We start from the raw sequence: 1,153,433 nt of genomic DNA on the forward strand, positions 1-1,153,433 counted from the left end.
TCACCTGCTTTTTCTCCCTGCACTGTGGATGTTTACACAATGTCCTCAATGCAACACATGAACGGTAGAACTATTTGTGTGTTATTAGTTTAGTTAGATTGTGTTGGTCTATAGTTGTGAGTTAGATAACAATCATTTTTTTAGTAATCAAATCAGAAATCCAGGGAATTCCAAAGCATTCACTTACTTTTTTTTTTGCAACTGTGTATCTTAACAGTTTATGTACAAATAGCCCATTAAATGCAATTGATGTTATGTGTTCAATGATAGCAACAAGTTTCTGAAACAATGAAAAGTATTGGTGAACATGTGCTATATAGGTGGAGGTCTGACTCTCACGATCATTTCCTTTGGTGGGCTTAATGAACTCCAATCTACTACCATTAAATCTTTTAGTCTAGATCAGTAATTGGCTACATCTTTACTATGGCTGAAATCCCCCTGGTTGAGAAACACTGATCTAGAACATTGCTGTGACCAAATCCTATATGCACAATTAAAACTAATGGAAGATATAAATGTCCCGACCTCCTATGTTATTCTTTATTGAGAAGGATTACAGCCCTATGTTTGTCCTACAAAATTAAACTTCATAAACAGTCAATCATCGGAGTAGTTTATGTTGGGCAGCCGTCAAGCCACAATCCTTGAATCATCTACATTTCAGATGGCCATGAGCAACTTAAGAACTGACTTGGGGAAATTGTTAAGGCTTTTTAGTGCTATTAACTCAAGACATGACGGAAACTTGTGATTCTATCACTTCACTGTGTTCCCATCTTTGTTCCTCTGCCTGTAATCATGTATTCAACATTACTTGTCTCATCAGGCAGGAAATTAGAAGCTGGAAAATACTATCAGAGTTTATGAATGCAGATCCTCTGTAAATACTATTATAGATTGTATCTCGCTTTAATCCCATTAGAGGCGAGTGTGAGAAAGCGAAGCATACTGTGCTCAGGAACCATACTATATGTGTTTATTCCATTGGAACAGTAGACCATTGTATTTCTACCACATAACACTCGGCGTGTGATGGGGTAGATGTAGATTATCTCAATCAATGCAATCTTGCTATCAGGTCTTGTGTAAAAACTCGGTAATATCCAGCTCAGACCTGTGTCCCAGATTAATAGTTTAACTTCTTGAGAACCAAAATCTTCAATCAGATTTGTCCCTTATAATGACGGATATCTATAATTTTGGAAGGACTTCTTGATGATTTCCATACGGTATGGATAGAACCTACCTTAAGGCCACCTGCAGACGGGCGGAAATTCCGTGGCGTGATTCCCCGCAGAATTTGCGCCCGTACACGCCTGCATAGGATTGCATTACAATACACAATCCTACGCAGACGGCCGCGGTTTGTCTGCGTGAAATCCTGCGCAGCACACAAACCGCGGCATGCTCTGCGAGCCCCGCACTGAAACGTCACCCACCGTCCACCGGCTCCGCTCTGCGCATGCGCATGCTGCCCAGCAGCCGGCACATAAAAGAGCCGGAGTTGCGAGGGGCAGGTGAGTTCCACGCTGCTCTCTGCAGGCGCTCGAGTCGGGTCCCGCTGCGAGAATTCTCGCAGCCGGATCCGACCCAGCCGTCTGCAGGCGGCCTAAGCTGCCCACATACTATACATCGGCCGAACCTGCCTGTTTTGCTGGGCTCAGCTGACTAGTAATCCTTATGGTGATGTCCCGATTCTTCTCCAATGGCAGATGTTGGGAAAAAAGAATGCTGAATTTTGACATCCTGATCCTAGAAGAAATGTATTGCACACGGTGATTGGTGACTGTAATCAGGTGATTTTCCTAGTATTACACTCCGTACCGGCGAGTGTATTAGCGTATGCACCCATCTGTTTTTGCCCTAATGCTGCTGGCAGAGTTGGGTTCAACACATTGAACACATTCAGTAAATTGTATTGTGAGATGTATCCTGTAACACTTGCATAGGAATAAGCATTTATGTAGTTTGTTTGGGGTTTCTTGACTCACCCTGTATACAACCGTCTATGATATGGCCATATGTAGGTAGCCTATCAGGTGCCAATCACCTTAGTTGTAGGGGTAAGCTGCAGCATAAGGCTTGTGAGCACTGCTGTATTATATATGTATGTATGTACAGGGGCGTAACTAAAGACTCAGGGGCCCTGATGCAAAACGTGAGCTGGGGCCCACCCTCTATCTGTTTCTGTACCCGTACCCATACCTAAACCATGCTGCACAGAGACATAACTTGAAGCTTCTGGGCCCCAATGCAAAACCTGTAACAGGGCCCCCAACTATAATGCTTTATTCATAGTACTGGGCTCCCTATATGGCGAAGAGAGGCCTTATGGGCTCCCCAAGGCTCCTGGGCCCGGGTGCAACCACATCCCCTGCATCCTCTATAGTTACGCCCTGTATGTATATGTACGCAGACGTAATAAAAAAATGAAAAATGAAACTTGCTGCTGGAAACATTTATCTCTTGTTAGTTTTTCTGGTAATTTACGGGTTTCTCTGCACTAAAGCATTTTGATGATATTTTCTTTTTGTATAGAATTTTATGTTGTTTTCTCATGTGATGATTTTCCAAGGCAAGAGTAATAAATCAACTACCCGGACTTGCAAGTGACCCCTGGTACAATGTTCTTCTTGACTTGTCACAATGTAATATTTCATCTGAATACGTACATTACAAATACTTGAAAAAATGACTTCCCAACCAGTTAACACAGGCCTGTACTTGTCACCTTGTAGCATTGTATTTCACCTTGAAATACACTGTATATTATTACTGTATATTAAAAAGCCCTGATGACCGGGGCCAAAGGGTGAAGACCAGAGGGTTCTGATGCCCCTGGGGCCAAAAAGGAGACGTGAGACCGGTTTCCAATGACTAGTGTACATACATTAAGGACTAGAATGGATGAATATGGGCTGGCTGAGGGATCGCCATTAGTTGGGAAATGTGATGCTATATTACGAGAGATTTGGACGTTATCTTAATAAGTGATGCGATGTATAAACCATTGTGTAACTGGGACAAAGCATTTTGAGTAGTGGCGTTATTAGGGGAGATCAGAGTGTGCTAGATATACTTTTACATCTGTAGTGTGTTGATTTAATGCGTAACTCCTAAAGAGGGGATGTACTCTGGCACCTACAATGTATGAGGTCACGCTGTTGTCATGCTGCGGACCTTTGAGGATATAGTATGGAGTATGATAATGAATATGGAGTATTCCAAGGACAGTGGTTAGGAATGATAGAAATTAAAAGTGACTTGTCTCACTGAGGTGAACCCCTAACAAGAATATGTGGATTCATATTATAATTGTTAAGCCTGGTTAAAAATGACGTAACGTTTAAGTACATGTGCCCTCCCATGGAGCGTAATTGCGTTCTTTAGGTAAAGTTTGGTTATTTTAAAAATATGTGCTGCCTCCAGCTCTGTCACAGCCACTCCATACATGATACCATCATTTGCTTCAGAACCAAGCAATTGGTTTCTACAAGCTTCTGGTCCAAACTTCTATAATTCTGCCTCATATATAGGATATGGATCTGAACAGTGGCTGCAGAGGTCTCCATTGGCTTCAGAGGTCAGATGGGAAATCTAGAGGACTTGAGATCATAGAGAGCTGCAACCTGGAAAGCACTTCCAGTTGCACTGACATTTAAGGGAGACTCCATTCCGGGAGAGATAGCTGTCAAAGGAGTGAGATGTTGGCTTGGGGAGCTGTGTGAAACATGTCCTTGAGAATCTGTGCCTGTTAGAGAGCGACAGTGGCACAAGAAAAGAAGCAGTCTAATGTGCCGGGAACAACATTGTTGAGAGAACAAAGCTGCGAGGACTACAGCTAGAGAGACTGCTATAAGGGATTCACATCATCCTGCAGCTTTGCGAATTGGGGTACCCTCAACAGACACCCAAAGACATGTCACCTGCATTATGGTACCAAACATCCTGGAGATATGTAAGTGAGGTTGGTCCTCAGAAAAAGGCACAATGTTTGCACACGGGTAGTGACTAGAGATGAGCGAGCATACTCGTCCGAGCTTGATGCTCGTTCGAGTATTAGGGTGCTCGAGATGCTCGTTACTGATGGGTGTGAGTGAGAGCTGCCTCTGATTGGTGAGGCTGTGACCAATCAGAGGCAGCTCATTCAGCAGGCGGCGATTTTAAATCCCTGGCTGCTGAATACTACAGAGAGCAGTTCAGGAGAACTGCCGGCCAGACGCGGCTGAACTCTGGCTTCAGCGGAAAGATGAGTATACATTTTTTTTTTTTTTTTACACATTTTAGGATGATTTTCAGGTAAGGGCTTATATTTTTAAGCCCTTCCCGAAAATTCATCCCGCGCTCGCCGGCAGCCCATTGCTTTCAATGGAGCCGGCTGTATTGCCGGCTCCATTGAATTCAATGGGCTAACATCGTTCTTCTCTGCCACAGTTGTTACAGCTGTGGTAGAGGAGAACGATCTTTATGCTGACAGTGCGTGGGGGGGCCCACTCTTGCCGCTATTGTGGCTTAATAGTGGGACCTGGGAACTTGAGATGCAGCCCAACATGTATCCCCTCGCCTGCCCTATCCGTTTCTGTGTCGTTCCCATCACTTTCGTGAATTTCCCAGATTTTCACAAATGAAAACCTTAGAGAGCATCGGCGATATACAAAAATGCTCGAGTCGCCCATTGACTTTAATAGGGTTTGTTACTCGAAACGAACCCTCGAGCATCGCGGGACTCGAGTAACGAGTAACGAGCACCAGAGCATTTTGGTGCTCGCTCATCTCTAGTAGTGACTTAAATGCAGACCTGCCGGTTAAAATATGCAAGCTTCAGCTGACATCAGATGATCACATATTCATCCGCCAGTTGCAGAGAAGTTATTGGTCCACAGTTGTGTTACTTTCAGGCTGTGTGCAGTCGACTGCTATTGCTGGGTTGCGACATTTGGTGGTACTACCACATGTTCTACCGTTGAAGTGGGTTGCTGATCATTGTGATTCATAACAGATTGTTACTATACCCTACTCATGTTACAGTTAATCAAACTCTTAGTTAGAGCCATACATTTTTGTAAGCCTGGTGTCTGCATCGTACCCCAATTCCTGTGTTGCCTGCCCCTACCGCAGCAGTCATCAAAAAAATCAAGCCGATGTTCCCGGAGTAACTTGTGTCATTGCCAAGAAACTGGTCTCTGTCCTGTAATCTTTAAGATCTAAGGACGACTTCCAGAATTTGCTGTGACTGTGAGAATGTTATGGGAGTTATAGTTTCTTCTATGATGTCATCTTGATGAATGTATGGACGACAGCGATAAGACGTCCTAGAGAAACAGTCTGTTTGGGTCATTGCACTGCTGCACCGGAAATACGGCTGTCATCTCCACACGGGAACATGGAAATATACTCTGAACATCTGGATTTATTTAAAGGAACAGGTTAATTCATCACAATTTATGGAGCTCAACAAGAACAGTAAAATGTCAGCCATGATTTATGAAACGGTTGAAAAAAAAAAACTGTCTTTGTTGCGGATAGCAACCAATAGCAGCGCAAATTTAATTTCTCATAGAGCTATTACAAAATAAAAGCTGCACTATGATTGATGGCTATGGGCAACTAAGGCTTCCTTTACATCAGTGTCGGAGGCTCCCTTGAAGAAATACTGGATGGAATAGCACTGCATGCAGCACTATTTCATTTGTGAAAACGCAGGGGTATATAACAGCATTAGACGAAACCCAATGGGTTTTGTTCTATACTTTTTGGTCCAGCATGTGCCGGATCCAGCACTTCCATTGTTGCCAATTATTTGACTCCTCGAGTACAGCCGAACAGCAAAGGGCTGTCACACAAGTGTGAGTGCAGATCTCGGACAGTTTCTCTTTTAGGATGGGCGTTTGCGAATTTGGCCCATATAATTGGTCTGATTTTGCTTGCGATTTTTGTGCTTTAATTATGCGCAATTTTAATTCTTCGTGCATGCGTTTTTCACGCACGTATAAAAACACTTCCTAATTCTCTTTTTTTTTCAAATTATGCCCACCATGGTTACATGTTTTAAAACATATTGGATTCGTATCATTCAAGTACAATCTAATTTTTAAAACGCACCCATAGACTTGAATAGGCGATTCTCATACAAACATCGCCCCCAAAAAGGACATACTGCGTTTTTTTGTTTTTTTTTACTTGGACTGTTCGACTGCTATTTATCAATTTTTTTCTAATCACCAATTTTTCAGACATTTATCACATATTTCCGAGGTGGGTCCTGCAGCTATCTACAGAATGGGGGTCTTGTGTGTTCAGCTGTTTCTATAACTCTCATAGATGTGAATGAAGAGAGTTATGCAAATATGCGTTCGCTGTTTATACGATCAGTCGTTCCCCATACACTTTAATTGCAGTGAGCGGTAACTTTCCTGTTTGCACGGAGAGATCTGCGGCCGACAATGATGAGTGTCGACTGATCGCTGCCTTGTACAGGCAATGATCGGGTGAATGAGTGCTTTACAGAAGGTTCATTCATTATTTTTTAGGCCCATGTAAAAGAGCCTTAAAAAGCTATTCCCATCTGGACTTTAATGATATATCCACTGACAGCACAGTGAGAGTCTCACAAGAGGCCGGGATTTGTGGGAGTATAAAAGGAAAGTGCTCATGACAAGGTTGACCTCTGGGCTACATTGAAGTGCCCTTGTGATCTTCACCGAGGCCTTAAAGGAGAAACTGCATGTAGAGCTGTGGTGGAATGAGATTCTGCAGCGTCCGTGGAGCAGGCCCTCAGCTGAGGAGACAGAAGGGTACAGAGATAACTTTGTCATGGCGCTCTACCGTCTCCTCCCTAAGGGTAGCTTGGGACACGACCTTGTTACTGCTGGAGGAGATCACAGGGACAGGACCCATGGTTACCTGTAGTCCAACTTGTGACTCGTGACGCCATCGTTGCATCCTCTGTGGTGGATCTTTGGAGATGTAAATTCCGGGGAAAATAAAGTAGTCCACGCACAAAGTATGCTTTTCTGAACAGGTACCATGAACGTTCAGTTCTGCTCGTTTACTCAACAAGTATTAATAACAACAGTCCATTACAGTGGTAATGCAGAGAGGATTCACAGGGTATTTGTATCTCTACGGTCCCAGTTATCTGTAGGCATTAACTCTCCTGGTAACTCTCTTTCTCTCCTGCCAGTCACTCACATGTCTCTCACTTGCTAGCGGTTCTTTTCTATCTCTCTGAAGTCATGCGGTTTCCATGCGTTTCTCCCAGCCCGGGTACATTTGCTTCTTTAGGGATAGCGGCTAAGGTTAGGTCCAGGCAGGAACAATGAACTAACTCTCGGACTCTTCCATTCTCCAAGCCTCCAGATGGTCTCTCGCACTGACTCTACTCCACTCTTTGGGTACCACAACGACTCAACTGCTCTACTGCTCCCTTGCAAAAACAACTCCTCTCATACATCACATGAGCATGTTTTCATACCACACTAGACAAAACGATACATATTCCAGACATGACCCAGACATTAACCCTTTCATGCCTGCAGCCATACAATACGCATGTACCTGATGCACTCTACAAACAAGACACTGACAAGACAGTGACACGAGACAGACATAGAACATTCTGGAGGGGACCCCATTAACTTTGGGCCACTACACTTCTTATTAAGACTGTTTCAAGCAGCCATCTCATCATCCAGAAGCATTGTACCAGTAAGACGCATCATCCTGTACCACGTTATTACCATGTGAACTTGTAATTAAAAAGTTTTACATTTGCAAGAAATGTGACTGAGAATCCTTCTCTCCACAACTGCTCAATCCAGCCCCCGTCACAAATGTGATCGGTGGGCCTTTACCACCTACATGGCCTTGCCCAAGACACCGGCGGATGTGGGTGAAAGACCCATGCCCAGTCCCCCATAGCTTATCCAGAAAACTAGGCCAAAACCTTCCATCCAGCTGGTCTACAGGGACCCATATCTATCTCAAGTTCTGGCACTTACTGCCCCGGTTCTTGCGATGGCCAGAATGGGAATTATGTAAAGCAGCAGAATGAGCCCCAAAATCATTTCCATGTAAACGTGTGACCACTTTTCATAGTTCTTATCATAAAGTTCTGAATGTAGGTTTCTAGCTCTTTAATTATACCATTTACAAAGGCCATTCTTTGAAACTTGAGCCTACATCTTCACCTCCACCGGGTGGCCAGCGCAATTACTTTAAGTCCCAGTGTGATTGAAATTTCTGCCACCAGATCAACTTTTGCAGACATGAGAAAGATTAAATAAACACAATCAAAAGAAAAGTCAGACACAATCACTTTGCAGACACACTACAAACATAACACAATACCCTGAGAGCCACCATGGGTTTGTCTTTCTAAAGTCTGGGAAAGTTGAGGTGACTTCTAGGGCTTGGTTCCCCTGTTGAGGAGCGATCACCTTGGCATTAGTGGAGTGTTGCTCTTGTAAATCGCTGTTAGTAGGGACACTACAGTGGCCTCAGAGTCTAAATAAGATTTGGCGTGCAGTCTGTATGCCTGGGGCCCCCCTTGGTCTTAAGTCAACAATCTTCTTCTAGGCCTCAAAGTCCTGGGCTGTTCCCGGTCATCTACCAGTGTTTGCTTTGGAGCCATAAAAATAAACAAGTGAAGGATATTGTAGGAAATTATCTGAGACTTAACTTGGGACAGAGATACCATCGGAGCAGAACAAAGGCTGGTGCAGGAGTTTGCAATAGGAGGAAGGCCCAGTGCGGGGTTTGCTTTCTCTCTATGCAAATAAGAAAATAAAGCAGAAGATTATGAAGCGTATGATAACAGTGTCCACTTACAGGCAAATCGAATTTACTTCTTTAGGAGGAGGAAACAAATTTTATCACAACATTCAATGGTAAAACATTGGGTAACATGGATAAGGAAAAGGACTTGGAGACATGAGAAAATGACCATTAATAGCCAATGCCAGGCAGCTGCTGCCAAGTCAAATAAAATGATGTGGTGTATTGTCTGATTTAAAGTCAATGTCCTTCCACTATGAATGCTGTAGGTCTGATTTGCTCACTTTTGCTGTAGTACTCCCTGCAGTCCTGATCCTTAATAGTTGAGTATTTGAAAAATATGATAAATTAGTATGTTAATCAGAATAATTGGAGGCTTGTGCAGTAGTGAGGTGCGCTGCAGCATATATATAGTTATATAAGACAGAATAAGGCTTCCTATACATTTTAGATAGCTGTCAGCCGAACGACGGTTCTCTTGCCCAACCCCTTCATATTACACATACACACTTGGCAAGGCCGAGCGTGCATGTGTGCATATGTTTTTAATGTAGGGAGGGGAGAACGTCCCTGCCAGACACCCCTGGCAACGGCTTATAGGCTTGTAAAACAATTTCCATTGCCCGATCCTTATCTCCTTAGACATCTGCCTTCGGAGGAGAGTTGGGAGGCCGCCATACAAATCAGATGATTGGCTGGTCAAGCTAAAATTGGAGGGTTCGGCTTATCTATATCTAAGGATCTTGGAATGCAGTGAGTGTGTTTTGTGGTCAAAATCCACATAAAACCCGCAAATGCGTAGCTAGACACAAACTCTGAACATGAACCCCATTTGTTTGAATGGAGTTATATACCCATGCGGTGCGGGAAAACTCGCTGCATGTCCTATCTCTTCGCATTCCTCAAAACACATCGACCATTGAATTCAATGGGACCTTTAATTCCTTGTGTGGCTCCAGCATGCTGTGTGATGTGCATACGTGTGCGATGCGAGGTTTCCTATTGAAATCAATGGGAAACACTTCCGATCACATATGTGATGTCAGGCATTTTTGCCTGAAAAACGCCTCGCATCCTTGGCTATATCACACATTCACAAGGGCGATATTCACGCCCCTATATCAGGCTCAGCCGTGTGTAGGTAGCCTGAGGGCTCCTGTACAGTCACAAAAGGAATTCGTTGCCTGTGTCCAAGCTAAAAAAGAGTCATTGTTAAAGCCCTCTGAGATCTCTAAAGTCAAGGATAAGATCCGTGAATCACTTTAATTAGTCGAGGAGAAGATCTCTCCAACCCTTTGCGACTACAGCAAGTATTGGGACATGGTTGCAGGTCCTCTGAGCCTCCAGGAATTAAAGAAATCACGATCGCGGATCCTCTGAGCCTAACGACATTTACCAGAGTGGTGAAAAAACGAGTCTTCTATTCAAAAATTAAAAATAAAGAAAGCTCTTCACTCCAGTCCCATTCATATGTTGCCAGGATGCGTTATGCCCTGAGACAGCGACATGTGGCGTTATTGGACCCTGTTGTATTGCCTAGTTTGCATGTTCTACCTGTTGAAGAGGAAATCGACTTGGACTCACATGATGGCACCCAGCCTTCTTCCTCTACCTGTACGCTGAAGCCTGTTAAAAGTTCCCACCACCAAGTTCTTGCCGTGGCTGAGAAAAAAGTATGGGGGGGGGTCACTCCCGCCGTGGAGCAGGTGACAGACAGAGGACTGCCCAGAGGAGGAGACTGCATCAACAGTGAGTGAACCACTGGATCTTTGCCTCCGGATCAGCGCGAGACCTCACCCAGGCGAGATGACCAACAAGGTTGTACGAGGAGTTCCAGCCTCCCGCTCAACCCCGTTCTACTGGAGCAATGACCCGGAGCTATAGGGGTTGACTCTGCCGCTGCCAACACCTATTTCCCCACTCCTGAAGGAGCGCAAGAAGGAGCCTTCCAGATGGGACTGGATCCAACCCAGAGACTTAGTGCTGGCGAGGAAAAGATCTCCGATATCTGTCTCCTCAGAGGAGAAACAGTCACCTGCGTTCTTAGAAGACACTCACAAAGACTGGGAAAATAGTTATGGAGTAAACAGTAAAGTAAAAGTACAATATAAAAATAAAAAAATCAAATATATTTTAGCAGAAAAATCACAGCTACAGCCAAAATATAAAGTTAAATACAAATAAGACAAAAATAACATAGTAACATAGTATGTAAGAAGAATGAAGAATGAAGACAATGTCCATCTAGTTCAGCCTACTTACCTTTCTTGTTGATCCAGAGGAAGGCAAAAAAAACCCAAGAGCAGAAGCCAATTAGCCCTTTTGGGGGAAAAATTCCTTGCCGACTCCCTAATGGCAGTCAGACTAATCCCTGGATCAATCTCTAGTAGTTCCTACCTGTCTGTATACCCAAATCAGCATCCCTCTGGTCACCTAAAATCTATATCCTGTAATATCCTTCCACTTTAGAAAGACATCTAGTCCCCTCTTAAACGCCTCTATGGATTTTGCCATCACCACGTCCTCGGAGAGTTCCACAGTCTGACTTCTCTTATAGCAAAGAACCCCCTTCTGTGTTGGTGATGAAACCTGCTTTCTTCTAGACGTAGCAGATCCCCTCATGTTACCATCGCAGCCCTGGGTATAAACAGATCATGGGAGAGATCCTTGTATTGTCCCCTCATGTACTTATACATGGTTATAATGTAACTATGTAATACACAGAGCAGGGGTGACAAGACAGATGATGTCTATATGTGGCCGTGTCATGTGACAAGCAGCTGAACACGGAGCCTCTCATCACATGGGACTTTTATTAGGCTACTGCGGGCACTGGAGATGCATTTTCATACAAGGTGATAGACATTAGATAATCAGATGACAATACTGGAATGTGGATAACAAATAACGTCAGTCACCAAGATCACAAAACCAGGGCAGCTACATTACACGAATATTGGGTTGCAGGATGATGATATAGCAATAGCAGAAGGTGTGATCTGGGGCAATTGGGAGGTCTGATATAAAAAAAAACATGGTGGGACTTGTAGTTCTACCACTAACATTCTGCCATTGTAATTTCCTCTGTTAAAAGGGTATTCTGGGAATTTTTCTTTTGATCTCTGCTGATCAGCTGATTCCTAGGTCCGTTATAATTTAGGTCAGCGCAGGAAGCAGAAAGCGCTGACTGTAGTATAGTGGCCCAGGTTGTGGATTGCAGGTGCAGTTTCCATTGAATGCAGTGGGAGCTGTGCCTTCAGTACCAACTGGGGCAACTACACTACAGTCAGCATGAATAGCTTTCTGCACTAATTGCAATGACAGCGGCTATGGAAATCGGTAAGGCACGGAGGTATAATCCTGTTCACAACAGCAAAATTTTGCAGCATCCAGGCGGAGGCCAGCTGTTGGGGTGAGACCACAGAGTTCCTAATGATGGTTGTCATGGGTGGCTCTGTGATCTCTCCCCAACAATGGCACAACATGGCCCAGCTCAGTCGAGCACAATGCTAAAGAACAAGCCGTTGTACACCATAGTACTTAGTCCTAACAATGTTGTCACGTGACGCCAGTACCTCTTTCCAAGCAAAATGATTGCTCGCTGCTGAATAAAAGAGTCCACAAACAAAGTGATCATTTTCAAACCGGAGGTACACGGCTTCCTTTACTTACAAAATCCAGCTTTGATTTTCAAAGTATACAACAAGACAACTGTCTCGAACACAACACTTCTGGCAGGCTTCCTCCTCCTTCCACTCTGTTACTCACACGCACGCTCCTCTAGGAGCCACTTTCGCCCCATAATCTAGGTGTCCTCAGTCTAAGTTATCTGTAAGACGATCCCCGGAGTGTACTCCTGACACGGTTAATTAACACACCACTCCTGCCTTCTCTTGCTGGCTAGTTACATCTCCTCACATGTTACAGCAAAACCCGTCCCTGATTAGAGCAAAACATCCCACCGTACATGAGATAGATCCACAGCTCTGCGCAGGCAGAAGCAAAAAGCGAGCTTCAGGCTCCCGCTGACATGTCGTCCACCGACTACATCTCCACACTACTCACTCCATCCTAGGCTCTGCCCCCTAACTTCTCAACTAGTACACTGCCACACGGGTAAAAAAAAGTTAGGCTTGTTAACCCTTACATGTAACACAAATACAAACGGGACAATTTACACAAAACTGACTTACATCTACTTTAAAGACACCCCAACTCTGGGCCACCACAGTGAAACACTGCGGATCATCTTTTGATGACTTGTTGGTCATGAATAGAAAAAAATGTTAAAGTCCCGGAATACCCCTTTAACAGAGAAAATTTTAAGGGAAGAATATAACAGGTGAAACTGCAAGTTCCAGCATGCCCATGCTGTTATGTGATATTAGAAAAGATTACAAGGAGGGAATACAAAAGAACTACAACTCCTAGCACACCCAAAAATGCATATTCAAAGGACCTTCAGTCTTCACTGATGAGCTCTGACCCTTGTGACATCACAGGTCCTTCAGCACTAGCATACAGTGTATTCTCCACTTCTGAGCTCCGCCACTCATGACATCATCACTGGTCTTGTTCTCTTCACAACACACAGCAAGTCCTGTCCTGGCAAAGAGAAGGAGGAAAAGGATGTGGGGTGGTACATGCCTTCTGGGACTGCAGGGCACTGTCCTAAATCCAGAACTTTCCTGCAGAATTCTTTATGGTTGATGTATGACTGCATATACAAGGGTAGCTGTCAGTCACTGATAGCTCCGCCCATTGGACGGTTCAGCTCAGAATCAGCAGACTTATATTGAATCTTACCCCATAAAACTCTATATCAATCTTCTCAGCTCCTCCTGCTCTATAACATGATGCCTGCAGTTTGGACAGTATGTTGGAGCTGACAGCTTCCCTTTTAAACCTTATACTTCTGCATCACTATATACTGTGTATATCAGTCTTTTGTGTGCTGTATAAGTACATTATGGAGATAGTATGTATCAATGTTTAATGTAGGAACTTGAGAGTTCTGTCCTGGATCAATACGGAAAGCTACATATCATCCAGAAGAAAAGCCTTAAAAAGCCACCACAGCCTCATTAGTTCCAGCTGTCTCCTGAAGCCATAATATTCGACTTCCTCCAGATGTAACCTTATTGTCCCTGGACTTTTTTTCCCTATCTTTCCCAAATAAAATGGGAACTAATGGTTTGTGCGCAAAATTAAGTAAACAAAAGAAATCCCTCCAAATTATCCAATATGCAGGATATGAATATTTCATTCCTCTTTCTGCGAATGCTGTGACCCGTGTGCAGAAAGTTGTTAACACATCACCTGCTTCATTTTTATTTGTTCTCTGTACAAACCCAAACCTGGGAGAGAAGTGATATTGCAATTTGTAGCTCGTAGATTATAAACATGTAGCATATATATACACAGTGGATATATAAAGTCTACACCCCCCTGTTAAAATGCCATGGTTTTGACATGTTAAAAAATCCAACAAAGATGAATCCTTTCAGATTTTTTTCCACCTTTGACCCGTTATCTGTACGATTCCATTGGAAAACAAACTGGAATCTTTTAAGGTGGAAAAATAACAAAACTAATTTAAAGTGGGGTACTGTTGTACCTTGTCGACACCAGAAGTGATGGGTGTCGACAAGGGTAAGGCTGCTTGACAACCAGGTGATGCCCCCAGTTCCTGATTGGCTGCAGGGCTGGCTCCCGTCCAGGTCCTGGCACTCTGGTCGTCCGTTGGCCTCACGGCTCTTGTCACCCACCCCCCGCATCTCACTTCTGTGCTTGCTTGTCCTGCGCTACTAGCTGCTCACATCACTCACCCCCCCCCCCCCCCCACATCTCTCTTCTCTTATGATGGCTCGCTTGGCCTGCGCTGCTAGCTGCTGCTGTCCTCAACCCCCCGATCTCCCGACGGCTAACTTGTCCTGCGCTGCTAGGTGCTGCTGTATTCACCCCCCCCCCGTTCTCCCTTCTCTGCTCCTGTCACTCACTCCCCCCCGCGTCTTTCTTCTCTTCTGAGGGCCCGATTGTGCTGCTAGCTGCTGCTGTCCTCACTGCCCCAACCCTCTAGTCTCCCTTCTCTGCTCCTGTACTCACCACGGCGATCTGCTTTCTCCGCTCACAGCTCCTGTGGCGCTGGAGGGGAGTTGCGGCAAGCTCCTAGTAGCATGAGTAATGAGTTATGGCTGGGATAGAGGGTTAGGGGTTGGTTTCAGTGTTAGGGTTACATTATTAGCTGATAATGCTTCCATGTTACTGCGTCCCGCTCTAACATGGAAGCTTTTACAGTTAATAATGTAAGCCTAACACTTAAACTAACCCTAACCCTCTATCCCAGGCAAAACTAAATGCCCACGCTGCTAGGACCATGCTAAAAGCAACCAATTACTTGCTTGTGGGCGTACAGTGGGCAGATACAGCCCATCACCAGGTGTACACCCATTCTAGTGGTGGAGATAAGATGCAATAGTAACTTAAAGGGGTTGTCCCGCGCCGAAACGTTTTTTTTTTTCAACCCCCCCCCCCCCACGTTCGGCGCGAGACAACCCCGATGCAGGGACCTAAAGAAAAATCCGGTGACTTCTTACTTACCGGCTGAAGATGGCCGCCGGCATCTTCTCCCTCCGTGGACCGCAGGGCTTCTGTGCGGTCCATTGCCGATTCCAGCCTCCTGATTGGCTGGAATCGGCACGTGACGGGGCGGAGCTACACGGAGCTACACGGAGCCCCATTGAGAACAGAAGAAGACCCGGACTGCGCAAGCACGGCTAATTTGGCCATTAGACGGCGAAAATTAGTTGGCTCCATGGGAACGAGGACGCTAGCAACGGAGCAGGTAAGTAAAAAACTTTTTATAACTTCTGTATGGCTCATAATTAATGCACAATGTACATTACAAAGTGCATTAATATGGCCATACAGAAGTGTATAACCCCACTTGCTGCCGCGGGACAACCCCTTTAATGTGGTTTCATAAGTGTGAACACCCTCTTATATTCGGGGATGTGGTTGTGTTCAGAATTAAGCAATCACATTTAAACTCATGATAAATAGTAGTCAGCACTCCGCTGTCGTTATTTACAGGGATCTGATTTCCCCCATATAAGTTCGGCTCTTCTAGGAGGATTTTCCTGACATTTTCTTAGTTGGTCCATAAAGATCTTACAAGACATCAAAGGGATCTGATTGTTGGAAGGAATCAGTCAGGAGAAGGGGACCAAAACTTTGCAGGGCATTACATATACCATGGAGCACATTGAAGATGGTCATCAAGAAGGGGATTACATTTGGCACAACATTGACATTACCAAGAACTGGACGTCCCTCAAAAATTCATGAAAAGACCAGAAGAAAATTGGTCCAGGAGGCTGCCAAGAGGCGTACAACAACATTAAAGGAGCTGCAGGAGTTTCTGGCAAGTACTGGTAGTATGTAGAGCATGTGACAACCATCTCCTGTATTCTTTATATGTCTGGGCTGTGTAGTGGAAAATTGGAAGCCTTTTCTAACAAAGATGAGCATCCAAGCCCTGCTATGGTTTACCAAAACCTACACTAAAAATATGTGGGAGAACGTGTTATGTTCTGATGAGACAAAGGTTGGACTTTTTTTTACTACAGCTAGGGCATATTTTCAGGGTAGGGCTTATATTTCAAGCCCCCCCTCAGAAATCCTTGCACATGGTGCTACTAAGTTGCGCAAGAAAATGCAGTGATATCACATGGAAATCGCGATGGCCATGTGGATGCGCCCTAAATACTCCACTGTTGTAAGAGGGGAAAGTGCTGTCCAGCCTTCTATTCTTGCCATGGCTGCTTCTAGCAATTCCAATAAGCAGCCCGGAGTGCTGCACTGAACTCCGCCCCCTGTCAGGCTTGGCAAAGAGGAAAAATGGAGGAATAAAGTAATTGGCCATGCGCCAGATTGAGGCGCATTGCAATTAAGTTAGGTGCATGGAAGCACCAGAGTATAGCAGCACTGTAATTGCTAGTGAGGTTCCACTCCCTGAAGGACCTCTCAACTGTTTCCAGTGTGACCGGCGCTCTATGAAAAGAAATTATTGCTGCGCCACAGAAGAGAGAATGCAGGGACTATTGAAAGGAGAAGAGGTGCTGCTGGAGTGAGATTTGGCACAGTAGGCTGCAGAGCAACAGTATAGTGGTGCAATAGGGACTGGGATGGTGGCTTAAGTGCTGAGGGAAGTGTGGAGAGACAAAGCACGGGCATGAGGTGTTTTTCAGCGCGAGTCACACCAAGAGGACAGTGACCTGCCCCAGGAGTTGAGGACACAGGATAATCACCACTTAAGCCCCAGAAAAAAATCTTAGGAGGAGATCAGACAGAGCAGACAGAACATGTAGCTGGGTTGCTCAGCAAAGGAGAAAGGCCCGTAGAATTTATGGTTATCAAGTTGTAAGTGAGCTAGCTCAGCCTTGGTAAAAGCCTAACGTACAAGAGTGTATGTATGTACACTAGAGATGAGCGAGCGTACTCGGTAAGGACAGATACTCGAGCGAGTATCGTCCCTACCGAGTACCTGCCTGTTCGCCCCACAAAGCGGGGGTGGAACAGGGGGGAGATCTCTCTCTCTCCCCTGCTCCCTCCTGCACCCTCCCTCAACACAGCACTCACCCCCACCGGCACCCGAATCTTTGTGGGCTAGCAGGCAGGTACTCGGTAAGGACGATACTCACTCGCCTATCCTTACCGAGTGCGCTCGCTCATCTCTAATGTACATCCTTGCATTTTAGGCCAAACGTTGAATTTGTTGCCAAAGTTAGAGGACCAAAAAGGGCCTGATGACCTGGGGCCAAATTTGGAGGGCTGACCAGAGGGAGCCCAATAGGATGAAGATGGACTGTGGTACGGAGCAGCGGTCGAGGTCAAACCTCCCACCAATGCATACAAGAGAGGCCAGCCTCGTTAAACACCGCTTTGCACGCAAGGTGAAGGACTAAATAATTAATCAGCAGGTCTGCTGTGAAGGTAGTGAGGACAGTAGTGATGCTACAGAGATTCGAACAGTGAGCAAAGGACTGAGTTATGCTTTGAGCCAGAGAGGAAAGTGTTAATCTGGATTGATAATGTTTAATTTATGGTAGTTAGGAAGTTAATGTCTAAAAAGACCCTAAGAATTGTTGATTAATGATGTTTGTAATGTGACGTTGCAGCAAGACCACTGAACGGAGAGAGTGAGGTAGTAGTGTACAGCATAGTAGACCTCGAGAGTCAGTACATCCTGGTTTAAGGATGTGGCCCCTATGTGGTGTAAGAAGTTGGGTTAATGTAAATCCGCCCGTGTGCAGGCTCCCCAAATCCGGTTATTTGGCCTGAAAAATCAGAACTTAAAGGAAACCTATCATGTTGATAATGCAGTTCATGCTGCAGACATTATATTATAGAGCAGGAGGAGCTCAGCAGACAGATATATAGTTTAATAGGGAAACATTCAGTATAACTTGTATTATATTGATTTAAACCTCTTCATTCTCTGCTTAGGAGTCCAGTGGGCGGGCCTGTCAGTGATTGACAGACTTCCCTGTATGACTGTGCATACAGGGATAACTGGCAGTCTCTGATAGGACCGCCCACTGGACTCCTAAGCTATACTGAGTCTGCTCATCTCCTCCTGCTCTATAAGATGTTGTCTCTTTGTTTGGACTGCATTTTCAACATAAGATGTTCCCTTTTTTAGGGGTTGTTTAAATATTCATTTGCTTCATTTGATCAGACAAAAACATAATTTTTCAACTGAAATATTTGTTTACGAAATACTCCTGTGTCTAGTTGTTACTGTTATATACTTGTTATGGTGCCCCCTGCTGTATTTTTTTATTTCCTCTCTGAACATCTCATGTGTACGGTGCTGGTGGGAAAAATCATTTCTAGTGTGCAGATTCTTATTGGCGACCTGTACAATAGAAGAAATTATGCCACCACCCGTGAACTATGGGATCCAGATGCTGGGACTGAGCTGTGTGGCCACTATCACAGTGGATGCCTTCCTTCTGTGTCATGAATATGGGGTTAAAAAACGTGCAAGTTGTACTTGCACAGAAAATTGCAACCTCTTAGCTTTTCTACGCTGTCCTCACCACTTTTGTAAAGAATATGCAGGGATTAGCGAGAGGGAACGTGACGGCCTGTGGCCTGACTGATTTCATTACAATTTACCCAAGAAACTGGCATAAATTATAGCAACTCCAGCTCATCACAGCTGACATAAGTAAAGCTTCTTAGCGCAAGGACAGCCTGAGGGCTTAGTCACACGGGCGTTTATTGCCGCGATTTGCGCATGCGCATGCGTCCGGCGACTTTTTAAAACCATTGCTTTGCAATGGTATCGGACACATGAGCGCTTTTTATGCGCTCGTCCGATAAATTAGAGAACAGAAATCGCAGATCGCACCTATCTGCGATCTGCGATTCCTGTTCTCTTCTCTATATGCGCTCAACGGGGCCGGCGGCAGCAGCGCCGACCCCATTGAGAACATATAGAAGACAAATCCTTCTTCTCTGCCACAGCTGGAACAGCTGTGGCAGAGAAGAACGATGTTTGCCCATTGAATTCAATGGAGCGGCAATACAGCCGCTCCATTGAAAGCAATGGGCTGCCGGCGTGCGCGGGGTTAATTGTCGGGAAGGGGTTAAATATATAACCCCTTACCTGCAATGCATCCTTAAATGTGAAAAAATAAAAAAAAAGGATGTTCTCACCTGCTCCCGGCAGCTGGAGATCCCGGCGGTCGGCCTGCAGTGGGTGTGAAGGAGGTGTGACTCAGGCTTGCCCCTGATTGGCTCAGCCTGAGCCAATCAGAGGCTGAGCTCAGTCACACCCATTCATGAATTCATGAATGGGTGTGACTGAGACTTGCTTCTGATTGGCTCAGCGCTGAGCCAATCAGGGGCAAGCCTGAGTCACACCTCCTTCACACCCACTGCAGGCCGACCGCCGGGATCTCCAGCTGCCGGGAGCAGGTGAGTACATCCTTTTTTTTTATTTTTTCACATTTAAGGATGCATTGCAGGTAAGGGGTTATATATTTAACCCCTTCCCGACAATTAACCCCGCGCACGCCCGCAGCGCTTGCATTCAATGGAGCCGCTGTATTGCCGGCTCCATTGAATGCAATGCGCTGGACAGCTCCGGCCCGTTTCTAATGAAACGCGGCTAGGAGCAGATTTTCGGGCGATTTTTGGGCCGATTTTTCGGCGCCGGTCACGCGATTTGCGCATGCGCATCCGTCATGCGATGCGCAAATCGCGTGAAAAAACGCCCGTGTGACTAAGGCCTGAGATGAGCTAAATATTTTTAGCTTCGTTTTTAACACAGAACTTGCACACATGTTAAAAACAAAGAAAAATATGTTTAGCAAATGGAAAGAGGGGGAATATCTAAAGAAAAATATAATGCGGTCTGCAGAAACTGTAGGGCAAGTGTCAGAACTAGAGATGAGCGAGCACCAAAATGCTCGGGTGCTCGTTACTCGGGACGAAATTATCGCGATGCTCGAGGGTTTGTTTCGAGTAACGAACCCCATTGAAGTCAATGGGCGACCCGAGCATTTTTGTATATCGCCGATGCTCGCTAAGGTTTTCATTTGTGAAAATCTGGGCAATTCAAGAAAGTGATGGGAACGACACAGCAATGGATAGGGCAGGCGAGGGCTACATGTTGGGCTGCATCTCAAGTTCCCAGGTCCCACTATTAAGCCACAATAGTGGCAAGAGTGCCCCCCCCTCCCAACAACTTTTACTTCTGAAAAGCCCTCATTAGCATGGCATACCTTTGCTAAGCACCACACTACCTCCAACAAAGCACAATCACTGCCTGCATGACACTCCGCTGCCACTTCTCCTGGGTTACATGCTGCCCAACCCCCCCCGCACGACCCAGTGTCCACAGCGCACACCAAAGTGTCCCTGCGCAGCCTTCAGCTGCACTCATCCCACACCACCCTCATGTCTATTTATAAGTGCGTCTGCCATGAGGAGGAACCGCAGGCACACACTGCAGAGGGTTGGCACGGCTAGGCAGCGACCCTCTTTAAAAGGGGCGGGGCGATAGCCCACAATGCTGTACAGAAGCAATGAGAAATATAATCCTGTGCCACCGCCATCAGGAGCTGCACACGTGGGCATAGCAATGGGGAACCTATGTGCCACACACTATTCATTCTGTCAAGGTGTCTGCATGCCCCAGTCAGACTGGGGTTCTTTAGAAGTGGACACATGCAGTTACAACTCCGTGTGGACCAACAGCATGGGTGGCTCCCTGGAACCCACCGGCTGTACATACAGAAGTGAATACAAATCACAAAGAATTACTGAGTAGCAGATATAAAACTTGTATGAAAGATGCAGAAAATGTTTAATACAGTATCCTACATGATCACTTAAGTCCGCATACCTCCAAGTCGAGTCCATTCACAAACCATTCAATGCCCAGAAAGTTGACGGCCATGTCTGCATCCCCACTATACACCAGGATGCGATACTTCTGCAGAGAAGGATAAATAGCAGATAATGGCTGTCCAAAAAAATTGTGCAACATTGCTAAAAGCAGCCTCCACACTACTGCACACGGTCAGATGCGGCCCTAAGAAGGACCGTTGGGGTTCTTGAAGCCTAAAATAACTCCTAACGCTCTCCCTATAGCAGCTCCGGCACCAGCAGCACTGTCCCTGATCTCTGTCAGAATGCATCCGTGGCGAGACGCGGGAGGGCCCGATTTATATACTTGGGTGACACCTGATCTCGCCAGCCACTCACTTCAGGGGGGTGGTATAGGGCTTGAACATCGCAGGGGGAAGTTGTAATGCCTTCCCTGTCTTTCTATTGGCCAAAAAAGCACGCTAACGTCTCAGAGATGAAAGTGAAAGTAACTCGAACATCGCGTGGTACTCGCCTCTAGTAACGAGCATCTTGAACACGCTAATACTCGAACGAGTATCAAGCTCGGACGAGTACGTTCGCTCATCTCTAGTCAGAACAGCTAAAACTAATAATGAATTGAGGCTTGCAACAGAGACCAAAAGCAATGAAAAAAGAATTTGGGGGTATGCCAAAGACAAAAGAAAAGTCAAAGATGCCATTGAATGCTTACAAGATGAAAATGGGAAATTGGTTAAGAATGATGTTGAGAAGGACGAACTTTTAAATTCCTGTTTTGTATCTGTTTTCTCTCAGAAAGAAGATGCAACATCAACTGATCTTCCCTGTGCTATTGTTGGGAGAATAAAAGAATGCAGGCTATCTATAAGCAGAGAGATGGTGAGGGAACACATAGCTAACTTAAATTAATTCAAGTCTCAAGGTCCACATGAATTACATCCTAGGATACGGAAGGAAGAAGCAGAGGTAATTGCAAACCACTCATCGTAATCTTTAAAAATTCCTGGAGAATAGAAGTCCCAGAAAATTGGAAAAGGGCAAATGTTGTCCCTACCTTCAAAAAAGGGAAGAAGGTGGATCCAGGAAACTGCAGGCCTGTGAGCCTGACTTCTATACCGGGAAATATATTTGGACAAATTATTAAACAGCATGTATGCAAGTACTTGGATAAAAATAAAGTAATTAACCAGAGCCAGCATGGGTTTGTAACAAACAAGTCATGCCAGACAAATCTAATTTCCTTCTATGACAGAATCACTGAGTGGGTTGATCAGGAAAATGCAGTGGATATAGTATATCTTCACTTTAGTAAAGAATTTGACAAAGCATCTCATACCATACTTATTGAAAAAAATGACCAAATATGGGATTGACAAGGCAACTGTTCAGTGGATTCACAACTGGCTGAGTGAGAGTGATCATAAATGGCTGCACATCCAAGTAGAAGAATGAACAAAGGGGGGTACCACAAGGCTCTGTCCTAAGCCCGCTGTTGTTCAACATTTTTATAAATAATCTGGAGGAGGGCATTGATGGGAAACTGATCAAATTTGCCGACGACACAAAGCTAGAACGGATAGCTAACACTAGGGAAGAGAGAGAGGATTGAAAAAGATCTAGAAAAGCTTGAACAGTGGGTAGCAACTAACAGAATGGTATTTAACAAGGAGAAATGCAAAGTCCTACATCTGGGCAAGAAAAATGAAAAAAAGCACATACAGAATGGGAGGAATTGGGCTAAGCAGCAGCACATATGAAAAAGACTTGGGTATACTAATAGATCATAGACTGGACATGAGTCAACAATGTGATGCAGCATCAAAAAAGGCAAACACAATTCTGGTATGTATTAAGAGAAGCATAGAGTCTAGATCACGTTCAGTTAATTATCTGCCTCTACTATTCCTTAGTCAGACCTCATCTGGAATACTGTGTCCAGTTCTGGGCACCCTACTTTAAAAAAGACATAGACAAACTGGAGCAAGTTCAGAGAAGAGTTACCAAGATGGTGAGTGCTCTGCAAATCATGTCCTATGAGGAACGGTTAAAGGATCTGGGAATGTTTAGCTTGCAAAAAAGAAGGCTGAGAGGAGACTTAATAGCGGTCTACAAATATCTGAGGGGTTGTCACAGTGCAGATGGATCAGCCCTATTCTCATTTGTACAAGGAAAGACTAGAAGCAATGGGATGAAACTGAAAGTGAGGGTGATCAATGAGTGGAACAGGTTACCACGAGAGGTGGTGAGTTCTCCTTCAATGGAAGTGTTCAAACAAAGCCTGGACAAATATCTGTCTGGGATGATTTAGTAAATCCTGCACTGAGCAGGGGGTTGGACCCGATAACCCTGGAGGTCTCTTCCAGCTCTATCATTCTATGATTCATAAAAGCCATAAAAATAGGCCCTCTCCTACTCCATAAATGTATACATTATGTAAATGAAGGTGATTTTTATTTTGAAGAAGAAACCCACACAAACACGGCGAGAACACACAAACGCCATGCAAATGTTGTCCTTGATCAGATTTGAATCTAGGACCACAGTGCTACAAGGCAACAGTGTTAACCACTGAGCCACCATGCTGCTTACTCCTTCTCCTGAGCAAATTTGACCAAGGACAAAATCTACATGGCGTTTGTATGTTCTCCCTGCGTTTGTGTGGATTTCTTCATAATAAAAATAATAATTGCCCATATTTATATATCACATACATTTATTAAGAAGGAAGAGGAGGAGGTGAACGACTACTTTTATGGCTCTTAGATAGTGTTATACACCAGTTTTATTGGGATTTTTGAAGTCCTGATTCAGTTCAAACTAAGTCGGACTAAACAGCCAAACCAGAATTTTCAAAAGTGAGCTCGACGCTAATACAGACAAGAATGGAAAATTGCCATCTATCTGATATGACAAACACAGGGAGAACCTACAAACTCCATGCAGATGTTGTCCTTGGTCATATTTGAATCTAGGACACCAGCATTGTAAGGCAACATCGCTAATGACTGAACCACCATGCTTCTTCTTTCTCCTCTTCATCTTTCCTCCTTTCTTCTCCTCTTCAGGAGGAGGCGGAAGAAGCGTGTTGGCTAGAGTTGAGTGAACGTACTCTGTCAAGCATGATGTTCGTTCGAGTATTAGCATACTCGATGGTGCTCGTTACTCGAACGAGCATCAAATCATGTTGGACCTCGCCCCAGCTTTTGGCTCCTCCCCGCTGTGACATGCCTGTTTTGGCCCCTCCCCGCCGTAACGCAGCGCGCATCATTTGAAAAAAAATTTTCTGTCAGGAAGGGGAAGGGGGAGAGAGAGAGACAAACCAAGAAAAAGAAAAAGCTCAGGACTAGAGATAAGCGAGTATACTCGCTAAAGGCAATTGCTCGAGCGAGCATTGCCTTTAGCGAGTATCTCCCCGCTCGAGACGGAAGGTTCGGGTGCCGGCACAGAGGAACAGTGAGTAGCGGCAGTCAGCAGGAGGGAGCGGGGGGGAGAGAGGGAGAGAGAGATCTCCCCTCCATTCCACCCCGCTCTCCCCCGCAGCTCCTTGCCCGCTGCCGGCACCCGAACCTTCTGTCTCGAGCGGGGAGATACTCGTTAAAGGCAATGCTCGCTCGAGCAATTGCCTTAAGCGAGTATACTCGCTCATCTCTACTCAGGACCCAGCGTCCCACATACAAAAATGCTCGAGTCTCCCATTGTAGTCAATGGGGTCCGTTACTCGAGTAGAGCTCTCAAATTTTATGAAAAGCTCGACTCGAATAACGCGGACCCGAGCATTTGGGTGCTCCCTCATCTCTAGTGTTGGCTAAGTCATTAGCACTGTTGCCTTGCAATGCTAAGGGTTCTAGATTCAAATCTGACCAAGGACAACATCTGCATGGAGTTTGTATGATCCCTCTGTGTGTCCTATTTTCTCCATGATAATAATAATCACCTTTTTTTATATAGTGCGTACATTGAAAAAGAAGAAGAACTAACAATTATTTTAATGAGTTCAGCAGAGACGAACCTCCAAAGGTTCAGGTTCTGAACTTTTAGAAGAGTTCGACCTGAATCAGCGTTCCACTCTTTTGGTTCGCTCATCACTAGTCTATTGGTTTTGAGGCTCATGTCGATTTTTATATTTAATCAAAAAGTTATATTTTATTGGCAGCCTTGCTGTAATTTAGATTTTTACAGTATTTCATATCAATTTTCTTTCCTTTTGTTTTATGTTGTTTTTTTTCCCTTTTTTTCCCCTTTTTTTAATCTTTCCTTTTTCTTTTCCTCCTCTGGGATCCTAGACATAACTTATCATAAATTACATGGCACAACATTCAAAAACCTCATATTTTTGGTTACATATCACTTTACAATAAATCAGGCAATAACCCAAAAGTAACATTTCTCCCAATGACCACCATGAGCAAACGATTTACACACAGAAATCTGCTGTCAGCAATATATTCTGAACAGCGGGAAGACGCCATTTAATGATTTCCATAGTGACCTTCAACCTACGTTATGTTTCATTGGAATATCTGTAAGATTTCCATTAAGCTCCAAAACTTACGATCAAAAATGACTCTTCATATGGTGGATTAAACATGAGCTATGGAATAAGCAAATGCAACATGAAATACATCCCTGCTGTGCCATATGATGAATCTGAGTTTATTGTCCTGGGGGGGGGGGGGGGGGGGGGAGTAGAATTGAATATACATCTGCAAGATGGATATTATCCAACAAGCGTAAATACAAATGAAAATATCTGGACGGCGATTCGTAAAGTCAATAGCCAAGCTTCCAGTATGAAGTCACAGATATAAGCAATACAATGTTATTCACCGCAGGATATCATATCCTTTTAATCTTACTCAAATGTTTAGACTTTCCTGACTGATCCCGAAGGGTCCCCGAAATAATATTTACTATAAGGCTATTAAGTGTTACATACTAACAGAATACAAATCAGACCCATGGTGAGAAGTGAATGGGAAATGATTGCCTATTCTGACTACGATGGCACGCAGCGGGACGGATGAAAGGACTGCTGCCTTATAATGCTCCTGGACTGTGTGTCTGTCTTACCGTGTGGGGAAGGATAGGAAGTTTGGGGATAACCGCATGTATGAAAATGATACAGTCACATCTGGTGTTTTAATGGCTCGGAGGAAAGATGTTGTAGAATGTGTTGAGATATGGGAATTCGCATAGAGATTAACAATTGGGGGGGGTCAGCCTATAAAGTATGGTTATAAGGGACCGAACATACTGTTATAGGAAACATATGTGGGAAGATCAGGCCAACGCTGCTACAGGCAGAGATATACTGAATGCCACTTTGTTAGTAACACTTGTGTAGTAGCGCATTGGACCTTCTTTAAGCCTTCAGAACCACATAGATTTATTGTGACATCATCAACAAGTATCAGAAGACCTAAGGTGTTCCAAGAAAACATTTTCCATGCCATTCCTCTGTCTCCACCAGATCACGCGATCTGGTGTTGACACTGTGATGCCATACCAGATCCTTGCATGCGCCTGGAGCCCATTGGCACCATGAGAGCTGGTCTTAGTAAATGTGTCCCAATTAAGTGGACGTCCTAAGAAGAATCAAAAGAACAGCAGGGAGTGAAGGTTAAAATCAATTAGGGAGGTGGGGTTGTGGATTTTTTCTTTGCGCGGATGATCTGCAGTGCATTCACGTACATCCGTGCGGAAAAACCATTACATTCGCGATCTCCCACAAATGGTTTTCGCAGGTCTCCTGCTGCGGAAGTCCATATGCGGAATCCGATCCGCCTGTGGACATGAGGCCTATATCCCATTTTTGCATCTTCGGGGAATATAAATAAAAATTTGAGGGACGTGGAGGTACAGCAGTGGCCCATAGGATATTATAGGCTGCATAGTTGGACTGTTTTGGTCTGCTTATCCATTTATAGACTTAGAACATGGTAACACTTTAGGGAAGGGGGGATTCCTAGTATCCGGAAATCCAGCTCCAAGTTGTGGTTAAGAAGCAAAGTTAAAGGGGTGTTCCAAACATGACGGCGATGGGAACATTAGTCTGTACATTGTGGCTGAAATTATGGAAACAGCTAAGTGCAACTGGGCTACGCAGTTTCCATAGCTCTCGAAGAAGCCAATGACCGTTACACAAACAGCATAGCAAAGCCTGCTACACTGTTTCAATAACTCATGAGTCCTGGAAACAGAGTAGCTCACTGTGCCATGCTGTATATGTAACTCTTATTGACATCTATGGGAGTTACAGAAACATTGTAGCAAAGCCCACATGGATATTTCCATAATTCCAACCAACCTGGCCACCTTGTATAACCGGGTCTGGGCAGTGGAGACCAGAACAGGAGATAGGTGCAGGTCCTAGAACCTATCTGACTTTTAAGTCTGAGATGAGAATACCCCTTTAGGGTACATTCACAGATTGTGAAATTGGTGCAGCAGGAAATCCGTACCAAAATCCACATAAAAAGCACCGAAAATCCATACCATTAGTGTGGGTTTTGCCGTGGATTTACAGCAGGCTTTACCCCTTGAAATGAAAAGGTAAAATCAGATGCGGTTTTTAGACATCCACATCAAATGGTGTGGATTTTTGATGTGCATCTACACCAAAACCTGCAGCCCAAAATATCTGCACCAAAATCCCCTTCATGTAAACATACCATAAAGTAAAATTATTTTTGCTGCCTCTATGGAGAATTCACTGCATGTAGATTATTATACAGTTCAATGAGAGCTGTCTAAATCCCTATGTAGGGAGCTCCCCCTAGTGGTGGCTGCAAACTTAATTTTACCATGTATTTACAGTGGGGCAGATTTACTATTCAGAATACGACAGCTTTCTGGTGCAAATTGCACCAGAAAATTGTCTTACAAGCTTTGCGCCACATTTACTATGTATTTTTGGACACTTTTTTTTTTCCTTACTTGAAAAAGGGATGTGTCTTCAAAAAACGGCACATAGGCTAACTTGTGCCAAATTGGGCGAAAACTTTTGTTTAATTTTTGGTGTAAACTAAGCTAATAGGGGGTATAAATTTAGACTAGACTATCTTAAAAATCTACACATTTACCATCCAGCTGTGACGCACTGGCGCATTTTAAGACTATCCGTTTTAGGGCTCCTTCACACAGGTGTATTTGTGTACTTTTTTGCACGTATAACACGCTGAGGATATCCCCCATAGATTTCAATGGCTCTGTTCACATTGCCGTTTTTTGTGCGCGTAAACAAATGTGCCATGCTTTAGCTTTGTACCCACTTGTGCACCATAGACCCCTTTAGAAGTCTATGGGAGGGTGCGTAAGGAGATGTGCAATATGCTGCACAATTACATGGGAAAAAGAACACATCTGGAACTCATTAGGCTGAATAGCCATATACATTGTGGCATGTTTGTCTGTTGCGCGCAAATTAAAATGCCCTACAGATGCAAAAAAGCCTAATTCACGGCGCAGATACATCGCCCTGAAGCATGTGCAATTGTGCATACGCTTGTGTGAAGGAGTCCTTAGTTAGCACTGTCTAACTTTTAGACAGTATTCGTAAATCTGACCCAATGAGTTTTAATTAGAGATGAGCGAGCGTACTCGTTCAGGGCGTTTTTGCACTCGAGCACCACTTTTTCCGAGTAACTGACTACTCGGAAGAAAAGATTCGGGGGGGCGACGTGGTGGAGCGGGGGGTAGCAGTGGGGAACAGGGGGGGAGCTCTCTCTCTCTCTCCCCCCCCCACTCCGCTCTGCAACCCCCCGCTCACCCTCGCGCCCCCCGAATCTTTTCGTCCGAGTAGTCAGTTACTCGGAAAAAGCGGTGCTCGAGTGCAAAAACGCCCTAAACGAGTACGGTGGCTCATCTCTAGCTTTAAACCCAAGATACCAATAGTTAGCAAGGGGGACATTTTGCTGTCTCCGCTGTGGGAACCCCCCCCCCCCTACTTCCACCCCGCCCCCCTTTAAAGACCATTTTTGTCCTTGTAGAGTGTTGCTTCAACCTGATGAAATAAATCCAACACAAAATCCTGTTGCATTTCTTCTTTTATTGTTTTGGAAAATGAGTCCTTCGCACATTGCATTGGCTTTTATATGTCTTGTCGTCAAGCATCTCCCAGAATAATGTTATTTGTACAAGTGATGGTTTGCTTAGTATAAAAACAGTAACGGAATAGAAGGAAAATCTCTTCAATGACATGAACTCCATGTATGGACCTAAAGCCAGAAGGAGCGAGCGTGGAAAATACATTCAGTGGATTTGTGTATTCCAAGAAAAAGGTTCCAAAAAAGTGTATCTGAAAATACAATTACGATCACGTGAAGAATGAATATTACTGGAATACACACGCGGCGAGGATATATTTAAGTAATCTGTTGAAACAGAGAGAGTCAAATACGTGGGCGAGTCAAAAATTATCCGTGCTCGGGCTGTAGAATTTATTTTAATCAACTTTCAGAAGTTCAGCTTTCGACATAACCTCCCTGCTTTTCACTACACTTTGTTCATCTGTCAATAAGGTTTCGCATTCCCTCATTAAAAAATATTTTAGGCTGATCTGCGAGCCACGAATGGCTTCACCTTTTCATCGGGCGTGAATCTTCGTCCTCTTAGGGCTTCTTTCAGGAGACCAAACAGGTGTGAGCAAGATCAGGACTATAGATAGCAGTTCTCTGCCTTTTATTTTTATATTTAGGCTCCAGCTCTTTAGTAAACATCTTATTGTAGTGAGCACTGTTGATTGTTGAACCTTTTTCCTGATAATGTTCCAATACTGGCTCTTGAGAATCCCAGAAAACTGTAAGCATCAATTTTCCAGCTGATAGTTGACTTTTGAACATTTTCTTGGTCGGCAACTGAGGATGTTTCCATTCCATACTCTGCCGTCTACTCTTAGGCTCAAAAAACAAATCACTGCATACTGCTCTTCTTTTGTGCAAATCACAAGTGCGGCAGCCATTTTTTTTTGCAGCGCAGTCAGAAATTAGCTGATATAACACGTTCAAACCTGCACAGCAGTGACAGGAGAGACAGCAATATACAACAGAAAGCGTTGATAAGATGGCCAACGGAAGTTTTATGTAACTGGAGTGTGGATAATTTTTGACTCAGCCTTGTGCATACAAAGACATAGCAGTATAACAATATTCAATACTAGTAGAAAGCTGGTCCCAGCATGGTGATTGCAATGTATATCTATTATATATACATCGTAGCCTGATGTGGTGCAGTGTGCTATCAAAACAACTCCGCCCTCATCTTTGTTGCCCATTACAACCAATCGCAGCACAACTTTCATTTCTTATACTGCTGAGATAAAATGAAAGCTGTGCTGTGATTGGTTGATATGGCATTAAAGACAATGACAGGGTTGTTTTGATAACGAACTGCACCACATCAGACTAAGATGTGTGTGCATATATATATTAGATCAGAGGCCTAACGTGAACCTCCTAGAATTTGTAACAGGGCCCTCATCTACTGTGTGCCATTGATTACTGGCATCTTATGTGACAAAGTGGAATTTGAGCCCCTCGGGCATCAAGGCCCATGTTTCCCTATTATCTCTGCAGCCCATGTGGCTACGCCCCTGCTTAATACTGTGTCATTCCTAACAATTGCTTCTCAGGTATTTACAACATACATATAAAAAGATACACTAAATGCCAGTGTAAACATGTCTTTGGTTCATTATATATTGCACAGAAGAGTTTTAAAGGGGTATGCCAGGCTTTTCCCTCAGGATAGGTCCCCATTAGTTAATTGGCTGGCGTCTACCACTCAGGATCCCTGCCGATCAAAGGATCCTCTGGGGCTGTACATTGTCATTAGTGGTCAGGGTCAGAGGTGTAATAAAAGGCTTCATTCCTTTTTTAAATCAATGGCACGATGCATCCTATAACACTTCCAGCTCCTTGTTGTGGTCAGAGCCAAAAATGTGGCAGGAGGCATCACTCCCATTAATTACATTTCTGGCCCTGACCACAAATGATAACATCTGACCCGCTGTACTGACACTGGGCAGTAGGATCAGCTGATCGGTGGCGATCCCGAGCGGCTTAATCCTGCTGATCAGCTATTGATGACCTATCCTGAGGTCATCAATAGTAAATGCCCGGAATACCCATTCAATTGTTCTCTATAGTTTAGCAGAGGTGCTTATTTTTTACCCCGATATAGGAGTATAGCCCCAAAGCTCGTTATATACTAAATGTTGGACTTCAAAAAGATAATTATCTGCAGATCACCAGCATCTTGTCATGACATGAACAAGTGTAATAGGTGCTGACGGAAGGCAAATATCTGATGTGAGGTTAGCCCACGGAATTGGATTTTTTTCAGTCCCTGTCCTGTAGTTAAAAAAAAAAATTACTAATGCCAAATGATAAATCTGAATCCCATAGATAGAAGTACAGACCAAGCCACAGATCCCGGCCACGATCCATCAGCGATTTGTTATTTTGAGTAAGCTATTGATGTCCAAAATTACAAGAACCTTCACAGACCAACTGTGTACGGCCAGTCATACAGAAAATGGCCATGGGAAATCATTAAAGCGGTTGTTTGATTTAAGGGAAACTTCATACTGGGTCCTCCATGGTATAAAATAACTGCTGATTTAGCAGTTACTCACCTCTCCCCGCTCCCCTTCTTCCCTCATCTCCCTTGTCTGCTTAGAAGCAACTATAATTTGCATATACTTGCTGTAGCAGCCAATGACAGCGCTCAGCCATGATCACTGAGCGCTGTCATTGGCTGCTGCAGCTTGTTTGGAGATGGGCTCAGCCTGCAAAGGGACATCACAGGGATCCTGGAGCTGGAAGTGGGAAAAGGTAAGTAACTACTGTTATTTTATACCATATGGGACCCATTTCCCTTGACTCAGATAACCCCTTTAACGCATGGCTGGGATTCTGTCATCAGGTTCATGCTACCCAAACCAGAAGAAGCATGAACCCAGAACAGAGATGCCTGTTGCCACTGTGGGTATTTTATTCTGCACCGCTTAGGCCCTCACAATCTTGAGAATGGGGTCCCATGTCCTCCTCTTCTCATTGCTGCAGGCTTGTGCACCTTCCCACAGTAAGGAGGAGATTAAATAGAGGGGTAGTCGTACATGTGCGGTGTCAATCCATTTATCTTCATTGGGACGGCTGGAGACACCTGAGCGCTTGTACTCAGCTATTTCCATCTTTAAGATTTTCCATGTGTCATTTATAATGCTGTTGTCCTCTTATGTGGCAGTGACGTCTTCCTCCCACCCACCCCCCATAAAGACAAGGGATTTATCTGGCAGTGAAAAGACACCAGACACGGACTGGACCAGAACTCCATTCCACAGGGGAATAACCGGCGCCCTTTGAGAGGAGAGGCTGGAATAAATGCACTACAATAAAGGCTGATTGGCCGGCTGAGGGAACCACCTCACCACTGACCCCACCCCACACCTATAAACAGATGCGCATACATTGGCTCACAGGGTCGAATGACAGAGTTCATGCACCACCACCACAATCACATGGGCTGGAGCTGACACTGTGACGTCACCTTGGACCCACCTCCGGGTCATGGTCAGTATGGCCATAGTGGTTCAGGAATATATGTATAGAAACAATTACAAATGATCGAGTCATTTGTGAATGTGTATATCCTCAGAAATGTGAATGGAAAGTGAACATTAGTGATTTATTTGGCAGGACGAGGTAGTAGCCTCTATCTGGCCACCACCTTCGTCCGTAGTTAAAGCTAAACCTCAGTTTGATATAGTCTTTTTTTGCTTCGGCATTATTATTGAGTGCAATATTTTACATTCGCCAACTATGAGTGGTCGAAAAGTCTCTGTAGAGCTTGACTCATGGTCCTGTGTGACACACATGAAGGCACTGCTTAATACGGTATTGCTAATAGTATAACAGCGATATAAATAAAGTGATTGCTATATAAAGAGATCATAGGTCAGTGGCCAGTCAAGAGAAGAACATAAAAAGTTCCATATTGTCACCTACTCAGTAGGACTTAAGCCAATATGAAACCCAACTTCCGACTCAGATGGAGTGAACACAATGAGGCATGATGGCTGTAGTTCCATCCTTTGTCAACACACTGAGTAGGTGTCAATATAGTTTGGCATTCATTAAAGACAGCATATTTTCTATATCCGAGAACCTTTTGCCATTTGTACAAATATATAAAATATTATACAGATCTCAATACTTTTCTGGAAGCTTTGAAAAGAAGAATAAGGATTTTGTGTTTCAGTCAAAAAATCATTAACCTCATGTTTTTATAGTCAGTTTCAAAAACATAGATTTTTGCCTAACACTTCCCAGTGATCCAATCGAGCCTCGTTCTATCATGTGCATGGTCCCAGATCCTTTACAGAACAGTAGTGGTTTTAGATTTGGTCAGAGTCTACATCCTGGTACAGTAATACAGGCACGGCCTCACAGTTTTGGATACTTTCACAAGTCTCTGGAGCGCACACCATGCAACTCATCTGCATGTAACCAGCAGACATTCAAGTAAAAACTTCATCTGTGATATTGAAGGAATATTTTTTGAAGGCATCGTTCAACAAATGTCCCTTGAGTGGTTGGTACAGCGCAACTCAGTTGCAACGCAGCCTAGTGGCGATGCAGGTACATTCAATCTTTGACCCTCCGCATAGCAGTCTTAGAGCATTTGTTTATTTTTTTTCATGCTTCGGATGCCTGGTTTGTTAATTTTTTGGTGTCATCTGTTGCATCTTCTTGTGGTGGTCTTGCCCGGTCAAAGAATCCACACTGAAAAAAATGAACAAACAAATGTTAGCACGAGGATTAGCAGAAAGTTGGTTAACATCCAACTTTTATTAAAAACATTTTGCGTGCTGCTTTCTTCTAACAGGTTGACTTATAACTTACAGACTCTCTTCACACTCATAGCCTACATGGGATGACATGGATTACTATGACACTTTGTGCTGCCGTATGGTGCCTATTAGTAATGAGTAGAGATGAGCGAGCACCCAAATGCTTCTCCCCCACTCTCTCCCTCTCTCTCCCCCTCTCTCCCCCACTCCCTCCCCCTCTCTCCCCCTCTCTCTCCCTCCCTCTCTCCCCCTCTCTCCCCCTCTCTCCCCCTCTCTCCCCCACTCTCCCCCACTCTCCCCCACTCTCCCCCACTCTCTCCCGCTCTCCCCCACTCTCTCCCGCTCTCCCCCACTCTCTCCCGCTCTCCCCCTCTCTCCCCCTATCTCCCCCTCTCCCTCCCTCTCTCTCCCTCTCTCTCCCTCCCTTCCCCTTTCTGCCAGACCAAAAATTTTCGAATGACGCACACTGAATTTTAAAAGCAGATTGCTATGCCAAACGTTCATAAAACGCTGCGTAGAAAATGCTTAAAACGATAAAAACCCTGTATAACATTCTTAAGTCATCTAGGAGCGTATCTAAGTAATCTTAATGCAAAGTTAGTGAAGAAAAAACAAAAGAAGGAAGAAGAAGATGGAAAAAGAAGGAAACATTGGAAGGAAGAAGAATAATGAAAAAGAAAAAAATCTTTTTCCTTTTTCTTCTTCCCTCTCCTTTTTCCTTCTCCCTATCTTGCCTTCCTCTTCCTTCTTTCTTTTTCTCCTTTTTACACATTTGGCAGAGACAAACCACCCGAAGTTTGGGTTCGCCCCAAACCGAACTTTTACTGTTCATTTTTATGGATTAGTAATAAAGTTGAACTTTAAAGGAAGTCCTGGGAATTTTTTTTCTATTTTCGAATCAATATAGTAGTGAGACGTTGGAAACAAGTTGAGCACTCGGCATTCAATTATTCCAACAGACTTTGAATGGCAACATGCATAGTTAACTGCATGGTCATGTGCTTCAGTCATATGAATGAACAGGTCACTACTGGCTGTTTTAGCTCCTTCTGTCCGGCTACTATGATATTTGCCTTGATCTTACCCATACCTATATCTCAGCTCATCTTCTGCTGCTGGTTTAGGTGAGGTGAAGAGTAACAAAAAGCTACCAGAACCTAAGGGGGTTAAACTGTTTGGATGAACATTTTACAGTAAGGGTGCGTCCCCTTATATCCTGCTGGCCGGCTTTTCGGGGCAACAGAATGAAAAGTATGCTAGAAACGATCCCATAGTTTTTGATGACATCATACATGGTATCTAGTAAACTAGCATAAAATCAGTGGCCGAACACAACCGATACATGGGAACCCAGTTCTACAGTGACACTGTCCGATTAAAAAAGTGTACAAACTACAGACATTTACAGCCTATCCCCCCTCTGGGAATCTCCACTATTGTGAGAATTGGTGTCCTCAGGCCCCTGTTGGGCAAAGAAGTTGGTTATGGCCACACCCAAGTGGAGATTGCTGTACACAAAAATGGTCCTCTCCACTGAAACAGCTGGGGAAACAGTATGTGACAATCGTGATCCTGCGAATATCTACAGTTGTAATAGATCCCCTTCCTTTTAGTTTCTTCTAAAATCCACAAGAAGCCATACAGAAAAGGGGTGGAATACTACAATCTATTAAAGGGGTTGTGCCAGGTTATAAGGTCATCGTTTAACCACTGGAAAGAGGATAACTTTATAAGTAGGCGTCCGACTGCTTGGACCTCAAGAACAGAGACCCAGTCGGTCTCTGAGTGAATGTAAGAGAGGTCGCTCACTTTTAACCCTTTCCAATCCACTGTCTGACGTCTGAAGACATTCTCATTGAAGCTGGTGCAGCTCTGATGTCGGAAGATGTCCGGCAGGGTATTCTTACTGTATACTGCCAGACGCTCTGTTGTCGGGGGGTTCTCCAGCATGTCCCATACCACAAGCCAGCAGATGGTGCCATTGTATAATGGCAGAAAGAGAAAGCCCAATAGGAAACCCTGAATCCAAAATTGGATTGCAAAGGGTTAATGCTGCTTCATGCACTTCAGTGACAGCGCCGGTAATTGCCGAAGCGCTTGAACTTGGTAATCTCTGATACTGTCACTTAAGTGAATGGAGCGGTGGTGTGCCTGCAAGACCTCCGTTCTAATCACGTGGGTACTGTCAGAACCCCTGTTTTTGGGATCGTGGTGATTCAAGACCCCACAATCATAAAATGATCCCCCATCCTGTAGATAGACAATAACTTCATAACCTGGTAGAACCCCTTTAACAAAACTGAATTGATACAAGTGTTTTTTAATTGAATCCCCCCCAAAATACAAAATAAAGCTAATAAATAGGAATAACACAAACGTATAAAAAAGAACATATAAAAAATGCTCCAGAAATTCAAATATAAAAAGGACACCGATTCTATAGTCAAGAAATGTAAAATACATTGACCTGTTTTAACAATAATACAAAAACATCCAATTTTTCTTTTCCCCCAAAGCTGATGGATATAGCAGGTTTTAACCCCAAGGACCTATCTGAGCATTGGCTGCTTTGTATGCTGCTATAATGTTGTAAATTCATTATTTATAACAGGAACATTCTTAGGGAAATATGATTTTTCTTTAATCCCTGGAGGCCTGTAAACTACACAGTGTGATTATTTCCAATCCAAAGATCCCAGATTCTATTACACAACGCAATGAGGCTCCATCGCTACGGTTATGGTTGCAGTTTGGAGCCTCTTAAGCATTATTTGGCGAGCAGTCCAATGATGGAAGTTGGAAATTGACTTTATAGTAGTCTCGAGAATTGTTTTTAAAGGGGGCCCTAGCCACCTTCCCCCAACCTTAAAGACATCCAAGTGTCTATGGAGGAGCCATGCACAAAGCTACCTTAATCCAGCCCAGCTAAGCATTTCTTCTTTAATTTCTAATACGGTTTGGATTTCGTAATTTGAATCTAGGGAAGGAACAAGCTTCCATGCTCGATACGTCAAAACACAAAATGCTACCATGTACTAAAGTCCACAGAGGGACTGTATGGATTCAGAGACCTTTTTGTATTTCCTTAGCTTACTGAAACCTCTACATTAGTCACTTTCAAAACTCTGCCCTGGCATATTCATGGGCTTTCCATTGTATGATATGGCATTACTAAGATAACCACTCATGACTGTCATTTCACTGCACATAGGGGTTGTGAATAGAGATGAGTGAGTATACTCGCTAAGGCTAACTACTCGATCGAGTAGTGCCTTAGTCGAGTATCTGCCCGCTCGTCTCTAAAGATTCGGCTGCCGGCAGCGGGCGGGGAGTGGCGGGGAAGAGCGGGGAGGAACGGAGGGGGGATCTCTCTCTCCCTCTCTCCCCTCCGCTCCTCCCCGCCCCCCGCCGACAGCTGAATCTTTAGAGACAAGCGGGCAGATACTCGACTAAGGCACTACTCGCTCGAGTAGTTAGCCTTAGCGAGTATGCTCGCTCATCTCTAGTTGTGAACTAGCTTTCCTGAAAATGGCATGATTAGCAGGGGTGGGAGCCAGCCGGTTGCCTCTTTTGGGGCAAAAATTAACCTTAGGTCATGTCTTATTTTCGGGGAAACACGGTAGCTCCCCAATTCACTGAACTGGGCAGAAGTGAGATCCCTGATTTGGTTCCTTTGAATTTAACCCTGGCAGTGTCCTGAGGACACCGATACAGCTGAACAATGAAGTGCTAGTGGGTGCAAGAGAGTATCCTGCTCTCTGCCTCGCCATCAGTGGTGTGATTACGTCATTACATGCCATATGTGTGCCTCCGCAGGGACCAGACCTGACTGTGTGTCATGGAAAGAAAGGTCTAAGTAGTTTCAAGGGCACAGCATGTATTATACCTTTCAGGGGCACGGTGTGTATGAAATGGTACTTCAGGGGCACAGTGTAGACTATTAATTTATGGGAGAACAGTGTAGATTTTTATTCATTTGGGGGCCACAGTTGCTACAATAATTAATTTCTTGTAGATTATAATAAATAATTATTATTCATTTTTGGGGGCACAGTGATTATCCTAATTCATTTCTGGGGGCACAGTGTGTATCATACTTTATTTCAGGTGTTCACAGTGTTAGGTGCTATTATTTTCAGAGGAGCCTCTGATGTATGGGCTGCTAACTATGCAGAGACAAGAACTAGCTGGGAGGTCTGGACCAGATGGAGAAGAAAAGGAAGGAGCCCAATCAGAGACGACATCACCTGTAAGTCACTGAGTGTCACTTCCTATTCTGTAATTTGACTGCGTCACATCACTATTGCTCTCTGCATATCCTTACCATAGTTCAGATCAAACTTGGAGCTGTAGTTTCATATGGTGAAACCCCCCACAGCACACGTAAACCTAACTTGCCATTGGTACATTTGATTACTAGATTGTAAATTATTTTTCGCAGTGTGCTACACTACGGGCATCCCTTACGCCAAGTAGAGGAAGCTGCAGGTAAATTTTGAACCCCACCCTGATTACTACTCTCTGTTATGTTACATCAGATGCCTTATTATGAACAGAAGCTCACTGACTGGGCCATTAAAAAACTTTCTCCATTTTCGCTTTTGAGGTAAATTGTAAAAAAAAGTACAAAATCATTTTTGTAATTGTTTTAGATTTAGAATACCCATTATTTTGGCTGATTGTGGTGTACTATAAGTAAGGCTTGTTTGTGGCGACAAAGTGCATTTTTTCAATAACTTTTTGCACATTTTTTTACATAAAATGTACCTAAAGAATTTTAATTTTTGTAGCATAATTGTTCACTGTAATTGGAGCGTCCATAAAAGCCTCAGTCACAGGTAAAAACAGTCCTCTATAGTAACATAAGTCACAGGGAGAGCTGCCAAGATCCAGCAGGTTTACCATACAGAGGGCACCCAGCAATCATGTCATGTGATCATCCTGTCCAATGCCAATTGTCTGTTGAATACAGTATACGCTTAAAAAAGTCAGAGGCTGTAATGGACCACTTCTGTCTTAGGTTACTTTTACGCAGGTCAACAGTTGAAAAATTACTCAAAAGAGCGATTACGAGAGACTGTCATCCTATGTAAACACAGGATCCAATAGGGTCACCAGATTTATCGCCAATAGAACATGTATGGGACTATCTGCCTGCCCGTATCACATCTTGTATCCAAGCTAGAGGCAGCCCAACGGGGTACTGGAGCCTCCATGCCTGCCTGTATCACATCTTGTATCCTAGCGAGAGGCGGCCCAATAGGGTAGTAGAGCCAGCATGTCTGCTCATATCACATCTTGTATTCAAGCTAGAAGCTGCCCAACAGGGTACTAGAGCCTCCATACCCACTTGTATCACATCTTGTATCCAAGCTAGAAGCGGTACAACAGGTTACTAGAGCTTCCAAGCCCATCCGTATCATATCTTGTATCAAAGCTAGAGGCGATACAACAGGGTACCAGAGCCTCCATGCCTGCCCATATCACATCTTGTATACAAGCTAGAGGCAGTACAACAGGGTACTAGAGCCTCCATGCCCATCCGTTTCACATCTTGTATCCAAGCTAGAGGTGGCACAACAGGGTACTAGAGCCTCCATGCCTGTCCATATCACATCTTGTATCCAAGCTAGAGGTGGCACAACAGGGTACTAGAGCCTCCATGCCCGCCTATATCACATCTTGTATCTAAGCTAGAGGCGGTACAATAGGGTACTAGAGCCTCCATGCCTGTCCATATCACATCTTGTATCCAAGCTAGAGGTGGCACTACAGGGTACTAGAGCCTCCATGCCTGTCCATATCACATCTTGTATCCAAGCTAAAGGTGGCACAACAGGGTACTAGAGCCTCCATGCCCGCCTGTATCACATCTTGTATCTAAGCTAGAGGCGGTACAACAGGGTACTAGAGCCTCCATGCCCCCTGTATCACATCTTGTATCCAAGCTAGAGGTGGCACAACAGGGTACTAGAGCCTCCATGCCCGCCTGTTTCACATCTTGTATCTAAGCTAGAGGTGGTACAACAGGGTACTAGAGCCTCACTTCAAGGGGTCAGTTTTCACAATAAATTACCCTTTTGCTCTGATATTGCAATCACTTACTTATACCAACATTAAAATCACAAAGAAGGTTTTATTCGATTCTGACAACTCCTTATAGGTGCTTGATTTTTTTTGACAATGATTGTAATATCCATCTACACACACGTCTATGAATACAGAAATCTAAAATGAGCCAGATTACCGTGCGCCACATGATCATCAGGAGAGGACACCACGGGAACCAAGGAGTGGGTGAATATGAACAATACATCCCCCAGCTCCTTGTCACCTCCCCTAACAGGACCATAACTAAAGGTCCCTTTACAGGGGACGACTGTCGGATAAACGATGCCAGACACTCGTCCCTCTGTCTCCGCGCTCCCATGCTCCCACACGGGAGCTAGCAGGGCTGTCTTGCTCACAGAGCAGCCAGCAGGGAGCCAGGCAGCTGGAAGAGATTTCACTCCTTGCTCCCCCGTCCCCCTCCATTCACATAATACAGCTGCTGTTCACTACTGAACGGCCGCTGTTTAAACTGCATGATGAGTGATGAGTTTCATCACTGATCTTTTATGCACCATAAACGCAGGAAAATCAGCTGATCGCTCATCGTTCAGCTTGAACAGCGACTGTTCAGTAGTGAACGACCGCTGTGTTATGTGAATGAAGGGGGACGGGGGAGCGAGAGGAGAGACATTTCCTGCACTACCCCGCCCCCCTGCTGGCCGCTCTGTGAACCAGCCAGCTCTGCTAGCTCCCTGCAGGAGCACAGGAGCGAGGAAACACAGGGACGAATGTCAGGCATCGTTTGCCCGGAGGTCCTCCCATGTAAAGGGACCTTAAGTTTATGGTGCTGTAAGGAGGTGCGATCTTCCCTTTAAATGGAAGGAGCGAATGAGCTCCTCCACCACCTCACACAGGCATATAGTGGCATATACCACCTATAGGCTCCACCTAAAAGAAACTCACATGTAAGTCCCACTTAACAAACCAAATGTCATATAAGGTTCTTTATTCCAAAATGAATACAATAATCGATTTACTGAACTCTTACCTTCCACATGACTACTGTAAGAATGGCTAAAAACAACAACCCCAATAGGATGGCCAGTATGATGACCCACAGAGGAATGGACAACGATACATTTGGGGTTGCCCAGATCACTGATGTCTTAATCTGCAAAAGAAACGCAAGAAGTAAAAACATACGTTATTTGCGGCCACATATCTCTCATCACTCAGTTAGCTCCCTTCTCCTACACTTAGCTTAAACAGGAAAATTGGAGGAGTGGAACCTTTAGAAAACAATCTTATAGAACATGATTTGTAACGTACTTTCCCAGTAAGATCTGTAATCTGGGTTTTGGAAGGAGCTTAAAACCCCCAAACATGCGCCCACACTTATATACAGTGATAAATGGGAAAAGGTTTCCTTTATGGGAGCCGAACAAGAACTCTTAAGCCCGTGCTCTGCTCTCTAGGAAACCATAAATCTTTCATATCTGATGGCTGAAAGGTTAAATATACATTTTAGTGCATTTCAATGGAAAATAAATTCACATTACCGCCATAAGTAAAACTGGCAGATCGCTGAGACGTTGCCTGTAAACCTTCAGATGAAGATTGATTTACTTGGCTTATGCAAAAACCAAGAAGAAAGATGCTTAATGTTTTTGATACTACTGCGTCCTTCTATAAACACACGTTAAGGGGAATCCCACAGGTCTATAGTGAATGTCCTCATGTGGATCCTAACTAGTCAAGGCAAAAAAAAACAATAAGACAAGGCAGTGAGTTGGATTTGATGAATGGAGGCAGTTTGGGCCTTAAAGGGGTTTTCCAGGACTAAGACATTGATGTCCTTTCCTTAGGATAGGCTATTAATGCTTGATTGATGGCGGTTTGGTCATTGAGATATTTCCACCATCGTTAAAATATACATGTACGGACAAGGCTCTGTGCCGGTGCACTTAATGAAGCGGCTCTTTCATTCTGCTGATCAGTGTGAGTTCAGGAGGGGAGACCTCAACCGATCAAATATTGATGGCCTATCCTATGGATTGACGGTCAACGTTTCACTTCTTGGAAACCTCTTTAATGACTAGTATTGAGTGAACTGAACCAGTGGAACCTTGTTTTGGGTCAAACTTTGCTAAAAGTTTGGTTCAACATGAACCCAAACTGAGATTTTAGCAAAGTTCTACCCGAAACAGGGCTCTACTGGCTTGGTTTACTGAACACTAATCCTGGTGTATAAAGAAAAAAAAATTGCCTCATCATGTCCCATTTTTCGGCGATATCGCCCATTATTTTCTATGGGAGCTTGAAAAAAAAATCATATTGCACTTGTATGTCATTCCAATGTGCATGTGAGTACGGTGCAATTTTTGTTTTTTTACTTGCATGAATAGTGAAAATTGCAGGTGCAGCGGCATTGATTGGCCAATTCATAAATCCCGCCTCCACAATGCAGGGACTGGTTCTTCGACCGCTGCTCAGCCAATCGATGCAGCGCTGGATGAACCAATATCTTCTGTGGGCGAACGAGGGCTGTAGGATACCTGGCGGAGCTCCGGAGAGCAGCGCAGGACCCGGACCCAGGCTTTTCGGTAAGTATTCCCTTTTTTTTCTTTGGAGTGCAGCTATGGCTTAGTTTCGAGGTAAAGTCTATTTGCTAATGATAATGTTACATTGCACGAAAACCCCAATTTCGTGCATTGCGATGTGACAAAAGTGAAGGCTCCATAGGGAAACATGGGCTACAAAACCCCCCCCCGTAAATTGCGAGATAGCATCAGAGAAAACAGCATGGTATGGCTCTTCCGTTGCCCGTGATGTCAGCATGGGAGGATACTGCCATAAGTATTTCCCCTCCTTGGAGAACACCTTTAAAATGTTAAATTGCTAACCTGCTTGTACACTGATGGCACATTTCTCTAATCCACTATTTAAAGGGGTTGTACCAGAATACCAAATTATTCCCTGTCCGCAGAATAGGGAAATAACTTGCTGATTGGTAGCGGTCTCACCACTGAGACCCCCGGTGATCTCAAGAACAGGATCCCGTGTTCCTCATCCTTCTCACTGCGGGGATACTGCACCCCCTGCAATGAGGAGGAGACTGAATGAAGCATAAGCGTACCAATGCTGCATGCACTTTCAATGGTGCTGCTGAGTACTCGCACTCGCTCGGGTATTTCCGTCACACCCATTGAAATGAATGTAGCGCCGACCGCGCATGCTCAGCCAGCACTCCATTCACAGTGACCTCACTGTGGGGAGCGTAGCGACCCCCGCAGTTACAGAAGAGCAGGACATTCTCCAGATCGGCAGGTGTCTCACCTGTGGATAGACAGGGTTTACATTTTAGTAAACTAAGATCTCATCTTGATAAGAAGGCACCTTAAAGGGGTTGTCCTGGATTAGGATAGAGGGCCATGCCTATCTATTGGTTCTGCCCGGCATTGCAGATCAGTCTCATTCATTAGAATGGGGATGAGATGCAATATCAGACACAGCTAGGGAACAGTCTCTAATTACTGTATACTGGGTATATTTCAGGCCATCTCCACAAAAGCATCTGCCATTTACATGGAAATATGCTGTGCAGATGGTCAGGGTTGTGTGCTCTGCATATGGCAATGTTATCCTAAGCAGAACATCGAATCAGGCAGGTGGACAACTTGGTCTTCACAGCATGAATTTCTGAGACTCTACAAAAACATCTTAAGTGTCGTTAAAGAAGAATGTTAAGAAGGAAATCGGGAGAAGAGGTAAAACACGATATTTTCCCCTGGAAGCCGCACTGTTTCTGCCCTTCTTGATTTAAGAAAACCTCTGCTTCCTCTAGCAATCAACTGCTCGTAAATTCCGAGCTCTTAATCGTTCTATTCAAACACCGCAAGTATCTGTTCTTGTATTGTACTAACCGATGTAAATGACCTCATGTCACAGCTATGTAGTCAGCGGCTGTCCATGTCTTACATAGGCAGATGTTGTATTAGTCAGACATATCTCCGGGCCGCTGGTAATGCCCATGGTGTGGCAGGGACAGACGAAGGCAGAGTCGGCACACTTTTAAACATCAACCAATAAACATATTTCCACTCTATAGGAGGGTTTCTGATACTTTAAGGCCTCGTGTCCACGAACATATCGGTAAAACGCTACAGGGTCTCTGTATCATAGCGGGTTGCGTATGAAAATGACGGCCATACGTATTGCATTATGTATGAACAGCGTTTCATACGCTGCCTATACCAATGTATAGGGCACACGCTGCATGGTACACAGAGAAATATAGCATGCTGTGATTTATTTCTGGTGCATATCTACATGCTGTTTCTACATGTACATAGATTAATCAAAGTTCATTAACTTTCGCTGACTTCATTCACCGCCTATCACGCCGCCGTGCAGCGCATTCGTAAAATGCGGTGAAAACACAGCTGTGGACATGAGCCCTAATGGCTACCCTACTCTAAATATCACCTGCCACTCAAAATTGTACTTTTTTATCACACGGCATCCCTCGCCGTCATATACATCTAATATATGACTCTAATATATCCAAAGGTCGTCACACGTTAAAGGCGGTTCAATACCCCCCGTCACACATTACTCAATTACTCGTCTTCCTCATGTGCCTTACTACGCCATTACACTTCATTGTAAAAACATCACATACGTTACCTATCAGTATAAGCACTTTACATATCCTGCATCATAAACACATCATGAACATTACACCTCAGCAATTAACCCTCACAAGGCCTTATTTTAACCTATGGCGCCATATTCAACCTTTTACGCTAGCACCATCACAGTCTTAGCGAGTTCATGGACCCCTGCACCCATCCTGGCCAAGGACTTTACATTAGTGCATCTCAAGGGAACAAGTCCACTTAGGATCACTTCCAACTTGTCCTTTCTCCGCAGCGTTGGTCTCTTTTACACCGCTGCCACTTTGTCAGGCAATTTCAGGGGAGGGAAACTCCAATCCTTCACCCCAAGGAAATGGCACATCTTCCATCTTTGGCCATTCTTGCCACCTCAGAGCTATTCTGATGTTTCTGCAGTCCTCAGCTCTGCTGCATCAGTTCTCTGCCTGCTCATGGCCTGGCCTGTGACGCAGCTGTAATTCCTTTTATAGTGCTCCTGTAGGCACCAAAATCTTCATGAACTCCTTCCCTTGGTGGGCAGGCTTAGCCCTCATGCTTTCCCTATCACAAGGGACATTCTTCTGGTGGTGACGCTCTAGCACCACCGCTTCATCCTGGAGGTAGAGTGTCCTTCTTACATGATACCCTGCGCCCTCTTCACTCACCTCGCTCCCTGCTGCTGGTCTGTCAGGGGAGTGAAGAATTACATGCGCCCTCCATTCTTAGGTAGGGATTTCTTTATTCAGAGGTTTAGGGTCAGTTCCCTATTTCCCAGTATTGTTTCCTCTTTCATATTTGTGTTATCCATGTTTGTGAGTATATTACAATTGTTACCTTTCTCACAAGTAGAGATTGTCCAAAGTGGAAAACTTTTTCATTATAATCCAATATTACCACGAAACAAAAAATTTTGGTAAGAGGCTGAATACTTTTTAGAGGTACCTTATACCGCTGATCCTAAAAACTAAGCACAGTTTTGATGGATAAACTTTTTTCTTGATCCCTAAGGGCTATCAAAGCTCTTCAGATTCTGAATGAGCTGCAGTCCTTCCTCACTGTGCGTGCTTGAACGGAGGCAAAACACATTAATAAATAACTTCTGGCTACGAGTGATCTCACTATTATATGCAGCATTTCAGTAATATTTGCTTTAGTGTTTAAAGTCTGAACAGGCCAAATCTCACATATCCCAGGCTCAATTTCAACGCATTTTGATCTTTTTTTCCATTCAATTAGAAGCATCAGGGTAAGGTCTCTGTGTAAATACGCCAAATCCTGTAAACAGATGTCAATAACATTAATTGGCCCGCGCTTCGGCTTTATGTTCTCTTTGGAATTATTTCCAACAATGGCATCCTGAATCGTTACTTCTCTTATTAAAATGCCCCAGCCTCTCACTCAGTGTCTATGTTTATGAGAAGCTGTACAATTTATGAGTGCGAGAAAAGTGTTAGTAGGCAACATCAAATATACAGTGAGTTTACGGTCTCATTAAATGCGCTGAATGAATATGAACTGCACTTTACAACAAAAGATCTGGCCCCGTATCGTGGTAGGAAATGGCACGTGTTACTGGAACAAACTTTGGATGGATCAGACTTGATTAATAATGATCTAGGACAGTGATGGCGAACGTTTTAGAGACCGAGTGCCCAAACAGCAACTCAAAACCCACTTATTTATTGTAAAGTGCCAACATGTCAGGGGGCGGGGCTTATCACGACGTATGATTTTTACTTCCGTCGTTCTTAAGAGGACAAGGTTGTTTCAAAATAGACTGGGTGCAGATTTTGACTTCTTTTGAATGCGGAAATGCTGTGGAATTTGCCACGGAAATTTCCGCTGAGGGCATTCTGCAGCATTTCCACCTCGTGTAAACATATCCCAGCAGTGATATTGACCCCCCCCCCAGAGCGGCCCCAGCAGTAGGGGTGCCAACCCCAGAGCAGCCCCAGCGCTAATAGTGACCCCCCAAAGCGGCTTTAGTGGTTATAGTGACGCCGCACAGTGGCCCCAGCAGTAATAGTGACACCGCACCGTGGCCCCAGTAGTAATAGTGACATCCCACAGTGGCCCCCCAGTAGTAATAGTGACACCACACAGTGGTCTCAGTGGTAATAGTGACATCCCACATTGGCCCCAGTAGTAATAGTGACATCCCACATCAGCCCAGTAGTAATAGTGACATCCCACAGCAGCCCCCAGTAGTAATATTGACATCCCACAGCAGCCCCCAGTAGTAATAGTGACATCCCACAGCGTCCCCAGTAGTAATAGTGACATCCCACAGCGGCCCCAGCGGTAATAATGACACCCCACAGTGGTCCCCAGTAGTAATAGTGACATCCCACAGTAGCCAATAGCAATAGTGACATCTCACAGTAGCCCCCAGTAGTAATAGCGACATCCCACAGTGGCCCCTGTAGTAATAGCGCCCCCCCCCCCTTCTGAGACCCAAATTCCCCCCCCACCTCCTCTGCTTGGCGCTGTTGCTGTCACTGATCCCAGGAGCACACTGTGACGTGCTGCCGGACACCTCCTCCCTTCCCTGCTCTTGCGGAACCAAGTAGGAGACGTCAGAGGAGGGGGGAGGAGGATCCTGGCTGCACACTGACATCACAGTGTGCGCTGGGATCAGCGCCTCTAGCAGTGCTGCAGAGTGCATACCAGCAGGGGAGCTGCGGCACCCCTGCCGGTATTTACTAATGTGGTGAGCGGCCGATGGCGGCGAGTGCCAGCTGGGAAGGCTTTGAGTGCCGCCTCTGGCACGCATGCCATAGGTTCGCTACCACTGATCTAGGAGATTGCGGGGGTTTAGGTCTGAAGTGGCTACCTGCTAGGGATAGTAGTGTATGTGAATGGTTTTGCTGAGGGCAAGATGTAGTTTAGCCCATTTTTACATGGCTTTACTGTAGTGGGGGGTGAACCCCAAATGTCTATTGTCCAGTTTTATTGTGTGACTGGTTTGTTTGTGATGGCTGTTCCTTTAAATTTTTCCATTGTATGCTGTGGACGCGACCTACGGCGTCTCCTTTTCGCGAGAGTGCAAGGAAGAACAGAAGTTTATAAAAGGGGCCGGGTATCCAGAATATAAGAGACGGGTAAGCAGAGATGGAAGACCCGAAGGCAGCTGATGGACAGAGCATGCACTAGACAGGGCAATCACCATGGTCATTTGCACCCAGGGGCAGAGGAGTAACTTGAAGCTCCTGGGCCCCAATGCAAAACCTGTAACAGGGCCCCCAACTTTAATGCTTTATTCATTGTACTGGGCTCCCTATATGGAGAAGAGAGGCTGTATGGGCCACCTAGGGCTCAGGGCCCGGGTACAACCGCATCCCCTGCATCCTCTATAGTTACGCCCCTGCCCCGGGGCACATCAACAGCGGATGCGGAGGAAGCAACTGCAACTGGGTCTGGGTGACTAAGAGGACCCAATAGATCTTCTACCATATAGGCTGACACCAGGATTACAGATGGCAGCCTTATTACAGATTTTGCAATGGGGCCCTTGAACTTAAAGTTATGGCCCTAGCTGCACTTGCATTGAACACAAACACCACAAATAAGTTTCTTAACACTAACACTTTTATCTGTAGTATGAAAACTGCATTATGTACTTACTGCTATACTGGCTGCAGGCAATTTTGCAGGATAAGCACTATATGGCATCTTCTTTACTTCAAATGATACACTGGCAGTAAGTGAGTAATATTCATTGTCCCTCTGCAACAAAAACATCATTGTTAAATGTATATGCAATGCTATGTGTGTTAAAACAGAAAAAAGGTTTAGTACTTTCCATTAGGTAAATCAAAAAAACAAAGTTTGGATCACGTGCGTATGTTTTAATATAAATACATCTTTAGGTTTGTCCCATTATGTCTGAGAGACAATTGAAAGCTTGCCATAACATCATGCATTTTTGTTAGCCGTTAAAAGGTATCATATCTATAAGATCACTTGGTTTCTCTTGCTGTGAACAATCACATATGTGTTAAAAGAATAAATAAATATTTCAATAGAATTAGTAGATTAAACATATTGTTCATTTTCTGTTTTGCCGCGGCAACCATTCTTGAAAAAGTGATGACAGGAAGCACAGCCATACTGGTTATCAATTTTGAGACTAGTGAACAAATTGCATGTCGCCAAGGACCCAACATTACAATACAGGGGGTGGACAAAAATATGGAAACACCATACAAAATGCATGTCTTAAGTTATAAGGGATTATAAATAGAGATGAGCGAACACGTTCGGCCCCGCCCCTTTTTCGCCCGAACACCGAACTTTGCGAACACCTCGGTGTTCGGGCGAAAAAGTTCGGGGGCCGCCGTGGCAGCGCGGGGGGGTGCGGCGGGGAGCGGGGGGGAGAGGGAGAGAGAGAGGGCTCCCCCCTGTTCCCCGCTACTGCCGCCCGCGCCGCCGCGCATCTCCCCGCCCCCCGGCGGCACCCGGACACTTACGCGCGAACACTCCAGTGTTCGCTAAAGCCGGTGTCCGGGTGCGGATGTGTCCGTTACGGACACGTTCGCTCATCTCTAATTATAAATCATATTTCAATAAAACACGTAGAGACTGAATTTAAATGGAGGTAATATCACACAGATGCTGCCAGGCAAAAGTGAACATATGCCCAAGCAACAAGGTTCCATTTGTCAGGGGGTTGAACCACTCAGCTGCTGTTACCAGATGGTTCCCAATACCACCCAGAGCAGGGCAAGAGGTGAAGTAAACACAAATTTGGCGGGAAAGCTCTTAGTCAAGCAGGGATCAAAAGGGCAGCTCAGTGCTGATGATTAAAATCCCATGCATTTCGTACAGTGTTTCCATATTTTTGTCCACCGCCTGTATGAGGGGTATTATATTAAAACGTCAGATGCCAAAAACACAGAAGCATCTGTGAGTAGAAGTTTAAGACCATCTTTCATACTCTGAACATATGCCCGAATAAAGGCCCTTTTACACGGAGCGATGATCGCTCAAAAATCGCTAAAAAGTGATCGTTTGAGCGATCATCGTTGCGTCTAAATGCATGGCCATCGTGCACTGCTAGCTGATCGTTAAATTCAGGCCAACCTAAAAATCGTCCTTCAGCCTTATCAGGAGTTCTCCACGGGTAGTGCTGATAGCATTGTTTCCCGTCGGAGAACAAAGGAGCTGACTGCAAATAAGCGTCCTCGGGCTATTAACTGTTTTCAGCTAAAGGCTTCGTTTGCACACTAAATAGCTATTAAGTAGCTGAGTAGCTACTTAATAGTTTATGCAACATGATCGCTCAAAGCTGTCACTCAAACTGTCGTTTGAGCGATCATCGCTCCGTGTAAATGGGCCTTAACTCTTAGGCCTCATGTCCACGGGGAAAATCAGATCCGCTGCAGATTCTACATGTAGAATCTGCAGCGGGTCCCTCCTGCCCCGCGGACATGAGCGCTGAAAATAGCAATTTAAAAGCATTTACCTTTCCGTAGCGGCCGGCGAAGCTCTGCTCTTCCTCACGGCCGGATCTTCATTTTCGGCCGGCGGATGAATTCCTGACGCCGGCGGCACATCGCCGGCACGTCGTCGACGTGCCGCGCGCATGCGCCGGGCACATCCGCCGAGCCGAAGCAAGGGAGATGCGGCCGTGAGGAAGAGCAGAGCTTCGCGGCCCGCTGCGGGTGAGTAAATGCTTTAAATTCCTATTTTAGGTCTCCCGCGGATCCGGACGGCTTCCATAGGCTTCAATAGAAGCCCGCGGGAGCCGTCCCCGCGGGAGACCCGCATGAAAATGGAGCATGGTCCAGATTTTTTCATGCTCCATTTTTTTTTAAATCACTTTTATTGACGATCCGCGGGTATTTATCTACCCGCGGGTGGTCAATGCATCCCTATGGGGTGCGGATCCGCGCGCGGGAGATCCGCTGCGGATTTTAAATCTCATTTTGCCCGTGGACATGAGCCCTTAGGGTTTTATGGTGGGCTATCTGATGCAGAGATAGAGGGGACACCAGGCCTCTGAACTAACTTTAATTTAGAGACCATGAAACTCTCATACCCTTATCTGTGGACCAATTAAGAATTTTCTTGTCTGCTTGTCCCATTCTGTTATTGTTTTAAATGCAAATTAATCACATCATCAGGTCTGTACCCGTTCATGTATTCTTATAGGTCCCATTAGAAGCCTGATGAAGAGGCCAAGGAGCTTCGAAAACTTGCTGCATCGCCACCTCTTTTTGTTAACCATTTAAAGGTATTATGTCTACTAGATCACTTTGTTTCTCTTACTGCCATAGGCGTAGCGTCAGGTGTGCTGGGGTCGCCATGGCGACCCGGCCCCTGCGCTCAGGGGGCCCCGAGGCCGCCCTCTGCAATACCAACATGCACATTTAGTGCATTAATCGCTGGCCGTTCTGACTGCAGCAAAAATCTCATCATGTGGCAGTTGGAATGGCCAGTGTGAGAGGAAGGCTTGGCAGAGCAGGGAGGAGGATGGAGGTACTCACATGGGCCGGCAGGGAAGGATGGAGTAAGTCACATGGGACGGCAGGGGAGGAGGGGAGAAGTCACATGGGGCGGCAGAGCACAGTGATCATGTGCTGCCCCCTGCTTCCTGCTGAACGGGAAGCGTCTGAGTTGCTGGCTTGCTGCTGCTGTCACATGAAAGAGAAGTAGATCGGGCCCTGGGGTAAGTGCATATATGTGTGTGTGTGTCTGTCTGTCTGTCTCCCTCCTTTATCTATATACTTGTATCTATCTTTCTATATCCTATCCTAGCTCCTATCTATCTATCTAATATCTATCTATCTATCTCATATCTATCTATCTACCCACGTCATATCTATCTATCTATCTATCTATCTATCTATCTATCTATCTACCCATGTCATATCTATCTACCTATGTCATATCTATCTATCTATCTACCCATGTCATATCTATCTATCTACCCATGTCATATCTATCTATCTACCCATGTCATATCTATCTAGCTATCTATCTACCCATGTCATATCTATCTATCTATCTATCTACCTTTGTCATATCTATCTACCTATGTCATATCTATCTATCTACCCATGTCATATCTATCTATCTATCTATCTATCTATCTATCTATCTATCTATCTATCTACCCATGTCATATCTATCTACCCATGCCATATCTATCTATCTATCTATCTACCCATGCCATATCTATCTATCTATCTATCTATCTATCTATCTATCTACCCATGTCATATCTATCTACCCATGCCATATCTATCTATCTATCTATCTACCCATGTCATATCTATCTACCCATGTCATATCTATCTAGCTATCTATCTACCCATGTCATATCTATCTATCTATCTATCTACCTTTGTCATATCTATCTACCTATGTCATATCTATCTATCTACCCATGTCATATCTATCTATCTATCTATCTATCTATCTATCTATCTATCTATCTATCTATCTATCTATCTATCTATCTACCCATGTCATATCTATCTACCCATGCCATATCTATCTATCTATCTATCTACCCATGTCATATCTATCTACCCATGCCATATCTATCTATCTATCTATCTATCTACCTACCTATGTCATATCTATCTATCTATCTACCCATGTCATATCTATCTATCTACCTATGCCATATCAATCTATCTATCTATCTACCCATGTCATATCGATCTATCTACCTATGGCATATCTATCTATCTACCCATGTCATATCTATCTATCTACCCATGTCATATCTATCTACCCATGTCATATCTATCTACCCATGTCATATCTATCTATCTACCCATGTCATATCTATCTATCTATCTATCTATCTATCTATCTATCTATCTATCTATCTATCTATCTATCTATCTATCTACCTATGTCATATCTATCTATCTACCCATGTCATATCTATCTATCTATCTATCTATCTATCTACCCATGTCATATCTATCTATCTACCTATGTCATATCTATCTATCTATCTATCTATCTACCTATGTCATATCTATCTATCTATCTATCTATCTATCTACCCATGTCATATCTATCTATCTACCTATGTCATATCTATCTAGCTATCTACCTATGTCATATCTATCTATCTACCTGTCATATCTATCTATCTATCTATCTATCTATCTATCTATCTATCTATCTATCTATCTATCTATCTACCTATGTCATATCTATCTATCTATCCCATATCTATCTATCTATCTATCTATCTATCTATCTATCCCATATCTATCTATTTATCTATCTAGCTATCCCATATCTATCTATATACTATCTATCTCATATCTATCTATCTGCTATCTATCTACTATTTATCTGCTATCTATCTGTATATACCATCTATCTATCGATATACTATCTATCTACTATCTATCTATCAATATACTATCTATCTATCTATACTATCTATCTATATACTATCTATCCCATATCTATCTATATACTATCTATCTATCCCATATCTATCTATATACTATCTATCTATCCCATATCTATCTATATACTATCTATCTATCTATCCCATATCTATCTATATACTATCTATCCATCCATCTATATACTATCTATCTGCTATCTGTATACTATCTATCTATATACTATATCTATCTATCCCATATCTATCTATATACTATCTATCTATTCATCCATCTATCTATATACTATCTATCTGCTATCTATATACCATCTATCTCATATGAGATAGATAGATAGTATATAGATAGATGAATAGATAGTATATAGATAGATAGTGTATAGATAGATGGATGAATAGATAGATGGTATATAGATAGCAGATAGATAGTATATAGATAAATATGACATAGATAGATAGATATGAGATAGATAATGTATAGCTAGTGTAAAGATATAGTATATAGATAGATAGATAGTATATAGATAGTAGATTGATAGTGTATTGATAGTATATTGATAGATAGATATGAGATAGATAGTATATAGATAGCAGATAGATACTATATAGATAGATATGGGATAGATAGATAGTATATAGATAGATATGGGATAGATAGTAGATAGATATTAGATAGATAGTATATAGATAGATATGAGATACATAGATAGTGTATAGATAGATATGAGATAGATAGATAGTGTATAGATAGATAGATAGTATACAGATAGCAGATAGATAGTATATAGATAGATATGGGATAGATATATAGTATATAAATAGATATGGGATAGATAGATAGATAGATAGATAGTAGATAGATGGATATGAGATAGATAGTATATAGATAGTATCTAGATAGATATGGGATAGATAGATAGTATATAGATAGATATGAGATAGATAGTTAGTATATAGATAGATAGACACGTGTTCCGAACACGCAGCTTGAAATTGTGGCATTTGTACCAGGATTTCGAGCAGCGTTTTTGAAAACAGGTTACAGCGTCTGCCAGCGCTTTTTAATGCTCCCCCCCAATCGTTGTGAGGAGGTGTGTTAAAAAACACGACAACGCAAAAATAGAACAGACAGCTCTCGAAAATCACAGCATTAGAAACACCGTGTTCGAGCGCAGGTTTAAGTAAGCTCATTAAAATCTCTGGGAGTGTTGTACCGCGGTTAGTACGGCACTTGGGACACCACGCTAATAGCAGTAAAAAGCGGTGTGTGAGAGAGTGGCCTGCGGGGCTACAAACAAATGTTCATGTGCAGGAAATGTGTCCTGTTTGGAAAAATTACGCCAAGGTGCAGATCATGTATGCAGCACGATCTAGGTATGGGTACGGGGGAGTGTGGGGTGGAAGCCCAAGCAGGGGCCCCGAGCTGAACTTTTGCACCCGGGCCCCTGAGCCCTTAGGTACGCCCCTGCTTACTGCGAACAATAATATGTTCTTCTGTTCTGAAACATATCAGTCAGTTGCAGCGTAAAAACAGATTCTGGCATCGAACTTGATTTAGACAACCATGTCTTATGTGGTCTGAACTTCTAAGCCATTTCTTACAAGAAATATTACCCACTGCTGTTTCACTCAACGGTCTGGTAAGATCTTTCCTCAAGAGCTCATATGTTCTAAACCAATAAAGTAAGACTTCCCACCGAGGGGCCTTGTGGGTGAATCTGTAATCTCTATTACAGTGGTCATGTTTTGTGTGGTTGTGGTCTTCTTGTTGAGGTTCTTCTGCTCAACTTTAAATGTTTGTTTATCTTTAAGAAAAACCTTCTGAAGAGAGAAAAGGCTGTCACCATGTCTACTGATGGCTTCAACATCCACAACGACTTCTACAATTTTTCTGAATGAAAATCCCAGACCCGGTAACATTTCTACAGCCCCCCCCAGAATCCCCCAGAGCCTGAAGAGTAAAAAGCAGACTTGCACAGTTGAACAAGCTTTTAGTAAATAATGTGAAAGATAATTGGACCAATGCCAGATGTGAGCAGAACTCTCCATATTTCATCTTCTCTCCAGTCAAGAAAAACATTTCTAAAATCTGGAGTCTTCCTGACATTGTGCACAACATTTACTTCCAATTAAAGAAAAAACTGGAGCAGAATAGAATAATTTATGGCTTCTCTTCCTAAAATAATTCCTTACAGACTTTGTAACACACGCACATAGTTAATGTCTTTATTCCTTTGTCTTGTTTCAACCATTTCATTCTATATATAGAGGTCCCAGGGGAGACGAGGAGCTGTTTTTATCTCTTTATTTTTAGCTGTACTTTTTTTTTACTGCTGTGATTTCATACACTTGCACAATGGAGCTAGATGTGTTGGATACTAAAACAATATATCATAGGTAAGACATTAAAGGAATTCTAGGCTATTGCTGCTTCCATATATGTACAAGGTTGGAATAAGAGCAAATCCTCTAGTGGGCCCAAGTTCATAGAATCATAGAATGGTAGACTTGGAAGGGACTTCCAGGGTCATCGGGTCCAACCCCCTGCTCAGTGCAGGATCACTAAATCATCCCAGACAGATATTTGTCCAGCCTTTGTTTGAACACTTCAATTGAAGGAGAATTCACCACCTCCCGTGGTAACCTGTTCCACTCATTGATCACCCTCACCGTCAGAAAGTGTTTTCTAATATCTAATCTGTCTCCTCCCTTTCAGTTTCATGCCATTGCTTCTAGTCTTTCCTTGTACAAATGAGAATAGGGCTGATCCCTCTGCACTGTGACAGCCCTTCAGATATTTGTAGACAGCTATTAAGTCTCCTCTCAGCCTTCTTTTTTGCAAGCTAAGCATTCCCAGATCTTTTAACCGTTCCTCATAGAACATGATTTGCAGACCGCTCACCATCTGAGTAACTCTTCTCTGGACTTGCTCCAGTTTGTCTATGTCTTTTTTAAAGTGGGGTGCCCAGAACTGGACACAGTATTCCAGATGACGTCTGACTAAGGAAGAGTAGAGGAGGATAATGACCTCACGGGATATAGACTCTATGCTTCTCTTAATACATCCCAGAATTGTGTTTGCCTTTTTTGCTGCTGCATTACATTGTTGACTCATGTTCAGACTATGATCTATTAGTATACCCAAGTCTTCTTCACATGTGCTGCTGCTTAGCCCAATTCCTCCCATTCTATATGTGCTTTTTTCATTTTTCTTGTCCAGATGTAGGACTTTGCATTTCTCCTTGTTAAATACCATTCTGTTAGTCGCTCCCCACTGTGCAAGCTTTTCTAGATCTTTTTGAATACTCTCCCTCTCTTCCATAGTGTTAGCTATCCCTCCTAGCTGTGTGTCGTCGGCAAATGTGATCAGTTGCCCATTAATTCCCTCCTCCAGATCATTTATAAAAATGCTGAACAACACTGGGTCTAGGACAGAGCCTTGTGGTACCCCACTTGATACATACTTCCACTTGGATGTGCAACTATTTATGACCACTCTTTTAGTATGATCACTCAGCCAGTTGTGAATCCACCTAACAATTGTCTGGTCAATCCCATATTTGGTTATTTTTTTCAATACATATGGTATAAGATACTTTGTCAAATGCTTTACTAAAGTGAAGATATACTATATCCACTGCATTTCCCTGATCAACAGTCGGTGATTCTGTCATAGAAGGAAATTAGATTAGTCTGACATGACTTGTTTGTTAGAAACCAATGCTGGCTCCGGTTAATTACTCAATTTTTATCCAAGCACTTGCATACATATTATAATTTGTTCACAGATCTTTCCTGGTATAGAAGTCAGGCTCACAGGCCTGTAGTTTCCTGGGTCCACCTTCTTGTATTTTTTGAAGGTAGGGACAACATTTGCCATTTTCCAATCTTCTGGGACTTCTCCTGTTCTCCAGGAATTTTCAAAGATTATAGCAAGTGGTTCAGCAATTACCACTGCTGCTTCCTTTAGTATCCTATGATGTAACTCATCTGGGACTTGAGACTTGAATTCATTTAAGTTAGCTATGTGTTCCCTCACCATCTCTCTGCTTATAGATAGCCTGCATTCTTTTATTCCCCCAATAGCACAGGGATGAGCAGTTGATGTTACATCTACTTTCTGAGAGAAAACAGATACAAAAAAGGAATTTAAAAGTTCGGCCTTCTCAACATCATTCTTAACCAATTCAGCATTTTCATCCTGTAAGCATCCAATAGCATCTTCGACTTTTCTTTTGCTTTTGACATACCCCCAAGATCCATTTTTATTGCTTTTGGTCTCTGTTGCAAGCCTCAATTCATTATTAGCTTTAGCTTTTCTGACACTTGCCCTATAGTTTCTGCAGACTGCATTATTTTCTTCTTTAGATATTCCCCCCTCTTTCCATTTGATAAATATAGTTTTCTTCGTTTTTAACGTGTGCAAGTTCTATGTTCATCCATCCTGGTCTCTTTAAATGCGTCCCATTCTTGCTTCGTTTAGGGATTCTTAACGATTGTGCTTTGAGAATCTCATTTCACAATATTTCCCAATCTTCTTGGACATTTTTGTCCTTAAGAACATCCAGCCATTGGATTCTTCCTACCCTCTTTCTGAGTTCATTAAAATCTGCCTTTCCGAAATCCAACCTTGAGGTCTGAGTTTTCTCAGGTCTTCCTCCTCTTTTTATCCAAAATTCAAGGATAGCATGATCACTGCCTCCTAAGGTCCCAGCCACCCTTACTTCCCCAACCATTCCCTCCCTGTTAGTAAGAATTTGGTCCAAGATAGTAGATCCCCTTGTTTTCTCTTCTACCTTTTGGAAGATAAAGTTCACAAGCAATAAGGAGCCCTATAATAACAGGGTGCAGAATATAACCTCATTTGAGACTGTCAAACACTTTTACCAGGAACTTTCTACTGGCTTTTGTTTTTATAGATGGAGCATGGGCCCTCAGAATGACTTACTCTGATTGGCCCAAAGTTCCCCTAGCTCGACCCTGTAGAAGAAATCTGCACCAGTAACCAATAAGTACAGTTAAATGTTACCCATCTAAATTGTCTATTGTCAGACAGACAATAAAAACAATAGCCTCCTTGGTATAATGTAAATAATGTAGGTCATAAATGATTTATTTAGCCTAGTGCAATTGTTGTACTAGATGGATAATGTTGATATACACCGAATATCCACTGTATTAGTCACCAGCCCTTTCACGATTTGAGCTTCCTTGTATGGAATTCGGCCGTTGACATCAGAGTGCAGCACAACATCAAGTAACTAGTTTTCTGTGGATCAGTTTCAATGTTATTCCACATAAGATGGGAAAGTCCAACGGTGATGAGTGGAGTGCAGTGAACCCCCACGATGCCTAAAGGTGCCCGATTACGCAAGGACGAGCAGTGAAAAAGCAGGGGGGGCATGTAAGGGGGCAACACATAGGCCATGGGGTGAAGTCCCACCCCCTGCAGTCCACAACCCAGCCAAGAAGGGAAGCGGGAAGAGAGAAGATGGGTGGCCGGGAGAGCCAATCAGAAAACCAGCTTTCCTGCCAGCAGCAGGGAGTGGGGGATAGTTGTAGCGCTGCAAGTGCTGAAGACAAGCACCATTTTGTTGAAGCCCATGTGAGGCTGCAGAGACAGGTAAAGTTTATATTTAATTTTCAGTCACTGACGACTGTGGGGAAAAAAATGCAATAAGTTATATCTAGTGTCAGTAACAATAGCAGTAGCCTTCAAAAAAGGTCTGAATGTCTAATCGTAAATCATCAACATTTAAATTATTGCAGCTGAATTACATAGAAAAAAAACTCAATCTTTCTCAAAATGGAAAAAAAAAGTGCAAACTAGGCAGATACTATACTGTAAAATGCTATCATTGCTGCTATTGTAAGTGCACGGTACAATAAACATTTACTGCTAGGTCCGGTTTCATTTGTAATCCAAAGATGAATCATCTTATTAATAATCTTCACTTTGATACTTATCCAAAAGCAGCTGGTCCTGGCCGCCGGACAACACAAACACTCATTATGTCATTGTACTTATTGCTGCTCCAAAAATAACTCGCTGATGTCTAGTATAGGAATAGGGGATATCCATTGTATTGTATCGCAAGTGCAAGCAGGAGATCGGCCAATGGACAGAACTGGAAAACTCGCACAAGAGATTTAGAAAGTACCCAGAGGATGTCAATGTAATGTTTGTACCAGAGCCCCACCTGCTATGTGCCATTTGGGCCACCACAGGTATAAGGACCTGGCTGTTACTGCTATGTTTGCAACCCCTATAGCCACCCCCCTGGATGTGCACCATTGGGGTATATAGTTCTGATGAAGTTTAATTTGAGGTTGTCTATTTTTACTTCTAAGCAGTGAACATGCAGCGAACTTCTATATCTATCATTGTACCCCTTCTCTTTGCTCTGCTAATGACCTTAGACTAAATTCCTCTCTAATCTGGACCTCCCGCCTTCAAGGTTTTTTCTCGAGCTGCACCAGTTCTCTGGAACAAGCATGCACTAAAAAAACATCTTTTTAGGGAGGCCAATCATATTACCTAATTTAAACCCTTCTTCAACTACCCTGCCTCTACGTTCCCCCTTGGGAACCCAAACCCCTTTTCACTGTATCCCCTTATAACCCACTGCATCTCTTATCTGCTTATTCACAAACACAGCTGGTGATCCACTCGCACAGCTTTATGTATGTATGCTTAGTATAGTATGCTATGTGTGTACTTCCTTATAGTCTCAGAGCTCTTGCGATCACTGCCCTCACCCCCATCGTTCAAGCCTTGCATCAGTTTAATACTGCATGTCATTAGTTATTTTTTGCATGTTTTCTCAAATTTTCAAAGCTTTGTGGAATATGTTGGTGCTATACAAATAAAAAAAATTCTATACGTATAACAGGCATAATGTATATCATATTGTTCACTATAATTGTATATAATGTATTGTATAATTAGACTGAACGATCACTGCATTAGGAACACCTACTCAATAAGGGGTTGGTCCTCTTTTTTGGGCAATCACGGCTTTAGACATCTGGCAACAGATTCCACAAGGTGGTGAACATGCTCAATACTCAACCCGTTGCAGCAGCTCAGTCGGTGCACATTTTCCAGCATATCCCAAACATATTCAATAGGGTTACAATCCTATGAGTTTGGGACCAAGGCAGTATGGAAAATTCACCTCCAACCACCTGCTAGTAATCCGAGCTCGACGACATGGAGCATTGTCCTGTTGAAAAATGGCCCTGTAGTCAGCTAGCAGATAGCGTTCGGCGTTCAAGGATTGTGGCATGATGACCAATAGCCCTAGGCCATGCCAGGAAAACGTTCCCCAAACAATGACACTGCCACCACCGGCCTATTGCATACCAATGGTAAACCCAAATGATACGGCTTCATGCTTATTATGACAGATGCAGACCCAGCCATCCATATGGTTCAGCAGGAAATGGAACTTGCTTCTCCAAACGACCTTCTGTCATGTGTCCAATGTCCACTCATTTCTTTCCTGTGCTTATGCGAGACATTGTTGGCAATTACATGGGGTCACCAGGAGAACTCTTATCAGTCTTCAGCTACTGAATACCAGTTGATGCCTGGTACGAATGATCATTGTAAAAATTTGTCAAATTACCCAAGTGTTGTACTGCTGGGTCAGATGCTCCACTGTGGCACATCGTTGCTGAGAAACAAGACATGGCACCTGAAGCTCGCCTCTAGGATCAACAATATGTAGCCTGACACAGTGTGATCTTCTGTTGGATATCTGTCCATGATTCAACCAGTCTTGGTCCATTCTTGATACCGTAGTTCAGGAACAGCCAACGAGTGTGAATATTTCAGAAATACATGAAATATGGGGGTGAGTGGGTCGGGAAGGGGGACAGGGGGGCATCGTCTCTTCCCTAGGAGAGCACCCAGAAGGGATGTGAGAAGACACCTAAGAAGTGAGTGAGGAGACTTATATGGCCATGCACGCTCCTCTGGGTAATTTATTCAAATAAGGAAGATGAAGCAATACCTCTGCAGCGCCACCTATTGGATGGCAGCAGTCATTCAAATCAATGTATGACTCTTTAAACAGGTCTTTAAAACAATGATTGGGAATAGGAAACCAAGCCAAAATCCATACACAGAGAGCTGATTCGGGGTGTTTGCCTCCTCATCAGTGTGCAGTAGGTTTCTGGCTTGGCTGGTGAGAGGCCTGTGACATGGGTTGGAAGGGTTGTCATCTCTCTCTTAAGGAGAGCACCTTGAAGGGGTGTAGAGACACCTAGGAGGTGAGTGGGTCGGTAGAGGCATCATCTCTCCTCAAGCAGAGCACCCAGAAGGGGTGTGGAAACATCTAGGAGATGAGTGGGTTTGGAAAGGGCATCATCTCTCCCCAAGGAGAGCACCCAGAAGGGGTGTGGAGACACCTAGGAGGTGAGTGAGGAGCCTTATAAGGCCATGCATGCTTCTCTGGGTAATACATGCAAATAAAAAAGATGAAACAATATCTCTGCAGTGCCACCTATTGGATGGCAGCGTTCCTTTAAATCAATGTACGACTCTTTAAACAAGTCTTTAAAACAATGATTGGGAATAAGAAGAAATACTAACACAACACCCCCAGCCACCAACAATCTAGTTGTCAAAGTCACTTAAATCACCATGTTTACCCATGACTGCCAAATGTTGCCTTCTTTTGCGCAAAAGAGAGGTCAGCACATTATCTGTGAGCAGATCGTGATGCAGCCATCATGTAGTCTTGTGTTACTGATAATAGAATGCCACACACCAGCTATTCCTAATGCAGTGATAGTTCAATGTGGCAGACATTAGTTCACACATTAAAGTTGTGGATAAGCTGCAGCCCTGTGATCATCACTTACATCCTGTACAGGGTTCACACACACACATACATACACTATGACCAATTTACTTATCTAACCTATCATTACCTTCTCTAAAATGCCCCCATAATTCCATAGTAGGCATGACTCCACCCCTAACTTCTTGAGAAGAGTTCGGCTAGGGGTAAAGATGACCATCATAAAAAATAACACGAAATGCAGTAAAGCTGTAAATCCATGATATCACTATGTGCTCCATAGTTACCTGAAGGAATGTTTCCGCCCATAACCGGGCCCGTATCTTTATCACGGCGCGCTCAGCTCCTCTTAATTGCTTTACCGTGCAGAAGATTTTTAAGCATTCCACATTGGAGCAATTCTGCAATAAGAAGCATAGATATATAATAACTGCAGCTTTTCTAGTTATTAGTCCTGTAGAGCCATTATTTTGAGAATAACCCCATACAAGGAAAGATAATTGTTAACCATGTGAAGATAAAATGAAGAAGGTTCAACATTACCAAGACGCTGTCACAAGACTCCTAATAGGGCATATGCATGTCATACAGAGGGTCCCATCTTTGGGACCCCCTTAGTGAGCCAGAGAGCCGCTGAAAAGAGTTGTTACCACTCTGGAGAACTTGGTATGAGCATACGACAACGAGCAGTTGTTGTCGCCCACTTGACACACTTGGAAGCCAAATAAGACTGTGGTGCCAATAAGATAACATCTTCCGGTGGTCAATGACCACTGATATTTCTGGAACTTCTGAAGCCACACATGGTGATCAACTGATGCTAGGTCAGCTTCAGTGTAAATGATGAGACAAACATTTTATCTGATTTCATAGAAGACAACCGTCCATACAAAATCTGCACTTCTGTTCTTTTTTGGTAAGTTACAAAATTCTTCTTGTTATCTACAACAGATTTATGGACCGAGCCAGCAAATAATTACAAAATCTTCCAAAAACAATCACATAAAAATCGTAAGAAAACATCATTCCAGACGAGAAAACAAGCCAATGACCTGGAGCAAATAATGTTTTTCTAATTAACGACGTGAAAAAAATGTGTATCTTACAAAGTTCTTATAAACTGAGATAGAATCGTTGTCATATTTGTTCCTGTGATAATACACAGAATGAAAATGAAAACCCCATTTGATGGCTGTAGGCTGATTTAGCCGAGCTAGGTAAAAGAGTTCCTCTTTGGACATCAGGAAATGACAAGAGGAAAACGGTCAAATGCTATTTTCTCCAAGACAGGTAGATACTGAGGCTAGGGCTACATGTTGACTTTCGGCCATGACAGGGGTTGTGCAACCAAAATTACTTTGTATACCTACGACTTTGCACAAACATTGAGGCCAGTAGGGTCACAGTGTGAGTTGCAGGTTGCTGTGACCACAGGTCACAAAAATTCCACCTTTGGTGAATTTCTTGTTACCAAGGACTCGTACTCGAAGCAACCCGTGACTTGCATCCTGTTCCCACTGACGTCAATGTGGGGGCAAGGTCACATGGCTATACAGCGATTTTATCACCATGGCATGTGCACCACTGCTCCATTCACAAGGGGCACTAGAGGACCACCATTCTCATGATCCTTGGAGGCCCTACCAGTTGGATCCCCAGCGCACCCAAGCAAGCCTTACCCCCAAATTTTGCGACTTTCTTTTTATGCTAGAAACTGGAATCAAAGCCATATTGAATGTCCACTAGAGTCTGTATGCTTATAGGGAGACTGGGGGACATAGTTGTCAGCTAAAAGAGCATTCTTATGTGTACAACCGTCTTTATTTACAACATAATGATATAATATGATATGTTTTTACCAGTAGTTTAGTTGGAGTTGGGATGGGGTTAAGCCTCAGGGGCTCAGCCACCGCTATGTCCCTCCGACTCACTGCATGGGAGACACTGGAATTACGTAGGAAAGCAGCTAATTCTGGAGTGTCTTCTGGTTCACTTGGCTAAAGAGAAAAGTAGTAGGACATTAATACATACACTAGAAACCTCAAAGGGAATAATAATAATTTTAATTTATATAGTGCCAACATATTCAACAGATCTATACAATCAGAGGGAACATGGGCAAAACAAGACATTACATACAGTATTAAACTAATAAACCATTTGAACAATAGGAGTGAAGGCCTGATTGTAAGAGCTTACCATCTATGAGCAAATAAGGGTAACACAAAAGGTAAAAGTGCTTGTTCTGTACAATGGAGCCATCTTTCATATAAATAAGGTAGTATATATATAGCTATATGAGCCGGTCACCAGCCAGTACCTATGAATATACAGGTAAGAAGTGCATTAGGGGCCATGGGGGAGGCAGTGGGATGAAGAAGGTTGAGTTCTGAGGGAGTATGTAGAGGAGGGGTAAAAAGAGAAGAGTTGGAATAGGGAATGTGACAGGCCTCCCTAAAGACGCAGGCTTAAAACTTTGGAAATTAACCTGATCGTCAGGGGTTGCGTATTCCAGAGAAGTGGTGCAGCTCATGAGACGTCTTGGAGATAGGAGTGGAGGTTTCAGATTAAGGAGGAGTTAAATCAGAGATCATTAAAAGAATGGAGAGCATGGGTAGGGTAGGGTGGACATACAGGGCAGAGCAGCTCTGTGGAGAGCTTTATGGATGACAGTGATGAGTTTAAATTGTATTCCATAGTGGATGGGCAACCAGTGTGTGTGTTATGTCCCCAATGCAATGATTGGAGCCTGAGGGAGAAGATTCATAGGGAGACTATATCTTCAGTAAAGCAGAAATGCAGATTAGTAGACGAAAAATACTTCCAAAAGTAATACTATTAGAGGGTATTCCAGACTACTGATGACATGTCCTCAAAATAAGCCATGAACAGTTAATCAGCGGAGATCCGTCACTCAGGATCCCCGTCAATCAGCGCAACCTTTGGCCTACCTCCAGTGCCGGACGTCCACATTGGTGGTCAGGTCCAGAAGTGTAATAGAGGGCTTCACTTCCATAAATGAGCAGGATGCCTTCTATTAACACTTCTAGCTCCTCATTTTGGTCAGACCAAGAACCACTTCAGGCCACATCCAACCTCTGCGTGCACTTTAAACACCTTTTCATACTTTACCATTGTGGGAAGCATTCTGCCGCTGTGAACATACCTTAGCACAGTGATGGTAACATTACTTTAAATGAGCTGGCACAATGTCTTACATTTAGGCCATAGTATCGGTAGGATGGTGAAGGCTTCCAAGTGGTAGAGACTCCAAAGAAGAAGTCTCAGATGACCATACTATAATCCAACTGTGCATGTGCCTAGAGGAAGCCACGCTGGTAAGACTCTAAGGCAATCAGGCATTTTGAGTCCCCAAGTTTCTAAGATGTAAAACCAGAACTGACTATCCTGGACTTGTATTCCTTGGACTCATATCCTGTCCCTTATGTGGCTGACAACCAGACTTCCCTACTTCAGTTCCTCAATGTATTAAATATGCCGTCCTACACGTATAAACAAACATATTATAACATGCCGTTCTAGTATTTCCAATTCCTTTCCTTTTTAATTGGACTTATTAAATGTTAGTAAATCTGCGTTATATCCTGTAAACAATCCCTTCTTATGTTCTGGAAGGAAAGAACACTCATTCTCTGGGACCGTTCAATTAGACTTCAATAAAAGATGAAAGGTATGAAGAAAATTAACCCAGAACTGCAAACAGTGAAGGAATTACCCTCAGATAGGATTAGACGGAAGCCCCACACATGTGCAGACCATATGGGGCAGAAAAATCGGATATTGTCTCATAAATACCACTGGTGGCAAAGCCGTATAGCTAATGGGATGCCTTATGTATGAAAGACAGGACAAGTAAGACCATGTGGGGAAGTTACCATATGAGGAAGCTGCTCACGTTTTCATCTTAATTCATGTAGAGAAATTAGGGTGAACGCCCTTCTCTATGGGAAATTACTGACTCTTAGAAATGCTTTGTTTCGAGGGGGTGATCATACATATTCATATGGTAGAACGAGGGTGCTTTCACAGGTGCTGGAAAAATCTGCACAGACAAATCCAGAATTTGATATTTTCCAGGGATTGATGTTGATTTCACTCTTTGAAAATGAGCATCAAAATCTGCATGTTAGACAGGTGAAAGCACCCTTAGAAGGAGCTGATTTAGTTCTGGAGGACTTATCTGGCTATGTATTATAAAGTCTACCATGTATTTCAATGGGCATCATGTAATACCACATTTCCCCTGGAGTGGCCGCTGCAGGAGCAATGTGCTGCCAGAAGCAGCTTCCGGGAGTCAGGCCAAAACAATCATCTGTGTTGGCTTTGTTTTAAAAAGGGGTTGTCTTCTTAGGACAACTCATTTGAAAAATCGCTCTAAAGTCCTGGCCACTGGGGGTCGCTCTTCCTTCTAATTTGCTGTCCATCGCCTGTTGTCAAATTAAGTCTGTCTCTAGTAACAGACACCAGGATAGATTACAGGAAGTGAGGTGGGGCTTGTTGTGTCATACTGGCCATAAAAGTCTATGGAGAGCAGAGGAGAGGAAGAAGGAGAAAGCTCCTGCATAGCGAGAGAGAAGTAGAGAAACTTACACATGTGCTTCTGCAGCTAATTTTCAGTGTTTACTGTCTCACAACTACTGGAATCACATCAACACTGCTCAGTATTACTGTAGAACGTCCTCCTCTATGATGCTTTTACTAAAGATTGTGTGCCACAGGGGGTTAGAAGAAGAGATCCTGCTCTCCTATGTGTGCAGTGTATGTAGACATAATAGCAGCAATCTATACCCTCTAGTTCAGAAGAGACTGAGAATTGGGCATAGAAGCTACAGAGGGAAAGATAAGTCATAAATTCAGAATATAAGCCATGTAATGTCTAGATATAGCATTGTCCCTCATGTACACACATGGCAGCTTAATAAAAAAAATCACCTAAAAGTGCAGGTGTGCTTTAAATTCTACATGTAATTAATATATCTGTATAAAACATACCTTAATTTTTAAAGAGTTAATTGCGCTGCTTGGGCGGCACTGTAAGGGTCCTTCTGTCTCAATGTGAAATATATAAAGGAGGAACTTCTTTCCATGCTGTATAGGCCATTCCACAGTAAGTTGTGTCTCACCAACCGCACTTGGCCCAATATTATGCAGCTTAAAAAAATGGAAGAAAATACATTCATTATAATTTATTTCTGTAGTCTACATTGTAAATTTTCCAGGGCTGTAGTAGTAGATCCCATTGACTTCTACGGAGGAGGACTGTGACTGAGCGACCATCACCTCTTCAATGAAAAAAAGGGGCTATGAATCCTTTATCTTTGAGACTGGTCAGACACTAGCAATTGTACTTGGTGTCATATTTGAGACCAACATTTGCAATCATTTTTGTATAGCCCCAATTTTCAAAAAAAGTCTATTCTACAGATTTGTGTATGCAGCTCCTATGCGGACCAATGTGTCTCCATGGTTAGATCCTGTGTGCAGTCTGATCCTGTTACAGTCTTAGGGCGCCCACCCACTGGCGATTTTTTTCCTTTGCGTTTTGCGTTTTTTCTCAAGAGCAATTAGTATAGAATGTGCTCCTGTCCACTGGCGTTTTTTTTTTCGCTCCGTTGCAATTTTTAACATAGGAACTGTCAGTTGCATATGTGTCCTTATTTTTCTCTTAATGCACCCATGAATGTCAATGGAAATTAACGGAAAAGGCGCGAAAAAGCCGCGAAAATGCCGCAAAAAATGCGTGGAAAACGCGTCAAAAACGCGCGGAAAATGCTGCGTTTTTCACGCACGAAAATCGCAAACGCCAGTGGGTGGGCGCCCTTATACTGTCTTTAAGTTAGACTGCATTCAGATATCTGTATGCAAGTTGTTCCTGAGAAACCTGGGAGTCCATGGGCTGTTTGATATATACAGATCCACACATTGCATGTTCTATTCTTGGCCATGAAAACGGACAAGAAAAGGACATGCAGCAATTTTTTTCACACAGGTCCATTGGTGTAGAAATGTTGGCCATATGAATAGCTCATAGGCCGTGGGCTGTCTGTGGAATACACAAAGAGCACATGGCCTGACTATACAGCCCTGCAAATGGGCCCTAAGGAGGAAGAAGAGCCAGAAGATGTGTAAAACAGGACTGCAAAATCAGACTACATAGGGTTTGTTTGTAGTCTGTTGCCATGGAAACACTGCATAGGAAGCTGTATACACAAAAATTATTTTAGATGTGTTGAAGCAAAAGAGAACACACCCTTAAGTTTACTGCTGCTTGTTAAGCTGAGTTATACCTCGTAAATGTGTTGAACTAAGGGTCCGATTTCCATTTCTTCAGTAGGTTTTTCCTTAGGTTGCCAGTTTGGAATGGGTAGGACGATTTGAGAGGGATGAGAAACTCTGCAAGAATGATAAATATAAATTAATATAAGGTGCAAGAAACTTGTTTTAGGGCTGCCTATCATAAAACAGAAACCAATCTAACAATCTTACTTATTGCCACTTATCTATGTTCTCACATTCATATCTTATTGTGTATCTCACTTAAAGGGGTTGTCCCGCGATAGCAAGTGGGGGTATACACTTCTGTATGGCCATATTAATGCACTTTGTAATATACATCGTGCATTAAATATGAGCCATACAGAAGTTATACACTTACCCCCTCCGTTGCTGGCGTCCCCGTCTCCATGGCGCTGACCGAAGCCTTCTTCTCCCTGGATTAGACGCGCTTGTGCAGTCAGCCCTCTTCTGTCCGGCTCCGGAGTGCTCGTGCCGCAGAGGTCTTATGTGCATGCGCAGAAGACCTGTGCGGCGCGAGCACGCTGGAGCCGGACAGAAAGCACAAGCGCGTCTAATCCAGGGAGAAGGCAGCTTTGGTCGGCGCCATGGAGACGGGGACGCCAGCAACGGAGGGGGTAAGTGAATAACTTCTGTATGGCCCATATTTAATGCACGATGTATATTACAAAGTGCATTAATATGGCCATACAGAAGTGTATAACCCCACTTGCTATCGCGGGACAACCCCTTTAAATGGCAAGAGTTCCCCAATCACAAGCTTCAACAGTCACCTGCCATTCAAGGCTGAAGCCTTCATCTACCACTGCTCCTGTAGTGGCCCAGGGGGGGGCGATTTAGAGAGGTGAGAATGCCTCTATTAAAACATATATATTACATTCACATAAAATAGAAAAACCCTTTAGTTTCATCTTAATATGTACCAGGTTGTTAGTCCTCATCAGTGCAAAATGTAGAAACCAGCTCCTTGTAACTGCTCCTATTAATTATGACGTATAATACGTACGTTTTTTTTCAATGGGTCACACCATTTAATTTAAATTGGGAAGGGTATGGCTTCCCCTTAGGGAGAGCACCTAGAAGGTGTGAGGAGACTTATAAGACCATCCATGCGCTCCTCTGGGAAATACGCAAATGGGAAGATGAATGTCAGATACTCTCCATGACATACTTTCTACTAACGTCTGATATACTTCAGCTTGTATTTCCCTCCATTCATCCTGCAAACATTTGGCACATTCTCTCAAAGAAGATGGACGTTGTTCATATTTTCCTGACCCAATATTCCAGTTTGCCCCAAAGATGTTCAGTAGGGGTCAGATCGGGACTCTGTGCAGCCGGTCCGATCGTGGAACATCCATATCCTCAAACCAACCTAAAACATTGTTGTCTTGTAGGAAGTATGGCTGACCATTTCCAGAGTATTACCACATTGTCAACAGCACATTATTGTCTAGAATGTCATGGTACATGTCCGTGTTCATGGTTCTTGCCACTACAACCAACGGACCAAGACTGTGCCATGTAAAACATTCGCAGACCCTAATGGGATTTCTGCCAGGCATCCTCCACACCCAGGTACATCTATCTGATTTGAAGATGGAGTAGTGCGATTCGTCATTCCATAAAACGTTCTTTCATTGCTCAACTGTCCAATGACGATGCTCTTTGCAACATTATAGATGGGCCAATGTATCTTCTTTGAGTAAACTTGACAGATGTTTGCAGGATGATTGGAGGGAAATACCAGCTGAAGTGTATCAGAAGTTAGTAGAAAGTATGTCACGGAAAGTATCCAATGCTATTAGGACCAAAAGAGGCCACACTAAGTTTTAACATATGTAACTAAGTACTACTTTGGATTCTTGCTCAGATGTCTAATTGCTTTTGGTAGGGCAGAGTATATCTAACCATTACTAGGATATGGTATATAGGCTTACATCCTTGACTGTAATGTCTTTACAATACAGCATAAGATGGTAACTAGGACCAGAGATTTTACGAGTTCGCAATGGAAGTCATGATGTAAAGAGCGACCGTATTTTATGAAGATGTTCGAGAAGTAATACGAGTCCTTGTAGCCAACTATTGTATTCTTTTAAGGAGCATTAATTTCTCCATTGGTCTTTCCTTTCTACTTGAAGACGTTTCCAATTTTATCCTCCTCCAGGGAATAAAGAACCTGTTTCATTTTACTGTAAGTGATGTCAGCCCATGCTGTCTGGATTTACTACAAGTTACTGGAGGTCAGCAAAGTCCAAGGCTCTGGCTGTGCACTGAGAAAGTTAAAAAAGCAGACACCGCATTTTCCAGCAGCCTGGATATGCTATCAAATAAGACGGAGACGGCAATTCCCCGGACCGATATGATCACTATTGGCACTATAACCCTTATTAACTTAAAGTTTTAAGGATTTGCTCTTTTATTGGTCTTTCTATGAAGTCTTTCTACATTTGCACTAGTGATAAAATAGATATAGACTGGGTTGTTAGTATACTAAGGATCATACACCCATTGAGTACAAGGGTAGGTCCGTCTTCATAACAAATGTATTTACTGGTCCAATGCATCTAGAATGGAAAATGACGCAATTTTGAAAATAGTCTCAATTGAAAATGTCCTATTGTTTTGTGATGTTTACAGCTCCTATGCATACCACTTTATTAGAGACGTCTATCTAGTAGTCCATTGGACCGCCTTGGGCTTTTGGAAATTCAGCAATTCATTGTGGCGTCTATTCATAGAGATCAGAGAACCCAGGGTGTGCCATGAAAACATTCCTAACACTGATATATATGAACTATATAAGGAGTTGTGGCATCAAAACCATTTTAATAAGATTTTCCCTGCCAATTATCGGCAATGGGAGACGATTCCAGGCCTCGAACAAACTTTCGTATCAATAGAAACAGATTGACAGAAATATAGTCTTGAGGCTTAGAAGATACCACAACTCCCAAATATTTGAATTCCTTCGCTATTTGTAGTTGCGTATATTCCAATTAATAGTCCACCGGCAAGGGATCTAAGGAAAGAATTACAGATTACCCCCAATTCATAGAAAACCCCTCAACATCTTACCAAATCTATCAAAAATTAACATAATAGGGCTCACTGATCTACTCACATTTCCTGTATACAACAACAGATGATCTGGATATAGTGAGATATGTTCTTCAATTTTTCCACAATGCAATCCAACAATATCAGATGATTGCCTTATCAAACCAGCTACGGCCCGATTGCAAAGGCATCCCTGCCTTATTCCCCTCTACAACCCGATCCGTCCCAAAAATATGACCCTTTACCCTCACTCTTGCCCCTGGCATTGAATAGAGCAGTTTAACCCATGCCAAAAAATTCTCACCAAAACCCATTCTATGAAGAACAGCCCACAAATAATTCCACTCAACACTGTCAAAAGGTTTGGCAACGTTGAGTAAAAAATAGCCCTGCTCCCACTAACTGGATGATCCATGTGGAGGTTCAGAGAAGGGAAAATATAAAAAAATTAAAAACAATCACAGAAAACAGCCATTACTTACTGAGTGAGGAGTGCCTATAGATGCATCCTCCTCTCACCATGCAGGTAGCTGACTACCAAATGAGGGAGCGAATTACACCTGTGCAGGACACCGATGAGACAGCCACTCACACTGCCTCTTGATATAGAGGGGGGTGGATGCTTGGTGTACACTCCCACACATAGTGGATACAGGGTGCCAGACCATTCTGATATATGTAGTTCACCATGCAGACCAGCAACCCAGGGTGGCAGTACCAATGTGGTTCACTGATGTAAGTGCAGGGCAACCCGCCGAATTATCATGGCGTCATTAATAGGTTTCAAAAGATATTTGAAAATAGTCAAAAACCTATAAAATACCCCCAAATACTCACCCTCTGATCTCCACCTGGGCCTCAGCAGTGATCAGAATTTCTAGACTGACATAGTTACTGTTGGGATTGTCCTTGTTAGAACTGAAAAAGAAAAAGTAAAAAGTTGAACAAAGCTGAATAAAGGAACAGAGACGAAGGCTGTTTACTGTGTCTTGATGGTCTAGCTGGTCGTACATGTTAAGATTATGATATAATGACTCTTAATAGGGTCGTCTCATGAAAATAAGTCATCACCTATCCACAGAATAGGAGATAACTTGCTGATTGGTGGTGGGTCCAACCACTGGGACCCCGGCTGATCCTGAGAATTAGGATAAGGGTTGTCCTGCAATAAAGTTAGCATTGGCTGCACATATGCACCATCTCTCTATTCATTTCAATGGGACTGCCGAAGAAACACGAGTTCAAGCACTGATATATAATCCAGCATAAAAGTTAAGATATTGTAAACCAGCCTGTTCTTAACCTTAAAGGGAACTATATTATTAACTATGAGCACCATAAGCCTAAGTTATGGTGCTTATACTTAGATGACGTGGAGTCAGGGAGCCCCTTTTCATACTCCCCCTGTGCTCCATTCCTGCGGTATTTCCCAGCAAAGTCAGCACGCACGCACAGCAAGTTTTTAAGAAGGTCGTGCGTGAGCAATCCCATAGAGCTGAATGGGAAAGCACGGCCTTCTGAAAAGAGTCACGCTTACTATGCATGCTGACTTTGCCGGGGTCACTGGAAGAACAGGGCAGCGGGTGAGTATGAAAAGAGGCTCCCCGACTCCACATCACCAGTCTTACATTTTTCTAGTCCCTCTTACCATTTCCAAGCAATCATTAGGTGTGTCGCCTGATATGCAAATGTGGCCATGCACTGTCAAGGAGCGGCCACTCCAAGGAGTTCCCAAGGGGGAGTAAACCAGTCAACAGGAATTCATGCCAGTGATCGCCTCCTATGACAAAACATGGCCTCATTTCCGTACTGGGTACTTAATGACAAAAGCATTATACAGTGAGAGTCCACTTTAATAGAGACTCCCTTCTAGTAGCGCATTGGACATCCTTTTGGCTTTCAGAACCGCAGTAATTCATAGTTGTGTCCATCTACAGATATCAGAGGACCCAGGGTCCCCACACTATTACTTAACCTCCACCAACCTGACCTGTTGACACCTAACAAGAAGAATTAATTAACTCTGACCCTCTCATCAACCAAGTGCAACACAAATCTGGAGTCATCTGACCAGGGGATGTTTTTCCCTTGCTCCGTAATCCAATTTTTGTGCTCTTTCACCCCTTGCACTCTATTTCTTTAACACGACAATGATGCTGGAGCTGGTCATCTGCTGTTAAAGCCCATTTATGCCAAGGAATAGTGAGCTGTATGTTCAAACACCAGCTCTGTAGTTGGGTGCAATTTCCTTGATTCTGCACTACCAGTCAGTCAGAACAATTCTTGACATCCTCCTCTGACTCCTTTCATCAACAAGTTGTTTCCGTCCACAAGGTCTCCTTTTACTGCATCCTGATCCTCGATCCCACCATTCTCTGTATACTCTCCACATCTCTGTATGAGAAAATCCCACAAGGTTGGCAGTGTATGTAATCCTGGCCCCAGCTGGTCTAGCACTGATGACCAGGCCTCGTTGAAAGTCACTAAAGAATTATTAAAATTCAGATTCTCGCTGGATCATGGGAATGTGAAAGATAATAGTTCAGCGTAAATGCTTTCAGCGTCTGAACAATGAACACAAATTATCATTTGTTCACTTATCATTCGCCGTTTGCATTGTGCAGACATAAAAATCAAATATGTCAACAGGCAATCGTTCATCTATGACTGACTGCCTATTGTGGGCTCCTTCACATAGGCATATACGTGCCCAATGCGCACAAAATTTCATTTACATTTCTGTATTTTGTGTGTGCATTTCGGTTGGGAAAAAAAAAAATCTAAAAATGCAGCATGCTCTACTTTTTTGTTCATTTGCACACCAAAGGATCCCATAGAAGTCAATGGGAGTTGCTTAAAGGAGATGTCCCGAGGCAGCAAGTGGGGTTATACACTTCTGTATGGCCATAATAATGCACTTTGTAATATACATTGTGCATTAATTATGAGCCATACAGAAGTTATAAAAAGTTTTATACTTACCTGCTCCGTTGCTAGCGTCCTCGTCTCCATGGTGCCGACTAATTTTCGGCCTCCGATGGCCAAATTAGCCGCGCTTGCGCAGTCCGGGTCTTCTGTAGTCTTCTATGGAGCCGCTCGTGCCAGAGAGCGGCTCCGTGTAGCTCCGCCCCGTCACGTGCCGATTCCAGCCAATCAGGAGGCTGGAATCGGCAGTGGACCGCACAGAAGAGCTGCGGTCCACGAAGACAGAGGATCCCGGCGGCCATCTTCAGCAGGTGAGTATGAAGACGCCGGACCGCCGGGATTCAGGTAAGCGCTGTGCGGGTGGGTTTTTTAACCCCTGCATCGGGGTTGTCTCGCGCCGAACGGGGGGGGGGTTTAAAAAAAAAAAACCCGTTTCGGCGCGGGACATCTCCTTTAAATGCACATGCAATACCCAAGGAGATGTGTGAAAAATTCCCCTGGTAAACAGAACACATCTGGCTCTCATTATACTAATTAGCCATTCCAAGTGGTGGGTCTTTGTTCGCGGCGTGTGAAAGCGAAGGACTGGTCATCGCTGGGACAACTGTCAGACTTTTCCGCGCCTAAGATTACTGGATTTTCCCATTCTAATATAGATTCACATTAAAACGGATGCACGGAAAACTTCTTCATGTGATGTTATGCTGCACTCCAGGGTCAAATTTCCATACAGGGAAGCTCCAATCAGGAAAGGGTCATCATCTCTAATAAAGTGGCCATTGAGTATAGAGTAGTCTAATGTGGAAGAACATTTGCAGCTTTGGGTGTGGCAGGAGTATAAAGCATGACAATCTGACATCAATGACTATTATACGAAGACTTCAACTGTAAAGCGATATTGAGAAGTGGATGTAATACTCCGTGCACTTTCTGCGTTCCTCACTCGGAGCCACTGACAAACTTGTATTTACGAGCTGAGAAAAACCACAAGATTGGGAAGTTTTGAGCCAAGAACAAAAATAAAAGTTTTGTTTTCTTTCATATAAATAAATTAGCAATCTTTAAATAAACACATTCAGATCATTCAGTTCCAGATAATCAATCCCTTACTGAATGGCTCAGACCATCTCATTACATAGACTGTATATGGAGCCAGCAAGTTGCCAGACTGGTCATGTGACCCGATCGCTATCCTTCCATGTCAGAAAACTTCTGCTCTCTTCTAATTTCCATCACAATGTTATTTATAAGAGTCAACAGCTCCGTTGAATTCGCTACGGATCTGCTGACATTTTCCTGGACTTCACTTGTGTTTTGTAATAACAAGTTAGTAATCTCTAGGATCGCGGTTTAGGAGAACGCCGTAGATGGGAACACAAAGGACATTATCAACTTGCAGTGGAAAATATTTGACTGACAGAATGAATAAATAAACCTGATACTACAATGCAATCTCGTTAATCTGCCATCTGTGTGATTTGATAGGTGCTAGATTATCAAACATTTTGGATTATCAGGATTAAAATGTGATGACGTACTTGTAAGGCTCAGTTCACACCCCAGTCAAGTTTTGTCATATGATGGACACCAACAGTGGCAAATGGGTCCCACTGGCTTGTAATGGGGTCTGTTGGGTTCTGCCATCATTTTGACAGGAAGAATAGTGCTGCATGTAAGTGAGTAGTGCCTTATGCGAGTACCTGCCCGCTCGTCTCAAAAGATTCGGGTGCCGGCGGGGGAGAGCGGTGAGTTGCGGGAGTAAGCAGGGGGGAGCAAGGTGGAGAGAGTGAGAGAGAGATCTCCCCCCCCCCCCCCCGTTCCTCCCCGCCAGCACCCGAATCTTTTGAGACGAGAGGGCAGGTACTCACATAAGGCACTACTCGCTCGAGTAGTTTGCCTTAGCGAGTACGCTCGCTCATCTCTAATGTCTAGAAAGATCATAGCTTCCAACTGCTTGGGGCCCACCAGGAGAGTTCTGGTTTTAAGCCGCTGCCTCAAGTCCTGCTATGCCTCAAGCTCCTTTCTTCCTATAGCCAAACCCCCTATCTATAAATCACACTGACTGTACTTAAACAATTTTCTATTAGTGACAGTCACATTAGTGACCACATAGTAGAGATCTATTTGCTCTATTGACCCCAGCGAAATGCAAAATTAAAAGATAAGCCCCACACTAGGCACCAGAAGGATGAGTGTCCTATAGTATCATGTATAGTACCCACCAGGCATGTGGCACCAGATGGTGTTACACTAGTATCCACATAAGCCTTAAACAATGATCAATGGCAGCAGATAGAAAGTCCTTCAGAATCCCAAAGTGCGAAAGCTCTCAACCCAAACAAGTATATAGTACAAAAAGCAATGTGAAGGTAGTGCTTAAACAGGGTTGTTACAAAGTTCCCAACAAAATCTTAGTTAGATCCAAAAGGGGAGGAAAAAGCAAGCTGTTACCCCCTTATTGCCGAAGGAAGTCCCAAGTTATGTAGGCATAAATATCCCAAGGTTTATTTCAAAAACCACAAAGCAACACATTTCGGGTGAAGCCTGAGAGATCCCCGAAATGCGTTGTTTTGCAACTTTTGAAATAAATCCTGGGATATTTATTTCTATATGACTTGGGTCTTCCTTCAGTAGTAGGGGGATGACGACTTGCTTCCTCAACCCTTTGGATTTAAGTTTGATTATATTGGGAATTTTGGAGGTCTGTCACAATCCTGTTTGAGCACCACCCTCACATTGCTTTTTGTACTATTGACCCTACTGCCACCATCACGGTGTGTCCACACAGCCTCATTAATAACTGGCACATTTTCCGGGAAGATTAATGGCTGCTTCTTGCTGCAAAAACATGGCTAGTAGTGACAGATCGCCTCAAGGTCGGTATGTTAGAATAATAATCTTTCTCTGTCACCACTTCCTTCCTTTTTGTTCTGCCATAAGATCTCATGCTGAGTTATCTGGAAATTTCTTAAACTTTCTAAAATTGTTTTATCCGCTTCAAACAATTAGGTGTGAAGGTCAGACAAGTAGAAATTACTCAGCATGTGAAGAAAGAACAATATACAAAAGTGCACCACGACTTGTATCCCCATATACTGCATTGTAACATATCAAGCTGTCTCGCTATACTACTAGATAACAACAATATGCAATCACATCCCAAAAATACAAAAATAAATGAAATAAAATCTGATAATCTGGTAGAATACTGCAAAATTATCTAGAATTTCACACAATCAGGGTCAAAAACAGCCAATATAACCAATTAAGAGACCCAAAAAAAGGGGAAAAGTTGAATTTTTGTAAACATTATTTTGGTTGTGTTACCCTACATGTGAACTTCTATTAAATCTGGTAATCCAGAATATCTGATAATTCCATGCCTCTCAAATTCCATTGATATCAGATTTAACACATCCCATGCTTTTCTTTTTCTTCTAATTTTTAGATCCATATTGAAGACATGAAAAGTATGAAGGAACACATAAGGAATGACGTAGTAAACCAAAAAGTGTTCTTCAAAGTAGCTCCCTTTTGCTTTGATAATCGCTTTGCACACTCTTGATTCTCAGCTTCATGAGGTCGTCACCTGGAATGGTTTTCTAATAGTCTTGAAGCAGCACTTGTTGGGTGATTGTGGGGGCCATGCTATCTGACGCAGCACTCCATCACTCTTCTTCTTGGTCAAGTAGTCCTTACATACCTTGAAGGTGTATTTGGTGTCGTTGTATTGCTGATAAACAAATGATGGTTCCCTTAAGTGCAAACCAGATGGGATGGCATGTCACAGCAGGATGCTTTGGTAGCCATGTTGATTACGTGTGCCTTGAATTGTGAATAACTCACCAACCGTTCACACCAGCGAAGTACTCCCACACACTCAGACCTCTTCCATGTTTCACGGTCTGAACCAAACATATAGAAACCATCTATTCACATTTTCTACATCTCACAAAGACACAGTGGTTAAAACAAAAAATCTCAAATTTTGACTCATCAAACAAAGTATAGATTTCCACCAGTCTAAAGATCATTTTTTGCATTTCTTGGCCCAAGCAATTCTTTTCTTCTTCTTGATGTTCCTCAGGAGTGGCTTCTTCCTTCAGCAATGTGACCATAAAGGCCTGATTCTCAGTCTCTTCTGAAAGGTTGATGTTGAGATGTGTCTGGTACTTGATCTCTGTGAAGCATTAGGTGAGCGCTAATCTGAAGGGCTGGTAATTGCGGTTTCTGAGGCTGGTAACTCTACTGAACTTCTCCTCTGCAGCAGAGATAACTGTTGGTCTTCCTTTCCCGATTCGGTCCTCATGAGAGCCAGTTTCATCATAGTGTTTGAAAGTATCTTCAAGTGTAATCATGAAAACCATCAAAGTTCTTGAAATTTCATGGCTTGACTAGCCTTCATGTCTTAAAATAAAGATGGACTGTCACTTCTCTTTACTTAGTTGAGTGTGTCGTCCTAAAGAAGAGTAGTCCAGCGCAGAGTGTGCCGCGAAATAGAGCTGATACATGGAACTAGTGACTAAGACTAAACCAGAGTTCTTCTGGGAGGTTGCCTGCTGTCACCAGAAGCGAGTGCCACTATCTGCAAGCCATAGTTGTCACCAATTTCAAAGGCAACGGTTGTTATTAAAGTTCAGAGCAGAAAAGATATAGCCCAGCTCTGGCCATCTACCAACACACTCACTCCAACACCAGAATCCATGTAGCTCAAAAATTTCCCAGACATTTCTGGAATCAGTCTTCATTCTAAAGCACTGGCATAACTATAGGGGATGCAGGGGAAGTGGTTGCACCCGGGCCCAAGAGTCTTAGGGGACCCAGAAGGCCTATCTTATCCATATACGGAGCCTAGTACTATGAATAAAGCATTATAGTTAGGGGTCCTGTTACAGGCTTTGCATAGGGGCCTAGGAGCTTCAAGTTACAACTCTGCGTTAGAGGGTTAAGAGAAGTTGGGGGAGGCCCAAAGATATACTTTTGCCCCAGGCCCATGAGCTTTTAGCTACGCTCCTGTTCCAAAGATAGGCTTTGCAGTTATTGACCGTGTTCTGCAAAAACCCTCTATGTTGACCCATCCAAACACTTTTTGGAGCCCCTACATCCAAGAGGGGTGTTTAATTTGCATAGAAGGGGTGTCAGACCTAGAAAACCCACGGCTGCTTTCTTCCAGAACAGAGCCACACCTGTCTATAGGCTGTGTCCGGTATTGCACCTTAGTTCTATTAAAGTGAATATTTCCAGCGTGCAATGCCACACACAATCTTTGGGACAGGTGTAGCTACATTTCTGAAATTCTGGTCAAACCCTTAATGCCTCTTTTTTTTGCTTATACCCCTTCAGTTAGGGAGGAAACTTCACAATGACATATGATGACATGATCGCATGATGTGATATCATAAGGTCAACAAGGGATGTGCTTCAGCATAGACATTGGTACAGCTGGGACCAAGAGAAGCTAGTGGAGAAAGACTGGAGCAGAGTCTTTAAAAAATCAAGGATCTTATTTATATTAATTGTTTTCAGCTTTTTTTTCTTAACATATTTGGTGGGTTGGGAGGCTTCAAGGGGCTTTATGACAATAAGAAAATCCCTTGAAGTGCCCAATATGATAATAAATAGTATAAGAGAAAATAATAGAAAACTTAGAAAGACAGTGCAACTGATACAACTGCAGTATGTACTAAATAACAATAAATGGGCTTACCTTTTGACATAAAAATCAAATTTGATGCTGTCAGCACTTTCTAACCTCCTGACCATAAACCGCAGGCCAAGCGAGAGCTAAAACAGACCAGAAACCTGTAAGGTCAGGATTTTTATAGGGTAAGTGGCATCACCGGCCATGCTGTGCAGTCAGACACATCAACAATATCTAGCATGAATTAGTTGGATTCATACACTCAGCATTTGGGGTCACTTTTACAACCATTTTTTTTATTTCTCCAATGCAAGCTAAAATGAAAATGTAATCAACTACAGCTTTTACGTACACCTATGTATCTCCATGGTAACAGGAATGAAACAAACTTGTGTATTCCGATCCTGCAGTCATATCCTCCTTTCTATAAGTCCCCGACTTCTTGTTAATCTACAAAACGTATGTTAGGAAACGGTAGAAGGGAGTAAGACTGCAGGATCAGACTACCCAGGGTTTGTCCGTTGTCTGTTACCATGGAGACACATAGATCTGCATAAGGGCCAATTCACATGGTCATATTTTTGGGCAGTGTGCTGTACATATATCCCACAGACAGCACACGACCCCGTTATAGCCAATAAGGCTATACACATGAGCGATTTTTCACACAGGCCAATGGTTCATATGAAAAAAAAATCATTACACATCTTATTCTCTTCTGTTTTCACGGACACAAATAGGACATGCAATGTGGAAGCGTCTGTGGAGATTGGACAGCACCCAGGCAGGTATCTGTTTGCTGTCCGATGCTTGTTGCATCGGAGTTTCTCAGGCGCAACTCGCATATAGCTGTGTGATTCCAGCCTAAAAGCTGTAGACTCAATGGAGTAGCATATTTGTAATAAAGACGTAACTGCAAAGTTGCTTTATTCTTCATACCAGATGATTCGGAGAAATAAGAAGAAAACCTATTGTGAAGGTGGATGGAGCCTCTAAGCCAAACCCAAGAGTGAAAGTATGAACATTTCCTCTAAACTTTTTCTTCCTTTTCTACTTATTCCTGGTTCTGACTCAAAAAACTGCATTGATGAACCAGTCCTAGGCATTTTGCAGGGTTTTTTCAGTTGTTTTTATGACCTTGATGATAATTTTTTTAGTGCGCGTTGCTACGGCCTGATGTTACTTTAAAATCTATAGCTTGTTGTTGAAAAGTCTACATACACAGCACTTTTTTTGTTGTTTCTGTCATTTTTTATGTAGTGGGGGAGGATGGCCATAAGGGGTTAAACCCCTTTTGATGTGCCTGCCTGTATATGTGTAGACTTCTATATGTTCAAGGACCTTCAGAGACAAAGGTCACATGACTATTTACATTGATTTTGTGGCTGTGGAGTGAAAAGGACCTTGGCACCCCTTCCCACCAGAAATATCTTGGAACTCACTAGGACTGCCTTTGTGTTGGAGCTGTGAATGAGGTGTAAGTCCCACCCTGGGTGATGTCATGGTGGCCATCTTGACCATATAAGTGATTACAGGGAGCAGCAGCATGTGAGAGACTGCAGAGTATGTGTGAGTAGGAAAACCAGCAGTACAGAGAGGGGAGCAGCCTCAGCAGTGATTGAGGCTTAGCAGTGACGTAGTGGCTGTCATTTCTGAGAGGGTGGTGTGAGCATTGTCCCCATGCTGGTTAGCAGCGTAGGAAACTGGCTCAGACCTAGGGCTGAAACAAACAATGAAAGGGCCTGATGACCAGGGACCAAAAATGTGAGCTGCCAGCAAGAGTGCCCCGATGACCTGGGGGCTGAAATCAACATCAGGCCGCATGGAAGGAGAAGGAGTCTGTGCTGGAGGAAGAAGGCCCTCTAGGGGAGCTACGATATGCATAGAAAAAAAGAGTATATGAGACAAAAGTGTATTGGATATTACGTGTTACACCTACGGTACGTTGAGTTCGCATTGATGCGGGAATTCGAAATTGGTGTCGTACTCTGGCACCTATGGTGTATGAGGCCACAATGTTGCCAAGCTGTGGAATTTCGAGAAAATAGTATGATGTGCAATTATGAGTATGGAGTAATACTATGAAGATGTTTAGTTACAGGACAGTTCGAATGGGCCACCTAGAATAAGATGAACGTTCGAGAAAAGGTGGCATAGCAGTGCAGACCCGGGTTAAAGAGACGCCTACGACATCCAGTGTTCATTCGGAAAGCAAGCAGCCTCTATGAGGCGTATTAAATTCAGAACTGTCGCCTTAAGAAAGAAAAAATAGTATGCATGGTTACGTTATGTTCTGAAGCGTAGTCGAAATGTCCTGTGGAGCAAGTTACCGTTTCTGTTCAGTAAAGTTTGTTTTCACAAAAAAAAAATGCTGCATCCGCCTATCACCGCCGCGCCGTACACAACACCACCACCTGCTTCAGCAGCATGCTCCTCATATGGTGTTTACTTATGGCATTTTTCCCTTAGGCTCCACTATAGGACATAAAAACACCAGGAAAAAAAATCATTCTTTACATGATACAAAATTTAAAACGCGACCAAGAACACTGTGAAAAATGCTTATAAATGCGGTGAAAATATATTGAGTGTAAAAGACGCCATATCAAGTTTTGTTTATGTGTTTCAGTTGAGTTTTTAATTTTTGTTTTTTTTCTGGGAGTTTTCAAAGTTCTTTTGAAAACCTATAAAAAGGCCACACTTTCAGCATGCTGGGCTTTATTAAAAAAGCCACTGACAACAAAAAGTTAATTAAAGCACCATCGACCAAAACATTGTGTATGTAGAAGGTTTATCATATTTTGCTATAGAACCGGATTAAACATATGGTTGCAGCATCCCATTTTCTAAATACTTTGTTTAGGGTGGTTTTATGGCATTTTTAGTAAAATGTTTCCAGCAGATGATAATGTGTTTTTTTAAGAAATATTGAAAAAACTATTTAAAAGTTTATGGAGAAACACGTTTTGGAACAATCTAGTAAAATGTACCCCCTATGTAAGCACCATATCCAGCATGTCTACCATTAACGTCACTGCTAAACCACTGGAATGTCAAAAAACTGTGAAGAATATATTTATAAAAGTATTAAAATTAATGAATTTCTTTTCCCTCCTTCCAAAAAATGCTATTTTGTTTTGTGCATCATATGAGTAAAACTATACTGTTAACCAGTAAACAAAAACTAAAAAGTTTTTAGCAAACTTCCCACATTTAAAATCTACATTATTTTGGAAGTTACTTACATCAGTCCCAGCAACCATGGGGTTTCCAAGGTCACATACAACCATTCGGGACTCGTTTTCCATTTTGTATTCACAATTAAGCAGTCGCAGACCCTAAAGTGAACATCAGAACAAGGTCACAAAATAATCTGTTAAAATGTACATTTACAAAATATCTTATTCAATAGAAGATTGTTTCAAGCTATATGACTAAACTCGAGGCTGTACAACTGGGAGATTCAGTTTACAACTAGAGATGAGCGAACGTACTCGTTAAGGCAAAATACTCGAGCGAGTATTGCCATTTTCGAGTACATGCCCGCTCGTGCCAAAGGATTTTGGGGGCGGGGGGCGGCGGGGGAGAGTGGGGAGGAATGGGGGGGGGGGGGATCTCTCTACCCCCCTGCTCCCCCATGCTCACTTCCACAACTCACCGCTCACCCCCGCCAGCCCCCGAATCTTTTCTCACGAGCGGGCATGTACTTGAAAATGGCAATACTCGCTCGAGTATTTTGCCTTAACGAGTACGCTCGCTCATCTCTATTTACAACATTTACAACAGGGGTTCCAAACCTTTTCAAATTGCTGGATTTTGTCTTGGTGTATAGCTATGAGTTTTTCGTTCAACAGGGTTTTATTAATGCCGGTTATAAGGAGTTCGAATGGGAGTGTTTGGTTTACGCCACTGCTGTGCTATCGAAATTCGTGCTACCATCGTAATATATTGTAATAATTTGACGGGGGCGTTGCCCATCCCGGCTGATTTATTTTCTAGCAGTAGAACAAAGGGGTCAGGTCTGAGGCTCGTCCCAGTCACAGAGGCTATCAGGTGAGAGACCCTTCTCCAAAAAGCTTGTGCTACTGGGCATGACCACCAGATGCGGTGCTGAGAGCCCACGTCATTACATCCTCGGAAACATAGATTAGAGGTTTCCAGGTAGTTAGCATTTAATCTCTCAGGTACTAGATAAGCTCTATGTAGGACTTTTATGGACATCTCTGTCAAAGAGACTTGCCAGCTATTTTTGCTTATGGTCAACATATTGTAGAAATGGGAAAGAGTGCCTGGGTGTGTGGGGCAGAATTTGCATAAGGCTTCCATGTGAGTCATCTCTGTCTTGGACGATGGGGGTAAAATAGAGGACCAATAATGGAAGACTTGTATTTTTCTCCACCATTCTTGTGGAAGTGGTCTATGTTGACTAGTGAAGGAGGATATTGAGATTAGTTTATTATATATAAGGAAGTCATACAAAGACGTCAAATTGTTTATTTTCCACCATATAAATTGAGTCGCATCTAGGCCAGGGAGAAGTCTGGGTGGTGTAGTAGGGGGGTAAGTGGGGATGGAGTGGGTTGAGGGTTTAGTTTTAATCTAAATAGTCTCCATAACAGGATGGAGAAAAAGCTGTACGGTGTATTAGTTCTGAAACTGGGCGGGAGAGGGACTTTTGTCCAAACTAGGGCGGGCCTAGTGTGCGGAGAAAACTGGGTTTCCTCGAAGGAGGTCCACAGTGGGGCCTGGTGACCAGCATAGACAGGTGGGCTTTGCGCCATGCGGGCGGCTTTATAATATTTCAGAATACATGGAACAGAAAGGTCTACATTTTTTTTGTGCAGACACATTATGGACTTAGAGATTCTGGGTCGGGAGATATGCACTCATATAAAGGCAAATTTTTTTTTTTTTTTAAACGCTCGGAGGTCTGGGACTGGGACAGGGATAGGAAGAGTTCTGAACAAGTAAAGCAGTTTAGGGAGTAGGGTCATCTTGATGCTGTGGATACGACCAATCCATGAGAGGTATGGGCAATGCCATTTATCTAAATCTAGACCCAGTTGTAGCTTTAATTTTTAGAGGGAACCATGTAATCCTTAAAGGGGTTGTCTCACAAAAGCAAGTGGGGTTATACACTTCTGTATGGCCATATTAATGCACTTTGTAATATACATCGTGCATTAAATATGAGCCATACAGAAGTTATTCCCTTACCCACTCCGTTGCTGGCGTCCCCGTCCATGGCTCCGTCTAATTTCGGGGTCTTCTTGCTTTTTTAGACGCGCTTGCGCAGAAGGGTCTTCTCCTTCTGGTCCGTCCGGGCACGAGCGGCGTTCTGGCTCCGCCCCTTCTACGCGTCATTGCGTAGCTCTGCCCATCACGTGCCGATTCCAGCCAATCAGGAGGCTGGAATTGGCAATGGAATGCACAGAGCCCATGGTGCACCATGGGAGAAGACCCGCAGTGCACCATGGGAGAAAACCGCAGTGCATCCCTGGGAAAGGACCGGCGGCCATCTTTGGAGAAGAATTTTATAAGTTCATCTTTCATCAAATCGGTGAGTAGCAAGCGGTTTAAAAACCGCTTTAAAATGCTATTTTATGCCAGGGAGGTGACAGGGGGAATGGGCTAATGTAAAATTTTGATGTTTGCCGCGAGACAACCCCTTTAATTTTAACTGTGGTGGCGCTGCAGGGAAATTGAACACTTTCTCTTTCACAGATTACAGCTGATTGATAGGGGCAAGGACCAAATTAAAAAATAATAAATTTTTCATCATTGCAATTTTTATCCTTTTCAGTTGCTCTTCCTCTCTACAGGGCTATTGTACAAGGAAATTAAACAGGATAAACAACTGATAAATCTGCAACGTCTCATCAACTCGAACAGAAGAGTCTAAACCGACACACCCAAAAAGTATCCTTTCGGTAAACTGCCATATCCTATGTTTTCACAGTGAACAGGAGATAGCTGACGGCAAGCGTTATCTTGAAAGAATAGGATATGATGTTTTAACTTAAGCATCCTTCACCGCCAGATGTCTGCCCCGTGTATTGTAGGGCTGTCGCTGGCAGGGAAGGGTTTAGCTGACAACCGTTTGCTTTCATCCTGTGAAGACTAAGGTTCAGTCAGTCTTCTATGGGTCAACATGATTCAATGTATTGTTGCAATTACCTCCATACTGCGTTCAATGCCCACATAATCAGCTTCTGGTGGGATGTCCACTTGGAGCTCAGCCTCGTAGGCACCTTCTCCTTCATTTCTTGCATTTATGATGAAGAGAATGTGGTTTTCTTTCCCTATAATAAGCTCCTTTTTATCCCTATATTCAAAAAGAAAAGCAATAAAAAAAATATTTAACACCAGGCAGGCCCTTATATACATAGTTATCGCACCAGCTTCTTACATAGGCCGCTAAGGTGTCTACCTTTATCAAGCTCCTTATATTCTCAGCAATATCCTCAACCTAGGCTTGAGAGAAACTGCTTCCTTTGTAACCCCCTTGCTTACAGCTCTGCCCAAGGAGTGTACCGTAAGCTGAATGTTAGACATCTGTGGCATATTCATGGAGGTCACACCTCTAGGACCCTCTCTTATTACAAGATGTATTGCATTCTGTAGAAGACTGAACGCCAAGGTATAGTGTTCTCTTTTTTCAAGTCTATGGGAGTTTTCGTTCATGTATATAGCAGGAGGAGGATGAATGAGGGCACACGGAGTCCCAGCAGCTACATACGATGGAGATGAAGACACTCTGTGTACCACCATGTAGTGCTCTGCCTGGTGTAGAAGGATGATACCCACAGCTCTTTTATTCTGTATATTAACACATGTTATGTTTGTTTCTTTAAGATCTGGTAATTGCAGTTGGCTTGGAGGAACCGGAAACAAGGATAGGTGGTGCCACCTTGTGGTGGTGCAGTGAGGCCAAGAGCAGAATAGAGAGCACCAGGCTCTGACCCCCATGTGTAGAAGGCCGCAGAGACCGTCAATTCTGCTGCTACAAGCTACAGTTGAAGACGGGCGTTCATAACCAAAATGTCTTTGGGGCAGAGAATTTGCATATCCGACTGTTCAGGATTCCACCGAGCCCCCTGCACCACCAGTACCAATGTGAATTGCTTTTAACCATTAAGTGCAAGTTGTGGTGTAGAACTGATAATTTTCTGGCACCAAAGAGACCATATGCCATGGTTTGTAGCTGGGATTTTTTCTGGGCCTACAGCCAAAAAGAGGATGTGGGTGCCTCCCTGTAGCTATTCAGCACCAGCTGCCCGAAAATTGGGCCCAAGAACATATGTGCTGCTGAAGGGGAACCATGTAATCAGCAAAGCTAAGGACCCAGTTGAGGCTCCCCTCTGGCCCATTCCTCATTCCAACATGGTGCCTCCTGCTACCCAGCACTCTGTTAAACTGGCACCATATTACGGAATTACTCTCCTTTAAAGGCACTGTTTCTAGAGGAGAATAGCTCCACACTAAAGCATCTGTTATGTAGGGGGCGAAGGAATAGCCTATCCCTGAGTTGAGGGGGTTATTCAAGATGTATTGGCATGGTCTGGAGTAGTTGTTGGTGGAAGAAGGTCTCTGTTCAGGCACAGTGTCCAGAGAAACGAATAACCAGTCACTGGACTGAGGGAGACAAATGTTCAAAGTGTTGAGTAGGCATATGGTGGAATGGAACTTATGGGAGGAGCTAGAAGGAATACTATAATGAGAGTGTATTGGCACGAATGAGTGGTTCGTAGAAATAACCAGAGTGCCAGAAGGTGTGAAAAGTTGGGTGCGCTCTGAGAGAAGTCTGACTATCGTTGGAGTAGGGCGACACAATCATGGAGAGAGGGCATGTCTGACCGGTGTGAGCTGCTCGGATTACAATATGATACCAACTTCATCCTGGTTGAAAGACTGTGCAATGCTACGACTGACAGAGTGGAGGATCACGTCGAGCCTAAGTGGGTTGTAAAGCCTGAGGGACTGTTAAATCTTACCCAGCACTTGACAGACATTGTGGCATTCTCTATTTGGTCGATGACATAGGATATGGGACAGTTGTTACGATGAAACAAAAAATTTTAAACACTCGACAAATAGAGAATGCCACAATTATTTTCAGATTCATACGGTATTCGATCGAGAAGAATCTGTGTGGGATCCATATGACATCAGAGGTGTACAATACTAGGGCCCTATAGGAGTCTATATATACTCTCTACATCTCGGAGATCGGGGCCTTACAAAAACAGTTCAACAAGCTTGAATGTGCCATAGATATCTAACATGTCTCCTTTCCTTCTAGATTTTGGGACACATGCACATCATAAAACAAAAGAAGTTCAAACAGAATATTTGCAAAGAAAGAAAATCCATATGTTAATTCCTAAGACTTTATGCTCTACTGCAGCGTACAAAGTGCAGCAGTATTGTGGAGCTGTTCTTGTGCCTCTTAACACTATGGGAATACACATGGCTTTATTTCAAAGCACTATCACATCCGTGCCAGGAATGTTCTGGTTGTGTCGTGGGACTTGCGGCGCTTTGAAGTTGTATAGACAGGACCCTGCAGGGTTACGGGGCTTCCTATCACTGTTGCACATAGACTCATCAGGATAAGGAGGACATACTGGAGAAGTCACAAGAAAGCAAAACGTCTTGCAGTATTTCACATAAGGCATGTGTTATCTCCGAGATGAGACTGTTTATCATTATACATATTTACCAGCTGTGGGGTGGTATGGTGGTGATGGCGGTTTTATGGCTCTGGAGCCTTGGATTTGGTCCAAGTCTCAGGAACTGTTGTGGGGTAGAGTAATCTATTACCTATTAAATAATTAAAGGGTTTGTCTGTCTTAGAAGACACTTTTTTTAAATACCCCAATTAGAAGGTTGGGATCTCCATCAATCAGCCAAAAACAAAGATTGTGTAAAAGCACAGGAACGACCATCACTGGGACAACCTATGGGACATCTGTGCTAGAGATGAGCGAGCATACTCGCTAAGGATTCTAAAGATTCGTCTCTAAAGATTCGGGTGCCAGCGGGGGAGAGCGGTGAGCTTGCGGGAGTGAGCGGGGGGGAGAGAGTGAGAGAGAGATCTCCCCCCCCCCGTTCCTCCCCGCTGCTCTCCGCCCCCCGCCAGCACCCGAATCTTTAGAGACGAGCGGGCAGGTACTCGCATAAGGCACTACTCGCTCGAGTAGTTTGCCTTAGCGAGTATGCTCGCTCATCCCTAATCTGTGCGTTAATGCTGAACCACAGTACTGCAGATCTGCATCCCTTTAAGAAACCCATTTTCGACCAGTGTAATCTATTCTGGTATCCAAGTGCCTATCGCTTTCTGAAAACACGTTCATTTAAACCATTATTATTTATGATATTTTTATACTAATTAAAACTGGACAGTTTTAATTAGATTTTTTTATTCTATTGCCTACAGATGACTATGGGGGCGAGCTGCTGTTTTCAGCATTCAAAATTTTGCCATATGAGCCATAGGAAACCGTAGACAGGTGAGGACTCATTGATTTTATATGGAACAGTGTTGTGGGCATGCTCTAGGCAGAGGTCATTGTGCAGGGAGGAGGAAGAGGTCAGCTCTGACCATCACCCATTGTCAATTGTAGACCTTGCTATCTATATTTAGAGGTTTGTCATTGTAATCCTGCCAGTCATGGTAATGAGATGACTCCTGAGAGGTTCTCTGTACAGAACCAGAAGTGTCAAACTATTATTACACTGAAGGTACCTTTATACCAGAGGACTATCGGCCGAATAATTGCTCGAAAAAGTGAATTCAAACGACAGTCATTTAGTGTCACCATGGTCACCGACAGGATGACGAGTGATAAGTCACTCATTGTTCTGTTTCAGCTTACCAAAAAAATAGTTGCTGATTGATAAAAAGTTATCTGGTGTAAAGTCACAGCCATTCGTATTTGGACGAATTGCTAATGAATTTGCATGGAGATCCCCTCTATGAACGATATCTCGGCAACAACTAATGATAAGTCATTGATCTACCGTGTTTCCCCGAAAATAAGACAGTGTCTTATATTAATTTTTGTTCAAAAAGGTATAACTTTTTGACATGTAAAGCTGCCTGGACACTATTTAAATTGACTTTTTAAATTAACTGTTAGCAGGGCTTAATTTTGGAGTAGGGCTTATATTTCAAGCATCCTCAAAAAGCCTGAAAAATCATTTTGCATCCTCAAAAATTCTGGAAAATCATGCTATGTCTTATTTTCAGGGTATGTCTTATTTTCAGGGAAACGGTATATAAATGCAAACTAACAACTTCTCATTCATACGTTTCAACAACATTTCTGAGCGATTGTCTGAACGATAGTTGCCCCATGTAAAGATGCCTTTAGTGGTCAGTGTGAAAACTGCAAGGTTTCAGGATTTTTTATTAATATAGATACTGACATGGAAAATAAAAAATAAAAAATTCTCCAAAAATTCATTAAAAATGTTTAACATAAAAAAAACTTAAACAATCGATCATTTTCTGATGACACATCCCCTATAAGCTTTCCTAAGCTTCCGCCACTCCCCGCCCCTTGTCTGCAGCCATAATTGGGAGTGGGCGGGACAGAGTGGACCTTAGCCCCGCTCCACCCCCTCCCATTGCAAACACCAAAGTGGAGGAGAGAGGCAGAGAGCTGGTGAGGGGGAGGGAACTGCTCAGATGGAAGCATATATCGTCCAGCCGTGAAAACCCAACCGATATATGATCATGTAAATAAGCCCTTAGGGTGAATCCCCATGGGTGTATTTGCGTGCACAATATTTGAGCACGCAATACGTAGAAAATAGAACCCAATGATCCCATTGGGTTCGCTCTCATCTCCTTTTTTAATGAGCACAAAAAAAAACTACGCCTGTACGAAGCCCCCCTTAAGCTTCCTCTTAACAAGGGCCCTACAGCAGCCACATCTACCTTTATGTATGCCCTTGCCATGGAGGCTAAACAGAAATAGGGCGAAACTTCCAATAGACGCAGAGAGAATGCAAAATGTGAAGAACTTCAAAAGATTTTTTTTGCATCTTTCTGTATTTTTTTTATCAAATGTGAGATCATCTCATCGGAAAATCTGTAGAATATTCTGTGCCGAGTTATAATCAACATGTAAAACAAACATTGTGCTTTGGGGTCTATAGCGGCGCTGGCTGCTTTTTTTTTTGGACGGATGTGTTGTATTAGAAATCAATCAAGCTGTGTATATTTATTTAGACTTACGATTTGGCTGCGAGTTTCAGGTCAGGAACGCACATATTGTCGTCTCCACAGTCCACGAGAATGTGAGCCTGAGTGTCGGGAAAACAAAAGACAGTGACTACATATGTCTTTTAGAAAATTTATTACTTGTCTTTATGCAAATGTTCTCTTGTGTTATGTAAATAAGCCCTAATCAGCGTATAAATGAAAAGTTCTTCAACTTTCTAATAAAGTTTATATTTTTAATCTTCAACCTTTTTCAAGACATTTGCTTCAGGTCAGTGAATGACTTAGTAATAATAATAGAATTGTATCGAGTCTTGACAATGCTCTGTGAGCTCAACAGCCTGGACTCAAGCCTGACACAACTATCCTACAAAAAGTCATTGGATACCTTAGTAAGAAACAAAAGTAGTATTTATTTCCATATGTTAATACTCAGTGGGGCTCCTTTGGCCCTAATGACATTAGATATACTCCGTGGTATACTTTCTACTAACATCTGATAAACTTCAACTGCTATTTCCCTCCATTCATCCTGCAAATGTATGGTGAGTAGAGATGAGCGAGCGTACTCGGAAAAGCACTACTCGCTCGAGTAATTTGCTTTATCCGAGTATCGCTGTGCTCGTCCCTGAAGATTCGGGTGCCGGCACGGAGCGGGGAGCTGCAGGGGAGAGCGGGGAGGAACGGAGGGGAGATCTTTCTCTCCCTCTCTCCCGCCCGCTCTCCCCTGCTCCCCGCTGCGACTCACCTGTCAGCCGCAGCGGCACCCGAATCTTCAGACCCGAGCACAGCGATACTCGGATAAAGCACATTACTCGAGCGAGTAGTGCTTTTCCGAGTACGCTCGCTCATCTCTAATGGTGAGTTCTCTTAAAGAAGACGGAGGCTATTATATTTCCTGGCCCGACGTTCCAATTTGTACAAAAAATGTTTAGTAGGGTTCAGGTTGGGACTTTGTACACCCCGTCCAATAGTGGAACATCCATATCCCCAAACCAGCGTAAAACAGCGTTACATTTGTGACGGGGCACATTGACTTGTTGGAAGTATTGCTGACCATTCCCAGAGTATTGCCACATAGTCAGCAGCACATTATTGTCTAGAATGTCAAGGTGCACCTCTGTGTTCATAGTTCTTGCCACTACAACCAACGGACACAGACCAGGCCATGGAACACATCACAGACCATAAAGGAACCTTTATTGTAGTTAAATGTTGGCACAACACACTCAGGCAAAAGGCATCCTCCACATCCAGGTACATCTATCTGATTTGAAGATGGAGGAGCGTGATTTGCCACTCCAAAGAACGTGCTCTCATTGCTCAGCTGTCCAATGATGACATTCCACTGTAGACAGCCCGATGCATCTTCTTTGAGAGAACTCGGCAGATGTTTGCAGGATGAATAGAGGGAAATACTAGATGAAGTGTATCAGATGATAGTAAAAAGTATATCACGGAGCCCCACTAAGTATCAGCATATGGAAATAATCACTACTTTTGATTCTTGCTCAGGTGTCCAATTACTTTTGGTAGATTACAGTACATTGTAGAAAAGTATAAGAGACATTTATACAGTTGCTGCTGATGTACACTCTAAGTCAAAACAAACTCCAGCGCCTAGAAGAAACCGTCATTTTGCTGCAAAACAAGGCGCACAGTTACATCTCAGGCAGATATAAAAAAATTAGAGTTGTGACATGATTAGATGAACAGTCTTGCCACCCGAGGCCCTAAAAGTGGTTCCCCTCTTGACCTATAAAAGGCTCTCGGAGGCTCCTTGTATGTAGTGACCTCTTTTTCCAGTGTGTAGAGCTTGTTGATCACGAATTGTCTCTACGACGCAGAGAAGAGATTTTGCGCAATTCGCTGAGTTTGAGAGGGGGCGCATTATTACAATGCAAGAAGCTCGATTGTCATATTGATGAATTGTCCACCACCGGCTGTTTTGACCAGACTGTTAGGAGGTGTTGGGACCTGTGGATGTGTGAGGACACACTGCAGACTACCAGTAGAGAGGATTGTCCGACAGACACGAGCAGCTCCAACTATTTCATTTACCACCATCCAGAGGCAGGTGGCACCATTGTTACACCCCTGTGTCTGTCAGAACTATTTAGAGGTGCTTGGCTGAAGGACATTTGATCTCACGGCACCCAGTGCATCTACTGCCTTTGACAGTAGTGGTACGAGGTACAATGAAAGCTCAGCAATATGTTCAGGACATCCTGCACCCACATGTGTTCCTCTCATGGCGGCTTCCAAGAGGCAGCAGGATACACAAGGGGGTCACAGGAATGTCCCCACAACATTGTCACACTTCTGTGGCTGCCTGGTCACCAGATTTATTGCTAATAAAACATGTATGCGACTGTCTGAGATGCAAACTTCAAAAGCTTATGAGTTTGCATGATTTAGAGGTTTAGTTACTGCAAATGTGGAGCAATATGCTACAGGATACCATACAGAACCTGTATACCGCCATGCCGCCCATATCACATCTTGTATCCGAGCTAGAGGTGACTCAACAGGGTACTAGAGCCTCCATGCCCGCCCATATCACATCTTGTATCCAAGCTAGAGCCGGTACAACAGGGTACTAGAGCCTCCATGCCCACCCATATCACATCTTGTATCCACGCTAGAGCCGGTACAACAGGGTACTAGAGCCTCCCTATAAGGGGTCAGTTTTCCACAATAAATGATTTAGCTCACAGAGCATTGCCTAGACTGGACGCCGTTATAGTAGCCCTTTAGTACATGTTCACATAGAGTGTAAATGCAGCAGATATTCTGCACAGAAATCCTGCAGAATATACAGGTTAGGGCTGTAACGGAGGGGACAGGGGACCCCTTTAAGTGAAAGCCCGTCATGACACGGGGGGTGAGATGACCGGGGGAGATTCTTCCAGGGGAGGAAGGGTTAATGGGAAAAAAGATAATGGGAAAGTTCTAGAGGTTGGGAGGTGATAATGGGGGATTGGTGGATAGGTAAGGAGGTGGGGAGTTATTTAAGGTTGGGGGCTGGGGTCAGAGCCATCTTTGAAGGAGACAATTGAGAGGCCCGCCCGCCTGTGATTTGGGTTGAAGTTGGAGGGGGGGAACTATTTTGTCATGGCAGCTTGGCGAGTGGGGGGTCCTTGGAGTCGGTGGAAATTGTGTGGGGGGAGGGGAGTTGGGTGGGCATGGTCCCACCTGCTAAGACTCCCTCCTTGGTGTAAAATTTATGTTATCTGGTGCAGGTGACTTGGCTGGTGAGGAGGCGGCAGTAGACTCCCTCCGGCTGTAAGTCACGATAATAGTAGCCACCCTGTGGGCGGCTTGTGTTGCCCCTGAGCCTGTTGGTCGACAGGGGGCAGGTTTTCAGTTAGTATATGGTTGCACCAGATTTTTGTGGCTCCAAGGACTCCCCCTTGTATTTCGGTTAATATTTTGGTAGGTAATGTTTGTAATTAATTGGCTACTGTAGCCACTATGTTCAAGAAAGGAGTTCGTCTTTATTCAGTGAGGGTGGCTACAGCAGAGGTTATTCTGACCTCAAGTACAAAGCATGAGGATGAGAATATAGCAGATCGCCTCCGCCTGGTGCAGAGAACATTTGCACACAATTGGCATACGCTACAAATTTTACATCCACAGCATATGTAAGAGCCGATAAATGGATCAGATTCCTGCATCCAGCGAGAATATGAACACTTATCGCTCAGTGCAAATACATGCTGGACGACGAAAGACAATGCCTTCGCTTACCGCTCATCATTCAGTTTATGTATGCAGACAACTGAAGCGGGGGCGATTATGGAGGCGGTTGGGGAGGAGAACATCCCAGTTCTAAAAATGATGTTTTCGTCCCACTGGGAGTTCGGCTTCCTGAGCTGTTATAAGGGGCATCTCTTCTTATGACTAGAATATTTCCCTTTGTTTATTTTGGCTGTTCTTAAAACATAATCAGCATTTATACAAACACTTTCTTGTCTTTGAAGCATCGAGTATTGCAGATATTACGCAGGACGCGGCCGTTTGAGATTTACAGCAACATTTATGTGAACCTGCGTGTTAGTGAGTACAAACGGGATTCCTAGATGTTGGCCAAAAACGCAGATATAGCAGAGCTGACTGAGCTAGCCCATCCCTATTCTGTCATGAAAGCGCCAAGCTGTATGGAGCCCTAATACCCTTTTACCCCCTAAGGACACGGCCTATTTTGGCCATGAGGACGCAATGATTTTCGAGGGATTTTCAACCCCCTCTTTTCAAAAGCCATAACTTTTTAATTTTTTTCACGGACATGACCATGTGAGGGATTGCCTTTTTACTGTGGCTTTTATTGGTACCATGTAGGGGTACATATATTGCCTTTTTGGAGGGGCAAAATTAATAAAGTAAGTATTTGCTTTTTTTTTGGTCTTTTACAGGATAAATAGTGTGTTTAATTTATTGTACAGGTCGCTACAGATACGATGATACCAAATATGTGGGTTTTTTACATTTTTTTATACAACCGGGAAAGTGCGCAAAAAAGACTTTTGCTTGTCATTTTTAAAAAATTGTAAAATTATACACTATTTATCTTTTTTTTTACATTTTTTTATATCCCTGTAGGGAACGTAAACCATAAAAGCTCTGATCACTACAATAATGCATTGCAGTACTTCTGTATTGCAGTGCATTATCACTCACATGGTGATCACAGGCTATGGCAGGCCCGGACACCACTGTATATTACATGTCCTATTCACAACTGCGAAAATGGATGAAAATAGAGCATACAGTGATTTTTTTTTCCTATAGACCATCAGTCCATGTTAAAAATCGCTTGTCTGAATAGGCTATTTTTGAGCCGCGTGCTGTTCGTAGAATGCAGCCTGTTGGGTCCTAAAGGTGGACTTGTGTTTGGAACTTACCTGCTGCTGTATTTTTGCTTCCTTATAGAGGTTTAATATTGGTTTTAGATCTTGGTCGCCCGAGAAAGCAGCTTCGTCCAAGCTGTAGTTCAAGTTAACAGTAATTGGCGTGAGCTTATCACGAAATTCTGATTCTTCCTGTGGGAAAATAGAAGGCGAATTAATAAAAAGGAAAGAAGATATTTTTCCAAACTATCAACATTTAAAAAAAGTTTTTCTTTTTCTTTGTGCATCAGATTGACATTGCTTGGATAAAAATATAGAATTACTTTCTGCATCAGTTTTCAATCATTGTCTTGGTCCTATGTTCTTTCCAGGACTGTATTCACACTTGGGACTTGTTTCACTAGGGAATGGCTATGATCACGTTCCTAATAAAGTGCATCAATCCAAAAAATGAAAGCAAAAACACCAGTGTGATTGTAGAATGGACCATCCTGCATTTATGGATCTTTTACAGGGTACAACCTAGCTGAATACACAGTATGTGTGTAGCTAGGGCTTATTTTTTGGGGAGGGCTTATATTTTAAGCTCCCCCACCACCACCCGGAAAATCGGGGTAAGTCTTATTTTCGGGAAACACACACGATTTTGTAGCGTCAGGGATGCTTTTACCTCGTGCGTGATTTTGTAGCGAGAAAGTTAATAGGACTTTCTAATATTAAAAAAAATGCATCACATCACACGAAAATCGCAAGTTTGAGCTATGCGATGCGATGAGCAAAGAGGCTCCATAGGGAAACATGGGCTACAAAACAAAAAAAAAAAAAAAAAAATCACAAATCGCGGTTCTATAGACCATGCGGTGATTTTGTAGTCTCGCAATGTAGCAGCCTACAAGACATCGGTCGTGTGGAAGAACCCATACTAAAGCATGGGCTCTACATACATGCGATTTTTTGCACTGTTGCATTGTGGCAAAATTGTGCAAGAAAATCGCCCGTGCGGATGCAGCCTTAAGGGTATGACTACACACAGCAGAGATTTTCCACAAGAAAATAGCACCAAAATCCACAACGTTACTGACTGCAATGAATGAAATCTGCAATGAAAATCGATCGCTATTCCACAACAGATCGAGCATCCTGCAGATCCGAAAATCCATAGCACGACGCAAATTTCCTTTGCTAGGAGTGAATGTGAGCCCCGCACAGAAATAGAGCATGCCACGATTTGTTTGCCATGCGAGATTTGGCGCGGCCAAATCACAGCCATCTGCATAGGATTGCGTTTGGTAACGCAATCCTATGGCAGCTTCCAGGGGCGGAAATTCCGCGGGAAATCCCGCCACAGAATTTCCGCCCGTCTGCAGGCGGCCTATAGGGGAGTTCCTCATTTAAGAGCTCCATACATTATCAAGATGGGAGAACATATACTGAGTACCTCTGTCTCTGGAGGATCCAGAAGGTCAGTGCGTTACATGGACCATCCCTTTTATTTCAATGAGTACCATGTAATGACTCATTTTCGCAGAGATAATGCCAGGATCGGCTTTAGCAGAAGGCCTAAGGGAGCAATAGCCTTCTTAAAACACTGCGCCATTTTTTAGAAATTGGCTTTATTAAATTAATCCAACATATATGAGCCAGTAATACTTACCTCCCCATTTCTGGGTTCCTCTGCAGCTCTGGGTTCTGACACTGAAGAGGAGCCCATGAGCAATAAGGAAGATAAGTATATGAAAAGATGAGGTCTAAATAATTTTCTTTACTCTGGTGTGGGGTTTGAATTAATTTTGGGGTCTGGTCTGAGGTCTGTATTTAAAGAGGTCTGAACTTTTACTATTGATGACCTATCCTCAGGATGTATAATTAATACATGATTGGTTAGGATTAGAGATGAGCGAGTATACTCGCTAAGGCACATTACTCGAGCGAGTAGTGCCTTAGCCGAGTATCTCCCCGCTCGTCTCTAAAGATTCAGGGGCCGGCGGGGATCTCTCTCTTCCCCCGCTCCCCGCCGCAACTCACCTGTTACCCGCACCGGCCCCCGAATCTTTAGAGACGAGCGGGGAGATATTCGGCTAAATCACTACTCGCTCGAGTAATGTGCCTTAGCGAGTATACTCGCTCATCTCTAGTTAGGATCCATTGCTCACGATTCCCACTGATCCTCCAGCTCGCTGTCAGTGCAGGAGGGCTGAAGGTCATCATCGGTGATCAGGGCCGGAAGTGTAATAGACAGCTTTGTTCCCATTGAAATAAATGAAAGCGACGTCTCCTGTTACACTTCTGGATCGTCACTGCGGTCCAAGACAGAAGCCTAATAGGAGGCATCGTTCCCATGTCAGTGGAAGTGAAGTCATCTATTACACTTGCAGCCCTGACCACCAATGATGATGTCTGGCCCAGCTAGACTGATCGTATGGTGGACGTTCAGCTGATTGGTGGGCTTCCTGAGTGGCAGACCCCGCCAATCAATTATTGATGACCTATGCTGAGGATAGGTCATCAACAGTAAAAGCCCAGAATACCCGTTTTATTTAAGGAGTTTGGTCTGGGGTCTGAATTAATTTAGGGGTCTGCTTTGCGGTCTGAATTTATTTAAGTACAGCTTATCACCATTCACCATGACCAAACACAATCCATGGTCAGGTGTGGCGCTGTTTTTGGAAAAAAGCAGCCGTGTTTTTGTAATCACAAATTTATCAGGCCGATCATCATGCTAGATTATAGGATATGGCTCCATTAACCTATTATATCACATGTTCAGCACTTACAATGAGGTAAACAGCAAAGTCCCGACACTGCTTTCCTGTATGCTTTCCCACGACCATATTAAACACCTGGTGCGCGGTGCGAGGATCTTCTCGGAAGAGCGTTCTCTTCACTGCGCCCTTCTGCTTTAACCAGTCCAGCTCCAGTTCAGCTTTCATAGCTACAATTGATGATAAAGTACAGCAAATATTTTGATTACAGGGACATACACCTCTAAGTCACACAATAGATTTTCTTGACGAGTCTAGTATTTTAACCCTTTGCAATCCAATTTTGGATTCAGGGTTTCCTAGGGGGCTTTCTCTTTCTGCCATTATACAATGGTGACATCTACTGGCTAGAGCCAATACTGCGGTATGGGATATACTGGAGAGGCCCCCGACAACAGAGTGACCAGTAATATACAGTAAGAATACCCTGCCGGACGTCTTCCAACATTGAAGCTGTACAGCCTTCAATCAGAATGTCTTCAGACGTCAGACACTGGATTGGAAAGGGTTAATATTACACAGATCAAATATAACATGTTTATCTCTAACATTCTTAAAGGGGCTCTCTGGTTTCAGGAAAAAGTTATGTTGGTCTTCCGGTCTGCTGTTGGTCTTCTGTGCGGATGCCCCTCTAAGTTGCTGCTTCTGGGTCCCGTTTTCAGCTGCCCAAGATGGCTGATAAATTCTTCAGACTACCTAATCCCCACAAGTGTAAGACTACCAATGCACTATAATTGCTCTCAGATTGGCCAGCACCGCTCACATGATCAGTGCTGGCCAATTAGAGAGCAGTGGGCAGTGTGCATTAGGTAAATAGAAAATTGCAGTGACCATCTTGGATGACTGAAAACGGGATCCGAAACATGTAGATTAAAGGGTCATTGGCAGAGAGGAACAACAGCAGATAATATACCCCTCCGGTCCCGGGACAGAATTGTATCCTGAAACTGGAGGGTCAATTTAAAGGATTCTACATTACGCGATTTTTCCTACGCCATTCAGATTCAAAGCTACGTTTAAATTTCTGCTATTTCCCTGACACCAGAATGGAATGCATTATGGGAGATCTAATAACAGCTATACAATTAAAGGGGTTATCCCGGGAGCTTAAAAAATTATACAGACCCGTAGTGTCGGAACCTCCACTTCTGGCCCGCTTCTGGTACAGGGTCACATGGTATGGCTGGATCCGGTTCCAGAAGCGGTCTAGAAGTGGAGGTTCCATCACGTCATTAAGGGGGCCGTGTGTTCGGCTCATATTAATAACTATTCCAGACCCTTTTCTGTCTTTGCATTGGCCATAAAAGAGAACATGGCTGGTTTAGTTATTAAGATGGATCGAACAGCCAGTTGCTTTAATGACATGATGGACACAAAGAAAGGGGCCGTACCTTGTTACCCAGGGTCAGAATTCGTCTGGAAGTAGATTCCAACATTATGGATCCTTTAAGTTTTTAAAGGGGTGTGTCAGTGCAATTACTATTGATGATATATCCTCAGGATAGGACATCAATAGTTGATTGCTGGGAGTCCGCCACTCGGGAACCCGGCCGATCAGCTGAGCGGGCTGCTGCTCCGACCCCGATGTAGTGACCGTAAGTGCAGACTGGGGTCTCATTGAAATCAATGGGGGCTCTGCCAACAATTACAACAGCCGGCCACTACACAGGGTCGGAGCAGCAGCTTCCACTCTGACCTCTGTGTGTCGTGGCCCTGACACCATGCTGACCGGCTAGATTACCATGGGGGAGGGACCCCGGCCGATCACTATTGATGACCTATCATCAATAGTATTTATGCCTGGAAAATCCCTTTAAGTTGCCTCAACAGCCCCTTTAATATCATCCTGTTAAATAACCCGTAGTTACATTACAAGCAAATAGCAAATGTTTGAAGCAAGCTTTGGATGTGAGTAGAGTATAAGACGTGACTGAACCCAAATACAGTATTTCGCTCTGTACTGAGGGCGAACATCTTCCCCTTCCTTCGGAGAAGAAAATTGAGATTTATTTAGATAAAATTTAGCAACAGCAGCCAATATAAACGAGAAAAAGCGCCCTTCATTACATTGTAGCTTGCTGTTGTTATGAGAGAGATGCCGGAGATAATTTGCTGACCCTCAAGATGTCTCAGTAACATCATGCAAGCGCTGTTTATATCCTGGCCTTTACCCCGATGGACATGGACAACAGTTCTATGCAAAAAGCTAAACAAATAAACACCGCGGTGGCGCAACGTGTGTGATTGCTGATTAAAATTCATGCATGGCAGTATTATTGTAACGCTCTACTGTTTTTTACTTGATTTCTAGATGCAGATTTTGTTGTGCCACTAACTGAATGTGTGAACTTGAACTTAAAGGGGTTTTATAGGACTTTTTTTTATTTGCCAGGGGGCAGATAACAATATATATATATATATATATATATATATATATATATATATATATATATACTACCTACCTTTTAATGTCCTACCACTCCACTGCCATTGGTTTGATCCCTGCCACTCCGACCCCGGTAGCTCCTGCAGCAGTAACATGCCATTGATCATTCACATGACCACTGCAGCCAATCACTGGCCTCACAGTCATGTGCCATTGATCATTCACATGACCACTGCAGCCAATCACTGGCCTCACAGTCATGAACCATTCATACACTTAAGACCGCTGAGCCCAGTGATTGGTTGCAGCAATCATGTGAACAAAAAACAGCTATTTGCCCCTGCCAGATTTTAAACTACAGGACTTGTAAATTTAAAAAATATATAAAAATTATACCTAATATATATATAAAAAAGTGCACATAGAGTGATCCTCTGGACCCAGGAAAAAATTGTTTACAAGGACCAAATGGTGAAGTTATATAACTTGCCGTCGGTCCTCTGTGCTGTATTCCCCCGAATTTGGGCCTTATTTTCCTTTTTTTCAGGATGGCCGCCACAATCTTCTGATAATTACCTAACATATACTGTGTACTGGTAATGATTTAGACTATCGAAATACTATAACTACTTCCTGATTGGCCAATGAGAGAGCAACATGAAGTACCTTGGACTACTGATGCACAGTGTCATTAGGTAGTTAGAATATCAGGCAGCCATCTTGCATCACCAAAAATGAGACGTGGAACTAGTGGATGCAAAAGACAATTATGCAGAGGATGGATGGCAGTAAAAGGGGTTGTCCGAGTTAACGGCTCCCCCATGCATTAAAATAAAAAGTCAGCAGTTACTCAACTTTCCTGCTTCCCCATTCATCCCCCGCCACTCTCTCCGGTCTCCACTTTCTGTTTACAGGCAACTATGACATTCCGTAAAACTACTGTGGCAGCCAATGGCAGCGCTCAGCCATGATCGCTGAGCGCTGTCATTGGCTGCTGCAGTTTGTTTGTAGATGGGCTCAGCATGCAGAATGACATCACAGAGAGATGGCGGCAGAGAATGAACAGGGGAGCAGGGAGAGGTGAGTAACTGCTGATTTTTTATTTTAATGCATGGGGGAGCCGTTGACAGGGGTTTCCTTAACTCGGAAAACTCCGTCAATATAACCACCCCTCCGATCTTGGGATCTTGTTGCCCTGGGAAAGGACGGTTTCTTTATGGGCCACATGTATCCAAATGGTATCAGAGAAGAAAATAGCCTTTTTGATCATGTGGCATGAAAGTCAGTTACAGGTATGACATACATATCAGTCAAAATGGACGATTGTGCCTTTTTTTAGTAATCAGCAGCCAATCAGTTGTGTTGGATTTTTTTAAAGTCAGTAGTCGGACATAACTTGGGAATTATCGCTGTAAATAAAAATTATAGCTCTGCTAAACTATAATATAGATGCTGATATTCTGACCGATGCAAAGAGTTAAATATTACTGACCTATGTGATGTGGAATCCCTTGTCCAGATACATCCATGCAGACCGTCACAGTGAGGCTGTCAAAGAAAGATATAAAAATGTTAATAATCTCGTCTTCCCCTCAGACAAAGTTTCCTGTTAAAGAAAAACTCCAAAAACTTGAGATGTGCCGCGCTGTTTCACTAACTTTCATTCATTTTCATCAGATAGGGTTTTCAGCGCGGTAGTGGGCGTCGTCATCCCGAAACAAGATTGTCCGCTAACAGCTTGGAAGGTAAAAAATGAACCAGGCGTGAATCAGTGAGGATTTTATTTCTAACTGATTGGATCTGCCATTGGTGCTCTCAACTCACCACTACCACCACCACCCCTGCCGTCAACTGGCTACTATCACCAGTCCGCCACACCTGCTGCCGCCCACTACTACCTGGCCTACACAACCACAGATCAAGCAGATGAGCCCAAAAGAGGGATATTTTTGGATTTTTATTGTACAAAAAGCCATTTCTTCTTGACTTTCCAGGACACCAATTCTGTTACTGCGTTCAAAAATTGGATACTTTTTCAACAGCTTGTAAAAACCCCTTGCTTTATTTTCCCTTTCCAGGTGCAAAACATGTCGCTACTCCCAAAAAAGGTATTTTAAAAAAAAAAAAAACATTGCTTGTTCTGTTACCACCACGTATGCTTACAACAAGCATCTGCCCTCAAAAAGTATTAACTTTTGGACCTTTTTTTTTACTTTTAGGCTGGGTCCACACAGCGCGAATTCCCGACGGAAATCTCGAGGTTTGGCCACAGCGAAAAAACGCGAGATTTCCGCCGGGAGAACCGCTGCTTCAAAACCCGCGGCGGTTTTGAAGCGGCCCGGCCGCTCGCTCTTCCGCTGAGGCCGGCGCTCCCATAGAGGGGAGGGCGGCCGCAGTGAAAAAAAAAAATGAACATGCTGCGGTCAGCAAATCCGCGCCGCAGCGGCGGCTTCTGCCGACTTAGCCACAGCGGATTTGCCTTCCCATGTGGACGGGATTTCTGAGAAATCTCGTCCACATGACTGGCTAATCCCGGGATTAGCGGCCGCATGCGGATTTGCCGCGGCGAAATTCAGCACAGAATTTCCGTGGCAAATCCGCCCCGTGTGAACCCAGCCTTAAAAAGCATTAAAAAATCCGCTAGTGCAGTGTATTTTTAAACACAATGATAGTTACCACCGGGTACAAATAGCCATACATGTTGATGTATATTTGACTTTAAAGGTTTTGTCCAGTTACTGTACAACTCCACTTCAATAGGGCTGGCTGTATTAAAAAAATAAACAGAACTATACTTACCCTACCACCCCTGCCAGGATTCAGCACTGCAGTGCCGCTGTGGTCCCGGTGATTGTTGTGACAGATAATGTCACAGGAAATCAAGTGGCCGCTGCAGCGTCACCAGTCATTCTTTTGGCATCAGCACTCACATCCTGAGCGCCATGTTATCGGAAGTTCGGGAAAGTGACGCTTTAACTTTGCCTTCAAAACAGCTCAGAAGTACTCAGATACACTCCTAGGTGACCTAAGAGTGTTATATGGGGCTTTTATGGCTCTGAGACAGTATTATACACTAGTTTTATGGGTATTGGTGCGGTTTGGGTTCAGTTAGAACTGATTCGGACCACAATTAACTTTTTTCGCTAATTTGGCTCTTTACTTGTTAAGGACATAGAGTTGGGTCACAATTGACCTGTCTGTGCATTACATAGTCAGCCAATCATCTGAGAGGCTGGCATTTGGGGGGAAAAAACATGTGGCAATGTGTCCACTTCTGTTTAATAAAGAACTGTCTTTGTGCAAAAGCCACTTTTACTTTTTGGGCAGGGGTGCAGCTATGGGGGGGGGGGGGTGTACAGAGACAGCAGTTAGTTGCCTAAGAGGGCCCAAATGCCCTTTACCACATGGAAAACCTGCTGTAGATTTTCCATTGGGCCCCAGAAGCTTCAAGTTGCATCTTTCTTTTTGGGCTGCATCACTTGTACAATATAATAGCGGTTTGAGATAAAATAATGTAGTAGGTCTGCTGCAGTCCTATGTAAAGTCACCAGAACCATGAGGTCCATCCGACCTGAAACTCTGCATTTCCATCATATATTGTTCCAGATTGAGAGACGAAAATGAGTAGAGGAAATTCCATACACCACCCATGGAAGAACTTTATCACAGTCAGTGGAGTAAGTTACAACTGTGGTCAGTGTAATTACATCCCCTCTATGCACCATTAACATATCTATAGAAGACACTAAACAACCCTCTAATCAAAATGCCTAAACCGAAGATTAACTTCCTCTCTGCAATGTGATTAAGCTGGATGAGGGCTGACATCTGGACAAAAACACCCCGCACTTCGGGACACATTTCCTACATACTATTACATAAACTGTTCCAAGAATGTGAGGGGTAATGATGGCAGATTACTGCAGCTCTCTTGGGGAATTAGGAATGTATGGGTTATTTCCCATGGGGGGGCCATAATAGACTGACTACAGCAGAATGCTGGTACTTGCTGGTTCAACAATTCCTTTATCCCAGCCATCATCAATGTACTTGCATTATATGCTGGCCCATCCTGTTAAATACTTTAATATGTAGAAGACTTGACAATGGTCAGCATTCTGAAAAAATGGCCAGACTGTCAAATGCACTCTATTATATTATGTATCTTCTTGACGGTACTTTACTCCTCAGGCTCTCCGCTCCATCTTTCTAGAGTGCTCCCTGCTGTGTTGGAGATGTGGTTTGGAAGAAGGTAGCATGGCTCATATTTGTTGGTAATGTTCCAAAATTCGGCCCTTTTAGGAGTCTATTAATGGGTTATACAACAAGTTACGTATTTCCTCTTCCAGATGGACATTAGAAATAACAATATTGTCCATGATTCCGGGAAAGGTCTCACGTCTGAAAAAAAAGTTTCCTTCAGGCTGCATGCCTAGTTGTACACCAGCACTGGAAATCACCCAAAGGTCCATCAGCCAGAGAGTGGTTGAAAATATTTGTGGAGTTGCATCGTATGGAGGAGCTTATTGCAGAAGATTCCGACATTGGTGATAGGTACTATGGTGTTTGGTAGGTTCGGCTCATATTTAAGGAGTCCTCTTCCCTTGTGGAATGGTTAAGCTCTTGTGATTAGCAGTTCCCACACACTCTTTTTTTCCTCCTCTTCTTGCCTTTTAATCAGAACAATTCTTGACATCCTCCTCTCACCCCTTTTGTGTATGAGTTGTTTATATCCCATGGATCCCCTTTCACTAGATCTTTTTCCCTAATCACACCATTCTCGTTATAATCTCCACACTGTTGCACAAGAAAACCCCACAAGGTCAGTAGTTTTTAAAATCTTGGCCCCGACTAGTCTAGCACCGATGACCCGGCCTCGTTGGAAGTCCCACAGATCGCTTGATTTTCCCATTCTAATATGGATTTACACTGAAACTGATGCCCGGAAAACATATCACTTGATTTTACGCTGCAGTCCAGGGTCACGGGTCTAATTACTATACAGGGAAGCTCCAACAGTGAAAGGGTTGGTGTCTCTAATAGAGTGACCATTCAGTATCTCTGAGACCAATGGTATTTGGAAACAGACAAGCAAATTACGGCATATTAACGCTTTCTGAGTTGTTCTTTGAGTCTGCACCAATTTACACATCGATGTCTGTAGGACTGATTCCATATACATTTATTATAAATGCCACCATCTGTTGCTTATTATAGTATGTAGAATTACTATGTACTGTCTACTACCCTAACTAGGAATGTCAAATTAGTAGACTGAGAAAGTCTTTCATTGTTTCCCTCCATCTTACCCTACAATCTACAATATTAAAGGTTGTCGGATCTATAAAACTAACACTATGGGGCAGATTTACTTAGACTGGCGACTTACAGGCAAGCCTCTTAATGTATTTGGCACATCTTTGGGCCAGCTGTCCGCTAAATATAAAATCTATAGCAACTACCATCTGGTGTAGATTTCAACTATAACTTATGCGTGTTTCTGGCATAGAATGTAGTAAATCTGATAAGCCATGAGTGGCCATGCCCCCTAATGCTAAGCCCTACCCACTTTTTTAAAATAAAGTTGCAGAGCCAGCGTAAAATAGCAAAAAGTCGCAATTTTGACACACATGGTGGCATATGCTAAAATGGGCACATTTTATACACTAGGAACCTGGTGTGGAGCTTTTAATAAATGTGCCCCATATATACACACTTTATTAAAAAAAAATGAAGCACCTAGGAGTTGCAGTTTGTATTGACCTCTTCTTCCGCTTGTGTAGAGCTTGTTGGCCACTAGACGCCTCTACGACGCAGAGAACAGATTTCACCCCGTTACCAGAGTCTGAGAGGGGTGCATTATTGGGATGTGAGAAGCTGGATGGCCTTGTTAGCGAATGGCCGCCACCTGGGCCGTTCTGACAAGACTGTTAGGAGCTGTTGGGACCAATGGATGCGTGAAGGCATGCACACAATGCGGCCGGACTCAGAATGCCCTCGACAGACCACCCGGAGAGAGGATCGTCTGATCGTCTGACAAGCACAAGCAGCTCCAAATCCATATACAGGTGGTACCAATGTTACAGGCCCCTGTGTCCGTTGGAACCATTTCCAGGCGCTTGGCTGAAGGACACTTGGTCTCACGGGACCCTTTATGTATGCTACCTTTCATATCCACTCACCATTGCTTCTGTTTGAGGTGGTATCATGAACAACGAAACTGGACGCTACGGCGTGGAACCAGGTTGTCTTCAGCGATGAATCCAGGTTTAGTTTGGGCACTGACGACGGCCATGTTCATGTCTGGAAATCTAGGGGTGAGCCAGGCTTGTAAAAGGGGTACAGTGCACCACGAAACGCGTTGCCATTACATGTATGTACCGCCTGTGTATTACTATTAAACCACTTGGATGAAGATTGTGTCATCACCTTCCTTCAATATATTTCGGCTGACCTGGACTTGAGGAGGAGTTGGCTATGGTCCAAACCCCCTCAGTGAAGCAAGTCATAACTTTCTGTATCTTCTTCCTCTATGATCTAAGTAGTGCAAGGATAGCTTTTTTTCGGTCTCTTTGATTTATACTTCTATTGTATTTCACCGAGGACTAATCAACCCTGGACCTCCCTCTTATGCTGCTCTCCTGAAATCTATCATCTAAACAGGATCCTTCACGAGGATATTATACTGCCATCATTATACTGCCATCCTTGGACCATAGGTGTGGAGTCCTGTCAATCTGGACATGTTCCACACCAGGTGAGTCCCTTATATTTCTCAGTAAGCACCAGTACTCTATGTAATATAGAATATCTCCTTCTTTGAGCACTGATATAACATTATGAAATTCCAACAATTCCTTTCCAAGTGCTTAAGCTGCCCGGTGGCATTGTTAGCTTCACCTCTTCCTGTTCTCTCTCTATTACTCCCTCGGGCTGCAGCTAATCCAGTGCCCAACAGTAGTACTGTGAGTCTGTGTGAGGCAAAAAGCAGGTAGCTCAGTGCAGACAGTAATTAGTAGACTAGCCAGATCAGCCACCGCAGCTGCATTCATTTAGAAGATATCAGGTCAGTGTTGTCTACCTCTGTGTTTCAGGTGGGTATTAAAGGGGTTGTCCCGCGAAAGCAAGTGGGGTTATACACTTCTGTATGGCCATATTAATGCACTTTGTAATATACATCGTGCATTAAATATGAGCCATACAAAAGTTATTCACTTACCTGTTACGTTGCTAGCGTCCTCGTCTCCATGGTGCCGTCTAATCTTCAGCGTCTAATCGCCCGATTAGACGCGCTTGCGCAGTCCGGTCTTCTCCCTTCTGAATGGGGCCGCTCGTGCCGGAGAGCTGCTCCTCGTAGCTCCGCCCCGTCACGTGTGCCGATTCCAGCCAATCAGGAGGCTGGAATCAGCAATGGAACGCACGGAGCCCACGGTGCACCATGGGAGAAGACCTGCGGTCCACCGTGGGTGAAGATCCCGGCGGCCATCTTCGCAAGGTAAGTAAGAAGTCACCGGAGCGCAGGGATTCGGGTAAGTACTATCCGGTTTTTTTTTTTAAACCCCTGCATCGGGTTTGTCTCGCGCCGAACGGGGGGGCTATTGAAAAAAAAAACAAAACGTTTCGGCGTGGGACAACCCCTTTAATCATTTGAACCCTAAAGGTATATTCACACAGTGGAATTTTCCCATCTACAAATTCCACCTCTAAAAAACAGGCAAGATCCTTGGCTTTCTGCCATAGTTTTTGCTGTGGATCCACACGCAGATTAAACCCTGTCAATGGGCTAAATCCACGTGCAGAATTCCAACGCATTTCATTAGTGCTTGGAAGAAGAAGAGTTATCTTGGGCCACACATTAAATACACAATGTGGCCCAGAGACACCAAAAGGTTGGACACCTGTGCTTTAAAATACGCTATGGCATTCCAATTGTGACGTGCAGAAGAGCAGCTTATGATCTGAGCCTTGGTACAGAGGCGTGTCGTCTCCCATTAGGGAGAGCACCTAAAAAGTGTGTGGAGACACCTAAGAGGTGAGTGGGTGGGGGATGGCATCGTCTTTCCTTAAGGAGAGCACACAGAAGGGGTGTAAGAAGACACCTGAGAGGTGAGTGAGGAGACTTGTACGGCCATGCATGCTCCTCTGGGTAATTTATTCAAACAAGGAAGATGGAATAATACCTCTGCAGCACCACCTATTGGATGGCAGCATTCCTTCAAATCAATGTACGACTTTTTAACGAGTCTGTAAGACAACGATTGGGAATAGGAAACTCCTAACTCAACTCTCAGGTGCATGTATGGCCGTAAAAGTCTCCTCGCTCACCTCTCAGGTGTCTTCTCACACCCATTCTGGGTGCTCTCCTTGGGGAGAGATGACATCCCCCTTTACCCACGTCACAGGCCTCTCACCAGCCAAGCCAGTAACCTACTGCACACTGATGAGGGGCAAACACCCCAAAACTGCTGTTTGTGTATGGATTCTGGCTTGGCTTCCTATTCCCAATCATTGTTTTACAGACTTGCTAAAAAGTCACACATTGATTTGAAGGAATGCTGCCATCCAATAGGTGGCGCTGCAGAGGTATTAGTTCCATCTTCCTTATTTGATCTGAGGACATCATGCAGGAAGATTCCTTACAATATGACATGTTAGGAAGTGACCTAAAAAAAACGAAAAACCTTGTTTGATGTCCTGGATTATTTATATAGTGCTTTGCTTTCATAAAGTTTTATACAACTTAGTGTATCTGTTCAGCTTTCCTTAGCTGACGTTTCCATGTGGACCTCTTACAAAGCACGGCCTGGCAGCCTTCCATTAATTAGGTGTATGAATTTACTGATTCACATTTAATGTGGGGGAACTATAGAAATAAGCGGAAAGATTATTAAACCGATGCATCAATCTTGGAACGTCATGTCGCTGTCTGCTTTTATGAGGGATAGAAATTCAGTCCCGGTGAGTCGGACCTCCTTCAGGTTTTCTTACACGCATTCTGTAATTTCCCTTACACAGACAAATCCATCAGCAGTCCTTCTAAACAGGCTACACAGCTGGCTCAGGAATACAAAAAGATGGATCCCGCGGGAGTAAAGAATTATGCGCATGTTGGATTTAACCTACTAATCGTTTTCAGATGCAGAATACAAGGTTAGAACAACTACAACAGAACGTAAAACAACATAAACCGAATCAAAAACAAAGACAACTATCAGCTGGGATGATCTAAGAGCTGCTGCAGCTAATATGTGATTGCGTTATTTAGTATCCTGAAGTTTATAGTAGAGGACTTTGCTACGGACAATGAATGTTTTTGCCAATTCTTCTAGTGCGAATGATAACAACTCCATAGTTTGAAATTCTAGGAACTTGGAGCTTTTTGGAGGGGGCGTGGCCATCCAGGTCCAACAGATTTATGTATAATTTACGCTAGAAACTAACGTAAATTATACCAGTTTACATTTCTGTGGAGCTGCGCGGAACAGCCGAGATGTACCCAATATATAAAGAGGTGTGCGCCTCTATAAATACTACCGTGTTTCCCCCAAAGTAAGACCCTGTCTTATATTAATTATTGCCCAAAAAGGACAAGGCCTTATTTTTAGGGGATGCCTTACACTCACCTAGCAGGTGCCGTCCGGGGCCCTCCTGCTGCTCTCCGATGTTCCTGCAGGCATTGAATCGCTATAACTGGTTTAGAGAGCACTGGCTCTGACTGGCTGAGCTGCAGCGCTTGAGTGCCAATCAGAGCAATCTCTTGCTGGAGGCGGGGTTTTCAAACCCTGTTACCAGGAAGAGATGTTCGGTCAGCGCTGACAACTGCACAGAAGATTACAGCAATGCCGTAGCAGGAGGGACGCATGCGGCGCCTGCTAGGTGAGTAATGCTTTTTTTTCACGTAGTGTAGCTAGGGCTTATTTTTGGGTAGGGCTTATATTTCAAACCCCCTCTGAAAATCAAGGTGGGGCTTATTATCGGGTAGGTGTTACTTTCGGGAAAACACGTGAAAATGTTGCTTTACCACTGTAAATCACGTTTGAAGTGGCTGCCACTAGGTGGTCTCCCTTCCAACTTCTCTGCAATCCACTCTCTATCCTTAGGTACAGAGCTTCTGTAGTAACAAGGACACATATTTGACTAGCAACAGTAAACAGCAATAGGAACTATCTTTACAAGTGGCTCCTGTATACTTAGAGGCTGCAGGCTGGCAGATCTGCAGACATCGTGATAACAATATCCACAATCTCAGCCTCTTCTGCTGTTACTGTGTCTGTGTTTGTGCACACATTATAGTGAGTTTACTCACCATTTGGCCAGAATGCCTGAACCATTTTGCCAGAGGGGCAGGCATTCAGATACTGTCTCCCTACTGATTGGACCAAAGACTGTGCAATGAACCATGGGGAGTAAGGGTAAGGAGGTACAGGACAGTGAACTATCAGCACAATGCTAGGCTTGCCACATGTCCCCTGCATGAAAGTGGATTGCAAACAGCAGAAAAATTGTGAAGACCACCTGAAAATCAGAACTTACATACACGAAACAGTGTGCAAACAGAAGCAAATGAGCAAGAAAGGAGAGCCTGGTGTAATTTAGAAAACCTGTTGAGAAATCAGGTACACTTTAATAAATTTCCCCCACAGCGTACAAGAAAAAATAATATCAAGCTGTGCTCACCCATTGCCCAAAGAAGCAGCTTATCCTGGCACAGGTAGAGTCGCAGAGGACATATAGTACTGTATTGTACTGTAGAGAGGCGTTACTAGATAGACAACCCCTACATCCACTTCAGTAATACAGGTGATTTACCATGGAAATGCCAATGCTGATTGGCTGGATTTTCCTGTAAAGTACATGTGCCACAGATCTAGACAGTCTGAGACATAGTAAAGTGAATCTGGCGTCAAGTTACAATGGCGGGGAAGACCATGTATGCTGAAATTACTGGATCCAGAGGCCACTGTATCTTGAGGAACCACTATAAATTTATAGAAGAAATCAAAGCAACATCCTCACCAGGTGAACAGCATCTTCACATTGTCTGAGATGGAAATCAGGCAGGTTCTGTTCTCAGGATTAAGGATCATGGGATGAAGAAGAAGCTCTGCATCTACTGTAACTACAGGTCTGGCCCTGAGAACAAAACACAGGAGGGAAGATCTCAGCAACACAGAAGACCCAAGCAATGAAGAATATTATCAACGGTACAAATACTCTGGACAGTTAGCAATGGTTACTGATATAATATATTGATAGCACCACCTCTCTGAACAGTTTACATATAGAATCCACATAAAAAGCTGAGTAACGCTGTAATTACGTATATTACATTGTTTAATCTGTACTGATCCTGAATTGTATTCTATATTATACTTCAGAGCTGCACTCACTATTCTGCTTATGGAGTCACTGTGTACATACAATACATTGCTTATCCTGTACTGATCCTGAGCTACAGACAGTATTATACTCCAGAGCTGTACTCACAATTCTGCTGGTGAAGTACTAGTGGTACTGCCGGGAGCCGTGATGTGGCCCGCTAGCTAGCATATGTGGCCAACAAATACTTTGGCATTTAAAGCATTACATCTGCTACTAGTGTTTGCGTATTGGCTGCTGCATGGTGTGATTATGGCTCTAAGTGTCATCTCATCCTGTCCAGTTGTCCCTGTCAGTGGTGACATGTGTATGTGTCCTAGCCTGGGTGCGTGGGTTCCTAGGGGCAGCAAAGGCCCAGATCCAAAGACTGTTGGGCAACCCCTTATTGGGGCAATGTCCCCTCTCAGGTAGGTCCTTGGTCATTTTCTGTTGTAGAAGATAGGGAGAGATGTTAATCGGTGGTTGTTTCACCTGGTGTTTCCTATCCTTGGTAAGGTTCGTGTGGGCGCGGTGCTCACTTGCCCACACGAACGTAACAATTACATTAATTATTCTGGTTTGCTATTCTGCTGGTAGACGTGTAATATGTACATATATTACATTACTTATTCTGTCTTGATCCTGAGTTACATCCTGTATTATACCCCAGAGCTGCACTCACTATTCTGCTGGTAGAGTCACTGTGTACACACATTACATTACTTATCCTGTACTGATCCTGAGTTACAGACAGTATTATACTCCAGAGCTGCACTCACTATTCTGCTGGTGGAGTCACTGTGTGCATACATTATATTACTTATCCTGTACTGATCCTGAGTTACATCCTGTATTATACTCCAGAGCTGTACTCACAATTCCGCTGGTGGAGTCACTGTGTACATACATTACATTACTTATCCTGTACTGATCTTGAGGTACATCCTGTATTATATTTCAGAGCTGCACTCACTATTCTGCTGGGGGAGTCACTGTGTACATACATTACATTACTTATCCTGTACTGATCCTGAGTTACATCCTGTATTATACTCCAGAGCTGCACTCACTATTCTGCTGGTGGAGTCACTGTGTACATACATTACATTACTTATCCTGTACTGATCCTGAGTTACATCCTGTATTATACTCCAGAGCTGCGCTCACTATTCTGCTGATGGAGTCACTGTGTACATACATTACATTACTTATCCTGTACTGATCCTGAGTTACATCCTGCATTATACTCCAGAGCTGCACTCACTATTCTGCTGGTGGAATGCATTAGAGATGAGCGAACGTACTCGGTTCGGGTGTTTTTGCACTCGAGCACCACTTTTTCTGAGTAACTGACTACTTGGACGAAAAGATTCGGGGGGCGCCGGGGGTGAGCGGGGGGTTGCAGAGGGGAGTGGGGGGGGAGAGAGAGAGCTCCCCCCTGTTCCCTACTGCTACCCCCCGCTCCACCACGACACCCCCTGCCCCCCGGCGCCCCCCGAATCTTTTCGTCCGAGTAATCAGTTACTTGGAAAAAGCGGTGCTCGAGTGCAAAAACACCCGAACCGAGTACGCTCGCTCATCTCTAGAATGCATCTAACTATAATATATACATAATATCAGACAACCCCTTTTTAAAATCAATATTCCCCAGTGCATCAATGGGGGAACATAGAAAGTGCTCTCATCTTACCTGTATACTGCCACTTTTCCTGCTCCAAAAGCTCCAACAATCAGATCTAGAAGTAAAAATCACACACTGCTGAGGATGAAAGGTTGACTTTTGCAGAAGCACTTTTGCTCGAATGTATCATCTATTTAAAGAGGACTGTTATGGGATAAAATCACCAGGGAAGTCTCTATTCTTGTTTTTTTTCCACTCTCACCTCTCTTCACCCAAAGAGGTTCTTCAAAGGTCCATCTCCTACTGTTGGCAATGTGTCCAGTGGGTGGTTCCCACCGCCCACTCTCAATGGATCATGCTGGACATGACTGACATTTTGATGTCACCCATTGCGAATAAATGTTAGGGACTGCCTACTTGACACATTGACAGATGGACCTAAGAAGAGCCCATCCAGGCAAAGAAAGTCAAGTATGAAAAAAAAATGTGGTTAAAGTAAGCAGGGCCACTGCCATGCAGTCAGCCCCACTGATTTGATCCCATGACAGGTCCTCTTTAATGATACTGTATAACCTTATATATCATAATATAGGGTGAATCTCAGTTTCCTATTTTGTCATCCAGAGAGCAGTCGCTAATTCTGATGTTCTGATGTAGTAAGGGCAATTACTAGGTAGATAATAAATGATATATTGGCGGCATTCCCCCCCAATGATGCCAAGGAGGAGTATAAATGGATGGTCATGCATCAATTCTGCCACTCCAAAAACTTTTGCACTGAAAGGAACAGCCCATTGATTGTAGAGCTGTGGGAGATGAGAAATCAGGGTTCCCTTTTCTAGCTATCAGTAGGAGTCCCAGGGGTCCGGTTGTAAACTATTAATGGCCAATACTCTAGTTAGGCCATCAATAGTAGATCTGTGAGAGTCTGTCATCAGAGACCCTTGCTGATGAGCTATTCATCAGGTTTGCTACACTTGTGTACTGAGCAAATTTCTGCAGGAAGCAGACAGCTCCATTCACACTACGGTGGCCAGGCTTGGTATTGCAGACCACGTTCCCATTCTTTTCAGTGGGTGCTTGGCCTGCAGTACCAAACTTATTCACTGCACTGGGAACAGAGCTGTCTGCTTCCTGTAGAAATAAGCTCAGTGCACGAACGCGTTGGTCCAGATCATAGATGATCAGCGCGGGTCCCTGGTGATGGTTCCCACCAATCTACTACTGATGACCTGTACTAAGGGCAGGCCATCAGTAGGTTACAACTAGACAATGCCTTTAACCTTTATGCTCTCAGTAACTTTTCCCTTCCTTTTCCTTTGCACCAGTTTCGATAAAGATCCCCCATTTTTTAACATTTTATTTAAGGGGAACAAGTGCACATTCATCTACTATTTACAAGATTTTCCTTGTTTCCAGGGCGGATGAAAACTATCCAATATTAAAAAATGATTAACTATGTACTATTCTCTTTTCCTGTCATAACTTGGCCTACTTCATGGGGAAAACAATAACTTTATGTCATTGCCTATTACTAAAGAGGAAGTGCCACTATTGAGGGCTGATAAGAAAGTCACATCTCAAGGTCAGGCAAGCAGCTCCCTTATTCTGGCCTATATCTGGCATTAATGGAACATTCTGTCATTAACAACATAAATGGAAAGAAATCTACATGTGGGTCGTTAATCCTTGCTGGGAGATTCTTGGTGAATTAATATTTAGTTGAGAATATTGTCCTCCAGCTGCATCACTCCGGTTTCCTCTTGCAGTCAACAAAATTAATCTGGCTGAGTTAGTTTTTGGAATTTCGCCACCATTCCAGACACAGCCATACAAGATCCATGAGCCTTCTGAACTTGGAGAGCCCCAGTTAAAAATTCCAACCAACTATAAAATGAGATTGGGCCCTTTATCAAGTCCCTAAACTCTTTTCCTCTGGGAATCATCAAGAGTCAACAGCATTAGGGAACTGTATTGGGTGCTCAGGTTGCAAGTCGGCTACTTAATGGTACCCAAGAAGCCCATAAAAAGGGCACCTCTTTTTGCCACTTAATAGGCCCCTCCTTCACACTTGTAATTGGCTCCTCCCTCTGACACACAATATGCCTCTTCCTCTAGGCCACAATTATAATGCGGTACTGTATTTCACAAGACCAGAATTAGTAAATTAATCTGCTCAAAAAATGGATATATTAGCAGATTATGTGTTCACCTTTTTAGCGTTTCCTTCCCAAGAACTCTCCTCTTACAAGATTGTTTTATATATGTTTATATCACTGCCTAATAATCCACAATATTTGAGACCAATCAAGTCTAATTGTTTTTTGTGGTCTGATATATGCATCAGAGGCCGGGAACTTCAAATGCACTTCTGGCATTAGGACACATCACAAGGAGAAAAATCGCTCTTGAAGACCAATTTAACCAATATTATATTCAAAAACAATGTAAAGTAGGGGCATAGCTGGGGGGTCTGGGTCTGGGCAGGGGGGGCATGTGACCCGGGTACAGTCAGGACTGAGGGGAGAGTACCAGCCCAACAGCTTAAGATACCAGTTCATATTGCAGCTGCCCAGCACTTTTGTACAGTAAATCAGTCACCTATAACTGTGCCCAGTGGTGCCATCACCAGCTGATATCACTGCAATTCCTGGTTTTAGATAACAGTGCTGCAAAGTCCCCTGGATTATCAGTGCAGCTCTGTAGTAGGGGAAAAGGACCTGGTGGGACCACAGCTCTATCACCCTGTAGCTCATCCAGCAAGTCAGAAGTGAGATGCTTTGTGGACCCATTAGGGTATATTCATACAGCAAAATTTAACGTGGACTGTTCCACTCTGATTCCGCCTTTAAAACAATAGCAGAAATCCACATCTAAGCCACAGATTTCTGCCACGACTTTTGCCATTGATTCCCTTGCAGCTTTAGCCCTGTTAGTAGGCAAATCCCACATGCGGAATTTCTAACACAATTCTGTGTGGATCTATGTGAAGAAGTGACATGTTGTTCCAAGAGTAACATTTTTACCCGTTTGACAAATAAGTTGTGGGAGGTCTTGTTCATTGCAAGATGAATTGTAGTTTCCATTGGCACCATTTGGGAGTACGTGCAACTTTTTAATAGGTTTTTCCTTTTGTGTTTTGGAAGACAAATAAATAAAAAATAGCTTTTTTGGCATTGGTTTCTTTTCTATGACCTTCATCAGGCATGATAGCAGACATAGTATCTGTAAGGCATAGACACTGTCAGGGCACTGCCAGCTGAACTAATCATGCGTCAGGCAGTGCACTGAAAGACTGCAGTCTCTCAGTGGAAGGGAAAACCGCACGCCAGGGAAGTCTGTAGCATGTAGTTGGTTGCCGGCTGCCCTGGGTAATGGCCCTCCCCTCCCTGAGTGCCACAGCTGGCCTGAGGCAGTAAAATTGTATATGGCGGGTCCCATGGGCCCCATTTGCTAAGGGGTCTGGCCACAATTGCATCCCCTGTGAACCCTAGAGGTATGCTGGTGTTGATGACCTATCCTGAGGATATGGGCTACTTAGCCTTATGCAGCCACTAAATAAGCAGGTGATAGCTGCGAACCTCAAAACAACCCTTCAGGCCTGGACAAACAAAGATGGCTGCAACAGCTTCTCCGACTACCTGATGCAATGAGTATATTACTTTGTACCATTAATCTAAGCCACTACACCTGTGTTGATCAGCCGCTGCAGTCCACATGAGTAATGCTGGTCAGTAAGATCAGCAAGTAGTGTATCAGACTACCAATGGATGCTATGCACAGTGTACATCAGGTAGGCTGGCTGCACACCAACGAGTCAGATTCCATATGCGGGAGCCTACAGCCGATTCCCACCCTGTGCCCAGCCGGCGTCCATGCGTACCCGTCATTAAGTCTCTTCATCTGTACTGCGGATGGTCCACACGACTCACCGTCAGACATGTGCAGAACAGATGTTTTTCTCCCGTGCCGTCGCTAGGAAATGGCGCGGGTGCCCACGACCTATTTGCAATATCAATTGCGGATAGGCCACAGATCGGACGGCTTCCACTGACTTCAATGGAAGCCGTCCGTGCGGATGTCGGCCTCGGATTCCGCAATGCAAATCTGGTCATGTGCAGCTGGCCGTAGTCAGAGATAGGGGCCCGGAGGGATGCTTTAAAGGGGTTCTGTCACTAAAAAAGAAAAATGCTCTACTTATCTATTCCTCCCCCATCAGTCTACTTACCAGATCTTCACCTCCCTTATCTTCTCCTGTCTCCTGCAGTCCGGGGTTTCACTTCACCTCCAGCTGCCCGATTCTGCTCCTTCCTGTGAGGTTACTGCCAATGTTCGTTATGTCACAGCTCACAGGCCAGCAGGAGGACTGCCTATCTTCTTCAGAGATTGCTCATGCGAGCTGTCTCTGAAATAGATTACACTTCCTTCCTAGGCTGTGAAGCTACAGCACAGGGATGTGACCTTCACTGACCCAGCAGGAAGGAGTTTGTGATAAAGCAGCCTTCATAACAAGCTGGGCCCAGCCTGCAGTGAGCTGACCTGGGGCACTGGAGATGCTCAACCAGGAGAAAATGTGATAAGGAGACAGACAGGGAAGGAATAGGTAAGTTTAAATAATTTTTTTTTTAATGACAAAACCCCTTAAAGCTCATCAACTGGCTAAATTTTGACTAGCTTTTAAGATCAAGTAACTCAAGACGAAGATAGAGAAAGCAATGTAGTTGGAAAATTACTGAACAGTATACTGTATGTAGATTCCATCCATGAGTAATTCTGTAGAGTGTGCATATATAACAGTTTCATCCGGGCCCTAATGTCTATAGGGGCCCCAAACCCCTTCTGCCACATAAGAAGACACTAGTATTATGAGGCACATGGTAGTTGGGGACAAGGGCAACAAAGGTTTGTTAACACAAATAAATGTTGCTCACTGAATTGCATCAACTGTATCATGTGACACAACAGAGGAAATAATCAATTTCCGTATTTTAAGCACAAACGTGACTATATTTACAGGAGGGAAGTTTGTGAAAAGATTAAATATTTCCTGTTCAGGTTTTGCTACCAAAAAACAAATGTTAGAAGCATTAAGAGCATCAAATTCCAATTTTATCTCATGTGTTTTGGAAAAACGATGAAGTCCCAGAAAACAACCAATGATTCAACAGAGAAGCGGCCAAGGTTTAGTGATTTGTCTATACTGTGCGGCTATTAACCCCTGGCTGTAGCTCCAGGCCTATCATTTTGGTTCTGTTTACATCTAAGATTCTTGAATTTAAAATGTCCATAGCCCTTACAGAACCGGAGTTACATCCGTTTGAAGTGGAGTCGGGAATACTGTAATGCTTTAGTGTATGTACAGAGGAGAGTGGGAGGGAAGACCAGTGGCAGCAGAGAAGATCTGTGGTGCTCCTGTATATCTCCCTGTCCCAGGGAAGGAGTGGTATGAATTTTTGACCTCCCACCCCCATTTTTCAGAAAGCATATTTGCTCTCCGATTGTCGCATGTGGGTTTTTTCCAGAAAAGAATTGAAATGACGAGGACTTGCTCATCTCATCACTCCTCTATACCGTTTAACCCTGCAGATGCTGCAGTCATTGCTGACCTGTTATCTAAATGTTTTTACAGAAAAAAACAAACCTTTTTTTCCTCTTAAACAAGGCTTTAAATATTGAAAAAATAAAAACAACAATAAAAAAACCTTCACATAACTGGTATCACCACATTCACAACAACCTGTATTATAAAATATTACATTATTTATCAAGCATGGAAAATTCCATAAAAAATAAAATCCAAAATAGCCATTTTCTGATCATCTTGCGTCCCCTAAACAGGAATAAAACATAATTAAAAATTGTATATTTTTCCAAATGGTATCAATAAAAAGTACAAATTGTTTCATAAAAGACAGGCCTGATACAGCTCTGTCAACTGAAAAACTCTGGTTCTAGAATGTGGCGCCACATAAAAAGTATTTTTGTGAAAAAAAAAATTAATATTTTTAGTATTGTGCAAAAGTGGTAAAACATAAAATCTCTATAAATTCGGTGATGTCATAATTATAATAACTCGGAGAATCAAGGTAACATAATAGCACACTGTGAATGCTGTAAAAATAAATCCAAAAAACAGCAAATAAAAAATTATAAAAAGGTATTAAATACGTTATATGTACCCAAAAATGGCTCGTATTGAACGTAAAGAGGTTCTGTCATTAGAAAAAAAATCATTACTTATCTGTTCCTCCCCCGTCAATCTTTTTACTGCATCTTCTCCTTACCAATCTTCTCCTGGCTCCTCCAGCCGGACGATGTTTCTTCTTCCTGTGACGTTATGTACATTCTTGGCATTCTGCAGGTTAGTGTACCCGGTCACTAGTACACTGAATCTTATGCCGAATGCTGTTGCCGAGACTGTGCATGCATGCTGTCTCGCATCAATAGTATATGAACACTTGCGTCAGGACAGCGCACATGCGCAGTCTCGGCAGTAGCCTGGCATCTCATGCTAGGCAGTGAAGTCTCTGTCTAGTGACGTAACTTACACTGACCTCCTGGAAGCAGTATGCCAAGAATGTACGCTCCATAACAGGAGGAAGAGGATCCGGCTGGCTGGAGGTGAGGTGAACTAGGGGGCTCAAGGAGCCAGGAGAAGATCAGTGAAGTGAAGATGCGGTAAGAGGATAGCCTGGGGAGGATTAGGTAGGTATTGCTTTTTTTTCCCCTAATGACAGAACCCCTTTAAGTTAGTTGTTCTAAGGGGTTCAAAATGCAGCTAAGATGACTGAATTCTGCGTCAAATATTTTTATATGAGACATGAATTCAAAATCTACAATAAAAAAAAAGTGACATTTTCGGGAGGGTTTTTAAAATTTAAACCAGACTGTTGGGGGGTTAAAGTAATTGGTCATTTTGATCCCCCAGATCTCTTCACTGTATGAACAGCATAGGGGTCATTCACATTGTTGTAGACGTTTGTCATCTTCCTAAGTCACATTAAAGAGACAAAGAAATGTTATTCATTGTATCTTGAAAAGTTGTACAAGTTTGCAGTATACTTTCTGTACCATTTCCTCATGATTTTCAAGATCTCTGCTTGCAATCATTATGACAAGTGTGGCTGTAACTGTAACAAGCCACACTTGTCATATGGCGAGAACAGACATTGGAAACGGCAGTAGTCTTGTCCATGGGCTGTCGAAGAATTCAATGTCAGCCCTATTTAATTAAATGCCTTAACGGAGTTTTCTGGGATTTTAACCCAATAAAGACCAGAAATTTCTTACATTTTCTTTTTAGTTTTTTCATTTTCACTTATCAAGAGATATAAAGTTTTTTTATTTTCCGGTCGACACGGCTAAATGAAGGCTTGTTTATTTGCAGGATGAGCTGTATTTTTTAATAGTTGTATTTGCTGTACCACATAATGTATTGAAAAGCTTAAAAAAATAAGTTTAAGGGCTTATTCACAGGTGCGTATAGCGGCCGCTGTTTTCACGGCTGGCCGATATATGCTACCATCTGAGCTGTCTTCTCCCTTTCCTCCCCCTCGCCGGCTCTCTGCCTCTCTCCTCCCCTTCAGATGAGTAATGGGACTGAAGTGCTCAGGCAAGCACTGTGGTCTCTTCACTGTTTACAGGTGCAGCACTGTACATTTTTCAGTGGCTGTCCCTGGTACTGCAGCTCGTTACAATTCACATGAATGAGACTGTGCTGCAGGACCAGACAAAGTTACGAAAAAAATGTACAGCGCTCTACCTGGTAAATAATGAAAAGGCCATAGTACTTGCAAGTGAACAACATTTTTGGCATGTAGCTCTAGGGCTGTATGAAGGGAGTTAGAGGATTTGGACTCTAACAGAAAAAATCCTTGATTTCCCTTTGAAGATGTTGGACCTAAAAACAATTAGGACATACCCTTTAAGATGAAAAATACAATATATGAAGGAACATTTAGGAGTCAAACAGGAATGAATAAGACAAAATGCCTGGATGATCATTGACAAGGTTCTTATAAAGCTTCCCCACGTTACTTTATCCTGGTTATATTAAAATGTTCAGCAGAAGCAATGACGAACCCGATGAGCCCCTCTGTTCTGTAAATGATCTTTGCAGACAATGCAGGGATGGAATTACCGTCCTCCACGGAATTCAAACTAGATAAATAGTCACATACCTGGATAATCATTTTTGTCTATGTCTGAATCCCCTCTTAAGGTGAAGCCAAATCCTGCCGGCAGCGATGCTGAGGTCCAAGATCCTTCCAAGACTTGAGACGGTTTGTCATTTAAGCCATTTTTGTTCCCGTTGTAAATAAACACTTTTCCCTTTCTGTCTTCCCCTGCAAATGGGGATCCGATCGCAACATCTGCAAAATTAAGGCAAGAGAGTTCAAATATGTGAGACAGATAGATAGATAGATAGATAGATAGATAGATAGATAGATAGATAGATAGATAGATAGATGTAGTGGCCCAGTACATGCTTTCCTGGCCCCCTCCATAAGGTCATACATCTATGTCTTATTTAGATGCTCTGTGCAAAGCTGTCTTGTCACTCTGTTATGTGTTTTGCACAGCTGCAGCAAATGATGAGTTAAAGGGGTTGTCCCGCGCCGAAACGGGTTTTTTTTTTCTCTCAACCCCCTCCCCGTTCGGCGCGAGACAACCCCGATGCAGGTTAAAAAAGAACACCGGACAGCGCTTACCTGAATCCCCGCGCTCCGGTGACTTCTTACTTACCTGCTGAAGATGGCCGTCGGCATCTTCTCCCTCGGTGGACCGCAGGGCTTCTGTGCGGTCCATTGCCGATTCCAGCCTCCTGATTGGCTGGAATCGGCATGTGACGGGGCGGAGCTACACGGAGCCCCATTGAGAAAAGCAGAAGACCCGGACTGCGCAAGCGTGTCTAATTTTGCCATTAGACGGCGAAAATTAGACGGCAACCATGGAGACGAGGACGCCAGCAACGGAACAGGTAAGTGAATAACTTTTGATAACTTCTGTATGGCTCATAATTCATGCACAATGTACATTACAAAGTGCATTAATATGGCCATACAGAAGTGTATAGACCCACTTGCTGACGCGGGACAACCCCTTTAATGTCTGCAAAGTGTAAACTGACTGTCTGGTAAATGTATCAATTTATGTCCTGTCACGTGGTATGAGAGAGGCTATAAATGTGAGTGAGAGTGGGAAAGGAGACAAGTCCATCTTCTGGAGCTGAGAAGGCAAAGTAAAGAGGCACATGAGGGCACCTTCAGCCCTCATGTGTTGAAGATAGAAGAGGAGGAGAGGTTTCCCAGAGTGCTTGTTCCTGAAAGAAAGAGTGAGCCCCAAAGAGAGAGAGTGAGCAGCAAGTGAGTGCATCATTCCAAGGCCTAGTGCAGAGGTACTCATCTACAATGGTTTTCACACCCGAGCATCCTGTAGTCTGGGACTGCCGGGTGGAGGTACTCTATTCTTATTGTTCACACTCGAGAGTCCTGAAGTCTGGGTCCTGCTGAGTGGAGGTACGCGTCTTTAATTCATCACACACAGGTGTCCTGAAGCCTGGGCCTGCCGTGTGGAGGTACTCTAACTTATCTATTGCCTGCACTTTCTCAGTCTGTAATTTGTGCCTTGTGTATTGTGGAAGTTTTCTTCCACTAAAGTTATTCCAGGCCCTGACCGTTCCCAGAGACCTGAGGTACTATATCACTGTGTGTGGCTCATTTATTTTCCCGCTGATGTTCATGCTGGTGGGTACCAGAACGGTGGCGTCACCCGTGACAACCGCAATCCCTGTTCCACCATCTATTGGGCATCCCTATCCTAGGGGTATCCAGAAGAGGCCCAGCGCTGCCCTGGCCTTGGCTGCGTGCATCGCTCCGGGAGGGAGTAAGTGCCGCCGTGACAAGCTAGCATTTTGCCCTTCCAGTTCCTTAGCGTATACCATGTGTCTGGGGTCACTCTACAGGATGCTGCAAATAGATCTATCTATCTATCTATCTCATTTCTATCTATTAAGGTAGCACAAACTAGCAATAGAGACCCTCTTTCCATGGATGAGTCACTTTTTAAATTTAATTACTTAGTTTTCATAAAATCAGCAGAAGTTCGTAGTCCTCGTATTCATTTGTGGCAGGCTACCCCTGCCCACCTGCCATTGATTGACAGCTTCTGTCTATACTATACAGAGGGTGAAAGCTGTCCATCAATGCTGAGTGGACTGGTGGAAACAAAGCTCAAGCAGACGGAGGACTACATGGCGAGTGCACAGTCGTGAGGACTATATCCTTAGCTCTTGCTGAAAAGGCACATTTATTGTGTGTCACGTGTCTTTGAGTCTACTGTAAATGGGAAAAAATGTCCTCTGTATACTGACCCTGACCTTTTTCTATACTGATATATTGTATATAATGCTAGTTGGTCATTGACTCCCTACCGGACCATTCAGCCTAGTAGGCCACAGGCCAGTTTTTAAGCCAGCAGTCTGCAAGTGAGCGAGTCTCCGGCACAGGCTGGTGCTCATAGTCCATAGTACAACGTGGGGATTAGGTAAGCATTAGATTACTGTTGAGGGGATTAGAAAATAGCTGTAATGTAGGAGTTAGGTTTTTTCTCTTCTCTTTATACAAGTCACATTACTGGTGCAGACAGAAGAAATGCTTCCACTCTTGAGACTCTCATACTAAATCCCTGAGTAGTAGGAAAAAAAAGTTACAGCCCTGAACATAGGACACTAATTAGACAAACTCTGCCATAAATGTGGAAAGTATTATGGAGCTCGCAGACAGGTTTCAGAACAGAAATGGGGGTTAATTGAGAGGTTATCCTCATAAAGGGGCTCTCTATGGACTGAAGTGTGGAAAGCTGCGAAGGGTCAAACAGTGAGAGAAGGCGCAGATCATAGCCAAGCTGCAGAAAACAAAGATTGCTTATAGCAAAATGTTAATTCTGCCATCTGCAAAATGTATAAAGAAGTCACTACTGGACAGAACAGAGTAGAAAGCAACAGCACGTGCTATACTTAGCTTTTCGGTTAAACGTATTTTAGAATACTTCCTGTTCTTTTTTTTTCTAATTTCCCACATCACTATCAATATTTTTTTTTTTAAATCCTGAAATCTTGCAGTTTTCACACTGACCAAAGAGCCTAATAATAGGCTGACACTTGTTGTTTTGTATACAGTGATGAGCAAACTTTTAAAAAATTTGGTTCAGCTGCTTTGCCAAATTTGGTCAAAATTTTTTGTTTGGTCCTAATAAGTTCAAACTGAATTAGAATTCCACCAATACCCCTATAGGTAAGGTAAAGGTAAAGTCCCCTGGTGCAAGCACCGAGTCACGACTCACTCCTCGGGTGATGTCTCAACGTGACGTTTTCTTGGCAGACTGTTTTCGTGGGGTGGTTTGCCATTGACTTCCCCATTTTACTGAATTCAAAAGGATGAAAGACTGAGTCAACCATGAGCCGGCTACCTGAAACACGCAGTGATTAAACCGACACCCTTCAGGTCATGAGTGAGAGTTTAGGACTGAATTTTTGCCTTGACACTCTGTGCCACACAAGGACTATAATACCCCTAAAACTGGTGTATAACACTAAGAGCCATGAAAGCCCTGCATAAAACTCTTAGGTCACCTATGAGAAAATGGAGGAGAAAGAGGAGAAAAGGAAGTAGGAGGAGAAGAAAAGAAGAAAAAAGGAAGAAGAAACATTTTTTTTTAATTTGGCCAAGACACCGGAGATTCAAGTTTGCATTGAACTGAATTCTTGGTAAGATTCCAACAAAAACAGGGTATGACTGTTTCGTTTCGCTCAACGCTATCTCAGTTGTCATCTCAGTATCAATACAGACAATATGATAATGAAAAGTAACATCTATGTATAGATAGAAGAGGATCTACCAATCACTGAAGCTGATGGTCACGGCTCAGCTCCTCCCCCCTCCCTGCACAATGACCTCTGCACAAGCCTCAGATCATAATCTCAATACTTTCCAGTACAGTTGAAGGAAGTAGACACCACAAGACTTCTTTTGTGGTGCAAATTCAGATTAGATTATTTATTGAGCATATATAAACATAGATTCCAGAATAGTAGATCAAGGAGGGGCCAAGTGGATAGGAAATCTAGATCCCCAATGGAATCCACTGTGGTGTCATCATGTAGTAAACCAGGAAGCCATAGGTAGGGGATTCATTGATCAACTGTCCTTTTCGTCCCTATGCTTAATAAAAAAATTGCATCACAAGTTAAGTCTGTAGTGCCGTTTCTGTTTTCTTTCATTTGAGTGTCTCCACTTCGCGGTCAAACATATCACTTAACCCTTTCCAATCCACTGTCTGACGTCTAAAGACATTATGATTTAAGGCTGTACAGCTCCGATGTTGGAAGACGTCCGTCGGGGTTCTCTTACTGTATATCGCCAGCCTCTCTGCTGTCGGAGCCTATACAATGTGTCCCCTCATGCAGTACTGGCTTTAGCCAGCAGATAGCACCGTTGTATAACAGCAGAAAAAGAGTAAGCCCCCTAGGAAAATCTGGATACAATTTCAATTGGAAAGGGTTAACATAGTTTTGAGGGACAGCCTTGTCTGGGATGTAACTTCTTTGTCTACAATTCACCCAACAGTGCTCTCTGGTACACCCAAACCATCATCTGCATTGCAGTAATAGAAAGCCAAATGAATTGTGAGTTTAACAATAGATAATCCAGTAGCAAGTTATAAACTTTAGTAGAAAGAAGACTTACCGTTGTATCCATCTTGATTTAAATCCCCTAAATTTGCAATAGCACTGCCAAATCTGCCAAACACCTCGCTGCCTCTCAGAATCTGGGCATCTCTGAACATGAGTGGACTATCCTGCAAGTAGAGGTAGACGTGGCCCACTTCCTTTGGGTTACTCTCAAATTCACGGTCCATGTACAATGGTGCCCCCACCAGAACATCATCTAAACTGCACAAGGAGAGGAAAATCATTTAAAAGCATATGTCGAAGTGCAGAAAAGTCTACTGCAACTACCTTTTGCTGGCATAATATATCATAGATTCCCCTAATCAGCAATTTCCTCTCATACTCTCTCTAGGAGAATACCACCTGCTTAAAATATGCTTCCTATGGAGCACTGAGTATCATTAACCTGCTGCTCTCTTGCTTGAGATTCTTCTTTTATGGTTGTTTATACGCTCATTGTAAAAAAAATCCCTCCCCTAGAAGGAGTTGTCGGAATGGAATAAAACGTTCTATGTGTGATTGTAAAGTTGATTGGATCACACATAGAAAGTAAGTGATTACAATATCAGAGCAAAAGAATAATTTATTGTGGAAAACTGACCCCTGAAGTGAGTCTCTAGTACCCTGTTGTACCACCTCTAGCTTGGATACAAGATGTAATACGAGTGGGCAGGGGTGCTCTAGTACCCTGTTGTACCACCTTTAGCTTGGATACAAGATGTGATACAGGTGAGCTTGGAGGCTCTAGTACCCTGTTGTACCACCTTTAGCTTGGATACAAGATGTGATACAGGTGAGCTTGGAGGCTCTAGTACCCTGTTGTACCACCTCTAGCTTGGATACAAGATGTGATGCGGGTGGGTATGGAGGCTCTAGTACCCTGTTGTACCACCTCTAGCTTGGATACAAGATGTGATACAGGTGGGCTTGGAGGCTCTAGTACCTTGTTGTACCACCTCTAGCTTGGATACAAGATGTAATACGAGTGGGCAGGAGTGCTCTAGTACCCTGTTGTACCGCCTCTAGCTTGGAGGCAAAATGTGATACAGGCAGGCTGGCCCTAGTACCCTGTTGGGCCATCTCTAGATTAGATACAAGATGTAATACGAGTGGGCATGGAGGCTCTAGTACCCTGTTGTACCACCTCTAGCTTGGAGGCAAGATGTGATACGGGCAGGCATACTGGCTCTAGTACCCTGTTGGGCCATCTATAGCTTGGATACAAGATGTGATACAGGTGGGCTTGGAGGCTCTAGTACCCTGTTGTACCGACTCTAGCTTGGATACAAGATGTAATATGAGTGGGCAGGAGTGCTCTAGTACCCTGTTGTACCGCCTCTAGCTTGGAGGCAAGATGTGTTACGGGCAGGCATGCTGGCTCTAGTACCCTGTTGGGCCAACTCTAGCTTGGATACAAGATGTGATACAAGTGGGTATGGAGGCTCTAGTACCCTGTTGGGCAGCTTCTAGCTTGAATACAAGATGTGATATGAGCAGACATGCTGGCTCTACTACCCTGTTGGGCCGCCTCTCGCTAGGATACAAGATGTGATACAGGTAGGCATGCTGACTCTAGTACCCTGTTGGGTCGACTCTAGCTTGGATACAAGATGTAATACAAGTGACAGGGGTGCTTTAGTACCCTGTTGTACCACCTCTATTTTGGAGGCAAAATGTGATACGGACAGGCAGGCTGGTTCTAGTACCCTGTTGGGCCACCTCTAGATTAGATACAAGATGTGATACGAGTGGGCATGGAGGCTATAGTACCCTGTTGTACCGCCTCTAGCTTGGAGGCAAGATGTGATACGGGCCAGCATGCTGGCTCTAGTACCCTGTTGGGCCAACTCTAGCTTGGATACAAGATGTGATACAAGTGGGTATGGAGGCTCTAGTACCCTGTTGGGCAGCTTCTAGCTTGGATACAAGACGTGATATGAGCAGACATGCTGGCTCTACTACCCTGTTGGGCTGCCTCTCGCTAGGATACAAGATGTGATACAGGTAGGCATGCTGGCTCTAGTACCCTGTTGGGCCGCCTCTAGCTAGGATACAAGATGTGATAAAGGTGGGTATGGGGACATAGAAATCATGTATAGTATTCTGCGGCATATCAGTCCACATTTGCTATAATTGAGCCTCTAGATTGTGCAAACTTGTAAGCTGTCGCAGTTGGTGTCCCAGACAGTCCCATACATGTTCCATTGGTGATACATCGGGTGACCAGGCAGCCACAGAACTGTGACAATGTTATTGGGTCACTTCTGTGTGTGCGGCCGAGCATTAACCCGCTGCCTCTTGGAAGCCGCCATGAGAGGAACACATGTGGCTGCAGGATGTCCTGAACATATCACTGAGCTGTCATTGTCCCTCGTACTACTACTCGGGATGACAACTGTCATATGAGATGGCGCCCAGATCATCACACCAGCAGGGGGCAGTATGCCACTCCACAGCAAAGGCAGGATTGAGATGCTTACCCCGAGGTCTCCAGACACAAACATAGTCTTCGTCAGTGCCTAAACTAAACCTGGATTCGTAGCTAAACACAACCCAGGTCTACTCCTTAGTAGTCCAGTTTCATCATTCATCACACCACTGCAAACTGAAGCAAGGATGCATGGATGACAAAGGCAGTACATGTAATGGGCACAGTGAGACCAAATTTCCGATTCAGCCAAGCATGTGGAAACGGTTCTCATAGGCACAGGAGCCTATAAGAATGGTTTATCTCATTTGTATTTCGGCCTGAGATGTAACGCAAGCCGAGTTTTGCAGCAAAACAACAACTCCTTCTAGGGGCTGGATTTTTTTTTATAATGTGTGTATTAAAGCATTGGCCCACAAAGAATAGGTGCTAAATATCGGAATAGAGCGATGATCATGCATGTGAGTTGCTGTCCATATAAAGTCTACAGGGCTGAGAGAAACCGCTGAATGCTGGTCTGTGTCCAAGAGAAATTAAAGGGGCATTTCAGTATTTTATAACTGATGACTTATCCTCTCGATAGGTCATCATCAGTAGAGTTGAGCGAACATACTCTGCCGAGCTTGATGCTCGTTGGAGTATTAGGGTACTCGAAGGTGCTCGTTACTGGAACGAGCATCAAGCTGTGTTCGACTCCAGTTTTTGGCTCCTCCCCGCTGTGACGTGCCTGTTTTGACCCCTCCCCGCCGCGACGCAGTGCGCGTCAATGGCAAATTTTTTGTCTGGCAGGTAGGGGGGGGGGGAGAGAGAGACAGAGAGTGTGTGAGAGAGAGAGAGAGAGCGACCCCTAAAAAAAAAAAAAAGCCCAGCACCCGGCGTCCCACATACAAAAATGCTTAAGTCTCCCATTGTAGTCAATGGGGTTCGTTACTCGTATAACGCGGACCCGAGCATTTGGGCGCTCGCTCATCTCTAGTCATCAGTAGAGATGAGTGAACGTGCTCGTTTAGAGCAATTACTCGATCGAGCATCACTTTTTTCGAGTAACTGCCTAATCGGGCGAAAAGATTCGGGGCAGCGGGGGGAGAGAGAAAGAGCTCCCCCTTGTTCCCCCCATATACAGGGTGCATATGGAGACGGTTTACGTTGGCGTCCGTAGTGGGTCATTTTTTATATATTTTTTTTAATTTTATTCTGTAATTTTTTTAAACTTATTTTTGTAACTTCTATGTCCTCCATGACATCATATAAGACCTCTGGGGGTCATTCACATTGTCTTCTGCTGCTAACATACCTGAATGTGCAACTCTTCAGGCTACAGACGGGCTACAATATAACAGCAGACAACCAGTTCGGGTACCATTACTGTCTAAGAGTGTGAGGTTCAAAAAGAAAGAAGAAGAGTGGAGCAAACCCAAAAGGTGGTGCCTACTGGACTGATGTGAATAGTGGTTCGTATAGGGTAGTGGCACTCCAAATAGGATATACCAGGAGTCCATTAATTTCTATGGAGGTGCTGCCAACACGCCTATATGATAAGCTATGTGATAATAGGAAGTGATGGGTAAAAAAATGGTTTGGGCACAACTCTCCCGTAAAGTAAAAACAATATTTATGAAACAGATTCAAAACCAGTATTAAAACACATTTCGAGGCCAAGCCCTCTTCCTCAGTTGTGCCGGGATTATGCACTATAGTGACAGAATAAAAATCATTGTCATAGGAAGAATAGTAGTATAGTAATCCAAGGGAGGGAGGTATCAGCTGTCATTCAATAGCTGAGCGCTGCCCCTGATTAGTCCCTGCGCTCAGCCAATCAGAGGCAGCACTCACTCACCGATTCATGAATTCATGAATAGGTGAGTGAGAGCTGCCTCTGATTGGTGAGGGCTGTGACCAATCAGAGGCAGACCATTCAGCAGGCGGGGATTTTAAATCCCCACCTGCTGAATACTACAGAGAGCAGTTCAGGAGAACTGCCGGCCGGACGCGGCTGAACTCTGGCTGCAGGAAAAAGGTGAGTATACTTTTTATTTTTTTTTTAAACATTATCAGGATGGTTTTCAGGCAAGGGCTTATATTTTAAGCCCTTCCCAAAAATTCATCCAGCGCTTGCCGGCAGCCCATTGCTTTCAATGGAGCCGGCCGTATTGCTGGCTCCATTGACTTCAATGGGAGAACATTGTTCTTCTCTGCCATAGTTGTGGCACAGCTGTGGCAGAGGAGAACAATCTTAGTATATGTTCTCAATGGGGTCGGCGCTGCTGCCGCCAGCCCCATTGAGCGCATATATAGAACACAATGATTCGCAGAACGCAGATAGGCGCGTTCTGCGAATCGTTGTGTCCTATAATTTATCACACATCCGCATAAAAAACGGACATGTGCCTGCTCCCATTGGGATGCATTGGGTCTATAGATCTGCAGATTGCAAGCGCGTCTGCAGATCGGACCAAAAAACGCTCGTGTGACCGAGCCCTAAGGGTAAATCTAGTTTAAATAGGTAACATTATGACTGTAACATCTTAATACCAGAAGGGACTCGATGAAATGATAGATGGGGCAGTGAATCAATGAATAAATGAATGGGTGGGCAAAATCGATGGTAATGAGAGATGTATAGGTTGTATACAAGCATCTCAACAGAAAATTGACGGGTCCCATATAAGTACCTAAGGGGAATTCATTGTATTGGTGTGTACGTATAGGCGTTGGAGAAAGGAAGGCTAGTAGGGATTAAATATAATTGTAAAATACATCATATGGCAGGAGGAAACAAAAATAATAATTCACTATACAATGCACAAAAAAGACAATAAAATACAGATAAATCATGATTCTACCTACAACTATGTTTAGACTTTTATTTGCCTTTACATTTTTAATCTAGGTGGTAAGAACTAGAGATGAGCGAGCACCAAAATGCTCGGGTCCTCGTTATTTGAGTCGAGCTTCGAACTGGGACCCGCCGATTGACGAGCTTTTTTTTTTTCCTCTCTCCCCTCCCCCAAGCCAGCCACAAACTACCGTTGATGCGCGCAGCGTCGCAGCAGGGAGGGGTTAAATCTTACTTGTCAGCAGCGGGGAGGGACCAAAACTGGGGCGGGGTCGAACACGGAGTGATGCTAATACTAATACTCGAACGAGCATCAAGCTCAGCAGAGTACGTTCGCTCAACTCTAATAAGAACGCAATAAAGAATGACTTTTCTGGATTTTCCACAACCAGTATCTGTTCTTTGTATGTACACTCATAGCCCCTCCATCAATACTTGATCTGTCAGAATCCGATCTCCAGAACAACCGGTGATTAACACAGCGGCTGTATGTGTAGATCTTCCTGGTATTACAACTCATTGCGTTCAGCTAAAGGCGAGTGCTGCAACCTTTCATTGTGCTGATTGGAGAGGGCCAGAGAATGCGCCATCGGTGTTATACACTATCCTACTAAAAGTAACTGAACACTTGACAAGAATCATAAGTAGTATTTACTTCCATAGGTTTATACTTAGTGGGGCTCCTTTGACCCTAATGACACCAAACGCTCTCCGTGGCATACTTTCTACTAACGTCTGATACACTTCAGCTGGTATTTCCCTCGATTCATCCTGCAAAAGTGTAGCGAGTTCTCTCAAAGAGGATGAACGCTACTCATATTACCTGACCCAAGATTCCATTTCGTCCCAAAGATGCTCAGTCAGGACTTGGTGCAGCCAGTCCAAATGTGAACATCCATGTCCTCAAACCAATATAAAACAGCATTGGATTTGTGACAAGGTGCGTTGTCTTGTAGGAAGTACTGATGACCATTTGCGGAGTATTGCGACATTGTCTACTGCACATTATTGTCTAGAATGTCAAAGTACACCTCCATGCTCATGGTTCTTGTCACGTAAAACATCCCCAGACCATAACAGAACCTTCGCTGTACTTAACTGTTGGCACAACACACTCAGTCAGGAGACATTCCCCAGGCGTCCCCCACACGGCGTACGTCCATTTGATTTAAAGATGGAGTAGCGTGATTCGTCACTCCATAGAACATTCTTCCATTTTTTAACTGTTCAATAATGACACTCTTTGCACCACTGTAGATGGGCCGATGCATCTTCTTTGAAAGAACTTACCTGACGTTTGCAGGATGAATGGAGGGAAATACCAGCTGAAGTGTATCAGATGTTAGTGGAAAGTATGTCACGGAGAGTATCCAATGTTCTTAGGGACAAAGGAGGCCCGTGAGATGTAAAAAATGCTACTTTTGATTCTTGCGTAGGTTTTCAATTCCTTTTTATAGGAGAGTGTAGTTACAGATAGCCCTTTTGTGGTAGTAGTTGCTAAGCCCTCTACTAAAACTTTTGGCCATTGTTCGTAATGAAAAATTTGATGGGTCCTTGAATTCTTTGCAGCTGGAGGATCTTATACAGGTGGAACTCACAATTATCAGACATTTGTGGCATACCCAGTGGATGAGGATGCCCCTTTAACTATTTATTTTGGTTTCCAATTATCTTAAAAACCTAGTTTTACATCATTTAGTTCTGTGATCTTTTCTTACTCGACTTCCTCTAAGAATTCTTCTACATGAGCGTATGACATTTAGCAGATTACAAGGCATAGCGTGAAATCATATGCATTAAGCGGTGTATTTACTTTAAGGTAACGTCAAATAGGTTTCAGACATTGAATCTTCACGCGTCATCTTAAAAACTTGGAGGCGGTGAAGTTGCAAAATAGAGTAAAAACACAGTTCTTCATGGTGGTAATTAAGAGTGGCTCAAACATTGGATGATAGTGTTAACATACCCGTCATTGTTTACATCTGACACAGCAACTGTATATCCGAAGTACGAAGCCATCTGGAAAGAGAGAGGTTTTAACAACGGCTCGACACTCTTTGTATAGCTTGAACGTATCTACATTCCAACATCAAACAATGTCTTAATGGGGAAAGAATCTGTATATATTCAATATCGAGCTGAATTACGTATTCAAACAATGAATTGAACCTTAACCCCCATAGATATTAGAGGCCAAAGCTGGAGACTTATGGTAAACAAGGGCAGGTTGACCCCATGGATGAGATGCTTTACGGACAGATATTTCCACATGTATATTGACATATGGAATCACTGACACAGTTAATGGGGTGAATGAATAATACAGAGCATTGATCTTAAAAAGGGACATGTGCTTCAATTTTCCTCTACTTATTTGGGTTATGTGTGGTGTGGAGCGAACCGAAACAATCAAGCCCTCTTTTTTGTCGGACTTTGCTAAAAGTTTGTTTTGGTCGAACCCACATAAATTTCTTCTTCTCTCTTCTTCATCATCATCATCATCTTCTTCTCTCTTCTTCATCATCATCATCTTCTTCTCTATTCTTCATCTTCTTCTTCTCATCTTCTTCTCTCTTCTTCATCTTCTTCTCTCTTCTTCATCTTCTTCTCTCTTCTTCATCTTCTTCTCTCTTCTCTTGCTTCTTCTCCTCCTCCTTCTCCCAAATGGTTAGCACTAGAGATGAGCGAGCATACTCGCTAAGGACAATTGCTCGATCGAGCATTTTCCTTAGCGAGTATCTCCCCGCTCGGAAGAAAAGGTTCGGCTTCCGGCGCGGGGGAGCGGTGAGTTGCGGCAGTCAGCAGGGGGGAGCGGGGGGAGAGAGGAAAAGAGAGATCTCCCCTCCGTTCCTCCCCGCTCTCCCCCACCGCTCCCTGCCCGCCGCCGGCAGCTGAATCTTTTCTTCCGAGCGGGCAAGTACTCCCTAAGGGCAATGGTCAATCGAGTAATTGCCCTTAGCGAGTATGCTCGCTCATCTCTAGTTAGCACCATTGCCTTGCAGTGCTGGGGTCCTAGATTCAAATCTGACTAAGCAGATGTTGTCCTTAGTCGGATGTGAACTTAGGAGGCTAAGACTCTAGAGCTGCAAAGCAATAGTGCCAACCACTGAGCCACATTTATGTAAAAGAAGGAGGAGGATGACCTTTTTTAGCAATAAAGGCCTATTTACATGCAGTGATGATCGCTAAAAAATTGCTAAAAGGTGATCGTTTTAGCGATAATCGTTGCGTCTAAATGTGCGCCCATCGTGCACGTTTCATGCACTGCTAGCTGATCGTTAAATTCAGTCCAACCTAAAAATCGTTGGTCAGCCTTATCAGCAGTTCTCCATGGGGAGTGCTGATAGCATTGTTTCCCCCTGGAGAACAAGGGATCTGAATTCAGATAATAGCCCTCAGAATCCACAGGTCTGTAATACACACTTAATGAGCCGCAGAGATTCCATGATATAGTCGGTTATGGGCACTGTGTTAAAAATTAGAGATGAGCAAGCATGCTCAGTAAGGTCAGCTACTTGAGCGAGCCTCGCTCATCTCGAGTAACTGCCTTCTCGTCCAAGCATGCTCGGGGGTCTGTTGGGGGGGGGGTGTGAAAGAGATCTCTCTCCACCCCTGCTTTCAGGCAGTGACACAATCTTCAGACTACCTAATTGCCACAGTGCATGGTGAATGTTAGACTATCAGAGCACTATACCTGCTCTCTGATTGGCCAGAAGTGATCTCGCGGTCATTACTGGCCAATAAGAGAACAGTGCAGAGTGTGTATTAGATAGTTAGAAAATTGCAGCACTTATTTTGGGTGGCTGAAAATAGGGCCCAGAACAGCAGATCAAAGAATCAGCAAAGAGGAAGAACTACCGATAATATACTCCCTTGTCTCTCCAGGGGCAGAAAGTCGCTTTAATGCAATTGTCTAGGTTTTGAAAAACGTGGCTGATTTTAAACACAGCACCCCGCTTGACCATAGGGTTGTGTGCGGTATTGCAGCTTGGCTCTATTGCAGTGAATGAGAGCTGAGCTGAAATACCAAAAACAACCTAAGGACAAGAGTGGCGCTGTTTTTGGAAGTAAGCAGCCATGTTTTTCTAACCCTGGATGGAAAACCTATTCAAGCTGTTATATTTTAGTTACAGATACAATCTACTGTTGACCTCTGTATTACAAATTCAGCAATCCCTCCCTGTTGATGATGAGTAAAATTACCTGATCACCTGTGAAATTGTGAATGTACGTCATATCTGTAGAGCTAATGATGGTGACCTAGAAAACAAATGTTGGTCCGTCAGTCTGAATTGTTCTACAGCGGTGAAACATACTTTGTTTCAATTCCTCACCATTTTCAAGATCCTGGCCACATACTGCTCACAAAGAGCTCTGATGCTATGAATTCATGTTGTACAAGTATGTAATACGAAAGGCGTAAAAGTCTGTGGACTCATGCTGTACCTCTGTGAACCTTGAATGAGAACTGCAATACCATACCTGACCACTGCAGTATCTACGGAGCTGTGTGCTTCCAGAAAAACGTCGGCACAGTATTGCCCAATGATCAATCGATCGTTGGGTGTTCCTGGCAACAGATCTCTGCTGAGAATGGCTCATCTACAGTTCAGGAAAACTCTTTTAAAGGGATTACCCACTTTGAACAATCACATTTTATTAGAAAGGTTCCTGATTAAGGAGAACCCATCACCACAAAGCAATACGCTGCTCAACTCCGTGAAAAAAAGAACACATTTGGACCTCATTAGGCTAAACAGCCATTTAAATCAGTGCGGGGGGGTGGGAGGGGGGTTCCATGCGTATATGTGCAAGCCCTGCATGTGCAAAAACGTACAGTAAACTATGCAGACACGTGCGCAAATCAACCTCGTTTATAGCGCAAATACATTACGCTGAATCATGTGCATTTGCGCATAAGGCCGTCTGAACGAGCCCTAATTGGTCAATTTTCCTGCAGCGCCATTACAAGTGAAATAAGGTATTACAAGCTTCCATTCAAATCAAGAGGTTGTTCATGTAGTGTATAGACACACCAAGTCCTTCACCGTGCGCCTTGTACTCCCCTATCTTCCTCTTTCGATGTCACATTAGAGTCCTTAATAGCAGATCACAACCTCTTTTTCTAATAATCAATTATTAAGTCAGCTTTTTTTCCCCCTACAGATAGCGCCCCCTTCTACAGTATGGCCTGTGCTGGGTATTGCAGCTCTGCCTTATTTATGTGAGGATTTCAAGCTGTGGTATAAACAAGAATGTTTCCATTCCCTGACAGCAAAAATAAGATATTTGGAAATCGTGAAGAGTGAAAATACAAAGTATGTTCGAAAGTGTAAAACTTTTTACAATGATAGTTATAATTAATATTATTATTAACACATTATATTACACTTCTATTATTACACTTCTATTATTATTAACACATTATATTACACTTCTATTATTACACTTCTATTATTATTAACACATTAATTAAACATATACAGTGAATGGCCACTTTACTAGAAACACCCATTTCATAGTGCATTGAACTTTCAGAACTGCAGTAATTAATTGTAGCGTTGAGTTCCAGGTATCAGAAGACCTGGGGTGTTCCAAGAAGACATCCACCACACCAGAGGCGTAACTTGAAGCTCCCGGGCCCCGATGCAAAACTTGTAACAGGGCCCCCAACTATAATGCTTTACTCATAGTACTGGGCTCCCTATATAGAGAAGAGAGGCCTTATGGGCCCCCTAAGGCTCCTGGGCCCGGGTGCAACTGCATCCCCTGCATCCTCTATAGTTACGCCCCTGCACCCCACCATTACCTCAGCTCCACTTGCCTGAACCGCTGCTTACATCAAATCCTGACCCTCCCATCAGCGCAGAGCAACGCTCTGGCGTCATCTGACCAGGAGATGTTTTTCCAGCTCAGTGATCCCATTTTTATCTCTTTTGCCCACTGCAGTCTTGTCTTTCTGTTCCTCTTAGACAGCAATGGGGCTGGAACCGGTCGTCGGCTGTTATAGCCCATCATTGCTAAGGAACGACGAGTTGAGCATTTGGACACATTAGTTTAAGCACCAATGGTATAGTCGACTGCAATTTGCTTGACTGCGCATCGCCTATTTGAAAGAACAATTCTTGACACTCTCCTTTGACCCCTTTCGTCGATGAGTCGTTTGTGCCCGGCAGTGTAGAAAAGTAGAGCAAAAAGCGCTGATACGTGCATGATAGCGCTCGCTTCACAGCGCAACTACATCACACTTTTGCAGGAGCCCTACGTTTTAGAAGCTCCTATCGTAAAAGTGCTGGTGGCCATACAGTGTATAAGGACTTAAACACTTGGATGTGATTTTGTCCCGTTTTGCTAGCAGTATTCTGGCGCATTAATACTATGTACGAGAAAAAATAGGACTTGCCCTCTCTCTCCCGCATGTAGTTTTCCTATGTTTTTCTTTTCAAACATGGGTGCAATAGCGCAGAGTTTGAATAGTCAAAAAAAAAACGATTCATGCGCTAATACCCTCCGTAGTGGCAAGCGTATTAGCACATGGGCCATCTGTTTAAGCCCTCATGATGCAAGAATTGTCCATAAACAAGTACAATATAAAAGGTGAAAAATCTATTTAAAGCATTATTATATACAATTTCTAGATATAAGGGTGGACGCTCATTTGCGTTTTTTTCTTTCTTGCGCTGTGAGAGCACGAGAAAACTCGCGCCTTGCAGCGCAAGAAAGACGCCAGTATAGAACTGGCATATCGCAAGTGGTTTCAATGGGGCCAGCGGCAGCAGCGCTAGCCCCATTGAAAACATAGGGAGAATACCGTGGACTGTCACAGCTGTGGCAAAAGTCCTCGGCATTCTCCATCTCTTTTCAATGGGGCTAGCGCTGCTGCCACTGGCCCCATTGAAAAGACTGGCGATATGCTGGCGTGATGCCGTTTTTTTTCCTCGCACTGCGCTGCGAGACTTTAACTTTACTCTCGCAGCGCAGTGGAAAAAAAACCACCAGTGGGTGTCTACCCTAACAAGGAAATGATGCGATATAAAGAAGATGATTTGTAAATGCATCAACTACACAGAAACTTGAATCTATCATAGATCATAAAGAAGCGGTAATACATACATATCCAAAGTTCTGTTCGCCTCTTGGGATTCCGGACACCAACTCTGTCGATGAAATAAAACCAAGACATGAAGAAATGAATCTCCTATAAGTATTCAATGTGCAGAGTATCAGGAATGGACATCTGCAAGTAGAGATGAGCGAACATGCTCGTTTAGAGCAATTACTCGATCGAGCATCGCTTTTTTTGAGTAACTGCCTAAAAGGGCGAAAAGATTTGGGGTGCGCCGGGGGTGAGCGGGTGGTTGCGGTGGGGAGTGAGGGGGAAAGAGAGAGTGAGAGAGCTCCCCCCTGTTCCCCCCTGCTACCCCCAGATCCACCACGCCGTCCCCCGGCGCCCCCGAATCTGTTCGCCCGAGTAGGCAGTTACTCGAAAAAAGCGATGCTCGATCAAGTAATTGTCCTAAACGAGCACATTCGCTCATCTCTATCTGCAAGCAGTGACAGGGCTCTGTGTAATTCTCATCTGGCTTGTTACACTCTAGATTTAGGGCGGCTTCACACGGACTTATTTGCGTGCGTATTTGTGCGCAGAATAAGCATTGATTTCATTGGCTTCATTCTCATTTCCTTTTTCTGCATGCGCAAAAAAATAGGACCTGCTCTAATTTTGTGCGCACCAAGGGTCCCCATAGAAGTCTACACGTGGGGCTCCAAAGGGATCCTCAAAAGAACAAGGTTTGTACTGGTGTGAAATTTGTGCGTCTCGCAACACACAAATCTTGCACAATTTTAACGCCTGTGTGAAACCAGCCTAAGGGCTCCTTCACACAGCCGTTTTTGCACACGCTTTACCCCGTGTCATTCAGTCGTTGGCTCCCGTTTAGACCGAATGATTATTGTTCACTTTCGCCCGTTTGAACGATTTTTGGAACAATAATCATTTCGTTTAAAATCACCTTTGCTTCCCTCTCTCTATTCGGAACAAAGCCTATGGTGTGCATGTATGGGGGTTCGGAAGAGACGCATTCAGCCAACAGCTTAGCTGTCTGATCTTTGCACTACCACAGCGCTGTCATCTGTCATTAACTCACCCAGCCTTTAATGACAATGAGATGACTCAGCTGCCCCTGTCCCAGTCTAAACAGCAAAGCTGACAAGTGAGCGGCAGAATACAGGAAAAATCAACTTATGCTCCAGAGACTCCAGTGATTCATGTTAAAAGTTCATTTTTTTCCGTATATGGGAATTCACATGCAGTAAAAAAAAAAAAACACAAATTTTAAGAAAATATACTTATATTAAAACCTGGCAAACATTTCCAGCCAAACATTGGAGCTATTTCTGGAAATGCACAATAATAACAACGATTTTATTAGTTTCTGTATTAGATTCTTCATATGGGCAACCGCACAGTAACATTTCTGGTTCTAATTACCAATATACATTACAGCACTAACTGGCAATAGTATTGTGCTATAATCCCAGTTTGTGGTTACGTTCTGCTTGGATCCAGCGCCTGGCTAATCCGCCTATAGTTCATGTATATATGTGTATACAGACGCACCTCTTTAGCTACTCAGTGTTGCTGGAAACCATCAGATGGACTTACGGATCTCATGACCAGGAACCATTCCAGGAATTACAGTCAGAGACGGCATCATAGGATACAGTGAAGGAATATAGAGCATCATTCTAAGCGCTTCTTACCACGACCGTATGTGGGTATGTTTTTGCGCGTGTAAAATATACGTGCGAAGGATAGAACCCATTGATGTCAATGGATTCGTTCCCATGAGCGTGTTTTGTGCGCTCATTTCATGCGTGCGCAAAAAAATAGGGCTCGCTCTATTTTGCAGCATATTTGTGAACCAAGGGCCCCATAGAAGTCTATGGTAGGTGCGCAAATATGCAAGAGGATGCGTGAACCACTGCGCAAAACTGTGGGGAAAAAAAAAACACATCTGGACCTCATTAGGATAATTAGGTTTTTAATCCACGGAAGGGGTGTAGCACGCATGTGTAAACCTGCCCTGCATGTGCACAAAGTGCAGTACTATATGCGGACACACACGCAAATCAACCTCGTTCACAGCGCAAATACGTTGTGCTGAGGTGCCCTAAGGGATTCTTCACACGACCGTATCTGCGCGTGTTTTTGCGTGCGTAAGATATACACGCAGAGAATAGAACCCACTGATGTCAGCAGATTCGTTCTCATGAGCGTGTTTTGCGTGCATTTTGCGCACATATAGGTGCTGCTCTATTTTCCTGCATACTTGAAGTCTATGGGGGTGCGCAAATATGCACTCACCCACAAATGTTCAATACGCTGCGCCATTCCGTGAAAAGAAAAAACACATCTGGAGCTCACTGGGCTTAATAGTGTGTCGCACGTGTGAACTGGCCCTGCATGCGCAAAACGTACAGTACTATGTACACACATGCGCACAAATCAACTTCATCATCCTCGTTCATAGTGCAAATACGTGGCACTGAGGCAGGAGTATTTGTGCGTGCATTCGTGTGAAGCCTCCCTAAGGCTTTAATGGAAGCCGTTCCTGTGAAATCTAACGTTTATGCGCCCGTTCATACGGCATGGGCCCCGGCGCATATATGCAGAGGCCGCTATGCTATTGCCCCTTCCCTCCCCCTCGCCGGCTCACCTCCTCTCTCCTGCCCTGCGGCTGATTGCAACGGGTGGGGGTGGAGCTAAGCACCGCCCCATTCCGCCTCCACTCATTGCTGGCTGCGGACAAGGGGCTGGAGCTTAGCTCCTCCTCCGCCCCTTCCATTGCAATCAGCCGGAGGGGAGGAGAGAAGAAGGAGGAAGTTTAGCAGTCACGATGCTAAACTCCCTCCCACCTCTCTTCTCCGGCCACTGTCATTGGCTCCAATGGGAACCCATGCAGCGGCCGACCTTTTACGCCCCAAAAGATAGTTCTAGGACTATCTTTTGGGCCCGCTGTAAAAAATGCTATATTGGCCCAGCCCGGCGCTTTTTCGTCGCAGGAATATTGCCATTCGATCTGATAAATTGGAATCCAATGCATCAGATCGTAGCGTATATCGGCCGACCGTAAAAACGGCGGGCCGATATATGCTCATGTGCAACAGCCCTAAGACTGATGCAAGGTTCAAGGTTGACATTAGGGGTAACGTGGAGTCAACAGCCAAGAACCAATCAAAACTTTACAACATACTGAATGAGGCGAAAGCTCAACATCTTCTGAACGATAATCATTGCGTGCAAATGTGTCCATCTTTCACTTTTCTGCCAAACAATGATTTTATGTTCGGCATACAATCCATCATTCCTCAGAAGAGCTGATAGCAGGGACGTCATGCTGTGTTCTCTGCGGGGAGCGCTGATAACATTGTCTCAGCTGTCAGCCTCGCAGCAGAACAAAGGAAATGTATTCAGAGAACAGACCACCAGCTGATCTCTGCATATAGCTCCTGGTGGCTTACACGCATTAATAAGCTACTAATTGGCATTAGTACCAATTAGTAGTTTATGCTAAATGATCACTCAAAAGCCATCTTTGAGTGATCATCTTTGTGTGTGACTTCAATATCATAATCTCAGAAAAACACAATATGAAAATTGCAAAAAAAAGCTCCTGCCCTACATCAAAGGAAATGGGATGTGATGTTATACATAAGATTCTCTGCAGTGCGGCATTGTAGAACATTGCAATGTACTTATCGCATGAGGTAAGCACCATGCCTAATGGTTTTAATTTCATGTGTAAAGTTATATATACACTGACATGACAAAAGTCATGGGACAGGAACTAATATCGTGTAGCACCCTTCTAGCCTGGCAAAGTTAAGCAACTACCCGTGACATTGATTCCACAAGTGGACAGAAGATGTCTGGAGGAATGTTGAGTCATACCATCTGGTAGTCACCCACAGCTCCGTGGTATTTGTAGGTACAGGATCTCAGGTGTGAATGGACCTCTCCACCACTTCCCATAAATGCTGGATTGGGCTCATTTCAGGCCAATGTGCAGCCACACCAATCGTAGGAACTCTCCAGAATACTCCTAGAACCAATTCTGGACAACTCAGGCCCATTGGCACGCTGGCCAATGTTCAATCTCATCTACCTCACAATTTGTACAGGTGTAGACGTACCCAAGCCGTCACCAGAGGTAATGCCACTTCATAATCGATTTACATACTGCTATCCCATGACTTATGACACATCAATGTAAGGCCTCGTTCACACAAGCGCTGTTTTAGCGCTCAAATAGCCGAGCTAAAACATTGCATCTCACTCATGCAAAAAAATTGCGTAAACGGGTGATTTCCAACTATTAACCCTTTGCAATCCTATTTTGGATTCAGGGTTTTCCTAGGGGGCTTTCTCTTTCTGCCATTATGCAATGGCACCATCTGCTGGCTAGAGCCAGTACTGCGGTATGGGACATGCTGGAGAGGCCTACCGACAACAGAGCAGCCAGTAATATACAGCAAGAATACCCTGCTGGACGTCCTCCGACCTCCGAGCTGTACAGCCTTCAATCAGAATGTCTTTAGATGTCAGACAGTGGATTGGAAAGGGTTAAGCCTTGAGCTTAATTAGCAGTGAAATTGCCCGTTCACACAATTGGAGGTGCGTGGTGCATGTTGTCCAGCTCCCATAGGAGTCTATGGAAACTCCCACGCATCACGCACCACAGATAGGTCAAGTCCTATCTTATCGTGCACCACGGACCTTAGATGTGGGCATTGTAGTCACATGTCCTTTTTTTGTTAGGTGCGAGTATATTGCGCATCTGAAATTCCTTCATGAGAACGCTTCTATAAGAAACCATTGGTTCTAATAAACGAAATCTTTTCACACGCCTACAATACGCTAAAACAGCGCTTGTATAAATGAGGCCTAAAACAGATTCCCTGATCCTCCATTTTCACATGCAGCATTGCTGTGAGATCATTTGCACGGACGGCCGATGGATATCTTCTGTGTATGGCCAGCTTAAGATGATAGGTTTCATTTATGCCATAGGCCCTCTCATTGGTCTAGTACATAATGGCAATAAGTAGACCTGACATTAAAGGAGTATTTTGGGACTTTTCAATTTTTTCGCTTAGATCTCCGCCGATCAGCTGATTCCAGGTGCTGCTGTTCCTGCAGTCTGCACAGGAAGAATAAAGCACTTACCGTTGCACAACAGCTTAGTTTGGTATTGCAGACGCAGCCCCTACTGAATTTAATGGCAGCTGCGCTGAAGTACCAACCTGGCCTGCTGCACTAGGGTCAGCACTTTCTGCTTCCTGTCCTGACCACCATGACCACGGCCCCAGGAATCACAGGTTGATGGAAATCCAAGCTGCAGGCTCTTTGTAGCTGCTCTGCATATTGGCTACTACCCTGTTTCCCTGAAAATAAGACATATCCTGAAAATAAGACATAGCATGATTTTCCAGAATTTTGGAGGATGCAAAATGATTTTTTCAGGCTTTTTGAGGATGCTTGAAATATAAGCCCTACTCCAAAATTAAACCCTGCTAACAGCTAATTAAAAAAGTCAATTTAAATAGTGTCCAGGCAGCTATACATGTTAAAAAAGTTAAACCTTTTTGACCAAAAATTAATATAAGACACTGTCTTATTTTCGGGGAAACACGGTATCACCCTGAACAATGGACCCCGTCATTTACTCAATTCTCTATTAAAGTTTATTAAAATGTGTTTTTGAAACCAGACGGCCTCCTCAAGTATCTCACGGACAGTTTGGTGGTTCTGGACTTTTGAGTAACTATGTTAGAAAAAGTTGGGGAAAAAATAACATGGCTATTAGAGATGAGCGAACGTGTTCTTAACGAACACTTACGCACCCGGACACCGGCTTTACCGAGGACTTCAGTGTCCGCGCGTAAAGATTCGGGGGGCGCCGGGGGGCGGGGAGAGGCGCGGCGGCGCGGGCGGCAGCAGCGGGGAACAGGGGGGAGCCCTCTCTCTCTCCCTCTCCCCCCCACTCCCCGCCGCACCCCCCCGCGCTGCCACGGCGACCCCCGAACTTTTTTCGCCCGAGCACGGAATTGCTCGCAAAGGGGCGGAGCCGAACACGTTCGCTCATCTTTAATGGCTATCATAAGAAAAGACTCATGATGCCCCGACATAGTAACATGCATAAGAAAGTCACATAGATCTAGAGTCACATAGACCTACTAATAAAACTACTGCTTTTAACATACATCCTACTAGTTTCCTCATGGCAGTGCCCTTACACAGCAGTTCAGAATAACTCTGATCTGACAATCTCGAAGCACAGAGCTTATGAGAACGGCTGGTCTAAAGGAAGTCTATTTCCAAACCACACTCAATCAATGTGATCTCCCATCAGAAACAGCTTGTTATAGGGTGGAAGCGGCAGCGTTGGAGCCTTTCATCTGGCTACTAAGACTTTAGTATATAGACAGGTACTTGTACAGCTGGATCCTGTTAGCAGCCCCCCCAACCCCCATCTACATGTTCCAAGACCCTTCAGGCAAAAAAAAGTAAAACCTCACTTTCCATAATTGTAGGTTTGTTTTGGTAGAAACAGATAGAGTCAATGGATTGGTGAAAAAAGTCGAATGGGATGTAAAAGATAAAATACCGGACCCAATATATTAATGGATATAATAATGAGAGTATATTGTCCCTATATAGTATTAAGGAACTCTATTGTGCCTAAAAAAGGCCCTTCTTTTCATAGTGGCCTGAAATTTAAGGAAAATTTTGCCCCTAAAAGAGGACTTTTATGTCCTCGAGTCAGCAGATTCGGCTGAATACATTTACAGCTTTGGCCCCGCTGAATCGTTTGCAGCTTGTTTTTTATCTCTACTCCCTCTCGTTCTCTCTGCACTGGCCTGCAGTAGATTTGGTTCCTGGCACTTTAAATCTGTAGAGCTGGTGGTCTCCACCCCTCACTGTCAATGGATGAGATCACATTTGCTTTAGAGGGAGAGGTGGAGACCAACCTCCATTTGACAAATTCAAACCTCCCGGACTCCAAACCTAAAAGGGTTGTACCAGGATTACAAGTTATCCCTATCCACAGGATAAGGGATAATTTGCTGATCAGTGGGGGGCTGGCCGCTGAGACCCCCACTGATACAGAGAACAAGCGTCCCGTGTCATTCTCACTATGGGCTTACTGTACCCCATACAGTGAGGAAGAGACTGAATGAAGCGACGGTTGAGCTAGTGCGCCGCCACTCTGTTCACTTTCAATAGCACTGCAGGAAATAGCCGAGTAGCAAGCGGTCGGGTATTTCCACTAGCCTCATTGAAATTAATGGAGCAGCAGCGGTGCATTCATTGAGGGGGTGAAGCAACCCTGCAATGACAAACAGAGGGGGCCATAGAACTCCTGTTCTCGGGATCGGCAGGGATCTCAGTGGTGAGACTCCCACCCCTCAGCAAGTTATCCCCTATGTGGTGGACAGGGAATAATGGGATCCTGGTACAATCCCTTTAATGGAAGCTGGTGCAGTAGGACAAGTGGTGAGAACAAAAGGAAATAGCAGTCCTATATATAGGCCTCCAGTCTTCCCTTACTAGGACCCAACGCCAGGAACAAAAGACGCTTCAAACGTGTTTAGGTCAACTGCTTAGTACTAGAAGGCATAGTGGGGCCCCCATGCTCTTATATCACTATGTGGCAATTACTGCCACCAATACTACTTCAAGTCCTGGTGGGCAGAGATAGGAAGAAGGGAAAAGGACTCAGACCTTTGGTGTTCCACTACTGACATCCCCAGTAGTCCCAGATGTAAACTTTGTCAGGACATTTTCACTTCCCAGCAGCACCCCTTCAGGTGAAACGAAGCACTACACAACTCTCAATTAAATCAATGGACTGTTTATGCATGGGCTTGCTGCTCCCAAGAGAGAGATGCTCTTTGTAATGCTTTTCACTACAGCTAAAGAGGAGATACTGAACAGAGGAAACCTCTGCGAACTTTTAATTTCCTAATAAAATGTTCAATAATGGGATTTCTAAACTAGACGAGCCGCCAAGTAAGGATAATTCCTGCTACATGATCTAAACCAGCCTCAGTGGTATTATACTCGTATTAGAATTGTATTTCAGGTTCCTTCTACTCCTAAGTTTAGCTTATTAGCTGCACACAATTTTGAAACGGTTTTTCAGGTTGTCCTCGGGATAGGTCATTAATAGTTGATCTGATCCTCTTGGGCTCTCAATCAGCCGACTCAAGAGGCCACAGCACTTGGGTGAATGCTGCCACCTCTGCCCAGGCCTATGACATCACATTCATTGGTCACATAGCAGCTCAGTCCCATTGAAGTGAATTTGATTGAGCTGCTATACCAGGCACAGCCACTAAATACATGTATGGCACTGTGCCAAGTATGCACTGAAGTTGTTGTGGCACTAACCCAAGCACCATTGTCATTTTAATTGGCTAGTCATCAGGGATCCCGAGCAGCGGACCCCGTCCAATGGCGGACTATAATAGTTACGATTGGGGCAGTTACCCTTCTACTATTATAATATGGGCTGTTAATCCTCTAACCACTGTGAGAGGAAGAGGTTAAATTCATTACTAAACTCACACAGCCATCTGTCTCTGCATGCAATCCATCAGGCTCACATCATCACTTTTCCCTCTGGTGCTCACTCTACTCTGGAGATTTAGCAGCAGGTTTGGGCTCACTACCATGGACTACCGAGAGGCCCTTTACTATTTTGGAGCACAGAGGGGGCCCTAGTACTAATTGGGTACACACAGGAGGACCTATTACTAATTTGGTCCACAAAAAGGGTCACTATTACAAATTGGGCCCACAGAGAGGGTCCTATTACTAAGTAGGGGCACCCGGGGATCTTAGTAATACAACCCCCTCTATGCCCCACATAGTAATAAGTGGGGGCAGAGGGGGTTACTATTAATTACTAAGTGGGGCACAAAGGGGGTCTTATTACTAAGTGGGGCAATAGAGGATCATATTACCAAAGTAGGGCCAAAGTTCACTATTACTAAGTGAGACCACAGCGGACACGTAATTATTATGAGGAGATACTGAAAAGTTGATTAGGGATTGCAGCAGCAAACTGAGAAGATTTTGGGCAGAGGCGAGTCACGGCTGGAAGAAATCTCAATGGCGGTCTGGGCCCAAAGAGAGGAAAACCAAATGCGGGCAACTCCAAACAGATCAGGAGGTAACTGCACTGTAATCACTATAAGTAGTTTAATCCCAAGAAGCCTCTTTAAATGTCCAGACTTGTTCTTCTCATTTGCAGCCATTAAGTTGCAGACTTCCATACTAGTGAGGGCTCTGCCCTAGTTTTCCTGAGTCACCATCATCACATTAGGAAGATGTTCATCCCACTCCTTACCTTTTGCTTTCCCCATCCTTTAATATTTAATAGTCTCACAGTTAACCAGAAGCACATTACTGACAATGATGAATGCTTTACGAAGCTCACTGCTCTTAGGAGAATCTTAATGCACCCAGGTCTGTGGTCTGGGGTTAGTATATTACCTTGCTCAGAATCGCCTGTAAATTCTCCTACAGCCACTGAATATCCTGTTAAGAAAAGCAATTAAGAAGAGATAAAATGTACGATCAATGCAACAGTCAAACACATCATAGCAGAAGACTGGACTCATAATACATTATAGAAGAACGCATAAACCATGGATGGCGCCAAGCTTGGTTGGGCCTAACATAACATATTACATGATGTTACGTACAATAATGTAGCAATATACATAAAGTGAATCTCACTTTAAGGTCCTTTAATATTTAATCTATGACCAACACTTAGAGCCACGTATATACATGCAGCAAGAGGTCCCTCTCCATTTGAGGTCCTTGAAAGATGATCCAAATTAATTGGGTTGCCCAACCCATAAGTTCTTTTACAAGGAGCTTAGAATGCTATAAAATAACAAAAGGAGAAATACTCGCCTTACCAATCCCCAGACGGAGCCTTGCTGGGCTTCCCACCAGCCCCGCTTACCTCGTTTTACTTGGCTCCAGAGATGACGTGTTAATGTGACATTAGTGGTGTCCACGTGTAACAGGATGTACTCCCCCAGGCAATTCTTCATAGTTGATTGTGTGTTTTATGCCCATGTGAGTATTGCTGCTTTAACCATTCCTGGACCAGAAACATCCATTCGTAGACTATAAAGATCCATGCGGTCCTCATCTATCTCTGCACAGACATCTCAGAACGGCTCCACAGAGATCCCCCTTGGTGCACAGAAGCTCCATGATGATGGCTGTCTAATGACAGCCCAGATCACAGAGCTTTGCCTGGAGATCAATTAGCATGGTCTGCAGCATGTGATTGCTGTGACAGCTAGTCGGTGCTGTCAGCGGCACAACACACAGGGTAGGAGCAGAAGCAGATTGTTCTGACCCATGTTTAGTGGCCAGCGCTGGGAACTTCATCTGCAATTCCCAGCGCTAGTCACTACACTGGAGTCGGAGCCATCTGCTTCCTCTCCATACCCAGTGTGTTTTGCCAATGATACAGGCGCCAAAACAGTTGATCGGTCGATGTCCTGATCAGCGGACCCCAACCAATCAACAATTGCCTTGAAAAGCCTTTTATCCCCATATAAGGTCTCATGTCCACAGACGGATTTGAATTGCGGAATCTGCGATGGGCACCAATGCGGAAGATCTGCCATTCAAGCCATGCATAGGAAAGCATGGGCGTCCGCACTTTTATTCCCAAATGCGGATGTTTTACGGATTTGGTGCGCGGAAAATAAATTGCAGCATGCTCCATTATAGCGCGGATTTCGTGCGGTCGGGCTCCATTGTTCTCTATGGAGGTGTACGATCCGTATTTGCGGATGCATTGCGGATTTGTAGGCAGATGCCTCTCTGGTTGCTTGGAGACCAAGCAGGGAGGTGGGAAGGAGGGGGAAGGCAGTCACTTTGGGCATGCGATTTTTTTTTTTCACGCAGATGATCTGCAGTGCATCCACGTACATCTGCGTAGAAAAAAAGTTACATCCGCGATCGCCGGCAAACATTTAAAAATTATTTCCGCAGTTACTCACAGGTCTTCCGCTGCGGAAAACTGCGTGTGGAATCCGCGCATGCCATGAGCATGAGGCCTGACTCTGAGCCTATGGCCTCATGTCCATGCGGGGGCGGATTCCGCCTGCAGGAGCCCCCAGCGGGAGCTGTTCCTGCCCGCGTCCGAGTCTTTTACCTGTCCGGGTCTTCTGTGGACCTGACTGGGTCTTCTCCCTCCTGTCTGGATCTTCTTTCTTCTGCATTGTGGATGTGTGCAGGCATGCCGCTTGCATGCACAGTACCCTTTTTTTTCTTTTGAACTCCTGCTTTCCCGTGGATCCGCGTCAGGTCTGCACTGTTAGCTGCGGGTGTGCCCCGGATCGGACGGCTTCTCTTAACTTCAATGGAAGCTATCAGTGCGGGATCCGTACAGAAATGGGGCATGCTGTGACTTGTTTTCCGGACCAGAAGGTACGCAAATCAAATTCCCATGCTTTAATTAATTTGTGGACGCCCATGCATCTCTACGGACGGCTTGATCTCCCGCGCGGGTGCCCCGTGGTTTCCGTAAATCAAATCCACCCTTGGACATGAGGCCTAAGGGTGCATGCACACGGGCGGATTTGCATTGCGGAATCCGGAGCATGCGTCCACCTACAGATGCCTCAGCAAATACCACTCATACCATACTATGGAAAAGCGATTTTCCATGTACTTGAGCGGAAACCAATTGCGGTTTCCGCTCACGGATGAAAAATCTCAGCATGCTCTATTTTTGCGCTGATCCCGTGCGGACGGCTTCCATTAAAGTCAATGGAAGACATCCGATCCGCAGTCCTCTGCAAATGACATTGCGGAAAGGTCGGGAAAAGCAGGAGTTAAAAAAAAAAATCTGTAGTGCGCATGTCCGATGGCAAGCCATGTGGACCATCCACAGTACAGAGGAAGCAAAAAGAAACCAGGTACGCATGGATGCCACTGCTGCGAGGGCCGGATTCTTACCTGCCCGTGTGCATGCGGCGTAAATGATGGCTTCTAAAAATGGCTATTGTAACTACTTTCCGGAATAGGTGAAGATCATAAATGGCTGACATTTCAATAAAACATAGCACATGATGGAACCAGCAAAAGTCCTACTTTGGAAACCTAAATTTAAGTGATTTAGCAGATTATAACACAAGCCGACGCTGTACAGGAAGATTACGGTACTGGATATAATCTTCTCATTATGTAAAAGTGAATGGTTGCAATTAGGTCTATTACAGTACATTATGAATGGCCACATCACAACAGGCCTCACACTATGCTCTAACAATCAAATGAGAAGGAGGAAAGCCTTAGATTAAACAGTAGGTAGTATATCATCTATTTATATACGGGGAGACAATTACCCCAGAGATATTTTCTTGTCAACCGGAACCAACGAACAGCCAATGAGAACCCACAAATCCTGATTATACTTCCACGATCATGTAAACACATACCAAACCATTAGGCCCATCATCCAAAATTCACTGCTCCTGTTCTACATTGCACCAGACATGAAACATTAAGGAATTCTGGTCCTGTTTACCATAAGGAACAGACCTAATTATATTATACGTTGTCTAATTTCTACCTTAGTTCATATAATGGCAGGTTTATAGCGACAGTAGAGCAGAGACACATGGGCTGTCACTGTGGTCTGCTGGTAGACAATGTGACTGCCTACCCCATTCAGAAATTACACTGAAAATTATAAAGGAAGGGATTATGGGGTTGATTGTTGTAACGATACATGATTACTGTAACAATTATCCCATAGTTGTCCAATTTTCCTCTAAAATGGAAAAAAAAAAGTCTTTGAGTCATCCACATGATCAGGACAGTGCATAGAATGACTATATATACTGACATGCCAAATATCACTGAACAGGAACGAATATTGTGTAGGACTCCCTGTAGTCCAACACAGCAACTCAACATGATACCGATTCCACAAATGGACGGAAGACGTCTGCAGGAAGATTGAGCCTCCCACACTCCATTGTATTTGTAGGCGAAGGATTTGGGCGCGAATGGACCTCTCCAACACCTTCCATAAATGCTCAATTGAGCTCACGTTGGGTAAACTTGCAGGCCGCACTATTCGTAGGAACTCACCAGAATACTCCTTAAACCAACTCTGGACAACTTGGGCCCAATGACACGATACATTATCCTACTGGAGTATTCCATCAATATGAAGCTTCATGAAGTCCATGAAGGGTTGCAAATGGTCACCAAGCAGTGAAATGTAGCAGGCACTGGTCAATTACATGTATAGGTGAACTGAAAGACCCATCCATGCCATAAGAACAGACCCACACCAGAATGCAATCAAGCAGCCATATACATTGCCTTGTTGACAACAGAGTCCATGGCTTCATGGGGTCTGTGCCACACAAGAACCCAACCATCAACCCAAAACAACTGGTGCCATGACTTATTGGACCAGACCACATGTCACCAGTCCTCTAGGGTCCAGTTAGCAACCTTACATGCCCTGATGAGTAGCTGTGTCTGGTGTTATGGAGTTAAAAGAGGTACTATGGTGGGTCTTCTAATCCCATATCCCCTGAAAGCTAAAGAATGCTGCACTAACCTGTGGGATAAGCGTTTTCTGCCTTCTGTATTAAATGTGATTTCTGCCAGAGTTGCTTGTCCATTTGCATGGATAATTCTAACCAGACACCGGTGGTTGACATTATTTAGCAACCGTGGGCAGTTACTGTGCTGTTAATTGGAGATGGTAATGTCCTCCATGACATATTCCCAATGCACTACGGATCGAGGAATGTTAAATGCCTGCACAACTTCGTAAATAGAATGTCCCATCCATCTAGCACTCACTATCATGCCTCATTCAAACTCCAAAAATTATTTTCGCCTTGCCATGACTACGCAGGCAAGTGTTCAACTTCACTCACAAGATAACACCTCACAACTTACACAGGTGTGAATGCTCCCAAGCTGTCCCTTGGGGTATTGCCACTTTATAATCAATTTACATACTACTATCCCATGACTTTTGTCATGAAAGTGTATATCACTCTACTCAGCCTCTATACCAAAAATTTTTGTGTTAAAGGATATGGGCATGCAGCTTCCGAGAAGCGGGCCCATAGCCGAGGAATTGGTGAGGTAGATAAGGGTTTCTGTCACAGTGGCTCTACCAGAACTCATCCAAGTTACTACTGGAGGAGGTTAAAGGGAAAAAGTAACTAGCCGTTATGTTACAGTTCTTTGTCACTCATGACGCCACCGTTCCTTCCTCTGCGGTGAACCTTAAGATGGAAATAAAGTAGTCCACGCATAGGGATAGCTTTCTGAGCAAACCGGGAACGGTCGGTAATGCTTGTTTACTGAAGTCCAACAAAGTTCCAACAAAACAGTAACAGTCTAGAAAAGAACACTTTACACTTTCAGAAGGTGGTGTGACAGGGAGGACTCTTGGTGTAAAGCCAGACAATCTACAGGCCTAATTATCTGTGAGATCCTGCTCCTGGCCACTCTCTGTCTCTCTCTCTACTGGTCATCACACATTCCTCTAGTGTCCTTCCCCTCTTCTTTTAGCACGAATAACAGCATTGGCACATCCTGGCTAGCGTAGGCCCAGGCTAAGCTGATGAATATCTTTCAGCTTCCTCCATTCTAGACCACACAGACCAGAGAGCATCTGTGTGGCTCACTTGCAACACTCCCAACTGAAATGCTCGCTCGCTCCTCTCTCTTGCAAAACCATTGAATTACTCCCTTGCAAACACATATATGAAACACAGTCACATGACACACAACAAGATACATTTCTCAGACATAACCCAGACATTAACTCATTCAGTGCTGCAGAGGTACAATACACATCAAATGCATACAACATAGAAGACACTGACAATACCATTGCACAGGACAAACACTAAACATTTATGGAGGGGCCCCGTTAACTTTGGGCCACTACAGACACCTTTGCAACAAATGCTTTTTTATTCTTTATTTGCTCCCTAAATGCAAAACTAAGCAATTTTAGTCTTTTTAGTAAAATGTTCATTTTGTTGCTGCAGAGCCTGTGTAAGTTCTGCACCTAGCTGGCTGCCCTGCTAAACCTGTCAGATTGTAGAGTGAGCTGCTCCTGACTCTGTTGACTCCCTCTGCTTTTCCTCTTCCTTCTCTCATTCAGACATATAACTATTGTTAAATACAAATTATAATGTTTCATTCATAGTACTGGTCTTCTTATATGGGGAAGAAAGACCTTAGGCTTCAGGGCCTGGGTACAAGTGCAACTTCTGCACCCATTAATAATAATAATAATAATAATCTTTATTTGTATAGCGCCAACATATTCCGCAGCGCTTACATAGACAGGGGGAATACAGAAAGACAAAATACAAACATTACAGAACCACGGTTACATATAGTAATCAGTTGATGGAAACAATAGGGGTGAGGGTCCTGCTCCAACGAGCTTACATACTCCAAGTAATGGGGTGATACAGAGGGTAAAGGGGCTGGAGATGTGCACAGTATGGCGAGGTGGAGAGTGAGCGATGCTATACACATAGACAATGGTCAGACATTTAGCCGTGTGACGGCAGAAACGGTGTGACTGCAGGAGCGGTTTATGATGGCTAGCAGGGATTGCAGTCAGTAGGTCAGGGAGCATGTTATCAGGCGGAGTACAGAGAGGTTTGTTTAGGGAATGCGGTATGCCTCCCTGAAGAGGTGCGTTTTTAGAGCACGCCTGAAGTTCTGCGAGTCCTGGATTGCTCGGGTAGCCTTTGGTAGTGCGTTCCAGAGGACCGGTGCTGCTCTGGAGAAGTCTTGGAGGCGGGAATGAGAAGTTCGAATTAAAGGGGCGCTCAGTCTGGTTTCATTAGCAGAGCGGAGAGCCCGGGCTGGTTGATGGATTGAGATGAGGGAGGCGATATAGGGTGGCGCTGTACTGTGGAGGGCTTTGTGGATGAAGGTAGCGAGTTTGAATTGAATTCTGTATTTAACGGGCAGCCAGTGCAGTGACCGGCACAGGACAGAGGCGTCCGAGTAGCGGCTGGACAGGAATATGAGCCTGGCTGCTGCATTCAGGATGGATTGGAGAGGGTAGAGTCTGGTACAGGGGAGGCCGATCAGCAACGAGTTGCAATAATCGAGCCGGGAGTGGATGAGGGCGACAATAAGCGTTTTTAACGTCTCCACAGTGAGAAAAGAGCGGATTCTTGCGATGTTCTTGAGGTGCAGCTGACATGTTCGGGCCAGTTATGCCCTTGCTCGAATTATTAGAGATAGCGGGAGGAAGGTGGAGGAGGTCGTACATGGCAGATCATAGTGTAGGGGTGGGGAGCATTCGAGTTATCAGGGAAGGTAGATCACACAGTCTGTAGACAGAGATGAAAGCATGCACAAGTAAGTTTGGGGGATGAAGAGGGAGTTCACAAAGTCTGTGTACAAGTGTAGGGAGAAAGCGGAGCATACACTGCGAAATCTGCAGGAGGGGGGATCAAATATTCCACAACATGAGTGTGTATCAGCAAAGAGGTGACAAAATCCTTTATAAACTGTTGAAGGAGAAAGCAGTACCAAAACGAAGCTGTGCTGACACATGAGAGCTAGTGAAGGCAGCAGCATCCTGGAATCCCAGACCTCACTGTATGTAGCACTGGGAGGCAACCTGAAACTTAGGCCTTATTCACAAGAGCGCTTTTACGCGGCTAATTTAGCTGCAATAAGAAATCGCGACCATCCAAAGCATTGGATTACAATGCATTCATTCAGATGACCCATTTTTAGCCCTGTAAAAACGTTGCGCCGGGAAAGATAGAAACATCCGCGAATGAATACGGCAGTCGATTTTATACATGGCCGGAAAAGATACATCTTGTCCCATCTTTTGGCCAATATTCGCTGGCGGCTCTCATAGGCTCTTCTGGGAGCCGAAGAGGAAAGGAAGGGAGATTAGCAGCGTCCAGCGCTGCAAAAACATAACAGCTGGCTCTAGTAAAGGCTTAGAAGTAATTACGAGGATTTGTGCTGCCTGAGGGAATTCCGGGCTGCGGCGCATTTTTTCACTAATCCAGCTGACTGAGTGAATGGATGAGAAAACGCTAATTTTTCCCGGTCTTGCGTTTTTCGGCTGTGATGCAGCCAGCGTACAAACGCATTGCCCGTGTAAAAGAGTCCTTAGTGTAATTTTTTTAAATTCAAGGTAACCATTATCATATGTAAAAAAAAACATTGCATGGTAGAGATAAGCGAGCATACTCGTTAAGGCGATTTACTCGAGAGAGCATCGCCTTTTTTGAGTACCTGCTGGCTTGTCCCTAAAGATTCGGAGGGGCTGCGGGGGTGAGCGGGGGGTTGTGCAGGGGATTGGGAGAGAGAGATCTCTCTCACTCTCCACCCGGCTCCCCTACGCCGCCCCCTGCTGCACCCCAGAATCTTCAGGGGCGAGCCAGCAGGTACTCGAAAAAGGCGATGCTCTCTTGAGTAAATCGCCTTAACGAGTATGCTCGCTCATCACTAGTGGTAAACATATACTTGAGCCTGGACGTAGTCATGGCAACCAGAATGAAAACATTTATTATAACAATTGCTCGCTTCCTTTAGAGAAATAGAAAACACGGCAAATTAGCAACAAGGATTATATTAAAAAAGTTACTTCCATTATTAATTAATAAGACATAGTTTCTAACACTGGCCAACAAGATAGTACTCTACTGAAAAGTGCAAACACAGAAGACCCCTGTCCTCCCCAGGAGGGAAAGGAATTAATTTCCTCTCAATAAATGGAAGTATCATTTGTATATTTTCAATGTTAATAAACATTCGGTGGCGTCTCTGCAAGAGATTACCGGGAAATGAGACTATCTTCACATATATAAATAAACCACATTGTAGGGATCAAAACAAAACACTTTATGGAAGGGACCGTCTAAATGGACAGTATCCTGTTTACACAGGGCCGAGCTGTAACCGCCAGGATCAGATCCATAGATTCTAGTATTTTATTGCATCGGATTTAACATATTTTTGCAATGAAATACCCATAATGAGGGTCAATTCCACTGGACAGGATAGCTCAGAATTGGTATTAGTATGTATTTTACAGATTTACCTAAGACGTAAAAGGGGGGATGTGTCACAATGAGAACTCCAGCTCATATGCTATTAGGGTTATATGATTCGGGAACGCTATCTTTTCTCCTTAGGGCTTATTTAGACGACCGTATATCGACTCAGTTTTCACGCCGAGCCGATATACGGTGTCCTTCTCTGCGGGGGGGGGGGAGGGGGAGGATGGAAGAGCCAGGAGCAGGAACTGAGCTCCCGCCCCCTCTCTCCCCTTTGCCACTATTTGCAATAGGAGGGGGTGAGATGGGGCGGAGCTAATTCATGGCACTTAGCTCCGCCCCCACCCCTCCCATTGCAAATAGTGGCGAGGGGCGGGAGCTCAGTTCCTGCTCCTGGCTCTTCCATCCCCCCCCCCCCTGCAGAAAAGGACACCATATATCGGCTCGGCGTGAAAACCGAGCCGATATACGGTCGTCTAAATAAGCCCTTAGGGAGAGCACCTAGAAGGTGAGTGAGTGAGGAGACTTATAAAGCCTCTCATGCTCCTCTGGTTAATATGCAAATAAGATAAATAGAACAATACCTCTACAGCGCCACCTATTGGAAGGCAGCATTATATGGATGTCATAGAGGGGGTCCAGAGCTGTTCCAAAATGCTCAGCTGGCCCCATCCCACCCATGCATTACATGGTCAACCATTCATTTCAATGACTGCATATGGTGCTACAATCTCCATAGAGCAGCTGATTAAGGGAAAATCAGTGGCTATACGTGACTTTCCCTAGTGATAGCAGCTGATAGAAAAGAACATGTATCCTCATACCAGCTTCCAATCAAATAGACTTTGAAAAACTTAAATATTTAAATATACTGTAGGTTTGTTCCTTTTACCCATGTCCCTTCTGTTAAGATGCAACTTCAATGAAGAATGTTCAGCCAACAGCTATTTCTCCTGATTTCACCAAACACATGAATGCTCTGGATGATTGTTCATGTGTTTTGTGGAGAAAGCCAAAGACAGACAACTGGCAGTGGCTTAGCTTTAGGGGGAAAAGTATTGGGTGCTCAAATTCAGGGCCACTGATCATCCTTTCCCTCAACATCATCTGTCGATGGAAAGCTGAGATGCCTCTATACACATAAAGGAGCCCTTCGGATCTGCCGAAATTAACGGGTTCGGACAGCTAAAGACTAGAGATAAGCGAGTATACTCGCTAAGGCTAACTACTCGAGCGAGTAGTGCCTTAGCTGAGTATCCTCCCGCTCGTCTGTAAAGATTCGGCTGCCGGCGCGGGTCACAGGTGAGTTGCGGCGGTGAGCAGGGGGGAGTGGGGGGAGAGAGGGAGAGAGAGATCTTCCCTCCGTTCCTCCCCGCTCTCCCATGCCGCTCCCCGCCCCTGTGCCGCCTCGCTCGAGTAGTTAGCCTTAGCAAGTATACTCGCTCATCTCTACTAAAGACTAATGTCTAAGGGAGCCTTAAGTTTCTCATGGAAGAAATCCAGAAATGTACTGCACTTTTAAATAATGCATTGATGAGCCAACTAATTTTGATTATGGCTTACAACTGTCTTCACTTTACATATTCTTACACAACCACTTTAGGTAGTTAATATTGAAATCTTAGATTTTCAGTTATGCAAAAACTTTGGACGGGAAGGTCTGAAAATCGCAGTGTACGAATGCAATCACTGGATGGTCTGGCGATTACATCACCCAACTAGACTATGGTTCCCCACTAGAGATGAGCGAGTATACTCGCTAAGCACATTACTCGAGCGAGTAGTGCCTTAGACGAGTATCTCCCCGCTCGTCTCTAAAGATTCGGGGCCGACGGGGGAAAGCGGGGAGGAACGGAGGGGAGATCTCTCTCTCCCTTTCTCCCCCCCGCTTCCCGCCGCATCTCACCTGTCACCCGTGCCGGCCCCCGAATCTTTAGAGACGAGCGGGGAGAGGAGGTACTCGTCTAAGGCACTACTTGCTCGAGTAATGTGCCTTAGCGAGTATACTCGCTCATCTCTATTCCCCACCTTCGGTACCATGTGACTATAACTTTAATTCCATCACAATTTCAAGGAATTGCTATTAGGAAAGACATCTACTTATATTTTTTTTCCCAAGACGAGTAGTGAAGAGTCACATGATCGATAAATTGTTTAATTGCATGCGTTATCCAAGTGTGTAAAGGCATCATTGGTCTTAACTGTTTTGATGTTGACAATTCATCTTCTGGTGATAATGTAAGGTAATTGTCAAGGATTTATGTAAACCCCTCCTGGCAGCTCAGGCACCAAATTTGCAATGTGGCAGGGTTTGCTCACTGCTTGTGACAGGGCACGGTGCGTAGCTTTTCCTGTGCCTTAGCCCTGAATCTGTGGCTCTTCAGAATCATGCTCACAATGTTAATATCTATAAGTAGAGTTTCTAATGGGAGTCGGCCTACTCTATACCATGTTCGGGGCTACCTGCTAACACTGGATTGAGGCTGCTTTTTTATCTTTTTTCTCTTTGCTCTTCTTTCCTGCTCTCTTACTTTCCTCTTACCCCTCTCTAGACTTTTACCCCTTCTTCTCCCACCCACTTCTCCCCTCCTCTCCACTTAACCCCAACCTCCTCTCGGGTGTCCCTCTTAGGGATTGCTCTTCGGAGGTGAAATAGTTTATGATTGTTCATAAGGTTAAGATAAAGGATGGTTCATTCACATTCAGTGTAGACAAACCCATGGAAAAATGTCATTGTCTGTTGGAGGTTCTTGTTATCTCTTACCTCTATAGCTATCGTCATAGGCAGAGTCGCCCATTTTGGTCTTCTTCTCTCCAGTAAGGTCTCTGATAATGCTTCTAAAGGAATAGTCTTTTATTATTTCTGCGATGTTGGCACTGAAGACCTGCCCTAAATACAAATACAATTATTTCATGACATATTTTAATGAAAAAACATTAACAATGATCTTAATACAAGAACTAAAGAAACTTTTTAAAGCATCTTGTCGGAAAATTCAGCCCTGAGTCACTATCTGGAGGATGCACCACCACATATGGATGGTAATTTTTTTGCACACAGTCATCCACACAGTTGACTGCTGACAAGCCTTGTGCATTCGTATCTATGGGCACAGAGTCAAGTGGTGGCCAATCCTTCAGATGTCAGCTCAGGGGCAAATGTGCCAATTAAGTTACAAAGTTCTTTAGTTTTAAGCAACAGTTAAATGAACATTCGATACTGATGGTATATGCCAAATTAATGGACACTGTGATAATGAGGGATCCATAGCTGTAGAGAGACAGCCCCATCAAACATGATTATGTTGTTAAATGGGCCAAATTGGCCATGAGTGTTCACAAGAAAAATGTGATTCCTCTCAGCAAGAGAAACGACGTAATCTTGTAGATATGATACCTTTTAATGGCTAACAAAAATACATGATGTAATAATAGCGAGCTTTCGTACCAACGCAGGGTACTTCTTCAGGTTAAAATGGATTGGATCTGAAGAGGCATGCATATTTATACACACTTATAACACACATACTTATGACAAGGCACAGATATGGATGTGATTGGTTCACACTTAAAAGGAATTCTGCAACAGCAAACAAACTTTTTTTGTCTAGGCACTGATAGCAGAGTGAAAGTTTTATGGTCCCTAAATTACTGTTGGGGGGGGGGGGGTTCCTCAGGCTTGAATTGCTACAAGAGATACACAAACATTTTTAACTAAACACTGATAAGGGGGTGAAAGTTAATAGTCCCTGAATTACTGTTGATGGGGGTCTTATCTGTGCCATCAAGTCTCACACTTCCCATTCACGCATAAATCCTGGGGAATAATTTAACCCAGTATTCAGCGTGTCAAAGGTTGTTATCAATTTTTATTCCCAAATTCTTCTGTGGTTTTGTGACTTGAAACCACCCTTCAATATCAAAACTCTCATATCCCCTATGTCATGTCCATGGTTAGAGAAGTGTTCGGCCACAGGTAATTCTCTTTTTCTGTGTTCAATCGTGTGGCGATGAGATCTCATCCTGGCTTTCAGTTTCTGTCCTGTTTCCCCAACATAAAGACTCCCAACAGGACATTTACTGCACATGATCAGGTACACAACATTGGACGAGGAACATGCAAATGTCCCTGGGATCTTATAGTCCTGCTGTGTGTTGGGGATCCGTATCCTGTCCGCAGTCAGTACATGTGAGCAGGTCTTACAGCTCCTTACATTACAGGGATAAGTTCCTTTTTGTGTGTCAGAGGGTAATGCACTCCTGATTATAAAGTTCCTCAAGTTAGGAGGTTGCCTGTAACACAGAAGCGGAGGGTCCGGGAATATGGTTTTCAGACGGTCATCCTTGTGCAGGGTATGGTGGAGTTTTCTTGCGGTTTTCCTTAGTACCTCTAGTTGCGGATATTCCCGGACCCTCCGCTTCTGTGTTACAGGCAACCTCCTAACTTGAGGAACTTTATAATCAGGAGTGCATTACCCTCTGACACACAAAAAGGAACTTATCCCTGTAATGTAAGGAGCTGTAAGAACTGCTCACATATACTGACTGCAGACAGGATACGGATCCCCAACACACAGCAGAACTATAAGATCCCAGGGACATTTGCATGTTCCTCGTCCAATGTTGTGTACCTGATCATGTGCAGTAAATGTACTGTTGGGGGTCTTTATGTTGGGGAAACAGGACAGAAACTGAAAGCCAGGATGAGATCTCATCGCCACACAACTGAACACAGAAAAAGAGAATTACCTGTGGCCGAGCACTTCTCTAACCATGGACATGACATAGGAGATATGAGAGTTTTGATATGGAAGGGTGGTTTCAAGTCACAAAACCACAGAAGAATTTGGGAATATAAATTGATAACAACCTTTGACACGCTGAATACTGGGTTAAATTATTCCCCAGGATTTATGCGTGAATGGGAAGTGTGAGACTTGATGGCACAGATAAGACCCCCATCAACAGTAATTCAGGGACCATTAACTTTCACCCCCTTATCAGTGTTTAGTTAAAAATGTTTGTGTATCTCTTGTAGCAATTCAAGCCTGAGGAACCCCCCCCCCCAACAGTAATTTAGGGACCATAAAACTTTCACTCCGCTATCAGTGCCTAGACAAAAAAAGTTTGTTTGCTGTTGCAGAATTCCTTTTAAGTGCAAACCAATCACATCCATATCTGTGCCTTGTCATAAGTATGTATGTTATAAGTATGTATAAATATGCATGCCTCTTCAGATCCAATCCATAAGCCTGAAGAAGAACCCTGCGTCGGTTCGGAAGCTCGCTATTATTACATTATGTATTTTTGTTAGCCATTAAAAGGTATCATATCTACAAGATTACGTCGTTTCTCTTGCTGAGAACAATCACATTTTGCTCTACTGGCTAACACGGTACCAGATCTTTGTTTTCATTATGTTCACAAGAACTGTTGATTACCTGATCATCGGCTTGTTTATGCAAGCATAAAAAGGATCCCTGATAGGGAGATATGCAGTTGACCAAATGGATCCTATTAACGATCATTCGCCTCCATACAAGTGATCATCTGCTATGTGTAAATGATGGTAAAAGAGCTCCAATTGACATGCTTCATCAATCGGCGCTCATTACAATGGGCTGATTCGTGGTTAATGCAGTCATTCGTCCCCATACAACCATCTTTGATAGGCTGTACATTTCCTTTGCACAGGAAATTGTGCAACCAGCGTATGATTATTCTTACATAAAAGCAGGCTTGGACTGGCCCACAGGGAACAGAGGAAGCCCCTGGTGGGCCCTGAACCACAGTGGGCCTCCAGCCTTCCACCCAGGATATGCATATATTAGATGGATGGGAGCCTGCCAATTCCTGACCACTTTATCTGCATATGCGTCAGTAAAAACAGGGCCAGGCTCAAACGTTAAGCAATCCCCTTGCGTTTCGAGCGGAGGATGCAGAAGATGTGGGTCCGCTTGCCTTCTGCATCCAGCTATTTCCCGCTTTGAGTGCCAGGCTGTTATCCAGCTGAGCACTCCAAGCAGAGGATGCAGAGGATGTCTTGTGCATCTAGCTGTTCCTCACTCGGAGCGCCCAGCTATTACAGCTGAGCGCTCCGAGTAGAGGATGGAGAAGACAAGCGGGTTGGCCCCGCTTGTCTTGTGCATCCAGCTGTTCTCTGCACGGAGCGCCTGGCTGTTATACAGCCGAGCGCTCTGAGCGCGGGATGAAGAACACAGCTGGACCGCTCTGTTCTTCATACCCAGCCTGTCATCAGAGAATGGGATACAGTTGAAACAATAGTATCAGCTGTATCCCGCTGTGCATCCCTGATAAGGCTCATCCTTGTCTTTCAGCATGATGAAAGACAACGATGAGCGACGGCTTAACGAAAACTGCACAATGATTATTGCTCAAAAGACGGCTTTTGAGCGATAATCGTTGCGTCTAAATGGACCTTCAGTTTATGGTGGTTATCGCACTGACAGGTTCCCTTTAATAATCTAGGTTAAACAAGTGATAGACACTTTTTTCGAATGGGGATAGTCTCCAAAATTGGTGCATCAATCCTCTGCAGGTAAATGGAGCATTTAGCACCCAACTCTCCTGGCAATAACAACATCTTAAACAGCAAAAGGAGTTATCCATACCGGACAATCCCTTTCAATGCAAACACTTAGAAAGATATCTATTAAGCCATGAGGACTAAATGCACCCATTACGTGGTCAATGTTACACAGCCTGAAAGGCTGCATACATATCCAATCCACTTATGAGGGCTGCCCAAAGGGAAACTTACCATCCACTAAATTAAAGGGCTGTTCCACTTCTAACTATTGATAACCTATCTTCAGGATGGGTAATTAACAGCAGATCGACGGGGGATCACCACTTTAGTGTAGGAAGCTGTTTTGCTGCCAGAAGCAGAAAGCAGCATTCATTGTTCATTGACCTGACTTGGTCCTGCAGGCTGAGTCCCACGGAAGTGAATAAGACTCAGCTTGCAATACCAGCCCGGGCTGGTATTTCCTAGCTTATAAAGTGATGGCATATTGTAGGATGTCTCATCACTTTATGATGAGTGGGACTGACTCACCACTGCGGTACTTTCAGTGTTTTTCATTTCATTCTCAGTTTTGGTAAGGGTCTCAGAGTTGGAATCCTCATTGATCATCAAGTGTTAACATATCTTAGCAACATGTCATCACTTTAAGACATGGGATAACACTCTTTAAAGGGGTAGTATCAAGACCACAAGTTATGCCCCATCCACAGGATTGCTATTCGATAGAGGTTTAACTGCTGGGACTCCCACTGACCCCAACAATGGGGTCCCATATCCTCCGTCCTACTCACTACGGGCTTACTGTATCCCCCATAGTGAGGAGGGGACTGGATGAGTGCTGATTGCACAAGCGTGCTGACTTACAATTGGACGGCCTAACATAGACATGCGGCTAGCACTCAGATATTTCCATGGGCTCAATCACCCCTTTACCACATAGGAGAACCATAGAGAAGGGTTCCTAGTACTGGTTTTACATGGGGGCCCAGGAGTTTTAAGTTACACCACTTATTATTGTGTGAACTCACAAATCTGACCTGGTCAAATGAAAGCCCAGCCAATTCTAAACTACACATCTGTGAACTCTTTACAACCAGAAATGCGTGAATGGAAAAAAAAAAATAGATCGGCAATTGATCTGGCTGAGCATACAGTGTAAGAACACAGAGATACGGTATAATTGCGCACAACAGGTGGAAGTAATATCCAATTGTTAATGATGGTCAGAATTAAAGCACATTTTATTTTAGTGCCTGAACTTGGCAAGGCATTCCTGTGGCATCCCTCCAGATCCAAAAATACATTCTGTGGTCTGCAATTACATCACATTCTGTTCTAAAAACCACAAACTTATCATATGCCATACGCAAACTGCAAAGACCTTACAAGTTACCGACTCCATCGTCTTTTCTCCTCTATCCATACCCAAAGCAAAAACAAAATGAAGCAGGTTGTTATTTGGAATTCTTCTGCCCTTTAAAAAGTCATGTGACTAAGTTTGGCCATACAGATTACTTATACCCATGTATTCCAGGAGGTCCAGGGTGATTAATGAGCATAGGGGTCTACCGACTCTCCATTGGTGGTAGATGTTGGGGGAGGTAAGGATTCAGCTGTTGGATTTCAACATGCCTGATCATTTCATTCTTTGAGAGATTAGCTGTTACCTTCTATACAGTCCGAACACACACTCATCCAAGCCAAAAGGTAAGTGTATCAGGTTTTCTCAGCAAGGCAATGTCTTCTTCGAAAGAAAAACATTGCCCCAGCAGGCCCTTACTAAATTTATTTTCCAACAGGAGGTTGAACTGGCCAAATAATGTAGTATTCCACGATGCCCACTTGGATGAATATCTAACCATGTAACACCAAGCTGGGCTGAAACCACCAGGACAAGGACCACTCTTTCTTAGCAGCTCCTGAATATGGCTCATAGGGGGGCTGAGTTAAGAGTACCCTGCTATGACTTCCATAGGGGTTCTTCTTTAATGGTTATGTGCACCTTTGCATTCTTTTTTTAAGGAGGTTGTACCAAGATTTCAAGTTATCCCCTATCCACAGGATAAGGAATAACCTGCTGATCGGTGGGGGTCTCACCATTGAGACCCCCATTGATCTCCAGAAAGGGACTTCCATTCCCTCCATCCTCATCACTGCATGGTTACTGCACCCCTGACAGTGAGGAGAAGACTGAGTAGAGCGCTGGTCGCGCAAATGTACTAGCGCTTCATTCACTTTCAATGAGACTGCCAAGCGGGGTGCCACTCGCCTATTTCCGTCAGCAACAACTACACATGCTAGCCAGCCTTCCATTCAGAGTGATGTTACTACGGGTGAAGAAGAGACCCCCACAAGGACAGGAAAGCGGAAAACGGGAGTCCTGTTCTTCAAATTCGTGCAGGTCTCAGAGGTCAGATCCTGTAGATAAGGGATAACTTGCAATCTTGGTACAACCCCTTTAATTAATGTGTTTTCGGAAATGTAAACTTTTTGTAAATGATTTTCATAAAAAATTTCTCTATACTCGGATTGTTTTCCAAGACACTGCAGACAGGAGGACTTAAAGGGGTTTTTCGTGGTAAATACTATTGATATCCTATCCTCAGGATAGGTCATCAATAGTTGATCGGTTGGGGTCCATCACTTGAGACCCCAACCGATCAGCTGAGTGAGTGCATGCTGTCATTGCCGCACATACACAGAGGTCGGAGCTGAGGCAGCAGAGGCCTCTGCGCCGACCTCTGTGTGGTGACCCGTGCTTGTAACTGCAGGCGCAGCTTGCGTTGATTTCAATGAGAGCCGTGCCTGCAATTACAAGCCCTAGCCACTACACAGAGGTCGGCACAGAGGCTTCCGCTCCAACCTCTGTGTATATGCAGCACTGACAGCATGCGTCCGCTCAGCTGATCAGTCGGGTCCCAAGCGATGGACCCCAGCTGATCAACTACTACTGACCACCAAACGCCAATCAGGGCATTTAAAAGCCACTGTGAGAATTGACCGTGTCTGTGTTCATCGCGACTGTTGCAGGCAGGTATCAGCTGTGAAAGACAGCCGGCACCCGCAGTGTATGGAGTGGAATCGTCTGCAGATCCTGCTGCTTACAAACCTTGTACCTGGAGGACGTACATGCACATCCTTTTAGGTGAAGTGGTTCAGACAATTTCCCAACAGCCTAAATGTAGTTTTCTCACATTTACGACAAGTCCTTGTGGAGAATGCTAAAGCAGAGAGCACCATGAGGGTGTAGGAAGTCTTATAGGCCATGCAATGCTCCCTGGGAAAAACCCATGCAAATTAGTGATGAAATAATCATCCAGAGCGCCACCTAGTCATGTAACAAGACCTGTTTGAAGGTTGGATATCAGCTCATAGTGCAGCTACTTTCTGATAGGTGGCGCAGTGGAGGACCGTTCCATCACTCAGTTGCATCACATTTACAGCCTACTTTACAGCATTCACCATATTTTGAGACCTTCAAAAGTTACTCTTAGGTGTTTTGGCATAGGGCTTGCATCACCAGCGTTGGAACCATGCTTCCCTGAGCATTTATCACCTACATAAGAGTAATCACCCCCTCCACAAAGTCTCTTTGCAAATGTAACCCTGTTCTCTTGTTTCAGCAATCCCATGATGTAAACATTGTTCACTTCAGAGCATAAACTCTCAGCTTATTGCATCTCTTACAGCCCGCTTTCCCACAGCAAGCTCGCCAGCAAAGACAAATCACTTAAAGAACATGCAGTAAAGCAGGCCAAGGTAGCAATAAATACATGTCTGCCGCAGAGTGGGGTAATGGCCCTATTTCCTTGCTGTAACTTTGGGGAACTATATATATATATATATATATATATATATATATATATATATATATATATATATATATATATATATATATATATATATATATTTGCATGCTTGGGGTATGCAAGAGCCGTGTGAGAACTTACAGGTCTTTAATGTCTTATTGCACATCCAACTATTACATCACCATCTCTGGAATTCTAAAACTGAGTAATAACAGCACACGGCATCAATAAAAGGCAAGGGTGTAAATACTATATATACTATACTATAATACTGTTTATATTACAGGTGCAAGTATGCCGGGCCCTTGGAAGAAAGCGGCCTAAACAGTTTCTGTGCAGAACTGCAGGAACTGCAGAGTTAATAAATAAGGGGGTAAGAAATAAGGGTGGGGGGTGGGGGGGAAGATGGGCCACCTGAAGCCCTAAAAGTGGTTCCCCCCTTTGCCTACAAAAGGCTCTCAGAGTCTCCTTGTATGTAGTGACCTCTTCTTCCGCTTGTGTAGAGCTTGTTGACCACTAGACATGCTACTATGATGCAATTGAAGAGATTTAGACCAGTTAACAGAGTTTGAGAGGGGGCGCACCTTCCACAATGAGAAGGAGCTTTAATGGAGCAGCGGCCAAGCACACAATGACAGGTAATATAAAACCCCTTTGGTCCCTGGACAGAATTTTGCTGCAAGACCAAAAGGAGTTTTTTTTGTTAAAATTAGTGTTCCCAGTGCTAAAGCATAATAAAATAGCCTATACTCTCCTCTCTCAGCTCCCTATATGTCCCACATTGGCAGCTCTGGGTATTCCCTGTGACACTGTGCTTACAGGCTGCAGCAGCCTGTATAAGGGACATAGCAGGCTGCTGTAGTCTATCGCACAGCTCAGTGCTCAAACATCCCGTACACCTGCAGCTTGTCAAAACAAATCTGGCAGAGGAAGAAGAGGCCGGATTGGGCATGCGGGGAGCCAGGAGAGGCGAGTTTAGGCTATTTTACCATCTTTTGGCTCAGGGAACACTATGTAAAAAAAAAAAAAACTTGTATAGCTGCACAGTTCCAGCACGGTTCTGTCCTAGGTTGTCTCCATGTTGCAATGCATTCCCCCTACAAGCAGATTTCCAGAATATTGGCATTTAGTAACATCCTAATGGGGAACACAGTGTTGCATAAGTGTTTACAACACGAACACACATGTTTGGCTTAGATACATAGAGTTACACTGTGTATTAGAGAAATTAATGTTAACATGTTTAGAAATACGTAATGACTAATGCTGCGCTAAATCCGGTTACATAAGTCTTACCTTGCCAGTAAAAACTGCCAGGTCCTCCAAGTGCGATGTCTCCATTCTAGACAGAAGGCAAACAGCATTTATTAATACATTACATAAGTGCGCAGTCTGCAGCTTCCAAACTACTAGACAGTAATAGGATAATGCATTAGTGCACAGGGATAAGTAGCAGAGCAGGGTACTTAATAGAAAACTGCTAGGGAGAGAACAGAATAAGGAGATAGAGAGGAAGAGAAAAAGGAGAGAGCTGATAGATAGAGAGACAGATAAATAGACAGACAGATAGATAACATTTTATTAGAGACGCCGCTCCCCCCCAATCTAGTAGTGCGTTGGATCTCCTTTGGCCTTCAGAACTGCAGCAATTTGTTGTGGCATAGATTCCACTAGGTGTCGAAATAGTTTTGCATAGTAGTTGCCACTAATTAGATGGAGGTCCTGACATGCTCTGATCAGCTGACAGGAAGGGGTCATCAATTCATGCTGCTTGCACCAAATTCTGACCTCTGATCAGCATGGTGCAACAGAAATCTGGATCCATCTGACGAGGTGATGTTTTTCTGCTTTTTAGGGATTCAATTTTAGTGCTCTCCTGATTACTGGAGTCTGGCGCTAGAACTAGACATCAGCTGTACTAGTGGACTGTTCACCTGTACTGTTGTTCTACGGGTTTCCAGGAGCACACCTTCACAGGTGTGGAATAATTGTGCAGGCTGGGTGTGGATTTCTACAGCCCACCAATCTCCTCTGGTCTGCTGCTGGTATACCTTCACTCTAGGGTTTTGGTTTCTTGCATGGCTGTGGTGTGTTGTGTGTGTATAGGTGTGAGCAGTGTCCTGTTCAGTGTCTGTGCAGGTGGCCGGACATCAGGTGTGAACAGACATGCTCAGTATATATATGTGTGAACAGTGATGTGTTCTGTGGGTCTGCGCAGGTGGCCAGGCATTAGGTGTGAACAGTCCTGTTCTGTTTTGCATGCTATTCCTAATGTGTTGGTGTGAACTGCGGCCTGTCCCGCTTTGGTTTGTTTTCCCCCTGGGTGTTTAGATCCATAGGTTCCAGCATGGGGGCGGCCTTATCGGGACGATCGCCCTGCTTGCAGGCAGCTTTCTTGTGGATTGTTGGCTTGTTAGAGTAGGGACGCGCAAGACAACGAGGACCATGGTGTGGGCTTGCGGGCTTAAGTGTATTGGCCAAGACATGAACTAATACCTTGTACATTCTATAGTTATTTCATCCAGCTATGCGTGCAGATATGCTTGGTTCATGTTTTGAGCATTTGTCAGTCATGGTTTATGTCTGCCCGTGACTCCTGTTTGCAGTTCAGCAGTTTACGTAAGGAAGAAGACATCAAGTTGCATTACTTTTCTGTTTGCCTGCGCTTTGCTTGCCTGTGCACCTCCTGTTCATCAGAATGATTCTTGACATCCTCCTTTGACCCCTTTCATTGATAGTTGTTTTAAGTCCACAGAATCCCCTTTCGCTAGATGTTTTCCCTTGATCACACTATTCCTTGTATACTGTCCACACCACTTCAAGAGAAAACTTCCCAAGATTGTCAATGTATGAAATCCCGGCCCGGCTAGTCTACACTAATTACCGGGCCTCCTTGGAAGTCGCTAAGATTGCTGGAGTCACACTGAAACTGATCCACGAAAAACTTTCCATACAGTGAGGTTCCAATTGTGATAGATAGACAGACAGACAAGAAGATAGATATGAGATAGATAGATATAAGACAGACAGAGGTGAGACAGACAGATCATCAAGTGAATCCGTTAACTAGTATCCTGACATAATTAACAGATTAGATCTTAAAGGGTTACTTTACTCAACACTGAGAATTTTAATTTTGATTCAGTGTCATTCATATATAACACACGGCCGGAGGGAAGCATGACACATGAAGATTTCACACGCCTAAGTGCTGCAGGGCGCCTGACTCAGAATCATCATTACCGATGATTGTGTCTCAGAAATAAGATAGTAACACTAGTGGTGGTGGGAGAAATGCAAACACTTTGGCTTAGGCTCCATGACTTAGTTTTTTTGCTTTACATTCCTAGAAATCCATCTTTTTTGCAATATTTACATAGATGTTCTAATCTGTTAATACCGAGAAATGAAGCAATAAAAGCAGATCTTCAAGAACAACAGAGCGGAGTCTTCCGGGATCAATATTAAAGCCCCATTTCATAGATGTAGCCAAAATATATTGCACAAGCTGAAGAAAAATGAGAAGTAATACATTGTGCCTGACATGTCATATAAATAAGCGTCAGATAACCGCTGGTAATGGCCCTCGTGTTCCGCCGATGAGTTAAATATTCTCAGAGCGGAGCCAAGAGAAGCGTGTCCCAGCTGAGATCCGTCAGTGTCACAGGCAGCTGTGTATACGAAAACCTTCACAACTGATAAACCTCACCGCTGCGTTATATGAGCTGAAGGTTTCTTAAAAACTGTTACTGTTTATCAGTAGTTTCTAAACATTTATGTATTATACACTAATCAGTATAACAACGCAGATTGTCACACACATAAAACTCGGGTCACAGTAGTGTTAAGGACTCCATTTGGGTTGTCACAACTCCCTGGCCATGTTGGATCAGAACCAGGGTAACGTCAGAGCGTCAGTCCCGGCCCACGTGATCCACATGCTGGCGCATGCTCAGTATCATTTTGGTATTAGACGCCAACATGATCACTTCTCTCCTGGTCTGTAGATGGGTTGGTCAGCTGGGAGGTGTGTTCTCCAGCCGACCAATAAGCGTTTGTCTGTACATATTTATTCTGGCTCTTCCTCAAGGAGGACGCCGGTTATACTTATAGTCCTAAGCTATTTCTGGTCTAGTCAGGCTCCTGTCCTGTTCCACTGTCAGATAAGTCTGTTGGGTGTTTAGGATATCTGGGGTGTTGTAACATCTTTTTTCTGACTTATTGCTATTTCTGCATTAATATTTCACCTGGTTCATTGCATGTTGTTTAACATCTATACCACATGTATTGCTGTTTATGAAAGCAAATATTATCCTTCTTTTCCAACTAAGGAGAGTCAGGACTGCCCCACGTTCCTGATGTGGGGTTGCCCTCATCAGGGTGAGTGCTCCGCTTATCTGGTGGGCAAAAACCCATATGTCAGACCAGGCCTTTGGGTGTAACTAGGATCTGCAATAGAACATCACACTGAGACCTGCCCCTGCAACAACCCCCTTGCGATGCATGGATGTGCTGGGTTATACAGACAGAGATGCTTTCATAGCCACTCTCCACTCTGGCTAGTACAGTAGATGAGTGTCCTGTATAAGGAGACCTCCTCTATTCAGAATACCCATGTAGGATATGTAAAATAACACTGTAAGATTAAAGTTAACATCTCAATGGTGAATTGAGACATTTGTACCACATCTATACAAGTAACATTTTTAAGTTTTTATGGTTTTACCTCTTGGTATTCACAAAAATAGTGCTAATTACCTTATAGAAATCCAAACTGAATCCTGCTTGACAGTAACCTTGTCCGGCCGGGTCAGCATTTACTGCCAAAGAGAAATAAAGAGGGAGTTTATCAAACCGATTTCATGCTAAAGGGGTCATGGTCCAGTGCAGTTCACTTAGAGGCGGAGGGCAACCCGCCGAGCTAAATCATATGGGGCGTCATTAATAGGCTGTAAGTCTGCATGGTGCACTACATGTCTCGGTGGGACTGACATGTTTTGCATGCCTTATCTATGTGGAAGTATAATACTAAGCAACTACTCACCCCAATATATTTTAGATATGTGGGTGGTTGTTCATGAGTATCTTGCACTTGTGTAATGTTACTCCATATAGCAATCTGTTTGCATGTGGAGAGAGGTGGCATTTGCACTTGTCCTTGTGTATCTTTGAATTAGTATATTGGTAAATATGGCCGCTGGCAGTGATACCTAGAGGGGTCGTCCCACGGAATTAAAGGCGTGCCGACCACAAATGCTCTACCAGCACTCCATTAATTCTGACATCACTGCCAGGACTGAGGCGAGCAACGTAGGTATAGGGGACCCGGGACTATTATTCATGGGATCAGTTGGGATCTCAGCAGTCAGACCTCCACTGATTAGCAAGTTATCTTGGTATCGTGTTAAAGACACTTAAAATGATCCCTTATCCATAGGATAGGAGATAAATAACTGATTGTTGGGGCACCGACCACTGTCTTCTCCACTGATCAGAACATGGGTCCAAAGCTTCTCCAAATTAATGGAGTGATGGTTGCACATGCATATCAGTTCATATCAATTCAATGAGACCACTGGGGATAGGTAAGTGCATGAACTTACCTATCTTCAGCAGTCCCACTAAAATGAATAAAGCCGAGGTACGCATATGTGACCTTTGCTCTATTCATTCCGGGACATTGCCTACACCCATTTTCCCAATCAGTGGGTGTCACTGCAATGCGCCCCCCAATAATCAGCTTCATTTCATGGGCTTAGCACTTTAGGGCTACCATTTCTGATGTGTGACCTCGGTATTGTCGTACGAGGAAAAGTTGTGACAATTGCAAAAAACTTCAACAAGCTGCTCAATCATGCGATTGTCACAAGTCAGCCTGTTTTGCTCCATAGAAAATCCCTGAGAAGTGATGGCAACACTTGGTTTTTCGGTGACCATTCTACAACCAAAAGTCGCCAAGGAGCAACAGATACATTTTTGAAAGTGCTGTTATAAACTCCAGTCTACATTTACAGAACACTGCAGACTCTGACTGCAAATAAATTATGTTTCCTCTTCCAACAATGATTCTTTCTAAACTGATTTTCTTCAGGAAATTGAAGGTTAATGGAAAACAAACCTCTCGGATTTTACACAATAGTGGTGCTTTTTACAGGGTTTTTTTTTTAATAAGACCTTTAAGGTAAAAGGTTTCTCCTTTTCTATGAAAACCCAAATTCTTTTAAGCCTAAAGCCTTCATCGCAGTAAACCTCATCTTACATCACATAGTAGACGGATCTTCTTAAACGGGTTCGTCTAGTCATTGAGAAAAAAAAGGGTCTAGCATGTCTTCAAAAACAGCTCCGCATCTGTCCATGGGCTGTGTCTGGTATTGCAGTTTAGCTCCATTAACTGAATAGGGATGAGATGTAATTCCACACACATGGTCACATCCAATGGACAGAGGAGGCGCTGTTTGTGAAAAAACAGAGGACCCCTTTCTTCTAGTCCTGGTCAAACTCTTTTAAAGAGGACCTGTCATGTCCTCATGCTAGTTGGGTTGGGGTTGGTTAACCCATTGATTCTCTTGCACCTCCTCTTTTCTCCGCACACCTCTCCATTCTGCTGCTCCAACCTCCATTAGATCTGGCTCCTGGCACTTTGAATCTGTCGAGTGGGTGGTCTGCACTGTCAATAGATCATGCCAGTGGGTGAGGAAACCTGAAGTCATCCATTGACAATGAACAGAGGAGATTGCCAACTTGACAGGTTCAAAAATTCGTAAGACTGTGGGAAAACAAGGGGTATACAAAAAAAGATAAGAAGTGGTGCAATAGAGGCAGAAGGGCCACAGATGCAAATCGAAGAAGCCAGTCCTGCTGATCAGAGGACATGACAGAACCTCTTTTACTCTTTCATGACCAAGGGTCACTGATGCTCCTGTGTCCGGGTCACATTTTGCAGTTCTGCTACTCCCACTTTCAAAAAAATCATAACTTTTGTAATTTTTCATTATTGAGGCTTTGTGAGGGCTTGTTTTTTTGCAGGGTGACCCGTAGTTTTTATTAGGGTTCATCCGATTTTTTTTAATCACTTTTTATTCAATTTTTTTCTTGGAGACCAAAAAAGTGCAATTCTGAAATTGCAGTTTTTTTTCTGATGGCATTCATTGTGCGGGATTGATATTGTGATGTTTTAGTAAAATGGACATTTGCAGGCGCAGCACACCAATTTTTACATTTTTAATTCTTGTATGTTTTTGATGCCAAAACCTGGAAACAGTTTCTTTTGAACTTTTCTTACTTTATTTTTTGTAATAATTAAAAGGTCGTTTTTTTTGTTATCTTTTCTTTTTTTTAAGTCACCATAGGGAACTTGAAAACTTGTGATCATTTGATCACTTATACAATATAATGCAATACTATGGCATTGCATTATACGGTTACACGGGCTATGTATCAAAAGACATACCACAGGCACGGTTTAATAGGCAAACAATAATGGTAGCTATAACACCTGAATGGCAACCTTGCGATCTTATCATGGTGGGGCTCTTCGGGACACTTGAATGCCACTGTCAGAACTGGCAGTGACATTTAAAGGGTTGATTCCTGCAATTTCCAACCACAGCTTTTGCAGGTGGGTGTCGGCTGTCGAAGACAGCTGATACCCACCGTGTATGGATTGGGCTTACCTCCTGATACACGCTGCATATGCAGTATATGCTGTAAATGTCTATACATAGCTGTATGTGTGTTGGGAAGGGGTTAAGCTGGCATACACTGTAGATAGCAGTCAGGTGAACAATAGGTAAAGGGGAATAAGCCTCTGTTGGCGACCTATCACCCATGAGAACAAAAGATCGTGGTTCTTCAAATCTGTGCCCAATCTTTCTTTTCTCTGATATCTGTCATGGAAGTAGAGTTAGGACAAATTATATGGTTGGCCGGTCCCATGGAAATCTGTAGGCTTGGTCGAAGATCACAAATGGTCACCTTTAGTCTTACTTGAAAAAGCATCTGATGAATAAACTTACGGTTGCGGCAGGGGGAATATTCTGCATACATGCTGAAGTTCTGTACGGCCAAGTAGCAGGTACCAACAGGATCTCTTTCACTTGTGTCTTTCACGCTTCTCCAGTGATATAAAGGAGCACATGCCTAGACAAACAGCAAAACAAGGGTCAATGGAAAACTGCAATGCTCAGTGTTACTACTGGTGATGAGCAAACTTTTGAAAAGGTTTGGTTCGGTCCAAATTAGTTTGAACCAACCAGGCAGTTCATCAAAGCCTCTAAAACTGGTGTATAAGACTGTCTAAAAACTATAAACGCCCTGTATAACACTCTATACAGGGCTTTTATGGCCCTTAGACAGTGTTATACTCCATTGTTCAGGACTAGTGTTGAGCGAACCAAAGCAGTAGAACCCTGTTTGTGATAGAAACTTTGCTAAAAACTTGGTTTGGGATTGTGCTGAACCAAATTTGAGCAAATTTTGATGTGAAACAGGTCAAACTGCTTTGTTCACTCAACACTAGTTACTACGTATATCAATTATTTTATGTTAAAGTGCCTTTAATAATTTAGTATATAAGGCAGTGGCTGTTTGACTGGCTGCAAGTCATGTAATAGTCAAGGCATTACTGCTACTCCCATACCACTTTAATGTCTCCCTGTGAGGGAAAAGGTAACTTGCGCCACTTGCAAGAATTCAAGCAGGGTTGTTCAAGCTTTTTTCCATAGGGAATCATTGAGGTCAACCACAAATTTACTCCAACTCACAGCCAATCAACAGTCACAGTGCAGCCCGAGTCTTAATAGTAACATGGTTTCCTATGTAGATAACAGATGCTGATTGCTTATTGCCATCTACTCCACTAGAAGCAACTAGAGTACCCATGTTATTATTAAAGTAACCCTCAAGTTTTAGGACTACTTTCTGCCCCGACACAAGAGGGGCCAGACAGTATAATACCTTCAGATGCTCTTCTCTGCCGCCCTTCTGATCCTCCACTTCTGGACCCCGTTTTCAGCTGTCCAAGATGGCTGCGGCAATTTTTTAGCTACACTGTGCACTGCTCTCTGATAGGCCAGTGCTGATCATGTGAGCAGCTTTAGCCAATCAGAAAGCTGGTAAAGTGCCTTGGTAGTCTAATCATATCAATCTACTCTAGGGATTAGGTAGTCTGAAGTTTGTCTTTGATGGCTGAAACTAGTGGATGGGAGGTTGGGCAGAGAGGAATGACTGGCGGTAATGTACTGCCCTCCCCTTGTGGTCTCAGGACAGAATTTTGTCCCAAAAATGGAGCGTCACTTTAAACATGAATATCGCACTTGTATTCACCATGGTGCTGTACAGTGATGTAAAAACATAATACAGGCTCATTTATAATCAAGCATTAAGGCCATAGCACAACTGAGATTACCAGTTACAGTGTGAAAAAAAGCCTTGCCAACTTGCCAATACAATGTATATAGATTGTCAACCGCATTCAGCTGTTACGGTACCAGACTTGGCCAACTCATATATATCCTGTGCTATATAAAATTACACTCCTCCCTTTCTCTTAACCCTTTGCAATCCAGTTTTGCATTCAGGGTTTCCTAGGGGGCTTTCTCTTTCTGCCATTATACAATGGCACCATCTGCTGGCCAGAGCCAGTACTGCAGTATGGGACATGCTGGAGAGGCCCACCACAACAGAGCGGCCAGTAATTTACAGTAAGAATACCCTGCCGAACGTTTTCTGACATTGGAGCTGTCAGACAGTGGATTGGAAAGGGTTAAGGGTGCATTTACACGGGCGAGAAACCCGGACCAATATTGCACTTGTAAACCTACTATTTTATAAGCGATTGTAATGCGTTTTGTGTAAAAAAAAATTAATCACATTGCCGCACTTGCGATTTTCAAGCACAGGAAAATCACGTATTGTTCCTGCAGAAAAATAGAAAATAGCGTCGCATTCGCATTAAACTCGCATTTACATACAAGGGCAATTTTTTTTTGCTCCCATAGGGAATAATGGGCGACTCTTACACAGAATGTTTTTTTTTCACATGTGATTTCTATGCATCTTGTGACGCGCAGAACTCGTGCATGTAAATCGCCTGTGTAAATACACCCTAAATGATCTTCTGTTTGTCAGTCTTCACTGTAGATGTGGCATTTGATTCGTCCACCAGGAACATTAGGATGTACTGTACTCTCTGATACTGTGCTGCAGGGCAAGATATTATGGAAAACAGATAAAACAACATATAGGCAGCAATGACATTGCAGCTGCAATGTAAATGATTGAACCACTGGGGACATGGGTTCAAATCCACCCAGGGCAGCCCAGCAGGGAGTGTGCATGTTTTCTGTAAATTATCTCTGGGTGTCCTGGTGTCCTCTATTAGCAAAGTTGAAACTCAGTGGTATCTTAATTGGCTTCCTTTGAACTTGACCCTGTAGTGTGTAAGTCTGTAAAAGGGAAATTAGTCATTAATCTCCTCTGGGGGACGGGCCAATGTAAACGGGATCATCTCTATGTCAGGGCTATATAAAGGAGGAGTAATCCCATTCATTTCAATCTGCAACATATACTTCTTTGGGGAAATTTTGTTTAAGAATTAGACATTAGTTCCTATGGGAGGAAAAAAAGTCACATTGCACTCACATGTAAATGGGATTTTCATGCAAGTGCAATATGATTTTCTATTTTCACTACAGGAACAACATGTGACTTTTGTGAAAATCGCAAGTATAGCAATGCATTTTTCTCGCAAAATTGGTCCGATTGGGGTTATGTAAAAGAATACAGATAATACACTGCAGGACAGAGATACTGCAGTGTTTTATTTCTGGGTGACCATAAAATCACAGGTTCAAGTCCCCTACAGGGACATAAAAAAATGAATTAAAAAACATGTTTGATATCTCGGAATCTGTAATGAAAATTTTATCCCCCATATCAAATGCTATACAAAAAAAAAAAGAAAGAAAGAAGTCAAAATACTTTTTTTGTTCATTTTGCCTCCCAAAGAATGCAGTAAAAGTGATGCAAAAAGTCATACGTACCCCAAAATAGTAACAATAATAGCTACAGCTCGTCACACAAAAAACAAGCTCCACACAGCTCCATCCATAGGAAAAAATAAAGCTCAGAGTTTTTCAAAGGCAGAAATGCCAAAACAGTTATTTTCCAAAAAAGGTTTTTTTTTTGTGCAAAACTGGCTAGCAAAAAAAAAGTATAATTTTGGTATTGTGGTAATCATAGTGACAGAAAAAAGTTATGTAATTTACACCGCATACTAAACTCCATTAAAGAAAATGGCAGAATTTATGTGTTCTTTCACCCTGCCGATCCCCCCCAAAATTACTAAAAGTTATGCAAAGCATTATATATACGCAGGGGCGTAACTAAAGGCTCAGGGGCCCTGATGCAAAAGGTGAGCTGGGCCCCCCCCTCTATCTGTATCTGTACCCGTACCCATACCTAAACCATGCTGCACAGAGGCATAACTTGAAGCTCCCGGGCCCCGATGCAAAACTTGTAATAGGGCCCACAACTATAATGCTTTATTCATAGTACTGGGCTCCCTATATGGAGAAGAGTGGCCTTATGGGCCCCCTAAGGCTCCTGGGCCCGGGTGCAACCGCATCCCCTGCATCCTCTATAGTTAAGCCCCTGTATATACGCCAAAATGCTACCCACAAAAACTACAGCTCACCATGCTAACAAACAAACACTCATGGTTATGTCAATGGAGAAATAAAAAAGTTAAGGCTTTTGAAAAATGGAGATCCAAAAAAAAAAATTGTCACATAGGCTCTGTCCTTAAGGTCTTAATAATAGCAACTGATTGCTTTGCAGTCTCGCTACTTTTGGACGCCATGCTGTCATTTTTACTTAGTGCACATGTGATAGTGTCATATCTCTGGCTTGTATCTGTGTTTTGATCCCTGCTGCCTTATGACGTATCCAAGAATCATAAACAGCTACTTTGTAAGTTTTTATACCTGAGACTCTCATTAGTGTCACGCTTAAGTTACCTGTGGAGTATGAGATTATACATAGAGCCGGACTGAGAGGATACAGAAAACAGGGTAGACATCAGCTGGGAATTAGTGGGAGAACCTGCTGAGATCCTGGTATACACACAGTACAAAGGGCGCACCACTGCAACAATTACAATGAGCCCTGTTACGGTGTTTGATTCTGCCAACCAAGAGAGATGAGACTGAGAGGGGGTTATTTACTTAGATTGGCATGTCACACGCTGGTCTAAGTAAGCCGTCCAACCAGCTACATCTGACAAATGTATTAGGAAGCACCAGCCTCTTAATATACTCTTTGTGGGGAAAAAAATCCGGCACCTAGAAGAAGTTGTGGCTTTGCTGCAAAACTCGGCATGCAGTTCCATCTCAGATGTGCGGGTGATTAAAGTTGTGGTGTGATTAGATGAACGGTCTTGCCAGCTGAGACCCTAAAAGTGGTTCCAATCTTGGCCTATAAAAAGGCTCCTTGTGTGTACTGGACCTCTTTTTCCGCTTGGGTAGACCTTGTTGACCACTAGATGCCTCTAATAATAATCTTTATTTGTATAGCGCCAACTTATTCTGCAGCGTTTTCGAGGCACATGGGGAACACAAACAATACGAAATTTACAGAAATTATAAAAGTTGCATGTGGTATTCAATTATTTGGAAACGAAGGTGGTGGAGTGATACAGAAGGTACCGGAACAGGGGGTGGAGCAAGGGGGAACACAACAATGCAATAAAAACATGTGATATACAGTTTTAAGGACACAAACGGGATGGGGGTAGTAAAGGAGGTATGGGGCAGGTGTACATAGTAGGCAAAAATGGAAAGCCATAGGGAGAGGCAGGGGGCATATTGTTGGGGTGGGGGACTAGATCAGGAGGTTTGGCATGCTATTTTGAAGAGGTGCGTCTTTAAGGCGCATCTGAAGTTCCGCATGTCCTGGATTGTTCGGATATTTTGGGGTGGAGTGTTCCAGAGGATCGGTGTTGCTCTAGAGAAGTCCTGGAGGTGAGCATGTGAAGATCGTATTAGAGGGGTGTTTAGTCTGAGTGTGTTAGCAGAGAGTGGGCACACTGCCTGGATGATGTATTGACAGGAGGGAAGCAATGTATGGTGGTGCAGTGCCATGGAGAGCATTGTGGGTGAGGGTGATGAGTTTGAATTGAGTTCTGTAGCATATTGGCAGCCAGTGAGGCAACTGGCATAGTGCAGAGGCATCAGAGAAGCGGCTTTAAAGGAAGATGAGTCTAGCTGCCGTATTTAGTATAGATTGGAAAGGGGAGAGTCTGCGAAAGGCCCCTATGACAGAATTTCAGAGGGGGTTAACAGAGTTTGAGAGGGGGTGCATTATTGGAATGCGAGAAGCTGGATGGTAGTATCAACGAACTGCCCACCACCTGGGCTGTTCTGACCAGACTGTTAGGAGGTATTGGGACCAGTAGATGTGTGAGGGCACACAAGGCGACCGGGCTCAGGATGTCCTCGACAGACAACCAGTAGAGAGGATGATCTGATTGTCCGATAAACTCAAGCAGCTCCAAATGTTTTGTTGTCCACCATTCAGAGATAGATGACACTACCGATACAGGCCTTTGTGTCTGTCTTTGACACCCACACACCATCACCTCCATTTGCAGATGTGTCGTGAACGAAGAAACTAGATTATTACGCAGTGAAACTGGGTTATTTTCAGCAATAAATCCAGGCTTTGTTTGGTCACTAACGATGGCCATGTTCATGTCTGGAAACCTAATGGTGAGCGCCTCAAACCTGCCTTTGCTGTGGAGTGGCACACTGCCCCTACTGCTGGTGTGATGGTCTAGGGGCCATTGCATATGACACTCGGTCATCTCTAGTAGTGGTACGATGGACAATGACAGCTCATTTCCAGCAGGATAATGCTCGGCCACACATAAAAGGGGGCCACAGGAATGTCTCCACAACATTGTCACACTTCCGTGGCCTGCCCAGTCACCAAATATATCGACAGTAGAACATGTATGGGACCATCAAGGACCCCAACTTCGTAAGCTTATGAGTTTGCATGATCTAATGGCTCAGTTACAGCAAATATAGACCAATATGTCACAGGATTCCATACAGAACCTAAATGCCTCCATGCCAGCCCATATTATATATTGTATCCAAGCTAAAAGCAGTACAACAAGGTAGTAGAGCCTCCTTGCCCACCCGTGTCACATCTTGTATCCAAGCTAGAGGCGGCCCAACAGGGTACTAGAGCCTCCATGTCCGCCCGTATCACATTTTGTATCCAAGCTAGAGGTGTTACAATAGGGAACTGCATCCTTCATGTCCGCCCGTATCATATCTTGCATCCAAGCTAGAGACAGTTTAACAGGGTACTAGAGCCTTCATGCCCGGCCGTATCACATCTTATATCCAAGCTAGATGTGGTACAACAGGGTACTAGAGCCTCCATGCCTGCCCATATCACATTTTGTATCCAAGCTAGAGGTGGTTCAAGAGGGTACTAGAGCCTCCATGACCCCCGCTCATATCACATCTTGCATCCAAGCTAGACATGATTCAACAGGGTACTAGAGCCTCCATGCCCGCCCATTTCATATCTTACATCCAAGCTAGAGGCGGTACAACAGGGTACTAGAGCCTCCCTGACTGCCTGTATCACATCTTACATCCAAGCTAGAAGTGGTTCAACAGGGTACTAGAGCCTCCATGCCCGCCCATATCACATCTTACATCCAAGCTAGAGGCGGTTAAACAGAGTACTAGAGCCTCCATGACCACCTGTTCCACATCTTACATCCAAGCTAGAGGCGGTACAACAGGGTACTAGAGCCTCCCTAACTCCCTGTATCACATCTTACATCCAAGCTAGAGGTGGTTCAACAGGGTACTAGAGCCTCCATGCCCGCCCATATCACAACTTACATCCAAGCTAGAGGCGGTACAACAGAGTACTAGAGCCTCCATGACCACCTGTATCACAGCTTACATCCAAGCTAGAGGCGGTACAACAGGGTAGTAGAGCCTCCATGCCCGTCCGTATTACATCTTACATCCAAGCTAGAGGTGGTACAACAGGGTACTAGAGCCTTCCTTCAAATATTCAATTTTCCTCAATAAATGACCCTTTTACTCTGATATTGTAATCACTTATATCAATGTTACAATCACACACAGAAAGTTTTATTCCATTCTGAGAATTCCGTCTAGGGGAGGGATTTCTTTTTGTCAATGAATATACATTTGTTTCATCTAGTGGCACTTCTTTGCGCCAGATGAAAAACGTACGCCAGCTAGGAGTTGGAGCAAATTTTTGCTGTAATCTACGTCAGTTTCATGCATACTGTAGAGTGTGGTAACAGAGACGAGCCATGTGTCACCACACCCCCTTAAACCGGGCCATGTCCACTTTTTTGAAAAAGTGGTGTGGTGCAGCATACAAGCCCAAAAAGTCACAATTTTGGCGGATGCATCAAAAAAATAAAATATAAGCATAAAAAATTGTTATCACTGTATCCACAAAAGTCCACACAATAATAATCCCGCACAGTGAGGTCCACCAGAATTAAGCTTTTTTTGTTCACCCTATATCCAAGAAAAACTGAATAAAAAGCAATCAAAAAAGTCATATGTACCCAAAAATTGTATAAATAAAACGACAGGTCACCCTGCAAAAAACGAGCCCTCACACAACCCTTTTGACAAAAATGGGTTAAATGTTAAATGGTACCTTTAAAAAAAAATACAACGCATCCTGCAAAATGCAAGCCATCGTGTGGCTAGGACGTCAAAAAAATAAAAGAGCTATGAATTTTTTGAAAGTGAGGTCAAAAAAAAGAAAATGAGAAAACAAAAAAGGCCTTTAGCAGGAAGGGGTTAAAATGGATAATAAAATCCATTTTCTGAAACATTTCAGACAGTTCTTAATGGATAAATCAGGGATTTATGGCCGTGAAAGTCATATGACAACATTTTTTTAAAAGTTTGTGAATCATTATGTCAATTACTACGGTTTTAGATGAAATATGAGAAAGTCAAAAGGAAAAAAATCATCCTCACCTTCATCTAAGTGGCGTCATAGAATTTTTAAAGAGATTAAAGCTGTAATGAGAAGAGACTTCCTGACTGATGTAATATACATCCTAATTCAATATACATTTATTACACACATGCAACATCCAAAATGGGAAAAATGAGTATTTATGAAGTCTAGTTCAAATTCAGACATATACAATTAGAACATAAAATATGACCTAAATTATCACAATTCAAACACTGATGTTCTATTCTCTGGACCATCAATGTTTAAAAGGACTGTCAAGTTGGTAACTATAGGATATGTCGTCAGTAGTAGATCAGTAGGGGTAGGTCGCCTGAGACCTCCGCCTATCAGTTGTTCGCCGGGCTGGAGTGCTCGTACACTGAGCTGATTTCTGCAGAAAGTAGACAGCTCCGTTCTTACTGCAGTGGCCAGGCTTGGTATTACAAGCAAAATTCCTGTTCACTTCAATGGGAACTTGGCCTGCAATTCTAAGTCTGGCCACTACAGTGAGAACGGAGCTATCTACTTCCAGAAATCAGCTCAGCGCACAAGTGCATTGGCCCAGAGAACAGTTGACTGGTGGGGATTTCTGGCAATGGAGCCCTGTCAATCTTCCATTGATGACCGATCCTGAGGATAAGCCATCAACAGTTTATACCATATAAACCCCTTTATGTCCTGGACTACCCCTTCAAGGAGAATGTTCTAGCTTCTTTATAGTTGTCCTCTCACCTTCATAGCAAAATCAAATATATCCTAGGCTCAGTAAATCTATGAAAATGTGCAACCTAGTAATTCACTAAACCACCAGGGAGATACCATTCATAAATGTGTCTGGCTATAGATTTAGGGAGAAAGTTACGAAACAAGTTGTGCCAGAATTCTGGCGTTAAAAAGGCTCATATTTTTGCATTCTTACATAAAAAATTGTGACTTTTTGACCTTCCTGAAGACTGCAGGCCACTGCTGTTCTAAAAGTGTGCAGTGCTTAGAAGAAGGGAACGTGGGTAACCACAACCCCACAACCCACTGGCTTTACTAGGATTTACACCAGAAACTGCACGGAAATTATAGTGAAAATGTAACTGGCACAGATTTCACATTCTAGCGCATGGACTGGCCAGACATGTAACAAAGTTGTGTACCAAATTTATTAAAGGGGTTGTCTTGAAATTCAAGAAAATGGCCACCTTCTAAACAGCCTGTGAGACGCCTGTCCTACTCTGTGCCTCAATGACATTGAAGGCCAGACAGAGATGATATAGGCCCTGGCAATAAAGGTCTTAAGCCCTTTACCAACTATTATGGTCATGATGCACTTGGGTTGGGTTAGTGCTTGCACAAGTGCATTTGAGGAAAATTTATCTCATTGTAAAGTTATAGGACCTTCCCTCCCCATGGGCCTTTAAGTACTGTCCTAATGCCTAAATGGTCAGTCCATTACTCGTGGACACCTACCAACCCTGAAGAAAAGGAAGGGTAGCCTTCACTGCAAGAACTTTCCAAAATGTCCCCTTGAAGAACCCAATATGTTTGCCCCATATAAGCAGTTTTTACTCAATTATGTATTATAAGGGAGAGTCAGGTAAATGAAGATCTCATAATGCTTTTGTATGACCCAGACTTCTAAAATGTGTCGTCTAGCCTGCTGACAACAACATAACTTGAAGCTCCTGGACTCCAAGCAAGGCCCCTCCTAGCATGTGTCACATGGTGTCATCTCATATAACAGAGAACCCTCTGGAAGGTGGAATGTGAATTGAAATGCCTGGTGTACTTGTTATGTTGTACACTGTTTATTTAAGAGACCAGTGGGGCGAGGAAAAGTAATGCTTTTGGAAACCAAGTCTTCTTGTGAGACAAAAAAGTTAGATAAGGCCCGATTCTCACAGTTTTTTTAGAGAGACAGGAAGTGGTGGTTGTTGGAATGTTGCAAGTTCCTGCACCCCAAGGCTACTCTTCAGATTACTGCAGGCGCAGGACCCAATCAATAGAAGATATTTTCAGTTACGTTGAGGAAAGAGAGACAAGTGGAAAAAGAGGCAAGCTACTGACAATGTCTTGTTTCAGTTCCACTGGACAAGAAAAGACCTCTTAATACTATACCATGGTCATCAAAGCTGCACTCCTCTGACCCTCACTTCTAACAAGACTGAAGCTAAGACTGTTGTGAGGTCAGTTCGGCCAATGAAACCAGTTTTCTCTTGTTTGGAACATCATAAGACGGTGTAATGTGGTTTGCCCTGGTAAAACCATTAATCTCAGAGTGGTGCCCCCAACGGCGACCAAGATACGAGGCCCACACTGAGGAGCTGGCGGGGTAGAGTTGGCACTTGTCACGGTGGCTCTACCAAACTCTCCCCAGAGGGATGCATAGAACCTCAGTCAAGGCGCTGCTAGGCCTCTTCCAGGCAACGCTGGGACAGCGGTTACCTGTATAAGTGTTGTGGACGTGAAGTTGTCACATGTGACACCACTATTCCTTTCTCACCGTAGATTATCTGGCGGATGAATAAATAGAGTCCACACAATGTTAGTCTTGAATACCTCAATCACTGGGAATGGGCAGTGACTGGAAACTTTACTGTAGAAGATGCAGCAGAATATAATTAACTCGCACGTGCAGGAAAGACAAGTTGCTAGTGTCAGGTCAGGGAGGAGAACACAGGATGATATCAGGCCTGCAGTCTCAGTTATCTGCAGTGCTCCGCTCCTGGACAGGGAACACTCCGGAGGAGCACAGGGAAAGGGAACACTCCACTGACACTCACTCAGAACTCTTGAAGACAGCTCTGCATGGCGGACTTCTCACTCCTTTCTCACTTCAGAGGAGGCTCCTGGCATGGAAGGCATCAGGATACCTTTCCTCCTCTTCCATCACTTCACCACATGAGGGTTGAATGTACCCCCATGTGGCTGCCACTCTCACTCCTCTCTCAACCATTGAAGATGACAGACCCCACCTAGCTCTCAAGTACTCATACTTATAGGTACAAACATGATGTGACTAGAGAGATATTGATACATTTCCAGACATATCCTAGTCACTTTCAGACATTAACCTCTTACATGCTGCAGCTGTGCAATACACATAACAGTAGACAAGATGCTTTGCACAGTGCATCCACATAAAAGACGCGACATGTATAACATTTATGGAAGGGACAGAAATAGGTCCTTTGGGCCACTACATCAGTTCTACATGTCCAATACTGTGGGGGTGCTTGAAACAGAATGATTCCTGTAGAGCAGCCACCGCTTTTCCCTGGACTGCCACTTGTTGCCTCCATTACCATCCACATGTGCCCAGCCTTCCCTACAAACCCTGTTGCCCCTCTAGGCCCCCTTAGGCACCAGGGCCAGAGTGCAACTGTTATCCCTGCACCTCTAGTTTTATGTCTTTTTTTTTCTGCTGTGCTTCCTATTCCAATTAGTGAAGACATGTAACATTGGTATTTTCTATATCAAAGCTTCCAAAATGACTGCTTAGGGAAGAATACATTATACTTTATTATGCGTACATCTGGGTAAGAAATATTTTTGAAATATGACATCTGTTACTCATTGTCCATTGGAGTATAAAAATATAGTAAATACAGTATAAGCTTCTATACTCCCACATCAGACATGAATAGGTTTCCATTAAATCTCATACTTACCACAACTTTTTCCTTATGAGACCGGACTGTTGCCCCAAACCATTGTTGTGACTTGAACTCAAGTGTCTGTTTGGTCGAATTTATTCTGACTTGTCTGTTGTCTGCACAGGAAAAAGAGCATTAACCACAATTCACATAGGATACGTCATTTCATGCTAATTTGCAATGAGACTGTTGGACAGACTTGTTAGCTGGTGACTGAGTTACAGTCCTGCTATAACACAACATAAAACACAAAAAGGATGTAAAAAAGACTGAAATACAAGAACATTTCCTGCTAAATATAATTACCACTGAGACCCTACTAAAACCTGTCTTGGCACATAAACCGGTCTTGTAAGCCATATACATTTCTTTACCGCTATTAATCATTTAGGAGAATTCATACCAATACGGAAACAATATGTGTCCTTCCTATAAAATATCATTGCTGTATAACACTATAAGTAGGAGGATCTAAAGGATAACTCAAACCTAACCCTACAAATTCAATGCTGTCCATAGTCTGCACAGAGTCCCCCTATAGATATGGGTAGTATGCTAAAATGCTGCATTCTCCACTACTTATAAACTGGAGGAGAGCGGACTATAGCTATGGGGCCAGTGGTGAAAGGGGCTGGAACTGAACTGCTCCAACTACCCTGATATGGGAAGTGGTGATGTACCCATGTAACCATTACAGCCAATCAATGGCCTCAGGGGTTTCAAGGCATGCAATGTTGAGACAAGTGATTGGCTGCAGTGTTCATGTAGGTACAATAGCGTGACACCACTACCAGAGATGTCAAAACTGGTGGAGCTCTTTACCATCACGGGGCATGGCAAACTGGGAGTGACATTTCCAAGATGAGTTTTTTAAAAAAGGGTATGGCTAAATATATTCACAACCCCTATATTAATATCCGACCCCTAAATTAATTTCAGACCGCAGATCCCCTAAATATATTCAGATTTCTTAAAGGGGTTGTCCCGCGCCGAAACAGGTTTTTTTTTTTTCAATAGCCCCCCCGTTCGGCGCGAGACAAACCCGATGCAGGGGTTATAAAAAAAAAAACGGATAGTGCTTACCTGAATCCCCGCGCTCCGGTGACTTCTTACTTACCTTGCGAAGATGGCCGCCGGGATCTTCACCCTCGGTGGACCGCAGGTCTTCTGTGCGGTCCATTGTCGATTCCAGCCTCCTGATTGGCTGGAATCGGCACACGTGACGGGGCGGAGCTACGAGGAGCCGCTCTCTGGCACGAGCAGCCCCATTCAGAAGAAAGAAGACCGGACTGCACAAGCGCGTCTAATCGGGCGATTAGACGCTGAAAATTAGACGGCACCATGGAGACGGGGACGCTAGCAACGGAACAGGTAAGTGAATAACTTCTGTATGGCTCATAATTAATGCACAATGTACATTACAAAGTGCATTAATATGGCCATACAGAAGTGTATAACCCCACTTGCTTTCGCGGGACAACCCCTTTAAGTATATCCAGGGCCCTTGCATTAATATAAGACCCCAGTATAGACACCCAATATTTATATCAGACTCCAGGCCTCTTAAATATATTCAGACCCCAGACCAGACCTCTTAAATATATTCAGACCACATACCACCTATATTAATTTCAGACCCCGGACTAGACCTCTAATCTTATTCAGACCCCCGATCCAGCAAAAAATATTATTCTGTCAGCAGACACAAATTTATACTGACCCTCCTTACTCCCAACTCTTGTTTGGCTCTTGTTCACGGCCATCCAGTATCAGGATGGTGTTCACACTCTGGATGCTGGATGGCATCAGGACCTAGGATAGCAGTGCCCAGAGTTGAACAAGAGCAGGCAGCGAGGAGGGTGAAAACCAGATATCACGCAGTGACTGTGTAAGTGGGGTGAGCCATGGTCGGCACCCATCTTAATACAGCACTTCTGCTGATCCATAGTAAACTCTAGACAGAGCTCTGAATTTAGGATATAGGCTTCATTATTACAGTTGGAAAGGTCCCTGACTGGTTGTGCATTTAGAGGTGGGGGGCAGAAGATGTCACGTCGTGAGGACTCAACCCCAGAAGAGCAGGACATTGCCTTGATCCGAACAAGGAGCAAGATGCTAGACCCGAGAGACCGATCACTGACTTGTCTGTTCATGTCTAGAAACCAAGGGGTGAGCGCCTCAATCCTGCTTTTGTTGTGGAGCGGCACACTGCTCCCTCTGCTAGTGTGATAGTCTGGCCATCGCATATGACAGTTAGTCACCACTAGTAGTGGTACAAGGCACAATGACAGCTCAGTGATATGTTCAGGACGTTCTGCAGTCACGTGTTCCTCTCATGGCAACTTCCAAGAGGCTTTTCCAGCATGATAATGCTCGGCTGCACACACAAGGGTGTCACACTTCACAACATTGTGAGTAAAAGAGATGAAAAAGTAGGGTGGAGCAAGACCCAGTGAGGGTGGTGGAATATTTCTGGAGTACAAAGTGTTTCAAATGATGGAGTATTTTAAATAATGGAGGTGCTGCCAACCAGATGACGCTCCACCAGGGTGGGCATGAGTGTAGCGAAAAGAATGTGGAAAAATACTGGTGTGAAGGCGCAACACTCTAAGCTACTAGAAGCACTTCTTTCTCCCCTGTCCCCCTACCACATACAGGACCTCTGACACACCCAAAACATCTTTGGAATTGTCACCCCCAGGCATCCTGTTGAGTCCAATCCAGCCGAACTGACGAAGGGGCTCGTCCCCGAAACGCATTTTCAATTGCTGGTTTTTATTTTGTGAAATAATAAAATAAGAAGTGCTTTCACTATCACATACTGGACCTTTTATCTTCTAGTAGCTTAGAGGGTTTCGCCCCCACACCAGTATTTTTCCACATTCTTTTCACTACACTTCACAACATTGTCACACTTCCATGACTGCCCAGTCGTCAGATTTATCACCAATAGAACATATATGGGACCATCTGGGACGCCAACTTTGACAGCCTACGAGTTTGTATGATCTATGGATGAGGCGGGTAACGTAGTCAGGAGGTAAAGCCAGTAGTCAGCGACGGGTAGTCTCGGTATGCAGTACAATGGATGAGGCGGGTAACGCAGTCAGGAGGGAAGCCAGAAATTGGTAACAGGTAATCGCGGTTTGCAGTAGAGGAGCAGATTTAAGAGATAACTCTTGATCAAGGCAATAGAGCACAATAATCTCGCAAAGGAAGCAGCATCAGGGCCAGGTTTATATAACAAGCTTAATCAGGGACAGGGCATAGATAGAACAGAGACAGGATAGCGGAATCCAGGAACAAGGCTAAGTTAGGCAGGGAAGCTGTCCAATGGCTGAATAGCTCAACAGGGAGAGCTGCTGGTTGGAGTACAGGAGGTCCCAAGTTTGATTCCTGAGAGGCTCAGTTACAGCAAATGTGGACCGATATGTGGCAGGATACCATACGGAACCTGTATACCTCCATACCCGCCTGCAGCCCGCCTGTATCATATCTTGTATCCAAACTAGAGGCGATACAACAGTTTTTTTATTACAATGAATCTAGTTTGGATTTGAGTGTGAATTTCCGCTTAAAATCTCTATAACGTTCAAGTATGTCAAACCCTCCTACGGAGTGAAAATATGCATGAAGTTACTTTCGTTAAGTAAAGTTTAATTTTATAAAAAGTGATGCCTCTGTCTGTCACCGCCAGACCGTAACACCATCACATTACTTCAACTGGATGAGTGAGCCTGAAAATGGTGGGACTCTTTGTAAAGCCAAGTGAGTTGACACATCTGCACTACAGTCATGTAAACAAGCCTATCAGGGAGGTTCAAAGCGGTGGAGCTGGAGTGGCAGTGGATTGAACTGATGATTATAGCTTCTTTTTTATTTTCTAACATCTCCTACTTTTAGAAAAAAATGTACATCTTGGACAACCCTTTTAACTCTATCACTGCATTAAAAAGGACTATGCCAAGAACACAACCACACTTCATATGACCTATCAGGACATAGGAATATCAGAGTGGGGTCCCCTGCCTTTTATGACTCAGTATGGCTTCCATTCCGGTGAACCTACTGCCATCTTGTTATTACAGGACGGTCACTGCAATGGGACAATCTTCATACAATAATGCAAGTCCCATATATGTCCCTATCAGCCAAATAATCTTCCCAAAACTACTCTAGATAGAAACTTGGAGCGGTTAGACTAAGAGAGTTGTCTAACATGGACCAACCAGGGGCGTAACTATAGGAGATGCAGGGGATGCAGTTGCACCAGGGCCCAAGAGCCTTAGGGGGCCCAAAAGCCCTCTCTTCTTTATATAGGTAGCCCAGTACTATGAGTAAAGCATTATAGTTGGGGGCCCCGGTCCAAGTTTTGCATTGGGGCCCAGGAGCTTGAAGTTACGCCTCTGGGACCAACACATTAACAAGTAAATTCTGGATTTGGGTTGCGAGTTTCTTTTTGATGGCTTCCATATTTTGTTTAGTTTTTGCTGAATTTTTGAAGCACTTCAAAGACTTTTTGCAACCACAGAAAACATTTACACCTGTGCTAAAGCAGATATCTTGCTAAGTGCGGATATCCTGGGACCTTGACCTCTTAGGGCTCTATTAATAGACGATCTCAGCTTAAAAGATCAGATCACAGTTTTTGTAGGAATGTCACAGATCCACGTATGGGAACAATTTCCATACATCTGCAAACTGAATGATTTTCTAATAGTCCATTTAGATGTGCTTAGACTTGCTGTCCCCTGATTCTGTCATCTAAACCATATTCAATCCACTCCAACATATGTTTTCACTAAGTGCTTACTCGGATGGGCATGTATTACGCACATATTTTTCACGTGCGTAATATACGCAGTACACGGCACATATGCATGTTAAATACCCATAGTCTATATCAGTGCATATTATGCATGTAATACGCACCAAAATAGGACATGCTGCATTTGCGTGTGAAAAAAATGCTGGTATGAGGGTGGCTTCACACGGACGTATTTGCAGAGAATAGAAGACATTCATTTCAATGGGTTTGTTCACATGAGCGTATTTTTTTCTCTGCATTTAGCTCACGCAAAAAAAACAAAACGTGGCATGCTCTATTTTCCTACACATTTGCACACCGAAGATCCCCATTGAAGTCAATGGGGGTCTACAAATGTATGTGCAATACTGAAGGAGATGCGTGAAGCACTGCGCAATTCTTCTGCAAAATGAACACATCTGGAACTAATTAGACTAAATAGCCATTTAAATTGGGGTGTGTTTATGTGCCGCCTGCAAATGAGCAAGCCATGTGGGCGCAAAAAGTACAGGAAAAGATGCTGACATGCATGCAAAAAAACCTCATTTATAATGCAAGTATGTTGCGCTGAGGCATGCGCAATTGTGCAGAATCCTGTGTGAGGCCAACCCAGTTGGGCCAATAGAAATCAATGGGCTTTGAGCACCACACATTACAGACATGAAAAATATGCACATAATACATGGGCGTGATACGCCTGTGTGAGTGAGCCCTTAGAGCTAAACATATTTACCTTCATATAGTGTATTTACCTTGTTATTTTTTTCATTTCCTGTACTGTTGAAGCTATACATGTACACATCCCTGACCAATTTAATGTGGTAACTAAATAAGGGCTTCGTCAGATGACTGTATTTGCACGTGTAAAATATATGCGCGCAATTCACAGCAAATAAAACTCATTGATGTCTTTATCACAACTTAAGCACCTGAGCTCCTGTGGTTATAGTGAACCTAAATCACCATATTACAGTGGAGGAGGATAGAGACCCAGCACATGCAGTGGCAGTGAGCAGTGTCAATTTTTACTTGGCATATATTTCAGAATGTTATAACACAGTTTCAAATACTGGCTCGATGTCAGGGCTTGAACCCACACAATCTTCTGTACTCCAGTCAGCAGCTCTCTTGACTAGGCCATCCAGGACTATAACAGAACCTGTCCTGAAACCTAACCTTGCTCTACTTTTTCACTGTCTTGGCTCCACCCTGTTCCTGATTAAGCTTCCTATATAAACCTGGTCCTGTTCCCTCCTTCCTTGCATGATTATTGTGCTCCACAAGCCTTGATCATCTCCACCGCTGCTAGCTCTTTTGCTGTCTAAACTGAGACTTCCTAATACCAACTTCTGGTTTCCCTTCTGACAACGCTACCTGCCTTCTCCATTTGTACCACAACACGAAACTTCCTGATACTGACTTCTGGCTTCCCTTCTGACAACACTACCTGCCTCCTGCATTTTTACAGTGACACGAGACCTCCCATTGCTGACCCTGGGCTCTTTCCTGACTAGACTCTGGACCTGCACAGTAACTATAGCCATGGCTCCATACCAAACCCAGCGCCAGAAAAGCTATACTCAGTCTCTTTATGTATTCATAGGTTCTTTGGTTACTCACAGTCTTTTAGCAAGGCCTCTGACACATTTGCTGAGTTACGACCTAGAGGCTAAGGCACAACTCACATTGGACATCACAAGGACACCTGGCCATATGCTGTTCGATACGCGGACGACCCACACATTGACATGCATTTGCGTGTGTGATACAGGCAAGAGTAGAACATGCAACGAGATTTTTTCACGCAGTCCTTGTCTGTATGAAAAAACTTAGTAGTGTGTGCTGCTTCATTGAATATTATGGGTCCGTATGGTGTCCGTGTGTCATCCATTTTTTTCATATCTGACAAATGGATAAAAAAAAACCAGTAGTGCGTCAGAATCCTTAGTCAGCAATCTTTACGTGACTCCATGAATGCTCAACATGGTTCTCAATGAAACATACTCACAGTCTCTTAATAGTGTAAAGCTTTCTCTCTGACTCAGCTGGTCAGATTGGCGTAATCCGCTGCGTGCTGCCCACGGGAGGCATGTGTGCAGCTTGCAAGTATGTAATGTCATTGCTGCGGGCCACCCACCACCATGTACTATCTTGGCATGTAAGAGAACGTAATAAGTACCAACATAGAACATGCTGTAATGTTTTGGACAATATGCGGGAGCAGCGACATGACCACCTATGGCAGATTGATACAGTGTATACCATGCGGAAAACCCACACGTGGAATACACTATACCAACAGTCATGTTAGCCTGGCCTTAAATGAACTTACATTATTAGAACAGGTGGACTATTCAACACGCGGCTCAACGTATTCAGCGGCAACTTTCAGCACTGACATCGGGGGGCACAATGGGGAAGGCAAGTATAACACTTACTTGCCCAGATTTAGCAGGTCACTTACATCTACTTTCAGCCAATCAGATTAGCTCATAAGGTTAAAGCAGGTGACAGGTTGCCTTTATGTCACCCGGTTACTGCCACAGAACCCTGAACTCCCGTAATTCTACTGACTCCCCATGATTATACTGAACAGAAATTAGCCCACTGTAGTACAGTCATAGCACCCAAACCCTACCTTATTTCATAGAACTGAACCCAGATCACTATATTATAGACTCAATACCCAGAACCTACACAATTCTACTGAAACGATTTGAGATCACCATATTACATCCACAAAACCCAGACCCTCACAATTCTAGTGAATGACCATTTTATAATACATTGGTATGGGTCTGACCCTTTAAAACAGACATCCAAAGCAGTAGTAATATCGTGATGCAGATTTAGGATAGGATGTAGGAGTTACAAAAATATTGACTTTACTAATGGACAAAAATGTTACAATAACAAGAAAGGAGTTTAACTTTCACCGTAGATTTACCCTCTTCTCAATACGGCTAACTAATTACAGAGTTATTAGAAATGATTCTGCTGATTTGAACCCCTCATAACTGACGTTTAATGACACTCAGATACATATTTTGATGTAGATGGAAACAGAAACTCAAAAACGTTTGCTATGCAACATCCAAAAAGTTTACCACATCAGAGGTGATCAATGTGACACCCCTTGTCACTCGTCACTCATGGAGCCTGTCATCAAGTTCCTGCCGTACACATTGCAGAATATCATGACTTACTGATGCAATGGCTTCTGTGATGCCACAGATCATGCATGGTGGGGGTAAGGGTGGCATGTAGACTAACCTCCCCTTCGTAAACAAAATCCCAAGGTGTGAGGTCCGAGGAATGTGGGGTCCAAGGAAGAAGTTCACTATCGCCACCATCTGCATGGCCAATCCATCAGCCTGGTTGTCGTCTATTGCGTTCACTGACTTCATTGTGAAAGTGGTGGGGTGGGGGGTGCCCCGTCCTCTTGGAAGATGAAACCTGGGATTTCCTTTTTTGGCTGCGCCAGAAGCCATATCTGTTACATGTCCAGGTATAAAATCCCCGGGATTGTTTCCTCATGGAATAAGAAGGGGCCAGACACTTTCCTACAGGTTATAGCGCAAAACACATTTATCTTGGTGGAGTCGCACATTTGCTCCAAGTAGACATATGGGTTTTCCCGCCCCCAGATTCTGGCATTTCATTTGGTAACTGTGCCTGAAAGGTGGAAGGCGTCTTCATCACTAAACACTAAAGACCCCATGAAATCATCGCTTTCGATTACAGTTTGCAGACTCTCACAGGAAGAACATCGCCGCACTTTGCCGTCCGGTTTCAGGGCCGGTAACAACTGCAATCGGTAGGGATAACCTTACAAACATTTGCGCAGAATCTCCCACACAGTCGGCTGCAGGACGTTCGGTTCTCTGCTTGCGCTGACGGTGGATCTCTGAGGACTTTGTGTGAAACTTACATGGACGCGTTCCGCTGTTTCCACGCTTACTGGTGGATGATTTTAGCTTACAGATGCAACCTTTTTCCTTATAATCGGAGTACTATGTACGAATTGTGCGCCCGCTGGGTAGATATTCACTAAACATTGTTGGAAAAGGACGTTGCACTCTAATAACAGACTGGTAGTTGTCAAAATCAAGGATGCTAAACAGTATTTTGTCTCCACTGGCAACCATTTTGTCTCATATCCCGCTAGCAACAATTACGGCAAAATAAAACTTTTTGGGCCTCATTTAGCAAACCTGTCTACCAGTAAGACTGTTCTTGTCGCTCATAGCAACCAATCACAGCGCAGCTTTCATTCTACCTCAGCAGCGTGAGAAATGAAAACTGCGCTGTGATTGGTTGCTTTTGTCAACAAGGACCATTTTACCGTTAGACAGTTTTGCTACATTAACATTTTTGAGTTTCTGTTTCCATTCTTATCAAATTTATGTATCTGAGGGTCATTAAATGTGAGTTATGAGTGTTTTAAATCAGGAAGATCCTTTGTAATAACCCTGTATTAGGATCAATAATACTTTATGCACAAAAACAATTACCAGCAAAACAGGTTCAATAATACCGTTCAAAGATCAATTCTGAAGTCCAGAAAAAACAAAGTCCATTAGGAAAGCTACTTGTTCTTTTGTTCATACGATGTTCCTTTAAATAACACAGTCCTTAAGCCATATTTGAGCACCCAAAGCTTGCATAAAGTCTAGGGTCTATACTATTACAGACCCTAGACTTTAGCAGACCTACTAATTAATATACTTTTTTGTCCCTTTCTGGTGCGCACACCTATCTGTTGAAGGCCAGCCTCACTTACAATTTCTTACATGGGAATTCTTGATACCACTGGCCTAGGCTTGCCTAAGGTTAGGAGGACGACTCTACGATGATTCCCTTGAATCACTGTCACAATCCTGATACCCCAGATGGGGACATAGAACAGTCTCTCTCTCTTATGCGGCTCCAGGCAACAAGACAACAGTCAGTTTCCATGTGCTCAGTCCAGAACCTGCTGTTTTTGCCAAGCAGCCTTGCTTCCATGAAATTGCAATCCTCACCTGCGTGTTACATGTCCTTGAAAAGATCGCAAGTGTTTCCAATTGACTTCAATGGGAAACATCGTGTTACATATTTGGATGTGGAACCACTGTGTCATCCCTCCGAGCAGGGGAAACCACCTGGAAGGACTGACAGCTGACCCAGAGACCAGATGCTTACCCCTCAGTGGGTAGCTAGGTACAAGGCAGAGACTGGGACTGAGCTAGCCCTGAGCTGGAATGGGGTAATGAAGTCCTTGCCTGACAGAGCAGAGTAATTGTCCCGATAAGGACGGCCCTGAGCTGGAACCTGGGTGGTGAATAACCCTGTCAAGGCCCTAAATAGAACAGGATGTACCAAGCAGAAACAGGAACTGAGGAAGTGAGCAGGAACAGAAGATATGGGTAAAGCACAAGTAAATTACGGCTACAGCAGACTTGAGATTGGTTGTCACAGAGATACTGCAGGAGCAGCAGCCACGAGCCATCATAGAAGAACAACAACAACCCGGAAGCACTGGATAGCAGCTCCAGGGAAGCTATATAGTGGAGTGATTGGCAAACAGCCTCCAACTGGGTGGTGGAGTCAGGAACTATTAACTCCGGAGATGCTGGAGCAAAATAAATAGAAAACTCAGATAACAGACAGGGCAGAGCAGCAGACCTGTCTGCTATACCTAACACATCGCATCGGACTCACATGCGCATCGCATGACATGTGAGTAATATGGAAGGTCCCAATTAAAACAATGGACGAGCCATTCCAAGAGAACATCCAAAGATGCTGAAAAAAATTGCTTGTGTAAATGAATCCATTCAAAATAATGGGTTTCATATTTGTGTGAGTTTTGTGAGCATCGGACAAAACCTTTTACGAGGATATTGTTTGCATGAATGCCCCCTCAGGAGGATGAGCTGTGATCTCCTCGATTATAACTGTGTGATCATCATCAGTGACTGTGATAGGTGTGTCTGTGCCCTCCTCTATGCAGTTTATGTGGTAGATTCCATGTAACAGCATCAAACAGACAGAGAAATTGCCGAGTCAGCATCAACCTAAGTCAATCAAAGCTAGACAGAATTGAGATCACATGACTATCTGGAGATAAAAAATCCCAAAGTTTCAGGTAGAAATGAATAACTAACGAAGGTAACACTAGCTCGCTTCTATATACTGAGGGGATAGCTGCATAATTAATTTTTTTAAAACTCCCCAGAGTGGCCCTTTAAATTGCTCATTAGTTTGTTACTGTGTTTGTTTGTACCGGTCCCCTTGAGATGTAAAGTGCTACGGCATATGTTAGCGCTATATAGAAAAAAGATTATTATTCATTTATTATGTTGCTTCTATATCCGTGAAGGTTACTGTTATGTATACTCGCGCCTCCGGGGGTATTTCTCTAACCTCAAAGTAAATTAAATTTTCCATTGTTTAAAAATAGACTTTCCCAGAAACAAATACAATGGCTTCATGCATTCTGGTGTAACACATCTGACTGTTTACCGCAGTACAATGAGAGGTATACGCCGTAAACACAGAAATCATCTGGCGGCTCATGAAAGAGATCAGGACGTGCGATACGAAGACGTTGTATAAACTCTGCTACATGTAAGAGCAAACTTGGCCCGGACGTCCAGAAGTCCCAACCATCTGATAATAAATGGCCATGGCTAAACCATTAGTGCATCAGCTGACTCTCCCGACTGTTCGCAACGAAGGAGGAACATTGCTATTATTACATATAAGCTTATAGGCTGCATTCACACTAGCTGTGTCCGTATTACGGATGAGCATCCCAGCACAAACCTAGGGCTTAGGGTGGACACCCACTGGCGTTTTTTTCTCCACTGCGATGCGAGACTAAAGTTAAAGTCTCGCATCGCAGTGCGAGAAAAAAATCGGCATGACGCCAGGATATCGGCATCACGCCGACATATCGCCAGTCTTTTCAATGGGGCCAGCGGCAGCAGCGCTAGGCCCATTGAAAAGAGATGGAGAATGCCGGGGACTTGTGGCAGGAGTTTCCCTCATTCCCACGGGGACCGCAGGGATGAAGGAATCCTCTGCCACAGCTGTGACAGCTGTGGCAGAAGTCCCCGGCATTCTATTCCATTGCTTTCAATGGGATCGGCACTGCTGCCAATCCCATTGAAATCAATGCTTTCTGCCAAGCCCCTCAGAATGATTATCGGGGAAGGGCTTGAAATATAAGCCCTTCCCTGATCATCTGCCAAAAGTGTGTAAAAAAATTAAAAAATTATTACTCACCTCTCCGGCGCTCAGCCGCGCCCTCCTGCTGGCTCCCCGGCACTGCTATTAAGCTCTTTCAGCAGTCGGGGATTTAAAAATCCCTGCTTCCTGAAAGGGCTGTGCAGATTGTCTGAAGGCTCAGCAAATAGCCGCTACTGCTTAGCTATTGGCTGAGCGCTCAGCCAATCACACATAGCCCTTAGCTATTCATTCATGAAAGCAATGGAATAGAATGCCGCGGACTTCTGCCACAGCTGTGACAGCTGTGGCAGAAGTCCGCGGCATTCTCCCTATGCTTTCAATGGGGCTAGCGCTGCTGTCGCTGGCCCCACTGAAACCACTTGCGATATGCCGGTTCTATACCGGCCTCTTTCTTGCACTGCAAGAGTTTTCACGTGCTCTCGCAGCGCAAGAGAGAAAATATCGCAAGTGTGTGTCCACCCTTAAATAGATGATAATCACGGCTGCATAACGGGATGAAATGTAACCATTGATTTCAATGGTTTTGTCTCCACTAGCGGGATTCTTGGCCGTTAATAGTACGCCCAAGAGAAGATAGGACTTGCCCTATCTTTCTCGCATGTCGTTAAAGAGATTCTGTCAGCAAAATAAGAAAATATATACTCACCTGCATCCCTTTACATTCTAACCTGGGTAAAGAGAAAAGTTAAAAAAAAAACAAAGTAAACTTACCTAATCCCGTTGTACTCGGTCCCTCCGTTGTTTAGGTGCCGAATGAGGAGTCATCTCTCAGCGGCTCCTGCACGCTCCCGCAGACCTGGCCGCGTCTACCGTCTGCCATCCATGGAGAATCGACGGCGAGTGCGCAAACACGCCGGGAAGGGGGGCGCATGCGTACCCGCCGTCGAGTCTCCTGAGACAGCAGAGGTTAGACGTGGCCAGGCCAACCAGTGGGCGAAGTATCACTTATGACACGTTGACCTGGGCGGTAGGACTTGCCGTTCAGCAGTGGTCGGAGCAGGGGCGGAAGCTAACATTTTGCCAGCTTCTGCCCTGTGATCGGATGGCTACCGGAGGGAGAAGAGAAGAGTAGCAGGTTCCTGGTGACTAGCCCCGTAAGGCACAGGCGAGTATGATTTTTTTTTTCCTGAGAGAACCCCTTTAATACTACGCGTGAAAAAGATAGAGCATGACCGATCTTCGCGCTGGGAAAAAAATAGCACATCGCTGACCATTTTCGGTCACCGATTGTACATGCCGTGTTCATAAGATTGGATGCACCATGCCATCTTTTTTTTTTAAACTCCTGCTTTCCCACGGTCCACGGCATGGACGCAATGACAGCTGTGTCTGTCCTGGATCCGGACATCTTCCATTGGCTTCAATGGAAGCCCCGGGAGCCATCTGTGCGGGAAAACCGCACAAAAATGGAGCATGCTGCGCTTGTTTTCCCGTGAGTGCGATCCGCACACCGGAGAAAAATGACATCCGCAGGTATTTAATTACCTGGGGCTGCCCAATGATTCCCTATGGGCGCAGATCCCGCATTTGGGAGACCCACTCGGATTTAATAAATCTATTTCCCCCGTGGACATTGGGCCTAGTGATTCCAAACGATGATCTGCCCGTCTAAACAGGCTGCACAAGCACCAGCGAGCTGGTAAGGACGTCACCGGGTCGTTCACTTGGGCAAATGAGAATCATGAGGTTCTTGATTGATGTAAAAGTGCCATAAAATATAGTACAAAACTAGTAATGTAGCCTAAGTGGCCATGAACAGGAAGATCAGCAGTACTGATGAGCTGGGGAGGGGGTTTACAAACAAATACAACAGGAAGAAAACAATGAACAGGAGCAAACAGAATATGAGCAAAGAAGGAAGGGCCATTATAAATGACACCTTCTACAGGGAACGGGCGGCAGGGGCCAGGAGCAGCAAAAGTGGCTAGATTGTGTCAAGGTAATTATTACAAGCAGGACAAGTGATAGACTGTATTTAAGTTAAACAATTCCAAAATGATGGACGATTGCTTTCTGCCATCAAGTCATTCATATAACAATATACACTATCATCAAAAGTAATTGGACACCTGAGCAAGAATCTGAAGTAGTATTTACATATGTTAATACTTATTGAAGCTCCTTTAGCCCTAAGGACACCAGATAATCTCTGTCACAGATGGGAGAAGGGGGGGGGGGGGGGGCGACCGATCCCACTTCTAAGGGCGCCCACCCACTGGCGATTTTTTTTTCTTTGCGTTTTGCGTTTTTTCTCAAGAGCAATTAGAATTGAATGTACTCCTGTCCACTGGCGGTTTTTTTGCGTTGCGTTGCGTTTTTTAACATAGGAACTGTCAGTTGCATATGTGTCCTTATTTTTCTCCTAATGCACCCATGAAAGTCAATGGAAATTAATGGAAAAGCCGCGAAAACGCGGCAAAAAACGCCACAGAAAACGCGGGGAAAATGCAGCGTTTTTCACGCACGAAAATCGCAAACGCCAGTGGGTGGGCGCCCTTACACTGATTTGTCACAGACTGACTGTTCCGAGCACTCTCACTACTATGACTGTTTGTCACGGCAGAGCCATGATTGATCGCTCTAGCAGGATTGCAAGCGTGGAGTTGTTATAGTACAGGTGGATCTGTACCCAGCTTACCCAGGCTTCTGCACGCAAGCAAACCAGAAGCATCGGATTACCCCCTGCTCTGTTCTAATGGCCCAGCGCCCTGCAATACACACACACGCTGCCACCACCAGCTGTTAAGGGAAGCTGGGACCCAGACTATGAATTATGAACACAATCCTCAGAGTTATGGTTTGTTTTAAAACAGACAAGACTGATTAATAAATTGAAGATTTATTCTAAAAAAAACTAGCAGTGTGTGTGTATATATATATATATATATATATATATATATATATATATATACAAATGGGAGTATAAGGGTATACAGGTGTACACAACAAGACAGTACACAGGGACAGTCCATATGCCACAGAATACCTCCGTGGTCTGTCATTTTGGATAAATTTAGTTTTAAGCCTTCCCCCCGGAATGTTTTTTTTCTGACGTCATCAAGGTGAGTTGAGTATATGCGGAAGGGATCTGTAGGGGAACCCTGATTTATTATTTTGGCCATATTTTCCTGGAAGGTGCCCCAATGGGGAAGATATGGCTGTCATGTTTAATCAGGAATTTACCTATCCATAGACACTAAGCATTATAGGGGACAGATGATCGATTGTGCCTATAGGCAATTCTGGGGGTCACACACAGACGGGATTAACTGTGCCAGGTCCGCAGTATCATCTCGGTTTTGAAAATGTACCCGACGTTGAGCTGGGGCTTCCATGTGACCCATAATCTCCAATATTAAATTCTTCTTTAATACAGACACTAGCAGTCGCGGTGCCAGCACGCCTACGAGAAATATCCAAGGTGTGGACCTCACCAGCAGCAGGTGAATTAACATCTACCTGTCACTGCCTTTTAGGCCGCCTGCACACGAGCGGAAATCCCGCCGCGGGATTTCCCGCGGGATTTCCGCCGCTGAAAGTTTGCATAGGAGTGCATTAAAATACGCACTCCTATGCAGACGGCCGCGGTTTGGCCGCGCGAAATCTCGCGCGGCAAACAAACCGCGGCATGTCCTAATTTTCTGCGGGGCACGCACTCACCTGGCCGCCGGCCCCGGTCTGCGCATGCGCCGGCTGCGCGGCAGCCGGCACATGAAAGAGCCGGGGCCGCCAGGCGCGGGTGAGTACGCGCTCGTCCTTGCAGGCGCTCGGGTCGGATCGCGCGGCGAGAATTCTCGCTGCCGGATCCGACCCGCTCGTCTGCAGGCGGCCTTAACTTTATTGCCATCATGATCAAAAGCCTCCTGAGGAAGGATGCCTATCAGAGATGTAAGAGAGGAAGGGGAGATTAAAACATTGAATTCATCTTTCTCTATATCCTGAGCGGCAAGTTGCTATGAATAGTTGGTGGACACTTTATCAATATCTCCATGGCATACTTTCTACTAACATCTGATACACTTAACTGGTATTTCCCTCCATCCTTCCTGCAAACATCTAGAGAGTTCTCTCAAAGAAGATGCATGGGCACATCTACAATGGTGCAAGGAGGGTCGTCATTAGACAGTTGGGCAATGCAAGAACGTTCTATGGAGTGACAAATCATGTTACTCTATCTTCAAATCAGATGGACATATGGCTGTGGAGGATTTGGGGGAACACCTTCTGCCTGAGTGTGTTGTGCCAACAGATAAGTTCAGCGGAGATTCCATTATGGTCTGGGGATGTGTTACGTGGCATGGTCACGGTCCGTTAGTTGTAGTGACAAGAACCCTGAACATGGAGGTGTACCCTGACATTACAGATAATAGTGTGCTGCTGACTATGTGGCAATACTCTGGAATGGTCTGCCATACTTTCACAATTGCGCTGAAGTGTACACAATTGCGCAAAACGCAGTGCTAATACACATTCATTTACATTGAGTCATTCAGACCTGAGTTTTTCACGCATTAGTCTTACGCACGTAAAAAAAGAGTTAGCATGCCCTATTTTGGTGTGTATTACTGGCGTAATATGCACCATTATCATAGTCAGTAAATATGCATGTTACGCGCGTATTTGCTGCATTCTGCGTATTACATGCGTAAAAAAATATGCCCATAACATGCAGACTAAAAACGCCCACCTGGGTGAGCCCTTCTTATGTCATAGTCCTTGTCTACTGGGGAACCCTCTGGCACTTAGTTGCCACTGTCCAAGCCTTGCAACCCCATATAATATTACCAGTAGAGGTCGCCGCGGTGGTCGTTAGTCACTAGAGAAGTACGGTAAGTAGGTGTGAATAACACAATACAGATCAACATGCAAAGTAAATTCATTTAAACCCCTTTTACGAGGATTTTTAGCAGGATACGGCTGCTGTGTCACTCGCATGCTAACTGCAGACAGAACTCACGTTCTGCATAAGCCTCCCATAGCCCTGGGCAAGTTACATGGCGTTCCTCGCCGGGCCCCAGACTCGCATTCTGACCCTGTAACTGATTTTGTTGATGTTCGCTGCCAATTCTATAGACATTAAAGAAATATTCCTACAAAGAAAGAATTCACCGTATATCCTGCCACCTCATTACATTATCCACATGAACGACGTGTACGGTCTACCTCAAGGGGGCCAACCTGATAGTTTTCAAACATGTGGACCCCAACTGCTAGAAAGGGCCACACAAACTGTACTGCATACAGATGTTCTACCTGCCACAGCCTTTCCCTATAAATCCCCAAGTCGTCCTTTGGTGGTTCAAATTGAAATCAGTTACATACTATCTGTTTCTGGGAAAGCTGGGTAACACTTCATATGCCTAGCACTACAACTCTCATGTGGGTTAATACCCAGCTTTCCCAGGGCTCTGAATGTTAGATGGATCTGGTTACACAGCGATTAATCTCCCTTGATCACGTCTTACCATTCAGAAAATAAAAACCTCCAGCTCTCCAGAATGCCAGGTAGGTAGTCAGGTATGCAGAATATTAGTACCTGTTGGTGTTGTGCTTGCAGTAGACCTCTCCGACGGAGTGAGCAAGGGATCGTCTATAGCACTGTAGAAGTCCTTGGATTCAGAAGGGGAGTAGGCATCCTCAAGTGATCAGAGATGACAACTTATCTGATTTATGTTGTACTCTTTCCTTTTTTCTTCTCTATCTGGGCCCAGACCGTCATGATGACTTCTCCTGGCCCCAACTTGTCTTATCCAAATTTTAGTCCTCACCTTTATGTCAAGTGACATAGAGCAGTATCCATCCTGTGCTGCCTTGTTCACAAATACAATATCAGAACAAATGTCAGTAAGGACACAAAATAAAAATGAAGTTTTCAGTCTACTAGAAGCAGGTCGCAGGGCTTCTGAACTAGTCTAATCAGATACTGGCAACACCAATTCCATAAACTGCGTCCATGCCTATCCTTAGATACAATTCACACAGGCGATTCACACGTAATATTTGAACAAGTAAGCAGTGGATGGATACTGCAATATGTCACTTGACAGAAAGGAGTGCACTGAATTCTAGAGGGCTAAATTTGAATGAGACAACTTGTGGCCAGGAGAAGTCATCGTGATGGTCTGGGACCAGATATAGAAGAGAAAGGGAAGATTTCACCTCTGATCACTTGAGCATGGCTAGTCCCCTTCTTCGTCTCAGGATTTGATTCAGGTGTCTGTGAAACTGAAATGACGACCACTCTGGAAAATTAGAAGCACTTAAGACCCATGGACATGGGCATTTTACTGTCCATATGCTGTCTGTGTTTTTAACTGACTGAATACGGACAGCACATGGACCCATTAAAGTAAAATGAGCTATTCACACAGGGGTTTTTAATACAGATCAACGGTCAACATTAAAAAAAAAAAAAAGATTGCAGCATGTTCTATTCTGATTGGTATTCACAGTCCAGAATTGCCCATGAAAGTCTATGGGAACATAAAAAAAAACACAGCGAACACAAATGTTACATGCGTGTGGGATGCATTTTTTATATGTGTTGCCAGGACTCCGTGTAGATAAAAAAGTGACATCAGTTGGGCCTTCTTATGTTTTTTTTGCACTTGCACCCAGGTGACACCGGACTTAAGATGCATTCATATGGGCAGGCATGATAACGGTCCGAGAAACTCAGAAGGATATTGGCCTTCTAAAATGTTGATGTTCACTACGAGTGTGTTACGATCTGTGAGAAAATTGCATAGCTGAACATGTGACTTACACGCGTGAAAATCGCGTGTATTTCCAACAGGAAAAACTAAAAATCGCATTGCACTCACATGTACTTGTGTGCGTGATGCAATTTATTTTGATCACTCATTGGATGCAATGGGCGAGATTCCTGCGAACTTACAGAGAAATAGAGCAGTGCAAGTTTTACGCATCTCGCAACGCACAAAACTCGTGCGAGAAACTAGCTCGTGTGAACGCACCCTTAGATGAATAGAACATTTCAAAACTTTTCTAAGTTCCTTTGAAAGAAAATGTACAACAAATTCTGCAATGAGTTAATTATTACGCCATACAATATTATATACATATATTTTATAAGCCGACGTTAGAGTTGGTTACCGACTCTGACTCCAACACGAGACTCCGACTCCACAGCCCTGGCTGGCATACAAAGACTCCATCGGGAGACAAGAACTCCAAACCGAACTGAAAACCATACTGATCTGATGGTCTGGAGTGGATCAGTGGTGAAAAGCATTCAAATTTAAAGAGGTCGGATGAGATTAGAAAAATGCTGCTTCTCTCCAGCGCCACTTTTATCTAAAGGTTGTATTTGGTATTGCAGCGAAGCCCCTTTCATTTGAACAGCTCAGTATTACAATACCACACATGTCCAAGGGCAAGAGAAGTGCTCTTTCTGGAGGAAAGCAAGCATGGGTCTCATTTATCAAAACTGTCTAATTGCTTCTTAACACAACTGCATTTGCGCATATTTTTGCGCGCGTAGAATATCCGCACGCAATACGCAGAGAATAGAACCCATTGGTGTTAATGTATTAATACTCATGAGCGTGTTTTGTGCGTGCACAAAAAAGTAAATGAAAAAAAGGACCTGCTTTATCTTTCTGCATATTGCACAGCAAAGACCCCCATAGAAGTCTATGGGAGATGCGCGAATAGGCAAGGGAAAGCGTGAAACACTGCGCAAAACCACGGGGAAAAGAACACATTTGGACCTCACTAGGCTAAATAGCAATTTAAAACAACAGAAGGGGTGTCTCACTTGCGTGTAAACAGGTCCTGCGTATGCAAAAACGTACAATAGTATGCGCAGACACATGCGCCCATCTACTACATCAACCTCGTTCACTATACGTTGCGGCGAGCATGCAGTCACCCGAATAAGCCCTATGGGTGCGTTCATATGCTACTGATTGGCGGCAGATTTTGATGCAGATCTGCGGCAGATTTCACCCTTGAATTCAAATCAGCCCACGGCAACCAATCAGAGTTCAGCTTTCATTTCCCAAACTGCTATGGTAAAATGAAGGCTGCGTTGTGATTGGCTGTTATGGGCAACCAAGACAGCTTTCTTTTAGACAGTTTTGATCAATGAGGTCCATGTTTTTTTATCTTCTACAACCCCTACTCCTATAGAAGGCATATAGAGAACTTCTGGAGGAAACAAGACCCATCTGGAAGCCACATGTTCCTCCAATCTGGTTGGGCATCAAAAACATCCAATAATACGGAAATGCATGACAGATTATTGAGATCTCATTGAAGTGTGATTCACGAGACGTCATGGTTGTGTCCTGGAACGTCCCAAGCTTCACTCCTGGAATGTAATGAAGATGTTTCTGCAACTGAACAAACCACAACTAAGAGGAGTAATTAATGCTCCATGTAGGAAACTCGGAACACATTGATGTCATGTGGAAGCGTAGAGGAGCGCCGGGCGCTGCGACCCACGCGACGGCAATCTTACGGATGACAAGTGGTATTACTGAGCGTACAATCCGTGGAGGAAATCTGCCCCGAAATCCGCACAATTCATGGGAGATTTTGGTGCGGATTTTGCGCAGATTTCACTTCTTGAATTGGAATATGGTAAAAGAACTCAATGGTGAAATTCCGTCACTTTTCCACGACCGATAGAGGAAGGGGGAGATTTGAAAATCCACCGCATGTCTAGTTTTCACTGTGTATCTTGGGTGAATAGGGTTTATTAACCCTTTCCAATCCACTGTCTGACGTCTGAAGACATTCTGATTGAGGACTGTACAGCTACGATGTCAGAAGACATCCGGCAGGGTATTCTTACTGTATATTACTAGCCGCTCTGTTGTCGGGGACCTCTCCAGCATGTCCCATACCGCAGTACTGGCTCTAGCCAGCAGATGGCACCATTGTACAATGGCAGAAAGAGAAAGCCCCCTAGGAAACCCTGAATCCAAAATTGGATTGCAAAGGGTTACATTTCCATTTACATAGACTGTATTGATATAGGTGATTTTCCCGTATGATTTCTGTATGTTGTGAGATGCACAGAAATCGCACTAGAAAATAACCCATTATTTCCAATGGGTTAATATACATGAACGATTTTTTTTGTGCTCACAGCAAAAGTGCGAGAATCGCAGCATGCCCTAATTTTGGTCAGTTCTGCTCACGAGTCGCCTATTATTTCCTATGGCTGTGTCAAAAAAAATTGCATCACTCTCGCATGTCATGCGATTTGCATGCAAGTGCAATACATTATTTTCCATTATAAGTAATGGAAAGACATGCGTTTTTTTTTCTTTCCCCACGCCCGTCAAATCCCATGTACAGAGATGTGATGCTGTTTTCTTATAAAGCGCGTTGCAATTGCAGAAAAAATAAAATCACAGGCGTATCGATTTCAATAGGTTTTCACACATTTCCCTATTTCATGCGCATAAAAAAAAAACCTAGCATGCTCTACTTTTATCAGCATTTGCACACCAAGGTTCCCCATACAAGTCAATGGGAGATGTGCAAATACACACACAATATGTAAGGAGATGCGCAATATGTTGTGCAATTCCACTGGAGAAAGGATATATCCGCAACTCAAACGAAATAGCCATTTAAACTAGGGCATGGTTGTCTGCCGCACGCAAGTGAACACACCCTGTGGGCGCAAAAACTGCAGTAAAATACATCAGCATGCGCGCAAAAAAAACATATTTCATAGAACAAATATGTTGTGCTGAGGCATGCGCAATTTAGCGTATGCTCATGTGACGCCGCCCTTATTCTGATCTTACCAGGGGCGTAACTATAGTGGGTGCAGGGGATGCGGTTGCACCCGGGCCCAGGAGCTTTAGGGGGCCCACAAGGCCTCTCTTCTCCATATAGGGAGCCCAGTACTATGAGTAAAGCATTATAATTAGGAGCCCTGCTACACATTTTGCATTGGGGCCCGGGACCTTTAAGTTACGCCTCTGGATCTTACTATTGGGGTTGTCACTCCACTTTTCCAGACACCTGAATACTAAGACACAGAAGCAAGGGAGATCGATCACTGTGTAACAGAAGTACAGCTTGCACAAAAATATGCAACTTTTTCATGTCACACTTGTGGCCCCACAACCTTTTATAAATCCCCCCATTGAATGTTTAGAAAGTTGCAGAACTCTTCATTATTGAGCCATAAAACACGTTTGAGCCAAGCGAAGTAACCGTAAAATGTCAGGCCTTATGGATGTTTCTGAAGGGCAGATATAGAATTCTTCACCTCGGCCTTTTGCCAGACACAAGTAACTTATTGCAAAGCAAAATGTTGACGTACTTTGAAACATTGTACTTAGAAGGCGGCTCTGATCGGCTGCTCTGACAATATCCAGGAGTTCAGGCCTTTATCTTAGTGTCTTATGTCTTAGTCTTTAGTTTTGGCTCTTCTCTCAAGACCAATGTTCCTTCAAGATCATCTTCTGCCTTGCTCAGCACGGTCTGGAGGAGGAAGCAATTCTCACTCCTTGCAAGACGTATCTTCTGATTAATCGTTGGCTCACATATAACTTGGGTCATCTTGTGTTTCTCAATTCCTACATCGGGGATGCTAAAGTAATTTTTTTTTGTTCTTGTTCTTGAAAGCACATCCTGCAGAAGGCTGATGTTATCTCATAAAGTATGCGACCAATGGGCTAAACAGATGCGTCCCGGCTGAGGAGCAGCTTTGTAAAAACCTATTTTTGTATAAAAAAAAGATCAGAAACACGTGTAGGTAGATTTAATAGAAATAAACTGGAGGCATCTATGCCAACCTCATGTTAGCTTTTGATCTCCCCTCTTCTGTTGTGAGAGATTAGAAGTGGCCTCAGACTGTGACGTCGGCAAGCAAGAAGACTATTCATAGAACATCAATGTATTGTTACATTAGAACTAGTATTGAGCAAAACGAAACAGTTGAACCAGGTTTCAGGTCGTACTATGCCAAAAATTCAGTGTGGCGCAAACCTGAACCTCAGGCAAGAAGGGGAAAAAAGAAAAATATGAAAAGAAGGAGAAGGATGAAAAAGAAGGATAAGAAAAAAAAAGAGGAAGGGGGGAAAGAAAAAAGGAAATAAAGGAGGAAAAAGGAGAAGAAAGTAAAAAGTAAAAAGAAGGAAAAATAAGGAGAGGGAAAAGAAGGAGAAAGGGAAACAAGAACAAGAAAATGGGAGGAGTAGAAAAAGGAATGCTTTTTTCCTCCCTTTTCTTTTTCTTTCGATTTCTTTTTTCTTCTTGTGTTATATGGGGCCTTCATGGCTCTTAGACAGTGTTATACACCAGTTTTAGGGGTGTTGGTGAAGATCTGGTTCAGTTTGAATGAATTTAGACCAAACAGAATTTTTTTTCCAACATTCAGTAACCCGGCCAAACTAAACTTTTCAAAAGCTCACTCATCACTAATGATAACATAAATACGTGAGGATTAGAGATGAGCGAGTATACTCGCTAAAGGCAATTGCTCGAGCGAGCATTGCCTTTAGCGAGTATCTTCCCGCTCGAGATTGAAGGTTCGGGTGCCGGCGGCGGGCAGGGAGCTGCGGGGGAGAGCGGGACGGAACGGAGGGGAGATCTCTCTCTCCCTCTCCCCCCCCCACTCCCTCCTGCTGACAGCCGCTACTCACCGCTCCCCCGCACCGGCACCCGAACCTTCAGTCTCGAGCGGGGAGATACTCGCTAAAGGCAATGCTCGCTCGAGCAATTGCCTTTAGGGAGTATACTCGCTCATCTCTAGTGAGGATAGTAGAGAAACCTGGTTGTTTTCTTTGCTATAAATTGACATGTATCAAGGGATGTTTTACAATGTAGCGTTATAATTTAAGTTTTTTTTCAATTCCACTGGCTTTGTCATACTTATATCCCAGCGCTAAGCATGCGGTTGGAGCACTTAGCCTTTGAAGGGCCTCTTCACTGAAATGCATTGGATTAGTGTACATTGAGCCATCCATAGTCAGCCATTACTACACTGAAGTTAATGAGTAGATATGATTGTTGGGACCCAAGACCCCTCCAGCTTTTTGACCAAATGGAATTGAGGATGGATTGCATCTGCAGGACTGCACCAATTACGCTTTATGGGTTTATTCAACATACTGGAAAACCCTAAACCTAAGTAACCCCTGTATAACACTTTTCATCATGCCCATCATACTCTAGATCCTTCTGTAGTATATGCAGAATTTAGAAAAATGATTTGGCAAACTTGCGCAACAGGCAATTATTCTGTGTGACCTTCTTCATGCATGGTTCACCCTTGCTCCGAGAAGACACTCTAGTCAAGAAGCATTATAACACGTTCTTATAATACTTCATGCTCCGAGTCTACTCATGGTTCAAACTCTGTGAAGTTAAAGGGATATATTTAACCTGGGATGGGCAAAATATTGGCGTACCAATTTCCCTGTTGACCCAGACATAAAACCAACCACAAACGTAGGTGTCTGTTAGAAAACCTGATAATTGTCACTAATTATCAATGTATATTCCCATTAGTATATCTGGACCAGTTTATAATCACTCCTTCCCTATTGAATAGGAAATAAATGCATTGACTTTCTGGTGAGCCTGTGGTGGGCTTCTGTTTATATACAGCAGCCAATCTGTACAATCCGAGCTGAGGTTTAAACCATGGAGGAGGGAGAGAATTACATCCTCAACATCTAATGAGATAGGAAGTGGATATCAGACTATCTGAGACTCCAGTGGCCAGAATAGTGGATCATAGCTGTGTCCTGGAAGGTCTGCAATGACCCCGTGATCTGTCTTTACGACATCCTAAGTACTGCTTAGTCTTAGTGGCATAATAACCACAAAGTCCTGGGAATCATCTTGTAAAATCTTACATAAACCCCAAAGAGTGAAAGTCCTGTCCGGCTGAAGTTGATCTTCATTCTCTTTGTTCTTCTTTCATTGTCTTACGCTGTGAGCAAAGTTCCAGAAATAAGCAGCATATCTGTTTGTAGTAATCCTCAGTATAATCGCACTGCGGGGAGCGGAATATGAGACTGGGATTTATGATGTCTGATTAACTGGTGTTTGGTTTTGCAAGTTCTTAGATTAACTTTACAAGCAGAGCCAATTTAAAGGGGTTTCCTACCTTTAAAAATAGTGATTGGCAGCTTCGAAAGATCTACATATGTAATACTGTATACCTATTTTTTTGCCCATTGCTACATCCTGTTGTCATTACAGACAGATGACATCTGAAGACGGTGATTGCCCGCTGCGATCGCGGGGTATGTATAAAATGCCATCAACCTGAAGGGTTGGGGGCCCATGTAATGGTGGGCCAGTGTATTTTTCAGATTTTAGGCATTTTGAACCTGACAAGTTCTATTTTTCCGCATTAGAAATACCTTTAAATGGGTTGTCTCAGGATAAAGACAACACATTTTTCACGAGAAGCCAGTTAAGTGATCAGCTTATTACTGTGGGTCCAGCTTCTTAATTACCCAAAAATCAGCTGTTGTTGTAAGGGGCCCCCCCCCCAAAGGGTTAAAATGTTGCCATGATGATGGACTGTAAGCGGTGCCAAAATTACAGCGTGTACCAGCATTTGCACCAAATTGTGGCATGCTAGAACTAGACACGCTCAATAGGCATGCCCATCGATTGGCTGAATCTGTGATATAAAAGGAAAATGTCTGCTGTGCCACAGAGAGAGCGAAGGGACTGTGATAGTGAGCTGGAGCGCTACAAAAGAAAGGTGAAATAGTGTGCAAGACAGCTACCCGTGAGAGATGGTAAGAGAAGTTACATCTTGAAGAGAACAGCGGGTGTTGGCTACCTGCGGCTTGGAACCAACACTAAGCGAAAGAGTCTGTGCTACAGCCTTGACTAGGGAGCAAACCGGACTGCAACAAAGAGCACAGAGAGCAGTGGTAGAGTTGTATTCCTGACCACAGACAAGCCTGGGTTGGTAGAATCGATAACTACCATCCAATGGAAGCGTAAGTGAGGCTGGCCTCAAACCCAAATATTAGGTGTGCATGCCATTAGGGACCCAGCTGGGTAATCAACAGGCCTATTGAATAGGATGGTACTATGCTCTAAAAGGACTTGGATTATAAGTAAATGTCTATTGCTCACATACATGGACTGATACAGGAGTGCGAGGTTACATAATAGAAATCTGCCGACTTGACATCAAATGCTGTGTGTTATAAAAGACTGTATTGATAGCAGAGTGATAATTCTTTAACGATGATATGCTTGTTGCATTACATTATGGGATTTCAGTTCCTGCGCTACAGGACTGATCATTAGACTGCAATATGTTTTACTGTTCTTCTGGTATTATTATGTACTGGGCATAAAATATTACTATTCCTAGGATATAGTTAGCCGTAGCTAGTGCTTAGGAAAATGTACAATAAAAATTAATAACTTGTTATGTTATTTTTTTTTACTTGCATTACTTTGGTCTTAAATAAATATTGCATATTTTTGTAACTCCTTCTGCTGGATCGTATCCTGAATCTGCATCACAATATTAGCACCCACGACATTATCACTGGCTATGGGCCGCCACACATACCCGCCATTCAAATGAATATGGATATGAAAAGCTTTATTGGTGCTAAATAAGCCACAGACATTTCTACATGTGTATGACTTAAGGAGATTTCACATCTGCATTGGAACTCCGGACGAAGGTTCCTTCTCAGATCTGGTACAAACTACAGGAAGAAAAAGCGCTACGTGCAACATGAAGGACCCCATTATAGTCAATGGGATCCATTCAGGGCTGTACGGTTCTGTCCAAAGACTTAGCCGTTTGGCCAGGAAGCCAGAACCCCCGACGCAGATGTGAAACCACCCTAAGAAACCCTTGCAAGGAACTTTAAGAAGACCATTTCCAATTGTTCAACATCTTCAGGACCCGTGCTAAAGAAATCTACTTCTAAAACAGGACAACAGATCCTGCCAAAGTTTATTAATTCTAGATCACTGCAATCCAAGAAAGAAAAAAAAAATGGACAAGCACTGCCAGATATTTACAACTTACATCACTTCTATTTTACAGGGTGCAGAACCCAGGACATGACAGGTGGGAGTACAGCAACACTTAGCTGTTGAGTGAAAACCTCAAAAAATGGACAATCCAGCACTTATCGGGAAAAAAATCATTTACTTTGAAATGAGAAAGATATAAACTCAGTAGAAAGTCAGCACAATGTCAGAATAGATCTGGAAAGCTGCCTATAAAGGAATACATCTCATTACAAATTTATATGTTTTGTATCAGATCTGTTGGTTTCCAGCCTCATTTATTACTATGGCTCTAATATAACTTGTATATTGTAGAGTCCATAAAAGTTATAGATCCCCATTATAAAGTATCTACACTTACAGTGCTGGTTCTGCCGGGGTACAGAATTAAAGAACACTGAGCTATTACCACAGTATCAGGTAAAAATCACTAAACTCCCCAGCTACCATGTTTCCCCCGAAAATAAGACAGTGTCTTATATTAATTTTTGTTCAAAAAGGTTTAACTTTTTTACATGTATAGCTGCCTGGACACTATTCAAATTGACTTTTTAAATTAACTGTTAGCAGGGCTTAATTTTGGAGTAGGGCTTATATTTCAAGCATCCTCAAAAAGCCTGAAAAATCATTTTGCATCCTCAAAAATTCTGGAAAATCATGCTATGTCTTATTTTCAGGGTATGTCTTATTTTCAGGGAAACAGGGTACATCCAATACTATATAATACTATACAAAGGAATATTCTTGTTGTAACATGGAACGTGAAAACCGTTAGGGGACCTTCACATGTGCGGAATATTTCTGCAAAATACACCTAAAGACGTAGAAAACTCTGCACCAAAATCTGCAAATATACACGTGTGTAGGGGCAGCTTCCCACAAGTGTATGCACAAAACGCACGCGATAGCGCGACATTTTAGCATCATGATTAGAGATGAGGAAGTGTATTCGTTAAGGCAAATTACTCGAGCGAGTATCGCCATTTTCGAGTACATGCCTGCTCGTCGGGGGCCGACGGGGGAGAGCAGGGTGGAAACGGGGGGGAGATCTCTCTCTCCCCCCCCCCCCCCCCCGCTCCCCCCTGCTCACTCCCGCAACTCACCGCTCACCCCCGCCGGCCCCGAATCTTTTCGGACGAGCAGGCATGTACTCGAAAATGGCGATACTCACTCGAGTAATTTGCCTTAATGAGTACGCTCGCTCATCTCTAATCATGAACATTGCAGAACCACAGGCGTATCTGCGCATTTTAATGTACTTTTTGCGCAGATCCAGACCGTCACACTGGCATGGGACACAGCCACGCCCCATGTTAAAAGGCTATTTAGCCTTATTAGTTCCCGATTAGTTTTTTTCCCAAGGAATTGCACAGCATATTGCGCAATTATACAGATATCAGGTGCACAAATAGACTATTAAGTGGCTTTTGGAGTGCAAATGCGCACTAAAATAGAGCATGCTGCTTTTTTTTTTCTACGAAAAATAAGAATGAACCCATTAAAATCAATAGGTTCTATCCTCTGTGAAACACGCAAAGAAATTCGGATCCTCTCGAGTGAGTTTCACGCGCGATAGAGGATTGGAAGTGTTTCCCATTGATTTGAATTGGAAACCTCGCATCGCACTCGCATGCACATCACACGGCATGCAAGACGTTCGAGGTCTCATTGATATCAACGGGCGATGCGTTCCGAAAAGATAGAATATGCCCCGAACATCGCTTATGTATATGACTCCATTCGAAAGAATGGCTTTCATAGTCGTGTGAGATTTGTGCGTCTCGCAATGCACAAACCTTGCACCATTTTCTCGCCCATGTGAATGTAGCCTAAAGAGTAGTGTTTGTAGCTGCTCCCCACTCTGGCTATTAGGCAATGATCCTGCAAGGGCGACCTACCAATATTAATGCTAATTGTATTCTGAACCAAACAGTCACTTTGATTTTCTTCTAAAGAAGAGAAGGCCAAATATTTTATATAATCAGCAAGGATCCCTTCCAACAACGGTGCAAAGCCTGAGCTAATGAACTATAGAAGGGGAAATAGCCTATGAGAAGGGAAATGGATTTGTGATTATGAAAGCCATGGGGACATGGAAGGAATTCCATCCCTTGAATCTCCACATTGTACAAAATGTCAAATCTTAATGTATCCAAGTGCAATGGAAGTTCAATGCAAAATATTAAGTCACTGAAACTAAACAGTAAGCATTGGATGGAGTTTAGGTTGCTGAGGAAAGAAGAAGCATGTCCTGAGCAAACTCAGACGCCAGAAAGAAATCAACAGGGAACAACTCTGCAGTAATAAACACAATAAAAGTATCAAGCTACAAGCATGTAACACTGACAATAGGAAACAATGCTTTACTGGGCTTATAATTAACATGTGGAAGTCGTTACCACCATTAGTTGCATGAGAAAACAATAACAGGCTAAAATTAAACAGACATACTCATGGAAGTAATACCCATCAAAGTCTTCAATTATGTGCACAAAACACAGTCTATAAATCTGTGCAATTCATAAATCCTAGCGGCTACAGCTGAACTCAGAACAAAGTGTATAAACCTGCACATATGCCGGTCACTATTGATGTCTAAGTGTATACCCCACAAAGAAAAGACAGAAATTAAATTGGATGTACCAAAAATGCTGCTAGAACTGATAAATTATTACTAAAAACATCAGGTGTGAACATTACCCACAAGCAGGGTCGCCATTAGAGCAGACTTCTATGATTTCCTCTTCACCTAACCTACCTCCAATCAACATCTAAAGGGGCAGACTTCCACCCCTTCGTTTGAGCAATTTAATGAGGGTCTCAGCATCCAGACATACAGTGATCAAAACGTTTGCCACGTCACTATGACATGTTAAATGTTTTATGAAAGCGCAAATGAGGATGATTAATTCCGGAGCCAAACACAAAGTCAGACCGGAGGATGGATAAAACAGAATATCTATGGTGAAATGTAGATAATGGTGTCAAGGTATTGGCTGAACCGCTCAAACCAGACTGGCCACTCAAGAGAAGCACCCGCCCTGAAAAAGGCAACCCTGCTGCTGGTAAGAAGCCAAGACCAAGTCCGAGAGGAGCAAATGATACTAGTCATGGAATGCCAAGTCACAGAGCACTAGAGTACTAGACATGGGATACAAGAAAACAAAGTATGAAACTACAGAACACAGAACTGTTGAGTACTGACCCATAGAGTACAGGGCCATTGAGCACAGCACCACTGATCCACAGAACAAAGACCAGAAGATTAACAGTATAACTCCCTTGAACAAGGGAGCCGGCTAAAGTGATCAGCACAGCTGCCTTGCAGTGGTGGGGTCCCGGGTTCAAGTCTCCATCAAGATCAGATTCAAACCTAGAACTCTAGCACTGCAAGGCAGCAATGCTAAGCCAACACATGTCTTTTCTGCTCAAAGCAGAGAGCCAACATTAGCATAAAATCTGCCTGATTTTATCACCCAGCTGAACAACACTAATCAAAATCCAATTCTGACATTGAAAGCCATTTAAAGTGCCAATATCGTACAACAATACTGCTTTAAAGAATCACATGCAGCCCCTCAAATTTCGGATGTTCAAAGATTAGAGGTGATCCAGTGACTGAAAAGGCTCACCTACTGATTTGTCGCCCAAGTGAGGTAGTATTGTATGCTACCCCCCAAATTCTAGTTCAGGCAGTCCTCCTGGTGTTTGCATTCTTGCACTTATTGTATGGAGTGCAGACACCAGGGGGAGTGGTCAGGGGACAAAGTCTCTGATTACATCAGTGGCAGCTAGATCAGATCTAGAGAGTGTGTTAACGTACTTCATGGCGCGATCGTAGGTACACAAGTGGGCAATATCATTAAGGGGGTCACTATTATTACTGGAGCCACTAAGGGGGCACTTACTATTGGGGACAATAAGTGGGTCACTATTACTACTGAGACCATTAATGGAGGCACTATTACTATACAGGTTATTAAAGGGGACACTATTACTGCAGGGACCACTAAAGGGGGTATGATTACTATTAGGGGCACTGAGAGAGGGCACTATTACTACTGGGACTATTGGAATAATGAAGGAAAAATCATACTTTGTGATAAGCCACGCCCTTAACCACACATCCTAAATCATGCCTCCTTTTACCTTGGTCAGTATTTTTTTTAACCATGTATGAATATCTGATAAATGTACCTTTTAAAGGGCCCACCGCCTCGTGACTTGGGCATTTACATATAGGTATAACATTGCTAGTATCACAAATAATGTTGTAACATGCTGGAGGCAGAGTACGGTGTGTTGGGCAGAGGTATGCCCATGCGAGAGCTTTGAACCCACCCTCCCCCCCGCCCCTTTCTTTTTTTCCCTATTTTAATTTTAGCTTATTTCTCTTCTTTTACTTTTTATTGCTGTTTATAGATGTTGTTAGTTGATAGGTTGCTATAGTGATAATATACATGGTTTAGGTAAATATATGAAGAGAGGATGAGTTACAGCTTTCGCACATGAGATTTGGAAGATCTCAGTTGTTGCGTCTTGTTGCCAAAAGTACTCCGCAAGACTATCGAAACTACAGCTGTACTCCCCAAGTTTAAGTCCATGTAATGCCATGTATGTCTTGTGACTTTCTGGATTTGTGAAAATCTTAATAAAAGTTGATTAAAAAAAACAAAACAACAAATAATGTTGTAACGATATTGTACACTACTGATTAGGATACATTTAGTCTGATATTATGGTTGGCCAATTGTAGACATTGCGTTTGTTGAAGTGATCATACGAGCAAATTTTTAAAAAACTTTTTTTTCTGCAAACAGCGACACTCTTGCCCACAGGCTAAGTCTGGTATTGCAGATCGGTCCCAATCACTTGGCTTGAGAGCTGCGATACCAGACACAGACCATAAAAAGGTATAGTGCAATTTCTGGAAATAGGGTCTTTAGTTTTTTTTTTACTAACCCCCAATGACCCCCTTTAAGTCACAAGCCCCTGGCATAAAGTCTCCCTAGCTGACTATGTTGCCTATATGAAATCAGCTGTATCCCTCACCATTACTTTAGAACTTCATAAGCATCTCCTCTGTAAAGAACCACAACTAAATCATTCAAAGCTACATACTAGCAACAAGAGCACTCAATCATTATCACACCCATTCCACCGCATTGATGTTCTTATCATATGTAGTTTCCATACTTCTACTGGTAAACCAAACTGGTCAACCGACTCCTCAATAGAAACACCTTTAAAACAGCAATTAGTGGCTTGAGAATGGCCGTCATCTGGTCAGGTCATCAGTGGAAGGTTCTCTGACGATATTCATTCCACACATGGTATAGTTATACTCACTAGTGTTGTCGAAAGGAATCCTCCTACACGGAGTCCCTGCACTTGGGAATGGACAGTTATACACCGCTCCTCCTTCCACTATATTCGGTTGGGTGGTATTGGCTTTGGGTGCTCCGATCAATACACTGGTACTGTAAGAAGTGGTGAAAAAGGATGGATTATTAGCATGCTACCTAGAAAACATGTGTGATACACAGCTTGGAAAAGGTTATTTGCAATAGTCTAGTTTTTTTAAGTTAACCTAATACTAGTGTTACCAATAAGTCTGTCTGAATATCATTCTAAAGTTTTTCAATAGATTAATATTATCTATCTCTCTATCCATCTCATATCTATCTATCTATCATCTATCTATCTATCTATCTATCATATCTATCATATCTATCATATCTATCATATCTATCTATCATATCTATCATATCTATCTATCATATCTATCTATCATATCTATCTATCTATCTATCTATCTATCTCCTATCTATCATATCTATCTATCATATCTATCTATCATATCTATCTATCATATCTATCTATCTATCTATCTATCTATCTCACTATCTATCATATCTATCTATCTATCTATCTATCCATCTCACATCTATCTATCTCATATCTATCTATCTCATATCTATCTATCTCATATCTATCTATCCATCTCACATCTATCTATCTCATATCTATCTATCTCATATCTATCTATCTATCTATCTCATATCTATCTATCTCATATCTATCTATTTATCTCATATCTATCTATCCATCCACCTATCTATCTCCTATCTATCTATATATCTCATATCTATCTATCTGTCTATCTATCTCCTATCTATCTATCTATCTATCCATCTATCTGTCTCTCCTATCCATCTATTTATCTATCTTCTATCTTTCTATCTATCTATCTATCTATCTCCCCTATCTATCTATCTATCTATCTATCTATCTAACTATTTATCTATTTATCTATCTCCATGTGCATGTTATGCCATTATATCTGGCTCTTATAAGGTGTCAGGTGGTCAGGATTCGATAGGTGGGATGGGATGCACTACAACATTTTGCGAAGGATCCTCCATAAACTTTTATGGGCCCTCTTGGACACCTGTGTATGTAATTGTACTGGGAGGCCATCCTCTACCTAGCCTTAAATGGCCGAGAACAGGGAACAACAGATTTCCTTATATCTATCTATCTATCTATCTATCTATCTATCTATCTATCTATCTATCTATCTAATAACTATCAATCTAATAGCTATATTAGACAGCTTTTAGATAGATATAGGATAGATATATATGGGATAGATAGATAGATAGATATGGGATAGATAGATAGATAGATAGATATGGAATAGATAGATTGATAGATATAATCTATCTATCTATCTTTTTCATATCTATAGATCTATCTATCTATCTATCTCTCTCATCTATCTATCTATCTATCTATCTATCTCTCTCTCATATCTATCTATCTAACAGCTATCTAATATCTATCTAATATAGAAAGATAATTAGACAGCTATTAGCTATCAGATAGATAGATAGATAGATATGTTAGATAGATGGATTATAACTGTCCATCTAACTAACTATCTCTCTCATATCTATCTAGCCCTTGTTACATTTTATTTCCTCCAGTCTAAGTGCACTTTGTTACCTTACAATACATGACCTGCATGTTAGCTAGTAGTGCTTACTATACCTGAACAATACGGAACCAGGAACAATGTAACCCTGAAGCTAGCAATCAGGCAGCCAATACCTATGGAATAAGAATATGTGACGCTACAATTACCATAAAGCAATGCTTCCCAGCCAGTGACACTGGAGCCGCATGTGGCTCATGACCCCACGGTGTGCGGCTCACCATTGGAGCCCTGAGTTATAACCATATGCACTGAATGCAATAGGTTTTCCACACTGACAGTATTGCAAACATTTCCTGACTTATGAACAGTTTTGTGTTGGCTGGCATCATATGAATATGTGAAATTTCAGCAAATCATTGCAATTTTATGATTTCTTATTACTCTATGCTTATATGTTTACAAACCTGTGTGTGTGTATATATATATACACGTTAAAAAAAAGAATAATATATATATATATACACACACATTGACTATAAACATTAACATTGACTGCTATTAAAAGAAAGGATACTGGATAAGTGGGTAAACATATACAAGTTCTATGTCTATGCAGAACTTCATCCTCAGGACGCTAGGAAGTTCCTGGGGTCATTTCCAGGTCCCTAGCAGGGTCCTCCAGCATGCCATGACAATTATCAGTGTCTGCACAGTGTCCGCTCCACTTCACAAAGAAAACTGACAAGGAAAAAGGGGAAAATTGCTATTAATTGTCACTTAGCCTTGGCATGCCAGGGGTTAATCACTTCCTCGGTGCATTTGCAAACTGATGTCCCATCTACCCCCATCAATAGAACAAGGTATTAATTCAGACCAGGGAAGACTTTCGGATGCATCATAAGACTGTAGGACTGACCCATCATCAGCCCATGTGATCAGTGCCAGTCTCTCAAATGATTATTATATATTGTATATACATTGGCACAGGAGGTTCCTATTATACCCCTCCTCCACCCAAACCCCCTGCATTTCTGTGTAGCACTTACATTTTGGAGTCAGGGATGTAGAAATCCACAGAGTATCCAAAGTAGCTGTTCTGGGGACCACTATAGACTGTGACCTTGTCTACATCCAGGTTAAATGCCAGGGGTGCAGAGGGGCAATGCATGAAGAGCAGCAGGGGCAGTGCCAGGCTCCACTCATGTAGCATCTTGTATCCAGCGGTCCTGAGCACAGCACTGATGGAGGAGAGGTAGGACTGAGTGCTGAGCTGCTGGAGCACACACTGAGCAACCCACTGCACTCACTCCCCTTAGGAAGGGGGGAGAGGAGGGGGTGGTCTTACTGACTGGAGCAGCCTGTAGTGTCCTGCGCTAGAAGCAGGGACCCTGGACTGAACAGCATCTGTGCTACATTGTAACTCAGGGATAGCATCTTACAATCAGCTCAACCAAGAAAACTTGTGCTGTAACCTAGACTCTGCTGCCCTATGTAAGAGAATTGTAGTCCAGTAATAGCATCTTATTCTGCACCCTGGAAGATTAGACAAGTTATTCTGTAGTCCAGTAATAGCATCTTATTCTGCACCCTGGAAGATCAGACAAGTTACACTGTAGTCCAGTAGAAGCATCTTATTCTACACTTTCTAAGATCAGACAAGTTACACTGTAGTCCAGTAATAGCACCTTATTCGGCACCCTGAAAGATTAGACAAGTTACACTGCAGTCCAGTAGAAGCATCCCATTCTACACCCCTTGAAGATCAGACAAGTTATACTGTAGTCCAGTGATTGTGTCTTATTCTACTCCTGTAAGATCAGACAAGATATACTGTAGTCCAGTAATAGCATCTTATTCTGCACCCTGGGGGATCAGACAAGTTACACTGCAGTCCAGTAGAAGCATCTTATTCTACACTTTCTAAGATCAGACAAGTTATACTGTAGTCCAGTAATAGCATCTTATTCTGCACTCTGAAAGATTAGACAAGTTACACTGCAGTCCAGTAGAAGCATCCTATTCTACACCCTTGAAGATCAGACAAGTTATTCTGTAGTCTAGTAATAGCACCTAATTCTGCACCCTGGAAGATTAGACAAGTTACATTGTAGTCCAGTAATAGCATCTTATTCTGCACCCTGTAAAATAAGACAAGTTACATTGTAGTCCAGTAATAATACCTTACTCTACACATGGTAAGATCTGACAAGCTACATTGTAGTCCAGTAGAAGCATCTTATTCTACACCTTGTAAGATAAGACAAGTTACATTTGTACAGTAGTCCAGTTATTGCATCTTATTCTGCACTCTGTAAGATAGGACAAGTTACATTATAGTTCAATGATTGCATGTTTTTTATGTATTTATATGTGTGTTAGAAGAGTATGATTATAAGCTTGATAAAGGCGTCAGCTAGACGCTGAAACGCGTTGCTTTTAATATTTTACTTATATTTGATTGCTATGTGGGGAATAAAAATATTTGCTTTCTATTTGAACTGAGGTTTTTTAGAGGCTTATTCCCTTGTCTTCCTAAGGGTTAATGTTGTAGCGCAGCTATAAAGAAAGTTTTTTCTTTTTTTCTATTTAATATTCTACACCTTGTAAGATAAGACAAGTTACATTTGTACAGTAGTCCAGTTATTGCATCTTATTCTGCACTCTGTAAGATAGGACAAGTTACATTATAGTTCAATGATTGCATTTCCTTCTACACCCTGTAAGATCAGGCATCTTATTCTACACTGCAATCTAGTATAGCATTTTGTTCTAAACCCTGGAAGACAAGACGTTACCTTGCAGTTCAGTGATTACATGTTTTTGTACATCCAGTGTAAATAGGCAAGTTACACTGCAGTCCAGTGATAACATCTTATTCTGAACCCTGTAAGATCAGACAAGTTACACTGCAGTCCAGTGATAACATCTTATTCTGCACCCTGTAAGATCAGGCAAGTTACACTGCAGTCCAGTGATAACATCTTATTCTGCACCCTGTAAGATCAGGCAAGTTACACTGCAGTCCAGTGATGGCATCTTATTCTGCACCCTGTAAGATCAGACAAGTTACACTGCAGTCCAGTGATAACATCTTATTCTGCACCCTGTAAGATCAGACAAGTTACACTGCAGTCCAGTGATGGCATCTTATTCTGCACCCTGTAAGATCAGACAAGTTACACTGCAGTCCAGTGATAACATCTTATTCTGCACCCTGTAAGATCAGACAAGTTACACTGCAGTCCAGTGATGGCATCTTATTCTGCACCCTGTAAGATCAGACAAGTTACACTGCAGTCCAGTGATAACACCTTATTCTGCACCCTGTAAGATCAGACAGGTTACACTGCAGTCCAGTGATAACACCTTATTCTGCACCCTGTAAGATCAGACAAGTTACACTGCAGTCCAGTGATAACATCTTATTCTGCACCCTGTAAGATCAGACAAGTTACACTGCAGTCCAGTGATAACATCTTATTCTGCACCCTGTAAGATCAGACAAGTTACACTGCAGTCCAGTGATAACATCTTATTCTGCACCCTGTAAGATCAGACAAGTTACATTGTAGTAAAGTGATTATATTTCCTTTCTCACTATATAAGGTCAGACAATTGAGGGAAGCTTCACACGGATGCATACAATTTTGCGCACAGCTCACCGCCAACATATTTGCGCTATTTGCAAGGCTTTTTTGCGCATGTATCACGAGAAGGCATGTGCATTTGTGTGTGGTCGACAAACAAACCCTGATTTAAATGGTCATTTAGCCTAATCAGTTCCAGATGTGTTCTTTTTTCCTGGAATTGCACAGCATCTTGCGCATCCTCCCATAGACTTCTACGGGGATCTTTGGTTCGCAAATGCAGAGCAAAATAGAGTAGATCAAATTTTTTTGCACATGTGAGAAGGTTGCTTGCAAAATCGGTAAATGAGAACGAACCTATTGAAATCAGTGGGTTTTATTCCCTGCGTATAGTATGCGTAAATTTACCCTGCACAAAAATGCACACATATACGCCCCTGTGAAGCCACCTGCGCATGCGAAAAATAGGACAGTCTCTATTTGTGTGCATTTGTACACAAAATCCCCATAGACGTCTGCGCAATTCCTTGAAAAAAAGAACGCACCTGGACCTCATTAGGATAAATAGCCTTCTAAACCAGGCAGAAATGTGTTGTGCGCGCATATTAGTAGGCTCTGTGTGGGCAAAAACGTACAGTATAATGTGCAGACACACGCAAATTAACCTTGTTCATAGCGTGCGCATGCGTGCACATATGCCCATGTGATGGAGTCTTAAGTCAAGTGAAAATTTCTTTTAACCCTTTGCAATCCAATTTGTATCCTGGTTTTCCTAGGGGGCTTACTCTTTTTCTGCCATTATACAACAGCGCTATCTGCTGGCTAAAGCCAGTACTGCATGGGGTGACACATTGGATAGACTCCGCTAGTAGAGAGGCTGGCAATATACAGTAAGAAAACCTCGACGGACGTCTTCCAACATCGCAGCTGTACAGCCTTAAATCATAATGTCTTCAGACGTCAGACAGTGGATTGGAAAGGGTTAAGCACCATGTGAGGAAAGCTTTCCATGAGCGTATGCATTAAATGGAAAAAAAAAAACACTGGTTCATGCGCAAAATACGCTCCATAGCAGAATATAGCAGAACCCAAAAATGTACCTGTTGGTAGTTTTGGATTGACCTTGCAGGATGGGATGTATTTATTACCACACCCCTTTTCCGTGTGAGTTCTTAAATCTGCCGTATGCGTTGTGGCTGTGAAATTTTAGGGAGTCACTAGAAGGGTATTTTAACACATGGCAGATTTGTTGCAGAAATACTTCTGATTGTTCTTTGTAGGCCTTATTCACACAATTGCATATACCAGGGGCGTAAGTAAAGGCTCAGGGGCCCTGATGCAAAAGGTGAGCTGGGCCCCCCCCCCCCCCCCTCTATCTGTATCTGTACCCGTACCCATACCTAAACCATGCTGCACAGAGACATAACTTGAAGCTTCTGGGCCCCAATGCAAAACCTGTAACAGGGCCCCCAACTATAATGCTTTATTCATAGTACTGGGCTCCCTCTATGGAGAAGAGAGTCCTTATGGGCCCCCTAAGGCTCCTGGGCCCGGGTGCAACCGCATCCCCTGCACCCTCTATAGTTACGCCCCTGGCATATACACAGCGTCCATCTGAAGCATCGGATTCCAATGTATTCACCCACATGAACAATTTTTAGGTGTGTAGAAAACTCATGCTGGAAAGAATAGCACAATTTTATACGCTGCGTCAAAGGATCGGTCTTGCCCTATCTTTTACTGAGCTACGCAAAAAGCTCCCATAGACTTCTATGGAAGCAAAAAAAATAGGAAGTGGGGGAGTTTATCTGTGTTCAACGCTGGGAAAGAAGACGACTGCATCTATTTAAGCATTAATAGTCCTTCCGAGGATCGAGGGATTTTTATGCCGATACGCTGCAACCGCCCGCGTGATTGAAATACGCGGCTAAAGATCGAAACTTGATCACAGTAATTCTTCATTCACGTGATTTTACAGTGCGTACAGGCGACCGTAAAAACGCATACGGTCGTGTGAAAGAGGCCTTACATGAATGAGGCTTGCAAAAATGAATGCACACGCTGCAGAAACATCTCCATTCGGTTGATTGGAGCTGCTTTTTAGGGCTTAAGCAGATGGGCGCTTGAACCGTTTTTTTTTCTCTATTTTTGACTATTCAAACTCCACGCTATTGTGTGCGAGAACATAAGAAAGACTAGGTGCGAGAAAGGTAGGGCAAGTCCTGTCTTTTCTCAAGTGTAGTATTAACGCGCGAGAATACCGCTAGTGAAAACAAATGGTTTCGTTTCATTCTATTTTGCGTCCGTGATTTTCACAGGACACAATCGCGCCTTCGTGTTTTAGCCCTTAGTCGCCGAAATTTCTGTAACAAATCTGTTAGTAACGTGTTTGGGTTCTGTGTGAAGAAGTAAATGAGGCTTAGTAACTGAGGAGGATGAGGACAAGGAAGAAGCATGGTGGCTCAGTGGTTAGCACTATTGACTTGCAGCACTTGGGTTCAGATCTGGCGAAGGACAACACCTGCATGCAGTTTGTATGTGTTTCATAATCATGTTTCATTATATACCGCTACCATAGATGTTATACACCAATTTTAGGGCTAGCGGTGAGGGTATGGTTCAAACGTAATTGGACTTCAAATTGCAACACAAAGCATATAGCATCTCATTGGTCCAGATATATATAGCATCATCATATATGTCCATGGCAATAATTAATTAGACAGGCAACTGTATCAATCACATGTTCCTTAGTCGCAGCAGACACTTCTCTTTTTTTTCAGACAAGATGTTGCAAGTTCCTTAAACTGCCAAGCTAATCGCCGTTGTGTCTTGTTCCTTTTTGTAATTTCCCAAGACAGTCTTCTTTGCCTTGCAAAAGCTCTTTGTCATATCTGATATGATTTTTTAAGAATGCATATTACGTATTTGAATATTTAAAGGGGTTGTCCCGCGCCGAAACGGTTTTTGTTTTTTTTTCAACCCCCCCCCCCCCCCCCGTTCGGCGCGAGACAACCCCGATGCAGGGGTTAAAAAAGAACACCGGAGAGTGCTTACCTGAATCCCCGCGCTCCGGTGACTTCTTACTTACCTGATGAAGATGGCCGCCGGGATCCTCTCCCTCGGTGGACCGCAGGGCTTCTGTGCGGTCCATTGCCGATTCCAGCCTCCTGATTGGCTGGAATCAGCACGTGATGGGGCGGAGCTACACGGAGCCCCATTGAAAAAAGAAGAAGACCCGGACTGCGCAAGCGCGGCTAATTTGGCCATTAGACGGTGAAAATTAGTCGGCTCCATAGAAACGAGGACGCTAGCAACGGAACAGGTAAGTGAAAAACTTCTTATAACTTCTGTATGGCTCATAATTAATGCACAATGTACATTACAAAGTGCATTAATATGGCCATACAGAAGTGTATAGACCCACTTGCTGCCGCGGGACAACCCCTTTAAGTTTTTTGTCACAAAACATTGCATAAAATTTGCACGCAGGTATAAAGATATAAAAAGAAAACATATAGCAATATATACACGTGCCCTCACAAAACGTTTTGCCAACTTTTTCAGCTGAACTTAACTTTGCAAACGTTTGCTCAACACTAGTGACCACTTCATTTCCATTCACTTCTATGGGACAGAGAAATGTCGCTGAGCGCATCGATCTCCTGGTGCCCTATAGATATGAATGGAGCAGTAGTCCCACATGTGCACTACCGCTTCATTCTCATGGAGGATTTGAAGCATGCAGATCTTGAGATTGCTGGGTGGTCGGACCCCAGTGATCAGACGTTTATGCAGTGAATAGGGGGGAAATATCATTAGTGGGAAAATGCCTTTAACCCTTTGCAATCCAATTTTGGATTCAGGGTTTCCTAGGGGGGGGGGTTCTCTTTCTGCCATTATACAATGAGCCATCTGCTGGCTAGAGCCAGTACTGCAGTATGTGACATGCCAGAGAGGCCCCCGACCATAGAGTGGCCAGTAATATACAGTAAGAATACCCTGCTGGATGTCTTCTGACATCAGAGCTATACAGCTTTCAATCAGAATGTCTTCAGACGTCAGACAGTGGATTGGAAAGGGTTAATTCAGAACTGGAATGTATTATATAGAGCAGAGAGCCTCTTTCTTTTCGGAGGACCCATCATATGCACATATTCCATGTACAGCCCCCCTAATTTCAATGGGCACCAGGTAATACTCACATTTCTGTGTGATGGCACTGCGGGTAAAGGGAACACTTACTCTAGGATTGCCCTGCAGACTACAGATGAGTACTGGGTACTTGCAGCCGGATACACTGTGATTGGTTTATCATTGGTGAGCCTTGTAACAAAAAGGAAATGTCCAAAACAGATAACCCCTTTAAAAAAGAATTCCTTGAATTACATTACCTCATTGTTTCCTGCTCTTTTCTATGGATTCAGCTTCTTCCAGACATCCATGTGCTGCCGGCTAAATATTCACATTACATTCTTAACATTGCATGCAAGTCCCAATCATAAGTTACAATGTGGCATCTATTATGCCTATGACAAAAATGAATCTGGTCCTAGTACTTATGTACTGAACGATCACTGCATTGGGAACACCTACTCAGGGTTGGTCCATCTTTTGGGGTGATCTTGGCTTTCAGACATCTGGGAACAGATACCACAAGGTGGTGAACATCCTCTATACTCATTTTGACCCATGCCCGTTGCAGCAGCTCCCCCAGTTGGTGCTCATTTTGCGGATAAGTGGGAGCCCTTTCCAGCATATCGCAAAACATGGTCAATGGGGTTACAGTCCAGTGAGTTTGAGGTCAAGGCAGTGTGGAGAATTCATTGTTGTCTCCCTCCGACTACTCCGTAGTGATCCGAGCTCAAAGACATGGAGTGCTGTGCTATTGACACTGTAGTCAGGGAAGTCTTCATAAGGATACTAGTAATTATTAGAAAATTATATTGTACTAGTGGTGCCACACAGCTCTGCTGCATGCACATCACACACACACAGCTCTGGTACATGGGTGTGTGAAAGACACACACAGCTGTGCTATATGCCATGCGCCTCACAGAGAGAGCTCTGTAACATGCCATGCGCAGCACAGCTCTGCTACATGACATGTGCATGTCACAGACACAGCTGTTACATTACATATGCATCACAGAAATAGCTCTGCTATATGACATGCGTGTCACAGACTACATGACATGTGTGGCACAGACACAGCTTTGCTACATGACATGCATGGCACAGACACAGCTCTGCTATGTGACATGTGCAAGTCACAGACACAGCTGTTACATTATATATGCATCACAGAGATAGCTCTACTATATGACATGCGCATCATAAACCCTGCTCTGCTACATAACATGTATTGCACAGACGCAGCTCTGCTACATGACATGCACATGTCTCAGAGGCAGCTCAGCTACATGATGTGCATCATAGACCCAGCTCTGCTATATGACATGCGCTGGTCACAGACACAGCTCTGCTACATGACATGTGCATGTCACAGACCCAGCTCTGCTACATGACATGTACATCATAGACCTAGTTCTGCTATATGACATGTGCATGTCACAGACCCAGCTCTGATACATGACATGTACATCATAGACCTAGTTCTGCTATATGACATGCATGGCACAGACACAGCTCTGCTACATTACATGTGCATGTCACAGACACAGCTATGCTACATGACATGCACGGCAAAGACACAGCTCTGCTACATAACATGCACATGTATCAAACACAACTCTGCTACATGACATGTGCATGTCACAAACACAGCTCTGCTACATGACATGTACATCATAGACCTAGTTCTGCTATATGACATGCATGGCACAGACACAGCTCTGCTACATTACATGTGCATGTCACAGACCCAGCTCTGCTACATGACATACGCATCATAGATCTAGCTCTGCTATATGACATGCATGGCACAGACACAGCTCTGCTACATGACATGCACATGTCACAGACACAGCTCTGCTACATGACATGTGCATGTCACAGACCCAGCTCTGCTACATGACATGCACATCATAAACCCAGCTCTGCTATATGACATGCATGGCACAGACACAGCTCTGCTACATGACATGCGCATGTCACAGACACAGCTCTTCTACATTACATGCGCATGTCACACACACAGTTCTGCTACATGACATGCGCATGTCACAGACACAGCTCTGCTACATGACATGCGCATGTCACAGACACAGCTCTGCTACATAACATCTGCATGTCACAGACCCAGCTCTGCTATATGACATGCACATATCAGTAGCAGAGCTGTATTCATGCTGTGCATGTCATATACATTCTTTGTTGGCCTGTGCTGATGACGTTCACTTTCATGTGATCCCGGACTTCTCCCACACAGGAGACTGATCACATGATGGTGACATTATCACAGGTGCTGTGAGCACACGGCTGCTGGCAGGCTCTGTGTTTTTTTATGCTTTAGGACCTGCACTGACATTACCAGCATGTAATAAGGGGCAGACCATAAGAAGCACCCACACACATACTCACAGACAAGTGGACGTTAGTAGTTTCATGGGTGCAGATGGTCAGCTAACAGGTCCCTGTAGCATTCACCATTCAAGGATTGTGATGTCAGGACTTGAACCTTGGAACTGCTGTGCTCCATTGCTAAATCATAGCTTAGTCCTTGCTCCTTTTATTCCAATTCTTGCCTTTCTGATCTTCTACTCCATGCTCCCTTGATTTGACTTCCTATCTAAACTTGGCCTTGTACCTCACTCCTTGCCTGAGTGCTGTGCTCTCAGTGAATAGTCAAGCTTCATCACCTGCCTATTCCTCCAAACTGCAAATTGATACTTACCCAGTACCGATCTCTGGCCTTCCTCTGACTACGCTATGTGGTATCATGACCAAAGGTCAGGGGCATAGCTAAAGGCTCATGGGCCCAGGCAAAAAGGCTTATCTTGGGGCCCCCCAATTTCTCTAAACCCCTCAAAGCAGAGGCGTAACTTGAAGTTCCTGGGCCTCAATGCAAAACCTGTAACAGGGCCCCCAACTATAATGCTTTATTCATAGTACTGGGCTCTCTATATGGAGAAGAGAGGCCTTATGGGCCCCTTAAGGCTCCTTAGCCAGATTGCAACCTGCATCCCCTATAGTTACGCCAGTGCCAATGGTCCTAGGTTATGCCAGCAAAATCCTCCCCAGGCCATGACACCACCACTGGCCTGTTGAACCCCAATGGCACACCCATGGCATACAGCTTAATGCCGTTTACACCATATGTGGACCTGGCCATCCATACGGTTCACCGGGAAATGCAACTCATCACTACAAATGATCTTCTGCCATGGCTGTCACTCTTTGCAGAAGGCCATGTGCATGCACTCCTATTAACCTCTATGGGGATGCGCAGTCTTCTAAAGAGTCATCTTTGCTATATGCGCTGACCCTTTGTCAAGGACGCTGCAGGAATAGATAATGGATGAGTATGAAAATAGGCTCCCCGGACTCCATATCCTCTAAACTATGAGCACCATAACTTAGTTTAGGTTGTTTATAGCTGATGACAGGTTGGCTTTAATCCTCCCTATATGTGCATGGATGCATTTGGAGGAGTAATAGTCACACGGGCAGGGATGTTTTCTGGACTTGCTCTCAGTTCAACCCTTGAAAAAAAATAACAGTCAGTCTCTCCCCAGCCTGAATTGGCTGATAACAGAGAACAACAGTTTGCCTCCAACTGCACAGCACATGGAGAGACAATGTACTTTACTAGTTGTTTTAAGTTAACATTACTGTAACATGTAATAATAAAATCTAACCCAGGAACCAGGAGATGCCGCCATCCCAGAGGAGAACCGACAGTATCCCACTTACAGGAAAGTGAACTTCCGCAGTAGGGAGGAACATGACTAATTCATAAGTGACAGTAAAAAGACACAATTTTATTCCTCATGACAGAATATTTACTTTTATGCCTCTATTGATTCAGAGGAGTGATTGCTGTAGAACTGGAGGAGCTGCATACATTGTCCTACAGCTGAAGATCAAAGTGCGGTACTATGCAAGGAGGCATGTCATTCCCCTCAGTGTCAGCACTCATCAGAACATGGCCAGGAGCTCCCGTACCCTGACCAGTCCCAGTCTGAGGTCTCTTGCTCTCTGGATCAGGTTTTCATTTAGAAGATCTCTGTACTTTGCTCAATTCAGCTTTCCGTCAACCCTGACTAGTCTCCCTGTTTCAGCTGCTAAAAAACACCCACCAACAACATGATGCTGGCACCACCATGCTTCACCGTAGGGATGGTATTGGGCAGGTGATGGGTGGCGCCTGGTTTCCTTCAGACATAATACTTAGAATTGAGGCCAATAAGTTCAGTCTTGGTTTCATCAGACCAGAGAATGTCGTTTTTTACAGTCTGAGAGCCCTTTCAGTTCTTTTTGGCAAACTCTAGGTGGGCTTCCATGTGTCTCTTACTAAGTAGAAGCTTCTTTCTGGCCGCTTTGCCATAAAGCCCAGATTGGTGGAGGCTGCAGTGATGGTTGACCTTCTGGAAGTATCTCCCATCTGTGCACAGGATATTTGGAGCTTAGACACAGTCACCATTGGGATCTTGGTCACCTCTCTTAGTAAGGCCCTTGTTCCCCCAATTACTTAGTTTGGAAGAGTCATGGTTTTTCCAAATTACTTCCAGTTTGGAATTATGGAGGCCACTGTGGTTTTGAAAATTTCAATGGAGCTGAAATTGTTTTAGCAGATATCTCCAGATCCGTGCCTCCACACAATCTTGTCTCTGAGCTCTACAGGCAGTTCTTTCCTCCTCATGGCTTGGTTTTGGCTCTGATATGCATTGTGAGCTGTGAGACCTAACATAGGCAGGGATGCTTCATTTAAAATCAGGGGTGTAACTATAGAGGGTGCAGGGGATGCGGTTGCACCCGGGCCCAGGAGCCTTAGGGGGCCCATAAGCCCTCTCTTCTCCATATAGGGAGCCCAATACTATGAATAAAGCATTATAGTTGGGGGCCCTGTTACAGGTTTTGCATTGGGGCCTAGAAGCTTCAAGTTATGTCTCTGTGCAGCATGGTTTAGGTATGGGTACGGGTACAGATACAGATAGAGGGGGGGGGGGGGCAGCTCACCTTTTGCATCAGGGCCCCTGAGCCTTTAGTTATGCCCCTGTTTAAAAGCAAGGTATAGCAACATCAAGAGAAATTGGAGGCCCCGGAGCTAGATTTCAAGTGTTATACCAAAGGGCGTGAATACTTATGTCAATGCAAAATGTTAGTTTTTCATTTTTAAAAACTTTACAAAGATTTCTAACATTGTGTTCTCACTTTGTCATTATGGGGTATTAAATGTGGGATGATAGGGAAAAACTTGATTTTTTTCTTTTAATTCCTACAAGGTCACAACCATAGAAAATATAATAAAAGTGAAAGAGTCTGCAGACTTTCGGGATGCGTTGTATATGGATAGTCCCGTGTGAAGTTCGTTGTGCCGTAATGACCCAGTGATTTGTATCATCACATACCTCATTAACAGCCTATGAGGGCTTGGTGTTTTTGTGAGACGAGTTGTATATTTGAATGGCACCATAATGTGTTGTATAACTTGTTTTTGGGTTTTGTATTTACAGCGTTCACCGTTCGGTAAAAATAACATGATCATTTTCTGTTGTGGATCAGCGTGATTACTGCCAGACCAAGTTTATATAGATTTTTTATTTTTTTTTTGGTACTAATTTTGCACAATAAAAACATGTTTTTAAGGACGCTTTTCCACGACCGACAAAATCGTGCGATTTTCTCGTGATGCGACATTGCTACAAATCGCATGTATGTGAAGGCCATGTTTTCCAATGGGTTCTTTCACATTAGCAATGCTTTGTGGGCTGCATATTGCGAGAGAAAAAAATCACGGTATGCTGAATATTGGCACGATTTGCGATGTTTCCCTATGGAGCCCTCCTTTGTGTTGCGTAGGTAGTCCTACTGTTTCCCCTAGCTGCATTTAAAAAACCCAAACAATACATTACCTAATAGGCGCACTTGTTTGCAGTTTTTAGCCGCCGCTTCCTGGTTAGAGGGTTCATAAATCCCGCCTCCAGGAAGCGCTGGCTCTGATTGGTCCTTGAGCACCGTAGCTCAGCCAATCAATGTAGCGTTTGATGAACAAATCACAGTCATTCAATGTGAAAATCCAGGCATAAGAGCGCAACAAAGACAGGAACAGAGCTGCAATAAAGAAAAAGAATTATATCTGCATCGCTGCATTCTAAAGGTGGCTTCAGAAGACCGTATATCGGCCGGGTATTCACACCCAGCCGATATACGGCGTCCCTCTCTGCAGGGGGAGGAGGCTGGAAGAGCCAGGAGCAGTGCTCTGAGCTCTTGCCCCCTCTCTGCCTCCTCTCCACTCCCTCTCCACCCCTCTGCACTATTTGCAATGAGAGGAGGTGGGACGGGGGTGGGGCTAAGTTTTTTTGTAATTAGCTCCGCCCCACCCGACCTCCCCTCATTGCAAATAGTGCAGAGGGGCGGAGAGGGGGTGGAGAGTTGGTGTAGAGAGGGGGCGGGAGCTCAGAGCACTGCTCCTGGCTCTTCCAGCCTCCTCCCCTGCAGAGAGAGACGCCGTATATCGACCGGCGTAAATACGCGGCCTATATACGGTCGTCTGAATAAGCCCTAAGACACATAGCATTTTTATTTTTCTGGTAACTGAGCTCTGTGAGGGCTTGTTTTTTGCAGGAAGAGTTGTAGTTTTTAGTGGTACCAGTTTGAGGTACATGTGACTTTTGGATTGCTTTTTATTGCATTTTTTTGGGAGGTGAATAAAAGAAAAATAACAATTTTGGCGTTGCTTTTAAAAACTATTTTTATGTCATTCACCATGTGAGATAAACACAATTTTCATTGTCTGTCTGGGTTGTTACGAATGTAATAATACCTATAATATGTTGGATTTTTTTCCCAAAATTTTGGGGGCATTTTATCCATTTAAAATGTTACTTTAATGGGACCCCATTAGTACATTGCAATCACATTGCGGGGTGCTGATGAGTGACAGAAGGAGCCTCCCCTCCCTGTCATCTGCTCACATGCTGCAGTTGCTATTGATTTTGGCATGCAAGCAGTTAAACTGCCAGAATCGGAGGTTTCTCCGCTACCAGCTATTAAAGCAGGAGCCTGGCTGTTGGTAGATATGTGCAGGTTTAAAGCCCATTAGTGGGGTCAGTAAAAAGGCGTACTGCAGTCTTTAACCAGTTGACAAATGGATAAGAGTATGACTGCAGGATCTGACTACATAGTGTTTGTTTGTAGTCTGTAACCATGGAAACGTATACATCTGAGTTAGAACTCTGTACGCAAAATGATAGGAGATTTTTACTTTTAAGACTATTGTCAAATTTGCGTCATATTTTTATATTGTAGATCTATTGGAGCAATACATGCCTGCAGGAGTGTATATACCCTTCAGTATAGTGAATGTATGCAGTGATGAATTGGGAAGCTTGGAGGACATTTTTCTTTTTTGTTACATATTGGCTTTTTCACTAAAGAAAGTCTCCCTCAGAGCGTTCCCTTAGTTCACAAGTGGAAGGAAGCATTTATAGACATAAATCTCTCCAGTCAAAATTACATCTGACAGTCACTTCTCTGGTTAACTTGTTGAAAGCAGCGAGCTCCATATAGGCTATTAGGAATACCGAGCCATTAACAAGCGTAGGTATTGATTTTTGGGTTGAGGCTAATTCAGTTAAATGATTGAACGATGTGTCACCGGGCCGCGGAGAACATCCTGATTGTAAAGAACGCTCTAATTATGCAGCCGTTATGGCATGTTCACGCAGGTCAGATTTGCATAGTGCCTGCTTTCAATCTTCTTTAGGCCGCCTGCACACGGCCGGGTCGGATCCCCTGCGAGAAATCTCGCAGCGGGACCCAACCCGCGCCCCTGCAAGAAATCTCGCAGCGGGACCCGACCCGCGCCCCTGCAGGGACCAGTGCGGGTCTCACCTTCTCCCGCAGCTCCGGCTCTGTGCTGTGCTGGCTGCCGGTCAGCCGGCGCATACGCAGAGCAGAGCCGGGGCGCCGGGAGTGCCATTTCTGTGCGGGCCTCTACGAGACCCACACAAAAGTCGAGCATGCCGCGATTTGCTTTCCGCGTGTATTTTCACGCAGACAAATCGCGTTCGTCTGCATAGGATTGCGTTTTGCAATGCAATTCTATGCAGGCGGGTAGGGGCGGAAATTCTGCGAGAAATCCCGCCGCAGAATTTCCGCCCGTGTGCAGGGGGCCTTACTTACAAGTCTGATGAAGGGTTATACCTAACCTGAAACGTTGCTGCTACAGTGACAGTTTTAGACTGGATTCAGACGAACGTATATCGGTTCAGTTTTCACGCCCAGCCAATATACGATGTCTCTCTCTGCAGGGGGAAACCTGGAAGAGCCAGGAGCATTGCTCTAAGCTCCTGCCCTCTGTCTGCCTCCTCTCCGCCCTTCTGCACTATTTGCAATGGGGAGAGGCAGGGTGGGGGTGGGGCTAATTCTCAGAACGTAGCCCCACCCCCATCCCACCTCCTTTCATTGCAAAAAGTGCAGGGGGTGGAGAGGGGGTGGAGAGGAGGCAGAGAGGGGGTGGAAGCTCAGTTCCTGCTCCTGACTCTTCCATCCCCCCCCCCCCCCCGCAGATGAGGACACCATATATCGGCTCGGCGTGACAACCGAGCCAATATACGGTCATTTGAATCCACCCTTAGCTATACAAATATACTTGTTCATGGTTTTGTTTGAGATGCCAAAAACGGCACTCAGACAGAATCCCGGACTGCTCCATAGGCTGTCATTACGGAAACGAAGACCAAAACGGCAAAGTTTCAGCAGTTAGTTTCCAACATTTTAACTTGACAGAATAGAGTAGATGACGGTGAACAAACAGAAACCTGCTAAAACAGAGAACAACGCTTGCAGCATTGGCCCAAAGAGTTATACACCTGTCCAAAAAGGTATGTCTGGACATGGCGGATGGGCCCACATGCTTTAATCAAAATATGTGTGAGAACCTTGCATGTTTATACATGTGTTTCTGTTACTGTATATCTTGCAGTTATGGCTTACAGTATATCCACCTTCACATCTAATTTATTTCTTGGAAGTTCTGACTTGTTTTTGGTATGCATTTTCAGCATTTTTAGACAGAACCCCCAGATGGAAAGGCTGGACAGGGGCCCAAATGCTATGTGAATGCAGAATTAACATCACAATCTGATTTCAAAACCTGCTGTCTGCTACAAACTATGGGTGAAACTATAACCCTGCCCTGAGTTGTGTTGTAAATCCCTTCATTCGCCGGATCATCAGTCATAGCAGAAATCAGACCCCCCATGATCACAGTGTTATAGCACACACTAGTGCTACCTTGCTCCCCTCTTACTAATGCAGCGGCTCCAGGATGCGTCATGTTGAGCTCTGCCCCTGTAGGCTAGGGGGAAAGTGGAGCAGAGCCATGCACCACAGTGAATTTAGGTGCATGAAGCACCATAAAGTTACACACCTGCAGCAACGTGCTCCTGGAAGTACAAAATACTACAGATCCCCCGGAGCACAATTATGACAGTTACTCCTTCTGCTGCATCGTATCCTGAATCTGTGTCCCTGTACCACCACCTGCGACACTGCAACGTAGCATCACATAAATGATGGAATTACTGAACCCCTTTAATGTACATACATAATATAAACATCAAGATAATTGATCCCACTGATGGCAAAATTCACTAGCCTAATGGTGTTCACCTTTTTAACTCAATTTCAGATTGAGGGCCCCTCTGATAGGATGAAAACTTTTCTGCTATGAATATTTCCCTCTCCCACCTTAATTGCCCTGTTTAAGAATACGGAGTCCCCGCGGGGTACAGATGACCCTGCTTCTGCAATGTAGGCAGAAACACAAATGTCATTAAATATTTAATACATCCTGCCTTCATGATACAACAAGAAAAATGTCCGGAATGCAAATAGCCCACTTATGTATCCCGCGCTGGATAAAAACTCATGTAGGCTCTAAACATTTGTGGTAAGTAATCCAGAAGCTGGGGAGTAAGCCTGGTACCAGGATAAGTGCTATGGGGGTTGGTACTGTTAATGTAATACATTACTAATTCAGGCAGGAGCACCTACAGGGGGTGGACAAAAATACGGAAACACCATACGAAACGCATGACTTAAATTACATGGGATTTTAAATCATATTTCAATAAAATATGTAGAGAGCGATTTTAAGTGGAGGTAATACGACACAGATGCTGCCGCGCAGAAGTGAACATCTGCCTGAGCAACAAGGTTCCATTGGTCAGGGGTTTGAGCCATTCAGCTGCTCTTACCAGCTGTCTTTCAAAACCCCTCAGAGCAGGGCAAGAGGTGAAGTAAACACAAATCTGGTGGGAAAGCTCTCAGGCAAATAGGGGTCAAATGGGCAGCTCAGTGCTAATGATTAAAATCCCATGCACGTCGTACGGTGTTTCCATATTTTTGTCCAGCTCCTGTATGTAGGCAGAGGTGTAACCTGATTGTCCAATGTAAGATCGGTAAATTAGCCCCCACCTACCAAGTGACTTGTAGGAGGAAGCAGCATCCAAGAGAAAGGGTTTGTAGACCAGCAAAGAAATGGAGGAAAAGGTGCAAAGAACTAAAATCAGTCACAAGAGAACTGGGAAGCCATCGATCCTTGTAGATGACATCAGTGAGCTCAATGCCAGTCAGCTAGGAAACAGCATCAAAGCAGCAAACAGGTGTCCTGAGCTACAGATATTGTCAGTCATTCACCAGACCAATATATTACACCCCAGCTGTAGACAGGAAGGAAGGTAAAGGGTGACACATGGGGAAGGACTGCCAGAGTAGTCAGTATCTAAGTATCTAGGATTATATTTGTCTATTGTCCCTGGAGTAGGAAATTACATTTATCTAGGTCATCGTCTGAGCACAGAGCAGCCGTCATTCACCGGGACATGAACTTACTGGTAGATATGGTCACTTGACCCTATAGCCTCCAGGATGACCCATTACTGAAGTCAGATCCTTTCGCTGGACCACAAACCACACAAGTTATGTTTAAAGTACTTTGTAAATTGGGCGCTCTTAGGCGCGGTTCACACATGGTTTGGGGGGCTTGAAAATATCGCCATGACTTTTTTGGTGTGGTGTTCTTTTTGTTCATCTAAACAGTTGGAGATTATGCAGCTCCCCGACCATGTGTTGGCAGATCTCTACATTCAAACCGACGGTGCGAGGGGGATGACCACATGGAAGGCCATAAGTGACTCCAGTTCAATACAAAAAGGTCACTGACCCAAAAAATGCATGACGCCCCTTTAACAGCTTTGGAACTTTTTTAAAGTCTTCAGTCAGCGCTTCCTGGTTTGGGGTTTCAAAAACCCTACCTCCAGGAAGCACTGGCTCTGATTGGTTCTCGAGCACCGAGGCTCAGCCAATCACTGCAGCGCTTGATGAACCAATCACAGCCATTTAATGCGAAAATCGCGGAGAAAGAGCGCTACAAAGTCGCGTGAGTAAATCACAATATTGCTGCGAGAAGACGCAGGGATAGCGCACAGAAATCGTGGAACAACAGCTGCGATATTGCGGCAATTTTCTCGCAGCGTTATCGCTGTCGCCAGTTTGAAACAGGTATAATGTGAAGGAACCCATAAGAAAGCCCGTGATTTTTAGCATGGTCACATTGCGGGGAAAATTGCACGATTTTGTCGCCCGTGTGAAAACAGCCTGACTATTGGAAAAAACACAAAAAAGTGCCAGGAAAAATCCACAAAAAAACTCACTGTTTTGATTTCACATGCGGTGTATTAAAAGCCTCCTGTCCACGGGCTATATATCATTGCGTTATCCGCGGCACTAATCCGCACGTGGGTAACGTAGTGAACGCTTTCCATAGGATAACTGATGTACACAAGAGGAAAATCGCCGCGATATTCCGCCAGTGTATAATAATCGTGGCATGCCACGATTTTCCGCGATGAACCTATCATTAATGAAAATCGCGGTGACTTTAGTGTCCTCCGGCGGCAGCTCCCGCAGTTGCGCTCATGGGCAGGTGGCCTTGGAAAAATTCCACTGCAGTTTTAGACGCCATTTTTTGAGCCAAGGCCAGAAGTGGATCCGGCAGCCACGAGAGGTAAAAACCCGTCCATTGTATCTCCCATCCTCCTTCGTAGTCATTTCTGGTTTTGGCTCAAAAAAGTGTATGAAAAACTGCCATAAAAACCGCAGTGTGTGAGACCGCCCTACGGCTTCCTTACCATCCAGATTCTTGTGGCCACACTTTTCAACTGACTAAGGCCGGCTTCACACGGGCAAGAAAGTTTCGTAAGAATTGTGTGTTACGAGACGCACAAATATGAACCCCATTCTTTTGAAAGGGGTCATACACATGAGCGATGTTTTACGCGGTGCGGAAAACAAATCACGGCGTATCCAATCTTTGCGATTGCTCTCGCATCGCATTCTGCCATTGTTTCCAATGGGGCCAGCGGTAATAATAATAATAATAATAATCTTTATTTGTATAGCGCCATCATATTCCGCAGCGCTTACATAGACAGGGGGATACAGAAAGACAAAAATACAAACATTGCAGAACCACGGTTACATAGTAATCAGTTGATGGAAACAATAGGGGTGAGGGTCCTGCTCCAACGAGCTTACATACTACAAGTAATGGGGTGATACAGAAGGTAAAGGGGCTGGAGATGTGCACGGTATGGCGAGGTGGAGAGTGAGGGATGCTATATACATAGACAATGGTCAGACATTTGGCCGTGTGATGGCAGAAACAGTATGACTGCAGGAGCGGTTTATGGTGGCTAGCAGGGATTGCAGTCAGTAGGTCAGGGAGCATGTTATCAGACGGAGTACAGAGGGGTTTGTTTAGGGAATTCGGTATGCCTCCCTGAAGAGGTGCGTTTTTAGAGCACGCCTGAAGTTCTGCGAGTCCTGGATTGCTCGGGTAGCCTTTGGTAGTGCGTTTCAGAGGATCGGTGCTGCTCTGGAGAAGTCTTGGAGGCGGGAATGAGAAGTTCGAATTAAAGGGGCGCTCAATCTGGTTTCGTTAGCAGAGCGGAGAGCCCGGGCTGGTTGATGGATTGAGATGAGGGAGGCAATATAGGGGGCGCTGCACTGTGGAGGGTAGCATCAGACCGTGTGCTAGGGGCACATGATGCGAGTTCTCCTATTGAAAACAATGGGAAACACTCTTTGATCCTCCTCCGTCTTCCTTATATTTTATATGGAAGGTATAAATGGCGCCAAATCCTGCAGATCTCTGCTGCTCGCACATAAAGATATTCCGTAATTACGGATTAGTCCATATTTAAGCCATGAACCGGCTTCCCTCAACAATAGGAGACAGATAAACGCCAGATTCGCAGGTCTGTAATCTGGATGTTTATACCTTTGGATCGCTGTATTGTATAGCGTCACCTCCAATTATCGCTGATTTTTTACAGGAATCTTTTGCTGCAATTGTCTGTTTTTAACCACTTCCCAACTGTATCACATAGATATACAGCAGCAGAGCCGCTGCGTCCGCTCCATATGAATGGGACTTTGCAGATTTTTTCTACTGATGACCCATTTCTTGAATCTTGGTGATCAGCTGATTCCTGGTGCCGCTGTCGCCATGGTCAGCGGAGGGAGCAGAAGGCCCTGACCATAGTGCAGTGGCCTGTGTTGGTATTGCAGGCACAGCTTCTGTTGAATTCAGTGGAAGCTGTCTTGCAGTTCCACCCAGGCCGCTGCACTATGGTCAGCGCTTTCTACTTCCTCCGCTGACAGTGACACATGATTCAGGTAATTAGTGGGAACACTTGCAACGCCGTCCCCACTGTCAGTCATCAATAGAAAAAATGTGCAAAGTCCCAGAATACCCCTTTAACTCGGGATGCAATTTTGTGGCCCAAATAAGTTAACATGGCACCCCAGAGCCTAATGAACGCTTCCAGGGCTGCCATACATAGATGCTGTACAAACTCTGCCCGTGGCAGGGCTTAGTAATCAACATTGAAAATTACTATATACCGCAATACTGAAATATTGCAGTATATAGTACAAGCGATAAAGTGATCACTTGTACTATGGGGAGAAAAATGTAGAAAAAGTTAATAAATAAAAAAAAAATTATATATATATATATATATATTAAAAGTAACGTATGTAAGGTATGTAAGACTGAAAAAAACACATAAGCCCATCCAGCTCAGCCTATTAAAACAAAACTTTCTGGTTTTCCCATAAAAAGTCTAGACCGTAAAAAAAACACATTTGGTGTCACACTATTTATCCCTCACAGTGAATACCGTAAAAAAAAAGTACAGAATGCCAGAATATGCTGCTGCAATACCAGACGTAAAACATGTACTAGAGTGGCGCTGTTTCTGGAAAAACCAAAAACGATCCTTTTTTTTTCTAACCATCGCTATAATACCTATGGGAGGCTCTAGGGTCTGAAAAAAAAGGGGCCCACATTTGGCATTCGTGCTCTGCAGGCAATACCGCTGCCCCGCTCCTTCTATCCTTCAGTCTAGTTGGGGCAACGTACATTCATGGAATAGGAGCCAGGCTTTCCTCTCTGTAGGTTGCATAGATGTGAGAACTACACAGACGTGACCTAGAAGATAGAAGGACTCGTCCCGATGTCCATTCACAAAACTGCACATTTCCTTACTCTATTAAATGGTATGCAATTATTTCACCTCCAGGCAGCTCTTCTTATCCTTGATCACACCATATATCTAAATATCAGTTTGTGTACTGATTGACAGCGGCATTTAAAGGGTAAACAGCCCCGATGAGCTGTGCGGCTTATTGGGGCAGCAGCCGCCGGGTGTCGGCTGCAATGAACAGCCAGCACCCAGTATGTATGGAGAGTGATCGCCGCACGGTCTCCCTCCATACATGTCCTGCATCGGCAGGATGTAAAAAACACTATAGGGCTGTCACTAAGCGGTTAAATGAGGTTGAATGAGATTAGAAGAGTTTCTCCCAGAAACAGCGCCTCCCTTGTTCATGGGTTATATCTGGTATTGCAGTTCAGCTAAATTCACTTACATAGTAACATAGTACGTAAGGCCGAACGAAGACATTGTCCATCCAGTCCAGCCTGTCTATCCTACTGTGTTGATCCAGAGGAAGGCAAAAAACCCCAAGGCCAGAAGTCAATTAGCCCTTTTGGGGAAAAAATTCCTTCCCGACTCCCTAATGGCAATCAGACTAATCCCTGGATCAACCCCTAATAGTTCCTACCTGCCTATATATACTTGAGTAGAACTACACTGCAACGCCAAACACAGCCTGTGAATAGAAGTGGCGCTGCCTCTATGCGAGAGGCCCAATAGATAGGAGGAGCAATTGGCAACTTAAGGACTCATTCTTATGGGCATATTTTATACGCACTGTATTACGGAGAGATGAAACCCCAGTGATTCGCATAAGGATATTCAGACATGCGCATATTATTTACACACACGAAAAAAAAAATCGCAGTCAATGGAATAGCGTGAATACGCATGATACAGGCTGAAGGCTTAGGGTGCCTACCCACTTGCGATTTTTTTTCCTGTGATGTTTTGCGTTTTTTCTCAAGAGCAATTCGTATAGAATGTGTTCTTGTCCATCTGGGGGTTTTTTTTCCGTTTCGTGGGGTTTTTTCACATAGGAACTGTCAGTTGCATATGTGTCCTTATTTTTCTCTTAATGCACCCATGATTGTCAATGGAGGGCTGCAAAAAAACGCGCAAAAACCGCCGCGAAAACGCCGCGTTTTTCACGCGCGAAAATCGGCAACGCAAGTGGGAAGGCGCCCTTATACAGTGTCGTAGGCGCAACCACACTTGGCAGCACGTGCAGGGAAGATAGGGCAGGTCCTATCTTTTCCCGGCCGTACAAATCACGTCAATGGTTTCGTTTTCACAGCCGTGTTTCTCGCGAGAAAAATTAGGACTTGCCCTATCTTACTTGCACATAGTTTTTTCTAGGGCCGGACCCATCCTTCTGCTTTTTTTCCTTTTTTTTTTTTTTTCTCGCACGCAACAGCGTGAAATTTCAACTGTCAAAAACAAAATGGATTTTGATTGGTTCATGGACTAATACGCTCCATTATTCAGTTGTTCTGATGAAGGGGTCTCGCCCCGAAACGCGTATTTTAATGCTGGCTGTCTATATCATCAAATAATGGAGAAGTGGAACCTGATCGTTCTAGTAATGTGATTGCTTCTGGCCCGCTGCGCCGAGCCGCCACTCTTGCCTCTCCGGTCAGCCACACCCAGTGGTTGATGGGTTGCAGACTGCACTGTTGTTGTAGATTACCCACCTTTTCCTTACAAGACCTCCGCTCGCTCCAAGTTTTCCGGGCCAGCGTGCCAGTATATTAATAATAATAATGCTTCCAGTATGTGGAAAGTCCCTGCATACATATTTTTTATCACACGATTTTGATGCTTTTGAGCTACATGTTTATATTATGTCTCAACTAAAAATTGCCTGAGAAAAAGAAAAATACAAAAAAATTACGTACATCGCAGTCATCTCACTGGGTACATTGAAAACACATGGAGAAATGGAGCGTGATAAAGAGCGGCCTGAATTCAGCAAACAGAAAACAACCTGCGCTGGTTTATATGTCACTGAAAGTCAGAGGGGATGGGGTCTGATGATTAAAGGGGTTCTCGTTTGACAATCCCTGATTGTTAGGCGGGTCACCTGACAACAAGTTGTTAAAGGGGATGTCTAGCCACACTTATTTTTTCCCTACAGGCTGGCACAGAGAAATTTGCAGCTGTCATGTGCTCCCACGATCAGATCCCTGGCCGTTCCGGTTCCCTCTGGCCACCGCATACTTCCAAGTAGTGTGGTCACTTCCATCTAGGCTCATGACTGCTGCAGCCAACCACATGCCTCAACATTGGTACATGACCATGCTACCCGGAAGTATGTGGAGGCTGCTGGGGACCATAGTAGTCAGGGACTTGATTGGTGGGGACTGGAGTGGCCAAGGACTTGATTGGTGGGGACTGGAGTGGCCAAGGACTTGATCGGTGAGGGCACTAAACAAGTAAATATAGTTCTGTTTATAATTTTACAAGTCCCTGGCCTCTCTGGTCCCTCTGGCCTCCACATACTTTCAGGTAGTGTGGTCACCTTCCATCTAGGCTCATGACTGCTGCAGCCAACCACTGCCCTGAACGTTGGTACATTATGTCGCTACCCAGAAGTATGTGGAGGCTGCTGGGACCAAAGTAGTCAGGGACTTGATTGGTGGGGACTGGAGTGGCCAAGGACTTGATCGGTGGGGACCAGAGTGGCCAATGACTTCATCAGTGGGGACTGGAGTGGCCAGGACTTGATCGGTGGGGACCGGAGTGGCCTGGGACTTGATCGGTGGGGGCAATAAACAAGTTAGAATAGTTCTGTTTATAATCTTACAGCTATGTCAGCCTGCAGAGAAGCAAAAAATGTCACTAGAAACCCCCTCTAACGGGGTTGTTCCTGTAGAGAGACCAGGTTCAAGTATATAATTTAGCTGCAGTGCCACCACACAAAAAAGGAAATATTACATGGTTCTCATAAGAATCAATGAACTATTTGGTTATGTATGGGTACGCTGGGTCCTCCAGGGTGGGAGGCACGTTTTGTAGCTGCTCTCTGCTCTGGCTAATAGATATGGGTCCTAAAGGGGTAAGAGGGGGAGGGGAGGCCATTTTTAGCTAATTCATTAATTTTCCTAAATCAGAGAACCCCTTTAAATGTTTTTACTGATTTACTAAGCCTGGATTTACTATGTAGACTTTTGCAAAGTGCAACATAGAAATAGAATTTCAGTAATATAATGTTTCCTCTACTTGGCATTTTACCATTTGCTTGCTGAAACACTGGGGAACACGATTATTGGTGACTGAGATGTTAGAACTTTTTGGGGTATTTTGTGGTCACAGGTTCTGAAAATGACATTAGTTTTCCTCCATCAGGTCTGCTTATCAAGATATGACATATGTCCATATACATGTAGACATATTGTATTATACATGTAATGACTGCCAATCAAAAGCTGAAGGTACAAAGATAAATCCCAAGAAGCCTAGAACACGAACAAAACACGAGTTTCTTCCTTGAGATGTCAATGAAACTACATTTCTGTGATTTCCTGCGATGAGATATTACTGGACATTCGGACTGGATGTTTCACCAGAAGTCCGCCATCATATGTATATCCCCTCGTCCGCAGTACTGTCCTTCCATGGTCATCAGTAGTCCGCCATCATATGTATATCCCCTCGTCCGCAGTACTGTCCTTCCATGGTCATCAGTAGTCCGCCATCATATGTATATCCCCTCGTCCGCAGTACTGTTCTTTCACGGTCACCAGTAGTCCGCCATCATATGTGTATCCCCTCGTCCGCAGTACTGTCCTTCCATGGTCATCAGTAGTCCGCCATCATATGTATATCCCCTCGTCCGCAGTACTGTTCTTTCACGGTCACCAGTAGTCCGCCATCATATGTGTATTCCATCATCCGCAGTCCTGTTCTTCCATGGTCACCAGTAGTCTGCCATCATATGTGTATCCCATCGTCCGCAGTACTGTCCTTCCATGGTCACCAGTAGTCCGCCATCATATGTGTATCCCCTCGTCCGCAGTACTGTCCTTCCATGGTCATCAGTAGTCCGCCATCATATGTGTATCCCATCGTCCACAGTACTGTTCTTCCACAGTCACCAGTAGTCTGCCATCATATGTATATCCCCTCGTTCGCAGTACTATTCTTCCATAGTCACCAGTAGTCCACCATCATATGTGTATCCCATCGTCTGCAGTACTGTTCTTCCACGGTCATCAGTAGTCCACCATTATATGCGTATCCCATCGTCTGCAGTACTGTTCTTCCACGGTCACCAATAGTCCGCCATCATATGTGTATCCCATCGTCTGCAGTCCTGTTCTTCCATGGTCACTAGTAGTCCGCCATCATATGTGTATCCCATCATCCGCAGTACTGTTCTTCTGCGGTCATCAGTAGCCCGCCATCATATGTGTATCCCATCGTCCGCACTACTGATCTTCCACGGTCCTTATTTCCTGGTGAAATCATTCTCCCTGTTCATCACTCACATCACCAAGACAATCTGGAAATCCATCCACAATGTCTGCACTCTGATGCTCATGTTACACCCAAGTGTTCAGTGATCGTATTCTCCACAAGCTCACCAGTTTGCGGCCTCACAGTTTCCAAGGAAATGCTTTACAACCATATAAACCAACAACCGCACCTCAAAGTTGTCCCCTGAATCTTGGAAGCACTGCTCTTTCATGAGTTCCTGGATTTGTGGTCCATTGAATTTACCTGCTTTTAGCTTCTCCATGCTGATCGCAGGAAATGTTCTACATTGGTAGCCGAAACACGTTCCATTTCTCTTCAATGTCTTTACACATTGTTTCATCACACCAAGTCTGATGTTCAGCGGTGGCGATATGTTCCATATGTACTAATAGTAAGCAAATGCTGGCGGGAAAATAAAGGAAATATAACAAAAATAGATAATGACATCAGGAATATCTCAAAACCTAAAGATCCTAGAATGAAATGGATGGGATTTTCGGAATCAGCGGCACAAAAATACACAGAATAAAGGTCTAAAATTCAAGGTTCTGTAAAAAAAAATCTTTTTTTGTTCCCCAGTGTAATCAATAAAAGGGACAAGAGCATGCCGGTAGGTGGTAATATTAGACAATGCATGTTGTTTGCTGAAAGGATTGTCCAGTTTAGAAAATGAATGTTCATACACTGTATTATGGAATTCTGTGTTAATGCTGGAGGATTTCCTGTTCAGGATCCTAGATCTCTTGTCCAGATTGTAGAGTGGTTACAAAGAGCGTCCCTCTCCTTGGAGGACCTGACCTATATTATGCACGCAAGCAGCGCAAAACATAGGGCCTGTCCAGCACTCATACGGTAGCATATGCATACATTTGATCCTGCTAACTGATATCAATGGCACTGTGTAATGTTTTATTCTGCCTGTGGGGGTGCTGCAGGAAAACCAAACGCCTACAGCCACAGATTACAGCTGTTTGTTGGGGGTCCCAGATGGTGAACACTGTGATTAGCTGGTTGTCAAGGAAGCTTTCTAACAAGTAGGGATTGTTCTAGGTGGAAAAACTCTAAAAATGTAGGCCAGTTTCAAATAAGCATATTAGGGCTTCTTTGTATGGGCGTATGCGTTTTTGTGTACGCTTCAGCACAACGTATTTGTGCTATGTACAAGGCTTTTTTTTGCCTGTGTATCGTCTATCTGAAGGAGCCCCTAGTAACGCACTACGTAAGACAACTTAATAGCTGCTCATATAACGTTTTTAATGTTCATGTAATGTATATATAATGTACACATGAAACAACCATATACAAATGTATGTCATTTTAAGCATACATGTACCTTTTTTTAGTGTATACGCTAAACATATAGTCATACATTTGTGTCTGTTTTTGCATTAAAAAAACTATAGATTTTTATGTTTTTCACTGTAAAGTGTTTCTTTGAATTAAAGTTTTGGAATTGAACATTTTTTTTTCTTTTTTAAAGATTTGTGAACCAAAAACCGTGTGTGCTAATTATGTGGAGCGTAATACTTTATATGTTTATATACGTTTCCTATTAGCTGTAATGCAAACACAAAAAGCATATACGTCAAGCATTCTTGACGCGGCTTGTTGGTGGCCTTGACGCAGGCCAAGACTTGTCGCCTTGTTATGCAGGACAAGGGTTAATGCACCATTTGCAGAGACTGCTGGTGCTGTCTGTCTTTGCTGCATGCTTGATTAGTCGTGCCTGGGAGAAGGTTGGAGGTGTGCTTCCCAAATTGCTGTCTTAGTCTTCAGGTTTGGAGTGGCTTTATATTCTCACCCCTCCCTTGGCTCAATGCTGCTTATTCAGTTCTCTAGAGAAACAGCGGGAGTCTGGTTTTCCTCTAGGCTGGGTGAATTGCTACATATTCAGATAAGTGGCGTTGCTTGCTATCAGTTGTATTTTGTTTTCCATTAATATTGTTGCTTTGTGGTGTCGGTTCATCTCTCCAGGGGTTCCCATAGGGGCAATCAGGGCCCAGGAAGAAGACAGTGGGGCTGCCTCTATCGAGGCGATGACTCTGCTTTAGGCATGGACCCATCACCTCCCTGTCCCTGCTAGGTTAGGGCCAGGCTTCCTTCCCCCCTGGAGTGGTATTTTCTTATTTTCCCGCACTGTGTACGTTGCCCTGCGCCATGCTGAGTGTGGGGCTCTTGTGCCGCATGGGCTTCACACACTGGCTTTCAGATTTCTGGTGTGGCGCACACTGTTCTACAGTGCAGAGTGTTACAACTGCAGTAGTGTGAACGTCACCCTGCGTCTGCGCTGAGCGTTGTGCTCGGTTGCCGCACAGACAAGATAATACTCTTTTGAGTTTGTGTATGCTTCTTTTGTGGGACAGAAAAGCTCAGTATAATATAGTCAAAAGTAAGTATATTATAGTCTACGGGTGCATCAAGCAATATGTTTTGTACTTTTTATGTATCGTATGTATACACTCAACGGATGGCTAAAACACGATGTGAACAGCGCCTTACATGTAATTGTTATTGGCACCTTCAAGTTTCTTAAAGTCATTGACCTGATTACGACCCAGCGTGCCCCCCCTCCTTCCGGCTTGGTGTCACTTATGTTTCCAGTAATCACAATCAAAATCTCAACCTGAGCAATCAGTGAAATAAACTCGGACTCGTTACATCCGCTAAGACTCCGCGCTCCCAAATTACTTGTGACACCAGTCAGAGATGGTTTTGTGCTTTACAGGTCTGCGGGAATGTGACGTTACTGCCGAACCAGGGCTGTCCAAAGACTTGGCGTCTCTGGGCCACAGTGGAAGAAGAATTGTGTTGGGCTGAACATTAAATACACAAACATTACCGAAAGATGATGAGCAAAAAATAAGTCTATGCATAATATTCATGATATCCGCCACCATAGATAAGCAAAAAAGTTTTTAAAATTGCCAAACAGGTCCCAAGTTTGTGATCACTAATGCAGAAAGTGTACATATTTAAGTTATTACATCATTGATGTTATTTTATATCTTCTATTATAAAAGTAAAAGGAAAGAGGGCAACATGAAACTAGTCCTCCAAACAACCCACATCGTCCCCCACAGTCCTCCCAACAATGCGCATCGTCCCCCACAGTCCTCCCAACAACGCGCATCGTCCCCCACAGTCCTCCCAACAACGCGCATCGTCCCCCACAGTCCTCCAAACAACCCGCATCGTCCCCCACAGTCCTCCAAACAACCCGCATCGTCCCCGACAGTCCTCCAAACAACCGGTATCGTCCCCGACAGTCCTCCAAACAACCTCCATTCACATGACCGGAATTGACGGTTTAAGCTAAAAAATACGTCGCACCACAGAAATCCCTCGCTCTGTCCAAATCTTCCGTATTCCTTCCAATGCCTATATAGAGGCACCTGTAAGCTTTTCCTTGCGTTGGACGATGCTAAAATGCCTCCCCTTTTTTCCAGCTCCCATACGAGTCTATGAGAGCCGCCGCTGTATATCAGGCAGAAGATAGTTCCAGAACTATCTTATTGCCCGTTGTATATGCGTCGCCGCGTATTTCAGTCGCGTATGTTCTATTTCTCATGATGCAACATTTTTACACAATGTATATTCGCCCGTGTGAAAGACTCTATTGGAAACCAATGCCGCAGATGGGTTCATATATTGGTCGGCTGTAAAAACGCGCCGTTTATGCGCTCGTGTGAATGATGTCTCAGTGTGAGATGAAAGACTGCAGGAAATCGCTGGATTTGAAGAGTCACCATGAGTTCCTCTATATAGGAACGGACGTGTCCCTCAGTAATAATAACTCAAGTCATTGTCTTCTCCCACATTGCTTCTGGGGAAGTTGAGTGATAACAATAAGGCTGCCGTTACAGGTAATGCTGGTGTCATACCGTGCTTAGTGAAACTTAAAGGGAACCTGTCACATCCTCACAGCTCCATAAACTAAGTTATGATACTGTTACCGTATATATTTGATATACTTACCCACTCCCGCGATCCAGCAGTGGCCCTCTATTAAGTTGGCACACGGCACAAAAATCTGACTCTTTTCAGAGTCCTGTGGATGCACTTTTCAATACAAGTCTATGAGAGAAGACGTGCATGGGGCTCTGAAAAGAGCCCGACTTTCATGTCGCACTAACTTTAGAGGGGGACAGCGCTGGATCGTGGGAGCTGGTTAGTATAAAAATGACCTTACCCGGCTTCCTGTCACATCCCCTAACAGCACTAGAACTTAGTTTGGTTTTTGTGGGAAAGTGATGGTTCCCTTTGATGCTGGGTTCTGCATTCGGGCAGAAACCAGAACAGAACCTGAACGGCACCAAAAAGGGGGATATGTGCTACGAGACCTCTTTGGTCTCCATCTCACTCAGTTTCTGTCCTCATCAATCTCCCGTACTCTGCGCTCCGTTTTTTTTCACTACATGTCCTTGGACATTTCCTAACACATCTTCATGTATTGTAATGGAAATTGCTGCGGATATCCGGGGCGGAATCCATGTATGAGGTCCTGTCATTATGAGTGCGCACATTAATAGTCTGCTGTAGACAAGAAATGTTGGCTGTGCTGGAGGACAATTGGGGCAATGGTGAGGTGGGTCAGTATAAGGGCTCCTTCACACGGACGTATTTGCGTGAGTTTTTGCGCACAAAAAAATTGCGCGTGCAAAACACAGAGAGTAGAACCCATTGATTTCAATAGGTTCATTCTGATTTCCTTTTTTGTGCATATTTACACACAAAGGGTCCCCATAGAAGTCCATGGGAGGTACGCAAACACAAGAGGATGTGAACACTGCACTAAACTACGGGGAAAAGAACACATCTGGACCTCATTAGGTTAAATAGCCTTTCAAATCAGGACGGGGGTGAGTTGTACGCGCATATGAACAGGCCCTGCTTGCATAAAAAGGTACAGTTCTATGCGCAGATGTGCGCGCAAATCAACTTTGTTTACTGCGTAAATATGTTGCTGTGTGGAGAGCCTGTAGAGCGGCATCATCAAATTCAGAGCCTCGGCTCCTATGGCTTCTTTCACATGAGCGCATATCGGCCCGCCATTTTCACAGCTGGCCAATATGCACTGTGATCTGATGCATTGGATTCCAATACATCAGAGCATATGGGCATATTTCTGAGACGTAAAAGCGCCCGGCCTGGCCAATATAGCGCTGGGCGTTTTTACGTCGGGCCCAAAAGATAGTCCTGGAACTATCTTTTGGGCCCAGAATACGTTGGCCGCAGGTGGGAGGGAGTTTAGAAGCATGGCTACTAAACTCCCTCCCTCTGTTCTCCTCCCCCCGTGCAGGCTCACCTCTCGTTCCTCCTCACTCATTCTGTGCAATGTGAGGGGGCGGGATGGGGGCAGAGCTAAGCACTGGCCCGCCCTGCCTCCTCCCATTGACAAAGGGCGGGACATGGGCGGGGCTAAGCTCTCACCGCTCATTGCCCATAGCCATCGATGGGAGGAGGTGGGGCTGACTGGCACTTAGCTCCGCCCCACCCCTCCCATTGCACAGAACGAGCAGGGAGCCTGCGATGGAGAGGGAGGGGAAATGGACGATGGCCTGGTGAGCTCGGTGCATTTGCGCCAGCCTCACCAGGCCATATGAACGGGCGCACAAACATTTGATTTGTGTGCCCATTCACCAGATTTTGCACTCCCAACGTAGCGTATATCGGCCGATATGCGCTCGTGTGAAAGAAGCCTAAGAGTCCATTTAGTTAAGGATTTCCTAGGAGGTAACAAGAGTCTGTTTAACCCCTTGTTGACATCTGCTGTGCATGCAGATGTGTGTGGGGATTGTATGGAGTGGGTTCAGAAGCTGAGTGAGCTCCTTACACAGCAGGTGTCGGCTGTCCTTGACAGCCAACACCTGGCCATGGCAGGGGTGATCAGAGATAACTCAGATTGCAGCTGTTAACCAATTTCAATGCAGCTTTCAATTCGAACAGTGGCATTTAAATGTCCTGATTGGCATTTAAAGGGAACCTGTCATCGACTATAAGTACCATAAACTAAGTTATGGTGCTCAGAGTTTAGGTAACATGAAGTCCTGGTGGCCTCTTTTCATACTCACCCAGTCTCCTGCATTGGCAGTTTCCGCTGGAGAAGTCACTGCATGCATAGTAAGCGTGACTCTTCTTTGGAACACTGTGCATGCGCATTCCCATCGAGATCCCATAATACATGTTAGAAAAGAATAGTGCAGCATTATTTCTTCATTAGAATGATGGACACCATGACAACACTCTGACGGAACCTATTCTAGTCAATGGGGTCCATCCGAACTGTTGGAGTCTGTTATATGACAGATCTGGCATGCCATTATTTTCATTTTTCTATTCCCATTACAAAACAAAAAACGGATATTTTAACAAAGGTTTGCACAGAGCCTTTAGAGGGAGGGGGTTGAGGAACGGAGCCTGATTAATGGGGGGGAAAGCATTTTTCTCTGATAAAATATACTACAAGGTTTCTCATATTTGCTAGTACAATTGAGTAAGGCAAAATTTTTTGAATGATCCGTGACCATTTACAGTGATTCTTTGGCTTTGGACAAACAAAGATGGCCACATCACTTCTTTGACTACCTGATGCATACTGTGTATTAGCCCCTTAGTGACCGAGCATTTGTTTTTTCCATTTTCGTCCCCCCCCCCCTTCTAGAAAATTGTAACTCCTTTATTTATCCATCGACATAGCTGTATGAGGGCTTGTTATTTTGTGGGACGAGTTGTATTAAGTGGAAATGGGAAAAAATTAAATTCCGCTATCTGTTGGTGCGTCTTGTTTCTACGGCACACAAACTGCAACAAAAATTACATGATAACTTTATTTTGTGGGTCAGTACGATTACTACAATACCAAACAAGTATAGTTTTTTTTTTTCTGTACTACTTGCATTTTTTTTCAAAGATATATATATACATATATATATATATATATATTTTTTTTTTTTTATTATTATTATTTTCTGCCACCATGTTCTGCACGCAATAGCTTTTTTATTTTTCCATCAACATAGTTGTGCGGGGGCTAATTTTTTGCAGAACATCCTGTAGTTTGCATTGGTACCATTTTGAAATACATACTGCAGTGTCCGCAGGGCAGGCTAATAGCCGAGGAAATAGCACGGGGTAGATATGGTCATTTGTCATGGGCTACCGTTCCCTCCCCAGTTATGGGTAGCACGGGACCCATCCATGTCGCCAAGGGGAGGTCAAGGGGAAGAAAAAATGGGAATGGTAACCGGACGAAGTTACCTGAAAGTCTTTAGTTGTCACGGGTGACGCCACCGTTCCTTTCCTTTCATGTAGCTCCTCCTTAGAATAATTAGAGCCCACGCAAAGTAGTACTTCTCTGGACACACCGGGAACGGTCGATGATGTCCGCTTTATTGAACGTAGTAAATCCAACAAAAATACAATCCAATAATAGAATAGGCCAAGCAAAAGTGGAGGTACACAGGGCATACATACAAAGTCCACAGTCCCAGTTATCTGTGTCTTGCTTTCTCTCCAAGAATCAAGGCTCTCAACACTGACTTGCGTGTACAGTAACTCACTGACCACTTCCATACGAACGGCTCCTTCTCTGTCAGTACCCAACATTAGCACTGAGGATGCTTTAGATTATCTGCAGAGGCAGAACATCCAGCAATCTCTCGGCTTCCTCCATTTTCTCCACACACAAACTGATGGTGTCCATGTGAGGAAGACTCTCCTCTCTCCTTCCGAACTAACTCACTCCAACGCTCAATTAACTCCCATACACCTTGCAAACACATATTGTTACCATACAGTGCGGCATGGGGTCCCGCGGTCGGCGCGCGTCGCTCTGGCGTCGGCTCCAGCAGCCTGGAGCCCTGTGTCGAGGTCATCCCAGCAGCTTGGGTTGGCCAGTGGGCGGCGGCGTGGGCGTGCCCGCCCGTAGGGTGCCGCCCGCACTCCTCTGTGCTTCTTATACAGCAGTGGGTGGAGTTGCCTCCTCCCACTCTCCGCCCCTGGGCGGAACCTTGTGGTTAAAAGACTGGCAGTGAACTGAGCTCATTGCCAGTTATTGGTTCTGCATGCACCTAGCCAGTCTGTCTGCGGTTCTCCTCAGTCAGTCCCTAGTGTTCGGTCAGCTCCCTCTGGTCCCCTATTACTCAGTCTGTTTTTGTTGGTTCTGTTTGCCTCTAATCTAGTCTGGCCCAGTCAGCACTAGTTGCTATCCAGCACTCTGCCAGTTTGCCTGTGAGCTCCATCTCCAGCCTTGTCAGTTTGTTTGGTCTGTTACACCTGCCTCCTCTGTCGGCACTCTGTTCCCCCCATTAGGTAGTTTCCTGCTTGTCAGCCGCCAGGTCCCTAGCCAGTGCAGGGACCGCCGTCCAGTTGTCCGCCTGGGGTTAGCCAGGGCCGAGGCAAGTAGGCAGGGACAGTGGGGTGCGGGAAGATCAGGGCATCCCACTTGGCGCTCGGGGGGCAGAGTGCCGTAACATAATAACTGGCCCTTAAAATATTGTTTTTCTTTTCATGGCGGCGATCAGCGCCCTTGCAAACCAGCTGCAAGACCTGGTGCCGGTGATCCAAGATTTGTCAGCTCGCATGGTGGCCCAGGAGCAGTGGGTGTTGTCGCAGGAGCAGAACGCCTCTCCTGTCCCGAACCCAAGTGCCCTCTTCCCGAGGTGTTCTCTGGGGAGAGGAACAAGTTTTTCGTTTTCCAACAGGCGTGTCGCCTTTTTTTTCGGATGCGTCCCCGTTCTTCCGGCTCGGAGGTCCAGAGGGTCGGGCTTATAATGTCCCTGCTGCGGGGCTCTGCCCAGACTTGGGCCTTTTCCATTCCCGAGGGTTCCCCCTCTCCGCAGTCGGTGGACTCCTTTTTTCAGGAACTCGGGGGTATCTTCGATGAACCGGACCGAGTGGGGTTGGCGGTTTCGCGGCTGTTGGCGCTGCATCAGGGGTCGCTTTGTGTGGAGGATTATTGCTCCAATTTCAGACGCTATGCGGGTGATACTGCATGGAACGATAGTGCCCTGAAAGACGTTTTTATGCAAGGTCTCTCAGACGCGGTCAAAGAACTGTTGATCTCCCATCCCGTTCCCGGGTCCTTAAAGGAGGCTATGGAGTTAGCAGTGAAGGCAGATAGGAGGCTCAGGGCTGGGAAGCAAGATAGACCGACCCATAGAGTCAGGGAGGTCATTTGTCCTGTTCCCTCCCCGTCCATACCAGTCTCTGTTCCCGAACCTATGGAACTGGACCCGCTGGACCCCAAGGAGCGACGCCAGATTCGGTTATTACATAATCTCTGTCTCTACTGCGGGAAAGCTGGACATCGGGTGATAACTTGCCCCTGGAGGCCTCAGCGTCCACAGTCTGAATCGGCAGAAAGACTTCCAGTCCTAGGCGACTGCAGGGAGGGTCGCCTAGGACCTCAGGTACGTCCTAGACTTCTGATACCCTGCCAGGTTAGATTCCGGAACTTCTCCCGCCTAGGGCAGGCGTTTATTGATTCCGGAGCAGCTGCTAACCTGATAAGCATGCGTCTCGTTGAGCCCCTGAGGGCTGAATTTGTGGCGCTGAAGACGCCAATTCGTTTTGCTAGCATTGATGCTACTCCTCTTGCTTCGGGCTTGGTTCGATGGAGGACCCCAGTGTTACAACTCATGGTGGGGGGTCGCCATTCGGAAGGTCTATCATTCCTGGTGATGGAGAAAATGTCGGTAGACATGGTACTAGGGATGCCGTGGCTGGCGTTGCACAACCCCCAATTCGATTGGGCCACTGGGGAGCTAACCCAGTGGGGGCCGTCCTGCCATAGCCATCGTGCTCCCCCTCCCCCCTGCTCAGTCGAACAGAAGGGGTACCGGTCCTCTTGAAATCGCAAAAGGAGGGGTCGCACGAGGTGCCATAAGTCTTTGTCGAAACCTGTTGTCTCTTGGGCGATGCCCACCTCCGGTCCCCCGCCGCCCACCCTGGTCTGTGATGAAGCTGAACACAAGGCCCAGGAGGTCCTGGATTCTTGCCGGGGTCCAGGAACCGTACAATATGTGGGGGCCCGGAAGAGTTTTTTGGAGTATGATAGCTCAGATGACAGTGATTTTAAAGTTAGAGATGCCTCAGATTTTGAAGGCAGCGTCATTGGTAGCGAGGATGGGTCAAAAGACAGTGGCGAATGGTTGGACATTGACTCGGAAGACGACCTGAAACATGACGATATGTCAACGGTTGGCCCTGAAGGAAATGGGGCAGCCACAGACTACCGAAGTCATGGACCTGAGGATCAGTCCATGGTGTCCGCTCAGGAGGGTCACATTCTCGGGTTGGTACAGCGTTTTCACAGTCTTTGCCTGGATAAGCCTGGTCGAGTTTCCGGGGGCCCGGAGGTCCCCCGTCAGAGGGGGGGTAATGTTACCATACAGTGCGGCATGGGGTCCCGCGGTCGGCGCGTCGCTCTGGCGTCGGCTCCAGCAGCCTGGAGCCCTGTGTCGAGGTCATCCCAGCAGCTTGGGTTGGCCAGTGGGCGGCGGCGTGGGCGTGCCCGCCCGTAGGGTGCCGCCCGCACTCCTCTGTGCTTCTTATACAGCAGTGGGTGGAGTTGCCTCCTCCCACTCTCCGCCCCTGGGCGGAACCTTGTGGTTAAAAGACTGGCAGTGAACTGAGCTCATTGCCAGTTATTGGTTCTGCATGCACCTAGCCGGTCTGTCTGCGGTTCTCCTCAGTCAGTCCCTAGTGTTCGGTCAGCTCCCTCTGGTCCCCTATTACTCAGTCTGTTTTTGTTGGTTCTGTTTGCCTCTAATCTAGTCTGGCCCAGTCAGCACTAGTTGCTATCCAGCACTCTGCCAGTTTGCCTGTGAGCTCCATCTCCAGCCTTGTCAGTTTGTTTGGTCTGTTACACCTGCCTCCTCTGTCGGCACTCTGTTCCCCCCATTAGGTAGTTTCCTGCTTGTCAGCCGCCAGGTCCCCAGCCAGTGCAGGGACCGCCGTCCAGTTGTCCGCCTGGGGTTAGCCAGGGCCGAGGCAAGTAGGCAGGGACAGTGGGGTGCGGGAAGATCAGGGCATCCCACTTGGCGCTCGGGGGGCAGAGTGCCATAACACATATATAAAGCACAATCATGTGATAACAAATGATACACGCAAACTGACACAGTTTCCAGACATACCCAGACAGTTAACCAGTGTGCTGCTACAGAAACGCAATACATATAACGCTGATTCATGCTACAAGTAAAACAAGGACATTACAAAGGCACAAGACAGACATAGATCATTCAAACACACTCTGGAAACTTCCATTCACTTCAGGCCCCTACAGTTCCCCCTACTTAAGAATAAGCCGACCCCAGAGCATCTCAATCAGAGTGTGAAATTCAGAATGGAAATTATTTAATGTTCTACTTGTTATACCTTGGAGAACTCACTACACAGTCTTGGAAATGTGCAAATCAAAACCCTTACACAAGTTCCCCCTCCCGGTTACTACTCAGAGTTAACCCATCCTGATGTACTCAGAGTATTGTTGACGTCACTTTCTTTGCATAGCCATAATTTATGACAGCGTGTAACAGAGTGGACTGGCTAGTCACAAGAGAACAACATCACTAGGCTGGATGGAATCCAGGATGCACTAGCTGCTATGGGGCACATACATAATTCTTCACCCCAAAGACTAAAGAAAGAGAAATATACAACACTGTAGTTACACATTCAAATAGAAAGAGGTGACCAATAGATTTAAAGATAAGAAGTGTGGAATGATCATCACTCATTTTTTTGAAATTCCGTGAAGGGTGGTAGCTTCAGTCAATATTCTCAACCGAGACTAGGAAAAAGAAGGCAATAATAAGGCTTAAGGCCCATTTAGATGGGGCGAATGACAGGCAAATGATGCCTGACACTTGTCCCCGCAAGTATCTGCTCATGTGCTTTTGCACAGGAGCGAGTATCGTTGCTTCACAGGAGAGCGGCTGCAGGAGATTTCTCTTCTCGTGCTCCCCCGCCGCTCTCCATTGATTTAACATAGCAGGAGTTCAGTACTGAACAGCTGCTATTTACACTGAACGATCATAGTTCAGCTCATTGTCCATTGTTTATGCTGCATACACGATGGACGAAGAGCTGAACTATTAGAGTTCAGTGTAAATAGCAGCCGTTCAGTACTGATTGGCTGCTATGTTAAGTGAATGGAGAGGGGCAGGGGAGTGCAAGGAGAGAAATCTCCTGCAGCTACCCTGCTGTGAAGCAACCATACCCTCCTGCAGCCACCACACTGTGAAGCAACCATACCCACTCCTGTGTAAAACCATGTGAGTGGGTACTTGCGGGGATAAGTGTTGGGCATCATTTGCCTGGCATTCGTCCTGTCTAAATGGGCCTTAAGTCTACTGTCACAGATAAACCTCAGACTGATACTGGAGTATTTGGTAACTTGTAGGGTGTTGCGTCTAGACTGACTGTCTCCTCTAATCAGCATTTAACCACTATACCATCACACATTCACTAAATGCAAGCACGACTTTTACTCTGCATTCTTCGTCCAGCACATTAGCTTAAGCAATAAAGTTACATATTACTATGACAATGAAGATAAGCATATAAAGCATTTGCAATAACTTGGACTATGCAAAGGAAAATTTAATAATGTTATAGTTCTTTTGGGGCTTTAAGGGAAAATTTTAATGCAAAGAGTACAGAAACATGAAGTCCACGAACGTTCAGGGTTAACACCATGTCTTGCGAGAAAGAGGTATCATGGGTTCCTCTGCTTTAGACTCAGTAGAAAATCCAGTAGGGGTAACACCACTCTCCCAGGATCTGATTTCTGCTAAGGAGCACAATGAGGGACTGGCTCTCAAGTAAGCACCCACCACATCATCCTCTGCGGTGCAGTCCTATTTTTCCCGAATCGGCTCAGAACAGTCAATTGACTGCCGCCGCGGGGCTGTTAAGTCCAACAGATCCAAGTCCTGTGAATGTCCCTTTTGTCCCCGAGGAATTGCAGAAAAGTCAAATGAGTTCCAACCGGGTCGCTCTGGTGGCTTCTCTGTCTGATCATGCACAAAGATTACATTGAAATTGGAGTCCCCATACTCCTTCACATAAGGACGTAGAGACAGAGGCAATGAGTCCTTAGCCTCTGAATTGTCTTTGTGGATGAGGATCCACGGAGGGTATGGGAATTCTTTGATCCCCTCAGGAGTCTTGAATTTTTAAAGGGTTCTTTTCCCGGAGGTAGGAGGAATTCTAGTTGCATCACGTTCAGCCAGTATCATGGGAGAAGGGGAATTGGGGGGCCTGAACAAGAGGTGAGGCCCCGCTGCTGGAAGCGGAGGCAAAAGGCTCTTGGGGTCTTTGCTCCTTAGGTGGAGAAGCTGGAGAAATTGTAGGTAGTAGCTCTAACAGGTCCTGCTAATCACCTCAATAGAATCTCTGTGGGCACCGTGGGTAACCTGCAGGTACAGCTCTGTATGCGCTGGCGGACATCCTGCACACAGGGAAATTCTCACTGGACTCTGAAGAAACGTCCAGCGGTAAACTCATGAGTTCGCTTTGCTCTGCTGTTCCGCAGTGGGGCTTCCCCCCCCTACTTTTCCCTTAGCCACAGCAGGAACAAAGTGTCCGGAAAATTTCACGGTCTTAGGTAGTGTGCAAGAAGAAGGTCAGGCGCCATCCTGTGCATCAAAAACAGTCCATACTTTTCTCCTCAATTTCCTGAATAAAATGTATTGAGGGCAACTCTACCTTATCCAGTATTATAAAGCAGTCCTTATTCAGACGATGCTGCATTTGAGACACATATGGAGGTGGAACATCAACACCTTCACTCTGCATGTCGATAGCCGGCCAAACCTTGTCCCTGACGATGGCTCAGAGGGTTTCTTTCTTGTTGGAAAAATATTGAAGTAACAAAAATTGACTTCAGTGCATTACCGCGACCAGATACATGCTGCACAGAGGCGTTTTTATCCCGTTCGTGATGAGGAAACTCATCCCTGCAGTATCCGCAAATCAGGCCCACAGCCGAGAAAACAGCAGGGGTAGAGATGGGCACTTGTCACGGTGGTTCTGCCGTCCCCTCCCCAGTTCCGGGTTGCACAGGACCCATCCACGTCGCCACAGGGGGAGGTTAAGGGGAAGACAAAATGGGAATAGTAATCGGGCAAAGTTACCTGAAAGTTTTTAGTTGTCACAGGTGACGCCACTGTTCCTTTCCTTTGATGCGGCTCCTCAGAATAATTAGAGCCCACACAAGGTAGTACTATTCTGGACCACCGGGAATGGTCAATGATGTCTGCTCTACTGAATGTAGTAAATCCAACAAAAATACAATCCAACTATAGAATAGGCCAAGCAACAGTAGAGGTACACAGGGCATACATACAAAGTCCACAGTCCCAGTTATCTGTGTCTTGCTTTCTCTCCCGGAATCAATGCTCTCAAGACTGGCTTGCGTGTACAGTAACTCACTGACCACTTGCATACGAACAGCTCCTTCTTTCTCAGTACCCGACATTAGCACTGAGGACGCTTTAGATTATCCGCGGAGGCAGAACATCCGGCAATCTCTCAGCCTCCTCTATTTTCTCCACTCACAAACTTATGGTGTCTGTGTGCAGGCGGACTCTCCTCTCTGCTTCCTAACTAACTTACTCCAACACTCAACTAACTCCCGTACACCTTGCAAACACATATATAAAGCAAGATCATGTGACTAACAAATGATAGACACGAACTGACACAGTTTCCAGTCATACCCAGACAGTTAACCCGTGTGGTGCTGCAGACACGCAATACATATAACGCTGATTCATGCTACAAGTAAAACAAGGACATTACAAAGGCACAAGACAGACATAGATAATTCGAACACACTCTGGAAATTTCAATTCACTTCAGGCCACTACAATACGACTTTTTGATTGCTTTTTATTGCATTTGTTATTGGAGACAGGGAGACCAAAAAAACGCATTTCTGGCGTTCTTTATTTTCTGATGACGGTCACCGGGCGGGGTAAATAATGCATTACTTTGATAGATTTGACTTTTATGGATGCAGCGACACCAAATATGTATTTTTGTTTTATTATTCAGATTATTTTACTATGATTTTAGCAAAAGGTTTTTTTTAAACTTTTATTACTTTTTTTAAAATAATTAATAAAATTTTATTGATCTTATTTTTACCTTTTTTTAGTCTCCAGAGGGGACAACAACATGTGCTGCTTTGATCGCTCCTGCAGTAAGATGTAATGCCATAGCATTACATCATGCAGCAATCGGGCAGGCATTATATCAAGCCACCCCACAGGCATGACCTAATAGGCATTCTGCTACGACAGCCGTGGGGCCTTTAAGAAGGCCCGTGGGTGCTATGACACCCGCACAGCTCCCTTCGATCTCATCGCGGGGGAAGGGGGCCGTACGGGACCCCTGAACATTATTCGGGGGATTTAAATGCTGCTGTCAGAATTGACAGCGATATGTAAATGGTAAACAGGTCCGATGAGCAGTGCAGCTTATTGGAGCTGTTGTCGCCTGCTGTCGGCTGTAAGAAACAGCTGGCGCCTGCGTTGCATGTAGGGCTTAAAAATACGATAGGCCGGTCACTAAGAGGTTAGTATACATCATTGGTCTAAGGCACTACACCTGCTTTTATTAGCCAATGCTGTCCACATGAGCGGCGTTGACCAGTCAGATCAGCATGCAATGTCTTAGACTACCAATGCATACTAATACACATTGGGCATCAGGTAGTCAGAGAAGCGGTGCGGCCATCTTTGTTTGTCCAGAAGCAGAGAGTTGCTCTAACTAGAAGTCCCATGATGAGCGGTCCTCACAGTTCTGGGAAGTCACGGATGTCTCTAGAGAGAACATATTAACAAACCATTTGTTCTAGTACAGAGCAGATCAAAGCCTAGGCATCAGCAGGGTGTTGATTGCTGGCTTCTGCGGAACATCTCATTTTCACGCTTTCTATATGGAATCCCAATCAACGTCAATTTGTATATACAGATCACTGTGCTTTCCCTCCTCAGCTATTAGACTTTACAAGTGTGCAGCCATTACAAAGTCAGATGGACAGTGTTTAATAAAACATATGCTCATTCCTTAAGTGTTGGTGACAACGTCTTATTGAGAAGAGTCAGACATGTGACCGGAATCACCACAAATCTCCATATCAGATGTAGCATTACTTCCTGGGGGTCATTACTTTTTACAATCCTAATTCCAAAAAAGTTGGGACTTAGTAAATAAATGTAAAGAAAAAAATAATGCAATGATTTGGAAATCTCATGTAACCATATTGTATTCACAATAGAACATAGAACACATCAGAAGGTGAAAGTGAGACAATATTTGCATTTCACTTTAAAAAAATTAACTTATTTAGAAATTGATGGCAGCAACACATCTAAAAAAAGTTGGGACAGGGCTAGGTCAGGAGCATAGCTATAGGGCAGTGGTGGCGAACCTATGGCACGTGTGCCAGAGGCGGCACACAGGGCCCTCCCTGCTGGCACGCGAAGCCATCAGTCGCTCACCACTTGTGAATACCGGCAGGGGCCGCGTCTACCGGCAGGGACCGCGTCTCCCCTGCCGGCGCTGCTAGCGACGTTGATTTCGGCACACACTGTGACGTCAGTGTGCAGCCGGGATCCTCCTACCCCCTCCCCCGACATCTCCTACTACTTGGTTCCGCGAGAGCAGGGGGAGGAGGTGTGCGACAGCACACTGACGTCACAATCTGCACCGGGATCAGTGCCAGCAGCAGTGCCATGCAGAGGAGGAGCGGAGCTTCCACGAGGAGGAGGGGGTAAGTATGTGGGTCTCGGGGAAGGGGGGTGGGGGGTGTCACTATTACTACTGGGGGCCGCTGTGAGGTGTCACTACTACTACTGGGGGCTGCGGTGGGGTGTCACTATTACTACTGGGGGCTGCTGTGAGGTGTCACTACTACTACTGGGGGCCGCGGTGGGGTGTCACTATTACTACTGGGAGCTGCTGTGCGATGTCACTATTACTATTGGGGGCCGCTGTGGGGTATCACTATGATACTGGGGGCCACTGTGGGGTGTCACTACTACACTGGGGGCCGCTGTGGGGCATCTCTATCATACTGGGGGCCGCTGTGGGGTGTCACTATTACACTGGGGGCCGCTGTGGGATGTCGCTATTATACTGGGGGCCGCTGTGGGATGTCGCTATTATACTGGGGGGCGCTGTGGGATGTCGCTATCATACTGGGGGCCACTGTGGGATGTCGCTATCTTACTGGGGGCCGCTGTGGGATGTCGCTATCTTACTGGGGGCCGCTGTGGGATGTCGCTGTTATACTGGAGGCCGCTGTGGGGAGGGTAACTATTATCGCTGGGGCCGCTGTTGGGGGAGGGGGTCACTATTATTGCTCGGGCCGCTGTGAAGGGGTCACTATTATTGCTGCGGCCGTTAGGGGGGGGTCAATATTATTGCTGGGGTATGTTTACATGTGGCAGAAATGGGCAGGGCTATTTCAAAATAGACAGGGTGCAGATTTTGACTGCTTTTTGGATGCGGAAATGCTGCAGAATTGTCCACAAAAATTTCCACTGAGGACTAGAGATGAGCGAGCACCAAAATGCTCGGGTGCTCGTTACTCAAGCCAAACTTTTTGTAATGCTCGAGAGCTCGCTTCCAGTTATGCACCCCATTGAAGTCAATGGGAGACTCGAGCATTTTCAAGGTGACCCAAGCTCTGCATAGGGGAAGGTGTGTGATTCACCTGAAAACATCACTACTGGGGGCACTATTATTATTGGGTCCAGTAAGGAAAGCACAGAAACTAGTTTCAGCCACTAGAAGTATGGAGTAAAAAACATAAGTTGTGAGAAGCCACGCCCCTTTAACTTTCAAAAGTTTTTTTTTTTTTTACGAAGGTAGCAACCCTAAGGTAGGGCTCATATCAGTGCTAAATCTCAGACTGCACCACCACAAGACAGCACGACCTGTCCTCACTTCCAATTCCTCCAAGCTATACAAAGTCACCTAATTTAACCCTTTCCAATTCACTATCTGACCTCTGAAGACATTATGATTTAAGGCTGTACAGCTCCGATGTTGTAAGACATCCGTCTGGGTTCTCTTACTGTATATTGCCAGCCTCTTTGCTGTCGGAGCCTATCCAACGTGTCACCTCATGCAGTACTGGCTTTAGCCAGCATATAGCGCCGTTGTATAACAGCAGAAAAAGAGTAAGCCCCCTAGGAAAACCAGGATACAAATTGAATTGGAAAGGGTTAAAGAGACAAACATAAAAAAATCAGTTTCACATGAAAAATAGAAGAACCAAAAGGTATCCCCCCCTCCACATCTGTAAGCCCTTGATTACTACTAACTGTACTACATACACAGTGGCTGGAAATGCAGCTGTCCAGAGGGCACTGGTTACTCTCATGACCCATGTTTACCCAATGCCCATGCCACTGCCCCCAATAACTAGTTCCCAAGTCTCATCACAGACCTCTGTGCTGTTGTTTTAGTGCCCAAGTGTAAACCGCGGCAGATAATGTCTTTCAGGTGTCATTACTCTTCAAACGCACTTCACAGTCCGAGCTTAGAAGAGAAGGAGGGAGATCAGAAAATCTACAAGAAAGTAAAATGGTTCTGAGAAATCAGAGCTACTTGGAGGAGACGACATCAAAGGCCACATTCAGGTCTGCAGAGCAGATGCATTGCTTGCCTTTACGCTACAGATTTACGGCATTCTCTCGTATTGTCAACACATTTCACATAAAGATTTCGGAACCGTTATAAATAACCGCTGATTAAGAAAACTGGGAGGGAAATCGCTGGATTGCAGACGATAAAGATTTCACCTAACAAAAAGGGGAACAACTTGAAGGAAAGTCATAAAATGTTGTAAGAGATTAGGAAAAAAAAGTGCTTTTTCTTCTGAGAACAGCGCCACTCTGGTCCATAGGTTGTGTCTGGTATTGCAGGTCAGTACCATTCAAGTGAAAGCAAGTTGTTTTTTTTGTAATCTCAATCAGCCACTTTGGCTTAGCTCTGTAAAGTAAATCTCCACACATGTCATTTTAGGTCCAGCACTGTCATTATAGCCCTCAACACTTTGCTCCAAATCCTCTGCACTGACAAAAAAAAATAAATCCATGGACCCGGAAGGTAATAAAATAAATAAGCCACACTCACCTTCTTAAGGGCCACTCCGGCATTTCTTTTTGTTAATCATTGTGTAACTAGCCCCCCTCCCCAGTATATATAAGTTGTCTAGTATTACATTTCTCCTCAGGTGGGTCATGTGATCTCATTCTTACCACCTGAGAATTACCTGGGTTTATGTTTTCCCAAGAAGTCAGTTTTTCAGTCCTGTGTTATATTACATGGACTCCACCACCCAAGCTCTTCATAGTGGGCAGAAACTCCTATCACAGTTATTGATAATTAGAGGCTCCTGTCACACAGTTATAATGAAGAAGATCACAGCTCAACTTCCTGAATGTATAATTATGGACTGCAGGTGAATATAGAATACAGAAAGTAATGGCACTGTCCTTCAAGCAGGCAGAGATGGTACTGACTCTACCTGGTCACGTGATGCTATGCTGATGCATCACTGAAGTGTTAGCAGAGAAAGTGAGCAGGGAGAAATCTCAGCATCATGATGGTATCAGACAGGTGGCTGCATTACATTGAAGTGACTGCAATATACATAGAAGATATCTGGAGTGTGACAATCAGCTAAGGGGGGGGGGGGGGGGGGCAGGGATGGAAAAATTTATTTTCACCAGCATGGCCTCCCAGGCCAGCACCAAAGCCCCAAATCCTGCTGTTCCAATCCCAGAAGTAGCTGCAGTGGTCACGTGGTGTTCATGGCAATAACATCAGCCTGTGAATGGACGAGTGGTTATGTGTATAGTGAACAGGACATGACCACTGGAGCTTTACCTGGATTGGAAGGCCATTTTAGGGTGTATGTCTTACTTTTTCTATTTTATTGTATTCCCTGCCCATAGAACTGCTTTAGTCTCATGGGGCACCACCAGGGGGAGCCTAGGAGCTTAGTGTATATACTGTACAGGTACATAACATAATGCAGTAAACTCATGAGCTGCCCCTAGTGGTGACTGCAGGTAGTTACCATGTTATCTTTTAAATAGCTACATTTCGAAACTATTTAGATGAACTAAACACTTATTTCCGCTCCCCTGAATTCCAACCGCCATATATACGTATCAGGGTGCATTTACACCGGTGATTGTTCTGCACGATTCTTGTGCATTGCACGACACACAGAAATCACAAGGGAAAAGGACTCACTGTTTTTAATGGGTGTACTTACACATATGATTTTTCTTTCGCAGCACTGAAAATTGCAGCAGGTCTAATTTTTGGGCAATTCTGTTGAAGAATCGTCTATTCTTATCTATGGGAGCAGAAAAAAATTGCATGTACATGCAATGCATTTTCCATGTAAATTGCAAGTGCAGCGATGTGAATGCAATGCCATTTTCTCTCAAAACGCATGGCACTTGCATGAAAATTGCGGGTTTGCAAGTACGATATCGGTCCGAGATCCTCAGACTGATATTGAACTCTTCTGTGTATAGTGGCCACTGCAGGGGAAAGTTAGTATTACATGGCTCCAATACAGAGTAATACGAGATCATCTAATACGTGACTAGGTGGAATCCTCCCAATGGGAGATGCTCTTTGTTGGCCATTCTCTGCTCTTCCTCCATGGCGTCCAGATGGACAGGGGCATGTAAGGCTGATAGAAGAGTGCCTTTACGTTCGGTCAGCTGTTGGGTTTGATTCTGTTATTGATGAAGTGGAGAGAGTTTTGGATACCGCCCGCAGAGGAGCAGCAGATGTCCTGTGTACTCCGCTCTCAGGATATGAAGTCATAAGAAAAGTCTCCCATGTAGAACGCCGGCTCTCCTTATACAGAACAGACACCGAGAATGACCGTGTCCTTACATAATCATCATGGTGTGATTGTGATGATGAACAGACGTACAGTGCGTCCATGATTGTATCTTTGCGCAGAGGTACTTGTGTAAATATGCACATGTATAGTGTAGGTGTGAATGGGGAGGGGGGGGGGTCAAAATTAACACATCTGCACCAAATTAAAGGACAAAACACAGCTCCATGATGCAAAACTTTTTTTTTCTGTAAGACTCCAACAGGACGAAAAAGTGTCATGCTCTATTGTACGCCATATGGACGGAAGTATTCTTCCCTACAAGCTGGGCACTTTGGGACTCCCCGTTCCTCCATACACCTTCTCTGCAGCTGTGAGTGAACTCGTGCACAGTACAACTCCGCAGTATTATGGCATCCACTAGCTACAGCCTCATAAATAGGGCTGAAACAAGTTGCGCTCTAAGTTTGGAAAACTTTGCTTTACTTTGTTTTTAGTGATTTCTGAATGACATCATTTGCTATACTCCCGTCACAGCAGATGTTGCATCCGGACTTCTACTGGTGTGTAGTGGGCTCCCCTAAAGTGTTAAAAAGGGTTACTATGACAATGGACTGGCAAATGCGCCAAAAAATGGTGGAGCGAAATTCTGACGCAGAAGTGTTGAGTATGCTTCCTAATAAAGAACTGATTGGCTGATGCCTGTGGTACAAAGAGAAATTTTTGCTGTGGCACACAGAGGGCATGGAAGACCAAGAATGGGCAAAAGGAGCTTCTGATGCTGCTGCTGGAGCCTTGGGAGTTAGGGCATAGCCTGCAGATGGGCCGTTTGCAGAGTGTCTGCTGAACAGTAGAACTTGGTCCCGTAGCCAGAAAGGAGCTGGACTGTGCAAAGTTGCAAATGCAGAGTGGTGGATAAAGGAGTCATGATAAGAGAACCTGGAGCACTGTGCTGAGGAACCAGAGACTGCCTAACCGAAGAGGGCTTACATACAATGAGGAGACTAGACAATACAAACTGAGGTAGCGTTACTTTCCCAAGCCAAAACAAGCTCGGGTCAGTAGCAGCAGTGACTCCAAGGCAACAGAACCGTATGGGAGGCCGGTCAGTAGGTGTGCACACCAGAAAGGGACATAGTTCATTAGTAAGCAGGCCTGCTATAGGTGTTAGGACTAACATTACAGACATTTGATCTGGTTCAAGTTTCAGGTGTACGAACCGGTTTTATGGACTGTATTTCTAAAAGGGACATTGCAGAATCATACCATACAGGAGTGTTAACCTTTGAATTAACTGTGCGTTATGTTACTCATCTGTACTTTTCTATAACAGAACTAATTGCTGTACAGCACGTTCATTACTATCGTCCTGTCATTGCTGTTCATTCGTTGTGCATTTAAAGTTTTAGTAATTCTAAATATCGCATGCTTTTGTAGCTCCTTCTACTGCATCCTATCCTGAATCTGCATCGCAATAACACTACCTGCGACATTTCCTGGCGTAGTCGGCAGGGTTCGAACCTGTGCAGGAAATCCCCAATGGAGGTGTCCTTGCAGGAGAGTATTCAGGTGGCCAGCCACACTTCTGCTGTTGGATGGCTCAACCAAAATGTGAACAGAGCCTATGTTTTACAGTTAAAAGACTTAGATGGTTTGATAGAAACACCCCTTTAAGAACAGTTGAATCACGTAGCTTCCGTAATTTCCAGAGAAGGCAGAAGCAGATTTCTGCTGCAGTCTTAAGGTCCATTTACACGGGACAGGCTGTCAGGCAAACCATGCCTCACCACTCATCCCATTGAAGCTCGCTCCTGTGCTGTTTCACAGGAGCGAGTATCGTTGGCATCACTCACAGCGCATTCAGTGTAAACCGCAGTCGTTCAGGCCTCTTTCGCACGGTCGACAGTGATATCGCCGCAAGAAAATCACAAAATATCGCGATTGTGTCGTTACAAAGTTACACGACTTTGTAGCGCTCTTTTGTCGGAATTTACTGGGGGGCCCGAAAATAAGCCTTAAAAAATAACAATAGATCACCTAACACACGTAGTCCGCTCCGCCGCACTTCTTCTCCGCAGCTCCAGCACACTTGTTTGTATTTTTCAGCCAGTGCTTGCACCACAAAGGAAGGCTCCATAGAAAAACATGGGTTACAAGAGATCGCAAATCGCGGCTGTATAGGGCATGCCGCAATTTTGTAATCTCGCACTGTAGCAGCCTACAAAACATTGCTAATGTGAATGAACGCATTGGAAAGCATGGGCTCCACATACATGAGATCAGTAGCGCGGTCGCATCACGAGAAAAATCGTGCGATTTTAGAGCCTGTGTTAAATCCGGACTCACTTCTGAACGGCGCATCGTTCAGTCTCTGCATGCATTTACAGGAGTCGATCATCGTTCAGAATCCCACGGGAGTTTGAACGATTCTGAGCCACAATCACCCCTTATAAAAGAAAAAAAAAAAAGGGGGCCATTAGCAGTAAAAGCCGCTGGAAAAATCTGCGTTGGATTCCACTGTGTGAACATATTCTAAGGGTCATTTTATTCAGCTTATTGCCCAAAATGAGCGCCAAAACAACAATAGAGCAAGTCGATTAACCTTTTCCAATCCAATTTGTATCCTGGTTTTCCTAGGGGGCTTACTCTTTTTCTGCCGTTACACAACGGTGCTATCTGCTGGCTAAAGCAATTACTGCATGAGGTGACACGTTGGATAGCTTCCGACAGCAGAGAGGCTGGCAATATACAGTAAGAGAACCCCGGTGGACGTCTTCCCACATCGGAGCTGTACAGCCTTAAATCATTATGTCCTTAGACGTCAGACAGTGGATTGGAAAGGGTTAAATCTTACGAAAGGGGTTTTTACTACAATTGTAATTTGTTACGCAACCACTCAATCTTTCCCGATTGAGCAGAACATGTGACTGCTGCAGCCAATCACAGTGATCTTCTATGGCCAGTGATTGGCTGCAGCAGTCACATGTCCTGGTGAGCAGCAATCAGGAAGGACAGAATGATCGTGAATCAATTTAAGTTGGAAGGAAAATCCTTTCAAGGTTTCATTTACATACTTCAAATTGTCATGCGGCGGTTCATATGAATGATCATGCAAGTTGTCGCTTGTACAAACCTCTTAACATTATGGTCATTGGCCGCTCCTGGTGTCACCACCAAACGATAATGCCTGCAAAGAGGATGCAACAAACAACAAACAAGTGATTTCTATCATCAGAGCGTGTGAAAGAGACAACACAAATAATAAGAGCAGTGTCCTAATCCTGACCTAGAATAACCGCGTGTTACAAGAACACTCAGATGATCTGCAAGCTCCAGCTCACAAAACAAGGACATTGTGAATAAGACGGGAGGAAGGACGGATGTACGAGTTTCCTTTTTCTAGCGATCCGCCGGAGGAAACTTCTAAGAAGTTACAAGGCAAATTTAAAAAAATGATAGAGGAGGATCCTGGCAGAGGAGGGCTCAACAATGACTTGTAGGTGATAAGATAACGACCCTACATGTCTACTGTAGCAATGAGACGGGTACAGCATGTTACAAAAATACCAACATTTTTTTTTTTTCTCAGTAAAGGAAACGAACATGAAGAAAGGGTGACGAGTCAGGAAAAAAAAAGGAAAAAGTTTATTTAAGGCCAGTGACATGAACATAATAGTGGAGCATGGTCTTACAGTACCAGATGGTCATCATGCATATAACACAGGACTTGTAGATGTCGCACCTCCAAGAGACCCGGGCAGAAGCCGTTTGGCGAGGTCATTACAGCAAATTGGAATTTGGAAGAAAAAAAAAATCTACAATACATATCTGGTCAATACAATAGTAACATGGGCCCAGAAATAAAATCGGGCTGGAAGAGGGTTCCCACTTTTTTGGGGGGGGGGAACGGAATAACAAAGCTATTCTGGATTGGTTGTTTAGGATGAACAGTTTGTTTCAGAGGGTTCATTAAGGGACTTGTTTTTTAGCAACTTGCCTGTCTCCTACTAATCTAGGCCTCAGGATCAAGATGGGGGCAGAATAGCAGCAAAGCAGCTTCACTGGACTCTGTAATCACACACACAAAAAAAAACACGTAGCCAATATGGCTGGTGATTAGAGATGAGCGAGCATACTCAGTAAGGACAGATACTCGCGTGAGTATCGTCCTTACCGAGTACCTGCCTGCTCACCTGCAAAGGTTTGGGTGCCGGCGGGGAGGAACGGGATCTCTCTCTCTGTCACCCCCCCCCCCCCCCCCCACGGCTCCCTCCTGAAACACAGCGCTCACCCCCGCCGGCACCCGAATCTTTGCGGACAAGCAGGCAGGTGCTCGGTAAGGACGATACTTGCTCGAGTATCTGTCCTTACCGAGTACGCTCGCTCATGTCTACTAGTGATGCATGAGCATATACTGGCCGCATTTATAATACGGATGAGTGTCTCTGCCTGAGGGCTTATTCAGATGGGTGTATATCGGTCACGTTTTCATGCCCGGCCGATATACGCTGCCCCTCCCTGCAAGGGAAGGACGGTGGTCGGACACTAGTCCCCTGAGCTCCCGGCCCCTCTCCGCCCCTCGCCACTGTTTGCAATGCAGCGTATATTGGCTGGGCGTGAAATCCTGACCGATATACGCCCGTCTGAATAAGCCCTGAGGCTGGTGTCACACAGGCGTAAGCACATTTGCACGTGAATGTGCTTTTTGCGCGTAAAGAAATACGCGTTCATGTTCCATTTATTGGAATGGGCATTTAATGTAATGAGTTCAATATGTGCAGGAAAATAGAGCGTGGTAACTATTTTATTGCGCACGCAAAATACACCTAAGTGGATGAACCCATTGAAATGAATGGGCTCTATTCACGGGGTATTGTACACACATCTTTTGCGCGTAATACACTGCACAAATATGTTCATGTGAATCCGGTCTTAGGCCTGCTTCAAACGTACCTAATTGCAATTGCACGCACTTTAGTGCAATGTTTTTGTGATATGAACAAGGCATTTTTCGCACACATCAACATACTTTATAGTACCTTTTCTGCCCACAGGGCTTGCTCATTTGTGCCCAAACAACGCACCGATTGAAATGGCTAATCATTTCCAGATGTCTTCTCCAATTACCCAGCGTATTACACATCTCCTTGCATATTGTGCGCGCATTTGTGAATCCCCCCCAATTGACTTTTATGGGGACTTTTTTTTTTGTGCGGCCAAAATGCACATGCAAAGAAACGCGCATGTGAACGGACCCATTGGAATCAATGGGTTCTATTCACTGCGTATTATGCACACGAATACATCCATGTGAGGCCGGCCTAAAGGTGGGTGTCCTGACATCAACTCCGAGCATCAGATTCCCGAGGGTGAATTCGATGAATGTCTTAGTGCTGGCTGTGATTGGCTGAGCGCTGAGCCAAATCAGATACAGCCCTTTCACCAGGCGGGAAATTTAAATCCCCGCCTGCTGAAACAGATTCAGAGTAGTGCACGGAGAAGACAGGCTGGACGCATGGGAGCCCGGCAGCTGAGAAGAGGCGAGTATATATATTTTATCATCATATTTTAGGAATGATTTTCAGGGAAGGGCTTATAGTTAAAGCTCTTCCCCGAAAAATCGCTGTAGGGCTTGCGGGCAGCCCATTTATTTTAATTGGGCAGCCCATTTCTTTCAATTGGGCTGCAGAAGTGCCAGTCCCATTGAAAGCAATGGGAGAACATCACGATCCTCTGCCACAGCTGTGGCAGGGGAATTCTTTAGCCGCGCGGGGAGTTCCCTTGTCACTGAACACTGTGACAGTACTGTTACAGTGTTCGGTGACAAGGGGACTCCCTGCAGAGATTACGAAATCCTCTGTTACAGCTGTGACAGGGGATTCTTTACTCCCAGTGGGAAATATTTACACAGCAGCAGGAGAGAGAGGTGAATATATATATGTTTTGGTTTTTTTTTACACAAACTAGGGATGATTTTCAGGGAAGGGCTTATATTTCAAGCCCTTTCCCAAAAATCAATGCAGGGGTTGCCCTGCAGCAGCCGTGGCCCCATTGAAGTCAATGGACATGGACCTGCATTCACGCGTTTGTACGCCTACGTGTTTACGCGGTTTTGTGCGCACCTATATACGCATACGCTTGTGTGAATGCACCCTGATACTTAAGAGTTTGGGTAAGGAAACTGGCTGTTAGGACACTCATGCGCATTAGGAATACATAAACGCATCCGAGATGTCTGGTTTAGAAAATCCATAGTCAGATACCCTGTTAGTCAGACACATTAGCTTATTGGCTCCTCTGTGCGATACACAGATGTTCCGGGTACTACAGACACCCCTTTTATTTTAATGGGTACTATGTAATTCTTTATGTCCCCCCCAGGTGGCGCTGCAGGGGAGTTGCATACTTGGTTTCAGGTTCCACCAGAGATTATAACTGATCACACATAACCGTCGCTCTAACGAGCATTGGGCCAACAGCTATTTTCCCTGGCCCTACCATATACATGAATGTCTGGCTGTGCTAAGTGTTCGTATGCTTAGGGAGGTAAGCCGCAGCCAGACAGCTCCAGGGGAACAAAAGAATTGGTGACTGAAATTCAAGTGCCACAAATCTCCACCCCCACCGACATCTTCTGTCAGGAGAGAGTTGAGTGGCCCCCATACACATTATAGGGTCAGGGGGTTTTAACAACTAAACACTAACATGTATGGAGGCTTCAAGGGCCCCAAAAGCAACTGTGTGTGATCAGCTTATTGTCAATACCAGTGAGGGTGTAGAAGGGGCCATAGCTACCCCCCTTCAGTAAAACTTGTCTGTCCTCTCCAGCTTTGATAAGAGGCAATTATTTTGTTGATTATATCATAGATGAACTGCGGCCCATTTACACATTGATTTGTAGGTCTGCAAGACAAACGATTATCAAATGAATTATCATTCGCTATTCAATCGCTGGCAGTGTTTACACTGAACAATTATAGTTCAGTTTTGTACGATCCAGCAAGAAACAGAATGATAATCGTTCCATATAAAAAGGGCCCTAAGACTGTAGGGACACATCCTATTGACAAGAGCAGTGGAAACACACAGTTGCCATTGTATTCAGACTTTTCCAGGAGGAACACAAGGAACTCTTCGTAAATATTATCCTTCCTCATAAAAAAACATTCAAAGCAGAAAAGTCACGAGAGATGATAAATGTGTAATAAACTCAAAGTTTAACCTGCGCCAATCCTTCTCTCCTGCTGCCAGGGCCACTTACTGTGTCGTCATTATATAGTTATGATGTCATCCATAGAGGCCTTGTCACAGTGGTCCTTGAACAAATCATCATCCTTTCTGGAGAATCAGCAGAATTTAAAGAGTGTGTATATTACAATTTTTTTACATTCTAGAGAATTTAGCCCCTTTTTTTAAGGGGCAGAGACCCCTTTAATGATCACTCACAGGATATAGTAATCTGTTCTATGCTTCTTGCCATTAATTTCAGATTAATAGAATTATTAATTAACATACAAAATTTGTATCCCCTCCCCCCATTTTAAGTGGCTCCGCACATACAGAGGAAATTTTGCTAGTGTCTCACACCATGTAATACTATTTCAGACAGTACATTTGGATGAAGGGCCACAATATAAGTGCATATTGGGTTAAGGCCACCGTCACACAGCTGTAATACCGCCTAGCTTTTTTTTTTATGCCTGCAAAACCTGGACCAGTGTTACTACTGAACTAAACCCTACAGTGATTTCAAGGGATTGTCCAGGACTTGAGATGAGCAAGCACGCTCGAATACAGCAGTTACTCGAGCGAGCATCGCTCTTCTCGAGTAACTGCTTATTGGTCCGAGCAGGATCGGGAGAGGGGGAGAGAGAGGGGCGAGGGAGAGAGAGGGGCGGAGGGAGAGAGAGAGATCTCACTCCTGTCCGGAACAGTAAGCAGTTACTCGAGAAGAGCAATGCTCGCTCGAGTAACTGCTGTATCCGAGCGTGCTCACTCATCTCTATCCAGGACTTTTTCTATTGTTGACTAGCAGGGGTCTGCTGCTCTGGATCCCCGATGATCAGCTGATTACTATAGAACAAGCACAGCTCCCACTGAATTCAGTCGGAGCTATGCTTGCAGTACCAAACTGGGCCACTGCAATACAGACAGCGCTATCTACTTCCAGCACTGACTGCAGTTCTGGGAATCACAGATCAGTGGGGATCCTGAGCAGTGGACCTCCACCAATTATCTATTGATGTCCTATTCTGAGATCATCAATAGAAAATATCACAAAAGTCCCATACAACCTGTTTAAAGTTCGGTTGAGCAGAACTACAAATGGTCCAAAATTTTAGGGCCATAACACGAGCGCTAAAGTGTACTTTTATTACAGTCGTATGAAAATGACTTGCTTGCATCCTGTAAAAGTACAGATAAGTTTAAGTACAATTGCGCAAATTACCCAAATCACAATTGCATAACTAATACTTACTGTCCATTGGTTATATATATTTTTTGTCCTCCGTAGAGAATGACGCCCCCTTTAGGAAACCATGAAGAAGACAGAAGAATGCAAATGGTATAAACAAGAGGTTGAGTATTTGCATTGTATATACATTATACTGTAGTTTATTCATTGATCGATACCACAACCCTTCCTACGAACAGAGAGGTTCTCAGTTAATAGTAAACAGTGTGCGTCCCTTAAAAGTAGCCTCGTTTGAAGTGATTGATCATTGGTCCGATGCTCAGAAAGTCAGTTTAATGATGGCGGCCGATCCGTGTTCCAGAGAAGCTCTACGTACGGCCATTTGGTTTGTAGACAACGTTTGATGGGGGTGTCGTCTGTCTGTAGTCTGGGATCTTCAAAACCCATGACGGCAGTTCCTTCAATGTAACTGACCTTAATACAAAAACAGAGAGGTGACGTAAATATTATACTTCGGATGAAACGAAGTTTTCAAAAATCATTTAATAATAGGAATATCCGCATACTATGGCTGCATTGAGCGACTGACTGCACTGATTACTTTTGGTACTTTTATTTTTTTACTTCTTTCTCTGCTTATTAAGTGTCGTATTGTAGGAGATTTAAAAAGAAAAACAATAAAGCTACTTTTTTCCCCCAGAAACAGCGCCACTCTTGTCTATGGCCTGCATCTGGTATTGCAAGTATTAATTTCAATGGGGCTGAGCTGCAATATGAGACACAGCCTACAGACAAGGGCAGGGGTGTAACTAAAGGCTCAGGGGCCTGGGTGCAAAAATTCTGCTTGGGCTCCCCCCTTCTTCCTGTACCCATACCCATACCTAAACTGTGCTGCCTACAGCTGCAAAACGAATTTACATCCATGATCTGGCATAAGCTTTCCAAACATTACTCATTTCCTGGACTACATAAAAATGTGTTTGTAGCGCCTTAGGCAGTTCATGTTTTTTGTAACATTTTTTAATTAAAAAACACATTTTAAATACTGCATGTGGTATTCAAAAAAACCACACGTAGATTTAAACAATATATGCGTCTTTTTAGAAACTGCATGCAGGTTTTTGATGTGCTTTTTTAATTGTGTGTAAAGTGTGCAATCATATACAGGAAATACCCAGGTTATACCATGGCCATATCACTATATACAGGGAGGTGTATATAATTATATATGTAAAGCTGGTATAAGTTATACACCTCCCTGTATATAGTGATATGGACCATGCTGGTATAAACTGGGTATCTCCTGTATATAATTATATATGTAAAGCTGGTATAAGTTATACAGGAGATACCCAGGTTATACCAGCATGGTCCATATCACTATATACAGGGAGGTGTATAACTTATACCAGCTGGTCATATATAATTATATACAAGAGATACCCAGGTTATACCAGAATGGTTCATATCACTATATACAGGGAGGTGTATAACTTATACCAGCTGGCCATATATAATTATATACAGGAGATACCCAGGTTATACCAGAATGGTTCATATTACTATATACAGGGAGGTGTATAACTTATAACAGCTGGTCATATATAAATATATACAGGAGATACCCAGGTCATACCCGCATGCTCCATGACTTGTGTCTGGATTGCAGCTCATCTCTATTTAGGTGAAATTGCTTCAGCTGCAATAACACACGCAAGATATGGACAGGGGTAGCGCTGTTTTTCTAAAATTGGAACTGTCAAACACAAGCTCTAATGGACCATTCTCCATAGAAACACTACCCCTTAGCAGTAACCTATCACTAAAGTGTAGTTTGTTCTGCGGTTCAGTTGACCCCCAAGGGTCCCGCACTGATGGGGTCCAGCCATGTCCACATTTTGTAGTGCTGTCTGTCACAAACACCACTGTTTTCTTCTCCATTGAGGAATGACAATTAAGCACAAAATCACTAATGCTAAAACATGACAACCAATAATGGACGTCCAGTGATGGCAACATCAAGTCTGGTTTTTTTCCCCTTTATTTTTTCTAATTCTTATGGGAAAAAATAGGATTTTTTTTCTCTTTAAACTTTATTTATTTTTACAATTTTTTTTTTTCAATTATCAAACAGTAATTTTACTTTTTCGCCCAACCACATGACTTGAACATGTAATCATATGTACGATATGCTGCAGTACTTCTGTATTGCAGTATACTGTATCTTTTACTTTAGTATATAAAAAAACGGTTGCACCAGAATTACAAGTTATTCTCTATCCACATGATAGTGGATAAACTGCTGATTGGGGGGGGGGGGGGGGGGGTTCTTGCCTTTTGTCCTCACTGTGGGGAGGCTTCTTCTCCTGCAGCTACAGTGTAGTGTGTAGTGCACGTCTGCTTAACTGTAGTGTGTAGTGCACGGCTGCTGAAGGCAATCCGCGTGCGCGCTGTGTAGTCACGTGGTGCCGAAGAGCCAATCAGGTGGCTCTAATCAGCAGCGCTGCTTAACCTAAGCGTAAACTGCTAATATGCACAGTGAATGGAGCGCAGATGAGCATGTATGGTCGGTGCTCCATTAATTTTAAATGGGTGGACGGAGATAACCGACTATCTCGGCAGTCCCATTAAAAATTAATTGAGTAGCAGCACTCCATTCATTCTCCAACTCACTGCGAGGAGTGCAGTAAACCCGCAGTGAGGAGGACAAGGGGGTATGGGCACACAGTGGCGAGTCCCCCACCAATTAGCAATTTATCCCCTATCCTTTGGAGATGAATGGGAGATGCGTGTGCACAAGAGTCAGGCTGTGTGCGCGCACCAACGTCATGAGGACACCGCTCCCTATTCCCATCACCTTTGAGCCCCATGACTTTTATGGGGCTCAAATGTGATGACAGATGTCCTCTAAAAAAAAAAATCTAATAAATAGAATAAAAGTAACATGCCATTTATGCCGAACAGTAAAGAATGTTACACCTAAAACGCAAAAAAACCCCCAAAAACGATGGTGACATTGTGATCAGTCTTTCCCTCCTAGGAGGTTTACAAAAGTTAATCAATAAGTTACATTTGCTCCAAAATGGTTCCCTTTGAAAAAGACAACTGATCCTGCAAAAACCAATCCTTCATACAGCGATGCCGCCGGAAAGATAGAAAAGTTTAGTTTTTTTAATGCAGTGTTGTGAAAAATATATTTCCTGTGGTCCTTAATGCCACAATAGGTTCAGTCTTGAAGGGGTTAAGGATTCTCAAGTTGTAGGACATCTGCTACTACAGGAGCGCGGAGTGTGACGGGGTGCTTCCTACTACCGCCTCCCAGTCCATACGTTTTCCAGCTCTAGTCTGTAACGCTTACTAAATGTTACTTTGCGTTTTTATTTAAAAAAAACAAAAAAACTCGAAAGCCGATGTCTGCGCAAAGGCATGAAGATGAAAAAAGTGAAATAATTAGCAGCGTTGTCACATCACCGTTAAACGTCTGCGCCGCTCCTGTTTATCTTTTCCTGTTGTCACAGTTACAGCATCACTTAATCATTTACATGCTGGAATGTAGCGCTGAACCCCGGCCAGTAACACGGCCAATAATAGAGGGATACGTTCATCACATTACTAACCCCTTCCCAATGAGGAGTATATGTCATCGTGGTGCGCCTCCTAGGTTACTGGAAACCAGTTGCTGGCTCCCCCCAAGTCTGTGTGAGGTGAAGCTCCAGTTACATCATGAGATGGGACGGTCATCATGTAGGTTGGAGCAGAGCCATCATAACAGATGTGCTAGGTGCCCATGAGATAGCTCCTCCCAGGGTAACCGGATGTAAGGTGTGTGCTCCTCCCTGAGGCATAAAGCTCCTTCCAGGGTAACAGGATGTAGAGAGTGTGCTCCTCCCTGAGGCATGAAGCTCCTCCCAGGGTAACAGGATGTAAGGAGTGTGCTCCTCCCTGAGGCATGAAGCTCCTTCCAGGGTAACAGGATGTAAGGAGTGTGCTCCTCCCTGAGGCATGAAGCTCCTTCCAGGGTAACAGGATGTAAGGAGTGTGCTCCTCCCTGAGGCATGAAGCTCCTCCCAGGGTAACAGGATGCAAGGAGTGTGCTCCTCCCTGAGGCATGAAGCTCCTCCCAGGGTAACAGGATGTAAGGAGTGTGCTCCTCCCTAAGGCATGAAGCTCCTCCCAGGGTAACAGGATGTAATGTGTGTGCTCCTCCCTGAGGCATGAAGCTCCTCCCAGGGTAACAGGATGTAATGTGTGTGCTCCTCCCTGAGGCATGAAGCTCCTCCCAGGGTAACAGGATGTAATGTGTGTGCTCCTCCCTGAGGCATGAAGCTCCTCCCAGGGTAACAGGATGTAATGTGTGTGCTCCTCCCTGAGGCATGATGTTCCTCCCAGGGTAACAGGATGTAAGGAGTGTGCTCTTCCCTGAGGCATGAAGGTCCTCCCAGGGTAACAGGATGTAAGGAGTGTGCTCTTCCCTGAGGCATGAAGGTCCTCCCAGGGTAACAGGATGTAAGGAGTGTGCTCTTCCCTGAGGCATGAAGCTCCTCCCAGGGTAACAGGATGTAAGGAGTGTGCTCCTCCGTGAGGCATGAAGCTCCTCCCAGGGTAACAGGATGTATAGAGTGTGCGCCTCCCTGAGGTAGGATGAAATTTTCTTTTTTACATAAACACATAGTCCTTTTCTCTTTTTTGACTTTACAATCAATGAGCTTGATAAAATTAAGGAAGCAGTTATTGCGAGATCAGCGCCTGATGTGAAACAGTCACTTTTTTAATGCAGCCAGTTGAACCTGTGCAGGATCCACTCTTAGGCTCCATTTACACGGGGCAATTTGGTTGAAATAAAAACTGCACCAAAAAGTGTATTGGTGAAACCATGTGTGTTTTTACTAGGTTTGTAGTAAAATGTGGCAAAAAATGCACACAGTTTTACAAATGCACTTTTTGGTGCATTTTTTTTTTATTCCAACCGAACTGCCCTGTGTGAATTGAACCTTATAAAGTGGCTCTCCAACCTGGCTCACAGAGAAGGGAAGGTCCGAGAAGGAAGCCCTACTCTAGGACATACAATTTTGTCTTCCCAGGATAAGCCACACATAGGCCCTATTAAGGATGCATAACGCATTTGAGAATGTGGGACTTGGGGTGATCAGCTGATCACCCCAAGTTCCACTCTTGGCACCCCCGTCAAACAGCTGATTTTGCCACGGTAAAGCTGCAGCAAGCCTGGTATTTTCCCCGCAAGGGTGGCTACAGGGGTAATGTAGTAAAATGGGACGGCCATTCACACATATGGCCATCTTGTAATAAGAGGACAGCAAAAGGTCCACCAACCACTCTCAGTTCTGAGACACAGAGGGGTCCCAAGTGAGAGACCTCGCTTATATGACATCCATATGCCCTAAAAGTGTACATGAACAGGTAAAGCCATCTTAACACAACCCCTTTAAAAAGGGTAGTCCCAACTAGACCCACCATGGTGACAACAGGAATATACCTGTGTACGAGGCGCTCTGCAGTGATGAAACAAGCGAGTGGCTCTACTGCTGTTTGATCACATGAATAAATACGCGGTATGCCCCATCTTGGTCTGCATTTCGCACCCTTGAAGCCCTCTGAAATCAGTGGATTCTCTGCTGCAGAAAATTGGCCACGTGTGAACGCAACCCAAGACAACACCAGCCTGCTGTTTGTGAACGGGAGGGGTGGAAGAGGGGCGGTTGGTTCTGGAGATAGCTGCGGTTCGCAGAGGTGGAGTTATCCTGTGGATATGCGATAAAAGTCTCAGATGGGAACACCCCTTTAAGTCTGGCAACTGGCTGCTATCAAAGCGGGCAACTGTGGTTGCTCATATATTTCCCTTTCTGAGCCCTGAAGGAAAGACATAGGCATGGCTTCAACCGTCCTGTTTATTTCAGGATTTTTTTTCGTAAAATGGTTCCCGATGGGTGTTTTAGGGAGTTTTTAGGGGCATTCCTGGACGAATCGGAGGCAAAGCTCCAACGTGTCCCACGAATGAGGATACAAATGTTAGGAAGTATAGATAGAGCTAGCGGTGACTTCTGACGATGGCCGCCATGATGAGACAATTCCTGCGGCTGAAGGTTAGTAACCAGAGATGGTAACTGTAGCCAATGTAATACACAATACACGCAGGCCAGGGGCCGACTCTTGAAAAAAGGGTGTTAAAACCTAGTAAAATGAAATAAAAAATTACCCGTAGCAACAAGTCTAAGTAAATCTGATTGCCAAGGATAACAGCAATAGTATTTCTCCATTTCCTGCACTTTTCACTAAGGTCCGGCTGCAAAACTCCCCCACAGACTTGTAACTGTTGAATTCTTCCAAGGAAGAATGAGCCGAAACATAAGAATGTAAGCTGGGAGATAAGAATGTGTGATGACACATCGAGCACGCAGCTGAAAACTTACAGAGCCCACCAAACATGTCCGAGAAGAACAACTCATCCTTCACATGAAACCTACCTTCTCGTTGTGATTGGACTGCCGCAATCCGTTGTAATGATACACACTAAAGGATTCGGGGATTTTTGAACCCTAAAAAGTCAAAAGAAAAAAAAAAAAAAGTGAAGTTTTGGTTTCAGCCCCGGATTTACATCTAATATTTACACCCCACCTGCCAAGTAAAGCACACCCACTTATAGGGGACCTACTGTTTCAAGAAAAACTTTTGACTGGGTAGAAGTTTTGATCATGGGGTACAGGTGCCGAGGAAGGGTCAGGAGTGCTCAGCTGAGTGTTGCTCCCCCTCTGGCTATGATCAGCTCAGAGTGTGGTGTACAGATCCTTAGAAAGTATACAAGGCCGTAGATCACCCATTTGGCACTACGAGGATCAGCTGAGCAGAGCCAATCAGAGCCAGGGGGCACAGAGCGCTCAGATGAGCATATCTGTCCCGTGACTTCAGTGAACAAAGTGGGGTCTCAGCACCTGGACGCCATTTATCAAAACTTCTGACACGTCACTATGACATGTCAAAAGTTTTAAAGGGGTATTCCTACCTCAGCAGGTTGCTCCTCATGCACATGATAGGCAATAACTTGCTGATTGATGGGAGTCGAAGCGCTGGGACCATCACTGATCCTCAAAATTTTGCCCCCGGTACATTTAGAAGTTTTGACATTGGTGGCGAACTCCATTCACGTCAATGGCACTGCTGGGGATTGCCAAGTGCTTGGAATTTGAACTCTCATCCAAGTAAAGAGTGGAAGTGCGCATGTGCAGCCATCGCTGCCAAAATCTTGGGAAGTATGGGGTTGAAATCTTGCCATCAGGGTGGGTACCAGTGGTTAGACTTTCACCAACCAGCAAGTTATCATCTATCCTGTGGACAAGGAATAACTTCCTGAAATAGGACAACCCCTTTAAAACAAGAATAGTACCCTTTAAATGAATTGCTGTCAGACTGGGCTTTTGCAAACTGGAATAGATAAGCTTTATGGGGCGTTCCTGTTTTGCATGTAGATAAAACATTTTTTACTTGTCATATACTTTGTGCTTCAAATGAATTAGAATTCTTAAGCCTTCTGCTTGCTGTCAGTGAATGGACACTTGCCCTGATCAGGTCGACATGACACAGGTTCATGTCTCGCTACATTGTATCAGTGTTCCACCGTCAACTGAACATTAATCTCTGCCTTTTAGATGTAAAAAAGGTCTCCATTCACAGAGAGTAAGCAGAAATGTTGAAAATGCAAATGAATTGAAACACAAAAGTATATTAGAAAGTTACTCCAGATTTGTTTTTATTGTCGTAGTATATCTAAAATGAGGCAACTTTGCAAGAGGTCTTCAAAGGGTTTGGGCAAAGATGCCATCTCCTATTCATACTGCCCTGATAGGGCATATGACCGTCAGAGCGGGGTCCTCTGCTCGTAACCCCACTGTCTCCCAGAATGGGGACTCCTATTCGACCATCTGCTTTTTTTTTTCCTGTTGGCCACCTCTTCCCCCGGTTACATCAGCCGTTTGTCGGCGGTGCCTAGAGCAGGACTTGGGGTGATCAGCTCAAAAGGGATTATTTATCTTGGCAAAACCCTTAAAAACTTTCTACCGTTTTGTTCCTACAGCACCTATGCAAACCATGAGTATCCATGGCAACAGACAGCAAACAAACCTTGTGTAGTCTGATCCTGCAGTCTGATACTTTCTTGCATTTCTCCCCTACTTTATGTGAATATACATTTGGTAGTTTAGTCAGGAGGACATATACAAGGGAATACGATTACAGGATCGGACAACATACACAGGGATTGCCTGTTGTTCGTAACCGTGAAGACATATAGTTTGCATAGGAGCTGTAAAACCTAAAACGGTAGGAAATTTTTAATTAGCTTTATTTCTCAGATCTGTGAATTCCAGGTCCCATTTTTGTCAGAGGAGGGTCACTTTAATGGTCGAATGAGCATAGATATATGACAGTCAGGGAACAATATTGCCATATTTATGCAGTGATGATACCGCTACATACATATTCCTGCACCCAGTAAGTATGGATATAACATAAGCACTTAAGGCCATATACAGTACCTGCTCAGGAAAAAACTCCTGGAGAAACGGGCCCAGTAATATGATCCCAAGACCTTCTGGGTCTAATTTGGTCTTCATGAGGTTTACACTAGAAAACATTGAGAATCAAACAATAAGCAGGGAAGTTGAGGCTCGCGCGTTCCTGAGATATGTGGTACTGCAGCGCTCGTCGCTGCCAATGAATGCACTTCTATTTTGGGAATCCAGGACACATTCATCTGAATGGCATCTCATTCGCCAAAATGGGTTTATTTTCGGACTGCATAACCTTATGATTAAAACCAAAACACTGATGATAATTTCTGGAGACAGAACCTTATTAGGAAAACATTTCTAAAAACAGATTGTATAGTAAGCGAGAGCGGGCTGGAAACTCAGCACGACATGAGGGCGGCGAGCCAGGGGCTGGTGTTACTGCGTATGTATAATAGTGCAGCAGACATAACCCCGCACCCGTTCCTGAGGCCGACCTCGAAATATACTCATTCACATCTTGTACATTGTTGCTCATCTTACTAAGACGTATACAACCCAATGTATATGGATATCAGCAGCCCCCTCCCCCCCCCCAACTCAATCTCAGGTATCCACCCCAGAAAATGGCATAAGGACAGAAACCTGATGGAATCAGGATGGAACAACCAGTGTTCAGTTAAGAGACGGACACAACTATGATTTCTGCCCCCGTCAATTATTTTAGCTAGATAGTGTACAAATATGACATTTGAGACCATGACATGAGTACTGCTGGGCTTGAACATAACTGTTATTGGGGAAGGGGGTGGCGAGTGTGAGTTCTGAACATGATTACTGCTAGGGAGGGGGGTGAGCTCTTCAAATGGTTACTGCCAAGGGTGATGTTTGAGTACCTAACAAATACTTGAGGAGCAAGGTGTGAGGTGTTGAAGCTCTGGATGTGATTATACTGCAATGGGGAGGGATGCTGAAGTTCTGGATGCAATGCATGATGCATGGGAACAATGCCAACTTCTTCGGATTTCAATTGTATGTGCATGCTCAGGATGCAGATACAGCTTAATGCAATGGGAAAGCATGGTGCTTTCAGCTCCCTACTCACCCCATTCACATTTGTGCCCCCCCGTCACTGGTGACTGGCACAAGCAGATGCAATGCAGAGACTTCTTTGCACTGAGCATATAACAGAAACATGAAAAGACCTGCCACGAAGAAGGGCCGGCGCGCAGGGCCCCGCAAAAGGGCCGGCGCGCAGGGCCCCGCAAAAGGGCCGGCGCGCAGGGCCCCGCAAAAGGGCCGGCGCGCAGGGCCCCGCAAAAGGGCCGCCGCGCAGGGCCCCGCAAAAGGGCCGCCGCGCAGGGCCCCGCAAAAGGGCCGCCGCGCAGGGCCCCGCAAAAGGGCCGCCGCGCAGGGCCCCGCAAAAGGGCCGCCGCGCGGGGCCTCGCAAAAGGGCCGCCGCGCAGGGCCTCGCAAAAGGGCCGCCGCGCAGGGCCCCCGCCGACGCGCAGGGCCCCTGCCGACGCGCAGGGCCTCGAAGAAGCGGGCTGCCATACAAAGAGGGCACTGTGAATGTGTGGGGCAGTATTACAGTGTGTTACACTAAAGAGTGCACTGTTACTGTTCAAAAAGACCCAATTCACTAGAATAATGAAAGTTTCAACTCTGATTCTGTTCTTTAGCCGATTTTCCCAGAATAGTCATCAAATATAAAAACAAAAAGCAGCAGATTAAAATCAGCCATGGAAACAGTGGTCTAGGTGGGTCAAGTGGTTATCTTGCGTTCCTGAAAGTTTTACATTGAGAACAAATACTGGGAAATCATCTGTCCACCGATAACAATAATGCTGCATGAGAGACCCGTGAGAATCTCCGACCATTCACATAACCCTGGAAGGGGAGGCCTTTGCTTGCTGTAAGCACGGGTCACATGTGGCTTGGTCTATTGTAAGCACTGTATTTACACAAACTACAGAGCATCATGTGCAATTCATCTTCAGGTATTTACACAAACAATGTAACATTTATTTCTCACATTCCCCTTCTTTTAATTGAAGGCACATTTGTTATTTTGAAAAAAAATATGAAAAATAGTTTCCAGAATATAGAACACCAAAACCGAAGATCTACGAACTCCGCGCAGGAAATCCATAAATGCGACGATTCAAAAGTCTTTTTTTTTGTGTGTGATGATTTGCCTTTTTTAAATTTAATGTACCATATAAAAAAAAGGTAAAAAAACGTACCTTTTTTTCAGACTCCATTTAGGATTGAACTAGCAGTCATTGATTGCTTACACAATATACTACAGCACTTCAGTATTGCAGTGTATTCTAGTTCTGCAGGCATTCTATCAAGATTTGCCACAGGTTTGGATGACAGAGCTCACTCCCTCTGTTGGGCCATTTAATGGCGGCATTTAAATGGTTAACAGCTGCAATTAAAGTTCTCTCCAATCATGGCTGTTTCGGGCAGGTGTCAGCCATATGGAGTGACCTGGGTCTCCTTCGTACAAACCCTGCCGCTGGACGATGTATGGCCTTTAGCGTTATGGTGTTAAGAGCATGTTCACATGGCAGATTATTCCCGCTGATTCCAAAGTGTTTTTTTTTCCCATTGAAAAATCAGCTAAAACTGGATTTTTCAAATTTTTGTTTAAGAGACTATGTCAGCTACTATGAACCAAGTTTATAGTATGGGTTAAAAGCATTGTATTTGCGTTCCCCATTGCCAGCTGTCAATCCCCACAATGAATGCATTAAGCAGACTACATGGCACGTGCTAAATAGTCCTCCCATTCTAAACATAGAAGGTCCTACAACTGGGCAAGAAAAATGGAAAAAAAAGCACATGCCGAATGGGAGGAATTGGGCTAAGCAGCGGCACATGTGAAAAAGACTTGGGTATACTAATAGATCACAGACTGAACATGAGTCAGCAGTGTGATGCATCAGCAAAAAAGGTAACACAATTCTGGGTTATATTAAGAGAAGTATAGAGTCTAGAGAACGTGAGGTAATTATCCCCCTCTACACTTCCTTAGTCAGACCTTATCTGGAATACGGTGTCCAGTTCTGGGCACCCCACTTTAAAAAAAGACAGAGGGATCAGCCCTATTCTCATTTGCACAAAGAAAGGCTAGAAGCAATGAGATGAAACTAAAAAGGGAGGAGACACAGATTAGATATTAGACAGTGAGGGTGATAAATGAGTGGAACAGGTTACCACAGAAGGTGGTGAGTTCTCCTTCAATGGAAGTCTTCAAAACAAACAATGGACAGACATCTGTCTGGGATGATTTAGTGAATCTTGCATTGAATGGTAGAGTTGGAAGGGGCCTCCAGGGTCATCGGGTCCAACCCCCTGCTCAGTGCAGGATTCACTATATCCTCCCAGACAGATATTTGTCCAGCCTTTGTTTGAATACTTCCATTGACGGAGAACTCACCACCTCCCGTGAACAGGGGGTTGGACCCGATGACCCTGGAGGTCCCTTCTAACTCTACCATTCTATGATTCTAGTCTGCTCAATGCATTTAGTGGTGGGTGTGACAGCTGACAACATTGAAATGACAGGAAAGGTAAGTATAAAACCTACATCCTCAAACTCCAGCTACTTTCAGCCCATAAGCTGACAGATTCCCTTTAAAAAAAACTAAATAGTGTTTAACGATTGACAGCTCGGTGTAAGACCTTTTCATTAAAAAGATTAACATTCCGGAAAGAAAATTTTTGTATTTTGCTTATTTTAAAGGGGTTTTCATAGTTTTTTTTTTATACGTAGGTTTAGGTCCCCGTGCCCTCCAAAACTATATAAAATCACCATATTCACTGTGGTGCCAGAACACTGCATCTGACCGATGACGTCACTGGTGACATCTCATAAACCTGTCATATGGTTTAGAAGCCTCTGGCAGGCTTAAGGGGCATAGCTGAAGATGTCCCTGTCGGGCCTGCTATTGTTTGCAGTAGTCTCATTGATAAACAACCCACTGCAGACAGAATAAACAAAACGTACGAGGTCCGGAGCCGCGGTGGGGAAGAAGCACAGCAGCGGGGAGGCGAATATGTGTTTTTTGTTTTTTTTTTAAATGAGGCTGAACTGAGAAAACCCTTTAAGATATTTTTTGTAGGTCTTTATTGATTTCCTTGGCATTGACTTTGCATGTTTTTTGCAACAATGTTAACCCTTTCCAATCCACTGTCTGACCTCTGAAGACATTATGATTTAAGGCTGTACAGCTCTGATGTTGAAAGACGCCTGTCGGGGTTCTCTTACTGTATATTGCCAGCCTCTCTGCTGCCGAAGCCTATCCAACATGTCACCTCTATGCAGTACTGGCTTTAGCCAGCAGATAGCACCGTTGTATAATGGCAGAAAAAGAGTAAGTCCCCCCCCTAGGAAAACCAGGATACAAATTGGATTGGAAAGGGTTAAGGCTTCCAATTTTGAAGCTAACAATTTTATGATATACAATATTTCGACAGACACACAACAAATACATGGTCTTTGCCTTTACATGACTTGGTTCCCTTTTGATCCCACAAATCCCCTTCAAAGTGCATCTACCCCCCAAGCTCCACACAAGTAAGTCATTAATTGCAGCATCCTGTGGGAAATGCCACTTCTATGTATTAGGTACTTACTATTCAGGTTCTGATACAAGATCCAGCGCTTTCATCACCTCTTCTAGAAGAGCATCAGGAATGAAGCCATTATCTAAAGAAAACAATTTAAAAAGTCTGTAAGCAGCTTGAAAGGCAATTACTTGTTAGTGAAATGCTAATTTACCTGTCCCATGGATTTTTTTCTTAAATTCTTAAAAAATTACTTAGACATTCAGAAAAGAAAAGTAACTTTTTTACAACACAAAAACACCACTGTGGTTAAACAGTTCTTAATAACAGTTTTTTTCAACACATTAACCCTTTCCAATCTACGTCTAAAGACATTCTGACTGAAGGCTGTACATCTTCTGATTTCAGAAGACGTCCGGCAGAGTATTCTTACTATATATCACTGGCCGCTCTGTTGTCGGGAGCCTCTCCAGCATGTCCAATACTGCAGTGCTGGCTCTAGCCAGCAGATGGCACTATTGTATAATGGCAGAAAGAGAAACCCCCCTAGAAAACCCTGAAACCAAAATTGGATTGCAAAGGGTTAATTTACACTACCCCCTTGGAGCAATACTAACCTTTGGATTGCAAGTATCGGGGCAGCTTACCTCTAGACCCCAATGAGCAATTTAAAATGTATATACCGAGTCTTTAAACGAGCCAAATATCCCTTATGAGTATGTCACATAATACGTCAAATCATCAAAGATATCAAATTATTAACCCCATATTATACCCCTAAAATAAGTTTATAAATCATGTCACAAATAATAGGTAACAAAAGTCATCATTACAGGACACTGAATCCCACTGAGAAGCCTTCATTTGTAAAGACAAGAATGTAAACTGCAGGGACCTGTCTTTTCAAAAGTACTGCCCTGGGGATCATTTAGGGGTTAATAATCTATTAACTTATTTGATGTATCTTTAATGAATTATGGTATGTTGGCTGAATGTTTGATTATGTGACGGCCACAGCAATTTTCTAACTACCTAATGCACACTGTGGACTGCACTCTGCTTGGCCAGTGCTGATCACGTGAGCGGCTCTAGCCAATCAGAATACGAGTATTGTGCATTAGTAGCCTAACAAGATCAATGCACTGTGGGGCATTAGGTAGTCTGAAGATTGCATGTGCCCTCTTCAAGACCAGAAAATGAGACCTGAAACCAGCGGATCTGAGGGACATGAGAGAAGAACAACTGCAGAGGATATCCCCTTGCCTCTCCAGTCTCAGGACAGGATTTTCTCCTGAAATTGGAGGGTCACTTTAACCTCATACAACTCAGCTATGAAAAAAAAGCGAATATTGGGATGAGAGGGGGTGGAAGTAATGATTCTGCTTGTGGAGAGCATCACAAGTGTGTAGAGTGTCTTATATAGAACATGCAATGTACATGAGCAATGGAATACTCCTCTGCAGCCCCAGCTATTGAACGAAAGCCAGCTACCTTCCAATAGGGGGTGCTATGGAGGATCATTCAATCACTCATTTGCAAAGGTATATAAATTCAATACACAATGGAGCATTCTCCCTAAGAAAATTTACCTTTAAAGTTTAATTAACTTTTCAACTTTAGCCTAAAGTCTGGGAAATGGCGGATGACAACCTATAGGCTGATAAATTTGCCATTCAGAACCTACCATAAAATATATGACGCATAATGAAAAAAACTCCAAAAAAGATGCGTCTACTAGAGGTTCCTAAAATTATTTCAGAGGTAATTAACAATGACACATGGCTGTCAGAGACAATTTCCAGGAGTGCCACGTCTCGAAAGAGATCACAATATCTTTAAGGTTTGGTGAGGCAGATTGATGGGGTTATAAGACATGTGGCCCCCGGAGTTTACATCTACAGGTTGTTTATGGTGAGAACGAGGCTTGTTGTGACTGGGAATGGGACCAGCTGTTGGGAGTCTATGGATGACTTTACCACCACTGTAGGACCATGTGTTCCTCTTCCCCAACTTGTGACAGACAAGCTATGATGCAGTCGCCCGGTTATCAGAGACAAATTGTGGGTCTTGTCAGGAGGAAAACCTCTCTGGAACATGCAATGTTAATGACACAATGTTACGGTGTGAGTGTTGCCAGATGTTTTGGCTTCATCAGTGCTAGTCCTGATTTGCATTAAGGAGAAGAACATTATGCAGACCCTCATACAGAAGCCTATAGCATTACTTGCCATTTCTAACTTGCCCGGGAAGCAAATGGATTCCATGCCTCAACTGTACTTCTGTCCATTAATTATATACGTGCCTGTAGAGGACGAATACCAGCAGTATATCTGAGAAACTTTCTCCCGTGGGAATAACGAGATTATGAATTTACTCCACTACTTATGGAGGCAAATCAGAATTCGAGTAATTTCACACGAAGGACGATATTCAGTGGAAGACTATTGTAAAAGGGGTTTCTGAGCCAATGCTATTGATGACCTATCCTCAGATAAGGTCATGGATAGTTAATAGCCGGGGACCCATCACTCAGGATCGCCGGTTATCAGCTAAGCGTCCGGCCCTCTGTCAGTGCAGAAGAGTCTTAGAGCGTTTCACTGCCATTAAAATTAATGGGAAACTAATTTCTTCCCTCTCCGATACATAGAGATCAAGTCGGCTTTATCCCAGCTCGTCAAGTCCAAGACGATGTAAGAAAAATCCTCAATCTCATCCACGCCTCACATTTGCAAAAAACCCTGCTACCGTGTTTCCCCGAAAATAAGGCACCCCCCTGAAAATAAGACACCCCCTGAAATTTTCAGAAGTCCCAAATATAAGGCACCCCCCGATAGTAAGGCATAGTAAAGTGTGCAGGCAAGTCAAGAGGCCCGTCCCCTGCTGCCATCCCCGTTGTCTCCTACCTCCAGATGTATAGGTAGATCTGCAGACAGTCTGCGGTTATCCTGTCCCTGCTGTGCTGTACGAGTGTGCTGTTGTGAGCTCCCCTTGCTAGCTGGAAAAGTCCATACTGTACGTTCTGTTCCTGCTGTACACGTCTGCTGTGATGAGCTCTCCCTGGTGGCCAGAAGCTGCAATACCATCCCTGCTTACAGGTGGTCCAGGACCTTCTGTCTGCAGACAGGTACGTTACTTTACAGGCCTTATTTTATGGCTCTGTGTGTGGGTCAGGCACCCTGTGTGATTCTTAAGGCTGGGTTCTCACAGAGCGTATTTCCAGCGGAAATCTCGCAGTTTGGCCACAGCAATAAACAGCGAGATTTCCGCCGGGAAAGCGCTGCTTCAAAACCCACGGCGACCTGGCTGCACGCTTTTCCGTTTCTGTGGCCGGTGAATCCGCACCACAACACCGGCTTCTCCCAGCTTTGCCGTGACAGATTTGCTGTCCCATGTGGAGGAGATTTCTGAGAAATTTCGTCCACAAAGCTGGCCAATTGAGGGACTAGCGGCCACGGCCGGATTTGCTGCGGTGAAATAAGACACCTCCTGAAAATAAGACGTAGCACATATTTGGGAGCAAAAATTAATATAAGACGCGTCTTATTTTCGGGGAAACAGGGTAGTAGTCCTAGCCTTGGATATCAAACAGTTTCTCTTTGCAGTTCTACAGAAAGCCGTTATCCACGGAGCTTATGTCCCAGCCTTACACGTCCTACAGTCTACTGATTCTGCACAGCTAAAACGTCCTTGCTCTAAACCTCAGACAATACCTGTATTAGAAGAAGTAACCCAAACATTTCAGGCATCGAAATAGGGAAACCAAATTACAAAGTCAGCTTGTTTGCAGATGACATTCTCCTCACCCTTACCTTAATGACCTATCCGGAGGATAGTTCATCAATAGAATTTGCACTCCTTTAAAAAGGTGTTCTGCTAACAGACACAACCCTTTTCAGATCGTGCGGTCCTGGTCCCGCTCCCGACAAACAGCTGATTTTGCCAGGGAAGCCATGGCCAGCAAAACAGCTGCAGGAGAAAATGCAGTACTACAGGGTTGCCATTTACATGAATGGCCGTCCTGTAATTACAAGGATGGTACAGTCAGCCTGGGTTGGGGTCACTCTTACAGAGAGGCTCCCCATTCCGGTCATAGATTGAAGTCCCGAGGAGTGAATCCCGCTCTACGATGTTATCTGTCCTAATAAGGCAAATGTACAGGGGATGCCACCTTGGCACAACCCCTTTAAAGCTCTCAAGTATCGGCATACATGCACTGCTTGTTGTGCCAGCCGGACGACATATAAAAAAAAATAGAAAGAAGAATTACTACAATTAGGCTAGGGCTCCACTGGGTTGATTTGCCGAAGACTTTAGGCCTGCTGCTCTAGTACAGTTATGAGAGTACATCCATCGATGGGAGTCTTATGTCAGCTCGAGTTCTCGTGGAGAGCTCACATGCAGACCGCAGGAACCAAGAGCAAACAATGTTAATGTGTTATTGGGAAAATGAATGGACAGAAAAATGAACTGTCCAGATGTCATATGTTACAGCGGCACGTTAGGACTGTGCCGAGGAGGAGGAATTAGGAAACTTTGGCTTGGAACATCTGATACCAGCTATGAAAAATACTTTTATTTCCCTGAATGAATCATGTTTGTTACTTTTACAGAACAGAGGCCATGTGCTTGCAGAGCAAAATCTTAAGGTGAAGGGTAATTACAGTGTATGTTACATGACACAGCCATATGGCTGGGCGACAATGTAATATACCAGTCGGAGCCCTTCAGAGGCTCTGCAATAAAGCTAATAAAAGGAGCCCATGACCCTCCTCTGGGAACAGGTCTGCAGCTTTCCACATGCCCCACGGATGTTATAAGAAGTATGCTTCTAGGGAGAATATCTCCGTAATAAGGTGCTACACCATATGGTGGTACAAAAGCTTCTCGAAAAACTGAAATACTGTGAACACAAAAGGAACATGTATAAACATAAAAGAACCAGAAATTAATCAGAGTAAAAAACTGAAGCCTAAAAAGTCTCTACACAATTACCGACCAGGGAGGCAGTACTCCTCTGCCCATAGAAATGTCTGGAAGAGTCCAGGAGGCAGTACTCCCTGTGCCCACAGAAATGTCCTGAAGAAGCAAAGAGGCAGTACTCCCCGTGCCCACAGAAATGTCTGGAAGAGTCCAGGAGGCAGTACTCCCCGTGCCCACAGAAATGTCCGGAAGAGTCCAGGAGGCAGTACTCCCCGTGCCCACAGAAATGTCTGGAAGAGTCCAGGAGGCAGTACTCCCCGTGCCCACAGAAATGTCCGGAAGAGTCCAGGAGGCAGTACTCCCCGTGCCCACAGAACTGTCCGGAAGAGTCCAGGAGGCAGTACTCCCCGTGCCCACAGAAATGTCCGGAAGAGTCCAGGAGGCAGTACTCCCCGTGCTCACAGAAATGTCCGGAAGAGTCCAGGAGGCAGTACTCCCCGTGCCCACAGAAATGTCCGGAAGAGTCCAGGAGGCAGTACTCCCCGTGCCCACAGAAATGTCCGGAAGAGTCCAGGAGGCAGTACTCCCCGTGCCCACAGAAATGACCGGAAGAGTCCAAAAGGCAGTTCACCCCGTGCCCACAGAAATGTGCAAAAGAGTCCAGGAGGCAGTACCCCCTGTGCCCACAGAAATGACCAGAAGAGTCCGAGAGGCAATGCTTCCCGTGCCCACAGAAATGACTGGAAGAGTCACGTAGGCAGTACTCCCCGTGCCCACAGATATGACAGAAAGGGTCCTGGAGGCAGTACTTCCGCTGCACACAGAAATGACAGGAAGAGTCCAAGAGGCAGTGCTCTCTTTGCCCACAGAAATGAAAGGAAGAATCTGGGAGGCAGTACTCCCGTACCCACAGAAATGACAGAAGGGATCCAGGAGGCAGTACTCCCCGTGCCCACAGAAATGACAGGAAGATTCATGCAGGTAGTACTCCCAGTGCCCACAGAAATGACAGGAGGAATCCAGGAGGCAGTACTCCCCCGTGCCCACAGAAATGACAGGAAGATTCATGGAGGTAGTACTCCCAGTGCCCACAGAAATGACAGAAGGAGTCCTGGAGGCAGTACTTCCCGTGCCCACAGAAATGCCAGTAGGATTCCTGGAGGCAGTACTTCCCGTGCCCACAGAAATGACGGAAGTAGTCCTGGAGGCAGTACTATCAGTATAATTAGCATTTACAAGAAAAGAAAGGAAATACCATGACAGTAGTTTGCGTTAACTCCCTGTGCCCACAGAAATGACAGGAAAAGTCCGGGAGGCAGTACTCCCCGTGCCCACAGAAATGACAGGAAGAGTTCTGGAGGCAGTACTCCGCGTGCCCACAGAAATGACAGGAAGAGTTCTGGAGGCAGTACTCCGCGTGCCCACAGAAAGGACAGGAAGATTTATGTAGGTAGTGCTCCATGTGCTCATAGAAATGACCAGAAGAGTCCGAGAGGCAGTACTATCAGGGTCATTAGCATTTACAAGAAAAGAAGGGAAATACCATGACAGTAGTTTTTGTTAACTCCTTTGAAGAATTTGTGGGGAGCAGTGCATATATTTACAACCTACAGAACGTTCTGTTGCCTGTAGGAGTGACACCAATTTATCACTATGCTGGGCTAGACTGTTATGCAGCAGCCTAGGCCACTAACTCTAGATTTTGGGTGGAGTTCCCCTTTAACCCTTTCCAATCCAAATTTTTATCCTTGTTTTCCTAGGGGGCTTACTCTTTTTCTGCTGTTATACAACAGCGCTAAATGCTGGCTAAAGCCAGTACTGCATGAGGTGACACGTAGGATAGGCTTCGACAGCAGAGAGGCTGGCAATATACAGTAAGAGAACGCCGGCGGACGTCTTCCAACATCGGAGCTGTACAGCCTTAATCATGTCTTTTGACGTCAGACAGTGGATTGGAAAGGGTTAATAGAACATTCATATCAAGAAACCAGTCAAGTAATGAGTAAACTTTCCCACTGTACATGCAACTGAATTTTGATGCCAGTTGTTCACACCGCTGCTGTATGTAATTCATGGCGTTTATTCAGGCTATAGACACTTTTGCATTTTTTAAAATTAGCTTCTTACTAAATGCAAAATTAAACCACTTTAAGATGCATCATTATAATCCGCTACCCCTTCGTTGCTGGAGTCTGTGCTGGCTGCCAGATCCAGCAGCACACGGCGCCCGGCTGCAGTAACCATCTGCTTCCCGCATCACTCCTTTCAGTATAGCTTGGTGATGAAGGAAATCTGTCATCTCCTATGAACCCCATAAAGTTATGGGCTCACGGGGGTTGGAGCGCTGAATCTGGGGGTGCCTTGCTTATACTTACTCTCCACACCTACTCCAGCAAACACTCATAATGAGAGAACAAGTCCTTCCATCAAGTCCGGGCAATTAGTAGCCCACGGGATGCATGTAGTAAAGGCTTTGCAGGCAGAAAGCTATCAGATTCCCTTTAAGCCAATCATAAGCACAAGATTTTCATCAGTCAGACCAGTCATCCATGGGACCACTGATACAAACGATCCCATCACCAACATGCCAGACTAAACTCGCTGAAGTGGGAGAGCAATGCAAAAATAAGTAATTGGCTAAATTCGACCAATCATGCCACAGACTAAGACCACATTTACATTGATAGATGATCGCTTGAAAATCGCTCAAACGTCAGTTTGAGTGACAGTTTTGAGCGATCATCTTTGTATAGTCTATAGTAGCTAATTAGCTAATAAAGAGCTATGCAGGTGGAGCGAGATACCGCTGCTATCACTTGGTGAACAATACAGCTGTTTTGCATAAGCAAACAGCTGCATTGTTCTCCACACTTACAGCTCGTGTCCCGCTGTGAACTACCAGCGGGACACGAGCTGTAAGATTCTTATCAACTCTGCCGACTGCGTTGATAAGAGTTCATCGATCAATTCTAGAAAACTAGAGCAAGGAATGAATCGCGCAAGAATGTCCGTGCATTTAGATGCAATGGTCATCGCTCAAAAGACTGCTTTGAGCGAATTTTGAGCGAGAATCGTTGTGTCTAAGTGGACCTTTACATTCTCAGCCAACCGCACCCAATATTTCACAAGGAGAAAACTTTGATGACCAGCTTGCAATCTGCTCCTAATTTCAGAGGGTTTAAAAATGAATGTAGCGGGCCAAAATTTATTGCAACATTATTAACCGAAAGTAACCATTAACATATATAAAAATCATTTCAGAATGCCGCGTCTACGACTGCTTTCACGCCTGCATTAGGCTGGGTTCACACGGGGCGGAATTGATGCAGAATTTCTATGCAAACATTCCGCACGGAAATTCCGCTGGCAATCTTATACCCGAGACTAACCAGCAAAGTGGGCAAAACTTGCAAAAATGTCGTCCACACGCTGCAGCCAAGCTGTGCTGAAGCGGCCGTGCCGCGAGGAATTCAAAGCATGTTAATTGTATCGTAGTTTCCACGGCGGCCTCTCTCCTCTCTATGGGGAGAGATGGTCGCAGCAGAATACAGGCATCCAAGCCGCTTCAAAACCTGTGCGGAGCGGCATGGGTTTTGTAGTGGTGTTTTTGCCGCGGAAAACTTGCAATACTTCCGTGCGGTCACTCGGCGAGATTTCCAAGGGATTTCTGCCTCGTGTGACTGCAGCCTTAGGAATCCGTAAACCCTGAACGGAGCCCGCAGCTGTGAAAGCGGCCTAACTTTTTGGTTTCCTGTGCTAAAACAATTTTAAAAACTATCGATGTGTATATAACGTATACAGACTTCGGGGCCAAAACCGCCCAAATCAGGCCATTTACACTATGAAAATATCTGCTAGACCATTCAGCGGCCATACCGCGCCACATTAGAGCCCGAGCGCGGCCTGATCGAGTTTCTTAAGTCAATTAAATGTCGGATTAATTGAGCTAGCAGCTGTGTTCCAGACACACACTCGCTTTTCTTCTAGCGACTTAAGATATAAATCTGATTTCTGCTTCCTTTTACATCACCGTCTGCTGAGACTCTCTAGAATTCTGATTATATTGCTAGCATAAGATGTGATTGACCGCAGCCATATATATACTGGAGGACGAGTGATTTACACGATGCCTGCGGAGTTTACAATAATCATTTCACAACTCTGGTTACAGACTGCGGCCTCGGGTCCAGGACGCCGTCGGAAACATCACTTGTGTGGTTATTCTTCCCGCTGAGGTCTTACGCTGCCAGGAAGGGTTGTCTGGGTTGTATTAGCTGCGGATTCCGTAGCATATATCTGCCCTTGGGCAGGAGGCCTGAGTCACACAGGGCATTACCAATGTGGAGCCGGCCTATCACAGCGATTTTGTACCGCCCGTGACGGCGCATTTCACACGCGTCGTCATCTAGATATGCCACCCATACATAATAGAATTGAGTATGGGCGACGTCGATTGCCCGTAAGAAGAATGGGTTCTCTCGTGTGCAATACGCTGCACAATAGAACATGCTGTGTTCTTTTTTTTGTGCACTCGCATATTCCGCAATACGTACGTGCAAATGTGAGCAAAACGACGTAAGGCGCTGTATTTGATCGCCTGCGAATGACCGCGTTAGCACGTGCAGTAAACTTGTTCTCGTATGAGCCCAACCTAATTCGATTTCTCTGCTCCAAAATCAGAACGAAGACACAGAATTATAACGGACAGCCTGAACTGAAGTGTGAATGCACCCTAACCCCGCTATACCCATCAATTTTCAGGAAGCAGACCCCTGGCACGCTGTAAAATTCTATTCAGCACAAAATACACAAGGCGCCCTCCTGCAATTTTGCGTCAGTGTAATTTTTTTATTGATAAAAAATGCTTAAAAATTGATATTAGTGGCTAAAAGTGTGACTGAGCAGGTTAGCTGAACAATACAAAAATGTGCAGGTTTCATATATACCTTAGTCCTATCTGTATATGCACATATCTTCAGAAAATCACCAGAACTGGAAAGACCAAAAATCGGGTTTTAAGCTAAAACTTAAAAAAAAAAAAAGTAACAACCTATAAATTACACACCTTAAAAAGTAAGTCTCACACCCTATATATGTCTTGAAGTCAGACAACCTGCTGTTTGTAATCGCCTTGACAGGCTGCTGACAGCTATGTCCGCCTTCATGTAACTTTGTGACAAAAATGAGTTTTCAAACGCATTAAAACATGAATTTGTACCTCAAAAGTTACAGGCAAGTATAGGTATACATAGAAAAACTATTTAAAAACACTATATGAGAAAAGTTCATTGATACCACAATCCTCTACATCAACATGAGCTTGTGCGCTCAAAAGCCCTGAAACCCAAGCCGTGCAATATTGGGCTGTCATTCACCAATGTGTTAAAAACATACAGCGGGCGCCGCAGTCAGCGACTAATCTTTTAAAGAGGGCACAGCACGCCATGTATAAAACACAACTTGATTTATACACACGACCACCTTCATGCCACTTTGTATAAAACACTAATTGGTATAAACTGCATGAACATTCATATTTGTAACTAAAATGGGAACTTGAGCGTCGCCCCTCCTACATAAACCGAATGACCTCTCCAAAATCTAATCAAATTGGGGATTATATAGGTATATACTTTCCATAACCCTATTACCCTGTATATTCCTAAATCTAATGTAATGTGGTAACTTAGGCCGCTTTCAAAAAGGAGGTAAAATGGCTGCTTTTTTGGTCCCTTATTATGGACGCAGTGTCCCAAACCCCTACATTTCATCAGAACCAAAGCTAAAGCACCGTAAGCCCGGTTCTGATGACCCATGGGAGGCATTTGGGTTGCGGAGTCAATAAACAGCCTAATTAGCTGCAGAGGGGCGATTCGTTGGGGCAAATAGTCATCATCTCATGACATTTCTGAAGGAAAAAAAATGACCCCCATGTATGCGCAATTAGTAGCAAAATGTTTCTCATACTTTTTTTTAGCTACTGAAGCGCCTTCCTGCAAGGACATAGGAGATATATGGTGGGCAAGCAAAGGGTTAAAAGTAGAGTTGCGCGAACGTACACTGTCGAGCTTGATGCTCGTTTGAGTATTAGCGTACTCGATGGTGCTCGTTACCTGAACGAGCATCACGCCATGTTCGGCCCAGCCCCAGTTTTTGGCTCCTCCCCGCCGTGATGTGCCTGTTTTGGCCCCTCCCCGCCGCAGCGTGCGTCAATGGCAAATTGTTGGGGAGAGAGGGGGGGGGGGAAGAGGGGGACACGAACAAAGAAAACAAAAAAAAAAGCTCGGGACCCGGCGTCCCACATACAAAAATGCTGGAATCTCCCATTGTAGCCAATGGGGTTCGTTACTCGAGTAGAGCTCTCGAATTTTATGAAAAGCTCGACTCGAATAACGCGGACCCGAGCATTTCGGTGCTCGCTCATCTCTAGTTAAAAGGCATTATTCTACTAAAAAACAACAAAAAACAAGAACAGCCAGTTACACCTAGTTTTTCCTGGGAGATTCAGTATGGTCGTTACTGCAACCAGTTACATGTCATACTCCTGGGATCATGGCACCAATCAGTGATGCCAGCAGCATGGCACTTGATCCCTGCGGTCATTGATTGGCTGAAGGGGGCACATTTTGGCCAGCTGTAAACAAAGACTGGCAGCTACAAAGAGTGCTTCTTTCTCTAAAGGGATGGCACAGCCACACATCATGCAGACGGCTCGCTCATTTCAATGAAAATGGGGTAATAATAAATTTCTCAGCTGGCGGTGCTGCAGGGAATTAAACACTAAGGTCTTATGCCCATGGGCATAACTGAATTGGGGAATCCGCACGTGCGATCCGCAGTTCAGTCAGTCCACAGACAATCATTGGGCATCCGCAGGTAATTACATACCTGTGGATGTCTTCTTTCATGATTTGCGGATCGCACGCGCGGTAACAGAAAAGACAAAAACGCAGCATGCTCCATTTTCTGCGGATTTCCGCACAGACGGCTTCCATTGAAGACAATGGAAGCTGTCAGATCCGCGGCACACCTGCCAGCTGACACTGCATCCGTGCCGTGGATCAGCGGGAAAGCAGAAGATTTATTTTTTTAAAAATGCACTGCGCATACGCATGGCACGCTGGCCGGCGCTTCCCCCACGCATTCACAGTGCAGAAGAGAGAAGACCCGGCCAGTTGGGAGAGGACCCACACCGCATCCGTACAGGTGAGAAAATGTCCATGGCTGCGGGCAGGGGTGGATTCCGCTGCGGGATTCCTCACTTGGCATCCGTGCGTGCCGTGGACACGAGGTCTTACTGCCACGTTTCCCAACAGATTGTGTCTAATTGCTGGACGTACCAGCGAGTCACTTTATGATCTGCTTATTGTTGGAGGACTCTCCTAACAAAAAAGGGCTCTCTAAGGATACGTTTGCACGGGCAAACACTTTCCAACTTGTGTTTTTCACGCCCATGTGAGGCGTTTCACTTCAGCGAAATAGCCATCCTCAGGCGCTTGTTTCACGCATTTCAAGGAATCGCAAGTGTTTCCCATTGATTTCAATGGGAAACATCACGTTGCATGTATTTGCATGCACATCACACGGCCTGCGAGTGCCAAGCGAGGTCTTTAAAGGTCCCATTAAAAACAATGGGTGAGGCGCTTTAACCCCTTAATGACGCGGCCCTTTTTCTTTTTCCATTTTCGTTTTTTCCTCCCCCCTTTAAAAAAATCGTAACTCGTTGATTTATCCATTCACATCGCTGTATGAGGGCTTGTTTTTTGCGGGACAAGTTGTAGTTTTCAATGGTGCTATTTAAAGTACCATATAATGTACTGGAAAACTTTAAAAAAATTCTAAGTGGCGTAAAATGAAAAAAAAAAAGACATTTCGCCATCTTTTAGTGCGTCTTGTTTCTACGACGCACAAACAGCACAAAAAAAATGACATGATAACTTTATTCTACGGGTCGGTACGATTACTACGATACCAAACTTGTATAGTTTTTTTCTTACTATACTCCTCTTTTTTTTTTTCAAAGACATTTATTTTTTTTCAATTTTTTTCTGCGATCATTTTGTGCACGCGATAACTTTTTTATTTTTCTGTCGACGTAGTTCAGCAAGGGTTCAATTTTTGCGGGATGTCCTGTAGTTTCTGATAGTACCAATTTGGAGTACATACGACTTTTTGATCGCTTTTTATTGCGCTTTTTCTGGGAGACAGGGTAACTAAAAAAGTGTATTTCTGGCGTTCTTTATTTTTTTTTTCGGACGACGTTCACCGTGCGGGAAAAATAATGCGCTACTTTGATAGATCGGACTTTTACGGACGCGGCGATACCAAATACATATTTTTAATTTATTATTTAGATTTTTTAATAATAGATATGGCAAAAGGGGGGTGATTTAAACTTTTGCAACTTTTTTTTTTTTCCAATAAAAAAACTTTATTGATTCTTTTTTTTACATTGCTTTGAAGTCTCCCTGGGGGACTTTAATATGCGATGCTTTGATTGCTCCTGCAGTATGACGTAATGCTATAGCATTACGTCATACTGCTTTTTGACAGGCAGCCTATGAAGCCACCCCACAGGGATGGCTTGATAGGCAGTCTGTTAAGGCAGCCCTGGGGCCTTTCATTAGGCCCCCAGCTGCCATGACACCTGCACGGCTCCCCCGATCTCACCGCGGGGGGGGGGCCGCGTGGGACCCCCGAACATCGTCAGAATTGACAGCGGCATTTAAATGGTTAATAGCCGCGATCGGCCGCTTGCAGCTATTGCCCGTGGGTGTCAGCTGTTCTAAACAGCTGACGCCCGCACTGTATGAAGAGAGGTTGCCACGCAACCTCTCTTCATACATACCCCGCGACTCAATGACGTACCGGTACGTCATTGGTCGTTAAGGGGTTAAAGATAGAACGTGCTGCGATTTTATTTCCTGATGTGAATAAGCCTATTCAATTAATTGTTTTTTTCATAGTCGTGTGCGCTTTGTACATGTCGCATCACGCGAGATTCTCGCCTGTGTGCATAAGCCCTAAAGCACAGCACCCTATTAACCCTTTCCAATCCACTGTCTGACCTCTGAAGACATTAGGATTTAAGGCTGTACAGCTCCGATGTTGGAAGACGCCCGTTGGGGTTCTCTTACTGTATATTGCCAGCCTCTCTACTGTCGGAACCAATCCAACGTGTCACCTCATGCAGTACTGGCTTTAGCCAGCAGATAGCGCTGGTGTATAACAGCAGAAAAAGAGTAAGCTCCCTAGGAAAACCAGGGTACAAATTGGATTGGAAAGGGTTAAAGAGTGCTATTGTACTGCATTGCATATAAAGGCATCCTTGTTTGGACATTACACTGTATGCAATCATAGAGATTGTCCAAAATCAACTCTAAATAATCCATTTATCTACCAGTATGTCCATAAACTCACCTTCTGGATCGTAGGTTTGGAACATTCGTCTTGCTTGGTCTGATGGCGACTCAGGGGCAACTAGAGTCAATTCCTGGAAGACAGACATAGATGACATTATTGCGGTGGCTTTTATCTGTACATTAGTAGCTATAGATCGTTCCTGTAAAGGAAACATGACATTTTTATTTGTACTCCCACCACAAATCCAATATATTCGGTGGAAACATCTGAAATGCTTACACATCATAAGTAGTATCGCAGGCTGTTGGTTAATGTATGGGAACATGGAGGAACTCTATAGAGCCGCAGAGTGACATAACCCCAGAAGAGAGAACCTCCATAAATAACGTGACAATTCCTAAGCAGGAGGTGAAGAGGACAGACAGAATACAAAGAACAGACGAGGAATGAGGTTAGGGGAAAAACTAACTCTTCAAAGGCTGGAGAGCTCTGCAGTTTCTCCAAAGATCTCGAACAAATGGCAGAATTGGACAACAAGAGGCTACAAAGTACTTATGTTAGATGGCAAGAGGTGCAGAAAATGTACTAATACGCAGATAAACGTAGTGGAATTACATTAGCCTGGACGAGAAGGTAAAGTAATGTTCAGAGAGCTTACAAATTAACAAGTACTAGTTATCAAACTACTAACGACGACCTGTCCGTCCGTGTGTGAGTGACTTACATGTTCCGCCCCTGATCACATGATGGGGAAGTCCTCAAAAGGTCCTTCATCCCTAATGAGGGAGTTACATGCTCCACTCCTGATCACATGACAGTGACATCATCACAGGTCCTGTTCACACACGGATGCTGTCCGGCTAGGTGTTCGTTAGTATGCCATAGCAACTGAGGCCACATGGGGTTTGTAGTCCGCCCCTTAATCTGCACAAGAATGCAGGATCTTTCATGACGTCACTGTCATGTGATCAGCGCGAAGCATGTAAGTCACTCACTCAGTAGGGAGTATCACAGTCATGTGATCAGAGGCGGAGCATGACAGTGACGTCATCACAGGTCCTTCCTCTCCGATGCTGTGAAGCTTCTGATCCCTGTTGAATGGACTGAACTATGTATGTAGCAGTGCTGTGTGTGTGACGTGCATGTAGCAGAGCTGTGTGGCACCACTAAAAACACTGGTACTATAATGTCCTAATAATTACTAGTATTGTAATATAAGCAATGTCATATCTAGGCTCAACTAGCAGCAAAAATGGCAGCCACTAAATTACCCAAGAGGTGTGATCATCACCGTCACAAGAGAATATATTTCTCCATGTATACTCAGTTCGACCCAGTGTGCATGGTTATTTCAATGAGGAGAAGGGAGTAAGACCACACTGGTAGCAGGTTGTCTCCAATGGGAACGTGGGATTGGGATCATAAGTTCATCTGGTTGAAATTAGCATGTTCTTTGTGTATTTTCAGCTTCAAGGTGGTTAAACGACAGCTGTTGGCCCAACAAGCCCCCCCATACACGTGCATGCTCAGCTGAGTGTCCGCTAGAATGGAAACCTTCTTTCCTCCGCCAACAAGGAAAAGTCAGGACACAAAATGGTCAACTTGTCCCACCAAAACCGATGCATTCAGCCAACATTCCCCTAATGTGTACGTCAACCTTTAGAGTCAAGGAGGAAGGGTAGTCAGTCATTCATCAGGACTTTAAGGGTCATGTGAATGAGAATATTCACAGCAAGGATGAATCTGTGCGGTGCGCAGTTTTGCAGCCTACTGACTGCCACTTTTGGGGCCATCTTGGGTTTACAATTATACCTACTAGTTCTGCTTTGAATATGCAGGACACAAATAACCTATTTAAAGAATTACAAAACCAAAGCATCAGATGTGAACTAATCGCCAGAATTAGCAAAACTGACAATGTTGATTAACATATATGCGTCAAACATTTCTTAAAACATTTAAAATAGCTTAGAAGAAGAGCAGAACACTTCAAGGTGCTTACCAATGAAGAACAATCTGAAATAGTGCAAAATGTATAAATAGTATAAAAAATAGCCACATAGTTACATTAAATGTTCAAAAATAGACACACACAGTTGTGAAGTGCTAAACGGTGCATTCACACCTATTCAGGGTTTCGAACAGAAACATTATGAGCGATCCAGGCGAAACGCGTGGGGTCCATGGCCCCTCAGAAGTGCCTTACAGATGCACCATTATAGCAAATAGGGGATATATGCCGGGAAGAGGTAATATAACTCCCAAATGAGGTTCTCTATCCATTTATTTATTGGTAAGCACCCTGTAGTGTTCGATATTATTGTATCTTGTCACCACCGGATGCTAGGGTTTTGACAGCCCTTACATGCAGGAACGCCCATCACACCCCTAACTCCCGATTTGCTGTATTGTTGTCCAGCTGGGAAGATACTTTTTCTGGGCTCGCTGCCCAAGCGCAGCGGTCCTTTGGTGGAGAGTGAAGACACCGGGTCGCTCACCTGCGCTGACTACAATGGCGTCCGTCTCACAGCTGATGGGCAAAGTGCAGCGCTGCGCGGTTTGTAATCAGTCATAGTCTTGTGGTCCGCTCCTCGCTTGCCAAAGTGCCACGTGCTGCAGCCGTCTGTCTCGCCGTCGATGGCTGAAATCCTCCGCTCCTCGCTTGCCAAAGTGCACTGTTCCTCCGCTGAGCACACTGCACCCCGGTGGTCAGTTGCCCTGCCACTATGTACGGGTGCCGGATAGTGGTTACCCAGGGGAGATGGAAGGGGGACGCCTGCTCCGGGGACAGTGATAGCAGCAGCGTCTGTAGTGATTTTTGCCTGCCCTGGATTGTTAGGGTTAGTTTTCCTATTAGGCTTAGATTATTACCTCTAAATGCTTCCATGTTACAGCTGTAACATATAAGCATTTATAGCTCATAATGGAAGCCTAACAGAAAAATGAACCCTAACCCTCCAGGCCAGGCAAAAATCACTACAGACGCTGGTAGGACCTTCACGAATTCAGCTAATTGGGAGCTAGGGGCGTTCCTCCATGCAAGCCCTCTCAAATTCCTAGCTTCCGGGTGGTGACAAGGCACAATAGTACCGTAGTGTTCTGCAGCGGCTCTTCTTGGAAGCCATTTCAAATGTTTTTAAAATGTTTGGAGCATACACGTTAATAAAGATCGTCAGTTTTGCTAGTTTTGGTGAGCAGTGCACATCTGACTCTTTGGCTTCTGTGTTTGGTATTATATGGTGTGCAGCCGGGTTCATTCTGAATATCAAGCGGTGCCATACTAAATTTTTGTATTCTCCATCTAAAGGAATTCCATCTGGGAGATAGGTTTCTTTGAAGTTCATACAAAACAATGGCCATATAGAGTAAAAGGCTTGTGCTGAGATATAAGATAACTTTGTGATCAGTGGAGGTCCAATCACTGGGATATCAAACGATCAAGAGAACAGAGTTCTTATAGCTCCCCGCGTGCATAGCCGGAGGTCGATCATGCGCACCAGTACTCCATTTCAAATTGGACTGCCAGAGATAGACAAGTTCAAGCACTCAACAATCAGTGTAAATGCTCCGTCGCCGCTCCATTCATCCAGGGGTCTTTGGGACCCTGGTTTGCAGAATCGGTAGGGATCATGATAGTCAGACCCCCATCAGAAAGTTATCCCCTATCTTGTGGCAAGGGGATAACTTCTAGCTTGTCACAACCCCTCGAAATAAATGTGGATTGAAAGAGAAATCGCCAATGATCTAATGTGTATGGTGGCAGCCTGTCATCTTGTCTGATGTCTGGTGATAGAAGATTCGGACATGTTGGGTTTCAACACGCTCAACTCTTTGCTACCCTTGGAAATCCAGTAGCTCATTTTCTTTTCCCTATCAAAACAAGCATGCACACAAAGTCCATCCGAACTCGCAAGTTTATGAGGAGGTTGGGGGGAAAAAAAACTGTCAACCTAAACATAAAATTTGTCCAACATTAGCCCAAACCTATAAGAAAATAAGGGACAGAAGTGACAGAAAGCACAAGGTAAGGTAGAGCTCATAGAAACATATCTATAGAAGAGCAAGTGGCTGATAAAAACATTGGGCACCACTTATCCTCAGGTTGGAAACAGACTAAAGTTTGCTATACACCTGAGAAAACGGTCACTCGAAATGACTGAGACTCGCTATTGTGGGCAGCCATCGGCTGCAAAATTACTATGAGCGATTGTTTGCAACGGAACTACTGATAATGGACAACAATCTGCAAGCAATCTGATTCAGTCTTGGAAAATTTCAGCCAATCAAAAGCTGTCGAATCCAGATGACCATGTCATTTGGGGCAAGTCATAGAGTAGTGTCATATAAAGAAATAAGACATACTGACCTCCTAAGTGTCCCCCACGCAGTGCAAACGTTCCGGTCACCACTGCTCCAAACCAGGAGGGAGATGGTAATGGTCGCACACTGTCAATTGTGCATGTGAGCACTACCAGCTCTTGTCGGGTTCTAATCGGCACTGGACTGGAACATTTAAGGAGTGGAGTATGACTTATTTATCACCTTCCATGTTATAGAATTAAGTTTTCCGACTCAAGGAATCTATTGTAGTTGGTGAGATGGTTCATATAAACAGTCCCACAAATGATTGAGGACTACAATATCTTAGGTGTATGGCCTAGTGTAAGCTGTGAAAGCCCCTCTGACACTCTGGCAAATGGCATCAAAGGGATGTTTTCGCGTTCCCATACAGATGAGTTCTGCATCTGTTGTCCACACTGAATTCTACATTACTGTGCAAACTAACAGTAGAAAAAAAATGCAACATAAACTATCCACATAGACATCAATAAAATTCTCTTAGTAAAAAAAACAAAAAAAAACGAAAACCTGCTTCTCTTTAGTGTTGTGCAGCGGACATATGTAGTCTTGTTTGACATCCATTCAGGCCACAAAAAGGTTAATAAAAAAAATCTCATGGCCAATGCATTATAAAATTCCAAATAATCCACATACTTCAGTTTCCTCTAGGTGATTCCATCTTGCCAAACATATAAATGATTCTCAAGGATTTCCACGCATCTCAAGTATCACGAGTTACTGTATACCCATAGCACAGCATAGAACAAGAACAAAACAAATAAGAATCTTTACTTGTATAGCGCCAACCGATCCCGCACGCTAGAATGCAACAAAGATGCTATAATCATCCTATAAGGGTGTCAGCACAGCGCCCCTAGTGGCAGCGCTTCTATGACGTTCAGAACACTCTTTATACTCTTACTCTACCTCATTGTAGACAATCCAATTGAACATGAGAGCAGTTGTGGTTATGAGCTGATCACTGCGAGTATTGCTCCCCCCCATCCCCCATGACCCCTCCGTCCAGCCAAATGAGCTTTAGGTCTCATCTCCTGATCATTTTTCCATGGCAGGAGAAATGTAGTATTCAATGCCAGCCATTTAAAGGAGTTGTCCAGGAAGGGAAAATACATACCTTTTACAGCAGTGTCGGAACCCCCACTTTCAGATATTGGGTCATGTGGTATGGCTCTTCCTTTGCCGGTCACATCACCAGAAGGGACTGGCTGTTCTACACATTTCAATAACTTAAGCCAACCTCTTCCTCTGCTACGGCCAATGCAGAGACTGAGAATGGAGCTAGCTTAGTTACTGAAATCAGCCAAACTGTCTGTTAGGTCATTGCACGTTGATGACTAAGAAAGGGCATTTCCATGTGACCTGGTATTGGTACCAGGACAGACACTGCTGGAGTGGATAAAGCATTTTATCTTCTGGGACAACCACTTTAAAAATACATCGACCTCCTAAGTTCACCAGACAAAGCCATAGCTTGTTGGTTTGCCTTCACGCATCCACTGGTCCCAAACACCTCCTTAATAGTCTGCTCAGAACGGCCCAGGTCGCGGGCAATTCGTCGATACGACCATCCAACTTCTTGTATCCAATAACGCGCCCCTCTCTAACTCTGTTAACTGGGTGAAATCTCTTCTCTGTGGTGTAGAGGCGTCTAGTGGTCAACAAGCTCTACACAGCCAGAAGAAGAGGTCACTACACACAAGGAGCCTCTGAGAGCCTTTTATGGGCCAAGGGGGGGGGGGGGGGGGGGAAACCACTTTTAGGGCCTCAGGTGGCAAGACCGGTCATCTAATCACACTACAGCTCTAATCATTTACATATCTGCCGGAGATGGAACTGCATGCCGAGTCTTGCAGCAAAAACGCCAACTTCTTCTAGGGGCTGGATTTACTTATTTATTTATTTTTTTTTACACAGAGTGTATTTGGCTGCAACAGAAGGCAGTTTGTTCCCCTGAAGGGCTGGAGAGGGGTACAAAAATGAGTAAACGCATCCAACAATGAAGCATGGTGGAGGCTCCTTGTAAGTTTGGGGCTGCAAATGGAGTTGGGGATTTGGTCAGGATTAGTGGTGGCCTCAATGCTGAGAAATACAGGCAGATACATATCCATCATGCAATACCATCAGGAAGCAGTCTGATCGGCTCCAAATTTATTCTGCAGCAGGACAACAGCCCTAAAGATCCAGCCAATGTCATTAAGAAGCATCTTCAGAGTAAAGAACCACCAGTGGTCCTGGAAGTGATGGTATGGCCCCACAGAGCCCTGATCTCAATATCGAGTCAGTATGGGATTACATGAAGAGACAGAAGGAGTTGAATCAGCAATATCCACAGAAGATCTTTGTTGAGTCCTCCAAGAAGTTTGGAACAACCTCCCCGCTGAGTTCCTTCAAAAGCTGTGTGAATGTGTACCTAGAAGCACTGATGCCGTTTTGAAGACAAAAGGTGGTCACACTAAATATTGATTTGATCTACATATCTTTGGTTCATTCACTTTGCATTTAGTTAATTGACAAAAATAAACTATTACCACTTCTATTTTTAAAGCATTCTTACTTCGTAGATGTTTTCCACACTGCCTAAAACTTTTGCACAGTACTCCAAGTCGAGTTTCTCAGCAACAAGAGTAGATCGCATCTAGATTTATACAGATGCTCCGAGGTGAACTTGATTCTTCCAGAAGTGCCGGCTTGATATATCTATCTCGGCACACTAAGTCGGGTTTGTTTGGACTATCCTGGATCACATTCATTCCCCATTTCAAACAAACCGTTGATGTAAAAGTGGAAAGAGATTCTGGTGCTATGACAGTGTCTATAAATGACGACTGCCACCCGCGTATAGAACACCATGCTGGTTATCTATTACCCATGTCTAGTATAAGTCTGTTTAATGGATCGATCTTGGAAGACTTTCCGCGTGTTACAGAAGTTGGCATGCGTCCATTCCATATAAAAATAAATAGATCCTAACTAAGTACATGCAGTCATACAAGGACTTGGGGCTGTCACCAGCTATATCAGAGGTCACAATGTTAATGGGTTATTAAGCACCGGTATTTATGCCAAATTCGCCTTCTAGGTTCGTGGGGGGGTAATCAGAGTACGTGTTTTATCAGTCTTAATACTGTATATGCTAAACATTAAGGAAAGAACAGCCGCTCAGTCATCCCACCAGAGAATAGCCGTGTTGTGTGATCGGTGGACGGATCACAATGTGTTCCTTTCTAAGAAAGTGTCATCTGAAGAGCACGACGCTCTTAGTTTCATGCCGTCACGTATGGAAGTGACTATCGCCAAAACTTGCTTCCTCCTATGAAGAATCACTTTATGGACACTGAATAAATACTTTTGGGGAGAGTTCTAAGGCCAGAGTGGAACAAACTGTTTTCCATCAGAATGAGAAAGAAAATAGCTGGAGGCAACAATGAAATTCCATCGCCAAGTCAGACTTCAGGCAATACTAAGATCCGAACAACTAATTGTAAGTTAGAGTTTCACCCATTTGCTAGTCTAAATTGAGCATCCTCCATCGCCAGCTAGTAGGAGGAAATACAAGTAAATGGACTGTTAGAATATAAATTGTATTTCCCCCTCATTACCTCATTGTCCAGTCCTAACTCAACGATTTTCGTAATGGACTAGGAGGTGAGCACATAGCTCAAGGCCAGGTGGAGAGTATAAGAAAGGTATGCGGGACAATGTGACAGGGTCAAAATTGATGAGGACTAGAGATGAGCGAGCATACTCGTTAAGGGAAAATACTCGAGCGAGTATCGTCCTTTTCGAGTACCTGCCTGCTTGTCAGAAAAGAGTCGGGTGCTGGTGGGGGTAAGCGGTGGGTTGCGGGAGTGAGCAGGTGGGAGGGGGTGGGAGAGAGAGAGAGATCCTCCCACCGGCACCCGAATCTTTTCTGACGAGCAGGCAGGTACTCGAAAAGCACGATACTCACTCGAGTATTGTTTCTTAACGAGTATGCTCGCTCATCTCTCATGAGGACAGCTTGATCATATAGGGCTCATGTCCGCGGGCGGATTTGAATTGCGGAACTCGCAAGCCAAAGTGCCCATAGGGAAGCATCAAATCCGCATGCTTAAATATACAGTTGGGGATGCCGAATTGCGGACCTAGCGCTGTGGGAAAAAAACGCAGCATGTTCCATTTCAGTGCGGATTCTGTGCGAGTGGGCTCAATAGAAGTCAATGGGTGCGGACCATCCACAATTCAATTGCGGATTTGAAGGTTAAAATGAGTTAGGGAAGTGGGGAAACGGTTGGGAGGGGGGGGGGGGGGGGTTGCAGATTGCGTACATCCGTGATCACCCGCAAATGGTTTCCGCAGGGCTCCTGCTGCAGAATCCGCTCCACCCGTGGACATGAGGCCTAAGAGTGTGCCCAATTAATATTTTTTCTTTCCACCCACAGTAACGGAGATGCCAAGAACTTGCTGTAAGTTTAGGTTTCTGTCTTTTTCTCCATTTTATTTTGATAACAGTTTTGCATTTATTGCATGTCATTTAATTTTGTCTTTTTATCTTTTTTTTGCAAGCACTGCATTTTTAGTATTAAAGTCTAAAGTTTTTTTTTTTATAGGGTCAGAGCCACAAGGTCCACAATAAAGCCTCCGGTGGGGTCAACCTTCGATTGCTGGAGAGCAGTGTGGATCTGTGTATGGAGGTCCCTGTAGCACTCTTTGAATCTCTATACAACAAGATTTGTTAAAATGATTAAAAAAAACCCAAAAAGCAAATTCTTGATGATCATACAGACCCTCATCATAAAAAGATGGTCAAATACAGAGTTACAGCTGTATGGGCATAGTGGTTTTGGCAGGTCACACATTATATCCAATACCCTGTTGGCTAGAGAGGGGCAGCCATATATGTATGGTCGTGTGTTCAGCTGGTTGCGGTTAAAGATCCATTTGTGCACATTTTGTGGTTGTTTTTTTTATAGTACTATAAACACCTAGTCTGAGCTTCAGTTAACAGAACAGCAAAACAGAATACTACAAGATCAATATGCAGAAATGCGCCAAGATGGAACAAAAGAAGTTGGAAGCACTGGATAGGACAAACAACAAAAAAAAGCTTAAAAATGTAAACTCTACAGCATAAAATATTATGTACAGGGGGCTAATTAGCAGATGAGTGGCAAATCTCTAATGATGTTTTCCCAAGTTGAAATGCAAACTGCTTCTCTAGCCTTTCTAGAACTAAACATATGGCAAAATCATCTTGAAATTCACTAACAAAGAAAACTGGAACAATGGAGAGAACCAAGAGAAAGCGGCAGCTGGAGAACAAATTGAGTCACTAGAAGTTCTAATGAAACAGGCTTAAATTTAGTCAAACCCAATGTACAAAAACATAGAAACCTGAGATGTTGGAGAAGTGCCGAACTATTGTCCCAAAGCTGGTATACAGATCTTGGGTCCAACAGAAGACTACGTTGACTCATATCTAGTCCAACCACAAAGAGGTAAACACATGTGTTTGGTTGTTTAGCATGCATTTAATGTGGAGACTTATTTATTTATAGTTGAATGTTTGGTTGGCCCCGTCAAGTTTTTTTGAGATTTTTGAAGATGGTTGTTACTCATCTTGCCTTGCCCGTGGCAGTTTGTATTATGGCTCCATGACGACCAACCCACTCTGACGATGCCCGCATGCAGCAACTTTAAAAGTGTACATCAAGCTGGATACTGTTTTCTGTGTACGAGATATGACCCTTCTAAGCTTTGTTTGATGCTATTTTGTCCTAGTTGACTCTGACCTTGAAGATGCAAGATGTAGGCAAATTCTAGAAGCGATTGCTGACACTTGTAGATCGATTTCCTTATTTTGACCCCTGGCCCATCTTCTCGATTCATTTTCATCTCACCCTCTGGTTGGTCGCTTCTTGATGGCTTTCCAGGTGATCACCCCTGGCTTCGTTCTTGACTTTGCCTCTACTTGTTATTTAACTAGCACCAACTTATTCTGCAGCACTTTCAGGTAATTTACTTATTACCCCCCACCAAGCTGGGTACTCATTTTAACGAGCTCAGAAGGATCAAAGTCAACCTTGAGCCAGCGGGGATTGAACTTGCAGCCTTCATGAGCCAGGGGTTAGGACTGCATTTCTGCTACCTTAACAGTCTGCGCCACGAGAGGCTCAGTCGTGCTTTTAATGTTCCTAGCATTAGATACTCACCATTAATTAGTGGGCTTTTTCTGGGTACCGTGACCTGGGAATCCAGCCGACAAAGTCCATACCACCTTGCAGTGGTTAAGTGTTACGAATCAGAGCATTTTTTGTCTTCTAATGTTTGGACACATGAAAACTTAAGTGGAAACGGTCATCTCGAAACACCACCAAGTTGTTCTGTTCGAGGAAGTGATGGGGAGTCAAGGGATGTATTTTTTTTTATACTCACCCACTCCCCAGTTCCTGTGCTGTTCCCTGATGAAGACCGCATGTGGTCTGAAAATTGGACTCTTTTCAGAGCACTGTGTGTGCGCTCTCCTACAGAAGTCCACGGGGTGCATGTGCACAGTGGTGTGAAAAGACCACGCCAATCTTCACCTGGAAGGGGGCACCTACAGAGGTATAAAAATTACACCCTCTGGCTCTCCGTCACCGCCCCAACCACCACCATAACTTAGTTTATGGCGCGGTAGGTTTATGGTGAAGTTCAAAAAACTGTACGATGTGGTCTTAAATTCTAGCAGAGGTTGTGATAGAAAGGCAAAATATGAGACTATTCGCTACGGTGGAACAGAATAATCACGACACACACACTTTCGGCTTATCTTCACACTTTCTCAAACTTCACAGATTTGTCCCAAAGTCCCATGACGGAAGCCAGATGAAGAACCCCATTATAGTCAATAGGATCCATCTGGCGCACTTCGTTTCTGTCTCAGGACGGATCAGGCACTCAGTTTTCCTGCTTTCGTAGAAGGACAAGAAAACAGAAAGCCTAACAGTCCTGAAGAGCTTTAATTTTGCATTGACCGTACTTCAGCCTAGGGTTATCTACGCGATACCTATAAATCCTAGTGCGTGTCCAAATAAAAAGAACCCTCAAAACAAATTTTCACGTACTCATTATTCAACAGTTATATTTAGGTCTAAGAAGAAGGGCTTATTTATTCTCCTGCTGTTTGAACGAGATCTAATCAATGCATTTATTCACTGACTTATTTCCTGTCCTTGAATGAAATACTCCGCTAGTTACATGTGAAGCTGGAGATAAAGCTACTACAGGAAGACAGCCAGGCATTCTATAAACTCCGCTATGAAGGCTCTAGAAGTAGTTACTGTAACAGCAGTCACCATATAAATTGCCCCCGATATACTATATGTAAGACATCACTAACTGTACAATATGTTCTCCGTATTCCGTTGGTTCCAACATAGTAGCAGTTTGTAGTTCTCCCTATGACACATTTCCCACACCCATAAATGTATCAACCTAAAGAGGTTGCCAGACAATGTTTTTCAATTGCAGGTTCAAATGTGTTAACATAATGAAAGAAGCGGTACTTACCTGTCCTGGCAATCCAGATCCATGGTCCTCCTGGTCTTTGAATGGATACCACCTGACCAATGCAGCCAATCAGAGGCCACAGCAGTCAGTCAAGTCCCGTTCTCTGGCCATCACCGCTCGGATAATGGGAGCCACAATGGCAGGAATATTGCAGATGACCAATGTGACTTCTGATTGGCTACAGTAGTCAGGTGGTAGCTGTAAAAATTGTACGACCACCCCTTTAAATTACTTCCTACACAGGCAGCAGTTGGCAAGTATATCCAGTCGTGTCACAATTTAGCTCCTCATAGGATAGAAAAAATGGCAATCTGATCTGATCTTGGCCTTATATATCATATACTGAGAACTGCACAACATTTGGAAGCTGTGAATTGCCATACTACATAGAGCTCAAAAAGGTGGCACTGTTTTTGAAATATAAAGCTGGCTGATGCCCATTTTTAAATGATTTGTCAAACTGGACAACTCTTTTTGACAAGCACACCATTTTTAAAATGGCCACTCCATAGGGGGAAAAAAACAAAACAAAACAAAAACACATTTTTCCATACCTGCTCCCCTCACCTTATTGCCTTCCACACTGCAAGTGTCCTAAGAATATTGTGCTCACTTCCATGCAGTGCAGCCTCCTGCCTGATACCTATCAGACATCATCTTGATGCTAATATTTTTCCTTGTTTTCTCTTCCTCTATGCTGTGCTAAAAGAGGTAAAAAAAAAATCTTCTTCCGCGCTCTTACCCAGGATCTTATAGTCCAAATAAGAGAACTGTCATGACACGACAGTATGACAGTATTATACAATAGATTTAAAGGGGTTGTCTCGCGGGCGCAAGTGGGGTTATACACTTCTGTATGGCCATATTAATGCACTTTGTAATGTACATCGTGCATTAATTATGAGCCATACAGAAGTTATTCACTTACCTGCTCCGTTGCTAGCGTCCCCGTCGCCATGGATCCGTCTAATTCTGATGTCTTCTTGCTTTTTTAGACGCGCTTGCGCTGTGCGGTCTTCTTCCTGGTGAATGGGGCCGCTCGTGCCGGAGAGCTGGTCCTCGTAGCTCCGCCCCGTCACGTGTGCCGATTCCAGCCAATCAGGAGGCTGGAATCGGCAATGGACCGCACAGAGCCCACGGTGCACCATGGGAGAAGACCCGCGGTGCATCGTGGGTGAAGATCCCGGCGGCCATCTTGGTGAAGGAAGACGTCGCAGAGCGGGGATTCGGGTAAGTAATAAAATTTTTTTTTTTTTAACACATCCTTTGGGGTTGTCCTGCGCCGAACGGGTGGCCTATGGAAAAAAAAATAACCCGTTTCGGCGCGAGACAACCTCTTTAATATACAGTGAAGATCCGCGCCACCAAACAATCCGATAAAAAAACAATAAGGTTTTACTCACCTGGTGCAAAGCGGGGCCCCTAAAATGTACCCGCTTGCACCGATGATCCTAGTATGCTTGTAAGATATAAGATCCCAGAGAATCCTTGCACGTCCAGGAGATGCCGCAGGAAGAAAAACCCCAACAGGTATGTAGCCAAAGATGGGGGAAAAAAGCACTCCGCACTCAGATGTGCTAGCAATCCCATGATGCATCAGAACAGCATCACATGATCAGCTAGAGTTAGTACCATTTCTGCCTACTAGGAGGACAGTGTAATTAATACATTCTACACTATATTTCCCTAAATAAGTTAAGACCATAAGTTACAATCAAGGAGGACGAGCCATCATCTCCTTCATTTTAACTGTGTGACAGGAGCCTCTAATCATCAACACCAACTCTAATAGGAGTTGGCCTCCCCCCAGTGAAGAGCTTGTGTGGTAGAGTCCATGTAATTTCATCAAACAGGAAGACCGACATACTGACTCTTGAATGATACACAAAGACACGTAAATCTCAGATGTCACATGATCCACCTGAAGGGAATTTTCAGATAGAAAGACTTAGCCAACCAAGGTTATACTAGCCGACATACATACTTGGAACTAGTCACATGAGTGAAAAGAAAAAATTCCCGAGAGTGGCCTTTTAACTCTTTCCAATGCACCGTCGTCTGACGTCTTCCTACATTCTGACTGAAGCTTGTACAGCTTCAATGTCAGAAGACGTCCAACAGGGTATTCTTACCATCTATTGCCAACCACTCCACTGTTGAGGCCTCACGGGTGCACACACTGGCTTTAGCCAGCAGATGGCACTGTTGTAGAACAGCAAAAAGAGAAAGCCTTTTAGGAAACCCTGAATCCAAAATTTGATTGGAAAAGGTTAAAAAAAAAAAAAGACAAAAAACAAAAAAAACAATCCACAGGTTGAAAATGTATTTTAAAAACACAAATGCATTTAGGGAATGATTCATCCAATCGGTTGGACACACTGTAACACATAAAAAAGTCCTTTCTGCCATCCGTGTATACACACAGCATTATAGGGGTTGCCCAGTTTAGAAGACTCTCATGCACGGAGATCTCATAGGCCCATGTGCACAGGACTCTTGTCCAGGTCTGCCCATGAGTGCATGCAAGTCTGATTATACAAGCATACGGTGTATAAAAGCATTTTCCTTCAATTTTATCACACTACGATGAGCTGCTAACTTTAACCACTAGCGCTACTTAGCCTTGATTAGCAGATTTAGATAAAAGAGTCCTCAGGAACAATCCAAGTTGTTCATTACAGTTTACAAGAACATGATGTTCGGCCAATTGCTCTTCATTCACGTATTTTAAAAGACATATCTGGCAATATTCCCACACTTTGACTTTCATGTTGAGTGATTACTGCTCTGTAAGTGACGTTTTATTAGTGATCTCACACCATTGAGGTCTGTAAAGTTCTGCAAAAAAAGGAGAGTAACCATGACACGGTTACATTGGCTACCACGCAAAAAAACCAAAACACCCTGTTGTGATAGTATAATCGCTAAAAATCACTTACTTACTCATTAGCAGCCACACAAAAGATATTAATTCTCCTTGGGAGTCTTTAGAGCAATGCTTACTGGGAAAAAGTATGCAAAATAGCTCTCGTCTAGAAAGAATAAAAATCTCTCCCTCTCTCTCTACTCTAAGTCAATATCTGATCCTGTACAGGAGTATTAACATCATACAATATTATGGCATTTCACTAGGATCCCCACAGATCACTCGATGATACAAAGCTAGGAGGGATAGCTAACACCAGAGAAGAGAGAGTATTCAAAAAGTGTGCGGTGACTAACAGAATTGTATTTAAGAAGAAGAAATGCAAAGTCCTTCATCTGGGCAAGAAAAATAAAATAAACACATACAGAACGGGAAGAATTAAGCTAAGCAGAAGCACATGTGAAAGACTTGCGTATACTAATAGATCACAGACTGAACATGAGTCAACAATGTGATGCAGCAGCAAAAAATGCAAACACAATTCTGGGATGTATAAAGAAAAGCATAGAGTCTAGATCACGTGAGGTAATTATCCCCCTCTACTATTCCTTAGTCAGACCTTATCTGGAATACTGTGTCCAGTTTTGGGCACCCCTAATTAAAAAAAAAAAAAAAAAGAAGGACATAGACAAACTGTTCAGAGAAGAGTTACCAAGGTGGTGAGCGTTCTGCAAATCATGTCCTATGAGAAGTGATTAAAGGATCTGGGAATGTTTAGCTTGCAAAAACGAAGGCTGAGAGGAGACTTAATAGCGGTCTACAAAAAACTGAAGGGCTGTCACAGTGTAGCGGGATCAGCCCTATTATCATTTGCACAAGGAAAGACCAGAAGCAATGGGATGAAACTGAAAGGGAGGAGACACAGATTAGATATTAGAAAAACATTTCTGCCATTGAGGGTGATCAATGAGTGGATCAGGTTACCACGGGAGGTGGCGAGTTCTCCTTCAATGGAAGTCTTCAAACAAAAGCTGGACAAATATCTGTCTGGGATGATTTAGTGATCCTGCACTGAGCAGGGGGTTGGACCCGATGACCCTGGAGGTCCCTTCTAACTCTACCATTTTATGATTTGTAATAGTTGGAAGACCCCTTCAAAGAGCTATGAACCATAATTGAGCAGCTCACACAACCAACCAGCACACTACATATATAGATAGCTTAAGTTAAGATTGAAGGCTATGGGGGGGGGGGGGGTGGGGGGTGCAAATCTGCACTCAATACCTGCACCCATGTGAACTGCGCCTGCAAGCGCAAGAAATACAGTAATACGGGCAAAAACACACGCAAAAGTGCATCGTTCACTGCTTACGCCAGCATTTTTGCGCATACGTTTGTGAAAAAGGGCCCTTAAGCTGTTCTACCTATTATCTACAAGGGCATAACAGATACGATGTAGCAAAGGTTGTGAGATATCCCCTAAACCGTGTTCCTGTAGAAGCTCTAGAGTTTGCTGTGACTCCAGAGGAGCAGTATTGTGGCTCAACGGTGAGCGCTACGGCCTTGTGCGTCACTGATACAATCTAACCAGGGAAGCATCCAAATCCAGCTTACATGTGCACCGCTCTTTTCACGCGGATCACTGGACAGGTCTCCTACGGGACGCCAAGTCCTCGCTGCTATTTATAAAACAAAGTGGAGAAAGGCAAGCTGTCAAAATCCAACGCTAACAAAAGTAATTCACATAGATCAGACTTGCTGATCTCAGATGTTTCATGCTTTGTGTAAATGGTATGTTATCAAGTAAAGCCAAAATGTTCATACGTGAGTCTCCAGAGGAAAATACTGGAAGGACCCAAATAAAATTCCACGCCCTCTGCCAAAATATAAAAACCTAAATCTCTACCCTGGACTATTTTCTAGTATTTGAGAAACACAATAAAAATGTCCTTACAAGGCAATAAACGCTAACACGGCCGAGCAGCACCGTTGTAGATGAATACCACGTCCCCGAAGACAACATCCCTGCACCGCGAGAAGTAGAAACAATAGCTGGACCATAAACATGCCATGTAGTCGCACATCTGAACGGAGCGGCGATACCACTTGTTCTAGGACTTTAGTGTTTATTCCCGGAGGCAAAAGATATCACAGGGCTGGTGAGATCCAACAAAAACATTCCCGAAAGTTTAATCCTTCAGATCATAAACAAAGCATGAGGGCCAACATACTTTGTAAGCTTTTTGGCTCCTCTGCAACCCTTGTCCTAAAGGCATGACTTAAAGATTCAACTTCGATACAGGAAACGCAGCGACAAACATTTGCCTAAGATAGAGCTCCACTACACCTGCGTTGTGAGCAATGCTGTTTTTTGGTGGAATGTCTTAAAAAAATTCCAAAATACAGTCAATGGCCCCTTCATTAGAAACCACGGCTCCTTCACGTTTGGAGTTTCCTCCTATGAAAATTAGACCCCGGAGAGCAGTATAAAACCAAGTGACAAGTTTTCCGCAGATCAGTTTTAGGGTGAATCCACATTAGAACGGGAAAGTCTAGTGATGTAATGGAAATATTTTTATGGCTATTTTGTAGCCATTAATCCTTGATTCTATATGTATATACATATCTGAACAGGCTTTAATATATCAAGTAGGCCCCACATTCTAAGGAACTAACCCCAGACCTGTTCCTCATGTTTATCATGTGTAAGTTAGGCCGCCTGCACACGGGCGGAAATCCCGCCGCGGGATTTCCGCCACTGAAAGTTTGCATAGGAGTGCATTACAATACGCACTCCTATGCAGACGGCCGCGGCATGTCCTATTTTTGTGCGGGGCACGCACTCACCCGGCCGCCGGCTCTGGTCTGCGCCGGCTGCGCGGCAGCCGGCACATGAAAGAGCCGGGGCCGCCAGGTGCGGGTGAGTACGCGCTCGTCCCTGCAGGCTCTCAAGTCGGGTCCCGCGGCGAGAATTCTCGCTGCCGGATCCGACCCGCTCGTGTGCAGGCGGCCTAAGAGAATGGCTTTGATGTTTGTTATAACACCAATTAGTCTGTCTTTGTGGAGCCAGCCATATACATATCTATTGTCTAAGAGGTAGACCTTGTCTGACTAGATCTTATCACTCTATAGAAACTGATGGTGGGGGGTCTCAGTTTGATAACATCTTGGTTTGCAAAGCTTGGAGAATATGGCCTATGGCTCAGCAAGTTATACTAGTATAAAGGACAGGAGAGGGTTTGGGGAGTAGTAGCTTTTGGAATGAAGGAGCAGTAGCTTTTGGAGTCTAGGAGGAGAAGCTCTTGGAATCTCTGGAAGGATGAGAAGCTCTGGGTAGTCCGGAAGCTTCAGAGACCAGATGAGAATGTCATCTGTTGAACCCCTAGAAGTGAGGGAACCTCTGGTGATGGTAATATGTGATCTGTAATCTTTTAGGTAATAATGTAACTTGCTATCTTTATACTTTATGTAACATCTGCAACCTTTATAGGTTTTGTATATAGATATTATCCTTTGTATATTAGATCCAATAGTTTACAAACGTAGGACAATTATTCACCACTATGCTCAATTATCATTTGGTTTTAATAAATTCTTATCGTTAAACCTTTTTTAGTGTCTTACTCTCTTTAAAGCGTAATATGAACTTAAGGCTTGCTCCTTGCAGCAATACAAGTGACTAGAGCGATTTTCAATGAGGCGTGGTCATTGGTGCTACACCAGCCGGGGGCAGGATTTCATACACTGCCAAACCTGTGGGGTGGAGAGTATACGGACAATGATGCGACTGAGGAAAAACATCCCGTAAAAGGGGATTCTAAGACGTAAATAAATTTATCGACGAAAGGGATCCGAGGAAGACGTCAAGAATCGTTCTGTTGAACCGGTGGTGCAATCAAAAACATTGCAGGCAAATACAATGCAGGTGCTTCAACTTAACATCTCCAAATGCGCAATTCGACATTCCATAGCACGGACTATAATAATCAGACAACCAGTTTTAGTGCCATTACTGTCTAACAGAAGGGCAAGACTCCAGTGCGCAAAAGAGCACAAAAATTGGATCGTAGTGAAAAAACCATCACCTTGGTCAGATGAACTCAGAGTCAGGGAGGGTCCGAATTTGGAGCAAGCAGCATGAATCCAACTTTTCTGGTCAGCTGGTCCGAGCATTTCAGCGGTCCATCTAAATTTGCCGTTACTGCAAGATGCTCTTCTGTCCACTTGGCCCAATATTTCTGAAGACCGATTTTAACACCTAATGGAATCTACGTCACAATGAATTGCTGCGGTTCTGAAGGCCAAAGCAGGTCCAACATGCCAATAGATGGAGGGGGGAGGGGGGGGGGGCCAAAAAAAAAAAAAAGGCCAGTGTATAATGCATGTTTATTGTTCTATCTAAAGGATTGCAGGAATTCCCTGAGTGCCTACAGGGTGATGGATAAGGTTTGCTTTTATACTTATGAACATATAGGCTACTCTACAACCACAATGGCCTATGTACGTATCCTGAACATATATGGAAAGAAGTTGGATGGTTCTCTGGATAGAATCGGGGTCGTGGGTTGAAGACTCACCAGAGCAACACCTGCATGCATTTGTATGTTCTCATGAAGCTTCCCACTTACAAAACCTTGCATAATGCAAAATGTCATCAGCCGATCAGTAGAATAAATGGGTCATTCAGTGCCTACACATTCACCAGGCCATACATATGGTTAGAGCTGTGCCCATTCACATTCTGTACACACCAAAAGAGCTTGCAGTGTAAGCAATAAATTACCTTAGTGCTTCAATAAAACTTTCTACGACAAAATTTTTTTACCCGTAGTATGTCCAAGATTCTTCCTAAAAATTGCGACCCTACAGAACTTCGTATCCCTAACAACCATAAGTGGAAACTAAACAGGAATGATAAACTAATGGTTAGGTATGCCTCCATATGGGCACCTTTTATCAGGATCTTCGGCATAAGCAACCTGTGATCACTATATAGAAAGAGGTGTCTAAATGAGGGCACATTTAAAGGGCGCGCAGCTCAATAAGAAAAGAAATATACTACTAATACAAAAAGTGCATTCATGGTGACAAAACCTTGACAAACATTTTAAAGGGTCTAGTAGTTGCATAAGTTCTGTATCTCAGTTACAGTAGATACTATCTGTAAAGCATATATGCCCATTTTGAGTCACTTTTGAAAACAACGTGTATTGTTTTAGAGAACTGCAGCTCGAAGTAATGTGAGCACAACCTTTCAGAATGACCCTAGGTAGCAGACAAGAGTCTATCGGTTACATCAGGAGAAGCTTTCACAGGCCAAAAATCTGGAATAGTAAAGAGGGCTAGGCAAGATAGAATTGAGCAGGTACCCTTGTGTTTTGCTCATGGCGATAAGATGCATGACAATAGGCTTATACTCACCTGGTCCGCAGTGTGCCGATGCCTCGCGATGGTTTCTGGCGGTGCTGCGGCAAGCTGCAGTGTCCTCCGCGCTGACATATCTGTGTCTTTCTGGTAAACTGTGCTTTCAATACCCCACCTCGAGCAAAGCGAGCTCTGTGATTGGATTGAGCGACAGCCAACCACAACGGGTGCTCGATGAGCCAATCACAGCCTTTCAATGATGTCATTCACTGAATCGCTATAAATGATCAAGCGCTGGCTGTGATTGGCTGGCACTAGATCCAATCACAGCACTTGCTTTGCTGGAGTCGGGGTATTCAAAGCCCAGTCACCAGAAAGAAACTGAAATGTCAGAGCGGAGGACACTGCAGCTTGCTGGAGCGCCGCCGGAAACCACTGGGAACCATCCGGACGCCGCGGACCAGGGGAGTATTGATTTTTTTTTTATGAAGGTTTGCTAGAGCTTATTTTTGGTGGAAGGCTTGTTATCAGGGAAAAATGGTACTAGTCAGTACTAACTGTGATAAGGTTTTCTGTGTTCCCCTGTTAAGAACTTGTGTGGTAGGGTCCATCATACAGGAATTATGCAGACTGAAAAACTGCCTCTATGGGAGAACATAAAGCCAAGTAATTCTCAGGTGGTTAAAATGAGATCACATGACTGCTTGAGAAGGACTCCATGAAGTCCCAGATAGAAACCAATAACTAACCAAGGTAATACTAGCGGACATACTGTATATACTGGGGCTAGTTACATAATGATTTCACCCGAGTGGCTCCTTAAAGGGGTTGTCCTGCGCCGAAACGAGTTTTTTTTTTTTTTTCAATAGCCCCCCCAGTTCGGCGCGAGACAAACCCGATGCATGTGTTGAAAAAGAAAAACCGGATAGTACTTACCCGAATCCCCGCGCTCCGGTGACTTCTTACTTACCTTGCGAAGATGGCCGCCGGGATCTTCACCCTCGGTGGACCGCAGGTCTTCTGTGTGGTCCATTGCCGATTCCAGCCTCCTGATTGGCTGGAATCGGCACACGTGACGGGGCGGAGCTACGAGGAGCAGCTCTCCAGCACGAGCAGCCCCATTCAACACGGAGATTAGACGCTGAAAATTAGACGGCACCATGGAGACGGGGACGCTAGCAACGGAACAGGTAAGTGAATAACTTCTGTATGGCTCATAATTAATGCACAATGTACATTACAAAGTGCATTAATATGGCCATACAGAAGTCTATACCCCAACTTTGTTTCGCGGGACAACCCCTTTAAGGTTGGGTTCTGATGTGTTGTGCACAAAGCCTTAACTCCTTCAGGCAGGAATCTCTCGTTTTCTTGCATTGTTCGTTACGTCCCCAACTGTGAATGTTAGCACTATGTACATAAAGAGTGGCAGTAAATTAGACAAATCCATGTGTTTGACATTGGAAGCTGATGCTATGCACATTAAGATTATTGCAATGGTGAACATTCCATACCGACAGCTTTATTAAGGCCACCCTTGTCCCGGCTTACATGCGAGTCGACAGGCTTTAATATAATTTACTGAAGAAAAGCAAAGACCTAAATATTTTTTGATAATGCTTATGAGACACGTCTGTGAGTCGGTCCAAAAAAGCTTTTATTTAGGAAAAAAAAGTGCAAGATACCGGTATTCTAATGTATGAAACTGATTTATTTTAGGAATTAAAAAGCTCTCATTGAAGTAAACGTGACCCGGCTTGCAGTACCAGGCTGGGCCACTGCACAATGGGTGGAGCTGTGTGCTTCCTGCAACACATCAGCTATATTAGAACACCGGCCCAAGTGATCAGCGCATCAGTCGGGTCCGGGGAGGCAGGCCCCCGCCAATCAGCTTTTGATGACCTATATGCGTTATTGATAGCTTTTTAATAATTAATGTTTTTATTATTCTTTTGATTACATATACGACTTTTTGATCTCTTTTTTCTTGGAGACTCTGCGATAAAAAAGTGCATTTCTTTTTTTTCTGAAGCGTTCACCATGCAGGATACATTATTTTGATAGATTAGACTTTTACGGATAAAATCACAGAGGTGAGGAAAAAGAAAAAAAAACACATTCACTGAAACAGCCAAAAATACAATACCTGAAGGTCTGCAAAGCAGACACGGTCGCCATAGGCACGATCGCCATAAGGCAGGCACAATCGCCACCGGCACAATCGCCGTAGGGCAGGCGCAATGGCCTTAAGCCCTGAAGATATGTAGTCAGCCAGACAATAATGTGGAGGAGCAGCTTGTTCCTGGCAGGCTAATATGCAGCCCACTCAACCCAGCCCAGATTGGGGAGGAGTGACTGCATATACTAATAGCCTGCACATGTGAACGATACCAAAGATGTCAGCCATAGATGGGTGGTGACCCACCATACAGGATATCAACCCTGGCTGATATGACAGCGGATTGCCCTGTATCTCCAAGGTGGGCCACACTGGCTGACATCTTGGGCTCCCCCAACAACTAGCAAACTACATACAAAAATACTAATGCATACTAATAAAATGCGGGTGTTGGTACTGCATTTTGGCCAAAACGCATAGGCTGACGGGCCGCGCCGAGGCCACACCGCTTCCGTCAGTACCTACGCTAACTCACTATAAATTACATAAAATCACAGAGGTGAGGGGAAAAAAAACAAAGACATTATTCACAGAAAAAGCCAAAAATACAATACCTGAAGGTCTGCAAAGCAGACACGGTCGCCATAGGCACGATCGCCATAAGGCAGGCACAATCGCCACCGGCACAATCGCCGTAGGGCAGCTTGCTCCTCCACACATTATTGTCTGGCTGACTACATATCTTCAGGGCTTACGGCCATTGCGCCTGCCCTACGGCGACTGTGCCGGTGGCGAGTGTGCCTGCCTCATGGCGATCGTGCCTATGGCGACCGTGTCTGCTTTGCAGACCTTCAGGTATTGTATTTTTGGCTGTTTCAGTGAATATAGACTTTTACGGATGCAGCGATGTCAAAATATGCTTTGGTGGTTATTTATTTATTTTTTAATTATAAAAGTATTGAAAAAGCTTTAAAAAAACAAAACAAAAAACTTAATGCCTTTTTTTCTTCTAATATAGTTAATGAAACTTTTTAAAACTAATTTTTGCAGTTTTTTTTAAAGTCCCCATAGGGAATATGAACTTGTGATCGTTTGATCTCTCATACAGTGTAATGCTATACCATCGTATTAGTACACTGTGTTCTGACAGGCAGTCTATCTGGTAATCAGCCATGGCAGTGCTTGGGACCTTTAGAGGGCCCTAGGCTGCTATGGCAATCAAAAAGCACACCACAATCTCATTGCGGAGGGTGGGATGGGGGTGCTGGGGACCCTGGAATACTGGTTGGGGCAGTTAAATGCCACAATCAGTGTTCAAGAATGATCATGGTTGTTGTAGGTGGGAGCAAAAAGAAGTCAATACACACATATCTTACCAAGTTCCTGTAGAAAAAACAAATGATACCGTTATATGGTTTTTGCATTGAGTTTTCATTCTCATGCATTTAGAAAGCCTTCTACATTCAAGTTTATATCTGTTCCCCCTCACTGCTGATAAGAGCAGGACATTCTCTTGGAGTGAATTACAGCCCTCTGTAATAGTAGCTTTCTCTGTCCTCCTGATCTCCACCATTTCCTGACACGGTCATACAGCTCTCTGTAATAGTAGCTTTCTCTGCTCTCCTCCATCATTGCCTGGCACTGTTATACAGCCCTCTATAAGAGCCCAGTGGAAAGGCAATGCATGTTCACAACAGAGGAGCAGGCTGGGGGCCTCGCCAATTGTTTTCAATGGGACTTTTAAAGACATCACAAAGCACTCTCATGCCGTGCGAAGTAATGTATCCTATTGCAATAAATGGGAAACACAATCTTCCAGCAGGTGTGAAACATGCGTCTGAGGATCGCAATTTCACAGAAGTGATATAAGACACGTTTTTGAATGAAAAATGCCTCGCATCCGCGTGTAAAACACCCGTTGCCAAGAGTGATATCAGGCAGAGTTTCTGGGCCCGTTATCGCGCTAGTCTATGTGAATGTAGCCTTATGCCTCACATTCGCCACGGCTTTTATCTGCGCCGCAGGATCGGCAAGTGTTTCTCATTGTTTTCTATGGGAAACCTCTATATCACACTCGTGTGCACATCGTGAGGCGTTTTCCTGCCCCATTGAAAACAATGGACAATGCATTCCAAGGGATCACCCAGAGATAGGTCATGCCACGATTTCCTGCACCGCAATGCGGGTAAAAAAAAGAAAACGAAAAAATTACTAATGTTCATATTCGTGTGAGATTTGTGCATCTCGCAATGTACAAGCCTCGCATTATTTTCACAACAACACGAAAGGGTGTATTTTGGGGAACATTTGGACATAGATCTGCAGGAGATTTCACTCTTTTAAATTGCATTGTTGATGCGGACTCTAGTAAACCAAATCTGCTACATGTGAACACACCCTTAACCCTTTCCAATCCACTGTCTGACGTCTAAAGACATTCTATTTGAAGGCTGTACAGCTCTGATGTCAGATTACGTCCGGCAGGGTATTCTTACTGTATATTACTGGCCGCTCTGTTGTCAGGGGGCCTCTCCAGCCTGTCCGATACCACGTTATTGGCTCTAGTCAGCAGATGGCGCCATTGTATAATGGCAGAAAGAGAAAGCCCCCTAGGAAACCCTGAATCCAAAATTGGATTGCAAAGGGTTAAGGGCTGCAGGAAGTTACTTTGGCTTTTGCCTCACAGCCTTCTATTGGCTATAAATGTGTAATTTTAACTTGTTTAGGACTTTGCAGAAAGTTGTTGATTTGCTTAGACATTATTTTGCGGCCCATAAGGAGGTCGTCCAGCCAAAGAAAAGGTTTTAAAAAGAATGGTATAAATAAATAAAAGTTGCCGCGCCCACCTCTCACTGATCGGCTGCCGCTCCAGGACCGGGAAGCATCAGAACAGGAGTGTCAGGGAATCAGTAAGGCGATTGGGACTTGTTGTGTTTACCATTCTAGGCCGCTTTTCAAACATTTTTGTTGGCAGGGCAATGTCTTTCATGTTTAATTCATATAGATTTTTTAGAATAGCGGAATGCCAGGCTCGTTACCATAACGGACAACATAACTTTTTTGTACGTGTGATGATTTACTATCATATTTTTACTAATTTAACAGGGATTGGACCAAAATCTATCCTTCCTTCATGTGAGAGCTGCTGATACCTCCATTTTCATTAGATCGAGTCAGACTCCCACCAATTACAAAGTTATCCTGCTTTTTCCTCTACAGGTGAGCAGGATTTGCTTTAATCCCCGTTACTTTAGTAGTTGAGGTTTCCGCTATGTATGAACACACACTAATAGTAACATTGCATTCATCTAGGTGTGCGCAAACTATTTTATGAAGATGGCAATCCTGAATACTTCTAGAAAGCTAAGAAAGAGTTAACCAGTAAAGCCGTGGTGGTAACCATACTTGGAGTTTTATTAAATGGCTCTTGTAAGGAATTCGGAATATTGTCTAGACTTCTACTGAAAACAGTCTTGAATTAGTCATGGCAGCAGAATCGGGGGAATCCGGGACCGGACTACATGAGCAGTAAGAACAGTATCAGGTGGTTAGGACCGGTATAGAGTGTGTCTGACTTATGTGAAGACTGATTATATGGTGCCTCTCAAATTTGGTACGTAAAATAGCATCCCCCGAATTCACCATCAACCCCCTTAAGGACTAGGCCCTTTTTAGTTTTTGATGTTCGGTTTCTCTCCCCCCCCCCCCCCCCCGCTTTCAAAAAATACCCCAATTCTTATTTTTCCCTTGACATAGCTGCCGGAGGGCTTGTTTTTTTTTACGGGACAAGTTTGTCAATGGTTGTATTAAATGTTCCATATAATGTACTGAAAAACCTAAAATTTCTAAGTGGAGTGAAATGGAAAAAAAAGCATTTAGCCATTTTTGTAGGGTGGGGTGAGGTGTTTGGACTGTGTACTCACTGTTGCAAAGAGTGCGATAACTTTATTCTGTGGGTCTTTACGATGACAATACCAATATATTTTTTTATGTACTATTTTTAATAAATTCAGTGTAACTCGAAAATATGTTTAGTGATTTAGGGTTAATAAAAAGTATTCTTGAAGAAAGGGTGATCAAAAAAAGCGCAATTCTGGCTTTGTATATATATTTTTGTCTGCTTTCACTGTGTGGAATAAATAATGCGTTGTTTTCATGGATTGGACTTTTACAGATGTAGCAGTACCAAATTGTATTATGAATATGTGAAAAGGGGTTTCCGCCCCCCCCCCCCTATTTATTCCTTTTTTAGCCCGCATAGAGGATTTGAACTTGCAATCTTTTGATTGCGTATACCATATACTGCAATACTTCAGTATTGCAGTATATGGTATTTCTAATGGCATTCTATTAAGATAGGCCACAGGCCTATCCTAATAGACAGAAGTACATGGCAGCCCTGGGGGTCTTCAGAAGGCCCTGGGCTACTATGACAGCCAAATGGCAGCTCGCGATCTCATCACGCAATTCAGATTTGACAGCATATTTAAAGGGTTGACACAGTGTAAGTTTTCCATTGAGTGGAGTGAGCCTTTACTGAAGTCCCATTCAAAGTTTCTCTTTTGCAACAGAAACAAGTCAAATAAAAAAAAAAAAAATAGAATAAAAAGGGAGAGGAGCATCTGTAGAGGGCCGTGGAAGAGCAAACACATGAATGTGCAAGCTAGGGCAAGGGGCTTAACTTTGGTGTGGGTACAGGTGCTGCCAGCCTGGTTGAGGATATATCTGTGGATATAAAAGCTACAGTCCAGCTTAACCTCTTGACTTGCTTATGAACATTGGTGGCCACCAGGGCCTGTCCGCTGGCCACCACTGTGCAATTCCCAGCAGTGGTGTCTCCAGTAACATTATTTCTTTGTTATTGAACTGGACCCCACCTTTTAATCCTTATTTTATCTCTTACAATAGAAACAGGTGGCAAGCAAGGTTTTTTCCAAAAGGATTTGGAATTGGGTAATGTCAACCACAAAAATAGGTGGCACCGCAGGTATCCTTTCTAATGAAAACCCCTAAATTGGTGTATGGAAAATTAAACAATGGTTGAAGTAAAGTTGACTCTGTAAAAGCTCAGCTAGCATGACATACGAGTATTACATCAAAATTGTCCATCCTGTGTACATTATCGTCTAGTCAAGATCAATGTTTTACTGATCGGCAATGGCTGCAGACTGACCTTGAGTAAGTTATTCAGTGCTGACCTTTAAAACCTCCCGCCGGAACTAAATTCCCCTTTTACTCAAAACTGGTTGACTCACGGTGAGACAAAGACTCAAAAAATAATTAAAAGTGAAACATCCAATTATACTACTCATACTTCCGGCATCTGCAAAGATATTTTTCTAATAAATGCCAGCACCAAAAAAGAAATCTGTAACAGTCCCAGGAAATCTGAAATACATTTTGCCATAGAAGGAGATTGGGATATAATCTTCCTAATCAAGCAGGCTACAGTATGAGAGTTAAGGCTGATTAAGACACAACGATTTTCGCTCAAAAATCGCTCAAAGCCATCTTTTGAGCGATAATCATTGCATCTAGCTGCACTGACATCGTGCAGTTTTCGTTAGGGAATCGTTGATCGCTCTCTTTCTGCATGCTTAAAGACGATGATCAGCCTTATCAGGAGTTCACAGTGGGATACAGCTGATACTATTGATGGCCCTCTCAAAAAGAGGCCACAATACATACAAAGGAATTGAAAATCTGGTCTAAATAAGAGGGTGATCTTTTGCAGAGCTTTCACTGGAATCTAATGTTGATCCCAGCCAAAACGATTATCTTCAGAATATGCAAACTAAAGCCCAGCCCCAATACATGAGCTCAAGTTTAATCTTTAGGATAGCCAGCAAATCCCACAAGGCTGTCAATATATATTGTGTCTAACAGTGCTGATATCTGATACACTGCCCCAAAAAACACCTAAAACCTGATAGTTGAGAGTGCAAGAATCATGGGACAACCCTTTTAAGTTTAGTCTTTTTCTAACAGAATAGGTGATATGATTGGTAGGGGCCCGATTGCTGGAACCCTCACTGGTCATGAGAACAGGGGTCCTAAAGTGTCTCCAAACAAAGGGTACAATAGTCACATGTGAGCAATGCCACTCCAATCATTTCTGTGGGACAGTTGGAAATGGTGAAATACAACCACTTTGTATTGAGTGGTGAAGGAGGAAAGAGGCAATCTACTATGAAGCCTCAGCCACTGAGTAAATAGCCTTTACAGCAGCTATAAGGCTACGTCCCAGACACAAGTAAGAGAAGAGGAGGAGGTTAGGAGGCTCAATGTCTCCTTGCACTCACAGATTCCACTGCTGAATCCCGCTGTGCCTGCGGACATTGGGAGGAAAAAAAAAAAACGTTTTCTTACCTCTCTGGCTCCAGCGCGGACCTACCTTGCGTCGGCCAGATCTTTTTTTCAGCACGGCAGATGCATCCGGACGAGCCGGACGCATGTGCAGTGCATATTTTTCTTTTTTAAATGTCCCACTTTCCCGCGGCACAGCCACAATGACAGCTGTGGGTGTGCAGAGGATGAAGTCAATGGAAGCCGCCCTGCAGGATCCGCAGACAAAAATGGAGCATGTTGCGAAGGAGACACGTATAGATTTTATAATTAAAATCCGCAGGTGGACATTGGGCCTAAATGGAAGACAGTGGAAGCAGGCCCAGCACCTAATGAGGAAAAAACAAACAAAAACCGGTGCTGATTGTCACAAACCACGTACACAAAAAGAAATTGGTTTTCACTAATGCAATGACTGAGCCCATTGCAAGTGATCCAGATTCATACTTTAAATTAGCGTGTACAACGTACATGTAAGCTATGAATATAGGCCATCCGTAGTTACATGCTCAAGGATACAGCTTGTTAATGTTTGCCATTTTAATTGCTTAGATGCAACAAAAAAAAGGTCCAAAATGGTTCCGTAACAATAGAGCCGAGTTGTTCTGGAAGGCGTGAAGCTCATTGAGAAACATGAAGAGTTTCAGAGTTGATAGAACAATTGTTAGAAGGCGTTCACTAAAATGTGCAGAATAAATGAGACTCTCAATAACTACATTATCTTAAATGTTTACAATTAGGAGTATTAGGCTGAAAAAAACGAAATTCCAAAATATGATACATATTGATTAATTTCGTTTCGCCAAATCCCAAAATAATTTTTTACCAGTTATTATTATTTTTTTTTTTAAATTTCAAGAAATACTTGGATATTTGTTGTTGGAATATAAATCATCCCATATTCCACATAGATTTAAAACGTATATATTTTGTCGCTATATGTCCTTCCTATATCCTCCAGTTCTACTACTCTTCTTAGAGTTAGGCCCAAGAAGCAGCTCACGTAAACAGCCAAGGAGCTAGTATTTAGTCAACGATTCATTTGATGTAACTGGTCTTGATTGTACCAAAATTGTAGGCAATCGAAGTTGGTGTCCCAGATGGTCCTATACATGTTCTATCGGCAATAAATCTGGCGAGTGGACAGGCCACGGAAGTGTGACAATGTTCTGGGGGCTTCCTGTGACCCCCTTGTGTGTGCGGCCGAGTATTATCCAGCTGGAAGCCTCTTGGAAGCCGCCATGAGAGGAACACATGTGGCTGCAGGATGTCCTGAACATATCGCTGCGCTGTCATTGTCCCTCGTACCACTACTAGGGGGGACCAAATGTTGTATGCGATGGCCCCCAGACCATCACACCAGCAGGGGGCAATGTGCTGCTTCACAGCAAAGGCAGGATTTAGGCGCTCATCCCTAAATCCCCAGACACAAACATGGCCGTCGTCAGTGCCTAAACCAAACCTGGATTCATCGCTGATGACAACCCGGTTCCATACCATAGCGTCCAGTTTCATCATTCACAATACCCACCTCAAATGGTTGGTGGATGTCAAAAACAGCACAGGTAAAGGGCACTGTGAGAACAAATGTCCTTCAGCCAAGTGCCTGGAAATGGTTCTGAAACACACAAAGGCCTGTAACAATGGTACCACCTGTCTGTGAATGGCGGACAAGTAAAAGTTGGAGCTGCTTGTGCTTGTCAGACAACGCCTTTAGCCCTATCCAAACGCTGTGGCATAATCTGCAGAGGACTGTGCACACAAGGCATACCAGAAATATTTATGAACTGAAACACATTTGCAGGGAAGAATGGTCCAAAATTCCTCTTCGGCTTTGTGCAAATCTTATTTGCAGCTACAGGAAACATTTAATAGGGGTGACTGCTGCAACTGTTTGTGTGTTATTAAATTTAGTTAGCTTGCCTATAGTGTGACTTAATCAATCAGACCACATTTTCTTTGTAATCAATACAGAAATCCAGGTAATTTGCAAGGGTTCACTTACTTTTTTTTTTTGTAACTGTATGCAGAATTGCCAATGTGGCTCAATGGGTCAATGCAGCTCTGGACTGTAACATAAGCTTCAACACAGGACCAAGACAAGTAATGAACTACTAAAGGTTACTCAACTTTGTGTGTATATCTAGAGTATATACAAACTGTAAAAACAGTGTCCTACGGGGAACGTCCCCTTCATAACAAGCTTTGATCTTATAAAGAGTAGACCTGCTACCAAAAAGTAAAAAGAAAATAAATTTAAGGACCGTTGACTGTTGCTCGGAGACCAAACTACAAACACGTTATAGAAGCGAATGCTGGACAAGTTTGGTCCAAAACAAAGCTGGGATTTCTAAAAAGTGATCTCAGCAAACACTCAGCGGGGAAATGGCGCATACTTGGCATCGTATCATATAAAATTACATGAACGCTTAATTGCCGGCTAAAAGGCTTCACACGTCATCATGTCCATCTTCACTCAGCTTCGCATCGCCTTATAAAAATGCAAATCTGGCCACATCTGTATTTTTATAGATAACACTGAATGATTATGCCATCAAAGTGGCTCAAACAAGCGAGCTGCGGAAAGAATGCAAGAAATGTGGGCTTTGGAGCTAGAACCTTCATTGTTTGTGTTCGACGAAAAACATAAGTAATAGGGATGAGCGAACGTACTCGGTTCGGGTGTTTTTTGCACTCAAGCACCGCTTTTTCGGAGTAACTGACTACTTTGACGAAAAGATTCGGGGGGCGGCGTGGTGGAGTGGGGGGTAGCAGTGGGGAACAGGGGGGAGCTCTCTCCCCCCCCCCACTCCCCTCTGGAACCCCCCGCACACCCCCTGAATCTTTTCGTCCGAGTAGTCAGTTACTCGGAAAAAGCGGTGCTCGAGTGCAAAAAACACCCGAACCGAGTACGCTCGCTCATCTCTAATAAGTAACATAGTAGGTTAAGCTGAAAAAATGGCATGTCCATCTAGTTTAGCCTATCCCTCCCCCCTTCCCCATCCCCACATCCCTGTGCTATAATGGAGTTATACAGCTGTTTTCCTTGAGGTCCTCCAGGATAGCATCTCTCAGAAACCCTTCAAAACATTCTACTCACAATAGAAGTGAGACCTACAAGCCTGTAGTTTCCAGATTCACTTTTTTTTACCCCTTTTTGAATAAAAAAAAAGTCATCGATATGAGTCTGGGGGATAATGTTTCTCCTTAAGGATTGCACCACAGGGCAGAGCACCACAAGGGTGTATGGATTCTTATAGCCATTCAATTGTCCCTGGGGGAAGAAAAAAAAAAGCTATGCAAATAAGTAAAGGAATAATTCTCATTAGGTAGCTACCTTCCAATAGGTGGCACTGTGGAGGCTTATTCCACTGCTCATTTGCATAGCTTTTTCTCCAGAGAGCAATGCATGGCCTATAAGACTCCTTACACCCTTTTGGTGCCCCCTACGAGGAGAAGCATTACCTCCTGGACTCATTGATAGCCTACCGCTGAGCCAACCAGAACTCTACTGTGCACTGATGAGTATCAAAAACACCAAAAAAAAAAATGTGCACACACGGATACTGTGGTTTGGCTTACATCGCTAGTCATGTTACAAGGTCGGAAATTTACTCATAGGCTAACTACCTTCCAACATGTGGAGCTATGGAGGACTATTCAATCACTCATTAGCGTAGCCTTCTACACTCTTGCGGTACCCTCCCACAAGAAAAAACATCACCCCCCAAAAACACCTATGAAAAGAGAGATAGAAGACAACATGACGCTAAGGCGCTACCAGTCACACCAGCCATGCTATTTTGGAGATGGAGGTGGCTGCTTTTGACCGTCGATGGCTTCCTGAATCACTTTCAGGCACGTTGCAAAGAGGTTATATGTACAGCAGGGTATGACATGTAAAACCTCCGATCAGTCTTTGCTCACGTGAGGTCATCTGTAAGCTCCCTGTCATTATATCCCGTCTATAAAGAAGCAGGGGTGACGGGCCGCCAGCTGAGTAGCATGCATCTATGTTTAACGAGGAGAACGCGAAACAGATGGACGAAAGAAGGATCGTTTTCTTTGGAAAGGAAATCATTTGCTTTCTGTCCCTGGGGCATGTACTATTACATTTTCATGGTCTGCATAAACCAGCCATGAATATTCGCTTTAACTATGATCTTATTTTAAAACTATACATTATGATAAGGTTAATTAAGAAATGGATCATTGGTAAGGAAATCCACTTTCTTCTCAATGGGGTGTAAACAATCCATCTCAAACTATTCCGACAGATCATCCCATTGACTAACGGAACGTGCGCCGAGTCTCTGGAATTCGACTAATACTTTGTGGCATTCTAACCGCGGCTATGACACTCGGGTCTTGTTACACATTGAAAACCCTTTAGCACAGCTAGCAGATAAGTCTGCTCTTATTATTGTCATGAGGTTTATACAATAACGAGCAGACGCTACAGATCTAGGTAGGGCTGCAATCAGGATCTGTGTATAAACATGCATCTCCAGACCGGAGGGCAGCGCGAAAGAGCGATGATTGTCGGGGCGACTGTCAGGCACTTAAGTGCTTGATGGTGGTCCTGTGTGAAAAGGCCGTTAGGTCCAGTCACCCACCGAGCCCTTTTTCCCCTCTGGTATTAGGGTGCTTTTAGAGGGAACGATTATGATTCAAAATTCATTAAAATGAGCGAAAGTGAACAATAGTAGTTCATCGTTCAGTCGTTGGCTCACGTTTAGACCGAACGAGAACCGTTTGACCATTGTATGCAGGTATGAAAATTATCGTTGGCTCATTCCCTTCTCATTCGGTTTAAACAGCAATCACCCAGTCCCTCTCGTTTGCTCATACAGGGAACGAACGATTCTGAATAATTCTCGTTTGAATGAGCCAACAATGCACCTGACTATCTCAACAGGTAGCAGGAAAGCAAACGAGTTAGTGGTGACATCACTCGCTCGTACGAGAATCGGCTCATCCTACGATGGGTTTCTCATAGTCTTCAATGGCGATTTTGTTGGATTCCCAACCAACACCTCTAAAGGTGACCATACAGAACTGGAAGTTGACTAAAACAGATGATTTCTTTTCGGACAATGAGAAACAATTTTTGGGTGAAGTTAGCCGGTAGTCGCTAGTAGACACATGTAGCAAATAGAGATGAGTGAGCATACTCGCTAAGGACAAATACTCGAGCGAGTATTGTCCTTTTTAAGTACCTGCCCGCTCGTGAGAAAAGATTCGGGTGTCGGCGGGGGTGAGCGGTGTGTTGCGGGAGTGAGCAGGGGGGAGGAGAGACAGAGAGAGAGAGATCTCCCCCCCCCCGTTCCCCCCCGCTCTTCCCCGCCGCCCTCCGCATCTTTTCTCACGTGCGGGCAGGTACTCGAAAAGGACAATACTTGCTCGAGTATTTGTCCTTAGCGAGTATGCTCGCTCATCTCTAGAAGCAAAGTTTAACTTCAGCGTGACGACTGTCTGCAGCAAGTTCTCCTAAGCCAATAAAAAGCAACTGTTTTGTTAATCACAAGAAAAGTCACTGACTAGCTTATCGAATGGGCAAATAAACTGCGGCACAGAACATGTTATTAACTCGTTAAATGTCAAGTTTGCTTCATCTGCACTTCGATGTACAGCATGCAGCAACCGCCGTTATACAAATGACTGTTCTGTGGAAGAACAGTATATACTTGCTTAGTAGAGAGCCGACATTGAGGTCACCATCATTGATGATGAAGGGGCATTACCGCAGGTGACTGCTTGGGAACGCCTACACCTGTATAACGCTCCTTCAGATGGCACAATTATCGTCTGCACGAGCAAACGGCCTCAGTGACGTCATCACCAACTGGTTCACACTTGCGCAGCCTGGGCAGATTCATCGGTCGGCGTTTTACATTCGTTATGTGAAACACTTAATGAGAAGTGTATAAACGGAAGGACAAGTAAACGAGCCAGCGGTGATCTTCAGTCCTGCAGAAACTGCACAACGAATGAGAAGCAAGTGATTTATTTATCGTTCACTTCAACTCGTTTGAACGTTTGTTTTTTTTTAACATTAATCGTTTGGGCTAAACGTACCTTCAGCTGTGAGGTCGAACACTGGCCAGCGCGCTCACGGTAAGGCGATACGATGTATCAGTTTCAACAAGGCATGATGGTGGGTGCCAGGTCGCACAACTTTGGAAATGGAATGTCCCATCAGACAATTAACATTCCTTGATCCATACCGGGAATAAGTCACAGAAAGCATTACCACCCACAGTGGACGGTGCAGTGGTCGCCAACGGGCGCTAAATGATCGCAACTGGCGGCATCTGCTAGAATTGTTCATTTGAAAAGAGAAGCGAATGGCAGAAATAACATCCACATTCAATGCAGGAGGCCTCATATGTATATCCCGCGGGTCAATGCAGCATTCCATTGGATATAGGAGGAGACCATCCACCAGAGTACCTCTGATAACACTACAACACTGGATACAGCCCCTCAACTAGGCTCATGAGGTTCCTAACTGGACTCTAGAGGACTCGTGACATGTGATGTGGTCCAATGAGTGACGGTACCAATTCTTACAGTTGATGGTAGGGTTCGTGTGTGGTGCAGACCCCATGAACCCCAGTTGTCCACAAGGCACTGTGCAGTCTGGTGGTGGTTGCATACTGGTGTGGGGTGTATTCTCATATCATGGGTCTGGGTCTGTTGGCCCACCTAAACACGACATTGACCAGTGCCTGGTACATATCACAGCTTGGTAACCAATCGCAGGCCTTTATGGACTTCATGTACCCCTATAATGATTGGATCTTCCAGCGTGATAATGCATCGTGCCATCAGGCCCAAGTTGTCCAGAGTTGGTTCAAGCAGCATTCTGTAGAGTTCCTACGAATGCTGTGGCTGCACGTTCACCTGGCATGAGCCCAACTGATCATTTATGGGGTGTGGTGGAGAGGTTCATTCACACCCGAGATCCTGCACCCACTAATATCATAGAGCTGTGAGTAGCTATCCAGATGGCATGGCTGAATATACCGTAAGAGATTTTAAAAAGTAAATCAGAAGTAGTAAGAAGCTCGGTATTTCCGTTTCCTTCAAAACCTAAAATTAGACACTAACTTTTTGCCTTTGTCTGAGGGAACTGGGGCAGCGACTGGTCGGATGGAGTGTTTAGATTCTCTTCCCAGTGAGACGTTGACACATTGGTTTGACCTCGTTAGTACTTGAAAGAAGAGCTAACCTCAAAGAGCAGCACTCTATAACTAAACACGTGGCCATACGGAGATTTGCTGAAGAATTGTTAAAAATAATTTAATAGAAATATTTTTTTTAAAATGTATTAAGTTTTTGAAAAAAAAATTGTTTTAGAGTCTCTATAATGTCACCAATAATTACTGCCAAATACCCATTTGTGATGAGTTTAGTAGAGAAAGGAAGAGGGGTGGGGGGAGTGAATAAAAAAAACATAGTCCTTTCAGCTCTTGTACACTACAGTATTACAAGCCCACGCTCGGTAAGGCACAGATATAATTTATTGTGCCCTTCTGTATCCTCGTAGGTCTCGTGATTTTATATAGAGGATTTTGCGATTCCATTTATGGTGAAAACAAAAGTAACAAAGTGGGATGTTCCATCGGACGACCCATTATGAAGCTCTTTTCTCATTGGCGCAGAGTGTTGGGGCAGCAGAAATGCAATCCTAAGCTCTCGCTCACGACCTGAAGGTTGTGGGTTCAATCCCTGTATGGTTCAGGTAGCCGGCTCAAGGTTGAGTCAGCCTTCAGTAAAATGAGTAACTAACTTGCTGGGGGGGGGGGGGGGGGGGGGGGGGGGGGGGGGGGGAAGTAAAAGACGACTGGAGAATATAATGGCAAAAACAGTCTGCCAAGAAAACGGCACGATGTGACGTCACTCTAGGGGTCAGTCATGACTCTGTGCTTGCACCAGGGGACTTTACCTTACCACTAAAACATCTGTACTGACATGCTGCGATTGTTTCTCCACTCATGGAATACGCAATTCGTATCCACGAATGTGAGTGAAAAAGCGATTTTACATGCTTTTCAATGCCTGCGTTTTGCAGCAAATCCTCCGTACGGACACCGATCACAGATTCCGCAATTGGAATCAACCCGTGTGAGTCTCACTTTACTGTACAATTATACCTATGGTATTGTTACTGTTCTACACCGCTGTACCCTCCCAGCACATGCATTACCCCGAAATGCATCTTTTACTGCTGGGTCAATATCAAATAAAGTAGAATTTTGATTGATACATCCTGCTCCTCAAGTCTTTCTTCAGGATAGGTCATCAGTAGTTGATTGACTGGCGTCCGCCACTCAGGAGCACAGCTGATTGGACATCTGCTGTCAGTGCCGCAACATACAGGGGTATGGAGTAGAAGCAGCTAGCTCCGACCTTGTATAGTGGCCAGCGATTGTAACTGCAGGTGCAGCTCCCATTTATTTTAATGAGTGCTGTGCATGCGAATTCAAGCACCGGCAACTACAAGGGGTCAGAGCGACAGCTCCGTTCCCTTGTGTATTGCGGCGCTAACAGTGACTGCCCAATCAGTTGATCAGTCGGGGTCCCAAGTGGCGAATGCAGCCGATCAACAATTGATTACCTGTTCTAAGGATAGATCATCAATTGTATTTCCCTGGACATCAATAGTATCCCATGCTTTAAGAAAAAAATATATTTAAAAGAAATCAATCTTCATAAAGGAAGACTGCTGATCCATCACAGGCGCGGACTAGGATTTAACGCAAATGAGCACAAAAATCTGTCTTCTGTCATGTCAGATTAGAATGGGCCAAAAGTGAAGTCCTGAGTGAAGCCGACAAAGTCCAGCGGGAACAGGGGGCTCAGATGAACAGCAAAGTCCCCACATTTTAGTGTTTGGTGGGGGGGCACTATGGCTTACGTTACATATATGACCTACACTTCCAAATTCCAAGGGGTGTAATTTTTGCATAAAAAGATCCTCTCCAGACCCCGACATGTGAGGGAGTCACATGTGGGTTTACAGCAGCCATTTATCTTCTGCGGTGTGTAATGAGGTCACATCTGTGCTGCATACAAGTAGAGTTCCCATAGTACAAGTATAACATAGTGAGGATTACACGGGTCACAGCAAGCAAACTCCCGCTGCCGGGGTTAGGAGGTGACGGCGCGATCACTTAGTGCCATCTATGTCTGAGGACTCCAGTGAGGGTATTTACGATGATAGATCACACACATCATACGGGAACCCAGACAACACTGGATATCGCAGTCATTTCCATATTTTCCTAAAATGCTGTAAATGTATCGGATGTAGAGACTCCAGATCCCACGTCCGTGATGGAGCTGTATGCGAGCCTCCTATTCTCCAACTGCCTATCTAATGAGAGTGAATAGCCATTGCTGGTGCGCTAATCCACCAGTAAAACATGAGCCATGCAAAGCATCATGTCAGCGTTGCTCCCTTGTTAAGGGACCCCTTGTCTATGGAGCCCTTGTGCAGCTGCACAGATAGCATATATGGCATATCCCTCCATGATCTGAAGAGATATACGGATCCGCTATACTCATCTGATGTTTAGGTCTTATTGCATCTCATGCTAATTTTTCTATTGTAGCCCTATCATTAAAAGAAGTTGAAAGAAAGAAAATGAAGAAGCATCTTCTCTAATTAGAGACATTATGATGTATTCGCATGTACTATAAATTTGTTGCAATGAAGCTGAGCATTTAACTTTATGATGTCCTAATAAACAGAGTGCTGCTCTCAGCCAATCAATGCAGCGATCGCTGAACCAATGTGACGACTGTGATTGGCTGAGAACAGCGCTCAATGACCAATCAGAGCAATTGCTTCCTTGAGGCGGGATTTATGAACACCGCCAACAGGAAGTGATTTTCTGTCGGCGCCCAAGGAGTACAGGCAGCCTGGCGGAGCTACAGAACTTTGCAGGCCAGCGAGAGTGACCCAAGACCACGCCTGCTTCGTTTTAAAAATTTTTTATGTAGTCTAGCTAGGGCTTATATTTCAAGCCACCCCCACCCTCCGGGCCCCCCTGAAAATCAGGGTAGGTCTTATTTTCTGGGTAACACTGTATGAATGACTGACTGTTTACTCTGAATGAAGGCGGGCGACTAGAAGAGATTTCGGGCTCACGCCACTTAATTCAGCTAGAGGAGCATTGCCCTGTGTAATACATTGACAAACCTCCTTGAAATGCAACTACAGACCATAAAGCCATTATACATACACAGAAATCAAAAGACAAGTGTATCCAATGCCGACGCAGGAGTACAATTTAGCTTAGATTGCAAAACTGCTCAGGCATTATGATGGCGCTTATGTATATTGGGAGACCGAAGGCAGCAACATCACTTACCTTGGTGAAAAACACTGTTAGATGCGTCTCACTGCCGACTACCCAGATGGGACATTTGGGGGATTTCAAAAAATTACCAACCTGAAAAAATGAAAGAAAAAAAAAAATTTAAAAAAACAAAATCAATAAATGCACAAAGATTAATCATCAACAAACAGGCCACCATGACAAGTGTGAAGCGGTATGGATAGGAAAATGATGCACTGATCGGTGACAATCACAGGAGCGGCATACACAAAGCTATACCCAGAAAGTGCCCAGAACAGACAGAATTAGAGTTGGGCGATACGAGAATCTTGGCGTAAGACTAACAGTGTTGGTTTCATAAATCTGCCCCATGCTGTACTAACGAAAAGAAAAATGGCCTCTGTTGCCAGTAGCAACCAATCACCGAGCAGATTTAATTTGTAAGCAGTGACTGCTGCACTGTGATGAGTTGCTATGGGTGACAGACAGTTTTTCTTTCGGTCAGCTTCATAAAACTTTCCCCATCGTGTCTAAATAAAGATCAGTTATCAGGATGCGTCCGTCGCAGCGTCAGGTTTGCCGGGAACATCCACTTTTTATCATTAAAGAGTAGCTGAACTTTCAGAAAACTTTTGACGTGTCATGTCAAATGTACTGATCAGTGACGAGCCCCCCACTGAGGAGCGCTGTGCCCCCTCAGATCTGTTCACTCATTTTCGGCTGCTTAATACAGAGTATCACTACACCAGTGTGAATAAGCCCTACGGGTACGTTCACACGTTGCCGATTCGCTGCAGATTTTGTTGTGGACTTACAGAAGATTTTACCCTTTTTACCAATTTCAAGTTGAAAAGGATGAAATCCGCTGCAGATCTACAGCAAATTCTGCCGAAAAAATGTGCAGCGAATCAGCTCCGCGTGAACATGGCCCATGACTGGGCTCACACAGGACGGATTTGCTGCGGAATTTCCGTACGAATTGTCCACATGAAAATTCCGCCCGCAGCTCATAATCCCGGGATCAGCCAGCAAAGTGGACGATATTATGCAAAAATCTCATCCACACGCCGCGGCCAATCCGCTGCGGAAAAACAGTGCGGAAACGGCCATCCGGTGCAGAAGTTAAAGACACAGCTTGCCCCTTTTTTTTTTTGGTTTGCCGCAGTGGCCTCTCTTCTCTCTATGGGGAGAGATGGCCGCAAAGGAAATGCAGGTGGCGAAACGGCTCCACGACCCGCAGCTACGATTTTCCCGCAGAATTTTTGTAAATTTTCGGTGCCGCCAATCCGCTGGAAATCCGTCCCACGTGAAGATAGCCTAATGGGGTCTACGCATAGGGCGGAAATCATGAGGATTTTCCGTTGTGGAACATCCACATTAACCCTTTCCAATCCACTGTCTGACGTCTAAAGACATTCTGATTGAAGGCTGTACAGCTCCGATGTCGGAAGACGTCCGGCAGGGTATTATTACTGTAGATTACTGGCCGCTGTGTTGTCAGTGGGCCCCTCCTGCATGTCCCATACCGCAGTTCTGGCTCTAGCCAGCAGATGGCGACATTGTATAATGGCAGAAAGAGAAAGCCCCCTAGGAAACCCTGAATCCAAAATTGGATTGCAAAGAGTTAAAACTGCGTCAAAAACCCCACGCCAATGGTGACGATTTTGATGCAGTTTTTGAAGTAGTTTTGATGTAGAATTTCGGCTATGGAAAACCATTAACCCCTTAAGGATGTGGCCCCCTTTTTTTTTGCTTTTCTCCCCATTTTAGTTTTTTTCCTCCTTGCTAAATCATAACTTTGATTAATCCATCAACGTAGCAGTCTGGGGCTTGTTTGTTGTGGGACGAATTGTATTTTTCCAGGTATCGTTTTATGACCTGAAAACATTTAAAAAAATTCTAATTTGAGTGAAATAGTAGGGAAAAAGGGCAATTCCACTGTCTTTGGGTGGGAGGAGTCTTGTTTCTACGGTGTACACCTTGTAGCAGAGTTTTTTTTTTTAGCTATTGGTTTTAAAACCTAAAAATCTTTGGAAAAAAATGAAATTATTTCCTGCCGCGTCTTCTGACAGCCGTAACGTTATTTTTCCGCTGATATGGTTGCGCGAAGGCTTGTTATTTGTGGGTCCTGTAATTTCTATTGCTACCATTTAGGGGTACATGCAACTTTTTGATCACTTTTTATTCCATTTTCTTCTTGGAGTGCAATTCTGACGTGCGTTTCTTTTTTCTGCCAACGTTGCCCATGTGGGGTAAGTAATGCGTTACTTTAGATCGGACTTCTATGGACGCAGTGATACCAAGTAGGTTTTTGGTTTTTTTTAATTATAAATATGCAGAAAGTGTTTTTTTTACTTTTTATTTTTTTAATTAATAACATTTTTTAAATTGATATTTTTTAAGTCCCCATAGGGGACATTAACTTGCGATGGTTTGATCGCTCCTGCAGTATGATGTAATACCATAATATTACATCATGCTGCATTCTAACAGGCAATCAAGCCACGCCCTAGGCACGGCTTGATAGGCAATCTGCAATGGCAGCCCAGCCCTGGCTGATTCCAGAAGGCCCCTGGCAATCAAATGCAACCCCACTATCTCATCACAGAGGTCCGTTCGAGACCCCCGAATTCCCGATTTGAACATTTAAACGCTGGTCAGAATTGACAGCGGGATTTAGAGAGTTAACAGCTGTGATCAGCAGGAGTGCTGATTCCTGCTGTTGTGGGCGGGTGTCAGCTGTAGGAAACAGCCGGCATCTGCAATGTGTAGAGCAGGATCAGCTCCCAACCCCCCTCCACACAAACCCCGAACCTCCATGATGCAACCATCAAAGGGATTGTCTCATGAGAGACAACCCACTTCAAAAACTTGCTGCTCGCACAACCTCTGGAAAGCGGCTAATAATGGAAAAGTGCAGCTTAGCAGGCATTTCCTCGATAGCATCTGCAGGAAAAGAAATATATTACATGGTGGCCATTCAAATAAACTGCTGTCCATGTAATACAGTCACAGTTCAAGTCTGCCAGAATGCTAGCTGCTCCTACAGCTGTGTAATACTTCATTTTCCCTGTGGGGGTGCTGCAGGAAGATTGAATACCTGCTACTGAGTTGCTCCACATATTACAGCAGAGTACAGGGGGCCGCAGCAGTAGCAGGACAAACTGCCTATGCATGCGTGTTCAAGTCGGAGAACCTCTTTACTGCCGCTTTCCTAGACTGTCAACTATAACATTTTCTAATTTGCAGTTAACCTTGTGACCATCCTGTCTCCTGGAATTGTGCCCTTTCTACTGAAGTCAACAGTCCCTGCGACAGTAATATCAAATACTTCCTCTGCAGGCACCAACAGCAAATGACTATTTTTACTACTCCGTAAACTTGAAAATACCATCAAAGTCATAGAAGCATAAACAGGCGACTAAAGACTGGAGTGTGTTCTGTTAGTTTATATTTCCTCGTCCCTGAGAGGTGGTGAAGTCTCCTCAGATGCTGAACTCAAGGAGAACAGAGACTTTTAAACATGGAAATTCTTCTCCATTTATAGGCTCGAGACGGAAAGGTTGTCCGGTATCATAGATTGAGGGATGTACTATGTTCGTGTGCCGTATTTATCATACTGACTGACTATAAGAGACGTATACGGGTTTTAGACAACCGGAACTAGGGGGAAAAAATATTTCACTGATTAACACTTCCCTAATTGCCCAAGGAAATACATAGTAACTAGAGATGAGCGAGTAGTGCCTTAGCCGAGTATCTCCCCGCTCGTCTCTAAGGATTCGGGGGCCGGCGGGGGAGAGCGGGGAGGAACGGAGGGGAGATCTCTCCCTCCCCCCCCCCCCGATCCCCGACGCAACTCACCTCTCACCCACGCCGGCCCCCGAATCTTTAGAGACGAGCGGGGAGATACTCGGCTAAGGCACTACTCGCTCGAGTAATGTGCCTTAGCGAGTATACTCGCTCATTTCTAATAGTAACATAGTATGTTAGGCTGAAGGAAGACCATGTCCATCTAGTCCAGCCCATTCCCTCCCCACTTCCTTGTTGATCCAGAAGAAGGCAAAGAAAACCCAATGAGGCAGAAGGCAATTAGCCCATTTGGGGGAAAAAATACCTTCCCGACTCCATAGTGGCAGTCAGAATAATCCCCTTATACTCGTTTTAAAGTTCCTATCCGACTCCAAGACCCGAATCAACAACCCCGCTGGTTATATAATGTCTATATCCTATAATATCATAGCGCTCTAGAAAGGCATCTAGGAGAATGGCGGATTCAGTGTTTGAGTCATCTTAAGTATTCTAGTGTAATGCCTATTAATGACCCAGCAATATCCTCACGGTATGATGGAATATAATGCATGTAACTTATCTCTGGTATAGACCCAAATCATAGGGTTGTATATAGAAAAGCAAATCAGTGAGTCTTGTTATTAAAAGGGATATCATTACTTTTTACTATTGATGACCTATCCTCCCCTCTCGAAATCCTCACAGATAAGCTGATCCCCCTTCCAACAATCCAGTTCCGATCAGATGGTCACTTTAAAACTTCTCGCTTATCCCAATTCTAGTGGTAATCACTGACACGAAGTCTACATCCACCAGCCTCTGTACGGGTTGGTTTGGGGTAAATACTGCGCTTTTCTTATATTTATAAACTCTCTTGTGGTTCCAGGAAACAGTCGATCCCTCATGTCGTTAATGACATTCTTATTTAGTAGCAGAAGGGAAGAGCAATGTAATGGCTTAACCACAAAGCCAACATCTGGCCAGCCACCTGACAAACATGTTATTAACACATCAGTACAGAACAGCCAGGCTCTTGTCAATGGGAAGTAATCTGCGCGGCTTGTAACAGGGGAGATACGGAGCGGACAGGAATAACGGATCCATCACACGAGACCATAGTCTGACAGGGCTCGCTGTTCGCTAAGAGCACGCGGTCTCCGTAGACCCACTTTACAGAAGAGGGGCTTACCTTGCAGTATCGCAGGGACTCCATTAGAGTCAGGAAGCCGACGTGTGTCTGACTGTGAATACCCAGCAGTTCTAGAAGAGACGGGAAAAAAGGACATTTATAGTAAAGCCTTCTAATGACTGCATACAAAGGTCTTAACCCTTTCCAATCCACTGTCTGACGTCTCCCTACATTCCGATTGAAGCTTGTACAGCTCCAATATCAGAGGACGTCCGACAGGGTATTCTTACCGTCTATTGCCAGCCACTCCGCTGTAAGAGCCTCTCTGGCGCACACACTGGCCTTAGCCAGCAGATGGCACCGTTGTAGAACAGGAAAAAGAGAAAGCCTTTTAGGAAAACCCTGAATCCAAAATTGGATTGGAAAGGGTTAAAAAGAGGACCCACCATCACCTCTCTTGACAGGTTTATCTTATGCTACGTGTAGATGCAACAATCAGCGGCCAAAAAAAGTTAAAAATGAGCGAGTGAATAATTGTTCCATTTAAACGCGAACCAATGACTCAGACGCGACCAATCGGCTTGTTCAAACCGTGCAGTTTTCATTGATTGTTCTCTTAAGGGCTTATGCAGACGACCATATATCGGGCAGGTATTCACGCTGGCTGATATACGGCATCCCTCTCTGCAGGGGGAGGAGGCTGGAAGAGTCGGGAGCAGCCGGGAGGAGTACAAATTGCCCAGAAAACCCCTTTGGGGGTGTTCACACGTTGCTGATTTCATGTCCTATGAGGAACGGTTAAAGGATCTGGGAATGTTTAGCTTGCAAAAAAGAAGGCTGAGAGGAGACTTAATAGCGGTCTACAAATATCTGAAGGGCTGTCACAGTGCAGAGGGATCAGCCCTATTCTCATCTGTACAAGGAAAGACTAGAAGCAATGGGATGAAACTGAAAGGGAGGTGACACAGATTAGATATTAGAAAAAAGCTTTCTGACAGTGAGGGTGATCAATGAGTGGAACAGGTTACCACGGGAGGTGGGGAGTTCTCCTTCAATGGAAGTGTTCAAACAAAGGCTGGACAAATATCTGTCTGGGATGATTTAGTAAATCCTGCACTGAGCAGGGGGTTGGACCCGATGACCCTGGAGGTCCCTTCCAACTCCACCATTCTATGATGTGGATTTCGTCGCAGATCAGATTTCAATCTTCCAATTGTAGGAGTAAAATATGCAGCAAATCAGCGGTGTGTGAACACATCCCAAATCTTCATTTTGCATCACTTTAGGAGTCCTTGGAACATCCTTCCATTTTTCCATATAGCTCTGGATCCAACATACTATACTTTCATTGTCCTAGAACCAATGACTATTGCATATTGAGGGGCCGCCGTGTACTATTTGCATATTCTTCCATTGTCTGATGTCTCCCACCTTCTCCTATTCTCACATGAGCAGAACAATGGATAAAGCAGCCGTCTAATTAGGATGAACACATGAGCTGCAGGATCATCTGGCCTCCTGGATCTGCTCAGCACTGCGTGGGTGGAAGGTGCTGGAGCAGCGACAACTATTTATATAGGGTCTGCAAGCATCAAATAGGAGTCTGTAACTTTAGAAAACAACTATTAGGACGAAGGTCGGGGGATAGAAGAAACGGACAGTAATGTAGAAAACAGAGGAATAAATAGGTCAAAAATGTAGTGGAGATTCATTTCATACTTTATCTGTATGGAAGTCCCAGATCTGATTTAACCGTTTCCAATCCACTGTCTGACGTCTAAAGACATTGTGATTGAAGGCTGTACAGCTCCAATGTCGGAAGACGTCCGGCAGGGTATTTTTACTGTATGTTACTGGCCGCTCTGTTGTTAGGAGCCTCTCCAGCAAGTCACATACCGCAGTACTGGCTCTAGCCAGCAGGTGGCACCATTGTATAATGGCAGAAGGAGAAAGCCCCCTAGGAAACCATGAAGCCAAAAATGGACTGCAAAGGGTTAAAGGGGTTTTCCAGGCGGTTGCTATTGATGATCTATCCTCAGGATAGGTCAAATAGCTGCAATTACCAGTACCAGCCACTAGACGATGGTCGGAGCACCAGCTTCCACTTTGCACCCTGTGTATTTTGCCAGTGACAGTGGGCGCTGGAATAGCTGATCGGTGGGGACCCCAAGTATGGACCCCAGTTGATAAACCATTGATGACCTATCCCAAGGATCGATCATCAATAACCGCCGGGAAAACCCCTTAAAAGTGTTACAAAGTGCTTCAATTACAAGATTGTGATAAAGTCTGACTGCCACCACTAGCGCAAGTTCCCTTTATACTCTCTATGAGCACAACAATAAAATGTTGCAGAATATGCTCCTTAGCTCCCCCTAGTGGCAGCTTTTGAAGGTATTTTCCTAAGATTTGATGTTTCCTCCTATCTACACTGTCGGATAAGAGTAGGTCCGACTGTTGGGATCCGAGCTGATCATAACAATGGGGATGCTGTGTCCACAAATGAATGGAGCCACAGCCATTCATCCCTTTGGGACTGAGTAGGAGAAATAGAAGGCTGCCAATCTCCGATGGATGGAGCAGCAATGCCTCTTGCCTCCAGATGGAGAATTTGTTAGGGGTCTGACCTTTTGCAAATAAGGAGCAATTAAAATTTAATGGCATAGTTCTGATAGCCTTGTGTTTCCATCTTTCACCATTTTCAAGATCACCGTTTGTTGTCAGTGAATGGGAGCATTGTCTATGTTGTGCAGCTATCCCACACACCTCTATACACATAGTAATTCTCACAGCTTTACCATAATATATCCCCTCGATTCAATCCTCTGAACACAGTAGTAGCATAAACTTTTCTACGGTTTTGCTACAATGTATCGGTGACACTAGCAGCTACATTTCGCTCACAGATGATTGCCTAGACTGGAGGTACGAGTACCAAATCCTCAGTTGGAAGAAGTGTTACGCTTGCCCGGTTTCTCTGAACATATACAAGAAAGTTTTGATTCACTGACAGCAAGGTCAGATAAATTGTAAGCGCAGAGCATGTCCAAAAGTTGCAGCACTTTATATTATACAATGATTAAGCTTTATTTACAAGGACGGGACACAAAGCCAAGAACAAGGGTGTCTTCTGGTGCTGCTGGAGATCTGACAAAGTGAAAAATTAGGTAAGTTCCCGTTTTGCATACTGGATCCCATGACGAAATGTTTATATGAATGTAAAGACACTGGAACATCTTCCATACACACACTGTATATAGCAACGGTCAGAACTTGAGCTGTTCTGGGTTATAAACCTCTGTAATATTTCACCACACTGCCCTCTAGTGGACAACCCAGAAATACATGCAGGGGAAAATGGAAAAACAGGACAATCAGTAGAGTGCTATCAATTATCTATACATTCTAAATGTACGAATTATAGCTATATCGCCTTAAAATGACAGTTCGCCCTACACTGCCATTATATAGTCTATAAACAGAATTCACTTGCATAATATGTCAAGCAGTACATTACTTTCCACTGATCCCGTGCAGTCAGTATTAGTCAAGACCTATATTCAGAATTCTGCGGCCTCAGAGCTGAAATGTCCCAGCGTAACCTGCTGGACCAGAATAGTGAGTGCAGCTGTGGAGGATAATACAGGATGTAACTCAAGATCAGTACAGGATAAGTGATGTAATGTATGTACACAGTGACTCCAGCAGCAGAATAGTGAGTGCAGCTCTGGAGTATAATACAGGATGTAACTCAGCATCTGTATTGGATAAGTAATGTATGTACACAGTGAGTCCACCAGCAGATTAGTGAGTGCAGCTCTGGAGTATAATACAGGATATAACTCAGGATTAGTACATGATAAGTAATGTAATGTATGCACACAGTGACTCCACCAGCAGAATAGTGAGTGCAGCTCTGGAGTATCATACAGGATGTAACTCAGGATCAGTACAGGATAAGTAATGTAATGTATGTACACAGTGACTCCACCAGCAGGATAGTGAGTGCAGCTCTGGAGTATAATACAGGATGTAACTCAGGATCAGTACAGGATAATTAATGTAATGTATGTACACCGTGACTCCACCAGCAGAATAGTGAGTGCAGCTCTGGAGTATAATACAGGATGTAACACAGGAACAGTACAGGATAAGTAATGTATGTACACAGTGACTCCACCAGCAGAATAGTGAGTGCAGCTCTGGAGTATAATACAGGATGTAACACAGGAACAGTACAGGATAAGTAATGTATGTACACAGTGACTCCACCAGCAGAATAGTGAGTGCAGCTCTGGAGTATAATACAGGATGTAACTCAGGATCAGTACAGGATAAGTAATGTATTTGCAAACTACTGAATGTAGCTGTATTGAAGTTTGTATGTAGAAGTGCCAATGTGACTTCTGTCATTTAGTTTTTGGAACTAGCACAGCACCACAGATTGGAAACCCAGTGATCAGAGCTTTTTGGCCTATGGTTAACAATATGACATATCACTGAAGGGGTATCCCTGTCTCAGAATGCTATTTGCAAGGTTCTATAGGCTCCCTTGAATCCTATAGGTCATACATCCCTCCTTGCTCATGTCATCTGTCCCCACTGCTCCTAGAACTATTTTCCCCTCAACTAGTTGTCTTGTAGACCCTTTTAAAGCCAAGTTTATTTCTTTAAGGGTAAATATTAAAAACACACGCGCACCGATCTCTTATCTCCCGCATCTCCTCGGCTCTTGGAGCAGAACAGAACACTCAAGCTTCATTAGTACTTAAAAGGAAGAGAATGTTTAATAACGGTAGAAAATAGACAGTAAAGCGCTGCCTAAATGGAAAAAGGTTTGTGTCTTGTTTTCCAGACATATAAAAGCCTCCAGAGAGGTCAGCCAGCTCCGCAGCCTCGACCCCTACAAGGAACTGAACAGAGCTGTACTGCCATCTGGTGGTCAGCTGCAGAGCGCACAAGTGCTGAAGATCTCACACAATGGACGCATTACACAATACTTTAGGATTTCAAAAACAAAATGATACAATTCTGGCAGCTTGAATCCACCACTAGGGGGCAGGCTGCAGGCACACTTATATCAGCATTTAATCTATGGCTATGTGAACAGAAATTGGATTTGGAGCTCTGTATCAGAAATGAGGCACTGAACCCTACAAGGATATATCATAAGGTTAGGGCCCTTTCACACTGAACAATCATTGTTGAGCATCTCAATGGATCCTGCATACAAGGACCATAATGGCTACTTCACACTGGCGAGGGCAATATTGGGTCATGGACCACGGCCCGATATAGCATTTTCCACCATGTGAAACCCCCGTGGATGCAAGGCGTTTTCATGTAAAAATAGCCTCACATCACTAGGGGGAATCCCCTCATCCCTGCAGAGATAAAGGGATTTCCCTGCCATGGCTGTCACAGCCATGTTTAGTCGTCCGTAGACCTGGACAATGGCACGACAAACGACTAATTATTCAATACTGGGTGCTTGTGTCCCCTGGGAGATAAGCCATCGGCGCTGGAGCCCTACATACATGAGCGTACAGCTTAGCCCAATGTTCACTTGTTCGATTTTTAGGGACTGCACAGATACCTGCCCTCCTCTCTGCATCCTGTTTTAACCCCTTCAAGAACAGAGATCTTTCATTTTCGTTTTTCGCCCCACACCCCGCATTCCAAGAGCCGTAACTTTTATTTTTCTATTGACATAGCTGTATGACATTTTTTTTTTAAGTTGGCTGAAGTGAAAAAAAATGCAGCTGCACCATTTTTTGGTGGCTTTAGTTCTTCTAGCATTCACAGTGCAGTAAAAGGGACATCTGAACCTTGTTCTACGGGTCAATACGATTACGGTGACACCAAATTCATATAACTTATGTTGGTTTGTTGTAATGCATTTACTTTTTAAACAATTGCTTCCTGATGCCAAATTCTGAGACCCGTAACTTTTTACATTGGGCCGTGTCAGAGCTTGTTTGTTGTGGGGCGAGCTGTAGTTTTTATTAGTACCATTTTGGGAAACATATCTTTTTGATACCTTTTTATTTAAATGTTTTTGGATAACAGAAAAAAAAGCTCCCACAGTTGTGGCATTCCATGCTTTGGTTTTTTTGCACTGCCTACACTGCGCAGGACAAATATTGGTTGTATTTCATAGAATGGTAGAGTTGGAAGGGACCTCCAGGGTCATCGGGTCCAACCCCCTGCTCAGTGCAGGATTCACTAAATCATCCCAGACAGATATTTGTCCAGCCTTTGTTTGAACACTTCCATTGAAGGAGAACTCGCCACCTCCCGTGGTAACCTGTTCCACTCATTGATCACCCTCACTGTCAGAAAGTTTTTTCCAATATCTAATCTGTGTCTCCTCCCAAATGGGCAACAGTTTCATTAGTTTAAAATGCTCTCATGCTGCGTTTTTTTGCGCAACGGAATTGTGCTAGTCTCAATAATTTGGATTTTTACGTACACAGCGATACCAAATATATGGGTTTTTAATTGTGTAAGTTAAAAACTTTATAAATCCTATTTGACACTTATTCAGTTCTCATAGGGGGCCTTGAGCTTGCGACCATTTGATTGATTTTACTGTATATATACTGCAATACTTCCGTATTGCAGTATACACTTTAAGGTTTCCTATGAAGCCATCCCATGGGCAGGGCTTATTAGGCATCTATGCATGGTATGCCTGGGAGTCTGCAGTAGGCTCCAGCTTTGACCATGGCATCTCAACAGTTATATCTAGTTCTCCACATTCACAGTAATATAAGACAACTTACTCATTCCTGAACATTCCCGGTCTCCGTCCCATACATTGGAAACCGCATGTCCCGTCAGCAGAAGGTTAATCAAACTTTGGCTAGAAAAAAAAAAAAAAAAGACAAAAAAGACAAGACATAACATCAGGAAAGGCAAAATTCTAAAAAAGAACCTTCAATATATGCAAAAAATGTGAAAACCGATTGTTAATATCTCACTTCTGTGTTGAGATATAGCGGCTTGAAACTGAAGGCCCAGACTGAGGCTGCACCACTGAGAAACTCTAATTACACTTACTGTTCCGATCTCTGTCAGGTACAATATTGTCACACGTACAGATGTGACGATTGTTACACTAACTACTACAACACTGTAGGTTAAAGGGGTGGCGCTGGGACTAAACGTTATTCCCTATCTGCTGGCAGTTCAAGTGCTCAGCTATCTGAATGCAGCAGCAGTGCACATGCTTCACCGTTGCTTGATTCATGCCAGGAACTCTGGGACTTCCCACTCTCAGCATCAGTGGGGGTCCGAGCATTCAGATCCTACCCCCCCCACCCCCCCAAACAGAACGTGATCTCTGATACTATGGATAGGAGGAAACTTTAAGACCAGATTCACATGAGCGTAAGTGTATATGCATGTATTTTTGTGGATGGGCATTGCACATTTGTGTGCGCATCAGCATATTTTACTGTACTTTTTGCATGTGCAAGTCGTACGCAATTGTGCGCACAAAAAAAAATTAAAAAGCACACTCTCAGCCAGTGAAATGGCCAACCGTTTTAGGAGTTTAAAATGTTCTCATGCTGCGTATTTTGTGTGTTGGAATTGCGTGCGCAAAATATACACGCGTGAACAAACCCATTGAAACCAATGGGTTGTATTCTCTGCATATTGCGCACACAGATAGGTCCATGTGAATATGGCCAAAAAGTTGGCACAACCACTTTAATAAGTGTGCCAGTTGTCATGTTAAGGGTTGCTAAATCTATACCTTGTGTGGATCGAAACTTACATACCATTGTGATTCCCCCTTACATTCACATCAAGGTTTACTTATTAGAACTCAAGTCGGGAAGGATAAAGACGTAGCACAAAACTCACAAGAGGGCATGTAATCGTCGGGGGTCTCACAGTAGTGCAGCCTCAAGCTACAGGCCTGTAACTACAAACAATTATACGTCAGCATAGAACAAAGTTTCCCAACTCCAGTCCTCATGGGCCCCAACAGGTCATATTTTCAGAATATCCTATAGACAATAATTACTTCACCTGTGCAATACAGAAGAAATCCTGGCATAGAAGATATTAAACACTTGTTTGAGGTTTCATAAAAACGTAGCATCCTTTTTGTTTGCAAATGCATATTGTATAGTAATAATATACAAGCAATGCAAGGTGTCATGCACAAAGAACACAAAGACTGTACAATAAGACTCAGTTCCAATTCAACATGTATTTCCAGCACGGTAGGAAGCGAAAATCACAGCTAGGTACGTCATCTGTCCCAATTATATTAGAAAAATCTATAGGGCAAACAAACAAATAATTGCCCAAGAAAACAAGAAGGAACCACCGGGACTAACTGTCCTTTTATTTGTGTATAGGTAGAAATATAAAGCCACAACAGCAAACAAAGAAAAACAAAAAACAAACTAAGGCCTCATGTCCACGGGGAAAATCAGATCTGCTGCAGATTCTCCATGGAGAATCTGCAGCGGGTCCCTCCTGCCCCGCGGACATGAGCGCTGAAAAGGAGAATAAATAAGAATTAACTCACCTCCCATCTGCTCCGTTTCTTCTCTTCGCGGCGGCGTCATCTTCTCTCGTCGCGGACGGATCTTCATTCTTCGGCTCGGCGGATGTGCATGATGACGTCGGTGACGTGCCCTGTGCATGCGCCGGGCCGAAGCAAAATGATCCGGCCGCGACTGAGAGAAGATGGCGCGGCGCCGAAGAGAAGAACCGGAGCGTGTAAGTAAAATATGATTTTTGTGTCCGGACGGCTTCCATAGGCTTCAATAGAAGCCCGTGGGAGCCGTCCCCGCGGGAGACCCGCACGAAAATGGAGCATGGTCCAGATTTTTCCATGCTCCATTTTTTTTAAAATCACTTTTATTGACGATCCGCGGGTATTTATCTACCCGCGGGTGGTCAATGTATCCCTATGGGGTGCGGATCCGCGGGCAGGAGAAGAGTTAAAATCCGCTGCGGATTTTAATTCTTATTTTGCCCGTGGACATGAGCCCTAAGGCTCCCAGATGTACTCCTAAAAATCCCACATTATGCCTTAAGAGAGCGAACAAAGGACACATAAGTAGATATGTGCAGCCACACCAACTCAACCATGAATACTGAAAAGGACGACAGAGAATGCAACTTGAAGGATTGGGAGCCGTGTGCTGATGAGTCTTCAGTTAGATCAGATGGGAGCCATCAAGACCAAATTGTAGAGAACTTATTTGGACATTTCTTATGATGACAAAGTCCCTTTTTATTTGGTGACATACTATTGACCAAGAGCACCCATTCAGAAAATGTAGGTGCATGATGGGCCAGCCAGTGCCTCGAATTTTGGGGCAGGACCAAATCAGGTGGAAAAAGGAACTTGGCAAGAAGAGACATTTGGGACAGGTATCGGAACATCCTTTCTTATAGAGGAGACGCCATCCTCATTGTCCACAGTTGCACGGTAGCCACCTGCTGGGAGGCAGAGTACTTATACGCAGGATGACCTGCTGGGAGGTAGAGTACTTATACACAGGATGACCTGCTGGGAGGCAGAGTACTTATACGCAGGATGACTGTCAGGCTCTTAACTGCCCGACAGCAGCCCCAACGTTTAAGGTGCATTTACACGGAAAGATGATCGCTCAAAATTAGTTCAAACAGCAGTTTGAGTGACAGTTTTGAGCGATTACTTTGCATAAGCTCTTAAGTAGCTAATTAGGTACTTAAGAACTTTTTAGTGTGTAAATGAAGGCTCCTGCTGTATACAGAAGACAAGCGGGAGTGCTGTCTTCTGCAAACAGCTGCTTTGTTCTTGGAACTCTCAGCTGGTATCCCACTGAGTTGATATCGCAGAGAACAGCGGGAGCTGCTTTGTTCTCGGAGCTATCACTGAGAGCTCCGTGCGGGATACCAGCTGAAAGAATGCCATCAGCTGGTATCCCGCTGAGAACTCAGCGTGCGGCACTTATAAGGCTTATCGCTGATTTTTAGCTTGCTAGAAATCAGCGATGAACGAACAGTGCACGAACAATGCACGATGGCAGCACGTTTACACAACGATTATCGTTCAAAGGCAAAGATGGCTTTTGAGCGAAAATTCTGTCTAAATTGGCCTTCATCGCTCTTGAGCTTTCACACCGGAGCGATGATCACTCACAGGATGGAGGCAGAGCACACCGGAGATCTCTTCCAGCTGCCCACCTCCATTTACAGTAAACGGGCAGTCATTCATAGGTAATCCTCTGCCAGTTTACACGGGCTGAGAGTTGCTTGGCTTTTAGGGGAGCTAAAAACAAGCGCCTGACAAGTGAGCGGTTGGAGACAGAGTGCTTGTAGTCGGCCATTTCTGTCAGCCCCATTGAAATGAATGTAGCAGTGCTGCACATGCGCGACTGCTGCTCCTTTCACTCTCCACATCACAGCGCGAGGGTGCAGTGATGAGAAGAGGGGTTCACAGGACCCCTGTTCTTAGTAGTGCTGAGACCCTCACTGATCAGACTTCTCACCTACCTAGGTGATGAAGGGGTTATCCAAAGACAACATATCAAGTCTATATATACTATGAGGGAAATGTTATTTGTTCCTTCACGCTGAGCCCTACAGACAAACCTGGAGATAACATGCTCAGACGCAATAACCAAATATTTTCACAGGGAACTTCACGGAAAACGGTTCTATTAATTGCTTGTTTTTCTTACAGTCCTCTGAAAAAGCAAATAATCTCAATTCCCAGGAATATCCGACAGCTGCGAGAAGGAATGGCTTTGGGTTATTTTATTTCTGATTGTATCCCTGTGATAATCCTCATCAGTGGAGCGCTTCAGTTTAGCCAACGCTTTCGCCTATGGGCATGTCAGAGGTGGTGGTGGTGGTGGTGGTGGGGGCTTCATACTCAAATATGGCGGCATGTACCTACAGTCAAGGCAGCTTAGAGACTCGCTTCTTGGGAGTTGGACCCAATTTATACGTCCTAAGTATCCACCAGTGGGAAATCTTAATGGGGCTTTCCACACACATACTATGGATGACATGTCCTCAGAACAGGCAATCAGTTGATCGTATTGAGCCCGCCGGTCGCCACCCTGGCTGATCTCAGCTGTTTGAGTGCCCGCTGTCAGCACCACAGCACACAGGGGTATGGAGCAGAAGCAGATCGCTCCAACCTCTGTCTAGTGGCCAGTGCTCATAACTGCAGCCGTCATTGATTTTAATGGGATCTGTGGCTGCAATAACAACAAGTGCCGCCTAACAAATGGGCCAGAACCATTCCGCTTCCGCTCCATATTCCTGTGGCACTGACAGCGTGTGCCCGATCAGTGGATTGGCAAACCCCACTGAACTACTGATGGCCTATCCTGAGGAAAGATCTGCAATAGTTTTTGTGTGGAAAACCCCTTTAACCACCTCTAAAGGCATGGCTATTTTTGGAAATTGCTTTTTGCTGTCCGAGGTCCCTTGGTGATAACGTCTTACCTTTTTGCAGCCAGGGGTTTCTGGAAGATTTGCACCTCTGGAGGACCAGGACACGTTTTCTCATACCCATACCCTGTTTCATGTACTATACAATGTATTGAAATACTAGCACATTTTTAACTGGCGTGACATAGAAAAAAAAAAAGCAATTGTGCAAATTTTGGGACAGGGTTTGTTTCTACCCTGTACCCACTGCAGCAAAAACGTCCAACTTCACTCCGTGGGTCAGTGCGATAACAAAGATACCAAGTCAATATAATTTGTTGCACGACTCTTGAAAATATCTGACCATCTAATGGTGGTTTGGCACCTTCGCCTGGGGTTCCGCTTTCCTGCTTCATTCAGGGAGCAAAAAAGGGGAATCCCCTGGTGGAACAGCTCCGTCTTATGATGAACCGAACAGCGCCGAACCGACCCCATGGACTATAATGGGGTCCGTTCGCTTTCTGCTCAGCTGCCTGACTCTTATCCGGAGGAGAAAGCTCTGTATGCAGCCCTCTTTCAGGATTTTGTGGCGGATCTGCACAGGAACCTCCAACGCAGATGTCAAACTACCCATAATTTTATTTTTCTGGCATGCAGCTGTGTGAGGGTCCGTTTTTCACAGGACATCCTGTAGTTTCTATTGGCCCCATTCGTAGTACTTATGAGTTTTGGATTGCTTTTTATTAAACTTTCCCCTTGCGAGTAAAGTTCGATCCCACGTTTGTGTAGCTGGCTTCAGACATGACCGCATGGGGAAAAAAAATAGCATTAAATGCCAACGACATGCTATTGTTTTAGAGTGACTCCTTTCTCTGGAAACCACCATCTCTGTCATTGATAAATATGGTAACCATTCTGGACTTAAGCCCCGTTTACACGGGACGATTGTCGCTCAAAATTCGCTATAACGATGTCTTTTGAACAATAAGCATTGCATGTAAATGCTACCATCGTTAGCTTTTTGGACAAACGATGATCTTATGTGGAGTTTAAAACCCATCTTTCGGCCGGGCAGCCGATAGCAGGGACCACATGCTGCGATTCTCCATTGGAGCGCTGAAAACATTGTATTCAGCTGCTGTCCCACAGCAGTACAAAGGGGCTGTATGCAGATAACAGACCGCCTGCTGTTATCTGCATACAGCTCCGGGGGCTCATTTACATGCAAATCAAGCTAATAAGCTATTATTGGACATTAGTGCCCATTAGCAGCTTATGCAAACTGATCGCTCAAACTGTCACTCTCCCTATGTTTTAAACAAAGCACCTTTGCATGTAAATAGGGCTTTACTATTAACTAGGAAAATTGTATCCCAATGCCTGTGGATAAGCTAGATTTAACCATTCATATAGATCATGCCCCTTTACCACGCGCGCATTCCTTTAACCCCTTAACAACCGCCCAAACGCTTTTCAATAGCAACTGTTAAGGGGCTTTATTCTGATGCAGGTGTTACTTCACAGCAAGGCATCAGAAGCCTGGCATTGGTCTCCATGCCAGCGGGAAAGGGGGTGTTCAGCTGTCAGATGACAGCCTGGCACTTGCTCTAACAGTGGGGACCGGAGAAACCACAGATCCCTGCTGTATAACCCTTTAGACGCAGCAACTGCAGCACAAAGAGAATAGCCTCATTAGAGACCAAGTTTGGCACAAAAAGTGTACCCATATAAGATTGGAGACATTGTAAGGGTGTATTATTTGGTCTCCCAATTACAGCACTCTAGAGGCAGCGCACATACTTGAGGCCCACAATTTGGAGCGCAATATGAAGTATATCTCCCCCCTGTATCTCTTATGCACAATGTGTGGTGGAGAACCAGAGTATTAAGAACTGCACACAACTTACTCCAATACGGGATACCACTTCTCTCAGAACGGAACCAACCTGTAGACTTCTGGAGTATCGGACGTATCTCTCAATTTGTCTCTGGGTAGAGCTTAAGTCATTGGATTGGTTACAAGCTGATTGTATCCCACATACACCTTGTTATAAAGATCTGCAGCTGTGACCTGCTTTTAGGGTGGAGTTCCTCGCTTCACAATTGCAAATTGTCAACTTTGTTCAAGCAACTGCGGAGAAAATGTCTACTTCGTACAGGTATATCCAGAGCCGGTTTAACTTCCAAAGACCTCTGACCGTTCAGAAGATGTGGGAAGGGGATATCGGTTCCATCCCAGTTCCTCAGTGGTTTTGGGGTACGGGTGTGATTTGCCGGTGGATGAGGTGGAGCACATAGTGGTAAACGGGCTACTCTATATGGCCTTAAACCCGACTGCACAGCATTGGCTTGATGAAAAACCCTCGACATTCAGGGAGGTCACAGATAAGGCTGTCTGGCTACTATCAATGGAAAGGGGTATTTACTTCCCAAGGAAAGCAGGTCATACATATGACAGGTTCTGGACCAAATGGCTGAACATGGCTGGCACCTTTACACTGGCTTCAAAATAACTTTCTACTCAACTAATGCCCCGATTAGACTCAACGAATATCAATTTAAAAAAAAATCGTTTAAACGATAATCGTTCAATTTAAACAGGGGCAAACGACTGAGCAAAGAGCAAGAATCGTGAGGTTCACGCTCATTTTTCAGTTTCAGCCGGAATAAAAACCAGCGTCTGATTGGGCATCTATTGCGCAGTTTACCCCCTTAATGCCCCATGATGTAAGGTTGCATCATGGCAGTGTAGTACTTAACGCAACACAACGTAACCTTACATCCTGTGGATAGCGCTGAATCAGAGGGGAGCCCGCGCCATCCGGCAGCGGAAGTCGGCTGTTACAGATAGTCGGCCTCCCCAGCTGCAACAGCGGGGGTGCATGAGGACAGCGAACCCTGCTGCTGACCCACTGCGTGCATATAAAGGGTTCAGAGGGAGAGCGCTCCCTCTGTGAGGTCATTGGACCCCCGCAATGTAATTGCAGGGCGTACATAAGTCCTGCAATGCCTTATCATAGTGATTATAGCTTCTATAGAGCAGGTCCCCTTTAGAGACAGAGTATAAAAAATAAATTAAAAAAAAAACAAAACAAAAAACAACCTTTTTTTGCTCAGTTTCTCCTATTTGTATGAAAAAAAAATTACAAAAATTAAAGAAAACAAAATCCACATATTTTCTGCTGGTATACACTATGTGGTATAAATAATGCATTTAGATCAGACTTCTATGGATACCACAATAGCAAATGTTTACTGTTTTTCAGTTTAAATTTTTTTAAATTTTTTTACTATAAAAATATGGAAAGTTTTTATTTTAAACTAATTACACAAATAAAAGCAAACCCCCCCCCCAAAAACATATATAAACCCCAAACTTTATTTAAACATATTTTGTTTCATAAAATCCCCACACACACGTACGACAAATGTTGCAAAGGGATTTTTAAAATACGGGCTACATACGACGTAATGAGACGATTACTAACAACCTCAGAGCAGCATGGATGTCTGTGGGAAGCCCCACCCCCTTGCCTATGTAAACATGACAGCTCATGGGCAGATGACCAGACTGATCCATCAGCGGCCTCCATTGACTAATAGGGTGCATAGCACTTCGTTATTCTCGGTACTACTCAATGGAGGCCACTGATGGACAGGTCTGGCTATTTGCCCCCCTAAATCAGTGGCCACATTTAGGATGCTTTTTTGCATGCGTGCGAAGCAGAAGCAAGGGGACGGGGCTTTACTGAGGCATCCGCTCTACTCTGAAGACACGATGATATTAGTAAGTGTCACATTATATATTTTTGTAAAGTTGGGCTAGAAACCATATTAAGTGGCCAACCTGTCAGTTTGTAAAATCTGCAGGGCGCCCTTACCTGCCGTGCCCGTATACAGGGTCAATCAAGGGCTCTTCTGCATCTTCAATTTCATTTTTAACATTTTCGATACCCTGGTAAAGGCAAAGAGAGGAAGACATTGTTAAGATACGACCATTGTTCTTACAGTTTATTTACACGGAGCCATTCAGCATCCAACAGTCGTACCAACGATTATTGCTCCTGTGCTTTCACACAATGAATGGAGGCGGAGCGCTGAAGATCTCTCCGTCCGGCCGCCTCCATTCACAGTATGCAGGCAGTCATGTTTATTTCATCGTTGGCTTGTTTACACTGAACGATTATCAGTTTAACACGATTCAATTATTTTTTTGCGCGATAATCGTTTCGTGTAAAAGGGCCCGAAGACATTGTTCCCCCCTATGCGAATTCTTTCCTTTGTTTGGTGCAGTTATAGAAGCAGACCAACGAAAAAGACGAAGTAAAAATGGCGAGCATGCACACTGCTTATAATGGGGCCCATTGGGTTACAACATTCAAGATTGAAATTGCAACACCTAGAAGGAAAAGTCCTAAAGTTATGCAAATCAAGGAAGTTGAAGATATGCAAATGACCAGATTTTCAAGCCCTTAAAGGCCCATTTACACACACAGATAATCTTTTAAAAGATTGAAAGATCAGTGATCATTTTGCATAAAGTACTAATAGGCACTAATTCCTCTTAGTACTTTATCAGCCTCATTTGCATGCAAATGATCTTCTGGGAGCTGCTGCAGAACTCAGCAGGAGTAATTAGTAACTCAGGCCTGTAATTAGCTCCATAGTACAGCCATAGGCTGCTAAGAGAAAGCAATGTAATCTCTAGCTCCCCCGTGGAGAATTCAGCACCATGGACAGCAGACACAGCATGCAGTCCTGCTTATCAGCTGTTCTGCAGGTGGGGCTGACAGCTCAGAACAGCTGATATAATGTTATCAGCTGTAATCAGCTCTCGCCAGGGAGAACACAGCATGCGGTCCTTACTGTAAACCATCGTTTGGCAGAAAGCAGAAAGCTGGGCACATTTAGACACAATGATTATCGCTCAAAAGATGGCTTTTGAGCGACAATCGTTGTGAATAAATGGGCCTTAACTTTAATCTATGGTATGTGGGCGGGGCTTTAACAGTATCACAGCAAGTTTTTTTTTTCAGCCTTTGAAAACCTGAACGCCCTCCCCATCCCCCCCACACAAAAAAAAAAAACAGTATTGTGGTATGATTGTGCGACGCAGGCCGAGCTGTCCACACTGTTCAACGTTGCGTGTTCTACGAGTTTTGAGACCAAAAAACTCAAAAGAGGAGCACAGAGGAGAACCTCTGCATGGACAGATTGTCTGATTAAAAAAATGGCACAAGGCGATCAATTCTGGGCTATGAGCGAAATTGGATGTCACATCCCAAGCCTGTCACTGGGGGCAAGTAAAGTCCAAAATGTTATGTGCAACTCTTCACTGTTAGGACTTTAAAACATAACCTTTAATAAAGTCCTAACAGTGAAGAGTTGCACATAACATTTTGGACTTTACTCACATCCCAAGCCTAGAGCATCAAGCAGTGTCTACACAAACCATGAGAAGACGCTTACATGACATTGGGCTATAAGCCACATGTCCAGCAACAGGCATTCCACTGACCTCATACCACCGCTCTCCAAGGTTAGCATGGCGCAAAACTAGATGACAATAGAGGTCTATCCTCTTCACTGACGCAACTATTGATTTGGAGAGCATGTGGGCAACGTCATGTAGAGGCCTTCACAAGGGAATGTCCCAGGATTTTGAGGTGGGGTAGCATACATAATGGGCAGTAGTTGGACCCTCTAGTCTTCATTCCAGGTACACTAACAGCTCAGTATTATGCCGATTTGGTCAGTGATTTCTCCGAAGTGTCCAAGAAGCTATTTTTCAAGAGAACGACGCCAGGTTGCATATTGGTCATGCAACTGAGCAGCCTGCGTGGCATAAACATGCAACCATGGCCTGCAGCATCTCCGGACCTGTCTCCCATTGAACATAGATGGGACATCATTGATTGGCAATTGCAAAGGGAGCTGCCAGCACGGAATCTTGATGATTTGTGTGCCCAAGTGCATTCAGCGTGGCAGAACATTCCTCAGACAACCATAATGTAACTGACAGCATACCCAGGCATGTAAGTGCGTGTATTTCTGCGGGTGGCGCTCTTACTAGAAGCTGAATAAATTGAGATGTTTGGAATATTTTGTTTCCATTCTTTCACCATTTGCATATCATTAACATATCTATCAATCCGGCAATTCCCATAATTCCATGACTTTTTCTACTTGGTCTTACAATAACAATGCTGAGGAGTGTATTTTGCTGTGCATGATTTTACAAGGACAAACACGGCATGCTGCCCTTTATTCAGGGATTGCCTATTGAAGCCCTGATGCAGATGTGAGCACACCTAACCCTAAAGGTACTTCTGTCAGAGTAACTGAATTCCCACTTTGGATCCGAAATTGTAACCCAAAAACGTTAAAAAAGATTACAAATCTCTCTGTATATGCAGGGAACTTATGGACAAAGTTGGATGCTCAAATTCTGTGCTTTAATAGTGACCACTAGAGGGAGCTCACTGCGTACCATATTATAGAACTCCTCAAGAACTCAATAATAAATGTGTTTGCAATAAAGGAATTTTCAGGTCACAAATATCAAATATGTGGGGGTCCAACTCCTGGCACCCCCATTGATCAGCTGTAGCTGTGCTACCTGATATTCATATGAAGGGGACTGAGCTACACATAGGCCATGGGACCAAGGAATGTAACATCACAGGCCAGAGAAGAGGCTGCAGCGCTCGCCTGAGCCCCTTCAAAGAGCTCATTGGCAGAGATGCTGGGAGTCAGAGCCCCATTGATTTGTATTGATGACCTATCCTGCGGTTAGGTAATCAATATTTAGTCCCATAAAACCCTCCTAAGATACCACAGCAGCCTAGTGGCAATTGCAGACAACCAGAATTTTATCATTTAACCATATCTATGTCTGAATTTGAATTTCTGTACTGCAAGTTTTGGACGTATTAAAAAATAAAAAAAGGAGACTTGAAATATAATCTTAGAGCATCTAAAGCCCCGTTTAGACTGAACGATCATTGGTCAAATGAGCAAAACTCAATGATAAATGGTTGAGTTGAAATGCTGGCAAACGACCGAATGGCGAATTCTGAGGTTCTTGCTCGTCGTTCAGTTTCAGCCGACATAAAAACCAGCGCCGACTGGAGCAACTAGTGCAGGAGTGTGAACGAGCCGGTGAGGACATCGTTCGCTCGGACAAACAAGAATTGTAAGAGAGCCATTAGAGATGTACATGAGCTGGCAGATCCAACATACTTCTACAAACCTTGGTGAGGATGACGGAGTACAGGAACAGCAGAACTCCGAACCGGTTTCTCCACATTGAATAGTCATCCCATATGGCTCCCTTTAGGTCAGCGAAGCTTTGGAAAGTTCGTCTTCTATGGAAACAAAGCAGAAACAAGCGTTGTCTACAAAGAGAAGGCCACAGCCACCCCAAAAAATCACCAGTAAATATAAGTTTTTGATAAATCAGCCTTATCAGTTGTGTGTAAGATACAGAATGGTGACACACTGTGCTCCCACAAGGGGTGTTACACTTATCCTAGGGGCCTGAACGTTAAATCTTCCTAGTTACACAATACGGGCGCGGGTCATTGCCTCGTAGAAACCTGGAAGGAGCTTGATGACGACCATTGTGCTAGTTGTATACATGACTGTATCGGTAGTCATACAATCACATATACAATAGAAAGCTGAAAAGAAAATATGACATTAGAGGACAACTTGGACTTACGAGGGATTGCATTGAGCGAACCAAAAAACTGTAGAACCTCATTCAGGCCAAAATATACTAAAAGTTAGGGTCAGCGAGAAACTGAATCTCAGGTGGTTAGCCTTGAACAAAAAGTGGAAGAGGAGACGGTAACGGAAAAAGGAGGAGGAGTAGAAGATGACGGAAAAAGGAGAAGGAGAAGACAATGGGGAGAGGAGTAGCCCAAGACAACGGAAAAAGGAGGAGCAGTAGAAGACGATGGAAAGAGGAGTAGCTAAAGACAACAAAAAAAAGGAGGAGGAGCAGTAGAAGACGACGGAAAGAGGAGTAGCTCAAGAGGACGGAAAGAGGAGGAGGAGGAGCAGAAAACAACGAAAAGAAGAATAGCCCAAGACGACGAAAAAAGGGGGAGGAGCAGCAGAAGACGACGGAAAGAGGAGTAGCCCAAGACGACGAAAAAAGTAGGAGGAGCAGCAGAAGACGACGGAAAGAGGAGTAGCCCAAGACGACCAAAAAAGAAGGAGGAGCAGCAGAAGACAACGGAAAAAGAAGGAGGAGGAGCAGTAAAAGATGACAGAAAAAGGTGGAGTGGGAGAAGCTAGGAAAAAGGAATAATGGGAAAAGAAAAAAAAGGGAAAGAAAATTTCAGAGCACGTTCACATCTGGTGGAAAACGGTGCAGATTTTCCGCTATGGAAAATCTGAACCATTTCCATGTCTAAATCTGTACCATTGGTGAGGATTCTGACGCAGATCTGCAGCTGATGCCACCCTTTCAATGGTGGCAGATCTGCACCAATCAGTGCCAAAATCCATGGATTTTGATGCAGATTTTAGTGCGGATTTTCTGCTGTGGAAAACAAGCACCATATCCCACAATGTGTGACGTAATCTAATGGACAATATAAATTCAACGTGGCCCCTCGTAAGATGCACCTGATTATCACAGTGGCTCGTACAGAATGATAAACCTGGTGCATTTTCAGACTGTCTAGTGTAAGAGTATATCACCTTTTGTTTGGCTCACTGTCCTCTAAAAATCTGGAGCATGGAGGAAAAGGTCTAAAAGCAGTACAGTCACCAGTAGCAACCAATCAGAGAGCAGCTTTCGGTTCGTAGTCCTCACTTTAAAAATGTAAGCTGCTCTGTGATTGGTTGCTATGGGCAAGAGTTTTGCTTGTAGAAAGTTTCATAAATTTGTTCGGCTGTGTCATTTATCACAACCCTTTCTTACAAAGCTACACCTTTTCTGATAAGCCATTAGCCATTGTCAAGTAAGGCACAGGAAGTCTCTAAGCTACATAATAAATAGTTTTTTTGGTGCAAATTGAGCCGGAACTCCGAGCTGTGTTACTCCTCTGTTATTCCTCCTGGAAATGTAGTACTACCTAACAACCAGGTGTTACTACTCCCCTTCTCAATGGGCATCTTTCTACACAGTCTGACACCATCCAATCAGGGCTGAGAGAGGCATTAGGAGACACATCTTATTAGGAAGGAGAATGGTGGCACCCATTTGTCAGTTTATTCATGCATTTGCAGGAGGAACAGCAGATGAACTAAGAATCTTCATAATTGCCATTTAACAGGAAATGCAAATATTTACTGAAACAAACATGGTCAGGAGAGAGTCGGCACATCTGCTGGATTGTTGAGCTCTGTCATTAGCTGCAGCAGCCTGTAAACAAACAGCAGGCGTGGAGAACCGAGCAGTGGAGAGGGAGATGCAGGGAGGCGGGGGAGGAGAGTATACGCTCTTTGTTATGTTACTGCACGGGGCACGTTTTTTTTTTTGCAAAAACAAAAATTGGGCAAAACCTTTTAAAAAGGGGTTATCCAGGCAGCGCCCTCCAGGATACACGGAGGTTAAAGCAGAAGCACTGCTCCGATCTGTGTAGTGGCCAGTGCTCGTAACTGCAGGCACAGTTTCCATTGAAATCAATGGAAACTGCGCTTGTAATTGCAGGCTGGGGTCCCATGGATTTCAATGACAGCTGCACCTGTAATTATGAGCGCCAGCCACTACACAGGGGTCGGAGCAGCGCTTTCGCTCCGACCTCTGTGTATCCTGGAGGGCGCTGCCTGGATAACCCCTTCAAGCTCTGGGCATTTCATTTTAAACAATTTAATGTCTTCTGCGACCCAATAAACCGGATGACCAATAAGTAGTCTGGTCTTGCATGGCCACTGAAACCTGTGATCAGCTGAGCGGTCATGTGGGCATTGTACGTATGGGATCGCCCACCAGCTTCTGGGCAGCAGGATCCAGGGCTGGATGGGAAGCTGCTTGAGAAGGTACTGGGCAGCTGAGCGGAATCTGACCGGACCCCATTATAGTCAATGGGATCCATTTGGCGTCGTCAAACCAGTTCAGCCAGGGGATCCCTCTTTCTTGCTTGCCGAAACGGAGCAGAAAAAAGGAACCCCTGGCGCCGATGTGAAAGTAGGCCAGCAGCACAAGGAAGCAAAGTTCAGGCTCAACACGTATATTAATCCCCCCGGTACAAAAGCTTCAGCGGGTTACTTACTGAATTAGTGCATGAAATCTCTCAAAGCCAATCTCCTCTGCAGCCAAGGCAGCTACACATAAAAGACAGCAGTCAATACACACAAAGTGACAGTGATCCGCTCATGCAGCGCCACGCCGGACGGATACGTGGGCCTCATTTATCAAATACGGTCATCGCCCAGAGCAACCGATCAGAGCTCACGTTTAAGAGATGAAAGCTGTGCTGTGATTGGTTGCTAAAGGACACTGCGACGGTCTTAAGGTACCTTTCCACGAGGCGATCATCACCCGAACAGTCGCTCATGCAAGTCATTGTAGCGTACGGACAACACGCAGAGGAAGGACTGTTCAGGGGTGCTTTGTTGAGGTATCGTGAATGTCGGGGAACGGTATTCGAATTAGTTCGCAGGTTGTTCAAATGCAAACTATTGTGACTTCACATCGGACTACTTTTGATCAACCAACGACTATTTTTAACCCTTTCCAATCCAATTTGTATCCTGGCTTTCCCAGGGGGCTTACTCTTTTTCTGTCATTATACAACAGCACTATCTGCTGGCCAAAGCCAGTACTGCATGAGATGACACATTGGATAGGCTCCGACAGCAGAGAGGCTGGCAATATACAGTAAGAGAACTCTGATGGATGTATTCCAACATCAGAGCTGTACAGCCTTAAATCATAATGTCTTCAGACGTCAAACAGTGGATTGGAAAGGGTTAAGGCGAGCTGGAACTGCAACAACTAGCGAGTGAATTATTGCCCAGTGCACCATTATTGGTGGCCGCATGTACACAGGACGACTGTCGCCTGAATTCGCTGTTTTTAGTAATCATTCCATCGCCCCGTGTAAGAGGTACCTTCACTAGGAGACCATTCGGATCAATGAGGCCCATTATCTTCCGGGTGGATTAAAGGTACAAGCCATCTACAAAGACAAAAGCATGCAGTACAACCTCATACAAGAGTGGGTCCGTAACAAGATCTGTGCCAAAACCCACGAGCCGTGTGTATTTTGATGTGGATTTCACCCCCTTGTTTGAATCCGTGAAATTTGCACTGAAAATCCACCATATAATTGACCTGCTGCCGATTTCATACTCGCCCTTTGGGTCAATTTATGGCGCAGAATTTTTCAATTCGATTCCCCTCCCTTCCACACGGCTCGTTCTGTAAAATGCAGCGGATTCTACTCTGGAAAAGGCTACATGTGCACATCCCCAAAAACAGGAGGTCAAGGGGAGCTGACCATTTAACCCCTTTAGTGGAACGCCCAGAAAATCTCCTTCCTCCAAAATTTGGAAATTATTCTCCAAAATTGCTATAATGTATTCTTTCATTACAAATAAAAGTTGCAATGTGATTGTTACATTCCTTCATAAATACTTGTGAGATTAAATTGCATTGGTGACCCTTATTAAAAAAAACAAAACCCTGCCCTGTGAGGCATGACATGGTAATAATAAACCTGCCACTGAAGGGGTTAAAGGGAAGCTTCTGATAGTAAAATACAGGACTACATTAGATATCACTTCTATCAGCTCTTCTTAGAGTAAATATTTGCATTCCCCATAAAAACAACATTTTTTTTTAAAGCTCTGCGGTTCCTCAGTTATTCCTCCTGGAAATGTATGCCAACAGGGTGTTACCCTTGCCAACGGCCCTACACACTTTGAGGAGTGAAACAGAGTGGCACCGATGTGGCTGCAACGTGACCAGAAGCCACATGGCAGGCATTTACGACCAATCTCTGCACAGGTACGGCGCCTGCTGGTGGGCTTTAAACCTACACGAATGTAAATACATGGCTCGTATATAAAAGCTCCTGCGATAAAGCAGGTCAGGTGCTCAGCGGTCAGAGACTGCGAGGAAACGCCATACGCCATTTATACCTGCTCAGTGAGTGCTATGTAGTGGGTAGAGGAAGTACCCTACCCTCTATGGGCCCAGCGATCAGCTGGTCGCTGGCACCTCCCCCGACATGGCAGCGCTGCTGGGCCTCAGCGCACGCAGCTCAGTTCTCCAGTGACTGTCACCATACGGGGCGGGGATGTTCTCCTGTAATGGGGCGCCTACAGACGTCGCAGTGTGTGTCAAAAACTGCAAACTAAAAAAAATTAAAATTATGTATGGCATCATGGGGAAAATATGTTTAATACAACAAGTAGTAAAAAAAAAAAATAGCAAGTGTATTTAAAAAAAAACGAGATAAAAATAAACCACCGCTCACGCCAATCTAAACTGCGGTCACGTACGCCCAAGTAATCCAAGATTATACAGGTTATATCTAAAGAATGACCAAAACTAAAATGGGGAACCCATTCCTACAGTTTATTTTAGTATAAAATACTCATTTAAAAAAAGACCTAAATATTTTTTTACTTTCTTGTACACATTACACAACAAGTAGTAAAGATTTGCTGTTCCAAGACCGCAAAAATTTTTTAAAAAGCCCTTAAAAACACCCTCATCCATAAAATAGCTAAAAAAGCCATTTGTGAAAGGAGATAACTTGTGATGGCGGTACAACCCTGTGCTGACAGTATCAGCCATGTAGGAATATCCAGGAAAATAGAATGATAACACCAGTGTTAGTTTGTTCATACATTTCCAGGAGGATTAATAGGAGGGACCACCAACATTCAGTTGTAAGAGAAGGAATTCTGCATGAGAGAATAGAAATATTTGCTAATATAGTTGATATAATGCTGACGATACATCTTTGTCACATTCTCATTCAGGGCCCTCTGGTGATGGATATGAGGATATCTTGGGTGACTCATAGCACTGGGGTAGATGTGGGGGTGGAGGGTAGATTGGGAGAGCAGGTAGCTAGCTGGGTGACAGGAGGAGGGGGTAGAGATCCAGGGAGGCTAGTCCTGAACTGGCACACGCCAACAAGTTTACAAAGTTGGCAGATGAAGGGAATGCCCTATAGGTATTACTGTAGCATGACTTGCCCTCTGACCACCAGGGGGATGACTGCTCCAGTAAGAACGAGATGGGGAGCGCAGGGCAGGCTAGACAGGTCCTGGTAGTGGGGGACTCCATTATAAGGAGGACAGACAGGGCAATTGCCACAAATTCTGGGATCGTTTAGCGGTGTGTTGTCTTCCTGTCGCTTGAGTTCGACACATTGCAGATCAGGGGTGACAGATTACTGGGAGGGCCCGGTGAGGATCCATCGGTCAGGGTGCACATTGTCACAAATGACAAAGTTACAGGTAGGTGGAAGGTCCTCAACAACGATTTCAGGGAACTAAGATGCAAGGTTCTTTACTGTAAGAGCAGTGAGACTATGAAACCCTCTGCCCGAAGATGTAGTAACATACCGTAGTATAGGAGGTCAAAAAAGACACGTCCAGTTCTGCCTAATAACCCCCAACGAAGAAAAAGCCAATTATCCTAAGAGAAAAAAGTTCCATCCTGACTCCAACCTGGCAATCGCAGGACAAATCTGAAACCTAACTGCGCTACTGCATTACAAAAAGATATGGCATTAGAAGTGATTAACGCGTCGCTCCTGCCGGCTGGCGAGGGGCATTTGGGGGTGAGATTATGGCGACGGGTTCCCTTTAACTGGTTAACTGATTTAAAGCATTTTCCATCATATTTTGTCACTTTCAGCTCATAATGAAATTAATTTCTGCAATTATGTGAAGCGTTAAGGTTCCCTTTTGTATGAAGACGAATCTACGAAGATGTAATTACTCCTTGGAGAGCTCCTCCCGATGCGTCACCCGGGGAGAATCGTCAATTGTTTTATGCTTGGAGTCACCTTTTGTCAGACCTTATCGGCTGTCAAGCAGCACAATTTCTCATCCTGATGCGCAAATTGTAATTCTGACAAATATCAGATTTTCTGTACTTTTACTTTTATGCAGAACCAAAAAAAAAATCTATTTATTCTGTTTATTCAGATACTGAATAATTAAATGACTTCTAAAATCAGACATGAAGAAAAGTATCAACATCTACGCTGAATGGCCACTTTGTTAGAGACCCCCCATCTAGTAGCAAGTTGGACCTGCTTTGGCCTCAGAACTGTTGCAATTCATCGTGACAGATTCAACTAGGCGATGAAATGGTTCTGTAGTTGCTGCCAATCAGGTAGAGGTAGTGACATGCTCTGGCCGGGAAGGGTGCATGCCGCTTCAATTTTTAAGCTCTTTTACCCACTGGGGTCTTGTCTTTCTAAGACACCAATGCCACTCAAACTGGTCATCTGTTATAGCCCATCCGTACTAAGGAACGACGAGTTATGAGTTTGGACGGGTTAGCTGGTGCAATAATATCGCATTTGGGCAGCAATTTGCTACCATCTGTCCGTCAGAATGATTCAAGACATAGGGGCCTTGTGTGGTGCAGAGTGTTAAGCTCTCCCTCACGACCTGAAGGTTGTGAGTTCCCCGCATAGTTCAGGTAGCTGGCTCAAGGTTGACTCAGCCTTCCATCCTTCCGAGGTCGGTAAAAGGAGTACCCAGCTTGCTGGGGGGATGAGGGGGGGGGGGTAAAAAATTACCTGAAAGCGCTGCGGAATAAGTTGACGCTATACAAATGACAAGTCCCTTCCTCCTCTGACCCCTTTGGTCTTAAAGTTGTCCCCCTCCACAAGATCCCCCTTCACTGGATGTTTTTCCTTGATCACACTATTCTCAGTATACTCAACACTGATGCATGAGAAAACCCCACAAGGTTGGCAGTGAAACCCTGGCCTCGACTAGTATAGCACCGGGCTTCCCTGGAAGTTGCTCAGATCATCCGATCTTTCTATTATACCGCGGATTGACACTAAAAGTGATCCACAAAAAACTTGCCCGCTTGATTTTATGCTGGACTCAAGGGGGATGGGCCCAATTTATGGGTCTCTCCTAAAGTGGCCATCTAGTACAATATATATTGTTTCAATCCCCCACCATTTTCAAGACCAAGACTCAGGCTACGCAGAAAGATGGAGTAAAAATCCATGGCTTCATGTAGCCAAAATTTAAATATTATGGTTAAATAGTAACAGAATTGACCAGAATTTTTGTGAACCCTCACAAGGTGCCTGATGATTTTTGTTTTACCATTGGAAGTCAACGGTAGCCTCTTTATTTTATGGCGAGTTGCCAAGTCCCCGGGGTCTAACTTTGCTGTGGACTGCTTTCACATTGTAAAGCTATAACCCGTCCAGACCCTTCTTGTTCCGCCACATCAGACGTATGAAGGTACCATAGGGGTACGTTTGGCTACATAACTGCCCTGTAGGAGAATGTGCCAAAGAGGTGATCGGTAGGACAGAGATATGGGGAAGATGTCAGGCCCATAATGAACGGGTATGAAGACGTCTCATAGGTTGAACCTTACTGGGCTGCTCTCCATGCCGGCTGCTCTCTGCAGGGAGTTCCCTTTCTGGTTGCGGAGTGCTTTTCCCTTTCTGCCACGTTGCCAGGCAGTACGAATTGGCGTTATTCATGCCAGCCATTTCCAGAATCTCACTCAACGTTTGACATAAGACGCCTTTCTGCTCATCTTCTACAAAACATAAGACAGGAGCGAAGAAGAGAAACGGTCATAAATGGTGATCACAAGGTAGCAGTAATAAAGATCCTATCAATAGGTGTGTCTGGCAATAATTAAAGGGGATGAGACCCACAATGCAGTGCAATATAATGCATACAGGACCCTTAAAAAGGGAGAAACATTTTAAAACCCTTTATGAGACCACATGTGCACATGGCTTACCTCCAAGCTGTGTAGAACAGCAATAGGGCACTCATGGACATCTATAAGGGCCTACTGTACCTATGAGCTCATGTGGAGATTTTTTTTACCTATCAGCGCCCCAAGACATATATGTACATACTAGATGCTTAGGGCTTGTATAGCCTACTCTAGACATAGGGGCTGTCAACCAACTGGCATTTGAGGATCCCAAAAGGCCTCCCCACTGATGAGATCGCAAAGTGTCACCCGCTTGTTATCGCTGAGCCTGTGGCCAGTCTTAATAGAATGCCTGCAGAAATACCATAAACTGCAATACTTAAAGGGGTTTTGTCATTAAAAAAAAAATTCTATACTCACCTATTCCTCCCCAGGCAGACTCCTTACAGCAACTTTTCATCGCTGAGCTTCTTCAGTGCTCTGGGTCACCTCACCGCAAGCCGTCGGAATCCTCTTCTTCTTGTTATGAAGCTGGCATTCTTTCCGGCAGGTCAGTGAAGGTTACGTCCCTGTGATGTAGCGTTCACTAGCTGGGAAGGAATGCTGATCCATTGCAGATACAGCAGGCATGCGCAGTCTCTGCAATAGCTCGGTACTCTTCCTGCTGGGCCGTGAACTGTGACGTAGAGTACATTGCCGGGCAGAAGGAGAATGCCTGTGAATGTACATACAGTCACAGGAAGTAGAGGAATCAGCCGGCTGGAGGTGAGGTGACCCCTCTTTCCCCTAGGAGACAGGAGGAAATCAGCGAGGAGAAGATCTGCTAAGTTGACTGCCTGGGGAGAAATAGGGGAGTATAAAATGTGTCCTTTTTTTTGATCTCTCAGGCCACTCTTACACATGCAGTCATATAAACACAGCTCGAAACCGCAACATTTAGGTGCGATTTTGAGCAGCTTATTGTGCTGGGTAATGAGGTGCATCAAAAAAAAAAACAAAAAAAAAACAACGCAAAAGCACTGAAAAATAGAACAGACAGCACTCCAGAATCTCCAGGTCTGTGAGGCGCCATTAAAATCAATAGGAGCGTTGTACCGTGAGAAGCGCCGTGCTCGGGATGCCACACTAATCGCGGTATAAGCGGCCGGCACGAGAGCAGCCTTAAAGTAATGCATGATTTACTGCACACGGTGAAGGTGGTCAGAAATAAAAAAAAAAAAAAAGTACACGCTGTGCAATTTTGGTCACCCCGTCTCCAAGAAAAACAAATAAACAAAAGGCTAAGGCCTCATGTCCACAGGGAAATTTGGGCCCGCGCGGATTCTCCATGCAGAATCCCGCAGCGGGTCCCTCCTTTCCCGCAGACATGAGGCCTGAAAATAACATTTTACTTACCTGTCCTGACGCTGCGGATCTGCCCTCCGTCGCGGCCAGATCTTCTTTCTTCGGCCTGGCGGATATGCTCGGCATGCGCCGTGCATTTTTTTTCTTCGAACTCCTGCTCTCTAGCGCTCCCGCGGCAGAGCAGAAATTCAGCTGCGGCTTCATAGGCTTCAATAGAAGCCTACAGGAGCTGTCCATGAAGGGAAACCCACAGAAAATGGAGCATGGTTCGGGTGTTTTCCCGCACACGCAATCCGTGCCTCAGGGGAAAATAACATCCGCAGGTATTTAATTACCTGCGGGTGTCCAATGCATCCCTATGGGGCGCAGATCAGGCGTGCGGGTAATCCGCTGTGAACATGAGGCCTAAAAAGTGAGCAAGAAGCCTTAGGCTAGGTTCCCACCGGACAAAATCCCGCAGAATGTTCGCAGTGGGACCGCACAGAAATTCTGGGAGATTTCTGCAGCACAAAGGCTGCTTCAAAACACAAGACGTTTGGCGCAGGTCTGAAGCGGCTTGTCCGCCTGTTCTCCGCTGTGGGAATCTCTCCCTATAGAGCCCGCAGTGGGAATGGCGATACAATTGACATGTTGCGGATTGAATTCTGCGCATCATGGCAGTTTGCACGCGGCTTGTCTGCAACGTGTGGACGAGATTTTTGCAAATCTCGTCCACTTTTCTGCTTAGTCCCGGGCTTAAGAAGAATGCCGGCGGAATTTTTGCCCCGTGTGAAGCCTTATGTTCTCTAAAATGGTACAAATATAAACCACAGTTCAATCCACAGAAAACCGAGCCCTCACACAACACCATAAGGAAAAAGTTAGCCAAAAAAAAACACACACACCTTTAAAAACATTGAAAAGCAGTCCAGTTAAAGAGAAAAAAATTGGTATTCTTATAATCGTACCGACCCACAGAATAAAGTTATGGCATTTTGCTGCAGTCTGTATAACTTAAAAGCATCCCCCCCCCCCCCCCCAAGCCACAGATGGGGAAATTGTTTGTTTCCCCATTTCACTAAACATAGAAAGTTTTTTAAATGTTTTAGTACATTATGCAGTACCACTGAAATATACAACCCGTCCCGCAAAAAAACCCCAAGCCCTCAGACAGTTATGTCAATAGATGGATAAAAGAGATATGAGTTTTTGAAAGTTCAGAAGAAAACCAAAATTCTAAAAAGGGCAGAGTCCTTAAAGGGGTTGTCCCGCGGCAGCAAGTGGGTCTATACACTTCTGTATGGCCATAATAATGCACTTTGTAATGTACATTGTGCATTAATTATGAGCCATACAGAAGTTATAAAAAGTTTTATACTTACCTGCTCCGTTGCTGGCGTCCTCGTTCCCATGGTGCCGACTAATTTTCGGCCTCCGATGGCCAAATTAGCCGCGCTTGCGCAGTCCGGGTCTTCTGCTGTCTTCAATGGGGCCGCTCGTGCAGAATGCCGACTCCGTGTAGCTCCGCCCCGTCACGTGCCGATTCCAGCCAATCAGGAGGCTGGAATCGGCAATGGACTGCACAGAAAAGCTGCGGTCCACGGAGGAAGAGGATCCCGGCGGCCATCTTCAGCCGGTAAGTATAGAAGTCACCGGAGCGCGGGGATTAAGGTAAGCGCTGAGCGGTTTTTTTTTTTTTATGTCCCTGCATCGGGGTTGACAGAGCAGCCAGTAATATACAATAAGAATACCCTGCTGGACGTCTTGCCACATCGGAGCTGTACAGGCTTCAATCAGAATGTCTTCAGAGGTCAGACAGTGGATTAGAAAGGGTTAAGGCTGTACAGCTCCGATGTTGGAAGACGTCTGTCGGGGTTCTCTTACTGCATATTGCCAGCCTCTCTGCTGTCGGAGCCTCTCCAACGTGTCACCTCATGCAGTACTGTATTTAGCCAGCATATAGCGCTGTTGTATAATGGCAGAAAAAGAGTAAGCCCCCTAGAAAAACCAAGATTCAAATTGGATTGGAAAGGGTTAACCCCCCAGCAGTTTGGGATGAGCTCCGTTTGTTCTGCAGGGAAAGGGCGGTGCAGTTTTAGAGGAACAAAGCTGGTTCTCCGGGTCTATCAGGGCTACCGACATGCTTTTGGTGTCATCTTAAAGCTAAGACTCTTCATAGCCTTTACAGAAAAAGATCTACAGGCGTCTGAAGTAGATTGTTGTCATTGTTAGTCAGTGAGCAGAGGAGAGAGGGGGGAGGCGAGGGGCTACAGAGAAGATTTATTATTCTTCTATATATCTCCCTGTCCCAAAAGAGGCGTGACTCAAGTTCTGTTCATAGACAGTCCAAAAACACGTTCTCAGCAGCACAAACCTGTATCAACTGAAGGGGTTCATGTTACCGCCTCCCATCAAAGAGCATATTTGGTCTCCGATTGTCACATATGGGTTTTTCCCAAAAAAGGAAAGACATTATGGAGTTGCCCATCTAATTCCTCCTCTACATTTAACACCACAGATGCTACAGCCATTGCTGACTGTCATCTAAAAGGTTTTTACATAACAAAAAAGTAAAAAACATTTTTCCCCCCTTAGACAAGGCTTTAAATATAGAAAAAAAAAAAAAACACATATAATTGGTATCACCACATAACCTGTACAATAAAATATTACATTTATCTAACACAGAAAATACCATAACAAGAAAAAAAAACCAAAAAACTGATCTCGTTTTCCTTAAACAGGAATAAATAATGACTTTAAAAAAATACAAAAAAAAAACGAACACACATCCCTCAAAACGGTACCAATAAAAAGGACAAGTTGTCCCATAAAACAAACATCCCCACACACACACACACACACACACACACACACTATAATGGGCTCCTTCCAACTGGCGAGAAAAATCGCGTAATTTTCTCATAATGTGAGAGTGAGTGAAAACGCACGATTATGGAAGCAATGATTTTCAGCAGTTTCATTCTCATTTGCGATGCTTTCACTCCTGCGACGTTGTGTGAAAAAAAAACAAAAAAAAAAACACAGCATGTCCATTCTTTTTGCGATATTGCCCAATGGGAGAACATCACGATCCCCTGCTGCAGCAGCAGGGGATTCCTTCAGCCCTGCAGGAATGTGAGACAGCTGCGGCAGGGATGAAGGGAACCCCCCTGGGATGTGAGGCAGTTTTCATATGAAAACATATCGCATCCAGGGGTTTCCACATGCTTGCAAAGGAGCCGGCGGTGGCAGCAGCGCCAGGCTCATTGGAAGCAATGGGAGAAGATCGCGATCTCCTGCCGCGGCTGTGACAGCGGCAACGGGGATGAAGGGAACCCCCACAGGGATGCCAGGCTGTTTCCATGTAAAAACATCTCGCATCAAGGGGTTTCCACATGTTTTCAATGGAGGCGGAGGCGGCAGCAGTGCCGGCCCCATTGAAAACAATGGGAGAAGATTACTATCTCCTGCCGTGGGAGAGCTGCGTCAGGGTATTCCTTCAGCCCCGCAGGGATGCCAGGCTGTTTCCATGTGAACGCGCCCCACACCTAGGGGTTTTTTTTTTTTTTAGAAGGATTGCGAGAGCGATATCGGGCCGTGAATCACAGTCCAATATCGTTCTTGCTAGTGTGCAGGAGGCCTGAATTTGGTGCCTTCATAATCATAATGACTCTTAGACTAACGAGAACATAATCTTTGTACTACATTTTGAATGCCATAAAAATAAATACCTGGTGACATAGTGAAAAGATAACGTTATTGAATACATAATGTATACACGGCTGCCAGTCCACGGGCGATTGTTGATTGCGCTATCTGCAGCAATAATCCAGCTGCGGGGAACGCAGTGAACGCTATCCATATTCATGGGATCTAAACTGTGGCATGCCGCAATTCTCAGCGATGAGCCTATCTGTGAGAAAGGCTCACTGCATAGAACTGACAGCTCTCCCCCCCTGCTACCCTGCGGTGGAATATCGCTGGCTATATTCCGCAACGGCCGTGGACAGGGGGCCTAAAATGGATTCCTATAAAATATAGAACTCTTGCAGTATCCTGCAGAATACAAGCAGTCATACAGCTACATTGACTTAACCATAAAGTTATGACTGCTGTAACACAAAAAAAAATAAAAAAGCATACCATTTACTGTCTCTTAAGATAAAAATTAGTTATATCAGTAAAGGGTTAAAATGCAATTGAAGCGAGTTCTGCGTCAAATACCTTTACATGAGACAAACTCAAAAACACAACATTTTTCAGGAAGGTTTTCCCAATTTTAACATGACTATTGGGGGGGTAAAAATAAAAAGGTGATTTAATCAGGTCATTTTCTGATGATACAAACCCTTTCAAAAAGCCTCAACTTTATTCAAATGCTTTGTGAACAAATTTACCTTGACAACTCCTCCAGTTAGACTTCTCCGAAGTAAAAAGCAGATTCTTTAGCAAAAAAGCCTGCGGTGATGAGAAGAATGACAGGTGAGGTGTGAGGGAGTTGGAATACATCGCAAACACTTTAGAGGAGGGCCGGGCAATTAATCCAAATCATTCGATTAATTCACCACTTCAATGCCGCACAATTCAAATTTCCTCTGAATTGTAAAAATGATAGTAGCAGCTTCGCTGTGCGGATCGCTGCTGGCGGGGAGTACTGGACTGCTCTGGGAAGTTAGAACGCCCTAAGGGTGCATTCACACGAGCGTATATCGGCTCGGTTTTCACGCCAAACTGATATACGTTCTCGTGTGCAGGGGGGGGGGGGGGGGAGGATGGGAGAGCCCAGGAGCAGGAACTGAGCTCCCGCCCCCTCTCCACCCCTCTGCACTATTTACAATGGGGAGAGGCGGAACGGGTGGGGCTAATTCACGGCACTTAGCCCCGCCCTGTCCCGCCTCCTCTCATTGCAAATAGTGCAGAGGGGCGGAGAGGGGGTGGAGAGGAGGCAGAGAGGGGGCGGGAGCTCAGTTCCTGCTCCTGGCTCTTCCATCCTCTCCCCCCTGCACGTGAGGACGACGTATATCCGCTCGGCGTGAAAACCGAGCCGATATACGCTCGTGTGAATGCAGCCTTATGTGGATAATGCTGAGACGGCCACTTACCACAGGGGCGAAACCCAACTACAGGAACAGCAGGCTGCTGGTTTAGTGCCCCTCCGGGTCTGACAGGTCCCCTTTAATATTTACTGATCATCAGAACCCATCCCAAACAATTCAGATAATCAGTATATATTAGGATATCGCAGCACAAGCAACTCCATTATGTTAAAAGAAAAAGGGGTTTGGAATTCTTTTAGCGTGTTTAAAAAATTAAAAAAAAATTAAGATGAGAAAAGAAAAAAAAGTTATGGAAAAACAAAAATCAATAAATTGATGAGATTTTTGTTTTGGGTCAAATCAGCCAGGCCTATTATAAAGGAAGCTGTCAGCAACCATCAGCACCATAAAGCAAGTGATGGTGGTTCTAGTCTTGGTGACTTGAGTCAAGGAATCCAAAAAGAGTGAAGAGGAAGACGTGGAGCTACTCTAAAGTAAAAAGATGGTAATGAGGGAAACTAATAAGGAGGTGTCACACAGGGGACGCCAGAAAGGCACAACAGGGTGTGGGAATGTAGTGAAGGAAAAGATACAGGGCCCAACTCTTAATCCACAAGGGAGGTCGAGGCTAAAACCTGGGACTGCGTGGGAACACCGAGAACACGTCAGTCACAAACAGCAGCAGCCGCCATGGACGGATTGGCAGATGCCAGCACATTACATGTTTCACGGACACAGCCCCTTCCTCGGGTTTGCTGGGTAGAACACATCTGCAGGTTCCTCCGCCCCGATCCCTCTGCTGGTCACACATGATTTGGAAGAAACCTGGGAAGGTAATCGGTGTAACGAGCTAGTGTTTATAATGAAGAGTCAGGTTTTAGCCTCGGCCTCCATTGTGGATTATTAGGATTTTGCCCTTTGGACCCAGTATCATCATCTTCACTAGGGAGTCCAAGGAGCGTCTTTTGATACTCATTCGGTCCCCTGTTCCTGCGGTGTTCCTTAGCCAAGCCAGTACACACCAGCAGCTTGACTCTTTCCGTACGCATCTCCCGTTCAACTCTATGAGAAGGGCGTGCAGAAAGAAAGTGTCAAGCGGCTGTCAAGCAATGACTTTGCCAGGAGACACTGCGGAAATAGGGGGCCAAAAGAGCATAAACTTCAATAACTTAAAGGGGTTGTCCCGCGCCGAAACGGGTTTTGTTTTTGTTTTTTTGCATGGGCCCCCCGTTCAGCGCAGGACAAACCCAAGGGATGTGGTGAAATTTAAAAAAAAAAAAAATTTACTTACCCGAATCCCCTCTCTGCAACTTCTTCCTTCTTTTCCTCAGATGGCCACCAAGATGGCCACCGGGATCTTCACCCACGATGCACCGCAGGTCTTCTCCCATGGTGCACCGTGGGCTCTGTGCGGTCCATTGCCGATTCCAGCCTCCTGATTGGCTGGAATCGGCACACGTGATGGGGCAGAGCTACGCGATGACGCGTAGAAGGGGGCGAAGCCAGAACGCCGCTCGTGCCCGGACCGACCAGAAGGGAGAGGACCCTTCTGCGCAAGTGCGTCTAATCGGGCGATTAGACGCTGAAATTAGACGGCACCATGGAGACGAGGACGCCAGCAACGGAGCAGGTAAGTGAATAACTTCTGTATGGCTCATATTTAATGCACGATGTATATTACAAAGTGCATTAATATGGCCATACAGAAGTGCTTAACCCCACTTGCTGCCGCGAGACAACCCCTTTAAGTTTATGGTGCTTATAGTGACTGGCAGGTTTCCTTTAGGCCTCTTTCACACAGATGACAGTGATATAGCCGCAAAAAACAAATTGCAGCTATATCGCGGGTGTGTTCCCACGATTTCTGTGCGATACCGCTGTGCTTTCTTGCAGCAAAATCACGAGTTGCGCAACTTTGTAGCGCTCTTTGGCTGCGATTTTTAGTGGAGCTTGAAATATAAGCCCTAACTGGAAAATAAACTCTGGCTGCATTTAAAAATAAAAAAAATACATTACCTATCAGGTGCTGTCCCCGCTCTGCTGAACTTATGCTCCTGGAGCTCCAACACACTTGTCTTGCATTGAATGGCCGTGATTGGTTCTTGAGCGCCGCGTCTGAGCCGCCAATCAGAGCCAGCACTTCCTGGAGGTGGGATTTATGATCCTCCTGACCAGGAAGTGACAGCTGAAGACTGCAGGACAGGTGTGCCGGAGTGGACAGTGCCTGTTAGGTGAAGTATTGTTTTTTAAATGCAGCTAGGGCTTATTTTAGGGACACACAGTAGGATTTCCTACTGTAAAAGTTGCACCGCACGAAAACCGCGATTTTGTGCGATGTGATGCAACACAAAGGAAGTCTCCATAGGGAAACATGTTTTACAAAACATCGCAAATCGCTGCAATATTTAGCATACTGCAATTTTTTGCTCTATCTTAATGTAGCAGCCTACCAAACATCGCTAATGTGAGGGAACTAGAGATGAGCGAGCATACTCGGAAAAGCACTACTCGCTCGAGTAATTTGCTTTATCCGAGTATCGCTGTGCTCGTCCCTGAAGATTCGGGTGCCGGCACGGAGCGGGGAGCTGCAGGGGAGAGCGGGGAGGAACGGAGGGGAGATCTTTCTCTCCCTCTCTCCCGCCCGCTCTCCCCTGCTCCCCGCTGCGACTCACCTGTCAGCCGCAGCGGCACCCGAATCTTTAGACCCGAGCACAGCGATACTCGGATAAAGCAAATTACTCGAGCGAGTAGTGCTTTTCCGAGTACGCTCGCTCATCTCTAGAGGGAACCCATTGGAAACCATGGGCTTCACATACGTACGATTTGTAGCAATGTCGCACGGCGAGAAAAATAGCACAATTTTGTTGCTCGTGTGAAAGCGGCCTTAAGGCAATAAAGTGTGGCTTCTAAATACTGTCTTAAGACACCTTAGACATAAAGATGACAACTGGTAACAATTGATAGAAACCTTTTAAGGGTAACATAGACCTATCAAAACATCTAACAGGAGTTTTCCAGCTGTAAACCGCTGATGGCCTATCCTTGAGGGGGGGGGGTCATCAATAGCAGACAGTCCTGGACAGCTTACCAACATTGCACTGGTCTGGCTTGGTACTACAGGCATTGAATTCGGTGGGAGGTGTGCCTGCAGTACCAAACCAGACCAGCGCAATGTTGATAGCACTATCTGCGCTGCCATCTGGCCTAGTGATCAGCTAATTGGTGAGGATCCTGAGCGACAAACTCCTGCCGATCAACTATTGATGGCCCATCTGTAAGGCCCCGGAGCTTTGGGCCACCTATATGACATCAGTCGTGTCACTTTTTTCATACTGTAGATCATTTCAATACATTTTTTTGAAAGCCGTTATTGCAATAATGTGACCGTTAGGGAAGGGTGTTTAATTTAAACAACGGCAATATAAAGATATTTGCTGTAGATACCTGTACCGGTGCAATGACTGCACATGGGCCGCCCTCAAACTGCTCCAACGCCGTCGGCTCGGAATCACTGAAGACGAATCCTAAGTAAAAAAGACAAATCGGTCTGCAAATTCAACAATAATGAAACAAAAATTGGCCAGAGGAGCAAGAGAGGTACTGTAGTCTCATGGAGGGAGTCAGCTGACAGGGTAGCACTCCGCTCTTTGTGGGTGAGGATCGACCACCAGTGACAAACGCATTGGTGCCGATCATGTGATCATCTCAGTTGACCAGAGGAGAGGACATATGGCCAATCCCAACCACAAATGGCGAAGCGTTACACTCAATGTCACCGCATTACCTTCATGAGACTAAATAGCCAGTAAGCCAAGTAATACTCAATGCCAAGCGGCAGCTGGAAAAGCAAATGATACTTTAGGGCTTGCAAAAAGAAAGCTAAAAAACCATGTGATGTCCGTATACAGCACTGCGCAGACGTTTTAGCAAGGTGTGAAAAATAGTGTGTAAAGCAAAAATGCTTCCAAAAATAAAACTATATGAACAAAAGAGAAATCTAAATTCCATCACTATTCAGCGTGACCACCCTTTCTCTTCAAAACAGCATCAGTTCTTCTAGAAACACTTAAGGCCCTTTTACACGCAACGAGTGTCTGCCAAAACGATGCCCAACACTCGTCCCTGTGTATACTCGCTCCCGTGCTGTTACACAGGAGCGAGTATCACCGACAGAGCAGCCAGCAGGGGGACCAAGGCGGCCGGAGGAGAGTTCTCTCCCCACTCTCCCCCGCCCCTCTCCATTTACTGTAAGCAGGTGTTCAGTACTGAACGGCTGCTGTCTACACTGAATGAGATTTCTAGAGTTCTCTAGGGAGCGTGACCAGACAGATTTGATGATGCGAAGGCGAACCTCTGCTCCGCCGCCAGTGGCACGCGGCGAGACGGAGGAGAAGGGGGTGCACATCGTAAACTATGCCTACACAAATGGGCAGACCTCGCCGCACGTATGTGATTAATAAGTGCGGCAGAGCGGAGGGGAATGGGTGCACATCATAGGCTAGGCCTACACAAGCGACCAGACACGTGAGCGCTGACGTTCTTGTCGCACGTATGCGATTATTAAGCTAGCAGGGATACCCCGCGTTGCCCGGAATTAAAATTTGAGCGAAAGACAAATTAACATGGATTGAGATTGTAAAGAAAATCTGTGTTGCCCATAGCAACCAATCAAAGTGCAGCTTTCCTTTTACATTGCAGTTACATTCCTTTCACCATTTTAACTTTTTATATTTTAATATACAGCAAAACACGGATTAGATAAAGAAAAAAAAAAGCCCCCCAGACAAAGTCGCAGATAACAAGCTCGTTATTTTCATATGTAGTCATTAACTGAAACACAAACAGCTGTATTGGAAGTTTAAAAGTGGGTGCGAAACAGGCAAACTCTGTTACAACGGTGAGGTTGTGGAAGACAGTCTAACGTCACAGGTCATACATCAAGGCAAGACTGAGCACAGCAACAAGACACAAGTCAGTTATACTGTGGAAGCAGTGGTTGGCCAAGGAAACTTAGTGCAGCAGATGAAAGACACCATCATGCTTCTTCCCCAAGAAGTCAGAAGATGTCCAGCAGTGCTGTCAGCTCAGACCTTCTTCAGGAAGAAGAAAACATTGTGGACTTGATTGGCTCAGCTCTCACACATATTTCAATTAGTTTTATACCGGGGTCTTCTTTTATTACCGGTTCCCTGAAAATAAGCCATACCCTGAAAATAAGACATAGCATGATTTTCCAGAATTTTTGAGCATGCAAAATGATTTTTCAGGCTTTTTGAGGATGCTTGAAATATAAGCCCTACTCCAAAATTAAGCCCTGCTAACAGTTAAAGGGGTTGTCCCGCGCCGAAACGGGTTTTTTTTTTTTTAAACCCCCCCCCCCCGTTCGGCACGAGACAACCCCGCTGCAGGGGTTAAAAAAACAACCCGCACAGCGCTTACCTGAATCCCGGCGGTCCGGCGTCTTCATACTCACCTGCTGAAGATGGCCGCCGGGATCCTCTGTCTCCATGGACCGCAGGGCTTCTGTGCGGTCCATTGCCGATTCCAGCCTCCTGATTGGCTGGAATCGGCACGTGACGGGGCGGAGCTACACGGAGCCCCATTCAGAAAAGAAGAAGACCCGGACTGCGCAAGCGCGGCTAATTTGGCCATCGGAGGGCGAAAATTAGTCGGCACCATGGAGACGAGGACGCCAGCAACGGAGCAGGTAAGTATAAAACTTTTTATAACTTCTGTATGGCTCATAATTAATGCACAATGTACATTACAAAGTGCATTATTATGGCCATGCAGAAGTGTATAGACCCACTTGCTGCCGCGGGACAACCCCTTTAATTAAAAAAGTCAATTTAAATAGTGTCCAGGCAGCTATACATGTAAAAAAGTTAAACCTTTTTGAACAAAAATTAATATAAGACACTGTCTTATTTTTGGGGAAACACGGTAGTATATTTAAAAACAGTCAATGTAACGCGCTTTCGGGTTCCTCTGAATGGGAGCGCAGACAGGCGTGCTCTCTGACACACTCCGCGCTCCTCACATTTCTGAAGAAGGGGTGTGTCCCCAAAATGTGTTATATTGACTGTTTTTAAATGTATTAATAAAGGAAGAAGCGGGTATAATACTCACTGAAATGTTTGTGAGCTGCACACATTTTCTCTTCCTCCTCCCAGTCTACATGCTAAGATCCAGGTATATGGTTGGAGTTAGTGGACAGATAGCACCTCACTCCATTTCTTATAAGGAATATTAACCCTATGAGCTAAAGGAGCTCCACCCCTACCCCTTCTTGTCTTGGATCAGCTCAGAACTGACAGAGACCCGTGGGACCCAGGTACACCCATCTACTGTTTGGAGAAGTCTGGCCAGAAGTGGCCTTCATGGAAGAATTCACGTAGAAACAAGGGCAAGCAACTCAGCTTTGTACGAAAACATAGAAACTGGGGTGCCTTCTTATAACACAAGGGTGGAAAAACTGCTACAATACATGACCGCGAGTGCCTTATCTCCCACCTCACAGTAAGCCCCCCTTTACCTTGCGTCCACCGGCTGAAGATTGAATCCACCAGACCTTTGCCATTTTTCTCCCCCCACACCAGGTTGACCAGCTCCTTATTACCGTCCGCCATCATCGACTCTTCAACTTCTCTTCCTTCTTGGAGTAAAGACGCTGCAAAGGTCTCTCGCTTTTCAACATGAAAACCCTGGACGTTGCTCCGAGTAACAGCGGAAATTCAACACCAGATCCTGCGGACGCACCAAAGAGCGCACATTTATATATCCGCCATAACGTTTACCAGCACGCGGGATCAAGGGTGGGCAACCTGCCACAGTGGGGGCATATGGGTCACATCTGTGCCAAGACTAACAGTCCCGATCCACAGGGTAGAGGGTAAGTGTCTGATCAGTGGCGGTCCGACCGTTGGGACCACTAGTGATTACAAGAACGGCGGTCCCATGTCTCCTCCTGTATGAATGGAGTGCCCGTCGAGAATGGCGCTCCATTCATACAGCGCTGCTACTCCATTCATCTCTATGGGACGGCCAGAACTGGCCAAGTGTGAATGGGTCAATGGAAATCGATGTGCTTTCATGGACTCCACTCACTGCGTATCACGTGGGTGTGCAATACGTGGTGCGATCACAGCCGTGTGAATGAGCCCTAAAGTAGTCACTTTTCACGCGACGCTCATTTTATGCAGGCATAAAAACCATCGTTGGCTCATTCGCCAATCGTTCGCTTAACTAGCGCTCATTTGGTCACGGCGAATGTGAACGACTTCACGTTTGAGCAAGCCGACGCTGTATCCGCCCGTATAACCAGGCTGCACGAACGAACTCGGACAACGTTCACGCGTTCAAATGAGATATTGGCCGGTCTAAAGTCGAAACAGATATCGCACCTGCGGTTTTATATGCGGGTTGATGCAATATGTGAAAAAAACCGCATCATGTGTGTCAATAGATTAAAAAAATATACATAAAAACCGTATCGCGCCTGCAGGAAAATTACATAAAAATCCGAGCGCGATTGTAACTTTTTTCCTCCCAGAGGGAAGAACGGGCGGTTCTTAAACAAAATCACTCGGCGTATTTTGCAGCCTCGCTGCGACGGAGAAAAAAAAAATCTCCCGCGTGGATCAGGTGTTTAAAATAAGGTCTTTTCACGTACGATATCTGCGCACGGAACCGACCCGTAGGACTCAGAGAGGACGAGGCTGCTGTGCGCTCTATAGGGGCTCCTCGAGGCAAACGTGTCTCAACATAAGGGCGGGCTCACAGGAGCGCAATTTCAATATTTTCATTGACCCATTCACATTAACGGTTTAAATTGCGTATAATACATGTGTAATAAAGAACGCAGCATGTTCTATTTAACTGCATATTACGCGCTATAGAGCCCTATTGTTCTCTATGGGAGCGTAATAAATACGAAATTACTTTGCCTATGTGCGGGTTTATGCGCAAAATCGCTAAGCATCAGACTGGGAGATTTAAAAAAAAACAAACCAAACAGCGTGTGAGATATGCTGTTATGCGCAGCGCAATATCGCTGTCATATATGGCGATCTACCTGCTCACCCAGCGGTAAAACGCAGCATTATACGCGTACGCTCGTCAGGTAGATTTTAAAAACAGAACTGTACAAAATTGAAGTGAAGGGGATTAAAACGGATCGCTCGCTGTCATTTGCCGCTCTCCCATTGGCTGCGACATTTAAAAAAAAAAGGTGGGGAAAAAAAAAGGATCCGTTCCTTGAACCGGAACCTAAACCTTTTTTTCACGCTGTAACAAAAGTGCGGAGACGGAAAGTTGAGGAACGGAGTGAAAATAAAGGTCTTCAGTTTCGATGCGCTTCTGCAGGCAGGAAGGGAAACCCTCTTTTTCTGTATTTGCTGCGCCCACAACAGAACCGCCGGGACGACCGCGAAAAGCTCCGCCGTGAAACGGCCCTAAACTCTAAGAATATGACCTATTTCTACGTCGTCCTCTGGTCGTCTCCTGTAAGGTATATCGATGCGCTGCTGCAGGGGGGATCGGGGGCGTTCAACCGCAAAGTGAACCCTACACTGCAGCTTCTAAGGGGCAAACAAGAGGGCTTCATATAGTAGAGGAATCACAAGCGCGGAGCGGAGACATCCGCCATCTGGGTACCAGCTGCCAGCACACAACTGCGCAGCCTCCGAGGACCGGCGGGATGGCGCTGCCAGAACCTCGCATCTTACTAGTATGCGGAAGGCGGTCACGAGATGGCTCCAAAGAGATGGAATTGCCAGGACTCACGGGACACCCACGCCGGAGGACCCACCCACTAAGGAACCACAGCACCCCACGCCGGAGGACTCCTCCCACCAAGGGACCGCAGCATCCACGCCAGAAGACCCACCGCCCCCACTAAGGAACCACAGCACCCCACGCCGGAGGACTCCTCCCACCAAGGGACCGCAACACCCCACGCCGGAGGATCCACCGCCCCCACTAAGGAATCACAGCACCCCACGCCGGAGGACTCCCCCCACCAAGGGACCGCAGCATCCAAACCAGGTGCCCCCCACCACCAAGGGACCGCAACACCCCACGCCAGGGGGCCCCACCACCACCACCAAGGGACTGCAGCACCCCACGCCAGAAGACCCACCGCCCCCACTAAGGAATCACAGCACCCCACGCCGGAGGACTCCCCCCACCAAGGGACCGCAACACCCCACGCCAGGTGCCCACCACCACCAAGGGACCGCAGCACCCCACGCCAGGGGGCCCCGCCACCACCAAGGGACCGCAGCACCCCATGACAGCAGACCCCCACCACCAAGGGACCGCAGCACCCCACGCCAGGGGGCCCCGCCACCACAAAGGGACCGCAGCACCCCATGACGGCGGACCCCTACCACCAAGGGACCGCAACACCCCACGCCAGGGGGCCCCGCCAGCACCAAGGGACCGCAGCACCCCACGCCAGGGGCCCCCGCCACCACCAAGGGACCCCAACACCCCACGCCAGGGGGCCCCGCCACCACCAAGGGACCCCAACACCCCACGCCAGGGGGCCCCGCCACCACCAAGGGACCCCAACACCCCACGCCAGGGGGCCCCGCCACCACCAAGGGACCCCAACACCCCACGCCAGGGGGCCCCGCCACCACCAAGGGACCCCAACACCCCACGCCAGGGGGCCCCGCCACCACCAAGGGACCCCAACACCCCACGCCAGGGGGCCCCGCCACCACCAAGGGACCCCAACACCCCACGCCAGGGGGCCCCACCACCACCAAGGGACCCCAACACCCCACGCCAGGGGGCCCCGCCACCACCAAGGGACCCCAACACCCCACGCCAGGGGGCCCCGCCACCACCAAGGGACCCCAACACCCCACGCCAGGGGGCCCCGCCACCACCAAGGGACCACAACACCCCACGCCAGGGGTCCCCACCACCACCAAGGGACCGCAACACCCCACGCCAGGGGTCCCCACCACCACCACCACCACCAAGGGACCCCAACACCCCACGCCAGGGGGCCCCGCCACCACCAAGGGACCGCAGCACCCCATGACGGCGGACCCCCGCCACCAAGGGACCGCAGCACCCCATGACGGCGGACCCCCACCACCAAGGGACCGCAGCACCCCATGACGGCGGACCCCCGCCACCAAGGGACCGCAGCACCCCATGACGGCGGACCCCCGCCACCAAGGGACCGCAGCACCCCATGACGGCGGACCCCCACCACCAAGGGACAGCAGCACCCCATGACGGCGGACCCCCACCACCAAGGGACAGCAGCACCCCATGACGGCGGACCCCCACCACCAAGGGACCGCAGCACCCCATGACGGCGGACCCCCACCACCAAGGGACCGCAGCACCCCATGACGGCGGACCCCCACCACCAAGGGACCGCAGCACCCCATGACGGCGGACCCCCACCACCAAGGGACAGCAGCACCCCATGACGGCGGACCCCCACCACCAAGGGACTGCAGCACCCCACGACGGCGGACCCCCACCACCAAGGGACTGCAGCACCCCACGACGGCGGACCCCCACCACCAAGGGACTGCAGCACCCCACGACGGCGGACCCCCACCACCAAGGGACTGCAGCACCCCACGACGGCGGACCCCCACCACCAAGGGACTGCAGCACCCCACGACGGCGGACCCCCACCACCAAGGGACTACAGCACCGCATGCCGGCGACCCCCCCTGGGATCACACCATGGACGGGCATCTTGATAAATCTGGTATCTCAGGCTGGCACCCAGCTTGCACGACCATCCAGTCACCTGTAACATGTGGGCAGGGGCAGATGCCAGGGCTCCTACGGCTGGCACACGGACATGCATGGAGACGTGTGCTGGCAGGGACTGGCATACTAAATGCCCCCGGTGCCCCCCACCTACCCGCTCCGGCTCTCCTCCCGCAGTCATCACATCTCGGCTCCACTGACTCACGTACAGACATCCGGAAGCGGAAGTCCCTGGAGCAGGGGAGGGGCTATCTCCATGGTTACACGCCAGCCTGTCAGACCGTTGTTTGTAAACAGAGCGCAGTGTGACCCGAACACCCGGAAATCACCACCGGACACTCGTGCTACATGTACACAGAGCCGGGCAGGACATGACTAGTGTCCACAGCAATGCCAGGCATAATGACCCCACACCAGTGCCAGCCATAATGATGCCATAACAGTGCCAACTATAATGACCCCATAACAGTACCAGCCATAATGATGCCATAAGCTGCCATAGCAATGCCAGCCAATGCCCCCTAACAATGCCAACTATAATGATGCCATAACAAGGCCAGCCAGTGCCTTATAACAATGTCAACTATAATGACCCCATAAAAGTGCCAACCATAATGATGCCATAACAGTGCCAGCCTATGCTCCATAACAATGCCAACTATAATGATTCCATAACAAGGCCAGCCAATGCCCCATAACAGTGCTAACCATAATGACCCCATAACAATGCCAGCCAGTTGTACATTGCAATGCCATTTATAATTAATCGCATAAGATCGCCGACTATAATAGTCTTATAACAATGCCAGCCAACACTTTATAACAGTGCCAACCATAAAGACCCCATAACAGTGCCAGACTGTACTCCACAACAGTGCCAACCATGATGATCCCATGACAGTGCCAGACTGTATTCCATAACAGTGCCAGCCATGCTGATCCCATGACAGTGCCAGACTGTACTCCACAACAGTGCCAACCATGATGATCCCATGACAGTGCCAGACTGTATTCCATAACAGTGCCAGCCATGCTGATCCCATGACAGTGTCTACCATATTGATCACATAAGAGTGCCAACCATAATGTTCTCATAACAATGCCAGCCTTTTCTCCATAACAGTGCCAACCATAATGACCCCCTAATAGTGTCAGACTGTACTCCACAACAGTGCCAGCCATGATGATCCCATGACAGTGCCAGACTGTACTCCATAACAGTGCCAACCATGCTAATTCCTAAATCAAATAGCCAAGACAGCAGGTTCTGGTGCAAAGTTCATCCATCCATCAGGATGCTTCTTTAATCCTCAAACATCATACAGGGTATGTGACGTTTCGACCCTTTACATGGGTCTTTTGAGACTGTTTATGGAGACTGTACTCCATTACAGTACCAACCATGATGATCCCATAACAGTGCCAACCATAGTGAGCTCATTACAGTGCCAGAATGTACTCCATGACGGTGCCAACCATAATGACCCCATAACAGTGCGAACCATAATGATGCTATAACAATATCTGCCTTTGCTCCATAACAGTGCCAACCATGATGATCCCATGACAACACCAACAATAATGACCCCATAAAAATGCCACCCACTCCTCCATAACAGAGCCATCCAACATGATCCCATAACAATGCCAGCCTCTGGTCCATACCAGTGCCAATCATAATGACCCCATAAGAATTCCTTGGAATGCCTCACTCATTGTTTTCAATGGGACCTTTGGGCCGGCTGCACACAACCGGGTTGGATTCCGCATGTGGGATCAGGCAGTGGAATCCGACGGAGGCCCGTCCGGTGCCCCCACGTACTTGTCCGGATGATCTTTCTTCTGTACTGCGGATGTGCCGGACATGCGCAGGACAGAAGTGACTGCACTGTCGCAAATGATTATGAAAGAGCCGCGGGACGGACAGCTTCTATTGACGTCAATGGAAGCCATCGGCACGGAATCCGGCTCAAAATAGAGTATGCGGCGAATTTCCCCCCATGAGCAGACAATTGCAATTGATTTCCGCTCGTGGGCATGAAAACCCGTTTTTACATTGCATGCTATGGCAGGTATTTGATGCGGAATCCAAAGGCGGACGCCCGTTCCGGACTCTGCGATGCAAATCCGTCCGCGTGCATTGGGCCTTACAGACATCACGCGGTTCTCGAATGCGTGCAATGTGATACTTCCTTTTGAAATCAATGGGAAACGCTTGCAATCCTCTGACAAACGTGAAACACGCGCCAGAGGCTCGCAATGTCGCAGAAGTGATGCATGGCATTTTTGAATGAAAAATGCCTCTCAATCGCGTGAAAAAAGCACGTTGGCAAGTGTGAGATCGGGCCGCCCATGTGAATGTGGCCTTATGGAAGGTCTCCGACTAAGGCTGCCTTCACACCTTCATCAGGGCTCGTTCAGGGTTTCCGTCTCTCTGCTCTATTTCATTGGGGTTTAAAAAAAAAAAAAAAAAAATGTTTAGGCTGGGTTCAAACACACCGGCGGAAATCTCACGGTTTGAGATTTGAGGCACTTAGCCGCGGGTTTTGAAGCGGTCTGGCCGCTCGCTCTTCCGCTGCGGCCGGCGCTCCCATAGAGGAGAGCTTCTGAGAAATCTCGTCCACATAGCTGGCTAATCCTGGGATTAGTGGCCACAGGTGGATTTGCCGCGGCGAAATTCCAGACGGAATTTTTGCGGCAAATCCGCCCTGTGTGAACCCAGCCTTACAGTCATTCCGTCCGGTTTCCGTTTTTTTTAATGGGAAAATGGCACTGTCTGTAGCGTTGTTTTCAGTAAAATACGGAAACCTGACAGAATGGAAGCGAACAGAAAGCTTTCCGTTTGCTATCCTTTTTTTTGGAACTTCATTGAAATCTATGGGGAAAAAAACGATCAGTTTCTTCTGTTTTACTTCAGTTTCTCTCCTCCTAAGGCCGCCTGCACACGGGTGGAAATCCCACGGCGGGATTTCCGCCGCTCAAAGCCTGCATAGGAGTGCATTACAATACGCACTCCTATGCAGACGGCCGCGGTTTGGCCGCGCGAAATCTCACGCGGCAAACAAACCACGGCATGTCCTATTTCTGTGCGGGGCTCGCAGAGCCTCGCACAGAAACGTCACTCACGCGGCTGTCGGCTCTGGTCTGCGCATGCGCCGGCTGCCCGGCAGCCGGCACATGAAAGAGCCGGGGCCTCCGGGCGCGGGTGAGTACGCGCTCGTCTCTGCAGGCGCTCGGGTCGGGTCTCGCGGCGAGAATTCTCGCCACCGGATCCGACCCGCTCGTCTGCAGGCGGCCTAAAACGGAGGAGAGATGGAAACCCCAAACTGACGGGCTCTGTCCACAGGCGCATTTTCATTGCGCTCCCCGCAGCGATAATCTGGCCGCGGGAATGCAGTGAATGCTTTCCATACCGTTGCTATGGAACGTGCAGCCCCCCCCCTGTCCACGTACTGCGAATTGCCGTGATTCTCCGTGGTGAGCTTATCTGTCAGATGGGCTCACCGCAGAGTTCCGTCAACTGGCTCCTGTTCTCCGGCGGCGGCTACTGCGGCAGGGATCCGCAGCGGGATATCGCAACGCCCGTGGACAAGCAGCCTAACGCTGATGTGAACGCAGCCTGATCCCCCCAGCACTGATCAGAAACTGCATTTAGAAACAATCTGACCAAAACACAAGAGGTAACAATGTAGCAAGAAGCTCTTGGTTTTGGTTTTGCCTGTGGAGGAAGTTTGTCCCATCTCTGACCCCGTTGCAGCTGACAGACACGCTGATCTGCACATGGTGCTGCAGGAAGAGCTGAGATCAGAGCTGCTGTGTGTTACTGGAACTTCTACCCTCAGCACTATGGGAGGACAGGCTAAGAAGAAGACCGGCAAGCCCAAGAGGAAGCCCAGAGGAAGGACTGCAGGTGAGGAGGGACACTACAACTCTCAGCAGGGCATTCTGGGGGTTGTAGTTTCCTAACTGGAGAGCCACAGCTTCCAGATCTCTGATGTGCAGCACGTAAATATACAAGTGGAGCAGAACGGAGTTTGTCAGAACTGTTGCAAGACACACTCAGCTCTGCTACCTCCCCATGTACCTTGCAGCAGTAGCTAGTGAGCACTGTAAAGCTATAGATGTCCGCGGTCTGACTTTTACCATACATCTGATATTCCGCACCTTGCTGTGATGCCTTAGTTGCAGTTTCGGTTATTTCAATGGTAAGATGTGCAACTTCCAGCAGAGAGTTGTAAAAGTTGCATCAACTTTGACAAACTCTGAATGGACGATTTATTAGAGACACCGGCCCTTTCACGATTGTAGGTGGAAATAAGACCCGCAACCCCAGAGTGCGGCATAAAATCAAGTGACATGTTTTCCATGCATCAGTTTCAGTTTAACCCTAAATTAGATGCAAAAATTGAACGATTTGAGCAACTTATTAAAAGGTCATCGCTAGACTAGCCGGTGCCAGGACTTTGCTGTCAACCTTGTGGGGTTTTGTCAGTGTGGAGAGTATACCCAGAATGATGGAGGAAAAACATCCAGTGAAGGTGGATCCTGTGGACCTAAATAACCTGTCAACGAAAGGCGTCAGAGGAGGGTGTCAAGAATCTGATGAACAGTGGCGCTTAGTCAAGCAAATACAACCCTGGCGCTTTAACTAACGTATCCAATAGTGCAACAGCTTCCATTGACTTCACAGCAGCGGCAGGAGATCTCAATCTTCTCCCTATGTTTTCAGTGGGGCTGCCGCCGCCGGCCCCATTGAGGACAAGGCTAAACCCCTGGATGTGACAGCATCCAGGGGGTTCACATCCAAGGAATCCCCTGCTACAGCTGCAACAGGGGATCGCGATCTTCTCCCATTGCTTTCAATGGGGCCAGCTGGTACGGTTTGGGTACGCCCACTGGGCTGTTCAGTCTTAATTAGATTTTTTTTTAAACGTTCATTTCAGAAGGTTCACCGACATGATGGGCCATAATTAGATATTTTGTAAGGTTTCTCTGACCGATGATGGCTGCCAGTGGTTTACAAGGGTGAATCCTGGTGACAGGTAATCTTTATGTATCCAGTGAAGGGTTTTACTTTGCTCCATCTGTAGACTTGTCTATAGATTTATACACTGTGTATTAATTGTATATTGATCTGTTTCTTGATCCTTTCAGCTGATGACATCGCTGGTTTGTCTCCTCAAGAGCGCATGAAAGTTAGGATGCAGAACAAGGCCAAGAAGAAAACCGCCAATAAATATTCCATTCATCAACTATTAGAAAAGGTGAGAATACCCAACCGGTAAATATTGTATCAACCCCTTAAGGACCAAGCACGATAAATATACGGCGCTTGGTCTTGGGCTTTAATCTCGGCCTATAGCAAAAAATACATTGTAGGATTAAAGCCCCTGCTGCTGCAATCAAGCAGATGCAGGTTGGGTCTTTGGCTGTCAGACACAGCTGAGGACCCAGAAGAGAAGAGAGAAGTGGTTTTTAACCTCTTCTGCCTTCTCCTCCCCTTCCCAGGCCTACATAGCGCTCAATGAGTGCTATGTACTAAAGAGTGAAAGTATTGCTTCCGGTATGCCACCCGGCAAACACGCGACCGCTGGCTGCCCTCTGCCCTCTCTCATAGCAGAGCTGCAGGCTCCTAGCAGACCCTGCTCTGCCAGTGATTATTGTCACTACACGGGGATGTTTTTTCCAGTAACTGGGGCTACTATGGTTTCTTCAACTGCAGTGGATGTCTTTTTTTTTAAAGTTTCAATGTGAATGACTCCCAAGGGTCTTATAGAACATCATAGGGGACATAGATGGTAAAAAAAAACATGCTAATAAAATTAAAATAAAAAATGACCCACTGCCAAAACCATTGCCATATGTGCCCTATAATACTAAATTATTAAAATTATATATCAAAACGTTTGAAACTAATTGAGGAACCCATTCCCATTTTTTTAACGTTTAAATATACTAATTTTAGAAATAAAACAAAACAGGAATCAGCGCCTTACTCGCACAAAACGATTTCAAAGAAGTGTGAGATACTTTTTTTGTACTCACCTGGTGCACGGCCAGAACTCCTGTTAGGGAGATTGACCGGCACCTTATATCCGAGTTTGCTTGTAGCGTCTCTGGAGTCCCAAATCCAGATCACCGGAGAGCGTCTTTGGGGTTAACAGCCGTAACCGGCTATTTGTGCAACAGCTTGTATTTAAATAGAAAAATTTCCCCCGCGCTCCTGGGTTCCAGCAGAGATGAAGGACACAATGTCCATAAATAATTTTAAATAATTTATTAGTTCTTTTGCTACGCGTTTCTGCGGGCTTACCCGCTCTCTTCAGGCATAACCTAAAATTTTAGAAATAAACAATTATACATTGAAAATCAAGTTTTTTTTAGAATTTTACCACTAATAAAACTAAAAAAGTGGGAGAAAAAAAAAGTCATTAAAAAATAGTCCTATATGTCTTGGAAAAAAATTCTGCAAAAATAACTTTGGTAGCTGAAGAAAAGGAATAGGGCAGTAAAACCACCACAGTGGTGAAATCCCGAAAAAGTGTCTAGTCCTTGAGGTACAAAACAGCCTGGTCCTGAAGGGGTTAAATGGCTTTTACAGGCAAATACTGTTGATGATCACCTCCATTGCTCTGGATCCCATCTGATCAGTTACCCACTGTCAGCGCCAGTTACACAGTGGTCGGAACAGAAGCAGTTAGCTCCAATTCCCGCGTAGTGGCTGGCGCTTGTAACTGCAGGTGCAGCTGTCATTGATCTTAAAGGGGTATTACGGTTATGAAGATCATTTTCAAAAACTCTAGTTATGAAGTGTGTTTGCGCCATATTTATGCACAGCTGGGTCAGAGTATATCTCACGCAGCTATTTACCTAATATTACCTGATATTTGTGTGCATCACTATTTTCCAAGATAGCCACCATATCCCTGTCTGTATGCAGCTTGAAACTACATGTACCCACTAAGCGCTGCCCTGCTCTTGGTCCCAAGCACTGAAGAGCAAAAATGTTTTTCCTACGACTTGTAGCACAGGTCATATCCAGGGGCAACCAATGAATAAGCACTTCTGAAGTGCCAGGAGAAGGTGATGGATTTTAGAGCTACAGATACAAAATCTAAAGCAGAACAACATTGGTAATCAAATGTTATTAAAGTAACTTAGTATAACTGGAATACCCCTTTAATGACAGATGTGCTTGCAGTTACAAGCACCAGCCACTACATAGGGGTGGGAGCCAACTGCTTCCACCTGTGTGTATCCAAAGCTGACAGCAAGTGGCCAATCAGTTGATGGGTTGGAGTACTGAGCAATGGACCCCAGTGAATCAGCTAAGTATTTGTGTGAAAAAGCCCTCTAAAGGCCCATTTACACGTAACGAGTATCGCTCAAAAATCGTTCAACTGACCAAAATGAGCGATAATCATTACATATAAACACTGCCATCGTGCACTTTTCGTTTGAACGATGATTTTAAGGTGAACTTAAAATCCATTGTTCAACCTCAGAGAGATAAAGTATCTCTCAACAGACCGCATGCTGTGTTCTTCGCGGGAGGCGGGAGATTACATTGTATTCTGCCGGCAGCCCCAAAGAGAACAATGCAGCTGGGCGTGTGATTAATCACATGCTGGGTTCTGCAAACAGCTCCCGGAGGCCCTTTTACATGCAAATGAAAATGATAAAGTGTTAATGGACATTAGTGTCCATTAACACTTCATGCAAAAAGATCGCTAAAACTTTCAATCGTTTGAAAGATTATCTTTGCGTGTAAATGAGCCTTAAATCTTGTGCTCTCTCTTTCCATCTGTTGTGAGGTGGGATCTAACCAGTTAATGTATCTTATCAGCTATATCAAACCCACTTCAGATATTCCAATTCTATCTGCTCAGTGGTCTCTTGGATACTCTGTAGGCCAGTCCTCTCCATGCTCCTCTATTCTCTGCTGATGTCCCGTGTCCTTCTTGATGGTCCCCGACCAACGTGTCTTTAGATATATTAGTTCTCAAGTTTGACTTCCCAAGATATCTTATGGAAATCTTCCATTGGCGTTAAAGGTGGATGGAGTGTTTAGAACTAAGCTGTGGTCCAAAAATTTCCCCCCACTGCTGTACAAGTGATAGCCGCCATTTAACTTGATTTTCCCTTTCATAGTGTGCTTTGTAATTGCTGTATCTTATTACATAGGTACATTGGTGCTCCTAATCGGCGTCTTTTATTTCAGACGGAAGAGTATTTGGACAATTTTAATTTTGAGATGGCCCAGCTGTTCTGCCAGAGAGCCCTGGATATGGAGCCCGACAACCTTGAGATCCTGGATATGATGGGAAATATCTGTATGGAGCTGGGGAATGCCGAAAAAGCCAAGCAGATATCCTTTGTATACAGATGTTTCCTTCGTTAAATGGACGATTGGCACCCCATAGTCTTCCTGGTCTCTGTTGTGAAATGATTTTTCATGGCAGGGTCCACAATAAGTATAAATGGGTTCACAGACGCACAGGCAAAATATTAATCAAGTTTACTTAAAGTGATCAAAGATCTCAAAAGACATCACTATGCAAGACAAGTAAAATCAAAAGATACAAAGGGTGTATTAGTAAGACACAGAAAAGCAAAACAATAAGGTTATGAGTAGCACCTTCCATGGTAAACTCCCTCCTGCCTTTGTCTGCAGTGCACTTATAAACCATGGATGATGCTACGTGATATTTCTAGCAAATTATCCAATTAGACATTGGACTCAAATGAGCATCGCGCCGTTTTGGCTCCTCCCCACCGCGTCAATGTCAAAATTTTTGAAGAGAGAGAGGGAGAGCGCTGGAGGGAGAGCGCTGGAGGGAGAGCGCTGGAGGGAGAGCGCTGGAGGGAGAGCGCTGGAGGGAGAGCGCTGGAGGGAGAGCGCTGGAGGGAGAGCGCTGGAGGGAGAGCGCTGGAGAGAGAAAGGGAGAGAGAAAGGGAGAGGGCTAGAGGGAGAAAGGGAGAGGGCTAGAGGGAGAAAGGGAGAGGGCTAGAGGGAGAAAGGGAGAGGGCTAGAGGGAGAAAGGGAGAGGGCTAGAGGGAGAAAGGGAGAGGGCTAGAGGGAGAAAGGGAGAGGGCTAGAGGGAGAAGGGGAGAGGGCTAGAGGGAGAAGGGGAGAGGGCTAGAGGGAGAAGGGGAGAGGGCTAGAGGGAGAAGGGGAGAGGGCTAGAGGGAGAAGGGGAGAGGGCTAGAGGGAGAAGGGGAGAGGGCTAGAGGGAGAAGGGGAGAGGGCTAGAGGGAGAAGGGGAGAGGGCTAGAGGGAGAAGGGGAGAGGGCTAGAGGGAGAAGGGGAGAGGGCTAGAGGGAGAAGGGGAGAGGGCTAGAGGGAGAAGGGGAGAGGGCTAGAGGGAGAAGGGGAGAGGGCTAGAGGGAGAAGGGGAGAGGGCTAGAGGGAGAAGGGGAGAGGGCTAGAGGGAGAAGGGGAGAGGGCTAGAGGGAGAAGGGGAGAGGGCTAGAGGGAGAAGGGGAGAGGGCTAGAGGGAGAAGGGGAGAGGGCTAGAGGGAGAAGGGGAGAGGGCTAGAGGGAGAAGGGGAGAGGGCAAGAGGGAGAAGGGGAGAGGGCAAGAGGGAGAAGGGGAGAGGGCAAGAGGGAGAAGGGGAGAGGGCAAGAGGGAGAAGGGGAGAGGGCAAGAGGGAGAAGGGGAGAGGGCAAGAGGGAGAAGGGGAGAGGGCAAGAGGGAGAAGGGGAGAGGGCTAGAGGGAGAAGGGGAGAGGGCTAGAGGGAGAAGGGGAGAGGGCAAGAGGGAGAAAGGGAGAGGGCAAGAGGGAGAAAGGGAGAGGGCAAGAGGGAGAAAGGGAGAGGGCAAGAGGGAGAAAGGGAGAGGGCAAGAGGGAGAAAGGGAGAGGGCAAGAGGGAGAAAGGGAGAGGGCAAGAGGGAGAAAGGGAGAGGGCAAGAGGGAGAAAGGGAGAGGGCAAGAGGGAGAAAGGGAGAGGGCAAGAGGGAGAAAGGGAGAGGGCAAGAGGGAGAAAGGGAGAGGGCAAGAGGGAGAAAGGGAGAGGGCAAGAGGGAGAAAGGGAGAGGGCTAGAGGGAGAAAGGGAGAGGGCTAGAGGGAGAAAGGGAGAGGGCTAGAGGGAGAAAGGGAGAGGGCTAGAGGGAGAAAGGGAGAGGGCTAGAGGGAGAAAGGGAGAGAGCTAGAGGGAGAAAGGGAGAGGGCTAGAGGGAGAAAGGGAGAGGGAGAAAGGGAGAGGGCAAGAGGGAGAAAGGGAGAGGGCTAGAGGGAGAAAGGGAGAGGGCAAGAGGGAGAAAGGGAGAGGGCAAGAGGGAGAAAGGGAGAGGGCAAGAGGGAGAGGGCAAGAGGGAGAAAGGGAGAGGGCAAGAGGGAGAGGGCAAGAGGGAGAAAGGGAGAAAGGGAGAGGGCAAGAGGGAGAAAGGGAGAGGGCAAGAGGGAGAAAGGGAGAGGGCAAGAGGGAGAAAGGGAGAGGGCTAGAGGGAGAAAGGGAGAGGGCAAGAGGGAGAAAGGGAGAGGGCTAGAGGGAGAAAGGGAGAGGGCTAGAGGGAGAAAGGGAGAGGGCTAGAGGGAGAAAGGGAGAGGGCTAGAGGGAGAAAGGGAGAGGGCTAGAGGGAGAAAGGGAGAGGGCTAGAGGGAGAAAGGGAGAGGGCTAGAGGGAGAAAGGGAGAGGGCTAGAGGGAGAAAGGGAGAGGGCTAGAGGGAGAAAGGGAGAGGGCTAGAGGGAGAAAGGGAGAGGGCTAGAGGGAGAAAGGGAGAGGGCTAGAGGGAGAAAGGGAGAGGGCAAGAGGGAGAAAGGGAGAGGGCTAGAGGGAGAAAGGGAGAGGGCTAGAGGGAGAAAGGGAGAGGGCTAGAGGGAGAAAGGGAGAGGGCTAGAGGGAGAAAGGGAGAGGGCTAGAGGGAGAAAGGGAGAGGGCAAGAGGGAGAAAGGGAGAGGGCAAGAGGGAGAAAGGGAGAGGGCTAGAGGAGAAAGGGAGAGGGCAAGAGGGAGAAAGGGAGAGGGCAAGAGGGAGAAAGGGAGAGGGCAAGAGGGAGAAAGGGAGAGGGCAAGAGGGAGAAAGGGAGAGGGCAAGAGGGAGAAAGGGAGAGGGCAAGAGGGAGAAAGGGAGAGGGCAAGAGGGAGAAAGGGAGAGGGCAAGAGGGAGAAAGGGAGAGGGCAAGAGGGAGAAAGGGAGAGGGCAAGAGGGAGAAAGGGAGAGGGCAAGAGGGAGAAAGGGAGAGGGCTAGAGGGAGAAAGGGAGAGGGCTAGAGGGAGAAAGGGAGAGGGCAAGAGGGGGAGAGGGCTAGAGGGAGAAAGGAGAGGGCTAGAGGGAGAAAGGGAGAGGGCTAGAGGGAGAAAGGGAGAGGGCTAGAGGGAGAAAGGGAGAGGGCTAGAGGGAGAAAGGGAGAGGGCTAGAGGGAGAAAGGGAGAGGGCTAGAGGGAGAAAGGGAGAGGGCTAGAGGGAGAAAGGGAGAGGGCAAGAGGGAGAAAGGGAGAGGGCTAGAGGGAGAAAGGGAGAGGGCTAGAGGGAGAAAGGGAGAGGGCTAGAGGGAGAAAGGGAGAGGGCTAGAGGGAGAAAGGGAGAGGGCTAGAGGGAGAAAGGGAGAGGGCTAGAGGGAGAAAGGGAGAGGGCAAGAGGGAGAAAGGGAGAGGGCAAGAGGGAGAAAGGGAGAGGGCAAGAGGGAGAAAGGGAGAGGGCAAGAGGGAGAAAGGGAGAGGGCAAGAGGGAGAAAGGGAGAGGGCAAGAGGGAGAAAGGGAGAGGGCAAGAGGGAGAAAGGGAGAGGGCAAGAGGGAGAAAGGGAGAGGGCAAGAGGGAGAAAGGGAGAGGGCAAGAGGGAGAAAGGGAGAGGGCAAGAGGGAGAAAGGGAGAGGGCAAGAGGGAGAAAGGGAGAGGGCAAGAGGGAGAGGGCAAGAGGGAGAAAGGGAGAGGGCAAGAGGGAGAGGGCAAGAGGGAGAAAGGGAGAGGGCAAGAGGGAGAAAGGGAGAGGGCAAGAGGGAGAAAGGGAGAGGGCAAGAGGGAGAAAGGGAGAGGGCAAGAGGGAGAAAGGGAGAGGGCAAGAGGGAGAAAGGGAGGAGAGGGAAGAGGGAGAGGGCAAGAGGGAGAAGGAGGGAGAGGGAGAGGGAGAAGGGAGAGGGCTAGAGGGAGAAAGGGAGAGGGCTAGAGGGGAAAGGGAGAGGGCTAGAGGGAGAAAGGGAGAGGGCTAGAGGGAGAAAGGGAGAGGGGAGAAAGGGAGAGGGCTAGAGGGAGAGGGAGAGGGAGAGGGAGAAAGGGAGAGGGAGAAAGGGAGAGGGCTAGAGGGAGAAAGGGAGAGGGCTAGAGGGAGAAAGGGAGAGGGCTAGAGGGAGAAGGGAGAGGGAGAAGGGAGAGGGGGCTAGAGGGAGAAGGGAGAGGGGGCTAGAGGGAGAAGGGGAGAGGGGGCTAGAGGGAGGGAGAAGGGAGAGGGGGCTAGAGGGAGAGGGAGAGGGGGCTAGAGGGAGAGGGGGCTAAGGAGAGGAGGGCTAGAGGGGAGAAAGGGAGAGGGGGCTAGAGGGAGAGGGAGAGGGGGCTAGAGGGAGAAAGGGAGAGGGGGCTAGAGGGAGAAAGGGAGAGGGGGCTAGAGGGAGAAAGGGGGAGGGGGCTAGAGGGAGAAAGGGGGAGGGGGCTAGAGGGAGAAAGGGGGAGGGGGCTAGAGGGAGAAAGGGGGAGGGGGCTAGAGGGAGAAAGGGGGAGGGGGCTAGAGGGAGAAAGGGGGAGGGGGCTAGAGGGAGAAAGGGGGAGGGGGCTAGAGGGTGAAAGGGGGAGGGGGCTAGAGGGTGAAAGGGAGAGGGGGCTAGAGGGAGAAAGGGAGAGGGGGAGAGAGCTAGAGGGAGAGAAAGAAAACGAACCAAGAAAAAAAAAGCTCGGCCCCCGGTTTCCCACATACAAAAATGCTCGAGTCTCCCATTGTAGTCAATGGGATTCATTACTCGAGTAGAGCTCGAATAACGCAGACCCGAGCATTTGGGTGCTCGCTCATCTCTAGTCTCGAGGCGAAGTTTTAATCCAGTTTAGCCTGCAAGTCCCAAAAAGATGTGTGGGCAGTGCGTAAGCTCATTACATCATGTTTTAGAAATGTTTTTCTATTCTCGGTAAAAGTTTTTGATTATGAATAAAATTTTAAAAAAGGCCGCAGAGCTGCTATTGCAGATTGCCTATCAAGCCGTGCCTGTGCAGCGGCTTGATAGATTGCCAGTTAAATCGTGGTATAATGTAATGCTATGGCATTACATCATACTGCAGCAGTGATCAAAGCAGCAAAAGCTCAAGTCCAATGGGGATTAAAAAATAAATGTAAACATTAATTTTAAAAAAGTTTTATTAAATATTAAAAAGAATAAAAGGTAATAAAAGTTTAAAAAAAACAACCTTTTCCCATATTTATAATAAAAGAAACTAAATAATAAAACAAAAATACATATTTGGTATCGCTGCATCCGTAAAAGTCCAATCTATCATAGTAACACATTATTCCTACAGGTTCCTATCCCTGTAATGTAAGGAGCTGCAAGACCTGCTCACATGTACTGACCACAGACAGGATACAAATCCCCAACACACAGCAGGACTATAAGCTCCCTGAGACATTCACATGTTCCACGTCCAATGTTGTGTACCTGATCCTGTGCAGTAAATGTCCTGTTGGGGCCTTTATGATGGAGAAACGGGGCAAAAACTGAAAGCGAGGATGAGGCCTCATCACCATACAATTAATCACAGAAAGAGAATTACCTGTGGCCGAGCACTTTTCTAACCATGGACATGATAGAGGGGATATGAGAGTTTTGATATTGAAGGGTGGTTTCAAGTCACAAAACCACAGAAGAATTTGGGAATATAAATTGATAATAACCTTTGACAAGCTGAAAACTGGGTTAAATTATTCACGAGGATTTATGTGTGAATGGGAAGTGTGAGACATTTATTGCACAGATAAGACTGCTGGCCTGGTGATAACCCCCATCAACAGTAATTCAGGGATCATAAACTTCTAATCCCTTATCAGTGTCTAGTTAAAAATGTTTGTGTACCTCTTGCAGCATTCCTGGCCTGACGACCCCCCCCCAACAGTAATTCAGGGACCGTAAAACTTTCACTCCGCTATCAGTGCCTAGACAAAAAGTTTGTTTTCTGTTGCAGTATTCTTTTTAAATGCAAACCAATCACGTCCATGTCTGCGCCTTGTCATAAGTATGTATGTTATAAGTGTGTATAAATATTCATGCCTCTTCAGATCTATTCCATTTTAGCCTGACGAAGAGCCCGAGAGGTTCCCAAGCTCGCTATTACATCATGTATTTTATGTTAGCCATTACAAGGTATCATATCTACAAGATTACACGGTTTCTCTTGCTGGGAACAATCACATATAGTAACATAGTATGTTACGCTGAAAGGAGACAATGTCCACCTAGTTCAGCCTTTTTCCAACCCCCTTCTCTTGTTGATCCAGAGGAAGGCAAAAAAAGAAACAATGAGTCAGAAGCTAATTTAGCGTACTTTTGGGGGAAAAATTCCTTCCCGACTCCATAATGGCAGTCAGAATAATCCCTGGATCAATGTTTGAAAGTTCCTACCTGAATGTAAGACCCGGATTAACAACCCCGCTGGTCACCTAATGTCTATATCCTGTAATATCATAGCGCTCTAGAAAGGCATCTAGTCCCCTTATAAACTTGTCTATGGATTTTGCCATCACTACATCCTCGGGTAAATCAAAACGGAATCTCTTATAATGACAGTCTTTAAAAAAAATATGCTTCAGGAGAAAAGCTTTGCATCCAATAGACGTTGGGTTTGTAGAGGGGCTGGTAGAGTATCTTTATGCCATTTTCCGTTTTGAGTGTTTTTTAATTTGTTTGGTATTAAGAATTGAAAAGGTGTACAACTGCTTATTGTTGGCATCAGTTTTTTTTTTGTGAAATTTAAGCCAAATCCTCACAGACCTGTTCATCATGGGGTTATGAATCTCTTAATGGTACAATTTAGTGTACTATATAATACAGTGAAATACTTAAAAAAAATTAAGTGGGGTGAAATGATTAAAAACAAAAAAATTATCAATAACAATCTTTGGAATTAAGTTGTTTTTGCATTGATGATGCAGTAAAAATTATGTGCACTTTTTTTACGGTGATACTAAATTCATATCGTTTTTTGTTTTATTACTTTTGAAAAAAAAAACACCTTTTTTTTTAACTTCCTTTTTGTCACTATATTTTGAGACCAATACCCTTTTTATCTCTCTGTCGTGGAGGCTGTGTTAGAGCTTGTCTCTTGTGGGCTGAGCTGTAATTTTTATTGGCACATTTGGAGGTACGTTTGCTGCGTTTTCAGTTGCGTTGACATGCGTTTTTGACAGCGTTTGACTGCATTTTTAGCATTTTTGATCACTTCTTATTCAACATTTCGGGAGACAGGTTGGCCAAAGAAACCCCTCAACTCTGGCATTGTGTTTTTTTTTTTTTTTGTTTGTCATTGAAAGTGCAGGATAGGTGGTACATAACGTTTTTTATTTAGACTTTTTTTATGGTAAAAGAGGTTTTTAATATCATCGAACCTTTATTTACGTTCTTATGTACTTCCACTTTATTTACGTTCTTATGTACTTCCACTAGAGGACTTGAGCTTACAATCACTTGATTGCTTGTGTCGTATATTGCAGCACTTTTGTATTACAGTGTATTGTACTTTTAAATCTTGCCTATTAAGTCTTGACACAGTCAGGGCTTAATAGGCTTTCATGCTTGGCAGTCCTGGAAGCCTTCTGTAGGCCGTAGGCTGCCATTGCAACCAATCAGCACCCTTTATCACATTGTGGACGCTTAGATGCCATGTGCAGTATCTGACCACAGTATCTGATCACGGCCATAGCTGGTGGTTGTTAGCTATTGAAAACTGTCTTTATTCACCAGATAGGGAGCTCACTCTGCCCTGAAATCTAGTCTATACACCTGCCACAATGACTTGATGCAAATTTATCATATGCAGTTGGGAAGGGGTTTAAAGGAAAAATAAAGCACACACATAACACAGATGAAGCAACTCAAAAGTTGTGAAATAATTACTGGAAGATGGTGCAGTACATACAGTAGACTCCCTCACCTGGTGTGTATAGGGGGCAGAGTACACTTGGAGGGCAGCACAGTTAAGGGAGTGTTCCTTGTACATGCTGTGTTATTCTGCTCAGAGGTTCCCTAACAGATATTGAAAACAGCACTGTGATGGAATACCCGAATGGAAACTAAAGGAATCGCTCACTTTGACTGTGAATCGGCCGATCCAGTTCTTTAGCTTAGTGCAGGCAGGGGGCAGCAGTACTGTACTTGTAGCTTTGTACTGGACCTCGGGGAGTCAATACTGGGCAGCCAAGCGGTTCATGCACTTCAGTGATATCACACCCAGTGATCCTCTCCAAGATGAATATGTTATAACCTAACGCCATTGTAACTCAACGGACCGTTGTATTCCTGATTTGTTCACTTGCCTTAACTCCTCAGCAGGTCTTTTTAAAAGCTGTAGACCTTAGTCCTGACAAGGGGCACGCCAAATACATGTGTCTTGGACAGATCCACTGCAAGGAGGAAGCCTTACAATACTTCCAGAAGGGATTAGACGTGATGATCCATGCTTACCAAAGTCAACCCCAAGTGGTAAGAGCAGATCACCTGTAACTGAACACTAGAATCCTCGCCTCTTCCACATGACGCCGCTCAGTGTATATCATCTTGAAGGTTTCACATGTCTTTCATCTCATTACGTGTTCCCTACATGGCCAATAACTTGTAGCCTGCCTCCGTCAATTCAGCAGCCATCCATCTTCTTCGCGTCTTTACTTCATTTTCTTGTCCGTCATACATCCCACTTCAGCCTTCAGCTCACGGGTGGATATGTGCTGCAGAATCCGCGCAGGCATCCGCAGCAAGTACCGCCCATAGCATGTATGGGAAAACGCTTCTTCCTGCACACTTGCGTAAACCAATCGCAAGCAAAGGAAAAATGGCAGCATACTTTATTTTTTGCATGGATTCCGCGCGGATGGCAGCCATTGAAGTCAATGGAAGCCATTCGATCCATGGCTTTTCCACAATTGACATTGCGGAAAGGCTGCTAATTCCACCTCATTGCCTAAGCAGAAGTAAAAAAAAAAATCTGTACTGTGCATGTCTGACAGCTCGCCAGGCGGACCATCCGCAGTACAGGTGAAAACGAAAGTAACCAGGTATGCGTGGACGCTGCTGCTCTCAGGGCCGGATTCCGTATGGGAGAGGGAAGGCACCTTTACCGATCATAAAAGGATGGCATATTTGTGCCTTTTAGGGTGCGTTCACACGTGGCAGATTTTGATGTGGATCTGCAGCAATTTCTCTTCCAATTTAAGGGGTGAAATCTACTGCAGATTCGCATCAAAATTCGCACCAATGGTGCAGAATTTGATATGGATTTTGACAAGGAATTTCAAGTTATCCCCTTTTCACAGGATAGAGTATAACTTGCTGATCGGTGGAGGTCTCACCGCTGAGACCCCCGCCGATCTCCAGAGCAAGACTCCTTTGTCCTGCTTGTCTGTCACTCTGAATGGAGCAGATGGAAATATCTGAGCCGCTGCCGCTCGGCTATCTCGGCAATCCCATTGAAAGGGAATGGAGTGCTGGTGTGCGTTCCTGACACAGTTTATGTGAACTTTTAGTAGCTTTTCAATGGTGTATGCTGTGTCATGACAATAGCTTTTCAGTGGCTTAAGGGATGTTTTTCTGTTGCTCTCAAGCTACCTGTATGATTACACTTGTGACAAGTGGATGAACAAACCTGTATCTTCATGTTTTTTTTATCAGCTGCTCCAAAGTCAAAATATCATGGCTGCCATGTTTACCGCACAGTATGCAGTGTTTTTGACTATCCCTCCCCCTTCTGTGTACTAATGCCTCTCTGAGTTTTGATTGTTGTCTCTAGCTGCCTGTGCTGGAGATATAGTGTGTTTCACTCTACGCCGCAGTAGAGGATCCAGTGCATGCGCAGTAACTCTCTTGCGGCTGCGCATGCACTGTCCACTTTGCTGTACAGTAACAGAGTGTTGAAACACCCAGAATCTCCAGCGCGGGCAGCTGGAAATGCCAATTAAGACTGAGGGGCATGTTTACCCTAACGAAGGGAAAGAGAGTTTCGATCAGTGTTGCAGTGAACGTTGTCCTTGTTGCCGGTCCCTTTGTCTCTTGCCCTTGTCTTTGTGCGCTTTTTTATTGCACTGTTCCTATCTCTGTGGTTTGTATCGCCCTGTCCTGTCTCCTATCAGGGGTAGTCGGGCCCGGGAGGAAGATCGTGGGGCTGTCCTTCTTAGGGCACCTACCCTGCTTTTAGGCGGGAGTACCCCCACCTTCCCGACTAGCAAATGGTGAGATTTCCTCTCTGACCACCAGCTGCCAAGCCTAACTGGTAGGTTGGCATGGTGGGTCCACACTCACAGTCCATAACGGGTACATTTACATGGGTTGACTGTCGCTCAAAGAACAGAGGCGGAGCAGCTGGAGATCTTTTCCAGCCGCCCACCTTCATTCCCTGCAAACAGGCAGTCGTTCATAGATAAACTACGGTGTTTACACGGGAAAGTAGTCGCTTGGTTTTTAGTTCACCTAAAAACTACAGTGAGGGAGTGATTTCTCGCTCAGTGGCCGTGTATACCCGGGACAACTATCACCAAAAGGCATTCTTCAGAGATTATTTGGGTGATAATTGCCCCATGTAAATGTACCTTAAAACAGCTGAAATTAACTGACAGATTTCCTTTAAGGAAAGATAACTTGTTGTGGGATAGATTGATGAATCCCACCTGTTTTATGCTAAAATAATGAATCCAGCGGCGTTTACCTGAGCTCGGCCCTGGTGAACCAGCGCTGCAGCCCCGTTGTTCTCCCAGTGTTTGTTGTGATATGGACACCATGTGACTGCTGCAGTGTCACTGCTCTCAACTGGCATCATGGCAGTGAAATTATGGCCTGTAATTGGCTGCAATGGTTGCATGGTGTCCGCTTCACAACAAACATTGGGAGGACAGCGGGGCTGTAACACTGGACCACTGGTCTGAGGGCAGGTAAGTACCGCTGGATTTGTTATTTTCACAGCTGTGTACCGACCGGTCAGTAAAATTTCTTACAGTAACCAGACAACTTTTAAAATCTATTTATCTATCATAGATTGGTAGAGTTGGAAGGGACCTCCAGGGTCATCGTATCCAACTCTCTGCCCAATGCAGGATTAACTAAATCATCCCAGACAGATATTTGTCCAGCCTCTGTTTGGTAACCTTCCCTTGGTAACTTGTTCCACTCATTGATCACCCTTACTGTCAGAAAGTTTTTTCTAATATCTAATCTGTGTCTCCTCCCTTTCAGTTTCATCTCATTGCTTCTAGTCTTTCCTTGTGCAAATGAGAATAGGGCTGATCCCTCTGCACTGTGACAGGCCTTCAGATATTTGTAGACCGCTATTAAACCTCCTCTCAGACTTCTATTTTGCAACCTAAACATTCCCAGATCCTTTAACCGTTCTTATAGGACATGATTTGCAGACCGCTCACCATCTTGGTAACTATTCTCTGCACTTCAGTTTTTTAATGTCTTTTTTAAAGTGGGGTGCCCAGAACTGGACACAGTATTCCAGATGAGGTCTGACTAAGGAGGAGTAGAGCGGGATAATGACCTTACGTGATCTAGACTCTATGCTTCTCTTAATACATCCCAGAATTGTGTTTGCCTTTTTGGCTGCTGCATCACATTGTTGACTCATGTCCAGTCTATGATCTATTAGTATACCCAAATCTTTTTCACATGTGCTGCTGCTTAGCCGAATTCCTCCCATTCTGTATGTGCTTTTTTTCATTTTTCTTGCACAGATGTAGGACTTTGCATTTCTCCTTGTTAAATACATATTTTTTTGAATACTCTCTCTCTTCCCCAGTGTTAGCTATGCCTCTTAGCTTTGTGTCATCAGTAAATTTGATCAGTTTCTCATCACTTTCCTCCTCCAGATCATTTATTAAATTGTTGAACAACACTGGGCCTAGGACAAAGCCTTGTGGTAGCTCACTTGATACATTCTTTCACTTGGATGTGCAGCAATTTATGACCACTCTTTGAGTACAATCACTCAGCCAGTTGTGAATCCACCTAACAGTTGCCTTGTCAATCCCATATTGGTAATTTTTTCAATTAGTATGGTATGAGATACTTTGTCAAATGCTTTACTAAAGTCAAGATATACTATATCCACCACATTTCCCTGATCAACCCAGTCAGTGATTCTGTCATAGAAGGAAATTAGATTAGTCTGGCATGACTGGTTTGTTACAAACCCATGCTGGCTCTGGTTAATTACTCCATTTTTATCCAAGTACTTGCATACATGCTGTTTAATAATTTGTTCAAAGATCTTTCCCGGCATAGAAGTCAGGCTCACAGGCTTGCAATTTCCTGGATCCACCTTCTTCCCTTTTTTGAAGATGTGGACAACATTTGCCCTTTTTCAATCTTCTGGGACTTCTCCTGTTCTCTAGTAATTTTCAAAGATTCTCTCTGTCTCTCTCCCTCCCTCCCCTTTCTGTCCCTGTCTGTCTCCCTCCCCTTTCTGTCCCTGTCTGTCTCCCTCCCCTTTCTGTCCCTGTCTGTCTCCCTCCCCTTTCTGTCCCTGTCTGTCTCCCTCCCCTTTCTGTCCCTGTCTGTCTCCCTCCCCTTTCTGTCCCTGTCTGTCTCCCTCCCTCCCCTTTCTGTCCCTGTCTGTCTCCCTCCCTCCCCTTTCTGTCCCTGTCTGTCTCCCTCCCCTTTCTGTCCCTGTCTGTCTCCCTCCCTCCCCTTTCTGTCCCTGTCTGTCTCCCTCCCTCCCCTTTCTGTCCCTGTCTGTCTCCCTCCCTCCCCTTTCGGTCCCGGGCTGCCTCCCTCCCTCCCTGTAACCGGCAAAAATCATAAAAATGAGCAGCGCCAGGAGTGAGTTCTTTCTTTAAAAGTGCATAATGAGATGCCTCTTTATTTAATCCATATCCAGTAAAAGAAACACGACGTTTCGACCCACGCAGGGGTCTTTTTCAAGTTCTCTCTTTCTGTCTCTGACTGTCTCTATCTCTCTCCCTCTTTCTGTCTCTGTCTCTCTCTGACTGTCTCTCTCTCTCTCTCTCTTTCGGCCTCTGACTGTCTCTGTCTCTCTCTCTTTCTGTCTCTCTCTCTCTTTCTGTCTCTCTCTCTCTCTTTCTGTCTCTCTCTCTCTTTCTGTCTCTCTCTCTCTTTCTGTCTCTCTCTCTCTTTCTGTCTCTCTCTCTCTTTCTGTCTCTCTCTCTCTTTCTGTCTCTCTCTCTCTTTCTGTCTCTCTCTCTCTTTCTGTCTCTCTCTCTCTTTCTGTCTCTCTCTCTCTTTCTGTCTCTCTCTCTCTTTCTGTCTCTCTCTCTCTTTCTGTCTCTCTCTCTCTCTTTCTGTCTCTCTCTCTCTTTCTGTCTCTCTCTCTCTCTTTCTGTCTCTCTCTCTCTCTTTCTGTCTCTCTCTCTCTCTTTCTGTCTCTCTCTCTCTCTTTCTGTCTCTCTCTCTCTCTTTCTGTCTCTCTCTCTCTCTTTCTGTCTCTCTCTCTCTCTTTCTGTCTCTCTCTCTCTCTCTTTCTGTCTCTCTCTCTCTCTCTTTCTGTCTCTCTCTCTCTCTCTTTCTGTCTCTCTCTCTCTCTTTCTGTCTCTCTCTCTCTCTCTTTCTGTCTCTCTCTCTCTCTCTTTCTGTCTCTCTCTCTCTCTCTTTCTGTCTCTCTCTCTCTCTTTCTGTCTCTCTCTCTCTCTTTCTGTCTCTCTCTCTCTCTTTCTGTCTCTCTCTCTCTCTTTCTGTCTCTCTCTCTCTCTTTCTGTCTCTCTCTCTCTCTTTCTGTCTCTCTCTCTCTCTTTCTGTCTCTCTCTCTCTCTCTTTCTGTCTCTCTCTCTCTCTCTTTCTGTCTCTCTCTCTCTCTCTTTCTGTCTCTCTCTCTCTCTTTCTGTCTCTCTCTCTCTCTCTTTCTGTCTCTCTCTCTCTCTCTTTCTGTCTCTCTCTCTCTCTCTTTCTGTCTCTCTCTCTCTCTTTCTGTCTCTCTCTCTCTCTTCTGTCTCTCTCTCTCTCTCTTTCTGTCTCTCTCTCTCTCTCTTTCTGTCTCTCTCTCTCTCTCTTTCTGTCTCTCTCTCTCTCTCTTTCTGTCTCTCTCTCTCTCTTTCTGTCTCTCTCTCTCTCTTTCTGTCTCTCTCTCTCTCTTTCTGTCCTCTCTCTCTCTCTTTCTGTCTCTCTCTCTCTCTTTCTGTCTCTCTCTCTCTCTTTCTGTCTCTCTCTCTCTCTTTCTGTCTCTCTCTCTCTCTTTCTGTCTCTCTCTCTCTCTTTCTGTCTCTCTCTCTCTTTCTGTCTCTCTCTCTCTCTTTCTGTCTCTCTCTCTCTCTTTCTGTCTCTCTCTCTCTCTTTCTGTCTCTCTCTCTCTTTCTGTCTCTCTCTCTCTTTCTGTCTCTCTCTCTCTTTCTGTCTCTGTCTCTCTTTCTGTCTCTGTCTCTCTTTCTGTCTCTCTCCCTCTTTCTGTCTCTCTCCCTCTTTCTGTCTCTCTCTCTCTTTCTGTCTCTCTCTCTCTGTTTCTGTCTCTCTCTCTCTGTTTCTGTCTCTCTCTCTCTGTCTCTGTCTCTCTCTCTTTCTGTGTCTCTCTCTCTTTCTGTGTCTCTCTCTCTTTCTGTCTCTGTCTCTCTCTCTGTCTCTGTCTCTGTCTCTCTCTCTTTCTGTCTCTGTCTCTTTCTGTCTCTCTCTCTTTCTGTCTCTGTCTCTTTCTGTCTCTCTCTCTTTCTGTCTCTGTCTCTCTCTCTTTCTGTCTCTGTCTCTTTCTGTCTCTCTCTCTTTCTGTCTCTGTCTCTGTCTCTCTCTCTTTCTGTCTCTGTCTCTGTCTCTCTTTCTGTGTCTCTGTCTCTCTCTCTTTCTGTCTCTCTGTCTCTCTCTCTTTCTGTCTCTCTGTCTCTCTCTCTTTCTGTCTCTCTGTCTCTCTCTCTTTCTGTCTCTCTGTCTCTCTCTCTGACTGTCTCTCTGTCTCTCTCTCTGACTGTCTCTCTGTCTCTCTCTCTGACTGTCTCTGACTGTCTCTCTCTCTGTGTCTGACTGTCTCTGTCTCGCTCTCTGTCTCTCTTTGTCTGTCTATTCATGTATATAGATGTGTTCGCTGCAGTTGCTCTTTAACAATACAATATCTTGTTGGTATAGGCATTTGGTAAGACTCGGGTATTATTGTGAGCATGTAATCACTTCATCTCTCTCTTTACTCCGCAGTCAGGGGCAGCCAGCGTTCCTGATGAAATAGAGGTGACTACAAAGGATATCTCTACAGCTTTCTGCTCTGTTGCTGAGATTTATCTCACTGATCTTTGGTAAATTACATTTTTTTCTCCTTTTATACCCTGTGAAGTGCAGGACTTTGAATATCACATATTTTTCTTTTAGTTTTCAGTAATTTTCACTTTAGTAAAGTAGAAGCCTTTGAATTTTACTTTAGGTGGAAAGCTTAGATCCGCCTCGAAGCCGAGGAGTCACGACCTTGTCCGCGGCGCTGGAAATTCAGGGATAATATGAGAGAGAAAGTCTTGGGGTTTGCAAGTCTTTGAACTGGCTTGGCATTTCTTTCAGATTCACCTCAAAGCCCCCAAGTGAAATAGTATGTTATTTGCCATAGTGATATCAAGTAGGAAGAACATAAAGCTGACCATATGCAGACTCTGACCTCAGAATTACAGGGATGTTCTATGCTCTCGCTGCCTAATTTACATATAATGGGATATTCCATAAATTGCATCTACAGATGTCTTTCCACAATTTATTACACTGCAATACATTTTTTATACCCCTCTATCTTGGCAGGACCTGTAGTTTCATTCATTGGGAGCTTACAGGTCCATGACTAAAATGCCATTATTGCAGTAAAGACTGACACATAGGTAGAGCAGTAAATTTGCTTATTGATGAATGTACTGAATGTACTCTGCAGCGCAATTCAGATTTACACAGCTTTCAGGGCCTATGAAGCGACAAACCTTATGTATGCTAAGGCCATGTTCACACAAAGCGCTTTGTTGCAGTTTTTTGGTGTTTTTTTTTTTCCTATTCCTGATGTAGAATACAATGCAAGTACATTTAGGTCATAATTCAAAGGGTACATATTACTGCAAAACCACAGCCAAAAAATTCATATGCAGATTTTTGCTGTGGAACTCCTGGCGTGTCCATGATAATCCGGGCTGGAACAAGACGATTTGGCACCCTAGACAGGTTAGGCAAATTTCATCCCCACAACCACCAGAATCAATTTAAAAACCACCTCACTCTCTGGTGAAAGAGATTTAAAAGATGCAGTGTCAGGCTGACTAAATATTTAGTCCAGTGATTCACTTTCCTTTTCTTTGCCATTTGGCCCAGACCATCTTGGCAATTTCTCCTAAAGACTGCAGAGTTTGCTGCTGAAATATCTTTGGCCTGGGGCATAGCTACAGTGCATGCAGTAGTAGCACCCAGACCTTAGACCCTCATAGGGACCAATAAATGACACATGGAAGCTGGAGGACCCTGTTTCAGATTTTGCACTGAGACCCAGATAAGACCTCATAATAAATCTAGTCCCAGTCCCCTTTCAGACCTCAAGCCAGACCACAAAAAAATGTATCCATCTCCGCTTATTACTTCTCTCCTGTTGCTACCACTGCTTTCTGTATACTTGGCATGCCGCCGCTGATGCCACTACATTGCACTGGGTCCTCCTCTTCTGCGTGCATTGCATCATGTCCTGATGCTGATGCCCACTGCCTCCTAACATGGCATCGGAGCCGGGGAGGACCAGCTGGGAGTGAGGAGCAGTGAATAATATAGACCATGCTCTCTATTCCCTGGGACTTCTGTAACAATGACCACTTCTATCACTGATGGAAGAGCTTGTTGTATAGAATGTTAAGTGGTCCAAAAACACAAAATATTGCTAATATAATTGCAGCCCGTTTTGCCCCAGCTGGTGAGGTGGCACCCTAGGTGGTGGGCTACTCCTCATGCCAGCCCTGATGGCGATAGATGGGCTTTAACATTTGCCCAAATGATCGTTTCCCCCAAACATTGGGCTATTTAAAAGTGCATTCGACCATCTGACGAACAAAATACTTGATCTTCAACTGATCACCTCCTATAAGTGGGCATAAAAATACTCAGTACTCAACTGGACATCTTCTTGCACATCCATGCCGACTACAGTTCTATTTTGTCAACTAGTGCTCATTCAGAATGGCAGGTGCTAACGGAGCAATAGTCGTAAGGTATCGGGGCAAATTCTAATAACATCGGCATGCTAAAAAATCACTCCAGTGGCCATACCTACTGGTAGAATATCCAAGGGCGGTTATAGAACCACAACTCTCAGCATGCTGACATCAGATTACTATACAGAGGAGCATTGGATGGCTGCAGTATACTGATAGACAACCACACACACCGACCACATATTGTGCCGAGGGCTGCTTAGTATTCTTCTTGCACGTAGATAGGCATACAGAGGGTGCCAGTCTATGCATCCTATGAGGTGGGGTAGATTTGCACAATAATTGATAGCATCTGGCATAAACTGTAATCTGTCAATTTAAGGCCTCGCTCACTGTTTTCAGGACTCTTTTCAAAATGGTCAGAGAATTGCAAAACGGCAAAAAGTTTCAATTTGGTGCAAGTTGTGGTATGCACCATAACTCGTAACTGTTTTAGGTTATAAAAGTCTTTAATACATTCCCCCATAGTGTCAGGGTTCCTCTTTAACCCCTTAATGACACGGCCTATTTTGGCTTTGAGGACCAAATGATTTTTGTTTTTTTTTCATCTCCATTTTTTAACAGCCATAACTTTTTTTATTTTTCCATCGACGCGGCCGTATAAGGGCTTGTTTTTTGCAAGGCAAACTCTAGTTTTATCGGTGCCATTTTTGGGTACATTGACTATATTGTATAACTTTTATTATTTTTTTTATGATCGTAGGGAGAGAAAACGCATTAATTCCGCCATAGATTTTTTTTTTTTTTTAAAGCCTTAATTATGCAGCATAAATGACACACTACATTTTTTTCTGCGGGCCGGTACGGTTACAACGATACCAAAATTCTTATATATTTTTTTTAGGTTTTTCCACTTTTCCACAATAAAACCCCTTTTTTTTTTAAATTATTATTTTTTTCTAAACACACTGCATTCAAAGTCCTGTAAATGTTTTATTTTTCTATGTACGGAGCTCTGTGAGGGCTTATTTCTTGCGAGACGAGCTGTAGTTTTTATTGGTACCATTTCGGGGTACAAACGTTTTTTATTATCACTTTTATTGCAGCATTTTGCCTCAGTTGGCGTTTTTTAACGATTTTTTGCTGTGCAGGATAAAACGCACGTTCAATTTATTGTACGTGTCGTTATGGACACGTCGATACCAAATATGTAGGATTTTATTTTATTTTTTTATGCGAATATGAGAAAAAGCATTTAAAAAAAGTTTTTTTTACATTTTTATTTTTTGTACTTTATTTTTCTCTTTTTTTTACACAATCTGTGTCCCTCTGAGGGACTTTAACTGCAGCACTGATGATCGCTACGATAAGGCATGGCAGGACTTCTCTCCTGCGATGCCTTATTGCTTATTACAGCGATCTTGGGCACTGGCAATACAGGGCGTCGGTATCTGGTGTCCTGTTGACATACCAACCAGCCGGGGCTGCTTAGATCGCGGCAGGGAAGGAGTTAACAGTGGGGGGAGCATCTCCATTTCCCCCCCCCTGCTGTCGCAGCTGGAGGCCGACTACTAGTGGCAGCCGGCTCCCGCTGCGGGACATCGCGTGATCTGCTATGATCTCACGCTATCCCTATGACGTAAGGGTGCGTCATTTTGTGGGAAGTAAAAAATAAGCCATCACAGAGCTCCGTCCATGGAAAAATAAAAAAAGTTATAGGACTTTGAATGCAGCGATTTAGAAAAAAAAAGTTTTCTGAAAAAAGGGTTTATATTGTGGAAAAACCTAAAAAAAAAATGTAAGAATTTTGATATAGTTGTAACCGTACCGACCCGCAGAAAAAATGTATTGTGTCATTTATGCTGCATAAAAAAAATCGATGGCAGAATTGATGCGTTTTCTTTCCCTGCGATCATAAAAAAAACAATTAAAGTTTTACAATATAGTCTATGTACCCAAAAATGGCGCTGATAAAAACTACAGTTCGCCACGCAAAAAACAAGCCCTTATACGGCCGCGTCCACGGAAAAATAAAAAAGTTATGACTTTTGAAAAGTGGAGATAAAAATCTACCAAAAATTGTTTGGTCCTCCGCGCCATAATAGGCCATGTCCTTAAGGGGTTAAGGTAAAAAACAGCCTAGTCCTTAAGGGGTTAATAGCTGATATTGTAACGGTAATCTGGTATTTGCCAGGGGTGCTGGAAGAAGGACTCGGGGTAATCAACTCATCACCCCAGCGGCCACATTCTGAATGAGGTTGTCCCTGCTAAGGCTCCATTGCACCACAGACTAGAGTGGTGCTGTTTGTAGTACCTACCTAGTGGGGCTGTAAGTGCTCCCCAGGATGGGACATGTACAGACACTTCAGTGCTCCTTGTTTCTTTCCTGATGTAATAATAGTTACAGTGAAGAAATTAAGATGAATCCGTTTTTTTGTACAGCATGGAAGAAGGAGCTGGTGACAAATGTAAAGAAGCCATAACAAAGGCTTTGGAATATCAACCCAACAGCCCCGAAGCGCTGCAACTGATGGCGAGTTATCTCTTCAGTATGGAGCAGCCGCAGGTCAGTTCTCGCTCTGTGAAGTGCTAATGCATGTGAACAGGAGTCATTAAAGGGCACCGTGACATCTCGTGGGACAATGAGCAGACTGTGTGCGAGCGAAGAGACATTGGCGCTTCTACCTTGTGGTTCTTATATGCAAAACATTTGGATGCTAGAGGCATGGCCTGATAGGATGACCATCAGCATTACACTGACGGCCATATTACTGTACACTGCAATACATAAGGGTAAGTCAGGTCTGCTAGTGAGAATAAAGAAAAATGTGAAAAAACCAAAAACTCAATATATATATTTTCCCTTTAAATACTTTGTCAAAGAGGTAAAGAAATAAAAAAATACATAATTTGGCCCCAACCGTAACTATCCATACTATAAAATATTATTTAGGTGTTATCCTGCATGGTGAATGCCCTAAAACAAAAATAACGTATTAGAATTGCTATTTTTGTTCACTTTGCCTTTCAAAAAAATGGATAAAAAGTTGTCAAAAATCTGCATGTACCCTGAAAGGCGAAAACTACAGTTCATCCCCCAATAAGAGCTCCTTGACACTAATGTATAGTCACAGCGCATTCCCGCGTGGATTTTGCACATGTGATACGCTCCCATGTTCCTGATCACACGTTGCATGCAATAAAGATCGCAGCATGTTCTATCTTGGCGCATATCACACGCACAGACATGCCAAGATGGTGCATGGTGAGCGGTGGCACGTAGCAAGTATGTAATATCATTGCGTACTTGTGGTGTGCCACGCAACTGTCACCTGTGGGCGGCACTCAGCAAATTATGTTTGCTTGAAGTAGCCCTAAAAAAAAAGTTGTGGGTCTTGGAATGTGGCCCCGAAAAATGAATGTGCTTACCGTGCAAAAGTAGCAAAACCTAAACAAATCTATCTATATAAAAGTAGAATTGCCACAATCCTACTGACCGCAGAATAAAAAGTGTAATTGCTGTTGTTTTTCTAACCCCCCCCCCCCCACATGTAAAAAAAACAAAAGTTCTGCATTATATGTGCAAGTCATACCTAAAAGAGTAAGGCCTCATGTCCACGGGGAAAATCAGGCCTGCCGCGGATTCTTCATGCAGAATCCTGCAGCGGGTCCCTCCTTTCCCACAGACATGATGCCTAAAAAGAAGAATTACTTACCTGTCTGGACGCTGCGGATCTGCCCTCCGTCGCTGCCGGATCTTCTTTCTTCGGCCCGGCGGATGTGCTCGGCACTCTTTTTTTTTTTTAACCCCTGCTCTCCCGCTGGTGTGTTGCGGGTCCGGACGGCTTCCATAGACTTCAATAGAAGCCTGCAGGAACCGTCCCCGCGGGAGACCTGCACTAAAATGGAGCATGCTGCGGGTTTTTTCCCGCATACGCAATCCGCGCCTCAAGGGAAAATGACATCCGCAGGTCCAATGCATATGGGGTGCAGATCCTGCGGGTGACCCCCTGCAGATCTGTCCCCGTGGACATGAAGCCTAAGCCCTCATATGACCACACTAAGGAGAAAATAAAGTTATTTATGGCTTTCAGAATGCGGAAATGAAAAATTAAGATAATGTGTCCTTAAAGGGGTTTTTTCCACAACTTAACATTGTTTGACAACCACTTTGTTCTTCCTGGTTTTGCTGTTATGGGTAAAACCCCTTTTAGAAGGTATTCCGGGCACAGGCTAACAGTTCAGATCTAATGTACATCATCACAATAGGTCATTCTGTAATAGGTTCATTGTACCCGGTCTAGCTACTTTCTACATTTACTATGTCACATTGCCGTCCCCCCGAAAATATCTCCACTTCCTCTGCCATACTGTCCACATTTGCTACTTCCTTCCCTGTCCATAGCCTCTAACATCCTGTGAGCAGTGCATGATGGGAGGAAAGGAACAGAAGTACTGCATTGTATTGCTCACGTGCAGCTCAGAGTACCAGAGGGTCCGGTCTGTCTGCTTCAGCAGGCGTTACCTGGCTCTCCGAGTGGAAGATTGGTGCTGGTAAGTTGCAGGACCTGCAGACTCTGGGCGGAGCTACAGCACTGGCCAATAAACAAGCTCTCTGCATGCTGGAAGCTGTAGGTAACAGTGTCTGTTGTTTATACTGCGGATGTGATGCGAGTACACACAGCGGCAGATCGTCAGCTGCTGTTGGCATGAAGAAGAGGGTCCAGAGTGGCAGATAGTAGCTACAGGTTGCTGCTACTTTGCTGTACCTCCTAGATTTCAGCATTTTCGGAATTTCCATTTTGTATTAGGAAAACCCCTTTAAGGTAAAAAAAAAAAAAAATTCAATAGTTCATCAGCTGGGGTCCATCACTCAACCTCAACCAATCAGCTGAGCGGGCGCATGCTGTCAGCGCTGCAAATGCACAGAGGATGGAGCTGAAGCCATGGAAGTCTCCGCACCAACCTCTGTATAGTGGCCGGAGCTTACAGCTGCAGGCACGCTCTCATTCAAATCAACGCAAGCCGCGCCTGCAGTTAAAAGCAGCAGCCACTACATGGATGTTGGCGATGCAAGGGCACAACCAAAGATAGGAAAGGACATGCTGCATTTTTTTGTTTTTTTATATTTCATTTTATTTTTTAAATCGCTATGTGACTAGTCCGCCAATATACTCTATAAGTCACCTAGTATTGCCTTGGTTACTTTTTATTTTCCATCTCAAACTCCTGTAGTCCTTCTCCTCAGGTAGGTCATGTGATCTCATTCTGACCAACTTAGATTTGCTTGGCTTTATGTATTCTCAAATTAGTCAGTTTTGCATTAAGCTTAACTCCTGTGTTATGCTATAACATAGACCCTACCAGTAGAGGGGGACACAGACATTCCTGTCACAGTTGCTGATGATGATCACACAGCTCTTGTTTCTCAGTTAGGCAGTGTTCACATTGCGTTTTCTGTGTACATTTTGGCCTCATGCCCACAGCCGGGTCGGATTCCAACTGCGAAATCTCACAGCAGAATCTGACCCGGTGCCCCGGCAGTGACCGCCAGAGACATATACTCACCTGTTCGGATCCGCCGTGAGAGTCTCAGCTGACGCGCATGCACAGTACAGGGCATGACGCAGATTTGCGGCGACTCGCTGCGGGACAAACTGCTTCCATTGATTGCAATGGAAGCTTTCTGTGCGATTTTCCGCACAAAATAGAGCATGCTGTGATTCTTCCCTGCGAGCGGAAAATCGCAGTTGACACAACATAGAACAGATGAGAGTTATCAGACTGAAGGGCAACTTCAAGTCGCAGCGTCACATAACAATTTTGGAGTATACATTTATGGCCATTTTTGATGCCCTCAAGAATGGAATGAACCTTGGAGCGGGGTTCTTGCGTCAGTGGAGAATCTGAAAGGCCTAAAGGAGGTCAATAGGGGGGTGTCCTTAAGGAGAGCACCCAGGGGGTTTTGGAGACACCTGGCAGGTGAGTGGGTCAGAGGATGGGCATCGTCTCTCCCCAAAGAGAGTAGCTAATCATTGTTTTACAGACTTTGTAAATACTCATACATTAATTTGAAGGAATGTTTTTAACCAATAGGTGGCGCTGCAGAGGTAATGTTCCATCTTCCTTGTTAGCAGGTCTGAAGTAGAGATTAACATTCCTTGTCAGTGGACTAACTACTTTCTGTTCTGGTCCTCTCCCCCTGTTATTTATCTAAATGCTATTTATCCCACCATGTCTGTGCCATCTCGCTGCTTCTATGGCGGACCAGGAAAACGGAAAACTTAACGGCAACATGAGCGAGCGTTAGCGGTTTATATCCTGCTCGGTCAGGTTTTCTGCCTTCAGAGGTTCACATCACTGCTCTGCACACGCTACATTCACCTATAAATCTCTGCACGTTGTAGGATCGCAGCAGTGAGCCGAGAATCCTGCGGCTGCCTCCCCCCTTGACTGACAGCTGCCCTCCCTGACTAGAGACCAATTGTAAATATCCTCTGATGAATGCACACACGGTAAATGTGCCCATCATTTATTTCCATCAGATCTGATGCCAAAGCCCATCTACTTATCCGATCTCCCCGGCAATAAATATCTCCTCAGACGGCTGTACATGTAATACCTCTGTAAATTATTACCAGGCGGGGGATCAGGGGGCGAGCTGGAGATTGCTGAGTGTATTTCACCATTGCTCATATTGACATGGTCCAACTGCTCAGAATAACTCGATGCCATGCTTTATTACCTCTGCAGAGATTAGGAGAGGATCATTCATAGAAGAACTCGCTTATAGCTAAAGGCTGCAGTCACTATCTGTGATTAGTGGAATCCTAGCGCACAATTAGAATGACGGAGTTTGCAGTTGGTACAACTATTCTATCTATCTATCTATCTATCTATCTCCTATCTATCTATCTATCTATCTCCTATCTATCTATCTATCTATCTCCTATCTATCTCCTATCTATCTATCTATCTCCTATCTATCTATCTATCTATCTCCTATCTATCTATCTATCTATCTATCTATCTATCTATCTATCTATCTATCTATCTATCTATCTCCTATCTATCTCCTATCTATCTATCTCCTATCTATCTATCTATCTCCTATCTATCTATCTATCTCCTATCTATCTATCTATCTCCTATCTATCTATCTATCTCCTATCTATCTCCTATCTATCTCCTATCTATCTATCTATCTATCATCTATCTATCTATCTCCTATCTATCTATCTATCTATCTATCTATCTATCTATCTATCTATCTATCTATCTCCTATCTATCTATCTATCTATCTATCTATCTATCTATCTATCTATCTCCTATCTATCTATCTATCTCCTATCTATCTATCTATCTCCTATCTATCTATCTATCTCCTATCTATCTCCTATCTATCTATCTCCTATCTATCTATCTATCTATCTATCTATCTATCTATCTATCTCCTATCTATCTCCTATCTATCTCCTATCTATCTATCTATCTATCTCCTATCTATCTCCTATCTATCTCCTATCTATCTCCTATCTATCTCCTATCTATCTCCTATCTATCTCCTATCTATCTATCTATCTATCTATCTATCTATCTATCTATCTATCTATCTATCTCCTATCTATCTATCTATCTATCTATCTATCTCCTATCTATCTATCTATCTATCTATCTATCTATCTATCTATCTATCTATCTATCTATCTATCTATCTATCTATCTCCTATCTATCTATCTATCTATCTATCTATCTATCTATCTATCTATCTATCTATCTCCTATCTATCTATCTATCTCCTATCTATCTATCTATCTATCTCCTATCTATCTATCTCCTATCTATCTATCTCCTATCTATCTCCTATCTATCTCCTATCTATCTCCTATCTATCTCCTATCTATCTCCTATCTATCTCCTATCTATCTCCTATCTATCTCCTATCTATCTATCTCCTATCTATCTATCTCCTATCTATCTCCTATCTATCTCCTATCTATCTATCTATCTATCTATCTATCTATCTATCTATCTATCTATCTATCTATCTATCTATCTATCTCCTATCTATCTATCTCCTATCTATCTATCTCCTATCTATCTATCTCCTATCTATCTATCTCCTATCTATCTATCTCCTATCTATCTATCTCCTATCTATCTATCTCCTATCTATCTCCTATCTATCTATCTATCTATCTATCTCCTATCTATCTCCTATCTATCTATCTATCTCCTATCTATCTCCTATCTATCTCCTATCTATCTCCTATCTATCTCCTATCTATCTCCTATCTATCTCCTATCTATCTCCTATCTATCTCCTATCTATCTCCTATCTATCTCCTATCTATCTCCTATCTATCTATCTATCTCCTATCTATCTATCTATCTCCTATCTATCTATCTATCTCCTATCTATCTATCTATCTATCTCCTATCTATCTATCTCCTATCTATCTCCTATCTATCTCCTATCTATCTCCTATCTATCTCCTATCTATCTCCTATCTATCTCCTATCTATCTATCTATCTATCTCCTATCTATCTATCTCCTATCTATCTATCTCCTATCTATCTATCTCCTATCTATCTATCTCCTATCTATCTATCTCCTATCTATCTATCTCCTATCTATCTATCTCCTATCTATCTATCTCCTATCTATCTCCTATCTATCTCCTATCTATCTATCTCCTATCTATCTATCTCCTATCTATCTCCTATCTATCTCCTATCTATCTATCTATCTATCTATCTATCTATCTCCTATCTATCTATCTCCTATCTATCTATCTCCTATCTATCTATCTCCTATCTATCTATCTCCTATCTATCTATCTCCTATCTATCTATCTCCTATCTATCTATCTCCTATCTATCTATCTCCTATCTATCTATCTATCTATCTATCTATCTATCTATCTATCTATCTATCTATCTCCTATCTATCTCCTATCTATCTATCTATCTCCTATCTATCTCCTATCTATCTCCTATCTATCTCCTATCTATCTCCTATCTATCTCCTATCTATCTCCTATCTATCTCCTATCTATCTCCTATCTATCTCCTATCTATCTCCTATCTATCTCCTATCTATCTCCTATCTATCTCCTATCTATCTCCTATCTATCTCCTATCTATCTCCTATCTATCTCCTATCTATCTCCTATCTATCTCCTATCTATCTCCTATCTATCTCCTATCTATCTCCTATCTATCTCCTATCTATCTCCTATCTATCTCCTATCTATCTATCTATCTCCTATCTATCTATCTCCTATCTATCTATCTCCTATCTATCTATCTCCTATCTATCTATCTCCTATCTATCTATCTCCTATCTATCTATCTCCTATCTATCTATCTCCTATCTATCTATCTCCTATCTATCTATCTCCTATCTATCTATCTCCTATCTATCTATCTCCTATCTATCTATCTCCTATCTATCTATCTCCTATCTATCTATCTCCTATCTATCTATCTCCTATCTATCTATCTCCTATCTATCTATCTCCTATCTATCTATCTCCTATCTATCTATCTCCTATCTATCTATCTCCTATCTATCTATCTCCTATCTATCTATCTCCTATCTATCTATCTCCTATCTATCTATCTCCTATCTATCTATCTCCTATCTATCTATCTCCTATCTATCTATCTCCTATCTATCTATCTCCTATCTATCTCCTATCTATCTCCTATCTATCTCCTATCTATCTCCTATCTATCTCCTATCTATCTCCTATCTATCTATCTATCTCCTATCTATCTGTCTCCTATCTATCTATCGACGCCCGCACATGAGCGGAAATTCCGCGGCGGGATTTCCGCTGCTAGAAGCCTGCATAGGATTGCGTTAACAAATGCAATCCTATGCATACGGCCGCAGTTTGGCCGCGCGAAATCTCGCGCGGCAAACAAACCGCGGCATGTCCTATTTCTGTGCGTGGCTCGCAGAGCCCCGCACAGAAATGTCACTCACCCGCCGCCGGCTCCGGTCTGCGCATGCGCCGGCTGCCCCGCAAGCCGGCACATCAAACAGCCGCGGAGGCGGGTGACTATGCGCTGCTCTCTTTAGGCGCTCGGGTCAGGTCCCGCAGCGAGAATTCTCACCGCCGGATCCGACCCGCCCGTCTGCAAGCGGCCTATCTATTATATCTATCTATCTCTCATATCTATTTCTCTCTATGTATATCCATCATCTCTCTAGCCCCCTCCCTCTCTAGCCCCCTCCCTGTCTAGCCCCCTCCCTGTCTAGCCCCCTCCCTCTCTAGCCCCCTCCCTCTCTAGCCCCCTCCCTCTCTAGCCCCCTCCCTTTCTAGCCCCCTCCCTTTCTAGCCCCCTCCCTCTCTAGCCCCCTCCCTTTCTAGCCCCCTCCCTTTCTAGCCCCCTCCCTTTCTAGCCCCCTCCCTTTCTAGCCCCCTCCCTTTCTAGCCCCCTCCCTTTCTAGCCCCCTCCCTTTCTAGCCCCCTCCCTTTCTAGCCCCCTCCCTTTCTAGCCCCCTCCCTTTCTAGCCCCCTCCCTTTCTAGCCCCCTCCCTTTCTAGCCCCCTCCCTTTCTAGCCCCCTCCCTTTCTAGCCCTCCCCCTCTCTAGCCCTCCCTCTCCATCTAGCCCTCTCCCTCCATCTAGCCCTCTCCCTCCATCTAGCCCTCTCCCTCCATCTAGCCCTCTCCCTCCATCTAGCCCTCTCCCTCCATCTAGCCCTCTCCCTCCATCTAGCCCTCTCCCTCCATCTAGCCCTCTCCCTCCATCTAGCCCTCTCCCTCCATCTAGCCCTCTCCCTCCATCTAGCCCCCCCTATCTCTAGCCCCCCTCTCTCTCTCTCTCTAGCTCTCTCCCTCTCTCTCTAGCTCTCTCCCTCTCTCTCTAGCTCTCTCCCTCTCTCTCTAGCTCTCTCCCCCTCTCTCTAGCTCTCTCCCCCTCTCTCTAGCTCTCTCCCCCTCTCTCTAGCTCTCTTTCTCTAGCTCTCTCTCTCTAGCTCTCTCTCTCTCTAGCTCTCTCTCTCTCTAGCTCTCTCTCTCTCTAGCTCTCTCTCTCTAGCTCTCTCTCTCTAGCTCTCTCTCTCTAGCTCTCTCTCTCTCTAGCTCTCTCTCTCTAGCTCTCTGTCTCTAGCTCTCTCTCTCTAGCTCTCTCTCTCTCTAGCTCTCTCTCTCTAGCTCTCTCTCTCTAGCTCTCTCTCTCTAGCTCTCTCTCTCTAGCTCTCTCTCTCTAGCTCTCTCTCTCTCTAGCTCTCTCTCTCTCTAGCTCTCTCTCTCTCTAGCTCTCTCTCTCTCTAGCTCTCTCTCTATCTCTCTCTCTCTCTCTAGCTCTCTCTCTCTCTAGCTCTCTCTCTCTAGCTCTCTCTCTCTCTCTCTAGCTCTCTCTCTCTCTAGCTCTCTCTCTCTCTCTAGCTCTCTCCCCCCTCTCTCTCTAGCTCTCTCCCCCCTCTCTCTCTCTAGCTCTCTCCCCCCTCTCTCTCTCTAGCTCTCTCCCCCCTCTCTCTCTCTAGCTCTCTCCCCCCTCTCTCTCTCTAGCTCTCTCCCCCCTCTCTCTCTCTAGCTCTCTCCCCCCTCTCTCTCTAGCTCTCTCCCCCCTCTCTCTCTAGCTCTCTCCCCCCTCTCTCTCTAGCTCTCTCCCCCCTCTCTCTCTAGCTCTCTCCCCCCTCTCTCTCTAGCTCTCTCCCCCCTCTCTCTCTAGCTCTCTCCCCCCTCTCTCTCTAGCTCTCTCCCCCCTCTCTCTTCAGCTCTCTCCCCCCTCTCTCTCTAGCTCTCTCCCCCCTCTCTCTCTAGCTCTCTCCCCCCTCTCTCTCTAGCTCTCTCCCCCTCTCTCTCCAGCTCTCTCCCCCCTCTCTCTCCAGCTCTCTCCCCCCTCTCTCTCTAGCTCTCTCCCCCCCTCTCTCTCTAGCTCTCTCCCCCCCTCTCTCTCTAGCTCTCTCCCCCCCTCTCTCTCTAGCTCTCTCCCCCCCTCTCTCTCTAGCTCTCTCCCCCCTCTCTCTCTAGCTCTCTCCCCCCTCTCTCTCTAGCTCTCTCCCCCCTCTCTCTCTAGCTCTCTCCCCCCTCTCTCTAGCTCTCTCCCCCCTCTCTCTCAAGCTCTCTCCCCCCTCTCTCTCTAGCTCTCTCCCCCTCTCTCTCCAGCTCTCTCCCCCCTCTCTCTCTAGCTCTCTCCCCCCCTCTCTCTCTAGCTCTCTCCCCCCTCTCTCTCTAGCTCTCTCCCCCCCTCTCTCTCTAGCTCTCTCCCCCCCTCTCTCTCCAGCTCTCTCCCCCCCTCTCTCTCCAGCTCTCTCCCCCCCTCTCTCTCTAGCTCTCTCCCCCCCTCTCTCTCTAGCTCTCTCCCCCCCTCTCTCTCTAGCTCTCTCCCCCCCTCTCTCTCTAGCTCTCTCCCCCCCTCTCTCTCTAGCTCTCTCCCCCCCTCTCTCTCTAGCTCTCTCCCCCCCTCTCTCTCTAGCTCTCTCCCCCCCTCTCTCTCTAGCTCTCTCCCCCCCTCTCTCTCTAGCTCTCTCCCCCCCTCTCTCTCTAGCTCTCTCCCCCCCTCTCTCTCTAGCTCTCTCCCCCCCTCTCTCTCTAGCTCTCTCCCCCCCTCTCTCTCTAGCTCTCTCCCCCCCTCTCTCTCTAGCTCTCTCCCCCCCTCTCTCTCTAGCTCTCTCCCCCCCTCTCTCTCTAGCTCTCTCCCCCCCTCTCTCTCTAGCTCTCTCCCCCCCTCTCTCTCTAGCTCTCTCCCCCCCTCTCTCTCTAGCTCTCTCCCCCCCTCTCTCTCTAGCTCTCTCCCCCCCTCTCTCTCTAGCTCTCTCCCCCCCTCTCTCTCTAGCTCTCTCCCCCCCTCTCTCTCTAGCTCTCTCCCCCCTCTCTCTCTAGCTCTCTCCCCCCTCTCTCTCTAGCTCTGTCCCCCCCTCTCTCTCTAGCTCTCTCCCCCCCTCTCTCTCTAGCTCTCTCCCCCCCTCTCTCTCTAGCTCTCTCCCCCCTCTCTCTCTAGCTCTCTCCCCCCCTCTCTCTCTAGCTCTCTCCCCCCCTCTCTCTCTAGCTCTCTCCCCCCCTCTCTCTCTAGCTCTCTCCCCCCTCTCTCTCTAGCTCTCTCCCCCCCTCTCTCTCTAGCTCTCTCCCCCTCTCTCTCTAGCTCTCTCCCCCCCTCTCTCTTGCTCTCTCCCCCCCCTCTCTTGCTCTCTCCCCCCCCTCTCTCTTGCTCTCTCCCCCCCTCTCTCTTGCTCTCTCCCCCCCTCTCTCTTGCTCTCTCCCCCCTCTCTCTTGCTCTCTCCCCCCTCTCTTGCTCTCTCCCCCCCTCTCTCTTGCTCTCTCCCCCCCTCTCTCTTGCTCTCTCCCCCCCTCTCTTGCTCTCTCCCCCCCTCTCTCTTGCTCTCTCCCCCCCTCTCTCTTGCTCTCTCCCCCCCCTCTCTCTTGCTCTCCCCCTCTCTCTTGCTCTCCCCCCCTCTCTCTTGCTCTCTCCCCCCCTCTCTCTTGCTCTCTCCCCCCCCCTCTCTCTTGCTCTCCCCCCTCTCTCTTGCTCTCCCCCCCTCTCTCTTGCTCTCCCCCCCCTCTCTCTTGCTCTCTCCCCCCCCTCTCTCTTGCTCTCTCCCCCCCCTCTCTCTTGCTCTCTCCCCCCCCTCTCTCTTGCTCTTTCCCCCCCCTCTCTCTTGCTCTCTCCCCCCTCTCTCTTGCTCTCTCCCCCCTCTCTCTTGCTCTCTTCCCCCCTCTCTCTTGCTCTCTTCCCCCCTCTCTCTTGCTCTCTTCCCCCCTCTCTCTTTCTCTCTCCCCCCTCTCTCTAGCTCTCTCCCCCCTCTCTCTCTAGCTCTCTCCCCCCTTCTCTCTCTAGCTCTCTCCCCCCTTCTCTCTCTAGCTCTCTCCCCCCCTCTCTCTTGCTCTCTCCCCCCCTCTCTCTAGCTCTCTCCCCCCTCTCTCTCTAGCTCTCTCCCCCCTCTCTCTATAGCTCTCTCCCCCTTCTCTCTCTAGCTCTCTCCCCCCCTCTCTCTCTAGCTCTCTCCCCCCCTCTCTCTCTAGCTCTCTCCCCCCCTCTCTCTAGCTCTCTCCCCCCCTCTCTCTCTAGCTCTCTCCCCCCCTCTCTCTCTAGCTCTCTCCCCCCCCTCTCTCTCTAGCTCTCTCCCCCCTCTCTCTCTAGCTCTCTCCCCCCCTCTCTCTCTAGCTCTCTCCCCCCCTCTCTCTCTAGCTCTCTCCCCCCTCTCTCTTGCTCTCTCCCCCCCTCTCTCTTGCTCTCTCCCCCCCTCTCTCTTGCTCTCTCCCCCCCTCTCTCTTGCTCTCTCCCCCCTCTCTCTTGCTCTCTCCCCCCTCTCTCTTGCTCTCTCCCCCCTCTCTTGCTCTCTCCCCCCCCTCTCTTGCTCTCTCCCCCCCTCTCTCTTGCTCTCTCCCCCCCTCTCTCTTGCTCTCTCCCCCCCTCTCTTGCTCTCTCCCCCCCTCTCTCTTGCTCTCTCCCCCCCTCTCTCTTGCTCTCTCCCCCCCTCTCTCTTGCTCTCTCCCCCCCCCTCTCTCTTGCTCTCCCCCCTCTCTCTTGCTCTCCCCCCCTCTCTCTTGCTCTCTCCCCCCCTCTCTCTTGCTCTCTCCCCCCCTCTCTCTTGCTCTCTCCCCCCCTCTCTCTTGCTCTCCCCCCTCTCTCTTGCTCTCCCCCCCTCTCTCTTGCTCTCCCCCCCCCTCTCTCTTGCTCTCTCCCCCCCCTCTCTCTTGCTCTCTCCCCCCCCCTCTCTCTTGCTCTCTCCCCCCCTCTCTCTTGCTCTTTCCCCCCCCTCTCTCTTGCTCTCTCCCCCCTCTCTCTTGCTCTCTCCCCCCTCTCTCTTGCTCTCTTCCCCCCTCTCTCTTGCTCTCTTCCCCCCTCTCTCTTGCTCTCTTCCCCCCTCTCTCTTGCTCTCTCCCCCTCTCTCTTGCTCTCTCCCCCCTCTCTCTAGCTCTCTCCCCCCTCTCTCTCTAGCTCTCTCCCCCCTCTCTCTCTAGCTCTCTCCCCCCTTCTCTCTCTAGCTCTCTCCCCCCCTCTCTCTTGCTCTCTCCCCCCCTCTCTCTAGCTCTCTCCCCCCTCTCTCTCCAGCTCTCCCCCCTCTCTCTATAGCTCTCTCCCCCTTCTCTCTCTAGCTCTCTCCCCCCTTCTCTCTCTAGCTCTCTCCCCCCCTCTCTCTCTAGCTCTCTCCCCCCCTCTCTCTCTAGCTCTCTCCCCCCCTCTCTCTCTAGCTCTCTCCCCCCCTCTCTCTCTAGCTCTCTCCCCCCCTCTCTCTCTAGCTCTCTCCCCCCCTCTCTCTCTAGCTCTCTCCCCCCCTCTCTCTCTAGCTCTCTCCCCCCCTCTCTCTCTCTAGCTCTCTCCCCCCCTCTCTCTCTAGCTCTCTCCCCCCCCCCTCTCTCTAGCTCTCTCCCCCCCTCTCTCTCTAGCTCTCTCCCCCCCTCTCTCTCTAGCTCTCTCCCCCCCTCTCTCTCTAGCTCTCTCCCCCCCTCTCTCTCTAGCTCTCCCCCCCCCCTCTCTCTAGCTCTCTCCCCCCTCTCTCTCTAGCTCTCTCCCCCCTCTCTCTCTAGCTCTCTCCCCCCTCTCTCTCTAGCTCTCTCCCCCCTCTCTCTCTAGCTCTCTCCCCCCCTCTCTCTCTAGCTCTCTCCCCCCCTCTCTCTCTAGCTCCCCCCTCTCTCTCTAGCTCCCCCCTCTCTCTCTAGCTCCCCCCTCTCTCTCTAGCTCCCCCCTCTCTCTCTAGCTCCCCCCTCTCTCTCTAGCTCCCCCCTCTCTCTCTAGCTCCCCCCTTTCTCTCTAGCTCCCCCCTCTCTCTCTAGCTCCCCCCTCTCTCTCTAGCTCCCCCCTCTCTCTCTAGCTCTCTCCCCTCTCTCTCTAGCTCTCTCCCCCCTCTCTCTAGCTCTCTCCCCCCTCTCTCTAGCTCTCTCCCCCCTCTCTCTAGCTCTCTCCCCCCTCTCTCTAGCTCTCTCCCCCCTCTCTCTAGCTCTCTCCCCCCTCTCTCTAGCTCTCTCCCCACCCTCTCTCTCTAGCTCTCTCCCCACCCTCTCTCTCTAGCTCTCTCCCCACCCTCTCTCTCTAGCTCTCTCCCCACCCTCTCTCTCTAGCTCTCTCCCCACCCTCTCTCTCTAGCTCTCTCCCCACCCTCTCTCTCTAGCTCTCTCTCCACCCTCTCTCTCTAGCTCTCTCCCCACCCTCTCTCTCTAGCTCTCTCCCCACCCTCTCTCTCTAGCTCTCTCCCCCATCTCTCTCTAGCTCCCCCTCTCTAGCTTTCTAGCTCTCTCTCAATATCTTATATAATTTTTTCTTGTTTTCTATGCGTGAGTTATATGCAACGTATGTGGCACTAGGATCCACTTTTACACTGCACCCCATGTGAGTTATATCTGACTTACGGCATATTTGTTGGATTTGCTTCTAAGAATTGAGTCTTTTGTCATTCTTCAAATATTTAGTTGTGTCTTATTGGACCCCTTGGTGTTTCTGGATTACAACCTCTGAATCATACACCCCAACCTCTGAATCATACACCTACACAATGTGACATACCACGTGGCTCCCACAGTAAAGAGACGTGTGAGTTATTCACGCGGCCCCAGGCTCAAAACTAGTGTGAGTTAAATATAATGTGTGAATCTCTACTATATATTGTTCCCAGTTCAGATTCTCCCCCCCCCCCCCCCCATAACTGTTATCTGGTTCTTTATGTGTATCGGCCATTGGCTCTTCTCCATCATCTACCACTCTCAGGATTCTTTCACACGAATGTACGCATGCGGCCAAAAATCCGATTAGTGAAGAATAGCTGAGATCTAATTCCAACATTAATAAGTGTTCTCTTATGCATTCGCATGAGTGTATCGTGTGAAAAAAAAAACACTGCAGCGCGGAATTCCGTCAGCCAGCAGAATGGCTTTAATAGCTAAAATAGAGCCAACTGTCTTCTTCTTTTCCTAGTGCCTTTCCCTTTATTTCAGCTTCCATAGGAATCTATGGGAGTCCCCAGCGTTTTTCGTCAAAAGATGCGCCATGGCCTATCCTTTGAGCCTGTGAGAATGTGACGATTTTACGGCGCAATTTTTTTCACGCGCGGGAAAATCGCCCATGTGAATGAATGCCTTGAAATCCAATGGTAGCGATTTTCGGCCAATGTTTTACCGCGGCAAAATACCTGCGATAAAATGCTAGCGTGAATGAGGCCCCAGGGTGCTTTTAGACAGAACGATGACTGTTCAAAGAAATCATTTGAAATGAGCAAAAGTGAATGATAATCGCTCCATCTAAATGTGAGCCAATGAATGAACGATTAACAAGAATTCTTCACTTTTCGTTCGTCATTCATTTTCTGCCGCCATGAAAACCACCGTTGGCTCGTTTACTTATCGTTCCGCTTAAATGGCACCCGTTTAGTCCCTCTCATTTGCTTATACAGGGACTGAATGATTGTCGTCTTAACGAGCCAACAATGCACCTGCCTGCCCAAACAGGCTGCACGCTTTCAAGCAAGTTTGCGGTGACATCACTTACTTGTTCGCTCGGTGAACCGATAATCTACTTGTCTAAAAGGACCCTCACTTAAGTATAATTAGTAAAGCTTTAAACGAATCTGCAGGTTTGTATGTATAGTGCCGGCAGCACCATTGTGTTGTGCCCAGTAGGGGGCGCTGCTGACATGTGGTTCAGTAGCACTATCCGCAGGACTGGATGTTGTTTTTCGCATCCTCTCATCGGCATTCATTTCAGACCCACTCCTTTACTAATACAATTATTTCAGCAATGAAAATGCGATGCGGCAACTAAAAGTATTCATCTTGTCTACCTAATGGAGGCAGTCTGTTAGTGCAACTACTGATATATCACTAAGGGGAGATGATGCGCCTCTACTTAACTCTTTCATAGCCATTGATGAACATGTTACTTTCCACTACTGGGCTCCTATTCTAACCTGCTTACTGCTGCTATCATTGTAGTTGAGTTGCAGGAAGGATAATTCCATCATACAATATCCCGTGAGTATCATTTGCGCTCCTAGGTATCGTATGAGGCTTCCGTATTTTAAAACTAGGACCCCTCCCCTTTACTGAGGCCGACTTCATACAGGGGTATTTGTGCATGCAAGACACGGAGTACAGAAATGGCTTCATTCACGCGCACGTAATTCTCTGCGCGTTTCGGTCATGCAAAAAAACCCCCAAAACCGCAGCATGCTCTATTTTCCTGCGCGTTCGTGCAGAAAGAGTCCCCATAGAAGTCAATCGGGGCGTGCAAAATATGATGAGAGATGCGTGAAAAACTGCCTAATTGAGCAGGAAAAAGAACACATCTGGAACTCATTAAGACTAATTAGCTGTTTCGGTGCATATTTTCTTGGCCACGCACCTGCCCTTGTGTGCCGGAAAAGTACAGTAAAATACGCCGATTTGTGCACGAGAAAAAGCATCGTTCTGCAAAAAATCCTGCTCTCATCCATTGCAAATACTCATACGCTCGTGTGAATCTGGCCCAAGGCTAGTTTTTCACGAGTGTTTTATCGCGGCGATTTTGCCGTGATAAAACGCCAGCCAAAAATTGTGACTATCTGAAGCATTGGAATCCAATGCATTTGTTCAGATGTGCGATTTTCCGTTGCGTAAAATCGTTCCGGCCAGCCGCTTGTACACCGAATGGAAAAGATAGGTTGTGTCCTATGTTTTGCCGGGATACGTCGGCCGTTCCCTTAGATTCCTATGGAAGCCCATGAGAACCATTAGAAAAGTGAGGTGGGAGGTAGTTTAGTGGCGGCTCGCATTGCTAAAGTCCCTCCCCTTGCCGGCAGCTCCCATAGGCTGGGGAGGGGAGGGAGTTTAGCATGACTAGCTCTGCTAAGCTACTGCCCCATCCATTCTCTTGCCAGCAGCCGGCAAGGGGCGGTGAGGGGGAGGGAGTTTAGCACACCAGTTCTGCTAAGCTCCCGCCCCCTCCCTTTGCCGTCAGCCTGCAAGGGGAGGGAGTTTAGCAGAGCTGAATTCTCCTTTGTCAGGCTTCAGCATATACATGTCACACCCGGCCGTTTGAATGGGCGAGAAAACGGGAGATGCAGTGCCGGCTGCCTCTCCTTTATGTGATTTTCGGCCGAACATCGCAGCGCCTGTGTGAAAGAGCCCTTGGGCTCACTTGTGGTTGGGTACTTTGTATAAAGCAGCAGTTAGGAATAATGAAAGCTGCAGTGTAAAACATGGATGAGAGCAGGAGCCGCAGATTGAGCCTCTGCAGTAGGCGTACGTACCCATTAGCAGGTGTATGTCAGAACCCATTAGATGAAGAGAATAAAGCAGTCGGCACCAAACAAAATAAAAGGAAGCATTAAGTCTGGAAGTTCACACACATTCCCCTGTTTTCTGTGGCGCGTTGATTGCAATGGGAATTTGCTCTGTAGTTCATTTGAAATCTACTTTGTGAAAAACAGTAGGTGACCTATCCCTTATTGATGCACAATCCATGTTGGGTCGCTGCATGCAGATTACTGCGTACAAAGAAGCAACATAAGCACTTCCAGCAAATAAATAAAATGTGACGGTGCATGTAAACCATGGCTGCCACAGTACAGTAACAGAAACACATGCCTGAGCACTCACATGTCTAAGAACAGTTTTATTCAGATGTTTATATTAACCACATCCAAGGTTCTTAGTGTATCAAAACATAGGGGCCCATCTGCCACATCCAGGCGAAATTTATTGGATGGGTTCCTGACTTTGTTTTGATTATAATGTGCCTTGGGGTTAGTACGAACAACCGTTGTGCAGTTCTTTCTCAGATATTAAGAATGAGGCATGTGTGTCTGTTACTGCATGCAGGTTAGTCCCATGGAATGCAGTACTAGCTGCTGCGATTGCATGGATTTCTGCTGCAGATTCTACTACGAATACCCAAATGTGAGTAAAAACCATCATGTAAACATATGTGACTGACTGACTGGTTTCTTCTAGAACTTTATACTGTACCTTCTACCTAAAAATGAATTGAACATTCTCAAGGAAGCCACAAATGACTTCCAAAAACAGCGCCACACTCGTTCACAGGTTGTGTGTGGCATTGTTGCCCATTCCCATCTATTTCCATAGAACTGAGCTTTAATAATGAACCCACCGCGAGGACCGGTATGCTGCTTTTTAATAAATTTTTTTTAATTTTGAAGAAAGCAGCCATGTTTTTCTAATCCTGGACAAGATTTTTAATCCTTAATTATAGTTGGGGCGGACAGATTTTTTTTTTTAGCTGGGGTCAAATGTCCATTTTTTTTTTTCAAAGCTGATCAGAGGCATTTTGTGGCACTCCTTTGCCAGGATTTTCGCAGGAGGGGTGTGGGAAAGGGGTGGGGGGAATATAAGCCCTACCCTCAAAATAAGTCCTAGCTGCATTAAAAACAATACCTCACGTAACAGGCGCTGTCCACTCCGTCGCAGTTCTCCTCCGAAGCTCTGGCACACTTTTCCACGTCTCCAGGAAGCTCTGGCTCTCATTGGTTCTCGAGTGCCAGCCATTTAATGCAGTGCTTGGTGAACCAATCACAGCCATTGCATGCTTTACATGTCATTCAACCTGACTAGGTACTCGGCCTCTGCATATGTTTGCTGGTTTTGGCAATAGGACTGAACAGGCGTGACAAGAACTTTGAAACATGGAGCGCTGCTTGTAAGACCATGCCCACATCAGCTTTCCGTTTTTCTGCCCCTTCCTGGGAGCAGGAAAATTGAATACCCGATGCATCCTATGACCGAAACAAACAGTGCCAGACGGACCCTATTGACTGTAATGGTGTTTGTCTCACTTCCATTACGCCCTTTGCTATTTTCCCAGAGAAAATAGCCTTGGATCCGCACTGTGGACTACAACGCAAATGAGAATATCGCTTAAGATGGTCTACAGCAACTAGATCTCCACAAGGGGGACCAATACCCCCGCCCAAGAACATAGACTGAGTACATGGCGGAAGGATGTACATGATGTACCATCTAAGACACTCGTTTTTAAATTGCTAATTTATGGCATTCTGCCTGCTACTATGGCCAGCTTATGGGGGCCATAAGTGGCATTTGCCCATGGGCCCAGCAGCTCCTAGTATAGCACCTTGGCAGCTATACTGTATATCAGCCACTGCCAATCTCTAAGGGACTGACCTGTAATAAAGGAGGCCAGCAGGGCAGAATCTCTTCCTCTGTCCAGATAATGGGCAACCACGTTGAGGGATGACTTTAGGCAGCTGGAACTGGAGTGGCAGCTATTGCATGCCACTGCTAAGAGGGGCGATGGATCTCCACCAATCGTGGTCTGATCCTGTCAACTGAAAGAGCAAAAAGTAAAAAAAAAAAAAAAAATACAAAATATGAAAAAATAAAATAAAAATTCTATATATAATGAAAGGTCTATCCGATAAGGCCGGAATTCGTCTTATGCTTCTGGGCACGAGAAGGTTAAGGCGAAAATCATATGATTAGGCCAATGCAGTTATCAGACTGACAGCGTGTGAAAGTCAAATGTATGTGTTTTATGAGGGCAGTATATCAGGGCTTTTATGTATGGAGGTGTGGAGGCTGCTTTACGAGGCCGCTTTATTTATTATTCTGTATTTACTGCATGGAACTGCGGTTTTAGCAAGTGTAAATGTCTAATGCCATTAATCACCTCATACATTATGCGGGCCAATAAAACCAAATCTTCTAAGGTCTCTCCAGCGAGCCTCTTAAATTCTGATGGTGGGGAGCTATATGTTTGTTTACGCTGAAACGTTGTCATATTGAATATGGGCTAAATGGCCTAAATATGTTTAACTAGTAGAAAGCCTGTCCCGGGACGGCAACTGCAATATACACACATCGTCAAAAAATGTCAAGCCCCTAGAAGGAGTTATCGGAATGGAATGAAACTTTATATGTGTGATTGCTGCATTGATATAAGTAATTTACAATATCGGAGCTGAAGGATCATTTATTGAGGAAAATTGAACATCTGAAGGGCGGCTCTAGTACCCTGGTGGGCTGCCTCTAACTTGGATACAAGATGTGATTCGGGCAGGCATGGAGGCTCTAGTACCCTGTTGTACTACCTCTAGCTTGAATGCAAGATGTGATATGGACAGGCATAGAGGCTCTGGTACCCTGTTGGTCCGCTTCTAGCTTGGGTGCATAATTTAATATGGATGTATACGGAGGCTCTAGTACCCTGTTGGGCCACCTCTAGCTTGGGCGCAAGATATGATACCGGTCGACATGGAGCAATACAGGTTCCATATGGTATCCTGCAGCCCATTAGTCCACATTTGTTCTCTAGATTGTCTCTAGATTGTGCAAACTCGTAGGCTATCAAAGTTAGTGTCCCTAATGGTCCCGTACATGTTATATTGGTGATAAATCCGGGCAGCCACAGAAGTATGATAATGTTGTGGGGATATTCCTGTGACCCCCTTGTGTGTGCGGACTAGCATTATCCTGCTGGATGCCTCTTGGAAACCATGAGAGGAACACATGTGGCTGCAGGATGTCCTGAACATATCGCTGAGCTGTCATTATCCCTCGTACCACTACTAGGGGTGACCAAGTGTTGTATGTGATGCCCCCCAGTGGGGGCAGTGTGATGCTCCACAGCAAAGGCAGGATAGAGGCACTCACTCCTAGGTCTCCAGACATGAACATGGCCATCATCAGTGCCCAAACTAAACCTGGCAACCCAGATCAAGTCCATAGCAGTCTAGGCGATGGATGGATGTCAAAGGCAGTACACGTAATGGGCGTCATGGGACCAAATGTTTTTCAGTCAAGTGCTTGGAAATGGTTCCAACATACACAGGGGCCTGTAACGATGGCGCCACCTGTCTTTGCAAGGCGGACAACAAAACAGTTAGAGCTGATCGTGCTTGTTGGATGACCAGATGATCCTTTCTACTTATGGTCTGTCGAGGGTGTCCTGAGCCCGGTTGCCTTGTGTGCTCTCACACATCCACAGGTCCCAACACCTCCTAACAGTCTGATCAGAACGGCCCAGGTGGCAGCAATTTGTTGATATCACCATCCGACTTCTTGCATTCCAATAATGCGCCCCTTCCCAAACTCTTTTAACTGTGTGAAACCTCTTTGAGTGCGCCGTAGAGGCGTCTAGTGGTCAACAAACTCTATACAAGAAGAAAAAGAGGTCACTACACACAAGGAGCCTCATGTGGCAAGACCGTTCATCTAATCCCACCACAACTATAATCATTTGTATATCTGCCTTAGATGTAACTGCATGCCGAGTTTTGCAGCAATAGGACAACTTTTTCTAGAGGCTGGATTTTTTTTAATGAGCTGTTAAATTTAATTTTTTACACACATTCTTTTTTTTTTTTTTTAACCCTTTCCAATCCACTGTCTGACGCCTGAAGACATTCTGATTGAAGGCTGTACAGCTCCGATGTCAGAAGACGTCCGGCAGGGTATTCTTACTGTATATTACTGGCCGCTATGTTGTCGGGGGACCTCTCTAGCATATGCCATACCGCAGTACTGGCTCTAGCCAGCAGACGGCGCCATTGTATAATGGCAGAAAGAGAAAACCCCCTAGGAAACCTGAATCCAAAATTGGATTGCAAGGGGTTAATCGTCTCATATAATATATAATATTATATCCATGCTCAGGAGCCACTTGCTGGTCTTTACTTTTGTTGTCTCACTCTCTCTGTTGGTGCTGCTCCTCTTCGCTATTATATATGATTTCCATGATTTCATAGGACTTAAGAGTTCATGTGGTTCAAAATGTAAAAAATTTTACCAGCTGGACATGGGTTAAAATAAAAAAAAATAAAACATACCTGCCTGTTTTCGGACTCTCTGGGCACCGCTAACTGACTTCACTGCCCTATCCGCCGCCAGAAGTGAGGTGACCGTTGACTGCCTTCTCCTCTGAGTACTTGACTGTGTCTGATAGCTGAGGACCCAATCTGTTTCTGCTTTATTGCAGAAGCTTTAATCCCGCACCGTACTTTTGATATCAGCCAGAATTGAAGCTCAGATCCAAGAGACGCAAATTTACCGTACTTGGTCCTCAGAGGGTTAAAGAGCTTCAGGTCCACATCTGAAGGCTAATTCTCAATTTATGCTTGGGCAAGAAGCCGATTAAAGCAGAAACTATCATCTTGTGTCTTGTTGGTATGCTCAATGTTACCATAGCAAACTTTTATCTCAAAAGTAAGCTGAAGGAGATGGATTATCCAAGGATTTATTCTGATTGTCAGATTTGGGAACAGGGAGGAATTTTTTCCTAAGATGAAGAAAATTGGCTTCTACCTCATGGTTTTTTTTTACCTTCCTCCAGATCAACCTTGTAGGATAATAGGCTGAACTGGATGGACATGTGTCTTTTCTCAGCTTTAGAGCTCCTTCACAAAGGTGTCTATTCCGTGCTGAAATTCCATTGATTTGCATTAGAGTATTCAGACCTGCATTTTTTTATGGTCATGTGAAAAAATACAACATTTACTATTGTTACAGACCAAAATAGCCTATTGAAGTCAATGCGATTTGCGGGAATAAGCATGATGCCTGCATATTCACTGTATATTTACCCAGGAAGGAAGGAGAAATCTATAGAGGCATTGTCCCATCTTACCATTTGCATATTTCCCAGAGGAGCATGGATGGCCTACTCAGTCTCCTCACACCTTCTAGATGCTCTCCCTAAGGAGAAACAGTACCATTCCTGAAAGCAAAATTTGTACTTACCCATATATACTCGAGTATAAGCCTAGTTTTTTAGCACATTTTTTATGCTGAAAAAGCCCCTTTCGGCTTATACTCGAGTGAGGTGAAAAAAAACAACAACAAAAAACCTGCGATTCTTACCTCCCAGCCGGCGTCTGTGTCCCCGGCGCAAAGGTCTACCCGGCGGGCCGGCAAGCTGCTTGAGAATTCTCCCTGCTTGACTTTGAATTCCCCCACCATCAGCGCTGTGTAGGCAAGCGCTGTGATTGGATCGAGCGCCAGGCAATCACAGCCGGCGCTCGATCATTCACAGCCATTCAGTGGATGACATCACTGAATGGCTGTGATTGGTTTATCGTGCGCCGGCTGTGATTGGCTGGCGCTCGATCCAATCACAGCGCTTACTTACACAGCGCTGACAGCGACAGGGACACAGACACCAGCTGGGAGGTGAGTATTGCATTTTTTCTTTATCTAGTATATACTTGAGTATAGTTAGGCTTATACTCGAGTCAATAAGTTTTACCAGTTTTTTGTGACTCGGCTAATACTCGAGTATATATGGTATATTAGCATTGAAAAAAAAAGGGGTTGTCCCATAATTACAAGAAGATCGGAGCTTTGGGATGGAGCTACTGAGGACATTATTTGGATGTTCTGTGAGGGGATCAAAAGCAAGCAGGAGTGCCATAATAGTATATGACCGCAATATCTACGCAAGAGGAGCCTTTTTTTCTTTACTAATTACAATTGGAGGCTAACTATATGTAGCTTTTGTAATTATGACCAGTTTATGTGGCATTAGTTCCTAATGCGATTATTTGTATGGACACCAATGCCTTTTGGTGGTATTGTTCTGCTTCTGGTAAAGCGTATTAAAGAGTTTTGAAAAATAGAAAAAACAGTAAAATACAGAAAAAAGAAACTTTTCTGTTGTAATTATTTGCAATTTATCTTCCCAACTTGTTTTATGTTTGTATTTGTAGGAGGGCAAGGAGTATCTAATGAAGAGCCTGGCATCATGGCTTCCAAATTTGCAGAAAAATGAAGGTCAAGTACAGGATGCTGATGACGAAGACTTGATCGAGGTAAAGCTGTGATCTTAAAGGGACACTCTGGTGAAAACACATTTTTCCATTCCTACACCCCCTCACCTGATTGCGTCTGGACGTCTCCTCTGTATATTGCAGTCACTTCTTTGCAGTGCAGCCCCTTGTCCGAAGTTTACCGGGCACCGTTTTGATGTTCAAATCCCATGATGCATCAGCACACTATTACATGATCAGCTACAGTACCATCTTTGAAACACCGTCATTAAAGAGGTTTTCCTGGGAGTGACCGGCGCTTGTACCTGCATGCACAGCTCGTGTTGATTTCAATGAGAGCAGTGCCTGCCTTTATAAGCGCCAGCCACTTCCACTCCGACCTCTGTGGATTTGCGCTACTGATAGAATGGGTCTGCTCAGCTGATTGGTCGGAGTCCTGAGCGATGGACTCCAGATGATCAACTATTCCGAGGATAGGTCATCCGTAGTATTCTCCCTGGAAAACCCCTTTAACATCTGTATTCTATATTCACCTAAATAAGCTACAGACCATAAGTATACAGTCAGGAGGATGAGCTGTGATCTCCTCTACTATAACTGTATGACAAGATCCTCTAATCATCAGCAGTAACTGTGAAAGGCGTTTGCGTCCCCTTCCAGGCAGTTTATGTGGTACATTCCATGTAATAGCATCACACAAACTGAGAAACTGACTAGGAAATCAACACACAACCCCAAGCAGATCTGAGCCGGTCAAGGTATTCTGCGGGAAATCTCACCGCGGAATTTCTGCCCGTGTTCTTTCACCCTTAAGTGTTTTATGTGTCTTTGCTGTGCATATTGGTTATATCTCCTTTCAATATCAGAACTAATCTTGGACAGCAGTATCTGTCAACAGCGATATGTGGATTCCAGGCGGCTCCGATAGTTTGACATTGAGATTTTGCGCTGTTTATTACAATATTCATTGCATAATTGCATGTTTTACTGTCAAAACAAAACTAGTTTTCTAACCATTATTTCTTTGCATTGAAACTCTCCTGAAATGTCTGTTTTTGTAAATACTTGCACTCCCCATGAAATCACAAGTCTATTGCATGTTGTCTAAGAGCGCAGCGTCGTACCGTTCCTTTCACCCTTCCTGCCAGCACTAGTTGTCTAAGCTTGTAGGGATATGACCTGCTTGACATAGGAATTGGTAACACCCAGTTGTCAATTTATGTGTATGTCTCTGGAAAGATAAACGGCGGAACAGCGCAACACAGATAGATATAGTTCGCTGGTATATGCCATCTCTTTATGAACGGCGAATGTCTGACATCTGGGGAACACCCTTCCTGAGAATAAAGGGCTGCAGTGAACAATGCTGGCCAATCAGAGCACCATGCGGTGTTTTAGATTACCTTTGCGCTACCATTGCTCGGTGCGCATCTGGTAGTCTGCAAAGTACGGCGCAATTTAAGAGGAACGAAGAGAACCGGGGTACTGGATCATTGGGGGGGACAATTACCCAAAAGGAGAACAGAAGATAAAATTACTTCCCCCTTCTGGTCCCTGAAAAAATTCTGTCCGAGGACCAGAGGAATGGAAGTATTATTATTTTCTGCTATCCCTGTATGACTCTGTTCCCTGGATCCACCTGTTTTCGGGTACTTCTTTGTTCTTCGTTATTGATTATATTATATATATCATATCAGGGGCGTAACTATAGAGGGTGCAGGGGATGCGGTTGCACCCGGGCCCAGGAGCCTTGGGGGGCCCATAAGGCCTCTCTTCTCCATATAGGGAGCCCAGTACTAGGAATAAAGCATTATAGTTGGGGGCCCCGTTCCAGGTTTTGCATTGGGGCCCAGGAGCTTTAGGTTACGCCTCTGTATCACATAGTACATTGTGATCCCACATGCTGTGGGATACTGATTCTTTAGGGCTGCTTCATAAGGACGTATTTGCATGAGACGTATTTGCAATATGCAGAGAATAGAACCTATTGATTTCAACGGGTTCTTTCATAGTTCCGTATTTTGCACGCTCATGTTGGCCCCTCCCCACAAGCCCCACCCACTTTTTTGGAAATGTGTTGCAGACTGTGATGAGCGTGCACAAAAATTTGTGACTTTTCTACTTGGAGTAAAGCAGTTCATTATTGTCCCTAGCCCATTTAATAAGTACTCCTGCATTACAATGTATGCTCTAAGTCTCCGACTCTGCAAGATTCGCACTTCTCGTGGTATTGTGTGCTTTGGGGTCAGCATTATAAATAGTTAAACTGTTTTTTTTTGTTTTTTAACCTTTTTTTTTTTTTAAGTAGCTTGTGAAGTATTTGTTCTCTCTGTGTACCGGACCGAAATTCACAGCAGTTGTAGCAAATTGAACAAGTATCTCCACAGGAAATGATTGCAACACAAATAATGAGTTGTCAGAGGACGCTGCGCTCTCGTGTGAATTATGATTGGCTCCTCTCTGCATCAGCTGCAGGATGGGAGTGGGAGATGGGGAGACGGAGAAGAGCTGCCATAAAAGTGTAGTCCTGGTGAACCGTAAATTATGCCGTACGGATAATTACCACCGATCACTTCTCTATTAGATGCTGCTATAAGACGTCTCCGTATGTGATTGATCGCCTTCCATCAGGTCTTCAGTAGTGCGGGAGCGCCAAGGTGTGCCATGCAGAACTACGCGTATAAGTTAGGATGCAGGTCTGTGAAATCAAGCTGTTTCCTATTCATTTAATGGTGATTATACGGATAAACATTTAAAGGGATATTCCAGGAGGCCCCGTAGATTTATAGAGGTAGTGTTGCCTTTCGATGTGATTTTCGGGTAACTTTAAGACTACAAAAAGTCCACTCCCCCCCCAGAAAGAGTGCCACTCTTACCGAATAGGCATAGTTTGGTACTGCAAATTAAGTGACAAATGCTGAGCTGCAATACCAGACAGAACCCAAGCTCGTTTACTCTTAACATGACTCCTATAGCTGCATGGCCATTTCTCCATTCATTATACGGCTGGAAGTGGAAGGCCGCGTGACTTGGTTGAAAGAGGATCAGGAGATCCATGTTCTATAGATTAGGACCCCCTCCTATTGGGTTATATGGCATGGATAACCTATTTAAGGATGGCATCACATGTGCAACTGTATGCCAAACCTATAGACTGCCTCATGCAACTCTATGCCAAACCTATAGACTGCCTCATGTAACTGTATGCCAAACCTATAGACTGCCTCATGTAACTGTATGCCAAACCTATAGACTGCCTTATGTAACTGTATGCCAAACCTATAGACTGCCTCATGCAACTGTATGCCAAACCTATAGACTGCCTCATGCAACTCTATGCCAAACCTATAGACTGCCTCATGTAACTGTATGCCAAACCTATAGACTGCCTTATGTAACTGTATGCCAAACCTATAGACTGCCTCATGTAACTGTATGCCAAACCTATAGACTGCCTCATGCAACTGTATGCCAGACCTATAGACTGCCTCATGTAACTGTATGCCAAACCTATAGACTGCCTCATGCAACTGTATGCCAGACCTATAGACTGCCTCATGTAACTGTATGCCAAACCTATAGACTGCCTCGTGTAACTGTATGCCAAACCTATAGACTGCCTCATGCAACTGTATGCCAAACCTATAGACTGCCTCATGTAACTGTATGCCAAACCTATAGACTGCCTCATGTAACTGTATGCCAAACCTATAGACTGCCTCATGTAACTGTATGCCAAACCTATAGACTGCCTCATGTAACTGTATGCCAAACCTATAGACTGCCTCATGCAACTGTATGCCAAACCTATAGACTGCCTCATGCAACTGTATGCCAAACCTATAGACTGCCTCATGCAACTGTATGCCAAACCTATAGACTGCCTCATGTAACTGTATGCCAAACCTATAGACTGCCTCATGTAACTCTATGCCAAACCTATAGACTGCCTTATGTAACTGTATGCCAAACCTATAGACTGCCTTATGTAACTGTATGCCAAACCTATAGACTGCCTCATGCAACTGTATGCCAAACCTATAGACAGGCGTATGCAGCTGTATGCCAAACCTATAGACTGCCTTATGTAACTGTATGCCAAACCTATAGACAGGCGTATGCAGCTGTATGCCAAACCTATAGACAGGCGTATGCAGCTGTATGCTAAATCTGTAGACAGGTGTATGCTAATCATATAGACAGGTTTATGCCGAACCTATAGACAGGCGTATACAGCTGTGTGCCCAACTTGTAGACAGGCGTATGCAGCTGTATGCCAAATCTGTAGACAAGTGTATGCTAGTCGTATAGACAGGTGTATGCCCGACCTGTAGACGGGCGTATGCAGCTGCGTGCCCGACCTGCAGATGGGTGTATGCAGCTGCGTGCCCGACCTGCAGACGGGCGTATGGAGCTCTGTGCTAGTTGTTAAGATAGGTATTTGCCACTCTGTACTGAACGTATACACACGCTTATGTAACTATATGCAATACATATACACAGGTGAATGCAACTGTATGCTGAAGGCATAGATAGAAATACGCAGCTGTACGCTGAATATATAGACAGGCTTATGTCTACTTCTGTCTACGCCTTCAGTATACAGCTGCATATGCTTGTCTGTATGTTCAGCATACAACTGTATACACGTCTATGTGTTTGGCATATATAGTTGTGTGTATACAGCTATATGCCGAATGTATAGAGATACATATGCTGAGGCCGTAGATAGAAATATACAACTATATGCAGAACATATTGACAAGCGTAAGTACTGTAACTAGGCCGAATATATAGATAGGCGTATGCAGAACCTACAGGCCGGCATATGTAACTGTGTGCTGAATGTATAGACAGAAAAATACATCTCTATGCCTAGACTACCATACAAAACGATGAATAATTGTAAAAAAGTGCATACCACGCGTTTCGCTTCTTTTTCTCTTTACGGTTGTAGTGGAGAGCACAATTGAATTTGCTTTTTTAATATATTTAGGGTTGCAAGACTCCAACTTATCATGGCAAATCCTCCGCCATATAGCTATGTAAGTCTAAGGGCGTATCGGCATATACACCAACAGTAGAATACGAGAAGTGAGCGCTGCCCTTCCCATTGTCACTTTTCACTTCCCTCTCTTCATTTGTTCCCATTGTATGCTTTGCCTTTTGCCCAGGGTTACAGTCCATCCACAGATAGACGCCGAACATCCTGAGCATTGTAACGCGTTTCGCAGTTAGTTAGCTTATTCTGCATTTTGGGGATGATAATAGAGACTTCTTATCTGTGTCAGTGAATGAACCGCCTGGCTGTGAGCAGTAGCACTCAATTTTGATGTTTCTCCGGCAGTAGTCGCCTTTTGCATTTCATCTTATCAGTGTCAAAGACTTTAGTCAGCGGTGGATTAATGCTGCGATTGTGACGAGAAGCTGTGAGCATCGATTCTGATAAAGGGATGTCCTAATAAGACGCCACACTGGTCATTAGCCCTACCGCTTCTTCATTTCTATGGAAGCCAGGTTATCGCAGCCTGCATACCAGCCTCCTACACTCCCTTTCTTTTTGAGGCCGCTGGGCCAAAGAAAGAGACTTTGTCTTTAGTTTGACTGTACATCTATCCAACGCTAATGATTTCTTAGCCTTTTCTTCCTCCTCCTGTCATCTTTTATTCTTCTGCAGGAGGATTTGTGGTCAGATATACAGTAGAGAGGCTTTCTTTACTCTTAATTAGATCCAGTTTCCACCCAACATGTGGCATTATGTCTTCTTTTGTGCCGCTTGAATCAGAAAAGACCATAAGTAAGAAATATTGCAAAGGGATGAGCAGTACTGGAGGGGGCGAGTTGGGTCATCGGAGGTGTTTACTGCATTTTTTATGCCTCTGTGAATTGAATTGCAATTTTTTTTTAATACTTGGACTTTTTGTCTTTAATCGACTAACTTGTAGTTTTGGAGTCACTTTGACGTTGACCATGCATAGAAAATTGACAAAAGAAAAAGATCACATGGTCTATCTAATCTGCCCTTATAGTATTTCATTTTTATTTCTCTCTTGGGTTGGATCTATGTCAGGGGCGTTGCCTTTAAAGGTTCGATTATATGACAGTATAGTAATAGTGGCCCCCATAGTGGATGCAGTAGTAATAGTGACCTCAGTAGTAATAGGGTCCCCATAGTGGCCCCAGTAGTAAGTGACACCCATAGTGACCCCAGTAGTGATAGGGATCCACATAGTGACCCCAGTAGTGACAGTAACCCCATAATGGCCACAGTAGTAACAGGGACCCCCATAGTGGCCCCAGTAGTAAGTGATTCCAGTTATAAGAGTGACCCCCATAATGGCCCCAGTAATAACAATAATCCCCATAGTGGACCCAATAGTGATAGTGACTCCAGTAATAATAGTGACCCCAGTAGTAAGTGTCCACAGTGATCAGAGTGGCTCCAATAATAAGAGTGGCCCCAGTAGTAATATTGTCCCCCATAGTAGCCCCAGTAGTAAGTGTCCCCCATAGTGACCCCAGAGATAACAATGACCCCCATAGTGGCCCCAGTAGTATGTCACTTCAGTAATGAGTGACCCCCATAGTGGCCCCAGTAATAAGAATGACTCCCTTAGTAGACCCAGTAGTGATAGTGACCTCAATAGTGGCCCCAGTGGTAACGGTGACGACCATAGTGAGCCCAGTAATAATAGTGATTCCAGTAGTAAGCGACTCCAGTAGTCAGAGTGTCTCCAATAATAAGAGTGGCCCCAGCAGTGATAGGGTCCCCTCATATTGACCCCAGTAGTAATAGTGACCACAGTGGTAATAGTGATCCCCATTGTGACCCTAGAAGTTACAGTGACCCCTATAGTGGCCCCTGTAGTAACAGTGACCGCCATAGTGGCCCCAGTAGTAATAGTGACTCCCACATCGGCCTCTGAACGGCCGCATGGATGGGAGATTCTCTTTCATGTGATTTTTCAGTCACGCTGTGGCCGTGACATGGCCGACCAAAAATCACTGCACGGGCCACATAAACCAAGTCGGCGGGCCGAATTTGGCCTGTGGGCCTTGTGTTTAACATGTGTAATCTATGCTTATCCTAGGCAGCTTGAACTAATTTGTTGTTTACACAACTGCTGGAAGTTTGTTCCAAGCATCTGCTACTCTTTAAGTAAAAAAAAAAAATCCCTCAAACTAATCTCCGATTGTGCCCCTTTGTTCTAGTGTTTACCTTCCTAATACATACACTTCCCTCCTGTCCCCCTCTTCTTTCTCTCCTTCTGTAACACAAATAAGGATTTCCATCATGTTCTCCCTCTCTCTTCTCTCCTCCTGTAACATAAAGGCTTCCCTCCTGTCCCCCTCTCCTTTCTCTCCTCCTGTAGTCTATAGAAAGGTTTCCATCATGTCTCCCCTCTCCTTTCTCTCCTCCTGTAACATATATAAAAGATTCCCATCACTTCCCTTCTCTTTCCTGTAATATATATAAAGGTTTTCATCATGTTCCCACTCTCCTTTCTTCCTCCTACAACATATATAAAGGTTTCCATCATGCCCCCCTCTCCCTTCTCTCCTCCTGTAACATATATAAAGGTTTCCATCATGTGCTCCTCTCCCTTCTCTTTTCCTGTAACATATATAAAGGTTTCCATCATGTCTCTCCTCTCCCTTCTGTCCTCCTGTAACATATATAAAGGTTCCCATCATGTCTCGTCTCTCCTCTCCTCCTGTAACATATATAAAGATTTCCATCATGTCCCAACTCTCCCTTCTCTCCTCCTGTAACATATATAAAGGTTTCCATCATATCCCCCTTCTCCCTTCTGTCCTCCTGTAACATATATAAAGGTTCCCATCATGTCTCTCCTCTCTCTTCTCTCCTCCTGTAACATATATAAAAGTTTACATCATATCCTTCTCTCCTTTATTTTCTCCTGTTACATATATATAAAGTTTAACATCATGTCCCTTCTTTCCCTCTGTAACATATATAAAGGTTTCCATCATGTCCTCCTCTCCCTTCTTTTCTCCTGTAACATATAAGAGGGTTCCATCATGTCTCCCCTCTCCTTTCTCCTGTAACATATATAAAGGTTTCCATCATGTCCTCCTCTCCCTTCTTTCCTCCTGTAACATATAAGAGGGTTCCATCATGTCTCCCCTCTCCTTTCTCCTGTAACATATATAAAGGTTTCCATCATGTCTCCCCTCTCCCTTCTTTCCTCCTGTAACATATATAAAGGTTTCCATCATGTCCTCCACTCCTTTCTCCTGTAACATATATAAAGGTTTCCATCATGTCCATCCTTTCCTCCTGTAACATATATGAAGGTTTCCATCATGTCCCCACTCTCCCTTCTCTCCTCCTGTAACATAAATAAATGTTTCCAACATGTCCCTCCTCTCCCTTCTCTTCTCCTGTAACATATATAAAGGGTTCCAACATGTCCCTCCTCTCCCTTCTCTTCTCCTGTAACATATATAAAGGTTTCCATCATGTCCCCCCTCTCCCTTCTCTTCTCCTGTAACATATATAAAGGTTTCCATCATGTCCCCCCTCTCCCTTCTCTTCTCCTTTAACATATATAAAGGTTTCCATCATGTCCCCCCTCTCCCTTCTCTTCTGTAACATATATAAAGGTTTCCATCATGTCCCCCTCTCCCTTCTGTCCTCCTGTAACGTAACATATATAAAGGTTCCCGCCACGTCCCTCCTCTCTCTTCTCTCCTCCTGTAACATATATAAAAGTTTACATCATATCCTTCTCTCCTTTATTTCCTCCTGTTACATATATATAAAGTTTACCATCATGTCCCTCCTCTCCCTTCATTCCCTCTGTAACATATATAAAGGTTTCCATCATGTCCTCCTCTCCCTTCTTTTCTCCTGTAACATATAAGAGGGTTCCATCATGTCTCCCCTCTCCTTTCTCCTGTAACATATATAAAGGTTTCCATCATGTCTCGCTCTCCCTTCTTTCCTCCTGTAACATATATAAAGGTTTCCATCATGTCCATCCTTTCCTCCTGTAACATATATGAAGGTTTCCATCATATCCCTCCTCTCCCTTCTCTCCTCCTGTAACATATATAAAGGTTTCCATCATGTTCCCCTCTCCCTTCTCTCCTCCTGTAACATATATAAAGGTTTCCATCATATCCCTCCTCTCCCTTCTCTCCTCCTGTAACATATATAAAGATTTCCATCATGTCCCAACTCTCCCTTCTCTCCTCCTGTAACATAAATAAAGGTTTCCAACATGTCCTCCTCTGACTTCTTTCCTCCTGTGTGTGGGAGATGACGGAGATATTTGCCATTTTGTATGTCTATTATCTCTTTCAGCTGTGTAGATCTAAGATGGAGGACATCTTGTGTAAAGAAACCTTCCTCCATGAATTAGCATACCCAGCCACAGAGGCGTTAACAGAGACTTGCCATTCTTTGCAGTTTAGAGGAGAACCAGTTTGAACCAAATGTTAGTTCTGCCATGTGGCGTGAGCATGTCTGATAATCTCTTCCCCCCTTTTAGCTAAAGCGTTACATCATAAACACTCCCTATGAGAATGACCTGTAAGAACACAAAATGTTGTAATGTATCTGAATGTCCCACCTTCCTTTGTTTAAATACTATATAAAACGTTTCGTGCCAAAGTAAAGGCAGATGTCCTGTGGTATACACTCTATAATCATGTGTCGTTCATTGGCTACTCCTTGCTTGTATTAATCATATCTAATATAGCATTCTCTGCTAACACATATATAAAGGTTTCCTTACTAGTTGTCGAGGAAAGGGTTTTTTCTTGAGTCATTCACTCAAGAAATAAAGTGGACATTAAAAATAAAATAGGGTGACGGCTCCAGTGAATGACTCATTGATTTTTATTAATGAATAATAAGCCATTCTTAAGCAATCCAATGAAAATACTATCAGATGTACGACATCCACCTAGTGTGAAGTCCTTGACAACACATGAAAAAATGGCGGATCATGCAGTACATACTGCGCCGGGCTCACCTCCAGAGGAAAATAATAAGGTGAGTGCTTGTACTTGTGCCACAAAAAGTCATGTATTAGGCCATTCTGTTAACCATTCCTGGGTTCGTTAGGACCCTGACTAACATACAAATTTACAAAAGTTTGGCAAATGCCATTGTTAGTAATAGAGATGAGCGAGTATACTCGCTAAGGCACATTACTCGAGCAAGTAGTGCCTTAGCCGAGTATCTCCCCGCTCGTCTCTAAAGATTCGAGGTCCGGCGGGGGGCAGTTTCTGGGCTTTTTATAGGACAGGGTATGTTGAGTCCAGTGGTGTGTTTTTTATACTTGCCGGCCTCCCAGTTCTCTAGCAGTCAGCCCTAGAAACTGGCCCTTTGTCCATGCATCGGACTCCTCTCTGCATTCAGTACGCATACACTGGTCTCTACGAGACAGTATTCCTGCAAAATTATTTTAACACCTAGTGGAATCTTCGCCATGATGGAATTCTAAAGGCCGAAAAAATCCAACATGCTATTGGATGGGAGTCTCTAATGAATTGGTCATTCAGTGCATATATCCTTTGATTCTCTTGTGTAATATACATCATATCTAATAGTTGAGAGCATTGAACGCCTTCCTCACCCTAAGGGCTTATTCCCACGGGCGTATATCGACCGTTTTTTTCACGGCCGGCCGATATACACTTTCGTCTGAGCATCCCCCCCCATCACCACTCTCTGCCTCTGTCATCCACTCCTGCGTTTGCAATGGGAGGGGGCGGGGATGGAGCTAAGCTCCGCTCTGTTCCATCCACTCCCATTGCTGACTATGGACAAAGGGGTGGGAGATTAGCTCCGCCCCCGTCACACCCACTCCCATTGCAAACTGCTCGAAGGGGAAAAGAGAAGAGGGAAGGGGGGGATTGCTCAGTAGGAAGCGTATATCGGCCGGCCGTGAAAACGTTGTCTTATATACGCTCATGGGAATAAGCCCTAAAGGACATGACTCTTAGTATATTGGAACCTTGGCCAACGTTAGAGTTCACGGTAAGACTGGAGTCTCATGTCCTGCTTCTTTATATTTTGACATAAATGTGAAACATCTGTCCCCACTTTTCTAAAAATGTGAAATCTACAATTTATGACCTTTTCCCAATGTCTCCATAAACTTTTCTCTTTACACTGAGCCATAGGGGGTTTTCAATGACTTTTTATGGGCCATTAAATGAGCAAGCGTCCATCCAGTAAGCACAACCATTGTAGACGTTCGTCTCCTATTTTTCCACCATCTGTTTCAGATAGATGGCCGCATCTCGCAAGACTTAACATTTCTTTGGCCATTTGCATATTTGACGCTGATGGAATTGATCAAACATGTAAATAGTGTCTCCAGGAATCTGTTATCTCTGGCCAAAGATGTAGATTGATGAAGTGTTGGGATTACATCCTCTCTTCCTTCTGACACTCTGTCTGCTGGCAGAATTTACATATGTGAGGCGTCTTCACAGTTTATGGATGGGCTTTAAACCTCTTAATTCTCCTTGCTCCTGTCTCTTGTCTGAATATTTATCACCAGAGGTTAGCAGAACAGTTCCATCATGAATATATTATGGGCAGTTTTTGTCAACCAAGTTTTTTCCCTTCTTAAGAAAAGTTGTGGTTTGCGTACTATAATTGAGCCTCTTAAAGGACAATTCCAGATACTGTCAATATTAACATGAGTATTATAGAAAACCTGGTTAAGTAACATGGCCAATGTATTTATGGATACAGAACTCCTTTCATATGCTTTTAACCCTTTCCAATCCATTGTCTGACGTCAGAAGACATTATGATTTAAGGCTGTACAGCTCCGATGTTCAAAGACGTCCGTCGGGGTTCTCTTACTGTATATTGCCAGCCTCTCTGCTGTCGGAGCCTATCCAACGTGTCACCTCATGCAGTACTGGCTTTAGCCAGCATATAGCGCTGTTGTATAACGGCAGAAAAAGAGTAAGCCCCCTAGGAAAACCAGGGTACACATTGGATTGGAAAGGGTTAAAGAGGTATTCTGGGGACCCAAAGTGAACTTCTGTTAAATATACGCATGATTTGGGTAATATATATGTGTTGCCGATTTCGTGCTTGTACTTAAAAAATGCTTACCAACGGGGGTCACTTCCATGCTCTTTATATTTCAGTTTCCCGTGGTTTTGACCTGTAGGCTATTCAGCACTACAGGTCAGACGGTGGCAGTCGGTGATTTTAACACTTGCGCAGTCAACGTGACCTGCAGGAATGTTTTTCAACCCTGCGTGGTGAGACACCATATTTCCGTGTCCTCCACACTTATCTTACAGATAGCAGACTGAATGAGTGGGATAAGGACCAATAGGAAGCGTAAGTCATGGCGACATGCACATGAGCAATGGCTGAAAAGGGGATTATGGGGCATGCATGTCAATCTACAAGGTGCCTGCAGCCCTTTTGAAAATGAAGGATACTGTGCAATGAGGAGCAAATTTGGCGGCTGAATTAGGTACAGAAACTACGTTCATGTTCTCTAAATTAATGGAATACCCCTTTAAATTAAGTGACTCATGTATGTAATTTTGGTGGTGTTAATTATATCTCATTCTGTAGAAGAGAAATGAGATGTTTGTTCTGTTTTTTAAAAAACATATCTGCTTTTTGTTTTTTTTATTGGAGTAGCCATATTGGAAACACACCATTCCTGTATTTTCTATATGGACAGTACAGCAGTGTGTGTGCTTCATGATTAACTGCCATCCATTGCAGCAGCCATAAAGTGATGGAGTACATGCTCCTCCCCCAGAGACCGGAATGTGACAGGCGATCTGCATATAGAAACGTACCTGTGTGCAGTGTTCTATCCTGCCTCCAGGAGTACAAAAAAGCTGTCATTAACTAGCCTAACCTTTTGATGTTAATGACATGACTCTGCTCATAGTGTGCCAATCTACACGGTAAAGCTCACAAGTGAATTACAGAAGTGTCAGCCTGTGGTGACTGCTGTAGTGGTTGGTGTGAAAGATATTTTTTTATATTCATCTGTGATTTTATGCTGTAATCTGTGATATTTATCAAGAGGCATGACACAACTTGTGCCACTTTCTGCTACAAAAAAAAATTAATAAACATGTCAAAAAATGGAGCGCACACCCATTCCCACTGAACCTGACATCTTGTCCAATAGTTGAGAAAAGTCACTCATATATAATGCACCATATTTTGCAACTGTTCTTTCTTTATACCACAAGACTGGCACAAATCGATTGCCTACTGCCTCCCTATGTACAGGATTACTGTATCATTCAAAATTTGGGGACGGTGCATGACAAAGGGACTCAAAGAGAACACCAAAGATTGCTTCCCTATGCCTTAGTGGGTATTTCAGAAAGAAGTAGACCTAGATTAGTTATGATTACAATTGTAGCAAAGTTTGACTTGCATGTGTTAACTTTAAGTCATTTTGAGCCATTGAAAAGCTGTTGCTAACTTAAATACGTTGTTTGAGATTTAGGATAGGTCAGCAATAGTATAGGTGGACAACACCTATAACGTAATGAAAAGCTATTGAAACACCAAATAAACTGTGGGGCGGAACATTTTCTTAACACGTTAAAGGGGTTGCACCAGATTATCAAGTTATCCCCTATCCACAAGATAGGGGATAACTGGCTGATGAGTTGGGGTCTTACAGCTGAAACCCCTGCCAATCTGGAGAACAGGACTCCTCTGTCCCGCTCCCCTGTCTCTGCAGCTTCTCTCCCCGCAGTGATGTCACTCTGAATGGAGCGTTGGTCGAACATACATGGGCTGCACTCAATTGATTTCAATGGTTGTGATGGAAATACCTGAGTGGGTGCCGCTCGGGTACTCGACAGCCCCATTGAAAGTGAATGGAGTGATAGTGAGTTGCACAATCAGCGGCCCATTCAGTCTCCTCCTTATTACAGGGGGTGCAGTAACCTGGCAGTGAGGGGGACACGGGACCCTGGTTCTTGAGATAGACAGGGTCTTAGTGGTGAAACCCCCACCGATTGGCAGCTTATCCCCAATCCTATGGATAAGGAATAACTTTTTATTCTGGTACGACCCCTTTAAGTGTGAAGTTTAAACTCTTCTCCATCTGTACAGCATGTTGTTCTGTCTGCGCCCCTTCCTTTCCAAGTCTCTTATTTCGAGCTGTGTTTAGTATTCTCTTCTTGTTGTTGATCGTTTCTCCTATTAACGATGATTGAAGAACACAATGTCTGCAAATCTTTGTGTTTCCTTTATGTCGTTATTAAACTTTTACGGTTTTCATAAACTTGGCAGGGTGTTCTACAGTCACAGCGGTAACCGATCAATTACATACAGACAGTCTCTTAAAAATTGTTTATTGCTTTCATAGAACAAGTCCGTAATATTTTACCTCAGCCACCGGCCAAATTTATCACCTGACATCAGATATATTTAAAGGGGAACTCCACCTAATCCAGACTTGGAAGAGGAGAATGGGGGAGGAGAGCGAGAAGGCGTAAATATACATATTCAGAGACATACTCCTAGTAACAGCTTGAGATGTTCTAGGTGGAGTTCTTCTTTACCCCATATAAGGTACAGTTCTGCTTTAAGACAATGCCACAATCTATTTCGCCTTTTCCCTGGTATGATGTCGTGGGAGCTCCTGCCGCAGAATACTAAGCCTTGAGTAAGATGCATGAGGCATGTGGGAAGGCGAAATATATTCACATCATTGTAATCCAGTTACACTTTCAGAAAAAAAAGTGCCCCACTTGTCACAGGCCTTTGGCAGAGCTGCAATGATTTTCGTATTAAATCTAATGTAGAAGCCGAGCCGTCATTCCATTGCGGTTTCTATTCCGTCTTTACAAGTCACAGAGGAGCACACAGATTTATTTGTTTCTTCATGCTTATAGGAAAACATTGCAGAATTGAATGATTTACCATTAACTTTAGAATAACTGGAAACACGTCATTCTTACTTTCTACCACCAGATGGCAGCCAAGTAGCATTTGGCAATGATTTTCTTAACAGCATTAGTCTGTTAAAGAGAGAAAAGCAGTCTATTGACTGCCCTGGAAATCATGTGTGGATGACATTAGTCCATTTATTTCCAGCAACTCATTAGGATGCTTTATGCTTAATAAGTGGATTTCCATGTTGCAAAGGCGCAGTCATTTCTCCTGCGAGCTGTTCTTGACTTGTATGGTTGGTTTCCATCGCTTGCTGCTAAGTGTATTTTATACCTTCCTTCTGCTTTTGACATTATTTTTGGATGTTCATTTGCTTTCGGAGCTCCGTATATTTCCCTCCTCATCTTGGGCTCCCAAGTGTAATGCAGAGGATTACAGAATCTGCCTTATTTCATTTTTGCATATGCATCCTCCACCTACCCCACCCAGCTCGATTTACCTCTATGCATTGACCCTCCTGTCGTAAACTGCTGATGAATAGCCTTTTCCAAGTCCCTGCTGATGGAATAATTTATAGTAGACCAACCTGGTGAACCTGCATTTCTCCTTTTCACTATCGCACTGATTTATGTTTGTTTTTTTTTAATACTTGTTCTTTCATCAGTTTTGGCAATAGATAGAATTTCACTGTATATTGTACACAGGCATATACATGTACGCTCTTATATTTACTTCCCCTGCTCAAGGCTTGTTCATTATACCTTTAAAAGGCTCGTCCAAGGTTATCATTTTTGTAAAAACCAGATTCCCCCATGACAAAAAATAATAGCAGCTAATACTCCCCTCTCCCGACTCCCACTTGTCCCCTCTTGGCAGCTTCAGGTCTCCTCTGGCCGATGCCGGTATGTATTTACCAGCCATTAATACAGATAACTACTTCCTGTGAGCGTCTCTGGACAGGCAGCAATCATAGCAGCAAGTAGTTAACTTACTGAAGTAGGTCAGGTTCGGCAACTGTACGCAGGGACCCTGCATCTGCGGTGCATACTGTACATGCAGAAACGCAGACGCTGGGAGAGGAAGCAGGGTCTCTGTGGACAGCAGCCAAAGTGCCGGAACGGACCTGCTTCACTGACACCTATTACTATTGGGGCTACTAGCAGAGTCACACTATTACTATTGGGGCTACTAGCAGAGGCACACTATTACTATTGGGGCCACTAATAGTGTTTTTTTACTATTGGGGCTACTAGTAGGAGCACACTATTTGTATTGGTGCCAATAACGGGGATGCACTATTACTATTGGGGCCACTAATGGAGCACATTATTACTATTGGGGTCACTAACTGGGGCACACCATTGCTATTGGGACCAGAAGTGTGTACTATTACCGCTGGGCCCACTGAGAGGGGGCACTGTTAATAGTGGAGTCACTGAGAGGGGGTGCTATTACTACTGGGGTCACTGAGATGGGGTGCTATTACTAGTGGGGTCACTGAGATGGGGTGCTATTACTAGTGGGGTCACTGAGAGGGGGTGCTATTACTAGTGGGGTCACTGAGAGGGGGTGCTATTACTAGTGGGGTCACTGAGAGGGGGTGCTATTAGTACTGGGGTCACTGAGAGGGGGTGCTATTAGTACTGGGGTCACTGAGAGGGGGTGCTATTACTACTGGGATCACTGAGAGGGGGTGCTATTACTAGTGGGGTCACTGAGAGGGGGTGCTATTACTAGTGGGATCACTGAGAGGGGGTGCTATTACTAGTGGGATCACTGAGAGGGGGTGCTATTACTACCGGGATCACTGAGAGGGGGTGCTATTACTAGTGGGATCACTAAGAGGGGGTGCTATTACTAGTGGGATCACTGAGAGGGGGTGCTATTACTACTGGGATCACTGAGAGGGGGTGCTATTACTACTGGGGTCACTGAGAGGGGGTGCTATTAGTACTGGGGTCACTGAGATGGGGTGCTATTACTACTGGGATCACTGAGAGGGGGTGCTATTACTACTGGGGTCACTGAGAGGGGGTGCTATTAGTACTGGGGTCACTGAGAGGGGGTGCTATTACTACTGGCATCACTGGAATAATGGAGGTAAAATTAGAAATTGTGATAAAATATGCCCAACCACGCCCACTTTTATATTGCCCAGTATTTTTTGGCAACAACCCTAGCTGCATCAGGCAGAGTACATGACATTACATGCTGCTGCAGTCAGTCACAGTGCCAAGCGATCGAGTGCTGAGCTCCATTATTGCACTGGTGACCTGAGTTCGAATCTGACCAGGGGCCACATCTGTATGGAGTTTATGTTGGTTTCTTCTGCATAGTCGGATTTCTTCCCCCACACCAAAAACCTACTGCTAGATTAAAGGCTTTTTTTACAAACTGATCCCCCATGGCACAACATAGCAAAGGAGCTGATACTTACCCCTTCTTGCATGTCTGCCGGCTCTGAATCTGTTTGTTGACGTCATGGTTGTAGGCTGCGGTTCACCTGTGTGATTCCATAAACGGGCTGCTGCAGCCAATAACCGTTCTCTGAGCTCTGTGATTAGCCACAGCAACAGGTTTATAGGACATCACAGGCTGATTGCAGCCTACAACCATGACATCAGCATGGAGCCAGTGGGAAGCGGTGAGTATCGGCTCCTTTGTTATGTTGTGCCATGGGGAACTTGTTTGTAAAATATATAATATAATATATACCCTGTTTCCCTGAAAATAAGACCTACCCTGAAAATAAGACATAGCATGATTTTCCAGAATTTTTGAGGATGCAAAATTATTTTTTAGGCTTTTTGAGGATGCTTGAAATATAAGCCCTACTCCAAAATTAAGCCCTGCTAACAGTTAATTAAAAAAGTCAATTTAAATAGTGTCCAGGCAGCTATACATGTAAAAAATACATGTAAAAAAGTTAAACCTTTTTGAACAAAAATTAATATAAGACACTGTCTTATTTTCGGGGAAACACGGCATGTATAATAGTTTGTTGTTTTTTTTACCTTGCAAAACCTTTAAATTTGCTTGACATGAAATTGGCCCTAGTGAGCTCCATACGGTACAGGGGGTGATGGAAAAATATATGTACAGCGCTCCAGAATAGGTTGTAAGCAAGAGCAATAATCCTCTTCAGCAGATGGCAAGTCATACCCGATACCGATGAGGCCAAATCCAGCGCCTCCTTTTTTAAACTTTTTTATTTTTTGGTACAAACTCTCATCAGAACATTAATAAGACTTAGTATTTATTCCTAGCGAAGAATTAAAGCCAAGACTCCACGTTAAGACTTGATTTCAGAAGACTCCTAAGCAGCTTAAGGAGCAAGATGGAATCTTGTTCTGCGTTTCGCGGAGAAGTGTTTACAGGCACATAGAGCAGCAATGTGCGCCGTCATATGTTACTTACGTTGGCATCTCGAAGAAGCAAATGGTGGACAACACCGACAAGGAACAAATTCCTGGAAGGAGCAGGACTGTGAGGAGGTGGAATATTAAGTCATATTTTGTAAATGTGTATAATACGCTTCTTAGAATTGTTGATAAACTGCAGCAAGCTCTCGCCTGAGCCAGATCCACAAAGTCTGAATAATGCTGGGGATTAGCAACGAGGTTCCGGTAATCTTTTTATGTGATGCAATATCTCCTGTACGCTAATGATTTTCAAAGTCAAAATCCACTTCCAGATACGGAATTCTAAGTTTACACATCGGCATCTTCTGTACAGGATCCTCATATTTAAAGGGCCACTCAAGCATAAACACATTTCTCCATCCCTGCCCCCCTCAACTGGTCAGATTCTGGAGGTCCAGTCACTTCCCTTCATTGCAGCCTCTTGTCTGATGCTCATCAGACACCATCTTGATGTGATATATTTTTTTTTTTTTAACTTCCTGTTTCAATCAATCCCATGATGTATCTATATATAAAGACGAAAGCCCTGACTGACTGACTGACTGACTGACTGACTCGCCACTAATTCTCCAACTTCCCAATGTCGTAGACACCTGAAATTTGGCACAAGCATAGTTTATGTCCAACATAGGAAAAGTAAAGGGGTCCCAATTCGATTATTCAATTCTAACGCAAAAGAATTAGCGTCCAAATTTTACATACAGAATCTAATTCTCTCACTTCCCGATGTCGTAGAAACATGACATTTGGCACGGGCATTGATTATGTTATAAATAGGAAAAGTTAATGGGTCCCAACTCGATTATTCAATTCTAAGCGCAAAAGAATTAGCGTCCAAATTTTACATATGTAATCTAATTCTCTCACTTTCCAATGTCATTTTATATAAAGGAAATGTCGTATGGTTAACTCCACGTGGTGTTTTCTGGGTAACGCAAAGAACCATGCAAAATGGTGAACATATTTTTTCCTCGGTATCTCTAAAGTAACCACGACTTCATAAGATTTTCCATGTGAACACCAGATAAACACCAGGACCAAATTAACTCGGGCGAAGCCGGGTATATCAGCTAGTCAGTATATATTAGTTGATTGCCTGCAGGGGGACAATTTAATTATCGTTAGCTTTTTAAATTCACCTAAATAAGCTACAGACCATAAATATTACAGTCAGGAGGATGAGTTGTGATCTCCTCTATTAGAACTGTGTGGCAGGAGCTGTGTGATTATTAGCGGTAACTGTGACGGGGGTGCCTGTACCCCTTCTAAAGAATTTTTGTAGCAGCATCCACGTAACGACATCACACAGACTGAGGAATTGAGTAGAAAACGAATCCATAACCCCAAGTAGACCTGAACTGGTCAGAATTGACATCACATGACTATCTGAGGAAAAGGGCATGGCAGTTTCAGATAGAGAGAAATAAGGCTAATTTCACACGGGCGAATGCGATATCGGGCCGTGAAACTCGGGCCAATATTGCGCTCACCAATATGTGATGTTCACGTGGATGCGAGGCATTTGTGATAAAACCACCTCGCATCACTTCAGGGGAATAGCGATTCTCTGCCGCAGATTGTCAGTGGGAAGCCTCGCATTGCACTGGCTTACACCTCGCACGCGGTGCAGTGCTTTGCTGGCCCCATGCAAATCAATGGGCGATGCAAGGGCATGCCCCAAGATAGAACATGACGCGATGGAGGAAGAAATTGCTTAAAGGGGTTGTCTTGTGCCGAAACGTTTTTTTTTTTTTTTTTTTCCATAGGCCCCCCGTTCGGTGCAGGACAACCCCAAAGGATGTGTTAAAAAAAAAAAAATATTATTACTTACCCGAATCCCCGCTCTGCAACTTCTTCCTTCTTTTCCTCCAAGATGGCCGCCGGGATCTTCACCCACGATGCACCGCGGGTCTTCTCCCATGGTGCACCGTGGGCTCTGTGCAGTCCATTGCCGATTCCAGCCTCCTGATTGGCTGGAATCAGCACACGTGACGGGCGGAGCTACGAGGACCAGCTCTCCGGCACGAGCGGCCCCATTCACCAGGAAGAAGACCGCACAGCACAAGCGCGTCTAAAAAAGCAAGAAGACATCAGAATTAGACGGATCCATGGCGACGGGGACGCTAGCAACGGAGCAGGTAAGTGAATAACTTCTGTATGGCTCATATTTAATGCACGATGTATATTACAAAGTGCATTAATATGGCCATACAGAAGTGCTGAACCCCACTTGCTGCCGCGAGACAACCCCTTTAAGTGTATGACCTCAATCACATTAACTGGGTTCATATTTGTTTGAGATGTGTACGACTCGCAGCGTACAAATCTCGCACGAGATTCTTGGCCGAATGAGGGTTGGGCTAACATGCCGCCCTTGAAGATATGGCTGCAACAGCTAGCTCGGAATTGGCATTTGATTCCACCTTGCACCATTCCAAATTACATTAGAACTGTCTGATGGGTGTAGTTCATTAGTAGCAAGAGGTCCTGGGCTTTATGTGATCCTCAATTCCTCCCCCTCTCTTGTCGGCTGCAAACCATCAGTCAAGACCCCGGAGAAGTGGTTGAGGATTGGAAAAAGCCCAGGACCTCTCGCTAGTAATGGAACACCCATCAGACTGTTGCAACTTAATTTACATACAGCACACTATGGAATGAAGCTGGTTTCTGGGTAACATTTGCAACCATAGCAATGAGGAAAGTATGTTGGCCTTAACCCTCATACAGTAGGTTTTCCATGTTACTGTTTTAGTAGTTGACAGATGTTCTTTTAAAGGGAACCATAAGTTTTAGACCTCCTGTCCACGGCCGGATTTGAATTGCTACTGCTATGGAAATTTTTCTGCTCACAGGAAAGAAATCGCAGCACGTTTTGCCGCATAGCCGTCTTCCATTGAAATCAATAGAAGCTGTCTGTGCCGCGGCCATTCCGCAATCATCATTGCGGAATGAACGCAGGTGCCACATCATCGCTATGGCGACGGCGCGGCGTCCTCTTAAATGCGCACGCTCCAGCTGGCACTTTCGCAGCAGAGGAGGCCGCATAATGGGCATATTGGCAGCACAGCAGAAGATGCCAGACAAGTAAGAAGCTCTGACACCAGGCCAAACTCCGCTGCGGGAGTCCTGCATGTGGGGTCCGACCCACCCATAGACATGCAGCCTAAGACTAAGTTATGGTGCTCATTGGACAGCTCCTGAGAAGCCTGGGGATGTGCTTTTTATACTCATCCAGCTCCCCCTTCCCACGCTCTCACCCGTGGTCCGGGCATTGGACTCATCTCTGCAGGCTGTACTGTTCTCTATGGACACACGTAGACTTCCACGGCTGCACCCTAACTTAAGTTATAGTGCCTACAGGGCATGACAAGTTCCCTTTGAACATGCTATTCTTTTTGTACAACTTTTTCAAAAAGAACCATTTATATCCGTTAACATTAAAGGGGTTGTCCCGCGCCGAAACGTTTTTTTTTTTTTTTCAACCCCCCCCCCCCGTTCGGCGCGAGACAACCCCGATGCAGGGACCTAAAGAAAGCTTACCGGAGCGCTTACCTGAATCCCCGCGCTCCGGTGACTTCTATACTTACCGGTGAAGATGGCCACCGGGATCCTCTTCCTCCGTGGACCGCAGCTCTTCTGTGCGGTCCATTGCCGATTCCAGCCTCCTGATTGGCTGGAATCGGCACGTGACGGGGCGGAGCTACACGGAGACGGCATTCTGCACGAGCGGCTCCATTGAAGAGAGCAGAAGACCCGGACTGCGCAAGCGCGGCTAATTTGGCCATCGGAGGGCGAAAATTAGTCGGCTCCATGGAGACGAGGACGCTAGCAACGGAGCAGGTAAGTAAAAAACTTTTTATAACTTCTGTATGGCTCATAATTAATGCACAATGTATATTACAAAGTGCATTAATATGGCCATACAGAAGTGTATAGACCCACTTGCTGCCGCGGGACAACCCCTTTAAATAGGTGGTCTGGTTAAGAAATCCTATTTTTCAAATACCTTAATAGGTAAATCTTAATTAATAAAGGGCGTTTCACTGTGCAGCATCTCTCGTTGTGGAGGAACATGAGCACCCCCCCCTCCCACACACACACCTCACCTCCCCCCTCTGTATTCTAGCGATGATAACTATTTCTACCTTTAATTCAATGTATACAATAGAAAACAAAAACCTCCAGCACTTCCATGGAGCTAGAACGTTTTTTTGCACTTACATGTTTCAAACAGAGTTCTTATTTATAATGATGCTATGAATAAAAACTCTGTTCGAAACATGTAAGAGCAAAAAAAACTTTTTTTTTTTTTTTGGAAGATGGTTTTTATCCATCATGTTAAAATAAAATACTGCTTTTATCGTGGTATCCATGGAAGTGCCGGAGGTTTTTGTTTTCTATTGCTGTGGGGTGTGCCTGCCGCTGTCCGTGCACCCGATGGTTGTTGTATCCATGCGGTGAGCTGGCATTTTGGATTTACAATGTATAGTACAACTTCCTTTTATCTTGTGGGATCAGTTGTACTTTTTATAATTTTATTTAAGTGACATATTTACTGAATATTTTTTATACATTTTTAGGAGGGGGGTTGGGGACGGTGCAAAAAATAAGAATTTCTTAATTGTTGTTTTTTCTTTTTCTTGGTTGGGTGAGGGTGATTTCTTTGTTTTTTCAGTATTTACTGTCTAGTATACACATATACGACAATATTGCATTTTTATAGTCTTTTTATTATTTTTGCACAATGAAAACACTTATTTTTTAATTATAGGACATCCTTTCTATGCATTCTATGACCTATAGCATTTTTGTTTTTACACTTTTGTAGCTGTATGAGGGCTTGGAAGCGACGTTTGGCTAAATTTGACTGTTTGATTACCTTTTATTACTGTTTTTGGGAGGCGGGATGAGCAGAAAATGGTTATTCTGGCAATCTTTTTTATAGATTTATGGTGTTTACCGCTAAAGAGGTTGTGCCACTTCTAGCTGTTTTACTGCAGGAAATAGAGAGCTCTGTATCTTGTGTAGTGGCCCTGCAGGCTGAATCCTATTGATGTGAATGGAACTCGGCTTGTCTGCTTCCTGCATAAAAACAGCTAGGGATAACCACTTTAACTTTACAGTACGCATCATGCACATGCAGAAATAACACTCATCTCATCTTTTTTTATTACTAATTAAACATTGTGTAACAGAAACTAAGTTTTTTTTGTTTGTTTTGTTTTTCTTCTGTAAAATCACTTAGATATCATGGTCACCTTAATCTGCTCTCTCTCCACCTACAATGGGGCTACTGCTGCAATTTTGGTCTTGTTTGGAAACCAAGATTTTTGTCCCATTCTAGACGAAGATAGAGCCATTAGAATAGCGCATTTCCCCACCCAAACCATGCTAGGGCAAAGCTGTTAGGTAGTTAATATAATTAATTTGACCTCTGCACCTTCTAAAAGTTCCCTCAACCCCTGTCTGGGACCCTAAAGATTACTCACACTGTATACTCATGAATATCAATCATTCCAAGAGAACTTGTGTTGGCTTCTATCAGCTATTCTGGAGAAAAACAAATATAATGATCCACTTACTGTATAGAAGGGGGTCTGTGAGTCACACAGTCTGCTTTGTTCCTTGTTATAGTGCTGTTGTGTGTTCTATAAGTATACTCTGATTTAATATGTACGTGTGTGTGTGTGTGTGTGTGTGTGTGTGTGTGTGTGTGTGTGTGTGTGTGTGTGTGTATATATATATATATATATGTATATTATGGCGCTGTATACTGTGTGATTTTGCTAAAGATGTGTCCACAAAATCGCAGCTCAAGGTTTCAGTGTCAATATAACTTCAGCCTTTGCTTAATTATAGTAACAATTGGAAAGCCGAAGTGATGCTGAGAACTGAAAGCACTTTAGAAGGAGAAGCGGGGGAAAGTTAATGCTTTTAAATGCTTGAATTGAGTGGACCATTAATACGTGTAATTTGAAGCACAAAGCGGTGGTGGAAGCTGCATTTTTCTTGTATCCTTTTTTTACCTAAACTTCTTTTTAATAAATTTTGGATACAAACACAACACAGAACAAGTCCGTGGGTCCCCGGATCCCCTGTTATTTCTATACTGTACATAATGGACTATGAGTGCGTAGGGGGAAAAATTACAAAAAACACACCAAATTGAAATAAAATGCACCAATATCACAATGCTTAAACTTTAAATAATGCCAGAGGGAGATAATGGGTTGAAAAAATTATACTCCACTTTCTAATGGCCCCCCAATGCAGCACCACCGCTCTTGTCACCGTTAGGGCTTATTCAGACAGTCATATATCGTCCAGGTTTCACGCCCGGCCGATATACGCTGTCCCTCTCTGCAAGGGGAGGAGGGGAGCCTTGCCGGGAACTAGTACACTGAGCTCCTGCCCCCTCTTCCCCCCCTCACCACTGTTTGCAATGGGAGGGGGTGGGGTGAGCGGAATTTATCTCTGCCCCCATCCCGCCCTCCCATTGCAAGCAGGGGGAAGAGGGCGGAGAGGGGGCGTGAGCTCAGTGCACTAGCTCCCAGCCAGGGCCGCCTCCTCCCCTTGCAGAGAGGGACAGCATATATCGGCCAGGTTTGAAAAAAGTCCAGGTTTGAAAATTGCTAATTTTTCAAAATTTTCTGTGAACTTTGTGGGTTTTTTTTAGATAAAAAGATAAAACTTATTGATGAAAATTTAGCGCAATGTGTCATGAAAAAACAGTCTGAGAATTGAATGGATAAGTAAAAGCATTGCAATGTTATTACCATATAAAGTGATAGATGTCTGATTTGAAGAATAAGGCTTGGTCCTTTAAGGCCAAGATAAGCCATGCCCTAAAGGAGTTAAAGGGGTTGTCCAATTGTAAACTATTATAGGCCAATCCTCAAGATAGGCTCTCAGTAGTAATTGAACGGAGGTTTCTTCGCCAAAGACTCTTGCCGATCAACTGTTTGCTAGGCCAGTATACTCATGCACTGATAGGGTTCCTACCCGGCCGATAATTCACTGGTCCTATTACAGGCCGGTATTTTGTATCTTGATGCCACCAGGAAGTCCTGGTAGAGACAAAAATGACTGCCTGGTCACTCCCACTGAACCTCATTGGCTGGAAAAGAATGCTCTGCTGCAGGTCCTGGCAGGCCAGTATAACTATCCTGTCTCCGCTCCCAGGCTCCCCACCCGTTAACTGTGCTCCCCGCTCCTGCTGTAGCATCCATGTCCCTCTGCTCCCTGCTCCTGTTCTTTCATCCCTGTTGCTGTGCTCCCCGCTGTTGCAGTTTACTCACCGGCCCCAGGGGCGTACCAAGGTGGATGCTGATATCAGGGGACACACAGACCTGCAGAGCCGGCAACTTCCTCCAGGACCTCTGATGATGTCACGTCATGGGATACCCTGTGTAAGAGGAGTCAGGGATCACATGTCCACAGGGGGCATTTTAGCCTTTCACACACCACCTCTACACCATTCGCAACCTGATTGGTTGTTTGGATTTACTCATTCTTGGTGATTTGGTTATTTGGGTTGGCTGATTCACGGTGATCGGTTGTTTAGGTTGGCTCGAGTAGAGGTGGGTGTAAAAGGCTAATATGCCCACGGGGAGCTCAGTAAATGTAGGACTCTGCTGCATTCTGTGTGTGTGTTGGAGCTGTGGGGGTCTGGATGGATAGATGGATTGAGTGAGTGAGTGGAGCAATGGAGGTCAGAATGGATGGATGGATTGAGTGAGTTGAGTTGAGTTGTGTGTGTGATGTGTGGGGATCAGGATGAATGTAGCGGAGCTGTGTGTGTGATGTGTGGGGGTCAGGATGGATGTAGCAGGGCTGTGTATGTGATGTCTGGGGATCAGGATGGATGTAGTGGAGCTTTGTGGGAAGTGTGGGGATCAGGATGAATGTAGCGGAGCTGTGTGTGTGATGTCTGGGGATTAGGATAGATGTAGCGGAGCTGTTTGTGTGATGTGTGGGGATGAGAATGGATATAGCGCAGCTGTGTGTGTGATGTCTGGGGATCAGGATTGATGTAACAGATCTGTGTGTGTTATGTCTGGGGATCAGGATGGATGTGGCGGAGCTGTGAGTGTGATGTCTGGGGATGAGGATAAATGTAGTGAAGCTGTGTGTGTGATGTCTGGGTATCAGGATGTATGTAGCGGAGCTGTGTGTGAGATAACTGGGAATCAGGATGGATGTAGCGGAGCTGTGTGTGTAATGTCTGGGTATCGGGATAGATGTAGCGGAGTTGTGTGTGCGATGTGTGGGGGTCAGGATGGCTGTCCATCCTGCCCTATAATAATAGTGTTGGGAGCCGAGAAGGAGAGCGGAGGAGCAGTACATGCAGTACAATGAGATATGTACCATGTACTGCATGTAATCTGTATATTTAGGTGGTATACGTTATACCAGCTGTACATATAATTATGTACAGGACATATCCAGGTTACATTAGCATCACTATATACAGGAAATGTATATCTGCTATATATAGTGATATGGAGCATGCTGGTATAACCTGGATATCTGTATATAATTGTATATGAACTACTGGTATAAGCTAGACATCCCCTGTATATAGTGATATGGACCATGCTGGTATAACCTGATATATCACTATATACAGCAGCCGTACATACATAATAATATACAGGAGATACCCAGGTTAGGGCTCCTTCACAAGGGCGAGCGAGATATATGAATCATGACCTGATATCGCGCTCCCCACCATGTGAACGCCCCATGGATGTGAGGAGTTTTCATGTGAAAACAGCCTTGCATCACTGCAGGGATGCAGGGAATCCGTGCCGCGGCTGTCGCAGCGGTTTTTTTGGGTCAGTGTCTATTTTTTGGCTTTTTTTTAGATGTTTTTGCTTAGACTTCTCCATGAATAATGGCAGAAAAAAATGCATGCTAAACATAAGTAAGCAAACAGTCACCAGACAAAAAACACCTGTTAAAAACTCGAGTCTGTTAAAAAAATTTGTCATGAATCCCACGCATGCGCACAGTCGCTGGACAGGATCCAGGAGATAAAGGAGAAAAAAATGCTGTGTTAAGCCACGCCCCAAGACGTGCCCCTTTTTTACCATGGCCGGTATTTTTTCGTGACAAAGGAGGCAACCCTTTCCACTGAGTTAATTTCTGCAGGAGTCAGACAGCTCCGATCCCACTGCAGTGGCCAGGATGGGCATTGCCGGTTCAGCTCCCTTTGAAATGAATGAGAACTTGGCCTGTAATACAAAGCCTGGCCATTATATTGGGAACGAAACTGTCTGCTTCCTGCAGAAATCATCTCAGTACATGAATGCAGTGGCTAAGCTGACTGCTGATCCGCAGGGGTTTTAGGCAACAGACCCACACTAATATCATACCATTAGTAGTTTACAACTGGACAACCCCTTTAATTGGAGGGGTTGAAACCGCCCCCCATCGTGCAGGCGAAGTAGCACTTGTCGGCTCTCGGGAATGCACGTCTGATTCTTCGCATATGCGCAGTTCACTGAGAAGTCTGCACTGAAGTCGATCCTGACAGTAGCGTCCACCGGCTAAAGAGTAACTGAGGGGTCACTATTACTATTGGGGCCAGTGTCGTGGGGCGGGTGGTGTCACTATTACTACTGGTGGCAGTGTTGGGGGGCGGGTGGTGTCACCATTATTACTAGGGGTAATGTCGGGGGGTGTTGTGGATGGTGTCACTATTACTACTGGGGAAGCTATTGGGGGTCCCTAGTACTACTGGGGGAACTATTGGGTGTCCCTAGTACTGCTGGGGCAACTATTGGGGGGTCCCTATTACTGCTGGGGCAACTATTGGGGGGTCCCTATTACTGCTGGGGCAACTATTGGGGGGTCCCTATTACTGCTGGGGCAACTATTGGGAGTCACTATTTGTGCTGGGGCAACTATTGGGGGTCATTATTTCTGCTGTAGCAATTATTGGGGGTCACAATCTCTGCTGGAGCAATTATTGGGGGGGTCAGTATTACTGCTGGGGCAGTTATTGGGGGTCACTATTACTGCTTGGGCAACTATTGGGGGTAACTCTTCTGGGGCAATTATTGGGGGTCACTGTTACTGCTGGAGCAATTATTGGGGGTCTCATTTTCTGCTGGGGCAACTAGTGGGGGTCGATATTACTGCTGGGGCTATTATTTGAGGTCACTATTTGTGCTGGGGCAACTATTAGGGGTCACTATGCTGGGGCAAGTATTGGGGGTCACTATGCTGGGGCAACTATTGGGGGTCACTATTTCTGCTGGGGCAACTATTGGGGGTCGCTATTTCTGCTGGGGCAACTATTGGGGGTCACTATTTCTGCTGGGGCAACTATTGGGGGTCACTATTTCTGCTGGGGCAACTATTGGGGGGCACTATTTCTGCTGGGGCAACTATTGGGGGGCACTATTTCTGCTGGGGCAACTATTGGGGGGCACTATTTCTGCTGGGGCAACTATTGGGGGGCACTATTTCTGCTGGGGAAACTATTGGGGGGCACTATTTCTGCTGGGGAAACTATTGGGGGGCACTATTTCTGCTGGGGAAACTATTGGGGGGCACTATTACTGCTGGGGCAATTATTGGAGGTCACTATTACTGCTGGGGCAACTATTGGGGGGGTCAATCTTCTTGTCCAATTATTGGTGGTCACTCTTCTGGCGCAATTATTGGGGTACACGATTACTGCTGGGGCAATTATTGGGGGTCACTATTACTGATGGGGCTATTTTTGGGGGTCACTAGTTCTGCTGGGGCAACTATTCGGCATAAGTATTACTGCTGGGGCAATTATTTGAGGTCAGTATTACTGCTGGGGCAATTATTTGAGGTCAGTATTACTGCTGGGGCAATTATTTGGGGGGTCTGTATTACTGCAGGAGCAATTATTGGGGGTCACTATATCGGGTACGGTTTTGGATGCTTTTTTGGTGCGGGTTCGGGTGTGGTCGTAAACGTAGTGCTAAAGTTGTGCCACGTTTTCGGCAACGCTGCTAATGCTGCCCATTCATAGCAATGTTGGCCATTCAGTTCAATGGATGTGAGCAGGGCCAACAGAGACTGCTTTTCAGTCCAATGCGTCCTACCATCAGCGGGAGCGCGCACACAGAGGGAGGAGACACAGGGCATTGTGGGATTGCAGCACAACTGCGCCATCTTTGAATACTGCTTTCAACCTCAGTTTACAAAGTAAGAAACATACATAACAGCTGATATGCCTTCCGTTTTGAACCCCTGTATGCTGTGCTCTACAATGCTTGGTGAACGGAAAGCATTATTATTATAAATAAATGCCACCATGCGTGGCGGCCAACCCCTTTAACTGTACTGCTATTCTAACCTTCAGTTTTGCTGCGGACCCACTGCAGATATTCCGCATTTCTGCAACGCGTGAAAACACCCTAAAGGGGTTACTGACACTTTAACCCTTTCCAATCCACTGTCTGACGTCTGAAGACATTCTGATTGAAGGCTGTACAGCTCCGATGTCGGAAGACATCAGCCAGGGTATTCTTAGTGTATATTACTGGCTTCTCTGTAGTCTGGGGCCTCTCCGGCATGTCACATACTCCAGTACTGGCTCTAGCCAGCAGACGGCGCCATTGTATAATGGCAGAAAGAGAAAGCCCCCTAGGAAACCCTGAATCCCAAATTGGATTGCAAAGGGTTAAAAAGGAAAATGGGACAAACTATGCAGTACTGGCTAATTAAATGTTCCGCCGTTCCAGCACAGCCTCTCCAGTCCCCACCTCTCCGGGTCCGGATCTCCTTTGCAGCCAATCACTGCTGAGCTAATCAATCATTCTCCATATATGGCAGCATCACCACTAAAGCTAGGGGCATATGGTAGAGGCTTCCGTCAATGTGAGGTTCCAATATGATGTAAAGAGAACCTAAGTTACACTTCAGAAGCGGACCATTTGGATTTCGTGTCCTTTTAATGTCCGTCACAACAAGTGATTGAGATGGACAATGAAGAGTTGATTACTTGGAGTCCTCTTCCTTGATGCTCTGCCGGCAGCTGACTGGCGGTATTGTTGGTGAATTGAAGACAACACTAAGAACAATATCAGTCTGAGAAGTGGACAGTGCAGAAGCCGCGCGGATAGCTGAACTATCGAGCGCCTCTCAAGCTGCAGTGAAATCATCTGAGAAGAGAAATTCTTATTTGACGTGATTTGGACTTTCGCCCTCAGTTGTTAATGAGCTTTTCTTAAATTTATGGCCAAGTAATTCCGTCGTAGAGCAGAAGAGGAAAGAATACGGATCTAACAATGTAGATAAGTCCAAGGCTGTAAAAGCAAACTGCAAAATCATTCGCCTTGTATTTAGGAAATTTAAAGGAAGCTTATTGCATCATAAAGCATCAATGACAAGTAAGCAGGGCCAGATTTACCTATAGGATCAGTAGACCTGTGCCTATCGGCAGCCCTGAGGCAGGAGCTCCTGCTGAAGGGAACATTTACATATGAATGCACTGAACAGTATGTATTTCTAGATGCATTATGGGTATTTATACATTATATTTATCCATGGGCTGTCCCTGGTATGGCATCCCAGGTTCATTTAAATGAATGTAGTTGAGATGCAATGTCAGACAATAGTGGCGCTAGAAGAAAAAATTAGGGAGACTTCCTTCGTTTCACCTTGGACAACCCTATTCACTTCAATAAGAGCTGAGCCATTGCACAATGTATGGAGCTATGTGCTTCCTGCTCGATACAGGGGAGCAGCTGGCTTGACAAACAGCTGAGCCAGGCAGAGGACCCCCACTGGTTAGCTATTGATGATCAAGCCTATGGATAGTCCATCAATTTTCAAGAGCTGGAAAACACCTTTAAAAGGGTTTCCTGAGAAAATAATATTGGACAGGTCATCTGTAGTTGTTAGGTCAGGATAGGCCATCAATTTTGATCGATGGGGATCTGCCGCTCTGGATCGTCGTCATTTGGGTCAGAGCAGGAAGTCTCAGAGATGGCTTCACTCCCATTGAATCAATGGGAGCAAAGCCATCTATTACACTTCCGTCTCTGACCCCAGTGTGGAGCCAGAAGGGTAATAGGCAACTTTGTTTCCATTCCGGGTGGAAAGTGATGGCATCCCAACACCAGGTCATGTGACCATTGCAGCTAATTACCGGCTGAAGGGAGGCAGTGATTAATTGCAGTGGTCACATCACCCCGGTGTCGGTGATGTCATTACTGGCTCCCAACACCTGAAAGTGAAGACCAGGTGGGCACTGGCGAAACAGGCGCGGTGGTGGATCAAGGAAGGCAGGTATAACTAATTTTATGTAGGGAAGGAGGGCATTAAACACCCCCTTCCCCCCCATTGTTGAGATTGATCACACTTTTATCACCTATCCTATGGCTAGATGATAAAAGTGTCATGCTACAACCCCGGTAATGTGGGTAACTTTTTATAACAACCCTGTTTTTATTATTAAAGGGGTTGTCCCACCAAAAATATTTACCACTAGAGTTGAGAGAACGTACTCTGCCGAGCTTGATGCTCATTCGAGTATTGGCGTACTCGATGGTGCTCGGTACTCGACAGTGCTCGACCCCCACCCCAGTTATTGGCTCCTCCCCGCTGTGACGCGCCTGTTTTGGCCCCTCCCTGCCGCGACGTAGCGCGCATCATTGGCAAATCTTTTTGTCTGGCAGGCGGGGGGGTGGGGGGGAAGAGAGAGAGAGAGAGAAAGAGAGAGAGACAGACAGACAGACACCTAGGGGAAAAAAAAAAGCTCGTCACCCGGCGTCCCACATACAAAAATGCTCGAGTCTCCCATTGTAGTCAATGGGGTTTGTTACTTGAGTAGAGCTCTCGAACTTTACGAAAAGCTCGACTCGAATAACGCGGACTCGAGCATTTGAGTGCTCGCTCATCTCTATTTACCACCTATCCATAAGTCATGCATGCGCACCACCACTCTATTCACATGGGATATACAGATGTCTGATCTCTAGGGTTCTGTTCACTGGGACCCCCAGCCATCCTGACATTTATCCTCCATCCTGTGGATTGGGGCTAAACATCACTAATGGGGGAAAAAAAAAACTTTAAATCCGAATAGTATAAAATGTGGACTTTTTTCAAACTTTTTTCTTTACATTGACTATTTTTGTACACGTCCTAGAAATGTTAGAGGTTGCCAGTATTGATCCAAGGCCGTATACGTGGAAGGAATCTTCGAAAGCTTTATTCAGCTGTGAAATGTACTATACAGCTAAATTACTTTTGTTCACATGGCACCAGCCGTGTTACCGGAGAATCGCTAATGCTCGTCGACTGTTTTCCCATTGAGTTTTGCAGCTAAAAGTAGAATTTCTACTCTCTCTTTCTTCACTTTCCAAGACGCGGGTTTAACATTCCAGACTCCAGGTGAAGGTGTTCTCCAATTACAATAAATTTCTACAGCTCAGATTAATATTTCACGATAATGCAGAATGTCTTTACAAGAAGCTTTGAAGTACTTGTATGCCTCATTGTGCTGGATTTCGTCTTGCATTTTCCCAGATCAAGGTGAAGATGTCGTTCCTACACAAGACTCTTGTATAATATGTCATTTCTGATAAAGGTTTCAAAGGCGTATTAAGCATGTTACCGTTGTCATAGGTTTCTGTTATCATAGTTTTCCTTTGTGATTTTTTTTTTTTTTTTTTTTTTGCTCTTTTTGAATTGTCTATTTTCACGCTATTCATTAATGCTGAGTATTTCATGGTGCTATTTAATCTTAATCACATTGTATTGTCCCGTAAATACAATTGTCCATTATGTTCATTTGAAAAGGGAATATATTTAATTGCGAGTCAAATACATTGATGCGATCCTCTGATTTCGGAAAATAAAAAACGCTGCCAATAGACTCATATGCACGTGCCATTCGTGGAAGCCTATCATCGGGTTCATGCTGCCCGATCTATAAGCAGCAAGAACCCAAGTCAGATAGACACATTGCACCCATGTAGGTTTACGGCCTTTAGGATAAAGATACTTTTGACGTCTGACTCGAAACGGGACTTTGAGTCACGACGGCAGCGCTGTGCCGCCTCTCCCCGACTGACAGCTCTCTTTCCTTTTGTGTATAGGGACAGGGCTGTCACTCTACATGATGCAGGAGGGAAGAGGCCAGCGCTGCCCAGCTCCGTGACTCGGAGCTTCAAGCTTCTCTCAAAGTATGTTCATTCTGAAAGGCCATGGCATTTCAGAATAAGACCGGTTTCACATTTGCGTTGGAACCTCAAAATACCGTACAAAAGCCAGGTGGGATTATAGCCAGTCGGATTCGTCCGACACTGTTCGGTTCCATCCAGAGACTGAGTTGTTCGGCTGCGGAGATTCACCTTTCTTGCTCCCTGAAGTCTCCATCTGCCTTGAGGTCAAAGCCAAACATGCTATAGAAGGTATAGCTCATACCAATTTCAATAAGAGGTGTAACTTCTATAGCAATTCCAGACCCGTCCCGATGAGGATGACCAGTTCTGCTGCAGTGACAGCTGGGGCTGAGATCAGATGATGACCGAGAAGCCTAAGTGGCGGAAACTCTACTACTGATTACTAGAGATGAGCGAGTATACTCGCTAAGGCACATTACTCGATCGAGTAGTGCCTTAGCTGAGTATCTCCCCACTCGTCTCTAAAGATTCGGGGAGCGGCGGGGGAGAGTGGGGAGGAACGGAGGGGAGATCGCTCTCTCTCTCTCTCTCTCTCTCCACCCTGCTCCCCGCCGCAACTCACCCGTCACTGGCGCCGGCCCCCGAATCTTTAGATACGAGTGGGGAGATACTCGGCTAAGGCACTACTCGCTTGAGTGATGTGCCTTAGCGAGTATACTCGCTCATCTCTAGTGATTACCTATCCTGAGGACAAATCATCAGTAGTAAATGGGGTTAAATGCCCGAAATACCCCTTTAATAAAAAGAGACCTACTTGCACAAAAATGTGTTACTTTTTGTACTTTCCCTTACCATTTTTGGAAAAAAAATGGATTTGACTAAAGGCTCATGCCCAGGGGCTTATGCATAAAGCGCTCTTGGGATCATGCAGCGTTTTACCAACATGGGAGCCGCCTTTCACCACATATGGTAGCGATAGTGCGCATGCGTGTGACAGCGTATCCTTCTGGAAATGTATCAATAAATTGACAAATAAATGTTACCATTCCCCATTGATCAAAGGCATGTCCTTATGCACTCTGCCAGCTCCAAACAGTGCTGTCAGTGCCATACTGTGTATGGGCACACCCCGTTGACGAAGGGAAAACCCAGTTGTGATGTTTTTAATATATTTCTAGGAGGCACAATGCAGATTTCTCCAAAAAGATTCTTGGTAATTATTTTTTTCATGGGGAATTTGGGTAATTTACTAAAACAACTACGTCAGATTTGCTGACTGGTCCTCTTTAAATGACTCTTGATTTTTAATAATGGGTAATAGCAAGCGCTTATTACGACATCGACGGGAATTAAATATTTGCAGCTATGAAGACAGAGGGATGATATCAAGATTGTCTACTTCCATTAACTGCGGCTGCTAATTGTAGATCTTACTTCATCCATTTAACGTTGTGTGTGCTCCTGACATGCAAACAAAGCAAAGGGCATCGAACCTCCTGGCGTCCGGTTGGCATTTTTGTTAATTTGTTATATCTGAGTGATTACAGTTCTGGCGAATGAAGGAAAACTACCCTCGTCATCAAGCAGCTCCTGTCATTCCCTCACCTTGGTTCCTAGAATGATTGCATGGCTTTCATGCAGAGTTGTCAACCTGCGCGCTTCCAAATCAGCGAGACGGCGTTTTATTGCAAACATTGACTTCTAACAGTGATGTTCCATTAAGGTTTATGAGAATGCTGATGCAAAAAGTCAGAGAGATTGACCTCCAAATCAGCACAACCTGCAGAAAATCACCGCCAGTTGTCGGCGACACTGTATAACGGTACTTTATATTAATGACAGTATCTGTACGCTGATGATTTGTGGGTTGGGGGCGCCCGGTTTGTGATGCGGAACCATTAAATGCATGCGTCAAAATGATCTTTTACCATTTGCTCACCTCGGCTGTTTTGTTAATGGGAATGTGCCATCAATATCGGCCAAACGCTCATATCATCGCCGTCTCCTCTAAGTGGCGATCAGTGAGGTTTTTATTCTTCATTTGTAACATATTAGAATGACTTATGGCTGTTTCTGTATTCTAAAGGAGCTCACAAATCTGTATTAGCGCCTGACATCAACCTTCCACCATGCTTTCAACTTCTTTGAAAGAACATTACAATGAGGATAGGCTTTATCATGTCAACGGCTTTCTCATTTTTATCCAGTATTGCCTGGAATTGGGCGATGATATGGTCTTTCAAGGGGTAAGTGGGCAGCCATATAAAGAACTGTCATGTTAGGTGGCAGGAAAAGGGAAACATACCCTGGGGCCTCCGCCACTTTACTCTGTTGCTTAGTATTAAGGGGGGGGGGGGCATCACGGCCCTCCAAGTGGTTTGAAGATAGGAGACTTGCCAACAAAAGACTTCACCATGTGATCTTGGCCTCCAGGGATACCGAAACAGGAAGCGCCTCTGCAGGAGACTCCTTCTACTTAGGACAGAAGTCCATTGTTATGCTCCCATGTTGACCATTTCTCCTGCTTTTGGTAGAGTGTCCAATTGCAGTGCTGTCAGTAGGCGGACATAGGCTTCCTGCAATTACCAAGCAAGAATGCCTTCTTGCACAAAAACACAACTTTATTTAAACAAAACAAATCAAAATCACTTCCTCGGTTCGAAGGTTACAGTAACTACAAATTCGACAAAGTTTACCTAGATTGTGATAGCGCAGAAAGTTATTTTAACCCATGAAAGCTATTCTATTATCTTACACAAAACCCATTTTAAAGTAATTCAAAGTGTAAAGACCAACACCCTGATAGTAGGCTCATTGTGATATCACGTCATGTAAAGAGTCAAGCTAAAGAAAAGCCACTATGTAGCAGTCCTTTTGGATCCGCTGTGTGCAAACTTGTACCTTTTTATCTGCCGCTCTGGACCCTCCTCTTCATCCTGATCTACCACTGTGTAGCTCCGCCCACAGCTCCCAGGTCCTACAACTTACTAGCACCAACCTCCCTCTCACTCGGAGTGCCAAAGAAAGACGGCTGAAGTAGACAGAAAGAACCGTCTGGCACTCTGAACTGCACATGAGCAATACAGCGCACTTCCTCAGCTCCTGTCTTCCCATCATGCACTGCTCACATGATGTTGGAATTTTTAAAAGTTGTTGATGCTCTTGATGAAATTTGAACCTAGGACCTCAGCCAATTGCTTTCCAGTTCCATCCTTCTCCTATTGAGTACAATCCAATAAACAAGGGATCCGTCTGCATTCGGTTTCCACAACTGGAATCCAAAGCACAGCAATGTGCACTGATCCAGTGTAAAAAACGGAATGGCGGCAGAAAGTACATAAATAAATTGAAACTGAAGACCTTTTGTTTCAATACATTTGTATGGTCTTTAAAACAGAAATGTGTTTTCTTTCCATTTTGCTGTTCCCACGACGGATCTGCAGAACAGAGAGCAAAATACTAGTGTGAACTTCGCCTAACAAGTATCTTGGCACTCATACACATCTAACATCTGAACTGTTTGTACTGAGCGCAATAAAAGCAGGGTTCCTAATACATATAATAAAGTTCGGGAGGTGAGTACTTGTATTAGGAGGCTAAACACTAGAACAAGGGGGCACAGTCTGAGATTCGTTGGAGGAGAAATTAGAAGCAATGTCAGGAAATATTTTTTTTTTACTGAAAGAGTAGAAGATACTTTGAACAAACTTCCAGGAGAAGTTATTGGAAAATCAACAGTAAGTAAACAGAAGCCTGAGATAAACATATATCTAATGGCCCTTTTACACGGCACAGCAGTCGGATAGACAGCTGCACGAGTGCTGACATCACAGCTAAGGTCGTTAGCAGAGGCGTAACTTGAAGCTCCTGGGCCCCAATGCAAAACCTGTAACAGGGCCCCCAACTATAATGCTTTATTCATAGTACTGGGCTCCCTATATGGAGAAGAGAGGCCTTATGGGCCCCCTAAGGCTCTTGGGCCTGGGTGCACCTGCATCCCCTGCATCCTCTATAGTTATGCCATTGGTTGTTAGCACTCGTGTAGAGCATTTACACTGATAGACTTCACCGCTGGATTGCGAAATTCTCATTGGTTTCTCGCTCAGCGCTTCGCCTTTTGTTCGTTTGAATGAATTTTGTGTGATAATTGTCCCGTGTAAATGGCCCATAGCCTTAGAGAGAAATAACATAGATGGACTAGGGGGTCTTTTCTGTGGTCAATTTTCTATGATTCTATTTTGATCAAAGCAGGTGGGCCTACCTGCCATGTCCAGATGAACCTTTATTGGATAGGTACCTATCTCTGAAAGACCCCTCTCTTTGTGCTAAAGGTCTTCAATGAACTCTGGAAAATATGGATACTTGGCTGTAGATTTTCATTAAACCACCTGGGATAGATAGGTAAATTGAGTGCTTTCCCAGAGTTATTGGAGGTCTTTGGCCCAAATAGAGGTGTCTTTTAGAGCTAGGTATGCATGCAATAAGGTCCACCTGGACATGGCGGATGGGCCCTCATGCTTTGATCAAAATCTGTGCTACAAACTTAGTAAAACAGTCGTGCAGTTTTACTCCGATATTAGATGTGTTTGACTGCTGAGGCGTGTTACTGTAATTGTTGAATCCTTGGCTTATGTGCACCTTCACATTTAATTTATTTGTTGCCAACTTTTATTTTTTGTATGTAACATGAAGACTGGGTACTAAGCAAGAGATTCATCCTGGTTCCCTAGACAATGATTATATAGTAAGAAAAAGATTGCTACATTCCTTTGGCCAACAGCTGGAGAGGCTTAAAGGGGTTGTCCCGCGGCAGCAAGTGGGTCTATACACTTCTGTATGGCCATAATAATGCACTTTGTAATGTACATTGTGCATTAATTATGAGCCATACAGAAGTTATAAAAAGTTTTATACTTACCTGCTCCGTTGCTAGCGTCCTCGTCTCCATGGTGCCGACTAATTTTCGCCCTCCGATGGCCAAATTAGCCGCGCTTGCGCAGTCCGGGTCTTCTCCTGTTCTCTATGGGGCTCCGTGTAGCTCCGTGTAGCTCCGCCCCGTCACGTGCCGATTCCAGCCAATCAGGAGGCTGGAATCGGCAATGGACCGCACAGAAGAGCTGCGGTCCACGGAGGAACAGGATCCCGGCGGCCATCTTCACCGGTAAGTATAGAAGTCACCGGAGCGCGGGGATTAAGGTAAGCGCTCCGGTAAGCTTACTTTAGGTCCCTACATCGGGGTTGTCTCGCGCCGAACGGGGGGGGGGGTTTAAAAAAAAAAAAAAAACGTTTCGGCGCGGGACAACCCCTTTAATAGGCATGGTTTCCCAGAGCTTCGGGGCAGGGCTCCTGCTGCAACCAGTTGCCTTACAGGCAGAAGTGATCCTGTCTGATGTTTGGGGTGAGGAGCAGATGATCTTCAGGGACAAATAGAGAATGTTTCTTTATATATTTCACAGTTTAGATTGTTGAATTATTTTTCACTCTATTTTTAACATTTCTTTAGTAAATGTTCTAGTTGGCAGCTCCCTACCGCCATGAGATTTACCTGCAATGGTTCACTTCACCATTTGCCATGTGGCTGGTGACACCAGTAGTGAAGACTTGCAAATGACACAGCTAGTGATTGTTTTAATTTCGATCCTCCTTTCCGTGTATATAACAATCCGGGCTTTGATGTCTGAATGTTTCTTACAGCCGCCCATTACGGGGAGATAAGCCGCTTACAGCAAAGTATGTAAACAATTAAGAGCCTGATAATACAGTGGAAGACGGACAGAAGTGTTGCTGGCATGAGAAGAATTAAATAAGATGACAAGATCAGCAAAACAGAGTATGAAAAAAGGTGTAACTAACACACACAACACAACAACGGATACGTTAGCCAGAAAACTTGAGTCCTTCTCAGCAGAATTACAAATCAATGTAGATTTAGCTAAACAGTGAGCTAGGGAAAGCAGAAAATGATAACTTAATGAGCTACGAAGTAGAAGTCATCCTTGCTTTAAATGAAAGTCATTTGCATGCCATTACTGAGATACTTCCATTTGTCTTTTTCAATGTGCTATAGTTGAATAGGTCATAAGAAGCTGATCGTAGTCATTGGATGTTGGTGGATGCAACATCTTTGGGGTTGTGGGACCACCACCCAATGGCTGCTGTCAGAGAACACCTAGACCAGAACACCTAGACCGGACAGACCTGATTTTATTTACTAGATCCAGTTGTCTTTCAAGTGATAAATGGCACAAGAAAATTTGTAGTACCTGCTTATAGGTGTTGTAAAGCACTGGTGGCGCTGTAGAGTCCAATGATACCCTGGCTGTTTCTTCAGAAAGCATAGACACTTTATTGTACCGCTACATATTTGTGCAGTGGAATCGTTTCTCAAGACTGATCCAACAACATAAGGAAACATAAACATACACAGGCGGATTTGCATTGCATCTGCCTCCGGATTCCGCAGCAAATACGGCCCATAGCATGCTATGGCAATACACGATTTCCCATACTTACCTGCGGATCCGGCGTCTTCCGTCCCGCATGATGCTTCGGCCATCTTTTGAGCGACAATCGCTGTGTCTAAATGCACGGCCATTGTGCACTTTTCGTGCGCTACTCATTTATCGCGGACTTCAAGACAGCTTGAAAATCATTGTGTGGTCTTATCAGACCACATGCTGAGTTCTCCGCAGGATATCGCTGATAGTATTCTTTCAGCTGCAGTCCCGCTGAAGAACAGTGGAGCTGAATGCAGATAACAGACCTCCAGCTGTTATCTGCATTCAGTGAAAGGCTTCATTTGCACGCTAATAAGCTACCAAGTATCTGAGTAGCTACTTAGTAGTTTATGCAAAATAATCGCTCAAAACTGTCGTTTGTTATCTTTTTTGAACGAATTTTGAGCTTTCATCTTTCCATGTAAATGGGCCTTTACCTTGACCATCAATGCGGACATCCATCTTGGCTGTATGTCTTATAGTATTTGTATGTCTGTCCTAGGCTGACCATAAACATATCCAATAGCTCTCCTCTGACTACCTCCTGAATATACATATTTAGATCATCCGAGAATACATGTTTAGTGCCATAGCAAGAGGGGGATAAAATGAGACTAAACACTTCTGCTTCTAAAAGTTCAAAGTATCAGCTGTGTTAAAGCAACACTCTGGTTGACCCCAGACCAGAAGAAAGGTGGGTTATATTATCTTGTGCCGTCCTTTTATTTTCTGCTACTTCCTGTGGCCCTGCTCTGGTAATTCAAGATGGCCGTGCCGCTCCTGTCTCTAATCAATGCACACTGTGCAGCGGTAATCAGCCATTGCATGCTACTTTCTTATTGGTCAGGGCTGCTCATGTGATTTTAGTTGTTTTTTTTTTTAAAGGAACCTGTAACCTGGTTCCTGCTGCCCGAACCGAGGACAGATATGCCCATTTGACACATGTATGTTTTATCCATGAAAGTACATAGGCCAAATGGGCATATCTGCCCCGGGTTCATGCTGCTCCTTGTTCGGACAGTATGAACCTGGTGGTAGATTTACCTTAAATTTAAATCCTGGCAACAAAAAGTTAAATAAAAAATCTGCAAAAATTCTTAAAACTCTTATGTCTAATGTAAAAGCTTGATTTATACAATAGATGATTTTTGGATCCCTTTAATGTACAGGAATAGGTGTTTTTGCTAAGACAAGCTTCCTACTTTGCATGATCATACACGCCTAGCCTTATGGGCATCATGTAAAAAAAAATTCAGCTTTCTAGCCGTGGTGAATGCCACTAAGTGTTTTTATATTTTCGCCCTCTTCGATGCTCTTACGTTTCTGCCATTTGTAGAATATCGTGACCCGTCTCGCTCACCCTCCTCTTGGTCATAATGATCTCTTGCACGTCGTACAGCTTTAGAAATGTGAATTCATCTCTTGAAAATGGCACATCAAACGCAGGTCCTTATTTTATACTTGAATCTCAGCCTCCCACAGGTCTAAATGAAGTGTTGAAATTAAATGAAAGCCTAAGGCGTTGACTACCTAATGCTTTCCCATTTAGAAGGTTCTGCAATGTTTTAGTCCTTAACCATTTTACTTCATCTTAAATGCTTGAGGTTAAATACAGCCGTCCATGTGATCTTGTTTATTGGGGAAAAAAGCCATGTCAGCCGGAATAAAATACATGTATATCTAAGGTCTTATACACATGAGGGTTTTATGACTCCATCCACCTAGCCACAATGGTGGTCATGAATTATCTGTTCAGTCGAGGCTGAATTTCGGTCACTTTATGGATCATCATTCTCCATGCATTCCTATCTGTTACGTGTGCTGCTGGGATGTGTAGTTCTAAGCTTCCTAGCAGCACAGCCCTCACAGGGTTAATTGATTGAGCTGGCTGGGTGTGGTACTTCCTGCTAGCCAATCTCCTGGGTCTGTGCTCACATATAAACCCAGCTCCTGGTCAGTCTCTATGGCCCCTAGGGTGAGCAGTCATGAATCCTTGTCTGTTGAAGTTTGCTGTGTGACCTGCTATCTGTGTTTTGTTGCAGCTTGCTGTGTGATCTACGCCTTGCGGTTCTTGTCCGTTTGTACGTTTATTTTGTGTCAGTTTGGTCTGCTGAGTTTGTTTGCTATGTCTGTGCTACATTGGCCCCTAGGGCCCTCTAGTAGATGTGTCTTGCTAGTGTAGGGACTGCAAGATACGAGGGGGCTTGCAGCTTAAGTTCATTGGCCACTGTACAATCTAACACATTGCATTTATATTCAGCTTATCATCTGCTATTAGTGTTTGCATTGTTGCTGCTGTATGCTATGTATTCTGGCTCTGTGTATCCTGTTGTTCAGTCCCTGTCATGTGGCATGTGAATGCATCCTGTTCTGGTACGTGGCTCCTAGGATCAGCTAGGGCCCAGATCCGAAGACCGCTGGGCTTCCCTTATTGGGGCAATGTCCCCACTTAGGTAGGGCCAGGTCAACCTCTGGTAGCACAGGGTCAGTTTGCCTGAAAACCGTGTGACCCTGGTGAAACTCGTGTGCGTACCCAGTCCTCTCTTGTCATGATCGTGTGGGCCTCGTGCCTAGTTTGCCCACACGATCGTAACACTATCCTTGTTCGGCTGTGACCCATAAAGTATTTCGGTAGTAGTAGTGGAGTAGTTGGCCATTGCTTTCTCCACCCCTCCCCATTTATCCGGACTTGGTACCGGCATGTAGCTAACCATAATGCAGCACTCCTAAACCTCTATAAGGCCCTACTGTACCCCATAGGGAGTTTTTTTATGTTGTATTCAACCCAAACTCAACAGCAAAAAAGATGCTCCATTGAGACGTCCTATAATTTATTTTCTGTTGCTTGTATACCACTAACCTGTTCTGTAAGGCTATCGAGATCGTTGCCAGTCACATTCGTTCCTGTTTTCAATGGGGCTTATGATAGGCGATCAATTAAAGAGAAACGGTCATTTGAACAGTCTAAGACCTGTCAAAACAATCAGCAAAAGGCAGCACTCCAGGGAACAGAGTAAGGCTAGTTTCACACGGGTGATCGCGATTTTGCCATGAGAAAATCGGGACAAATTGTTCCTGCAATTTTTGAGCATCAGTGATGTTTTTAATTTTTTTTTAGAATAATCTGGTGTTTTAACGCGAAAGTCAATCGGACTTTCTAATATCCAAAACACATTACAACGCAAATTTGTTGCGTTACAATGCAATAAAAAAGAGGCTCCATAGGGAGACATAGGGGATTTAAAAAACGCAAAACGCAGAAAGATAGGACATGCTGCCATTTTTTTTTTCACTGACTCTCGCATCTGGCGAAAATCACAGGATTTTTTGCCCGTGTGAAACCACCCTAAAGAGGACAATTAAGTGCAAGGAGGCGAATTGGGTGCCGGAAAAAAGGTGAGAAGATGGAAAATGACTCATGATGCATCGTGGCGTGATCGGGCCGACCCTGGAGAAAGGTAGTACGTCATGCCCACAATCCCAGTAGGCAGTGATGGATATTAAGGTTTCACTAGGTTCATCCACCCTGGTCACACAGACATCCAGCAAGAGGCGGAGAGCATCAATGGGGATTCCGAGTGGGTATTTCGGATAGCATGCAAGCCCACTGTTCAAGACCTGTCAAAAGCTTTTCTTGGTGGGGTCTGGTTTCCGATGCCACCATGGTCACTGATACAAAGAGACTGAAGTGCTTAGCTGAGACATGAGCAGAGTGGTGTGCGGACTTCAACTCTCTTTCTTCTCAGGCCAGTTTTAGACAAACGTCTTATGACCACATTTTTGCACTCCTGACACAGACAAGTGTCCTGGCCTGACTGCAGTTCTAGTGATCCGAATGCACAAAATCATAGAGATGCATCCTGATGATAGTGGTTATAGAAAGCCCAGTGTTCCCACCATGTAGAGGTTGGTACCAGTTCTATCCCGGTGTTCTACAGACCATATAACTGATTACAGTACAGTTATATTTAGTGGCTCACAGGTGATGTCTAGAGATGAGCGAGTATACTCGCTAAAGGCAATTGCTCGAGCGAGCATTGCCTTTAGCGAGTATCTCCCCGCTCGAGACAAAAGGTTCGGGTGGCGTCGCGGGGGAGCGGTGAGTAGTGGCTGTCAGCAGGAGGGAGCAGGGGGGAGAGAGGGAGAGAGAGATCTCCCCTCCGTTCCGCCCCGCTGTCCCCCGCAGCTCCGTGCCCGCCGCCGGCACCCGAACCTTCCGTCTCGAGCGGGGGAGATACTCGCTAAAGGCAATGCTCGCTCGAGCAATTGCCTTTAGCGAGTATACTCGCTCATCTATAGTGATGTCCTCTTTGTATTTAACTTTTCAATTCAGCCCAGACCACCATAAAGATTTCTTCCAGCCCTTTTTGAGTCCTTACAAAATAATAGTACATCATTGATAGCATTACCCCAACTTCTCTGTTAATAGTGCCCCACGTGCTCCTTGAATAGAAATAGCGCATCTTTAGTAGATATAGTGCCCATGAATAGAAATAGTACCAAGTACCCCATAATAGTAATAGAACTCTTAAAATAGTAACAGTACCACTATGTGCTTCCCTAATAGTAATTGTGTCCCTGAACAGTAATAGTACCAAGCGCACCTTTAATAGTAATTATGCCCACAAGTTCCCAGGCTTGGTCTTGAAGGGGTTAATCTTCTGAGAAGCGCAGCGCTAATACTCCCAATGAAGTGACGCCATACAATATAGCACCGTGTCCTTTCAGCAATGCAACATTTGAACGTGAATAGCAATTTCTGTCGAAATGACAACTCTGGAACAGCAAATGTTTGACTGCTGTCTAGACTATCATTCTGCCACCACATAGAATTACTTATAGCCCTCCTAACCAGAACAAAACTTCGCGGACCCAAAAATAACATCAATTTTCAGCGCCCACGAAATATGCTAATGCCTAAATAAAACTAATTTCCATTTTATTCTATCCAGTTCTATATATATATTTTTTTTTAGCGCGTCTCCTGCTATTTATTAAAATATCCTCTCATTCGAAAATGGATTTAAATTAATGAAGTTCAGCCTAAACCCCCTTCCCTCGCCATATAATTTTGCATATATATCATCTTCCAGGCAGGTCGTTCAGACTTTGTAACGATTTCAACCTTATAAAATTACCAAGACCTTCTCTTCGTAATGACCTGCGGCGCTGGGTAGATACTGCTTAGCACAACATTTGCAAGTCATAGACTGTTTACCACCAGCCTTATGTTCTTTCCCAAGTGCACCGTGAAAAAAAAAGTTGTCTGCTCATTTACTTGTACTGTTTTCAGAAATGTTCCTTTTTTTTCCAATTTAGGTCTGAGCTCCCTGATGCAATGGAAATATTAGCTGAGCGGTGGCTTGTTTTTTTTTTTATACCCTGGATGAGATAGCGGTCGTATAGCAAATAATGTTTAAAACTTGCTACGCTACAAAAGCAAGATAAATCAGCTGGAGAAGAGCTGATATGTTTTAAAGTGAGAGGTGTGAATGAAAAATAAACAGACTTCTGAGGAAGTGACATCTTGCAAGGTTATGTAGAGCATCTTCGAACATTATGTATGCGGGATGAATACGGTTGTCATCATTCGAGATTGGCCTTCTGTTATAAACCTTCTACTGCACATAATTCACACTCCACTCTATTGCTAAAGTCTTCGGGCTTCTTCTTCATAGGGACACAAGATCGTCGGAAGGGGTCTTCGTTCATTTCCGCTCTACTGGTCTCATGAATTGGACCTAGTTTGAGGAACGAGCTTCAGGGAGTCTTGGCTACCAGTTCATTGGAATTGTATAATACGGTTTATATGGTTGACTGGATCCTTTTATGATTTCCCAAGGCAGAAAAATGTTGAGAACCATTTAAGAAATGGTAGTCCGGAACATTTTGTGGTTGGCAGTGTTTGTATGTATAGATCGTGGAAGGTACTGGTTCTCCTTATGGAGATCCAGCTAAGAAGACGTCTTTAGGGCAATGCTTACTTGGAAGAAGTATGCAAAATAGCTGTCTTCCCGAAAAGTACTATAAAGCATGGGGACATGTGAGCTTTGGAAGGGGTCACCGTTAATTTGTGCTTTATTGGTTTTGTGAATTGAACTTCATTTGGGGAATGTGCTCCAGGGAGTTTTGGCTACTGGTTCTTAGTTCAAGGAGGATTCTATAATGCGGTCTATGTGGGTGACTGGATCTTTTAATGATTTCCCAATGCAGCAAAATGTAGATAACCACTTGAAGAAGTGATAGTCTGTAACGTTTTGTGTTAGCAGTGCTGTATGTATAGATCAGAGAAGATACTGGTTCTCTTTATGGAGATTAAGCTGGGAGGGAGTCTTTAGGTCAATGCTTTCTGGGAGGGAATATGCAGAGTAGTTGTCTTCCAGAAGGTACAGTAAAGCTTAGAGACTAGAGATGAGTGAGCACGCTCGTTTAAGGCTGATGCTCGACCGAGCATCGGTCTTGTTGAGTAGCTGATTGCTCAACCGAGCACCATGTGGGGGGGGGGGGGGGAGATCTCTCTCACTCCCCCCCTTGCTGCCCCCCGCATGGTTCTCGGTCGAGTAATCAGTTACTCAACAAGATCGATGCTCGGTCGAGCATCAGCCTTAAACGAACCTGTTTGCTCTTCTCCATTAGAGATACGTGAGCTTTGGAAGGTGTCACAGTTAATTTGTGCTTCCTTGGGTATTGTGAATTGAACTTAGTTTTTGAGGAAATGCGCTCCAGGGAGTTTTGGCTACAGGGATCTTTGTACAAAGAGGATTCTATAATGTGGTCTATGTTGTTGACTGGATCCTTTATAATTTTCCAATGCAGCAAAATATAGACAGCATCATAAAAAAGTAGCAGACCGTAACATTTTGATATTAGTAGTACTGCATGTGTAGATCAGGGAAAATACTGCTTCTCTTTATGGTGATTAAGATGGGAGTGAGTCTTTAGGGCAGTGCATCCTGGGAAGAAGTATGCAAAATAGCTCTCCTCCAGCAGGTAGAAAAATGTTTCTCTAGTGCCACCTATAGGTGGTTACTTTGTAGGTTGCTCTATTACCTTGTTAGTTACTCTGCAACCTTTTTTAAGAACCTTGAATTGTGACTAGAGATGAGCGAGCATACTTGCGAAGTCAAATTACTCGAGCGAGTATTGCCATATGCGAGTACATGCCAGCTTGTGCCAAAAGATTCGGGGGCCTGCGGGGGTAAGTGGTGAGATGGGGGAGAGAGATCCCTCCCGAATCTTTTGGCACGAGCGGGCATGTACTCGAAAATGGCAATACTCGCTGGAGTAATTTGCCTTAGCGAGTACGCTCGCTCATCTCTAATTGTGACCTATAGTTGGTGCTACAGAAATTAGTCTTCTTCCCTATGCAGGGAAGCTATGTTGCATGAATTTATAGGTCATGCTGATCAGAGATCTCCCACGTTGAGATGGTATTGGGACATTTAGATTACTCATTGTGTCGGGTCTGTGGTAGAAAGATTTTAGCATTCTCAATTCACTGCTCTTTTAAAAGGGCTTGTGCCAGGATGGCATCCACTATGAACGTCATAGAGCAAGGTTCCTTTTAGGATCTTCCCATCTATGATCCACAACCAAGAACCACTTCGTAAGAGTGGCTCCCATTCTGGTGGACCTTCTGCTTTCCTGCTATTACAGGATGGCCATTCATGTGAATGGCCATCTTGTAATACTACATTCCCCATGCAGCGCCTCTGTCTGTCTGTGGCTTCCCCTAGTAAAATCTGCTGTCTACCGGAGGTGCCAAGAACCGGACTTGAAGCAATCAGCTGTCCGCATTCTGGGAGAGGAGGGGTCGTGCATCTTGGCACAACTCATTGTGATTTGAAACCAGTCGGAATCTTAATTTAGCTTTTAGAGATGACTGAAGAAGAAAATTTCACGTAACTTAAAATCGGCAAAGTTTTTACAGATCTTCTCAATACTTTTATATATGTTTTTGAAACTGGACCTTTTGCAGTCAGCCTTGCAATCTTCAATATAAGAAGGGATTGTCATGATGAGCGAATCCCTTTAATTCCCCATTGAAATAATGTGCTCACTACAACTTTGCAGGTAAAGGAGTATTCCAGGGATTTATTATTGATGACCTGTCCTCAGTGTTGGTCATTTGTAGTTGATTGGCAGGGATCTGCTGCACTGAGGATCACTGCTGATCTTCTGGCCCACTGTGAGGGCCAAAAGTTTACATTGCTCGTCACGGTCAGAAGTGTACTAGTTGGCTTCACTTCCAATGAAATCAGTAGGACTGGTGCCTTATATTACACTTCTGGCTTTGACCGCACTGAGGAACTGATACAGACTATTACACTTCTTACCTTGACCACCAATGTGGACATCCATCTTGGCTGATTAGTACTTGTATGTTTTTTAGTATTTGTATGTCTCTCCTAGGCTGACCATAAACACATCGACAGCTCCTCTGACTACCTCATGAATATACATATTCAGATCATCCGAGAATACATGTTTATTTCATGTACCTTGAAATCGGCAATGTTTTCACCGATCTTCTCAATACTTTTAGATAACTTTATCTGTGACATGTTATACATTGTGGCGTTTTCGTTTAATGAAACGTTTCTTCTCTTTCAGTCCACGTTACCTCCGTACGAGTCCCGAATCACGACAGCCAAGTTACTCATAGAAGTTGAAAACTTTGAGGTAGGATTGTATTATTTATGACTTTTTTTTTTTTTGCTATCATTGCGATTACTATTACTACAAGTGGTGAAGCAGCGAGGTGCGGGCTTCAGGTTTCTACTTTTTTCGTGGTACAGTACGAAGATGATATTTCATAATTACCCTGAACTTTTCTACGTTTCTGAAATGTCAATTTGGATGATGGCACCTATAAAGCACAGCAAGTGTTTCATTATCCCTGTATGTCACATGGCCCCTGAGGAGGTAAGAATATGACGGAACAGCGCAGAACTCCCACCGTTCCGAGTCCTATTCAACCACCATATGACATTACGTAGAAAAAGCTTGCTAAAATAGAGAGAGGAAGAACTATTTAGCCTTTCAGCTTGAAATTAATACCCGGCTAGATGTCTACCCCATCCATCATGTTGCAGCAGAGGTCTAGGTAAACAAAACTTCAAAGACGACTTCTGTTTATGTGGCTTTTTTTATCAAGTAGTATGGCCAAAAAGAAGGTAGCATCACTTTGATGTTAGCTTATCCATGTAAATGTACTGCAAAATGCAAAACCTCCCCTTGATAAGCATCCACTATTTAGCGATGCACTTGTCGTGTCGGCTTTCATGGCTTGAATAGTAATATCCGCCATTGTCTTATTCCCGGGATGCGCTGATCTGTATTTTGCTGTTTTTGTGTGTGGGTTGAAAATCTCCATCTACTTTAAGTACAATAGCCGTTAATAATCATCTTTAAAAGGTCTTAAAGGTTAATTGTTCGAAAAAAAACCTCTTTGTCTTGAAGTCGTCTTGCATTGAAAAGATGTTGATTGTGTAATTTAAGGACAGTTTAGACCATTGTGTATATTCATCTCATTTATTACTATGTGAAGAACACTTTTCATGGAGTGAACATTATTATCTGTGAATCATATCCTTGAGGTGTTCACTTGATCTGTTTCTGGGAAAGCAAGGTGACAACTAACATAGCTGTCGTTAGAGATTCTACCTCGAGTCCTGAACAGTCTCTCAGCCTATTTATGCAGTGATGCATTCCCCGGTATGTTCCTGTATAGGAAGGCATATCTGTCTTTTAGGAATGTGATACATACGGTGACGAGCCCTGTAGGAGTTCTCACGTAGGCTATTTTCCTGTTTTCACATCTCATACGGGGGAGTTGTCCATCTCTATGATTTATGGAGCTCTACGAGCTCTCTGGAAATGGCAAAGGAAGTTAGAAGAGTAACCTCACTTACAGATGACAACTAATATGCTGCTTGTGTGTCTACAGAGTAACATAGTAGGTAAGGCTGAAAAAAGATATATGTGCATCCAGTTCAGCCTATTACTCCCCAATGTTGATCGAGAGGAAGGCAAAAACCCCCCCCAATCGGGTAAAAGCCTCATTTAGAAGAAAATATTCCTTTGTGACTCGAATCTGGCAATAAGAATAATCCCTGGATCAACAACCCTTCTGAAGTTTGTAATGTTTATAACATATCTTGTATCGTTTAAGAAATGCGTCCGGGCCCCTCTTGTAGTCTTTTATCGAATTCGCCATCACCACGTCCTCAGGCAGAGAGTTCCATAGTCTCACTGCTCTTACAGTAAAGAACCCCCTTCTATGTCGGTGTGGAAAACTTCTTCCTCTAGATGTAGAGGATGCCCTCTTGTTACAGTCACAGTCCTGGGTATAAACAGATGATGGGAGAGATCTGTGTATTGTCCCCTGATATATTTATACGTAGTTATTAGGTCACCCCTCAGCCATCTGTTTTCTAAAGTGAATAACCCCAATGTTGATGACCGTCTCTGGGTATTGTAGCCCGCCCAATCCATTTATTACTTTAGTTGCCCGCCTTTGTACCTGCTCGAGCTCTGATATGTCCTTCTTGAGTACTGCGGCCCCAAACTGTCCACAATATTCCATGTGTGGTCTGACCAGTGACTTGTAAAGAGGAAGAACAATGTTCTCATCATGGGCCCCTAGACCTCCTTTGGTGCACCCCATGATCCTATTTGCCTTGGCAGCAGCTGCCAAGCTTACAGTTAACTAAAACCCCCAAGTCCTTTCACATGTCGGTGTTTCCCAGTGATTTCTCATTTAGTGTGTAATGGGGACATGTATTTCCTCTGCCCATGTGCAGAACCTCACATTTATCAGTGTTAAACCTCATTTGCCACTTTTCTGCCCAACTTATTAAGATCCTCTTAAAAATGTCCTCACTTGCCTACATGAGGAATAACGCAATTTCTGGCCATTATACAACTTTGTATCCTGGATTTTTAATGATTTACTTCTCTGCACACACTATATCTATTTCTCAGTTGTCCCTGATCTGGTGGCTGCTATAATGGTTCCAATACTCTGCACACATAGGAGAACAGGATATTTTGTCTCTATCACTCTGTAGAACACCCTCTTAAGTAACAGCATTAAAGAGGACATTATACAGCAGTACTCAGCAGTGTAGATGTGATGTCAGCAGCTGTGGGACAGTAAATCACTTACTAGAAGCTGCAGTAGTGTCTGTGTGAGTCTCTTTGCTTCTGTTTTCGTCCAGCAGCTTCCTCCTCCTCCCTCCTCTCTCCATAGATTTCTATGGGCATCATGACAACGATCCATTTCCTCTCCCCATAATCCGTCAATGATACTGGAGACCACCTGCACCTGACAATAGCAGTGAACGTCAAATTAGAAGACAGCGAGACACCGAGTGGCCAAGCAATTCAGTACATAATTCTTTGTAAATAAAGTGATTTGCTCTTTGACTTGTTATCACGTTGGCCGTCGTCTAAACACAAGTTTGTTCAAAGTGCAGTGATTATTTATTGTACATATATGGAAGGTTGTGACCTTGGGCCAATGAAACTCCTTGATTCAATCTGTTGCACCAAATTCTGACCCTACCATCAGCATGCTGGTAGAGGAATCTGGATTTATCTAACCAGACAATGTTTTTCCCTGCTCAGAGATTACAAATTTTTGTGCTGTTTTGCTCACTGCAAAACAGCACAAAAAGCTGGTCTTCTGTTTTTATAGTCCATCTGTGCTAATGAATGACTGGTTGTGAGTTTGGACATGTTAGTTGGAGCATCGGCTTTGTTTTCGGCTGCAGTCTGTTTCACTGAGCTCTGCTTGTTTATCAGAACGATTCTTGACACCCTCCTCTGACCCCTTTCTTGTTTAGGTCCACAATGTCTTATCCTGATGGATGTTTTCCTCGATCACACCATTCTTGGTATGCTCTCCACACCACCACATGGGAAAACCCTACAAGGTTGGCATTTCATGGAATCCTGGCCTCGGCTAATCTAGCACCGATGACCAGACCCCGTTAGAAAGTGCTTAGATCACTGGATATTCCCATTCCAATATGGCTTCACACTGAAACTGATGCACAAAAGACTTGCTTACGTGATTTTATGTTGCACTTCGGGGTCACGGGTCTAATTTCCATATAGGGAAGCTCCAAATATGAAAAGGCCGGAGTTTGTAATCAAGTGTCCATTCAGTGTATCTCAAGCAGATAATACTAATTTTATTCATATAGCGCCGACATATCACACAGGACTTTACAAGTTATAATAAAGCTGATAATTAATAGAGCTTACAGACAAGAGGCGGCCACGTACCCAACGCGCATATTGCCGCCTGGGGCATCATAGTCTTAACGCTCTGCACTTCCTCGGCATTCTTCTAGTTGCTTGCCCCGCACCGGTGGAGGTCATATGCCCAACCAGCAGAATGATTACAATATAATTGTTTGCAGGGTTCCTAAATCATGTTTTGCTTCTTTCCTTTGTATTATTCTTGCAGGCTGTCATAGGCAGCTATTTTATGTAGCTGAGTTGAAAGGCACTGTCGTTTGGCCATTAATAACTATGAAACCCCAGATTTAAGTATAGCATTAAAATAATTAGATCATGTCCCCGAAGACTGGAGATGTTCGAAGCGTTCAGCATCTTCCGGGACAGCTCCGTTCATTGCTGTCACACATCAGTTTCTGTGCAGCAAATCTCACAGCAGGGACGCGGCTGCGGCCTTGTATAGATTGCTTTATCCTTATTAACCAGAAGTGTGGTTTGTAGATTTAGTATTTTTATGGCCCCATTTTCTTTACAGACAGTTTTTTTTTTATTTTTGCCTCCAAATATTTGTCAAATTAGACAGAGAGCTATAGGAACAGCCTATATAGGGCTGCTCCTTCATGCATGGTTACAGTCTGGAATTCTGGCTTTGGCATCAGGGGAGTATCTATAGCGGGTACTGAGGGTAGGCTGGCATCCATTCCCGGTAAACTGAGAGGGCCAGAAAAGTCCATCTGCCACATGTGAGGCAACCAATGCTATAATAGTTGGAGACCCAGTTTATAGATTTTCCATTGAGATTCAAGAGCTTATAAAGGGATTATCCAGATTTTGGAAATTAAGGTCTGGCACCTCCACTGATTGAAGAGGCCGAGCAGTGTGGCCATCTGAGAACCTGCCGATCAACTCATTGAAGCAGGCACAGCGCTTAGACAAGTGTGTTGTTGGATGTGGCCGTGGTGCTTGGGTAAGCACAGCAGCCACTTTGCTGCATAACAGGCACAGCACCATACATTTCATAGTGGGTGTTTTTGGTATAGCGGCTCCATCCCATTAAGTCGAATGGGACTGAACTGCTCTCGGACCATGTGACCAATGAACGGGAAATTGCAAACCTGAGAAGAGGCCATGGTGCTCACCTAAGAGTTGTGGCTTCTCCGAACAGCTAATTAGCAGGAGTGTCCCAAGCAGAGGAGCCCCATGCTCTGATATTGATGAGCTATCCTGAAGATGTGGATGCTCTTTGTTAGCCCTCTTTATCATTCGAAATGCTGAGAAGCTAACCCATGGACAATCTGTAAGCCCTCAATGAGTCAACTGGTGGCTGTCTAATGAGGGTAGTTTATCTAGCTTCTAAAAGGAGCCTTAATTAGTCAAGATATATTCCTCCTGATCCTTCTATAGACATGCACACTCGTCTTGCCAGAGCATGCATGTATTTTCAGTAGGGAAAGAGGAGTAGACCACTGCTAGAAACCTGAGAGCAAATTTACCTTGCCTGACCGCTCTTTTTACCAACATCTTCTGTCAGAGAAAGTCAGGCTACCACATACACATTAGGTAGTCAGCCAGTCCTGTTGAAATTTGAGGGCCTAGCCAATATTTATTTAAAGTGTATCACCACCTTAAAAGATTCTGTCTTCCGGAGACAAAGCCTCTTGATTAAGTTTACAACATTGTTGAGTGGGCCACTTATAGCGGTAGTTATGACTATGTATAAACTTGGTGAATCTGGTCTCCTCCAGTCATTGGCATGCATTGACATAAACTGTCAGGCGGGGTATTGTCTTTCCTTGAGGAGAGCACCTAGAAGTTGAGTGAGGAGTGAGTGTGGAGACTTATAAGGCCATGCATGCTCCTCTGGGTAATATGCATACACTGGCATGGCAAAAGTCATGGGACAGGAACTAATATTGTGTGGTGCCCATCTAGCCTAATGAACTGCAGCTACTTGACATGGCAATAATTCCACAAGTGGGTGAAAGACATCTGGAGGGATGTTGAACCATGTCACCTGGATAGTCATCTACAGCTCCATGGTATTTGTAGGTAAAAAAAATCTTAGATGTAAATGGACCTCTTCACTATATCCCTTAAATGCTTAATTTATCTCATGTTGGACGAATGTGCAGGCCACACCCTTTGTAGAAACATTCCAGAATGCTCCTTGAACCAATTCTGGACAATTCGGCCCATTAGTGTGGTGCATTATCGTGCTGGGGGTACATGAAGTCCATAAAGGGCTACAGATGGTCATCAAGCAGTAAAACGTAAAGGACATTGGTCAATAATGTATTTTGGTGGACCCAACCCATGCCATGAAAACACACCCTACACCAGTATGGAAACCTCACCAGCCTATAGTGCCACCTCATAATCACTTTACCTACCGCTATCCCATGACGTTTGCCACGTCCGTGTATATCCCGTCTGTTCTGGACTTATTGCAATAGTTTGCCGTGTGGGCTCTCTACCGTGATGGATGAAAATGTAGCGCTAAACTTCAAACGGAAGAACACAACACAATCAAAGAACACACAATCGTAGACTATTATATGGAAATCCTCAAGGCCCTGCCAGACTTACTGCATTCAAACCATTTATCATGACCCTTATACATTGTGCATCATAACAGTAAGTAAAATCCGTTACATTGTTTTATTATGCCATTTAAAATACTCAGGAGAGCCGTAAAGGGAGGCTTCGATCAGTGTAAATCATCTTGGCTTTCTTAAGGATTACAAAGTAATGAACTTGATGGAATTATATTCTATTACGCCGCAGCATTATCTTACACGAAATAAGATGCCATATTTTATGACCGTAAACTGGCAGCAGGAAAGCGACATTTCCTCAGATTTAATTGATTTCCTCTTTTTTTATTTCTGATCTGATTTATACTCGGCTGCCGTTTATTACATCGTCGCAATGATTCATTTATTACCTTTGGAAACCTAGATTCTATACATTAGTCAGCCACTTCGAGTACTTTTAGAGGTTCGCCTTCTCCCAAGAGGTGTAAATAAGTGGCACTAAGCGTGGCTAAGAAGCCAACGCAAAGGTCAAGTAGCATTCTGTCTGATTTCAGGATGTGATCTTGGTGGAGACGCAGTATGAGAACTGCAGCGAAGGTGTTAATACAAGAGCTTTACCTCCGGTCTGAAGTTCTTTTCATATGTATCACTGTGAGAATTTACAGGAAGAAAACCCTGCAAAACATGAATCCTAATGAAGGCGTCTAATCCAAGTCTTTCATTTTTTCCATCCAGTGCACATGTACTTTTAGATATGGATCCAAGAGACATCTCTCCGTAACAAACCCATTGATCTGCTGCCCACTCGGTAATTCACATTCTCTTATGCAGTGCTTAGAATTATCAATAGGAAGGGATCACCGGTGGGTTTATAAGTGCGCAGTTTTTGAAAATCTTTTTGGTAGTTTGATTTTAGTTTACCTTTCTGCTTATCCAGGTTTGTATGAATCTAATTAACATGATAGAGAATTAAAGAGCATTTCCTCTACTGTAGGTTTTGGAAACAACAAGAAAAGCCCGATAAGGTTGGAAATTGTTACTTTGCTGCACTTGCCAATCCTTGCGGCTCGCACTCTGCCTCCTCCCGTAGCAGGCATACACTCCCGGTGATTACTCGCTCGCTGTCTGTGGCCCAAATGGTGTGCGCTCACTGGGCTATTTTCTTAAAGGGCCTATGTGCCGCCATCTAAATCTCCCCTTGCCTATTAATTCCTTCCCCTATGGGAGGTACCTGAGTATTGTGGACTTTATGGTCTGCTCAAGGTGCTTTCAAGTTGCTCTGACTCCCCATTTTCCTGACATTGCCTATCCTTGACTTGAATTCCTGTCTCCACTTCTGACTCCGGCATTGACTACTTGTGATGTCGACTACTCTATTGTCCGCTGCTTGCTCCAACCTCTGGCCTTAATTACCATACTGAACCTGTTCTCTGTGACCCAACATCTGGCTTTGTTCCTCTTGCTGATGTGTGCCACCTGCCCAAAACTGCCTGTCTACGCTCCTGTTAACACACCCAAAGACCGTGCTTAGGCCTTTAGTAGTGAGAGCTGCCTCCGTACTAGGAACACTTTCAGAGTAATGGTCTGGGGACTTCGCAGTGAAGCTCACATCCTGATTGTTGGGGTTAAAGGGTGAAGACTTGTTTGGCTTTGGGCCAAGTGTTGGGCCAACACCTGAGGTACCCCAATCTGTGGCTTGGTGGATCCATGTTCACTGATCCTGACAAAAATTGACACCCGTCCATCAAGTCCAACATATAATCATACCGTATTGAATCAGAGGAAGACAAGCGCATCTGCCAGTTGCCCCATATAAGGAGAAAAACGTTCCTTCCAGACTTTAAATCTGGCAATAAAAATAAATCCCCATATTAGCATTCCATTGTTACTAATCTAGTGACTATAAAATTGTAATTTTACTGTATAGTTTTCAACAAAGGCATTCAGGTCCCTCCTGAACATGTACAACCATTACAGAATTGTGGGGCAGAGGGTCTAATAGTCTCACTGCTCTTACAGTAAAGAATCCCCTTTTGTGAAAATGTTGAAACTGAAAAAAAAATGCTCACTATCCTTCACGGTTGATTATTGCTGACTTTCAGTCAGTAAAAAAGCTATCGCTGGATCACTGGCTTCTCGTTGTGTGTAAACACTCCCCACTCAGTGCTTCACATAGAAGGTGAAGTGCTGAGCGAGAAGCCAGCGATGCCTTTTAGTCTAAACGCTCTGCACAAACGCGGTGACTTCAACGCTCGGCCAGTTGTTTAAACGGCTGTCAGCCCGTGTAAAAGGGCCATTAAGTGTAAAACATAACTAGTACTATTTGTGCATTATAATTAGATCACTCATAACAGTCTTTTCTAAACTGAATACCCCCAAGTTGATAACCTGTCTTTTTACTCCAATCCTTCTTTTTCCATAAAGTATATGAGCCCACCTGTTATGTCCATCTGACCAAATGGTACCTACTCGCCTCTCTTTGGACCTAGGCCTTCAAATTAATTCAGGGAAAGTAGGATCAAGCGATATATTCTAATTAAGAGCCTGGGACAATATGGGAAATAGGGTTCATGGCCAATATGGAGGCAGCCACTCTTGCTTAAATGCAGGCTAAAACGAACACAGTCTACTGTTCCTTCAAGTAAATTACATGTGCAGGTAATTGTACGCCATGGCAGCACATTGCATGTCAGTTACTCAAATGAAAATTTTGTAAGTGTCTGTTCTTAAAATGAATCATAGAATGTTAGAGTTGGAAGGGACCTCCAGGGTCATCGGGTCCAACCCCCGGCTCAGAGCAGGATTCACTAAATCATCCCAGACAGATATTTGTCCAGCCTTTGTATGAACATTTCCATTGAAGGAGAACTCTCCACCTCCTGTGGTAACCTGTTCCACTCATTGATCACCCTCTCTGTCTAATATCTAATTTTTGTCTCCCCTCTTTCCTTTTCATGCCATTGATTCTAATCTTTCCTTGTGCAAATGAGAATATGATAAAATGTAACTAACTTTCTAAAAAACCTTTGAGATGTCAAAGCACTACCAACTACGATTGCGAGTCAATTTTGCCAAATAGATGGCCGAAAATACTTTTATATTCTACAAAGAGCAAAGTATTCTGATAATACCATATTTTATAGCGGTCAGATCCTCTCTTTACTACTAGAAATGTACAAAGACTGACAATCACCACAACATTTGAAAAAAATCAACAAGACCCCCCAGTCCTTCTTGGTTGCTTGGTCAACACGGTGGAAGAAAACATGTGGAGAGCTGAAATTTCCTCTAACCTTATTCATTGGCCTTCAGATTTCTTAAACATTAGCCAATGACTCAACCATAACAGTGTGACCCCTCCACAGAATCCTACATTAATGTCCCCTAAGCTCTCCGTTGTGTGTTGACTAGAGGCACCTGTTAGGACAATTATACATGAAAGGTGTAATAACATTGCCTAATGGAGGTCTTTTGCACCGGTCCTAAGATATATCCTAATTATAGTCCCAGAGCTGCATTCACAATTCTACTGGTTGCTGGTGGAAACTGTTGACAGATGTTTGACAGACAGAGCTTTGTTTCCCTCTCTTTTACTTGCGCTTTCTCTCTTGTGTCTTTCATCTTAACAGTGGAATACAATGTGATCTGCTGTGGCAGGCTCATCCGGGGACCTAGGTCTGAAGGGGCCCAAGAGACTCACTGCCATGTAGGAAAATACCAGAATGGCACATGGCTGTTTTTGTATTGTGGCACAGGAGCTTTCTTTGATACCTCCTGGGGAAACCTTCTAAGGAAAAGGTGGACATCACCTTTTATGTTTAATCTCTTTTTATTAAGTTTTCAGAATATTTTACAAACATTAGGAAATATCAGTAAAAAGGAAAAAGGAAAAACAATAAAAGGGAAAATGGAAATAGGCCTCGCAGGGCCTATGGTTCATATTGTACAACAATTGGGCACATCTTCTTGTAAACAACAAATAAAACAGTCAATTCGTCTAGCCCATAGATGATCCCCGGACCCCCTTGCCCCTAATCCACTGTTCTTTTACTATATCAACGCATATTTAACTGACGGTAAAGGTGGGGTCTATGTCGTGATGAATATTATGGTTTATGTGGTGGGAATCCTTTTCATTTGAGGAAAGAAAAAAAAAAAAAAGAGGGGGGGGGGGGGGAGATATAGAAACGATCTGAGCAAGTTAATTAGATAGCGCAGAAAGACAAGGTACTTTGACTATAGCACACTGAACACCTCTACACAGGCAGGACCACACATACACTCACACATAAAATAAGAGAACGAATAACAACAACAACAACAAAAAAAAAAAAGGGGGGGGTGAGGGAGGGGGGGGCGGGGCGGGAGCACCCTGAGCGTCTTCCAGTCGGTCCCCAACTTCAAAGGCCCTGCGGCCCCTACAGGGCTCGCGAGTACATTTAGTAGAACAAGCTGGCAAACTCTGCTGAGGATTCGAACATAATCCAGGGCTGCCAGGTCTTTCTGTATTTCTCCTTTTGTTTTTCGGGCTCTCGAGAGTGCTCCGCACATAGCTCCTCCATCTGGCTAAGGTATGACATCTCCTGCTGCCACTCCCTCATTGAGGGAACTTGTGTGGATCGCCAGTGACGAGGGATGACTGCTCTGGCTGCTGCAATACAAAACCGGAGCAAGTCTCCCTTTTGTGCACTAATGGGGCCCGGCAGGATGGAGAGGAGAGCTATCTGCGGCGTATTGCTAATCGATTTTCTGCACATTGAGTTATAGGTGGCAAACACCCCGTTCCAGAAGGGCCGCAGTTTATCACAACCCCACCAGACATGTAACAGAGTGCCTCTATCAGTCCCACAGCGCCAACACATGTCCGACACCGAGGGGAATATCGCATGTAGTCGCGTCGGGTATCTGTACCATCTAGCCAACACCTTGTACCCTTTCTCTTGAGCAGCGCATGCCATGGTTAGTTTGTGTGTGAAAATAAATGATTTTTCCCAGTCGCTCTGTGTGATTTCCTCTCCCAATTCCTGCTCCCAAGCCCACTGGAAGCCCGGGCTTGTGCAACTAAGCTCATGCATCAGAAGGCCGTATATTTGTGATAGCACGTGTTCCGGAGGCGACCGCAACTCGAACAGCCTCTCGAAGGGGGTCAATTCCAGGCCCGGGGTGTCGCTTCCCTCCCAAGGTGTGAGGAAGGAGCGTAGCTGAAAATACTCGAGCCAGGAGACCCGAATGTCTCCGAATCGGTGTTTGAGTTCCTGCAGAGTGGGAATTGATTGCCCACCCAGGACCTGCTGGACCCTGGTATCCTCCCGATTCTCCCAACCCAAATAGCGCTCTCGCTCCCTCCCCGGTGGGAAAGCTGGGTTATTAAACAATGGCGTCAAAGGTCTATGTTCCCTGGACAGTATCTGTTGACGTGTTTGTATATCCCATAGTCTAAGTGTACCCCTTAGGAAGTAGTTGGGACCTATCGCTTGGGCCCTATCCTCTTTTTTCACCCATGGGAGTAGCCTCAGAGGGACTGTACAGTCTGTTTGTTCCAGTGCTATCCATTGTTTATTGTCGGTGTGATAGTGCCAGTCTAGCAGGTGTGTAAGAATCGCCGCCGTATGATAGTTCTTAAAGTCGGGTAAACCAGTTCCTCCTTTTGATTTGGGGTATGATAACGTGCGCGTGCTTACTCGTGGTCTTTGCCCCCCCCAAACGAATCTGATAAGTGCGGACTTCAGTTTGTTAAAAATATTTGGGGTACCGTTATAGGGATAGCTTGGAAAATGTATAAGAATCGGGGTAGGACATCCATTTTAATGGTTTGTATCCTCCCGAACCATGACAAAACTCTGGTGGAATAGGCGGTCAGGTCTTTAAGAGTGCGATCCAGTAGGGTAGAGTAGTTCATGGAGAACAGTTTGGAGTGATCCGATGGAATATGTATTCCCAAATACTTTATAGCCTCTTGTTGCCACTTAAAGGGAAAGTGTTCTATTATGTGTTTTTTTGTTTCTGGGCCTAAGGATATATTTAGTGCTTCAGTTTTACTATAGTTTATTTTAAAATTAGATAGGTGGCCAAATTTTTCGAATTCGTCGATCAAGGAGGGCAGAGTGATGCGGGGTTGTGTGATATATAGCAGTATGTCGTCGGCGTATAAGGCCGCTTTATACTGGGTCCCTCCCACTGTCAGTCCGTTGATGTTCGGATTATTTCTAATAGCTGTTGCTAGATGCTCCATCACTAAGACGTACAGCAGAGGAGACAGGGGGCAGCCCTGCCTGGTCCCGTTCCTGATGTGGATGGGGGAGGATAGTGTGCCATTTATCCTAACCCTGGCCGTGGGGCAAGTGTAAAGAGTGAAACTTTACTTTTAGTCATTTCTGCCATCCACCTCCCCCAAATGGCATCTTTCACCCATCCTTGCTGAGATGCTTTCCTTATCTAAGGAGAGCAATAAATTTCACCCCCCCCCCCTTTTTGGTCATTAGGTTTGCAATGCTAAAGTCAGCTGGCCAGTCAATTGGAACCTGATTAGCCACTCCCAGCTGTTTCCTAGTCATACCTTAAACTTTTACTATAATATCAGTGTAAGCATGCATGCCACGCGGGTGGCTGCCACGCGAATATAATGCTGTTATGAAGTATGCTGTAGAAAGTATGAGACAGTTTGACCATGGCAGTTCGACATGGTAGGAGACAGGTAGGCCACAAACTCTGCCAAAATACTTTGCACTTCAAAGCTATCGCTAATGCTGTCACCTCTGTTCTCATTCTTGCTCTCAGTTTCAGAACTTCTTTCAAGTGCCCACCTCTGGGGCACTCTATACACATTAGCCCCTCTCTCCTGTCCTCGCCTATGCACAGCTCTCATGCACTCTTTACCTTCTTGCTTAGCCTCAAACCCCCTAGTGCCACTAACAAAAATAACAGCCGCCCTCATAAATCTCCTAGCCATCTGCTAACCCTCTCTATCCTGCTGCTACTAGCTGCTGGGGATATCTCTCCCAATCCTGGCCCACCCTCCACTGCTCCTAGCTATTACCCCCTACCGGGCTCACTAATAAAATCCCCAAGCCCAACTGATAGCCCATGCATAGCCTCCCCTGACTCCTTTAAATGTGCCCTCTGGAACTGCCAGTCAGCATGTAATAAACTGCCCACCATCCATGACTTTTTTACTGCTAAATCTTTAAACCTGCTAGCTCTAACAGAAACGTGGATACAGCAGTCTGACACGGCCTCCCCTGCTGCATTGTCTTACAATGGCCTGCAGTTCTCCCATACCCCGAGACCAGATGACAGGCGTGGCGGAGGAGTAGGTGCTCTTCTTTCCCCGAAATGCACCTACCAGGTCATCCCCCCTGTACCCTCACTCACTTTTCCATCATTTGAGGTACATATGCTACGGCTTTTCCGCCCGCTGTCCATGCGAGTAGCAGTTATCTATCGCCCCCCAGGTGCTCCTCGCCTGTTTTTGGACCACTTTGCTGCCTGGCTCCCCCACTTCCTATCCTGTGAAATTCCAACCCTCATCTTAGGTGATTTTAACATCCCCACTAATGACCCTATGTCCCCTTCTGCCTCTAAGCTTCTTTCGCTCACCTCCTCCCTTGGTCTCTCTCAACTCACAGCCTCTCCCACTCACAGGGATGGCAATACTCTGGATCTGCTCTTCTTCCGTCTCTGCTCTGTTTCCAACTTCACTAACTCCCCTCTCCCACTCTCGGATCATAACTTCCTCTCTTTCTCTGTCACGCTCCCTACCATCTCTCCAGACCCACCTACCTACTGTACCTACAGGAACCTTAAGGCCATTCACACCCAGGACTTTGCTGAATCCCTACAGTCCTCTCTGTCCCCCATCTCTCTCCTCTCCTGCCCCAACCTGGCTGCCGCTCACTACAACACCGCTCTCAAACATGCCCTGGATGAAGCAGCGCCCCCCAGAACCCGAGCCATTCGATGTAGAACACGGCAACCCTGGCTCACACCTCATACACGCTTCATCCGGCGGTGCTCTAGAAGTGCTGAACGGCTGTGGAGGAAATCGCAAACGGCACCAGACTTCCTCCACTACAAATTCATGCTCAGAACCTACAACCTCGCCCTCCACCATGCCAAACAAGTCTACTTCACCTCTCTAGTCTCCTCATTATCGCACAACCCTAAACGGCTCTTTGATACTTTTCACTCCCTTCTCAGCCCAAAACCGCAGCCCCCAGTGACGGATCTCAGTGCTGAAGAGTTGGCTGCTTACTTCAAAAAGAAAATAGACGACATCCGTCAGGAAATAACTTCCCAATCCCAGACTAGCCCTGACCCTAGTCCTGTCAGCACTGCATCTAGCTCCTGCTCACTGTCTGTACTCAGACCAGTGACAGAGGAAGAAGTCTCCAAATTGCTCTTCTCTGCTCGCCCCACCACCTGCGCTAGCGACCCTCTCCCCTCACACCTCCTCCGTTCCTTCTCCCCAGTGGTCATCTCCCATCTCACCACTATATTCAACCTCTCTCTGACCTCTGGCATCTTTCCCTCTTCTTTCAAACATGCCATCATATCCCCACTGCTAAAGAAACCGACTCTGGACGCGACTGATGCTGCCAACTACAGACCCATCTCAAACCTCCCCTTCATCTCCAAACTACTAGAACGCCTAGTTTACTCCCGCCTTGTAAGCTATTTATCAGAGAACTCTCTCCTAGACCCCCTACAGTCTGGCTTCCGACCTCAACACTCGACAGAAACTGCCCTTACTAGGGTATCCAATGACCTACTGACAGCCAAATCGAGGGGCGATTACTCCCTACTGATCCTCCTCGACCTTTCTGCAGCGTTTGACACTGTTGACCACAAACTCCTCCTCAGTATGCTACGCTCCATTGGCCTAAAGGACACTGCCCTCTCCTGGTTCTCCTCTTACCTATCTGACCGCTCTTTCAGTGTCTCCTTTGCTGGCTCTACCTCCCCTCCTCTTCCCCTTGCTGTTGGGGTCCCCCAGGGCTCGGTCCTTGGCCCCCTTCTCTTCTCTATCTACACAGCCCCTATTGGACAAACCATCAGGAGTTTTGGCCTCAAATACCACCTGTACGCTGATGACACCCAGCTATACACCTCTGCCCGTGACATCTCTGCACCCTTCCTCCAAAACATCACTAACTGTCTGTCCGCTGTCTCTAACACCATGTCCTCTCTCTACCTAAAACTAAACCTCTCTAAAACTGACTTACTGGTATTTCCACCCTCCACTAACCGACCTCATCCTGACATCTCCATCTCAGTGTGTGGCGCCACCATAACTCCTAGACAACACGCCCGCTGCCTTGGGGTCATATTTGACTCTGATCTCTCTTTTGCCCCCTACATCCAATCTCTGGCCCGAACATGTCAGCTGCACCTCAAGAACATCGCAAGAATCCGCTCTTTTCTCACTGTGGAGACGTTAAAAACGCTTATTGTCGCCCTCATCCACTCCCGCCTCGATTATTGCAACTCGTTGCTGATCGGCCTTCCCTGCACCAGACTCTACCCTCTCCAGTCCATCCTGAATGCGGCAGACAGGCTCATCTTCCTGTCCAGCCGCTACTCGGACGCCTCTGTCCTGTGCCGGTCACTGCACTGGCTGCCCGTTAAATACAGAATTCAATTCAAACTCGCTACCTTCATCCACAAAGCCCTCCACAGTACAGCGCCACCCTATATCGCCTCCCTCATCTCAATCCATCAACCAGCCCGGGCTCTCCGCTCTGCTAATGAAACCAGACTGAGCGCCCCTTTAATTCGAACTTCTCATTCCCGCCTCCAAGACTTCTCCAGAGCAGCACCGGTCCTCTGGAACGCACTACCAAAGGCTACCCGAGCAATCCAGGACTCGCAGAACTTCAGGCGTGCTCTAAAAACGCACCTCTTCAGGGAGGCATACCGCATTCCCTAAACAAACCTCTCTGTACTCCGCCTGATAACATGCTCCCTGACCTACTGACTGCAATCCCTGCTAGCCATCATAAACCGCTCCTGCAGTCACACCGTTTCTGCCGTCACACGGCTAAATGTCTGACCATTGTCTATGTGTATAGCATCGCTCACTCTCCACCTCGCCATACCGCGCACATCTCCAGCCCTTTACCTTCTGTATCACCCCATTACTTGTAGTATGTAAGCTCGTTGGAGCAGGACCCTCACCCCTATTGTTTCCATCAACTGATTACTATATGTAACCGTGGTTCTGTAATGTTTGTATTTTGTCTTTCTGTATTCCCCTCTGTCTATGTAAGCGCTGCGGAATATGTTGGCGCTATACAAATAAAGATTATTATTAAAGAGCTAGTGTTCTGGACAAAAATTTAGGACCCAGCCCTATCTGCCTGAGGGCTGCCTCAAGAAACCCCCAATGAACTCTGTCAAAGGCTTTCTCCGCATCTACCGACAACAAACACATTGGGGCAGCACCGTTTCGAGCCCTAGCCACAAGGAGCAGGGTTTTTATTACATTATCTCTGGCTTCTCTCCCTCTGACGAAGCCCACCTGGTCCGTGTGTACAATGCTCGGGAGATGCGGAGAAAGCCTGCTGGCCAGGACCTTGGCATAAATCTTTATGTCCACGTTGATCAGTGAGATCGGCCTATAATTAGTGGAAACTGTGGGGTCTTTTCCTGGTTTCGGAATTACACTTATATGTGCCTCAAGGGCCTGTTGCGGGAAAGGGGACTCCTGGGAGACCGTAGAGAATGCCCTGGCTAGAAAAGGGGCGAGCTGCTGCCTAAGAAATTTGTAAAAGGCGGGGGTAAAACCGTCGGGCCCCGGGCTCTTCCCCGCAGGGGTGCTTTTGATAACCTCCTCTATCTCCTCCGCTGTGATATCCCTTTCCAATGCGTCACTGTGGTCGGGGTCCAGTAGCGGCAGGGCTGTTTCTGCTACATATTTGGAAATTCGGTCTTTTAGTAAATTTTCGTTCATATCCGCGAATTGTCCCTTAAGATTATAGAGCTGGGAATAGTATTTCTGAAATATATCCAGGATTTCCGTAGGATTATATGTGTCAGTGCCCGTCGCGTTTTTGATTCGTGGAATAAATGTCTGTGTGGCCCTCGGGTGGATCAGACGGGACAGGGGTTTGCCCGCTTTATTAGAATACTCATAGTGAAAGCGCTTGTGTTGGTTTCTTAGATGGGTATAGGCCTGGTCTAATTTTGATTTTAGCTCTTTCCTGACCCGAACCAGATCTGCCAGGGTATCTGGCGAGAGGGTTTTTTTATGTGCAGACTTTAAGGTGTGGATCTGTTTAAGGAGTTTAGTAATAGTAGTGGCTCTTTCTTTTTTGAGCCGAGAGCCATGTTTTATTAGAGTGCCCCTCAGGACGCACTTCAATGCCTCCCATTGTATAGGAGCTGAAGTGGTGTCTGTGGCATGTGTCGCAAGAAATGTTTCAATCTGTTCTTTAACTTCTGCTTCACATACGCTATCTTTCAGGAGGTTGTCATTCAACCTCCACGTCCACTGGCGATCTGTTTGATCTGGTAAGGTTAGGGTCAGGAATACAGGAGCGTGGTCCGACCACACCATATCTCCTATTGTGGCCGTAGGTTGCCACGACAGGGCATGGTGTCCCAAAAGAAAGTAGTCTATGCGACTGTAGGAATTATGTGGATGTGAGAAGAAGGTGTAGTCCCTATCCTGTGGATGTAGGATACGCCATACATCCACCAGTTGGAGTGCATGCGCTGCGTTCTTAAAGGTCCGTAGTTGCCCAGGGGGAACATTGCCCCTGTTCGCCGAGGAGGCTATTTCTGGGTTTAAAGTCATATTGTAGTCCCCTCCAGCCACGACAACCCCCTCTGCGAACTCTGCCACTACCTTCAAGAAGGCCTGGTTAGCTACTGCCTGCTGTTGGTTTGGTGCATACCAGTTTGCGATTGTGATTTTAGTGGTTCCTATTTTCACTTTAATGAGGACATATCGTCCCTGAGGGTCTGTTTTGGTTTCTATGAGGTGGTGAGCTAGGGACCTATGTATCGCGATGGAAACCCCACCCGCCCGGCTGTCGGGGTTGGCGCTGTGGAACCAATGCGAGTAATACCTATCTCGTATGGCAGGGACGTGTCCCACTTTAAAATGTGTCTCTTGAAATAGTGCCACTTGGACCCTCTGCTTGTGCAGCTGGTATAAGACCTGTGATCTTTTCTGGGGAACATTAAATCCCCGAATATTTAGTGAACTAAGTTTGAGTGGTGCCATGTTGTTAAAGAAAGGAGGGGGAAGGGCCATACAAAACAAAACCGAAAAACAAACAAAAAGACGAGACAAACACTTAACAACGATTTGCTCCTAAATAAGGAGGTCAACTAGTACCTACGAAGTAGAGGAAGAATTAGTAAGAGGAGAGGGTGAAAGAAAGATTAGTAGAGGTAGTATGTCAGATGAGAACTACCACCTTGAAGAGAGGGTATAGGGCAGCTCTGTATTTAGCTAGCGTCCGGTTTTTAATGGACGCTGGGGTCCAGTGGGTAGCGGGCTTTCTAGTGGGCGGAGCTCTCCCCCACCCCAGAGAAATGTTATGTTATGGAAAGTTATCTGTATATGGCACTATATTATCTAGCTAAATGGCTTTAATGGGCAGAGGACATAACCATGAACGTTTAACTATTATAACAGGTTGAGAACTCTATCCTACCGACCCCCATGTCCACCTATCATTTGTGTTGCGCCTACGTGTTCCCACCGCTAGTAAGCCTAACGCTGTCTGTGTATATGCATTGTTTAGGTTGTCCATCCGGACGTTACCCTCGCCGGTTTCTGGTGTGGTGATGCCAAGTCTCTCTCTTCCTCCCGTTGCTGGGTGTCGAGGCTTGGAAACTCTTGTGTGCTGGGTTCCTCTCTTCTCCATCCCCTCCACGATGTGAGGAACATTGCAGGCCGCTGCTCCTTGCTATTGGAAAGTCTATATGGATGGGAGAAAAAGGAGCAGGAGAAAGAGGGGGAGGAGGGAGAAAGAAGACTGGCAAGGTGAGGGTCAATCTGGAACTCTTCTCTCGTTGTGGATGCTGCTTGCTTGGCGGTGGGAGATGCGCCATTTCAGGTGGAGTTGCGGGTTTCTTCAATTCTCCTGTCTCTTGGAGGTCTAGGGTTTATAGGTTTAGGAGTGTCCTTTATCTGGCTAGGGGACTACGGGATCTGCGACGTCGGCCTGTTCCGTCCCCTCTTCTTCTTCTTCCCCCATTCTCTCTTTGTGGTCGTGGGGCCCCTCCCCCAGGGGGCAAGGGCAGACAGGGCCAGTCTTGAATAATCGGCATAGGAATGTCCAAAGCCACGCTGAAGTTGGCAAGATCTTCTGGGTTTCGCAGTACTATTAGGCGGCCCGCATGTCGGACTTGCAGACGGAAGGGGAATCCCCAGGTGTAGGCCATATTGTGCTGGCGCATGATATCCAATAGGGGGCGCAGGGATTTTCTCTTCATCAAAGTGAGTCGTGATAGGTCTGGGAGCAGCTGTACGGGCCTGTCTTGGAATTGTATGGGGCTGGTCTCCCATGCCCTCTTCATTATGGCTTCCTTCACTCTATATTTATGGACCCGGCAGATAATGTCCCGTGGCCGATCTGGGTCTGTTGCTCTAGGGCCTAGCGATCTGTGAGCGCGATCCAGCTCCAGCGGGGTGTCCGGCGGGACCTCTAGGATGAGGTTAAAGAGGTGGCGAAGAGTGTCTTCCAGGTGTTGTGGTTCTATTGTTTCCGGTATGCCCCGGACTCTGATGTTGTTCCTTCTCCCTCTATTCTCCACATCGTCCAGCGAGTCTGTCAGATATTGTAATTGGAGGGCTTGGGTCTGTAATAAGGCTTCTTGAGCGTTCACTTTGGTCGCCAGTTCTGTCAGGGATGTCTCCACTGTGGCGACTCTCGTATCTACCTGTTGCACTTCTTCTCGCACCGCTGCCACTTCTGTTTTGTAAGTATTTTCAAGCCTTGCAATATACGCTTCCATGTCTGCTTTTGTTGGGATCGCCAGGATATGTGCGCTGAGGGCTCCAATGTCTGTGAGCACCGAGGTGCCTGCAGACTCTCTAGATGGTGGGTAGGCAGCTGTGTTTGTACAGTCTATGTTGGCAGGCTGTGGAGGGGCGCTCTTGTTACTGCCGGGAGGGGCGCTCTTGTTACTGCCGGGAGGGGCGCTCTTGTTACTGCCGGGAGGGGCGCTCTTGTTACTGCCGGGAGGGGCGCTCTTGTTACTGCCGGGAGGGGCGCTCTTGTTACTGCCGGGAGGGGCGCTCTTGTTACTGCCGGGAGGGGCGCTCTTGTTACTGCCGGGAGGGGCGCTCTTGTTACTGCCGGGAGGGGCGCTCTTGTTACTGCCGGGAGGAGCGCTCTTGTTACTGCCGGGAGGAGCGCTCTTGTTACTGCCGGGAGGAGCGCTCTTGTTACTGCCGGGAGGAGCGCTCTTGTTACTGCCGGGAGGAGCGCTCTTGTTACTGCCGGGAGGAGCGCTCTTGTTACTGCCGGGAGGAGCGCTCTTGTTACTGCCGGGAGGAGCGCTCTTGTTACTGCCGGGAGGAGCGCTCTTGTTACTGCCGGGAGGAGCGCTCTTGTTACTGCCGGGAGGAGCGCTCTTGTTACTGCCGGGAGGAGCGCTCTTGTTACTGCCGGGAGGAGCGCTCTTGTTACTGCCGGGAGGAGCGCTCTTGTTACTGCCGGGAGGAGCGCTCTTGTTACTGCCGGGAGGAGCGCTCTTGTTACTGCCGGGAGGAGCGCTCTTGTTACTGCCGGGAGGAGCGCTCTTGTTACTGCCGGGAGGAGCGCTCTTGTTACTGCCGGGAGGAGCGCTCTTGTTACTGCCGGGAGGAGCGCTCTTGTTACTGCCGGGAGGAGCGCTCTTGTTACTGCCGGGAGGAGCGCTCTTGTTACTGCCGGGAGGAGCGCTCTTGTTACTGCCGGGAGGAGCGCTCTTGTTACTGCCGGGAGGAGCGCTCTTGTTACTGCCGGGAGGAGCGCTGTTGTTACTGCCGGGAGGAGCGCTGTTGTTACTGCCGGGAGGAGCGCTGTTGTTACTGCCGGGAGGAGCGCTGTTGTAACTGCCGGGAGGAGCGCTGTTGTAACTGCCGGGAGGAGCGCTGTTGTTACTGCCTGGAGGGCCGCTCGTCTTGCTGCCGGGGAGGGCGCTCGTCCTGCTGCCGGGGAGGGCGCTCGTCCTGCTGCCGGGGAGGGCGCTCGTCCTGCTGCCGGGGAGGGCGCTCGTCCTGCTGCCGGGGAGGGCGCTCGTCCTGCCGCCGGGGAGGGCGCTCGTCCTGCCGCTGGGGAGGGCGCTCGTCCTGCCGCCGGGGAGGGCGCTCGTCCTGCTGCCGGGGAGGGCGCTCCTCCTCCTGTCGGGAGTGGCGTTCGTGTTACTGCAGGGAGGAGTGCTCATGATATTGCCGGCAGGAGCGCTCATAATGTTGCCGGGAGGAGCAAACCAGTTGCCACCATGTGGGGCAGTTACAATCATGCTGGGTGGGGTGGTTGTGTTACTGCCAGGAGGAGCCTTTTCATTACTGCCAGGAGGCGTAATCAAGTCACTGCCAGGAGGCGCAATCAAGTCACTGCCAGGAGGCGCAATCAAGTCACTGCCAGGAGGCGCAATCAAGTCACTGCCAGGAGGCGCAATCAAGTCACTGCCAGGAGGCGCAATCAAGTCACTGCCAGGAGGCGCAATCAAGTCACTGCCAGGAGGCGCAATCAAGTCACTGCCAGGAGGCGCAATCAAGTCACTGCCAGGAGGCGCAATCAAGTCACTGCCAGGAGGAGCGATCATGTTACTGCCAGGAGGAGCGATCATGTTACTGCCAGGAGGAGCGATCATGTTACTGCCAGGAGGAGCGATCATGTTACTGCCAGGAGGAGCGATCATGTTACTGCCAGGAGGAGCGATCATGTTACTGCCAGGAGGAGCGATCATGTTACTGCCAGGAGGAGCGATCATGTTACTGCCAGGAGGAGCGATCATGTTACTGCCAAGAGGAGCAATTATGTTACTGCCAAGAGGAGCAATTATGTTACTGCCAGGAGGAGCAATTATGTTACTGCCAGGAGGAGCAATCATGTTACTGCCAGGAGGAGCAATCATGTTACTGCCAGGAAGAGCAACCTCAGCACCTCCAAGAGGGATGTTTATGTTACTGCCAGGAGGAGCTTTCTGAGTATAACTGGGGAAAGTTGACACAGTGCGCCCAGGGGAGTCTGGATTAGCTCTTACTACTGGGGTTTGAGGATCTCTGTTGGGGGTGTCCATGAATGGGTTAATGTGTCCGCTCTTCGCCCCAGCGCTCCCTCTGCTCTGGCTCCCGCTCTCCTCTGGAGCCTCTGCGCACGTGTGCCCCGCTGCGGCCGCCATCTTGGACGGTGTGGGGCTATGAGACCGCTGCTCCCCGCTCACCTCTGCTGGGCGCTCCGGCGGCGCCGAGGAGCGCATCCGCCTCTGTCTTCTCTCTGCACCGTCCCACGTCATCGGGAGCTCCTCTGCTGTCATGGAGCTGTCGGGAGAGATCTCCGCCGGCGTCCCCGCTGCTGAGTCTTGCCCTGCCGGTAGCGCTGGTGTAGGGGACCCGCTCTGCGCAGGGGGGGGGATCCCGGCTCTCTGCATCTCCTGCCGCCTTGTTTCCCGCCGCTGCTATGTTCCGTGCAGGTGGTGGGGGGTCCTCCCGCCGCGCCGTCTGTGGTGAGCTTCGGTGTGCCGTGGCCGCCATGCCAGGCTGGGATTCCTCTTCCTCGGGATGCTTCTGGCCGGGGAAGAACCGCTGGATGCCCGCTGGAGTCGGATCGTTTGGTAGGTGGGTGTTGCTCCTCAGCGATTTCTTCCTCCTGTTGCCCGTTTTATTGTTTTTGTGTGCCATTTTTATTGGTTTTCTCTGGGTATGAAGACGGAGCCGAGGAGAAACGTGTCCTCACTCCTCCATAGCCAGGCCACGCCCCGACATCACCTTTTATAAGGTTAAAATTTAAGCAATTAAAGCTTTCCCCCCCCCCCCCCCCCCCCCCCCCGCGGCAAGTTTTTAGACCTCACATTAGAGTTGAAGTCATTGATAATTAAATAATTTTTGCAGAACTTAAATGTGACTAATTGATGGAAATAATCATAAATGCACCAGTTAAGGGTATTGCTTCCATGTGGAATATCTCAAAGGTCATTCTTTCAGGAGTGCCCTGGTGGAGACAAGATAATTAGGGCAAATTTATAGGAATACAGAACTTTGTGTTTGTGTGTTAAGACACAAGATAGCATGTTGAGAAATCCAATAATCAACTGGATCTAGGGCTCCGGAAATGGTTGACTTCCAAGAGGTCAGCCAAGTGTTTGACGAGGTGAAGTTTGTCTGCACTTTATGTGTCAAACTCTCTAAGACAGTTGTAGGACAATGATCGAAAAAGCTGGGCTGATGTGCTACCTTTTGCATAAGTCAATGAGTGCATAATACACTGTGGGGGTGTACTATTTAGTAAAAACCATAGTGAATACATGAAAAGAATAGTGGGCACATAAACAGAGTGGGAGGATTGTAGCTGGCATTTCAAAAACTTCTTGGAGGTACTCCGCCTTTTTCCTGGTCACTGGTCATTCTTAGATGGTGGTGAATAAGGTGTCAGTCCAAAATGATGATTATTATTAATAATAAGATGTTTATAATGCAATTTCAGCTTCTGGCAAGAAGCAAAAATATTTTGCTTGTGTAATGAATTGCATGGCCCTCTTGGTGTTATTGGTTGACCAAGAGAGGTGTCTTTGAAGGAAGGGCAGCCATATTTATATTAGTGGCCCTGGTTCACTTTTATTGACCACATCATACATATACTATAATTACAAGAGGCTTTCTTATTTACCAGAGTCTCTTTAAGATGTCTATATGATGGGGCAATTTTTTAAATTATCCAGTATGATACAATGATATGATCTTAATATACTGAACCAGTGTGTCCACCCTTAACTTTTTGGGAATTGTGTTACATTACACAATTTGTCATGACACCAATTTAGTACAATCTTGTTACATCCATTTAGGAAGTATGTTTTTTTTATGTGGGATTCCATGGACCACAGATGATTGCCCATTGTCTATGGGCAATGGATGGCATCTGCCAGAGTTGGACTTTTATTTTTTTACATATTTGTTTAACACCTTATATCCTATATCTCAGTGTATTTCTAGTTACTCTGAATATTCTACATAGTTGACTAATGTCTACAAAGCTTTTGCTTCCTTCGGTATTTGCATTTATCAAGAAGGGGCTAATTCTAAAGACCTATATAAAAAGTGCTACTCTAGAAGGCTTATAGATCATCCTGAAAACATATTGGGCATGCCAATGACTTCTTTGTAAATCTTGATTTAAAACCATATATAAACTTTTCCCATTTTTAGTACTGTATATAGACCGCCATGAAAAGTAACCTATAGCCTGTTATCTGGATCTTCGAGAAGACCCTACAGCTATTTTCCCCAACTGTCACTTTCTAATTGTTTCATACGTACAACTCTCATTATGCCCTGGCAGGTGAAGGTATAGACATCCATTATGATGCTAAATCTTGCCATCCATGACCATAATAGTGTTTTTACATCTTCACCCCTTGCCATTTGCTCTGGAGTTCCACAAATTCCCACCCTTTTGTTGGCTTGCAGTACGTTCTTACAGGGAGTCCTGCAGAAGTTCTTACTAGAACTAGAAGAAAGGAGACCTCACTAGCACTCTCCAAGAGCCCCATAGCCATTACTTGGACTTCCCCTATAGTATGTACACCCATTTCTGAATCACTCCTTTGTTATTTACGCAGCTCCTTAATGTTTTCTGTAGAGTACCTTAGTACTATAGATCGTCTATAAAGTCTGCCGAACAAACTGGATCCCCTAACTCATAATTGACGTCCATTAATACATTGCAGGAGGCGGCCATAATAAACTGTTGTTTTGTTACTTCCATATAACATGACCCTTAGGCTATTAAGCGGTGTATTTAATGCCAGTTGCTGCAGGGTTTCTCTCCTCCTGCCAAAATCCTCCATGCCGACTTTGCCTGGAGGAAAATCCATTCTTCTTGCATCCCGCAGATTGTCTTTAACCATAATCTTTCCAGTGAACATTAATCTCCAATGTCTGTTTCTCCGCATTGAGGAATTCATTAAGTCATTTTTTTGGCAGTGTAGCGGTGGATTGTTTGCCAATAATGCGGGCAGTGCATATCGATAATTAATTAAATAACTTTACATTTCTCCAACTGAATCCATGCCGAACCCTTTAATTACGCGTTCAACATGTTCATTGTTCTCAATCAGCCGCTATTTTGGTTTGTTTAATTAAGCCTTTTTTTCCGGTTGTCATAGCGACGCGAGCAGCTTCTACTTCCATTCTGCAGTATTCTAATAACACTTTGCCTTTAATTGTATCTTATATGTGTGTTATACTGTACCGATATAGGATGGTGTACCGTTGTCTTATGTGGTGATTTGCATTAGTGATCGGATATCCAGGGGCGCGACTTCTACAGATTTTAATGAATGCATTTGCGCTATTGGAGGATTAACATGGCACAATCTGAGCTGGATAGGATTTGTCACTCTTTCTAAGATTGATTCTAGCAGAGACTCTTCACGATGGTTTATCTAATGGAACATTTATAATACACTAATGTTGATTATGAGGTCGCTTGTTGGTTCATATACTGTTATTGATATACTAAGGTAATATAATATATTCCGCCCATGACCATTCCTGTCTCCGGTTGGACTCACAATCTACTTCCCTTATTTCACTGGCATTAGTGAAAATTATATAGACCAACAATGTGTTTTTGGGGCCACCTTACCTCAATAAGGTCATTGGAATAATACATTTTTCCTTGAAGACCTACTCCTAGCACCCAACTGTTCCCAAGTATCACCACCCCTTTACAGTGTTACCAGACTTGTCTTTGGGCTGAGTCCGGAAAATCACTTCAATGGGCTGAGATGCAATACCAAACAGGATCCATGTATTACTTTTGACACAGTGCTTGGTAAAAACAAGAAAAGTTTTTCGGAGTTGTTGGAGCCTTCGTTTTGGGTATCGGTGAGGGTCCTAGAAGTTAAACACCATGGATGTGATTGCAAAGAATTCTATTCAAGGGGGTCTTTTCATGTTTTAAATGGAATGTTTGTTGTATTTCATTTTAGTTTCATTAATTGGATGTAATTCAAGAAAAGCTAATTCCTAGGTTTCTAAAGTGTTTGTATTAACCCTTTCCCATCCAATTTTGGATTCAGGGTTTCCTAAAAGACTTTCTCTTTTTGCTGTTATACAACAGTGCCAACGGCTGGCTAAAGTCAGTGTGTGTACTCCAGAGAGGCTCCAACAGTGGAGTGGCTGGCAATAGATGGTAAGAATACCCTGTCAGATGTCTTCTGACATTGAAGCTGTACAAGCTTTAATCAGAATGTAGGAAGACGTCAGACAGTGGATTGGAAAGGGTTAAATGTTGTTTCTATTGATTCTATTCTTTTTTAAACCTTTTCTGGGGGGGCCTAATTGGACATACACACTTCCTTCTGATGTTGCCTGCGTAGACAGTACGGCAGGATGTGTATGCTCTTAATGACAGCTGGATTAAATGAGATAGAGAAAGTGATGAAGTTCAGCCCCGACCCCAAGGAGTGATATGGGAGCTGCATACAGAGCCTAAAGGTAACTTTATACAGGTTGATTACCACCTATATAATTAATGGAAACCATGATCTTCGGCAATAGTCGTGCTGTGTACACACAGGCAGTGGCAGAGCACTGAGCAAAAAATCACTCGGTAGTCACTAGTCTCTTTGTTTCAGCTCACTGAGACCTCTGGCCTGCTCTGCCTCCATTCAGTGAGCAACTATGGCTCCTGTGTGAAAGCACAGGAGCGAGAGTTGCCCTGTGTAAGGGTACCGTTATTTATGTTGATAGTGTTTACACTACCCACCATTGTCTATACCTTCAGCTATACAGCAGACCTGTCAATAAACCCCCATTCTGTAATAATAATGAAATGACTCTGCTTATCATGTCCCAGTCTATAAGGCTAATTATTTCACAAACAGCTATATCATAAAAACTTGATATTAGTGATAGGTTAACTTTCTGATTATACATTTTGCTGAACATGCTTTGGATGGTTTAACAATAAAAAAAATATTTCAGGAAAACGGTCTTACTAATTTTATTGACTTCCGCTGCCAAGTCACTAGTCCTCCTTGTTGTGAAGTTATTGGGATGACCTTTTGTAATGTTATATGACATGGCATCATGGACTGTGGCAGGCAGCAACTCTTTACAGTGGCTCTGTAGCATCGCTGTGGGCGTCAGGCCATCATACATATTTCTAAAGCAAGAGGGAAAAAAAAACGATCTGGTAAAGTGTTTGTATTAACCCTTTCCAATCCAATTTTGGATTCAGGGTTTCCTAAAAGACTTTCTCTTTTTGCTGTTATACAGCGGTGCCATCTGCTGGCTAAAGTCAGTGTGTGCGCACTAGAGAGACTCTGACAGCGAAGTGGCTGGCAATAGATGGTAAGAATACCCTGTCGGATGTCTTCTGACATTGGAGCTGTACAAGCTTCTACAGAATGTAAGAAGATGTCAGACAGTGGATTGGAAAGGGTTAAAAAGTCAACATTGCTAAGAAATATCTGAACTGAATTGTAATCAGTTTTATAGACCTTGATACAAATTCCATGGGGAATGTGAGGAACCCTCATGGAATTTAAAAGTATCAGGTACTTAAAATAAAGTTAGTAGGAGAGTGTATGCAATGCAATAGATTTTGGTTGCGGAACATTAATTTCTAGAAAATCTCTTCTGTTCTGGCCCATCATAATACTGAGATTGTCCGCAAGCAACGATTTCTAATTTTGAAAACTACAAAGCTAATTTTGCTAATGGACATGGATTTCTATTATAGTTAATGGGGCTGTGCTACAATACCATGCACAATGTGTAGTAAGGCCTGGCCGCGTTTTTGGGAAGAAAACAGTCATGTTTTTCTAATTTTGGACAACACCTTTAATTAATCTGATTTCCATCTGCTCTGCAATAACTAAATGAGGTCTGTTGTTCCAAAATTAATTCTGCATGGTATACTTTTTGAGACTCCTGAACTGATACAGATCTGTCATGATCAGAACTCTTGTTTGACCTTGACTTGACTCAAGTCAACAACTACATCAAACATGACTTCCCGCTCTGAGAAACTATCACTGTTCATTGAGTTTGTGAACACTGCACATTCTCTGGAGACAATTGTGCTCTTCATAGGGAACTTTTTTTTTTTTGGTCTATGCTTTTAGTCCTAACTAGATATATCCCTTAAAGGAGATGTCCCGCGCCGAAACGGGTTTTTTTTTTTTTTAACCCCCCCCCCGTTCGGCGCGAGACAACCCCGATGCAGGGGTTAAAAAAACCACCCGCACAGCGCTTACCTGAATCCCGGCGGTCCGGCGTCTTCATACTCACCTGCTGAAGATGGCCGCCGGGATCTTCTACCTTCGTGGACCGCAGCTCTTCTGTGCGGTCCACTGCCGATTCCAGCCTCCTGATTGGCTGGAATCGGCACGTGACGGGGCGGAGCTACACGGAGCCGCTCTCTGGCACGAGCGGCTCCATAGAAGACTACAGAAGACCCGGACTGCGCAAGCGCGGCTAATTTGGCCATCGGAGGCCAAAAATTAGTCGGCTCCATGGAGACGAGGACGCTAGCAACGGAGCAGGTAAGTATAAAACTTTTTATAACTTCTGTATGGCTCATAATTAATGCACAATGTACATTACAAAGTGCATTATTATGGCCATACAGAAGTGTATAACCCCACTTGCTGCCTCGGGACATCTCCTTTAAAACCAGCTGAAAAAATGGACCAGGTTGTGCTTTCTCCTTATTGTCTAAGCAACATTCGCTTTCCAGAAGCATATTTTCAAAATGGCATTAATCCCATGACCTTTGTTCCTATCACACCATAAAAGATGGGGTTCTTCCTCTTTAAGACCGTCTTCCCTGCTGCTCACACATTAGAATTAATAACACGCAGAGGGTTTTTATGGCTTATTGGCCTTTAAGTATTTATGAGCCCCACTATTAGTAAAGACAAGTTCTACCACACGGCCATAGCCTAAATTAACCGGAAAAATTGTGTTTATGCCTTTCTGTAGGATCGCAGTTCTATCAGTCATCAATTGATAAGCATTTTCGCTTTGGTATTTAATTTGCTAGAAAGTTTTGTTCCTAGTTACATTTTAATTAATAAATTAGGTTAAATCCGGAGAGAATTGCCTTAAAGTGCGAAAGGAACATAACCATGCGTCTCGGATAATTATTTGCCTTACAGGAGACGATGGTCTACAGAAAGACAACCGGGTGTAATTGTCACATGGGTATTGGTCGAATGTGTAGTCTAAGTAAATGTTTCAGCAGGTGTATTATATTATCCCTCATTGCTTTATTCACCAGATTTAGATTCGACTTAACACAAAACCACAAGGGGTTGCCTTGGTGGTTGGAGATCATGTAGTACTACAGAGGCTAGAAACTAAAGGAGCCTATATGTCCACTTTTTCAGCCAACGTGGGTGTAGAGTTTTAGTACTGGACCCAGTATATTTGCACCAGCTCATTCTTTTCAGTGGCCCATTGTGGTGTGTAATAAGCACCAAAATAGGTCATGCTGTATATTTTTTTACACCATGGCATGAAAAAATACTCTCATATGAATGGCCCAACTTTTGTGAGATGTGTTGCTGCCATCAAATTTCTAAATGAGTTAATTTTAGAGATGAGCAAGCATACTCGCTAAGGACAATTGCTCGATCGAGCATTGTCCTTAGCAAGTATCTCCCCGCTCGGAAGAAAAGGTTCGGCTGCCGGCATGAGTGAGAGGTGAGTTGCGGCAGTGAGCAGGGGGGAGCGGGGTGGAGAGAGGGAGAGAGAGATCTCCCCTCCCTTCCTCCCCGCTCTTCCCAGCTGCTCCCCGCCTGCCGCCGGCAGCTGAATCTTTTCTTCCGAGTGGGCAGGTACTCGCTAAGGGCAATGCTCGATCGAGTAATTGCCCTTAGCGAGTATGCTCGCTCATCTCTAGTTAATTTTCTTAAATAAAATGGAAAAATGTCTCAGTTTCACCTTTTGATGTGTTCTATGTTCTGTTGTGAATGAAATATGGTTGTATGAGATTGCCAAATCATTGCATTCATTCTTTTCTTTACATTTATTTATATTTTACACAGCATCCCAACTTTTTTGGAATTTGGGATATATAACAGAATGCTTCTCCCATAGCCACCAGCATGTCTCTAAAGTCCAATTTAAAACTTGACCAAGAAACCGTACTCTTCCGGGAGAGTAGAGCCCCTTTGGAAACGCATTTTCCTATATTTCTTTCATTGACTACAGTATATATTCCAGCAAAAAAAAAAACAAACAGGTCCTTGATGACTAGTTTCCTATACATTATTGTTGCACAGATTGAATAAGATCATTCCGGACCTCGAACTGGTGGGCTCTTCACCACCATGGCTGGTTATATGTTGAATGGGAAACCCTTCCGATGCTCTATGGCATGGGCAACTCACGAGAAGCTCATAATTTCACAGATGCGATGCAACACAATTTTGCCTGACAATCACCCCGCATATGCAAATCACACATTCACGAACGTGATATCAGGCCAAGTTTCTCAGACTGATATTGCACTTGCCCGTCTGTAATTAGCCTTTGGCTGGTTTCACACGCTGGTCTTTTGTGGCAGTTTTTGATGCCGTTTTGAGACAAAGCCAAAAGTGGATCCAGCAGGAAGTAGACGTCCTTCTCCCATTCTGTTGGGACCCACATCTGGCTTTGGCTCAAGAAACTACATCAAAAACTACTACAAAAAACCTGTGTGCGTGGAACTAACCATACAAATTACAAAATTTACTTAGTAGTGATTAGCCATAATAATTCCTAAATAATTCACCCTTTTCATCCACAAGTTATTTCTCATTTCTATTATCTTTTAACGCTTAGCAGGCGTAGAAAACAGATACCGGTGGTAAGAGACAATGGCTTTGTTGTTACCAGCGAATGTGATCTATTGCTATTGGCTGTGTATTAACGGATCATTTAAGGAGCATGTACATAGTGCTGTGCCTCACCAGCTGCGTGCTGTGATTTGATCATTGGCTTACCATGTTCATGTGTCAAATACGCCAGTCGCCCAGCGTGGCAATTGGTTTTGCAATCCGTGTCTGAGTTGACCTGCTGAGTTGTAAAGAAGGACCCGTGCTGGGTAAATGTACAATCATTCTCACATCAGCAGGGATAGGCCTGCTCGGGAGTGTCAGGTGGTAACCGGCTGGGGTGAAGATCATAGGAAGGAAAAAGTCTTCAGCGTGTGAATGTAACAATCACAGTCAAGATTCCTGCGGTAATTTTTGTGTTGTTAGGAGGTGACTGGTGCAAACAAGAGCGTCTAGATTAGGAAGACCGCAGGGCCACTATAAAATAAAGAGGAACTCGTTAAATCGGAGATGCAATTTAGTGCCCAGATGGATGTTGGCGAGCGCTTAAGTAGTGGAGGCCATTGCCAACTAAAATTATTGTTTTTTATTATAGCTATGCTAGTCTAGTCAATAGTTTTTCTTTTTTTATTAACTTCATCAGGTAGGTTTGTCCTTAAAGGGGTTGTCCCGCGCCGAAACGGTGTTTTTTTAAATATTTTTGCATAGGCCCCCCGTTTAGCGCAGGACAAACCCAAGGGATGTGTTGAAATTTAGAAAAATATTTTACTTACCCGAATCCCCTCTCTGCAACTTCTTCCTTCTTTTCCTCCAAGATGGCCGCCGGGATCTTCACCCACGATGCACCGCGGGTCTTCTCCCATGGTGCACCGTGGGCTCTGTGCGGTCCATTGCCGATTCCAGCCTCCTGATTGGCTGGAATCGGCACACGTGATGGGGCGGAGCTACGCAATGATGCGTAGAAGGGGGCGGGGCCAGAGCGCCGCTCGTGCCCGGACCGACCAGAAGGGAGAAGACCCTTCTGCGCAAGCGTGTCTAATCAGGCGACTAGACGCTGAAATTAGACGGAGCCATGGAGACGGGGACGCCAGTACCGGAGGGGGTAAGTGAATAATTCTGTATGGCTCATATTTAATGCACGATGTATATTACAAAGTGCATTAATATCGCCATACAGAAGTGTATAACCCCACTTGCTGCCGCGAGACAACCCCTTTAAAGGCATTGTCCAGTTTAGAGAACCAATTTTCATACTCTTTTAGAACATTCTGAATTAATAGAGGGGGTCTTCCATTCAGGATCCTTATCTCTTGACCAGTGTTGAAGGCGGTTACAAGGAGTGTCTTTCTCTTTCTGGAGAACCTGTCGTGTCTTGCATTACGTAGAAAATCCATTGATTGGAATGAGCAGTGTGTAATGCTGAATTCACCTTGTGGTGACGCTGCTAGTAGATTGAAAACATACTAATGATCTCTTTAAGGATAACAGCTAGTCACTGTAGGGGCACCTTGTCATCTGCTACTTGTCAAGGGACCTTTGTAAGGGTGCTTTCACATGGGATGACTGTTGGGCTATTGCTCCTGTCAGAGATCTCTTCCAGCTGCCTACTTCTATTCACAGTGAACAGGCAGATCTTGGATGAATGACTGCCTGTTTATACTGAGTGAAGAACCACTCATTAGTCACTTCAAGTGAACTGAAGTAAAGCAACTGATGAGCGACTGCTTGCTTAGTACCCTATCAGGTTCCGCTTTTACACTGGGCAACGTTCGGTCAAAACCACTCCGTTTTTCGGCAGGGTTTGTACAAAGCAGAAATCCCCTTTAAAGAAGTGCCATCTATAAGGGAGTTGGGGTATTGAAATCAGTGGTGTATGTGTAATCCATGGATGCCAGCAGTTCTCCAAACAAGTGCTGATCCTGATCTTTGTAGAAGTTGGCTACTTTGGCTCATCGAGGGTACATTGTCTATGAGCTCCATATAGATTTTTTTTATTCTGTTGTCTATACATGTCTATGGTGGTCAGCCATCTTTCCTGAGCTGCATTTAAAGGGGTTGTCCCGCGGCAGCAAGTGGGTCTATACACTTCTGTATGGCCATATTAATGCACTTTGTAATGTACATTGTGCATTAATTATGAGCCATACAGAAGTTATAAGAAGTTTTTCACTTATCTGCTCCGTTGCTAGCGTCCTCGTTTCCATGGAGCCCGCCTAATTTTCAGCGTCTAATGGCCAAATTAGACGCGCTTGCGCAGTCCGGGTCTTCTTCTTTTCTCAATGGGGCCGCTCGTGCAGGATGCCGGCTCCGTGTAGCTCCGCCCCGTCGCGTGCCGATTCCAGCCAATCAGGAGGCTGGAATCTGCAATGGACCGCACAGAAGCCCTGCGGTCCACCGATGGAGAAGATCCCGGCGGCCATCTTCAGCCGGTAAGTAAGAAATCACCGGAGCGCGGGGATTCAGGTAAGCGCTGTGCGGATTTTTCTTTAGGTCCCTGCATCGGGGGTTGTCTCGCGCCGAACGGGGGGGGGGGGGGGGGGGGGGGTTTGAAAAAAAACAAAACCCCCGTTTCGGCGCGGGACAACCCCTTTAACCGTATTAAGAGAGATGCATTACAGCAGCTTCATGGGCCATACCCACAATAGACAAGAGAGGACCCATTGACATGTATGGGAGACTGTTCTAGACATGCTCTGTGACCTGGGCAGAGGTCATTTTGCATGGAGGAGGTAGATGGTCACAGATGATTTCCTAATGTGAATGGTGGATCCTGTGTTATCTACATACAGGTGTTACCTGTCAGTGTAATCCTGCCTGTGATGTTAGTGAGACGACTGCTGCAATGCTTCCTCTACAGAACCGGAAGTATTGGCATATCATTAGGCTCTGTGTTCAGTGTGAAAAAGTGCAGGATGTTAGGATTTTTTTTTTAAATGCAGATTATCGAAAATGTTAAAAAATCAACAAAAATTCTTTAAAAATATGTTTAACACAAAAATGTAATTTATATAATAGGTTACTTTCTGATGACCCATTCCCTTTAATGTTTACAAAAATATTGCACCAGATATTTTTGTGTGGTTCTAGATGTTGAGGCCATGTTGCTTTGCGGTGGGCACTTTAATTAAAACTTTCCCTAAACTTGGTGGGGCTCCTCCTAGGTTAGAAAAACTTTGCTCTCCTTTACTGTCCTGTTATAATATCCTATCTCGGGGAAAGGAAACCTTAAATTGTCGCGGCAGTTTCCTTCCACGCCTTACGACTTAATTATTGTGCCTTTTTCTTCTGCAGCGCTGTGCGCTCCTTATCTGTACAGTGAATAATTAGTTATAATTAGTGGATTATGTTCTCTGTAACTTGGACAATGTGTTCCAAACTAAATAAGTGATCAGGATCTAGCAGCAGGTGGGACTGACTGCTGTGTGACGTACCTTTAGGGCACAGTAGGTACACGCCTAGTGATCCCAAATCCATGCAAAAAAAGAGGCAAAACATTCATTTTTATGAAACAAAAGTTTTAATATTAGCAGTCGGCATATAAAAAAAATCAAGATTGTGCCATTGTCCTAACATTAAAATAATAACTCTCCTGGCATCAGCACTCACATTCTGGGCACCATGATGCCCGGAGTCCGGAATGTAGATGTTGCAGCCTTATGAGATGTTTCATTTTACATGGATGAGTTGGACTTTGTAGGCTGACCCTTTTGGAGTAAATATACTAAAATGTGCAACTTTGTTTTATTTGTAGTTTTTTTTTTTTGTGTTGTTCAAGTAACCCCTTGTTATAATTAATAGAAGGTCCAATTATGTAAGATTTTTATTTAGTGAGAATTGATTTTGGGGGAAAAAAATTACATTAACCCTTTGCAATCCAATTTTGGATTCAGGGTTTCCTAGGGGGCTTTCTCTTTCTGCCATTATACAATGGCGCCATCTGCTGGCTAGAGCCAGTACTGCGGTATTTGACATGCTGGAGAGGCCCCTGACAACAGAGCAGCCAGTAATATACAGTAAGAAGACCCTGCCGGATGTCTTATGACATTGGAGCTGTACAGTCTTCAATCAGAATATCTTTAGATGTCAGACAGTGGATTGGAAAGGGTTAACTCCACCAAATTCTCCTGTGTACCTGCATTTTCAATGACTTTTCAGATAAAGTGCTGTGTGTATACATGATGAATAACACTGTATCCAGGCCATTATATGACACAAGCTGCATTTTTCACCAGTTCTCCCCTCTGCAAGCTGTATCTCTAATTTTCAGTCTGCTCTGAGCTAGTGAGGGGAGGCTGCTGTTATGATGTCTTCTAAACACTGCGCATGGAGGTAACTGTGGAATCTACAGGATGTAAAGAGACATGACATCAGCATGGAAGATACTAGAGACGTACTGAGCAGTGTGGATGTGATTCCAGTAAATCACTTATCAATTGGTTGCTCCAGCTTGTGTGTCAGTCTCTTCTCCTCCTCCCCCACAGCATTCCGTAGACGTCTATGGGCGAGTTGAGTCATCCTGCACTTCCTGTTCTCCATCTTGTTATCTCATCAGTGTTGGGGGATTCGGTTTTCCTGCTCAGTTTGGGGAACATGAAAACCACACAGCTCTACCCCAATGGCTCCATCTTATGACGAAACCAAATGGCACTGAGCAGCCCCCCCCCCCCCATTGACTGTAATGGGGGACCATTTTATTTCTGGCAAGCAGTCCTGAATATTTCTGGAGTTTACTGGACAGAATAGTGCTGCTTGCAGTGATATTTAGTCCTGTTTTCTTGCGGAAATCAGCAATGGAGGTTCTTAACAGAACTTCTGACACTGATGTTAACGAACCCTAACGAAAGATGAACTTCACTTGATTACAGGAAAATTAGAAGGAAGAGAGGCCCCTTGTAGTCAGCACCTTAGAGGGATTTTTCAGCACAAAAATGCCATTTTAAGTAAATTAAAGTGATTTGCAATATGGCCGCAAGAAAATCACAGTGATATCAGTGAAAAAATCCTAACATTCTGCACTTTTTCACACTGAATACAGAGCATAATTATAGGCTGATAGTTCCGATTCTGTAGAGGAAGCATTGCAGCAGTCGTCTCACTAACATCACAGGCAGGATTACACTGACAGCTAACACCTGTATGTAGATAACACAGGATCCACCATTCACAATAGGAAATCATCTGTGACTATCTACATCCTCCATGCAAAATGACCTCTGCCCAGGTCACAGAGCATGCCTAGAACAGTGTCCCATACATGTCAATGGGTCCTCTCTTGTCTATTGTGGGTATGGTCCATGAAGCTGCTGTAATGCATCTTTCTAAATGCTGTTAAATGCAGCTCAGGAAAGATGGCCAACCCCCATAGACATGTATAGACAACAGAATAAAAAAATTTATATGGAGCTCATAGACAATGTATCCTCTATGAGCCAAAGTAGACAACTTCACAACTTCCAACATTCCTGGCCGCTTGCGCAGTTTTGGCACAATGTTTTTGCGGGAAGAATAGGACTTTTTAATGTTAAAGTTGCATCGCACAAATAACTTGATTTTGTGTAATGCAACAAAAACAAAGGCTCCATAGGGAAACCTGGGCCACAAAACATCGCAAAGCGTGGCAATATAGACCATGGCACTTTTTTTTTTTTTCTCGCAAGATAGCATCAGAGAAAACATTGTCAAAATCGTGCAATTTTGTCAGGTGAAGGGACATGTGCGCTCAATATGGGAATAGATACAGCCCTCGTTCCCTCAAATTAATTATATCCACATCTTAGACTCTGATAGAATTGACTCTGACATTGGAACTGAATGAAGCCGAGTTCCCTTCTGCTCCACAGTCCGACACCCTCTCTGGACCAACAACCCTTCTAAAGTTATTAACAATTATAACATGTAATATTGTGGCATCCAGGCCTCTCTTGTAGTCTTTTATCAAATTTACCATCAGAGAGTTCCATAGTCTCACTGCTCTTACAGTAAAGAACCCTTCCAATATTGGTGTAGAAACCTTCTTTCCTCTAGACATAGAGGACGCCCCCCTTGTTACAGTCACATTCCTGGATATAAACAGATGATGGGAGAGATCTCTGTATTGTCACCTGATATATTTATACATGGTTATTAGGTCGCCCCTCAGCCATCTTTTTTTCTAACCGAAATAACCTCTCTGCGTATTGTAGTCCGCCCATCCCATTACTTTAGTTGCTCGCCTATGAATCCGCTCAAGCTCTGATATATCTTCCTTGAGTACTGGTGACCAAAACTGTCCAATATTCCATGTGTGGCCTGACCAGTGAGTTTATTATTTTGTTGCCAGGGCCTTATAGATGACTCTGGAGGGCACATTGTTCTCGAGGGCCCATGTAAACCTTGAGCCGGTCCTGTATGGTATGCAAATGGATATTTTCATTGGAAAGCCCTAATGGACTTTGTTAGGATTGGTGATTCTATGGAAAAAAAAAACTAAGGGTTGACACCCCAACCCCTTTTTTTTGTTACCTTTTAATGACCACAAGTTCCAGTGGGTTAAAAGGACAGGATCTGAGCTTTCTCCCATCCTGGCCCTTACCATAGGAGTGCCTCTGTGTCCAAATGCGCGAACAGTTCATTTAGCGCCAATTTATATTGTACGAAGATTATCACCACTTACATCAGTTTTGTATTGGTTTAAACTTTTACCCCTGAGCCCTTCCCAAAAATGCTTCAGAGCAATTTATTCCATTTTTTTTTCTTCCAGAATCTAGTTTCCTCTATTTTACAAGTCAGTGCTACTTCTCTTAGCAGTTATTTATACGGCAATTTCAACTAAAACATTTTATTGCCACTTTAGATGTAAGACTGCATATTGATGATTGTGTCGTCTTTGATTAATTTCCCTGATGTTGCAGAATACTGTGAAATGTATGTAAATCACTCAGTATGCTGAGCTGGAGGAAAATGAGTTTACATATTAAGTGAGCTACCCTATTTAAAGTTTCATTGTTGTGAGAGGCGCGCCGTGGTCATATATTTAATGGAGATTGTTTTTTATTCATGTGCCCATCTGATATTTGTGCTGCATGCTGTTTTGTAGGATTTCTGGGGAGTCAGACGTTTTTTTTTATTAAGTTTGTGTATTACTTTGTACTTGTAATAGAATTTTTTTTTAGCCAATCAGATAAGATTAAGGATGATTGGACCTAAATGGGCTATTAGTTGTCAACCCAGTACCCGTACAGCCAATAGTTATTTCTTCTGGTCCCCATATACACTTTGAGTGGACCATGCATGTATTCTCAATGGGGAAAGGGGATTTGTGGCAGCATTCCTCATGCCACTAGGCTGGTTTCACATCAGTGTTGGAACCTCCAGGCAGTTGAGCGGAAACCGATTGGACCCCACTATAGTCAATAGTTTGTTCAGCGCTGTTCGGTTCCATCCTGAGGCTGGCTGTATAGGCCCAGGTCTGATTCCAGATGCGGGATTCCGCAGCGGAATCGGGCCATGACCCCACCCAGCGATCCTGTGCACCTGCGAAATCTGTAATGCGGATGACCGTGGAGGCTTGCAGGTGGTTTATTTATTAAGAACATTGACTATTTTTGTTTTCAGAATTGGTGAGGAATACAAGTTATTGGCCGCTGACAAGTTAAAGGAGTTGCCCAAAATTTCTAACAACTGGGCAAAGAACAAAATATAAAAAACAGCACTTTTAAATGTCCCACAGCTCTGGTGCAGCCAATCTGTTCATTGCCACTACAGTCCTGGAAGCTCTTTGTCACATGCCATTCATCGTAGTCATGTGCCATTCAACATTTATAGTGGTCACATGCCATTCAACGTTTATAGTGGTCACATGCCATTCATCGTTTATAGTGGTCACATGCCATTCATCGTTTATAGTGGTCACATGCCATTCATCGTTTATAGTGGTCACATGCCATTCATCGTTTATAGTGGTCACGTTCCATTCATCGTTTATAGTGGTCACGTTCCATTCATCGTTTATAGTGGTCACGTGCCATTCATCGTTTATAGTGGTCACGTGCCATTCATCGTTTATAGTGGTCACGTGCCATTCATCGTTTATAGTGGTCACGTTCCATTCATCGTTTATAGTGGTCACGTTCCATTCATCGTTTATAGTGGTCACGTTCCATTCATCGTTTATAGTGGTCACGTGCCATTCATCGTTTATAGTGGTCACGTGCCATTCATCGTTTATAGTGGTCACGTGCCATTCATCGTTTATAGTGGTCACGTGCCATTCATCGTTTATAGTGGTCACGTGCCATTCATCGTTTATAGTGGTCACGTGCCATTCATCGTTTATAGTGGTCACGTGCCATCCATCGTTTATAGTGGTCACGTGCCATTCATCGTTTATAGTGGTCACGTGCCATTCATCGTTTATAGTGGTCACGTGCCATTCATCGTTTATAGTGGTCACGTGCCATTCATCGTTTATAGTGGTCACGTGCCATTCATCGTTTATAGTGGTCACGTGCCATTCATTGTTTATAGTGGTCACGTGCCATTTATCGTTTATAGTGGTCACGTGCCATTTATCGTTTATAGTGGTCACGTGCCATTCATCGTTTATAGTGGTCACGTGCCATTCATCGTTTATAGTGGTCACGTGCCATTCATCGTTCATAGTGGTCACGTGCCATTCATCGTTTATAGTGGTCACGTGCCATTCATCGTTTATAGGGGTCACGTGCCATGCATCGTTTATAGGGGTCACGTGCCATTCATCGTTTATAGTGGTCACGTGCCATTCATTGTTCATAGTGGTCACGTTCCATTCATCGTTCATAGTGGTCACGTTCCATTCATCGCTCATAGTGGTCACGTGCCATTAATCTTTAACATGACCAGCTCCGCACCTGTGTGCATGTACGGCAAATGACTGCTGAGATTAGTGATTAGCTGCAGTGGAATACTAGGACCTTTCAAAGGTAAGTACTGTTTTGGTTTTTTTTTTGGGGGGGGGGGAGTTGCAGGGATTCTGTTTTTTTCCCATTACTAATTGTCCTTAATCACTGAATGGCCACTTCACTATATACCCCTGACCTCTCGCAATTTAAGTTTTCCGTGAATCAGCAATCTCCAGGACAGCCTAGTCATCCGTGCTAGACTAGCTGTGGCCAGGATCTCCTACACTGCCAACCTTGCGGGGTTTTCTCATGCAACGGTGTGGAGAGTTTACCCAGAATGGTGTGATCCTGTGGATGTAAATAACTTGTCGATGAAAGGGGTCAAAGGAGGATGTCAAGACGGGTTTTGTAAGACAGGTGGTGCACAGTTAACCAAATTGCAGTTGAATACAATGCTGGCGCACCAACTAATGTGTCTGATTGCACAACTTGCCCCTTAGCACGGATGGGCTGTACCAGTTTGACAGCCATTGTTTAGAGAAGCAGATAGGCAAAAGTTCAGTGGGCAAAGAGCACAAAAATCACTGAGCAATTAAAAAGTATCACCTGGTTAGATGAATCCAGATTTCTGTTGCACAGTGCTGATGGAAGGTCAGAATTTGGTGCAAGCAGCATGAATTGGTGACCCTTTCCTGGCAGCTGTTCAGAACATGTCAATACTGCAGTCTGATCAGCGGCAATTACAAGAAGCTACCTGTCCGCATGGCCAATATTCCTGCAGAAGTTCATCACCAATCTATGCCGTGACAAATCCTGGCGGTTCTGAAGGCCAGAGGAGGTCCAACGTGCTACTAGATGGGTGTCTTTGATGAAGTGACCATTCAGTGTGTGATGCCCCCTTTTATCACTTTTAGTTGCAGCACTTTTTATATATAGTGCATAATATTCATCTTAATTAAAGATGAGCGAGCACGCTCGTTTAAGGCTGATGCTCGATCGAGCATTGGTCTTTTCGAGTAACTGATTGCTCGACCGAGCACCATGCGGGGGGGGGGAGCGGTGGGAGAGTGAGCGAAATCTCTCTCTCCCCCTCCCCACTCCTCCACGCTCCCCCGCCTCTCCCCCGCATGGTGCTCGGTCGAGTAATCAGTTACTCGAGAAGACCGATGCTCAATCGAGCATCAGCCTTAAACGAGCATGCTCGCTCATATCCAATCTTAATCTTTCACCAAATTTTGAAACCCTGGAGAAGGCTGCAGCAGAATCAACCACGCGGTTGGGTTTCATATAAAAGAAATCAGAATTGAGGAGGATTTATGCACATGTTGCTAGCACCATGACGTTCAGCGCTGATAATGATGGGCGCGTTACACGATAACTGACAGTTGCTTATTACGGATGCGCCGGGTTATTGTTTTGGTGAATAATACAAGACGCAACGTCTTCAAAAGTTCTTTATCTTTGTAACTATGAATCATAACCACTGTCCTACACCTTCCGTCAACAAAAGCAATCATCTGCCTTAATCCATAACTCACGGACTCCATGTGAATAATGTTCCTGCATAATGCTGTTAATCTTTATGAATGCCAATGAATTCTTAATCTACATTTTCTCCTTCAAAGATGAGCATTAAATCTTTGCTCCTTCTATCTAAACTGCATGTAATACCCATCTCTTTCATGGCGTATTAGTTTATTTCAGATTATGTTGTAGAGGGGAAAAAAGGCTAATAAAAACGTAAAACAAAAAAGTTTATTAATAATAATAATTTTTAAAAAATCCGTTTCCGATTTTGCAGGTTGGCGTCGCGGGCGTTTAAGCTTTTACACGTGTCACGAGGAAAGGTCAGCTCGCAACGACGGGACGGCAAATTGTAAATTTAATAAGATGAATGCTCCAATATATACTTTAGTTTCTAGCTATGAACACTCAATGATATAATAACAGACATGGTAATGGACAAAAGTAGGAGCCCGGAGCAGGGTAAGGGCTCAGAAAAGTAGCTTTAATGGAATTGAGATGTTTGCATGAAAACGGCAAAGGAAAATTGGCTTCTAATTAAAAGCGCATTGATACACACAAATAAGACAGGCATTTCTTAAAATGCTATACAAGGGGGCTTTGTAGACTATAGCCGCAGTTGTAACCACTCACTGATGTGTATTAAAGTGACTCTTCTGTTTTGGCACAAAATTCTTCTCTATTGCTCCTCTGATCTGCTAGTTTTGCGCCCTTTTTTTAGCTGTTCAAGGTGGCTGTTGCAATTTTACAACGACCTAATGCACTGTTCTCTGATTGGGCATTTCTGATCTCATGAGATCAGAAATGCCCAATCAAAGGTCAAGAATAGTGTATTAGTAGTCTAGCATTACTGAAGATTACATCGGCCATCTTGGAAAATCCAAAACACAGCACGGAATTGGCAGATTAGAGGGATGACAGAGAAGAATACCTACAGGTAACATACCCTGAGCCTCTTCTGTCCAGGGGCAGAGCTTTGTCCCGAAACTGGAGGGTTGCTTTAATGGTGCAATCAGGGCAAGCCTTACATTGCATAGTGCCTTGTACAGTAACTCCAACCCCCCTACCTGCAATCATGCCAAGCCTTATGTTGGATAGTGCCTTGTACAGTAACTCCAACCCCCCTACGTGCAATCATGTCAAGCCTTATGTTGGATAGTGCCTTGTACAGTAACTTCAACTCCCCTACCTGCAATCATGTCAAGCCTTATGTTGGATAGTGCCTTGTACAGTAACTCCAACCCCCTTACCCTTGCTTAAGATGTAGTATGCTGTGATACAATGAACCATATGCTGTACAGCGTTCCCTCAAGTTAGAGTAGTTATCCCAAAGTGAATAAATTATTGTCAATTGAAAACAAAGTAGAAATCTTGTAATGTGTTCTGAAGCCCCCAAAATGTCAACCTGAAGTAATAAAAAGTGAAGATTAAAGAGAAATAAGCAGAAAACTAATACAGATAAAACAAGTTCTTACATATAAAAGTCAGCAAGAGCTGCTTAAGCTGTAAATCACTTACTATGTATAGGACAGGAAGTTCTTCAAGGCCTGTACAGTACACAGTGTACCAAAAAAATAAAATAAGGCCGCCCTCACCTGGTGTCCAAAGAAGCTATAGAGAACATGTAGTACCACACGGTATTGCAGAGAGGCATAGTAGACAATCAGTGCATGTACCTCAATAGATTTTACTGGCCATAAAATGGGATTGGCTGGACCTTACAGCCAATCACATGTGCTACAAATCTGGATTATCTGTAACATTGTATGTCGAATATGGTTTCAAATTAGGCCGGTTTCACATCTGTGACTTAACCTCCGGTGAGAGGTTCCATCACAGATCCAGCTCGAAAAAGGACTGCATGCAATGCTTTTTCTTCTCTACAAAAGCCGGGCAGCTGAGTGGAAAATAAGCATCCCATTACAGTCAATGGGGTCCATTCTGCGCTGTTTGGTTCCGTCCTAAGACGGAGCTGTTCGGCCATGGGGATTCCCCTTTCTTGCAGTACCAACGTAAAAGACAGTATATTCACAATCTTAGTTTCCAAGCACTCCCGTTTTACTGGCGCCAAGTCCCTGCTAATCTTTATTTCCAGGTGGAAACATCACCAATGACTAGGCCATGTGACCGCTGCTGCCAATCACCGGCTCACCATAATCACGGATTAGCTGCAGAAGTCACATGACCTGGTGTTGGGATACGATCTCTTTGCATCTAGTAGTGAAGACCATTAGGGACCGGGTGCCAGCAGTGGAGGAACAGGGAAGGTGAGTATATCCTCTTTGATGTTGGTGCTTCAGACTGAGCTGGTTTTTAAAAGAGGGGGTGGGGGGTGGGGGGCGATAACCCCTTTAACACGTGGTGGTCGTAAGCCTCCAATGTTAGGCCATGGGTATCTTTCCATCAGGGATAGCTGATCCATCCTGCATGACCACAAAGGTCACACACCACTAAGGTTGCCCCTTGGCACAATCCTGATTTTATCTGGGAGGGAAACTTGTAGAACTATTCTATCCTGAAAGTCCTGTTTCCTGTAATATCAAAGCTGCAATAATTAGCAATAACTAGTGGTATATTTAAAAGAGTTGTCCAACTCCATATTTTTTTAAAAACCACTTAATATGGTGTAAATTAACAAAAATATTAATACTCCCTTTAGCCCTTCCTTGCAGTCCCTGTACACACATTTCCCTGCAGCCCCCTTACACTTGTCTGTTCCTCTGCTGCTCTCTATTCTTCCTGCTCCAGTGATGACATGCCAATACGACATGTGACCACTGCAGCCAATCACTGGCTGCAGTGTTGACCTCTGGGGGGTTGACACGTCAATGCTACAGCTAGTAATTGGCTGCAGTGATTACAAGTCATGTTGACGCCAATCTTCATGATAGCCATCAATAGTAAATTGGGTGTATCCACTGCCCGGCACCCCCACAGATCAGCTGTTTGCTGGGTCACTGTGTTTGTAAACTGAGCTGATCTCTGCAGAAAGCAGACAGCTCTGTTCTCATTGCAGTGGCCAGACTTGGTATTACAGACAAAGATCCCAATGAAGTGAGAATGGAGCTGTCTGCTTCCTGCAGAAATCAAATCTGTGCGAAAGCACACCAACCTGGCGAAAAACTGAGTATAGGCAATCAGTAGCTTACAACTGGAATACCCCTTTAATGAAAAGAACCCTTTGGACAGGCACAACAATAGATGAGATGCTGGTGTGACATGTCGCATATGTAACCTTACTTAATGGGCTTGTATTCCCTATCCACAAGATAAGGAATATGTTGCTGATCAGTGGGAGTTTTACAGCTGAGACCCCCACGATCTTTAAGCCTATCCAATCCACTGACTGATGTCTGAAGACATTCTGATTAAAGGCTGTACAGCTTCAATGTCGCATGATGCCCGGCAGGGTATTCTTAGGCCTCCTTCCCACGAACGGATTTACGCTGCGTAAATTCGCAGCAAAAATCCGCTGCGTTGCCCGCAGCTATTAGGTTCTATTGAACCTAATAGCACCATGCTCACGATGCGTAATTCCACCGCGGAATTACGCACCGCGATTTCTCCCGTCCTCACCCGCAGCATGCTCTATTTGCTGCGGGTGAGGACGGGCTGTACGCGCTGACGGCTTCCATTGCAGTCAATGGAAGCCGTCCGTTCACGCTATCTCCCGCTGTAACCAGCGGGAGATAGCGTGAAAAAACGCTTCCCCACCTACCGCCGCAGCGTCATTTGACGCGGCCGGCGCGTCACGTGACACTGCCGGCCGCGTCACGTGACGCGGTGGGCGTGTCACACGACGCGACGGCGGTGGGCAGGGAAGCGTTTTCACGCTATCTCCCGCAGGTAAGTATAGGGGCTCTGGGGGGCGCCGTGACGGGCTTCACTGCGTAATATTACGCGGCGGAGCCCGTCACGCTCATGGGAAGGAGGCCTTACTGTATATTACTGGCCGCTCTGTTGTCGGTGAGCCTCTCCAGCATGTCCCATACCGCAGTACTGGCTCTAGCCAGCAGATGGCGCCTTGTATAATGGCAGAAAGAGAAAGCCCCCTAGGCAGCCCAGAATCCAAAATAGGATTGCAAAGGGTTAATGGTGGTCCTCTGTCCCTCTTTTATCTGCACTGCAGGATTAGCGCGCTCACCACAGTTACATCAGAATAAATGGAGCGCTGGTTGTGCAAGCGCACTAATGCTCCATTCAGTTTTTAGTGTCCCTGCAGAGATACCTGAATATACCGCTTGGGTATTTCCATCAGCCCCATTGACGTGAATATGGCACTGAGCATCTATATAGCATCTCCTATTGTGTGAATAGGGGAAAATTTGTAAGCTCGGTGAACCGTTTATTGGTATTTTGCCAATATTTGATTATACCACAAAGGTCAAAAGCGGCCGTCCCCATATATGTGACCCCGGTGTAATCTTCTTTAGTACACCTCTCGTTTTTGTATATGTGTATATGCCCCACTAACTCTAGAGCTGCACCTAATAGTTGTAACATCATTGTTATCACCGTGCTGCAGTTTAAACAAAAATCATAAAAAATGATAATGCAATTAAAGGAATTGTTACTATTTTTAAAAATGTTAATTAAAGATTTTTTTTAATGTTTTCGTTTAATCGAAAAATAAAATTGCAGGAAAATGAGCGCCTAATGGGCCACGTGCATCATTGTAGTGTCTGGATTATGCTTATAAAACCCATTTATGATGGTGTCTTCATGTGAATATTCCGGAATCACTAATTACTTTTTATAATTAGAGGGGAAGTTTAGTTTCTTGCTTTCTGGTTCATGAAAAGTTAGATAGAAGGGTGCGATGTCTTTTACATATTAATCATCTACCTAAAATCTGAGTACTCAGGTGTTGGGTCCTTTAACATGAAGCAGTTTGCTATTGTATGGGTAGGAGGGGGGGAGAGGTGGGGGGTGGACACAAATTATTTTCACATTACTGGAAGAAGCAAGAAAAATGTGGAATTCTTCAGCATTGAACTGCGAGGCATCATGAAGTTCCTGTTCTTGCAGAATAAAGCACCAAGGAAACTCATGAGTGCATGGTGGAAACCTTGGATGACCAGCGCCCGTCATACTCAACTGTGAAGAGATGATGTGCCAACTTTCAGCAGGGTGATTTTTCCACCCAAGATGCTGAAAGATCTGGTAGACCCATCACCGTGTCAACACCTGAAATCGTAGAATGTGCTCATGACGTGGCCTTGGAAGATAGGCAATTGGATATGCATAAGCCTTCAGCCAAGCTGGTGCCAAAATGTTTGCACATTGACCAGAAGCGCACATTAGTGAGCACTTCTAAGGTGATTTTGAAGCATTTTGAGGAATCCAATGCTAATTTTTTGGAACGACTGGTAACTCTTGATCAAATTTAGTTACACCTCTGCAATCCTGAGACCCAACAGTCCTCACAGTGGGGGCACCCTGGATCTCCACAGCCAAAGAAATTCAAGACACACTTGCTGGGCAAATTAAAAGACACGCTTAAAGATGCAAAAGGCTGTTTGCATCCAAGCTGCCAAAAAAAAAATTTGAAGGGACGCAAATTTTTGAACGATTCACAAGTGATTAAAACAGCATAGCAGTTTTTGAATGACCAAACATTTGAGTTCTTTTTGAAAGGGTTAAAGAAACTTCAGAAACCATGTGAAAAGTGTGTTGAACTTCAGGAGGAATATATTGGATTGCCTTAAAGTTTCATGCCCCTAGCTCAGGGGGTCATACTCATTTTCACCAAGGGCGACATCAGCCTTATGGTTGCCTTCAAAAGGCCGATCGTTACTGTATTTTAGGGGCTCGTTCACATGAGCGTATTTGCACAGAGCATTGCAAACGGAACACGCAGTAAATAGAACCCATTGATTTCAGTGGGTTTGTTCACATGAGCGCATTTTTTCATTCGATATCGCCTATTTTGGTGCGTACTTCGCACCACAATAGGCCATTGACATGAAGGGCGGGCAGAAATATGCAGGAAATCTGTGTATTCACTGAATATTTACACACCATTTTAATGAGCCTATCAGCATGGCCCAAGTAGTAATAGTTGCTGCAGTAGTAAGAGTACCCCCATAGTGATCCCATAGTGGTTCCAGTAGTAACAGTGACACCCATAGGGGCCTCAGTAGGAACAGTGTCCCCTATATTGTCCCCAGTAGTAATAGTGACCCCCATAGTAATCCCAGGGATGCTGCCTTGCTGGAGGCCAATAGCAACCCTCCTACCCTGTTTCCCTGAAAATAAGACATACCCTATAAATAAGACATAGCATGATTTTCCAGAATTTTTGAGGATGCAAAATGATTTTTCAGGCTTTTTGAGGATGCTTGAAATATAAGCCCTACTCCAAAATTAAGCCCTGCTAACAGTTAATTAAAAAGTCAATTTAAATAGTGTCCAGGCAGCTATACATGTAAAAAAGTTATACCTTTTTGAACAAAAATTAATATAAGACACTGTCTTATTTTCGGGGAAGCACGGTATTAGCCTCTGGCTGGGCAGCATTCCTACCCGCTATACACTCACCCTACCTGTAGACCTGGTCTGGTGGCGGCAGCTGCTGCTGAGTCTGTGATCGCTATGTCATTCATCTCTATATAGCTGCCAGTCTAGGGCCTCATGTCCACAGGCGGATCTGAATTGCGAAATCTGCACGGGTTACCCGCGCGGAAGATCCACAGTTCAAGTAGTCCATAGGCAAACATAGGTGTAAAAGCATAAAAGCGCTGAAGCCTATGTCAGCGTGTGCCATGGACACAGACCTCTCCTTAAAGGAATAACAATAGAGTTAGCAGGCTTGGGCTAGTACGCCATCGCACCCTGAAGTTGGTCCAGGTTCTGAGCCCAAAAGGTCCGGCAGAAGAAAACTGTATTTACATCGGACTTCGGGGGCCAATCACTTGCCACTAAGGTCTATTTTCTATGGGCTGATTCAAAAGTAACCCATTAGATCCTATTGCTGATGATCATGCTGATTTCCCTGCATTGCTTTCACTCATATTCTGTATTGATTTGGTTGTAAATGACAAAGTGCAGTTGTTTTGCTCAACGCCATTAATAAAAATATATGAAGCTTGTATTTATCACAGACTGCCACGTCTCTCATGCGGTGTGGGATTATGATGAATGAATCCCTCACACAGAGGATTGGCTTTTGCAAGCAAAACAATTTTTCACATTGTTTTATACTTCTATGGTTACACCAGGTCATTAATCTTCCTGCGCTCATTGGTGGGTCCTCCTGTAGGAAATGCTCTGTCAATCATTGTGGAGACCCTACAGCATATTAACTGGGTTGTGTCACCGTGGTCAGTTTTTACAGTTGGTTCGTATATTGACACTATCCTAATTGCTATTGGGTCCTATTGTATTTAATGTATCCCCAAAAATAAGCCCTAGCTACAGTAGGTAAAAAAAACAAACAAAAGTCACGTGGCAGCCGGTGTCTGTGTCCGCCGCTATGGTCTCCCCGGTGGTGCGGCAGCCTGCTCTGTGATCCTTCCCACTGTCATCTCTCTCTGGTAAACGGGGCTTTGAATTTCCTTGCTTCCAGCAAGTAAGCACTGTGATTGGATTGAGCGCCAGCCAATCACAGTCGGCACTCGATCATTCACAGCCATTCAGTGAATTTTCACACAGCTGACATTGCTGTCCACTTGCTGGGGTACAGCAGAAAACAGAGTCTGATGACCGCACCCGCACACCGCTCAGTGAAGGGCCTTCCTAACCCGGGGTCGAAGGGCAAACAGGGATGAGAGAGAAGTCAGAGCTGCATTGCTGAGTTGGCAGATTGGGCCAGCTGAGGACACACCGGACAGCTTCAGGGTTGTAAGTGAGGAGCTGCCTTATTCCTTAAAAGTCAAACAGGGAATTCATAAGGATTAGCAGGCCTGCTAGCAGCATGTGGGGTGCTAGGACTTGTTAGCAGGAGACAGGAATTCTGATTTTCTCTTCGGGTGCAAGCCCGGGACTAATAATCACTAGCATTGGAGCCTTGGCAAACTTGCTGAATGCGGGAAAGTATTTATTACTTCTGCCTTGTAAACCATGGTTATTATTGTGTGATGTATGCAAGGGTGCAGCAAAACACCTGCCACATGTAGAAAAGTGCATATCAGGGTAGACCGAAGCCTATTGTGATGTCTGTGCTTACCTTTATCGGAGACGCAGCCCCTTCAGGTCAAAAAGATCTAATCTACGTGTAGAAAAGTCAATAATGGCCAACGGACAGTTTGGGGAGGTAACAAATGACTTGCTGTGGCCTGGACTGAGATGATTGTTAGCATTTGTAATGCAGCATTTGTATTTATGCCCTTCAATGCAAACCAGTTTGTTTTAGTAAAGTTTAGCTGTTGCAAACTAAGCACAGGGCCCACGATCGCGACAAAGAGGGTGATACACGCACATGGGTTTCTGACAACTGGTCCTGTGCTACAAGGGAGGATGGCATGGCCCTACCTAAGCGGGGAATTTGCCCCAATAAAGGGCGGCCCAGCGGTCTTCGGAACTGGGCCCTAGCTGATCCTAGGAACCACGCCACCAGAAAAGAATACATAACATGCCACATGACAAGGACAACTGGACAGAGAGCGAACACACAGAGCTGGAATCACAGCATACAGCAGCCAAAACGCAACCACTAGTAACAGATGATAAGCTGAATATAAATACCAGGAATTAGTTGACATTTTGTACAAAACGTGGAAGCTAGCGGGCCAACTTCATGGCTCCTGGTTATACCGCTAGTCCCTAGACTAACCAGGAGTCCAGCAGAACCGGACACAGTTCACACAGCACGCTGTAACAGGACAGGACACAGATCGCAGGTCATACAACAAGCTGTACAGGACAGACACAGAGCACACAGCAAGCTGACACAAAACTGACAGAAAATAAACGTACACACTGACATGAACCAGCGCACACCCAGCCAGCTCAATTAACCATCAACCACCTGTAGCTGTGCTGCTAGGAAGCTTAGAACTAAAGATCCCAGCAGCACACGTAACAATTGAAGTACGGGAATGCCGGACACAGTGATGTCACAGTACGGGGATACCGGACACGGTATTGTTACAGTACAAAGATTCCAAACATGGTGATGTTGCAGTACAGGGATACGGGACATAATGATGTCACAGTGCGGGGATACCAGTCACAGTGAATATACTGTATAATACATGCAATTATGCCAGTTTACAGAAATAATGCAAAATCAGAAGCTGTAGCAGAAGGATAATGGACACAACAAGGGTGCCTGTGACCATGAAGCACCCTAGTAAAACTTGCCATGGGTCACATTTTAATTTTTACACCGCACCTTCCAGCATCGATACTTGTCGCTCACTGGCACCTTACGTCTTTGTGGATATGGTTCCCCCTAGTTGCTGGAGCTGCTATGCCTGCTGTCCTAGTATTTCGGCCCATGTATTAGTCCTACTTCAAGAAGAGTTTAATCCCTATAAATGGTAGTAGCCAAGAGAGCATGGCACAAGCAGATTATGCCTGTGAAGTAGCTGCCATGCCCGCTTGACCACAGTCAAGTGCCATAGAGCATTAGAACTGAACATGGCCGCCAGCTCTTAATTTTTAGCTTTGCCTGGAAAGTTCTTTTAAGTAAGCTCGTTTCTCCTAATGAGGATTGTGCTGGGAGCTGATATACTGCCAGGCCATTCCAACGCTGCAGCATCTCCTTGTGTACCTCGAGAAAGGCTGAAATAACAAACTCTGCCTGGAAGTAGCTTATCTCTCTGAATTCGGCAGCCTAGAAGTGTAGCTCTTATCCGATAAATGCAAGTAAAATGATTATTTTCTGCTTTATATTTGCAGTTAATCATCGGGGCAACAATTATAAAGCTGTCTGGAGAGCTTTTACCATCTCCAAGAATTATGGGCTATACTCGGGTCTATGATTCTGTGAAATTAGAGGCACTGTTTTATGGTATTAAATGTGCCAATCCAAGAATGCAACAGACTACAGTATACTTCACGTCGGCCCGGGCCCAAATGTGGCAATCCTTATCCTTGCGTCAGACGTATAGTCAAAAACAAGCAAAAAAAAGAGCATAAAGAAATTGCAATAATTTCTTAAAGCGGTAAAATATTTATAGCTCAGGCATGCAGTAAATTAATTATGCATATACTGTTCAGAAAAAACGGCATCCCAAGGAATGTTACTATTAATAAAATATAACAATTGACTGTGGTTTTAGGTTGAACTTACACGAGTTCTGCATCTTTACTAAATGAGAACTGCAAAAATAAGAACTAATAATGTGCTGCGACTTCATGTCGGCTTAGTAAATGGAGCTCTAGCTAAAAAGCTGTTGCTTACCAAGTAGTTGGTATCATTATTTGTGCCACTAAAACAACTTTTTGCAATTTATTATATTGCATTTTAGATTATTATTACCGTATATACTCGAGTATAAGCCGAGGCAATAAGTTTTACCACAAAAAACTGGTAAAACGTATTGGCTCGAGTATAAGCCTAACTAGACTCGAGTATCTACTAGGTAAAAGAAAAAAGCACAATACTCATCTCCCAGCCGGCGTCTGTGTTTCCGGCACGGTGGTCTCCCCGGTGGTGCGGCAAGCTGCTTGAGAATTCTCCCCGCTGTCATCTCCCCGGCTTGGCTTTGAATTCCCCCGCCGTCAGCACTGTGTGAGGAAGCGCTGTAATTGGATCCACGCTTAATAAACCAATCACAGCCATTCAGTGATGTCATATTAGACTTCATTATTAGAGATGAGCGAGCATACTCGTTAAGGACAAATACTCGAGCGAGTATCCTTTCCGAGTATCTGCCTGCTCGTCCGCAAAGATTCGGGTGCCGGCGAGGGGCGGCCGGGGGGAACGGAGTCGGGGATCTGTCTCTACCCCCCTGCCCCCCCCCCCCCCCGCTCCTCCCTACTCACTCCTACAACCCACCGCTCACCCCTGCCGGCACCCAAATCTTTGCAGACGAGCAGGCAGATACTCGAAAAGGACGATGCTCCCTCAAGTGTTTGTCCTTAACGAGTATGCTCACTCATCTCTATTCATTATTTATTTTTTTGAGAAAAATGATCCAATATCACCTGTCTGTGAGTGGCAAAAGTATGTGCCAGGATTATATGGCTTGAAACATTACCATTCCTGTTTGTATCCCCTGCTTCCGTTGCCTTTTAGAAGATGCAATAAAAGAGTGCAGGAAGTGCTGCTTCTTCTGTGACCTGTTGTTTCGCTGCTATAGTGAGTTGTTTTTTTTCCCCCTGCACCTCTCTATTCGCATGAGGACTGATTTAATCTAAAGTGGTGAGCTGTTGTTTTTTTTTTCTTTCTGTTTGCAAAAGTATGTGAACCTTTTTCTTTTCTTATCTAATCTGCTCTTGTGTTCCCTTGGTTTCTTTGCTACCTTGGTGACCATTATACACTTTGATTTTGGCATGATCTTTGTTGGTTGACCACTCCTAGGGAGGGTAATAATGGTCTTGAATTCAACTGTGGATTGGTAGAGTCCAATCTCTTTACAGATAGTTTTGAAACCTTTTCCAGTCTGATGAGTATCAATAACTATTCTTCTGAGGTCCTCAGAATTTTCCTTTTGCTTGTGCCATGATACACTTCCAAATACGTGTTGTGAAGATCAGACATTGAAGGATCCCTGTTCTTTATATAAAACAGGTCGCCCACTTACAACTCATTGTCATTTCATTGATTGAAAACACCTGACTCTCATTTTGCCTTCAAATGATCTACTAATACTAAGGGGTCACATACTTTTGTCACCCACAGACATGCGATATAGAATCATTTTCCTCAAATAAATGACCAAGTGTAGCATTTTTGACTCATAGTTTTGACTTGGCTCTCTTTATCTACGTTTAGGACTCGTGTGAAAATCTGATGTAGTTTTAGGTCAAAGCTCTAAAGGGTTCACAAATAGAGATGAGCGAACGTACTCGGATAAGCGCTACTCGTCCGAGTAATGTGCTTTATCCGAGTACCTCTCCGCTCGTCCTGAAAGATTCGGGACGCGCTGCGGAGCGGGGAGCTGCAGGGGAGAGTGGGGAGGAACGGAGGGGAGATCTTTCTCTCCTTCTCTCCCGCCCGCTCTGCCCCGCTCCCCGCTGCGACTCACCTGTCAGCAGCGGAGCGCCCCGAATCTTTCAGGACGAGCGGCGAGATACTCGGATAAAGCACATTACTCGGACGAGTAGTGCTTATCCGAGTACGCTCGCTCATCCCTATTCACAAACCTTCAAGCATCACTGTATATTATGATTGCCCCTTATTAGATTCCTTTTGGGCAGAAGTTTGATTGCTTATCCATCAAGTTTTTGGATTTGTTACGCCACAGACTCCAAAAGCCTACTCACTCAATGGCTTTCCCACTCCAATGAAGGAGGTGACCACCAAGTAGCTCCTCCTTGTTCTTTGCACACCATTGGAAGCAAACTTCCTCTTCCAGTTTGGACGTATACGTACAGACTAGTGTTGTATCGCTCCTAATTATAGTAAAGTTGATCAGTTTCCTGTGGTATGGGACCCATTACCTCCCTTGATTTCCATTTTAAAGTATCCCTTGTACTTTACATTACGTTTTTCCCGTTCAGTTGATGTTGTGCTTCCATGATGTGATGACATTCTATGAGGATCACTGACTGAATGTACAAGTATTTTAGATCTTTTTCTTTTGTTACTTTTCTGTATTATTTGCAACATTTAATTTTTAATAAAAACGAACTACAATTTTTAAAAACAGAAAGTCATAGAAATGTGAAATAAAAAAAAAGAAAAAAAAAGTCAGTCCTAACGCTGCCATGCACACTCACCCTATTTTTGATTCTGTCTTTGTGGCCGCTCTCTTCTGGGACTGAAAGGTCATGTGCACTGAGACATGGAGAAGTAACCCTGGTCTTGCTATGACTTTCTAATGCAGCCGTCCATGCAGTTCTAGGTGACTTTCATTCCTGGCTGACATGTAAATATGCACAGTGTATCCTCGCACACATCCCCGAGGATTAGTGCGGAAATAAAATAATAATCGGTAGATATTTGCGGTGAGATTCATCTTATCATTGTGAGGATGAGCCTGGAGATAGTGAGAGTCAAACTGAAATGTCCCTGAGCTGTAGGTGACATCGTTACAACACCGCTATACTGAATACTATAGTTTTAGATTTCTTCGGTAGTTCTTGAACTTTTTCTATGGGACTTTAGAGGCATTGTATTAAATTAAAGAAACTTTTTAGGAAGGTGATAGTTATATACCAAGAAGTCTGTGTGTACAAACAGACTGGACCACCCGACTATTAGAGGGCCCTCTGTTGGGCTCAGACTCTGGCACAATATTGGACTCCAAAGGCCCAGCCGAATACAACTCCATTTGAAGGGGACTTTGGAGCCAATCACTACTGGGGTCTCTTTCGTATGGGAAGGCTCACAGCTAACCTATTAGATGAAATCAATGATGGCAATCTAATTACGTGTGGACCTGTATTTATTCTGTATAGATGGAGGATGGTCCCCAAATCATCTGTTTTGGAATGACCTCAGTCCAATACATGTCTACCCATCTTCTACACCATCCAATGCTACAGTTTCTGACCTCCAGCACACTGGTGTATTTGGGTCTGTATGCTGTCCGTGTTAATTCACAGACAGCACATGGACCCATTATAGCCTATGGGGCTATATACACTATTGTTTTTTCACACGGGCCGATGGTCCATGTGAAAGAACTCATCGTATATCTTATTCTTGTCCATATTGTGGACAATAATTAGCAAATGCATGTCAATATGCAGGCCGTCTGTATAATGGCCGGCACATGGACAGGTGTCTGTGTGGTGATTGGTGCAGGTTTCTCCCAAGCTTCTCGGGCGCAACTCGGGCACATGTCAAATGTGTCGGTAGGGTACTAGTAAACGTTCATGGAAATAGGTTAGGGCTTATAATATTTATTATCTTTTAGAAGTCTGTCATCATTTTTCTGCTTGTAATTGAGGTCAAAGAACATTCGAAGTCAAGATGTTTCTGCCAGATTTCAGGACATTGTGCGGGAGATTTATCATTCGGTTCCTGGTGTAAAACATTTAGCACAAGGTCATACACATTAGATTGAATGGGTTTTCCATGGAACAGGGTACTAGAGCCTCCATGCCTGCCCATATCACATCTTGAATCCAAGGTAGAAGTGATACGACAGGGTACTAGAGCCTCAATGTCTGTCTATATCACATCTTGTATCCAAGCTAGAGGTGGTACAAAGAGGTACTAGAGCCAAGAGCCTCCATGCCCACCCGTATCACATGTTGTATTAAAGCTAGAGGTGGTACAACAGGGTACTAGAGCCTCCATGCTTCCCAAATCACATCTTGTAGCCAAGCTTGAGGCGGTACAACAGGGTACTAGAGTCTCCATGCCCATCACTATCACATCTTGTATCCAAGCTAGAGGCTGTACTACAGGGTACTAGAGTCTCCATGCCCATCACTATCACATCTTGTATCCAAGCTATAGGTGGTACAATGGGGTACTAGAGCATCCACGCCCACCTGTATCACATCTTGTACTCAAGCTAGAGGCGGTACAACAGGGGACTAGAGCCTCCATGCCCACCCGTATCACACCTTGTATCCAAGCTAGAGGCGGTACAACAGGGTACTAGAGCCTCCATGCCCACCTGTATCACATCTTGTACTCAAGCTAGAGGCGGTACAACAGGGGACTAGAGCCTCCATGCCCACCCGTATCACACCTTGTATCCAAGCTAGAGGCGGTACAACAGGGTACTAGAGCCTCCATGCCCACCCGTATCACACCTTGTACTCAAGCTAGAGGCGGTACAACAGGGTACTAGAGCCTCCATGCCCATCCATATCACATCTTGTACTCAAGATAGAGGCGGTACAACAGGGTACTAGAGCCTCCATGCCCACCTGTTTCAAACCTTGTATCCAAGCTAGAGGTGGTACAACAGGGTACTAGAGCCTCCATGTCCTCCATATCACATCACATATCCAAGCTAGAGGTGGTACAACAGGGTACTAGAGCCTCCCTTTAAGTGTTCAGTTTTCCACAATAATGATTCTTTTGCTCTGATATTTAATCACTTATATCAACATTACAGTCAAAGATAAAAAGTTTCATTCAATTCCAACAACTCCTTCTAGGTGCTTGTTTTTTTTTTTTGACAATGAGCATATATATAATTTTTTTACAAATATTATGGTTCATGAATAATATAGTCCTTATATACTTCTCAAAAATTCAGCAGTTTCCTTTTCATTTTTCACTAATCAGGGTTCTACATGTAAATCCTCTCCAAAAAATAATTATGTAATAGCGTTTTTTTTTTCCATTAATTTTACTCCAGGAATCACTTTTGCATTATTCAGTCCTTCCGTTATCTGGAGGTTTTAAAGTGATTCGTGTCCTTTTTCTCCTTAATTACAGGTACTTTACTCAAACAGATTGTAGCATACTCTAGTTGGCTCTTTTCAACAATCCACGCTTGACATTAAGACACGAGAAATATGTAGTTGTGTTGAAAATTGTTACATGAAAGACTTGACTTTTGAGTGAGAGGTTAGAGCGATGAATTATATTGTACAAATGATATGTCTGGCTCTGATAAGTTCTTTGCTAAATTTGTAGATTTAGTTCTCTATGGACGCATATTAAGTAACTTTTCAAGTGAAATCCTCTAAACCGTCTCATAGTGCCAATTACGTGCATGTTATTTTATGTGTATAGTGTTGCTCCTTGTAATGTCAGCATGGGCTAAAATACAGTAATTTGTTAAAATAATTATATGTTAAAACAGAGGGGCCGAGCAACTGTAAGAAGTTTTTAAGAGAGTAATATAGAAAAGCTAAAGTGCTTTGTACAATTGCATGCACTACAGTAAGTGCCCCCCAAAGTGCCAGTTCAAGGAGTAGAATTACTGCAGTGAGCCATGATTCTGACTCTGTAGAAGTAGGAAAAGTCCAGTCTTCAAGTAGACTATGTTCACTTCTGCATTCGAGATAATTGCTGAGCGATATGCCAGAAGCTGAAGTTATAGTGAATGGGGTTCATCCGGTGCCGATCAGGTCCAGCTATTCTGAATCCAGTGCTTCCAGTTTTTACCTTTTTAGCTCTTGGATCAGAGCCGGACAATGGAACTTTCTAATGCCAGTGTGAACCTAGTCTACTACCCCCTATAGTAGGTGGACATTCTAGCATACAATAAAGGGGTTTTCAGGGTTGTACCATTTCTGTACAACCAGCTCCTCATTCAGTAATATAACAAATAAGCATATACTCACCTCTCCCCTCTTTGGCTGTGCCCCACAGCAATGCTTTGGGTCTTCCCTCTGATGTCACATTGACAGGCTTCCCCAGCTCTGTTGTTGGCTGCAGAGCCTGTGATATCCCGAAAACTGTGCAGGACTGCGGCTTAGAGAGAGGCGTGGAGGACCAAGCAGTGCAATGCAACAGTGGGGATAGGTGAGCATATACTTATTTTACTCTATGGGTGGCTGGTTGTACAGAAATGATACAGCTCAGAAAAGCCCTCTAAGAGCTGAAAACATTTGCTTGTATTTCTGGAGAACCCACGTAATACCGTTTGTCCTGCACCATGTTACATAGGCATTGATCTATTTGCATTGTTGTATTTATACAATTTTGTGCTATTTAGACCTTTATGGGTGTTCTGGGCAGTTGATGTCTTGCAGTGTTGGTGGCCTGTCCTCTGGATGGGTCAACGACAGCTGGTTCTTGAGTGTTTCCTGCTTGGGACCACCGGAGAAGAGCTGATCTCAGCCGCCACACGGCAAATGGCGGGATATTAATAGTGTCATTAATTGGTGTCAGGGCTGCAAGTGCAGCAGAGGGTATAGCTCCCATTGATTTCAATGGGAAAGAAGCCTTCTGTTGCACCTGTGGCTCTGACCTCGATACGGCTTTCCACCCCTTTGCGGTGGGTGTGGGTCTGGGATTAGCTTATTATTGGGAGTCCTGAGCAGGAGAATTTTGGCGATCAGCTATTGGGGGCTTCCTAGCGGTGGGTTATCAGGGCGTTGAATGCCTGGAATATACTCCTTTTAAGGGCTTTTCCGGAACTGGGATGTTGGTGGCCTATCCTCGGGGGGGGAAGTCGAGATCAGATCGGTTGGGAGCCAACTCTCAGCACCCCTTCCAATGGCTATTTGAGGGGGCAACAGACCTCTGGCCTTTTCTGTAGTTTGCAATGTAATTAGCATCAGTTCCAGTAAAGTAAAGGAGATTAAGCACCACTGCTGCAAAAGAAAATGGTGCTGTGCTTGGCCATAGTGCTTGCCCAAGGGCGGTGGCCTTTGCAAATAGCTGATCGGAGGTGCCAGGAGCCAGACTCACTGATCTAATATTGATGAGCAATCATGATGATGGGTCACCAATATTTTAGTCTCCGAAAACCCTTTAAGGGGTACCTCCTGGCGATGCCAACGTGTTCTACAGAGATGTCCTGTATCGGAGTGAACTGTATAGCACAAGAGGCCTCCAGTCACAGTGCCATCATACCGGACATCCTGCCCTACTGTGCCCACATAGCAGGCCTCATACTGGACGTCCTGCCCTACTGTGCCCACTCAGCGGGCCTCATACCGGATGTCCTGCCCTACTGTGTGTACTCAGTGGGCCTCATACCGGACGTCCTGCCCTACTGTGCCCATTCAGCCTGCCTCATACCGGACGTCCTGTCCTACTGTGCGCACTCAGCGGGCCTCATACCGGACGTCCTGCCCTACTGTGTGCACTCACCGGACGTCCTGCCCTACTGTGCCCACTCAGCGGGAGACCTAGTTCTCCTTAGAAGTACGTTAGAGAGGCATTCTTTGCCTGAATATACTAGTTGTGTTTTATCACAAACCTGATTATAATGTGTCATAACGTGCGTGAAGTGTCACAGGCTTCAGTAATATCACCGACCTGCTGTCATCGGCGCGCTGTACGTTTCCAGCCTACTAAGTCTTCACTAAAGTATGTCCCTGTATGGGGGAAGTGCTGGTACGTGTAGTGTCCCAGTCAGCTTCCATTACTCCCGATACAGTCGTTCTTCACCTCTTCTGCAGGTGATTTGTATTACTCTAATATCCGGATGTTTACTATGTTGTTGATTTATCTATTTGCTTTGGTCTTGTCTTACTTTTGCCATGATACAATGGGATGAGTATAATCCTAGTGTCATCAATCACTGATCACTTCATCCCTATAAGCCCGCACATGTTCTGTGGGACGCAGGGTCCGGGCGCTCCGTTCCTTCGTTAAGTTGATTGTTCGTTATGGTTTATCAATGTCTGTTGGTTCTGTCTGATCTGGACATGTGAAATCTGGTAAGGGAAATGTCTTACAAACTTCTCAGAAACTTTCATTCATGCTAATGTTTAAATAAATGTATTTTTCTTATGCAAGATTAAAAAAAGTGTGAAAACCTCACACCTTCTAGGTGCTTTCCTTAAGGAGTGATGTAACCCCTCCCGACTCACGTCATAAGCCTCTCACTAGCCAAGCCAGAAACCTACTGCACACAGGAGGTGCAAAAAAAAAACAAACAACTGTCTGTGTATTGTTGTCTGGCTTTTGGTCAAATTCCAATCATTGTTATAAACACTTGTATAAGGGGTCTGACATTGATTAATAGGAATGCTGCCATCCCATAGATGGCACTGCAGAGGTATTGCTCCATCTTCCTTATTTGCATAGATTTCCCAGAGAAGCTTGCATGGCCTTATAAGTCTCCTTACTTACCGCCTAGGTGCTCTCCTTAGGGAGAGTTGATACCCTTCCCGACCCACATCATAGGCCTCTCACTGGCCAAGCCAGAAATCTACTGCACACTGGTAAGGCAAAACCCCTTTCTAACTTTTGGCCAATTCCCAATCATTGTTATAAAGACTTGTATAAAGGGTCTGACATTGATTTGCAGGAATGATGGCATCCAATAGGTGGCGCTGCAGAGGTATTGTTCCATCTTCCTTATTTACAACTATGGTTTGATGTCAGAGGCCCAAAGCCTGAGGCTGCACACCTGAGAAATTCTTAGAGTTTTCTGGATAGAAATTGACTTTTTAAAATTAGATCCTAATGAGTTAGAACAATAAAACAAATGGTACTTACCCTCCTCAGCTTCAGTGTTCCAGTACTTCTCCCGATCACCTGACGTTCGCTGTCAACACAGTCTAGGAGAATTACAGACTGCAGCGCTGGGGCTGAGGATGAGTAAGTACCTTTTGTTTTATCTTAACTCATTAGGATCTCATTAAGGCAGATGAGGATTTCCTTGACAGAACAGAAGCAACTCTTCAGAATGTTGAAGGAAAATAAATGGTCAGTGTACCTGCAGTAGCCGAGGAATGGAAGCACGTAACCCAAAGAAGCAGGAGGATCAGGAGTCAGCCAGCACCCATACTGCTCGAGGATCGGTCCCATGCTCAATTGCAGGAGAACAAAGTACAGCAAGAAATGACTCTACCCACAAAGAACTGTCTAGTAAGCAGTTAGTCGTCTTGGATGGAGAAAGAAGTGCTGTTGTGAAGAAGAAAAGGAAAGTGGTGGTTGTGGGGGATTCCCCATTGAAAGGAACAGAGGCCACTGTCTGCAGACCTGACACCTCATGAGAGGTGTGCTGTCTTCCAGGCGCACAAAGCAAAGATGTGTCTGATAGGCTGTCAAGACTCTTCAGTCCTACACAACACCACCTATTCCTACTAATACATGTAGGGACAAATGATGCTGCAAAAAAGGACATGGATCTATCTGCAGAGACTTTAAAGACCTTGGAAAGAAGGTGATAGAACTAGGAGCACATGTGGTCTTCTCACCCATCCTCCCAGTGGATGGCCATGGAATAAGAAGATGGAACAGGATTCTAGAGCTGAACAACTGGCTACATCAATGGTGCCATCAGCAAGGATTTGGATTCCTAGACCATGGAGTGAATTACCTTTATGATGGACTTCTTGTTAAAGATGGGTTGCACCTTACAAAAACAGGTAAGCATATATTTGGTGGGTGCCTTGTAACACTCATCAGGAGAGCTTTAAACTACGAGGGGTGTTCATTAAAGATTTCCCCTGACCTACTTCCCATGGACTGAGACTAACGAAACTTGGCACAGTTATTAGTCCTTTCCTACATAGGTGCCACCTAGGGGGACACACTTCTCTCATCTCTTTTTGCAACTGTAAGCACCTCGCTTGTAGAAGGCAACAGGTCAGCCCAAAAGCTACGTTGTGACTTGGGAAATCAGTCTCATCATCTGAAAAATGCTTGCCCTTCAAAAATGACTTCATTGTTGGAAAGAGGTGGAAGTTCGATGGTGTGAGGTCGGGTGAAGAAGGGGAATGCGGTAGAATTTCATACCCACAGCAGCGTGCTTCCATCTGGGCAACGTGAGTTGTGAACTGGGGCATTGTCTTGCAGAAGGCAGACACCTTTGGTGAGCATGCCACGTCTCTTGGTTTTGATGGCCTCCCACAATTTCCACAGCAGTGAAGCATAGTATGCCCCAGTAATCCCGGTACCCTTTGCTAGGAAATCTATCAAGACTACTCTGTTCTGGTACCAAAAAACTGAGCATGACCTTTCCTGCTCAGGGTTGGGCACGTGCCTTCTTTGGAGGTGGTGAGTTCGAATGCTTCCATTGCATTGACTGGACTTTAGTCTCTGGATCATAGTGATGAACCCAGCTTTCATCCTGTGTGATCAGTCTGTTAAAAAAAGTCCTCCTGGTTTTCATGGCACATCCTGAAAAGAGCCTGGGAGCATGTGACTCGTTCTTGCTTCTGGAAAGGTGTGAGCAGACGGGGAACCCAGCAAGTGGATACTTTATGCATATGAAGATGGTTTGGGATCATTTTTTTACTTGAAGCCATACTAATTTTGATATTTTGGGCTAGGCTTTGAATGGTTATGCAGTGATTTTCCAAAATGGCGGCCTCCACTTGCTGGATGGTGTGTTCATCAATAGCGGAGTGGGGTCGCCCTGGAATTGGAGTCGTTTCCACCCAAGTCTGACCACATTTGAATTGACAATGCCAGTTATTGACTACATTATATAATGGGGAATCCTCCCCATAAATCTCTTTCATCTCATCTAACATCTCCCTTGGTGTGCGACCTTCCAAGTAAAGGAACTTGATGACTGCCTGTATTTCACTCGGTGAAAAGAGGTGAAAATAAAGAACAAAGACAAACATCCAGCAGGACAGTAGAGGAGCAAGAGACACCGATCACAAACTAAAAGGTTTCTACACAAATGTATAGAACATGGGAAGCAAACAAGGGGATTTGGAGCTCCTAAGACAGGAAGAGAAATGTGAAGTCATAGGCATCACGGAAACTTGGTGGAATGATACACAAGATTGGAATACAAGGCTTGAAGGATACAACTTATTTATAAAAAATAGACCTAATAAAAAGGGAGGAGGTATTGAGATTCAAGCTTCAGAGCATGGCAGTTCAGTAGCAACTGTTTGGGTAAGAATGCAATGAGAAAACAACAGAAAGGACACTATTGTAGGCATTTAATATACGCCACCTGGACAAGCAGAAGAGATGGATGAACTCTTTCTACATCAGATGGTCAAGTTCTCAAGAGTACAACATAGTGATCATGGGAGATTTTAACTATCCACACATTAGTTGGCAAAAGTAATGGGTCCAATAAATTCTTATCCGCTCTTGCTGTCAACTTTATCTTCCAAAAGGTAAAAAAGAAAACAAGGGGATCTGCTATTTTGGACTTCATTCTTAAGGCCCTTTTACTTGGGACGATTATCGTTAGGAGTTGTTGAAATACCCGTGCTCCTGCGAGTATTTGAATGATAGTCATCCTGTGTAAATGCACACAGAGACTGAATGATTGGACGAGAGTAGTTCATCTTCTGCATGCAGAAACCTGAACAATGAGCCGTCCAGAGTAAACAGCAGTTGTTCAGTTCTGAATGACTGTCTGCTTACAGTGAATGGAAGCAGGTGGGGGGAGGGGGGGGAATGCTTCCTGCCCCCTGCCTCCATGCTGTCTACGCTCTGAGTGATGCTAGCGATACTCACTCCTGTGTAACAGCACAGGAGCGAGTTTAACTGGGACACGCTATCGGGCATTGTTTGCCCCATAGTTCATCCAGTCTAAATGGGCCTTTATCAACAAGGAGGAAATGGTTTAAGAAGTAATGTGGTTGGGATGGCTGGAAGCTTTGATCATGTTATCACTGAATTTTGAATAACAAAGGGAGAATGACTTGAGAAGACTCAAACTTCAAGTTTGGATTTTAGAAAGACAGATATTTATAGACAAAAAAAAGATGGTAGGAAGGATCCGACAGATGGGTGTTATTAAGAACGGAAATGTCCAAGAAGGTTGGTTAATATTGTGAAATGTGATTCTGAAAACACAATCGTTAACAATTCCTAAAAGAAGGAAAAATGAGAAGCATTTAAAGCAATGAGGACGGTTGAACACAGGACTGAAATGTATGGTAAAAAGAAAAAAAAATGTTTATTCGATGTAAAGAGGGGGAAGATCTAATGAAGAATATAATGCGGTCTGCAAAAACTGTAGGGCAAGTGTCAAAAAAGCTAAAGCTGATAATGAATTGAGACTTGTAACAGAGGCCAAAAGCAATAAAAAAGGATTTTGGGGGTATGTCAAAAGCAAAAGAAAAGTCAAAGATGTTATTGGATGCTTACAAGATGAAAATGGTGAATTGGTTAAGAATGATGTTGAGAAGGCCGAACTTTTAAATTCCTGTTTTGTATCTGTTTTTTCTTGGAAAGTAGGCGGAACATAAACTGATCTTCCTTGTGCTATAGGGAGGATAAAAAAATGCAGGCTATCTATAAGCAGAGAGATGGTGAGGGAACACTTAGCTAACTTACATGAATTCAAGTCTCAAGGTCCAGACGAATTACTTCCTAGGATACCAAAGGAAGCAAAGGAAGCAGCAGAGGTAATTGCATTCCAGACTAATCTAATTTCTTTCTATGACAGAATCACCATCTGGGTTAATCAGGGAAAGGCAGTGGATATAGTATATCTTGATTTTAGTAAAGCATTTGACAAAGTATCTCATGCCATCCTTATTGAAAAAAAAATATGGGATTGACAAGACAACTGTTAAATGGATTCACAACTTGCTGAGTGATCGTACTCAAAGAGTGGTCATAAATGGCTGCACATCCAAGTGAAGAATGTATCAAGTGGCATACCACAAGGCTCTGTCCTAGGCCCAGCGTTGTTCAACATTTTTATAAATGATCTAGATGAGGGAATTGAGAGGGAACTGATCAAATTGGCAAAAAACACAAAGCTTGAAGGTATACCTAAAAACTAGAAAAAGAGAGTATTCAAAAAGATCTAGAGAAGTTAGAACAGTGGGCAGCGACTAACGGAATGGTATTTAAAAAGGAGAAATGTAAAGTCCTATATCTGGGCAAGAAAACTGAAAAAACTACATACACAATAAAAGGAATTGAGCTAAGCAGCAGCACATGTGAAAAAGACTTGGGTATACTAATAGATCATAAACTGAAACTGAACATGAGTCAACAGCGTGAGGCATTAGCAAAAAAGGCAAACAGACTTCCGGGATGTATTAAAAGAAGCATACAGTCTAGATCCAATAAGGTAATTATCCCACTCTACTCTTCCTTAGTCAGACCTCATCTGGAATACTGTGTACAGTTCTGGGCACCGCAATTAAAAAAAAACAACAAACTGGAGCAAGTTCAGAGAAGAGCTACAAGGCTGTTAAGCGGTCTTCAAACCATGTCATATGAGGAACGGTTAAAGGATCTAGGAGTATTTACCTTGCACAAAACTGAGGGGAGACTTAATAGCGGTCTACAAATATATGAAGGGCCGTTACAGTGCAGAGGGATCAGCCCTATTCTCATTTGTACAAGGAAAGACTAGAAGCAATGGGAGGAAACTGAAAGGAAGGAGACTGAGATTACATATTAAAAAAAGCTTTGACCGTGAGGATGATCAATGGGTGGAACAGGTTACCACAGGAGGTGGTGAGTTCTCCTTCAATGGAAGTCTTCAAACAGAGGCTGGACAGACATCTGTCCGTCTGGGATGATTTAGTGAACCCTGCATTGAGCAAGAGGTAGGACCCGATGACCCTGGAGGTTCCTTCCAACTCTACCATTCTGTGATCTAATTTTAAAAAGTTGGTTTCTAACCAGACAACTCTATTAAGTAGACTTAAGGGATTATCTCATGAAGACAATTCCTGTACTAATGTCTTATTGAGGTATATGGAAGTCAAAGAGGGTTCTCTGGTTGTTACCCCCCTATATAAGCCTGGCTGTAAGAGTAGCTCCTTTTCAGGCCATTTATGTATTACATCAATGGACATTCGTTGAAATGTCTGACCAGAGAAAGCTTCACCCTGGTAAATCTACTGTTTGACAGAAGTGCTGGGAGCCAAACCCTTAGCAATCAGCTTATTGTTGCAGTCGCTGTATTGTGAAAAGGGCTACTTCATCAGAGACAACCCCTTTAAGAGGAGATTTTAGTGATTTTAAATGCCTGCTTCCATTTATGGCCAGGTCAAACGAATAATCAGGACCCATTCATGCTGGTGTATATTTCGTTTGTGTGCCATCCGTGTATTTCACTGATAGGCTATAATGGATCCTTGTGGTATCAGGCTATTCAGACAAGCAATTTTTCACGCAGACCAATGACTAATGTGAAAGAGTTTGTCCTATTCTCATCTGTTTTAACCCTTTGCAAACCAAATTTGGATTCAGTGTTTTCTATGGGTTTTCTCTTTCTGCCATTATACAATGGCACCATCTGCTGGCTAGAGCCAGTACTGCGGTATGGGACATGCTGGAGAGGCCCCTGACAGCAGAGCAGTCAATAATATAGAGTAAGAATACCCTGCCGGACGTCTTCCGACATCGGAGCTGTCCAGCCTTCAATCAGAATGTCTTCAGACGTCAGGCAGTGGATTGGAAAGGGTTAATAAATCCAAGTTGCTTATGCTTAATGTATGGTGCAAGTAGCTCAAACAGCATATGGGTAGGTGTTCATGTGCTATCTTATGTGAGTTGCATCTAAGAATCACTTGCATATGGCCATCTAAATATGGCCTTACCCTGGAGATGAAAGGTTCTCACTGAGGGGCATTTGTGAGATGAGAACCTTAAAGCGACCCTCTGGTCCTGGACAAGCAGAGATGTTCGAACCCGTTCTCTGACTGTCTGATTTTCACTGTACATTAGTATGCTTCATTAATCTAAATCGCTACAGCCTGCTTTGATTGGCCAGTGCTTCCCCCATGAACAGCCCTGGCCAATCAGGGCAGCATGTACTGTCTTAGACTACTTATGCATACTAATGCACAGTGCTCATCAGGTAGTCAGGGAAATGGTGTGGCCATGTTTGTTTGCCCAGAATCAGAGGGTCGCTTTAAGATTTTAGCAGGCAGTATTCAAAAAAAGTCATTTTAATACAAAAAGGTCCTTCCTCCCTCCCCCACACTATCCCACAAAAATAATAAAATGCAGATGCAGGAGTTTACTGTGATGACTACTCTCATCTCGAAAAAAAAAAATTTCTTGAGGCCTTTTATTCAAAATTTTTCTTTTGTTTTGTGTCTACAGCTCCTCTGCAGAATTGTGCATCTACATGGTAACAAAAAACAAGAAACCCTGTGTAGTCTGATTGTGCCGCCATGCTCTTTTTCCAGCTTGCCCCTGTGTTTTGCTTATCTAATGAATAGTAGGGGAACAGCCCCGGCTAATTATTTTGGGGAAAGCCACAGCCCACCAAACATTTCACCAGCAACAGAGGGCTATTCTTTAATAATAAATAATAATAATCTTTATTTGTATAGCGCCAACTTATTCCGCAGCGCTTAATACCAGAATGGTACAGGGTCCACCAGAATGGAAGCTGCTGTTACCGAGAGGCTTTCTGGTTGGGTTATAGAAGGGGTGTCCAGCTCACTAGCCGTGTCGGATAGGGATGGGGGTGACGTCATAGCATCACACCATATGCTTTGAAATCCACATGCCGGCACATGTTCAGTGTCGTTTCCGCATTGGACGCTGATATAAGCACTTCTCTACTGGTGTTTGGTTGGATTGGTCAACTGGGAAATATGTTTCGTAGCCGACCCATTGACGCGTGTCGATACACATTTTTTCTGCCCCATCCTCATTGAGGACACTGCTTATACTTCTATTCTGAAGGTGTTTCCGGTCATGTCGGCAACTCCTGTCCTGCTCTATGGTCAGATAAGTCTGATTGGTGTTTAGGATATTTGGGTTGATGTAACATCTATCTCCTGACTTGCTGCATTGGTATTACATCTGGTTCATCACATGTTTGTTTAACATCTATACGGCATGTATTGATATTTCTTGGAGCAAACATTAGGGAATAGGGAATGTCAGAGTCACCACTGGTTCATAACACGGGGTCGTCCTTATCAGGGCGAGTGCTCCACTTTTAAGTAGGGTCTCATATCATTAGTAGGTTAGGGTCAGATTTCTTGTTCCCGTACTTTTTGGTATCATTATAAATATCTTGTCTTCTCCCCGTTTGTGTATTGTGTGTATATCCGTCCTTTTAGGGCAACGTATTACATCCAATCCGCTTAAGGTGTTTTTCGTCAGAAGTAACAGGTGGGTCTAAAGTGGATAACCCTACTCTATGAAGTTCATATACTCCTTTAAACTATTACATGCATGGAGTTTGCTTATGGTTGGTACTTACTACCTGTTTTTCTAGCATTTTACTGTAGGATAGTCACATCCGTCCCATTACATTTCTACAGCAGGCTGCAGATTACTGTTAGTCGGCAGGTGCCCCAAGTGGTCAGAGCTGAAGGACACCGATTGTCCGAAGCTCCAGAGATGATGATATTTTCACCGAGTAATTAAAAGTGGGATTCTTTAAAGATGTCTATAACAATTGTGTTCATTTAGCCCGGGAAGGCATGAAAAGGCCTTCGTCACCTGGGAGCGCGATAGTTACAAGCTTGAGATTTCCTTAGCAATCAGTGCAGTTTTCATCAATACCAAGGTAAGACTTCTAGTCAGTCTGAGAAATCTCACTGAAACGAAGCCAGCAGCTTTACCGCAAGATTAATTGATTTGATAAGACCCTAAAGCAGTATGATTTTTTTTCCCTCATAGTAATCCCACCAGTTCTACGCTCCTTCCCTTTAAGATGTCCTAATCTACAGCGAGCAGCGACATTAGGACCTGCTTTAATAGCATCTTAAGAAGCGGATTTGAGATATATTTGTTTCACAAGTAAGATATTTCAATAAATGTACAAATGTAACTTTCATCTGTTACAAATGACGGCTTAGTGCTGAAGCCCGTGTGATTACAGCCCCTTCATAAACCGGCGGCTGATTGAGTTTAGCATGAGGTCTGAAGATCTGTGGATGGAAAGCACTCTGTACACAACGTTATTTGCGCATTTACTTTACTCCGAACGAATCAATAGTATTTTATTTGTAATAACGGAGCCATACAGAAGACGTGAAACGCGATACAAAAAGTCCAAATCAGATTGCCAAAATATCAATCAGCTTTATGAATAGTCCATAATGCAATCTACCCATCATAGATATATATGTAAATGTTACCGCGGGGGCTCTAAACTGGGGATATATGATATAAAATAGTGGTTATTCAGCAAATTTTTTAGACTTCCTGTCACCCAAAAAGATCACCCAAGTAAGCGAAAGCAGGACCCTACAGGTTTCTGAGCGAGAAACCGCTCATTAGTCGCTAGTTGCTTTGTATCAGCTCACTTAAACAAAGCGATTAGTGAGTAATTTTAGATCAGTGTGAACAGGCAGTAGTTCCTCGTTGAATGACTGCCTGTTCACTGTGAATGAAGGTGAGCGTCTGGAAGCGATCTCCGGCATGCTCCACCTCCATGAAGGACTATCGCTCCTGTGCGGAAAGCACACGCACGGGACTCTGAAAGAGTCAGATTTTCATTCGGTGTGAAGACTTTAGCAGTGGAAACCAGGAAGCGGGTGAGTATAAAAAAAAATACAGCACCCAGCTCCTTGTCACCTCGCCTAACAGCACCCTAATTCAAGGCCCATTTAGACTCAACGAATCTCGCTCAAAAGACATCTTTTGAGCGATAATAATCATTGTGTGCATTTACACGACAAGATGATCGCTCATAATTCGCTCAAATGGCAGTTTGAGTGACCGTTTTGAGTGTTCACCTTGCATAGGTGTGTAAATGAAGGCTTATACTGTATGCAGAACACAGCTGGAGTGCTGTCTTCTGCATACTCCTGCTGTGTTCACGGAGTGCTCAGCTAGTATACAGCTGAGCGCTTTGAGCGGGGTATGCAGAACACAGCTGGAGTGGTGTGTTCTTCATACTCCGGCTGTGTTCTCCAAGCAGGATATCAGTTGAAACAATAGTATCAGTGGTATCCCGCTGAGAACTCGGCGCACGGCACTGATAAGGTTCATCGTTCTCTTCCAGCTGGCACTGATAAGGTTCATCGTTGGGTCTAAATGGGCCTTTAGTTTGCGGTGTTTTAGGCAGGTGACCGATTCCCACGTATTTTTAGGAGCTAGAACAGAGGTGGTTTCAGACCCTCCCCATTGCATTGCTTGTTAACTATTTTTTTCCCACTGGAATCAAATATGGGAGACGTGTCTGTACCGGACTAGGGGGGCTGTGCTTCACTATAGCCTTTTTTTGGTGACGTATGAACCCGCATTTTGGAATTTCTGTACCTTCAGCATTGAAAAACATCATGGGACAGCAAAGTTTTCATTTTTGTAAAACAGTTAAAGAATGGTTTTGATGCATTAGCAAACAGCTTTACGTTTGGTGTATTGTATTTTGCCGTATTCATGACCACCAGGTGGCACTGTTTGTTACAGATCATCGGAGACTATACTTTTATAAAAGCAGGCACCTGCCTCTTTCATCAGTACAAAACCTCCATCTTGGAAATATTTCATTTTGCATTAAACAGTTTAGCACTGACCAGGCTTGCTGGCACGTGTAGTTCCACATCAGCTGAGAGGCAAAAAGATGACTTCCATCAATATGAAGAACATCTCATTTTTCCCCACAGTGCTGGCTTTATCCAATCTGTTCCTCTAGATAAAATATCTATTCATGTGTGCAGAGCGGGATATTGATTTGTATAAGCTTATGTGAGATTGCAATATGGTCTGCTGTGGAGAAACTGAATGATCTTACATGTCTGATACGAGGAAGATTGAAATGGCGCGATGCTGGCTATTAGGATTAATTCTTTTAGGGAAGACTATGATGGTTTCTCCAAAAATGCTCAATATTAAAAATAAAAATGTGAACATACAGAATGGTATCCCTATAATGTGATGTGCATGCTACAGTTATCAGTCTTGTCTGAGCGTGGATCCCTTATTCTATACCGCACAGCAAATCCTCCAGTGAACTGTCCATATAATCAATATGACCTCTGAAGTAATTGTGTGAGCCACTGATTGTAAATGTACTACCAGTCAAAGGTTTTAGAACACTTCAGTGTTTTCCTTTTTTTTTTTATATTAACACAGTCCAAGTTCAGCAAATTATGTGAAATGGTTCAAAAGTATGTTAAAAACATAAAAATGTTATAAAATTTTAACCTGAAACACAAAAATAGTGAAAGTATGAATTATAACTAATTTCAGTGAACTCATAAATGACAGCTACTGTGCAGCACAGAAAGCAAACTATGGTTTGAAATTGGATGCAAACTATTACTAAAATTGTCTCAACTTTTGTACGTTACTTTCAAACCCTCTGATTTTAGTGTTGGAACAGATTGCATTACCCCCCCCCCCCCCCCCCCCCCACTACAGGACAGGATTTGGATAGTTTTGCTTTTCAGGACAGAACGCAGTGCTATCATAATGGCAAGGAAAAGGCAAACAATCAGATAAAACAGAGAATTATAATCCTCAGAAGTGTAGGTCCTTCCTACAGAGTAATTGCCAAGAAAGCCAAGGTGGCCGTCAGTACAGTTTCCTATACCATCAAAAGGCACTTGGAAACTGGAGGAGACTTTGACAAGAAGAGGTCTGGCAGACCAAAGGCCACTACACAATCAGATGACAAGTATTTGAGAGTCAACAGTTTACATGATCGGCGCCTCACAGCACAAAATCTACAAGCACAGCTTAATGCAGCAAGGAATAAACAACTTTCCATTTCAACTGTGAAGAGAAGACTGCTTTCTGCAGATAGAGCATCAGTAAGGAAGCCACTGCTAACATTGCAAAATTTAAAAAAAACTTGCCTGGGCCAAGCAGCATCTACAGTGGAAAAAGGTATATCACACAGGGTTTGTGTACGCCATTCAGTAAGCAAAAGGATGGTTGCTAAGTGTGTGGCACCACGTCAAACACAGAGGAAGAAATGTGATGGTCTTGGGCTCTTTGGCCTGATCCAGAGTTGTCAGCTTGCACAGGGAGACTGGCAAACTGCACAAAAAGGGCTACCACAGCATGCTGACATGCTATACAATACCCTCTGGTGTACTCCTATTTGGTCAGGGGTTCATATTACAGCAAAACAATGATCCAAACCCTACTTCTAGGTCAGAACTACTTAAGAAGACAAGAAGAAGCCGGAAGGCTTCAACAATTTAAGCATCATTGATCTTGTTTTGGATGAACTGGGCAGAAGGGTTAAAGCAAAGCTACCTGCAAGTGCAGCACATTTGTTTACTCATGCCTGCTGAAGACAATTGATTTCTTCATACTAATTAAAATCCTCCTGGCCAGATAAACATGTGCATAAACACACGCCCAACTGAGCAAACAACTAAAGGCCCATTTTGACACAACGATTATCGCTCAAAATTGGCTCAAAAGCCGTCTTTTGAGCAATAATCGTTCTGTCTGCCATCGTGCACTATTCGTTTATCAGTGATTTCTAGCAAGCTAGCGCGGCATGCATGCATAGTGTGTTAGCACCACACACTGATTTTCTCACTGGGTGGTGCTCATAGCATTCTTTCACTGAGATCTACCAGCGGGATACCAGCTGAAAGCTCTGAGAACAATGCAGCTGTTTGCATATACAGTATCCCGCTCTGCCTATATTAACTCTTGAGTAACTAATTAGCTACTTAGAGTTGTGCAAAGATGATCGCTCAAAACTATCAATCAAACTGTCAGAGTGATTTTTGAGCGATTATTATCTTTCAGTGTAAATGGGCCTTAATACTGAGTTACTTTTAGCTAATGAAGGAAACAGAGATGATTTCAAGTAATTATATTTTATGCTAAAAAATTTGCCACCTGTTCAATCGTTCAGCCATTAAAGTGATGATCGTTGTGTGTAATAGGGCCTTTAGGTGCATGAGGAAAGCTAAACACACCATCTCAAGGCTCTTTTAAACACAAAGATTATGTTTCAAATGACTGAAAGATTGAAAGATTTAGCGATCCATCTGCATAAAGTGTTAATGGACATTAAAGGGGTTTTCCAGGCATAAATACTATTGACGACCTATCATCAGGATAGGTCATCAGTAGTTAATCGGCCGGGGTCCGCCACTCGGGACCCCAACCGATCAGTTGAGTGGGCGCAAGCTGTCAGCGCCTTAATAACAGAGGTCAAAATCTAAGCCTCTGCGCCGACCTCCGTGTAGTGGCCAGCACTTGCAAGTGCAGGTATGGCTCTCATTGAGATCCATGGGAGCCATGCCTGCAGTGCCAAGCGCCAGCCACTACATGGGAAGTTGGCACAGAGACTTCCGCTCCTAATACGCAGATGGGCTAGATGATAAAAGTCTGATTGGTGGGAGTATCACCAGTCAGACCCCTACCAATCCTGAGAATAGGTTTCCCATTTCCCCCGTCCTCCATGCTGCAGCCCCCGCAGTGAGGAGGAGATTGAATGGATTGGTGTCATGTATGCGCAGTCCTGCTCCATTCATTTTCAACTGGACTTTCGTAAATATTTCAGTGATTTGTACTTGGCTATTTTCGTCAGCTCTATTGAATTTAATGCTGTCGCAGCAATGGCAAAAAGAGGGGGTCACGGGACCTCCGATCTTCAGATCAATGAAAGTCTCAGTGGTGTAACCCCCACCAATCAGAATTTTATGACCTACCCTACTGATAGGCGACAAAGGTGTATCTTGGTACAACCCCTTTAAGGAGATTATGCCAAGATGCACAACCCCTTTTGAGAATGTGGGGCTCGGGGCGATCCGTTGATGTGTATGTACTTTTAGTGTGCTTTTACCCGTTGAGGCTGAGTTATGTTACCCGCACACATTCTCGACAAGAATGGAATGGCAATTAGCGGCAAACTGTGTGCGGTTACCATGGTTCGGCCATGACGTGTAGCAGCACCCTTAGCGTAGAGCCAAGGTCTTCCTTCTACACCCGCGGACGACTGCTCAATAACATCATCTTGTTGATACAATGATCCTTCAATTTTCTGAAATGTTCCCCATCTTCAGACGCTGATTGAATTCTTGTTTGGTTTACTGGAAGGAGCGTTAGATTAAATTAACAAGTTTTGTTCTGCTTCAGAGAAGTGACCCTCAGACACCTGCAGTTTGTAGAAATAATCATCCTTTCAGTGATTTATTGATTGGATTTGTAGCAGCACATCGCCTTTGTCAATACGTTTCAGGCATAGGTCTTACGCTTCTAATAGGCTTGCTCTTACCACTGACAGTCCGTTCGCAGCCAGCCAATCCCTGGCTCCACGGGGTTAAACTGAACACGGGCTGGGGCGACACCTACGTTACGGATAGATGGGTATGGTCCAATTAGCGGATGTGTGAGAGTCAATTAATAAGTACGTGCCAACATTATATAGGAGAGAAATCATCAACTCATTCTGTTGAGGGTCATTTGCAAACCGTTACAGCCGCTCAGTAATTAGTACATACGCCCCTGTAGACAAGCAGTGAGATATACTGTATATATAATAATCAAATGGGAAAAATTAAAGTTTTGTTTTTCAGGCACAAATACTATTCCTGACGTATCCTTAGGATAGGTCATCAATAGTTGATCAGCCACTTCTTTGGAAACCTACCTGAGTGGGTGCCCGCTGTTCGCATCGCTATACACAGAGGTCAGAGCGGAAGCCACTGCTCCAACCGCTGCATAGTGGGCGACGCTCGTTACCGCAGGCTGGGGTCTCATTGAAACCAAAGGGAGCTGCGCCTGCAATTGCAGGCGCTGGCCACTACATGGGTCGGAGCAATGGCATCCGTTATGACCTCCTCTGTGTATAGGCACGCTTACATTGGGTTCCCACTCAGTAGTTGATCAGCTACGTTCCCAAACAAAGGAACCCGGCAAATTAACTATTAGTGATGGGGATATGTCATCAATAGTATTTTTCCCTGGAAAACTCCTTTAATGTGCCCGGTCCGTCAGTGCTGAGCTAAGGTGTAGTGTGAATGATCAATTGTAGAGATGAGCGAACGTACTCGGTTTGGGTGTTTTTGCACTCGAGCACCGCTTTTTCCGAGTAACTGACTACTCGGACAAAAAGATTCGGGGGGCGCCAGGGGGCGGTGTGGTGGAGCGGGCAGTAGCAGTGGGGAACAGGGGGAGCTCTCTCTCTCACCCCCCCCCCCCACTCCCCTCTGCAACCCCCCACTCACCCCCACCGAATCTTTTCGTCCGAGTAGTCAGTTACTCGGAAAAAGCGGTGCTCGAGGGCAAAAACACCCGAACCGAGTACGCTCGCTCATCTCTAATCAATTGTAATCAATAAAAGCAAATAACATGATAGGTGATCTAGGGAGAGGTATGGATAAGAACAGGCTTCCATTCTGTCAGGCTTCCGTTTTTCTAATGGAGAAATAGAGCAGTCTGCAGCGTTGGGCCTAATGCACACGGGCGGATTCTCCAGCAATAACCCTCCATAGCATGCTATGAAAAAATGATTCTTTACGCACACGAGCGGATACCAATTGCGGTTTCCGCTCGCGGATAAAATCGAAGCACGCTCTATTTTCCTGCGGTTCCTACACGAACGGCTTCCATTGAATTCGATGGAAGCCATCCAATCCCCGACACCTCCGCAATTTGCATTGCGGACGGGCCGCGGATTCCGCAAGTAAGCAGGAGTTAAGAAGAAAAACTCTACTGCACATGTGCGGCGGCACGCTAGGAAGCGTTACTGCATACATTCGCAGTGAAGACCTGGACAGGTAAACACGGGCCTCGGCCGCGGGCAGGGTCAGATTCCGCATGAAATCAATGGGAAAAAAAAAGTGATCATCTTTTTCCCTTTTTTATACTGAGCAGAAACAGAAACCCTGAACTGAGCCTAACCTAGGTGTGAAAGCAGCCTTAGGGCCGGCTCACACCAGTGTATGCGTAAAATGCTGCATTTTACCGCTGTGTGAGCTGGCGGTGTGCAGGCATAACGCTACACAGGCCAGCGATTTTGCACTACTTATGACAGCGTATCTCGCGCTCACTGTTATGTGCAGTCTAACTTGTTTAGTTTTTTTTTTATTTCCTGCTCCATCGCGCTTACGCATTGCAATAAAAGTATAGAAAATGTATGAAATGCTTATAACTGCCATAGACACATCTAGCTAACCTAAAAAGGGAAGGAAAGGGGACTTGTTATTCTGCAGCACTTTCAGGTAAATTTTTTATTTATTACCCGCCGGCAAGCATAATGCTCATTTTACTGACCTCGGAAGGATGGAAGGCTGAACCTTCAGCCGACCACCTGAACCATGCAAGGATTGCACTCACAACCTTCAGGTCGTGAGCGGGACCTTTGAACCACACGAGGCCCCTAAAAACACTGAAGCAGCAAACTTTGTAGAAACCAAAATTTGTGTCGGTCTCAAAAATTGTAGATGGTTCGATAAGAGATGGATGCATGTGGTATAAAATGGTTTGACAGGAAATGGATGGATAGATAGATTTAGACATTGGATGGATGGGTATGAGAGAGACCAGTCTGCAGATAAGAGTCACCAACTCAGATGTGAATTGATCCATATTCTGATGATAAGATATTTGGGCCCAAACTGATCAGAACCGGAGGTCTGTGTCTCCCACCGTGTTCTTAATAGGGTTGTCCATGATTAGAAAAAGACGGCTTCTTTCTTTCAGAAACAGCGCCACTTCTTTGCGTGGGTTGTGTCTAGCATTACATCTTGGCCCCATTGAAGTGAATGGACAGAGCTGCAATACCATATTCAACCTGTGGACGGATGTGGTGCTGTTTTTAGAACAAAGCAGACATATTTTTGTGATTCCGGGCATCCCCGCTAAGCCTACCGGAACTACCTGCAAAGTGGAGGAGATATGAGGTCCTCCTCATCACAGATATATTTGTCATATTGTTTGGATGCCTTTGGTCTGACTACCCGCTTATCCTTTCTGTTTGAGCACGGCTATAGTGTATGTCTCACATCTCAGTGTATTGCTCTTCTTCATTCATACAGTATGTTTCGGTATTGACACCTATGGTTGCTCTTGTCTATCTTATCTTTGTGGTCTTCAGACTGACAGTTGAATCCCATAAAAAGTAAACTCCTCGTATTCAGTCCTATGGAGATGCATTTCAAGCTCAGATTAATCATTCTCCTGCCAAATGATGGCAGAGCATTAATCTTTCCCAAAAGGGATGTTAGAAGTGTCCCTGTTGCAGCCTTGTAGAGTAGAAAAGTGTTTGAAGACACCTGATGCAGCCCCCTCCCCTCCTATAGACTTCGGGCGTACCCCAACCATTTATGTACTGGATATTTTCTGCTATAATGGGACTAGACTGGTCACTTTATTAAAGGTACCAGCTCTTTCATGGTAGATGCTTAGACCCGTGACCCTGGGATGCAGCATAAAATCAAGTGACAAGGATCAACATAGGGGGGCTAATAGGCTAGACTTAATGGACATGTGTCTTTTTCGCCCTTCCATACTATGTTGCTATGTTACTATGTAAGTTTTCTTTGGATGAGTTTCAGTGTGAATCTACATTTGATGGGAAAATCAAGGAATCTGAGCGACTTCCAATGAAACCTGGTCATCAGTGCTGGACTGATTGGGGGCAGTATTTCATACACTGCCAACCTTGTGGGGTTTTTTCTGTAACAGTGTGGAGAGTATGCTGCGAATGGTGTGATCAAGGAAAACATCCACCGAAAGGGGATCCTGTGGATAAATTTGTCAGAGAAAGGTGTCGGTGGAGGATGTCAAGAATTGTTCTGACAAACATGAGGTGCACAGTCAAGCAAATTGCAGTCAAATCCAACGCTGGAGCTCCAACTAACGTGTCCAGACACAAAACTTGCTGTTCTTTAGCATGGATGGGCTCTAACAGCAGATGATTATTTCCAGCACCATGGCTGAGAAAGACAAGACTTCAGTGAGCGAAAAATGGCAAAAATCGGATCAAAAGTGGTGGAAAAACATCACCTGGCCGGGTGAATCCACATTTCTGTTGCACCGTGCTGATGGGAGGTCAAACAGCATGACTCGATGAACCCTTCTTCTCAGCTGGTCAGAGAATGTCAATACATCCATCTAATTTGCGGCAACTGCAAGAAGCTGTTTGTCCACAGGGGCCGAAATTCCTGCAGAATGATTTCAACACCTTTATGGAATCTATGCCATGAGGAATTACTGCAGTTCTAAAGACCAAAGGAGGTCCAACGCCCTACTAGACTGGTGGATGTATTAAAGTGGCCATTCAGTGTTTATCTCTATAAGTGATTACTTTGGATCACCGTGTGTCTACATCTGCAATACCCTTGTGATGACCAGCAATCGTATTGCATCAGACTCTCCAGGCATAACATTTTATGACATAGTCGAAGCACCTAGTAAAATTGCCCCAAATTAATTACGTCTTTGGATCTATTATGTACTGGTAAAGGAACATAGTTACTTGAAAATACACATTTGCCCACCCTCCCATAGCAATGAATGATGTATAATTGATCTATCATTTACAACTTTCAGTGGCATGGCATTTATCATTAGATTAAGCATCAAGCCATTACTACCTAGTCTGATAGGGCATTCCATAGTTTAACTACCCCAGCTGTAAAGAACCCCTGTATAGGGAATAAATGTTAATCTCATGTTCATGTTAGTGTCCACAGGGGCTTGATAGCCTTACCTTTTTGTTATTTCACTTTGTGATTGGAGAAGCAATTAATTGTAGAGTAACTTATTTTAATTCTCCCCCAGGGGAGCCTGTAGCCACTAATTGAGTATTCTGTGTCCTGCCACTTGAAGAAATTGTCTACAATTGAGAAACTGGACTACTTAGTTGTAATATAAAGGCTACTGGCTCCAAAGGAACTCCCATGCATCATAGAGGCAGCCAATGCAACGTCTATGAGGTCAATGGAGGAGGAGAGCCAACTATTATTATGTTATCAACCCCCCCCCCTTTCCTTGGCTTTTAATTGACTGAGGACATGTAAGTATGTATTGTGGCGCTGATAGCAAGCGCACAAACAGCTGATTGGTTGGGGTCCCCAGCCTTAATGGGTAATAATACATGCCAACCGGTGACACGTCTTAATATAATGCAGGCAGAAATATCATATACTGTATATGATATTGAAGTATTGGAGGTTCAGTATGTGGTATAAGCGATCAAACAATTGCCATGGGGGCTAATAAAACTGTAAACATAAATGAAAAAAAAGTAACTTATTGTAAAAAGTGAAGAATATTAAAAGTTTAGGCCCCTTTTCCCGCTTTTATAATAAAAAAAAATCAAAACAAAAATAAACCGTATTTGGTTTTGTAACATCCATAAAAGTCCGATCTATCAAAATAATACATTGTTTATTTTGCATGGTGAACGTCATCAGGAAGAAACATACAACACCAGAATTGTACAATTTTTGGTCTCCAAGAAAAAATGTAACAAAAAGCGATCAAAAAGTTGTATTTACTCCAAAATGGAACCCATAGGAGGTCGTCCTGCAAAAAAACCACAGATGAGGAAATAGAAGTCATCCAGGCAGCATCCGTTTAAAAGATTGCTTCTTTATTCAGTGCATAACATCACGGGTGAGGCAAGCAGCAGCTACGTATCGACCCTATACATGGGTCTTTCTCAAGCTGAGAGCATGGGTCTTTCTCAGAGCTTGAGAAAGACCCATGTATAGGGTCGATACGTAGCTGCTGCTTGCCTCACCTGTGATGTTATGCACTGAATAAAGAAGCAATCTTTTAACGGATGCTGCCTGGATGACTTCTATTTCCTCATCTGTACTTTATGGTGGACCTTTGGAGTCAGGTCCCGGACCCAGGCTTTGCATAGAGACACCTTGCACCAGTGGTGTTTTTCAACTTGGAGTGCTGCTGTTACTCTCTTTTCCTATTTCTGCAAAAAAAAACACAAATGGAATATTGTATAAAGTTTTGGGCTCCGGTACTCAAGAAGAAATATCAGAGCGGGTTCAAAGGTGGGCAACTAAAGTAATAAATCGAATAGCAAGACTACAATGCCATAATGATTCTTTGGAACGAATCATCAAAGAAAAAGGCCTCGTCAGTTTCTGGCATAAGTTAGAAAAAAAAAATCCTGTCGTTTCGGGCTGGCCACGTATCACCCTGACAATTCCCATCTATTCTTTAGAAGAGTATATCGTGGACAGTGCAGAAGAGCTAAAAAGTTGCAATTTTTTGTGCAAAAGTGGGGAGGAGAAACCAGAACTGAAGAATTTTGGCGTAAAAGCTTTTGTTAATGTCCTGCATATTTTTTTAGTCAATGGATGAACCGGCCGTCATTAATTTGCTTTAATTTCATGTTTATGTTTCACATCTTGAGTGTCATAAAGTCTGTGATCCCGTCAAGTCTTTCTGGCTTTGGCAGCTGTTCCGCCGCTGCTTAGACTTTCCAGTATTATATGATTTTGTACCCGGCAGGAACATCACATTTCACTATAAAATACTGAACCATTCATTATGTCGTTGCTGAAGTCGAGTCGCCTGGTGGTGAAAACTGACAGCAAAGAAAGGTTATGTGTTATAGATGGCAGCGCCCTATCCATTCTCTAGGTATCGGCAAGTGGGGTTTAGGTCACAGAAGGTGTTCACTACGCCGTTATGTGGAGAGTAACAATAGAGCCCTGTTTAACGTTAGTTTTCCCTGTTTTACCTCTAATATCAATTAAACAAATCGCAAAAAGTAAAAAATATAAAATATAAATTGAAATTTATTATTTAAGGCATAAAAAAAAGCAAAAAAAAGACCCAAAACCTTGAATTTTCCACATATGGAATTGAAAGTGCTGCTGCTGTATATTTTTGATTATTGCGATAATATTAATAGAATAATTTACTTAAACGGAGTCTGTCACGGCCTTTAAACCCCACAAACTACATTAAGGGACTCAAGGGTGAGAGAGCTGGGAGTCCGGGAAGATGTGTCTCATACTCACCTGGTCCCTTTTGAGTATGAGACACAGCTCCCCAGACTCCCCATTCCCTCACCTTTCAGCCCCATAACATAGTTTAAGGGGCTCAAAGATGATGATAGTCTAGACAACCCTTTTAAAGGGAATCTACATTCACAAAAGGTCTCAATAGTTGATTGGCAGGGGTCATCCACTTGGGATCCCCTCCGATCAGCTAACTCAAGTGGCAATGGCCTTTGGGTGAGTGTTGCTGTCACTTCAGTCCATACCAGGCATGGCGCCGTTCATTGTATAGTGGTGTGCCTGGTATTGCAGCTCAGTCCCATTCACTCTCTGCATTGTGATCAAGACAGATTGTGAAGCTAATAAAGGAAGACCCCCACCACAGCATTGGGATCAGTGGGGCATATGGTTTTATATTACAGTATCCTACCAAAAATACCTTGAATCAGTATTTATTTCCGTATGTGAATCCTTAGTGGGGCTCCTTTGGCCCTAATGACATCAGATACTCTCCGTGGCATAGTTTTGCTAATGTCTGTTACACTTCAGCTGGTAATTCCCTCTATTCCTCTTGCAAACGTCTGACAAGTTCTCTCATATTTCCTGACCAACGTTTCAGTTCATCCCAAAGATGTTCAGTAGAGTTCAAGTCGGAACTCTGTACAGCTATGCTTGGACATCCTCAAACCTGCAAAAAAAGGGTTGGATTTGTGACAAGGCACGTTGTCTTGTTGGAAGTATGGCTGACCATCCCCAGAGTATTGCCACATTGTCAGCAGTACATTGTCTAGAATGTCAGGGTTCACCTACGTGTTCATGGTTCTTGTCACTACAACCAATGGACTGAGACCATCAAGGTTTCAGTCACGTAAAACATCTCCGGACCATAACGAAACCTTTGTTATTCTTAACTGTTGACACAACACACTCGGGCAAAAGATGTTCCTCCGGCATCCTCCACACCCAGGTACGTCTATCTGATCTGAAGATGGAGTAGTCTAATCTGTCACTCCATAGAACAGTCTTTCATTGCTCAACTCTTCAATGACACTCCTTGCACTATTGTAGACAGGCGGATGCATTGAGCTTTGAGAGAACTCACCAAACTTTTGCAGGATGAATGGAGGGAAATACCAGCTGAAGTGTATCAGATGTTAGTAGAAAGTATGCCATGAAGAATATCCAATGTCTATAGAGCTAAAGGAGGCCTCACTAATGATTAATATATGTAAATGAATACTACTATTGATTCTTGCTCAGGTATTCAATGACTTTCGGTAGAATAGTGTAAATCTGTAATGGGGAATACCTTAAGTGTGGCCTAACAGATAGCTATATGTGTGTGTGTGTGTGTGTATATATTTAATTTTTTTTTTGTGCAAAGTGTATAACATAGGGACTGATGAAGAGGAGAGGATATATTAGGGCCAGTTACACATCTGGGCCACAACCTCCGGAGGTTTCGGCAAAGAACCGGCTGAAAATACCACAAGAAAAGGTGCCGCTTGCAACACTTTTTCTTCCAAGCAAAAGCTGTTGAACCGGGGTCTGCCCGACGCTGTTCAGTTCTGTCCACAGATGGAACTCTTCGGCTGCAGGGATTCCCCTTTCCTATGAACGGAGCAGGAAAGCAGATGTAAAACCACTGTTTTTTGCTGCAATTTTAGCTACAAATTTTTCATCAATTTTTTAAAATTTTGTATTTTTTTTCTTTGCAAAAAAAGACAAAAATATTTTACTTTTTTCCAAAAAATAAAGCAAGAAACGTTAATCTGAACTCTTCGCATATTCACAGCGCTGCCTGAGAACACCCTGGTACTCTTCCTGTTGCCGGAGCGCGGCTCAGGATAATCATATTTTTTTACATCGGCAGTTACTTCTCATTCCTTTAAGCGTGGAATCTTTCAGGGTTCCATCTGCGAGTTACAGAAAATAATGTATTATTCCAGGCTCAAGTGTTTTTGCCTTTGTTTGCACTTGTGTATCCGCCTGTCTCATCCATATAGCACAAGGTTAAAGAGCAGAAGACGCGCCGCACAGAAGAGGGTACATCTGTATCAACCTTGTTTCGTTAACTGATTGACCTTGTAGTAGTCAAACTGATGAAGGACAGCGTTCACGGAGACAGAATGGCGCGGCAACAACCTATTACTATCATATCAGTTGGGTTTTGTTCACCAATGCCTGTTAGACTGATGAGAGCAAAGCAGCCTTGTGAACCGTACGGCACTCTTTATATTGATTGCTGGACCTTAGACCATTGCTATTATGAGATGGTCATTCATTATAGCTCAAGGAGCAAGTCAGTCTGCTCCAAGACAGTTCTATGATGAGTGTTTGCCTGAAGGCTTAATGTTAGGACATGCCGCTCTTAGAACGAGATTTAATTGTATAGGAGATTTCTTTAAGTACTAATTTTGGATATATATATATTTTTATTTTTTTATTTTTTAATATATATTTATTATTAATTAATTCTTCCATGAAATGTAACGTAAAACCCAATTAATAACTTTGGCCAAATCACTGGCTTCTTATGTTTGGGGGTTTGTGTTCAAATGCTTTTATATCGTTTTCTATAGACATATCTGCTCCTGAGGCTGTATTTACAGGGGTGAGTGCAATGTCAGTCCCAAAAAGTCAAACTAATATTGCACTTGTAGACCTGCAATTTTTACTGCGTTTTGCGAGAGAAATGCATCGCCATATATGAAATTTTTTCCTGCATGAAAAAAATCGCATCTTCCAATATCTAAAATGAAATTTAAAAAAGGATAATAATGGATTCTTTTCATTCTCAACACACAGAAATTGCATATGAAAATCACTCGTGTAAATGCACCCTAAGGCCTCATGTCCACGGGGACAGATCCGCAGCGGGTCACCCACACGCGTGATCCGCGCCCCATAGGGATGCATTGGACACCCTCACGTAATTAAATACCTGCGGATGTCATTTTCCCTTGAGGCGCGGATCGCCTGTGTGGGAAAACACCCGCAGCATGCTCCATTTTAGTGCGGGTCTCCCGCAGGCTCCTATTGAAGCGCATAGATGCCGTCCGGATCCGCGGCACACCTGCAGCTGAATTCCTGCTCTCCGGCGCGGGAGAACAGGAGTTCAAAAAAGAAAGAGTGCACGGCGCATGCGCGCGGCACGCTGCCGCCGGGCCGAAGAAAGAAGATCCAGCCGCACTGGAGGGCAGATCCGCAGTGTCCGGACAGGTAAGTAATGCTTATTTTTAGGCCTCATGTCCGCGGGAAAGAACAGACTTGCTGCGGGATTCTGCATGGAGAATCCGCGGCGGGCCTGGTTTTCCCCGTGGACATGAGGCCTAAGGGCTCTTACCCACTTGCGTTTTTTGAACTCTGCGATATCGCTGCGTTTTTTTAACGCGATTGTGAATGGGACTTTCTAATGTAAAAAAACAAATTGCAAGTTGGTGTTTTGCGATTTTTGTGCAATGTGTTTTTAACATGAGCAATTTTTTTTGTGCGCCTATGTGTGCAAAAAACATTGTGGCTATTAGAGCCATTGGTTTCCAATACATTGTTCACATATCTATTTTTTAGAGGCGCTAAATACTTGCGTCTGCAAATGAGAGGACATGCGTGCCTATAATGCGCACCAGTAAGGTCTGTTCTGCGCGTAAAGACATCGTGTGATGTTCAGTTAATCCCTGCGGGGAGTCTCCTCATCACTGAACACTGTGACAGCACTTTCACAGTGTTCATTGATGAGGGGTCTGCAGCGGGCACAAAAAAATTCCCTGCCTGATTTTCAGGAGGATGGAGGTGGGAGAGATGGTTGCTTGAAATATAAGCCCTACCACGAAAATCATCTCTAGCTGTTAAAAAATATATATATTAAAAAGTTAAGTCATATAGAAGCGCTGTCTGGTTCTTCTCCCTGTCCCCGTCAGTCTTCATCTGTATTCTGGTGGTCGGGGGATCGAAAAATCCCCCCCTTCAGAAAGCACTGCCTCTGATTGGCTGAGCGCTGTGACCAATGAGAGGCAGCACTTAGCTGTCATTTAATGAATAGCTGAGCACTCTTTCTGATTGGTCACAGCGCTCAGCCAATCAGAGTCGGTGCTTTCTGGAGGCGGGGATTTTTTTAGTTCATGGCCACCAGAATACAGATGAAGACCGGGACAGAGAGAAGAGCCAGACAGCGCTTCTAGGTGAGCTAAATTATTATTATTTTTTTTTAACAGCTAGGGATGATTTTCATGGTAGAGCTAAAAGTCATCACCGCAGGGGTTTCCGGCGTCCCATTGCTTTCATAGGGCGGCAGCAGCGCCGGCCCCATTGAAAGCAACAGGATAGCATCATGGCCCTCTGCCACAGCTGTGACAGGGGATTCTTTCACCCCCGCAGGGAGTCCCCTCATCACTGAACACTGTGACAGCACTGTCACAGTGTTCAGTGATGAGGGGACCTTTGTGAAGCAGCTGCGCTTCTACAAGTACAGCTGCTCTGCTAACATGGAGCTTTGGTCATGTGAATTTTGCACATCTGTGGAGCGCTATCTGCGTAAAAAAAATGCTCGTTCAACCGAGGCCTAAGGATGTACTTACACGGGTGAGTGTGTTATTGGTCTGAGAAAATTGGACTGATATTGCACTTGTAAACCTGCAATTTATTTCTGTGATTCTGATGTATTTTGCAAAGAAAAGGCATCGTATTGCTGTACATGTGAATTTTAGAATTGCTGTTCCAGTAGTTGGAATAGAAAAAACACATTGCACTCGCATGCAGATCGCATGGTATGCGAGTGCGATTTTTTTTTTCCACGCACCATAGTAAGTAATGGCCATTTCTTGAACAAAATTGACCAAAAATAGGATGTGCTGTGATTTTTTTGATTTTTGCACCATTGTTGCAAAATCACTCATGTAACGTAACCCGCTGAAATCAATGGGTTATTTTTACTTAAGAGTTCCATCCATATCGCAATCGGATGGAACTCGAATGAAAAAATTGTTACACCCTTACAAAGTCCTTTGATGTATCCATTGAGTACATTGAACTAATATAAATTGGAGGCGTACCAGTGGAATAATAAAAATCTGTGCAAATTAGCAAATACTGAAGAGGTTATCCGGTTACCGGACAACATTGCTCCTCTAGTTCCAACTGTCGTAAAGTAGCAAAAACAGCAGTACTTACCCCTCCTCTACCAAAGTAACCCAGCATTGCAGCCTCACTGCCCTCCCGGTGTTTGTTGTTGATGAAGATGCCATTGGTACTCAGCTGATCACTGCAGCGTCACCTCACATTCTCCTGACATCGACGTTCACATGGGCACGATGATGCCAGGAGTTCAGAACCCTGACACTGCAGCCTCTCATGGGCTGTAGCTCTTGGGTGACTTCTGATGATGTCATCAGCAACAACAAACACTGGGACCACAGCAGAGCTACAGTGCTGGATCCTCGCAGAAGAGGAGGGGTTAAGTCCTGCTCTGTTTGTTATTTTAAGACAGTTGGAGCCCCTTTAAAGATAAAGTCTAAGAACAATTAAAAATTGATCATCCTTAAAAGAAATGTGTCATCACATCTATTGTATGAATAATTTTTTTTATTAAACTTATTTTTATAAGGCTTTTGCTGATTTTTTTTTTTTTACATCTCGATCTATATTAAAAAAAAAAATCCTAAAATCCTGCAGTTTTCGCATTGACTACTAAGCCTAATAATAGGCTGGCACTTTCTGTGTTTTCAGCAGTTATCTTATTATCATCACAGTAGGATTACCATGAAAGGTAACAACTATATACATATAACACAGGCTCCGCCCTTCACAATAGGTAATGGTCACAACTCACCTCCTCCACTCCCCTGCACAGTGACTTCCACACTGGTCACAGAACATACCTACAGCTCTTGCCAATAGAAGTCAACAACAGCCACCTGTAATGCTACATTAGACCTACAGTAGCCACTGCAGGTGAAATGAGCAGTCAATGGCAACATCCGTTATTTTTGGGGGGTCTGAGCAGTCAGACCCAACAAACCATTTTAAAGTGGTTCTCATTTCAGTGGGGCTGATGAACAGCTATCTGTCTGCATCATTGAGATAAATGGAGCCGCTGCCACGCATCTGCAACTAGTGGTTGCAGAGGTGAAGGGGAGAGGGGAATCCTGCACTGTGAAATAAAGGTGGCATGGTTGCCCCATTCTTGGGATCGCTGGGGTTCCAGGTTGGGTCGGTGGGTGTCCAACCGCTATCAGTTTTCACCCATCGAATGGATAGGTAAAAACTTCTAATTTGACCCACTGACCACAATGCGCCTTTAAATCTTGGCAGACATCTAAAAGAAGAATCATGGAGGACTTGGGAACTGGATAATACATACTGCAGGGCAAACTGTGAACCTAAGACCAGAGCCTCGCTAATTCTGGGAATACCGTTTTAAGTGATTTGTTGTTGACCCTTGCAGACTTTTAAGGTAATGTTTACCATTTGCATTTGTACAATTCACACTTACTGAACTTCCATACTTCAATTATCAGGAGGCACCACATTCCGTTACGCAATTTTAATTGATTTCTCCCCAGATTGTTGCATTTGTCTAACACCATCAAATTTATGGTTTTCATTTGCATCAGATTTCTCATAACTTGTCAATTGCTGGAAGATTGATTTCCTTCCCGGTCTTCTACTTTGTATTCCCATGGCCAATGGCTTGCCTAATTCATAAAATGTTTAGATGCCTGCCCCCCTCGTCCCTAGCAGGATAGAGAACACAATGATATACAGCCTCTTCTCCGTAACATAAATTAAAGAGTTTGGGCAAGTTCTCCCGCTGTATCATCATATTGAACTTTACTAAACAAAGTAAAACAATTTATTGCTTCACCAAACATTGTTAATGAAAGACATGGATATTCAGGATTAGTTTTTGTTTCCGACAAAGGAAATCTAAGAAGATGAATGCGTTAGTTATTTTATCTGAAGATCTGCTTGTAAGATATATTATACTTACCTGATGCCGCTGTCCATCAATGCTTTCAGGCCTTCTCGTAAATTAGATTTAGAGACCTGATATACAGTGTGCTATCATGTGTGAAGTCACTTTTTGAGGGTAACCTTTCTTAATTTATGGTTCATTACTTAGCTAGTGGAAGATATTGTCGCGACTCGCTGGCCATGTCGGATCAGGAAGACATCAGAGCTTCAGCCCTAGCCCACGCGATCCGTATGCCCACAGATGCTAAGTGTCATTCCGAGGTTGGGTGCATACATGACCACTTCTCTGCTGATGTGTGGATGGATTAGTCAACTGAGAGACGTATGTCCCAGTTGACCAATCGGTGCTGGTCTGTACACTTATATTCTGGCTCCTTCTCGTGGAGGACGCCGGTTATATTTCTAGTCTAGTCTACAGCTCTTGTCCTGTTCCACTGTCCGATAAGTTTGTTTGGTATTAAGGGTATTTGGGTGTTGTAACATCTATCTCCTTAAATATTGCTTATTCTGCATTGGTATTTCATCTGGTTCGTTTTGTGCTTGTTTAACATATTTACAGTACATACTGCTATTTAGTGCAGTAACATTATCTCTGTTTTCCCACTAGGGTGAGGCAGAGTCGCCCCAGTTCCCTGATATGGGGTCACCCTTATCGAGGCGAGTGTTCCGCTTTTAGGTAGGGTCTCATCGCATTAGTAGGTTAGGGCCAGATTTCCCGTTCCCTCACTTTTGATTTTGTTATATATATATATATATATATATATTTTGTGTTCTCCATGTTTGTATATTGTGCAAATATCCATCCTTTTCGGACAGCAAATTACTTCCACTCTAGACGAGGTGTTTTTCATCCAGCTAGGACATAACAGAGATGTTACGTTTAAGAAAAAGTTTTGCTCTATTGGTTAACTTTTTGCTTCCCTTATTTTGGTGATGGGGACCTTGCCCTGGGAAATATCTATAAAGTATTTAGATTTATGAAGTCAAGTTTACAAGACTCGGAGACCATGTTTCTCAAGGTCCATAACCTGAATTGTGTTCTCACTTGTACAGACTTTTTGGTGGCTATGGTTTGTCAATTATGATACTCTTAAAGCAAATGTCTAAATCATGGAAGTCAAATTGTTGTGTGTTGGGACCAGCATTGGACAAGCCCACAGAAAGTACCAATGGATTCACTACTTTGCAGAGGTTATGGCACAATATTGGGCAACTACTAGAGCCTTCAAGGTCTAGGAGAAGACAATCTCATGTGTTGGTGACTTTTGAGTCAAATACTTCTCTATCATTTGAGCCAAGTACTATCTATCCAAAACAACAGTAAAAATACAAGTAGAAAAAAAAATGATAAGCAGAGAGTATTCCTTCTTAATCATTTCTAATGGGCCCAAGGCTCTGCAGGCCAACACTATTTAAAATCTCCATTGACAGTAAAGGCAAGATGGTCCTAACCCGCCATATAGCGACTGAGCTAGAACTGGTTCAGTCACTGAACTCAGATGCCAGTTAAAATCTTAATCTTCTTTATTGAAGCTTTGTAAAATACAAGTCAGACAGCTAAGATACATGGAAAGAAAGACCCTCTTACGCGTTTCTGACCCAAAGGTCTGTAATCATAGCATGCTGTGAAACTTCAATAAAGAGGAGGATTCTTTTCTGACATCCGAGTGCCAATCTACACTTTCAAGTTGTGGATTTTTTTTGCCCTTTAGTTGGCACCAACACCTAAAAAGAGAAATCTATCAGCAGTGGTCAACATTAGCTCAAAGGAAAAGCTTGGATGATGATAATACAACTGTGAACATCTAGAGCAGAAAAAGTTATATACTTCTGTGAAGACTCTAACTTGGCAGAGAGCACCAACCACACGTATATTGTATATAGATTGCCACATTGGTTCACTTGAACCTTTTGTACTGCCTTCCTTTTGCCATAATAATGCATGTCTTCGTTACCAAAGCCAAAGGTTTCTATGAATAGATAAGTGCATCTAACCGCACACCTGCTTCATTCATCTCAAGATGTCCATTGCTCAATGGACTGAGAAATGGTAATGGCTGAAAGCAAAGATAGTAAGATGAATGCTTGTGCCATCTAAACACTGATGCCAGCAACCTACTGTATGGATGATTCAGTTCTCAATGAGAGTCTTTGTGTTGGCCGCAAAGTGGTTACTTACAGTAGCCTGGCCATGTTCTTATTTTTATCACACCTGGCAGATATAGTGAATGTCAGGATTGATCTATTTGATGTCTTACCAGTTGGAAAATTAGAAGCACAAGAATCAGTTTTTCAAATCCAGTTGGAGTATAACATACACCTACAGGATACATTGCACAAAGCTTAAAGGGGTTGTCCAGTTGTGAAAACGCATCTTTTATGATATTGGAGAATTCTGAGTTTATAATGGGAGGGGTGGGCTCTGTTGAGGATCCTAAGAGCCACACCAAAGATGGCTGATTTCAGAATTCTGAGTTTATTATGGGATGAGTGGTGGAATGGGGGGCTCTGTTGAGGATGGTAAGAATTGAGAGCTGTTACAAAAAGCATCTCTCATTCTTGAGGACCTGTTCTGTCCTGCATTGCACAGACAACTCATTGATGTGAATGGCCACTGTGTAATTATTAATTTCCCTTGTGGTGTCGCTAAAGGGAAGTTCAACATATACTTCTAGATTTCCCACAGATTGCAACTAATTGCTGGGATTTCAAGCAGGCTAGCACTTTGTAATCAGCTTATTGTTATGGTACCTGTGGAACACACAAGGATTGTCCATGGCGGAGAATCCCTTTTAAAATGGAGTTGGAATGCAAGTGGGGTTGGGAAATTTGGCATGCAAATAGGAAATGTTACAATGCCTCTTCAGCATCACCTATCGGAATGTGACTTACCTACAAGTCAATGCTCTACCTTATAATGGGCCTTATAATAACATGACTAAGGAATATAAGCCAGAGTCTTCTCCAGCAGGAAACGATAAACATGTATGGACAGCTGTTCCGTTTTTGCCCCTTGTGAGTGTACAGTAAGGTTCTGGCTGGTTGGTTCAGAGGCCCGGGAAGTGGGTCAGAAGGGGCATAGTCTTTTCTTGTGGAGACCGCCACATAAGCATGAGGAGACTTAGAGGCCATGTAATGCTCCTCTGGGAAATTTGGTATGCAAATGAGAGATGTTATAATTCCTTTGCAGTGCCTGACTTTGTAGAGGTATTGTAACATCTCCCATTTGCATACATGAAGAAAGGAATACACAGCCCTTAGATGTTCTTCAGATGTTTCATTAAGACGAAGCCTATGTAGTATCAGGCACTTTTGTTCATTAGACAGGCAGGATCGTTAGCTAGCTATACAATCGGTATTGTTTTTGGCTTTATTGTTATATTATGGCCAATTTAAAGGAGTTGTCCAAGAAAATGGGTCCCCAATCCTCCATACGCCATCTGAATTCAGATGTAACCAAGTTAAAGGGCCCTTTTACACACAATGATTATCATGCAAACGATAATTGTTAGGTGTAAACTTGTGCAGCCAGCCAATAATCAGCAATAAATCATTAGATTATCACTGATTGGATCTTTCATGAGCAACTAAAAATAATTGTTGCACATCCTTAAGTGTAAACAGGCGCAGTGATTTGCTGAAAGCAGTGGCAGGAGGGTTGACTACAGGTATATTTATTTTTTGAATGAACAATCAAAACTAGTCAATTATCTTTCAGGATATATTATTGCTGCATCACCGCTGATTGCATGATCATTCCAATTTAACTTGCCGTGTAAAAGGAGTCTTACCTGGCTGTGATAACTTTCTGTGACAAGTTATCTTATCTTAAAGGGGTTGTCACACTTCTGGCTGTTTTGCTACAGGAGGCAGACACTTAGTACATTGCACAGTGGCCTGGGTTAGTACTGCAGGCTGAGTCCAATTCACTCCAATAGGACTCAGCCTGCAGTACCAGCTTGGGCCACTGTGCAATGTACAATGCTGTCTGCCTCCTGCAGCAAAATACCTACAGTAACTGTAAAAAAAAAAGTGCAAGGCTCGCACTGCCGTGTCATCGCTGACTCGTTGGCTCTGCATTGCGCATGTGCGGCTCTGCGCCAGCTGGCATATTTGCAGAGCAGGTAAGCTGCGGGTCACTCCAGGGGCACAGGGTCGCATCCCACTGCGAGAATCTCGCAGTCGGAATCCGACCTGGCCATCTGCATTCGGGAAAGCAGTTTAACGGGTAAGCAAACTGTGGCACAGTAAATTATTACGTGTTTAAAAGTGGTAAAAAGTCTCATCATGTGCATCTATAACTTTTTAAATGCACCCATTGATCTTTTTCTTGCTTTACAACAGCTGTCTGACACTCGTTACTACAGGAAAGTTTACTGTGAAGTGATATTCTTGAACTGTCTTTTTTAATTAACTATGGTGATGTGATGTTTCTGGCTTTCACGTCCCATCATATTATAGAATAGAGCAGTAATACCAATCACCGATGGTAGTGCATGACAGCATCAAACTAAGGAGCCATTCAATCGCCGCGCAAAGGGCTCTGGCCAAAGACTTAAGATTGTAGCTCCTTAAAGCTAGCCATACACTTTTCCATGTTTTGCCCAAATGTGAGAGGTGGACCATGACACTTGTATAGTGAGAAAGGGTCAGGAAAAGAACTGCTTCTGCTGCTTCCCCTCACAGTAAAGTTCTGATTATCCGCAGCCACCACTAGGGAGAGCCCACTACATAAAGGTGTAAATACTTTTCTGTATAAACCCATACAGTGTGTTCAGCTTAGCAGTGGGTGCATATCACAGAAAAACTTCTTTAATTTGTGAGCTGTCGTTGCAATCGGCTGATCGATACAGGTCCAGCTCTCGAAAGCCCCACCAAAGATAGCTGATTTTGCTAGCAGATGCGTTGACCAGCTAAATATTGAAAACCATGGGAAACACCTGGTGATACTCTGGCGGTGGTGAAAGCCATGTCGGATAATCGCTACTTTACCTGAAGTGATGGAAGGCATTTTTACAGAAAACCACCTCGCATCCACGGTTAAATTGCATGTTGGCGAGTGCGATGTCAGGCATACAGTAACACAGAAGGGTTCTTTACTGTAAGAGCAGTGAGACCATGGAACTCTCGGCCTGAGGATGTGGTGAAGGCGAATTCGAGAAGAGTTTAAGTTGGGCCTGGATGCCTTTCTTGAATGTTTCGATATTACATGTTACAGCCACTAATTACTTCAGAAAGGTTATTGATCCAGGAATTTTTTCCCCTTTAAATTAGGAAAATTTACTTCTAGCTTGTTTGTTTTTGCCTTCCTCCAGATCAACATTGGGGGGGAAGAAAGGGGTAGGCTGAAATGGATGGACAGATGTCTTTTTTCCGCCTAACTTTGTTACATATGTTAACCCCTTCCCAGTGGACAGTGGGTGTTAGGACCTCCTCCCACTAGACATTGGTTAATAGGACCCTTTCTCCCCTCCTACGGCCTCCTGTCCATGGGCGTAGCAATATCCTGCGGCAGACCTCTGCCGCGGTAGCTGCTGACGGGGAGCAGGGGAGAGCTGACAGCTCTCTGCGCTGAGCCTATCTGACAGATAGGCTCACTGCGGCAAATCGCAGCATGCTGCGATTTAAGTCCCGCGAGCGGAGATCGCTATGATTCTTCGCTCGTGAACAGCGGGGCTTCGCTTTCCATAGTAAGTCTATGGAAAGCGTTCACTGCGTTTCCCGCGGCCGGATTATCGCCATGGGAAACACAGTGAAAAATCGCTTGTGGGCAGGAGGCCTTCATATGGCTCTGTGCTAAAGATCCTCTTTGCTGGCTTTGCTGTACACCCTGGTTCTTTGCCTGCTTAGTCTCAGGATCTTTTTGTCTCTTGCTGTCAGCCCTTCTTCAGCAGCTGTCCTGCTCACCGCATCACAGCATTGCTTCTTTTGGGCTCTCCCAGTCCACTCCTCCTTAACTCTACTTTGCCCTTTTCTCCATTCTCTTATTTCTTTCCACCCTCTTTCTGTTTCCCCCACCATCAGATCCGAGAGGGTTCTTTCTCTGCCATTGGTGTTCTCCTCCACTTACCGGCATCTCTGTTCAACATCATCAGCGAGGAGGGGCCCTCAAGCTTCTTTTCCTGCTTGCTGCAGGGAAGGCTCTCTGTTTCTTATGGCTTTCAACAGTTTTTACAGTTTTATGTTTCACTTGCATCCAGAGGATGAAAAACACAGCTGACAATGGTGCTGCCACCAGGGGGTCCTATACAGGGGCTCTGCTTTCCTTATGGTCAAAGTGACCCTGCTGTAGGTGAATCCTCAGATGGGAAGACTATAGTTTTTACTGAGGTTACCACGTGAGCTATTTACTGGACCCTAGATACAAGATAAAGGAGACCTCTGCCAAGTTGGATATTTCAAGGCTTTTCATATACTGTGCCAAGATTTCTATGATCCAGTCAGTCAGCACTAATAGAGATGAAAATCTAATCTCCTGCTAGATGAAAAATCTAATCTTCTGCTATCAGTAATGCAGGTTTCAAGTCCTATTACTATTCAACCCGAGAAAGGAAACGGAATCATAACAAGTAAAGGTGGTAAAAACTGCTGAAACAGCAGACTGCAGATATGGACATTCAATAAACACGTACTCGGAAACTAGAATTACTGCTCACAAGTTTACCGACATTAGAGATCTCGTTTGGGCCAATAGGAAAAAAAATAGCAGCATGGGAGGCCTGAAATATCAGTTTGTCTAAATGTCTAAAAATAAAATAAAAAATAAATCTTAGTATGTGTATAGCACCAACCTATTACGCAGCACTTTCAAGTAATTTATTTATTACCCACCACCAAGCTGGGTACTCATTTTACCGACCTTGGAAGGATGGAAGGCTGAGTCAACCTTGAGACCTGAACCATGCAGGGATTGAACTCGCAACCTTCAAGTCATGAGCAAGAGGTTAGGACTGCATTCTGTTGCCTTAACACTCTGTGCCACACAAAGCTCTTATGAAGAAGACCACAACAGATTTCCCCTTAGTACAATGCCTAGAACATAATACAGGAGGTATATCGTGAGGCCATAGGGCCACAGTACGTGGGTACATTTCTGACCCCATTGTGTCCGTTCTTTTCAGTCCTTGTAAATCTGGACTATTAAAAAGGTTTTTAGGGAATACCTGTTGACGAGCTTTCCATTGAGGTCCCCACATGGCTCTTGCTAGAGTGCTGCAGCTTTCATACATGTGATTGTTCTTGGTACTGCAATTCACTTGCACATGCACCAGTACCTGGTATGCAGCTGTTGTGGAAGGTGGTGGACCATTCATTTCAATGGGAGTGCTGGAGATAGTGGTGTTCAAGTGCTTAACAATTTCTTACGCTCCTATTGAAATGAATGGAGTGGCAGCGTGTATGCGCGGTTGCCACTCTCTTCATGTGAGACTTTTGGAACTCCCGTTCTCAGGATTGATGGGGGCCCCAACTTTGTTTCTTGGTGTTGCAGGAGTCGAGGTGCGACATAGAATACAGAATACGATGCAGATGAAGAATTGGAAAATTGTAAACTTATTTTGATGCAAATAACTGAAGGAAAAACAGTGTTCTGCAATTTAAGAAACAATCCAGGAAACAAGCTGTCATGGTACCATTATGTTATCCTGCCTACGCCTAGCTAAGACAAACAATTGGGATCTTATGTGTTGCCTGAAAAGAAACAATATTTCACAATTTGCATACGATACTTACAATTTTTAGCAGCACACAGCAGATAAAATAAATTGAACTCTTGGAACAGTATATTAGAGCAATAACCATAGTTCACTGCACACAGTCAGCAAATAATAAACAAGCTTCCATTAGTATTGTCTGATAGTCCCAGACTTGATAATGCTTACATTCACAGTTGCGGTTCTCCACTGAGTATTTGAGCCTGCCAATAATAGTGTCCCAAAAAGTAACGTGTGTCTTGCTACACTAGTAACAGGCCTGCTTAGTCCCTCAAAGATAGTAGTAATGTAGACCCTGTTCGGCTTATAATGAGGCCGGCCTCACTTACAACCAGATGCGAAGTTCTTGATGCCCTTGCTTGGATCTTGATCTGTGGCCTCCATTGCACAGCTCTGCACATGTTCTGCAGATTGTTGCTTTCTGTAGCAGTCTCTGTAGCTCCAGGCAGTTGCACTTTCTCAGTCCTGTGAATTTTTGCTCAGGCTGCACTTTTCCCTACACACAGTTACCAGTCTCTCCTGCCGAAAATCACGCTCTAAAGAATACCTGCCCAGAACTCTCCAGCTCACTCCTCATCAGCAACACCTATGCTGCATACAAATACCTGCACTCCCCTCCTCTCTAGCGCAGCAACTCTTATATATAGTTTTGGACCTTTCCTGGGGACAGAAGGGGGGGGCTTAGTAAGCGCTGCAAATTTTGGTGCTCTGTGCACCTAAATTGCGGGCTGTGAGCCTCTTTCTGGCACAGGGCCAAAGTCCATTTTTTTGCTTCCCTCTGCTTGGCCTGATGGGCGGAGCTTAGCACTACCGGGAAGTGCCGTGATATGCTATGTGGTAGAGCGGGGCAGCCCCCCCCCCTTTTACTTCAGAATGTCCCATTAACCCATTAAGGACCAAGTGCCGTAAATATGTGGCACTTGGTCCTGGGCTTTAATCCCAGCCCAGAGTAAAAATACGATGTGGGATTATAGCTCCTGGATCTACAAACAAGCAGAGGCAGTTCAGGGTCTCGGTGGTCAGACACAGCTGAGGACCCAAAGGAGAAGACAGAAGTGGTTTTTGACTGCTCTGTCTTCTCCTTAACAGTCTGCATAGTGCTCAATGAGCACTATGTAAAGAATGCTGAATGCGGTTGTTTACTTAATGGGACCTGGCAATCATCAGCAACTCAAAGCATGTCAGAGCTGCAGGGTTTTAGCTGACGTCTGACCAGCTCTGACAGTGACTACTGTCCCACTAGGGGGACTAGGCTCCTATGAATGTCCCAGTTACAGTGGAAAAGTGTGAAAGGGAAAAAAATAGTGTAAATGTCCCCCATAGGTCTTATATGATGTCATCGGGGACATAGATGTTAAGAAAAAGTTACAAAAATAACTTTAAAAAAGTTACAGAATAAAATAAAAAAATATATCTAAAAAAAGAAAACGACTAGGGATGAGCGAACGTGTCCGTTACGGACACATCCGCACCCAGACACCGGCTTTGCCGAACACTGCAGTGTTCGCGCGTAAGTGTCCGGGTGCCGCCGGGGGGCGGGGAGATGCGCGGCGGCGCGGGCGGCAGTAGCGGGGAACAGGGGGGAGCCCTCTCTCTCTCCCTCTCCCCCCCACTCCCCGCCGCACCCCCCCCGCGCTGCCACGGCGGCCCCCGAACTTTTTCGCCCGAACACTGAAGTGTTCGCAAAGTTCGGTGTTCGGGCGAAAAAGGGGCGGAGCCGAACGTGTTCGCTCATCTCTAAAAACGACCCCCGATGGCAACCCTAAACCATTGCCATATCTGCCTTGTAATCAGGCATTATATAAATTATACATCAGAAAGTCCAAAACAGACAGCGATCCTATTCATGTACTTTATTTTAACTTAAATATGTTCGTTTCAAAAATAAAGAACTATAAATTTTTTTAACCATTTTTTGCTTTCAACTTTTTGCACAGATTACCCATGTAAAATAAAAAAATCTGTGAAAAATGGTATTATATGGGATGTCAAAAAAATGCAGGAAAAATAATTTGGGCAGCCAACAAAAAAAAAATATGGACAAAAAAAACACCACATGGGTAAAATCACTAAAAAGTGTCAATCCTTTGGTCTTTAAGGGGTTAATTAGGGTATGAGCAGCAATACTAGACAGCTCATGGACAAGAGTAGCATGCTTTTAGAAAAAAAAACGTATATTCTTGTAATCCTGTACAATCCTCTTAAAGCAGTGAAGAGTTCTTTTTAAAATAAAATAGTAAAAATAAAATATCAGATACAAAAACATTTTTTTTTGACTTTTAGAAATCCGCCCTCCCAGAAGACATAAAGTCTGTATACAAAAAAAGCTTTGTCCATGGCAAATGAGTTTCTGAGAAATCATGAGGCATTCTCAGTTTGATATGTCCATCCCCAAGGCTTTGTTCATTTGGCAGCAGGTGTCTTCAGTGCAATTTTTCAAGAGAGTCACATATTTCGTTGGCCTCTGAACATTTGAAGTACACTTTCCATCATGATGTCCGCATTAGAGCCCGCAGAGTGTATTTTTATTTGTCATCACTTAGCTATTTTTTGCTATAGATAGTCGTCATTGCCTGCTATATATTTTTATTGTATACAACCAGTGCAATCTAACTTGATTGCTTGTCAAAAAATTGTTTAGTTAAAGACCTTTGCTTGCACATAAAAGGAAGACTTCTCCAGGATACTACGCCATGAGGGGTACATGACTTTGGGAAAGAGCATTTAACCCCCAGTAAATATACGGCGCTTGGTCCTGGGCTTTAATCCAGGCCGATAGTAAAAATGCGGCGTGGAATTTAAGCCCCTGCTTCTGCAATCGAGCAGAAGCAGGTCGGGTTGTCAGCTGTCAGTCACAGCTGAGAACCCGAAGGGAAAGGGAGAAGCGCCTTTTATAACCACTTCTGCCTTCTCCTTTCCTTGGTACATAGCGCTCAATCAAAATGTCTGAAACAAAATGAGGAACCCATTCCCATACTTTATTTATTTAGAGTAAAATACTAATTAAAAATAAAACAACTATAAATGTTAAAAAAATATAATTTTATTTTCAGTTTTTTACTAGAGATGAGCGAGCATACTCGCTAAGGGCATTTGCTCGAGCGAACATTGCCCTTAGCGAGTACCCGCCCGCTCGAGAGATAAGGTTCGGCTGCTGGCGCGGGTGACAGGTGAGTTGCAGCAGTGAGCGGGGGGGGGGGGGGAGAGAGATCTCCCCTCTGTTCTTCCCCGCTCTCCCCCGCCGCTCCCTGCCTGCCGCCGGCAGCTGAACCTTTTCTCTCGAGCGGGCAGGTACTCGGTAAGGGCAATGCTCGCTCGAGCAATTGCCCTTTGTGAGTATGCTCGCTCATCACTATTTTTTACCCCCAATAAAACTAAAAAAGGAAAAAAAAGTCAGTGAAAAAGATATTAAAATAATAGCCCTATATGTCAATGGAAAAAAAAATGTGGCAAAAATAATTTTGGTAGCTGAAGGAAAAAAATAGGGCAGTACAACTACCACATGGGTAAAATCCCTAAAAAGTGTCTGGTCCTTAAGGTACAAAACAGCCTGGTCCTTAAGGGGTTAAAGGGCTTGAGCCAGCATGTACAACCCCTCCTAAACTCATGTTCTCTGGCATAGAGTTGATTGTCCTGAGTCCTGCTTTGGACACCTCTGGTAATCAACTGATTTGCTGGGGGAAGCTGCAGCCAATCAATCATTTCTCCTGCAGCAGAGGCAGAGTATTACCAAACAGTAATAAACATGAATACCAAGTAATACCAAGATGGCAGAAAGTCCAGCAGAAGGGCAACATCGGTCCATTCTCTGTCATAGAGGAGGTACCAAGATGGGGATCCTGCTCTGTGACATTCATATGCCCTAGTAGAGCATATGAATAGAGGTGGTGCTCTTGGCATCGGCTCTTTAAAGGGGTTGTCCCGCGGCAGCAAGTGGGTCTATACACTTCTGTATGGCCATAATAATGCACTTTGTAATGTACATTGTGCATTAATTATGAGCCATACAGAAGTTATAAAAAGTTTTATACTTACCTGCTCCGTTGCTGGCGTCCTCGTTCCCATGGAGCCGACTAATTTTCGCCCTCCGATGGCCAAATTAGCCGCGCTTGCGCAGTCCGGGTCTTCTTCTTTTCTGAATGGGGCTCCGTGTAGCTCCGTGTAGCTCCGCCCCGTCACGTGCCGATTCCAGCCAATCAGGAGGCTGGAATTGGCAATGGACCGCACAGAAGCCCTGCGGTCCATGGAGACAGAGGATCCCGGCGGCCATCTTCAGCAGGTGAGTATGAAGACGCCGGACCGCCGGGATTCAGGTAAGCGCTGTGCGGGTTGTTTTTTTAACCCCTGCATCGGGGTTGTCTCGCGCCGAACGGGGGGGGGGGGGGGGGGGTTAAAAAAAAAAAAAAAAACGTTTCGGCGCGGGACAACCCCTTTAACTCCAGCAGTTTTATTTGTATAGTTGTATAAATTTAAGCATGGCGGTTCTACTTTAAGTGGAAGTAGTAGTGCTTAGTGGTTGAAGGGTGCAAATTAAGTAGAGATGCAACTTCCTGTCTCACCCTGTTTTAACAGAAAGACTAGAAGAAACATTGTTATTGGGTTCCTATCTCCATTTCATATCTGGTAACATTTACAGTTCTACTGCGGTTATGATGAGTTACATGTTGGCCAACGGAAGGGCAGTCTGGCAGACATGGTCCTCTCAGAGTTTATTTCCTCTCCTGTGTGCTGGAGGATAACTCTTTAGGAGTCAGGAGCTTGCTACACTATCCTACCAACAGTATTTGGACATCCTCCCTACCAGTAGAATAGAGCGTGCCTTAGTAACATGTCACGTGTCCTATACCATGCTACATAAAATGCAGACCCTTGGAGGTGCCAGCCATAGTTTGTCACGGAAAATGTACTTTTTTCAGTATATGGGTTATGCCAGTGTACACAAGCCGTCCATCACAAAGCGCAATGCATTGACCTGTCTACAACTGCACAGTTGAGCAATAGAAGGGCGTTCTATGGAGTGATGAATCGCTCTACTCCATCTTCAGATCAAATGGACGTACCTGGGTGTGGAGGACGCCTGGCGCAGGTCTTTTGTCTTAGTGTGTTGTGCCAACCGTTAAGTGCAGCAGAGGTTTCGTTATAGTCTGGGGAAGTTTCATGCGGCACAGTCTTGGTCTGTGTGTAGTGGAAAGAATCATGAGCACAGAGGTGTACCCTGACATACTAGACAATAATGTGCTGCTTGCAATGTGGCATAACTCTGGGAATGGTCAGCCATCTTTTTTGAGAGAACTCGACAGACATTTGCATGATGCATGGAGGGAAACACCAACTGAAGTACATTTTATGTTAGTAGAAAGTATGCCATGGAGAGTATCAAACATAATCAGGGCTAAAGAAGCCCAACTAATAGAGATGAGCGAGTTTACTTGCTAGGGCACATTACTCGAGCGAGTAGTGCCTTAGCCGAGTATCTCCCCGCTCGTCTCTAAGGATTCAGGGGCCAGCGCGGGTGACAGGTGAGTTGTGGCGGGGAGCGGGGGGGAGAGAGGGAGAGAGAGAGCTCCCCTCCGTTGCTCTCCCCTGCCGCTCCCTGCCCCCCGAATCTTTAGAGACAAGCGGCGAGATACTCGGCTAAGGCACTACTCGCTCATCTCTACCAACTAAGTATGAGCATATGGAAGTAAATACTACTTTAGATTCTTGCTCAGGTGTCTAGTTTCTTTTGGTAGGATAGTGTATGTTCAGTCTCTTTTTCATAGCTTTTCAGACCCCACAGTGAATTTGGAGGGAAGAGAGGATGCAGCTGCAGCTTCTTTCTCACTGTATCTGAGACAGCATGCTGTGAGAGGGGAGGAGGAGCTCAGCACCAGCATCAAACCTGCAACTGTCAAAGGGATTGTGTAAAGTATGCGACAGATACTGTATGCATTCAAACTCTGGAACTGTCAAACCTCAACCTTGAAATACATTTCTTGTCTACTGTATATAGATAAACCACCCCTTATATTGTCTCAATCTTTGGTGCTACTGTCAGTTACCATAATTTTGCCTCTTCTCCTATGGTATATAAAAAAAAATCAACCTATACATTACCCTGATTTTTTCCCATGAATCTCCGTCTCGTTCCAGAAGTGATCATACTATGTCTTTGTCACTTAAGCTTTGTCTTATTATGCTGATACCTTTCTCCCTACAAAGGACGACGACATTCTCATTTAATGAAGAGATGATATTCCTCTCTAATTACTGTTCCTCGTCCCCTGCTGTTGGACCTAGATGAGGATCCCCAGATGAACACTCGGCCCAGAGTTGTAGAAGGTTACTGCCTCCAAGGGATGTCGGCGCACACCGTGACCCTGAATACAGAATTAAAGGCAGCCGTTTCTGAGCATTAGTATTCCTTGCCTATCAATTCTTAATGAAAGAGATTTTCTTCATTATGTTTCATGGACAGAATGTAAAAATCTACCTCAACCGGATTAACATGTCAGCTGGAAAATACTGTATGTAACTTCGGAGCAGATTGCAGAATCTAGGTGTGTGCCATGAAAGTAAAAACGTGTATCCCCTGCCAAAACTATATGGCCTGCTACAGCACTAAGGCCTCATGTCCACTTAGAAATTATAATTTACAACCCGCAGCGTTTTTCCTGCACGCGGATCCGCGCCCCATAGGGATGCATTAGACACCCGCAGGTAGTTAAATACCTGCGGATGTCATTTTTCCCTGCAGATGCTTATCCGCATGCAGGAAAAAATCCGGACATGCTCCATTTAGGTGCGGGTCTCCCGCAGGCTTCTATTGAAGCCTATGGCAGCCGTCCGGATCTGCGGGAGACCTAAAATCAGAATATACTCACCTGCTGCGGGCTGTGCGTGTCTTCCCTTCTTCCCGGCCGGATCTTCTTGCTTCGGCCCGGCGGATGTGCCCGGCGCATGCGCGCGGCACGCAGCCGGTGTGCCGAGCACATCCGCCAGGCCGAAGAAAGAAGATCCGGCCGCAAAGAACGGAAGACTCACACGGACCGCAGCAGGTGAGTATGTTCTGATTTCAGCGCTCATGTCCGCGGGGCAGGAGGGACCCGCTGCGGATTCTCCATGGAGAATCCGTAGCGGGCCTGATTTTCCCCATGGACATGAGGCCTTAAATATATAAATTATACAGTATAGTTCCTTATGGTGCCAACAATAGAAAGTTTTGTATTATAATACTGTACTGGAATTAACACAGAATCGGTCTATAGACTAAATGTGGTGTTTGACATTAGAAAACGAGTTTACTTCCTTTTACAGGGAAACGGCGCCACTTTTTTTGGTAGGCTGAGTCCAATATTGCGGTCAGATTATTGGAGCAAGTTCAGAAGCCGAGCCTGCTACATACACGGCCGATGTCTGCCATCTTTGGCAGCTGACACCGCCCTGCAACAGCCACGATTGGAGATAACACTGATTGTCCTGTTAAGTCTTTAAATGCCTCTATCAATTCTGACAGTGGCATTTAAATACCCAAATTGGTGTTCTGAGTCCAAGGAGTGGGGGCAATGAGACCACGAAGAGACATCTGGATGACATGGCACCCGAGGGACTGTCATGGTACAGTATATTGATGGTCAGAATAAAGCGTAATGCAATACTATAGTATTGGATTATACCGTATGAGTTTTCAAACACGATTGTGTCGCCTCGTCAGCTCAAAGAGGCGCATTTGTATACTGGGCACGCAAACAACAAAGTAAGAATTTCTGTTTGTGCTAAATGTTTTTTCTGTCTTTGTGCAGAACCATCCGTGCCCTGCTTGTGTAATGCTCTACTACACTACAATGGCAGATTTCAAACAAATTTTCAGCTGACAGGTTCCCTTTAACACCTTAATGACATAGGACATGCAGTTATGACCTGTGCATTCGGGGTTTGTCTCAAGGTGGTTCAGGAGCCGATTCCGCTCCATACGGGTGCTGGTGCAGCGTCTGAGGAGTGAGTCTTGGCCTAGGAGATGACGGAATAAGAGTAGGGCCTTGTCACAGTGGCATTACCATCTCCCACCTGGAGGGTAACCAGAGAACAAGTCCCAGGGACCGAGGGCAGGCTAATAAATAGGGTTGGTTGCTTACTTGGTTCTGTGGTTGTCACTGGTGACACCACCGTTCCTTCCTCCGTGGTAAAACTGACTGTGTAATAAAGTCCACACACACACGGGTAGTAGTGAAAAACACACAATTCCTGGGAATGGTTGGCAACTGGAACTTTACTTGAACAACTCGCATAAATTGCATTACAGTGGATGGAAGTATTTGTAATAAACACACCAGTGCAGACAGAATTAGTGATGAGGACAGTGAGGCAGACACAGGATGATACCGGGTCCACAGTCCAAGTTATCTGTGCAGCACGGCTACTGGAAAAATATACTGTGTAGGAGAACACAAACTCTCTACTGGTCACTCACTCGTTTAGCCAGACTTGAACTCTGCACGGCAGACTCCACAATTCAGACACACTCCTTAATTATGGATCCTAGGGAAAACTTCTAGGCCACCTCTCTGATTCTTCTATCTTCTCCACATGCAGGTTGAAGGTACCTGCATGTGGGCAGCACTCCTCAGCAAGCTCTCTTGTCACACTCCACTCCAAACTCCAGCAAGATACAAAAGACCCAATCATTCAGCTTGCAAACACGTACATGAAACACGGTCACATGACTTACAAAAGATACATTTCCAGACATGACCCAGACAGTAACCCATTCAGTGCTGTAGCTAGGCAATTCACTCCATATGCATGCAGCATAAAAATACACATAAGCACAAGACTACATAGACCATCCAGCACCTTCCAGAAACTTCCAGACATTAACTTCTCACAGCTATCACCAGCCGGCAACAGTGACATTTGGCATGTATAATGAATGCGGCTGATAACCCTGTAAATGCCACTGTCATCTTTGTAGGGTCCTGCACGGCCTCCCAGTGATGAGATTATAAGGACCTTCTCCTGTGCCTTAGATCTTATGGTTAGGGGTGATGAATATTAATGCATGTGTTTTTGTGAGAAGCGGATATGGATACCCATAGTACATACAGTATGTAAATATGTTAAATAGCAGACAATAGGTTGAACCTTCAGGCTTTTTAGATCTGTTAGGTGTCTTAAAGGGATTGTCCAGTTACTGGACAACATTGCCCCTATAGCTGTAACTGTGTTAAAATAACACAGAAGAGCAGCATTTAGCCATCCTCTGCTGCAGGGATCCAGCGCTGTAGCCCGGCCGTCCTCCTAGCGGGTGAGTGCTGATGCCAGGAGAATGGACAGTGACGCTGCAGTAGTCAGGTGACTTCTGGTGACATCATCTTCCACAATAACCACCCAGAGGAAGGCAGGGCAGCAGCGGACCTCCATGGCAGAGTATGGGTAACATTGCTGTACTTGTTAACACAGTCGGAGCTGTAGGGACAATGTTGTCTAGTAAAGGGTCAACCCATTTAATTAGGCATGGGGTGGCACATTGGGATGGGGAGGTGGTGGTGGTGGGGGGAGAGAGTTTTTGTTTTGCACCACTCAGGTTCTAACTTCAAAAACCAGTCAGAGCAGCATCTGCTTTGCATATACTTGCATTGTGTGTGTTTTTTCCAGACTCTGCAGTTTCGTCCCACTCTTCAAATTGGGTAATTTACTTCCTAATTGTCCTTAGTCTAAGTATGTCTTTCTCCAATATTAGACAAATTAGATTGCGAGCCCCACTGAGTAGATAAATATTTCTCCAGCGTCGCAGAATATGTTGGTGCTTTTTGAATAATGAGAAGCAAATAACAACAACTACATAAATCCCACTCTTTCTAATATATTTGCCAGATGGTGTTTTTTTTTCTATTCCTTCCATGGTATCACAGACAATAGAATGAAAAACCGAGCAAAAATGCTAAATTGTAATACGATGAAAGAATGCATACTGGTAGTAGAGATCCATAATATGTCATGAAACAAGTGAGAAGCGGTCACATTATTTGTGTGCCATATGTAATGAGTGCTGCTCTCTGTTTTTTTTTCCTTTTTTGCCATCTCGTGGACTTATTCAATGCAGAACGTTCTTAAATGTCTGCGGAATATCACTTAAAGGGAATCTGTCAAATTGAACTTGCTGTCCAAACTACAGACATCATGTTATAGAGCAGGAGGAGCTGAGAAGATTGATATATAGTTTTATGGGTGAAAGATTGAGTAGGACGTGTATTTTATTCATTTATATCTCTGCACGTTCTGAGCTGAACAGTCCAATGGGCGGAGCTATCAGTGATTGACAGCTATGTGTATGACTGTGCATAGAGAAAATAGCACGGGGTGGTGTTTTAGCTCCCAAGTCCAGTAGCCAGGGATCAATAAGTCTCTCTCTTAATGCAGTTCTCGAAGAAACTATTGCAGTCCTTTAGGCAGTGAGCATTGGTACTCATATGCCTGGTGGGCAAAGAACACATGGCGCGCATTGGAGCTCCTGAAGGGCACAGGAGTGACAGATTCTATTCCAAATGTGTCCACTGTATCGTACTACAGCTAAAGGAGTCTCTCTAGGTCAGCACTCTCTATGGGAAAAGTCCTTTTGCTGTGTCCGAGACTGAGGCACTAACTCAGCTACCAACTGCTTGCTTAGCACACTCGCTCACTACCGTGATACTCACACACTGACTTTCTCTCTGACTCCTGGTTCCTGCCACACCCATCATGTTCTCTCTCCCACCAGACACCGTAGAGAATAACATATTATTTACTCAGCAGTAATTCTGCCGTAGGCCGGTAGGTGGCAATATATAGCTACTGAAACATAAACCATGTCGGTGGTCATCATTAATTATAGCATTTAACATTCTCAGCCTGAATAAACATTTCTGTGCAACCCCAAGTGCTTCCCCTCTACACTATCAGTGATTGTCAGCCTTCCCTGCATGTACAGTCATACACAGATAGCTGTCAATCACTGATAGCTCCACCCATTGGACTGTTCAGCTCAGAATGTACAGAGATATAAATGAATATAATACAAGTTATACTGAATCTTTCTCCATAAAACTATATATCAATCTGCTCAGCTCTTCCTGCTCTATAACATCATGCCTGCAGTTTGCCTAGCATATTTGAGCTGACAATTTCCATTTAAAACGATAGTGAAACATTTTCCATTTTTCTAATGCTTTTATGTTATGTTAGATTTTTTGTTTAAATTGTATTGTCTTCTAGAGATGAGCGAGCGTACTCGCTAAGGCATATTACTCGAGCGAGTATTGCCATTTTCGAGTACATGCCCGCTCATGCCAAAAGATTCGGGGGCCGGTGGGGATGAGCGGTGAGTTGCGGGAGTGAGCATAGGGGAGCGGGGGGTGGGTGGGGGGTGGGGGTGGAGAGAGATCTTCCCTTCCATTCCTCCCCGCTCTTCCCTGCCGCCCCCGAATCTTTTGGGAGGAGTGGGCATGTACTCGAAAATGGCAATACTTGCTCGAGTAATTTGCCTTAGCGAGTACGCTCGCTCATCTCTATTGTCTACACATGACTTTGGAGCGGCAATCCATGCTTTATGGCAGACTCATGGGCCATAGATGCAGTGAATAAAAGCTGACCAATTGATTACAATAGGAGAGATGCTTGAAGGCCTTGTGACCTGTGCAGGAATCTGTCAACTTGAACTTGCGGTTCAAACTGCAGGTTGGGAGGGAGGGGTTTTTGAGCTGTGATCATTATCACTTGTGAATGTTGGATATTGTATTATCTATATATAGGTGTTAGCTTTCATTGTAATCCTGCCCGTGATAACTGGAATCTTCAGAATTTTAGGATTTTTTTTTTTAATAAATAGAGATTGTGACATTGAAAATAAAAAAAATACCAAAAAGTTTAAAAAAATTTGTTTAACATAAAAACTTGCTTTAGACAATAGGCCCTTTTACACGCAATGATTATCGCTCAAAATTCGTTAAAATAGTCAAAAGTGAGTGATAATCGTTACATGTAAACGTGGGCAGTCGTGAACTATTCGTTCACTTATCGTTAGCCATGGGTTTTTAACCAGCATAAAAACCATCATCAAGCCGCTAAACATTCTGTTACAATGAATGCACATCGTTCACTCTTTTGAGCGACTATAAGATGGGTTTTGTTTGCGTCATGCACAATGAGTACATTGTTTACTCATGCCATGAGAAGACAAAAGAATCTGCTGGCCAGATAATCCCTCTCATAAACACACACCCACCTACAGATTCCATGAGAATACACAAATTAAGACAAGTCGCATCACATGCCATATTACCGAGGTATTCTCTAAAGCAATTGCAATGGAGGAGAATATACATAGTGCCCCCGCTGAGCTACCGTATGGTGACACACACGCAGTGAATAGTCTGTGCGTTGTCATATAGGGTTAACTAACTAAAAGTTAATTTATGAGTGATTCCCTGAGCTCCTCAGTTTTAAGATCTAGATTCACAATAGAACGACTGAGTCCATCACATTATTACAGCCACAAATAGAGAAATTTTGTTTTTCTCCTCCGCACAGTTCTGTTTTTGTCAGTTCTTGGAGCAAAGTCTCTGTTTTCATGCTCTTTCTGACCTTGTGTTCTTCCTTGTACAAAAATAATTGTAATAGTCATGGGTTGTAGAGATGAATCACTCAGGAATATTACATAGAATGTAGAGTTCTCATTTACGTGTCACGAGGAGATGGTGTAGTTCAAGAAGCAAGCGGGCCATAAATTGTGTGATATTCGACGCTGTTTGGCCTCTTGAGATGCCATCCAGTTGGAAAAATTGCTATAACATTCGGCCAAAATAATTGACTAAATTGCAGTTAATGGAAGTTGCCTTATCTAGCTCAGTCACAGTTAGGTCACACGCGGACAGCCAGAGTACTGTACATCTAGGAGACATATGTTTCGGCCAAAAACAGGATTAGATCCCATTAGATAAAATGAAGAAAGCATTTCTCAAAGACTTCATATGGAATAAGTTTTTCCTTGCTACGTTTTCATGGCATATGACCCCATTCTTGACTGACCGAATATGGATAAAACAAACTTTGGGTTTTATGAAATCCCATAATGGCATCATTGGAACAGTTAAAACCAACTCTTGTAAATATGCTGCTGCTGGCTAGTGAATAGAGATGAGCGAGCATACTCACTAAGGCAAACTACTCGAGCGAGTAGGGCCTTATTCGAGTACCTGCTGGCTCATCTCTAAAGATTTGGCTGCCGGCGCGGGTGAGAGGTGTGTTGCGGCGGTGAGCAGGGGGGAGCGGGGAGGAGAGAGGGAGAGCGAGATCTCCCCTCCGTTCCTCCCCGCTCTACCCCGCCGCTCCCCGCCGGCAGCCGAATCTTTAGAGATGAGCCAGCAGGTACTCGAATAAGGCCCTACTCGCTCGAGTAGTTTGCCTTAGTGAGTATGCTCGCTCATCTCTACTAGTGAACAGTTCTTGAATTGCACTCACTGTGATCAACCACTTAAAGCAGTTGTACCAGAATTTCAAGTTTTCCCTGTCCATAAGATAGGGTTTAGCTTGCTGATCGGTGGAGGTCTCACCACTGAGACTACTACCGATAGTTAGAATGGGGGTCCTGTGTCGCCCTCTTCTTGTCACTGCGGTGATGCTTTTCCTCCCGCAGTGAGGTCACAGTGAATGGAGCATTGGCCGAGCATGCACAGTCGGCAGTCAATTCATTTTTAGTAGGACTGATGGAAATACCAGACTGCTTGCCGCTCAGTTATCTCTGAAGTCACATTGAAAGTGAATGGAGTGGCAGTGTGCTTGCATGATTGTCACTCCATTCAGTCATCCTCTCACTGTGAGGAGTGCAGTAAGCCACAGTGAGGAGGGCATGGGCATGGAACCTCCATTTTTGGGATCAATGTGGGTCTCAGTGGTGAGATCCCCCACCGATCAGCAACGTATTCCCTATATTGTGGATAGAGGATAACTTGTAATCCTGGTACAACCCCTTTAATAAGGCAACTGTCTTTAGAAAGGATCTGTCTTTGGGGTTGATATGCTCAGTCCCATCACAAAGTCCACTTTATAGCACCTCATGCTGCCCACTCAAGCCTTTGACACGAGACCACATCCTTTTACCGTGTTTCCACAAAAATAAGACCCTGTCTTGTATTTTTTTGTTCCCCAAAAAGGCACTGGGTCTTATTTTTTTTAAGGATGTCTTATTATACTTACCTAGCTGACTCGGTCCAGGTCCCTCCCGCTGCTCTCCAGAGCTTCGGTGCAGTTCCTGCAGTCCTTGGCTGCCCGCAGAACACCCCTTCCTGGTTATGGGATTTATAAATCCGGCTTCCTCGAAGCGATCGCTGTGATTGGATCTTTGAGGGCTGCTCAGCCAACCACAGCCATCACTCCGTAGATTTATGAATTGGCTGAGCGGCGGTGAGCACTGGCTGCGGCTCAGCCAATTCATAAATCCCGCCTCCTTGAAGCGTCGGCTGTCATTGGTTCTTTGAGTGTGCTCAGGCAATCACAGCCATTGCTTTGTTGAGGCAGGATTTATGAACTGACGAAGTGGCGGCTCAGCAAATTCATAAACCCTGCCTCCTCGAAGCAATGGCTGTGATTGGATCTTGGAGCACTACTCAGCCATCGCTTCATGGATTTATGAATTGGCTGAGCAGTGGTCAGCGATGTCTGTGGCTCAGCCAATTCATAAATCCCGCCTCCTCGAAGCGGTGGCTGTAATTGATTTCTTGAGCGCGCTCAGCCAATCACAGCCATAGCTTCCTGGAGGAAGGATTTATAAATCTGTGTTGTGACACAGTGTTCCAGCTTCACAACACATACCCCTACATCCGCATTGGGCATTTTCTGGGCCTACGCTGGCATCAGTACCCCCTCCAGCTAGCTGACAAACCAGCCATTTTCACTGCCAGCTCTCATGATAGAATCTGGTAGCCCTAAAAATATTGTGCCCAAGCAAGCCAGGACACAAAGTTGCAGTTAGTGCAACCCATCATAATGCAGTTTCTCTTAAAGGGGTTGTCTGGTTAACAGACAATATTTAATTTTTTTTAAGTATAGGTTCAAATGTGTTAAAACAACAAAAGCAGCAGTGTTTACCCATCCCCTGCCCTGGTGGTCCAGCACTGCTTTCCTCCAGGTCTTTGTTGTGGAACAGGTACCACTAAATCTCTGCAGCCAATCAGAAGCCACAGTGGTCCTAGCATCATGGCTGATGCCAGGAAAATGGCCTCCAATTGACTGCAGCGATCAGCTTGTAGACCGTGGGGCTGCAGCGGTGGATTGCCAGGACAGAGGACAGCTGAGTACTTCTACGTTTCGTCCTTTTGACACATTTGCACCTATAATTAGCCAACCGTTAGACAACCGCTCTAACGTTATACTTGCACTGTATATACATTACATATGTAGCACAGTTACAATTAAACAGTCTATAAAAGTGTAACACTTAGCGATTTATATTAGGGACTCTTTCATACGGGCAACAGTGATGTCGCCATGAGACAATCACAGCGACATCGCATCTGTGTTCTGTGAGATATTGCTGCGTTTTCTCACGGCAATATTGCGGTTTTGTGTCGCTCTTTTGCTGGGATTATCGGGGGAAGGGGGGCTTGAAATATAAGCCCTACCCCAAAAATAAGTCATGTCTGCATTAAAAAAAACACAATACATCACCTAGCAGCCACTGTCAGGTCCGATGCATTTCTCCTTGCAGGTCCCCGACACTTGTTTGAAGTCTTCTGTCAGCGCTTCTTGGATTGGATGTTCAAAATCTCTGCCTCCAGGAAGCGCTGGCTGTGATTGGTTCTTGAGCGCTGTGGTTAAGCCAATCCGAGCCAGCGCTCCTTTAACCAATCACAGCCATTGCTTCCTGGAGGCGGGGATTTTGAACCTCTAAGCCAGGAAGCACTTGCTGAAAACTACAAGCAAGTCTGCTGGAGCTGAAGAGGAGATGCGCGGCGGACCTGACAATGGCTGTTAGGTGATGTATTTTTTTTTACTACTGATATGCCTTATTTTAGGACGTTTCTAGTAGGACTTTCTTCTGTAAAAGTTGCATTGCACCACACGAAAACCGCGTGTCCATGCAATGCGAGGCAACAAAAAGTAGAGCTCTATAGGGAAACATGGGCTACAAAACCTCGCAAATCGTGGCAACATTTAGCATGGCCTTCACATACATGCAATTTGTAGCATCCTCACATCGCGAGAAAATTGTGCAATTAACCCCCACGTCCCAATAACCTCCCACCACCTCCACCCCGTTACACATGGAGCAGGTTCTAAATTCTGATCCTTTTAAACTTTCATACTAACTGGAAGTAGGTGTCTGCTATAGAAATCCTCACCCAAACCAGCAGCCGGTATCTGAACACGTAAAGATCAGGCGGATCTGTGCAGAATGGGACAGTATATGGCGTCACTATTATTTTGTCACTATGGAGCCTGCACCTCCAGGGATGAATTACTCACTCATTTTGCTCTTTTTCTCCCCTCCGCATTGAACTCGATCCTTATCACGTCTGCTTGCTGTGATTCACAGTAGAGCGGTTGCTTTTTGTAATTCCGGTTTTACGGCCGTCCGGCACTGTAGTCAGCCATTGAAAACCTACAACAAAGTCATAAACTAAGATGGATGGAAGTGGTTCTCCTGTTGTTAAAGGTTTAAAGGACACAATAAACTTGAGAATGAGGAATAAAAACACAGGTACGGGAAATCGCAGCGCCATAAAATGTAGCCTGTTGTTGACATGTCGGCTTTAATACTGCGTACAGTACATATCAATGGACTGTCTAAGAAACAAGTGAGAAAGAAAATCTTTAAAAGCAGCTCCACTTTTGCGTAGTTTTTAGCTGCAGACTTCCTTTTTTTTTTACCCTTTCTTCAAGAGCAAAATGCGCGATCCGAATCTTTCCCTTTAGTTCAGCGTTTCCCAAACTCCAGTCCCCCCAACCGGTCAGGATTTGCATAGTACTACGCAGGGGATGTTATTATGGTCCGTGCCGCAGACATTGCGACAAGTCTTCTCTCTATGGGATATCCTCAAAGCATGGTCTGCTGTGGGGTTGTGAAGATTTGACTTTGGGAAACTCTGCTTCAGCCATATTTACACAACGGATTTTCCCGTACAAGTTCCATCTGAAATGCAATATGGACGCAATTCTCACGGGAAAATAACTCGTTAATTTACATGAGCTATTTTTCCCTCCGACTGATAGTGTGAGATGGAAAAGTCGCAGCATGTCTTATTTTTGGTTGATTCTATCCTAGAATTGTTCATTATTTCCTATGGGAGTGGGGAAAAAAATCACATCTCATGTCCACGGGCGTATGTGTAAAATGCTGCGTATTCCTTGCGTATTTTCCTGCTTCTAAGTAAGTATGCGTTTTTTCCCCGCGGGTATGGCTGCATATGTAACCACATTTCCATACACGTGTGAAAAAAAACGCAGGCTGGGAAATAAGCATATACAGTGATTAATTGGCATTTGGGTAGGCAACAAGCGTTTCATACGCAAGGCTTACGCAATGGGTTGTGTGAACTCTGCGTATTCATATGCATCCATGGAGTTCCAAGGGGAGCGTAGGCGCGTATTACACGGTAAAATAGAGCATGCCGCATTTCTTTTCACGCACGTATTGATATGCAGTGTCCACACGCAGGTCTCCATAGAAGAATAAAAGTCAGTTGACCTTCATTGCCTGCATTCACCGCATGTCACGCACGTGTAATGTGTGGTGAAAAAACGCTTGTGGACATTAACCCTTTCGAATCCACTGTCTGACGTCTGAAGACATTCTGATTGAAGACTGTACAGCTCCGATGTCGGAAGACGTCCGGCTGGGTATTCTTACTGTAGATTACTGGCCGCTTTGTTGTCGGGGCCTCTCCAGCATGTTCCATATTACAGTACTGGCTCTAGCCAGCAGATGGCGCCATTGTATAATGGCAGAAAGAGAAAGCCCCCTAGGAAACCCTGAATCCAAAATTGGATTGCAAAGGGTTAAGCCCTTTCAAGTGTGATATCGATCACAGTTTCTCAGACTGATATCGTACTCGCCTGTGTAAATACGCCCTTAGTGGTCTGTGCACGCCACCAGTCATCTTATGCATGAAGCTATCCATGGTTTTGAGATGCTATAAAATTAACCTTCTATGGACTATATGTCATAAATAAATGACAAGAGGTCCCTGGCTTTAAACGGGTTGTACTAAATATTCAAGTTATCTCCTATCTACGGGATAGGGGATAACTTGCTGATCAGTGGGGTCCCCTGTCCCCCTATTGTCATCACTGCAGGGATGCTTCCCCCACCCGCCGTGACACTGCTGTAAATGGAGCGCTGGCTGAGCATGCGCAATTGGAACTCCATTTATTTCAGTGGGGCTGACAGAAGTACCCCAGCGCTCGCCGCCTAACTATTTTCGCAGTCTTGTTATAGATGAATAGAGCACTTACATGACCAGAGCTCTATTCAGTATACTCCTCACTGCAGGAGGTGCAATAAGCCCACAGTGAGAAGAATAGTGGACACGGGACAACTATTTTCGGGATTGGTGTCCGTTTTAGTGGTGAGACTCCACTGTCCCTACCCAATAAATAAGCTTTAGCAGCAGAAAAAACCCCCACATAAATCACCTAAGAAGGGCTGTCAGCTCCGGCGAGTCTTCTTCTCAGTCCCCAGCAGCTGTCTTCAGGCAACTCTTGTGGTCAGGGATTGGAAAATCCCCACCTCCAGGAAGCGGTGCCTCTGATTGGCTGAGCGCCATGGCGGTCAGCTAATCAGAGCCAGCGCCCGATGAACCAATCAAAGCCATACATTGAATGGCCGGAGCTGACAGTGCTGCTTAGATGATGTATGTGTTTTTTTTTCTGCAGCTAGGGCTTTGTTAAGGGCTTCAATGACTTAATGAATGTCTGGGATTGGTTCTTCGAGATTTGAAAGGAAATCTGTTGGAATCAGCAGGAATGTGAGGAATATATTGATTGGTTCATCGGGCGCTGGCTCTGATTAGCTGACCGCCATGGCGCTCAGCCAATCAGAGGCACCGCTTCCTGGAGGTGGGGATTTTCCAATCCCTGACCACAAGAGATGCCTGAAGACAGCTGCCGGGGACTGAGAAGAAGACTCGCCGGAGCTGACAGCCCTTCTTAGGTGATTTATGTGGGGGTTTTTTCTGCTGCTAAAGCTTATTTATTGGGTAGGGACAGTGGAATCTCACCACTAAAACGGACACCAATCCCGAAAATAGTTGTCCCGTGTCCACTATTCTTCTCACTGTGGGCTTATTGCACCTCCTGCAGTGAGGAGTATACTGACATAAAGACGAAAGCCCTCACTGACTCACTCACTGATTCACTCACTGACTCGCCAAAAGTTCTCCAACTTCCCAATGTCGTAAAAACATGAAATTTGGCGCAAGCATAGATTATCTCCAAAATAGGAAAAGTAATTGGGTCCCAACTCGATTATTCATTTCTAGCGCAAAAGAATTAGCGTCCAAATTTTACGTACGGAATCTAAATCTCTCACTTCCCAATGTCATAGAAACGTAAAATTTGGCACGAGCATTGAACATCTCATAAATAGGAAAAGTTAATAGGTCCCAACTCGATTATTCAGTCTATGCGCAAAAGAATTAGCGTCCAAATTTTACGCACGGAATCTAATTCTCTCACTTCCCGGTGTCATAGAAACTCGAAATTTGGCAGGAGCATTGATTATGTCATAAATAAGAAAAGCTAATGGGTCCCAACTTGATTGATTAATTCTATGCGCAAAAGAATTAGCGTCCAAATTTTACGTACGGAATGTAATTTTTTTTACTTCCCAATGTCATAGAAACATGAAATTTGGCACGAGCATTGATTATGTCATAAATAGGAAAGCTAATGGGTCCCAACTCAATTATTCAATTCTATGCGCAAAAGAATTAGCGTCCAAATTTTACGTACGGAATGTAATTTTCTCACTTTCCGGTGTCATAGAAACTCGAAATTTGGCAGGAGCATTGATTATGTCATAAATAGGAAAAGCTAATGGGTCCCAACTCGATTATTCAATTCTATGCGCAAAAGAATTAGCGTCCAAATTTTACGTACGGAATGTAATTTTCTCACTTTCCGGTGTCATAGAAACGTGAAATTTGGCATGGGCATTGATTGTGTCATAAATAGGAAAAGTTAATGGGTCCCAACTCGATTATTCAATTCTAAGTGCAAAAGAATTAGCATCCAAATTTTACGTATAAAATCTAATTATCTCACTTCCTGATGTCATTTTATATAAAGGAAACATCGCATGGCTACCTCCCGTGGTGTTTCCTGGGTAACGCAGTAATGCAAAATGGTGAGCATATGTTTTTCCGGTATCTCTAAAGTAACCACGACTTCATAAGATTTTCCGTGTGAACACCAGTACCAAATTAACTCGGGCGAAGCCGGGTATATCAGCTAGTACATAAATAAATGGTGTCCTTTTCCATTCCATAATGTGGCTTTGGCAACCTTTTTTGGTGTATTGTCTTGTACCATTGCATAACCTAGGAAGGTTGAGATTCCAAAGCAGCATGATCGGTTAGCCAATTCTAAGTCGCAGGTGATGTGGTGGCATCCTAGGTGGGTCGGGAGAGTTAAGGAACTCCGTTGGATAATGTACAGCCTCATAGGCATCCATGACCATATCGATGGAACTGTACTCAGTTACAGAGCCGCCTGGAATCCTATCCTGAATATGGTTGTTGATTCCTTTGACAGCATTATATTTTAAGTTTAATCATGAAGAATATGTCTACCAAGTGTGGTTGAGATCCATCAAGGCATGTAGGAACCCATGAAGAACAAACAAATTGTCACTTTATATATAATCTCATGTGCTACTTGGTAATGAAAAACCTATTGGTGCACTTATCTAATTGGAAGCCTACAGTGATTTGACATATTACATTAAGAAACGTTTTACACATAATAAATGTTCCCATGTGTATTGGTCCATATTTGGGCCAATCACCATAGAAGAAATGCTCCTATCAACAGCTTATTGACCTCTATGGGATGCAGTTATGCAGTGTATGTAAATAAACGTGTGCTGAACTTTCGCTATATAGTCCTAATTGGTGGGTAGCTACCTGCTGTGATATAACATACTGCCAGCCATGTGCTATACAGTCCCATCTCTGTGGGAGTATTTCTTGATTGTCCATCCTGAATACCATGATGGCACATCACCAGCTATTTTTGTTTTGCAATTTTCCTGTTTTAAATCAAACATATTTTCAAGCTACATAGTATGTTAGGTGTAATGTCCCAGAATAACATCCTGGTCCCCTCCATAATTGTCATACATGTATTGTCTCATGCGGATGCATTGTGCAAAACTGTTATGTCATTTTTCTGTATGTATGTTGCACAGATGCAGCGTCTGAAGGGTTAACACCCCTAAAATCATTGCCTGCCAGCTCTGCTGCTGGATGTATCTTTCCTACTGTGTCATGTGGTACAAGCGAAGTTATATAGGTGAGTGTCTGAGATCGGGAAGGAGCGATCTTCTTCAATCTGTGTTAGAGTAGGGTTCCATCTTACCTGCTACTGAGGGCTAACACAGAGCCGCATAGAAGCACCTTTAGCTTCCATGTTGGTAAAGAGGGAGGAAGAGGAACGACATCCCGTAGCGTTTGGAATATGGATGATATAGGAGTGAGTCCCATCCAGACAGAGAGCACAGCAAATCCCAGACTACTAAGAACAGGTACCCGTTCACACTACAGGCATTAATTTTTCCTGTGTGGCCGTCCGCCATTAGGATCACCACATAGAGGTACGTGATTGTGACACCCAAGCAGAGAATGTGCAGGGTGCATCTAGGCTAAGCCTTTTTCTTCAGTATTTTTCTTGCCAGAGAGTATGTGGAGAGGTTCTTGTTTTTTACCTCCTCCGGAGTACACTTAATCTCCAGGACCGGTGATATATCGATAACCTGGACTAGAGGGCTGTATTGCTTCGAACCTCTGGGCTTCTGCCTGTAACTGCTGCCGTGAATGATACCTGTAACTGCCTGTAAATTCAAGTTTATCTAAGTAAAGTTAAACTGGGTCTCAACCATTCCTGAGGTCCGATACACAAGTGTTACCATGCAGGGCGGCACAGGGTCCCGCGGTCAGCGCGCGCCGCTCCGGCGTCGGCTCCGGCGTCCTGGAGCTCTGACATCGGGGCTCTCTCGGCGACGTGGAGCGGCTGGTGTGCGGCGGCGTGGGCGTGTCCGCCCGTAGCGTGCCGCCCGCACTCCTCCACCTCTCTTGTGCAGTAGGGGGGGGAGCTGGCTCCTCCCACTCTCCGCCCCTGGGGTGGAGTCTTGCTAGCATCTAGTTGGTCCTGTCTGTAGCTAAGTCTCAGTTCAGCCTCTAGTTTGCCTGTCAGCTTCCATTTCCAGCTTTGCTTACTTTGTATGTTCTGTTGGTCATTTCCATCTGCCTTCTCTGTCGGCACTCTGTTCCCCCCATCAGTTAGTCACATCTTGTCAGTCGCCAGGTCCCTAGCCAGTGCAGGGACCGCCATCCAGTTGTCCGCCTGGGGTTAGCCAGGGCCGAGGCAAGTAGGCAGGGACAGTGGGGTGCGGGAAGATCAGGGCACCCCACCTGGCGCTCGGGGGGGTCAGAGTGCCGTAACAAGTCTCTGTGTTTATTACTCCGCTGTATAGAATAATGGTGTGGGAACAGTGGCGTCACAACATGATATATAGTTCTACAAACATTCCTCCTCGTGTTACCACTCGGCTATATCAGGGCAAGGACTAGGCCTCCGGCCATACCCACAGTGAGTGTAATTGTAGCACACACGAGTCCCAGATATTCATAAAAACCCTCGGCTACTACATGTCCCTCTCTCCCTGCCCGTTGCAGGGTTTGGCGTCTCTCACAGGACACCACATTAGGCTGAGTGAAGACAATGTCCATCTAGTTCAGCCTATTTCAAACCCCCCAAAAGGCAAAAAAAGTTGGAGTTGCCATATCTCAGATGACCTCCAATATAAATTCAAATAAAGACTTAGACACCAGGAGTGGATTTAAATGGCTATGGCAACCTATTATTGCAGAAAAATGTGAAAAGTAATTTCCAAAAAATGGCAATATCACCCATCATTAATAAATGAAATAATCACAATTCTAATAACATAAACTAAGAACAGGGGAAGTCCCTATTGTAACAAAAATCTGGTGGCATTCTGACCAAACCAATTTACCCCCAGCCATAAATCCAGTTCAGAGGCACCAACAAATCACCTGCAGATGCCACAAGTTACCATAGCCACTGACTCTAACATTATAACTAGAGATGAGCGAGCGTACTCGCTAAAGCAAATTACTCGAGCGAGTATTGCCTTCTTCGAGTACATGCCCGCTCGTCTCAAAAGATTCGTGTTCCTCCCTGCTCTCCTCCGCCGCTCTCCGCCGGCACCCGAATCTTTTGAGACAGGCGGGCATGTACTCGAAAAAGGCAATACTCGCTCGAGTAATTTGCCTTAGCGAGTATGCTCGCTCATCTCTAATTATAACACTCTAAAGGAAACCCCAACATCCAGCAAGACATAAAAGCCATGCCATTAAATTTTAGGGAATGTATACCCCAACCCACTGGCATCACTATAAACCAAGAGGGAGATAACCAACAAGTGGGAAGACAAAAGACAACAAGGAGGGTATGCGGGAATACGCTCGGGTACTGCTCAAATGTATAGAGAGGTGGACCCAGAAGTGGTGGCTCTATAAAGTCTGAGTCTCCACCTGCAGTACCACCCCTTGTCTAGCCCTATTCCCTGCTTCACATCTAACACTGAATAATGGTTTTCCCAAACTGTGCCAGGGCAGTCCAGCTTCTTCTCAAGACGTGGCAACCAATGAGTTCCAGAGATATGTCAAGACTTCCAGTTAATGTATTTTCACCTATTTTTTTTTATAAAGAAGCAGATTGTCACAGTCAGGTACAATAGACAAATAAATCTAAATGTCAATTTACTCTGGTATATGTTGCCCCAAAATCACTAGAAGTTTGTAACAGGAGATCTGCCCACCTAGTCTAAATACACCATCATTATTTCTCCCCTCGGGGTATTCTGAGGACTTCCAGAAGTCCAAAAGCAAAAAAATTGTTCTATTTTTTTTTCGCACAATGGTTGTGAACTGTCAGATTTCCATTTAAGATGCACATCATCATTATCTCCGATGACTTATTAGTTTTTAAAAAAAATTAGGAACAGACAAGTGAAGCTTAGCATAACATCACCAGGAAGGATCTGATGAAGTCATTGTACTGGGGGCTGTCAGGGAATAATCAATCCCAAGGAAACCGCCATCCACGGTGTTTATCACCGAAGCTGTGACTGCCATCTTCTATTATGTTCTGAATACTGTTGTAAAGGTTAAAGTTGTTAAGCACTTGTTCATAATTGTCTGTGTGTGACATTCGAAAGTTTTATTTTAGCAAACTCTATAAAAAATTTTTCTCTTAGCAATATTAAAGCCTTTGATTTGTAAACACTATAGATGAGCGAGCACCCAAATGCTCGGGTCCGCGTTATTCGAGTCAAGCTTTTCGTAACATTCGAGAGCTCTACTCGAGTAACGAATCCCATTGACTACAATGGGAGACTCGAGCATTTTTGTATGTGGAACGCCCGGTGCCGAGCTTTTTTTTTGTTTCTTTCTTGGTTCGTGTTTTTTTTTTTTTTTTTCTCTCTCTCTCTCTCTCTCTCTCTCTCTCTCTCTCTCTCTCCCTCTCCCTCTCTCCCCCTCTCCCCCTCTCCCCCTCTCCCCCTCTCCCCCTCTCCCTCTCTCCCCCTCTCCCTCTCTCCCTCTCTCCCTCTCTCCCCCTCTCCCCCTCTCCCCCTCTCCCCCTCTCCCCCTCTCCCCCTCTCCCCCTCTCCCCCTCTCCCCCTCTCCCCCTCTCCCCCTCTCCCCCTCTCCCCCTCTCCCCCTCTCCCCCTCTCCCCCTCTCCCCCTCTCCCCCTCTCTCCCTCTCTCCCTCTCTCCCCCTTCCCCTTCCCCCCAGATCAAACATTTTCAAATGACGCGCGCTGCATCTTGGCAGGGAGGGGCCAAAACAGGCATGTCAGAGCAGGGAGGGGCCAAAAGCTGGGGCGCGGTCAAACTCGATTTGATGCTCGTTCGAGTAACGAGCACCATCGAGTACGCTAATACTCGAACGAGCATCAAGCTCGCCAGAGTATGTTCGCTCAACTCTACTAAACACCTGTCTGCCGCGGCTAATGTCCACCTCTGAATCTTACCACAGCCAACTCAGCTTGCCCAGCTTTATAGCCCTTGACACTCTACAAGTGTACATCAGCATCACTTTCATATTTAAAGATGCTCTTAAAAGGGGTTTTCTGGGACTTCAACATTTTAATATTGACAATCTATCCTTTGAATATGCCATCAATATCTAAATGGTGGGGTTCCCCGCTCGAGAAACCCACCAATCAACTTTTTGAAGAGACATCGGTGATTCAGGGACCTCTTCTCAGACTAGTGACCTCATGTTTAGTCCTCACATGGCCTAAGAGTAGCTCAGCTCCATTCAAGTGAACTTGGGCTGTACCATTGTGCTTAGTATGCAGTGAGGAGGCCACGGTCTTCACCCGAGTGCCACAGCCTCTTCAAACAGCTGATTGGTGAGGATCTAGCATGTGGACCCATGCCGATCAAGTAATGATGATCTATATTAATATTTGAGTGCTGGAAAGCCCCTTTAAGGGCCAGCATACTCCAAATAATTTTTTGCTTTACTTGTAGTGTTTTTTTTTAGTTCTCGTTAGTGTGAAAGTATGGTTCTATGGTTACTTCATTTGGAATTTGATGCGGACTGCTTATCAACTTTACTTTCTGATTGCTGACCTCCCTAACCCATATTGATTCTTCGCTAGGCTGGGCCTGATCTCGGATTAAACGAGAACACTTTTTACCTAAAAATCTGTAGCTATGTAAAGGTAAAGTCCGCTGGTGCAAGGGCTGAGGCATGACTGACTCCTTGGGTAATGTTTTCGTGGGGTGGTTTGCCATTGCCTTCCACAATTATTTTTTTACCTCCCCAGCAAGCTGGATACTCATTTTACCAACCTTGGAAGGATGGAAGGCTTGAGTCGACTATCTGAACCACGCAGGAATTGAACGTGAGCGAGAGCTTAGGACCACATTTCTGCTGCCCTAGCACTCCGCGCCACACAAGGCTGCACTAAAGTTCATGCTGCTATGAGGGTCACTTCAAGATGATGACACCAGATCCCTCAGAGTACTCCCCCACTACTGCCCTCATTCTAATTTAATGTGACCCAGAGGCTTCAATACATATCCTGAGGTTCATAACACAAACCGGTAATCGCGCAATAGTTTACTAGATGTTTTGCACAGTCTGGCTATGTTGAGTTAAAAGAAAAGAGTTTGATATCGTGTTAGCCAGTAGAACAAAATGTGATTGTTCTCAGTAAGAGAAGCAAAGTAATCTTGTAGATATATCATCTTTTAATGGCTAGCAAAAAGATGATGTTATAGCAAGCTTTCAAAACTACTTAAGTTTTTCATCACACTATATCTGAAGAAGCATCATTGTCATAAAATATCAAGCACCTAGAAGAAGTTGTGGAAATTGAGTGAAACTTTGTGTGATTGTGACATTGATATAAGTAAGTGATTACATATCAGAGCAAAAGGAGAATTTATTCTAAGGGCAGGCATGGAGGCTCTAGTACCCTGTTGGGCCGCCGCTAGGTTAGTTGCAAGATGTAATACAGGCAGGCATGGAGGCATACAGGTTTACTGCGGTATATTGGTTCACATTTGCTGTAACTGAGCCTCCACATTGTGAAAACCCGTAGGCTGTTGAAGTTGGTGTCCCAGATGGTCTCATACATGTTGCATTGGCAATAACATCTGGCAACTGGGTAGGCCATGGAAGTGTGACAATGTTGTGGGGACATTCCTGGGACCCCCTTGCATGCGGCTGAGCATTATCCTGCTGCCTCTTGAAGCCGCCATGAGAGGAACACATGTGGCTGCAGGATGTCCTGAACATATCACTGAGCCGTCATTGTCCCTCATACCACTGCTAGGGGGTGACCGACTGTCATATGCGATGGCCCCCTAGACATTACACCAGCAGAGGGGGCAGTGTGGCGCTCCACAGCAAAGGCAGGATTGAGGCGCTGACCCCTACGTCTCCAGACATCAACACAGCCAGTGTCCATGCCCAAACTAAACCTAAATTCTTTGCTGAAAAGAACACAGTTTCACTCCATAGTAGACCAATAATGGGCACCGTGAGACCAAATGTTCTTCACCCAAGTGACTGGAAATGGTTCTGACAGACACAGGAGCCTGTAACGATGGTGCCACCTGTCTCTTGATGGCGGACAACAAAACAGTTGCAGTGCTTTTCGGACAATCAGATGATCCTCCCTACTGGTGGTCTGTTGAGGACGCCCGAAGCGATTCATCTGTACAAAATTACTTTGTTTCTCTATGTTGAGTTAGAGCAGCGTTCCCCAACTCCAGTCCTCAGGGACCGCCAACAGGTCATGTTTTCAGGATTTCCTCAGTATTACACAGGTGATGTAATTATTGTCGGTGCCTCAGACATTGCCACAGGTGTTCTTACTATAGGATATCCTGAAAACATAACCTGTTGGGGGTCCCTGAAGACTGGAGTTGGGGACCCCTGAGTTAGAGCACTTTGTCTAATTCATTTGTGCCAACAGTGGGTTCTATAAACTACATACTGGTTTTAGAGGTAATTAGGGTTTCTACAGGGGATCTCTAGCTGGTTTGGGGTTTCCTGGACAGATAAAGCCTGGGAAGGACTGGCTTAATGCATCACGTGAGAGGGAAATAGGAATAGCTTACCATAACTTTGCGTCAATAATGATTAATAATAGTGATTAACCGCATTTCAGATTACTTAACCTTTATAAAGCAGGGATTTGTAACGTCACAAACAATGTGCAGAATTCTTGTACAGTTTTTAATTTTAGGATCAGAATGGTGATGAGGTTGTACTGTGATTTCTTGCTAGTAGAGGGAGAGATAGCTTGCACTTGTACAGTCTATACGTTGAGCAGCTCATGGCGGAAGTATAGGCTACACCAACTAAATTTCTGGTATTGTAAATTACAGAAAAGTGTTGCATGTATGGTTTTTGCCTTTGTGGAACAGTTGCAAAATGTGCAACCTATTTTCATCTGTAATAGTGATGATGAGCAAACTTTTGAAAAGTTTGGTTCCTTCAGTTCAGTTTGGTCTAAATTAGTTAGAACTGAACCAAACGTTCACCAAGACCCCTTGAGTGTTCTACAGGGATTTTATGGCTCTTAGACAGTGGTATACACCAGTGTTCAGGACTAGTGTTGAGTATGAACCAGTAGAACCCAGTTTCAGGTAAACTCTGCTAGAAAGTCAGTTCGGGTTTGTGCCCAACTGAACTTTTATCAAAGTTCGATCCGAAACGGGGTTCTACTGGTTTGGATCACGCAATACTATTCTACAGTTGTAATGACCAACAAAACATGAAAATAGCTTAAATTTCAGCAGCATTACAATATCATGTAAATGCATCTTGCATAGAGATGAGCGAGCATACTCGCTAAGGGCAATTACTCGAGTGAGCATTGTCTTTAGCGAGTACCTGCCTGCTCGGATGAAAAGATTCGGGTGCCGGCAGGGGGCGGGGAGCAGCGGGGGAGAGCGGTGAGGAGGAGGGGAGATCTCTCTCTCCCCCCCCGCTCCACCCTTCTCACTCCCGCAACTCACCGCTCACCCGCGCCGGCACCCGAATCTTTTCTTCCGGGCAGGCAGGTACTCGCTAAGGACAATACTTGCTCGAGTAATTGTCCTTAGCGAGTATACTTGCTCATCTCTAATCTTGCATCTATTAAGGGCTGTTAATATGCAAGACCACTTGTGTTTAAAATGTACCCTTTTAGTAGGGTAAAATGATAGCACGGTGTCTACCATCATGAAAAAATGGCTTCTAAATCGCCCATCTTAATACATATTGTTTTTTAGTCACAAGAACATTCGGTGAATACAGAAATGGGACTTTGCTGGCGTCCAGACAATGACATCTGCTTTTCCATGTGTTTTATGTCATTGACAAATTGGTAAAGCTGTTGCACAGTAGAATCGGTTTCCCATGAGAGGAAAACTGCTGCCGAAATCACCTGTCACCTTGTTGTGTTGCCTACACAAGTGGTAACAGTCAAATATCCGATGCCTCTTGAGGACAAAGAAATAAAAGCTTGGGAAACAAAAGTACATTGCTCTAAAATGAAGGTGGATGATTCTTTTCTGCCTCATTGGTTATGGATACTCCCTATGTAATTGCCTTTCCTTAATTGTCTTCCGGAGTGAATCGTCCCATTGGACCAACCTGTGAGTTTCAGCAAGATGCTGCAATGTACTTGCAATAAAGAGAGACTGAGATACCACTGAGACGGCAAGTGCAAGAACAGCTTTAAAGTGTGATTGGGAGCAGATGAACATTAAGTATTGCAGAGATCCATTTGATATTATATTAGAAGATACTCCAGTCAGAAAACACACAGCGAGCAAAAATTTACATAGAAAATTAATCTTTATTAAATCCTAACCAATTCATAAAACGTATTCGAATATAGAACAGCAGATATGCAAAGAGCAGGTAGACGAATCGGAACATAACTTGCCTTGGCCCGACACACGATTCTCATGCCGATTCATCAAGGAAATCTTGATTGGAGTAACATCGAGCAAGTGTATAGTTGGTCATTGGCCCTATCTTTGGTGTAATTATATTAAAATGGGGAAAGAGAAAAATCAAGTGGATTCGAAGTTGCCAAATTCAATCGTGTCCCCCTCTATGACGTCCATGCTTCTACACTGAATGGCCACTTTACTAGAGATGCCCTCTCTTTCATTATTGGAGCTTTCTGGTTTGGAAATAAGACACATGACCTGGAGTGATTAGCTGGGAAGGGTTTCAGGTTAACATCCTTGATGCTCTTGGGCAGCAAATGGGTTATTCTATAAATACCTGGCTGTCTTTGGCTTTGGAAGGCTTAATGGTTAAATCCCTGGTGGTCTAAAACAGTAAATAGTTTAATTGTTAAATCCCTGACGGTCTACAGTACTAACTGGTATTAAAGGGGTATTCTGGTCTATTTTAACTGATGATTTATGCCCTGGATAGTGGACGGACAGGGGCCCGCCACTCAGGACCCCTGTTCATTAGCTGATTGTCTGGGCCGCTGCTACGGACCAGACATTATCATCAGTGGTCAAAGAAAGCAAGGGGAGCTCTAGGTTCACTGTCTTTGAAATCAGTGAGAACGCCATGCTGCTCCTATACTTCCTTCTCAGGACAGGAAGTAGCGTGGCGCTCCCATTGATTTCATTGGGAGTGACGCCAACGCTCCCTCTGCTTCCTCTGACTATTGATTACAACATCTGGACCGCTGCAGAGTACAATGGGCCAAATGATTAGCTGATTGATGGGGGTCCCAAGCAGTGGGTTTCCGTCCATCAGCTACTGATGATCTATCCAGCGAATACATCATCAGTTAAAATAGACTGGAATACCCCTTTAAAAGTAAAGTCCCTGGTGGTCTAGAGGTTGAATACTTGGTGTCTTCTTGGTTGTGCACCTCTTTACAGTTCATTACTATAACAAAGGAATGAAGTCTGATGTGGGATGATTCTTTTCAGCTATTCTCTCACCGTAGACATCAGGACAGGAGACAAAGAAGAGCGTGCATATGTGATTTTTACAGCCACACAGGTTTCTTTATGGTCGGAGATTAATGTTCTGTATGATGACAGCAGTTAAGAGTTGGGATACTTTGCATCTTCTCTCTCAGGCTTCTGCTGGGGTCCCATCCTCGGGGCTGTCTTGTGAACGTACCCAGTTTTACACCCCTTTAACCTGGGTCTGACCTGTGTTTGGAGTAACCTATGGTGCTGCTTAATTTGCGGACTAGTTTGTTTGTATGTCCTTGATCACATATCCATCAGCAAACCAGACAACATGAGCAGAATTTCAAGGCAAAAGATATTTTCAAGCTTCCTGTAAATTGTTTTGTAATCTTTTTCCTAATTCTTTAGTGTGATGGCCATGACCAGCCTTCTCGCAACTTCTTCTGCCACTGGTTGCTGTCATCAATGCCCTCTGCTTTCTCATCTGCTGTGCAGCTAGCCCCATACCATTTCTCCTGCGCGGACACCAGGGCACACGTGTTCAACCCACTTCTTAAAGGGCCAGCACATGCACACAGATCTCATGCCACCAGCCTATCCCAGGTTATTTAAGGCCCCCACCAGACATTACCTGAGCAATAAGATTTCTAGTGTTTCACGCTAATATGTTCTGAATCCTATCTGCCTGCTGGTTTCGACCTTCAGCCTGTATACCCAACTTTCCTAAACTCTGCCTGTCCTAACCTCAGTGTGCTTCCTAACTACATCTTGAATGATTGCTGCCTGTCCTGATCTCCAGCCTCATTTGCCATACTGCATGAACTCTGCCTATTCTTGACCTTATATTCAACTGTGTCCTTGTCTTTTCTATTAGTTCTACACTCAGTACCTTTAGGCCCATCTGGACTGAGACTACTCTTGGAGAGATGACCTGACAGTTCACAGCAGCTAAGACCATATCCCTCAAAAAGGGGATAAAGGGTGAAAACCAGGGAACCTGTTTAAGTAGCATACAACCAAATCAGTCAGTGACACAGTGGGTCCACATTCATCGTGTTACTCTAGTATTAAGTGGGTTGGTTGAGATTAAAAAAGCATGGCTGCTTTCTTCCAAAAACAGCACCACACCTGTCTACAGGTTGTGTTTGGTGTGGTAGCTCAGCCCCATTCACTTCCGTCGTACTGGACCCAACTCATGGATACAGGTGGCACTGTTTGCGCCGTGTTTCTTTAATTTGAACAACCCTTGTTAATGCCAACTGTTCTTTTGTTGCGCTTTCTCTACCTTGCCCATCGCATATATAATTAATTACTTACAGCATATTTTACGCTGGGTAATTATTTGTGACTCATTAGACCTTTTATGGCCGATGGCTCTTGACGATCAGTAGACATCATAATCAGAGCCTGGAATCTCCCTTCTGTTGGTTGGTGAAGGTCTTTAGCGGAGAATTGAATCTGCTTTCTAGTCAGTCTTGTGACAATCGTCTCCAGGGCCCCGCGGAGAGGGGATTTTCATCCGGTTTTCTTTTGTAAAGTGGATCAAAGCACCTCAGTGACATATTTAAAGAATTTTCCTTTGAGTCAGCAGCAGGAAAAAAAGTTTGAGCACTTTCCCAGAAGCAAAGCAGAGGCTTATTTCATTCTCCCTTTTACTCCCTCGGCCCTTTTTTCGTGATCCAAAAGAGTCAAACTCTGCATCTGAATTACAAAGAGCGTCTTTGGTCTTTGCTGCAGACCACTGTGATTCCAAAAACCTACTGGTAGTGTTCTGTGAAGCCGGAGATGCTTCCAGCCTTAATGTCCTCGATTAGTGAGGTGGTAAACGCTTTGCATCTATTTTCTTTTGCTTTGCTGAATTTGTACCACTCACGAAGACCCAGTGAAAGGCGTGATGCTGTGCCAGCAGTGTTCAGAAACAAAATTGCATAGAGATGTTCCTGGGAATTCAGCAGATGAACCATGAAGTTCTTTTGTATTGTCAAATCCATTGCAAGAAATGCAAGAGAGATTTCATATCTATACAACACACATGTTTTTTACAATGATGGTTCCAAGTCTGAAGAAAACTAAAAAGATTAAGGCTCAGTTCACATCTGCGTTTGGGGCTACAGTCATTATTCCACATCTCTGCTCCGTTTTTAGTTGACCTATTGGGTCACTGACTGATTTGGCTTCGGACTACTCCCGAGGATTGTACTAAGAGGACCACTGGTTTTCACCCTTTAACCCTTTTTTAGGGATATGGTTTTAGCTGCAGCCTCCCAAGCCATTTCCCCAGTAGTAGTCTCAGGGCAATGACTGCAGACCCAGGTGGGCCAAAAGGCACGAGAGCATTGTACCAAAGGAAAATATAAAGACCTAGTTAGTATAAAAGGCCAACGTTGTGGCAGGCAGAGTTCATGCAATACGGTAAATGAGGCTAGAGGTCAGTTGGCATTTTAGGCAAGACAGGATCAGAAAACAGGCTGAGGTCAGTACAGGATGAGTTTAGGAAAGCTGGGTATGCAGGCAAGGGTCAAAACTCAACAGCAAAGAGTAGTCAAGAAAGCCTTCACTTGAGACGCTATGAACCTTTTGCTCAAGCAACTTGCAGTAGTTGCATATGCTTTATTTGACCCGAGAATGATTGAGATAGGCTAGGGACAGGAAAGCTGGCCCTTTAAGAGATGGGCTAAGCATGCTTGCATGCCCTACGAGCAGAGACAGCAGCCAGAGTAAGAGTGCACCATCTGCCACATAGAAGATGGGAACCAAGAGGAGGTGAAAGAGCGTAGCCAGAGACCATAAACTGTAGTATCAGAGGTGACCCACAGACAAGAGCAGCGCTGTTCTCAGATTCTCACTAGTTAAAAAAATAAATAAAAAGTGTGCTCAATCACTAACATAATTGTGTGGCATAGATGCAAAGGTGGCTGTAAGAATCTCGCTCACCTGGAGAGGTTGTGCTAATAAAGGCATAACACTGGAATAAGTGCTTCACCACCTGCTACAGCTCCTGGTCTGGGGTGGAGAGGTCCCCTCCGTGTCATCAATGAAAAGGCAAAGTCAAAGACAAAATACTTGAAGGTGCTGCTGGAAGGAAATGGATTGCAATATGTGTTTCGGCACTTAACCAATGCCTTTCTCAGGTCAAAAACCTCCTTACAGCCTAAGGAATGCACTAATTATTTCACCTCCCCTGGAGGTATTTCCATTTTCTTCCAGCAGTGCCTCAAGTCTCTTGCCTTTTGACTTTGCTTCACTAGCTACCCTTAGTGACCACCCCATAGTGTTTTTGACATCCTGGTCTGCTGGGGCGTAAAAACATGCTGGCTCTGGTGAGTAAAGCCCTGCAGACTGTGGACGTCATAGCTCCATGCTGTCGGTTCCTGGAGGTAGACGAAAACCTGGAGCTGTCATCAGGGGAAAAGTGCACCTCCGTCCCATGGAAAAGTGCACCTCCGTCCCAAGATCGCGGGGCTATTTTTTTTATTTTTCCTAGTTCTTTACTGAAAGCTTTTGGTACACTAGACAGATGCTATATAGTCCCAGACACCTCTCCAGGACCCACTGAATCATGGACAAAGGACACTTTCTACATGCCTACTAGGACACAGGTTGCCGATGAGGTTTCCCTATCCAGGGTTTACCCACCGTACACCAGGTGAGTCATCTTTCACCTTCCAGATATGTTCCATTAATGGGTCACACAAGGCGCATTTCTGACTTCCTTTTTTGTATGTCACCAACTAGGGAGAATTAGGCTCGTTCCAGGGTATTGATGTGGGGTCGCTCTCATCAGGGCGAGTACTCTGTTTTTAGGTAGGGTCTCTTCACATCAACTGGTTAGGGTTAGATCCTCCATTTCCCCACTTTAATGTTTCCTTAAAAACGATTTTGTATTATCTTTGTTTATATTCATCCTTTAAAGGGATTGTACCAAGATTACAAGTTATCCCCTATTCGAGATACGTTCAGCTATTTCCGTCATCCCCATTGAAATGAATGGAGCTCCAACTGCACATGCTTGGCCAGCACTCCATTCATTCCAACATCACTGCCGGGGGGAAACGTCCCCTCCAGTGACAGGCAGAGGGGGACACGGGACCCCTGTTCTCCAGATTTGTAGGACTCTAAGCAGACTGTCACTGCTAAGCAAGTTATCCCCAATCCTATGATAGGGAATAACTTGTAACCTTGGTACCTAATATTTACGTCTGGCTCGAATGTAACGGTCACTTTAAGACCATGTTTAGAAATACATTCAAATCGTATTAAAAACCTACAAGGCACTTCCACCACCGATGCCTCGATAATGATACGATCTGAGTCATTATGCTGAATTTCGGTTCATCTTACAATACGCCTCTCTCCATTCAGTACTGCTAATGAGTCAATTGTAAAATATAGGTCAGATTATTAAAAAAATACACCGCGAATTTGACTTACAAATTGTGCTATAGCCATCGCGACAAACAAAAATAAAACCTAATCTTTGGAAAGTTCCACAGGGGTCAATTGTAAATCATTATGGACAGTCGGCAAATTCCCTTATGGTGGTTACAGTTCATTAGAGTATCTCGAAAGGAGAAGAGCAGACTTGCCTGTGAAGTGACAGAAAACGCGGCTTCAAAACATTCATACTCTGGGGCTTTCTGAAAAAGCTAAATTCCATTATCAGTTCAGAGCAATTGTTTGCATAAGTAATTATGAGCGGAACAAAAAAAAAAAAAGAAAGATTGCATCCGGCTATGGCGAAGCTTTGTTACAGTGTTTATCTGCAATGCTCAGGAAGGATTCCGCAAATCCAGTGCTGATATAATGAGTGACGCGATGGAGACACTCGACTTTAACTTGGAGGCTCTTTACTTGTGGAAGGAAGAAGCTCTAATGAGTCTTGAGAAAGGGGTCAGCACCTACTTAAGCCTACACTATGCTCTGCCCTTCTGCCGGCTTTTATATAATTGCTTCTGTTTGGAGGGCACTTAACAATTGGAAGCACCCAAGCCGCTGTAACTCCCTAGTAATGGTGTTATTGCCTGGATCAATATATTCAAAAAGTCCTTTATATTCTGATGCAGCAGGGTTACTTAACCCTTTTATACAACAGGGCATACGTTTACATCCTGGCTGGCTGGTACTTAACGGAACAGGACGTAAACTTTACTTACCACTCCACAGCGGGGATCGGTGCAGATACTGATCCCCACTGTTAACCTCCTGCATGCCACAATCACTGTAGATCTCAGCATGTCAAGGGTTTCATAGAGGAAGGGCGTTCCTTCTGTGACCTCATCAGCCCTCCACTATGTCATTGCAGAGGGACGATGGGTTTGCCATGGCAACTGGATGCTAGACATTGACGGCCGGGCTTGCCATGGCCTGCGATCGCTATTGTAAGGGACAATGCAAGTACTGCAATGCATTATCACAGCGATCATAGATTGTCTGGGTCGAGTCCAGAAAAAGATGACGTAAAAAAAATTGTAACACTTAATGCAGCTATGCAAAAAAAAAAAACCTCCAAAAGGTTTTTTATCATGCAGAAGTGGAAAGACCTGAAGAAAAATAATTTTGTATTGTCATAATCAGGGGCGTAACTAAAGGCTCAGGGGCCCTGATGCAAAACGTGAGCTGGGGCCCCCCCTCTATCTGTATCTGTACCCGTACCCATACCTAAACCATGCTGCACAGAGACATAACTTGAAGCTTCTGGGCCCCAATGCAAAACCTATAACAGGGCCCCCAACTATAAAGCTTTATTCATAGTACTGGGCTCCCTATATGGAGAAGAGAGGCCTTATGGGCCCCCTAAGGCTCCTGGGCCCGGGTGCAACCGCATCCCCTGCACCCTCTATAGTTACGCCCCTGGTCATAATCATACCAGCCTGCAGAAAATGTCATTTATGCTGTATGATTAACACTGTAAAAAAACCAAAACATTACATTATATGCACTCAAAAAATTGTAGCACTAAGAACTACAGTTCCCCATGCAAAAAAACAAGCCCTCATGCAGCCATGTCGATGGAAAAATTAAAAAGTTATGGTTTTAAAAAGTGGAGATGAAAATCTCCAAAAAATTGTTGCATCCTTATGGCCAAAATAGGCCGAGTCCTTAGGGGGTAAAAGAGAATCTGGGACATTGAAAATGCATTTCATTCTGCAGGCATGATGTTATAGACCGGAGGAGCTGAGCAGACTGATATATCGTTTTATGGGGAAGGATTCAGTGTAAGTTAAATGTACAGGAAAATGGGGGCCTAAAACTCTTGGGCACAACTTACATTGGATGTAATGCAGAATCTATAATGGGGGGTCTGGAACATGGCTGTAGAGGGTACAGAGGTAGCAGTCACCCCAGGGTCCTGGTGCTTGATGGGGCCCAAAGGTGGAAATGCCTGCAGAATTAGTAATGGAATTTCCGCTGTGGACATTCTGCAGCATTTCCACCCAGTGTAAACCCATCCTAAGGCCAACTTCACACGGGCGAGTGCGATATCAGGCCGTGAATCACAGCCCAATATCGTGCTTGCCAACATGCGATTTCCCCGCAGAGGCGAGACGTTTTTATATCAAAACCGCCTTGGATCACTTCGGGGAAGTAGCAATTCTCCACACACAGCTGAGAGCCGCTGCGCAGGATCGCAAAGTTTTTTCCTGTTCTTTTCAATGGAGAGACCTTGCATCGCGTGCACTTAGCATGTGGCCCCATTAAATACAATGGGCGATGCGAGAGCACGCCCAAAGATACGACATGCCCCAATTTGTATATTGGTTATGCCGTTAAGGGCAGCTTCACACTGATGTATTTGCACTCACAATATGCAGAATATAGAACCATTGACTTCAATGGATTTGGTCACGTTTCCGTATTTCGTTAGTGCAACCCCCCCCCCCCCCTCTTAAAACATAGTACCCTTTACCTTTCTGCGCATGTGTGCGCCAAAGGTCCACATAGAACTCAGTAGGTGGTGCACAATACACGGGGAGATGTGTAATACACTGAGTAATACCGCTTTCGTAAGAACACATCCGCAGCTGATTAGACATTCCAAGTAGTGCGTCTTGCATGCACGCACGAATGGACATGACCTGCGGGCAGAAAATGTACGGTAAAATATGCCGATACCTAAAAAAAACGCAGCATTGAGGCACAAATGCGCATACGCTCGTATGAAGAAGTCCTAAGAGGGCTTCAGGGTTCCATGTTATTGACAGCACTGATGTTCTGTTATGTAGTGGAGCGCCCCCTCAGGACCCAGATGCAATTACATTTACCCCATAACACTTAGCAAGAAGTGTAGAAGCCTGGAAGCAACATTATAAAACTTGCTGGGAAGGCTTAAAACAAAAAGCTAAAAAAAAAAAAAGCAGCGAGATGGATTTTTTTGATAGTTCCTTTTGAAGCTCGGTGAGCTCTATTTGACAACCGTGAGCTAAAAATGCTATATGAACATTTTCTGTAAATTGCTTTAAGGGGGAAGCAGAAATAGCTCCGCCGCACAGCTGTGTTGTTCGTCAGAAACCTGTATTATTTTGTTTATATCCTGATAAAATGGGACCCGTAAGGGAACGCTAACACAAAGATTTGCAATCTGCTTAATCCAGACCTTAGCTAATTACAAGAATCATTTAAAGGGGGAGTAAACTGCAAGGTGTAATTAAGTTTGAAATGGTTTCACGGATTTATCCCTGAAAGACTCCTTCCTTCCAAGTACAGAAAGAAAATCGCTGGCAGTGAGGAAATTGCTATTTTGCTGCCTTTTACTGTTTTTCAGCTCATTACATTAGTTCTGTAGATTTCTAATAGAGGACAACGTTATTACTGAAGGGAAATCAACAATTACTGCTACAAAAATATCTCCAGATAATCCTACAGATTCATTTACTGGATTACACTGCAGTACTTCACAGGCGGTGCTTTATGGACATACTGTAGTACAGCTAGATTTGCCAATTTTCCTAATAATTCGTCCAGGAGGTGGCAGCACTTGGTGATGGTTTTGGTCTATCGCCAATTTACAAAGCCTGGGGACTCTGTGAATTGTAAGGAACTGCGTGCTGTCCAAAAAAAATGTTGTCACTAGTTAAAGTGACCCTCCGATCCTGGAGAAACAAAGATGGCCAAACCACTTCTCTGACTATCTGATACACACTGTGCATTAGTAGTCTAAGGCTGGATTCACAGGGATGTATTTGCATATGCAATACACAGAATAGAACCCATTGATTTCAGTGGAAGGCCTTCACAGAAAGTGCGACTTCCAAATAACGATTTTTATTGATATAGAAATTAAAATTTGGGGCTACAAAACTGACAATACCTAAACATATAAGGGTACAAACTGTAATACCCAATGATGTAACTGGTAGAAGGAAAAAGCACATGCAGAATGGGAGGAATTGGGCTAAGCAGCAGCACATGTGAAAAAGACTTGGGTATACTAATAGATCATAGACTGGACATGAGTCAACAGTGTGATGCAGCAGCCAAAAAGGCAAACACAATTCTGGGATGTATTAAGAGAAGCATAGAGTCTAGATCACGGGAGGTAATTATCCCCCTCTACTCTTCCTTAGTCAGACCTCATCTGGAATACTGTGTCCAGTTCTTGGCACCCCCACTTTAAAAAATCATGTCCTATGAGGAACGGTTAAAGGATCTGGGAATGTTTAGCTTGCGAAAATGAAGGCTAAGAGGAGACTTAATAGCGGTCTACAAATACCTGAAGGGTTGTCACAGTGCAGAGGGATCAGCCCTATTCTCATTTGTACAAGGGAAGACTTGAAGCAATGGGTTGAAGCTGAAAGGGAGGAGACACAAATTACATAATAGAAGACAGTTTTTGACAGTGAGGGTGATCAGTCTTTTCCAGTCACTGTCCTACCACTGTCTAAGAAAGTTTGAGACATAAAGCGCAGACAAACTTCACGTCGTCAAACACTTGGCTGACCTCTCGGAAGTCTACCATTTCCGGAGCCCTAGATCTGGTTGATTATTGGATTTCTCAACATGCTTTCTTGTGTCTTTCTTAACACACAAACACAAAGTTCTGTATTACTATAAATTTGCCCTAATTATCTTGGCTCCACCAGGGCACTCTTGCAAGGATGACCTTTGAGATACTCCACATGGAAGCAATACCCTTAACTGGTGCATTTATGATTATTTCCATCAATTAGTCACATTTAAGTTCTGCAAAAATTATTTAGTTATCAATGACTTCAACTCTAATGTGAAGACTAAAAACTTGTCGGGGGGTGGAGGGGGGAAAGCTTTAATTGCTCAAATTTTAACCTTATAAAAGGTGATGTCCACTTTTTCCTGAGAAGGTTTCCCCAGGAGGTATAAAAGAAAGCTCCTGTGCCACAATACAAAAACAGCCATGTGCCATTCTGGTATTTTCATACATGGCAGTGAGGCTCTTGGGCTCCTTCAGACCTAGGTCCCCGGGTGAGCCTGCCACAGCAGATCACATTGTATTCCACTGTTAAGATGAAAGACACAAGAGAGAAAGCGCAAGTAAAAGAGAGGGAAACAAAGCTCTGTCAAGCATATGTCAACAGTTTCCACCAGCAACCAGTAGAATTGTGAATGCAGCTCTGGGACTATAATAAGGATATATCTTAGGACCGGTGCAAAAGACCTCCATTAGGCAATGTTATTACACCTTTCATGTATAATTGTCCTAACAGGTGCCTCTAGTCAACACACAACGGAGAGCTTAGGGGACATTAATGTAGGATTCTGTGGAGGGGTCACACTGTTATGGTTGAGTCATTGGCTAATGTTTAAAGAAATCTGAAGGCCAATAAATAAGGTTAGAGGAAATTTGCAGCACTCCACATGTTTTCTTCCACCGTGTTGACCAAGCAACCAAGAAGGACTGGGGGGTCTTGTTGCTTTTTTTCAAATGTTGTGGTGATTGTCAGTCATTGTACATTTCTAGTAGTAAAGTGAGGATCTGACAGCAATAAAATATAGTATTATCAGAATACTTTTCTCTTTGTAGAATATAAAAGTATTTTTGACCATCTATTTAGCAAAATTGACTCGCAATCATAGTTGGTAGTGCTTTGACACTTGAAAGTTTTTTTTTTTAAGTTAGTTACATTTTATCATATTCTCATTTGCACAAGGAAAGACTAGAGGCAATGGCATGAAAAGGAAAGAGGGGAGATAACGATTAGTTATTAGAAAAAAGCTTTCGGACAGTGAGGGTGATCAATGAGTGGAAGAGGTTACCACGGGAGGTGGGGAGTTCTCCTTCAATGGAAGTGTGCAAGGAAAGGCTGGACAAATATCTGTCTGGGATGATTTAGTGAATCCTGCACTGAGCAGGAGGTTGGACCTGATGACCCTGGAGGTCCCTACCCGGCTAAGATGATTAGCTCAAGAGAGGACAAATGCTTCACCAGCAGTTGGGTGTATTATAGTTGTTACTCATCAGGGGACCAGAGTGTATTTGCTCCACATCGTGGACTGCTTTAACCCTTTCCAATCCACTGTCTGACGTCTAAAGACATTATAATTTAATGCTATACAGCTCTGATGTTGGAAGTTGTTCATCGGGGTTCTCTTACTGTATATTGCCAGTCTCTCTGCTGTCGGTGCCTATCCAACGTGTAACCTCATGCAGTACTGGCTTTGGCCAGCAGATAGCTTCATTGTATAATGGCAAAAAAAGAGTAATCCCCCTAGGAAAATGAGGATGCAAATTAGATTGGAAAGGGTTAACACTGATAGGCAGCAACAGGCAGAAAGAACTGTTAATAGGAGCAACCAAAATACAGATATAAAGGATGAGATCTATAAGAGATAGCTAGTACTCGCTGTGTAATGAGCAGAATTGGCTCCCCATCCCACACCATATAACCCTCACACATCCAATACATGTAGTTCTTGTGGTGTTAAGGGCTTAATGCACCCCATGATCCTACTTGCCTTTGCAGCAGCTGCCTGACACTGGTTGCTCCAGTTAAAGGGGTTGTCCCGCGCCGAAACGGTTTTTTTTTTTTTTCAACCCCCCCCTCCCCGTTCGGCGCGAGACAACCCCGATGCAGGGACTTAAAAAACAAACAGCACAGCGCTTACCTGAATCCCCGCGCTCCGGAGACTTCTATACTTACCGGTGAAGATGGCCACCGGGATCTTCTTCCTCCGTGGACCGCAGCTCTTCTGTGCGGTCCATTGCCGATTCCAGCCTCCTGATTGGCTGGAATCGGCACGTGACGGGGCGGAGCTACACGGAGCCGGCATCCTGCACGAGAGGCTCCATTGAAGAAAGCAGAAGACCTGGACTGCGCAAGCGCAGCTAATTTGGCCATTGGAGGCCGAAAATTAGTCGGCACCATGGAGACGAGGACGCCAGCAACGGAGCAGGTAAGTATAAAACTTTTGATAACTTCTGTATGGCTCATAATTAATGCACAATGTACATTACAAAGTGCATTAATATGGCCATACAGAAGTGTATAGACCCACTTGCTGCCTCGGGACAACCCCTTTAAGTTTACAATGAACTAAAATCCCCAAGTCCTTTTCCAGCGTTGTAAACCAAATTTTTCGGTGATGTTCTAATTATCAATTCCCTTGAAGTACAGTGGCTGCTGTGAGGACCATTCCTTCTAGTAGACTATTTTTTTTTAGTTTAATTTTGGGTGGTCAACTACATGAGGCCTTACTATATTTTCTAAAACAGTTCATCAAAGTGAATCGACTACATTTTTTAGATCTCATACAATGCCTATAATATAAAACATACAACCCATCAACCTTTAATATTATCCACTTCATTCCCAGCATGCTTTACTTTTTTTTTTGTTTAATAAGGATTAATTGGGTTAATTGACCGGTTCATCCATATGGTATTAACGAGCTGCTTACTTGGAAGCCTCTCAGATGAGTGAAGTACGGTAGTTGATGTTCGCAGCCATAGGGTAGTGACTTTGTGAATGTATTTTAAAAGCAATTAAACGCAACTTATTTCCACAGGCGCTCGTCCATCCGGTGACATTGCGTCGCAATCTAGTGAACTGTGACTTCAGTAGATTGTTCCCGTATAATGATGTCTATCTCTGTTTTGCTGTGCTCACCTTTTGTGAGCAATAACAAGATCTGCTTTGAACATGAAGAATGGATGACAAACTTGGCTTGACCCGGTGTCCTCTGGTTTGAAGCTGATAAATAGAGCCTTGTAAATGCAATCTCCATCTGTGCTAGGATGAACGACTCGTCCGCAGTCACCTGTAATGTCTCCTTATAAATATACTGCAAGTCACCATTATTTTACGTGACCTTAACCCATTTATTGTTCTTTTTTGGTCACCCTACAAAAAAAAAAAAGTAATCACAAAGAAAAATTTTGGTAAATGCAGGATTTGTATTCCAAGTAATACAAATTCTGGGGCATCTTTTCTTTTAACTCTAGCTTAGCTTTAGTGTTAGAACTTTATGTTAGGCCAACCCTCTGCTAGAACTTTTGGAAATGTATAAATTAAAAGAAGTCTGTCAAGTGGAGTGTAGCGTCATATGAGTTTATGCTACTGGTGGGCTGCTAGCTCAGACTGTCCCTGGCTCTTTTTCCTGGGTCCTTTCAAACCACACACTTGGTTTATTACCTAGAGACTAGTGTTGAGTGAACTTTTGAAAAACTTGGTTCGGCCAGTTTGAAAAGTTTGGGCAAAAAGTTCAGTTTAGTCCAAATTAGTTTGAACCGAACTGGAGCTTTGCCAAAACCCCTAAAACTGGTGCTTCACACTATGAGTCATAAAACTCCTTCTCCTCTCCCCAGTGCTGGGGTCCGAGTCACCTAGGTTTAAATCCAACCGAGGACAACATTTGCTTGCTCAGATTTGAACCTAGGACCCCAGCACTGTAAGACAACAGTGCTAACCACTGAGCTTCCTCTGCCTCCTTCCTTCTTCAAAGGAGGAGGAGTAGAAATGCACAATATCGGCTTTATACTGATGTTGTTCTTGGTCAGATTTGAACCTAGGAACCCTGCACTGCAAGGCAACAGTGTTAACAAAGGAGGTATCGAACAAAACTAACCACCTGAGTTCGGGTTCACACCAAGCTTTTAGCAAAGTTTGAACTGTATCAGGGTTCCTCTGTTTCGGGTTAACTCAACACTCCTGGAGATGCCAATCAAAAGGCATGAGATGGGTTTTGGGATGAATGAGGGAAGAGAGCCATTACTGATCTGAGAGGGCAACCCACCCAATAGACATTATTCAAGTAATTGGCATGCAGCGCGCACGGATGAAAAATCAGGATATCTACATAATGTCAATAGCATAAAATCATGTGAAGGTACTGTATGCGTCCCCAGCTCCTACTAGTGCCCACCTAGATTTATGTTTAGCCTATAAAGCTGACAGGCTTACTTTAACAGTTTGACGTTACCATTCCTGCTTTCAGTAGGACATATCATTACATGGTCTGGCATTTTTTAGCACTGATTGGTCCGTATTAAACTATTTAGGGACACACCCCATTGACAAGTAAAAAGGACACCCAGTTGGCAATTTTATAACATTTCCAGATTGACACCAAATGTCAGAACGCAGCTTCACTTTTGGCATTTGCATTTCTTGGGTACTAAACCTGTCTCCCAGTACCTAGAAAATACCCAGACTTGCATTAGAGCCAAATATTATAAGAACCGGATATTGTAAAAATATTGGTATGGGGCACATACAATGCCAACAAGGTAGAAGACAAAAGACACCAGAAACCTGCCAATAAATGAAAGGGGCAGAGGGGGATGATAACTGGATGATGATGAATATGATGAAACTGGCAGTGCAGACTGGAGGAGAAGATATGGATACTCTGTCCCTAAATTTTGCTCTCCCTATGTCTTTTTCCTAATCTCTCCCCGACACTGTCCCTTAAAACCAAATACTATTGCTGCAAAGTAGCCCTCAGTTGTCCATGCTGGCATCCCTGTCTGAAACATTATCCCTGAAAAGTAGGACCCAGACAAGAAGTTAACAAGCAATACTCAAGTGTTAACCAAGACAGACAAACAAACGGGGAATGACAAACCACAGACTGCAAAAAAAAATACTGGACTAGAAATAACCAAGCAACAAGACCACTGACCGGACAAACAAGACTAGAATGAGGAGTGTTGGATAAAACACATTGTCACAGCTATCAACTGCACCACACTGCTGAAGCAATGAATACTTAAAGAGACGCTAACCAATAGAACATTCCTATTAGAAACGAGGTTGTGGTCCACGCTGATCTCAGTCACACTGTAGCAACAGTTAGAAGGCAGGAGATAACAATAGAGCTGGTTGTAATTTATATTCATTCATTTCCAGGAGGGATAAGAAAGGAATAACACCAAATAGCTTTCTACGAAACTCTAGTCAATGCTTCAGCATAGTTATTTTAAGATAGATCCAAGTATTCACTAAAACAGACATATTCCAGTAAAAGAATACAATATCTTACTTTAATAATCCTTTCCAAGAACCTTTGCCATATGTTGTTTTATTAGCTTCTCACAGATACTCCAATTAGTTAATAGCAGATAAGCTGATACTGATGATGAACAGAAAATCCATGAAATAAACAGTGACAAAGCATGTGATACAAAGTATATCCACATGTATATCAAAATATATATAAAGTATGTCACTAGTGTGAGTAACAGCCGCATGCGGCGGCAGAAGCCAAAGTGTAAAAATAGTTCATGTGGCCCCCGTAGTATTTTGCTCGTGTTGTGTAAATTGCAAGATAAAATTACTGCTTGCACCAACTGGAAAGCTTGTACACCATCGCTAATGATCTGATAATTGCAATTCACAGCTGGACCAGGTCTACACTGTCCAGGCTTGCAGTGATCATTGATGGGGCTGAGGGGGTTTTATTTAGCAGTCGCTACACTTCTAGAATACTGATGAAGTAACTGCCATATATACAGCAATCACATCCCAGTACTTTAGTTACAGCACTACTTGGCTCTTGAAGTTTATTTATCTTCTCTGACTTGTCTTTGTACTGTCCCTGTCCTTTATGTAACTGAGTGTAATAGATGTGGAGGCTAAAACAGCATTTCTGCTGTCCATGGGCATAATTCATTTAGCGAATCCGCGCATGTGTCCCTCGCATGAAATCCGCAGATCAGTTTTCCCATTAGGAATCATTGACCCTCCGCGGTTAATTTAACCCTTTCCATTCCAATTTGTATCCTAGTTTTCCTAGGGGGGGGGGGGCTTACTCTTTTTCTACCGTTATACAACGGCGCTATATGCTGGCTAAAGCCAGTACTGCATGAGGTGACACGTTGGATAGGCTCCGACAGCAGAGAGGCGGGCAATATACAGTAAGAGAACCCCGACGGATGTCTGCCATCGTCGGAGCTGTACAGCCTTAAATCATAATGTCTTCACGGGTCAGACAGTGGATTGGAAAGGGTTAACAACCGCGGAAGTGACTTATTTTTCGATTTGCGGATTTCACGCGTGGGAAAAAAATGCAACGTGCTCTGTTTTAGCATGGATGGGCCCCTGATCTCTATGGGTGCAGGAGATCCACAGTGCAACCGAAATACATTTGGTACATACAAGGTAAATTCAATTTAACCTACATTAGGAAGGTGGGGAAAAGGCTGCGAGGTGGGATTGCGTTTTTTTCACTCGCGGATGATTCACTGTGCATCCACGTACATCTGCGCATGAAAAATCTGCAATCCAGGATCTCACGCAAGCCAACAAAATACTATTTAAAGATCATCCGCAGTACATCCACTGCAGAAATTCACATCAAATATCCGCTCGGGCCGTATTATGCCTGTGAACAGGACTGTATGTTCTAAACTATGTTACCCTTTTCAAGGGTGTATATAATCAGAAAATATTATCAAAATAAGATTTTTATTATGGTGGTTTATTTTTTATTTTTATATGACTAGCTCTATAAACATATTGTGAAATGATACTGACGTTTTCAGAATGCTCCAGCTTTTCTGTATAGAATGGGGCAGGTTCAACAGAGTCACCTCATTCTTATTAGAAGAGAGGTTTAATGTCAGCTGTATTGTACAGTTCAAAGCGTAGATAAGGCAGGATAGAGAAGCCACTTGCACACAGCTGAGAAAAGCACGTAAGATTTGTGCGCTCTTGTACATGAGCAACATGCCCTATCTCTGTGTATTCCTTGGAACACATCAGCCATTGTTTTCAATGGGACAAGAAAACACATCACATACCATGCGATGTGCATTCCAGTGCAATGTGAGGTTTCCCATTGAAAACAACGGGAAACACTTGCTAATCCTCCGTAACGGCTGAACATCACGTAAGAGGATTGCAACCTTACAGAATTGATTGGAGGCGTCTTTGACAAAAAAAAAAAATGCCTTACACTTGCAGGTACATGGCACAATCACGAGTGCAATATCTGTCCGAGTCCCATGGCCCGATATCTCGCTCAACTATGTGTAAGTAGCCTAAGGGTACTTTTAGACTGGTCGACTGTCAGGAACTTAAGCGCCAACAGCCATCCGAACAATTACCAGTCCAGCACTTTCACAGAGTCGTTCAGTTAATGGAGGTGGAAGACATCGGAGATCTCTTCCAGCCGCCCACCTCCATTGACTGCGAACAGGTAGTCATTCATAGATGTAGATACATCGTTGGCTCATTCAAAGGAGAATCGTTCAGTCTTTCACATTCGCTGTAGAAGTGAATGCGAGGGAATGAACGATTGCTGTTTCAACCCAACGATAAGTGAACGAGCTAATGAAAAGTGAACAAGTTATTTGGTCGATTGTTCACTTTCACTCCTTGAACGATTTTTTTGAATGCTAATCATGCCGTCTAGAAGCACCTTAAGGTCCTTTTTACACGGGTCGATAGATCATTCTAATTCCCGCAACCAGGAAGAATCTGAACGATTGCTGTTCCATGTAAATGTAAGCACCGACTGAACGGTAACTCGCTTCTCATTCCTTGTTCAGTTTATGCATACGACGGCTCGCTGTCTGTAAACAGGCAGTCTTGATTTAGGAACGACTGCCTGTTCACTCTGAATGGAGGCGGGCCGTCCGGTACGATCTCCGTCCCGCTCCGCCTCCATTCGTTAGCGATGCCTGTATAAAAACAGAATCAATCATTGCTTGGCTGACCTGCCGGGCATCTACGCAATATCGTCCTGGAAATTCCGGCAAAATACCAACCTGCTGGCTGGAAATAGAATGCACACCTTTGTAATCAATGGGGATCTGTTCAGCGCTGATCGGTTCCGTTTAACCGAGGGGTCCCATTTTCCCTGAGTTGAGCAGGAAAACGGAACTCCGATGTGAACGAGCCCCTACATGGGTTTAATAAATGACACCCGTTATTTCTTGCATCGGATCAATGAAGCTAAAATGACAGACCAGAACTTCCTTTTAGAAGCCCCTCCTGGAGCCCCTTTATCAGCGACGACGACTTATCAGCTTTTCCTCAAGTTACCAAGTAGTTGGGATAAAACTGCCGACATTGTCACTATATTCCAGGACTTCTTCTGCTGAGCAGACAATTCTAAAAATGATAGAGGCGCAGCGGGAGGAAAGTATTCTATCACCCGGTACTTAGTATCTAATCCGCTTTTAAACAGGAGTTTCTGTTTAATTGTAATAACATGTTGATATGGGCATTATGCACGCTGGAGGTTTGACCCCGCTGCCATCACTTTATCCCATCATGTTTCCATTACTTTCATCCGAATATTATCACTCAGACAGATAATTGCATTTTCAGAAAGACTTACTTTCAGGGACAATAAAGCGCTGACATAATTCATCATTCTTAGGTAAGCCATCGCGAGTTCAAATGACTGGTGGCGGTGGGAGTTTTACCATTAATAAACAGCGACACCAGGAACATCGCTAGATCTCTGATAATGAAGCGTTCATTATATATCTCCCGACAGCCGGCTCCTCTGTTAGAAGATTAGGCACAAAATAACAACACGTCATGTTTGATAGCGGTAGGTGAGGTCTTAAAGCGAAATTTCCCGACTCCGCTAGTGCAAATTCATACCTGCCATTTTTATTCCCCCCCCCCCCCTCTATGCCCCTCGGATTATATGTTAGTAAAGGAGGTTCGGAAAAAATGCTGACCCTGTTATCTGCCTGAGACCAGGTGCCTACTGTACGCACATTCACAGCCAATTAAATATATTGCCTTACGCTGGTTCACTTACATTTGCGTGTACAATATGCATAATACGGGAGCGCCAAAAAGAACGCATTCTGCTGCATATTACTTGCAAAAGAGCCCATTGTTCTCTATGGGTGCATAATCAACGCCGCCCATATGCAATGACGTGGTGTATGGGCAGTGTATATATACGCACTGTTGCGAAGTGACAGCGTAGGGAATTTAAACAATAAAACAAGACTGCGCATGCGAGGGTGCGTGAGATACAGTATCGCTGCCATAGACAACGATAGGCCGGCCCGCCACCAGCTCTACAGCTGTGTGAGACCAGCCTGACTTGAATAGTCAAATGGCGCCCACCGTGTTCATGTAAGGGGGGAGTTCGCATTGCGATAAGGGCAGGGGAATTGTTCGTATTTTCGTTTATAGCGCCCTATTAGGCTGGGTTCACACTGAGACTAAGCCGCAAACTGGACGAGATTTGCAAAAATCTCATTCACACGTTGCCGACAGTCCGCTGCGGAGAAAAACTGATATGCGGCGCGGAATTCAAATCCGTGACATCTCAATTGTCATCCGTAGATCGTTCGCTCTCGTGCCGCCTGTTTAGGCAGGCAAATGCATTATTAATAGAGATGAGCGAGCATTGCCCTTAGCGAGTACCTGAACAATAACAGGGGTTTCACAAATACATGAAAAAAATCACGGCATGTCCTATCTTTGGGCGTTCCCTCGGAACACCTTGCCCATTGTTTTAACTTGGGCCGGAAAACAAATAACACCACGTGCGATCTGCATGTGACTGCAATACAAGGTTTTCCATTGAAAACAATGGGTAACACGTCAGCCGTGCCAGAGGATCGCAACTTACCAAAAGTGATGGGAGGGGTCTTTGACAGAAAAACACCTATCATCCATGGGGACATCTCAAGTTATCGAGAGCAATATCGTTTTGGGTTTCACAGCCCAATATCGTACTCGCTCATGTTAAATCAGCCTTAAAGGGGTCTTCCAGTCAAATACTATTGATGGGCTATCCTCTTGGAATCCCTGACGATCGGCGCATTATCTAGCCTGCTGTCAATGCAGCAGGGCTGAATGTCATCATCGACGTCGGGGGCAGAAGCATCATAGAGAGTTCCACTCTTATTGAAATAAATAGAAGGACTACCTCTTATTACGCTTCTGCGTTCGATCCCAGTGTCGAAGTCGAAAGTGCCTTAAGTCTAATGGGGGACCACAGCTCAAATAAATATCAATGGGAGTGAAGCCCTCTATTACGCTTCTGCCTCCAACACCAACGACTACTTCTGGCCCTACTGACAGCTGGCCAGATGATCAGCTCATCGTCAGGGATCTCGAGTGGTGGCTCCCCGTTGATCAACAATTGAGGACCTATCCTGAGGATGGACCATCAATACTATTTGACCGGAAACTTCTTCTCTTTGCATTGTGCACTTCTGCTAATACATCCGATCACTTTAGTTACCAGTAGTTATTTTATACAGCCCTACCAGTGATTCATTACAAAAAGTAGCAAGCTTTTGCCCAATACCTGCGTAAGCTGAGCGGATAGGTGCCCGCGACACGGTAAAGAAAGTTAATGCAGGTGTGTGTCAGAAAGCCACGGCTTTGTAATATTGGTTGAAGCCCAGTGTCAAGTGGAATTGCCCTTTAATTCCTCAAATAAATTGTATCCCATGTCACTCAGTGTTTTGGTAAAAAGTAAGTTAAAACTAGGTCTAATAATGGGCGCCGGTGATTTCATCACCGCCAGTTCACCTGTTGTGAGATTAAAATACTGTTTCTGTGGGAAGAAATTGAAGTCCTGTTCCTTCTGATGCAACCTGTCATAAACTCGCATTCTTTTGATTGAGTCAAGATGAGAGCGGAGGATCTCTCGAAGAGTAATAACAGGTTTGCTGAAATAGAACAAATTGCAGTGGATAGCAATTGTATCTATTTCACGAAATTGTCTCCTAGTCGCATGATGTGATGAGCCTGTGGTGAGTGAATATTCCGCTCCCTATTTGTATTTTGTGCCAGGTCAGGCATGTTCCATTTTCAAGCTGGAAGGAATCCGAAATAGCCATAATTTAGAAAATCACATTCCCCGTATTCTACGCCGTAGTTTTTAGGCCTTTTTACCGGTGGCGGTGGATTGCATTATGATACAGACACATTATATTTACAACATGGATATGTTTCGTTCAACATGTTAATAATTAGACTTTTTTTTTTCCCGGCTCCGTTCTATTAACACTTTCTGTGTAGGGCAAATTGCAATCTCCGACGGGCAGCTGTGATACATTTCACGGAATGAGCAAAAAGCATCTTCTGTAAGATGCTGCCGATTGAATATCGATTTACAAAAGTGTGCCAGCTCCCTGTAGTAGATTTCTATATTTAAGCCTTGGCTCATACGGTTTCTATCATTTCCCCAGTAGGTTATTGGTAAAAGGCAATGCTGAAAGCTTTATTAGGACTTGGTTTCATACAGATTTAATCCCTCTTCAGCTGTGCCATATAATGAATATAGAGGATTTTCCCCCTAGGAAAATACTACTAAAATGTCAGCTCATGTGCACAGTTGGGTAGGACTTTAGCATGGCCAGATAATTTGCTTCTATGGGACAAAATAATCAATCCTCTGAAAAGTCTATCGGAGATACTGGAACTAATCGGGGGTTGTCCGGTTGCTGGACGATCATTTAATTATAGGGGCAATTGTATAAAAAAAACTAAAGTAGAGGTACTTACCTGTCCTCTGCTCCGGTGATCCAGTGTTGTAGCCCAGCTGTCTGCCCATTTTTTGTTATCAGTCATCCCTTGACTGTTGCAGCCAATCAGAAGCCACAGCAGTCACATGCCGTTCTCCTAGCATCACCACTCAGTCACTGGTAGCAGTGATTTCAGGAGAACAGCACCTGACCATTGTGCCTCCTGATTGGCTGCAAAAGTCAGCTGAACGCCGTTCCACTAAAAAGATTGTTCGTATATAGCAAAAAAGAAAAGAAATGCCCGCGCTCTTTTTGGACCTAAAAACCAGGGACAGGCTGCAGACACCACTTGCTTCAAACCTTTATTCTTAGTATCCTCTGTGCAACGCGTTTCGTCGTCCTTACACAACGACTTTCTCAAGCACAATAATGACAGCTTAACATATGCACTGTATATATAGCAAACTCACTTTTGGATGGCAGCGTCCCATTTGATGCACGTGTAGCAGATGTCGGCGTCCTCAGCGTCTATCAGATGCGGGATGCCATGTCAGGAAGTAGTAACGGCACGTTGCATCTGATAGACGCTGAGGACGCCGACATCTGCTACACGTGCATCAAATGGGACGCTGCCATCCAAAAGTGAGTTTGCTATATATACAGTGCATATGTTAAGCTGTCATTATTGTGCTTGAGAAAGTCGTTGTGTAAGGACGACGAAACGCGTTGCACAGAGGATACTAAGAATAAAGGTTTGAAGCAAGTGGTGTCTGCAGCCTGTCCCTGGTTTTTAGGTCCAAAAAGAGCGCGGGCATTTCTTTTCTTTTTTGCTATATACGAACACACTTCGAGTGGGTCCTGCTTGCCAGCAGGACACAGAAGCCCAGCAGCCAAACGGATACACCAGAGGATTTATAAGCCAACGAGGATGTGGAGGTGCTGGTGAGACCTCTTTCTAGGGGTGCTCGCCAGACACCGGGTGAGTTCTATTTTTGATTTATTTCTTACGTATTCTAACTCATGTTTTGAGTTAATATACAGATAGCTCTAAGCCAGCACAGTTAGCGCCTCCCTGACGTAGCTTTTCCACTAAAAAGATTGGGAGGGCTACAGCGCTTCATCACCTGGGCAGGAGACGGGTAAGTACCCCGGCTTTTGCCATTTTAAGAGATTTCCACTTATAAGTAAAAATAAATAAATAAAAATCATCCAGCAAACGGACAACCCCCTTTAATTAAATGTGATTTTCATTCTATATTAGATTTGCGGTACGATCCCACGTAGTGGTCACCGCGTGGCCAAGTCACATCTGGTATGCAATAGCAATGCAACTGAGACCCCCACCATGATGCAAGTCTGTATGGATTACTGATGCATTGTGTTCACTGGCTGTAGGCTGTTAGCCCCTTCAGTGGCAGGTTTATTATTACCATGTCAGGCCTCATAGGGCAGGTTTATTTAAATGAGTCAACAATGCGATTTAATCTCTCAAGTATTTAAAGTACTGGACTACTTTGACAGTTGGTATTATGGCAGGGAAATCTCCTGGGCTTGCTGCGCTGGGTATTCAATAAAAACCCCGGAAGATTTCAGATGACAGCTCAGTGCTCTGCACATTTCAGCACTGGAGCTGTCCACGGAAATCTTCCAGGGTTTAACTACATTGTCAGTGCAGCAAGCCCTGCAGATTTTCCTGGCGTGCCACTAAAGGGGTTAATAGCCACGTGGTTAGCATAAAATCATGCAGACATTGGCAGTAAATGGCCAGTGAACATTTACTTTACTAGAAAGCCTTTGTTTGGGCTCCCAGCTACATCACTGCCACAACCCAAAGCCACGCCAGTCATTAGCAATGCATTCAGTGCTCACATCGGGGGAACAACAGAGAAGGTAAGTATAACAGTTACATCTCCGGACTCAGTGGGTTACCTACTTTTAGCCCATTAGCTTAGTTCATAAGGCTAAAATTAGATGACAGATTCTCTTAAAGGGCAGATTTATAAAGTTGTCTAAAAGGAAATCTATCTTTCTTGCCTGTAGCAACCTATCACAGTGCAGCTTTCATTTCTCAAGCTGAAATGATAAAATGAAAGCTGCTCTGTGATTGGTTGCTATGAGCAACAAAGGCAGACTTCCTTTTAGATGGCTTAATAAAACTATCCCTTAATTCATTAACAAGCCGCTCAGGCAAAAAAACAAAACATGGCTGCTTTGTTCAAAAGACAGCACCACACTTATCTACAGGTTGTAGGTGGTATTGCATTGAAGCTTCATTCACATTAATGTAGCTAAGCTGCAATATCCAACACTACCCATAGGGGTGGTGACGCTGTTTCTGGAAGAAACCAAATATAGTTTTATAAACATTGACAACCCCTTTACATGATAGACCTAGATGATAAATGATCCATTTAATAAGTTAACCGCTTCTAAACCAACCATAGACTATAAACGTCCATGCAGTCCTTATCTTTCTCTCCAGGGAGCCTTCCCACTGTGCAGGAGCTCTGTAATCCGAGAGTCTAATGACGCCAGAGATCATAGAGCTTTGCCAGGAGACCAATCGGCATGGTCTCCAGTCATGTGATGGCTGTGATTATCCAAATTTGAAAAATTGCTGCTAAAAAGGAAAGTTAAAAAATGATCCCAACACAATGTGGACACCTGGTAAATGTTAATAAATAACTATTTTGTGAAGTCTGATTTTATGTATTAGAAGCAGAAAATGTTACATTTTGAAAAATACAAATTTTTCCCAAATTTTCTCACAATTTGTCAATTTTTTTCTAAATAAACACTAAATATACCAACCAAAATATATTATGGACATAAAGTAAAATGTGTCACGAAAAAACAATATCCGATTCGCTTGAATGAGTGAAAGGATTCCAAAGTTATTACATAAACTGAAAAGTTAGATTTGAAAAATTGGTCACATAGGCCAAAACTGGCTTGAGTCACATGATTAAAAAAGGACCTGTCACTGGATATAGTCAACGGGACTGGTTGCATCTGCTTCCCTGCTGACTTTACCCCTGGATCGATATATCGGATAGAGAGTGGGGCCCCTTATGGCATAGACATAAATGATAATGGCTGTACTAGAGGAATCTCCCATTGCATACTATTCATCTATTAAATCTGTATTTATTTAGCTTCACTTAGTTTTGACGGAAAGCTGTCAGAATTTTATCATTTCATTTTACGGCTGTGGTATACATGACAGACGTCCGTCAGAGATATGCCGGGGAAAATCTTCCAGATTTAGAACTCCAAAATACTAATAAACATATATTTATTAGTACAGATGAAAACAAGGAAAAGCAAAAGGAAAGGTACATTTTGAGAAGTGACCATAAATTCCCCACAGTAGAGCTATCATTAAATCCCTCCCCCTGTGCTGATTCCGTTCCAGTCTACACAGTAAAGCTGAAAAGTTATCTGCAGAGAAAAGGGATTGTCTGCTTTTCGTGATACTCTAATGATGGCCTCTAGGTCACCTTGGATTGATGCAATACGAAGTCAGCACTGGCTATGATTTTATCAGTGTTTTCACATTATTCTGAACTGACTATTTTTTACATGTAATCCTATATTGCCACATATTCTATATAATGTGATTTACTAAAGATAAGCCTTGCATCTATGTAAAATAAAACTCTTCAGCTGATCACATCTGTCTGTTATGCCTTGTACTTCAATCCATGTAATCTCTGCAGTCTATATTGATAGACCAGCCAGTCTGCACAATAGTAATCCAGGCTGGTTCATGGCTGCCCCAATCACCGGGTAATTCCACATGTGGTGTCGCCACAGTGGTTTCTAAGCCGAGGCCACAAAATACATTTGATTTTCTGTACCGCTGTAACTTGACATCTATCTGTGACTTCCTTTCGCTGGTTATGGCTCAACAGTTGACGCGATTATTCATGATTGTGTATGCAGCCAATCTAAACATCTTTGTACGCGCACTTATGTCTATCATGGGGCAAGTAAAGGGCAATCATTCAGCATTTACGGCTCAGCACTCAAATCATTTTAGAATCTATGCAATGTCCAGAATAACACTTTGCATAAATGTTAGTTGAGATTCTGCTGCACGCCTTCTCTGATATATGACAGAGGAGCAACGTCTTGTATCTTCGTATGACTAGCTCAACGACCATGTACGGCAAAAATCTACGCAATGGTAACACCTTGTACTACTCCACTGCAATAACTGAATAAAAGTAGAGAATCACCATATATATATATATTCTGTACACATACCTATACATGAATGGCTAACTGATTAGCAACAGCCATCCAGTGTCTTGTCGGATCTCCTTTGGTCTTCAGATTCCAATGCATCAGATCACAAGGGCATATTCCCACAGCATAAAAGTGCCCGGCTGGCCAATATAGCGCTGGGTAGGAAAGATAGTCCTTGAACTATTTTTCCCGGCCGGAATACGGCAGCTGCATAGGGAGGTGGGAGGGAGTTTAGCAGCATGACTGCTAAACTCCCTCCCCCTTATCTCCTCTCCACCCCTTTCCAGCTGTTTGCAATGGGATGGGTGGGACATAGGCGGAGCTAGCTGCTAAGCTCCAGCCCCCTCCCATTGCTGGCGGCTGACAAAGAGCAGAGGGAGGGTTGGAACTTAGCACACTAGCTCCCGCCCTATCTCGCCCCCTCCTATTGCTGAAAGCCAGCAAGGGGGAGGGCAGGGGGAGACAGCTTAGCAGAGCTAAACTATCTTCCCCCGCCCAGCAGCAGGCTCAGGCCAATGGGCTCAGGCCATCTTAATGGGCGAACAAGCTTTGTGCTCCCATTCAAGTGTTTTTACGGTGCCGTTGGGCGAGCATAAAAACTGCCTACGTACCTGTGAAAGAGCCCTAAGACTAACTGATCTGATTTAACAAGTGCTGACCAATCAGGTCGACATGTACTGTCTTAGGGCCTGTTTTAGAGCAGATTTCAGTTTGAACGAGCCAACGATGTCAGAGTTCCCCCCTGCAGCCTGTTTATACCGGCAGATGCATTTTGATCATTGCCTCGTTCAAACGAGAAATCGTTCAGTTGCTCAGATTTGCTGTTAATGTGAATGATAATGACTAAATAAGCGCTGCTTAAACTGAACGAGCCAACAATGATCTTTAGTCCTGCATAAAATTAACAACGAACAAAAAGTGAACAGTTACCATTCTTCGTTTGGCCATTGGCTGCGTTTAGACTGAACGATTATTGTTAACTCTTGCTTGTTGGAATGATGTTTTTGAACAATAATATTTCTATGTTTGTCCAGGATCGGGAGGGTTACATTAACTATTATATACTGGGACGATATAATAAAATATTCTAGGTGGTCGCTAAAAATCTAGTCCTACCCATTGCTGTATTATTAAGTGAATACACTTGGACTTGTTTGAGGTCTGCAGACATAACTTCTTTTGTCCTGACAGCATTAAAGGGGTTGCCCCGCGCCGAAACGTTTTTTGTTTTTTTTTGCATAGGCCCCCCGTTCAGCGCAGGACAAACCCAAGGGATGTGTTGAAATTAAAAAAAAAAATTTTACTTACCCGAATCCCCTCTCTGCAACTTCTTCCTTCTTTTCCTGCAAGATGGCCTCCGGGATCTTCACCCGCGATGCACCACGGATCTTCTCCCATGGTGCACCGTGGGCTCTGTGCGGTCCATTGCCGATTCCAGACTCCTGATTGGCTGGAATCGGCACACGTGATGGGGCGGAGCTACGCAATGATGCGTAGAAGGGGCGGAGCCAGAACGCCGCTCGTGCCCGGACCGACCAGAAGGGAGAAGACCCTTCTGCGCAAGCGCGTCTAATCGGGCGATTAGACGCTGAAATTAGACGGCACCATGGAGACGGGGACGCGAGCGCAGGGAAGGTGAGTCTATAACTTCTGTATGGCTCATATTTATTGCACGATGTATATTACAAAGTGCATTAATATGGCCATACAGAAGTGTATAACCCCACTTGCTTTCGCGAGACAACCCCTTTAAATAAAGTTGTTATAAAATGGGAAATAACTCGCTTTGCTTAAATATTTCCTTGTAGACCCGTAAACAGAAGCGATTCATACTTTATCATAAGGCGCGAGATCTTTTAAAATGGACTTGACTCATTTGGGAAAAATGCATATAATATGGAATTAAAGCGTTTCCCTCCAATGAAACCTAGTATCTGCCACTCCGCTATTAGCAGATGTACTTTTTTTCCCCGATCTTGCCACTTTAAACACAATCTCCTAGAAAGAAAGTTATCTGGTTGAAAGGGATTCGTTACCTGTGTGTTTAGGATTAGGCGGATTGGTAGGTACCAGTGATCTCCGGCACACATCTTGGGTTACGAAGGATCAGTTAAAGGTGCCTATTGCTTGATTAAACTTTCTTTGCTTCTGAGGAGATAAGCAGCTGTTTGGGAGGCACAAAGCTTCCAGAACAAATGTTTTTTGTTTTATTTGATTGTTGCGGGATTATGCATTTTATGTTTTAAAAAGTAGGTCAGGAGTCTCGCTAAGTTGTTTCCATGACAATCACTAATATATTTATTTATTTATTGTAATTCTTAGTGCGGCAGAAGTTGCTTTTCAAATCTTTCAGACTTTTCGGGGGATAATATTCACGCGGTCGCTGGCCACTTAGACGTTTACCCACAAATGCATCTGAATGTGACTGTAATAGATTGAGTTTTGCCCTTATAACCCTCAAGGGACCAGAAGAGAACAAATACAACCCCCCCCCCCCCCAAAGACTCCGTCCTCTTCATTTTGGAGAATGCCATTGAAAAGAAATAAAGCGGAATGAGTTCTATCACATCAAGTGACAACTCTGGATAAAAAACTGCAATTGAGGCCCATTTGTAACAAAGTTGTCTAGCAGAAAAGCTGGCCTTATTGCCCCTAGAAACCAATGATATGTTTGAGTCCTGTTGTCTTATGCCTATTGCAGGGCCCGAGGAGTTGGTGCATGTAGGGCAGCCATTTATCCTGTCCAAAAAATACTATCTGGATAAAGGGGAGCCATCTTGGACATGGCTGCACAATAGTACTTTTTATTATCGAAGATCCCTGTGGTCTAGGGTAGTTGAAAGGGTTTATACCAACATCTCCAATGTTCTAGAGCAGTTAAAGAGTTAAAGCCAACTTCCCTCGTGGTCTGTGTAATAAAGGAGCTTATTGATCTAAACCATTGAAAGGGTGAAGGCAAACCTCTCTGGTGGCCATGGGCACTAAAGGGTAAATGTCAACTTTGTGTTGTAGGACATCGAGGGGTTATGGTCACCATCCCTGGTGGTCTAGAGTAGTAAAAATGTAGGAGCCAACTCATCTCACCACTATGCAGTACTTGTATACGGATACATCCTGGGGAATATGTAAAGACGATGCACAAAGTTTAAGGATTCCAGATCCGGTCCCAGGTGCTATAGGTGTAGAAAAAGTCCTTCTGCACTGATAAAATGTATTCTTTATAATATCAGGTTAAAAAAAAAAGCACATTCTTAAAATCACCTCATCATTTACTCATTTCAGATTAAACACGATCCTTAGTCATAGCATAGATGGGGAGGAAAAGCATTGCCAGCATCCCTGGTGGTCTAGTGCAGTAAGGGGATTAATAGCATCACTGGTTGCCTAGAACAGCTAAGAATTCATGTCAGTATCCCTGGTGGCCTAGAGTAATAAGAGAGTATTTTCTGTCGGTATTCAGTCAGTATTTTGTACTGGTTGAATACAGACAGAAATTTGGACTCATTGATTTTTTAGGGGGGGACCAATGCCGCATGTAAAAAAAAATCACAGCATGTCTTATTTCAGTCAGTATTCACTGACCAAAATCGACTAGGTTTTTGGGTGCTATAAGCGAAGTGAACACATATTAGCATCCACATTCACTCCAGTTTTTTTTTGCTTACCCTAATTTCTGGGTGCTATTACAAAACTGGCATCACTTGGGTCTGCCTGGTGTCTACTGGCTAATTTACTTCATCAGATTCCACCCAAGTCTCTTCTCTTTGAAGAAGCTGAACGTGATGTGCTGAATTGTGTTCAGCCTCTTGTTACTTTTTTGCACTGGTCGTAGAGATCAGTACAGGGAGGGATCTAGTGCATTGAGCAGGGGCTGAACCTGATGACCCTAGAGGTCCCTTTGAACTCTCATTCTAGTGAACTCTGCAGTTGTGACTGAACACCCAAAAAGTTCTCTTTGTTGTTGGGCAGAGTGAAACATTCTGCCCATTCCTGGTAGGGTACAATGCTTCGAGCGCTGGCATTCTCTCTTTGGTTGTGCTGTAATTTGTGTCATTCTCCACCCCTACAAGGACGGCAACTCCACCACCATGCTTGTTCAAAAATAAAAAAAAAATAGATGACAATGTTAGCAGGGTAGTAGTGTCAATGACGTATAAGAATGACTGCCCAATGATCTTCTTTGCATTATGGCGTCCATTTCCCATCCATCCACTCTCTTGTTTCATAATGTAAGTGAATGGTAACACTTCACCCTTCTCTCAGTTGGCTCCCCAGTGCCCATCTGCACACAAGGTCAAATACCTGTATATATATAACTTCCTGTACTCTAAGCATCAATACGCGTACACTGGATATTCACCGATTCGCCATGTTTGCACAAAAAAACTCCTGCATTTAATATGGAAGCAATAAACGCTTGTGAACAAGCCCTCAGAGACAAATTGTACCCTTGAAATGCAGGATATTGATTGTATAAATCATTCATTTTGTTTACTGATTGTGTTGGCACGGCAGGAATTCTCGACGTGAATTTTTTATTTGAAGTGCTCTTGTTTTATGAGTCAGACGTTGTGTTTTCGTTTCGCCTTTTAAGTTATTGAGGAACCATCTGCTCGGTCTTAAAGGTACCATGTGTAAATTGATTACATTGCTCGCACTTCATCAAAAGCCATATACAGTATTTGGAAACTTTTTTGATACAGTGTCAGGCTTTGAAATTCGCCTTTTTTAATTTACTAAAGTATGTTAATCTACCCAGATGCATCTCTGTTGACTTGGCAGAATGCACATATCTAAAAAGCAGTAAGCCGCTTGTAAATTTGGCACGCTGCATTAGTCATACATCATGCTTATTCCTAACCTCGGTTGCAAATGGTGTATGGCAGTCTCTTATAAATGTTCCCTCTGGTGCAGCCACCAGGAGAATCCCAGTTTGTACAATAATCAGATTGGACCAGATGGTGGTGAGTCATGCTATCTTTTCTCCATCAATGTTTGGCTCCTCTACTTAAATTGATTTAGACTTGTATTATGATGTACATTTTTTTGCCAGTTTGACTAATGCCGCATTCTGTTTTACTGTCTTGTATCATCTATCGACGCTATACAATAAGATTTAGGACAGGTTGATATTGCAAAAAATCTTGGCACTACAGCTTCAATGCTTTGTGAGTTTTCAACAACTGACTTGCAATGAATTAATTAAAGAAGTTGTACCAAGATTCAAACTTGCAAGGAAGTCACCAGAAAAATATCTACTAAACTGCTCGGTCCTCCTCAGCTCCTCCCCTTCTCCAATGAATAACATTTATAGTTCCAAAAATTTTTTTAGATACTTATTGGACCAAAATAATATAAAATCAATATAATCACCGGCTGTGGCGCCATGACATCTTACAGGTGATGTCACTGGGTCTTCTGGCCTGGTGACATCACGTAAACCTGTAATGTTGGCTTCTAATGTAACAACCCCCAGCAGGTTTACAGAACATTACTGATGATCGGCTGTAGTGGGTCATATACGTAAAGAACTCACTGGACCAATGAACTAAGCATCGGAGGATGGGAGTGTCAGAAGGGGAACAATGAGGCAATGGGAGTATGAGTACTGTGGTTGTTTTTTTGAAAACATGACTCATTCCCTCACTGCCACCAGCGTGTCAGAACTGGGAAAAGCCCTTTAAACAAGGGGAGGGCTGAGGAGGACTGTAGTGGCCCAGAACACCATCCTGGTCCCCTCCATAAATGTCATACATGTTTGTCTTATGTAGATGCACTGTGCAAAGCTTGTCTTGTTATTTCCAGTATGTGTGTTGCACAGCTGCAGCACTTGAGAGGTTAACTCTGCTAAAATCATTGCCTGCATGTAAATGTATCAGTCTGTCATGTCATGTGGTGTGAGTGAAGGTATAAATAAAAGTGATTGAGAGCGGCAAAGGAGTTCTATCTTCAGGAGGGAAAAGAAAGTTCTAACACAGAGCCACAGGAAGCACCTTCAGCTTCCTTGTGGTAAAGATGGAGGAGGAGAGATATCCCAAAGTGATTGGAATCTGAATGTGGGTGGAGTGAGCCCCAAACCGTAAGAGAGAGCATTCCTAAGTAATTCTGTATAGAAAGCCTCATTGTAAAGGTACTAATTCAAACCACAAGTTTTTCCTACATGGCTGTCCAAAGTTAGGATCACCGCATAGAAGTACGTTACAAGTCTCACCCGTTTCCAGTGCAGGGTGTTGTTGCTAATCCTTTAAGTAAATAATTGCTGCCAGAGTGTCTGTGAAGTGACCCCTACCCCCTTCCTCCTCCAGAGTGCTCCCAGTCCTGGAGCGGTACCTGACAGATATCACAGACTGTAGGACCGCTGTCATCTTGTGTATCCTCCCTGATCTCTGTTCTATTGACACTGTGAAGAATTGTACCTGCATTTCTGTAAATAATTGTTTTTGCCAAAGTTTACTGCAAGTAAAGTTATACCGGGCCCTAACCATTCTTGGGGACCCGAGGGACTATACACAAGTCTCTGTGTTTATTCTCCGACGTGTAGCATACCGGTGTGTGGGAACGGTAGAGTCATCCGTGACAACTATTACTCCCATCATCTCGTCTATTGGCATGCCCTATCCTAGGGGTGTCGAACATGGCCTGCAACTCTGGTCTGGCCCTGGCTGTGTGTCATCCCTCAGGGAAGAGAGCCTGCTAAGTGCCGCTGTTACAAGCCAATACTTAACCCTCCAAGCTCTCCATGTCTCTCAGGTGTCCAGGGTACCCCTCTGGGGTATTGCAGGACCAAGTGATAATTTGGACCAGAACAAGTGGCAAGTTCGGCCATCAGATGGATTACATATAGAGCACGAGGAATGTGGAAAATTTTATCAAGCTGGAGAGAGATTGTCAAGTGCATCAATCTCCATCTGCCCCATAGAAGTGAATGGAGTGGCAGTTGAACATGTGCACCGCAGCTCCATTCACATGGGGTATCGGTCTTGGGATCATTGAGGTTCCCAGTAATCAGATCCCCAGCGATCCCCTATCTTGAGTTGTGAATTCCGCCCTTTAACTTCTTGTCGCAGTTTTTGCAGTAAATTTAGCTCCCCCAATGGGTGGAGTTCCTATGCAGAAAATTGGAGACCTGTCACTTCTTGACACCGAAAGTTTAGGCATGGCTCTCATTAAAATCAACACTGTGCCCGCTCAGCTGATCAGTCAGGGGTCCCAAGCGTCAGATCCCAGCGGATCAACTATTGATGAGCTATATCCTAAGGATAGGTCATCAATAGTATTCTCCATGGAAAACCCTTTTAACTGAATTTTATTTAATGTATTCTCAGTTCTCCCATGTCCCCCAATCTGTACATCTCAAGGTCTTCTAGAAGTCCTCGCGCTCCTGCTGCTGTCCCCAAAGGCACGCTGTGTCATGAGAAGCCGTTCTATTGCTTCTCCTCCTCACAGTGCATCCTCTCACTGCCGAACATTGGGTGCATTGGGTGTGCAGTAGTGTATATCACAATCCGATGCATCGAGTCCGGTGGTAAGCGGGTGCGCTGTGAGGAGGAGAAGCTGTCTGCAGAATAGATCAGCTTCTCCTGACACAGTGCGTCACCGAGGACAGCGGCAGGAGCGACAGGATTTATAGAACACCCTGATAATGGGACAGACTCATTGGGGGATACAGAAGAACTGAGAATATATTAAATAAAATGCAGTTGAAAAAATGGAACTGTATACTGGCAGCAGCGTGTCTACATCTGTTGTTCAGAGCAGCAGCAGACTCAGCTGGATGGAGCGCCTTAACAGGATAAGGCTATAGCGGATGGGACACAGGCCCCCTTTCAGTGGAATCCCGCCATGACACGGGGAGGGAGATGACTGAGGGGGTATTCAGGGAAGGAAGAGTAAATGGCAAGGATAAGGGGAAAGTTGGGTGGGCATGGTCTCACCTACTAAGACTCCCTCCTTGGTGTGAAATTTATGTTTTCTGGTGCAGGTGACTTGGCTGGTGAGGGGACGGCAGTAGACTCCCTCCAGCTGTAAGTCTCGATAATAGTAGCCACCCTGTGGGCGGCTTGTGTTGCCCCTGAGCCTGTTGGTCCGCCGGGGGGCAGGGTTCAGTTAGTATATGGTTGCACCAGATTTTGTGGCTCCAAGGACTCCCCCTTTGGTTAATATTTTGGTTAATAATTTTATGTAATTGTTTGTAAATAAATTGGCTGCTGCGGCCACTTTATCCAAAAAGGAGTCTTGATTGGGTGGGGGTGGTTACAGTGGAGGTTATTCTGAACTCCCTGGGTCACGCCATGCAGTGAGGTGAAGATGGATTTCTCAGCCCCTTTGTCCTGTAGCTGCAGAACCGAAGAGGGGTTTTCTACAGAATAGGTTGATAAAGCATATTACAAAAATGTCGTGTGGATGTGTTTGGTGCCGAGATGCTGGATGTGTGAAAAAGTAGGTTTTAGGCGGAAAACACACACTGAGGGCTGTTTCAGCCTAGAAATGAAGCTGAAAGCATGTTTCTGCATCATGTACTGTTTTAAGGTAAAGTGTCTTGAAACAAATATGGTTCCATGAGTGTTTTCTCTTCTATATAAGTAGGGATCTCTCCTCAATTATATTTCCACTGTTTGCAGATTTTGTTGTATAAATCATCACTTCAATCGTTTTGCTCAGCCTTTTTATATAATTGCTGTCAAGACCTTAGTTGTAAATCAGGAAATTATTTCTGAATGTTGAACAATTTCCCATAATTAAAATCACATCCCGGCTCCGTCTTACTTAGAAGATTTTATGTTTGGGGACATTTCTTATTCTTTCCACACAAAGAGATTGTATACAATAATGTCATTCGTGATGCTAATTCCTCACTATATTATGTTTTAAGGACTTTATGGATTGCGTTGTGCACCTTTGGGAACTAGAGTGGTTTAGCCCTGTCTCCTAACGTTGTCCTCTATACAGCAATTATATAAACATCTTCATCTTAATGGCGCATAGTGTGATTCTAATATATATTTTTAGCGACGATGCTTATAATGGGACCTCATAGCTAAATGATAAGTTATAGAGATAAGCGAGCTCCCAAATGCTTGGGTCCGCGTTATTCGAATCGAGCTTTTCGTAAAATTCGAGAGCTGTACTCTAGTAACGAACCCCATTGACTACAATGGGAGACTCGAGCATTTTTGTTCGTGGAACGCCGGGTGCTAAGCTTTTGTTTTGTTTTTTCCTTGGTTCGTGTTTCTCTCTCTCTCTTTCTCCCTCCCTCCCCCTCTCCCTCCCCCTCTCTCTCCCCCTCTCCCTCCCTCTCCCCCTCTCCCTCCCTCTCCCCCTCTCTCCCTCGCTCCCTCTCTCTCTTCCCCTCTCTCCCCCTCCCTCCCCCTCTCTCTCTCCCTCTCTCTCTCCCCCTCTCTCTCTCCCCCTCTCTCTCCCCCCCCTCTCTCTCCCCCCTCTCTCTCTCCCCTCTCTCTCCCCCCCTATCTCTCCCCCTCTCTATCTCCCCATCTCCCTCTCTATCTCCCTCTCTATCTCCCTCTCTCTCTCCCTCTCTCTCTCCCTCTCCACCCCCCTTTCCCACCCTCTCCCTCCCCCCTTTCCCCTTCCCCTTCCCACCAGACTAAAAATTTTCGAATGGCACGCTCTGCGGCTTGGAGGAGCCAAAAGCTGGGGCGGGGTCGAACGCGATTTGATGCTCGTTCAAGTAACAAGCACCATCGAGTACGCTAATGCTTGAACGAGCATCAAGCTCGCCAGAGTACGTTCGCTCAACTCTAATAAGTTACATAGTTCACAATTAGTCTGAAAAAAAATCTTAAAACGCGTTTTTAAAATAATATTGTATTATATCTTCTATTGGAAGTGGGTAGAGGAAATCTAAAGGTACATAAGAAGTACTTCAAGGAGTTAGAGTCTAAGTACAGACATTGCTAGGATATGCCATCTCTGTCCTATCGGTGGTGGGACTAACCAGTATGATGCCTGCTGATCACTAGGAAAGTGATGGGACAATTTGTCTCCTGTCAATGAAAAAAATTGCAGAATGGGCCTATATTTACTGGTATACTGATAGAAAATCCCAGGGCAGTTATAGAACCTCATCCCTCAGCATGCAGAAAGGCAGATTGCTATCTGGAGGAGCTACTGCACAAGTACAATATGGTATGGACAGTGGTATAGACTTTTCTGTGGCATTCACATCATTATAAGGACTGGCCTTTCATCTAATCTTAAAGGTTTATTCCCATCTAGGCTTTTCATAGCTGAAATGGGAAACTGCTGTCATGGCTACTGGCCGCCTAGCCAAAACCTTCGCAGAAAGCTGAGCACTTAGCACAGTGCTGTTTCTGTAACTCTCATCAAAGTGAATGGGAGCTATGGAAGCAGCATAGCACAGCGTGCTATGCTCTTTCCATAACTCAAGGAGTCACAGAAACAGCCTAGTGCACCGTGCTATGATTCCTTAGCTTCCATTTACTTCAATGAGAGTTATGTAAATAGCGCTGCGCTAAGTGCTCAATTCTTTCCCACTTGTGGTTGGAACAGAGCAGCTGGGTTTTCCTATCTGAGATGGGAATACCCCTTTAATAACAAAGCCAGCCCCCTTCTCTGTCATTCCAAAGTGCTGCATGGCTTCTTGCAGAGTTTACTGTACATGCATAAAGTTGTATCTTGTGAAGGCACCAAACGGTAGCACTAAAAGTACGTAGGGACTCCTTGTACCTCCAGGGAGACACCGTTTGCATGAGTTTAAAGTCTTTGGAAATTTTGGAAACCATATAAAACTCCAATAGACATTTTTGACACCTCATTTACCATCATTATCATTATTAGGTAGAATCCAATTTTCCTCATTTAGGGGGAAAAATTCTTCCTGACTCCAATCTGGCAATCGGAAAAATCCCTGGATCACCGACCCTTCAGAAGTGATTAATGATTATAGTATTAATGTATTAATACTGCCCCAACTTATCCAGATCATCTTGCACTCTCCATGAGTCCTCTCTTGTGTTAATTTCTTTACATAGATTTGTGTTATCTGCAAATATTGATGTTTTACTTCACAATCTTTCTACCAGGTCAGTAATAAATATATTAAAAAGAATAGGGCCCAGTACCTACCCCTGTATTACCCCACTAGTAACAGTGACCCATTTAGAGTATGTACCATTTATAACCACCCTCTACTTTCTGTCACTGAGCCAGTTACTTACCCTCTTACACACATTCTCAGACCAATCGTTCTCCTTTTGTATACCAACCTTTTATGCGGCACAGTATCAAACAATTTAGAAAAGTCCAGATACACAAGATCCAGTGACTCTCCCCGGTCCAGTCTAGAACTTACCTCCTCGTAGAAGCTGAGGAGATTGGTTTTACAGGAGGGATCTCTCACAAACCCATGCTGATACGGAGTTATACATCTATTTTCTTTGAGGTACTCCATCTCTTAGAAACCCCTTCAAACTTTTTACCCACAATAGCAGTAACACTTACTGGCCTGTAATTTCCAGCTTCACATTTTGACCCGTTTTTTTGAATATCGGAACCACATTGGTTATGCATCAATCCAGTGAAACAGACCCCGTCACTTTAGAGTCCTTAGATATAAGAAGGAAGGGTCTGTGTATCACATTATTTTATTCTCTTAAAACCCAGGGATGTATGCCATCAGAGTTCAGCGATTTTGTAAATTTTAATCTTTTCAAGACGACTCTGCACTTCTTCTAGGTTAGACTGGTGACAATTAGTGGAAAGTTTACTTTATCGGTCTGCATCGCATCTGACGTTCCATTTTCCTCTGTAAATACACCGTAAAAAAAAACTATTTAATAGATTTGCTTTCTCATCACCCTCTACAATTTTTCCTACATTGTTTATTAAAGTTCAGTTTTCAGTATTAATCTTTTTACTATTTATATAGTTAAAGAACAGTTTAGGGTTAGTTTTACTCTCTTTAGAAATAAGTCTCCATCTTTGCTGTTTTTATCTGATTTTACTTTTTTTTCCCTTATAGGTTTTTAGTGCTTCCTCACTGCCTTCTTGTTTTAGTAGTTTAAACACTTTATTTTTGCTGTTTATTTCCCCCTTTACATCTTTACTAAGCCACATTGGTTTTATCCTATTACTAGTCCTTTTATTCCTGTAAGGTATGAACCTCCCACAGTAAGGATGTTGTTTTTAAACATTTCCCATTTATAGTTTGGGCTCCTATTTTTTCAGGACATTGTCACAGTCAATAAGGTTAGGGGCATCACTAAGCTCGTCACACTTGGCCTTTCTAAAGTTTATTATTTTCGTAGCTCCCCTATAAACTCTCTCTTGAAAGACAAGTTGAAATGTATTACATTATGGTCAGTATTTCCCAGGTGCCCACTAACCTACACCCCTGTTATTCTATCAGGTCTGTTGGTTAATGTTAAGTCCAAAATGGCTATTCTTCTAGTTGAGTAAGAATTATCTAATTATCTTTAGCAATTGACAGAATGTTGTTACCTTTATGAGCCCCGCAGGTTTCGGCTTCCCAGTTTATGGGTGGATTCAGACAAGCCTGTTTATGTGCGCACTATTGTGCACACAAAACCACACGTCTATTAGAACCGTTGGTTCCCTATGGTGTGTTCCCATGTCCATGTTTTACAGACAATCAAACACACATACATGTAAAAGATAGGACATGCGTGCACCATAGGTCCGTGGTGTGTGTAAATATTCCACCCGGGGAGTCCCCTTGTCACTGAACACTATGACAGCACTGTCCCAGTGTTCAGTGACAAGGGACTCCCTGCGGGGAGTAAAGAATCCCCTGCCCCAGCTGTCACAGCTGTGGCAGAGGATCGCGATGTTCTCCCATTGCTTTCAATGAGACCGGCCCTTCTGCAGTCCCATTGAAAGCAATTGGCTGCTGGCAAGCCTTGCAGGGATTTTCAGGGAATGGCTTTAAATATAAGCCCTTCCCTGAAAATCATCCCTAAAATGTGTTAAAAATATTTTTAAAAATTATACTCCCCTCTCCTCAACTGCCGGAGCTCAGGCGCATCCAGCCTGTCTTCTCCCTGCTCTGCTCTGAAGCCCTTTCAGCAGGCGGTGATTTAAAATCCCCGTCTGCTGAAAGGGCTGTATCTGATTGGCTGGAGGGCTCATCCAATCCCAGGCAGTTCTCAGCCATTCATTGAATGACAGCTGAGTGCTGCCTATGATTGGTCACAGCACTCAGCCAATCACAGGCAGCACCTACCCATTCATTGAATTCACTTATGCACTCATGGAACACATTCTAAATGGGGGCAGTACAGCTAGATTAGATGAAAGTAGTATAATCACAAATTCAAATAAACACTAATTAAATGCAAGTGATTTTTTCCAAAGTCCCTAATCCCAAGTCACACTTATGACACAGTATAGTTGTATAAGCCACACACACTCACTCAGCTAGATTAAAATAGTACTTAGGTTTATCGCTTCTGTTGCTCCTCTGGTTGTCATCACCACAATCCCTTATATACAGAGTCACCAGATAATGGCCTCTACAGTCATATAGAACTATGAACAGGACAATGGATGCTCAAGGTGAGAGGTTTCCGCTTGTTAACACTTACATTGTAAAAGATTAGATTTTTCCAATAACAGGATTGTAAATACCTCTTCACATACTTATCGGAAAGGTTTATTTCTCAAGAACCCTGGCGGGTGTTTCACGTTCGTTATCTTCACTTCTTTCTATATGTGTTGTTGCGTTTTCAACACCTGAATTGACTTTAAAGCCAGATTAACATTTAACCTTGTATCTTCTATCATCAATGCTCACTGCAAAATATCCGCATCAATGTGCAGAGGAAACTGTTTAGCTGCTTGTAGTCACTTATCTAAAGATAAAGCTCCACTGACTTGAGATAGTTGGACTTCTTGCCACTGCGTGGTAGACGCTGAGGATCATAAGAGTAGGAATGTCCATTGATAAGCAGCCATGATCTTTCCAACCACCACTGTTTTGAAACATCATAGCGTGTTAAGGCACCTTAAAGACTTGTTCCCCCTCTATGATAACTATTTGTCTCAACCAGGTATATACAAAGGGGTTGTCATCATGAGACTTCTTGTTTAAAGAGGACCTGTCGTAGGATAAGGACAGCAGGACTGCTTCATGGCCCTGTACCTATCAGCCAGCTGACTCTATCCTCTTTTTTTACATACTATTCTCCATTTGCCCAAATGGGCTTACCTTAGATTTGGCTTTCGGTGGAATTGGTCTGTCAGGGGGGTCAATTCTCATCATTCACTTGACATCTCAACAACTGCCGGAGCCGGAACTGAGAAGATCCCATCTGGGTGAAAAGAATTGAGTATGAAAAAAAACCAAAGCAATGGGGATAGTCAGTTGTGTCGTGGCTACAGAGCATTTAGCCAGCCCAGGCTGATTTTATACCATAACAGTACTTCTGTACCGCAACCTATTATTGCTAATAATAGCGATCATGGGCTATGGTGGACCAGGACACCATTGTCTAGTGTCCCGTGGCCATGACAACCCATTGGCCTACCATGATTACATGGCGGAGGGCTGATGATGTCAGAGGGAACATCCTTCCTTTGTGAAACCTTTACATGCCGCGATCAACATTGATCATGGCATGTAAGGGGTAACAGCGAATCCCTGCTGTTGAAGCAGGAAGCTAGCTGTCAGTCACAGCTGGCTCCCAATGCGGATAGTGCAGGCTCAGCTTCTGAACCCACGCCATCCATGAGACGTAAGTGTGGATGGTACTGCTTCCCAGCCAGAGTTTATGTTTACACATTGTGGCAGGAAGAGGTTAAAGAAGTTGTCTCATTGAGACAACCTCTGTGTATATGCCTTGTTAGGACATATAGATATCATAAACGGGGTCCTTCATTTTGAACTCCCCTTTACGATCAGGCCTACTGTACGCTTCTCTGCCTTCGGGGGCAGTCTGGGACCACTTCTTCAGGGAGAGATGACGTTTGAGGCTGTCAGTGCCAGCAGTGACAGCATCCAGCTCCGTATTGCATGGAAGCATTCAGTACTGAACTGCATGAAGGACAGGAAGCAAAATGTTGTCAAGAGTGCTTATATTGTGTAAATCCATGTTAAACCAATGATAGAGGATCACTATGTCATCGGTGGTCTTGTACTCGTTCCAGTTTATCTTGCGTGTAAAAGGTCCTTAACATTGCAGTGTTGAATATGTTTGTAGGAAACTAGCGGGAGAGATATTGTCTCCCCTCCGATGGGCCTCCTTAAATTGTGCATCAAGTATCAGTCGTCTGACGCATTTCATAGATACCATGGTGGTTTTTGTTTTCCCCTGAAATTAATGACTTTACATTGTATAAAATCCACATATCTCAAAAGCTCATCTTATTTAATTAGCTGTCATGTACTCAAGACTCTGTCACCAAACTGTCCAAAAATATCATGTACAATTCCTTACTATGAGCTAAACTGGCGATGTACAGAAGACCTGCGAATAAATACCAGTAAATAAGAGAAAAATGACAAGTCATGGAGAGTGATAGGTCGTCTTCATTAAAAACTGGGTGGCATAAACTCCCTTTGCTGGATCGGTCTTCTAAACCGTCTAAGTTAAAGGAGTTTTCCGAGACTAGGATATTGATGACCTACCTCAAGATAATTCATCTTTATCTGATCCATGGGTGTGCACCGCTCAAGACCCCCATGATTAGCTTTCTGAAGAGGCCACGTCACTTTGATTGGCGCCATGACCTGTGGCATCCCATTCATATGGCCTTACAGCAGCTCTGTTCCATTTATGTGAATGGGATTGGGCAGCTATACCAGGCACTGCCACTATGAAATGTAGAATACTGTGCCTGGCATGCAGTGAAGCAGCTATGACACTTACCCAAGCACCACTGCTACTTTAAACATCTGATTATTGGGGTTCCCAAATGATGGACCCCAACTAATTAGATGTTGATGATTTATCCTGATATTCTACTCCCGGAAAACTCCTTTAAGAAAAACAAATCAGTACCAAGCATTCTACAAATGCCGATCCTGAGGAACAGTCATTAACGTTTAATCATCACTGTAAGATAAGCGCACCCTGCTCCTTCTCCTGCATAGTGAATGTTGCCCCTGGATCTTCACAGGAATGTGAGATGTCTCTGTGCCACCTTCGAAAAGTCGGAGATTTCCTAATAAGAGAAATTGCATTGAAAAAATAGCAATTTTGAAGGGGCAACAAGCACTATGTTGAATGGAAGTATCTTGGGCCCACCTGATATGGAATTTTAGTAAATTGAGCTGCCTGAACCATGCTGGGATTGAACCCACAACCTTCAGGTCGGGAGCGAGAGCTTAGGACTGCATACTGCTACCTTAACACTCTGCGCCACATAAGTCTCATAAAGAATCAGATCTTCTGTCAGTTACAGACAGAGCAGTCCACAACTAAGTCTCATGAGCTTTATTGTGTCTGTGCCCCTTTAGTGTTGCTAATAAACAGAAGGATCCTCTAGTGGACCAGTCCAAAGATGGAGGGAAATTGCTTATGTTTTCCTAATTTTGTTATGGGTATTTGCACAGTTTCATATTGGGTTTATATTGGATAGGATTGCAGAGATGCATTAGCACTCCGGGGTGTTGGCAATGGAACGTCTTATATAGATAACTAATGCCCCAGTTTAGGAGATATAGTGTGATGTATAATATTCCATGATCTGATATGTAATCCTGTAGGTGGCATTGTATTATAGACTACAAATCCCTTCAATCATTAAAGTGGTTTTCCCATTAATCCCTTAATGACACGTCGTGTGTGTTCAAGGTGGGAACAGCCCTTTAAGAGAGATTTGTTGAACCCTAGCAGCCCAGCATGTGTTGCTATAACTCAGCTTTCAATGTATGGATTATCCTAGTAGATTACGCATTTCTACGCAGAAGCATTAAGGAAGAAAACATACAGTATACCCCACAATAGGTTTTTTTTCACAATGGCATTCTGTAGGCAAATATATCACCGCATGCCAAACAGTGGCAAATGCTAGTGCCTTCCATTGGAAGTACCGTATACGTTGGGAAATATTCCCAATGCATACCTATGATGGAAGGCTTAAAGGACATCTGTCATCACCTTTGAGCCCCATAAGCTATGTTATAGGGCTCAAAGGTAAAGGACCGGGGAGTCTGGGGACCTGTGTTTCATACTCATTGGCCGCCACATTCTAGCACTTTGCCCCTGTGAAGTTAAAGGCCAGAAGAGGGGTTGAAGACCACTCTCTAGTAGTGGATCACACATTGAAGTGTTCTAGACTAATTTGAAAACAGTGTGCAGGGATATCAAAAGCTAATTTTGGAGTGCGGGAGATGGGTGTAGCCTTACCCCCATGTCAGAGTCCCTACTATGCTACTGGTTCAGTAGCCACAATGACGATGATGGATATCATTTAATCACAGAGCCTTTTAGTAGTTAGTCAAAAATTGGTTTTACCGGATTGGTTGACCTTGAATGCCTTATGATTTTTTTTTTAATATCATATTTATCTATAATATATTTAACATTTTGAAAACCAGAGGAAGATCTTTGCTTGTGGATGCCATAAGCTGGCCATGCATTTTAGATACAGCTATTGGGCGTAAATTCGTTCTCGTCAACCACTAGGTCTTCTGAAACCCCCCATACTCATGAGCCGAGTGAGCATGTGTTCCTGATGGGGAGAGTGGAATAGGCTGTTGGCTGCGATTTTTCTCCATGGCTTCAAAAGGATCGGCAGGATGAAATCCAACTGACCCTTTTCTCCCCCAACATCTGCCTCTGCAAAACATTCTGGAGGCCACTCCATACACATTAGACGATTGGCTGAAATTTGCAGGTTTAGCCAACATTAACATCTAACATGTGGCCAACTTTTGTTTTTGGGGATTCCTAAGGCCTCATGTCCACGGGCAAAAGATGATTTTAAATCCGCAGCGGATCACCCGCACGCGGATCCGCATCCCATAGGGATGCATTGACCACCCGCGGGTAGATAAATACCCGCAGATGGTCAATAAAAGTGAATAAAAAAAAATATAGAGCATGAAAAAAAATGGACATGCTCCATTTAGGTGCGGGTCTCCCACACGGACGGCTCCCGCAGGCTTCTATTGCAGCCTATGGAAGCCGTCCGGATCCGCGGGAGACCTAAAATAAGAATAACTTACCCGCAGTGGACCGTGCAGGTCTTCTCTTCTTCGTGGCCGGATCTTCTTTCCTTGGCCCAGTGGATGTGCCTGGCACATGCGCGCGGCATGCTGCCGGCGTGCCGAGCACATCTGCCGGCCGAAGAAAGAAGATCCGGCCGTGAAGAAGAGAAGACCTGCACGGTCCGCTGCGGGTAAGTTTATTCTTATTTTCAGCGCTCATGTCCGCGGGGCAGGAGGGACCCGCTACGGATTCTCCATGGAGAATCCGTAGCGGGCCTGATTTTTCCCGTGGACATGAGGCCTAAGGACCAGTATTGATGCCTTCAACTGTGATATGAACGGCAAGCAGGTGGGCTGTGAATTAAACCCGACCTTCTATCGACCAGTCATGAGAATAAATTATTCTTTGAAGAGTTGACAAGAGTTAGAGGTTGACTAACGAGATGAATAATGGAACAAGCAGAACATGGGGTATCATGGGGGAAAAGTTCTCCTTTGTTTACCGGGAGTCAATATTGACTTGACGCCATCTAGGTTTACACCATACACAATGCATTGTCTCCACGTTCTTCTGAATCTGCTGTCAATTTGTAAAACAAATCTCTTTATTACTGGGTAAACCGACTCAAGGGTCTCCATGTCACAATAAGACCTAAACTTTTTCCTGCTCGATCTCGAAATGTCATCGGTTCCAAATAAGGAGTTCAGTGATATTTACGGAGATCAGCGTGAAACCTGCATGTTAGATACTCATTTGCTTTATATGCTCAGATACATCTCATTTATGAAATGCCATATGTGGAGCATGAAAACTTTATTTGTATGCAGCCTAACTACAAGAGATGCGGAATGTCTTCCTCGCATGCTCTAATTGTTTGATAAGCAACCAGCTCATATGCATCACCTATATAATGCGAATCTGGGAAGCCAGCGGGAGTCGTCAGCGCATTGTACAAAACACGAGATTGTTCACAGCCTTTGCTCCTGTTGTTTGCAGTGTCTCGTGTTAATTACAGAGAACGGTAATATTGGGATGACAGCTCTGTGGGCTGCAACGATTACCTTTTTATTCAATTGTCAATCACTGCCTGTTCTCTGCCTGTTGAAATCCTACATTTGCATTCCCCTCCTTTGCTCTTGTGTTCTAGCTGTAATCTTATTTCCTCCTTCAGTTTTTGCACCCTTGTATACGTCAGAGGAGTTATGAATGTTCATAAGTTTCGTTTTCATTGGTCTTCGTGCAACTATTATTTACCATTTTTCAGAAAAACAACACTCAGCCCTGCGTAATATGCTGATTATATACTAGTTTATATTATAACGCTATTACAAATCTGTATTCAAGGACATTATGCGGTGTCTGTTTGCCGGCCTGTATATGGTGCACAACACATCTGGCGTTTGTATGAGATTAAAAAACTAGCTTCGCACTTTTTCGTTGACAGTGTTACTCAAGGACATACATAGAAGTGCTAGAGCCTCATATCAAAACCTGGAATTGGGCACCCCAAAATGCCTCCATTGCACTAGTTCCTCCTCTGTGTCTCCACAAGCAATAATGCCTCCTTTGTGGTCCCATGAAGTAATAGTTGCCCCTCTGCTGCTGCACAAAGTAACAGTATCTCTCCACAGCCCACAAAATAATAGTGCAACTTCTGTGTCTTCACAACTTAATAGTGTCTCCTCTGTGTACCCAATTACTAATAGTGCCCCCTTTGTGTACCCACTTACTAATAGTACCCCCTCTGTGTACCTACTTACTAATAGTGTTCCCTTTGTGTACCCACTTACTAATAGTGCCCCCTTTGTGTACCCACTTACTACTAGTACCCCCTCTGTGTACTCAATTACTAATAGTGCCCCCTTTGTGTACCCACTTACTAATAGTGTCCCCTTTGTGTACCCACTTACTACTAGTACCCCCTCTGTGTACTCAATTACTAATAGTGCCACCATTGTGCACCCACTTACTAATAGTGCCCCCTTTGTGTACCCACTTACTACTAGTACCCCCTCTGTGTACTCAATTACTAATAGTGCCACCTTTGTGTACCCACTTACTAATAGTGTCCCCTTTGTGTACCCACTTACTACTAGTAACCCCTCTGTGTACTCAATTACTAATAGTGCCACCTTTGTGTACTCACTTACTAATAGTGCCCCTCTGTGTACCCACTTACTAATAGTGTTCCCTTTGTGTTCCCACTTACTAATAGTGTCCCCTTTGTGTACCCACTTACTACTAGTACCCCCTCTGTGTACTCAATTACTAATAGTGCCACCATTGTGCACCCACTTACTAATAGTGCCCCCTTTGTGTACCCACTTACTACTAGTACCCCCTCTGTGTACTCAATTACTAATAGTGCCACCTTTGTGTACCCACTTACTAATAGTGTCCCCTTTGTGTACCCACTTACTACTAGTAACCCCTCTGTGTACTCAATTACTAATAGTGCCACCTTTGTGTACTCACTTACTAATAGTGCCCCTCTGTGTACCCACTTACTAATAGTGTTCCCTTTGTGTTCCCACTTACTAATAGTGTCCCCTTTGTGTACCCACTTACTAATAGTGCCCCCTTTGTGTACCCACTTACTAATAGTGCCCCCTTTGTGTATCCACTTACTACTAGTACCCCCTCTGTGCACTCAATTACTAATAGTGCCCCCTTTGTGTACCCACTTACCAATAGTGCCCCCTTTGTGTACCCACTTACTACTAGTACCCCCTCAGTGTACTCAATTACTAATAGTGCCACCTTTGTGTACCCACTTACTAATAGTGCCCCCTTTGTGTACCCACTTACTAATAGTGCCCCCTTTGTGTACCCACTTACTAATAGTGTCCCCTTTGTGTACCCACTAACTAATAGTGCCCCCTTTGTGTACCCACTTACTAATAGTGTTCCCTTTGTGTACCCACTAACTAATAGTGCCCCCTTTGTGTACCCAATTACTACTAGTACCCCCTCTGTGTACCCACTTACTAATAGTGTCCCCTTTGTGTACCCACTTACTAATAGTGTCCCCTTTGTGTACCCACTTACTAATAGTGTCCACTTTGTGTACCCACTTACCAATAGTGCCCCCTTTGTGTACCCACTTACTAATAGTGCCCCCTTTGTGTACCCACTTACTACTAGTACCCCCTCTGTGCACTCAATTACTAATAGTGCCACCTTTGTGTACCCACTTACTAATAGTACCCCCTCTGTGTACCCACTTACTAATAGTGTTCCCTTTGTGTACCCACTTACTACTAGTACCCCCTCTGTGTACTCAATTACGAATAGTGCCCCCTTTGTGTACCCACTTACTAATAGTGCCCCCTTTGTGTACCCAATTACTAATAGTGCCCCCTTTGTGTACCCAATTACTAATAGTGCCCCCTTTGTGTACCCACTTACTAATAGTGTCCCCTTTGTGTACCCAATTACTAATAGTGCCCCCTTTGTGTACCCACTTACTAATAGTGTCCCCTTTGCGTACTCACTTACTAATAGTGTTCCCTTTGTGTACCCACTTACTAATAGTGCCCCCTTTGTGTACCCACTTACTACTAGTACCCCCTCTGTGTACCCACTTACTAATAGTGTTCCCTTTGTGTACCAACTTACTAATAGTATTCCCTTTGTGTACCAACTTACTAATAGTGCCCCCTTTGTGTACCCACTTACTAATAGTGCCCCCTTTGTGTACCTACTTACTAATAGTGCCCCCTTTGTGTACCCACTTACTAATAGTGCCCCCTTTGTGTACCCACTTACTACTAGTACCCCCTCTGTGTACCCACTTACTAATAGTGTTCCCTTTGTGTACCAACTTACTAATAGTATTCCCTTTGTGTACCAACTTACTAATACCGTAGTGCCCCCTTTGTCTACCCACTTACTAATAGTGCCCCTCTGTGTGGCCCCACTAATATTGTTCCTTTCTATAGCCCCACTTATGGTGCCCCTGTCCCACCTGATGAGCCAGTAGCCACTGCCTTCGAACCTCCAGCCACCAGAACAAGAATCTTTGTACACACTTCAGAGGCTGATGCTGTCCTCACTCTCTAAGCATAATCCGACTCTATCACATTGCACTTTGAGAGCACCAGGCCTCCCTGCCCTGTGGGTTCTATAGCAGTTGCATAGTTTGTCATTGGCGGCACACCACTTGCGTAAAACTTGTCCATGTTCATCCTCTTTCTAATTTCATGCAGTTCCCTTAGGGTGCATTCACATGTAGCTGACTTGCTGCAGGTTTCAATGCAGATCTGCAGCAGATTTTGCCCCTTCAATTTGAATTCAATTGATGGGATGAAATTTGCTGCAGATCTGCACCAAAATCCACAGCAAAATCTGCAAAAAAAAAAAAAAAACAGCTCAGTGTGAACAAACCCTTAAAGGGGTTTTCCAGGAACTTGAAATCTTTGAGGTAGTTTAAATAGGCAGCGTCTTATTATTGTACTTGAGTTAAACTAAGTGTATGGTCCCACGTATTTGCGGGTGCTTGCTTTTTCTATCGCCCCCGGTCACACTGTGCTGCTGGATTGCATCTTGGTTGCAGCTGCAATGTGGCTGATAGCCCCACCATGATGCAAGTTCAAGCAGCTTGCTAATTGAAGGTGTGGTCCCACTTTTTACCATTGATAACCTATCATCTTTACTGATCAGCTGATCCCCAATGTGGACACTGTTGGTATGTTACTGTGTTTGCACTGGAAGCAACAGCTCCGCACATTGCACAGTGGCCGCAGCTGCTATTACATGTTTTACTATTGAGATGAATGGGACTTGGTATATAATACTAACCAATGTATGAAACTGTCTTATTCCGGTGCAAAGACAGCACTGTACCAACATTGACCGTCCGGGGGTCAGCTGATCGGTGGAGATCCGAAGCGGCAGATCCCTGCTGACCAGTTATTGATAACCTATCCCAAGAATAGATCATCAATAGTAAAATGTGGAACAACCCCTTTAAATGTTCACTCTCTGTTCATTGTTAATCACTGCAGAAAACTATATGGTCATTAATAATGAACCAGATAAGTTTGCAGGATAGGTCATCAATAGTAGATCAGCGGTGGCCCACCACCCAGGACCCCCTTTAATCTGCTGTTCTTTGTGGCAGTGTGCTTTGAGCTGGTTTCTGCAGGAAGCAGACTGCTCTGTTCCCAGTGAAGTGGCCATGCTTGGTATTACAGGCAAAGTTCCCACTGAAGTAAATGAGAGAGTTGCAATACCAAGCCAGACCACTGCAAAGAGAACAGAGCCATCTACTTCCTGCATAAATCAGCTCAGTGCATAAGCACAGTGGCCCAGAGAAAAGCTTGTTAGCAGGGGTCCCAGGTGACAGATCCCCACTGATCTACTACTGATGACCTATCCTGCGGATAAGCCATAAATAGTTTATAACTGGACAACCCCTTTAATTCATTAGTTTCATGGACTTGCATCCTGATTGGGCTCTCAGTGACATTACTTCGGTAAACAGGATGCGACCCAGCCCAGTGGCGACCACTATGTGGGACTGTACTCTAAGAGGATATGTCTGATAGGTGCATGGCATGTTTATTTTTCTGTGATCATCACATAATCAGGCTAGACTAAAATAGGTGCCAAGTCAATGACTACCAATTTCACCAAAAATAAGACCCTGTCTTATATTAATTTTTGCCCCAAAAGAGAGACAGGGTCTTATTTTCAGGGGTGTCTTACACTCACCTAACAGGCGCCGTTTGGGTCCCTCCAACTGGGCTGTGGCACTCTGGCAGGCTTCCTCGTAGTCCTCAATGCTGACGGAGCATCTCTTGCTAGTGACAGGCCTTGAACACCTCGCTTCCAGCAAGTGATTGCTCTGATTGGCTGAGGCAGTACTCCTGAACCAATCGAAGCTGGAGCTCGATAAATCAATTACAGCCATTCAATGATGTAGTTCAATGAATGGCTCTGATTGATTCAGGGTGCCGTCTGAGCCAATCAGACCCGGCGCTCCATGAACCAATCGGAGCAATTGTTTGCTGGAGGCGGGGTATTCAAGCCCCAACGCCAAAAAAAGATCATCCTTCGGCATTGAGGACTACTCAGAGGTCTACCGGAGCGCCGCAGCCCAGCGGGAGGGACCCGAATGGCGCCTGCTTGGTAAGTATTGCTTTTTTTTCATGAAGTGTAGCTGTGGCTTATTTTTGGGGTAGAGTTTATATTTCAAGCCCTTTCCCAAAAATCAGGGTAGGGCTTATTATCAGAGTAGGTCTTATTTTTTGGGAAACGCGGTACAAGCCGAAATCTGGAAAGCCTTATTAAAAGTATACAATCAATAGGTCTTACTTGCTGAAATTGGAAACCCCTTTAAGGTTTATCAAGATACGGAATCTAAAATCCCTTAATAACACCAGAGAGGATTCATCTTTTACTTCTGACCGTCTGTCTTCCTAATTGTTGGAGAATATCTAATTGTTACTCAGGAAATTAAACCGCTGTCTTTGGGGAATTTAGTGAAGAAAACTCCTTTTGGAACAATTAATCAGTCAATTAATCACTACATTTGCAAACACAAACACTGTAGGTTAAGCGCCCATCATGTCCTGGAGGTAAAAATGTAGACTTCCATAGTTATGCCAGATTTAAAACTTTTTAGTGGATACTTTTATGTATTGTCACATAAAGGTTAATATCTGCTTTGAATTAGATCTCTGTAATGAACCTTAACATATAGACAAGGTCAGACTAGCCCATTAGTGTACCAGAGGGTCCTACGGTGGGCCCTGGCTATTCGTCATGAGCTCTATAATGGAAAACTAGTAATTATTAGGAAATTATAGTACCAGTGTTTCTGGTGGCGCAATGTGCCACACAGCTCTGCTGCATGCACGTCACACACACACAGCTCTGCTACATATATTGTGCATCCCATACAACAGGGATCAGAAGCAGCACAGCCCTGGAGATGAAGGACCTGTGATGACGTCACCACCATGCTCCGCCCCTGATCACATAACAGTGACGTCAAAGGTCCTGCATCCTTGTGCAAATTACGGGCGGACTACAAATCCCCTACGGCCTCAGATTCTATGTAATACTAATGAGCACCTAGCCGGACAGCAGCTGTGTGCGTACAGGACCTCTGATGATGTCACCGCCATGTGATCACGGGCGAAGCATGTAACTCCATCTCTGGGGATGAAGGACCTTTGAGGATGTCACCATCATGTGATCAGGGGCGGAGCATGTAAGTCACTCACAAACCCACTCACGCACGCACGCACGGACGGACAGGTCGTGGTTAGTAGTTTGATTGTATTAAAGCTGAATATAACACTGTTGCTCCAGCTAACATGTTCGAGCACACAATTCATAAGTTAACCTGTCCGAATGCGCAACCCATTGTTCCCTAGCACAGATGGGGTATAATTACTGCTGACCAGTTTCAGCGCCATTGCTGTGTAAGAGCAGAAGAAAGGTGAGACTGTAGTAGGTAAAAGAGGAAAAATTGGAAAAGAAAACAGGGCTGCTTTTTTTTTTCCGGAAACGGCACCACAGCAGTCTATGGGTTGTATATGGTACTGCAATTCATCTCCAATGAAGTGAATGTAACTGAGCTGCACTACCACTTCTCTGGTATTGTGGACACCTGTGGTGCCATTTGTGGAAAAGTGCTGCCATTTTTTCTAATTCTAGACAACCCTTTTAATGTGTTCAAAGGTGTACACTATTCTGCCAAAAGTAATTGGACATCTGAGCAAGAATCAATAGTAGTATTTATTTACATATGTAGGGCTCTTTTGGCCCTAATGACCATCGGATACTCTCCATGGCATACTTTCTACTAACATTTAATACACTTCAGCTAGTATTTCCCTTCATTCGTCCTGCAAATGACTAGTGAAGTCTCTCAAAAAAAGATTGACCCATCTACAGTGGTGCAAAAGCGTCAACATTGGACAATGGAACAATGAAAGAACATTCAAGGAAGTGATAAATTACACCAATCCATCTTCGTATCAGATAGAGGTATCTGAGTGAGGAGGATGCCTGGGGAACACTTTTTTTGCCTAAGTCTGTTGTGCCAACAGATAAGTTCGGCGGAGGTTCCGTTATGGTCTTGGGATCTTTTACATGGCACGGTCTTGGTCCGTTGGTTGTAGTGATAAGAACCATGAACACAGTGGCGTACCTTAACATGATAAATAATAATGTCCTGCTGACTGTGGCAATACTCTGGGAATGGTCAGCAATACTTCCAAAAAGTTGTACATTGCTTTGAGGATATGCATGTTCCATGATTGGACTGACCCAGCGTGAACCCTTCTGAACACCTTTGGGATGAACTGGTCAAGAAATATGAACAGCATACATCTTCTTTGAGAGAACTCACCAGATGTTTGCAGGATGGATGGAGGGAAATACCATCTTAAGTATATCAGATGTTTGAAGAAAACATATAATGGAGAGTAACTGATGTCATTAGGGCCAAAAGAGCCCCACGAAGTATAAACACATGGCTATAAATACTACTTATGATTCTGGCTCAAGTGTTCAGTTACTTTTGGTTGGATAGTGTACATTCACTTTAAATGTTGACAGGTCTGGATATAGCCAGCGTGATCATAAATTCTCACAATGCCCTGCCTTCTGTAGTATTAGCAACTTATTTTTGAGCTGTAGCAAATAATCTTTTTTTGAAATACATGTTCTGCTAGCAGGCTGGTGACAGAAGAGCCATTATGGTTAATATCTGTAAGTGGAAGAAAGCCATCAGCCTATGGAAGGGCGATTACAATACAGAATAAACAGATTTTTAGCATTGTAAACCCTGGCGGAAGACATCATTGTGTGTCACTGGGGTTGAGATTTTATCCTCGGAGTAAAGCTGTAACCATGGTGAAATTTGCTTGTTCCTTTCGAGCAACTCATTTTAATCTGTTTTTTTTTTCTGCTTCTTATTGCTTGCCCACAACTGGAAATTACCGAATGAAAGGAGGCTGCGAAAACTGCGTACAACACGGGGGAAAAATTTGGAAAAAAAAAAAAAACCTAGTAAAGTTTGAGGAATGTCAGTGCCTTTGGTAATATTATCAGTTTATTCAGGCCAAGAAGTAATTTTCTGTTTGCATGATGAGAAAATATACTTCAAACCTGCACATCGAGTTCCCGAGATAATCTTTCTTAAAAGGTCTGACAAGACTAATCTTCTTACAATATTTTGCATTCCCTTAGCTATTTTGTAATAAGTGGAATTAAATTCTACGTGCAAGCTGCAGCAAAATCCTTACAGTAAGATAGTGATGGGGAGACTGTCAGACATCGCATCTTTCCAGTACAGTGCCGCTCGCTCTGAAATTGGAAAGTGCTCCCAATTCATTAAAGGGGTTATACCAAGATTTAAAGTTGTCCCCACGTAAGTGTCTGGACTCCCACCGATAACGGGAATAGTGATCCCCTATCAGCCTGTGCGAAAGCATGTGAGCTGTCAATCCAGTGACCTTTATGGCACTGGCAAAGAGAAGACAAGTAGAGTGCTCCGTTATCTCCATCAGTCCCATAGAAACGAATGGAGTGCTCATGCTCAACCGCCGTTCTGTTGAAACAGGAGGACATGGAACCATTGTTCTTGTGATCACTGAGGGTTCCAGCGCTTAAACGCCCACTAAACAGACACTTATCCCCAATCCTGGGGATTACTTTAAGGGGTTGTTCCAGAATTTTGAGTTATTGCTTAAACCCATGCCAATTTTAAGAATGGAGGTCCCATGTCCACTGTCCTCCTCAACATGATGTCATTGCAGGGGAGAAGCAACCCCTGTAGTGACAGGATAGAGCACCTTGTGAGTCCCACTCTCGAGATTGGCAGAGCTCTCAGCGGTGAGATGCCTACTGATCAGCAAGTCAACACCCATTCCTGTGGATAGGGAAAAAATGTAAATTCTGCTACAACCCCTTTAAATCTTGGAACATCATTTATGCCCTACGTCTGTGTTCTAGTCTCCGTTGCAAACGGAAGACGCAATGCATTGCCAGATCTGTGCCATGGCAGATACCAGTCGTGCCGTTGAACCACATTGACTTACAGTGTGATGTGGTTTGTTAGGCTCCGCCAAGGTGTCCGTTGTTTTTATGGTGCTTAGGTCTCACGCACACATCATAATGAAATTCCATACAACCCCTGAGTTTTCTGTGGATCAATTTCAGTGTGAAGCCACATTAGAATGGGAAGATCGAGCAATCTGAGCAACTTCATCCAAGGCCTGGTCATCGGTGCTAGATTAGCTGTGGCCAGCATTTCAAAAACAGCCAACCTTTTGTTTTTTTCATGTAATTATGTGGAGCGTATATTAATAATGGTGTAATTGAGAAAAAACATCTAGCAAAAGGAAATCTTGTGGACAGAAGCAACTCTTCAACAAAAGGGGTTAGAAGAGGATGTCGGGAATCCTTCTGACGAACAGGCAGTGCAGGGTCAACCAAACTGTAGACGAATACAATTCTCCAACTAACATGTCAGAACACACAACTTTTCATTGCTTTTTACGAATGGGCTATAAGAGGCAGATGATCAACCTTAGTGTCATTGGTTTCTAAGAGTAACAGAAGGGCTACTCCCGTAGGCAAAAAAAGCACAAAAATTGGATCACTGAGCAGTGGGAAAAACTTTGCTTGGCCAGATGAATTTGACAAATAGCATGGATTGATGAACCCTTCCTGTCAAGAGTCAGAACATGTTGGTACCTCCATCCAGTTTGCAGAAACTGCAAGACATGTCCTCTCCGCATGGGCCAATATTGCTGCAGAACAATTTCAAAACCTAATGGAACCTATGCTACAATGAATTATTGTGGTCCCGAAGGCCTAAGGGGTTGCAACATGCTCATAGATGGGTGTCTTTAATAAAGTGACCTTTCAGCGTATGTGCTATAGCATGCTTCTCACGTTTTCTACTAGGGACTTACCAGCCTGCACTTCGCAATGTCTGGACTTACCAATTGGTCAAAGTCTATCGCAAAATTAAAAATATATCTCTTTGTATTTTTCACTTATCTACTAAACCCAGTATTACATTAAAGTAAGAAAATTATGTTAGTAAACTGGAAAATGGGGCCGCCAGTGATGTATATGACCTCTTTGGTCAGTGGTGCCTCCTCAACATATGGTGGGCACTTAATCGGTGAGGCCCAACTCTTAGTTTGAGATGCACTCTACACGGTTATGTTCTCCTACGCAGTTACTAATCTAATATAAATAAGCCTACATGCTTTTTCTTGCACCGCACTTTGACCCCTTTGCTTTACCTTTGGTGTATGATGTTGGTGTCATTAGATGACACACATGCTCACCGGTGCAGTAAAATCATTAAATGTGAGTTGAATGGATTCGGGGACTACCTGGTGGGGTGAAAGTTACAATGTTAAGTCTATGGATGGCGCTGCTGTGCTTCAGGCATGTGCTGGAATGAGTGAAGTGTTACTAAGCAACACAGCATACACTGCTAAGCTGCCCCATACACTGCCCAACCGAGAGCGAAAGACAAAGTGAGAGAGCGATAAAGACAAAGAGCGATAGAGAGAAAGAGAACGAAAGAGCGATAGAAACACAGAGAAAGCGATAGAGAGAAAAGAGAGCGATAGAGAGAGATAGTGAGAAAGAGAGACAGAGAGAGAGAGAGAGAGCAATAGAGAGACACAGAGAGAGAGCAATAGAGAGACAGAGTGAGAGCACGATAGAGACAGAAAGAGTGATAGACAGATAGAGCAATAGAGAGACAGAGTGAGAGAGCGATAGAAACAAAGAAAGCGATAGAGACAGACAGTGAAAGAAAGAGCGCTAGAAACACAGAGAAAGAGATAAAGAGACAGAGAGAGAGCGATAGACAGAAAGAGATAGTGAGACAGAGAAAGAGAGAGAGAGAGACAGTGATAGGGAGACACAGACAGAGCAACAGAGAGAGACAGAAAGAGAACAATAAAGAAAGACAAAGGGAGAGTGATAGAGAAACAGAGAGGGCAATAGAGAATGATATACAAAGTTAGCAATAGAGAGACAGCGAGAGAGAGCATAGAGAGACAAAGAGAGCGACAGACAAAATGAGAGCAATAGACAGAATGAGAATGATGGACATACAGACAGAATGAGAGCGATGGACAAACAGAATAAGAGCGATGGAAAAACACAGAGAGAGGAATAGAGACAGAAAGAGAGACCAATAGAGGGACAGACAGACAGAGATAAACAGAAAGAGACAGAGCGATACCGATACAGACAGACAGAAACAGACAAGAAAAGAGACAGATAGAGAGAAAGAGGCAGGCGGAGAGACAGACAGAGAGTGACAGACAAAGTGAAAGAGAGAAAACGACAGACAGAGAGAGAGAGACAGACAAACAGAGAGAGACCTGTAGGCTTTTTTATATTAGATATGCTCCAAATACAAAGTGACAAATAATCACCTAACCAAGCAGATTTAGAAGTTCTTAACCACCCCTTTTGAAACATTTTATGTTCGCGTAGCGAGGACAGGGTCAATGGATTAAATCTAAATGTTTTTACACTAGACCATGCAGTTTTCTTTCAAATTGAATGTGCAGGAAATCTTGATTTTGTGAGAAGATTGTTATGGCCATGGCCAGTGATGCCTTTCCTCTCCCCTCTGCTGTTCATGACCATTTGTATCCTTTCCCCCCCTTGTGTAGTAGGTGCTGCTCTGTTAACGTGGCTGTTAGTTTTGCGCTTAGGGCGTGCTGAACCTACCTCTTCATATCTGCTGTGTGACAAAAATGGCGAAATTTACCTTGATGCTCATCATTGAATCAACGTTTTTATTTCCATTTCAAGTAATGGCTGAATACTTTTTGAGAACTGGATTGATTGTCCTACTATAGATAACTCATAACACCTCTTTCTGGTCTAGCCAGCATTGATTGCACAATTGGGTGTTGGATGGTTGGAATCCCAATATTTTCCAAGCCGGATTCCAAAATGCTTGTTAGCCTAAGCCTACGTGTAACAGGTGGATGGTATGTGTGATGTCACGGTGGTGACAGATGGAGAAGGAGGCAGCCGAAAATAAATGTTAATTTTATATGGAACGATTTGTTACGTGGGGATTAGCACTGTCTTTTATTCCCTACTAGCTGATATACCTGGCCTCACCAGAGTTAATTTGATACCGGTGTTTGTGTGGTTTGCACAGAAAATTTTTTTGAAGTCAAAGTTACTTTAGAGGAACTGAGGAATAAAATATGTATACACATAAAGTAATGCTAGATTCTCCTAAGGTTGCATGTACCGATGTCCCTCTGCAGAATGTGCCACCCCTCCCACTCTCCTTATTTAGGACCTAAAAAATGCTCGCGCCAAATTTTATGCTTGCACAACACCGAGAAGTTACATTACATAGGGGTGCACTTACTTTTGCAATTAACATTGAATAATCAAGTTGTGACCCCTTTTCTTTTCCTATTTAGGACCCAAAGAATGCTCATGCCAAATTTCATATTTTTATGACATTGGGAAGTTAGAGAACTAGATTAGGTACATTATATAGGGGTGCAATACTTTTGCACTTAGCATTGAACAATTGAGTTCTGACCCCTTTACTTTTCCTATTTAGGACCTAATGAATGATCATCCCAAAACTCATGTTTGTACGACATCGGGAAGTTAGAGAATTAGATTTGGTACATTACACAGGGGTGCCAATACTTTTGCACTTAGCATTGAATTTTCAAGTTGTGACTAGAGATGAGCGAACCTACTCGTTTAGGGCGATTTTGCACTCGAGCACTGCTTTTTCCGAGTAACTGACTACTCGGACTAAAAGATTCGAGGGGGTGGCGTGGTGGAGCGGGGGGTAGCAGTGGGGAACAGGGGGGAGCTCTCTCCTCCCCCCACTCCCTTCTGCAATCCCCCACTTACCCCTGGCACCCCCCGAATCTTTTCGTCCGAGTAGTCAGTTACTCGGAAAAAGCAGTGCTCGAGTGCAAAATCGCCCTAAATGAGTAGGTTCGCTCATCTCCAGTTGTGACCCCTTTACTTTTTCTATTTAGTACCTAAAGAATGCTCCTGCCAAATTTCATGTTTGTACTACATCGGGAAGTTGGAGAATTAGTGGCGAGTCAGTCAATCAGTCAGTGAGGGCTTTCACCTTTATATTTATAGATATGGAGCTTATCTTCACAACGGTGACACCGCTGCACCACTAGTGGGTGGAGCCTACTCTTTTCGCCACTCGAGCACCATATCTGTCTCCCCTGCCCGTCCACAGGGGGCGAAGCTTAGCATGGCCACTTTCAGAAGGGCCACTCTTGTTAATGTGGAGGGAGCAGAATAAAGCTCCCTTCAGCCGGTTGCATTTGTGTTATCGATACGACTCCTTATTATCAGTTTTAACAAATTCTATATGCTTCTACGGTCAGCTTCACACAAGCCTGAACCAGCGGTGTGTCTCTATTGGAAACTTTTCATTATGGTTAAAATAAAGTCCCATTTCCTTAGCACTTGATTACTCAGATGAAAGCTCCGTTCAGCAGCTTCATGTATAAGATAATGTTCAGTGGAACAATTTTTCATGTAATACATTGTAAAACGAGAGCAATTTTGTAGCGAGAAGAAAGAGCTCAACTGTAAAGTCAAACGAGGTGACCTTATTTAGAAAGTAATTAAACTACAGAATCACACAGAAATTGCTACATTAAAGAGCAGGTTCATTTATGTCAGGCCTGTGTTGAGTCGAGGTGCAACCCTTGTGGTTTTTTCCATCCGCTTGTCTTTTTTTTTACCTTCTTCTCATTCTCCATATTATGCTGCGCTAGCCGCCGCCGAAGCTTTGTGTCATGCCAGCTGTCAGTATGCTAAGGGCTGCAAGTTCAAACAGCTAACACTAATAACAGACCTAATTAGTATTTTGTAGCGTTCTGAAAAGCCCCGTCACTTACAGATATGTAATAGATGCTACTTATGAAATGGGTTTCACATCGGTGCTTCTGCTTCTATTTTACTCGAAGACTTGTAGCCTGCAGTGAAGCTCACGCTATTTTCTTCCTTCCTTAGTATATCGCTCACATCAGGGCTGCGACAAAGTATTTTGGTGCTCAAGTCAAATCTAGTAAAAGCTTCCTCACTTCTTCCTCCATGAAGTGATAGACATATTAGAGTACAGACTAAGTACAAGAATCTTCCAAAGATGTAGTGATGATGCTCATAGTGATATGACAGAAGAACTTTACAAACCAATGTTGCAGCACATAGAAAAAATGCACATAGTAATGGATGATGATGTCACTGTGCAGGCATAATACATTCAGTGATGTCATAGCATAGGAATAACGCACGCGATGATGTTAAGTAACGGTACACGGATAATGCACACAGTAATAGCACAGCATGTGAGTGAACTATGACCTCAAATAGGAATCTAAGAATCTGTTCTAATATATAATGCTCTTTTAGGTTGTAGTCTTGTATGTCAGTGAGATCTGAGGCTCTGCTGGAATTTTTAAAGGGGTTCTGTCTAGTTTTGAAAAACAATTTTAATAACCCTCTTAAAGCACTAACTTTTCAGACAACTTCTGCTCATCTCCTAGCTTGTGTTAGTCTCATCATTTCTCTAATATACTTTTGGTATTAGTGTATCTTGACACCACCGGAAACTAGGGGCTTGACAGGAGGAATGCCCCTCTCACATCCTCAGCTCCCGATAGGGTCAAGGCACAAAGGTGCTAGCAGCACACTGTGGATCCATTTCAGCCGGCCGTGCTGCCTTACGCTGATGTTTTGTGGTGGTCTTTGCCTTACATTATTACCTGTAAATGCTGCAATCTTGGCACAGTAACCTGGCAGCATTAACATGTAATAATAAAAGACAACTAACCGTCAGTGTAAGGCAGCAGGGTCGGCAGAAATGCATGGAGACACAGCAGCGTCTCACCTCTGTCCTCGGCAGCATTTGTGTCATGCATGGCACCCCGCTGCCAGCCTCACACCTCCGTCCCTGCCGCCGGCTGCATTGGGCGGTGGCTGGGAACCCGGTGCCAGCCGCCGATTGTTAGCTGCGTTGCGGACGGCGGCTATGAGCTCCGCGGCGGCCAGCCACCCGCCCCCCACCTCCAATGACAGCTGGAAATGAAATAACTTTTGCCTAGCGTTACACTGTATGGGGGGTTCCCACTTCTGGCACGCCGCCGGCGCACCTACTTGGAGCTGTGTCTGCACCCCCGGCGGACCCTCTGTTCCTTTTCAAGCTGTGCTTAGTGCCCTTCCAGGACCTTGTGGACAAGAAGCTGCACAGCCAATCAACTACAGGGTGCGTCACCCCGCCTGTCCATCTTGACTCCACCAGCTATTGCTGGTGGCGTAATAAAACACTAATACCTATACTTTCATTAAAACGTTTGTTGCTTTATCACGTTTAAAGTGGCTGTCACTAGGGGTCTGCCTTCCAGTTTCTCTGCAATCCACTGTCTGTCATGAGGTACAAAGCTTCTGTAGTAACAAGTACACGGATGTTTCCTTAGTAATGCGAAAAGAAACTATCTTTAGAGGGGTGTTCGCATGCACTCAGAACCTGCAGGCTAACAGGTCTGCAGACATTGTGATAAGGATCTCCACAATATCTGTCTCTCTTGGGGGTGTGCATGTGTATACATATATTATATTGGCCAGAATGCCTGAATTGCTTTGGGTGGGCATTCAGCTACGACATCCCTACTGATTAGACTATAGACTGCAATGTGGCATGTGAAGTCAGGGCAAGGAAGTGCAGGACAGTGAACTACTGGCAGAATGTTAGGCTTACAGTTGATTGCAAACATTAGCCCAACAGAAAATTGGGGAAAACCACCTGAAAATTAGAACTTACCTACATAAACAGGGTTCAAACGTCCTATCGATGACTAGGAAGGTGGTCTCTAAAACAAAAGTCAGGTTCACTCCTGGAGTGGTTCGCCCGAATCCTTAAATCAAAAGTATCCTGCCTACTACGTAGATATGGGCCAGATCACAGTTTTTGGTCTTATAATTGCTCCTATTGCACCTGGTATAGTCCACAGGAGGGTAACTAAAATATAAAGTAGCAGGGAAGGCAGAAAATAAAATCTATATTTCCTCCCTATTATAATTTGGGTCAGCTTGCTCCTCTCGTATTGACAATTCCCAAGTACATGAGCTACATGAAACGCAGAATTTGGCCTCCGGCCATAGTCATTTTAATGACAGAAATGTGATTTGTTTTGTGATAAGAACCATCGTGATTGGAAATGTTTTAGCTAGACAGAGGATGTGACAAGAATAATATTATCAGGATATCTCAGCAATTGTTGTGTTTATTCCACTGATACAGTCAAGAAATTTTTCATTAGTAGAACGGTATTTAGATTCAAAAGATTAATAGGATTAATAGTGTTCATGTTGAGTTCTTGGCTTCGGTGAGGTTGTTAAAAATTAAACAGATAAACAATCTAGGAGTCTAGAAAGGCTGGGTGATAATCCCACTGGGAGATGTAGTGAAGCACGTACTAAGGGAACACTTCAGGTCAGACTTAAAAGTTGTGCTGGGCTTAATGCAGGATCTGCAGGGGTGGGGCATGAAAGATTGAATGAATATCTGTGTCATGCTCTGCCCCCACGGAGCTTCCACTAAACATAGCACAGCTTATCAATTTTGCCTGGACTTTGTTTCTTCAATTTTACGTTTTAAAGGCAGCAACTCTTTAAATTTTCTTATTTTGGTAAAAACAAAAGGGTCTACTCAAGATCACATCACCATTTTTGCAAAAATTGCAAATAACTCCAAAAAAGGGAATTTCTTTATATTGAAACCTTGTTTCTCGGTACATCAACCCTAAAGTTTATACATGTTCTTTACGGCGCCATACACTATATGCAGAAGTTTTCTCCTCTTAGATTTATATGAAATCAGAGAGCAATAAAATTGTGCCACATTTAATCAGATGCCATATTATGGAGGTATCTTCTTCCTGAAGAAGCATTTTTAGGGAAAAATATTGTGTCGTAGAAGGGCAACATTAGGCAACACACGGAGCGCCTAGAACACCAGAGAGCCGTAGGTACCAAGTGTGCCACCATACAGGCTCCACATATACATAAGACCAAACACTTACATTTTTGGAGTACAGGGGGACACATGGACATGGACACAGGGACCTCCACCATCTTATGGACCTTGGAGGCCTCCACCACCCAGTTCCCTCCAGCCCTTCCCAATCACTCGCAGCATGAAGACATGCATATTATTATATGTAGAAAGCATATTATGTAGTTTTTATTCGCAAGGGTGAGAGCTTTGTTCCCCTCGCATTGAGTGCTAATACCCCATCTGTCTGTGTCTGCTAATATTTCGCATGCTAATCCTTGTTTCCCCAAGCGTAGATCTCTTACATTTTAGGTTGACGCTAGATACTGTTGACATCCATGCAAGTCCAACATAAGTCTTGATATTACTACTGAGAGGGGTTACCACCACATTTTCTGCCAAGGGGCCTTCACCAACCTTCATCTGGCCGTGTTTAAGAGGCATGTTTATCAATGCACTGGACTCCGTGTCATAATTTTCTTGCGTTCTGTGCATTAAATGTGAGCCAGCAAAGGTCAGACATAACCGAATGACACCCGCTGAACCATGTAAGTGCACATTGTGCCAATTATCACTGCACAATTATAGACAATGGTATGTGTAAGAGGTTAATGGGTTTTGTCATGTGATATTTAAATGATATGTACGTGGTTAGAAAGTCTGAGGATTGTCACATTCAATGACTAATCAGGAAGCCATCCGTCTAGCGAATAAATGATCGGACGCTGCAACATTTAGACTTGTTCACGTACCTAAAAAGGCTGCAATTAGCAGTGTTACCTTGTTCAATCCATCTTTGTATTTATATCAGCATAATGGATGGATAGTGTGTGATGGCGCGGCGGTGACGGGAGGGGTGGGGGCAGCACATTTTTAAAAATCAAAACTAACTTTAGTGAACAAAAACAGTATTTACCTTATTTCATTCCATTGAAGGGTTCTTCTACTTAAAGGGGTTCTGTCATCAAAAAAAATTTTTTATACTCACCTATTCCTCCCCACGCAGTCTACTTACCTACTCTTCTCATCCCCAATCTTCTCTTGTCTCCTGCAGTCCCGGAGGTCACCTCACCTCCAGCTGGCTGATTCTTCTGCTTTCTGTGACATTACGTACATTGCTGGCAGTCTCCTTCCTGCCCCGCAATGTACGCTACATCACTTAATCACAGTTTGGCAGGGAGTGTCGAGCTATTGCAGAGACTGCTCATGCACTGTCTCTGTACTAGATCAGCATTCCTTCCTAGTCAGTGAACGTTACATCACGGGGACGTAACCTTCACTGACCTGCCGGAAGAAGAACCTGAGGAATGCCCGCAACAAGGAGTATAACTTTTTTTTTTTTTATGACAAACCCCTTTAAACATTACGTCATAACTCTTATTAACTTTCTGTTAAAGCGGCAGTAATCCACTTTTTACTGTGAATCAGAATGTTGTATACACATCATCTCATCCATCCATTCCAGGTGCAGCAGCAAGACCTTCTCTGATCATTTCCTGACATGTTTCACTTTCTCCAGCCCGACCCCTCACACTCTGTAGGAGCCACGTCCTTCCCACACAAAACAGTCGCTGCCATAGTCGTCATTATCACATGAAAACGTGCGGCACTAGCATTGCGTCACATACGGCTCTTCAGCTGCTGCCTTGCTGCCCCATTACAACCGTCATCATGGTCTTTTTACATGACCTCCTACACATTAAATCCTCGCAACATAACTCTGACGCATGACCTTGCACTAACTATCAGGCACCATACTTCCTCATATACACTAGCATTAACACAGTTTGATGGTCCCATGGAGTCCACATTCCCCACCATGGCCAGGGATTTTGTGGAGTCTTTTGCCTCAGAAGTATAGCCGGTCTTCCATTCTACTGCAGCCTCCTCTCGCTTCAGCTGCACAAACTTTTCATAGCGGCCTCTGGTGACTCTCTGGGCCCATGGCAGCATGGGGGTGCAGATGTGCGCCATTCTTGTTTATGGCGGCCTCCACCACGTAAGGACGCTATTCTGTCCTTCTGTGCTGTTGCATCCTCTCTCGTGGCGCAGCTTCCTTTCTATATATATAGGGGGCCTGTAGGATGCCCTAAAAAGCTCCAGAACATTCAGAAGGGGCGGGATTTAGCCCCTCTAGACAGTTCTTAGCATGGGGGCTATTGTACGCTTGTCACATCACTGCTGCATCACCGAATGGGGCGGAGCTTCCTTTCCCAGCACTTTCTCTTTTTCCCTGCCATGTCACAGGGAGGGAGGGGGCGGGGCCTCCACCCAGCGCTTACTGCACCTGTATTACTCTCCATCACTGGCTGGAGGGGGCGAGGCTTAGTGTGGCAGTCCAAGTCACTTGTCAGTGTGGCTGTGAGCCAATATAGTTAGAGGGGATCGGTTAACGGCTCACCCCTATTACATCTGCATTATTCCCTCTCTATGTATATTTTGGTATTCTGCTTTGCTTACTTGCTGGATGCAGACTTTTTTTGTATTTTTTTGTACTTTTATCATCATTAAAGTATGATAAGTGGGGGTCTAACTTATGGCATCAATGTCATTACCAAGAACAGGCAGCCAGATTTTTTGCCGGATTTTCCCAGTCACACTCCATAAAAGTCAAGGAAACTTTGATGGTTCAGCTGGTTGTTCTGATCTCATCCATCACCAAGAAGAATGTTTGTGCAAACCTGGCTAAATCTTTATTCGGGAACAGAGTCTGGGACCCCTTGTTGTTTGTAATGATGGGGGCCCCATGGGTCTGTCTTCCCACTATATAGTAATTTTATGGCCTATATAATTTACAGGTCTTTTTAAAGGCAGTCTCTTCCCCGACAGTCCCTCTTAATGCAAAGCATCTATAGGAAATCGATCAGTGGGTGCCAATGTGCTGATTGGTCACACAAATGGGCTATGATTGTAGCCACTTAATGTCTTTCAGACAGGGACAGATTAAAGTTGGTGGATGCCATCATTTCACCTTTTGGGACCTGGATCCCACCTGACCCTACATTGCAGTCACTAGCCGGTCACAGTCACATGGTCCATATTACTAACGTCTATGGGAGTTATTTAGACAGCCCGGTGAGGCGGTGACCTATGGTAGATCCAGACATATTTTCCACCATAGATTTGGCTGCAAAATTTTGTTTCAAACACACTGCAGAGTTCACTCCGCTGCTTTGCAGAGGCTGAAGTCCGCAATGAAAATCTGTGGATTTTCCGCACAAGAATGAGCATGCTGCGAATTTGAAAATCCACAGTGTCAGAACCAGCAACTCTCGGGGCCGCCGTGCCCACACCACCGGTCCTGCCACCCTGGTTACAGGAGTGCGGCGTAGGGGAGCCCCGGTTCTAGTGATCTCCCCGGGCCGCTGTAAAACTGGTCGCCGCCGGGTTGCTAGGGAGGCAGCAGGTGCTTCTCTATTTTCCTTGACTACCTAGCATGCTTCCTTGGTAACTGTCTGTTCAGCAAGGCTGGGGGCGGTGTTCCAGCACCTCCTTGATGGACCCTGCTGCTGTCAGGCTCCCCGCCCCAATCAGCTGCTGGGGCGGGAGCTCTGACAGCAGTTAAAAGTGTGTGTTTTCCTTCCAGCCCTTGCCAGTGTTAGTTTGGTTCTCCAGCTGCACCCACGTTTATTTTTGACTGCTCTTGTGACCCCGGCTTTTCTGACTCTGCTTTTGAACTTTGACTACATTTTTGCCTTCCCCTCTGTACTGCGTACTCTCCTGTTGCCGACCCAGATTGTCTGACCATTCTACCGTCTGTTTGTCTTCCCGTGTCCCGCTTCCCTAGTGAGGGTAGGGACCGCCGCCCAGTTGTCACCCTGGGGGTTAGCCCAGGGGGGCAAGTAGGCAGGGACAGGGGTTGTGGGATTTCTCAGGGACCCCCATATCCCGGACACTGTCCTGACACACAGCATGTTCTTGATTTCTGTGCAGAATTTTTTCTGCTACATGAGGATGAAATATTGAAAAGCCAATCCACTTGTATGCTACCGTAAATTGCTGCAGATTTATGGTGCAGAATCTGTACAGCAAATCCACCACATCTTGATCTACTGTGAGAGTTCCATTGGGCCTGACGAAGGGTCCATAGAAGATTCGAAAGCTCACTATAACATCATGTATTTTTGTTAGCCTTTAAAAGGTATCATATCTACAAGATTACTTGGTTTCTCTCACTGAGAACAATCACCCTTCCCAAGAGAGACACCTTTTAGCTGTAAAAGATGGCTAAACAGCTGTAAGAGAGAGCGGGTCGGTGGTGGGAGGCCCTTAGGTACGTTCTTATTAGTCATCCCTATAATCAAGCCCTGCTCTCAGCCAATCAGCTATTGACATTTAGCATGCACTTTAGACCAGTCAGTTGGCGGATCCGTTATTTCCTAGGAAACAGAAAGGCTGCAGAAAAGTTGCAGCATTCATAATTCCAACATTTCGGATAGGGTTTCAAGATATCCCGTCTACCTGCTGCGGAGAAAATCCACAGTGTAAACTGAACTGCAGTGTGGAGTTTAAATCAGCAGCATGTAAATTTAATACTGCAGATTTCATTCCTTCAAATGAGCGGGGGGGGGGGGGGGGGGGGGGGGGGGGGGGTTCCATACCAAAGTGCAGATTATGGTGCAGATTTTCTGATGTGGATTTGGGCGCAGATTTTCTGAAGTGGATTTGGGCGCACATTTTCTCATGTGGATTTGGGCGCACATTTTCTCGTGTGGATTTGGGCGCACATTTTCTCATGTGGATTTGGGCGCACATTTTCTCATGTGGATTTGGGCGCACATTTTCTGATATAGATTTGGGCGCAGATTTTCTCATGTGGATTTGGGCGCAGATTTTCAGATGTAGATTTGGGCGCAGATTTTCTCATGTGGATTTGGGCGCAGATTTTCTGATGTAGATTTGGGCGCAGATTTTCTCATGTGGATTTTTGGCGCAGATTTTCTCATGTGGATTTGGGCGCAGATTTTCTGATGTAGATTTGGGCGCAGATTTTCTCATGTGGATTTTTGGCGCAGATTTTCTGATGTAGATTTGGGCGCAGATTTTCTCATGTGGATTTTTGGCGCAGATTTTCTCATGTGGATTTGGGCGCAGATTTTCTGATGTAGATTTGGGCGCAGATTTTCTCATGTGGATTTTTGGCGCAGATTTTCTGATGTAGATTTGGGCGCAGATTTTCTGATGTGGATTTGGGCGCAGATTTTCTGATATGGATTTGGGCACAGATTTTCTGATATGGATTTGGGCGCAGATTTTCTGCTGTGGATTTGGGCGCAGATTTTCTGATGTGGATTTGGGTGCAAATTTTCTGATGTGGATTTGGGCGCAGATTTTCTGATGTAGATTTGGGTGCAGATTTTCTGATGTGGATTTGGCGCAGATTTTCTGCTGCAAAAAATCCGCAGGGCAGTCCCCATATGTGAACATACCTTAACACTACATTGCACACAGTGACCAGATATGTAGACTATGCACATGACTCACTATACTCTACATTAAAATGGGCCGCATGCCTGGTCCTGCATATATTACATCCACTCAGGACTCTGAGTATTAGACCTAGAACTGAACAGCAGGTTGTCACGCTGAATCAATACACAACATACAGTGATCTTAATTTCGGAACATACATAGTAGAGAATTACGTACCCCAGAGGGGTCTTCTGCCATTTCAAGCTAATAGTTTGTAGCTGCTAATACTCGAGTGATTTCAGCTCTTAACATTAAATCTTTTCCATCTATTACAGAGGCATATTTGACTTGCAGATTTTTGTCTTTCTTCAGATCACGCTGTAATCCCATGATCTCGCTCTGTCTTCTATTATTATTAAATTTATATATCCTGCAGTAAAATATTTACAGGCTCAATCCAGGAGGCAGTGAGGATGATTGCGTAAGAGGTGGCATAGCAGTATACAGATATACAGAGCGCAAAAGTGAAATAGTGACGTGGGCTCTCTAAATTGAATATGGGGAAGGGTACTGCAGATGCAGCAAAATACTGCCTATTGCAAAGAGGAAAATATTAGTGTCTGAGTTAACATTCTCACTTTGCCTAAAGGATTGTACATACTATGTCATTTCCATAGGGTGTACATGTCGCGTGCAATTACAATATAAATATATCCAGTGAGTGACTGCCAACAATTGCAATGCGTGCTATATACATACATACATACATACATACATACATACACACACACACACACACACACACACACACACACACACACAATGATCCTGTTATGACGGGAAATGACGGGTATGAGGAGGGTTGTAGTTGGCAGTTCGTGACGACACCGTTCCATACAGCGGCATTCATACACGGCGCATTAATAACACTGGACAAGTGTATAGTACCTCGGGTCCTCCAGAACGGTGGAGGCCTGGTAAAAACTTTACTAGTGACTCTTCAAATACAACACAACAAACTTCAGCAGGCAGACTTTACAATGCAAGAAAACTTAATATTCAGCAATACTTGACATGAAAGTCAATGGCCACAGAACAGCGGTAATGATCACCCCGCTGTCATAGACTTCATTACACGTGGGTGTCAGTTAAAGATGTACCACTATACGGTCATCCAGACTTCAGACGGCCGCATAGGAATCCTAAAACATACTTAGAATTATCTTTAAAGATTTGGTAGACTTCTGCACTGATCTTGTAGACAAATATATTGTCACTAGTCGGGACAGTTACTTACAAAAGGCTCTTTTGTCATGGGACTTTTTAGGACGGGACATTTAGGCTCACTCACTCCCATGTGCTTCACATACGGTTGGGTAGTCTTTCCTTCTCTTCCATATTCAGCAACACAAGGGCTAATGGTGCCCTCATGCGCCTATGTGGTGCAAACCCTCAGATGGTAGATGCGTGCTCCTCAGCTGAGAAGATGGATCCGAACTCCTTTCCTGGAACCCAATCACTCATACTTATAGATTCATTCACACCATGTCACATGACACTGCAAGATAGATACATTCAACATGCAGCCAAGCTCACAGGCAATGATTTTAATGGCGGTAGCCCTTCAGATGCTGCAGCTGTGCAACACACATACAGAAAATAGACATGACAGTTTTGCACAGTGGATCCACATAAGACAATACATGTATGACATTTATGGAGGGGACCAGAATTATGTTCTGGAACACTACATCCGCAGAGGCATAACTTGAAACTGGGCCCCAATACAAAACCTGTAACAGGGCCCTCATCTATAATGCTTTATTCATAGTACTGGGCTCCCTATATGGAGAACACCCAAAGGTTCCTGGGCCCGTGTAAAACCGCATCCCCTACATCTCCTATAGTTACGCCAGTGGGTGTGCATATGCTTAAAGAAGATGTCTCGAGGCAGGAGTGGATTTTTTTTTATTGCCCAGTCCCCCTAATTAAGCAAACATTACTAAGCCCCCCTGTAAATGACTTTTCTAGCTGGTTTGTACTTACCGTTCCAGCGTTTCAGCAACTTATAAAAATTTTCCCAAGATGGCCGCCGACTCTTTTCCCTTCGCTTGCTGCAGCCCGACATACGCGCTCCCGAGACGCTACCAGCTGTGTCTCCCTGACAACCAGACACCCCGCAGCCGCCGACCGGACCCCTGGAGTGAACACGGCCGACCAGTCACCCACCGCCAGGCAGCAGGTAACCGGCGCAGCCCCCCCCCCCCGACACAGCGGCAGCCCCCCCATCGCAGCGACAGCCCCCCCATCGCAGCGACAGCCCCCCCCATCGCAGCGACGGCCCCCCCCCCGGCACAGCGGCAGCCCCCCCATCACAGCGACAGCCCCCCCATCGCAGCGACAGCCCCCCATCACAGCGGCAGTCCCCCCGGCGCAGCGGCAGCCCCCCCATCACAGCGGCAGCCCCCCCATCGCAGCGACAGCCCCCCATCACAGCGGCAGCCCCCTCGGCGCAGCGGCAGCCCCCCTGGCGCAGCGGCAGCCCCCCCAGCGCAGCCCGCCCCCGGCGCAGCGGCAGCCCCCCGGCCCATCACTTACCGGGACGGCGGGACAGCTGGGCGGCTTCTCCGGACAGCTCGGCAGCTCTGCACCTTCCTCTAACAGAGGATGGTACAGAATGGCCGCTCCAGCGCACTCCCAAGCAGTGACAGCTCGTCTGCGCATGCGCAGAAGAGCTGTAGCGGGGAGCACACTGAAGCGGCTCGTGCTGAAAGGAGAAGAACGGACTGCGCAAGCGCGTCTAAAAAAGCAAGCTGCCAGCGAATTTAGACGGAACCATGGAGACGAGGACGCTAGCAACGGAGCAGGTAAGTGAATAACTTCTGTATGGCTCATATTTAATGCACGATGTATATTACAAAGTGCATTAATATGGCCATATAGAAGTGTATAACCCCACTTGATTTCGCGAGACAACCCCTTTAATCTCTATTCACATTAGTGTTAAGGGGGTCTATCATTACTTCTGTTGGGATTAAAAAATGAAACTCCTTTTGCCCTTTCCCTGTCACACATGTATCTCTAACATCCATGAAGAATGGCTCTTCAGTATCTAAGAACGTATGAGATGTCCTTGCTTCAATCGGCTATATCTCAGGCTGTATTGTAGTTTTGGTTGGCCTTGTTTTAAGGCTAAAAATCCTGGCTTTAAAACAAGACCAAGAGCAAAGCTCTCTGCAATACAGTCTGAGATAAAGCTGTTTGAAGTGGGAGTTGTATATACCTTCAGCTGTCACTCGTGTCTGTATACGTGCCTGTAGAACTTTTGATTGTGGTCTTGTTTTATCTATCAGTAATACAGCCAGAGATACAGCAAGTTGATGTGAGTTTTAGGTGCAAATGTATGTTAGTGCATTTTTTATTTATTTTATTTTTGTTTGGTGCAATGTTACATGAAGGTGGTCATATCTGTCAGCAGACCATCAAGGCAACTGCAATCTGCAGGTTTTTTGTTTTCCTGCACTTTCTTTTCAAGGTGTGTAATTCCTGTATTTTATAGGTTGTTTTTGGAATATTTGTAGCTTAAGGCCTCCCTTATACAGATGTTTTTTACAGCGTTTAGCACTGCCTTTTCAGCTTAGCGCTAAACGCTATATAAGACTCCCATTCATTTCAATGGGGCTGTCCACACAAGCGTCAAAACGCAGTGTCTTCAACATTGCATTTTGACAGCGATGCATGTCCTAACTTTGGCCGTTTTCAGCCCTGCGTCGCTCAGTGAAATGAATGGACAGTAGAGATGAGCGAGCATACTCGATAAGGCAAACTACTTGAGCGAGTAGTCCTTATTCAAGTACCTACCCGCTCGTCTCTAAAGATTCACGTGCCGGCGCGGGTGACAGGTGAGTTGCGGCGGTGAGCGGGGGGAAGAGAGATCTCCCCTCCATTCCTCCCCGCTCTCCTGCCGGCACCCGAATCTTTAGAAACGAGCGGGCAGATACTCGAATAAGGCACTACTCGCTCGAGTAGTTTGCCTTATCGAGTATGCTCACTCATCTCTAATGGACAGCGTTAGCAGCACTGCTGAAAGCACGGCACAACTTGGTGCCGCACTTTGGGCAGCGCTAGGTGCACTACCAAAAAGAAAAAGTTATACTCACTGATGCTACCCCTGTCTGGTTCCTGACTCTGCATTCCCGGGGTCCGGCACTTGTTAGAGGATCTTTTGCTAGTGATGGGGTTTGAAGACCCTGCCTCCAGCAAGAGATTGCTCTGATTGGCTAATTCAGTGCCAATCACACCCAGCGCTGAATGCACCAATCACAGCCATTCAATGAATGACTGGTTCGCGGCTCAGCCAATCAGAGCAATCTCTTGCTGGAGGCGTGGTTTTGAAACTCCATTACCAGCAAGAGATGCTCTGCAGACACAGATAAGTGCCTGGAAGCCTGCAGTGATCGTGATTTTATGAAAACCTGAGCATGTATATATACTGCTAAGTGGTATATGTGAACTCTGCATGTATTGAACTTTTATTTTTAGAACGTCTTGTGCATTGTGAACATACAGGAGCTCACTTGTCACTTCGTTTCAGTGATCTGAAATGAAGTGACTAGAAACCAATGAGTGATTTCTCACTTGGTAGTCTGAGAAAATGGCAGAAAATTTTTCGGCTGATAGTCCTCCTGTGTAAAGCCACCCTAAGTATTCTTTTTGGACTGCTCAATAGTTAAAGGGGTATTTTTGTCTTGGGAATTCTATTTCAATGTGTTCAAAATCACAAAAACTATGCGCTCTCTCATAAGATGTTTATTTCCAAAGCGCTCCATTCTCCAGATATTGCAGATATTGATTCCTCTGGTTGTTTACTGCTTGTTCCCAGGAAAACCGATCACCTCTTCTGTGGCAGGCAGTAGTAGAGGAGGTCGGCACGTGTGCACTTCTTTCATCTTAATCTGGCGATCAGGATCTCCGGAGCACATGCACACTAGTTTTGACCCGGCCACCAGCTACCGTTGTGCTTTGCTATTCCTTTCCATATAAGAGGTGGTCTGTTTCCCTGTCAACGAGCGGAGGGCAGAGGAATCAATATCTGGAGAACGGAGCATTTTAGAAATAAACCTTTTATGGGTAAGTGCATTGTTTTGCGATTTTGAACACATTGAAATAGGATTCCCAAGATGGGAATATCTCTTTTAAAAATCAATCACTACAAAAGTGTAGCCTAAAGGGGTTATCTGTAGAGCTGAGCGAACCTACTCGGTTCGGGTGTTTTTGAACTCGAGCACCGCTTTTTCCGAGTAACTCACTACTCGGACGAAAAGATTCGGGGGGCGCTGGGGGGCGGCGTGGTGGAGCGGGGGTAGCAGTGGGGAACAGGGGAGAGCTCTCCCCCCACTACCCTCTGCAACCCCCGGCGCCCCTCGAATCTTTTCGTCCGAGTAGTGAGTTACTCGGAAAAAGCGGTGCTCGAGTTCAAAAGCACCCGAAACGTGTACGCTCGCTCATCTCTAGTTATCTGTGATGAGACATCCCCTTTAAGGACTCACCTAAGCATAATTACTAGAGAAAAACTTTTTATTCTCTGCTTTTACCTTTAAGAATAATTTTCTCTTCTGCCTGAATTACTGCTCATCCTCCCTGCAACCAAACAGCGCTCTGCTGCAGAGTTTCTGTGTATTTGTCAGCGTTTCGGTAGGTTACCCATGTCCTGAAGGCTCCAGAATTTGCTTCTGGTTACCAAATTACTTATGCATTATTGCAAATGACTTCTGCCACATTGGAATTCATAATGAAAACATTGCAGGGAATTGAAGTGCTCTCTGGAACTCTTGAGCCTGCTCCATTAATCTGAGGGCAGTCAGGATTGAGTCATTATGTTCCCAGATGACAGGATGGATTAAGTGGGCAGCCTCTTCCAAAAGTGCTGTGTTTTTTTTTTTTTCTCCCAAGTGCCTTGGGTCAGTGTCTGCCTGATCCGACCCTTTCCCTATCAGCCAATCCATAGCACTTAATTTAGGTTATTGAATAATGTTTTAACTCCGGCCTAATCTCCATTCACGTAGGCAGCAGACCGTTACTAAGTAGCAAGCGCAGCAAAAAATTCGGAATAAAATATACATAGGAAATAGGCCGATTCCATATGCAAGAGATGCATTTTTAACGCGAGGCATATAGCTGTCATGCTGCAATAATTTTCCCTTTTACTGCATATTCAGTGGTCGTAACACCAGCTTTACTTGCTGTCTGCTGAATGGCGGTTGCGCTGATCAAAGCGTTTTGTCACGTATTGGCAAATAGTAAAATAATGGATTTATGGATAATACTTATCTTCAGCGTTTTCTTTATTCATTTATGTATGGGAGGAAAGCAGCGGAAGGATTTTTTTTCCCGGTATATACCATTCTGCTGTTCAAACACATAGCCTGATATTACAGAGCAAACATGGAAGTCAAGACTATAGCGGAATTGTAGTTGTTACATGTAGAGATTAAAGGGGTGGTCTGGTTGAGAAAACTCAAAATACCGTATAGGCAGGGATGCAGAAGGAAATCATGGCGCTCTACAACAAAACTTAAATTTGGACCCTTCCCATCAAAAAATTTTATCATAGGTATGCCTCTAAATAATGCAGTCAACATATAGCAGTCAGATACCTGCACCGTGATAGTGATTACAGTGAAGTTACCTCCAGGGATCACAGGTGGTATATACTCTGACTGGTGATGTCTGTTTTCGATTTTGTTCTTTACCTGGGCCTATTTGACCATGAGGATTTCCTCCAACCATGACTCATTTCTGTGCATTCTTACTATTGTACCATTACCCCAATTAACCTCTCAGTACCCCCCCCCCCATACCAATAGCGCCCCCTCTGTGGCCCCCACATAATACTGGTGTCCCCTCTTCCCACCCCCCACATACTACTATTGTCCTCTCCGTGGCCCCATAATATGGCACTGGAGTCCCCTTCTGCGGCCCTTCAGTGCTGTGGGGGTCGTAGAGGGGGGCTTCACAGTTTTGAGGTCCTCTGTGCCTCCTCTGTGCATTGCCCTAAATGTCTGGGCAGCCGCACAAGTTACACTGTAGCTGCTGCTCTCAATCAGTGCAGGCTGCTTTTCCCTCTTTCTCAGCATGACTACACTAAAAGGCCCAATGTCCACATGCCTATTTTATTTATAAAATCCGTATGTGGCCCCCGAATGGGAGATCCGTGCGTCTTGATGCCCATAGGGATGCATTAGCATCCGTAGGGCAGCTAAAAGCATGCGGATGGGACTTCTTTTGATGTGTGGATCGCACGCACAGGAAGAAATCGCAGCATGCTCCATTTTCCTGCGGGTCTCCGGTATGAGCGGCTCCCGCAGCTTCTATTGAAGCCTATGGAAGCCGTCCGTATCCGTGGCGCAGCCACAGCTGTTTTTGTGCTGTGCTGCGGATACGCCGGAGAGCAGGAGATTTTTTTTTTAAGTGTGCACGGCCCATGCGTGCAGCAAGCTGCCAGCGTGCCAAGCACATCCGTCGGGCAGAGGAGAGAAGATTCGTCCTGCACTGAGGAGAGCCCCACAGCATCTGGAGAGGTTAAGAAAATGTATTTTCCCTCTCCATGGCCCCAGGAACGCACGCACGGATACCACTGTGGGATTCAGCAGTGGTATCCATGCATGCAAGTGGACATGAGGCTTAAGAATGGGAAGGAAAGAGAGGAGCAGCAGCCTGCACTGACTGAGAGAGTTAGAATGTAAGCAAACTTGTGCTACTGGCCAGACATTCTGGGGAAGGGGGATGCGAGTCAAGTAGGATAGTGAGCAGGGCCATTTGGCCCTGGGTACCCTGCTCCCACAAGCCCCATAGCGGCTGCGTGGTCTGTCCACATCAGCAACATGCGACTGCCTATTGGGGATTTCTGAGTTAGAAGATGGGAGTCTCTTGAAACCGATCCAACAGCTAGCCAAACGCGACAGTGGCCACAAAGAGTCTGCCAGGTCTGTACATTACGTTGACTTGTCATTGATTGTGTGTATTGTGTAATACTTCATTTCCCTGAGGTGGTGCTATAATGGTAATGGAACTGGTTATCCGCTGTTATAGCCCATCCATGCTAAGGAATAATAACTTGTGCATTTGGACACGGAGCACCAGTGTTGTTTTCGGCTGAAATTTGCCTGACTTTGCACTACTTGCTTGTTGGGATGATTCTTGACATCCTCCTCTGACCCCTTTTCTCAATTTAGTTGTTTTTTCTCCATCCTGGAGAAATGGAGTCACAATGGGATTCAATGGAGTCACATTGAAACAGAAAGCTTGTCATGTGATTTTATGCCGCACTCCGGGGTCACGGGTTTACTTTCCATACAGGGAGGCTGCAGTCATAAAAGGGCCAGGGGCTCTAAAAAAGTGGTAATTCAGTATAAAGATATCCGGCTTTATGAAAGGAGTCCTCACCGACTGTTGATTAATGTCAGTAATATATAATGTCAGTTGTAGGGTGGGAATTACTAGGACAGCAGGGTCGCGAAAATTGCTGAGTCTTTTATATACTCTTTCCCCCGAATGCTTCCTGACTGTCCTTCGAATCCATAGAAACAATTAGCTCTGGAAGGATGCAGTCATTAGGCCGGGTCTCAGCTGCTGAGGATATTATTACGTTACATAAGTCTGGGTGCTGCTGCAAAATTAAAACAGTTTACCAAATGAGCTCGAGCGGAGATGTCTCATTATATCTCCAGTTTGTCTTCTCTGACGAATGTGAGAAGAAGGTGTTAATTAACAGACCGGCCACTTCCTGCAATCCATATCAGGTTAGTGGTTTTAAAGTAGTTTCTGCCTAACAAAAAGGTCCATGAGTCACCCGTAGAGAGGAGCGCTGGGCACCGCTCACAGGCTTTCATTTCATTGTTGACGAGTTCATTTTTTTTAAAGGGAACCTGTCATTACCTATATGCACCATATACTAAGCGCCCTTTTGCGCGGTCCAAGAAATCTATCTATATAGCTCACATCTATCATCTATCTATCTATCTATATAGCTCTCATCTATCTATCTATCTATATAGCTCACATCTATCATCTATCTATCTATCTATCTATATAGCTCACATCTATCATCTATCTATCTATCTATATAGCTCACATCTATCATCTATCTATCTATCTATCTATCTATCTATCTATCTATCTATCTATATAGCTCACATCTATCATCTATCTATCTATATAGCTCACATCTATCATCTATCTATCTATCTATATAGCTCACATCTATCATCTATCTATATATATAGCTCACATCTATCATCTATCTATCTATCTATCTATCTATCTATCTATCTATCTATGTAGCTCACATCTATCATCTATCTATCTATCTATATAGCTCACATCTATCTATCTATCTATCTATCTATCTAGCTCACATCTATCATCTATCTATCTATCTATCTAGCTCACATCTATCATCTATCTATCTATATAGCTCACATCTATCATCTATCTATCTATATAGCTCACATCTATCTATCTATCTATCTATCTATCATCTATCTATCTATCTATCTATCTATCATCTATCATCTATCTATATATCTATCTATCTATCTATCATCTATCTCAGAGCTAGCTATCTATCTATCTCAGAGCTATCTATCCATCTATCTCACATCTATCTATCAATCATCTATCTCATATCTATCTATCTATCTATCATCTATCTATCTCTCATCTATCTCAGAGCTATCTATCTATCTCACATCTATCTATCTCACATCTATCTATCTATCAATCATCTATCTCATATTTATCTATCTCTCAATCATCTATCTCATATCTATCTACTTATATCTATCTATCTACCTCTTCTCTATCTATCTCATATGTATCTCTCATCTATCTATTTCATATATATTTATTTATCTCACAGCTATCTATTTATCTCTTATCTATCTATCTCCTATCTATCTATCTCCTATCTATCTATCTCTTATCTATCTATCTCTCTCTCTCATCTATCTATCTATCTCATACCTATCTATCTATCTCATCTATCTATCTCATCTATCTATCTATCTATCTATCTATCTATCTATCTATCTATCTATCTATCTATCTATCTATCTATCTATCTATCTATCAGCTATCTCAGAGCTATCTATCTATATATCTATCTATCTATCTATCTATCTCACATCTATCTATCTATCAATCATCTATCTCATATCTATCTATCTATCTATCTATCTCTCATCTATCTCAGAGCTATCTATCTATCAATCATCTATCTCATATCTATCTATCTATCTATCTATCTATCTATCTATCTATCATCTATCTCAGAGCTATCTATCTATCTATCTCAGAGCTATCTATCTATCTATCTCACATCTATCTATCAATCATCTATCTCATATCTATCTATCTATCAATCATCTATCTCATATCTATCTACTTATATCTATCTATCTACCTCTTCTCTATCTATCTCATATGTATCTCACATCTATCTATTTCATATATATTTATTTATCTCACAGCTATCTATTTATCTCTTATCTATCTATCTCCTATCTATCTATCTATCTATCTATCTATCTATCTATCTATCTCATCTATCTATCTCATCTATCTCATCTATCTATCTATCTATCTATCTATCTCATATCTATCTATCTATCTATCTATCTATCTCATATCTATCTATCTATCTATCTATCTATCTCATCTATCTATCTCATCTATCTATCTCTTTTCTATCTATCTAATATCTATTAATCATCTATCTCATATCTATCTCTATAGCTCACATCTTTCTATCTTTTTATCTCATATCTATCTATCTTACTATATATGCAAAAGAGGAATGGATAAACAAAGTGGAGGAAATGATGCTAGAACAGGTACACTAATGTACATATATACCCAGATCTTCCATTAAAGCCGAAGATCAAAGAGCAGCAGGAATCAATGGGCCTCAGAGCAGCACCAAATTACATTGCTCGGCAAGTACATTTAATTTAGCAGTATTTGTTGCCTCCCTGAAATAGTTTAATGGTCCTCCAGAGATTAATTATTAGTTGTAAGATTTCTGGCACTTGTTAAATGAAATATTCCGCGGACTAACTCAAACACTGCACCACACGGGATGACGGGCTGCCTGAATGGTACAAATACGCACATCTGTATCACGCACCTCACAAGGGAAGCTGAGATAATGATGCTCCGCAAAGATGCCTAGTAACCTCGTGTGATTTACCATCTACGTTTATACAGATGCAGCAAAAGTGAGCCGAGTTGGAAAGAGTCAGCAAGTTTACCTTCAACCGACCGTCTGGAAAATGATAGGCAACATCATGATATCTAGGCTAGATTGCATATTCAGCTCTGCTACATCTGCATACTTGAATAATTCATCTTACGGTGTGGTCTGCTCAGAGTACCGTCAGATATTCAGTATTTCTCACAGCTGCTCATCCAAAGACAGCAGCTGAATACAGAGGGCAGAGGAGCAGAGATACACATCGGCACATTGTAACGCCCCCTCTGCTCTCCCATTCATAGAATACAGCTGCTGTCAGCACTGCCCTTATTCCTTCATTTAGATTCCGTCTTATCGCCCTGCTCCGGAATATTTTATGCTCCTGTAATTAGTAATACGGGTGCTTGAACTATATTACGAATTTCTAATTATACCATTGGCTTCAAGATGAAGAAATAAAGTCCGCCTCACCACGGACTGCCATAGACACCCGATGGATTTAACTGGAGGTTCTTAATAAAGGGGATGATTTCATTCCATGTTTTGGATGTTGGACTTTCTATATGTTTATTCATTGTCTCCAAGCTGGTGAAAATTGTGGCAAGGCTGTTAGCAATAGGGTTATCTTGGGGCCAAAGTGTAGATGAGAGTTACAGAACAGCCTTTGAATACCCGCCTTCATCCTGAAACTACATGCCTAGCCATGATCTTTTAGTTTTGCCTTATTTTAATATATCTCCCCTTAAAGGAGACTTCAGTAATCAAAAGCTAGAAAACCCAAGCCCTCACTATGTGATGTCACTCCCCACCCCTGATGACATCAGCGATGTCATCAGCAGTCCTCCACAAATAACCATAGTCCATCTTTTTGTTTGATCTTTGCTGTATACAGTCTATTTTTTTTAATTAAAGGTTTTAGTCCCACATAAATTTTGTATATTCTCCTGATTGTTAATATTAATGCAATGTGGACGAGTCCTTTTTAAAATATGTCTTGTAGTAATATACTCTTAAAGGGGTTTCCTGGGCAAGTACTATTGATAACCTATCGTAAGGATAAGCCATCAATAGTTAATTGCTGGGGCCCCACCACGTCGGGGCCACAGCAGTCAGCTGATCACCTGGTCTGCTGTCTGTGCAATAGGGCCAGACATCATCATGGGTGTCAGGAGTGGTACTGCCATAGCCAGTTTCACTCCCATTAAAATCAGCGGGAGCTGAAACCTCCTATTTCCATCTGTCTTTAACCCGGAGGCAGAAGTGCCAGCCCATAATTCTAAACATTTTTTGTTTTTATATTTAGAAATGTTTTTTTAATATCTCCCAAAATTCCAGTACTGATGTTATAATAGCCACTCCTGCTGTTACTAAACACAGATATTCATGGATTAATGTTAGAATAGTGCCACCTCCTGTCTTTATCCTGTGTTTACTTCAGTAATTGTTCCACATGCTCAGTCATGCTTCTATCTCTGCTCCATTGGGTATATGGAGGGACTCCTGGTGTGGTGAGCGGCTACTTCTGAAGTTCCTGCTCTTCTTTGATGTCAGAAGAGATGTTGAGCAAGTGACAAGAGAGGAGGTTTGCTGATGTGGGCGGATGCAGAAAACCTCTTCAATAGAAGCAGCAGGTGGCAGTATTTTAATATTAGTCCTGAAATATTTTGGAATATAAACAGGAGGTGGCACTATTCTAACAGTCCTGAAATATTTGTGGATATAAACAGGAGGCGGCACTACTCTAACAGTCCTGAAATATTTGGGAGTATAAACCGGAGGTGGCGCTATTCTAACAGTCCTGGAATATTTGGGATATAAACAGGAGTCGGCACTATTCTAACAGTCCTGAAATATTTGTGGATATAAACCGGAGGTGGCGCTATTCTAACAGTCCTGAAATATTTGTGGATATAAACAGGAGGCGGCACTACTCTAACAGTCCTGAAATATTTGGGGATGTAAACCGGAGGTGGCGCTATTCTAACAGTCCTGAAATATCTGGGATATAAACAGGAGGTGGCGCTATTCTAACAGTCCTGGAATATTTGGGGATATAAACAGGAGATGACACTATTCTAGCAGTTTTAAAATATTTGGGGATATAAAGAGGAGATGATGCCATTCTAACAGTCCTGAAATATTTGGTGATATTAACAGGAGGTGGCGCTATTCTAACAGTCCTGAAATATTTTGAGATACAAACAGAAGATGACACTATTTTAGTAGTCCTAAAATATTTGGGGATATTAACAGAAGTTGGCGCTATTCTAACAATCCTGAAATATTTGGGGATATAAAGAGGAGATGACACTATTCTAGCAGTCGTGAAATATTTGGGGATATAAAGAGGAAATTATGCTATTCTAACAGTCCTGAAATATTTGGGGATATTAACAGGAGGTGGCGCTATTCTAACTGTCCTGAAATATTTTGGCATACAAACAGAAGTTGGCGCTATTCTAGCAGTCCTGAAATAGTTGGGGGATATAAACAGGAGGTGGCGCTATTCTAACATTAGTCCTGGAATTAATGGGAATAGACATTTTCGTAAATAAGTGTAAATTCAAAAGAAGTTTCTGATTATGGGCTGGATATAAACAATATTTTTCGCAGGACAGCCCCTTATAAGAAAATATATATATGGCAGTAATATTTTGCATCTGACGTTTTATCCATGAGATGCTGTAGATGTCAGCGCTCACCTTTCTGCTGCGTGTTGTCATGACTGGCAATATGTGGCATTTAGCCAGCCCGGCTTCATGACTTGTGAGTGCTGAAAATAGATAATTAGTGCCCCATTGCTGCTGGTCCTGCTGGTTTTCCTGTTCTGGCATTCTCAGACCATCATTAATTATGTTTAATGTCTTCTCCCGCTGTTTTCAGTGTCAGCGATCTCCCACATATTGACATATACAAGCGCAGCCTTTGATTGGGATGGTTATTACTAGATACCTGTGAGATGTTCCGTGTAAAGGACTGCGGAATACAATTCTGGATTACAAGACGTTATGTTACAAAGTAAACTCTTATACCTTGTATATTGTGTAAGCGCAGTACTCCCGCCCAGCACTAGAACCGCTGGCAGACGAGACTCTTAAGAAGAACTCAGAATCTAATACTCAAAAGCTGAGCGACTTTGTGAAGACTTTGCTTTACTTATCTTGTACTGGTTTTATTGCGGATGCACACCAGAACCTGAAGCATAATTTAGTATGGCTATTGATACGGAATATGACATGGATCTGCAGCAGATTTCACCCTTCCAATTGAAAGGCTGAAATCTACTGCGACTTCATGTCAAAATCCACCCCCCCCCCAAAAAAACACACCAGTAAATCACTTACTATAAGTAGCAGCATGTCTGCGTGAATCTCTTTCCCTCCGCAGCAGCTCTCTCCTGCTCGCCCTTTCCTCCTCATACACTTTTATGGGCAGCATGAGAAATCAGGCATTGGATAGCAAATTAAAAGGAAAGAAGAACTCTAGTGGCCAACACTGGGGGGATTTTTTATTTGTTTTTGCACAAAACTATCATTTTAGATTTTTGCTAGTTGTGACATTGGTTGTCATATTAATACAAGTTGTCTTGAAGTGCAGTGACCATTTAAATGTACAGTATTGTAAAACTTGGGTTTAAAGGGTGATTTAAAAGGTTTGTCCGGGCTTGTTTTAACTAATCACTTATCCTCTGGATAGGTCATCAGTAGGGGGGTCCGCTGCTTGACATCCCTGTTTATCAGTTGATCGACCTGATAGGGCAGGAAGTGCAGACAATGGCTTCACTCCCATTCAAATCAATGAGAGAGCCATTGGGGACATCCTGTGCTGGACAGGAAGTGCAGCAGCAGCGCAACGCTCCCATTAATTTCAAGGGGAGTGAAGCTGGCGCCCGCACTTCCTCCCCTACCCGCTGATGACAATGTCCAGTCCACTGCGCTGGACAATAGGCTGGATGATCTGCTGACGGATGGGGATCTTGAGTGGCAGACCCTGTCCATCAACTACTAATGAGCTAACCAGACAGGTCATCTCTTGAAATTAGCGCAGACAACCTCTTTTAAGGTTCTTGGTACCTTGTAAATGCAAATTTACTTAAGAATTAGCAGTTGTGCAAATTGGTGAGGGTCCCACTTCAGGTACCACCAGCGATATCTTCTCCTGTATGTCACTGTGACACCGGTGCCAGTCCTTGCAATCCTATTATAAAACCTCAAGTCTGTAGTGGTGCAGCATAGTTTGGGGGACACTATTACTAATGGGGCCACCAATATAGGGGACACTATTACTACTGGTGGTACTGTGGAGGTCACTATTACTACTGGGGCCGCAATAGGGGACACTATTACTACTGGGGCCAATATAGGAGACACTATTACTTTTACGGCCAGCAATATAGGAGAAACTGTTACTACTGGTGCTACTGTGGCGGTCACTATTACTACTAGTGCCAATATAGGGAACACTATTAATACTGAGGCCACTGTGGGGGACACTATTAATACTGGGGCCACGATAGGGGACATTATTACTATTGGGGCCAATTTAAGGGACACTATTACTACTGGGGCAATATAGGGGATGCTATTATTACTGGGGCCACTAATTCAGAGGGTCACTATTACTACACAGGGAGGATTTGCTGCAGGATTTATAGTCGTTGTAGCAGCAAAGTGGATGAGATTTTGAAAAAAACATCCACACGCTGTGAAAAAAATCTGCACAATACCCGTGCGGATACTGACATGTGGTGCGGGATTTAATTCTGCAGTATGTTAATTTTAAATATGACGTATATCCATAGCAGATCCAGCGCTCCAGCGTTCCTCCCTGTTTTTGTTTTTCTCTCTAAACGGCCCTATCCTTTTTATAACGACGAAGGTAAAAATCATATTTCATAATAAGCCACATCCCTAACCACACCCTCCATGGGGCTCCACAAGGAACTTTTGCTTCAAAAAGGGGTCCATGGCTGAAAAAGTTTGGGAACCACTGCTCTATCTGAACCTACAGTGCCTTAAAAGAGATTTCTCATTTTTATGTGCATAATTAAAAAAAATAACTGTGTTTTAAGATCTCCCCTTGCTGTCAGTGAATGACAATTTTTGTTTTTGCTTTCAGGGGATAAAAACCCCATCCCCATCACGTTCTGCTCTAAGCATTTCAGTGTCCCTATTCACTGCCAGCAAGCATAGATCTTGAATGTCTCGAAAAAAAATCAACATACAATATACTTTGTATCAGTTTGCAGAAATGTTCATGAGGGTGTGTTCAGATGTCACAGATTTGGTGCGGAGACTGTGCAGCAGAATATTCTGCACCATTGATTTTAACGTGGATTTACAGCAGATTTCACTCTTGCAGTTGAATGGTGCAGATTGTTCCGCTGCGGAAAATCCATATTAAATCCACTACGTGTGAACAGACCTTTATACAGGACTGTAACCTTATTTATGCAAAGCTTGACAGCCACGTTAAGGCTGGGCTCACATTGACGTAAGCGCAAAAAACACTGCGAGTATCCTGCAGCGTTTTACAGCATTTTTGCAACTGCAGAGCCGACTGTGACCCTGCGTACCGCCACATTTATGCGCAGTACACCTGTTTTTTTAGTTTATATTTCCCGTGCCGTCACTTAGCGATGACCTGTATATCTGCCACCCCTATACAATGTAATTGCGTATGAGCACATGTGTAAATACACGCCCATAGAGAACAATCGGCTGTATCTCACAAAATAGAAAATGCTGTGTTTTTTTTTTCTTTTTGTACGCTCTCGTATTACACAATTCCGACATGCTAATATGTGCGGACCTGCGTAAGGCAATGTATTTAATCGCCTGCGAGTTACCGCATATCACACAGACGTACAGAGCCCGCGTAACATGTACTAAACATACAGTCGTGTGAATTAGCCCTAACATGTAAATACTCATATTTCCAATAATTCCATTCCGAAACATCTTTCCTTAGAAGTTTTCATAGTGCTGTACCTCTGTTACTCCTATTGGAAATGTGTAACTGAGTACTACTATTCCCCTTGTCAATAGGGTGTGACCCCACACAGTCTGACACTGTCCAATCAGTGCTGACCTCATCACACCCCTTTGACAAAGTAGATAGAACTCCTAACTATCAGCTTATACATTTCCAGGAAGATTAACAGAGGAACACTATAATGCAGAATTCTAAAAAAAAAAGATTCTCAACAGCTATGCCATAGCTGAGGTGACTGGTCCCCTTTAAGGGATCGTTCCCAGGATGAGGATCAGCCGAGAGCTGTGCTATTTGCCCTTTAACCCTTTCCAATCCACTGTCTGACGTCTAAAGACATTATGATTTAAGGCTGTACAGCTCCTATGTTGGATGACGTCCGTCGGGGTTCTCTTACTGTATATTGCCAGCCTCTCTGCTGTCGAAGCCTATCCAGCGTGTCATTGCATGCAGTACTGGGTTTATCCAGCATATAGCGCTGTTGTAAAACAACAGAAAACGAGTAAGCCCCCTAGGAAAACCAGAATACGAATTGGACTGGAAAGGGTTAAGTTGGAAAATGGTGTAAAAACAAAGCAAAAGAGAAATAAACAAGAACACAAACTCCGGTGGTCTATTCAGTGCAGCAAAACCTGCCCCCGCTCTATCGTCTCCTGCAGGTTACTTTTATCTGGTGGAGCCGCACACATTATAACTGGATTATGCTTCTCTTCCTTATGTTTTCCTTTATCCCCCATGCTAGCTTCCCACTGCGCACATGTTGTTCCAAATCGCTCTTTTTCCGAAGGAAATTGGTTCATCATCTGTCTTGTATTGGAACGGTTAAGATCTTGCCTCCAGGATCGCACCGTAAGGTTAGCTTCACCTTATTACGCGATTACGAAATTAAACATCAGATCTATCTGAAATATATTGAGTTTAAATATAGTACATAAGACCTCGAACCGCAATTTAAATTGAACAGTGGGAAAACATTGCCGAGGGAGACAGATTATTTGCTACATAGTATGCATTAGTGATGAAATCTTGGCTCAAGTCCAGCCTCGCCTTGGCAGGTCATTGTGAATGTTCTAAGAGCTCAGCGCACACATTACATTGTGCAGGCAGACGCTCGCTACCAGGAAATATAGACAATATCAATAATTAGCTGTTCATTATCTCCGGGCTACACAGTTTATACCTCTAGTCCTCTCCCCTTCCACCTGTTTAAAAATGGCATTGTGTATCCCTTTGCCTGTACATTTCTACATAGTGTATCAGACAAATGATATCAGACTGGAGGTCAATACTTAGGACTACTGTGTGGCCCATAGAAAAAGCACTTGGAAGGTATCGATTCTCCTTGAGGAAATCCTGAGGAATTGGGTAAAAATATGCAAAATTGTTCTGCTCCAAAAAATAGTCATGCTTCAAAACTCATTAACAACCCGCTACAGTTTAGGTCCAACTCAGGAAAAGGAGATTACAGTTTTGGGCAAGCAAAAGCACGTTCAACTTCAATAGGCTGAAGCTTTTTTCTATCAATGCTACTGATATGCTTCGGTGAAGTTCTAAAACCAAGATTGTTGGCTTTAAAAAGATACCAGACGATTTTCTGTCGAACTGATAGAACAAGAGCTACAGCTGTTTGAAGTGGGGTTGGGAATACTGAATTTACAGCTGCCATGTTAATGTGTGTGTACAAAGGGGGATAGGCAGTGGACAAGCAGGCAGCAGAGAAGTAGCGAGTAGTGCCTTATGCGAGTACCTGCCCGCTCGTCTCTAAAGATTCGGTTGCCGGCAGGGAAGAGCTGGCGAGTTGGGGGAGTGAGCAGGGAGGAGCGGGGTGAGAGAGAGATCTCCCCCCCCCCCCCCCCCGTTTCTCCCCACTCTCCCCCGCCGCTCCCCGGCCCCCACCGGCACCCGAATCTTTAGAGACGAGCGGGCAGGTACTCGCATAAGGCACTACTCGCTCGAGTAGTTTGCCTTAGCGAGTATACTCTCTCATCTCTACCGGTACTATAAAATATTGCATTATTTATCTTGAATGGTAAATTCCATTAAAGAAAAAGTCAAAATAGCCATTTTGAGATCATCTTCCTTCCTCAAAACAGGAATAAAGAGTAATCAAAAAGGCATACAAACCTCAAAATGATATCAGCAAAAACTACAAGTCAACCTGCAAAAAAACAAGCCCTCATACAGATCTGTCAATGGAAAAACATAAATGTTCTGGTCCTGGAATGTGGTGACACACAAAAAGTCTATGTGTTAAAAAAAACAAAAAGTGGCTGTATTGTGCAAAAGTAGTAAAATATAAAAAACAACTATCAATTTGGTGTTGTCAGAATTGTAATGACTTGTAGAATAAAAGTAAGGCCAGATTCACACGGACATATACGCATTTATGTCACATATTTGCGCATTGGGCACTACTACGCTTTTGTGTGTGCCTCTGCATTTCTTACTTGACTTTTTGCACGCGCAATTTAAATGGGACCGTTAAGTGGCGACAGGTTCCCTTTAACCCCCTATGAGCCCCATAAACTAACTGGTGACAGGGGTTTCCTGAGAAGAAAAAAAATTCCTATAGTCTTTTTCAAATTGATTCTTAACCCATTCCAATCCAATTTCTATCCTGGTTTTCCTAGGGAGCTTACTCTTTTTCTGCCATTATAAAACGGCGCTATCTACTGGCTAAAGCCAGTACTGCATGAGGTGACACGGATAGGCTCTGACAGCGGAAAGGCTGGCAATATGCAGTAAGAGAACCCCGACGGACGTCTTCCAACATTGGGAGCTGTACAGCCTTAAATCATAATGTCTTTAGACGTCAGACAGTGGATTGGCAAGGGTTAAAGTTAAGTATAATATACAAATCTCCCTCAAATGAATATATTCCTTAAATCACAAATCCACTTCATCAACCTTAAGAGCTATATGACTTTGGAGAAAGTCACTTTATATAACTGTAATCAACCTCTTAAAGGGGTTGTCCAGTTGTAAAATATTGTTAGCCTATCCTCTAGATAGGTCATCAATAGTGGATCACTGGTGTCAATTAGCTGTTTGCCTGACCAGTGTGCTTGCAAGCTAAGCTGATTTATGTAGCCCGCTCCATTCTCACTGCAGTGGTCAGGCTCCATGTAACAAGCAAAGTTCCCATGGAAGTGAATGGGAACTTTGTCTGTAATACCAAGCCTGGCCACTGCAGTGAGAATGGAGGTGTCTGCTTCCTGCAGAAATCAGCTCAGTGAATGAGCATAACTCCTGATCTGCAGGGATCTTGGGTGGTAGACCTTCACCGATCAATAATCAGGTCATCAATAATTTATAATTGGACGATCCAATGTTTTGGGGCACTTGAGGCCAGCTCCTCTGGATTGTCAATAGACCTGCCATTTACTTCTAACAGGACTGGAACATCTAGTAATAGGAAAGTCGCTTGGTAAGTATTGCCACTTCAGTGCTTAGAAGAGGAAATCTGGAGGAATAGCTATATTCTACACCGAGGAAGAGAGGATAATAACATGGCTGAGGTATTAGAAGTTGTTGAGAAACAGATTGGACGATCCCTCTATAAGCTCTGAAGCTCAGCAGAGAAACCAAATTAATGTCGACTTCTAGGAAGCTCTCTTGTATCAGAGATAAGGACGAGGCGACGCTTTATCAGAGCATTTCATCCTATAAGGGTTCATACACATAACTCTATTACAGCATCTTATAAAGGCCCTGCTTTAAAGGGGTATTCTGGGCATTTAACCCCTTGAAGTATTGGTCACCTATCTTCAGGATAGTTCATCAATAGCAGATCGGTGGTGTTCCACCAATCAGGACCTCCAGCGATCAGCTGATCTGAGCTCTCGCACGCACTGCAGCGGCCTGAATTTTTCTCAGCTCTGTCTGCATTGTAATCGGAGCCAAAAGTACAATAGAAGGTTTAGCTTTCTAATGTACATCAGCCTCTGCCCCCAATGCGGACATCCATTCCCACTGTAGTAAGTGGAAGAGCTTGAGATCAGTTGACCCCCGGGGGTCCCAAGAGACAGATCCCCGACGATCAACTATCAATGACCTATCCCAAGGATGGATCATAAATACTGCAAGGGATTAAATGCCCAGGATACCCCTTTAATACAGCACCCATAGACACCAATACGAATAATTGAAATGTTGCACTCACAGAGGGTTTGGAGAATTAGCTGATTGGCGGAGATCCTGAGTGGCAGACTCTGCTAATCAACTACCGATGACCTATCCTGAGGATAGGTCATCAATAGTGAATCCCCGGAATATCCCTTTAGTGAAGTAGTTCAGGATTAGGAAGACATGGATGTTTTTTTTTCCTATCCCGAGGGTAGATCATAAATACCGAAAGGGATTAAATGCCCAGGATACCCCTTTAATACAGCACCCATAGACACTGATATGGACGTTCCATGTGCTGCACCTACAGAGGGTCAGAGAATTAGCTGATCAGCGGGGATCCTGAGCGGCAGACTCTACTAATCAACTATTGATGACCTATCCTTAGGATAGGTCATCAATATTAAATCCCTGGAATATACCTTCAGTGAAGTAGTTCAGAATTAAGACATGCCTGCTTTTTTCCAAAAACAGCGCCACATCTGTCCATGCTTGGTACTGCAGCTTTGCTCCATTGAGGTGAATGGTGTGCAATACCAGATAAAATCTGTGGACCAGTGTAACACTAATAGAAAATATGTCCATAATTTGGTGCCATATGGAGGCAATCTGCAGCCGCACATAGACCAAGTGCTGCCATGCTGGCTGTGCTTACACCTCTACCATGTGAATGAGCCCCAAGGCGGTGTAGGGTCGTGACATGCTTGTTTGTGGGGTTTTTCATGGCCGTAAATTTTAAGGCGTCAGGATGTTTTTTTAACATTGTGTTTACACTGCTGCGAAATGAGATACCTGTAATCAGTTTATTTCTTTAAGGAGATGCTTGATCAATCTCGCTGCCTTGGGCAGGAAGCGGCGAATGCAAAACACGATAGTAGGAAAACATTTTCTGAAATATGCCATGTAGATGAGGAGGAATTGATCTTTAAGTGCGTCGTGGAATACATTATAGGTCTACTGCAGATGTGGAGCCTTTATCTGCGGGGAGACCTCGTGTTACTTCATTTTCATAGTTGGCAGCATATTCATTGATGTTAAGCCAATTTAGCTGAGCAAAAACCGCCGTACGCGACAGCGAACCGGCCTTACTTTATATCCCTCGCCACGCAGCGCTCACTACATAACTACATTATGTATGGACTTAGAACGAAAAACAAGCAGTAACATTCCTTCAATCCAGCATCTGGTAGTTTAGAATAATGGTCTGCACGTTGCGGCAATTGACAGTTTTGCTGATTACGCACTGCCGCAAAAAAAGGAGAAAAAACAAACACATTTTATAGGCATTGAAAATGCCAATGTACAAGATACTCAACATATATTTGAACCGCTCTTAGGATCTGCGCCGATCACTGCAGTAAGGAGGAGCTTAAATATTCCATTAATTTCATAGGGACTGTCAGAGATTTGGACAAAAATATAGAAACACCATATGAAACGCTTGCCTTAACCCTTTGCAATCCAGTTTTGGATTCAGGGTTTCCTAGGGGGTTCTCTCTTTCTGCCATTATACAATGGCGCCATCTGCTGGCTAGAGCCAGTACTGCGGTATGGAACAAGCTGGAGAGGCCCCCGATAATAGAGCAGCCAGTAATACACAGTAAGAATACCCTGCAGGACGTCTTCCGATATCGGTGCTGTACAGCCTTCAATCAGAATATCTTCAGACAGTGGATTGGAATAGGTTAACATCGGTCTCTACATGTCTCTTTGAAATATGATTTATAATCCCATGTAATGTAATATGACACAGATGCTGCCAGGCAGATGTGAACCTCTGTCTGAGCAGCGAGGTTCCATTGGTCAGGGGTTTTCAGCCAGTCAGTTGCTGGCACCAAAAACCACCCAGAGCAGGGCAAGAGGTGAAGTAAACACAAATTTGGAAAGCTCTCTGTCATGCAGGGGTCAAAAGGGCAGCTCAGTGCTAATGGTTAAAATCCCATGCATTTTGTACGGTGTTTCCATATTATTGTCCACCCCCTGTTGGTGAGTACATGCTACTGGATATCTCTGGTAGTCCCATAGAGTTGAATAGAACAACAGCACACATGCTTGACCGCCACTCTGTTCGATCTCCTCATTGCAGGGGTACAGTGAAGAAGAAAGGGGGAAACAAGATCCCCATTCTCATGGCCAGTTGTTGTCCCAGAAGTGGATAGGTGAACAAAGTCATTATTGGGAATACCCCTTATAGTGCAGGGGAGCAGTTCCCTTTTTTATTCATAAGATAACTATATCGTGCCAGAGTGAGGGTGCATTCACACGGTCGAGCGTGAGTCATGCCCGACATTCTCGGGTGCAGCTTGCATTGTGCAGTACACAGATACTCTCTCCATGTACTGTGCGATGTGGGAGAGACCGTACATCTGTATGTTCTATTCTCGTGCAAGACTCACACGAAAATGGAACAATTGCCCATGTTAATAGACCCCTTGAGAAGAATGGCTTCTATTTTCATGCCAGTTTTGTGCATCTTGCAACGCACAAAACGTGCACGATTTTATTGCCCATGTAAAGGCACCCTGAAGATACATAGTAACATAGTATGTTAGGCTGAATGAAGACAAGGTCCATCTAGTTCAGCCTGTTTAACACCAATGAGGCAGAAGCCAATTAGCCCATTCGGGGCAAAAACTCCTTCCCGACTCCATAATGGCAATCAGAATAATCCCTGGATCAACCTTTGATAGTTCCTACCTGACTGTAAGACCCGGATCAACAACCCGCTGGTCACCTAATGTCTATATCCTGTAATATCATAGCGCTGCAGAAAGACATCAAATCCCCTCTTAAACTCCTCTATGGATTTTGCAATCACCACGTCCTCAGGCAGAGAGTTCCACAGTTAGACACTTTCCAAAATACAAACTGCTAGAGCAAACTCTACTGGCAAAGAAAACTTGGAGATTGCTGCTCTGAAGCCTGCCAAATTGTGAATGCAGCTCTGAACTCAATCTAGTCCGTTATGGTTTGATTACGTTTTGCTCCCGTTGACGTCATTAAGGCAACTCTAGGAATTCCTATAATATGTTTACTTATTCTTTTCAAGTAAACTGTTTTCTCGCAGTCAGAAATTCTTAATTGGATTTTCTATTTTTTTTTCACAGGGAATCGGATCGTCTTGTAAGATCCGAGTCTACAATAATGAATTACTTGTAGGGGGGAAGAGGTTGAGCTCTGGGCTGGAGGTTAAGTTACTACTTACTGACCTCCGTTTCTACATTGGAGGACTTTCCAATCACTTGTCCCAACTAGGTGAAGGTTTAATGAGGGCACCGGGGACCGAGCTCCCGAATATATAACCTCCATGTAAATTACAAACTCCGTACCAAAACATCTCAGCAGACTGCGGAGATTGCATTTTCTGACGGATCGTTATTTAATAGCCTTAGAATTATTTTTCACTAGAAATTACAAAATGAAATGGTTATTTATGTGTTTGGGGGGAGGAGAACGAGTCGCAGCGCTTAACACTTATTTCCTTCTGTTATGTACACAAACCATGCAATGTTACCTAAACCTATGTATTTATATAGAAAGGGAAAGCAGTTATTACTTCTATCAAAGACAAGGAAATAATGTAACCACGGAAGCGAGCGCAGCGGTTACGGTAATGTTAATCATTTCTATTTCTTTATATACTAGAACTGCATTTTAATGTAAAGCGATGGAAGAAATATTTTGTACCTGACAGCAGCGGCATATACTGTACGATGCATCCATAAGGCCCCATTCACATGTGTCAGAGGTTCAGTTTGGACTCTGCAATGCAAATCCAACACAAAATAGTGCAGCATTCAACGCTATTTAGTCCAGTAAAATGCTGGTCGGAATGCAAGAAGCCGGAAAGAACCCTAATGGGTCAGTTCGGCACCATTCGGCTCCAGTGATCTGCCGAATCCAGTTGTTCCAGCAATTTTTTTGTTCTGTTCTGACAACGGTGCCAAACAGCGGAGGTGCCCCAGGCACAGATGTGAATGGGGCCTAATAGAGCTACACTATGAAAGGGTACGTAGCAATAGATAGACACTTTCCAATCCACTGTCTGACTTTTGCCTAATTGAAGCTTGTACAGCTCCAATGTCAGAAGACGTCCGACAGGGTATTCTTACCGTCTATTGCCAGCCACTCGGCTTTCGGAGCCTCGCTGGTACACACACACTGGCTTTAACCAGCAGATGGCACTGTTGTATATTAGCAAAAAGAGAAAGCCCTTTAGGAAACCCTGAATCCAAAATTGGATTGAAAAGGGTAAATTTTAGGGTAGTGGCCTTGCGCCCACTAAGTGCCCCCTCTATTTCTTGGAGGGCCGGGCCATAGGATAATGTAAATAAGTGAATCTAAGGACACATTCCTAGGGGCGTATTTTCTGTCTGTCTGTATTTTTTGGACATTTACACACCTGAAAAAAACAGATTTGGTTCCAATAGTAAAATGGTAAAATGGCGTGCAAGTGCGATGCGTTTTTTTTCATGCTCCCATAGAAAGTAATGGACGATTCTTGACAAGAATTGACGAAAAATAAGTTATGCAGACATTTTTTTAAGCTATCGGTCCGAAATAAAAAAAAAGTTTCTCATTTTGGACTGCAGTTGGATATCAGGTTCTGCATATTGGCTTCAGACGTCTTTATAAGGCTCTGTACATTCAGGTTCATGTCATAAACAGATGACAAATTGAAACAAACGGAAACTAAGGTTTCCATTTTTTTTGACGGATCAGTTAAAATAGTATTTCCTAAATTCCAGTCCTCGCGACTCGCTAATGGGTCATAATTGATGGATATCCTATAGAGAGAACACCTGTGATAATATCTGAGACATTGACAATATTTACATCATCTGTGCAATACTAGGGAAATCCTGAAAGCCTGACCTGTTGGGGGTCCGTGAGGACTGGAGTTTGGGAAACACTGAGTTCGTCAGATCCATCCAAAAATGGAAACTATAAACTCCTTTTGTATGAGTTTTGCATCCATTCTATTAGATCTGTTTTTTTCAGTTTAACCATTTCCCAACCACCTCACGTAAATATACAGCAGCCAGCAGTGTGCCAGTTTACTGAGCTGCCATATATTTACAGTCCTCCTTTTTTCAGGCATAGGGGGCTTCCAGGTTTAAGTAAGTTCCAGCTATGGTTGTAATTAACAGCCTTTGATCCGGGTGCCGACATCAGGACCTAAAAAGAGCAGCTGGATCAGAATCGGTGGGTGCAGCAAAGGGGCGATCACCTGTCTCAGTAATTAACATTGAGACATATTCCCATTCCTAACTGATTGCTCCTGTGGTGTGGGGACCCATCGATGATCGTGGGGTTTCTTGCAGCATGGGATGAATCTAAACTGAACACTAAACACTGCTCTCTTTTTCGGGTGGATATTAGGGAATCCCTGTGATGTCAGCAATGACATCACAGCTATTTCCTCAGCTTACAGGCATGCAGAGAGGACACAATGTGCATCTTCTCTGCATGTTTGAGACTACAAACCACTGCTAACTGTGATCTAATGGACCGTTACCCTTAGATCACTGTTATCAATGGTGTGTGTGTGGGGAAAGAAGGGAGCACAAAGATAATGTGTTCCCTGCTAACCTATGCCCACATAGTCAAACAAAAAAAGTAAAGTAAAACATTCAAAAAAAGGTTGAAAATTTGAAACATATAAAATGTAAAAATAATTAAAAATTAAATAAAGTGATGAGGATCCTGAGTAGGTGGCCCCTCAATATTAAATGGGTATTCCCTAATAGTAGACATGCGAATGGGTTTTCTAAATGGATACCCATTTTAGGACCACACTTTCATTGTCCCCTTTTACTCTCTTCTCTTTCGACATGTTGCAGTCATCTTTAGGCCATGTGAATGCAGACTGGGACTGCATAGCAACAGGCAATTTGTGACGGCTGTATCAAGTCCCACTACGAGCAGCGCATATATTCTCATGTACTATTCACGCTTGACGTTTGCCAAGTTTCCTTACGACTTATGGTGGCTTTTGTGCTTTCACCTTGATGTCATACATACTATTGTGACATTGTCATTCTGTCCATCTGAGACGATGCATCACTAGTTGAGCTATACTTGTCAATGTCTAGCCCCAGCCTTCTGCTTACGTGTGATTAGGTAGTTTTCCTATCTCATTCAGTATTTCTACTTGTCTGTAGTTAAGCATTGTCTTCATAGACCACATTCAGTAGAGCCGGCCAGGCTCAGCTGGAGTGCGGCTCATCTCATTTTCTTGATCTCATACTTATTATTTGTCACACACCGCCTCTGCATCACTCATACAGGACTTTCTCACCAAATCATCTGCAATTAGATAAAAGTGGCTCTAGCTTTCTGTTCCCTGCATGCACTGCCTCACCGTCCAACTTTTCACTGTCAAATTTGTTTGATTGCTATTTCTTTATAAATCTGCCCTGTAGCGCTGAATGTAGCGATGAATGAAAGATGGACAGAGCCTTCAAGGTGGTTCTTTGATATTGATATAGTATGTAATTTTACAAATGACTAAACAAGCAAATATACACAACAAAGTCGCAGTGTGGTTCAATCTTGTTTTCTATGAGATTCTATCTAAAAAGAAAAAATAAATATTCAAAATTGAATCATTGTACTTTAAAAGTAAGCTGTCACGTCTCCAAAGCACCATCACTTAGTTTATAGTGTTGTAGGGACATGACAGGTTCCCTTTAAGACTACATTAAAGCAACCAAACCCAAGAATGCCATGGTTGACCATAGATTAGCACACTCTCATGATACTCATTAGAATCTAGGAAGCTGAGATTTGGGGTGCTGTTTGGTAATGTGTTCATACTATAGAACTGCTGCAGCTGTATAGATAATATTAAGGTCACACCTGCTGTAAGCCTCCAGAGTAATTTCCAGTGATTGGCTCCATTATAGGAGCCGAATAAGGAAAATACTGGGAGTGCTGGATCTGGAACATGCTGGTTATTAGAGATGAGCGAGCATACTTGCTAAGGGCAATTACTCGAGCGAGCATTGCCCTTAGCAAGTACCTGCTAAGTAAGCACCATGCTGTGCTATTTTTGTCCAGTATTTTATTCTGTACTAGAGGCTCTTACTGTAGCCTCCAGAGTAGATGTGATTGTGGCTTGACACAGAGAGAACAAAATGCATTCAATGAAGTGACAGGGTAAGAATTACCCCTTTTGACTTCAATAGCAAATTAGCATTTTATATTGCTATAATTATGCTGGACTTTGCTTACTATGCAAATTAGTACTTTTTTTTTCTTCCCAAACATCACAAACCAGAGGTGAGCTTGTTGAATTCCTGTTGGATTTTCTCTGGGGCATGGCTGAGGTGCAAAGTCTAAGAGATTATAAGTTCTTCACTATTTTCCACATGAAATGATGTAAAGTATAGCACTATAGTGGAAGCATAGTACCTCTCTGATTAGAGTTTCCTGAACTTTTTCAGTATCATGAGCTGTACAGAGGACAGTATGGGACAAGTGAAATACCTCATGGAGGCCTCAAGCAGAGTTGTGGCCTAGTAAAGAAGGTGTTTGAATCAGGAGGCATTCGTTCACAAATAGTAGACCGATATGGGTTTATTGACTGCTAAAGTGCACTGGATAAATTGGTTGTGCCAAGATATAACGTTAGCCTCTATCCACAGGATAGCAGATAGGTTTATGATTGGTGGACTTCGGACCGCTGAGACCCGCGTTGACCCAAGAACAAGAATCTCATAGGTCCCTGCATGAATGGAGTGGAGATCGCACATGCACACTACTGCTTCAGCCTTTTCAATATGAGGATCAGAAATTGCTGAGTAAAAGCACTCGGCAATCTCCTGCTCTTCCACTGAAATGAATGGAGCAATGATGAGCATGGGTAACCGCCTTTCCTTTCACGTCGAGACCTTCAAGATCAGTTGTCAGTCCTCCACCAATTGTAAAGTCATCCCCTATTCTGTATCATGTAAGTTAGTCTGTGTTAATTACAATATACTAGTAAGATGACTGTCTGCGGACAGCTTGACTGACTCTGGTCAAGCCTAATTCTCCTACAGATAGGAGATAACTTTATAACTTGGCATAATCTTTTTAAGGTGCATTTTGTGGACCCTTCCTGTGTCCCTTACTTCAACTTGATGGAGCGTAGAGCATTTTTGCCCAATCCATCATTAGTACACAAGTCCTATGGACCATGAAATCTTCCCAGGTTGGCCTGATGTTGACACCAGCCCTGGCACTGGTGGAGACAAGGAGAAGAAAGAGATAAATAGCAAAGTCAATTAAGGAGAACAAAGAGAGAAATACTGTCCATATGCTCCTTGAACGGAGGGTGGCTTGGGTGTTCCCAATCTCCAAAAATATTTTCATGCGGCTCAATTGGCACAGTTGTCCACTTCTTATGCGATGGTACCTGACCCCCACAGAGGCTCGCTTAGATGTTCCCAGGGTCACCGGGTTTATGTTTTTGAGGTTGTGGTGGGCAGGGCCTTAAACCAAACCCTCCCCAGCAATCCCAGTCGATCTGTTAGTGTCTCTTCTACTCCCCCTATTTAAGGGGTAGTAGGCCAAGTGAAACCATGAGGTCGGAAGAATTCTACATTTCAGGAAGTCGCCCAACTCCTATCCACCCCATTTTCCTTTTGTGTTTTGACCCCAGTTTACCCCATTTTTTTATTACCACAGTCATGAGCTTAGGAAATCATTCCTAGATATATTATTTCCATAATGGTATAAGGAAGTATTTTGTCTCTAACACCCTCACTGGGTACGTACAACATTCTCTTAGGGTCAGTATCTTCCTTGATATGTTTCATACCAAAGGCTCTCCTAATATTGACTGCTATGTTTAATCATTTTGTACATAGCATTATTGTATACAAAAAATGTAATAAAACTCATGTGAAACAGAGAAATAGTAGCGTCCGTAAATATCCTGGATCAGAAAACCCAGGTCAGGGAGTGTACCCATGCAAAATACAGGAAGCTGCAATGTAAAATCTTACTGCTCAGTATCCCAAATTGGGCACCTAGTAGCACAGTACCAAGAGCAGCCAGAAGAATGACCTAGTAATGTGGTGTGCCCAAAATGGTCTGTGTTCTCCAGCCAAGGAACTTCAATCTGCTCTTCAGAAAAATAGGAAATGTAGGCGTTAGTGTTGCTTGTATTTCTCTTGTTCGTAATGATTCGTGGTATCTAGGAAGCGTTCTTTGAGACGCTATTAGTTACCATGAAAGTACTGTTCTTCCAATTGATATTGTCCTCTAGTTCAAGACCCAATCAAGACCCTCAGTTTTAGCTAACAGGGTGATGACTGTATTATATCCGCATGGAACTACACCATAAAAGTAATTTAAGAAGTTATCAACCCTCTAAGAACTGTCATTTTTTTATCATTAGTTGACAAGTCAACGTTTGTTGGTGCCCTCAATGCTTCTACATGTGATAGACCATTGTTGAAACACTGCTATGCAAAAGCTCAAAAGAAATTTGCAATGTGGTTGTTGAAATTATCTTATTATTTCACAGGCCAGAGTATGTAACCAGCCATCACCCCCCTTCCATATTTTATTGGTTCTATAAATGAAGAACACAAACCCTTTTCACCTCTTTTTATTATCTCCAGTCCTTTAGATTCAGGCATGGTAAATGTTGCTGTCCAACCACCGGTACCTTTGAGCTCCTTTGCCTGCCAAGTTAAGTCTGACAAATGGCAAACGGTTGTAATTAATTCTGTCATCTTTTCATGGACCAAAGGGCGACTACCGTAACTATAGATTGTAATTGTCATCAGTGTCACATAAAATGTGCTATTATTAAGTTCCGGCTGAATTTTATAGCTGCGGATGGTCGTAAATTGAATGGTCAGTCATTTAAATTACAGAGCAGAAAGTGTTTTTACTTTTCTTTAAAACTACACTCAGAGACAATGTATTTGACTTTAGACCTCCGAAAAACTAATTGCGTTCCTCTTGACAGATGCTGGAGAGGTTGTAACCTAAGAGTGAAGATTTTTTGACAGTCCAATCATAATAAAATTGTTTAAACCACTCTCAACTCATTAGCTCGCTATTCTTATTGCACATCTTAATTTGGATATTTTTGTTCACTTATATTCCCACAAGATAATTTGCTTGTTGTGACACATGTCAGGGAATTTTGGAGAAAGCACTTTGCATGATGATCCCTGTCTACAGCTGGAAATATGGTGTTTAACTGCATATCAGTAGATGATACCATGATCATTTTTCAATGGCAATGTACGAATAGATCAATCTGTTTCTCACTTTTCAGATTTCCTTACTGTTTAGAGGCTGGAGGATGGGGCGCTGGCTATATAGGATAATACAGAAGTGGACATACAGTTTAAGAAACCTAATAGAAATGGCAGCCTTGAGATCTTGCATTCTAACTAGTGATGAGCGAGCATACTGGCTAAGGGCAATTGTTCGAGAGAGCATTGCCCTTAGCGAGTACCTGCCCGCTCGAGAGAAAAGGTTCAGGTGCCGGCGACGGGTGGGGAGCTGCGGGGGAGAGTGGGGAGGAATGGAGGGGAGATGTCTCTCTCCCTCTCTTCCCCCCCGCTGACTGGCGCAACTCACCGCGCCCCCGCGCCGGCACCCGAACCTTTCCTCTCGAGCGGGCAGGTACTCGCTAAGGACAATGCTCCAATGCTCGCTCGAGTAATTGCCCTTAGCGAGTATGCTCGCTCATCTCTAATACTAACCAATCGGACTGTAGAATATTTTTTTTTAAACGAACATAGGCAGTGATTTATGTCTTCTTAAGAGGTATTTGTGATGGCTGTTGGCCATGACCCTCAGCGCTCCTCCCACACCTCCTCTGGCTTCTCATCTGCCTTGTGGCCAGGATCTCATTTTTCCTTGTGCCACTGCCCGCATCCATAGGATATGCATGCTCCGTCTGTCTCTTAAGGCGACAGCATGTGTACCCAACTTTCCTGTCCCCAGCCTATCCCAACCATTTCCAGTTATTTAAGGCACCTTTTTTTCATTGGAAGTTGACCGAGCAATAAGATTCCTAAAAGGTGTTTCTATATGCTGCTTGTTTCATGTTTTGAACCTTTGCCTCAATATCCATTTTTCCTGAACTCACATCTGATCCAACCTCGGCTTGCTTGCTGACCATGTCTTGCCTGAGTGTCGCCTGCCTGTTTAGAGTATTGCACAAACTCTGCCTGTCCTGACCCCAGTCGGTTATCTGACTCCCTCCTAGCACGGTACATTTTTGACTCAGTCATGTCAACTGTCTACTGTCATTGTACTGAAACTACTGAGGTAATATCCAAGAGGTTATCTGTAACGAAGACCAGTCCCTATAGAAAGGGTTTACAGGTAGAAGACCAGGGACCTCTCGAGAGTAGTCCTAAGCCAGATCAGTCAGTGACACAGTGAGTGCTATGTAATAGTATGCTTCCTTAGACACTGCTACGGGAGATGATTGTGGTGGAAACCCCTAATGGAAATGAATGGAACCATTATTAGTAAAACTGGCACCATTTTGTAGTCCTTTCTACAAGGGTTCCTATTGTTTCCGATATATTTGGAGTATAGTAGTTGACCAAGCTATTTTATACTCCAAATATAACAGAAACAAGCAAACAAAACCTTGATCAAGCAGACACCAAAGTGGTGCCCGTTTCACTAATGACGGCGAGTAGTTCTGGCCTTTTCTGTTCAGGACTTCCATCACAGTGCTATTTTCAGGACCTGTGGCGGAACTCCAGATGAAATCCCATAGTGTAGTGAAAAACACTGTTGGAACACTACTTAACTGCCTTTGGGGTGATAATATTGGAACACTGCAGCCATATAGAGACTGCCTTTGGGGTGATAATATAGGAACACTGCAGCCATATAGAGTTTGTGAACATCACATTTCAGAGCACGAGCCCTTAGACCAACCTCAGCCATAATCAACATCTCACTTGCCAGCATAAATTCATTTAGCTATATTATCCATCTATTTTTGACATCATTCCTTTCCATCACTCTAACAGCAGAGATCAGTGTCCCTCTGGTAACATTAATAATTCAAATTCAGCGCAGTCAATGTGTTGTTCACAGACCCAAAGAAATAGTCTCTTGTTTCGACATGATACAGGGTAGAGAAGATGGCTTTGTTTATGAAATTAATTTCGGGAACAGTGCCGGATATTTAATTCTCAACTCCGATAATTTACCTTGTTTTTTCTTTTTTTGTTATCATATCTCTTTATTGTGCAATTGGAATATCAAATTGGATGCGGTCCTTGATACAGCTATATTAATTCTGGAACATTTAGTGGAATTTTATTAGAATAAAATATATGATAATTATTTTCAGTTATTCATACCACAGAGCTAAACCATTGTGAATCTGCAATGGACGACAAACGGGAAGAGGCCTGCACTCTCTGAGTGGTTTCTAAGATGTGGCTGAAGAGCTGTGGCAATGAGTGCAGCTCTTTGTAATCTCGTGCACAGTTGAAGGTATACAACAGGATTTGGATGACTAGTGGAATTAGGTGATCGCGACGCCAGTGCCTGCATTAAAAGTGCTTGGCAGCGAAATAAGACTGACACGTATGTTGGTAAATGACAGGCACACCATTCACTTTCAGACCCGTGGTTGTCTGCATTAATATTAAGCTCCAGGAATTGCATATACAGCTTGCATATACACTGTTTAACACTTTATACATGGATAAACAAACTTTAAGGAAGAGCTATGTAGAGATCTGATGAGAAAATATCCCTTATCAACCCCACTAACAGTTTTGCCATTCCTGAAACACTATGCTCAAGTTATCTTTAGTAAATACCACCATTGTTTTTTGCAATGTATTTTTGCAGTGTTTACCATGTGATATAAATATTATGTTACTTTTATTCTGTGGGTTGTTATGATTGTCACCCCTTCTCTAGGACAGGAAGATATACAGGAGACTGCACTGGTCTCCTCTCCCCCTCCCTCTCTGCAAACCACTGAAAAGTGACAGCTGTAAATTCAATATTCCTGACAACACCTCAAACAGCTGTAGGGGTTCATCCACACGTATGCATACATGGGTGTGCACAAAAACGCGCACCCACGTACATTCACAAACACGAGTGAATGCAGGTCCATGCTCGTTGCCTTGAATTCAATGAATGGCCAAGTGCTGCCTGTGATTGGTTGAGTGCTGTAACCAATCACAGGCAGCACTCAGCTATCATTCAGTGAATGGCTGAGTGCTGCCTGTGATTGGCTGAGTGCTCAGCCAATCAGATACAGCCCTTCCAGCGGGCAGGGATTTTAAATCCCCACCTACTAAAATAGATTCGGAGCAGTCGAGGGAGAAGACAGGCTGGAGGCGCCTGAGCCCCGGCAGCCGTGGAGAGCTAAGTATATATTTTTTTATTTTTAACACATTCTAGGGATGATTTTTAGGGAAGGGTTTATATTTTTCCCCCAAATCCCTGTAGGGCTTGCCGGCAGCCCATTGCTTTCAATGGGTAGAAGCGCCCATCCCATTGAAAGCAATGGGAGAACATCGCAATCCTCTGCCACAGCTGTCACAGATTCTTTACTCCCCGCAGGAATTCCCCTTTTCACTGAATATTGTGACAGTGCTGTCACAGTGTTCAGTGACAAGGGGACTCCCCACTGTGGAATATTGATGCGCAGCATGGACTTATGGCGCACGCATGTCCTATGTTTTGCAGGTATGTGCGTTTGCACGCCTGTAAAACACGAACATGTGAACACACCATGGGGAACCAATGGTTCTAATAGGCGCGTGTTTTTGTGCGCACAATTGTACGCACATAAACACGCTCATCTGAATCTATCCCTACACTAAAAGCATGTACGTTGCACTGATAGAACCTTTTTAAAATAGAACAAGCTATCTTCGTCCAAAATGTCAATGTCCTTTTCCTACAGAACAGAGTTCAGTTCTAAACTGTTGGGGGGTTAATAACTAAGCTAGACCCCTTTTCTGTTACTCCAATTGCAGAGACAAAGAAGAGGACTGGCTTAATTAAGGTGAACTGAACAGCCAGCCCCTATGATGAAATGATGGGCACAGAGAGAGGAGCCATCTCACATCCCATGTGTAAACAAACTCTAAAAAAAAGGAAATCTATATATCTCATATTTATCTATCCATCTCATTATCTATCTATCTATCTATCTATCTATCTATCTATCTATCTATCTATCTATCCCATATCTATCTCATATTTATCTATCCATCTCATTATCTATCTATCTATCTATCTATCTATCCCATATCTATCTATCCATCTCATATCTATCTATCTATCTATCTATCTATCTACCTATCTATCTCATATCTATCTATCTTTCTATCTATCTATCACCATGTGCATGTTATGCCATTTGTCTTATATCTGGCTCTTATAACGTGTCAGGTGGTCAGGATTCGATAGGTGGGATGGGATGCACTATAACATTTTGCGAAGGATCCTCCATAAACTTTAATGTGCCCTCTTGGACACCTGTGTATGTAATTGTATTGGGAGGCCATCCTCTACCTAGCCTTAAATGGCCGAGAACAGGGAATAACAGATTTCCTTCTATCTATCTATCTATCTATCTATCTATCTATCTATCTATCTATCTATCTATCATCTATGTATCTAATAGCTATCTATCTAATAGCTATATTAGACAGCTTTTAGATAGATATGAGATAGATAGAGAGATAGATATGGAATAGATGGATGGATGGATAGATAGATATGAAAGAGATAGATATTGGATAGATAGATTATATCTATATCTCATATATATTAATCTATCTCATATCAATCTATCTGTCTATATGTATCATCTATCTATCTATCTATCTCATATCTATCTATCTATCTATCTATCTATCTATCTATCTATCTCATATCTATCTATCTATCTATCTATCTATCTATCTATCTCCTATCTATCTCCTATCTATCTCCTATCTATCTCCTATCTATCTATTTATCGTCTATCTCATATATATTTATCTATCTTCTATCTATCTCATATCTATCTATCTATTTTCTATCTATCTCATATCTATCTATCTATCCGTCTATCTTTCTATCTATCTATCCATCCTTCTATCTCATATCTATCTGTTCAGTTATTTTTGAGAAACCCTTGACCATTTAACTACCGTATTTATTTTTGTTATCTTTATGTCTCCATTTCTCTCACACGGTTTCTCCTGTTGAGGTGTGTACATAGTTTATAGCTTGTGGAGATGTGTTATGACTTTGATTGAATTCCATTATGACTGATAAAAGCTTTTGCCATTTCATTTATTTTCTCTCACTCTCAATATCTTGGGTCGGATAATAAGTCTATCAATCTTGTTATAAAATTTCTGCCTCATCCAAACACTGTCATATGTGGAGTGTAAATGTATCACCTTTGTGCCTCCCCTGGAAAGTTTAAGTTACACAGGCTGGCAATTACTTGAAAATCAATAATTCTTCTGAGATGATCCATTGGTTATCACTGCAGATCCATGATGTAGGCGTGCGGGTCAGAAGCAATTTTTTTGTGCATGGCTTTATAGCCGAAAGCAAAGGAGATTTGCTTCCATATATTTTTCTAAAATGTTGAATGCAATAAAATATTTTGCACCCATTGAAAGGCATGGAAAATCGCTTTTTCGTTCACACTCGTAGAGGAAAAATCGCAGCACACTCTATTTTGTTCCATACTCTCCGCAGACGGCCTCCATTGAAGTCAATGGAGGCCATCCGACCCGCAGCCCATATGTAATTAACATTGTATATGAGCTGTGGGAACCAGTATCATCACTTAGTGATGGCGCTGGAAATACAAACAATGGCGAGCCCTTTACATGCCGATTAAGGGGTTAACAGCAGTGGTTGTTGTCCTGATGCAACCCCGCTGTTGCAGCAGGAGGCCAGCTATCAGTAACAGCCGGCTTCCACTGCCAGATAGCGCAAGATCTCTTCCAATCTCGCGCTATCCATAGGGTCTAAGTGTACCTCCTGTTGCGTTAAGCACCCCTCTGTCAGGACGTACAATTACACCCTCTGGCGAAAAGAGCTTAAAAAGTCATGGATAGATTTCCAAAATAGACAGGTAAGGATACTTTTACACAGGCCGACAGTTGCCCGAGTGGTCACTCAAAAGAGCGATTTACGGTCAACTGTTGGCCCATGTAAGCACGGCACCCAACCGGTACACGTCAGCAAGAATCGTTCACTTGTCAGAGTTGCTTGGTTTTCAGCTAACCTAAAAACCAAACAACTGTGAGCCGGTGTGAATAGGCAGTCGTTCAACTATGAATGACTGCCTGTTTATTCTTAATAGAAGCAGATGCCCGGAACAGAAAAGCGATATTCGTTTGCTTAAACACCCAACAGTCATCCCATGTAAGAGTACTCCAAGTTGAAGATCCTGAATCCAAATATGTAAAAGGCCCCCGCCTACTATGTACCGTTTATAGTACTGCTATGTTTTTGTGTGACGAAGGGGCTTTTGGTCTCCATCAGAACAAAGATCAGTAACTGCTATCTCCGTGTTCCTCTATACCCACAGTACTGGGTCCAGGCTTGTTGCTGTAAACGTTCTCCTTTTTTATTTAGCGTGCATTTTAGGTTTTTTTTTTGTAATGTTCACATTTGTACCATGCGGTTTTATCCTATCTGACGTAATATCTGCATGCGTGTGTACAGTATATTATTTTGTTAACACCGGGATGTTAAAAACATCTTAAGAAATAAGCAGAATTAACTTTAACTCTGAACTTTTAATATACTTTTGTATGGAATAAGCATGTGGCGCACGGTCATCGGCGGCATTTTAGCTAACGTCTAACATTCCCTAAGTGCTTTTTTAAAGTCCATTAGCAGGTAAAGGTTTGAGATAAGAATTACTGTCAGCCTTGCTTGTAGACTTGAATAATTTTACCACTAACCCTAAATAATGCATGACATTTTGTAGTAAAAAATGTTTCGCTTTACCAAACCGCAGGTAGAAAAAATGTGCTGCAAGTAATAAGAAGGGCGTACAGACCAGATAAAAGACTATTTTAACAGAAGTCAACCAAGTTTGACTCTGAGTTTTCTATGTACAGTTATAAGATAAAGTAAGTGAACCCCTTGGAATTACCTGGATTTCTGCATTAATTACTAATCAATTGAGGGCAGAGTATTATTTAAGTCACAATTACAGACAAACACAATCTAATTGAACTAGTAACACACTAAAAAGGTGTCCCGTTTATATCTTGTACATGGAGTAAGCATCCACAATGCAGGGAGAAGAAGTATATGAACCCTTGAAATCAATATCCTGTAGATGCCCCTTTAGCAGAAACCACCTCCAAGAAACATTTTATAGAGTTGAAGATAAGATTTTCACAATGTTGAGGAGGAATTTTGGACCATTCCTGGTTGGCGCAAGATTATATTGGTTTTGTATCATGAGATATTGGAGTTTTTAATCAAATTCTAGAAAGGTTAAAGCGGTTTTCCTGAGTAATGACCTATCCTCGGGATAGATTGTCAATACTTGATAGGTGGAAGTCCACCACTCTGCTTTCCAACCAATAAGCTGATCCTCTGGCTCGCTGTCAGTGAAGCAGAGTTGGACATCGTCATTGGGGTTAGAGCTGGAAATGTAATAGAAGGCATCACTTCCAATGACTTAATGGGAGCAAGCATTTCTATTACACTTCCGGCTTTGACCCCGATGACAACATCCGGCCCCGCTGCACTTAAAGTTGGCTGGAGGATCAACTAATTGGTGGGGATACTGAGCAGCGGATCACCACCGATCAACTATTGATGACCTATTCCTTAGGATAAGTCATCAATAGTAAATTCCTGGAAGGGCGGACACTTCCATGGTTATCGCTGAAAAGTTCCATAAATTATGATACACTACACCTTATATTATATTATCCTATACCTATAACTCACTCTTTCGAGGCTTGTTAACATTCAAGTCTTTGTTTGAGAAGCCATGGTCTCAGAACAAGGACTGATGACTAGAGATAAGCGAGCATACTCGTTAAGGCGATTTACTCGAGAGAGCATTGCCTTTTTCGAGTAACTTCTGGCTTGTCTCTGAAGATTGGGGGGGGGCATGGGGGGCGGCGGAGGGGAGTGGGGTGGAGAGTGAGAGAGATCTCTCTCTCCCTCCCGATCCCCTCCGCAACCCCCGCTCATCCCTGCGGCCCCCCGAATCTTCAAGAACGAGCCAGCAGTTACTCGAAAAAGACGATGCTCTCTCGAGTAAATCGTCTTAACGAGTATGCTCGCTCATCTCTACTGATGACCCAGTGACCACTTCACATAGTCCCTTTGTCTTCAGTAATACAGTAAGTTGAAGAGACCAAAAAGAGGAATGGGGAGGGAGATGAAGCAGCACTGAATGATTGGTTTACAAGATGTTAGGAAAGTGCCCAATATCATAGTGTTATTTCCCTTGTGACCTAGTGAAGTCTGAAATAATTCTTTTCTGTGATAGAAAGTCTGTATTCTTGGAAAAACATTTACGGTCTCCTTAGGTCGCGTTGCAACTTGCAAGTGACTCCGAGTGGACAAATGCAGGAAATCCAAACCTGATGGTTTTCTTGCAATTGTTGGGTTATGGCAGCTGCAACCGCATTCACGTACATTAAGATGAAATGTATGACAGCTATGGTGCAATAAATGACTGTATGATATGCGTTGCTGAAAAAGTCAGAAAAAGAAATTGTGAAACTGAACATTTGCTGATATTTCAGTGTGATATTTGACACTAGTATTGGCGCTGTTAGGTGATTAGGATATGTCTGTGATAATGTCAATTGCCTGAACATACAGTCATAACTCAAGACTCCTATAAGATGCCACACAACAAGTGGTCACGAGCCACATGTGACTCCTAAGTCACTGGTTGGTAACTATTGGCTTAGGTCTGGCTGAATGCTCCAGACCAGCAAACTGCAAAAACTTTTGCTTTTATAGCAGTGACATGGTGGAATTGTCATGTGTTGTTGTCCATCTGACTTTGTATTTACCTAATTTCAAGAGCAGAAGTTCTTTTTATTATGTCCTGATACATAAAACCATAGAACTGAAAGAGGATATACTTAGTTTTTCTCATGACTGTATATGGAAAAGAATTCCTGCTAGATGTATTCAGGTAGAAGATATACTGTGTTTAAAATGTATAGTACCCACAAAACTAGCAGCTCATCTTGGCAGTGGCTTTGGACCGTAAAGATTAGCTTCTGGGAGTTTGCATAAATTAATGATGTCTTGGGGAATTGTCTTCAAAAGAGGCAATTAATTTTTGCATAAATACATTGAAAATACATATACAGTGTTGATATTAACCAGGAATGTAGACAAAATTCATCTTATGTCCCCTTGTTTACCTACTGGCGGTTTACATAATGACTCTCGATATCTAACTACTGCTGTGTCATAAATTTTGTGGTATTTGGATTTGTAAATGTTAACAAAAAAAATATATAAAATATCTGTGGATTCTGCAGTTTTTATGTCTGGTGTATTAATAATAAATGAGGACAACAAAAAAATACAACTTTAGCTACTTCTGTGTATAAATCACCTGTCACAGAGTTCTTTATGACTTTTCCTTATTACAGCACAAAATAGGAGAATGTCATGTTGCTTATAGTCAGGAATCAACACTAACCCATTAACTACCAGCTTTTTGGGGGTTTTAGTTTTTTTCATCCCCGGGTCCCAAAAGCTGGGCAAGTTTTTTAATGGTACCATTTAATGTATTGGAAATCTTCTAATATTTCTCAGTGGTGTGAAGTGGAAAAAAATGGGTTTTGCTTTTGCGGTTGTCACGGTGCGGCAAAAGTGACATGTTAACTTCATTCTATGAGTCAGTAATAGAGATGAGCGAGCATACTCCCTAAGGCAAACTACTTGAGCGAGTAGTGCCTTATGCGAGTACCTGCCCACTTGTCTCTAAAGATTCAGGTGCTGGCAGGGGGCGGGGAGGAACGGGGGGAGATCTCTCTCTCACGCTCTCCCCCCCGCTCCCCCCTGCTCACTCCCGCAAACTCACCGCTCTCCCCCGCCAGCACCCGAATCTTTAGAGACGAGCGGGCAGGTACTCGTATAAGGCACTATTTGCTCGAGTAGTTTGCCTTAGCGACTACGCTCGCTCATCTCTAGTCAGTACCATTATGACAATACTATATTTAGTGATTTTTTTTTTTATATGTTTGACTGCTTAAAAAAAAAGTTAAAAACCTCTTTTATTAAGAAGAAAAATTATTTTTGTCAACTTATTTAAAGTCCCTTATCATTTACTTTTCCGTTAATCGCCCTGTGTTAGGGCTTGTTTTTTGCAGGGCGAGCTGTAGTTTTTTATTGCTGCCATAATTAGTTACACATTTTTTTAGATAGTTTCTAAAACGGTGATGCCAATTATATTTATTTTTGTTTTCACAATTTTATTGGGAAAATGGTTCCTTTTATCTTTCATGTTTTTAATTTTGTTGTTTTCACTAACTTTATTTGACTTAAATCAACTTGTGATCATTTAATCGCTTCCACGATATACTGCAATGCTTTAGTATTGCAGTATATTGTATTTTTCATGTTCCTATATTAGGCTCGCCAATTGCAGGGCATAATATGGTTACATACATCATGTCGGCGCTGGAAGCCTTCACTAGGGCAGACCTATAAACCTATTGATCTGAGATGTGAATACTCACTTAAAGCTATCCTCGGGCCTGAACAAAGATGCCCATTCTCTGGCTACCTGAGGCTTGCTGTGCATTAATATGCATGTTTAGACTAAGATACTACACCTACTTTGATTGACCAGTGCTGCACATGTGAGCAGCCATGGCTCTTAGGAGTAGTATGTAGTGTCTTGGATTACCAAGGCACTCTAATGCACAGTTTGCATCTGGTAGTCAAAAAAGTGGTTCAGACATCTTTGTTTGTCCGGGCCTGGAGGGTTGCTTTAATTTCATGGAACAAGAGCGTTAAGCCTTATCTATTAGGGTTATTATACGGGAATTTTGCTTTTGGCAAAAAAATGTTACTCCTTGTATTCCGAAAGGTTCTACAGTTTTATGATATATTTTCTGTGTTAATTCCTTGTGGTTTTCAGTATCTTTGCTTGCAGTTGTTCAATAGAAAGCTTCATTGTTTATCAGTGGGGGGAACGAATATTTACTGTAACGTTCTATTGTTACATATGTGGACTAGAGAAATATGACTATGGTATGATATGATTATGTTGACGGACATGGGGAGTATATTGGCTGTGTAATGTTAGTGCTGTAGTCAATGCCCCGTCACAGGTTTTCATCCGCAGACCTATTTTCACTTGTTATTTTATCTGTCAAAGAGCAAACTGAAAGACTGCTGAGGCTTCGGCAAGTTGACATTATCAGCATAACGTGGTCACCGAGGTCACTCATGAAAATGTACAGAGAACCTCAGTTTCTTTCTGCAGAATTCCCGGCTCAGCCAAATGTGCGAGGCGGAGGGAGATCTGTCATATTCTAGGTTTCTGGATGAGGACGATGTTTGAATGATGCTGATTTGAGACTACGCGACTTCATAATAGTTATGGTTATTTATGAGTTTTGGTGGGCTGTGTTCAAGGGACAGAAAGTAATTGAAATCACCTGTTGTGTCATGTCAAATATTGGTGACCCGTTGCAAAATAATTCATTGGATGTTATTTTTTTTAAAGCCCAGCAGTTTTAGTTTCTGGTCTATAGTCCATTATAATTCAGAAGATACATTTGAGGTCTTTCTCGATGTCCATATGGTCTGTAATCCCTTCTAAAATGTATTCTTTTTATGTTTCAGTTGGCTACCGAGGTCTTGGAAGGGCTGTTGGAAGAAGATGATGAAGTGATACAAGTAAGTATATACATATGTTTAATGAAATGTTGAGACTCGTATATACTTATTTTTTTTCTTCTCGTATTACCCACCATCGTCCCATATTTTAGTTCCAACCTCCGCTTCATTGTTTTCACCATTGTCATAGATTCAACCTCTTCATTATTCCCTCCACTGTCCCTTTTCATTGCCTCGTCTATCACTTTATTGTTCTCACCTCTGTTCAGTGTTATAGTCCCATATCATAGTGCCAACTTCCACAATATTATCCCCATCACTGCCCATTGTCATAGTCTCAACCTCCACCTAATAATTTACATTCTTATCCTATGTCATAGTCCTACCCTCCACTCTGTTATCCGCAGAACTGTCTGATGTCATCATCGTAAGTTTTCATCTATTATATTCCCACCACCAAACCATGTCATAGTGCCAGCGTCTCCCCTGTTACTCTTCCGCTGTCCCAGGTCATAGTGCCAATGGGTCCTCTATTATCCCCTCCACCATCCAATGACCCCCCATATTCCCACTGAACCATATTATAGTGCCAATGTCTCCTCTATTATCCTCACCACTGTGCAATACCCTAGTCTTCAGTATCACTCTATTATATCCCCACCATAGAACTATGTCATAGTGCCAAAGTCTCCTTTATTTTCACAGTCCCAATGTCCCCTCTATTATCTTCACCACTGTCTGATGTCACAGTCTCAATGTCCCCTCCACTACCCCACTACTATCTTATATCATAGTACCCATATCCCCTCAATTATCACCACCAATGTTCCCTCTATTATACCTACTGTTGTCTCATGTCATAGTGCCAACATCCCCTCCATTATCCCCACAACTGTCTGATATCATGGTCCTAATGTCCCCTCTATTACCCCCACTACTCTTTAATGTATTAGTGCCAACATCCCATTCATTATCCGCACCTCTGGTGTCATAATCAAAATGCCCCTCTTACTACCACTAATCTGTCATAGTGCCATTGTCCTCTCATTATTACTATTGAATTTCATAGTGCCAACATCCCATTCATTATTCCCACCTCTGTACGATGTCACAATCCCAATGTTCCCTCTCTTATTCCCACCACTATCCCATGTCATAGTCCCAACATCTATTCTGTTGTTCCCAGTACTGTCAAATGTCATAGTCAAAACAACCACCTTCATTATCCTCACCACAGTCCGATATCATAGACCCAATTTACCCTCTATTATCTCCACCACTGTGGAATATTATAATGCCAGTACCCTCTCTATTATCCATAGTCTCAATCTCCGCTCTACTCTCCCCACCACTATGCCATGTCATAACCCCAACTTACACAGTAGTATCCCTATGACTGTCCCATATCATAGTCTCGATCTCCGCTCTACTCTCCCCACCACTATGCCATGTCATAACCCCAACTTACACAGCAGTATCCCTGCCACTGTCCCATATCATAGTCTCGATCTCCTCTCTTCTCCCCAACACTATGCCATGTAGTAACCTCAACGTACACAGCAGTATCCCTATCACTGTCCCATATCATAGTCCCGATCTCCGCTCTACTCTCCCCACCACTATGCCATGTCATAACCCCAACTTACACAGTAGTATCCCTATGACTGTCCCATATCATAGTCTCGATCTCCGCTCTACTCTCCCCACCACTATGCCATGTCATAACCCCAACTTACACAGCAGTATCCCTACCACTGTCCCATATCATAGTCTCGATCTCCGCTCTACTCTCCCCAACACTATGCCATGTAGTAACCTCAACGTACACAGCAGTATCCCTATCACTGTCCCATATCATAGTCCCGATCTCCGCTCTACTCTCCCCACCACTATGCCATGTCATAACCCCAACTTACACAGTAGTATCCCTATGACTGTCCCATATCATAGTCTCGATCTCCGCTCTACTCTCCCCACCACTATGCCATGTCATAACCCCAACTTACACAGCAGTATCCCTACCACTGGCCCATATCATAGTCTCGATCTCCGCTCTACTCTCCCCAACACTATGCCATGTAGTAACCTCAACGTACACAGCAGTATCCCTATCACTGTCCCATATCATAGTCCCGATCTCCGCTCTACTCTCCCCACCACTATGCCATGTCATAACCCCAACTTACACAGTAGTATCCCTATGACTGTCCCATATCATAGTCTCGATCTCCGCTCTACTCTCCCCACCACTATGCCATGTCATAACCGCAACTTACACAGCAGTATCCCTACCACTGTCCCATATCATAGTCTCGATCTCCGCTCTACTCTCCCCACCACTATGCCATGTCGTAATCTCAACTTACACAGTAGTATCCCTGTCACTGTCCCATATCATAGTCTCGATCTCCGCTCTACTCTCCCCACCACTATGCCATGTCATAACCCCGACTTACACAGTAGTATCCCTACCACTGTCCCATATCATGGTCTCGATCTCCGATCTACTCTCCCCACCACTATGCCATGTCGTAACCTCAACTTACACAGTAGTATCCCTGTCACTGTCCCATATCATAGTCTCGATCTCCGCTCTACTCTCCCCACCACTATGCTATGTCGTAACCTCAACTTACAGAGTAGTATCCCTGTCACTGTCCCATATCATAGTCTCGATCTCCGCTCTACTTTCGCCACCACTATTCCATGTCATAACCCTAACTTACACAGTAGTATCCCTACCACTGTCCCATATCATAGTCTCGATCTCCGCTCTACTCTCCCCACCACTATGCCATGTCGTAACCTCAACTTACACAGTAGTATCCCTACCACTGTCCCATATCATAGTCTCGATCTCCGCTCTACTCTCCCCACCACTATGCTATGTCGTAACCTCAACTTACACAGTAGTATCCCTATCACTGTCCCATATCATAGTCTCGATCTCCGCTCTACTCTCCCCACCACTATGCCATGTCATAACCCCAACTTACACAGTAGTATCCCTGTCACTGTCCCATATCATAGTCTCGATCTCCGCTCTACTCTCCCCACCACTATGCCATGTCATAACCCCGACTTACACAGTAGTATCCCTACCACTGTCCCATATCATGGTCTCGATCTCCGCTCTACTCTCCCCACCACTATGCAATGTCGTAACCTCAACTTACACAGTAGTATCCCTGTCACTGTACCATATCATAGTCTCGATCTCCGCTCTACACTCCCCACCACTATTCCATGTCATAACCCCAACTTACCAGTAGTATCCCTACCACTCTCCCATATCATAGTCTCGATCTCCGGTCTATTCTCCCCACCACTATGCCATGTCCTAACCCCAACTTACACAGTAGTATCCCTACCACTCTCCCATATCATAGTCTCGATCTCCGCTCTACTCTCCCCACCACTATGCCATGTCATAACCCCAACTTACACAGTAGTATCTCTACCATTGTCCCATATCATAGTCTCGATCTCTGCTCTACTCTCCCCACCACTATGCCATGTCGTAACCCCAACTTACACAGTAGTATCCCTATCACTGTCCAATGTCATAGTCCCAACATCCCCTCTATTACCTCCATTAGTGTCCCATGACATATTGATGCAGGGATAACCACCAGACACTTACTGTATGTCTTGGGGGCAAAACCCAGCACTATAACAGAGTGTTTATTGTGATATTCATATTGCTCCTTCTCTTCTATTTACCCCAGTGATAGGAAGTAAGCAAGCTTTATTTTAGGTTGTGAACTTTTAGCACCCAACTTGATAACTGGAGAAAAAACTTTGCGTGAGGAGACCGGATTTTTCTTTTTTAGAATATCTATTCTTCTACCTATACTATTCTAGCCGCTGCCTGTAAAGTGTAAGCTCTTTTGCCTGAATCTCCTTTATAGCGCGCAGCAAATAGCCTCCATTTTCTTCAAATTGCCTATATATGTAATGTTCTGCTTCAAGAAATCCACCGTCAAACCAGTCAATGGCCTTTTATTTTTTCATTTACTCTTGTTTTTGGAGAGCCTTTCGGCACATTATTCCTGGCCGTTCCTTACAAGCCATCCTTTTTCACACATTCATCTTAATTTAAAACATTTTCCCCAATCTATCGACAATGATTCTTTGTCGAATAACACTTATGTAGTTAATAATACGTTACATGTCGAAAGTTCTAGATTCTATGCTCCATTGTACTTCACCATATAAGTGTTTCTGTATTTTATAGTGTTCTTTATGCGACGTGTGCCTTTGGCATTTGCTGTGAGGAATAAAAAGTACGTTCAATTCATCGTATGCACTGTTACTGATACGGCAATATCAAAAATGTATAATATTTTTATTCACTTTTTTTTTAAACAGGGAAAAGCGAACAGAGTTTTTTTTAACTCATTTTTAAAAACTTTTTTTTTACTATTTTTAAAAAAACTTTTTTATGTCTTTCTAGGGTACTTGAACCTGCGATCTTATGATTTCTCAAATAATAGACTACGTTGAATCTGTTTATATTGAAGTTTTCAATAGGATAGCTTACAAAACCATACGGAATCTTCGATAATAGACTGTAATACCTCTGGACTGCAGTCTATTATTACTCATCATTGACTGGCGTTCAGTTGCCATGACCACTCATCAGGAGCGTAACTATAGAGGATGCAGGGGATGTGGTTGCACCCGGGCCCAGGAGCTTTAGGGGGCCCATAAGGCCTCTCTTCTCCATATAGGGAACCCAGTACTATGAGTAAAGCATTATAGTTGGGGGCCCTGTTACAAGTTTTGCATCGGGGCCCGGGAGCTTCAACTTACGCCTCTGCCACTCATCGACCCTCCATGATTACATGGCAGAGGGCTGATGATGTCATGAGGCGCAAAGGGGTTAGAGAGTTTCTCCCATCTCAGACAATCATGGCTGGTATGAGAGTATCCATTTGTATTTGGGAGGGATTACAAATAAGACCAATGTGGCTGTGTTCCTTTAACTCCCGTAGAAGTGCATGAAAGTTACATAAACATTGTAGCACAGTAAGCTGGGCTGGTTCTGTAATCCTGGTGACTTCTGGCCGTTTGCATGTCCTCATGACTGTCTGAGATGGGAATAACCCTTGAAACAATATTTTTTCCTCAATACCTTCACATACCTATCCAGAGTATAGGTCATCAGTGAAAAAGAGGGTAAACAACCCCTTTAAGTGATAAGATTCTATCCACTAGGGGATCTTACTGCATGCTGTCTATGCACTGAACCCAGTTGTACATTTTTATGTAAGTAGTTCATAAGCTCCCCCTGGTGGCGACAGGAGGCAGGCAGAATGTAAATCTTCATCTACATTGGCTATTTGGTGCTCTGCAGGTTTCGCTGCCATAAAGATATATTAACAAATTAATAAGCAGAGTGTTGGACATGAAAGGTTGGACCTTCACTTTAGGGGATTTTTTTTAAATGTATTACTAGAAAATAGGTATTTAAGCCATGATAGCCCTGGGGTACTAATGTTCCTCCTAATAAAAACTAAAAATAAAAGTGCCCAGTTTGTAATGCGGTGCTGGCATGAGGCCGTTTTGGAATTATAGCACTTTGAAGACTGTATTGTAGCACAGTGTAATAAAGAGTATTTGAACTCATTTCACAGTCTGCTCCCCTGCTAAGACGAGACACACAACAAAGCGCTCACTCTATAATAAAAAGCCATTCAAACTTCTTTGCACAAAACTGGTCACTATGGTAACGGTAAGAACACAGGTTAATTACAGTAAGATTTGTCAAGATCGAAGGCAACAACTGTACATATGTACATATGTGACCTCCAATATCCGTGCATGTTGTACTGCAGAACTCTATTCTTTACCCTTTCTTGCACGTCTCCGCCCAGCAGATATGTACAGGGTGGGCCGCGGAGAAGTAGGCTGGCTTCACACTCTTCTGAAAGCTATCTAAAAGAAAATCTGTCTTTATTGCCTATAGCAACCAATCACAGCACAGCTTTCATTTTACCTCAGCAGTAAACTGTGCTGTGATTGGTTGCTATGGGCAACAGAGAGATTTTCTTTTGGACAGCTTTCGTAAGACTGTGGTGTTGGGCTAATTTTCCATGGCCCACCCTGTACTTGTAAAAATAATATATGTTATTAATCATTTGTAACACAGTTACCTACTGTTCAACATTTTTACAATATAAGTCCCACCTATAAGTAAAAGTCACCACCCATGAGGACCACTAGAGTACATGTGTTAAAGGGCCATTCCAATGAAACATTATTTGTTTCATTATGTACGTAGTCCCCAGTATATAATGAAACAACTGTCCTACGAAAAGTATTTGGACACTCCTATCGGTAGAATGGATTGTGTCTAATTGGTATGTCACATGACCTGAAGCATGCTACATAAGACGTAGACCCTTGGAGGTGTCAGACATACTTTGTGATGTGAACTGCACACTATTGAATATACAGGTTATGCCGCTGCACACAACCCGTCCATCACACAGAACGATCCATCATCCCGTCTATAATAGTGCAAGGAGCATCTTCATTGGACAGTTGAGTGATGGAAGAACGTTCTATGGAGTGATGAATCATACACTACTCCATTTTCAAATCAGATGGCTGTACCCGGATCTGGAGGAAGCCTGGGGAGCATCTTTTGCCTAAGGTGTGTCGTGCCAGCAGCCAAGTATGGTGGACATTCCGTTACGATCGAGGAATGTTTTTACGGGGCATGGTCTCAGTTCATTGGTTGTAGTGACAAGAACCATGAACATGGAGGTGTACCCTAACATTCTAGGCAATAGCGTACTGCTGACAATGTGGCAATATTCTGGGAATAATCAGCAATGCTTCCAACAAGACAACATGCCTTGTCACAAACCCAACGCTGTTTATGACGGTTTGAGGATGTGGATGTTCCATGATTGGACACGCCGCTTGCCTTCTGCATCCTCCGCTCTGAGCGCCCGGCTATATAACAGCCGGGCGCTGAAGCGGGGGAACAGCTTATGCAGAAGACAAGCGGGAACACTTGCCCCACAGAGGGGCACATTTTACTATGGGAGAGACACTGAGAGGGGCATTGCGTTTAGTGGCAGGATGGGAAGAGTGTGCAGACATGAGTCTTAGCTGTCCAAGGCGGCCTGGGCCCAGATAGAGTAGTAGGATAAAAATGGATGTCACTTTTCAGAGAAGTCGTCACCTGTAATCATTGGAAGTAACTGCACTGTAATCACTATCACTGCATAGAACTGGTATCCTAGCTCATAAGCATTAAAAAAGTTGTGTGTATCCCATAATGGTATGAATGAAAAGATCAACTCATTCTGCAAAAAAACAACAAGCCCTCACACAGTTCTGTTGATGGAAAAATGAAAAAGTTATGGTTATCAGATATGGCACGTTACGTGTTCTATAGCGCAAAAGTAGTAAGAAAATACTAAGTGATGTTTACACACTCTTCTGTTTTATTGTTCTAATGCAAGACACTATATAGTGTGGCATCTCCCACAAAGTAAAAAAACAAAGTCTACAGCATATGTAATAGTTCTCTCTTAGTCAAACATTACAAAGGTTAATTATGACAAAGCTGCACGCTCAACATCTGAGACCCCGTTACTCAAATTTCACTACAATTCATGACTTTTGCATACGTACCTTTTGCTATGTCCACGATACTACTGCGTGAAATATAACCCAATACTTTCACACAATCATACCTGCATCCATGTGCATATCTTCTTCTGGCGAATGTGCCCATGTGGATACACCTTGTTAGCTGCATTTTCTTTGTACTTGCCCCAAGTGCATGAAATCTCCTGGTCACAGATAAATGGCAGCAAAAAATCTTAGATGTGTGCGTAATCCTGCCTGACGTCACATACATCACAGTTCATTTTTGTAGTCTCTTCGCTTATTTTCACATACTTTTTGAGTCTGTCTTCTGTGATTATTATGTATGCTATGAGATCATTAATAGTTATTCACACCCAACCAGGAATATTATCAGCATCTCTCAGCCCTCTCTTGCCTGCTGCTCCGTTGCCCATAATTATGCCCTTTTTGACCCTTGTCTTGTAGGTATGGTATCTATTGGGATGGGTCTGTTATCTGCAAGCCAAGAAGTCTGACGAGGAGGAGGCTTTCAAGGACTCTGCCAGGACTTATCTAAGGAAAGCCAAAAAGGTAGACAGCTGCTGTATGCATATCTTGATCTGTTTTTATCCCCTGTGGTTCACCTGTCACTGAGAGTAAGGGCTTTGTGTTCTCGGCTTTTTAAATGAGAAATATGCAGCAAGGGGGAGGATGAATAAACCACTTAAAAAAAAAAAAAAAAGTCGCGGCTCCAGCAAGATATTTACTTGTGTTCGTATTTATATGTGAATATGTTTTTATTGTTCACGACTCTGAAGTTGCATTTGTTCCTTTTCATTATGATCAAAAAGATTTGAAAGGAGCTTGTGAAATAGTTTTCGGCAAACAAAAAAGGGATTACTTTTAGCCGTGACAAAATCTTGCTTATCTTTTGCTTTTCGCTGAAATATATTTGCTCGGAAATAGAACGCTTTATTATATTTGTTTTATATTTTCCATTACGTATTTATTTTTGCTCTGCCAGCGCTTAGCGTGATAGCAGCCTCCCGCTTCCCAGCTTGCTGTTTAAATGGCCAGGGATTGCAAACAGTCTTTTGCAAAACCCCATAGGAAAGCAAGATTAATTCTGCATAATGTATTTCCGACTTTTCCTAGATGCACGGACAAAGCCGTTGCAGCCACGTTGCCGGACTGATATATTGTCTACTATGCTGGAAATTGAGGGGTATTTACAGAGGGGCTATTAACCCTTTACAATCTAATTTGTATCCTGGTTTTCCTAGGGGGCTTACTCTTTTTCTGCCGTTATACAACGGCGCTATATGCTGGCTAAAGCCAGTACTGCATGAGGTGACACGTTGGATAGGCTCCGACAGCAGAGAGGCTGGCAATATACAGTAAGAGAAACCAGACGGCCGTCTTCCAACATCAGAGCTGTACAGCCTTAAATCGTAATGTCTTCAGACGTCAGACAGTGGATTGGAAAGGGTTAATTTAATGTCTTCATGGTGTCAAGAATACCTACCTACTTTGTAGAATTTTTTGTAAATCTTGCCTTATCCCAATATGGTTGCCGTAGCCATTTTTTCCTAGAAAAACTTGAACTGCATGTTAGTTGATGTTATGATATGATTTCTACGCTTTATGTCGTATCGATCTATCTTTATTATCCTACCAAAGGTTTTTGAACACCCCCATCAGTAGAATACATCATGTTCTAAATCATGCTACACAAGATACCCATGTCAGCCATAGTTGGATATACGGGTTCTGCCGCTGCACGCAAGCCGTCCATCACAAAGTGCAATCCATCAGCCCATCTACAATGGTGCAAGAAGTGTTCTCATTGGACAGTTGAGCAATGGAAGAAATTCTATGGAGTGACTAATCACACTACTCCGTCTTCAGATCGGATGGACGCACCTGGGTGTGGAGGACGCCTGGGGAACACTTTTTGCCTGAGTGTGTTTTGCCAACTATTGAGTACGGTGGAGGTTCCATTATGGTCTGGAGATGTGTTATCTGGCATGGTCTCGGTCTGTTAGTTGTAGTTACAGGATCTATGAAGACTGTTGATATTCTAGACAATCACTGGTGTAACTATAGAGGATGCAGGGGATGCGGTAGCACCCGGGCCCGGGAGCCTTAGGACAGGGGTCCCCAACTCCAGTCCTCAGGGACCACCAACAGGTCATGTTTTCAGGATATCCTATAGCAAGAACAGCTGTGGCAATGTCTGAAGTACTGCTGATAATTATATCACCTGTGCCATACTGAGGAAATCCTGAAAACATGACCTGTTGGCGGTCCCTGAGGACTGGAGTTGAGAAACACTGCCTTAGGAGGCCCATAAGGCCTCTCTTCTCCATATGGGGAGGCCAGTACTATGAATAAACCATTATAGTTGGGGGCCCTGTTGCAGGTTTTCCATTGGGGCCCAGAAGCTTCAAGTTACGCCTCTGTAGACAATATTGTGCTACCGACAATGCAGCTATATTCTGGAAATGGTCGGCCATACTTCCAACAACGCGCCTTGTCACAAATCCAATGCTGTTTTATGCTGGTTTGAAGATATAGATGTTCCACGATTAGGCTGGCTGCCCGACCTGAACCCTACTGAACATCTCTGGGATGAATTGTAACATCAGGTCAGGGAATATAAACAGTGTCCATTTTATTTGAGAAAACTCAACAGACGTTTTCAGGATGAATTGAGGGAAATACCTGCTGAAGTGTATCAGATGTTAGCACAACATACGCCACGGAAAGTATCCGATGTCATTAGGGTCAAAGGAGCCCCACTGAATATTAACATATGGAATTAAATCCTACTTTTGATTCTTGCTCATGTGTTCAGTTACCATCCATCCTTCTCTACAAAGGACATTAGTAATACACCAAAAGTAGTGATCTTATTTGGTAGTCGAGGGCCCAGTGAGTCCACCTCCCACGTCTCCTGCCATAAACAGATGCAAATAAAATCTGTTCTCCCGTGAATAACTGGAGGTCTGTGAAGGAAGGCTGGATTTCTGTGCAGTGTGATAAAGCCCGCTCTCTATATGGCTGCTTCCAGCAGATGACATATGTTATCTGCATCACACATAAATAAGCTACAAATGCACCGCTCCGCCAAGAATCCCACAGGTAGATCATTAACATATAAATGGTTTGTCGTTAATTTGTATCTATAAATAAGTCTCTTATTTCCTTTTTTCCCAAGTATGTATTTCCTTTCCGCTGCCTGATGTTGTCAGTCAAGTACGGAGATGTCAAGAGCTGATCTTACCAGGGATTCAGCCTCTCACTTAACATACAGATAGCACGCGCACTTGAGAATCCGCAGCCCATTTAAATAGTGTGGGAGAGGAACCTGTAAATCCCTTTCTTATTACCGAAGACTTTGCCTATTACGATGCATACATTTATGTAGAGGCATGTGGCGGTATTCTCCTGTGCATGCAGAATAGCGGCTCTTGGAGGTATATTATTGTGGATGTAATGTCACTAGTCTTGCATTATTTTAGCTCACCAAATGAAGAAGAGCTTATACAACTGTAACACACCGCAAAGTCGTCTAGAACTTTCCATCAAGTCCAAACTGACTAAAAATCTGTTTTCTATTCAGATATAACATATAGTTTAACGAGAATTGTATTTTTAGGGCTTGCAAACATATGCTGAGAGGCTTAAAGGTTATGTTCACCATTCAGTACTATGTTATAGTTTATATAGAGAGATCTCTGTGTAGATGTAATGTTGAGTTCTTGCGGCTGATTTTATCCATTACAAAGCACATAGAGATTTTGTTCGGACCTTGTTTTTCCCCTTCCTTTAGAGGTACAGTAGGGTACTTCCCAATCGCTAATGGAAGACTGGAACACACCATGTGCCACATGCACAATGGAATACATCATCTATAGTGCATGTTATATATATCCCTTGTTTCTGATTTCGTAATCACTTGTATTTTTACGTACTTGATTTTTTTTTACAATGAGTGATATATATATATTTTCTGACCCTTTCAAGGGAGGCTCTAGTACCCTGTTAGGTTGACTCTAGCTTGGATGCAAGATGTGATGCGGGTGGGTATGGAGGCTCTAGTACCTTGTTGTACCATCTCTAGCTTGGATACAAGATGTGATATGGGCGGGCATTGAGGCTCTAGTACCCTGTTGTACTGCCTCTAGCTTGAATACAAGATGTGATGCGGGTGGGTATGGAGGTTCTAGAACCCTGCTGTACCACCTCTAGCTTGGATACAAGATGTGATGCGGGTGGGTATGGAGGCTCTAGTACCCTGTTGTACTGCCTCTAGCTTGGATACAAGATGTGATGCGGGTGGGTATGGAGGTTCTAGAACCCTGCTGTACCACCTCTAGCTTGGATACAAGATGTGATGCGGGTGGGTATGGAGGCTCTAGAACCCTGTTGTACTGCCTCTAGCTTGGATACAAGATGTGATACCGGTGAATATGGAGGCACACAGGTTCCACATGGTATCCTGTGGCATATAAGTCCACATTGCCTGTAACTGAGCCTCTTGATCGTGAAAACTCATAGGCTGTCAAAGTTGGCCTCCCAGACATGTTCTATTGGTGATAAATCTGGTGACCGGGCAGCTACAGAAGTGTGACAATGTTATGGGGACATTCCTGTGACCCCCTTGTGTGTGTGGCCGAGCATTATCCTGCTGGAAAATGCATCTTAGAAGCTGCCATGAGAGTAACACAGGATGTATATGCAGGATTTCCTGAACATGTGGCTGAGCTGTCATTGTCTCTCGTCCCACTACTAGGGGTGACCGACTGTCGTATGCGATGACCCCGCAGACCAGCAATGGGGGAACTATGTTGCTCCATAGCAAAGGCAGGCTTGCAGTGCTCACCCCGAGTTCTCCAGACACTAAGAAGGCCATCATCAGTGCCCTAACTAAACCTGGATTAGTTGCTGAAGACAACCCAGTTCCACTCTGAAGCAGTCCCATTTTATTGTTCACGATACCACTGCAAACAGAGGTGACAGTGGGTGGGTGTGAAAGGCAGTATACTTAATAGGCACTCTGAGACCAAAAGTCCTTCAGCCAAGCACCTGGGAATGGTTCAGATAGACATAGGGGCCTGTAACAATGGTGCCACCTGTCTCTGGATGGTTAACAACAAAAAAGTTGGAGCTGCTTGTGCGTCTTGGACAATGAGATGATCCTCTCTGCTCGTGGTCTATCAATAACATCCTGAGCCTGGTCAGCTTGTGTGCATGCCCTCACATATCCACTGGTCCCAACGCTTCTTAACAGTCTGGTCAGAATGGCCCAGATGGCAGCTAATTTGTTGATATGAGCATCCAGATTTCCAATAATACGCCCCATCAAACTCTGTTAACTGGGCAAAATCTCTTGGATTGCATCGTAGAGGTGTCTAGTAGTCAACAAGGTCTACACGAGCGGAAAATGAGGTCCACTACACACAAGTAGACTCTGAGAGCCTTTCTCTAAACCAAGGGTGGAACCTCTTTGGCCTCCAGCATAATGCCCCTCCATGGTATACAGTATAATCCCCCTTATTGCCTCTTTTTAATGCAAATGTCTTTTATATGTTAAAACAAAAAACATATATACTCACCTGTATTGGTCCTCCCGCTCCCAGTCTCTGCAGTCGGCGCTGCACTGCTCAATCAAGCACTTCCTGGTAGAGCAATCACATGAACACTGAGGCTGAGACTTACCTGAGTCATGTGATTGCTCTACCAGGAAGTGCTCAGGTGAGCAGTACAGCATCAATCGCCAGGAGTCGGAAGAGCAATATAGCTGAATATATCTTTAGTGATTTTTAATGTTGTCTATGAACCCCAGCCACAAGCAGGGCTTCATAGGTATTCATGCATGGCAGCCCTAGGAACCTTCTAATCTCTGGATTACCATGCTAGCTCATCAGTACCCCGCAATCGCATTGCTGGGGGTACTACCAGAGGGAGTCTCCCCCGATCTGCCTGACTGTTTCAATACGTGGTCAACTTTGACTAGCTAACTCTGATTGCAGCAGTTGCCAGTGGCCCTCAGCTATGAAAAACAGCTGCCAGCTTCCGGGTAAGGAGCAGACTCGGCCTGGCTCCTGCTCCATACACCCTTTGCGATGTAAATTTTAATTATGTGATCATGAAGTGGTTAAAACTTATTCCGTATCTATATGCAAAAGTATGTGTCCAATTGCAAGGATTAGATCCAATCGTTGGAACCTCCACCAATCACAAGAACAGAAGTACGTTTTTTCTCCGTAGGAATGAATTGGCACCCAAATGTGTTGGCTGCTATTCCATTCATCTCTATTGGGCTGCTGTTGAGACACGGAGTACAGCGCTCGGCATTATCAGCCCAATGAATAGAAAGGTAGCAATCATGCTCAATTGCCTCTCCACTCATATAGGTGGACACAGGGCTTCTTGACCAGTGTGGATCACAGCGGTTGGACCCCCATCGATTAGACACTTATCTCCTTACCTGTGGATAGGGGATGAGTTCTAAACTTGGTGCAACCACTTTAAAGAATACACTTGTTCTAAATAGGGCCTTAGCAAACAATAGTGGGGGAATAAACCCAAGTATCATGGAAAGGAGACAGGGCAAACGAGCACCAAGTCCTCCTGTCCTAAGTGGGTGATACATACAGTAGCACAATAATATTACGGTGCTCCCTGTGTTGCGGCATGTGCAAATAAACAGCTGTCAGTTAGTGGAACTGTGCCATTAGGTGCTGAAAGATTAAAATCATATGTTTTCTCCCTCCAGATTGTTTGAACACTCACTTGGGACTGTAGCAATCTCACAGTTTAGTTGCATCTAAATACTCTATTCTTTCCATAGTCTTAGTAACGGAGGAGCTGATTATAAATGTTAGTTTTTCTGGGTTGATTTTTTTAAACAGTTTCACAGGAATGCATCAGTGTGATGGCTAAATCTTGTTCCTTTAGCAGAAGCGCAATCTCCCAGCTGTCTCCACCCGTTATGTGTGATATCAGCTTCAGCAGAAAACATAACATGCCTACAAGAGTCATCCCAAAATACTTTTTTAATTTATTTTTTTTGTCCAGTATGTTTTTTTTCCAGCAGCCGTGATTCTTTTTCTAGGGATTGACATTGTGATCTGATGAATCAGAAAAAAAGTATTAGTTTTGCAATAATAAGTGAAGGTGATTTCATATTATGTAGTAATTCATCAGTACAAATAAGAAAAGAAATATTACCTGGTGTATTTCTTGTTGGAGTAACAGATGTATACTGCTTGTGTTTATACATTACGAGTACCTTATTTTAATAAACCCAGAAGTTCCCAAATCAGAAGATTTGAAGTGGCCTTGTTCCCAAATCAGAAGATTTGGAGTGGCCTTGTTCCCAAATCAGAAGATTTGGAGTGGCCTTGTTCCCAAATCAGAAGATTTGGAGTGGCCTTGTTCCCAAATCAGAAGATTTGGAGTGGCCTTGTTCCCAGACCAGAAGGTTTGGTGTGGCCTTGTTCTCAGACCAGAAGGTTTGGTGTGGCCTTGTTCCCAGACCAGAAGGTTTGTTGTGGCCTTGTTCCCAGACCAGGTGGTTTGTTGTGGCCTTGTTCCCAGACCAGAAGGTTTGGTGTGGCCTTGTTCCCAGACCACAAGGTTTGGTGTGGCCTTGTTCCCAGACCAGAAGATTTGGAGTGGCCGCATTCCCAGACAAGAAGATTTAGAGTGGCCTCGTCCCCAGACCAGAAAATTTGGAGTGGCCTTGCTCCCAGTCCAGAAGATTTGGAATGGCCTTGCTCCCAGGCCAGAAGATTTGGAGTGGCCTTGTTACCAAAGCAGAAGATTTGGAGTGGCCTTGTTCCCAAAGCAGAAGATTTGGTGTGGCCTTGTTCCCAGACCAGAAGGTTTGGTGTGGCCTCGTTCCTAGACCAGAAGATTTGGAGTGGCCTCGTTCCCAGACCAGTAGATTTGGAGTGGCCTCGTTCCCAGACCAGTAGATTTGGAGTGGCCTCGCTCCCAGACTAGAAGATTTGGAGTGGCCTCGCTCCCAGACTAGAAGATTTGGAGTGGCCTTGCTCCCAAAGCAGAAGATTTGGAGTGGCCTTGCTCCCAAAGCAGAAGATTTGGAGTGGCCTTGTTCCCAAAGCAGAAGATTTGGAGTGGCCTTGTTCCCAAAACAGAAGATTTGGAGTGGCCTTGTTCTTAAACCAGAAGATTTTTCATGGCCCCAGAGCTTTGAAATGCATTGTATGTTTTAGGATATCCAAAGAAATATTAAAGTTACTTGCTGATCCATTGTGGATTACATTGATCTGCAATTTTGAAACTTTTGTCTGTTGTTTTGAAATAAAGAGGTGTATCAGAGTGGATTTTTTCCATGGATTCTGAAAATGACCTTCAAAATTTCGTGTCACATCAGTTTTTTTCATAAATCATGAAAATGTAAACATTTTGGGAATAAAACGTAATTTTTTAATGACATTAATATATGACAACATGTGAAAATGTTCACTGGAGGGATGGAATGAATGTGCAAGGAAGAGATAAACATTAATACATAGCTGATTCCGAAAATGAAATAGATTTATCTGTATTGTGTCAAGATTTGCCGCACTCATAAAGCCTAAACATGAGAGAAAGTAATCTTGGCACGCCAGTATGACTCATATCTCACGCAACCCCTCCCTTCTTTCAGAATAGTTGTTTCTTCATGGTGTGTGCAATGGCTTCACGTGGTTGTGTCAATCATCCAGACATATTTTGCTACATATGTGGCTGGTATACGACAGGAAAACAAAGGCAAAATATTATGCCTTTCGTGAAAAATCTTTATTTTCAATAGTTTAGGATTAAACTAGCAGATCAGAACAAAGCGTGGGCTCTTCACAAAGTGAACTGGAAAAGTGGAAAAAGGGAATCAATGCCGTTTGGTGTACCTATGGTGTGGCGTGAGCCAAGAAATCACAGTGACGACGACTACTACTTCTGCACAGTGAAGATTGTGGGTCGTACCAGTAAGTGTAACATTGTGTATCCCAATATGGCATCTGCCATGAGACCAGTGCCCCATAGTGAATCCATCCCTGTGCCATCCCTGTCGAATGTCAAACCGCAATAGACACCAATTCAGACGGTGATACAAGTGATGAGATGTACCAACCAGACAGTATGGGGGATGAAACCCCAGTGCCATTTACCCAGCATCAACTGAATGATTTGGTTCGCAATCTGAATTTACCCAAAAACGAATCAGAGTTGTTAGGATCACAACTTCATGAAAAGAATGTACTGTGTCATAATATGAGATTCTCCTGGTACAGACATTGAGAAGTAGAACTGCTTCTGTCTTTTGCTGAGGAAGGCGGTTTGGTATATTGTCAAGACATTCCGGCAGTCATGAAATACTTGAACATTAATTACAATTCTGGAGAGTGGGGGTTGTTCATAGATGCCAGTAAATCCAGTTTAAATGGTGTTGTATTACACAGTACTAACATCCATCCATTCCAGTAGCACATTCTGTGACTATGAAAGAGACATATACGAAAACCTTAAATTTCTGCTGGAATGTGTGCAGTACAAGCTTCATGAGTGGTCTGTGTGCGGGGATTTCAAAGTGATTGCAATATTGCTCGGCCTACAAGCAGGCTAGACCAAATTTCTTTGCTATTTGTGTGAATGAGACTCCAAAGCAAGGACTGAACATTGGGTTCGGAAGCAGTGGCCAGTCAGAAATACCTTCCTACCTGGCGAAAAAAGCATTATTTCACTTCCACTGGTTGATCCCTCAAAAATACCATTGCCATTGTTCTCTGCATTCATTCCTGATCAGTTATACAGTAGTAATAATAATCTTTATTTGTATAGCACCAACTTAGTGTTGTGCCTAACGCAGCACAATGCTAGAAGGTGAGCCTTTATGAATTTATTGAAATTGCCCAGCCCACTAACTGTATTGGTGGTTTTTATTCTCTCATTTTTTTGCTGCCTTGCACTTATTGATGACCCTGTAGATGAGTTTAAAAAATAGCCATCACACAATTTAGGACCTACTGTAGTCTAGTTTGGGTGTTTAGATTCACTTTAAGGTATATGACTTATTGTCAATATTTTTGAATTATGACTAATTTTGTAGGTGGTGTTTTGGGCAAATATGTAACACGAAATTTTAACAACGGACATTTCTTACCTGTCCATTGCCGGTAAATAACAGGAGAGTAAGGGTATTTTTAAGTAGGCCAACTATAGACCAAAAAATTGCTCCAATTAGCAATTTTTAGCAATAGTTATTCATTGTAAATGCCAAGAGCTGAAAGGGTACTGAGCAAAAAAATCGCTCATTAGTAGCTAGCCACCTCACTGAAGCGACGGGACTAGGGAGCAACTTCTTGCTCAGTATATAAAGGCAGTCTCTCATCTTGGAATGACTGCCTGTTCACAGTGAATGAAGGCGGGTGGCTGTAAGAGATCTCCGTCTCGCTCCATCTCCATTCACTGAAGAGCTTTGCTCCTGCATGAAAGGATAGGAATGATCGTCTTTAGTACGATTGTCGGATGCGCCCGACAGGGCCCATGTAAAGGGTACCCTAACATATTCTTGTACTGTGTTAGTATTGTACTAGCAGACAATAAGTAGAATTAAAAGTTTGCCACATATAAACAACTATAGCAGCGAATTGCATTGTGTATTTAACCACTTGTATAAGATACCACCTTGTGATGGTTTCTTTCAGGGGCGTATCTATAGAGGGTGCAGGGGATGCGGTTGCACCCGGGCCCAGGAGCCTTAGGGGGCCCATAAGGCCTCTCTTCTCCATATAGGGAGCCTAGTATTATGAATAAAGCATTATAGTTAGGGGCCCTGTTACAGGTTTGCATTGGGGCCCAGGAGCTTTAAGTTACGCCTCTGGTTTCTTTCCATGGAGAGTTAATGATTCCACGCCATGAGAACCCTTCCATCCCATGAGCCCAATGAGGACTCCTTCTTTCTAGAATATGAATATACAGTAACATCCCTGTATTCTTTCCAGCCATTTCTGAAGAAGGGGCTGTGTCCCTGAAACGTGTTATTTGTGCTGGCTATCAATTAATAAAAAGAGATTGAGTTGATACCTTTGCATTTATGCACTTTACATTACGAGAGTTGCGCCTACGGTCCATCATATTCTCCCTTTTACAATTAAGTAACACTATGAGGACAGGCAGTGACACAGTTCTGTCCAAGACTCTTATCTCCTGTCTTCCTATATATCACAGCATTATCTATCTGTCAGTTCTAGTTGTGACAAGATAGGCTTCTACAGGAGCCCCACCATGCTCCGGGGAATTGTGAGGACCCTTTGATGCTTGTATGGAGAGCGGAGAGGTTTCTGTAATTAATAAGACAGCTGTATTGAACTTCTGTTTTCTTAACACGAGCTGAGATTGTTTAAGACTTTAACAGTCATTGTACAATCGGCATCTTCGATCTTCTTCAGCTTTAAAAATATGGACATCAAAAACTAAACCAATCTGAGAATGTATATATGTTTACATTACCAAGATGGGATATGCTCTGACAGCTGGTTCCTTTCAGGGAATACATTGTTTTTACAAATCTAATATCCTTGAGAGTGTGCTGTCAATGTCACTTAAGGTTAAACCATAGGCAAGAAAGCAAAACATGTCCACAAATTGGAATTTTACCAAGGACCTTAAGTAACATTTACTTCCTGCTCCCCACCTATCAATCTCCTTTCTAGTTCTTGGAATTAAAAACTTGTTGTCCTCCTGACCCATTGTAACCTCATATGAAAGCGTACCGTGTTCTTTAGGTTCGTTGTCATTGAGAATCTAAAAGACCCTAAAGATCAGAGCCAGACTTGATGACGATGGTTGTAAACTGTCACCTTTTTTATATAAGTGAATGGGAAAAGATCCGGAACTTTCTCATAGAGTTTTAGCTAAATGTAATAAGGAGTTACAAAAAGTTCATGTTGTAGGTAGACAAACTACTTTTAGGGTTTGACTTGTTTAACTCTTTTAGGAGAGTCAAATAATTCAACACTTCAGTGGACAAAGCCCAACTGGGCCATACCATGTTTACATCTCCATTTAGCTAGTGCAAGCTAAGAAAGGCAGTCTTAAAAATCATCACAGCTAGATGGTAAATGTGTGAATCCTAAAGAGAACCTGAAAGGATAAAATAGGTCAGCACTTCCCAATAGAAATCTATAGGTGCACGTTAAACCATGGCTGCAACATACAATAGAAGCAGAAACCAAAATGTGTCAACAGCACGCAAAAACACATTTGATCAAAAGCTTGGTCACCTGGACATTGGTAGATGGGCCAATATGATTTGATCAAATTGTATACCAAGAACTTTGCATTATTTAATGGGGTTAGTGTATTTATTATAGGTATGTATACCTCTGATAGCAAATGTATTTTGAGTGCTGTTGCCACTTTTTGCTTTCTGCTTCTATCCTAAAGAGAACCTGTCATCACTTTCTACTAATGTAAACGAAGAACAGCGCTACGATAATAATGATGCCTTCTTTCCTACAGTAGGTTTTATTTGCCTGTTGATAAAAGCATACCTGAATAATAATTGAAATTATCCTGCTCAGCATGTAAATGAGGCAGAACGGTCCGGTGGGTGTGCCGGACTATCTCTGTTTGCTGCTTGCCGAAAAGTCCACCCCTCTCACTGCCTGTGATGTAAATGCAGTGTTGAGAAGTCTTATGTGTACCATGAGATCACCAACCAGTGCGTGTGCAGATGATCCTTCCCTTTTATGGGTAGAACGACGGTGTTCATCTGCACATGCGCCGATTGATAACGTCACTGCATGCGTTAGACTTCTCAGCATTGCAAAGGATAGGTCATCAATATTGTAGTCAAGGAAAACCTTCAAAAGCAGTGCTACAGGATTAGAAATACCTGGCTGTTTTCTTTCATACACAGCGCACACCTGTCAATGGATTGTAATTTATTGCATCTCAGCTCCATTGAAGTGAATGGGGTTGAACTACAAAATCACACACAGCCTGTGGATCAGGAGTGGCGCTGTTTTGTGAAGAAATCAGACATATCTTCCAAATCCTTTACAGTCCTTTCAAGGCCTCATGCTCAGGGTTTGAGTTGAACGGCACTATAGTACATACCTATGGACCTCTATGGAGCTTTACTGTTGCTCTCTATCCCTCCGATTACATATGCAGACATACAATATTCTCCATCTAAGGTGCATAATTGCATATAAGTATGAATGACACCATAATATAGCTCCGTACAGAGAACCATGCAATGGAACATGTAGTGTCTATGGCTCTACACAGTCACAAGGGTCCCATGTAGACTACCAGTCAAAAGTTTTAGAGTTGCTCAATTTTATCCAGTTATTTTTTACACTAACTCAGTTCAAGTCCAGCAAATAATGTGAAATGGTACAAAAGTAAGTTAAAAACATGAAAATATTATGACATTTTAACCTGAAACGCAACAATAGCCTGAATTTATGATTTTAGCCAAAAGGGCTTTGTTTCGGGGAACACATCAAGGACAGCTGTTCTACAGCACAGATAGCAAATTATGGTTTGAAATTGGATGCAAACTATTCCTACAGGTGTCTCAACTTTTGTAGATTACTTTAAAACCCTCTGATTCTATATAACCAGTGTTGGAACAGACTGTATTACAACACCCTCTAGTGTAGGATTTGGACAGTTTTGCCCTTCAGGACAGAGCACATTACTATCATTATGGCAATAAAAAGGCAATTAACTGAATAAGACAGACAATTATAATCCTTAGAAGTGCAAGTCTGTCCTTCAGAGTAATTGCTCGAAAAGCCAAGGTGGCAGCCAGTACAGTTTCTTATGCCATCAAAAAAACCCTTGAAAACTGGAGGAAACTCTAACAATAAGAGGTCTGGCAAACCAAAGGCCACTACAAAGTCAGCTGACAAGTTTTTGAGAGTCAACAGTTTACATGATCGGCGGCTCGCAGCATAAAATCTTCAACCAAAGCTTGAAAAAAAATGTAGCAAGTTTCCATTTCCATTGTAAAGAGAAGACTTTTATCTGCAGATTTTACAGGCAGAGTATCTGTGAGAAAACCAGTCCTAAGATAACAAAATAAAAAAACAAGACTTGCCTGGGCCAAGCACTACCTCCAGTAGACTACTGAGTGGAAGATGGTTTTAAGGACTGAAATTTAACATCTTCGAAACATCACACAAGTAGGTGAAAGGATGGTTCCTGAGTGTATGACAAAAACTGTCAAACAGGGAGGAAGAAATGTGATGGGCTGGGGCTCTTTTCCTGGATCCAGAGTTGTCAACTTGCACAAGGTGACTGGCACACTGGACAAAAAGGGCTACCGTAGCATTTTACAATACCCTCTGGTGTGCATCTAGTTGGTGCATTTAGTTGGTCAGGGGTTTATATCACAGCAAGACAATGATCCAAACATTCTTCAAGGTTATGTCAGAATTACGTAAGAAGACCATAAGAAGCCGATAGGCTTTAAAGAATTAAATGGCCTGTGTAGTATCCAGACTTAAACCCCATTGATCTTGTTTGGGATGAACTGGACAGAAGGGTTAAAGCAAAGCAACCTACAAGTGCAGCACATTTGTGGGAACTTCTGCAACAATGTTGGAAAGAAATTTCTAAACAATATCTGAATGCAACTGTAGAAAAAATGCCTCGCTTGTATAAAGCTGTTATATCAGCTGGAGGTGGCTACTTTGAAGAGTCAAAATCTAGATTTAATTGGGTGAAACAAAGTTAGTCCATTATTTTTTAAATCCATGGTCCTATCCAGGCTCGGGGGAAGGGGGGGGAGATCTCTCTCACTCTCTTCCCCGCTAACCCATCGCCGCCCTCCTCCCCCCCCCTCCCCGAGCCTGCTCGGACCAGTAAGCAGTTACTTGAGAAGAGCGATGCTCGCTCGAGTAACTGTTTTATCCGAGCGTGCTCGCTCATTTCTAATTTTAACTTGTTTAGTTGTCCTATGCTTGCATTTCAAAGTACATTTCAGACATTAAACTGTGCAAATATCAATAAAAACTGGAACAATTGAGGTGTTCTAAAACCTTTGACCGGTAGTTTATATAAGACACCTTGGGGAGCATCTCACAATTAAAAATCTTGCCCTTGATCTTTGAGTTATGGCTATGGATTAGAATACGTGGGAAGACAAATGTCTCCGCAGAAGTTTACTAGTGACTTTCCATTGTTGAAATGTTTGCGTGGAGCTTTTGTTTATGAGAAGAAAACAGATAAGCATTTAGATTGTAAAAAGGTTTTAGTACCGGGAGTTTAAATTTAATTGCAGAGATTTTGTGGCAATGGGGTTTTTATGCCTTGCTTTGTAAGATAAATAAGTCTGGCGGCGGAGATGTGATGAGCGACTGATGTGCTTTTTTCCATTAAGGATTAATCATGTACCATGTACCATCTTTGTAAACATCTACTTATATCAGTGCAGGTGAGCGCTCTGCCTTACTCTATATAAAATGTGCAGGAATCCCGCAGACAAGCTGCTTTACTTCTCCTCTACCGACTTCGATTTCCATGAAGATTTTGTCTTCGCTTTCAAAGCTAAATTTGAGATTTTTGCTGTTATAAGGGTACAATGTATTGTGGGAGCTCAGATGGGAGACCTACTAGTAAACCTCAGCTGTAAATTCATATTTATGGCATGACAGTGAGGATTAACCCTTTCCAATCCATTGTCTGACCTCTGAAGACATTATGATTTAAGGCTGTACAGCTCCGATGTTGGAAGACGCCCGTCGGGGTTCTCTTACTGTATATTGCCAGCCTCTCTGCTGTCGGAGCCTATCCAACGTGTCAACTCACGCAGTACCGGCTTTAACCAGCACATAACGCTGTTGTATAACGGCAGAAAAAGAGTAAGCCCCCTAGGAAAACCAGGATACATATTGGCCTGGAAAGGGTTAAAGGGGTGGGATGATTTAAAAATACTCCACTGGGGGATTCTGAGTTAGCAGCTAAAGCAGGAGTCTTCAATTCCCAGTCCCCATTTACAGATGTATAACTGGAAGCTGCTGGGCCTTAAAGCAAAATGTAAGGGTCCCCCAACTACAATGCTTAATTTATCCTGGTCTCCTTATATGGGGAAGAATACCTTATGGGACCCCTAAATGTATTTTTATTCAGCAGATTCTGCCTGTAAACCCGTGGCAGAAATACACAGCTATTAGTAATATGAAGTCAAAAAGAATTGTATATTTTTGTATATTAGAACTCACCTGGTGGGACAGGGAAGTCCAGAGAGACATCTTGCCACACCGAGAGTCCAAGATGGCTTTCAGCACTTATATAGGTGGCCAGCAAATCCCCGCCCAGCAAAGAAAATCCACAACAGGAGGACCCAAGCACATATACTCAAAGTACCAGCTAGACTTGGTATAGCAAACTAGGAAATATGTAGGAAAAAGTGTATAAAATGCACTCAGGGGCTGGTCAAGATATCAGAGTGTTTAAAGTAATATTTCTAGATGGTGCATACTCCAACAGGGGGCTAATAAAAATTCAGAAGACCCCTACCCCAGCTTGCAGAGATATAAATGATGCTAGATGAGTATAAATATGGTTCAAACTAGGGTTCATTAGAAGTTCCCAGAAACAAGATCATTTCCAGAAATTCAACGTGTTTTGGAGGATTAAAACTGACAACCTTTTCAAGCGCAAGAAATGTCGGTATATAGTGCAAACCGGGGGCGTAACCATAGGGGATGCAGAAGATCCGGTCCTATAAGGCCTCTCTTCTCCATATAGGCAGCCCAGTAGTATGAATAAAGCATTATAGTTGGGGGCCCTATTACAGGTTTTGCATTGTGGCCCGGGAGCTTCAAGTTACACCTCTGGTGCAAACCATTAAGCAAACTGGTAGCACCCCATGGGCGTGTTCATGTTGAATACATAACGTCATCATGCAAAAAACTTACCAAAAGGAATAGTGTAAGCATCATATTTCCTGAAGATCAGAGGTGATCATATATAAAGATACAAATACAGCCAGCGTCTCCAATATGCATGCTAATCTGCGTGCCCTGGTCGTGACACTTATTAGCCAGAGCATGGAGCAGCTCCAAGGATCGTCACTTGCTCTGGAGAACCCAATGATTTCAGTGGAAATTGTGTAAGGCTTAATTTTCCTTGTGGTGGCGCTGCAGAGGAATTGAACATATGTTGAGTTCTTTCACCAAGAGCAGCTGATCCCTGAGAATCCCAGGTGCTCAGAACATCATAGAACCATAGGATTGTAAAGCTGGAAGGGACCTCCAGGGTCATCGGGTCCAACCCCCTGCTCAGTGCAGGATTTCCTACATCATCCCACACAGACATCTATCCAGCCTTTGTTAAGAAAGTGAATTACATAAATAATTCCATCTGATCAGGTTATAGAAAATGAAGCCCTGGCCATTCAGTACAGTAGCACCTATAAACCATGTATAACAGTTTCCTTGCGTACAAAAGTTGCAAATTTTGGCACACAGTATACTTGCACAAAAATTTGCAACTTTTGCCTTTTCTCACCACTTTTGAAAACTTTCCAGAAAAGTAGCAGCATTGGTCCGACAGATTTGCTATAATGTATGGCAGAAATTGGCAGAAAGTATATTGCAAATATATAGTTGCTTATAGCAGGAAAAGATGTTAATTTGTGGCGCCCAGACGGGCATCCACCTATTTGTGGCCCCCAGACAGGCATCCACCTATTTGCGGCGCCCAGACAGGCATCCACCTATTTGCGGCGCCCAGACAGGCATCCACCTATTTGTGGCCCCCAGACAGGCATCCACCTATTTGTGGCCCCCAGACAGGCATCCACCTATTTGTGGCCCCCAGACAGGCATCCACCTATTTGTGGCCCCCAGACAGGCATCCACCTATTTGTGGCCCCCAGACAGGCATCCACCTATTTGTGGCGCCCAGACAGGCATCCACCTATTTGTGGCGCCCAGACAGGCATCCACCTATTTGTGGCCCCCAGACAGGCATCCACCTATTTGTGGCCCCCAGACAGGCATCCACCTATTTGTGGCGCCCAGACAGGCATCCACCTATTTGTGGCGCCCAGACAGGCATCCACCTATTTGTGGCGCCCAGACAGGCATCCACCTATTTGTGGCGCCCAGACAGGCATCCACCTATTTGTGGCCCCCAGACAGGAATCCACCTATTTGTGGCCCCCAGACAGGCATCCACCTAGTTGTGGCCCCCAGACAGGCAAAAGTGCACCAATTAATACATTTTGCACATCTTTCTCCAACATACTTGAGGTTCAGGATGGCGTTAGAAATGCCAATCTTAGTAAATTCCCCTCATTGTGTTCTTTAGAGCATAAGGAAGGTATCATGTTAGTTTTATGTATTTAATCAGATTTTTTATGTTTAGCAGAACTTTCAATGGTATCCTAGCTGCCACATTAATGCAGGAACAGAAACAATCCCCCCAAACAAGTCTGTTCTTGTGAATGTTTATCTGACAGCCGCAGCCTCTTTGTAAGCAGATTTCAGATGTTTACAGCCACAAAGTTACAAGTACTTAAAGGAATCTGTAAAATCAGTAATACAGAAATTTCCATTTGTGAGGACCGCATGTATTCTACCCATTGTTATTCAGCATAATTGTATCTATTTACTGCTGAAGCTGTCCGTGGATTTGTTATTTTTGTTTGTATCTTTTGTTTCCTTACTTTTTTGTGATTATTATATCTATTACTCAAAATAAAAAAAAAAACACTTCTTAAAAGTTTTTTATATATCAAAACAAGTTTTATGTTTAATTCTTGTTATGAGCCTATTGTATATTTTTCAGGAGAGTTTTTAATATATTTTTTGCTCATGAATTTGCTGGAATCCAAGAGAACTTTTTTTTCCCTTTCACCTCTATATTTGCATCTATTCAGTGGAGCATTGTTCTAGAGAGAACTCTGCATCTCATGCTAATTATTTTTTTTCCAGTTTTCTCCTCTTGAACATACACTGAATTGCGGCTCTACTAGACACACCTATTTAGTAACTAGTTGGATTTCCCTTAGCCTACAGAACTGCAACGATTCATCAAGACATAGATTCCGCTAGGTGTTGTAATCCTCCTGCACAACTATTGGCCCATGTGGACAGGGTAGGTTCTTGTATTTGCCACAGTTTAGATGGAGGTGTTGACATGCTCTCAACAGCTGACAGGAAGGGTTCTTCGATTCATGCTGCTTGTGAAGCTCCAATCAGCATGTTGCAACAAAAGTCTGGACTCAACCGACCAGATGATGTTTTTCCACTGTTTATGGATCCAATTTTTGTTTTCTTTTACCCATAGACAATAATGACACTTGAACTGGTTGTCTACTGTTATAGCACATCCATGCTATGGAACGACGACTTGTACATTTAGACACATTAGTTGGAGCACCAATGTTGTATTCAGCTGCAATTTGCTTGACTGTGCAGCGCCTGTTCATTACAATGATTCCTGACATCCTCCTCTGACTCTTTTTGTTGAGTTCTTTAGATCCACAGGATCCTCTTCTCTGGAAAACCATTTTTCCTTGATCACCTGATCGCATATCCTGGAGCTCAACCATTGCACATACAACAGTCCCAAAGAGGTCAGCATGTACACTCTTGATTTTACAGCGGGGGCGCACAAGTCATGTGTTTCAAGGCTGGATAAATCTCTTTATCAGGTAGGGCACAACGAACGGCCCATTTACACACAACGATTATCGCTCAAAATTCACTCAAAAGCCATTGTTTGAGCGATAATCGGTGTGTCTAAATGCTCCCACCTTTCACTCTTCGGCTGAATGATGATTTTTAGCTGTGCATAAAATCCATCATTCAGCCAGAGAGAAGATAACACAGACTGCATGCTGTGTTTGCTGCCCATAGTGCAGAATTCTCCATGGGAGCTGCCAATTACATCGTATTCAGCACAGAGTCGGCAGCAGCCCTGCAGCAGAACAATGGACCTGAATGCAGAGCGCAAACCACCTGCTGTTCTCTGCATACAGGTCCTTGAGGTTCATTTAAATGAAAATGAGGGTGATAAGCTGCTAATGGACATTAGTGTTCACTAGCAGTTTATGCAAAACAATCTTTTGAACAACTATCTTTGCTTGTAAATGGGCCTTTACACTAGCTGTTCACTGAGAGAGCCTGATGAAGAGACCTGTCTGGCCTTGAAACATGTATATGCTTACCACCTTGAACTGGTGTATGCACTGTGGTTGAGCTCCGGGACTTGCTAGCAGAGGATTTACCTGCCAGCCAGTTTGTATACCAAGCAGCCAGCATGAGGAGCGGGCAGCTACCCTACATAGGAAGCACATGTAGTGCTGTGTATATACAGTCCAACAAGGTGAGCAGATTGTATCTGATTTCTATTGCCACTGAAAGTGGGTCGGCACATGAAGCCCCCTTTTTTCCCCTCGATCACACCATTCTTTGTATATCTCCACACTGCTGCATGAATAAACCCCACAAGGTTTGCAGTGACATCTTTGCCCCGGCTAGGCTAACATTGATGATCAGGTCTTGTTGATAGTCGATCCAATTGCTAGATTTTCTCATTCTAATGTGGATTCACACTAAAACTGATCCATAGAAATGTGTCACTTAACTTTACACATCACTCCGGGGTCAAGAGTCTAATTTCCTTAGAGGGAAGCTTCACTCGTGAAAGAGCCGGCATCTATAAGAAAGTGGCCATTCGGTGTATTGTTGAACATTATCACATGTATTTTAATTTTTTTCTAGTTTTTTTTCCCACCTGTTTTTAATTGCATTGCTTAAAATAAATACTTTTTTCAGATGTTTTTCCTCTCTCCTTACCCGTGCACGGCACAGCGTTTCTCTAGTAACTATATTTTAGGCAGATAGCATGCTGCATTATTAGAAGATTCCCAATACACAAGAGCAGAGAAGGAAATGTGCCGTTCTGTAGCCCTTGATGCATTTCGAGAGATATATTGGACCTGGTGTGTAATCTTCAGACAAGTAAATTGGCATTTGAGGAGTGTCACAAACAATAATATACAACATCTTCCACCACAACATCCAGGTGTCGAAAAGCTATTACAAAAGCTGGAGCCACACTAAAATTGTATGGATGTAATAGTGCAGCTTGTATGTGACCTGGATCCAGAAGAGTTAGACTTTTTGTATCTTTTTAGCTCTTAGCAATTTTTTGTATTTAATTGAGGGCCCAATCGGATGGGCATAGTTTTAGTCCATGTGCTATGTCAATAGTCTACAGACGGCACACCGACCCCTTATAGACTGAGGCTATACACATGTGTGATTTTTCTGTGGAAAGGGTTTTAAAGATAGCCTTAATTGTCACCAAAAATTGCAGCAAAACTGCATAAAACTTCTACTGATGCTCCCTGGATAGGCTCACAATGCCATCAGGTACCACCAGTGCTTTTGGGTATTCCCACAGCCCCAAGAGGTTTGTCCTACCCAGCCTGACTGATGAAGTGGGCTACCCCGAAATGCGTATCTGCTGGTTTTAATTAATAAAAAAAGAAGTTGGATTAATCTATCCACTGTCTGTCGGAATTCATTGGAGAGCAGCGCCGATTTACCACTTCTGTTTCTTCGTTTGCTCCACATTTGACCACCATCCGGTGGATCCATCTGGTTGGCAGTGCCTTCTAGGGTAATTAGTTCCTCGAGGCCTTGGGACCCCGGTAATTCCACCAGGCCCCCCAAGACTCTTATATACACTGGGTTTACTCCACCCCTTTTCTACCTCTTTATTCCCTACTCTAGGGCAAGTGTTTCTTAAAGGTTGGAAAAGTCCTTTAAAGTTGCGTTCATACACAGCATTTTTGGAAACAAAAGTCGCACGTATTGTAGCAGATTTTCGTGCAGATACCTGCTATATCCACTTCTGTACTTTGGCTCAAAAATGCTTTGTGTGAATCCATTGTAAATGAGTTCTTTCAACTGGGCAACGTGCTTCCAGAATGCACCTGAGCTGGCGACCAGCTGATATGTATCGGTTCTACTGAGTAAGGGTGGTTTCACATCTGCGTCGGGGGCTCCAGTCATCTTCTCTGTTCGGGGAGCAAAAAAGGGGAATCCTCTGGCCGAATGGGTCAGTCTTATGACGGAACTGAACAGTGCCAAACGGACCCCGCTGACTATAATGAAGTCCGTTCACTTTCTGCTCAGCTTTAGCCACAAGAAAAGGCGCTGCATGCAGTGCCTTTTCTTGCTGTATTTTTTGCTAAATCTGCAATGGAATCTTGGACCGGAGGTTCCAACACAGATGTGAAATCACCCTAAAGCTGGGTACACACTAGCCATGAATATGAGTTATGCCGAGAGACTCGGGCACAACTCGTATAAGACAGCACACAGACATTAGTCTGTGTGCTATCCAATTTACATGGACTCGGCCCATTGATATGCATTGATGTGTTCTATTTCTCGCCCTTGGTACGGACAGAAATAGGACATGCAGCGAGATTTTTCATGTGGACCATTGGTCCATGTCTATAGTCCCATAAGCATATAGTGGGGCCTTGGGCTGTCCATGGATTAATACGGAGAGCACAAGGCCCAAAATATCCTAGTGTGTGGGGAAAGCTAAAATGTATAATATGGTGACTAGAGATGAGCGAGCGTACTCGTTTAGGGCGATTTCGCAATCGAGCACCGCTTTTTTCGAGTAACTGACTACTCGGGCGAAAAGATTCGGGGGGGCACCGGGGGTGAGCAGGGGGTTGCAGAGGGGAGTGGGGGGGGTAGAGAGAGAGCTCCCCCCTGTTCCCCACTGCTACCCCCGCTCCACCACGCCACCCCCCCGAATCTTTTCGCCCGAGTAGTCAGTTACTCGAAAAAAGCGGTGCTCGATTGCGAAATCGCCCTAAACGAGTACGTTCGCTCATCTCTAATGGTGACCATTAAATTTGGCATGCCGAGTCTTGCATATTGGAGGCCACTCTTTCTGGTGGTACTCTGTGTTGTCCATATATTGTTTTCTTAAATTTTTGTCTCTCTCAGAACTCGTATTTAATTTAAAGAGACAAAACATTTATTAGTCCTTTTCTATCAATGAGTTTATTATTTTGCTCATCCCTTTGGGCCCGCAGTAAGCACGTACAGTCATTTGTAAAGCTGCATCATTAACACCAACCAGAACTGTTCTTGTTTTATGACTGACTGTATAATTGGGGTACAAAAAAAATGACACCCTAGAAGCCAGCCGTAGACAAGCAATTAACTTACTGTGTCCTTTTGAGTTATTTTATGCAATTTATTCAAATATATTGAGATACATGCAAAATCAATTTCCTGCCGGCGAGCATTGCTTTTCAGAACACTTGTATATTTAAGGTTAGGAAGAATGAAAAGGAAGACAATTTAAACTCCTGGGTATTTTCTTATTTATGTCAATGACAGATTCAGACCAGCAGAACCATAGTAATAACATGTCAGAATTTTATATTGTTCTGTGGAAATTGCTGCACACTCCATTGTAAGCTTCCATTGGGTTGAGTAAGGAAGCATCAAGTCCCCTCCTATATTATACTTTCTGTCCATTGTGACAATTTTGACAAAGTTAATTCTGCAAAAAAAGTTGATTTTTGTCTCCTTCCATATTCAGTAGAAATGGAATCCAATGCAGCAAAAATTGGCTGGTTGAGTGGATTAGTTTTTTTTTTTTTATCTTTAACCCATTAATAACCTGTGTGGTTTTGCTCTTATTGACCAATTCAGTACTTCGTTGTCTAAGTGCTTTAAAGTGTACCAAGCTTTTGCTTTTTTTAAAAATTATAAAAAAAACATTTAGTATAACATAGGTAATACCAACAGCGAGGAGGGGGATGCAGGCGCATTATATTTCCAGTGTGTGTGAGATATTGCATGCTGTGAGAGAGGAAAACATCTGAGAGCTGAAAGCATGCAGAACAGCACTTAAGCAGCTCCTGTTTACTGGACGTAAAGGGGTTGTACTAGGATTACACGTTATTCCCTATCCTGTGGATAGGAGATAACTTTCTGATCTCTGGGGTGGGGTCTCACCCTTGAGACGCCCACCAATACAGATAAGAAGGGTCCTGTGTCCCCCTTCTGACTTTTTTGAAGCTTATTGCACTTTGTGCAGTGAGAAGATGACTGAATGGAGCGCTGGTAGAGCAAGTGAGGTTCTGCTCCATTCACTTTCAATGGATTGCTGGAGCACTTGGGTATATCTGTCAGCCCCAATGAAATGAATGGGGCAGTGGACGTGCATGCTTGACCAGTGCTCCATTCATTCTGACCCTATTGTGGGGTGTGTGCATGTAGTGACGGGAATCCCGTTCTTTGGATTGGTGCGGGTCTCGACAGTGATCAGCAGGTTATTTCCTATCCTGTGAATAAGTGATAACTTGTGATCCTGGTACAACTCCTTAAGTGTGTGCTCTACTTAACGGGTGGTCGAAAGACCTCTTTACAAGGGCCAACTATCAGGCACGACTGTTCATCCAAATGTTTGCTTTCCTGATAAGTGGCCCATCTGTTTGTGCAAAAAATTAGCCAACAATGAGCAAATACTCGGCTGATCTGCTCTCTTATGCAAGGATAAGAGATCGATGGTTGGCTGTACATCTCCTTATGTGACCTGTGAGATTTACAGCCAACTCATGACCGCTATATGGGGACAAATGATCACATTGCCAATCATTCCCATTCTTCATTCCCCATAAAGCCAATCATCTGCTGTGTGTGTGAATGGCAGTGTCCAAGCACCGATCGACCTGCTCTTATTCATTACAACTGGCCAAATCTTGGCACACGTAAATGGGCCTTAAGTACCCTTTCATAATTGCTTTTACATCACCCTTGTACATTTCCATCCTCGTAGCTGTACAATTAAAAAACTGGAAGTGCAGGATATATGGCATATACCAGACACGAACCGCGCCAGTAGCACCCCATTGACTGTCATGGGGCCCATCCAGCTACCGACACCACCCAGTATTTGTAGCATGCTGGGTTATTTTGTCTGGAATCTTATGTGGGATCTGTGTCGGAGAGGTTCCAAATGGAGTCTCTAGTGCAGATAGTGTAACCTAAGCATCCGTGAATATGGACCAAAAGAGAACAAGGTGCATTGGCGCGTATAAAGAAACGGATGCTTGAATACACCAGTTTACTTTAATGGTCCGTGTGCTGTCCGTATTCAGTCAGTAAAAAATACAAACCACACAGGGACAGGTCATAAAAGTTGGCAGAAATATTGGTCTTGTAGATGTGACTGTGCAAGATTAACCCTTGGTTCTTGCTTTACTCAAGAAATATGAGTAAACAAGAGTTTGAGTAGATGATGAAAGTAAATGACCTGCGGCTTCTTGCCTTTCATGTCTACTCCTTTATCTTATGACTATTACCTTATGACAACGGTCACCTGATTTCTCCCATGCTTGAAAGCGCCGTGGAATAGGTTGGCGCTATACAAATAAAGATTATTATTAAGTACAAGTTAAGCCAATTGGACTTTTTTGTGCTGCTAGATAACTACTCAAGACGGTATAAGCCCATAAATATGTTAAAAATGTATAATCTCACGAAAAAATGTACGTACAATACTGTTTAAAAGTATGTAGAGTAATAATATAAAAAGCCATGTAATAAGGTAGAAATTGGACCCAGAACCTTACAGTAAGTTTTTTAAAAAAACAACAAAACAATAATAAATGAGGCTTAGGGACCAGTGGTGCTAAACGTATAGCCTCACACAGGCTCCGAGAAAAGTAGCAAAAATGCTCTAACTCCTTCCTTAAAGGGTTTGTCGGGTCACATTTTGAAAATGTAATGCGTGAAAATAACAAATCAAGCAGAACCTACCTGTCCTTCGCCCCAGCAATCCAGCCCCACGATTATTCTGGTTTTTGACAGCATCAGCACGTTCTCCTGGCATCAGAGCTCACATCCTGGGTGCCATGATGCCAGGAGTTTTGAACAATGCTGCTGTGGCCTCTGATGTCACATGACTTCTGCTGTAAACAGATCAGTGTTGTAACGCTGGACCACCAGAGCCGAGGATGGGTAAATACTGCTTGATATATTATTTTCATACATCTACCCCTGCTAATAGATTTTCAAAAAGTGCAAGGGAAGCTGTAAAAAGAATTGGAGTATTAGATAGTATGTCTACCCTCCCATTGTTATGACCAATAGTCTACCCCTGTTTATCTAGTATCCAGAAATATACTGGATTCAAAGGCTGGACAAATATCTGTCTTGGATGATATAGTAAATCCTGCGCTGAGCAGGGGGTTGGACCCAATGACCCTGGAGGTCTCTTCCAACTCCACCATTCTACGAGTACCACTCCCTACCCTGTTTCCCCGAAAATAAGACGCGTCTTATATTAATTTTTGCTCCCAAATATGCGCTGTGTCTTATTTTCAGGGGGTGTCTTATTTTTCAATGAAGAAGAATTCCCATTTATTGTTTAACAAAAAAAATGAACATTTATTACCGTATATACTGCACAGAACCGTAGTTGTCACCACAAACCAATATAGCTAGACAAACTGTGAAAACAAAGCAAAAATTACTCAATGACAGTGATGTCATCATCTTCTGGCACAGAAAATTTGCCTGACTCACATACAGGGCCACAAACAATAAAAGCTGTAAAGTACCTGGCTCCCACACACTGTCCTCCTGCATGACGACGAAACGCGTTGCACAGAGTATACTAATAAAACTTTGAAGTGAGTAGTGTTTGCAGCCTGACCCTGGTGTTCAGGTCCTGGGAGCGCGGGCGACTTTTTTCATCATACTGATATACGAATTGCCTTCGAGTGGGTCCTGTAATCCAGCAGGACACAGAAGCCCAGCAGCCTAACGGACGCACCAGGCGATTTACAAGCTAACAAGGAGGTGGAGGTGTTGGTGAGGCCTCTTCACAGGGGTACTCGCCAAACACCGGGTGAGTTTATCTTATTTTCTCTCGGCTATAACACTCCTTTAGAGTGTTATATCAAATATATTCCATAACTCCTAGCCAACACAGGTAGCGCCTCCCTGACGTGTGTTTGTGTTGACACACTGTCTGGAGACTGTAATGCTCACCCCCTAAGGCTGGAAATACACTCTGTGAGAACCCAGCCTTAAGAATCACACATATGGTTGCCTGACTCACACACAGAGCCATAAAAAAAAAAAATAAGGGCTGTAATTTAGTAACGTACCTGTCTGCAGACAGAAGTTCCTCTTGTAAGCAGGGATGGTATTGCAGCTTCCGGCCACCAGGGGGAGCTCATCACAGCAGCCGTGTACAGCAGCAACAGAACGACAGTATGGAGTTTTCCAGCCAGCAAGGGGAGCTCACAACAGCACACTCGTACAGCACAGGAGGAGGTAGGAGACAACGGGGATGGCAGCAGGGGACAGGCCTCTCGACTTGCCTGCACACTTTAGTATGCCTTATTATCGGGGTGTGCCTTATATTTGCGATTTCTGCAAATTTCTTAATGTGTCTTACTTTCGGGGGTGCCTTATTTTCGGGAAAACACGGTAGTATTTCAATCACCATCCAATAGGTTGTCCACCATATGGAGATTGTCTGGATATATAAAACAGAAGAGTTAAACCTACAGCTATATGGACAAGGTAAATGAAAAACAGCATTAACTAATCATTTTTGGCATCACATTTCAGTGTTGTATTGACACCTTCATGTATGAAGACATCTATACGACACAGAAACGCGTTGACGAATAAAGCTTCATCTCCTCACGTACCTTTCTGGTCCCCGTTCTTCATCTGACAGATACTGCTTTTTATGTTCAGTCTAAGGGTGAAGTCACACGAACGTATATCGGCTCGGTTTTCACGCCGAGCCGATATACATCGTCCTCATCTGCAGGGGGGGGGAGGATGGAAGAGCCAGGAGCAGGAACTAAGCTCCCGCCCCCTCTCTGCCTCCTCTCCACCCCTCTGCACTATTTGCAATGGGGAGAGGCGGTATGGGGGCGGGGCTAAGTTACGAGAATTAGCCCGCCCCCATATCGCCTCCTTTTATTGCAAATAGTGCAGAGGGGTGGAGAGGAGGCAGAGAGGGGGCAGGAGCTCAGTTCCTGCTCCTGGCTCTTCCATCGTCCCCCCGCTGCAGATGAGGATGACGTATATCGGCTCGGCGTGAAAACCGAGCTGATATACGTTCGTGTGACTTCACCCTAAGACTGTTCTTCGTTGACCGAATCAAGCTTTGGGGAAACCAAGGCTCTATATTGAGTTCTCAATTGACTTAATATATGTATTCGGCTCATTCAACCTCTAGAAATGCAGAGTATATACATTGTGTATATCCATGTATATCATCATACTAATGTGACCACTAATATCTACTGCTATAAGACCCCCTCTTCCAAAACAAAAATGATTAGACCTCGATTATTGGCAGGTTCATGGAATCAAAGTCGTCATATCCCCAGAATGTTGGATGGATTCGTTGCCACTGCTGGAAATGAAGCTATAAATTCCGGCTTCTGCTCTACACTTTATCTTAATGTGATGGAATTTGTATGATAATTGCATTTAAGTTCATAACAAGCCATCTATAATTGGATCCATTAAGACCCCTTTTTGCTGTAATTATGCTGACCTTTGTTTCAGCCGGCAGAGATTAGTTCACAACAAGTAGATGGTTCGGGAAGTCAGTGCAGTCGTAGGCTGGGATCACCGAGGGTGGATTGTGCTTATGAAATGAGCAGTCGCAGCTAGAACTCACCAACGTTGCAAACACTTTTGTGTAACGGCTCATTCATACGGGCGTGTGTATGTGCGTGATGCATGCATTTTCGAACTGTGTGTTTTACCGTCCATACTGTATCTGTAGTCACTGTATGCATATAAAAAACATAAAAGAAGGCCAAATTGATGTCACGTTTTTTTCCACTGCCTCCTGGCCATATGTGTAAAACTAACGCCGTGAATACGCATGCAACTGCGTCTTTATGCGATCACATTGACTTTCATAAGTGATTTCACTTTGTTAGTCACTCCGTCCATAGTAGAATAAAAAGCAATCGAGAAATCGTATGCACCCCTAAATGGTACCTATAAAAACTACAAGTCACCCTGTAAAAAACAAGCCCCATCAGAGAAAAAATAAAAGTTATGGAGTCAAAAGATGGTGACAGAAAGCAAACTTTTTTTTTTTAAGTAGTACTACATAAAAAAGGTACCGTATATAAATTTTGTATCCCCATAATCGTACTGACCCCCATAATGTTATTTTTACCACAGAACGAACGCCATAACAGCATCCCCCCAAATGATCATTTTGCCCCACTTGGAAAATGGTAAACGTTTTCCAATACATTACACGGCACATTAAATGGTACCATTGAAAAATGCAACTCGTCCTACAGAAGACAAGCTATGTCACTGGAAAATGTAAAAAGTTGTAATTTTTTTGAAGGTGGGAGAAAAAAAATGAAAAGGATAAAAACAAAAAGGGCTGCAGCTGGAAGGGGTTAAGTGAATATCTGCATGCCTTGATACTTCATAACTTATCGCCCTATCTGCACTTCCCAATGGCTGAAAAGGTGGGAAATGATGACTGTTGTACGAATTGGGGATCTGGTATCTATTGCCTCCATAAATAACCTTGTGCCAGCCTCTTAAGGCCTCAGTCACACGGGCATTTGTACACGCGTCTGACAGTTGCGTTTGCCGGACGCATCTAAATAGAACCAATACCTTTCAATGGGATCGGCACATGTGCGAATTTTACATGCGCACAAACGCATACGGCGAAAATTATAGAACACCGGTTTGCAGAACACATGTAACTGTATTCTGCGGCAAACCGGTGTTCTATGTATGTGAAACCCCTGGATACTGTAGCATCCAGGGGTTTCACCTTGCGCTCATTGGGGCCGGCGGCAGCAGCGCCGGACGCATTGGGATGTATAGTAAAGATCGCGATCCTCTGCCACAGCTGTGGCAGAGGAGAGCGATGTTCTCCCATTGAATTCAATGGATCAGGCAATACAGCCGGCTCCATTGAAAGCAATGGGGTGCCGGCAAGCGCTGTAGTGATTTTTGGGGAAGGGCTTAAAATATAAGCCCTTCCCGGAAAAGCAATCCAAAACTGTGTAATTAAAAAAAAAAAGTATACTTACCTCTCTGCAGCTACGGAGGCTCAGCCGCGCCCAGCTGACTCTATTCCTGCACTGCTCTGAGGATTTTTCAGCAGGCAGGGATTTAAAATCCCCGCCTGCTGAAAGGGCTGCCTCTGATTGGCTGAGCACTTTGACCAATCAGAGGCAGCTCTCAGCTATTGAATGACAGCTGAGAGCTGACTCTGATTGGTTCCTGCGCTCAGCCAATCAGAGGCAGCACTCACCCATTCATGAATTCATATTTTAAGCACTTCCCTGAAAATCATTGCAGCGCTTGCTGGCAGCCCATTGCTTTCAATGGAGCCGGCTGTAGCGCCGGCTCCATTGAATTCAATGGGAGAACATCGCAATCCTCTGCCACAGCTGTGGCAGAGGATTTCTTCATCTCCGCAGGTAGTCCTATTGTTACTGGACACTGTGACAATGCTGTAACAGTGTTCAGTGACAAAGGGACTCCCCGCAGAAATGAAGAAATCCCCTGCCACATGATCTGCAGCAGAGGAGAGCGATGTTCTCTGTATGTCAGTGGGGCTGCCGCAGCTTCCTCCACCCCTATTGACGACAAGGTGAAATCCCTGGATGCGACAACATCCAGGGATTTCACATCCAAGGAATCCCCTGCTGCAGCTGTCACAGCCGCAGCAGGAGATAGCGGGGAGCGCTCTTTTTGTGCGGATAAACGCTGCTAGCAGCATTTTTTTCCGCCGTGAGGCCTGCTTCAGTCATGCAAATTTTTGAACGCATAACTGATGCGTTCAAAAATTAGTGCATCAAAACGCCCGTGTGACCGAGCCCTAAGATGCCGCTTCACTTATCTTAGCCATAACAACAAGCATCCGAGGGAAGGGGGGGGACTTCATTATATCGCTGTACGTGATGGGAGTGGTAACGAGCGCATAAACTTCATATTTCAGATGATGATCGCAAACACCCATCTGAACAGACGTCTTCATCTCCGTCACCGACTTAATTAATAAGTGAGGGGTATGAAGGTCATTCGAGCCTTCGTTTGGATTCATGTAAATCGCTCTCCCATGGATTGTGTACAGTAACTTTCTCCTTTGCATCCACTATATTTTTGGAAAAAAAAAATAAAATACAAAGACGCCTTTTCTTTTTGACTAATTTGGACGTGTCAAGCTTTGCCTAATTGGACACTGCATTTTATCCTCGCTCATTGATCTAGGCTTATTTTTCATGAAAGCATTTCAATACTCTAAGAAGCCATCATGTATAATTAGGCATGCTGTCCTGCACAGCGGATACAACTGCAAATTAGCAGGCAATTCTGCCTGGCGAGTAGCTTGCCTTTTGCTGCGATAACGATGCACATATGCCGTGATTGCCACTCACCTTTCAGCAAGACATTGGACCTGGACGGAAATGTGACTGCCAATACTTAATGACGATGGGATAGGTTATCGCTCTTCTTAGCTCATTTGACTGAGCAGTACTCACATTTTTAGAAATTCATCCTTATGTTTTACTGAAGCCGATTCCATAATATATTCTTATTATGGGCATGATAGGGGTTATGGGTAATTTGTAATAAAGTTCACAAATGATTCATTAATATACATAATACATATAATAATTGAGAATTATGACCCCATCCAAGACTATATGGTTTAATAGTCTGATTTATAAAAATCCATATTCAAATACCCTATGTGAAGAGGTAAAGGGGTTTTCGGAGACTTATAAAAAAGTTAAATGGCCTTAAGGGCTTATATTTAGACGACCGTATATCGGCTGAGTTTTCACGTCGAGCCGATATACGGTGTCCTTGTCTGCAGGGGGGGAGGATGGAAGAGCCAGGAGCAGGAACTGAGCTCCTGCCCCTTCCCCGCCCCTCGCCACTATTTGCAATGGGAGGAGCGGGACGTGGGCGGAGCTAAGTGCCGTTATGTAGCTCCACCCACGTCTCACCCCCTCCTATTGCAAATAGTGACAAGGGGCGGAGAGGGGGCGGGAGCTCAGTTCCTGCTCCTGGCTCTTCCATCCTCCTCCCCCCCGCAGACAAGGACACCGTATATCGGCCGGGCGTGAAAACACGAGCTGATATACGGTCGTCTAAATAAGCCCTGAAATAAAGAATAATTAAATGCTTACCTATTCCAGCGCTGCAGCCCCAGAAGAAGCGACGGGCAATCACGTGCTGTTCATTGTGCCCGTGGCCTCTCGGCCACTCACAGGTATCCGTAGAATCACATCTCAAGGCTGTGAGAGTCTGAGCAGTGGCATATACAATAAATGGCACGTGCCGCCCTATGCATCTTCCTTGGTGGGTGTGGTAGGCACTGGGGCTGGAGCGGAGTGGAGGGGACAGGTGAGTATTACATTATTCTTAAGGCCAATTCACCTTTTTTAAGTCCCGGAAAAAAAACTTTTATAAAGATGTGATTCACCATTTATAACCTTTTACCCGGAGTGAAGAGTGACTGTAAAAGGCATACATCACTGGAGGACGTGGCATGTTTGTACATTACACGGAGAACCCATTGATTTCAGTAGACAATGTAATACATTTTCCCGGTGGTGGTGAAGGTGAATTGATGACTAAAACTGCTGGATTCCCTCACAGATCACGGTTGAGGTATATATATAGATAGATTTAGATATAGATAGATATATAGATTTAGATAGAGATAGATAGATACATAGATAGAGATAGGTAGTCTCCTCATGAGTCTGAAAGAGGTTGCCCAGGATGCGAAAAAAGCATCCTATTTGCTTCCAGAAACAGCGCCACATCTGTCCGTAGGTTGTACCTAGTATTGCAGCTCTGGTGCAGTTACTTGAATGGGGATGTGCTGCAATATTAGCTACAGCTCTCAGATGAAAATGATACTGTTTCTAGGAAGAAAAAAAAGAAGCGGATCCTTTTTTTTCGTATCGGACAACGCTATTAAATAGCAATCAGCCATTGCTGAGTTTTCTTATAGCCCGGACTGTGTATGTATAATGCCTGTGAGTAGAGATGAGCGAGTATACTCGCTAAGGCACATTACTCGAACGAGTAGTGCCTTAGCCGAGTATCTCCCCGCTTGTCTCTAAAGATTCAGGAACCGGCGCGGGTGACAGGTGAGTTGCGGGGGGAAGAGAGGGAGAGAGAGAGATCTCCCTTCCGTTCCTCCCCGCTCTCCCCCGCCGCTCCCCGCCCCACGTCGGCCCCCGAATCTTTAGAGACGAGCGGGGAGATACTCTGCTAAGGCACTACTCGCTCGAGTAATGTGCCTTAGCGAGTATACTCACTCATCTCTACCTGTGAGTTAATGATAGGGTTAAAAAAAATTTTCATCAGCTTTTATAGTTCAAATAAAAAAAAATAAAATAAAACTTGCATCACAGGAATAAAATAATTTCCTCCAAAGCCTTAAACTGCGCGCTGTGAAGAAATGTAGTTTTTAATCAAGATAAATGCGGTGCGGCTTGGTTCCCCTTATCATTGTATACTACAGGGGAGACGTGTTTATGCCGCCGTCGCATCTACTTTACATAAATATTTTTCTGTATGAGTGGACAAATGCCTCATTTATGGATGAAGGTAAAAGTATGCAGAATATTTTATTTCCCCAGCAGTAATTTTTTTTTTTTCATGGGGCGGCTGTTAGCAGCATATGGGATGTTTAGAGGCTGCAGCAAGAAAGTTGTCATCCCAAACCATGAGTTATTCCAGAAAGCCATTGATTTCATGCAAATCAAAAGATTATTTAGCGTCGTAAGATTTGATCTGTGTCAGCTGAGCGCTTGTTTGCATATCCGTCTGACAAGTAGAGAGCGTGTCCTGAAACCCACAGATATTTAATATTCAAGTCATTGCATTGCAGGTTTGGAATATGCAAAGCTACATAATGATGAGTACTTGATGGCGCTTCTGTATCTTCTTATAAAGCAAATTGGATTAAGGAGAAAGAATTGCGCTCTGGCTGTGAACCTGCGTTCACCATATAACTATTGAGTCGATTTATGAGTTATTGCATATATAGCTTTACAGGTCTTGAGCAGCTCCAGAGGTTGAGCTTACGTTATTTTCCACCGAAATAGATGGATAACCATAAGTCCTTGGGTGCAGGAGTCACAATAGTTGGTCTCGTGTTCACCCAACCTCTAAGGGTGCCCATACACCTTCAACAGGTGTAACCATGAACGTTCAGCTTGGCCGAGTGTTCATGTGTTTAGGGAGGTAAGCCGCAGTCAAACAGCCCTGGTGTCGGATTGTCTTCCAGGGAACAAAAGGATCAGGCCAGGGGCGTAACTAAAGGCTCAGGGGCCCTGATCCAAAAGGTGAGCTGGGCCCCTCCCTCTATCTGTGTCTGTACCCGTACCCATACCTAAACCATGCTGCACAGAGACATAACTTGAAGCTTCTGGGCCCCAATGCAAAACCTGTAACAGGGCCCCCAACTATAATGCTTTATTTATAGTACTGGGCTGCCCATATGGAGAAGAGAGGCCTTATGGGCCCCCTAAGGCTCCTGGGCCTGGGTGCAACCGCATCCCCTGCACCCTCTATAGTTACGCCCCTGGATCAGCCGTTGAATTGTAACATTTCCTTTTCTTTTTTTTCTCCAACATCATCTGTCATGGGCAATCTGAGCCCCCCCCCCATACCCATTCAAAGGTTGTCCATCTCTAATTTTTTTTTGGGGGGGGGGGCCTTTAGACTCACTAAAGGACATATTTTCTGCAGGCAAACTCTGTTGGACCAAAGTCTCCTCTGCTCATTGTTGCCACCTGCCAAATAATGTATTTTGTATGAGCAGGCAAGAGGAGCGTTGGGAGGCAAGTGAAAACTGACTACATTTCTGTGGCAAACACGTAATTGTCACTTTCATTAGTCTGAAGAGAGAAATGCAAAATCGTGTTACTACTGTGACCCCCAGGCAACTTCAATGTTTCCTTATGGGAAAAAGTTACAATTGATCTACTGGGATATACAAAGCTCTTTGCAACTCTTTTTGCCCCATAGCTACAGTGTCTAAAATGTATGGCCACTTTGGTCACAGGGGCTATACAGAAGCTTTCATTCTTCTATAGCTGTACATAGTCTGCCTACCTCCTATCTGCTCCATATTACTGAGTTTATTTATGATTATTTTTGTCAATTAACAAAATGCGAAGAAAATGAACAAAAGATAAAGTAAATCACATCAATATTTGGTGACCACAATTTGACTTCAATACAGCCTCAATTCTTCTAGGTACACTTGCACACTGTTTTTGAAGGAATTCAGCTGGAAGGTTGTTCCAACCCTCTTGGGGGACTCACCACAGATCTTTTATGGATGTAGCTTGTTCATATCCTTCCATCTCTTCATGTAATCCCAGACAGACTTGGTGATGCTGAGATCAGGGCTCTTTGGGGGGGCCAGATCATCACTTCCAGGACTCCTTGTTGTTCTTTACACCGAAGATAGTTCTTAATGACATTGGCTGGATGTTTGAGGTCGTTGCCCTGCTGCAGAAGAAAAATGGGACCAATCAGACCCCTTCCATTTAAAAAAAAAAATTCTTACTTTACAGCATTTTTCCACATCTGCCTAAGATTTTCTTTTAAGCAGCTTTCATAAGAGTGTGGTTCCAGCCTACTTGGCCGCGACCCAACCTGTACAGTAGATACTATGGTGATGATGAGTGTGAGGCATGCATTTAATACGGTGTTTCCATGTTTTTGTCTACCCCTAGTATATGTGTGTGTATGTGTATGTATATATATATATATATATATGTATAGTCTGGAAGAGGTTGTCCAGGATGCGAAAAAAGCATCCTTTTTTCTTCCAGAAACAGCACCACATCTGTTTGTAGGTTGTATCTGGTACTGCAGCTTAGGCACAGTTACTTGAATGGGGATGTGCTGCAATATTAGCTACTGCTCTCGGATGAAAATGATAGTGACATTACAGATCTAATAGTATGCCTATTCCCTACCCTAGCTACCAGTACTTTTATGGTAGGGGTGGACTTAGACAACTATACACGAACACTACTGTATATGGACCCATTATTTTCCTCCTACTAATTTGATGACCGTGTGCTTTTTAACACCAACTTATTCCTAGTTCTCCATAACATTCTAGTCCACCAGTAATTACTACACATGAGCGGCTTTGGGTTATAACCATTTGCATGTGATCTAATAGCCAGTAGAGTCCACCAGTGCCAATAATCCTCCATTTCCTACAGTTGCACATTTGAATGTCCTCCTTTTCTAGGGCACACGGCATCTGATGGAACATGACCTGATTTTTTTTTTTTTTTTTGATTCATACAAGGCGACATACAGAGGTAGAGTCCAATCCAACAGACTTCTATTGGTACCATATTATGACTTCGTACGATTCTGAGATTCTATGGAGTCATAATACTGTTTGAACAACGCGTTTTACAATGTTCCCATTTATACACCGCCTACCATCGGGGCCATGCTTTTATCATCTAAATCCTTCATTTGCTTCAGAACTCCATGATAGGCCTGCACTATATTATATATTGAAATTTATGTCCCAAGGACAGAATCAAGATCTGTGTCAACATCCATCTCTTCGATGTTGTTGAAAGTTGTTTGCCGTCATATTGACTTGAATACGAAATGTCCCCAGTAAAATCAATGACAAACTATATTTGCTCTTCACAAAAGATGACATTATCTAAAGATAAGTAAATCAAAGCGTAAATACAATAAACCCTTTATCTGGGAACGGAGATAAGATGCAACATTGTGTTTGTCCTTTAATAACCCTTATTAGGTGCCGTCCTGCTACAGGTGGAGTCCCCGGTGATCTTCATTAGGTTAATTGAGAGTACAGTATTTGAACAGCCACGTTGCTCTTCAGTAAAGCCGGCCTTTCATTTCCAACATTGACGGGATATCTGTGGCCAGCCTGGAGCGATAAGACCGAGGCGGTTCTTTATACAAATATGCTACTGGGATTGTGTCTCCAAACCTCTTACTTAATAAATAAAGATTAAAAAGCCGCCTAGCTAGAGAAGGCTGAAAACCTGTAATTAACATTGACAGTAGAGCAATTCACTGTAGGGTGCCGCAGCGATAGATAGATTGACAGGTGTGATTGGGGAGATGGCGCTAGATGTCATTTACATGTTGTTTTTGCAGTCGTAACACATTTTTCTTACAGGCATATTAGAATCAAGTATTGAAATATCCGTTTAAAGTTTTTTAAAAGGATTCTAAACTTAAGGCCGGCCTTGCTCTTCTGTTTTATACTTGTTGGCATGGGCGGTACATTCTGTTGATGTCCCGTTTTATGGTGAGCTATATAGCACCCAAAGGATACAGCATACATTGCTCTAATTGCACCGTCAGACTATAACCTGAATTAGTCTTTGTTAACACTGATGTCACCCATTGACAGTGAACGGTGGGGACCGCCCACTTGACACATTCCAAACTCAGGGAGTCAAATTTAAGGAAAGTCGCTATGGAGGATTGGGGTTGAGTGTGGACATAGAAAGGCTCCAATAACGTCATAGGGCCTTGGCTGCAAAGCTACAGTATGCAAGCAGCCCTAGGGGCACAAGCACAGGGTGCCCCGGTCATTGGGGCTAGTAGATTTCCATAGAGTAGTGATAGGTGAAATACACATGTCACACATCCCTAAGGCCTGCCCTATATAGTAGATATATTTTGTTAAAGATTTGCCCAAGAATTAAAAGGTAAAGACTGGCCGTAGATATAAGTCCTTTGCTTATTCTCTGCTCTCTTGTTCTGTTCAGCCAATATGATTGCCATTGCACCTTTTGCAGAGGTGGGCACACAACCTTGCCAGAGTTCTTAACCACAAATTATACATTGACATGTCCACATTTTTAGAGCTACAGACCTTCGCTAATTTAAGGATCAGGCACAAAAATCTGATTAATAAAACCCAGTATGCATTGGGTTTTTGGAGGAAGCTGGAATTCCTTGTAGATTGGAGAGAAGATAGTCACAATTAAAGGGATATTCCTATCTAAAAATATTATGCATATTGTTAGAATATGCCATAGCATTCTGACTGCTGGACGCACGTGCGCGGTACAGAATTTCCCATGCCGTCGCTGGGCGATGATGCGCGTACACGCAGCCAATCCAGAATTTAGACTCTGGATAGGCTGCGGGTCGGATGGCTTCATCGACTTCCATAGAAGCTGTCCCTGCAGAGCCCGCACAGAAATGGAGCATGCTGCGATTTTTGATCCGCGAGTGGAAACTGCAATTGCTTTCCGCTTGTGTGCATGAAGAATCACTTTTGCATTGCATGCTATGGGCGGTATTTGCTGTGGAATCTGGAGACGGTCGCCCGCTCCAGATTCTGCAATTCAAATCCACTTGTGTGCATGAGGCCAACCAAACTGGAGCAAGTTCAGAGAAGAGTTACTAAGATGGTGAGCGGTCTGCAAACCATGTCCTATGAGGAACGGTTAAAGGATCTGGGAATGTTAAGCTTCAAAAAGAAGGCTGAGAGGAGACTGAATAGCCGTCTACAAATATCTGAAGGGCTGTCACAGTGCAGAGGGATCAGCCCTATTCTCATTTGCACAAGGAAAGACTAGAAGCAATAGGATGAAGCTGAAAGGGAGGAGACAAGTGGAGACACAGATTAGATATTAGGGAAAACTTTCTGACAGTGAGGGGGATCAATGAGTGGAACAGGTTACCACAGAAGGTGGTGAGTTCTCCCTCAATGGAAGCGTTGAAACAAAGGCCGGACAAATATCTGTCTGGGATGATTTAGTGATCCTCCGATGACCCTGGAGGTCCCTTCAAACTCTATGATTTTTTGATCACTAATAAGGAGCTCTCTAAAGGCCCATTTACACAGGACGGGTGTCGGGCAAACATGGAAACTATCAGAGCTGTCTCTCCTCTCGCTCCCCCGCCCCTCTCCATTGGGATAACACAGCGGCCGTTCGCTACTGAATGGCTGCTGTTTAAACTGCACGATGAGCGATAAGCTTCATCGCTAATCTTTCATGCTGCATAAAAGATGAGCGAAAAAGCTTACTGTGCAGTTTAAACAGCGGACATTCAGTACTGAACGGCCGCTGTGTTATCCCAATGGAGGAGGACGGGGGAGCGAGAGGAGAGAAATCTCCTGCACTGCCCCGTCCCCTGCTGGCTGCTCCGTGACCCAGCCAGCTCTGCTAGCTCCCATGCAGGAAACACAGGGATGAGTGTCGGGCATCGTTTGCCCGACACCCATCCTGTGTAAAGGGACCTTAAGCATGGAGGTGCAACATTTTCCATAAACAGAGAGATAGGCATGCAAGAAGGAGGTTTATGCAAATTCACAAATATATTATTTGCAAAAATAAGATTTACAGCACAGTCACGGAAAAAAGAACTCTGGAGACCAACTCTAAGTGGAAGAATTTTGATTTTTGTAAACATAAATTCTTTCTTCCATGTAAACTGGTTATTTAATAGGGAAAACATGAAAAATAAAGACTCAGTCATTGCTTAATAGTTATTTCAAAAGAAAGAATGATAAAACTTAGAACTGAGAAAACTGGAAGTTGCTGCCAATTAATCCTTCCAGTGCTGGGATCATGTTATCTTATTAGATGGAGTGAGTAATGCTGCCCCCTGTCTATCTTAGGCTGCTTTCACACCTGTGTTATTAGGTGCCTTGGTAGTGTTACACTACCAATACACTATACCTGCACTCTGATTGGTTAGTGCTTCTCACTTGATCAGAACTGGCCAATCAGAGAGCAGTACACAATGTGCAATTAGCTAGATAGAAAATTGCAGCAGGCAATAACCGAGACCAGAACCAGCAGATCTTGAAACTGGTGGGTCTGCTATGTGTATGCAATAGCAGATGGAGAAAGGGTTGAGGCTTAGGATGCCCATACGCATTCAACAACCTTAGTGTTAGAAGGAACATTGAGCGTGTCAGACCACCACAGATTTCATGAAATAGCGCCTCCTGGCAATCTTATTTTTGAAAAAAACAAAGTAGAAGTCTTTGATAGCTAAAGGAACACACAGCTAGGGTGAAGAGTGTTCGTGTAGTTCACCTGTAATAATGTACTCTGGGCATGATTGCATTCATTCCTCGCAGGAGACGACTTCCGTTTTCATTAGGATACCATTATTATTAGAACACAATTCCGTCATTAACATACACATGATCATTTTTCATCTTTATGCGTTTACTAACCCTCTGCAATCAAGTAAGGTCACTAAAAGCATCTACTAAAATGCCTAATTGCTTTCCCAACGGCTTATCGCTTCTTCATTTAGAAGATTTCAAAACAATAATACATGAGCTGCAGTGATGAGTAAGACCAAAACAGTTTAATTCCCCTGCTACATACAGTATGACAGCCGTAATAAGCACATTTTTTGTATCATTTTATCACTTCATACTTGGGAGCAATATTGCTTATGTTGTACAGTAACTGTAAGGGAGATGGCCCCCAATAAAGAGCTGCTTGGTACCACTGAAACCATTACTATCATCCTGCTTGTGTATTTGTTAAGGGTTGAAGATAAGAAAAATACAATGGGGTTTAAAGGGGTTTTGTCACTAAAGACATTTACTCCTTATCCGCAATATATAGTATAAATGTCTAATTTCTGGGTCTGTCCAACTGTTTGGACCCCAAGTGGCTCCTAAAACAGTACCTGCACATGTCCCATATGAGTGGAGCAGCAGTGCGCATGCTTAACCGCCATTCACTTCTATAGGACAGGCAGAAAAAGGCATGTGAGAAAGACTTGGGTATACTAATAGATCATAGACTGAACATGAGTCAACAATGTGATGCAGCAGCCAAAAACGCAAACACAATTCTGGGATCTATTAAGAAAAGCATAGAGTCTAGATCACATGAGGTAATTATCCCGCTCTACTCTTCCTTGGTCAGACCTCATCTGGAATACTGTCTTCGGTTCTGGGCACCCCACTTTAAAAAAGACAGACAAACTGGAGAAAGCTCAGAGAAGAGTTACCAAGTTGGCGAGCGGTCTGCAAATCATGTCCTATGAGGAACGGTTAAAGGATCTGGGAATGCTTAGCTTTCAAAAAACAAGTCTGAGAGGAGACTTAGTAGCTATCTACAAATATCTGAAGGGCTGTCACAGTGCAGAGGGATCAGCCCTATTCTCATCTGCACAAGGAAAGACTAGAAGCAATGGAATGAAGCTGAAAGGGAGGAGACACAGATTAGAAAAAACTTTCTGACAGTGAGGGTGATCAATGAGTGGAACAGGTTACCACGGGAGGTGGTGAGTTCCTCTTCAATGGAAGTGTTCAAACAAAGGCTGGACAGATATCTGTCTGGGGTGATTTAGTGAATCCTGCACTGAGCAGGGGTTTGGACCCGATGACCCTGGAGGTCCCTTCCAACTCTACCATTCTATGATCCAATATTTGGTAATTTTTTGCAATAAGGATGGTATGAGATACTTTGTCAAGTGCTTAACTAAAGTCAAGATATACTATATCTACTGCATTTCCCTTATTAACCCAGTCAGTGATTCTGTCATTGAAATCAATTAGATTAGTCTGGCATGACTTGTTTGTTAGAAACCCATACGGGCTCTGGTTGATTACTCCATTTTTATCCAAGTACTTGCATACATGCTGTTTAATTATTTGTTCAAAGATCTTTTCCGGTATAGAAGTCAGGCTCACAGGCCTGTAGTTTCCTGGGTCCGGAAAGCAAATAAAATGTGTCAAGCATTAAGCAGCATTCTTTTATTCCTTCACTAGCACAGAAAAGAGCATCTAATGTAACATTTACTTTCGGAGAGAAAACAGATACAAAACAGGAATTTAAAAGTTCGGCCTTCTCAACATTATTTTTAACCGATTATTAATTTCATCCTGTAAACACCCTTTAGCATCTTTGACTTTTTGTTTGCTTTTGACCTTCCCCCATAATCCTTTTTTATTGCTTTTGGCCACTTTGCAAGCCTTAATTCATTATAAGCTTTAGCTTTTTTGACACTTGCCCAACAGTTTCTGCAGCTGCATTATATTATTCTTTAGATAAGGCCCCCACTTTCCATTTGATAAACATATTTTTCTTCCTTTTTAAGGTATGTGCAAGTTCTGTGTCCATCCATCCTGGCCTCTTTAATTGCTTCTCATTCCATTGGATCCTTCCTACCCTCTTTTTTGAGATCCAACATTGAGGTCTGAGTTTTCTTGGGTCTTCCTCTGCTTGTTATCCAAAATGCAAGGACTGCATGATCTCTGCCTCCTAAGGTCCCAGCCACCCTTACTTCCTCAACTATTTCCTCCCTGTTGTTAAGAATTAGGTCTCTTTTACCTTTTGGAAGATAAAGTTGTCAGCAAGAGCATATACTTTGTTGGATCCATTACTTTTGCCTGAGAGAGATTCCCAACAAATTTCTGGATAGTTAAAATCTCCCATTATCACCATTTCGTGCTTTTTTGAGAACTTGGCCATCTGATGTAGATAAAGTTCTCAATCGTACTGAATTGTATCCTTGGACCTAAAGCCAGAAGAAGGGATTTGTCTTCAGTATGATTATAAATTAAAAGTACCCCATAAGTTGAGCCTCAAACCAAAAGTACAACTGTATAGCCCCTCCCTTCACATACTGTACATTGTAGGAGATAAAGGGTAGAATGACCCATAAAAGTGCCCATGCACACTAGACTAAGGGGCCTGTTACAAGACCCGATAATTTGGGAAGAATGTTTGCCCAAATGTTCATTTGCCCGATCGTCAGGCTGTTTAGGAAGATGAATGATTAGGCAACAAAGAAGCAAACTGTGCCATAGTTCATACAGCACAGATTTGAAATCTGCAAATCTGCATCACAGGAAAAAAAAGAATTGACATGTCAATTCTTGAGGTGGTTTTCATTGAATGGGGCACAATAGATCCATGCAAATCCATGGCAGAAATGCAAGTATCAGATGTGATTTTTTTTTCTTGTAGTTCCTTAGAAAATAATAGGCAATATCGCCCAACAATAGGGCATGCACCAATTTTCCAAACTCACACTATTGGTAGTGAGCAAGACCTGAAAGTACTTTACATGGGATGAACGTTTGCTGAATAATCACTTGAAAGAACTAAGTCAAATGATAATCATTCAGTGCAACCATGGCCACTGACAGGGTGCTGAGCGATAATTTGATAGTCGTCAGATTTCAGCTTACCAAAAAAATAATTGTCAGTTGATCAAATGTTATCTGATGTAAAGTCACAGTTATTTGTATTTGAATGGCTTGTGGATGAATGTGCATGGAGATTCCATCTATGAATGATATCTCTACAACCCCATACAATCACACTTGCATGGCTTTGAACTTTGTGCTTATAGCAAGCTGGATGGTTCCTCTCCTCCTGAGTCTGTTGGACATGACGGTGTTTATGGTTTCCAAAAAGAATTTTAAATTTTGATTAATCTGACCACAGAACAGTTTTCCATTTTGCCTCTATCCATTTTAAGTAAACTTTGGCCCAGAGAAGACACTGGCGTTTCTGGATTGTGTTGATATTCGACTTCTTCTTTGCATGATACAGCTTTATCTTGCATTTGTGAGGTGCATAGTAATTTGCATTACAGAATCATACCTGTTTTTAATGCAGTCACGCCTCATGGCCTCTAGATCTCAAGCATCCAATATTTACCATCAGCCTTGTCACTTGTGCACATGATTTCTCTAGATTCTATTAATCTTTTGATTATGTACCGTAAATGGTAGGATATTCAAAGCGTTTGCAATTTTATGTTGTAGAACATTTTTCTGAAATTGTTATATAATTTTTAGATACAGTTTTTCATCTTTGCTTTGGAGAGGCTCTACCTCTCTAACACGCTGTTTTTATACATCGTCATGGGACTTAGTAGAAAATTGACCCTTCAGCTGTTTTTCATTAGTACCACTTTTCCAACCTTTTGCTACCTCTGTCCCAGCTTTTATGGGCTGTGTTGCTGCCATCAATTTCTAAATGACTTAATTTTTTTATTGAAATGGAAACATTTCTCACTTTCATCTTCTGATATATTTTTCATGCTTTATTGTGAATACAATATGATTATGTAAAATTTTTAAATCATTCCATTATTTTTTTTCTTAACGCAGCATCTCAACTTTTTTGGATTTGGGGTTGTACTACTTTTGCACAATAAACCTCTTTAAAAAAATTGTATGTGCATCATCGCATTCAGCGACCCATAACATTTTTATTTTTCCACCAACTGAGGCCACGTTCACATGAGCGTGTTTATGTGCGTACATAGGTGCTCATAAAACAGCACGTCCATGTACGTGTAAAAACACGTGTGAACACAGGTCCGTGGCCATCGCCTTCAATGGGGCCGCCGCCACGGCTGCTGCCGTCCCCATTGAAAGCAATGGACTGCCGGAAACCCCTGGAGTGATTTTCGGGCAGGGGCTTTAAATATAAGCCCTTGCCAGAAAATCATCCCTGGTTTGTGTAAAAAATTTTAAAAAACATATACTCACCTCTCCACCCCTATCGGGGCTTAGGCATGTCTAGCCGCTTGGGTCATTGGCAGTGTAGTGAAGTTCTTTCAGCTTGCGGGGATTTAAAGTCACTGCCTTCTGAAAGGGATGGCCAATCACAGGCAGTGCTTGGCCATTCATTGAATTCAAGGGGACTCCCTACGGGGAATATTTACATGTTGCACGGACCTTTGGTACATGCATGTCCTATGTTTTGCAGGTACATGCGTTTGCATGCCTGTAAAACACGGACATGTGAACACAGCATAGGAAACCAAGGGTTCTAAATAGATGCGTGGTTTTGTGTGCGCATTTGTAGGCACATAACCACGTTCGTGTGAATGAGGCCTAAGCTGTGATAGGTCTTGTTTACTGCGGGCCAAGTTGAATTTTTCATTGGTACCATTTTAAGCTAAATGAACACTTTTTGATCACTTTATTGCTTTTTTTTGGGAGGCGGATAAATAGCAATTTTTTTTTTTGGTTACTCAATTCCCTGTGTGGTAAAACAGACATAATCTTGTTATAGTGCAGGTCTTTACGAATGCGGCGCTACTTAATATATGTGGATTATTTTATAATAAAGTTTTGTAGGGAAGAATTTTTTTTTTGTTTTTTTAAAAATTTAAACATTATTTACCTTTTTCCTTATCCCTCGAGTGGATACGAAGCTATCATTATTCGATTGCTAGTATACTACGCTGCATTACTGATTCACGTGTCCCAATCATCCCAGATTTGGTCACTATTACTTTGAGGGGATCACTGAAGGACTTAGCGTAAAAAGGCATGGACTGTCCTGAACATTTGTGCAAAAGTACCTTTAGGTTGTGTCCCCCCACCATTGTTTGCTAATGTTGCAGATTTAGGCCTCTTTTACACGGGCGACATCGATATCGCCACGAGAAAATCACAGCAGCTGTGTTCTGTGCGATACCGCTGTATTTTCTGGTGGTAATATCACGTCTTTGTGGCGCTCTTTTGCCGGGATTTTGGGGGGGATGGCTTGAAATATAAAATAAGCCCTAGCTGCATTAAAACAAAAAACAAAACGATACACTACCTAACAGGCGATGTCCACTCTGCCGCACTTCTCCTACAGCTGTTCCGCGGCACTTGTTTGTACTCTTCAGCCACCACTTCCTGGTCAGGGGGTTCAAAAATCCCTCCTCCAGGAAGCGCTGGCTCAGATTGGTCCTCGAATGCCGTGGCTCAGCCAATCACTGCAGCACTCAATGAACCAATCACAGCCATCGCATTGACTTAGTTTGGTGCAGATATAGCCAGAATTCTGGTGCATTCTCCTTAGTAAATCTCTTGAAGTTTCTTTGAAGTCCATCATATGGAATGAGAATTGGTTGAGAATTTCCTATGAAGAACAAGGCACATTTTTTATCATCGTACATTAAATTGGATTTGTATAAGGGATTTATATCATGTCAAATATTTTCAGTCTTCTGATTTTACGTATTTTCATACTAAGCAGAGTGAATATGTGCAGCCAAGTGGTTAGCAATGACTGCAGGTCTGGTTTGTACTGTAAGTGATGGGAGACAACTTCTCCGAACGCTTGTTCTCTCCTGCCATTATTATTTTTACTTCATGTAAATCTGTCACGGTTTGAAGGTCGTTTCTTGTACCGGGAAGAGTCCAGCCAGAAGAAAACATGCCATAGAGGTGCCAAATCATCTTTTAATTAAGACTGGTGGCTGGCAGATGGTGCCGCAGTTTTTTGATTGTGCTTAGTAGCTTAATATACCGGAAATACTGTGTTACCTTAGGCCCTGTTAATTTAATTATTCTGCGGCCCGAGTTATTAAAGGGTTTAGCTAAGTGATTTTCTAAACCTGAGCAATTAAAATTTGCTAACTAAACGTGATGATTCTCATTATAATGTATAATTATCCTCATTATATTTATGTGGCGTACATAATGCAGTTCGAGAAAAATTGCCTTCTCTCTTCCATCAATAGAGCAGCGGATCTGTAGCGTCGCGAATCACATGGAAGTCCAGTACAGTGGGGTGAACTCTAAGGAACATCACCGAAAGAGGCCATACCGGCCTTATGTACTGATATATGGGCAGGTTAACACCTTCCCACTGCAGCCTATTTTTGTTCTCCCATTTTGTTTTCTTCTGCCCCGCTTTCAAAAAAATCATTACATTTTTATTTTTCCAGTTACATGGAACCGTGAAGTGGTTAGTGGGCTCATGTATCTTGGCCAACATCCAACCAATGCCTTGCATTTATTATCTATCATTCACATGCAGTGTGGCTTTAAGACTCCAGGGGGAGCCCAGGGTGGCTGTACCAATGTGGTTTACTGTTGGAAATGCAGGGCAACCCGCCGAATTATCATGGCGTCATTAATAGGTTGCTGGTCTGCATGGTGAACTACATATATCAGAATGGTCTGGCACTTTGTATCTACTCTGTGTGGGAGTATACACCAAGCAGCCACCCCCCTCTATATCAAGAGGCAGTGTGAGTGGCTGTCTCATCGGTGTCCTGCACAGGTGTAATTCGCTCCCTCATTTGGTAGTCAGCTACCTGCATGGTGAGAGGATGCATCTATATGCACTCCTCACTCAGTAAGTAATTGCCATTTTCTGTGATTGCTGTTACCATATTTCGACTCCCACAACTTAAAAAAAAAATGTTGTCAATCAGGGTGTGTGAGGGCTTGTTTTTTGCATGGTGACTTGTAGTTATTATTAATACCATTTTGGGGTACATACGATTTCTGGATCCAATTGTTTACTTGAATACAAGATGATTAAAAAAAGCGCAATTTTGATATTGTGTATATTTTTTTCTGACCGTGTTCAGCGTATTGGATTAAAAATATGATATTTTAATCATCTAGACTTTTGTGGACGCAGTGGTACCAAGTTGTTTTTCTGTTAAGATGACTGGGAAAAGTTTTTTTGTTTTAAGCTTTGAATACTTTTTTTTATTTTTTATAGTATTTAATAAAACTTTTTTTTACTCATTTTTATTACATTTTTTGAACTTATGTTTGATTGCTCATACAGTATAATGCAATACCATAATATTGCATTGTAACACATTCTGACAGAAAGTCTGTCCAGGCATACCTCATGCATGTCCTTATAGGCAATCATTCATGATAGCCCTAGGGCCTTCAGGAGGCTCCAGGCTGCCACAACAACTGGACAGCACCCCCTTGATAACATTGCAGGGGGTTGGAGGGGGAAGATGGGGCATTGAGGAGCTCTGAACAACAATCAGGACATTTAAATGTGCTCTCAGAATTGATAACAGCATTTAAAGGTGTCCAGGATGTGAGCGCTGATACCAGGAGAACAGGCAGTGACAGACACTACAGCCTCTGCAGGCTCCCATAGACTCCTATGAAAGCTGAAAAAAGGAGGTGGAGGGAGTTTTCCAGCGTCTAACGCTGGGAAAGAAGACAGCTGGCTCTATTTAAACATTAGGAGTCATTCGGAGGATTTCTGCTGATCGAGGGATCTCCGCGCCACTGCGTTTTTTTTTGTCGATATGCTGCAACCGCTCATGGGAACGGCAGAGAATACATGGCTAAAGATTGGGACTTGATTGCGGCTGTTCTTCATTCATGCGATATGGTCGTGTAAAAGAGACCTACGGCTGAGCCTTGGAGCTCTGCCAAGAATCTTCATGCAGATCCGTGTACAGATTTAGCCCTAGTCAATGGGGCATATTCGTGTGGGGTCACCTGATGTGGTTTTCACACCAAAAATGGACATATCAATTCTGTATTTCTACATGCTAATTTCGTAATCCACATCTGTAGCAGAATTATGCCTTGTGACTAAGGGCAGCTTCACACAAGTATAATTTGCTGCATGCTGCCCACACAGCAAGTACACAGTGACAATCAATTTATCTCTTTTTCTTTCCTTCTTTAAAGGGAATGTGTCATCAAAAAATAATTATTTAATTGAAGTTTCTATGTTGCTTATGTTTTTGGTTTGTTCTTTTTTTTTTTTTTTTTGTACAAAACTTTAGTGATTTTTTTTCTATTTTTCATTTTAAAATATCCTGAAATCCTGCAGTTCTCACACTGACCACTAGGTCTAAATATAGTCTTATGCTTCCTGTTCTGTGGAGAAAACTGTTCAGCAGTCATCTCATCATCACCACAGGCAGGGTTATAATGAAAGGTAACACTTATATATACGTAACAGAGGATCCACTATTCACAATAGGTGATAATTGCAGCTCACCACTTCCCCATCCACACAATGACCTCTCCACAGGTCATAGAGCATGCTCAGAGGACTCTCCTATAGAAGTCAATGGGTCCCTACCTGTACATTGTATCTTTGACACATAACGGTAGTGTGCAGAACAGGAAGTGTATGACTATGTGATTACTGTACTTTTTTGACTGTAAGACGCCGTTTTCTGCAAGTTATCATCTAGGGCCAGGGAGGGGGTCTGATAAATCCAGAGATCCCTGACTGCAGCCTTAATGATCCGGCAGTGTGCTGATCGATCATCGGGAGAATTCTGCAGCCATACATTCCACGGCTGCACAGTCCTCCCTCTCCCTGCCTGATCAGTGCAGAGATTGCTACAGATCACTCATATCTCTGCTGGGGTGCAGGTCCTCTTCTGTACACAAGGGACAGACAAGGTCAGAGATCAAAGGTCTTGAAGTAGCAGCAGTACCATAGATGATGTCATAACCATGTAAGCAGGAAGCAGCTAGAGGGAAGGGGTCATGTATTACTACACTTGTATGTGGTGATTTAGTGTTAATAAAATCAGTGTTTAACATGCCAGTTACAGATGTGTGTGCGCATGTAGCTGAGCTATATGTGTGTGTGCATGTAGCTGAGCTGTGTGTGTGCATGTAGCTGAGCTGTGTGTGTGCATGTAGCTGAGCTGTATGTGTTTTCTGCGCATGTAGCTGAGCTGTATGTGTGCGTGTAGCTGAGGTGTTTGTGTGTGTGGGAATGTAGCTGAGCTCTATGTGTGTGCGTGCGCATGTAGGGAAGCTGTATGTGTGTGTGTGCATGTGGCTGAGCTGTATGCGCTTGCATGTAGCTGAGCTGTATTTGTGTGCATGCATGTAGCTGAGCGATATTGTTTCTGTGCATGTAGTTGAGCTGTATGTGTTTTCTGCGCATGTAGCTGAGCTGTATGTGTGCATGTAGCTGAGCTGTATGTGTGCATGTAGCTGAGCTGTTTGTGTGTGTGTGAATGTAGCTGAGCTGTATGTGTGTGTGCATGTGGCTGAGCTGTATGCGTTTGCATGCATGTAGCTGAGCTGTATGTGTGTGCATGCATGTAGCTGAGCGATATTGTTTCTGTGCATGTAGTTGAGCTGTATGTGTGCATGTAGCTGAGTTGTATTTGTGCATGTAGCTGAGCTGTATGTATGTGTGTGTGAATGTAGCTGAGCTATATGTGTGTGCGTGCATGTAGCTGAGCTGTATTTGTTTCTGCGCATGTAGCTGAGCTGTATGTGTGCGCGCATGTAGCAGAGTTGTATTTGTTCGTGCGCACGTAGCTGAGCTGTATGTGAATGCTGCAGAGCTATATGTATATGTTACAGAGTTGTATATGCTGTAGAGCTGTGTGTGTTGTACACATGTACAATGCGCATGCAGCAGTGCTGTGTATGTGTATAATGTGAGCATATATGTTTGCGCCATTGTTTGAACAGACACACTAGGTTTAATAGGAGCTGACCCATTTTCTACACCAGAACACCAAAGTTAATCTCTGAAGCCCCTCCACTTTGTGTTAGACCCCCAGAGGCGTTTAAATTAGTATGAAATATTTTTCCTGTTTCTTTTTGTCTAAACCCGGGGGCATCATATAGTCCGAATATATTCTATACCCTCTGATCTTTCTTAGGCTGAATACATATCAATAAAAGAAAGGCTACTAATGGGCTGAGGCCGGCCTTGTAGTCAGAAGTCCTTATACAATCCGTACAACCCTGAACTTCTGAAGTGCGTCGTCCTAAGTACTGTGTTTTGCAGCACACGTACTCCAGACTATTAGCGCAGCTGGCAAGGTATTTTCATCTTAGTGTTAGAAGTAAATTACTGCTTTACAAATATTTTCTTGCTTATGTCGCCTTTTTCACCTTTAAATTGGATCAAATAGTCGCAGAGTGCTTTTTCTGTTTCAATTTGCAAATGCTTTTAAGTCGACTGTATTTTCCATCCATTAAAAGCTTTGTGAAATGATGGCTGTCCCACGATGCTGTGCGCTAACCGGGTCTCTGCGTTCTGCCCACAGCTTTACAGCAAGCTGCAAAGTGATGACTCTGCGCTCCTGGAGCACGTCGAGCAGATACTGGGCGACCTGGGGGAGGACGGGGCGCCTGGAGACTCCGACGTTGAAGATGCAACTCTGGAGAACATCGAAGACGATTTTGTGCGAAGCAGCGACGATGAAGCCATGGAAGCCTGAACTCCATATTGTATTTTTTTACATTGACTAGTGACCATAGCGTAATAAAAAGGCGTGGGGTGGGGGTTCTATATTTTTGCTAAAATGAGTGCCAAAGTGTTTTTGTCATGTGATCGATAAATAACTTTTTGCTGACTGGCTGATTTTTTGTTTTTTCCGGACTAAGGAAGTTCAAAGTGGTCACCCAATACACTGTCACAAACCCACAGCTGTGTTTAGAAGTGCAGGTAAAGCTGCAGGGTCCCAATACTAAATCTGTGGCAAAGTCACCCAAGTATAATGCTGCATTTATATGGGTAAGAGAGAATGTATGGGCGCCCCCTAAGCTTCTAGGCCCCAGGTATGAGTCTGTAACCACTACAGCAACATCCCTGGCTTTGTTCCCACTTAAGGCACGGCATGGCATGCTTTAAAGGGGTTGTCCAGTTGTAAACCATTGATTGCCTACACTCAGGATAGGTTATCAATAGTAGATTGATGGGAGTCCATTGTCAGGAACCCCCAACAATCAGTTGTTCACAAGGCCAGAGTGCTCATGCTGATTTCTCCAGGAAGCGGATAGCGCTATTTCCACTGCAGTGGTCAGGCTTGGTATTGCAGTTTATGCTGTCATTGAAGTAAATAAGAACTTTGCCTGTAATACCAAGCATGGCCACTGCCTTAAGAACAGAACTCTCTCTCTGCTGCATAAATCAGCCCAGTGCACGAGCACATCGACCCTGATCAGTGATTAGTGGTGGGCCCGTGTAGCGAACCCCTGCCAATCTACCATTGATGACCTACCTTGAGTATAGGCCATCAGTAGCTTACACCTGGATGATTCCTTTAAATCTTTGTCCTTAATGGGGATTTGGAGCACTGTGTTAGAAAAATGAAGTTCAATCCTGCATAAAGATTCAGTAAAAAACTAATCAGCGCAGTATTGAACCTAAAAATAAAATGATAAAAAATGGAAATTCCCCCCAAAATGCACAATTTTCAAAAACTGCTTAACCTGCTGTACCAACGTACAAAAACCAAAAAGTCACCTTGCCTGCTGGTGAGTTTTATCATTAAAACTATTAAAATTACTTGCGATTTTTTTTTCACGCGTGTGAAAAACGCAATTACATAGATATAATGCAATCCCTTTTTAGGCAGAAACACAGCGCACTCCCATCAAAAACTCGCATGCTTGCAAGTGCGATATTGGTCTTAGACTGCTATCGCACTTGTCTGTGTGAATCCAGTCTCCATCATTGCTTTCACTGTCTGTTAGGGAAAGATCCACGTCTATTTTCAAGAATTTTCTGCCTTGAAGGAGCACTCGGGCAGAAACTGAAAACTGGGAGAAATTTATTAAAGGGGTTGTCCAACCCCCCAAAAATGTTTTAAACGTGGCCGTGTTACAAAATAAACCATGCTCACCTTTCTTCTCCCCTAGGAAAATGCTGCGGGTCTCTGTTGACAGTGGAAGTCACATGACTGATGTAGCCAATCAGAGGCTGTAGTGTCTGCCACTGCTTGTTCTCCTGTCATCAGCGCTCACATCCTAGACACCATTATGCCACTAGCTCTGAAAAGTGATGCTGCAGCTTTTGATTGGCTGCAGTAGTCATGTGACTTCTGATGTCAACAGAGACCCGGAGTGTTGCAGGATCCGCTACAGTGTATCCTGAAGGGAGAAGATAAGGGAGTATGATTTATTTATTTCTTTTTTTTACAATCACTTACTCAAAAATATTTTTTCTAGTTGGACAAACCCTTTATACTGTTGTAGGATGTATAAAGTCATGAAATGGCATACATGGCTTAAAGGGGTTGTCCCGCGAAAGCAAGTGGGGTTATACACTTCTGTATGGCCATATTAATGCACTTTGTAATGTACATCGTGCATTAATTATGAGCCATACAGAAGTTATTCACTTACCTGTTCCATTGCTAGCGTCCTCGTCTCCATGGTGCCTTCTAATTTCAGCGTCTAATCGCCCGATTAGACGCGCTTGCGCAGTCCGGTCTTCTCCCTGGTGAATGGGGCCGCTCGTGCCGGAGAGCTGGTCCTCGTAACTCCGCCCCGTCACGTGTGCCGATTCCAGCCAATCAGGAGGCTGGAATCGGCAATGGACCGCACAGAGCCCACGGTGCACCATGGGAGAAGACCCGCGGTGCATCGTGGGTGAAGATCCCGGCGGCCATCTTGCTAAGGTAAGGAAGAAGTCGCCGCAGCGCGGGGATTCGGGTAAGTACTAAACGTTTTTTTTTTTAACACATGCATTGGGTTTGTCTCGCGCCGAACAGGGGGCCTATTGAAAAAAAAACAACCCGTTTCGGCGCGGGACAACCCCTTTAAGTTTCTCTTTCTGATACTTCCTCATGACTGGTTATATTTACACCAAAGTTGTGCACCAAAATAAATTTGCTGGAATAGGAACTTTCTCTTAACTGAACCCTTTTTGTCTGCAAACATTCTAGAATTGTTGTGGAAATTATATAAGTATCGCCTACAGAAGTCAATGGGTCCTCACCGCCACACTGTCTCTATGACACATAATGGTGATGTACAGAACCAGCAGTGTAAGACTATGGGATTACTATATTTTTATGACTGTTAGATGCAGTTTCCAACCACATCTTCTAGAAGTTTTTTCCTAGTATCTACTACTCTTTCAGTAAGACTGCTTTCACACCTACGTTAGGGCTCAATTCAGGATTTCCATCTCTCTGCTCCGTTTTTGGAGGCGAGAAACTGAAATCAAACTGAAAAAAAACAACACAGATGTTAAACCCATTGGGGCTTTTAACTAATATGGAAAGCAAACTGAAAGGCTTACGTTTGCTTCCATTCCGTCAAGATTCTGGGTTTTTTTCTGCACGGAAAAATAACGCCGCACACTGTGCTATTTTTACATCCAAAAATCAGAAATATGACAAAATGGAAGCAAACAGAAGGCTTTCTGTTTTGTTTTTTTTTTTAAAAACCCATTGAAATTTGACTTCAGTTTTTTTTTCTTTCAAACAGAAGGAAAGACAGAAATCCGGAACTGAGTCCTAATGCAGGTGTAAAAGCAGCCTAAACTCCACTTTTACAGGAACTGGGGAGGGGGGGGGGGGGGGCAACATGACAAAGGAATTCTAGATGATGTTCTTAGAGTCCTTGTGGCATATTGGGCTGCACCATGCACTCCATACACCAATCAGTACTCCAGCTATTGGCTGAAGCTGTACCCCTCAGACTTTCTTCCTTGCCTGCCCCCTGCATTCATTATTCACACAATACTGGCAATAATGATGACTCTCTGCTTCCTTTCATATTCTTCCCCCTACTTTGTGGTCCAAATAAAAGAGGAAGCAGAGTCCTTTTAGTATTAGAGGAAGAAGCCTGCACTCTCTGAGGGGTTTCTAAGATGTGGCTGAGGAGCCGTGTCAAGGTGGCGATGAGTGCAGCACGCTCTTTGTAATCTTGCGCACCGTTGAAGGTATACAACAGGATCTGGACAACTAATTGAATTAGATGATCGTTACACTAGTGCCTGTATTAAAAGCACTTGGTAACAAAATAAGTCGAACACTCGTATGTAAGTAAACGCTAAACACACCATTTACTTTCAGGCCCCTGGTTGTCTGGATTAATATTAAGCACCAGAAATTGCATATACAAAGTTTAACACTTTATACACAGATTAACAAACTTTGAGGAGGCAGCATCTGAGCTAAGGAAGAGCTATACAGAGAACTGATGAGAAAACACTCCTTCCGACTAACCGTAAATTGTCCACCATGAAACAGTGTGCTCAAGTTTTCTTTAGCACTCACAAAATTCCTATAAATATTCTCTACTGCTTGTCTGAAGCTTGTGACTGTATTGCTGTCCGGTAGAATGCAGAGCTGGCTTGAACGGACATCAGGTTTGGAAAAAAAAACAGTTTCTCTCTGTATCGGTAATTTATTAGCTGCTGCACACAGGATTTCTTGAACGTTTACATAACGCATCTCTAATTACAGTGGGACAGAGGAGAAGGAAGCCTAGCTGCAACCTCTCCTCCCCCCTGCTTCTCACTCTCCATGTTTCTAAACACAGACTTCCGAAGTCTTCACCGCCTCACTCCATACTCCTCTTTGACTTCTATCTTCTAACACTGTTTATCATAAAACAACTGCACCACTGGAAATGAACTGGAAACCCCCTCCTTTTTCTCTTCACTACAGGGCTTGTCACAGCTCCGCTCCAACTAACTGATTTACAACCTTACACTGCCTAAACAACTTTAGCTCTTTAGTTTCCCGACTCGCTCTTCTTATTAAATGAAATCCAGTATAACTTCCCTTTGTTTAATGAACTGGTAGTTAGAACATTTACTTTTAACTTGCAGGTAAAGTACGTCTATTTTGTAGTACCAGTTCAGGTCACTCACTACTGATTCCCCCCTTGCTAAAACAACAGCTGTCCTCGACATTTCCCTATATGAGTCTGAAGGTTGGTTTGGGTTTACAGCTTGATCTGGCAGCTTGATATTAATGATCGAATTTGTTCATTTTTCACAGGACAACAGATTGAGCTAAGACAGAACCATAGACCTCAAATTTTTATGGGGTCTATACTACTACTTCTCCCCAAAGGCCGCATTATGCATTTAAATTTTTTGCATAAAAGGAAGTATACATATTAAACAAACTATCCGCTGTTCAACCTGGAAAGAAGGGAAAATTAGTAAAGTCAGAAATCACAGCTAAAATTACTGAGTGTCCATAAATGCTGGTGATGAGGTAGTCTGAAACAGATGATTAGTTAAGGCAACGAGAAGGCAAAAAGGATAATCAACATTTGAAAAAGTTCTTCAAGTATTCTCTTGGGGTACAAACTTTATGACATAGGCTATGAGTAGTCTCTAAAGATAAAAGTCTCAATATTTATAAGTCCAAGGAGGAAACAAATTGTAATACAAATGAAGAAATGGAGAAAAATGCAAAAAAATTCAAGAACAAAAACAAATTCCACTAGGAAAAATGAAAACATAAACAGTTACTCGCGATAATGGGTTGATAGTTATCCTCTGGTGTTCCTTGTGGACCATCTGGTGGGCATCACCGGAATTACTGGGAGCCTTCTCTGGGGTGTAGGATGATCAGGAACAGTTTGTGGACGAGTTTGGTTCAATGGTAACATCAAGCTGGGCGTCAGACACCAGGTCAACGGATCACCATGGTCAAAGACTGAAGGGACTGAATTGTCAGTATCCGGAGTAAGGTGCAGTTCTCCATTGCCCACATTGGATTCATTGTCAGAGTCTTCTGAAGGTGGGGGTTGTAAAGCACACAGTTTAAATCTGTTCCGATGTACAATCTTTGATGGCTGATTCCGTTTTTTATCCGTGTAGGGCTTGGACAAAATAGTGTAAGGCTGTTGCTCCCATAGAGTCCAATTTTCCAGTCTGTCGAAGTTTTTTTAGCCAGACTTGATTGTGAATGTTTAACAAAGTAGCTTTAGCATTTTTGACAAAGTCACTTTGCTGCTTCCAATAAACTTCCTTCATGCGGGCATTAACAATTTCCTGCGATTCTTAAAGTCTCCGTTGATGCTCATGTACCCAATCAGTGGTTGGCAAAAGGTTGACTTCATCTGTGGGTTGTATTCCAAAGGCTAGATCTGTGGGTAACTTGTCTGGCTGGCCAAACATTAAGTAGTACGGAGTGTGCCCAGTAGAACAGTGGGGCGTGTTGTTGTATGTAAAGGTCAATTCTGGTAAGAGTGTTGGCCAGTCAACTCTTTTGTCAGCAGGAATAGTTCTCAACAATCCAAGAATAGTTTTGATTAGCTTTCTCACAAAGTCCATTTGCTTTAGGATTGTAGGCGGTGGTTCTTAGTTTTTTACAACCATACAGTTGGCATAACTCGTGGAACAGTTAGGATTCAAAAGCAGCACCTCTGTCAGACAGAATATTCTCTGGACATCTGTAGTAAATTCGGAAATTCTTCCAAACCAGCTGGACAGTGGTTTTTGCAGTCAAGTCTTTCATGGGGACAGCAGCAATGTATTTTGTGTAGTAATTGATCATGGTGAGAACATAACTGTAGCCTATTCTGCTCGGCTCAATCTTTAGATAATCAATGGCTAGAATCTCGAGGGGTCGCGTGGGTTCAATGGGATGTAGAGGAGCTCTTTGGTCTGCTTTGACAATTCTTCTGGTTTCGCAGACTTTACACTCTTCGCACCACTTCTCAATGTTAGCCCTCATGCCAAACCAATAAAAATGTCTACAAATAGTGGCTTCAGTCTTTTGTATACCAAAGTATCCCGATTGGTTATGTTAAACAGTCAGAATCATACTTGCATCTCACCAGGGAATCAATATTTGTTGCACTTGGTGATCGGTAACAGGATCGATAGACTTTTAACATAACAGACTTGTTCTGAGGAGCAATCTCTTTCTTTGTCGCCATAGTCACTGTAGTTCTGGATCTGGAGGGCCTTGTATAATCCTTCTGGGGGTGATATCTGAAGAAAGGTAGTCTAGGAGTTTGCCAAAGATTTGACTTTCTGTTTGCAGAGTGAACCACTGTTCATCTTCTTGCTGTATTGCTGGTATGGTGTCATTGGCTTGAAGAGCATTCAGATGAATGGTATTGGCACCGAAATCAGGTAGTTCTATTTCTTCTCACTGATCATTGTCATCATCTGCACAGTCTATAGTGTAAGAGAAATGGGATAAGGCATTGGTGTTATTGTTACTTTTTCCAGCGCAGAACTTGATTGTGAAGTTGAACTTGACAAGACAGGAGACCTACCGTTGCTCTAAGGCACCCTATTGGCAGTGTTCAGGCGAGCTAGGGGATTGTTGTCAGTGAAGGCCACAAAGGTAGCTGAAGCAAGATAGTCTTTAAAACTCTCGGTGATGGCCCAAACCACCATCAGTAATTCCAACTTGAAGGCACTGTAGTTCTGGTAATTTCTTTCCATGCTTCTGAGGGATCAACTGGTGAAGGGGATGACTCTTTCTGGCTCATCTTGCACTTAGCTGAGTCCTGCACCTAAACTCTGGAGACTAGCATCAGAGTACAGGTGAAATGGCAAACTCTAGTCAGGATAAGCTAAAATAGGAGGGGTAGTCAGTCTCTCTTTAAGAACCTGGAAAGCCTGTTCTTGCTCTTCCCCCCCAGTGTATAGATACTAGTCAGTGTGATTGAGTTTTGGGATTCTCTCTCTGCAGTTCTTGCAAAGGAGCTGTAATAGTGGCAAATTTTGGGATAAACCTCCTGTAATAAACTACAAAGTCTAAGAAACTGCATACATCTATTATTGTCTTTGATGTAGACCACTTAGTTACTGCTTCTATTTTTTCAGGTCACAACACATGCAGGGGGCAAGAGAACAGGAAGTCTGTGAGGAGCTCTTTAATGAGGAGCTGCAGAGCAGGAAGTGATGTCAGAGAAGTTGGCATTGTTTTGACAGTAGAATGCAGCAGATTTTAGGGTAGTTTCACATCGGCGCCTGGGGATCAACTTTCCTTTCATTCGGGGAGCAGAAACGGGGAATCCCCACAGCCAAATGGTTTAGTCTCAGGACGAAACTGAACACCGCCAAATGGCCCCTTGACTGTAATGGAGTCTGCTCGCTTTCCGCTTAGAAGACTGAAGAAAAAGCACCTTTTCTTCCAGTGTTTTGAGCTAAATCTGTGACAGAACCTCTGACCACAGGTTCCAACGCAGATGTTAAACTGGCCTTTACTACTTGTGGACTTAAAGGAACACTGAACACAATAAATGCTCATAAAATACTATTCCAGTTCTAATGAAATCTCTATGTGCTCCTCCGCACAGTTCTGGGTCTGCCAATAATATAATTGGCTGCAGCAGGAGCCTCCCCCCTCTGCCCTCTCTGCAGTAAAATAGAAAGATCCGTAAGCCATAAGATCCATTGCTTAAAACGGGACTACCAGCCAAAAATCCCTGTGTTCTCTGCAGAATTGGAAGACTGACAAATAGTAGGGGCACTTATATTTCTTTTTAACTTTTATGAGTGATTTCTAGGTTTAGTGGGCTTCTAAGGACCTATAATGTTCAGAGCACTTTGGAGACTTGCATTTTAGGAGCTAGAATGATTGAATGCCCCTGGTATGTTAGTAGTGACTCTAGTACGTGTATTTTACTAATCATAACATTTTCCCTGGAGTTTCTTTTCAAACACACATAGTTTCTTGGTATTTTTTGTCTTATGTTTCCTATTCTTATATATGTTCTATGTGTGTAACACTGCAGGTGTGGACCTACTGTGTCACTAGCTGATTTGGCTTTGAGCTACTCCTGAGGGTTCCAATAAGAGGTTTGATCGTTTTCAACCTTTAAGCCCTTTTTGATGGATCTGGTCTTTGCAGGGAAACCCCAGGTTACTTCTCTGGATATAGTCTCAGTTCAATAACAGCTGACCTGAATGGGTCACAGGCACTAAAGCATGGTATCAAAGGGACATGCAAGAATATAGTCAGTATAACAGGCTGAGGTCAGGGCAGACGGTGTTCAATCACTGCAATTAACCGACAGAAGGTCAGAGATGGAGGCATTAAAGCAATGTAGTCAATATATCAGGTCAAGGTCAGGACATGCAGAGTTCGCGAAAGCTTGGTGAAGTGACGGACTGGGGTGCCCAAGGCTCAACAGTAACATAAATTTTCTGAACCCTCCATACGGCTACATACAAATGCTACTTGTTAACAAAATACTCATGGTGCATTCTCTATGTACTTAAATAGAAAGGTGACTGCGTTAGTATGTAGCCTTGTTGCCACTGAAGTATATGGAGACTGCGTCAGGCATGAATTGGTAGACTGCCATTTACCTAATATGTGCAGCTTGTGTGCTGGGGGCCCATCTTGACTCAGGGCCCACAGCACACAATGTACCTGTTCCCCTGTGGGCCAGTCTGAGCCTGGCTCAGTACATAGGCAGTGGTCAAAACTGAGACCCAAGCAGAATGCAGGTACACTTTCACAGAATCACTACAAACCTATGGCTCAGGGGCTCTCCAGTGGGGAAGGGTGTATTTAAATAACCCAGGAAGCATCTAGATAGGCTAGGGAAAGCTAAATGCGAGTCAGTCCAAACATGTACATGCACCCCATGCACAGAGTAGTTTACAGAGGAGGGCACCTTAGCAATAGGTTTGTGGTGAGTCTGTGCACCTATATGCTCAGTTCTCACTTTTGACCACTGCCTGTGTACCCAGCCAGGCACGGACTGGCCCACAGGGATAGCTACTGCATAGAAGACCCAAAGGATGCCAACAGCTGTGACCACTGGCAGGGGAAGCTGAGGAGAGGCACCGCTGGCTGCAGCCACTAGCTATAATAAGGTAATGATTCTAAGTGGTGTACATCTACAAATAATGCAGTTGTACAATGCGTTTCAATTCCTATACTTATATAATGCCCGTCAATTATCAATAACCTTCTAGACACTTTTGTAGTTTTTGTACTTCATATGAATATGTTTAACAAACTATAAAAGACCGCAGCCCATTGTCCCAGACTTTTTCTTGATAATGAATCTTAATAATAATGTCTCAGATTTTGTATGGAATCAGACACAAATAATAAAGGATTAGGTATCCTAGGGCTTCTGTAATGTTGAAAATAGATCTTTTTTTTAAAATGCATAGATATTTTACATTTTTGGACTCCCACACAGTGTAAAGAGCATCTGTTCCAGCAACACATTGTGAGCATATATTTAGTGCTGCTCAACATCACTTTACTGATGCAATCTACGAACAAAACAGCTAGAATTTAGAGACGCAGAAGACTGAAAAAAACTCATAGTCCCCCTAGTCTGCTCTTATTTCCCTTTTCTCTTAGGCTAAATATATATTTATCTCAGGTCTAAATTCACTTATTGTTCATTTTCCAACCACATCTGCTGGAAGTTTCTTATCTAGCTTCAACATATTTCTGCTTTCCTGTTAGCTCTCAGGTTATATAATAGTGTATCTCTTTACTATCTATTGCCACAGCGTTGAAACAATTGTGATGCATTGTGGGAAATTTTAAACTGGTGTTGTACTTGATTTTAAAGAGGTTTTCTGGGCAAAAACTATTGATGACCTATCTTCAAGACGGGTGATCAGTAGTTTATCGCCAGGGACCTGCTGTTTGGGATCCTTGATGACCAGTTTGATTGCCCTCTAGGAGGGTCCCCAATGCAGCGAAAGCCCCCAAAATTGTATGGTAATACAGGCACACATCTGTGGGACGCTGTGCTCCTCCCAAAAATTGGTCAAAATTGTGTACAGTGGTGTAGGAGTCAATAGTAGCACAGGGGGGTCATTGAATACTAAAGAAGGTCCGCATAAGGTCTCCTAGATCAAAAACATTGTGCCAAGGAAGACTGCAGATGGGCTGCTTGTTTTAAAAGCAATGTCATGAAGTTTGCAAAGAACAAATTCTACCAGGGGAACAGAACAGCCAAGCACTGGCCTTCTCCAAGGAAAAGCTGTAGAGCTTCAGTGGTTTTTAACACTTTTTGTTTCAGGAGAAGGAGGAGGAAAGAGGGTGGAAGCAGGAGAAGAAGAGCAGCAGCACTTGAGGGCATAGTGTGGTCTTTGATATAAATCTATGCTCAGTCATATGTGAGTAAAAATTGCCAGCATGCTGATTAGTTGAATCTGCCATGGGGGTGCAGAAATAACGTGAAATCCATGACTGGTTTACTTTCATACATCAGGTGACCCACATTGTCTGGCGGATGCTTCTGTCAGTTATCACGCCCCTAGCTGAGGTGAACACCCTTTCTAAAAGATAGCATACAAGCAGCGGGGCAGGCAAACATCTCTAAAGCATGATGTATAAGCTCTGCCCACTCATCCAGCTTAGATACCCATAAGTCAAAGGGGTCAATGCTATATCTGAGTACATCTATGTAGGAACTGACATACTCTTGGACCATCATGGATAAGTGCTGCCTGTGACTGTCAGTCCTACCCTGTGCTGTTGCTACAGGCTGTGATAGACTGGAAAGACACATGAAACAACTCTGTTAGCCTTCCCCTTCCATCAATGGTAGTGCGACTAATAGTAGCTGATGGTGACCGTACGGCCATTATGTTTCTTTGTGACACCCTACTTCCTGTGTTAGCATGGCGCTGCCCCACAGCGTCCACCTCTTCCTCCTCCCCTTCAAGCTGCTATCATGACTCTCCCTGCTAGGTCAAAAAATCTCATCATCTTTCACCTCCTCTTTCTCTTCATTGCCCTTCTCCTCCTGAGTGGACTCTATATCACAGTGAGCATTGGGAGCTGGCACCTCCATTTCCACATCCCCCTGGGTACACATTGCATGTGGAGGGCTGACTGCATGCACTGACCCTCCCTCATCTTCGTCTTTGTAGAATAAATGGTTGGGCATCAGTGCATTCAATGCCTTGGTCATCTCCTCCTGGTTGTTTGGACTGTCCAGTTGACATCCATAACACTGAATGATTAAACAGCTCCTCAGACTGATCCATGTGGACTGCTTTGTAAGGTATGGGGGATTTTGCACGGGGGGAAGTAGAGGGAGAATGCTCATGGCCAACTTGTGCAGAGTATTGTAGCCTGCAATTGGGAGGAAGAAGAGGAGGTGGTGGTGTAGTTCTGAAAGAGTTTCGGGGTGAAAGGATGCTGTTCTGGACCTGCAGCAGAGAGGTCTTCAGGAGTTCCACACAGGTACCTTCAACCTGTGTGGCTCAGAATGGAAGAGGCAGAGAGAATGGCTTAATGACTGTTGGGGACTACTACCCCACAGGAGTTCAGCAGAATGAACCTGACTGTGAGTGTGGACTGGTAGAGATTAGAAGAGAAAATAGAGTGTGGTACCGGGCCAAGACCTACAGATAACTGTGGCTGGGGTTTCTCCTGACATCCCATGAGTTCTCCCTGTCATGCCGCCTGCCTAGGAAACTGCTGAACTGTACTTGCTGCTAAAGTTGAGTAAAACGATCGGTCACCCGTCGGTTTCCGGAGGCCGTGTCTTAAGAAGTACCCATGTGTGTGTGGATTTGCTCTGACAACCAGGAATTCCCCCACGGAAGCTGCGCGAGAAAGGATTTATTCCACCATCTAGGAATTCCCTGCTGCACAAGAAACGGTGGCGTCATGAGTGACTAAAAGGACTCCAGTAATCCCTAAGTGGGTTCCCATTTATTAACCTGCCCTTGGACGTATCACCACTTACCCTCCAGGTGGGAGATGGTAGAGCCGCCGTGACAAGGCCCAAACTCTACCCCGCTCTCTCCTAGGCTGTGGCCCGCTTCTTGGCCGCTGCAATGGTACCTGAGGCATGCTGTGTCATCACTCTGCAAAGCTTGGATTATTTGTCTTCTTTGCTGCTATGTACGTTAACAGCAGCAGAAATATCCCCTCTCTCAATGTACAGACCACGTTTCATATAGACATATAAATGTGATGCAGCTTCTTTCTCTGTTCCCTCCAATAGAGCCCCAGTATACATATTTTCATACCAGCAGCAATATATCCTCTGTGGAATATCTGGCCCTAACAACAGACCACATATTAATAAATCTGGTGTCGCTTCTCTGTCCTGTGCTCAGTTGCAAAATGGTAGCTGATTACACTGTACCTATGTTATATATGGCTAGCTCATGTGATGCAGGTGTCCAATGAAACTGCTGCCCATACGCAAGATGGAGGGCACATTTGGTAATATCATCAAGGTACCCAGGCTGCTGATTGGCTGCATGCTGACCTCTGTAGCAGGCATTATGGGAAATACAATGTCCTTGCACATTTTGCCAAAAATCGGGTTGGACTATCCTTATTCAATTTGACTAAAATCGTACTGATTTTATCGCCATTATGAACAAAACTATTTGAGAGCCATTGCTGACAAATAAATACAGAACAGTGAGCAAAACAGCGCAAAAATTGGATCGCTGATCAGTGGAAAAGCATCGCCTGATCAAATGAATCCAGATGTCTGTTGCACTGTGCTGATGGAAGGTCAGAATTTGCCACAAGCAGCGTGAATTGATGAACCCTTCCTGACAGCTGCATGTCAGTACCTTTAGTCTAATTTGCGGCAAGCTATTCTGTCCATATTGGCCAATATGCCTGCAGAACAATTTGAACCCCTAGTGGAGTCTACACCATGACAAAGTGCTTGATTCTGAAAGCCAAAGAGGGTTCAACATTAGAGATGAGCGAGCATACTTGCTAAGGTCAATTACTCGATCGAGCATTGCCCTTAGCGAGTACCTGCCCGCTCGGAAGAAAAGATTCGGCTGCTGGCGGTGGGCGGGGAGCGGTGGGGGAGAGCGGGGAGGAAGGGAGGGGAGATCTCTCTCTCCCTCTCCCCCCCACCGCTCACCCCTGCTCACTGTCGCAACTCACCGCTCCCCCGCGCCGGCAGCCGAACCTTTTCTTCCGAGCGGGGAGATACTCGCTAAGGGCAATGCTCGATCGAGTAATTGTCCTTAGCGAGTATGCTCGCTCATCTCTATTCAACATGCTGCCAGATGGAAGTCTCAAATTAAGTGTCTATAGCCTATTCCCTGCTGCATCACACAGGCATGAAGTCCAACATATCATGCGCAGCATACATATTGCAGGTGATGACATAAGCCCAGATATCCGGAATCCTTGTTCCTTGTACTGAATGCTTTACGGAGTAGCGTTTATTCGAATATACATTACATGGGGAATAAATCCTCCTCTTATTCAGGTGTGTTTTCCCCTTAAATACAACAAGCAGGTTTAACATCATTTAAAGCTCAAGTAGTGCAGGGATTTATGGATCGCAGTATTTCCTTGTGTCCGTGACTTTGAGATACGTTCCAAAGTATATTTAGTCGTATACGGAGGTTAAGGTCAGTGTAATTCCATTGCTGGAGCTGCATTTTTTGTTGGGAAAGCAGAGAAGTAACAGAATTTAGAGGCCGTTTCCTCTGACCTGAGAGGTTATTGAGTAATTCTTTTAGACCTGAGGGATCTTGAAATGATATTGCTGAACATGTACAAGAAACTTCATAGATGGCAGAGCATCAGCAAATATTTTACAACCCACAACACAGCAAGGTTCTCCATTTTTTTAAAAGCAAAATAAATAAATGAACACTGCAAAGGTTGCAGGCCCAGGGCGATAGCTGATATATAAACTCTCATAAAGAATCCATGAAGAATGGGAACCTTTCTCTAGACGCTTTGCCCTGTTTCTTCCGCATTAAATCATTTAAAGGAAAATTCCAGCCATCACATCATTTTACATTGAAGAGCTCTTCTAGAATAGCAATAATAATAATGTTTATTTATATGGCGCCAATGTATTCCACAGCATGCTACATTTTGGGAAGTAACAAACAAATAAAAGGGCAAGAAAGCAAAACAAATGAGAAAAGGATGGGACAAAAGTAGAGAGAACCCCTTATAAGAGTTTAGGGAAGGGACTTTGCCCATATGAGTTGACAGTCTACAGGTGAGAGGATCCTTCCTGTATGAGCTGACACTCAATAAGAGAGAGGCTCCAGAACATAAGGGCTGACACTCTGCCAAAGAAGGGGCCCTGCCCATAAGAGGTGACACTCCATAGGAGAGGTCCTGCTCATAAGAGATGTCGATCTACAGGTAAGGTCCTGCCCATAAGAGGTGATACTCTATAGGAGAGGTCCTGCTCATAAGAGATGTCCCTCTACAGGTAAGGTCCTGCCCATAAGAGGTGATACTCTATAGGAGAGGTCCTGCTCATAAGAGATGTCACTCTACAGGTGAGGTCCTGCCCATAAGAGGTGATACTCTATAGGAGAGGTCCTGCTCATAAGAGATGTCACTCTACATGTGAGGTCCTGTCCAGAAAAAAAGGTCCTACCCATAAGAGGTGACACTCTACAGAAGAGAGGTTCCTGAACATAAGAACTGACACTCTACTGAAGAAGGGGCCCTGCCCATAAGAGCTGTCTTTAGCAGAGGTCCTGCTTATAAGAGCTTAGCTACAGGAGGGGCCCTGATCATAATAGATGACACTCTACAGGTGAGGTCCTACCCATAAGTGGTGACACTCTACAGTGGACGTCTACTAACGAATTCATCTAGGGCTGTACTGCATATTTTGACCGCACAGCTTTTGTATTAATCTAAGCAAAGCAGAAGGAAAAAAATTACGATTTTCATTTTTTAGGCAATTGTGTCATTTAAAAAAAAAAATTTTTTTTGTACAGCACACATATGAATGAAGACTTGCACCCCAAGATAGATACCCCTGTTGTCCAGCGCTCAGAAACATACTAATCTGCTTACTGGACACATGGCTAGGCCTTTAATGCACATAACGCCCTTTGGCTTTCAGGGCACAACTCAATAAATTCCAGGCCCCATTGCTCACTTGTAGAGCCATCAAGGTGTCAAAACAATAGAACGCCCCCCACAAGTGACAGCATTTTGAGATCTAGACCCCTTAACGAATTCATCTAGGAGTGTACTGAGCATTCTGATCCCACAATTTTTTGCAAAAAGCATGTAAAAAATAAATAAAATTTTTTTTTCCATAAATGTCACTTTCCATGACAGTTTCCTTTGTTTTAAACAGGAAAAACTGTGGAAACGCACCCCAAATTTTATAGAACTAGTTCTTCTGTTTTCAGTAATACCCCCATATTAGCCCCAATCTGCTTATAGGACACATTGGTTTTCAGGGCACAACTGAATAAATTCCAGGCCCCATTGTTCACTTGTGCAGAACCCCCCCCCCCCCCCGCTGGGATGAAGGAAACCCCTGCCATAGCTGTCACAGCTATGGCAGAAGTCAGCAGTATTCTCTCTATATTTTTAATGGGGCTAGCGCTGCTGCCGCTGGCCCCATTGGAAACACTGGGCAATATCGCAGCGTTTTTCTTGCTGCGAGGTGATTGTTTTTACTCGCTCTCGCAGCGCGAGAAATAAAAACGCCAGTGGGTGTTCACCCTTACTGTGTGGTGCACTGTTACCATCTATAGCACGATAAAGGGCACTGTCTGTTTGGCACTATTATTTTTAGGCCATCTGTCAGTAGTGTTTTCAGGGGTTCTGCTTGTGTGGTACTATATGTTTGGGTGGGTAATTATAATTATGACAAGTTATTTCTGAAGCACAGTACTGGCAGAATCTATACCACACAGCAGGTACAGTAATATGGGCAAATAGGGCACATGACTGGGTTAGCTTGTTATGAGCTTGGTTCTTGTACTCTGTTCATGTAATGAGCTTGGTTCTGCTACCTATATATGTTATGAGCTAGGCCCTGGCGCTGTATTTATGCTATGTTTGGTTCTGGTACTGCATTTATGGTATGAACCTACTTCTGGTGCTGAATTTGTCATTTGTTTGATTCTAGTGCTGCATTTACGGTATGAACTTAAGGCCCATTTACATGATCGCTCAAAAATCACTAAAAAGCGATCGTTTTGAGCAATCATCGCTGCGTCTAAACGCAAGGCCATCATGCACTTTTCGTGCACTGCTAGCTGATCATTAACTTTTGGACAACCTAAGAATCGTCATGCGGTCTTATCAGGAGTTCTCCACGGGTAGTGCTGGTAGCATTGTTACCTGTTGGAGAACAAAGGAGCTAAATGGAGATAAGAGCCCTCAGGCTATTAACTGCTTTCAGCTAAGGCTTCATTTGCATGCTAAATTGCTATTAAGTAGCTGAGTAGCTACTTAATATTTTATGCAAGATGATCGATCAAAGCTGACACTCAAACTCTTGCTTGAACGATCTTTGAGCGATCATCGCTCTGTGTAAATGGGCCTTTAGTTCTAGTGCTTTAGGTTTTACTGAGGTTAGTTCTGGTGCCATATTTATGTTAATTAGTTAAATAAATCTAGGCTAAAAAGACACGATGTGCTGGTAGTAAACTGCCAAATTATGCCCATCCACAGTGGCTATTGGCTGCACAAAATTGGCAATAATTTGTGTGGCCATTAGTGGGTGGGCATAATTTGGCTTTCTGCAGCCATTGCACTATGCATTTTACACCTTTACGATGGAACTCAACTCATGGGCCAGTCCTGTTTGCGTGCCCCCTAGGCTAAAATTTGCCAGCCCTGGTAGTAACTCAGTTTTTATATTCCCATAGTGTTGGAGGACTGAGGCCATTAGTGGCCAGCGGTATGAAAACGTGGCTGAAGGGCAGATCAGAGGGGCCCTTTTCATCAACTACCACAGCTGTCAGGTTGCGCCAGACCCCCAGTGTTTTTTGTTTCACTGCTTCTTTTTGATTGGTTTTAACAGAGTACATTTTCTGTAATAAGACCTTGTTTCTACAGGCCCCTTTTAGACTTTTATTGCCCTGTCCTGAGAGCCCGTACCTTATTGTATTGGATATCACACTATACTATATGAGCATGAACTCCCTGGAAACTAGTTTTACTCGAATTTGTGGCATAATCAGGATAATTTTTGTTGACGTGGACTGAAAATAATCACTACAATAACAATGTGTCCTCCCCATGTTCTTAGCATTGCTGCTATTGTCCTAATAATCCGTTTTCCTATTAAACGTAATGCACAGACGTCTCTTGAGGGTCGGTTCTGGTGTGTAGACCTCATTGAGGAAGCCTCGTCACATTCTGCCAATACGTTCCTTGGAATATTAAATCCTCCATTTACAATTAGGCTGAATAGCAGTTTGAATGGGGGTCATTAACTTTATGACTCGACAGACAACAAAAAAACCTTTTCTGTTCCTAATTCATTTAAACAAGTATCTCCCTTGCTGCCGAACATTACTAAACGAAAATGATGTGAATTATGAGTGGGATATCCTGGGAACGCTGTTTCTTTGTTGTTCTCAGCTGTTGACGTTAATGCCGTTTTATGACTAAATGTATTTTTAAAATACCACAATACATTTAATATGGGATTCTGCTATATGACGCTAAAAAAATGACTGTGTCTCAGCGTTTAGTCCCAAGACCTCGTACTCCTCTATCCTGAAGGAATTTAGGTTTCTGAGCTCCAAGATTAATTTCAGTAAATCAAAGACACCCAATGTGTCCCTGCCGAGCCGAGAGGCAACATGTTTACCACTAATGCCACCTTATAAGTGGAATGCTCTTTATGGAAAATACACGGGTTCCCACTGCTTTGTTCATCTGCAACATATATTGAGACCTGTCAATGTGTCACCATGCTGAATAGAAAATATACAGTGCGCCACAAAGTCTGTCTTAGGAAATTCTTCGGGTACCAATAACCAATCCCCTAAGGAAAGGGAGAGCTGCAGGATAAATCGAGGGTCTCTCCAAAACAGAGGGACCCCCCAAAGACAAAGAAAGCAACCCACTGTTAAGAAAAGTTCAATCCTGTGCTACCCGGGATGTGTCACCATGTCTACTTGACATGGTCAGGTGAAGATCATGTTCATAAAATTAAAAAGTCTACCTTGAAGACCTTCCAATACTGAACTCATACCACATTCATAAAGGGCATATAGAATACTGTGCAAGAGTTTTAGGCAGGTGTAGAAAAAATGCTACAAAGTAAGAAGGCTTACAAAAATAGACGGGTTAATTGAGAAAAAAAAAATCAATGCCGCTAGGTCAGCGAGGAAAGGGCGTGAAGAGTAAGAAAGGACTGCTCGTGTTTGTCTCTCTGTGTCAGGGATGCTCTCCCAAGAATCGTACATCAGATAACTGAGACTGATGATGACTGCATCTCGGGGAAAGAGTGATTATCTAACACAAGTGTGTCGGAAGGTTATGAGAGGTGAAGGTGTCAGTAGTATTTTACCTAAGACTGTTGCAGTGTTATACTTGGAAAATCAAAGTTGGAAACACCAAGTAAAAAAACGTGTGGTTCCGGTTTCCAAACCTACACTTTGACTGAGGACTCTTTATTTGGTTCGATGACACATTTCTGGAAAGAGGCACTGGCGTCACGTGAACAGATAAGTTATTATTTCTCAGTTAGCATAAGTTAGCATGGCTGCTAACTTTTACCCTTGCAAGCTGCTGGGCCAGACCGTGTTTTGGGATGGGATGAGAAGAAGTGGTAGAGGCAGTCTGACCCTGGTCACTGCACACTTGTGCACAGTTTTTGAAGGAACTTGGAGTTGGAGAACATCTTGGAAAACCAACTACAGATCTTCTGTGGATGTAGCTTGTTCAAATCCTTCTGTCTCTTCATGTAATCCCAGACAGACTTGAAGATGTTTAGATCGGGGCTCTGTGGGGGCCATATTATCACTTCCATGACTTCTTGCTCTTCTTTATACTGAAGATAATTGTTAATGACATTGGCAGGATGTTTGGGGTTGTTGTGCTGCTCTGGAATAAATTTGGAGTCAGTCTGATGCCTTCTATTTTTGAAAAACATTTTAACTTGGCAGCATTTTTTCCACAGCTGCCTAAAACTTTTCTCCAATACTGTATATCAGGGATGCATTTTAGTATCAAGGAATATTTACTACATTCACATTGACATAAGAAAAACAATAGCCACAACGCCACCAGAACATAGACACTGTTATGTAGTCTACATTATTAAAGCTGTTGTCCAGCTCTAAATTATGACTGCAATATCATGCCGGACCACACTAAAATATAAAGCAGCTGTGTGTTTCCGAATTAGAGCACAAAATAACACTGAGGTATAGAAATACCAATCAATGTTAACCTAAAGAAATGCTGCATTCCCACAAACAGCTAAAATCAAATCTTTGCTGGAAATAAATATAAAATGACATATTAAAACATGGCATGAAACACACAATAGATCAGCAATCCACTGGAAAAAAAATGACATATAAGGGGTTAAACATGATACTGAATACGAGAGTAGAATAATAAAGTGCAAGTGCAGACAATTTAGCAATGATGTGATGGGCACAGAAAAGGTTCATACCACATGAACCAGTGTCAGAACTGGGCTGGAAGTGGAGGTTTCAACACCGCAGGTCCGAGTAAGGATTCCACCTCCCTGGACAGCCCATTTAAGGAGGTAGCCAAGTCTGCAAATTCCTTACAGTCCATAAGAGAGCGAGCTACCTATTACCGATTGGGTTGGCATTGCTATATGGTCATCAGAGGATCCTGCTCCTTTTTAGAGTTGAGGACCTTTGAGGTGAGCTGTATAACTTCCTTCATAAACAGTGACTGCCCGAAAATAATGCGCCCTATAAAAAATGGAACCTTCTAATTCCCAATATGGTGGAAGTCACTTGCCCCTTGTGTCTTCTTCACAATTTGACTCAAATACTGCGGGAGATTTATCAAGACTTGTCCAAGTGAAGGAGTTTCCAAGAGCAGCCAATTATATTTCAGCTCTCATTTTATACAGGCTTTCGAAAACTGAAAGGGGCAATATGATTGGTCATCACGGACAACTAATCGAACATTTCTCTTGCACTAGTTTTAATAAAGTTTCTCCTCGCTGTCTTCTGTTTGATTGTAGATTTATTTCTGGAACATAGACTCAGAGTGGGGACGCACTTTGACAAACATAATTGTTGACATTTTGTTCCTTGTAATATTGAAAGCACTTTTTTAAGACCTTTTACATGAGTATTAATCATAATGATAAAATGTGAGGAACAAAAGAGCAAAGCATTTTTGTTGAAAGCATGAGGTGACTGCAACAGAACAATGTGACCGACCCAAGCCTTCCGAATCTTCACATTTCATCTTTTTATTGACAACATATTAAAGAAATCATACAAAAAAATCTAAAGACAAAATATAATTTTATTTTGTGAAACCTAATATGTGTAGGTATAATAAATATATCAGGGGTTGATAAAGTATTTATAGCCAATACTACAACAAGAAGTCATCTTCTAGGTCGAGAGGAAAGAAGGTTTCTACACCAACATAGAAGGGGATTCTTAACAGTAAGAGCAGTGAGACTAATAAACTCTCGGCCTGAGGATGTGGTGATGGCATACTCAATAAAAAAGTACAAGAGGGGCCTGGATGCCATTCTTAAGTATACCATTTAGAGATGAGCGAGCACCCAAATGCTCGGGTCCGCGTTATTCGAGTCGAGCTTTTCTTAAAATTCGAGAGCTCTACTCGAGTAACGAACCCCATTGGCTACAATGGGAGACTCAAACATTTTTGTATGTGGGACGCCAGGTGCCGAGCTTTTTTTTTTTTTTTTAGTTCATGTGTTCTCTCTCTCGCTCTCTCTGTCTCTCTCCCCCTGACTGCCTGCCAGCCAGCCAAAAAATTTGCCATTGACGAGCGCGCTGCGCCGCGGCGGGGAGTGGTCAAAACAGGCACGTCACAGCGGGGAGGAACCAAAAACTGGGACAGGGTCGAACACAGCTTGATGCTCGTTCAAGTAACGAGCACTGTCGAGTATGCTAATACTTGAACGAGCATCAAGTTCGGCAGAGTATGCTCGCTTAACTCTAATGCCAATATTACATGTTATATCACTGAACACTTCAGAAGGGTGGGTGATCCAGGGATTGTTCTGATTGCCAGATTTCGAGTCTAGAAGGAACTTTTCCCCTAAAATAAGGAAATTTGGCTTCTACATCATAGGGATTTTATTTGCCTTCTTCTGGATTAGTAATGCAGGATATACGCTGAACTGGATGTTTTTTTTTAGCTCAAAGGTACTTTTACACTAGACTACTATTGGCCAAATAATCGCTTGAAAGTGAGAATGCGAATGATTGTCATTCAGTGTAAACACAGCCAATGACAGGGTGAAGTGATAAGTCACTAGTTGTATTGTTTCAGCTTACCAAAAGAATAGTCACTGGTTGATCCAAAGCTGTCTGGTAAAAAGTCACAGTTCGTATTTTAATGACTTGGGAACACATTTGCATGGTTATCCCATCTATAAACACTATCTAGACAAACAACTAATGATAATGAACAATCATTGCTCTGTGTAAAAGCGAAGGAACTGTTGTTCATGCGCTTCAACAACTTTTCTGAGTGACTTTCTGAACAATTGTTGTTAGCCATTTAGTTGTTCACGACCCTCAGCGACCCTAAAAGGTGAGCTCCCTCCATGGCTTTCGGTTTTGCACTGCTTCTTTTAGTTGTGTGATATCCATGCCAGTATCAGCTCTGACAGTATCAGCCATCGTGTCCTCAGGCGGCTGGGTCTTCTTTTGCCACTGATCTGTCCAAGCAATATAGCTTTTTCTAGCGACTCTGCTCGCATTACATGGCCAAAATACGTGAGCCTGAGTCTGGCCATCTTCCCTTCCAGTGATATATCGGGTCCTATATGATGCAGGACTTCTCTGTTTGTTACTCTCGCTGTCCAGGGCAAATATTATCTATATAGCCCATCCCTCCCAAACTACCCAACAGTGAATGTATGGAAGACGGAACAACAAAAACAAACAAAAACTAATTATTCATAGTATAAAAAATTTTCACAGCAATTTTCCTGACTTCGAGACCTGATTTACTGGAAATAATTAGATACAAATTTTAGATAGTTGAGCCGTACAGGTCTAAATTAGGTATGCATGAGGATCATAATCTCAGACCTGGTTTGTCCATGGGTCCCAAAGTTTGTTAACCCATTAAGGACCAAGCTCAGTAAATTTATGGCGCTTGGTCCTGGGCTTTTAAACCCAGTGGATGACAAAAGAAAAAGAAAAAAAATGGAGGGGGTTTAAACCCCCTTATGCAATCAATCAAAAGCATGTTGGGTTGTCAGCTGTAGTCACAGCTGATAACCGGGAGGAGAAGGCAGGAGGGGTTTTTAACCCTTTCTGCCTTCTCCTTTTCCGAGTACACATTGCTCAATGAGTGCTGTGTACTAAAAAGTGGAAGTGGAAGTATAACTTACACTACACGAGGCGGGAGTCACGTGATCGCCAGGATTCCCTGCAACAACAGAGATGCAGGGTCATAGCAGATGCTGATCAGCTCTGTCAGTGACTATTGTCACTACAAGGAATGTTTTTCCCTGTAACTGGGGCTTCTATGAATGTCCCAGCTACAATGGGAAAGTGTCAAATAAAAAATAAAAAAAACATGTGAATGTCATCCAGAGGTCTTACATGACATCATGGGGGACATAGATGGTAAAAAAATAATTACATAAATAAGTAAAACAAAATTAGGCCTTAGTCACACGGGCGTTTTTTCACGCGATTTGCGCATCGCATGACGGATGCGCATGCCCAAATCGCGTGACCGGCGCCGAAAAATCGGCCCAAAAATCGCCCGAAAATCTGCTCCTAGCCGCGTTTCATTAGAAACGGGCCGGAGCTGTCCAGCGCATTGCATTCAATGGAGCCGGCAATACAGCGGCTCCATTGAATGCAAGCGCTGTGGGCGAGTGTGGAATGAATTGTCGGGGAGGGGTTAAATATATAAGCCCTTCCCTGCAATGCATCCTTAAATGTGAAAAAAAAAAAAAAAAGGATGTACTCACCAGCTCCCGGCAGCTGGAGATCCCGGCGGCCGGCCTGCAGTGGGTGTGAAGGAGGTGTGACTCAGACTTGCCCCTGATTGGCTCAGCGCTGAGCCAATCAGAAGCAAGTCTCAGTCACACCCATTCATGAATTCATGAATGGGTGTGACTGAGATCAGCCTCTGATTGGCTCAGGCTGAGCCAATCAGGGGCCAGTCTAAGTCACACCCCTTCACACCCACTGCAGGCCGGCCGCCGGGATCTCCAGCTGCCGGGAGCTGGTGAGTACATTCTTTTTTTTTATTTTTTCACATTTAAGGATGCATTGCAGGGAAGGGGTTATATATTTAACCCCTCCCCGACAATTCATCCCGCGCACGCCGGCAGCCCATTGCTTTCAATGGAGTCGGCTGTATTGCCGTTCCATTGAATTTAATGGGCAAACATTGTTCTTCTCTGCCACAGCGGTTACAGCTGTGGCAGAGAAGAATGATTTGTCTTCTGTATGTTCTCAATGGGGTCGGCTAGGGGGCAGTAGTATGTGCGCTGCATGGTGACATTTTTTTGGCTGTGCTGGGGATAATATGGCTACTACATGGTGGTATTTGGCACCGCATGGTAGTAGTTCTTCCCTGGTGTGGTCCTGTCATCATCACCAAGGATTGGCTAGTGAGACTCATAGAAAATATTTGAGAAGCCGCAATCTATTGGATCGAACCAATACATAGCAGTAGACAATACCGTCCTTGCTCCTCGTCTCCTATGTGGCTGCTGCAGTAAAACCTGGTATAGAAGAGGATATCGCAGTGCATTTATGCTCCTGCAATATGGACGAGTATCCCGGCCTGACTGCAGGTCTACTGATCCCTATGATATTGTGATTTTTGATCAGTAGTCAGATGGGGACACTCATCCATATTGCAGGTGATATGCTTGTCTAAGTCCAGCCTTAAGCACAATCTGTTGTAAGTGTGCATTGCACACTGATAGTGTTCTACAATATGGAGGGGGCAATATTGTAAGTGGGCTGGTAGGGCTTGTTTGCAAGGGCTGCTTTTTAATCCTAGCCTGGCCTTGGGCCTATTGGTAAGTGAGGGCACCCAGGGGATCCTACTAAGTGGGGCCAGGGGGGTCTTACTATAAAAGGGGTTGTCTCACAACAGACTTTTATCACCTATCCCATGAATCTTGAGAATGGGGGTCCCTTGTCACCTTCTTCTCATTGCTGATGGATCGCTGAACCGATCCAAAGTGAGAGGATACAGCACTCACTTCTGAAGTCTTCGACTGTCAGCACTCACAGACACCAGGGGGTGAGAGGTTAGCGGTCACAGACTCTGCACTGCTGCCACTGGAGCCTGTCAGGTTGCTGCACGGCCACATAAAATGAGCTGGTGAGCCGGATTGTATTTGACATGTGTGCTCTATAGAATTCAGATCTGGGGGATTATGAAGGCCCAGGACATCATGTTCCTTGATCAAATCCATAACTATGCAATTCCAAGTGGCATGGTGCATTGTTCTGCTGAAAGTTTGTCTTTGTCTTGTCAGTGTGTTATGATTGGTTGTTTGAGTAGAAGAGGGAGGAGTTAATGAAGGAGAGTGGAGAAGTGTGGTGTGTGTTGTCAGAGAAGGAGGTATGTGCAGGAGAGACGGGCTGGTGCTCCTCCCGGGGCTGGGCCGCGGCTATGTCTCTGCTGCCAGAAAGCTTGTCTCCTCCGGGAAAGAAAGCACAGGACATGCTGCTTAAGAGTTGGTATGGGAATGCAAGAGATGTATGCGCCCCCACTGAACTGCATATGGAGGTGAAGCGCAGAAGTCTGTTACCACTAAAGTGAGAGTGATATGAGAGACCGTGTAACCCAAGTAAGTGCCCTTCAGATAACAGCGACTGAAGATGTGTATGCTTGAGAGAGGAACTGTCTATTGTCAGAATGTTTTCAGAAAAGTAGAGTTCAGAAAAACTGTTCCAAAGTTTGTTACTTCATGTTGAGAAGTACCGGTGAATTTGTCTGTATTGGAAAATCACAGTTGGAACTTAAGTAAAAGAAAACCGCGTGTCCCCAGTTTTGAAAAGTATTTTGTTTGTCTGTGGACTTATTTATTCATCATGAGTAACTTTTGACTCATCTAGGGACCCTGGCGTCACGATTATAACCTTGGACTGAATTGCAGTTATCAAGTCTGCTTAAATCTTATCTCCCTTGCTAGTGGCTGAGCTTTGTTACGCTCCAGCCTTTAAGGAAAGATGATGGTAGAGCCACTGTGAACTGCCGCCATCTTGTACCCCACTGTCTCCTTGGCTGAAGGCCTGGTTCTCGGTCACGAGATTTTTCATTAAGTAAAATGAAAAATCTCTTTGCCTTTCATATGGGGGTTCCCTTGATGGATCCCTGAGCTATTTCCAGCGGCTCTCCTCCTGTGAAGAGAGGATATTTTCTTCAATACAGAACTTGGGAAGATCTACTCTGAGGTGAGATCTTTGAGGTGTTATACCGAAACCATCTTTTTTCCTTTTTTTCTGAAAAAAGAGGAATTCATCTCTTTTTTTTCTTTGGCGCTTTTTTCTTCTTCTGGTTCTCGGTCACGGCAGGGTAAACAGCTACAGTGAAGTCGTTTACTTGGGGTGCATTAAAAAAGGTATAGGGGCGAGGAATGAGAACACTGTTCTTCCACTATATAAGGCACTTGTCAGGCCTCACATGGAATACTGTGTACAGTTCTGGTCACCGGTGCTCAGGAAAGATGTTACAGTGCTTGAGGGGGTTCAAAGAAGGGAAACTAAATTAATGCATGGATTGAGAGGACTAGAATACCCAGAGAGGCTAACAAAATTAGGATTATTTACCCTGTAAAAAAGATGGTTATGGGGCGATCAAATAACTATGTATAAATACATGAGGGGACAATACAAGGATCTCTCCCATGATCTGTTTATACCCAGGACTGCGACGGTAACAAGAGGGCATCCGCTACGTCTAGAAGAAAGCAGGTTTCATCACCAACACAGAAGGGGGTTCTTTACTGTGAGAGCAGTGAGTCTGTGGAACTCTCTGCCTGAGGACGTGGTGATGGCAAAATCCACTGAGGAGTTTAAGAGGGGACTAGATGTCTTTCTAGAGCGCTATGATATTACAGGATATGGACATTAAATAACCAGTGGGGTTGTTGTTTCAGGTCGTACATTTAGGTAGGAGCTATCAAAGGTTGATCCAGGGATTATTCTGACTGCCATTATGGAGTAGGGAAGGAATTTTTCGCCTGAATGGGCTAATTGGCTTCTGCCTCTGGGGTTTTTACCTTCCTCTGGATCAACGAGGGGGTTGAAACAGGCTGAACTAGATGACTGTCTGCTTACAATGAATGGGGAAGGGGGGGAGCTTCAGGCCCATTCCACCTCCATGCTGGCAGCACTGATGCCAACTATACTCACTCCTGTATAACAGCACAGTAGCGAGCATCATTGTGACAAGCTGCCAGGCATCGTTTGGCCAACAGCTCGTTCAGTCTAAAAGGACCATAAGTCAAACATCCATTAACAAGTATTGTATCAGAAGACCCATGGTGTGGCAGAAAACATTCCCCACATTATTACTCTACCTCCACCAGTCTGACTTGTTGACTCCTGTCAACTGTTGACATCATTGATTCATGCTGCTTGCACCAAATTCTGACCTCCCAGCAGCACGGTGCAACAGAAATCTGGATTCATCTGACCAGGTGATGTTTTCCACTGCTCAGCGATCCAGTTTTTGAGCTCTTTTGCCCACTTGTCCTTCCATTTCTCTTAGACAGCAATGGTGCTGGAACTGGTCGTCTGCTGTTATGGTCCATCCCTGATGAGTTGTGTGCTCAGATGCTTTAGATGCATTTGGCTGCAATTTGCTTGACTGGGCACTGCCAGTTTGTCAGATTGATTTTTGCCATCCTCCTTTGATCCCTTTCTTTGACAAGCTGCTAACATCCACATGACCCCCTTTTGCAGAATTTTTGTCCTCGATCAGACCATTATCTGTATACTCTCCACACTATTGCTTGTGAAAACTTCACAACATTGTCAGTTTTTGAAATCCTGATTCCGGCTAGCCTAGCACAGATGACCAGGTCTCACTAGAAGTCGCTCAGATCACTTACTTCTCCCATCTAATGTGCATTCATACTGAAACTGAGCCATGGAAAACTGTGATTTTATACTGTACTTTGGGGTCATGGATCCAAATTCCATATGTAAAGACTAGCTGATATACCCGGCTTCGCCTGAGTTAATTTGGTACTGGTGTTTATCTGGTGTTCACACGGAAAATCTTATGAAGTCGTGGTTACTTTAGATAAATGTGTTTTGTTTTGCTGAGAAGATAACTGTCTCATATATTGCGGGGTACAGATATGTTATTAGTTACATAACATAGTAATGGTCATGCCAATTTTCAAGTTTGTGCTGTACAGATGTGTGTTATTAGTTACATTACATAGGGGGTCACTTACTTTTATGCATAGGATTGAATAATCAAGTTGCAACCCTTTAAATTTCCAATATTTAGTACGCAAAGAATGGTCATGGCAATTTTCACATTTGTGCGATAAAAATTTGTGTAATTATTTGTGGCATCGGGAAGTGAGAGAATTAGATTACGTACGTAAAATTTGGACGCTAATTCTTTTGTGCTTAGAATTGAATAATCGAGATGGGACCCATTAACTTTTCCTACTTATGACATATTCAATGCTCTTGCCAAATTTCTAATTTCTGTGACATTGGGAAGTGGGAGAATTAGATTACGTACGTAAAATTTGGACGCTAATTGTTTTGTGCTTAGAATTGAATAATCAAGTTGGGACCCATTAGATTTTCCTATTTATGACATAATCAATGCTCGTGACAAATTTCAAGTTTCTATGACATCGGAAAGTGAGAGAATTAGATTACGTACGTAAAGGTTGACGCTAATTCTTTTGCACTTAGAATTGAATAATCGAGTTGGGACCCATTAGCTTTTCCTATTTATGACATAATCAATGCTCATGACAAATTTCAAGTTTCTATGACATCGGGAAGTGAGAGAATTAAATTACGTACGTAAAATTTGGACGCTAATTCTTTTGTGCTTACAATTGAATAATCAAGTTGGGACCCATTAGCTTTTTCCTATTTATGACATAATCAATGCTCGTGACACATTTCAAGTTTCTATGACATCGGGAAGTGAGAGAATTAGATTACGTACGTAAAATTTGGACGCTAATTGTTTTGTGCTTAGAATTAAATAATCAAGTTGGGACCCGTTAGATTTTCCTATTTATGACATAATCAATGCTCGTGCCAAATTTCAAGTTTCTATGACATCGGGAAGTAAGAGGATTAGATTACGTACCTAAAATTTGGATGCTAATTCTTTTGCGCTTTGAATTGAATAATCGAGTTAGGACCCATTAGCTTTTCCTATTTATGACATAATCAATGCTCTTGCCAAATTTCAAGTTTCTATGACATTCAAAATAACAAGAATCAGCGCCTACTCGCACAAAACGATTTTGAAAGGTTGTGAGATACTTTTATGTACTCACCTGGTGCTCGGCCAAAACTCCTGTTCAGGAGATTGACCGGCACCTTATATCCGAGCTGGCTCGTAGCGTCCCTGGAGTCCCGGATCCTGATTACCGGAGAGCGTCTCTGGGATTGACAGCCGTAACAGGCTGTTTATGCAATCACTCGTATCAAATAGGAAAAAATCTCCCACGCTCGTGGGTTCCAGCAGAGATGAAGGACACAATGTCCGTAGATAACTTTAACTAATTTATTAATTACTTTGCAAAGTAATTAATAAATTAGTTAAAGTTATCTACGGACATTGTGTCCTTCATCTCTGCTGGAACCCACGAGCGCGGGGGAATTTTTCCTATTTGATACAAGTTTCTATGACATTGGGAAGTAAGAGAATTAGATTACATACGTAAATGTTGACGCTAATTCTTTTGCACTTAGAATTGAATAATCGAGTTGGGATCCATTAGCTTTTCCTATTTTTGACATAATCAATGCTCGTGACAAATTTCAAGTTTCTATGACATCGAGAAGTGAGAGAATTAAATTACGTACGTAAAATTTGGAAGCTAATTCTTTTGTGCTTACAATTGAATAATCAAGTTGGGACCCATTAGATTTTCCTATTTAGGACATAATCAATGCTTGTGGCAATTTTCAAATTTCTATGACATCGGGAAGTGGGAGAATTAGATTACGTTTGTAAAATGTGGATGCTAATTCTTTTGTGCTTTGATTTGAATAATCGAGTTGGGACCTATTTACTTTTCCTATTTTGGACATAATCTATGCTTGTGCAAAATTTCATGTTTCTATGACATCGGGAAGTTGGAGAATTAGTTGCGAGTCAGTCAGTCAGGGCTTTCGTCTTCTATATATATAAAATTGAATGTATGCGTGTCTGTGTGTCTGTCTGTTTGTCCTTTATGCATTACTACACCATTCATCCGATCGCCATGAAACTTTGTGAAGTTGTTGAGTGCACTCCTGGGAAGATTATAGTCATAGTACATTTATCCTATGATAAATGGCGCGCGTGCGAGCGTCGACAGTTACGCCCCCCCACGTAGATCGTTCGATTTCCATCATTGCCACCAATTCTCTCACTTCCCGATGTCGTAGAAACATGAAATTTGGAATGAGCATTGATTATGTCAGAAATAGGAAAAGTTAATAGGTCCTAACTCGATTATTTAATTCTAAGCGCAAAAAAATTAGCGTCCAAATTTTACGTAGGGAATCTAATTCTCTCACTTTCCAATATCATAGAAACTTGAAACTTGGCACGAGCATTGATTATGTCATAAATAGGAAAAGTTAATGGGTCTCAACTCGATTATTCAATTCTAAGCACAAAAGAAATAGTGTCCAAATTTTACGTACGAAATCTAATTTTCTCACTTTGCGATGTCATAGAAACATGAAATTCGGCATGAGCATTAATTATGTCATAAATAGGAAAAGTTAATGGGTTCCAACTCGATTATTCAATTGTAAGCGCAAAAAAAATAGCGTCTAAATGTTACGTACGGAATCTAATTTTCTCACTTCCCGATGTCATAGAAACATGAAATTTGGCATGAGCATTGATTATGTCATAAATAGGAAAACTAATGGGTCCCAACTCGATTATTCAATTCTAAGCGCTAAAGAATTAGCGTCCAAATTTTATGTACGGAATCTAATTCTCTCACTTCCCGGTGTCATAGAAACTTGAAATTTGGCACGAGCATTGATTATATCATAAATGGGAAAAGTTAATGGGTCCCAACTCGATTATTCTATTCTAAGCGCAAAAAAATTAGCGTCCAAATTTTATGTACGGAATCTAATTCTCTCACTTACCAATGTAATTGAAACTTGAAATTTGGCACGAGCATTGATTATGTCATAAATAGGAAAAGTTAATGGGTCCTAACTAGAGATGAGCGAACATACTCGGCCACGCCCCTTTTTCACTCGAGCACCGCACTTTTCGAGTACTTCTCTACTCGGGTGAAAAGATTCGGGGGGCGCCGTGAGTGAGCGGGGGGGTTGCAGAGGGGAGTGGGGGGGGGAGAGTTAGAGAGAGAGAGCTCCCCCTGTTCCCCACTGCTACCCCCCGCTCCACCACGCCATCCCCCGCTCCCCGGCGCCCCCCGAATCTTTGCACTCGAGTAGCCAGGTACTCGAAAATAGCGATGCTCGATCGAGTAATTACTCGAAACGAGTACGTTCGCTCATCTCTAGTCCTAACTCGAATGTTCAATTCCAAGCGTAAAAGAATGTGTCCAAATTTTACGTACGGAATCTAATTCTCTCACTTCGCAATGTCATAGAAACTTGAAATTTGACATGAGCATTGATTATGTCATAAATAGGAAAAGCTAATGGGTCCCAACTCGATTATTCAATTCTAAGCACCAAAGAATTAGCATCCAAATTTTACGTACGGAATCTAATTTTCTCACTTCCCGATGTCATAGAAACATGAAATTTGGCATGAGCATTGATTATGTCATAAATAGGAAAATCTAATGGGTCCCAACTCGATTATTCAATTCTAAGCGTAAAAGAATTAGCGTCCAAATTTTACGTACAGAATCTAATTCTTTCACTTCCTGATGTCATCTATATATATATAAATGAATGTCTGTCTGTCTGTCCTTTATGCATTACTACACCATTCATCCAATCGCCATGAAACTTTGGGAAGTTGTTGAGTACACTCCTGGGAAGATTACTGGCATAGTACATCTATCCTACGATAGGTGGCGCGTGTGCGAACATCGTCGACAGTTATGCCCCCCAGACAAAGATCATTTGATTTCCATCTCAAGCACGAAAGCAAAAGGCATTACGAGCAACGGGATGCGTGTTCAACCAGAAAATGGTGCATCCGCCGAACGTTTCGCTTGACAATTGCTGGATATTGAGAATGCTGAGGTAAAATGAAAGCTGTGCTGTGATTGGTTGCTATTTCTTATACTGCTGAGGTAACATGAAAGCTGTGCTGTGATTGGTTGCTATATATTATACTGCTGAGGCAACATGAAAGCTGTGCTGTGATTGGTTGCTACTTCTTATACTACTGAGGTTACATGAAAGCTGCGCTGCGATTGGTTGTTATATATTATACCACTGAGGTAACATGAAAGTTGCGCTGTGATTGGTTATATATTATACCGCTGGGGTAACTTGAAAGCTGTGCTGTGATTGGTTGTTATCTAGATATATAAAAACGAATGTATGTATGTATGTCTGTCTTCGCAGCAACGCGCAACGGGTAAGCTAGTTATATATATAGATGGTGAACTGTGCCGCGCACACGCCTTACAATTAGAAGTGTCTCACATGTGCTATTACAGCAACCTGAGAGCCACGCTGATCCACAACCCTTCCTGATCCAAGATGCATCAGGAAAGGGGTTGGGGTAAGCTGGGCAGAGGGGCTTCAGGCGCCATGCGGAGGACCCTTTAACCAGCCAGAGCCAAGGCCGAGGATGGGAGGGGGAGCTGAGAAGGTGAACAGAGCCCTGAAATTAAAGGGAAAAGTTCTGCCCCTAGTGTCATTAGCGCTGATGTTATTAGCACTTTAGTGCTGGGAAGAATGTTTCCTGGCAGGGAATTTTATAGGGCAAAGTCCCAAACGTTTAGGAGTTTCTGGTGCCTTCAGTGGTGTATATATAAAGAAATAGAAGCTATGTCACAAGAGAGATGCAGCTACAAGTGAGAAATGCAGCAGCAGTGGGTGCTGCCAGGCAGCCCAGAGGATAGAAGCCATGTATCAGACGTGGCTGACGTAGCAGTGACCGCTAAGCATAGAGAGCGGTCTAAGCAGCACTGTCCTGAAGCTGAGGAGCAGCGCAGCAGAGAGCTGGAACCCAAAGAGCCTGATGACTAGGTGCCAAAAATGCTGGATTGCAAGGGTCCTGATGACCCAGGGGCTGAAGAGGCAACTCTAGATATTTGCCCTTCATCAGCGTAAATACCCTGCAGCAGCAGTCTGTACATAGATTCTGGCTTTGCTTTTTTAATTCCCAGTCATTGTTACAAGGCTTGTATAAAGAGTCTAACCTTGGCTTGAAGGAATGCTACCTTCCAATAGGTGGTACTGTGGAGGTATTATTCCATCTTCTTTATTTGCATATTACCCAGAGGAGCATGAATGGCCTTTTGAGTCTCCTCACTCACTGTCTAGGTCAGTGTTTCCCAACTCCAGTCCTCAAGGTACCCCAACAGGTCCTGTTTTTTTAGGATATCTTATAGTAAGAACACTTGTGGCAATGACTGAGGCATTCACAAGAATTATATCACCTGTGCAATACTGAGGAAATCCTGAAAACATGACCTGTCGGTGTGCCTTGAGGACCAGAGTTGGGAAACACTGGTCTAGGTGCTCTCCCTAAGGAGAAAAAAAAAGCGTTTCTGACTCCCAGGACATTGACACAAGACAGACATAGAACATTATGAAGGGGCCCTACTAACTCTGGGCCACTACATCAACATCATTGGGCGTCCTGTGCACTATGGATACAGCTCCTACAGAAGATGTTGGTGCTCAATACATGTTCATCTGCGTGCGATAAACAAAGACGCACCAATTGAAAAAGCTAATTAGTCCTAATGAGTTCCAGATGTGTTCTTCTTCCAGCGGAATTATGCAATGTGTCATGCCTCTCCTTGCGTATTGTGCATGCATTTGCGCACCCCCTATTGACTTCTATGGGGACCTTTGATGTGCAAATACGGAGAAAAATAGAGCATGTTCTTATATTTTTTTTTTGCGCGATTGAAATTCACGTGCAAAATCTGGAAATGTGAATGAGCTGATCTCAATCGGTTCTATTGTCTGCGTACCGTGTGCGCAGAAACAGCCGTGTGAAGCGGGTCTAAGACTTATCAACTGGATCCCGTCACAAGACAGAAGGAAAACCTGAACCAAGCGGCAGAGAAAAGTAATAATAATTATAATAATTATCTTTATTTGTGTAGTGCCAACATATTCCGCAGCGTTTACAAAGACAGGGAGAACACAGAAGAACCAAAGTACAAACATTACAGAACCACGGTTACATGTAGTAATCAGTTGATGGAGACAGTAGGGGTGAGGGTCCTGCTCCAACGAGCTTACATACTACAAGTAATGGGGTAATACAGAAGGTAAAGGGTCTGGAGATGTTCACGGTATGGCGAGGTGGAGTATGAGGGATGCTATACACATAGACAATGGTCAGACATTTGGCCGTGTGACGGCAGAATCCATATGACTGCAGGAGCAGTTTTTGATGGCTAGCAGGGATTGCAGTCAGTAGGTCAGGGAGCATGTTATCAGACGGAGTACAGAGGGGTTTGGTTTAGGAGATATGGTGTGCCTCCCTGAAGAGGTACGTTTTGAGAGCACGCCTGTTGAAGTAGATTTAATCTATGTAATACTCTATTGCTTTATGTCCCTAGCGGCAAATTTCATAGATGTGTTGCTGTATTTGTACACTACCATATTACATTATCTACACAATTAATCACGAATGAAAGACATTAGCGCTAATTAGAAAAGACAGAGGTGATCTATATTTATTTTCTTCAAATTTCTTTAATGTTAGATTCTTCAATTAAGTTGTATCGCTCTCTAGGTTCCGGCGCCTCGTAATTTCACTCCATGCTGTATTACTTCAGAATAATTCCTGTAGCTAAATATTGTATTCATTTCAATGGTGTCTTAAGGCGGAAGCGACGCTGAGTGCTGTACTCGTCAGTAAATTAAGATACTATAACATGCTGTTCTGCACCCATAGGCAAAAAATCTGAATATAGACAGAACTGCAGCACAAGTGAGATTCCTCCCTGCGCAGCAGTGCTTTCTCCAGGTGATAATCTGCATCCGCTTCCCATCCAACATTATAAAGTGGGGGTCTACGGTTATATTAGGAATAGAGATGAGCGAGCGTACTCGCTAAGGGCAATTACTCGAGCGAGCATTGTCCTTAGCGAGTACCTGCCCGCTCGGAAGAAAAGATTCGAGTGCCGGCGGGGAGAGCAGGGAGGAACGGAGGGGAGATCTCTCTCTCCCTCTCTTCCCCCCGCTCTACCCTGCTCACTGCCGCAACTCACCGCTCCCCCGGCCGGCACCCGAATCTTTTCTTCCGAGCGGGCAGGTACTCACTAAGGACAATGCTCGATCGAGTAATTGTCCTTAGCGAGTATGCTCGCTCATCTCTAATTGGGAACATCATAAATAGTAATTGCACACAGGCGTATGCAATTTCAGTTCATGTAAAACAGACCGATTTCACTCTGTATGCTGTGCGCTAATTTGTGCGTGCGTTTTTATTGCGTATCTGCAATTTTTTCTACGCCTATCCTTTTGTCATCAGTTTTTCATGCATGCAAAAAAAATGCAGGGAGGCCCAAAGGGTGTGACTTTTTTTCCCATCTCCTGGTAACGTGTAAAAATTTTTTAAAAAGCAGTGCACATGCATGTAACATTCGTGTCCACTTGATTTTTTTTTACACTCCCATAGACTTTCAGGGGTGATTTTGGTCTGTGAACATGGAACTTAGGCCGGTTTCACACGGGCGACAAAATCACACGATTTTCTCGTGATGTGACAGCGCTACAAGTCGCGTGTATGTGAAGCCCAGGCTTTCCAATGGGTCCCTAATGTTTTGCAGGCTGCTATGTTGCGAGGAAAACATTTGTGGATTGCTGAATATAACCGCGATTTGCGATGTTTTGTAGCCCCTGTTTCCCTATGGAGCCTCCTTTTCTGTTGCATCACACAAAAATGTGGTTGCGATGCAACTGTTACAGTAGAAAGTCCTACTGTAAAAGCCCTAAAATAAGGCCTATCTTCATTAAAGAAATTAATTAAAAAAATACATCCCCTAAGATGCGCTGTCAGGGCCGCCGCAGGTCTCCTCTGCGGCTCCAGCAGACTTCCTTGTAGTTTTCAGCAAGTGTTTCCTGGTTTTGAGGTCCGAAATCCCCGCCTTCAGAAGGGCTGGCTGTGATTGGTTATCGAGCGCCGCGGCTCAGCCAATCACTGCAGCGCTCGCTTAACCAATCACAGCCATTGCATTGAATGGCTGTGATTGGTTCATCAAGCGCTGGCTCTGATTGGCTAAGCCACAGCGCTCGAGAACCAATCAGAAACAGTGCTTTTTTGGAGGTGGGAATTTCGAAATTAGGAAGTGCTTGCTGAAAACTACAAGCAAGTCTGCTGGAGCTGCAGAGGAGACGTGCGGTGGGCCTGTCTTAGGTGATGTATTTTTTATTTTTATTTTTTATTTTAATTCATATAGGCCTTATTTTCAGGGTAGGTTTTATAGTTTAAGCCCACCCTTGAAAAACTCATCAAAAGGGCACTACAAAGTTGTGCGACTTTGTAGCAACACAAATCGCGATCTCACCGCGAGAAAATGGTGTACAGAACACAGATGAGATTTTGCTGCGATTATCTCACAGCAATATCGCTGTCGTCTGTGCGAAAGGGGCCTGAATAGCACATGCTGTGTATTTTTTTTTTAAACGTAGCATCTGAATACACCAATTTACTTTAAAGGGGTTGTCCCGCGGCAGCAAGTGGGTCTATACACTTCTGTATGGCCATAATAATGCACTTTGTAATATACATTGTGCATTAATTATGAGCCATACAGAAGTTATCAAAAGTTTTATACTTACCTGCTCCGTTGCTAGCGTCCTCGTTCCCATGGAGCCAACTAATTTTCGCCCTCCGATGGCCAAATTAGCCGCGCTTGCGCAGTCCGGGTCTTCTGCAGTCTTCTATGGAGCCGCTCGTGCCAGAGAGCGGCTCCGTGTAGCTCCGCCCCGTCACGTGCCGATTCCAGCCAATCAGGAGGCTGGAATCGGCAATGGACCGCACAGAAGAGCTGCGGTCCACGGAGACAGAGGATCCCGGCGGCCATCTTCAGCGGTAAGTATTGAAGTCACCGGAGCGCGGGGATTAAGGTAAGCGCTCCGGTAAGCTTTCTTTACTTCCCTGCATCGGGGTTGTCTCGCGCCGAACGGGGGGGGGGGGGGGGGGGTTGAAAAAAAAAAAAACCCGTTTCGGCGCGGGACAACCCCTTTAATGGGTCCATGCGCTGTCCATATTCACTCAGTAAGGCCTTTGTCACATGGGCATACTTGTGTACTAAAAATTTTGCGCGAACAATACGCGATGGGTTCATTCACAAGTGCATATTTTGCATGGGCAATTGCATTACATTAAAATAAATTGCAGCATGCTCTTGAAGTCATTAGCCTCTTAAGCACGACGACCAATTTTTCCCCATTTTTGTATGCAGACTACAGCGCTTTTTTCTGCTAAAAAAGGTAAGCAAACAGAAAAGGCCCTTCTATGTCTTCTTACATTAGATGTGATGGATGACAGAACATTTTCTGTTTGGTTCTGTTTTTGTTGTCTGTTGTCTGTTTTGTTTAATTGAGCATGTGCAGAAGGGAAAAATGACTAAATCGTCCTTTTAGTGATAAAACTCATCCATTAAAACAGATGTAAATGGAACTCAATAGAAACAAACTAATCAAAATTGTCTCTTTGTTTCCATGAATCTGTCTGGCAGATCGGTTAAGAAAATGGAAACTGATCCATTAGATGTGGAAAGCGAACCACTGATGTGAACAAGCCCTTTACTGAACCATTTCCTACATAACTAAACATTATTTAGGACAGTGTAAGGCCGCCACAGAATTTCCGCCTGTGAAAGCTGCCATAGGATGGCGTTAGAAAACGCAATCCTTGGCAGACGGCTGCGATTTGTCCACGCAAAATCACACGTGGAAAACAAATCGCGACATGCTCTATTTCTGTGCGAGGCTCTGCGAAATGTCACTCTCTGGCCGCTGGCTCCACTCTGCGCATGCGCCGGCTGGCCGGCAGCCAGCACATCAAAGAGCCGGAGCCGCAGGAGAGGTGAGTGCCGCGCTCGTCCCTGCAGGGGCTCGGGTCGGGTCCCTCTGTAAGAATTTTCTCAGCGGGATCTGACCCGGCCGTCTGCAGGCAGCCTAAGTCTCTTTGATCAATCTAGTCCTCACAATATTTAGAGTCTAAGCTTGGGGAGCGCTATCTAGTACACAGCAGGACACAAGAAGCCAGTACAGATCCAAGTTAAAAAAATGGCTGTGGTTGACCACTTGGAAGTTATAGTTCCATCTAAGTCGTACAGTCCTACCTGAAAGACCGGTCTCTACTTGCACTTATTGTTTTATTTCAGGTACTGTATAACCGCCATCCGTGTTCTCTGCAGAGTTTGCAGCTTCTTGGAAGTATTACATGCTTTGCTCTCCAGCAGCACCGACTTGTCCTCACTAAAAACATTGTCGACCCGCTACTCTAAGCTCTCTTACTGAGCTTTATGTCCTCAGTCTCAGCAGCTTCCTCTCAACTTTGGTATCTATCTCTTTCTACCAGCAGGATAGACTTGAAGGGCCCACACTCACTCCTCCTGAGCTACTCTAAAATTAACAGCGTTGCCAGTCCTCTCAGAGCGTGCTCCACAACAATTGTTCCATCCCTTCTCTGTCAAGTGACCTAAAGACTATCAATCAGAAAATCTTCCAGGGTAAAGTGATCCTGAGGTGCTATTACTTAACTTGGCCACCAGATGTCACTGTAGCATCAAGTTTTATCTTAGTCTTTATAAATTTGTTACCTATAACCATTACTGATGCATTTTCTTCACACATCCCAACAGGGTAGTCCCCTTACAACATCATCACGGAAAAGAGGAAATGAAGATGATGGGACATAGAAGAGTACATTTAATATACCAGTTTGTAATTAATCTAGTGTGGGCTGTATTTCTTAAAATGGTTGTGATGAGGCATTGTCAACAGGTGGGTCCTTGTAGTGAATACTTTTTTGTGCCATTTGGGCTAATATTACAGTGGACAGACCAGCATACTGTGATGTCAGCTCCACTTTAATAAAGCAATGCAGCTGCATCTCCCCCTTACCTTCTATCACATTGTTAATGGGGCACTTATAATAGAAGATCTGTCTCTATGTCTCTTATTTCTTATACTATACTTAAAGGCTGATAATCAGCACACTGGCATCTCCTTATTCATTCCGGTATAAAGACTTGTAAAGTAGCACATAAATAAAATATGTAATGACAGAGCAGTTGATGATAGTGCGCGCATCATGTTCTTCCAGTATGGTGGCATATTTAAATACGCCTTGTTAATTTACAGGAATGCGTGAAATGAATTGTACCTCATTTATCTGGATATGATGTGACAGCACGGCTTGTCACTGTGTGTGATGGGATGATTAGTTACCGCTTTCTTCAGGTCTTGGTCCCAGTCATTTGATTCCTTGCTTGTTTCTGTAGAAAGGCTTTTAACCTTTTTAAAGTGCTTTGGAAAGTAATTTGAGGGGTTGTTTAATCTTACATCTTGGCATTTCGTGTATGTGTATATCTTATTTTCTGATGTAATAAAGTGCAACATACAATAAAAAAAAAATTTAAAAACAGTTTCTAACATTTGTGCCATTTTGTTTATTGTCGTACGCAAAAAAAGTACATAAAACCCATAAAATGTTAAAGGGGTTGTCTGAGTTGTAGAGTCTGGGTACAACGCCTTCCTCATTGAGTAACCTAAATCCCATTGTGTCTTGCGACGGTGCTTGGTTCCCCACTGCAGTCCCACCTGTTTTACAGGGTTTCACAAAAGGTGCAGCCAATAACAGTGCTCAGCAATCGCGGGAAATGAGCAGATTTGTACACTTACCAGTTAAAAGGAGTTGTCAAGGATTCAGAAAAAAAAAACTCAAGTTTTTTAGAAACAGCACCACACATGGGTTATATCTAGAGATGAGCGAGCATACTCGCTAAGGCAAACTACTCGAGTGAGTAGTGCCTTATTCGAGTACCTGCCCGCTCGTCTCTAAAGATTCGGCTGCCGGCGGGGAACGGGGAGTGGCGGGGGAGAGCGGGGAGGAACGGAGGGGAGATCTCTCTCTCACTCTCTCCCCCCCACTCAACCCTGCTCACTCCTGCAACTCACCGCTCACCTGCGCGGGCAGCCGAATCTTTAGAGACGAGCAGGCAGGTATTCGAATAAGGCACTACTTGCTCGAGTAGTTTGCCTTAGCGAGTATGCTCGCTCATCTCTAGTTACATCTGCAGACTACTCATATTCAAGTGACTACCTGCAATACTGGACACAGCCTATAGATAAGAGAGACACTGCAGGTTTCTATTTCTAACTGAAAGATGCTTTATAAGCATCTTAAAGGGGTATTCTGGGTATTTACTATTGATGACCTATCCTCAGCCTAGGTAATCAATAATTCAGTGCGGGGGTCTGCCGCTTGGGATCACCGCTGTTTAGCTGTTCCTCCAGTCTGCTGTCAGTGCAGCAGGCTACCTACACATCATCATCGGTGGTCAGGTCTGGAAGTGTAATAAGCAGCTTCACTCCCACTGAAATCAATAAGAGCAATACCTCCTATTAGACTTCCAGGATCTCAATGTAGCCATAGCTGGAGGTGTAATAGAAGACAACACCCCCACAGATTTCAATCAGAGTGAAGCCTTCTTAAAGGCTGGGGTCACACGGTTGTATTCCCGGGGGAAATCTTGAGGTTTTACCGCAGTGAAAAAACACAAGATTACCACCGGGAAAGCACAGTTTCAAAACTCTGGCACTTAGCCATGGGTTTTGGAGTGGCTTGGCCGCATGCTTTCCGTTGCGGCTGGCGCTCCCATAGAGAGGAGCAAGGCTTGAATGGAAAAAAAAGATAGACATGCTGCGGCCGGGGATCAGCTGATCGTCGGGGATCCTGAGTGGCAGACCCCTGCCAATCAACTATTGATGACTGATCCTAAGGATAGGTCATCATAGTAAAAGCCTAGATTAATGTCACCTTTATGATGTTGTCCCTTTAATATATTTTTTTCTTTGCTATACCTTTAAGAGTTTGTTAGTAAATGCAAGGTTCTTGTAGGAAAGATTTCAGGCTAATTAGATAGGTTCGCTATTGTCCTTTATTCTCAATGGTAATTGAAAAGGCCACAAATAGAGATAAATTCCAAGTTGTGATGGAAACTTCTCTTACAAAGGTAAGTTATGTTCAGGCATTTGGAATCGATATACTAAATAAACCTTTTGCTAAAGGGGAGGTTTTGAAATAATGCATGGCTGATGGTGCCAGCTTCCTCTGCGAATGGCAGGAAGAATTCTGATACTTAGTTTGTCACTTTGAAATATTACTTGTAGCACCAAAGTGATTGATGAGGACATGGCTTCCAAGTGGAGCACAGAAACAGACAGCGATATTTTGCATTTGTTTGCTCTCTTTAACAGAGCTGACATCAAAGAGTGCAGCAATATTTTTTGTATACATAAGAGGGAAGCGATAAAAAGAAAAGAGGTTGTTTCATTTTCTGTTATTTCCTATTCTTTGACCACTTTAGGACCAGAGATTTTTAATTTTTTTATGTTCATTTTGTCGTCCCCACCTTCCAGGAGCCGTAACGTTTACATTTTTCTATTAATATAGCCACATGAAGGCTTGTTTGTTGCGGGGCGAGTTGCATTTTTTAATGGTACCACTTAATGTACCGCATGAGGGTGTTTGTACGCGCATCTGACAGCTGCGTTTGTGATCCGCATCTATATAGACCCAATGCTTTGCAATGGGAGCGGTCACATGTGTGAATTTTTCATGCGCACAAACACCCTATTGAGAACATATACTGAAAATCGTGATTAGAGATGAGCGTACTCGCTAAGGCAAATTACTTGAGCGAGTATCGCCATTTTCAAGTACATGCCTGCTCGTGCCAAAAGAGATCTCCCCCCGTTCCTCCCCGCTCTCCCCTGCCTCGAATCTTTTGGGACGAGCGGGCATGTATTCAAAAATGGCAATACTCGCTCAAGTAATTTGCCTTAGCGAGTACGCTCGCTCATCTCTAATCGTGATCCTCTTCCACAGCTGTCACAGCAGAGCGAGATGTTCTCCCATTGAATTTAATGGAGCCCGCAATACAGATGGCTCCATTGAAGGCAATGGGCTGCCGGCAAGCACGGTAGTAATTTTTTGGGGAAGGGCTTCAAATATAAGCCCTTCCCTGAAAACCATCCTAAAAAAATGTAAAAAAAAAAAAAATCTATACTTACCTCTCTGCAGCTGCCGGGCTCAGCCGCGTCCAGCCGGCTCTTCTTCTGAACTGCTCTCATTAGTATTCAGCAGGCGGGGACTTAAGTCCCCGCTTGCTGAATGGGCTGCCTCTGATTGGCTGAGCACTGTAACCAATCAGAGGTAGCTCTCAGCTATTGAATGACAGCTTAGAGCTGCCTCTGATTGGTCCCTGCACTCAGCTAATCAGAGGCAGCACTCACCAATTCATGAATTCAGGTTCAGTTTAAGAAACTGGTAATGTCCAGGACAAATCCGAGAACTGGTCGTTCAAGCGGTATTTTTGGTTAACAAAATGTTTATTGATTTTATAATGGTCATAACAAATCAATCAAGATTTACAGCATTACATTCATGTGTAAAGTCAGGATGCAGCAAAATTGAACAAAACTATCAAGAGTTACATTGTCTGCAACTGTTTCTTGTACAGTTAATACAATAACTCATATTCCACTTCAAAAGCTGTAACCCCTACTGAAATGAATTAGTTTAAACACAAGAAGACCACAAACAGATGTATTGGGTGGGGGAGAACAAAGAAAGTTGGAAGAACACACAAGAAAATGTAGGGAAGGGAGGAAGGGTTAGGGTTGTGAAATGGCTTATCATATTAGTAAACCTGAGAAGGGACGTCTATATGAACTCTTCTTTTTACCTAATCAGAACTCATGTTCCTCATAAATCCACCCAAGTAGTATTTTTGATCCTCAGGTGTTGACATTTACAAGGAATTCACATAAAAGCACCGGAAGACTGGTTTGTCCTGGATGCTACCAGTTTCCCTGAACTTCTGAATCAGTTTCCTGACAGTTCATGAGCTCACATCTTTTTAGATGCTCTTGATTGAAAGCCTTGGCCACCTCTTGTGAACCAAATATCAGAATGTTCTCAGTTCTGTCCTGGATTGTTAATGGCATCTTCTGGTAGCTGAAAGATATGTCATTAGTGCTTTCGATGACACATAATCCAGTAACAACTTTATTAATACTCAACATGACATTTATAACTCGAAAATGGTTGCAGGTATTGAAAAAATGATAGACCTATCAGTTACTGATGAAATTCTACCCTTAAATGATGTATCCCATGACCTGCTTTCCATTGAAGTTTCTTTGGCTGAATCTAAGATGGCTGCTACCATGGTCAAAAGGCATCACTATAGTGCAAAAAAAGTTTGCCCCCACCCATCTAAGTATTCTATAAAATTTCTTACTTGTATCCTTGTACATTCAGAAAATATTCTGAGTAGCCCTGACCTTTGAGTCACCCTATACTTCCCATTTGTTCTATAAATGTACAGTGTGGTGCAGGAAGGGGTTAAGAATATTGTTCATTGATTGTTATGGACCAAGACTTCAGTATTTTACGAGAAGACAAGTTAGCAAGGGCTATTTCCTTACAATTTATCTTGATGGTAACTTTTTATAGTCTCCACCTCACTGGTAGAGATACATGATTTCCCTGGTTTACATTTTCTTTATGAAGTCCACCATTTGATTCTGAAATGTGATCATGTTATTACACAGAACCAGATAGGTAGGTTCTAATATGATACAGTAGCCAGGGGAGTTGTATTCAGTTTTATTACCTACTTAAGGACCACATTTGGAAAGGAGCTATAGCCACAGTCATTTCCAAAGACGGTAAAGTATGAAAGATTTTATTGGAATTAGCTGAACTCTGTGAACCTTCATAGAAGTAACGCTGCTGTAAATACAAGGTTGATTTTGTTTACTCAGTTTCAATAAAGTCTTATAATTCTGCTCTCACCGATTGTAAAGGACTAAATAATAGGTTGTCGCAATGTACGAGAAACATAAAATAGCAAAATAATAATGCTTTTTGTTTTCTTTCATATCGAAAGAGAAAGTACAAAATTCTTAACTTAAAAGGGATATTCCTTCTTTAAACTATTGATGACCAATTTGTGCCTGTAGCCACCAAACTTTGTGCTTTGTACTGTAAGTATCAAGCCTTACATCCCGTTCAGAGTAAAGTTTACCTCAAGTTTACTTCTACATCTCTTAACTGTGCCATTAGGTGGGGTTCCATGTTATATTCAAGGGCCACACAGAGAACTAGCCTTCTTACGAGTGTCCACCACATGGATCCAAAATACGCTTGTGTAAGGATTATTTGTGTTCATGGAAACAAAACTACTTGCTATACGATATGCTTATGGGGTCCAAATTGGTTAGAAGTATTTACGGGCCTGGAAATAACTTGTCAAACAACGCACGACTTGATGTTTTTCAAAGTTATTCGTTTATTGATTGACAGGCAGCAGTTTTTATAGAGGCACATGCTTTGATTACAATAATTCAAATTTATTATAATTCATTTATTACCATTGGTCGATAAATCATAAGCACAATATGAATATGCAAGATAAGGAATTTATCATCTAAAGTGCTAAACAAATGCAGCGCAGGCGCAGTAGAATCAAACATGATTAACTTCTCAGAACACAAAAGTACAGTAATGCTAAACAATAAGTTGTTTAGAGAGAATATTTTGGAACATATGTGAACAGTGAGAAACATGTCATCTCAATCCGCCAGCCAGTCTAAATGCTATATAGCCATCTTCTGCAGCTCTGGCTTCCGTTATTCACTCAAGGCTTTTCGAGTAACTATTTAATATCTATAAATCTTCAAGGAAGAGGACAAATGAATATAATGAAAAGAGGCATACAATATGGCTACCTCACAGAAAATGGTTAAGCAATCGATAGAACAAAGAGTCATGTCCATTTCACTAACATTTGTAAGATGATGCAACTTTCTGTTTCAAAGTTTTATTGAGTTTTCAATAAGAAAAATAATAAATGTGGTATTATACAGAAGTATGCTACTGGAAACAACAATAAAAGGATTTTATAACACATGCTGAAGCCACATGAAGGAACAGGTCAACTAATAAATCAGGTGAAAAGTCTAGGAGCGGCAGTCCCTTGGAGTCAGGAAGATGGGGTCAGTAAAACAGCCAACTTAGCTTGAAAGTCCAGAGGCAAACACGGGTATAAATTTGCAAAGGGCTGTGTCAGCTCCCAGTAGAACTAGTACACAAGTGACAGCGTTGGCCTAGAATGACAAGGAGCCTCTGCAAAGATAACTGCATGCTGGATGAGAAGAAGAATTAAAGGAGTGACAAGGGGCAGATGATAAGACCTAGCACCAAAGAAGCCATAAGGGAAAACCGGTGCTGGTACATGGGTGAAGGAGGCTTGGGGAGAGGATCTGGTCAGAATTGGGTCTGGCCTAAAATTCTCTCTTATGCCTGCAGGCACGGACAGTAAGGGAGCCATGGCAAAGTAAGGGAGTATAGGCATTGAGCACAGGGGGCTGGCTGCCAGCTTTACAACCTTTTGTGTCGAGCTGCTGAGAGGTCCATCCTGGAGAATGGCCTCAAAGTAAAGGTGCAGAAAATGGGCAAGCTTGATCCAGGGGAATAAAGGCGGGATGCAGATAGGGGGAAGCCAATTAAGCTTGAGTTGTCTTTTTCCTCACTACTGCTTCCCATGTGGTTTGCTGGGTGAAGGCATGTGCAGCCACATAGGGAAATTAGGAATGCAGATGAATGGGCATATATAGGTGTATCTGTGTGGATACAAACAAAATTATAATACCATGAGTAACAAGCAGCATGCAGGCATTGACTTATGAGTAGCTCAAGTGAATACCTGCTTAGTGTCACGTCCGTGTGGCACATGGACGCCATGCTTTGCATGAATGCAGGGTGATGGTCACAACTACTGCAATTGATAATACTAGGCACTGTAGAACAGTGCGCACCACAGCTGGAATACGTAAACCAGAATGTAAAGCCTGTGTGATACAAGAGTACACTGCTGGAAATAGAAGCACACTACACTATGCTAAAGAGTAGCACCACTCCAGGGAGAAGGAAGCCTAGCCCTAACCTAGCAGGGGGGTGAAGGGTCCCTGCCTAGAAGCAGAGTCATTGCCTTGATAGAGGCAGCCCTATGGTCTTCTTCCTGGGCCATGATTGTCCCTATAGGAGCCCCTGGAGAGATGAACTGACACAGCAAGCAATACAAATGAAAACAGAAATACAACTGAAAAGGAAACTACAGCACTTATCTGGAAATAGCAAAAAAGACACCCAGCACAGAGGAACACCACACTCCAGAGGCGTAACTTGAAGCTCCTGGGCCCCAATGCAGAACCTGGAACGGGGCCCCGAACTATAATGCCTATATTGAGAAGAGAGGCCTTATGGGCCCCCTAAGGCTCCTGGGCCCGGGTATAACCGCATCCCTTGCATCCTCTATAGTTACGCCCCTGCCACACTCCAACAACACCTCTATGAACTTAATAAGCAGCGGTGAGCAAAAGGAAGGGGTAAGACTATAAAGCTCTCCACACCTGAGGCCTAGTAGAGAAATTAGAGAACCCCACCCCCAACCTTCTCCCGGAAAGGACTAATCATCAGCATGCATCCATGCAGCAAAGAAAGACAGCAACCAGCAGTCTTTGCACATGATGCATTAACCCTTGTCCTGCATAACAAGGCAACAGGTCTTGCCTGCGTCAAGGCCACTATGCCTCATTTGTTACCAATGGTATGGCATGTTATTGATGTTGTTTGTCTGACAAGACGTGACCACATAGCAGTTTACACTTTCAGCACCAGGTAATGCCTGCGTGCCTGAAGTAACGACAACAATAGCATCACAATCAGACCCCTGCAAACATGCGGCCACAATAAATGTACCAGAGGGGGGCAGGTCATGGACCCCCTTGCAGCATCTATAAGTTGCTGTGATAGGAGGGTCCAATGATGGGGTAATGCCTTTCTCCAAGAAGGACCACCACTATAACCATATCTCTACTTTTGATGATCTCTCTGACATCATCAAGAGCGGGGGAGGTTACAGTTCAAACCGCTGTTACAGCCCCCTGATGCATCGGATAGCAGCAGTGCCATCTGGAGATCAGCGTCTATACCTAATGAAAAAGGCCACAGACAAAAGAGGTACAAGTGCTTCTCAAGCACCCTCACCCAAGCTGATGATCATTATAGAACCCCTAGCCCAAATCTATCCCAAATGAAACTGCCACATCACTGTGCCAAGGGAAGGAAGGAGACGGTGGCCATATGGGCCTAAACTTCATTAGCGCTCCAGCTATACCATCCAGGGCTAGTGTCATTTCACCACATGCCTAGATACGTACATGTGAATGTAAAGTCATAGCATGACGAATTGGTAACTTCCAGTACCAGAACAAGGACGCTTGCGCATAACAGGGGAGAACACACTGACAGCTACACCGCTTGTGTGGATGACAGATACTGGCCTAGTTTCTCCAATTACAGTGCAGTGACCAACCCAGATGTAGGAGTTATTAAGCAGCAAGGGAAAAAATGAGACAGTAGTCATGGTGGCTCTGCTGCTCCTCCTGGCAGAGTGGAAGAAATGCCGGTTTTAGGGTAGGACCACAGCAGTGGTAAAAATGATAAATAAACTAATAAGAACAAAATAAAAATAGGCAGTTGTTATAACCTTCTACCCACGGAGTTGGATAGGGTAAGATGTTAATTTATTGTGGCGGAAACCTTCCTTAGCTTGAGGAAGGCCATTACAGCCGAAACGTTGCTGTCTTTTGTAATGGGGCAATAAAAAGTCTTTGTATTTTCTACGTCCGCTTATGCTGCCAGTCACTGCTTTTGTGGTTGTACTGGAAAAAGGTCAGCTGACGACTGCCTTTTGCTTTCTTTCCTTTCCTGCTCTGTTCTCCCTCTCCTATGAATTCTCTTCTTCTCTCTCCTCTAAACAGTTCTTAGTATTCGTGCACTCACACTTGGATTTTATAGCTTCCCACTGCACTGACTGTCAGTCAAGATGGACTACTTGCTTTTCCCCAGTCTCTATCTTTGGCTCCCTTCTCTGCTGACTCCAGGACTAGACTGCCTAACCCCACTCACTCTGTCTTTTATACTCTCCCCACTAACCAATCCTGAGCTAAGGAAAAACTGTCTACCCAATCCCAGGCTAGCTAGGGGTGACTGACCAATGTGAGAGCAGGTTATTTTGTATCCTGCACAGTTATACCATGTTAGGTGGTAGAAACACCAGACATTAATACTGTAGGGCCCATTTAAAGGCATACACACATAATTGCACACATTGATATACACATTATTACACATTTAAAGATATACATTTACACTTTACATGAGGTAGCTTTAACAGTGCTGCGTGACCCCAACTCTGCAGTACTACAACAGGAGTATCTAAGACACCCGATAAATGGTTGCCAATACCAGGATAACAGAGTATCTAGAGGAAGAACATGACTAAGGTCTTCTTACATCGCATGCCGACTTGGAGCTGGATGAGCCGTCCACTGGGTTGTCTGATGATGATACATTGGACGAGGAAATGAGATCTCGAAGAGGGAAAGCACACAAAACAATAGCCAGGTATACCTATATCAAAGTACTGTGCAAAGTTAAGTCCAAAAGCACCAATTCAAGGGATAAAAAACGCAAATCACAGCCAAAGCAGTGGGGACAGGGGACACCTATGCATGCTTTTTTATCTCCGACATATGCCCACTTGCCATGAAGAACAGTAGAAAAATAAAAAGAGAACAGTTTGTTGACTTTTTAAGCTTACCAGAGAGGCGATGGCCACATTTTACTCAGGGATGAGGTAACAGATGGTCCCACAAGGCATGGCAGTACTGTTGTTAGTGGCAGAGCCACTGCCTATGTGGGAGATCACGCATGTGTTCAGGCGAGCTGTGGTAGGCCAACAGTAAGCTTGCAGGTAGTGGGCTCGGGGGTTTCCCAGTCGACAACTGGTAAGGTGGAGCTGCACTGGGATGCAGGCGGGCTTCTGGCAGGCTAAAGGGGAAATGCAGGCAGACAAGCTGGCATCGCCCACGTGCATCTGGCACTGAGCACAGTAGTGTGGCTGCAGGTGGGAGCCCGACTAGCCTCAAGTTCCGGGGGTCAAGCAGAGGCCTGCCCCAATTTCCAAAGGAGAGTGACAGTCCTGCAATTAGCATCAGGCTCCCATATATATTTCTGCAAATAAAGAGTGGCATCAATCCACATGTTTCGTTCCAAAGAGTCAGTGTGCCAACCAAAGGCCGAGGTACGTAGCATGGTTCTTCCCTTTGTGAAGAAAGAAAGAACAAGTTAAAATACTAATGAACCATGAGGGGATGACTCAACTTTCTATTGAAATGAACCCATGCTTTAAAGTCCACTTCCTTTCATCACAATTCTGGCACTCCACCGCCCAAAACCACCAACATGACACATTAATCTTTATGGCTACCAGACATCAGTCACCAATGATAAAAGAAACAAGAGGATGAGGACTGTTTTCTTTGTAAGTCTCTGCTCTCTGTGGGGATCAGATGCAATATCGCTTTCTCCAAAATTAATTAAAAAAAATATTTCAACGATTTGGCTCGATGCATCAACTGCCGCAATCTAAACTATACAAACATGTTAATTACCTTCCATTTAAAATGGAGATACTAATTTATTAGAAAAGTACACATGACATGCTTGTGCAGATGTTTGATCTTTTGCTTCAAACACATCTCTGATGAAAGAACTTGGAAATTCAGTTTGTAATTTATACACCGATGCGCATATTGTTTAGTGGAGTATTTCTGTATAGTAGCTGTTACATGCAACATTTTAAGTGGATGTGTCTTTACAGCTAGCAGAAAGCTATCATAGGAATATTCTAGAACTTACATAAAAGTCTAAAGGTATTTTAGTAAAGTTGTTGGCATGCTGCTTGTTTGGTTTAAGTTTTTAGCATATTTTGGAAAATTTGTTAGTTCTTTTCTTTTCTATTTTTCACTATCCATATATGAAAAATCCTGAAATCTTGCAGTTTTTACACACTGGTTACAGAGCCCTTAGAATAGACACAAAGGAGAACGTTTATTGCTGCTGTTGTGGCAGAATTCTGGTGTAAGTTGCGCCTTGTTTTTAGGTGCAAATCAATTTTGAAGACCCAAATAGATTTAACTTAAAGGGATATTCCAGACATTTACTACTGATGACCTATCCTTTTTATACGTCATCAGGAGTCTTCTGCTTGGGATCCCCGCTAATCAGGTGATTCTCAAACTGGCTGTTACTTCAGTGGGGCCAGATTTCCGAATCAGTGATCAGAGACGGAAGTGTAATAGAAGGCTTCACTCCCATTGAAATAAGTGGGGGCCCTGCCTTCTATTAGACTTCCAACTCTGACTGCAATGAGGGGCCGAAAGTGTAATAGAAGGTATCACTTCATTGATTTCAATGGGAGTGAAGCTTTCTATTACACTTCCAGTTTTGACTACCAATGCGAACGTCTAGCCTTGCTGCATTGACAGAAAAGGAATAAATCCTTGGAACACCCCTTTAAATCCTTAAAGACATGGCCTATTTTGGGCATAAGGACATAATGATTTTTGGGGGATTTTTATCTCCACTTTTCAAAAGCCATAACTTTTTTTATTTTTCTGTTGATGCGGCCGTATGAGGGCTTGTTTTTTGCATGGCGAACTGTAGTTTATATTGGTGCCATTTTTGGGTACATAGACTATATTCAAAAACTTGTATTCATTTTTGTATGGTAGCAGGAAGAGAAAACACATCAATTCAGCCTTTTTTTTTTTTAAATTACAGCATTAAACACAATACATTTTTTCTGCGGGCCGGTATGATTGCAACGATATCAAAATTCTTTTTTTTTTTAGAAATGTTTTTTTTCTAAGTCCCTGCATTCAAAGTCATAACTTTTTTGTTTTTCCATGGACGGAGCTCTGTTAGGGCTTGTTTTTTTGTGTGACAAGCTGTAGTTTGCATGGGTACCATTTTGGGATACATATGGGGTTTTTTCCCCTTTTTTTGGGAGGCAAAATGAAAAAAATAAGTCTTTTGCCTCAGTTTTTTAGTTTTCTTTAAAAAAATTTTTTTACCATGCAGAATAAAAAGTGTGTTCAATTTGTTGTATGAATAGTTACAGATATGGTGATACCAAATATGTGGGATTTTAATTTTTAATTTTTTTTCTAAGGGAAAATAGGCTTATTTAAAAAACTTTTTTGTTTGACACCATTTTTTTTACACTATTTGTCCCTATAGGGGACTTGCACCATAGCACCTATGATCACTATGATAAAGCATTGCAGGACTTCTATCCTGCAATGCCTTATCTCTTGTAATAGCGATCATAGGCAATGGCAAAGGAGAACACCTGTATCTGGTGTCCTCCTGCCATGGCAACCCATCGGCCCTCTGCCATTACATAGGGCGCGCTCCCTCCCTATGTGAGCCCTTTACATACTGTGATCTACATAAATCACGGCGTGTAAGGGGTTATCAGCGGTGGTCACTGGCTTGAGGCACCCCCGCTGTTGCTAAGGGAGGCCGGCTATTGGTGACAGCTGGCTCCCGCGGGATCTTTTCTGATCTCGTGCTATCCACAGGGTGTAAGTGTACATCCTGTTGCGTTGAATACCCTGCAGCCAGGATGTACAATTACACCCTGTGGCGTCAAGGAGTTAAAAGCACTTAAAATGGTGTCTAGAATCAGAATAATATACCTGCTCTTTTTTTTTCAGAAGCAGCGCCACACCTGTCCATAGGTTGTGTCTAGTATTGCAGCTCAGCCTCATTTTAGTGAATGGAGTTATGCTGCAATACCACACACAACCTGTGATCAGGTATGGCACTGTTTTTGGAAGAAAGCAGCCATATTTTACGACTCTTTAGGGGTTAGTATAACTGATTGTTTGTAGTATGGGTGGAGAGGAGAAAGAAGAATTTGACAAGATAGGTAGTCCCAATGTTGTAACATATTGTCAGGTAGATTATTATTTCGACTTGCTTGACATAACATGATCTCTTTGTTTGAATCGGGTTGTCGCCACATTTCCCAGTAGGTGTTTGCACAGCACAGCATAGCGTTTGAATGTAAGATGCACATGATATCCTTCCACCTGTCTCCGTGTAGCTTCTTATTCCGTACTGCGCTCTTATTTTAATCTGACAAAAATAAATAAAATGGAAGTTTATAGCGAGAAGTTATGATTGATAATGAAGAAACAACATGCAGACGTCACGGCCCTGACACCTCCTGCACTAATGAAAATCTTCCTGTGACAAGCAATGTGATACGGATGATAATTAAGGCTGTCATAGAGTGTCAGGAGCAGATGTGCAGAAAGTTTGCCTATAATATACACAAGCTTGTTTTTCTGCTACATTTGCTATGTCAACTGTACAAGTTTATTTAGTTTCACAGCCGGGTGAACTTAACCCCTTCAAAAGCAGAGTTTTTTTTTATTTTTGTCTATTTACTTTTTGAACTCTGCTCTCCAAGAGCCATACCTTTTTTCATTTGTCCATCAACATAGCCATTTGAGGGCTTATTTTAAGTTGTATTGACCTTAGAACTTTATTCTGTGGGTTAGTACTATTATGCAGGGACGTAACTAAAGGCTCAGGGGCCCAGGTGCAAAAGTTCAGCTGGGTCCTCCTTCCTCCATCTGTACCTATACCAGAGGCGTAACTTTAAGATTTGGGGTCGCAACGCAAAATGCTTTATTCATACTACTAGGCTCGCTATATAGAGAAGATAGGCCTTATGGGCCCCCTAAGGGTCCTGGGCCTGGGTGCAGCCGCATCCCCTATAGTTACGCCCCTGCTATTATGGTAATACTGAATTTATATTCTTTTTATGTTTTATTACTTTCAGGGCTTATTCAGATAGGCGTATATCGAATGGGTTTTCACGCCCGGCCGATATAGGCTGTCCCTCTTTGCAGGGCGAGGAGGCGGGCCGGACCGGGAGCAGTGCACTCAGCTCCCACCTCCTTTCCGCCCCTCGCCACTGTTTGCAATAGGAGGCGGTGGTGGCGGAGCTAAGTTCCGCCTCCGCCCCTCCCTGCAAAGAGAGACAGCGTATATCGGCCGGGTGTGAAAAATTATTCTTGTCACAATATTCTGACCCGTAATTAAATGTTTTTTTGTGGATTGGGCTTCGTGATGGCTCATGTTTTTGCAGGGGGAGCTGTAGATCTTAGTAGTATCATATCGGGGTGCATGCATCTTTTTGGAAAACTTTTTATTCAGTTTTTGGGGCTGGCTGGGTTAAGAAGAAAAACTACAATTCTGGCATTATGTGCTTTTTTTTATGATCCTCATCATGGAGAATAAAAAATGAATATAGCTACTCGTTTGGGTCGCTTGGCCTTGTTTCTATGTCGAAGGTATTGATATGTAGCCACAATTCTTCCATGAAGACAATGTTTGGCCAGGCTTCTCTGAGCAGTAGATGGGTGTACCTGCGTCCCACTGGTCTCTGCCAGTTCTAAGCTGATGGCACTGTTGGATATCTTCCGATTTAGGGAAGAAATCATGCTATGTCTTTCCTCTGCTGCCCTCAGTTCCCTTCGCTGCTCACTGCATCTACAGTTCTCAACATTGCCGATTTCTTTGTGCTTCTTCAAAAGAGCTTGCATAGCACATCTTCAAACCCCAGTCTGCTTGAAATCTTTGTATAGGAGAGACCTTGCGAATGCAGTATAACTACCCTGTGTCGTCTTGCTTTGCTCTGTCTTGCCATAGAGTGTGACCTGTGACGTAAAACTGTCTTCCACAACCTCACCTTTGTAGCAGAGTTTGGCCGGGTTCACACAGGCCTATGATTACCACATATTATGCGAGCGATATACAACCGTATGATATGCGGTAACTCAAAGGCAATCAATTATATTGCTTTATAGAGTTCTGATCACATTAGCATGTCAGAATTGCGTAAAACTAATGCAACATGTTCTATTTTGCCACATATACATGTGGTAGAGCCCATTTTTCTATATGGGTATGTATGTACACATGGCCATACACAGTTACATTCATGACAGAGTTCATATTCATCAGAGTTTTGTGCGCCTTGTTAGTTTCACACGGGTGAGATTCTCGCTCGTGTTTTATGTGTTACAAAACGCGCAAAACTCATGTGAATATGAACTCCAATCTTTTAAATGAGCGCTATTTACCCTCACAGCAATGCAGCAAGCAAAAAATTTCTCAGAACGCATCGCCCATTGATTTCAGTGGGACCCTGGGTACATTGCATGGCTCTCGCATACCATGTGATGCGCATGTGAGTGTGATGTAGAGATTCTATTGTGTGTGAATCTCGGGCAAGAAGATCAGAATTTCACAAAAGCTCGCAACTGTGTGTAGTTAGTCTAAGGTGGGCAAGGAAAATGTTATGTGGATTCATATTTGGCTTAGTGATCATACTCCAAAGAGTGGTCATAAATGGCTGCACATGCAACTGGAAGGCTGTGTCAAGTGTGGTACCCCAAGGCTCTGTCCTGGGCCCAGTGTTGTTCAACATTTTTATAAATGATTCGGAGGAGGGAATTGATGGGAAACTGATCAAATTTGCTAATGACACAAAGCTAGAAGGAATAGCTAACACCAGAGAAAAGAGAGTGGATTCAAAAAGATGTAGACAAGGTTGACGGAATCGAGCTAAGCAGCATATCTGAAAAAGACTTGGGTATACTAATAGATTACAGACTGAACATGAGTCAACAGTATGATGCAGCAGCAGCAAACCCCCCCCCCCCCAATTCTAGGATGTATTAAGATACGCATAGAGTCTAGATAAAGTGAGGTAATTACCTACACTAAGGTTTATTCGCTGACTGCAGCAAGCGCTGACATGAGTATCTGACTGTCTCTTTTTGCCATGTACAGCTTTATCTTTTTTACCTCTCTCCCTGTTTCTTTTTCTCCAGTATCTTCATCTCTTTTTTTACCTGCTCTATCTCACTGTCTTTTTTCTGCTCTTGGTCTATCCCTTTTTCTGTCCTCTACATGACTTTTCTTCACTCTCTCTCTTTTTTTCTGCTCTCTCCATATTTTTCTGTACTACTCCTTTATAGGCCAAACCCCTAAAAGCCACTGCCACCTTTGATGTGACTCGAGAATTTCCCTGTAAAACACTCTTCCAGGTTCATTGCTGAAGGGACTTACTCTAGAAGTATCTAGATGCCAAATTTAGGCAGTGCCTGGTCCTGAATAAAGTCATTCTGCAATACCCCAACCAGAGGCGTAACTTGAAGATTTGGGGCCCCAATGCAAAATCTGTAACAGGGCCCCCCAAGTATAATGCTTTACTCATACTACTAGGCTCCTTATTTGGAGAGGAGAGGCCGTATGAGCCCCCTAAGGCTCCTGGGCCCAGATGCAACCGCATCCCCTGCATCCCCTATAGTTACGCCCCTGGCCCCAACACTAAAGGATAGTGTTCGGCTTCAGGTATTGTGCCTGCATGTTTTTGTGTGGATGTGGACTATCCCTAAGGGCATTGCATATAACTGCTTGGAGAGAGGAACTCTGGGTACAGGCAGCATTTACTAAAAACTGCTCAAAATGTCACCAGAGTATACCAAGAATACCGACAGCTAAAATAAAGGAGTTACCTGTCAGTGTAAGTTCAGGTTCAACAGGTGTTACTAACCCTGGCCAGGGTGGACTTTATATTGACCGTTATTACTTAAGGGTGCACACCTATGATTGCAGGTACCGGTTCTTAAAGGGACAGCTCAATATCTCTTTATACAGTAAGGGCTCATTCAGACAAGCATGTGTACGTGCATACATACGTCCGCACAAACCCACGCGTTTATTAGAAACATTGGTTCCCTATGGTGTGTTCACATGTCCGTGATTTACAGACGTGCAAACGCACGTACCTGCAAAACATAGGACATACGTGCACCATAGGTCTGTGCTGCGCGTCAATATTCCCTGCGGGGAGTCCCTTTGTCACTGAGCACTGTGACAGCACTGTCACAGTGTTCAGTGACAAGGGGACCGCCCGTGGGGAGTAAAGAATCTTTTAGCTGTGACCAGAGGGGTGCAATGTACTGCCATTGCTTTCAATGGAGCAGACACTGCTGCAGGCGGACACATTGAAAGCAATAAGATGCCAGCAACCCCTGCAGTGAATTTCGGGAACAGGCTTTAAATTTAAGCGCTTCCCTGAAAGCTTGTGTAAAAAATAAAAAAATGTATATACTCACTTCACCGCCGCTGCCGGAGCTCAGCCGCTTGGGTCCCAACACTGTAATGAAGTTCTTTCGGCAGCAAGGGAATTAAAATTCCCACCTGCTCAAAAGGCTGCTTCTTATTGGCTGAGCACCCAGCCAATCTCAGGCAGTGCTCAGCCATTCATTGAATAACAGCTGAGCACTGCCTGTAATTGGTCACAACACTCAGCTAGTCACAGGCAGTGCATGGCCATTCATTGAATTCAATGAATGGTCGAGCACTGCCTGTGATTGGTTGAGCGCTCAGCCAATCAGATACAGCCCTTTCAGCAGGCAGGGATTTTAAATCTCCGCCTGCTGAAAGAACTTCATTACAGTTGCGGGACCCAAGCGGTCAGAAGCACCAGAGGCCCAGCAGCAGTGGAGACGTGAGTATATATACTTTTTTGTTTTTTACACCAGTTAGGAATGATTTTTTAGGGAAAGGCTTATATTTAAAGCCCTTCCCTGAAAATTACTGCAGGGGTTGCTGGCAGACCATTGCTTTCAATGGGGCTACTGCCAGCAGCTACGGCCCCATTGAAAGCAATGGACCTGCATTCACGTGTGCTTGTGCACGTATGTGGGTGTGCCGGTTTTGTTCGCACCAATGTACGCATCAGCACACGCTCGTGTGAATGAGGCCCAACAGTGATTTCAGCTATTGAAAACTATTCACATTGTTTTGCAATTGTGAGTGCTCAAGTTATTCTTGATATTGCTTCATTATCTAATTTTCAGTATTGTTTTTGTTATAAACCCGTGTGACGCCTTTCCAGAAATGGTGTCTTATTCTGCACCTGTTACAATTGCATAACGGAGTGGATGTTTCTAAGGCTGCTATTCCACTGCAGCATTTCTCCTCTGCAAAATGAGTCCGTTAGCCAGCTGCAATCAGCGTTCCTTCACTTTTAATTTGCAGGGGAGAAATGCTGCATGTAATAAAGTGTCCATGATGTATTTCGTTGTCCACCATCCACAGACAGGTGACACCATTGTACAGCTCACAGTGTCTGTCTGAACAATTTCCCGGTGCTTGGCAGAAGGACCTTTGGTCTCCCGGTGCCCATTACATGTATTGTCTTTAACAGCCACCCACTGTTGCCTCCGTTTGCAGTGGTATGAAACTAGACTGCTACGGAGTGGAACTGGGTTGTCTTCAGCGATGAATCCAGGTTTAGTTTGGGCACTGATAATGCCCGGGTTCATGTCTGGCAACCTCGGGGTGAGCACCTTAATGCTGCATTTGGTGTGGAGCGACACACTGCCCTCTTTGCTGGTGTGATGGTTTGGGGGCCATCGCATATGACAGTCAGTCACCCCTAGTCCTAGTACGAGGGACAATGACAGCTCAGCGATATGTTCAAGACATCCTACAGCCATATGTGTTCCTCTCATGGCGGCTTCAAGAGGCAGCAGGATACACAAGGGGGTCACAGGAATGTCCCCACAACATTGCCACACTTCCCGGCCACCAGATTTATCGGCAATAGAACATGCATGTTTTATTCCAACATGTTCAAAGTCTGCCAAAGAAAATCCTGTTTAGTGGAAAATGGCATTTTTGTGGATTTAAGTTCCTTTGGAAATCACCTCTTCGGTTATTACTGCTACCAGAAGGGCAACCAGTTATTTAAAGTGTCAAATACTTTTCCAGTGGAGTTTATTGGTGTTAAATAACTTTTATCCTATAAATGAATGTTAGTAATAATTGTACTATCATGTAATTATATTGATTCTCTATGTCTACTATTACATCCTGTTTTTATATATGACATACCCGTAATAATAAGGGACATCTGAGAAGGGCGCACATACGTTCTCATACCACTGTAAGTAATCCAACATCTCAAAATAAAATCCAATTCTGCCACTTCACTTCAAAACCGCATTTCCTTAAAAGTTTGATCGTCCCTGGAAAATACATTGTGTACAGAGTTGCGTACAATTGTAGGGAACATACAAAATCAATAAATAATAATTAGATGGAGCGGTACATAGACATTTGTATGGGCAGCCTGGGGACAATGGGATGCAGTTGTCTTAGTTTCTCTTTAATAAAGCAGTGAAGGATTCTTGATAGTGCTTTTAGGTCTTGGAGTAATAATCAGATGCCTGGAACAGTCAAAGGGAGCCATGATTCTGGAGTCGTTCAGGCACAGTACAGTAAGTAGTAGAGATGAAACACAACATGCATTTCATAAATATTTTCCTACTGTTGGAATCTCAGCAAGCGACTCGAAAGGAGCCAAATCTTAGAAAATGCTGATAGATCTTCAAATGTCCAGGGGTTAAAGTGGTTTTCGAGGATCTTATACTGCTGGCCTATGCTTTATGATTGCTGTGTATGTATGATTGATTGTTTGATGTTGCTGTGTTAGGTACGGTAGCGAAGGCTCTGCAGCACCCCAGTGACCGTACCTTTGCCCCTTTGTTCTGCCTACTACGAGGAAGGACCTGCTGTGGTGGCCAACTGCACATACAGTATACTTTTCTTTGAACTTTGCTTACTATAATATACTATACGTAAAGTTTATAATGATCATCTTCAAGACATGATATGTTTAAATATATTATATGTAGAACAAGCACATAAATTAAAACTAGCTAGCCTACAATTATAGTACAGTAGAAGAAATGTATGCATTAGATACAGGAAAGATAAACCACTTACAATCTATTAGAAGTGGTCAAGGATTTATTTCTACCGAAATTCACAAGCAGGAGACCTAAGCAAACTATCCCAAGTCCTAGTGCCTTAATCCAAGGCTGCTTTAAAGAGGACCTCTGATCAGTAGAGTGGGCTATATGGCTTTGCAGCATCAACGCTGCTAATTTGGTTGCTAGATTTGGCTCATGGGGCGCTGGTTCAGACAAGTGGGCAATGTCTTCACTACTTACTGCCAATGGTGATGTTAGTAGGTGGAGGAAACCTAACATCACCCATTGATACTTGGCAAAGAAGACCACCCAATGGACAGATTCAAAGCACTGGCAGATGAATTTAACGGTGGTTTATGTGGGGGGAATGATGGGTGTATAAAAGAAAGAAGAGTGGGATAGAGTAGGTGGATAGTGTTTGTAAAGCTACGCAGCTGCTGACATGACTGGTTGTTTTTTAAGTATAGGGTAAAGGGTCCACGGGATGTGATACAGTTGCAAACTATAGTAAAGAAAGTCACCACTGCCTCACTATCCCTTTGATGGACCACAAGTCATGTCACACCTGAAGCCTAACAGGCACATGGATGACAGCAGTCTAGCGCAAGTGCTGCCCTCAGCCGAGGAGACAGCTGGGTAGAGATGTTAACCTTGTCATGGGGCCCTACCATCTTCTTCTTAAGGGTAGCTCGGGACTCAAGCTCGTTATTGCTGGGGGAGATTACAGGGTTAGTAATGGGGGGTTACCTTCGGTCCATTTGTCACTTGTGATGCCACCATTCCTTCTCCTGGGATGGATCTTGTAGAAGAATAAAATAGTCCCACACCAAAGGAGTATATTTTGGAACAAATCTTTCTAAAGTAGTATAACAGTCTCAATACAACAGTATACAGGATTACTTAACGGTGGAACTTACAGGGTATTCGAACAATCTACAGGCCAAGTTATCTGCAGGTCCTTTCACTCCCGGCAATCACTTTCTCCACCGGCAACAACACTCACTGTTACTTTCTTCTCTTCTCACCAATTAGCGGTTTCTTTCTCTCAGTACTCAGCAGTGATACAAAGGATTCCTGGGTTGAACAGGCCCAGGCTGAGCATCAGGCAATCGCTTTGCCTCCTCCATGCACATGCATGGACTGACCTGACAGCCTCTCTGTAGTGATTCAGACTCACTGAAAACTCTCAGAATCTCACATCGCCCTCTTGCAAACCACATCTATCAAGCATCATAACGTGCTCACGAACGATACACATTTCAGTACTGCAAACATCCAATACACATAACTTGATGCACTCCCCAAACAAGACACTGACAAGACATTGACATGAGACAAACATAGAACATTCTGAAGTGGACCCCATTAACTCTGAGCCACTACATTTGGCACAGGAGAAGGCACCAGGACCGTAGGAGATGGACAAACCAAGGACCGTATATTAAGTGACAGCCGCAGTCCCCTTGTAGAGCTCAGATGGGGAGCACAAGACAAAGCCAGAGAACAGCACCGGAGACTGCCAAAGTTGCAGAGGCCACAGCAGTAGAGGTAAGGGGGATGCTTCAGGACCATGAGCGATTGTGGCTGATGGAGCTTTGTACCAGTGTTCCTGGTTAGAGCAGGGAGTATACAGTCAGTGACCATGAAATTACAGGTTTAGTCACTTAGGAATGACTAAACCCACAAGCGAGGATTTCAGAGAATAGGCATTGTGATATGAGGAGCTGTGATATGAGGAGCTGTGATATGGAGTTTTAAGAGAAAGAAAAAAGGAGAAAACAGGCAGAGCATTCCAAGAGAGGAACTGGTGCACTGGTAGGCTGGGTGGCAGAAAAAGTGCAAGAGAGAACTATCAAGACATGTGCTGCCAGCCTAGTACACTGAAGGACCAGTAGCCAAGTGAGTGTTCTTTAAGAAGTGGTGAAGAAATACAAAGCTAGGACTCTGACATGTCCTACAAGTATAATTGGTCATAGGTGTTGTTACTAGAGTTGAGCGAACATACTCTGCCGGCTGGCAGGAGAGAAAGAGAGAGAGAGAGCCTAGGAAAAAAAAAACCTCGAGACCCAGCGTCCCACATACAAAAATGCTCAAGTCTCCCATTGTAGTCAATGGGGTTCATTACTCGAGTGGAGCTCTCGAATTTTACGAAAAGCTCGACTCGAACAACGCGGACCCGAGCATTTGGGTGCTCGCTCATCTCTAGTTGTTACCAATAAAGTGCAGTAGTGCAGACTGCAAAGGTGTTTTATTTTTCAAATTAAAACCAGCAATGTAACACGTTTCGAGGTTCACAGATCTCTTCATCAGGCACTGGGAACGTTCTAGTGCTAGAGCAAGGAATTACACAAAGTAAGGCCACCTGCAGACGGCTGGGTTGGATCCGGCTGCGAGGGACCCGACCCGAGCGTCTGCAGAGAGCAGCGCGGGCACTCACCTGCTCCCGCAGCCCAGGCTCTTTCATCTGCCGGCTGCCGGGCAGCCAGTGCATGCGCAGAGCGGAGCCGGCGGCCGGTAAGTGACGTCTCTGTGCGGGGCTCTGCAAGCCCCGCACAGAAATAGGGCAGGCCACGATTTGTTTGCCGTGCGAGATCTCGTGCTGCCAAATCGTGGCCGTCTACATAGGATTGTGTTTGTTAACGCAACCCTATGCCAGCTTCCAGGGGCGGAAATTCCGCAGAAAATCCCGCCGCGGAATTTCCGCCCGTCTGCAGGTGGCCTAAGACAAGAGAAATAAAAGATAGTAAAATAAGTACAAAATGAACAAAAACTCTAATTAAGAATGATGGTTAAAAATTATATAAATAAAATAAAATAGACTATGAGTCATAGTTCAAATAGTTCCATAGAAGACAAATGTATAATCAGGTGTCAGACATTATTAGTCAAAACAATTTCTTGCAATAGCAGTAAGTGTAAAAACTGACAAGGCAGTGCGGGGTTAGATTTATTATATATTGAGAAGACTGAAATTAGCAGGATATATAAATCACATGATATTAACTCAATATTCCAAAAAAACGAAATGATTAAGATGTCAAGTTTTTTTTGTTTTTTTTTTAAAGATAATCAACATATAATAAAATCTAGAGCTAATATATGATATTAGATAATAGATATATAGATACCAGAAAAAGGTGCTGATGTAGTGATAAATTTACTAAATATTAAAACGACTCTTGTGGCAAGTATAGGAAACATCCAGCAATATGCAGTAAATTAATGATATAAGATATATATACGAAGGAAGATTAAACTTAAAAAAAAAGCAAACATGTAGCAAGTATTTAATATATATTCTTGAGCAATAATGATGAGGATGGTGGTGGGACTTACTTAATTACATGGATAACACCTTGACCCCAATATATTATGACAGATAGAGAACAGATAGCCCTGGGTCGGGAGTGGGAGGTTTAATTAAACAACGTTGGACTGAAAGTGAATGTGAGGCTATGAAGGGAAGCAGAAGTGGTGTGTTGGGATAAGAGGCAGCGGGTGAGGAGCGGGAGGTTAGAATTACCACAGGTCCACAAGGTTTTGCACGTTGCTGCCTGTGGATTAGAGAGCAGGTGCTGCTGCTGGCGGGTAATTAAATTGAAAAGCCTACAGTATTGTGAAATGCATGCATGGGGAGCTTTGAGCGGCCATATTTAGTGTGGGCAAATTGTGTGGATAATGTGTGTGGTTTTGGTGACTTGTGGAACTACGAAGCAGGGGTATAGAGACTCAACAGAGGCCAGTGAAGGGATTACAGGGACATATGAATCCCATAAAAAGTAAAATAAATAAAAAACTGGAATATTCTGGGGTGGGAGCATGAGGAGTGGGATGGGCATGAAAAAATAATGCAGGGGACTCAAAGAGAATGGATATATTTAAATCTGTAGGGGTGCTTTAGAGAACAAAAAAAAATAAATATTGAATAAAAAGAATCATAAATCATAGGAGGATAAAAGATCAAAGTACCGTATTTTCCCCTCCAAAGCGGGAGAAAATAGTTGCTGCGTTGTATAGAGCGAATGTGCCGAAATTTATCGTGAGCACATGAACAAATGTGAAATCAGTTATCAGTTTTCTCTGCTCCCCACTGCCGCCTATACGTACTGCTGATTGGTGGTGAGCGCCAGCGGGAACGGCTGCTGCTCCCCGCCTTCACCAAATGGCTTCTTCCCATCCTCCTGCCGTACACAAGCGCTGCTGTGACACGGAGCTCCGGTTTTTCAGACCTCTGCTGCTTCTGCTCCGTCACCCATCACTATCCCCTGCGCTGTCCCAGGGTGAGTTTTGAGATATATAGGATAGTGTGAATCACTTCATAAGCTGTCTGATGAAGAGGTCTTTGAACCTCGAAACGTGTTACATTGCTGGTTTTAATTCAAAAAATGAAACACCTTTGCATCCTGCACTATTGTACTTGTTGGCAACAAAACCTATGACTGATTACACTGAAAAATCGCACCAGAGTCCTAGCTTTTACGGAGGGCCAAGTTTGATGGAGGTGAATCTCCCACCATCGAGTGGTAAATGGGGTCCTTATGAATCAGTGTTCACACCCGTAAAGCCTGTCTAAAGGGTTCGCAGTCCTGCAGTAGTTTGAGCGGTTATAGGTTCACTAGTGTAATGTGTTGCACATAGAGTTTAGGTACTAATGAGTCTTCGGATATAAATGTGGGAGGACATGGTGCAGCAGGTCACCTGACCGGTTTAGTTTAAGAAGCAGTGTCATAGCAGAAAGGACCTTGAGGTAAATTTTGGCCTTTAAGTGCTTCTAGTGTAAGAACACAGCTCCAAAGGGGCAGAATGGGTTGGGCTACGGGTATTTAGATAAGATGGTGTTGGCCAATGAAGGTGATTTGCTTCTGCTAAGGGATGCTATTGACCACATACTGTTAGTTATTTGGTGTAACATTCCTAGAATCACCCTCTGAGAACAGCAAAATTAACTACCACCCTTCAGAAAAGTTTATTTTTTTATATGTGCTGCCTCTGTGTCACAGCCGCGCCATACAACACAACCACCACTAGGGAGCACGATTACAATGTGAGGTCGAAAGGGTGCACTACGGTATTACTGTGTGGAGCCTAAAAGGGGGCACTAGTCTTGTCTGAGGCATTACCTGTTTGACACTATTATATCTGGGGACATTATCTATTTGACAATATTGTTTTTACCATCTTTGTGGCACTATTGTATTATTTTTTGGGCACCTATAATTATGACACCAATATTCCTGCTCTGCTGAATATTTAGTATTTTTAAGAATATTTCTGGAGTCTGGTATTTATGACCACTGTGCTAAACTAGATACAATAATGTGTACACATTGGGCACATACAGGCATACCATAGGGGGTAGCAGCAGCATGGGGAGTTTGCGTGGAGAGTTGTGTGCAGGTTGGAGTGGTGCTACAATCAAGAAGATATCACGTGTGAATCAAGACCTTTCTGTTAATCTTTTTTGAATAAATATATATAATTGTGTTTATAATGGTTATTTAATAGAGATGAGCGAGCACCAAAATGCTCTCGTCTCCGTTATTCAAGTCAAGCGCTTCGTAAAATTCGAGAGCTCTATTCGAGTAACTAACGAACCCTATTGACTTCAATGGGAGACTCCAGCATTTTTCTATGGGACCCGCCGATTGCGGAGCCTTTTTTTTTCTCCTGTGTTCGTTCTTTTTCTCTCTCTCTCTCTCTCTCTCTTCCGCCAAGTCAGCCACAAACTACCGTTGACGTGTGCAGCGTCGCAGCGGGGAGGGGCCAAAACTGGGGCGGGGTCGAACACGGCATGATACTCGCTCGAATAACGAGCACCATCGAGTACGCTAATACTCGAACGAGCATCAAGCTCAGAAGAGTACGTTCGCTCAACTCTATTATTTAAGTGTGTAGACATTGGAAGGAAATGACCAAACTCTTCAGATATTGTGTGTGTGTTCGGAGGAAGAGGGGGGGGGGGGGGATACTTAAGAAACCTTTGCAACGAGCCCACAAATGTGTCAAAACATCCTTGTCTTAACCCTTTCCAACCCACTGTCTGACGTCTAAAGACATTCTGATTGAAGGCTGTACAGCTCCAATGTCTGAAGATGTCCAGCAGGGTATTCTTACTGTAGATTACTGGCCGCTCTGTTGTCAGGGGCCTCTCCATCATACCCCACACTGCAGTACTGGCTCTAGCCAGCAGATGGCACCATTGTATAATGGCAGAAAGAGAAAGCCTCCTAGGAAAACCCTGAATCCAAAATTGGATTGCAAAGGGTTAATCTTGAAGGTATTTAACTAGATTTCCTCTCTGATTCTTGTCTCATTAAAGCTAAATGGGTGCAGAAGTAACAGTTCTATCTGAACTCTGGTGCCTAAAATCCTGTCTTACATATAAGTGGCCACCAGTATTATAAATGGCACATGTGTGCTCTGTGACATATTTGGCATTTGGCCCAGGAGCTTCACGTTCTGCCTTTGATTACACCCTTTTTGATTTGCCCCGCCTCTTTTGGGGTCAGAAAAATCTGTACTGTCCTATGGAAAAATGCATGATTAGGCGATCTGGTCAGCAAACTGTTACTTCGAGAATATAATGGAAATGTAAGAGGGAATCCAGATCTTATTTTTCTCTTATCTTATTCTACACCCTACCAAAAGAAAGCAAAACTAAAAAAGTTCCCGTCTATAATTGAAATCAATACCAGCCTCCCTCTTCTTTAAGTTTCAGCACTTTCTTATTGCTTTCTTTCATGTCTAGTTTGTTAATGTTATTTTTCAGAGCCGAATTCTTGCATTCCCCTCTCCGGTGTCATCTCCAGTTAATCTAAGAGAAGAAGTGGGAGACGTTGGCACATCACAAACAAGAACTATTTTACTAGCGGCCTGACTCAATATTTACTAATAACGGTAAGGCCATCCATATCATAGCTGAGAGTGTGCCTATTTTTCACCGTTTTTTATGAATATAATTTAGACTGACAGCACAGACATATAAACTAGGCTTCAATCAATACAGGCACAATTGAAATGTGCCAGGATTTTATGGAGCTTTGTGAAATACAATTCTGGAGGTTTGTTGTTTTCGATAAAACATGGGAGACGCACGTGTAGTGCAATTATTACAATGCTTATCCATATTAATACCAATGTGGTGACTATTCCTTACTGTCATTACCGACGGCCATGACTGGACTCACCGACCATAGCAAAAGGACATATTTCCCAAGTTCAAACAATGATTAAAACATGACTTAATATACATGATGGACAAGGGGTAACAACTGACCCTATAAACCCTTACCGTCAACCTACCTAGATGGAGCAACCTCTCCAAAAGGGGCATCCTTGATCACCAACCTGGCCTTAATAATAGTCCTAATAGTGAAAGGGATAAACAGCAGTATAAAATAATAAAAGGGATCAGGAATAGGGTCAATAAACACTTGATAGACAAAAGACCATGATTTACGGTCATGATAACTGAAATTTCTGACCACTGAGTTAACATGAGGGAATAGCTGGATGGAAAAATGTAAAAAGGCCATCAAAAGCTACTTTTATGTCAAATTCGTTTAACCCTTTCCAATGCAATTTGTATCCTGGTTTTCCTAGGGGGCAAACTTTTTTTCTGCCATTATACAACAGTGCTATCTGTTGGCTAAAGCCAGTACTGCATGAAGTGACACGTTGGATAGGCTCCAACAGCAGAGAGGCTGGCAATATACAGTAAGAGAACCCCGACGGACGTCTTCCAACATCAGAGCTGCACAGCCTTAAATCATAATGTCTTTAGACGTCAGACAGTGGATTGGAAAGGGTTAAGGGAGTTTCCCAGGACTCTGAAATTATATTCTACCACCCAAGAATGGTGTGAATTGAGGAAAAAAGTTATACTCACCTTTTTTAGCAGTTCCCTGTACAGTACTAGAACCCTGACCCGTTTATTGTGCATGTGACCACTCATTCAATCATAGGCTTCAGCGGTGATTTTGTCATGAACACCATGTGACCACTGAAGTCTGTGATCAGCTGCAGTAACAGTAATGGTTGGCTGAACATTTTTCCATAGGGCAGTACAGATTTTACTGACCCAGAAAGAGGCAAGGCTTAACAAAAAGGTTGTGATCAAATGCAGAGCTTGAAGCTCCTGGGCAAATGCAAAATCTGCTATAGGCTGTGCTTGTGCCATCTATAATACTGGTCATCTTATGTGTAAGAGGGGCTTCTTGCTCCTTCCAGTGTCTACACACTCAGTTAAATGTCATAAAATAATTAAAGGGGTTGTCTGAGTTCTGTAAAGGGCATCTCAATGGTTTCCCCTTGGTGTAAAATAACGAAGCAGCTGATACTCAACTGTCCCCACCGGCAGCAACAGGGGTCTCCCTGCTGATGTCATCTTTATAAGTTGCAGTCAGCCTGAGCATCTCCAAACAAGCTACTGCAGCCAATGACAATCACTGAGCACTGTCATTGGCTTCAGCAGGTATAGCCATTAGAGATGATGTCAGCAGAGAGACCCAGACCTGCCGACAGGAAATGAGTGGCGAGAGAGGAGAGGTAAGTATCAGCTGCTTTGTTATATTGCACAATGAGGAACCCATTGAAATGCCCTTTGCATAACTTGGGCAACCCTTTTAAACAATATTTAAAGGAGCAATCTTCAGTTGACATTAAAGGGAAAGGTTTAGACTCACATGTGATAACTTCTTTGTAGCACCATCCCCATCGAATTCACTATTGTCTAGACACGTTCCGCATTCTGCTGCTGCAGCCAATGCTATTTTTGTTATTGCCCCTTCTACCTCCATTACTGTACATTCTATGTTGCACAGTGCTCCCAAATACGGTACTTCACAAATAAAATAAAGAAAAAATATTAAAACCAATTGGAATCTAAAAAGCCGGAATCTTGCAGATATTGCAGAAAAATACTTATTCTAAATAGAGATGAGCGAGCGTACCCGCTAAGGCAAACTACTCGAGCGAGTAGTGCCTTATGCCTGCTCGTCTCTAAAGATTCGGGTGTCGGTGGGGAGCGGCAGGGGGAGAGCGGGGAGGAACGGAGGGGGGGGGGAATCTCTCCCCCGCCGCTCCCCGCCCCCTGCTGGCACCCGAATCTTTAGAGATGAGCGGGCAGGTACTCGCATAAGGCACTACTCGCTCGAGTATGCTCACTCATCTCTAATTATAAATTGTCACAGGTCTTCTTTTTGGCTTATAGAGCATTAAATGTCGTGTCCATCAAACCCGTCATCCCGTGGGCACATCAGCTGTTTATTTAATAGAAAATTAGTGAAAGCAAAACATTAACATAGCAGAAAATGATCTTCTGCCCCATTAGAATTGCATGGCACGATATCCAGGTATGACAAATTATTCAGTCATAACCGTAAATGTTAAGATGACAAGTCCTGCATCTATTAAGTGGCAGAAATGTCTTTTAATTACACCTACAATTACCAGGCCTGACACATGTGTCCGACATATCACAGGCTCCCAGTGTGCGGCTCAGATAAAAGTGTTACCCCCCCCCCCCTCCTCCTTTGACTTCAGGAAAGAGAAGATCTTATGTGATCTTTTGGTTGGAAGCCGTCATATTGACTTAACAGTTTTCCCTTAAGTAATTAAACCTTTATATACTATTCCGATAAATTAGATAAATTAATTTGCTACTTTCTCATCTACAACGCAATCAATTCCAAATTAATGTGGCCTTTTTTTCCTTCTTAATGCAGACTTTTCATATGTGAAATCGCTCACGTCAGCCAAAGCAGCAAAATAGATTTCTGTCCGCTGAAGAAATCTGTTTCCCAGTACTGTACAGATAAAATTAAATTACTTGCAGAGCTAGAATTGGAAGGAAAGACATGTAGGTGGGGGTTCGACCGGAGATAGCCGATTCAGCTTTTCTTTGACAGTCCAATTGAAATGAATAGAGCAACAGTTCGCATGTCAGCCGGTGCTCTGCTTGTATGGGGGAAACAGGACCTCTGCCAATTGGACACTTATCTACTAACTATAAGGTTACATCTTTGGAAAACCCATTTAACTCTACTACGCCTGCCCTTTAATACGGGAAGATACCGATAAGAATTTTTTTCAGATTCTCCCCAGCTGCTAATGATTTCCTGTACAAATCACTCTATCCATACATGTAATAAATGTCTTTGGCCAAAGGTAGTTGGTACCTGGAAAGGTGCTGGTCATGTACATGAAACTCTCTGGCCAAGTAGATCCCCATAACTCTGGCCAAAGATTAATCCATTAAGGACCAGGCATGGTAAATTTACAGCGCCTGGTCCTGGGCTTAACCCCTTAATGACACGCCCTATTTTGGGCTTAAGGACGCAACAATTTTTGGCGGATTTTCTTCTCCATTTATCAAAAGCCATAACTTTTTTATTTTTCCGTCAACGCGGCCGTGTAAGGGCTTGTTTTTTGCGAACTGTAGTTTTTATCGGCGCCATTTTTGGGTACATTGGCTTTATTGTAAAACTTGTATTTTTTTTATGATAGCAGGGAGAGAAAACGCATCAATTCTGCCATAGATTTTTATATTTTTTTTTACAGTGTTAATCATGCAGCATAAATGAGACAATCCATTTTTTCTGTGGGCCGGTATGGTTACAACGATACCAAAATTCTTACATTTTTTTAAGGTTTTTCAACTTTTCTGCAATAAAAACCCTTTTTTTAAAAAATCTTTTTTTTTTTCTAAATCGCTGCATTCAAAGTCCAGTAACTTTATTATTTTTTGATGTACAGAGCTTTATGAGGGCTTATTTTTTGCGAGACGAGCTGTAGTTTTTATTGGTACCATTTTGGGGTACATACAGTTTTTTAGCGTTTTTTAAAATGTTTTTTCAAAAGCATGTGCAGCTTATTGTATGCATTGTTACGGATGCGACAATATGAAATATGTGGGGTTTTATTTTTACCTTTTTTATGCTAATTGAGAAAAAGCATAAAAAAGGGTGTTTTTTACTCTTTTTTTACATTTTTTTAATTCATTTTTTTAATCTTTTTTTTTTTTTACACTATTTGAGTCCCTCTGGGGGACTTTCACCACAGCCCTGATGATCGCTGTTATAAAGCATGGCAGAGCTACTGCTCTGCCATGTCTTATCGCTTATACAGCGATCTCAGGCACTGGCAACACAGGACGCCAGTGTCTGGCATCCTGTTGCCATGGCGACAGGCCGGGCTCTCGCGATAACATCGCGAGAGTCGGCCGAAGACACAGAGGGAGTGCGCTCCCTCTGTGAACTCTTTACCTACCGCGATCTACTTAGATCGTGGCAGGGAAAAGGGTTAACAGCGGGGGGCACATCTCCGATGTCCCCCCCTGTTGCAGTGGGATGCCGACTCCCACTGCGGGATAGCACGGGATCATATGTAATCTCGCACTATCCCCAGGACATAAGTTTACGCCCTGTTGCGGGAAGTACCCTGCTCCCAGGACGTAAATTTACGCCCTGGAGCAGGAATGTGTTAAAGCACCGCCGATAGTAAACTTATAGCGGCGCTTTAAGCCTCCTTCCTCTGCAATCAATTAGAGGCAGGACAGGTTATCAGCTGTTAGTGACAGCTAATAACCCGGAGGAGAAGGCAGGAGGTGGCTTTAACCCTTTCTGCCTTTTGCTTCCCTGAGTACACGGTGCTCAATGTGCACCGTGTACTAGAAAGTGAAAGTACAGTGCAACTTTCACTACGGGAGCCCGAGGGAGTCACATGACCACCAGGGTTCCATGCTACAGCAGAGCTGGAGGGTCATACTAGACCCTGGCCAGCTCTGCCAGTGACTAATGTCACTACAGGGCTTGCTTTCCCCTTAACTGGGGCTCCTATGGTACCCCAGCTACAGTGGGAAAGTGTCAAATAAAAAAAAAAAGAAAAAGAATTAATGTTCCCTAGAGGTCTTATATGACGTCATGGGGGACATAGATAGTAAAAAAAAATATGATTACATGCACAAATAAAACAAAATTACGGAATAAAACAACAATATATACATGAGAAAGAAAATAACACAAAGCCGACAGCAACCCAAACCGTTGCCGGTTGCACCCTGTAAACCAAAACCATACATGCTATATATCAAAACATCCGAAACAAATAGAGGAACCCATTCCCATACAATATTTTAGCATAAATATACTAAATAAAAAAAAAAAAACTATAAATGTTAAAAAAATAATTTTTTTAGCATTTTACCCCCAATAAAACTAAAAAACGGAAATAAAAATCAAAGAAAAAGATATTTTTAAAAATCGCCCTATATGTCACGGAAAAAAAACGCAGTAGAAATAATTTTGGTAGCTAAAGGAAACAAAATACGGCAGTAAAACCGCCTCATGGGTAAAATCCTTAAAAAGTGTCTGGTCCTTAAGGTACAAAACAGCTTGGTCCTTAAGGGGTTGAACTGTTATTCCTGTTTCAGTAAATACATTTTTGGGAAGCTATGTATGTCAGTTATGTGATGCACAAAATTTGCAATTTTGTCTCACTTGCCAAAACTTTTTTGAGCTTTTACATCAGGCCATACCACTTAAAAAATGGATCAGGCATGGCATTAGGGGGTGTGGCTACATATCAAACAGCAGATCTACTATAATGTATGCCAGAAACTGGTATACATTATAGCAGAAAGCTACTGTATCTTGTACCTGGTGTAGGTTTTCATTTGGCACACAGAGCTGTGGCCAGATGAAACAAATCTATTAAGAGGCTTGCAACTATTAATATAGTTGCTGTGCTTAGCCTGGCACACAGTTTACTTAGACTGGCATGTGAAATGCCGTTCTAAGTAAATGTTCTCAATTATTTGTATGATGAAAAGACAAAAGTTTTTTCCAATATACTGTATATACTCGAGTATTAGCCAACCTGAGTATAAGCCGAGTCAATAAGTTTTACCACAAAAAAATGGTAAAACTTATTGACTCGAGTATAAGCCTATCTATACTCGAGTATATACTAGGTAAAGAAAAAATGCAATACTCACCTCCCAGCCGGCATCTGTGTCCCTGGTGCGATGGTCTCCCCAGCGGTACGGCAAGCCGCTTGAGAATTCTCCCCGCTGTCATCTCCGTGCTCGGCTTTGAATTCCCACGCCATCAGTTCTCTGTAAGTAAGCGTTGTGATTGGAGTGAGCACCAGCCAATCACAGCTGGTGCTTGATAAACCAATCACAGCCATTCAGTGATGTCTTTCATTGAATGGCTGTAAATGATCAAGCGCCGGCTGTGTTTGGCTGGCGCTCGATCCAATCACAGCGCTTACTTACATAGGGTGGGGGAATTCAAAGCCGAGCAGGGAGATGACAGTGGAGAAAATTCTCAAGCAGCTTGCCACACTACCGGGGAGACAGACGCCGGCTGGGAGGTGAGTATTGTGTTTTTTTGTTTTTTTTAACCTCACTAAGCCGAGGGGCACTTTTTCAGCATAAAACAATGTTCTGAAAAACTAAGCTTATACTTGAGTATATACGGTACCTTTTGCATCAACTTCTTATAGATTAAAAGTTCTCAGCTTGTTTTCATTAAATAGAAATAGGAATATCTTTTCTCGTCATGTGCTGGGGCCCTTGGTACTCCGCTTGTTTGAAGACATATATGGTATCTATAATCAATCCTGCACCTGTATGCCCATTTTCGTCCCATGAGAGTAAACAGTAAGGTGCCAACTGAATAATGGCAAGCACTTGAAAACAGCAAGAAATTGCTATCGAAGGTATGTTGAAAAATTGTATAACCGTTCACTATACAAAGGCTGCTGAAAATGGAATTTCAGATTTTCATTTGCGTTTTTAGTCCCTGCCCTGCAAGAGCCATAACTTTTTTTATTTTCTCATTGACATAGCTGTAAGAGGGCGTATTTTTTGACGGACAATTTGTATTTTTTAATGATACCATTTAAAGGAATTGTACCAGAATTTCAAGTTATACCTTATCCAAAGTATGAAGGATAAATTGCTGAAAATTACTTAAAACAATGTCCCATTCACACATACTGCATTAACACAATAGATGGCACATCCGCTTTGTGTGTGCAATAGTTGCAAACCAAAATATATTCCCTCTGGCGGTGTTCACAACACGCTACCATGAACTCCCTACAGTAAGAGGAAAAAGGAACAAAAGAGGGAAACTTTCCCTAAGGGGAACTAGAAGATGACAACCCCTACCTACTAGTGGATGGCCTGTCGTGATAAGGACGCACCCACCCTTGTGCCTGTGCCACTTATTAACTCTGATAAATGACAAAGTAAAAACATCCATAAGAGTAAACGGAAACCAGAATCTGAGATGTCCTCACTCCACAACAGAAGGAGACTACACTGAAATTGACCAGCACAGAACCCAGGCCAGGAGGGAACTAAAAACCCTCCCTAATTGCTCCTAGGTGTACACCAACAGCTGACATACCCATCAGAGTCCAAGAAGACCAAAATCGCAGTGAGGCCTCAGTCACACGACCGTTTTTTGGTCCAATCTGCAGGCGCGCTTGCCATCTGCAGATCTATAGACCAAATGCATCCCAATGGGATCGGTCACATGTCAGCTTTTTATGCGAATGCAGCGCCGACCCCATTGAGAACATATACTTAAAGATCGTTCTCCTCTGCCACAGCTGTTACAGCTGTGGCAGAGAAGAACAATGTTCGCCCATTGAATTCAATGGAGCCGGTAATACAGCCGGCTCCATTGAAAGCAATGGGCTGCCGGCGAGCGCGGGATGAATTTTCGGGAAGGGCTTAAAAAATATAAGCCCTTCCCTGAAAACCATCCTAAAATGTGTAAAAATAAAAAACAAGGATACTCACCTTTTCCCTGCAGCCGGAGTTCAGTCGCATCCGGCCGGCAGTTCTCCTGAACTGCTCTATGTAGTATTCAGCAGCCGGGGATTTAAAATCCCCACCTGCTGAATGGTCTGCCTCAGATTGGTCACAGCCCTCACCAATCAGAGGCAGCTCTCACTCACTCATTCATGAATTCAGTGAGTGAGTGAATGGGTGAGTGAGAGCTGCCTCTGATTGGTGAGGGCTGTGACCAATCAGAGGCAGCCCATTCAGCAGGCGGGGATTTTAAATCCCCGCCTGCTGAATACTACACAGAGCAGTTCAGGAGAACTGCTGGTCGGACGCGGCTGAACTCCGACTGCAGGGAAAAGATGAGTATCTTTTTTTTTTTATTTTTACACATTTTAGGATGTTTTTCAGGGAATTCAATGGGCGAACATTGTTCTTCTATGCCACAGCTGTGCCACAGCTGTGGCAGAGGATAGCGGGCAGTGCGGGGCGGTTTCACTGAAAACACTGCTAGGTGCAGCTTTTTCAGCGAATCGTTGGCCCCGGTCACGCGATTGGCGGATGCGCATCCGTTATGCGATCCGCAAATCGCGGGAAAAAACGCCTGTGTGACCGAGGCCTGAAGCTCAAACTGACACAACAATAGATAATACAAAAGTCTAATAAAAACTCTTCTAGTCTTGTATATTGATTATCTGCTCTATTGAATGGACTACAATATAAATGATGACACTGTATGCTCTAGTACAGGTTTAAAAAACATTATGGTGCTTTGCTACCAATAAAGGCTACTACCGAAGCAAGCCATTCCCTTGTGATTCTATTGGAATATGCGCCAGACACTGCTCCGTCCTAACTACAGTGAAGGGGTTAGGGCCAATCAGCTGTTCCTTTCCATATACCTCTAGCCAGATAGGAAAGTACTAGAATAATGTTACAATGCGACATTTTTTCTAAGATTTACAGAAAGCCATTAAATATTCCTATATTTATGTAAATTAGATTATACATTCCCACGAAGCAAAATCATCCCCTGCTGTCCCTTATTATTAAAGACATCAAATTAATACAGGAGCATTAATACATTCAGAGGTTGGAATTTATTTATCTGAATTTTCATTTGTTCGTCAGTATCTCCTGCACATGTTGTTACAAACCCCGTATCATTTAGAAATATTCTTCCACTGACGGACTTGACCATGTGGGAAAGCTTAATGGAAAAGGTCCCATGTTCCTCCAGGAGGATCAAGTTGTAGGATGATATTTACCATCTTCTTTTCCGAATGACCACCAAAACTGTTAGTGGGGAAATGACGATGATCCTGATGTGTCATAAATACATGTTTTCCAGAAACAGAAATTTCTGAGTAGTAGTAAAGGAATTTGAACCCTCTTTAGAAGGTTTATATACCGTTTTTCTCATCCATAAGAATTGCACTTATGCTATTATGGCCAGCATATGGCGATGCCTTTCCTCACCTCCGCCTCCACCATTTGTCATCATTGGCATCCTCAGCATGTCCTACAAGACAGACCCGCATTGTTCCCGTAACTGTCTCCTATTCTTGCAAGTCACACATTCAACTCACCTCTTAAAGGAAAACTGCCATATTTCCACAGCACCATAAACTAAGACCATATACTCTGTGAAATATGAGTCCCATTGCAATTGCTTTGACACCCATTCCACAAATTTAGCACGGTGATCGGGATCATCCTGATTGAGATGAGACAGCAACTGGATCTTGTATAAGTGCCCTTTGTGAATAGCCAGTATTTGCCCAATGGTGGTTCGACTCACCCTGCACTCCTGTGACAGACACCATGTGCCATGGTGAATGGGTGGTCTGTTAGAGTGCCAACTGTTGAAATCTGCTGCAATGATTCGGGCACTGCACTCCTTGGAGGTCAGCACAATCGCTGTCCTTTCCTATCCTCGTGTTAATCTTACAGCCATATATGGGTCTGTAACAAAAAGAAAATTTTAAGAACTTTGGCAGGAGTACAGGTGCGTCACATTTAACCCCTTAAAATCACAGGACATAAGTCTACGTCCTAGCTGTGGGGTGTTTAACGCAACAGGACGTAAACTTATGTCCTATGAATGGCATGGGATCAGAAGCCATCAGGAGCCAGCTGTTACTGATATCTGGCTTCCCACTGTAGTGGCCCAGCGGGTCGTGGGTGAGACCCTGTGTCTCCCCTCCTTTCTTAAAGGGGTTGTCTCGCGGCAGCAAGTGGGGTCATACACTTCTGTATGGCCATATTAATGCACTTTGTAATATACATCGTGCATTAATTATGAGCCATAAAGAAGTTATTCACTTACCTGCTCTGTTGCTAGCGTCCCCGTCGCCATGGATCCGTCTAAATTCGCTGTCTTCTGGTGTTTTTAGACGCGCTTGCGCAGTCCGGTCTTCTGCCTGGTGAATGGGGCCGCTCGTGCCGGAGAGCTGGTCCCGCGTCGTCATCGTAGCTCCGCCCCATCACGTGTGCCAATTCCAGCCAATCAGGAGGCTGGAATCGGCAATGGACCGCACAGAGCCCACGGTGCACCATGGGAGAAGACCCGCGGTGCATCGTCGGTGAAGATCCCGGTGGCCATCTTGGAGAAGGAAGAAAGAAGTCGTCGCAGAGTGGGGATTCGGGTAAGTAATATATATATTTTTTTTAACCCATCCCATGGGTTTGTTTCGCGCCGAACAGGGGGCCTATTGAAAAAAAAAAAAACCGTTTCGGCGTGAGACAACCTCTTTAAGCCCAGAGCTTAAGGCCTTAGTCAGACGGGCGTTTTTTCGCGCGATTTGCGGATCGCATGACGGATGCGCATCCGCAAATCGCGTGACCGGTGCGCGCAAGTCGCCCGCAAATCGCCCGAAAATCTGCTCCTAGCCGCGTTTCATTAGAAACGGGCCGGAGCTGTCCAGCGCATTGCATTCAATGGAGACGGCAATACAGCTGTCTCCATTGAAAGCAATGCGCTGCGGGCGAGCCCGGGATGAATTGTCGGTAAGGGCCTAAATATATAAGCCCTTACCTGCAATTCATCCTAAAATGTGTAAAAATAAAAAAAAATTGTATACTCACCTTCTGCCGGCAGCCGGAGCTCCGTGCGGCCGTCCTGCAGTGGGTGTGAAGGGGGTGTGAGTCAGACCTGCCCCCTGATTGGCTCAGCGCTGAGCCAATCAGAGGCATGCCTCACTCACACCCATTCATGAATTCATGAATGGATGTGAGTCAGACCTGCCCCTGAATGGCTCAGCGCTGAGAGGCAGCAGTCACTCACCCATTCATGAATTCATGAATGGGTGTGTGAGTGTTTTCAGCCTCTGATTGGTCAGGGCTGTGACCAATCAGAGGCAGATCATTCAGCAGGCGGGGATTTTAAAGCCCCGCCGGCTGAATAGTGCCGAGAAGCAGTTCAGGAGAACTGACAGGACTCCGGCTGCAGCGGAAAGGTGAGTATACAATTTTTTTTTATTTTAACACATTTTAGGATGAATTGCAGGGAAGGGTTTATATATTTAACCCCTTCCCGACAATTCACCCCGCGCACGCCGGCAGCCCATTGCTTTCAATGGAGCGGCTGTATTGCTGCTCCATTGAATTCAATGAGCAAACATCGTTCTTCTCTGCCACAGCTGTTACAGCTGTGGCAGAGAAGAATGATTTGTCTTCTATATGTTCTCAATGGGGTTGGCGCTGCTGTCGCCGGCCCCATTGAGCGCATATACAGAAGAGAACAGGAATCGCAGATCGCAGATAGGTGCGATCTGCGATTTTTTGTTCTATAATTTATCGGACGAGCGCATAAAAAGTGCTCATGTGTCCGATACCATTGCAAAGCAATGGTTTTAAAAAATCGCCGGACGCATGCCCACGCGCAAATCGCGGCTAAAAACGCCCATCTGACTAAGGCCTAACACTGATGTGAGCTGGTCTCTCATTGGCTGACAGTCAGATTTTATTTCACTGGTGCAGAGCCCAAGGGCAGGGAAGCAGCTTCATGAGTCCAGAAACTGCGGGAACTGGGAGAGGTTAAAAAAGGGAGTGACAGAGAACAATAAGGCAGACTCAGCCAGGTGTGAGTAAGGGGAGGTTTCAGTTCAGTTGTCAGAGAGGAAGAGTCAATTCAGCACGTTTTTCGCCCAAGGTAGAGTGAGGTGAAGAATCCAGTCCCTTGGCACCCCACAGTGGAGGAAAAGAAGATCCTTTCTGAGGTCCATCTTCATCAAACAGTGAATTATAGCTACCTGGTGAAGTCAAAGCCATGATTAGAATTACAGCCACTTGTCCCTCTGCTTCATAAATCCTTCAGTCAAACTTAACTAAATTATTCATCTAAATTCACTGGTGGGGAAATTGTCTAATTAAGCAATCTTCAAGAAAGGAAGTGAGAGAGCGTTAAAGTCAGAGCATCTTCAATTCAATACTGCTGTACCTTCTTGTTGTACTCATTTCAAATACGTGTTACAGAGAACTGTGTACTAAATTAGTTACTTCAAATTTCAAAGTTAGTAAATCTGCACACTCTCAGATTACTAAACTGCTACTGGACTCGTCTCCATTATTTCTGTGGCATAGCATCCCGAGTGTCCAGTTAGAGTGTTGGCGTCACGTGACAAGGACTAGGCCTCCAGCCGTACAGACAGTGAGATCATTGGGGTGTTACACCACTGTAACAGCATGAATAGATATTAACAGCTATCCCTGTTGATAAACCAATACATGCCACAATCTATGTACAGAGGGAGCACCATGGCAACAAGACACCAAATACTAGTGTCACGGCTTGCCATTGCCTATGATTGCTATTGTAAGCACTAAGGGATTACAGCACAGATGTCCTACAATGCATTATCATAACAATCATAGCTGTTATACTTTAAGTCCATTCAGTGACATAAAAAATGTAAAAAAAAAAAAATAGTTTCAAAAATACGTAAAAAATACCAAAAAAACCTTTTTGTACACTTTCCCCTATTTGTATAAAACAAAAAAAAACATTAAAAAAATCGGACGTAGTTGGTATGATCATATATGTAATGATCTATGCGATATATTAAACACACTATTTATCCTACGCAGCAAAAACTGTAAAAAAACAAAACAACCTAAAAAATGGAGGCAAAATACTTATTTTGTTTGTGTTGCTCAGGAAAAATGCGATAACAGTGATCAAAAAGCCGCATGTACCCGAAAATGGTACGAATAAAAACCACAGCTCGTCGCGCAAAAAACACGCCCCCACAGAGCTCAATCCATAGAAGTGAAAAAAATATATAATAATTTGGTATTTGGGTACCAACCCGCAGAAAAAATGTATAACATCATTTATGTGTCTTGATTAACGCTGTAAAAAAATAATGGCAGAATTGATGAAAAAAATCAATAAAAGTTTTACAATGTATTATATGTACCCAAAAATGATACAATTAAAAACTACAGTTCGCCATGCAAAAAATAAGCCATTGTATGGCCATGTCGACGGAAAAAAAAAGTTATGCCTTCTGAAAAGCAGAGATGTAAATCTCAAAAAATGATTGCGTCCTTATGGCCAAAATAGGCTGCGTCACTAAGGGGTCAAGCATAAAACATTCTTTATCAAATACATATGTCACAAGCAACCGTTCACATTTGAAAATATCGACTTGGTATCAAGATGGAAGCTTTTAAAATAGCTGCGGTGTTGGACACCGCCCCTCACAGATTTGCCCCCTTCCCCTTAGCAACATGCCACAAACAGGATGTCTTCCCAACCACTGATTTCCATTTATTAAGGCATCCCCATACCTTTGGACCACCATATAGAAAGGCTTTTCATAGGTTTGCCAAGTATACAACATTTTACTGAAAATTGGCTAGTGAAATTATTTGAAGAGTAGCAAGTATTCAAACAGCTTTTAACCAGATCTACAGTTTTCTAGTACAGAAACAACAATATACATAAATATGGCAAACAGTCTCTTAAAGAACTGGTTCTGGAGGTCATAGGTGGGCACTCTATAGTAATCACAGGCAATGCACATTCCACCCTTGCTAGGGGTTGTAGAGTACTGAATTTGGTATTTAATTGAAGAACTATTCTAAGGCGACCATCAAGGTACTCCAAAGACCCAGTGCACCCTCTACCAATAGCAATGAAATGCAGCAAGTACAGCAAAATCGGACTTGTTACCAGTATAGGCTGTTTCACTTGGGAATAGTCTCTATTCACAAACTGGCAAGTGATCGTACTACCTTTGGCAAAAGACTGTCTCTCAGTGGTATGACATTGCTCAAACACATGCGTCACCGAGGTTTGTGTCCAGATACTTCCTTGTCGTATTGCTTTGGTCTCCACAGACATTGTCGCATTGGAGATGGTCCTGAATGCCCACCCCTGGGTCTCTCACCATACTGTGCGTTGTCTTGAGATGCAGTCTTAGTCTTCTCACAGCGCACTTGTCAGCAGCACCAACAGCTTCAAACCAGTTCACATCTCTTCTACTCAGTTTGCAGATCTTGAGTCATTTACCTATGGCAGCCTGCAGACGGCCAGGTTGGATCCGGCAGCGAGAAATCTCACCGCGGGACCCGACCCGAGCGCATGCAGAGAGCAGCGCGTACTCACCCGCGCCCCCACAGCTCTGGATCTTTCTTGTGCTGGCTGCTGGGCAGCCGGCGCATGCGCAGACCGGAGCCGACGGCAGCTGAGCGATGTTTCTGTGCGGGGCTCCGCGAGCCCTGCGCAGAAATAGAACATGCTGCGGCCGTCTGCATACGATTGCGTTTGTTAACGCAATCCTATGCAGGCTTCCAGCGACGGAAATCCCGCGGGAAATCCCGCCGCGGAATATCCGCCCGTCTGCAGGCGGCCTAAGGCTCTCCCACTCGGATTTACACAATTCCAGCTTCAGGTTATGTCTGCTGCAGCTCTCACTGACTGAGTCTCTCCCTTTCCTATACTCTCTGAAACAGCTTAAGCCCCATTTACACGGGACAAATGTCGGGCAAACGATGCCCAACACTTGTCCCCGCATGTACTCGCTCCCATGCCGTTACACAGGAGCGAGTATCATTGGCTCACAGCAGGTTAGCTGGAGGAGATTTCATTCCTCACTCTCCCCTACCCCTCTCCATTCACTTAACACAGTGCCTGTTTAGTACTGAATAGCTGCTGTTTACACTGAACGATCAGCGTTCAGCTCATCTTTCATCGTTTATGCAGCCTAAACAATGAAAGATGAGCTGAACGATGACTATTCAGTGTAAACAGCAGCCGTTCAGTACTGAATGGCTGCTTTGTTAAGTGAATGGAAAAGGGCGGGGGAGAGTGAGGAGTGAAATCTCCTCCAGCCGCCCCAGCCCCCTGCTGGCCGCTCTGTCAGAGAGCCAGCGATACTCGCTCCTGTGCAGCAGCACGGGAGCGAGTACACACAGAGATGAGTGTTGGGCATCCTTTGCCTGACATTCGTCCCGTGTAAATGAGGCTTTAGTCACTACTAAGCCCAGTAACAGGCCAGTAGTGACTAAGCCAATCAGCATACAGCTCAGGTCCTGTTAGTCCATAGCAACAAAATCAGAAAGAACAAAGTCTGTGACCTCTCTCGAAAGGTCCTAGCAGAAGCAGATGTGAAGAGAACTACATTTTCTGGAGATCTGCAGGTCGAATCTTTCATAGAATGGTAGAGTTAGAAGGGACCTCGAGGGTCATCGGGTCCAGACCCCTGCTCAATGCAGGAATCACTAAATAATTACAACAGGTTTTGAGTACAGGGAAACTTTCATTGAAGGAGAACTCCCCATCTCCAGTGGTAACCTGTTCCACTCATTGATCACCCTCACTGTCAGAAAGTTTTTTCTAATATCTAATTTGTGTTTCCTCCCTTTCAGTTTCATCCAATTGCTTCTAGTCTTTCCTTGTACCAATGAGAACAGGGCTCATCCCTCTGCACTGTGACAGCCCTTCAGTTATTTGTAGACCGCTATTAAGTCTCCTCTCAGCCTTCCTTTTTGCAAGTTTAACATTCCTAGTTACAGCAAGCTTTCTGGGATATCGCGCCCCCTTCACCAAGCTGAAAGCTTGCTGTAATATCATGCATTTTTGTTAGCCATTAAAAGGTATATCTACAAGATTACTTGGTTACTCTCGTTGAGAACAATCGCACATTGCTCTACTGGCTAACATGGTACCATACTTTTTTTCATAGGACATAGACCTGGTAGCTCTTCTCTGAACTTGCAGTCTCCTTAAAGTTGGAAATTGATTGGAGAGGTTATGCCAGATCAAGATCCAAGAGAGCAGTCAACCAAGGCTTAAGGGTCACAAGCTCAAGTTTAAAAGTGATAAAAAGGCACTTGGGAGAATCACAGGCAATGGTTCCGAAACTGAAGGCCCCTGTACACATTAGATATTAGTTTTTATTACCTGTCAATAATAGCTGGGCCTGACAACTCTCTAAAATGGATGGGGATGGCTCAACTTTCTCTGACAGTTGATGTCAATGGAAATAAAGATGGGGGCATTGAATTTCGACACATGATTCTTTTGTTCCCTGAGAGATAAGCTGCCAACACAGCTGACTGGCTGCAGGTCAATTTCCTAAACATGTTCGGCCTAGTTAAACATTTATATGTAAGAGGCAGCCAGGAAAAACAGCAAAGAGTGATCGTTCATCCAGCAGCTGTTGAAGGTGTATGGGCAGCTAAAGTCACAAGCCAAGGTGAGGTTTATAAATGCTGTTCAATTTGATTTAGGTGTCATGTAGCCCAGGAGCATATAGTAACCATGTGCCGGCCACCAAAGGGTGCAGTGTAAGAAACAGCTGAAAAATGCTGGACAGACATTGACTTGGAGGAACTCTACCATCTAATTGGTGGCGCTGAAGAGGCATTGTTCTATCGTTCCATTTGCATATAAACTTCCAAAGGAGTAAGCATGGCCTTATAAGTCTTGCTCACACCTACTAGGTGCTCTCCTTAATGCATGGATTCCACTACTGAATCCTTCAGTGATATCAATGCGTGCCCGCCGACATGGATCCAGCGCAGGTCTCCTCTGAGCCGGCCAGATTTTCTTTCTTCAGCATGGCGGGTGCGTTTAGCTGCATCGGCCAACACGCCCTGCGCATGCGTAGTGCTATGTTTTTTGTTTTTGAATCTCCTGCTTTCCCACGGATTGGCAGCACAGCCAGAGGGATAGCTGTAGGTGTGCCGCGCATGAGACGGCTTCTATTGACTTTCATAGAAGCCGTTCCTGTGGGATCCACAGGAAAGTGGAACATGCTACAATTGCTTCCCGCGCGTGCAATCCGATTCAATGAATGGCTGAGCGCTGCCTCTGATTAGTCACAGCGCTCAGCCAATCAGAGGCAGCGCTTTCTGGAGCCAGGATTTTTCAATCCCCTGCCACCCGAAATACAGAAGAAAACTGCCGGGAACTGGGGAGAAGATCTGGACAGCATTTCTAGGTGAGTTAAGTTTTTTTTTCTGCAGCTGGGGATGATTTTCAGGGTACGGCTTATATTTGAAGTCCCCCTCCGAAAATCATCGCTGCAGGGGTTGCCCTCATCCCATTGCTTTCAATGGGGTGGTAGCAGCGCCGACACCATTGAAAGCAATGTGATATCAACATTTTCAATGCTGTGCCAGAGGACCGCGATCTTCGGCCTATATTTTCAATGGGGCCAGCGCTGCCGCTGTCACCGGCCTCATTGACAACAAGGTGAAGCCCCTGGATGTGACAGCATTCAGAGGTTTCACATCCAAGGAATTCCCTGCTGCAGCTGTCACAGCCGCAGCAGGGGATAGCGATCCTCTCCCAATGGGGCCGCACTATATGTGCGAATTTTAGGAAAGTGTGACCGTACAACAAGTGCGAATAGAAAATGAGTCTTATGCTTTGCTCATGCATTTTTTTATATATGCGTTTTGCGTTTCGTTTTCACGAATCTATACATCCGTGAAAAAAGACTCTTGTCTCACTGAGCCTTAAGGAGAAACTATATCCCTCCTGACTCAGCTCTTGAAAGTATGAAAAGGAGCCAGGGGGAACAGGCAGATCAGCATCCAAACTGGGAAAATAACGGCTTTGGGTAGTATAACTACCCCCTTCTCTGATTCCTGGACACATTTCGTCCTGAGACTGGGAGAATGACTCTAAATGAACTTGCCTGAGTGCTGAAAAAGCAGCTTGGAGAATTTGCAGGTGAAGCTGCAGCTCATTTTACTGTAAGTGGGATTATTTAATTGCACCACCTGAGATATATTTGTAAGTTGATGATGCAAGCTATGTGCTTCACATGTATCTTTTTTCCCCCCCGTCTTCCTTACCGACTTTATAACGCAGGAATAAATTTGGTAATAGAAAGTCTTTAGTTGCTAGGCAACCTTCTATTCATTTAAAATTTCGTAAACGTTAAAAGTCAGCTGCGTCCAATCTACGACAAGGTGAGGGGGGGGGGGTGACAAAAAAAGAGGCGGCTGTAAATAACTGCTCTAAGCTTCTTAGCACATTGTTATATGTGTGTGGGGGGTATTATAGTCACTGATATATGGATTGCTGTTTCCACCAAAGTTACTACAATGCAGAATCATCTATTGGCCTGAGAAGATTACTTTCAATCTGCTGAAATTGCTTGACTTTGCAGTTGTATTAAATTCCCCAGATCAAGTTAAGAGACTTTCTTCGGTGTTGGATGAAATAATGATGTTAGGTGTTACTTCTTGTCACCTTTAAATACTGCACAAGTGCTCTGCATTTAATACCTAATAGAGATCCCGCATTTCTCCGGTAATAAGGCCCTTTATGAAGGTTCTTACGATTGGCGGCTGTGAATTATCCCCACGTATATCAGGCACATAGAGAAGACACTTATCCGGATATTTCTACAATGCATCTGATGATTCATATATCTAAGGAGCAGCAAAGGCGGCACGTTTCCTTCTGGGTAATGACGCCTGTTCTGTCGCTGTGGTTTGTTTTAACTGGGTAGAAAGTGCAGAAAGACATTCACCGGCTGCAGATAAAATGTATTTCAGGCTTTATTCCAACGAACGCATATACGGTACATTTTCACGCCTGGGCCCATATACGATACCCATGTGAAGCATTGATTTTTAATGCAGCCGTTCACACGGGCGAATATACGGCGCGTAAATACGCCAACAGCAAAAAAGAACATATACGCGGCCAGCGCATATACGCTCAGCCAAAACATGGTTCTGGTACTATGTTTTGGCCAATATACGCCGGCGGGTCCTATAGACTCCTATGGAAGCAGGAAAAGAGAAGGGAGGGGGAGGCATTTTTGCAGTGTCCAACGCTCCGAAAAGCTTACAGGTGCATTTACATAGGCACCGGAAGGCATCCAAGGATTTTGGCAGAGCGAGGGTTTTCCAGGGTGTGGTGTATTTTTTCACTTAAAAACGACGCTCGTGGTCGTGTGGATGGATGAGAAAGCGCAAGCCCATTCAGGTGCTTAAACAGAGTAGGCGAGAAAACATAAAAACGCTGTCGCCGTATATGCGCTCATGGATAAGAGCCCTTAAATGGAAAAATAAATCATGGCTCAATGTTTAGATTTAATGACTTTTCCAAGCTTGTTGTCTATTGTGTTTTTCTATCCCGGGTCCTAATTATCTACTGGGACATACAAAGGACATCTGAGGTCAAGGGCGTACATAGATGCAGACCATATGACTGCTATGGTGCCTTTGGAGAGATTGCACCATTACTTTAGCATCATTACTGTGATTGCACCATTACTTTTTCTACTCGATAGCAAGAACATATGGAGGATCTTCCTCCAAAAATGAACTACATTGTTAGCAAACAAGAAGGCGGAGAATTTGCCCAAAGATCATTTTAAAGGGCATGGAATGGGAAATAAACAGCTGGCCCTAATAACCTGGATTGCAAAAACAGACGCCATAATGGGGGGCCCATTTGAGATTTTACTATGAATCCCCATCTCTTCTATGTACACCACTGTCTGGAGTTTTATTAATGGGAATCTGTTCTCTGAATTTTATTAAGTGGATTGGAGTTTCTGTTAAGCCGAGGTATTTATTTTAGAGGGGCTCATTTGGGGTCTTTTTTTATTTAGGGGAGCTGGAGGTTCTATTAGTATTAAGTGACCTTTGGTCCTGGACAAACAAGGATGGCCGCACCGGTTCTCTACCACATTCACACTGTCTGTTAGCATGCATCATTAGTTTAGGACTGCCAGCAAGAAGAGCCGGACAGTGTTTCTAGGTGTTTTAAGATTTTTTTTCTGCAGCTGGGGATAAGTTCCAGGGTACGGCTTATATTTCAAGTCCAGCCCCGACAATAATCATTGCTGCAGGGGTTGCCTTCATTTCATTGCTTTCAATGGGGCGGCAGCAGTGCCGACCCCATTGAAAGCAATTTGATAGCATCGTTTTCAATGCTCTGCAGGAGGACCGTGATCATCTGCCCATATTTTTAATGCCGGCCTCATTGACAAAAAGGTGAAGCCCCTGGATGTGACAGCATTCAGGGGTTTCACATCCAAGGAATCCCCTGCTGCAGCTGGGGATAGCGATCCTCTCCAATTGCTTTCAATAGGGCCGCACTATATGTGTGAATTTTAGGAAAGTGTGACTGTACAACAAGTGCGAATAAAAAACACGTTTGATGCTTTGGTCACGCGTTTTTTTATACATGTGTTTTGCGTTTCGCTTTCACAAACCTATACATCCGTGAAAAAAACACTTGTCTTACTGAGCCCTAAGGAGAAACTATATTCCTCCTGACTCAGCTCTTGGAAGCATGAAAAGGAGCCAGATTGCCCAATGCTGCCTAAGTGAGCAGTGCTGGCCGAAACGCGTTGCCATTATTCCTGTATGTTGTACCTGTCATAAAGAAAATAGCCTTTTGGAATTTGGCTTTTTATTCTGACTGTCTGGAGATCACCATGGGAGGGGGTTTGTTACACCAAAATACCTTCTCCTTTTAAAGTAAGTGGAGTTCCAACAGCAATTTATTCTTCTTACAGCGCAGAAGGATTTTTCTTACATATTGTTTCCTGACCTACACCAAACCCTGCCTGGAGCTTTGGACCCTCCTGCAGCTCTCCAGTTTTACTTCCTGGATGCCCCACCTGGCATAAGAGGTTATCTACATGCTTGCTGGGACTACAGGTGTGACAGCTGATCCTTCTACCAAAGAGTTGGTCTGTTCAGACCGGGTAAGTCCATTTTTCTCTTTCTATTTCCATCACCTACATCACAGTTTTATATATTTTGGAGTGCTGTCCTGACTACTCTTCTTTTATAGTAATAGGTGGGGCATAAGACTAAAACTTTTTGCATGTCGCTTTGTATGCCCTTTTTGAAATCTTTGTGCTGTTCCTTTTCAACAGTCGGACATGTCAACATTGGGTATAGATAGTAGTTTGAAGCAGAACTGTTGTAAACAACTGCACATTTATAGTAGTGTATTAATATAATTGCCATCATGAAAAAAATCCAGGGACAATGTGCAAACATGTTGAGGGGGAGCATAAGTGGAGGTCTCAAAAGAGTAACATGCAAAGTATCTTCCACTATGACCCATGTCCCATATTGCCCTTGCCTCCAAACATCCTCCATGTAATTTACTTGAATCACATGACCCGTATATATCAGGTTCAGCAGCGTTTTCTCTGTTTTGCCGTTTCCTAGTTTGTTGTTGGGGCAATTGCTATGCAATCGTCTCACAGCTGATCCATTAGAGGGGCTAATTTAAGTATATCGCTGCAGCTCAGGCACGTTTGGAGAGGAGTTCCTGATTGAATAGTGGCAGAGAACTCAGGAGACAGTCATACTGGCTGTACTAAACACTCAACAGTCCTATCTCTCGAGAAAAGAATCACTGTTTGAATGGTTTCAGCATGAGTCTCGCTTGCCAGGGTGCCCCAGTCCAAAGAACCAATCACTGTACACAACGTTCCGCAGAGGAGCCTCCTCACCACCACACCCGTCACTCTTTCTTACTCTAACTTCCTGTTCCCTTCCTACTTCAACCAGCATCTTTGTACCCACCCCTCTTAAAGATACAATAACTCAGCAAACTCTTACTTGAAGAAACTTGTTAGAACACATCATAAACCTCCCCCTACCTTACACATGCAAAGATATCTCGAGGCTCGCTCGAGTAACTGACCTCACCGAGTGTGCTCGCTCATCTCTAGTATCTAGTAAAAAAAAACTAAGGCATGCATTATACAATTTTTTGTGCACAATTGGGCAATATATGCCACTATATGTCTATGCAGTGGCAAATGTCAGAGGTTTACAGCTGGAAATATGCCTGATGTATACCTTTCATGGAAGGTTTTGACATGCCGATAGGGAATAACTTTTAATTGTGGCCCAACCCCTTTAAGCTAGTGTCAAAAAACTGAAGTGAATGAAAAAATGGACAACAAGGAAAGTACTTCTTTTAGACTCTTTTCGAATTTCTGGAAAATTAGAGATAGCCAAAAGCCATGTAGTGTCTATGGCCAACCTAACAAAAGACTAAACACAGACAATACACAAAAAAGTAATAGAAATTCCTTTTTTAGTTTCCTCCTTTTCTTTAATCCTATTTTGGCAGTACTGAGATATATAAGAAAAATGCATCTATATGCTTCCTGCCCATTTGTCTAGCTGTAAAACAACTGGCTGCAGCAGGAGCCTCCCCCCACTGCCATGTCGGCAATAGGACGCAAAGAATATTAATCTTCACTCACCTCTCAACCACTAAGCGGAAAAGATCAAAAAGAAATTAATTTCTATATACGCTACAACATTTCCTACCAGACTGTTTCAAGAGTAACGGACTGACAACCACCGTGGGCAAGTTTATCTCCTGCTTTCAATTATTTTACGGTTTAGTGTAAAGAGGTTTTCTTTAATAGTACATTTATGGACTTTCCTCATTGTAGGTTTCCACAGATCAGTAAAACATAGGGGCAGCGGTGATTTCTGGAATACTCCAGACCTCTTCACTAAAGTACCTAACGTAGTGTGGCTGTGGCTGGTACTGCAGTTTAACCCTTCTCTTGAATAGGCTACAGTAACAGCCACACTGCTATAGACGTAACTGGGCCAGATCTTAACCCTTTCCAATCCACTGTCTGATGTCTTAAGACATTATGATTTAACCCTTTCCAAATCACTGACTGATGTCTGAAGACATTCTGATTGAAGGCTGTACAGCTTCAATGTCGCATGACGTCTGGCACGGTTTTCTTACTGTATATTACTGGCTGCTCTCTTGTTGGTGGGCCTCTCCAGCATGTCACATACCGCAGTACTGGCTCTAGCCAGCAGATGTTGCTATTGTATAATGGTAGAAAGAGAAAGCCCCCTAGGAAGCCCAGAATCCAAAATAGGATTACAAAGGGTTAAGGCTGTACAGCTCCGATGTTGGAAGACGTCCGTCGGGGTTCTCTTACTGTATATTGCCAGCCTCTCTGCTGTCGGAGCCTATCCAACATTTTAACTCATGCAGTAATTGCATTAGCCAGCAAATAGTGCCTTTGTATAATGGCAGAAAAAGAGTAAGCCCCCTAGGAAAACCAGGATTCAAATTGGATTGGATAGGGTTAAAATTAATGGATCATGGCAGATCCTCATTGATCATACTTTGGATAAACAATAAATCCCAGAAAACTACTTATTCTTTTCAAATCTGCCAGCAATGTGTCCACAGCCACCGGAAAGTAAGGAAAGGCAGTGAGATGAATAGCAGTGCCTCAACACATGGCAACATCCCAAGTTCTGCTTTCCTAGACTCTCTTGATCCTTTCTGTTGATATACTGTATACCCTATTCTGTAAGTCTTAAGGAGAAGACACTTGTTTGGCTTATATCTTTAGTCATGTCGCAAGGCCTGTAAGAAGGTCGGACATCACCTTATATGGAAGCTTCTTTCCAATAGGTGGCACTGCAGAGACATTGTATCATCTCACATTTGCATATTAAATTTCCCAGAGGGCATTGCATGGCTTACAGATTTCCTTACATCTACTTGTTGCTCTTTGTTAGGGGAAACAGTACCCCTCCTGACCCTTTTCTATGAAGAGCATAATAACACAGGATCCATTGTATGGCACAACGAGTAGGTATGAGTCCGCCCTGCTCTTGTCTCTACCAGTGAATCCATACAATCTCTAAGAACCTTAGATTAATATTAGATGAAATTATTCATTTTCATATTCTCCGGAACATGGATACAGTGATTCAAAGGAGAAGGAAGATTAACAGTTCTTTTATTTTCCAGACTTTGCTGCTAACTAAGTGAATCATTTATAAGTGCCTCGGCTGTATGAAGGATGTGAGCAGAGAATGGAAATGTCCTTCACACTTTTGGATCAGTTTTCATTGAGTTAATGAATGACTTTGGTTTATCTTCTTTTACGGCCTCATTTCTTTGTTCATAGTTCTGCTGATCCGCTTATTAGCGATAAGTCAAGTCAGTAACAATGTATCGGGACCGCTGTCCGGCAGACGCCTAATCTGCCGAATATTTTGTCTGTGATTCTAATGAGGGATTGTTCTATTTTGGGCAACCTGCATGTGCTCCAACAGATATTGTTCAACCGCAGATTATGATTTGATCTCCCAGCCTGAGCTGGTCAGTGAAGCATACCAGGCATGCAGTCCATCAACATCTGGAGGAACATGAATTGCCTGTTAATTTCATACTTAATTGCTCTTTTTATCTCAAACTAAATATACATTGTGTTTTTTATTGACCGATATAGAAAATAGCTCATCACAATATTCCATGTACCTTTAAAGAGAGCGTTTCAACAGAAAATGATCTACTGTTTCAATCAAATTTTTTGTTAAACCCTTCACAACCAAATAACGTAACTATTAGAGATGAGCGAGCATTGCCCTTAGCGAGTACCTGCCCGCTCGAGAGAAAAGGTTTGGCTGCCGGGGCGGGTGACAGGTGAGTTGCGGCAGTGAGCAGGGGGAGTGGGGGGGGGGGGGGGGAGAGACCCTCCTTTCCTCCCCGCTCTCCCCTGCTGCTCCTTGGCCACCGCCGGCAGCCGAACCTTTTCTCTCGAGCAGGCAGGTACTCGCTAAGAGCAATGCTCACTTATCACTAGTAACTTTACATCATTCGGTTGCGGGAACCGACTCTGCTTTGTACCTTGTGAGTGCTGGCTGTTTTCAAATACTTTCCAGCTAGCAAGAATGGCCGTGATCAGAGTTAGGTTTGATTGTGGCCATTTAACAGCTTAGATGCCATGGTCAATGCTGACTGCAGTACTTACGCAGTAAGTGGTGGGAGGCTCCTTTCTGTCACCTCATTGCACCCCTTCAACACAATCATGGGATGCTGATAGGCAGCCCTGTGCCTTTTGAACTAATGTATTATTTATCTTGCATTGTAAATGTTGTAAAAAACAAAACAAAACACAATGTCAGAATTTTTTTTGGTCACTCTGTTTCCAATAAAAAAATTCCATTAAAAAGTTGCTTGTATCCCAAAATAGTAGCAGCAGAAACTACAGGACGTTCAACTAAAAAAAAGCCTGCATACAAGCCCATCGACGGAAAAATAAAAAAAAAGTTATGGAAAACAAAAGATGGCGATAGAAAGCATTTTTTGAATGCGAGGAGGTAAAAACAAAAATAAAAAAAACAAAAAATGTCTCAGGAGTGAAGAGGTTAAGGTTATGTTGAGTGGAATTTTCCACCACAGATTTGCAACAGAACATGTGTTACATCCTGATATTGCCATGGATTATATTTTGCATTGCAAATTAAATCTGCTGCCAACATAGGCAACACACGTATTGTGCTTCTATGGAAAATCTGCCGCTATAGTCTACTACCAATCTACATACCCAAATGTGAACATACCCTATGGCCAAGTTCACGCATTGCAGTATTTGTCAATTTAGCACTGAAAATCCTGCATTAAATTAAACTACAATGCATGTTTCAATGATTTCTGCAGCAGTTTTCATCCTTTGTCATGCCTCCCCCCATCTAAGGAATAACTGTTGGCCACCAGTGGTCTACACTTTTGCACCACCCGGAACCTACCTATATACTACCGTGTTTTCCCGAAAAAAAGACAGTGTCTTATTTTAATTTTTGTTCAAAAAGGTTTAACTTTTTTACATGTATAGCTGCCTGGACACTATTTAAATTGACTTTTTAAATTAACTGTTAGCAGGGCTTAATTTTGGAGTAGGACTTATATTTCAAGCATCCTCAAAAAGCCTGAAAAATCATTTTGCATCCTCAAAAATTCTGGAAAATCATGCTATGTCTTATTTTCAGGGTATGTCTTATTTTCAGGGAAACATGGAAGATCAAGAAAAAATGCAATACTCACCTCCCAGCCGGCGTCTGTGCCCCCAGCGCGACTGCCTCCCTGGCGGTGTGGCAAGCTGCTTGAGAATTCTCCCCGCTGTCATCTTCCTGCTTAGCTTTGAATTCCCCCGCCATCAGTACTGTGTAAGTAAGCGCTGTGATTGGATCAAGCACCAGACAATCACAGCCGGCGCTCGATAAACCAATCACAGACATTCAGTGATGTCATCCACTGAATGGCTGTGAATGATCGAGCACCATCTGGCGCTCGATCTAATCACAGCACTTACCTACACAGCGCTGACGGCGGAGGAATTCAAAGCTGAGCAGGGAGAATTCTCAAGCAGCTTGCCGCACCGCTGGGGACACAGACGCAGGCTGGGAGGTGAGTATTGCGGGGGGGGGGGGGGGGGAGGGGTTTGTACCTCACTCGAGTATAAGCCATGAGGGGCTTTTTCGGCATAAAAAATGCGCTGAAAAACTAGGCTTATACTCGAGTATATATGGTAAGTCTTTTCATGCACCTACTTATATAAGCTGTCTGATGAAGAGGTCTGCGCACCTCGAAACGTGTTACACTTGCTGGTTTTGAATAAAAAACATTTTTTCAAGAATATCTACACCATTAATCATTATTTCGCCCAAATGACCCTCCACCAACAGGTCGCCCCAGAGCCTTAGCTCTTCCAGACCTCTTCTACTTTAATTTGCAGCGGAATATGATCTTTGGTCAGCACTTATTATTCTTGGTTGACTTTCCCAGCACTTCACATTCCGAGTCAATCTCTGCTTCAAGGTTGCTCTGTCCGTTTCCTTCTCTCACCTCACTGTACTTAAGAAGACATTACCCATAACAAGTACGTTGCACTACATATTAAGTTGTTGAGGGGGGCTTCAGCTTGCCAGTACATGTTCTTACACATATATGCTATGAGCAACCTTAAGATCTCACAGACGAAACCCTTGGGAAGTTAACAACTGACAAGAAAATACAGATTCTAACCCCGTACACTACGCATTGCAGATGTTAATACAGTGATGTACAATATAATGTGTTTCTCAGCCTTGGGTGGCTCTCAGCAGTGCAAGAGCATCGGCATTGACCAGGAAAAATACGGAAGGTTAATAATTAATACACAGAGAAAACCTGGGGCCCTGAATTATGTCTACAGACTAAAAGTGCCCTCTTTCCGTGTGTTTCTGTTTTATTTAAATGGTATCAAGTCCTATTAAGATGCCACGGCATAGTTCAGATATACATACTGTATAATATAGCCTGACTCGGGACCTATAAAATAGTCATTATTATTCTTATTCTAGTGCCTACAGCTGCTAGAAAAAGGGAACCCTTTAGAATTACCCAGCTTTTTGCATTGATTACTAATAAAATGTAGTCTGATTCTGTCATAATCATAGAAAAACATAATCTAACTTAATTTACTGCACACAAATAGTTGTACCATTCATGTCCTTTATTGAGCACATTGAGTAAACATTCATAGTGCAGGGAGAAGTGAAATTGTGTGTTACTGACTTCTCCAAGAGCTATTTGGCAAAGGGTTTTTCAATTAAGGAGATTAGATTGGGAGTGCAGGTTTCACAGGTGCTTTGCCCATTAAATAAAGATGCACAAAGCCTAGTTATTGCCAGATCTGTTCTCAAGAAAGATTGGTTAGTGTGAAGCAAGCTTCAATGCAAATAAGTTGCAGCATGCCTTAGAAAATATGCTATAGAGACACATGAGGCTGTGTAGCAAAGACCTGAGTGTATCCTTGGTTATCCTGACCTCAATCCTTGGTTATACAAATTATCTACCATTTAGAAAATTTGGGATTGTTGTGACTTTCCATAGTACTGGACATCCTGTTGAGATCATTCCAAGAGTACAATGCGGAAAAAATGGATAAAGAATAGAGATGAGCGAACGTGTTCTTAACGAACACTTACGCACCCGAACACCGGCTTTTCCGAGGACTTCCGTGTTCGCGCGTAAGTATTCGGGGGGCGCCGGGGGGCGGGGAGAGGCGCGGCGGCGCGGGCGGCAGCAGCGGGGAACAGGGGGGAGCCCTCTCTCTCTCCCTCTCCCCCCCACTCCCCGCCGCAACCCCCCGCGCTGCCACGGCGACCCCCGAACTTTTTTCGCCCGAACACGGAATTCCTCGCGAAGTTCGGTGTCCGGGCGAAAAGGGGCGGAGCCGAACACGTTCGCTCATCTCTAATAAAGAACCCAAAGGTAGCATCAAAAGACTTGCATAAAACTCTACGGACAGCAAAAACCTCTGTTCGTGTGCCCGCTAATAGAAAACACTGAACACGAATGGTTTCATGGAAGGAAACCAAGAAGGAAGCTTCTGCTGTTAAAAAAACACTGCAACCTGTTTCAAGCTTGTCTGAGATAACCAGGATGTTCCGCAATTCTTCTGGGAAAATGTCCTATATATGAATGAGTCAAAATTGGAACTTTTTAGCACAAAAGCACAATGCTATGTTTGGAGGAAAATAAACACTGCACACCAACAGCAAAGCCTAATCCCAACTGTGAAGCATGGTGGAGGGAGCATTATGCCTTGTGGCTGCTTTGTTGCCTCAAGGCTTGGACAGCTTGTGATCATTGAGAGAACAGAGAATCAAAGGTGTTCAGAGCATTTTACAGGAGAATGTAAAGCCAATAGAGATGAGCGAGCACCCAAATGCTCGGGTCCGCGTTATTCGAGTCGAGCTTTTCGTAAAATTCGAGAGCTCTACTCGAGTAACAAACCCCATTGACTACAATGGGAGACTTGAGCATTTTTGTATGTGGGACGCCGGGTCCCGAGCTTTCTCTCTCTCTCTCTCTCTCTCCTGCCTGCCAGACAAAAATTTGCCAATGATGCGCGCTGCGTCGCAGCGGGGAGGGGCCAAAACAGGCATGTCCCAGCGGGGAGGAGCCAAAAAGTGGGGCGGGGTCAAACACGGCTTGATGCTCCTTTGAGTAACAAGCACCATAGAGTACGCTAATACTCAAATGAGAATCAAGCTCGGCAGAGTACACTCGCTCAACTCTAAAAGCCAACAATCCATTACCTCAAGTTGAAGAAAAATGCCACCTCTATGCCATTTATTGAATTATCACTCATGATTATCATTCATGATGTAGCTAGCACCCCAACATATTAAAGTCAGCTACTGTTACGTTAGTTAGTTATTTCTTTTCTTAAATAGTTATACGAACTCAGTTCTGACGAGCTCAGACCTGCTCGAAGCTTATGGATTCATTTTCCGGTCACTTTCTTAGTTTGTGTGATACCGTTACATGGATCTACCATAGAAATTGCCTAGAGGGGCACAAAGGCACTCCTGTCACAGTTACTGATGATAACACCTCCTGTTACACAGTTGTAATAGAGGAGATCACAGCTCATCCCCCTGACTGTATACTTATGGTCTGTTGCTTTTTGAGGTAAATATAGAAGGTAATAACAATTAAACTGTCCCCCCTGCAGGCAAACATGGTATATCTTCATCTAATGCTGTGCTGATGCATCATGAGATTGACTGAAAGTGAAAGTAAAAAACTCTCAGAATCATGATGGTATATGATTAGCATCAGACAGGAGGCTGCAGTACAAGGAAGTGACTGAAATACACAGAATGGACCTCCAGAGTGTGACAGGCAATCAGGTGATAGGGACAGGAGTGGAAAATGTGTTTTTGCTGACGTGACCCTTTCAATATGTTAAATGGAGACCACCAAATTTCACTTTGCAGTGACATTAGACAGACTAAGGTACAATTCACACAGGATTAGTAATCTGATCTTTTGTAACAGAACCAGTGAATTGAGCCGGAGGCTGGATCAGATGTCTCTTTTAACTCTACGATTCTTTGATTCTAACTGCAGGTAAGGTAAAGTCCTCTGGTGCAAGCAGAGTCATGACGGACTCCTAGAGTGATGTCACATTGTGACATTTTCTTGGCAGACTGAGTGGTTTACATTGCCTTCGCCAGTCATCTTTTTACCCCCCAGCAAGTTCGGTACTCATTTTACCGACCTCAGAAGGATGGAAGGCTGAGTCAACCTTCAGCCAGCTGCTTGAACCATGCGGGGATTGAAATTACAACCTTCAGGTTGTGAGCTAGAGCTTAGTACTGCATTTCAGCTGCACTCTGGGGCCCCTTAACTACAGATACGGCTGATAAATATTCACAATCAATCCTTGTATCTGTCATAGGATAGAGATAATATTTCAGTATATTGCTAGTGTTGAGTGAGGTTGGTAACCTAATAATCTGGAATTTATTGGGATTTTATTAGATAAAGGATGCTGGATAGAAGTTGTTATTTATAAACTCATGTATGCACTTAACCTGATAATCTAACCATAACACAGCAGGAGTGCTTCTATTTCGTATCTGGGTTTCACTTACTACATGATATACAGCATTTATGGATTGGCCATTTTACTCATTATAAATTAAATCATTGTATATAATCTATCATGTATTAAAGGGAGTGAAGCCGAGGAGTTATTTGTCAATGTCTCCCAGAGCAAAGCCGGACCGGGCGCTCCACCAGATGAATCAAATAAACTGTTATTCAAGCTGAATTACTTTGATAGATCTCTTGCACTTTTTGCTGCAGTTTGGGTGATGTATGAACTTACTGGAGCTCATTCAGCAGCGGCGGCTATATAGGTGATTCTATTTGTTGGTGGCGGCCAGTAAATCTGTCCATTTTGTCTTCATGCTGCCGACTGCTGCTGGGATATTGACTTCTAAAAACATGACATTCTTTATTTGCAGATATGAAATGGCAGGAATTGAACGGGATACATGTCATGGAATTTTAGCCAATCCATTACAGGAATTCTGATCGTTAAAATGGAAAATAGACAATTCTACTGAATATTGTTTTCTCCATCACCTCCCATCCTTCTCCTGTAGCAGTAGTGACTGTGATACAGATACAGTATCCTCTTCATAACCACAGGGTTTTTGTCCTTAAAGGATTGGCAAGTCTTCTAATTTGTATTTCCTTTTTTAATATTGTTATGGCCCTTTTGAAGTATTACATCTATAGCTTTGGGTAGATTTGAGACGTTGGAAGGGGGGTCTCCGTTCTTTTTTATACTTTACTAGCTCTTTTGTTGATATATATTGTGGCTAAGTCAACACCTGGGACTCTTTGTCAAGTTCCTGAAGCCAGAGGCGTAACTTGAAGCTCCCGGGCCCCGATGCAAAACCTGTAACAGGGCCCCCAACCATAATGCTTTACTTATAGTACTGGGTTCCCTATATGGAGAAGAGAGGTCTTATGGGCCCCCTAAGGCTCCTGGGCCCGGGTGCAACCGCATCCCCTGCATCCTCCATAGTTACGTCCCTGCCTGAAACTATTGTCCTGCTGAAAGAGGGCACCGCTACTAGGGAATACCATTGCCATGGGAGGGGGGGGGGGGACTTGTCTGTACATATTTAGTTCATTAGTATGTGTCACATTCACATACATGGCAGGACCCAAATATCCAGTAGAGCATTGCCTAGAACATCACACTGACCCCGAAATCTTGTCTTCTTTCTATAGTGCATTCTGGTTCCATCTCTTCCCCAGGTAAGTGACGCATACACAGATGGCCATTCACACAATTTTTTCAATACCTGCAAACATTCCAAGTTATGGATAATGTCATGTTGTGCGTCCATGATAAATGGAGAACTGGTCATTTGTATAGGTGGCACATGAGGATTCATACATCAACTGGTTGACTCACACCATGCCTCAATGCTAGTCTGCTGGTGCTCTTCTGTGAACTCTTTGTGAAAACAACTAGCACAGCTGTTGACACCTGATGATCGTAAACCATGGTTGGACGATCAGTCCTCAGTTTGTCCTGGACATTGCCAGTTTCCCTGAACTTCTGAATCAGTTTCCTGACAGATGGTGTGCTCACTGGCCGTCTTTTTACTAGATGTTCTTGATTGAAAGCCACGGCTACCTCATGTAAACCTCTTTTACCAACCAGCAAGATGACTTCAGTTCTGTCCTGGATTGTTAATGGCATCTTCTAGTACCAGAAAAGACACAATGTTAGTGTTTTCCATAACACATAATTCATTAACAATACTCAACATGACATCATCCATAACTTGAAAATGGTTGCAGATATTGAAAAAAATGACTGCATCTATCAATTTCTGATGACATTCTACCCTTAAATCATGTATTCCATGACCTCCTTTCCTTTGGAGTCTCTTGGCCTGAATCCAAGATGGCTGACAGGCACCACCCTAGTGCAAAAAAAAGTGTTCCACAGCCTATCTAAGTGTTCTACAAACTTTCCTAGTTGTATCTCTTTTCATGCAGAAGATATTCCGGGTGGGCCTGACTTTTGAATCCCCCTGTATAATTCTTGCTGGTAATTATACAGTAAGCATTGAACTCACGTTGTGACATCACTGGCAAGGAAATAGTTCAGCACTGGACCTTCTTTCATCATATGTCCCATCGGTCATGGTTACTGCCTCCATATCAGCTAGGCCACTGCAGGAAGCCTACAACTTGGACTTCATCCCGTTAGAAGTCAGTGGAAAGTTGTACTACTTTGGTAATTTCCATTGACTTATATGTGTCCCAGTTATTGCAGCATTGTGGCTCTATTGCGGGATTCAATGCATTCCTACAGACATGACAATCCTTAAAAGAACTTGCTGTGAACTCAGGCCTTCGGCTTAATTTCATATATTAGCAGTTTCAAAATGCCCTTAAAACTTTCACATACAGGCTTGTGACTTTATTATGAGCTCTTTTAAATGCAATAAGTTGTGTTTTAGGTTTAGTGATCCTTTAACTCTATTACTATCTGGTATAATTGGACTCTTACTGCCCCGAACTCCGAAATCTCACCTTTTTCTTTCAAGTTCTGCTTGATACACTTTTCATTTCCCAGGAGCAGAAAGTACAGGTTCATTTAGAATTCTCATCTCTTTTAGTTCTCTGTGTTCTTCCAATCTCTGAATTATAGATTATAGCGTGATTTTCACCTTTTGTGGGGAAAAAAAATATATTTTTTTATTTATTTTTAAAACTTAATTTCATTTTTGTTTCTCCTTCACTGAGTTCTATATTGACATCCAGGTTTTGGTTGAATTAACTCATTATTGACCACAAATGGGCTTTAAGCCTGCACATACATTTTTTTTAAGGCAGTGGCTTATCTGACTACGGACAGCCAGGCTCCTGCTCTAACATCCAGGGATGGAGAAACCTCACATCCTGGCAGTTTAACCCCTTAAATGCCACAATCAATAGCAACTTCAGCATGAAAACAAGGGGCAGGGGGAGGGGGCTTTTTCTGTTGCCCATCAGAACCTTGCAGTACGATTGCAAGGTACCAATGGGTTTCCATGGCAGCCAGAAGCCTGAGCAACGCCTCCATGCCTACCATGTAACTGGCCTCCCACAGAGCCTAATAAGCTGTTTCGTAGGCTTAGTACACCGCACTACATAAGTAATGCAGTGTACTATCCTAGCGATCGAAAGATCATATCTTCAAGTCCCCTTCAGGGATTACAATCCAGCATCAAAAAAAAGTCAATAAAGTTTAAATTATAGAAAGAAAAATTTAGTTAAAAGCATACTTATTTTTTTCATTAGCTAAAATATATAAAAAAGAACACATATTAGGTATTACCATGTTTATAATGACCCAAACAATGAAAATATTATGTTATTTATCTCACATGGAGAACACCGTAAAAATAATTTACAAAAGTAATGCCTCAATTGCTATTTTTCCTTTGTTCGCCTCCCAAAAAATGTAATAAAAGCAGTCTAAAAATCACATGTACCTCAAAATAGTGCCAGTATAAACTACAACTCTTCCAGCAAACAACAGGCGCTCGCATAACTCAGTTGTTGGAAAAAATAAAAATGTTATGTGTCTTAGAATACAATGATGCAGATTCAAATTTTTTTTTTATAAATCTGCTTTTAGGGCTCAGTCAGACAGGCATTTTATGTGCGCTTAGCTGTCAATCAATAGCTGAGTGCTGCCTCTGGTTGGTCACAGTGCTCAGCCAATCAGAGGCAGCCCTTTCAGCAGGCAGGGATTTTAAATCCCCGCATGCTAAAAGCACTTCAGAACAGTGCAGGGAGAAGACCCGGCTGGATGCGCCACAGCAGAGAGGTGAGTATATATATATTTTTATTTTTTACACATTTTAGCGATAATTTTCAGGAAGGGCTTATATTTAAAGCCCTTCCCCGAAAATCTCTGTGAGGCTCGCTGGCAGCCCATTGCTTTCAAAGGAGCCGGCTGTAGCTCCGGCTCCATTGAATTCAATGGGAGAACATTGCGCTCCTTTGCCACAGCTGTGCCAGAGGATTGCGATCTTCACTGTATATACTCAATGGGGTCGGCTGCTACCGCCGGCCCCATTGGGCACAAGGTGAAATCCCTGGATGTGACAGTATCCAGGGGTTTCACATCCAAAAAAGACGGATACTGCAGTTATTTGCGTTTTAAAATTCGCTGCCGTATATTTACCGCTGCGCATTTTTGTGCGCAGGTAAATATCGGGCATATGACCACTGCCATTGAAAAGCATTGGTTCTTAATAGATGCAGATCGCAAACGCAGGTAACATACGCACATAAAAACGCCCGTCTGACTGAGCCCTTATTGTGCAAAAGTAGTAAAAAAAAAAACATATTAGCTTGGTAGTGCATCATTTGTGCGATGTCTACTTTGCATATAAAGATTTTAAATTTGAAGAGAAAGCTTGAAAAAGAGCAAATGAAGTCCCTATGGATTTATATGACAGAATCATAGACATGCCGTACTGTAAGGCGCATATATATATATATTACACAGCGCTCTGGTGCTTTACTTCCCCAAAAAGGTTTCAATCACTGTCAATGTTTGACCTCTCAGGGGGTTTTATTCTCGCATTAGATATTCATCTTTCTGTGACCACATGAGATGGTTCCATGTGGAAATCAATGTCCATTCTTGGGGAAAAAGATGAGTCAGGTTTTTTTCCATTCATTTCAGTTTCTCTCCGACAAAAATGGAGCAGAGAGATGGAAACCCTGAAGGGTTAATGCACACAGAATGAGCTTACATTCTTGATAACTCCAGCAATCACTATTCTTCTCTCAAAGTATGCTATGTCACTTGTCTCGCTTATGACTTTCGTCAGTGTTGTACTCATGGTCACCTGACTCCTCTAAATACGGGAAGTGGCTCCCTTAAATACATTACCAATGCTCATGTAAGGGTGCAAAGTGTGGCCATGCCTCTAGTCCCTCATACTTCTCCATTTTTTCTGTATAACATTTAGTGAGCATCTATGAACATTCTTAAAGGGGTTGTCCCGCGAAACAAAGTTGGGGTATACACTTCTGTATGGCCATATTAATGCACTTTGTAATGTACATTGTGCATTAATTATGAGCCATACAGAAGTTATTCACTTACCTGTTCCGTTGCTAGCGTCCCCGTCTGCATGGTGCCGTCTAATTTTCAGCGTCTAATCGCCCGATTAGACGCGCTTGCGCAGTCCGGTCTTCTCCGTGTTGAATGGGGCTGCTCGTGCTGGAGAGCTGCTCCTCGTAGCTCCGCCCCGTCACGTGTGCCGATTCCAGCCAATCAGGAGGCTGGAATCGGCAATGGACCGCACAGAAGACCTGCGGTCCACCAAGGGTGAAGATCCCGGCGGCCATCTTCGCAAGGTAAGTAAGAAGTCACCAGAGCGCGGGGATTCGGGTAAGTACTATCCGGTTTTTTTTTTCAACACATGCATCGGGTTTGTCTCGCGCCGAACGGGGGGGCTATTGAAAAAAAACAAAAAACGTTTCGGCGCGGGATAACCCCTTTAAAGTGATATGACACATCATGTGTTCCTAAATCTATTATTGGGATATACAGCAAATATATTCTCTAATTTTAGTTTTTTCAAAGTTCATTATGAATGCTGGAGGCCAGTTGTTGTGGGATTGGAACCAACAGAGGACCTATCATGTCCTGGTGTCAGTTGGGCCAGCTGCATAGCTTTGCAGCCTCTGCCCTGCTGACACCAATCATGTCTTTTTTCTTTGTTTATACTCACCCCCATTACACTTTATGGGATTTTCTTAGATTCAGCTCCTGGTCATAGTAATGTTTCAAGTGGGTGGTCCCAAAGCTTACTGTCCATGGGTGATGTCACAGTTGATTGACAGTGAGTGGTGAGAATCACCCACTTGACACATTTACAGCATTGGGAGATGAATGTAAGAAGAACCTGTACTAGAGAATGGAGGGAGGGGAGTGTAGTGGCCCAGTAATGCTATCCTGACCCCCTCCATAATGCCATTCATGTAATCTCTTGTGTAGATACTCTGTGAAAAAGTGTCTAGTCATTCTGTTATATGTATTGCACAGCTGCAGCAAATGAAGAGCTAAGTGTCTGCAAAAGTGTGGGTGATGCTTGCAATGTATCAATTTGTCTTGTCACGTGGTATGAGTGAGTATATAAAGAGGGGTGTCTGAGAGCAGGAAAGAGAGTTCTGAGGTCCATTCTTCTGGATTCCTGAGTCTTCAGAGTGCCAGCCACATGGGGGTACCTTCAACCCTCATGTGGTGAAGAATGTACGAAGAAGACCGGTTCCTGTTTACCTGTGTGACAGCGACCATGGCAGAGTGAGTCCCTTGAGAGGAGAGAGAGAAAGAGAGAGAGAGAGAGAGAGAGCATGAGTAAGGGAAGGTGCATATGGCCAGGCCTAGTGCAGAGGTACTGAGTGATTGTTTTTCCTACGCTGCCGTCTTGCAGTCTGGGATCACCGCGTAGAGGTACATCTATTTGTCTTTCAGATCTGGCCATCCTGAAGTATGGGATCACCGCATAGAGGTACACCCATTTGCTTTTCACATCCGGCCACCCTGAAATCTGGGATCACCAGGTGGACGTACTCTTAAGTCTACTTCTTTACCTGCACTGCCAATTCTGTGTAAACTGTACCATCATCTGGAACTTATGTCTAGTAAAGTTTTGCCAGGCCCTGATCATTCCCAGGGACCTGAGGTACGATACTCTTGTCTGCGGCTCCATTATTTACCGCCGAGGGTCATACAAGTAGATAACAGAATGGTGGTATCACCCGTGACATCTCCTATCCTTGTCCTCCAGTTTATTGTGCATCCCTATCCTAGCCGTGTCCGGAAGAGGCTTAGCACTGCTCTGGCCGATGCTACATGTGTCCCTCCAGGAGGGAGCCTAGTAAGTGCCACCATGACAAGTGACCACTCTACCCTCCCAGCTCCTCAACGTGTGCCTTGTGTCTGCGGTCAACCTACAGGACGCTGCAGGAGTATAAACTAAAGAAATACATAGTTGGAATCAGCAGATCCACAGCTACAAAGCTATGTATCCAGGGCCACTGACATGAGGAAATGACATGTCTTCTTTAAAACTTTAAGTGGAAATAGTTTAAGCCACTGGGATTTTACTCTATTTTATTAGTTTTGCCGAATGCAAGACCTCACACAGCAACGTTAGGGAAAAAATAAATAAAAGTTATGGCTCTCGAAATTAGATGAAGATCCAACTATAGAAAAAAATGCTCTGACGTTAATGGTTAAAACAGCCCTGGATGTGGGAAAGGTTGAGCTTTATGGAGGTGTTTTTTTTAACACCTTTATAATCTTTGCTATAACACCAATAGGTGGAATCTGATTAGTGGCTTTGAAAAACACCTCAACACTTTGTATGTACTATTGTTTTTTATGTGTAAGACCCAATTTTCTCTGCATCCTCTTTGATATCACCAAATAATTAGCAAAAGAGAGCAACCTCGTTGGTGTCACCTCTTATTATCAATGGCTGTTGTTTATGAACATCCTCTATTATTGCGATGCTTTGCTGACCACCAGATTGTATTTCTGCATTGAGTGTATTAGCACATTCATCTTCTGCCCATACTAGACCGGCTCCAGAACTCAATGAACTGTGCCTAACAAATGAGATCAAATAAAGGAAGCTTGAACTAATTACACCGCTCCCAGATAGAAAATAAAAGTTTTGCCGGTGCTTAGAATTTGGCCTTCAGCAATATTGCTGTATAAATCAAAAGCTCGCTGGTCACAAAACAATAAGTTATAGACTCACATGTAAAATTCATTAAGGAGGCTCATTAATTTCCCCTGGTTTACTAAGAAAATCAGCAGGACGGGCAAGTTTCCAAGCTCGAATCTAAGAACAGCATCTGCACATTTAACTTTAATTCACATGTCTGCCATAAGAATGAAATATTATGAAATATATCTTAAAATATTGTCATTTGGAACAGCAGGGGATATAGAGAATGTATAATGTTTTTGTGAAGATAGCGGAATCAAGTATGACACAGTCTGGCTGTGCGCAGCAGTTGTTCCTATCATAGATATCCGCGCCCCAACGAAACATTCAGCAAGGTTTCCATAGATAAGAACAGATCTGGAAAACACACACGTCAGGTGAGTAAAAGGGAGAGAAAAATTCTTTGGAAAAGATTTTTGCAGGTGTTTTTCGCTCATGTTAACTTTTCACATTGATTTACCGTTCAGATAATTTTCAAGAAATGAGCAACACAATTGGAAGCCCCATGGATGCTGTCGAGGTCTTTAAGTCTATTTTCGTAGGCTCAGCTTTCTAAAGTTTTACGTGGTGGTGTAGAAAAAGTTTTCCACTAGAATGATATTCAGTTCAAGTCCTAAAAGTAGATAAAGAGAACCAAATCACACAAATGAGTCATTTATTTATTGAGTAAAGTGATCCAAGGTCACATGTCTGTGAGTGGCAAAAATATGTGAACCTTTAGGCCTCGTGTACACGAGGGGATTGGATTCCACATGAAGGAGCCTGTAGTGAAATCCGGCCTTGCCCTTGGCCGAGGACACTGCGGGACTTCTACTAAACCAGTCCAGGTCTTCTCTTTTCTTCACTGCGGATGTGTGCAGAAACGCTGGCTGACGTGCCGCACATGTGCAGTGGAGTTTTTTTAAAAACTTCTACTTCTTTTCAATTGCGGCTCGTCTGCAACTGAATTCAATGGAAGCCGTCCGTATGGGATCCGCCTTGAAATGGAGCATGCTGCCATTTTTTTTTCCAGACCAAGGGGTCGACAAATCAAATCACTTGCAGATGCCAATGTATCCCTATGAGTGGCTTCATTTGCGGATCCTCTGTGCGGATCACCCGCAATTCGGATCCGCCCGTGGACATTGGGTCTTAGGGTTAAGAGATGTTTTGAAGGTAAAATTAGAGGTAAAGTTAAGTGTTTTCAATCAATAGGTTGATAATCAGGTCTTTTATTTAACCCTTTCCAATCCAATTTGTATCCTGGTTTTCCTAGGGGGCTTACTCTTTTTCTGCTGTTATACAACAGCACTATATGCTGGCTAAAGCCAGTACTGCATGAAGTGACACATTGGATTGGCTCCAACAGCAGAGAGGCTGGCAATATACAGTAAGAGAACCCCGATGGACATCTTCCAACATCAGAGCTGTGCAGCCTTAAATCATAATGTCTTCACAGGTCAGATAGTGGATTGGAAAGGGTTAAAGAACAGGGACCTGTCAAAGAGTCTTTTTATACAGAGCGATTAATTCTTGTAAGGAGCAAATAATGATCTAGTCGTTCGCTTTCTAATGATATCTGTTTACACGCGCAGATAATTGTTTAATTTTTGTCCCTTTTCCATCATAGCTCATTCCGCCCATTGTTATTCTGTTAGAGGAGTCTGGAAACACCTTGGAATGGCTTGTGAATGACAGAATCATCGTTTTATACGTGCAACAACTGGTAACTGACGAACAATGACTTTTATGGCTGCATGAAATGAACAGTGAAAAATAAGTGAATTAATTACTGCTCATTCTTCAGTCATTGGGCTTGTTTACATTGAATGAGTATAATTCATTTCGCATGATTCAATGATTATTTGAATGATAATTAGTCCATAAAAAAAGGGCCCAAAGGCTGATCTGAACAGCATGTTTGTGGAAGTGTATCATGGCACGAACAAAGCAGATTTCTGAGGACCTTAGAAGAGGAGTTGTTGATGTAGAAAAGGTTACAAAACTATCTCTAAAGAGATTGGACTCTGCTAATCCACAGTCAAGCTCCTTTCCCACGAGCGTATATCCACTGGCCATTTTCACGGTCGGTCGATATGCACTGTGATCTGATGTATTGGATTCCAATGCATCAGATCTATTATTGATGGCCTATCCTGAGGGGAGTTCATCAATAGTTTAAAAGTAAACAACCCCTTTAATTTGTAAGCCGATCACCCTCTTTTGTGACTATTCACATGGTCCAGCTCACCCTTGGTTTATCTTTTTCCCCAACATCATGTTCATTGCTCTCCATAGCCTTCTTCTGGTCCCATCGATCTTTAGATGACGTCAGCTACCAATGCAATTATAAGGATAGGACCGGATGTTATGTGATAAGAGTGGGACGGTTCTTCCAGCCACAGCCATTCCTGGCTCAGTTGCCTTGCAGTGGCTCCACCACAATTCATCTTGGGAAATGAGCTGCAAATGGCCATGGCTGGAAGTTATAGCAGTAAATATAACTGAGTGGAGGTTACTTGAGGAGGAGCAGTGCTAAACCTTAAAAAGGTATCTGGTGGGCTTTGTGGGTGGAAGAGCAATTGTAATGACTCATTCTAAAATTACATTTGTGGTCAACAAACTGTGGTGCACCAGGGGTTAATACAGCTGGCTAGCAGGGGTTGTAGTTATTATACCATGTGGCAGGGTGGCTTCACTAATCTGAGGGTCTGGGGCTCCACACTATACTCTTTTGTCAAGGGAGCTGCTTGAGTTATATGGAGTACAGGATGGACTTCTGACACTGAGGTTTCATGAAACAACTTTAAACTTTATTGTCACTGGTTATGCACATTCGGGTTACAACAGTCCATTATAGCATAACTAGAGGATTACACAACAGCAATAGATGAATGCTCATTTGGATATCATGACTTTAAAGGTGACTACTCTAGTAGAGTTACTGAAGATACAGCGCATAATGCTTTTGGGAATGTTGCTTACTTGGTTGGTAACAGAAATATCTTTGCTAACAGTTATTGATTCAATTTTTAACATGCACAGTCCAATTTAGATTAGCCTTTGTAGTGGGGCTCCACTCAAATTGCACTACAATATCTGTTACATGTGCTGCTGGGATCTGTAGTTCTAAGCTTCCTAGCAGCACAGCCCTCACAGGGTTAATTGATGGAGCTGGCTGGGTGTGGTACTTCCTGCTAGCCAATCTCCTGGGTCTGTGCTCACATATAAACCCTGCTCCGGACAGTCTCTGGCTGGTTCCAGAGTGAGCAGTAATGAATCCTTGTCTGAAGCTGGTCTTGTACTGTTTGGATGGATCTGCCTTGTTGCCACTCAGACCTGTGTTTGTAAGTAGGTCTGTGTCTCTCTGCTTCCCCAAGACAGTTTGGATACATGTAGTCCTAGTTTCCAGGACATGCAGCCCCCTTTTCCTTCCCCCTTTACATGTGCTGCCTTCAAATGTCTTCTGTCTTGCTCTGTGTGTCAGTTGGTGTAACTTGACATGGTTCTCTATATTGGCTTGTGTAGCTGACTGTCTGAACTGTGTGTCAGTTGGTGTAACTTGACACGGTTCCCTATGTCAACTTGTGTAGCTGTCTGCTCTGTGTGTCAGTTGTTGTAACTTGACACGGTTCCCTATGTCAGCTTGTGTAGCTGACTGTCTACTCCCCCTGGTATGAGGACACATAGACTTGCTGTGAGTTTCATCTGTGTGCATGTGAGCTCTGGGTGGAGTCTGTCTAGGTTTCACTATATGTTGCAGTTGGCTGTGTGCCCTGTGCTCTGTCCTGTTCCTGTTGTAGTTGGCTGTGTGCTCTGTCCTGTTCCTGTTGCAAGGTTGCTGTGTGATCTGTGTCTTGCTGGTTCATGTCCGTTTGTTCATTTAGATTCTGTCAGTTTTGTGTTAGATTGCTGTGTGACCTGCGTTCTGCATCCTGGCCTGTTGCAGCATTCTGTGTGAACTCTGTCCAGTTCTGCTGGACTCCTGGTTAGTGTAGGGACTAGCGGTATAACCAAAAACTGTGAAGTTGGCCCGCTAGCTTCCATGTTTTGTACAAAATGTTAACTAATACCTGGTATTTATATTCAGCTTGTCATCTGTTACTAGTGGTTGCATTTTGGGTGCTGTATGCTGTGTATTCTGGCTCTGTGTGTCTTGTGGTTCAGTCCCTGTCATGTGGCATGTGAATGCGTCCTGTTCTGGTGCGTGGCTCTTGGGATCAGCTAGGGCCCAGATCTGAAGACCGCTGGGCCGCCCTTTATTGGGACGAATCCCAGCTTAGGTAGGGCCATGCCATCCTCCCATGTAGAACAGGGTCTGTTGCCTGAAATCCGTGTGCAACCTGTGTGTGTATCCCTTATAGTCCTCTTTGGGCACAATCGTGTGGGCCCCGTTCTCAGTTTGCCCACATGATCGTAACAATATCCACTTGTTACTCGTGATTCAGTTCTCTCATGCAATACCTGGAAGGACGCATGCGGGGATGATTCATCAGCATTGTAGCTGACTAGCACTGTTTCCACCAGAGGTTAGAAAACACAGCATACACAGAAGGTCCGTGTACAACTTATCCCCTCTGTCTTTAGCTTCAGCTCTGTCCCTTTTCCTCAGAGCTCATGACAGTTATTCCCTTCACAGCGTGGACTGGCACAAAAATCACCATTGCACAAATAGCAGGGTGGGTAAAGACTCCAGGGACTCTTTCTTGTGGCTTTTCACTAAGCCGACAGGCTGCACTCCTTCTATCTCACTCTACATCCCAAAAACTGAATTCTGGCAGTCTGGCAGTTGTCTGTCCCTTCCCACATTCCTGGGGATTGCCCAGCAAAACTGATACAATTTGGTTTAGCAAAAACTGATGCAAATCTTCGAAATTTGCTGAAGGATGTGTCTGATAACCAACATTCATCTGTACAATTTAACCCTTATATCTCTGCATAGTTTAAGCTTATGCAAGGCTTTGCAAATCTAAAACAGTGCAATGCAAGGTACATGCATGTATGTTATTCTGTATGTGAAAAATATGCTTTATGCAACCACACGGCAGCTTTGCACTGGGTTTTAACAAGAACTTAGGTTCTGGGACACTACAAAACCCCTTTAACATAAACAAGAATAAAAATAGTCAACATACTCTTATCTCTTAATAACTCTATGCAAAGGAGCTTTGCCTAGATGGAGGTCTGACTTTAGGCACCATCGCCAATCAGCTGTTTGACGGGGTCCCTTCATTGTTCAATTGACATCATTTAATCCGTAAATTACACCCTTCCCTCAAAGTTACTATAGACAGCTGCCTATTGTAACCACCCCTTATTCAATCCATATTTAGGCCGGAACATCAGACCAATTATGGTTAATTACAATCAGAATATCATTATCTACCAGTGTGATACTTTTATGCAAATTGTTTTGTACATTTTTGCTGTTTTTCTGCGCAATTGCTGACTATTTTCTTATCAATTTCAAAACAACTATAAAAAGTTTTCCAATTTGGAGTGAACTTTCTGCTGCCAAAATCCAAAAAGTGATAAGTATTGTTAGGTATTTATTTATTTAAAGCAATTATGCAGATTTTGTGATTCCCCACCGAGCACAGAACCACTGATTTCTATTGTTCCTTGGCTGTTCTACTGGTCACTTACAAAGTCGAAGTAAAATATAATAGGGTTCTCGGGGAGAAATGTGCTGAACTGAAAGGCAATCAAGAGCAGAAAGCCTATATTTATGCCCATGCAATAGGCTGTCTGCCTCCATTGTGCAATAGCTCTAATCCCCGGCACGAGAGAAGTAATTAGCGATGGCGCTGGTGATAAAGGCCTGATGTGTGACACTCACAGCAGAAACTTCCATAGTGTTTTTAGAAAAACATATATTGTTCTCAGGCCTTGTGAAATATAACAATACCATGTAATGGCAAAAAATTAACAGTTCAACTCTGCTTCATTCGGAAAGATCTTGGTATAACTCTATCTTTATGATTAAAAAAGCTATTAAAAGTTAGTCATAACTTCAAACTCTTGGGCTCTAATGCCAAACACATAAGGGAGCCCCCACCTGGCATGGGCCATTTATACTACTGAACTCTTCTTATGTAGCAGAGGATTTTGGAAGTAAGGCCAGATGGTGACTCTTACCTTTGCACACCCAATACTAATACCTCTGAGGCCATATTTACATGGCTGATAGAGAGTTGTGCCCGAAATCATTGGGTGCAACTCACATTGGGCAACACACAGACATGCTGTTTCCTGTTCTCTAAATGGAGCAGGAAAGTGATGCAGGTGGGAATCCACCATTAGTCTTGATTCAATACCCAACATGGGTATCTTCTCATTGCTATGGGCAATTTCAGTGGGACCTTTTCTTGGCCTAACCTGTTGTATTTTCAAGGTGTGCAAATGTTGGGTAGTAGTAACAATGGCACCCTTAGTGGCACTCGTAGTAACAGTGCTCCCTTTAGTAGCCCCAGGAATAACAGGGTCCATATGCCCTTTCCAATCCTGAATCCACCAGCAATCACAACACCACTGCAGCGCCCACAAAAGATCCTTACTGTTGCCCCCTGGTGTCTGCACGGCATACAGTATGTGCAGGAAGGCCAACAGCGGGGAGAGGAGTGAGGATTTCACAATACTCTGTCGGGAGATGTTTAAGCTATATGTAGCCACCCAGTCGTTGTTATTTGCAGCCTATTAAAAGTTTGTCCAGTATGTTACAAGAACATATTAAAGTTACATCATGAGAAATCAAAGTCCTTAATGAAATTTGCATTGGACACATCTGTATATAAGCAATGCAGTCCAGATGTGTGGAATTTAGTGATGAGCGAGTATACTCGCTAAGGGCAATTGCTCGAGCAAGCATTGCCCTTAGCGAGTACCTGCCCGCTCGAGACAAAAGGTTCGGGTGCCGGCGGCGGGCAGGGAGCTGCGGGGGAGAGCGGGGAGGAACGGAGGGGAGATCTCTCTCTCCCTCTCTCCCCCCCGCTCCCCCCTGCTGACTGCCGCTACTCACCGCTCCCCTGCGCCGGCACCCGAACCTTGTCTGCCGAGCGGGGAGATACTCGCTAAGGGCAATGCTTGCTCGAGCAATTGCCCTTAGCGAGTATAGTCGCTCATCTCTAGTGGAATTACATTTTCTGCTTCATCTGTATATATCAATGGCTTTAGGAATTTTACAGAAACATCTACAGGCCCTTTGACACAGGCAGATAAATCGTTCAAATTCCAGTGGTCCCGCAGAAGGATTGATACAATGATGCAATTTCAGTGTAAATGCATGCAGCGACTAAACAACAAACGATAATTTATTTGCTTATCGCTCGTTGTGCAGTTTATGCATGGATAGAAACTGAACATTGATAGGCCCTTGTGAACATGCAATCCATCATCTGTGAATGACTGCCCGTTTACTGTGAATGGAGGCGGCTGGGGCAATCTCCGGCAGCTCCACCTGGATTCAGTCAGCGATGATCGTTCCTGTGTAAAAGCAGAGGAACGATCATCGCTGGGACAACCTGTTGGGTACATGCATCTGATAGGTCATCTTGTGGGAAAGAGCCTTAAAGGCTGCAGATATGCCTTTTATCAGCTTGCGGCATAGGGGTATGTATGGAGGGGGATCTCCATGGCTGTTTATTATAGCCAACACCCAGCAGCAACAGCTCCAAAAAGCTGCGCGGCTCATCGGAGCTGCTAACCCTTTAAATGCACTGTCAATTCTGACAGCAACATTTAAATCCCCTGAATGAGGTTGCAGGGAGCTGTGCAGGTGTCATGGCAGCTGAGGGCCTTCTGAAAGGCCCCAGCGGTGTCATGGCAGAATGCCTATCATGCCATACCTGTGGGGTGACTTAATAGACTGCCTGCCCGATAGCAGTATGATGCATTACATTACATCATACTGCAGGAGCAATCAAAGCACTGCAAGGTGTTGTCCCCTATGGGGACTAAAAAAATATAAGTAGTAAAGAAAAAAACTATACAAGTTTGGTATTGTAGTGATCGCACTGACCCATAGAATTAGGTTGTCATGTCATTTTTGTTGCAGTTTGTGTGCTGTAGAAACAAGACTCACCGAAAGATGGCGGAATTTCATTTTTTTCCTTTTCTCTACACTTAGATATTTTTAAAAGTTTTTCAGTACATTATAAAGCACATTAAATAGCACCATTGAAAAATACAACTCGGCCCCGAAAAAAATAAGCCCTCCCACAGCGACGTCGATGGATAAATAAAGGAATTACGATTTTTTTAAAAGGGAGGAGGAAAAACGAAGAAAGCTTGGTCACTAAGGGGTTAAGGAAGTTAATGTTTTTCGTTACTCGTCCTTCTTGATCTCACCGAGTAGTGAAAGGCTCTTCTGTCTGTTATCACTGTTCTACTGAGCATTTCTTTATCAGTCCTTAAGTGTTTGCTTCGGGAAATTGCGCTGCATTGATATGAATGAGGCTGATGCGACGTCGGGAGCTTCTGTCTCCACCAGTCATGTTTATAACAGGTAAAGACAAGAGATATGTCGGAATAACAATGTAGCTCTCGTATACGTTGGAGAAGAGTTCTCTCAGTGAGGATCAATAATGAGTGGTGATCCTCGATCATCGGGCAGGATATAAATAATTCCGTAAGTGAAGTAAATCTTTCTGTTCTGCAGGAAACTTCAGAGGATTTTCACTCCTCAAACTCAAAAATTTCCTTTATTTTTGGGGTGTTTATTGGTCAGAAAACATTAACTCTTGTTTCTCAAGTTTCATCATTTTTTTTACATTTAATTGTAGTATTTTGAATAGAAATAATTGAAGTGCTCAGAGATTAACCCTTTGTATTCACTGTGGAGTACTATATTGTAGTACTCACTGTGGGGTCATTTTTGATCTCACTTTAAAACAAAAAAAAATGTTCTACTTTTTTTGGGGTAATATGAAATTACAGATTTTTTTTAGTTAAACAGGACCTGCCTAGAGCACCATTACCCAACTAAAGGCCCATTTAGACACAACAATTATCGCTCAAAATTCCGATAAAAAGACGTCTTTTGAGCGATAATCGTTGTGTGTAGCTGCACTGACATCGTACAGTTTTCGTTAAGCTGTCGCTGATCATTGTCTTATAGCATGCTGAAAGACAACCATCAGCCTTATCAGGAGTTCACAGTGGGATACAGCTGATACTATTGTTTCAGTTGTATCCCACTCCCTGAACACAGCCAAGGTATGAAGGATACAGCTGTCCAGCTGTGTTCTGCATACCCCGCTCGGAGCACTCGGCTGTATAACAGCCGGGTGCTCCGAGCAGAGAACAGCTGGATGCAGAAGACAAGTGGACCGGCTTGTTTTCTGCATACCCCGCTCGGAGCGCTCAGCTGTATAACAGCCGGGTGCTCCGAGCAGAGAACAGCTGGATGCAGAAGACAAGTGGACCGGCTTGTTTTCTGCATACCCCGCTCGGAGCGCTCAGCTGTATAACAGCCGGGTGCTCCGAGCAGAGAACAGCTGGATGCAGAAGACAAGTGGCCCCGTTTGCCTTCTGCATCCCCCGCTCAGAGCGCAAAGTGATCGCTCAATGTTTGAGCGATCACCTTGCGCTTAAGGCACACAACAATTATCGCTCAAAAGATGTCTTTTGAGCAATAATCGTGTCTAAATTGGCCTAAGGCCTCAGTCAGACAAGAATTTTTCCACGCACAAATATGCACGCAAAAAGATCGCCCATCATGTGTGGAAAAAAACGCGTGAACTAGTGAATTCCAGTAATTTGAAGTAGCCCGTTCATACAATCGGTAGTGCACAGTGTATGTTTTCCAGCTCCCAATAGGAGTCTATGGAAAGCACGCTACAAAGATAGGACAGGTCCTATCTTTGTGCGTGCCACGGACCTTAGATGCGCGTTGCACTCGCATGTGCTATCTTTGGCGGTGCGAGTATCTTGCACCTCTAAAAAAATGTACATGTAAACACTTTCATAGGAGAGCATTGTTTCTAATAGAAGATATCTTTTTTGTGCGCCTAATGGTACTATTAGGCGAGATGACAGGGAATTAGTAGCTGTATTTTCATACTCACCCACTTCCCAGTTTCTGCCTGTAAAGTTCACATACCGGCTGAAAATCTGACTCTTTTCAGAGTCTCTGTGCTCTATGCTCTTCTGTATAAGTCAATGGGAAAGCGCACACATGGGACTCTGAAAGAGTCTGATTTTCAGCTGGTATGCAGGTTTAGAAACCGGGAAGTGGGTGAGTATGAAAAATATAGCACCTGACGCCCTGTCACCTCGCCTAACAGCATGTAAGTTAGTTTATGATGCTTTACACGCCATTAAAAGTTTTAATCCAATAGGATGAAACATCCTATTAGCACCACAATCGCTATTTAGTGAGCACTTTTTACAGATGACCTGTATTTTCGATTGTTTTGCATACTTCCATTTTGCATTTGTCGGATATTTTGAGCACCTCCAACAAAGCTACATAGATTTAGTGTTGACTTCTCTCGTCTTATCACTCTAGGGTTGGCATATCTTTGGACTGCTTCTGGAGCAACAAGTTCTCATACAAGTGACTGTAGGAATTTTTTCCTCTTTGTTGTGAAGTTCTCGTCCCTTTGCTGGTTGTTCAACATGTAAACCAAATAGGCGTTGACCAGTTGACCAACGCTCCGATGAGAATGTATAAGAATAGTAAAAGAGTCCATCTTTCTGTTTCCCTTGTGCCCTTATATCTGGTACACAATTGATCATAAGTGTCTATGCCACGCAAGAAAGACCACAGCCTTACTTTGTTTCTGCATATGTGGAACAAGAGTCATTTTCTGCTGGAGGCAAAGATGGAGTGATCAACAGGTCTTGATCTTTTTGCTTTGAACTCTAGAGGAAGTTCTACTTTAAGATTCTACTAAACAGCAATATTGCATCAAGCACAAACTTAAAGAAGGGGTTCTATTTGACCCCACAGTGTTTCTACTATGAGAATTTCACTGTGGGGGTCATTAGTGATTCCTGAGGGCTCAGTCAGATGGCGTTTTTTGCTGCGCATGTTTTTTGTGTTTGCGATTCATATCTATATAGAACCAATGCTTTTCAACGGTAGCGGTCACATGTCTGATTTTTACATGCACATAAAATTTGCACCTACATAAGATAAAACATATGGGTGTCAATGGACGTGGTCACATGATTTTTTTTACGCGCAAGGAGCGTTTTTTTTAACGTGCGAGTAATTGCATGTAAAAAACGCCTGTCTGACTGAGCCCTTAAGAGGTATTACATATTTCCAGAAAAATAAATAGTTATCAAGAAAAAGAGCAATAATAGTATCTTGCAAGGCATTAAGTACCTGACTAACTCATAAATGGATGTGGCGCCCAACACATTTAAATTAATTTTACACCCTAGTGACAAAGCCTGTTTGCCCCTTTAATGACTAATTAATTTTTAGTTTTTTTCATCATCGCAGTCCAAGAGCCATAAATTTTTAATTGTTTTGTCAATATAGATATATGAGGCTTCTTTTTTGCAGTACAAGTTATATTTTTGAGTACATATAATGTTTTGTATAACTTTTATTAATTTTTTTTAGGAGTATTAGGGAAAAAACGAAATACTGCCATTTGTTTTTTTTTTATTGAATTTTCATGGCATTCAGCAATGGTCTGCCAGCAACCCCTGATGTGATTTTCAGGGAAGGGCTTGAAATATAAGCCCTTCCCTGAAAATCATTCCTATCTGGTGTAAAAAATAAAAAGGGCTCAGCCAATCACAGGCAGCGCTCGGCAATTCATTGAATTCATTGTGCATGCGAATGAGCGCACATAACCACGTGTCTGTTAGAACCACTGGTTTCCAATGGTGAGTTCACATGTCCATCTTTTACTGGCATGCAAATTCACGCACCTGCAAAATATAGGACATCCGCACGCTGGGAAGATTCATGCTGCATGTAATTATTCCCCTCGGGGAGTCCTCTCATCACTGAACACTGTGACAGCACTGTCACAGTGTTCAGTAATGATGGCACTTCCTGCTGGGAGTAAAGAATCCCCTGCCACAGCAGTGACAGCTGTGATAGCTGTGGCAAAGGGACCCAATGTTCTCCCCTTTGAAAACAATGGGATGCAGACAACCACTGCAATGATTTTTCGGTGAAGGGCTTTAAATATAAGCCCTTCCCTGAAAATCATCCTTAGCTTGTATAAAAAAAAATATATGCTTACCTCTCCGCCACTGTCGGGGCTCAGGCACGTCTAGCCGCTTGTTTGCCCGGCACTGCTCTGAAGCCCTTTCAGCAGGCGGGGATTTAAAATCTGCGCTTCCTGAAAGGGCTGTGTCTGAATTCAATGAATGGCTGAGCACTGCCTGTGATTGGATGGGCGGTTTGACCAATTACAGGAAGCAGTCAGCTGTCATTCAATGAATGGCTGAGCGCTGCCTGTGATTGGCTGAGCACTGTGACCAATCACAGGCAGCGCTCAGCTGTCATTCAATGAATGGATGAGCGCTGCCTGTGATTGACCGAGCACTCAGCCAATCAGACACAACCCATTTATGAGGCAGGGATTTAAAGCTGCTGAAAGAGCTTCAAAGCAGTGCCAGTGTCGATAGACATGCCAACCCCCTACAGCAGCAGAGAGGTGAGTATATATTTTTTTTATTTTTACACAAGCTAGGCATGATTTTTCAGGGAAGGGCTTATATTTCAAGCCCTTCCCCAAAAGTCGCTGCCGTTGGTGCCTGCAACCCATTGCTTTCAATGTTTTTTAAACCCCTTTTACTTGGTTTTCAGGGAAGGGCTTATTTTTAAAGCTCTTCCCTGAAATCAATTGCCGGCAGCAAAATCCTCTACCGCAGCTGACGTGTGACAACTGCAGTAGAGAATTGAAGAATTCCTCTGCTGCATCTGTCACAGATGTGGCAGTGGAGCAGCAAGGAATTCTTTTAACTAGCTGGGATGAAGGAAACATCTGCCAAATGCAGCAGATGTGTTCTTTATCCCGGCGGGGGACACAGCAGCGGTGGACTGGTAAGTATATTTTTTTTTATTTTATTTTTTTTACACTAACATTTTTCTTTTTCAGGGAAGAGCTTATATGTAAAGCCCTTCCCTGAAAAACAGTTCAGTGGTGTCGGCAGACCATTGTCTTCAATGGAGTCGCCGGCAGCAGCAGCAGCGGCTTCATTGAAGAGAATGCCTTTTTTTTTTATTTTTTACACTAAAATGTTTCTTTTTCAAGGAAGAGCTTATATGTAAAGCCCTTCCCTGAAAAAGAATGTAGGTTTGCCGGCAGAGCATTGTTTTCAATTGAGCAGCCGGCAGTAGTCGCGGCTCCATTGACAACAGTCACGCAGCTGTGTTCACGCGTGTTTTTGCTCGTACCTAGGTGCGCACGTATGTACGCAACTAAGTACGCACAAAAACACGCTCGCGTGAACCCACCCTAATTTAAAGGGAAAAAATCCTGTTTAAAAAATACGCATTTTTCCCAATAAAAACTTGTTTTAAATGGATACAATACAAAAAAACCCTATTTAAATAAGCAAAACATAATAGGTATTACTGGTTTCATGATTGCATAAACAGTGAATAGATTTTGTTATTCATCTCGCAAAGTGGAATGTTGTAATAATAGTTTTAAAAAAGTAATACTGGAATTGTTATTTTTCTTTCGTCTCCCAAAAAATGCAATAAAAAGCAATCTAAAAGTAACATGTACCTCTAACTAGTACCAATGAAAACCAACTCTTACTGCAAAAAAACAAGCCCTCACAGAGTCTTTGAATGTGGCGGTGCAGATTTAATTATTTTTCTTTAACCTCCAAAAGTAGTAAAAACTAAAAAAAAATCTCTATAAACTTGGTATTGCAGTAATCGTGCTGAATAGAGATGAGCGAACGTACTCGACCACGCCCCTTTTTCACCCGAATACCGCGATTTTCGAGTACTTCCGTACTCAGGCGAAAAAATTCGGGGGGCGCCGTGGGTGAGTGGGGGGTTGCAGCGGGGAGTGGGGGGGGGGGGGTAAAGGGAGAGAGAGAGGGCTCCCCCCTGTTCCCCGCTGCTACCCCCCGCGCCGCCACGCCTCCCCCCGCCCCCCCGGCGCCCCCCGAATCTTTTCACCCGAGTACTGAAGTACTCGAAAATCGCGGTGCTCGATCGAGTAATTACTCGAAACGAGTACGTTCGTTCATCTCCAGTGCTGAACTACGTGAGAAAATGATCATATTGTTTTTGCTGTATGGTGAACACAAGAAAAACAAAACCCAAAAAGAATGGTGGAATTTAACCACATTTAATCAATCTTCCCCTTAAAAAATGTAATAAAAGTTATACAACTCATTATTATATGTACCCCGGAGAGGTGCCATTAAAAAATACAACTTTTTCCTTTAAAAACAATCCCTCATACGGCCATGTCTACGAGTCATGTCTCATGTAGAGATGAGCGAGCATACTCGGTAAGGCGATATACTCGAGAGAGCATCGCCTTTTTCGAGTACCTGCTGACTCGTCCCTGAAGATTCGGGAGGGGGGGGGGGCGCGGAGGTGAGCGGGGAGTTGCAGAGGGGATCGGGAGGGAGAGAGAGAGAGAGGGATCTCTCTCACTCTCCTCCCCCTCGCTGCCCCGTGCCCCCCACGGCCCCCGCGGTCCCCGCGGTCCCCTCGAATCTTCAGGGACGAGCCAGCAGGTACTCGAAAAAGGTGATGCTCTCTCGAGTATATCGCCTTACCAAGTATGCTCGCTCATCTCTAGTGTCTTGCAATGTGATGATGAAAATCACTTGGTCCTTAAGCCACAAAATAGGCTGGTCTCTAAGGTGTTAATACTGTATATAATGTCGGATTTTGTCCGTTCATGGCCCCTCTGATTCGTGCTGCGGAATGTGTAAGGGCTATTTCAATTCATACATTTAGTAAAATGATGATTTCATTAAACAGAACAGCTTTTAAGAGTTGTGATATTCCCAATCAATAGGAAGAAGACATTGAGCTGTAGCTATGGAAGAAGTAACACCCCCCTCCTGGAGAATCCATACCACACTGCTCTAGGATCACTTGATACTATATTACAGTGGCCATAGATAAAGCAGCCACATACTGTAAAGTTTCATAGTCTTGTTTTTATATCTACAAACAGTGATAAATATAACTTTACTCTAAAGACGTTCAATAAAAGCCTTTTACAGCCGCCGTATTCTCGGTTTTTGCGTCCCCGTATCCGTGGTCTTCGAGGACACTCGGTGCCGCTAAATTATATTGCAAACTGGAGTCACTCTTAATTCACACCAGGGTTGTGTCTTTTTTTTAGACAGCTTCTAAGAAATACAACTGTACATCAACAATATACTTTTTTTGACAGGTTCACCCAAAAAGGTATCCATCGGACACACAGTTGGAATCTATTTAACCCCTTAAGGATACTGTCTTTTTTTCATTTTCTGTTTTTCCTCCCAACTTTTAAAAAATTTCTTTATCCATCAATGTTGCTGTCGGAGAGCTTGTTTTCTGCGGGGCGAGTTGTATTTTTCAATGATATTATTTAATGTACCGTATGATGTACTGAAGAACCTAAAAGAATTCAAAGTGGAGTGAAATGGAAAAAAATGAAAATCTGCTATTTTTGGTGGGGTGTGGTTAGGGGGTGGGGGGATATTGGAAAAAATATCCCTCCTACAGCTATGACAGCTGTGGCAAGGGATTCCTTCATCCCTGTGGCGAATCCCCTCAGTGAACACTGTGACAGTGCGGATGTGACGGCTGTGGCAGAGGAGCGCATCTGCTCCCTATGTTTTCAATGGGGACGGTGCTGCTGATCCAGGCCCTATTGAAAAATATGGGAAAGGGAGGGTGTGTGGGGGGGGGGGGATTAAACTTTTATTACCTTTTTATTTTTTAAATAATTAAAACTTTTTATAACTAATTATTCCATTTTTTTATGTCCCCATAGGTGACATGAACTTCCGGTGGTTTGATTGCTCCTGCAGTATGGTGTAATACCATAGTATTACATTATACAGCAATCTGACAGGCAATCCATCAAACTACTCCACAGGCATGACTTGATAGATTGAAAAATGGTAGAAAGTGGCAGTATCCATTTTTCAACTGGCTTGAAAAAGGCCACGTGTGCTGGCCCAAACCTTGCTGCTATGGAATCAATAAAGATTTTTTTTACTTTAATCAAGACACCTTGTGGATGCTGCCACTTTCTACCATTTTTCTGGACTTTTGTGGAGACCTTGAGGTTGGGTCACCTATTTGTGGATTTGCATGAGTCCTGCCTCGCACTGAATGTGGTTTGGGTTGAGTGCTTTGGTTTCCATTTCTGTCGATGACTTGATAGGCAAGCTGCAATGGCCGCCCTGGGGGCTTTTAGATGACCCCTAACTGCCATGGTAACCGCACGACACCCTGTGATCTCATCGTTGGGGGCCTGTCGGGACCCTCAAACATCTGTCAGGGTATTTAAATGCCAGTGTCAGAACTGACTGGTTAACAGCTCCGATCAGCGGAGGTGCAGATCAGAGCAGTTGAGGGCAGATGTCGGCTGTAAGAAACAGCCAACACCTGCACTGGATGGAGCTGGATCGATCCCCAATTCCCTTACAAACAAAACCTGGATTTGAATTCATTGAACTGGCGAGGGCTGTCTGTGATTAGCTGAGTCAATGACCAATCACAGGCAGCGCTCAGCTGTCATTAAATGAATGGCTGAGTGCTGCCTGTGATTGGCTGAGCGCTCAGCCAATCAGACGCAGCCCTTTCTGCAGGCAGGGATTTTAAATGCCTGCTACAAGAACTTCATTACAGTGACGGTATCTTCTTTCTTTGCGCAAGCCCAGTGCACTCTCCTTTTTTTTAAACTCCTGCTGTCTCACGCTCCCGTGCCGGAGAGCAGGAATTCAGCTGTGGGTGTGCAGCGGATCCGGACGGCTTCCATAGGCTTCAATAGAAGCCTGCAGGAGCCGTCCCCGCGGGACACCCGCACTAAATTGGAGCATGCTGCGGGTGTTTTCCCGCACACGCAATCCACGCCTCAGGGGAAAATGACATCCGTAGGTATTTAATTACCTGCGGGTGTCCAATGCATCCTTATGGGGCGTGGATCACGCGTGCAGGACACCCGCTGCGGATCTGTCCCCGAGGACATGAGGCCTTAGCCTCAGGTGTAATTGATCTTTACTGCAAAATTGTGCCATTCAGACTTCTATGGAGTCTTGGGTGCGCAAATGCGCACAAAAATTAAGCATGCCTTGTATTTTTTCGTCCAAAAATGCAGGCGCAAAACGCTTCATGTGAGGGAACTCATTAAAACTTGAGAAAAAAGTGTAGTAAAAATGGCTGTGCCATAGAATACAAGCCTTTACACAGCTGCATCGACAGAAAACTGAAAAAATGATACGGAGGTCAGCAGATGGCGACCTGTGTAAGCACTCTTCAGAGTTGCATTTTTTATCTCTAATGACCACCATTGCATTAATTACTGTGGTAGTCACCCAATTTTTCTTAGGTTCTGCTTATGGTAGTCATGTAGGAACAGGGGTGTTTTGCTTGCCTCATGGGGCAGATTTGCTATTAGGAAGTCTGCAAAAGAGAAGTGACAATTCTGTCTGGACCGTAATGGTGGCCACATCGGTAGCCATACAACTTTCCCAGAAACAGACGCAGGCCGAGTACCAATCCAGAAGGGACAGCAAATGACTCTCGATGTCTTCTTCTGGGAACTAACCTATAACTTGTATTGGATCCTGCCTGTAAAAGTTAGCAGCCCGTTGAGAGCAGCGTGTTCACATTGCAGAGTCTAACACCCTTCATTTATCTTACGGCCTTTATGTACAACCTTTCATTTCATGGACAGTTCAGTCAGGAATTGATCTCTGCAATTACAATATTGTAAATCTTTCTGCTTTATAGAGAAAACAAGAAAGGAAAATGAATATTTTTATGTAACTTCAGAGTGTAACATTATCATAGCGAGCGGAGAGCACAGTGAGAGGTAAAGAAAGAAGTATCTGACCTCATGCAAGTGGTCCCAGAATTTTATGTCTGCATCACAGAAGGGGAAATAAAAAATTAAAAACAATCACAGAAAACGGCCATTACTTACTGAGTGAGGAGTGCATATAGATGCATCCTCCTCTCACCATGCAGGTAGCTGACTACCAAATGGAGGAGCCAATAACACCTGTGCAGGACACCGATGAGACAGCCACTCACACTGCCTCTTGATAATGAGGGGGGTGGATGCTTGGTGTATATTCCCACACATAGTGGATACAGGGTCCAGACCATTCTGATATATGTAGTTCACCATGCAGACTAGCAACCTATTAATGATGCCATGATAATTCGGCGGGTTGCCGACCCACTACTACAATGTAAGCAACCGTGAAGTGGTTAGTGGGCTCATGTATCTTGGCCAACATCCAACCAATGCCTTGCATTTATTATCTATCATTCACATGCAGTGTGGCATTAAGACTCCAGGGGGAGCCCAGGGTGTCAGTACCAATGTGGTTCACTGATGGAAATGCAGGGCAACCCGCCGAATTATCATGGCGTCATTAAAATTGCAGGCAGGTGTCGGCTGTAAAAAATAGCTGGCAGCTGCATTGTATGGAGCGGGATTAACTCCTGATCCAGTTCCATACTAATTCTGAACACAAAGGATGTAACTGTACATATTGGCGTAACTGTACGTCCTGGCTGTGGGGTACTTAACACAACAGGGCATATATTTACATCCTATAGATAGCGCAAGATCAGAAGAGATCTTGTGTTATCCCACAGCCGGAGCCAGCTGTCACCCATAGCTGGCCTCCCGCTGCAACAGCGGGGGTGCATCAGGACAGCCACAGCCACTGTTAATCCCTTCCCTGCCGCGATCTATGTACAACGCGGCATGTAAAGGGTTCACAGAGGGAGCGCGCTGCCTCTGTGATGTCATTGGACTCTCACAATATAATTGTGGAGGGCCAATGGGTTGCCATGGAAGCAGGATGCCAGCTACAGACATCCTGCTTTGCCATTGCCTATGATCGCTATTAGAAGCGATAAGGCATTGCCGGACAGAAGTTCTGCAATGCCTTACCATAGCGATCATAGGTGCTATGGTGCAAGTCCCCTACAGGAACATAAGAAGTTTAAAAAAAGATTCAAATAGTAAAAAAAGAAAAATGTAAAAAATTAAAATCCCACATATTTGGTAACGCAGAAAATGTGTAGAGAGCGCCTCAAGAAACTGGTACTGACAATAAGGGTAACGTCAATGGCAAATGCAAAGCTAGTGTATCTCCACCGTATCTTCTCCTGACTCACTCCAATCCTCTTGATGTCAAAAGGAGAGCTGCAGAGAGACTGGGGGTCCTGAAAATCAGAACTCCCCCAGATAGAAAGGAGCAACACAAGTAGATATCGGAAAAAAATGATCCTGCGCTCAAGAAGTGAGGATGAAAAATATGGAGCGAATCAATGCAATGCATTGATTCTCTCCATATTCTTCATCCTTGCTTCTTGAGCGCAGGATCTTTTTTTCATATATTTGGTAATATTGTATCTGTAACGACTCGTACAACAAATTAAACACACCTTTTATCCTCCACAGCAAAAAGCGTAAAAGAAAAACTGTGGCAAAATGCTTATTTTTTTTCATTTTGCCTCCCCAAAAAAGCCATAAAAGTGATCAAGTAGCCATATGTAACCCATAAAAACTACAGCTCATCACACATAGAACAAGCCCTCGCAAAGCTCTGTCCGTGGAAAAATAAAAAAGTTATAGGATTTTGAATGCTGAGATTCAGAAAAACAAATAATTTCCAAAAAATAGGGTTTTATTGCGGAAAAGTGAAAAAACCTAAAAAAAAAGAATTTTGGTATTGTGGCAACTGTACAGACTCACAGAAAAAATGTATTGTGTCATTTTTGCTGCATAATTAACACTGCAACCCCCCCACCAAAAAAACCAAAACAAACCAATGGCAGAATTGATGTGTTTTCTCTCCCTGCGATCATAAAATAAATTAATAAAAGTTTTACAATATAGTTTATGCTCAACATCCAAAAAACAAGCCCTCATACGACCATGTCAACGTAAGAATAAAAAAGTTATGGCTTTTGAAAAGTGGAGATGAAAATCCCCCAAAAATCAATGAGTCCTTATGCCCAAAATAGGCCATGTCCTTAAGGGGTTAAACACTGATAACTTGCACTATAACCAGCAATATACTGCAGAAGCCAGGAATATTTAAGCAGAGAGTAACTAGGGAGAAACTCCTCTCCAAATGAATGTGAGCTGCAAAATCAGTAAAGTTTAAACATTTTACACCATCCCTATCCTTTTCATATACGATCTTTAGTGTAAAACCTAATGACCTATTCTCTAGCAATACTCAGTATATGCTGAAGTCATAGTGATAACGATGATGAGCAGAAAAGTTTTTTTTCCAGTGCCAGAAAAGGATATTCATCGGAACTTCATTGAAAATACATTAAAATCCACAACAAAGCTGATTGGAAACGCATTTCAGATACAGCATTCTCAGTCATGCTATGGAACATATAAGCAATGTTGAGTTCTCCAATCACGTTCTGCAGTGGATATTAATCTATTTTCAATGAGGTTCTCACAATTACCCATTTTCTGGCACTGGGCTAAGTTTCTCTGTTCGGACGTTATACACACTTGGCTGAGTGAAGCTTGTGAACCGGACCCAGGTTATCCTGATCACACTTTTTTTTTCTTTTCCATTTGGTCGATATTGATTATCACTAGAGAAGTATGTCTAATAGATCTCATATGGATGAAACAGGTTTCCATCAGTCAAAAATGAAATTTTCACTCACTGACTCAGAACTTTTGCTTGCATTGCGGCGCTACATCAGATTCTGCCTTTATAATAATAATTTATTGCAAGTTCTAAGTAGTAAATTGCTTTAGACAGGTCTTATTCATTGTTACCTAAGCTCAGTATTACATCAACTAATAGACAGAACTTGTGGAATTACCGACATTACCTTGTGCTTTCTTATACTGATGAATGTATCCTACTCAAGTCATTGTCTTTTTTGTTTGCATGCATTCTGAACATCAGCCAATTTATACAAGACGGAATGTTAACAGAATTTCAGATTCGCCATCACACTGACAGAGATTTTGCTTATCTGAATAACTGACAGGAAGCACTTAATGCTAATGGAACCAGAGTTGCCGATAGACTATGACAGTTAGAAATTGCAGAAGAGAAGGTGTCTGATGATAATTTACCTTAATATTGTACATAAGTGGAATGTAACTGTTAATGTACAAATTGTCCAAAAAGCACACATCAAATTTCCTATTTTCACTGTATTCAGTTACATAACGGCACTCTGTACTCTAAACTCAGTTACCCAACATTAAAGGGTCTGTCTCATCAAAACAGCGACAAGGTGCCATTCTCCTTGTATTACTGCTCAGATGCTTGGAGCCATAATGCCAGGGGAACGGCACTCGACCACTACAGCTTCTGATTGGCTGCAGTGATTAAGTGGCTTCTATACCACAACCGGGAGGACTGCAGAGCTGAATTGCCGGAGAAGATAGGTAAGTACCCTTGCTTTTTTGTTTTAACACACCTAAATCAATTTCCAAAAGTTTCCTTGCACCTGGACAAATTTTTAAGGTAGGCGATGATCTCCTTGCATCTTATCGCTGATATTTCAAAACAAAGACAGGTGATTGAATTTAAAGTATTCCTGGCTATTATATGACTTATATCCTGTGTTCTTCCTGTTTTTCCCACTCTGCAGGCTGCACATCTGATTCTCAATCCTCTCAGTACTGGTGGGAGGAGACTGCTATGTTCTATAAACTGTACACAGAGTACTACAGAATCTGCTCTCTAATTATCTGTAAGATGTACGTGTGGCATGTCTTTAAAAGGACGTCTGTTAACGTAATGTATGGTACAATGTAATACAGTATGTTATGAATTGATTGAAAGTTCAAGTCTGCTATGGGAACTAAAGAAAATAGTAAAAATTAGTCAAATAAAACTTTTTAATTATTACAAAAAAGTAAAACATTTTAAAAGTAAAAAAATTATATTTTCCATGTCGTTGCATTAATAAATTTATAAAATGTAGACTGATATTGCTGCATCAGTAAAGGTCTAATTTATTAAAATATCACATTATTAATCCATAGTAAGTGCCATCAGGAAAAAAAATGTGATGCCAGAATTGTGCTTTTTTTAGTCACTCTGTTGCCAAGAAAAAAAATTGAATGTAAACGATCAAAAAGTCATATGCACCCCAAAATGGTAATAATAAAAACTACAGGTCATCTTACAAAAAACAAGCCACCACACAGCCTCTATGACATAAAAATAAAAAAGTTAAGGGGGTCAAAAGATGGTGACAGAATGCATTTTTTTTAAATCTGTCAGCTTGAAGATGCTGTCCAAACTGCATGTAACATGTTCTAGAGCAGAAGGACCTGATCCTGCTCTGTAATTATCTGTAACAAAGAGAGATACATAACATCATCATGTAGGAGGAGCATATAGCATTACTGAGCAGTATACATGTGAATAAACAGCAACACATAATTCACCATTACCTCCTGCAGTAACCCCTGCTCCCTCCTTCTCATTGCTCGCTAAATAGTTAAATCAGCATGACTCATCCCACTCCTGCACATCCTGTCTAATCTGGTTGTGTCTCTTATCAATCATATGACATCAGGCAGTGGACCATAGCTAAAAGGAAGGGAGACCCCTAGGTCTCATGTCCACGGGTCGGCCAGATTTCGCATGTGGTGTCTGTGCATACCTCACATTGTTTTCTCTACTGCGGATGGTCCGCATGGCTCACCGTTGGGCATGTGCAGTACAGATTTTTAACCCTTTCCAATCTACTGTCTGACGTCTAAAGACCTTTTGATTGAAAGCTGTACAGCTCCGATGTCAGAAGACATCTGGCACGGTATTCTTACTGTATATTACTGTCCGCTCTGTTGTCAGGGGCCTCTACAGCACGTTCCATACCGCAGTACTGGCTCTAGGCAGCAGATGGCGCCATTGTATAATGGCAGAAAGAGAAAGCCCCCTAGGAAAACCCTAAATCCAAAATTGGATTGCAAAGGGTTAATGAAAAAATCTCCTGCTTGTCCCGCGGATTGGACGGCTCCTATCGACTTCAATGGAAGCCGTCCGTTCCGGGAATCGCAGTGAAAGGGAGCATGTTGCGCTTCTTTTCCCTCAGCGACCGGAAAACGCAATTGGTTTCAGCTCATGTGCATGAAAAATTGTTTTTCCATAGCATTCTATTGAGGGTTATTGCTGTGGAATCTGGAACAGAATGCCCGCTGTGCATTCCACAGCCAAAATCCACCTGTGGACATTGGCCCTTAGTGGCCAGTACTTAGGAGTGAGCTTTCAACAGAAAAACATAATTTTAGGTAAATAGGTAGCAGTTTTGCTAATTATCACACTGGCTACCATATAAGCAGAAGTAGTATGGTGAGTCCCAAAATGAGTCCTTGCTTGCCCTTAATGCCATGTTGTGGATATAGCTAAGGATGGGGCTGATACCTTGACGCCAAGACAAAAACAAAAAAAACCCCTGCAAATAGGCACAATACAAAGGAAATTTTGTAACTACCAAAACGTCTAATTCCCCATTATCCACTGATGGACACTATGGATCAGGGCCGGCTCCCCCCTAAATTTACTAGACAACAATGCAGATAATGTACATTGTGACTGTTCATTCAACTAGATGCCGTTTCAACAGACTGCAGAGTATGGCAGGAGGAATTAGTCTATATGACGTCCTCCGGCGAGAAGCAGTAAGCTCAGTTCAATTTAGATAAATGTTAAACGCTACATCCTCAAGCAAAAAAAGTTAAACCTTAACACACTGACTAAACAGGGAGATGTAGAGGCGTAGTGTCTGGGAAGAAGATGCCGAATTACTGCACGATGGCCTTCAGCACCATTCACTGCGGTGAGAAAAGGCTGACTGCTGGATTCTGTTATGGCTCCATAAAGAAATACAACCTGATTTAACAGTCACTGGGTTCTATACGACGCACTAATGTCGCTTACAACTGCTTGGATTTGCATTTACGTTTGCCTTAACCCTTTGCTATGGAGGAGCATTGAATTGGGGTTTTTGCGCTAGAGGTGGATAATTCAGAGGTATATAAAAAGTTCAGGCAGATTGATAATGAATATTAATGTAAAGTCTGTGCTGGCAAAATCTTTTATTGAGAAATTTCATGCAAAAGTCTTTATCATGTCACTTTCAAACAAGAACGCTTTGTAACCATTAAAGCAGCTTTGTCAGGTCTCATATTTGAGGGTGGCATCGGATGGAGGAGGAGATGCTGAGCTCGGGGATATATAGTTTGCTATGATTTGCATCTATATATAAATGGAAAAAGCTCTTTAAAGGGGTTTTCCCCATTACTTATAAGTGCTTCACAACCACTTTGTACTTCCTGCTTACCTCCTATAGCCAGTGATTGGCTGCAGCAGTCACATGTCCTGGTTAGCAGCAACCAAAAAGAGATCTTGCCGCGGAGCCACGGCGTACCCGTACAATGTCTTCTTAGTGCTGCAGTGCAGAGAGTGAAGCGATGACGCAGATCCGCGGCGATCTCAAAATTGACATTTCAGAATCGTCACGGGACGGACGGCTTCCATTGAGTGCAATAGAAGCCGTCCGTGCGAGGCCCGCACTAGAATAGGACATGCTGAGATTTTACCCCTGTGAGCGGAAAATTGCAGTTGATTTCCACTTGTGGGCATGGAAAAGCATTTTACACAGCATGTCTATGGGCAATATTTGCTGCAGGATCCAGGGGCAAACAAACGCCTGCTCCGGATCCCATAGTGCAAATACACCCGTGTGCATTGCGCGGATGATCCATAAATTAAGCTGCACATAAGGATACATGGGCGTCCGCAAGTGCATTAAAGCATGTGGATTTGTTTTGCGGACTTTTCGGCTCCATTTTGCTGTGTATCCCGCATGGATGGCTTTCATTGTAGTCAATGGAAGCCATCCGATTTGCGGCCCGTCTACAAATCTATTGCAGGTGGGTCGCGGATACCGCAGGAAGGTATGAGTTAAGAAAAAAGTAGTGCGCATGTGCGTGGCACGCTGGCTGGCACTTCCGCGGTGAAAAAGAAAGATGTAGATGGGGCGTAGGAGACCCGCACAGGTAAATATGTGTCCTCGGCTGCAGGCAGGGTGGGATTCCACTGCAGGCTCCCGCATCCAGAATCTGACCCGCCCGTGGACATGAGGCTTAAAGTTGTGGGTAAACCCCCTTAACCTATTAAGAACCTGCCGAGTTTGTATCTCTAAGGCTGGCCTTACGCGGGCAAGAAAATTGCATGAGATTTGTGCATTGTGAAACACCTTCAGCTCTGTGTGTCTAGGAATGGAAGCGGCTGAAAGCTAACCCCTTAGCCTTCCCTGGGACTGCCATACCCAGGAGTTACCGGTGGTATCCAACACTACTGACGGAGAGAAAGAGAGAGATAGAGACCGCCACTGCAGCGTGAAGTGCCTACCAACATGATTGATGGCCGGTAGAGAGCTGGAGAGTTTGAAAGGAGTTTGTGCCGGGAGCAGAGCCCTACAGATAACTGGGACTGTTGATTTCTCTGGGCACCAGTAATTTCCTTGCATTACCTTGTGATTTTCTGCATTGTTCTCCTGCTAGTGTGAAATGTACTTATCTGGAACTGAAACTAACTTTTTCAAGTAAAGAGGCTCTGCCAACCATTCCCAGCTTTGCTAGTTAATCATTCCCTGTGAGTGTGGACCCTTTATTCCATCGCCCGGATTCACTGCAGAGGAAGGAGCGGTGGTGTCACCCGTGACAACCGACCGTCAATGTAAACCACTTATTGGGTTACCCCTTCGCAAAGCCTGCCCTCAGTTACTTGGACGGGTCGTCCCTTGCTACTCTCAGGGTTGAGTCCTGTGACAAGTCGCAAACTCTACCCCGCTGTCTCCTAGGCTGAGGGCCCGTTCCTTGGATGCTGCAGTATGGCATTAGGCACTGCTCGTTTGCCTGCATCCCTGTACCCAGCTCCTTCTCCTTCTGTAGGAACTTGCCCTAGGACAGGTTTCTCAGGCTGCATGAATGGTGGCCATTTTGTTGAATTCCTGAGCAATTCCTTTAATGAATAGTCACTTTCCTTGCAATAGCATCCAGGCTGCTGGAAAGTGTACAAAGCTGTGTAATTCCAGCATACAGCAGCTCAAAGTGGCCCTGGTGAGCAGCTGATCAGTGAGGGTCCCGGACAGTGGACCCCCGCTGGTCAACTACTGATGATCAATCCTGAAGATAGGTCATCAATAGAGATGAGCGAGCATACTCGTCCGAGCTTGATGCTCGTTCGAGTATTAGGGTGCTCGAGATGCTCGTTACTCGAGACGAGCACCACGCGGTACTCGTCTCGATTAAACGAGCACTGACCATTGAATTCAATGGAGCCGGCAATACAGCCAGCTCCATTGAAAGCAATGGGCTGCCGGCGAGCGTGGGATGAATTTTCGGGAAGGGCTTAAAAATATAAGCCCTTACCTGAAAATCATCCTAAAATGTGTAAAAAAAAAAATAAAAAAATGTCAGCATAAAGATCGTTCTCCTCTGCCATAGCTGTAACAGCTGTGGCAGAGAAGAACGATGTTAGCCCATTGAATTCAATGGAGCCAGCAATACAGCCAGCTCCATTGAAAGCAATGGGCTGCCGGCGAGCGCGGGAGTGAGACCCCCCCCCCCCCCCCGCACTGTCAGCATAAAGATCGTTCTCCTCTGCCATAGCTGTTACAGCTGTGGCAGAGAAGAACAATGTCAGCCCATTGAATTCAATGGAGCCGGCAATACAGCCGGCTCCATTGAAAGCAATGGGCTGCCGGCGAGCGCGGGATGAATTTTCGGGAAGGGCTTAAAAATATAAGCCCTTACTTGAAAATCATCCTAAAATGTGTAAAAAAAAAAAAAAAAGTATACTCACCTTTCGGCTGCAGCCGGAGTTCAGCCGCGTCTGGCCGGCAGTTCTCCTGAAATGCTCTCTGTAGTATTCAGCAGGTAGGGATTTAAAATCCCCGCCTGCTGAATGAGCTGCCTCTGTTTGGTCACAGCCTCATCAATCAGAGGCAGCTCTCACTCACACCCATTCATGAATTCATGAATGGGTGAGTGCTGCCTCTGATTGGCTCAGCACAGGGAGTAATCAGGGGCAGCTCTCAGCTGTCAATCAGAGGCAGCACTCACCCATTCATGAATTCATGAATGGGTGTGAGTGAGAGCTGTCTCTGATTGGTGAGGCTGTGACCTTATATTTTTAAGCCCTTCCCGAAAATTCATCCCACGCTCGCCGGCAGCCCATTGCTTTCAATGGAGCCGGCTGTATTGCCGGCTCCATTGAATTCAATGGGCTACCATCGTTCTTCTCTGCCACAGCTGTTACAGCTATGGCAGAGGAGAACGATCTTTATGCTGACATAAATTTTTTATTTTTTCTTTACACATTTTAGGATGATTTTCAGGGAAGGGCTTATATTTTTAAGCCCTTCCCGATAATTCATCCCACGCTCGCCGGCAGCCCATTGCTTTTAATGGAGCCGGCTGTATTGCCGGCTCCATTGAATTCAATGGGCTAACATCGTTCTTCTCTGCCACAGCTGTTACAGCTGTGGCAGAGGAGAACGATCTTTATGCTGACTGTGCGGGGGGGGGGGGCACTCTTGCCGCTATTGTGGCTTAAAGGGGTTGTCCCCCCGTTCGGCGCGAGACAAACCCGATGCATGTGTTGAAAAAAAAAACCGGATAGTACTTACCCGAATCCCCGCGCTCCGCTGACTTCTTACTTACCTTGCGAAGATGGCCGCCGGGATCTTCACCCTCGGTGGACCGCAGGTCTTCTGTGCGGTCCATTGCCGATTCCAGCCTCCTGATTGGCTGGAATCGGCACACGTGACGGGGCGGAGCTACGAGGAGCAGCTCTCCAGCACGAGCAGCCCCATTCAACACGGAGAAGACCGGACTGCGCAAGCGCGTCTAATCGGGCGATTAGACGCTGAAAATTAGACGGCACCATGGAGACGAGGACGCTAGCAACGGAACAGGTAAGTGAATAACTTCTGTATGGCTCATAATTAATGCACAATGTACATTACAAAGTGCATTAATATGGCCATACAGAAGTGTATACCCCAACTTTGTTTTGCGGGACAACCCCTTTAATAGTGGGACCTGCGAACTTGAGATGCAGCCCAACATGTAGCCCCTCGCCTGCCCTATCTGTTTCTGTGTCGTTCCCATCACTTTCGTGAATTTCCCAGGTTATCACAAATGAAAACCTTAGCGAGCATCGGCGATATACAAAAATGCTCGAGTCGCCCATTGACTTTAATGGGGTTCGTTACTCGAAACGAACCCTCGAGCATCGCGGGAAGTTCGGCTCGAGTAACGAGCACTCGAGCATTTTGGTGCTCGCTCATCTCTAGTCATCAATAGTTCAAAGTTGAAAAACTCCATGACTGACACATCATCATGCCTCTTCCATCAATACACAATGCACGGGGACTGCTATAAGCTGCCCTCTTATGGATGTGAGCTGACATGACGTTCGATTGACACTGGTTGGTAGTGACCGCCACATGGCACCTGACTAGTATCTGGCTCTGAAAATAACAGGAGCAACTACAGGCGATAAAGGAGGGGAGCTAGAGGAAATGTAAAAAAGAGCAGAGAAATTAGAGAGGACAAGGCTGTAAAGGTATGTGGTCCATTCTGCATGTCAGAGGAGACGACCACTTCTCTTTCACCTTTTAATGATGCGGCCCTTTTTTTCCCCCCATTTTTGTATTTTTCCTCCCCCATTTTAAAAAATCGTAACCCCTTTAAGGGTTCCCACACACTTGCGATTGCGTTTTTTGTTAAGGCGATTGTCAATGGGACTTTCTATTGTAAAAAAAGGCAACACAACACACGCAGCTGCGTTTTTTGGTGCATTGCGTTGCGTTGCATTTTTAACATTAGAAAGTCCCATTGACAATCTCATTAACAAAAAAAGGCAATCGCAAGTGTGTGGGAACCCTAATTATCCATCGACGTCGCTGTATGAGGGCTTGTTTCTTGACGAGTTGTAGTTTTCGATGGTACTATTTAATGTATCATATAATGTACTGAAAAACTTTAAAAAAATTCTAGGATGAGTAAAATGAAAAAAAAAATGACATCCCACTATTTTTCAGGTTTTTTTGCTGTACTGCTTTAATTTTTTTTCAAAGACATTGAATTTTTTGAAATTATTTTCTGCTGCCTTCTTCTGCATGCAATAACTTTTTATTTTTCTATCGACATGGTTGTGCAAGGGCTAGAGATGAACGAGCACCAAAATGCTCGAGTGCTCGTTACTCGAGTCGAACTTTCAGTGATGCTCGAGAGTTTGTTTCGAGTAACGAACCCCATTGAAGTCAATGGGCGACTCGAGCATTTTTGTATATGACTGGTGCTCCGCTAAGGTTTTCATTTGTGAAAATCTTAGCAAATCACCAAAGTCATGTAAAAAACACAGAAATCGATAGGGCTCCGAGGTCTCACTATTAAGTCACAATAGTGGCAAGAGTGAGACCCCCCCCCCCTCCCCGCACTGTCAGCATAAAGATCGTTCTCCTCTGCCACAGCTGTAACAGCTGTGGCAGAGAAGAACGATGGTAGCCCATTGAATTCAATGGAGCCGGCAATACAGCCGGCTCCATTGAAAGCAATGGGCTGCCGGCAAGCGCGGGATGAATTTTCGGGAAGTGCTTAAAAATATAAGCCCTTACCTGAAAATCATCCTAAAATGTGTAAAAATAAAAAAAAATGTATACTCACCTTTCCGCTGCAGCCGGAGTTCAAACCGCGGACGGCCGGCAGTTCTCCTGAACTGCTTTCTGTAGCATTCAGCAGGTGGGGATTTAAAATCCCCGCCTGCTGAATGAGCTGCCTCTGATTGGTCACAGCCTCACCAATCAGAGGCAGCTCTCACTCACCCATTCATGAATGGGTGAGTGAGTGCTGCCTCTGATTGGCTCAGCGCAGGGAACAATCAGGGGCAGCGCTCAGCTGAATGACAGCTGAGAGCTGCCCCTGATTGGTCCCTGCGCTGAGCCAATCAGAGGCAGAACTCACTCACCCATTCATGAATTTATGAATGGATGAGTGAGAGCTGCCTCGGATTGGTGAGGCTGTGACCAATCAGAGGCAGCTCATTCAGCAGTCGGGGATTTTAAATCCCCGGCTGCTGAATACTACTCAGAGCAGTTCAGGAGAACTGCCGGCCGGCCCCGGCTGAACTCCGTCTGCCGGGATAAGGTGAGTATATATATTTTTTTTACTTTTTACACATTTCTGGATGAATTTCAGGGAAGGTCTTATATTTTTAACGAGCATCTCGAGCACCCTAATACTCGAACGAGCTTCAAGCTCGGACGAGTATGCTCGCTCATCTCTAGCAAGGGCTCATTTTTTGCAGGACGACTTGGAGTTTGTGTTGATACTATTTTTTAATACAAATGACTTTTTGATCGCTTTTTATTGCATTTTGTCTTGGAGACAGGGTGACCAAAAAAGTGCATTTCTGGCATTCTTCCTTTTTTTTTTTTCAAACGATGTTTACCATGAGGGGTAAATAATGCATTATTTTGATGGATCAGACTTTTACGGATGCAGTGATACCAAATATATATTTTTGATTATTTAGATTATTTTGTTATAAATATGGCAAAAGTTTTTTTTTTTTACCTTTAATTAGTTTTTTAAAAATATTTAGTTAAACTTTATTCTTATTTTTATATGTTTTTTAGTCCCCAGAGGGGATCACAACTAGTGATGCTTTGATTGTTCCTGCAGTATGATGCGATGCCATAGCATTACACCATACTGCAATCAGGCAGACAGTCTATCAAGCTACCCCACAGGTATGGCTTGATAGGCAGTCTACTAAGACAGGCCTGGGGCCTTTCAGAAGGCCCCGTCTGACATGACACTTGCACGTCTCTCTGCAATCCCATGTTCGGGGGATTTAAATGCCGCTGTCAGAATTTACAGCGCCATTTATAGGGTTAATAGCTAGAGATGAGCGAGTATACTCGCTAAGGCTAACGACTCGAGCGAGTCGTGCCTTAGCCAAGTATCCTCCCGCTCGTCTCTAAAGATTCGGGGGCTGGCCCGGGGCGGGGAGCGGCGGGGGAGAACGGGGAGAACGGAGGGGAGAATTCTCTTTCCCTCTCTCCCTCCCGCTCACCGCCGCAACTCACCTGTCACCCACGCCGGCAGCCGAATCTTTACAGACGAGCGGGGAGATACTCGGCTAAGGCACTACTCGCTCGAGTTGTTAGCCTTAGCGACTATACCCGCTCATCTCTATTAATAGCGCCAATCAGCTGCACAGCTGATTTGATTGCAGCTATTGCCCGTGGGTGTCAGCTCTAATAAACAGTCAACGCCCATATCTCTCTTTATACATGCCCCAGCCTCACAAGACATAACTGTACATCCTATAGCGGGAAGGTCAAATAAATGGAGTTCCCAATGCAGGCTTCTAAACGAATACAATGCTAGTCGCCTTAAAAAAATACAGTCCCCAGACTTTCTAAACAAATAGAGATCCCACACCAGACCCCTAAATAAATATAGGCCCCAGACCAGACATACAGATCTAAGTGAAGGAACTCTACAGGGCAGGGGCGTAACTATAGGGGATGGAGGGGATGCGGTTGCACCCGGGCCCAGGAGCATTAGGGGGCCCATAAGGCCTCTCCTCTCCATATAGGGAGCCCAGTACTATAAATAAAGCATTATAGTTGGGGGCTCTGTTACAGGTTCTGCATTGGGGCCCAGAAGCTTCAAGTTACGCCTCTGCTACAAGGTATGGGGTGAATTGTTCAGTGTCCATAACAGTATCCACCCACAGATACTCTATAATTTGTCCTTTGACTTGTGTAATTATTTTTTCCTTCATCTGTCCTACAGTTTCATTAGTTGGTGCCATAACTGCCCTTCGACACAACCATTTATCCCCCATATTGCGTTGCAGTTGAGAGTAAACCTTGTAAACTCAGTCTGCTTGTGTCCCAGCTTTTATTTCTTATACTGCTGAGGTAAAATGAAAGCTGCTCTGTGATTGGTTGCCGTTTGTTAAACTGCTGAGGTAAAATGAAAGCTGCGCTGTGATTGGTTGCCGTTTGTTAAACTGCTGAGGTAAAATGAAAGCTGCACTGTGATTGGTTGCTTAGGCAACACAGATTTTCTTTAAAATCTCAATTCATGATGATGTGTCTTTCATTCAAGTTTTATACCCGGGCAACGCTGGTTATACCTGCTAGCTTAAAAATTGTATACAAGCGGCAAAGACGTCTGCCTTTTGGGGAGGCCTAGCTTACGATTTGAATCCCCTTCCCCTCCACTCTGTCCCACTTAGTAATCACATACGTGTGACAGCGATGTCTGTCCTCACGTGTCTGTCCGTTTGGGGAGGCCTAGCTTATGATGTGCACCCCCCTCCCCTCCGAAACACTTAATAATCGCATACGTGTGGCAGTGATGTCTGTCCTCACGTGTCTGCCTGTTTGTGTTGGCATAGCTTATGATGTGCACCCCCTTTCTCTTCGCCTTGCCACGCGGCGTGGTGCTGGAGCAGAGGTGCGCCTGCGCATCACTAAATAAATCTGTCTTGTCACGGTCCCTAGAGAACTGTATACATTTTTGGGATAAAACATAGCCTATGTCCTTCCTCAAGATGCAAGCTATCTCACTGCCAAATGTCATCCAAAGCACTACAGCGGTTTAGCCGTGAAAAGGTAACAAACAGGCAGACAGACGCCTTCATAGACTTCAATTGCCCATTTCATGGAAAACTTCATTACACTTACGTGTTCAAATTGTAGAATGTGAAATCTGTTCCTATGTGTCATGATTCTGAGTTAGCGTAGTCAAGGTCAACTTTCTAGTGTTAAAGTCATATAATATCTTCTGCTGTTCCTTTTCCTGTACCTGCATAATGAATTTTCCTCTACAGTTCTTTGTTATAATAAAAGTATATATGATTTTGTAAGTCTGGTGTCTGCATTGTACTCTGATTTCTGTGTTGCCTTCCCCTACTGCAACACACCGACTGAATGAGAATTTGTTCTCTACTCGTTCATCGTTCAGTTTCTGCATGTGTAGTGGCCCGAAGTCTATATTTCTGGCCCCTCCATGATTGTCATACATGTCAAGCCTTCAAAGTTGATGTCCTGTGCAAAGTGTCCTGTCTGCTGTTATGTGTATTGCACAGCTGCAGCATATGAGAGGTTAATGTCTGAAAGTGACTAGGATATGTCTGGAAAAGTATCAATATCTGTCTAGTCACGTCATGTCTGTACCCTATAAATGTGAGTGATTGGGGTGTGGTGCGAGAGTCCATAACCTTCAACGGTAGTGAGAGGAGTAGAGTTGAGCGAATGTACTCTTCCGAACTTGATGCTCGTTCGAGTATTAGCATACTCGATGGTGCTCGCTACTCGAACAAGCATCACGCCGTGTTCGACCCCGCCCCAGTCATGTCAGATTTGACCCCTCCCCTCCAACGTCAAGAGAGAGAGAGGAAAAAAAAAAAGAGCTCTCGAATTTTCGAATTTTACGAAAAGCTCGACTCGAATAACGAGGACCTGAGCATTTTGGTGCTCGCTCATCTCTAGAGAGGAGTGAGAGTGGTGGCCACATGGGGGTACCTTTAACCCTCATATGGTGAAGAAAATGGAGGTTGAGGAAAGGTACCCTGAGGTCGCTATCCCAGGAACCTTCATCTGAGAGTGAGAGCTGAGTGGAGAGAAGAGTCCACCATGCAGTGATCCAAGTTTTGAATCAAGTGCATGTCTGTGGAGTGATAGTACCTCCATCCTCCTCCATAGTGTTCCCCTTCCAAGAGCAGTACCTTACAGATAACATAGACTGTAGGACTGGTGTCATCCTGTGTCTCCTCCCTAACTCCAAGTCTACTGTCCTGCCTAAACTCGTTTGTATTGAGCTGTACGATGTCAAGGTACAAGTAAAGTTTTTCCAGCCCTTGTCCATTACCTGGGACTGAGGTACTAAATTTAATTGTGTGTGTGGACTTCATTTCTCCGCTGAGGATCATACCGGTGTGTAAGGAACGATGGCGTGATGCGTGACAAGTCTACAGTCCACCACACCTATACAGATAATCGCTGTCCCAGCTTTGCCTGGAAGAGGCCTAGCGATACTTGGGCTGAGGTTGTGTGCGCCCCTCCAGGGAGGAGTCTGGTAAGACCCACCGTTACAAGTGCCAACTCTACCCTCCCAGCTCCTCAACACGGGCCTCGTGTCTAGGTGGCCACTGGGGGCACCACACATGTATAAAACTGAATGAGGGATCAGCCCGTGTAAACATGCAGTCATTCATTTATGCCTACTTACTGTGAAAAAAAGGTGAGCCAGCCGGAACCGCTCTGCCTCCATTCACTCAAAGCACATTGGTAAAAGCACAAGGGCAATTACCATTGGGATGACCTGTCTGGCCGTGTAAAAGGTCCCAAAGTGTTAACTTTAAAATGCATGAAGCTCCTAAGCCAAGAAATATAACCATTGGACGAATGTCACCAAACATTTTGCAAACCAAGACCTTTGGAGGATCATTGGGTTTCTATTAAAATCCTGTTAAGTCTGGGGGAAAAAAATGGCTTCATTATGACGAAGGCAGAAAAAATGCCATGAAATCTCCAACAGAACTGTTATGACAGAACTTATAAAAAATATTAGGAATGCATTTGGCGGAATTAAATCTTGGCAGTGCATAAATATCTTCTCATTCTGAATGCAGATGGTTTATTTAACCCCTTAGTGCACCGAGGGGATAAAAGTAGCACAGGGACTGTGAAACTGGAATAGGAACCCTGTACATTTGTAATTATTTGATGAAGCGTCTGCCAGTATGAATAGCAAAAATTACACGCATAAATAACTCACATATATTTATAGCCTCAATAAGGACACGAGGCGCCGGCTCCTCTGTAATATGTGTTTTGTGCTGTGATCTGTACTTTGTAAATGGCATAGCTGCTTTCATTTCTTTACTCTAATGTCACTGCATTTAAAAGTCATTATGTATGCAACACCAGCAGCACCAAGTACAAAATCCAATTCGTGGCCACTGTAGCAATGTTCTATTTTTCATTGCTAGCCAGATATTATAATGTACATTACCGCTTGCCTTCAGGAGGGTTTTTTTTTTTGGTATGACTCACAAGATCAGAGGAACCAGCAGCCTCATTTACAAGTTAGGACTATTTGGGAAAATTAAGAAAAAAAATTAAAAAGTTGTGGAAATACAGGGTCCATGGAGTGGGCCCACAGCCAAGGAGATAGCGGGGTAGATTGAGGCCTTGTCACAGGGCTCTACCATCTACTCCCGTGGGGGTAGCATGGGACCCATCCAAGTTACCACTGGGGGGAGTTTCACGAGGTAACCCAGTACGTGGTTTACCTTAGAAACTCCTGTCACTCGTGACGCCACTGTTCCGTCCTCTGCAAGGAATCCAGATGACTGAAATAAGTAGTCCGCACACAAGGAAACATTTCAAAGCAAAGCCGGGAATGGTCGGCAAGGCTTGTTTACTTGAAATAGCAATAAACAGTCCGAACAATGTACATAGGCCATCAGGATACTGGTCCAAGTACAATTAGTGGTACGAGAGGGAGGAATCACAGGATGACAGACGTGTCCACAGTCCAAGTTATCGGTTTAAAGAACATCTAAGGGTTACTTCATGCAACAGTATTTTTGGTCCATGTCTACAACTGATTAAACTACACACAGAGCCATTGTAGTATATGTGACTATACACACATTATTATTATGTATTTTTAGGGTGCCATTAAAGGGGTATTCCGGTGATTCAAAGTAAAAGTTATATGCTTTATAAGGTGCTAACGTAATTTTGTAATACAATGTTCAAACTTGTATTGAAAAGCTGCAGAGATATTGCTTTACCTGTGCCCCCCTCCAACCCTTCAACCCTGCCCAGTTCTCCATTGGTATCCAATGGCTATAATCTGTATGCTCCGCTGTATTACTAGTCGGGCATGCTCAGTGCCTTCATATTCTGTAATGACGACACAGTTTGTGCAGTTGTGAATGCACACTCATCAGTAACTGCCAATGGGGCATTGTGGGAGATGTCGTTTTTGTAATACGGGGTGTCCCACACTTATCTGCAAGTTATCCTTTATCCTGTGGATAGGGGATAACTTCAAATTCGAGTGCAACCCCTTTAAGGATTTATCAGCTCTCCTGATATGTCTCCTTTAGTAAATATTTTCATTCTTCATGAAATACCAGTTCTGGAGCATCAGTTCTTAGAGCTCTCCATTGTGCTGTTCCTCTCCTATTCCTCTTAGAAATGTATCAATAATTAAGTTTATGGGTGTTGCCAGTTGGTGGGTGTCCCAAGGTCCAATCAGTGCTGACAATGTTGGACTGTGTGTGAACACTTCCCTTTACAAAGTAGAATGATAATATCCAGTTTTCAATTTATTCATACATTAACAGGAAGAGTAACAGAGGAACCCCATAATGTAGAGTTCTATCAAAATCTGCTTTTGAATTGTTATATCACGGGGAATACAAGTATGTACTAAAACAGTCATGTCAGAAGTGGTGACAGGTTCTCTTTAAAATGAGATAGTATGGCAGACCAGTAAACATCTGGCATGCAATTCCAGCACCATGAGTTGCAGAAGTATGAACACCCTCTTATATTCAGGGATGTAGTTGTGTTCAGAATAAATCAATCATTCTTAAACTCATGATAAATAGTAGTCAGCACTCCGCTGTCGTTATTTACAGGGATCTGATTTCCCCCATATAAGTTCGGCTCTTCTAGGAGGATTTTCCTGACACTTTCTTAGTTGGTCCATTAAGAGCTTACAACACATCAAAGAGATCTGATTGTTGGAAGGTGTCAGTAAGGAGAAGGGGATCAAAAACTTTCCAAGGCATTACATATACCATGGAGCACATTGAAGATGGTCATCAAGAATGGGATTAAATTTGGCACAAAATTGACATTACCGAGAACTGGACATCCCTCAAAAATTCATGGAAAGACCAGAAAAAAATTGGTCCAGGAGGCTGCCAAGAGGCCTACAGTAACATTAAAGAGCTGCCAAAAGAATGTGGGAGAACGTGTTGTGGTCTGATGAGTCAAAGGTTAAACTTTTTGGTTCCAAACGGTATATTTGGTGCAAAGCCAACACTGTACATCACCAAAAGAACACCAGACCTGCAGTGAACATAGTGGAGGCAGCATTATGCTTTGGGGCTGTTTTTCTGCTGCTGCTGCTGGGGCTTTAGTCAAGGTGGAGGGAATTATGAACAGTTCCAAATATCAGTCCATTTTAGCACAAAACCTTCAGGCCTCTGCTAAAAAGCTGAAGATGAAGAGGAATTTCACCTTTCAGCATAACAATGACCCAAGGCAGACCTCCAAATCAGCAAAAGAATGGATTCGCTTTGGAATGGCCCAGCCAGAACCCAGACCTGAACCCCATCTGTGGGTTAACCTGAAGAAGGCGCTACACATGAGATGGCCTCACAATCTGACAGATTTGGAGCACTTTTGCAAGGAAGAGGGGGCAAAGATTGCCAAGTCAAGATGGTCCATGCTGATAGGACACCTACCCAAAAGACTGAATGCTGTCATAAAGTCAAATGGTACATCAAGAAAGTATTAGTTTTAGGCTGTTCATATTCATTCAACCACATTATTTTAGTTTTTATTTTTACTTTTTTCCACCCAAATGAGTTTAGTTTGCATTTCAATGGAATTGTACAGATAACGGGTCATGTGGGTTCCATTTAGGCTACTGATATGCTACCCCCTATGAATGTTCCTGGTAAACAAGTAGCATAGTGGAATATGTATTTCCAATGAAGGAACCCTGGATGAGGGGAATTTACTTTGTTTCTTCTGTGATAGCAGGAACACTGTGTCCCTCAATGTAAAATAAAAGGATGTGAACTCACCTTCGAATTTTGTGACCTGTACAAAAGCTCTAAACTGGTGGTAATCATGATAAATTGCTGAAAAAGAACCTAGTAATGGACATGTCTAGCAACATTAGCAGCATCTGACACAATGCTAGGCTGATTGGTACTAAAGAATAAACCATGGAGGGGGTCTGCGGGACTGAAATTGCAAAGCTGTACACTGCAGCAGCATGAAATAATACTGTATATGGCTGATCAAGAATATAGGAGATGTTAATGGAATCGGAGGCACTGGACAAATGAACCTACAGTATTTGCAGATTACAGCTATTATCTTATTCATCATTAAAGGAGATGTCCCGAGGCAGCAAGTGGGTCTATACACTTCTGTATGGCCATAATAATGCACTTTGTAATGTACATTGTGCATTAATTATGAGCCATACAGAAGTTATAAAAAGTTTTTTACTTACCTGCTCCGTTGCTAGCGTCCTCGTTCCCATGGAGCCGACTAATTTTTGGCCTCCGATGGCCAAATTAGCCGCGCTTGCGCAGTCCGGGTCTTCTGCAGTCTTCTATGGGGCTCCGTGTAGCTCCGTGTAGCTCCGCCCCGTCACGTGCCGATTCCAGCCAATCAGGAGGCTGGAATCGGCAGTGGACCGCACAGAAGAGCTGCGGTCCACGGAGGAAGAGGCCATCTTCAGCGGTGAGTAGAGAAGTCACCGGAGCGCGGGGATTAAGGTAAGCGCTCCGGTGAGCTTTCTTTACCTCCCTGCATCGGGGTTGTCTCGCGCCGAACGGGGGGGGGGTTGAAAAAAAAAAAAACCCGTTTCGGCGCGGGACAACCCCTTTAACTTAAAGATGTATTCTGGTTAATCAAAGTTTTTCCATTTTCACTCATCTACTTGGACCCCCACCAATACAAATAATGGAGGATCTTGATTGGCTCACTTTTGTTCACCTTTGTAGTGCATTTCAATGGTTGTTTCCATCAGCCCATTGAAATGAATGGAGCTGCTGTACCCATACGCAACCAGATCTTCATGGAAGTGCTGGTTGGAGCACTGTCACAGAGGTGAGCAGAAGTAGACCAAACGAGACTCCCGTTCTTGGGTTTGCCATCAGCAAATGGTTGAAAACTGAAAAAAGTTAATTTACCAGAATACCCCTTTAACAGGATTGTCCAGTTAAGCAAACCCATTTCCATAGACCATAAGGACCTATTCACAAGAGAGTTTTTATGCAGTTAAAGGGGTTTTCCAGTCAAATACTACTGATGACCCATCCTTTAGGCTAGGTCATCAATAGTTGATAGGCTGGGCTCTGCCACTTGGGACCCGACCAATCAGCTGTGTGGGTGCATGCTGTCAGCGCCACAATAACAGAGGTTGGGACAGAATCCTCTGGCTGTCCTCCCATATAGTGGCCGCCTCTTGTAACTGCAGGCATGGCTCCCATTGATTTCAATGAGATCAACAGGGTAACCAGTGGAAATTTCGCAGCATTTCCACCACGTTTGAAGGTGGCCTAATAGGAATAAACATAGACCATGTCATAACATAATTAAAGTGACCGTCCAGTTTTGGGACACAATTCTGTCCCAGAACTAGAGGGGAAATTATATACACTGGCGTAACTATAGGGGATGCAAGGGGTGCGCTAGCACCCGGGCCCAGGAGCCTTAGGGATCCATAAGGCCTCTCTTCTCAATATAGGGAGCCCAGTACTATGAATACAGCATTATAGTTGGGGGCCCTGTTAGATGTTTTGCATTGGGGCCCAGGAGCTTCAAGTTACACCTCTGACTATGTATATTGCCTGCTGTTATATTTCTCTGCCATCTCTCAAGTTCACTGCTTCCGGGTCCACTTTTCAGTCATCCAACATGGCCAACACAATCTTCACATTACCTAATCCCCACAGTGCAGTGTTAGACTACCAATACACTACACTTGTTCTGTGATTGACTAGAGCTACTCATGTGATTAGTACCAGCCAATCAGAAAGCAGTGTGCTTTTGGTATTCATAAAATTGCTGCAGCCACCTTGGATGACCAAAAATGGGGCCTAGAACAGGCAGATTGGATGGATGGCAGAGAGGAACAACTCCAGAATATTGTCCCCAAACTGGAGGGTTGCGTTAATTGTGTGCAGTGACTGCAGTGCAATGAGGCCAGAGTCTAAGTACGTCAGTCAATGAAGGTGCATTATGTACTGTGAGGGCATTGTTAATTATTAACCCTCCTTCATTAGGAAGTCCTTAAATTTTTACAGCATAAGTACAGAGAGAACATGTGAATTAAAGTTGACTGCAGCCATTGCGGGTGGGGGAGGGGGATTGTTGGCAATCTTGCTAATTTAAATAATGATTACATATGTAAATTGCTGCCTAATTTAAAGAAAATACCTCAGCAAGGGAAAGACCTTTCATTTTCAGCTCATCAATTTTAATGTATAAAGTCTCAAGTCATTAAAATCCTCTAGGCTCTCTATTGCCTGATATAGTTAGCTCCATGCACTGAAGCCCATAATTGCTTGTTATATTTCTGTTAGCTATCATTGTAAATCATATGTAAGGCCTATACTGAATAAATAAAGAGACACAAAGAAAATGTTAATGGTGAAAAACCTGCAGCGCTTTATACCTCAATGTCAGTGCTTTTATCAAGTAGCTTGAATTACACTTGCGTGGCATCTTAAGAAACTTTATAGACTTTCACAATAAGTTGAAGGATGAGAATGAAGACTTCATTATAATCCATATTTCTAAAAACTTTCTATTACATTTTGGGATATTGTACAGAGAAGGCTTAGACGACACATTCTACAGCTTATTTCTTTGTCTAAGTACGACCTGTAGGCCGAGACAGAACTCATTGCAAACAATGAGATTGTGTTCCAGCCGTGACATACACTGAATGGGCACTTTACTAGAGATGCCGGCTCTTTCACGATTGGAGCTTTCCCTGTAGGGAAAGGAGCAAAAGTCAAGGGCTAAGTTTTCCCTGGATCAGTTGCAGCGCGATTCACATTAGATGGGAAAATCCAGCGATCTGAGCGACTTCCATTGAAGCCTGGTCATCGGTGATAGACTAGCCGTGGCCAGGATTTCATTGGCAACCTTGTGGAGTTTTCTCAAGCAATAGTGTGGAGAGTATACAGAGAATGGTGTGATCGAGGAGCCATGTCAAGTGAAAGGTGATCCTGTGGACATAAACAATGTGTTGACAATAAGAGTCAGAGGAGGATGTCAAGAATCATTCCGGCAAACAGGTACTGCGTAGTACTACAAACTCCAGTCAAATACGATGCTGGTGTGTAAGGAACTTATCCGTAAAGGTTTAATTCTGTCTCTGAAAGAACTGAAAGTGTGACAAGGCCTAGGGTGTACTGGGCTTCACAATGGAGCACCAAGATGGCGGCTCCAAACACAACTGAGCATGCTCCCTGAGAACTTTCTAGTGAGACGATGTCAGCACTATAAAAGGTATTTTTTTTCTGCACCGCAGAGAGATTGCAGAAACTGTGTTAGTGAGTGGAGATGCTGCTGGAGAGGTGCAACAGTTTACAGAGGAGTTGCTGTTGCCAGAGAGTGAAAGGCAGTGGAAGCCTGATTCCCCCGATGTGAGAGGGGCTGTTAGAGTTTCTGCTGTATGACCTGAGTGAATACTGGGATCCAGGGAGAAGACCATCTGGAGGACACAGAGAGAGAGAATGGGACTGCATGTAGAGCAACGGACTAAGGCCAAAGAAGACAACAAGGAGCCCATTGTCAATGAGTTGTAAGTGAGACCAGCCTCAGAAAAAATGCTGTTAAGTGTGCACACTGCTAGCAACTAGTTAGTCAGCAGGCCTTCTACAATCAGAAGGAAGAACTTTAGTAGCAATTGTGCACTTGTTATTTGAACGACTGCTACCAATCTCAGGCTCGAGTATTCTGGAGTGGACTGAGGAAAATATATTAAACAAGCCATTTTCTTCTAAGATTGTCTGATTAGCATTCTCACATAATCCATTTCCTTGAGGATGATTTGCTGTAGTTCACAACTTTTCACACTGGTAAACTTCACATAGTTCTTGAAATAGCTGAGATTCAAATGCAGTACCTCTACCAGAAAGTATTTTGTCAGGGCATCCGTAGTTCAGAATAAAGTGCTTCCACACAATAGCTGCTGTGGTCTTGGCATTTAGGTCTTTCACTGGAACAGCCACTGTAAATTTAGTGTAGTGATCAATGAGAGTGAGTACATAACTGTAACCAGAGGAACTCGTCTCTATTTTCAAGTGATCAGTTGCCAAGAGTTCAAGAGGCTTGTTAGCAACAATTGGATGAGTGGCCTTTTCGTCATTTTTAGCCCTTCTGTGGGTCTCACAAACAGTGCACTCCTAACACCATTTCTCAATGTCATTGCGCATCCCGATCCAATACAACCTTTGCCTGATTGTAGCTTCAGTTTTAAGCACTCCGAAGTGTCCTGATTGATCATGGTAGGCTAATAGTACTTGACTTGCATCTCTGCAATTTGATGGACACAATTTCTAGACGCAGTATCAGTGGAATTTCTTATGATTTTCTTATGATGAGATTTTGAGAAACAGTCTCTTCCTTTGTCTCTATAGTCATTGTAACTCTGGATCAAAAGACTTACGGGAGATTCCTTTAGGTATAGCTTCAGATAACAATTGCTCTTGTAGTTCATCAAAGGTTCTGCTATTCTGTTGCAACAGGAGCCATCTTTGAAGAGAATCTGCGGATTCATTTAGAGAATTGGAGTCATTACTGAATGAATAACAACGTTGTTGAGCTTGATGAGCAGTTAAAATTTGGTATTTCTATTTCTTCCCACTGATCTTCCTGAAGGGAGTAGTCTATTTCTTCGGGTAACCTAGAGAGAGTGTCAGCATTTGTATCAGTCTTTAGACTTCTCTGCTGCAGCGGTCTGGGGCTCTGTACCCAGTATTTGTATTGCCAATTCCTTACATTTAAAGAAACTGCTGTCTGGATACTGCATAGACAGCATTTTGATTAGGCTCAAGAGCGTTTCTGTTAAAGTCCGCTTTATATAAACTGTTCCCTCTGAGCCTGGTCAGCGGCATCGGCTTCTTTAGGGTCGGCGTGTACTACCACCTTCATATCTTCCTGTAAGAACAGAGCATATTCTCTAAGCGATTCACCAACTTTCTGCTTTTTATTAAAGAGCCTTTTCTTTATTTCAGACATTGTATGCATATCAAAGATATTCTGCAATCTTTCAAAAATGTCTTCTACAGTTTTTTATGCTCTCGCGGCCATGTTTTAACCTCTCTAGCTGCAGCTCCTTCTAGCTGTCCCATTAGAATTTCCACTTTTTGTTTTGCTGCTAACGGATATAGCCTAAATACAGTGCCCTTGCTTCCTTTGAAATCTCTTAAAGTATGTTTCTCTCCACTATACTTTGGCAGTAAACAGTATGGCATGGTTAATGGCGCAAATCCAGACGCACTAGGGGCTATTGGAGCAGCATCTGCAGATACTGCGGCAGCTGGAGCAGTGGCAAGCACGGAATCCGGGGCAACTACCGGAACATTAGTAAGCGCATGTTAGTTGCCTGGCTTATAAGATTCACTGTCCGACATTTTAGCAGTCTTTTCCACAATGGTTCTTCACTTTTGATGTGGTTTTTAATTTGGACGTTGTGGCATAGAGACGGTTTATCCCGTTTGTAACACCAAAGCACGTATGCAGCATCCGAGCTGGGCGCGCCAATGTGGAGGACACCACGGGTAAACAAGCTGGATGTCATGGGTGGCTCTGCAATCTCTCCCTGCAATGGCGGCAAAGGTGCCTGGCTCGGACGTGCACAGTGGCAAAAAGGTTATTACAGTCAACGATTATTAACAGTGGTTTGTCATGTGACGCCAGCACCTCTTTTCAGGGACTCCAAGAGTTAATGACGAAATAACTGACATGAGTCCTGGTAGCTTTGATTAGCAAACTGGGGGTACACAGTTTACTTCAGCTTTTAGTAACAGTCTAAACAACAATTACAGTCTCACAGTAATGGCAGAGGCATGGATTTGCATTTAACAAATAACGTTGCTCCACTGTTCAGTTCAGTACAACACAAATCAATCTTCAATGCTCTCTCTTTTTGCATTTAGAGGTTACTCAGTAGAATTCCCACAGTCCTAGTTATCTGATGAGGCTTTGCTACAAAATTACATGGCAGATGAATGAAGGTGATTTAAGATGGGCCTCTTTCACTTTCCCTAGCTTCACTTGTAACCAGGTTTTGTGTAACTCACTGTTAAGAAGATAGGTCCCAAACTTTCTTCTCCACACTACTTTTGATTTGGAAGCTTGTTAAGCCTTGCTTCCCACTCCAGGCAACATTATTTCTCTTCAAAGACTGCAGTATACCTCCTGCACATCTTCCTACTCTGACTGCCTCCTCACTACTCCTAACTCCTCCTTCACTTTCTGTCTTCTCTCCTGCACTTTCTCTCTTCACCTCCCAACATCCTGCCTCACTCAGCTCATTTTCACGCTCTGGGCTCTCACACCATCTCCCTCTACAAATCAGGGTTTGGATGACAAGCAGCCCATCAGTAGTCAGCTGTTGCCAAGCAATTAGCTTTAACTTGTGAAGAAAGGGGCAACAGGGTTTTTCCGATGTACAGCATCTTCTATGCCCCTTAGAGCTTATTCCTATGAGCGTATATCAGCCATCACTTTCATGATATCTGGGGTGTAGAAGCTCGTTAACGGGCGCACAAAGCTACCATTTGTGCACCCATTCACATGGCATGGGCCCCAGCGCATATACGCCAAGGTCACCATGACGTCGCCCCTTTCCCCTCCTTCCCCCTCGCAGGCTCACCTCTGCTCCCCTCCCTGCTTGTTCTTTGCAATGGGAGGGGGCGGGACAGGAATGGAGCTAAGCACCACCCCATCCCGCCTCCTAACATTGCTGGCTGCGGACAAAAGCCGGAGCCTAGCTCCACCTCCACCCCCCCCTATTGCAAAGAGTGAGCGGGGAGGAGAGCAAAGGTGAGCCTGCGAGTAGGGAGGAGAGCAGAGGGACGCTGCTATACTCCCAGCCACCTCTGGCTGCTGTCATTGGCTCCGATAGAAGCCCATGCACCGGCTGACGTATTCCGGCGCAAAAGATAGTTCCAGGACTATCTTTTGGGCCCAATGTAAAACCGCCCGGTGCTATATTGGCCTGACTGGGTGCTTTTATGTCTCAGGAATACGACCATATGATCTGATGCATTGGAATCCAATGCATGAGATCACAGCGTATATCGGCCGACCGTAAAAACGGATGGTTGATATACGCTCGTGGGAATAAAGCCTCAGGAGCACATAGCTAGGTGTTACAGAACTGATGATTGTGTGGCTATCCTGGAGGACCTTTCTACACTATCTATCTATCTATCTTTCTCATATCTATCTATCTATCTATCTATCTATCTATATCTATCTATCTATCTATCTATCTCATATCTATCTCCTATCTATCTATCTCATATCTATCTATCTATCTCATATCTATCTATCTATCTCATATCTATCTATCTATCTATCTATCTATCTTTAAACAAATCATTAACACTTGAATTTAAGTATAGAGAAAATATCCATATAGTTATCTTTTTATGGCTTTTAACTCTAGAAAAATCCAAAACGATGAAATAAATAACAGTTATTTATGGTAAAAGCACTAGCAAAGAAGAGTGGAAATTAAATGAATCAAAAAGCCATCAGAAAGAATTATTTACTAATCACCCCGAGTGCTGACATAAGATCAGGCTGGCTTCTTCCGCTCTGTATTTACTTATTTGCCTGGAGACTGCAACTGGAAAATTTCTCATAAGCTCTGCAAAAAGTGATCTCGCAACCATATGTTTGGGTCATTACAGCAATCCATCTTCTGTTTTCCTCTCTGGGATTTATAAGAGGCAGTGTGAAGCAGCTACATACATCTGTGTCTTCAGGAGACATTACTGCACAAAATGAAGTAAACAAAGGCATTAAATACAATAAATTAATAAACAGGGAAAAAGACTTTAAGATTCCCAGAGCTCTACTACCTCACTGTACCACAAAGCCCCGGGAGAAATATAAACTAGTGTAATGGAATGACCAGAATATCTGTCTATCTATCTATCTATCTATCTATCTATCTATCTATCTATCTCATATCTATCTATCTATCTATCTATCTCATATCTATCTATCTATCTATCTATCTATCTCATATCTATCTATCTATCTATCTATCTATCTATCTATCTATCTATCTATCTATCTATCTCATATCTATCTATTTATCTATCTATCTATCTCATATCTATCTATCTCATATCTATCTATCTATCCATCTATCTATCCATCTATGTAATATCTATCTATATATCTGTCCATCCCAACTTTTGAACAATTAACCCCTTAGTGACTACCCCATAGTGTTTTTATGTCCTGGCTTGCTGGGCTTTAATCCCCGAGGACGTTAAAACTTGCTTCCTCTGGGGATTAAAGCCCTGCAGGCTCTGGACGTAACAACTCCAGTCGGCCGGCTCCAAGAGGTAGCCGACAACCTGGAGCTGTCATGGGAGCTGCGGGAAGCCCCCCCCCCCCGTCTGGTCACGCGATCATTGGTATCCACCAGATACCAGCGATCGCATTAAAGTCAATGGAAAGTTTAAAAAAGTTAAAGTTTCAGCTCCCCTTAAAGATTGGATACGTAAGGGGAACTGAGGATACTCACTGCCCTCCTCTGCGATATCCTCCAGGACCTGACACCAGGGTCTGCGCATGCATGCCAGGTGGCATTATGTCATGTGCATGTGCGGAAGCCCAGGAGGCCAAGGAAATTTAAAAACTCCCTGCTCCCGGCTAGAATGAGTAGTCGGGAGCTGCTGTATGTGGTTCTCGGTCACACGATCACTGTTATCCAATGGATAATGGCGATAATGTAAAAGTTAAAAGAAAAAGTGTAAAAAAAAAAAAAGAAAAGAAAAAAAGTATGTTTCATCTTCCCTTATGGATCATATCCATGAGTGGAGATGAATGACATCCCTAAGGCCCCCAGATTTAACCGCTGACCTTATTCTGGCTTCTGCATACGCGGTTGTTGACAAAATGGCGACCCATGCGCAAAAGCTGCAGCTGCGGATTGCCGGGATAATATAAAATCTACCCGCTCTTGGCTATTAAACATAACCGAGAGCATGGAGATTTCACAGGAGGCCGTGGTACGTGGTCCCTGGTCACGTGATCGCCGCTATCAAATGGATTGTGGCGATCACGTAAAAGTAAAAAAAGTTAAAGTTTCACCTCCTGTCATTGATCCGATCCATGAGGGGAGGTGAAATTACTTACCAAGGGCCTGCAGCGATGTCCCCTGCAGGGATCTTTATCCGCGGACCTTTTCCCATCTTCAGTGCATGCACCCGTCGCCAAAATGTTGGACGCAAGCACTAAAGCTGCGGAGGGCTCTGGAAATATAAAATCTCCTTGCTCCTAGCTACTAAAGGTAGCCGAGAGCCTGGAGCAGTGACCAAGGGCTGGTCACAGGTTTGCCATTATCCAATAGATAATGGTGATTACGTAAAAGTTAAAACACAGTTAAAGTTTGATGTTCCATTCAGTTTGAGCCCCGTTGTGCATACGGGCATAATATTAGGGCCACAATGGGTATGTTTTGGAACATGGGACAAACGGGGGTATCCATTTTGGGGTGAAATTCTTCATTCAGATGTGAGCTGTACAAAAACAAAACTGTTTTAAAAATGATACATTTGCCAAAAAAATGAAAATCGAAATGTTATCCTTTCATTCAAAAACTGTGGGGTCAAAATGCGCAGTACACCCCTAGGTGAATTCGTTAAGAGGTCTAGTTTTCAAAACAGGGTCTTTTGTGGGGGCTCTCTGTCGTTTTGGCTGCTCAAGGGCTCTACATGTGTGCTATGGGGCCTAAATCACCTTCAAGCAAAATGTTTGTTCTGAAAGTCATCGGCTACTACTTTCATTTTGGGCCCCGTTGTGCGTACAGACATAAAACTAGGGCCACAATGGGTATGTTTCTGAACACAGGACAAACATATTCATTTTGGGGTGCAAATCCTCATTTTCATGTGCGCTATAGAAAAAAATATGTCTTGAAAATGACATATCAAAAATATGCAATTTTTTTCCTCCTCTAAATTGCATTAACTCCTGAAAAGAAACTGTGGGGTCAAAATACTCCTGACCCTCCTCAGTGAATATATTAGGGGTGCAGTTTTTAAAATGGGGTCATTTGTGGGGGTATCTACCATTGTGACACCTATTAGCCTTTGTAATCTTGGCTGGGTATAGGAAAAAAAAATGTTCCTCAAAATGTTAATAATTAATGTTAAATTTGTACGTCTCCTAAATCGTTAAAAAAACTAAAAATTCTCAAATGTTCATCCAGAATAAAGAAAACAGATGTAAATATATATCTCACCAAACTGTGTACAGTATGTTTGCACATATTTGAGATATTGCAATTGAAAATGTGAAAAAATGACAATCTTTTCAAAATTTTCCCATTTATGGCGCTTTTAATAAATATACACAAATTCTATCGCTTTATTTTTACCACCTAAATGAAGTACAACATGTGGCGAAAAAACAATGTCAGAATCACTTGGATATGCAAAACCTTTACAGTCTTATTCTATGTTAAAGTGACACATGTCAGATTTCCAAAATTTGGCCTGGTCATTAAGGTGCAAACAGGCTTGGTCACTAAGGGGTTCATAGGCCAACAAAACAATTTTTTTGTTGGCCATGACCCTTTTACATTAAGCCATACCCTTTATGTCCCCTCACAGTAATACAGTAGTACCCCTTAGTTACCACCTCATATTACTAATGCATCTTATACCTCTCATGTGAGGTGCCTCCTTCTCCATGGACCCCTCAACTACCTTCCTGGACAGGCTGAGCAGTAGGGGACACCTCTTTGGCCCTGCTTTGTTATGGAGCCTCCTCTGCGGCCCACATTATATTAGTAGCCACTCTGTGACCCCACTTTGTTATAGTGTTCACTTTGTGGCCCCACTGTGTTATAGTACTCCTCTATGGTCCCACTTTTTATAGTGGTACTACTTTGTTATAGTGATTAGGAGGATTCTACAGCTGCTGTTGGTGGAGTTGTTGGAGCAGGAACCCAACAGTGAAGAGGAGACGTTCTGCCTGTCTCTTTGGACAGTGGGACAGCCCCCAAAATCCAGGATTGCCCCGCCAAACCTCTGACAGTTGGGACATATGTCTGTCTGTTTGTCTGTCTATATCTATCTTTCTCTAGTGCTGCTTTACTTGGCTCGTTCCATATTGCAAAGGGGTTCCATAGTTACAATACAGTTGTACTGGAGGACCTGACACATCTAAGCATTACACACAGGCAACTTTCTGATTTCTATGACAATTATATAATACCTGATTTTTCCTATGGTGGCGTTTAAGAGAAAATGAAAATTCGTTCCCAGGTTTCCCTACATATTACAGCTGTTCACTGAGGGTCACAACAATGGGACATCCTATTATTAGTTTATTGTCTGGGGACCTTTCCAATAAAGCAGAGAACCCCTTTAAGTTAATGAATATGCAAAACAGGGTAAAATTATAATTAGTTTTCAAGGGAAGCTTTATAGCAGCAACATAATCTTGATACTGTACTTCTGTTGTGCTTCATAGATCGACAGAGAAACATTTGTCCGTAGGATCAACATTTCAGAATTCAGTTTCTTTTTCAATGCTTTTTATGCACCATCTAACTTTTATTTCAAGGTTCATATGGATCAATGAGTATATATTATTCAGCACGGCTGTACTCCACAGACTGAAGTCTGGAGAATCACTGCTACTTTGATATATTCAAAGCACATGGATCATGCCACAAAAGATGTTGCCGAGAACTAAAATGCTAGGCCAAAATGGATTAGTGCTACTTTTGTGATGCAACTTAATCTGAGACATTCGGATGATCAACCAAGAATCATAACTGGGGGTGTATCATCCACATGGGTGCTGTGGTATATCAATTGGGGAGGAAGAAGTCACACTTGCAATTGGGACACAAAGTCTAGGTGTCCACAGCCCCCCCCTACATTAAAGAGGTTTTCTGGGCAAATACTGTTAGTAGCCTACCCTTAGGAAGGGTCCTCAATAGTGATCGCCAGAGATCTGCCGCTTGGGACTTATTGCAATCAGGTGGTTGCCTGGCCCACTGTCAATGCTGTGGGTCTGGACATCATCATCTGTGTCAGAGGCCCAAGCATTATAGAAGGCTTCACTGCCAAATTAATGGGCGCTGAAGACTCCTAATATACTTCTGGCACTTTGGCCTCTGACACCTCACACTAGAACTGCACACGGAAGTGTAAGAGGAGGCAGTGCTCTCATTGATTTCAATAATAGTGAAGCCATCTATGACTTTTCTGACCTAGAACCTGATGATGACTTCCAGCTCTGCTGCTCTTGCAGTGGGCTAGACAATCAGCTGATCGCCAAGGGATCCAGAGCAGCAGGTCCCCAGCTATTAATTATTGATAATCTATCCTGCCAATTTTTTAAGCAAGCAGCAAGGAAGGATAAGGAAATGGACTGGAATGAGCGTAGCAAACAACTTGAAACAGAAGCCATGAAAGGCCATATGTGAGGCCTTTTCTCAAAGGTCAAGATGGCCCAAAAACCTTTCTTGGCATGCAACAGCACAATCAAAGGCAAAACAAATGACCAACAGAGTATCAAGGATAGCTGGAGGGAATACTCAAAGGAACTATATGCCTGCAACCACATACCTGGACCATTGGATGAAGTGGAACCTGTGGACTTGGAGCCTCCATTATGGAGTCAGAAGTGCTTATGGCAATGAAACATCTAGCCAAAAATAAAGTGCCAGGCATAGATAACATACCAGCAGAGCTATTGCTGCCAATACCAGTGAAAATCATCACAGCGCTGTGCCAGGCAGTATGGGCATTCACACCATGGCCGCAGGACTGGAAAAGATCTGTCTTCATCCCTCTACAAAGAAAGACGACTTCCAGAATTGCTTAATCTACCGAACAATAGCCCTCATTCCACATGCAAACAAGATTATTCTCAAAATTATGCAGGAAAGACTGAGATTAGTAGTTGAAGCGGCACTCCCTGATGCACAGGCAGGATTTCAGCGAGGACTCGGAACCCGTGACCATATTGCCAACTGCGATGGACCATGGAAAAAGCTCGAGAATACCAAAAGAATATCTACATGTGCTTCATCGACTACACCAAGGCTTTTAACTGCGTCGACCAGAAGACCCTACAAGAGCACATCTAGTCGGGCTGATAAAATCCCTTTATACCAAACAAGAAGCCACTGTGAAAACACAGTAAGGGGATACAGATTGGTTGGAGATCGGCAAAGGTGTCCGACAGGGCTGCATCCTCTCACCCTTATTGTTTAGCTTATATGCGGAAAATGGACCTAGACGAATTGAAAATCGGGGTGAAAATAGATGGAAGAAACATCAACAATCTCCGTTGTGTAGATGACACAACTCTGCTTGCAGAAACAGAAGCAAGTCTGAAGCAGCTGATATATAAGATTAAAACTGAAAGTGAAAAAATGAGCCTCTAACTGAATTTAAAGAAGACTACAATTTTGACAACTGCAAAGAATGGCCAAAGTCAAATCAAAACAAGGCCAGATGACTGGACTCAGACTCACGTATTTTGACCACGTAATGCGAGCAGATTCACTAAAAAAATCTATAATGCTTGGACAGATCAGTGGCAAAAGAAGACTAGGCCACCAAAAGACACAATGGCTTGATACTGTCAAAGCTGATACTGGCATGGATATCACACAACTGAAAGAAGCAGTGCAAAACAGAAAACCATAGAGGAAGCTTACCTTTAAGGTCGCCGAGGGTCGTGAACGACTGAACGGCTAATAACAACAATCTATCCTGAGGATTGAACATCAATAGAATTTAAGCCTTTCAGGACTCAACAGACAGGCGAGAGTCAGGATGTTGCTTGCAGTGGCGCAAAGATGAGAAGTGGTCTAGTGTCTTAAAGAAGTTTTCCAGGCCTGAACTATAATTGACCTATGCTCAGGACCTATGCTGGTCAACAATAATTGATTAGCAGGGGTCTGTCACCCAGCTGATCAGTGAGTGAGAAATGTACCTGCAATATTATCCCAGTTTACTGCAGTATGTACTGACTTGACTGTTTTTAGCAAGACATCAGCTTTGTATTGCCCCGTGATCATCTGATTGGCAGGAGTCCTGGGAAGTGGACCACTGTCAATTAAACATTGATGGCTTTCCATGAGGATAGGTCTGTAGTGGCCCAGAACACCATCCTGGTCCCCTCCATAAATGTCATACATGTTTGTCCTATGTAGATACACTGTGCAAAGCCTGTCTTGTGATTTCCAGTGTGTGTGTTGCATAGCTGTGGCACTTGAGAGGTTAACTTCACTAAAATTATTGCCTTCCTGTAAATCTATCAGTCTGTCATGTCATGTGGTGTGAGAGAAGGTATAAATAGGAGTGTTTGAGAGCCGGAAAGGGTCCATCTTCAGAGAGTTCTGTCTTCAATCTGTGTGCTAGTTCCTGACCTAACACAGAGCCACATGGAAGCACCTTCAGCTTCCATGTAGATGAAGATGGAGGAAAAGGAGAGATATCTCATAGCAGCTGAAATCTGGATGTGAGTTGAATGAGTCCCAAAAACCATAAGAGAGAGCATTCATAAGTAATTCTGTATAGAGAAATTCATTGTAAAGGTACTAATTCTTATAAACCACAAGTTGTTCCTGCGCGGCCGTCCAAAATAGGATTACCATGTATAAGTACGCTACAAGTCACACCCACGCATCTCCTGTGTAGGGTGTCAGAGATAATCCTTCAAGTAAATAATTACTGTCAGAGTGTCTGTGGAGCGACCCCTACCCCCTTTCCTCCTCCGGAGTGCTCTCAATCTGTAGGACTGGTGTCATCCTGTGTATCCTCCCTGATCTCTGTTCTACTTTCTCTGTGAAGAATTGTACCTGCATTAGGGTGACTACCCACTAGCGTTGTATTGTGTGGGAACAGTGGCATCACACGTGATAACTACTACCCTCATCACCCCCTTTATTGGCATGCCCTATCCTAGGGGTGTCGAAGGTGGCCTGGAATCCAGCTCTGGCCTTGGCTATGTGTCATACCTCCGGGAAGAGAGTCTGGTAAGTGCCGCCATAACAAGCCAAAACTTAACCCTCCCAGCTCTCCACGTTTGTCAAGGGACTTGTGTTGCAGGTCATCAATAGTTTAGTTGTGGAAAACCATTTTTTTAATTTTGGGGTTTGAGTCTGACCTCTCCGATTCTTGTATCATGCATTTACTAATTATGTGTCTAATAGGATGCATAGTACCACAGTCCCAGTATGCTGTGATATGATATATGAGACATTGTGCAACCACAATAATGATATGTAGCCTCTCCGAAGAGTGGCTCCCTGATCATAGGGTTGCAAGAACAATGGTACTATGACTATTTGCAGACCTTTTAACCCCTTAAGGACGAAGCACCGTAAATTTACAGTACTTGGTCCTGGGCTTTAATCCCTGGCGATCGCAAAAACAATGACACAGGATTAAAGCCTCTACTCCTGCAATCAAGCAGGAGCAGGTTGGGTTCTCAGCTGTTTGACTCAGCAGAGAACCCAAAGGAGAAGGGAGAAACATTTTTTAACTGCTTCTGTCTTCTCTTTTTTCCCAGTTATATAGCGCTCAGGCAGAAGTGTAACTTTTACTATGCAACCCAGCGATCACGTGACCACCGGGTCCCCTGCTACTGCAGAGCTGCAGGTTCCTAACAGAGCCTGATCAGCTCCGCCAGTGACTACAGTCACTACAGGGAATGTTCTCCCCTGACACTAGGGATTCTATGCATGTCCTGAGAGGCGGACCCTCGACGATCATCTATTGATGATCTATTCTAAGGACAGATCGTGATTAGAAAAACTCCTGGATCCCTTTAATAGAGCATGTGTTGAACAAGTGTTGGTCCAATAACATGACCCCATTAATTTATGCTGCTTATCATTAAACATACAAACAGTATGCAGTGAGCTACCATTCTCCACAAAAGTTGTCTGCAGGCAGGAGTGATCTGTACCTCTGTCTATGCAGGAGATTGCAACTGCTGCCCTTGAAAACCTTTGCTTAAAGTACTATCGAGATTTTTCTTTTAAATGTTCGGAAGTTTTCAATGTTGGATACTAATGACGTTTTTAATTATAGGATGTCTGGAGTTCAGTCTATAAATTCCACAAATAGTTCTGAACTTGAACTCGGTTGGAATCCACATGTGCAGAAATTGGAGGGCGGATGTCACTTTATGTAATGTAGTTGTCATTGAAAATAACTGGATAGAAACTGAAGCAAATGGACAGTAAGTTGTCACCAAGTTTTCAATCAGTTTAGATTCGTTACAGAGAAAAAAATGATTGCAAGTGTTGAAAGAGAACGATTAACATCAGAGGCTTTTTCAAAGTAAGATTATGTGTGGCACTACAAACTACGAAAATCACTAATAAAAATACACATCTATGTCGTGGTGCAGGTTATCTGTCTGTCTCTTATTTCTATGTATCTTTCTATATTTATTTCTATTATCTATCTATCTATCTATCTATCCCATATCTGTCTGTCTATCTATCAATCAATCTATCTATCTATCCATCCATCTCCTATCTATCTATTTATCTCATATCTATCTATCTCATATCTATCTATCTATCTATCTCATATCTATCTATCTATCTATCTATCTATCTATCTATCTATCTATCTATCTATCTCATATCTATCTATCTATCTATCTATCTATCTATCTATCCATCTATCTATCTATCTCATATCAATCTATCTATCTATCTATCCATCTCCTATCTATCTATTTATCTATCTATCTATCTATCTATCTCATATCTATCTATCTATCTATCTATCTATCTATCTATCTATCCATCTATCTATCTATCTCATATCAATCTATCTATCTATCTATCCATCTCCTATCTATCTATTTATCTATCTATCTATCTCTTATCTATCTATCTATCTATCTCGTGTTTATCTGTCTATCTATCCCATATCTATCTATCTATCTATCTATCTCATATCTATCTATCTCATGTTTATCTGTCTATCTATCTCATATCTAGCTATCTATCTTCTATCTATCTATCTATCTATCTATCTATCTATCTCATATCTATCTCATATCTATCTATCTCATGTTTATCTGTCTATCTATCTCATATCTATCTATCTATCTATCTATCTATCTATCTATCTATCTATCTATCTATCTATCTATCTATCTATCTATCTCATATCTATCTCATGTCTATCTATCTATCTATCTATCTATCTATCTCATGTTTATCTATCTTATATCTATCTATCTCATATCTATCTATCTAACTATCTATCTATCTCATATCTATCTATCTATCTATCTATCCATCCATCTATCTATCCATCTCATATCTATCTCCTATCTATCTATCTATCTATCTATCTATCTATCCATCCATCCATCCATCCATCTATCTATCCATCTCATATCTATCTCCCATCTATCTATCTATCCATCTCATATCTATCTATCTATCTATCTATCTATCTCATGTTTATCTGTCTATCTATCTCATATCTATCTATCTATCTATCTCATTTTTATCTGTCTATCTATCCATCTCATATCTATCTATCTATCTATCTATCTATCTATCTATCTATCTATCTATCTATCTATCTCATATCTATCTATCTACTATCTATCTATCTATCTATCTCCTATCTATCTATCTATCTACTATCTATCTATCTATCTATCTATCTATCTATCTATCTATCTATCTATCTACTATCTATCTATCTATCTACTATCTATCTATCTATCTATCTACTATCTATCTATCTATCTATCTATCTATCTATCTATCTATCTATCTATCTATCCATCTCATATATATCTATCTATCTATCTCATATCTATCTATCTAATGTGGCAAAAATTATTTTCATAATTGAAGAAAAAAAAGAATTGAACCATAAAACCACTGAATGGGTAAAATCCATAAAAACTGTCTGGTCCTTTTGGACTCAAACAACCTGGTCCTTAAAGGGTTAAACAGTGAACACATTTTGGGCCTCACAGCACTCATTCCCAGTAATGACATCAATGTTCTTGTTTATTTGTTTATGACTTGTAGATTTTGCAGTGTATCATCTGCTGTTATTAACTTGGCGTCCTCTGAAGTGTGATCTCATGAACATCTGTGCAATGTTCCATTTGGTCAAGTGTAAAATATGTTACAACATATCTGTCAACATCTGCAAACAGCAAGTGGTAAACTCTTTAACAGGCAGTTATCACAAAAATACTTTACTTCTTACCAGGAAATGATTTTGCTGCAAGTGTTGTGTTTTGGTCTTCAGAACATGGACTGAGCTTTAAAGGGCCATTCTATGCAGCTGAGAAAATTCTCTTACTTTAAGTGATTCGTATTCTTGGCCGTATTGGCAGTGTTACTTCAATTCAAACTAAGATATAAAATTAAACAGCTTTGCAAACAGCCTTGATACAAAAACATTCTACCTATTTTGTATATAGTCCCAATACAAATCTGTGTTTTCATTCTCCTAGTTTCGCGGGTGGAGGTGTTGTGACGCAGGATTTAGGATACGATGCAACAGAAGGAGTCACTGAAATATACAATACCCCCGCTATCCCCTCCCCCCCCCCCCGAGCCTGCTCGGACAAGAATGCAGAATCTTGAGAAGAGCGAGGCTCGCTCGAGTAAATGATTTATCTGAGCGTGCTCGCTCATCTCTAGTAATAGCAGAAGTACCTTATGAATAATATCAGCAACACTCAACTAATCATGGTACTATCTCAAAGAAATACAGATCACAGAATATAATGTAATTTTCCTTTTGTGGTTACCACCCCAAAATAGTGTTTCAGAAAGGCTAATTTCTGCATATAATAGCACTGTCTCTTTAAAACACTCAGTCCATGAACAGTTCAATGTCCTGTTATATTCTGTTCCCCACAGCAGGCTTGCTGACTATGCACTCTTAGTCTGATCCGAGCGCACACGTTTGGTTTTATTGAGGCCAGCCTCACTTACGATTTTATGTGCAGGGAGTCACAGCTTCTGCCAAATACAACCTTCCATAACAGTGTCTAGGGAGTCAGAAGCACTCATTCCACTCTCCTCTCAGTCTTCTTTCCCAGTGTCATTCAGGTCCCTTGCCCGCCAGGGCACAGAGGTCCCATTCCTCGCTTCCAACAGCCTCTCACATTCTCCTTTAGTATCTTTAATCCCTTGTGCTCTTTCTCTGGTGCTGTCCCCTCTCTCTGGTACTGCTTTGCTGATGCTTAGTTTGCCTTGTACCGCACTACTTTGCCATGTGACACAGCACTCCTTTCTTTTAAAGGGCACTCATCGCACTGAAAATACTAGGGCTCGTTCTTTGGAGGAGGTGGGGATTAACATTTCAGCACTGACAAAGCTGTAACTTTCTTGCGCTTCCATGTGCCTAAATCTTCTGCCATGCACTCGAATCTGGTGTTAGGCTCCCTCTTACTCTCCTCCTTTCCCTTGTCTGTATGATACAGTAAGCGAAGCTTAGCGTGACCACTTGTCAGAGCGTCAGAGCTGCTACAGTAACAGGGGTAGCGCTGCAACACCCACCCCTCTTACAACAGACTACAAAATAAAGTGTTGTCTGACCCTCTAGTCAGATGTTTTTTCACTCTCTCTGCCCCCTTTTCTTGGTGACCTAGTATTTGCAAAAGTGCACATACCTTTAAAACGTGACCTTTGAATAATCTGTTTTTTTGGCAGTCTTTAAATGGTATGTATACTTTCTCAACTTTTTTTTTTATAGCTCCGATGCATCTAAAATAAAAAATTGAGCAACTTAGTAAATAGCATTGATAAAAACCTCACCTATTGTTTTCTGTATATAGCTCTTATGAGGGTCGATGGGTCTTCATGGTTACCATGTACAAGCAAACCCTGTGTAGACTGACCCTGCAGTCATGTGTTTCTCTCCTCCCTTCTTACATTCCAACTCTTAAATCATAAACAGTAAAAGAAGGGGTAATAAAAGGGTGGAAGGAATACATGACTGCAATGTCAGAGTACACATTGATTGTTTTAATTCTGTAACCATGGAGTTGCATAGGTCTGCATAGGAGATGTATATACAAAAAAGTAGTGTCTGCAGTAGATGGTCTGCAAAGTTAGATTTATCGGGGCAAAAAATTATCGCAAAAATACACGTTCTTTATATGACTAAATACCATAGAGTGAACTGTATCTGTAGATGGAGCAAGAAATATGTCACTGGAATTGTAAAAGGCCTTCAGCAGAGCAGTCAATGTGAGCAAAATCTAAAAATGGTCCTTAAAGGGTATTACCACCAAATATATTTATTCTTTGATCGCAGAATATGGGATAGATTTCTGATCACTGGGGGTTTGACCATCAGGACCCTAATCGATCTCAATGTGGATGGAGTAGTGGTGCACACGCTAGACCACCACTCCATTTACATTTGTGGGGCAGATGGAGATCGATGCATTTGGTGATCTCTCTCCATCCCATAGAAGTGATTGAAGCAGTGGTCTTGCATAGAGATCCATTCTTATGGTGTTTTTGGGGGTAACTTTCTCAGGATCATTGAAGGTCCTAGAAATGTGACCCATAGCATGCAGACACTTATTCCATATACTGCGGATAAAGGAATGAATGTTTTTGGTGGTAAAACCCTCTCTAATGTATTTTGACATAATCTTACATCAAGGGCCTCAGGTAGCTCAAACACCTTGGCCTACTGCTATGTCAAAGTAATCTTGCAGTGGTCCTAAAGGCCAAAAATGAAGGGAATCTAAATTCATAACAAATGGGTTTTACCCCCAAATAAGCCCTACCCCGATTATAAGTCTTACCTCTATTTTCGTGTGTGTGTGTGTGTGTGGGGGGGGGGGGGCTTAGAATATAACCCCTCCCCTCAAAATAAGCCATAGCAAATTGAAAAAAAAAAAAAGAACAACATCAATACGCAGCATCTGAGTCTCTTGCGCTGGTCCCCAGGGCTGCGGCAGGCTGCCATGTCCTCTGCACTGACACAGAACTGTCCTTCTTGTGACGGGGCTTTGAATACCCCGCCTCCAGCAAGCAAATGCTGTGATTGAATCGAGCGCCAGCCAATCAGAGCTGGCGCTCGATCATTCACAGCCATTGAGTGAATGACATCACTGAATGGCTGTGATTGGCTCATCAAGCACCGGCTCTGATTGGCTGAGCCACAGCGCTTGTGAGCCAATCCTAGCACTTGCTTGCTGGAGGCGGGGTATTCAAAGCCTGGTCACCAGAAGGAGAGTTCTGTGTGAACACTGAGGACACTGCAGCCTGCCGCATCACTGCTGGAGATCAGCAGCGCCAGGGACCCAGATGCCGCGGACCAGGTGTGTATAAGCCCGTCCCCCCTGAAAATAAGACACTGTGCCTCTTTTAGGGCAAAAATTAATATAAGACAGTGTTGTATTTTTGAGGAAACATGGTACCATGCCCGAGTGATCACCAGCAAGAAGATTGGTGTAATACATGGTATGTGTTAGTGTTGCTGGTGGTATCACAACGCAGATTGAGGCCTTAGTCAGACGGGCGTTTTTAGCCGCGATTTGCGCATGCGCATGCATCCGGCGATTTTATAAAACCATTGCTTTGCAATGGTATCGGACACATGAGCGCTTTTTATGCGCTCGTCCGATAAATTATAGAACAAAAAATCGCAGATCGCACCTATCTGCGATCTGCGATTCCTGTTCTCTTCTCTATATGCGCTCAATGGGGCCGGCGGCAGCAGCGCCGACCCCATTGAGAACATATAGAAGACAAATCATTCTTCTCTGCCACAGCTGTAACAGCTGTGGCAGAGAAGAACGATGTTTGCCCATTGAATTCAATGGAGCCGGCAATACAGCCGCTCCATTGAAAGCAATGGGCTGCCGGCGTGCGCGGGGTGAATTGTCGGGAAGGGGTTAAATATATAAGCCCTTCCCTGCAATTCATCCTAAAATGTGTTAAAATAAAAAAAATTGTATACTCACCTTTCCGCTGCAGCCGGAGTCTAGCCGCGGCCGCTGTCAGTTCTCCTGAACTGCTTCTCGGCACTATTCAGCCGGCGGGGCTTTAAAATCCCCGCCTGCTGAATGATCTGCCTCTGATTGGTCACAGCCCTGACCAATCAGAGGTTGGTTTCACTCACACACCCATTCATGAATTCATGAATGGGTGAGTGACTGCTGCCTCTCAGCGTTGAGCCAATCAGGGGCAGGTCTGACTCATATCCATTCATGAATTCATGAATGGGTGTGAGTGAGGCATGCCTCTGATTGGCTCAGCGCTGAGCCCATCAGGGGGCAGGTCTGACTCACACCCCCTTCACACCCACTGCAGGACGGCCGTGCGGAGCTCCGGCTGCCGGGAGAAGGTGAGTATACAATTTTTTATAATTTTAACACATTTTAGGATGAATTGCAGGGAAGGGCTTATATATTTAAGCCCTTCCCGACAATTCATCCCGGGCTCGCCCGCAGCGCATTGCTTTAAATGGAGTCGGCTCTATTGCCGTCTCCATTGAATGCAATGCGCTGGACAGCTCCGGCCCGTTTCTAATGAAACGCGGCTAGGAGCAGATTTTCGGGCGATTTGCGGGCGACTTGCGCGCACCGGTCACGCGATTTGCGGATGCGCATCCGTCATGCGATCCGCAAATCGCGCGAAAAAACGCCCGTCTGACTAAGGCCTCAGGATATGAGGCAGCAGAATTAGTTACAAAAATATGCTGTGTTTATTCACAAACCAAGAAATAAAATAAGTAATGTTATAATAACAAGTAACATTCCCTAAACTCTCCTGTGGTGCGGCACAAAATGATTTTTATTTGCGAGCTTCAGCCAGTCATTTCTGTACCAGAGAGCATGCTCAGTTTCCTTGCACCAAACTTTGAGGCAAATTTGATACATCTCATAATCCATCATCGTGGCCACAATATAACCCTCTAGGGTAGCCCCTTACATTAGAAGACCACTGCGATCCTGACCTTTCAAGCCTAATTGTGATGCTGTACAAGGAGGTGGCTATTTCATAATAAGACGGCCCTTGCTACATAGTTGATCTCTCCATCCTACCACATAAGTTCATAGTAGCTTTACATTAGCCAACTAGAAGAAAGTGAAGAACAACTATGAACTTTTATAACAATGTTCCTATGTCTTCAGGGAAGTAATGCACGCTGTGATATATCAGTGCTATGTGAATGATTTACATGGGGGAATAAAGGATCTTGATAATAGAATGCTTCCCCGGTATTTTCTTCTATACTAGTGATACGTGACATCTTGGGCAGCAAGATATTATTTTGTAAAAACAGAAGAAACTGGAGAATGTCCCTTGTAGGGTAATTGAAACTTCTGAAAAAAAAAAGTCACATAGTTAGAGCGTGGTGACACGTATCACTTTTCCACACTGTCAGCTTATATCTGGAAAACTGTATAGAATTTGCTATTCAAATCTGACCTAAATCTTTTTGCCGGTAGGTCTCTGTCTCTTCGCATAAAGCACATCACACCGAAGAAGAAATGACTGAGGATGATGTGTGACTTGACATATCACATCCTAAAACACTGTCAACTAACATCTTCTCTGGCTACGCATTATCACTAACAATATCCGTCACCCAGGTGCAAAATTGCTCAGTAGAATAGTAACAGATTGCTAATATGGGCTGATGAAAGTCATATGTTGCTGTAAAAGCACCCAAATAAACTAGTATGGCTAATTAATGAGAATGGCCCAACCTAAACTCTAAAAATCATTAACAATAAACATACTGAAATTTTGGGACTGAACGATAAGATAAACCGCTGATTAGATAACAGAAAATAAGGATTAATTACATTAATCTGGGTGGTCTAGGATAGTGGAGGGGTTAATGCCAGCATCCCCAAAAGTCTGTGGCAGAGGTCCCCAACCTTTTCAGCTTGTGAGTTACTTTCAAATATGACATATCACCAGAGCCACACTAATATCAAAGAGGAAAGAGTCTATTAAAGGTATAATTGGGTGCTATGTTTTTCACCCTAGTGTTTATTGCCATTCATATGGCTTTGACTAATTTCCTTGGTATCACTAGTGCATAATAGTATTTTCAATAGATAAAACTGAGGGGCCATGCACTGGTGTTTTAGAAGACACGTGGCTTCTAAGATACTGCTTAAGGAAGTTTGGTCTAGGGAGTATGGAAGTTAATGTTAGTATCCCTGGTGGTCTAGGGTAATAGAAGGTAATCCACAGGACAGGTGATAAAAGACTGATCATTTGAGTCTTAGCCCTGAAACCCCCACCAATCCGAAGATCAGGGGTCCTGTGCCCGGTATTCTTGTATCTTGTCGCCACCGGAAGTGTGGGTGGTAACACGATACAGCCTATGTCACAGCCTGGCCACTCCCCCCTCTCAGGTCCTGCCACTCAGTAACAGCGCCTTACCCGGTGCTCCAGCGGCTTTACTGGGCCGAACTCCTTGCAGTGGGCTGCGGACCCGGACAATGAAAGGACCGGCGGCAGCAGAGTGGCTTCCCCAGTGGCCTGCCTGCACTGGCCAGCGGCGGGGGACAGTGACGGAGCGGTGGCGGCGGTGGTACAGTGGTTTTGCCAGCAGCCTCCCTGCACTCTGGAGTGGCCTTGACACTTAGGGAGCAGCGGCATCAGAGTGGCTTCCCCAACTGACTCCCTGCACCCTGCAGTGGCGCTGGACACTCAGGACCGGCGGCGGCAGAGTGGCTTCCCCGGTAGACTCCCTGCAGTCACCAGTGGCGCTGGACACTCAGGGACCGGCGGCAGCAGATTGGCTTCCCTGGCAGACTCCCTGCAGTCGCCAAGAGAGCAGGAGACCTGCGCCGGCGCCAGCACAGCACTGGCTGACAGTGAGTCACAGAGGGAGGAAGGAGGGCGTGGAGGCTGGAGGGCAGCGGGGACAATGCAAAAAAAGTGTGGGTACAGCGCTGGGTGATGGTGTGGCTGGCATGGAGGGTTAAGGTTAGGGTTGGTTTTAGTGTTGTGGTTAATACTGAAACCACCCTTAAGTGTAACCCTCCATGCCAGCATTAATTAAATCCCCACATAGCTAGGACCTTTATACCTTGAGCCAATCGGGAGCTAGGGGTGTGACAGGGGTGTTCCTGCTCTCAAACCCCTAGCTCCCGGTGGCGTCAAGCTACAATAATACCCCTGTTCCCCTCTCTTCTCCTCACTGCATCCTCTGCAGTGAGGAGGTTCTTGAATGGAATAGCAGCCAGACATGCATGCTGCTGCTGCTCCATTTATTTCAATTGGGCTACTTGAAATAGAGAAAAGTTTGTACTTGGTTATCTACAGCAGTTTCATTGAAAATGAATGGAGCAGCACTGCACATGCTCACCCACCTCTCTCATTGTGGGAGGGTGTAGTGAGGAGGAGAGGACAGCACTGAAGCCCTGTTCTCAGGTTTGCTGGGGTCCCAGCAGAGAGACCCTACAATCAGACTTTTTATCACAATCCTATGGATGGTTGATAAAAGTTGATCTTGGAAATATCCCTCTAATGCTCTGACATTAAACATTTATTGACCTGGAGGTTTTTGATTGAACTGTATATCTATTCAGAAGTTTTGGAAACTGCTGTCGGCCTTGGTTTTGTATTACAGATAGGAAATTCCCTCAATTATGATTAATTGGATGAAATGGACTAAAAATCCCCTTAAGGTATGAAAAGTCTCAGCTTAGCTTCATAACAGGCAAAGATGATCAAGTATGACAATTCAAGATATAGGCAATTAATAGAGCAATCAATATAATCCAGTCAGTTTGCTTATGCCCTGGGCTATGTGTGTTATGAAGAGTTGACGAGGGATGAAGAAGCAGAGAAATATATCTGTTAATTTATTTTAATATTTTAGTTTTTACTTTTAATATAGGAGTCTCTTACTGAGATGAAAGAGAGTGTCAAGCAATGTTGCATAAACAGAGAAATTAGAATGGCAAAGTATATTGTAAAGTGTAAAGGCACTTTTTATAAACTTTTAACATATCAACAGTATTGATCCGTGGGGGTCCCTGCGCTTAGAGCCCCAATGATCGCTGAAATTGGGGGGCTGCAGTGCTCACCCAAGCGCTGTACCCTTTGGCTGTCTTTGATGCTTGTCTTCTCCTCTTCATAGGAGTCTCAGCGCTGAAACCCCCACCAATCCCAAGATCAGGGGTCCTGTGCCCAGTATTCTTGTATCTTGTTGCCACCGGAAGTGTGGGTGGTAACACGATACAGCCTGTGTCACTATCCGGCCACTTCCCCCTCTCAGGTCCTGCCACTCAGTAACAGTGCCTTACCTGGCACTCCAGCGGCTTTCCTGGGCCAGACTTCTTGCAGTGGGCTGCGGACCCGGACAGTGAGGGACTGCACAGCAGCAGAGCGGCTTCCCTGGTAGCCTGCCTGCACTGGCCAGCGGCGGGGGACAGTGATGGAGCGGTGGCAGCGGTGGCATAGTGGTTTTGCCGGAGGCCTCCCTGCACTCTGGAGTAGACTTTTATAGACATATACTTCTATATGGACGCATAGACCTCTATGGCCAAGAGGAGCCGACAGGTAAAAATGTTTTTGTAAATTTAAAAATTACTTTAAAGTTATTTAGTGCGCCGCTCAATGCATTCAGCGATGGCTTTTAGCTCTGACACCAGAGGAACGATGGGGAAGGTAAGTATAAAACTTACATCCCTTGACTCCATGGGTCACCTACTTTTAGCCCACAAACTTAGCTTATAAGGCTAAAAGTAAGTGACTGACATCTTTTAAAAAGTCAGTCTAATCTGTTATGCAGCTGTCCTGAAGTGAATGTGCTCTGCCTGTGCTCCCTCCTCCAGTAGTGTGCAGATCATGTCCATGGCCCCCTGCCCTCCCAGGAATGTGCTTGCCATCCATGCCTCCCTTTACCTTTAGAAGACAGTGTCTTCTAAAGCAGGGGTCCCCAACTCCAGTCCTCAGGGACCACCAACAGGTCATGTTTTCAGGATTTCCTATGGTAAGAGCACCTGTGGCAATGTCTGAGGCACCAACAATAATTACATCACCTGTGCAACACTGAGGGAATCCTGAAAACATGACCTGTTGGTGGTCCCTGAGGACTGGAGGTGGGGAACACTGTTCTAAAGTACTGATAAGAACATCTTCAGTGTCAGGGATTCTTTAGACGGTTGTTTTTTAGCACATTTTTGCACGTGTAAAATATAGGCGCACAACACAAAGAGAATAGAATCCATTGATGCCAATGGGTTCGTTGTCATGAACATGTTTCCGCAGGGAGTGAAGAATTCCCTGCCACAGCTGTGACAGCTGTGGCAGAGGATTGCGATGTTCTCCCATTGCTTTCAATGGGACTGGTGCTTCTGCAACACCATTGAAAGCAATGGGCTGCCGGCAAGCCCTGCAGGGATTTTTGGGGAACGGCTTTAAATATAACCCCTTCCCTGAAAATCATCCCTAAAATCAGTTAAAAATAAAAAAATATATACTCACCTCTCCGCAGCTGCCGGGGCTCAGGCGCATGCAGCCGCAACTTCTCCCTGCACTGCTTTTTCTTTACACAAACAAGGAATGATTTTCAGGGAAGGGCTTATATTTCAGGCCACCCCAGCGGTGATCGTTCCTGTACTTTTACACAGGAACCATCATCAGTAGTGAAAGGAGACACAACAAGCTGCGTATCGTTCAGCCCGCCCGTCCCTGTTCGCAGTTGTTCATAGATAAATGGGAGGTCAGAGAAATAGTTTGAAAACTTAGAAAAAAAAAATCACTTTATTTTACTGCCTGTCTGCAGGGGGCGCCCCCTCCAGGGAACTGCCCTTGGCACTGTCCTAACAGTACTCAGTGGCAAATATGGGCCTGTTCCTATGACATGAACACAGATGTGAACATAGCCTATATCTCTTCTTCATTGAATTGAAGAGAAACAAACTTTTGTTTTATTCGAAGAACATTTTTTTTTCTTTTTCAGAATTACGTAATAAAAAAAAAAAAATCACAAAAACACAGAGTACTGGGTGAATTATCTGTGGGTGTATATTGCTCACATAGACAATTGCAACAAAAAGAAACAAATTTTATACACTCAATAATAATTATATACATAAAAACGCAACAAGCAAAAAAACATAGTTTTGTGACAGTAGAACAAAGCCTGGCATCTGCTGGAAGCTTTCATACCAGAAAATAATGTACACTGCTACTTTACGTCTTTATTCTACTGAAAAAGACAGCAATCAATGCCGCAGCCTCAACAAAAGTGGAAAACGATCAACTCCCCTGACCTCTGCCCAGAGAAACTCTAATTCTCCATCATGAAAGAAATGTTATATCAAAAAAATAGAGGCTTGAAAATTATACATAAAGGGAGCCTTTCAATATTTTTACACCTATTAAGCCCTCTATACTGCTTAATAGGGGATAAAATGGGCACTTACATAGTTAGTTTGCTACTTAACCATGCAGGTCTGAGCATATCGGAGGTTTAAGTGTTTCTGTTCCACATGCAAATGATAGGTGATCTGGTATGGTGGGCGTACAGGCTGGTCTCCCCAAACACCGCCCAAGTCTATATCTTGCTCAAGTACCGCAAGCAATGTGATTGGTGCATGTGCAGTTGATTTCATGAGACTGCGCAGAATAGGAAACAGATGAGCTAAGCATGCACCAATTACATTGCTCATGGTGTGTGTGTGAAATGTAGAATGAAGTGGCAATAGCGTAAGAATGTCACTAGCAGAGTGGGGTGGTATTTGCACATTTTAGCACCTATTAAACGGTATAGAGGGTTGAATAGGTGTAAAAATGTGACTGGTTCCCTTTAAAAGTTAGAAGGGAATGGTTGATACACTTGAGCCCAAAATGTAAAAATCTCTGCCAATATCCAATATTAATGGAGCCTTGATCCCCTTCTCTGTGCACCGCCTCTAGTTCACTCTGAGCATTTGACCCAACAATACAAGAAGAATTCTCTCTTCTTGTTGCTCTACTACCTGCATTAGTGACCCTAGTCTTTCTCACCCCCTGAAGTCGCTCTCATTGGCTGTCTCCAGTCATCTCACAACAAGGTTCAACCTGTCTCTTTCTTCTGGTATCTTTCCCTCCCCATTACTCAAGAAACAGTCACTTAACTTGTCTAGTGCTGCCAACTACTGACCCGTCCTTGATCTCCCAACTACTGGAATGTCTGGTCTACTCTCACCTAACAAGCTATCTTTCAGATAATTCTCTTCTTGACCCCTTACAGTCTGGTTTTCACTCTCTACATTCTACAGACTGCTAAATTGAATGGTGACTACTCTCTACTGATTCTTCTAGATCAATGTTTCCCAACTCCAGTCCTCAGGGACCACCAACAGGTCATGTTTTAAGGATATTCTATGATAAGAACACCTATGGCAATGTCTGAGGCACTGACAATAATTCCATCACCTGTGCAACACTGAGGAAATCCTGAAAACATGACCTGTTGGCGGTCCCTGAGGAATGGAGTTGGGGAACACTGACAATGTTTGACACTGTAGATAACCCACTCCTGCTCAGTATGCTCTGCTCTATTAGCCTTCAGGATACGGCGCTCCATGTTTGACTGCTCATTCAGTGTCTCATTCGCCGCCTATACTTCTGTTTCTCTTTCCCTTGCTGTTGGGCTTCCTCAGAGTCCGGTCTTTAGTCCTCTTCTCTTCTCTAGCTGCATGGCCCCTATTGGACAAACTATTTGGGTTTCAATACCATCTCTACGCTGACCACACCCTATTACATACGTCTTCCCATGATATCACACCCTTGCTGCTACAAAACACCAGTGACTTTCTATCCGCTGTCTCTAAAATTATGTTGTCTCTCTATCTAAAACTAAATCTTTCAAAAACTGAACTCTTGTGTTTTCACCATCTATTGACCAACCTCAACCTGATGCCTACATCTCAGTCTATGAAACCATTATAACTCCCCGGCAGCACGCCTGCTTTCTGGGGTCATATTTGATTCTGACCTTTCCTTCACTCCCCATATTCCGTCACTTGCATGCTCATGTCACCTGCAGTGCAAAAACATCTCCCAAATCTGCCCTTTTCTCACTATGGCTATGTCAAAAACTCTTATCGCCCCTATTCACTCTGCTTGATTACTGCAACTTGCTGCTGATCAGTCTTCCCCTCACTAAACTTTACTGTCTCCAGTACATCATATATGTAGCAGCCAGGCTCATCTTTTTGTTAAGCTGCTACATTGATGCTTCCACCCTGTTCCGGTCACTATACTGGTTGTCCGTCAAATACAGAATACAATTTAAACTCATTATACTCAACCATATGGCCCTCCATAATGCCACCCACCCTATATCTCCTCCCTCATCTCTGTTTAGCACCCTACCAATTCTCTCCTCTCTGTTAGTAACCTTAAAATAAATACAGTACCTCTGTAATCCAGACCTCCCGCCTCCAAGATTTTTCTGAATCACATCAGTGCTCTGGAATGGGCTACTCTGGGCAATCTGGTTAATTATGAACGCCCATAGCTTTAAGTAAACCTTAAAAGCATCTTTTCATATCCCCTAATCTAAACTCTTCTCCATATACTCCCCATTGGAAACGTGACCTCTTCTCCCCATTGAATCCCATATGCACCCCATTGCATCTCTTACCTGTTTATTCACAAACAGGGCTGGTGACTCACAAAGTTTGACAAACCTATGGTCTTGATTTTGCACGTACATTATGCCTTCTAGGTATTACGTATGGACTTGTTCAGGGCCTCACAGGAGGTTCTTCATTAGATTTTTAATTTACTGTACTGAAGTGGTGGTTATTACATCATGGAAATCAGAAGTTCTGCTGGTCTGCTAGAGGGGTTGTCTTCTCAAAGAAGATGAACAGATTTGCAACACGGTGGAGCAGAAAATCTGTCACATAAAATCTGGTCTGGAGAGGGGGTGAGCTTCTTAAAAAGGTGTGCTTTTAAAGGAGGATTTAATGTATCTCCATTATAAGATCATGGTAAGTCTATAAATACAACAGGACAGGGTGCATTTATGAGCTATACAGTACATTGTATAATGACATGCCAAAAGTCACGGCGCAGATATTAATATCATGTAGGACCTCTAGCCTGGCGAAGTGTAGCAACTCGACATAGCATCAATTCCGCAACTGGACAGAAGACATCTGGAAAGATATTGAGCCATACTGTCTGGATAGCCACACACAGCTCTGTGGTATTTGTAGGTATGAACAGACTTCTTCCCCACATTCCCTAAATTCTGAATTGGGTTCATGCCAGGTGAATGTGCAGGCCACACCACTTATAGGAATGCTCCTCAAACCAATTCTCGACAACTTGGGCCTGATGGCATGGTGCATTGCTCCACTGGAATAACCCATCATTGTGGTGGTACATGAAGTCCATGAAGGGTGAAAATGGTCACCTAGCAGTGAAACGTAATTGGCACTGGTCCATAACACATTTAGGTGGACCAGTGGACCCAACGCATGCCGTGAAAGCACACCACACACCAATATAGAACTACCACCAACCTGCATAGTGCTTTGTTGACAACTGGAGTCCATGGCTTCATGGGGTCTGCCCCAAACACAAACCCTACTGTCGGCCCAAAACAAATGTTATCGTGAAACACCACTCCACACGTTGCCAGTCTTTCGGGTCCACTTACAACCCTACTAGTATAGGTGAGGCACTGTGCCGAGAGTTATGGTGTAAACAGAGGCACTCTGGTGGTCTCCTGCTCCAATAACTCATGGAAGCTAAATAACACTGCACATACCTGTGAGATATGCATGTTGGGACTCTTGCATTGCATGTGGATGTGATTTCTGCGAGCATTGTTTGTCTGTTTACACAGACAATTCCAGGCATAGGCGGCCAGTCGTGATCATTCAGCACCTCAGCAGATACCTGATACTGTGGATTGAGGAATGATAAATGCCTTCACAATTTCGGAGATGGAATGTCCCATCCGTCTGGCACCCACTGTCTTAATCAAACTCCTATATTGCACATCACCTTGCCATCAGCTTCCTGGCTAGTGTTCACCCTCACTCACAAGATAACAGCTCATAGCTTATACAGGTGTAGGATGTTCCCAAGCCGTCAACTGAAGTATTACCATTTAATAAGCAATTTACATACTGCTATCCCATGACTTTTGGCATGCCAGTGAATATCATAATGCGGAGATAGGAATGTACCGCTTCCACAAAAGCATTTGTTCACTATTTAATTAAAGGTATGTTATGATGATTTCTGTCTTCATTTTTTAAGTAAACGGGAAAAAAAAGACATTTTGCCTAGAGGTGAATTTCCTCTCATAGGATATGTTACTGTATTGGACATGTAAAGCAATAATCGATTAGAACTTTTCTCCTTGTTTCTATGAACACTCAAAGCGTAAACTCAAATAGTCCAATTTTATGTTTATTTTTTATCACTCACCCATAGATACAGCCTGGGTTGCAAGAGGTGAAAATCTCCTCAAATGCTTTTCCTTAAATGTTTTCCCATTTCTCATCTACTGGCTATTAGGACCAGGTACAGTATTTATTCGTATTCTAGTAACTTTCAGTAGACAATTTGATTTAGGATTGGAACATATGTCTCCAGTGTAGATTTTATTTGAAACGATTCTTGCTTCTTTATAAAGTTCTTGTGGATTCGAACTTTGTTCCTAACTCAATAAGGTAATGTAAACCTCTTAAGGTACTTTTTAATAGGTAAGAAAAGGATTCTCAGAACTTAACTTTTTCCCCTGCCTAAAATGTACTTTTCTTACTGTGTGATTCCTTGTAAAGATACTTATGTCTCACCATAGACTGCTGCTATGCCCCCTCCTTCCAGATTTTTTTTTTACTGCAGCTCTGCCTGTGCAGATTGGCTACTGTATATGCGTATAAGCCCTACAAAAACTCACCACAAAAAGCAGTGCATGGACAGCCAATTTCCCTTAAATAACAGAATGATTATTACAAATAACTAAAAGAATACTGAGAAAACATTAAGACATTAAGTCGTATTAAAAAGTAAGGGCACCCCATATAAAGTTTTTCTTTCAAATAGACAAGTATGATTCAGGGGAAATGCAATTCCTTGGTACCCAGAAACATGCTTCTGGAATGCTCAAGATTACACTGCTGACTACTGTTTTAGAATGTTTTATTGCTGTGTATTGCACAATTCAATGAGAGTGCACAGCATTAGCAACCTAGATACTGCAAGGTGGAAAGAGTTGTCTGTTTTCAGCTGTTTTCACCCTGACAGTTGACCCAGATAACAGCTGATCAACTACTAATGACCTCTGCTGAGGACTGGTCATCACCAGTTAAGTTCTGAAAAAGCCCATTTGAAACATACCTGAGTTTTCAGACAGTTTTCTAAAACACACCAGGTTCTCCTTGCCCACTCATTTGCTCTTGTTTGCACCTTGTTTCTTATTTATAAGTTTTGTTTTTCAGATAGTCTTCCCCATTTTTTTGCTGTCCTGCTGTTTGCAATCCACTTTCAGGCAAAGGGCATGTAGCAAGCTAAGCATTCTGACAGTAGTTCACTGTTCTGTACTTCCTTTCCCTCACTTCCCATGCGGAACTGCCTTTTTTCCAGTACAATCAGCGGGGAGGCACTATCTAAATGCTGCTTTTTCAGGATGATTTAGGCAAGAGACATTCTAGCCAAGTAGTTAGTAAACTCGGTATTATGTGTAAACTCTCTCTCTTTCACACACACAATCACACACTCTGTCAGCATGTGAGTGCAGAGGAGCAGCCTGTGAAGATAGCCTGTACCCCAACATCCTTGCATCTGTGTTACTACAGAAGCTCTGCACCTATCAAATCCTAAAATTCAGAAGCTGATACTCTAGGACAGCCATCCTAAAAGGATAGATACCTAGGAGGTCTACAGCATGTAGTATGGAGTCAGTGATAATACACCAGAACAGGGAGAACCCAGAGATTTCATCAGCAAGAGCTACCTGCAATCACAGAAAATGGCCATTACTTACTGACTGAGGAGTGCATATAGATGCATCCTCCTCTCACCATGCAGGTGGCTGACTACCAAATGGAGGAGCCAATAACACCTGTGAGGGCACCCATATAACACCCACTCACACTACCTCCTGATAATGAGGGGGGTGGATGCTTGGTGTACACTCCCACACATAGTGGATACAGGGTGTCAGACCATTCTGATATATGTGGTTCACCATGCAGACCAGCAATCTATTAATGACGCCATGATAATTCGGCGGGTTGCCCTGCATATCCATTTGTGAACCACATTGGTACTGCCACCCTGGGCTCCCCCTGGAGTCTTAATGCCACACTGCATGTGAATGATAGATAATATCCACCCCCCTCATTATCAGGAGGCAGTGTGAGTGGGTGTTATATCAGTGCCCTCACAGGTGTTATTGGCTCCTCCATTTGGTAGTCAGCTACCTGCATGGTGAGAGGAGGATGCATCTATATGCACTCCTCAGTTAGTAAGTAACGGCTATTTTCTGTGATTGTTTTTAATTCTTGATTTCCCCTTCTGTGATGCAAGAGCTACCTGAGATCAAAAAGGAAAAAATAGTAGCACTCAATCCCAAGGAAAACTGCACACCACTGAGGAAAGCAGGAATACAGTATTCTTAGTGTGAGCCTAAGAATCACATACACTGGGAAGTACAGCCACACAGTAGTCTCTAAGTGAAGGATAAGTAACTGTCTCAGCCACCACCATTACCTGTAAAGTTGTGTGCCTCTGTGATGACAGAAGAATGTAATCATACACAGGGCTTTGTCCACTCCTTGTAGTGCATCCTCTGTTCGCTCCTTTTCCACTTGCTTTCTTCAATGACCAGTGCACTTTCCCTAAACGTGTCTCCCTTCAATCCCGTTCCCTGCAACTGCTACATTAGGCATCCACCCCCTAAAGTGGATGCCTCTGCAACTGGTCTACGTCAGCCATTGTGACCAAGCTCCTGTTAGTGTTTGATCTGTTTCTGACTCCTGTTTGATTCCCGACAATTCTGGCTCCTATGCTCCCTTACCTAAGCTTTGATTAAGGGATTTTGCTGTTGTTCACTGCCTATCTTCTGCTTGTACTTCATTACTGAACCTATGCAGCCAGCATTGACCATTGCCTGTCTGACCACTTCTCTACAGTTCACAGCTTGAGGTACTGTGACTCGCCCCTGTGGAGCATTAGTTGCCATTCTACCAGGCTGTCTAGATGAGTAATGGCCCAGAGACCCCGCTTGGAGGGGTCAAGGTTGAAAACCACAAAGATACCATAAAGATTTATTTGTTCTCTTCAGCTGTTTTTACATTTGATGGGCTCCTTTCATCACAATGCATTTGACATCTCCTAAATGGGATTTGACTTGGTTCTTCAAGAACTTTCCATATTTGGAGGATTTGCTGACATCTTTAGGTTCACTGTTTTGTTGAAAGGCCTTAGTCTTGCGCAACACAGCAAATTTCACATTTCCTAAATGAGATTTAGATCCACGCTTTGACTTGGTCCTCAAGGTTGGATTTCAGAAAGGCAGATTTTAATGAACTCAGAGAGAATGTAGGAAGATTCCAATGGCTGGATATTCTTAAGGACAGAAATGTCCAAGAAGGTTGGGAAATATTGCGAAATGAGATTCTCAAAGCACAATCGTTAACAATCCCTGAAAGAAGGAAGAATAGGAAGCATTTAAAGAGACCAAGATGGATGAACACAGAACTTGCACACATGTTAAAAACGAAGAAAAATATGTTTATCAAATGGGAAGAGAGGGGAATATCTAAAGAAGAAAATAATGCAGTCTGCAGAAACTGTAGGGCAAGTGTCAAAAAAGCTAAAGCTAATAATGAATTGAAGCTTGTAACAGAGGCCAAAAGCAATAAAAAAAAGACTTTGGGGGGTATGTCAAAAGCAGAAAAAAAGTCAAAGATGCTATTGGATGCAATAATCTTTGAAAAGTCCTGGAGAACAGGAGAAGTCCCAGAAGATTGGAAAATGGCAAATGTTCTCCTTATCTTCAAAAAAGGGAAGAAGGTAGATCCAGGAAACAACAGGCCTGTAGTTTTTTATCCAAGTATTTGGATAAAAATTGAGTAATTAACCAGAGCTAGCATGGCTTTGTAACAAACAAGTCATTGACTTTAGTAAAGCATTTGAAAAAGTATCTCATACTACTAGAGATGAGCGAACGTACTCGTTTCGAGTAATTACTCGATCGAGCACCGCGATTTTCGAGTACTTCAGTACTTGGGTGAAAAGATTCGGGGGGCGCCGGGGGGCGGGGGGAGGCGTGGTGGCGCGGGGGGTAGCAGCGGGGAACAGGGGGGAGCCCTCTCTCTCTCCCTCTCCCCCCCACTCCCCGCTACAACCCCCCACTCACCCAGGCTGCCCCCCGAATCTTTTCGCCCGAGTACGGAAGTACTCGAAAATCGTGGTACTTGGTCGAAAAAGGGGCGTGGCCAAGTATGCTCGCTCATCTCTACATACTACATTTATTGAAAAAATGACAAAATATGGGATTGACAAGGCAACTGTTAGGGCTCAGTCAGACGGGCGTTTTTTCGCGCGATTTGCGGATCGCATGACGGATGCGCATCCCCAAATCGCGTGACCGCTGCGCGCAAGTCGCCCGCAAATCGCCCGAAAATCTGCTCCTAGCCGCGTTTCATTAGAAACGGGCCGGAGCTGTCCAGCGCATTGCATTCAATGGAGACGGCAATACAGCCGTCTCCATTGAAAGCAATGCGCTGCGGGCGAGCCCGGGATGAATTGTCGGTAAGGGCTTAAATATATAAGCCCTTCCCTGCAATTAATCCTAAAATGTGTAAAAATAAAAAATATATATGTACTCACCTTCTGCCGGCAGCCGAAGCTCCGCGCGGCCGTCCTGCAGTGGGTGTGAAGGGGGTGTGAGTCAGACCTGCCCCCTGATTGGCTCAGCGCTGAGCCAATCAGAGGCATGCCTCACTCACACCCATTCATGAATTCATGAATATATGTGAGTCAGACCTGCCCCTGATTGGCTCAGCGCTGAGAGGCAGCAGTCACTCACCCATTCATGAATTCATGAATGGGTGTGTGAGTGAAACTTGCCTCTGATTGGTCAGGGCTGTGACCAATCAGAGGCAGATCATTCAGCAGGCGGGGATTTTAAAGCCCCGCCGGCTGAATAGTGCCGAGAAGCAGTTCAGGAGAACTGGCAGCGGCCGCGGCTGGACTCTGGCTGCAGCGGAAAGGTGAGTATACAATTTTTTTTTATTTTAACACATTTTAGGATGAATTGCAGGGAAGGGGTTATATATTTAACCCCTTCCCGACAATTCACCCCGCGCACGCCGGCAGCCCATTGCTTTCAATGGAGCGGCTGTATTGCCGCTCCATTGAATTCAATGGGCAAACATCGTTCTTCTCTGTCACAGCTGTTACAGCTGTGGCAGAGAAGAATGATTTGTCTTCTATATGTTCTCAATGGGGTCGGCGCTGCTGCCGCCGGCCCCATTGAGCGCATATACAGAAGAGAACAGGAATCGCAGATCGCAGATAGGTGCGATCTGCGATTTTTTGTTCTATAATTTATCGGACGAGCGCATAAAAAGCGCTCATGTGTCTGATATAATTCCAAAGCAATGGTTTTAAAAAATCGCCGGACGCATGCGCATGCGCAAATCGCGGCAATAAACGCCCGTGTGACTAAGGCCTTAGGTGGATTCACAACTGGCTGAGTGATCGTACTCAAAGAGTGGTCATAAATGGCTGCACATCCAAGTGGAAGAATGTATTAAGTGGGGTACCACAAGGCTCTGTCCTAGGCCCATTGTTATTCGACATTTTTATAAACAATCTGTAGGGAGAAATTGTTGGGAAACTGATCAAATTTGCCGATGACACAAAGCCAGGATGGATAGAAAAAACTAGAGAAAAGAGAAAGTATACAAAAAGTTCTAGAAAAGCTAGAATAGTGGGCGGGAACTAACAAAATGGTATTTAACAAGGAGAAATGCAAAGTCCTACATCTGGCCAAGAGAAATGGAAAAGGCATATACAGAATGGGAGGAGACTTAGGTATACTAATAGATTATAGACAGAACATGAGTCAGCAACAGAATTCAGGGATGCATTAAGAGAAGCATGGAGTCTAGATCATGTGAGGTAATTATCCCCCTTTTCCCTTCCTTAGTCAGATCTCATCTAGAACACTGTGTCCAGTTCTGGTCACCCCACTTTAACAAAGAGATAGACAAACTGGAGCAAGTTCAGAGAAGAGTTACCAAGACGGTGAGCGATCTGCAAATCATGTCTTATGAGGAACGGTTAAAGGATCTGGGATGTCTAGCTTGCAGAAAAGAAGGGTGAGAGGAAACTTAATAGCTGTCTACAAATATCTGAAGGGCTATCACAGTATAGAGGGATCAGCCCTATTCTCATTTGCACAAGTAAAGACTAGAAGCAATGAGAGGAAACTGAAAGGGAGGAGACACAGATTACATATTAGAAGAAACTTTTTGACAGTGAGGATGATCAATGAGTGGAACAGGTTACCACAGGAGGTGGTGAGTTCTCCTTCAATGGAAGTGTTAAAACAAAGGCTGGACAGACATCTGTCTGGGATGACTTAGTGAATCCTGCACTGAGCAGAGAGTTGGACCAGATGACCCTGGAGGTCCCTTCCAACTCTACCATTCTATGATTCTACAGTCATTCGAGAACTTTCCATTTTTGGAGGATTTGCTGACATGCTTATAGGTTCATTGTTATGTTGCAAGACCTTAGTTTTGCACTGATGCATTAAAGTCCTTTGGTCAAGAGAATACCAAGTGCCACACGCCTTGAACAGCACTACCACAGAATATTCTGTCACTATATTTGTCAAACATATTGAATATAATTGGAGTGTCGGATCCTAAATATAAGCTGCATATGGTCATTAATCCATGTTTTGTCATTGCACCGTATGTATTTATAGGAGTGGTTTCACACCCTTGTCTTGGGTGCAAAAACACCTTGTCTCATCATTGTCTTTATGTGTTAGTTTAAACAAGCTGCTTGTAGAGTATTGCTGAGTCTTCAGATACAAATCTCTAGCTATCTTTGCAGAAGAGGATTCGGATCTGTTTAGTAGATCATTATTTTTTATCTAAATATATCAAGGTTGACAAGAATACTGAGCAGTACACTGCTATCGATGCAGGTTCTGAGCTAATTAGTATGTGAAACAGAATGCAGTGTACTTTACCTTAACACCCTAACAGTCACACTAGAATTGGTAAAAATCTCCCGGAAATGTCACTTCAATTGTAGATGTTACATTTATGTCTCCAGTAAATATTTTTGTATCATAACTCAGTTGCCTTAAGTCCATCTTTAACCTCTAATTGACATAGCTCATTTTAGACTTAAAGGGGTTTTCCCATTATGTAAAATTGTTCCACAGGCACTCTGTACGTCCTGGTTGCTGCTGACCAGGACATGTAATTGCTGCAGCCAATCATGGCCTATAGAAGGTCACTGCTGTAGCCAGTGATTGGCTGCAGCAGTCACATGTCCTGGTCAGCAGCAACCAGGAAGTAAAAAGTAAAGCAATTTTAGCTAGTGGGAAAACCAGTAAATTGTGTCCCCTTTTGTGTTCCTGTATAGAGGGTACAAGTTGTTATTGTTACATGTTAAATGCAATTTTTTTTTATCCAACTCTTTAAGAGAGGGCAGGAACAAAAGAACAGGGCTGAGCTGAAGGAACAGGAAGTGCAGATTGGCGAAGAGGACAGATAAACTGTGGAAGGAGGAAGAAGGGAGTTTCTCCTGGTTGGTGCTACAGGGCTGTAGTAATTGTCCTCCAGCAGCTTTCCTCTGGTGAACAGGAAAAGGAGTGCTGAATAGTGAAATCAGCGCCAAGTCATTCCTCCGTTCCTTTCCACCCAATGGCGCTGAAGCGAGCTAGAGAGAAATTGATCCCTTGTTGGCTGGGCATAGAGCTGCTGCAGGTATCTCGTGCTGATAGGCCTAAAGACTGTTCGGTGAACTCAATATCAGTTATTGTATCTTGGCTTCTGGTTAATGAAGCCAAGACTTTGAGTAATGACTGATTATATGGCTTTTTGGACTTCGTTGTTATGCTAACATATTCTGGGTTACCGGATTAGAAATTACTGCATTACTGTTCTTTGGTAGTAAACCCGTTGTTAACCAGGTATGACTTCCAGTGATACTGCCTGCATCTTCCCTTCATTCTAGGTGACATAACTATTCAATTATTTTCTCAATATAGCTGTATGACACCATGTGTATTTTGTGGGATGAATTCTAGCTTTTATAGTATTTGTTGTACGATTTGATAATTTTTATTAATTTTTTGAAGAAAAAAACTGAAATTTCACTATTGTTTTGGGGATTTATTTTTACAGCATTCACCATTATTCAGCTTTATTATTTAACGTTATATTACAGGTCATTATCATTATTACAACACATTTATAGCGGTTTTATTATGCTTTACCACTTTTGCACAATATAAGCATTTTTTTTAACAAAAAGTTTTTTTATGTGTCATCACCACATTCCTAGACAGCGCATTTTTATTTTTCCATCGACATAACTGTATGAGGGCTTGTTTTTGCAGTTTTCTTTGGTATCATTTTAAGGCATGTACAACTTTTTAATGACTTTTTATTCTTGTTTTAGGAGAGTGAGAAGAACCGAAATCAGCTGTTTTGATGTTTTTTTTAAGAGGAATTTACTGTGCAGGATAAATAATATAATATTTTATGGTATTTTATAGTATGGGTTTGTAACAGATGTGGCAACACCAGTTATGTGTAGTTTTTAAATTTTTTTTATTATTTAAAGTATTCTGTAAGGGGAAAAGGCCTATTTCTAACATTTTTTTTAATAGAAATACTTAGATGTCACAGATGCTACATGTGCTGCTTATATAGGGAAAGTGTTAATCAAAATAGGTGCTCACTGTAAGACTGAAGTTCCTTGGGCGTTTTCAGAGGGGATTATTCTAAGGGCCCACCCTCCATTTATACATAAGATATTTATGTCTACCATTAATCGCATTGTAATTTATGTTTTTATCCATAAGATATACTGTAATAGGTTATATGTGAACCAACCCATAAGTAATAGACCTTAGTGGTAAGCAATTTACTCCAAAGTCACCTCCAAATGCTTCTGGCTTCTGTTGGACCTTTGGGCCCACTCGAGGATCCCTATAGCCCACTCGAAGATCCCTTGTTACTCTGATGGGCCCATCCAACCCTTACGGAAAAAGGTCTGCTCTTGAAGGAAGCCTTGCAGCTCTTACACTTGCAGCTCCTATACTATAAATACGAGTTGAGTTATTCATCATGAAGGGACAGTCAACCATGTTGGCTAAAATCTGTAAAATATCCTAATCCAAGGCATAAGATAATTGCTGATATAAACGTGTTCGCGCTTCAAAGTTACATGTGCCAAGGCTTTTCCATTGTTCAACTTTAAACCTATTATTTGATTCACAATTTAAGTGCATTCTTATTATAATGAAGACTTGAAAATGGCAAATCTTTCCAGATCTTATCGGGCTTAAGTTCAACAGTATTGTTCAACCTATCATTCTTCAGTGATGTGCGTTGAATTGTGTGAGTGGCATTCATTTGACACCTTTTTTTCCTGCACACCTCTGTCTCACATATACTTTGTAAAGAACCTTTCAGAGCTTAAAATAGTAATAGCTCATGTCTAATGTTCCTTTCATCTTTCCACAATCAATGACTGAAGCTGACAAGTAGCTTGATCTTCTAGATTGCATAGAGAGTAATTGATGTGCTTATAGTATAGTCGCCTACTATGTTATGTAATTTCACATAATAAGCCTTGGAGAATATCACTGAAAGTGGTCATTGATGGAGAATTCAATAGCTGATACATATATAAATGACTTGAACAATGATATGTGCTTCTGTACATACAAGAATTGCATATGGTGCTTGAACTAGTTTGGTGTAATCTAAAAGACTTTAGGTGGTCATACATACTGGATAAGTGTTACCTCAACCTACTGATTTCAATGTGATTAGCTATCTAGTATGTATGGGGGTATCCTGACTCTACTCTGACTGCAGATGTCTTCCGAAGGAAATATTGGAAATGTTGGATATCAACATGACAAATCTTTTGTCCCTGTGGGAGATAAGCCATTGCCAGAGGTTTTGTCTGTTTATTCCTCTCTCCCCATTGTGAAAATGTGAGAGGACATAGAGCTTGGGTTTAAGGTTTCCTATTTTACTCCTAGAGTACTGGAGACTCAGATTGAGGTGCAGTGAACTTCTCCAGCCCTGAGGCTGGGAGTTCCAGACCCAATTATTTAAGAGTAACCATTTTGCCCATATCCACATACTTAGACTGGGGCTACATGTCCCAGTTCTGGCCAGACCAGTTCAATTGAGGGCCAGGTCTAAAAGTATACTCAGTCAGTAGCAATTGCCCGGAGTTTCCAAGAATAAATCACATAGGGTTCGCGAGCTGAAAAAGATGCTTGATAACTTGAATTAACAAAAATTTCAAACAGCTTAACAATTCAAAAACTCCTGTTTCTAAGGAAAAATAAATCTTAAGGTCCCGAGAATCTGCATTGGTGGAGCCTACCCCCAAAGTCAGCTTCTGTTTATTGTGATTAGGCAGAGTCCGAACAATGGTTTTCCTCTTTTCTGAATTTATGGTCATAAACTTATGTAATGGAGGGGAATAATGAGGTAGAAGTCTTTGTCCCTGTATTGAGCTAAATCTCTCTTACCAGAGGAGTCTGTGCCTGTACAGTGGTTCTTGCTTCATCACAGATGTGTCTAGGAGAATATCCCCTACTCCCAACACTACAGAGTAGCTGCTTGCTTTGACTGTCACTTTCCTGCACAGATGCTCACTCCTCATCCTAACAGTCATCTAAACAACTGTACGAGTGCTGCCATAACCGCTAAGGTCGTTAGCGCTCGTGCAGCTCAATCAGACAGGCAAACTTCACCGCTCGATTGCTGGCTTCTCGCTCAGCGCTTCACCTTCTATGTGATGTTATATTTAAACTCAGCAAAAATCCCGCTATCCAGCAATGTTTTTTATGCTGATTGAAAGTCAATAATAATCAGAAGTGAACGAATAGTAAGTTATTTTTTTGGCATTTACACGGGACGATTTTTGCTCAGTTTAGTTTGGTTGAGCGGATTTTGAGCAATAATCGTCCATATAAATGGCCCTTTACTCAGCAGATGGTCTTATAAACAATAAACCAGTAAAAGGAACTGTACCCTCCTTGCAAAAAAATGCTCATGTGTATACTTACGGTGGAGATGACAGGAATAGCTTACTGCTAGACAAGTGTTTGTTCGACAGCTGTCTTGGATCTATGGCCAATGGTAAATCTTGAATGAAAAGTATAGGACCATGAGTGGGGGGATTTATTAAAAGGTAATTATTACCAAGTTCAGATCCAACTGTTTAACTTCCCAAATCATCTAGATTGCACACTAGTGATGCACTCATCAACCTCCTTCGTCTCCTTCCATTGTTAATTTTGCCCCCCTGTTGCTCTCATTATACTGACCATTTAAGAAGTGTGTTTGGGTAGTCTTGCAGCAGGGAACAGATGACACGCGGCTGTATACTGTAGTGAAAGCTACGTTTCCCTTGATCACCCTCTGTGTGCAACCACAAGAACTTTGCTAAACAGAGCAGTCACAGCCGAGTTGAGCATGCTTGCCCTGTGCAGTGAGAACACGCATGCGCCGTCTAACTGTACAGGGAGAAAAGAACAGCAGCAATGCACACAAAGCAAGGAACAATCTGTGAATGATCCTTCGAGAAGATAGGGAACAATGCTCTGAACCATAGTGAAAAAACAAAGCCTAGAGTTAGCATGCTGAAATCTGCGCCATTTTCAGGCTTAAGAATTAAATTTCTTAGAACTTTGTTAGCCATATCCCCTGCCATTAGACCCCACCCACTTTTAACACCATCAGTATGGTCACAAACCACAAAACTGGTGTAAATTGAATAATAAATTCTTACCTGTTGCTTTTAGGGTCAGCATGGCTTGTTGTTGGTGTTAGCCCTTTAGTTGTTCATGACCCCCGGCCACACTACAGGCTCCTTCCCTCCATGTTTTTCGGTTTTCCACTACTTCATTCAGTTGTTTAATATCCATGGCAGTATCAGCTTTGATAGTTAGAAGACTCAATTATCAGAACATTTTGAATATAATAAATTTGAGCCTTATGTCTTCCTGAGGAGGCCACCTAAAACATCATGGGCTTCTCGCCTACTACCTTGGGTGGTTTGTGTTAGGATCACCCCTAAGTAAACAGTCAACCTATAAGAAGCACATAATGTACTCTTTTATCCCATAAACTTAAGGCAATATCAAATCAGTACTTGAAAAAGGAACAGTGCAAAAACTTTTTGACACTATCTGTGACAGACATAAAATAATAACAGAATATTATTGAACACTAAAACAATTACAAATTCGAAAAATTCTATTATTCTGGTAGTTTGCCTGACCAGAGCAGAGCAGACGTTCAATACTATGGTTGTATAGCTGTCAAATGACTTTTTTGTTTTTTTAAAGTATCACATTAGGAAATCCACCCCCAGCATTAGGACCACCAGCATTAAAAAGATCACAGACTGCACATCAGCCTCATGGGCAATTTTGATTGTATTGCTCCATTTTCATCAACCAGCAGTACCACTTCTAATGTATATAGCAAAGACATGACTAATGGGATTAGTGATATTGTACTGAAATACCAGTAATAAAGCACCACACTGAAAGCTTGCTATAACATCATGTATTTTTGTTAGCCATTAAAAAGTATCATATCTACAAGATTACCTGGTTTATCTTGCTGGGAACAATCACATTATATTCAACACAAACATATGAAAGTACCTATAAAACAATATGCCTACTTGAGAGAGGTGTAGTCAGCCAAAACTCATTACTCTGAGCCTCAAGCACCACCTCATGTGCACCCAAAAAGAATTGGTCTGACACTAATAAATTCTACTGTCCTCTGAGCTGACCCGAGGGGATCAAAATCCACCATCATTGAATTCTTTACTCATCATCATCCTTCTCATGACTACATCTCTTCTGCATACATAAACAAAAATACAAAGTCCAAAAGATGTTCTTCATGGAACCTGTAGTTCACAACCAACGTATATTTCCAATATTGCAATAACATCAACTACTTTGATTTAAATCAACTAGCTTCCTCTCCATATACAGTATATATATCATCATGATGCATGAAGTATATTCACCCAAGTGCCGAATCGGTCCATATTGCCAAATGGTCCACAGGCGGGGGAATTCAGAGGCTAGAGAGTTACAGGCCTGCAGCAGCCATGTTTTGAGGGAACTGCCCTCTTCCTCAGGCATCACAGTGTGAATCACCATCAGTTTAAATATCATGCCATCACATGACATAACTAGAGATGAGCGAGCACACTTGTTTAAGGCTGATGCTCGAGCGAGCATCGGTATTTTCGAGTAACTGATTGCTTCCGAGCACCATGCGAGGAGGGCGGCGGGGGGAGCGTGGGGGGAGAGAGATATCTCTCTCTCACCCCCCACCTCCTGACGCATGGTGCTCGAACGAGTAATCAGTTACTCGAAAAGACCGATGCTCGCTCGAGCATCAGCCTTAAACGAGCGTGCTCGCTCATCTCTGGACCTAACACATCATCTGTTAAAAACATCAATACAAATATAAAGAAACCTCAAGGAAATATTATTATAGCCATAAAAATGCATTTTATTACCATTATATATCAAATGTATATTAAGCCGATAGGGACTAAGTGCCGTAAGTACATGGTGCTTGGTCCTGGGCTTTAATTCTACACCATAGTAAAAATACAGAGCAGGAGCAGGTCGGGTCCAGATGTCTGTTACAGGCAAGGTACTGGGGAGAAGGTGTTTAACTGCTTCTGCTTTATCTTTTGTGGCCTACATAATGTTCACTGAGTACAATGTAGTGACTAGAGAAAGCAGAAGTGCCACTTCCACTATTCGACCCGGAGATCATGTGATCCCCAGTGTCCTTCTGCCCAGATCACCTCTGCCAGTGACCATTGTCACTAAAGGAGGATATTTTCCCCTCTAACTGGGGCTCCTATAGATGTTGCTCCTATGGATGCCCCAGCTACAGTGGAAAACTGGAAAACTTTGAAATAGATAAAAAATGACAGTGTGCATATCCCCCAAGATCTTATATGATATCATGGAGGACATAGAAAAAACATATATGTATGTTTAAGCCTCATGTCCACGAGGAAATTAAGAATTAAAATCCGGAGCGTTTTTCCTGCACGCGGATCCGCGCCTCATAGGGATGCATTGGACACCCGCAGGTAGTTAAATACCTGCGGATGTCATTTTCCCCTGCAGGCGCGGGTCCTGCATGCAGGAAAAAATCTGGACATGCTCCATTTTAGTGCGGGTCTCCCGCGGGGACGGCTCTCGCAGGCTTCTATTGAAGCCTATGGAAGCCGTCCGGATCCACGAGAGACCCGCGCCTGAATTAAACTCACCTGCTGCTGATGGTGCGGTTCTTCCCTTCTTCGTGGCCGGATCGTCTTTCTTCGGCCCGGCAGATGTGCCCGGCGCATGCGCGTGGCACGCAACCGGCGTGCCGAGCACATCCGCCGGGCCGAAGAAAGATGATCCGGCCGCGAAGTAGGGAAGATCCACATTGTCCGGAGCAGGTGAGTTTATTCTGATTTTTTAGCCTCATGTCCGTGGGGCAGGAGGGACCCGCTGCGAATTCTCCATGGAGAATCCGTAGCGGGCCTGATCTTTCCCGTGGACATGAGGCTTTACAGGCCATATCCACCCTGTAATCTTAGGCTATACCAATTACATATCCACTTTGATAGCTGAAAAAAAAAATAGGGCTGTATAACCAGCACAGGGGTAAAATCCCAAAAATCTGTCTGGTCAACTCAGCCTTCCATCCTTCCAAGGTTGGTAAAAGGAGTACCCAGCTTGCTGGGGGGTAAAAAATAAATCACCTGAAAGCGCTGTGGAACATGCCTACTTTGCCGTGTGCCTTATGGGACATTTCAATAAGTTTAAAGTTGAACGGTTTGCAATTTACAAGATGATGTTTTACAAGGATATCGCAACAGATAAAAAAAAAGATGTATTGTTTCCTAATAATAAATGCTCTGTCTGGTGGCCAGCGTCATCCCAACCTTGTGCATGTGTCTTCATTCATTCAATACCTGTCATTGTAGCTTGGTTTTATATATTTGGGCTTTAATGAAAAAGTTCAAGTGAGCATGCCTGTATGCAGTCAATTTTTTTCCACATGGGCAACTAGGCATATAAACTACACTCTGGCTATTGCATCTATAGAATCCTTTAATGGTAATTCTATTCCCTCTCATGGATGATATACCACCCCATCTTTTATGATACCTGTACAGTTCTGACAGTTTACAAACAATTATACAGTTTATAAACAATTCCCTTCACCGTCATTTAACTCCTTAGACTGCCTTTCCACGGGCAATGATCCGCCGCCGACAAATCGCCGGCGGATCACACTCTGTAAGCTTTAACCCTTTGCAATCCAATTTTGGATTCAGGGTTTCCTAGGGGGCTTTCTCTTTCTGCCATTATACAAGGCGCCATCTGCTGGCTAGAGCCAGTGCCAGTACTGTGGTATGGGACATGCTGGAGAGGCCCTCGACAACAGAGCGGCCAGTAATCTACAGTAAGAATACCATGACGGACATCTTCCGACATCGGAGCTGTACAGCCTTCAATCAGAATGTCTTTAGATGTCAGACAGTGGATTGGAAAGGGTTAAATAGCATTGCTGTGGAAAGCACCGCACCGGCATCCACGAGTGGAGAATCATAGCGATTTTCCACTCGCGGGACTTAAATCGCGTCATACTGTGATTGACGTGATTCCCCGCGGTGAGCCTACCTGTCAGCTCTTCCCCTCATTCCCCGTGGGGGAATATCGCTAGCGTTATTCTACCTTGGCCGTGGCCAGTGGGACTTAGTGACAAAGTCTGCTTGCACCTTAATGACCAACTCATTTTGCAGTTTTTGCATTCCTAGAGCCATAACTTTTTAATTTTTAGGTTGACATAGACATATGAGCTCTTGGTTTTTGCAGGGCGAGTTGTGTTATTTAACCCTTTCCAATCCACTGTTTGACCTCTGAAGACATTATGATTTAAGGCTGTACAGCTCCGATGTTGGAAGACGTCCGTCGGGGTTCTCTTACTATGTATCGCCCGCCTCTCTGCTGTCGGAGCCTATCTAAAGTGTCACCTCATGCAGTACTGGCTTTAGCCAGCATATAGCGCCGTTGTACAACGTCAGAAAAAGAGTAAGTCCCCTAGGAAAACCAGGATACAAATTGGATTGGAAAGGGTTAATGGCTAGAGATGAGCGAACGTACTCGTTACGAGTACTTACGCACCCGAGTACCGCCATTTTTGAGTACTGCAGTACTCGCGCGTAAAGATTCGGGGGGCGCCGTGGCGGCACGGGGGGTAGCAGTGGGGAGTGGGGGGGGGGGGGGAGAGGGAGAGAGAGAGGGCTCCCCCCTGTTCCCCGCTGCTCCCCCCCCCGCACCGCCGCGCCTCTCCCCGCCCCCCGGCGCCCCCCGAATCTTTACGCCCGAGTACTGAAGTACTCGAAAATGGCGGTACTCGGGTGCGTAAGTACTCGTTACGAGTACGTTCGCTCATCTCTATTAATGGCATAATTTTTGGGTACACATAATGTACTGTATAAAAAAAAATAAGGGGACTTGGGGAATAAAAGGAATTCTACCATTTGTTTTATTTTTACAGCATTCAGTGTGCAAAATAAATAATGTGATAACATTATTCTCTGGGTCACCACGTTTATACCGTTTTTATATGTTTTGCTATTTTTACACGAAACAAAACAGTTTTTTATTTTAGGTTTGCTTTTGTGCTATCACATTCCAAGAGCCTTTTATTTTTCCATCGATAGAGCTCTAAAGGCTTGTTTTTTTGCGGGGCGGACTCTAGTCTTCATTTATGCAATTTTTGGGAATATAACATTTTGATTACTTTTTATTTCATTTTTTTCTTCTTGAGACAAGATTAACAAAATCTGCAATTCAGAAATGTTTTTATTTGTACTGGCATTGACTGTGCAGTATAAGTAATATGTTAAATTAATTCTGCAGGCTTGTATGATTACACCAATACTAAGTTGATATTTATATTTTTGCAACTTTTTCCTGCATTATAAAAAAAAAAGTATTTTTTTTATCTCTGCATTTAAAAACCCCTAACATTTTTCTTTTTTATGTCAACGGGGTTGAATAAGGATTTTTTTTTGCAAGGCGAGTTGTCCTTTTTAATGGTACCATAAGGATAATGCAACATTTTGATCACTCTCTATTCCATTTTTTCAAAGGCGAGATGGGCAAAAGTTGATATTATCGCAATGTTTTTTTTTGTTTTTTGTTTTCATGCCATGCACTGTACTAACTTTTTACTCTGGGTCATTACAAATGCAGCAATACGACACATTGCTTTATTTTTGTTTTTTTTACATAGATACGATGGGTGAGCCCCTTTCTTCTATCAGCGTTTTGCATGCTTCAGTCGCACTGACCGCAGTATGCACAGGGTTAAACAGCGGGGATCAGAGGTTTCTCTGGTCCCCGCTGTTTGAGCAGGTGCAGGCTGTTTTCCAACAATTGAGCACCCACTCTCCCTGACATGACAGACCCATGCCAGACTTCTGATACAAAACACAGTGCATCATAATAAAGCCCCTTAACGACCACTGTCAAATGCGTATGGGTGTGCAATGCATTAAGGGGTTAATGTTGAGCACAATTAGAAACAAATCATGATCTTATCTCATTTTTCTGCTTATTTCTTTGTTCTCCTCGACTGTTCTTAAAACATTTACAACTATTTCTCCAAACATTTTATGTTCGCATAGCGAATATCGGGTTAGTCTAGTTTTTTAAATTTCCTCTATGGGTTAACCATGAGCTATGAATTTCTTTATGAAGTATCTTCATTAGTAGAGATGAGCGAGCACCAAAATGCTCGAGTGCTCGTTACTCAAGTCGAACTTTCAGTGATGCTCCAGAGTTCGTTTCGAGTAACGAACCCCATTGAAGTCAATGGGCGACTCGAGCATTTTTGTATATGACTGGTGCTCCGCTAAGGTTTTCATTTGTGAAAATCTTAGCAAATCACCAAAGTCATGTAAAAAAGCACAGAAGTGGATAGGGCAGGCGAGGAGCAACATGCAGGGCTGCATTTCGGGCTCCGAGGTCTCACTATTAAGCCACAATAGTGACAAGAGTGAGACCCCCCCCCCCCGCACTGTCAGCATAAAGATCGTTCTCCTCTGCCATAGCTGTAACAGCTGTGCAGAGAAGAACGATGTTAGCCCATTGAATTCAATGGAGCCGGCAATACAGTCGGCTCCATTGAAAGCAATGGGCTGCCGGGCGAGCACGGGATGAATTTTCGGGAAGGGCTTAAAAATATAAGCCCTTACCTGAAAATCATCCTAAAATGTGTAAAAAAAAAAAAATGTATACTCACCTTTCCGCTGCAGCCGGAGTTCAGCGCGGCCGGCCGGCAGTTCTCCTGAACTGCTTTCTGTAGTATTCAGCAGGTGGGGATTTAAAATCCCCGCCTGCTGAATGAGCTGCCTCTGATTGGTCACAGCCTCACCAATCAGAGGCAGCTCTCACTCACCCATTCATGAATTCATGAATGGGTGAGTGAGTGCTGCCTCTGATTGGCTCAGCTGAATTAGAGCATGCAGATTTGATTTGCAGATCTTTGGATTCGGAAATCAAATCGCAGCATGCTGCATTTCAGTGTGGTTCCCGCACAGACGGCTTCCATTGAAGGCAATGGAAGCTGTCTGATTTGCGGCCCATCTGCAATTGACATTGCAGACGGACCGTGGATTCCGTGGGAAAACGGGAGTTTAAGAAAAAAAAAACTCTACTGCGCATGTGCACCATCGCGCCGGACAGTGCTTCCGCACACATTCGCAGTAAAGAAAAAAGAAGCCCCGGACAGGCTGCAGGCAGGGTCGGATTCTGCTATGGGCTGTCACATGCGAAAACTGACCTGCCTGTGGATATGAGGCCTCACTAGTTCTCTTTGTTGCAGTATTGTCAGAAGCAGTCTACTTTCCTATGGCCCATCCTGTATAATAATATTTCCTTGATGTTTATCTTTCTGTGTAAATTTTTAACAGATATGTCATGTCAAGGGATTGTATCATATTAAAACTTGTGGTGGGTAATACTGCACCTGCCTGAGGAAGGGGGACGTCCACCTGAAACGTTGCTGCTGCTTGCGTGTTACCATGCTCTCTCTCTAGCCTCTATATTCCTCTTGCTGTGGACTGTTTGGTTGGTAACTGGGAGTACTGTTACCAGATGAATGCTGAATGCAGGTCATTTGTTACATTGTTTACTGTAATTCCCTTCATGGTGGCCTCTTTAGTGTGTCACTTCATAAGCCAGTCAGCCACACAACAATATAAAAGTGCAGTGCTGGTCTTTATGGACTATTCTGTTCTGTGATGATGGCAGTAAATACCCAATAAAATCAAGAGCGAGTCAAGAGAACCAGTAAAACTTCTGTTTACTTGTCCAATATGTTTGATGGTTACACACATCCAAAGTAGACATAGAGTTCTTTAAACTTTCAAAAAGGCTTGTTTGCAATATGATGGCCTCTTACTCCTTCTTTCAGTGTAGTTTCTTCTGCTCCTAACTCTCCTGAGGATAAGGGCTAAAACAGCCAAATGTGATTCCGCCATAAAAATCACGGCCACAAGACATGATGAAATGAAGGCATTAAGTTAAATAGTTTCGCTTTGACTAGTGGGATTGTTGCACATTAATGCTACACTCGAGAAAAGATAGGACTTGCCCTAACTTTCTTGCACGTAGTTTTTCGATGTGCAAATAATTTAGGGTAGGACGTAACTTCCTTGGTTTTTTTTATATCCACATGCTAGAAATTTGAACGGTGAAAAATTTTTTTTACTGGTTCATGCGCTAATACGCTCCATAGCGGCAAGCGTATTTGTACATGTGCCCATCTGTTTAAGCCCTAAGTCTAGGATCCTGCAGTTTCACTGTCTGGCAGTAACTCCTGTGTCAAGAGGGGTGTCGTCTCTCATTAAGGAGAGCACCAAAAAGTGTGTGGAGATGTAGTGGCCCAGAGGGTCCTACAGAACAGTTGCACTTACACTTGATCCTGTCACACCTGTCTATGCACTGCCCTTAGGCATGGATGGTGCCCTGCATCAGAGAAACCCTGTTTCTATCCTTTCTTAAGCTGAGAGCTTAGTGCAGTCAATAGCTAGTTGCTTATTGGCTATGTGTCATGCCTCTAGTCATTGGTGGGTGAGTCCATAGCAGGAAAACACTACATGAATCCCTATGCAGAGGGGGTGGAGTTTTGGAGAAAGTACAGTAAACCCTCAACTAGTAACAATTGGGGAGACTAATACTGAGATACCTCTAGAAATAGAGAGAAAGAGCGTTGAAGATAAGTAGAAATTTAATTGTCAATCTACTGTTTTCATCATGTCAATTCACTGCATTGTTGTGGACCCTGATGTATCTGCAAAATGTTGCCTACCTATCTGTCATTGCAACTAAGCTTCAGTAAAACTGTGTGCTCCCAGTTTACTAATACAAGCTACTGGTCTCATCTCAAGTTATTCCGCCATCTTTAGAGTTATGATATCAGATACTACCCATTGCAGAGACATCTAGGTTGTGATTGAGTCGGGAATGGCAGTGTCTCCCCAAGGAGAGCACTCAAAAGGGGTATGAGAAGACACCTGAGAGGTGAGTGAGGAGGCTTGTAAGGCCATGCATGCTCCTCTGGCTAATTTATGCAAATAAGGAAGATGGAACAATGCCTCTGCAGCGCTACCTATTGGATGGCAGCATTCCTTCAAACCAATGTATGACTTTTTAACAAGTCTGTGAAACAGTGATTGGGAATAGGGAACTCCTCAGTGACTCCTCAGACTCAGTCTCTCTCCTCACACCAGTAGCTCTTTTCTACACTCACTTTCACTTCCTGTCCTTTGGAGTGTCTCCTTCCCTTGCAGCTCTACCTCCATCTACTGATCTAAGCTACAAATGTTTGCCTCAGCTGAATGACTGCAGACTGTGTGTGCAACCTACAGGCTGGACTGGTTAACCCATTCTTTGCTGTGTATTAGCTGAGCATGCACTTATAAAATACAATACAGTGAGCAGTATGCAAACTATTATACACCACAAAACATATAACAGAAGAAATATAAATGCGGATGCGCCTTGTGGATATAATAGATTCAGAAACGAACAGTGAGATAATTGCTCACCTGGCGCTCGGTGGGTCCACCCCAGCAAGTGATATCCCACTGGCACCCCACGTCCTGGTTAGCGTGTAGAGGTGTCTTTTGTTCCCAACCCAGTGGTGTCTGGAGAGACGTCTGGAGCGGATGAGCAGTCTGATAACAGGTGCTCACTAGATATATAACTTATAGTAAAAACCGTGTTGCTAGGGTCCAAAAAGTAGCACTAGTTCACAGTAGTGCAATACAACCGATTTTATTCCTTAATGCTACGCGTTTCGGCACTTAGGACAAACGTGCCTTTATCAAGCATACATCCAAAACAGAGCAATTGCTCGATATATTCAGTTCTTAGTAGAGATGAGCGAACACCAAAATGCTCGGGTGCTCGTTACTCGGCACGAAATTTTCGCAATGCTCGAGGGTTCGTTTCGAGTAACGAACCCCATTGAAGTCAATAGGCGACCGGAGCATTTTTGTATTTCGCCGATGCTCGCTAAGGTTTTCATGTGTGAAAATCTGGGCAATTCAAGAAAGTGATGGGAACGACACAGCAACAGATAGGGCAGGCGAGGGGCTACATGTTGGGCTGCATCTCAAGTTCACAGGTCCCACTATTAAGCCACAATAGCGGCAAGAGTGGGCCCCCCCCCGCACTGTCAGCGTAAAGATCGTTCTCCTCTGGCACAGCTGTAACAGCTGTAGCAGAGAAGAACGATGTTAGCCCATTGAATTCAATGGAACCAGCAATACAGCAGGTTCCACTGAATGCAATGGGCTGCCGGCGATCGCAGGATGAATGGTCGGGAAGGGGTTAAATATATAACCCCTTCCCTGCAATTCATCCAGAAATGTGATACACTAAAAATATATACCGGCGTATAAGGCGACGGGGCGTATAAGACGACCCCCCAACTGTCACCTTATACGCCGGCAATACAGTGGAGCAAAGAATAAAAAGCATTACTTACTTCTTCAGACGATCTGCGCCGCTCCTGCAGACTGTCACTCCTTCCTGGTCCACGGACTAAAGCTTTCTCTATGAAAGGCTTGAAATCCCCGCCTCCAGAAACACAGCCAATCACAGCAATTCAATGACATCACTGTCATTGGCTGTGATTGGCTGAAGGCACGTGTGTTTCTGGAGGCGTGGATTTAAAGCCTTTCGTAGAGAAAGCAATGCTCTGCCGGGAACCATGAGGGAGCGACAGCCTGCAGGAGCGGCGCAGATCGTCTGAAGAAGTGAGTAATGCTTTTTATTCTTTGCTCCACTGTATTGCCGGCGTATAAGGTGACAGTTGGGGGGTCGTCTTATACGCCCCGTCGCCTTATACGCCGGTATATATTTTTAGTGTATCACATTTCTGGATGAATTGCAGGGAAGGGGTTATATATTTAACCCCTTCCCGACCATTCATCCTGCGATCGCCGGCAGCCCATTGCATTCAGTGGAACCTGCTGTATTACTGGTTCCATTGGATTCAATGGGCAAACATCGTTCTTCTCTGCTACAGCTGTTACAGCTGTGGCAGAAAAGAAGGATTTGTCTTCTATATGTTCTCAATGGGGTCGGCGCTGCTGCCGCCGGCCCCACTGAGAGCATATAGAGACGATTTATGGCCTTTAGAAGGACCGTTGGGGTTCTTGAAGCCTACAATACACCTAAGACTCTCCCTATAGCAGCTCCAACACGATACCACTTTCCCTGAACTAATGTCAGAATACATCCGTAGCGAGCCGCGGGAAGGGCAGATTTCAATACTCGGGTGACACCTTATCTCCCCAGCCACTCACAGCAGGGGGGTGGTATAGGGCTTAAACGTTGCAGGGGGAAGTTGTAATGCCTTCCCTGTCTTTCAATTGGCCAGAAAAGCGCGCTAACGTCTCACAGAGGAAAGTGAAAGTAACCCAAACACTGCGTGGTGCTCGTTAAGAGTAACGAGCATCCCGAACACCCTAATATTCGCACGAATATCAAGCTCGGACGAGTACGTTCGCTCATCTCTAGTTCTTAGCTACCACTTTTGCAATATGGACTGATTTGGATAGGTCATCAATGTCACATTGGTGGTAGTGTGCCACTTGCATCCCCTGCTGATAAGTTATTTGAAGTGGACGCTGAACTCGGGTGAGTGCAGCAGCCAGTTTGCTGCATACCAGGCACAGTACTGTACATTTGATAGCGGCTGTGTCTGATATAGCAGCTCAATTCCATTTACTGGAATGGGACTAGATTGCTCTTAGGCCATGTGACCAATGAAGAGACATTACAAGCCTGAGATAATGCCACAGTGCTCAGCTGAACTCTATGGCTACTTTAAACAGCTGATCAAGCAGACTACCCCCACTGATCTGATGTTGATGACCTATCCTGAGGCTACATGTAGGTCATTAGCATCTTAGTCTCTTAAAGTCCTTTTAACCCTTGTTTTGCCACCCCAGCTTGTCTTCTCTCTGTCTAACAAGTAGACTGCTCTCAATATTAATGCTCCAGCTTACCATATACACCATAGCTTATACTGCAGATGTACACTGCTAACTCATCCTTCTGTGTGGGATTACTAAATCAAGACTCAACAGTCTGCTTCCCCTATAAATTAAAACATTCAATCCATTGCAAACCCCCCACATCATGTTATTAGTAGTCCATGAAATCTGTTACACAAGAAAGTTGAGTTGAACGTCGTATCGAAAGCTACTTTCACTCACTTTGGCAGATTTCGAATGTTCTTGGCCATTTAACCTGCAATAGAACTAAAAGGTCCCTTGCAACATTGGTTTTTGTTAATGCAGCTATTCTTTGGTGGGAAAATGGCTGTAGTGTAAGCGCGGCTATTAATATTTAATAGGAATATCTCTATGCTTGACTACAAATTGGGTCAAATGATTCCACTCTCTCGACTCAGTATTTTTATTGCCGTCTATGCCTCATTTCAGAGGAATGCTCACTGCTGGAAGCCTCCATCATTTTTAAAATCAACAAAAACATATTTTTATGATGTCTATTTTTGTAATTCAATTTAGGAGTTATTGATGTTGTATTTTAGGAATCGCTTCGGCTGGGGTGTATTGATTGTATCTGTCATGAAATGGGAAAGTCAGTAATTTCCAGATTTAAAGGAGATGTTCAGCCAATTAAAAAAGAAAAAAAAAAAGAGGCTCAGGATGGTATAAAATAATTTTAACAAGCCATACTCAACTTATGGACCTCTTGCCACTCTTGTTCTGCTGCTTCCCGGGTCCCTGGTCGGTCTCTACTTTCTAGTCCTCTCCACACAGACATGTGTCTGCTGCAGCCAATCACTGGCTGTGTAGGCTTGCTGTTGTGGCAAGTGTTTGGCAGCATCAGTCACATGACCTTGTCAAGAGGGACCAGACACCTGAAGTGAGCATAGTGGTACAGTCCCATTAAATAACACCCCCAATACAGTCATGTCATCCCCCTTTGTTTCTCTCCAATGGTTCCTTCCTCCAGGACTACCAATAAAAGGGATTCCTACTTTTATAGCCACTCACCCCACTTTAAGTACCACCCTTTTCCCCAGTGCAGGGTCCTAGAAATGTCTATTGTCCGACCTTATTTGTTCTGTAGTGCTTTGTGTAATGGCTTAATCTTTCAAGTCACAGTAGTGGTCAATTTGTTAAACTAATTGGAGAAGTATATGGTAAGATGGCAGACTTATCTGCTATGAGCCCAGTGGTTGGCATACTGCTTCAGCCTCATTGATATATTGAGATAAAATTCATTATGTAGCTATTCCTCAGTATATATAAGTGGGCTAGTGTCAGCTTGGTTAGTTATTTCTCTCTTTATGAAACTCTTGGCCTCTTTTTCCTCAGATGGTCATGTGATCTCAATTCTGACCAGCTCAGATCTACTTGGGGTTATGCTGTCTGAAACTAATCAATTTCTCAGTGTGTGTTATGCTGTTGCATTAATCCTATAACAGAAACTGCCTAGAGGGGAATCCAGGCACCCCTATCACAGTTACTGATGATGATCACACAGATATAATAGAAGAGAACACAGTTCATCCTTCTGACTGCAAACTTATAGTCCGTAACTTATTTAGGTGGATATAGAAGGTAATGATACTTAAACTGTTCCCCAGCAGGCAGAAATGGTCTGGTGTTTAGTTAATGCTGTGCTGATGCATAATGGGATTGATTTGAAACTGAAAGCAAAAACATCTCACTATCCAGATCGTGCCTGGAAAGCATCAGACAGGGGCTGCACTGCATGGAAGTGGCTGCAATACATAGAGGATATCTCCAGAGTGTGACAGGCAATCAGATGGGGGGTGGGGCAGGGATGCATAAATATGTTTTCACTGGAGTGGCCCTTTAATGGTTTATCTGAAATATTATATTAAAGGGGTTGTGCCAACTTATTAAGTTATCCCCTATCCACAGGATAGGGAATACCTTTATGATCAGTTGTGGTCTGGCTGCTGGAACCCTCACTCACTCCAAGAATGGAGGTTCAGTAAGTCTCCAAAACCTCATCCCAACTTTGAAGCATATGTTTTAGGGTTGATTTGCTACCTCAGGGCCTGGACACCTTGTGATCATTGAGAGAACAATAAATTCTAATTGATTTTGAGTGATGCAACAAGGCAATTACCCCAAACACACAACTTAATCCACTTGAAGAAGATTTGTGTTTTGTTATGGCCAATTCAGAATCCTGGCATCATTTCTGTGGAGATGCCTTGGCATGAACTGAAAAAGGGCTATGCACACAAGGCATCCCAGAAATACTGATGTACTGAAACACATTTGTAGAAATAAACACTACAAAATCTCTACTCTACGTTCTGCAAATATAGTAAACATTTGCTGGAGATGTTTGTTGCTGAAGAACGACCTACAGGTTATTAAATTCAAGGGTTCACTTACTTTTTCACCCAGCACTGTGGTTGTTTATTGAATGTAATCATTAAAAGACATGGGTGGTAGATCTGTTAGTGTGTTATTAGTTTATTTAGATTGTTATCTTAGGTACAATTCTAAGGAAAATCAATCAGACCACTTTTAATTAGAAATTGAGGTAATTTCAAAGGTTTCACTTATTTTTTCTTGCAACTGTAAAAATGAATTACCTTGTAATATATGAAGCACATGAAATAATTCTATTCCATGTTCGCTTCATAATAGTCAGTCATCAGTAAAAGGAAACTGTTCTTAATGTAGCTTAAACTCTAGCTGTTAACAAATGTACGAATGTGATAGAAGACGTCGTCTACAAACCTCACCTGTAGGCAAACTCCTGCGGAGGTGTTCTAGATGAAATGATTCAGGCTGGGTTTATTTGCAACTCTAGAATAGGAAACTCTTTTCAACTGAATCAAATAGTGTTAAACGCCAGATGAAGGTAGAAAGGAGGAATAAGAAAAAAAAATAATTTCACTTCCTTTGCATCGGCCTACATGATGTGCGAGATATGAAATATCTACCACCAGCTGATAAAAACATGAAAATTTTGGATTTTAGATCCAAATGCTGCTTTTTAATAAACACTGCAAAGCATGATTTAGCTTGAAAAGATTACGCTGAGTTATGGAGGAAATCGAAAATCTCAACACACAGATTTAGCCAAGACTAATGGAAAATTTCTGTGACATGGAGAACATTGAAGGATGTCACAAGGGGTAACAACTTTCATCTATCAGCTGAAATAATACTCTTTCCCGGATTACTTCACGGACCTGTGGGATACTAACTTTCAAACTATTTTAATGCAGAGTGCATGATGGATAAAGTGTCATTTTTTAATCCTGGCTGGGGTCTTTTTCCCTAGACTTTTATTATTCACAGTTTGCCACGGACAGGCTTTAGATGAGACCAAACTTTATCTGAAAACTGACATGCATTTCAGAAGACGGGAATCCTTTGCTGTATTGATATGGAAAATGACAGCGCTGCTGCTCTGCGGACTGTCCTTGGCATTTGTCACTCTTAATATCACACAGAAGTCGGCAGGAGCACGAGAAATGTGGGAAAGATGTAATACTGGACATAATGAAAAATAGAAAATTAAAAGAGAAAATAAAGAGAAAAATATGAAATAAAGGTAAATAATAACAAAAATATAATCCAACCCTACACAAACTGACCACGGGAGTGAGAAGTGATCCAAACTAAATGGCCACTTTATTAACCGCTTAATGACATTGCCTAATTTGGTCCTAAGGACGTGACAATTTTTAAAAGCCATAGTGCAGAATTTTTTTTTTAAATTACTATATTTTTATTTCACATTTTTTATGTCCTTGTAGCAGATTTGAACCTGTGAAGTAATGATCACTCAGATGATTACTCCTGTACTGCAATATATTATCGCTATTATTAGGGATCATATGCCATGGCAGACCCGGACACCATTGTTTAGCGTCAAGTGGTCATGGTAACCATAATTACATTTGTGACAGGCTGATGTCATCATAGAGGGAGCACCCTTCCCCTTGTGAATCCTTTGCGTGATGCAATCAACATTGATCATGGCATTTAAGGGGTTAACTAGCTCTAACAACTCTTCTATGTTATATATTTTTCAGTTAACAGCCAGTAAACACAATGTTGGTAACACACTTCAAAAAAATAAACCATATAGCAACTTTAAATGATGATTCTGCAATTGTGGCTTGCTTGTGTCTGAATATAACACAATTAAATACCCAAAAGTTCATCTGTAATGGGTAGATGTTTGCACCTAAGATAAAGTTCCTGCAATGCTCTGGCTCATTTCCAGAAATCACCTTTTATTTATCTATGTGTTTGAAACAAGTTTTTGTGATCTGACTGTATAACGTATTTTGACTAGCAGGTCTGCTTAGTGCCTATCAGCCTCTCTGTGTGCACACATGTTTTTTTTTGTTACCCAAGGACTATCCTCACTTACAAAATTTCTGATGTCCACTGGTTACTCCTGAGCCATGGACCTGCAGCTGGGCTTTGGAATCTTTTTCTTGTAGCAGATCATTACTTCCAGTAAAAGCTCCTGTGTCCAATGATTATCTGGCAGATTTGAGCAGCTTCTTGCGTAGTCCTCTGTGGTGACTCAGCCCAGTCCCTGTGCTGACAACTCCTCTTTCTAGTTACTGCTGCCTTACCCTTCTCCATGTTGCTGTTTTTTCACGACTGTCCCTTGGTTACTCACACAGCTTCCTTATGCTGCTTGTCCTGCCCTGCCACTGACTCTGGTGCTGCTCCAACTGTAGGCCATCACTCCTCTCCTGCAGCTACTTTCGTTAACTAGCCACCAGTGCTCTGTAACTGGTCTCTAGTAAATTTCAGGACCTTGCTAGGGAAGGACTTTCTTCTGCAATCCCTATTAGGTTCCAGGACATTTGCTTATGTGAATAGAGGGTGCTGCTCTGTGTGCAGCTCAAAGCCACTGCAGATTGTAATGCGGAGAGCAAGCAATGCTTCCCCCTTACACACAATTAAAACAAACCTAACTTTTCAGATGACTTTTCAGAATGAACTTCCATGTGTGTACATGGGGAATAACAATTTACCTGGCCACTACATGAAGTACATACTGCATTGATCACCAGTTTTCCCTTCTGCAGGCTGTATCTCTCATTTCTTTCCGCACTGGTCAGAGCAGCCTACTAATATGATGTCTTCTATACACTGCTCATAGCAAAAACTACAGATTCATCTCCCTAACTCCCTATAACACACATAGAGATAACAGCATCAGGGAGGACACTAGAGAAGTACTGGGCAGTGGAGATGAGATTTTAGTAGCTAAAACACAAACAATCATTTACTAGTAACTGCAGCATCTATATGAGTCTCTCCCCCTCCTCTTCTCCCTCACCTCTGCATAGAATTCTATTGGCAGCAGGAGACAACACATGCCAATTCCTCTTTTCCATTTTATTATGTCTTTTAGTAGAGAAGACAACTTGATAACAAGCAGTGAACAGCAAATTATACTGGGAATGGAAAGTGCGTAATGCTTGTTTTCTCCCCTGAAGGAGTTAAACTGTTGTTGTAGCAATGAACTATGAGATACACCAAAATTGTGGTAAATTATCGTGTGTGCCAAAATTTGCAACAAAAGCGTATGCCTAGGGGGTGCTTATTGATTGGCTAAAGTTCCTCACAAATAAAGATAAAATCTGTCTTGCCACAGGAAGAGCACAGGGTAGTAGGATGTGAGCTGAAGTGGCTGCTGGAGTGTGTCTGGGGAAGATACAGAATGGAGGGCTAAGAAATCACCACAAGAGGATCAGGGGTGCTGTGCTAAGGGACCAGAGACTGCTTGACTGGGGGTCGATACAGCAAGGAGGCTTGGCATAGAAAGCCGCAGTAGAGTTACTCTTCTGACCCCGGAAAAGCTCTGGTCAGTAGTAGCGGTGACTCACTCACAACGGAGCCGTAAGTGAGGTCAGCCTCAACACAATCACTAAGTGTGCACACCAGAAAGGGACACAATTCATTAATCATCAGGGCTGATATAGGAGTTAGGGCTAATATTACAGGCACTGGATTTTCTGCAAATTTTGAGTGCTCAAACCCGGCTCATGGACTGTACTATTTAAAGAGACATTTCACATTGGAGTGTTAAACTTTAAAGGAACTGTGCACTATATTTCATACTCTGCATTTCTTTGAATGGTACTGATATTGATCAAGTGCAACTGATAGAAGTTACAAGATATCCCTGTTACTACGGTTTGTTCCCAAAGTCTTACAAATTATTTAGTAGTAGACAGAATCAAGGAACTCAGAAGCAAAAGTTCAGATGTTTAACCATCAATGTTCTCTTGGTTATTGTTAGTCCTTTGTTCTTAAATAAATATTGTTCATTTTGGCTCCTCCATCTTCTGCATCGTATCCTGAATCTTGTTTTGCTCTACCATCACCCCCGACGGTGGCACTGTCGAAAAAACAACATTTGTTGCCAAATTTCTTCAAAATTTACAGTTATCACTGAGATCACAGCAACAGTTCTGCACTGTGATTAGTTAATCATCCAGGCACCCTTCAAAGAGAAAAAAGGTTGCCCAAATGGGATAGCCCTTTCACCCTTTCCAATCCACTGTCTGACCTCTTCCAACATTCTGATTGAAGCCTGTACAGCTCCGATGTCGGAAGACGTCCGGCAGGGTATTCTTACTGTACATTACTGGCCGCTGTGTTGTTGGGGGCCTCTCTGGCATGTCAAATACTGCAGTACTGGCTCTAGCCAGCAGAGGGCACCATTGTAAAATGGCAGAAAGAGAAAGACTCCTAGGAAACCCTGAATCCAAAATTGGATTGCAAAGGGTTAAGTGCAAGTGACTGACCTCTTCAGATATAAAATAATTGCTGTATAGTAAACCAATTCATTTCACTCTACACTAATATTACATATACTCTTAGCGTCTTTCCTGGAAATCAATCATTTTCTTGCCGCTAACCATAATAGACATATAGTCTACAGGAAGTTCATGTTAAAGACCTTCATATTCATTTACATGTGCGTCAAACCTGCTAGACTTAGACAAGAACGGTATTTAAAATTAATCATTCTATTAAAAAATGTTGGCTATTCTCGTTGTACATCCTATAGTAATAGGGTTCACCATCTGGACACTTTTCTAATGTCTTTGTGTTATGTGCAGTAATCCATGATGACAATGTATTCATGAGCTGTCTCTATGCATCAGACCTATTTGTGGTCCCATTGTGTTTCACAGATTATTTCTTACGTAGGTTTTACTGTTCTTTGATGCCATAGAAAGGCGACTTGGATTAAAATGTGGCTATTAATGTTTTATCTCCTTATCTTCTAATGATTGCATCTATTGTTTGTAGACCTTACACTGGGGGAAGCTTTTATGTAGACACATTCCATGTGCACAGTATGAGTGTTACTTTGTATAGTTTCTTAAGACATTGCATTGTCTCGAATCCTTGCATTTTGTGAAGTCTAGCGCCTTTGTCCTACTTTTATTACCTTGAAGTTTACATTTTGAACTTTAAACAGGCATCATCATTAAAACATCTCGATTTCGAGAGGGTAACAGACTTCCATTTGTGGAATAATACATAAAATATGTGGTCCTCGAAGTTCATTTGTACTTGACCTCCTCACTATAATGAGGACGCTGGCCAAATCTTTCAAGCTAGATTGTTATTCAAGTGCTCTTCTGGGTGCTGGCGGTGGACTGAAATATTAAATGGTTTGGGAAGCACAAGTTGGTTATTTTTGCTTGTAACGGTAGACGGAAAAAGCACCGGCTAAGCAAGAATGTTAGCTGTCATATTTGGCTTTTTAAATATTTTACTCTTAAGATTTGTCTCTTGCCACTTCAGATTTGTATATTGTTTTCTGAAAGCTTATCTACTCTACTTGTGTTGGGATTCCAGCTGTGTCTAGTGTTTGGCTTTCTAGTTAGTTTGGATTTTATGCATAGGGATTCTTCTAAGCCATGTGATGTATTTCCTATAGACTGTTCAACAAATAGATTGGGATTGTTGCCTTCTATTTTTGCACACAGCAGTTAGGAGAATACAACATATCAAAATATGCAACGGATACCCTCTCCTTCCCTAGAAACTGGTGTGTCGTGTAACATCTAACGGGGCATGGTCAAAAGTGATTGGACTCTATTGATTGGACACTTCTAAGCAGAAGGGGTTCACTTCTTATGATCATTTAGTGGATGAAATTACGCTCTCTATTTCAGCTTTTATGAAAATGTATACATACACGCATTGACAAGAAAAAGTAATGCACTCAGATAGAAATGTCGGATTGCTGCATAACTTGGCCTGCAGTTATGTTTCAGGCAGATGTGTAAATGATTACAGTTGTGATCTGACTTGACTCAAGTTCTTGCCACCAAAGGCTGTGAAAGAGAGTTGACCACTAGAGATGCCTCTATGATGCACACAAAGACATTTTGCCTGGTTAACAGACTTTGAGAAGGGTTCATTGTTAGGATAAGAGAAGCGGGATGGTCGTATCGATGAGTTGCTCGTCATCTAGGCAAGTGTTCCCAAACTCCAGTCCTCAGGGACCGCCAACAGGTCATGTTTTCAGGATTTCCTCAGTGTTGCACAGGTGATGTAATTATCGTCGGTGCCTCAGACATTGCCACAGGTGTTCTTACTATAGGAGATCCTGAAAACATGACCTGTTGGTGGTCCCTGAGGACTGGAGTTGGGGTCCCCTGATCTAGGCCGTTCTGACCAAGCTGTTATGAGCTGTTGGGAGCACTGGTATCATATAGGCATGCACACGTGGCAAACATGCTCCGGATGGCCCAAACAGAATACCAGTAGAGATGATTGCTTGATCTGCGAACATGCAAGAGCAGATCCAATACCTTCATTGTCCACTATCCAGACATAGGTGGCACCTTCATTATAGAAGCCTGTCTCAGCTCATACCCTTTCCAAGCACTTATCATAAAGATATTTGGTGTCACGGCATTTATTACATGTCCTGCCATTAACATCTCAACGCCGTCGCCTTTATTTGCAGTAGTGTCATGAACAAGAAAACTGGACTGCTATGAACTGTAATAGTATCATCTTTAGCATCGATTTCAGTTTCTATTTGGGAGCTGATGATGATTATGTTCAAGGTCTCGTGGTGAGCACTTTAATCCTGCCTCTGCTGTGGAAAGACACACTGCCCCAACTGCTGATGTGAAGATATAGAGAGCCATTACATACGACAGTCGGTCACCCCTAATAGTGATCAAGAGACACCAACAATTCAGCGATATGTGTAGAAAATCCTGTGTCCACATATGTTGCCTCTCATGGTAAGGCTTCCAAAAACACATTTTTCAGCCGGATAATGCTTGCCAACCCACAGTGGGGATTTTCCATGAATGCCTCGTCCAGGCTGCCACTATTCCTTGGCCAGCCCAGTTGGCAGATTTAATGCCAGTTGAGCATTTATGGAACCGACTGGGAGGCCAGCTGTGGCAGCCTATGAGTGTGCAGGACCTAAAGGCAGTGCAAAATCTTTGGGCAAATGTTTTGCAGGAAAACACACAGAGCCTGTATGCCTCCATGCCCAACCATATCTCATCATGTATTCAGGCTAGAGGTGGCTCAACAGGGTACCAGAGCCTCCATGCCCAACCATATCTCATCATGTATTCAGGCTAGAGGTGGCTCAACAGGGTACCAGAGCCTCCATGCCCAACCATATCTCATCATGTATCCAGGCTAGAGGTGGATCAACAGGGTACTAGAGCCTCCATGCCCAACCATATCTCATCATGTATCTAGGCTAGAGGTGGCTCAACAGGGTACTAGAGCCTCCATGCCCAACCATATCTCATCATGTATCCAGGCTAGAGGTGGCTCAACAGGGTACTAGAGCCTCCATGCCCAACCATATCTCATCATGTATCCAGGCTAGAGGTGGCTCAACAGGGTACTAGAGCCTCCTTTGAATTGCACAGTCTTCCACAAAAAAGCCTTATCCCTTTGCTCCAATATTGTGATCACTTGTATATATCACCATTACATTAAAACGTAGAACGTTTCATTCAATTTCAACAACTTCTTTTTGATGCATTATTTTTTTTTTCTCCATGAGTGTAATTTAAAGGGAACCATCAGGAGAAATATTATTTCTATACTCAGAAATCAGAAACCTGATTGGTTGCTAAGATCAATTTTTAAATTTGATCATTCATCCCCAACGCCATGAAAAAGAAGGGCAGCTGGAAAATATCACTCAATGTATCAGTATAGGGACTGGCACTACTAGATCTTGTGGGTCCAATGGAGGAGCAAATCTAGTTCTAACTCTGTTTGGCTGTTTTTTAAAATGACATTCGTTCCCCGAGTTTTCTCCGTCATTGGGTATACAAATATACAATGTAAACTGGTTGATTTCTTTTCATTTTTGACCTTGAGAAATTTTAGATTCTGCAAAAATTCTGTGACAAAGTACATAAAGCCCTACACTGCTGAGATAAATGCTTTGCTGGCTCTCTCTGGTTACTTATCAATCTCCGAGAACCGCTATAGTCATTCCCATCATTACATCCAGTATCCTGCAAAGATAATGACATTTTTTGTTCTGTACTTAGCCACATTCTCTGAACTTTTGCATTTTCCTTGAGAATTACATTATTTGTCGGAACGTTCCTTGTGACTGTGGATAGTTTTCAAAGCGGCGCCTTTAACGTATGCCTCAATTAGAATGTTTTTGTCGGTCTCTTGCCAGTACCTTTATAATAAAGTTATAACCTGTGTGCTGTGTGTCACTTTCAACCCTAATATAGGAGAGATACAAAAGTAACGGGTGATTTGAACTTGCTTGCTATCGTAAAATATGAAGGATAAGCCATATTTCTGCACTGTAATGTAAGAGCTCAGTTTTTCTATCAGTAGGAATTAGAATGTCATTTTAAATACAGGGAAAGTTTGGGATGGAAAATAACTAAAAGAACAATACCCATTGCAGCACCTCTCGCAACTTTGGTACCTTCCGCTGGTCTTTGGCTACTTGGCTGCAGTGATGATGTACCCAAACACATATGGGCATTGCAGCCTATCACTGGCCTCAGCGTTGTTGTGCTGTACACAGTAGAGGGCAGTAATTGGCTTGTTTTGGTTAGAATTGTAGCAGTAAGCTGATTCCTATGGTAGCATAGGGTGGCTGCCAAACACCTCCAATTCCATTTCTTTCAGGAAAACTGTAAAATTGGCCTTAGAATTAAAGATTTTGCCGTTGCATCTGAGAATTTCTGAAGCAAAAAATTGTCAATAAATTAAACTGTTCAGGGAATACGAGAACGGTTTACTTTCTGCAATTAATGTTGACAAGTTCTTCCACCCACATATAAACCTGCAGTTCCATCTCGTCTGCAATACAAGAAGTATACCCCCCCAGGGCATCATTAGTGCATTACAATTTCTCACATCACATCACTGCTTCTCAACAAACTTCAGTGCATATATGTGCAAGTTCACAAACATGTCACAATTGCAATCCTAAAAGTGTTATAAGGCCCATAATATGACTGTTTAACTACCTCTTCTGACAGTACTAGATTACAATTCTCTTGGCGGGTACTGTTTCTCGTTTCTCCATCAGAGACTACCAGCTAGCATAGGGAGTTTTACCACTAATGCTCCCCGTGAAAAGAAAATTGCCAGATGGTCTAAGAGAAACAGTAGCCCCTGAGAGCTTGTCAAAGGTTTTCTCACCCAGCCAACAATTACTTTGCTCAGTACTCATGAAGGGCAAGAACTCTGAATTAACTATCTACAGATCTCTTCCTTTTTGAGGAGACTTTTGAAAAACCCTTGAGACGGTGGCAGGGACGTAGTAGAGGCCTTCCGGAATGTTCTGAGACACAAGGTGGAGCTCTCATTTAGGGGCCTACTGAGGGATATTGTACAGGGATAACAGGTTGGTAGTTACCCAGCAAAGGTTGCTAGTTACCCAGAACTGTATAAAAGAAGTGATCTGCTAAAAAAATAAGGAGAAGGCTTGTTAGAGCATGGTACCCTGGCTACACTATGGTTTGGCTAAAATCTTTAGTCAAGTTTCAATAGGTTGAACACTGAATTATAAAGTAGCTACCTCCAATAGGAGGAACTAGAGAAATAGTTTTCTTCCTTCTGGATATGAACTAATTTGCATAGATTACCATATGACATGGAAAGATGTGCCTGGCTAATCAATAGTTAATAAAATTAGACTTAAGCTTCATTTGCACACTTAATTGCTCTTAAATAGCTACTTAATAGTTTATGCAAAATGATCGCTCAAAGCTGTCACTCAAACTGTTGTTTGAACGATCTTTGAGCGATCATCGCTCCGTGTAAATGGGCCTTTAGAAGCATTTTAGACCTGTGATGGGGAATGCCCTCTCACAGCGTGGTTCCCAAGAGGCCACCCATTCTCTGACTTTTCACCGTTGCTTCTCAGGTTGATGCACGAATCAGATGAAGTATAACTAAGACTCTTGGTGATGTAGGTATTGATGTAGCCATTGTTTAATAATTGTTTACAAAATGTATATGCAATATCACCTATTTTTATGCAATTGTTTTATTTGATCATTTATATTAATAAATTGTGTTGTATCAACCTCTCAGGGAAATCCTGTGTACAGCACCAATCAGGCCCACCCCAATGCCCCGTTGCCGGCGGTAAAGAAAAAACACCATACACGGAGGTCTGATATAGTTCCTCACACGGGGAGTAACTGTGCACTTTATTACAGGTTATGTGATGTTTGTTACCCCTTATCACGTCATTAGAAGTGTGTATCTGTCTTATTGGCTCAAATCCACCACATAACCATATATGTGATGTCCACAGTTCCGCCTGAGACAGAGTTAGTTAAACAGTCATTATCTAGATAAGGCGCTTCTGATTTCTAGTCGCTGTGCAAAATTCAGTTGTTCTTTATCTTTTCTTAGTCCCAGGATACATTTCTCTCTGCCTTGCAAAGCTTTGGCATAATATTTAGTCATTAAGGTCCATATTAAGTTTTTGCATTATAGCATTGCATAGAATTAGCATACATATAAAAAAAAGACATATAGCAATATATACATATCCGTATTTTCTACTTACATACACATATATTTCCCTCGCAAACCCACTTGTCCTTCTTTAAAGCCTTATCTGAACTTGTTGTTTTCAAGTTGGCAAAACATAATTGGCGCTGTGAACAGGTTACATAGAAACTTCAGTGGTTGACAATTAGCAAAATTGCGATAATCTGGAATTTTAAGAACTTTGTCTAATCCATAAAAAAAAATAGTGTGATATTACATAAAACATGTCTATTTTTAAGAAAAAGGATGTTTTGAATGAATCTCTTGAGATCCCGGGTTCAGAGCAGGCTCCCTATAATACTTTGGCTGCTGAGTGGTCACAATGTGTGGGTTTAAGTGAATCATGGGAAAAGTGATTCGAAAGATGCTGAACCAGTGAATGTGGTAGCGTGTTTGTAAGAAGTGAAATTGAGGAAAGAAAAAGATTTTATGAATGTGTGCAGACGTGGTTGGATGTTGTTAGCAGCTTATCGTATACAGCAAGAAGAGAAAGAGCGAATGCTGGTGCAAGTGCAAGAATTGGAAAAGCAGTTGTGGAATGCACAGTGTGCACTGAATATAGCACAATGTCAGAACGTGCTGATTATTGATAAAACAGATCAATACAGTACAATTGCAGAAAAGGTAGTTTTAGGGTTGCACATTATAAATACCGTAGATGCAGAGGAAGAGAAAATAAGAAAAAGGTTCATACTTTGGTTACCAAGACAGGAGTTAATTAGGATCCAGATAAGTGAGAAGGAGATATTTGGGACTTTTCCTTAGATGAATCTGAGCATTTCTCGCATCCCATTGAGGAAGATGGACAGTTTAATAAGCATAGTGAAATTGATCCGCCTCATATAAAAGCAAATCCAGTAATGAGGAGCAAAACGGTGAATAGTCCACTAGGACAGGTGAATAGGGATATAGTAGAAGATTTTTCTCAACAAGAAATAACTGATCTTATTGGTAGATTTCAGCAGAAGTTAGAAGAAAGTTTAATAGCATGGATGGTACACCTATATGATCAGGGAGGGTTAACATGGATACACAGGATGCGAAAAAGTTTATAACCCTTATTCAACAACCAATGTCCAAACAACATTCAGTGATTATACTAATCTTGAATAAGGAGGGTTAACAAATTTGTTAGCTGTAGCAGCCCGGGGGTATAATGCGAAATATCCCAGTGAAGCCAATTGGCCTTCTAATGATAAACAGTGGTTTATGGTAAGAGATTGTATTCAGCGTATTAAGGAAGAGATATTGAAAACAGCTATTTTTGTGGGACAAGCAGATGAAACGATACAATTGCCCTTTCCGGTGGGTGTGAGGAATAAAATTAATAAATGTGCTTTGCCAGCGTACAAGTCTGTTATTATGGCTTTATTGGTGAATCAGACTGTGCAGGAAACAGGAACCGTCCTGAAGGCGGTCAAACAATTGGAGGACTTAGGAGAATGGGGTCCCCGGCAATTTTCTAAAAGGGAAAGAGGAAATAGGGAACATAGTATTAATGTTAAGAATCTGGTTTCCAGAGAAGGAATGTGTCTTGCATTATTGAAAGATGGGGCCATGAGAGATACAATGGATGGTAAAGTACAGGAGATATCTGGAAGATATACCAGAAAAGGGGGCTGGATAAGAAACAGGGATCCCAAAATAAAAATATAACAATTAAATCTTCAGAAATTGCACAGCAGGGGTGTAGTGAGTCACATGGCAAAAGATACGCCCCTCCTTCCATGTTGCCGGAATAAGCCGCTGCATCGGAGCTTGAGGATTTTTATTCAGAGGTAAGATCATTGGTGAAAGAGTTAAAACAGGAAAAGGAGGAGTCACAACGAGATCAAAATCCCAATCCTAATAAAGGAACGCAGGTGAATCATGATAGAGTAAGCAGGAAAGAGATGTTCCTAGTTTTATTGAAAGATGGGGTCCCATGTGAGAAAATGGATGGAATCCGTACAGATGAGATGTGGAAAATGTATAAGAAGAGGGGATTATATAACCTTGAGAGAGATTTAGGGAAAAATGTACCAGATAGAACTCCAAATCCTCCAATGTGGAAAGATTATAATGATTGCTATAATCTCTTGTTTAATGTGCTATTCGTCTCACTATGTTTTTATTTTTCCTTTTCCCCTTCTGAAATCCAACCTTGAGGTCTGAGTTTTATCAGGTCTTACTCCCCTTTTTAACCAAAATTCAAGGATAGCATGATCACTGTCTCCTGAGGTCCCAGCGACTCTTACTTCCTCAACCATTTGCTCCCGGTTGGTAAGAAATAGTCCAAGATCACAAATCCCCTTGTTTTCACTTCTACTTTTGAAGATAAAGTTTGTCAGCAGAAGATAAGAATTTATTGTCCTTTTTTGAGAACTTGGCCATCTGATGTAGAAAGAGTTCATCAATATCTTCTACTTGCCCAGGTGGCCTATATTTAACCTGTAAGATGTTACTAAGTATTACAATTTTCATGATGTCCTCCAAGCAGCTAGACCCGGCTAAACCCAGGGATTGTTCCACTATCACCAGTTCTTCATTCTTCCCAGAATTCACTTAGAATATGCAAAATATCTTCCTGGAGCTCCAATCCATGATCTAGTGATGTCCTGCAAGCAGCTAGACGTGGCTAAACCCAGCAATTGTCCCACTCACTGTGACTCTTCACTCTTCTCAGAATGCACTGGGAATATACAAATTATCTTCTTGGAGCTCCAATCCTTGCTTGTGAACTAAGGTGCATTTTGTTGAGAACAGTTAAACTTGTGTTTTAAATGGTGTCACGGATGGGAGACCTGGCAAATCCCGCCTCTATCACTGATTTGTCACAAATTGACCGTTGCAAATGCCTCCCCGCTATGACCACATGTCACAGCAGAGCCTCAATCGATCACTCTAGCGAGATTGCGAGTGTGGAGTCACCAGACTACTGGTGGATTTGTAACCAGCTTTCATGGGGTCCTGCCACATGCAGACAATAGATCTAGGAATAAAATGTTTTTGATCTGAATATATGTGACTTGTTGATATGCAGTCCTGAGGGAATTCTTCCTTTTTTTGGTATTATGCCATTGTTATCTTCTCTACAACGATCGGTTGACCTGGACTGAGATGATGGAATGACCACTACAGTCTGGGCATATTCTAACCACCACATTAGCTTAATGATGGTGTTCTGCCTCACACAACTGGTTTGGGTGAGCACCCCAGCTATTATCCAATTCTATCAGTCTCTCTATTTGCACAAATATGCTATAAGTGCTCTGCTCTCTTTTCCAGCAACTACTAGCAAAAGACGTTTTTTTCCCGTTTTTTTTGTGGGGTAAATGTACAAATAGCCTAATTATTAATTCTTACTGTTGATATGCCCAGTGTGCAGCAATACCAGCATAATGCACAATACTTTCTGTACAGCTGGATGGTGGGCTGAAATGCACAGGAGAATTAAAAAAAAAAATCTCGTTTTCTAAATATTTACATATATATGATTGGTAGATGCAAAAAACACATGGATTGAGTATTGCCAAGCTTCCTTACACATGCTTAGCACACAACTCAGTATCAATTTAGCGTAAACCTGAGTAATTTTAGGGTACCGTCACACCGGCCAACTATCGGACAAAAGAAATCACTCAAACAAGGGATTTTAAGTTTTAGTTGTCCCATGTAAATGCAGGACCCGACCGGGTAGTGAGTGAGAAATTACTTAGTAGTTATTAGCTGCTTCGTTTCAACTCATTGAAACAAAACGACTAGTAAGAGTCTTCTCATTCACTGTAAACAGGAAGTTGCTCATCTGTGACTGCCTGTTCACATGGAATGGAGGTGGGAGGCTGTAAGAGATCTCCAGTGTTCTCTACCTTCATGCACTGAATGACTATCCCACCCATAACGAGACTGGTTGGCCTGAAAATCCCATCCAAAAGGCCATAGTTTAGCGATAGTGTATCCATGTACCCTTTTTATCAGTCTGGACCAACTGACTGAATTGTTACAGTACTGCCTGAAGAGAACTGGTACAGTTTTGAGGTTATCATGTGATGCCAGCCCCATAGCTCCCCAGTGATATTTATCGAGCTTTTGCTAAAATATGAGTTATTGGTAAATGTATTGAATATATCCAAATACGATATCTTTTTGATTAAGACCTGAATTTTGGGAAGGAGTCAGGATATTTTATGTTCTCTCCATGATCATTGATAGATAGCCCTCTCACAATGTGATTAACTATGTTCCCATTTTATGCTTGATAGTCACCCATAATTCCCATTGTTTTGACGCCACTGTAACTTTTAGTGAATACTATAAAGCATCTATTTCTTTAACTTGTTCCTTCTTCAGTATGATAAATGAGCCCATTAGTATTTAAATTACCTTGCCAAGGCACACGCTGTTTTTCAGGAGTACTGTAGCTCTTGCGGAATGTGTTTCATGTGGGAGTATTTTCATATTACCACCTTTTCAATAAAAAATGGTCATTTTTTAAATTTTGATTTCAAGGAAATGCAAGATTCAGGGAAAGACAATAGACACCTCTGATGTGCACATAATAAAAGGATTGACAATAACTTATGCCGTATAGTACACATGCAGCTTTTTGTATAGCAGAGTCTACCAGAGTTCGACTGTAGATCATCATAAGATACTGTGAATACAGACTGAAGGATGAAGCCCCTTCTTTGCTTATAGGAAGACTCCTAGAAAAACTGATACTCTGTTATACATTGTGCCGGGCCTAAGGAAATGAAGCAAAACAGGGATTTTCTCTTTGGTGCTCCTGTAATCCCTTTATCTAATGATCTCAAACTAAGTCGTTCTATAGTCTGAACCTCTGACTCGAAGTTTTATCTCGATTAGTGATGAGTAATTAGTGGAATAATTGGGCCAATTTCATGAAAATCATCATGATTCAGGATGGCTGCTTCTGACTCCCATTAAAGTCTATGGGAGTAAAAATCGGTGTTGCTTTGTGCTGCTGGGATCAGTTGTTCTACAGGTTTCCAGGAGCACACCTTCACAGGTGTGGTATAACTGAACTGGATGGGTGTGGAGTTTCTCCAGACAGCCAATCACCACAGGTCTGTTACATATAAATAACAGCCTCCCTGGCTAGAGGGAGCTGCTTGCCTCATTCCCCCTGGTGTTTGCATTCATGCATGTAGTTCTATTGGTGTGAAAAGTAATGTTTGGTGTGGGTCTGTACAGGGTGCCAGAGATGTGGTGTGATCAATCCTGTTCCATTTGGGATGCATTGCAGGATGTGTTGGTGTGAACTGTGTCCTGTGGATCTGGATCGTTTACCATCTTTAGGCGAGCTAGGTCCTTAGGTTCAAGCATGGGGCCATCCTTATCGGGACAATCACGCTGCTTGCAGACAAGTGTCATGCTGAAGTTCTCTCATTAGAGTGAAGACCCACAAGACAATTGGGACTTGTGATGTGGACTCGTGGGCTTAAGTGACTTGGCCAATCCACAAATTAATACCTCAAACGTTTATAGCTGTTACATCTGGTTATGTGTGCAGGTATGGGAATCACTGAAAACAAAATAAGGCCTACGTAGGGTTTTTTTAAAACAAGCACCACACCTGCTGGAGACAGCAGGTGTGGTGCTTGTTTTAAAATCAATGTCATAAAGTATGCAAAAGACAAATTCTACCAGGTGAACAGAACAGCCGAGCATGGGCCTTCTCCAAGGCTTTATAACATTTTTATTTTGTGATAAGGAGGGGAAGAAGCATAGCGAAAGCAGGAGGAGAGAAGCTGTAGCTCCATATTTCCATATTGATATATTTTTCATTTAGAGGGATGTAGGAGGAGGAAACATGGCAGAAGCAGAAGGACAGCAGTAGAAACAGCACCACTAGCAGTAACAACAGCACTTTCAGGGCAGAGTGTGGTCTTTGATATAAATCTATGATTAGTAATATGTGAGTAAAAATTGCCAGTGTGCTAACTAATCAGTGGAGTCTGCCATGGGGGTGCAATAGTCAGGTGAAATCCATTTCTATAAACATCAGGTGACCCACATTACCTGTGGACAGGCGGATGCGTCTGTCAGTTATCACACCCCCAGCTGTATTGAACACCCTTTCTGATAGCACATTGGCAGCTAAGCAGGCTAGCACCTCTAAAGCCTGTTGTGAAAGCTCTGGCTATTTTTCCAGCTTAAACACCAAGAATTCAAGGTGGCCAACAGCATGTCTGAGTGCATTCAAGTGAGAGCTGACATACTCTTCGTCTATCATGGATAAGTGCTGTCTGTGACTGTGCATCCTACCCAGTGCTTTTGCTGCAGGCTGTGATAGGCTGAAAAAATTATGCCACATATCTGTTAGACTTCCCATGTCACCAGTGGTGCAGCGGCTTCTTGCTTGTTCTCAATGAGTCGCAGAGCTGGGAAACCTTCCTTCTCTTCCTGTGACAACAACAAATCATTATCCTTGAGGCCCGCTAGCATCTGTTCCAGCAGGGAGACAGCAGGGATGGTCATAATAATGCATTATCAGTAGTTACCATATTGGTTGCTTCCTCAAAGCAGGCTAAAATGGCATATATGTCTTTGATCTGTAGCCACTCCACACGTGTCAAGTAACCAACCTCCAAACAGCATCTGCTAATAGAGTTGTAAGGGACCTCCAGGGTCACCTGGTCCAACCTCCTAATGAGTGCCGGATTCACTAAATCATCCCAGACAGATATTCGTCCAGCCTTTGTTTGAACACTTCCATTGAAGGAGAACTCACCACCTCCCGTGGCAACCTGTTCCACTCATTGATCGCTCTCACTGTCAGAAAGTTTTTTCTAATATCTAATTTGTGTCTCCTCCCTTTCAGTTTCATCCCATTGCTTCTAGTCTTTCCTTGTAAATGAGAATAGGACTGATTCCTCTGCACTGTGACAGCTATTCAGATATTTGTAGACCGCTATTAAGTCTCCTCTCAGCCCTCTTTTGTGCAAGCTGCACATTCCCAGATCTTTTAACTGTTCCTCATAGGACATGATTTGCACACTGCTCACCATCGTGGTAACTCTTCTCTGAACTTGCTCCAGTTTGTCTATGTCTTTTTTAAACTGAGGTGCCCAGAACTGGACACAGTATTCCAGATGAGGTCTGACCAAGAGTAGAGGGGAATAGTTACCTCACATGATCTAGACTCTATGCTTCTCTTAATACATCCCAGAATTGTGTTTGCCTTTGTGGCTGCTGCATCACATTGTTGACTCATGTTCAGTCTATGATCTATTAATACACCCAAGTCTTTTCACATATGCTGCTTAGCCCAATTCCTCCCATTCTCTATGTGCTTTTTTCATTTTTCTTACCCAGATGTAGGACTTTGCATTTCTCCTTGTTAAATATCATTCTGTTAGTTGCCACCCATTGTGCAAGCTTTTCTAGATCTTTTTGAATACTCTCTTCCCTAGTGTTAACTATCCCTCCTAGCATTGGGTTGCCTGCAAATTTCATCAGTTTCCCATCAATTTTCTCCTCCAGATCATTTATAAAAATGTTGAACAACACTGGGCCTAGGACAGAGCCTTGTGGTACCCCACTTGATACATTCTTCCATTTGCATGTGCAGACATTTATGACCACTCTTTGAGTACATCATCTGGTACCCCATGATCGCTCTCTACTGCTGGCATAGCCTATGTAACATATACAACAAGAAATACCACTGTTTAGGCATTTCACAGATGAGGTGGTTGGGTGGTAGCCCAAACTGTTGCTGCACTTCTGCCAGGCGAGAGGATGTTGGGTGTAAACACTGAAAGTGCAAGCACAGTTTCCTGGCCTTTTCCAGCAGTGAATATAAACCAAGGTAATTGTTTAGAAAGAGTTGCACTACCAGGTTCTTCACATGGGCCAAGCAAGTAACATGTGTGAGGCTACGAGGCGAAGGGTTGCCAGCAGGTTGGCCTCATTGTCACACATGACCTTGCCTGGCTTCAGATTGTGCAGGGTCAGCCACGTGTCGCCTGTAGACTGTTGTTCTTTGGCCCTGTGGCTGCACACCTAGTAGTGAGGGCGAGAGAACTTTCCTTTTGCTTTTATGTGACACCCTACTCACTGTTTTTCCTCCCACTGTGAGCTGCAATAATGATGCCTCTCTATGTTAGATCAAGTAATCATCCTCTTCCACCTCCTCTTTATCATCCTTCACCTACAGAGTGGACTCTGTCACAGTGAGTACCAGCATTTCCCCAAAGTACGATTGCCTGTGGAGGGCTCTGACCCACCCTAATTTTCCTCTTTGGAGGAAAAAAAAGGTAATGCATCAGTGCATTTAATGTCTAGGTCTTCTTCCACTGGTTGTTTGGACATCCATGACACTGAATGATCAAACAGGTTCTCAGACTGATCCATGTGGACAGATTCGAAGGGTGCAGGAGATCTGGCACCGGGTGAAGTAGAGAGGGAATTCTGATGGCTGACTAGTGCAGACTAACTGCTGTGTGCCTGTGACTGGGAGGAAGAGAAGGTGATGGTACTTGAGGCAAGCTGTGCCATTCAGTCTATGACCTATTCTGTGTGAGGCAGATGTAACACACAGTCAGAACCACTTATAAGAAATGAGAATGTGCTTGCCTCGCCTCCTGCAGAACATTGAGCTGTTTTTTCAGTGGGAGCCTCTTTAAGTGCCAAATTGGCTCGTCCTCTACCACCTCCAAAACCACCACCGACACATTCCCTACCCCTTGCTTTCTTCGTGTTTTTAAAAAATTTTTTACTTAGTCTTTTCTGTTTGGTTTACTTTTTAGCGTAGTTTTACGCAACTTTTCAGCTGACTTTGTAGTTTGCAGAAAATCACTACTAGCTGAGTAAGGTCTGCAAATAATTCATAGTGGACTGTCTCAAAGCTAAATGACATCTCAGGCTGTTGACACCGTGTGTATTCGCTATTTTCCTGTTTAGTTTTCTTTTTGTTTTATATTAAGGCCTCCTGCACACGAGCAGATTTGCATTGCAAAATCCGGAGCGGGATTCCGCCTCCACATTCTGCAGCAAATCCAGCCCATAGCATTCTATGACAACATGCGATTTCCTACCCATTAGCGGAAATCAATTGCAATTTTCCACTCGCAGGAGAGAAATCGCAGCGTGCAATATTCTCCACGCCAAAGTGTAGTTTGTCTGGCTGCTCTCTTGCTATATATGTTGACAGCAGCAGAAATATACCCTCTCTCAATATACAGATCACGTGTATACAGATTTTCATATGTTTTAAAAGTCGAAAAATAGAACATATGAGTCAAAAATATTAGAATTGAGGAAAATGATCCAATATCACATTTCTGTGAGTGGCAAAAGTATGTGAAACTTTAGGATTAGCAGATAATTTGAGGATGAAAATAGAGTCAGGTGAGTGGGAAACCTGTTTTAGTTAAAGAACAGGGATCTGTCAAAGTCTGATCTTCACAACATATATGCGGAAGTGTACTATGGCATGAACAAAAAAGATTTCTGAGGACCTCAGAAGAGTTGTTGATGCTCATGAGGCTGGAAAAGGTTACAAAACTATCTCTAATAATAATAATAAACTTTATTTGTATAGCGCCAACATATTCTGCAGCGCTTACACAGACAGGGGATACAGAAAGACAAAAGTACAAACATTACAGAACCACGGTTACATAGTAATCAGCTGATGGAAGCAATAGGGGTGCGGGTCCTGCTCCAACGAGCTTACATACTACAAGTAATGGGGTGATACAGAAGGTAAAGGGGCTGTAGATGTGCACTGTATGGCGAGGTGGAGAGTGAGGGGTGATATACACATAGACAATGGTCAGACATTTAGCCGTGTGACGGCAGAAACAGTATGACTGCAGGAGCGGTTTATGATGGCTAGCAGGGATTGCAGTCAGTAGGTCAGGGAGCATGTTATCAGGCGGAGTACAGAGGGGTTTGTTTAGGGTATGCGGTATGCCTCCCTGAAGAGGTGCGTTTTTAGAGCACGCCTGAAGTTCTGCGAGTCCTGGATTGCTCGGGTAGCCTTTGGTAGTGCGTTCCAGAGGACCGGTGCTGCTCTGGAGAAGTATTGGAGGCGGGAATGAGAAGTTCGAATTAAAGGGGCGCTCAATCTGGTTTCGTTAGCAGAGCGGAGAGCCCGGGCTGGTTGATGGATTGAGATGAGGGAGGCGATATAGGGGGGGGGGGGGGGCGCTGCACTGTGGAGGGCTTTGTGGATGAAGGTGGCGAGTTTAAATTGAATTCTGTATTTAACGGGCAGCCAGTGCAGTGACCGGCACAGGGCAGAGGCGTCCGAGTAGCGGCTGGACAGGAAGATGAGCCTGGCTGCCGCATTCAGGATGGATTGGAGAGGGTAGAGTCTGGTGCAGGGGAGGCCGATCAGCAACGAGTTGCAATAATCGAGCCGGGAGTGGATGAGGGCAACAGTAAGCGTTTTTAGTGTGTCCACAGTGAGAAAAGAGCGGATTCTTGCGATGTTCTTGAGGTGCAGCTGACATGTTCGGGCCAGAGATTGGATGTAGGGGGTAAAAGAGAGATCAGAATCAAATATGACTCCAAGGCAGCGGGCATGTTGTCTAGGAGTTATGGTGGCGCCACACACTGAGATGGAGATGTCAGGAGGAGGTCGGTTAGTGGAGGGTGGAAATACCAGCAGGTCAGTTTTAGAGAGGTTTAGTTTTAGGTAGAGAGAGGACATGGTGTTAGAGACAGCGGACAGACAGTTGGTGATGTTTTGGAGTAAAGGTGCAGAGATGTCATGGGAAGAGGTGTATAGCTGGGTGTCATCAGCATAGAGGTGGTATTGGAGGCCAAATCTCCTGATGGTTTGTCCAATAGGGGCTGTGTAGATAGAGAAAAGAAGGGGGCCGAGGACAGAGCCCTGGGGGACCCCAACAGCAACGGGAAGAGGAGGGGAGGTAGAGCCAGCAAAGGAGACACTGAAAGAGCGGTCAGATAGGTAGGAAGAGAACCAGGAGAGGGCAGTGTCCTTTAGGCCAATGGAGCGTAGCATACTGAGGAGGAGTTTGTGGTCAACAGTGTCAAATGCTGCGGAGAGGTTGAGGAGGATCAGTAGGGAGTAATCGCCCCTCGATTTGGCTGTCAGTAAGTCACTGGATACCCTTGTAAGGGCAGTTTCTGTCGAGTGTTGAGGTCGAAAGCCAGACTGTAGGGGGTCTAGGAGAGAGTGCTCTGATAGGTAGCTTACAAGGCGGGAGTAAACCAGCCGTTCTAGTAGTTTGGAGATGAAGGGGAGGTTTGAGATGGGTCGGTAGTTGGCAGCATCAGTCGCGTCCAGAGTCGGCTTCTTTAGCAGTGGGGATATGATGGCGTGTTTGAAAGAAGAGGGAAAGATGCCAGAGGTCAGAGAGAGGTTGAATATAGTGGTGAGGTGGGAGATAACGACTGGGGAGAAGGAACGGAGGAGGTGTGAGGGGAGGGGGTCGCTAGCGCAGGTGGTGGGGCGAGCAGAGAAGAGCAATTTGGAGACTTCTTCCTCTGTCGCTGGTCTGAGTACAGACAGTGAGCATGAGTATGGACTCCACAAATCCACAGTTAGACAGATTGTATACAAATGGAGCAAATTCAAGACCATTATTACCCTTCCCAGATGTGGTCGACCAAAAAAGATCATGCCAAGAGCAAGGAGTATAATAGTCCGCAAGGTCACAAAAGAACCCAAGGTAACCTCTAAGCAACTAAAGACCTTTTCTACATTAGCTAGTTTAAAGATCATGAGTCCACCATCAGGAGGACACTAAACAACAATGGTGTGCAAGGCAGGATTGTAAGGAGAAAAGCACTGCTCTCTAAAAATAACATTGCTGCACATCTGCAGTTTTCTAAAGATCACCTGGACAAGTCAGAAGGCTATTGGAACAATGTTTTGTGGATGGTTGAAACAGTAATAGAGCTTTTTGGCCTAAATGAGCAGTGTTATGTCTGGAGAAAGAAAAACACTACATTACAGCATAAAAACCTCAGTGGTGGTAGTATCATGGTTTGTCCAGTTTTGCTGCGACTTGACCAGGAAGTTGCAATCATTGATGGAACAATGAATTCTGAGTTATACCAGCAAATTCTAAAGAAAAATGTTGGGACATCTGTCCATGAGCTGAATCTTAAGAGAACATGGGTCATGCAGCAAAACAATAACCCAAAACACACAAGTCATTCTACAGAAGAATGGTGTAAAGAAAAATAAAGCTAATTTTTTGGAATAGCCAAATTGAAGTCCGGACCTTAATCCTATAGAAATGTGGTGGAAGGACCTGAAGCGAGCAGTTCAATGGAGGAAACCCATCAACATAACAGAGTTGAAGCTGTTTTGTATCGAGGATTGGGGGAAAATTCCTTCAAGCTGATGTGCAGGACTAATCAACAATTATTGGGAACGTTTAAAAACAGCTATTGTTGAACAAGGGGGGGGGGGGGGGGTCACACCAGATAATGAAAGCAAAGTCTCACATACTGTTGCCCCTCACAGACATGAGTGAAATAAATAAATGGCTAAGTCTAATATTTTGCCTCATAGGTTTGATTTGGTTCTCTTTATCTACTTTTAGGATTTGTTTGAAACTCCGATGTAGTTTTAGATCAAATAGAAACTGAAACCTTGAAAATTCTGAAGGGTTCACAATCATTGAAGCACCATGGTATACAAATACAGACATATGGTTTAAAGATGACATATCACCTCTCCTAATATGTCTATTTTAGTAAATACTTGTATTCCCTATGGAATAACAGTATTGGAGCATCTTGCGTTAGAAGAACCTTTTATTGTGCTATTCCTCTGTTATTTCTCCAGGAAATGTTTGAATAAATTACGACAAAAAAAAAAATTGTAAATATATAAAAATGGTTAAAAAAAAAATCAACACTTATTTATATTTCTTTGTGAAAAAATCTGAGCAAAAAAAATATATATACTTGGCATTGCCACATCCATAACAACTCATATAATAAATTGAACACATTTATTATCCTACACGATAAACAATGTTAAAAAAAAAACCAAAATGCTGTTTTTGTTCATTTTGCCAATTTTCGGACAAGAATAGGACATGCTGCCATTTCTGTGTTCAGCACATTGGACAGCACACAAACGGGATGTCTGAATGCTGCCCGATGTGAGTTGCGCCCTAGAATCTCAGGCACAATTTTTTAATTGACAATAGTCAAAAAAGGTTAAGATTTCCATTCCATTGAAAGGCAAAAACATCCTTAACCCTTTCCAATCCACTGTCTGACCTCTAAAGACATTATGATTTAAGGCTGTACAGCTCCGATGTTGGAAGACATCCGTTGGGGTTCTCTTATTGTATATTGCCAGCCTCTCTGCTGTCGGAGCCTATCCAACAAGTCGCCTCATGCAGTACTGGCTTTAGCCAGCATATAGCGCCATTACATAACTGCAAAACAAGAGTAAGCCCCCTAGGAAAACCAGGATACAAATTGGATTGGATAGGGTTAAAACAATGCTAAAACATGCAATTCATACATAAGAAAAAAAACTGTTTCCCCTATGACACAGCTGTATGAGAGATTATGAGCAAATAACTGGAAATACTCTTCCAAAGGAGAAAACATCAAGTTTTTACAGTTCTGTCATATTGAGTTGCACTATAATTTCCTAACCCATGCTTTTAATGTATTATTTTCCTTTATCTAAGGTCATATTTTCCACTTCTCTAGGAAGGCTGAATGGAGACCTCTTTGAAACAGTGTCGCTATGAGAAATTGCTAAATGGTTGACCTTGTCTTTCCTGAAGACAGATTAAACCGCAGTCTACCTCCCTGAATGCTTTTAGATTTTCCTTACACCCACTTCATCCTTGTCTATGTTTTTAATTGATCTCCTGAATCATTAGTGAATTAGAGCAACCTAATGGCACTTAGAAAGATGAATACCGGGGTAGTGTTTCAAGCCTATGAGAGGTTATACATCTTTCTTTACTGCAAAGTGCATGAGACGAGCGGCTTCTCAAGAACTACTAAATATCTGCCGTAATTAATAAATGGAAGCAAGGATAATAATAACAGCACTACTCAACGAATCGCCATCAATAACAATATCTGCAATGTATCACAGAATATCTGAAGATTAACTTGTAATCAGGATAAATTCATCAGACGTTACCTTAAATAATTAATCCAGCCAGGACTCGGAGGTCGAAAGGTAACACGATACAAAGTAGCTGATTAACCTGTATGGGAAACAAGGTTTTATTAAATAAATGGAGACAATAGTTTGACATTTAAAATTAAATGTAACAATTTTGCGGCTTCCGGCTTCAGAACAATGTGACCACCGCCATTCTCCATCGGAATCAAATTATGAAATTAGATGGATGTTTATTTGCTGATTGAGAATGTATCGTTGGAAGCTGATATTTACAAATTACATCATTACAACAAACATTTTTAAGCATTTTTTAAATTTATTGTTTGTTTTTTCCATGTGTTTCGTTTGACCTGGACATATTGGTTGTGTCCAATACAAAGAAAAATATATACACATAATATAAACACGGATAACACAAATAAACTCTTTGGAGACCTTGGGGTGAACGCCTCAATCCTGCCTTTGCTGTGGAACAGAAAACTGCCCCCAATGATGGTGTGATGGTCTGGGGGGGGGGGGGGGGGGGGAGGGGGGTCATGACAGTTGGTTACCCCTAGTTGTGGTAAAAGGGACAATGACATATATGACTATAGAGGAGGAGACAAGGGAGAGGGGGGGGGGGGGACATGATGGAAACCTTTATATATGTTACAGGAGGAGAGGAGGGAGAGGAGGGACATGATGGAAACCTTTATATATGTTACAAGAGGAGAGAAGGGGGAGGGGGACATGACGGAAACCTTTATATATGTTACAGGAGGACAGAAGGGAGAGGGGGAATATGATGGAAACCTTTATATATGTTACAGGAGGAAAGAAGGGAGAGGGGAGACATGATGGAAACCTTTATATATGTTACAGGAGTAGAGAAGGGAGAGGAGGGACATGATGGAAACCTTTATATATGTTACAGGAGGAGAGAAGGGAGAGAGGTAGATGATAGAAACCTTTATATATGTTACAGGAGGAGAGTAAGGAGAGGGAGACATGATGGAAACCTTTATATGTGTTACAGGGGTAGATTAGGGAAAGGAGGACATGATGGAAACCTTTATATATGTTACAGGAGGAGAGGGGGGACATGATGGAAACCTTTATATATATGTTACAGGAGTAAAGAAGGGAGAGGGGGGCATGATGGAAACCATTATATATGTTACAGTGGGAGAGAAGGGAGAGGGGGAACATGATGGAAACCTTTATATATGTTACAGGAGGAGAGAAGGGAAAGGGGGGCATCATGGGGACCTTTATATATGTTACGGGAGGAGAGTAGAGAGAGAAGAACATGATAGAAACCTTTATATATGTTACAGGAGGAGAGAATGGAGAGGAGGACATGATGGAAACCTTTATATATGTTACAGGAGAAGAGAAGGGAGAGGAGCACATGATGGAAACCTTTATATATGTTACAGGAGGAGAGAATGGAGAGGAGGACATGATGGAAACCTTTATATATGTTACAGGGGAAAAGGAGGGAGAGCGAGACATGATGGAAAGCTTTATATATATATTACTGGAGGGGAGAAGGGAGAGGGGAGACATGATGGAAACTTTTATATATGTTACATCAGGAGAGAAGGAAGAGGGAGACATGACAGAAAGCTTTATAAATGTTACAGGAGGAGAGAAGGTAGATGGGTGACATAGTGGAAACCTTTATGTATATGCATGTGACTGCTCAGTCACTCACAGAGCTTTAGTGTAGTTCTTCTATGGCGACTGAAACCTGTGAGTGCCTGAGCGGTCATATCACAATGAACGGCATTGACTGCATACAGCTCCTTCTGGATTCTATGCGGTGGGTACTGAGGCTGTAACACTGGATGGGAAGCAACTAAGATACGTGAGTATTCAATTTCTATTTTAAGCCCTTTCATCGTTTTTTTATTTAAGTCCCAGAAAACCCCTTTAATGCTTTTAACCCTCTTCAATCGACTGTCTGAGGTCTAAAGACATTCTGATTAAGGGCTGTACAGTTTCCGATGTCGGAAGACGTCCGGCAGGGTATTCTTACTGTATATTACTGGACGCTCTGTTGTCGGGGGCCTCTCCAGCATGTCCAATATCGCAGTACTGGCTCTAGCCAGCAGGTGGTGCCATGTATAATGGCAGAAAAAGAAAACCCCCTAGGAAACCCTGAATCCCAAATTGTATTGCAAAGGGTTAAAGCATAGATGGAGTCTCTTCACCAACTCCAGACATGGGAACTCATCAAGCTACCTCCAAGAAAGTTATCAGATGTAGGTTTGTAAAACAAGTATGAAAGTAAAGTGCACAGATTTAAGACAAGATTAGTTGCTAAAGGATATTTGCCAAAACATGGTGAAGATTATAATGCCGCATTTTTGCTACTTACTAAACAAACAATTTCAGAACTTCAAAGGGTTTTAGCAGCCATACCAAAGATGACAGTGTGACATTTTGACATTAAATCGGCCTTTTGTAAATGGTAGCATTGAAGAAGGGCTGTACATATTCTATTCTGAAAGTTATATCAAACATTATGAAGAGCACCCGATTTCTAAACTTCAAAAATCTCTATATGGCCTCAAGCAATCGGCAAGAGCATAGGACACCAAAATGAGCAAAGTTTTTTTGGAAGAGTATTTAAAAAGAGTCAAGCTGATCCATGTTTATATATATGCAAAATATTCAGCTGAGAAGTGGACGTACCTTCTTCTATGTGTAGATGATTAATGCTCACCAAAAAGCGACCAACATTGCAAAGTTAAGCAAATTTCTGAAAATAAAGGTCATTGGAAATGTGATGAATTAACTGGGAATCTAGATCCAGAAAGAGAAAGATGAGAGCTTTCTTCTTAACCCTAGTGCTAAAATTGCTACAATCTTAAACCAATTTGGGATGTCAGAGACCAAAGGTGCTTCAACACCAATAGATCCTTCCTATTTGATGCTGGAAGGAGAAGATAATCGAAATACTAATGACCACCTGTCTGTGAGTGATGAGTGACTGAGTGACTGTGTGAGTTACAGGTGATGATGTCACCATCGTGTGATCAGTCACTGGGGCTCTGAGCTCCAACCCTGATCACATGATGATGATGTCATCACAGGTCCTTCATCCCTGTGCACTGAATGAAAAGAAAACAAGTGAAAGGGAGAGTGCTTTGGAAAAAATAACAAATACTAAAAACTAGCAAGAATTTTGCATATTGTATAAGAAAATTGTCTAAAGAATCCAAAGCAACAAGCAAACATGTCTCCTCAGTGAGCAGCTGAAGTTCGTAAATCATGTGCAGCTCATATGCGAAAACAACGAGCCAACGTGTCTCTCAATGAGCAGTTGAAGTTCATAAATCACGTGCAGCTCATATGCAAAAGCAACAAGCAAACATATCTCCTCAATAAGCTGCTGAAGCTTGTAAATCATGTGCAGCGCACAGAAATATTTTGACCAACTACAATCCCTTTCACTATATTATATTAGTAAGTGGCACATTACACCACCAGAAACACTGGTACTAGTCTGCTACCGAACAATGAGAGTAAAATACAAGCAGTAGGGGCAATTTTATATACTATATAGCAATTACTACTCAACCAGATATCACAGATAAAATGGAAATTCTCTGCCGATGCATAAGCAATCCACACCACAGAGACTGAAGCGTGGTTAAGAGAGTTCTTCAGTATCTTAAGGAGACTCAAAGCATAAAGATATCTGCATTAGATTTCAAACTCACAGGTCATGTATATACAGACTGGGCTGGAGGCTCAAGTAATCGAAAGTTAATGCAACAGGTGACAAGTACGAAACATGGCATTGGTGATGGAGAAACTTTCTATCAGTTCAATTGAACAAACAATGGTTTACGGAATGTACAATAAAGACTACTACGGCATTAACATACAACAGTATTATCTGGATATAATGCAAACAATTCACTAGCATCCAATTGATAGGGGCCAAGAGGGGTAGAAGGAGTTAATATATGTTGCTTATCTAAATGAATATATTGCAAATATATTTTCATGTGTAACAGAACTCATGACTATTGAGAAACAGGCTTGTGGTTTCTCTCTTAAGTTGTACGTCTGATCTAAGTGGAAATCAGGAAGTTCACCATAGCAGATGTTCATAAATTTAGCAAGAGATGGCCTAACCACAAAGAAGTTGTCAGCTCTCTCTAAAATTAATGTGTTTGTCTGAAAGTCATGTGAAATCACAAGTTTATTGTCAGATATAAAAGTCACAAGTTTAAGATGTATGTAAAATCACGAGTTTTTCCTTGTTTAGCCACAAGTCCCGTCCTGTGAGAGGGGCTGGCTATAAAAGCCAAGACATGCAAATAATAAACTCAGAGTCACTTGTTTCAAACCATACTGAGTGTACTGGTATGTTCTGTGTCTCTCAGGAGCGCTCAATCTGATACTTAGGTCAATTTGGAACCGGACAACATCACTGACCAGTCTGTTTGTGCAGACTAACCCTCGACAGTTTTTGGCGCCCAACGTGGGGCGGGGCTTATCTTTACGGGACATCGCAACCAGTAGACTGAAACAAACTCCTGGCCCGTTGACGTGGATACTGGATCCTGAGACCCCAGACTGAAAACACCGGTGTAAAGGTAAGAGCTTATCTTACTATTATACAGTCTGGATTCTTTAGATCTCTGTGTGTCTCTAACGGACTAGAGGTTGGTTGTTGCCTGTTTCCTATATTTTCTGCCCCGTCCATATTTTAGAGTGAATAAGTTCATTTAACTGTCCTAGACGGAAGAACTCACTCATTGGGACTTAAAGAGTCATGTTGTCTGTATTGGAGATTGAAATAATTGTTATTGTTATAGTCTCATTTCTGGCAGTCATATTGTTACTCTGGATCTGTTATAATATTACTAAAAGTTCCCTAAGAGGCGAAGTCTGGTCTCCCCTGAATCCTAGTGTTTGAAGTTGACCACGTTTTAGTTCTGTAAATCTATTCCGGGACAGGGAACTGTGTGTTCCCAGATAATCTCAGTGATTATCTTAGTTTACTGTGTGAAATATACGTCCTGTATACTTAGTGAAGAATAGTTGGAAGTGGTCAAGCATGGGGTCTCAACAATCTAAGATATATCAGACTCCTATTGAAATAATTAAAGATAGAGAAGGGGAGGACATTTGCAGACAAGCCTATAAAGTTTACAAACATATAGGCCTCAAGAAGGCGGGAACATTCAATTATGAATTTTGGTCACAATATGAGGATAAGCATAGAAAGGAAATAAGAAATAAGGGTTTGGAAAAAGGCATGAAGGCCATCCTGGACTGCTCTAAAACAGCAGAAGACGAACACTGGGACTCCGAGTCCCGAGGCGAGGGCATTTTAGTTTATTGTCCTATGGCCCGGCCACCAATAGACGTTCCCATGGAAACCCCTACGGTTCCATTAGCCCCTCCTGTCGTCCCGGCCGCTCCACCAATGTCTCCAAATAATCCCTTTAATTCTCTGTATCCCAATTTGCCGCCCCTGCCTCCTACGTATCCACAGGCTACTGCCCAGATGGATACACCTCCCTACAGCCCTCAATCAGGATCCCCGGGCCCTGAAGTAAATAGAGGTCCGGCTTGGGACTGTCCACGTTGTGGTCAACAGAATGCCTGTTTTAAAGAACTCTGTACGGTATGTGGGACTCCACGTCCCAGGGACCAGTGTAGACAACCGGTTCCCTTGTTCCCCGTTACAACCTCCACTACCCATTATAGAGAACCAAACAGACCGAGTCCACCATTGGGCACGGTCAGACAAGAGGACACTGACAGACCATCGTCTTCTAATGACAGACCCACGAACGCACATAGACCAACTCCCGGGTCTACAGTCACTACATGGCGACCCTGGAGCGCCACAGACCAGATGGCACTGTGTCAGCAACTGCCCGATCCCCAGACAGAGCCAGCAGCTTTCCATAGAAAGTTGGAAGTCATACAGAAAAACTACTCTGCCACTTGGACAGATATGGAATGTCTTATGAATGTAAAATGTCCTCTGGGCCTTTACAATAGTATTGCCCAATTTTGTGGTCTTGAAGATCGCCCAGATGACCCCCAGACATTACTTAGTGGTACTCAATATGTGGACAAGGTTAAGGCCTGGTTTAAGGATAAAGCCCAAGAGACACGTACAGCCCTAACCCAGTGTAGACAGAACAAGGGCGAGTCTGTTGAATGTTACTTTGGCCGTTTAGAGGAAGTTGGCAGAGATCTGGGCTTGTATGATTGTCCAAAAGCCATACGTAATGCTGCTTTTTGTGAAGCCTTTATGCAAGGAATAGATAAGCGCCTGTCTGACCACGTTAAAGCATGTACCCCCGATTGGCGACAGGCCAAACCGCGTGATCTATATAAGAAAGCTGTAGGATTTGTCATGGACACAGAAGACCACGCAAAGGGTGTTATGGTTAAACATTACACCATGGAGGGGGACACAGCCCGACTTAACGACCCCAGGCGGGAGACCCGTAAGTGTTATAACTGCGGGAAGACTGGACACTTGGCCCGTAATTGTAGGGCCCCTAAACGCCCTAGACAGAACATGTCAGACGAAAGGGGGCAACAGGGAAGTACGGCCAATACCACATCATCCCGCCCACAGGGAAACAACGGGTATACCAATTACCAATGAAGGTCTGGCACTCCTTCCCCCGTGTCCCTTATAGTTACTGACGCATGTGGACCACAAATTTTTCAGCCTCTAAAAATCCAGGGGAAGGAGGTGCCCTTTTTAATTGACACAGGGGCCACTAAATCATGTGTCAGTACCTCACAAGTCAATGACCTTAGTATTCCCCTCTCAGACTCCATAGCCATAGCCGTTGGAGTGTCCGGTGAACCAACACCCATGCGTGAGACCGAGCCCATAGAAGTCTCCTTTCAAGGGTCACGAGTCCTCACTCGCTTCCTGGTGTCACCCGCTGGGGATTGCATCATGGGAACCGATGTGATGGGACCCCTGGGGTGCTGTATTCAGCTCCATCCTTCCGGTGAGGCTCATGTCAGTACCTCTGCGGCCGACCACCAAGTATTCTGTCTCATGGCAGCAGACTTGGTCACTCCGCCTCCTTCTTGTACTGTATATGTGTTGACCCCAGAAGATACATAGGTTCTCTCAGCAGTGCCAGAGACCCTATGGGCAAAAGGGAAGACAGACTTGGGCCATCTCCACGTACCCCCAGTCATGGTATATCTCAAAGATGGGGAAAAAGCCCCCATGATCCGCCAGTATCCCCTAGCCATGGCACAGGAAGATGCAATAGCCTCCACTATTACAGAGTTATGTGCCTTGAATGCTTTAAAACCTTGCGTCTCACCCGCTAACACGCCACTCTTCCCGGTTAAAAAGAAAGGGAAGAAAGGTGAACCTGATACCTACCGGATGGTTCACGATCTAAGAGAAATTAATAAGGTGACCATCCTAGAGACACCTTTGGTCCCCAACCCTTACACTCTGTTGTCCACCATACCCTCCGGAACCTGTTGGTACACTCTGGTCGATCTTGCCAATGCATTCATGTCCGTCCCGCTACACCCCGATTGCCAGTACCTGTTTGCCTTTACGTTCCGAGGAAAACAGTACTGCTGGACTGTCCTACCACAAGGGGCACAAAACAGCCCAAATCAATTCACCCGATGTATGAGGCTTGTACTTGATGCATGGACGGTCCCACCAGGTGTGGCCCTGCTTCAGTATGTTGATGATCTCCTACTCTGTGCACTACACAACCCCGGTCAAGTAGTAAAGACCCCTAGGAAGTGCACTCCGCGACCTTTGTACCCCTTCCAGAGACTACAGATAGATTACATCCAGCTGCCCAGGTCAGGAAGGTATGAGTATGTCCTGGTATGCGTTGACCTCTTTTCTGGGTGGGCTGAGGCCTACGCGGTCCCGAGGGCCACTGCCCAGGCCACTGCAAAAAAACTTGTGTCAGAGTTAGTGTGCAGATTTGGGGTACCAGAGACCATTGAGAGCGACCGTGGTACTCACTTCACTGGTGAGGTAATGAAGGAAGTCATGTCCGCCTTAGGAGTAGAGCAGGCGTTTCACACCCCCTATCATCCACAAAGCTCCGGAAAAGTGGAAAGACTCAATGGCACCCTAAAACTAAAAATACAGAAAGCCATGGTTGAAACAGGAAAACCTTGGCCCGAGTGCCTACCTCTGGCCCTCTGCTCAGTACGGACCACGCCAAATAGGAAAACAGGACTGTCTCCTTATGAGATTCTCTTTGGCTCCGTGCCCAGGCTAGGACTGTATCACCCACAAGCTCTATCCCTGGGTCATGATAAAGTTACTTCCTTTGTGCAGGACTTATGCCACAAGCTAAAAATAACACACGACCTAGTTTTCTCTTCTATTCCAGACCCTGATAGTTTGGAAGGATCCCACTCTCTGCAACCTGGAGATTGGGTGGTGGTAAAGAGACACGTCAGAAAGACTTTGGAACCTCGCTTTGACGGACCATACCAAGTACTGTTAACCACTCCCACCTCGGTCAAGCTAGAAGGCAAACCCACTTGGATCCATGCCTCACACTGCAAGAAAGTTCCAACGCCTCAGCACCACGAGGGGGGTGGAGAATAAGCCCAACCCAGGGTGGGGGAGGGGGATGGCAACCTGGACACCAGCACTGATAGTCTGGATAGGTGTATTATTTACCCTTTGTTTTCTTGGACTACTCTCTTTTCGGGACAATTCCTCATCAACTGTCGATGTAAGAAGAAGATGGACTGTTTGGGCGGAAGGACACCCCAACATGTGGGAATACTTTGCAAAAGACGTACTGAATATCTCCCACATGTGCATGCCCAACCTTCGGAGTGGGGAAGATATTTTACGGACTTGCTTACTGTCTATCCCCACTCCAATAAAGACACTTCGCGATATATATTCAATAGTGCATAACGATAGTGATGTGGAAGAGAGCAATGTTGTTCAGGAAAATACCTTTCTTAATGTATATGAATATTGTCCCCATTGTGATGCGGTCGAACATACACTTTGGTCAAATATGACTCGTTTCCGGGTCAGGAATGTCGCTCCGGCTGAGGTATGCTATAACTTCACGTGTAATAAAGAACATATGGGAGGTTGTGCGCAGAGAACCAGGGTGACTAGTGATTCCCAGAGACTCTGTAATCGCACAGTCGAGCAATGTAGAAAGGTACATACTCCTATGCTTTGCAACCACACAGTCCGAAGCCCCAGCCATTTTAGGCACGTCAAATTACCATTAGGTTGGGTCCTGTCCTGCGGTAACCTGACTTACACATATATTCCAGCTAACCTGACCGGAGGTCCCTGCTCCCTAGCTAGATTAAGTATACTAATGTACCAAAAACCTAGCAGCCCACAACTCACCAACAGACAAAAGAGGGAGGTAGAAGGACTGGATAGCAACTGTGAAGGACCACCCACTCTACTTAGCTACTCAGAACATACGGCACTGGCAGTCAGTATTGTGGGTGTTCCCGGGTTGGCACAATATAACGCAAGAGTAATCAATGGATTAGCATGCGATATGGTAAAGGGCCTGAATGCTACATCACAGGCCTTGGACCTTCTCCTACTAGACATACAAGGAGTCAGGAAAGCAGCTTTACAAAATATAGCCGCCATAGATTACCTGTTGCTCGCAGTAAACCACGGATGTGAGGAATTTGAGGGGATGTGTTGTTTCAACCTCTCTGATCACTCAGAATCCATTCACCAAAAGATCAATACCTTGGGAAAAATAGCTACTAGCATAAAACAGGATAAAGACCAGGGATGGTTTAGTTTTCTTAACCCTGCAAATTGGTTTTCTGGTCTGGGAGGATGGTTCATGGGAATCCTACAAAGTATAGTACAGATAATTGTCATGCTGTTGTGTATATATATAGTAATCAAAGTCATAATCTCTTGTGTGGGCAAATGTACGGCAAAAGCCTTTACAGCCCCTGTGTAGGCCGACCCCTGCTGGAGGTAGGCAGAACATACGGCGGTTCCTTCCAGTCTTGTCACTAGGTAATGTAGGGTCAGGGTAAGGCGACCTGGACGTGTTCACCATTAGGACTATCTCCAGGAGGGACATTGGTGTGGGTGAAGATTAGGGAGTCCCACGCCGTGCGTACCTGTGCACGCTACTAGTATTGTAACATCATACTAGAGACGCCTTATAGGGACTAGTCGACCAATAGGACCTACCTCGACTATGACTTTTCAAAATAGAACTGGACCCTGCGTGTGTCTTCCTGATGTCCAAAATGGGGGAATGATAGGGGCCAAGAGGGGCTGAAGGAGTTAATATATGTTGCTTATCTAAATGAATATATTGCAAATATATTTTCATGTGTAACAGAACTCATGACTATTGAGAAACAGGCTTGTGGTTTCTCTCTTAAGTTGTACGTCTGATCTAAGTGGAAATCAGGAAGTTCACCATAGCAGATGTTCATAAATTTAGCAAGAGATGGCCTAACCACAAAGAAGTTGTCAGCTCTCTCTAAAATTAATGTGTTTGTCTAAAAGTCATGTGAAATCACAAGTTTATTGTCAGATATAAAAGTCACAAGTTTAAGATGTATGTAAAATCACGAGTTTTTCCTTGTTTAGCCACAAGTCCCGTCCTGTGAGAGGGGCTGGCTATAAAAGCCAAGACATGCAAATAATAAACTCAGAGTCACTTGTTTCAAACCATACTGAGTGTACTGGTATGTTCTGTGTCTCTCAGGAGCGCTCAATCTGATACTTAGGTCAATTTGGAACCGGACAACATCACTGACCAGTCTGTTTGTGCAGACTAACCCTCGACACAATTAACCCTTTCCAATCCACTGTCTGACGTCTGAAGACATTATGATTTAAGGTTGTACAGCTCTGATGTTGGAAGACGTCCGTCGGGGTTCTCTTACTGTATATTGCCAGACTCTCTGCTGTCGGGGCCTATCCAACGTGTCACCTCATCCAGTATTGGTTTTAGCCAGCATATAGAGCTGTTGTATAATGGCAAAAAAAGAGTAAGCCCCGTAGGAAAACCAGGATACAAATTGGATTGCAAAGGGTTAATGCTACAACTCAGTCTGTATGTTACCAATAGAGTGTCCTTAATGTACACATAATATAGAATTATTGCAGTCAATGAACCCTTTACCCTGGTCAGGGGTAAATAGCTCCACAGATGTTTTTTGAAAATAGGGTCTCATGTGACATAATTTAGTACTGCAGGAACTTTGGTTAACGAAAAAACTAAACCCGCTAACTGAAATATGCAGTCACTGTCCCCTGAACAAATTATTAGTACAAGACCTTTGGGGAGCCTGCACAGTGATGATCTCAAAAGAATCTGTTTTACTGATGATGAGCCCGGGTGCTGGTACTCATAATTACACACCACTGAAACTTGAATATGTGGATACTGGCTGTTGATCTACCTGCTCTTGCTTATGCTCACTTTCCCAGTGACAACTTGGTACTTGCAGTCGGTAAATACAGCTGATATTTCTTTGGACAGTTGACAGAATTCCCTCTGGTACTTGCATTGCAACAGCTGAGTAGTGCCACTCCAGGAATCGAAGTCGAATTTTCTCTCTCTGGTACAGGAAAATCCAGCTCTCCAGTAGCAGTGGGGCAGCTCACTCATCACAAGGCTCTCTGCTGTCTACAAAAACTGATGTCACACCAGAGCTTTCTAACAGGTTCTATAAGTCCATAGCAGCAAAGCTAGAGTTGAAAAACATAGTTATATGACCTCTCTGAAAATTATAACATGATCATAATTAAGGTCCATTAATAATATACATAGTTATAAGTACATAGCTATATAACCCCTTATATTAACAAGTGGTTACTTGTCCAAATTAGGAGAAAATTCAATTTCTCGGTCCAGTAGAAAGCAAGTGTTGGTTGCATTATCATTTGTAGGAGCAGAATATATCTCTGCAGCTCATGTAGTCAAGAAGTAATTTGGTTGAACCAACTCTAAGAGGATTTTGGTAGACCACTAACTCAACCAATTCCATTAACAAGAATCAGGTTTGAAGAATTCAAGACCACGATGGGGCTAACAGAATAAGTAGTTGTTGTGTGAGGGTGTTGGAAAAATGCTTATTATAGTCTTTACTGCAACAGCTACATTACTGTGTATAGGTGCCTGTCTCGATGGATTTTGTCATGTTGTTAATAAAGTTGTGCTTAAAAAAAAGCTCACCCTTGCAGAATGGAAACTGGAAGTGAGCACAATGTTGGCGCTGATGCTTTACAGAGACTGGCAGACCTGTTGTGTTCTAAGAAATACTTTATAAATTCTGTTACTGATGTTCCTGAATAAATAACTGTTTGTTTGCCTGAACAATCTGCCGCTAACACTCAGCATAGATGTGAGACATTTAAAATGCTTTTCACATCTCTATTGTAGACTGAGGCTGTATACGGGCAAGAGCGATATAGGTCAGCACTTGTATCGAGTGCGGTCCAATTTTTTCATGCAACTATAGACAATAATGAACGATTCTTGCAGTGGAATTGCCCAAAAATAGGATTTTTCTATGTCACGCTATTGGTGCAAGTGAAAATATGCTCATGTAAATGAACCCATTGAAAATAATGGGTTCCTTTTACATGCGAGTTCTATCCTTCTGGCAATTGGTTAGAACTTGTGCGTGAAAACCATTTGTGTAAATACAGCCTAAAGAGAATATTACTCTGATAGGCCTTCTTTAACACACTACTTACTATTGGGTACAAGGAAAAGGTGGCACTTAGAGTTGAGCAAACGTACTCTGCCGAGCTTGATGCTTGTTCGAGTATTGGCATAATTGAGGGTGCTCGTTACTTGAACGAGCATCACGCCGTGTTCGACCCCACTCCAGTTTTTGGCTCCTCCCGGCTGTGACGTGCCTGTTTTGGCCCCTCCATACCGCGATGAAGCTGGCGCATCAATGGCAATTTTTTTGGCAGGCAGGGAGGGAAAGAGAGAGAGAGAGAGGGAGAGAGAGAGGGGAACGAACCTAGGGGAAAAAAAAGCTCGGGACCCGGCGTCCCACATACAAAAATGCTCGAGTCTCCCCTTGTAGTCAATGGGGTTCGTTATTCGAGTAGAGCTCTCGAATTTTATGAAAAGCTCGACTCAAATAATGCGGACCCGAGCATTTGTGTGCTCGCTCATCTCTAGTGGCACTTAATTCTAGAACAAGATGCTTGCATTTTTAAACTCCCGCCCAACCCAATTTTAATGATTATCAGAGTGTCACTCGTGCAGACATATTCAGTGCCAAACAAATATTCAGCATGACACATCTGTTTGTATAATGTGCTGAAGATTCGATTGGCACCTTACCCTCTTTATGTAGCCCCTTGTCTTGACTATTGGACTGCGCAAATAGCTTAGGGCCCTTTTACATGGAATGATAGTCATGCAGCGACTGAACGATAAACAATAATTCATTTCTTGTTCAGATCATGCAGGCGTAAAAACCAAATGACCATTAGTCTTCCTCTTTACTGTGAACAGAGACAGGGGGTGGGGTGATCTCTGGCTACTCCCCTCCTCTGCATCGCCAACCAATAAATCACATAAATAAAATATATTGTTGGGTACATATTTTAAGGCTCCTATAACCAAGTTGCCAGAAAGGCATGTGTAAAGATTCTGCATAACCTGAGCACACAAGACATAGCTAACATATCCATGCAAACCAATACATATGGGGTGCGATGTACCAGTGATATGTTAGCTATTTCTTGCGTGCTTAGATTTTGCATAACATTTCCTCCTACCTTTCTGGCAACTTAGTCCTAAAAGCCTTAACCCTTTAACAACACAGAGTGTACATTTACATGTTGTGCATTTGCAATTTGTATGAAGAGGAATCGGGGGCTGATCCTGCTTCATGCTATATGGAGCATCCATTTCTCCAAGTTGACAATCACCAGCAACAGCCACGCTCAGCGTTAATGCTGATTGCGGCTGTCAGTTCTGACAGCAGCATTTAAATCCCCTGATCAGTTTTGTGGGATCCTAAACGGCTCCCTTTGCATTGCAAATTTGAGATGCCATCCAGTTGTCATGATAGTCTGGGACCCCCATGGCTGATTGCCTATCCAGCCATGCCGGTGGCATGGCTTAATAGACTGCCTATCACATTGCAGTATAATGTAATACATTATGCTGCAGGAGTGATCAAGCAATCAGAAGTTCAAGTCCCTTAATAGGAATAAAGAAAATGTAAACATGAGTTTTACATTCCTTTTACTAATTATTATAAAACATAAAAGCTATTAAAAGCTTAAAATAAAAACTATAATAAAAACATATTTGCTATTGCTGTGTCTGTAAAAGTCCAATCTATCAAAGTAATGCATTATTTACTGCATCCTGCATAGTGAACACTGTCTGTAAAGAAAAAAATGCATGCGAGAATTGCACATTTTTTGGTCACTCCCGTCTTCTAGAAAATATTTTAATAAAAGGCAATCAAAAAGTTGTATGTACTCTAAAATGGTACCCATAGAAACTACAAGACATCCCAAAAGCCCTTAAACAACTATGTCAACATAAAAGTAAAAAGGTTATAGTTGTCAGAAGACGGCGGCAGTAAATAGTTTTATGTTTTTCCAAAGATATATTTTTTTTAAAGTGCACTAAGTAAAACTTTATATATATTTGGTATAGTTGTAATCATACCGACTCATAGAATAATGTTATCATGTCATTTTTGACATAGCTTGTGTGCCATAAAACAAGACCCCCTCCTCCACGAAAGACGGAGGAGTTCCTTTTTTATTCATTTCACTGCACTTAGAAATTTGTAAAGGTTTTTCGGTACACTATATGGTGCCATTTAAAAATATAATGCACCCCACAAAAAACAAGTTACGGCGATGGATAAATAAAAGAGTTATAATTTTTTTTTAAGTAAGTCGAAAAAACAGAAAATGAAAAAAATGGCCACGTCCTTATGGACGTCCTTAAGGACTGCACTGAAAAGTGTGGTATGTAATTTATTGGTATATGGCTGTGTCAATATGGATGTTGTATCACCATAGTTTTTATGTTTTAGATTTGAAAGTGATGATTTATTTATACATGGTTTTATTTTTTATATGTAATTCATGAGGTATCAGTCATGTGGTACAAATACAGAACTTGATTGCCACATGTGATTGGCCCATTTGTTGGAGTAACTACATCTGTAGCTGTAAAATGTTTTAGCCCCGTCTTTACAGTTATAACATGTGCAAACAAAGAAAGGAAAAAAACTTTTTGGAAGGGCGCTACAGGACCCACCACACTATGGGTGACCAATGAACAACAGTAACAGTAGAAATACTTACTTGCAGGGGAAGGAGGAGAACAGAAATCTAAGCCCCTAACTGCCCCTAGAGAATCCAAGGATACTTATCAAATAAATGGATGGCAAGGATCTTCACCATGTAAAGCTTTTATTGGATACACAATATGTAATACAGGTTCTATGCCTTTCAGGGTAGAGGCACACCAAAATGCCTTTTGGGGTAGAGGCACACCAAAACCCCTTCCTCAGACACAAAGCTTGTATTAAAAGCTAATTACTTACACGACATATACATGATGTGACTTAAATAAGATTCTTGCCATTCATGATTGGATGAGTATTCTGGGATACAATGGGAGTAGTTATGGGTTGAGATTGTTGACACTATTAAAATGTATTAGTCATCCATAGTGTGCTGGGTCCTGTAGCACCCTTCCAAAGAGTTTTTTACTTTCTTTATTTGCACATGATATGACTGCTCACTTTGGTCAAGGACCGTGGCTGCTAATTCCTTGTGGAAAATGATTCATCCCTTGGCCCTAGTATTAATCACTTTTTAATGCCTGTCTGTATTTATTGTACTACCAGCAGGTACCACAAGCTTGATAGGTTATTATTAGAGATGAGCGAACGTACTCGTCCGAGCTTGATATTCGTGCGAATATTAGGGTGTTCGGGATGCTCGTTACTCGTAACGAGTACCACGCGGTGTTCCGGTTACTTTCAGTTTCCTCTCTGAGACGTTAGCGCGCTTTTCTGGCCAATTGAAAGACAGGGAAGGCATTACAACTTCCCCCTGTGACGTTCAAGCCCTATACCACCCCCCTGCTGTGAGTGGCTGGGGCGATCAGATGTCACCCGAGTATAAAAGTCAGCCCCTCCCGCGGCTCGCCACACATGCATTGTGAGTTAGCTGAGGGACAGTGCTGTTCTATTGGAGTTGCTGTAGGGAGAGTGTTTGTAGTGAGTGTAGGCTTCAAGAACCCCAACGGTCCTTCTTAGGGCCACATCTACGTGTGTGCAGGCTGCTGTTAGCAGTGGAGAAATTTTTTTTTTCTCAAAATCGGCAGTGCAGAGCATTGCACCCGGCATTAGGGACAGAAGTGGTGCTTAGGCAGGGAGAGTGTTAGGAGTGAGTGTAGCCTTCAAGAACCTCAACGGTCCTTTCTAGGGCCACATTTAACTGTGTGGAGTACTGTGCAGGCTGCTGTTAGCTGTGTTGCTTTTTTTTTCTTTTCTCAAAATCGGCGGTGCAGAGCATTGCACCCTGCATTGATACTACAGGCACAGAATTGTGTAGGCAGGGCCACAACACAGTTATTAGTCATTGAATAGACGCAGTGGGCCTTTTCTTTTTTAACAAAAGGGAAAAAAGTATATTTGCCCTGCCTCTGTCAGTCCTAAGGGCTCTGGGTACGTGTGTGCTGCGTGGAGAACGTAAAAAAATCAGACGCAACCAGCTACGGTTGAGTGCAGCCTTGCGCCAATTTCTTTCCTGCCTGGGAAATACTTGCTCTGCCACAGTTAATAACTCTGCAACAGTAAAGTTCTGTGACACTTTTGCAGGGCCGCAACACAGTTATATTAGTCATTGAATAGACGCAGTGGGCCTTTTCTTTTTTAACAAAAGGGAAAAAAGTATATTTGCCCTGCCTCTGTCAGTCCTAAGGGCTCTGGGTACGTGTGTGCTGCGTGGAGAACGTAAAAAAATCAGACGCAACCAGCTACGGTTGAGTGCAGCCTTGCGCCAATTTCTTTCCTGCCTGGGAAATGCCTGCTCTGCCACAGTTAATAACTCTGCAACAGTAAAGTTCTGTGACACTTTTGCAGGGCCGCAACACAGTTATATTAGTCATTGAATAGACGCAGTGGGCCTTTTCTTTTTTAACAAAAGGGAAAAAAGTATATTTGCCCTGCCTCTGTCAGTCCTAAGGGCTCTGGGTACGTGTGTGCTGCGTGGAGAACCTAAAAAAATCAGACGCAACCAGCTACGGTTGAGTGCAGCCTTGCGCCAATTTCTTTCCTGCCTGGGAAATACCTGCTCTGCCACAGTTAATAACTCTGCAACAGTAAAGTTCTGTGACACTTTTGCAGGGCCGCAACACAGTTATATTACTCATTGAATAGACGCAGTGGGCCTTTTCTTTTTTAACAAAAGGGAAAAAAGTATATTTGCCCTGCCTCTGTCAGTCCTAAGGGCTCTGGGTATGTGTGTGCTGCGTGGAGAACGTAAAAAAATCAGACGCAACCAGCTACGGTTGAGTGCAGCCTTGCGCCAATTTCTTTCCAGCCTGGGAAATACCTGCTCTGCCACAGTTAATAACTCTGCAACAGTAAAGTTCTGTGACACTTTTGCAGGGCCGCAACACAGTGTCAGTTATTCAACTTATTATTCAGTGAATAGATGCAGTGGGCCTATCCTTTTAAACAAAAGGGAAAAAAGTATATTTACCCTGCCTCTGTCAGTCCTAAGGGCTCTGGGTACGTGTGTGCTGCGTGGAGAACGTAAAAAAATCAGACGCAACCAGCTACGGTTGAGTGCAGCCTTGCGCCAATTTCTTTCCTGCCTGGGAAATACCTGCTCTGCCACAGTTAATAACTCTGCAACAGTAAAGTTCTGTGACACTTTTGCAGGGCCGCAACACAGTTATATTAGTCATTGAATAGACGCAGTGGGCCTTTTCTTTTTTAACAAAAGGGAAAAAAGTATATTTGCCCTGCCTCTGTCAGTCCTAAGGGCTCTGGGTACGTGTGTGCTGCGTGGAGAACCTAAAAAAATCAGACGCAACCAGCTACGGTTGAGTGCAGCCTTGCGCCAATTTCTTTCCTGCCTGGGAAATACCTGCTCTGCCACAGTTAATAACTCTGCAACAGTAAAGTTCTGTGACACTTTTGCAGGGCCGCAACACAGTTATATTAGTCATTGAATAGACGCAGTGGGCCTTTTCTTTTTTAACAAAAGGGAAAAAAGTATATTTGCCCTGCCTCTGTCAGTCCTAAGGGCTCTGGGTACGTGTGTGCTGCGTGGAGAACCTAAAAAAATCAGACGCAACCAGCTACGGTTGAGTGCAGCCTTGCGCCAATTTCTTTCCTGCCTGGGAAATACCTACTCTGCCACAGTTAATAACTCTGCAACAGTAAAGTTCTGTGACACTTTTGCAGGGGCGCAACACAGTTATTAAACTTATTATTCATTCACTAGAGGCAGTGGGCCTTTCCTTTTTAAAAAAAGTTAAAAAATTATATTTGGCCTGCAGGCTTGCGCCAATTTCTTTCCTGCCTGTGAAATCAAATCACTGGTAATACAGCATGCTGAGGGGTAGGGGTAGGCCTAGAGGACGTGGACGCGGCCGAGGACGCGTAGGCCCAAGTGAGGGTGTGGGCACAGGCCGAGCTCCTGATCCAGGTGTGTCGCAGCTGACTGCTGCGCGATTAGGAGAGAGGCACGTTTCTGGCGTCCCCACATTCATCGCCCAATTAATGGGTCCACGCGGGAGACCTTTATTAGAAAATGAGCAGTGTGAGCAGGTCCTGTCCTGGATGGCAGGAAGTGCTTCGAGCAACCTATCATCCAGCCACAGTTCTGCGCCGTCCACTGCTGCAAATCCGAATCCTCTGTCTGCTGCTCCTCCTTCCTCCCAGCCTCCTCACTCCACTACAATGACACATGCTTAGGAGCGGGAAGACTCCCAGGAACTGTTCTCGGGCCCCTGCTCAGATTGGGCAGCAGTGGTTCCTCTCCCACCAGAGGAGTTTATCATCACTGATGCACAACCATTGGAAAGTTCCCGGGGTCCAGGGGATGAGGCTGGGGACTTCCGCCAACTGTCTCAAGAACTTTCTGTGGGTGAGGAGGACGATGACGATGAGACACAGTTGTCTTGCAGTGAGGTAGTAGTAAGGGCAGTAAGTCCGAGGGAGGAGCGCACAGAGGATTCGGAGGAAGAGCAGCAGGACGATGAGGTGACTGACCCCACCTGGTGTGCAACGCCTACACAGGACAGGTCTTCAGAGGGGGAGGCACGGGCAGCAGGAGGGCAGGTTGCAAGAGGCAGTGCGGTGGCCAGGGGTAGAGGCAGGGCCAGACCGATTAATCCACCAACTGTTTCCCAAAGCGCACCCTCGCGCCATGCCACCCTGCAGAGGCCGAGGTGCTCTAAGGTCTGGCAGTTTTTCACCGAGAAGCCTGACGACCGACGAACAGTGGTGTGCAACCTTTGTCGTGCCAAGATCAGCCGGGGAGCCACCACCAACAGCCTCACCACCACCAGCATGCGCAGACATATGATGGCCAAGCACCCCACAAGGTGGGACGAAGGCCGTTCACCGCCTCCGGTTTGCACCGCTGCCTCTCCCCCTGTGCCCCAACCTGCCACTGAGATCCAACCCCCCTCTCAGGACACAGGCACTACCGTCTCATGGCCTGCACCCACACCCTCACCTCCGCTGTCCTCGGCCCCATCCACCAATGTCTCGCACCGCACAGTCCAGCCGTCGCTAGCGCAAGTGTTGGAGCGCAAGCGCAAGTACGCCGCCACGCACCCGCACGCTCAATCGTTAACCATCCACATAGCCAAATTTATCAGCCTTGAAATGCTGCCGTATAGGGTTGTGGAAACGGAGGCTTTCAAAGCTATGATGGCGGCGGCGGCCCCGCGCTACTCAGTTCCCAGTCGCCACTACTTTTCCCGATGTGCCGTCCCAGCCCTGCACGACCACGTCTCCCACAACATTGTACGCGCCCTCACCAATGCGGTTAGTGGCAAGGTCCACTTAACTACGGACACGTGGACAAGCACAGGCGGGCAGGGCCACTACATCTCCCTGACGGCACATTGGGTGAATTTAGTGGAGGCTGGGACAGAGTCAGAGCCTGGGACCGCTCACGTCCTACCCAACCCCAGAATTGCGGGCCACAGCTCGGTGGTGGTATGTTCGGCGGTGTATGCTTCCTCCAGTAAAGCACCCTCCTCCTCCTCCTCCTCCTCAACCTCTGTCTCGCAATCTAGATGTGTCAGCAGCAGCAGGACGTCGCCAGCAGTCGGTTTTTCGCGCAGCGTGGCAGCACAGCGGTGGGCAAGCGTCAGCAGGCCGTGCTGAAACTACTCAGCTTAGGAGATAGGAGGCACACTGCCCACGAACTGCTGCAGGGTCTGACAGAGCAGACCGACCGCTGGCTTGCGCCGCTGAGCCTCCAACCGGGCATGGTCGTGTGTGACAACGGCCGTAACCTGGTGGCGGCTCTGCAGCTCGGCAGCCTCACGCACGTGCCATGCCTGGCCCACGTCTTTAATTTGGTGGTTCAGCGCTTTCTGAAAAGCTACCCACGCTTGTCAGACCTGCTCGGAAAGGTGCGCCGGCTCTGCGCACATTTCCGCAAGTCCCACACGGACGCTGCCACCCTGCGCACCCTGCAACATCGCTTTAATCTGCCAGTGCCCCGACTGCTGTGCGACGTGCCCACACGGTGGAACTCTACGCTCCACATGTTGGCCAGGCTCTATGAGCAGCGTAGAGCTATCGTGGAATACCAACTCCAACATGGGCGGCGCAGTGGGAGTCAGCCTCCTCAATTCTTTTCAGAAGAGTGGGCCTGGTTGGCAGACATCTGCCAGGTCCTTGGAAACTTTGAGCAGTCTACCCAGGTGGTGAGCGGCGATGCTGCAATCATTAGCGTCACCATTCCTCTGCTATGCATCTTGAGAAGTTCCCTGCAAACCATAAAGGCAGCCGCTTTGCGCTCGGAAACGGAGGCGGGGGAAGACAGTATGTCGCTGGATAGTCAGAGCACCCTCCTGTCTATATCTCAGCGCATTCAGGAGGAGGAGGAGGAGGAGCATGAGGAGGATGAGGAGGAGGGGGAAGAGACAGCTTGGCCCACTGCTGACGGTGCCCCTGCTGCTTGCCTGTCATCCTTTCAGCGTGTATGGCCTGAGGAGGATGAGGAGGATGAGGAGGAGGAGGAGGATCCTGAAAGTGATCTTCCTAGTGAAGACAGCCATGTGTTGCTTACGGGTACCCTGGCACACATGGCTGACTTCATGTTAGGATGCCTTTCTTGTGACCCTCGCGTTGCACGCATTCTGGCCACTATGGATTACTGGGTGTACACACTGCTCGACCCACGCTATAAGGAGAACCTTCCCAGTCTCATTCCCGAAGAGGAAAGGGGTTCGAGAGTGTTGCTATACCACAGGACGCTGGCGGACAAGCTGATGGTAAAATTCCCATCCGACAGCGCTAGTGGCCGAAGGCGCAGTTCCGAGGGCCAGGTAGCAGGGGAGGTGCGGAGATCGAGCAGCATGTACAGCCCAGGCAGTGCAACAGTCTTTAAGGGCCTGGACAGCTTTATGGCTCCCCACCAAGACTGTGTCACCGCTCCCCAGTCAAGGCTGAGTCGGCGGGAGCACTGTAAAAGGATGGTGAGGGAGTACGTAGCGGATCGCACGACCGTCCTCCGTGACGCCTCTGCCACCTACAACTACTGGGTGTCGAAGCTGGACACGTGGCCTGAACTCGCGCTGTATGCCCTGGAGGTGCTTGCTTGTCCTGCGGCTAGCGTCTTGTCGGAGAGGGTGTTTAGTGCGGCTGGGGGAATCATCACAGATAAGCGTACCCGCCTGTCAACCGACAGTGCCGACAGGCTAACACTCATCAAGATGAACAAAGCCTGGATTTCCCTAGACTTCTCTTCTCTACCAGCGGACAGCAGCGATACCTAAGCAATACATAGGCTGCACCGGCGGATGGAAGCTACGTTCTCTCTCACCATCCAAAACGGGGACATTTCTGCTTCATCAATCTGTGTCTAATATTCCTCCTCCTCCTCCTGCTCCTCCTCCTGAAACCTCACGTAATCACGCTGAACGGGCAATTTTTCTTAGGGCCACAAGGCTCACTCATCTAATTTTTCTAAACAATTTTTATATGTGTCAATGCTCTTAAAAGCGTTGAAACTTTAACTTGAACCAATTTTTCGTTAAACTGGGCTGCCTCCAGGCCTAGTTACCACTTAAGCCACATTAACCAAAGCGATTAATGGGTTTCACCTGCCATCTTGGTTGGGCATGGCCAATTTTTACTGAGGTACATTAGTACTGTTGGTACACCAATTTTTTGGGGCCCTCACCTACAGTGTAATCATAGCAATTTGTATGTTCTTCGCCTGCACTCATGGTACAGAAGTGTGTGTGGGGTTGGCCTACACTTTAGCTACATAAATGTAACTTGGGCCTTGGCTATACTGCAGCTACTGAAATGGAACTAAGACTGCGCTCCCACTATACTGCTGCTTCGGAATTGTTACTGGGGCCTGTCTTGAGTGCTACTATTGCTGACATGGAACGAAGACTGCGCTCCCGCTATACTGCTGCTTCGGAATTGTTACTGGGGCCTGTCTTGAGTGCTACTATTGCTGACATGGAATGAAGACTGCGCTACCGCTATAATGCTGCTAGTGATATGTTAGTGGGGCCTGTCCTAATGCTATGGCTGAAATGTTACGAATTATGGGCTCTGCCTATACCGCTGCTAATGGTATGTCTCTGGGGTGTGGAAACAGAGGCTTCCCAAAGACATGATGGCGGCGAGGCCATTTCCCACCAACGCGGTTACTGTTAAGGTGCATATAACCACGGACACGTGGAGAGGACACGTAGTGCCTCAAAAACATCCCCCTCCTCCTCCAACAGGGAAAACATTCTTGGCAAATGCCTTTGCATTGGTTCGTCTGGTGGCAGTCCAAGAATTTCACCTTTACCGACACTACAAGAGAGCCCCCCCACCATCCCCCCGCCACGGCCCACTTAATCCTGGCCACATTCCGAAAACCAACAAAATAAAACCGCGCTACTAGGTCCGCAGTCACCACCACATTACCACCAACGCGGTTACTCTTAAGGTGCATATAACCACGGACACGTGGAGAGGACACGTAGTGCCTCAAAAACATCCCCCCGCCACGGCCCACTTAATCCTGGCCACATTCCGAAAACCAACAAAATAAAACCGCGCTACTAGGTCCGCAGTCACCACCACATTACCACCAACGCGGTTACTGTTAAGGTACATATTACCAGTCTGACTGGGGCATGCAGACACCTTGACAGAATGAATAGTGTGTGGCACATAGGTTCCCCATTGCTATGCCCACGTGTGCAGCTCCTGATGGCGGTGGCACAGGATTCTATTTCTCATTGCTTCTGTACAGCATTGTGGGCTATCGCCCCGCCCCTTTTAAAGAGGGTCGCTGCCTAGCCGTGCCAACCCCTCTGCAGTGTGTACCTGCGGTTCCTCCTCAAAGGTACCTAGCAAAGGTATGCCATGCTAATGAGGGCTTTTCAGAAGTAAAAGTTTTTGGGAGGGGGGGGGCCCACTCTTGCCGCTATTGTGGCTTAATAGTGGGACCTTTGAACTTGAGATGCAGCCCAACACGTAGCCCCTCGCCTGCCCTATCCGTTGCTGTGTCGTTCCCATCACTTTCTTGAATTGCCCAGATTTTCACACATGAAAACCTTAGCGAGCATCGGCGAAATACAAAAATGCTCGGGTCGCCCATTGACTTCAATGGGGTTCGTTATTCGAAACGAACCCTCGAGCATTGCGAAAAGTTCGTCCCGAGTAACGAGCACCCGAGCATTTTGGTGCTCGCTCATCTCTAGTTATTATCCATATTTGGTTTTATCCAACATTTACCTGTGTCTCTAAGGCACCATGTAAGGACTTTTTGTTAACTTCACTTGCCTCTGCAGTTATAAGGCAACTCTACTTACAGTAGTCTCTGTACATCTTCAAAAATATTTATAGGCTCTCCAAATGTCATTCATACGTTAGGAGGAGAAATCCAGAGTTAAATTTGATATGTTCTCTAGAACTTCTTCCCAATATTAACACATGGGTCATTATTAAAGACTTTATTGTTTTCCACTCCCTAATACACCTCTATGCAGAAACCTGACTAGTGTCCACCTTTTCGTTTGTATGACCATGATGTGGTAAAGGCATAATTTGAAACTTTTGGACAAATTACAAAATCCGTGACATTGCTTCCTAAATCGTTGCATGTCATTTTGGTCATGTTTTGACTCCCTCATCCTTCAGGACCCATGTGCAACTCCCCTATAGTTGTACCCTTGCTATATGCAGAGAATATAACTCCCTTCTGAGACTTCCAGTCATGAACTTCCTCTCCTCTTCTTGTTTACATACTCTTTTGTTATAACATACAGAACTAGGAACGCACTGTTATTTGGTAAGTGCATAATAATTTGTCAGTCTTCCTGTTTGTGTGTGTGTGTGTGTGTGTTTGTGTGTGTGTGTGTGTGTGGGGGGGGGGGGGGTTCAGATACATAAGCATCCAAATGGAAGTGCCATATTTACTTGATGGCTTCTTCAAGAATGCAAAAGGAACTTCACTACAATGCTCATTTATAAGCATTTTCTTTACATATTTCTTTGCAAAAGTTCCCCTTGAACCCAACTGGTTATGACTATGTTTTTTAAAATATCTATTCCGTAGTTTCAACTAGCCACATCTTCACCATGCCACAGCAGCAGTCTTCATCACTTTCTCACTTCTTGCTATCTCACTAATACTCCAAAATAATTCAACCAGTGGATCAATTGGTCTACTGAAGAAAAGAATATAAAGGAGTTGAGTCCAGTGGGTTCGGCAGAGAATCAGGCAGATAGGCAATTGGTGGTGGAGTAGAAGAGGACTTCTCAATATTTTCTCTAGTCAGGTCCCATTAGCCAGAACATAGTGCCCATGCCTCACCAGTGTTAGTTTAAGTCAACTGTTGCAGGGCTTTTCTATGAACCATCTGAGCCAGGAAACAGAATAAGTGTATCAGAATAGCAGAGGCAAACGCTGACCTCATCTTCCAGGTGACTAGATGTTTTTGTAGACTATTCTTCTTTTTCTATTAATATTGCATAAAAGTGAATACCATCTAAAACATGGAGCCACAAAATTCAATTTGCCTCTCAAAAATCCTTAACTGGCTTCTAAACTCAACAGTAAAAGTTGTGAAAGTAATTGGTGAACAGTAGCAGAAATAAAGTTTTGTTAAAGTAGAATAAGAAAGTAGATAGGGCAAAGTATGGTTTGCAAAAATAGCAAATGAAAGAGGAAATGCAGATGGAAATTCAGCAGGATGTCTGTACTTGCATGAATATACAGGGAAATTAATTGGAAGGACTAGAAAATGCCAGTGTTAAAGCTCACGAACTGGGAGAACATAGAGGAAGGATGTTCCTCGATGGTAGAAACTAGAGCAGGAATTACTTAGATTGGAACTGGAGATTCAGAAATACCCAGCAAAGGAATATATACTCATTTTAGAGTAAACATGGCTTCAGCTGCTGTTCTCACCTCACTACAGTAGGATAGAAGATATCTTGATCTACTGGGATGATAATTTTATTCTACACAGAAGGTACAAAAGATGGTAAAAATGGCCTGGACCCAATGTATCAAGCTAGGTTTGTTGGGCAAAGAATATAAAATATTGTCAACAACTGGGTAAAGTAGTGTATGCTGTCAACCTATGAAAGTCTTAAATTCACTCCTTGACACCATCAGAAGGTCACACATATATTTTATTTAGGTATTGAAGTGGACAATATATACAAATGTGCATATGTACAAAGAAGACAATGATACGGCTGCCACTTTCCTACTGCATTGCTCCCTCTTCAGTAGATTTGGTGCTTTCTGCTTAACTACAGAATATCTCATAGAAGGCGATCCTGCATACCTGCAGTCCTGGTACATAAGGTGTATGATAAGTGGCCCTTTATTAGAAATTCTGCTTACATGGTTCCTGGAGAAGTGTCCAGTAGATGAATAGTGCACGGACCTGAAACCACCACATTGACTTTCTGTCTAAATTTCATAAAATACACGAATGAAGCAGCACCCCACAGTGCCAGTTTGATACCAGGTCATATCGCTGGGCTAATTGGCTCCTGCCTCTTGGGGTTTTTTGCCTTCCTCTGGATCAACAACATATAAGGATAAACAGGCTGAACTAGATGGACATTGTCTTCATTCGGCCTTACATACTATGTCACTATGTTACTATCTTGAAAGGCTGATAAACATTTCTACTTAGTGCTGAAGGAATAGCTCATATTGTCAATGTACTAAGAATGTTCTATGTCTAACTCTATACCTGGCCCTGATATTTTAGGGGTTACAGTATATTATGCCCAAGTAGTTAGAAGACAGATGCAAATGTGACAACATCTAGTGGTCATAGCATAAAGAGCAATGTCAGGTTATGAAATACACACTTTTCTACCTAAACTCTCAATGGTGGCACCAGCTATATTGGTATTGTGTCAGGTTGCACCTATAACATAGATACATGCTTTTTTTACAACTATGGTGCATTCCAGCTGGGGACAAGGGTGTAGCAAGGGGAGCTGGCATCACAATTTTCCCCCGGTGCACGGTGCTTGGGGGTGGGAGTGGGGCAGCCAACAAACCATTCTGCATTGGCCAGGGTATTTTGATACAAAGCTAGGACAGCAGATGCCCAGGATAAGAAAAATGTAAAAATCTAACTATAAATTTGACCCTACAATTAGCTCAAATGACCTTTTTAGTCTCATTGAGGAATAACTGTAGAGATGAACTTGCATTTACTCAAGTTCAGAGATACAGATGTAGCAAGTGTCAAAGGAATTATTGCACTAAATACATTTTTCCCCTATCCACAGAATTAGGGTAAATGTCTGATCACTCAGGGTACAACTGCTGAGACCTTCGGCAATCTAAAGTTTGGTGCACCCAAATGCCCTATGTGCATAGAGCGGCGGTGCACCAGATTGACCGCTGCTCCTCTCACTTCAGTGGGATTGGGTGGATAAATGTTCTCAACTATTTCATCTGTCCATTAAAGTTAATGAAGCACACTGCCTTCTTATTCACATAAGGCACGCTGCCTCCTTATTTACTATTCTCAGGATCTGTGTGGGGTCCAGCAGTCAAGCCCCTAGTGATCAGACATTTACCCCCTATCCTATGGGTAGGGAATAAATGTCTTTAGTGTTAAGACCACTTTACTACGACTAACGCATCATGACAACTTGTTTTACATCATTGTTAAAGGTGTTGTCTGGGCTCATTTTGACTGATGGCATATCCTCAGGATAGGTTATTAGCAGTTGATGGACGTGGGTCCACTGCTCAGGACCTCCGCAGGCTGGACATTGTTATCAGCAAACAGGGGAGGATATGCGGGCACTTGCTTCACTCCCATCAAAATCAATGGGAGAGCCCTGCTGCTACGGCACTTACTGCCCAGAACAGGATGTCCCATAACAAGACCATGAAGAGCAGTAGTAGTGTTTGCTCTCTCATTGATTTTAATGGGAGTGAAGCTGATGCTTCCTCCCCTGTTTGCTGATGACAACGACCAGCCCCCTGCACTAGACAGGGGACCGGATAATCAGCTGATGGACGAGGGTCCCAAGTGGCGGATCTCTGTCAATCAACTAGTGATGACCTATCCAGAGGATAGGTTATCAGTAGAGATGAGCGAGCGTACTCGCTAAGGGCAAATACTCGAGCGAGTATTGCCTTTTGCGGGTACCTGCCTGCTCGTCTCAAAAGAGTCGGGTGCCGACGGGGGTGAGCAGTGAGTTGCCGGAGTGAGCAGTGTGGAGCTGGGGGAAGAGAGAGAGATCTCCCACCCCCTCTGTTCCTCCCCAGGTCTCCCCCGCCTCTCCCCGCCCCCCCTCCCCCCCGCCGGCACCAGAATCATTTGAGACGAGCGGGCAGGTACTCCCAAAAGGCAATACTCGCTCGAGTATTTGCCCTTAGCGAGTATGCTCGCTCATCTCTAGTCATCAGTTGAAATGAGCCCAGATAACACCTTTAAGTCACCATAACATATAGAATGTCAAGTTAATGGTTGCTACACCTGTATGTATAGTCGCTATTTCCAAGGTTGTGGGTTTTGTTCATGCATTTGAAATAAACACGTCAAACAAGAATATTCAAAAAACATCTTGACTGAAATCAACGAGACGACTATTGTTGAAATAGAAGAGACAATCAACTGCGCCAAGACTTAAGGGAGTCTCATAAATGTGCAGCAAATTATAATATAACAAGCAATAAATATAACATTTCATAGCAGTCAGTAATTAAAAGAAGCATAAAGCTGAAACTCTGGAAGAGATGTTAATGTGATCTGCAAATATGGAATTAAAATCATGATGAAAGAATGAAAATAGGATATTATTAAAATATTGTCTCAAATACTTTTATTTAGTTTTTGTCTTATTAAAAGTTTCACTTTTCATTTCTCTATTAAATCTAAAATAAAAAAATAATATATTTTGCAAATAATCCATGTTATTTTGTGCCTACAGCTCCTCTGCAAAGCTATGTCCAATAATGGATAGAATTTCTAGTAATCTGACACTTCAACAGTCCCGAGATTGCCAGAATATTGTAATTTTACTGCTCATTCATGCACTGAGCTGCAGGAGGCAAGAAAAGTTACACATTCACTTCAGTGGGAACTTTGCCTGTAATACCAAGTCTGGACACTGCAGTAGAAATAGAGCTGTCTGCTTCTGCAGAAATCAGCTCGGTGCATGAGTGCTCCAGACCATAGAACAGCCTGGGCGGCAAATCCGCTGGCCTGCTACTGATAGCCTATGTCTGGGCCAATAATAGTTTGCTTAAAGGTATTGTCCTGTTATAATTTATTTTTCCTGTAGTCCAAACAGCAACACATGCATATAGGGATTTATCCCTCAACCACATGCTTCAGACAAGTGCCTTGAAGATTAGTTCAAATTGAGCAAACCCTATAAGAAGGGGCTTGGCTATTCCCCCTTTGTCAAAATACTAATGATGACCTGTCCGTCTGTGCATGAGTGAGTGAGTGACATGCTCCGCCCCTGACACAGGACGGTGACGTCATCACAAGGCCTGTCTGGCGAGGTGTTCATTAGTGTAGTGGCCCGAAACACTTATATCTGGCCCTTCCATGATTGTCATACATGTTATGTCTTTTATGTGGATGTACTGTGCAAAGTGTCTTGTCTTCAGTTATGCGTATTGCACAGCTGCAGCATGTAAGAGGTTAATGTCTGCAAGTGGCTGGGATATGTCTGGAAAATGTAACATGTTTGTCTAGTCACATGATGATTGAATGCTATAAATATTTCGATATATCGGTTTTCAATGTCCCAACCTTAGCGTCAGCGATGTTTTTAATCGCTGACGCTAAGGTTGGGACATCGAAAATCGCAAATCGCAGAAAGATAGGGGATGCTGCAAACTTTTTTTCTCACAACATCGCATGAGTGAAAACATTACTAATGTGAAGGAAAACACTGAAAATTATTGGCTTCGTAATTCTGCTTTTTTACTCACTCTGGCATCATGCGAAAATCGTGCAATTTCATTGGCTGTGTGAAGGCACCTTCAGGGTGGAAGATACCAGAAATCAAAACTGAATGACTAAGGGCTTGCAGTTCAGACGCCATGCTATTGCGTGTGCAAAAAAAAAGACAAAAGTTAAAGCAAAGCCTATCATTTTCTCATTCGTAGGAATATTATTCGAGAAACACACTCGTGAAACTGAAACCATTGAAATCAATGGCTACGCTTCGTCACGTTCCACAATTATCTGTTTAAGCCCTTAAGGAAGAGTTTTCTTTTCAGAGACATCTTAACCTATGATGATGGATTAAGGTATTGGAGGTGCTCCATGATGTCACCTGGCAGAGGCTCTCAGCTGGTGCTTGAGCATGGTCTGCCCATCACGCTTCTGTGGCTCTGCTAGAGTGAGTACAGACACCTTATAGAGGAGATCTTTCTTTACTTTTGTAACAAGTTCTAATAGTCTCTTGGCCACATGTGAGTACAGCTGATCTTTCTTCCGGTAACTCTCAGTCCTGGGAAAGGTAGATTCAGTGTTGGACTGGGATGTCTAGGGCCCACCAGTAAAATTGATTCTGTGGGACCACTCAACAGATGCATACAAATATCGGCTGCCTCAGTATGTATTGCAGTGAGTATACAGCTTTGTGCCCCATTCATGTGGGTGGTGGAGAGCTGGTGGCCCATCCTGACTCAGAACCCATCGGGGGGATTTACCTGTGGGCCAGTGCAGGTAGGTTCAACACAAAAGGCTGAGAGGGTCATTACCTGATTGGTATTGGTGAAAGATGGACAATATAGTCTGAATAAAAGGGTGAAATCTGCTGTAGATACACAAGCCCATACGAAGTGGTGCAAATTTTGATGTACATTTTGGTTCAGAACAGCACCAAAATCTGCATGGGAAAGGATGTTGTGGGTTTAGTACAGCTCTGCGCCACAATCCACCATGTGTGAACAAGCCATTAGGATATGTCCTCATGTGCCCAAATTGCTGTGGATTGTCTGCTGCTGAAAAAATCCATGTCTGAACACATTTTAAGAAGCTTTCTGTCCGCATGGGACAATTTTTGCTGCAAAACAATTTCTACAACTAGCGGAATCTAGCCACAACAAAATAGCTGCAGGTCTAAAGGCCAAAGGAGGGCCAACGCATAAGACCTCAGGTCCATGAGCGGATCGGATTCCGCGTGCTTATGCGTCCGGGTCTTCTATTTTCTTCACTGCGAATGTGTGCGCAGTGGAGTTTTTTTTTGGGGGGGGGGGGGGAGTTTTTTTTTTAACTCCTGGGGAATCTGTGTCCCTTTCCAATTCAATTACTTACAAGCCGCAGATCGGACGGCTTCCATTGACTTCAATGGAAGCCGTTGTAGTAATAACAATATAAATGTGTTTCTTAAATCAGCCTAGGCAAACATATATATATATATTCATATGTCCACCTTCAGAGGAAATAGCTAGCAGTTAAATGGTTAACAAGCTCAATATTATACCCTGGTATATGCAAGTACAAGTTGAAGCTAACTCCTCCGCATCTTCCCAGAGCAAGCTATCAAGGGGAGGAACTTCTTATCTATGAGAAGTTCCTGTGGTGCAGATTGGAATATTAATAAAGTCTCTGCTAGTTGGGTATATAGGAATTACATGTTCACATAGCGACATACATCTGGGGCGTAAACATATGTTAATCATTAGCATCATTACATACTAGGCCAATCATGAGTTGTTATGATATTGGGGGGGTGCATAATTGGTGTGTCATGGTCAATTATATCTGTATTGTACTTTCTTTGAATAAATCAGAAGAGTATTGGGAGCTGACGGATAACATCAGTCAGTTCAAATACATATATTCATGCATGAAGCTTCTCATTATATAACCGATCTGGAGCAAACCAGTGAAATCTTTTGGAATATGATTTATTCCCATAACACTGTCCATGCAGGAACCGCACTGAAATGGAGCACGCTGTGATTTGCTTTTCGGACCAAAAGGTCCGTAAATCAAATCCTAATGCTTTCATTCATGTGTAGGCGCCCATGCTTCCTTTTGGGCAGCTTGATTTGGGGATCTGCCGCAAATAGGATCCGCTCATGGACATTGGTCTTAGTAGATGGATGTTTCTTATAAAGTTGCCCTTAGGGCGGACACCCACTGGCGATATTTTCTATCTTGCGCTGCAAGAGCAAGTGAAAACACTCACCTCGCAGCGCAAGAACGAAGTCGGAATGAGACCAGGATATCGCCAGTCTTATCAATGGGGCCAGCGGCAGCAGCGCTAGCCCCATTGCAAAGATATGGAGAATACCGCGGACTTCTGCCACAGCTGTCACAGCTGTGACAGCTGTGGCAGGAGTTTCCTTCATCCCCGAGGATATAAAAAAAAAAAGTACTCACCTCTCTGCTGCTCACACGCGTCCTCCGGCTGGCTCCCCGACACTGCTATCCATCACTTTCAGCTTTTCATGAATGAATAGCTAAGCACTATCTGTATTTGGCTGAGTGCTCAGCCAATAGCTAAGCACTAGCTGTTATTGGCTGAGCACTCAGCCAATCAGCACAGCCCTTTCAGGAGGGGGGATTTTTAAATCCCCACCTGCTGAAAGTGCTGGATAGCAGTGTTGGGGAGCCACCCGGAGAACGCGTGTGAGCGGAGGAGAGGTGAGTACTTTTTTTTAAAAACCTTTTTAACCCCTTATTGAAGCTTTTCAGGGAAGGGCTTATATTTCAAGCCCTTCCCTGAAAATCACACTATAGGGTTAGCCAAAAACCACTGCTTTCAATGGGACCGGCAGCAGCGCCGATCCCATTGAAAGCAATGGGATAGCATGCTGCACTTCTGCCACAGCTGTCACAGCTGTAACAGCTGTGGCAGGAGTCCGCGGTATTCTCCCTATCTTTTCAATGGGGCTAGCGTTGCTGCCGCTGGCCCCATTGAAGAGACTGGCGATATCCCGGCGTCACCCTGTTTTTTTTCTCGCACTGCAAGGCGAGAGTTTTCACTTGCTCTCGCAGCGCAATGGAGAAAAAACGCCAGTGGGTGTCCCGAGGCAGCAAGTGGGTCTGTACACTTCTGCATGGCCATAATAATGCACTTTGTAATGTACATTGTGCATTAATTATGAGCCATGCAGAAGTTATAAAAAGTTTTATACTTACCTGTTCCGTTGCTGGCGTCCTCGTCTCCATGGTGCCGACTAATTTTCGCCCTCCGATGGCCAAATTAGCCGCGCTTGCGCAGTCCGGGTCTTCTGCAGTCTTCTATGGGGCTCCGTGTAGCTCCGTGTAGCTCCGCCCCGTCACGTGCCGATTCCAGCCAATCAGGAGGCTGGAATCGGCAGTGGACCGCACAGAAGAGCTGCGGTCCACGGAGGAAGAGGCCATCTTCAGCGGTGAGTAGAGAAGTCACCGGAGCGCGGGGATTCAGGTAAGCGCTCCGGTGAGCTTTCTTTACCTCCCTGCATCGGGGTTGTCTCGCGCCGAACGGGGGGGGGGTTGAAAAAAAAAAAAACCCGTTTCGGCGCGGGACAACCCCTTTAAGTTTACATAGAATATATTACTTGGTATAAAGACAAGCCTTAGCATTCTTGGGAGGCATGTGACACATCTATTGAAGGCATGGACCATGGTGTGATTATTGGTTTCAGGTGGGTATGCATCTCTTTCATTAGTCTAAAATGATGGATTCATACAGTCATAAATACACGTTGTCAGTCATTTTATTGTCATTTTTGGTCTTGATTGCCGGTAATTTTTTTTTCCCATTTAGAATCTGTAACTGACTTAATCTTATAAACGGAGGGCTATTTTTCATGTCCCTCAAACATTTACGTTGACAACACTTTGTCATTTCTGTAGAGCATTGACACATATGAAATATAATAGCAATGCAATTTGTTCATTCGCAGAATAAATGACAGCTTTAAGGAAGGTCAATTTATTGGCACTAAAATATACAATATTACGGCATATTTACAGTAATGTTTTATTTGCAAATTGCTCTATCATTTGCATTGTGGTGTCTGGCTCTGATTAACATGAATGAAAGACAGTAGAGTTTGTATTGCAGCTTCTCACTGTACATGTAGACGGTCATGTGTAGGCGCTTCCCCCTTCTGCAGTCACATTGTTAGGAAGTATGATACCAAGGGATTCACCCATCTTTGTGTGCCAGCTACTGCTCTCTGGTATCAACCATTTTGCTAGTAGGGAAAGCGTTGACTGCCCTGCTATGTGCCACTCCTCTTCACCCTGACATGGAAGCTATATGTCAGCAGCCACACAGAGATATTTCTGTGTCCAGATGATTGGGGTTGCACAGAATGGCATTGTGGGCCACATACTGTGCACCCCTACACTAAGCGATCCTTAACTCCCAAAGTTGTAGTAGCAGTGTTTGGGCTGATGGAAACCAGCAAGGCTTGTAATCCAGCCAGCAAGAATAACCAAGGTGGCTAACCTACCAGGCAGAAACAGTCAATGGGGGCAGCAAAGTGTTTTGGGGCATGCAAGACCATGTTTGGGTGTGATTGATGCTCTGTCTTACACAAGTGCAGATCTGGGGAGCTGGGAATATCTTCACCCTGTGGTTTGCCCCTGGGCACCATATGTCACAGGTTGGTGACAGTGATGGTTTGTATTGCAGCTTCTCACTGTACACGTAGACTGTCATGTGTAGGCGCTTTCCCCTTCTGCAGTCACATTGTTATGAAGTATGATACCAAGCGATTCACCCATCTTTGTGTGCCAGCTCTCTGGTATCAACCATTTTGCTACTAGGGGAAGAGTTGACTGCCCTGCTATGTGCCACTCCCCTTCACCCTGACATGGAAGCTACCATACATGTGAGCAGCCATGCATAGATATTTCTGTGTCCAGCTGGGAATATCTTCACCCTGTGGTTTGCCCCTGGGCACCATATGTCACAGGTTGGTGACAGCGATGGTTTTTCCTTGACACACGTATATTGTCAAATTGTAGTTCTTGGGGCCCATCACAGGAATAATAGTGGGAATGGTGTTACAATGTAATGTGGAGCAAGTTCCCAAGTGGAAAAGAGCTCCAGCAGTAGGAAGTACAAAAAACAACTCACTGCGCATCCAGTTGAGATCAAGGTGACGCCAAATACGGTACATTTTCCCAATGTCCAGATCCAGTGATGGTGACTAGAAGTACCGCTGCCTACAGAACCTGCTCATGCAGGTTTTTTACTGGGCCCCTGGGACAAATCTTGCGACGTTGTATTTGCCCCCTTCCTCCTTCTGCAGACTCAAGCCTGAGGATATAGATGCGTGAGTTAATTCTCTAAAGCATCTATCTGCACTTATGGACTGTAGACCTGCTTACTCTCCACTTCCTCTTCTACAACTCTGCAAAGGCTTTTATGAACTTTGATCCACTTAGCTACATTGAGCTGATTGGCTGTGAGATGGGGCAAACACTGAGTAATGCTGAATCACAGGGGATACTCTATCCATCTGGACGGAGCTCTGTGATACTCCAGCCACCGGTTCCAGTATCTACATGAATTTAGCCTATAAAACAGGATATTAAGCCATTATAACATATAAAAACACTTAAACACACCTATTTTCCCAGAACAAAATTAACACTGTATAGTGACCTTTCTGGGTCACTACAAAGCCCCGCTACTATATAAGAAAACAGCAGTATTATAAATGAACCTTGAATGTGTGTCAGAAACAAACAGATGTGTCCACTCTTACCTTGTCTCTAATTTGGTTAAGAACTGCAATTTTTCATGAAGCCAGTTTAATGCTTCATCATGACATGGTAGAAAAAACATTGAATCCCGCAATACACATCACAACCACTGGGTGGTCTCAATAGGCACCTATAGGATAGATGTCTCATGATAGAGTATTGTACCGTGCTTCCCTGAAAGTAGGTCCTACCCCGATAGTAAGACCTGCCGGTTCTCAGGAGAAGCTTTAAATTTAAGGCCTCCCCTGAAAATAGGACCTAGCTAACATGTCCCACCCCAAAAAAGTCAATACTCACCTGGTCTGCGGCATCCCCATGGTCCCTGGCGGTGTTGCGGTAAACTTTAGAGTCCTCCCCGTCTGCCATCTTAGCTTTGCTGGTGACAGAGCTTTGAATACCCCACTTCCAGCAAAGTGAACGCTGTGATTGGCTAATCGAGTGCCAGCAGCCAATCACAGCCTGTGCTCAATGAGCCAATCACAGCCGCTCAGTGATGTCATCGGGATCCCGCGGACCAGGTAAGTATAAGGCCCCCTCAAAAAAAAGACACTGGGGCAAAAAATAATATAAGACAGTGTCTTATTTTCGGGGAAACACGGTAAAATCATGCTATTTTGAAAGCTGATGATCTCGTGATACACATATCTGAGTATGTCCAGCCAAGAGGACACTTAAGGAATGACATATCTGTATTGGTTTCTGTTTCAGCAACTGTCAATGGTGGTCCAAATAGATTACGTGCAGGTTTCCTATTCCGATCCTGTTTCTTGGTTTTTGGATGTAAGTCAGGACGGGACCCCTGGACTTAAAGACTAAATGCAATGTGAATGCAGCCTATCACTGCTGGCATCCTCCAGTGGGCTCAGCTACTGAGCCTGCTCCATTCACTCCCCTGCAACATGTGACATACATGTATCGCCGGGATCGGTATTGTCTCTCATTAAGGAGAGTACCTAGAAGGTGAGTGAGAAGACTTATAAAGCCATGCATGCTCCTCTGAGTAATATGCAAATAAGGATGATAGAACAATACAACGCCACCTATTGGATGGCAGCATTCCTTCAAACGAATGTCCAATGTTTTCATATATGTCTTAACAAAGATTGGGAATGGTTTCATCTTTCTTATTTACATACATGTATGTCAGGGAAGAGTTAGAGATTATTCATCCTAGCATTGTAACAATATAATGTGTGTTTTTTAACCCTTTCAAATCCACTGTCTGACCTCTGAAGACATTATGATTTAAGGCTGTACAGCTCTGGTGTTGGAACACAGCCGTTGGGGTTCTCTTACTGCATATTGCCAGCCTCTCTGCTGTCGGAGCCTATCCAACGTGTCACCTCATGTAGTACTGGCTTTAGCCAGCAGATAGCGCCATTGTATAATGGCAGAAAAAAAGTAAGCCCCCTAGGAAAACCAGGATAAAACTTGGATTGGAAAGAGTTAAAGAACATACATACTACAAATTCACACCATGCACCTGCTTGGGACCCTTTGAGAGAGGAGACCAACCCGAGTTTGCTCCATCCCCTTTGCTACTTGGTGTGGAGAACCTGTGCATGACTTTAGTACACAATAGGGTGGGGAATCTGACCCAGGGTCATGACTGGTGAAATGATCCACCAGGTCCTTTAGTCCTGGGTGCTAAAATGGGGCATTATAATTGAGGACCTATTTTGAGCCCCGCCCCTTTCTATATACACCATTGTTTTCTATACTTTTTATTTTATGCTATCTAGCCATCGTTATGACAATTACAGCAGTGTTAAATCTTGAAGTGCCAATGTTATATCCATGAAAGATTTAGGTAACCTTTATCGTTCCGCATGCTAGAAAGACCTGCTGGGAGTTACAGTGGAACAACAGCTGGCGAGCCACGGGCTGCCTCTCCCTGATCTGAAGAGACACAACTTTTAAAGCAGTTAGTAACAGGTTTGTGAAATACATGGAGGTGACTTTCAGGAAAGTGAGAGCAGCAGCTGCCACAGGTACGTTCTGCGTTACATTGTGTCGATCGATGCTTCGCTTTGTTTATTCCTCTTTGCAGAATTCCAGCTGTCAGATTCTTCTTAAACAACTTATTTGTTCCACTTGAGGTTAAAATGAGGATTTCTAGTCTTCTACAAGTATGATATATTCGCAATTATGTTACAGTTCTCTAAGGAAAAGTCCAATGTCTGAAACACTTTCTATTAACTTGTCCTGTCCTTAGAGTATAATGAGCATAGTACTTCTAAGGACATCCAGGGGCCGTAACCCACTCCTGCCATGCAGTATAAATATATGGGACAGGTATTTAATATATTAGGACAGGTATTTAACCCCTTAAGGACACGGCCTATTTTGGCCCAAATGACGCCACAATTTTTGGGGGAATTTCCATCTCAACTTTTCAAAACCAAGACGTTTTTATTTTTCCGTCGACAGGGCCGTATAAGGGCTTACGCAGAAGTATATTTGTCGCAGTAAATATGTCAAGTACTGTTGCTTTAAGAGAGTTTATGGTGCCTGCTATTATGCAATGTTAACGCACACTAACCCTTTTATGGAACGTATATGTTTTGGAGTTTTTTTGCTGTACAACTTTTTATTTTTTTTCAAAGGCATTACATTTTTCGAATTATTTTCTGCTGCCATCTTCGGCGCACCATAACTTTTTAATTTTTTCGTCAACATAGTTGTGCGAGGGCTCATTTTTCAAGAGACGTTCTGTAGTTTGCGTTGGTACCATTTTGGAATTCACCCAACTTTTTGATCGCTTTTTATTGCAGTTTTTCTTGGAGACAGGGTGACCAAAAAAAAGCGCATTTTTTGGCGTTCTTTATCTTTTTTTTTCTGACAATGTTCACCGTGCGGGGTAAAATAATGCATTTCTTTGATAGATCAGACTTTTATGGAAGCAGCGATTCCAAATACGTATTTTTGTTTTATAATTTAGATTCTTTTATTGTAAATATGGCAAAAGTTTTTGTTTTTAACTTTTATACCTTTTTTTTCTACAATTAGTAAAACTTTATTGTTCTCCTTTTTACTCTTTTTTTTAGTCCCCAGAGGGGACAACAACTTGTGATGCTTTAATCACTCTTGCAGTATGATATAATGCCATAGCGTCAATCTCTCTTTATATATTCCGGGTGCCAGCTGTTTCTTCTTGGTGGAATTTCATTTTTTTTACACTTTTTAAAAGGGGGGAGGAAAAAATGAAAATGGAAAAACAGAAAAAAGCTTGATCACTAAGAGGTTAAAAGACAGAGCGATACATAGAGAAGACCTCCAGAATGTCACAGGAGATCAGGTGATTGGGTCAGGGATGTAAAAATGTGTTTTTGCTAGAGTGGCCCTTTAACAAGATGGATGGTAGGGACCGATAGTTTGGCATCTGCTGCAGTTCGAGACAAGCAATTTCCACAGAGTGTGTCCCTTGTGTCCTCGACCTGTGACTGCTTTACACTACTCAATAGCATCCAGTCATCGGAGCTCACCAATGATGGAAGACAACCTCAGTTTGGATATTCCCTATTATCCAAGGCCATGATTGGGCCTCTATCGTCGGCTTTCTTGGTTTATACCCCAATTTATAATTGGGCTTATTTGCCTCCATCTGAATAAATCATTACGTTTTTCTAATGTGTTATCACTAATTTTTATCTCCTTCCTTTCTACGAACACAATGTGATATTCCCTCTGAGGTTTTTATGAGATTCTACGAGTGTCTCATTTATTTCCTCTTATTGCCGTTCCCTTTGCACCACTGTTAAAATTAATACTCGTTCCCAGCAGACACATTTTCCTGGGAAAATCACAAGGTTTTATGTGTCGGGGCACATCACCGCTCACTAATTAATATCAATACACAAGATACTAAAAATAACATAAAACAAATAATGTCCAACATGGGGACTATCAATGTGCTGATCACAGGAGCGTGGTGCAGGCAGAGTTCAAGCCTGGGAGATGGAGGAGAACCGGGACCGCATTCTAACTGATATCTGCACCTGCTCAGGTACAATTATTGCAGAAAGATTTACTATCGATGACTTGGCTTTTTAGATTTACATGTATATTGTTATTTAAGGGAATATCTGTGTCATATTACAATTCTGTACCATGCAAAATATATAGCACGTTAATCCCTTTGGACGATTTAACACAATAGTATATTAAGGTCTGGAGATACAGTAGACCTTGCTCCTTTGTATGGTCAGTGTCATTGTGTCTGCATGGAAATTTCGACAGTAGTGCTGAACCACTGGGATCAAAAAGAAGGCTAGGATCTCTATTAATGCCTCTAGTACCATATCAAATCTGATTGTCCTACTGAGCAAGGAGGACCATCTATGTGTCTGTCAGTCTTTGGGCATAGCTACAGGAAATGTAAAGATGGCATAGTGTCCCAGACCTGGTGCCTGAGGATATCTATGTATCTAGATTCAAGACTCAAAAAGCTTTGGCAGGCCTAAAAAGACATCCATATTGTCAAAGCGATTAGAAAATAGGGGTAGGTGGATAGGAGTAGCAGATCAGAGCTGGGAATATTGGAAGTAGGGGCACTTCCGGGGTGGAGGGTATAGAGGTTGGTGGCTTATCATGTAGGGGTATAGGAGTCTATGGCAAATCACGCGCCTATCAGTCTATGGCAAGCATTGACATATTGTGCTGCTATGGCCGCTGTGCCTTCCTCTTCCCTCAACAGAATGGGCAGTTTCCCTTCTTCCTTCATGCAACTAAGGTTCAGATAGAGATCAGATAGTCTCCTGACGTGATCATCCCTAACTACTGAGTATCTGGGGTGTTAGTGCAAATCACTCTATTTCCTTGATGGTATGCCTTTGGGCTCCAAATAGGTTAGGCCGCCTGCACAAGGCCGGGTCGGATTTTGCAATCGGAATCCCGCAGCGAAATTCGACGTTGTGCCCGGCCGGTGACCCCCGCGTACCTGTCCGCATTTTTCTTATCTGTATTGCAGATGTGCCAGACGGCGCTGGCACACATGCGCAATAAGGATAATGCTGTGCCATCACGAGGCGATGACACGGATCCCGCGACCAATGATGACTGCGGAAGGGTCGTGGGTTCGATGGCCTTCATTGACTTCAATGGAAGCCATCCGCATGGAATCTGCCTAGGAATACAGCGTGCTGCGATTTATTTATTTCTTTCCCGTGAGAGGAAAATCGCAATTGATTTCCGTTCGTGGCCAGGAAAAATTGCTTTTCCATAGCATGGTATGGCAGGTATTTGCTGTGGAATCGGGAGACGGACGCCCGCTCCGGATTCCACAATGCAAATCCGCCTATGTGCAGGCAGCCTTAGAAGTATATGGTAGAGCTCGGAAATAACAGATAAACCACAAACAACTGGATGTGATCAAAAGTTATCTGCTTATTTATTGACAGCCAGCAGTTTTATAGAGGCACATGGCTCAATTACAATAATTCTAATTGCTTATAATTCATTTATTACCACTGGTTCATAAAACTAACCACAAACATGAATATGCGTGATAAAGAAATGAACATCTAAATAGCCAAACGGTCTCCAGGGAACATGACAATACATATGATCGAATTCTCGGAACACAAGGGTAAACCGTAAGTTGTTTAGGTACAAATAAGAAGAGTACGCTGCGACCTAGGCCATTTAGTCTGCTTTCGCAATCTCGGACCTTGGAATGTTCTAACCACCGAGGTCCTTCTTATTCTTTAGTACATTTCTACAATCTTGTTAAAAGAAAACATACAGAAACATGACAGAGACAGAAGCATACAAAATGGAAGGAACATGTTTAAAAAGGATAGAAAATAGAGTCATATTAATTTCACTTAAAGGGGCATTAGCAGGAAGTGGACGCGCTCCCTAAACTTATAGTTCTACCTGTGCCATTCTGACTCAATGGCCAAGCTGTGGATGCTCAGTCTGTAGCACCTCAGGATCTGACGCTCTCTGAGGTCTGGTAGGATTTCCAGATATGGGCCCATTTTGTAGTCCCTGGTATATTGTCAGTTTCCTGGATGGTCTTATGTCATTCCTCCAGTCTCTGTTATACCCCTCTTAGCTTTCATTCATCATTTTGATCATGGTGATTTTGACTTTTTGTTAGGTAGTGATTAGAGATGAGCGAACGTACTCGTCCGAGCTTGATACTCGTTCGAGTATTAGCGTGTTCGAGATGCTCGTTACTAGAGGCGAGCACCACGCGATGTTCGAGTTACTTTCACTTTCATCTCTGAGACGTTAGCCCGCTTTTCTGGCCAATAGAAAGACAGGGAAGGCATTACAACTTCCCCCTGCGACGTTCAAGCCCTATACCACCCCCCTGCAGTGAGTGGCTGGCGAGATCAGGTGTCACCCGAGTATATAAATCGGCCCCTCCCGCGGCTCGCCACAGATGCATTCTGACATAGTTCAGGGAAAGTGCTGCTGATGGTGAAGCTGCTATAGGGAGAGTGTTAGATGTGATTTTAGGCTTCAAGAACCCCATCGGTCCTTCTTAGGGCCACATCTGACTGTGTGCAGTACTGTTGAGGCTGCTTTTTGCAGTGTTGCACATTTTTTTTTTTTTTTGTATATCGGCCGTGCAGAGCATTGTGTCCTCAGTCTGCAGTAATTTTACATAGTCCAGGGCCAGTAGTGGTGAGCCAGGGACAGTGAAAGAGATATACTGTGTATATAGGCAGTGGGCTTTTCCAAAAAAATTTGGGAAAAAACATTCTATTTGGGCTGCCTGTGACCGTCCTGAGTGTACTGCGTCTCTGCTGGGGGTGGTAGTCCTAATTAATACGCAGCCAGCTAAGTGTTACAGCAGGCTTGAGCAAAATTCTTTCCTGGCTCTGCTGTGCGTTACACATCACCGCTGTCATCCTGTCCAGAGGGAAACAGTCTGCAGTAATTTTACATAGTCCAGGGCCAGTAGTGGTGAGCCAGGGACAGTGAAAGAGATATACTGTGTATATAGGCAGTGGGCTTTTCCAAAAAAATTTGGGAAAAAACATTCTATTTGGGCTGCCTGTGACCGTCCTGAGTGTACTGCGTCTCTGCTGGGGGTGGTAGTCCTAATTAATACGCAGCCAGCTAAGTGTTACAGCAGGCTTGAGCAAAATTCTTTCCTGGCTCTGCTGTGCGTTACACATCACCGCTGTCATCCTGTCCAGAGGGAAACAGTCTGCAGTAATTTTACATAGTCCAGGGCCAGTAGTGGTGAGCCAGGGACAGTGAAAGAGATATACTGTGTATATAGGCAGTGGGCTTTTCCAAAAAAATTTTGGAAAAAACATTCTATTTGGGCTGCCTGTGACCGTCCTGAGTGTACTGCGTCTCTGCTGGGGGTAGTAGTCCTAATTAATATGCAGCCAGCTAAGTGTTACAGCAGGCTTGCGCAAAATTCTTTCCTGGCTCTGCTGTGCATTCCGTAAGCGAAGTCAGCCTCCAACCACAGGCCAATAAGCGGCACATTTAATTACAGCGTTCTGTTTCTGCACTACTGGTAATACACCATGCTGAGGGGTAGGGGTAGGCCTAGAGGACGTGGACGTGGACGCGGGCGAGGACGCGGAGGCCCAAGTCAGGGTGTGGGCACAGGCCGAGCTCCTGATCCAGGTGTATCACAGCCGACTGCTGGGGCATTAGGAGAGAGGCACGTTTCTGGCGTCCCCACATTCATCTCACAATTAATGGGTCCACGCGGTAGACCTTTACTAGAAAATGAGCAGTGTGAGCAGGTCCTGTCGTGGATGGCAGAAAGTGCATCCAGCAATCTATCGACCACCCAGAATTCTGCGCCGTCCACTGCTGCAACTCTGAATCCTCTGGCTGCTGCTCCTCCTTCCTCCCAGCCTCCTCACTCCATTACAATGACACATTCTGAGGAGCAGGCAGACTCCCAGGAACTGTTCCCGGGACCCCTCCCCAGAATGGCCAGCAATGGTTCCTCTCCCACCGGAGGAGTTTGTCGTGACCGATGCCCAACCTTTGGAAAGTTCCCGGGGTCCGGGGGATGAGGCTGGGGACTTCCGGCAACTGTCTCAAGAGCTTTCAGTGGGTGAGGAGGACGATGACGATGAGAAACAGTTGTCTATCATTCAGGTAGTAGTAATTGGAGTAAGTCCAAGGGAGGAGCGCACAGAGGATTCGGAGGAAGACCAGCTGGACGATGAGGTGACTGACCCCACCTGGTTTGCTACGCCTACTGAGAACAGGTCTTCAGAGGGGGAGGCAAGTGCAGCAGCAGGGCAGGTTGGAAGAGGCAGTGCGGTGGCCAGGGGTAGAGGCAGGGCCAGACCGAATAATCCACCAACTGTTTCCCAAAGCGCCCCCTCGCGCCATGCCACCCTGCAGAGGCCGAGGTGCTCAAAGGTGTGGCAGTTTTTCACTGAGAGTGCAGACGACCGACGAACAGTGGTGTGCAACCTTTGTCGCGCCAAGATCAGCCGGGGAGCCACCACCACCAGCATGCGCAGACATATGATGGCCAAGCACCCCACAAGGTGGGACGAAGGCCGTTCACCGCCTCCGGTTTGCACCGCTGCCTCTCCCCCTGTGCCCCAACCTGCCACTGAGATCCAACCCCCCTCTCAGGACACAGGCACTACCGTCTCCTGGCCTGCACCCACACCCTCACCTCCGCTGTCCTCGGCCCCATCCACCAATGTCTCTCAGCGCACCATCCAGTCGTCACTAGAGCAAGTGTTGGAGCGCAAGTACGCCGCCACGCACCTGCACGCTCAAGCGTTAAACGTGCACATAGCCAAATTGATCAGCCTGGAGATGCTGCCGTATAGGGTTGTGGAAACGGAGTCCTTCAAAGGTATGATGGCGACGGCGGCCCCGCGCTACTCAGTTCCTAGTCGCCACTACTTTTCCCGATGTGCCGTCCCAGCCCTGAACGACCACGTCTCCCGCAACATTGTACGCGCCCCTCACCAACGCGGTTACTGCCAAGGTCCACTTAACAACGGACACGTTGACAAGCACAGGCAGGCAGGGCTACTATATCTCCCTGACGGCACATTGGGTGAATTTAGTGGAGGCTGGGACAGAGTCAGAGCCTGGGACCGCTCACGTCCTACCCACCCCCAGAATTACGGGCCCCAGCTCGGTGGTGGTATCTGTGGCGGTGTATGCTTCCTCCACTAAACCACCCTCCTCCTCCTCCTACGCAACCTCTGTCTCGCAATCAAGATGTGTCAGCAGCAGCACGTCGCCAGCAGTCGGTGTCGCGCGGCGTGGCAGCACAGCGGTGGGCAAGCGTCAGCAGGCCGTGCTGAAACTACTCAGCTTAGGAGAGAAGAGGTACACGGCCCATGAACTGCTGCAGGGTCTGACAGAGCAGACCGACCACTGGCTTGCGCCGCTGAGCCTCCAACCGGGCATGGTCGTGTGTGACAACGGCCGTAACCTGGTGGCGGCTCTGCAGCTCAGCAGCCTCATGCACGTGCCATGCCTGGCCCACGTCTTTAATTTGGTGGTTCAGCGCTTTCTGAAAAGCTACCCACGCCTGTCAGACCTGCTCGGAAAGGTGCGCCAGCTCTGCGCACATTTCCGCAAGTCCCACACAGACGCTGCCACCCTGCGCACCCTGCAACATCGGTTTAATCTGCCAGTGCACCGACTGCTGTGCGACGTGCGCACACGGTGGAACTCTACGCTCCACATGTTGGCCAGGCTCTATGAGCAGTGTAGAGCTAAAGTGGAATACCAACTCCAACATGGGCGGCGCAGTGGGAGTCAGCCTCCTCAATTCTTTACAGAAGAGTGGGCCTGGTTGGTAGACATCTGACAGGTCCTTGGAAACTTTGAGGAGTCTACCCAGATGGTGAGCGGGCATGCTGCAATCATTAGCGTCACCATTCCTCTGCTATGCCTCTTGAGAAGTTCCCTGCAAAGCATAAAGGCAGACGCTTTGCGCTCGGAAACGGAGGCGGAGGAAGACAGTATGTCGCTGGATAGTCAGAGCACCCTCCTGTCTATATCTCAGCGCGTTGAGGAGGAGGAGGTGGAGGAGCATGAGGAGGAGGGGGAAGAGACAGCTTGGCCCACTGCTGAGGGTATCCATGCTGCTTGCCTGTCATCCTTTCAGCGTGTATGGCCTGAGGAGGAGGAGGAGGAGAAGGAGGATCCTGAAAGTGATCTTCCTAGTGAGGACAGCCATGTGTTGCGTACAGGTACCCTGGCACACATGGTTGACTTCATGTTAGGATGCCTTTCTCGTGACCCTCGATTTACACGCATTCTGGCCACTACGGATTACTGGGTGTACACACTGCTCGACCCACGGTATAAGAAGAACCTTTGCACTCTAATACCCGAAGAGGAAAGGGGTTCGAGAGTGATGCTATACCACAGGACCCTGGCGGACAAGCTGATGGTAAAATTCCCATCCGACAGCGCTAGTGGCCGAAGGCGCAGTTCCGAGGGCCAGGTAGCAGGGGAGGCGCGGAAATCAGGCAGCATGTACAGCACAGGCAGGGGAACACTCTCTAAGGCCTTTGACAGCTTTCTGGCTCCTCAGCAAGACTGTGTCACCGCTCCCCAGTCAAGGCTGAGTCGGCGGGAGCACTGTAAAAGGATGGTGAGGGAGTACGTAGCCGATCGCACGACCATCCTCCATGACGCCTCTGCCCCCTACAACTACTGGGTGTCGAAGCTGGACACGTGGCCTGAACTCGCGCTGTATGCCCTGGAGGTGCTTGCTTGTCCTGCGGCTAGCGTCTTGTCAGAGAGGGTGTTTAGTGCGGCTGGGGGAGTCATCACGGATAAGCGTACCCGCCTGTCAACCGACAGTACCGACAGGCTTACACTCATCAAGATGAACAAAGCCTGGATTTCCCCAGACTTCTCTTCTCCACCAGCGGACAGGAGCGATACCTAAGCAATACATAGGCTGCACCCGCGGATGGAAGCATCGTTCTCTATCACCATCAAAAGCGTGGACCTTTTAGCTTCATCAATCTGTGTATAATATTCATCCTCCTCCTCCTGCTCCTGCTCCTGAAACCTGATGTAATCACGCCGAACGGGCAATTTTTCTTAGGCCCACAAGGCTCAGTCATATAATTTTTGTAAACAATTTTTATACGTTTCAATGCTCATTAAAGCGTTGAAACTTGCACCTGAACCAATTTTTATTTTAACTGGGCTGCCTCCAGGCCTAGTTACTAATTAAGCCACATTAACCAAAGCGATTAATGGGTTTCACCTGCCCTCTTGGTTGGGCATGGGCAATTTTTCTGAGGTACATTAGTACTGTTGGTGCACCAATTTTTTTGGGCCCTCGCCTACAGTGTAATCCAATTAATTTTTTGCCCACCTGCATTAAAGCTGACGTTACATCAGCTGTGCTGGGCACTGCAATGGGATATATTTATGTACCGCCGGTGGGTTCCAGGGAGCCACCCATGCTGTCGGTCCACACGGAGTTGTAACTGCATGTGTCCACTTCTAAAGAACCCCAGTCTGACTGGGGCATGCAGTGTGGGCCCAAGCCCACCTGCATTAAACATGACATTACCTCAGCTGTGATGGGCAATGCAATGGGATATATTTATGTACCACCGGTGGGTTCCAGGGAGCCACCCATGCTGTTCGTCCACACGGACTTCACAATAGGGAGTTGTACCTGCCTGTGTCTACTCATAAAAAAACCCAGTCTGACTGGGGCATGCAGTGTGGGCCGAAGCCCACCTGCATTTAATCTGACGTTAGCTCTGCTGTCCTGGGCACTGCAATGGGATACATTTATGTACAGCCGGTGGGTTCCAGGGAGCCACCTATGCTGTGGGTGCACACGGAATTCCCATTGAGGAGTTGTACCTGCCTGTGACTATTTATAAAAAACCCCGGTCTGACTGGGGCATGCAGACACCTTGACAGAATGAATAGTGTGTGGCACATAGGTTCCCCATTGCTATGCCCACGTGTGCAGCTCCTGATGGCGGCGGCACAGGATTATATTTCTCATTGCTTCTGTACAGCATTGTGGGCTATCGTCCTGTCCCTTTTAAAGAGGGTCGCTGCCTAGCCGTGCCAACCCTCTGCAGTGTGTGCCTGCGGTTCCTCCTCATGGCAGACGCACTTATAAATAGACATGAGGGTGGCGTGGCATGAGGGCAGCTGAAGGCTGCGCAGGGACACTTTGGTGTGTGCTGTGGACACTGGGTTGTGCGGGGGGGGGGGGCAGCATGTAACCCAGGAGAAGTGGCAGCGGAGTGTCATGCTGGAAGCGATTGTGCTTTGTTGGAGGTAGTGTGGTGCTTAGCTAAGGTATGCATTGCTAATGAGCGCTTTTCAGAAGTAAAAATTGTTGGGAGGGGGGGCACTCTTGCCGCTATTGTGGCTTAATAGTGGGACCTGGGAACTTGAGATGCAGCCCAACATGTAGCCCCCCGTCTTCCCCATCCGTTGCTGTGTCGTTCCCATCACTTTCTTGAATTGCCCAGATTTTCACAAATGGAAACCTTAGCGAGCATCGGCGATATACAAAAATGCTCGGGTCGCCCATTGACTTCAATGGGGTTCGTTATTCGAAACGAACCCTCGAGCATCGCGAAATTTTCGTCCCGAGTAACGAGCACCCGAGCATTTTGGTGCTCGCTCATCTCTAGTAGTGATTTGATCTGTCTGGGTTTGGCTAGTAACTTTTTAGTACAGCATGGCTTTGTGATGGTCAGAGCATGGAATGCTACTTTGTAGGAAAGCCTGCAATGATAGTGCCTTCTTCTGGATTGCAAGGTATACAGGGAGCCTGTTCAACTCAGCTCTACATGCATTGTTTGTAGTGATCCAATAGACTTGCAGGAGGTGCTTGCAGAATTCCTGGTGGAATACTTCTGTTGGGCTGACATCCCACTTTGACCAGTCTGGGTATGTATACAGACCCCAGACTTCACTGCCATACAAGAGGTTTTGGGCAATAATGCTGTCAAAGTTTTGAGCCAAACTATCACGAGTAGTTTGAGGTGGTAGAGTCATCTTCTGATGGCATAGAAGGTTCTGTATGCCTTGTCTCTTAGAGTCTCTATGGCTTATTTGAGACTGACTAATTGGTTAAAGGGGTTGTCCCGCGCCGAAACGGGTTTTTTTTTTTTTCAACCCCCCCTCGTTCGGCGCGAGACAACCCCGATGCAGGGACCTAAAGAAAGCTTACCGGAGCGCTTACCTGAATCCCCGCGCTCCGGTGACTTCTATACTTACCGGTGAAGATGGCCGCCGGGATCCTCTTCCTCCGTGGACCGCAGCTCTTCTGTGCGGTCCATTGCCGATTCCAGCCTCCTGATTGGCTGGAATCGGCACGTGACGGGGCGGAGCTACACGGAGCCGGCATCCTGCACGAGAGGCTCCATTGAAGAAAGCAGAAGACCCGGACTGCGCAAGCGCGGCTAATTTGGCCATCAGAGGCCGAAAATTAGTCCGAAACCATGGAGACGAGGACGCCAGCAACGGAGCAGGTAAGTATAAAACTTTTTATAACTTCTGTATGGCTCATAATTAATGCACAATGTATATTACAAAGTGCATTAATATGGCCATACAGAAGTGTATAGACCCACTTGCTGCCGCGGGACAACCCCTTTAATTTCTAGGCCCAGATGGGTGAACTTGTTGATTGCTGTAAGTGGGCAGATCTTCCGCATGAAGCTAAGTTGCTTGATTTGGTATTTCTCTTCCAGATGATGAGGTTGGTCTTCTTTGGATTAATGAGCAGTCCTCACGTGGTGCTGAATCTTTCCAAAATGTGCAGGTTGTCCTGGATTCTTTTCTTGGTTGCTGATATTAGTAGGAGGTCATCTGCATATAGCAAGAATTTCACCTCAGGGTCGTAGAGAGTGAGACCTGGTACATAGGAAGCCTCCAGGGTTGTGACCAGCTCAGTGATGTAGATGTTAAAGAGTGTTGTATGAATAATAACGTTTTTCTGTCTCACCTTGCTTGGTTCCTAGCTCCTTGCTCCTTGTAGCAGGCGTGTATCACAAGGCTTTGATTAACCGTCCAGTCACTCCGGCTTCTTAATGCAAGTAATGATTTACGATCGGGATACCGCTTGTGTATCAAAACGTCCTGCTTTATTAATAAAATGTGCACTTCACAGAGAAAATGGAGAACGTGTTTCAACTCTTGTCACCTCTGAGGTGAACAAGACTCTGACAAGAGTTGAAACGCGGGCACAATTCAACAACTAAAGGTTGGACTATTAATTGGAAAGTTCATTTTGAGCATTAAGAACGCATCTTATGGTCGTGTCCAGTGCATTCGATAACTTCTCCATTACATGTCCCTTATGTAGCAGAGGCTTGGGATAGAATGTTTCCTCAAGAGTATATGGAACTGTACCTTTGCTTGTTGGGTTACTGTCCAAGCTACCACCCCTATCCGACTGGCCCATCTCCTCCCTACATATCTTCCTGCCATCTGTCTATCCAGCTAGATATAGGAAATACAAAACTATCAGTCGTGTCTGGACCCTGGTGCCTGAGGATATCTATCTATTAGAGATGAGCGAACACCAAAATGTTCGGGTGTTCGTTATTCGGAACGAACTTCCCGCGATGCTCGAGGGTTCGTTTCGAACAACGAACCCCATTGAAGTCAATGGGCGACCAGAGCATTTTTGTATTTCGCCGATGCTCGCTAAGGTTTTCATGTGTGAAAATCTGGGCAATTCAACAAAGTGATGGGAATGACACAGAAACGGATAGGGCAGGCGAGGGGCTACATGTTGGGCTGCATCTCAAGTTCACAGGTCCCACTATTAAGCCACAATACCGGCAAGAGTGCCCCCCCCCCCCTCCCAACAACTTTTACTTCTGAAAAGCCCTCATTAGCATGGCATACCTTTGCCAAGCACCACACTAGCTACAACAAAGCACAATCACTGCCTGGATGACACTCCGCTGCCACTTCTCCTGGGTTACATGCTGCCCAACCGCCCCCCCTCCCCCCCACAGCGCACACCAAAGTGTCCCGGCGCAGCCTTCAGCTGCCCTCATGCCACGCCACACTCATGTCTATTTAGAAGTGCGTCTGCCATGAGGAGAAACCGCAGGCACACACTGCAGAGGGTTGGCACGGCTAGGCAGCGACCCTCTTTAATAGGGGCGGGGCGATAGCCCACAATGCTGTACAGAAGCAATGAGAAATAGAATCCTGTGCCACCGCCATCAGGAGCTGCACACGTGGGCATAGCAATGGGGAAGCTATGTGCCACACACTATTCATTCTGTCAAGGTGTCTGCATGCCCCAGTCAGACTGGTTATGTGCACCTTAACAGTAACCGCGTTGGTGGTAATGTGGTGGTGACTGCGGACCTAGTAGCACGGTTGTATTTTGTTGGTTTTCGGAATGTGGCCAGGATTAAGTGGGCCGTGGCGGGGGGATGGTGTGGGGGCTCTCTTGTTGTGTCGGTAAAGGTGAAATTCTTGGACTGCCACCAGACGAACCAATGCAAAGGCATTTGCCAACAATGTTTTCCCTGTTGGAGGGGGATGTTTTTGAGGCACTACGTGTCCTCTCCACGTGTCCGTGGTTATATGCACCTTAACAGTAACCGCGTTGGTGGTAATGTGGTGGTGACTGCGGACCTAGTAGCACGGTTGTATTTTGTTGGTTTTCGGAATGTGGCCAGGATTAAGTGGGCCGTGGCGGGGGGATGGTGTGGGGGCTCTCTTGTTGTGTCGGTAAAGGTGAAATTCTTGGACTGCCACCAGACGAACCAATGCAAAGGCATTTGCCAACAATGTTTTCCCTGTTGGAGGAGGAGGGGGATGTTTTTGAGGCACTACGTGTCCTCTCCACGTGTCCGTGGTTATATGCACCTTAACAGTAACCGCGTTGGTGGTAATGTGGTGGTGACTGCGGACCTAGTAGCACGGTTGTATTTTGTTGGTTTTCGGAATGTGGCCAGGATTAAGTGGGCCGTGGCGGGGGGATGGTGTGGGGGCTCTCTTGTTGTGTCGGTAAAGGTGAAATTCTTGGACTGCCACCAGACGAACCAATGCAAAGGCATTTGCCAACAGTGTTTTCCCTGTTGGAGGGGGATGTTTTTGAGGCACTACGTGTCCTCTCCACGTGTCCGTGGTTATATGCACCTCAACAGTAACCGCGTTGGTGGTAATGTGGTGGTGACTGCGGACCTAGTAGCACGGTTGTATTTTGTTGGTTTTCGGAATGTGGCCAGGATTAAGTGGGCCGTGGCGGGGGGATGGTGTGGGGGCTCTCTTGTTGTGTCGGTAAAGGTGAAATTCTTGGACTGCCACCAGACGAACCAATGCAAAGGCATTTGCCAACAATGTTTTCCCTGTTGGAGGGGGATGTTTTTGAGGCACTACGTGTCCTCTCCACGTGTCCGTGGTTATATGCACCTTAACAGTAACCGCGTTGGTGGTAATGTGGTGGTGACTGCGGACCTAGTAGCACGGTTGTATTTTGTTGGTTTTCGGAATGTGGCCAGGATTAAGTGGGCCGTGGCAGGGGGATGGTGTGGGGGCTCTCTTGTTGTGTCGGTAAAGGTGAAATTCTTGGACTGCCACCAGACGAACCAATGCAAAGGCATTTGCCAACAATGTTTTCCCTGTTGGAGGGGGATGTTTTTGAGGCACTACGTGTCCTCTCCACGTGTCCGTGGTTATATGCACCTTAACAGTAACCGCGTTGGTGGTAATGTGGTGGTGACTGCGGACCTAGTAGCACGGTTGTATTTTGTTGGTTTTCGGAATGTGGCCAGGATTAAGTGGGCCGTGGCGGGGGGATGGTGTGGGGGCTCTCTTGTTGTGTCGGTAAAGGTGAAATTCTTGGACTGCCACCAGACGAACCAATGCAAAGGCATTTGCCAACAATGTTTTCCCTGTTGGAGGGGGATGTTTTTGAGGCACTACGTGTCCTCTCCACGTGTCCGTGGTTATATGCACCTTAACAGTAACCGCGTTGGTGGTAATGTGGTGGTGACTGCGGACCTAGTAGCACGGTTGTATTTTGTTGGTTTTCGGAATGTGGCCAGGATTAAGTGGGCCGTGGCGGGGGGATGGTGTGGGGGCTCTCTTGTTGTGTCGGTAAAGGTGAAATTCTTGGACTGCCACCAGACGAACCAATGCAAAGGCATTTGCCAACAATGTTTTCCCTGTTGGAGGGGGATGTTTTTGAGGCACTACGTGTCCTCTCCACGTGTCTGTGGTTATATGCACCTTAACAGTAACCGCGTTGGTGGTAATGTGGTGGTGACTGCGGACCTAGTAGCACGGTTGTATTTTGTTGGTTTTCGGAATGTGGCCAGGATTAAGTGGGCCGTGGCGGGGGGATGGTGTGGGGGCTCTCTTGTTGTGTCGGTAAAGGTGAAATTCTTGGACTGCCACCAGACGAACCAATGCAAAGGCATTTGCCAACAATGTTTTCCCTGTTGGAGGGGGATGTTTTTGAGGCACTACGTGTCCTCTCCACGTGTCCGTTCCATGTCAGCAATAGTAGCACTCAGGACAGGCCCCATTAACAATTCTGAAGCAGCAGTATAGCGGGAGCGCAGTCTTCGTTCCATGTAAGCAATAGTAGCACTCAGGACAGGCCCCATTAACAATTCTGAAGCAGCAGTATAGCGGGACCGCAGTCTTCGTTCCATGTAAGCAATAGTAGCACTCAGGACAGGCCCCATTAACAATTCTGAAGCAGCAGTATAGCGGGAGCGCAGTCTTCGTTCCATGTAAGCAATAGTAGCACTCAGGACAGGCCCCATTAACAATTCTGAAGCAGCAGTATAGCGGGAGCGCAGTCTTCGTTCCATGTAAGCAATAGTAGCACTCAGGACAGGCCCCATTAACAATTCTGAAGCAGCAGTATAGCGGGAGCGCAGTCTTCGTTCCATTTCAGTAGCCTTAGTATAGCCAAGGCACAAGTTACATTTATGTAGCTAAACTGTAGGCCAACCCCACACACCTTTCTGTACCATGAGTGCAGGCGAAGAACATAGAAATTACTATGATTACACTGTAGGTGAGGGCCCCAAAAAATTGGTGTACCAACAGTACTAATGTACCTCAGTAAAAATTGGCCATGCCCAACCAAGATGGCAGGTGAATCGCTTTGGTTAATGTGGCTTAAGTGGTAACTAGGCCTGGAGGCAGCCCAGTGTAACGAAAAATTGGTTCAAGTTAAAGTTCCAACGCTTTTAAGCGCATTGAAACTTATAAAAATTGTTCTGAAAAATTATTTGAGTGAGCCTTGTGGCCCTAAGAAAAATTGCCCGTTCAGCGTGATTACGTGAGGTTTCAGGAGGAGGAGCAGGAGGAGGAGGAGGAGGAATATTAGACACAGATTGATGAAACAGAAATGTCCCCGTTTTGGATGGTGAGAGAGAACGTAGCTTCCATCCGCGGGTGCAGCCTACGTATTGCTTACGTATCGCTGCTGTCCGCTGGTGGAGAACAGAAGTCTGGGGAAATCCAGCCTTTGTTCATCTTAATGAGTGTTAGCCTGTCGGCACTGTCGGTTGACAAGCGGCTACGCTTATCTGTGATGATTCCCCCAGCCGCACTAAACACCCTCTCCGACAAGACGCTAGCCGCAGGACAAGCAAGCACCTCCAGGGCATACAGCGCTAGTTCAGGCCACGTGTCCAGCTTCGACACCCAGTAGTTGTAGGGGGCAGAGGCGTCACCAAGGATGGTCGTGCGATCCGCTACGTACTCCCTCACCATCCTTTTACAGTGCTCCCGCCGACTCAGCCTTGACTGGGGAGCGGTGACACAGTCTTGGTGGGGAGCCATAAAGCTGGCCAGGCCCTTAAAGACTGTTGCACTGCCTGGGATGTACATGCTGCTCGATCTACACACATCCCCTGCTACCTTGCCCTCGGTACTGCGCCTTCTGCCACTAGCGCTGTCGGCTGGGAATTTTACCATCAGCTTGTCCGCAAGGGTCCTGTGGTATAGCAACACTCTCGAACCCCTTTCCTCTTCGGGAATCAGAGTGGGCAGGTTCTCCTTATACCGTGGATCGAGCAGTGTGTACACCCAGTAATCCGTCGTGGCCAGAATGCGTGCAACGCGAGGGTCACGAGAAAGGCATCCTAACATGAAGTCAGCCATGTGTGCCAGGGTACCTGTACGCAACACATGGCTGTCGTCACTAGGAAGATCACTTTCAGGATCCTCCTCCTCCTCCTCCTCCTCCTCCTCAGGCCATACACGCTGAAAGGATGACAGGCAATCAGCCGGTGTACCGTCAGCAGCGGCCCAAGCTGTCTCTTCCCCCTCCTCCTCATCCTCCTCATGCTCCTCCTCCTCCTCCTGTACGCGCTGAGAAATAGACAGGAGGGTGCCCTGACTATCCAGCGGCATACTGTCTTCCCCCGCCCCCGTTTCCGAGCGCAAAGCAGCTGCCTTTATGGTTTGCAGGGAATTTCTCAAGATGCATAGCAGAGGAATGGTGACGCTAATGATTGTAGCATCGCCGCTCACCACCTGGGTAGACTCCTCAAAATTACCAAGGACATGGCAGATGTCTGCCAACCAGGCCCACTCTTCTGAAAGGAATTGAGGAGGCTGACTCCCACTGCGCCGCCCATGTTGGAGTTGGTATTCGACTATAGCTCTACGTTGTTCATAGAGCCTGGCCAACATGTGGAGCGTAGAGTTCCACCGTGTGGGCACGTCGCACAGCAGTCGGTGCACTGGCAGCTTAAAGTGATGTTGCAGGGTGCGCAGGGTGGCAGCGTCCGTGTGGGTCTTGCGGAAATGTGCGCAGAGCCGGCGCGCCTTTACGAGCAGGTCTGACAAGCGTGGGTAGCTTTTCAGAAACCGCTGAACCACCAAATTAAAGACGTGGGCCAGGCATGGCACGTGCGTGAGGCTGCCGAGCTGCAGAGCCGCCACCAGGTTACGCCCGTTGTCACACACGACCATGCCCGGTTGGAGGCTCAGCGGCGCAAGCCAGCGGTCGGTCTGCTGTGTCAGACCCTGCAGCAGTTCGTGGGCCGTGTGCCTCTTATCGCCTAAGCTGAGTAGTTTCAGCACGGCTTGCTGACGCTTGCCCACCGCTGTGCTGCCACACCGCGCGACACCGACTGCTGGCGACATGCTGCTGCTAACACATCTTGATTGCGAGACAGAGGAGGACGAGGAGGAGGGTGCTTTAGTGGAGGAAGCATACACCTCCGCAGATACCAGCACCGAGCTGGGGCCCGCAATTCTGGGGGTGGGTAGGACGTGAGCGGTCCCAGGCTCTGACTCTGTCCCAGCCTCCACTAAATTCACCCAATGTGCCGTCAGGGAGATGTAGTGGTCCTGCCCGCCTGTGCTTGTCCACGTGTCCGTAGTTAAGTGGACCGTGGCAGTAACCGCATTGGTGAGGGCGCGCACAATGTTGCGGGAGACGTGGTCGTGCAGGGCTGGGACGGCACATCGGGAAAAGTAGTGGCGACTGGGAACTGAGTAGCGCGGGGCCGCCGCCTCCATGATACTTTTGAAGGACTCCGTTTCCACAACCCTATACGGCAGCATCTCAAGGCTGATGAATTTTGCTATGCGGACGGTTAACGTTTGAGCGTGCAGGTGCGTGGCGGCGTACTTGCGCTTGCGCTCCAACAGTTGCGCAAGCGACGGCTGGACGGTGCGCTGAACTACACTGCTGGATGGGGCCGAGGACAGCGGAGGTGAGGGTGTGGGTGCAGGCCAGGAGACGGTAGTGCCTGTGTCCTGAGAGGGGGGTTGCATCTCAGTGGCAGGTTGGGGCACAGGGGGAGAGGCAGGGGTGCAAACCGGAGGCGCTGAACGGCCTTCGTCCCACCTTGCGGGGTGCTTGGCCATCATATGTCTGCGCATGGTGGTGGTGGTGAGGCTGTTGGTGTTGGCTCCCCGGCTGAGCTTTGCGCGACAAAGGTTGCACACCACTGTTCGTCGGTCGTCAGGCGTCTCTGTGAAAAACTGACAGACCTTAGAGCACCTCGGCCTCTGCAGGGTGGCATGGCGCGAGGGGGCGCTTTGGGAAACACTTGGTGGATTATTCGGTCTGGCCCTGCCTCTACCCCTGGCCACCGCACTGCCTCTTGCAACCTGCCCTGCTGATGCCCTTGACTCCCCCTCTGAAGACCTGTCCTCCTGAGTAAGCGTTGCACACCAGGTGGGGTCAGTCACCTCATCGTCCTGCTGCTCTTCCTCCGAATCCTCTGTGCGCTGCTCCCTCGGACTTACTGCCCTTACTACTACCTCACTGCAAGACAACTGTGTCTGATCGTCATCGTCCTCCTCACCCACAGAAAGTTGTTGAGACAGTTGGCGGAAGTCCCCAGCCTCTTTCCCCGGACCCCGGGAACTTTCGAATGGTTGGGCATCAGTGACGATAAACTCCTCTGGTGGGAGAGGAACCGCTGCTGCCCAATCTAAGCAGGGGCCCGAGAACAGTTCCTGGGAGTGTTCCCGCTCCTGAGCAGGTGTTATTGTAGTGGAGTGAGGAGGCTGGGAGGAAGGAGGAGCAGCAGACAGAGGATTCGGATTGGCAGCAGTGGACGGCGCAGAACTGCGGGTAGACGATAGGTTGCTCGAAGCACTTTCTGCCATCCAGGACAGGACCTGCTCACACTGCTCATTTTCTAATAACCGTCTCCCGCGTGGACCCATTAATTGGGCGATGAATGTGGGGACGCCAGAAACGTGCCTCTCTCCTAATCGCGCAGCAGTCGGCTGCGACACACCGGGATCAGGAGCTCGGGCTGTGCCCACACCCTGACTTGGCCCTCCGCGTCCTCGGCCGCGTCCACGTCCTCTAGGCCTACCCCTACCCCTCAGCATGCTGTATTACCAGTGATTTGATTTCACAGGCAGGAAATAAATTGGCGCAAGACTGCAGGCCAAATATAATTTTTGCCCTTTTTGGAAAACGAAAGGCCCCACTGCCTCTAGTGAATGAATTATCTAAGTTTAACAACTGTGCTGTGTCCCTGCTAATGTGTCACAGAACGTTAAGGTAGCAGAGTTATTATAACTCTTGGAGAGCAGGTATTTTTTTCCCAATTAAGGAAAGCAAATGGCGACGCCAGCAGTAAAGCGTAGCTGGGTGCGTCTGATTTAGCAATGTTGTTCACGCAGCTCACACGTGTCCACCGCCCTTAGGACGGACAGAGGCTGGACAAATAGATTTGTTTTCAGTTTTTTTCCACCAAAAGGCAGCACTGCGTATATTCAATGAACATGAGAAGTTTAATAACTGTGCTGTGTCCCTGCTTATGTGTCACAGAACGTGAGGGTAGCAGAGTTATTATAACTCTTGGAGAGCAGGTATTTTTTTCCCAATTAAGGAAAGCAAATGGCGACGCCAGCAGTAAAGCGTAGCTGGGTGCGTCTGATTTAGCAATGTTGTTCACGCAGCTCACACGTCTCCACAGGCGTAAGGACGGACAGAGGCTGGACAAATAGATTTGTTTTCAGTTTTTTTCCACCAAAAGGCAGCACTGCGTATATTCAATGAACATGAGAAGTTTAATAACTGTGCTGTGTCCCTGCTTATGTGTCACAGAACGTGAGGGTAGCAGCGTTATTATAACTCTTGGAGAGCAGGTATTTTTTTCCCAATTAAGGAAAGCAAATGGCGAAGCCAGCAGTAAAGCGTAGCTGGGTGCGTCTGATTTAGCAATGTTGTTCACGCAGCTCACACGTGTCCACAGCCCTTAGGACGGACAGAGGCTGGACAAATAGATTTGTTTTCAGTTTTTTGGCACCAAAAGGCAGCACTGCGTATATTCAATGAATAACAACTGTGTTGTCGCCCTGCCTATACAATTCTTTCCCTGCAGTATCAATGGAGGGTGCAATGGTCTGCAGAGGCGATTTTGAGAAGCAAAAAAATATGCAGCACAGCTAACAGCAGCCTGGACAGTACTGCACACGGATAAATATGGCCGTAGAAAGGACCGTTGAGGTTCTTGAAGGCTACACTCACTCCTAACACTCTCCCTGCCTATGCAGCACTTCTGTCCCTAATGCCGGGTGCAACGGTCTGCAGAGGCGATTTTGAGAAAAAAAAATTTGCCACTGCTAACAGCAGCCAACACACAGCTATCAGTGGCCCTAATAAGGACCTTTGGGGGGTCTTGAAGCCTACACTAACTACCAATTCTTTCCCTACAGCAGCTCCGGTACAAACAGCACTGTCCCTCATCTAACTCACACCGCATCTGAGGCGAACCGCGGGAGGGGCCGACTTTTATGTTCGGGTGACACCTGATCTTCCCAGCCACTCACAGCAGGGGGGTGGTATAGGGCTTGAACGTCACAGGGGGAAGTTGTAATGCCTTCCCTGTCTTTCAATTGGCCAGAAAAGCGCGCTAACGTCTCAGGGAAGGAAGTGAAAATAACCAGAACACCGCATGGTGTTCGTTACGAATAACGAACATCCCGAACACCCTAATATTCGCACGAATATCAAGCTCGGAAGAACACGTTCGCTCATCTCTACTATCTATCTATCTATCTATCTATCTCATATCTATCTAACTCATATTTATCTATCTATCTCATATCTATCTATCTCATATCTATCTATCTATCTTCTATCTATCTATCTTCTATTTATCTATCTATCTAATATCTATCTATCTATCTATCTCATATCTATCTATCTATCTCATATCTATCTATCTACCTCATATCTATCTATCTATCTATCTCATATTTATCTATCTATCTATCTATCTATCTATCTATCTATCTATCTCATATCTATCTATCTATCTATCTCATATTTATCTATCTATCTCATATCTATCTATCTCATATCTATCTATCTATCTATCTATCTATCTATCTATCTATCTATCTATCTATCTTCTATCTATCTATCTCATATCTATCTATCTCATATCTATCTATCTCATATCTATCTATCTATCTCATATCTATCTATCTATCTATCTTCTATTTATCTATCTATCTCATATCTATCTATCTATCTATCTATCTATCTTCTATTTATCTATCTATCTCATATCTATCTATCTATCTATCTATCTATCTATCTATCTATCTATCTATCTATCTATCTTCTATTTATCTATCTATCTCATATCTATCTATCTATCTATCTATCTATCTATCTATCTATCTATCTAATATCTATCTATTAGAGATGAGTATACTCGCTAAAGGCAATTGCTCGAGCGAGCGAGTATCTCCCTTCTCGAGACAGAAGGTTTGGGTGCCGGCAGTGGCCAGGGAGCTGCGGGGGAGAGCGGGGCGGAATGGAGGGGAGATCTCTCTCTCCCTCTCTTCCCCCCCGCTCCCTCCTGCTGACAGCTGCTACTCACCGCTCCCCCGCATCGGCACCCGAACCTCCCGTCTCGAGCGGGAAGATACTCGCTAAAGACAATGCTCGCTCGAGCAATTGCCTTTAGCGAGTATACTCGCTCATCTCTACTATCTATCTATCTATCTATCTATCTATCTATCTATCTATCTATCTATCTATCTATCTATAAGGAGAAAATGAAGGTTGTGAAATGGTGCAACAGTAAACAGGTGAAGGCAATTCAGGTGCAGCAAAGACAAAAATATTACTTTACATTGCATATACAGTCAATCACTGCAGTGGATATCGACTGTAATGTATAGATGTCATTCTACTGTAATGGCCGGGATCCGAAATAACTTGCAGGATTTTCTTGCAGTCCTATGCAAATATACAGATAATATAGTGAGTTGTGCCAGATTAGATACTCAGCTTCATCTCTAGCTGCATCACAGACTTCTATTCCCATGGTATATTGCTATAATATTCCAACACTTTCTGATCTGTGGGGGTCCAATTGCTAGGACCCCCACCAGTTTTGAGTATAAACAAGAACTGTGACCCCCTTCAAAGATTTTCCCTGCACAGCAGCGGTCCTGGTTGCCAACTGTGCAGGGAACTGCGGCATGTTCCCATCTAGTTCAGTGCAGCTGGGCTTCAGTTCCCTGCACAGTACATGGATGGGAGTGCTGCTGTGCAGGGATAAATGCAGTATGCTAAGTGTTATATACCCCCTCCTTAAAGGGAACTTGTCCCGTCCCTACAACACCATAAACAAAGTTATAGTGCTGTTAGGGGATGCGGCAGGTGATCTATTTTTTATACTCACTTGGTCTCGCGATCCAGCGGTGTCCCCCCCTGAAGTTGTCGAACAGCACAAAAATCTGGCTCTTTTCGGAGTCCTGTGCACACACTCTCCTATACAAGACTATGGGAGAGCGCCTGCATAGGACTCTGAAAAGAGTCAGATTTTTGCGCTGTACGCCACCTTCAGAGGGGGACACCATTGGATTACAGGAATGGGTATAAAAAATACATCACCTGGCTCCCTGTCACATCCCCTAACAGCACTATAACTTAACTTATGGTGTTGTGCGGACGTGACGGGTTCCATTTAAATGCCAGATCCCATTTGTCCCTCTCTGGCTATTAGAGTGGGGTCTCAAAATCTGCAATACATAAAACTCTTGCCATAAACTGTTTAGCGCCCCCTAGTGGTGACAGCAGAAAAGATAAACGTTTTAAAAAGGAGCTCTGAAAGCTAAATGGACACTTTATCAGAGTCACACATCTAGTAGCACGTTGGATTTCCTTTGGCCTTTATACCCACAGCAATTCATCGGGGCATAGATTCCACTAGGTGAGGAAACTGTTCTGCAGGAATATCGGCCCACGTAGACAGGAAGCTTCTTGTAGTTGCCACAAATTAGATAAAGATAATGACATGTTATGAACAGCTGATAGGAAGGGCTCAGAGATTCATGCTGCTTGTGTAGTGGCCAGAGTTCGGGTGTCTTTAGGGTAGTTGTATGTTTGTTATGTGTAAGCAGTCTTTTGTGTACATGTGTGTATCCGTGCTAGTTTACGGTCTGTGTAGTGCTAACAAGCTTTGAGGTGGCAATCTTGTCTCACTTAACTTGTTCGCTATGCATTGTATTGCGGGAATATAGCAGAAGTAGCCGGAGTCAGAGAGAGAGAGAAGGGGAGTGTGAAGAGATGTAGTCGGTGGAGGAGGACATGTCAGCAAGAGGCTGAAGCTCGCTTTTGCTTCTGCCTACACAGAGCTGTGGGCCTATCTCATTTGCTGTGAGATGTTTGTCCCTTCGGGAACTGAAGCATGGTGTAGAAACCCCTGCTATGACAAGTCACAAGGAGTAGCTAGAAGCAAGGAAAGGACGTAAAGGTTGTGTGTTGCCCCACTGTTTGAGGAGAGGACCCCCGGGGATCGTACCTCAAATAACTGGGACTGAGGACATCTAGAATTCAAGAAGGAAAAGTGCCTCCTAAGAGAGCAAGTGTTTGAGTAACCAAATAGAAGAAGCAGTAGAAGTTTGTCAGAAGTGTTGTGTCTAAAACTGTTAACTTGTGTTGTTCCTGAAAGAATCAAAGTTGGATTCAGTGAGTAAAGAGAAACTATGTACCTCCAGTTTGAAAACTGTCTTTCTGGTTTGTGGACTCTTATTTAATGACAAGCATCCATTTAGTTGGAATAGAGGTACTGGCGTCACGTGACAGCATCATTCTGGGCCTTAGTATCATCGATCACCATTTGACTGTTCTATTTTACATTGCATGCAACCAAGCGAGCCATATTTCTGCCATTGCTGGGCAGAGATCACAGAGCTACCCGTGACAACCACCTCAAGAACCCCATGGTCTCACCTGCAACGGGCACCAAATTCTGACCCTCCTATCAGTAAGGTGCAACAGAATGATTCTTGATATCCTGATCTGATCTTTTACATAGACAAAATGGAAGAATCCCCTTTCACTGGATGTTTTTCCTCGAACACACCATTCTCAGTATATTCTTCACAATGTTACACTAACAAACTCCACGAGTTTCACAGTGTATGAAATCCTAGCCCAACTAGTCTAGCACCAATGGCCAGGCCTCGCTCGAAGTTGCTTAGATTGCTCGATTTTCTAATGTGGATGATCCAAGGAAAACTTGCTATACTGGGAAACTTTAATCGCGAAAGGGCCGATGTCTCTAATAAAGCAAGCTTGAGATAGATCTTTTTTACAAGGTTGATACGTTGCTACTGTGTTTCCCCGAAAATAAGACAGTGTCTTATATTAATTTTTGTTCAAAAAGGTTTAACTTTTTTACATGTATAGCTGCCTGGACACTATTTAAATTGACTTTTTAAATTAATTGTTAGCAGGGCTTAATTTTGGAGTAAGGCTTATATTTCAAGCATCCTCAAAAAGCCTGAAAATCATTTTGCATCCTCAAAAATTCTGGAAAATCATGCTATGTCTTATTTTCAGGGTATGTCTTATTTTCAGGGAAACAGGGTATCTCTTTGCTGAGGAGGAAGAAAGATGCATTGTGGTTGATGTCATTTGCACTACCTATGCTAGCCGAGTACATTTTCTGATTGCTTTACTACTGGATCCAGGGTCAGGATCTTCCTTGGCGTGCATCTGGTCCCGCTTCCCTGTATATAACAGTATCAGGTTTGTGCTGCTGAATATATCTTTTTGAATTACAAGCTGTCTCTAATAAATTGACCATTCAGTGTATATTAAATTAATCAGCACAGAATTTTGTACCTGATTGTAAAGGGTGAAGAACATGTACAGCACTACTTGACAAGCATTTTATTCCCCATCTGGTTATTGTTTAGAATTTTGCAAATCAAACATAAAAAAGGCTAAAAGCCAACAGAGAATTATATTCTGCAAAATGCCAATCAAGAGCAACACAAAGTAGATAACCACAAGCACTTTCAGTCTGGATAGGCAGATGATCTCTGTACAGTTTGGCTTCTGAACTGCCCAGTTATAGGTCTGCATTGCAGCAGTGCAGAGCATTGACTATAACATTTGGGCCACTCATTTACATTCAAGCTAGTGATGATACATCTGTTGTTTCAGGAAAGAATTATCCCTCCTGTTTCCCATCAGAAATTTCAATTATGTCTAAAATATTCTAGCTGTGATTACAAACAAACAGAACAATTCCTAAATTACCTCGTGCTTACAAACTTCATTCCTGCTTTCTCAGTAGAATAATGAAAAAAACAATATTAAAGGCATTGTCTATCCGTCTGTCCTTCACCCGTCAGATATTGGTGGTTCATCTATCTGTCTGTCCTTCATCCATCAGATATTGGTGGTTCAACTATTCGTCTGTCCTTCACCCGTCAGATATTGGTGGTTCATCTATCCGTCTGTCCTTCACCTGTCGGATATTAGCGGTTCATCTATCCGTCTGTCCTTCACCTGTCAGATATTAGCGGTTCATCTATCCGTCTGTCCTTCACCCATCAGATATTGGTGGTTCATCTATCCGTCTGTCCTTCACCCATCAGATATTGGTGGTTCATCTATCCGTCTGTCCTTCACCCGTCAGATATTGGTGGTTCATCTATCCGTCTGTCCTTCACCCATCAGATATTGGTCATTCATCTATCTGTCTGTCCTTCACCCATCAGATATTGGTGGTTCATCTATCCGTCCATCCTTCTCCGGTCAGATATTGGTGGTTCATCTATCCGTCTGTTGTTCACCCATCAGATATTGGTGGTTCATGCTGAGAATAGGCTATCAATAACATAATCCTGCAAGTACAGTGAAAAGTTTAGCAATCATGCTTCACTGCCCCAAATTGCAAGATATTTTAAAGGAAGTTTCCCCAAATTAACATACCGTATATATAAGTATATATATATATATATATATATAAGTATTAGCCGACTCAATACGTTTTACAACAAAAAATTGGTAAAACTTATTGACTCGAGTATAAGCCTTGCTATACTCGAGTATATAGTAGGTAAAAGAAAAAAAAAGCAATACTCACCTATCAGCCAGCGTCTGTGTCCCCGGCGCGATGCTATCCCCGGCAGTACGGCAAGCTGCTGCAGTCTTCTCCACGCTGTCTTCTCCCTGGCTTGCTTTTGAAATCCCTGCCATCAGCGCTGTGATTGGATTGAGCACCGGCCAATCACAGCTGGTACTGGATAAACCAATCACAGCCATTCAGAATGACATCACTGAATGGCTGTGATTGGTTTATCAAGCGCTGGCTGTGATTGGCTGGCGCTCGATCCAATCACAGAGCTGACTGAGGAGATTTCAAAAGCAAACCAGGGAGAAGACAACGGGGAGAAGACTGCAGCAGCTTGCCACAACGTCGGGGACAGCATCGTGCCAAAAACACAGGCGCCGGCTGATAGGTGAGTATTGAGTTTTTTTTTGTTTTTTTTTACCTCACTCGAGTATAAGCCGAGGGGGGCTTTTTCTGAACATTTTTTTGTGCTGAAAAACTCGGCTTATACTTGAGAATATATTGCCCCTGTACCTCCTTACCACCCCCACTGCATACGTTTCCTAATTACCGAATATCACTTGTAATTGTCATATTATTTGTGTTCCCCCATGCCTCATCTCCTGCCCCTGTACCTCCTTACCACCCCCACCCCATTTGTTTCCAAATAATTGAATACCACATGTAATTGTCATATTGTTTGCGTTTCCCAGTGCGGAATAAGTTGGCGCTATACAAATAAAGATTATTATTATTACCACACCTGTTTACAGGACTTTTGGGAGGTGAACGTTTTATACTTTCTGTACTTCCTTCATAGCTCCTTGTCATAGATGTGATAGAAGGAGTTTTTCAAGAGTGTAACATGCTTGACACCTCCGCCGATCGTCATGGCCTTCCAGAGAACGCCATTACCCCTTCATTTTTTACTCTGGCACAGCACCTTACATTTGGCTGCTCACAGGAGCTCAATCCCAATGGGACTCGGATGCAGTACCAAATATAGCTGCTACTAAATGTACGACCTTGTGCCTAGATAAATAATAAAGGAAAGTTGGTGCTCCCTGGAGTGCTGCGGCAACTTCATTGAGCAGACCCCTGCAATCACATACTAAGGATAGACCATTAATATTACAGTCCTGAATAACCCGGCATCTCTCTCTCTCTTCGACTTGACATCCAAGAAAATAAAGTATAATGTTATACATTGCGCTGCCATAGACACAAAGCACTTTCCCTTCACACATTATACCCGGCCGCTCTCAGTTCAAATACTTTTGGTCGACAAAAGATAATAAATATTTCCAGTGCGCAGTGTAGAACTACTAAATGTGCATTAATATTTCAGATGCATTATAAAGCAATCTGTGGATGAGGGAATTAATCAGACAATATTGCATTAGATATTAATCTCTGTCTGCGGATTTGGGTTTCTGCAAATTTATCGCTTGCAATAACGTTGCAGTTTTGATGGGTTTTAAATGGCTGGTTTTTCATGTGAAACATATTTCAGAGCTGAACTTTAGATTTGGCTGTTGAATAAATCTCATTTGATGTGTTTAGTCCTCTGGTGATGGGCTCATATCATGTTCCTGTCTGTTGTTGTGGCAGAGCCCTCTCAAATACGCAGAATGTAATTAAAAGTTAACGATATTATTCGCTATCGATATTTACATATCCATCCCATGCATGACTATGAAGGATTAAAGCGGTAGTCTGGAGATAAATGTTATTCTATGTATTATGAAGACTAATACAATGTATTACTATACCTTCTGTATCAAGTTCTTGTTCTTCTCAAGCTTGCTGTCATTGAATAAGAATCTTCATTGTTTACTCACATTGGATAAAAAGCTGTCCTGTGATGTCACATAGAGGTATGGCTTATTACGAGACAGAAGTCTTGTACATATACCTGTACTGTAACTACAATCCGTCCCTCCCTGTATGTCCATCACATGACCAAAATGTTATTTTCTCAGTATGAGAAAAAAGTAATCTTGTTTTGATAATTTCTAATGGCTAACAAAAAGAAATTATGTTGCAGCAAGCTTTCGAAGCTCCTCGTTCTTTTTGTCAGGCTTCTTCATCAAGCCTGACGAAGAAACCAAGGAGTCTTGAAAGCTTGCTGTAACAGTGTTTCTTTTTGTTAGTCGTTTAAAGGTATCATAGCTGCAGGATTATTTTGTTTCTCTTACTAAGAAAATTAACATTTGGTTCTACTGGCAAACACAGTACCAAACATTTTTTCTTTTCATCAGATGTTCAAACTCACTACTAGCCTTAGAGGGTGGAAAACTGAGCAGTTTGCCAGACTACCTGCTTCCCAGGAGGCCTTAGAAATCTGGACTTCCAAGAATAACCCAGGAGGCTTCTGAGACCTGGACTTCCAAGAACAACCCAGGAGGCCTCAAAGACCTTGACTTCCAAGAACAACCCAGGAGACCTCAGAGACCTGGACTTCCAAAAATAACCCGGGAGGCCTCCGAGACCTGGACTTCCAAGAACAACCCAGGTGGCCTCCGAGACCTGGACTTTCAAGAACAACCCAGGAGACCTCAGAGATCTGGACTTCCAAGAATAACCCAGGAGGCCTTCGAAACCTGAACTTCCAAGAACAACCCAGGAGGCCTCAGAGACCTTGACTTCCAAGAACAACCCAGGAGACCTCAGAGACCTGGACTTCCAAGAATAACCCAGGAGGCCTCTGAGACCTGGACTTCCAAGAACAACCCAGGAGGCCTCAGAGACCTTGACTTCCAAGAATAACCCAGGAGGCCTCTGAGACCTGGACTTCCAAGAACAACCCAGGATACCTCAGAGACCTGGACTTCCAAGAATAACCCAGGAGGGCTCCAAGACCTGGACTTGCAAGAACAACCCAGGAGGCTTCCAAGACCTGGACTTCTAAAAAAAAACCAGGAGGCCTCCGAAACCTTGACTTCCAAGAACAACCCAGGAGGCCTCAGATACCTGGACTTCCAAGAATAACCTGAGAGTGGAGCTACACTATCCAGTAGTCCTAGTAGTGAAACTTACATCGAGACAATAGAGATAACCATGCAGTATATGGCTTTTGGAATTGCATGAAAAAAATGGTGAGACTGGCTCCCTACTTTTACTGGCGCCCAAATATCACAAGAACAAGGATTGCACTATGGCTCTGCTACAGTACACTGCATCCTACTGTAAGTGAATGTGGTCATGTTGTAACTTGCAAGTTGACACAACTTGATGGTACAATAAATCCATCAGGTTTAGACTTCTTGTATTGTTGGGTTGCAGCAACTTGTAAGTTGTAATGCAAGAGGATTCACTTAGATTATGATGCAATGTGACAAGGCCATAATGTGATGTTTAGCTGGGTGACGTGTGTCACAGCCAAGATCGCCATGTTGCCTTAGACCAAAAATTTTCTCTCCTCCATTTTTGAGTAGAATGTGGCTCCTGACCCTCACTCAAAGTTAAATATGGATCACAAGGTACAAACTATTGGTGACCTCTTCTGTATGGTATGCCCTAACAGAAATTGTTAGTAGACAGCTATGGCTGTCTAGAAGGCCCAAGACTGTCACAATTCCCCAGTGATACATTGTGTTTGCCTCATCCCTTTGTCCACACCACATCTCTACTGTCCATGGTCTATCAGAAGCTACATTTTATCTTATCCCATTCATTAGCGCAAGAGTCAAGATTGGGCTGTCAACCTTAACTCCACCACGTAAAGGGGTTGTGCCAAGATACACAGCCCCTTTGAGAATGTGGGACTTAAGTTAATCACCCAATGCCCACTGTCTGCACCCCAGCAATTAGCTGATTTTGCTGGGGACAAATCATGGCCAGCCTGCAGTGTACTATAACAGAATGGCAGAAAGTCTGCAAGGAAAGTAGCTGCACTTCATTCAAGACCATAGTGAGGGATTCCGATTGGATGTTCTGCTCTATGACAATCCTAGTATCTAAGGTCAAAAAAAGACCCATGTCCATCCAGTTCAGCCTATCAACCACCAGTGTTGTTCCAGAGGAAGGCAATCTGGCAATCAGAATAATCCCTGGATCAACAACCATTCTTCATATCCCCTAATTGGGCACATGAGTAGGTGATGCTATCTTGGCACAACCCCTTTTAATTCAATCTCTAAAAATATTCTCTTAAACAAGAAAAATGTTGTAGAACATTTTGGAGTTTATCTATAAAACTATTAATCAACTGTTAATCAACTTAATTCTACAGAATCCATGTTTTACAAGTAATTAAGTTTTCACCATCAGTGTCACCTCAAGAGATATACTGTATATCTAATTCCTTGAAATCGTAAATGTAATTAAATAGAATCATTTAAGATAATCATTTTTTTTTTTTTAGAAAATGTTTTTTTTTTTCTGTTATTTTAATTTTACCCCATTCAAAAGTTTCGGAAATGGTATAAATTGTGATTTTATTTTATGTTGCATTTCATTTTGACTGAGAACATACAGACTGTGGCAAAGTCTGACGATAAAGCCGATACTTTCTTTATAGCAGTATTAAAATTTAAATTTTAGCTCTTACTATAATTTAGTATTTTTCAACTTTTTTGTCATAAATGTACATTGACAATATTATTGATGTTGGTATAAAAAACACATTTCCTATTCTAACGTTGGCATTTTATTACGCTTGCACATAAAGTAGCTTGCCTTTTTTTGATTGAGTAATACTTTATTGAACTAGGCAAAATATTTTTTTTCTACTTTTGACAACAAAATATTACTTTGGCGAAAGTAGAAAACAAAACTTTACAGCATTGTGAGTCAAGCACTTTGGTTTCCTCTTCATTATAGTTACATTTTGCAGTATGTTTCCCCCTAAGAAATGTAATACATTATTTATATCGCAGGCATAATATTTTATGCAGTGCAGTACACCAAGAATTACATTTTCAGCCATAATGTCCAAATTTTAAAATGGTTTCAGTGTGTCGCCTGATGAATTATTGTGGTGGTTGTATCACAGGGTGATACTCTAGTACATTTTAGTCAAGAACTAGATTGCTTTTAGAATGTTCTACAACTTAAAGTACATCCCCAAGCGAATAGAACATTTTACATGTCATCATTAAAGAGTACCTGCACTTTTAACAAACTTTTGACATGTCAAGGAGACATAGCAGAAGTTTTGATCAGTGGGGGTCTTGCTACTGAAACTCCCACTGTTTGCTAGACTACGGGGGGTGCAGTGTTCACTCAAACACTGTTTACCTTAAGCTGTCTTTTTTGGCTCCTTCTGGTGGCTTTATAGAAGTCAAAAGACACCTTCTATAGACCTCTATGAAGCCATCTTCAGCTGCTACGAGATGAAATGCAGCAAAGGCAACTAATGGGGTACAGCGCTCAGATGAGTACTGCAGCCTCCTTTCTAGCGATTAGTGGTGGTAACACCAACGGTACCCCCACTGATCAAAACTTTTGATATGTCTCTTTGATGTGTCAAAAGTATTTCAAAGTGCAGTTACTCTTTAACGTGGTGGTATGTTTAGGTCAATCCTTACTGGCTAGAAAGGTCTCTTGTAGAGATGAGCGAGCATACTCGAGAGAGCATCGCCTTTTTTGAGTAACTGCTGGCTCGTCCCTGAAGATTTGGGGGAGACGCGGGACGGCGGGGTAGAGCTGGGGGGAGAGTGAGAGAGATCTCTTTCTCTCCCTCCCACTCCCCTTCTCAACCCCCCGGCTCACCTCCGTGGCCTCCCCAAATCTTCAGGGACGAGCCAGCAGTTACTCAAAAAAGACGATGCTCTCTCTCGAGTAAATCTCCTTACCGAGTATGCTTGCTCATCTCTAGTCCCTTGACTATAAAGTGATTGCAAACTCCCCCTTTCCCACCGAGATGCTCAGTAGTCAGTGGTAATCTGGGATAAAACATGGCAAAAAATATTAAAACTTCACCACAGGAGAAACTATGCAGTAGACCCATGTGCAACATGTCACTGCTGCCGCCCATGATTAGCTGCGACCTGGGGAAGCCTCAGAGCAGAATGTCTGTGTATCTTTGAGGTGAGCATTAGCTTTTTTTTTTAATATACCAGTATACCAGTCATTTAAAAAATAACTAAATGGCCGATGAACCCCTTTAATAAATTTAAACGACCACGACAAATTGATTGATGCTATATGAAAACTTTTGTAGAGGTCTTCTGTTAATGTAATTATTCAGTATAAAGGGTCATTTCTAGCAGAAAATTCAAGCAATATAGCTACGTTTCATCTTTCAATATTTTATCCCTTGTCCAATGTCCAATGGAAGAGAACTAGATGTTTGTTTTGCCTGATTACAGTCTTTATATTGAGGGAGCACAAAAACTTTGGGGCAAAGAGGGGGCACTATTTGGGGGCTGAACGTCATTGGCACATATTTGGATGCTTATGTATTTTGAAAGGGGCAATATTACGTTGAGGTCACAGAGGGAGCACTATTTGGGGAACTCTATCACATTCAGTGGGCACTATTACTTGGGGGGGGGGCACTATTTGGGGCTGGAATACCAGATTTGGGCTAAATTGATTTGTGGGGTGCACTATTACTTTGGGAGCACAGAAGGGGCACTATACAGCGGTCAGTTACCTTGAGGTGGCACTATTTGATGTCACAGAAGGGACAGGTTTTTTGGGGTGAATTACTTTGGGACACTGTTTGGCGCTACTCGATAGTTATCATGTGTAAAAAGTTCCCTTAGTTCACAGCAGCAAAGTTAGAGTACAAAACATAGTCATGTGATCTCTCTCTGAACTTCCTGGCAGAAACATAAATAAAGTACAGCAGTAATATTCATAGATATATACATGAGAATTTAACCCCTTATAGTTACGCCTTCACGTTTGCACATAGCCTATACCATGCCTTTTAATTCCCAACCAATACATTGACTGAGGTTGCCAATATTAACCTAACATATTCTGAATATACCATTAGGCATGTGTAACAGGTAGATGATACTGTTGTGCGGAGCACTACTGTAGCAGAAGGTATGCCGGGCATGGCTCACCTCTTGTACACAAGTATCACACATGCATAACAAGCAAAGGGGCATTTCTGCTCCCTTACAAGTCTATCCTGGGAACTTACACAAAATTATTTTAAGTGGGCCATAGCGTAACAATTTTGAACTGACCATAAGCACAAATTTCCATTTGGTAGATAAAAGATACTCTGCATACTGAATAAAACAAGAGGTACATAAAAACTCATGCTTACCGTAGTGCAGTAGAATAATAAATGACTGAGAATATTCCCTGTGAGATTGAGGAAGCTATAATTACCTGTTATAATCTGTTCATAATGGCAAATTTCTGTTTTAGCCAGTGACGCTTGAGAGATCTGTGGAGAGGCAGGCCCATGATACATCTTGCAAAATGCATATATTGAGGCCTATAATCTCTCTCCTTGGTCTACTTAAGCACCACCTGCTTATGTTGCGAATGCATTAAAAACCATTATTATCACTTTCATGGCTTTGTTATTGAAAATCTTGAAAAGTGGGGCTTGAAATTCATTGAAATTTATTATTTGCTTGTATTATTTTATTTAGAGCTGTTAATATTGGACAAAATTTTCCCCAAATATATTGTTTTTAATGATTTCTTTACCTTTCTTTTACATAACCGTTGCTAGGTTGACCTTAACTTTGATTTACGCTAGTTCAGGATTCATGGTTATTAATACTAGGCAAATGAATCAATAGAGGTGACACACTTATTCATCCATGTAAAAGTCACGAAGGTTAGATTTGTGAAGGAAAGAAATATTTAATAGGTCAATTTTTGAGGGCAAAATAGGGTAAAAAAACATTTTATTCATGCTCTTATGCAGAACCAATGCTACATGATAGACTTACAGTTTAAATGTGTGAAGTCACCACTGTGCTCTTCCTAAAGAGCCCAGCCCATTTTTAACTTTATTTATAGAGTGAACAGTGCTCACAGCAGAAGTATCGTGGGATGGATGGCTTCCATTGACTGCAATGAAAGCTATCCATGCAATTTTACGCACAGATTAGAACATGCTGCGATTCTCCCCCATGAGTGGAAAATCGCAGTCTATCATGCTGGACCACCTTCTTGAACTTAAAGGGGTTCTGACTTGACAAAAAAATTTTTTTACTAACCTTGCCTGGCCAAGACCGATTGTCAGGCATATCCCCTCCATTGGGCATCTTCTTCTTTTGATTCTTGAAGCAGAGCTGGAGTGGTCAAAATGACCGCTTCCTGCTCTGCTCCGTCCGTCAGCCACTTCTGAGGTGAACGGACTGGCACCACGTCACAAGCAGTGCTTGCTGTGGGCAGCCCGTCCGTCCTGGCTGAACTCCGAGTTCTGCACGTGTGCACTGGAGAGGTGGCCTGTCCTGACTCCTGTCAGAGAGCACCTCTCCACTGCACAATGCGTGCAATCCCGGAGAGGGGCGGCTCGTCCTTGGCTCATTGGAGGAAGAAGACTGCCTGCTGGGAGATAACCCCCACTGCACAACAACAACATAAAAAAAAGAGAAGAATTAGGTTTTTATGCTTTAACACGCCTAAAATTGTGGATTCCCTGTGTCCATTAGGCAGACCAGGGAACAATGGCTGTTAAAGCATAAAACATTATTCGTGTCAGAACCCCTTTAACAAATCATGACAAAGTTAATGAATTATTATGTGACTTGTCGCCCACACCATCCTAGTAGAGGAATGTGGACACAATGACCAAACATGTTCTCCAGGGAATGTTCAAACTCCTCCACTACCAAGAATATCACAGTCAGATCTGTGCTACTTTAAAAATTTCAGACTTAAAGTTGTATTAGTTTTTGGTTTTCATAAAGGCCTGGTTTTTGGTAGTTCTGTTTTGGATTTTCATCTCAGCTTCCTCTAGCACTGGTGGGAGTGTCTATCGAAATGTTCTGCTACCTGTTGCACCTGCCTAGTAATTAGGGATTGCTTTTATTCCTGTCTTGGCTGTGGACCTGTGCTGATTACTCTCGGTCTTCATCTAATGGTTATTGGAATCTTGGTCTCCTGTTTTTCCTTGCTCATCTCAAGCTAATTACTGTGTTTATTGGTGGTTGTTGTCTTCATACTTATTAGCTTACTACTGTCCCAGATAGGGACAGTGAGTGGCCGAAGAACGCGAGTCAGATGCATTGTTATTAGGGTGGGACATCTGCACAACCGAAAGACATTTTTTGTATACATATTTACTACTACTAGGTGTGATAACTTCTTCTGCCACCATAAATGATTCGCTTTCTTCTCCAAGTATATAAAAAGCAATACATTTTCAATAGAGATGAGCGAGCACCCAAATGCTCGGGTCCGCGTTACTCGAGTCGAGCTTTTCCTAAAATTCGAGAGCTCTACTCGAGTAACGAACCCCATTGACTACAATGGGAGACTCGAGCATTTTTGTATGTGGGACGCCGGGTGTCGAGCTTTTTTTCTTCTTCTTGGTTCGTTCTCTCTCTCTCTCCCCCCAGACAAAATATGCCAATGACGCATGCTGCATTGCGGCGGGGAGGGGCCAAAACAGGCACGTCACAGCGGGGAGGAGTCAAAAACTGGGGCGGGGTCGAAAACGACTTGATGCTCGTTCGAGTAATGAGCACCATTGAGTACGCTAATACTCGAACGAGCATCAAGCTCGGCAGAATACGTTCACTCAACTCTAATTTTCAACCCTACAAACCAATATTTAAATCTGCAACATACCATATCTCCTATGTTAACATATTTCCCGGACCCTTGATTCTTGCCCTCCTTCCTTTTCCTCATTTCCAAGGAATTAGTAGGTGGGCCAGTCTACTAAGTCCCAGGTATTATTGATTTTCCACATGGAATCGCACATTTCAGTGTATAATTTCCTGCAGACGAAGGCCTTTAGAGTGCAACTAGGCACCAAAATAGAAAAAAAATAGCATTACTACGCGTGGAAAAGATAGGGCAAGACCTATCTTCCTGCTATTTCTTTCAAGCTCCTGCACTATTCTGCTGCATTTGAAAAGCAAGTAAGAAAATAACCTAGTTCATGCGCAACTACACTCCATACCAGCAAGCGTATTTGCGCATACGCCCATCTGAAGCCACCCTAATTCTTTATTTTTTAATATATACTCTCCCCAAAAAGAGGGAAGGAAGAAATGAAAGAAAACAACAGAAATACTCTTAAAATAATATTTTATGTGGATGTTAGTTCTGTTTATACTGTACTCTGAGTTATACTAATGTACACCCTATGAATTTTCTGGCTTATTAGCTTGTACTGCTTCGCTTACCTTCTAAGGCCAAGGTGAGACAAGTTGTTGAACAAAGTAGTATGGAGATGCAGTTTGGAGTCCAGTATCAAAGATGGCACCCGCATCCTCTGCTGACGCAACCCCCTCTCCAACCCCTTCCCTGCCCTTCATGGAGACTGGTGAGCTGAACCTCATCACGGGCCACATAAAATCACATGGTGGGCCTTGTTCTGACACATTCTCTAAAGGGTCACTCACAAGAGTGTATCATAGTTGCTTATCACCTGTGTATTTTTTACGCATGTATATGCAGTGCAGAAACCCTGTTGATTTGCATTGAGGTAGTCAAAACATGCATACTTTATGGGCATGAAAAAAAATTGCAGAATGTCCTAATTTGGTGCATATTACGTGGGTATTCTAGTCTGTGGGCGGGTAAAATATGCAAGTGAATACGCATGTTACATGCATATTTACTGCATATTTTACACAGGTGTTAGAAGACCTGAGAGGGGAGGTTCTGACATTCAGGCCATACGGGCAACCCCCACCCCAAAGATAGGACTGCTCGTGAGAAAGATAGGGCAACGCTTATCTTCCCACTTGTTTTTTTCAAACTGGCGTGCCATCGTTTTAATAGTTCCACCCCCGCCCTCCCCGGTTCATGTGCTAATAAGCTCCATAGCAGCGAGTGTATTAGCGCATGTGCCCATGTGTTTTTGCCCTAAAGATGGTGCCCAGATGTCATTACACTACCTTATAAAGTTCTGAGCCGCTATTGTCAATGACAAATGTATTTTTTTCTTGCTATTTCAAACAAACAAGGCAATTTGTTTGTAGATCCTGAACAAGGAAAATTTTCCATCACCCCTAGTAGCAATCTATTTGCGGTCGGTTTGCAGTACTGTATTATTTCGACTGTAGACATCGAAGAACTATAATCTACCAGTGCTCATATTTTTCAAGCTTATAATAAACCAACATGTTTTTGTATAACTTCCTGAAATAATATATTCGAGTTTGCAAAAGGAGTAGAGGCATTACCAACACATTTCATATCCCAGCCTTGAGTTCTAGCTCTTGGGAGGCATTGTGATTATTTAGAAGTCTATTTGTTGGCAAATGCAGAAGCAAAACTAAAACTTGGTAAACAAGTAGACAATGTGGCCCAAGGTAATTACTTGGCAAAAATGTGCTTGCTCCTATCCAAAATAACTTAAACTTGTGTGGCATTTATAGTAGCTCCCTTAGATAAGCTGCTGGCTTGTACAGCTAAGTAAGCAAAGCTAATAAAAATAAATTTTCATTACAATTGGATTGAAACCTTCAAGATAACTGAAGAAAATTAGCAAAGAAAAAATTTTAATATTGGAGGAACATTCCTCAACTTGCCCTTATCACTTACAACAGTGGCGGAGTGAGGGAAAAGGGCAAGTTGAGAAATGTGTCCCAGTATAAATAAATTTCTCAAATGAGCAGCACTACAATAACACGATCTTAAATTTGGTATTATCTAGGACAGCTTCTACATGGAGTTTGTGTGTTTTCCCATGTTTATGTGTACTCTTGATTGTAGGAGTAACTGAATATCTGGGAAACAAATTTGAAAACAACCTGAAATATTCCAGTTTTCACTCTGGCTGTTAATACAAAAGTATTGCAGTATTTGTCACAAGCGATCAAGAGGCTGCAAAGTAAAACAGTAGAAAAAGGTTTAATAAGACAATTATATATATATATATATATATATATATATATATATATATATATATATATATATATAACAAATTACAGAGAAACCCCTTTGCCATTTTTGCAATAAATTCTGAATAATATAAAAAATAACCTGATTGGTATCATCGTCTTTGGAAAAGTCAGAACTATTACGATATTGTACATTTTATCCCACATGCTAATGACTGTAAAAAAATACACAATGACAAAATTGTTGATTTTTTTTGTTTACACCATATCTCAAAGAAATTGAAAAAGTGATAAAAAGTTGTAAGTATCCCAAAATATATATTTTTTAAAAATCGATATATGTTTACAGACCTACCAGAGGAAAAGCCAATCTTCGCCTGCCAGAAATGCAAACTTGTGTCCCTACTGGAGGGAAAGGTGCATAGTCTTCAGGAGAGAATAGCTACATTGAAGCTCATTAAGGAAGGGGGGCCTGGTACTAATTCCTGAGCAGAAGAAGAAAGAGGTACAGCAAAAAATGACTTTACCCACAAAGAACAGAGCAGAGGAGAAAGAGGTACAGCAAGAAATGACTCTACCCACAAAGAACAGAGCAGAGAAGAAAGGGGTATGGCAAGAAATGACTCTACCCACAAAGAACAGAGCAGAGGAGAAAGGGGTATGGCAAGAAATGACTCTATCCACAAAGAAAAGAGCAGAGGAGAAAGAGGTACAGCAAGAAATGACTCTACCCACAAAGAACAGAGTAGAGGAGAAAGAGGTACAGCAAGAAATGACTCTACCCACAAAGAACAGAGCAGAGGCGAAAGAGGTATGACAAAAATGGCTCTGCCCACAAAGAAGAAAGCAGAGGAGATAGAGATACAGAAAGAAAAGACTCTACCCACCAAGAAGAGAGCAGTGGGGAAAGAGGTACAGCAAGAAATGACTCTACCCACAAAGAACAGAGCAGAGGAGAAAGGGGTATGGCAAGAAATGACTCTACCCACAAAGAAGAGAGCAGTGGGGAAAGGGGTATGGCAAGAAATGACTCTACCCACAAAGAACAGAGAAGAGGAGAAAGGGGTATGGCAAGAAATGACTCTACCCACAAAGAAGAGAGCAGTGGGGAAAGAGGTACGGCAAGAAATGACTCTACCCACAAAGAACTGTGTGGTAAGCACACAGAAGGGACAAATGACACTGCAAAAAGGACCTTGCAACTATCTGCAGAGACTTTAAAGACCTTGGAAAGAAGGTGAAGGAATTAGGAGCACAGGTGGTCTTCTCATCCATCCTCCCAAGGGATGGTCATGGAATAAAAAAATGGAATAGAATTCTAGAGGTGAACTACTGGCTACATCGATGGTGCCATCAGCAAGGATTTGGATATTCTAGACCATGGAGTGAATTACCTATATAATGGACTGCTTGCAAGAGACGGGTTGCACCTTAGAAAAACAAGTAAGCATATATTTGGTGGGAGCCTTGCTTCACTCATTAGGAGAGCTTTAAACTTGAACAATATGGGAAGGGAAGTGAAAGGCCAGGTAAAAATATACAGCTAATTAATACATTTGAGAACCTTGCTATTAGAAGTGGAAAAAAGAGCAAAGACAAAAAAAATTCAGAAGGAAAGTAATTGAGCAAGAGACACTCATAACAAACTAAAATGTTTCTACGCAAATGCCAGAGCATGGGAAATAAACAAGGAGAATTGGAGTTCCTAACACCAAAAGAAAAATAAGATGTCATAGGCATCACGGAAACTTGGTGAAATGATACACATGATTATGTGAATACAACTTGAAGTACAAGGCTTGAAGTATACAACTTATTTATAAGAAACAGATCTAAAAAAGGGGGAGGAGGTATTGTGTTGTATGTTAGGAAAACATTAATCTCCACAGAGATTCCAGCTTTAGAGCATGGGAGTTCTTTAGAAACTGTTTTGGTAAGAATTCAAGGAGAGAACAACAGAAAAGACATCATTGTAGGCATTTACTATAGGCCGCCTGGACAAACAGAAGATATGGATGAACTCTTTCTACATAAGATGGCCAAGCTCTCAAAAAAGCATGACATAGTGATTATGGGAGCTTGTACCTATCCAGACATTTGTTGGGAATCTCTCTCGGGTAAAAGTAATGGATCCAACAAATTCTTATCCGCTCTTGCTATTTGTTTTTCAAAAGGCAGAATAAAAACAAGGGGATTTGCAATCTTGGACCTAATGTTTACCAACAGGGAGGGAATTGTTGGGGAAGTAAGGGTGTCTGGGACCTTAGGAGGCAGTGATCATGCTATCCTTGAATTTTGGATAAAAAGAGGAGGAAGACCTGAGAAAACTCAGACTTCAATGTTGGATTTCAGAAAGGCAGATATTAATGAACTCAGAAAGAGGGTAGGAAGAATCCAATGGCTGGATGGTCTTAAGGACAAAAATGTCCAAGAAGGTTGGGAAATATTGTGAAATAAGATTCTCAAAGCACGATCGTTAACAATCCCTAAAAGAAGGAAGAATGGGAAGCATTTAAAGAGGCCAGGATGGATGAACACAGAACTTGCACACATGTGAAAAGGGAAGAAAAATATGTTTATCAAATAGAAAGAGGGGGGAATATCTAAAGAAGAATATAACTCAATCTGCAGAAACTGTAGGGCAAGTGTCAGAAAAGCTAATGCTTATTATGAAGTGAGGCTTGCAGCAGAGCACAAAAGCAATAAAGAAGGATTTGGGGGTATATCAAAAGAAAAGTTAAAGATGGTATTGGATGCTTACAAGAAGAAAATGGTGAATTAGTTAAGAATTGTGTTGAGAAGGCCAAAATTTTAAATTCCTATTTTGTATCTGTTTTCTCTCAGAAAGTAGATGGAACATTAACTGATATTTCGTGTGCTATTTGGGGAATAAAAGAATACAGGCTATCTATAAGCAGAGAGATGGTGAGGGAACACTTAGCTAACTTAAATTAATTCAAGTTTAAAAGGTCCAGATGAGTTACATCCTAGGATACTAAAGGAAACAGCGGAGGTAATTGCTAAACCACTTGCTATAATCTCTGGAGAACAGGAGAAGTCCCAGAAGATTGGAAAGGGGCAAATGTTGTCCCTATCTTCAAAAAAGAGAAGAAGGTGATTCAGGAAATTACAGGCCTGTGAGCCTGACTTCTATACCGGGAAAGATCTTTGAACAAATTATTAAGCAGCATGTATGCAAGTACTTGGATAAAAGTGGAGTAATTAACCAGAGCCAGCATGGATTTGTAACAAACAAGTCATTCAAGACAAATCTAATTTCCTTCTATGACAGAATCACCAACTGGGTTTATCAGGGAAAGGCGCCGGATATAGTATATATTGACTTTAGTAAAGCATTTGACAAAGTACCATTCTTATTGAAAAAATGACCAAATATGGGATTGACAAGGCAACAGTTAGGTGGATTTACAACTGGCTTAGTGATCGTACTCAAAGAGTGGTCATAGGTGGCTGCACATTTAAGTGGAAGAATGTATCAAGTGGGGTACCACAAGGCTCTGTCCTGGGTCCAGTGTTGGTCAACATTTTTATAAATGATCTGGAGGAGGGAATTGAGGGGAAACTGATTAAATTTGCCAACGACACAAAGCTAGGAGGGATAGACATACTGGAGGAAGTTCAGAGAAGAGTTACCAAGATGGTGAGCGGTCTGCAAATCATGTCCTATGAGGAATGTTTAAAGGATCTGGGAATGTTTAGCCTGCAAAAAAGAAGGCTGAGAGGAGACTTAATAGCTGTCTACAAATATCTGAAGGGCTGTCACAGTGCACAGGGATCAGCCCTATTCTCATTTGCACACGGAAAGACTAGAAGCAATGGGATGAAACTGAAAGGGAAGAGACGAAAATTAGATATTAAAAAAAACCTTCGGACAGTGAGGGTGATCAATGAGTGGAACAGGTTACCATGGAAGGTGGTGAGTTCTCCTTCAATGGAAGTGTTCAAACAAAGGCTGGACAAATATCTATCTGGAATGATTTAGTGAATCCTGCATTTAGCAGGGGGTTGGACCCGATGACCCTGGAGGTCCCTTCCAACTCTACCATTCTATGATTCTATGAATCAATTACTTTTTATTAAAAGTTTTTTATTTTTCAAAACTAGTAAGATAAAATAAACTGTTTTCAATTTGGATTTGCCCTAATTGTACTGACCTGCAGGATACATTGAAAATGCAATTTTTACTGCACAATGAATGATGTAGAAACTAGCCCCACCCCAAAATTGGCACAATCAAGTTTTCTTTTTCACCGTACCTAAAAAAAGTTAAAAGTTTTTAGTACATTAAATGGTATCATTAAAAAATATGTCTCTTCCCCCTAAAAAGCCCCATTCAGCTATGTCAACAGAAAAAATATGTTATGGTTCTTGGAAGAGGGGAATGAAGAAATAAAATGCAACACTGAAAAATCCCTGGTCTTGCAAAAGTTAAAGGGGTCATACAGGAACTATGTATTTTCTTCAATATACAGTAGAAACATAAGAAAAGCCATATTCACTTGCACTTGGAAGTGAAGACCAGTAGGAACCAGGGGCTGATGGACCAGAAGCTGTGGGGGAAGCCGGGAGATGAGTATGGCTTTTGTTATGTTTGTACTGTATACTAGCCAGCTTTGTAGAAAATACCTAGCCCCCAGATAACCCCTTTTAAGGCCTGCACTCATTAAAACTTATATCACTATTTGAACTAAACTGTGATCTTATAACCACCGTGCACTTAAAGGAGTTGTATAATTTGGAAAACACATTTTTATTCATCCAGAGATGAGCGAGCAGCAAAATGCTCGGGTCCTTGTTATTCGAGTGAAGCCTTTCGTAAAATTCGAGAGCTCTATTCGAGTAACGAACCTTATTGACTTCAATGGGAGACTCGAAAATTTTTGTATGGGACCCGCCGGTTGCCGAGCTTTTTTTTTTTTTCCTTTTCTCTCTCTCCCCTCCACCAAGCCAGCCACAAACTACCTTTGATGTGCACAGCGTCGCAGCGTGCAGGGGTCAAATCTGACACGTCAGCGTTGGGGAGGGGCCAAAACTGGGGCCGGGGTCGAACACGGCATGATACTCGCTCGAGTAGCGAGCACCATCGAGTATGCTAATACTCGAAAGAGCATCAAGTTTGGAAGAGTTCAACTCTACATTTACCCTATTCAGGAATTCTGAGTTAATAGAGGGGGTGTTTTGTTCAGAATCCTCATTTCTTCGCCATAGCGAAGACCAGTCACTAAGAGCATCTCTCTATCTGGAGGACCTGTCCTGTCCTGAATTACACAGACAACCCATTGATGTGAACTGACATTGTGCAATGCTTAGTTTTCCCTGTGGAGGTGCTGTGGGAAGACTGATCACTTAGGCCTCATGTCCACTTACAAATTCTGATTTACAATCCACAGCGTTTTTCCTGCATGCGGATCCGCGCCCCATAGGGATGCATTAGACGCCTGCAGGTAGTTAAATACCTGCGGGTGTCATTTTTCTCTGCAGGTGCGGGTCCGTGTGCAGGAAAAAATCCGGACCATGCTCCATTTGGTGCGGGTCTCCTGAGCAGACGGCTCCCGCAGGCTTCTATTCAAGCCTATCGAAGCCGTCCGATCCACGGGAGACCTAAAATCAGAATATACTCACCTGCTGCGGGCCGTGCCTGTCTTCCCTTCTTCCCGGACGGATCTTCTTGCTTCGGCCCGGCGGATGTGCCCGGCGCATGCGCACGGCACACAGCCGGCGTGCCGAGCACATCCGCCGGGCCGAAGAAAGAAGATCCGGCCGAGAAGAAGGGAAGACACACGCGGCCCGCAGCAGGTGAGTATATTCTATTTTCAGCGCTCATGTCCGCGGGGCAGGAGGGACCCGCTGCGGATTCTCCATGGAGAATCCGCAGCGGGCCTGATTTTCCCCGTGGACATGAGGCCTTATGCCAGAGTTCCCCTCAGATTACAGCTGATTACTGGAATGCTTGCAGGGCAATACCTTGTTATCATTTTATTGTCAAGGGACCTTTCTTATAAGTAGTACTTGTCCAAAGCGTACAACCTCTTTATGTCCTGGGGCCAGCAAAGTACTGCACTATGATCCTCTGTACCAACATCCTAGTCAAAGAAAAAAGGGGTCTTATAGGTAAAATAAGCAATCAGTTCAACTTTCCATTGCAAATCTTGAAAACCAAACTCATTGTTATGTTGGGAATTAAACTGATCTTTCATTTATTCTAGAAAAATCTACAGATGATCATAAGAATCAGAGCCGGACTTGTTGACCATTAATTAATGTGCAAGAACGCCATGGATCATTAGACATCACATCTCACAGTTTTGTCGATTGAAGTGATTTCCAAAACACTTTTAATTAGGAAGAACATTACAAATGAAGAACAAGTTGAAGAAAAAACATTTCATGTTGCTAAAGTGTCATGAAGAAAAATACCCCTGACATCTCCAACTGATTGCAAACAACATGCCTACAAGTAATGTGTTACAAACTAATTAATGTGCATTGATCTGTTTTGGTAACATACATACAACTTGCTTTTACGTTCACCTTACCATATTATTCTATTTAAAAGAGAATTCTTGACGTTTTCTAGAGATCTGTCAGAAGCTCCATAGTAACATAATTTGTCTATCTTGTTCAGTTTATTATCCTGCAACCAATCAGGCAATCAGATTACATTCCTGGAAACCATCTCCACTAATCTATATAACTATAACTTACAATATTGTAACACTCAAGAAAGGAGTTCAGGCTCTTTTGATTCCTTTAGTAAATTTACCATCACCACGTCCTCAGGCAGAGAGTTCCATAGTCTCACTGCTCTTACAGTAAAGAACCCCCTTCTATGTTGGTGTAGAAACCTTCTTTCCTCGAGACGTAGAGGATGCCCCTTATTACATGCTATAAATAGATCATGAGAGAGTTTTCTATATTGTCCCCTGATATACATGTGCAAACAAATTTATTCAACTCCCATTGCAAATTCGTTTTTTTTGCCAAATTTTGAAACTTTTAGCTGTTTGAAAAAAAAAAAAAAAAAGCTGTGAAATAAGAATAATTCAAATAGCTGAACAAAACTAATATAACATGTAGTTTTTCCAAACTACACAAAATGTGAATTTCAATTAACCCTCAATTTTCAGAATTATTTAACCCTTTCATGGCAAGTGTTTTTAGTACTTAATAGAAAGCATTTTACTGTTTTGACTGGCAGGAGACGGGATACGCAGTCAGACACCGGCCTCTGGCAGTGTTCCTGAGGAATCTCAGCCAATTCCTTTTGAGCAATCACCTCCAGTTCAGGAATATTCTTGGATTTGTATGCTGCGACTGTATACTTCAAATCTGCCCAAAGATTTTCTGTGGTCTAAATCAGGCGACTGTGATGACCACTCCAGAATCTTCCAGGACTTCTTCTGAAACCAAGCCTTGGTGGACTATAAAGTACACTTGGGATCATGGTCCGGATGGAAAGTCCAGTGATGCCCAAGCTTCAGCTTCTTAACAGAAGACATGACGTTTTCTCCTAGGATTTCCTGATAATTGATTGAATCTATTTTGCCCTCCACAAGCTGCAGGTTTCATCAAGCCACTGCCATGCTCCACTGTAAGCAGGGTGTTCTTTTTAGAGTATGCCAAAAACATCCAGTTTTGTTTAATCTGAACACGGTCCCAAAATGTCTGTGGGTTATTATATAGTTTTGAGCATGTTGGGGCCAACTTTTTTTGTGTTTTTGGGTAAGTAGAGGTTCATATCTTGGAGTTTGAATATGAAGACCTTCAACGTATATGTTAGGAGAAGGCACTGTCTGTTCTCCTTCTTACTTTTTAGAGTGGCATGCAGTCACTTGGTAGTAGCAGCCTATAGCCATAACAATAGGCCCTGCCCTCTCCAGTCTGATATCCGAGCTGGGGAATAGGAGCTGTTACACACGTGAAGAGCTCTGTTTGTTTTCCTCTGCCGGCCAAAGTCATGGCCGCAGAGGGGAGACATAGAACAGGTGCTATTTTGGAGCCGCAGAACAGCACCATTTTGGCTAAGTCTCATAGGGGCTCAAGAGCCAAGGGATTTCACCCCATAGGGTTGCCACCACTATGAAGACCAGCCCCACTATTAGGGGAATAATGAAGGCTAATGCCCAGCCCCTTCCTTAGGCCTGAACATGGGAAACTTTCATGCCCATAAGCACCATAAATAAGAGAAGAGCTGCATCACTTCAGCTGTGAGAGCTAGGGGGAGTGTGAGCAGCAGGCTGTGCAGTTCAACAGCTCACAAGAGGGGTTGAGACAATCTGTGTGCAGGGGCCAGCATCATTATAACCAGAGGACGTGGTCACTGCCACACAGGATGGAGAGAGGTCTGGGCACTGTTCCTATACTGAGGATCAGCGCAAAAGGAATGCAATGGAAGGAGCCCAGAAGACTACAGGTGAAAACGACAGGACCATATGGAAGGAAGAGTCTCTAGCCAGCCCAGGAACTTGATGTGTTTTATCTTCAGCACACCTGGTGCAACCTATTAAGTCCTTGATTAGTTGTATCAGGTGTGATTGAGACAACAAAGAAGTTACAAATATGCCCTTATGCTCTTGTGAATGATTCTGTTCAAGGGTTCGAATAATTTTGAAACTGTAGTAGTCATTGAAACTGCCATTATATGTTGAATTTGGAGAAGTAACTTATTTTATTAGTTGTGTTGAGTTATTTAAATAGCTTTTGTTCGGTTGATTCTTGCAAACAGCTGAAAAGTTTGTAAATCTGGCAAATAAAACTAATTTGCAACGGGGGGGGGGGGTTGAATAATTTTTTGCAACTGTATTTTTTAAGTTACCCTCAAGCCCTCTTTTTCTAAGCTAAATAACCCCAATATTGATCCCCTTGTACTGTAGTCCACCTATTCCACATATTACTTATTTAGCTGCCTTTGAACCAACACGTGCTGAAATAGGTCTTTCTGCCCAAAGCTACCCAATATTCCATGTTTCATATTTTATCAGTGAAAATCTACATGATGAAATCTCCACAGATTAGAAGACGAAAAGAGCCATAATGTTTCACAATGTATCCAAATCCCCTCAGTGTTTTTTTTAAAGGCCTACCGCCATCACATAGGGTGAAGGTATATTGCTAGGGTACGCCATCGCTTTGTGATCTTTGGTAGTTCGACCGCCCCCCCTCACAATCATTAGAATGAAGAGGCCATGGCGCTGATTTAGCTCTGAATTCTTGTCAGGGTTTTTCTTGCACAACACCGATCCCTGCCACCCGCTGTACAGGAAACTCAGCCAACCCCATGCAAGTGATGCCATGCAAAGTACGAGTTCAACCAAAATATGGCTCTGGTTACTGTATAGTGGGAATAGTCTTAGGTGCTCCAAGACCTCAACCACCATGGCATGATCTAGAGCGCAGAGGACATATGGGTCCATATAGCACAATTTGTGCTGTCAAGATACACAATTTCTACTATACACGGAATACATGAGACACAGAGTGAATCGTTAATGTGTAATTGATTGAGAAGCATTTGGGAAATTTTTAAGCTAGAAATACTTGGCAACTTTGGTCCCAACACACAGCAAGCAGCAATAGATCACTGTATGGCTTTACTATATCCCATTCAAATGTTTATTGAATGTCCCCATGTTGTGACTTGCAAGTTGTTATGACTTGACAAAAAGATGCAGACTTCATGTATTTCTTAAGATGGTAGGGCCGCAGCAACTTGTGAGTTGCAACATGACCACATTCATTTTTATTAGGATGTGATACATTAGCACCACCTCCAAAGTCATCATGTAGCCATATATGTAGAGAAGTTAGAAATTTTGAAATTGTTGTTAGCCGTTTAGTCATTCACGACCCTCGGTGACCGTTTAGTCATTCACAACCCTCGGTGACCCTAAAGGTGAGCTCCCTCCATGTTTTTTGGTTTTGCACTTGTTCTTTCAGTTGACTGATATCCATGCCTGCCAGTATCAGCTCTGAAATTGAAATATTTATCAGCAAATTTTACACTGCTTTTATGCCAAGCTATTCAGTACTGTTTGGTATTTATGATATATCTGCTGTAATGTGATTTGCCAGTACATATGGTTATAACTTAGGATTCCCATGGCAAGCCACATAGCAAGGGGTCACAAGCTACATGTGGCTCCTGAGCCACTGCTTGGGGAACCACTGGGCTACAGTATATCATAAATCCTGCATATTACTAGACCCAGGTGGTCCTCTCACTTCAAAAAATTCCTGAGTAATCCAGAATAAACTGCAATAGGGGGTGCAGAGACTGTAGATAAACCCAGATCCTAGTGCTTCTTAGCTACATAAGAGAACAGTGTGCAATAAAAGACCCATGATAGATAAGGGCCTCTTAGCCCCCTTCGCCCTCATCATCTCTGGTCATAGTCCTAACTGATTTGGCACCTGGCTATTGCAGGTGAATTCTCCATCAAACCTGTTTGCTGTACTGCACTTTTTTAGTCCACTGGGAAAACCACTGGATCACTGTGCTCAACCAACTTCCTGAGTGGACCAGATCTGGTACCAAATAACTCTCTTGAAAGTTACCTCTTATCGTTGTGTGAGTCATGCGACTATGTTTTATACATATATATATCTATATATATAAAGACGAAAGCCCTCACTGACTCACTCACTAACTGACTGACTCACTCACTGACTGACTCGCCACTAATTCTCCAACTTCCCGATATCGTAGAAACATGAAATTTGGCACCAGCATAGATTATGTCCAACATAGTAAAAGTAAAGGGGTCCCAAATCGATTATTCAATTCTAGCACAAAAGAACTAGCGTCCAAATTTTACGTATGGAATCTAATTCTCTCACTTCCAGATATCATAGAAACTTGAAATTTGGCCCGAGCATTGACTGTGTCATAAATAGGAAAAGTTAATGGGTCCCAACTCGATTATTCAATTCTATGTGCAAAAGAATTAGCGTCCACATTTTACGTACATAATCTAATTCTCTCACTTCCCAATCTGTGTGTTATGAGCAGTGTGTGAGAGGTGGACATTCTGTGTAGTGGCATTTTCACATACAGTCTGAGGAAAATCTCTCTTTTTTCTGCCTATACACTGAGAAGAATCTGATCTGTGTGTAATGAGCAGCGTGTGAGGGGTGGACATTTTGTGGAGGGAAATTTTTACATACAGTCTGAGGAAAATCTCTCTTCTATCTGCCTATACGCTGAGAAAGATCTAACCAACCTGTGTGTAAAAACAGCGTGTGAGAGGTGGCCATTTTTACATACAGTCTGACAGGCTGGTATATCAGCTAGTACATATATTTGATTTCAAGAGAAAGATAGAGGGTAGTCTGTCTAGGAGAATAGGAGAGTACAGATCAACAGTGAGGGCTCAGTCACACGGGCGCATCGGCGCCCGTGTTACTGCAGGTAGCAGACAGCCGTACCTCAAGACGGACATTTCTCTGCAGCGCCTGGAGAAAGAACATGTGACCGGCTTCATTGCCGGTCATGTGTTCTTTCTTCAGCACTGCAGAGAGACGGCCGTCTTCAGGTACGGCCTTCTTCTTCCTGCAGTGACGGCTCAGTCACACGGGCGCATCGGTGCCTGTGTACGGGTGCCGATGCGCCCGTGTGACTGAGCCCTCAGTCTGTGCAGAAGTCTGAGATCGATCTGTGTGTGGAGCATGGAGGAAGCTGAGCGATGGTCTGATGCTCAGCTTGGGCCCAACCTGCCCAAGAAACCTTGGGATAACTGTTGAGTGCTGAGAGTGAGACAAGCCGCTTCAGAGTCAGGAGAGCACAACTAACGTGAGTGTGAACCAGTAAAGAGTGAGAGAAAGTAAGAGTCACTGGGAGTGGGATCACACAGATAACTTGGACTGTGGATCATCCAAGATACCCCAAGAATCCTCCCTGTCATACCACTCTGAGTTGTTGTATCTGTGCCAAGACTGTTGATGTGGTTTGGACTTTACTAAGTTACAGTAAACAGGCATTACTAACCATTTCCGGTTTTATCCAGAAAGTTTCCCCGTGTGTGGACTACTTTATTTCATCATCAAGTTTCACCGTAGAGGACGGAACGGTGGTGTCACGAGTGAAATAGACTCAAAGTAACCCCTAATTACTTCCCCTGTGATCTCCCCCAGCAGTAACTTGGTCGTGGTCCCAAGTTACCCCCAGAGCAGGAAATGGTAGAGCCCCGTGACAAGGTCATTCTCTACCCTGTTATCTCCTCGGCTGTGGGCCCGCTCCTTGGATTCTGCATGCAGTCATACTAACAGCTCTGAGAACTGCTTCACGATGCAACTGTTATGGATTAGTACTGTGTGAACTTAATGAATATCTGCGCCCTTCCTGATTAAAAGCTTCTTGGCCTGTGCATGCACTCGAAGAATCACAGTGACACGTGCTGTTCAGTTGAATGATATAGATTTTTTTTTTAACACATTTTTGGATTGATTTTCAGGGAAGGGCTTATATTTGAAGTCCTTCCCCGAAAAATCCCTGCAGCGCTTGCCGGCAGCCTATTGCTTTCAATGGAGCCGGCTGTGTTGCCGGCTCCATTGAATTAAATGGAAGAACATCGCGCTCCTCTGCCACAGCTGTCACAGCTGTGGCAGAGGAGAGTGATCTTCAGTATATGTCCTCAATGGGGTCGGCCCCGCTGCCGCCGGCCCCAGTGAGCGCAAGGTGAAACCTCTGGATGCAAAAGCATCTTGCGGTTTCACATACATAGAAAACCGGTTCGCCGCAGGTACATGTGTTCTGCGAACTGTTGTCCTATAATTTTCGCCGCAGGCGTTTTTACGCATGAAAAATTCGCACATATGACCATTGCTATTGAAAAGCATTGGTTCTATCTAGTGGAAATTTTTTGACGTGCGACAAAACGCAGGGAAAAATGCCTGTGTGACTGAGCCCTAACTCTGCATTCTAAAGATGAATTTTTGTTTCTTAGTCTATTCTTAAATGTTTGTTTTTTTCAGGACTCATGGGGCTTATTATCCAAAATTGCAGTAGGTGTTAATTCCATTTTTACAGGACTTTTTTGGCAAAAGTGGTCAGAAATAGGAATGAAAACAGTTTTTCCTAATTTTTCTGCAGTGGTTTAAGCTTAGCTCCCTTCATAACTATTGTATGTTTGGTGTAACATACATTCTGCATGACAGGAACATATTAAGGCATGAGCACCTGGCGCTCATGAAAATGCATCTGTATTATGCAGGAATGTCTAAAATTGGTGCACAGAGTCTGAAGAAATCTGCACTTTTTATTTCTTTTACTATTTAGTTTTTCCCCATTTTATTTATTTATTTTACAATGGTGGCACGGGTTAGCAGGGAGGACAAGATTTATGTGTTCCCTGCAGTCCCCACAAACTGATAAAAAGTGATTGAATAGTAGCAGCCTATTAGATCACTGTTACCTATGATCTGTATGCAAAGACAAGAACAGAGAACGTACATCACATCTGCCTCCAAGCCTCTGTCTGCAGGGGGACTCCTTGTGATGTCATTACTCACATCAAGGGATTCCCCAGGAACCACTCAAATGTGGAAGTAGCATTCAGGAAGATAGCACTCAATATAAGCACAATGTTCACAGCTCTTTGTGATCAAGAACTGATTATTTCAGTACCGTGTCACACTACAGGATTGGGCTTCCAGTGTATGAGCCCAATCCTGCTGATGGCGCTGTGGGCAGGAGTGCTCAGTGCCATCAATCACAGCACATAAATGAATGGGCTGCAGGCACAAGAACCAACCTGCTAGCCCATTAATTTACGATGGGTAATTGGAAACCGGTTAAAGAAAAGCAATATAGGGAATATACACAATAAAATCATAACATTTATCCCATGAACTATGCCTGTAAAGAAGGAAAATATCTAAAATAGAATATAGCATAAAATCCGAACTCCATCCCGTTTTCCCCTGAGGCTCTCCTCCACTCCTTACATATCTGTCAGTGGTTTCTTCAACATCTTCCTTTGTGTTCACCATTTACCCTTCATTCCGTATCTCATGACCTTTTTTCATAACAGAAACTACAAGCAAGTGGTTTGTAGGCATCTTTATATATCCTTCCTGCAATATACAGACGATAACTATGTACAAGATAGTTTGGGTGTCACCTTTCATCATATGTACAATGGTTGGAAGTAATTTGAAGTAAGAATAGAGATTCTTACAATAATTGACAGTAACAATGTGGCCTACTCTGTCTGACTCATATTTATTTTCGACTAGTTGGTGTCATGAAGCCTATTTCTTGAAAGAAACCTCACAGGCGCTAACCTTGAGTATCTATAGGGTTCACTCAACCATTCTTATTCACCATCTTAGAATTTCAATATGACCTTAAAAAGAAGACGACTGAATGAGGAAACCTGGTATCTCAGACAAAACCAGTTAATTGAGCATTCCGTTTTTTACTATATAAGGACAGATCACAGTCGAGGTGTTATAAACTGAAGTATGTCTCATCGATTGTTTGAAGAATTTACAGTCTATTTTTGTTCTTGTTATTTTTTAATGTTCTTGCAATATTATTCTTGTCAACTTTTGTTCCTTTTTATGGAGAGTTTTATTTTTACATATACTGTATAGAAAACAGCTAGATTCTTAGCAGCACATTGTTAAAACATTTATTAAATCCTTAGGCCTCCTTCACACGGTTTTCTCGCAGCAATACCGCAATTTTGTAGCGCTACAAAGTCGCATGTGACGCTACAAAATTGCGCCACTTTGTAGCATCACGTGCAAGGATTTTCGGGGGTGCTTGAAATATAAGCCCTACCCCGAAAATAAGCTGTAACTGAAAAGGGAAAAAAAAGAAAAGCATACATCACCTCTTGCGCCCTGTCCAGGATGCCGCGGCAGCTTCTCCCCAGGTCCCGGCACTGATCTTCTTCTTCATCTTCTGGCCGGGGATTAAAAAATCCCCGGCTGCTGGAACCGCTGGCTGTGATTGGCTGACACTTAGCCAATCGCAGCCAGTGCTCGAAGAATGGCTGTGATTGGTTCAATCACTGCCATTCATCGAGCACTTGCTGTGATTGGCTAAGTGTCAGCCAATCACAGCCAGCGCATGCAGGAGGCAGGGATTTTTGAATCCCTGGCCAAAAGAGAAGAAGATCAGTGCTGGGACCTGGGGAGAAGCTGTGGCCAGGCTGACAGCTTGTCTAAGGTGATGTATGTGTGTGGTTTTTTTTCTGGTAGTTAGGGCTTAGATTAGAGCTTTGACAGTAGCATTTGCTACTGTCAAATTTGCATCGCATCGCATGCAAACTGCGTTTTCGTGAGATGCGATGCAACAGAGAGGAAGGCTCCATAGGGAAACATGGGCTACAAAACCTCGCATGTCGCGGGCATATGGCCGGACCTGCGAGGTTTGTGTGTCGTTTTGTAGCATGCTACAAAACATCTCATGTGTGAAGGAACCCATAGGAAACCATGGGCTTCACATACATGCGATTTGTAGCATTGGAGAAATGCTACAAAATCGCGCGACTTTGTCACCTGTGTGAAGGAGGCCTTAATGTATAAACTAGTGATTAGTAAATATTGGAATAAATGAGTTGGAAGTGATTGGGCCGATTTTCAAAAAAATAATTGGGAATTAGGACAAACTGATCCCGATGCCCATTAAAGTCAATAGGAGTAAAAATGGGGCTCACTAAATTTGGTCTCCAGAAGGTCCATAAGACAGCCAAATTGCATATACATACACCCACACATTGGTTAGCACTGTTGCCCTGCAGTGCTGGGGGTCTTAGGTTCAAATCTCATCACGGACACTATCTGTATGAACTTTGAAAAACTCAATACAGATGTTGTTCTTGGTCAGATTGGAACAAATCTGAGTAATTGGAGTCTTTGCAGGACAGCAGTGCTAACCACTGATCCACATTAATTGAAAAGGCACCACCGCCACTGTTGTTCACTATTTATTATAGGAAAGCAGGTTCCCAGCGATTTTCTTTTTTACTAAAAATTGAGTCGGGCTAGTCTGTCTGCAAAAACTGAGCTGATTTTATCGCCTGGCCGATCACGACGAGAAAGTATAAACCTATCTTTCTGCGCATACTATAGAAACCTGTTCACTTTTTCTTGCAACTGTAGCTCCATAATACTACATCTGATCCAGCTAACAATATTTTGTGTTTGGATTACCTCCTTGTGGCCCTTTTTATAGTTGGAGGCACTTAGTCGTACAGTATGGGCACATAGCAAGCTTTGGAAGTCACATGGCCTTAGGGCTGTGTATATCTGTGCATAGTTCACATTAGCAGTCACCACTATTTGTTGTGCTTCTGCCCCTATGAAAATGACAGCTCCACTGCTCATTTACACATTTACTCCTGCTATGCCCTCTTACTCACCTAATAGTAGTTGGCAGATGGGCGGCCAGTTAAAGGGGCATTGTGAGCTCTTTTTGGAGAGACGTCCTGTCCATAATGCAAAGTACAGTGCTCCCATTGGTTTCCGTGAGATTGAAGCTGGCGTTCCCCCTTCCTCCCCTGTCTAATGATGACAACGTCTAGCCCGCTGTACTGGACAATCAACCGATGGACGGGGGTGTTAAGTGGCAGACCCCAATCTTCCAACTACTTATAACCAGAGGCGCTTCTTGGCCCCTATGCAAAATCTGTAACAGGGCCCCCAAATATAATGCTTTATTCATAGTACTGGGCTCCCTATATGGAGAAAAGTGGCTTAATGGGCCCCCTAAGGGCTCCTGGACCCGGGTGCAGCTGCACCCTCTGCATTCCCTATAGTTACGCCCCTGCTTATAACCAATCTAGAGGATGAATCATCAGATGAAGCCGAGACTAGCCCTTCTTGCAAATAATTTCCGGTTTCTATGCAAAATTGGCACTGACAAAAGTCTACAGTACCACTATATATGACTGATCATTTCTTTGTAGTGGTTTCATAAAATACTGTGCGGCATAGGGGTTCATTTTCCACATATAATGAGACCAGTACTATAAATGATGCTGGTTATTGGACGCCCTTTACAGATTTAGTATGGGGGCCCAAGACCTTCCAGTTATGCCCCTGACTTGTTGGGTCTTAGGCAGGACCATTTTAGTCGGTCCAGTACAAAAGTGCCCTAACCTCCCAGTAACCATTTTCTGTGCTTCCAAAAAATAATAAAATCTTATACTCACCTAACTGTGGACACTGTTTTTCCTCTCCCGGTGTAACCCAACATTGATCAACTGTCTCTTTGGATAAAGCTGCTGACCTTCTCTCTCCTCCACCTTCGTTCGGTGCAACCACTATGCTCATTTACTATCTTATTCCTGGCCTCCATCTCAACGGTGAGTGATGGATGATGTTATTTGCAATTTCATTTCCTGACAAGCTGCCTAACAGGTCCTTCCTCCCCCCTGACGTTCCTGCCGTCGCAGCATCGCTTTCTACTGCCTCGTTTTTCCTGGCACCATCAGCGGTTTACAAGTGCTGCCAGTTTTCAACCGTATTGTCATCCAAAGGTCATAAACTCAATTGAAAATGCCACTGCCACCAAAAGACCTCGGTGCATGTGCGCCATTTGCTCTACGGTTACAGTCGAGTTGGTCTTAGGTGCTATAAATTAAAGATCGCCATAGGAAAAAGGACCATGAAAGTACTGTACAATGAATGTAACACCATTCATCTGCTGTCCTCATCTGCTCTCCGTGCCATTATCCAACATTGGATGAAATAAGCTCATCTCCTGATTGTCATGTAGCAGGTCGTTTTGTCATCTGTACATAAAAGGTGAACATAATTAAAATCAATAGAGACATTTCTAATTCATGCACATACAAATGTATGACATTTGCAGGGAAATGATGAGCAGGAAAATCCAGTCTTAGAATTTGTACAAGGATTATATGATGCCATTTATTAGTGTTCTTCTTTATAGTGATGCTATTATTTGGATAACTGTGCTTATCCACACAGATCTGGTTTACAGGACAGATTGTATCCTTATACACTGCAAGCCTTAACCCTTTGCAATCCAATTTTGGATTCAGGGTTTCCTAGGGGGCTTTCTCTTTCTGCCATTATACAATGGCGCCATATGCTGGCTAGAGCCAGTACTGCAGTATGTGACATGCCGGGGAGGCCCTTGACAACAGAGCGGCCACTAATATACAGTAAGAATACCCTGCCGGACGTCTTCCAACATCAGAGCTGTACAGGCTTCAATCAGAATGTCTTCAGATGTCAGACAGTGGATTGGAAAGGGTTAAAACCTCACAGGTTAATGGAATAGAGCAATTACATGAAGCAGCACACATCTACTAAATTGCTGAAAAAAATGGACATCTATAGTTCTCTGTTATCATCGTCATCGTTCATAATGCTTACAGCTAGAATTATATCATTATTTTACTTTAAGGGGCCAATTTACTAAAGAGTGGCAATGTTACACTAGTCTTTGGCTACAGTGATATGGTGAAAGATGCGTCTAATTCCTTAAGCAGTGCACCCCTCTTAATAAATTTGGCACATCTTGTGGCTGGTCATACACCAGATATGAAAATCTACTGCGCTGGCATAGATTTGTGTGATAATTTATGCCAGTTTCTAGTTTAAATTTTAGTCAATTTATTGGGCCATGGGAGGCCCTTCCTTCATTTGCTGAGCCCCACACACTTTTTAGAAAACTTGTAAGAGTGGCATAAGAAAAAAATTGCAAATGTGGCATATGAGTGATCATCATTTTCGTGTAAACGCTGCCATCGTTCACTCTTCAGCTGGACAATGATTTTAAGGTGAGCTTAAAATCCGTCGTTCATTCAGAGAGAGATAACACAGACCGCATGCTGCGTTCTGCACGGGAATGAGAGATTACATTGTATTCTGCCAACAGCCCTTTTGAGAACAATGAAGCTGTATGCAGAGCTCAGACCACATGCTGTGCTCTGCAAGCAGCTCACAGAGGCCCTTTTATACGTAAATGAAGCTAATAAAGTGCTAATGGACATTAGTGTCCATTAACAGTTTATGAAAACGATCGCTAAAACTGTCAATCTTTCAATAGATTGTCTTTGTGTGTAAATTGGCCTTACGTCTCTGAAATGTAACAATGCTATTAATCAAAGCAGAAATTAATAACTGAGCCAATGAATCTGTATGAGGGTACCTTGGTAGAGAGGTGGGAGTCTTAACTCAGAAGCCAGTGCCAGCCGCTCTACATTCCTGCAGTTATGACACTTTTACTAGTCTGTGACTGCCAATACGTGAGGACCCACGAGTATGGAATCTGGCTCAGGTGGGAAGGCTTCCCGGCTGGGGAGCATGTGGCCGACACTGGCATCTGAAAAGAGCTTTAGGGACTGAGTGAAGCCATTCACTGGGAAGAATTTTGACCGCAAAGATGGAGTTGAGCCCAGACTCTAAGGACTACTGCCCTTGCACTACGACTAGTCATGTCCGAACTTTTGAAAAGTTCAGTTTGGCTAGTTAACCAAACTTTTCAAAAAAGTTTTGTTCGGTTCAAATTAATTTGAATTGAACCTGGAAGTTTACCAATACCCCTAAAACTGGCATATAACACTGTACAAGAACCATTAATGCCCTGAGAATGTTTTACAAGGCTTTTATAGCTATTAAATAGTGTTATACATCAGTGTTCAGGATTAGTGTTGAGCGATCTGAACCAGTAGAACCCTGTTTTGTGTAGAACTTTGCTAAAAGCTCAATTCGGGTTTGTGCTGAAACAAACTTTTAGCAAAGTTCGACTCGAAACAGGTTTTTTTTTTAAACTTTGACTTTCTGTTGGAGAAGACTGATAATCTTATACCTTGTATATTGCTGAAGTATTGAAACTATCCCTACGTTGACGAAGCAGGCTTTTGACTCTGTTCTCAGTATTGGCCATTTTGGTCCGTTGAGTAAAGGGTTTGAAAAGACTTTTCTGTGCTTAATTTTATGACTTCTGGAAGTCACTTCCACTCCCAATACATCTGCACTTTATATCTGCATTGAAATTACCCCCAAAATACATCAGCTATAAACCTGTCCTAAGGATCGAGTGATTTGATGTAGCATTTGTGTTTTGTCTTCTGCTGCTTTCGACTAAACTAAAATTTCTATACTATCTGCAATGAATAGAATGCAATGGAAATTTGGGAGAGCCCGACAGGACAGGCTTGGGGCTGCTCTGTCCATCTTCAGAAGGAAGGCTATTCCTTCAACCTCAATACTACTATATTACTCTTATGTAATATTCATAGGGTTAGTGCATCTTAAATAATTTATTTTTACTGCATTGGTAATAAAATCTTAATGACCGTATTTTTCACTGACACATTAGAATGTCATGCTACAATGTATCTAATAGATGTGGATTATCATTTACAGGACAATTACCTGTAGGGTTGGTAGTAAAAGGTTCAGGGCTATGCAGAACCTTAAATAAGCGGGCTGCTACCTGCTGTGTATAATATGTTGCTGCCAGGATTATAGGTAAATGGCAAATTATGACTTGTCTGTGAGGCCTTAGTCAGATGGGCGTTTTTTGCCGCGATTTGCGGATCGCATGACGGATGCGCATCCGCAAATCGCGTGACCGGTGCGCGCAAGTCGCCCGCAAATCGCCCGAAAATCTGCTCCTAGCCGCGTTTCATTAGAAACGGGCCGGAGCTGTCCAGCGCATTGCATTCAATGGAGACGGCAATACAGCCGTCTCCATTGAAAGCAATGCGCTGCGGGCGAGCCCGGGATGAATTGTCGGTAAGGGCTTAAATATATAAGCCCTTACCTGCAATCCATCCTAAAATGTGTTAAAATAAAAAAAAATTGCATTCTCACCTTCTGCCTGCAGCTCCGGGCAGCCGTCCTGCAGTGGGTGTGAAGGGGGTGTGAGTCAGACCTGCCCCCTGATTGGCTCAGCGCTGAGCCAATCAGAGGCATGCCTCACTCACACCCATTCATGAATTCATGAATGGATGTGAGTCAGACCTGCCCCTGATTGGCTCAGCGCTGAGAGGCAGCAGTCACTCACCCATTCATGAATTCATGAATGGGTGTGTGAGTGAAACCGGCCTCTGATTGGTCAGGCTGTGACCAATCAGAGCAGATCATTCAGCAGGCGGGGATTTTAAAGCCCCGCCGGCTGAATAGTGCCGAGAAGCAGTTCAGGAGAACTGACAGCGGCCGTGGCTGGACTCCGGCTGCAGCGGAAAGGTGAGTATACAATTTTTTTTTATTTTAACACATTTTAGCATGAATTGCAGGGAAGGGTTTATATATTTAACCCCTTCCCGACAATTAACCCCGCGCACGCCGGCAGCCCATTGCTTTCAATGGAGCGGCTGTATTGCCGCTCCATTGAATTCAATGGGCAAACATCGTTCTTCTCTGCCACAGCTGTTACAGCTGTGGCAGAGAAGAATGATTTGTCTTCTATATGTTCTCAATGGGGTCGGCGCTGCTGCCGCCGGCCCCATTGAGCGCATATACAGAAGCGAACAGGAATCGCAGATCGCAGATAGGTGTGATCTGCGATTTTTTGTTCTATAATTTTTCGGACGAGCGCATAAAAAGCGCTCATGTGTCCGATACCATTGCAAAGCAATGGTTTTAAAAAATCGCCGGACGCATGCGCATGCGCAAATCGCGGCAAAAAACGCCCGTCTGACTAAGCCCTGAAAGAGAACTTTTAGTTTAGGGACTTACTATAAAAATGTTGGTGGCAAATGTAAATAGGTCAACATTAACATAAAGGTAGTTTAGCAATCAAGTAAATCTATATTTGAAATATGTATAGGCTATGTTGCTTAAAGTTGTAGATGCTATAAATAGTATTAAATCATCCAATATATCTCTTTTATAGGTCTAATTTGAAGCTTCTGGGTTCCAATTCAAAATTTGTAACAGGGCCACCATATACCAATTCCATGTGTAAATTTTAACCCTGGTTTCTTCATAATGTTTCACAAGGGCCTTTGGGTCCTCTCAGGCACTGGTGCCAAAATGTGACTGCTACCTGAATGATGCTGGCTGGACACAAGATAGCAGAAGTGGACTTCACCTATAACAGTTGCCTTTCTCAAGTACTATCAGTGTCTCCTAGTCCTCAGATATCCCCAGGACATACAGTAGGGCCGAATAATCTGACAACTGGATAGTTGAATGAACAATAACATGAGCATAGTAACATAGTATGCAAGGCCGAAAAAAGACATATGACCACCCAGCTCAGCCTATTACCACCAATGTTGATCCAGAGGAAGGCAAAAACCCAATGAGGTAGAAGTCAAATTTCCCTATTTAAAGGAAAAAAATTCTTCCTGACTCCAATCTGGCAATCGGAATAATCACCGGATAACTAACGCTTCTGAAGTTATTAGTGATTACAACATACAATATTGTATCACTCAAGAAAGACGACCGGGCCCCCCTTGAACTATTTTATCTAATTTGCCATCACCACATCCTCAGGCAGAGGATTCCATAGTTTCACAGCTCTTACTATGTCCTCTAGACATAGATGATGCCCCCTTGTTACAGTCACAGTCCTGAGTGAAAATAGATGATGGGAGAGATCTCTGTATTAATACCTGATAAATTTATACATAGTTATTAGGCCCCCGTCAGCCGTCTTTTGTCTTAGCTACATAATCCCAACTTTTGAAAACCTCCCTGGGTATTGTAGTTCGCCCATTCCTTTTAATACTTTGGTTGCCCGCCTTTGAACCCACTCAAACTCTCATATGTCCTTCTTGAGTACTGGAGGCAAGTATCAACACTATTTGGTAACAAAGACACAAGAATAGGAACTCACCAAGAAATGATAGAAACAGAATAGTGGTGGTAAATGGTTGATGATAAAGATGATTATATTAATTGTTTCAGACAATGCAGCAGATGATGCTGAACAGGTAACACACCGACAACTGACCCAAACTTTAGCTTTCATTAAGTCTTCCACTAATCTATCCCTGAAGCTGACCCTAACTTCAGATACCACTGTCCATGAGTATCCATAAAGATATACCTAATGGAAACTCTCTCAGAAATACTCAACAAGGATCTTTGCCTGGAACTAAACAGTTTTAAGAAAGTGGTCACAAAGAAGAAACATGTTGTTGAACCTATTTACCCAGTGGGCTTGGCACTCACTACTATAGTATGATGAGAACTCAGAGAAAGAGTGGTTGGTTAATCACTCAAGAATAATGAATAGCGGGTGAAAGTAAAAACAACCACCAGGCCCTGCTATCTTAGATTTCAAAATCCTGTGTCAAAATGGGGGCCTGGGTTGATCCCTTATATAAGCCACTGTTGCTACCTATCAGTATATAGCAGTATCCTGACTCATACCACTATAACTCAGTGCCTTAGAGATGAACATGTAATGCCTTTCCCAACACTGAGCTCATCATCCAAACATTGGACTTCGTTTTTAGTTTAAACGCTCTTTCTTTATGGCACCATTACACTATCAAATCCCCATTGAAGGCAAAATAATGACAAAAAGTAAGTGACGGGATAACATTAAGTTGTTAAGGGAATTTCTTCACATAAAAGCGAGAAAACATTGCTATAGTTTATAGTACTTGCTATAAAACCATAACTTAGAACCTTGGTTGGTTACCACAGTATATGAAATGCAGACAAAATATCTCCGTAGTAAATAAAAACTAACTTACAAATCATAGACCATTGTAAATATCCATCAGAAAGAAAGTACAGTAAACATAAAACCAAATATACATTTCCTGTTGTTTGCTTATATATTAACTATTTTGTTGACAGTTTTTTACATTTTCCTGGCCCTTGCATCTTTAATTAAATGGATAGATTGAGTAGAGAAGATAGACAGACATAGACATAGATATACAGATAGTCTCACCACATACTCTCCATCTGGTTGCAAATACTGTCGTAATACAAATTTTCCTGTGCCCCTCAATTAGTTTTGTGACACAGCGCTGCAGCACCACAGCAAGCACACATATCAATGTTGGGCTCTACCTTGGCTGGATGCTGATGCTCTCCTGCAAGCTGACAGCCATAAAATTGTAATCCGGGTTGCCAAGCTACTCTAACAAGTTATGGCTGCACCACTGGGGTTGCTCATTGTCATTGACCGAGAGATGAAATTGGTCCAATTTCCGCAGTACCAAATGAATTTACAAAGACTCTATATTTGGCAAAAATCACTGAAGATTCAGCTCTGTGTGTATGCCTTTGACGTATATGGCTCAGTGGTTAGCACTGTTCCCTTGCAGTGCTGGAGTCCTAGGTTAAAATCTCATCAAGAGCAACATATGCCTGGAGTTTGAAAAATTCCATACAGATGTTGCCCTTGGTCAGATTTGAACTTAGACTGATGACCCATGCTTGTTTTTCATTCTTTCTTCTCTGGGGGAGAAGAAGAAGAAACACATTGAGAATATACAAAGTACATACAGATGTTGTCCTTGATCAGATTTCAACCTAGGACTCCAGCATGGCAAGACAACAATGCCAACGACTGAGCCAGCATGCTTGCTCTTCATTCTCCTACTTCTTTCTTTTCTTCCACCTCCTCCTCATCCAGAGAAGAAAAAGCAGAAGAAGGAGAAAGAGAAGAACAAAAACAAGAATATCTTCTCCTTCTCATTCAAAGAAGGAAGAAGCAGGAAGAGGAGGAAGAAGGAAGAAGCTTAATGACTAGAGATGAGCGAACGTACTCGTCCGAGCTTGATGCTCGTTTGAGTATTAGCGTGTTCGAGATGCTCGTTACTCGTGACGAGTACCACGCGATGTTCGGGTTACTTTCACTTTCATCTCTGAGACGTTAGCGCGCTTTTCTGGCCAATAGAAAGACAGGGAAGGCATTACAACTTCCCCCTGCGACGTTCAAGCCCTATACCACCCCTCTGCAGTGAGTGGCTGGGGAGATCAGGTGTCACCCGAGTATAAAAATCGGCCCCTCCCGCGGCTCACCACAGATGCATTCTGACATACTTTAGGGAAAGTGCTGTCTTGGTGGAGCTGCTATAGGGAGAGCGTTAGGAGTATTTTAGGCTTCAAGAACCCCAACGGTCCTTCTTAGGGCCACATCTAACTGTGTGCAGTACTGTGGAGGCTGCTTTTTGCAGTGTTGCACATTTTTTTTTGGGTATATCAGCCGTGCAGAGCATTGCGCCCTGCAGTAATTAGATATAGTGCAGGGCCAGTAGTGGTGAGGCAGGGACAGAAGACATATATTGTGAGGCAGGGAAAGAACACATATATTGTGAGGCAGGGACAGAAGACATATTGATTGAATATAGGCAGTGGGTCTTTGCAAAAACATTTGGGGAAAAAAATCTATTTGGGCTGCCTGTGACTGTCCTCAGTGTTCTGGGTCTCTGCTGGGTGTAGTAGTCCTCCAAATTCATACGCAGCCAGCTAAGTGTTACAGCAGGCTTGCGCAAAATTATTTCCTGGCTCTGTCTGGGCTGTTAAATCACTGCTGTATTGCAGTCCACAGTGCAACACTCTGCAGTTCTTTGACATAATCCAGGGCCAGAAATGGTGACGCAGAGAGAGAAGAGATATATTGATTGAATATAGGCAGTGGGCCTTTGCAAAAACAATTGGGGAAAAAAATCTATTTGGGCTGCCTGTGACTGTCCTCAGTGTTCTGGGTCTGTGCTGGGTGTAGTAGTCCTCCTCATTCATATGCAGCCAGCTAAGTGTTACAGCAGGCTTGCGCAAAATTATTTCCTGGCGTTCCGTAAGCGAAGTCAGCCTCCAAACACCGGCCAATAAGCGGCATATTTAATTACAGCGTTCTGTTTCTGCATTACTGGTAATACAGCATGCTGAGGGGTAGGGGTAGGCCTAGAGGACGTGGACGCGGAGGCCCAAGTCAGGGTGTGGGCACAGGCCGAGCTCCTGATCCAGGTGTATCGCAGCCGACTGCTGCGGGATTAGGAGAGAGGCACGTTTTTGGCGTCCCCACATTCATTGCACAATTAATGGGTCCACGCGGTAGACCTTTATTAGAAAATGAGCAGTGTGAGCAGGTCCTGTCGTGGATGGCAGAAAGTGCATCCAGCAATCTATCGTCCACCCACAGTTCTGCGCCGTCCACTGCTGCAACTCTGAATCCTCTGGCTGCTGCTCCTCCTTCCTCCCAGCCTCCTCACTCCATTACAATGACACATTCTGAGGAGCGGGCAGACTCCCAGGAACTGTTCTCGGGCCCCTGCTCAGATTGGGCAGCAGTGGTTCCTCTCCCACCAGAGGAGTTTATGGTGACTGATGCCCAACCATTGGAAAGTTCCCAGGGTCCGGGGGATGAGGCTGGGGACTTCCGGCAACTGTCTCAAGACCTTTCAGTGGGTGAGGAGGACGATGACGATGAGACACAGTTGTCTATCAGTGAGGTAGTAGTAAGGGCAGTAAGTCCGAGGGAGGAGCGCACAGAGGATTCGGAGGAAGAGCAGCAGGACAATGAGGTGACTGACCCCACCTGGTTTGCTACGCCTACTGAGGACAGGTCTTCAGAGGGGGAGGCAAGGGCAGCAGCAGGGCAGGTTGCAAGAGGCAGTGCGGTGTCCAGGGGTAGAGGCAGGGCCAGACCGAATAATCCACCAACTGTTTCCCAAAGCGCCCCCTCGCGCCATGCCACCCTGCAGAGGCCGAGGTGCTCAAAGGTCTGGCAGTTTTTCACTGAGAGTACAGACGACCGACGAACAGTGGTGTGCAACCTTTGTGGCGCCAAGATCAGCCGGGGAGCCACCACCAACAGCCTCACCACCACCAGCATGCGCAGACAATTGATGGCCAAGCACCCCACAAGGTGGGACGAAGGCCGTTCACCGCCTCCGGTTTGCACCGCTGCCTCTCCCCCTGTGCCCCAACCTGCCACTGAGATCGAACCCCCCTCTGAGGACACAGGCACTACCGTCTCCTGGCCTGCACCCACACCCTCACCTCCGCTGTCCTCGGCCCCATCCACCAATGTCTGTCACCGCACCGTCCAGCCGTCGCTAGCGCAAGTGTTTGAGCGCAAGCGCAAGTACGCCGCCACGCACCCGCACGCTTAAGCGTTAAACGTGCACATTGCCAAATTTATCAGCCTGGAGATGCTGCCGTATAGGGTTGTGGAAACGGAGTCTTTCAAAAATATGATGGCGGCGGCGGCCCCGCGCTACTCAGTTCTGGGACAGAGTCAGAGCCTGGGACCGCTCACGTCCTACCCACCCCCAGAATTGCGGGCCCCAGCCCGGTGCTGGTATCTGCGGCGGTGTATGCTTCCTCCACTAAACCACCCTCCTCCTCCTCCTATGCAACCTCTGTCTCACAATCAAGATGTGTCAGGAGCAGCAGCACGTCGCCGGCATTCGGTGTCACGCGGCGTGGCAGCACAGCGGTGGGCAAGCGTCAGCAGGCTGTGCTGAAACTACTCAGCTTAGGAGATAAGAGGCACACGGCCCACGAACTGCTGCAGGGTCTGACAGAGCAGACTGACCGCTGGCTTGCGCCGCTGAGCCTCCAACCGGGCATGGTCGTGTGTGACAACGGCCGTAACCTGGTGGCGGCTCTGCAGCTCGGCAGCCTCACGCACGTGCCATGCCTGGCCCACGTCTTTAATTTGGTGGTTCAGCGCTTTCTGAAAAGCTACCCATGCTTGACAGACCTGCTCGGAAAGGTGCGCCGGCTCTGCACACATTTCCGCAAGTCCCACACGGACGCTGCCACCCTGCGCACCCTGCAACATCGGTTTAATCTGCCAGTGCACCGACTGCTGTGCGACGTGCCCACACGGTGGAACTCTACGCTCCACATGTTGGCCAGGCTCTATGAGCAGCGTAGAGCTATAGTGGAATACCAACTCCAACATGGGCGGCGCAGTGGGAGTCAGCCTCCTCAATTCTTTTCAGAAGAGTGGGCCTGGTTGGCAGACATCTGCCAGGTCCTTGGAAAGTTTGAGGAGTCTACCCAGGTGGTGAGCGGCGATGCTGCAATCATTAGCGTCACCATTCCTCTGCTATGCCTCTTGAGAAGTTCCCTGCAAAGCATAAAGGCAGACGCTTTGCGCTCGGTAACAGAGATGGGGGAAGACAGTATGTCGCTGGATAGTCAGAGCACCCTCCTGTCTATATCTCAGCGCGGTGAGGAGGAGGAGGAGGAGCATGAGGAGGATGAGGAGGAGGGGGAAGAGACAGCTTGGCCCACTGCTGAGGGTACACATGCTGCTTGCCTGTCATCCTTTCAGCGTGTATGGCCTGAGGAGGAGGAGGAGGAGGAGGATCCTGAAAGTGATCTTCCTAGTGAGGACAGCCATGTGTTGCATACAGGTACCCTGGCACACATGGCTGACTTCATGTTAGGATGCCTTTCTCGTGACCCTCGCGTTACACGCATTCTGGCCACTACGGATTACTGGGTGTACACACTGCTTGACCCACGGTATAAGGAGAACCTTTCCACTCTCATACCCGAAGAGGAAAGGGGTTCGAGAGTGATGCTATACCACAGGACCCTGGCGGACAAACTGATGGTAAAATTCCCATCCGACAGCGCTAGTGGCTGAAGGCGCAGTTCCGAGGGCCAGGTAGCAGGGGAGGTGCGGAGATCAGGCAGCATGTACAGCACAGGCAGGGGAACACTCCCTAAGGCCCTGGACAGCTTTATGGCTCCCCAGCAAGACTGTGTCACCGCTCCCCAGTCAAGGCTGAGTCGGCGGGAGCACTGTAAAAGGATGGTGAGGGAGTACGTAGCCGATCGCACGACCGTCCTCCGTGACGCCTCTGCCCCCTACAACTACTGGGTGTCGAAGCTGGACACGTGGCCTGAACTCGCGCTGTATGCCCTGGAGGTGCTTGCTTGTCCTGCGGCTAGCGTCTTGTCAGAGAGGGTGTTTAGTGCGGCTGGGGGAATCATAACAGATCAGCGTACACGCCTGTCAACCGACAGTGCCGACAGGCTTACACTCATCAAGATGAACAAAGCCTGGATTTCCCCAGACTTCTCTTCTCCACCAGCAGACAGCAGCGATACCTAAGCAATACGTAGGCTGCACCCGCGGATGGAAGCATCGTTCTGTATCCCCATCAAAAACGGGGACCTTTTCGCTTCATCAATCTGTGTATAATATTCCTCCTCCTCCTCCTGCTCCTCCTCCTGAAACCTCACATAATCATGCCAAACGGGCAATTTTTCTTAGGCCCACAAGGCTCAGTCATATAATTTTTGTAAACAATTTTTATACGTTTCAATGCTCTTTAAAGCGTTGAAACTTTCACCTCAACCAATTTTTATTTTAACTGGGCTGCCTCCAGGCCTAGTTACAAATTAAGCCACATTAACCAAAGCGATTAATAGATTTCACCTGCTGTAAGGAGAATTTATGTGTTTATCAAAGAGAAGACGGTCCCAGATCCCGTGCAGAAGTCTGGGCCCAGGAGAAACACATCACACTAGCCTGAGCTATATCAGATGATTTCTAATTTATTTTAAGGCGTATTTGATTCTTATACTACAAATGACATCACAGCAAAAGTATATACACCTCCAAGATTAATAATACAGGATAGGCTAAAACAAAAAATGATTAACATAAGTTACACCTCCTTAAGTGTATCTATTACATACAATAAGACCGTTATGAATTCAGAGAAAAGGAATGCAAGGGAGGCAGTCTGTCCCGTTTCCTGTGTACACCATCTATAAACTTATACACATGGGTGGTCTAGCAGACTGTCTTATCTGTCTACCTCAGAAGAGATTAGAGGCCTATAGAAGGGTTTGGTTTAACTCCTTAACTACTCATACCAGTATCATGCTATATATATATATATATATATATATATATATATACATCCCTAGTCTACAATGTAATATAGAATAATTAACTGATACATTGATCTACAATTTTCTTAACATTCCCCACTTTAGATCAATACATCAACACAGTATAATAGTAAATACACATATATAATGACTCTACCACAGACCCCCTGGCTACGACCCGAAGCTTTATTACCAGGAGGCCTGGGTTCACACTTCAAAATCATCAAAGTAAAATGGCACTTCCTTCATAGAACTTTTACCCATCACTTGTCAGACAGAGGTGGTCACCTGACCCAGTAAGCCATCTTGTTCTTCGTCATCTTGTATATTTTGGAACATAGTTTTGGTGATGGAAGTATAATAATAAGGTTTTGTAACAGTCCTCGGATACATGGAATACAGCAGCAACCGCAAAGTACTAGAATGGAGGCAAATACTGACATAGAGACTAATGTGGAGTATATGACTTGTGACCAGTGTCCGAACAAGTTTTCCAACCAGTCTGTGAATGGATCGTCTATGCCAGAGTTATCAGCTAGTTCATTTTATTATGCATTTAACCCTTCCAGTGCTCGAGTAACACTACCATCAGGTGCTGTGTTATTAGGAATGAAAGTACAACAATATCCTCCAATCATTTTACAAACTCCTCCTTTTTCTGCTAGTAACATAACAAGAGCCATTCTATTTTGCCATGCAATAAGTGTAAGGTGTGTCCTAGTTGTTCCGCTAGGCCCTTGATTGCATCTCTTGTATAATTAACAAATCTCTGTTGGTTATAATATATATATAATCCAGTCTACATTTTTATTCACTGTTACCCACCATGCAAGAAGAGACTCAAACCCCCCTGCAGCCATCCGATTTCTCGTCCCATACTCATCCGGTACCCCCCTTGGGACCCCGATGGGTCAGAGGAACCTTTGGGAGAGGTGTTCCTAGTTCTCCAGACACAGCCCTTGCTGTTGCCCTCGGAGGTCATGAGGTATATAGGCATTATCAGTTGTACCAAGCACAATCCCGTTAGGGGCTGTACCTGGCACCTGTTCTAGGCCCGGTCACCACACAACCATCACACGTCTGTGCGTGCTCTCTGTAGCTCAGGCCATATCCCAGAGACAGCGTGCCCTTACGGTTCTCCTCTCCGCACAGCATCCCTCAGGCAGTCTCCCGTAGTCTGCCTTGGTCCCATTACCAGGTAGCGCGAAGCAAGTATAACCCCAGGATCAGAGGCAACAGCAGGTATTCGGTCCCCGCTCACATGTGGAAACAGCAAACTCAATGTATAACATGGATCACTTATCTGTGGGGGGTAGGTACAGTGAAGAAGCTTAATCACACATTTTACGTTCATCACAGCGTGAGGACTTGTCATTAACTTTTATCTATCGTGGGGTCAAGTCTTCCTATCTCATATAATTATTAACATTCTCTATACACAATATTTACTGCATAACATTAAGATTCACACAACTACTACTACTCCAATCATCTGTAGTCGCTTGATCCTCCAACGTTAACAACCCCCCCTCAGGAATTTCTCTTATCAGGGAGAGGTGATGGAGTAAGATAAACAGAGCTTTAGCTGTGGCTGGACTCCTTCAGCTAACTGCAGCATCCTTGTGATATCCTTCCCGTAATAGGGACACTCAGCTCTCACATTATCAACAACTTCATTATTATTATATCTTACATGACATTATCACATTGAAAACACCATTTAACAATCAAAATCACTGCAAACCAATCACAGAACTGACATGTACACAAATAACAGCAAGAATGGACGTTCCCTATTCACACAGGTTTATACTAAACTTCATTCCTGATCATCTTCATTACAGGTCTATTCATATCAAGCAAGCAGAGCATGGCTGGAGTCAGTCACATACCCCCTCCCTCCCTCACTGAACTCTAAAGCTGAAAGGTGGGGGCGAGGGTAAAAGAAGCATTCCCATGTAACAGACGATTTAACCATTTGTGAGCTGACCCCATCTTATAGCACACACTTAATAAGATAGACAACATATCATTAACACACAGAGGACAGTGATGGAGGCTTCTGACTATTCCTATGCAGTTCAGAGAAGGCACTAATCACTGGTGTAGTGTACTACAAGTGCAAGCATTGGGATGCCAGGTAGAAGGTACAGCTATGGGATGTAAGGAGCCAAGATGGCGTCTGGGCGGCGGCCGAAGGTATTACAGCAGGTACTAAAATGGCCGCAGGCCATGACTAGCACCAAGATGGCCACCAGGGACGTGGCCTGACTAGGAGTACTATCAAGCCAGGCAAGCATCTAGCCACGCCTTACCCCTTTGTGTGCAATGCCAACAAGTCCCTCATCTGACACACATTTATAATAATCTTTGTGTATAGCACCAACATATTCCGCAGCGCTTACATAGACAGGGGGATACAGAAAGACAAAAAATACAAACATTACAGAACCACGGTTACATATAGTAATCAGGCGATGCGAACAATAGGGGTGAGGGTCCTGCTCTAACCAGCTTACATACTACAGGTAATGGGGGGTACAGGAGGTAAAGGGGCTGGAGATGTGCACAGTATGGCGGGGTGGAGATGTGCACGGTATGGCGGGGTGGAGATGTGCACAGTATGGCGAAGTAGAGAGTGAGAGATGCTATACACATAGACAATGGTCAGACATTTAGCCGTGTGACGGCAGAATCAGTATGACTGCAGGAGCGGTTTATGACGGCTAGCAGGGATTGCAGTCAGTAGGTCAGGGAGCAGATCTACCAGTATGGCGCTCGTCACTCCTTCTATAGAAGTTACACTCAGAGCTCTCCCAGCATCCCCCATGTGTAGGACGGCGCCCCCTCCTGGTCTTATACTCCCTTCGGCATTGTTTAGCACAAATAATGCAAGACAAAAAATTTTTTTTTTTTAGAGTAGTTTGTAAACCCCTAGGCTGTGAACACTGTCCATATGAGTGCCACCATCCCCCCTGTTGAGACATGACACAGGCCATGGCTCAAAACTGCTGCACATCTGAAGAACAATTTAGGTAAGATAGGTTTTTTTTTTTGTTTGTTTTTTTGTTTTTTTTTTTAACGGAGATGTACAGCCCATCTACAAGAGTGTATTCAGCATCCACAAGAGATACATCCTGCAGATCTGGTCTGAGTAACACCTTATGTGCCATCTCTCCTAGACAGTTGTATGGGGGACCGTCTGAAGAAATAGGCAGTAAGGTAAATGGATGGAGCGTAGTACATCCCTAGGTTGTCAGGTGTGGCTGTGAGCAGTAGTGCCCTGCAGGGGGAGGTCTAGGAGGACTAAGATATGAGTATAACTAACTGCGTACGGTACTCAGTGTGTGGGGGGACAGCACTATAGTGGCAGAAGATTTGATTGCTTCAGCCGCTGCTACTACTGCTTGTATACAGGGGGGGGGGGGGGAGCGCACGGGCCACTGGATCTAGTCTGCAGAGTAGTATGCCAGCGGTCTCTGTTTCCCACCGTGTTCTTGAGTTAACAAAGGGGTCATCTATCCTTCTCCTGAGTCAGCAGTTAGCACAAAGGGCTTGCTATAGTTCAGCAGCCCCCCAGACTGATGTGCCCACCAGAGTCTGGTAAGAAGCGCTGTCAGAGATGCAGAATTTGGGATCCAGGAGCTGCAGAAGTTTGTCTGTTACGATCGTGTGGGCAGGCAAAGCACGGAACCCACATGATCATGACCAAAGGGGACACATACTGGTACTACCAGGGTCACACGGGACTCACACCGGTTTCAGGCAACTGACCCTGTGCTACAAGGGAGGATGACAGTGGCCCTACCTAAGCGGGGACATTGCCCTAATAAGGGCAGCCCAGCGGTCTTCGGATCTGGGCCCTAGCTGATCCTAGGAGCCACACACCAGAACAGGATGCATTCACATGCCACATGACAGACCCAGAATACACTGCATACAACATGCAACCACTAGTACCAGATTGGAAGCTGAATATAAATACCAGGTATTAGTTGACATGTTGTACAATATGTTGAAACTAGCAGGCCACTTCATGGCTCCTGGTTATACCGCTAGTCCCTACACTAACCAGGAGTCCAGCAGAACCGGACACCGTTCACACCGCACGCTGCAGCAGGACACACAGCAAGCTAACACAAAACTGACAGAATTTAAACGTACAAACGGACATGAACCTGATCACACTGCAACCCTCACCAGACAAGCATTCATGACAGCCCACCTGAGGGGCCATATAGACTGACCAGGGGATTGGCTAGCAGACAGCACCACACCCAGCCAGCTCAATCATTAACCCTGTGAGTGCTGTGCTGCTGGAAACACAATAGAACAACAAATCCCAGCAGCACACGTAACATTCTCATTCCCAAAAAGGAGATCATTTGCTCATAGTTTTGGGACCTCCAGAATTGCTTGCCTACCTTCATCTGACAGGTTATACCCCAAATATTTAACCGTTTGCTGACCGTATTGGAGTTTCTACCTGTTTACTTTTATGGCCTTGCTCATAAATAAACCTCAAGAGTACGACTGTGTCCCCCCACAATTCTCTCCACTGTCTGCTGCTGGCTACCAACATACAGTAGTCGCTGACTACCTCTAAGAGGCTGGAACTGGGCTAAGTGTGCTGACATAGCCTGGGAGAACATTGTTGGAGGTTCACAGCAGCCCTGAGGTACTCTGGTGAAGGTATACCTAATGTTATAATAATATCTCATCACAACACATTTACTGGACATATTCAAGACTACATAATCTGACATTTCACAGGCTTATTTGTCTCTAGGTCTGTTATAACTGGTTCGGAGAGGGATTCCCTGTGGGTCCGGCCATTAACCCCTCTTACCAGGATATGACTATTACTACATTTAACATTGGCTACATATTGGGATGTTTTAATGTCCTGGTCGCTCCTGAGCCCACCAGGAAAGTACCGTATATACCGGCGTATAAGGCGACGGGGCGTATAAGACGACCCCCCAACTGTCACCTTATACGCCGGTATACAGTGGAGAAAAAAAATAAATTCATTACTCACCTCCCCCGGCGTTCTGTCGCGCTCCGGCAGGATGTCGCTCGCTCCGGCAGGCTGTCGCTCGCTCCTTGTCCCCGCCGCAGCATAGCTTTCTGAATGCGGGGCTTGAAATCCCCGCTTCCAGAAAGCTAATACACACGCCGGCAGCCATGACATCATTGAATGGCTGTGATTGGCTAAAGCACACGTGGCTTCAGCCAATCACACTATTCAATGACATCATTGAATGGGTGTGATTGCTAACACGTGCGCCTTCAGCCAATCACAGCCATTCAATGATGTCATTGAATAGTGTGATTGGCTGAAGCCACGTGTGCTTTAGCCAATCACAGCCATTCAATGCTGTCATGGCTGCCGGCGTGTGTATTAGCTTTCTGGAAGCGGGGATTTCAAGCCCCGCATTCAGAAAGCTATGCTGCAGCGGGGACGAGGAGCGAGCAACAGCCTGCCGGAGCGAGCGACATCCTGCCGGAGCGCGACAGAACGCCGTGGGAGGTGAGTAATAAATTTTTTTTTTTTTACACTTTTTTTTTTTTTGAATTACCGGCGCATAAGACGACCCCCGACTGCAGAGCAGATTTTTCGGGGTTCAAAAGTCGTCTTATACGCCGGTATATACGGTAATCATCCGCCCATTCACCTGGAGATCTATCTCAGGCAGTGGAGATTGCCATGAGATCCTCCAAGTGTTGTACATCGACCCCTCCTAGTCATTTTTCCCCAAGGTCGCTGAGAACATTGTTTCTCAGGGCACTCTCAGGCAAAATCACTAGACTTCCATTATTCAAACACACATTTAAATCCCCGAGCTGCATCCTTCCTCTGCTTCTTCCTCTGTCTCTACTTTCACATCCTCTCGCTGTCCAATGACCTCTCTGACTTTCTTGAACCATCATATCACATTCTTCTCATATAAAAAACCTCACTTTCTCACCCTTTTCCTTGTAACACTTTTCTGCATGTTTTGCATATTGCAAAACATCCTGCAACGATCCCATCCTCAGGGTAACTATGTATCTCATTATATAACCTCCTATTTCCTTCTTTACTGCACTTACAAACGTGTTCCTTAATGGCTGATTATATGCAGCATTAGGATCATCTCTCATGCCCCCTGATTATCCTATGGAAGGGGTCTACCATCTCCTCCCCTCCCATTCTAATTTCCTTCTACAGAACTCCAATCTGGCCATAGAATTATTCTATCTGCTCTCTCTATTTTTCATTCAATTGGAACTCCTCATTAACCCTTTGAATTGTTCATCAAACTGTCGGGGGTCTCTTTTTATACGGGCGTGACAGTTTGGGGCTTCTTTTAACCAGACTTCAGCAGCGGATAATCCGTATTTCTGCTGATCTTTTAGCTGATTTTGTCCGTATTTTATCACATAATTCTTTACAACTAGGACTTTTAATTTATTTATTTATTCCACTCATCTCAATCACTCACACATTCGCTTCATGCAATATAAGACAACAATACAAATAGTACATTATGTTAGTAGGCGGCCGCCCTCTTCATATTCTTAGTTACTCTATAACACAATATCAAAGAGAAAGTAATAGAAAGATAAGAAGTAAAGTTCCTGGACACCCCTGTGTCCCATGACGTCATCTAACCACTTTTTACGTGTCGCACGGAGTTAATTCTTTCCTGTAGCCTTCTCACAATGGCTATGGTCTCACATAGACTACTGCTATTGCCCCTTTGGCAACCCATTCGTCTATACTTCTCATTTACCTTACACATTTCACATAGACTACTGCTATTGTCCCTTCGTCTATACTTGCCTCTCATTTACAATACACATTGTAAATTCTACTAACACTAAAGTATACAGAAGAAGAAGAAGAGAGAAGAGAAGTTTAACCATTGTTATACTTACTACACGTTATCTGGGAGGCTTCCAAATTCTCCGGCTAGTTCGGAAAAACGTCACTGTTTCAGACAGGATGCCCGACTGGCCTCTAATTACGTCTAAGCAAGACGGAGGTCTTTTAATGATCGGAGAGTACTTCAGACCCACCTTTTCACAGCCAGGCTTTCCTCTCCCTCTGCAGTGAGTGATTCCGGCTCGAAGGACCAAAAATGTAAGGAGAATTTATGTGTTTATCAAAGAGAAGACGGTCCCAGATCCCGTGCAGAAGTCTGGGCCCAGGAGAAACACATCACACTAGCCTGAGCTATATCAGATGATTTCTAATTTATTCTAAGGCGTATTTGATTCTTATACTACAAATGACATCACAGCAAAAGTATATACACCTCCAAGATTAATAATACAGGATAGGCTAAAACAAAAAATGATTAACATAAGTTACACCTCCTTAAGTGTATCTATTACATACAATAAGACCGTTATGAATTCAGAGAAAAGGAATGCAAGGGAGGCAGTCTGTCCCGTTTCCTGTGTACACCATCTATAAACTTATACACATGGGTGGTCTAGCAGACTGTCTTATCTGTCTACCTCAGAAGAGATTAGAGGCCTATAGAAGGGTTTGGTTTAACTCCTTAACTACTCATACCAGTATCATGCTATATATATATATATATATATATATATATATATATATATATATATATATATATATATACATCCCTAGTCTACAATGTAATATAGAATAATTAACTGATACATTGATCTACAATTTTCTTAACACCTGCCCTCTTGGTTGGGCATGGGCAATTTTTCTCAGGTACTGTTGGTACACCAATTTTTGGGGGCCCTCGCCTACAGTGTAATCAAATGAATTTTTAGCCCACCTGCATTACAGCTGACGTTACATCAGCTGTGTTGGGCACTGCAATGGGATATATTTATGTACCGCCGGTGGGTTCCAGGGAGCCACCCATGCCGTGGGTCCACAGGGAGTTGTAACTGCATGTGTCCACTTCTAAAGAACCCCAGTCTGACTGGGGCATGCAGTGTGGGCCGAAGCCCACTTGCATTAAACATGACATTACCTCAGCTGTGATGGGCAATGCAATGGGATATATTTATGTACCGCCGGTGGGTTCCAGGGAGCCACCCATGCCGTGGTTCCACACGGAGTTGTAACTGCATGTGTCCACTTCTAAAGAACCCCAGTCTGACTGGGGCATGCAGTGTGGGCCGAAGCCCACCTGCATTTAATCGGACGTTACCTCAGCTGTGATGGGCACTGCAATGGGATACGTTTATGTACAGCCGGTGGGTTCCAGGGAGCCACCCATGCTGTGGGTGCACACGGAATTCCCATTGCGGAGTTGTACCTGCCTTTGACTATTTATAAAAAACCGCGGTCTGACTGGGGCATGCAGACACCTTGACAGAATGAATAGTGTGTGGCACATAGGTTCCCCATTGCTATGCCCACGTGTGCAGCTCCAGATGGAGGTGGCACAGGATTGGATTTCTCATTGCTTCTGTACAGCATTGTGGACTATCGCCCCGCCCCTTTTAAAGAGGGTCGCTGCCTAGCCGTGCTAACCCTCTGCAGTGTGTGCCTGCTTTTCCTCTGGCAGACGCACTTATAAACAGACATGAGGGTGGCGTGGCATGAGGGCAGCTGAAGGCTGCGCAGGGACAGTTTGGTGTGCGCTGTGGACACTGGGTCGTGGGGGGGGGGGGGTTGGGCAACATGTAACCCAGGAGAAGTGGCAGCGGAGTGTCATGTAGGCAGTTATTGTGCTTTGTTGGAGGTAGTGTGGTGCTTAGCTAAGGTATGCATTGCTAATGAGGGCTTTTCAGAAGTAAAAATTGTTGGGAGGGGGGGGGGCCCACTCTTGCCGCTATTGTGGCTTAATAGTGGGACCTGGGAACTTGAGATGCAGCCCAACATGTAGCCCCTCGCCTGCCCTATCCGTCGCTGTGTCGTTCCCATCACTTTCTTGAATTGCCCCGATTTTCACAAATGGAAACCTTAGCGAGCATCGGCGATATACAAAAATGCTCGAGTCGCCCATTGACTTCAATGGGGTTCGTTACTCGAAACGAACCCTCGAGCATCGCGAAAAGTTCGTCTCGAGTAACGAGCACCCGAGCATTTTGGTGCTCGCTCATCTCTATTAATGACTAGCACTGTTGCCTTGTAGCACTGGGGTTCTATGTTCACATCTGACTATGGACTGATGCATGGAGCTTGTATGTTTGCTTTGTTTATTTTTTTTCTTCTTCTTTGTCTCCTCTGAAGAAGGGAGAAGCAAGAGGGAAGAAGTGTGGTGACTTAGTTGTTCAGATTGTTGCCTAGCAGCACTAGATTTCTGGGTTCAAATCTGTCCAATGACAATATCTGTGTGGAGTTCTCATGTTCTCTTTTTGAGTTTATTGTTCTGCTTCTCCTGCTCTGAAGAATAAAGAACAATTGTGGTGGCTCAGTTGTTAACACTGCTCCCTCACAGTTCTGGAGTTCTAGGTTCAAATATGACCTTTTGGGCACCTTTATGTCAGAGAAACAGGACAAAAACTGAAAGTGAGGATGGGATCTCATCACCATACAATTAATCACAGAAAGACAGAATTACCTGTGGCTGAGCGCTTTTCTAACCATAGACATGGCATAGCAGATATGAGTGTTTTAAAATTGAAGGGTGGTTTCAAGTCACAAAAACACAGAAGATTTTTGGAATATAAATTTATAACAACTTTTGACACGCTAAATAGTGGGTTAAATTATTCACGAGGATTTATGGGTGAATGGGAAGTGTGAGACATCTAAAGCACAGATAAGACTGCTGGCCTGGTGAAAACCCCCCTCCTCCTCCCCCAACAGTAATTCAAGGACCATAGACTTTCACTCCTTTATCAGTGTCTAGTTAAAAATGTTTAAACAAGTAGAAAGTATATCAGCGCCTCCTTGCTTTAAAGTGCAAATAATTATGCAGTGAGTATTCGTATATACTCACCTGTGCTCAGTGGAATTCTCAGGATCGAGAATCCACTGGCACCCGATATCCTCAAAGGCCTTTTAACCACTTAAGATTCCAAATCCGAATGATCGGAGGGACATACTCAGGATACAGTCTGCTCACGGGCCGTGTCTTTTTCGTATACTTTGTAGTTAAAAATGTTTGTGTACCTGTTGCAGCATTCTTGACCTGACGACCACCCAACAGTAACTCAGGGACCATAAAACTTTCACTCCCTTATCAGTTAAAAATGTTTATGTCCCTGTTGCAATATTCCATTTAGGTGCAAACCAATCACATCCATGTTGGTGACCTTTCCTAAGTATGTGTGTCATATGTGTGTATAAATATGAATGCCTCTTCGGATTTATTCCAATTTAGCCTGACGAAGAACCCGACAGATTCGCATGTGCACTATTACATCATGTATTTTTGTTAGCCATTAAAAGGTATTATATCTACAAGATTACGTGGTTTCTCTTGCTGGGAACAATCACATTTTGCTCTACTGGCTAACACTGTATCAAATCTTTGTTTTCATTATACTATTATTAGACTTAGTGGCTAGAATGAAATCTGCAAGATTTCAAGAGAAGCCCTTTGTCCATAAGGGTCAAACACTCTTTAAGATTAAAACTCATTTTACTCTTTATGCACATTTACATAAATTGTTTTTCCGGAAACAACTAACAACCTACAAATCACTTCAGCTCATTTTCTGTAATTTTTCCATTTTACTACTAGAGGAAAGTCCTTGAGAATCTGATTGGGAGACCATTTTCCTTACATGCCTCCTACTGTTTTCTAAATGTAGTCATTTCACAAAATCTGTTCTGTGCTAACATACACCCACTCTACTATCCTGCAAGAGTTTGTGAAATGTCATAAGTATCTGACATTATTGGTTGTTATAGTCAGAGCAGTGTAGTGTGTACATTCATATAGAAATATTTGAAGAGTTTATTAAAATAATTGACAACACAAAAAAAAAAAGAATCACATAGACAAATGGTAGCCCACCAAGGGCTTATAGGCAATAATGGTCCTACGTAAGGATAAGCAGTATGGAACATAAGAAATATACTGTTGATAATAGTGATAATTTGAAGGCACTAGGGTTTATGGAATTTTCTACTCCAATATCAAATTTTTCCCAAAGATTTCCATCAATTATGAACTGAATCTGAAAAACAGGATAATCTTTGTAAAGCCATCAATCTCTCCACAACGTCTAATTATTTTTACCCCATATGGTCTCGTTCAGTACTGACTGGTTGATGGATTTTAGGGTATGGTACACAAAGACTCTTTATGCTCATGTCAACAAAAAATAGGAATTAATCTTTCTATAGGGGAGAGATGTATCATCACTACGTTAAAAAATTACAGAGGTTGGCATGTAAGGGAGGTGCCGTTGTCCTCCTCAAAAGGATTTGTATGTACAATTGAGCCAAAGTTTACTGGTGCCACATCCCCTCAACATGCAGGCAGCAAACTACCAAATGAGGGAGCTAATTACACCTGTGAGGGACACCAATGAAACAGCCACTCACACAGACTCTTAATATAGAGGGGGGGGGGGGGGGTAGCTGCTTGGTGTATACTCGCACACAGAGTAGATACAAAGTGTCAGACCTTCTAATACATGTAGTTTACCATGCAGACCACAATGGTACTGCCACCCTGGGCTTCCCCTGGCGTTTTAAAGCCACACTGCATGTGAATAATAGATAATAAATGCAAGGCATTAGTTGGATTTTGGCCAAGATACATCAGCCCACTAACCACGTGAAGGTTCCTTGCATGTTGGGGGTCCCTATACTTTAAATACATCACAGAAGGAGAAATATAAAAATATAAAAACAATCACAGAAAATGGCCATATACTTACTGACTAAGGAGAGCAGAGAACTGCATCCCCATATAAGAGCCTAATTGCCTGTTATGATTTATCTTTAAACTTTAGTTGTTTTAAAATGAAGCACAACTAATAAGCTCTCATTTCCAAAAGGAAAACAAGAGCAATAAAGTTTAGTTGAAATTTGGAGCACACGTAGCGTTCCACTAAGAGGTCATGTGATTGCATTATGTAGGAGTGTGCTTAGCCCCTCCCCTCTAGATTGCGACACAGTGCTGCAACGAGGAAATGTGATGGATGCTCGAACGTAGGTGTATTGTTATTAATGTGTATATATATTCGTTTTACGCAACATGCTTGAAAAAGGCACATTAGGTAGTGCTGATACACGTGGCAATTTGAAATAAAGAAGCATAGCAGCTGGCGGAGCGCTGTATATTATTGGTTGAAAAGGGTCACTCACTATTCCCATTTTGAACACAGAGTGTCTTTTCTTGATACTTTTGATTTTTGACAGTGAGGGTAATCAATAAGTGGAACATTTGGCCATGTCGCGCGATTTTGTCACATTGCTACAAATCGCATGTATGTGAAGCCCATTCTTTCCTATGGGTTCCTTCACACATGCGATGATTTCTAGCATGCAGCAACCCCACACAAAAACCTCGCAGGTACGGCAATATGCCCAAGACTCGTGAGGTTTTGTAGCCCGTGTTTCTCTATGGAGCCTTCCTCTCTGTTGCATCGCATCGCAGGAAAACGTGATTTTCATGCGGTGCGATGCAACTTGGACAGTAGGAAATCCTACTGTGAAAGCTCTAATCTGAGCCCTAACTGCAGGCAAAATTAAAAAAATTACTCATACATCAATTTAGAAGCTCTCACCGACGCTGCAGCAGCTTCTCCCTGGGTGCCAGGACTGTTTCTCTTCATCATCTTCTGGCTGGGGATTGGAAAATCCCTGCCCCCTGAACGCGCCGGCTGTGATTGGATGACGCTTAGCCAATCACAGCCAGCGCTAGATGAACCAATCAAGCCATTCATCGAGCGCTGGCAGTGATTAGCTAAGCGTCAGCCAATCACAGCTAGCGCTTCCAGGAGGCGGGTATTTTTCAATACCCAGCCAGAAGACAAGAAGTCCAGTTGCAGGGCCCAAAAAGAAGCTTCGGGGGAACCCTGGACAGCGTGGGAGAGGTAATGTATACTTTAAAAAAAAAAAATTTCAGCTACAGCTGATTTTCAGGGTAGGGCTTATATTTCAAGCCCTCCCCTTTCAGCCCCCCCCCCCCCACACGCAAATACTCACATATGGTGCTACACAGTCACACGGAAAAAAAAATAAAGAGTGCCAGAGATTAACTTTTTTGGTCACCCTGCCTACAAGAAAAAATGCAATAAAAAACTCAAATCAAAAAGTTGCATGTATTCCAAAATAGTACTAACACAAGCTACAGCATGTCCTGCAAAAAATGATCCCTTGTACTACTATGTTGATGAAAAATAAAAAAGTTATTGCGCATTGAAGTTGGTGGCAGAAAATAATTAATGAAAAATAAATGTCTTTGAAAAAAAAAAATAGTACAGCAAAAGAAAAAAAACATAGATTTAGTATTGTAGTAATCGCACTGACCCATAGAATAAAGTTATCAAGTCATCTTTCTTGCATGTTATGCGCTGTAGAAACAAGATGCACTGAAAAATGGCTGAAGTTTTTTTTTCATTTTACTCCACTTAGAATTTTCTAAACGTTTTTCAGTACATTATATGGTACATTAAATAGCATCATTGAAAAATACAACTCGTCCTACAAAAATACAAGCCCTCATACAGCAACATTAATGGATAACTAAAGGCGTTATGATATTTTAAAAGGGAGGAGGAAAAAGCGAAAATGGAAATAAAAGGACTGTCTCATTAAGGAGTTAAAAGAGGTATAGGGGCAAGGGGCGAGAACTAGAGATGAGCGAACACCAAAATGTTCGGGTGTTCGTTATTCGTAACGAACTTCCCGTGATGCTCGAGGGTTCGTTTCGAACAACGAACCCCATTGAAGTCAATGGGCGACCAGAACATTTTTGTATTTCGCCGATGCTCGCTAAGGTTTTCATGTGTGAAAATCTGGGCAATTCAGGAAAGTGATGGGAATGACACAGTGACGGATAGGGCAGGCGAGGGGCTACATGTTGGGCTGCATCTCAAGTTCCCAGGTCCCACTATTAAGCCACAATACCGGCAAGAGTGGGCCCCCCCCCTCCCAACAACTTTTACTTCTGAAAAGCCCTCATTAGCATGGCATACCTTTGCTAAGCACCACACTACCTCCAACAAAGCACAATCACTGCCTGCATGACACTCCACTGACACTTCTCCTGGGTTACATGCTGCCCAACCGCCCCCCCTCCCCCCCACAGCGCACACCAAAGTGTCCCTGCGCAGCCTTCAGCTGCCCTCATGCCACACCACGCTCATGTCTATTTAGAATTGCGTCTGCCATGACGAGGGACCGCAGGCACACACTGCAGAGGTTGACACGGCTAGGCAGCGACCCTCTTTAAAAGTGGCGGAGCGATAGCCCACAATGCTGTACAGAAGCAATGAGAAATAGAATCCTGTGCCACCGCCATCAGGAGCTGCACACGTGGGCATAGCAATGGGGAACCTATGTGCCACACACTATTCATTCTGTCAAGGTGTCTGCATGCCCCAGTCAGACCGGGCTTTTTAATTCATAGACACAGGCAGGTACAACTCCCTATTGTGAAGTCCCTGTCGACCCACAGCATGGGTGGCTCCCTGGAACCCACCGGCGGTACACAGAAATATCCCATTGCATTGCCCAACACAGCTGAGGTAGTAATGTCGTGCTTAATGCAGGTGGGCTTCGGCCCACACTGCATGCCCCAGTCTGACTGGGGTTCTTTATAAGTGTACAGATGTAGTAAAAACTCCGTGTGCACCTACAGCATGGGTGGGTGCCAGGAAGCCACCGGCGGTACATAGAAATATCCCATTGCATTGCCCAACACAGCTGAGGTAGTAATGTTGTGCTTAACCCTTTCCAATCCAATTTGTATATGGTTTTCCTAGGGGGCTTACTCTTTTTCTGCTGTTATACAACGGCGCTATATGCTGGCTAAAGCCAGTACTGCATGAGCTGACACGTAGGATAGGCTCCGACAGCAGAGAGGCTGGCAATATACAGTAAGAGAACCCCGACGGACGTCTACCAACAACGGAGCTGTACAGCCTTAAACCCTAATGTCTTCACAGGTCACACAGTGGACTGGAAAGGGTTAATGCAGGTGGGTTTCGGCCCACACTGCATGCCCCAGTCAGACTGGGGTTCTTTACAAGTGGACACATGTAGGTTTAACTCCCTGTGGACCCACTGCCTGGGTGGGTGCCAGGAAGCCACCGGCGGTACATAGAAATATCCCATTGCATTGCCCAACACAGCTGAGGTAGTAATGTCGTGCGTAATACAGGTGGGCTTCGGCCCACACTGCATGCCCCAGTCAGACGGGTTCTTTAGAAGTGTACAGATGTATTAAAAACTCAGTGTGCACCTACAGCATGGGTGGCTCCCTGGAACCCACCGGCGGTACACAAAAATATCCCATTGCATTGCCCAACACAGCTGAGGTAGTAATGTCGTGCGTAATACAGGTGGGCTTCGGCCCACACTGCATGCCCCAGTCAGACTGGGGTTCTTTACAAGTGGACACATGTAGGTTTAACTCCCTGTGGACCCACTGCCTGGGTGGGTGCCAGGAAGCCACCGGCGGTACATAGAAATATCCCATTGCATTGCCCAACACAGCTGAGGTAGTAATGTCGTGCGTAATACAGGTGGGCTTCGGCCCACACTGCATGCCCCAGTCAGACGGGTTCTTTAGAAGTGTACAGATGTATTAAAAACTCAGTGTGCACCTACAGCATGGGTGGCTCCCTGGAACCCACCGGCGGTACACAAAAATATCCCATTGCATTGCCCAACACAGCTGAGGTAACGTCAGCTGTAATGCAGGTGGGCTAAAAATTAATTTGATTACACTGTAGGCGAGGGCCCACAAAAATTGCTGTATCAACAGTACTAATGTACATCCCAAAAATTGGCCATGGCCAGCCAAGAGGGCAGGTGAAACCCATTAATCGCTTTGGTTAATGTGGCTTAAGTGGTAACTAGGCCTGGAGGCAGCCCAGTGTAACGAAAAATTGGTTCAAGTTAAAGTTCCAATGCTTTTAAGCGCATTGAAACTTATAAAAATTGTTCTGAAAAATTATTTGAGTGAGCCTTGTGGCCCTAAGAAAAATTGCCCGTTCAGCGTGATTACGTGAGGTTTCAGGAGGAGGAGCAGGAGGAGGAGGAGGAGGAATATTAGACACAGATTGATGAAGCAGAAATGTCCCCGTTTTGGATGGTGAGAGAGAACGTAGCTTCCATCCGCGGGTGCAGCCTACGTATTGCTTACGTATCGCTGCTGTCCGCTGGTGGAGAACAGAAGTCTGGGGAAATCCAGCCTTTGTTCATCTTGATGAGTGTTAGCCTGTCGGCACTGTCGGTTGACAAGCGGCTACGCTTATCTGTGATGATTCCCCCAGCCGCACTAAACACCCTCTCCGACAACACGCTAGCCGCAGGACAAGCAAGCACCTCAAGGGCATACAGGGCTAGTTCAGGCCACGTGTCCAGCTTCGACACCCAGTAGTTGTAGGGGGCAGAGGCGTCACCAAGGATGGTCGTGCGATCCGCTACGTACTCCCTCACCATCCTTTTGCAGTGCTCCCGCCGACTCAGCCGTGACTGGGGAGCGGTGACACAGTCTTGGTGGGGAGCCATAAAGCTGGCCAGGCCCTTAAAGACTGTTGCACTGCCTGGGATGTACATGCTGCTCGATCTACGCACATCCCCTGCAACATGGCCCTCGGAACTGCGCCTTCTGCCACTAGCGCTGTCGGCTGGGAATTTTACCATCAGCTTGTCCGCAAGGGTCCTGTGGTATAGCAACACTCTCGAACCCCTTTCCTCTTCGGGAATCAGAGTGGGCAGGTTCTCCTTATACCGTGGATCGAGCAGTGTGTACACCCAGTAATCCGTAGTGGCCAGAATGCGTGCAACGCGAGGGTCACGAGAAAGGCATCCTAACATGAAGTCAGCCATGTGTGCCAGGGTACCTGTACGCAACACATGGCTGTCTTCACTAGGAAGATCACTTTCAGGATCCTCCTCCTCCTCCTCCTCAGGCCATACACGCTGAAAGGATGACAGGCAATCAGCCGGTGTACCGTCAGCAGCGGCCCAAGCTGTCTCTTCCCCCTCCTCCTCATCCTCCTCATGCTCCTCCTCCTCCTCCTGTACGCGCTGAGAAATAGACAGGAGGGTGCCCTGACTATCCAGCGGCATACTGTCTTCCCCCGCCCCCGTTTCCGAGCGCAAAGCAGCTGCCTTTATGGTTTGCAGGGAATTTCTCAAGATGCATAGCAGAGGAATGGTGACGCTAATGATTGTAGCATCGCCGCTCACCACCTGGGTAGACTCCTCAAAATTACCAAGGACATGGCAGATGTCTGCCAACCAGGCCCACTCTTCTGAAAGGAATTGAGGAGGCTGACTCCCACTGCGCCGCCCATGTTGGAGTTGGTATTCGACTATAGCTCTACGCTGTTCATAGAGCCTGGCCAACATGTGGAGCGTAGAGTTCCACCGTGTGGGCACGTCGCACAGCAGTCGGTGCACTGGCAGCTTAAAGTGATGTTGCAGGGTGCGCAGGGTGGCAGCGTCCGTGTGGGACTTGCGGAAATGTGCGCAGAGCCGGCGCGCCTTTACGAGCAGGTCTGACAAGCGTGGGTAGCTTTTCAGAAAGCGCTGAACCACCAAATTAAAGACGTGGGCCAGGCATGGCACGTGCGTGAGGCTGCCGAGCTGCAGAGCCGCCACCAGGTTACGGCCGTTGTCACACACGACCATGCCCGGTTGGAGGCTCAGCGGCGCAAGCCAGCGGTCGGTCTGCTGTGTCAGACCCTGCAGCAGTTCGTGGGCCGTGTGCCTCTTATCGCCTAAGCTGAGTAGTTTCAGCACGGCCTGCTGACGCTTGCCCACCGCTGTGCTGCCACACCGCGCGAGACCGACTGCTGGCGACATGCTGCTGCTAACACATCTTGATTGTGAGACAGAGGAGGAGGAGGAGGAGGAGGGTGCTTTAGTGGAGGAAGCATACACCTCCGCAGATACCAGCACCGAGCTGGGGCCCGCAATTCTGGGGGTGGGTAGGACGTGAGCGGTCCCAGGCTCTGACTCTGTCCCAGCCTCCACTAAATTCACCCAATGTGCCGTCAGGGAGATGTAGTGGCCCTGCCCGCCTGTGCTTGTCCACGTGTCCGTAGTTAAGTGGACCGTGGCAGTAACCGCGTTGGTGAGGGCGCGCACAATGTTGCGGGAGACGTGGTCGTGCAGGGCTGGGACGGCACATCGGGAAAAGTAGTGGCGACTGGGAACTGAGTAGCGCGGGGCCGCCGCCTCCATGATACTTTTGAAGGACTCCGTTTCCACAACCCTATACGGCAGCATCTCAAGGCTGATGAATTTTGCGATGCGGACGGTTAACGTTTGAGCGTGCGGGTGCGTGGCGGCGTACTTGCGCTTGCGCTCGAACACTTGCGCAAGCGACGGCTGAACGGTGCGCTGAACTACACTGCTGGATGGGGCCGAGGACAGCGGAGATGAGGGTGTGGGTGCAGGCCATGAGGCGGTAGTGCCTGTGTCCTGAGAGGGGGGTTGCATCTCAGTGGCAGGTTGGGGCACAGGGGGAGAGGCAGGGGTGCAAACCGGAGGCGGTGAACGGCCTTTGTCCCACCTTGCGGGGTGCTTGGCCATCATATGTCTGCGCATGGTGGTGGTGGTGAGGCTGTTGGTGTTGGCTCCCCGGCTGAGCTTTGCGCGACAAAGGTTGCACACCACTGTTCGTCGGTCGTCAGGCGTCTCTGTGAAAAACTGCCAGACCTTAGAGCACCTCGGCCTCCGCAGGGTGGCATGGCGCGAGGGGGCGCTTTGGGAAACACTTGGTGGATTATTCGGTCTGGCCCTGCCTCTACCCCTGGCCCTGGACACCGCACTGCCTCTTGCAACCTGCCCTGCTGATGCCCTTGACTCCCCCTCTGAAGACCTGTCCTCCTGAGTAAGCGTTGCACACCAGGTGGGGTCAGTCACCTCATCGTCCTGCTGCTCTTCCTCCGAATCCTCTGTGCGCTGCTCCCTGGGACTTACTGCCCTTACTACTACCTCACTGCAAGACAACTGTGTCTGATCGTCATCGTCCTCCTGACCCACAGAAAGTTGTTGAGACAGTTGGCGGAAGTCCCCAGCCTCTTCCCCCGGACCCCGGGAACTTTCGAATGGTTGGGCATCAGTGACGATAAACTCCTCTGGTGGGAGAGGAACCGCTGCTGCCCAATCTAAGCAGGGGCCCGAGAACAGTTCCTGGGAGTGCTCCCGCTCCTGAGCAGGTGTTATTGTAGTGGAGTGAGGAGGCTGGGAGGAAGGAGGAGCAGCAGACAGAGGATTCGGATTGGCAGCAGTGGACGGCGCAGAACTGCGGGTAGACGATAGGTTGCTCGAAGCACTTTCTGCCATCCAGGACAGGACCTGCTCACACTGCTCATTTTCTAATAACCGTCTCCCGCGTGGACCCATTAATTGGGCGATGAATGTGGGGACGCCAGAAACGTGCCTCTCTCCTAATCGCGCAGCAGTCGGCTGCGACACACCTGGATCAGGAGCTTGGCCTGTGCCCACACCCTGACTTGGCCCTCCGCGTCCTCGGCCGCGTCCACGTCCTCTAGGCCTACCCCTACCCCTCAGCATGCTGTATTACCAGTGATTTGATTTCACAGGCAGGAAATAAATTGGCGCAAGACTGCAGGCCAAATATAATTTTTGCCCTTTTTGGAAAACGAAAGGCCCCACTGCCTCTAGTGAATGAATTATCTAAGTTTAATAACTGTGCTGTGTCCCTGCTTATGTGTCACAGAACGTGAGGGTAGCAGAGTTATTATAACTCTTGGAGAGCAGGTATTTTTTTCCCAATTAAGGAAAGCAAATGGCGAAGCCAGCAGTAAAGCGTAGCTGGGTGCGTATGATTTAGCACTGTTCTTCACGCAGCTCACACGTCTCCACCGCCCGTAAGGACGGACAGAGGCTGGACAAATAGATTTGTTTTCAGTTTTTTCCCACCAACAGGCAGCACTGCGTATATTCAATGAACATGAGAAGTTTAATAACTGTGCTGTGTCCCTGCTTATGTGTCACAGAACGTGAGGGTAGCAGAGTTATTATAACTCTGGCAGAGCAGGTATTTTTTTCCCAATTAAGGAAAGCAAATGGCGAAGCCAGCAGTAAAGCGTAGCTGGGTGCGTATGATTTAGCACTGTTCTTCACGCAGCTCACACGTCTCCACCGCCCGTAAGGACGGACAGAGGCTGGACAAATAGATTTGTTTTCAGTTTTTTCCCACCAACAGGCAGCACTGCGTATATTCAATGAACATGAGAAGTTTAATAACTGTGCTGTGTCCCTGCTTATGTGTCACAGAACGTGAGGGTAGCAGAGTTATTATAACTCTGGCAGAGCAGGTATTTTTTTCCCAATTAAGGAAAGCAAATGGCGAAGCCAGCAGTAAAGCGTAGCTGGGTGCGTATGATTTAGCAATGTTTTTCACGCAGCTCACACGTGTCCACAGGCGTAAGGACGGACAGAGGCTGGACAAATAGATTTGTTTTCAGTTTTTTCCCACCAACAGGCAGCACTGCGTATATTCAATGAACATGAGAAGTTTAATAACTGTGCTGTGTCCCTGCTTATGTGTCACAGAACGTGAGGGTAGCAGAGTTATTATAACTCTGGCAGAGCAGGTATTTTTTTTCCCAATTAAGGAAAGCAAATGGCGAAGCCAGCAGTAAAGCGTAGCTGGGTGCGTATGATTTAGCAATGTTTTTCACGCAGCTCACACGTCTCCACAGGCGTAAGGACGGACAGAGGCTGGACAAATAGATTTGTTTTCACTTGTTTTTCCACCAAAAGGCAGCACTGCGTATATTCTATGAATAATAACTGTGTTGTGGCCCTGCCTGTACAATTCTTTCCCTGCAGTATCAATGGAGGGTGGAATGCTCTGCAGAGGCGATTTTGAGAAGCCCAAAAAAAATGCAGCACAGCTAACAGCAGCCTGGACAGTACTGCACACGGATAAATATGGCCCTAGAAAGGACCGTTGAGGTTCTTGAAGGCTACACTCACTCCTAACACTCTCCCTGCCTATGCAGCACTTCTGTCCCTAATGCCAGGTGCAACGCTCTGCAGAGCCGATTTTGAGAAAAAAAAAATCCCATTGCTAACAGCAGCCAACACACAGCTATCAGTGGCCCTAATAAGGACCTTTGGGGGGTCTTGAAGCCTACACTAACTACCAATTCTTTCCCTACAGCAGCTCCGGTATAAACAGCACTGTCCCTCATCTAACTCACACCGCATCTGAGGCGAGCCGCGGGAGGGGCCGACTTTTATATTAGGCGAACACCTGATCTCGCCAGCCACTCACAGCAGGGGGGTGGTATAGGGCTTAAACGTTGCAGGGGGAAGTTGTAATGCCTTCCCTGTCTTTCAATTGGCCAGAAAAGCGCGCTAACGTCTCAGGGAAGGAAGTGAAAGTAACCAGAACACCGCATGGTGTTCGTTACGAATAACGAACATCCCGAACACCCTAATATTCGCACGAATATCAAGCTCGGACGAACGCGTTCGCTCATCTCTAGCGAGAACATTATTCTTCCACTATATAAGGCACTTCTCAGGCCTTATACGGAATACTCTGTACAGTTCTGGACACCAGTGCTCAGGAAAGACATTGCAGTGCTTGCAACTAAATTAATAAATGGAATGAGAGGACTGGAATACCCAGAGAGGCTATCAAAATTAGGATTATTCACCCCTGAAAAAAGACGGTTAAGGGGCGACCAAATAACCATGTATAAATAAATGAGGGGACAACACATGGATCTCTCCCATGATCTGTTTATACCCAGGACCACGACGGTAACAAGAGGGCATCCGCTACATCTAGAAGAAAGCAGGTTTCATCACCAACATAGAAGGGGGTTCTTTACTGTAAGAGTGTTCCACACCCTATGTTGCCATAGATAAGCTACCTGTGCTGTGTTTTTATGCTCTATAGATGTCTAATAATTACAACATTCCTTTTAACCGGATAATTTTCAAATGTCAGGGTTGGGATGAAGCTGTGGTCTTACTGTAGGCTTCTCTTCTACTCAACCTGGGGAGTGCAACACTTGGTGTTGCCAAGACATGAGTCAGCTAATAGTTTTAGTTCTATGTTGGGCTCACCTTGATGTGACCCAAGGTTTAGTTAGTTTTGGGGTTGTAAATTACTCCTTACCCGATTTCTCGTTTCTACCGTGCTCTCTCTCCTCTTTCTCCCCTTTCTTTTTTCATGCGCTCTTGCTCTTGGGGTCTCTGTGGGTTAGGCCTGTTTATTTTTTTGTCATTGAATGGAGACGAGCGGGAGGATACTCGGCTAAGGCACTACTCGCTCGAGTAGATAGCCTTAGCGAGTATACTTGCTCATCTCTACTCATACATTTTCTGCTCAATATGAAAAATTAAAAACAGATCCTACAAGGGTTTTTCAACAGGATCTTAAGTCCTTATGGATAGAAGGATTGACTCTGGAAATCTTGAGTCAAGATGAATATCACTATATATGTAGGATCCTGTGATTTCTATGTTTCATTCTCTTGCAAAATTACCTAACAACCAGTTACCGCCGCCCATGAGACCTTTTGTGATGGGTATTGATATTTTAAATGAACATTTATGTGAGTGGGCAGAATCTTTACTGAAGCTCCCAGTGTTACAAAGCCCCAATTATCTGAAAGACACTTAACGTGTTTTGCTTCTGGTCGAAGATTTTGCGTGGAAAGATAAAATTTCTTGTCTTTTACAATATCGGCTTATTGTAAAAGACAAGAATATTTATTGTGACAAAAATAGAGGTGGGGGAAAGGAGAAGTTCATATTTATGGATAGCAGTCACTTTCTTCCAGATAAAGTGGGGTATGGCTGCTGCATATGTTACACATTTTTGTTTTCGCAGTTTTAGAGTCTGAATTTTAACCCCAACACTCTGTTTCCAGTCCAGACATATGTATTTAGCATGTTAATCATGTAATTATATATCCTTCATAAAATGGATACCTTACGCATTATACCATTGTGCTATTGCATAATAATTCCACATGATGGAAATTGGAGGATTCTCTACGCTGCTGTCCAAAATTTGTCTTACACTTATCCAAAAAGTTTTTGCATCCGGCTGCTCTACACCATTCGCATCAGTCCTTGCTCTCAGGGGGCTCACCATTTGAATTCTCAGACACACAAGAGTTCCAGCTTCATTGGATGCAAGCGAACATTTCGGGAAATTTTTGGTGTCTACGAGAAAACCAGGGAACCCAAAGGAAACTCATGTAAAAACAGGGTGAACATTTAAACTCCGTATAGCTATTACCCTTGGCTGATTTCATATTCAGAACGTCAGTGCTGCAAGTCAACAGTGGTATCCACTGAGCCAACGTGCTACCTTTTTACATGCTTGAATCCAAAACAAGGTGGATTACAATTAGAGATGAGCGAGCCTACTCGGTAAGGCAGTTACTCGAGTGAGCATCGCTCTTCTCGAGTAACTGCTTAGTGATCCGAGCAGGCTCGGTGGGCTGCGGGGGGGGGGGGGGGGGAGCGGAGCGGGAGGAAGAGTGAAAGAGATCTCTCTCTTCCCCCCCGCTCCCCCCCTGCAGCCCACCCGAGCCTGCTCGGATCACTAAGCAGTTACTTGAGAAGAGTGATGCTCACTTGAGTAACTGCCTTACCGAGTACGCTCGCTCATCTCTAATTACAATATATGTGAATGAGGTTTTTAAAAAAGTTAGACATTTATTTTATATGGTTACATCACAGTTCAGTTAAAAGGATAAAGCAAAATTGTATATTTTTCTATTTTTCCCTATTTAATGCCAACAAACCAAAAACTATAGTGATTTACTTTTAATGCTATAACAAAACTAATAATTCTAGAAAATAAGGGTACAAAATAGGTTATTCCCCTTGAGAATGCATGATTCCAAAATTCATTAATGACCTGTGGTCCTTAAAAGGTTCATGCATCTCGTTGTGGGTCCCTTACGGCTATAGACCCTCAGAGGCAATGCGCTAACACCAAATGGTCATTCCACCCCTCTTTCATCTTCTGTAAACTGAGTTGTGAATATCGTTTTTGGCCTGGAAATGTTCTACTATAATCTGTACAGCGGCTTAATAGAGGAAAAAGAAGTAATGAAAACAATTATAGTTTTTTTTATGGACTATTTCTACGAGCTTGAAAAGCTAAATTCCCATGATTGAAGAATGCGAGTAAAGATAACACATTAGCTTACATAAAGTCTAATTAGACTTAAAACAGTTTAGAAAAACCATTCCAGAAATTACAGTTTTTTGCTCCTTAAGCTGAAGGCAAAACCTCGTGAAAGTTAAAATAAATATATTCTAAAAGGGAAGATAAAAAATAATCCTATTGTCTTCCTGCTCTTAGAAATAGTAAACTACATTTTATGTAGCAGTCGGATGGGATTTAGGAGATATACGGCCTGTAAAAGGGTGAACTATAACAAATAAATCACTTGCTATGTCGGGCACCTTTCTAAAAACACTGGAATGAAAAAATGCTGCTCCTTATATCATATTTAGATATGGCTGATGTTGTATAGAATACCTCCCAAATAACAATTAGGTAAGATATTGCCTCGGGCAACAGAGGAGCAGACATAGTGGGCTACCTAATGCTTGTACTCATATACTAATTAGGTGAAAGCCGTTTTTCTGGCTGTGGCTATCTCTAGGGGGAGCTCCTCCTGATATGGAGAGTTATACAGCTGGTTAGTACAGTTAGCGCCACCTAAAGGTGCTTGTAGGCAGAATACATTTTGTTATCTAACTCTTAGTGCAAAGAAGATCTGGGGATTTAAATCTCTGTAACTCGGAAACTAAACTCAGGTTCCCAAAAAGATAAATTAGGAAATGAATCACAGAATTTTGGACCTATTTGGATTAAATAAATTAAATTACCGTATTTTTCGCTTTATACGATGGACCCAGGTTTTAGAGGAGGAAGATAGGAAAAAATATTTTGAACTCCCCCAGACCAGGCCGTTAGGTATTACAGGAGGAATAAAGAGCACTAGTTCCGCCTCAGAATAAAGTATATACCACTTGTCAAACCGCCATTCAGGATCCAGGGGAAGCTGAATGTACATGTAATGGTGATCTTATTGTCATATGGCTTTCCAGAAGCCCTGAAATGTCATGTCTAACTAGTTATAGCAATGTATGTGCTATACATGCTTGCATAATGCAGCTGGCATTCAGGATCCTGGAAGAGCTGAGTGACAATGTAATGATGATTCCATTAGATGTCACCCAGCTTTCTCTGAGCCATGCATGGCATTATGGTGAGTTATAACTTTCTGCTCCCCCCCTTCCTCACCTTACCCATCTATGTACCCGGCAGATGTGAGAGTCGTCTATGTACCTTCAGCTGAATAATGAGGCAGAGGGGGGAGCTCCAGTTCCCTCCCACTAATCAGCTGTACGGGCGCTGGGCACTGCTATGGAGCGGACCTGCATTCTTTATCAGTGTCAGCAGGGGTGTAACTATAGAGGTTGCAGGGGATGCAGTTGCACCCGGGCCCAGGAGCCTTTGGGGGCCCATAAGGCCCCTCTTCTCCATATAGGGAGCCCAGTACTATGAACAAAGTGTTATAGTTGGGGGCCCCGTTACAGGTTTTGGATTGGGGCCCAGGAGCTTCAAGTTACGCCTCTGAGTGTCAGCCACATAGTAGGAGCCAGCTCAATGGCAGGAGCGGCCCACCCGTACAATAGCTCTCTGTTGGTCCCTAGCAATCAGCTGTTGTGCAGCCGCTCTGTTCTTTTGCTTTGTATGCAAACTGCTGGCAGCTCTGTGAGAAGGATTTACGATCCTTTTCAGCTGCTTGTCAGGTCAGATTTCAGCATGCTTGCTCTTTTCGACGCACTAACTTTTCCCCCCCACTTTAGAGGGGAAAAAAGTGCATCTTATAGAGTGAAAAATACTGTATATGAATATTTAATTCCTCTACTATCATAGAGCACCAGAGACACTACAATTAAGGGACCTCTTTCAGCAGACTTCTGGCTACTAAACCAGCAGGAACGTGGACATGAGGAACAGGCTATAGATACCTCCCCCACTGTTCATATTTTATTAGGAACCCTGTCATAAGCTTTTGTTATTGCTGTTTTTCATATGTAAATGAGGCTAGAACAGTCTGATGGCCAATACATTACTAAAAAGTGGTCCAGCGCTTTCGGTATTATGAGATCCTCAACCTTTCCACCTAGCGCTTCATTGGACACTAGCGTTAAACCTGAGACATCAAAATATCAGAAGCTGATGCTTGAGTTCTTGATGAAATATAAAGAGTGGGGGGATTTGTATATATGGATAGTATGTCCCCCATGTTCCTGCTATGCTACTGATTTAGTTGCCACACAAATGTCCTTTAATCCCCTAACCATCCTTAATCTCCAGAAGTATTAGTTGTAAAGCACTAACTAACCCTAGAGCTTCGGGGATATACGTATTTATTAATTCATAATCACCGTAGAGTTCCATGGATATTAACATTAAAGGGGTTTTCCAGGGAGGATACTATTGATGACCTATTCTTAGGACAGGTCATTAATAGTTGATTGTCTGGGGTCTGTCACTCCGGACACTGACTTATCAGCTGAGCGGGTGCATGTTGACAATGCCGCAAATAGAAAGAGTTCGGAGCAGAAGCAGCAAAAGTCTCTGCACTGTGTAGTAGCTGGCGCTTGTAACTGCAGGCACAGTTTGTGTTGCTCAGCGGATCAGTCAGGGTCCCATGCGGACCCCAGCCGATCAACTATTAATGACCTATCCTGAGGATAGGTCATCAGTAGTATTTTCCCTGGAAACTCCTTTAATACTGTCACTAAAGTACACCGCTAGATATAAATTATTGTAGACCGCTATGGATCTATCTTACTATGAATGATACTATTAGTGATTCAACAAGGCATGTTTTACTACAATTTTCCTAAATAAGGCCCAATGGGGCAGATTTGAGAGATGCACAATTCTTAATAAATCTAGTGCATATTGGACTGTTTGTAAGCCAGAAATTAAAATTTAAGGCTCCTGTGAAGAAACAAAGATTTGCTCTATAATTTGCACTAATTTATAGTGTAACTGATGTTAAATCAGTCAAATTTTTGCAACCCTGCCCCCTCTCTCTCATCCTCACCACATTTAAAAAATGTCAAGAAGAGTGAAAATTCATAATTTATGGTGCAAATATGATGTGCCATAATTTGTTACTTTTCTATACCATAAAAGTGGCGTAAAGCCTTTAATAAATTACCCCAGTGGGGTAATTAGACCAGCGTTTCATACATTGGTCTAACTAAACTTTGTGCTGGTGTCAGTGGGACAAATGTATTAAAAGGCATAAGCCTCTTAATACATTTGTTTCCCCTGGAGGCACCTCCATGTGCCAGACATAAACCAACGCCAGCTGCGAGTTGGGGTAGGTTCCAGCTGTTATTTATTCAATTTTCTGGTGAAATTATAGTAGATCTGATGGATTGCATACAATCATGCCCTCTAATGCAATTTATTTTTTACCGGCACCAGAAACAGACATATTGGGGGACACATGCTTCCTTTTTCCATTGTGTGTAATATATATTTAAACATCATCGCACATTGGAAGCCAAAATCATGGATCTAAATGAGTGACTGGCAACACTGAGATCCATTGACAACATGGAAAGGAGGTTGCTGCTCACTGAGCACGCACTCACTTGGGTAGAGGCAGGGGCTGACAGTAGTTTGGAAGAGCTGGGGTAGCAGGCAGCTAGCTGGGTGACAGTTAGAAGCGGTAAAGGAAAGAGAATCGGGGGGACTAGTCCTGGACTGGTGCACCCCAACAAGTTTTCTAAGTTGGCAGATGAGAGGGATGCCATTACAGAGCCAGAATCGCTGCAGCGAAATATGCCCTCTGAACTCCAGGGAGATGACTGCTCCAGTGAGAAGGGGACGGGGAGTGCAAGGCAGGCTAGACAGGTCCTGTGGTGGGAATTCAATTATAAGGGGGATAGATAGGGCAATCTGCCACAAAGACCATATCGCCGAATGATGTGTTATCTTCCTGGCACTTGAGTTTGACACATTGTTGATCGGATTTACAGATTACTGCGAGAGGCTGGTGAGGATCCAGCTATTATGGTGCACATTGGCACCAATCAACAAATTAGAGGTCAATGAAGGGCCCTCAAAAATGACCTAGGATCTAATCTTAGGGCAAGGACCTCTAAGGTGATCAAGACTCCTCACGGAGTGGAAACGCGTCCTGTGTAGATGTCTGACTGTTTTTATGTAGCACTTCATTCAATAAAGACTTGTGGACACTATCTCTGTGAAGACAGCATTTTTCTGCATCTACTTACCTGTGTACTGCAATTGGACGGAGCGGTTGAAGCAGTCTGAAAGAGATCCCAAGCCAATGCATAATCTTTCCAAAGGAGGAGACACCTAGGCAGTGGGTGAGCAAAAACCTTTCTAATACATATCGACCTCTAAGGTAGTTGTCTCGGAAATACTACCTGTACCACAAGACACATTAGAAAGGCAGTAAGATCTTAGGGAGGTAAACAAGTGGCTCCGGACTTGGTGTAAAAAGCAGGGGTTTGGGTTCCTGGAGAACTGGGTTGACTTTGCTCTCGGCTACAGGTTCTACCGTAGGGATGGGCTGCATCTTAATGGGGAGGGTACAGCTGTGGTGGGGGAGAATATGGCTAGAAGGCTGGAGGAGTGTTTAAACTAGGGACTGGGGGGAGGGCAAAAGGAGAAACAGGGGGGTAGAAAGTGTAGATAGCAACCTGGGACCAAGTAATGGGAATGGGGGTTGAGCAGTGGGTGGGGTTAGTACAGTTAGAACTGACAGAACAGCCAATAGTGCCATTAATATCACAATGAATATAAAGAACAGCAACAACCGTATAAATTGTATGGCAATGAATGCAAGAAATCTCTTCGGTAAAGTGGGTGAGCTTGAAGCAAGAATGATGAAAATTATGATATAGTGGGAATAACAAAAACATTGCTTGATGATAAGTGCGATTGGGCGGTGAATTTACAGGCTTACAATCTCTTCAGAAGAGACCATGGGGAACAGAAAGGGGGAGGGGTATGTCTGTAGTTAAATCCTTCTAAATGCCGAGGCTACAAGAAGATATAGGTGCAGGAGATGAATGCATGGAATCTCTATGGGTAGAAATACAGGGAGTAAAAAAAAAAATACTAATAGGGGTTTTCTATAAGCAACCAAAAGCAACAGAAGAAACTGGAATCTTAATATTAAGGCAACTAGAAGAGGTGTCAAACCGCGATGAAGTAATTATTATGGGGGACTTATCCGGATATAATATGGGAAGATGAAACCTGCAAATCTCACAAGGGTGATAAGTTCTTTAGAACAATTAAAGATAACTACCTTACCCAACTAGAGGGAGAGCCACTCTGGACTTATTATTAACTAAAAAACCAGACAGAATCATGGGGGTGCAGGTGGAATGACACTTGGGAAATAGTGACCACAATATAATTAATTTCCAGCTATCATTCAATAAGAAGCGTTATCAGGGAGTGACAAAAAAACTAAACTTTAGTAAAGCAAAATTAGATCAGCTCAGAACCACTATTGATAACATTAATTGGGATAACATCCTCATAAATATCAGTACAGATGATAAATGGGAAGAAGTTAGAAACATCCAAATTACCTGATGTTGGCAGTTCATACCCTGTAAAAATAAAAGAACTACAAGTAGAAGGAAACCAGTGTGGCTCGACAAGACTGTAAGGGGGGCAATAAATGAAAAAAAAAAAAAAAATTAAACTACTAAAACAGAAAGGCAGCAAAGAAGCACTAAAATCATACAGGAAAAAAACAAATCATGTAAAGAAAAGATCAAAACTGCTAAGGAGGAGGCAGAAAGACTGATCGCCAAAGAGAACAAAAATAACCCTTAACTATTCTTCAATTATATAAACAGTAAAAGGATTTGCACTGAAAGCACTCGCCCTCTAACAAGTAATGCAGGAGAAATGATAGAAGATAGATGATGGGGCAAAGACAAATCTAGTAAATAGTTTCTTTTCAAGTATATTCACGAAGGAAAAGAAAATGTCACATGAGATGCAGGGGAATAAAATGACCCCCCTCCCCTTTCCCACTAAATATTGAATTGCTAATACAGGAGGAAGTGCAGAGTCGGTTAAACAGGATTAAAATCGATAAATCGCTGGGCCCAAATGGAATACACTAAATGGGGTACTGCTAGGGAAAAGTCTGATGGAAAAAGACCTGGGGGTACAAGTGGACTGTATATTTAACTGGAACAATCAATGCCAATCAATTGCTGCAAAAGCAAATAAAGTCTTGGGGTGCATTCAAAGAGGTATAGGGGCGAAGGATGAGAACATTATCCTTCCACTATATAAGGCTCTTGTCAGGCCTCACATGGAATACTGTGTACAGTTCTGGACACCGATGGTCAGGAAAGATATTACAGTGCTTGGGGGGTTCAAAGAAGGGCAATAAAACTAATAAACGAAATAGGAGGACTGGAATACCCAGAGAGGCAATCAAAATTGAAATTATTTAACTGAAGAAAAAAGACAGTTAAGGGGCAATCAAATAACTATGCATAAATACATGAGGGGACAATACAAGGATCTCTCCCATGATCTGTTTATACACAGGACTGCGACGGTAACAAGAGGGCATCCTCTACGTCTAGAAGAAAGCAGGTTTTATCACCAACACAGAAGGGGGTTCTTCACTGTAAGCGCAGTGAGACTGCGGAACTCTCTGCCTGAAGATGTGGTAATGGCAAAATCAATAGAGAAGTTTGAGAGGGGACTAGATGCCTTCCTAGAGTGTTATGATATTACAGGATATAGACATTAGGTGACCAGCAGGGTTGTTGATCTCAAATGTTGATCCAGGGATTACTCTGGCTGCCATTATGGAGTCAGGAAGGATTTTTATCCTCTAAATTAGCTAAATTGGCTCATTGTTTTTTTTTTGCCCTCCTCTGGACCAACAAGGATGGGGGTGAAACAGGCTGAACTAGATGGACATTATCTTCATTCAGCCTAACATACTATGTAACATGCAGCATCAATCAGGCCAGCATCAGTGAACTCAGTCTTAGATCTCATGCACAGGGCTCTATGATGGCTCCACTATGTGCAGAGACATAATAGGGCACCCATAAGGGTATGTGATAATGTATTGTGCCTCTGTATGCCTCCAATTTCCTAAGTGGCATTCTCCATTGTATTTCTTGTAGGGGACAGTATCTTTGATATATGAAACCTGGTGAAGCAACATATGCAGTATAAGGCCTTAGTCAGACGGGCGTTTTTAGCCACGATTTGCGCATGCGCATGCGTCCGGCGATTTTATAAAACCATTGCTTTGCAATGGTATCGGACACATGAGCGCTTTTTATGCGCTCGTCCGATAAATTATAGAACAAAAAATCGCAGATCGCACCTATCTGCCATCTGCAATTCCTGTTCTCTTCTCTATATGCGCTCAATGGGGCCGGCGGCAGCAGCGCCGACCCCATTGAGAACATATAGAAGACAAATTATTCTTCTCTGCCACAGCTGTAACAGCTGTGGCAGAGAAGAACGATGTTTGCCCATCGAATTCAATGGAGCCGGCAATACAGCCGCTCCATTGAAAGCAATGGGCTGCCGGCGTGCGCGGGGTTAATTGTCGGGAAGGGCTTAAATATATAAGCCCTTCCCTGCAATTCATCCTAAAATGTGTTAAAATAAAAAAAAATTGTATACTCACCTTTCCGCTGCAGCTGGAGTCCAGCCGCAGCCGCTGTCAGTTCTCCTGAACTGCTTCTCGGCACTATCAGCCGGCGGGGCTTTAAAATCCCCGCCTGCTGAATGATCTGCCTCTGATTGCTCACAGCCCTGACCAATCAGAGGCAGGTTTCACTCACACACCCATTCATGAATTCATGAATGGGTGAGTGACTGCTGCCTCTCAGCGCTGAGCCAATCAGGGGCAGGTCTGACTCACATCCATTCATGAATTCATGAATAGGTGTGAGTGAGACATGCCTCTGATTGGCTCAGCGCTGAGCCAATCAGGGGGCAGGTCTGACTCACACCCCCTTCACACCCACAGCAGGACGGCCGCGCGGAACTCTGGCTGCCGGGAGCAGGTAAGTGTATATATATTTTTTATTTTTACACATTTTAGGATGCATTGCAGGGAAGGGCTTATATATTTAAGCCCTTCCCGACAATTCATCCCGGGCTCGCCCGCAGCGCATTGCTTTCAATGGAGCGGGCTCTATTGCCGTCTCCATTGAATGCAATGCGCTGGACAGCTCCGGCCCGTTTCTAATGAAACGCGGCTAGGAGCAGATTTTCGGGTGATTTGCGGGCGATTTGCGGGCGACTTGCGCGCACCGGTCACGCGATTTGCGGATGCGCATCCGTCATGCGATCCGCAAATCGCGTGAAAAAACGCCCGTCTGACTAAGGCCTAAGGCAGAAAGGACCTCAATATGCCATCGTACAACTGCCTAATCTTGCTTAAGATTGCACTTGTTTTTTTTTTGGTTCATCTTTTGTCTTGAAGGTGAAATTCTCATGATCATGATCAATAAGGGCTTCATTATAGTTGGCAGTTGAGCAAAAGAAAGTAGACAGTAAAGTAACACAGATCCTGCCATATTCTCCCGATTCTCTACCCTTTGACCAAAAACAATTACATTCCAAGATACTTCCCTTTCTAGAAATTTCTGGGAAAGGTGAAAGTTGAAGAATTTATTAAAATTCATAGCGTTGACTTTATTAACAAGGAGCACAAAGCCAGGAAGATCCTGGCTATCCTCCATCATCTGTGCCCAATTCTGTTTGTGACATTTCATGTATCTGAGGCAAATTTCTTAATCAGAAAAGATTACCGCAGTTCATACCTGCCATTTTTTATTTTCCCAAGAAACATGAAAGTGAAGCTGCAGCATAAAGGCCTAACGTGACCCAGGCAGCTCCTTCATTTGGAAGAAGAATTCTGGAAAGAATGCAGCTTTATACTCTTATAAGATTTAATATTTATTGCTGTAAATTCTATTTTTACCAGAACAGTGAGAATTTACAGCGCTGCGAGGAGAAGAAAGACATACAAAGTGCAGAACAATGGGAAATGAAAAGTTTAGCCGCACATGTCCAAGTCACTTAAGAAAAAGAACTTGATGTACTAAAATATTTTAGTCTAGAGATTCCTTGCTAATGCATGAAATTTCGCTTGGTAAGTTTTAATAGATAGTTGAGGCCATTTATAAAGCAAGCGGCAGATTCTCTTTGGCACCTTTCTACTATCCTATAAGGATTAATAGAGGAGGGTCCCCTATTCATAGTGGACATCATCTCTTGTTATGGAGGATTTGATACATCCCTGCATTACATTGTCAGACCATTGACTTTAAGGCCTTCGTCAGACGGGCGATTTTTCGCGCGATTTGCGCATGTGCATGCGTCCGGCGATTTTATAAAACCATTGCTTTGCAATGGTATCGGACACATGAGCGCTTTTTATGCGCTCATCCGATAAATTATAGAACAAAAAATCGCAGATAGCACCTATCTGCGATCTGCGATTCCTGTTCTCTTCTCTATATGCGCTCAATGGGGCCGGCGGCAGCAGCGCCGACCCCATTGAGAACATATAGAAGACAAATCATTCTTCTCTGCCACAGCTGTAACAGCTGTGGCAGAGAAGAACGATGTTTGCCCATTGAATTCAATGGAGCCGGCAATACAGCCAGCTCCATTGAAAGCAATGGGCTGCCGGCGATCGCGGGATGAATTGTCGGGAAGGGCTTAAATATATAAACCCTTCCCTGCAATTCATTCTAAAATGTGTTAAAATAAAAAAAAATTGTATACTCACCTTTCCGCTGCAGCCGGAGTCCAGCCGCGGCCGCTGTCAGTTCTCCTGTACTGCTTCTTGGCACTATTCAGCCGGCGGGGCTTTAAAATCCCCGCCTGCTGAATGATCTGCCTCTGATTGGTCACAGCCCTGACCAATCAGAGGCTGAAAACACTCACACACCCATTCATGAATTCATGAATGGGTGAGTGACTGCTGCCTCTCAGCGCTGAGCCAATCAGGGGCAGGTCTGACTCACATCCATTCATGAATTCATGAATGGGTGTGAGTGAGGCATGCCTCTGATTGGCTCAGCGCTGAGCCAATCAGGGGGCAGGTCTGACTCACACCCCCTTCACACCCACTGCAGGACGGCCACACGGAGCTCCGGCTGCCGGGAGAAGGTGAGTATACAATTTTTTTTTATTTTAACACATTTTAGGATGGATTGCAGGGAAGGGCTTATATATTTAAGCCCTTACAGACAATTCATCCCAGGCTCGCCCGCAGCGCATTGCTTTCAATGGAGACTGCTGTATTGCCGTCTCCATTGAATGCAATGCGCTGGACAGCTCCGGCCCGTTTCTAATGAAACGCGGCTAGGAGCAGATTTTCGGGCGATTTGCGGGCGACTTGCGCGCACCGGTCACGCGATTTGCGGATGCGCATCCGTCATGCGATCCGCAAATCGCGCGAAAAATCGCCTGTTTGACTAAGGCCTCACAGGGATGTGTAATGCTTCATCTTCCCTGTGGGGGTACTGTAGAGAAATTTAACACTTGGGGAATCAAATACTAGTTGCAGGACATTCCGAGACTAGATTATTGTTGGGAATTGTTCTAAAAACATGGACTGTCTAAAGTTAATAATCATTGAAGATTTTTGCGAATTGCAAAAGACGATTTTGTAATATGAAGCAAGAATTTAAAAAAAGATGCCGATTTAATTTGAATTTTTTTATTTTCTTTTATTGTTCTTTTTCAACATAAAGTCATACTAAAACAAAAAAATTATAAGATACTGAATCTAAGCTTCATATTTGAAGATGACAAGAATAAGAAAAATAGAAATAAATG

General features: G+C 44.1%; 3 protein-coding genes across 4 annotated transcripts; 1 reads left to right on the forward strand and 2 right to left on the reverse strand.

Moving 5' to 3' along the window:
- Nucleotides 1-29,213: 29,213 nt before the first annotated feature.
- Nucleotides 29,214-222,510, reverse strand: ITGA8 (integrin subunit alpha 8). The gene is made up of 30 exons (XM_066585336.1): nucleotides 222,288-222,510; nucleotides 219,651-219,781; nucleotides 187,271-187,371; nucleotides 175,586-175,709; nucleotides 172,329-172,390; nucleotides 168,867-168,912; nucleotides 159,979-160,104; nucleotides 148,636-148,680; nucleotides 139,185-139,228; nucleotides 136,275-136,331; nucleotides 134,038-134,090; nucleotides 126,824-127,029; nucleotides 122,258-122,449; nucleotides 114,147-114,192; nucleotides 112,115-112,231; nucleotides 102,591-102,646; nucleotides 98,725-98,882; nucleotides 96,005-96,142; nucleotides 91,116-91,183; nucleotides 86,048-86,195; nucleotides 83,116-83,208; nucleotides 79,937-80,013; nucleotides 72,142-72,222; nucleotides 68,235-68,340; nucleotides 66,940-67,098; nucleotides 63,786-63,923; nucleotides 62,214-62,327; nucleotides 48,361-48,462; nucleotides 41,130-41,252; nucleotides 29,214-33,962 (listed from the first exon to the last, which is right to left on the reverse strand). Exons 1-30 carry the CDS (start codon nucleotides 222,449-222,451, stop codon nucleotides 33,876-33,878), a joined length of 3,162 nt encoding a protein of 1,053 aa, XP_066441433.1. The 5' UTR covers nucleotides 222,452-222,510; the 3' UTR covers nucleotides 29,214-33,875.
- A 54,949-nt stretch (nucleotides 222,511-277,459) lies between these two features.
- MINDY3 (MINDY lysine 48 deubiquitinase 3) lies at nucleotides 277,460-393,146 on the reverse strand. Of its 2 annotated transcripts, none has more exons than XM_066584942.1 (16): nucleotides 393,066-393,146; nucleotides 388,698-388,909; nucleotides 385,607-385,686; nucleotides 381,524-381,584; nucleotides 375,504-375,671; nucleotides 370,174-370,225; nucleotides 367,197-367,311; nucleotides 363,826-363,899; nucleotides 355,333-355,412; nucleotides 348,608-348,678; nucleotides 343,660-343,740; nucleotides 304,749-304,821; nucleotides 290,478-290,550; nucleotides 285,858-285,945; nucleotides 283,794-283,865; nucleotides 277,460-277,785 (listed from the first exon to the last, which is right to left on the reverse strand). In XM_066584942.1, the coding sequence occupies exons 2-16, from the start codon at nucleotides 388,792-388,794 to the stop codon at nucleotides 277,639-277,641; spliced, it is 1,332 nt and encodes a 443-aa protein (XP_066441039.1). In that variant the 5' UTR covers nucleotides 388,795-388,909; nucleotides 393,066-393,146; the 3' UTR covers nucleotides 277,460-277,638. The 2 variants fall into 2 exon arrangements, with proteins under 2 accessions (XP_066441039.1, XP_066441040.1); XM_066584943.1 differs by lacking the exon at nucleotides 393,066-393,146 and adding an exon at nucleotides 392,949-393,063.
- A 3,526-nt stretch (nucleotides 393,147-396,672) lies between these two features.
- Nucleotides 396,673-787,422, forward strand: LOC136587190 (uncharacterized). Its single transcript, XM_066585727.1, has 11 exons — nucleotides 396,673-396,821; nucleotides 398,066-398,175; nucleotides 401,133-401,274; nucleotides 409,374-409,528; nucleotides 416,159-416,256; nucleotides 420,565-420,688; nucleotides 443,736-443,837; nucleotides 492,337-492,405; nucleotides 728,645-728,698; nucleotides 736,715-736,819; nucleotides 787,111-787,422. Exons 1-11 carry the CDS (start codon nucleotides 396,692-396,694, stop codon nucleotides 787,282-787,284), a joined length of 1,263 nt encoding a protein of 420 aa, XP_066441824.1. The 5' UTR covers nucleotides 396,673-396,691; the 3' UTR covers nucleotides 787,285-787,422.
- Nucleotides 787,423-1,153,433: the final 366,011 nt, after the last annotated feature.

Source organism: Eleutherodactylus coqui, chromosome 12 (genome assembly GCF_035609145.1).
Source record: "Eleutherodactylus coqui strain aEleCoq1 chromosome 12, aEleCoq1.hap1, whole genome shotgun sequence".
Taxonomy (NCBI): domain Eukaryota; kingdom Metazoa; phylum Chordata; class Amphibia; order Anura; family Eleutherodactylidae; genus Eleutherodactylus; species Eleutherodactylus coqui.

Bases quoted from the DNA above. Each gene is read 5' to 3' on its own strand.
- ITGA8 (XM_066585336.1), bottom strand. From the start codon at position 222,451: ATGCTACATGAGTGGAGCCTGGCACTGCCCCTGCTGCTCTTCATGCAT. The intron at 139,229-148,635 runs GTAATATACTAA...TTTCATCGACAG, and splicing joins TACAGGCGATTCTGAGCAAG to AGTTGGTGTCCGGAATCCCA. The intron at 114,193-122,257 runs GTATGTGACTAT...TTTTACTTCTAG, and splicing joins AGACAAAAATGATTATCCAG to ATCTGATTGTTGGAGCTTTT.
- MINDY3 (XM_066584942.1), bottom strand. From the start codon at position 388,794: ATGATGGCGGACGGTAATAAGGAGCTGGTCAACCTGGTGTGGGGGGAG. The intron at 367,312-370,173 runs GTAAGTAACCCG...TTGTTTCCATAG, and splicing joins AGATTTCATGCACTAATTCA to AAGACGAACTTTCCAAAGCT. The intron at 304,822-343,659 runs GTAAGTGATGTT...TCTGTCTTCCAG, and splicing joins TAACAGTGTTTTTCACCAAG to GAATTGACTCTAGTTGCCCC.
- LOC136587190 (XM_066585727.1), top strand. From the start codon at position 396,692: ATGGTGCTGCAGGAAGAGCTGAGATCAGAGCTGCTGTGTGTTACTGGA. The intron at 409,529-416,158 runs GTAAGAGCAGAT...TTTACTCCGCAG, and splicing joins ACCAAAGTCAACCCCAAGTG to TCAGGGGCAGCCAGCGTTCC. The intron at 420,689-443,735 runs GTCAGTTCTCGC...TTGTATTTGTAG, and splicing joins TCAGTATGGAGCAGCCGCAG to GAGGGCAAGGAGTATCTAAT.